General features: G+C 37.2%; 7 protein-coding genes, 1 long non-coding RNA gene, 1 other non-coding gene and 3 pseudogenes across 31 annotated transcripts; 6 read left to right on the top strand and 6 right to left on the bottom strand.

The window, feature by feature from the left end:
• The first annotated feature begins 86,970 nt into the window (after window positions 1-86,970).
• Window positions 86,971-242,126, top strand: COL8A1 (collagen type VIII alpha 1 chain). Of its 2 annotated transcripts, none has more exons than XM_077118609.1 (4): window positions 86,971-87,116; window positions 185,686-185,805; window positions 233,670-234,000; window positions 237,487-242,126. In XM_077118609.1, exons 3-4 carry the CDS (start codon window positions 233,673-233,675, stop codon window positions 239,394-239,396), a joined length of 2,238 nt encoding a protein of 745 aa, XP_076974724.1. In that variant the 5' UTR covers window positions 86,971-87,116; window positions 185,686-185,805; window positions 233,670-233,672; the 3' UTR covers window positions 239,397-242,126. The 2 variants fall into 2 exon arrangements, with proteins under 2 accessions (XP_076974724.1, XP_076974725.1); XM_077118610.1 differs by having other exon boundaries at window positions 86,972-87,116; window positions 237,490-242,126.
• Window positions 239,988-252,489, top strand: LOC143647650 (kidney mitochondrial carrier protein 1 pseudogene; annotated as a pseudogene).
• A 4,312-nt stretch (window positions 252,490-256,801) lies between these two features.
• CMSS1 (cms1 ribosomal small subunit homolog) lies at window positions 256,802-715,044 on the top strand. Of its 10 annotated transcripts, none has more exons than XM_077118617.1 (11): window positions 256,802-257,006; window positions 676,993-677,082; window positions 683,732-683,823; window positions 694,348-694,443; window positions 696,175-696,304; window positions 699,674-699,733; window positions 704,639-704,741; window positions 708,591-708,651; window positions 709,099-709,186; window positions 713,144-713,232; window positions 714,738-715,044. In XM_077118617.1, exons 3-11 carry the CDS (start codon window positions 683,770-683,772, stop codon window positions 714,819-714,821), a joined length of 765 nt encoding a protein of 254 aa, XP_076974732.1. In that variant the 5' UTR covers window positions 256,802-257,006; window positions 676,993-677,082; window positions 683,732-683,769; the 3' UTR covers window positions 714,822-715,044. The 10 variants fall into 10 exon arrangements, with proteins under 10 accessions (XP_076974732.1, XP_076974727.1, XP_076974728.1 ...); XM_077118618.1 differs by lacking the exons at window positions 256,802-257,006; window positions 676,993-677,082 and adding exons at window positions 423,022-423,631; window positions 499,853-499,902; XM_077118612.1 differs by lacking the exon at window positions 676,993-677,082 and having other exon boundaries at window positions 683,735-683,823.
• Window positions 266,262-627,373, bottom strand: FILIP1L (filamin A interacting protein 1 like). 5 transcript variants are annotated; one of them, XM_077118608.1, is made up of 6 exons: window positions 626,394-627,373; window positions 401,620-401,881; window positions 400,713-400,886; window positions 393,187-393,365; window positions 298,612-301,384; window positions 266,262-270,114 (listed from the first exon to the last, which is right to left on the bottom strand). In XM_077118608.1, the coding sequence occupies exons 2-6, from the start codon at window positions 401,869-401,871 to the stop codon at window positions 269,923-269,925; spliced, it is 3,570 nt and encodes a 1,189-aa protein (XP_076974723.1). In that variant the 5' UTR covers window positions 401,872-401,881; window positions 626,394-627,373; the 3' UTR covers window positions 266,262-269,922. The 5 variants fall into 5 exon arrangements, 4 of the variants coding, with proteins under 4 accessions (XP_076974723.1, XP_076974722.1, XP_076974721.1 ...); XR_013158562.1 differs by lacking the exons at window positions 266,262-270,114; window positions 298,612-301,384; window positions 393,187-393,365; ... (1 more) ...; window positions 401,620-401,881; window positions 626,394-627,373 and adding exons at window positions 284,670-286,107; window positions 323,594-323,639; window positions 326,262-326,466; XM_077118607.1 differs by lacking the exons at window positions 266,262-270,114; window positions 393,187-393,365; window positions 400,713-400,886; window positions 401,620-401,881; window positions 626,394-627,373 and adding exons at window positions 323,594-323,639; window positions 326,262-326,346 and having other exon boundaries at window positions 298,255-301,384.
• A 5,202-nt stretch (window positions 715,045-720,246) lies between the features above and the next one.
• On the top strand, window positions 720,247-768,321 carry LOC143648474 (cell cycle control protein 50C-like). 2 transcript variants are annotated; one of them, XM_077118601.1, is made up of 8 exons: window positions 720,247-720,610; window positions 721,813-722,011; window positions 731,935-732,045; window positions 738,034-738,135; window positions 742,098-742,185; window positions 742,622-742,762; window positions 766,352-766,561; window positions 767,877-768,321. In XM_077118601.1, the coding sequence occupies exons 2-8, from the start codon at window positions 721,820-721,822 to the stop codon at window positions 768,065-768,067; spliced, it is 1,035 nt and encodes a 344-aa protein (XP_076974716.1). In that variant the 5' UTR covers window positions 720,247-720,610; window positions 721,813-721,819; the 3' UTR covers window positions 768,068-768,321. The 2 variants fall into 2 exon arrangements, with proteins under 2 accessions (XP_076974716.1, XP_076974717.1); XM_077118602.1 differs by lacking the exon at window positions 720,247-720,610 and having other exon boundaries at window positions 721,752-722,011; window positions 767,886-768,321.
• LOC143648962 (U6 spliceosomal RNA) lies at window positions 754,902-755,008 on the bottom strand. Its single transcript, XR_013158856.1, has one exon. It is a non-coding gene; the product is annotated as a U6 spliceosomal RNA (small nuclear RNA).
• A 54,466-nt stretch (window positions 768,322-822,787) lies between the features above and the next one.
• On the bottom strand, window positions 822,788-825,197 carry LOC143648473 (uncharacterized). The gene is made up of 3 exons (XR_013158561.1): window positions 824,570-825,197; window positions 824,132-824,207; window positions 822,788-823,608 (listed from the first exon to the last, which is right to left on the bottom strand). It is a non-coding gene; the product is annotated as an uncharacterized LOC143648473 (long non-coding RNA).
• TBC1D23 (TBC1 domain family member 23) lies at window positions 824,199-894,388 on the top strand. Of its 3 annotated transcripts, XM_077118598.1 has the most exons (21): window positions 824,199-824,295; window positions 824,896-825,040; window positions 837,911-837,946; window positions 851,463-851,574; window positions 853,202-853,307; window positions 854,466-854,670; window positions 859,591-859,714; window positions 862,614-862,738; window positions 862,825-862,871; window positions 868,212-868,315; window positions 870,713-870,835; window positions 872,487-872,579; window positions 874,598-874,768; window positions 876,798-876,840; window positions 878,092-878,201; window positions 881,136-881,275; window positions 882,569-882,613; window positions 885,399-885,487; window positions 887,539-887,674; window positions 889,216-889,410; window positions 892,954-894,388. In XM_077118598.1, the coding sequence occupies exons 1-21, from the start codon at window positions 824,214-824,216 to the stop codon at window positions 893,033-893,035; spliced, it is 2,313 nt and encodes a 770-aa protein (XP_076974713.1). In that variant the 5' UTR covers window positions 824,199-824,213; the 3' UTR covers window positions 893,036-894,388. The 3 variants fall into 3 exon arrangements, with proteins under 3 accessions (XP_076974713.1, XP_076974714.1, XP_076974715.1); XM_077118599.1 differs by lacking the exon at window positions 837,911-837,946; XM_077118600.1 differs by lacking the exon at window positions 882,569-882,613.
• On the bottom strand, window positions 836,045-837,164 carry LOC143648853 (putative G-protein coupled receptor 160; annotated as a pseudogene).
• A 50,749-nt stretch (window positions 894,389-945,137) lies between the features above and the next one.
• NIT2 (nitrilase family member 2) lies at window positions 945,138-973,940 on the top strand. Of its 2 annotated transcripts, none has more exons than XR_013158560.1 (11): window positions 945,138-945,247; window positions 947,790-947,908; window positions 949,481-949,601; window positions 950,696-950,784; window positions 959,268-959,361; window positions 959,869-959,943; window positions 961,542-961,620; window positions 963,393-963,491; window positions 970,680-970,735; window positions 971,046-971,823; window positions 972,720-973,940. XR_013158560.1 is itself a non-coding variant. In XM_077118597.1 (11 exons), the coding sequence occupies exons 1-10, from the start codon at window positions 945,241-945,243 to the stop codon at window positions 971,135-971,137; spliced, it is 831 nt and encodes a 276-aa protein (XP_076974712.1). In that variant the 5' UTR covers window positions 945,138-945,240; the 3' UTR covers window position 971,138; window positions 971,249-973,940. The 2 variants fall into 2 exon arrangements, 1 of the variants encoding a protein (XP_076974712.1); XM_077118597.1 differs by having other exon boundaries at window positions 971,046-971,138; window positions 971,249-973,940.
• A 5,805-nt stretch (window positions 973,941-979,745) lies between these two features.
• On the bottom strand, window positions 979,746-986,428 carry LOC143647649 (H(+)/Cl(-) exchange transporter 5 pseudogene; annotated as a pseudogene).
• Window positions 986,429-1,031,798: 45,370 nt separating this feature from the next.
• TOMM70 (translocase of outer mitochondrial membrane 70) lies at window positions 1,031,799-1,087,895 on the bottom strand. 5 transcript variants are annotated; one of them, XM_077118592.1, is made up of 14 exons: window positions 1,086,679-1,087,891; window positions 1,057,862-1,058,035; window positions 1,053,412-1,053,538; window positions 1,051,569-1,051,678; window positions 1,048,987-1,049,135; window positions 1,048,749-1,048,802; window positions 1,045,587-1,045,794; window positions 1,043,140-1,043,274; window positions 1,041,874-1,041,981; window positions 1,040,875-1,040,991; window positions 1,038,037-1,038,134; window positions 1,037,235-1,037,357; window positions 1,033,746-1,033,923; window positions 1,031,799-1,031,987 (listed from the first exon to the last, which is right to left on the bottom strand). In XM_077118592.1, the coding sequence occupies exons 1-13, from the start codon at window positions 1,087,000-1,087,002 to the stop codon at window positions 1,033,770-1,033,772; spliced, it is 1,881 nt and encodes a 626-aa protein (XP_076974707.1). In that variant the 5' UTR covers window positions 1,087,003-1,087,891; the 3' UTR covers window positions 1,031,799-1,031,987; window positions 1,033,746-1,033,769. The 5 variants fall into 5 exon arrangements, with proteins under 5 accessions (XP_076974707.1, XP_076974706.1, XP_076974708.1 ...); XM_077118591.1 differs by lacking the exon at window positions 1,031,799-1,031,987 and having other exon boundaries at window positions 1,033,461-1,033,923; window positions 1,086,679-1,087,890; XM_077118593.1 differs by lacking the exons at window positions 1,031,799-1,031,987; window positions 1,048,749-1,048,802 and having other exon boundaries at window positions 1,033,461-1,033,923; window positions 1,086,679-1,087,889.
• Between the last annotated feature and the right edge of the window lie 65,538 nt (window positions 1,087,896-1,153,433).

Genomic DNA, 1,153,433 nt, shown 5'->3' with positions numbered 1-1,153,433 from the left:
TTGAACATTAAATTTTCAAAGAGAAAAGGCATGTCTGCTTAAATCGAACTGAAATAAGCTCAACAGATTGTAGTTTTTGTGAAAGATGGTAAAATGAAAGATGATATCTCTTTAAAGCAATTTTGGTAAATTAGGGACTCAAATAAGAAGTTCTCATTATAGTTTAAAACTGGCAACTATTTATTAGAAATATTAACTTTGGTGGCTATCAATTTTGTGTTACCATCCTTACTGCCAACCCAGTTTTGAAAAATACAGTCTGTTAAATAGGGTAATGATTCTTATTGAAGACTGAACTAAAATAGTCAAATAATATATCAGTTGCATTTCATCCAAAATGCAGAGATTAAATTTAACTCATCCCTGTATGTGGTATTTGGCCCAAATTGCATTTTTACAGCAGGGTTGAGTTTGAGATCAAAAAAATCAGAAAAATTACACATTAAATGAAAGCCAATCTTCTGGCAAATAAGCTAAGCACTGTTATGTCCTATTTCTGTGCAATCTTGGTCATAGCCCAGATATCAAAGAATATTCCTTATTCCTACAGAACTATAGCCTTGAGAAAGATAGACTCCATATCTGCAATAATAATTCTTCATTTAAATGTCAATTGTGATTCTTTGTTCATTGAAATAAAAGTACATTTGTATAAACCAACAGAAAGCATTATTAAACCCTCCGCTTCAAAAATTAACAGCATAGATGTTTTTCCTGAAGAAAAAAAAAGGAAGGTAATGATTGACCATCAAAAATTGTAAATGAGGAGGTGCATGTGTAGTTCAGTGGTAGAATTCAGCGCAAGTGTAGTTCAGTGTAGAATTCTCGTCTGCCATGTAGGAAATCCGGGTTCGATTCCTGGTCCATGCACTTCCCTAAAACAAACAAATAAGTAAAACAAACAAACAAAAAAATTCAACAAATGGTGCTGCAATAATGGGATACTTACATAAAAAATAATGAAATGTGACCCCACCATACAGCATACAAAAAAAACAACACTTTCACAGCTAAAAGGGGATCTTGAGAATAATTCAGTCGTACTTTCTGATTTCACAAGAAAATAAACTGCAGTGATTTATCCATGATCTCACAACTACTGAAGAACAAACCTGAGACAAAAACCCGTCTTTCACCCCTAGTCCAATCTTTTCACATGCTGCCATGCTTTCTTGCTACATAATGTTGCATTGTCCCATCCTCAAGAGACCCTGTTGCAATAGTTTGGGATATCCACCCTCCGTGAAAGTTCTGCGACTGGCTTTAACTTGAAAATACAAAACAGCCCCCTGGGGACCTGTCACCAAGTGCCTGAGAGTCTGTTTATAGTTGTTAACAGCACCAGGAGCTTAAAGAGTTTGTAAGAGTTTGGTTTCCTTAAAATTGTGTCATTCAGTGTGACTGCCTAGGTCTTACACACATCACAACCATGTTTATTTCATGCTGTTCTGTAATGGAGAGCACTCTCTAATCTTGCTTAAGAACTACATTTAAATTTAAATTTAAATTAATTCCCTTCAATTATTTCTGCTATCTTTTTTTTTCTGAGTAGTCAAATACATTGTCTTTGTTCTGAGCCTGAAAGATCTTTCTTGAGACAGACATTCCCATTCCCCTGCCTTTCCTTTCTCCTTCCCTTCTTTTTATTTTTTCATAAATATACTATCTAATTTTTCATGGAGCAAGTCAGTTCCACGAAAAAGGAGTGCGTATGTAAGTCACATACATTCCCATGTCCCTGTAAAGACGTGAATTGATTTCTATGGTGCACCCAATCCAAATTGAATGAGGCCAGGAAGGTTGATCCTCCTGCATCGACAACCAAGAAAAGCTTCTCTTTTGCTGATATCCCTGTTCATTTAGCTGCAGTTTTAGGCCACAGACAACCAGCAGATGTTTGGTTGCCCTCAGAGATGTCCTGATACTCAACATGTCCATGGCCATGTGTATCAGCCTAATAACATTTCCATGTAAAAAAAACAAATTTCTTCTAGTATAAAGAATTGTGCCTAGGTATTTGATCTCTTTCATTCTTAATAACCTGAATACTAATAGATGTTGACCAATTCACACCAGCCTATGTGATTATAACAGATCCCCAAGAGTCAGAATTGAACCCCTATACTGTTTTATAATTATTCATTTCCCTAGAGCTGATGGATGTATTATTTAGGGATGTAAAATACAGGGCAGCTGAGTAATCATCCACCTAATTCCCTCAACCCTTGGCTTTGTTTGACCTCCAAGGATCCAATTCTTGGAATTGAGGGACTTAGATTATGATGCCAGGCTGGATTCTTGGATGCTTTCACTCAAGAAGCTCTTCAAGGTCACATGCATTTATATCCACCGAGAGGACATCTGCTTCTTTTCAAAAGTCTCATGTAAACTGTAGAGATCAATGGGGGAAAAGGTCTTTGAAGTATTGAGCTACCAACATTATTATTGTCAATTCATAGTTCTACCTATTGTACTTTTATAGAAATTCCATTTCATAAACTTAAAATCATTGGTAAGACAGACTGGGGTGATTTTTATAAGTCCTTTATATAACATTTTAAAGTTTGGCACATTATAATTCAGTAATAAGAGGAAAAGAAAAATATTGCATGATTCCTCATAATTATTCAAAGTAGCATATTTTCTCAAAAAAAATATTAGGAGAAATTACCAATTTCCATTTTTATGAAATGAATTTAGTCATTATGTATTATATAAATTAATTTGATTAAATTATTATTACTACATTTTTGTAATTATTGATATTAATGACAAATAATTCTCCATAATATGCTAGCAAAAAAAAAAATGTGGGACTTCATTCTCTTTTCCATGTACTGGGGTCTTCATTCACTTCAGTTATTGCTCTCATAACTTCCTGGCAGCCCAGAATAGTTATTAAAATCCTGCTTGATTATGTACTTTGCCTCAACCTAGATCCCTTATAAGAACAACTCCTAATCCTTTTACCTTGGCAGTATATCTGCAAATTTCTAAACTGTTCATAGGAGACAATCCATTAGTGGTAGGGTGGGGAGATGATATGCAGAAATATTTCAGAAGGAATTGTTGCTAACTCAGGCCAACTAAGAAAAGAGTCCCCATTTAAGAGTGAAGTTTAAGGGGTGACTTCAACTGGCTGTACTAAGCCCTTTCCTCTCTTGATATTCACAAGAACTCAATGGAATAGGTTCTAATGTTATCCCCATTTTACTGATGACGTGCTTGAAGCTCTGAGAGTTAACTTGTCTGAGGTCATACTGTAAGTATTGAAGTCAAAAGTAGAACTCAGGATTCCTGGACCAAAGGTCAATATCTTAACCCATTTCTAGACAGGGTAGAAAAATTAGAGAAAAAGATATGTACTGTCCTTTGATAAAAACCAATTACCAGGAGCTGACTGCTGTTGAGACCTTGGAAAACCAAATGGGCAATTTCAAACGAAGTAAAAATGAGTATAAGAAAACATATTGAATCTCAACTAATCAGGAAAATGCAAATGAAAGTAGCAGTGCAATATCTTTTTACTTTATCCATCACATTTGCAAGTGGTTTAGGCGAAGATGCTGGCAAATTGGTCCTTCTCTCATATGCTATTGGTTACGAAGGACAACAGGAAAGATAAAGCTGAAGACTGAAGACAGCATGGGGCCTTGAAAACATCTTGACTAGGCATTGGAGATGTAAGTTTCGGTCTCAGATTTGTTCCTCAGACTTTTTGGTGGAAATTTGATGCGTTCTATTCAGGAGGAACTTTGACATTTTGGGTGAAAATGGGAGTTTTAAGTGAGTATATGGGATAATGTCATATATTTTTTCTATTTTCCTTGTGTTTTACTCTATATATTTCTGTATTATTTTAATATTTTACAATGAGAATATTATGTGATCATTACAATAATCTTATTAGTGTTATGTATGTTAATAGTTAGATCAGAAAAAGTAGATCTTGAGGGTCCAGTGAGTTGAACTTGCATTTGGTTCTCTTTTACCATATTCTCTTACCTTCTTGTGTTCTGTTGCTCTCAGGAAATGTGGGAGAGATTTCTTTTCCTTTGTCTTGGTCTTCTGTGATGCTATCACCCTACTAGAGGTAGAACCTATAGTTAGCTCCTCTATATATGTTTTAAGTTAAAGAAAAATATTGAACCCAAATTCCTTTTCAACTAAAACAAAGCCTTGCACATATTAGGAGCCTTAGAGATATCCACTCCTCTGCCATTGTGACAAATAAGGGCTAACATGGCAGGCTTCTGATTTACCCGGGTGTCCACATAAGGCCCAGGACTACTCACATGTATCAGGGAGAACTCTGCTCCCAAATCAGCAGGTATCTGTGCTGGGAACCTGCCTCTAAGGTTGCTTCTTATTTCTCTTCCAGCCTCAGGATTTTTCAGTCCGTTCTGTGCTGCCTAATCTCACTTCCTCTGACTTAACCTCTTTCCTGTCTAGCACCTGCTTGCGCCTCCCTTCCTCTGGCACGTGATGCCCTTGTCTGCCTAACCTACCATGTCTGCAAGATCCTTCTTCTCTCCCAAGCTTTCCCAGCCACTGCAGCCCCTGAGGGCCTGCACACATACCATGGTTTCCGGAATCTGAAAGTTCAACAACCAATAAATTAAAAAAAGAAAATATAAACCCAAAAAACAATGTGGAGAATTGGCAGAGGGCTGCCAAGTGTCGATTTTGCCAAGTTGGGTCATCAAAAACAAGAAATACTGAATCACCATCATTTTATGAAAGAAGAGCATTGTAACACTAAAAATGGAGAAGGTCATAATCTCAGAATAGATAAAAGTATTTCTCAAAGAACTGTACTTGGGGCCGTGGGGGTGAGATGGGGGGTGGGTAGAGTAGAGGAAGGACATGAGACTAGAAAGAACTGGTGTATGAGAAAACAGCCTTGCCTGTCTATCGTTAGCAGGAGGGACCCTCTTGGAAGCCAGTGAAAAGCCACTTCTTACAACCCAACCCCCACTGCCCCTTCCACCTCAAAACTGTTTGAGTGAGCTCACCACACTGCCTAATTTTGAATCACATTAGCTGTTCTTCTCCACTAGAAAACCTGATCCATCAGCAGCTGTTGGCAGACCATATGGGAAACGTCCAGCCCAGAGAAGTGCACCCAAGCCTGGAGTTTGCTGTAGCCTACCCAAAGTCGCTATGTAGCCTCCTTTTTATGTTTAATAGACCAGAATAATTTAAGTTACTCCAAAAAGAGCACAGAGTTCTCGACATGCAAGAGGCCATGAAGGTATAGAGAAAAAGTCCCAACAAAAGTACTTGGGTGAGACTAGATGGTGGGTGGCCCTACAGTGTTCATTTAATTATGGACATGCATGTGTCCATGGAAGAGTCTCCAGGGTAATCACTGGTATATGCTCCTGTGTGAAACTCTAAAATTCAACAGACACTTATTATAAATGAGAGTTTTAGGTGACTATAGTTCTTGATATTGAGTACATTTGCTATATTTCATACAGTCCACTTTATTATTCACCTTAAATACTCATCACATATTTGTTCCAAAATCAAAAGACTAAAGTGGCTAAATGACCTTTAAAAAAAAATGACTAAATTCATGCATTTCAACAATTTTCATTTGGATGTGCTAGCAGTAGAAATAGCCTCTATCACTAGGCACCAAATACTATACTTGCTATCAGAAAGTAATGAAAGGAAAAGAGAAAGAAATCATCATTAGGCTCATGGCCAAATGGGCCTTAGTTATAGGAGAAGGTTGGTCAATGCTGGTCTATATGAGGGCAATGGGAAGGGCAGACTTACTGCCTAGAAGCCGCACTTCCCCGTGTACCAATAAAAATCTTACAGCTTATTTTATACAGTGGCCTCGTTTATTTGTTCCAGCAACATTTGATAGAAGAGGCATTTCCTTATGCACAAGCTTGTTGCTAAATGATACTGAAGCCAGGAAGAAATGAATTAATAAAGTTGGGAGTGTGACACACGTGCGGCCAGGCCACACCTACCCACATGTCCACACAACACACAACTCTGTGATTTTATCTATCGCTGTGAATACAACTGCCATTTCTGTCATCATCATTGATTGGAATTAAAGTCTTTAAATATTTCTTTAAGGACCATCCATCTGCCGTGCTACATAGGATTATTCTAGGCTTCCAGTACATGTTTTCTAAAAGTCTCACTAATTAAAACATGAGCAGTTATGTTTGGACAACACTGATCATCCTGACTGATGGCAGGTGTTTATGTGATAACCAAAATGTAGAAGGAGAGATGCAGGAAGGGATAGAGAGTGTAACCCTTAATAGAAGAGTTACCCTCCAATAACTGAAGTATCTGTTTCCTCCTCTGCAAAAATTCTCCAAGGCACCTTCTAGAACTAACATTTTTTTACTTTGATTTACTGACAATTTTTCAGCAGGCATCTATTGAATAATGTGAAGTTCAAAATCCTTCAAAGGATAATTATCAATTTTGAGTGCTCCATAATCTCTGTTATATTTTTTTCTTCCTATTTCTCTCAAAATACACTCATCTCCCATTAATATTTCCAGTGAAAGAGGAAAGAAAGAGAACTTCTATTAAGTCAAGTTTGATGAGATAGAACATTGAAAATAAATTTAAGTTCTGAGATTGTCCACAGAATTTTTTCACATATTTAAATTCTCTGAAATCATCTTTCTCCAGTGGATTTGAACAGAAAAGAGTTAGTTGTAGTTTGAAATTTAGCAAGCCCAAAGATTCTGTTTCATAAGCACCTCTAAAGAAAAATGCCAACAAAGAATACAATGAACTTCTACTGCCAGGGACTCCAACATAGCTGGGAATCTGGAAACTCATGTTGTTTTTGATAAGAATTAAAGCAACCAATATTATTTTGTTAAAAAAAAAATAGAGGCAATGACTTGCAAATTTATTGCAAGCTTATCTCCTTCAGTTTGGAATATGTGTTTGCTAAGTGTTACTTTTTACAAATGTAAAGTTAAATCAACAGCTTTCTTGGCATTCTTAACAATATAGATAAATAAGCCTGTAAAATGTGGAATTAAATTTTCAAGCTTTGAAATTGATACAGCAAGTTCAGGAAAATAAACTGCTTGAAGAATGTTTTTGATGGCTCATTTAATCTCCATTTCCAACCATAACTCTTGATTCCCCAAAGGAACAGAAAGAAAAAGACATATAACCAGTTCAGAACAGAGTTGACTGGTACTTGGAATAGGGTTACATCCACATGCGATGTTTATTTTTGCCACCACTTACTACTACCACGACTGCTATTATTGTCTTACATGAGAATTAGGTAGTTTACGAAGTGCTTTCATATATTTTTCTCATTGTTACATGACCTTAACAATCCTATGATGTAGACAAAGCAGGAAGTATTCAGAGATAGAAGTATAAAGCATCCAGCAGCAGCAGCAGCAGCATTTAGCCAGCACTTAGTATTTGTCAGGCCCCTTGCTAAATGCAATACGTAGATGGTCTCAGTTAACCCTCAAAACAATCTGTACAATTTATGACATTATTATTTCTGTTTTAGAGATGAGAAAACATGGTTGATAGGAAACTGGACTCCAGGGTGTCTGATTCCAAGTCCAGTGCTCTTTCCACATTGTTTGAATAATAGAGTTTAAAAAGAATAAAGAAATGCTTAAGTTTTCAGCTCATTTCATGTCCGATTCCTTCAGACAGAAATAAGGCAAGAACAGGACCATGAAAAGAAAGTTAAATTTGCAGCCTCTTCCCAAAATAAGTGCTTTCAATAATGCAGTAGGCAAAAAAATTTACCAGGTCTTTTGAAGCTTTTGTAAATTGCAATAAGGAAACAATTCCAGTCTACTTGCAATTAAGTGAAAAACTCTACTTTTAAAACTACCACAGGGTTTGAAAAAACTACCAAAAAAAATACCGTTAAGAAAAAGAAAAAATAAAACACCTGATAGTATGAGATGGCCTAGTATGACTGATAAAGTTTCTGCCTCCAAACCACCTGGCTGTGGCTTAGTTGGTCTGTGGCTGTATACAATTCAATTTTCTCTCAACAAGTATTTGAGCGCCTACTTTGCATTTGGTCTTGGGGGATACAGAGGTGAACAGGACACTTTATTGCTCTTGCCACTGTAAAGCCAGACAGATGTAAGTAGAAGTAATTATTAATGTAATTAAGTTTTACAGAAGAAGATTTATCCTCTTCTTGGGAATCAGGGGAGCCTTCTCTAGGAAATGGCTTGAGTTGAAAGCTGAAGGAATGCCAGCAGTCAATTTGATAAAGAGGTGGCATGAGTACTCAGAAAAGAGAGAGCCTGAAGGACAGAAACCTGAAATCACTCACAAACTTGGGAGGAAATCTGTATCCCTCATGAGGTGAAGGAGGTTTGCATAATTCGCTTCAGGGTGGATGTTTGAAGGGAGGGCAGGTTATATATAGAAAGTCTATCTTTAGAATATTTCCCTTATTCCATCAAAAATTCCACACTCTTAAGGGTGAAGGAAACACACTGATAGTATCTCAGAGCTAATTACAATAGTGGTTTCATCAAGTTGAACAGAGAAGGGGTGAACTGAATTTAAAAGCATGAGAAGGAAAAATAGAGATAGAAAAAACAAAGTGACTGGGGTAGAGATGTGAATAGGAAAAAAGAAGGGAAGATCCTGAATGAAATAGAGTCACGGTAAAGAAAACAAAATCTTTTAATATGATAAGCTTTCTAGCACCTGTATCTGGCCCCAATAATTAATAACACATTCTTCCAGATTCGTTTATTCTGCACTTGGAACCACAGAGAAGAATACAAAATGCAGCAGATTTACCTACCTAAGTTCTGCTTGGTTTGTTAAGCCTACAAATGAAGAGCAAACACAGGAGAATTCTTGTTTTTGTTTTTTTTTTTTTTTTCCTTTTCTCATTATGTCACTTCCCTAACTCATTTAAAACATATCATTTGATATGCTTTACCATCCCTGGTTGGTTTTCTTTATCCCTGCCCACAATCTTGAAAATAGCCTCTTCATTAATCTCTACTTAATGACCCAATTTGAATGTGCCATCTCTTTCTTGTTGGACCTTATCTGATAAATCACACACACCCCCAGTGGAAAAGATAGTCTGATCAAATAGAAGTTCAATGCAAGAGAAGGGCAAGCATGACAGATAAAGAAAAGTTATATTTATGAGATAATTTGTTAGTATAAAAATCCATTTGAAAATATTTTGGGAACATGTCCATCTATTTTCTTTTCATACCAAGAAGAAAGAAAAATAACACTCTATTGGGAGGAGGTGAGAAAAGAGAAAGTCAGGATCATTTTGTACAGCGAGCGATTCAGAGATAAACATACCCAGAGATGGGACATCTGGAGGAACAATTTGGGCGGTTGATGATAAGCACATCATACTATTCTGTAGCCTCCAAAAATAATACAGCCCTCAAAATACTTACCTATGCAAATATCCTCTGTCTTTTCCCTCTTTACCAGGCTCTAGTAACCCCAGATACGATACTTTTAGTGGCTTCACTCTAACTCTACTTTCCAAAAGAGAATATTTTATAAGACTACCTACCAATTTGATGACAATTTCATCAAGTTACAGGCCTCACTTTGCTAAAAATTTAGTATTAAAAGTTCTTATCTCTTTACTACTACAGTGATAAACTTCTTTTAGCTTCCTCTCAGTTATATGCATTAAAGGAATACAAATATAGCTAGATGACAAGTATTAACTAATAAATGAATTTTTCTCTGATGTTTCAATAAATCAGCATATGTTTATTAACTATGTCTGCTTCTTAGGTGAAAAATATATATATATATATTATGCTATTCAAGGTAAAACTACTAATTTTAATTTCTGCCATCTTCCTGTGTGGCTCCTTGAGTAACAATGACAGCTAAATTATTATTATTTTTTGACTCAAGAGTAATGTGTTGGGCTTCCTTTTTAATGACAACAATTCTTTTGTTGCCAAATGCTTCATGTCTTAAATAATGGCTTGAATCTTGGCTGCAATTATAAGATAAGCTTTTTCTCATAACCTTTTCACAATGGATTTTCATCAGCTCCTTTATAAAGGAAATTAAAATTTGCATTTAACCTCAAGCTCATGTATCTAAAATGGGACACACCACTGGCACATTCAGACTTGGTTCTTATGAAAGAATAAACTTTGGTCTAGAGGGGTTTTTTTTAATATTTTATCTCTAAGGGAAAAGAGAATGAAAATCATATTGAAATTAATGAAGAATCAACAAAGGTTGAATGGCAGAGTGACAGAGTGACTCAAAAGTGAGGACAATATAAAGCGGACCACAGTGGCTCAGCAGGCAGAATTCTCGCCACCACGCCAGAGACCTGGGTTCGATTTCTCATGCCTGCCCACGTGAAAAAAAAAATTTAAATGAAGACAATATAGTTCTGTGAATATTGTACTCAAACTTCCCAAATATGCCCTTCTCCAAAATAGATTTGCCTTCCGACACTTCTCAGTAACATCTGAGATCCAGTCAATATGGCAATTAATGAGTAACAGAAGATTAATTGTGGAACAAAAGGTCCGTAATAGATATGGGTTCACATATCTATTAAGTCACAGTAAGTGACTTTCTCATTGCTCAGGACGTACCATGTGACAACAGATATGGACTAATAAAAGCAAGATGTCCCCAAGAATTAGCAAGAAACTCTTTTCAGGCAAAGTTGCCAGCTCATTTTTTCCAGAACACAAGCTGGGACTTTGCATAACCTGAGAGTAAACATCCCAGATGCCAGAACTTGAGAAATACCAAACTCTATAAACTGGTGAAGAATTATCTATTCTTGATCCTGGATTCCATCTCCCTGGCTTGCCCCAGATGTCTCATTCTTTCAGTATTGAGCAAGTACTATCGGAATTGATAGTAGGTGGGATTTGCCCGTACTTTACAGTCTTGAACAGGAGAAAACATGAGACAATTGTTAAATGAGACAATCGCTAATTCAAAGGCAACATCTGTGAGAAATATGATTGCGAATTAAGAAAGCAAGTTGTCTATCAGGAGATGAGTGATTCATAAATGTTTTCTGGCAGGGGCTCATACAGATGGAGTTGTACACACATGCTATTTTTTCCCAGTAGGATTTTTGCCTAACACAGAGTAAGTGATTACAGACCTGCGTGTGTATGCATTGATCCAGAGCAAATGTAATGAACTTTCTGATCAAAGGACCATTGAATATCTTCCCGCATAATATTCCCTACTCTGGATCCATCTACTTAAGTAGGCAACTTGAGGAGTTTCTTGACTGAAATGTTTATGCAGATGAAAATGCTGTAACTTCCCTCCTGATGGGGTTCTCAACCCTGACAGGATACAGTGAAAAGAAAAACCTTGTGTCTATGTTCCAGCAGCACTAAAAAAAATGCCAGATACTGAGACACAAGAAGGTCAAAATGACTTGCTAAATTTCTCTTAACTAGTCAATGACAGAACCAGAATTAGAACCCAGTTCTCTTAATTCTAAATTAAGTGGTGATTTTCTTGATTATATATTCATTCATTAGTTCACTTATACAGAAAATATTTTTGAATGTCCACAATATGGCAAGCAATGTCCTAATTGCCAGAAAAGGAACAAGGAACAAGACAGAAAAAAAAAAAGTCCTCCCTTAATGAATTTATAGTCTAGTGGGAGAGATGAACAAAAATCAGATAAACTAATAAATATATACTATTATTTCAGTAGCAGTAAATGCTACCAGATAAATAATCAGATGGGAAGGAATAGAAAGTGATCAGGGGCAGTTATTTAAGAGAGGCTACTCAGGGAGCCTCTCCCTGGGGTGATAGTCATACAGCTGGATAACTGGTGCAAGCCACCCACGTATCTGGGGGGAAAACTTTCCAGGAAGAGAGAGCAGAATGTGCAAAGTCCAGGAAGTTGGAATGAGCTAATTATGTTTGTGTGTGGCTAGAGTGGAGCAAGTGAAGGGGAAGGAGCAGCAGGAGATGAGGTTAGAGAAGCCACTAGAGGGCTTTCAGCAGGGAAATGACCAGATCATACTTATGTTTTTAAAAGATTATTCCCATTGTTGTGCAGAGAATAGACTGGAGGGAGGGAAGAAAAAAAGAAAGGATCAGGGAAACCAATAAGGTGGCATCTCCCTCCAGCAGAACTTACGTTCCCAAAGGCAAGGACTTTTTCTAGCTTGTATCTCCAGAATCTAGGACAGTGCCTGATATACAGGAGGAGATCTGAGGATGTTTGCTGAATGAATGGATGCCAGAGAGATGCTTGGATCTTCTTCCAAGAAAGAAGATGGTAGTGGCTTGGACTTGGGTAATAGCAGTAGCGATGGTGATGCATGATTGGATTTGGGGGTAGGTTTGAAAATAGAAGTAGCAGATATAATAGGAGAGAACTCAAGAATGATCCCCAGGATTTTGGCCTTGGTACCCTGATGAATAGCGGTGACTTCTCATGAAGATACAGATCTGATGGTAAGAAAGTCATGAATTTTGTCTCAATCAACTGCTAATTCATAGGCAATATCTGTGGGAAATATGATTGCATTTTGGTCTTTCAAATAGAAATATTGGGCAAGCAGTGTAATAGAAGTGTCTGGAGTTCAGGGGAGAGGTTAAAGTTGGAGATATAAATGGATAATGTTTAAAGCCATGGACTATGATAAGATCTCTCAAAGAGTAAGTGTTGATGGGGAAATGGATGTAGTCCAGGGAGCTCTGGGGCATTCCAGTGTTTGCAGATGAATAACAGAGGAACCAGCAAAGGATTTTTGCCTAACATGAAATAATACAGGCAAAGAAGCATAAGAAGAGGAAAACCAGAAAGTTGTGGTGTCATAGAAATCAAGTGATGAGTGTGTGCTTCAAAAGAAAGGAAAAATGGACTATTTCAGTTGTCCCTTTCAGGAAGACCTGAAAGGTCAAGATGATGGTTGAAAATTGACTATAGTATTTGGCAACACTGAGGTCATTGTTGACACTGACAGGTGCAGTTTCAGTGGGATAGTAAGGATAAAATCCTCATTGGAGGTGGTTCAAAAGGAAATAAGAAAAAATGAAAAGGAAGCAACAAGAATGGACCACCTTTCTAGGAAGTTTTCTACAGAACAAGGGGATAAAAGGAAGGATTTTCTTCCTTTTCTTTGTTAAGGAAATATTATATCATGCTTAGATGATGATCCAGGAAAAGTGGGGAAATTTATGTAAGAGAGAAGGTCTGAAATGGTCAAGAGAAACTGGGATCCAATGCACAAGCAGAGTACTTAACTTTAGGAAAGAGCAAATAAGGTTACTGTAGAAAGGAGGAAAGGTAGAATATATCGGTAAAGAAATTATTTGCTGGTAGAGAGGGAACACCTAATCTAATCACATCTTTCTTTTCAGTGACATAACAAGAAATGCCATAAAATAAGAACAAAGAGAATATGAGGTTTAAATAAACAGAAGACAAGTAAATCGCGATGGGAAATTAACTCCCAGCAATATCCACTATATGTCACCAGTATAGAGTGAAATGGGATCAGAGAACATCAAGCACAAACACCAAGCTGCCAGAAATTGAGAGGTACTCTGGAGGGTCCTATATAGGAAGTTAAAGAAGAAAGGGTAACTCCAAGTAAGAAAGAGGGGCCAAAAGAGAAGAAAGGAGGTATTTTAAATCATGCTGACCTACCTCAAAAATCTGAAAGAAAACACCCATATGGCCAATGTCAAAACGTCTCTTCATAGGAATGCAAATATTGAAAAAGAAATATTTTCAATTACAGGACAAAAGCATTTGGCACCTAAAAAACATTCATGTTTTCATTTGAATAACTCATAATGAAACAATATAAAGCCACGCTTTGAATCAGCAATCATGAAATTTAGGACTCATGAGTATTATGACATTAAGTATATAATAATGCATCCTGTACAAGGCAGAAGCTTTATAACTTATAAAGTTGAAACAATTACCTAAGAATAGTAATAATAATGATAGAATTATGTATTTTTTCCAAGTGCTTGAGAGTGTAGGAACCGGAAAGACTTATTCATTTAATCTCAAGTGTTCTATTATTTATTCTCTATGACAGTTTTTATTTTTATCTGCCTGCCCCGTTTTTATGGAAGTTTTTAATTAACTCCTCTTAACTACTTTGCAGATTTTTCTCTTGCCTACAGTCTTAGATACTGGTGAGATTCACATCATTGAGTAATTCTGTGGCTTCTTTTTTCCTTGGACAGATTTAAAGCACATATTTTCCAAAATGGTAAATTAAAAAAAAAAAAAGGTAATATAAAGAAAAAGCTTAGCAAGTTTGAACCTTTTCTGCTTAAAAGAACCGTAACATTGCCATTATGAATCTGACTCCTAACATCTCTTTGCAGAGTAGGGGGAAGATATAAAAAGCAGATATACGCAAAAAATCTTGCAACTTTTTTTTCCAAATCATTTATGGCAGCTCTCTGTCCAGCCTCTAGATTTAATTGCAAGGAAATGTCCTTATAATTAATTTCTTTTGTTTTTAATCTGATTTAAAGACAATGTATCCATTTGAAACATCTTGCATTTTGCTAATTCAGGTCTTAAAAAATGTTTTCAAAGTGTCAAAATACTCTACTAATTTAACACTCTTTGCTAACTTTTAAAAGAAAACTTCTTTATTTTCCCTCTTAAATTCCTCTTCTCTTTACTGCTGAGACCATGTTCACATTGGATTCCTGGAGGGGCATCACTGCATTCACAAGTTGACACCTACATATACAATTTGGATTTCTTTGGATGAAGTAGAAGTCCTCTTTTCCCACACAATCGAAATCATAGCTAGGGACTACTTCTTTGAACAAGCTGAACTTTTTCATGAAAGAAAGACAAAAGGGTAATTAGTCTACAGTGCTCACTCCTGCCGTGAACAATATCCTCTACCTCTGCTATTACAACCAAAATATTGCATAATCTGGGATTGATGAGGAATATGAGAGAACCACAGCTAGGTGGAATGAAGACTTGGGAGCCTAACAGTTGCAGAAACAGCCCTGTTCAACAATTAGCCAATCTGAGTTCAAAAAATATATTAAAAGCTCAGTCTTTGGAGTCAGACTGACCACAAAATTTATAGACATTTAATCTTTGAAAAGCCATTTGATTTCTCTGAACAGAAATATAAAATGGGGATAATATTAATCCTACCCCGAAGAGCCATTGGAATCAAAAGTGATGATGCACCTAACTCAATTAGGACAAAAGGCTTGTGTTATGCTTTCTTCAGCACAGTGTACAGATGAAGGAATAGATCTCAGTTAATATTCAAAACAATCTGGTGAGGTAAGCTCTATTATTACCATCTCTGTTTTATGGAAAAAGAAATGGAAGCACAGAAAGTTTGAGTAAACTGTTCAAGGTCAAATAGTTAGTCAAGGCCAGAGACAAAGTCTGAACCCAAGTGTTATGGCTCCAGAATTTGTACTCCTAAACCACTGTGAAACACTAGCCCTCATAGTCCTTTATGCAAAAGGGTCTGTTGGAATGGGAGTTGAGGTTGTGATTGGAATTAGTCAGTGAGTGGGAAGGAGAAGGACATAGCAACAGTAAAGGCAAGCAGAAGTCAACATTAGAACCCAACCAGGCAGTGCTGCTGTGGTGGATGAAGTGTCTGTACATAAAGAACATCAGAAGGTTGACTAGACCCCAGAAGCCAGGAAAGACTGGAAGAATCTGGGATGGGGGTGGGGAGGCAGCAGCCTCTGTCTTATGTCCAGAGCTCATAGAGTGACGCTTCAAAGCAGGGTATAGAGAAGCAAGTAATACTTCAACTACAGGATAGGGGGATCAGAGCTCCCTTTTATTACCATGAATCCTAAGTCTGACTGGTGGGGAAAATGACCTGGTATACATAGATATGTAAAAGCTTAGCAGTTTCAGCTGGGGCTCCAGTTTCAGCAAATGGACAACGTGGCTTAACTTCAACTACATGATGATAATGATGACGATGATGGCAATGACAATAACAGCACTGAGGCAACAGAGATAATGATGATTTGATAATGACATGATTGTGACAATGATAATGATAAAATGGTGATGGGGTTAGAGCAGCTGATATACTGATCTGGTGATTGTGACTGTCCATTCAGATTGGAGGAAGGTGGAGCATGCACAATAAATATACCTGTGAGGAACTACAGACCTTAAAGAAAGGGAAATCAAAGCAAGGATTGACACCACCCATTCGAAAGCACTAGGCATTTTTGCAAGTTTTCGTTAGGTCTCCCCTACCAACAGCAAGATGTTTATGTCTTCTTTTCACTGATCAGGACTTGATGATGGTAGAGGAGTAGGTTTAATCTGGATATGTTTTCCTAATTTTTATGAACAGAAGCATGACTTGTGATTTTATATGGGACACAAAGATTTTTGTTGTTTTGGAGTTTCTTTTTCCTATATCTCTGAGTCCCTGCACCTTTTGTCAACCTCCATCCCTCTTCTTAAACTGGAGAGTAGCTTGAGATTGTAGAGTTGTGATTGAACTTGCTTTTCCCATGGTCTGAGCTCTCAAAAGGTAATTTCCTTCAATGGCTTAATGAGGCAAATGCCTTAATATAAGGCAAAACAATACTAGGAGTAGGTTCTATTTTATTTCTCTCATACTGTCAAATGCTGACCTTCTTCTTTACTTAAATGCATAAGGGCTAGAAAAATGGCAGCCATTCACACTGGATAGCATTATCCAGTTCAGATGCATGCTCCTCTTCTCTCCTGAGGTGTCCCCAGATAGGATTCACGAAAACCTATTCACACACACTTCTTCCTGCTCCCTGTAGGGCAAACAAGATGTGGGCAGTCAGCACCAAAACTAGGGACAGCTCCTTTCCCTGGGGCTTCTCTGACTAGTTTCCAGTCATGGTTTTATCGTAGGGCTGAATTGATAGCTAGGAAGTTTTCCAATCTCCCACCTTTGTTATGGATTTTAATACAAAAATCGGACTGACCCATTGTTTGTCTTCTGCAATATTTTCAGAGATCTCAATACCCAGTGGTAGATAAATGGAGTCAGTAGAGACTCCCAGGAAGCATACTCCCAGTTTAAGTCAACATCCCCAAATCAAAGGCTCTTAACTGGCATTTGGCAATCTAAACAGTGGATGCTTGGATATACTTGGAATCATGGGTTAAAAAAGGATAAAGGGAGTGGTGCGACAGTGGCTCAGTGGCAGAATTCTCAACTCCCATGCCAGAGACCCAGGCTTGATTCCCTGTGCCTGCCCATGCAAAAGGAAAAAAAAAAAGATAAAGGAATAATAACCTCTGTATAAGCCTTTCAGGGTTGAACTGGTCTGAGTTGATTTACTAGAATGGTTTCCTGGAATTTCACTGTTTTTAGGGTTTCAACAAGAAGTCATGTTGATGTTTCTACAAACTTTCAAGAGAACAGACTGAATGTTCCAGTACCGTTGAGACAGACCTTGGAAGCTTGACTTGGCAATTCTAGAGCATTTGAGTACATGTCAGGACATATCCAATGTCCTCTGGAACATTTTAGACAGTCTCTGGGATTCCAATCTCAAGTTCAAATGTCCTCTGTGGGAATCTACCAGAGAATAAAGCTGGATTGTGGTTCAGAGACAATGATTGTTATATTTGGGGGAGTCAGTGTCCCCTGGGTCAGCTTAAGGAGACAGGTAAACCTCTTCTGGTGAATTGGGAATTCTGGCTTCTCAGATTTAACAAAAGTCTTAAGAGTTGTTGGTGAGCAGCCACTATATTCTTCAACCTACATATTTTACCTTACAGGAAAATTCATGACTTATCTCAACGGAATTAAAAACATATGTTTTTCCATTTTTATCTGAGTAATAAAACATGTGAGGATTTCTTTTTAAGATTTATCATGTTGGAGTCTAGCATCTCTTTGTATATTTTTTTTAAGGGGGAAGAAAGCAAGAAAACAGCTAGCATGAGAGTCCTAGGTTCAAGAAATATCTTCACAAAAAAGCTTTCTTAGATCCAATATGTTCAGCTGAGACTATGCCTGAGTGCTAAGTGAAAAGATAGACACTTGTCCTCAAATAATGGAGGAATTATGTAAATGAGCATGTTTAAAGGCATTCAGAGAATGAGAAGCTAGGTCTATCAGCTCAAGAGAGGTAAATCTAGTTATAGTGATATGAGTCCAATTATAAGAGTAGGCCTTCTTTGGCCATATCTAGATGGTCAACCTCTAGAATTCTAAGGGAGCGCTGTATCTGGATTTTCCTGGCCAAGGTAAAACATCTAGATCCAGATTTATAAAGAGTTACAGCTACTGGTGGATCAGGCATTTTACAGAGATCTCTCATTTTCATTGGCAGCCAACTTGAGAGTAAGGCCTTTTAGCCATTGTTTGCTGTTGAATCCCTGGATCATGGAACCTGCCTGGCACATAATAAAATACCAAGAATGTTTATTGACTGACTGGTGTGGCAACCCAGGACACAATACAAAGGCCTATGAGATTGATAGATATGACCTGGTTAAACTCCAGGCTTCAGGACAGGTGGATATAGCCTATTTTTAGGGTACTGTCTATGTGTCAAAATCACTGAGAATTTGTTAAAATGTATATTTTAGGTCCTCTCCCCTAGACATTCTGATACATTACATCTCCTGTAGGAGGATTATAAAACTCCTTTCAGTAAGCCCCCTATATGGTGAATCTGTAGTATTTTGTAGTTTGAGAACTATTGCTCTAATACTCCAGAGATGTGAGTGGGCTGGTCTTTAGCTTCAGAACAAGGGGCATGGTTGAATTGATCTCTTTGGGAAAGAAAGACAGGGTGCCTTAGATGTCTTTAGGCCATCTCAATTTTGGAAAGAAATTCCTCTAACATTTCCAAGCATCTATAACAATAAAATTACTCTGACTTCATATTGACACTCTCAATGATAAGGTCTTGATCTGGGCTCCATCATATAAAATCAAATTAACTGCAATTGGGATATGTAACTAGTATTCAGTAAGTTCGTTGTGACTCCAGAACACATCCAACCCTCACCATTAAACTCTCCCGTCTCTGTTTGATGTGTAAACACAGGTGAAATGTGTTTGAGAAAATGTCAACTGCAGCCTGTCCACTACAGAGATCTCGGTAGCTGGAGAAGAACCTCACTTCTACTGAAATTTCATGTGTGTGGCTGAAAAGAAATATTCATATGTGATTTCCTGCTGGAGAAGGTCATTAGCTTACGTCTACCACAGGTATTGTGTCCGTAGATTTTTATTCAGGGAACCCCTAGATGGTCCCAGAAAGAACACCTAAAAAAAGAATTTTCTCCTACAGAAATTGTTCTTATCATTGTAGCATTTTTTATGTACCCAGTGGTAGGTAATTCCTGTTTCTGTCAAAATTACTTGAAGAGTAGCATGGGTGTCTTCCAATGCTCTTATAATTCATCTGGGTTCCAACATGCCTTCTGTAACCTCAGGTGTGGAGAGAAAGGAAAAAGAACCCCGTGAGGGTAAAATCTGTGGAGACTGACAACTACAGTGAAGCTCTTGGTCAGAGTAGAAAAACATACATTTTGGAGTTGTTAGTATGTAGACGATGTCTGAAAGTGGTACACTGCCAGACTTGACCTATTAAAATTTCCACAAGCCCCAGAAAGAGTAGATACATGCATCTAAAATTGAGAATAAAGCTAGCACTCCAATTTCATTCCTTATTTAATTCACAGGGCAAAGATCAAATTCAGAAATTTGATAGGACCAAGAAATTTCCTGAAAATCACAAACGGATTTGGAGGATCTGTCAGCTAACTATTGCTTCAATAATGCTGTATGCTGCCTAACCAACATCCCCCAAACCTCAGTGGTATACAACAATAAACACATATTTAGTTTATGCAATGCAAGTAGGCTGAAGATTAGCTAATCCAGACTTTGGTTTGGCTCAATGGCTTTGTTCCACATGACTCTCAACTTCCTCCTGGGTCTACCAAGCTAGCCTAGTCATGTTCTTCTCATAGATAGGCAGAGTCACAAGAAATCAAGTAGATGTGCAGTGTCCTAAGGCCCAGGCTCAGAACAGACACATTGGACTTTTGCCTTATTCTATTGGCCAAAATAAGTCTCATGAAGGACGCCAAAATCAAGGGGTGAGAGATAAACTCTAATTTTTTAATGAGAGATACTGAAAAGTCATATGGCAAAGAAGATAAATACAAGGAATGGTCATGTTATCCACAACAAAGTTAATTAACAAGCACAGTAAATGGACAAGAGGACTACAAGGGGCCCTTTGCACAGATGCACAGATGATTGGTTGACTTGTCATTCTAGCTGGGGCTGCTTCTGCAGAGTATGTTCCCTTCATCTGATACCTAGTCACTGATGCTATTGACTCCAGAGCAAGAATAAAATAAAGACTTGAGATACAGACTTCTGGGTCAAGATGGTGGCTTAACAACGTGTGCGTTTTAGTTTGTTCTCCAGAACAGCTACTAAATAACCAGAAATAGTACAGAAGAGCTCCCGGAGCCACGTCAGTGACCAGACACACAGCATACCCCAGTCTGGACCAGCTGGACCAGCTGCGAACACCCCCCAAAACTGTGAGTTCACAAAACTGTGGCAGCCAGCGCCCCTCCCCCACAGGCCGCTTCCCAGAGGGGAAAGGAAAGGACTTTACCAGCAGCAGGGACTGGGCACAATTAAACGCCAATTGTGGAACTAATTAACAAATTCTGACTACTAAAAATAGGCCCCAGCTTAGGTGAACCTGATCAAAGCGGAGGTTGCTCATTTTTGCCCCAGAGCCAAGGGGGCAGGACTGACAGAAAAAGGGGGGGAAAAAAAAGAAGGAAACAGAGGTTTTTGTGGCTGTGTATCTACAAAGGCTTGACTGCCTCTGGATACAGCGGCAGGACTTTTCAGGCTGCAACTGCCCCAGGCATAGGCAGAAGTGAGCTCTTTTGGGGGCTTATCTGGAGCCTGTGCCTTCCACAGGGGAGGGGTGAAGCCCAACTCAGGTGGAATCCCTCCATCAAGGAATTCAGACACCAGGGCTTGGTAATTTGAAGCCATTAAAACCAGCCTACAACCTCTCCTCTGTCTCTATCACACCCCCAGCAGGGAGAGTCTGCCAAAGTTAAAGGTACCGCATCACCTTATGGTGGTGGGACCTGCAGTCAGACAGGCACCACACACAGGGCAGGATAAGAAAAACAGAGTCCAGAGACTTCACAGGAAAGTCTTTCAACCTGCTTGGTCTCACCCTCAGGGAAACCAACACAGGTGACTCTTTCCTCCTGATAGGAGGCCAGTTTGGTCTGGGAAAATCTGGCTGGGGTCTATAATATCTAAATAGACCCTCCTAAGTGTGTGTGTGGGGGGGGGAAGCACCACGCAAGCAGGGCAAGAAACAAGAAAACAAGAACTGAAAAATTCTCCTCTGTTAAACAAAACTTAAGCTAAAGATCCAGATAAAACTAAACGGAATGTCAAAGAACAGATAGACAACAAATTCATCCAGCAAGAAAACCCTAGATAAAAGAAGTGAAAACAATCTCCAGAATAAACTAATTAAGGTAATTAAATGCCTAGACACCAGCAAAAAATAACAAATCACACTAGGAAAATTGAAGATATGGCCCGGTCAAAGGAACAAACCAACAATTCAAATGACATACAGGAGCTGAAACAATTACTTCAGAATGTACGAACAGACATGGAAAACCTCATCAAAAGCCAAATCAATGAATTGAGGGAGGATATAAAGAAGGCAAGGAAAGAACAAAAAGAAGGAACTGAAAGTCTGAAAAAACAAATCACAGAACTTATGGGAATGAAAGACACAGTAGAAGAGATGAAAAAAACAATGGAAACCTACAATGGTAGATTTCGAGAGACAGAACATAGGATTTCAAAACTGGAGGACGGAACATCTGAAATCTGACAAGAAACAGAAACTATAGGAAAAAAAATGGAAAAATATGAGCAGGGACTCAGGGAATTGAAAGACAATATGAAGCGCATGAACATACATGTTGTGGGTGTCCCAGAAGGAGAAGAGAAGGGAAAAGGAGGAGAAAAACTAATGGAGGAAATTATCACTGAAAATTTCCCAACTCTTAGGAAAGACTTAAAATTACAGATCCAAGAAGTGCAGCGTACCCCAAAGAGAATAGATCCAAATAGACATACTCCAAGACATTTAATAATCAGAATGTCAGAGGTCAAAGAGAAAGAGAGGATCTTGAAAGCAGCAAGAGAAAAGCAATCCATCACATACAAGGGAAGCCCGATAAGACTATGCGCAGATCTCTCAGCAGAAACCATGGAGGTGAGAAGACAGTGGGATAATATATTTAAACTATTAAAAGAGAAAAACTGCTAACCAAGAATTCTATACCAGCAAAACTGTCCTTCAAAAATGAGGGAGAAATTAAAACATTTTCAGACAAAAAAATCACTGAGAGAATTTGTGACCAAGAGACCAGCTCTGCAAGAAACACTAAAGGGAACACTAGAGACAGATACGAAGACAGAAGAGAGAGGTGTGGAGAAGAGTGTAGAAAGGAAGACTATGAGTAAAGGTAAAAAGAAGGAAAATTAGATATGACATATAAAATCCAGAAGGCAAAATAGTAGAAGAAAGTACTACCCATGCAGTAATAACACTGAATGTTAATGGATTAAATGCTCCAATCAAAAGACATAGTCTGGTAGAATGGATTGAAAACCAGGACCCATCTATATGCTGTCTCTACTCAAAGGACATGAGGCCAAGGACACAATGGACATTTACACACCAATGTTTATAGCAGCATTATTAACAATTACGAAGAGATGGAAACAGCCAAAATGTCCATCAACAGACAGTTGACTAAACAAACTGTAACATTTACATAAGATGGAATATTATGCAGCTGTAAGACAGAATAAAGTTATGAAGTATGTAACAACATGAATGGACCTTAAGGACATTATGCTGAGTGTGATTAGCCAGAAACAAAGGGACAAATACTGTATGGTCTCACTGATATGAACTGACATTAGTGAATAAACTTGGAATATTTCCTTGGTAACAGAGACCATCAGGAGATAGAAATAGGGTGAGAGATTGAGTAACTGGAGCTGAAGGGACACAGATTGTGCAACAGGACTGAATATAAAAACTCAGAAATGGACAGCACAATACTACCTAACAGTAATGTAATTATGTTAAAACACTGAATGAAGCTGCATGTGAGAATGATAGAGGGAGGAGGGCTGGGGACATAATGAAATAAGAAAGAAAGATGGTAAAGATCAAGATGGTATAATCTAGGAACGCCTAGAGTGTATAATAATAGTGAAATATACAATGCACAAATTTTAAAAATGTTTTGGCATGAGGAAGAACAAAGGAATGTCATTATTGCAGGGTGCTGAAAATAGATGATAATTAGTACTTTAAAATGTCACCTTATGTGTGAGACTAAAGCAAAAAATGTTTATTTGTTACAAAATTTATATTTTGACTAGAGCATTTCCTAATATAACTCATGTAGGTAGTTTGATTGAATGTCATAAGTACTTGGAATCTCAGGTAGGACATGGGATTTTGTTGCTTTGTCCAGAGTGATGCCCCAATGAATCCCAGAGTGATTTGATCAGTGACTGGAAAAGTATTTGCAACCCCCCTTCGGGGAATGGTGAGAGTGGGGAGAAATTCAACTTCCCCAAGTCGAATTCTTGATATTCTCACAAGCAGTGTGGACAACCAAAGCTATAGGCTGAGCCCCCAGTCTTGGGGCTTGTTCATAGGAAACTTAACCCCACAAAGGATAGGTCAAGTCTACTTAAAATTTAGGCCTAAGAGTCACCCCCAAGAGAGCCTCTTTTATTGCTCAGATGTGACCTCTCTCTCCAGCCAACATGATGAGCAGTCTCACCACCCTCTCCCTCTCTGTGTGGGACATGACTCCCAGGGGTGTGGACCTTCCTGGCAACGTGGTACCGAGATCCTGGAATGAGCTGAGACTCAGCATCAAGGGACTGAGAAAAACCCTAGAATGAGCTGAGAATTAACATCAAGGGATTGAGAGAACCTTCTCGACCAAAGGGGGAAGAGTGAAATGAGACTAAGTGTCAATGGCTGAGAGATTCCAAACAGAGTCGAGAGGTTATCCTGGAGGTTATTCTTATGCATTAAGTAGATATCACCTTGTTGTTCAAGATGTAGCAGAGAGGCTGGAGGGAACTGCCTGAAAATGTAGAGCTGTGTTCCAGTAGCCATGTTTCTTGATGATGATTGAACAATGATATAGCTTTCACAATGAGACTCTTTGAATGTGAAAACCTTGTGTCTGATGCTCCTTTTAGCTACTATATCAAAGAAGAGTAGAATATATGGAATAAAAATAAATAATAGGGGAACAAATGTTAAAATAAATTTGGTTTGAAATGCTGGTGGTAGATGAAAGCGAGGGGTAAGGGGCATGGTATGTATAATCTTTTTTTTTCTCTGTTATCGTTTTATTTCTTTTTCTGTTGTCTGTTTATTTCTTTTTCTAAATCGATGCAAATGTTCTAAGAAATGATGAATATGCAACTATGTGATGATATTAAGAACTACTGATTGTATATGTAGAATGGAATGATATCTTAATGTTTTGTTTAATTTTTTTAATTAATAAAAAAATTTAAAAAATATGTATAGACTCAAATCTCCTCCAGCCAGTGCATATCTTCTGAACTAGCTCTACAAAGAGTGAAACTGGTGATGTACCTGGTCCTTAAACATAAGTATTTGAATTAATTTGGCATATCATTAATACTTGGAACTAACTAAAACTATCCAAGCTATCTAACACATCCTTTATTATTTGGATGCAAAATGGTATTCTGTAGTTATTGCATAATAATTATATAGAGAAGGAATAAACAACCACCCTTAGTCTTGCCAAACTTCAAAGATTTAACCATCTTGGCTTGGATAGCAAGAACTTCAAAATGTGTCTTCAGAGACATCCAAATGTATTAAATTCTCAGTAGACTGAGTAATTGGCAGTAATTGTGGAAATGATTGTGTTATGACTACCAAGTGAGAAAACTAGGTCTATCTGTTGGCTACTTAGAACTTACTATAAAATTTGAAGGAACTAAGTAGAGGCTTGGCAACTTAACTATGTCCTTGAATCTTGTGTCTGAGTACATTCAAATTGCATTTCCACAGTAATAGAGAAAATATTTTGTAGCATCATAGAGGAATTAAGACAACATTTGCCATTTTTTAACTTTTGGATCACATCTTCACAATTGTCCTGAGTCTTTGAAAACTTTCTCAGTTGTTGTTCTCTTTTATGTGTATTTTATCTCAGACTATTTTACCAAATGCAACTCAGCAGCTGTTCTCATAATACCTTTGAGTTGCAAACTAAAACCTGGTTTTGGTGTTTGTTTTTAAAGTCAGCAAGTACAGGCACAGCTTTGAGATTTATATTCCATCCTCCCCACCCAAGCAGTCTCCAGATTAAGATCCTCCAAGGAGAACAAGCAAGTCATTGCACTTGGAAATGTGAGCATATTTTTCAAAGATAAAGACACCATTTAGGAAAGATTAGATGTATCTTATGTTGGTTGCCCAGATTACCATTGCTTGTTTCTAAAAAATATATCTGCCTATGGAACAATAGTTATATATATTAGTTATATATATAATATATATTATATTATATATATAATATATAAATTATATTATATATTATATATAATAGTTATATATATATGTGGTTATACATATATATAACCACATTTAGACATCAGTAAATACAATTTGATTTACTAGATAATCCTTTATTTTTTCTAAATAAGGTATGCCATCTAGCTTCCAAGGAAACACTGGCAAAAAAAAAAAACCTCCTTTTCCAAGCTGTTCTTCTATAGAGAAATTGTGTGAGGGCTCTTCAGATGTTTTAATACTCTTTAAAGTAGGAATTTGCCACCAAAAAGTTTCCATAGGTAGAATATTATGACTGCCTAACTGGATATCCCAGTTACATGATCTCATCACTCCATTTAGCAACTGCCTAGAGAAGTGGCTTTCAAACTTTTTTGACCATGACATGGTAAAAAACACATTTAACATTACAAGTCAGTGCATATATAAACCTACCATCAAGCACAGACACACATGCAATTGAAACAACAGTTTCGAGAAATGGTACTTATCCTTACTACATGTGATATACTCCGATATTTCACTGCCATTTCATTATGTTTTCAAATGCTGATGACAGTAAACTGATATTTATTTCCTAGCTTACTAACACATTGTGATAGAATGTTTGCATTTTGGAAAAGTTGATACTTAGTGGATGTCAAAGTCCAGGTTCCCTAGAAACCAGAGCCCAAGGCAAAGTTTTAGTACTTTAGAGGTTTTATCTCAAGAATACAAGAGTCATGGTAAAAGGTAGTGTGTCAGGGAAAGATGAAGCACATGTATAAAGTGGTGCATCACTGAGTTTGCCACAGCTTCACAGTAAAATACAGCTGTTGCTCAAACTCAAGAGACAGACATCTTCAGAGTGGCTGCATGGCAACATTCTGTGTTAGAAAAGCCCTTTGTGGAAGATAGAGGGAGAAGGCAAGCTATTGGCTCTTATCTTCTTCATGTTTGTCTTCAAATGTCTCTCATTTTAACGCCTCTCTGCCTCTCTCTCCCACCCTACCCACTTCTGGATTATACCACCCAATTCCTCTTGGCAGAGTCTCCTCCAATCAGGTCACATCTTGTGCTAAAGCTGCAGGGGCACCTGCCAATGGAGTAGATGCCAACATTCCAGCCAAGGAAAACTGAGACAACCTGAGATGTGATGGTCATGGCAGTCAAGGCTTTAAGACCATAGATATGACACAAGTTATCACTGTGGCTGCTCTGGCCCAGAAGTGGGGCAAGTAGCCAAGATGCAGGAGTCAGGAAGGCCTGAATACATCTTGGGAAGCCCCAAATTAGGAGCCATCATATTGGAACCTAGATTCAAACACTCAAAGCTCTACTCCCCAACTACATGGTATCTGTGTAAGCTGCTTTACTTACCACTTAACAAATGATATTAATATCATTGCAGCACTGTTATAAAAACTAGAGATAGTATTTGACTTCCTCTAAATAAGTCTGTCACGTCTTTCATTAGATTTATTCCTAGATAGTTTATAAAGTGTATATTTTTGATGCGGCTATAAATTATATCTGTTTAATTTTTCTTTTCTATTAATTAATGCAATTCAATTTGTATGCAAAAAACTTGCTGGACTTTTATTAATTCTAACAATTCATCTGTAGTTTTTTTTAATTCTCTGTAAAAAACATATTATCTGCTAATATTACTTTTGATTGTTACTTTCCAATCCTAACTTTTTAATTTTTAATTTTTTAAATTTCACTTTCTGTGCTGACTAGACCTTCCCATAGTGTCAAATAGAAGTGTAAAAATGGGCATACCTGTCTTATTACTGATCTTGAAAGGAGAGTTTCAGTGTTTCACCATTAAGCTTGATGTCTACTGTTAGGTTTTTAGTTTTTACCAGGTTAACAAATCCTCTCATTTCTGGTTTGCTGAATATTTTAATCATGAATACACATGAGTTTATCAAGCAATTTTTCAGCATCTATTGAAATGATACTATTTTTCTTTTCATCTATTAATGTGACTAATAACATTTATTGGTTTATTGATTTTTCTAAGCTTTTTTTAAAGACCTTGCATTCCTAAGAGAAACACGATTTGGATATAATGTATTTTTTTTAATAAATTGCTGGGTTGGCTTTCCTAATATTTTGTTTAAGATTATACTATACCTTTGTTCCTGATTGAGATTTACTTACAATTTTCCTTTCTTTTTTTTATTATCTTCATTTGGTTTTGATGTCAAGATAACACTAGCCTCATAAAATGAGTTGGGAAATGTCCCCACTTTTACACTACTTTGGAATAGTTTCTGTAAAATTGGAATTATTCGTTCCTTGAATATTTGGTTGAACTCCACAACAAAATCATCTAGGCCTGAACTTTTCTCTGTGGGAAGAACTGATTAACAGACTGATTCAATTTCTTTAATGGTTAGATGATTTTTTGTGTGTTCTAATTCTTGAATCAGTTTTGGTAAGTAACATTTTTTTAGGAATTTATCCATTTGATATAAATTTTAAGATTAACTGGTATAAAGTTGTTCTTACTAACCTTTTATTATTTTTTTAATGCCGGCAGTTATATCCCCTTTCTCATGTTTCAGATTGTTTATTTGGGATGGTGCTTTTTTCCCTTGATCATTCTTGCCAAAGATTTGTCTATTTCATTGATCTTTCCAAAGACCTAACTTTTAATTCTGCTCATCCTTTCTATTCTATGTTAGTTTTCCATCGCACTGATTTCCCCTCAGTCTTCATTATTTTCTCTCTTCCAGATTATTTCAACTTACTTTGCTGCTCTTTCCCTCATCTTTGGAGGAGTACTGAATAGGGATTAGTACTATTCAGTACTGTATGTAATTAACTTATCTCCATGGAGATGTGACTCAATCAGTGTGGGTATTAATGGTGGATCTTGATTGGTTTTACTGGAATCCTTTAAAAGAAGAAGCACTTAAGAAAAAGCTAGGGAACAACAAAAGAGAAAGCCATGAGATTCTGGGAGATTCAGAGAGAGCAGAGAAGAACGACATAGCCACAAAGAAGCAGAGAATCCACCAGCCATTGATCTTTGGAGGTGAAGAAGGAAAACACCTTCCATGGAGCTTCATGAAACAGGAAGCCAGGAGAGAAAGGTAGAAGATGACACCATGTTCGCCATGTGCCTTCTCACTTGAGAGAGAAACCCTGAGCCTCATCGGCCTTCTTGAATCAAGCTTTCCCTGTATGCCTTTGATTGGACATTTCTATAGACTTGTTTTAATTGGGACATTTTCTCAGCCTTGGAACTAAACTAGCAACTTATTAAATTCCCCTTTTTAAAAGCCATTCCATTTCTGGTATATTGCATTCTGGCAGCTAACAAACCGAACACCAGTATATAATCAATTTTTACAATTGTCCCTGTGTGCTCATAAAAAATGTGCATTGTACATCATGGAAGCATGTTCCTATGTATGCCCACTAGGACATATTTTATAATTATAATACTTAAATCTTCATTTTCCTTACTGATTTCTCATCTGTTCCATCACTTAACTTCATAAAGTATATTAAAAACTCCCTCTGTGATTGTGGATGTCTATTTCTCTTTTAGTTATGTCGATTTTTCTTTGATTCATTTTGAGACATGTTATTAGTTGCACACAAATTTATTGTGCATGTATACTTATTGTAAATTATTGCATCTTCTTGTTGAGTTAATATTATTTCACTAAGAAGTGATTATGCAATTATGCTTATTGCTTTAAACACCTTTGGCTTGATATTAAATATTGACAGCAGCATTCTTTTGGTTAGAATGTGACTGATATTCTTTTCTATTTTTTTACTCATATTCTTTCTATCTTTTTATATTTTATATTTGTCTTGTAAAATGAATATATCTAGATTTCACTTTGTCATCCGGTTTAACAATCTTTATATGTTAGCTGGGGCACTTATTCCATTTATCTTGTCTTATATTTGATGATATTTTTATTTACATCCACTATCTTAACTGGCATTTTCTATTTGTCTTGCCTTCATCATATTCTTTTATCGTCTCTCATCTCCTCTTAAACTGATTGTTTTTTCTTACTTTTTTCCCCTCTAATGGTTTTGAAGTTGTACATTCTGTTTTATTCTTTCAGTGTCATTCTAGAAATTATAAAATACATACATTAAAGTCATCTTTACCTTCTTCTCAAACAACATAATTTAACTTCAGTCATTCACTTCTCAACTTAAATGCTGATATTTACCAGTATTTTAGTTTAACCCTATTCCTCATCCCCATCCTTTATTTAGTTTATAAGTATCATTGCTCACCATTTTTTAATTGCATCTCAGATTTTTTTTAAATCTAGGATCATTTTCATCTTATCAGAAATATAGCCTTTAGAAATATATCCTTTAGAAAATATTTCAGTGATGATCTTTGCGTAGTAAACTCAGTTTAGGATTGCCTGAAATGTTATTGGTTTGCTTTTGTTTCTGTTTTTTTTTAACATGGACAGGCACCAGGAATCAAACCTGGGTCTCCAGCATGGCAGGTAAGAACTCTACCTACTGAGCCACTGTGGCCCACCCAGTTTGCCTTTGTTTTTATAGTATAGTTTGGTGGATTAAGAATTCTAAATTGACCATTATTTTCTTTTATCCTATTGAAGCTATTTTACTGGCTTCTGGCTTCCCTTGTGGCTGTAAGAAATCAGCTGTCAACCTTTCTTTTATAAGTGGTCAGTTTAACCCTTCAAATGCCTTAAAGATATTTTCTTTGTCTTTGGTGTTCTGCAGTTTCATGTTAATGTGTTTTTTATTATTTATTTTTAATATTTGCTTTGAATTCATTGGTACTTATGTATCTGAGTATTTCATCTTTCAAGAATTCTGGAAATTCTCAGTTGTCATCTCTTTGAATAATGCCTTTTCCCATTTGTTTTATTATCTCTTATAGAACTCAAATTATGTCTGTTAGCTCACTTTCTCCTTTATGGCTCTTAATCTCTTTTTTCATATTTTCTGTGTATTTGCCTGTTGAGTGAAGGGGCAGCATTTATAGTTCACCTCTATACTGAGGGTAGAGAACTTTTGTCTCAGGTTTCTGGGGGGGGAGTTTCTTTTATTAGACTCCCCATCTGGGCTTTGTCCCCTGTGTCACAACTCTACAGGGAAATTGAAGCTGAAGGTTACTGGGTTCAGTAAGTCCACAGGAGGAAAGTACAATTTAGAGGAAATTTAGCTCTCTTGATTCCCGTCTCTACCAACCTAGATTTTAGCCTGATATTTTCTTTTTCCTCATTTTATTGCCCATTCATTGATGCTTTCAAGCACCATTGCATAGAATTTTTAATTGTGTTCAGTGGGAGGGTTTGTCTGAGTACCTGGCCCACATTCAATAAGAAGTAGCTATTATTATTATAGCTTGGTTATTCTCCTAGCCTAATCAGTTTGTCTCTCTGTAGCCTTCTTTCACTCACATCAGTGTCATGCAATGAAAAAAAAAGTTTTTAAATCAAATTACATCATAAGGAACTAATTTTTCATTGGTTTTTCTATAAATAGAATGTCAAGGCTAAGTTCTGAATTCTTGTAATTTGAACCAGAAAAGTAAAAAGCCAAGGTCATGAATGTTTTCCAGTAATATTACTGCTAATAGTAAAACAGGGAAAGAGAAACTGCTTCCCTTATTTCGGCTCTGTAACAATAACTTTGATCATGCAAAATGTGAAGGGTCAAGAAAACAAAAACAGAAACTAAAAAAATGCACTTGAAATCATCCAAACTTTGCCAGAAAAAGAAGATGAAAGACCCATTGTTTTTCACATATATCATAAATATCAATAGGTTAATATAAAATGAAATGTTTTTATTTTTCATGGCTATGTGGCTGCATCTGATCAAAACTCCTATGTTTGGTGAGTGTTGCTGCTCAGAAATGGGAAAAAGGTATGACATGGTAATTTCAGAACTTCTAAACCAGACAGGGTCACTGTAAGGATACTGCCCAGGAAAATCACCATAATCCTAAATCTTAAAAGTAAATATGAACATGCCTAAAGGCCAATATCTCTTTACAGTTATCTTCTGCCAAGTTTGTACTGCCAGAACTAATTCAAGGAAAAGTGACATTTTCCACATTTATGTCATTGGTAAAATATCAACCACATGACTCACTTTTGAACTGTCAAGATAATGGCAATATTTAATACTTCTCAAAGGAAGATGTCAAAGAGAGACCCAAACTGTTACTTAATACCATTGCCCCTTTTCAGATGTGAAGATTTGGTTCCAAGGACAGTAGTGCTTCACCAAATGGTCCATTGGTAGGACAAAGTCAGTCATGATGGAATAGGGTTTTTTATAAATTTGGTTTTTTAATTCATGCCAGATACTGTACAAGAATCAAAGTTATGGGAACCCTAAGCTATCACAGTTCTGAGTTGCAAAGCAGTTATTAACCATCCTACGGAAGTATATAAAAATTTAAGAGTACTGAGATATTTCTTCTTAAGCAAAGTATTCATAAGGAAAGAAAAGTTTGGGGTCACTTATGATGTATTCTTATCCCCATTAAGACTTAGGCAGTAATGGTAGCACAACATTGTGAATATAATTAACAGCACTCAATTGTATATTTGAATGTAGTTAAAAGGTAAAATTTAAACTTACTCCTTCAAAGCAGAAGCTAAGTCTACTTATGATTATGCCTAACAATTGCCCCCAGAGAACCTCTTTTTATGCTCAGATGTGTCCTCTCTCTCTAAGCCAATTCTGCAGGTGAGCTCACAGCCCTCCCCCCTACGTGGGACATTATTGCCGGGGATGTAAATCTCCCTGGCAAAGTGGGATATGATTCCAGAGAGTGAGTTTGGCCCTGGCATTGTTGGAGTGAGAAAGCCTTCTTGACCAAGAGGGGAAAGAGAAATGAAACAAAACAAAGTTTCAGTTGGTGAGAGATTTCAAATAGAGTAGAAAAGTCATTCTGGAGGTCATTCTTATATCCTCTTTCAGTTTTGGTGTTTTGGAGTAGCTAAAAGCAAACATCTGAACCTGTTGAACTGCAATCCAGTAACCTTGATTCTTGAAGATAATTGAATTACTATAGAACTTTAAAGTATGACCATGTGATAATGAAAATTTTGTGGCTGACACTTTCTTTATCCAGTATGCAGACAGATGAGTAAGAAAAAAAAGACAAAAATAAATAATAGGGGGGATAAAGGGTATGTTTTGTGTGTTCTTCTCTTTTATTTTTACTCTTATTCTTTTTATTTTTTTGGAGTTTGCAAATGCTCAAAAATTGATTGTGATGAATGCACAGCTATATGCTGATACTGTGAACCATTGATTATACAATTTGGATGATTTATGGTACACGAATATATAATATATCTCAATGAAATTGCACTGTAAAAAAATGGGGAAATTTTAGGTTGTATATACGTTACTAGAATAAAAATTTAAGAAAAACTTTGGACTGTACAACAAAAACAGTGAATCCTAATGTAAAAGATGGACAGTGATTAATAGTACAATTAAAATAATATTCTTTCATCAATTGTAACAAATGTACTACGCTAATGCAAGATATGAATGATAGGATGGCTATATAGGAACTCCGTATTTTCTGCATGATTTTTCTGTAAATCTACCATGTCTTTAATTTTAAAAAAAGAGAGAGGCAGTAAAAGAAATAGAAATAAGACAGACAGAAGGCAATTTGGAGTTAATGGAAAGTGTGCAGGGCCAGTTATTTGGGAATCACCAGAAATAATCCCAGGAGAGCAACTGATAACTGGGGACTGGCAGAGTGAGGAGGCAGCTGCAGAAGCCTGGTGGGAATAGGGGGAATTCTACCCTCAAATATCAAATTGCAAAGAAAAGACCAGGACGTCGTGCGCAATCTGGACACTAACACTAGTCAGTCATCAAGGGGGATAGCATCAGTTAATACAATCACATTAAAATTTTGCAAAACAGATATAATTGCTGATTTTGCTGATTCCTGGATCTGATATTGGGACATTTGAATTATGAGTCATAAAGAGTCACAGTTGAGCTTATTTCTAGAGCCAAAATAGGAACCCTTGTGGAGAACAAACAGCTCTATATTTTAAGGGGAAAAAACTAAACACTTGAACTTTTTTCCTTCTTTACCTATAAATTGAAGACCAGATGAAGAACCAAAAGGCATTACCTAAATAACTTCAAGTCCACATTAGAGTCCTTGGCTCTTTATTGTTGCGTACTGTTGAGCCATATAGTTTAGTAGGACAAATAGGAGGTAAGTACCTAATGTGAAGAGATACAGTTCTTGACCTTGAAGAGCAAATGTTCTTTAAAAACAGACCGTTACGCCTCTGAGAAGAACCTCATGTAATCATTTATTTTTAGTATTTATTTAGTTTGGGTATCTAAGTGGCTCTAGACTAATTGTCCTACCTTCCTGATATTTCTACAGCATTTTCAAGAAGAACATTGGGCACAAAGCAGCAAGTCCATAAACGATTATTGAAAGAAAGAGTATCACTTAATCGGCTCATGCATTAGTTTTCTATTGCAATCTAAACAAATTATGACAAACTTAGTGGCTTAAAACAACATTGATCTATACACTCACAGTTCCTTGAGTCAGAAGTTCGGGCATAGTGTGGCTCAACTGAGTCCTCTGCTCAGGGATCACAAGGCCAAAAACTTTCTCCAGAGCATTGCCCTTGGCTAATGGGGGAAACCTTAGTCAGAGATTCCTGGGGAGTTTCACTATCCCCACACCAACTAGCCATCATAGCCAAGCCCTCTTGCCTTAAGATACATATCTTCAAGCCAAAAGTAGACTTAATCTGAGACTACATCCTTGCTTTAACCTCTTCCCCTTTCCTCTATTGCTTCCCTCACTCCCTCTCAAGTTTTCTTGAGGAACACACCTTCAAAAAACCACTTGCAATTCACTTCCTGTCTCAGGTGCAGGTTCTGCTTTTGGAGAACTTACCTAATACACTTCCTGTTAACTCTGATAACTGTTTAATACTCAACTAAAAGTCCCATTTTTACTCAACTCAGCCAGAGTCTATTTTGTTTCTTACAATCAAAGAACACTAATTGATACTCTGAACAGAGAGAAAGAAGGAAGGGTAGAAACTACAAGATCGCAGGCTCCACTGGGCACACATGAAGTGGGAAAGATATTAAGTGTGTTAGGAAAATGTGAAAAGAATAACTATGACAGTTGTGCTGGTTTGAACCTATTATGTACCTCAGAAAAGCCATGTTTAATTCTGTGGCAATTTGGTGGGGGCAGCCATTTCTTTTAAGCTTGATTTGATATTGTAGGGTGAAAACATTTTATTAGATTATCTCCAGAAAGACATGACAGTCCCAGTGGTGGTGCGACCTTTTGATTAGATGGAGATATGACTCTAACCTTTCAGGGTGGGTCTTGATTGGTTTATTGGAAATCTTTAAAAGATGGAACATTTTGGATAGTGCTCAGAGCTGACAGAGACGCTTAGAGATGCAGATGCTTGGAGAACATTTGCTTCGGAGCTGACAGAGACACAGATGTTCGCGGATGCCTGGAGTGCTGACAGAGAGAGCAGATGCCTAGACACAGACGAAGCCCAGGAGACGTTGTCATGTAACATCCCGTCAGATGCTATGCAAACAAGAACCCAGAGTTGTGTCCCAGAGGAGCCAAGTGAAGGCCCACAGACATTTAGAGAGGAAGTCACTAGCATCAGAAGCTGGAAGCAACAGAACTGGGAACAAGTACCAGCAGATGCCAACCACTTGCCTTCCCAGCTGATAGAGATGTTCTGGATGGTATCAGCCTCTATTGAACGAAGGTAACCTTGTTGGTTCCTTCCTTTGGACATTTTCATGGCCTTAGAATTGTAAACTTGCAACTTAGTAAATTCCCTTTTTAAAAGCTGTTCCATTTTTGGTATATTGCATTCTGGCAGATTAACAAACTAATACAACAGTCATCGTTACTAGTAGGTTTTTTTTTCTGGGTGTCTGAAATCCCTTACTAGTTTGTAGGATCCAGGAGAACAGGAACCATGTGCTATTTACCTTGGTATCTTCCATAGCAGTTAGTAAAAGATCTTATATGAACCAGATGCTATTGATTGGAAAGTGAAGAGTGATTACCATCTATCAAAAGACAATGTGGAAACAGATAAATTGAAAAGGAATCTATGTATTTTTCTCATATGGGTCATATTAATTACAACTAATCTTTTCATAGTAAATTATAGCTTACAAAACACATCTATATATTTTGTTTACTCATGGCAGAAATCACACAAAGTGAATTTTAACAATGCCTCCACTTTACAGATGAGATAACCAAGTCTCAGAGTAGGGACTTGCCCAAAATAGCATGACTGAGAAACATTGAACAAGAACATCTGATATCTGACACAATTCATATTTCTTCTACTACTACACATACTAAACATTACCTCCCTGGTGAAAGGAGTTCAGCCTTCCCTACCCAACTTGATTTTGCATTTATCCAAAAAGAAACGTATTCAATGTGCTTGGCATGTACGATTAAAGACAGTAACCGGTCTGTGGTGATAAAAAAAAGTGTTCAGTGATTTGAGACCTGCCAGTTCTTTCAAAAAGGAGATTAATGGCAGCATGAAGTAAAGCCACAGAGGGTGACTAAATGGCCTGTGAAATAGAGGAGGGGATGAAGCAGACCACAAAGTTGGATGAGTTAGTGAGAAAACCCTGCCCCATCCAAAGCTCCCAGAGTTAGACTTTATTGTTACTCTTTTCTAACTCTAGATGTCTATTGTTTCAGCTGCTGAGCACTTTGAGATTCTTCCCCAAGATAAAAACAAAGCTAATGCAATTTTTCTTCAATTATGTTGTTTCACTCACATCCTTTGAAGCATAATTAATCAGGTGGTGTGCTGCCATTTCAATACTGGGAGCCCAAACTTTTCCTTTATCAAGAAAATATTCTCTCACCCAGGGAAGAGAGCTTCCTTTGCTCATTCTCTATGCCAAAACGCAGAGAGTGAGAACAAGTCATCTGCCTCAAATCTACAGGTATCATATGGACCTCATGTCTAGTCTTTTAGGTCAGAAAGCACATAATTCCATCTGAGTAGCTCCTGAAAAATCCTCTGTAAATCTGTTTGAAATTGTCTGCTGGCTACAGCTATCACATTCACACTGATAGTGTCTGATTTTCCATTCTTTCCTTTAATAACATTTTTCTACCTGAGGCCATCGCTCTCAAACTATTTTACTCCAGGGTGTAGGGCTTCATACCAGCTGAAAAAACAGGAAAAACTTCCCTGGGCTTCAGGCTGCTCTGGCCTGCCCCCCACCCCCAAAGGCTCAGCGAGAGTCACAATGATCTTGCCTGACAATGTCCTCAAATTTAACCAGAAGATCCCCTTCCAAGTGGAATCCAAACAACATCAAAGTAAAAATCATCTGCCCAGATACATTCATCCTTTGCCCAAGAATTTTAAAGCACCTTTCCAAGCACCCAAACCTGGAATCTCCCTCCATAAACAGTGCTTTGTTGAGATCAGTATTGTTACAGCCAAAATGGTTCAAGTCCCACACTTGCCTACATTATGATTCATGGGTCAGAGAAGTTAAAGGATGCACCTCAAATCATCCAGAAATTCATCAGTCAAGTATGGAGTTGTTTGCCCATCTTCCTCTCCTAGAGACTTAGCTTAGGTTTACAAATAACATTTTCTTTGAAAGAGCATGGAAGTTTTTCTTAAATCAAATCAACCATCTTGGTGCCAGATTGCAAGCATAGAACCACTTCACCATCCTTTTTGCCTTTCAACTTTCCAATTTAAAAGATTACCTTTTTTTTTTTTTTGCATGGGCAGGCACCGGGAATCGAACCCGGGTCTCCAGCATGGCAGGCGAGAACTCTGCCTGCTGAGCCACAGTGGCCCGCCCAAAGGCTATCATTTTTAATGAAATGATATCCAAAATCTATATTCATTTTATAGAGTTAGGGTGTGGAGTTAGGAAAAAGGGAAGTAAATCCATTCAGATACCAACAGGAAAGTGAAGACACACTCAAAAAAGAATAATTCAGAGGTGGGGTTTATTTCAGATGGATGATTTACAAATGTAACCTGGAGATAGTGACTGCTGAGTTTTACCACCAGTGCACCTGAAGAGAGAAGAGGAGGAAACAGTCACCATAATCCATAAGAATAGAAGGTCGTGTAGATTCAGCCATCTCATGAAAAACAGTGATTTTGGTGGAGGGACACAGCCAGGTACTACAGAGAAGAAGCCAAGGAAATACATCCCTGACCTCACTGCATTCCCCCTCCCACAGTCTCCTACAAGGGCACCCCTTTGGTAAAACCCAAAAGGAAGTCCAAAGACTAAGGTAGCCCTCTTGACATAGTCCAGATAGATCAGAACCCAACAACTTTTCTGAGTTCTTGCAATGATTAGAGATGATAATAAGGACAGTATATGGCATTCCCAATATGTACCAGACACCAGTACTCCATTTCTTTTAATCCCTTTAACATCCTCTTTGGAGGATACTTTATCTCTGTCTTGCACATATGGAAACTGAAACTCAGAGCATTTCAATAATTTTCTCAGGATGGTCATACAGTAGTTAAGTGCCTAATACTGATTTTAAAGTCCACTGAACTTCAACCAAACCTAGTTTTTTCTATTATGTCCCCTTTGCATATAAAGTTCCCATCATTGTACTTACTGGATAGTGAGGTTCAGTAAATGGTAGTTATTAATATTGTTTCAAACTTGGCAAGTAATAACATTCATGACAACAAGAAAAGAGCTGCTTTTGTTATGCAATCTCTGTGTGTCATGTGCTGTTCTAAGTACCTATATACTTTATCTCAGTTCATCTTCAAAGTCACTAATAGATCTTATTCAAAATGAAAATGTTCACCAACCAATTCCCATGTGATCGCCATTAGAATATGTCTCAGATTTCCGTCAGCAGGAGGCTCCAGGGGCTGCACACTGAAAACTCATCATCTCCTTTGACCAAAGTCTCACCTTCTACCAGCTATTCCCAATCATGACTGGCTGCAACAGGAGCAATAAGTCAGAATCTTTCCTAGGAGATGTGGGATTCCTTTGATAGGCTATTGGTCTCAAGAACTCCTCAGTGCTCTTGCCAAACTTTCCTTAGAACTGCACTTCAGTCAAATATGCTTTACTTCCTTTCTTCTGTCCATCTGATTTCAGATCTGCATTAGAGTCTGAGCTCTCCCAGCCTTTCAGGCTCCCTCCCATTTTTGTTCACAGGCATTTTCCCCTAAAAATTTCTTGCAAGTATAATCTCATCTTGGTGTCTGCTTCTTGACAGACCTGCACTAACACACACCATTTTAGGCATACTAAAATTGCAATCTTAAGTACAGTATTCAAAAGACAATTATTTAGTATCTATTATTTGAATAATTACTATAAAAGATATAATGATAAATCAATCAAGCACCTAGCCTCAAGTAGTTTACAATCTAGTAATGCATGTGGTGTTTACAAAAATATGCTGTTAGATGGTTACCTGTTATGCCAGAAAAGAAAATACGCTAGGCAGCCAGTTCCTGTCCTTTTGTGGGTTTTTTTGCTGTTATCAGTGGCAACTCCAAGCATGTTCCATGGCAGTGTGTTTCTTTGAAAAATTGATACTAAATTCAATATCAAACTGTGCTTTTTGAATCCTAAGTAGAAATGGCTTGGCAAGAAGGAAAAAGGGAACCAGCTGTCATCATCCAGCTGTTTAAAATATGTATAAATATGTATAGTCCAAGCATTCCATTCTTTCCACTCTTTTTTCAACAAAGACCCCAGTCCTTCCCACAAAATATATTTGCACTCAGGAAGTTCTCCTCTCCTCTGAAACAGATGAAGGCAGAAGTGGAGCCATTGGTCTAATCCATTCCTTTTATTTATATAAATGAAGCCATTGGTCTAAATCAATGTGTGCATTGCCTTCCCATCCCAATCCCCAAAAAAGGAAAAAAAGGTTCCTGAAATTTTCTTATACAAATATTTGACCAGCTTTCTTTCCTTTCCTCTTAATGAATGTTGCGGGTGCATTGAGATACAGAGACAGAGAGAAACACATACACAGATCATTCTGGTTGCTTTTTGCCGTCAGGCTTGAAATATATCTTGCACATATTAACAAATTAAGAAATGAAAGACAATTCCAATCTTCTGCCATTGTCATGCTTAAGGGCAGTCATGGCCTTTTTGTTTAACAAAAAAATCCTAAAGTCCTCAAAAACAACAACCAACTTTTTAATGCGCATGGATTCTGCAGCAACTGAGTAATCACTTTGGAGACAGACTGAAGACTCTAGAGATAAATCATTTTAGTAGCTTCCAGCTATATTGTTAGTTTACTGAACAATTCAAATGATTTCTCATTTTTATGTAATTAAAAAAATAATAAAACCCTCCCATCAAACTATGAACTGAAGGGAGCCTCCAAAGCTTTAAGATGTCTTCCCAAATGGCAGGATGCCCTTGCTTGGATTGAAAACAGCCCATAAAACTTAAGCAAGATGTTAATGGAGAAAGTCTATGCTTTCTAGAGGTCTCTAAATTATGGAGCCAGGTATCTTCAGTTATTACACCTGAAGCATCGAACTGATTCCAAGAATCCTAGCATGAATTCTGAAAAGAACTCAATAAAACATCAGTCCCAAGTCATATTTCCTCTACTATTATCCCAAGTGATAGCTCACCAACCTTGACTTATCAGACGGAGGGCTCCATCTGCTGCCTGGCGGAAATTCCCATCGGAAGTGTTCAGGATATTTAATGACCAGAAGGGTCAGAATCCTTTTTACGGTATATTTCAGACATTCCAAATAATTACTCTTATTTGAAAATAATGCTTGAGAGAAGTGGAGGAAAAAATAGGGGAGAGTTCAAAACTCTGTAAAATGGCCATTTCTGGTCAATTTTTAAACTTTATTAGAACTCAAGAAAAGCCTTTCCTTTTAAAGCCTTGTCTCCCTACTCTGTGGTTTTTAAAATTTCAGTCTTAGCATGTAATTTCATTTGTTTTAAATGTGCTGTTCTTGTTTTCCTTGAAAGTAGTACCTTTAGAGTAAGAATAGGTGTGTCCCTTCCTTTCCTCCAAACCATCCCATCCAACAATGTATAGGGTTCGTACTTAGTAGAAGACCAATAAATGGGTCATGTGAATTTGATTCCCCAGAAAAATGAGTCAACTACTTTTGTCTTCAGGAATATTTTAATTTTCTGGATTTAAATTTCTGGATTGATAACCAAACTGCTAGAAGAAGAAGCTTTCAAAAATTCATAGAGAACTTTTCTGTAAAATATATACATAGACTTTCAGAAACTGAATAATATTGTCTTTAAACTTCTATGACCAGAAGTATCTATGTCACCACAGAAAAGATTAATTAGTTGCTTTTGCTCTGAGGACATATACAGTCACTTTTAAAATTTCTGTTTAACCTTCCTTGGTTTCATTACAACTTTTCTGGTAATTTTCCCTTTCACATTGGATCAAAAGATTAAGGATTTCTTGGTTTCAGTGAGATAGTCACCTGGAGGAAAACACTAACTGAAGGGTAGAGATCAGATTCCTCTGAAGAAGTAGCTGAACCTCAAGAGGCATTCCCCAAGGTTACATGGAAAAGCATTTTCATTTAAGTCAGTATTGTTGTTGGAAGGAATCAAGACTATAGTAGTTAAGTTAAAGCATCCAAATCTAAGGCAGCCATCTGGAAAGCCATTCTGACTCCACGAGCAGAACTTGCCAGTATATCCATTTCGTTTGATGCCCTGCAAAATAAAGAAGAGTTGATAAGAGGAAAGGCAGGGCTGGAGAAGAGAAGGAGCTTTAAGGAAGCTTGCCATGACAACTTCTTCTCTCTTTTCTCATATGTTCCCTTGATTAAGTAAGAAATCAAAACCCTTACTAAAGACAAATCCAGTAGGGGCCATTTTTGTCTGAAAAGAGTTGTGCTCATAAGTTAAAACAACCACATGCTTTTTCTAGAACATTTGGTATTACTACTAGCCTGCAATATTGAAAGATTTTTCAGTCTCTTGGACAAAAACAGAAATGGTCCCATGATTAATAGCAACAAAGAGAATTTTTTGCATCTCTATTTTTTTGGTAATTAAGATGGCCCAGAACACTTCTGTCTGTTAGCAAACATAGACCAACAAACAAGTGGTTTCCAAAATTCATAGATTTGCTCCTTGCTGCATCTCACTTGTATCTTCTTGAAGCAGAACACTAGACTTGGAGTTCCAAGACCTGTAATTGAATTCCAGCTATCAGTTACTACCTTGTAACTTTAGGTAAGTTGTTTAGCCTCTCCAAACCTGAATTTCTCCACCTATAAAATTGAAATATTTTTTATCTTCCTTATTTAGACAAAATAGTTCCCGTGAAAGTCAAAGTGGGAAATGGATGGGAAAGCATTTTGCAAATTATAAAGCACTGTACAAGACATAGTATTAATTGGACTAGCTATTGGTGGGGGTGCTTTGATGATCTTTGCTTGAGTTCCACTAACCTGACCTAACCATCAACCAGTCCTCAAGCAGACCTTCCATTGCCTGAATCCAGCATTGGGTGGAGGATGAATGGATTGAAACCAAACCAAATCTATGTTATCCTTGATTCTGACAGATCACCTGGTAATTAGCATTTCAGAGTTGTTTGCAAAGATAAAAACTGGGGGAGGTATCATAAGTATAAACTTTTAGGTCTTTAAAATATAGGGAACTATTTCATGTATCCTATTAAATTATTTTGGGCAAGCCCAAATTAAATTATATAATAAAGATATATTCTGTTAGAATGTCTAAATATTAACGTTCTTCTCTCAAGTTCTAGAAGACTGTTGTGACAAATATTCCCTTGCCCCTTGAATTTCAATAAAGATTAAAATTCAAGGAGTACTAAAAGGGCCAGATAAAGAAGCTTGAAGGCTTGTGAAACATAGGCAAAAGAAATTGCCGCTAGAGTATTATGACTTCTGTAAAAAATTCTATATAGCATTAGGCCCAAATTTCTAGCTCCAAACTTAACATAGTTCTGTTCATATTGGAAATCCAATACCCTTGTTAGAAACATCAGAAAAACAGAGTAATACAGATATAATGTATTTGCCCTGATCAAAATCATTTGAATTTTAACCACTAAATGCCTTCCTTAGTCTTAATAAATGAGTACACTTAGATTTTAAATCTCCCTAAATAGTAAGATTTTACACATCCATCTTCAATTTAATTCAGCAAGTCTGATGAGAATCCTCCATGTACATGATAATTAAATATGTTTTCTATACAATTTGCTGCTGGCTGTCTTAAAACAATGTTTAGGCATGGTTATTGCCTGTTCAATTAAGTGTAACTTCAAATACACATCTCTTCAAAGGACATTGAAGGATTTTCCAAGTCCTTGTAGGTTATTTAAATTTGTGGTTTATCACAATACCAACCCTATATTGCACCACATTCCCATATTCCAGATGGAAAAATAGAGGCAGAAACAGGAGTCTTTGAATCAGACATTCAATGATTGGTCCAGCAACAGAAACTCATGTTTCCAAATTCCTTTTACTACGATAGTTTTCTGGAGCTGCCTGAGAAGACTTTCTTCCAGGCACAATCAAAACTCTGACAAACAACTAACTGCTTTAAGAACAAAAAACATCCTCTAATTGTCATGAGTGAAATCAAAAGCCAATAGGACCAAATAACCTTGGCTTGGAATGCAAGATAATTCTGACAGTAAGACTCTAATGCTCATTCAACCATTCATCAGAAAAAAACTAAAAAAACTTCAACATGTCTCTCCATCCAAAATAAATCAAAATAAACAATAAAGAGGTTGTTAAATGCTTCCAAGTTGGCCTGGATGGCACGAATCACTAAGCTGGAGTATAAAATAATTGAGGAGACTCCCTCTTCTTAAAATTAGATGGGCAAACCAAGGTAACATGTTCTTCCCTCTTCTAATTTTCTCCGCAGCATTGTAGCCACCTGCTTCAATCTGAAATGGGGGCTGTTGCCTAGTACATAGGGTCTAAGTGGAAGCTGCAACTCACCCCCAGCTCTCCCTTTATAGATTGAAAATAAGAGTCAACATTAATAAGAGCCAACAAAGTATTTAATCAAACATTTGTGTATTGAAGAAAAGCACAAGAAAAGCAAAAATGACAACAGAAATCATAGGCAAAAGATAAGATATCCCAGCATTCCACTATCCTAGAATGAAAAATGAAACAATGACAAGAAAAGATTGAATGTTGAGGATTCTTTGGTTTTGCAGTTACTGCTAAGTATCCTTATATTGTGTTTCAAAAGTTATTTTATTAATTGCTATGACAACATTAACAACAATATGCACTAAGGAATTGACATTTATTTTTCCCCCTAAATTTAAGAGATTGCATCTATTTCAAAAATTATCTTATAAAGTATGAATTAGGAAAATACATAATTCTAAGTCAGCAAAAGCAATATCAATAAAAATAAAAATTCTAATTTGCAACTCAGCAATGCCACTCCCTCCACTCAACAATATTTGCTGCAACATCGATATAACTTTGTTTTCCTTGTAACGGATTTCATGACATGTTCTTTCTCAGTTAGGGAGCCATTTTGAAGTGTTTTGAATGGCAAAATGTCATTTGAATTATTTGAAAGTCTATAGCAAATTAAATTCTACAAAAACAAATTTTAGCTCCAAGACCTGATCTAAGGCCATTTGAATAAATTGCCATTGCTCATTTATATCTGAGAAAGCTAGTACTCTTTTACAAGCGCATAACCTTCTGAAAGAAAACTGTCCAAAAAGAGCATAGAATCATAAACCTGCTAAACTAAAGGACTTTGGAGATTACCTGTTATAATCCCTTCAATGGAAATTATGAGGCTAAATTAATGACCCAAATCCTAGCTTTCAACACAGTGGTTTCAAATAGAAAATAAATCTATTAGCAAGTCACTAATGACTTTTTCTAATATATTGCAGGATCTTGCTCTTCCAGCAAAAACACATTTCAATCCTTTCTCGCTGACTCCAAAGAGAAATCAGATTTTACATCCTGTAACTTGCTCCCTGAATGTCAGAAGACATGTACATACAGCGAGTTCTTTACATTCACTGTTGAAATTATTGTGACATTTAAAGGGGAAAAAAGTCCCTACATTTCTGAGCGGTTATGGTAAATGCATCATAAATAACACCAATTGACTGTGCATTCTTCCTGCAAAGATAATATATGAAGTTCCTGGACATATGCCAATATAATAGAAAACGTTAGCTCCTAGGTCTCCTTTCACCCAAAGAAGAAACTCTGTTTAATAAATATTCCTTTGTGTTGAATGTATCCAGACCTCAAAAGTCTATGTTTCAGTAAGGTCAAAGGACAGATACAAAACAGCATGATTCCTATAAATTCCTGAAATGAAATGAAAGCTTGTCTGTCAAGGAACTACAGAACCCCAGAACTTGGGGACCATATTATTCAACATCCTAATTTCAAGGACGAGAAACCTCAGACCTAGGAAATGAAGTGGTGTGCTCAATTTTACAGATGATGAAGTACAATTCATAGCTAGAAGCTGAAAACCGGTCCTTGGAGTTCTCCAGAGGTTCTTCCATCTAACTGACTGATTCAATGAGGTGAATAAGTGAGATACTTTATTGTGGTCCTTCCTGAAATCAAAATATAGCTCAGATGCCTACTGAAAATTCCTTTCTTGCCTGAGATTCTGGGTGAATCACAATACTCATGTTGAGGTGGTATTTACATATTTGCAAAATAAACTTATTTTCCAACCCCTCTGGACTATTGAGAATTTTAAATATGTATTGTGTTCCCCAAAGCTGGATAGCCCTAAACTTAAAACTTTAACATGAAAGTCCCAATATAATTTAAAGTATATCTTTAAATTCCATCTTCTCCATAATTTATCAATGACTTCAATTAGAAAGGGAAACTCCAAGCCCTAGAATATCTATTTCATACTTCTTATTTGGCATTTGATATGCTTTCATGTATTGATGTTACTCATATTTGCATTTTACCTCTCTTGCCATGTTTGAAACAGTGCCTCTCCATCAGCTATAAACTTAAAATGTAACATTTGTTTTATGGGAAAGTGCAGGATATTTTTGGGGAAGACATCAGAATTACCACATATTGACATTCTATCACAGCCTGACTTGTATTATAGTGAATTGTTTATAAATCTGGCTCCTGCACCAAATTAGGAAACCTGATTGTCTAGGACTGTGTTTGTTTGTTTTTAAAAACCCCTATTGCATTTGTTATTTATGTTTGTTTTCCACACTTAAATTACATACTGAAGGAGTTTAGCAAGTTTAGCATGATGTCTGGCATATTGAATAGCATGGAAACTTTCTAAGGTAGCTATTAGAGCCCTAATCTGTTATTTTTAAAGGGTGTATAATATTCAGTGGTATGAATAAACCACTGTATTCAATCATGCCCCTGTTTAGAACATATACTTTGCTTCCAGTTTAGAAGCAAGACAAACAAAGCTGCAATAAACAGCCTTTTGCACTCGGTTCTGCTATCATATAGTATATACATTCCTAAAAATCAACAGGCAATTCAAAATCATGCAATAAAAAACATGAATTCTGTGGGAAAAATGATGTTGGGGACTGCATTCAAAAATTCCATTAACAACATATAAAAAAAGTAGATAGGAAACTAATGAAGATATTAGCACAGTTTCGCACATGATAAATGGTCAAGAAATACACAAATACTACAGTAAACATGGCATTCAGCCTTGAAAAAAACCTGAAATTTTCTTGTAGAAGTAAGCATGACGATTTCAGCTTGTAAGTGACTGTGAAGTGGTGGAAGGAGGGTTATCTGAAATCAGATGGGAAATTTTAACACCAAATGTGGATGTTGGTGACTCCTAACACATTCAGGGAAATGAGGTAGCTGAAGATGATTGAGGTGTCTGTGTTTTGTGTTTTCTTAGGCAGTTTGGTTCCTCTGAGTGTGGTTTCTTGCCTTCACCTTGTATTTCTTGCAGAGGAATCCACACATTAGCAAACATGAAATTCCCTAATATATTTGTTTATTCCCCAATATATTAATTGCATTTGAACAATATTCACATTTTCATATTTATTTATAGCTGAATCGACTGTATATTTATCTGTACATTCCAGTGCTTTTATTTCTTTGGGTAGGTTTCCAGGATAGAGAAAGATAGCTTGAAAAAATATTATGCCTGTATGTATTTTTTGGAAGATACTGACAGATAGCATCCCAAGCCATTTTAACAATTTAAAGATATTTTCTGTTTTCACAACTTCAGAGAAGATAATTCAGTTCTACACCCTGCATTCCATATTTTCTAGTTCAAGATAACAATTGTGAGATCAGGTGCAATTTCCATAAAAGGACCCTGAACCCTCCTTTGTACTAGCTAAAGCACCCCACCCAAATGGTTGAATTAAAGGATCAGGCGTTTCTTAGGATAAGAAGGGAAAGAAGCTGCTCCTATTTATCTGCCCTTTACCATTGCTTCTGTGTGGCTCAGGATGGGAAGTATGAGGTTCTTCAGACACTTAATGGTAGGAGTTTCCTTTACATTAGAAGGGATGTCCCAGTTACTTCACCAGTATGGTAAGCCACTGAAACTTCAAAGGGTCTATTGCCCACCACATTTCTTACCAAGGCTTCCAACATATTTACCAAGGCTAAGCAATGTACCTGTTTGTCTGGACCAATTAACATGTTATCATCAATGCAGTAGGTAAATACGAGGTTCTGTGGAATGCCCAGATGGCAGAGGTCCTGTCAGACCATATTATGACAGAAGGTGGGAGAGTTAACAGAACCACAGGACAAGTCATGAATGTAAAAATGTTGGTTCTACCATGTGGATAAGACAGGCTTCTAATACTCCTTCTTCACTGGTACAGAAAAGAATGCATTTCCCAAATCAATGATTGTATAACTTGTACTTGAGGCCGTGTATGTTTGATCTAGCAAAGATACAGAATCTAGAATGTGAACTACGATTTGGTTGATTTTGCTGTCATTCTCTAGAATGCAATCTGGTTTTTATAAGTCACAGACCAGTGAATTAAATAAAGATGTGACAATTTCTGTGCCCTGCACCCTTTAGTTCTCTGAGGGTGGGACTAACATCTGCCATCCCTTGGCCTCTTACTCAGGATGTTTATTATCATTGTTTGTTTACTATTTTGGCAGTGGGCAGTGGAGTTTCAAAGGATTCCATTCCATCTCAACCAGTGGGAATGACCCCCATAAAACCAGGATCTGTTATGTGTGCTCTGTCAGCTACCAAGTGTATCTATTCCCATTATAATTTCAGGGACTGAGAAAATTGCAACAGCATAGGTCTATGGTCCTAGCGGGTCCATGTGAACTACATTTGAGCCAGTTCTCTATCTATAATTTGGCCCCCATTTAGACCCCCTAGGTCTAAACTTTTTTCTAAACTTTTAATAAGTCCTTTTGAGGAAAGACTGAGGGAATCATTTATGTGTACACTTGACATAGTGTTTCAGGGTCCCTCCTTACGGGAACCAGAGCACTTTTTTCAATGGGTTCTGGAATGAAAACTGTCTTACTTTCAGAGACTGGTCTAGGAAGCATGGCTTTTTAATGGGGACCTGCCTTCAGTCTCTTGATCACCATTCTTTATTTCTTTTGTTGGTGTAAATTAAGTAATATTCTTCTTGGCTGTCCATCTACCCTGTCTCTGGGAACACAGAGCCTTCATAACCATCTCCAGAGCTTCCCACAAATCAGATCACCTGGCTTCCCACAAGTCAAGTCACCTGACCTTACCATTCATTATGATAATTACTATTCACTATGATAATTGTGATATCTTGCATCTCGTTATTAAGTGCTAAAACCTGTTTTGTTTTGTTTTTGCCAGCCATAATTGAAATCAACTTCCCAGTATGCTAGTGCAATGCTGGTGTACATCTCTCTAAAAAATTAGTCATCTCATTGGTAAATGGTATATCCTGTGGGCCCTCCCACAGAACAGAGCTTGTGGGTGTTACTTATATAGCCATTCTAGCATGCCCTATACTCTAAACCTTTTAATCCATGCAATTTCAGGCAGCGACAGAAATTCTGACTTCTCTACTTTACTTAATGTAGACCATTATTCTTCCATGCTTCCAAGGAAGAAGCATCTAACTCCATCTCCTGGAGCTCCATCTCCTGGAGCTCTTAGCAGGGTCTAAAATCCTATAAGCTTGGAGAAAGCTTTCATGTAGATAGATTTTCCATTATCCAACTTTATATTCCACCCCCTACTCCTTGATCCAGCATCCTCAAGGTTCAGTCCCATATATACGTCCTTGACTTCTGCCAACATATACCAGCCCATTCTTACAGCTCTTTCAGTGTGCAGTCCCTTTCCTCCCTTAGAGACCCCACAATTTCCCTGGCCAGGTTATGCTGTGAATTAACCCCAGTTATAGACCTAGTGTCCATAGTAAAAGTAGGGACAGTTCTTAAAGGGAGTGTGTGCTGATTTGCAAAACAAAGGCCTGTGTGTCATCTGCAAATAGTGGGGAGGAAGGGGAGTAGACTAGTCTTTAACAGAGTGGAATGGGCAACTTCAGTAGGCCGAGAAGATTTAAGGAAATATAAGGATTCAATACTTTGAGAACATTAACTCAGGAGTCCCCAGTTCAAGTTTCAGCATCCTACATCCTACATCATTCTAACCAGAGCCTTAACCCTGGTATGGTAGACTCGGGTTGAAAATTCAACCTTCCCTGAAGCTTCATTACAGTCATAAGTAAGTTTTTTGGTCTTCAACATTTTCTTCCTTCTGATTGTAGGAGACAAAGTTCTCTATGTTTGCTGTTAAGGCAGTCTTCTATCTTTCACACTTTACATTAAATTAGTGATAAATAACCCTCAGTCTTTCATTATCTTTCTGAAATTTATTGTTAATATTTAGCAAAAGTTTTCTTATGCCAGTGGCCTTATAAATATTATTTCCAAAGAATCTTTCAGATGCCTGGGGTATTATCCATACCAGGGCATTCCCTTCTGCTGGTATCTTATCCCAGTTCACCAATGGTGCAAATTCTAACAACTGTACTGCTCTGGCATGCCAAGAGCTGTCAATGCTCCACCTACAATGGGGTGTTGAGTTCTTATTGCACTCCAGCCATCAAATGATCCAGTTCCAAAATTCCATTTCATGGTCTGGTTCTTCAGACTACTATTGGAACCAACTAGTATTTAAGTTGCATTTCCCAGGAAACAAATTCTGAAATGAAGATTTATACACAGGGGAGTTTATTAGGGAGTGCTCTCTAGAGCAAAGAAGTAAAGAAAAAAGGTGGAGCAGAGAGAGAAGTTGAACTTAATGTAGTTGTAACTGGAAACTCAACCAATCCCCCAAAGAGTCCTAGAGCTAGAAAGGTCCTCCAGAGTTGTTCAGAATTGAGACAAGACTGCCAGACACTTGTGTGTTCATATTTGATATGAGCTGGCTCCAAAGAAGGGGTGTAAGCTGGAGTGGGGCAGCCCCTTTATCCTAGAGCAATTTCCAGAGAGATTATCAGCTGTGAAGTCTGTTGTCAATACTCCTACAGATGTGGGAGTGGGTGCCTCAGACCTGAATTCAAGGGAAACCTCCATGGCACACCACAACATCTACTACACACACCAACAATAACAAATACAATTTGAATATAATTTAGCTGAATAGTTTGAAAATATGTTCATAAAAGTCAGTATAATGGACAGGTAGATAGAAGAACAAATGATATTATAATGGAAAAATATATATGCTCAAACAACAATATTTGTTGAATATTAAAGTTATCAGAAAAGATATTAAAGAACAGATAAGAGAATAAATTATGCTATAATATAAATGGAGAAATAAAAATTACATACCCACTACTAAATAAATGGAAGGAAACAAATAAACTCTTGGCTAAGGGATAAATTTTTCTCATAGCACAAGTTGGTATGATGGTTAGGTTCACGTGTCAACTTGGCTAGGTGATGGTGCCCAGTCATTTGTCAAGCAAGCTCTAGCCTAACATTATGGCAAGGACATTTCATAGACTTAAATCATGTTGCAAATCAAGTCAGTTGATTGCATCTATAGCTGATTACATCTATTATCAACTCAGGGAGTGTCTTCCACAATGGAAGACATTTATCCAGTCTGTTGGAAGCTTTTAAGGAAGAAGTGACAATTTCTGCAGTCAGAAGAGTGTACTTTCTTCTCTGCTTCAACCAGCCAGCCTCTTCTGGGAAATTCATTGAAGACCTTCATCTTTGTGGCCAGCTCATGGCCTCCCCTATGGAATTTGAACTGATGCATCAAATATATAAATATATAAATCTCACTGTGTAAAACACTTTTATAAAATCTCATATTTACAGTTATCTCTCGTTGGTTCAATTTCCCTAGAGAATCCTGACTAATACAGTTGGGTTACTGCGTCTACACAAATTTTCGTCTGCCTACTTTCCATGCTACCACTAGCTAATTTCATCATAGACAGAGGACAGCAGTAATGGTGGGAAGTCTTGTTTCCCAGAATGGATATTGTTTTGTACAATTCCACCAACAACTGTTCAGTCAACACTCTGCTGTAACTAGGAAAAACTAGTAAAGAAAATAAGTTGAAATTATTTGGATGTCCTTCCCCACCAGTCGGAGGGTTGATAATCAGCATAGATTATTATGGGAAGTGTGACTATCACAATTCTGTCACCTAGGGGATTTTGTCCAGTTACCTAGATCAGTCTTCTTCATCTAATTTGATCTGTATATCCCTCTAATCAGAGGCCTTGAGACCCACTAGCCCCACTCTTCCTATTTTCCCTACCAAAGAAAATTTTTAGCCTCATGAGTTGAAAGAATGACATCATTTTAAATAAAGAGAGCCAAATGGAATGGTTTCTGAACTTTATTGAAGTCATAGACAAATTATCCTGCTATAGAAAGCATAGATATTATCATTTTAGATATATGAATAATTTACTAACCCACCCATGGGTCAGCTGTCATGCCTGATGAGTTCTGGCAACGTGGCCTATTTAACATCTTTGAATTTAAATCAACCTGAGTTCAAGTGCTGACTCTGCTACTTAAGTAGCTTTGTTTTATGAGCAAATTATTTTTCTCTGAGTCTCTGTTTCCTCTTACATAAAATAGATGTATTAATGCTATCTATTTCCCAGAGCTATGATATGGATTTTTTGCAATAGCATAAGCAATATTGGGTACCTGGAAAGTTTTTAATAAATCATACCTATGCTCATTAATATTACTTTTAAGGTATAATAATAATTATTGTTTGTATTAATATTAGTCACTCTGTAGGAAATCTCCTTTTTTTCTAGTGCGCTTGTGTTGTAAGGACATAGCCTAACTGAAGCAAGAGTTGATTTTTAGTGTTTTAAATTGCTCCCCCCACCCTCACCCAGAGGACCAATAACTCAGTCGTGCTTGTTTAATGTGGTTTGTTCTGCACCATATGCGTGTGGGCTTTTACTAAATGCTAGTTGATGGTGATGATGAGTTCCTAGAGACAGGCTGTGTTCAGCAGAGTCGCTGCATTATGCTTGGCGTAGTCTTCTACCACTCAACTCCAAGAATGCTCTGGTGAGCGGGGCAGAAACTTCTGAAATTTCCATTTGAGATGAAATACCACTGCAGGCAAGCCTCATGAAGAGAGTCATTAACCCTCACCCTTTTTTTCTTGTGGTTCCTTCCAGACTGACCATCGGCAGGCTTTTCTCAGCAGGCTGTCCTGTATTTCTCAGCAGTCTTCTCATTCCACAGCAGCACTGTGTGCTGTGTTGCATGAGAAAGCAGGGGGCAGACAGCCACTGTACTCAGTGAACTGACTCCCAAAGTCCAAACTACAGAGAACAGTTTATTACAACTCTACCAGAAGGAAAAACAAAATCAGCAACTCAAAGTCTACAGTTTCAAATCAATACAAAATGAGCTTTCAGCTCTAGGGATTCAAACAGGGTTTCAACTTTTTAAAAATGTTTGCATTAAAAATAGTGACATATTAAAACACTATGCCTGAAAACTAAGATCTGAAGCAAAAATTTTTTCTCTACATAACTTATATAAAGTGACTGGGAAGTCTTTCTTTCTATGCAATAGGGATCAGTCTATTTTTCCAGAGTCCAAGCTCTTTTTCATAAGTATCTTCCTTTCCCATCCAAAATGTTCTTTTGCCTGAATTTTATTTTGGTAATTCTACCCATTGCTATAAAACATATATTTACTAACTGTATTTGAGTTGAAAATCTCTGGTGTTTATTTTTCAGATATGCCCCCTTACTTTTGGATGATAAAAAATTTATTCATGGGGGAAATCTTAACTTTCTTATCTATGCAACTTCCACCCTTATACCCAAGAGTTGTTGTAGTTGGAAAAGATCTAGTGACCTCTGGTACAACCTTTTCAAGTAAGATACGCTGGGCAAATTGCTTTTAAAAAAAACGATGCTTCTTTTCAGACAAATGGGTTTTCTGAACACAGAGACAGTTATGATGCAATGCCAGATCAAGAGAGGGCCCCAAGTTTAGCAGTGATGACCTGGACTTTCAGCCATGCTATGAGCTTTATAGACAGTCTATGTGGGCTTAGACCTGGTTTCATGGTTCACTAAGACTATTGCCTGAAATCACAAGGAAGAGTGGAAGAAGAGATTCAAGACAGCAGAAGGACATCAAACCATATTTGGGGGCAGAGTAGGCTCATTGTTTGGGGCAGGGTGCTGAGACAATTGTGTCTCTACTTGGAAAACAACAACAATAAAGATCATGAGTTTACTGCCAGTGACTAAAATAGACATTTTGCCTTACTACACTCAACGTCGTTCTCACACTCCAAGCAACTCTCTCATCCATTTAATCAAATTGTACAGCCAGCTGATCAATGATTTCATCAAATTTTTAAATTCATCCCCAGAGACTTTGCAACAATATTCTAGGATATTTTTTTTTCATCGTGGACTAATTTGTTGTTATTGGCTACGTGTGTAGGAACCGGTCCTGATGACCTCTTTATGAACCCACCACAAGTCAAAATTTGCACTTTCGTGTTCCGTGTAAAACTGAGCTTTGACCTTGAGGGCTTTGTGTGGTGGCTTTCCCTAGGAAATCGAAGAGACTGGTTATTTCCCAAGTCCCCAGAAGCACTCTTGTTATGAGAATCTGTCATGGGCCTCTGAGTAAGAAACTTTCAACTCATGGTTCAAGTACAAGTTCTCATTGCTATATAAGAGACAGTAATCTAAATCTCACTTTTCAAGAAGTGACAGGAAAACAAAGGGAAGAGAAAAAAGAAAACTGTTTTGAGAAAAAAAAGAAGTGAGATAATAGAAAACTTACTAGGAGGGGTCCGTTCATGCTTCATCAATCTATCATATTGGAATGTCTCATTTCTTTTATCTGGTCCCCTTTCATTGTTCTTGCTGGCTCTTCTCATGCAGAGAGGAAATACTTTCTCTGCCAATTCCAATTGAATCTCTTACACCTCTGCTGGAAACATTCTGTAGGTCAGACTTTAGTCCAATTTACTTGGATGCCCATCCTGTTGGCCTTCTTTTCCTTATGTCTCAGTTGTTAGTCCTTCCCAAGAAGTTAGATACTGTTATTCTACATCTCACCTAGATGTTGACATTACTATTATCACCAGCAGTTCTACGTGTTGAAAGCAGATTTGTATGCTATTAGATGTTCACATTCTAGCAGATCATCTTTCTGATATACTTTGGTGAAAATGTGCAATTTATATATTTATTCACCCATATTCTTCTCTGCATGTTTACCCAGTGCATAGGACCACTAATGTACTGGTTTGGAACTGTTGTGTACCCCAAAAAAAGCCATGTTCTTTAATTCACATTCAGTATTGCTGAGTGGAAACTTTTTGTTTCCATGGAGATATGACCCACCCAATTGACTAAGTGGTTTCCATGGAGATGTTTCTCTACCCTTTCAAGGTGGGTCGCTTACTGGAGCCCTTTTAGAGGGAACCATTTTGGAAAAAGATTTAGTGCCAACAGAGTCCCCACAGCCATAAACCTTTATAGACGCAGAAGGAAAATGCCCCTGGGAAAGTCATAGAAGAAACCTGGAGAAAAATCAGACCTTGCTATGTGACTTCCTAGCTGAGAGAGAAAACCCAAATGTCATCAGCCTTCTTGAGCCAAGTTATCTTTCCCTGGGTGCCTTAGATTGGACATTTTTTTAGCTTTAGAACTGTAAACTTGCAACTCAATAAATTTCCTTTTTAAAAGCCATTCCTTTTCTGCATTCTGGCAGCTTTAGCAAACTAAAAAAATTTCCTTCCCTTAGAACCATATGGCCTTGTGAAAGTCAGGATCAGCAACATTTATTAAAGGAGCACCCACAGTATGCCAAAGCTATGTGAAAGAAAAAAATGTAAAAAATAAATACTAAATGAAAATAATTCAGAGTTTTAGTTCAAAAGTTACATGTCTCAGATCCAGAAAGGTAAAGTAATTTTCTCAAATCATTCTACAATTTTGTGGTAGAACTAGAAGAAGAAAAGCAGTTTTCATCTCAACTGCTGAACTGTCACATGTCCATGGGCTTCCAATTTAGTTGCAATGGCATATTCCACATTGCAATGTAATCTAATCTGCTAATGTAATCACATTGTAATCCAAACACATTTCCATATATACTTACATGGTACACTGTAAATAAACAGAAAGGTATCTACTATTTGAAAATGTTTTTGGATATTGCACCTTCTCTAAAACTTCCCACAAAAAATTTCCAAAATTCTAAACAGAAAGTGATAAATGATTATATTCTTTACATTGTTCAAATTCTTGTGGACTTCATAGATCATGGGAAAATCTCTATCAACAGTCCACAAAAGTTTTAAAGTAATACACAAGTCAGAAATAACCTCAGGGAAAACAGAGCTGCAGATGACAGGGAGTCTGCGTAGTAGTAGCTCCAGAATCAAATGTAAGAAACGAGAGATGGTAATTCTTACTCTCATCAGTAACTCTTCTGGTAAGTTAGACTTAGTAAAGCATGCAGTTTTGTCCAGACCTTTTATCCAAGCTAAACAATTTACTACTAAAAACATGTGTCCTAAATCTGGATGAGACTCCCTCCAAAGCATACATTGGAGTACATGTGTATGTGTATGTGTATGAGAGGGGTGAGTGTGTGTGTATGTGTGTGTTTCCAGTCACACAATATTCACTTTCTGAGAATTTGTGAAATAACTTCAGTGTGCAAAATAGAGGGACTGAGAGAAGAAATGAGAGGTAGTCATGTATTTAGAGCCATCTTGCTCAGCCCTCGAGCCCACCAGTCTTCATCTAGGTGTCTCATCTTTTGTCTTGGCCCAGGTATATTCTAGGTGTTAGAAAGGAGATCCATGAAGAGCAGCCCCTATCTCAAATTTCTTCTTTCAATAATTATTCTATGCTAAGGTTCATTCTTGCTCCAGTGTGTGGCACCACTTTTTCAGATTTTTTGGCACAGATCCTTAACCTCTTGAATCGACCTTTAGCTTGGGCTACTAACACTATATCATCTGGTACTGCCTAGACCCTTTGAGTCCTTAAAGGTTCGTCATTTTCCTGGCTTGAGTTCCCAACTCCTGTAGACTTCATCCCTTACTGGCATTACCCAAGGTACCTGCTTGCTCTCCCCTTGTTCTCTTGGATTTCACCTATGTTGCCTTTGATGCAGTAGTTGCTAGCACCCTTCTGATTTTCTGATATCTTAGAAGGAGGTTCATCTTGACAAACAGAGAACATATGGGTGAAGTTTTAAAGAATGTCAAGCTGTGGAAGGAATTTTCTTGAAGACCAGCATGCTCAAAAGTCATTCATGAAGATACAGAACAAGTAAATTAGCATCATCTATTGAACTCTGCCCTTCAAACTGTCCAACTATTTTTTATCATGTTCAACTTTTTATCACAAAAAATCAGAGTCATTAAAACAATTTGTATAATAATTATTATAGTTCTGACTTAGCCAAAATTGGTACAATGTGTAGATGGGGGCATGTAAAACATCTAAACCTTCATCCATCATAAAAGCGAGTCAGTGGATACTTCCCAAAGTTGCAATCTCATATAAGAAGTATCATTTAAAAATGCAGAGGCAATTATCAGAAATTAAAAGAGTTGAAAGTGATTGTCACTGAGGATGATGGAAGAATAGATCAGAAAATTGCTGATTTTCTTTATAAGCCTTGTCTTTATATATTTATTATCTAAACATGTGTATTCATTACCTTGATAAAAAATATCAATATTATTTTAGGTAAATGTGACAATCTACAATAACAAGAATATGTTTAACATTTCTAACTACCCTGTATAGATAGAACATTTGATTCTTGAGTGCTGAGAAGGTATACATGAGCTAAGTCTTTGATAAATAGAAAAATCTAAGGTTAATCCTGATGAGAACCCAGATGCCTTGACTCACCCCCACTAATTAAAAAAAAGACATACAAATAATTAATAAGCCCATGAAAAGATGCCCAACAACATTACTCACTAGAGAAATGCAAATCAAAGCTACAATGAAATACAACTTCACACCTACTAGAATGGCTACCATAAAAAATAATGAACAAAAACAAGTGTTGGTGAGGATGTGGAAAAATTAGAACTCTCAAACATTTTTTATCAGCGTATAAAATGGGAAAGCTACTTTGGAAAAGAGCCTAGCTGTTGCTCAACATGTTAAACATAAAGTCACCATATGACCAGCAGTTCCACTCCTAGGATATATCCAAGAGAAATAAAACCATAAATTCACACACAAACATGTACATAGAAGTTCACTGGAACATTGTTTACAATAGCCAGAAGGTGAAAATGACCCAAATGTCCAATGGATAAATCAAATGTGGAACGTATATATATATATATACACACACACACACACACACAATGAAATACTCTTTGGCCATAAAAAGGAATGGCATTCTATATATGCCACACATGAATGAGTGGTCACTGCATCCCTATCAGATGTCTGGCTCCTTGTTATAGTTTCCAGTGTACTTGACTATACCTTGCATTTAGTGAGAGTTCAATGCATGATTGTGGAAGTTGAATAAACAAATGTGTTCTTCTTCTTAATTTCCTCATAATCCATTTGGATAAGTAAGATAGGAACATAGTAAAATTAACCACTTTATCTTTCCATGACAAGGCACCCCAACAAACCTCTCTTGCAGGAGAGTATAATCGTGAACAGACTTGATAGCTGTGAAGCTATGCTCCAATCCTTCAAGGTTAAAAATGATAGCAATGGCTACCTTCCATGTGATGATAGGCTTAACCTTCATAGTCTCCTTGTGGACCATGTGGTTGGTCTGGACAATGGACTGAAAGCCATGTGCTACTTCTGGGCCAAGGCCAAGTTGAATGGCTGATCTCATACATAGCTCTCTTTTCTGCACTATTATGATCAGTAACTGCTCAGATGGCAGCTGTTCCATTAGGTACATGAGAGGAATACAGGCCTCAACTGGCCCTCATGGATATTTCACAAGCCACTAAAATTTTTAGGTTGTCTTCATTTCTACCACAGAGCTTAGCTTGTCCTGACTGATCAAAGCCTTTGAAGCATAGGTTGTATGTGAGACTGGTATGAAGTGCAACCTAATTGGAATATGCTTGACCATGAAGAACTGGAGGAGATCAGATAAAAAAGATAGTTCTGGTTTAGATACTGTGAAGTCTTGAAACCCAGACTTAAATGGAAGACCTATATTGAGGGATGAATGTTCTGTAAGTGGGAAAAGAGTTGTTTAAGCCCAGACAAATTGTGGCAGAAAAGACGCTAAATACAAGTCAGTATCAGAAATGAAGACATAGGCGATATTATCATTTTAAGATCCAAGAGGCAGGGTTGAAGGTAGATAACTGAGGTCAACATTGAGTGGCTATTTGGCAGGAAAAGGCAGAAACCAATCAGAGATACCAAAAGCCCATGGCTGAAAGAAACTATATTGGTGTATATCAAATTATCGCAAACTTAATGGCTTAAAACAACACACATTTATTATCTTACCGCTCTGTAAATTAGAAGTCTGACACAGTGCTCACTGAGCTAAAATCAAGGTGTCAGCTTTCTGAAAGTTTTAGGGTTAAACTATTTCCTTCCTTTTCCAACTTCTGCAAACAATCTACATTACATGGCTCATGACCCTTTTCCTCCATCTTCAAAGTCAGCAATGCAGCATCTCTCTGACCCTTTTTCTATTATTTATCTTTCTCTGACTATAACTTTTAAGACCTCATGATTAGACTGAGCCAAACTAGATAATCTTTGATAATCTTCCTATTTTAAGCTTCTTAACTTAATTACATTTGCAAAGTCCTTATGCCACATAATATAGTCACAAATTCCAGGGATTAAATGTGGACATCTTTGGTAGGCCATTATTCTGCCTTCCATGGGAGCTGAGTATAAAAGTCAGGAAGACAGTCAAGGTATAAAGAAATAAGAATGTGATAACTGGACAAAATGGTGGTTCTATTTTTAATGTATTCTGAATTCTAGCAGTCCAGCTCTGTGTACGGCTTCATGTCCTGAGGCCCCTAAAGGGTAAGGTGAATGTTCCAAATGAGAGGTGAGTAGACTTGAACTTGGCTCGATGTGGGTATGGAGTGTTACAGTCAACAGTCCCAGGATGACCTGAGATTAAGCCTTTGCATGGTTCACTCTTTCTCAATCTCTCTGTCTCTCTGTCTCTCTGTCTCTCTCTCTCTCTCTGTCTCTCTCTCTCTTTCCTGAGTATATTTCACAACATCTGGTTCAATAAACACAGGCAGAATGAATTGGGTGTGTGAGAGAGCTATCAATCAAATAAACAGGACTTGGCAATAGTCTAAATACAGAAGGCAAAAGAGAGGGACGAAGAAAATTTTACAGCCAATGGAGCAGCTAGGAGAGGTTCAAAACTAGGATAAAAAAATGGAAGATGTTTGGATGGAATTACTTCTCAGCTGTGCTCTGAAAATTTGATGGTTAGTGTCAAAATTTAATTTATTTAAGAAGTTAAAAGGAGTGAATATATTGGCAAATATATGAGAAATGAAGGAATTATATTAATCATATGTTTAGAAAAGGATTATTGGCCAGATGCTTTTTCAGGAAACCAAATACTAGACATAATATTTGCAAAAACAAATTGGAGGAAATTCTAATTAAGAGAGTGGAATAATTTTTAAAGATGTCCTCTTTGAAGAAATCAAAATAGGTAAGGCCATTGTTATGAAACAATGTTTTTGAAAGTGCACATGTCTTAGATCTCCACAATGGAGTGATGCTGAGTCTGGGACCACTGACTCAGTAAAATGTGGTGAAATCTGAAAGCAATATTAAATCATAACCCATGTGAGCAGCACAGGATTAAATTTCTTTCTGGCTTTTGCACAATAGTGGCAATGGTTGTAATCCAGAACATAAACAAAAACTCATATGGAAGCAACAAACACATTTGGAAAAGAAAAATGTTATTATTCCCCAGTCTAAAGAACTCTTTGTCTAGGATTGTATGACTTATTTATATTACTGAGAAACTCCACCCAGTGAACACAACGCACAAATGACTACAAAAAGGCAGAATTTACATAATCTAATGATTCCCATATATGGGTGATAGATGTGCATGCCAAGAAATTTTGCAATTCCTTTTTGGAAATTGGTTTAATGAGATGGTGACAAGTGAAGTGTGTACATGGTCAGTCCCATGATAACCCAGACATTTATACTCTCATCTCAGGAAAATCACACCACTCATTCTCCATTATCAATATGTTTTTAACCAGCATGTAAATAATGGGCAAACCACCACAAGTTGAATTTGCTAAAACAGTCCCATGGCATAAACAGAAACCAGAGCTATAACCACTACAAATGCAATATGATAGTTGATGAGAATGGCACAAGTCTTAGACCTCTTGCTTCTTGAACCTTATTCTAGGGACTTGATATATAATGATGAAGGACCAGAAATAATCCATTGAGCCTGCCACTTCAATAAAGGGTTATTCCAGATCTCCAAGTTGATTATCTTACAAACGTAGATGGTCTCTGATTAAATTCATACTGGCTTTCCCTGCCATTCGGCACATGCTTATTCACTGTGCATCTGTATATGAGAGTGCTGCTTAACTAGTTTATACAGATGGAAGATGAAACAAGATTTGAAATCCCCATTGGATGATCCTAATTTTCTATTTAAATCTAAAGAGGTTTGCATAATCAGGGCTATTATTAGTCAAGAAGGACTGATACCACACTATGAAAAGTTAGTAAGAACATGTCAGGGTAAAAAGGGTATAACTGAAGTTTAACTTTCACATGTTTAACCACCCACAAATGTCATTTTTACTCTAGAGACAGTCTAGCACAGTAAAGTTTTCTCTCCTCATCCTTGATCTCCTCTCTGAGTCTTAGCACAACACCATGGTTTTTATTTTAACTGTACTCTTCAGACTTGGCATTCTTACTTGGTCCTCCTGCCATTCTTATTCATCCATCCATTTTTTCCATAAATATTTATTGAACATGATGCTGTGTGCCAGGCACCATGTAAGTCACTGAAGACGTATTGCAGAACACAACACAAATGTTTCACTCTCAGCTTCCCAAACAAATCAAGTCTTTACCTAATGCCTCTCGCTCTGTTGCCTCTGTCTGGAATAGTTCACTGCCTCAAAAAGACCCCTTGGCCCATTATCCTGGCATTGAAGGTTAGGAGAGCATCCCAGTCAGGCTGACTCTGAACCTCCTGCAGAAGGACAGAGGAGATGTGTAAAAAGCCAGAGCTTCTGCCCAGGATTGGCACTTTAGCATACTACATTATACTGTCTCTTCTTGGTGTCACAGTGAATAACAGTGTTAATCAAACAACTGCAAAACATCATTCCCCTTTAACCTACAGTTGCCCAAAATTCCATGCCCAAACTAGGACTTAAAAACTCTATTTCTCTTGCTTAAATTTTTCCTTTTGTTATTTTTAATTCTTAGTGGCTAAGCACAAATCTTTGCAATGCAGGGACACCAAGGAGTGAGTTTCTTTGGTACCAATCACCCCCTTTGCAAAATGTTAATGTCCTCTGCTACAAGAGAAAATGGATTTAGATGGGTAAAAGAATTTGCAAGCTCTTTCCTCTTTGTCTTCCTCAAAATGTCCCTTCAAGGCAAAATAAAAACTACCACTGGTTGCTAAACTAAGCTTTGTAGACTTAGGGAATTTCTGTTTAAATTTTGCTTACCCACAACATGTTGTTTACACCCATTTAGTAAAAGCAACCTCGTGTTAGTGTGAAATGAAGAAAATCATAAACAGCAATGGGAAATTAGTTTACACAAACATGCACATACACGTACATCAGAAATATATGAATTTCCAAATACAAATTGGCGACAAAGGGAGTTTCCAAGCCATCCCCAAGGAGTTGTCTGTATTCAGAAATTCCAACAAATCCTTAAAAAATTCTCTGCTATAAATGAGAGCCTTTGGTTGAATTTCAACAAGGACCTCTCTCCTCTCCTACACCTCCAATTCCATTATGGTTTAATATTGAGTTAATCTGGTTTACACAGGAAAATTCATTTGGCATATTGATACCATATTGAACCATCTGAACTGTATCTTCTTCCCCATGGGAGAATATATGAATTCATGCAAATAACACCACCCACATTACAGAAATTTCCTCTGGGCAGAATGCTGAAAAGGAGAAAAATGTTTGCAAGATTAAAAAAAATAAAAAACACAGAGAAAAACCCCTACACTTAAAAATTATAAGGATTCTCCAACCATAAAACTGTGTTCTCTTCTATGCAAATCAATAATTCTATGACATCCTAAAGGCAGCCACTATTGTAATACTGTGTCTCTTTCTTCTCATCTATTAAGTTTTAAAAACAATGCTTGTCCCACACCAATTATAGCTATTGGAAATGATGTGATAAACATGAAAATGCTTTGAAAAGCCTGAGATGCAATCCACATTTAAGAGGGAGAGGTGACATTGGTATCAGTGGTAGTCCTAGTAGTGGGGAGGTAGAATTTCCCTGACTGAATTTCCCAACTGAAAACCCACAGGGCACTAGTTCTGTGAGAAACTCAGATGGTAGGAAGAGTGTGGGACCAGTTCTGTGGTCAAATATCTTAGAAAATACTATGTATATTAGCTACCTCAGAAAAGACACATTAATCATTCAAACTTTGCAATAACCCTGCACTAAAGAAACCTCTTAATTTTAATAATGCAGAAGTGCTTTAACATAAATGGATATTTTGCTATCATGTAGAAAATGTAGCATTGTTCTACATAGCACCTTTTCCAAAGCACTAGAGTCCCACAGAAGATGATCATTATTCAGAGAGAGAGTGAATTAGATGCTCACCTGGACCAAAGGCTCATAAAATAGATTAACTCTTTCTTCTCATGTGACCCCAGACTCATACTTATATTAACAGCAAGAAAGGTAGAGTTCCAGGCACATACCAGTGACATCACCAATATGGCAGCATCAGACATCCCCTGGAAAAGTGTCCCCTCAGAATCAACTAATGAAAGAGCAAATCTCACTTACATGGAATTCTGAAGGACAATAGAGACTGAGAAGGACTCCACAAATGCTGAACCAAAGAAAAATAAAAATAATCTCCAAGATCAGGTAGGACATTTCCAAACCCACCATTCTGGATCCATCCATGTCACTTGTTCCCACAGAACTTGACAGTCACACAGAGGCAAAATAGCTGAGGTCCCTTCTACCATGGGTACAGACTATAGAGCCCTTCAGAACAGCGAGTTAGAACCACACACATATCTAGGCACAGGGATTCAAATCCACAGAGACTCAGAGTGGAAAATAAGTTACTGAGGAGTACCTCATACAACAGACCCCCAAGGGAAGAGAGAGAGGCAGACAGACAGACTATGGCAAAACTGTTGGTAAGAAGTGCACATACTTAATCCAGTTTTTGCTCACTGGACCATGTAAACACAAAACAGACCTTTCTGGAGTGACCCACCTTTCTGAATTGACCATATCTAGGGACCCAGGATGGGGGAAAAACTAAAGAAAAGCCTCATAGAAATAAAAAGGGGGACCTGAACTGATATAAGACAAAATAGGGCCCAGAATTGAAAAGAGAAAGGGAAAGAGGGCATTGAGTGAGGGAGGGAATTTAAACAAATAATAGGAGCTGGAGAAAAAATTCTCCACAAAAACAAACATAACAGATCAAGATTCCTGGAGAATGAAAAAAGGAAAGAAAGCTTTCTCCTGAAGGCAAAACAACCACGCAAAAAGTGCAGTCATAAAAATTGCGCTGGGCCACAGTGGCTCAGCAGACAGTCTTCTCACCTGTCATGCTGGAGACCCAGGTTCATTGCCTGGTGCCTGCCCATGCAAAAAAAAAATGTGCCACATACCTAGGACAAGGATCAGATGATGAAGATCTGAGGAAATCTGAACAATTAAACACGGGCTACTCTAAAGGTATAGAATAAGCTGGAACAAACTCAAAGAAGAGGCTTAACACAAAGCCAAACAACAATAAAACCATACACAAGAGAAGAAATTGCCCTTCAGTATATAACTGATAGTCAGATTTCAAGACATCAGCAAAAACTTTCAAGTCATACTAAGAAACAGGACAATATGGCTCAGTCAAAGGAACAAATTAAAACTTCAGAGGAGACACAGAATTTGGAACAATTAGTCAAAGAAGTTCAAACAAATCTCTTAAATCAATCCAAGGAGATAAAGGAAAACATGGATATGGAACTAAAGGATATTAAGAAGACTATGTGTGAGTATAAAGAAGAATTTGAAAGTTTAAAAAGAAGCATAAGAGAAATCATGGAGACGAAAGGCACAATAATGGAAATTAAAAATACACAAGAGACATACAACAGCAGATGTGAAGAGAAAGTGAACCAGAAGACAGGAAATAAAAATTATACAGTCAGAACAGCAGACAGAGAAAAGAATAGGAAAACTTTGGCAGCATCTAAGGGATATGAGTAACAACATGAAGCATCCAAACATTTGCATCATGGGTTTCCCAGAAGAAAAAGAGAAGGGAAAAGAGACAAAAAGAATATTTCATGATATAATGGCTGAAAATTTCCAAACCTTTGGAAGACATAAATATGAATGTCAAAGAAGTACAAGGTATTCCAAGCAGAATAAACCCTAATAGACCAACTACAAGATGCATACTAATCAAAATGTCAAATGCCAAAGATAAAGAGAGAATTCTGAGAGCAGCAAGAGAAAAGTGGTTCATCACATACAAAGAATCCTCAAGAAGATTAAATGCCAATTTCCCAACAGCCACCATGGAGATGAGAAGACAGTGGTATGATATATTTAAGGTACTGAAGGAGATAAATTGCCAGCAAAAATTACTTATCCAGCAAAACTGTCCTCAAAAATGAGAATTCAAAATATTCACATACAAAAAGAACTTCAGAATTTGTCACCAAAAGGCCTGCCCTAAAAGAATTACTAAAAGGGAGTTCTGCAGGTTGAAAGGAAAAGAGAGGGGAAAATGAAGAGATGAAGGCCTTCAAAACTAATTTAAAATAGTAACACAAAACCCTAAAGTATTGTATCCTCAATATACAACTCCACTCTAATTCTTGTAAGAGTCAGAATACAATTGAACAAGAAAATAGGCATATTTCCTGATAATTGACGTGCAAAATATAAAGAAGTAGTGTGGGATGAAAACAACATAAAGAGTAGAAACAAATGGATATGGGAGCAGAGAGCATGCATGCTATTGAAGCCAATTTGGTGTCTTTCCAATTAGTAGCTTTTAGATGTAGATTGTGCAATACAAACACCAGGGTATCCACAGAAAAAGTATTTAAAAATACATACAGAAATGGAAATGAGAAAGGGATCAGTCGGATATATGACAAAATATAAACTATACAGAAAAGGAGGTTGCAATAAAGGAAAAGAGAGCCCAAAAAAGAGATATAACATATAAAAAACAGAGGACAAAATGACTGAAGTAAGTACTGTCTTTACAGTAAAACACTGAATGTTAATGGATTAAAATCCTAAATCAAAAGACAGATTAGTAAAATGGATAAAAAGCATGATTCACCTACACATTTTTTACAACAGATGCACCTTAGACCCAAAAGCACAAATAGGTTGAAAGTGTCAATGCTTAAATTAAACAAGAAAACCCTAAAATCAAAGACCTAACAACACAAAAAGAATAGCAAGTAAACCCAAAGCAAGTGGAAGGAAAGATAATAAAGATTAGAGCAAACATATACCTAGATAATAAATAAAACAATAGAGAGCATTAAAAGAACAAAAAGTTGGCTCTTTGAAAAGATCACTAGAATAAGCAAATCCTTAACTAGACTGACAAAAAAACATAAATAAAAAATAAATAAAATTAGAAAAGAGTGGGTGAACTTTATTAATGATCTCACAAAAATAAAAAATGATCATAAAAGGATACTAGGAAAACTGTATGACAACAAACTGTATAACCAGTATGAAGTGGGCAAATTCCTAGAAAACATACAATGATGCTAGAAGAAATAGAAGATCTCAACCCGCCAATTGCAAGTAAAGAGATTTAATCAACCATCAAAAATCTCCCAACAACAACCAAAAAAAGCCCAGAACCAAAGGGCTTCACAAGCAAATTCTACCAGTCATTTCAAGAAGAATTCATATCAATCTTGCTCAAACTCTTCCAAGAATTGAAGAGAAGGGAATACTACCTAACTCATTCTCTGAGGCTAACACACCCTAATACCAAAGCCTGATAATGATACCGCAAGAAAGGAAAATTACAGACCAATTTCTCTTATAACTATAACAGCAAAAGGTCTCAACAAAATACTTTCAAATTGAATCCAACAACACATTAAAAAGAATTATACACCATGATCAAGTAGGTTTATACCAAAAATGCAAGGATCATTCAACAGAAGAAAATCAATCAATGTAATACACCACATTAACAAAACAAGGGGAAAAAGCGATATGATAATTTCAATTGACACAGAAATGCATTTGACAAAATCTAAAGTCCTTTCTTGATTAAAAAAAAAAACACTTAGAAAAATAAGAATAGAGGAAATCTTCCTTAACATGATAAAAGGCACATATGAAAAACCCACATTTAACATCATACTCCATGGTGAAAGACTGAAAGCTTTCCCTCTAAGATCTGGTACAAGACAAGGATGCCCACTGACTCCACTGTTATTTAGCAGTGTGCTGGAAGTTCTAGCCAGAGCAATTAAGCAAGAAAAATAAATACAATCATTTAGTAAATACAAATTGGAAAGGAAGAAGTAAAAGTTTCACTATTTGCAGATGGCAAGATCTTATATACAGAAAGTCCCAAAAATCTACCGCAAAGCTACTAGAGCTAATAAACAATTTCAGCAAAGAGGGAGGGTACAAAATCAATATGCAAAAATCAGTGGTGCTGATTTTTATAGATTGCTAGTAATGATCAATCTGAAGAGGAAATCAAGAAAAAATTCCATTTGCAATAACAACTAAAAGAATAAAATATCTAAGAATAAATTTAATCAAGGATGTAAAGGGCTAATTCATGAAAACAAAAAACTTTGCTAAAAGGAATCAAAGAAGACCTGAATAAATAGAAGGGCATTCTGTGTTCATGACTTGGAAGATTAAATATCATTAAGATGTCAATTCTACCTAAAATGATTTACAACACTGATGTTTATGGCAGCTTTATTCACAATTGCCAGCAGATGGAGGTAGCCCAAGTGTTCATTGACTGATGAATGGAAGGGCAGCTGTGACACTCTTATATATATATATGATGGAATATCATGCAGCTGCAGGAAAGAATGAAGTTGTGATGCATGCAACAATGTCTATGAACCCTAAAGACATTATGTTAAGTGAAATAAGACAGAAACAAATGATAAATATTGTATGGTCTCATTAATACGAATTAACTATCATGAGCAAACTCTGGTTGTTAAATTTGAGAGAATAGGTTATCAGGAGACAGAAAGAGGGCAATTGATGCTTAAGGAACACAGAATGTTTAATAAAGTTGATTGTAAAGGCTCAGAATGGGTAGCACAATACTGCGTTATTGTAACACAATATTGTAAGTGTAACTAACAAAGCTGAGTAATGAACAAATTTGACTGAAACAGGAATATTACAGTCATGTATGTCACCAGAAGGAAAGCTAGGACAAAAACTGGAACTGTATAGCTTAGCAAAGCCTAGAGTGAACAATCATGGTAGTTAATTGTACAAATATAAGAAAGGTTTTATATGAACTATAACATGTATGTCACTATTACAAGATGTTAATAATGGGGTGATAGACAGGAAAAAATACAACTAACACAAACTAAGATCCATAGTTAACAGTAATATTGTAATATTCTTTAATTATAACAAAGGCCTTAAACAAAAGCTAAATGTCAATAATAGGGGATATAAGGGAAGGGTATGGTATTCTTTTTTTTGTAAGAAATGGGAATGTTATATTGATTGTGAGATGAATGCATAACTATGTGACTTTACCAGGAACTATTCACTGTACATTTAGAATGAATTGAATGGTGTATTTAATAATTTTTTTAAAAGAACAAAGAATCAAAAAAAATAAATAGGATCTATTATCCAAAATATATAAAGAGTACTAACAGCTCAACAATAGCAAGACAAATGATCCAATTAAACACGTGCAAAGGGTCTGAACAGACATTTCTCCAAAGAAAATATACAAATGACCAATAAGCACATGCAAAGATACTCAAATTATTAGTCACTAGGGAAATTCAAATCAAATTCACAAAGAGATACCACTTCACACAAAGTAGAATAACTATAATTTTAAAAACTGGAAAATAACAAGTGTTGGCAAGAATGTGAAGAAACTGGAACCCTCATACTAGTAGGAATGTAAAATGGTGCAGCTGCTGTGGAAAATAGTTTGGTTACTCCTCAAAAGGTTAAACACAGAGTTACAAGATGATCCAGAAATGACATTCTTAGGTAAACACCCAAGAGTTCATAGCAGCATTATATATGATAGTCAATAAGGTGGAAACAACAAATGCCCATTAATATTTATCAATGGATATTGATCAATGTTTATCTAATTGTTGATCAATAATTGTTTATCAATTAATATTGATAATTATTTATTAACGGATAAACTAAATGTGGCCTATCCATAAATGGAATACTATTTGGCATAAAAAGGAATGAAATACTGATACATGCTATAACATGGATGAATCTTAAACACATCTAAATAAAAATCAAACACAATTGATCACATTTTCTATGATTCCATTTATATGAAATGTCATTATAGACAAATACATAAAGACAGAATGTACTTTAGCGACTTGGGGACTAGGAAGAGGGGATTTGGGAGTGATTGCTAATGGTTATAGCATTTCCTTTGGAGGGTAATGAAAGTGTTCTGAATTAGACACTGATGATAATTGTACAACCTTGTGAAAATACTAAAGTCATTGAATTGTACACTTTAAAAGAGAGAATTTTTCAAGGTATATGAATTATATCTCAATAAAAAATACAAATATACTTAATACTAAAAAAAATGATTTGCAGATTCAATACAATCCCAAACAAAATTCCAACAGCCCACTCTGCAGAAATAGAAAAGCCAATTTTCAAATTTATTTGAAAGGGTAAGAGACCCTGAATAGCCCAAAATATCTTTAAAAAGAACAAAGTTAGAGAACTCACAATTCATGACTTTAAAGAATATCACAAAGCTGTACTGGTCAAAACAGTCTGGCATTGGCAGAAGAATAGATATATTGACCAATGGAATCAAATTGAGAGTTCAGACATATACCATCACAATTTTGGCCAATTGATTTTTGACAATTGTGCCAAATTCATTCAATTTGGAAAGAATAGTCTTTTCAAAAAATGGTGTTGAGAGAGCCCAAGATTGATTTGCAAAAGAATGAAGGAGGACTTCTATATCAAAATAGATCAAAGACCTAAATATAAGAACAAAAACTATAAAACTCTTAGAAGAAAATAAAGGGAATCATCTTCAGAATCTTGTTTTGGACAATGTTTTTTAGATTTTACACACAAAAAACAAGCAACTAGAGCAAAAATGGATAAATGGGAGTGCCTCTAAATTTAAAAATTTATCACAAAAGTGAAAAGACAACATCCTCAATGGGAGAAAATACTTGGAAATCACATATCTGATAAGAATTTAATATCCACAGAATGTAAAGAAATCCTACAACTCAACAATAAAAAGACAAACAAACCAATTAAAAATAGGCAAAGGACTTGAATAGACATTTCTCCAAAGAGGGTATATAAATGGTTAAAAAGTACATGAAAAGATGTACAACATCATTAGCCTTTAGGAAAATGCAATTCAAAACCATGAGATAACATTTCACCCCTGCTAGAATGGCTTCTATTATAAAAACAGAAAATCACAAGTGTTGGAGAGGATGTAGAATAGGAACACTCATTCATTGCTGGTGGGCATATAAAAATGGTGCAGACCCTATGGAAGACAATTTGGCAGTTCCTCAGAAAGCTAAATATAGAGTTACCATGTGATCTGGCAATCCTGCTACTAGGCATATACCCAAAAGAATTGAAAGTAGAGACTCAACAGACACTTGTACACTGATGGCCATTGTGGCCTGATTCACAATTGTAAAGAGATGGAAGCAACCCAAGCATCCATTAACCAAGAAATGGATAAACAAAATGTGATAGGTTGATATAATGGAATATTATTCTGCATTGAAAAGGAATGAATGGGCCATGCAACAGTTCAACAGTTCAAAGTTCAACAGAACTTTGAGGACATTATGTTGAGATGAAATAAACCAGACACAAAATGACAAATATTCTAGGAACTCTCTGATATGAAATAATTAGATTACACAAAGTCATAAAGTTGGAATCTAGAGTATAGTACCACCACCACCACCACCCCCAGCGCCTGGGTTGGGAGTAGAAAATGAAGAGCTAATGCTTAATTTGTACAGAATTCTTAATTGGGCTGTTTGTAAAGTTTTGATGAGGTTGACAGTAGAACAAAATTGTGAACATAATTTAACAGCAAGGAATGTATTTCAATGTGGATAAAAAGGAAATTTTTAGGTTGCATGCATGTTAATAGCACAAAAATCAAAAGATAAAACATAGGACTGTACAACACAGTGAACCTACTATAAACAATGGACTGTAGTTAATAGTGCAATTATAAAAATGATCTTTTGTTAATTATAAAAAATGTACCATACTAATGCAAGCTGTAACAATAAAGTGGTATATGTGAAAAAATACACCCTGATATAAACTGTGGACTATAATTAATAGTACAATTATAATATTCTTTCATCAATTGTAACAAATACACAACACTGTTGCTTTCTGTAGAAACAGAGCTCGAAGGATATTAAGGAATGATAAGAAAGAAAGAAAGAAAGAAAGAAAGGAAGGAAGGAAGGAAGGAAGGAAGGAAGGAAGGAAGGAAGGAAGGAAGGAAGGAAGGAAGGAAGGAAGGAAGGAAGGAAGGAAGGAAGGAAGGAAGGAAGGAAGGAAGGAAGGAAGGAAGGAAGGAAGGAAGGAAGGAAGGAAGGAAGGAAGGAAGGAAGAAAGAAAGAAAGAAAGAAAGAAAGAAAGAAAGAAAGAAAGAAAGAAAGAAAGAAAGAAAGAAAGAAAGAAAGACACAGACGGGCTCAGGGGGTCTGAAGTCTGACTGAAGTAAACTCAAGCTTCAGACCCCCTGAGCCCGTCTGTGTCTTTCTTTCTTTCTTCCTTTCTTTTTTTCTCATCATTCCTTAATATCCTTCGAGCTCTGTTTCTACAGAAAGCAACACAACACTAATGCATTATGTTAATAATAGAGATGTTTGATGTTTAAGTTCACATGTCCACAATTTCATGATTGTTATTATGAGTACACTTTGCAGACTTAAATCATCAGTGAGTTGATTGCATCCCTGGCTGAATTAATCTATAATCAACTGAGAGATTGCTCTCAACAATGAGAGACATCTCCAATCAGTTTAAGTCTTTGTAGGGAAGTGATTATTTCAGCAGTCAGAAGAGAGAATTTCCATCTCTATTTCAGGCAACCAGCTTCTCCTTGGGAATTCATCAAGGACCTTCTTCAGAGATCTCAGCTTGAAGTCTCCCCTATGGAACTTGGCTTTCTGCATCCCCACATTCATCTTAGACAATTCTTATAAAAATATCATATTTACAGATATCTCCTGTTGGTTCTGTTTTCATAGAGAACCCTGACTTAAACAGGAGTGTATATGGGAATGCTGTATTTTACATGATTTTTCTGTAAACCTACAGCTTCTCTAATTTAAAAATTAAATGTAAAAGAAAGGTAGGATTCTTAATTCATGAATAATATCAGTGACACTGAATTCCCCTTTAAAAATTAAGACCCAAGTTTGGTTCCCAAACAGATGCCACCAAAACAAAATTTGACCACTTTTTGCATAAATACCTACAATATTTCTTGCCACAAAAAGGAATAAGATGAAAATATGTTCATGCATTTTAAAGATGTATATTTCCTTGTGGTTTCAAAATATTCAAAATGGAAATAAATCAACAAATGTTTATTACTACAGTTAATCCTGTGCTTGCTAGAGTTTTGAGCACCATAAAGAACATCCTACATTCAAGGAGCTCTCAGTCTTTTAAACTTTTCAATTTGAAAAATTTATAATCTGGAGGCAGAGGGAGTATAAAACGACATACATATTAAAATAACTGATATCTATTTGGACAGATAATCTCCATAAACAAGATTATCTTTAGAAATGTCAACAACAATAGGAAATCCTTCTGGCGCAGTCATACCCAGAGGATAGGAAATAAAAATCTACCTGATCATCACAGGCTCTTCCTTTGCCACATGGCCAGATATGATCCCACAATCCACTTGATGCTACTTGACAGTAAATTCAACACAGAAAGAGAAATAAAAATAAAGGTTCCAGAAATTAGGTAAAAACAGACAAGATTAAATTGAAAACTAAGAGAGTAAGAAAACTAGGAAAGAGAGAAAATAAGAATAAGAGAAATAAAGTGAAACCAAGACCCTTTTTGCAAAATTTGATGGGAAAAAAACTAGGGGTAAGAACACATTTCTGAACAGGAATTTAAGTCCCTCTTTTTAATAGGTCATTTAATAGGTCATTTCCATTTAATAGGAAGGAGGTGCTATTCTCCGTCGGACGTCCTTCCCAGCAGGAACAATATGACCGAATCAGGGCTCCATGGCCCTACACACAGGAGCTTCTGAAAGGAAAATATGGTCCTCTACAAACCCTTGGGTGAAGCCAAACGGGGAGGGCACGCTGAGCAGAGACGCTGCCGGGGCACAGGCTGGCCGGACCGGCTGCACTTCAAGCCCGCGTTTCCCTGGGAGAGACACTCAAAACACTAGAGCAGGGACCTTCACTGCCTTTAACCTTCTCGACAAGATTTTCAGATTCTCTTCAAGAAAAGTCACATGACTCATGTTTAAGAATAGGGCTGCTGATGGCAGGCCTTTAAGGCCCTGTTACTCATCCATCAGCTCTGGCTTCTTCTTGTTTATCTCAATACCTCCTACCAAACTTGGCAAGAGGCGCTACCAGCTGCAGACTGTACCCAGACTTCCCTTGAAGGGAAACACTGCATACTTAACAATGGCACTGCTTTTTACATGGTTTTCTTAGGACATCTGGTTAAGGCAATCGCGAAAAGCTAGTCATCCATAGTGATGTTTCGGAAAAGGTAAGCCATGGACTCTCCATTGTGGATTCTCCGAATTGCTTCAGAAAGAATCAAGCTGATATCCACGGTCTTTATCTTGGGACACTGCAGCTTCTGCACTTCCTCAGGGACAGTCCAAAGTAGATAAATCTATAGAGACAGAAAGTAGATTACTGCATTGCTTAGAGTTAGGGGAATGGGACATAGCTAAAGGGTACAGGGTTTCCTTTTGAGGTGATGAAACTACTCCAAAAATTGATTGTGGTGATGGTTGCACTTATCTATGAATATACTAAAAAACATAGAATTGTGCACTTTAAATGGGTGAGTAGTATGGGTTATGAGTTATGTCTCAGTAAGTGTTTTAAAAGACATAAAATAAAGGGAAAAAATTAAAATAAAATAAAGGGAAAAATTAAAATAAAATAAAATAAAGGAACTTCCTCAACATTGTAAAGGGTGTCTATGAAAAAACCCACAGCTAATATCATACTCAATGGGGAAAGACTGAAAGCTTTCCCTCTAAGATCAGGAATAAGACAAGAATGTCCACTGTCACCATTGTTATCCAACATTGTACTGGAAGTTCTAGCTAGAGCAATTAGGCAAGAAAAAGAAATAAAAGGCATCTAAATTGAGAAGGAAAAAGAAAAACTTTCACTGTTTGCAGATGACATGATGCTACATGTAGAAAACCCTGAAAAATCTACAGCAAAGCTACTAGAGCTAAAAAATGAATACAGCAAAATGGTAGGGTACAGGATGAACACGTTAAAATCAGTAGTATTTCTATACACTAGTAATGAGCAATCTGAGGAGGAATTTTTTTTTAATCCATTTACAATAGTAACCAAAAGAATCAAATATTTACACATAAATTTCACCAAGGTGACAAAAGACCTATACACAGAAACTACAAAAAATTGTTAGATATTTTTAAAAAAAAAACTAAATAAATGGAAGGTCATACCATGTTCATGGATTGGAAGACTAAATATAGTTAAGATGTCAATTCTGCCCAAATTGATTTATAGAATCAATGCAACACCAATTAAAATTCCAACAACCTACTTTGCCAAAATAGAAAAATCAATAACCAAATTTATTTGGTTAGGTAGTGTGCCTCAAATAACGAAAAATATCTTGAAAAAGAGGAATGAAGTGGGAGGTCTCACACTATCTGACTTTAAAGCATATTACAAAGCTACAGTGATCAAAACAGCACGGTCCTGACATAAAGATGGATATACTGACCAATGGAATTGAGTTGGGAATTCAGACTAGAACTTCTCATCTATAAACAATTGATCTTTGATAAGGTGGTCAAGCCAAGTCAACTGGGACAGAGCAGCCTCTTCAACAAATGGTGTTTGGAGAATGGATATCCACTTCCAAAAGAAAGAGGATTCCTATCTCACACCTTATACAAAAGTAACTCAAAATGGACCAAAGACCTAAATATTAGCTCTCAAAGCATAATACCTTTGAAGGAAATGTAGGGAATTATCTTAAAGATCTTGGGATAAGAGGTGGTTTCCTTAACACTCAAAGCACAAGCAATGAAAGAAGAAATAGATCGATGGGATTTCCTCAAAATTGAACACTTTAATGCATTAAAGGACTTTGTCAGAAAAGTAAAAAGGCAATCTATGCAATGGGAGAGAGTACTTGGAAACCACATATCAAATAAGGGTTCAATATCCAGAATGTATAAATAAATCCAATAACTCAACAATAAAAAGACAAAAAAATCTTAATTAAAAAATGGGCAAAAGACATGAACAGACATTTCTTGAAAAGGAAATGCAAATGTCTCAAAAATATAAAAAGATGCCCAACCTCCCTGCGTATTAGGAAAATGCAAATCAAAACCTCAATGAGATATCATTTCAGGTCTACTAGAATGGCCATTATCAAAAATAAATAAACAGAAAATTACAAATGCTGGAGAGGATGTGGAGAAACATGCATACTTACTCACTTTTGGTGGGAATGTAGAATGGTGCAACTGCTCTGGAAGGTAGTTGGCAGTTCCTCGTGAAGCTAAGTATAGAATTACCATATGGTCCAGCAATCCCATTACTAGGTATATATTCAGAGGAACAGAAGGCAGGGATACAGACAGAAAACAGGCACACTGATGTTTATAGCAACGTTATTCATGATTGCCAAGAGATGAAAATAACCCAAATGTCCATCAATGGATGAGTGAATAAATAAACTGTGGAATATATACATACAATGGAATATTACACAGCAGTAAGACAGAATAAAATCATGAACCAGGCAGCAATGTGTATGGAACTTGAAGATATTATTTTGAGTGAAATTAGCCAGAAACAAAAGGACAAATACTGTATGGCCTCATTAATATGAACTAACGCTAATGAGTGAACTTTAAGAGATAAAGTTGAGAACACAGGAAGAGGGTAAAGATAGAATATTTGGTGCTGAAGGAGTATAGAATGTTCAACAGAATTGATTGGAAAGATTCAGAAATGTGTAGCATAATACTAACTGATGGTAGCACAATATTTTCAGTACACTGAACAAAACTGAGTGTGAGTATGGTTGAAAGAGGAAGGTTAGGGACATGTATCATACTAGAAGGAATGATAGACAATAAAGACTGGGACTATATAACTTAGCTAAACTAGATTTGTCAATGATGGTGATTAAATATAGAAATATAAGAATTTTTTTACATAAGGGAGAACAAATGAACATCAATATTGCAGTGTATTGAAAATGGATGGTATGTGGAAAAATGCAAGCTAGAGTCTATAGCTAACAGTAATATTGTAATAAGCTTCCAGAAAATTTAACAAAGGCAATATGCTAAAGCTAAATGTCAGTAAGAGGTAGATATAAGGAGGGATCCTTGTTGTTGTTGTTTCACCTTTAATTTAATTTAATATTTTTATTTTTTTATTCCTCATTTTTCTTTTTATTCCTCTTCCTCTTTCATTGTGGAAGAAATGGAAATGTCCTTACATAGATTGTGGTGGTGAATGCAAATCTCTGCCATTGTATCAGGAGCCACTGATTGTTTACTTAGGATGAGTTGTATGGTATGTGAATAAAACTGTTTAAAAAATAAACAGGAAGATACAAGTTCTGGATAAAATGTGGAGAGAGGGATGTACCTATTCACTGTTGGTAGGGAAGTAGAATTGTGCAGCCCCTCTAGAGGGCAGTCTGGTGATTCCACAAAAGGCTAAGTATAGGGCTGCCATATGATCTTGCAACCACTTTATTTGGTATGTACTTGAAAGAACTGAAAGCAGGAACATGAATGGATATTTGCACACTGGTGTTTATAGTGGCAGTGTTCACAATTTGCAGTGGAATGAAGTAGACTAAGGGTGCATCAATTGATAGACAGAAGAGTGAACTGTGGTGTATACATAAAATGGAATATGAGCAACTACAAGAAGGAATGAAACTGTGGCGTATGCAACTGAGTGAATGGACCTGAGGACAGTATGTTGAGTGAAATAAGCTAGAAATGAAAATACAAACATTATAATGCCTCACTAATATGGGCAAAAAATAAATAATAGAAGGGGATAAAGGATATGGGATGTTTTGGGTATTCTTTTTTATCTTTATCTCTGTTCTTTTTCTGGGTATTAAAAATGTTCAAAATTTGATTGTGCTGCTGAATGCAAAACTGTATGATAGTACTGTGAGCCACTGATTGCACACTTTGGATGATTATATAGTATGTGAATATATCTCAAAATTGCATTTTCTATTTGGTGAGGGCATGTTTTTTTGGTTGTCTTTCTCTTGGGAACAATGAAATTATGTGAAATTGAGAGTGTTGATGGACTGTTGATTTTGGACATTATGCATGGTGCCAAATGAATGGAGGTGGTTAAAGAATGCATGAACAGAAAGATTGGTGAATGATAGTGTATACATATGACTGAATATTGTGCTGTGCAAAAAGGAATGAAGTTGTGAGGCATGCAACATTGTGTGAATGAACGTGTGGGATATTTGGTGGGGCAAATTAGCCAGAAACAAAAGAGTAATTCTTGTATGGTCTTATTTAGAAAATAATTATAAGAAAATGGAGGTCTAGATTATAAACTCCTATAGCAGTCACATTTAGCTTAGAGCAGTAGTAATTGATTATTTCTGGATTTTGAGAGGCTGTTTTATATTTGTACAACCTGGTATTTAGAGGAAAGAATGAAGCCAATCAGGTCAGAGTTAAGGTAATTCAGAACACAGGGGTAAAGAAGATATTGTCTATATTTTAGAACCTCACCTACTCTTTGAGACCAAAGGAAGAAAGGTATATTTTGTCCAGAACCTAAATTTTCTGTAACACATAATCTAGCTCAGCCTGTCTGGATAGATCACTCAATTGGAACACAGGGAACCCAGAATAAAAATGAGGGCCTTTAATCCTATATAGCTTAAAGTAATGCCTGGATACACCCCAGAGTATATTAAGCAGATAATCAAAAAGTATTGGCGAAGTCCCTGAGGGATGGGAGAAAAAATATGGCACTATTAAAGTTTGTCACCAGGGAAACCCCTGATACTGTATCAAACATTATGGACAGCCAAATCAATAGGCCAAGCCCTTGCTCTTGGGGCTCACTCTTGTAAGTTTGTGTATGTAGTGGAGAAGTTTACCCTATGTATATCCATACCTAAGAGTCACTTCTGGAGCACCTCTTCTGTGCATAAATGTCGACTTTCTCTCTCTAAGCCCAACTCTGCGAGTGAAATCATTGCCCTCTCCCCTCCATGACACATGACATCCAGGGACAAAAGTCTCCCTGGCAGCCTGGAAGATGAATCCAGGGACGAGTCTAGTCCTGGCATCGTGGGCTCAACAATGTCATCCTGACAAAAGTGTAACCAACAAGGTATCAGTGGCTGAGAGAATTCAAATAGAGTCGAGAGGCTACTCTAGAGGTCACTCTTATGCAAGCTTCATTTAGACATTGTTGCTTACATTAACTTGCCAAACCCCAACCAAAATCAATCTTGCCAATCCTAAAGAATACCTAGGGCATTATATAAGATTCTACAAAGGCTCTATGCACTAGGGTAACTTTCCCTATACTTCGCCAATACTTTTTGATTATATGCTTAATATACTCTGGGGTGTATCCAGGCATTACATTAAGCTATACAGGATTAAAGGCCCTCATTCTTATTCTGGGTTTCTTGTGTTTCAGTTGTTTGAGTGATCTATCCAGACAGGTTGAGTTAGATCATGTGCTACAGAAAATTTAGGTTCTACAACCTCCACATGTGTCCCTGGACCAGATTAGTCCTGAAATGCAGAGGGGTCAGTCCTTAACAGAGCATCACCTAGTTCCATCCCCCATCACATATTATCAACAGTCCCTTCCAACATGAAAAAGTTAGAATGGGCATAGCCCAAATACCCCTAACTAATAGAAGAAAGATCAAAGGTCATGTTGGAGTTACACAGAGAAGGTCTAGGTTAACAAATGAGTGTGACTGCTGAACCATTATATTGACATTTCCTTTAGTTTCCAGTACCTTAGAGAAGCTAAAAGTAAAAACCTAAAATGGTGGAATTGTAATCCATTCCAAACTCTGAAATCTGTTCTGCAACTAATTGTTGCTATGTGCTTTTAAATTTATTGCTTTTTAGTATACATGTTATTATTCACACACAAAAAAAACATTTTTAAAAATTTCCTCCAGCCTCCAGTGTTTTGCAGCAGATAGAAGGAAAAAAGATGAAATAGTGGAATGGTAACCCACAACAAACTCTGAAATCTGTTCCATATCTACTTTTTGAAGTGTGCTTTGAAAATCATTGCTTTTTTTCTTTTCTTTATATGTATGTTAAATCTAACATATGTTTAAAAAAGTATATATATGATTGTAGTGTTAGAAATTATATATGCACAGAATAGAAGAAAATATGCACTACACATTTTTTTCTTTTCCAATTTCCTCAAATTTCTTTAATAGAATTTATTAAACAATTTAATGTAAAAATAAAATAGACGAGCACACATTACATAATATAAAGAACATTACATTAAATGATAGCCTAAAACTTAATCAAGCTTAATGACTACATATTACATCAATTTTTAGAAGAGAGGAAAAATAATGGATATTTATAAATTCCAATTTATTTCAATAAAATCTTTACACAGCGATATATCTCTTTTTATATTCACTGAGATGTTAGAGACTCTTGCAGATTACAGTAGAATATAAACTGATAAAGTAATAACTTTTCTATGATGTTTATTCTAATCATTAACTATATTTTTAAAATGACAAAACATAAGAAGTGAGTAAAGTAAACATTACAGAATAGTATTTTATCCTAAACTTTTAAGACACTTATAGTCTGGTCAAGAGTTTGCTATTTAATGACATTTAGTCTACAGTTTTTCCTTGTTTCATGCATGTTATTGTACTGTCTTCAAATACACTGTAAACTCCAAAATGTCAGGCACCATGCCTTGTATTTTCCACATATCCCTTTGCTTAACAAAAATCTGAGCAGTAAATACCCGCTGACTAGCTGATAAATTTATCTCTGTAATAATGGATTTTATGACTTGGAGTGTGCCTGGATGTGCCTCTTTTAAAAATAAATTCTGTGCATTATTTGAAAAATAAATAAATAAGAGGAGGGAAAAAATCCAGTGTTGAAACACATCTGCACAAACTTCCCCCCTCAAAAGATTCACCTGGCAGGAAAAGCCAGTTTGCAAGTCAATATGCAGACTGACCCTACTGACCCCCAATCAGAAATACAAGGCAAATCATTGTATTTTCACTTCAGCAAGCACAGAGGAGGACCAAGCTTGTCTTTTTCATGTGCTTTTTGGTGACATCCTCTGAACTTACACCTGGCATGCTAGGAAAGCATCTCAAAGCTCTTCTAATGAGCAAGGTTAGATCAAAGAGCATCTTCTCTCAGCTCTCTTAGTGCCTAATATATACCCACCCACACCCACAGAACCTACCAAGTTGAATGGAAATTGCCTGTGTATCTCTCTGTCTCCCTCGCAAGACCATTGAAACTACACAAAAATGGGAACCCAGCCCTACTGGTTTTTGGAAGCCCTGTTTCTGCCAAACACATACTAGGCAGCTCTAAATGTGCTAACCAAATGAGGAAAAAGGAGTTGATAACAGAGAAAGGTAGGAGAGGATGCAATGATTTATTTTCAAAATAAAGCTCTATATTTTATAGATAGATATTGACCATCTGCTCTATGCTAGGTTGGGTGTCAGGGTAGGGGGTTATGTCTTCAAAGACAGAACAGTGAAGTTGAGGAGAAAAGCGTAAACACATATAAGATATGGGAGACAGTGACAAATGTCATAAGAGAAGTACCACTTTCTTTGGGAGTTTCTCAAAAGGGATACAAAAATACTTCCTGAAGAAGGTGGCATTGAGTCCTATAGGGTGTGTGCATATATCCGTAGGCGGACCCAGCAACAGGGCCTCCATAAGACCCGGCATAGACGATGAAAGCTTGAGGGGATAGACAGTGAAAAGCAGAATATTACCCATGACTGGAGCATAGAGAATGTAAATGTGATTAGAAATGAAGGCTGGTCCCCAATCTTGGAGAGAGGCCTTGAATGCCAGAATAAAATCTGAATTTTTCCATGAATAGTGTGGTGTCATAGAAGGTGTCAGAACAAGTTTATTGCATTGCTGGGTGGAGGGTGATTGTCCAACTCTCAAATAGGATAGAACATGTCAGTCCAAGGCCAGGACATCTGTTAGATCTTTCACTGCAGCTTAACATTTTGCTTATCAATTCTGACTTTTTTATGAAAATCTTAGCTTGTATTAGGTGTACCTCTGAATGGGCTATAATGAACTTAATTAAAATTGAACAGAAATAAAAGATAAATAAGATCACAAGGGAATAAACTACAAGTAGATGGAATGGAGAAAATAAGATGAGGCAGAGAGACAAGGATTAGCCAACAAGGAAAGTCTAAGAACGAGAAAATTCACAGATTGTAACCAGGATCTGAGATGGCATATAATAAAGTAAACTATATTCTTCTGGAGGTTCTTACCTTTCCACTCCTTCTAAGTGAGAAAAAAATATCTGGGTTATGTCTACTCTCCCCCCCTTCCCATTGCACTTCCCCCATGAGAGAATACTTACAAGGAAATTTTGTAAGGAATAGTAAAAAAAAATGGAGTGACTTTAAGTATCATTGGTTCTGGGAAGGTGAGAGCTAGAAAAAAGATGCACAGGCCCTAATAAAAGTCTAGTTGTTTGAGGAACTAGGAAAAGCAACAATAATTCAGTCCATAGCAAAACAGCACAACGAAATTTTTCCTAACGAAAGAGATAAAAGTGTGTGGCATTGGGAATAGGGAGGAATTTACATTGGGAATGAAGCAGAGGGCTTCTTAGGGAATCAAACCAAATAATCCGGACTTCAAGAAAATCTGTCACAATGGAGGGAATTTCCAGAAACCAGGAATCTGTGTAGTGTGATTATATTTCCATCAACCCAAAGAATTATTACAGAAAAAAAGAGTTAAAAAGTTTTGAGGTTTCGAGGCTGAAAGCTGAATCCTGTAAACATCTGCCAAGTTCAAAGACTTAATTGAGAAACAATGGCTACTTTGAAAGTTAGTTAAGAGGATGGCCACAGTGGCTCAGTGGCAAAGTTCTTGCCTGCCACACCAGAGACTGGGGTTTGATTCCCAGTGCCTGCCCATGTAAAAAATAAATAAATAAATAATTTAGTTAAGAGACTATGTATATGCCACCTTTTGGGGATCTTTGTCTAGAATACAGATAGCATTTAAGGTTATGGTACAATTCCCTGTAGCAAACAATGTGAGTTCTTCCTCCTATGCCTGAAACTGCATGTGTATCACTGAAGGTTGGATTGACTACGTGGGGCTGTTGAAGAAGAGCTTCCACCATATGGCACAGAGCAAGCATCAGGAAGGTGTAAAGAACTTGAGAGGGTGTTGGCTAAGCCTCCTTGTTTTACAAATATGGACATTGAGTCCAAAAGGGATAAAACTTCTGTCCCAAGCTTTCATGGACAGTTTGTGAAAGAGCTGGGGTTAGTCCCAGATTTCCTGATCCTGTTTAGTATTAACAAAGCCAGCAAGGGCAGCTGGGCAGGCATCTGTGGGATCACCTGTGTCCATCAGCCCTCTATCATCTGGTCCAACAGGAAAACAGTGACTCGCAAAATCCAGAGCTCCCTTGGAATGAATGAGAGGTCTGCCTTTCTTCTGTATTGTAAGTGTTTTAAATTTTTGTAAATAAACCCTATGTTAAATGGCCGAGGAGAATTGGCAATTTAAAAAGTTTTCCAGGCCAAGATCATATTTGGTGATGCTTAGCACAGGTTTAGACTGACTGATGGGTGTTTGATAGATAAATAGTAAATTTCTTACACCCGTCTTCCAAATTGTCAGATTTACCTCAAGTGAGTACTCCTGTCCGTGATTTTGCTTAAACCAAAAGCCATATTAATTTGCATTTTGAAGCACTTAGGAGTGGCAGGAAAAATCAGAACTTAAATTTCTCAAGGATGGCACATACAAAAATCATTGAAAGTTAGCTATTTTGTGAACATAGATCCAACTTTTAATACCAAGTTGTACTGTTTTTTAATCCAGAAACCCTTGGAAAGTCAGGGATCTTATACATGAGGCTTATTATCTTTGGATATATATATTTTTGAAAACCTTAAAGTTATTGAAGGTGAAAAAAGGGTGATCTCTGACACCAGAGCTGACACCACTCCTGTTAATCCCATCTGTCATCCTAGCCACACCCTGGGAGAGTTCTGCCTTCCCATCTCCTTTTTATAAACACAGTGCAATCTAGGGACACACTTTGTTTGTGCGACACTTTCTCAGACCTCCACCTAAGTAGGACACACGCAATCTTTTCTATTTCTAAGTATGCTAATGCCCCTGGATATACCTGTAAGTATTTATCTGCAATGCTACAATAAATACTCTATTCAAGAAACAGTGAAATCTTGATAATATGTCACTGCCATGTGCCACCCTACTACTCAAAAATCTTCAATGACTCTTTATTACCTAGAAAATACAATTCAGACTCTGAGGTGACATGTAAGGTCTTTCACAGGCTAACCTCACTTCTCTTCCTGCTTTTTAGCCTCATTGTTCTGTTACCTGGACTCTCCCCTTCAATATTCCATATTTTGAATTGTGAGTCATGCTGGCCAATTCACCATTCTCTGAACACTCCTATGCTTCCTCCAGTTCCGTACATTCCCTCCCTTGCCTGGAATGTACTCCTGTTCACCACTCCTCTATCCAAATGCTACTTTCCATGGCTCAGCTCAAATGCCACCTCCTCTTCACTGCCCAACTAACTGGATGTCATGTGTGTCTTTTTCTCTCCATGAGAACAGGTCTATTTTTAGGTCTCTCTCTGCTTTGTATATCCCACAGTACCTGGTATCCATTCTCAATAAATATTTAATTGTTCAGTTCTAAATAAGCAAAAACATAATAATAATTTTACATTTTCAAAACTCTTGAAACTAAGTTAATCATCGGTAGCTGTTATGATATCCACACAATGGAAACTTCAGAGCCTCTAGTATGTTGTCATTGGCTTTCTTTCTTTCCACAGAAGACCAAACTAGGTCATTTCAAACCTCAGTCACCTTCAGAGAGATTCTAGGAAGGCCATGCTAAGAATCAACAAAGAGATCACATTCCTGGATTCCTGACTTGTTGTCCAGATCTCCCACTAAATCAGAATCATGACTGGAGAAACGAACTAATCTTTAATACTATACAAGAAAAAATGAAAGTAGCTCTTCTTTTATGTGGGGTGTATTTCAGGTTTGAAAAGAGGGAGTGAAGAAAGACCAAAGAGAAGGAAAATAAAGCCATGAATTGCCTTTCCTTTGAATTCAATTTTCTTGTTTTGTCTATTTTTCACAACTATGTGATGAAATTGGAAAGTTTCAGAGGTATAAATCAGGATTGAAATGATGATTTGCTGTAATCTGATGAGGATATTAATTAACATATTTTATCAGCCAGACCCTCCTCTAACTGGATCCTATTTTCTGTATCCATGTCACATTCTTTGCAAAAGTAAAAAGTGCCAGAAGTGGTACCTTGCCTGTAAAATCACATATGACATCAGGGTTCAGCCCTAGCGTAGGCAAAGCAGTCCTATTTCTAGTTCCAGTAACAAGATTTATTCATTTCATAGAATTCACTTAATGGGTGTGACACATCCTCAAGAGACATACTATTTGGAAAGAGGAAAACTGAGTGGTTGAGGGCAAAGAAAGGAAAAAAACAAGTAGTACTGGGCAAGAAGTTTGATTTGAAAGTTTTAGCTTTCTAAACATTTCTTAATTCTTTTATTCTTTCATCCAACTAATAATTTCTGACTTTCTTCTGTGTCAATGCTTAATATTATCATTTATTCAGTCAGAGTATAAGTATTTATTGAGAACTTATTTTCTGCTAGCTAGTAAACCACTAGATATAACGTCTTTGCAGCAAAAAAAGTTGTAGAATATAATTTAAATAGGGATATAGAGATGAAAATTTATAAATGTTAAGTAAATAATCAGATGTCACAAGCATCACAAGTAATATTTGAATAATTGTCCTTATGTCAAATTTCCATTTACGATAGAGATCATCAAATATTTTGTTTTATGTATCATTAATCTTCCTTCATACCCCTGGCACATGGGGTTCTACTTTATTGACCCCCAGGAAGTATTCAGTTGAGAATCAGATCAGTTACAAAGGAAACAATGGCTGTTAGTTTGATAATTACACAGATGGGCTCAATTGAGCATGGGTCCCTTTAAAATGCTCTTTTACAGTTGTGGACAGTCTCTTTTCAACTGGAGGGTGAGGGATTTTGTCCTCCAAAGGACACATGACTAGGGCAGGGAGAGTGCTACTGGCATCTAGTGGGAAGAGGCCTGGGATACTACTCAACATTCTACAATGTACCTGACAGCACCCTACAACAAAGAATTATCAGGCCCAAAATGTCAATTGTGCTGAGGCTGAGAAACCCTGCTTTAGATCACCAGTTTTCATTTCTAGGATCCTGGTAAAACCCAAAGACATCAGAATATAACCTGAGACTAGGCTGGGTGTTCTTTACGGCAGTTGGGTGCACAGAAGAGGGCTTTGCAAGCTCACTAACTGTGGCTCTCCCTTGAGCTAGTTGCTTATCCCTTTTGAGATTCCTTTTTTTTTTTTTTTTTTGGTACAATATGGATATGGATCATACCTAGCTTACCGCAAGTGCTGAAAAGTTTGGATGTGTCTATGTACCCACCTACCTACACACAAACTCACACACATTTTTAACACCATGCCTAGCTTATGGTTGGCATTCAGTTAGTCCCCTTAGTGTTCCCAGCCCACCCATCCATTCTTGTGCTCCTTCCTTCCCTCCTCGCTCCTTAGAAATGCTTTAATTCCTTTGGTGGCAAAAATCAAGCTTGGGTTGGGAAGTGAGTCACCGCTCAGCAGCGAAAGGAGCTTGTTTTTCTTTCTCTTAATGCATTTCTTTAAAATTCCAGCCTGATCCTTCAACCGCTTGTTGATTGAATCCTCTCCTAAAAGTTTAAGACACACCAAAAAACAGAGGACTGGGGCACCAAGACGTTTCCCAATTGTTAGGAGTGAGAATTTTTCCAATACCGAAAAGAACCAGAGGGCAGAGAGCCCTGATACCCTCTGTTATATAAGCAGATGTCGCAGGACCAAAGCGGGTTTTGAGGTTCCTTTCTCCATCAGCAAGCCTCTGCCGATCCTGCCCGCCCTGGCTGGATGACCTTAATGCTGTGGAAGCCTCAAAGAGAGGGCTCCGGAGGCTGCACACTGCAGGCAGTACAATGAGAACTTTTTCTCAAATACGCATTACCAGGAGCCACGACGGTTTCATGGGTAGAACCGGGACTGCGGCGCGGGCTCGGGGGGCTGCCCGGCTCGCAGCTGCGTGGGTCCCCTCCACGTTCCTGGCCGGGTTCGCCCAGCGCTTCGGGTTTCCTACTTTGACGCCCAGTTTCCCTCCTCTCCCTGGCTTAGCAAACCTTCCATTTTTCTGAACCGTTATTTAGCTTTAAAAACGCACAGAAAGCACCTTTAGTAATCACACTACTTAGTAATTTAGTAGCCGTCCACAACTACTCTTCCCCATAAATCCTGACAACCGAAATAATCCAATTCCCCTTTCCTCCCAGGTCTTGCGTGTTTCGGTATCTCTCAGTATCACATTCTTTTTCTCCCCATCTTTCTCTATTTCTCCTCCTTCTCTTTTTTTCTTTCTCTGAACTTCGTCTCTCCCGTTTCCACTTCTTCCTCCGCTCCTACTCCTCCCTCCTTTCCTTCTCCCCCTCTCTCCTCCCTCTTTACCGGCTCCGCGTCCTGCCCTCCCCGCCCCTCCCGGGGGCTGCCCGCCCGCCGTCCGCCGCCGCTTTCCTGCCCACCTACTGTGAGGAGCAGCTCCTCCCACCTGTACATAAAAGCCAAGTGCATGTTACCAGCGGTGGATCAGAGCACTTTCCTGATCGTCTCTTCTGGGAACCCCCAGCCTCTCTGGATCTTACTTACTCAAGGTAAGTAACCCTTCTTCAGGCATCTGTCTTAGGAGGGGCTGTTAAGGGGAAATAAAACATGCCCGGTCGAGGCGCTGACGGTTTGGTTAGAGGCGATTTTCCTGGATGCCTGATTAGCTGCTCCTTTAAGTAGCAACTGGTTTGAAAACAAACTTCTGTTTGAACGGTAAAATAAAACCTCATTTTGGGCAGAAACAGCAGCATAAATACTGCAAAAACCTTTTCCCTTTCGAAATTCCTTTCCCCCCTGTGGCTGACGGTTGCTGAGGTTAAAATGTATCTGTTTGAGGCGTTTTGCTGACGTTTTTCATTATAAGTATTTCACGTAACAGTGGGGGCAAGGAAAACTTTGTCCTATTGTCAAAAATGTACTTTAAAAGAACACAATTAGCTTCCTAAAAATAGCTCAGTCAAAAGGTCTGCTAATAATTTTCCAATGTTTTCCAAACCCCCAAGACAGCTTCTGAGTTCTTTAAAAAATATCTTTCCAGGTTTAAGTGCTTGGAAAAAATGATGAGAATGGGTGTCATTTGCACAGGGACAGTCATCAGGTGGCATGTAGATAGGAAAGAATACATCCAAATTAACAAGTTTGGGCAGAATGTACTCTTACAAAATGATCTTTTCAAGATTCCCTAAAATGAGAATTGTGTTAGAACTAAGAAAGTATAGAAAAGAACTTCATGGGCTTCTAGGCACACACCTAAACAAAAACCTTTTCAATATGCTTCACAGTGAAAAAAAAATACAGGCCAGATTATACAATACTTCTATGTACACCAGATGGTTGTAAAGAAAAAACGAGAAAAGCTTTGGAAGTTCTAACTCTGCCTACCACCCTTCTTCCCTCATCTAGTAGGTTAAAACCTACCTGGTCAGCAGCACTGGATTCTCATAGAGATACCCAGTTTTTAGGCTACTCTCTTTTTTAAGGGCTGGTCAATCTTCTTATTTGTGAGGTCCAGGAATGAGTGCTGTGCACCTGTGAAAGGAAAAACATACTCCACGGCTAGTTCCTTAAAACCAGACTCTTGGTCCATGAAGTTTGGCATCAAAATCTGTGGGCTATGTGGGATGATTTTCTCTCATGTGAGAGACAAACCCTCTTCAAATGTTTACCCGGGGATTGCACAAGACCTCTCTGAGTAGGCAAACCAAAGCTGCCAGTCAGGAAACCACACCACTATTTTGGCCCTTAAGGTTCTTAAAGTAAGAGGGAAAAAGTTTCACTTTTGGGGATTTGTTTATTGAAACCAATGAAAAGGAAAATTCTATCAAATAAAAAGGAAAAACTCACAGAAACTTTAAAAAACTCTACTTTATTGAAGAATCTAGGACTATGAGATGTTTAATTGAAGAGCTTCCAAACCATTTCTCCTTATCTTTTGCACATCGAAAGAATTAGCAGATATTTTAAAAAATGTGTTTGGGGTAGAAGGGATTCAATGCTATTATGAAATGAAAGAGTCATATGTAAAATTTTCTGTCATGTGAAATTTTGCTTCATTTGAAAAAAAAATATTGTAAGGAGTATGGTTTCCTTTAAGGAAATAATTTAAAATTACTGTTCGTCAAAATTGTATGTGACCTGAGCATATTAAAATACCTTTTATCTCATGCTCCAGTGCAGACTGCTTGCTTCATATCTGATGTAAGTGGGTACTCAACCATGCTCAGAGGACAGGTATGGGACAAAGCCAAGCCAAGTGTGTGGCCATCCAAGTTCATTCTTATGGTAGTACCTGTCTGGCTTCTTTCACAAAGATACACTGCTTCATTCACCAGATCCTCTTCAGAGAAATTATGTTTTTGGTGGGAGAGATGATGCTTCCAGTGTAAAAGAGCTCCCTGTTATTCCTAAATTGGGTGTAAAAAGTGTTCTCCAGGGATCTACTTCAGCTTTTCCTGGCAGGTAATCCATTCTACCAGCTATGAACCATTTAATAGTCAGTGCCTTCCCAATGTGCCATCAAGTTCAACCAACTAAGTAACTGGGTGATTGCATCTCAGATTGCTCATGATCTAACTCTCCTTGGAGCCTTTACCAGACACTTAAATTGATTCTTTCTCCCTAGGATACATATCAGGCCAGATAACACTTCCCTTCTTAATTTCTAAAAAAATCAGTGGGAGGTTTTGTGTAGTTATCCCAATATCTCCCACTTACCTTTTGCACAGCATGTGGAGTCCTAGCATGTGTCTCCTCTTTATGCCATTACAGAGCTGCCTTTAGATCAAGTTCATGCCATATGTAAGCAACACCATTCCAGTAGGTTTTGAATCACTCTCTAATGTTGCTCAAAAAAGAAAAGGTGAGTGGCTGCATTTTTCACCAGAGGCATGGAGAGAGGGCTGTGCTGATTTTAGAGGATTTGTCCTGCCTAGAGAAATAACTCATTTCTACTATACTCAAAATTATAGAGCAGTGCAACGATGGTTCAATGACAGAATTCTCACCTGTCATGCCAGGGACCCAGGTTCAATGCCTGCCCATGCAAAAAAAAAAAAGAAAGAAAGAAATTATAAAAAATGGTGTTCATTATGTGATCAGAAAGTGATACCACTTTATTCCCATTCATAAAACACAACTCAAGGGAATCAGTGTGGAGACCAGTAGAAAATTGAGAGGAAAGCTGGGAGGAATCTTAGAAGTGGTCTATGAAAAGAGAAAGATCAAAAAAGCAACTTCTTATTGTACTCATTTATGTGGAGCATAGAGGGATGGTGAAGGACAAAAAAAAAAACATTTCTGCTTTTGTTTTTGTGTGTGTTTGTTTATTATCATTGTGAATATTTCTACTAGTAAGTTGAAATCCATCTGAACTGGCTAGACTCCTTGTTCTCCCTTCTCTAACAAAAGGAAACAGCTCAGTCCTAAAAGCCGGGATGATTTCAAGTCTGCCCCACATTAAAACCCACAGAACTTTGACGGTCATAATTTTTAAAACTCTATTGTGGGTGTAAAACCCTCAGAACACATTTCTTAACTAATGTGTGGTTCGTATCAACAAAACCAACCCTAATTCTCCTGAAGGGCCCAATGTTGGGTATTCTGTTCAAGTTAGAAGCCGCAATTTACTCTTCTTTATCCGTGGTCACCCATCTTGATATGGCAACTTGCAATGTGACTGAGGTCACATTTCCCAACTTCTGGTACTCCAAGTAACCTTTGAAGACAAAGTTTTTCCTCCTACTTGGATTTCCTTCTCTTCAACCCATTCCACATAAACATATCTGTGCATAATTTAAAGAAGGTCTTGATATTAAGACTAGCATGCAGTCTTGAGAGAGGTGCACTATTCTTGCTATTGAGTGAAAAAAAGAAGGAAAATAAAGGAGAGGAGGAGATTAAGGAGAGAATGAGTTCCCTTTGGAATTCTGAGACTCTTTCACTTTAGCATTGAGTGAAAAGGACCCCTCATTACCTAAAGAATCTAGGAATAAATAGAATAAGTTGTTCACAAATGTTAGGGATATCACGAAAAAGATCCAGTGAACAGGACTTTGTCAACCACAGTTTATACCCCAAAGGGCCAAATGATAGTTCTGCTAAACTTCCCCCTTTCCCTCTGCAGTAAAGGGCAGAAGAAAGAGGTAACCATGTTTGAGCACCCACAGAGAGAAGTCACCATTCAGGGATTCCACTATCACTTTAGTAACTGCGTTTATTTTTTGAGAAAGGAGGTTCTTTATAGTCTTTCCTCAAGCAAATAGATTTGGAGGAAAGGAGTGAACGAGAATCACACAAGGCTGAAATGTCTATACTCAGAGAGCAATGTGTCCTTAAATCCCCACAGCCATTAAAACTGTATCGAAACAAACTGAAGTGAATAAAATAAAAATGTTCTCCAAAAACTGACCATTGAATAATCAACTAAAAATAATAACAAACCCTAATTTCTTAATGTAGCCTAAAAACAAAACAATCCATAGAAATTATAGTTGATTATTAAAACAATAAAACACACCTGCTAGTTCACCTTCAATCTCCTCTATTGATTTTGGGCTCAGGTCCATTTTCCTTCTTAGAAAACAAAGGCTGGCCCCTTTTCTCCCCTAAACACAACTTTTTTGCTGTTTGTAGGTGCAGCCATGACCCCTCTTTGCCACACTCTTTTTCTTTCACAGGAAGAAGGAAGAAATTTAAATCTTTTCACTTCTTAAACATCAGCTCTCTGGAGAACCACTCATATTTGTGGCTTTTCTCATAACTCAAAGTTTCCTCATTCTTCTCTTAAGTAGAATGTAAATTTTTCATTCCAACCAATTAAAAGATTTCACATTTTTCTAAACCTTGATTCATATGCCTAGAAGAAAGGTAATTTAAAATTGCTACTTGCCCTCTGACACTCTCAGAAATGAGGTTTCTGAGCACTTTCATTTATCCATCCCCTGTTCTAACTTCTCAGGAATTAAAAAAAAAAAAAAAAAAAAAACTTTTTGAAAGTATCACAAAATATAAATGTGGAAGATATCTTTGAGCTAATTTAACTAAAAGTTAATTTTATAGATGAGAAAAGCTCAGACAGGTTGATATCTTACTCGGGGTCACCCAGAAGAGTATAGCAGAATCAGAGCTGAAGTTCATGTAGTCAAACTCTCCAGTTAGTGCTCTCTCAGATAACTAAAGTGTGTCTCCCCATGAGGTGTGAATCTAGGGTGTCTCTGATTATACTGAAAATTCTTTAGGAGCTTATGATATGGATGATGACGTGAGTTTAGGGTTCTCAGAAATCTAAATCTGGTAAAGGTTTTAGAGCATTGCTGTACCTCTACTATGGAATGTCTGTGAGTCAGTGATAAAAATCCCTACGAAGGGGTGCACGGATGGTTCAGTGGTAGAATGCCCACCTTCCATGTGGGAGCCCTGGATTCAATCCCCAGACCATGCATGCCAAAAAAAAAAAAAAATCCCTATGAGGAGTGAAATCATCAGCCAGCACCATCCCAGGAATCTCATATGTTTTTCCTCCATTCTAGGGCCAGGCACATAGTAGCTGCTGAGTAAAAAATTAAAACCCCAGGCATATAATATGCCTTTTTCTTGACTCCTTCCTTATAAGTCCCTATAAGGAGCCTTAAGGTACATGTAGGGACTCAAATCTCAAATATACAAGATTTGAAATTTCCTTTGCTTTAGAAAATATAGGGGGTTCATGTTGCCTTAGCAATGGCTAAAACATTTCCCTGCCTGAAGTACTTTCATTTGTCCGTCCCACATTAACCTAAGTGGTAGAAATTATGTTATTTTTATAGCAGGCTTAAAATGTAGTTCCAGTATTTATGTGACAGGACAATTGTATTAATATATGATGCTTTGCAGCATAACCTTCCCCCTCACCACCCAACAGATGATGCATTGACAATTGAACAAAAATGCACCTTCCCAGGTCTTTAATGAGAAAAAAAGACAAATAAACACTAAATGTACAGAGAGGACACTGAGGAACCCAAGGGCTGGAGGATATAGGCTAGAGCTGGGTAATGACACATCGATGATCAAGTAGAGTCAGGAGGGTGCAGATAAGAAAGTTCATTTTTTTGAAATAGGAGAGACCCCAAACAGTTTTGAGGTGCTGGAGAAAAGATTTTGATATGATTGTTTGATCCCAGACACTCTCAAATGTTTGAGAGATGATGTCTCTTTGGGTCAGTTTTCTTTCAGAACAATTCTACTTGGGGACTGTGTCACGAATTAAGACCTTGTTAATATGACATCTATTAAAATTCTTCTTAACCCTTGACCCAACTTCCACTGGGAAGAGAGCCTCATTTCACCTCATTTTAGACCTGACCCTGGCCTAAGATAGTACCTCCATGGATGTCAAGTAGTCAAAATGTTCTCTGCTAAGATAACAAAATTACTGGTAATGTGTAGTTACTCCAACATAGAAAGTGATGAAGGTAGAAAAGAATATTCTTCTATTGTTTATTGAAACAATTTACCCTGAATAGTGGACAAATATAACCCCAGATGCTTCTTCACTTTCCTCTAAAGCATGCCTGACAATTGTATGCATCTCTTTGAAACAGCAATTGTGTTTCAGAAATTGATTTATTTTATGTTAAATTTACAGAGTCTGTGACTAAGCATCATTGTGAAAACATACAATTAAGTAAGTTTTCCTTGAAGAACCGTCTCTTATAAGCTCTCTTTTTGTTATGTTTACTTCACAGGATATTTTGACATTGGCATCATTTGATGTGCTGGAACTAAAAACAATTAATTATTTCATGTGCTACTTTTCCAACTCTAACTGAATAGGCCTGGGTGTGGGTGTCAGCTGTTGGCTTCCCCAGGAAATAAAATGTATCCAGCCTGTCAGGGAGCGTCTCCAGTCCTCTCTGTTAACTAAATAAAGCAGCTGTTCTTCTGGAAGTCTGGGTTAATGCCTCTATAATAGAGGCTTCATGTATTTGGGTAACCCTGGCTGGTTTATGCAGAAATGTGGTCATTAGGCTGCAGAGGGACTTAGCCACAGGTGCCTTCGGTCCACAGGAGGACAGATAACCTTAAGAGCTGGCTGAGGAGCATCGTCATGAGGCCACTGGGAAACGTATTGCCAGCCACCATCCACTGTTATATTCCTACATCATTCCACGTTTCTCTAAAGATAACTTGATTCATAAATCCAAAGGGATGATTGTGCGTTGCTATATTTCTTTTAAAATATCTACTTAGGGACTGCCAAGTCTCAAAGGCCAAGGATCGTGGTGTTCATCAGTGCTATTAATACAAACAAGTAGCCTCTTATTAAAAGGTAGACATAAGGTAAGGCTGAGAGGTACAGGAAGAGAGAACTGGGAGGAGCTAAGCTTTTGTGAATTAAGTAGGCAAGATTGTTGAGGTCAGAAAAAATGAGGGAAGAAAAGGGATCAACAGAAAAACTGTGCTACTTGATCACAATTCCAAGTGTAGTTTAACTACATTTCTAATCCTCCTCCCCCATCTTGGTTTATTCCAGTGCCCTGCTGCCCAAATAGGCAGAGAAGTAGAGGCCGTTGAACAGTAGAGGGCACCAGGGGGCTGAGTGTATCAGAATAGAAAGTGGTCCTATTTCCAGAGGGGGCCTTTAGGTTTGAATTTTTCTGATAGAAGTCAGAGCAGGGTGCATCCTTTGGAACCAGTGGCTGAAATGTCCCAGCGTAGCGTATCGCATTGTTGGTTTTCTTTTTTAAAAATCCTAATTTAAGCCTCTAGGAATAAATCTACCACATTTCAGCAGAACCAGAAACGTCCAGGCTTGTAGAAATTTATTTAAGAGAAACCAAAGAAAGCAATCTTAGAAAATGTTCTTTCCAAAGCTGTCACCAGCCAAGACCAAATCTAAATGCACAATTCAGTAATAAACAAACCCTGTCAGCTGGGTTTGTGAGAGACAAGCGTATAGAGGACCAAGAACTGAAATGATCTTAGGAGTTCAAAGGGGAAGTCCTGTGCCTTGTCATGGCTAGATGCTCCCTGTCAGTAGGGTAGGGGGAAGAAAGCTGAAAAGAAGAAACAGAAATGGGCCCAACAAGCTTATCCAAACAAGGTGGCCCAGAACCTGCTTTCCTGAATCTGGGCCTCTGCAGAGAGCTGCCTGGGTCTTGCCTAGACTAAAGTGAATACCTCTCATTGAACGTTTCCATTGCACAGGTGTGTGGGGATGGCTTGTCAAGACTTGAAACACTTGCATAATTCAGAGCCCTTTGGGGGATAGAGATCAATTAGGACCATTAAAAAATAATTCTTTGGCATACCAGAGAAAGGTTGCTCACTCTGTAAAATTATGATGTTCACAGAGCAATCCTCTCTCTAAGGCTATTTCTGATGTCATTAGAGATGAAGCTATGGAATTGGTATGCTTATAGCCTGGAAATCCACCATTCCAGAAATCCTTCAGGATTCTAATTTCAAAAACACGTTGCCTCTCTCTGGGGCCTGGGGCCAAGTCACTGATCATCTGCATGTCTTTATCTTAAAAAAAAAGAAATTGTCAAATAACCACTCTCTTTGCTATTTAGAAATGCATGCAATCTTGGCAAATATTTTGCAAAATCATGCTTCTTAAGCTTACATTGCTACTGTTACTGTGGTGAATGTATTGTATATACAGACACCTGGGAATGGCTTATGGGATTTATATAGAATCAAGTCAAAATAGAATATAATTCCAAAAGAGAATAAAATCCCAGATGGGTGCTCACATAACCTTCCAAGACGTAGCAGAAACAGTCTTGTTTCTTAGAATACAGAGAATAATCCCACATGCCTCAAAAGACCAAATAAGTTCAAGCATAAGTGGAAAAAGAAAAAGAAGCAATAATTAAAGTATGACTTATAAAGTTTCAAAAGACCTATATGTTCACCATTCTGATATTTTTTTATTAGAGAAGTTGTAGGTTTACAGAAAAATCATGCATAAAATATAGAATTCTCATGTACCACCCTATTATTAACACCTTACATTAGTATGGTATATTTTTTACAATTCACGAAAGAACACTTTCAATAGTACAATTTTTCCCATAATTGTACTAAGTATAGTCCATTGTTTATACTAGTGTTCACTTTTGTGTGGTACAGTACTATGTTTTTAATTTTTATTCTAATAATATATATACCTATGCAGATTTTTACACCAGTCAAAAGAGAATCCTCACACATACAAAAAAAGTTTTATGATCTTAAAAGCCTATTTTAACTACACAAACATGCTTTTTTAATAATTACTGCTATATTATTTAAAATCTTTGTGTCCCTCTACTTCAACATTTTCCAAAACATGTTTCAAAAATAGTACTACTATTTGTAGTAATGTCTCATTACTACTAAATGAGACATTAATAGGAATTTATGCAAAAAAAGTCTCTCTGGTCAATTAAGTTTTAGAAGTACTCAAATAATATTACATGATTTTGTTCACTTGAAGATTTCACAGAAATTTTAATATGCTATATATATATTTTTTCATTCTCCAAAGAGGTTATGGTAAAGTGGTCCCTATGCGTATTTGATAACAGATCCACCCTACCTGAGATCATCTCTTGGAACTGGTATTCCATGGAACAGCTTAGGAACAGTTCAAGAATCACTGCTTAACTTCATTATTTCAGGTTCTACTAGGACATGGTACTTCCAATGATATTAACTGTTATGTAATATACATTTTCAATAGAGATTATTTTCTGTGTCAAATGATAAAATAAAAACAATCCCAGTGTGGTAGATTTAGAAACCCATATATAAAAGGAACAAAAGAAGGAGATGAATGTCTTTTGGTTCTTCTTTTATGGCTCAGTTCTTTATAGTAATAATAAAAATAATAACAGAAATGCTGGAATTATTTACAATCTTCTCTTTCTTTTTCTGTTCCCCCCTTATTATGCATCTTCAACCTACATTTCTATCAAAACATATTTACAGTATTACACAGATTGAAATCATTTCTTCCATCCCTCTTCTGTCTCACTCTCTGGGTATTGTTATAAACAGAGAGATGGCCAACAATGAACAAAAAGTTCAATAAACAAGGAGTTCAAATAATTCCATAAACTAGCTCATCAATCTCAGAGCAGTTATTTTTCTTTTATCTTTACCACCATTCATTAACTAAAGTCATCAGCCAAATGTTATCCTTTAGCATTTGCTTTCTTGTGATAAATAAGAGCTAATTCCCATAAAGGGAATACATTTCCCTGGTATAACTTTCTACATCAGGAATTATTTGGTATATCTATGACAGCCTCCTCTCAACCCTAATCAAATTCACAATTTCCCTATAGGTCCTACTTTGGAAAATCTCTTTTCGCAAAGATAATGTCTAACCCAAAAATGGCCAGAGTTAGCATCCTCTCCTTTAAGAAAGTATGTAGCTTATAGTCATCCAAGGGAGAAAGGAGAAACTCAAACATATCCTTAATAGTTATAATGATACTACTTATTAAGTATCTAATAGGAAAATACACTTGTGCTTGTTCCATTATATCTATTCCTCATATCAACCCTACAAGATAGTTATTGTTCCTATTTTACAGATGAGAAAATCTGGGTCCCCGCTCAGTCAAGCAACTTACCTAGGGTCATGCAATTAGTATGTGGCAGACCCAGTATTCTCATCCAGGTGACACTCCAAAGTTCATAGTCTTCCTGCTACTCTGGCTGCCTCTCGTGATGGTTTGTCCTGACACAAAGGGGAGCAAAAACATCAACTCTCTATGAGAAGACCTTTGACTCATTAAGTGAAAGAAAGCCAGTGGCTCTGTTTCTAGAGACTGTGGACTGGCTCTGTTTCATGCTTAGTACAGTGATTTTAATTTCTTTCTTTTTGGAATTTTTTTCCTAAAAACATACTGTCATTTCTGAGCCAGAAAAGTAAGAGCTGTGTAACTGGAAAAAAAATAAAGAAAATAAAGCTGTCATTTCTCTTAGAGTAATTTACAAGGGTTAAGGTTTCCCCATAAACTCTCCCAACATGATCACAAGTTGCTTGGCATCAATCTGGTAAAGAGGATGACAGTCTAGCATGTCATTCCTTAGGCAACACAAACTTGCGTGATTTTATGAGAAACAGACTAGAACAAAGACATTATTACAGTGTGGTAAACAAACTTGTATCTGGCTCCCCAGATCTTTCTCTTTGGTGTTACTTTGCTATAATCCATAGCCAGATGATAAGAGTTAGTAAATTTAAATGCTCCTCCAAGCCACGGGAGTCATATAAGCAGATGTCTCTGCTGTCTACACCTACTCCTTAACCTGAAGGAAGGGTTGATATAGAAGTAAGTAGACCCCAAGTCCTTACTCTGTGCTGTGCTAAGGCCAAAAGAGGAAGCAAAGTCTAGCTCTTTCCACATGGTCTTATTCTGCCGTACTTCTTGGCTGTGTACTGCTCTTCCCTTGCTGTACACAGTGTCCCCCACTTTGTCTACTGGATTCATTTGTACTCCTCCTCTAAGATTCAGATCAAATATCTTCTCCTCTGTGAAGACATGACTGCAGCCAGCCTGGTTCTCCATCTGCCACCACTTTGGCTATATTAAGTACCTCCTCAATGCCCTCTATGTCCCTGCAGTACTCTGTGCACAGCCCTAGCATGGTCATTTCCACTGTGTAAAGGCATTTATTTATCTATTTCCATACAAGACTATGAACTCCTTGCAGAAAGAATCATGTCTTATTTATCTCTGCATCCCCGTTGCTTGACACATAATATGAAAAGGAGGAAAGGAAAAAATGTGAGCAGAAGAATAAAATTGGATGATGGTGCATGAAAAGCCCCTAAATATGCTTTTCTCTAGTTCCATAGACAGTTTTAAGAAGACACAATTTGACCTAAGTCCCTTCTTGAAGCCTTGATATAATCAGGATATTTCCAAGCACAATGTTTCCTTTCCATTCTGAAAAGTTTCCTTGACCAAAACGAACACCCATGAGTGTCCTAGAAAGGAGCAAAGTTCTGAATCAAACTTAGAATACCTGGATATCCCTATGGTTTCCTGAGATTATCAACATTACTTCCCAATGGCCAGAAGAAATGACTAAAACCGAGTTTCCATATCTTTTCTCTTTCCTCACCCCATAACAAAGATACACGCACACACACACACACACACACACACACACACACACACACACACTCATATATACATACACATTGTTAATAAAGCTTTAACAATTCTAGGCTAACCATGTGGGAAAAGATAGAGTTCATCTTGGACCACACATTTGGTGTGCTAGTATTAATTTTTGGCCTTCTCTACCAAATAATATAAAGAAAACTGTTTGCTGGATTACGCCACTGTTCCAGAACTATCAGTATTCTGCTCAAAAATATTCAATGGCCTTATGAGCACCTTAGCTTGAGATTCTATCTCACCCGAGCCGTCTTTCCATTTTCATCCCTCACCATCTATCACAGAAACTTGACCTAGGCTGATGAGCTATTACTCCCCAAAACATTCTTTTCCTTTTCCCTACTGAAGGTGTTTCCCTACTCTCCTCTTTACCTATCCAATTCACCATAATCAGCCCCATTAACTATTGCACTCTTCTTTGATCCTTCCTTATTGTCAACTGCCAGGTACTCACATTCAGTATCAACAATGTGTTACCTTTAAAGTGCAGAATAAATCAGGGCTGGCCAATAGAGCTTTCTGCAATGACAGAAATATTCTGTACCTGAGGAGTTCATGTTTTATATCTGAGCCACATACGGCTACTTAACACTTGAAATGTGGCTAGTGTGACTGAAGTACTGAATCTTTTATTTTATGTTATTTTAATTTATTTAAATTCAAAAGTATATACCACATGTGTCTAGAGGCTATAGAGTATTCAACTTTTTTTATGTCTGGTATCACTTGGTGAGAATATAAATTACTAAAATAAATGAATAAGTTGTGCTTTTTTATATTTCCCCATGACATGAGTAGTGCTCAATAAATTTTGTGTACAATGCATTGCTTGACTACTGAGGTCTGCCTCTGTTATACTATCTTAAAGAAATCTCCTCCACTTTATGTATAATAAGTAAAAGAGTATAAATAATATTTTCCTTTTGTAGTGGCTTAAACTCCCCCAGAATGTCACTATATCATTACCTGGGTCTTTTATTACACTATACAAACAAAAATGAAATGAAGATGGACTTGGGCTGGACTCTGAAAGAGTAGGTTACATTATTCATTACCATTTCTTCTCTTGTTTTCATTTTTGGGGAAAAACATGTTTTAAATACTTGCTGAAAGAAAATTGCTTCACTCTTCAATATGACCATTTTGACAGAGAAAGATTATCCCCGGGTAGCTGAAACAAGTTCAGCTAACAGAAGTTTGTTTTTTTTTTCCTCCTGAAATCTCGCCACTTTCTAAATGAAAGTAGTTCTTAGGTCATAGATTTTTCCCAGGGCATTTCTGCTTCTATTAATGTATTCTGCAGTGAACAACCTGAGGCACTTAAAGAAGGCTGAATCCTCGCAAGCAGGTCAGGGGAGGTAGCATGTCTTTGGAATTTGATGTCCCGCTGGCACTTGCTATTTTACCAATGGTTCTTTAGGAATCATCATACCAACAGGCCAACCATGCAAAGCCAAGAGCTCAAAGTGACCAAACAGTCTGGCTGCAAATTAGATGCTGTCTTATTAAGAGGCCTTTAGAAAATAAACCTGAGTGAGTCTCTAACAACAACAGTTTACAGGAGATGTTTAATGATTTCAGAGGTTGGCCACACCACATGCTTTCCTTCTGACTCAACTAAATGTGGGACAAGAGCAAAAAAGCCGCTCAAGGAGCCAGGACAGTCAGCTGTATCTTTTCCATTCACAGCTAAGTTTATTTGGAGTGACTGGAAAACCTTTCAATGAAAACTTTAAAAAAAATAATAATAAAATAAAATAATTTATCCTGATATCATGAGTCAGACAACATCAAGGAAAAATTGTGGGTGTGTATTTTCCCCTGACTTGTAAAATAGTTACAAATGGTAGCATAAGCAAGCTCTAGAGTTAATGGTAAAGAAAGCAATAACATTCAATGCCTAATTTTTTAATATTTATCCATAAAAAAACTCCGTGTGCTTAAACCACATTTATATATATATATATATAACTAAAATTCCCATCACCTGACATGAGCCAGTGGCTAGAGAAAGAATCTGTGATTTCTTTTCCAAAGAGTAAGTACCAGAAGATGTTTGGTACTTTGCTTTTATGTAATACAATTCATTGTTGCCACATCAGCAAAGGAGTATTAGAAAAGTTCTTAATTTGGGAAATTTTAAATATGAAAATAACCTATAAATCATGATGATAATAATAATTAAATAATTAATGATAATTTACAATTTATAACACGCAGTTGTTAGGCAATTCTTCATTTAAACACGCTAGAGGATTTTTTTAAACTTTTTTATTGTATAGTGTAACATATATACAAAGCAAAGAAATAAAAAAGCAATAGTTTTCAAAGCACTCTTCAACAAGTAGTTACAGAACAGATCCCAGAGTTTGTTTGTCATGGGCTACCATACAATCCTCTCAGATTTTTCCTTCTAGGTGCTCCAGAATATAGGAGGCTAGAGGGTGTAAATATTTTTTATCATCACAATCGACTTTTATTCCTTCTTTTTTTGTGAAAAACAACATATATACAAAAAAGCTATACATAACAAAGCACAGCACCACAATTAGTTGTAGAACATATTTCAAAGTTTGACATAGGTTACCACTTCACAATTTTAGGTTTTTACTTCTAGCTATTCTAAAATACTGGAGACTAAAAGAGATATCAATTTAATGACTCAGCATTCATATTCATTTGGTTAAATCTTAACCCCTCTGTATAACTCCAGCATCATGTTTGAGCTTTCCATCCCTCTCTTTAGGGTGTTTGGGCTATGGCAATTCTAAATTTTTCATATTGGAAGGGTGTGTCACTAATATGGGGTATGGAGATGGAATTATCTGATGTTCTGGAGAGGCTGGGCTAGGTTTCAGGACATGTCTGGACCAGGGACCCATCCTGAGGTTTTAGTCCTCTGAAAAGTTACTCTAGTGCCTGGAACACTTGTGGAATCTCATATATTGCCCTAGGTATTCTTTAGGATTGGCTGGAATGGTCCTAGTTGAGAGTTGGCAGGTTATGATAGGTAGCAAGGTCTAACCGAAGCTTGCATAAGAGCAACCTCCAGGGTAGCCTCTCAACTCTGAACTCTCTCTGCCACTGATACTTTATTAGTTACACTTCTTTTCCCCCCTTTTGCTCAGGATGGAATTGTTGATTCCACAGTGTCAGGTCTAGATTCATCCCTGGAGTCATCTCCCAATTCTCCAGGGAGACTTTCACCCCTGGATGCCATGTCCCACGTAGCCGGGAGGGCAATGATTTCACTTGCAGACTTGGGCTTAGAGAAACTGAGGCCACATCTGAGCAACAACAGAGTCCTCCAGAAGTAACTCTTAGGCATGTGTATAGGTAGTCTAAGCTTCTCTGCTACCTACATAAGATTCACAAGAATAAGCTTCATAATCAATGTCATGGCCTACTGATTTGGGTATCCCTAAAGTTTGACACAGTATCAGGGGATTCCCTGATGGTAAGGTTTAATGGTTCCATAGTCTTTCTACCCTCCCTCAGGGGACTTTGCCAAAATTTTTTGATTATCTGCTTGATATATTCTAGGATGTATCCAAGCATTACAATAATCTATACAGGATCAAAGGACCTCTTTCTTAGTCTGTGCTCCCTGTGTTTCAATTGTTCAAATGAGCTATACAGATAGGTTGAATTAAATTATGTACTACAGAAAATTTCAGTTCCAGACCAAATAAATCTTTCTTCTATTGGTCTCAAAGAGTATATATGATTCTGAAGTATAGCCACTGTCTTCCTTACCCCTATATTCTGAATTACTTTAATCCCAACCTGTTCGGCTTTGTTCTTACCTCTAAATATCAGGTTATATATATATATATAACAGCCTCTCAAAATTCAGAAATGATAATCACCACTCCGGACTTCATGTGTCTGCACTAAAAGCTTACAATCTAGATCCCTGTTTTCTTATAAGCTTTTTCTAAAGGTAACCATACCATTCTTTTTCTTTTGTTTCTGGCTTATTTTGTCCAGCAAATGTCCCACATGTTCATTCACATTGTTGCATGCCGCACGACTTTGTTCCTTTTTGTAGCAGCACAACCTTCGCTCATAAGTATACACCATCATTCACCAATCTACTCCTCTGTCAGTGCATCCTCCAGCCACTGCATTCATTGGGCATCATGTAGAGGGCCCAGAGTCCACAGATCATCAAAATTCTCAATTTTCGATAATTTCATTGTTCCCAAGTGAAAGAAAACCAATAAACACACCTTTGCCAAATAGGAAATCTAAACCTCTTCTTAACTCTTAGTCCCTCACCCCATTATTTACCTCTGCTGTTGCTGTGGTAGTGCTGATGGTTTCCTTTTGAACAAAGCTCATAGCATGCAATAGCAATTTTCCCCCTGAACCCTGGACTTAAATACTCTTTGTAAAAGAATCATATCTTTGAAGTAATTCTTGTGAGAACTAATTCATATTTCTAGTATGAATCAGTAGGACACATAGGTTTATACACCCCCTTTCCATCTTGTTCACCTTCAATATGGTAATATTACTTCTAGACCCACTAGAGAACCACCTTCACTTCTATATATGCCCTTACATTGGAGTTCAACCTCATTGGCTAACGGTTCACCCATCTCTAGCTTCTATGTATCTCTAATTTCCCTATGTTCTATATTATAAACCTGTGATTACATCTTTATGTTGGTCATAAAAGTGGAATCATACAGCATCTATTCTTTTGTGTCTGGCTAATTTCATTCAACATTATGTCCTCAATGTTCATCCATCTTATCATGTGCTTCAAGACGTCATTTTGTCTTAGTGCTAGATAATATTCCATCGTATGATGGAAAGAACACCTAGGGCAATATATAAGATTTCACAAGTGTTCTAGGCACTAGAGTAACTTTTCAGAAGCCTACAACCTCAGGATGGGTCCCTGATCCAGATATATCCTGAAACCTAGCCCAGCCTCTCCAGAACCACATTTTGTTGATCCACTTGTCTGTTGATGGGCATTTGGTTTGTTTCCATCTTTTGGCAATTGTGAATAATGCTGCTATGAACATAGGTGTGCACATGTCTATTTGTGTCATTGCTTTCACCTCTTCTGGGTATATACCAAGTAGTGCTATTGCTGGGTCATAGAGCAACTCAATATTTAGTTTCCTAAGGAACTGCCAAACAGTCTCACATAGTGACTTCACCATTATACATTCCCACCAGCACTGCATAAGTGTCCCAGTTTCTCCAATCCTCTCCAACAATTTATAGTTTTTTGTTTGTTTAATAGCAGCCATTCTTATAGGTGTGAGGTAGTATCTCATTATAGTCTTGATCTGCATTTCCAATAGAGCCAATGAAAATAACATCTCTTAATGTGCTTTTTTATGTTAAACATGACATACAAACAAACCACAAACATTCTTACCATATGATCATTCCATTCTTGATATATAATCAATAACTCACAATATCATCACATAGTTTTATATTCGTCATGATCATTTCTTAGAACATTTGCATTGATTCAGAAAAAGAAATAAAAAGAAAACAGGAAAAAATGTATACATACTGTACCCCTTACCTCTCCCTTTCATTGATCACTAGCATTTCAATCTACTAAATTTATTTTAACATTTGTTCATGTTCCCCTTATTATTTATTTATTTTTAATTCATATGTTTTACTCGTTTGTAGATAAGATAGCTAAAAGGAGTATCAGACACAAGGTTTTCACAATCACACAGTCACATTGTAAAAGCTATATCTTTATACAATCATCTTCAAGAAACATGGCTACTGGAACATAGCTCTACATTTTCAGGCGGTTCTCTCCAGCCTCTCCATTACACCTTAACTAAAAAGGTGATATTCTAGTTTCCCAGCTGCCAGAATGCAATATACTAGAAATGGAATGGCTTTTAAAAGGGGAAATTTAGTAAGTGTCTAGGTTACAGTTCTAAGGCAGAGAAAATGTCCCAGTTAAAACAAGTCTATAGAAATGTCCGATCAAAGACATCCAAGGAAAAATACCTTGGTTCAAGAAGGCCGATGAAGTTCGGGGTTTCTCTCTCGAGTGAAAAGGCACATGGCAAATGCTGTCACAGTTCTTCTCTTGGCTGGAAGGGCACATGGTGAGCAAGGCATCTTCTGCTAGCTTTCTCTCCTGGCCTCCTGGGAGGCGTTTTCCTTCTTCATCTCCAAAAGTCGCTGGCTAGTGGGCTATCTGTTTCTCGTGGCTTGTCATTCTTCTCTGGCTCTCTCCGAATCTCTTTTTCATTCTCCAAAATGTTTCCTCTTTATAGAACTCCAGAAACTTATCAAGACTCACCCAAATGGGTGGAGACATGTCGTTACCTAATCCAGTTTAACAACCACTCTTGATTAAATCACATCTCCAGGGAAATAATTTGATTACAGTTTCAAACATGCAGTATTGAATAGGGATTATTCTGCCTTTATGAAATGGGATTTTGATTAAAACATGGCTTTTCTAGGGGACATATATCCTCTCAAACCAGCACAGGTGATATCTATATTATGCTTAAGAATAACCTCCAGGATAACCTCTCTACTCAGTTTGGAATCTCTCAGCCATTCACACTTTATTTTGGCTCATTTCACTCTTCCATGTTTTGGCTCATTTCACTCTTCCATGTTTTGGTTGAGAAGGTTTTCTCAATCCCTTGATGCTGAGTCCCAGCTCATTCTAGGATTTCTGTTCCACATTACCAGGAAGGTCCACACCCCTGGGAGTCATGTGCCACATAGAGAGGGGAAGGGCAGTGAGTTTGCTTATTGTGTTGGCTGAGAGAGAGAGGCCATGTCTGAGCAACAAAAGAGGATCTCTTGGGGGTGACTCTTAGGTCTAATTTTAAGTAAGTTTAGCCTATGCTTTGCAGGGTTAAGTTTCATATGAACAAACCCCAAAATTAGGGGCTCAGCCTATTGCTTTGGCTGTCCCCATTGCTTGTGAGAATATCAAGAATTCTCCACTTGGGAGAGTTGAGTTTTCCCCCTTCTCACCATTTCCCCAAGGGGGCTTTGCAAATACCTTTTATTCACTGTTCAAATCACTCTGGGATTTATTGGGGCATCACTCTGGACACACCAACAAAATCTCATGCCCTACTCAAGGTTCCGTGTACTATGGTGTTCAATTAAGCTGTTTACTTAAGTTATATTAGGAAATGCACTAGTCAAAATATAATTTTTATACCATATAAACATTTTTGCTTTAGTATCACACATAAGTTAAAGTTTTAAAATATTAATTACCATCTAATTTCAACACCCCCTTCGTGTGCTTTTGAGCCATCTATATTTGCTCTTCAGAAAAATGCCTATTCATATCTTTAGCTCATTTTATAATTGGGCTGTTTGTTCTATTGTTGTTGAGTTGTATGATTTCTTTGTATATACAGGAAATCAAACCTTTGTCCTATATTTGATTTTCAAATATTTTCTCCCATTGAGTTGGCTGCCTCTTCACCTTTTTGACAAAGTCTTTTGAGGTGCAGAAGCATTTGATTTTGAGGAGTTCCCATTTATCTATTTTTTCTTTTGTTGCTTGTGCTTTGGATGTAAAGTTTAGGAAGCTACCTTCTATTACTAGGTCTTGAAGATGTTTCCATACATTTTCTTCTAGAAGCATTATGATGCTAGTTCTTATATTTAGGTGTTTGATCCGCTTTGAGTTAATTTTTGTAAATGGTGTAAGATTCAGGTCCTCCTTCATTCCCTTGGCTATTGATATCCAGTGCTTCCATGCCCAATTATTGAAAAGACTATTTTATCCCAGTTCAGAGGATCTGGGGCCTTGTCAAAAATCAGTTGACCACAGATTTGGTGGTCTATTTCTGCACTCTCGATTCAATTCCATTGCTCAATGCTTCTATCTTTGTGCCAGTACCAGGCTGTTTTCACCACTGTAGTTTTATAATAGGTTTTAAAGTCAGGGATTGTTAATCCTCCCACTTCATTCTTCTTTATTAGGATGCTTTTAGCTATTCAGGGTCTCTTTCCCCTACAGATGAATTTGATACTTAGCTTTTCCAAATCTTCAAAGTAGGTTGTTGGAATTCCAATTGGTACTGTGTTGAATCTGTAGATCAATTTGGGGGAATTGACATCTTAACTATATTTAGCCTTCCTATCCATGAAAAGGGGATGTCTTTCCACCTATTTAGATCTCTTTTGATTTCTTTTAGCAATGTTGTGTAGTTTTCTGCATACAAGTCCTTTACACCCTAGTTCACTTCATTCCTAGGTACTTGATTCTTTTAGTCGCTATTTTGAATGGAATTTTTTCCTTAACTGACTCCTCAGCTAGGACATTGCTTGTGTCTGAAAATGTTACTGCTTTTTGCACATTAATTTTATATCCCGCCATCTTGCTTAATTTGTTGATGAACTCAAGTTTGCTGTAGATTTCTCAGGATCTTCCAAGTATAGTATCATATCATTTGCAAATAATGAGAGTTTTACTTCTTCCTTTCCAATTTAGATCCCTTTTATTTCTTTGTCCTGCCTAATTGCTCTAGCTGGAACTCCTAGCACAATGTTGAATAATAGTTTTGACAGTGGGCATCTTTGTCTTGTTCCTGATCTTAGGGGGAAAGCTTTCAGTCTCTCTCCATTGAGTATGATTCTGGCTATCGGTTTTTCATATATTCCCTTTATCATATTGAGGTAGTTACTTTGATTCCTATATTTTGGAGTGTTTTATCACAAAAGGATGCTGAATTTTGCCAAAGGCTTTTTCAGCATCAATTGAGATGTTCATATGATTTTCCCTTTCAAAAATTTAATGTGCTGTATTACATTAATTGATTTTCTTGTGTTGAACCATCCTTGCATTCCTGGTATAAACCCCACTTGGTTATGGTGTATAATTCTTTTAATGTGTTGTTGAATTTGATTTGCTAATATTTTATTGAGAATTTTTGCCTCTTTGTGCACTAGGGAGCTTGGCCTGTAGTTTTCCTTTCTTATAGCATATTTACCCAGTTTGGGAATTAAAATGATATTAGATTCAAAAAATGAGTTAGGTTGAGTTCCTTTTTCCTCAATTTTTTGGAAAAGTTTGAGCAGGATTGGTGTTAGTTCTTTTTGGAATGTTTGATAAAATTGCCCTGTTAAGCCATCTAGCCCTGGGTTTTTCTTTGTAGGAAAATTTTTGATGAATAATTGAATCTCTTTAATTTGTGATTGGTTTGTTGAGATCTTCTATTTCTTCTTGAGTCCATGTAGCTTCTTTGTACATCTCCAGGAATTTGTCCATTTCATCTAAGTTGTCTATTTTGTTGCTGTATAGTTGTTCATAGTATCCTCTTACGATTTCTTTTATTTCTTCAGGGTCTGTGGTAATGAATCCCTTCTCATTTCTGATTTTGTTTTACTTGCATCCTCTCTCTTTTTTTCTTCATCAGTCTTGCTAGTGGCCTATCAATTTTATTGATTTTTTCAAAGAACCATCTTTTGGTTTTATTGATTTTTTCTATTATTCTTTTGTTCTCCTATTCATTTATCTCTGCTTTAATCTTTGTTATTTCTCTTCTCCTATTTGCTTTGAGGTTAGTTTGCTGTTTTTTCTCAAGCTCTTCCAGGTGTGCTGCTATGTCCTCGATTTTTGCTCTTTCTTGTTTTTTAATATAGGCACTTAGGGCAATAAATTTCCCTCTCAGCACAATCTTTGCCACATCCAATAAGTTCTGATAAGTTGTACTCTCTTTTTCATTCGTCTTCAGATAGCTACTGATTTCTCTAGCAATTTCTTCCTTGACCCACTGATTGTTTAAGAGTGCATTATTTAATCTCCATATATTTGTGAATGTTCTCATTCTTTGGTGGTTACTGAGATCCAGCTTCATCCCATTGTGATCAGAGAAATTGCTTTGAATAATTTCAATGTATTTAAATTTATAAAGACCTATTTTGTGCCCCAGCATATGATGTATCCTGGAAAATGTTCCATGAGCACCAGAGAAGAATGTATATCCTTGTGCTTTGGGGTGCAATGATCTATATATGTTCTTTAGGTCTTATTCCTTTATCAACTTATTTAACTTCTCCATTTCCTTACTGATCTTCCGCCTGGTTGTTCTATCTATAGAGGAGAGTGGTGTATTAAAGTCCCCTACTATTATTGTTAAAACAGCCATTGCTCCCTTCAGTTTTGCCAATGTCTATTTTACTTTGGAGCTCCTTGATTGGGAGCATAAACATTTATGATTGTTATATCTTCTTGGTCAATGAGCCTTTAATTAGTATATAGTGTCCTTCTTTGTCCCTTATGATCTCTTTACATTTAAAATTTATTTTTGTCTGATATTATAATAGCTATTCCTGCTTTCTTTTGGTTACACCTGGCATGGAAAATCTTTTACCATCCTTTCACTTTCAGTATATTTGTTCCTTGTATCTAAGATGAGTCTCTTGTAAGCAGCATATAGCTGGATTATGTTTTTCAATCCATTCTGCCAATCTGTATCTTTTAATTGGTAAGTTTAATCTGTTAACATTCAAAGTTATTACTGAAAAGGTATTTCTTGATTCCACCATCTTATGTTTTTTATTTTATTTGTCAGGTCTATATATTCTCTTCCCTCTTGCTCTTTGTATTCTTTAAATTACCCATAGTGTACTCTTCAGTTTTATGCCCTCCTCCAGTCCTCCCTCTCCTGTCTTTTTTTTTTCAGCCAACAGAAATCCTTTTAGTTTTTTTGTAGGGCTGATCTCTTGTTGACAAATCTTTCAAGACTTCTTTGTGAAAACTTTAATTTCTCCCTCAGTTTTGAAAGATAATTTGGCTGGGTACAGAATTCTTGCCTAGAAGTCTTTCTCTTTCAGGATCTTGAATATATCATACCACTGCCTTCTCACCTTCCAGGTGCTAGTTGAAGAGCCTGAACTCAGTCTTATTTGGTTTCCCTTGTATGTAGTAGAATGTTTTTCTATTGCCACTTTCAAGATTTTCTGCTTCTCTTCAACATTTGACAGACTGATTAGCATGTGCCTTGGAGAAGGCCTATTTGGATTTGTTCTGTTTGGAGTTCATTGGGATTCTTTGATTTGTATATTTATGTCCTTTATGAGAGTTGGGAAGTTTTCCCCCATTATATCCTCAACTACTCTTCCTAGCCCTTTGCTCCTCTCTTCTCCTTCTGGAACACCAATGATTCTTATATTTGTGTGCTTTGTTTTGTATATCATTTCCCTGAAATGCAATTCAATTTTTTCTATCCTTTTTATCATTTGCTGTTTTGAGTCTTCAAAGTCAGTCCTCTACATCACTTATTCTATCTTCTGTCTCTTCAAATTTGGTGTTGAATGCCTCTAGTATGTTTTTTATTTGGTCAACAGAGTCTTTAATCTCTTCGATATCTGCTATTTTTCTATTTACTCCTTCAAATTCCTCTTTATGCTCTCCTACTGTCTTAATGATCTCCTTTATGTCATTTGCTATCCCACTTATTTTATTAAGTAGAGTTGTATGAACATCTTTGATTAATTGTTCCAAATTCTGTGTTCTCCTCTCGTGTTTTACTTGGTCATTAGGCAAGACTATATCTGTCTGCATTATGATGTGCTTAGTGATCTTCTGCTGTGGCATGTAAATAACTTCATTGATTTATTTTGGGAGTTGATTTCTTTCAGTAGTGTAAGGACTTTTGTTTGCGGGATGGTTGTACAGCAGGGACCAGGGTACAAGGTGGGGTACTCAGTGCGGTTATTTGTTTCAGGGCAGGTATAGGCACAGGTTGGGGATATTATGCTGATGCTTGTGAACGTGGGTGCCCAGCAGCCAGGGAGGATGTACCTGTGCAGGTGCACCAGTGGGGGGGGCATAACCCTGGTGTGCACTGGTCTAAGGCACAGGGCCCTTTGTACACATGCATAGAGCTGTGGCAGCAGGTCAGCATTATGAATTCATGGATTGCTGGCAGATGTGACCCAACTGTGCGGGTCAGCACTTTCTCAGAACTGCGAAGTGTGACTGTGGGCTGTGTTCAAGGACTGCTGTAAAGTGTAGTTCCCAGAGCTGAATGATGGGATTGGGGGCCTGTGCACATATGTGGGCTTAGGAATGCTATTAACTGATTCACAGAGCTCAGGAGAGCTGGGGTGAGGCTGTGTGACACTATAAGGCAAGGAGACAGGGTTGGCTTGGGTATGGAGGTTAGTGCCTGCAGCCTTTATGAACTGACAACAGCCTGCAGGGAGCAGGGAGGGGGAGGTAGTGCTAGAGAGGGGTGTAGGAGATTTGGGTTGGGCTGTAGTTGGGGTGGGGGGGTGGGGCAAGTATGTGCACTGGGAGCTGGTGGGGTAGGAGGGCTTGGAGCACAGGGAATGGAGTGGGTGCGTGGGGTGTGGGGTGAGTCACTGGTCACGGGGCTGAGCTGGTGAGGGTGGCACACCCAAGGAGGCCTGATTTACTTCCTAGTCCCTGGCTCCTGTCCGTGCACTCCCACGAGCTCCGCACCAGGCTCCAGCTTTCAGCCTCTCAGTTCCTCAGCCTCTGCAACCAGAGCTGTCCCATGTGGTGCAGAAGGCTCTACCAGGTCAGCCACACCCTCACTCCAGAATCACTGCCTCAGTCACCCTCTGTCCCTTCTCTAACTTTTCCGTGGAGCAGGGCTAATCTTGAGCTACTCTATTCAGCCATCTTCCCAGAAGTCTCTAGAGAAGGATTTTATTTACACTTGTACAAGAAGCTTAAAAAGAATAAGTAAATTATTTAACATCATTTAAATAATGAGTGTTGGAACCGGAATATGAGCCTGGATCATCCCATTCCTGAAGTCATAATCTTCTTATGAATCCAGTCTGAGCCTTAACAATATCACCTCTCTGAATGTTTCAGAAATCCCTGGCTGCAGAAAGAAGAGCTGTAGCAAAGGAAGGCAGAATGACCTGCAAGAGTTACTTGGGGAAGAAGATTCAGTGACTGAGAAAGTGTTTTTCAATCATTGAATCCAAATTCCTAATAGTAATAATAGCAGCTAATGTACTAAAAGTCCACTCTGTGTCAAGCAGAATGCTGAGAGTTTTATTTATATTATATCACTTTATGCTGGTGAAATGAGACAGGAAACCCTGTAGGAGAGGTTAAACAACTTCCTCAAAGTCACATAGCTGTAAGTAAAGGAAACAGGATGTGAAACCAGTGGATCAAGTTCCTGAACCCTCCTCTTTCCACTACATTATTGATATTTTATCCTCAAAGAAGCATTCACAACATCCTGTAGTATCTGTGGACAAAGAGATTTGTCACTTGTAGACACAGCTACACAGGAAGTAACACTGATACACAGCTGGAACTTTTATATATTGGCCTTTATATAGTTTATGATTTTTAGACATCCAACCTATTTTAAGCTTGCCTGTAAGGGTTTTTAAGGATTTTTTAAATCCCCCTTTTAATTAATGGCAAATACAGGTTGTTTAAGTTTGCTAAAGCTGACAAAATGCAATACACCAGAAATGGGTTGGCTTTTACAATAGGGACTTATTAACGTACAAGCTTACAGTTCTTAGGCTGTGAAAATTTCCAAATCAAGGCATCATCAGACAATACCTTCTGTCTAGAGAAATGTTGCTGGTGGCCCAGGGCACCTCTGTCAGAAGATACATGATGATGTCTGCTGGTCAACCCCTTCTCTCCCAGGTTTCATTGCTTCCAGTTTCTGGCTTTAGTGGCTTCCTCTCTGAACTTCTAGTTGGTTTCTCTCTTTTAGCTTCTGTCACTTTCAGCTTCTAGGTTTCCTTCCCTCTAAGCTTCCCTGGGACCTTTTTCTGTGTCTTCTCTCTGTCTTTATCCTCTTATAATGGACTCCAATAAGTAGATTAAGACCCATCCTCAGTGAGATAGGTTACATCTCAATTGAAATAATCGAATCAAAATGCCCCATCCACAATAGTTCTACAACCACAGGAATGGATTAAAAGAACATGATCTTTTCTGGGTTACAATATATCTTCAAGACATCATTCCATTTATGGAAAACCAATAAAATACTTTAAATCATCTATAAGAAGCCATAGTATTGTGAGTAAAGAGATTGAATTTAGTGTAAAAAATTCTGGGTTCAAGTTCCACTTTTATCACCCAGTACCACTGCCACCTAGGTCAAGACAGTGAGTCCTGTCAAATTTCAGTCTCTTCAACTTTAAAGTAAGTCTACCTCTCAGGGTTGCTGTGAAAATTAATATATGAGAAAGTGTCTGTCACACAAGAGGTGCTCAGCAAATATTAGTTAATAATATTGACTTCCAATTACCGAACACTTACTTAAAGGCCAGCACAGTGGGCACTTAGGTACGTAAGAGTTTCTAGTGTTGCGTTTCATGTTTTGCAAATAAGTGCATTAAGGATCTTTTTTGCCTTTTAGTTCACTTAATGGACTTTGGACTCCCACTCTAAGGTACTGCTAAAGCTAGTTGTGGTGGTACTGTGGGCTGTTTATGGGCTGATTTATGATTCTGGTCTTTTGCAGGTTTTTAATTGTTTAGGGAGAAAGAGTGGTGTGGAGTTTTTGGTTTTGTTGTTGTTTGTTTGCTTGTACTCGATGATGCTAACTCAATCTCCCCGCCAGTTCCCCAAAGGAGAGCATATCCATGGTTGTACAATCCCTTCCCATTTCAATGCTGCCTCCCTCCTCTCATCATAGCAATGCACATTTCATAGGGCAGGTGCAGCATCATCAGGAAAAGGATGGCTAACCTAGATGAGACATCTTCGTGCATCCCATGAGCTCCTGGAGTTTTATGATGCTGTGCTCTACAACACGCGCAATGAGGTTGCCGGTATCCCCAATGCATCTTGGCCCCAGCATTTTCTTAATATACCTTCTTCATATACCTTTTTAAGCCATGGGTGCACTTCTCCCTACAACATTCAGCGTCAGCACATCAGAATCCTACCTTACATGAATTCCTTTCTTTTTCTTCCATTAAAAAGATTGGAACTTTATCACCTCAATGCCTAAATTATCAAGCAATCAGTAAATCCAGACTTTCTCTAAGAATTGACTTTAAATCCAATGTTTCCCATAAGGAAAATTGCAAGCTGTGATGGAAATCATTTTAGCTCATAAAGACAAAAAAAAAAAAAAAAAAAAAAGAGCCAAGAGTGTAAATTAGAATAATCTACATGTAGCAAGTTTTAAAAGACTTTGATGTATCTTAAGCTCACCTACCCCCATTTTGTTTGGTTAGGATTCCAATCTCAATTTTACTTATCCACTAATTCAGCAGATACCTACTGGGAACCTACCATGTGCTGAACTCTGGGCTAGACTCCGTCAAAGACTATTTCACCTGTTCCCATGGTTTGCAACTGAAAGGCATAGAAACCAATAAAAAGTCGCTGGGAGCATGAATGCACCGGGAATGTAAGAGCTTCCCTTTTTTTCCCAAAATAATGGTCACTTTTTGTGCATTTTCCATGATGGTCAAAGTGTTCTCAGTCTTGCAGCACACCCAACTCCAGCCAGCAAAGTCCCCCATTCAATGACAGCAAAGACCAGGGAGATTGTTTATTTCTCAGTGACTCAATTTCTATAATGAGGAAAACAAAGGCTTACCTTCCAGGGGGTCTGGTGGACTTTGTTCTTATTTCAAAACTTGGAAATGCTTGATATAAAACCCAATAGTAAACTTGTTTGGGGCCATTAGTTTAAAGCAAATACCCCTCAAGGAAAAGACGCAAAGGGAGTCAGTCTTTCTTTCCCTGCTTTTCTTTCCCTACAATCTCTCTTTTCCAAAGAACACAGCAAAGAAATAAAGAGCCAAACACACTGACTCATGTCTTTTTCTAATAGTGTTGTGGTCAATTTGCTCCTGCATAAAAAAGTAGTAGTGAAGCTTTGAACTCTGGGATTTGGAAGGCCAAGAGTGGAAAAACATCTCTAACAAAGAACGGCACGTTCCAAATCTGTCCAGTGTTAGGTATTTTGAGAAAAAGACCACTTGGGCATGCCATCCCCACTGAAGCCCTTTTTTGTTGTCAGAACTTTTTGAAGAAACAAGGGGCTGAACTTTGTCTTTCAATGAAATCTTGAGTGTTTGTTTGCTTGTTTGTTTTATCCTTGACTTTATTTATTCAAGACAATTTCTCCACTTAAACTTGTTTTCTCCTGAAAAATAAGAAAATGCTGTAGCTTTGGACCTAGAAAAGCTGGCTTAAGTTCTAAGTGGTTCAGAAAGCTGAACAGAAACTGAGAGTGTTCACTAAGAGATTTCTGATGCTAAAATTGGTTAGTATATCCCAAGGGTGACAAGATGTCATGTCTTTTGTTTCTTAGATGTAGTTTTCTTAAACTCTATCACAATTTGGTATAGGCATATAACTTTATAGTCTACAAGGAGTTCACCCTGAATTCTTAGTGTTTATTTTATTTTGTTTTCTTAAAAATATCATAGTTTGAAAAAAATTAATTTCAGCACATTTCTATAAAGCTGGTGTCACTCCAATGACTAATAAGATTGAGCAACTGATTTAACCTACGTATCACCCAATTGAATGATTTATTTCAGTACTAAAATATTATTACTGAAAGTGCTCAAAAGTGTCTTCACTCTTTTCTCTCTGGTGGGAAATTTCTATAAGAATGGCTTCAACTTCCTGTTATCAAACGCATTCTTATTTGCAGGCTATTCTGTCCTTTGTTCATTCTCACCTGTGACAGTGGAAGAAACATTTGAAAACCTTTCAGAGATATTCCATGGCCCTCAAATTAGAGTCCACATGCCATATTTCTTCCTGAGTCTCTTCCCTCACCTGTCCTGTAGGTGCCCTCATCCCTTCCTCCTGTCTTCTGGAGACTTCACTCTGTATTATCTGCAACTTCTGTCACCTAGCAGCTGGAGTAGCTCTTCCTCAGTCCAGATGGGATCGTGGTTCTCCCCTATTTAAAACCTGTCAGAGTTTTTTCTTGGCCCGCAAATTAGAGTCCACACTCCATCACAGGATTTACAAGCCCTCCCACGATCTGGGCCTTTCCAGCTACTCAGCCTCATTCTTGGTCACACCACAACTTGTCACCAACTTCACTCAGCATTCCTGTCACATTCTCTTACAAGGACCATATTTCTCATCTGGTAGGCTCCCATTCATATTGTTTTGTTCTTTGTGCCTGGACGCACTGCCTTCCCATTTCTCTTCAAGTCCCTAAGCAAACACTGGCATTCCCAGAGGGCTCCCTGAATCCCTGGATTAGAGGAGGCACGACTACTGTGGGCTCTCACATTGCCCCAATATCCCTCTACAGAATTTACCACTCTCTATGTAATTTTAATTAACTCATTGTCTTCCCCAGTAGCCTATAAGCTCCATTATGGCCTGATTGAATGTGTCTTGCTAAGCAGTGAGTGCCAAGATCAAAGCCCGAAGACAAATACAGGTATTCAATATTGTTTGAATGAAAGTTTGAATGCTAATCCAAGGAACACAAACATTAGAATCAAAGTAGCAGATTCAATAGTCAATCAGGTTCCAGGTTTAAAACAAAGTGAGTGGTCCAAAGCCTGTTCAAAGGAGTCAGAAGTTAAGAAACCTTTAGCAAACAGTAGTGCAAAGCAAATAGAAAAGGCCTAAGGTAGGACTTTAGCAAAAAGGTAAGCAGAAACTGTTACAGACTTTCCTGTTGTTATGGCCTCTTATCCTCATCCTAGGCGAAGTTCCCAGGGTTTTTCAAAATGTAGTCCAAGGACCACCTGCATCATGATTTGGCAGCCATAACTAAACTTATGAATCAGAATCTCATAGGCTGAGTACAGAAATCTGCATTCTTAACCAACATTCCAAATGGTTCTTATGCACCTTAAAGTCCTAAGCTAGAAGTGGGGACCACTAGAGCTGGTGAAATAGGAAGAACAAGAGAAGGAAGCACATACCCTTCCCTGAGGGTAGCTAGCTCAGCACTGTGAGCTCCCGGTTGTTCCATGTGTCATGTATGACTCATAGGGAAGATACCCTTTCCCTGGTTCTCCTGCAATGAGCTCTAATGCACAGCTGACTCAGAATTAGCCATAAAATGTGACAACTAGAGTCACGTATGGTGGTGGAGAGGGTAGTGCTTTCTGGCACCTGAGCTATCACCCCTACTTAACTCCTCACTGCTGCCTCTATTCTCCTGTTTGGGGCATGGCCCAGTATAATCCATCTACCATTCAATCTGGACAGATGTACACCTAACCAATAGCAATAAGACAATATCCCCTTGTCCAGGATCTGGATAAAGACAGATAATAATAAATATAAATTCGTTCTAAGCTGTTACTCCTCTAGGGAAAACAAAAATGTCCCTCTTACCCACACCAAGCCTGTTGCTTTAAAGACCTTCCCAACTTTGCATTATTGTCAAAGAAAAATAATTAGATATGGCTGACTGACAAAAAAACATCTAGAAACTTCTTTCTGAGAAAAGGTTCACCTCAAACCAACATTTCCTGTTTTAGTTTTGGATTCCAGCCAGGCTCATTTTTCCCCTTTGGGTTTTACATATACTTTTGTCATTTTGGGTCTTGTTTATAATCTGTCATGCTCATAATAAGTCCAGAATAAACATTTGATTTCTTTTACTCCAGTTATTTATAGCTTTAGATCACTCTTCACCTTCCCCCCAAGACTCTACTCTATCACCGGCCGTTTGACATCAGTGCGCTGCATCTTAAGTCCCCGATAAACCAGAACATGTGTGAAAAACACTACATCTTGACTTACCCAAAGTAGTTCAAATCAAATGTTTTAAGTGTAATTGAAAACATATTTTTACAAGCAAATAGAGCCAATAAACTGGAAAAGCCATATGGAAGCAACAGGCCTGACTTCTCCAGTTTTTAATAATGCACACTAGAGGACCTTAGGAACAGTAAAACACTTACATTCCAACCCAGAATCATGCAGTTGGATAAGTGGTGCGTCACAACTGCTCTGTACAGAAAGTTCCAGCAGGAAAAGAAAAGGAAATACGTAAGGGCACCGTGGCTTTTAATAACATCCTAATGTCACTGTGGGGACATCAGATGCCTTTACACAGGTGGTATGATTTAAGGGGCAGAACCTCATTGCCTGTTTCCCTCTCTGGTCCAAAAGATCTAAAAGCATGATTATTTTGCTATAATTATTATTATTTTTTAAATGTAACCACAAAGGAAATATCTTTCTGGACCAGGTCCTTTTCTCGACGGCAGTGACACAACTCCCACCATGTCTGTGGGGCATCCTCTTGCTTTATCCATGTGTCAGACATTCAGTCTGCCTGGCCTTTCCAGCCCTTGAAACTGGGAGTCTGTGTGGTGTAGAGGGGCTGGCCATGGGAAGGAGATTCTGGGGCTATGAGATTGAATCCTTGGCATGCACAGAATCATTCTGGCATACTGGCATCTATAATTCTTCTAGCTATGAACTGGAGTGTATTTATTTACTCAATTTATAAAATGGCACCATTCACTAAAGTAAATCACTTGAGGTAAAAGAACTAATTATAGAGCTTTTAGTAAAATAAGGTGAAAGCTTTTTACCCTAGGGCTGAAGCAAGAAACAATTTCTGAGTTATAGGTTTTTACTGTATATTCGTGTTAAGTTTCAGGGAACATGATTTGACTTAAATTTTATTAATAGCAAACCATGATATAACAGGCTTTTACCGTTTGTAGCACAGACTGGCTATGTATCAAAAAAATCCTTTTCAATGTTTATATCAATTTTTTTTTTTTTTTTTTTTTTTTTTTTGCATGGGCAAGCACCAGGAATCAAACCCGGGTAAGAGTCTAAATTGGTTCAATCTTCAGAGGCTGAATTAGTAATTACACCCCAAGAATCTATTCTACAGAAATACTCACATGTATGCCTTAGGCTATAAAAGCAGGAGTGCTAATTACAGCACTGTTGGTAATACTGAAAAAAATAGAGAAAACATGCAAGCCCTTCAAATGGGAAATAACCATTGTATGGGCTTCCATGCTCCCATTAAAACAATACTGTATATATATGCATGTATCGACTTGAAAGTTTGTATAGGAGAGGTATTTTTGAGTTAAAAAGCAATTCTCAGAGCAATATGCTTGTAATCTCATTTTTTATTATTAGGAAAACCGTATATACATAAATGTACTTAAATATCTGAACAACACACTCCAAACTGCTCACTGGGGTTACTTCTGGGAGAGCGTGGGGATAAGAAGAATGGTTGAGCAGTACTTATACTTTTATTTCTACATGTTTTAACTGATTGAAAAGTACACAATAAGAATGTACAGCTATTGTGAACTTAAGAAAGCAACTTACAAACTTCCTAATGTACCTTTCAAAAGTCTGTCAAGGTAAATACTAAGCTGCCTGGTAGAGAAGTGCTAGATACAACAATTAAGTGATCCAAATAGTTTTAATACATTTCACGTATCAATATGCTAAGTAGTAATACTTTACATAAGAATTGTAAGTGGTGCAATGGAAATAGCACTGAACTTGGAGTTCAGAGAACCAGATGTAATATTTCTTGTATCACCTGCCATGTGACCCTGAGTCCGGAACCACACTGGTGTTTCAATTTTCATCTTTAAATAGTCCTGTAAATTTCAGATATGCAGTCCCTTGGTCTATGTTTATTCAGATCTGGTTCACGAATATATATGGTGCATCAACAAAATTTGACTGAGCAAGTTGCCTAGAAATAGCCATCCATCACTTCTCCTAGACAAAAATCTTAACATAGAACCCATTAGCCTGGGCTGTAGATTTGAAGGCTAGCATAGTGATGTTATGTGATCAGGCAGCACCTCTTTACCTCTGTTTGGTGCCTATGACACCCTCTACTATTATTGTGGGGAATAACTCTCCAGTGGGGGACCCTGAAAGCCCATGTTACCACAACAGTACTTCTCTTCATCCCAACACTCAATTAGGAAATAATTATTAAGTGTATACTGTAAGCTGGTACTATATCTAGCCTTGGGGATTCACTGATCAGCAAAATAAACAAAATCTCCATTCATTCAAGAAGCTTAAGCTCTGGCAAGAAATCGAGCCATGACAAGATAATGTAAAATGTGTTTTGGTAAAAGATTTTTAAGGTGCTGGGGGAACCCAGCTCTCTGAGTTAGAGGGCCCTAACTCAAGCTTGAGGGTTTTCCAGAGGCTTCTCTTCACAGAGTTGTATCTATTCAGCTTTGAAATCAGTTAGATGGTTTTGCCCACCACCCACTGGCTTCCTAAGAATTTAGCCTTTCAGTTGTGTTTACGGCTGCTGGAGAACTTCATGGCTTGGGCAGAGAGTAGCCAGGTCCCTGTGGTTCAGCTGCTCAAAGAAGAGAAACACTGACATCACTGACTGAGATATATTCTTTCAACTTCTCAGATGGCACCATGTTTTCATTCTAGATAAGACGATAAACTCTACTGAATTCAGGTGTAAAAATGTTTAAGACACTTGATCACAAGTCCTGAGAATCATTAGGAATACTTATTCATCCTCCATCATGGTCAATAGCTACCATTGCCCATAACTAACTTTTACTGTGTGCAACAAGCATAAAATGTCCCTCTCAAAGGCATCGGAATGCATGTTTATAAATTTTTCAGGCAGAGCACATGCCAGGGTGATCAAGCTCATGTCCCTTTGCTGTTTCCTCTAAATCCTCTCAGAATTGTTAGCTGTCAAACTGAAAGCTAAAGCACATACATGCTTAAAAAAGGAAGAAGAGGTATCGTGATCCAAGTGGTAGTGGAGATGGGTTTGTTTTGTTTCTGTTTTGCCTCTTCACCACAGAAAGCTCCATAAACTTACCAAATTCTAATGGATGCTTTGTCTGACCTTTTGACCTTTAAATCCTGTTTTCCAGCAATATCTATTAGGATTTTTTTCTTTAATTAATTTCTGAAGTAATAAAAAAAATCTACAATAGAGGACACAAGCATGGTAAGAAAGTGATGAAGATGGTGAGATTTTTTTTTCCCCACAGAGAAGGATAGCCCTGGATCATCTATTGAAGCTATGTTTCTTTGGACTTTTTTTTTTTTTAATCTAAAATGTGTTTTAAATTTCTCTGTGCATCTAAGGAAAGCATTTAATTTAAGGTATTTCCTAATTCATGCTTTTCTTGGTTAATTAAACTATAAGTTCATCAAATTATGTCCTCTCCCAATTCTGTAAACTCCTCATCCACAATTCTCTAGTATACAATGCCCATTCCATATAAACAGTTCATTGATGGGGGGCAGGGAGGAGAGCTTTTTTTAAAAAGCTACCCCTAGTTTCTGAATACATAATGTGTATAACTGCAACCTCAAAACTGAGTCTATCCAAAGGAATTAAGAATTCTGTTGCATCGAATGAATTTTATGAGTCCATTTTCCCACCATAGAAAGGATACAATTACACAGAATTTTGTATGCAAGTAGACTGTTGTTTGTGGTTTATTGCAAGTCTTTCCTCCACTGGAATGTAACTGTAAAAAGCAGGGATTTTTCTTTGTTCACTTCCATATCCCCAATACCTGGAATAGTGCCAGGCACAACATAGGCACTCAACAGCTATTGGTTGAAAGAATGAATGTAAAGGTTATTTTCTCCAATTGCGGCTTTCCACCTGGCTCTACTGAATCATCTTTTGCTGTATTTCAATAACCTTGTGGGTAGATTCTATAACTTTTTTGTCACTTTTAGCAATGAAGGATTCAATCCAATTTAAAACTTCAACCTCAAATCCGAACCAAATCGTTCTCTTCCCATTAATGCCTATATTTGTATGCAACTCATTTATACCTTCCCCAGCTCAGCACTCTGTTTCAGCTGTGTGTGTCCTGGCCCCAATTCTGATACCCTTCTCTTCACGTCTTCTGTGAAGATCTAATTCCTTGAGTGTTTTGGAATAGGAGGAGAAAAAAATATATGGGCCAGCTTTTTTTCATTTTACCTACTGTGCTCTAACTAAAGTATTTTTTCCATTGACTAAAGCAATTTCACTATATAACACCTACTGGTAGTCAAAATTCTGTATGTGGCAATGTGTTCCCAATGCTGCATTTCCCGTAGAACATGGGAGAGTTTCCTTGGACAATGCAAGTGAGGAGGAGGAGAGGGCCAAGGGGAGCAGAAGAGTAGGGGACCTCTCTATTGCACACTTCCTTGAAACAAAGAATCAGCTACTACATTCCCTCAGGAACCAGGCAGCCTCTTGCTACTTCTAGGGAATTCAGGCCCAACTACCTTCTATGAAACCTATGTGACTCCCAAGCACCTCACCACAACCAAAAGTGGGACTGTGGAGTTCTCCATGCCCTCTAATCCTCTTTGGTATTTCCATTTATCAGATTGAAAAGCCAAAGAGCAGGTTCTACCAAATTTCCCTTCTTGTCAGAATCCTCAGCTTTCACAAGAGAGTTTCTTGGAATCCTCCCCTCAACTCCTGTACCCTGTCTTCACCCCCAGTCTTTCACTTAGCTTTGTGGAATGGAAATCACTCACCATCTCCCTCTTTCCCACAGGAAAAGCTTCTCACCATGACTACTGACTTTTCCACATACTGACATTCTGAGTCCCCACCACTCCCTCATCCACCTACCCTCCTGAGACGGTAGCTGTGGGATGAGGGAATTGTTAATTTGGGCTGCCACAGAGCTGGTTCTCCTGGGTCCTCTTAGTAAGTCCACTTTGGGACATAAGAAACAACTCACGATTCTTTAGACTTGCTGCCTTTTTGTTTTCAACTAGGATCCTACACTCCCATTTTAGTGCCATAGGAAAAGTCCCACTGATATTTGTGCTCTTTAAAATGTTATCTGGTATTTATATTTGAATCTTTCTCCAGGCCTCGCACAGTGCCTTACTCTAAAGTCAATGATGGAGATACTCAGTAATACTTGTTAAAATTAAATTCTTGACTGGGATTAGGTACTAGAGATGTTGATTAGAAATTCCAGACTTCAAAGTTAAGCCTGCTGAAAGAAGCTTGTGGGTTCTGAATCCTGAATCCTGATGAATTCACAAAGATTTCAGACCTCCTGGGAATTTCTCGGTTCTACTCTGAACTTTCAGTGGGGTTCAGAGACAGATGGTTCTTCAAATGCACTAATCACCAGAAAATCTCCCACGTGGGGAAAGAACAAGGACAATTTTTTAAAAATTCAACCCATACTTAGGGGAAAATTAAAAACAAAAAATACATTTCATAATGAAAGTCTTCCATCTTTGCTTGCTGGATTGTCCTTGAGCTTCACCAGCTCATGTCACCAGAGCCCCCAAACAGAAATACATTGCCACAATTCGCAGATGTTTCAGTAATCCTCCTAAATTGATTCCTGCTTGCACTTTGTAATCAGATTGTCTCTCTGCCACAGCTCAGATAAATAAAGTTGAGTAGTCATGCTTTGCTTTCATACTTACCAAGATTTCTGGGTCCTCACTGAACATATTAACTACAATCTTCTATAACATACTCTTTGGGAACGAAAATTCAGATTAGTGTGGAAAATTATTGGAGGGAGGTAACAGTAATCTCATTTTGTTGGTTTTAAATGTCCACCAAAATTTATCTCACATTCTCGTACAAACCAATTTTCCGCTCTGCACTTCCCTTGTTTCCTCAATAATAAGTCACAAAATCTACTTTTCTCAGACAAATACTATGAGAATTAAGTGGAAGAACATGTATAAAACAAAACTTTGAGTTTATAGGAGAAATCCCCTCTGTTCCATCTCAAATTCTATAATTAATGACATAATGCTTAGTAAGCCCTCATCTCTAATCTGCATTCTCCTCAACTGTAAATTCAAGCACAGACTAATTTACTGACCTTTTATTGTTTATTCTGTACCAAATTCTATGGAGAGCATTTATCATATATTGTTATTTTATTTTACTCTCTGTGATAACACTGTGTGAAAGGAATCATACTCTCCATTTTGTAGATGAAGAAACAAATACACTAAGGTTAAATAACTTGCACAGTATATGACTTGGTTTCCAAGTTATGGGACCTGAATTCAAATCCTCATTTAAATTGCAAGGCCCTGGTTCTTAATTGCTGCAATAATCTATTACCTTAAATGAACCCTGAACATCTTAAACTATTCCTTTGGGTTCCAAATTACTTTGGGTTCCATGTTCTGAGCCATGAAACCATTTCATTTTATGAGCCATCACTGATAAGTTATTATTGCTGGTTCTATACATTAAAAAGTAATGTACTCTAATTTTTTATGGCTACTTTTGTGTTGTGAATGGTGGGGAGAAAAGAAATGTTAGGGTGATTCATCTCTTTTGACCTTCTCCCCCTAAAATACTCTACCTAAACAGATAATTTTCTTGTTATTTTAAAGATTCCCCAGACAGAGCTTATATGGTCTGCTTCAGAAGACCATCTACTACTTATTATTGTGAGGAAGAGTTTTTTCAGTTTTATGTGACTCCCATCTATTCTCAATATTTTAGACATATTTTGTCTCCTCTTCCTTTCTTAAGATGGGAAAGGATGAGATAGGATGAGCTTAAAGGGAAATAAATAAATAATTGTATTGAGACACCACCAGAAATGTTAATTCCCTCTTGCAGTCAGTGTTTCAGGGGCCAATCATTTACACAGATACAAATAGAAAGAATATACTCAGAGTAGACAGAAGAAGTCTAAACATTAAGCTCTGGGACACTCCAGCATTAAAAGGACAGGGAGTGAAGAAGCAGTCAGCGAGGAAAGAGGAAAACAGGAGATGGTGATAGAAAAAAAAAAAATAGAAGGATTGAAATCTTAGTAGATGGACAGATGTGGACTCCAAGACTTTCTTACATAAAAGAAAAAGAAACATGTAATTAATCATCTATTCTTCTTTTAAATAACATAAATCAGTATCATCTGTGCCTGGATTTTTTTCCCCTTGGAGGAATTACACAGAAGGAAGAGGGTGGAGAGGAAGGAAAGGTAGCTCCAACTGACAGATAAACTGATTTTGTCAAGAATCATCTAATCTGATTAATAAGAATTATCTTCTCCATATGTGCTGGACTGGAAAATGAAAAATGTCTTGTCTGTCGGTCTTCGTAGGAGTGAATCATGATTTTCTTATCAGTAAGAAAATTTTCTTAAGCACTCAGTGAAAGGGAAAAAACATTTGAAAAGATAATACAGCAAATTAAAAAAAAATTAGAAATGAATGAGATTTTTTAGACCTTTCCTTTTCACTTTGGCATAGCTATTATAAATAGCATTTTTTAAAACCATCTGGCTAAAACAAAACAAATGTTTCCTGTCAGTGTGGAAAAAGAAATTCCTGTCTAAAATTGTGTTATCTGGTTTTTAGTCCACTTAATTAAGAAAGCTGTTAAATGTCATGCTACATGTCATCAAATGCCCTTTTTAAAACGTATTTCAATTTTTCATGAATACATTTTGGTTTTGTATTCTCATTATTTTATTCTTTAGGGATTTTTCTAAGTAGAACCATCATCTCTAAAAGTCAAAGATACACTATTTTTGCTATAACTACTCTTTTGCATTAGAGTTTAAAAGATAGCAGAATATAAAAATACACTGAAAATCAAGTTGTCTATCCAAATATAATACAGTCTCATACATTACACTAATACTTTTTTTTTGGGGGGGGGGGGTGAGGGTGCTTCCAAGCTCACATGGATGTTGACAGGATTCAATACCTTACAGCCTGTCAGATCAAGGGCTTCAGTTTCCTACTAGCTGTTCACCAGAGGTTACCCTCAATTCCTTGCCATGTGCACCTCCCCAGCTTGCTTTATCAAAGCATGAACGCCAAGAAACCAGTAGAGAGAGTCTGCAAACAAGATGGAAGTTGCCATCTTATGTAATGTCATCATAGATGTGACTATCACCATCAATTGCCATATTCTGTGAGATGTAAGTCACAGGTTCTACCCACATTGAAAAGGAGGACATTATACCAGCCATGAATATTAGAAGGTGGGGATAAAAATTAGGGGTCACTTTAGAACTTATTTACCACAGATGGTTATACCAAATGCTATGAAAAAGGGAGGCAAAGGGGCTGTGGGAACATAGAGGATGGCGTCTAAAACAGATTGAGGAAATTGTGCTGCCATTTGAGTTGTTTTAAAGTATAAGAAGGAAGCATCAGAATGATGAAGAAGGAAAGAAGGTCATTTCAGGCACGAACAGGGTCTGTAATTGCACAAGGACATTAAAAAGCACATTTTACCCAATTCTTGGAAGAGTACAATATCAGTGAATTGGGCAAAATGCTCCTTGTTAGGATCAGCACATTTAGAGCTGGAAAACTCTAGATGAAGAGACATTAGACAAAAACATTAAGCCTAGAATATGTAGCTGCTCAATAAATGTAGAATGAATGAATGCATGCATTTATGTCTGAATTAATGCCTTCATAGCACTTCCATATTCCGCATAGTAACAATATAAGTCAACCTCCCTCTCTTTAAAAAATGCAAGAGAGATAAAATTACAAGTGTTTAGAGGTAGACAGAGGGAAGATAAGTTTTATAGTTAGGACACATTCTAGAGACAGCGAGAACCTAATAGAAAAGAAACAGGAAATTTAGATTTCAATTCTAAAAACTACTCCAGTTGATTAAAACCTATGTGCAGTTCTTTGAGGGGGCAGGCAATGCTTTACAGGCATATAAGATAGTAATGATATTTTTATAACTAGTTCTCCCATTCCATTCCAGGGAGGAGAAAAAGATTTTCCAGAGCTGCTTTCTAAGGCTCAACAAAATTCAATACTTTCTGACTCAAAAACATATTCAATATGTCACAGCTAGGCCTCTCTAGTTTATATTTCAACACATTTATATCTGACTTAGTATTTTTGTCTTGATGTGAAAGAGGTACATAGTCTGTATATCAGTTTAAGAGCTTGTTTTGTAAATGAGATAAAAACAAGGTAATATTCCGGTACTACCAGCATTGACCTAAAAGCCACATTATTTAGGTCATAACAAGTGTGAGCTTTTTGGACCAAAAATGAATTTGGGTAGTAATGGCCATATATATTTTTACATGTCAGATAGGATTGCTTGAAATTTACTGAATGGAACTATACATGCATGATTCCGTCATACATGGAATGACAGACTTAATGTTAGTCAAATTTTGTCATCCTGCTGTCCTGTATTAATGGGCAAACCCACTTCAAACCAAATTTGGAAAGAAAACAGAGGACTGCTGGAGTCTGTTAGTGAAAAGACCTCTTTTCACTGCTTTAAGAGACAGAACTGTTGGACTGACTGGGATGCTGGATTCTTTTATTTCTTTCCTTCCCTAGTTGTAGCACGTCTAATCTCTCCTAGTGTGTGAGTATGTTTACGTGTGTGTGTATGCGTGTGACTATAGATGTGTGTGTTGGGGGAGGTATTTAAAAATTATAATTCCTTTCTGTCAGTTCTCTACAAATCTAAAACAGAATCAAAAAGGCTTGAAAAACATGGTGCTTAAAGAATATGGAGCATGAACCCGTGGGAAGGAAGATAACTTCAAAGAAATGTGGATAGATTATAAAAAAGAGATACGGAAAAACAAAACTTAATAATTAAGATGTGTGATTTCAAAACATTCTTTGAGAGCGTTGTAGAAAAATAATTCTTCAGATACTTTAAAGAGCAAAAATATTTTAATTTTTTAATTAGAGGAAGTTCTAAGGTAAAACTTAAAGTTTGTAATCGTGTACACCAAATTCTGAAAGAAGTAAAATTTCAAGTATTCAATTATCTAGACAATCTCTTTCTTTCTAAGGTAAATAAGGGTAATGAAAATGTTCTAAACTTGATTGTGGTGGTGAATGCACGACTACGTAATGATACTGTGAGCCATTGATTGCATACTTTGGATGGGTTGTATACTGTGTGAATATATCTCAATAAAATTGCATTAAGGGCGGTGCAATGGTAGCTCAGTGGTAGAATCTCACCTGCCATATCGGAGACCCAGGTTCGATTCCCGGAGCCAGCACATAACGAAAAAAAAGTTGCATTTAAAAAAATAAGAGTAAGGAATTTAGGGAACTTTAGTCATTTGATTTGATTACTTTCTATATAACACATTTATCAATCTCTTCTAAATATTTATATCATCAGCAGTTTAATTCCATTTAATTATTATTTTAGAGTCTGAGAGAATAGACAAAAGTAACCTAAACTAGTAAAATAGAGGCAAACACTAAACAAATCTGTTAGAATTACTAATCCATTAAGGAGTCTCCAGAATCCAGAACACAAAGAATTAATTAGTAACTTCAAGATTTTCTGAAAAGCTATTGAAAATAGAGATAGAAACCTATTCTCTATTTCAATATATAAATTTCTTATACATAAATGACATTTTTTCTTTTTTTAATGGAAAAAAGTAACTTACTTTGATTCATAAGAGGAATTTTGGTTCTTCTATTGGATGTATATTGGTACTACTCATTCCTATCTTCCATGGTTTTTTTCCACTTCTCTTTATCTCTTTGGTTTGCATTCTTAGTAACTTTTCTTATACCTTCAGCTTATCTAGCCCTTTGTTCAATCCATCTCTTTATTTTGATAAAATTTCATTTTTAATGAACAAATTTCACATCCAGAATTTATATTTGGTCCTTTTTTAAATATCTGTCTGGATTTTTTCACTTCCTTTATCTCTTTGGTTTGCTTTGGTTTACTCTTTTTATGAATTTTATTCATTCTGTCATCTATAATCATTCTTAATATACTTGTTTACAAATCACTTATAGATCAATAGTTTAATTCTATCAATAGATAATCATCGATAATTGAATTCATTTAATAGAGTTCTTCCGTTAGTTGCACCAGCCAGTTCCCTCTCAGGCAGTGAGCTTCTGTTTGTGCTTTATAATTTTAGTCTATTTCCTGCTACCTAGAAATTTCCTTCTATGGCTTTTTGGCTTTATAACTTTTAAAAAATCTTTTTTTATTTATATTGTGACTGACTTTACTATGTATTTAGTCGGTGAAATGTTCCCAGAAATCAAGAAATATTTTGTAGCAGAAAAATTAAATTTAAGGATTTATGTAACTGGAATCCTTTTCAAAGTAGTGCTTTAGAAGAAAGAAATTACCTCATTTCTTTGAATTGTCAAACTTTCTGTTGACTCCTCGACTTTCTATAAATCTTTCTAACATTTAAGAAACCCTATGTAGTGTATGTAGTAAAATATGTTATGAGATCATAAGTCCATCAAAAGGGACAAATTGACTAGTGAATGGGTCACCCACAACCAAGTATTGCTTTGTTACCAAGAGATGAAGATAAAGGGTTTGGCTGCCCCTTGAAGAAGAGCAAAAATCCTAAACTCTTCTAGCCAGAAAATATCTGTGTATCTTTTCAGCCTCAGCTGTTAAGGACATCTTGCTTCATTTCAAAATCCATTATGGGACTAAAATCCATTAATTTGTCTAACTCATTTTATATTTCTTTATATATTAAAATATTTTCATGTTCATAGAATGAGTTTCTTTTTACTGTGTTAAACAGCATTTTCTATTATTAGTCCTCAACTTTTGCATGAAAGTAAATTATGAAGAATAACATTTGGGGTTAAAACATTTGTCTTGCTTTTTATTATTATTTTTGCGTCTATCTTTCACTCTTTAACCGTGGGTGTCTTTCTTAGCTTCTATTTCCTCCACTTCCACATCTCTTAACTTTGGAGATGATAATATTGATAATAGTGCCTATCACATAGGGTTGTCATAGGGACTAAATGAATTGATACATATAAAACGCTTAGAACAGCCCTCAATATACGTTAATCATTATTATTTCATTTTGAATTCCCATAAGGCTTTTTGAACAGGTATCTCGAAGAGAATATTTCTACCATAACCTAACCTAATGGTTTCATGTTTTTATGGAGAATCTCAAGACACAGTGTCTCAGGGCATGTAGAAAGAACAGATTCTGTGCTATGACTTTTCATAATCTCTTGCTTTTTCATGAATGGATGCCTTGAAGACAATGAATCCAAACAACCCTCCTTTTTCCATCAAAACCCTGTTGAGACTGTTTGCAGGAGCTCACTATGGTGAGAGAGAGCCCGCACACCCCACTGTTGGTTCTGTGGGCCAAGACAAACAATTTTGGCAAGGAGTGTCTTTTTTACTCCACCCTGACAACACAGGGGTTGTGGTATTGCTACTCCACCCAACCTCTATTCCATTTTTAATTTACCTTTATGATAAAAAGTATTGTGTGCACTAAAAAGTCTTGAAGGTGTGGTTGACAAGAAGGAAAGCAATATCCTGTCACTGCCTCAGAAACGAAAGTTTCCCCAGCCTCAGCTCGAGCTCCACCCACTTTATTCTGGCTGTACAGCTCAGGCTCCACGTTTTGTTCACTGAATGCTACAACATTCACATATCCCACCACCTGCCAAAATTTGCCCCTAGGCATGTGTGCCCTGGCAAATATCCAGGTATGTGGCTGAACTCACAATGGCCAGTTACAGAAAGAATATCAGCATACCTTGCTTTCCTCAATAGATGTGTTGCTGAAACTGTGTGAAAATCAAATGTTTGCAAGTTGAATCACATTGTTAGTGCTCTGGAAATTTGCTACTTAATCAAGTTGCAGAGTTATTTATTGAACAATGAAATCTTTTGTAAAGCAATAATGATCCTTTATCTGTTTTCCAGGTTTGAAATTTTAAGATCTGGTTGTCCTTAAAAGCAAAAACACACAGGAAGTGTTTAGTTTCTCCCCTCCCAGTTTGAATTTCACTATGTCACAATAAAGTAGTCTAGGAATAATGTGAGACATGACCTCTTGTTTGGTTATTCTTTCTGATTTTCTCATCTCATCCATAGTCTGAAGAAGTATATGCTTCCGCTATCAGTTTAACGTGCAGCTTCATTTGATTCTTCCTTCACACTGGGGCTGCCCTGACCTTTTTGGTGGAGATGGCGCAGAGAGCTCGAAACCTAGTACGCTGAAGTTTTGAAGCTGCCTCAGAGCTCTCTTTCTATGGTTACCATTCCTGCTTATTTTTGGCCCTAGGGAAAAATCATTATAAAAGTTCAAGAATGCCTCTAACAACTTCACAGATTAAGCATACGGCACTACATGACAATATTCTATTATTTTATATGCGCCCCAACGATACAACAAAGGGAAAATCACATAATTACACTTGATTACAAAAAAGATAATTGCAAGATACTTAGGTTAGTTGTTCACATAGTGCAGTAGGTTGCTAACGAAGATAAAGATGCTTAAATTTGCAATACAATTAGTAGAATACATAGCTTGAAGTTGAAATGCCTGACACCACATGTATCTTAGTTACTAATCTTTCCCCTGCATATCCACTGAACATCACACTCTTCATCCAGAGAGTACACACATTCACCAACTCATTCTTGGAATAACTTCAAGAACAAAAGGCAGTTCAAAGATGGTATTTCAAAGCTTAATGAGACAATAAATCATGCTTCAATTCACCCAAACCACAACCCTCTAAACACAAATGTAGCTAGTATTCTGACTTCTTCTGTGGTTGAATAAGTATTTCCACATTAGTATAGTCATTGGAAATCATACAAATAGAAAGAGTGTGTGGTTTATGTCAGTATTATTTCATCTCATATGGCATACATAAATGTGATAATGAGTATGAAATTGTTTGTCAAACTTCAAAGAACAGATAATAATATTTGGTATTATTATTGGCTGCAAGAATAGTCGCATTTGTAAACTATTAGCTGATAATAAAATGATAATTAGAAGCTATTATGAAAAATTTTTTCTCAGTAAACATGAATTTATGTGAAATTATCAAATTGACAGAAAATGAAAAATCTGTATAGTCCTATATTATTGAAGAAATTGAACAAGTTATAAATCTTTCTACATAGAAAATACCATGTCTAGATATATTAATCAGTGAATTTTTTCAGAATTTAAAGAAAAAATTAGACAAAACTTATATAAATGCTTACAGAGAATAGGGACAAAAAAAAAAGCCGTCACATTTCCCTACTTATTTTTCAGACCAGCATAATCTGGTCTGACAAAGACATTACAAGAAAGAAAAAATAACAGACATAGAGATGCAAAATCATGAACAACAATATTTATTTGACCAAGTGGAGTCTATTCCAGGAATGCAAGGGCAAATCAATATAATTTACCACATCAGCATTAATAAAAGAAAAAAACAATATAAATTCAACAAATTCAAAAGAGATTTGATAAAATTCAACACCCATTCATAATAAAAATCACCTAAGAAACTAAGGGGACTTCCTTAATTTGATAGAGTACATACAAAACTTCTACAACAAGCATTATACTTAATTGTGGCTTATAATTTCACAATTACCACTTTTATTCAAAATGTACTGGAGATATCACTTCTAATCGCATCAATAAGGCAAGAAACAGAAATATAAAGCAAAGGATTGGAAAGGAAAAAATGCTTTTTTCATTACACATTATTATCATTAATCAGTGCATTTATTAACCTCAACAAATACAAGATCAATATTCAAGAATGAATTATGTTCTTGTGGCAAGCAACAAGCAAATAAAAAATGAAACTTTTTAAAAGATACTGTTTACAAAAACATGTAACACATCAAGCTTTAGTGGGAAGTGCAAAGAAATTTAATAGGCATTAAAAAAACTATTTTAAGAATAATAATTGTTTGATGAGATAAGTACTTAAAATAGATCCAAAATCCATATAAATATAACTAATATTTAATAATCATTTTCCAAAACCAATGTCCAAAACTTTCTTCCTCTTCTCTGAGCACTCTTTTATCCTGCCACTTTCTCTTTGCTCCTACATTTCTCAAAAGCAAAATATCAGTTATCTATAAATGCAGCAGTGATTCCCCAGCACCTCAGATAATAGGCATGGCCTTCACGAAACTCTTCATGGAAGCCACAAGTTTGAATGATCTTAGAAGAAGAGTACCAAAAGAGAATAAATTAACAATTTATTGTTAAAGGTCTTTCTAACTCTCCTAAAACCATAATTCTACGTGAACCAGATAGTTTTGTTATATGGAACATCTTATAGTAGATCACATGAAAATATACAAAGTCTTTAAAAATAATAATAATAATATATATATATACATATATGTATACAAAGTCATTAGGAAAGCAAATTTTAACTAATTAAGACCTTCTGAACATTATCTTAGATAAAACTTAGAGTATTCAAATATTTTGTGACTTTATGATGGATTTTCTAGATCCCAGGGCCAACTTCAAATCTTCTTTTGCACTCCTCTAGACTTTTCCATAGAGTTCCTCACTTAGAACAGCTCCAGCTGTCTATAGGAAGGCTCCCTAAGACAAAGAACTAGGATTTGGCCATCTACAAACAGACCACAAATGAATTATGCAGAGTTTGCTGGCAAAGGAACTTGAACTTACAAACATGGGAAAATTTACACAGGTTGCCAGTGGTTTTTGAGAATTTGTGAGAAAAGAAAGGGGAAATTTAAAAAAAGACCTTACTAGCATAATTCACATTGGACAACAAGAGCACATTCCAGTGATCTCACTGGTCTCATAGACATGATCTCACTGGTCTCCTCACATCCCTACAAGAAAATGAGGGGGATAAATATTACTATTTCATTCAGACCAAAAGCTCCGTCCTTCACTCCCACTTGTGGCTGGGAATGAATGAAACACATTTATAGATGGGAACTAATTACCATCTTCCTTGCTTTCTGAACCCTCAGTACATGAGTGAACAAATTTACCCTTCTCTGATTGAGGCATCGTGATTCCCAAAAACAATTTATCTTAAATATGGGAAACTGAGTCACTGTCCAGTGATAATTCTTTCTCAGCCATTGTTTGGCCATGCAGGCTTGGACACGATTAACCATGTAATATAAATACCTGGGGATATATTTTCCTCATTGGTCGAGAGGAAGCTTCAGAAAAGAAGGTAAAAGGTGACTATGGAAGGGGAGGCATTTTTCATTTCTCACCAGAAAGATATGTAGCCAGCAGTATGCACACTTTGGCAAGACTGGAGACCAGGAAAAGGAAGCACAATGGGCATCCAGAAGTTCTCCAAGCTAATAAACAACTAGCTGTCCATTTTTCTGTATTTTTTTCTACAACCATGTTACCTCCCAAGACTTTAGTCATTCCCCACTTACATGTGCTATTAAAAAAATCCAGAAAAGGAGTGCCCAAATTCCCCCATCAAAACACAATTATTAGCAATTAGAATGTTGGGGCAGGATGATTGGAAAAGACAACAGTATAATAAAAACTTGTTAGGTAGTATTTTTCACATTAGGAAACACAAAGTAATTTATTCAAATAAACTCCTTAGGAGTTGCTTGATTCCCCTATACTTAGAGATTGATTTAGATTTTTTTTTCCCACGAGAAATTAAAAAACATTCCAAATATTGAAGGACAAAGAGCATCCTCCATGTAAATGTTCACTTGCACACATACTCACTCTACCATTTGGATATCTTTTATGGACATAGAACTCAACAGCTTCTACCAGTCATCTGAGATGAACACCATATGTGACATAATAATGCATAATTTCACTAAAGCTTTCAAAGCTTGAGAAAATAGCCTGAGGAATAAGACTGCTCCTTTCTGTGCCAAGGTTGCAATCTTCTAAGTCCAAGGAGTGCTTGAGAACAGTCATTAGGTAATTGTAAAAGCCCAGTGAGATCAGTTTAAGAATATGAATAATATTACTACTGACTGCCCTTTTCTGTGTTGAATCCAGATGGAAGCTGCATACATGGAAAGTGACATTTGCATAATGGCAAAGAAAAGGGGAATAAGGGAGCAATCCTCCAACTTGTTCTCTTTTTGCAAGATTTTACTACTATCTGCTCTTGGTAAAGCAAAGAAAATGGAAAAGTTCTATTTGTTCAATGAGTTATGGAAAGTTTTCTCCCTCTGTCTTTCTGTGGCATAGTTTCAGGTCATCTTTAGGCAATTTCATTCCATATATCAATAGTAGCCTGTTAGTTGGTTGAAACAAGTGACACAAAAGGCAGTTCTTGAACAAGTCAGACAGAAAGTCCTGAAATGGAAGTCAGAAGATTTCATTCTTTGACTAACTTGGTGTGTAGTCTTAAACAAGCACTTAAACCTCTAAGCCTTGTTGCCTCACCTATCAGATAAGAGAGGTGAGATAAATTATCTCCACAGGCTTTCCAGTATTCTGGTTCTACTCTTTCTCCAAATCAGTTTTTATTTGTAGAAAAGGTTCAGTCTGTTTCTGGCATGCAATGGGCAGGTCGGAAACTCCATCTGGGTAGTGTGGAAACAAGACGATACATTTATAAGATTGACTGTGGTCAAAATATACATAAATATATATTTGGGTTTCTCTAATATCCAGAGAAGTCCCATCCCTGAGTTACTTCATTTTTAATTGTTATTTTATCCATCCTGGCTGAGCTGCTCAAGTATCAGTATGTCTGAAATTGTACACCCTGTTTATTGTTTAAGAAAAATCTCTTATACTTTTTGATCTGCACAATTTCAACACAGTGACTTTGTTCCTTAAGGCCCTAAAGGGATCAGAGGGTCAAAAGGAGACTGAAAGATTAGAGGAAAAAAAAATTAATGAAGTACATTTAAAGGAAGTAGATTTTCTAACTAGAGTTTCTGTTTAATCTGGAAAAGAAAACTCTGAAGGGTGACTTGAGTCATCAAGAGTAAGAGGTAATGATGTCCAGCTGCTCTATATTTCTTCAGAGACTAGAACCTGAGGAAAGGGCCTTCAGTTACAGCAGAAGGTGGCACTTCCGGTTATATCCAAAGCAGAATTTTCTTATTGGGTTCTTGAAATGAATCACTAAGGGAAATGTTCACAGTCACTCAAGGATATCTTGAGAACTGAGACAGATACGATGCTAATGTCAGCTCACATGTATTGGGGGCTTCCATATTCATGCTCTGTGTTAAGTACATTGCTTTGGTTATTTACTTTCCTCTTCACAACAACCCTATGAGAGAAGTGTTATGTAATTCTCGTTTTATGGGTGAGAAGACTATGGTTTGTTATATGGCTAGCAAGCAAAGTAATTTGATTCTGATTTGAATACGAATGGTTGGGCTCAAAAGCCAGCCCTCTTCACCACTAGGGTCTACTGTCCCTCTGCAATGGACTGATTGTCCCCTTGTTAGTTAGAACAAGGAAGTGAAGCTATTAGATTTGACCTTCATGTGTGGGAAGACTATTTGTACAAATAAATTATGATCTAACATTGGCCATTTCCATGAACTCCAGAAATAGTTCAAAATGACTAAAATGGTATGAATTGTGTAAAGACCAGAGAACATACAAGAACTTAATAGCTTTGTGACCTTGGGCATGACTCATTCTCTCCGACACTTAGTTTCCTCTTTTACCTTTCAACACTATTCATTGAGCACCTACTCACATCAGAAATCCAATGGTGAATAAAATCTGAAAAATGAGAAAAGCAATTACTCACAGTATTGTTGTATTTAGCAGTCAATGAAAGTGCGTTCCTTCCCCACTTTCCCTTCTGCACAAGAAATTTAGGTTACAGAAGGAAGATCTATCTGATATTAATTGATGTGAGATATGCCCCAAAGTGTAGAAAGAAATAATAGAAAATTGTTACCTTCTGAGTGAAAGGTGCTTTTTAAAAGTCCAGAGAGAAACTTCATCAGCAGGGTCTTTATTTGCTTTGTCCTATGGACTCTCATACAGTGTTTTCATGTGTCAATAACTGTGCTTATCATATTTTAATTATTCTTTTAAATGCCTTCTCCCCCACCTCTCAAGAGTCTCTGCTTCCTAGAAGGCAAAATCTATGTTTTGCTCATGTCTGTATTCACACAAATACAAACCAAGCTTAGTACCTGGCACATATTAGGCACTCACAAAATAACTGTTGGATGGATGAATGAGTAAAAATGAATGAAGACTTTATTTTGGGAAAAGAGGAGAAGAAAAGCAGAGGAAAGAAAATATAAATAGGAACTTATTTTGCATATTAAGATTGATAGACTATTCACTGAAAACAGAATATGTCTTTTACTTTACTTAAATGTGGGATGAGCTAAAATGTGGCATAATATCTTTCATGATTGTTTGAAGCTTCCAGAACCCCTTCTCAGCAGCAATTAAGAGACAGGATAAATTCTAAATAGCAAACAGGAGTGAAGCAGGTGAATATGACCACATGATTTCTTCCAGTCTAAGCTTCAGTGACAGTGTTTCCAAACGAACCTTTGGGAATCCTTCCAATCAAATGATTCTTTCCAGTTACCCTCAGTGTGCTGAGAAGAAACCCATACTAAAAGCCTAAATATTTAACCCAATATTGTCATGCTGCCAACAAGCTGTTTCTACATATGTGGATACTTTCAGTCAAGCAGAAGTGCTGTGAAGTAGGCTAGTAGGAACAGGGACTTTGTCTTCAATAAAACCAACACAATAAGGTGAAAAAATAAACAATTTATGGAACCTGTTTTGGAGCCAAGGACTGAAAAAAGAGTGAATTGACTAAACTGCTCCAAATGGTCAAGTAGAACCAGGTCTCTGGAACTCCACCTCAACTTCATCACCTCTGCACTACCATGATGTCCTGAATTGCCAGGTTTTCAAAGTAGCAGATGCAAGACAAATGGGCCCTGGGGACTGCACTTAAGACTCTCTTCTCAAATCTTATCATGGTGTATCAAGGACCTCCTGGGTGTCTGGCACTGTGCTAGACATTTTATATACATTCTCAATAACCCTCAAAGCAATCCTGAAAAGTAGGTGCATTATTTCCATTTTATATGCATAGAACTTGGGCTTCAGAGAAGTTGTGCAAATTGCCCAAGGCTAAACAACCAGTAAGTTATAGGCAGAATTCAGACTCAAGTGTATCTTTCTGACTGCCTTTCTGAAGTAGGTGGGTTGGAGTACTGTTAGACCATTTCCAAGCATTTAAGCCTAAAATCTGTGAAAAGATGGAGAAGCAGACATAAAGCATTATTGAACTAGAAGTCACTATTCTTTAATAAGAGTTTATTTCTCTGTTTAATTAGTTGTACATCATTTTCCTCTTGAAATGGGGAGTTGTTTAATCTCAATAGGCAGTATCCTACACTGTTTTCAAATTTTCCATATTTATTTCATTGATAGAATCATTTCTTAAGGTAGAGTTATGTGCTTTGTTTATAATATCTGAAGTTGGTGCATTGTAGAATAATTAGAAAAATTTCCTTAGCAGGAATTGTGCTTCCATCACCTAATAGCAAAAAGTTGTATAAATTTTAAAAGGCACTGAGAGTGGGGAGGCAAGAATAAAGTGGATCTCAAGGTTTCACTCTTAAAGAAAATGGAAATATTTTTGAACTGGGTTGCCATCCTATTTGTTGGTGTAATTACAGTTGGAAGGAAAAATCAAAGGCATGGTTTTTATCTCCACTTTCTCCCGTAGCACCTAAAGCCAAGTTGTACTATTCATAAAGAAAATCTTTCTGGATATTTTTCAGATTTAACAATCTTTTTAAAAATATTAATATACTAGTTCAATGCCTCACCCTGAGGAATAACTACATTTACTCTTAAGCCTTTAAGAAAAAAATTGATGTCAACCAACTGAAATGAGAGTTCATTCAGTAGGAAGGCATCCAAATGATGCAAAATATAGCATTAAAAGTTGAGGAAAGGGTGGTGCAACAGTGGCTCAGTGGCAGAGTTCTCGCCTGCCATGCTAGAAACCTGAGTTTGATTCTCGGTGCCTGCCCATGCAAAAAAAAAAAAAAAATCTGAGGAAAGGAATGCTGCTTAACACTGTCTTAGCTACCAACAAAAGTGTTGATAAGAAGAAGGATGAATTTGTTTGCCTCCAGGATGCCCAGAATATGAATATATTCCAAATGCCACATATTTCAATTACTTATTTTCTATATATAGCCATGATATAATATGTATTAAATCACATTTCACTTGATAAAATTGATAATTATTTCCATCTTCACTAGTTTTTCTATCTTCCTTAATTTTCTCATAAACTTAAAAATTAGCCAAATAGAAATTGTCAATGTGAAGAAAAGAAATGGGACTCCCCCTTCCCTGTTGTGCATACTATTCCTTATTTCAATATATCCTCTATGATTACAAAATATGGATATGATAGACTATATTACCCATGTGAGAAGCCCAGCTGGGCATCTGGGGACTTGGCATTCCAACCACACAAACATTTTTTTTTTTGTCTTTCTTGTTTTCAATGTTACATAAAATAATTTTGGCCTTAATAAATAGCTTAACGTGATCTTTCTGCTTCATCAAATGCTGGAACAGAAATCCACCAAAAGCTAGCTCTTTTTAAAAAATTCATGTAAAACCAAAATAATTGATTACAGGCATCAACCTCACTTCATTAGAGCTAACCAGGTAGTCTAAATCAGTCCTACAATTTACAATGTGTTATATTCCCAGACAAAGTAAAGTAAATTAAAACAATATGTTGCATCTGCAAAACAATAATAGAATCAAGTGTTATTTTTTTGTCAGAGACCTGAACCGAACTTTTAACAGAATTTACAACATTAAAGATGCACCTTATTCTGTATTGTATGAAACTTTTTAAAAATATATGGCAGTAAAAGAAAGAGAACAGTGAAGTAGCCAATCATTCATTTTACTTTATGTTGTTATATTTAACAAATTTCAGAGAGTAGATCCCAAAAAAAGGCCCACAAATCAAGAGGCCTCCACAGAGGACCCTGGCAAGAAGGTTATACTAAAGAAAGAAGCCAGAGAAATACCTTCCTTATCCTACCCTAAGGAGAATAGTGATGGTTTGAGATAAGATCTCCCAAAGCCCAGGGGCAGGGAAACAAAGTCTGAAGAACTGGAGAACTTTTAGAAGCAAGTTGACTGGACCTCTCCTGCTGTAAGTTCTCAATGTCACCCCAACATCAACCTTGGCTGGACTCTATAGTTATTAGTCTCTGAAAGTCCAAAGGCAATGTGGAGCTACCTGGCAGAGGAAGGACTCATGGTTTCCAAGTAATAGAAATAAAATCCAAGTCGTGCCTCCACTGCTTATTGCCTTTTTGATATTCAAAAGGTTACTGAAACTCCTTTGCCCCCATTTCCTACTCTGTAAAATATTGATAACAATGATTGTGCTTAGGGTTTTAAGACAATGGAGGTAAAAAGGATGTTGTGTGCTATTAGGGGCTATACAAATGTTAGTTATCCTAATACATGTTTGTGTGTGTGTGTGTGTTTGTACTACTGTCAATGTGCTGTAAATATTCTGAAACTGTCACCACAAATGGAGAGAGGCAGATGAGAGTTTTGCACTCTATGTGTTGAAGTTGGGTGTGGAGAGCTGCGTCTAGAGAGGAGGCTGCAGACATACCTATAAACACTTATTTATATATTTGTATAAGATATAAAGTGTAAGGCTTCATGCTGTGCTCTGGATGCTATCTGATTGATTGCAAACACACCTGATATAAACCAGAAAAAACCTGAGGCCATCTTTATTTATGGTTCACGGTGAGAGGAGGCATTTTAGTGAGGCTTATGCTTCTCATCTTATAATAACAACTATCTTAATATGGTTGCTGTGAAATTAATGAGACGGTTTATGTGCAAGCATAACAAATGTTTGGAATTGGTGCAGTTCTGTGAATAATTACACAGCTGCTGTCAGAGTAGTTCCTTGTGCTCTGCATCTTCCAACGCACTTGATGATGAATTACTTTACCCATAAATTGCCTATAAAAGAAAGCAGCAAGAGAAAGTTGGCCTACTTAAGATTCCCAGCTGTTACACCCACCAGCACTTCATCACTAGTATGATCACTGATATTCACAGTCATGACTGCAGCTCTGCAAAACCCCAAAGTGCCTCCCATACACTCAGAGAAAAAGATGTTCAATAAAGCTGTAGGTTTAACTGTATTTTGTATTCTGACACAGTGAAAAATCTGAAAACTATGTTATATAGGAAAAGATATTTCCATTCACACATCTTACCATATGATAACATACTAGATTCTTACTGTCATTGCAAAAAAACATTTGCCACAAATGCAGCAGCTTAAAACAATACAAATTTATCATCATCTTACAGTTCTGCAGATCAGAAGTTAGAAACTTGTTCTATGGGGCTAAAATCAAGGTATCAGTAGGGCTACATTCCTTCTGGAGGCTCCAAGAGAAAGTGTATTTCCTTGCATTTCCCAGCTTCTAGAGGCTGCCTGCATTCCTTGGCTAATGACCCCTTCCTCCATCTTCAAAACACAGCCCTCTGACGTTTGATTCTATTGTCACATCTTCCTTTCTGACTCTGAGCCTCCTTCCTCCCACTTATAAGGACCCCAGTGGTTGCATTAACCCACCGGGACAATCCAGGATAATCTCCATGTCTCAAGATCTTTATCTCAATCGCATCTGCAAAGTCCTTTCTGCCATGTAAGATATCATATTCACAAATTCTTGGGATTAAAGGATGGACATTTTGGGGGGGCATCACTCAGCATACCACAGATAATGTACTGGATTATCACTTCTTCTCTGAAGGAAAGGAAACATAAAATGAAATCATTAAATAGTGTTCAAATATATCCAATGGATCTGTGAGACTGAGCTCTGCAGTCGCTATGTCCTGTTCTTCCTCCTTAAATCAGTCTAACACAGGATCTCTTGGCCTTGCAACTACTGACATTTTGAGCCAGATGTTTCTTTATTGTGGGGGAGGAGGGCATGATGTTTTAGATGTTTCTAAAAAATCTTTGATCTTGACCCACTAAATGCCTGTAGCAATCCCTCCTCCCCAGTTTTAACAGCCAAAAATGTCTCCAAACATTGACAAATGTCCCCTTTGGTGGCAAAATCACCCCCAGTAGAGAAGCACTGGTCTAATAGAAAGCAGCTGAATTAATGTACTGGTTTCTTTAAAGGCAATCACTCACAGAAGGCAAAAGATTTGGTGGATTTAATTAATGACAAATCTTAAGGGGGCATATGTGAGTCATTTAAATCAGCATCATAGACTAAATTTACTACTAATTTATCCCCCAAAGGACAAGAAACTCAAAAGAGTTCATTCTTGTTCACTAGCACTAACTCATCCATGTGACATGTACAAATGCTGGGTTGTGTATGAGGTTTTCAATTCTTTGGGTGTTAGCCTGAGTGTTGTCTTAATATACAGTGTCTTCCAAAGGCTGTGACTCCTTCATTGGCAGGAACCATGTCTTATGATCTTTGTTTCCTCAGACCATAATCACCTCGATGTAAACGCAGTGTTCTTTTCATTATACTATGATGGTTCTCAAGCGCAGGGATGATAGTGTTTCTGAAAGGATACAGGCAAGGCCCAGGAATTCCCTTCTTGGTTTATTCCCTAGGCAGTGAGTTCCAAGCTTCGCTCATGTGTGTATCATTTTCACAATTTTTTGTGAAATGTTTCACTTTTTTTGCCATTAATTACTTGGTAACTAACTTTTTCCAAGTTCTAAAACATATTAAATTAAATTAAATACAGAATTGTGAGGTGTAGGTCTACATATACATATGCATGACATTTTTAATGCTTGTCATTTAAAAGTATCTCACCATTAGATGTATACATGATATATTGAGAAACCCTGCCCTAGAGACAACCAACATGAGCAAAAGCCTGACAGATTAGGGGACTTCAAAGAATAGTGAGCCAAACTGTTCTCAGAGAAACTCTGAAAGTTCAAGCTATTGTTCCCATACTCTTCCCTGAAAATCTTCCATTTCATTTTTCTCTAAAATACACAACAGTTAAAATACATGCCCTTAAAGTATTGTGTTACCAGACAATTTGTATTGATTTGTTTAAATAAGACACCAGCTAGATAATGACAGACAGAACAAATAAATAATTGGGGAAAATAATATAGGCTAGCATTTCCCAAGTGTGTTCTTAATAGATGTTACATGAGGAAAAAAGGGGAGGGGGCGGGATCCCATGGCCAAATAATTTAGGGAAAAGCTACTAAAGTTAAATTTCTTTGTTGTACATCTTCTCAGAGACTTTAATCTTCTGCTGCACTTATGGAACTTGAAGGGAAATGCATATTAGCAGCCTAAATTAAATAGATTTTTGTCCTAAATTTACCTGATTACAAGAATTTGTTTTCCTTAAGAGAATTTCATGGGATTAGTGTTCTAAGGAACATATTTTGAGTAGTGCCAGTCTAGCTAGATTAGAGAAAATTGTATTTTTCCTCAGGCTAAGGAGAACAAATGGTTATTTCTAAATGTGTTTCATCTTTGTTTTTGAGAAGTAGGATTTAGAGGTGCAGTCTGTCCCTTTTTGGATTAACTTTGTCAGTCATACCCTGGCACTCCCAGGGTCTCAGAAAAGATATCATTGAATTTGAATGATAAATTAGCATAAAAGACAATGTGGAAATTCTTTTTGTGGCTGTAGCATGGTTTGTGCTGGCTACTCTGTTTTGAGAAGTAATTAACTTCTTTCGATCTTAACGCGTAAAGTTCCACAGAATGTGTGCCCTGATAACCTAAAACAATCTCTGCTGAAGCTGATATCACCTGAAAAGCATTAACAGCAGCTATTAAAATTCATGGAATCAGCAAACAGGATGTTTTCCCTAATGGATTCTTACTTTCTCTCCATGCACCGAATACAAACATACAAAGGTAATTCTAACTGGAGATAAATGCCACAAATTAAAAATTAGTTAACTTGACAAATTTATTTTTTCTAGCGACTGCTGCATATGGTTGAAAATGAAATTATGAAGGTACATGAGATAGTGTCACCAAAACAGAGTCCAGAGTTTTGCTTACAAAAGGCGAAGCCACAAAATATTATAAAACAGAGTTATAGCATCAGAAGGGTTATGAGAGATGTACAGAAGTGACACTATTATCAAACTAATAGTCATGATACCCAGAGTTCTTGTACACGGTGTACTGCAGTTTCAGTGTAAGCCTGTGAAAATTGCACTGCTCTTCTAGGACTCAGCTCTATCTATCACATGAGAACAAGGTACTCAGAACAGTTACCTAGTACCTTGCCACCCAAAGTGTGGCCCATGGACTAGCAGCGTCAGCATCACCTGGGAGTATGTTGAAAAGGCAGAAACTCAGGACACCCTCCCAGACCTACTGAATCAAGATCAGCACTTTTACAGTACCCTCATGTGATTCACTGTACATTAAATTTGTGAAGCACTGAGCTAGTACACTGATTTCCTAACTCTGGTCCTAGCACCTCAGGGCAGTCTCCAGGCCCTCTCCACCCTTACCCAAACACCCTCATGGATCGGAACCTAATGGCAGAATTAGCTGTAATGATTGATTTTTTTTTTAACTCTGATCATTCAACCCCTCCTCTCTTTTGGCATATAAGGAAACTGAGGTCCAGAGAGGTAAAGTGAATTTCCTGAAACCACACAGCTAATTCATAACAGAACCTATATTTCACTATTAGTTTTTCCAGTGCAGTTCTTGTACTGTTTTGAGAGAATTTTATCAACTTGTGGGATTAAGTTGCCAAGTGTTAATGTTACAGCAAATGAACAGCGATGCCTTTCTTTTCATGGAAAAGTCTTTTTTTTCCCTTTTTTTAGTTTAAAAATGACTGGTCTTTAATGAAATTATATTATTTCTGGAGGTAATTAGAGGAGAATCAGGTTACAGTGTGTCTCATTCCTTTTCCAGGCAGTGGGAAAGCCTCTATTCTCGAGCCAGATCTTTTTTCTCCCCTTTTTTCCCTCTCTCACCATCAACCCCCTCACACACCACCTTTACCAAATCTAATTCAATTACCAATACCAGCAGAAACCACATAAATCCATAGTCCCAAGACTCATAAACTCAGTTTCCACAGTAACCCCTTCAGCAACCAGCATTTACTTTGTCCAAAACAACTGAAACTTTCTGTAGCTTGAAAACCAAGTATATCTCAAATAGCCACAGGAAGGAAAAAAAAGGAACAGATAATATGATGAGAGAATAATTTATGGCTACCTTTAAATAAATATTCATTCAGGATATTAATACAGTAAGCAGTCATAGACTCCCTAGGTGACCGGCCCTGTTTTCACCTTGGACCAATCCTTTCTTTTTCATTTTCTCCCCACTCCTCTTTTCACCATTCTCACTGGAATGCTGTCCTAGAAACATGGTAGATTACTATGAGAGTAAGGAAAACTAACAAAACCATTTGAGTGAACAATTGAGCATACTGTATTTAGCCTTAGCTAGTAAGATACATACTTCCACTTGCCTCAAAACTATTCTGACTTTGTGGAAACTAAAAACTCCAAGCACTGTATTTGAATCAAGGGAAACAATTAATTGCATAATTAAATGCAATCATGGTGTCAATGCTTATCCTTGGAAAATGACTTTTTCTTTTTCTTCTCCGTCATACTATGCAATATGATTAACATTTGAGAGCTAGTGAACCGAATGTGTGAAGCCCAAAGTTAATTTCAGTATTTCTTTTTACCTGATAAACCTAAAATACCATCCATTTTTCTATTATTTGCTCTCTAAATTTTTGTGAATTGAGGGATTGTTTTTATTCTCCTTTTCCTATACGGAATTACAAAACTTTCCTGATAGACCAACAGTCCTCATGTAATAAGGTTTGGTGACTTACCAAAGTTGAAGTAGCTAGAAAAGTAGTAAGTATTGAATATCCAGCTTATAGATGCAAAATGCATAGTCCCTTTTCTCAGGAAAATATTGGCAGAAGTAATAATTGGGTTGGAGCCTTATAAAAGGCAGCTGTTCTTGTACTGTTCTTGTAATATGATTAACATCCTCCCCCACCAAATTATATCTGATTTTTTCCAGTAGCAGTTGTTAAGTCTACACATCTTGAACCACAATTAACCCAAATTATAAATAACTTTTCATAGCATACTTCTAGACCAGGTCAAAGGAAATATAATGACAGCCATATGGATAAGTATACATTTTCTAGTAGCCATATTTTTAAAACGTAAAATGGATCAGGTACGATTAATTTGAATAATATATTTTATTTAGCCTAATATGTCTGAAACAACATCATTTTGATATGTAATCCATATTAAAAAAATTGCCAATGAGCTATTGTGCATTGTTTTTTTTTTCTTTTTCGTACTAAATCCACAGTGTATTTTATATTGTCACAGCACACCTCAATTATGGTAAGCCGCATTTCAAACTCTCAGTAACCACAAATAGTTAAAGGCTACTATATGAGAAAGTGCATGTCTACACCAGTCGCACAACTTGAAAAATAAGTACCAATATACATGTATACAACTGTGGCTATACAGAAATTTAGAGAATCATGTTCCTAGGTAACCACATGTAGGATTCAGGGATAGGTAGATAGTCATTGTGAAAATGATTAGAAAACCTTCAGTCAGGTGAATTTCATCATAGTCACCTCCATAAAGCATGTTAGTCTGAAGAGAGGTGGAGGAGGAGGTGCTTAGAATTTTATGAAAAACATGCAGAATTTTAAAATGATGTACAAACAAAAAAAGCCGTTCTGGGTAATAAACCAACATGAGCACCTAAGATAATTGAATTGCACTGGTATTTTGTACTTTGTACTAATAAATTCCAAAAGAAAACAGGTGTTTTTCACCACAAGTTTATTTTAGGTGGGTGAGGTTTGCAGTCAGTGGTCAGGTTGGTTCCTCAATAAAAAATCAGAATGAACGTCTTTCTCTCTCTCTCTGTCTCTTGTTCTCTCTCTCTTAGCCTTTTATCCATTTCCATCATAGCACTATATGTAATTGCTTCATTTATTTGTTGGTTTCCTTCTTTTTCATGTGCCTCTCACTAGAAGTTTTGTGAGGGCAGGAACCATGTATCCTCTTTACCATTACATCCAGAATAACTGCATGGTAATCAATATTTGTTGAAAGAATGAAAGAGCATCTATTAGGACAGAATACAATCTGTTTCATTAAAAATACACATGAGATGTCTAAATAGCATTTATCCTAACATCTGAATTTTAAAGAGTGGAGAGTAAAATGTGTCAAAAGTGTGAACTTGTGTAGCACTTTCTATTCCTGGAAGTTTAACGATAACTTCTTCCGAATGTTCTTAAGATTAACTAACGCTACTTAGAGCTTGTCCAGGTTCCACCCTCAGGACCAGGAAGGATCTGGCAGGGGCACCTACTGAGTAAGATTGTAAGAATTGGTATATTTTCACCCGGAGCAGTGAAGAACAGCCAAGTCAGAAGGAGAGTTTGAAACAGGATCAAGGAGAAAAACCAGACAAGACCAAGGTTAAATCAATACCCACTCCAAGCAGTAGAGGGAAGCCCCATGGGGTTTGGAGACCCATTTTAGGTGGCTGGTGCCTGGTGGGAGACAAGGCCCATGCACAGAGACATTGCACAGAGACGCTGAGGCAGATCTCATGGGTGCCCGGGATCACGTGGCTAAATGTACCAACACGACAGAAATTAAAACCACCATCCTAGCCCCAGATTCTGGTTACCAAAACCTAAGGGGGCAACCAAGACAGAAATAAGAGCATTTATTTTGGAATTCGTGTGATAGATTTAGGCATAACTGATTTCTATCTATTTTTATACCTTTACCATCCCTCTCTCAAACTTGAGTTTTCACATTTTAAAAAGATAACTTATATTAATTCAGTCAGTTTGCTATAATGCCTGCCTGAAATATACAAAAACTTAAAAGTACCACACAATAGCCTGGGTACCTATTTGAGGCATGAAATATTTCCTGTTGACTACATAAAACATTACAGAAATAGCCAATGGGAAGAAATCTCTGGGGTGATTAGATCTGCTAATAAACTTTATAGGTTTATGACTCAGTATAAAATTAGTCAGATTAGGAAGTTAAAAATGAAAACAAACAAATTGTTTAAAAATGCTGGCTTCTCTTAAAGAGAACAGGGAAGCTGACATTAAAGAATGTTTTAGGGAGTTAACTGAAAATGCTTTGGCATGAAGGAGGTAGTTTGACACGCTTTCAACACCTAGGAGTGACTCTAGCTTGAAAAATACACAACTCTAACAATGAAGGTTGTAAATTCTCACTGACAACTGAGAGTCAAAGGAACAAGATATTCAAGAGTCGGGGCACCTGCTCATGTTTGGAAGATTTGTGGAAACAAGCCTGTGTTTGCTCTTTACATCCTAACAGTTAATCCTCTTCATACCAAACTGTGACTTATTTTCCCCACACATAGCATTGCTGCTACCTAATACAATTATCAGTGCAAGGAAGATACCAGAATTGATCATACGAAAGGATCTAGAATAAGCGTACAACAGTTATTTATTTATTCAAAAAGAAATTCGATAGTATCTTACTCTGCCATCAGTAAGTCACTCTGTTATGAAAGAGACCTGCCCTTGAGGAATTTACAATCAGGTTAGAGAGTGATAACTTATATAATTAGTTGCAAAACCACTCCATAAATTCGATACAATAGTAGCTCCCAGTCTCTATCACGTCATCTTGTTTTATCTTCTTTATAGCACTTGACGCTAAATGAAATTACTTGTTTATTTATTTGTTGTTTATGATGGATGTCTCCCACTAGAATGCATGTTCCAAAGGAGGAGGGACTCTGTATTCTGGTGCCTAGAACAGTGCTGACACGTAGTAGGTTTTCAGTAAACTTGGTTGAATGAATGTATTAAAAATGAATAAAATAGATTGCCTAGCAGTGCATATATATAAATTCCTGATAAGTGATAAAGATAATATGCTCTCTATGAACTAAGAGGAAGAATAGAGTGAGAATTTACAATCAAGAAAATTCCCATAGAATAGGGTGAAGTCATTGACGTTGAAACAGATTTGAAGAAATGGAAAGGGAGCATTGCCAGAGTGAGATGGGATGAGAAAAGGAGAAACAAGTACCACTGATAGGGTAGTTATAGGCTAGATCCTGAATTTCTTCCTGTGAGAAATGCGAGAAAGGTTCAAGACTAAAACCTCCCCTCATTCTACTCCTCTCTTCCTTTAAAACTCACATTCTCTCCATCACATACACTCACTTTTCAGCCATTCAAGCTCCTCTCCCTCCTGCCCTACTACCCTGTAGACAAGGAATGTCCAACTTCTGAAGACTCTAATATGCCATTTCTTTCCCATCTGTACCTTCTTCTCTACTCACACCAATATTTTGGTCAAACACTGAATACTGTTCAGTTAGACCATAGCATTAGTCTCTGTCTTTGTTTTCAGTCTGCTATGACAAATATCACACAATGGGTTGGCTTAAGCAATGGGAATTTATTTGTTTGTAGTTTTGAAGTTAGAAGTCCAAGATGGAGGTGTCAGCAAGGCAATGCTGTCTCCCCAAAGTCTGTACCATTCTGGTGCTGGCTGATGAGGTCCTTGGGATGGATGGCTTGTATCCCTACCTCACGTCACAAGGAGATGCCCTCTCCTTTCTCTTCCAGGTCCCATTGATTCTGAGCTCCTCTCCATGGCTTTCTCTCACAATGTCTGAATTTCTTCTGCTGACAAAAGACTCCAGTAATCTGGATTAAGTCCCACCTAGGTTCAGTTTACCACATCTTAACTAAAAATAACATCTTCAAAAGGTCCTGTTTACCATGGGTTCACTCCAACAACAATGCAGATCAAGTCCAAGAATGACTGAATTGGAGTCCATGAGCCAACGTACCATGGCCTCCTAACTGGTCTTCAAAGACTGCAGCCCACCCTCCAAGACCTGATTTCTAGACCCAGCTCTGCTTCTAGGTTGCTTGTGTCACACCAGACAAATCATAACTCCCTATGCCTTAGTCTTTTCATCTGTACGCTGGGAAACTGGAATGCACTAAGTCATCTCCACAGCCCCTTCCAACTCTCACATCATAGTATCCTGTGATATCTCTTCCTCGCCAGAGCCTAGGACTGTGCTTTGGACAGAAAGAATGCTATATTATACAAACATGTTCTTTACATGTTTGTAAGCATTCTATACATGTTTGTATAATATATATATTATATATATGTATAATATAGCATTCTATACATGTTTGTATAATATATATATACACATAGAGAGAGAGAGATATTACATGAATATAATTGAAGAGTACTTTCCAGGCAGCAATTTTTTCTCCAGATGGTAATTTTAAAGGTTATCTGAGAGTTCAATATCAAAAATGCTTTATAGATATTTCTTGCCTACACTTTATTTCATCTTCTCACATACATTTTCAGAAATTCATGTCCTTTGTCAATAGAGTATTTCCCTGTCAATAGACCACAATGCATGTCTAAGAGAGTCTGAGCACAGGGCTCACTCCATTCTAAGCCAAAGCCTAGTTCTTTGTGTGTGTGTCTTTCTCTCCACGCACACACACATGCACCCCCAAACATATACTCACACATATATTCTCTCTTACTCCTATTGATTATCATAAAGTCATGCATATAATGTGTGTTGAAATTAATGAGTGTTGGACAAATAATTCAATGAATGAAAGAGAATATTAGAGCCTCTCACGTATTAACAGGTCCCTGCCTCATCTGAGACATTGTGAAAAGATAGACTCTGAGGCAGTCAGTCTGTGGTGAGACCTGAGAATCTGCATTTCCAGCAAGTTCCCCATTGATGTAAATGCTGCTGTTCTGAGAATCAAAGTGCTAGCAACAAGGTATGAGAGCACAAGGGAACCTTAGAGACCATCGTGTCAAGCCCCCTCATTTTTACAAGGGAGGGAAGTGGAGGCATGGATTGGTGAAGTAGAAGGCTCTGGGTCTCACAGCTAGTTCGTTGATAGAAATGGGACAAGCACAGATGTATGTCCCAGCTCTGAAGTGAGAGCCGCTCCGAGGCCATGCTGCCTCACGCAGTGTAGACACCCACCCTGACTCTCTCCTGGCCCTGCAGGGAGGGAGAAGTCACACTTTCAGAAGAGCAGAGTGTTGCTCCCCACCTTCTTCTACTGTGGGAGGAGGTAGTTCCTCAAATCTCATCCTCCTGCTCATTCAACTCAGAGGGCTCACCTCCAACCACAGAGGGATAGTCTTAATTCTGGCAAATCATTTTGCCTTCCTTTTTCCCATTTCATCCATGAATGTACCAAAATGTGAGAAAATAGATTACTGTATTCTAATTTTCTGAAACTAGTGATTATAATCTCTGAGATTGACCATGACCCCTAAACCTAGACGTATCATCACTACCGAACAACACTGCTGAGGCGTCCTATGAGTTGCGTGCATGTACACACACACAGATACATGCATGCACATGCACATGCACATGCACACACATATCCCTCCTTGGGGCTCATGTGGGCTGGGCATCTAGACCCATGTTCTTTTTAGCTAGTAGAAATTCAATCTCTATAGACATGTGCACTGATTTTGACTTCAGTTTAGAAAATTCTAGTAAACTTTCCATGTATAGGCCTCCCTCATCCTCCTCCCTATAGCATCATTTCAATTGAGTTTCTAAGTTCAAAAGGGACTTGTTTGTAAGAAGAAAGGCAAAACAAGAGGCATATTCAGGGAGTCATATGAATTTATTTTCCTCTGGTAAGTACCAGATGTCACAGCTCACAGAGAAAGCATCTAAAACCATAGCAAGGCACAAGCTAGAAAGCAGAGCACTAATTTTTAGTTCAGTTTACTAAGGAAACTACCAGCCTTGTATTCATTTGGTTTCAGTTTATCTCTCACAAAACACAAGACCTTGGTTTTGTGTTTTCCTTTCTGCTCACAAATCTTTCCTCTTTTTAAAAATAAAAGAAGAAAAATAATTATGCTGACTAGAGCCAAACATAATATGGATGGACACAATACAAATTTTCCCTTAGAAAGCTTTATCCCTAGACTTAATGGATGAGATTTTTCCCTAATAGAAAAAGAGATGCATATTATTTGGCAGTAGAACATTTCTCTGTCAATAGGCACAACACATGCCCAAAAAAGATCTTTATCTTCTTGATTTTGGGGAACCCCAGACTCTGGTGCAGAAAAGGAGACCAGACACACTGAGTAAGCTAAGACTTCACCAAGCAAGAGAGGTAGCTTTCTTCCTAATTCTGTCCTCTTGAAAACAAAGTTTAATCATTATTCTTGAATTTCCCAGCCCCTATTCAGCCAGTTTCAGAAACCCAATGCACTGTAACTTGTAGCATTTTCTGCTTATCCTCTACTCCCATAAAAAAAATTAAATTTTAATTTTAAAAATCTCAGCTATCAACTTCCACTTAAATGCAAACCGAAGAAATCCTTCATTTTACATCTGGAAGATCATAAGAGATCATCCAAATTTCATGTGTAACTGAGGCCCCTTGCAGGAAAATATGAAGATTTCTCAGTTAGAGACAAGCCAGGACCTCTGATGCACAATTACATGCTCTTTTCACTACACCAGTCTTACATTAAAGAATGAAAAGGATTAATTTGAAAGCAGTTTAATTTCACTGGGCCCAATACTGTCTCCTGCCCTCTCAAACTTTAGTTCTGCAGAAGGAATGAGCCTATAAGTGAAGCATGAGTTGATCTAGACCAAAGTAGTTATGAAACAAAGTCATTTTCTCCCTATAATGTTATTTCAAGGGCACTGGGAAGTCTTCCCCATCCAACTCTCCAGCTCCATCTCATGTCGACAGGTTCCACTATTAGGGCTACTATACTTTGGATTAAGCATTGCCCTCTCTTTAGTGTACTTTAAGTCACTAACAGCTGACTCTGAATTTGCTTATAAGACAGTTGCTTGCCAAAATAGAGTGAAAAGACCTCAGAAAGGAAGGGAAAACTGCAAAAAAGGAGAGAAGGAGTACATCAAACTTAATCAGAGAAATGCTTTGACAAAGCCTTGGCCATATTATAAACATCTTTGACATCCCATAATATACAAGGATCAAATCAATGAAGAATTTAGTTGCCTGTAGTAACTCTAGCTAAAGAATGACTGTGCCTCAAAAAGAATATAAATGAAGATCAGCTTTCATTTCCAATTGAAGCTTATATTTATCTTTGGCTATCAGAGATAACCCAGGAGAGATTTCAGTTCAGGTGAGACGACAATGATGATGATGATGATGATAATGATGATAGTCAGATGTGCCAGGTTCTGTTCTAAGTGCTTTCATTCATTCATTCATTTGATACACACTCAATGAATACCTCTTATGTGTGTGGCACTATTCCAGATCTAGAGATTCAGTGGCAAAGGAGTAAAGAAGCTCTTATACTCATGAAGTTTGCATTCTAATTGGGAAGCAGATAACACACAAACAAGTAGATAATTTAACAGGTTATGGAGAAAAGCAGAGCAGGATAAAGGGAATAGGGGTTGTTAAGTGGAGTTGCCTTTTCTATAAAGCTGGTCAGCGAAGTGTTCAGTGTAAAGGTCACATTAAAATCCTAAAAGAAATGGGGAGAGTGAGCTATGAGATTTCTAGGGAAGAGTGCTCCAAGCACAGAAAACAGTAGGTACAAGTGTCCTGAGCATGCTTAGTGTGTTTGAGGAACAGCAAGAATTCCAGTGGGGCTAGAGCTGAGAAAGCAAGAGGAAGAATGGTTAAAAACATACCAAGGATCTTCAAAATGCAGAACCTTGTAAACCATCATCAGACTTTTGATCTTTACACTCATGGAGATGGAAGGGGCCACTAGAAATGTTGGTAGAAGAGTGATGAGATCTGACTTGTAAGGAATCCTTCTCTCATAATGGTTGATAGTGTCAGGAAAACAGCCGAGGTAGCCTGGCTCCAAAGTGCAAATTTTCATGTCACTTCTCAAGAAAGATGTCAAATGTTGAGGCAAGGAGAATTGATGCAAATATTATTGGATGGAGACTACCAGAGATAGTCTTAATTGGGAAAAGAATCATTATTTTGCCTCATTCCATTCCCATTTTGTCACAGACAGTAACGCACAGTGTAGACAATGAGTCAGAAATACCTGGCTTTGTCACATCATTAAAAATATATAGGCAGTCTGGAACAAGTCAGGAATATATAAGAATTATCAACAGAACCTAATAATGACTTTGTAACAATTACTAAAACAGTCAACTGCAATGCAACAAGAGGTCTTTGCATGTTACTGAACAGAGCAAAGTTAAGAGAAACATGGAAAAGACAGAGATTCCCACTCAGTAATCAGTGATTCTCTGCTTTCATTCCCAGACAAGTTGAGTTCCTCCAATTATATAAAACTTGCAAAGGAATTTCCACAAAATATGTATTTTAATCACTTCAGTTCTCTCCATAATTCTTTTTAAAAGGGCCTGGTTGTCAAAAGTTTCAGGAGGAAAAAAAAGTTTCAAGAGAAAGTTATTATCATTACATCTTTGCAACATCATCTTTGAGCAAAAAGAAGAAAAGCGAACCCAGCCTCTTGTGATGTGTTAAGTAATAGGATTCTCAAAATTAGAATTTATAATACTACTAAAGAGCTATGTTTTAGTGCCAAGATACATAACAGTTATTAACACAAATATACTTCAAGCATGATGGGGTTTTTCTCATTCATTTTTCAGAAATTATGGCATCGAATGAATTCCACCAGAAAAACAAGAACTTAGTTGGACTCAAAGAGAATGCATTGAGTGCCTTAATACTTTAAAGGGAAAGATAAAGTACTGGATATAGGGTTTTCCTTCACTGAAAGAGCTTAGAACTTTGTCAGAATGACAAGGCTTTTATATCTTGTCAAAAAGAAAACAAAATATGTCAAGATAGTAGTTAACACCAGGGGCTGAATTAGAGAGGGCAGCCACCCCTGCTCAGCAGGGAAGTTTGGGGGTCAGCTTTCCAGCATCACTGGCCTGCCTCTGTGCTGCCTTACTCCTGCCAGACAGCTCTCTTTCAGTGTCCCCCTCCAGACATTAAACAATCTGGATTTTTTATTTTATTGTTACTTAGCACAATTTTATACTTTATGTTATTTATTACACTTCTGAACTACCAATTTGAATCTTGTAAAATATACACATACAACACTAGGAGTATGTCTGGTTTGCAGGCTGCCATGGAAAATACCACACAATGGGCTGACCTACCAACGGGAATTTATTGGCTTGTGGTCTCAGAAGTTAGAGGACTTGTTTCCTCCCAAAGTTGGTAGCATTCTGGCTAGCTGACAATCCTTGGGTTCCTTGGCTTTCCCATCACATGGCAGTGTCCTCTCCTTTCTCATCTGAGTGCCATTGACTTCTGGCTTCCTGCTCCTCCCTGTGGTTTCTCTCTCTGAGTCTGAACTGCTTCTGCTTAGGACTCCAGAATTAAGTCCAAGAATTAAGGGCCAAGCTCATTCAGTTGGGTCCCACTTTAACTATAATAACATCTTCAAGAGATGCTGTTTGCAATCAATTCACACCCACAGGAATGTGGGTCAAGACTAAGAGCATGTCTACATTGGGGTACAAAATTCAGTCTACCACAGAGTATTAAGAGATGTCTTTCTCTCACCCAACTGGAAAGCCCCTGAACTGACAGACCAGGAATTTTTATTTATCAAAGAGAAGAAAGGCTGAGAAAGGAAATTTTAAACATGGATCCCATGAAGAAATTGGTAGTCTGAGGAGAGGTGCCCGGAGGGCAGCTTGGAGCAACTACTAGACATCTGAGAGTTGGGAAGGGAGAATGCTAAAAGATGGAAGAGGGGAGAGTGCCCAGCAAGGAAGGTAGGAGGGTGCCATTGTTCAAATTTGACAGGCAGGCTCTCTACCTAGGATATAGATGACAACTTTCTCTACACTTTCTCTTCTGACCTATACGGTATTCTGCTTCCAGCCCCCACAACACAAGCTAACGGCAGTGTTACTTTGTTCCAAAACCTGGCTTCCCTTTAGAAGCTCCTTTTAGATGCACAACCAGATTTGGGAATCGCTGCTAGAGTTTATTTATTCATTTAACAATTTTATTGAGGCCCTGTTAAAGATTAAGCAGGCATCTCAGGGCTAACCTCCAGCATTTTTATTGGCAATATGTGTTCTGAGTTCTGCACAACTGATTTATGCATTGGAACTCTTCCTGATGAAAAAAGAGGGTCCATTGAATTCTTTCATTATTAAAATTTGCATGCTGCCTTCTCCTTAATTTGAAAACAGCACGAAACTACAGAAAAAGGAACTGCAGACTACTTGATTTTATTCATTCCTTTCCCTTCTTTGTACTTGAATTGTTTGCGTGCTGGGAAAAATTCATGAGACAGCATTTTTATAAAAGTCTCAAAAGAGATATCTATCACAGTACCAGTGGAGAAAACTATAGTACAAGGCAGAGCACTGGATTTACATAAGAGTGTACACATAAAAAACATTGTTTTGGATTCTAAAATGAAAAGAAATCAGAAATTCACATATTTGTAAGAAGCAGGGGTCTTTGTTCCAGTTAGGGAGATAAATACACTCCTGATTTCATCTATGAAACTTTTGGGACAAATAATTATTTCATTCATTTGATTCAACCATTTTTAACATCTTTCCAGCATGGAGCACATGTGATGCTAAATAATTGAGAATAGTTGCTTTTTAAAATGTCAATATATATTTTAACACACATTATATCTCTGTATTGCTTCCTATTGTATATTTTCATAAATATCTTAATTGTATGGCAAACTGCAAGACAGGTAAATGAATTCTTTTTGGATCAGAAAAAAATATGTAGCCTGCATACACACTTTAGAAAAGAAAAGGTAAACATAATCTTGCCCTCCCCATGACCCTATCTCCCCTCCACCCCAAAATAAATGCACACAGGTTTGTGAATTCTTTTTGGATCAGAAAAAAATATGTAGCCTGCATACACACTTTAGAAAAGAAAAGGTAAACATAATCTTGCCCTCCCCATGACCCTATCTCCCCTCCACCCCAAAATAAATGCACACAGGTTTGTGTTTATGCTTACCCTCATCATTATTGGAAAAATAGTGACAGAGTGAATTCTTGACAGTGGGAAAGGTAAGCTCCAGTTCTAGTCCTCTATTTTCCAAAATAATCTTCTTTAAAAGAACTGAAGAAATTTCCTCAATGAAATCCAGCTTGTTTCCAGAGTGATTTTTTCCTCTTCTATTTTTCTTTGCCTAGTACCCATCTAAAAAGAGTTGGAAATTTAGAGTCATTTTCTGAAAGAGAAGGTCCTACCCCATGCCTGATAGTAAACCTCCAGATTACATTCTCTAGAGAGCATAAGTTACATCAATTCAGTCGCCTTGATGTGCATTTTTTCATCTCATTTCTAAATAATTAATTCAGACCCGACCTTGGGAAAACTGATTTTCTCTACACCTCTGCAATGGTAGGTTTAGTGACTATTTAAGAAAAGCATATAAACTTTACTGTCTGGTTTTCCTGGGAATCGCTACAAAAGAGACAATCACTGCAAAAAAAGACATTCTCATATGCATTATCAAAGAAGAAAATTAAATATAAATTAAGGAGCTGCCAGAATCTGCACCACTCTTGTTTGATGATCAATGCCTTTGATTAATTTATATATGTGGGTTTTTATATGTTTAACTTTCCTTGTTCCAAAAGGATTGGAGTCCTCTTAGAATGATGCAAACAACGTAGTAAGATAAAATATATTAAGAGTAAGTTAAGAAGATGAGACAAAGGTGAAATATGGGTAAGAGAGTGAAATGGAGAGAAGGGATACACCCAACATGTGTATGACCTGCTGTACATTTGAGAGATACAGGACACAATTAGGGCTTGGGCCTTCCTAGCAGGCCATATGAAAAGGGAAATATGATCATTTTTTAAAATTTAGACGCGTAAAATTGACCAGCTGCTCTGAAGAGACACAACTATTGAGGGCATAGAGCTGTGCTGGTCTGAGAGAAGAAAGGTTACAACATGTCACATTCTGGACAGAATAGCCAGGCCCCCAAGCCCTCAGACAGCACCAGGTGTTGGTTCAATTGCACATCTATCTTGAAGCGTGCCAGCTGCTTTATACTAGCAGTAAAACCAAAGTCCAAAACCTCAGTGAGTTCAGCATTATCCTTCTTCTATCTGTAACTGTTCATCATTTCTTAGTAAGTGCAAACACTTAGCTATTTCTCTAAAAGCCTGGCAAGTGTGTTCAGAAAAAGGTCATGGGCTGTCCCTCACTTCTCTTTTATTCTGGTCCCAATTTATTAGGTAGGGGGTTAAAAAGTCAGACGATCTACATGATTCAGACCTGACCCCTTAACTTTAGATCATTGCCAAGGAAGATATTGGACAAAGTCCCATTAAGTAAGAAAAAATTAAATTAATGTTTAATATATGTATTAATAAAATAATAATTAATATTTATTGAGCTTTTACTATGTTCAGATACTCTGCCAAGAGCTTTACCTTTTCATTTACTCCACCCAACAACCCTATGGATAGATGCTATTACTTGTTTGGCAGGTGAAGATACTGAGGCACAGAGACATTAAACCACCACCTCAAAATCACATCACTTGTAAGTGGCGCTGTCAGGATTTGAACCCTGGGAGCCTGGCTCCCGAGCTGCTACTGTAGCTCTAAACTCAAACACCCACCTCATCTCATTCCTCATCCCTTAGTAAGCAGTCCTTGGACTACTGTTTCTGATTTTTGTCCTTGTTTTTGCCTGATTTCCACCCCATTAAAAAAAAGGGGGGGAAATCCCAGGATGCTATTTATACTGCTCTTCTCATCTATAATCATCTTGTCAAAGATACCCCTGCCCATGACACAGAGTGAGCAGGCATCCAAGGATTCGCTGAAAAAGTTCTATCTTAGAACTGGCGACTAAAGAAGATGCCAGATGTATCAAGAGAGTCCATCACCAAAGACATAACTCAGGAGGAGTGGCTGTCCCCAATTCCTCATTTCTCCTTATTGGTGAGTCTCCATTCCCCACCCGACCAATCAAAAAGCTCAGCTTTTCACTTCTCAAATTCGGCCTGTTATTTTGCCTTGCCAGAAAACCACCATCTCGAATTATTTTAATGATAAAACCTTCCGCCTGAGGTTGGAGCTCACTTCTTCTACTCTTCTTTGATCTCCACAGAATTTTTCTTTTTGGAAAAACCATACTGGCAAGCACACCAAACTCCTTCCACATACTTGAGATTTTACAGTGGCTTTTTTGGAATTCTGTAGTATTTTACATATCACTCAATCTCTACTGGTTAAAACCCCACAAGACCTGTTGACACCTCACGGCAAAATTTCACAAAATGTTCTGGGAAGAGATAATTTTCTAATTATACCACCAAAATCTGCTTGTGAAGGCATTTTCCAACCACTCCATTTCCAGTAGTGAGAATAGTCTGAGGGTGAAATTAGACCAAGAAAGTAGAAATTACATCCTTTCCTTTCCTTTCTCTCTAATGTTTTCTTATGGTACTAGGAAGTATTGTCTGGTAGGGCCTTGCTTTCCAAATACTCACCTGAGAATGTGACGTGAAGGAAATGTTTTCCTGAGACTAGTACCTGGAAGCAATAGAACAAGGGCTCTTCCCTGGACTAGCTGGATTTTGGACCCCCAAGAGAATCTAGCCGATCATTCTGTGTCTTCTTTGCCTCTCTCTAAGACGTTTCTTTCCGTCTGCCTGGGCAGCTCTTCCTCCAACCTCCAGTTAGAAGGGCAACACCTTCTCATCCTTGGTTAAGCGTCAGTGCTCAAGGCAGCCTTTCCTGATCCACTAAGCCAGTGTTCCCAAAATATGACCTGTAGACCAGCGACGTCAGAATGATCCAGGACCCAGACACCTGAATTTAATAATCTCCCAGAGATTCTCAGATATATGGAAGGATACTGAGCTCCATCTCATACTCTACCATCCGTAGTCCCTTTCCATTCTCTCATCACACTGAGGATTGTCCCATTTGTCTGTCTTCTACACAAGACCATAAGCTCTGTCAGTTCAAAGACCATTTATATTGGCATAATGAGTTCTCAGAGCTTGGCACTCTCTGACTTGAAGTAGATGCTTAATATTTATTGAACTGAATTTAATCAAATCGATCTTTCAAAACTGTTTTCTTTTTTAAGAATCTTCCATTTCAAGGGTAAATTTAATTCCACTTAAATAAGAAAGGGGCGGGCAGGCCGCGGTGGCTAGCAGGCAAGAATGCTCACCTGCCATGCCAGAGGACCCAGGTTCGATTCCCAGTGCCTGCCCACATAAAAAAAAAAAAAAAAAAAAAAAGGAGGGGGGCAAAGGGTGGGCCATGGTGGCTCAGCAAGTAGAGTTCTCGCTTGCCATGCCAGAGACCGGGGTTCAATTCCCGGTGCCTGCCCATGAAAAAAAATAAATTAAAAGAAAGGGGCAAGGCAGTTTTTAAATGTTTATATTAAAACTGTGGAGAAAGCAACATTAGCCACAGAATGCTTACGTGCCTTTTGGAATTGAATCCAACCTTTTGTATATTCCATTTGACCTGTGTGATCAACATCAACATTCTGAATAGCAACAGAGGTGTGGTCATTGTTTAAAAATTGTTTCCCAAAAGATGATCCTTTTGTTGTAATGTTTTTAGAAATATTTTTTAAGAACAAAGCTTGAAACATAAAGAAATTTCATATCAAACTTCAGTTAAACAGAGACTATAATGCACAATGAAAACACTTTTAATCACACACCCAACCCATGGGCAAAGACAGTCTGGTATCAAGGGGTTTTCTGGGAAGGGGGAGTAAAGAGAAGCTCAGTGAGATACACACTATTTAAGTATCAAATACAGATTTTTAAAAAAATCATTCATTCATTAAAATGCCATTTAACTCTGTGCTTTGTGAAGAGTGTGTATGTGTATGTGTGTGTGTGTGTGTGTGTGTGTGTGTGTCCGAGAGAGAGAGAGAGAGAGAGAGAGAGACAGAGCATGTACATTTAACTCATGTGAAAGGTTATATTGCAGAAACCAAATTCTGTGTTGTATCTTAAACTAGAAACACATGACCCCGGAAACCCCAGAGCAAAGCAGCAGTGCTGTCATCGGTGGAACTGGGATATTTCCCAGACTTCAGACTGGGCTACTCCCCAAATATTCTCTCTCCTTACCCCCACCCATAAGAGAAGTGGCATCCATGGGGAAAAGCGGGCTATGCCAGAGTGAAAACCACAGGGCCCACGAAATGAACCAGCTCCCTTATCGTCACATAATCAAAGGATTTAATAAGGAAAAGTTATACAATTATATTTATTTTAAGGAATGTCTGTCATGTCAGAGTAAAAGGGACATCATTAAGCTAGTTAACTTTCCAATGCCCCAGAAACAAAATTCCAAACAACACTGAATAAACTGAAGCTGAGGAAATGAAAGCAGAAAGGAAAAGGTTTTCAGTGACTTTCCAGGAGTTTAATACATTGGATCAGCTAACTGTCATGAGGAACAGTCATTCTGTTGACTTTTTAAAAATAGTATTTGTGCCAGACACAAGTACCCTAACATTTGCCCCAGGCACAGGTATTATTATTATTATCATTATCATTATTATTATTATTATCCCTATTTTGTAGGTGAGAAGATAGGGCTTAAAGAGATTAAGCAACTAAGCCACAGTCACACATATGGTTAAGTGGTAGAGTTAATAACCAAAATTACACTATGTGAGTTCATGGTACATGCTCCCTGCATTGTTCAGAATCTGGAAACTTTTACTGTTTAGTCATAAATCTCTGATGAAGTGAACAAATGTAAGATAGGAAAAAAATTCTGTATTTTTTTAATAATTGCTTAATTAGATAATAATTATTATTTATTACGTAATCAGGTCTTGTTTTTAAGAGATGAAATGCACCCATTTTGGAATCCTTCTTTAGTACCAAAAGGCAAATCTGCCCTCAAACTGTAAATGGTAGAGGGGAGAGTCCTGAAAAAGTTTGACCCTGGGCAATTCACTGTGACAGTTCCAGATATTCTTTTCTAGATTTTTCTTTCCCAATTGCAAATCTCTGCAGTGATCAGACACTCCTTTTTAAACCATTTTTTTTCTCACATGATATCACTTCCTTTTCTGGTTCAAGATAAATGAGGCAATTTGAGAGCCTTCTGACTTGGAGAAACAACAATAACAAAGAGGAAAAAGCAAAGAACAACACAATGTGATCATTATTCAGTTGTTACACAAGCATGAAATTGAGCTATTGTCTGAAAATGCAGAGAAAGCGAGTTGTCACTTTAATAGGAACACGTGTAATAGTCACCACATTATTAACTGTTTTACTTTCAGCCTATGTATTTTCTTCTCAAAATCCGTTCCTCTCTATCTTTTCTCAAAACTCCAGGGATTCTTTTGCACATCTGCAAAAGTAATGGCAGTTCCAGGTGCCTATTTTGGTGTTGAACCAATCTGTCTTCCAGCCTTGCAAAGCAAGCCAGTTCTTACCAGAAAAACAAATGGAGGTGACCTAATACCTGGGGGAGGTGGGGGTGGAAGCCCTGACTGATAAATGGCAAATGATTTCAGGCCTGTCTGAACTTCAGACTAGTGACAAACTGAACCACGCCAGAGCTTAGAGGCAAATTGATGGGGGTCATGGAAAAACAGGTAAATTTTACTTTCAGAGCAGAGGAAAAGGATATGGGATAGAGAGGATTATAAGATTAAGCAATGCAGTGATGGTTCTTTTTTAACAGAAAGTTTTCAAGAAAAGAAATCAAACAGCAAAGTAGGGATAATGTTTTCTACCTATCTACCTTCCTAATGATGATTTATGTCTCCTAACTGGTTGAAAAAAAAAAAAACATTTTGATGCTATCAATAAGTAGAAGCAATGCTCTTGGTTTGTGACTTTTCTTTCCACTAATAAAAATACTTGAGCCTTTCAAATTTTTGTTGACCTCTATTAAATTCAGGTAAACTTGGAAGTGAACAAAATATAAAACCTGTACTCTTGGGAAAGGGATAAAGTCATACGTTGGAATGGGAATTTTAAAAGGTTAGGAGAGAATATTTTTAAGGCTATTTGGGAAAGAAACCAAAATCAGATCTTATTTTCCCCACCAAGAACCATGAAGAATAAAATGGAGTTATTTGTAACTATTCAAATTGTACTTTCTTTGAAGAGAAAGTTTCCAAACAATTCCTGGAAACCCTGCTGCCTCTCTAAGAAGATGGCATTTTTGTGAATTGAGGGTAAAGGTATCAGCAACATATGGAGTACATTTCCCCTTATAACACTGATCTGTTTAAAATTGAGGGAAAAACCACTTGGCAAGGTGTACTGGCCAAACCAATGGCAAAAGTCATTTCAGTTTATCCTGATTCTTTTCCATGGTCCACCTCCCAGCCTGCTGGACATCCGTGCCCATGATTTATAAGCCCCAAATTGAAAACCTAGCAGCTGAGAATACCTAAAGAAAACCTCTTTCTCTTGGAATATGAAACACAACACTGCCTTTTGCCCCCCGTCTGCAGAGGTGACATAAGGAAAGAGATCTAAAGATTTTCCAGAACCTCAAATGTGACTGGCTTTTTTTTTTTTTTTTGAGTAATTACATAGTCTGAGGAAGAACCCACAGAATTGGAAATCAGGCATAAGACTCTATTCCAAAGGTGAACTAACCAACCATCCAAGACAGCCTATATCTTTCCTTGTTTAGCACTAAAAGCCCCTCATCCCTAGAAATCCCTCAGTCCTGGCAAACCAGGACAGGTGGTTGCCCAAATAGGTGACTTTGGATGCTTTGTGACTTAACTATTGAGTAAGAAAAAATCTCAGCACTATTGAGAACAACTGTTCCAACCTGAGCAAGGATGCAAATAATAAGAAGAACGCTGATAATAGTAGCTGATACTAATGGAGCACTTGTTTTGTGCCAGGCCTCTGTTATGTGCTTTATAAATATTATTTCAATTGATTCTGATTATAGCCTGAGAGTAACTTCTTATAAGTGTCCCCATTTTACAGTTAAGGAGACTGAGGAATAGAGAAATTCAAGTAACATGCCCAAGTTCACGCCAAGAGTAAGGGTAGAACCAAAATGTACATTCATGAATTACATTGAACTTACTCAAGAGCGGCCCCTTCTATACTGATAAAGTCTTTTCATGTCCCATGTGCAACGTCTTTAAGTTTTAAGATGGAATTAGAGCAGGGAATAGTTCTTCTTTTTTGCTACCCCAGGAATTTGCTAGATACCAGATGTCAAACAGACTAAGGAAGAGATAAATCAGTAAAGCTAACTGCTTTTTAAATGGCAATTGGTTTAGCACCTTCTAAAACAGAATCCACCAACTTCTACAGAATAAAGCTGTAAACTCTTATAGCAAGGTTACTTGAAACCTTCATCAATTAAGACCTTCAGTACTTTCTCTCTAAAACCTTCTTTCAGCCGTTGATCCTGGGCACTGGGCAACCTCTCGTGAGTTAAGCACCCTGCCGGCTGGCTGTGTGAGCCCTATTTAATCCTTCCCTCAAGGAGCAGTGGTAGAGCTTGAATAAAAAGTTGCCTTTGTAATTACATGGCTTACTGTTTAAGAGTATTACCAGCTTTGGGAGTGGATTTGTGAAGAAAATACAATTAAAAGAAATTTTAACATTGTTCTTTTGAAATACAGTATGTGGCTACACAAAGAGAAATAACTTGTCCTGGACTGGCCTTTGGAGGATTTAGCTTAAGGAAAGAAGCTGTTTTAACTTGTTTTTCTTCATGAAAACAAAATGTTGAGAGCTTGAGGTACTGGTCAGAGGAGAGGAGAAATGGGAAGTTGGGACATATCTTCAAGTTGACACTTAAAATCAGAACAAATGGAAAACACATCCAGTTGGGAGCCTAAACATAGATATAGCTGAGTGACAAATTCTGACTTTCAATTTTTAAACATGAGACAATGACATATCCCTGGACATGTCTAAAAGCACATGCATTTATGATTATGGGGCCCAGAAACCACTACATGGTAGCAATAATGTAAGTAATCCTATCTTTTATTTACATCTAGAGTATCTGTGTTTGAATTAGTGCTCTACTGGACTTTCTAAAACTTGACTCACCTCAAAGTCAGGAACAGGGTATTACATTCTATTTTCCCCAAGGGTGCCCTTCACTGTGAAAGTAAAGGATAGGGATTAGGACTTGCTGGCTAGAAGGAAGCATTTTCTAGAGCCTATCCTACAAAGTTTCCCGATTCTCAAGTAAACAGAGGACTCATGGGGGTAGCTCCCTTTATGTTTCTTGACAGTAGTCCCAGGAACCTATTTCCAGTTATGCACCCATCCATTTACTCATCCATCCATCCATCCATCCATCATCCATCCATTCATGCATTCAATAGATATTTGAGGCATGATTTTCAGGTTCTTGAAGTTCAGCATTGAACAAGGCAAAGTTCCTACTCTAACAGAGCTCGAAATATAGTGGGGGAAAGACAATAAACAGGAAAACAAATAAATAAACAAAATGTTTTAGATGTTAACAAACTGTCATGAAGAATAAAAAGGAGAATAGCATAGATAGTGACATGGGAAAGTAGGAACCACTTTGCACAGAGAAGATCCTCTGAGAAAATGACACTTGAGCTAAGATCTGAATAAGGAAAAAATCCAAAAGAAGAATGTTCCGGAACAAAGGAGCACAAATAAACACTAAGTCTTTGGGGCATAAATAAGCTTGGAATGTTCAAGGAACAGAAAGTTCATTGGTTTAGGAAAATGAGTCCTATTTAGTTGGGTATACGAGTTGGAAGTTCATATAAGGCTATCTAGACTAAAAGGACCTTGGATATTATCCCGAATGCATCAAAAAAAAAAAATCGTTGGAGTGTTTGGGTGTGGGAGTAACATGATCTGATTTATAATGTTAATGAATCCACCCGGCTGTTGTGGGGAGAATGAGACACAAGTGTGGAGTACAAAAGTGGTCACAAAGAACAATTAAGAGACTGCTGTAAACATGTGAGAAATGATGATGACTTAGACTAGTAGAGGAGACAGTGAAAAGTGAATATAATAGGGATATATTTTGAGGTAGAACTGCCTGGTCTTATATGGATTAGATGTGGAAATTAAAGAATTGCAACCAAAAGAATAAAATATTTAGGAATAAATTTAACTGAGGATACAAAAGACCTATACAAAGAAAACTACAAGAAATTGCTAAAAGAAATCACAGAAGACCTAAATAAATGGAAGGGCACACTGTATTCATGGCTTGGAAGACTAAATATGGTTAAGATGTCAATTCTAAATTGATTTATAGATTCAATGCAACACTAATTAAAATCCCAAAAACTTACTTTGCAGAAATAGAAAAACCAATAACCAAATTTATTTGTAAGGGCAGAGTGCCCTGAATAGCTAAAAATATCTTGAGAAAGAAAAATGAGGTCAGAGGTCTCACACTACCTGACTTTAAGGTGTATTACAAAGCTACACTGGTCAAAACAGCATGGTACTGGCATAAAGATAGATATGCCAACTAATGAAATTGAATAGAATGTTCAGATACAGATCCTCTCATCTATGGGCAATTGATCTTTGATAAGGCAGACAAGCCAACTCACCTGGGACAGAACAGTCTCTTCAATAAATGGTGCTTGGAGAACTGGATATCCATAAGCAAAAGAATGAAAGAGGATCCATATCTTATACCTTATACAAAAATTAACTAAAAATGGATCAAAGACCTAAATATTAGAGCTAAGACCATAAAACTTTTAGAAGAAAATGTACGGAAATATCCTATAAAACTTGTAATAGGAGGCAGTTACTTAAATCTTACACCCAAAGCTTGAGCATTGAAGAAAGAAATAGATAAATGGGAACTCCTCAAAATTAAACACTTTCATGAATCAAAGAACTTTGTCATGAAAGTAAAAAGACAGACTACACAATGGGAGACAATATTTGGAAACAACATATCAGATAAGGGTCTAGTATCCAGAATATATAAAGTCATTTTTATTGTTCAACTCAGTAACAAAAAAACAAACAACCCAATTAAAATATGGGCAAAAGACATGAACAGACACTTCTCAGAAGAGTAAATACAAATGGCTAAAAGGCACATGAAAAGATGCTCAACTTCCTTGGCTATTAGGGAAATGCAAATCAAAACCACAATGAGATATCATCTCACATCCACCAGAATGGCCATTACCAAAAAAAACAAAAAATGACAAGTGTTGGAGAGGATGTGGAGAAAAAGGCACATCTATCCACTGTTGGTGGGGATGTCAAATGGTACAACCACTATGGAAGGCAGTTCGGTGACTCCTCAGGAAGCTAAATATAGAATTGCCATATGATCCAGACACAAACATTGGCACACCAATGTTTATAGCAGCATTATTTACAATTGCCAAAAGATGGAAACAGCCCAAATGTCCATCAATAGATGAGTGGCTAAACATGCTGTGGTTTATACATATGATGGAATATTATGCACTGTGAGACAGAATAAAGTCATGAAACATGGATGGACCTTGAGAATGTTATGCTGAGTGGGATTAGCCAGAAACAAAAGGACAAATACTGTATGGTCTCACTGAGATGAACTAACATTAATGAGTGAACTTGGAGAATTTCAGTTAAGAACAGAGGTAATCAGGAGATAGAAATCAGGGTAGAGATTGGGTAATTGGAGCTGAAGAGATACAGATTGTGCAACAAGACTGACTGTAAATTCAGAAATGGATAGCACAATGCTATCTGATTGTAGCACAATAATGTAAGTACACTGATTAAAGCTGAATGTGAGAATGATAGAGGGAGGAGGGCTGGGGTCACATATGAAACCACAAGGAAAGATAGACAATAAAGACTGAGATAGTATAATCTAGGAACACCTAGAGTGTACAATGATAGTGACTAAATATACAGATTAAAAAATGTTTTTGCATGAGGAAGAGAGAAAAAAGAAAGGAAAGGAAAGAAAAGAATCAAGAAGGACTCTGAGGTAGTTGGCCTAAGTGACTAGGTGAATAGTGATGTTATTTCCTGAGACTAGTTCCCCATGAATAACCCTAATATATGGATACAGAAGTAGAGCAAGTCTTGTTAACTGGTCTCCATTTTATTCCATTTTTTCCTAAAATGCAAGAGGCTATCTATGTTCTCAGTGCTTATGTATTTAATGATAGCCTCCAGCCTCAGAACAAACAGAAAATTGTTGGAATCAGAGCTTCATAAATTGTTAGTAAGGAGAGAATAATTCTACCTGGGATCAAAAATAAATTGACACAGACCTGCATTTTGATTTTACTGTCCTCCCATTAATAGAAGCCACTTGATTGTGTCATTAGTTAGTGCAAATGATAAAAGAGGTGAGGAGGGTGGGGACCTATTATGTTTACTCTCTAGACCAATCTGCAAAGACTAGTGGATTCCTGGAGATTATTTCTCTGAAAAGGCTATTGTATTTCCATATTAAATTCTGTCTGTGAGAGAGAATTAAAAGGTCATGTGCATTCATTCGGCAGCACTTCTTATGCCTTCATTAAAATGACTACACTTCACACCAGTATAACTCTTTTCATCTAAAGGTGGAAGATTTTGTAATCAGCAAATTGCTTGCTTTCTGATGCCGATTTGAGTCCAGATGAAGCTCTGGTGTCCCACATCTCAGTTTACTGTACTCCTGTATATACAGGTTGGTAATTATAGGGCCAGAAGTAACCTCGTGCAGAATAGAGTAGTAATCCTCTTAGTAGATTTATTGATACAATTAATTGGTGCATGAATGTATGCAAACGACTTCCTCCAGATTCCAATTTTCAAGTTGGTTGGAAAGTATCCTGTTTATCTGAATTCCTACAGCCTGTGAAATTTCATTCATTAGGCCACCATCTTGAAAAAGCACCCAGGAAGTTGCACTGAAAAAAATTACTTCTAAGACAAACATTCCATCAGAATGATTAGAACCAAAATTCAAATTCATTGACTCCCTGAAGATAATACAAAGATTCATTTACTAAGGCTGACGCAGTGGAATTTTTTCTATGCCTGTTCCAAAGTATATTACGAAAAGAAAGCTTATTCAATAAGAATTTCAATCAGCACACCTTGTCACCAATGCTGAATAAAATAGAAACCCAGACAGAAAATGTAGTCGGTGACCTTCCTGATCTGTCAGATGACTCATGACATTCCCAGAACACTTATTAGTAGCACAGCCTATAATTGCAGTCATTCCTCAACATTTCTTTGCATGACATTTGAACTTAGGAAGAAGTATTTTGCTAACCCCTTGATCTGAGTGTTTGACCATAAAGCTTGCTTTTGGTCCTATTTTGTCTCAGTATTCATGACTACAAATGCTATGATTAGTCATAAAAGTATTCAGTCCCTTTTAAATTCCAGCCATATTTGACTCTCTGGTCTAACTATGGGGAAATTCAAAATCCTAATTATTTCCAATGGGCCTAATTTTTCAGCCTTTCCTACACATTAAGAATTTTGCAGATCTTGTATGGAATCAGGACCTCTGTTAAGTTTTAGCAACTTTATACCCCTGAATCTTTTATTGAACAAGGAGGCAACATTATCTAGTGAAAAATGCACAGGTTTTGTGTGGGATCAGACCTGGACTCGAATTTCAGCCCTGCCACTGATGAGTTAAGTGGAAAGTGGACTTTGGGAAAGTCATCAAACCTCCATTTTTTGAGCTATAAATAGAAGATAACATTTACATTAGGGTTGTTGTATAGATCATACTAAAGTACATACTACATGTAAAATTCCTGATATAAAGTAAGTATTCAGTCAATAGAAAATATTATTCATTATTAGCAGCAGCGGCAGCAACACTCCATCTGTATGTAGTAGCTGAGTGATTACTATTCTCCATTTCACTCTGTTTCTGGCAAGGCTTATTTTAGCCTCAACATCTTTGATCTTGTGATTTGACTGCTCATAACCCCATAAATGTATGACATATCCAGCATACCACTTAGACCAATCTATTTAAGAGAAACCCAGGCTGTTAGTTGCGTTTAGTCTGAACATCTATTCTAGTTCATCCATCATAAAAGATTACATTGGTACAAAATAAATGCCAAAGGACTCATGAAATAAGAACCTTTGTAGCTTAATGCACTTTGAGAAGTCAAATGGTTCAATCTCTAGTATTTACAGATGTGAAAACTGAGGCTCAAACTAAGTCAAGTAACGTTTACAAGGTCATGCAACTTGGCAGTGGATTAACATCAGAAAAGACCCAAGTCCCAATTAGGTTTAAAAATTAAAACCTCTCCTGTTCTAGTGAGAGTTCTTATACTGTTTAAATAATGGTGACCCTTCAGAGAGATTGACTTGCCCAGAATCACAGACTAGTAACAGAGATCGATCATTTATCATTTTGTTTATTGTTCAAGGATACTGTATTAATTTGCCAGGGCCACTATAATAAAATACTACAGCTGGTTGACTTAAAGAAAAGAAATGTATTGACTCATAGTTTTGGAAGCTAAATGTCCAAAATCAAAGTATTGGCAAGCCCTCCCTTCTCCATAGACTGTAGCATTCAGGTGATGGCTTGCTGGCAATATAATTAATCTCAGCCTCAATCACACAGTGACTGTCTCTTTCTGTCTCAACTTATAGCTTATGTCTTCATGTCCAAATTTCCTTTGCTTATCAGGACTCCAGTCATACCATGTTAAGGCCCACCCTGATTCACTTTGGCCTCATCTTATTAAGATCTTCAAAGATCCTATCTACAGGTAAATTCACACCCACAGGAACAGGAATTAGGACTTGAATATCTGTGTGGGCACCTGATTAAATCTACCACAGATACCCTATGCTACATGAACATATACATTGTTCATTAGTCTCCAAAATGTTCCTTCTGTTCTAGCCAGACCTGTGTCCTTACCATCACACGCACATCCATTCCATTGTCAAACCGTTCCCCATGTACAGTCACCGCCCATCTCCCCTTGGTGTCTTAAACTCTTAAACATTCTTCAAGACCCCATCTAATTCCCATCTCCTCCATGATGTCTTCCCTTACTTCTCTGACCCTCATGAGTATCTTTTTCTTCTGAATTCCTGTAGTGCCTAAAACGGGTCCACATAACTGAGACCCTAGTTATCTATTGTGTATGATATTCTCCCCATTGTCCCTTATGTACATCTTGTCTCCCCAGTTAGACTGATGGCCCCTTGAAGACAAGTACCATGTCTTGGGTTCACCTAACTGCTGTGGAGCAGAATACTGTGATCCATAAACTCGTAGGAGTTACACAATTACTACTCAGTTAATGGGAGGAGGGCGTAGAGAGGAGAACAAACATTTTCTTGTTTCTCTAACCACTCTTTGTTAAGTCCTAGCAGTCCACAAAAGCTAATAAAAAGACTGAAAATGATACATTTGATTGAGGTTTCGAAAAAATTAGAACTAATTAGTAGATGGCAGAGAAGGAATGCAGATAGGCTACTTCTCATCCCATCTTATACTCTTTTCTTTGAAATGCAGAGAAAGTCTAATTGAGACTGCCCAAGTGACTGATACGTATTTCTGAATGAGATTTACACCCCTGCAACATCAGTTTCTGGAAATAACACCTGATCTTACTAGTGAAACATTTTCCTGGAGTAAAAATTTTTATGGAATCCATGTGATGAAAGATGAATGATGAACTCTATAAGCAAAAATTATTAAAAATGCAGTTGCTTACTTATTAGACCAGAATATATCCACTTCATTATATAAATATGAAAGTGGTAGTAGATATATCTTAGCAAAAGATTTCTTACTTAATTAGAATATTAATTGAGCATCTCAAGACAATAATAATGATCAGCATCATAATAGCTAAATGTAAGGAAATATAGTAGAAAGAAAGTCTGAACTCAGGAGTCAATTTGAGTTTGAAATCTGGACCCATAACTTGGTAATTTTATAGGTCAATTACATGACATCCTTGTGTTTCAGTTTCTTCACTTATTAATAGGGGCAATAATAGAACTAACTCGGAGATTTGTTGTAAAATTAAATGAGATAACACATTAAAAACCCTTAAGTATGTAACATATAATAGGCAATCAATACATATTAGCTAAGGGTTATCATACATCAGGCACTGTGCTGAGCAATTTGTATCTATATTAGCAAATACATAATTTTTTAAAAAACTGTTTTGATTGATTTATAAGTTTCAAACACCAAGAAGAGTGCCTGGCCAATAGAAGGCTCTCAATAAATGATTATTGAATGATTGAATAGTTTGATTTACTCCTCATGACAGCCTTACAATTTGGCAAACACTGTGTTAGATTCTCAGATTGTAACCATGAACAATATAGAGCCCCAACCTAAAAATCTTATTCAGTAGTAGGGGAAGAGATTTAAGAGAGGGCAGAGAAGTCAACAGGTAGTTCCTATACAGAGTGATTGCTCTGCTGGGGTAGGACAGGTTATAGGGGAGCAGATATGAATAACACCTAATCAAAACTTAAGGGAACAGAGAAGACTTTCTGGGGTAAATGACATTCAGGCTGAAATGTGAAGATAAGTAAGCATTAGTTGTTTGTCAAATTAAGGGAAACAGCATAAAGCAAATCCAGAGACTGAGAAAACATGATGAGTTCATTTAACTGCACGTAGTTCAATATAGCTAAAGTGAAGGGGTGGGAAGAAGAGAAGAAAGGAAGGTGAAGAAATTGCCTGGGTTGTGAGTGCAGAAATAGGGACCTGGACTTAATCTTAAGAGCAAGGAGTTCATTTAAATTACTTAAGCAGTACTCACCCAAGTCACTCAGACATGGGCTTTAGAATGATCACTCTGGAGTGATCATAATGGGATGGATGAAGTGGCCTTCATCCATCCCACTATGTTCTCAAAATTCACACATTGCTATGAGCTAAGTCAACGCTGGTATGCGTTTGCATATTTGCACCTTGCTAGAATTATCATCCATGGTTTTCAAACTCAGGCCTATCTTTGACTGTCTTTTAAACAACAGGCATCTCTTAGACCAAAGCTATCCTGAACTTTGTGGACCCAATTTGAAATTTTCTTTCTCAGAATTTAAGGCAGATAATATTAGATGAGGACAATAATGAGATACAGATCTTCAACAGGAATTTCAAGGGAATCATATTCAGCAAAAAACAGCCCTTTCACATAAATGATAATGTGCTGGCATAAGTAACAGAGACAACTTAAACTAAAACGGTCTTTTCTATCACTGTGAGGCATGTGTAAATTGCTTATCATTGCAGAATGAGCTACTTAAGGCTAGTATATTAGGAAAATTAAACAACAAGACATGTTTTCAAAACCTAGTGAAAAAATACTAAGACATAGTACTGGACTGTGAGCTAAGAAAAAGTAATCTTTGCTTTTTTATTTGAAACTGGAAAAAAAAACATTAAGTCAAGAGCTTAAAAGGATGGTGAGGAGTTTCTGAGAACCAGAACAAATAGGAGAAGGAAATATTGGCAAATGATTCTGTTACTCCCTCTTTTGCCCTCTCTGCTTTATACTTTCAATATGGTGAGAGGAATAAGGGAGAAAAGGGGGGAATGGCTAAACAAGGAGCAAAAGAGGAGTGGTAAATTAGAAGAAAAGAAAAGAATGAGAACATGAAAAGAGTAGTTGAGAGCATTTTCCAATCCATTCATAATCTAGGGAGTTGCATTAAAGATAGAGAAAATGCCAGAATTCTACCCCCTTGCTCACCATCAACTCCAATATCAAGTTGGGTGATAGCCAGAAGACACTCCTACTGGTCAAAAAGTACAAATGTTATGTAGGGACAAAAACATTAGAAGAAGCATAAACATGTCAGCTGACTGATAAGCAGACAAGTCAGCCAGCCAGTGTGTCCAGTGTGTCTTGCTTTGTGATGAGTTAACACAAAAGCTAACACCACAGCCTAGATGGACAGGGCCAAGGAGAGGGGAAGAGTGGGGCATGTTGGTGGCCATAGGAGTGCAAAGGAAAGAAGAAAAAAGGAGAGGGAGACGCAAAGGTGAACAGCTTAAAACCTAGTCAGATTTGTTGTTTGAGCCAGAAAATAAATTGCCCAAAACCTTACAACAGAAGAGTGACTCAGGTTTATGCAATTATTCATCCCATTTTGATATCTGGAGTATGATTAAATTCAGATTTCCCTTGTTTAATTACCAATTAGTCTTGATAAAGTACACTTTTTAAGTCAAGCAGAAAATGACTTTAAAGGAAAGTGTGTCCTCAAGAGATGGGGCAAGGAAAGGCCAGGCTGATGCTTGAAAAGGCAAAACAGCACAGTAAAATATCCATGGCTGTTATAAAACCCTTGAGAATATTTTAGCAGACGCTGGGCTTTTTGAGCGAGGGTGATGATGTGGCTAAACTTTATGTGTCCTTTGATGCTTAATTCAGAGTTCAGCAAAAGTTTAAAGGGAAAGAAATGAAAATTGATCACTTAACAGATAATCCCAGGAGAAAATATCCATCCCCAAAATATTTCTGCCATGGACTTATTTCAATACCCTGCTTTTTTTGGAATTATTTTAATAATATGAAAGTTATAAAAACCTTAAAGACATCATGTTGAGTGAAATAAGACTGATGCAAGAGGACAAATACTGTATGGCCTCATGGGTATGAAATAATTAGAATAAGCAAACTCATAGAATCAGAATCTAGAATATAGGTTGCCGGGGGATGGGAAGGGGGTAGGGATCAGAGAGTTAAGGCACACAACACTGTGAATGCACTTAATTATATATTTGAATGTCATTTAAGGGGGATATTTTAGGTTGTATATATGTTAATAGAATTAAAATTTAATTTTTAAGTTCATGGAACTATACAGCACAGTGAACCCTAAGTTAAACCATGAACTATAATTAATAGTACAATTATAAAAATGTGCTTTTATTGATTTTAACAAATGTACCACACCAATCCAAGGTGTTTATAATCGTATGATAAATGGGAACCCTGTTACTGAATGCATGATGCTTCTTTAAACCCACAACTTCTCTAATTAAAAAAATCCATACTAGTTAAGTGTTTCAAATAAAAGAATTATCTTTTCAAGGGAATTATTTGTTTCATTATATTCTCTAAAGGCTAATTTTGTTAGCATGTGCTTAAAAAGATCCTACGGCATAAAAGATTGACAACATATCCTTATGGATGGAGAAGATTGAGAATTGTAACCTCTTTTCTAGTGGGCTAAATTCTACTTAATATAAACAGTCATATATGCTATCAGTGGCTTTACATATTCAGGCAATAATAAACTAAAAAATAAGTTAGCCCATATGTAAAAACTCATTGAGTTCTAAATTTGCATCCTTTGACTTTACATGTTATATAAGAAAGAGTAAGTACATGAGAGGATTTATATTAAAATATGTAATTTTACCTCAATAAAACATTTTGAATATAATTTCAAGATTCTCGCTTGAGAAATAAGTGACATAATAACGCACATTGACCACTAGGACAGGCGTTTGGAGTAAAAATAATGATAGTTAAAGGAAAACTGCTGGTCCTTTCTTGCAGAGGACTACTTAGAACAAAGGTATAGGGTTGTTGAATACTAAAGGTGGATGAAACCTTAAAATAAATTTGTCCATCTCCTCATTTTATAGTTGAGAACAGCAAGGCAATCATCTCTTTGTGATATCTAAAGGTTAATTGCTTGCCCAAAATGTTGAGAGCTAAGAAATGGCCATCAGCATTTTAAGAATTTTAAGATATTCTTATCCATGGTGATACACTTATGGAAGCATCAAGTGTAAAGTATAATATGCTCTTATTTTTTTATGACCTAATAAATGATCTTACTAGAACCAGAGAAATGAGACATATTGACATGTCAACATTTATAGAATGAATTTCATGAAATCAATTATGGAAATTCCCAATTTTAAGGAATCTTAGCAGTCTATCTTGAGTAAAAAAGCAAGAGACCAAAGTAAAAAGGAAAAAAAAAAATTTTAAATCCATGGCATCTGAAATGGAAACTGTATGTGTCCCAGAAGAAGCCTGAGGTGTGTATTTCACAGCTGTATAAAGGGACGGCGATCGCAGGGTACTCCCCTCTCTAATTAGGAAAGAAGAGGAAATGAATTTAGATTACAACCAAAGGAATTTAAGTTAGATGGAAAGATCTTATTGGCAGCGAAGGTTTTATAAACCCTGGAAAAGATTCCTGGGGAAGTTTACAAATTCCCTATCTGGATATATTTAAGAAGAGAGATACCTATCAGTCCAGGATGGTTGAGGTAGAGACCTGCCTGGAATTCCCTTTCAGCTGAATTTTGCAATTCCAGATAAATTCCTGACAATGTTTAGGATATCAAAGGCAGTAAATGCTACATGGTGACAACAAATGCTGCTCCTTAAAAATATATAAATAGCATTTATAATCATCAAATGTTCATAACTGGTTACTAACTAACACACTCCTGGCATTGTTTAGCAGTTAAGAATATTGTTGAAAAATTTCTTCCCTTCCTCCATTATTTTATAGTATCTCTGTCTCTTCTCCCTTTCATGGATATTGTCATTAGGAAAAATATGCAGGTTCAAAAGCTTTGTAAATTTATTATCAAACTTATTTCTAATTATGTGCAGTCTGAATAAATAAAAACTATAGGTGGAATGGATTCAGAAGGTAATAAAGAGTTTAAAGAAATGGAAATATATATATATGTATATAAATAAACTTTACCCAAAGTAGTCATCTCCTTGGAAAATCAGTTGGCATGTGCTAGTTGGTTTGAAGTGGAATGTACAATTATAATACATTCTGCTTTTTATTTTGTTTTTTAGCCTGATTTCCAGTGGAAAGAAAACTTATGAAATATCTCTTGCAAGTTATGCCCTGCTTAGTACTTTTTTATTTTCATTATCTAAGCTGGTTACAACCTAATGTCTTAAAAAGGACCTAGAGCTAAGTAACAATACATGTGCCCTCAGAATAGGTACCTCTGAAGGAAAAGTGTACCCCCCTCCAAAGGAAAGCTTCTTTCCCTCCTAACTGAAATAAGCAGGACACCATGACCCCTTCTCCTTCTGTGTCCCTCACACAGACTCCCACAAGTTCTCTACAACCTGCAGAATTTCATCTTCATTTCCAGCACATGAACTGCATATGCACTAATAGCTCATACCAAAATTCTCTAATTTGTTGTACTTCTCTATTTATACAGCTGTGCATCTGTTTGCCCCATTGCATTTGTCACAACTATTGTCTGGTTTTTATTGTGAGCTCCAGAAGGGGAGGAGTGAAGCCTGTTTAACCTGCTGCATGTGTGACTCTACTTGATAGTGATGGTTCCTGGAGTGAATGGATACTCCAAAACAAATCCCATAGCTGTAGAGAGGAGATGCTTTTCGCAGAGTCTTTGTCTGTCATTTCATAGCCCTCCTATCTCTATCCAGCACACCACGGCCATAACAGAGTGTCAGGGATCACCTGGGAAGTAAGCAGTGTGGACAAGGTTCCAACTGACAACTGAACGTTCTAATAAGTCAAGGCTTTAAATGCACAGAAAACAAGGCAGCATTCTTTTAGGAGCTTGCGCTTCACCATGACCCTCCTTTCTCTTGTGTCTATACCAAGCTTGCTGGTGCCCTCAGCTCAAAATGTCACTTGTCAGTGACCACTGTCATATGAGGTTGTTGTAGCTCAGACATGGAAAGGAGGACTGACAAATTCACTGTATCTTGCTTTTCTTATTTCTTTATTTTTATAGCCCAATGAGAACAAAGATCATATTCACCAAAATTACTAATTTTCCCTTCCCACCAAACCCACAAACCTCCTTCCAATCTATCTTTCTACTAGCCTCCCTCTGCCCCAAGATGACAGAGATGAGTCGATCCACATGTCTTAGTTGGGGTAAATATTTCCAATACCTGTTCATCCCTAGTGTCTTCAAAGTTAAGTTTTCAAAAGGTAAAATGTGTGATGAAAACTCTTTCCTTGGGGGTAGTGTGATGGTGGCTCAGTGGCAGAGTTCTCACCTGCCATGCCAGAGACACAGGTTCGATTCCTGGAGCCTGCCCATGCCAAAAAACAAAAGCAAAAAAACTCTTTCCTTGGGAAAACACAAGAAATTACATTTTCTTTAATTCAACAAATATTTTCTAAAGGCGTATTTTTTTATCTACTCACTATGAAGTGAAAAGAGAGAGGAGAGCAAGTCTGTCTTCAAAACCCACACACATAAATTTTATATGTATGTGTGTGTATTTATGATTAGTTATTTAAGGTTTTATTAAAAGATCTTAAATATAAGAAAATTGCTTTATTATAAGATTGTTGGTAAGGATTGAATAAGACTGAATGAGATTTTATATCTAGATAAAGTATACTTAGCATAGAGCCTTGCATATATGACACACTCATTAAATAATAGCTATTATTGTTACTACTGAGTTATAGTTTAATTTAGAGCATTAGAGACTAATATGGTGCATTTAGAGATTAGGCAAGTGACTGCAAAGACACACTAAAAGTTTTTCACAATTTTTGAAGGTAGATGAAATTATTTCAGAGCATCATGTTAATGAGTTGGCTGTTACTAAATCAATTTGTCACTGATTTGTTTTAAATAGCATTAAGGAAACTTTTAATGAGAAGTAAAACTAAGTCAAATTTTACTCACCTGGGACATTTCTTTTTAAACCTAGCCAAAACAAGTTACCTCACAGGTCAGCTATTGATTAAAGATCCATTAGTTTGTAAAGTAACTTGGGGGTAAAAATTTAAACTCTTTTTTTAAAAAAATCTCTTTAATAATTAAATAAGAAAATATAACTATCTTTTTTCATCTTAGGTAATATTTAATGTTTTTTAATTAATATATTATAGAACTAATTAATTATATGGATTAATGAATGAATCATAAGGCAAATGAAAAGATGATTGATGGCAAGTATGTCATATTATAGTTCGTTCAAACAAAGGAATCCACATACCTCACCCTTTTTGGTTCAGTCTAAGCATTTCCCGATAAAATGCCAAATATCTGGATAACAGAGAGGAGATCTCATGTCAGATCCTCCTTGAAGTTTACCAATACAGAAACACAGTCTTGGTCTTTTTCCTCTACTCTTTTATTTAGAAGGTCTCTGGCCATGTCTTGGATCAGTATTACATTCTCCATATTTCATCTTGTCTAAAGATTCATCTCAGGATTTCATGGGGAAAGGTTTTAACTTCATTTTCCGTATTTCTTCAGCAAGGACAAGGAACTTCTGGCTATTGCAAAGAGCTGTTACGGAAATATTGAAAAGATGCACCTGGAATGAGAATCTCATACACTCTTTCCTATCAAATATCATACAGATTGTATTTTGAGGGCCTAATTTTAGATTCCCAACCAGTGAAACTTCTTTTCTCCCTCTCTCCAAATGAAAGACACTATTTCTCAAATTTATTTATATATTGAAATTTTAATTTCACACTTCCATAATCCCTATTCCCTTTCCTTTTCAGTCCTTTTATCTATCAGATCATTTATACATAACTTCTTTGAACTTACACATATAGCAATAAATGTGATCATTAGACCATAACGTGGGTTTTATAAATAAAAGAAAATTAATGTCTCTCTAACCATAATGTACTCACAGAAAGCAAGCAATTCAGCAATTCAGATCCTTAATGGTGGCTTAGTAAAATCTTGGGGATTTTTTTCTCTTTCTAACTTATCAAGATTAATTCAGAATTTATACTGTTTGGGGGAAAATGGATTTCATTGTCCTAGGGTTTTATCTGAAAAAGTACAACCTGGGTGTTTGTAAAATATGCTCTAGTATTAGGGAATTCATTCTGAAGAGTGGAGAATGGGAAATGGGCCCTCCACCTCCTCCCTCCAACTCACCAAGCATTACCAAGTGTCAGTGAAACAAAGTCAGATGAATTACTCTATAGAAAATTTAAGAATACCTTTCAGGAACCCCTAGGTTTGCCTGCCCCATAACCTTTTTCTAGGTCTTGGCGTTTATAAACAACTCAAATGTGCGGTTTCTATGGAAATCTTGTGACCAATTTAATTGCATAATTGATCAATGGATATATGCAATGCTCCATCCAACTCTCTTGATCATAAAGTAAAATACGTTGTCCTTTGAAACTAAATCATGGAAAGATGTCAATGGGATAAGAATAGGCAGTTCCTTCATCTTACTGAGTCCTGATTCTCCAGTCTTCTCTGCGAAAGAATAGAATCTGTTTTCTCATTAAATTTACTCATTCATTGCAGTTTTAGGGATTAAATGAAACTGCAGATAACATACTTAGCAAGAAGCCCACAGTACATGCATAATAAATGTGTATTTCCTTTTCCTTCAAGAATCATGAGAATGTGTCCAGTCTGCTAGAAATTCAAAACTGGTGGGGAATAAGCTATGTTGAAACACATATCATAATTTATTACTGAATGTCTGAGAGAATGTGAGCTACATGCTTTCTGAAATGTTATGGCATATCTATAAATAACAACTCGGATATTCTCATGGGTTTTATAGAAATAGATCTCATTACTGCAGAATTGTGCAATTATACATGTCCCTTGGGCCCAAACACTAAACACTAAGGTTCAAGAATCCCAAAGAATGAATGATGTCAGCAGGAATAGCTTTAACTCCCATTTGTCCAATAAGGGACAATTAGGGTATGTCCTCATCCTAGAGGCTTGTATTAAACCAGCCTCAAAAACTGAAATTCTCCTTTCAACATTATCAGTGCTGAAAGGAGAGTTTTTTACTAAAACTTGTACCTTATCCAGTAAGTAAATCACTTGTTCAGCAGTAATAAAAATATTGGTGGGAAGCAAACATTCTTCATTTCAAAGCTGGGAGCCTGTTGAGTCGGTGGTATAGTTTTAAAAGTACCTGGTTTGACAGAAGATCTCTCTTCACACTCCTGAAATAATTTTACTCTGTTGTGATTTTGTCTGTAGGCTTTTTTTTTCCAAAATTGAATCAATGTATTTAACTCTAATCTGAATCATCAAAGCATTTTTAAAGATGCCCATATAGTTCACAATTTCTGATTTTCAAAATAATGTCGTGTTGTTTCTTCTGCACCACTAAATTCTGTGCTTCAGAAATATGGAGTCTTTGTGGGACAGCTAGCAAATATTTATATGGAATGCTTATCGTGAGTCAGGCCTGGTTCGGATTGCAAGAGATGTGACAGTAAACAAAACAAAACAAAAAAGTTCCCTGCTCTGGAGGAGGAGTTGGAGAGTGAGAAGGTTTAGTGTTGAGGCATACTATAAATGAATAAAATGTATAATTAGGCAAGGAAGATAGAGCTGCCACTACATAGCCAAAGAGAATTAGATTAGAGAAAAATGAGAATGAGGGTCTGACTGCAGATTTGATAGTCAAGAAAGACTTCTCTGAGGAATGATATTCACACTGAGATTTAAATGACCCAGGGCCCTTCCCCAGTCACTGGCAAACTGTGGGTTTACCTATTTTTGATATTTCATATAAATGGAGTTATAAAATATGTGGCTTTTTTTTCTGGCTTGTTTTACTTTGCATAAAATTTTCAAGTTTCATGCATGTTGCAACATGCTATTTCCTTTTTATGGCTGAATAATATTCCGTTGCATGGATAACCCACAATTTGACATTTTGTTTCTCCATTTATTCAGGGCTAACTTATTTGGGTTGTTTGTTTTTAAGATTACTCTGACTATGGTGTAGAAAATGGACTATAGTGAGAAGGATTCTCTAGAGGAGGCAAGAATTAAAGAACTTTCAATGAATTTAGAAAGTGATATAAATTTGAAGATGGAGCTCAGATGGTAGCCTTGGATTGTAAGAAAGGTAACACTTATCAAGGAACTACATTTTTCCAGATACTTATTATTATATACATTATTTCATCTAATCATCACTATACCATTGTAATAGGTACTTAGCCCCATTTTTTTCTATGAACACTAAGTTCAGAGAGTTAAACCAAATTTTCAAAGACTTAGCAAAAGTAAATGGCAATTAAGAATGTTCATGTTTGTATGTTATTTTGATTTGATAATACAAAATAAATTAAATTAAAAAAGAGGAAAATTTCCAAAGCATTAAAAAACAAAAAAAGTAAATGGCAAAAGGCAAATGCACAGTTATAGATGAAATTTGAACACACACACACATACGCAAGTAAAGGGCAAAGCCAGGATTCAAAGTCAGGTCTATTTCATTCTAAATAAATAATATGCCATAGTATAAAGTGTATAATTTGTTTAACTGTGATGATTAACTTTTAGTTTGTATCTATATTTTTGTTCCTATAAGTAGAACAGTGAAAAATATTTTATATGTTATTTTACCTCATTTCTGATGCCTTCTTAAGTGAATTGCTAGATTCCTAGAAAAGCCAAAGATTGCAGATATTTTGAAATCTCAAAAAATTCAGTATTCAACTATTCAGTATTCAAAATATATTAATTATGATTTGTGTCATTTTCAACTCCCACTTAACTCAAACCAGCATTAAATATTATTTTTTAATCTTTGCCAATTTGATAACCAAATTTTTAGTGCATTGTTTGATTCGTATTTCCTTTAATTACTAATAAAGTTAAACATTTTTACATGTTTATTCGCTTTTTAAATTTCTTCTTTTGTGAATTATCTGTTCACTTCCTTGCCCAATTTCTTCTATGGTGTTAATATTTTTTGTGACGTATAAGAGCTCCTTATATAAGCAGGCTGTTAAGAGGGTCCTTGTCAATTACTTCAAGTACCTTTTCCCAGTGTGTCTTTTACATTCAATTTACTTTTTATTGTAAACATGTCATACAAACAAGAGGATATTTCCAATCATCTATCACTGCATAATGAACTACATAGTGGCTTAAAACAACAAAGTTTTATTTATTTTATCTCACAATTCATGAGTCAGGAATTCAGGCAGGTGCTGGCAGGTAGCTTTTTTGTTCTCATGACATACTCATCCAACGGATGGACTGATCTGAAAGACCCAAAGTGGCTTTGCAACCATACGACACATATCTAGTGCCTTGGCAGGGACAGAAGCAAGTCTGGGTTCCTCGCCATCTCCACCTGGAACACCTGTATGTGGCTTCTCCAACATGGTGTTCTCGGCGTAGTCAGTCTTCTTTCTTGGAGGCTCACGGTTCCAAAGGACAGTGTCCCAGCAAACAAAGCAGCAGCCCCATGACATTTTATGAATCACTTCAGAAGTTTCAGTGTCATTTCCACTGTCCTCTGTAGGACAAAGTAGTCATAAGTCCATCCAGATTCAAAGACAAGAGAACACGGAGGCGAGTCAAGTAATTTGTGTTTAAAAAAACATAAAACAAAGCTCCATAGGGTGCAAAATACTTTTAAGAATAAAACAAGCTCCCCTTCACATTTTAATTTTGTTCATTATATATACATATATATATATATGGCATGGGCAGGCTCCAGGAATTGAACCTGGGTCTCTGGCATGGCAGGCGAGAATTCTGCCACTAAGCCACCATTGCACTGCCCTAATTTTGTTCATTATATTTTTATGTAATGGTTTTTAGGTACTTAAATAAATACGTCCCTTTCTTTTCTTCTTTGTGGTTTCTTCCATTGCTTTATAATTCATAGCTTGTCTAAAAAATCAAACACATTATCAATTAATGTATTTGGACAAATAGCTTTTGGTCTTCAGGTTCTTCAAGTACTATGTATGATGGTTGAATTCATTTAATTTAACTTTTAACCCTCTTTATCCTTATATTTCCTTCAATAATTTGAAAATTCACATAGAAAATGCAGGTTGGTCCATATATTTAATTATATAGATGCTGTGTGGAGAAGAAAAATCTAACTAAATAGTTTCTACTTAGTACTTCACCATTTCTAGCTCATTCTTCCAAAATGAACTGAAATAGAAAGTGCTACATATTACCTGTGCTGTTAATAGCTCTCTTCAGATCGAATGGTGCTTGGATATTGAATAATCTGATTCTTTTCATAAACTGTGGTTGTGTTGAAGTATTCTTTCTTATAATGTTACAGATGGCAAAATAAAATAAAAAGTGTCATCACATAAGAGCAGTAAAAAAGTCTTAATAATTATTTTAAAGAATATTATTCTGGCTCAGTGAGGAAAGAACCCTTTTTAATCATATGTGGCAAACAATAAATGCTAAATGATGCTCAGCTCATCTTCTACAAATGGCGATTGAATTCTCTTCATTTATTTTCTGCTTTCAGTATATAAAAAAAAGACAGTTTGATCATCTACCTGGATATGTGATGAGCACATAATAGTGATCTTCTGCATTTTTAATTATCCTATGTCTTTCTGTTTTATTTTCTCTTCATCTCAAAAGAAAATCATGCATTTTGGAGGAAGAGGGCATTGGGGGAAAAATCTTCTTGTCTAATGCAGTTAATCAGCCTGTGGGCAGGGGTTGTATGTATTTACTTTCAACATTGTACCCTAACACTAAGTGTCGTACCTCACACGTAGTAGGCAGTCAATAAATATACATTGAAGAATATATGGGGAGAGGCACATAAGTATTTATCTGGGTTCTAGCTATTCAGTCTGAGCCTGGAGAGTTTCTCTTTCATGGAGGCAATTGTGTGTGGAATATCTCCTTTCTATCTTTCTCTATAACCTGCCAGCCTTCTGCAAGGAATCATACCACATGAGCAGTGGACTGGAAAATTCAAGCTCTTGAGTTCATTTACCTTCATTGAACTTTATTGCTAGAGATAACTTGAGATTACATGGCTTTCCAGAGACAAAAATTCTCAAATCACCTATGGCTCACCCAAACTTTATTTATGTCTGAATATCCACAAGTTGAGCCAAAGTTCAGAATGCTGCTGTATCCACCCCAGGCCTGAAGCACGTGGTGCTGACTCCACAGCAAAGGCCAGAGCTGAGCCTGTGCTTTCCAGGCTCTCTAGTGTTATAGACATTCAGCAGCTAGAGAATATTCAAGAGCTTCTTCATTCCATTGTTCAGTCCCCGAAACGATCGGTTCTATGACTATGCACTCTAAATGGTAGCCACTAACCACAAAGGGCTATTTAAAATTAAATTAGTTAAAATGAAATAAAACTAAAAATTTGGTTCCTTGCTTGCACTAGCCACATTTTAAGTAATCAGTAACCACGTGTGGCTAGTGGCAACCATATTGAACAGTGCAAATATAGAACATTTCCATCATCACAGAAAGTTTTAGTGGATGCTGCAGCTCTAGAATAGACCACTTGTATTACACTGCAGAAATTATAAATTGTATACCCGGTTCTGTGCTTATTTCTTAATCAACCAATTCTGGCTTTCAATTTTTTTTATTTATCTAAATGTCTGAAGCTGTTCCTGTTTAAATCTTTTTTAACCAGCTGAATGTAGATAGTATTTCCTAAGTCCCTGTGAAACGTACCAAAACAAAATAGAGTAGCTGATTACCCAAAACAGTTACATTTCTGAAATTCAGTTTAAAGCAGAGTCCACTATGGTTGTGAAAAGTCTAAATTATAGATGATTTATAAAATATATTCAATCAAATTTGTACCAAAAGTGCAAACAAAAATCTGGAAGGGTTGCCAAATTAACCCATCAGGCTCGATTTGATAAATAATTAAGAATAATTTCTAATTCAAATATTGTTATAGGCAAATTGGATGAAAATGTGTTGATCTCAAGAGTTCACTTTTCTTTAATAAACCTGACTCTTCTCCCTCAGGTATTACTTCCTCATGAATTTGTTTAATATATCCCTTTCTTTACAACAGACGTCAAAATCCTTTCTCAATTATCTCAAATCTGCATTAAGGGGAATTGAATTAATAAGAGCTTAGCTGATAATATGATCATAATATGAAAGTAAAGATGCACAATAAATTGTTTATTTGGACTAAAACCATACAGTATATGTGTAAAAATAAATTAATGCACATGTGCATTGAAACAAAACAAAAACAATTCTCTTCCTAATCAGCACATAATAATCTCCAATATCCCCTAAAGATGCACTCCAATTTTGGTAAATAATAGCGTTTTCATTGAAGTATGTGCTTGTGCATTCCTATTATGTAACTTTTCTTATGACTCAAGAACAACACACTTTGATAATGATTCAGCATCTTATGGACTTTCTCCTTTGTAAAAGTGTCTTCTTTTTTTCTACTTCAGAAGCCGTTCCAGAAGTGGAACAGGGAGTGGTGAAAAAACGGAAGCCGGTCCCAGTGGTTTCCCGGGAAGGCACAAGCAAGGGCTTTGGTCCGCAATTCCACAGACCCGCCAAGTCTAAATGTAAGTTTCAGAAGCGATGGAGGGAGGAGCGGCGGTCAGGCGACCGCCGGGTGGTCCGCAGGCGAAGGGGCCGCAGTTGCTGAGAAGGCGGGTCTCAGTAGCTCTTCCTGCCCGACCTGGGAGCACAGGAGCGGTTGGCAGACACTCAAGTATCAGGTATCGGCCCTGCCTCTGCGTCAGATTCCCTCATCCCCACGTCCACGGCTGTACAATACTTGAGACGATATCTATTAGCGCCAGATTTTTAAATCCTAGATAGTAAAATACATGTGGAGAGTGTGATTTTAGCTGATTTTTAAGTCCAAGCATGTTGAAAAGGGTCTTAAAATAATCATTTCCATAGGATCTGACTAGATATCTAAATGTTCACCAGATGCTTGCAGCTAGATTTTGCAGAGGAAAATTGCTAACTTAAGCTTCTTTTCACGATTCAGTGGAGAGTTTTAAGTAATAAAAGATCTGGAGATTTGTAAAATAAATAATTCCAGTGCAAATGGGAAAGTTAAAATAATCTTATCATCTCCCAGTCATGTCTATATGTGCTTTTCCACCATTATCATATTTCTCCTAAGAGTGCCAAATTTTTTTTATGGCTGATAGTTTATAGTTAAAAGTTATGAGCTATAATGAAGAAATGATTGTTTTCAGATGATTGAAGTGACATGTACTAAATTTTCCTAAAGACAATCTAGGATGTGTGAAGCAGGGCATGATGTAGCAAATATGGTTTTATTTATATGTGATATTGAATATATCCACAGTAAAAAAATAATAATAACAGCATGCCAGAATCCCTTTCATTCCTTGATTGATCTCTCAGTGGAAGCAATAAAAATATAAAGTGCATCATTAACTTTTGAACTTTGATGGAAAAAAAAATCATACCATCCATTTCTGACAAGTAGACATTATCTCATAGTATCCACATCCATCCTGTCCTTATTACTATTGCCGGGTCTGAAGTGTGACTTTTGGACATACAACTCAATATTTCCTAATATGTAATAATACAATGACTTTTTATAGTCTAATTTTATTTCATAATTGGAAGAATGAATTATTAAAATTCCTCAGATCTTTCAATTTTTGATGAGGCTACTCCTGTACAAAAAGAAAAGTACAGCATCTAATCCTATAGTTAATACTATATGACTACAATCTGTTGCAAATGAATCGATTTGGAGTTCATGAAGAAAAAAAATGCATTGATGATTTTCCTAAAGTATCATATTTTTACATTAGGTAACACTAATTATTTTGGTTGGATTCCATCAAAGTCAGATGCTATTCGAAATGAAATAGTTATAAGACAAGAACACTGAATGAAAAATATATGTACATTTAAGTAACCAGTTATAGGGCTCAAGCTAATCACACATTTTGGAGAAGCTGGTGAGGGAAGTTGGATGATGGTTACACTTATAATGTCAGGGTAAGGCTCTGAGCACAATCCAGAGAAACTTTACAATTGTTACAACCAACTACAGCCTCAGTTTCTGGATTTCTTATAGCAAATCTTGCTGCCAAGAGCATCAATGGGCTCACCCAGTAAAATATTACAATAATAATGTTCAACTATATCATAAAAATGCAGAAAGTGGTTAAAACAGGGCAAAAGAGAGGAATTGCTTATAAAGTTATGATTGAAATATCAAAAATACATTTTATTGGACTTTTAAAAATTAATTTCTTTGTTTTAAAACTAGGGTGTAAAAGCAGTAAAGTATAAAACTTACTCAATACACTATTTCATTTAATGGTCCACAGCAATGATTCAGCAAGTGAAAATCAAAATAACTTTTATTCAATGTGGTTGTCAATTCAAGCAGGCCTGAGGCTTATATCTGAGAGTTTTCTAGTAAAATTAACAGCTGCATGTCATTTATAAGTAAGAATTTGATTGAAAAGAGATAAAGAACTTTTTGAATGTATGTCTTTTTCTCAGTGAAAATGAATTTGGCTTGTACTGAATTTCATATAGCATAATAAATAAATTAATTATTAATTAATAAATTAAGTATTTTAGGTGGCTTTTAAATTCAGGGAAAAAATTCATTTGTCCAAATACAGAAAATGACGAAAGCCATTTAAATTTGAAATCCATGAGAGTCATACAACTAGGGAAATGGAAATGGATTACGATAACTAACCCAATGTAACTTTTAAATTTTTTTGAATAATCTGGAATTTTCTTTCTGATCATCTTTTTACCTTATGAAAATATAGATTCCTGAATCCTACAACACTGAAATTTTGATAGACAGATGCCATATTTTCACCAAGTTTAATAACATCTATCTCTAAGTGATACTTATTACAGAAACAAATTCCTTTTCCTCATTAAAATACCTTATGTGCCTTAGACACAAGTAGGCATATGCAATAATAGAGGTTGAACTGAATTATTCCCATTTTCTGTACAGAAATTAATGAGTCTTTTGGTTGCGCACTAGAGAGATGGTGTGTCACACATGGGAATTAATGAAATACATCAGGAACAAAAATATATATATGGAAAACCTGCTGAATTGCTCCATATCTATTTTATTAATCAAGCACACTATGGAAGGACTTTTTTGTGGTCATACTATATTCTGGAGATAAACAGACTGGGGAAACCATAGGTCAACTAGAAGTTGTTTGAAACTTTGAAGAATGTGGGGTTTTATATTATATGACAGTAAGAAAGTCCAGTCCTTGATGGCTATAATTTTAAGTGTATAAATATCCCATATATACAAATTTCCTACAGAGCATTGACAGTGACCAAGAAGACCTTAACTGTTCCATATGGAATTTACTTACTATTATTCCTCTCCTCCAATTTTTTTTTAATAAAAAGGCTAATTTTTTTGAAAAAAATAAAACTAGCTTTGGTATGAGCAGGCTTTTAGTTGAAGCAGATGGCTGGAAGTCAGAAGCCCCAGATTCTATCTTTGATTCTCCTACTAACTTGGAATGTGGCCTTGGGCAAGTCATGAGAGTAAATCTACATTAAAAAGAGTAATAATGCCTTACATGTGTATGGAGCTTTATGGTCCAACAGAGCACTTTCACATACAATATCTTATTTAATCTTCCCCATAGCCTCCAGAGAGGAGTATGGCAGTTATTAACCATCCTCATTTTAAAGAGTAGGCATTTGAGACACAGGAAACTAAATCGCTTGTTCACAGTCACTTCAATATCAAATATCAGAGCCAGAAAAAAGACATATTACCATTCCAGGCTGGTTTGCCTCCTTTTCGCTGCACCACACTGCCGCCCTCTGGTACCTCCAACAGCGGCAAAGCAGAGTGATTAGAGAGCTGCAGTGTCCAGTGAACTCTTGAAATGTGGCTAGTCTCAAGTGATAGACTGTGAATGTAAAATTCTTGCCAGATTTCTGTGACTTAGTATGAAAAACGAGAATGTAAAATATCTTGTTATATTTTTTATATTGATCACATATTAAAATATTATATTTGAGATCCTGAGTTAAATAAAATGTATTAAAACTAATGTCACCTGTTTCTTTTTACGTTTTTAATGCAGTTACGAAAAAATGTAAAGTTAAAGTTATATATGTGGCATGCATTATACTTCTATTGGTCAGAGCTAGTCTAGAGATTTCCATTGTTCTGACCCCACAGGACTGATTTCTAACACCAATGATGGGCAATCTCTGTTGTTTATGCACCTGGTTTGATGTGGCTAAGACAAATTTCCAAAGATGTTGTCAAACATGTGGCAGTGTAGATCAGCAGCAAAGACTTGCTATTCTCACATCTTGGCCACATGCAGAGAGAAAAATCAGACTTAATTAGTTGATGCCTCAAATTAAATGGGCTCATTTTGTACTTGCTGAATGCTTGAAAGACTTAAAGGAAAAGTGCCATAGAAGAATAACTACATCTTATAAGGAGAGGAAATTTAGAGACACAGGAGACTGATGCAGAGACACACAGAGAGAATGACGGCCATGGGCCAGAGGCAGAGGTTGAGTTATAGATTACTGACATGTCACCTCAAGAACCCAGCACACTTCAATGGAAGCATGGCTCTGCTAACACCTTAATTTAGGACCTCTAGACTCCATAACTGTGAGACTGTTGTAAGCCAAAAAAAAAGAATAATTACAAATTACATTTTTGTTCTTGTACCACCTCCTATTTTAAAATATATTTCCAGTAAATATCATGAATGAAGAAGGCATTGGACTGTTAGGTTGGCATAGGCAATGTGAAATCATAACTCATACCAATATATTATCATGTACAGTAAATTTTCTTCCCCCTACAAAGTCTTTGAGATATTTTATATATAATCCTTTAAGAAGCAGCTCATTGCTATTCTGAGAAATGTAACTCAGAGTCCTCAGGAGAAATCGGGTCTTAGGAGAAAAAAGTTATATAGTTTTAAAAAAAGAAAAAATAGCCTAAATCACTCAACACCAGCATCTATTTCACGTTAACTGTGTGGGCTCAAACAGTGTGCTAAGAGTTGAACCAAGATTATCTCACTTAATCTTCACAGGGTTTTAAAAAGCTAGCAACAGGGAGCAGACAAAGCTCTTAATGAATACTTCCTCTTAACTGCAAAGCTATTTGAAATCACACTGCAGTCAACCATAACGCTATTAGAATACTTGGGATTGCTTCAGTTTTGTTCCTTCCAGCTCATCAAGTGTTTATCTAGCACATACGATGGACCAGCAACAGTTCTAGACACTGAGGAAATATTGAGCAATAAGACAACTCTGTCCTCAGAGTTTCAAAGTTGAGGTTTGTGAACATGTATTTGAAAAATGCACACTCATAAACAAGAGGAATGAAGGGCAAGTTACTATTCACTTTTAAAGGGTAATTTTAGATAATATAAAAAGAAATCTTTATAGCACTATTCCCTAGGGTGTTAAAACTTAACTGTTTACCAAGGAAAAGTCTTAACGTTTAAAAAAAAAAAAGAACTAAACTAAAAACTACACAACATGAATTTTATAGGTTTGCTTTCCTTAAATGTTAATACAAACTTGGTAGAAAATGGGCTAAAATTACATTAAATCTTTTTCAGAACAAGGAGGGGTAAAAACCAATAAAGGGGACCTAACCCAAAATGGCACTAGGATCACAAGATAGTGAAAACTAAAGTGTTTTCTAACTTTTTATACAACAATAATAATATATTATCTTTGAAAATGTAGATTAAAAATTATATATGTTGTTATATTAAATTTCAAAAGAAGATTTCAAAATAGAATGTACAACCTATTGCCAATTTCTTAATGTTCAGGCTTATCTAGAACAAAATAAAAAGAAAAATATTAACAAGGCCAACTCTGGGTGGCAGGATTTTAGATATTTCTATGTCCTTCTTTATACTTTTCTGAAAAATTTCCGAAATAAATTTCGGAAAAATTTATTGCTTTTCCAATAGATAAATTTTAAAATAACAAAAATAGCATATTATTTTTGTAATCTACTAGAAAACTGATTGCAAACAAGAAAAGCAATAATTATCCAGGGGAGGTAAAACGTAAATTTTTTTCTCAATCACAAAATTAAAAAAAAAAATACGTTTGTTAGGTTCTCCTTTGCAGCTAATATTTCTCTTTCTCTGAGTCAAGTTAAAGCTGTAGTTTGTTCAACTTCTCTAGCAAAGAATATGAAGATTGTATTGGGTTTTCAATCATCCTCACTGTGTATATGAGTATAAAGATTAAGGTTAGAATATGAGCTCTTAAAGCTCAAAGTTGTTATTGTAACAACTAGAAATGCAGAACTTCAGATAAAATGCATTTCTTACACCTTAAAGCAAATCGGCCACCAGTCATTTCTGATGGCAGTTGCTCAAAGTTGGCCTTAGTATTAGCCGCTGAAATGTATAAAATGATGTTTGTAAATATGCCATGTAATCAATCTGGGGGGGTCTTACTGATCTTAAAAAGTAAAATATAAAGTTATTTCAAGCGTCCTACTTTAAAAGCCACGGAAAAATATTTGGTCTGAAAACTCCTTTAGTGGAAACACTAAAATTTACTACACAGAAAACTCAGAAATGATTTATCTGTGCCATTTAATCACTAAGCCCTACTATTAGAACTGCAAGAAACTTTCTCCTTCTACCTCATCCAAAACCACTACTTTGTAGATGAGAAAACTAAGAAGCAGGAGAAAAAAAATTTTCTAAGGAAAAAAATTAAATCTCACCAAAATATCCCAAAGAATCTAGAAACTTCCAGAAGCTTACCTACCAGTCTTTTAATTATAACTTGAATTTTAGTTTGGTTGTGGGGGCTACTACTGTCCAAGGAAAGAAAGATGCTAATAGTAATTGTGAAAAGCACATTCACAGTAAACTCTTAGAAGTAAAAAACAAAAATACTCCGAAGCCAATCATTTCAGACCAAGTCACACACTCATTACTCAGCTTCCCTTCTTCAGTGAGTCAGATCATTGAAATGGGCTTGCTTTAGCACTTTTCAGACACGAATCACTATCACCAGGAGAAATTGACTATTTACAAAGTTGCTAATAGACCAAAGAATAACAAGACATTTCCTTGAGTTACAAAGGAAAAGATGTCAAAATCCTCCTGGCTTTAGGCATTTAGGAAAAAATGTTCTTAAATATTAAGAATACATTTCTCATACTCCACAAATATATACTTAAGTTGGATTACAAGTGTATGAGTATAATATATTACAAATATCACATTATAAATAATATTGCAAGTTTAAACATTGAAGCTCTTTTTCTAAGTTCAGTACCTGTCTAAGAAATGGAAATAGTAACACCTGATTCTAAGAAAAAGAGAACACAGTGTATGCACTTTTTTTCATATGGACAGGCACTGGGAATCGAACCCAGGTCTCCAGCATGGCAGGTGAGAACTCTGCCTGCTGAGCCACTGTGGCCTGCGCTGTATGTACTTTTTATGATCTGTAAAACAGACGTAAGAATAGACTCTCAAAAAGTTGTTTAAGGATTAAATCAGCTAATAGAAAATGCTTAGTACAGTGCCTAGAACATGGCTATTCAATAGCATTCAGTAATGTTAGTATTATCAATAGTACCACTACTATCAATTATGTGATAGCTCCTACACATACACCCTTCTCCTCAATCAAACCAGACTCATGAGAATCCCACACTAGTTCTTGGCTTAATGTCCTTGTACATGCTGAAGTCTCCTTCCAAATGTTCTTTCCCTACTTTTCCTCCTGAACTCCTATCATCACTCAAAGTTCAGCCCTGAAGCTTCCTCCTCTTAGCTCTCTTCCCTAATTTCCGCACCTGACATAGATGCCCTCACTCATTTCCCAGGTGCTTTTCACCTATGCCTCTCCTAGCAATTAGGAAAATGACTTTCACTTGATTCTCCCACACCCCGCCCCATACACACATACACAGACATGCAAACACACATGTACACGCAAGCACACAAAAGAGTGCAGGGAACACATCATATCCACGGAAATGTCTGCTGAAATGAATGGACAAACTCCTGACTCAATAAATGAGTGAGTTTTTTTTCATATTTATCAGGCTAGATTATGGGACTATTAGCCCCAGTGTAGAGGGAAGAAAAGGAAGATGGAAATAGTGGGAAAGGCTGGCGGTTACAATGTAGTAGCCCTGGGACTTGGCTTTGCCACAAGCCTGACTCTGTAGCATTCAATGAGTCATTTAGCGTCTCTGTACCTCAGTTTCCTTCTCAGCAAAATGAGAACATCGGACAAGATGTTTTCTGAGAATCTTTCCAGTCACAGCATTTCAATAATGTTAAACATTGGTTTATCTCAGTGGTTCTCAAACTTTAGCAGGGATCAGAATCATCTGGAGGGCTTGTTCCACCGATTACGGGTCAGCAGGTCTGAGAAGGGACCAAAAAGTATGCATTTAATGAGTTCCCTGCTGAGGCTATCAGTGCAGGGACCACACTTAGAGAGCCACTGATTATTGTCATCTGACTGACACCATGCCGGATAAGAAAATTTATGATAGGATAGAGACAGGTAAACCCAGACTTCTCTGAGGCTGCCAATAGAAAGACTGCGCACCTGTAGAGTTATCCCTAGGAGTAGCCACAGAAGACAAGCATTGCTGATGAAAAAGTTTTGTTAAAGGCCCACTTTGTGGGAAAGGGACAGTCTGTTTCCAATGCCATATGGCATAGAAAACTGAATTCCAGTGTTTGATCAATTTGTCAAACTTGCTGCAGCTGAAGTCATATGGATTACCATCACCATCTAGTGTCTCTTTCCGATTACTGCATTTGGAAAGCACCTAATAAATAATGCTTTCATTTGAAAATTGTTGCTTTTACAAAACTATCCAAGATGAGAACTCCTAAGAATAAATGCTAATGACCTCTGATCTTGTCTACATTTGTACCCGGAAAGTAAACAGGTACATAGTACTTTTTATAGTCTAGGCATTATTCTAATACTTTATAAATGTTAAGAAATTCACCACAACCCTATGAGGTTGATAGTTATTATCCCCAATTTACAGGCAAAAATTACAGCTAGAAATTTACAAAGCAATTAAAATATTTGCCTGAGGTTTACTCCAGTAAAATGCTGTGGCTGTGATTTGAACCTAACCAACTCCTGTAGGGATTCTACCCTTGCTAGACTCTTTTTTTTTTGCTGCTAGCCTTTTATATCAGCAATTTAAAAAGTAGTTGCTGAAACTATTGTACCTAAAAATAGTTATAGTACCCAGAGATGCACCTGAAAAATTTTATAAAATACATACTGAAGCAGTGCATATTTTTCTGATTCTTCCAAATGAAATAAGCTCATATGCAATAATTAAAAGAATGTTTCTACTTGCATGAAGCCATTATCAGACAACAACAGCAAGAAAAGCAGAGGATTTGGAATCAGCTTCCAACTTGCTGTGTTACCTTGGACAAGTCAATTAACCTCTCTAGGCACTACTTTCTTCACGATAAAATAGAGAACATGTGATTCACATGCTTTGGGGGTTCTTTAAAGCCAGATTTAATTTTAGAGTAATTGCTCAGGTGGGTCAGTGAATGTGATCACAAGAAGCAGCTAGGAAAACATGGGCAGTAACCATATTGATTTTCCCCGAATTGCCCTACCAATGTGAAAGGAGGTTATGGCACCAAAGTTTAGACTTGGTCTCCAAGTCTATTGTCTAAACATGAGAGCAGGAAATAACATCACGACACTTGCACAAGAAGTGTGGAGCTCAGCCTGAAGGATCCACATTTCACTTCTCTTCCTGGATGCTGTGCTTGGCCTGTCACCTGAACTCCACCCCTCTGCCTGCTCTCTGCCTCCCGAAAGTTCTCACCAAAGGACTTCTGCAGGAAAGTCATATCTTTGCGTGGATTGAGGCCCAGCCTCCCTCAATCCAGGCTTCTTTTATCAGCAGTCTTCTTGGATTTAATAACCAAATTGCCACTGATCCTTTTAGCTCCTTATCTAAACTTCTCAGTTACCAAACCATTCCTTACATCAATATACATGCTAAAAAGCAAACTAAATACTACAGAATGGTTATCAAACCAAAGCACTAGTGGTTTCGTTGCACTTTTAAATGTATATAATATTGTACTAAGACCTAATTATATAAAGATTCATGATAATGAATGAAAATAAAGACCAAGCTAGAGGAATAAAAGCTAATAAAATACAGTAGAGTAAAATATCAGAATAATACTTTAATAATTTATGTTATTGCAAGTATTTGCATAAATCATTCATCACAGCAAAACCAAAATTAGATGAGTTTTATTAACGACATTTAAAAGCTGAGGGAAATTGAGGCAGAGAAACTTTACATAACTGAACAAATACGTGAGTAGTTGAGGAGTCACCTATCCTAATTATTAGGCTTATGTTTTAACAATAATATCCTGATATAACATGAATTACCTCTGATATTTGAGTTAGAAAGAAGTTCTTTATAAAAGTTTGAAAGAGTAAAAGATTAATAAGAGTTCAAGGATACTAAAGTCTCTTTATTAAGTCATTCAACATGTACTTTTTGAGAATTTTTGGTGTGCCTGGCACTGTTTTAGGTTCTGGAGACTTAGCAGTGAATAGGGGCCAGGGTGGCATTCTACCCTCTGACCTTAGATTCTGGCTAGTCGTGGCAAAGACAATAAACAAGAAAACTAAATATATAATACAATGCCTGGTAATGCAGAAAAACAGTCAGGGAAAGTGTTAGGGAATGATGGGGTGTAGCGGCTGCTTTAAATTGGATTGATGAGCAGGCCTCTTGGAGGATATTACATTTGATCTGAAGGAGGCAAAACCATGTAGAGATCTGGAAGGCAGTTCAGGCAGAGGAAAGAGAAAGTGGGAAGCCTCAGGGTTGGGAGGCAGCGTGGCTTGTTACAGGAATAGCCAGGAGGTCATGAGGGCTGGAGCATGGTGACTAAGAAGATGGTGTCAGAGAAGAGGCTGCCCCTGCAGGCTCTGAAGACTGTGGTGAGTTCAGAGTTTGCACTAACTGCGGTAGGGTGCCACTGCAGGGTTTTGAGCAGAGAAGTGGCAAGTCCTGACCGACAGCTTTAAACCAGCACTCTAGCTGCTCTGGGGAGAGCAGATGGTAGCAGGAGGAGAATGGAGGCAGGGACTCCAATTAAGGGGCCATCACAGTGGCCCAGGCAAAAAAGAGGGCAAAAAAATATATGGTCCATATACCCTTCTTATTATGAGAACTCTGTATTTTCTGCATAATTTTTCTATACCTATAACTTTCCTAATTAAAAAAATAATAATAATTGTGGGGTGCGAGGGTAGTTCAGTGGTAGAATTCTCTCCTGCTGTGCGGAGACCCCAGTTTGGTTTCCGGCCCATGCATTTCTCAAAAAACAAACAAGCAAACAAACAAATGAAAAACAAACAAAAAATCAACAAATGTGCCACAATAATGGGCTATTCATATGGAAAAAGAAAAAAATGTGACCCCCACCATACAGCATACCAAAAAAAAATGATGGTGTCTTCTTGATAGTGAAAGTGATATGAGATACATTTTTATGGTAGGGATCATAAAACTTTCTGATGGAATAGGTGTGTGAGTAAACAAGATATTAAGAACGTCCCCCTATGTTTTGACCCTGAGCAACTGGATAAATAGGATTATCATTTTTTTCCCAAATAGGGGAGCCAGGCATAGAATTAGTTTTCTGAAACTTATACCCCTTTAAGTGCCTAGTTCATTTGACTTCAGAATTAGTTTGTGAAAGTGATAAGAATTTTTTATATGAGAATCTTTGAGTTGTATCACCATAAGCCGTGTGTAGTAACAATGGTGTTCTCCCTCTACATGACAGCCACTCTGAGCCCGAATCCTGAACCAGGCAATCAGCTAGAAATGGGGTGATATTTTGAATGTCCTTAAGTAAATAGTTTCAAGACCCATGACTAGATAGTTATAATATTATGACTTCTGATGAAAACATGTTTATAAATATGAATAATGGAAGCTTAAGTTCTACATTCTTTCAAGAAGTACAAGGTAAAACTCCATGGATCATTTAAAAGGAATGTTAAATATCTGCCTTAGATTCATACTCCTGAGAAACAAATATTACAGGGAACGAACGTGCTCGGTTTGTGAGCCAGTGGTTCTTTTGTGGGAGCCAGGGTCTTGAACTTCCAGGAAGCTATGTTGTACTGAGATTGGCCTCAAGGTTGTGGGAAGAGTGCCATCGTATCATCCATGCATGACTGATAAGAGCAAGTTTGGGAACACAGGGCCTTAGCCAAAATCACCGGTAAATCAGGAACAGAGGCAGAACTATGTAAGTGGTAGTTTAAAGATGGACACAAATTATTTGACTCATGTACAGGGAAAACTGAAAGGACAGCAAATTCCTAAAACATGGGCTTCCTTTGTCAGTTTCCACTTTTATAGAAAATGGTTCCCTGTCAACCCTCTAGCCGGTCTGATGGATTCAAGTTACCTGTGATCATTTTTATAGGTGAAGAAGAAATTCTAATGGAATATAAGGACAGGAACCTTTCTGTCTTATTCACCGCTGTGTCCTAGCAATTAGAACGATAGCAGGCATATATTTAGCGTTTTGCAAATTTTTGCTGGATAAATGAATAAAGAAAAGTTGACTAAATTGCTGAATTAAAGTGAAAAACAGAAGGTCAAAAAGAATCTACCATGCAGTCAGATACAGCCTAATAAAAAATTGAGGAGAATCTTTTCTCTGAGTGAGCAGCTTCTGGCTAGCACACTCTTCCTCTGGTGTCATAGTTGAATTTTAATTCCCCGGCCTATTTGTACCATTCATTGACTGAGCTTCAGCAGATGTTTATCTTAGGGTCCACCAGTTTTATCTGTGGTCCACATTTCTTACCCATTTTTTATACTCTGTTGGGTTGCAATGCCAACTGAAAAGTTAGACAAATAATTGAATAGTTGTCAGGCTGGCAGCCGGAAAACTTGGCTTCTTTTGACCTCCTAAATTCTGTCTAGAATTCTAAGATCCGTGTCTAAGATTCCATCTAACTTACATTAGTTCATTCACCCATTCTGACCTCATTCACAAGACTGACCTTTTTTTTCCATCACCATCAATCTGGCCATAGCTTTAGGGTAGCTAAAGATGGAAACTAGTAAGGAGAAAAGAATGACAATGAAAAAGAAATTGACTGGACTAATTCTGTTCCCAGACCGAACGCCCTTTCGGAAGGTATTTGGTGGGAAAGCAGAAGGCTCACACTTCCCCAGCATAGCCTGGAATCTAAGTCTAGAAGTAGATGAGCATGGCTCTCTCCTTGTTTCCAAAGCTTTTTTCAGATTCTTGGTTTTAAAACCCTTTAGAAATGTGCATAATTCATTCTAAAGTGAGAAAAATGAATAGTATACATTCTAGTAGAATGCCAAGGAGAAATAATAAAATGAAAACTTTCCCATCTTCCTTTTTGGTGACATTACACTTAAAAATAGGTATGGGGAGGAGCCCAAGGCAGGAATTTCAGTTAGGTTAATTTATTTACAAGTAGAACTTCTTCCAGTACTCAAGAGCCTTTGGCAAACATTAGTTGGCACATTCTTCCTAAAAGGTGAAAGCCTTATTTTTTTCATTGGCAGGTTTGAAATGATACTTAAGAGTATCAGGCAAACCTTCCAAACCACAGCCAAAAGAGATTAATCCAAAACACACAATATCCCCAGCTAGCTCAAGATCAAAAAATAAGTTAGGAATGATGATTGCAAAATGTTAATTGTGAAACATAATTCCATGATATGTATGGCTCCATAACTGGGCAGAGCTACTCTTGAGTATATTATGAAGTACTTTTTGCAGAGGGCAATTGCTTATATTTCATGTTATAGTATATAGCATATATAGAGTTACAGTTTTAGTCACAGTGAATCCCTAAGGACCATGGTTCTTAATCTTGGTGGGCCTAAGAATCAACTGTGGCAATTGTGTAGAAAATGCAGAGTTCTGATCTCTTCCCCTCGCTTATCTAATTAGACTTCCTAAGGGAGGAGATTAGGGACCCCGGTTTTCAACAAGGAAGACCAGTGAATCCAATGCACACAGTCTGTAAACCACACATTGACAAACCACACTGGAGACTGGAGTGAGCTTCCTTAAGCCAGAGGTCTCTTTATTCAGCAATTACTTCCCCACCCCCAGCACCAAGGCTGCAATTTGATAGATGCTCAATGAATATTTAATGAGTGAAAAGTGTTTAGCATTTACGCATGCCAGCCACTGTCCTAATTATTCATTTAATCCTCACAGTAAAGGACTATTATTAGCTTTGGCACCTGCTGGGCCCTGTGCCTACACACTATTCAGAGTGTCTTTACATTCAGGTGACTTCTCAGGAAGACTCTTGCTGACCATCTATCTAAAGTAGCATCAATTCCATTTCCATTTCATCACAAGACCATGTTCCTTTTCTTTATAGCACTTACCTCTCTCTAAAGTTATGTTGTTGATTTTATTGCCTGACTCCTCTACTAAAATGGTTCTCTGAGAACAGGACGCTTGCTGATCTTCTTGTCACACCACCTCCAATGCCTGACTCACAGCAGACACCAAGGACATTGTTGTTGAATTAGTGCACTTAAATGTATAGTAATGTAAAGTAATGGAGTTATATTTGCTATACAATTTCGCAGTTCTCCCAGCACTTCCAAAATGTGTTACAAGTATAAAAAACAAGGCTTTAACCCAAATTGTCCTGAAAATGATTCCTCTTATCTACCCTGTTCTGCATAGCATAAATGTTAAAAAAGGGAGAACTGAGTAAGGGTGAAAATGGAAAATCTAGATAGGTTTTTTTCACTGTTTAGTTTCAATATTTTATTTGAAATGAGCTCCCAGTACATGAGATACACCCATGATCAAATGTAAGTAAAAAACACATTCCAAAATTAAATGTACATGATTTTTAGATTAATCATCATTTTTATTAGCCAAACAGTGACTGTTTTACTATTTCAAAAGATTGTAGCTACATGACACCAAAAGATCTAGTTGAATCAATGAAAGTCAAGCCAACTGTTTCAAAAGTAAAAAATAGTGGATAGACCAATTCACTGCAAATGGTGAATGTGTCAGAATCATGGACTGTTGCCCTATGCCAACAAAATCATAATCAAGGGCTGACTGTAGGTTTGAAAGAGAGAAATAAACTCATTTTAAATGAATTTCTTCTACAGTGTGGCTTAAAATAATGGTTTCTTTGAAAAGGTCCACTTGCTAGTTCAGGCCGTATCAATGATGACCAAACCCTTGCAGTGTTCCTACTGTGGATGATTGCCTCTCTTCCTTCTCTTCATTTATGGTGTGAGTCTTAGCAAACAAAAGCTAGGGCCTAGCAATCACTCCTGCGTAATGCTTTTTGTTCCAAGCAATTTTTACCACTTCCACTAAAATGTAAGACAGTGGATGTTTTTGGTGATGCCATTGGATAGAAAATACTCAAAATCAACTAGAAATTTTAAAAAAAAAAGAAGTTTCCTTGTTTCATTTTGAAAATGTCTTTTCACTGGAAGTTGTGGCCAGAACTGGATTGGCGTCATTTGTCTCCCCAGAACATATAGCTAGCAATTCCTCAAATCTTTCCAGTTTTGAGGAATTGCTGATCACCAATGGCATTCATTTTAGTCATTGAGTCTTAGTATGAAACTTGGAAATAGCAACAAAGATTGCGGGCGAAGGTGGAAGAAAGAGTATCAATGGTAGTGAGATCATTCTTAGTACAGGGAGGTGATGACCCTTTGCAAAGGCCTTTACCTAGGAGGAATTTTGCTTCTTCCTTCCCCTAGAGAAAGATTTAATCAGAATCTTTAGAAAAATAGAGAGAAATTTGTTGTCATTCTAAGAAGTTCAAAGTGCAACCCAGTCAAGAACAAAGATCATTTCTGCCTTCACTACCTTATCCAAACCCTTGAAATTATCTGGATTAGCTCAAAGCCAGGTTTAGCACTTTTCCTTTTCCAATTTGTGAGCAAAACATGATTTGGATTACAAATTTCTCTATGAGGTTCATGTGTAGAACTGAGAAACTCTGTTATTTCCTTATCAGAAGCAACAGGAGAAATTCCAAATATGAAGAATCACAGAGATTTATTGCTTCAACTCCCAGCCTGACACTTGGCTCAGCACAGAGGGTAAGCAGCCAAAAAGAAGTCCTGTACTAAAATATGAAGGGAATTGGCTGCTTGTGAAGTCCAGACTTGGGAGTGACACAAACCGGGGCTTGGGCTTTTATTCAGCCAGCAAAACCCAGTCTGTTTGAAGTCGGATCAATTGATTTCTTGAACATTTCAAATAAGCAAATTCTGCAGGAAATGGGAGCCAGACGCATTTTTAACTCAGGAGTTCCTTGGAAGAGAGGCAGAAAACAGTCAAACAACATCCTCTACTTTCATTTTGCACCCCTCCCCCATAGACTTACTCTCCCATCTATACTCCCAACATGTATATAGAGAAAATGCTTGAATAAACTTAGGAGGACCACAGATAGAATTTTTTTTATTCAAATAAAAAAAGAAACAATTTTTGTCTGACTTAAATGTGTGCCAATTCCTTTTAAAATATTGCATTGATTTGAGAGGGGTTCTACAAACATTTTGCTATCATCTATTGTGAACCACGCACCATGCCAGCGATTTGCACAAAAAACCCTGTGAAGTAGATTGCTATTATTCTCATTGTACACCTGGAAAAAAAAAAAACGAAGCTCATTAAGATTCAGTGATTTCCCTGAGGCCACAAAGACTGTAAATGATGAAGAGACTGGAATTGACTTATCAAAGGAGTCCCAAATTGGTCCTCAGGGGCTGAAATCCAAATGGAAAGACTCTGATTTCTAAGACTAAGTCTCTTCTATATTAGCTCAAGTTCTCACATCCTTGCACGTGGTATAGGAATGAATTGTAACATATTCAAGTTCCAACTATGGAGAGAAGGAGTTGGCAGCTTGTTTATATGCCACACCAAGCAGGCACAGCATAAATACAACTTTCCCAGGAACTCTAAGGGGAGAAGGAAGGGATTTCTCTCCTCTCTCCAGTCAGCATTCCCTTCAGAAATTTGGAAAAAACATAATATGAAAAGAAAGAAAAAAATTAGGAAAAATTTACTCTGTCACACCTAGATGCTGTCTTGTTAACACCTTGTTCTTTGTACTTTTGACTTTCTCAGAATAAATATTCTTTACTCCTAAAAAAAAAAAAGCCCCCAGGTTTCCTGGAATTTTTATTAAGAATTCCAGATATTCCAGCAATAATTTTCAGACACCACAGCCTTGGCTGACAGAGAGCAGATACATACCATGTTTGGTTCAGCCAACCTCTAGGGATTTTCTCTCTGCTTTCTTCTGCTTTTGCTTCCAGTGAAGTTGTCCCATTATTGGTTTTTATTTATTAATTATGATCATATTTTCCTTCCCAGAAATTTCATTTTTAAGATAAGAAAAGAGTAAAAGTGGTAATAAACAGTCATCCCTGGTATTCTGTTAGCTCTCCTCTGCTCTTGGTTTTGAACTCTGCTCTGTTTCGTGAGCACTTCTGTGTCAGCAAAGAAAATCATGGACATTTTAGCATGTTGTGTTTGTATAAGGGAATACCCATGCTAATCAGACCTGCCCCTGACATTTGTGGTACTATGAGCAAGAGTACAAATGGAGGCCCACATACTATACATTAAAATATTCAAAAGCTTTCAATTGAGCTAACAAAGTGTTAAATAAAATATTAGCTATCCCTCTGCCTTGGAAAATACACCTTCATAATAACCTGGAAGGCCAGGTTAGAGACTAGAATTCTTGAACTTCATGAAGTTTTATTCCAGAATGCAAAGGCACAGGGCAAGAGACCAGCCTGCCCACCCCTTCCCTCAAGCTCTTTGGTCTGTATCCTGGGCTCTGCCATGCACCACAACAGGTTTTATAAACATGCATGTGACCATCCAAACCACACAGCCAGCTCTGTACACACCCCTTAGGCAATAGCCACTCCTAACCCCATGTTGGCCCAAGGATGCACACCTCAGGATGCAGTCCACCTCATGAGGCCAGACCCTGAGAAAAACCCAGTGCCAGCCCTGGAAAAAGGCAGGATCTCCTGGGTAGGGAATTTAGGGTCCTATACATCCAGAATATGGTCTACAGGATGTGGTGGTTAATCCCTTGGCTCCTCATGCCATGGTGCTTGGGGAAGGCACAGCTGGAAGAAAGCTAGTACAGGGTCCTCCAAGACGAGTCCAGAGCAGAAGCCTCTCTTGGCTGATCTGGGTGGTACTTGGAATTAATGTTCCCTTTGCTGTCATGACCGAGTGAAAACTGAACTTATTACCTGGGCACTTTTCATCCATTGCTTCCAGGTGGTAGTGAAATGTATCTCAGAAGAAAAATTAGAGCTAGAAGCTCAAGATCAATAGCTTTACTCATGCAAGACATCCATATCTCAATATCACTGAAGATTATGCAATTTCCTCCTTGAATTCAAATCTAGTCATCTGATTTCCTGCCCCAGTTTCCAGTGGTCCAAGGCCAATGAAGAAGCAGAACCTGTTAAATCCCCTGAAGGAATCATCCAGTAACAATGAGTTATCATGTAACATTGAAAATATATTCATTAAGAGGAGGGCATATTTCATTGCCATATATTTCTTTAGAAAATGAAACAAGCAGGAGGCAGAGAAATATATTCCAGGAGTGGGAGGGAGGGATGGGTTTCTTGGATTTACATTTGTTCCAGGTAGGTTAGGCTGTGCTTCTCCTGCCCATCTTAATCCCTGAGACCCATTCTTGCCTACATCAGTGATAAGGGCAATATAAATAGCAAATAATTACTTTGCACATACTCTGTGTCAATACCATTGTAAGCACTTTACGTATATATTTACCTATTTAATCTGCTCAAAATCCCTATGAGGTAAGTATTTTTACCCTCATTTGATAGAGGAGTAAAATATTGTACAAAGGGTTTTTTAAAAAATAATACAAAAATTGCCTAAGGTCATATTTTAGTTTCCTAGGCTGCTCAAAGCAGATACCATGGTATGTTTTCAAGTTAAACAATGGGAATTTGTTCCCTTACAAGCTTACAGTTTGGAGACCATGGAAATCTCCAAATCAAAGCATTATTAAGATGATTCTTTCTTCCCAAAGACCACCAGCGATCCTTGGCTCCTCTGTGGGTCTCTCCCTTCTCTTTCAGGTTTCGCTGTTTCAGTTTCTTGTTTCCATGGCTTTCTTTCTTTCTCTCTGTATTTATTCTGTTTGTAAAGGCCTCCAGTAATAAGATTAAGACCTATCCTGAATGAGATGGGTCATACCTTAACTAAAGTAGCCTCATCAAAAGATCCTACTGGGGCGGTGGGCCATGTGGCTCAGCAGGCAGGAATGCTTGCCTGCAATGCCAGAGGACCCAGGTTCTATTCCCGGTACCTGCCCATGTAAAAAAAAAAAAAAAAAAAAAAAAAATATCCTACTTACGGGGCAGGCAATAGTGGCTCAGTGGCAGAGTTCTCGCCTGCTGTGGTGGAGACCTGGTTCTGATTTCCAGAGCCTGCCCATGCAAAAAAAAAAAATCATACTTACAGTGGGCCCACACCCACAGAAATGTATTCATTTCAAGAACATGATTTTCTGGAGTACATACAGTTCCAAACCATCACGGTCATGTACGTAATAAGGTTCCAACTGGAATATTATCTATAATCTATGCATCCAGCAACTGTTCTACTGCTTGTGTCATCCAGGGACCAGCCAGCTCAGTCACTTGGTCACCATCTACTCTCCCCTGCTTCCCAAAGTAACTGTGCATTTGCCCCTAGTAGTTGAAGGTTTTACTTGGAAGAGTGGTTGTCACTTAAACTAACCGGAGACTTTCTGCTTCCTGTGGGATCAGAATAGCCTCTTTCTTCTCAGGTCCAATAGCTGTTACCCACCAGAGACCAAGGAAACCATAGCATCACAAAATTCTCTCTATACTTAACCAGAACTTTCAAGAGGTGACTTGAGCAAGAGGATTTATTTATTCTATCTTTAAGTTTTTCAAAAGATTAGGGATTGTGTCTTATTTTCTCTTTATTCCAAGTTCCTTTGAGTTCTTTGCATATACAAGAAGTGTTCAACTTTTTAAATAGCTGAAGTGTTATTGTGTTCTCCAGTAACCCTGAGTTTTAATCTGACAGTTCAATGAATAAAAAGAAGAGAACAATAGTTGTATAAAAATTCCAATTTCAATCATTATGGGAAAGTGTATACATGTGTCAGGGCCTTTTCTGTATTCAAAGTTCCTATTCAAAGAGGGTAGTGATTAAATGCCTAGACCCTAGAAACTGGTTTCCTATGTTCAAATTCCAACCCTGCAACTTATTAGTCGTGGACTTTTAACATTACTTATACACTCTGTGCTTCAGTTTCCTCCCAGGTAGATAGGAATAATAGCTCCCATCTCAGGGGGATTTGCTTTGAGTACTAGATGAGTTAATCAATATGAAGTGATTAAATGAATAAATCAATTTAAAGTGCTTTGAACAGTGCCTGCTAAATAGTGAGTCCTCCATGAATGATAGCTGTTGTGCCAAACCATCCCAAAATTTAAGCACAAATACAGTATCTTTCAGTATATAGAATAGTTGAATTTTTCAAGGGATTGATAAAGTAGTTATCTACACCTTCTCTTACGCTAATTGAGAGAGCAATTACTAATAATTATAGTCATCAGGACTTAACTAGAAAAAACAGAATATATAAGAATGCTGCATTAACTGTCAACTATTGGCAGTGTAGCAAGCTACGTCATGAACATACAGACGTGGTCTTGGCTATCACAATATCAGCTGTATCATGCTCTGCCTCTCCCCATGAGCAAGCATCATCCTTCTGGGATTAATAAGGAGCAGGGACATCATTCTTAGCTCCAGTTTGCTATAATTGCTTAAATTTCTCCAATCTCACACCAGCAAACACCAAGAGAACAAATTTCACAGTTCTCAGACCAGCATCCTATCCATTCAGCAAAGAGTGTCTGGTAGAACAGGTAATGCAATAGGAATCCACAAACATGTGCTCTGTTGTTTACACTCTCTGCAATGAAGCCAGAGGGAAGTGCAGCAGTTCTTCAATATCCAAGATGTTCCAGAGCATACAGACCATTTGAATCCTTTTGGGAGCCTCAAATTCTTTCCCTCATAATCTTAACCTTTGCTGTACACACCCTTCCCAAATTCCACCCTAAGCCATTCTTCAAGGTGAAGTTTGGAGCAGTCATTGTACTAAATCTAGTTAATGTTTACTTGCTTGTCAGGTGGTTTTCTCATCATAGTATCATTAGTATAAGGTGGGGGCCCCTGTAAGCAGAGAAGTGCTCAGTTGGCCCTTTAACTCTTTTTTGGTCACATCCATTGTTTTCGTTTGCTGAAGATGATGAAATACAGATACCATGTAATAGGTTGGCTTTTACATGGGGACTTATTAACTTACAAATTTACAGTTCTGAGACCATGGAAATGTCCAAATCGAGGCATCAAAAATGCTATATTTTCTCCCGAAGACTGGCTGCCTGCGATCTGGGACTTCTCTGTCACCCGGCCAGGCACATGGCGGCATCTGCTGGTCTTTCCCGTCTCTCCTGGGTTCCATTGCTTTCAGCTTCTATCTGCTCTATGACTTTCTTCCTCAGTTTCTGTGTCTTTCTCTCTGTCTCCTTCTGTGAATTTCATCCTCTTTTAAAGAATTCCAGTAGGAGGATGAAGACCCACCTGGGGCACACCTCAATTTAATTAACCTAATCAAAATATCCCACCCACATAGGTTTACACCCACAGGAATGCACTGGCTTTAAGCACATGATCTTTTCTTGGGTATATAACAGCTGCAAATCATCATACTCCACCCTCTGACCCCCCAAAAAATGCTCTTTCCATGTGCTTCACACCATCACACTCATGTTCTTGGCCATCAGTCTATGAACATTAACATTTCAGAGTCATCTCCTCCTTTTGTATATTTCTCCACAAGCTCTCATTGGCCTGTTACAATTTTTCCTAAATTTATCGACATCTCATTTTACTTCTACTATATATCCTTAATGCCTTTGTCTTCTCCAACACAACAAATTTAGCTTCTGATGGCTACTCAAAAGCAAAATATATGTATTTTATTTCAGAAAAGTATTCCAAACATGATTCAATGCAAGGTAAAATGACTGTTACTACTGGCACTTTCTTTCTGAAGCTGATATATAGTATTTCTTTATCTGATGCTAGGTCAACAAACCCAGGACAGATTATTTCTTTTAAGAATGGTTCTATACATAGATTTGTTTAATGTACCAGAATTGGTTGATTAAAGATATATTGATACCTTATTAGATCCTGGATCCATAGTAATGGCAAGAATGCAAAGCTTTATAATAACTAAGCAACACTCAGACATTTGTTATTAAATTTGATCCCCACAAGGATTATTATTCCCATTTTCCATGCTGAGAAATGGAGATTCCTTAAGTAACACAAATGGTATGTGGCAAAGCCAGGATCCAAACCCCGGTAGTCAGAATCCAGAGTCCACAGGCTCCTTCCACTGTTCAGCCTGCCACTCAACACATGGTCCCCAGTCACTGCAGTAGCATGCTTTGGAAGAAAGAACTGAAACTCAAACAGTTCATCCAACCCATGCATTCAGGGCTTGGAAGCCCTTTTTCTGTGAAAGGAAAACTGGGCTTTTATATTCCTGGTTCATTGTATAATCCTTCAATGATTTTTTTATTTCCCCCTACATTTTCCTTTAGAAAAAAAAGATAATAAATTTCAAAGGGAAATGTGGTGCTATCAAAATTAGTATTCATCATAACAATTGGACTTAATTCTTGAAAGCCAATGCTACTGATAAAGATGATTGGCTACTGGGAAAGATGATTGTCCTTTACAAGAAAGAGACACTTTTGAGATAAATAGAAGCAGCCCATCTTTATGTAAGGCACTTACTATTTTTGACTCCTTCAGATTTTTGTATAAGTGTGAGTGGATGTGTATATTAGCTCAACAATAAAAAGTGATTACTTCACTCCCACTAGGATGGCTATTATTTTTTAGACACAGAAAATAATAAGTGTTGGCAAGGATCTGAAGTGTTTTTGTTTGAGGTGATGAAAAAGTGGGAGTACTGGATATTAGTGATGATAGCACAATATTGTGAATCTGATTAATACAACTGTCTTCTACACTTGAAAGTAGTTAAGATGGGAAATTGTTGAATTGTACTTATATTACAATGATAAAAAGTTAAAAAAAATGTTTAGCTCTGGGATACCTTTAAAGAGATGGTGTCTCCTCCAAGTTTCAAATAAGTCAAGTCCTGGCCCATATTTTCCCAGTAGGTTTTATTCCACAGCTCAAAGTCAATGCTTTTTATAATATAGTCTCACTTCCTTTAAATATTTCCTTCTCTGATGATTTGGTATCTTACCTATTTCATCACAGTTTATTAATCCTTGAGCCTTCTCAGACACAAGGTTTTCATTTAACATTTAACTTTGGCCCAAAGGCATTTTTAAGTTTCTCCAGCTCAAACCTTGGAAAAAAGCTGAGGAAAAGTAGCCAGGAGAACTCTACGATATTTTTTAAACCTTCATATGTCCAGATTTAAAAATACATACATTCATCTTTGCTTCAGCAACACTAATAACTCTAAGCTGACCTAACATGTGTTTTGTTTGTTTGTTTGTTTGGAAAAAAAAAAGAGGGGGGGGGTAGAGAAGAAAGAAGCCTCAAATGCCACCCGTTACCCATGATGACCTAGCTCAGTCTGTGAAAGGATTAGAAGCATTTCTTTCATAAAGTCACATTTCATTAGGATGAAAGTTTTGCTCCAACCCAAATATATTGCAGCCCATCATCACTGTTATGGTTGATTCTAAAATATCTGATGAACATATAATACAGCCTGCCACAGAAGGTCTGAATCACAATGTATAGTGAAGCCGAGGACTTCATGATATCAATAACAATTTATTTTACAATATTTTTATATTGTAATATTTACAATGTTTTTCCTAATGTTCCTAGTAACAACAAAACAGATGCCCCCAAACTAGGGAGTGAGAAGTAAAGATGACGATGGTGATGGTGATAAGACCTCTTTATCAGAATGAGTTAGCATGAGAAATGAACTCTAGAAGAAGTATTTAAAAGTCTGGGACCTGTGAAAGGAACATTGGCCCCATTCGCTTTATGACTGGTATATGAAGAGATTGCTATAAACTGTAAAATATGATGGAAACTCTGCACACACCTAAAATTTGACTGAGATTGGTGTACAACTAATCCTATTTCAAATTCAAACTATAAAAGCATAATTGGTGACATTAAGATAAACTAATAGAGTTTTAAGAGCAAAATAAACATTCCTTTTAGCCAAAAAGATCCTACATTCTTGGGTATGGAGGTCCCACAAGCCCAAACTCTAGAAAGCTGAAAAACACCAAAAAAAACAACTGTTTTTTTTTGGTCCCACAATTGCACCCATAATTAAGCACAAACCATCCTGTTTTATTTTCCACATACTAAAATGGTTACATGAGACTTGCAGCTGATGGCAGAGTAGTCTGCGCAATTGCACACGTGAATCTCTAGCTACCAGGTACTGTTTAGAGCTCTGCATATGGAAAATCCCATTTATTCCTCACAACACCTAAGTGTAATATCTATCTCTAATTATCGTCTTCTTATAGGTGAAGAATATGAGGTGCAGACAGGCAAGTAGCTTGCCCAAGCTCACAGAGGCCTTGAGGGCAGAGGCAGCATTTAAACCTGAGGGCCTGGTTTAGATTTCATACGTGAAAGCCCTTACTATGCTCTTTCTCACACTTACCATCAGTCTACCAGTCAGACTTCCCACTAAACTACAGTTTAGTTTAGTGTCTTCTGAATACATGATAGATATAATTTGTGTAGAATCAGTTTGGTTCTGTCCTCAGACCAACACCTGTATCCTTCTTATGACCCCTCACCCTTCCCAGGTCTTTCCCCTGAAGTGTCACATCCTCAAAACCCTCCTCTGTTCATCCCTCTATTCCAGTTCATACTTTCTCACTGTTATGATCTTAATTAGAGAAGAGATAAAAGTTAATCTTATCAAGCTTTTTACTGTAATGTGTGAATGACTTAGTAGGTTATCGCTATAAGAGAGTATTTACATTTCAGTAAAGGGCTTTGTTAACTCAAATGAATTCAAACAGGAGAGGATTTTGTTGTGATTTGGTTGTTTTTGTGGTGCCTCTGGAATAAAGAGGTGTTTTAGTTTGTTATTGCAGCTGGAAATGCAATGTACCAAAAGTAGGTTGGTTTTAATAAAGGGAATTTATTAAATTACAAGTTTATGGTTGTAAGACCAGAAAAATGTCCAAGCTAAGGCATCCAGAGAAAGGGCCAATGGCATTCGGGGTTTCTCTGTCAAGTGGGAAGGCACATGGTCTGCTAGCTTTCTCTTCCAGCTTTTCCTTTCAAATGGTTTCCCCAGGAACATTTTCTTTCTGCATCTGAGAAGGTCTTTGTCTGTGTGGGCTCTGAACATTTTCCAAAACGGCTCCCTCTTAAAGGAATCTAGTAAGGGACCCACCTTGATGGGTGGAGACATATCTTCATGGAAACCACCTAATCAAAAGGTCTCACCCATAATTGGGTGGGTCACATCTCAATAGAAACAACTTCATCAAAAAGATCCCACACTACAATATTAAATCATGATTAAAGAACATGGCTTTTCTGAGGTATACAGTTTCAAATCAGCACAGAAGGCAACATTTAGAATAAAAAAGAAATTGAAATCCTACATCTGCCAATATCACCAAAGAAAGGCAAATAACTTACTATTCTGAGTCTCTTTTTTTTTTTTTTATCTTTTTGAGCAAATAAAGCAGTAACTTTTCACAATATTGTTCTCACAACATGATGCCCCTAACATACACTGGTCACATGATAGGCACTCAATAAATGTCAGTCCTCATCCTGTTCTCCCAGACCCCCTGAGCAAGGGGGCTAACCCATGATATGCTTCATCACTTTCTCTCTGTTAATACAAGCAGGGCAGCCATTCTGCTATCTCCTGCCTTAGCAGCCTGCCTTCCATTTATATGCTCGCTGTAAAAGGAGAATGAGTCCACACAGATTTTGGAAAGCTGGTGAGTCAAGAGTCGGTCCATTGCTGCTTCACTCCAGAGACCAGAGTTCACAATGTTGGCATATATTGATTACATGCCAAAATGCAATAACTTGTTTTTTAGAGATTTGCCAATATTAGCTAGGAACTCATCTATTCACTCAACAATGTGCATTCACCAACTACTATGTGCCGAATGCTGTATTAAGCTCTAGGAAATGCAGAAATAAAAGATAGTCAATGAACTTTTGTGTGCCATCTGGTAGCAGAAAGGTGACAATAAAGAGAGAAAAGAGAAGAGGTGCGTCCCCTTAGAGATGTACACATGCACACATACTCACATGACATAGAATCATACTCAGAGAGCAATGAATACCATCCATGATGTCATCCATCCAATTATTAATTTTCCAAATAGTTTTTGAGTGCCCATGATATGCCAGACACTGAGGAAACAGCACAGTGAATATGGTTGGCCAGGATCCTTTTCTCACAGAGCATACAGACATAGCAGGAAAGAGAGTGAATCCACTGAATAAGCAAAATAATGTCAGCTAATGAGAAATGCTGTGAATGAAGAAATGTGGTAGAGAGTGACTGGGGTTGAAGACTACCTTAGCCAGGAAAGTCAGGGAAGGTTTCTCTAAGGGGATGGCATTTAGCCAAGACCTTCATGACATGAAAAGCAGTCAGCCATGTGCAAACCAGGGAAAAGGCCATTTGGGCAGAAAGAACTGCATGTGCAAAGGGCTTGGCTGAAGCAAATTGAATTCAAAGAGTAGAGAGAAGGCCAGTGTGGCTGGAGCTTAGTCAACAGGTGGAGGTGGAATGAGGAGCAGGCAAGGTCCAGGTGAGATAGGGAGTAATAGGAAGACAATGGAGGGTTTTAAGCAGAAGAATGCTATAGTTGATGTACATTTTTAAATTACAAAGTATATCTAATTTAAAAGGTACATCAGATACTACAGACTTGGGAAGAAAAATTATTCTATCACATTACATGTAGTCTTTCCTGTCTTAGTTTACCAGGGTTTCTCTGACAAATGCCACAAATGAGTTAGCTTAAACAACAGGAATTTCTGGGCTCACTGTTTTTTCTTAGGTTGTAAATCCAACATCACAATATCAGCAGAGCTTGCTTTCTCCCAGAGTCTTCCGCTTTCCAGCTATCCTCCATCAGATGGCAATGTCTCTCTCCTTCTATCTGCTCTCCTGATTTCCACTGATTTCTGGCTTCTACTTCTGCTCAGTCGCCTCTGTCTCTGCCTCAATTTCCTCTCCTTATAAGGATTCTTGTCATATGGATTAAGACCCGCCCTGATTTAATTTGGCCTCATCTAAATAGGATCTTCAAAGTTCCTATTCCCACCTTAACTAATAATATCATCTTCAAAGGGCCAATAGACAAATGTGTTCACACTCACAGGATTGGGTGTTAAGGCCTGAATGTGTATCTTGTGAAAAACATGATTTAATCCCCATCATGCTGATTACCAATTTTTAAGTAACTATAATAATATAAAATATCCTAATTCTACCTTAAAGTACAGCTTTGGCACCACTAGTTTGAATACAATGATACAGAAGTGGTTTGGAGACATTTCAGTGACTCAGGGGTCCATAATCACCATCCTCATGCAGGTGAGTCACAAAAGTGTCCCTTAATAAACTTGTTCCAAAAGGATAACAAGCAAAGTAAATTTTTTTTGAAATTCTCCTCAACCCTACTGTGCTCTCTATAAAGTGGGCATGTTTGAAGGGGCACCTTTCTAGATCATCAAGCTGGGTTTGTGAATTGTGAAAGTGAACCAGGATCTTTTTTGAGGTTTCTATTCTTTAACACACAAAGCCTAACTGTGAAGATACCAATGGACACAACGTATAGGACTGGGCAAGGGCTCAAGGAATCTCAGCTTGTTTACCTCTCCGGGATGAGGTGTTTATATGGTGTGTTCCAAGAGGCAGCAAGACGCCACTTTCCCCCAAAGGTCTTTATACGCCTGGGCTTCCCCATCATGAATTCTTACTTGGGGTGGCCAGAACTCTATTAAAAGACAATTTTTTATCTTAGAGGAGCAACCCATTTATACCATGATCGCATAAATTGCTTCTGTCTCAGTTTGCCAGGGCTGCTATAACAAATGCCACAGATAGATTGGCTTAAATATCAGGAATTTATTGACTAACAGTTTCGGAGGCTAGAAGTCCAAACTCAAGGTATCGGTAAATTGTGCTTTCTCCAAAGCCTGTAGCACTCTGGTGGTGGCTTGCCAGCAGCCCATATTTCAAGAGATCACTATCATATCACAGTCTGTTTCCTTTTACCACCTCCTCACTCTTCCTACTATGTCCAAGTTTTCTTTGCTTATGGGAACTACAGTTGTATTGGATTAAGGCTCATCCTGATGCCATTTGTCCTCAAATTAATAAGATCTTCAAAGATCCATTTATAGATGTGTTTACCTCCACAAGACCCAGTGATAGGACTTGAATATGTCCTTGTGGGAGTTGGGGATTGAATCATGTCCCACACAAAAGACATGTTCAGGTCCCAACTGCTGGTCCTGTGGATATGAACTGATGTGTAAAAAGGATCATTGAAGGTGTTATCAATAAAGTGTGCCCAAACTGAATGGAGGTGGGCCTTAATCCAATATGGCTGAAGTCCTTATAAGCAAAAGAAATTGGACTTATAAGGAGATGGAAGGAGAAGCCATGGAGAGCAGACAGAAGCTGGAAATCAATAGAAACTAGAGAAGAAAGAAGATGCTGCCATGTGCATTGCCATGGACAAAAAAGCCAAAGACCAAGGATCACCTCAACAAGTCCCAGAATGCTACAGTCTTCTGGGAGAAAACATTGACTTATAGGTGCCTCAATTTTGGACTTCCCCTAGCACAAGCCCGTGAGCCAACAATTTCCTTTTGTTTGAGCCAACCCATCACATGGTATTTGTTTTAGGAGATAGGAAACGAATGCAGTCAGGAATGTTATATAATCCGCAACACCTTCCAATGTCAGTTTGTTAAATTCCCCAGTTGTTGCCTATCAGGGTACACATGTGTTTTATTTTTATAGGGAGAGAAGTTCAGGAAAGATACAGTGTCGTTTTAAAAGGAGCAGGTTTGTTTGGAGGGTCTCAGTGAGAAACCCTGGGACAGTGGGATGGGTGTGACAAAGGGGATCCCAGGGTCACTGAGGAGAAGGACCACCGAAGACAGTCTCCATGATCTCTCCTAGGTATTTGCTCCGTGTGGGGCAGGGTATGGGAATGTGAAGAGAAGTGCTGGCAGCCTCCCAGGCAATACTTGTACTAATGGGAATGAACAACCCAAACAGAACTATGACCTTAGGGGTTCTTTTTAACTTAGTTGAACTGCCTTCCTGAGTCATTGATGCCATGGATTCTTTTAGTTCCTTTAGTCCAGAGTTGTCCCTTAGGAAAGTTATTTAACGTCCTTGCGCCCTCATGTCCTTGTCTGAAAAATGAATATAATAATAGCACCTGCTTCCCAGAGTTGTTGGGCATGTATTAAATGAGATAATTTACATAAATCATCTAGCACAGTGCCTGGCATTCATTCAAAATTTGTTACTCTTAATATTTGTGTGACTAACAGTCTAACAATGCTTAAGACTTTCTAAGTCCTCATTAAATATTTGTTCAATGAATCGTTAATAACAGAGCTTCATTAACCCCCGGTAGCTCCAGTGTTAGAGGCTAAAGATGATGCCTGGCTTCCATATTACAGTAGGCAAAAGATACTCCAGCCCGATAGAGCAGTGGCAACCAGTAGAGAGCCAAACCCTCTGCTCACAAGATTATACTCCACTTTAGTGTGATGTTTCTGCTCTGATTATCATTTACAATTATGTTCCATGAGTCCGATGAGATACAAAATAAATTCAAATTCAGGTGTTTAATACAAAAGATCCTTTAATGGATGCTGGAAATACCCTTTTCTATACTCAATCAGAACTTGGGACCAATTAAACAGCTAGCCTTTGTGTTTCTGTACCACTAGATGCACATTGATAATGATAGGTAGATGGGGAGAGAATGATAGACTGGAAAATGAATAGGTAGGTGGGGAGGTGAGTAGGTAGTTGCTAGACATATAAAAAGAAATTTTCTTAACAAGTTATGGTTTTGATATATGGCTTTGATATAAAGCTTGGATTTGATAGAAGCTGGAGCATGTAGAGTTCAGCAATAAGAACCTAGTATGGCTCTTCTAAAAAAATCCATAATATCATTCTATGTCAAATAATCTATTGGTTTAATAATATTTTGCATGCCTCAGAGTTCTTACGGATATTTCTTTTTTTCAATTTGCTTCTATATAAGACCAGAGATCATTCAAAAGTTATTTATGTTTGTTGTACAATGCCTTCTATTTGTAATCTTTGCAAGTCTTGTTCAGACTGATGTGAAAATAAGTTTGTTTTTTATGGATACACATTAAGGACAGGGAGCACAGAAGTAGCCTATCGCACACTGGGACATGGAGGGAAGCCAGCATGAAACTGTAAAAAGCTGGGATTTTTATCATCCAAATGAGTTGGTCAGCCCAAAACACTTGAGGAGGTTACAACTCTTTCCCTGGCACTGATTTCCCAGATATGGAGACTGATGGGGGGTGAGAGTCTGAGCAGTCAACTCCTTAGTTAAGCAGCAACTCTAAACAGTGAATCATCCCAGGACAAGGACCTCATTCTTCATTTATTATTGTGTTTCCAAAACCTGATACAGTGCCTGGCACTTGCTAAGTACTGAATACTGTTGAATGGATGGATTAATTAATTTATTAATTAGTTGTTAATTAATGGGCAAGAACATTTCTCTACATTCTTCATATTTTAGTAGTAGTGGGGGAGGATCTGGATGGTATTGTACAAACAAAGGCAAAAAGCCAAGCAGCAAAATTTATGGAGAGAGAAGCAGTAGCAGGTGTGATGGTCCCCCTTTTTCCTTGGAACATTCCTGTCTAAGGTCATGCACAAAGATCCAACAGAATGGGACATCAGACCCCAGAAGAACCCTGCCCTTTGGCCTATGAAGCTTTTAAACTGTATGACTAGAGATGCACCATCCATGTTCCTGGTGTGATCAGAGGCTAAGATAAATAGCGATGTGACATGGCAGAATCTTGGCTCCAGCACCATCCTGGCTACTCATCAATCATGGCTGAGGGAAGCACTCTCATCCCTTTCCTATCTGGGACCTTGGGCCCAAGTCTTACAACCCCGGTTGTGTAACGTGGTAAGTTAGCAGCAGGATTTGGACCATCAGGCTGCACGAGCCCCTCCCTAAGCATGATGGCAAGAAGGAGAGCTAGGGTCCAAGCCTTGAAGATCATCAGGATTGTTCTTTTTAGTATGGGTTGGGCTGTAGCCACTTTCCCTGGAACTTTATGGAAAGTCATTTCCTTTCCTGGGAGGCCAGACTGCAGGGAAGCCCTTTTGAACATAACTCTTGCCTCTCAGGGATGTTGTGGTAAATATAAATTAATCATGCCATCCTGACCAGCTGTTCTCCACAGGATCTAGTAGAGAGGCTTCAAGGCACTGGCTTTATGCTTCCATCTCAAATGCTGGTTAACTAGCAACCACCCATGTTACTACCCATTCCCAGCCCGGGCTACCCACCAGACCTCCTAGACTGCCCAGGCCCCATGTTCCTAAGTCCCAGTCCCTTGGGCCCTATTCTCCAATATGGGTCAGTTATCTGTCATAAACATCTCTGGAATATATTTTTTGACCCTGATTCTGGAACTGTATGGGAAATTTCAGAGACCGCACAGACCTAAGGTAGGGATGGGTGCTTTTTAATGCCACCCTAAGCACAGCACATGGGCACTTCCTCCTTGCTGACAGGTTGACTGCCCTTGAACCTATCATTCATCCCACTGTGGCCTTTGGAGAACATTCTGTTTATTATGGCTCTGTTCAAAATGGGCTGATGAGGTTGTGAACACTTGATGAAAATCAGAGACCTTAGAAAGAGTAAAGGAATTGAGAGTAGAGATGGGAAAGACCAAGTGAGAGAGAAGCAGAAGGTAGAATTGAAGAGGGAAAATGAAAGCCTGACAGGGAAAGGAAGCAGGACCAGTCTGCATTTTGTTCCTACTTGTCTTTGCTATGGATTTCCATTGAGGCAGAAGTCATGCTGAATCCTCCATAGCTCCTAGCAAGTGATTCAAAAAAGTGTTCGTGAGTGGATTAAAAAAAGAAAACTATAATGTTATATGATAATGAGCTTAGGGGAGTGAGTAATGGCAACATCCTAGTTGCATGCCATCTTGTTAGCTTCACTTTTTAAGCAAACAAAATAAGAAATAAATGAATATAGTTTGTTGTAGTGGTTATTTCCATGGCAGCAATGCCTCTTAAAAGGAATTTTCATCCCCAATATTCAGATTCTCTTACTGTCTTACAACAGAGAAGCCATAAGCCTAGAAATGCTGAGTGACTTACCCAAGGTTACACAAAGACAAAGGTCAAATTCGGGACATATACTTCTATTTTCCAACTCTCAGGGCTATGAGTGTGAAAATCATACAGGATCTTCTATGCCAGAGGAGATACAGATTAAATAGAAGAGTCAGATAAATTAATAAAATATATGGGGAAAGTAAAAATAAACTGCAGACTACACAAAGTAGAAACGGGATCATAACAACCAATCCTTAATCTGTTTGTTATTAGGGTGGAGAACAAGATCGTGTTCTGCTCTCTTGGAATTCAGACACAATTTCTGGTATTTGAAGGAAATACAAGGAAAGCTCACACGGGCTGGGCTGGGCCTCTTTATAATGTAAATATCTTTCCAATAGGGGAAAAATACTGAGCGATGGTGAATTTGTCTTCTGACAATATTTCCTAGACATTTTTTATTGTTAGCAAAGCTTTCTTGGAGCATAACTTAGAGTTTCTGAGGAGTAGTAACTTTAAAGCAAAGGGAAGGAAAATTTCAATAATAACCCCTAGCTGCCCCAACTTCCCTCTTATTTTTAAACAAAATCATCAAAGGGCAGCTAACGGAAATATACTTAAGCGGCATTAATTCATCCCTAAGAGGACTCTCCAAGAGTTTTATTGCTACATAAGGGAAAGTCATAAACCAGCAGGAAGAGAAAGCAAAGAAAATAAGACCAGAGAGTCTTCTCGTGTAAAAAAGTGAGCAGGTGGTCAATGATGCATCCTTGGCTGGTTTCCACAGCCAGGGGGCAAAAATTCATGGCAAGGATGTGGCTCACAAAACCGGCAGTCACAGGAAAAGAATTACAGAACCTTGCAAACTGCCATTGAAGAGTTCATGTGAATATGAAATAATAAAATGCTTATCTCTCCTCCTCCTTCTCACCACCCATCCAACTGCATGTCACATTTGACTGCACAACCTAACGTCTGACTCTTCCAAGTCCTGGCACTATTAGAACAGAACAAAATGGACTGGATCGGAGAGGAGCAAGAACAGTGGAGTTTTTAGACCTAAAAGGAATATTAGGGATCATTTAGTCCAGTGTTCTCATTTTTACAAAGAAGGGAATGGAAGCTTGGAGATTATTTTGTGGAGGGAGAGAACTTCAGAAATTTTCAGTTGCAATCTCAAGCCCTAAATCTAAATTTAAGTCTGGGGATTTAGAAAAGATGCTGCTGTGATCCTGTCATCCAGCTGAAGCCAAGTCCAATGACCTTTAGAGTAGCTGTAGAGAGGATCTAACAAGCACCCTGCCAGTGAATGAAAACTATCACCAATCCAAAAATTATTTTATCATCAGCCAAACCTTCCCCATTCTTCACAGGAATTTAAAATCAAAGGAGTAGGACCCTATTAATTTCTAAGAAGGAATGGCTATTTTGTAGAATTTTTCGTGCTTGTGAACTGGCATCAGACACCAAGATACAAAATCAGGAGAATGAGAATGAAACTAGGCAGAGATGAGAGTAATGTTGATTCAGCGTTCAAGAACTGTGGGAGTCTCTCAGCCATCACACCACCCAATATCTTATTCTAAAATTTAGCATAGGGAAAAAGGAACAGGATGAAAACATGGTGCTATTCATATATTCATCTGACAAGCATTTTTAGGAGCCCACTTTATGCACTTTTATGAACAAGAAGCAAAGAGAATTAAACCTGGTCCTCCAGAAAAGTGAGAGAATTCTTATAAGAGTTTCCCTTTCCATAAATAGCTCCTAGAATTTATAACCAAGAATTCATTTTTCAAAATAAAAGACATGGCAGAGTTGCTTCATTTGGGGGAAAATTAACATTTTATATTTAAATAATGGTTATGGCTAAATATGGTTTGGAATTCATGTGGTATATTGGATTTGAGGTTATTACTTTACACTAACTACAAAACTCAATATTGTTTTTAAATTAAATAGAGTTCAGTGGTGGAGGGGTCAGAGAAAAATGGTGAACCTTTCAGACATAGCTCATGGAACACAGTAAACACTAAATGAGTGTTAGCAATAGCTTTATTATTATTATTATTCAAGTCCCGAAAATGGCATGGGAATATCAAACTTCTAAAAAGTATTCATAAGCTAATTATTTTCCTGGCCTAATAAGTTTGTAGCTATTATAACTGACTAATTTTACTTCCTTCAGCAGTAAAATATACCCTAAATCTTGTAGCCACTCCCAGAAGGACGGAGAGCTGCCATTAACTCACAGAAATGTCTTCAGTTCTCTGACTTTCAAAGTGAAAGCCCTTGGCAGTCAATTCAAAGATGGCTGAGGAGCAGCAAATCATCTCTGAGGGAAGGAACACTAAAAGCGATCCAGCATTTGAACCAGAGTTTGCATATGGCAAGCAGGTGGGGCTAACACGCCACACTGAGAGGTGGAAAAGTGGCACTATTTGTCACCCACTAATTAGAAACTGTCTCCATCTTGCCTATCTTTGGAATCTCAGCCAACGGGGCAATTGGTGAGCTTGATTTTCATAACACCTCTGGAGCTGAGTGAGAACAAAAATTATTACCTTTCACATTCTTCAAAACCAGCACTGCAATAAAGCAAAGTGTCAGGGAATATGTGTTCATGATCCCCTTTTTTTCTTCCTCTTCCTCTTCCTCCTCCTCTTCTTTTTATTTAAATAACAGCGAATGCTTAGAAAGATCTTTCTTAGTCTAGGGTCCTATTCTTTAGAAAGTTCTTTCTTAGTCTAGAGTCCTGTTCTAAACACTTTAATTCTATGAATTCCCTCAAACTCCTCAATAGCTTTATGAGACACATAATGTTATCATCCTCCCCAATTTATAGTGAGGAATCTAAGACACAGAGAAGTAGTAAGTTACTTGCCTAAGATCACAGAGCTAGGGAATGATGGAATCAGGATTTAATTCAGACAATTTAGCTCAGAGTTGCTTCTCTTAACCATTCTCCAATATGACTACTCTTTAACTGTTTTAGCTAAAAAATATCTACTTTTTGGATGATTTTGATAAAGGACAAGAAATACCTTCTCCTTTCCTCCTTCCTCTATTGGACAATTCCTTTGAATTCTTGTAGTCTTAGTTCTAGCATCGTGCCTCAGCAAACTTGTCTCTGACCAAACCCCCCCCCCTCCACCCTTTCCAAATTAAAGTCTGTTTTGTCTTTACAGAAACACTTACCGTACTAGATTGCAACCTTACCTGCAGCAACTGACGAAGCTACTTGAGAGTAGATTCTTATCTCACTTTCACTTATTTTTATGTGTCTTTGGCCACTAACATAATGCTTAACAATTCAATACAAGATTGTTGAATTAATTACATAAACTAACTGACATGGTAGAGAGACAGAATGCCAGGACTCAGAATCTGCTTCAGCAGTAAAGGCATGAGGAAACCCCCAAACAGCATTCTTAGAATAAGAGAGCAGCAAAGATTCCAACCCAGCAGCCTAAAGCCTGGATCATCCCCAGAAGGATTTATTTTTCTTTCTAGAAAGTGTTTTTGTGTTTTGGGTTTTTTGTTTTGGAAAAAATTGAGCCAAAATTAAAAATAAAGTGGTTACACAAAATGTCCAAATTACCTTCTTCTCTTGAAAAATTGGAAGGCCTGCCCAAACTAAGCACACGTTCCCTGGATCAGCAGGAAATGAGTGGCCCAGTGGCTGCCCTTTCTGGATGAGACTAGGTTCTGCTAGATTCACCTCAAACTCACCCACCACCTTGCTGCTTCCTCCAGGCATTTGGCCCTCCCACCCCTGCTCTAACTCATTCCCCTCATTTTATAGTTGAGGCAGAAGAGGCCCCAAAAGGTGCACAAGGCCATCATGACAGAGATGCGACTAGGAGTCTCTCAACTCCAACTCAGTGTCCTATTTGCACTCTAAGGCCTAAGAAATAACATTTGTGAAGCATGTTGCTTATTAGTGGAATTCCATGCATCTTTATTGTGCTTTGTTGCAAGTTTTGTTCCTAAAAAAGAGTGGGTCTCCTACCCACTCCTAGCACCCTTAACTGATTTATCCTCAAGAATTGGCATTTATTACATAATTCTTTGTCCTTTCCTTTCCCTGCTTTCAGCTCCCCCTTCTCTGAAAAATGTTCAGTGGATTAACTGTGAAAACCTTATGATTTTTTCCTCCCAGACAGTTCATCCATCTTTCTCTCTCTCAAAATAAATTCCACCCGTTAAATAAATGAAACCTCCAATACTGAGATAGCTGTGGTTTGGTTGCTCTGTACTCTGCCTGTGTTCAAGGGCAGGATGTTACCACCAGGCTAATTATCTCCATGGAGCTGTGGTTGAAAAGAGGTGGATTTTAGAGGCTGCCCTTTCTGTGGCTAACAATTTATCAAAACTGGATGTTTTAGGTTTAGTCCCAGCTGAAGAACTCACTTTTTTTTTCATTTGAATTCATCTGGGGGAACAGTCCTGTGAAATGATCTCTGCTACTTCTGAACCATGCAATAAAGAGAGAACAAATTCACATTTTCAGTGATCAAATTGATGAGATTTCTTTTAGTTCTTTTGTAATTCAGAAATTGCCAGGACTAAATATTGCAACTTTAGTAGGATTCTTGTTTTGACTGGAGATTAAGTCTGGGGGAAAGGAGGAAGAGAGCCAACTTGGGAAGAAATTGATGAATTATTTTCCAAGTGCTGTTGATTTGGTTTAATATGTTCTGCCCATGTGCAATAGAAATGGCACATCTTGGTTTTTAATATCAAGTCATTCAAGGTGATGTGGTTAATGATAATATTAGCTAAAATATAACTTTAACAATTGGCCCTCCAAAGCAACCAGGTCAAAAAGGAATAAGTAAAAATAAAAAGACAACCATTGGCTATCTTGTGTCCTCTTCCTTCCATCTCTAAATGCACATGTATACTCACAGTATAATTTATTTTTAAATTATGAATTTAAATAATGAATTTAATGATGAATGAATATTTTAATATTGTGGAGAAATGGATGAGGTTAGGATTTGTTCCTTGATTCAAGGAATTTTTGTTTGTTTCTTTCACAATTTCCTATAAAAATACCAAATGGACAGTCTAGAGTCATAATTGCCTGCTAGTAGAAAGCATATATTAGTATAGGAAATTGACCTGCTCACTTAATCTTCTGAATACACGTATAGATAAAATACAAGGTGTCGAACAGAACCGGACAGAGACAAGAGACCTTCCCATGCTCTGCAGTACTTCCTTGCCATGATTTTTGGAAAGCAGTAGGAGATACATCCATGGCAGCAAAGGGCTTTCCTTCTAGCTCCCAGGAAGTACCCATGCTGGCTAGAAACTGAGCTCACTGTATTTTATATTTTAATTTTCTCAATTTTCCAGACTTTCACCAGAACTAACAGTAAGAAGCACCATTTACTAATTTGAGCTTCATCTAGTCTCACAACCTTCTTGAGTAAGGTGCTGAGAAGTAGTGAACATCTGGAAGATAAACAGAATTATAGAAAAAGAGAAAAGACAAGAGCTTCTAATTTGGAAACATTTGGATCCATAAATAAACCATCTCCTCCTCCTTGTCCTTCCTTCCCACACCTGGAGGCTGCCCTAGGACCATAGGCTCCCTAAAGTTCAGGACTGAGATGAAGGTCATTCAACAAGTAAGCTATCTGAGTTTGCCCTTCTTCCTAACATGATTTAAACTTTCTGGTCTTGATAACTTTAGATATTTTGAGAATAAGCATGAATTTATCATTTTAGTTTATTTAATTCATCCCATGTTGTTTTAAAAAGACCACTTCAAACACGGACTACCCAGTTTATAAATGCATATGATGAGGACATTGCTGAGTTCTATTGGGTCAATTCACCTGTAATCTCAAAGGTCTGAACAAGAGTTTGGGATGAGATAAAAGTGCTGGCAGTGAGGAAATGTTCTCGAAATCATATTTTACAGAGTATATTATGGTCATTTATTCTAAATGAACATTTTTATAAGGTCCAGTTCAATGGATTTCATTAGATGAAATTTCCTATGACATCTCTCTTTCCTATCACATCTTTAGGCCTTACAAAAGCCTAAAACACCTTTATTATACATGATGTTTGTTTGCACAGATTGTGATAGTATTGAGAAGGCAGAAAGATGTTCCCATGAGCATCAGAATGTTCCATTGTCCTTCTTAGTTAGACCAGGAAGGAATTTATCTTGCAGGGTACCACCAGATACACTGGGAGAACTTGATTTTGAGGAGACCTGCAACCTTGCCAACTTTGTTTTACTGTAAAGCTGCCTCTGGATTTTGGATCTTCAATTTTTCTTTCACAATGATAATTGCTGTAGCTTCTGAAACTTGATTATTTTGCACTTATTCACCACCCCCTGCCCCTTCCCCAAATCCAAGTTTTGCATTCATTTCTCATTTTTGTGGCAGGAGGCATATCAATACTTGCTGAATGACCCTGGAGAAATTTTTGAACCCCCACATTGTGGGAATTTTTTATCAACTGTAGCCATATTTTGAAGATTTCATACTCAGTTTCACATTTTTATTAAAACTTTGAAGATAGTAAAAAAAAAAATCATTCTTTCCTCTAAACTTTGTTTCTTATTTGTGTTCTTCCTTTGGTTTCTACTCATGTATGCTAAATGTTTTACCAGGGGAGTATTCATGGGGGTTGTTCAGGCTCATTTCATTCCATCTCTAGCTGCAAGAAAGCAGAATGAAATATTGAAAAGTTACTGCAAATGTGAAATTGGGTCTAACTTTCTGACATCCAAAGGCTTGAGCATTTACTGTAAAACATATTCATCTGTGAAGTGTAAACATGGTCTTCATATTCACAGTACCAGGAAGTTCAAAGAACTGGACAGCACCTTGAAATCATCTAGCCAAAGTCCCCGTTCTACAAACGAGGAAGCTGATGCCCAGCCAGGATAGGTGGCTTGCTTAGGTCAGGACAACAACTTAATACTCTATGCTGTGAGAAAACGAATTTCATATTATGGAAGGAGAAGAAAAAAAAAAAAACAGAAAAAAGATTCCATTTGAGAACTCTCTCTTCCAAGAGTTCTTTCAAGAGTTAAGCAGCTGACACTATTCCAGTTAGAGAAACAAAAGGAGTTAATTGCAGACTTCAAATATGTGAGCTATTATTTTAAGAAAAATATTCTCCAGATGTTTCCCACCTCCTCTGAGAATGGAAAAAAGCGGAAATGAGCTTGAAGTACAGCAGCAGAGATTCAGATTAGATATTGAGAAATGGAGGTCTATGAAATCCTGCAACTGGTTATGGCAGAATATTGTGAAACCTCCTTCTCTGGACCATAGTGGCTGCCCATCCTTTTCAGGGAGGTTATGCATGTGGCCCATTTCTAGAGCTGGAAGCACAACTTAACTGACATCTCAAGTTCCTATAGGCCCCATGGGGCAATGCTCTGCCTATTGTTATACATCTAGTTGCTAGTAAGTTCTGTAAGTGATAGATAACTAAGTATTCATTAGTGAAGCATATAATCAGAACCAGCTTTAATATTTACATCATTTGATATATACCTGTTAGGAATAAATGGGTAGTTCAACTAAAGCTAATGAATGTTGACTAGATGGTCTTGTCCACTGCCTCCATCGGACTGACTAAACAGCATCTGGCAGGCTTATTTCTTTGGGCTCTATTTCCACATTTTTACTTTGCCAGTGGCTTTCTGACTTCATGAATGCCTTCTAAGCTTATGCCCCTATTCCAAAAAGCAAAGAATAAAAGATCCAGTCCAAGCTCTTCTCCTATATATCGGAGAAATGCTATAGGCATGGTGAGCCTTGATTTCAACCAAAAAGATAGACTTGAGACTAGTTGGACAAAATGGTGAAGAGTGGCATACAGTTAGGCAGAGCTACTGTATAAAACAAAGTAAAATATTTGTTAGTTAATGTTTTAGATGACAACTCCTAAAAGTAATCAAATAAGAATTTTAAATTTCTAACTTTAAATGTAACAGGGAAAAGTACACAGTTTTGGATTTCAATAAAATAGTCAATTACATAAATCCAGGATGGGGAGATATCACTTGAAAGGACTTAATACATCCACCCCCCCAAACACACAGACACACACACACACACACACACACACACACAAACCATCAGGTGGATATGGAATTAATGGTATAATATATTTGATGTTCATGGTGCTGGCACATAGTGAGCACTCAAAAATATTACTAACATTATTATAACTTGGACATTCACTGCCCCTGGCTCCAGCCATCCTCTGGTTCCCATTTTCTCATATACAGTCACTGGTTTTCTCCAACACTATTCTGAACACACCACTGAACCATCCATCTGGCTACCTAAAAAGAATCCATTCCCACAAAAGGATCAGGTATTCTGAAGATTTCAATTTATGGGAGATGAAAGAAATAATTTACAATACATACACTCTACAGAATATTAAAAAGACGCTTCTGAAATGAGTTTTTCCTTTCTTGACTATTCCTCCACTAGGGATCTCCTTGTTTTTGACTTGCCATCATGCAGCAATCAGTTCTGATCACAACCTCCTCCATATACCCCAGAAAAGCCAAATGTCTCTCCCCTCTATTATTTAGAGTTGTTTCTATCTTACTTAAATACCCAAATGCCAGTCCATTCTTCACTCCCAGAAGGCTCAGTTTCTGTCCAAAAATGAGTTAGAAGGAGCATCACCTCAATAATAATTGGCACCCCTATCTTCCTTCCCTCGCTTTATTTCTCTCCATATCAGCTGACACACCATACATTCATGTTTTTAGTTTTTTTTGTCTTCCCGCAAAAGCATACTTCTCAAGATGTTAACATACAGTTCACATACATGAGCTCAAAGTCAGAATTTTATTTAACATGATGATAAAGTTGATTCAAAATTTTAAAAACAGAACTTTGTTTTTTAACAATCAGCGGATAAAAAAGAATGCTGGGATAATGGTATATTGGTGACATTCTAAAGGCAATAAAGCCAGAAGCTGAGAAGGATAATTAACATAATTTACCAGTTTTACAGAGTTGCTAATATCTGGGTACTGATTCAGTTATGCAACAAAGTCCTTATCCCTGGTCAGATGACCCTAAGTCAAGGTTATCTGAAAATTAACATGTATAACAATAAAAGGTCATGTGGTCATATCTTACCTTATAGTCAATTTGGGGTACATTTTCTTAATACCACCTTCTCTCTACCAAAAGGATGCTAACTCCATGTACATTACCATATATAAATCAATAAAGGTGAATCTCCCCTATAAATTGCTCAGATAATAAAAATAGCAGCAAAATTTGCCTCATGAAAGTTCCCAACATTTGCAATGTTCAAGTACGAGGGTTTTCTGTCAGCAGCTATTGTAGGTGGAATTTCTAAGTGGGGATGAAGCTGAATTCGATATTTTCAAAAGCCCCAATTAACACTGAGAATTTTGATTGCAAGGAACCATCAATAAATAGAGAAAGTCAAATAAATACCACATATTTTTCTTGTCCTCAAGAAGCTTATATTACTGTTGAGGCCTAGGTACAAAAAAACAAGAGGGGTAAAAAACACGAGTTTGATTAGAATTAACTTTCAGTTGTGTGTTAAACTTTGACGAGAACTAAAACAATGGTTGTTGAGCAGGTGAGGAAAGCTTTATTTAAAAAAAGGTAGGAATTAAGATGTCCTGAAAGAAGGATAGGATTTCAATCTGAAGAGGGATTTTAAAAATACATATATCCCCTAAGAGAAAAGAATACAGTAAATAGTCCAAAATGAGGAGGACAGATATAAATAAGGAAACTCCTTGTGAAATAGCATTTATTAGTGAAAAGTAACTACCATTATAAGTAAGATTCTTCCATTATGTTTTTTTCAATATGTTGCCTTCAAAGAGATAAAGTAAAAACAAATAACTAAATATTGTGTGTTTCACTTTGGGTAAATCCTTTTGCTTTTTTCTAGTCAGCCACCAATACTCTTGAATGGGGGCATCTCTCCCTGTGAAGATAGTATTGAATTTTACCTGAACCCTGTGGTCCTGTAAAACAGTACAGGTTAAGAAATCCTTCACCCCTTGTGTTACTGACCAAGACAGATTAATTCCCTCTTAATTAAGCTTCTCCTTGACTCCAGACCCCTGATTCCCCTCACCTTGGTCCTTACAGAATCCAGATAGAACATGTTTCAGCTGGCTTGAACAGTCAACTCAGGAGATAACCCTATGTAATTGATACACCCTATTGCTTGACGTTCCCTCAGGTATATATCCACAGGCTCACACCAGTTCTCAAAAACTCCCCTGCCCTCTGCATCAGGTAATTGAGCCCTCTCTCTTCCCCCTATTCTGATAGCCTTCTGGTCTCCCTTTCTATATCTCACAATAGCCTCTGGTGTCTCTTCCCTGTTGCATATAGCTTTGAATAAAGTCATCCTTGCTGTTTAACATTGACAAGTGTAATTTTCTTCTTTAACAGTGACAACTCTCTCACTGGAGATGATAGTCTCAGTGTCAACACAGAGAGAATAGTTTGACACAGAACAGGGTATTCTCCCATTTATAGATGAAGGGTGTATTAGTTAGGGTTCTCTAGAGAAACAGAATCAACAGGGAACACTTGCAAATATAAAATTTATGAAAGTGTCTCATGTGACCGTAGGAATGCAGAGTCCAAAATCCACAGGGCTGGCTGCGAAGCTGATGACTCCAATGGATGGCCTGGATGAACTCCACAGGAGAGGCTCACCAGCCAAAGCAGGAATGCAACCTGTCTCCTCTGAGTCCTCCTTAAAAGGCTTCCCATGATTGGATTTAGCATCACTAATTGCAGAAGACACTCCCCTTTGGCTGATTACAAATGGAATCAGCTGTGGATGTAGCTGACGTGATCATGACCTAATCCTATGAAATGTCCTCATTGCAACAGACAGGCCAGCGCTTGCCCAATCAGATGAACAGGTACCACAACTTGGCCAAGTTGACACCTGTCCCTAACCATGACAAAGGGTTTTGCCAATGACTTCCCTTCTTAGGAAACAGAAAGACAAGAAATGGTACCATTCCTGATGATCTTTAGTGCAAGTAAATTTAAACCACAAAGATCCAGAGATGGCATCTGATAACTTATTCTCCCTGGATAAATTTGCACAGCCCCAGATGTTTGCACAGCCAGTTCCTCTCAACCTTCATGGCTCTGTACAGGTCCACTTCCTCAAAGATGTATTCTCTTTCCACCCTTACCAAAGCAGATTTTTTTTCAACCCCAAGTTATTCTTCAGCCTTTTACTCTGCTTTGTTGCCTATCTCCCCTCACTCCAACAAGATCAGGGACCTCATCTCATTCACCTCTCTAACTCCAGTTCCCAGAACAATTCCTAACAATTAGTAAGAAATATCTATATCTAATAAATGAATTGACTGTGAAACATAACCAGAAGAAAATTTTCTTTGAGAGTCAAGCTGGAGGAATATTCTACCTGACTTTCCCCTGCTTCAGAGGTGGCTCTTCCCAAGAGCCTCAAACCCTATGAAGGGGCAAATAGGGGACAAAGAAGATAACCAGTCCAGGAGCAGATGAGAGAGGCCTATCCACCCCTCACACAATGTAGACACACGTGCACACACGCAGCACACACACAGACATACTGTGCTGGCCCTATGCGACAGAGAAAGTTGGATTTATTGGCATTTTGAAAGAATTAAATGCTTGTACATTCTTTCAGACAGCGAGTCAAATTCTCAGGAGGATAAATGTACAAATAGTATGCTGACAAGCATCTAAAATAATATACATCACATTATTCTGTTATATACATTACAGGTCATATGAGGAAACTGAAACTCTGCATCCCTGCCCAAAATATCGGAAAACATTTAGGTCTGCTCAAAACAATCAGGATTGATTACCAACTCTCAGGATGAATGACTGTCTTGGTTCAGCTGTTCTTTTTCTCCATATCTTACAAGTACATTTTAACAGCCATTATTGTTTTATTCATGTTTGGTTTATCGTGATTGCTGTTAACCTCACATTTACTTTGGCTAGTATCCTTCTTTGAAAATTTTTGACATTTCAGTTGCTTTCAATCTGTCTTTTTGGTCATGTTCCATTAATAATAGCAAATTTGAAAGTGCTTTTCACCTTACAAAGAATTCATATTATCGTGTATGCCCTTCTGTGGGTCCACACAACTCTGTGGGATAGCGGAGATTACAGTTTCTATTTTATAAGTGAGGAAACCGAGGCTTTATGAAGATAAGGGTCTTGCCCAAAGTCATAGACACAGAGAATAGAACCAAAATAGAATCAAATCCAGTTCTTTTTACATCTTCTATGATGTTTTTTACAATATGACATGAAGCCAGCCTGGTTGCTAACAATCCAGTGTCCATACACATTAGATATGCTTTTATATTCACCTTTATTCACATATGTGAGTGCATGCAAGTGCACACACAAATATAACACACATCAGCTGTCAAACAAATAGAAATCAAAGGCAACATCAAAGAGGACTTACGACATTGTTGTACTCTGAATCTTCGGAATAAAAAGAGAAGGCAGAAAATCCACTTCCACTGCTTCTTCCCAGCAGAAATTCCAAGGCGCCTTCTTCTTCTGCCATGTGTTTATAATGTGTAATACAAATCTGACGTTTTTACAGTAATTTGGGGAGCACTACCACACTTCTTTGACCACCTCAAATATTCTCAGGGGCAATAGGGAAATTAGTAGGAATAAGTCAAGTGGTAAATTTTTACCGGGGTCCGTATATAAATATTCCAGATTGAATAAAGTTTATTTAAAGATTCCAAGAAATGGCAGATGACAGACCTAAGGAGGTGGTTTTGGGGAGAGAGGCCAAGTCTACAAGAGGAAATAATTGTAGTAAGGCAGGATCCCACTGGGCCTTTGGTATTCAACTGGTCTTCTTCCAGGCATTTTGCCTCCTTCCAGTTTTCCAGTATTTCATTAGATTGTCCTGGTTTAGAGATTATTAAGTAGAATCCATTACATCCAGTGAATTGATGGAAGCCTGAAGAGCCAAACATACCAGCTTATTATTAAAGAACTCACCACTAGTTTGGGGTACAATAATTAAATTCTTTCATTCCCAGAAGTAAATTTAAGTCTCATTTTATACATGACCAGGTATTACCACATATTTCTGGTGTGGATTGACACTTTCAGCTCTCTGGTAACCACTTCAGAAACATTGAATGTTAGAGCTAGACAGGACAATTGGGTCTTTTTTTCAGCAAATGAAATAGTTGGAAGGACTTGTCCAGATGCACACAACTAAAATGAGAAACAAGGTATGCAGTACTGGTCTTCTGAGTGAAAAAAGCAAGGAATAGAACATATAGCATGCTGTAATTTGTTTTTTAAAGGGGTTTGTATTAGAATATATATGCATCTTCATATATATCTCTGGAAAAATATGGGGGAAAAAACAAGAAAAGTGGTTGTTTCAAAGGAAAGGAATCTTAGATACTGGAGAACAGCAGTGGAAGGGAAATTTACTTTTTCTGGATACCTTTTGGTACCTGTTTATAGTTTACACATCTGTCGCCCCCTACTAAAAGAATGTAAACTTCTTGGGGACAGGGCCTATTGGCCATACTATATTCATTTTTGTAAACTGTAGGCTTTGCACTGTTTCTGGTGAGCACTCAGTATTTGCTAGGTGAGTGTTTATGATAGATAATGCTTCTTTTCCATCTAAAATAAAGTTGACTATTAATGAATATAAATCACTATTAATTTTGTGGTTCTTTCCAAATGGTTTACAACTATTAATCATTCTTAGAAGGACAGAAAATAACAGCTTTGTTCTTCTTTAATTTTACCAGTACCTTTATTATTCAGAGTACACTTGAAATAAACAGTTCCTGAGACTATTCTGATTTACAAAAGGGGAAAGTTTTATGAATCATTTTGCTGAAATATGTTTCTTCATTTTTCCCTAAAGGGGAAGAAATGATTAGTTCATGTATTTATGAAAATTTTAAAGCAGTGAATTTTGTGGTAGGGATTCATATTAAATATTTTGTCAGGTGCTTTTTATTAATCAATCCTTCTGCAGCCTGCTTGCACTCTTGGCATTTCCCTGGAATAAGATGACACAAAGTCAATGCACGTTTTCTTAAAAAGAAGAAAACTGTGGTCCAGAATTAAGTAAGGCAGGAACAAAGAAAGCAAACTCCCATGAAAATGGAAATTAAACTATTTATAGGCAGAAGTTTTTCCAAAGTTTCCCGGAAGATACTTACACTAAAAATGGTAAGGGGAACTCGCATCTCTCTCTTTCTCTCTTCTCTCTGAGCAATGAGCATTGTGATGACACTCCACTAAGGATTCAGATTTTCATTAAGTTCCTTAATAAGGAGTGAGGGCATAGCTCATGTGTTCCCAACTCATTCTGCCTCAGTACCACGGAGGAGTAAGGGAACAAACTTCAATGTGTATCACACTTGCCCTCTAGTGTTCATTCTCTAACACATTTCTCTGAGCTGTTCTGTCTTCAGCCTAGACTGTTTCCAGAGTTCTTTTCAAGTAAGTTTTTATGAACAGATAAGGCCTATTTTTACTTACTCTATTAACTGACGGCTTGAAAGAATGCTATTAAAGGGCTTAGAAACAGTTTATTCGTTAGGGTAAACAACTCCTTCTATCATATTTATACAATTAATTTGTTTTGTAAACTTCTTTCATAATAGTACAAAGATAGACTTTCATCTATGCCAGGTCCAATTAGTTAAATTCTAAACTAATGACTTCATAGTATTTAATAGAAGAATGAAATGGCATCCCTCTATGTGCTTTTGATCGTGATTTTTAAAATGATATTTTGCGGCTGTCTCATGAAACACCTTTTCTCCAATTGTTTGCTCTTTAACCTTTACATTTATTTACAACCACTCAGAAACAGCCAAAAGGCATCTGGCAGAGGAACAATCTCTGCCACTGGGATAGTCTATAATTTTAGCTGTCTCTCATAAGAGTAGAATTTTGGCACTTATTGACTTGACACCAAGTTTGCCTCCTTTTAATAGAATCTATCTCATCTGTTAGGTTTAGGATTAGTACAAATGACAGAACACCCCAAAATAACAGTGTCTTAAAGAAGATAAAACTTTATTTCTCTCTTGGGTAAATAAAGCCCAAAGTTAAGGATTAGTATGGCCAGTCTGTGTGCATCCTGGGCTGAGGCTTCTTCTAGCTTGCTGCTCTGCCATCCTCAGTGCACAGCTTTCCACCCACATTCCAAGATGTCTGGTCCAATTCCAGGCCAAACATCCATCTTCCAGGTAACAGGAAGGAGAAAACAGAGCAGAAGAAGACATACTGCCCTTTAGCGTCCTTCTTGGAATTGCACGCATTACAATTAACACCCAATTGGTCAGAACTTCGTCATATGGCCAACACCTTGCGGAGATGTTGTCTTCGTTCTGGGTTGCTCTGTAACCAACTGAATTTGGAATATTGGAATCAGCGATTCCAATACTAAGTAAAGAGGACAGAATTGATATTCAGGGACAGCTAGCCGCCTCTCCAAAAGCCTATTTTTGCACCAATTGCTTTCATTTGCCAGATCCTACTTTTCTCTCTTGCCTTTTTTTGCTTGATTTGGGTTTTTTTTGCTTGTTTTTCTACTGAAAGTTAGCAACTTCCTTTTCATTTGCCTTCTACCTATGAAGTTCTGATGATAAATACTGCTGTACACGCTACCCCCCTTTTGCTTTCTGTCTTTAAATAAACTCCGGTCTCTTGGCCTGCAGGTTTTCACTATGTTGACACATTCCTTCCTTCCACAGGTGATGGCTGTGTCGCCCGCCCCTCTGCAGCTGCTGGGAGTGCTGCTTACCCTTTCCCTGGGATCCATCAGGCTCATTCAGGCCGGTGTCTACTATGGGATCAAGCCGCTGCCTCCTCAAATTCCTCCTCAGATTCCACCACAAATTCCACAGTATCAGCCCCTGGGCCAGCAAGTACCTCACATGCCTTTGGCCAAAGATGGCCCTGCCATGGGCAAGGAGATGCCCCACTTGCAGTATGGCAAAGAGTATCCACACCTACCCCAGTACATGAAGGAAATTCCACAAGTGCCGAGAATGGCCAAGGAAGCAGTCCCCAAGAAGGGCAAAGGTAACTCCATCAACAGTCACATTCCCGTGCATTATAAAACAGTGGCTTCCCCAAATCCTAAATTATGGGGGACCAAATTTTAGAAAGTTTTATTTTAGAATTTGTTGTTGACATTTAGTAACACCTATTGGACTCTAAACCCCAATTCTTGAAAAGCTTAAGTCCTAAAGAAAGATACAAATAAAATTACTGTCTTATGTTTTGCTTTATTATTTTAAAGCAAATATTTCATTTTTAGCATCAAATGAGACAAAACATGTTTAACAGGAAAGGGTTTATCATAATTTATTTATTAAAACACTTGGCAGTGGTAGTTCGGTAGTAGAATTCCTGCCTGCCATGCGGGAGACCCGGGTTTGATTCCCAGCCCATTCACTTCCCAAAAACAAACAAACAAGCAAGCAAATAAAAAAAACAAACAAAAGCAAAAACTCAGCAAATGGTGCTGCAGTAAGGGGATACTCGCATGGAAAAAGAATGAAATGTGACCCCCGCCATACAGCACACAAAGAAAAATAAAATAAAAACATTTGGCAACTATTTAATGAACATCTATGCTTGGGCCAGATTCTGGGCCAGATGCTAAGGATGAAGGTGGGGAGGGGGCAGGAGGAGAGAACCAGTCAGTCTTCTTCACTAGGAAAACAGTGTTCTAAGAACCTGCTGTGTAAAATACAAACCAAAAAAATTATATGAAAACATTTTGTGAACTAGGTGCTACATAAATGCAAGCATTTTTAATACTGCTCTAATTAAACTATTGTACATATCAATTAATAAATGACAACAGAAGGAGGCTAAAACATACAGACAACATCTAGACATGGTACCTGAAAATCTCTCCCTTTACTTTCTAGGCATATTTATTAGTTATTCAGTACCCATAAAGTCCCTAGCACTATATAAGATACTTTCTCATAAATTCATTGGACTTCCCTGGAATTGTAAGCACCCTTATATTTGTAGGAGAACAGCTGTATCAGAGTAGCAATTTCCTTTGAGGGAATTCCCAGCAGTCTCTGCACTAGCAGGAAGCTCCCCATCTGGAGAAGCGCTGGATTTAGCGTTAAGAGATTTGGATGCTTGGTTGCCAAAAATGAGAGACACCTGGTTATTTAATGTCTCTGAGCCTAATTTTCTTCACCTGTAAAATTAGGTTGTGGATAGAATCAATGACATAAGGTAAGTAAAAATGCTGAGTAAACTCTAAAGTATTATAGGAACTTTGAGTTCTTCTTTGATTGGCCTACCTGGCTTTTGACACTTTCTGTGTTTATTCAGATGGGTCCCAGAGAGCAAATCCAGGAAAGAATGTGAGTTCTGTGACTGTATTAAGCTCCCTGCCAGTAGCTCAGTTAAAAATACTATAGTCAGAATTAAGGTGCTATTACTGGTTAAAATAAGACTTTGGGGCTATAAATTGCATGTTTTTCTATTAATTACTCCTAGTAGCATAGGAACCCAGAATTGGGTTTTTCTGAAAGATATATAATAATCATTATAATGTATGCTGTATATTTCAACAAAAATTCAAGAAAGCGTAATACTTTCACATTTATCATCTAATCTTGTAGTGTGGGTGTATTAGTGTCACTGAACAGATAGGAAGCTGAGATGGCATAGGTAAGGGGATTGACATCTCATGCTAAAACCAGGAAGAAGAGCTCCCTGCTCCTCAGACCATTTCTTCCCTCCAGACTGCTTGTCATCCTAAACTATCTTATTCAACTTTCCTGTTTAAAAAACAAATTTGCATATGAGAAATAATTTATTAAATGATTAATATTTGAAACTTAGGATATTCTACAGTCTATTAAGAATATTAAGCAAACCTATTTGATTCTAGAGGACAGATTTGGAAAGACTTTATTGACCCACATACAAAATAAAATACTTCTCTTCTTCCCTGAGTCCACATGATAAAGACTTTCATCATCCACACCATTCTTTGTTTCAGCACATGAGGAAATATTATTTAGCCATAAATTATACACTAAAAAATTAAAGACATGGACAAATACAAAAAAGCATTAAGTAGAAAAAATAAAATGGAGAATGATTCCAATACCAGTTAAAATATCCACATTTTCACCTAGATCACAAAAGATGAAAATACATACAAATGTGAAGTGGTAATCTCTGAGTAGTAGAATTATAGGCAACTTTGATTTTTCTTTATAAACTTTAAAATTTATAAATTCTCTATAGTGAACATACCATAATACCTCCAACTTTTGTATTGGAGAACTGCTTCTTTATTACCTTTCAGCATTTAGCTTTTTTTTTTTTTAACATTTTTATTATATAGGATAACATATATACAAAGCAAAGAAGTAAAAAAGCAATAGTTTTCAAAGCACTCTTCAACAAGTGGTTACAGGACAGATCCCAGAGTTTGTCATGGGCTACCATACGATCCTCTCTCATATTTATCCTTCTAGCTGCTCCAGAATATAGGAGGCTAGAGGGCTTAAATACTTTATCATCACAATCGACGTTTTTCCCCTTCTTTTTTGTGAACAATAAAATACATACAAAAAAGCCATAAATTTCAAAGCACTGCACCACAATTAGTTGTAGAACATATTTCAGACTTTGACATGGGTTACAATTTCACAATTTTAGGTTTTTTACTTCTAGTTGCTCTAAAATACTGGAGACTAAAAGAGATATCAGTTTAATGATTCAGCATTCATATTCATTTGTTAAGTTCTATCTTCTATGTATAATTCCACCATCACCTTTGATCTTTCCATACCTCTCCTTGGGGTTTTTTGGGCTATGACAATTCTAAATTTTTGACGTTGGAAGGGTCTTTCACTAATCTAGGGTTCTGATGTTCTGGAGAGGCTGGGCTAGGTTTCAGGACTTATCTGGAACAGGGACCCATCTAGAGGTTGTAGGTTTCTGGAAAGTTACTCTAGTGCATGGAACCCTTGTGGAATCTTATATATTGCCCTAGGTATTCTTTAGGATTGTCTGGAATGGCCCTGATTGGGGGTTGGCAGGTTATAACAGGTAACAAGGTCTAACCAAAGCTTGCATAAGAGCAACCTCCAGAGTAGCCTCTCAACTCTATTTGAACTCTCTCTCCCACTGATGCTTTATTAATTATACTTCTTTTCCCACTTTTGGCCAGGATTTAATTGTTGATTCCATGGTGCCAGTTCTGGATTCATCCCTTGGAGTCATCGCCCACGTCACCAGGGACAAGCATTTAGCTTTTTTACTTAACCAATACTGATAAAAGCAGCTTTAGATGTCAGTTCTCATAATACTTCAAATATGTCAAAGAAATTATCAGCTTGACTGTCCTTTTAGTGCTTATAACATTCGGTCTTGGAAGATGGGTACATCATTCCTACTCATTCTTCTGGATGAGCAAAGGTGTTAGTACTAAATAACAAATGCCATTACTTAGTTGAAATGAGGGCTAATCAGTATCTTTCTCTCTTTTTCTCTCCCTCCCTCCCTCCTCTTTCCTAGTAGAAATACCATTAGCCAGTTTACGAGGGGAGCAAGGTCCCCGTGGAGAGCCTGGCCCAAGAGGACCCCCAGGGCCCCCTGGTTTGCCAGGCCATGGGATACCTGGAATCAAAGGAAAACCAGGGCCTCAAGGATATCCAGGAATTGGAAAGCCAGGCATGCCTGGAATGCCAGGAAAGCCAGGAGCCATGGGAATGCCAGGGGCAAAAGGTGAAATTGGACCCAAAGGAGAGATTGGGCCTATGGGGATCCCAGGACCACAAGGACCTCCGGGGCCTCATGGACTTCCTGGCATTGGGAAGCCAGGTGGACCAGGGCTACCAGGACAACCAGGAGCAAAAGGTGATCGTGGACCCAAAGGACCACCAGGACCTCCAGGCCTTCAGGGTCCTAAAGGAGATAAGGGCTTTGGGATGCCAGGTTTGCCAGGCCTAAAGGGCCCTCCTGGGGTGCATGGTCCTCCTGGCCCTGTCGGACTTCCAGGAGTGGGCAAACCAGGAGTGACAGGCTTCCCTGGGCCCCAGGGCCCACTGGGAAAACCAGGGCCTCCAGGAGAACCTGGGCCACAGGGCCCTATTGGGGTACCTGGGGTCCAAGGACCTCCTGGGATGCCTGGAGTTGGAAAACCAGGCCAGGACGGGATCCCTGGCCAGCCGGGATTTCCAGGTGGCAAAGGAGAGCAAGGACTCCCAGGACTACCAGGGCCCCCAGGCCTTCCAGGGATGGGGAAACCTGGCTTCCCAGGACCCAAAGGTGACCGGGGTGTGGGGGGTCTTCCTGGAGCTCTTGGACCGAGAGGAGAGAAAGGACCAGCAGGTGCCCCTGGAATGGCAGGTCCCCCAGGAGAGCCAGGCCTGCCTGGAATCCCAGGTCCTATGGGCCCTCCAGGTGCTATTGGTTTTCCTGGACCCAAAGGAGAGGGTGGGGTTGTAGGGCCACAAGGGCCACCAGGTCCCAAGGGTGAGCCAGGGCTTCAAGGCTTCCCAGGAAAGCCAGGTTTCCTTGGTGAAGTAGGGCCCCCCGGTATGAGGGGTTTGCCAGGTCCCATAGGGCCCAAGGGGGAAGCCGGGCAGAAAGGTTTACCTGGACTCCCTGGAGTTCCAGGCCTCCTTGGACCCAAGGGGGAACCAGGAATCCCAGGGGATCAGGGCTTACAGGGTCCCCCAGGCATCCCAGGAATTGTAGGCCCTAGTGGACCCATTGGGCCACCTGGAATTCCTGGCCCCAAAGGAGAACCAGGCCTCCCAGGGCCCCCTGGGTTCCCTGGAGTAGGGAAGCCTGGAGTAGCAGGACTTCATGGTCCTCCAGGGAAGCCTGGTGCTCTTGGTCCTCAAGGCCAGCCTGGTCTTCCGGGGCCCCCAGGCCCTCCAGGGCCCCCAGGGCCCCCAGCTGTGATGCCCCCTACACCACCTCCCCATGGAGAGTATCTGCCAGATATGGGGCTAGGAATTGATGGAGTGAAAACTCCCCAGGCCTATGGGGCTAAGAAAGGCAAGAACGGAGTGCCAGCCTATGAGATGCCTGCATTCACTGCTGAGCTGACAGCACCTTTCCCACCAGTGGGGGCCCCAGTGAAGTTTGACAAACTGCTCTATAATGGCAGACAGAACTACAATCCACAGACGGGCATCTTCACCTGTGAGGTCCCTGGCGTCTACTACTTTGCGTACCACGTTCACTGCAAGGGGGGCAACGTGTGGGTTGCTCTGTTCAAGAACAACGAGCCCATGATGTACACGTATGACGAGTACAAAAAGGGCTTTCTGGACCAGGCATCTGGGAGTGCGGTGCTGCTGCTCAGGCCGGGAGACCGGGTGTTCCTCCAGATGCCCTCAGAACAGGCTGCAGGGCTGTATGCCGGGCAGTACGTCCATTCCTCCTTTTCAGGATATTTATTGTATCCCATGTAAAAAAAAAAAAAAAAAGAGAGAGAGAGAGAGATTAAATAAAAGAAAATGATGTATCAAAACATCCAAATGAAAAACATATACTTGCTTCAAAACATTTAAGTAGTTGGAAAATTACATCTAAGTGAAAATTTGGACCACCATGTACAAATAAAAACTAAGATGTACGTCATGCTCTGCACAGCTGCTCGCAATTGAAAATGATGACATAGATTTTACGTACCAAGTACTGACACCTGTGTTGTACCCACTGGAATCATATTAGCTGGTGTATGTTATATGCTTCCATGATAACCTTGCTTACTCAGATCAGTCAAAATATTTCAGTATGAACGATCGTTGCTAATGAAAGTCACCCATATTGTTTACTTTAATATATTTATAAATACGGCTTAACAAAACATCAGTGATAGCAATTACACACCGTATTTACCTGCATAATTTCTTCTGTACTTGTGCAGATACTTTGCTGTGGACGGTGGGGGAGAAGTTCAGCCCCATTGGAAGCAGGGGAGGGAATCATGGCAGTACTTTCGTCCAAGGGACGCTGCTCTCCTGAGGCTGTATCTTTTAGAGAGCGCAGTCTTACTCAGAATGGTGTCGCTGGTGTCTGGAAAAGAACAAGTGAAACCATCAACCATTGTGTATTTATTCAGAACCTTCTTTGTGCCTGGTACTGGGTGAGACATATTTGTGGGACATAAGACCGTGCCCCATAGGCACTAAACAAACCAACAGGGAGACATGAGCAATAATTAATTCATTTACTGCTCAAGGTTTTTTTTTTAAATTTGAGATTTCGTCTTCTTTTTTCTTTCCTCCATGTAATGTCCACTATGACCCAACTAATATAAACACTGGGAAATTATTAAAAAAAGAATAGTAATCCTTCCCCCTTCAGTTTTGTGGAAGGTTCATTATCAATAGCAGTCAACAATTGTGTTTACATGCATATAAAAATCCTCCACCTTGCCTACACACACAAATGACTACAATGAAGTTTCAGCCACAAAGGAAATATGTTTCAGTTGCTTTTGAATTTTGAAGGAATTTCCCTTTGTAACATATATGCATAATCAACATGTCATCTGAAGTTCCAAGTAAATTTCCAAAATCCAGACCATTCCTTATTGGGGGAAAAATTTTCAGAATTATATAGAAAAAAAATTTTATTTGAAATAATAATGTCTGAATTCAAAATTTTAAAATGGATGCACTCCTTCCTGGTGTAGGTACTAAAACTGTAGGAAAGAAATTGTTTCTGGAAACAACCTGTAGGAGAGTTCTCAGAATGTAAAAGGCATGCTTTGTCTGGCACCCAATACTTAGCACAAATCAAGAGTCAGGCCCAACTCAAGTTTGAAATGGAGAAATAAATATTTTTCCAGGTTTTCCTTAGCCATATACTAACTGCTTCAGGCATTCTAATCTGACGTCAAAACAGAAAGAAACCATTTCAAGTCTGCTATTAGCCTGCTGTAGACACTATTAGTAGTGGGGAAAATAATGTGGAGTTATGTTGGTGGAATCATACATCTTTTCCTCAAAATTGAGAGTGAGCAGATGAGAGGACAGGAAAAATTTGGGGGAAAAAAACACAAACACAGTATAAGCACACATGGAAATGTGTCTGTGTCAAATCTGAATCATTTTCATCATCAGGAAATTCTCCTCTTGGCCTGATATTTGTCTTTTCCCTATATGTGCATCATGTCTTCTCAATTTTCTGTGAAAGAGAATGAGTTCATTACCACAGGACTTTTCAATTCACTGCTAATTATATGGCAAACTTTCCTCAACAAAAGGATGTTTCAACCTTCATTTTCAAAGCAGAAAGCACTTATGTGGCAGAATAAATAGCCTTTGGATTGGTCTTGAAATGTTTAGCAAGGATGCTGGGTTCGTGTCGACGACTGTGGAGGCGACATGGATCCACCAGACTCCTTCTGCCAAATAGCTGCATTGAAATAGCTTGGAAGCAAGTCAGATCTGCTCCTTCGTGAAGTTGCATCTATCTGTACATGTATGGGCTTTTAATTTCCACGAAGCAGGAGAGAAATGCATCTCTTTAGTTAAAACCAAATTTAACTTTTCAAAATACCTTCCAACTTATTTATTGGTTTTTATTCAATTGCCTATGTATATGTATATGTATATGTATATGTATATGTATATGTATATGTATATGTATATGTATATTATCAGGCATATGCTTCTAACTTGCAGATGGGGAGGAGCAAAATCTATGCCAGATACTGTGTATTCTACAATGGTGCTAATCTCAGAGCTAAATGAAATACTCCATTTAATTTAAAAAAGAGTTTTAAATAATTATCTATGTGTCTATGTTTCCTTTTGAGTTTTGCACATCATGTTGTCATATTAGTGTAAAAGCAGATGAATCAACCATATGTTCTAAAGTCTAGGGGTAGTGCTGTGATCCTGTTTGATTCAAAATGAACTAGAACTTTTCCATGTGAAAATGGACTAAACTGGCATTAATGTTATTTAAATACAGAGTTTTAATGCAGTATGACATCCTACAGGGGAGAAGAATGTCTGTAGTAGGTGACTGTTCTCAAATATTTTACAGAATACTATGAATGGTGAACGGACTGGTAACTTTTTTGAGTTTCCATGATAGATTTGAGACTTGTCAATAGCAAATCATTTTTGTATTTAAATTTTTGTACTGATTTGAAAGAAGTCTTATTAAATATATCTTTAAAAGTATGTTTCTCATCTTGTTTACATCACTCAGCTGACAGTTTGAACCTCATCACTTGTCTATCCCCCATTGTATTAATTAGCTGCTCAAATAGAGACCTCAAATAACAGTAGCTTAAACAGGAAAATTATTTAGCTTTGGAATAACGGTTCTGATCATAAGCAGTCCAGAGCCCATTTGGTGGTTCCAGTCAGGGCCCCAGATTCCTTCTGTCTTATTGTTCTTCATCCCCCAGGTTGTTGCCCTCATCTCCATGGTCCAGGATGATTTACCAACAAAGCCACATCCGAGCCAGCAGGAAAACAAAAAAGATAAGAAGGGGAGGACACTGTCTGTGGCTTTAAGGACTTAGCCCAGAAGTTGCTTCCTCCCACATCCTATTGCTCTGAATTTAGCCACATTGCCACAACAAGCTGCAAGGGAGTGTAAAAAATTAAACATTTATTCTGGATAGCCACATGCCCACCTAAAAATCAGGAATTCTATTAATATGGAAGAAGATAACAACAGATATTAGGAGACAATTAGTTGCCTCTGTCATATCCATTATAAAAGAAAAAACTGCCACAGACCCACCTTTTCCCAGAGGAAACCAATCTCCAAATACTTTATTCTACTTCACTCTGCCACACTTAAGCCAAATAGGGCAGTCCATGGTGAGTAGAACTAAACAGCAGAAGCAGACTTATTTCAAGAATGTAATGGTCTTAATAAGCATTGCTGCACTGATAAGGAAAAAATGTTTTCATGATGAATAATCAAGCCCAGAATGGTCATAACTTATCACATCTAGAATAATATAAACAGGATTGTTCAAATCACTCAACAAGCAAGTACGTAGTACCCATCTGTGGCTGGTTAATCCACTTGTTTAAATCATCAGTCTGGAAGCTCAAGACCACAGCTTCCATTCCCATAAAGCCAATTATTTCTATTTCATTCCATGTCCAAGGACTTTACCATGACGTGGGCCAGTCATCTAGTTGCCATGAAGTTTTGGTCACAAAAGTGCCAGGGAGGAATAAATGGTTGTAATTCAGAATTCTGAGCAAGTAAAGCACGTCTGTCATCACTATAACTGACTACAGTAAATCAAATCATGTATTTTATTTAAAATGGGTCTATAATATCCCTTTATATTAAAACAAACAAAGAAAAAAAAGTAGAATTCTCAGCCCCTACGTTGTGCTTGATACTACTAAGCAACGTGAAAGTTATAAAAGCAGAAGAATACATGTCTCTTCTTCTTCCTAAGGAATCTACCTTCTGTCTGGAGAATACCAATAGTTTTGCAAACAGGAAATTGATTTCCAAGTGATACACAAACAAGTGCAGGGTGATGTGACGCTGACCGAATGCACATGTGCTACAGAAATTCAGAAAGAGAAAGACCATTGTGTGCTATATGCTCATTGGGAATACCTTCTCTGATTGCTGAGGAAACTAAACTCCACCTCAACCCTCAGGATCCAACTTTAACTAGGTTTACCTCCTCTTTAAACCTTCCCTATTGCTCAGATTTGGTCACTTTCTCCTATATGCCTCCATTCTGCCTTGTACATCCTTCTATCCCTTTATTTAACTGTCTTCCCTATTCAAGTGAAGGCTACTTGAGAGCAGGCACCTTGTCTTCCATCTTTTCATCCTCAGCCCATCATACTGGTCCAGTATCAGTTTGGTGAAAAGAATGAATCTCTCAAGAAGGCTTTCAAAAGTCGTCATAAACTGGATGTGAGCTTGGACTGAATGACAGTTAAATTTCTTCCAAGATAAGCTGGGATTCCAAGATTATATAGAAGTTCACTGTAGAGAAAACTTAATTTCAGATAGGTTTTTGGAGAGAAGATGATTTTTAGAGAAATGTAGAATTTGGATGGATGGATGGAGCATGAGGGAGCACAAGGGATGTAACCCCAAGAGGAATAGTCTCTCTGCCTCTGCACTTCTAATAGACAGAGGGGAAGGAAACTATGTGCATTCATCCTGGGTGGAGGGAAGGAAGAAGGCTAGGTGAGGGAAATGGCCCAACTAGATCAGAGGATCTATTTGAGGACTATTAATGGGAACAGATTTATTAACTAAAGGAAAGTCAAATGATGCAGGGCTTTACAGGAAAGAAACATTTATATTGTGCCTAATATGCAATAAGACTTGTAGGTCTTTAAGCAAGGAAGTGGTATAAAAAAGCAATTTAGAAAAATTATTTTGATGATTTAAGATAAGGAAATATATAAATAGTAAGACCACTGAGGAAACCAGAATAGCTTTTTAATACAGGAACAGGATGATGATTTGATTGTGAAAGGTCTGAACCAAGCCGTACAAATGAGAATTAGATAGGTTCAGGTGTCAGAAATGCAAAGAACGGAACTATGTCAGAGGCTAAGAACTGAAATGAAGAAGAAATTTAAAAATGGAGAAGTAGTTGAAGGACTGAGCTGAACTTGGAGATAATGCCAGAATGGCCTTATGAGAGAAGAAAGCTATGACCCAAAAGTGGCTTCATGCCATTCTATACTTGCAAGGCAAGGGTGGTGCCACTGACAGAACTGGGTAGTCCACTAGTCAAGTCTATTCCAGGCAGGGGAAAGGGGATGATAACTAGTTTATATTATAGACTTGTTGATGTGATGCACGGAGGTTCCAGCGATCCAGATATGCATTTGATAAGAAGAGGAAAAGCAGAGCCACGAACCTAAAGAGAGACTGTGTGGTCTATAAGAGAGAGAAAAAAGACTGACTTGAAGTGTATAGTACTATTTCCAGACACACACAAAAAATTAAATTGTTCTAAAATTTCCTCCTTTCCTTACTTATTTAACAAATCCTTTTGCCAGAGATATAGCAAAGGGTCACTTCATCTGAGTCCATGTGGAATTACAATGAATTCCAAACATACAGAGTCAACACAGGGTCCAAATAATGTTTTACTATTTTTTGAGAAAAGGTTTTCTTCTTAATGGTCCTTATGACCTTTAAATAATGCAAATGTTCATTCTCATTCCATATCATGTAGAAAAATGTCTAAAAAATATATAGGGTTATCTTTTAGTAGAGAGTTGCACAGAATTTCTGATTATTTCTTTCCATTTCAAAAACCATTATTTGTGCCAGGATAAATTTTATCTCAAAAAAGTTGCTCTTTTCGGTGTTAAAATAGATTTTAATTTTTCTTATTAGAAAAAAATTACTAATTCCTGGGGTTAAATATAGTGGAATTTAAATCAGAAGTGGGGCATAACATCCCACTTTAACAAGTTATTCAGAAGCATCTCATGTATGTTACAGACACATCTAATTAAATTTTCCTTTGAGGCACCCAGAACCTTTCCAGAGTTTCTTCCTTACTATCTTACTACAAGAAAAAATAAATTTTATTAGAATAGAAGCACTTCTAAATTAAACTTTATGAATCCAGTGGAGACCTACATTTTACATGCCTTCTTAAAACCACAAAGACCTAAAAATTAATTTTTTTCAATGCATTGCCAAGTCAGCTCCCATTTAACAAGTCAATGGCTGGCAGCAATTTTCACATCTGCTCCTCATTCGTGGAATGAGATACACAATTGAGAAAGTTGATGGAACATTTGCAGTCCTCCAATTACCTATAGTAGTTGTCTTTCCTTGCCAAAGACGAGGCTGTCCTTGTCATTTGTTCTGCCAAACCAGAGCTACCAATAAAAAAGGTTAGAAGAGGGCTGTGGGATTAGATGGTGGGGAACAAATCTCAGCTCCTCCATTTACTAGCTGTGTAATGGAATCAGTTACTTAACCTCTCTAGGGATCCCACTGCAAACTGAAACCCCTGCATACTTTAAGTCTTTTAGGTTGGCATTACTCTCTGAACTTCCACCAAGATAAGATATTGCTTCTGAGTTAGTAGCTTTGCCATGGAGTGTGTGGACTTCCACTTGGCCCTTTCTACCCTAATGGTTTTTACTCCATAGGTCAGAGAACTAATCTGATGGTTCTACCAGCACCTTTATGTACCCATCTGAATAAAACACCCAGAGATTGGGGAAATGGCAACTTGGGTTGAGGGACACTTTGAGATTCCTATACAACAGAGTTGAGCAAATCCTGGTCTACCCCATTCTAACAAGGAGTTATGGTGGCAATTTGCATTCTTTGATACCAATGTCATTTCTCTGTCTATACAGCAGTCCTTGAAAAAGCAGAGTACACTTACTCTGGTAAATGATCAGAGGGCCCTGAAATAGTTTCCTAAGAACACAACAAAAAATACAAACCTTGCAGCTTAAACCAACACAATTTTTGGTTCAGTGGTAGAATGTTCACCTTTCAAGTGGGAGACCTGGGTTAGATTCCTGGACCATGCACCCTCACCCCCCCCACCCCCCCAAAAAAAAACAGAAATAGATGTCTTATGATTCTGGACCCTAGAATTCTGAAATCAAGGTATTGGCAAGACCATGCTTTATCTGAAACCTGTGGGTGAGAATACTTCCTTGCTTCCTTCTAGTTACTGGTGGCTTGTAGGCAATCCTTGGCTTGAAGTTGAAGCACTTTAATTTGTCTTTTTCATCATGTGACTGTCTTCTCTTGTATATGTTTCTGTATCTGAATTTCCTTCTTCTTAAATAAGGACATCAGTCATATTGGATCAAGGCACACATTAATCCAGTTTGGGCTCATCTTAACTAATTCCATCTGTGATTGCTCTATTTCCAAATAAGGTCACATTCAGAGGCACTGGGAGTTAGGATGTCAACAGAGGTTTTATGGGGGGGCACAATTCAACACATAGCAGTCCCTTTGGAAGAGGTTGGGGGGAATACTTATGTATATTTGTGGTGTTGCAGGAAACTTCCTCAATGGGAACCAGATTCCTTTCAATTAATGGGCTCTGCTTTTGTGCACTGGTTCATACCTTCAAATAGATTATGCTTTTCCCATTTGGCAAAAGCCTTCCGTGCACTAGCTTTTTATTTTTATTTCTTTATTATTGTTATATAAGATAAGCAGTATACTCATTAGCTTCCTATTTATCTTGCCCCTAGGAATATCATAGTCTGTGGAACACTACAGGCCCCCAACATGTAACATGTGAAGGGTAACTAATTGGTAATTATATCCATTTTGCCTCTAGTGGTTAAGTGCTGCCATCTGACCTCTGTTATTCTTGAATTCTGTCATGACCAATAGACAGTATGGCATCTCCTACTGTCATCTCTAACCTGCAGAGGACAATCACTACTAAGCCTCTCAAGTCAGTACCCTCTCACTACTGCAATCTTATTGCTAGGGTGAAAGGAGTGTCCACCAGGCCCCTCCCAGGAAATACAGTCAGTGGATGGGTTCCCTGATCTCACATAATCCATCTTAACAAATCCATCACTCTGCCTCCTGATCCTTTCCTTAATAATCAGCCAAGGTAGTTCATAATAGATCACCATTGTGTACAAGCTCAAGTTGCCATCCCAAAAGTGTGTTAGGACTTGTAGGACATTAAGCCATCAGCCACAGGAGAGTACCCCGATATCAATAACCTCTCACATATCCAGCTTTATATTCTGTACACACCATTGGTCTGATATATCCTCAGTATTTATTACTTTATGGAATTCTTAGTTTCTACTGACAAATATTAATCTATACCTTTTCTTGTAAGTAGATTTCTCTTGTAGGAGAGATTGTACTTTCTACTTGAGTTATGCTGGGATCTAACCCTAATCTTTGGTGAAGCAATGAGGGAAGGTGGGGCAAGAACCTAAGGGGATACTAGCATGATCTTGTGAGACAAACTGGCTGAGGCTACCAGGTAATAGGAAGCTGCTCTCCTTCAGCTAGGGCAAGGAGCTACTTCGGCCAGACCAGAGGATATATTGGTATATTGGCCAGCATTCTTCAGAGAAACAATCAATCGGATTTATGTATCTACTAGATGTATATAAATTGCATATTATTTTATATATACAGATATATATGTTTATACATACATTTATACAGATAAACATGTATATACATACATATATACTTGAATACACATATAAAGAGACTTATTTATTTATATTTCAATGTGAAATACATATGCAAAAAAGTAATAAATTTCAAAGTACATTTTAACAAGTGGCTACAGAACAGATAGAATAGATTTCAAAGTTTGGTATGGGTTACAGTTCCACAATTTCAGATTTTTCCTTCTAGCTGCTCCAAGACACTGGAGACTAAAAATAAATATCAATATAATGATTCATTAATAAGATTCATTTGTTAAATTCTAACATCTCTGTTATAACTCCTCTTTTTTTGATCCTTCTCCCAATCTTTAGGGAATTTTGGGTTATGCCCATTCTAACTTTCTTCATGTTGAAAAGGGGTGTTGACAATATGGGATAAGGGGATGGAACTGGTTGATGTTCTTAAAGATACTAGCCCACCTAAAGAAATTTATTTTAAAAAATTAGCTCATGAGATTGTAAGCACCGGCAAGTTTGGGGAAAGTCATAGGACAGGCCAGCAGGCTAGAAATTCAGAGAGGTAGATGATGTAATCTTGAAGCAAAATCTTTTTTCTATTTTCTGGAAACTTCAGTTCTTTGCTCTTAAGGCTTCTAGCAGATTGGATGAGGCCCACCACATTATTGAAGGTAATCACTTTTACTTAAAGTCAACTGGTTGTAGATGTTAGCAACATCTATAAAATACCTTTACAGCAATGCCTAGATTGAGTCTGATTAAATAACTGGATACAAAAGACTAACCCTCCCACTCTTCCACCTTTTTAATCAAAATATATGGAAAGTGTTGCCACATTGGAGCTGTGGCCTTCAATAAAGGGATCAGGACTGTTTTAGTTTGCCTGGTCAGCTAGAATAAATACCACACACTGGTTGGCTTTAACAATAGGAGTCTATTGTCTCACACTTTTTGAGGACAGAAGTCCAATATCAAGTTATCAGCAGGCCATGCTTTGTGTGTGGAGTCTGTAGTGTTCTGGTGATGGCTTTCCAGTAATCCTCTATCACATGGCAATCAGTTATCTTCTGTCTTCTCTTCTGCTTTCCACTGACTGTGTCCAAATTTCTTCGGCTTATGAGAATTCAGCCACATTGGATTAAGGACCATGCTGATTCAATTCAGCCTCATCCAGGTAGGATCTTAGAAGGTCTTATTTACAAATGAGTTCACACCATTGACTAGGGGTTAGGATTTGAACATATCTTTCTTTGGGACATGATTCAATCTACAATGCTTTGCTCTCTGTACTCCAAAAAGATATGATCTTCTCACATTCAAAATACATTCACCTATCCCAGGATCACAAAAGCCTTAAATAATTTCCATAAGAATCTCCAATCCTAATTTGCAATCTCCAATCCTGACTTCCTCTGAAATGGTTGATTGGACTCATGAGTCATATGTCTAATCCCCTTAGCAGACAGCTGACTGGTTTAAATAACAGGAATTTATTGTCTCACAGTTTGGGAAGAAAATGCCCAACATCGGGTATTATCAGACAATGCTTTCTCCTAGTCTGTAATTTTCTGATAATGGCTTTCTGGCAATTCTCTGCCACAAGTCAGCCTACTTGTGTTTCCTCTTCTGCTTTCCATTAATTGATTGTGTCCCAATTTCCTCTGCTTCTAAGGACTTCAGCCATATTGGATTAAAGCTCACCATGATTCAATTTGCCTCATCCAAATAGCATCTTCAAGGATCCTATTTCCAAATGAGTTCATACCCACAGAACTAGAGGTTGGGAGATGAACATGTGTTTGTGGGGGAGTTGACTCAACCCACCACAAAGGCCAAGACTAGGCTGAGGCAAGCAGTGGTCCAGAGTATAAAATTTAAGAAGACACTCATTCTCAGGCTCCTTTGCCTTGTTCCAGCTTGAAAAGGAGGCATGACATTTTTCTCTCTTTTGATTTCTTATTGATGTCACCAATTTGCTCAATCCAAATCTGAAACCAGAGCTCAAGTGACATTTATACCAGTCCTCTAGAGCATAGAGAAGTAGAGTAGCAAATAAAAAACATTCATCCCAGTCCCTCATAGAGTAATTATGATGATTAGATGAACTAAGATATAAAGTACTTAGAGAAGTACCTGAAATGTACTGCTGTTTTTGCTGCTGTTATTATTATTCATATTAATATGATGCAAAAATTGGAATACATTATCAGGAGATGGACATTGTGAAATAAAATTATGGACTGAGTTCACAGACCTCAAACTAAGAACCCCTAACCTAATTAAGCCCTTTTCATTGTACGATGGGCTTTCATAAAACAACCTTCAAACATTTTCTCTCTCCCACTAATCCAGTCTTTCTCAACCTTTCAAATCATGGCACCCACGGTGATATTTGGGTAACGCAGTGAAGTGAAGATATGCTCTCAACCTGAGGCAACTGGCCCAGGGGTAGTACCTGCCTCAAAGGCTGAGGGGATCAGTATCTTGGCATACTTAGGCCAGGTGGAAGCTCTGCTCAACCCTATTATCTACCCTCACAGTAAAAACAATTCAGCTTTCCTTAAATAACACTTCTTAAAATAAAGTTGTTCTTTGTCTTTAATGAACAATACTATCCAGAAGTCTTGGTCTGATACTGAAGGTGGAGACATAGAATTGGAAGGAACCCCAAGAGCCATCTAATTTATTCCCTTTATATTACAGATGAGCAAGGTAAGATTAAAATGGCATGTCAATCTTTCCACTTGGGAAACTATTATCCACCGTATTGTAATTATTACTTACTGATAACCATTTGACAAGGTCAAGTTCAAGTGCTACCCCTTTTATGAAAGCTTCCTGGTTCATAATACTCATCATATACTTTTCAGCGATAGGGAATGAATAAAGACCCACTAGTTGTTTCAGCCTGAGTCTCTCATATTAGTTCAGGTGATCATATACCAGAGTGCAGGATTTCATGAAAGACTAATTTATAAACCTCCAGACACCAATTCATTATTATACAGAATGGCTAAATGGTTGGCACTATTTTGGTTGGCTAGTCAATATAATCTAGAGTCAGCAAAGTTTTTTCTGTAAGGGACTAGACAGTAAATATATGAGGGCCATACAGTCTCTGCCAAATGTTCTTTTTTACCTATATATATATATATATTTTTTTTTTTTTTTTTTTTTAAACATTTTCTTGTTTTATTGTATTCTGTTTCTCCGTTTTTTGTTACATGGGCTGGGGCCGGGAATCGAACCGAGGTCCTCCGGCATAGCAGGCAAGCACTTTGCCCGCTGAGCCACCGCGGCCCGCCCTTTACCTATATATTTTTAACAAATGCTTTCGAAATGTAAAACACTACACAAAACCAGGTCACCTACACAAAAACAGGTCAGCTGTGGCCTTCATTTGGTGATCCCTTAACATCTGTTACCAGAAGGTAAAGTGACTTGGGAAACAAACTTAATCAAAAAATGGCTTGATGACCTCCTGCGCAGCTGCCGGCCCCCGCCTTAGTGGAGCCCTGAGAGAAGGAGCTGCAGGGCCGCTGTGGGAAAAAACCCTGATGGAGGCTGTGTTTCAATAAACCAGAGGAGAAGGGGTGCCAATAAATCAGCCAGCATACAGAGGGCTGGCCTCCAGCACGGCAGAATGTGGCACATTTCCAACTGATTTAACCAAGACATGTCTCCAAATTCAAGGCCAGGCAAATGATGCAAAGTCCAAGAAATTTGATATTGAGGTATATTGCAGGTATTAGTGCAGATAGGCAGAGAAGAAGGACTGACAGGATTGTATTCGGGAATTGCTCCTGCCATGCTAAATGAGGCAGAGCTTGAAGCCATTGTCTAGCGGGGAGAGTATGAAACCCCACTGTTAATGTCATCTGTGGAATTCTCTCTAGAGTCATCTCTTCAGCTATGGCCAATCCAGCTAATGTTTTGAAAATCTAGATGCAAGCACAAAATAGCAACATCCAGTGAGGAATTACTGGGAATTTCATTCACATTTACCATTAGGACAGAATGACAGGGCTGTGGAAGGGGTGTCCCTAACTGCCCAGGGAGCTGCCATCATTGTAGTCGTGGAGATGACATCTATGATATCACCAATAAGCATCTCATTCTCTCCCACCTGGTGGGAGATACTGTCCATACCCACTTCCTTTCAAGCATCACCTATAGTCTGGTGGGAGCCCTGGCCTTGAATCCTATGGACATGATGAGGACACAGATGATGAAACAGAGTATCTTTCTAGATGGCAGGTGCCCCAGCTGCACAGGTACCCTGGACTGCTTGTTACAGACATGAAAGAATGAAGTTTTTCTTTTTTTTGCTCTATATAAAGGGTTTTGGCCAAATTCATTGAGACTTGGTCCTTGGCATATCACTTTCTTTGTGACCTATGAGTAGCTGAAGAAGTTGGATTTGTGACAAGTGGCAGCCTGCATGAGCCATCCATTTGAAAACATTCACTTCTGAATCAGTAAAGCTTCCTGTGTTTCACTTTGCTTTTCACTGGTTGGTTCCTCATGATTATGAGGCATAGGCAACAGGTGAAGACTGGGTTAGCTCAGATGGCTGTGTTGGCATCAGATGCTCTTCACTGAGTTTTTAATGGCATCAACTGCAACATCCAAACACAAGTCCTTCCCGTTGAAGTGCCCTTGGACATCAAAGATAATATATGAAATGCTCGCTTCTTGCTAAAGAAAATTTGCAAAAAACTCAGGAACTGTGGGAGATTAGCTCTTGGTGCATGTAAACTCATAGCCAAGATTCTCAGACTGCTGGAAAGAAGCTCCTGGGAACCGTGGAATGACACATCCAAAGGGTATTAATGGATGTTCCTGGACATGTGTGTTGGGGTGGGTGGGGGTGGGGGGGCTTCTTGTCAGCTGAAGAAATCTCACACATGGAACCTGAACTTAACCCCGGGTATAAATAGCACAGGAAATAGATCCCTGGATTATTGCACTGCTTTGTAATTTTCTATTTTGGCAACATCATTCACTTACATTAAGTGATTTTTAAGCCTTTGAAGACTTGACCTTTGTGAGGAATTGTTACAAAGTATTAAGATCTAAATTCAATGTGGTATAATGTGTAGACTTTGGCGATGGGACCATCACATTCGGTGGGAGATGTTTTCAACCAGTTTGGGTTCCCTTTTAGGTAATATTAGTAATTTACTTTATGATTTTTAGCAATTTTATTAGTCTTTCTTGTTCCTATTTCCCAGTGTGTAAAACGGGGATGATAACTAATGGTGTAGAAGGTCACATAGAGAAAATAGTAGCTGCTGAGACCCCTTTCATAAGATGTAGCCTCTGGTCTTCCAGGATAAATGTGTTTACATCCTGTTGCCCTGTAGCTATATTCCCTTAACAGTCTGTCGACACAGAAGACAGTATTTTTAAGGGATTCTCCCTGCAATTGTGAGCAAAGCCCTTATTAAGGCCTTGTTCAAGGAAGCACCAAATTGAGGTTTTGATATGTTTTGCTTATCAAAATGTTGCTAGTAGCCTCTCCAAAATAGCTTATCCCATATTATCAACAGCCTTTTCCAAAATGAAGAAGTTAGAATGGGCATAGCCCAAATACCCTAAAGAATGGGAGAAAGATCAAAGGAGAAGGTGGAGTTATAACAGAGAACATATGATTTAACAAATGAGTATGAGTGCTAAATCATTATATTGATAGTTCTTTTAGTCTCCAGTGTCTTGGAGCAGCTAGAAGGAAAAACCTAAAATTGTGGCTTGGATTCTGGTAGGAATGATCATGTGTATGGGAAAGAGAGAATGAATGGGATTGTGATTATGTAGATTTAGAAGATTATTGGTTAATCGCTTCAGGAATAAAATTCTTGAGAAGCTGAGAGGGATTGGGAACCAGGGCACAAGTGAATGATGGATCCTTTGATAAGATCAAGGATCCTGGGAATGTAAACTGCTGCCAGTAAGGTAGCAAGACTTTTTGGAGCTCCAACTGCCTTTTTTTGTGTGTGCCGCATGGTAGGGGTCACATTTCATTCTTTTTCCATGTGACTATCTGATTAGTGCAGCAGCATCTGTTGATTTTTTTTTTGGTGGGGGGGAGAGTACACAGGCCAGGAATCCAAGCATAGCTTCGAAGCATGAGAATTCTACCATTGAACTACCTTTGTACTCCTGTGAGTGCCTTTTAAGATGTAGAGTCATGAATTGGTATTCTTAACAAATAGCATCTAATTTAACTCCTTATTGGAAGTTTCTTTTTTGTGCGTGTAAGTAGACATTTCCCTTCTTTTTCTTTTTTTTTTCTTTACATGGGCAGGAACCGGGGATCGAACCCAGGTCTCTAGCATAGCAGGCAAGAACTCTGCCTGCTGAGCCACCATGGCCTGCCCTCCCTTATTTTTAAAATATATAAATACTACTTGACACTACAAAACTATCTGTAACATACCTATAGCTTATAAAGCCTAACAATATAATGCACATTTGTGAATTCTCCACCCTACCCTAGAATTGGACCTTTGCCAGTAACTTACATTTACCTTTGATCTCCTTTTTAAGTGCATCATCCCTACCCCACTAATCCATATTCTGAATTTTGTATTTATCATTTTCTTACTGTAAAAGTACATACATATCTTTTACCTAAACTCCTTTTTCTTTTTTTTTTTAGTTTTCTTTGTATTTGTTTTATAAAAATGGCACTTGGCTTTTAAAACTCAGTATGTTTCCAAGATACATCTATATTATGTGTTCATTTATTTCCTCTCCTTAAATGTGTGGCTATGCTACAATTTAGTTACCCATACAAAAGGACATCTGGTTGCTTCCAGTATTTTGCTATTATTTTTTTATAGTTTCCAGGAAACTATAAATATATATACACACCTGTATCTATTTAAGCATGGAACTGCTGTATCATAAGGTATGTGAAAGTTCATCTTTACAAGTGTGTCAAATTATTCTTTCAAGTGATTATAGAGTTTACACTTACACTAGAAATGTGTAAGAACTCCCATTGAAACACAAACTGTCCAGAATTTGGTATTTTGTCAATTTACTTTGTGAAACAGGATTTCGTTGGTTTTTTTTTTTTTTTTAATTTCCCAGATTAATAATGAAGCCCAGCATCTTTTCATATGTTTATTGGCCATGGCACTTCTTTTTCCAAACACTGCTATCTGTTACCTAACTTTCCTTTCAAATAATCAACCATTAAAATCTTATCATCTACATTTCCTCATGAAAGACACATTATTTTTGATGATTACAGGTTATTTTACATTTGCCTCATTTATAGTTAATGTCTGCCCTTTTAGGGCGTTATTGATAAATTCTAATCAGTAATGCATTTATAAACCTTCTATTAGCTGGGTAGGTTTTGGAAATTTTTCCCCATATGGCCCATCCAATCCTCTTCAAGTGAAGATTCTCATCCTTGTCACTTCCCAGGATGTATCCTGTTAGAAGTCTAGACTTTTATTCTCACTAGTTATTATCTCCCTCTAATAGTTGGTGGAATCTGGAATGTGGAATCATGTCCTATCTTTATATCATCATTCCAGGCATAGTGCCTGACACACTGCATGCATTTAATGCATTTATATATTCACTTCTGTTCATGAAGATGTAATGGTCAGGTTCATGTGTCAACTTGGCCAAGTGGTGGTACCTGTTTGTCTGGTTGGGCAAGTGCTGGCCTGTCTGTTGTGATGAGGACATTTCATAGAATTAAATCATGATCACATCAGCTACACCCACAGCTGATTTCATTTGTAATCAGCCAAGGGGAGTGTCCTCTGCAATGAGTGATACTTAATCTAATCACTGGAAGGAGGATTCAGAAGACACAGGCTCTCTTCCTGCTTCGGCCTGCCAGCTTCTCCTGTGGAGTTCATCCAGACCCTCCATCATTCCAGAATCTTTGGCTTCACAGCCTGACCTGTAGATTTTGGACTCTGTGTTCCCATGGTTACGTGAGACACTTTTATAAATTTTATATTTGTGAGGGTTTCCTCTTGATTCTGTTTCTCTAGAGAACCCCGACTAATACAGAAGACCATGAGAAAGCGTCCAGAAGTGCTTTCCAGCTGGTCCAGTACTGGACGCCCAGAGAGTTTTCTTTGTCTGTTTCTGCTACTTCAGGTTAAGCTCTTACCTATAGTTTCACAGCATTTGGATCCCTTATTTCCAAAATAAAAACCAGGGAAAAACCACAACCCATGGCGTGGTGGAAGGGACTTTCAATTCCCTGGACCTCCAGGTCTCAACATGGGCGAGACTTTCTGGAAGAGGAAATATTTTCTTTGCTCATAAAGCAAAAAAAAAAAAAAAAAATGCAGTGCCCACATTTAAAACAAAGGCAGGATACTAATGATCACCTATCCCGTGTGCACGTTTTCTAAGCGGAAACAGTACACACAGACGCCCAAACACTCACATCAGCAAAAACACCCACACGTGCAGGGGTCTCCTCCCGCCGAGTTGTCCTTTGAAATTGAACAGAGCAAAAGTATCTTAGCGTGCTCTCTCCCACTTTCGACAACATCTTTTTTAGCAAAAATAAAGCTTAAAGATCCTTTAAATACCCTACTAAAAGAAAATCTTTTCTTTTGTTTGCTAATGTTCTTGTCTTCGTGCTTCTGGGGGATTTATATTGCGTTTACAGATAACACTGCCTATCTGGGCTCTTGAGGAAACTGCTGCGAACTTGGCCAGGGTAGCCCGGGAGGTGGAGCGGGGGCGTGACGTCATCGCCGCTGGGCGGTGTCGGTGGGGTCTACTGGGAGTCTCCGCGTGTGACAACGCCGGCTTCTAAACCCCCGGTCAGCTCGAGTCCCCGCCGCCTTCCTATTCCCTAGGTGGCAGCCCACAGAGCGTCCGGAGCGGAGATGGCAGATGATCTCGGAGACGAGTGGTGGAAGAACCAGCCGTCTGGAGCAGCCAGCAGCCCAGGTATTCCCTCTCTGCCCGCGCCCCCGCGGGGCCCACCTTGCCCTTCGGGCCCCGGCTCGCGGTTGGGCCCCGGCTCGCGGTTCCCAGTCACTCGCTGTCTTCTGTCCTGCGGTAGTGCGCTGAGCCCTAGGCGCGCTCTAGCATCTTGGGGTGAGTGGTGAGAGAAACATGTGAAACAGACACTTGTGACAGTCACTCGAATCCGCCCGCCTGTAGGGAAGGAGCCTTTATCAAGCTCTGTTTTTGTTCTTTCTGTCTTGAAAATGGAAAAGACAGTTTTCCTGAAGGGAGGCAATATTGCGTAGTCGTTGGACTATAGGGTCAGACCACTTCAGTTCAAATCGTGACTCCTGTACTCTCTCATATTGTAATAGTCTCCTGTTCCTCATCTGTAAAATAAGTTTAATAATAATGAGTATTTCGTAAGATTGTTATGAAGATAGCACAAGTAATGCATTTTTGCACAGTGCTTGTCATATATATGCGCAGTAAATATGTTATTGTTGTTCTTGCTATCATTTAATTTGTAGTATTAGATTCGGAAGGGTGCTTAGAGAGAGATCATCCTTTTGAACCTACTTGCTTCACAGATGAGAAGGTCTGAAATATGTCCAATTAATTCTACAAGTTCACATAGCTAGTTCCTGTTAGAAGCTTGACTAGAATTCAGGCAACACTGTTCAAACAATGTTTACTAAGCTGTACTGTGTGTGCCCACTCCTGATACAGTGGGCATTTTATCTAAGAATAGAGTAGCATTAAGTATCCCTCAATGGCAGCCTGGCATTGAAGTCTTCTTTTCAAGTCTCTTAAGTCTTATTATGAAATCATGTTTTATCATTTTGCTTCTCTTCTCTACCAGAATCTAAGTTTTTTAGGACAAGCCAAAGTCTGGTTCATGTTTGTATCTTTCACAGGGCTCTACGTGTAATAGATAGTTGATGCATAATTACTGCAAACATTAATTTTGAAATATAAGTTGTGAAATATCCATTAAAGGCAACTGAGTTCTTCAGTTGTATTGTTTCCAGATGGGCAGCCTTCAGGTACAAACTGAGGAGATGTTTAAAAATGTAGCCAATATAATACTTCCTTGATTAAACTCTTGACTCTTTCAGTTCAGCTTCTAGCAGATGTACCTGTATGCCTGAAGCACAAATATCTTTCTTTGCGGCACTATGGTTTTTCACAGTTACTTTAATACCCCACAACTCAGGTTTAAGGCTGTGTTTTATGGGATGATTCAAGAATTGAGGTCATTTAAGAAACGAATTCCTGTTGAGTGGTGAGAAGGAGACCATTTGGATTAGGAATTCTAATTTTGGGTTTTGTTCCTGCCTCTGCCCCTCACCTGTTTCGTGGTTCTCAAGTTAGTCCATCCCTGGAAGGAAGGAAGTCAACATGTTTTGTCTATAATGTACCAGATGTTTACAAAAAATTTTCATTTAATCTTCATAACATCCTAAATGTAAGTGCTACCGTTGTTTTTATAGATGAAGAAACGGAGAAGAGTTTGGTGATATTCTTAGGAAAACACAGCAAGGAAGAGATTTGGGAATAAGATTTGAAGCATATTTTTTTCATGATTGTCACATGGCTTCTCTGGATCTCAGTATAATAATATGTAAAATGAGAGGTCCTTAGAGATGATCTTTTAAAGGATTATCTTTAAAATAAATAAATGTTTAACTTTTTGAAATAAATAACAGTTATAAATGTTTAATATAGTATAATTTTAAAGTATTAAAATTTTATAGTATAATTTTAATACAGTAGAATTTTAAAGTGCTGTGGCTTCCTTTGTATAAATTGCCAGGATTCCCATCAAGACAATGTGTTGTGGTTCCCAGGATCATCCTACTTCTTAGACTCCTTCCAGATTAACCTTTGCAAATGCTGACATTCATTTTTATCAGAGGCCTTTGCTTTATTATCTGCTATTAAGAAAAATGACAGTGTAGGTTTCCTTGGGACTGCCTGATTGATTATTTATTGACAGTTTGCCTAGCGGTAATTTGTATAGCATTTCTACTTTGGAAGAAATCACAGCTGAACCAACTGAGATTTCCTAATTCTTCCTATATTAATGGTGAAATGGGAGTTATGCTTTATGTTGAAGATCAAGGGAGGGGTAGTACTTAAATCAGAGAAAAGAAAACTAATTGTAATAATGCTTTATTTTTGTTGCATATTATGTTAATTCCCTATAAAATAAACATCTTTCCCTATCACCTATTCCTGGTTCACACTCATCGTGGCAAGGCATTTGAGCATTTCTAGCCATTTATTCAACAAATATTTGTTGGCTATACACTGTATTTGACACCTTCTAGTGTATCTACCTACTTACTATCTGTCTGTCTAAGGAGAATTTATTATATTTTTACTGTTCTTATGTCTTCCAAAGTGATACATAATTCAGTTACTCAAAAGTTTTTGATTTATACATGACCTCTTTGTATACATTGAATGGCTCTCTTCAAGACCTGTTATTTTTATATTAGAATCATGCATGGCGCTGGTGCCCAACATGGGACCTGGCACTTAATTGGTGTTTGACAGATGTTAGCTGAATGAATGAATGAATGCTGGATGCTACAGAGCTGTTGGCGTTCATCTACTCAGGTGGACATTTAATTTCTCATTCAACCTAGACAGTTTTGAGAGTAGAAGACTGGGCTGTTAGAATTTTGCTGGGGCTGTCACAGGCCACATGGGAACAGATGTTCAGCCTATTATTGACATCATTTGAGGTGACTGTAGTCATGGCCCAGGATAAGACAGTTGAAAATCACTTGTTCTAAGGAGTGTGCAGCCCAGTCCACTTCAGTTTGTGGAGCCCAGGAGTTGTCTAATGGCATCTAATATTTCATTACATTTCCTTCACTTATCTTCTTATTCCCTGCCTACCTTAAGAAACTATTTGAAGTATATAGTCAACAATACATGCAGTAGAATCATGACTTCAAAACATTGCAGCTAAAGTGAGCAGTTACAGTGCCTGAGATTTTATTTAGTTAGCTAAACTGGGCATGTCTCAATGTGAAACTTAAATTTGAGAGAATGTCTATTAGAGTATGGACTCCATGACTTATGGAGTAGAGACCAAAGATTCTGTAGTTGGAGATGGTCGCTTGGTCATTCACTTACTGAAGAGAACACTTACTTTCCCTGTTTATTTCAATGGTATGCCTATTAAGTTACCAAGTAGAATGTCCAGTAGGCAGCTGAGAATGTGAGTCTGAAACTCCAGAGTGAGCTAGCACTGGAGATAGATTTGGAAATAACTGACACACATATACTTTTAAGAGGATGTTTTCAGCAATCTACAAAACTCTGAGCCCCTACTTCTTTTGTTTTTTTTTTATATTCTTCCCTAACCAACTAATTCTGAATCTTTGATGTTATCTTTTACCAGTGTCCAACTAGAGAACTGAAGTGTGAAGATGCTCCTGTATGCACTGCTGAAAGACTTCATGTAATAATACTACTTTCCATTTGTCTAGTGCTTACCATGTGCTAGTTGTTTTGATATCTTTACATATACTGATTCATTTAATCCACATAAGAATACCATAAGATAGTTACTGTTATCCCCATTTGATGAGGAACTTGAGAAATTGAGAGGTTAAGTGATATGGCCAAAGTAACTCATTTTCTAAGCGGGGGAGCTAGGATTTATGTGCAGGCAATCTGAAATCAGAATTTGTGCGCAACACACACACACATATACATATATCTATAATAGCTATTCTAATGATCAGTGGTGAAAAGTCTCTTAAATAACGATCTTTTATCAGTTTAAAAGTCTCATGGTTTAGACATTAGTTGCCCATCATGAACTGGGGGTTGTCTGACCCTACATGCCATGAAGGGGGGCATGCAGAGCAGCACTCCATTACCAAATGGAAGCAGAATATAGAAGAAACCCCAGTTTGTGTTTGAACAAATCCTAAAGGCACAATTAAGTTATATGAGCAAGTAGTTCAAATGCCTGTGGCATCCACTCCTGCCATATTACTTTCCTTTTCCCAGTCCTTACCTTCCACTTGGAAGTTCTCTATGATGCATTGACTGAGAAGGAGAAACACAGGCCTGGTTTACACATATTTCAGCATGATACACAGTTACCATACAAATGTGGGCAGTTGTAGCACTATAACCTCTTTCTGGAACATACCTGGAGGACATTAGTAAGTGGAAATCCTGCACATGGGGGAACTTTGAGCAAGGCTCCTGGCTGTTCATTTTCCTTAGAAGGATAAATGACTAGAGATTCATTTGTGTAATGATTCTTGGGGGTGTGGCCATAAGTGGACTGGATGGTCAGAGAATTGGAAGGAATATGATTGGAAAATTGATGACAAAGATTTCTTAGGAGGAGATATGTAGATAAACCTTTCTAAATCAGCAAAGATTATAAAGATATATGTGTACCATGTGAATGCTCATCAGAGGATGACTACCACAGGGGAAGATTTTAGTGATCAGGTAGATAAGATGACTTTTCAGTCTATGTCTTTCCACAGCTATTCCTGTCATTGACCAATGTACTTATGAACAAAGTTGCCATGGCAGTGAGGATGAAGGTTATGGATGGGCTTAGCAACATGGAATTCTATTCACCAAGACCAACTTGGCTACAGCCACTGCTGAGTGCCCAGTCTGATAGCAGCAGAGACCTGTACTCAGTCCTTGATATGGCACCATTCCCAGAGATGATTATTCTGCTACTGGTGCAGGTTAATTACATTAGAATAAGTCCATCATGGAATAGAAATTTATTCTTACTGGAATACTGCTATAGGGGAATAGATGCAAACCCTGGATATGAATTTGCCTTCCTTGAATGCACTGCTTCTGCCCAAACTATCATCAGTGGACTTACCGAATGTCTGATCTACAATACTGGTAATTCTACACAGCATTAATCTTATCAAGGAACCCACTTCACAGTAAATGAAGCCCAGGAATGAGCATGATATTCACTGGTCTTACCATGTTCCTGATTATACTGAAGCATGTGGTTTGACAGAATGGTGGAATCATCTTTTAAGGCTCAATTAGAGGGTCAACTGGGAGCAATACCATGATTCAGGGACCAGGAATCAAGAGGTGGAAATGGGAGTGACACTACTCATTGTTACACCTAGTGAGCCACTAGAAAGGTTTTTGCTTCCTGCCCCTGGGACTTATAAGCTCGGTTAGTTCACAGGTCTTAGTTCCGAAAGGAGGTGTGCTTCTACTAGTAGACACAGTTCAATTCCATTGAACTGGAAGTTAAGACTACCAACTGGTCACTTTGTGCTCCTCATGCTTCTGAATCAACAGGCAAGGAATGGAATTACTGTACTAACTGGGGTGATTGATCCTGATAATCAAGGGGAAATATGACTGCAGGTACACAATAGAAGTAAAATAAAGAAGTTTGCCTTGAATACAGGAGATCCCCTAGGGAATCCCTAGTACTACCGTACCCTGCGATTAAAGTCTATGGAAAACTGCGACAACTCAATCCAGGCAGGACTACCAATGGCCTAGAAACTTCAGGAATGCCCACCAGGCAAAGAGCCACCCCACCAGGCAAAGAGCCAAGGCCAGCTAAGTTGCTTGCTGAGGGTAAAGAGAATATGAGAGGGGACACTGAAGAAGGTTTTTATAAATATAAGCTATATTCATATGACCAATTACAGAAATGAGGACTATAATGATTATGAGTATTTCTTTGTTTTCTTAAGAATATGATTTATGGAAATGTTTTGTTATGAACATTTACACAAAGAAGTATCTTTGTTTCCTTCCCTATTTTATCCCCTTATCATATACATTGTATTAACTTTATATTGTAGTATTTAATTTACAGGATATCAAATTTAAAAGGGAATATTACCCAAGGACTTGCATCCTTTTCTGGGGAAGGTTCTAGTGCATTTGCTGTTGTGTGCAGGACAGTTGAATTAGGTGAAAGTATGACTATTATTTTTTTTTAGAAATTAAATATGATTCAAGGAGATGTGTATGGATGCCAAGTTGACAAAGGATGGACTATGATGGTTAAGTTCAAATGTCAACTAGGTGAGGTTATAGTATCTATTTTGGTTAAGCAAGCCGTGGCCTCATTGTTATTGTGGGTGTATTTTCTAGATTTAAATCAGTAGTCAGTTAATAGCATGTATGGCTGATTTATAATCAAATGAGGAGATTGTCTTCAGCAATGCATCTCATGTCATCAAGTGAAGGCTTTAAAGGAGGAATTGCTGAAATCAACAGGCAGAAATAATTTATGTCTCTATTTCAGCCAGCCAGCTTCTGGAAAATTCATTGAAACCTTCAGCAGACTTCCCAATTGTGGTCTTCCTTACAGAATTTGCACTTGCCAACCCCTACAATAATTTGAACCCTTTTCTATAATGTATCTCTAAATATTAAAAAAAAATCTCATGGTTTATAAACCTTTTTGTTTTTATACATTATTGTTATCAAAATGGGTCTGTTAAAACCTTTCTCTCTATATTCATCAGAATTTTCCAGAAAAACAAAACCAACAAGATTGATTGATTGATTGATTGATTTAGAGATTTATTTTAGGGAATTTGTTCATGTGATTGTGGGGCCTGACAAGTCCAAAATCTGTAGGAGCAGTCGGCAGGCTGGAGACTCAGACAAGAGTTGATGTTATAGTCCTGAGGCAGAATTTCTCTCTGGGGAAACCTCAGGAAATTGCACTTAAGGCCTTCAAATGATTGGATGAGGCCCACCAACGTTATTGGTGGTAATCTTCATTATTTAAAGTCAATTGATTGTAGATGTTAATCATATATACAAAATATCTTCACAGAAATATCTGGGCTAGTGTTTGACCGAACAACTGGACACCAAATCCTAGCCTAGTTGACATATAAAATGACCTGTTACATTCTCCCTAGTTTTACTCTTCTAAAGAACACTGGCTACTTGGAACTACAAATAAGCAGCTTTTGCTATTGGGCTTTGAGGACCATCATTTTGTGAACAGGTCAGACCTGATCTGAAGCTCACATGCCGGCTGCTTTCATGATGTCTTTACTTATTTAATGAAGTGTCAGATGTAACATGGCCAGGATCCAATTGAATTATTTCTCAAATCTTTTTCTTCAGACTTTTCCATCTTAGTAAATTAAACCCAATTTCGCAAATAAAGGTCTAGTATTATCCAGATTAATTCATTTATTTCCTTTACACATTATAGCTAATATATTATGTCCTGTTGTCTCTACCTCCAAAATATATCCTGAGTCTTTCTTCCCATTTGTCTCCTTTGTTATCTCCATCCAAGTACACACTGTCATCCTCTTTTGCCTTAACCATTGCAATAAACTCCCAACAAGACTTCCAATTTCCATCTTTCCCTCTGCAGAACATCCTTTGCTTAGCAGCCAGTCATCTTTTAAAAAGAAAAATCAGATTACATTCATGGTTAAAGCCTCCAGCTTTCTCCCTGGCACACAAAATAAAACCCAGAATATTTACCATAGGTGGTCTCTGTCAGAACTTCTATTACTAACTCCCCTCAAGTTTACTCTTATCTCAGCCACACCAGTCTTCATTTTCTTCCTCAGCAGGTCAAGCTCATTCTGTCTTAAACTTTTGTAAGAGCTGTTCCTTTTCCCTTCTGTGCTGTCTCTCTGAATCTCAAATGATTGGCTCTTTCTTAAAATGAAGACCTTGGTTCAAACATTATTTGCCCACATAGGCACTTTCTGGTCAGCCAATCTGGAGTAGCCATACAATCGCTCTATTACATGATCACCTTATTTTAATTCATGGCAGAACTCGTAACAACTGTTATGCCCTTATTAAATTAATATTGTCTCCCCACATTAGAATGGAAGCTTCATGTGAACAGGGACTTTGTTCATCTTGCTCTTTGCTGTATCCTCAGGGCCTGCTATAGTATCTGGGTATATAGGAAGCATTCATTAAGTATTTGTTAATTAAATAATTACTTATTGTTATTTCATAGGCACATCTTGGTGAACTCAACCTAAAAGTTCCTTGTCCAGAGAACTTGATCTACTGGAATAGTTGTCAAAATTCTATCTAGGATTTGCAAATGATTTGGCAGATTTTACATTTCTTTTTCTAGAAATACATTAGAAGTCCAGTTGTAGGGTGTCTACTAATATGTTTGGATTTAGTTTTGTAAACTATGTTTTGAAGGAGGACAGCAGACTTTTGATGTATAAAATGAGCTAATTCTCATTGGCAATGGGTTTTGCCACCTAAAATCAATGTGACTGTTATTTTGTTTTTGAGATTGCTAAAATAAGCATGTAAATGTGTGTGTGTGTACATAAAATGAGTAATACCATTTTGTGGTATCTCCTTCAAATTGAATTGCTTTTTCTATACTGAATTCCTTTCAGAAATGATTAAGTGGGGGAATACCCTGGATTTTTCCTTTGGACCTGAAAACTCAGGTTATTTTTTTTTTCCTTTTCTCACATCAAAGTCAGGCCTTTGCAGTATTAATTTTATGTATAGGCAGCCATGCTTACTAGATCTTGTAAAGCACTGCCTCATCATATAAAATTCAGACTTGGAATTTTTACGGTAGATGTTGATAACACACAATATCAACTTCAGGGCGTGTACTTTTCATAATCATTTATTGAGTTCTCATACTTGGCCCTGTTTTAGACACTGTAAAGAAATGAGAGGGAAAAATAAATCTACTTACATTCTAAGATTTATACATTAACATGGTCATGCACAAAGATGTTTGGGTCAATCAAAATGCAAATTTTATTTTTAAGACAGACATTAAAAGGGACAGGATGAATTACCATTGGTGGTTAAAAGGGAAAAAGAGAGAAAAATCTACATTATTAGTTATTGTTCTGTTCTTGAAGACTGTAACAAATGGACACATAGATAAACTTCATGGGCTACTTTTACTTTACTGTATACAATTTCTGCAGTTCTTGCAAATGATTAAATGAGTGGTTCTTGATAACAGTTTTGAAAGTTTAAGATATAGATACATATATATATATTCCTCCCAATCACCTGAAAAGATCCTGCTGTGATTGTACTAAATGCCTCTGAATCTCTTGAAAAATACCACCCAGGTATTTAGAAGGCCTAGAAATACTTTCATTTCCCTCCCCTCAGTTTAAACAATAACATATTATATTATTTAGTGACACAAATCATTTGAACAGTTCTTTTTTTTTTTTTTTTTTTAAAGGAAAGACAGAGAGAAGGAAGGAAGGATAGAAGGAAGGAAGGAAGGAAGAAAGGGAAACATTTTTTAAACATTTTCTTGTTTTATTGTATTCTGTTTCTCCGTTTTTGTTACATGGGCTGGGGCCGGGAATCGAACCGAGGTCCTCCGGCATAGCAGGCAAGCACTTTGCCCGCTGAGCCACCGCGGCCCGCCCTATTTGAACAGTTCTTATGTTCCTTAGCTGAACACTTGGATGCATTCATAAATTATATATTTTACTAAATATATCACAAACAGCTTGAAATGTAATTTCCTCATTTTCATCAACTTTCATAGAATTCTAAAATTACAAATATCCCTCTTAAAATGTAGTTGATTAATTGCTTTTTAAGTTCTTGTAACTGAGTTTCTTGGTCTAGTTCACACTAAACTATGGGTTGGCAAACTTTTTCTGTACAATAGTATTTTAGCCTTTGAGGGTCTCTTTTGCAGCTGTTCAACTCGGCTGTTGTACTGTGAAAGGTGTCATAGACTATAATATTTAAGTAAATGAGCATGGCTGTGTTCCAATGAAACTTTATTTATGGACACAATATTTTCTTCTTTAGATTTTTTCCCAACTCTATAATCTTAGCTCTTAGGCCGTATAATAATAGACTAACTGAATTTGGCCTACAGGCTATAGTTTACAGACTGTTGCCCAGACTCAGAGTTAGACTCTGTATTGAATATCAAATATTTCAAGAAGAAGAAATTTGAAACATACCCCAGTGTTTTACATCAGTTACTCCATTATTCATTTCATAATTACCAGTCATACACTAGTTCATTCACTTTCCTGTTGACATCAGATACTTTGTTTCAAAGGTTACTGAGAAATTACTTCAGAAACCATTGAAGTTAGATAGGGCTGGAGGAATGAGTCCAGCATAAAATAATCAGGTTTTAAAATTTTTTGTTAGAAATTGGATTTGTATTCATTCTCTTGGATTTTTATCTGCTTTTTAAAAAATTTAATCAGCTAGATAAAGTCAATAGCATTATCAGGACATCTTTTACTTCATTGTTCTTCAGGGGGGCCATATTTCTGCTGACACAGGCTTCAGAAGCAGGCTTCTGTACCTTTCAGTGGTGGTATAGGTCAAATACTATTTTGTGAAGCTCCAAATAGTATTCCCAGTTGTTAGTTGTATTTGCATTTTTATTGTATTATATATATATTTTATATAATATATATATTATATATGCATATATTTTTTGCTAGACACCCCTGTGTTACTGTATTTCCATTTAAATATAAAGGTAGGTTTCTGCTGATGTCTTAAAAGTGTTGATATTTTCCTAGTCTTTTAAAAAGTGCTTCGTAGGATATCTTGTCTCATTTCTTGCTTACTCTTGAACTTAGGCCACTTTGGCAGGAAACCTTGCTTTAGGGAGTCTTCTGACAATGTTGGTTTTGAAATCTCTCACATACAAACTATTTTGTGCTTCTCTTCAAGGTAAAACTTTCCCAGATAATTTTGTTTTTCTGGGAGTATTGTTGGTGCTCGTTTTTCCAGTATCTCATGGTTGATATAATGTTCCTTTTCAGTCTAATCAGTTTTCACTGTAGGGGTTCCACTGTTTTTTTCTTCCCATTAGCAGAATTATCACTGTTGAATGTAACCAACTTATTTGCTTTTAAACTCTGTCATACATCATTGCCATCTCTTAACACACTTTCACACTTATGTTTTGACCAAATGATCCTTTTGTCCTTGTCCCTCATTCACATCCTCTGTTCACTCAAGGTTTATTTAATACCTGCTTTATGTCACACCCAGCACTAAGCACTCCACTCTTGTTTTCCCATGGTATTGTCCATATGTTTACTATCCTGCAATTCCCTTTGAATTGTCCTTTATATTATTTTTGGTGTCAGAGTTTCATCAACTTCTTTTGTAGTCTACTATTCCCTTTCACTTTCTTATATATTTGTTTTCCTTTAACTTGGTCTTTTCCACTTTAGGCTTTTAATTCACCTGACCTCACCACCTTCTCCGTCTTCTACTTGGCCACTAGGTCTGCTACACATCATCTCTTTCTCTTTGGCTTGCATAGGTCTACCACTGCCTCCACTTCCTTCTCTTCCTCCTTTAAATTGGAGTGGGCTTGGGAGTATTTGTACATTGATATCATTGTTTTGACATGGGCTTGGCTGGTGAGTGTTGGGAATGGCAGCTTCTCTTCTCCTGCTCTGCTGGCACCATCTCTGGACAGCTGGCTGCTGCATTGTCCTTAACCTCTAGGATTATCCACTGCAAGCTCACAGAGAACTTTGTTAAGTCATGCTCTTCATTGAACAATTTTTTTTCCCTGACTGAGAGTCTGTGAAATGTAATTGTCTCCCAATCATAAATGCCGTGTCTTAAAAGCATCATTATGTTACTCTGTCTACACTGTCATACCATTCTCTTAATTCAATGAGAAGGAATTTTCATTGTGATGGAAAGAATTACTTTAGCTTACTGCTAGGGAACTGTGTCCAAACTTGTGAATGGCTGGTTGAAGTCAGCATCCTGTAGTTGGACTTACTAGTGGGTTATTTACTTATTTATTTTATTAGTGTGTTATTAAAACTGAAAGGGGTCTGCAGAATTATTTATCTCTCCTGTTTTACATATGAGAAACTCATGGCTTAGACTGATGAATATTAAGCTCAGTGTCACTCAGTGAAAAGTGAGGATTTGAATTTGGCTCTCCTAAACCCAAGCTTTTATTGAACTGATTGATGTTTCTGTAGTGTTTATTCCGGGAGGAGGTATGATTAAAGAATTTTCTATGATATAAAATGTTGTCCATTTTGTTTTGTTTTTTTAAAAAAACATTTAGCAATCTGTCTCCCTGAAAGATCTGAAACTACTAGCATCCTTTGACTCTCACATGGCTTGATTGCTTTAGATAGCAGCACTGCCAACCTAAATGGTTTGCCTTACAAGCCTAGCAATGATTCCATGGGTCCATAGGCTAGTATATATAAAGGAGGCAACCTATTAGAAAAATGATGCCAAGTGCCAGCAGACTAAACCAGTGATTATAAAGTAGCCCACACAAAGGATGTGTTTAGCTGTTGCTCATTTTTGTTGCTTCCTTCCTCCTTGTAACTAAGAATAATCACTTTTGTCCCCTGGCCATAGAGAAATCATAGTTTTAGACCTTAAAGGATGATTCTAAATGTCCTGACATTTTGATGGAAATGATCTTTCTTAAAACAGATTAGCAATTCTCCCTAGCACATTTTTCTTGGCAAAAATATGATTATTCAATAAAGTTCGGTTGAATGAAAGATGATCTCCAGCTGTATTCACCCGAAAACTCTTGAACTGTTCTAGTGAATTTAATCATATCCAAAACTGATGATAGGCAGTCCAGGGATTACTTTGGACTGTTTTACAAGTAGGATGAGGAATCGGGTGTACATGGGGTATATGTGTACTTGTGAATGTGTGTGTGTGTGTATACACATATATGGGTGTGATGATTATAGAGAGGCTGCTCTTTCAGGATGATCTTCACCAGGTATTCCAATCTGAGTGAACCATCTGTCAGTTTGCTGCTACACCATTTCCTGGAGGGATGTCCCTTCCTGTTTTCACCTTCTGGAGTGGTAATTTCAGCCTTACAGATATTTCTGTAGATGAATGTATCCAGATGGTATATTGGTATGACTTACCTTTTCCCTCCCATATGGAGAAAAGTGTTGGAAGTGACCGTCCTTATGATATGTAGCTTCCCACAGCCAGTGTGGTGATTAGACTTATCTCTCGGCCCTGAGGGAGCCTTAGTGGAAAGCTTAGTGGTGTCTGCAGATTTTGGTTTAGGGATCCTTGTTGGGATTCTTGGCTTGCATACCTCCTTGATCTTGAAGTAAACAGAAGAACACAATGTAGTTAATGGTATAGTTGATGTAGGAGCAAACATTCTTCAGGACATGGAGTTAGCTTGGAAGATTTGGCTTCTTTAAAAGCATTCAATTTGAGGGCCACATCACATTAAAGATTGTAAGCCATAATCAGGTTAAATTTTAAAATTTCATCAAAACAATTCTACCACTGTGTTGAGGTTGTGCTATGAACAGGGCCCTTGGTACTAGATAATGGAAGGCAGAAATGAGTAGGGTGTGTTTCTGGCTTTGAGGTGCTCAACTAAGACTAGTGTCCTAAATTAATCTTGACAAACAGTTATGATATTGCCAGAAAGAAAGAGGTTAATTCCAACTGAGGGAACTAAGAAAGTTTTGTGAGTTGGGCCTTAAAGACTTTTAGAATTTTAAACATCAGGCATGAGAGAAGGCATTTGGGGATAAGGAAAACTTCTGGCAGTGACCTGTGGTAGGAGAGTATCAGATAGTTGAGAAATGGAGTGATTTCAAAATAGGTGTATTTAAGAAGCAGGAGGGAAACATAGACTAGGGCCAAACAGTAGAAACGGTACCCAGTTCTGTAAACAGTATGTTTGTCTGAGGGGGGGATGGTGATGTGGGTTGGCGGGGAAGAACAAATATTAAATACATATTTATTCATTGATGTTTGAGTGATCTGGACTGAGGGATTGGGTCAGTGAAGTGTGAAAAAGTAAAGCTTGATTGCATTCGTATTTGCTTTGAAATATACTCTTATTTTCATTTGTTAAGGAAAAAAGTATTCTTGCGTAAGAATACTTGTTGGCAACGAGATAGGAAGAGATTCTCAGCTAACTATATCTCTCCCATTTAATCCAGCATTTATTTTTATTATTTCCCCCCCCCCCCCACTTTGGCTGCATCTTTCTTTCCTTGTTAAGAGCTCATATATATAAATCTTCAAAAATGTATTGTGGTTTTCATCATAGATTTATAATACTGTTTTTAGGGGACCCCATCCCATATTATTTTTCATTCTTTAAAAATTCTGTTCCTCCATTTTTATTGTACCAATAAAATTCAGTTAAATCCCTTTAACTATTTATGTATATATTTACTTATTTAAGATGCCCCCAAATTTATAAAGCAACCCAAATATGATTTTTAAATAACCACTACACAGACTTGGCTAAAAATATCAGCCCTTCAATTAAGGGTTAACTATATGTTTTATTTTGATTTGTTTCAGTAGAATCAGAACCTACTGACTCTGATTGCCTAGGAGTAGTGTGTATATATATATATATGAGCATGTGAATTTTTAATGAGCTCCATAATAAACCATTTGGCATGGACCGTGGTATTGGTGGGACTTGTTTCTTTTAAGCAACACTGATATGTGTTGGCAAAGACAAAGTAGCTTGGGATGGTGGTCATTAGTAGGGCCAGTTGCCTGAAGGTTATTGGGTTTCCACTGTTTCTACACCATTGGTGTTGCAAGTTTTTATTTTCTGGAGAATGCTGGATTTTACTACATAGTTTCTACCGCAAGATGGCAGCAAAGGCTGGTTATTTTATTAGGACATCCCTAGATGTCATTCCCAAACCTCAAAAAAATGACACAGTTTATTTTTCTTGTATGAATCTTATATTTGGACATGTTTCAGTAAATGACGTATGGAGCTTCAAAATGTGTCACCTCTTGGACATTTTTATAGAACATTATGTCAGATAGCTCCTAGAAAATTTTATCCAAATTTGGAGTGCATATTTCCAGAGGAGTCCATGCTTATGGCTCTTTTAAGACCACATAGTTGAATGCTCTACTCAAGAGTTAGAGGCTCCTGGGTTTCATCAGAGAGCAGATGTCTTGGAGGAGATTAAGCAAGTTGGAAGGTTCATTCATAGAAGGAAAAGACTTTTTTAAAAAATGAGATTAAAAAAACTCGGTTCAACATGGAGATTGGGATTTGGAATGGATTACAAGTGTCTGCCAAAATCAAGGAGGCAGAGGCATTCGTTCTGTCTAGAGTACAATAAAAAGAAAAAGGGTATGTTTATGGAATGTATTCGTTGAATTCTAAAGGTATTTTATGGATTGTTTAGTCCATAAATTCTAAAAAGAAAGAGGGCATTCTGTCATTAGATGGCAGTTAAGCCTTAGTGACCAAAAGAAATACAAAAAGGTGAAAAAATTTTTAGTTTCATTACAAGTGTTAGTTCTATAGCTCAATTTCTACTTGATTCTGTACTCTTTCACATTATCATGAAGGGCAAAATCTGAAAATGTACCAGAAGAAAATCAGCATTTATGGAGAAGCTATCAGATCCTAGTTAGACAGCTATAGTCAGGATGTTTCCTTTTCTGTAAATGAAATTAATTTTGTATGTGCTTTGAACGTTTTGGACATCTATTGGCAACACGTTGTGTGAGAAGAATGTGTTCCCTCAGGAGTGTTCCTGATTTCATGCACTGCAGAGTCCTTCCACACACTTTTAACTCTAGAGCTGGAGAGGATCCAGACTCCAAAAAGTTCAGGTCATTTTGATTTGTTGTAACTGGGGTGGAGTGGAAGGGTGGGGGGGAGGTGGTATGCAGATTCAGAGCTGTCTGACTTTCTCTGGGACCCAGTTGTGGAATAATTGGTCAAGGCGATATATTATCAGAATGACAATGTTTTTTGTATTTTTGTTTTTATCTCAGTGGTTAGTGGTAGAGTGCATAAGTAATGATGATGAATATGGTGATAAAAAGGAAGAAATGCTAGAATGGAGAAAAAATATCTTTGAAAGATTATTGCTTTCTTTTCTTTTGTCTTTTATGTTGTTTATTAAATCACTGCTATTTTGAAAAAAAAAAGGGAATAACAGATAACGGATGTGGCAGATGGCCCAGAGTTTCCAAAGCTTTTGGCTTTGTCTGTTGGTTTTCTCAGAATGTCCTCATAATGAAGTAAAACATTATCACTATTGGTCTTACAGTTTTATGTGACAAAGGTTCTTTCAAAAGGAAACTCTATAGTTCTATTAATTTATTTACTTCCTGTGAGAGAATATTTGGTTTAGTGCTAGCAATTTATAATAAAGAGTTGTCCATTTTCTGAGGTGAAGTTAGCATGAATTGGTCCATTTATTTTATAATGTAACATGGTTTTGCAGTCATACCCAGTCTCTTGCCAGTTTCTCTTTCCATGGTAATTACATCATAGCCAGTGGGGGCAATCCAAAAATAAACATTTCAGTATCATTTTCAAAATCCTTCCTAACCCAGTTGCTTCCATTTGTTCCCAGACACACATACTTACATGTAGAAATAGTATGTTAAAATGATATACACTAACCTTGAACAATAATCTTCCATGTTTATCCCCTTTCTTTTTAGTCATCTATCAAATTTTTCTTTTACCTTACTTTTTTTTGTTGTTGTTTTTTGGTATTCCTCCTCCCCCATTTTTTTTCTTTCTGATTCCCTCATTTGTAGTTATTTAATTTTAAAAAAATATATTTTTCTGGTTCATATCTTGAAACAGATTTAGGCTAGTAGCTAGAGCACAGGCTTTATAGCCAAATAAATTTGAGTCTTCATTCTAGTTCTTGCATTAACCTGCTGTGCACCCTTGAGTAAGCCATGTAGCCTATGCAAACCTCAGTTTTCTCATTTGGAATCCTTATCTATGGGTGTAAATACCTACTTGTAAGTTTTTTTTTTTTAGGAGTGCAGATATATTGTGTAGGAAAGTTCCTGGCATATCTGCAGTGCCCCATAAATGTCAGTTGTTGCTATTGTCTTCATTATGCTTTTTCCTTATACAGGTTCTTAAGATGCCTATTTCTTGGTCATGGTTTTAACTTTGATTGTCTTAACTCTCTTGTTTTTCTGCTTTATCCTTTGCTCTCCCTTTCGTCAGTGAATTATTGGAGATGTTCCTAAGTGTAGAAGTTGGGGTAGCTGTATAAACATGGCTATTCCTGGGGTGTTTCTAACTACCTCTGGCACAGAAAAGGACCCTTCAATATCCTTTCCCATCTTTATTCTACTTGGTCTAGTGGTAGTGAGTCTTTCTTTTATAGAGTTCACCTGAAAATATTATTTTCTGTTTCCTATCATTTAATATATTTTTATTATTTGTAAAATTAAGCAGTTACAAATATAGCCAGCTGATCTTTGACAAAGAAGCAAAGGCAGTTGAGTGGAAAAAAGATAGTCATTTCTACAAATGGTGCTGAAACAACTGGACATCCACATACAAAAAAATCATTCTAGACACAGACTTAATACCTGTCACAAAAATTAACTCAAAGTATATTAGAGACATAAATGTAAAACTCAAAACTATACAACCTCTAGATGATAATTTAAGAGAAAAAAGTTGGACTTAGTAACAAGTTTCAAGATATACCACCAAGAGCATGATCCATGAAAGAAAAAAATTGATAAGTTGGACTTCATTAAAATTAAAAATTTCTGTAAAACACTTCTGTATAGATCAATGGAATCAAATTGAAAGTTCAGAAATAGACCCTCAGGCCAATGACAGTTGAGTTTTGACAAGGCTCACAGGTGCACTTATCTGGGGCAGAACAGTTTTTCAATAAATGATGTTCAGAGAAATGGATATCCATAACAAAAAGAATGAAAGGAGACCTCTGTCACACACCCTATGTGAAAATTAATGCAAAATGAATCAAAGACCTAAATATAAGAACCAGTACCATAAAATTCTTAGAAGAAAATGTAGGGAAACATCTTAATATCTAGTGATAGGTGGTAGTTTCTTAGACTGTGTACCCAAAGCACAAGCAATGAAAGGATAAATAGATAAATGGGAGCTCCTCAAAACTGAATACTTCTGTGCTTCAATGGACTTTGTCAAAAGGATGAAAAGACAACTGACTCAAAGGGAGAAAATATTTGGAAACCATATAGCTGATAAGGGTTTGATATCCAGAATATATAAAGAAACTCTACAACTCAACAATAAAAAGACAAATACCCTAACTAAAAAATGGGCAAGAACATTAATAGATATTTTTTCAAAGAGGAAATATAAACGGATAAAAAGAACATGAAAAGATGCTCAGCTTCACTTGCTATTAGAGAAATGCAAATCAAAATCACAATGAGATATCATTTCACACATACTAGAATGGCTACTATTAAACAAGAAACTACAAGTATTGGAGAGGATGGAAGAAATAGGAATACTTATTCACCACTAGTGGGTATGTAAAATGGGATAGCCGCTGTGGAGGACAGTTTGGCAGACTGTCAGTTTGGCAGACAGTTTGGCAGCTAAGTATAGAGTTGCCTTATGACCTGGCAGTCCTACTACTCGGGATATACCCAGAAGATCTGAAAGCAGTGACACAGACACTTGGACAGCAGTGTTCACAGCAGCGCTATTTACAGTTTCCAAAAGATGTAAACAACCCGAGTGTCTGTCGACATAAAAATGAATAAACAAAGTATGGTATGTACATATGATGGATTGTTATTTATCAGGAAGAAGAATGAAGTCCCAAACCACGTGATATAATGGATGAACGTTAAGGACATTATTTTAAGTGAAATAAGTTAGACACAAAAGGATAAATATTATAGGAGCTTACTAATATGAACTGATTATAATATGTAAACTCATGTGCTGGTTTGAAAGGATGTGTGTACCATAGAAAAGCCATGTTTTTATCAAAATTCCATTTCATAAAGGCAGAATAATCCCTATTCAATACTGTATGTTTGAAACTGTAATTAGATCATCTCCCTGGAGATGTGATTTAATCAAGAGTGGTGGTTAAGCTGGATTAGGTGATGACATGTCTCCACCCATTTGCGTGGGTCTTGATTAGTTTCTGAAGTCCTATAAAAAAGGAAACATTTTGGAGAATGAGAGATTCAGAGAGAGCAGAGCAGAATGACATAGCCACGAGAAGCAGAGTCTACCAGCCAGCGACCTTTGGAGATGAAGAAGGAAAACGCCTCCTGGGGAGCTTCATGAAATAGGAAGCCAGGAGAACGGGCTAGCAGATGACGTGTGTTTGCCATGTGCCCTTCCAGATAAGAGAAGAACCCTGACTGTGTTCACCATGTACCTTTCCAGATGAGAGAGAAACTCTGTTTTCTCCATGTACCTTCTCACTTGAGAGAGAAACCCTAAACTTCATTGGCCTTCTTGAACCAAGTTATCTTTTCCTGGATGCCTTTGATTAGACATTTCTATACACTTGTTGTAATTGGGACATTTTCTTGGCCTTAGAACTGTAAACTAGCAACTTATTAAATTCCCCTTTTTTAAAAGCCATTCTGTTTCTGGTATATTGCATTCTGGCAGCTAGCAAACTAGAACATTCATAGACATAAAATATACAATACAGATTACCAGAATATAGAATGAGGCTAAAGAATGAGGAGTGGTTCCTTAATATGTGCAGAATGCTTAACTAGGTTGAAATTAAACGTTTGGAAATGGATAGAGGTGATGGTAACATGTTATTGTGAGAACAATTAACAGTACTAAATTGTGTATGAACGTGGTGGAGAGGGGAAGTTTAGAGTCATGTATATCACCAGAAGGAAAGTTGGAGGTTAAAACATGGGAATGTTTAACACAGTGAATCTTGTGGTGAACGATGACTGTGATTAACTTTACAAGTATAGAAAAGTTCTTTCATGAACTAATACAAATGTATGACACTATTATAAGGAGTCAATAATGAGGGGCATATGGGAAAAATGTACCTACTGCAAACTATGGACTATATTAACAGTAGTATTTTATTATTCTTTCATCAATAGTATGAGCCAGTAATGGGGGGGTGGATAAGGTGGATCCACCTTGGGTGGATAAGGATTTGGGTTTTATTTTTTATTTTTATTTCTTCTCTGGAAATTGAAAAACTTCTAAAATTGATCATGGTGATGTATGCACAACTATGTGATGATACTGTGAGCCACTGATTGTAAACTTCAGATGGTTTGTATGGTTTGTGAATATATCTCAATAAAATTGTATTAGGGAAATTTAAAAAACCCAACAGCACATGTCTGATAAAGGACTTATACCCAAAATATACAAAGAACTCTTAAAACTCAATAATAAGAAAGTAAACAACCCAGTTACAAAATGGGCAAAAGATCTAATCTTACCAAAGAAAATATACAGATGGCAAATAAGCATATGAAGAAATACACAATATCGTAAGTCATTAGGGAATTGCAAAAAGGAACAGTGAGATACCACAACATCCTTATTAGAAAGGCCAAAATCTAAACTACTGACAACACCAAATGCTGACAAGGATGTAGAGCAACAGGAACTCTTTCATTCATTGCTGGTGGGAATACAAAATGGGACAGCCACTTTGGAAGAAAGTTGGGAGTTTCTTACAAAGCTAAACATAGGCTTACCATACATCCAGCAATCAGCCTTCAATGGATTTACCCAAATGAGTAGAAAACGTATCTAAAATGTTGATAGCAGCTTTATTATTGCCAAAAATTGAAAGCAACCAATATGTCCTTCACTAAGTGAATGGGTAAACAAACTGTGGTACACTCATACAATAGAATATTATTCAATGATAAAAAGAAACGAACTTTCAAGCTAAGAAAGGACATGAGGGAAGAACCTCAAAAGCCTATTGCTGAGGCCTAATTCACCCCTTCTCCACTACAGCTAGAGAAGACAGAAAAATGACCAGGACAGCGGTTCCAGAGTGCAAATGATGTGAGAGAGTCTTCTGTACTACATAGGAAGGTCCTGGATGAAAAGCGTGAGGAATTGAAATGTAGAGAACCAGAGACCATTCAGCTAGTGCAACGAGCCTAACGCACCCCTTTTCAAGTGGAGGCCTGGAGCCCTCAGGAGTGCATGGCCAGTGAGGCAGAAACAAGGAAGTAAGTCAAGCCAGGCTCCTTGAATGCACCACACCCATGTGCCCATGCATGCTGCCTCCGTCCCTCTGCACCACAAGCAGTTCTGTTCCTGTCCCCTGCGACCTGGGCACCCGTGCCACCCCACGCATGCTAATGTACGCATCCACATCCTGCACTCCTGCCCCATGAACATCCATGTCCCAGCCCCCACCACACACTACTGCCAAGACCTCTGCAACCTCCATGCAATTCCCTGCCTGCACACCTGCGCCCCATCTATCACACTGGCACCCCCATGCCCATGCATCCCAAGCCCCGCGCCCTCATCCCCATGTTCCCTGTGCCTCAGGCATGCACGTACTCATGCCCTGTCCACGTAACTGCCCCTATGCACTTGTGCCTCACCTTCCTGTGCCTGGCTGCTCTGTGCACCTGTGCCATGCACACTACATAGCCCTTATGATCTGTTTCCCCCTGTGCCCTGCCTCCATTTCCCCTATGCCATGCCCTGCCTCTGTGTTCTAAGGCCTGCCTGAGCTTCTCTCCATCCCTGCGGCCCTTGAGCCACCCCTCCACAACCTTGTATCCTATACACCATGCTCCCTGGCACTATCCTAGAGCCCCCACCCTGTGCCTATCCCTGGACCGTGCCCAGCCTTATACCCTGTGCCTCACCTCATGCCAGTCCTGCAAATTCAAAACCTCAGATGACGAGGGAAATCGGCCTCCAAAGTAACCCTATCAAGATAATTAAATGCCTCAAAGGCAAGAGAAAATCACAAAGCATATTGTGATGGTTAAGTTCCGGTGTCAGCTTGGCCAGGTGATGATGCCCAGTTGTCTAGTCAGGCAAGCACTGGCTTAATCGTTGCTGCAAAGATATTTCTTGGCTGGTTGATAAGCCAGAGGGTGTTTTATTAAATCATCAGTCAGTTGATTGCAGCTGTGACTGATTACATCTGTGATGTCTCCTGCAAATGAGATAACCCAATCAGCTGGATTTGATCCAATCAGTTGAAAGCTTTTAAGAAGCAGGAGAGATTTTTCACCTTTTTTAGCCAGTAAGGCTCTCCTATGGAGTTCATTGAGACCCTGTATCAGAATTGCCAGCTTCGCAGCCTGCTCTTCAGATTTTAGACTCTGCCATTCCCACGGTTGCATGAGACACCTTTATAAATCTCATATTTAAAGATATCTCTTGTTGATTCTGTTTCTCTAGAGAACCCTGACTAATACACATATGAAAATGCAGACAGAAATAACCCAATCTAATGAACAAATTAAAACACTGAAGGAGATACAGATTTTGGAGCAAATAATCAAAGATGTTCATATAACTCTATTAAATAAATTGAATGGTTGGCTAATAACATAAAGGAGTTCAGGAAGACACTAGAAGAGCATAAAGAAGATAATAGAAAAATAGCAGATACCACAGAGATGAAAAATACTGTAGACCAAATCAGAATATACTAGAGACACACAACAGTAGATGTGAAGAAGCAGAAGTAAGAATAAGTGAACTAGTGGACAAGACAGTTGATTTTGAACACCCAAAAGAACAAATGGCAGAAAAGATGAAAACATTTGAATTGGATCTCAGGGAAATGATGGACAACATGAAGTGCACAAATATAAAACTCATCAGTGTCCCAGAAAAAGAGAAGAGTAAAGGGTTAGGAAGATTAGTTAAGGAGATAAGGGGGGAAAACTTCCCCCAAATTATAAAAAACATAAATATTCAAATTAAAGAATCCCAACAAACCCCAAATTGAATAAAATCCAAATAAGCCTACTCCAAGACACATACTAATAAGTCTGTCACATGTTGAAGAGAAACAGAAAATCTTGAAAGCGGCAAGAGAAAAGTGATCTACTACATACAAGGGAAATCACAGAAGTCTGAATTTGGACTACTCAGCAGGCACCATGGTAGGAAGGCAATGGTATGATATATTTAAGATGCTGAAAGAGAAAGACTTCCAGCCAAGAATTCTGTACCCACCCAAATTGTCCTACAAAAGTGAGTGAGAGATTAAAATTTTCATAGACAAAGGTTGAGAGAATTTGTCAACAATAGAACACCCCTACAAGAAATACTAAAGGGAGTTCTATCGGCTGAATAAAAAAGCAAGAGAGGGAGGTCTGGAGGAGGGCATAGAATTGAAGAGTATCAGTAAGGGTAACTTAAAGGATAAAAAGAGAAAAAGGGAAAAGAATATATAGCTCTGACAAATAAAATACGAAGGAAAAGATATTCAAGAAGTGCCTTTACAGCAGTAACTTTGAATGTTAACAGATGAAATTCCCCAATTAAAAGATACAGATTGGCAGATGATTATGAAATGTGATCCATTTGTATACTGCTTACAAGAGACTCAACTTAGACCCAAGGATACAAATAGATTGAAAGTGAAAGGATGGGAAAACATGTTCCATGCAAGCTGTAACCAAAAGAAAGCAGGAGTAGCTATACTAATATCAGACAAAATAGACTTTAAATGTAAAGAAGTCATAAGAGACAAAGAAGGATACTGCATATTAATAAAAGGGACAATTCACCAGAAGAGATAATAATCATAAATGTTTATGTACCCGATCAAGGAGCTCCAAAATACATGAGGCAAACATTGGCCAAACTGAAGGGAACAGTAGATGTTTCAACAATAATAGTGGGAGAATTCAGTACACCACTCTCTCCTTTAGATAGAAGAGCCTGAGAGAGGATTAACATGGAAATAGAGAATTTAAACAGTTTGATGAATGAATTAGACCTAACAGACATATATAGGTCATTATACACCAAAACGCCAGGATATTCATTCTTCTCTAGTGCTCATGGAATGTTCTCCAAGATAGATCGTATACTGTGGTACAAGACAGGTCTTTATAAATTTAAAAAGATTGAAATTATTCAAAGTACTTTATCTGATCACAATGGAATGAAGTTGAAAATCAATAACCAGCAAAGATCCAGAACTTTCACAAATATATGGAAATTAAATAACACACTCTTAAACAAACATGGGGCAAAGAAGAAATTGCTAGAGAATTTGGTAACTATCTGGAGATGATTGAAAATGAGAATATGACACCAGAATTTATGGGATGCAGCAAAGGCAATGCTGAGAGGGAAATTTATTGCCCTATATGCTTATTTTTAAAAAGAAGGAATAGCAAAAATTGAGGACTTAACTGCTCACTTGGAGGAACTAGAGAAAGAACAGCAAACTAATGCCAAAGCAATTAGAAGAAGAGAAATAACAAAGATTAAAGCAGAATTAAATTAATTGGAGAACAAAAGAACAACAGAATCAATACAAGCAAAAGTTGGTTCTTTGAGAAAATCAGTAAAATTGATGGACCCCTAGCTTGATTGATGAAGAAAAAAAGAGAGAGGATGTAAATAAACAAAATCAGAAATGAGAGGGGGGTCGGTCTTTACCATAGATCCTGAAGAAACTAAAAAAAAATCATTAGAAGATACTATGAACAAATATATGCCAACAAAGTAGACAATTTAGATGAAATAGATAAATTCCAAGAAACACATGAACAAGCTACACTGACTTGAAAAGGAAGAGAAGATTGCAACAAACCAGTCACAAGAGATTCAATCAGTCATCAAAAAGTCTTCCTACAAAGAAAAGCCCAGGGCCAGATGGCTTCACAGGGGAATTGTATCAAACATTCCATAAAGAACTAACACCAATCTTGCTCAAACTTTTCAAGAAATTTGAGGAATAGGGAACACTTCCTTACTGATTTAATGAAGCCATTATCACTCTAATACCAAAACCAGGTAAAGATGTGATAAGAAAAGAAAACCACAGGCCAATCTCCTTGATGAATATAGATGCAAAAATTCTCAACAAAGTACTAGTAAATCAAATCCAACAACACATTAAAAGAATTATATACCACAACAAAGTGGGATTTATACCGGGAATGCAAGGACAAGAAAATCAATCTATGTAATTTTTAACAAATAGAAAGGGAAAAATCATATCATCTCAATTGATGCTGAAAAAGCATTTGACAAAATTGAACATCCTTTTTTGATAAAAACACTTCAAAAGGTAGGAATCAAAGGAAACTTCCTCAATATGATAAAGGGCGTATATGAAAAACCCATAGCCAGCATTGTACTTAATGGTGAGAGACTGAAAGCCTTCCTCCTAAGACCAGGAACGAAACAAGGATGCCCTCTGTCACCATTACTATTTGACGTTGTACTAAAAGTTCTTGCTAGAGCAATCAGGCAGGAAAAAGAAATAAAAGGCATCCACATTGGAAAGGAAGTAGTAACACTTTCATTATTTGCAGATGATATGATACTAGGAAAAACCTGAGAAATCTATAACATAATTTCTTGAGCTAATAATAAGCAAATTCAGCAAAGTGGAGGGATAAAAGATTAACATGCAGAAATCAGTAATGTTTCTGTACACAAGCAATGACCTAACTGAGGAGACAATTAAGGGAAAAAAATCCATTCAAAATAGCAGCTAAAAGAATCAAGTATCTAGGAATAAACTTAACTAGGAATGTAAAGGCCCTGTACATAGAAAACTATAAAACACTGCTAAAAGAAATTAAACATCTAAATAAGTAGAAAGGCATTCCCTGCTCATGAATAGGAAGGTGAAATGTAGTTAAGTTGTCATTTCTACCCAAATTGCTCCACAGATTCAAGGTAATACCAATCAAAATTCCAACAACCTACTTTGAAAACTTGGAAAAGCTAGTTATCAAAATCATTTGGAAGGGAAAGAGACCTCGAATAGCTAAAAATGTCCTAAAAAAGAAGAACAAAGTGGGAGAATTAGCACTTCCTGATTTTACAGTTTATTATAATGCCACAGTGGTCAAAACAGCATGGTACTGGCACTAAGATAGAAGTATTGGCCAATGGAGTCAAATCAAGAATGTGGAACTAGACCATCAAATCTATGGTCAACTGATATTTGATAAAGCCCCAAAATCCACTGAACTGGGACAAAATAGTCTTTTCAATAAATGGGCATGGAAGAACTGTCTATCAGTAGCCAAAAGAATGAAAGAGGAGACTTACCTTTTTTGAATACAAGAATCAACTCAAAGTGGATCAAATACCTAAATATAAGAACCAGTACCATAAAACTCCCAGAAGAAAATATAGGGAAACATCTTCAAGCTCTAATAATAGAAGGTAGCTTCCCAAATGTTACACTCAAAGTACAAGCCACAAAAGAAAAAGTAGATAAATTTAAAAGTAAATGCTTTCATATCTCAAAAAACTGTGTCAAAAAGGTGAAGAGTCAGCCAACTCAACGGAAAAAATATTTGGAAATCATTATTGAATAAAGGTTTGATATCCTGTATACATAAAGAAATCATACAACTCAACAACAAAAGAAGAAACAACCCAGCTATAAAATAAGATAGACATTCTTCCAAAAAGCACCATATAGATGGCTAAAAAGCACATGAAGAGATGCTCATTTTCATTAGCTATGGGATAAATGCAAATCAAGACTACAGTGAGATACCATGTCACAGCTATGAGAATGGCTACTATTAAACAAATAGGAAACCACAAATGTTGGAGATGTGGAGAAATTGGGACACTTATGTACTGCTGGTAAGAATGTATAATGGTACAGCTGCTATGGAAGACAGTTTGGCAGTTCTTTAGAAAACTAAATATCGAGTTGCCCTATGACCTGGTGATACTACTTCTCAGTATATACCCGGAAGACCTGAAAGGAAGGTGAAATGTAGTTAAGTTGTCATTTTTACCCACATTGCTCCACAGATTCAAGGTAATACCAATCAAAAGGAAAAGCAGACAGACATTTGCACACTGATATTCATAGCAGCATTATTTAGAATCACCAAGAGATGGAAACAATCCAAGTGCCCATCAACAGGCAAGTAGATAAACAAAATGTGGTAAATATATATGATGGAATATTACGCAGCAGTAAGACAAAATGATATGGATGAACCTTGAGGACATAGCACTGAGTGAAATAAGCCAGACACAAAGGGATAGATACTGTATGATTTTGCGTTTATGACCTTGGTAAAGTTAAGCTTAGAGGCTAAATAATACAGAATATAGGGGACCTAGAGATACATGGAAGGTAAAGATGGGTGAATGGTTAGCTAATGATGTTGAACCTAAATATAAGGGAATGGATAGAACTGAAGGCAGTCCATTAGTGAGTCTATAAGTAATATTGCCATATTGATCATGAACATGATTGAAAGGGGTTGTATAGAGCCATATATCCCACCGATTAACACTATGAATATAAATAAGTTCTTGCATGAACTACTTCAAAGGTATAATCTTGTACAAAGTGTAAATAATATTGGGGTATAGGTAGAATACTACTATTGCATCTTGTGGGCTATGTTTAACGGGAAGACAGCAAGACCAGGTGTAACTAATTGGGGAGGAAGAACAAGAGTTATGGGGAGGTTTGGATTCTCTTTTGGGTGAGGTTGTGTTTATCAGTTAGTTTTCTCTTTGAAACAATGAAAACTGTCTAAAATTGAGAATGTTGATGATTATACAACAAAGTGAGGATAATGTGAGACAAGGACTGTTGGTTTTGAACATTATACATCATGCCCAAAGAATGCAGATGGCTGAAGCATACATTGACTGAGAAGTAGAATCATAAACTGAGGTGTATACCTGCGATCGAGTATTGTGCTGCTAAAGAAAGGAATGAAGTCTTGAGGCATGCAATGATGTGAATGAACCTGGGTGACAATTATGTGATGAAAAAAAGCCAGAAACAAAAGAACATGTATTGTGTAGTTGCATTTGGAGGATAATTATGGGAAGATTGGGGCCTAGATTGTAAGCTCTTATAGTAGTCACTTTTAGTCCTGAGCTGTAATTGTTATTTCTTGATTTTGAGAGGCTATGCTACATATATGTGTAATCCAGTATTTCCCTGGAACTTTGGGTATCTGTGTGACACCTAGGACTCAGAATGGGAATTGTGCAGGTCTGAAAGTCAGCATTACCACGTAGAACTGTTAGAGAAATGGGAAAAGCGATCAAGCTTCAATTTGAGATAAGAATGAAGTCAATCAGGTCGAGACTAAAGTAAATCAGAATACAGGGGTAAGGGGGACATTGTCTGTATTTTAAAACTTTACCTATTCTGTGAGATCAAAGGAAGAGAGCCTTATTTTGTCCAAAATCTAAATTTTCTGTAGCAAATAATCTAACTCAACTTGTCTGGATAGATCATTTAAACCACCCAAACCCATGGAATCCAGAATGCACAAGGGACATAGAAACAATTTACACTAACACACAGTTGCTGCACCATTAAAAATGAGGCTCTGAAAGCTTACACCTACTATATAACACACACTCTGGTCATGGCCACACATCTTCAGTCAGAACCTGTATACAAATATGTGCACACATTCCTTGAGTGCGTATAATTTAGAACTAAAATCCTTATGGTTGGATGAAAACATTAGAATATGAGAGAAATCCCCGCAGAGGAATAACTCAGCCTGAACACAGTGGTAGTCCCAGCTAATACATCAGATGTGGTTTCTTTGCTCTCTTATGTTCTTTGGATTTGGTCATAGTATTTGTAGGCTTGGTGTTAAAGAACTAAAGATAACCGGTGCTGGTTGGCGGAGCCTTATTTTTTTATTATGGCATCTTGCTCTTTTTGTAACATAGTGTTTGAGTTGAACACAGTGAGTACAATGACTGATCTCCCCATCTTCCTGGATGAGTGAGCAGATGTTTAAAAATTGATGTCAGCATCCTTGACTATCTCCAAATGGGCAGTGTTTTGCTACTGCTTCTGTTTGAAATGCTGTGTTTTGGTTGTGGCCTGAAGCTTTGTATTGCTACTTGGCTTATCCTTTCTTCCATGGAGCTCTCGCCATTCAAACGTGACAGATTTGGCAAAATACTAGTTAGGTTAAATCCTGGTTGCCTCTGCTCTGTCATGTGTATAAATTAATTTTTTTTGTTTGTTTTAAAATAGTTTTTAGCTGATGTTCTTGAAGAGCAATGTCCTTAGAACTGTGCCACTAATTAAAGAAAATCCTTTCTAAGAAGGTACATTTCTTCACCAGAACTGTGTCACACCAACCTTTGGCATCTCTGTTGGAAAAGCAGAATCAAGTCTTAATGCCTTTTTAATTGTATCCTCTAGTATTATAGATGTAGTACAATACCGTATCATACCTCTGTGAGTATAAAATATCTTATACCTGCTTTATGATACGTAGTAGTGACTGTGCTGTATTAGACCTGTTTTTTTCACACCTGTTTTTAATGACATTATTGTAGAATTTTTTTTCTTTCCAGGTAATGATTGAGACGCTAATAGAAAATGGTGCTAGGTGCCATAACAGTAATCGAACTTTTTGTACAAGGGTAGTGTGCTGTATTGAATATGTAAGGTCTTATCTATATAGGTTTGATTACAGAAACTTACAAAGTATTCTCTAAAAACTGAAAAAAGAAAAGCTTATTGCTAAGTGGAAGAAGCTAGTCTGAAACAGTTACATATTGCATAATTCCAACTATATGACATTTTGGAAAAGGCAAAACTAGAGAGATAGTAAAAACATCAGTCGTTGCCGGGGGTAAGGGAAAGGATGACTAGGTGGAACACAGGGCCTAGTTTTTGGACAGTGGAACTATATGATACTGTAATGCTGAAACATGGTATTATGTATTTTTCACAATCTGTATAATTGAACAACACAAAGCATGAACCCTAATGTAAACTATGAGCTTTAGCTAATAATATATATATAATAATAACATATAATATTGGTTCATCAGTTGTAACAAATGTACCACACTAATGCAAAATTTTAATAATAGGAGAAACTGTTGTAACAGAGAAGGTATACAGAAACTCAGTACTTTCTGCACAGCTTTTCTGTAAACCTAACATTGCTCTAAAAAATAAAGCCTATTAAAAAAAACAAGAGTGAAGCAGTTCTACCAAATCACCTGCGAAGTCCTTTGGTCCTGATAGTTTGTGAAAAGAACAAAAATACTTGGTTGCTCTGCTCACCAAATGAGCCCTTAGCCATGTGAGTGGGCTCCTACTGTGAGCAACCTTTAAGTCTTAAGTAATGTAGGTCAGTGGTTTTTAAGATTTGCATGCCTAGGAAAGGGAACTTGTTAAAATGTAGATTTCCTGCATTGCATTTATAGGTCTGGGGGTGTGGAAATCCGCAGTCTTATATAATTCTGATGATGGTTTCAGAAACATTACCATAAGGTTTTCAACAGTAAATTATATAGCCGATTCTTGTTCTCTAGAGATTCTAGTATAGGAGGCATGACAAAAATTGTAACACAAGGCAGAATGAAGTCTATAATAGAGGTATAAACAGAAGGATTTTGGAAACCCTGAAGAAGAATGAAAATTAAGAAAGGCTTTCCAGAGCAAGAAAGAAAGGCTCTTGATGAGGGAAAAGGAAGAAGAGCATTCTAGCGCTGAGAACAGGATAAGCACAGGAACAGAGAAAGGGAAGGCGTGATTGTCAGTACTGTGTTGTGTTTCAAAAGTAATGAGGCAAGAGATGGGGGCCATGGTAGGAGGTTTGAACTTTGGGATTTAAATAATGGTAAAACAGTGATTTAGGGGTTGGGACAGCGAGGAGTAGCTGGAGGTTGCCATGCTCAGAACTGTGATATAGGAAGATCACTAGCGACAGGGTAAAGGGTGGATTAAAGAGGTGAGGGATTAAATGTAAATATGTATAAACTATTTTACATACCATCTGTACTAAACTCTGAACTTGAGGAATCATAGCACAAATAGAAAAGAGGAAGCAGAGAAAGAAACTGGGTGGTTTGTGTGGATCTGAGGGATGAGCAGAGAAGTGGAGAATGACTCCCGGATGTTGAGTTGGGTGACAGGGAAGGTCATGGACCATAACCAAAGAACAGTTCAAGAGAGATAGTGTGTGGCACATGCTAAGATTCAATTATGGTAGGCCCTCCATGTGGAACCATTTCAAAGTTGGAAATTTGGAAATTTGCTTTGAGAAACAGAGATAAATTATTGATACCATTCAAGTGGTTGAGGCAGTCCAGGGAGAAAATTTATATCCCCCTTACCTGTCACTCTTTTCTTCTTATGTCATAGGTAGTTCTACATCCCTTTCCCAGAGTCTAATGAATTTTTGTTAGGCTTTACCCTGTGCCTACTTTCCCTGTACAAAGCCATCTGATCTTACTAACTGATAGGAGTGTAAATAGCTCTGAAAATAATTCCCTAAGGAGGCATTCCTTCCCAATACTGGAACAATGCACAGTGATTGAACCACTAATCAGGCACTGATTGGCCTACTGGGGCAGAGGAAATCCTGGAGCCTGCTTGCTCCCTTGCCTCCAGTGACTTGTGCTGGCCTCTAGGCCATTGTGTCTGGACCAGCAGACTGATTACATAAACTGGTACTCTGTGGGTGAGGAAGGGGGGCCTGCCACACCTTGCATGGGAAGGGCGAAGTGTGTGGGAGGGATGCATTAAGGACAGGATGCCCCCACCAAAGCACATTTCCTCCCTCATTGGCAGTCTGAGAAAGCCTGGAATAGGGCTACAGTTGATAGGTTTGGCCTAAAATATTAATAATAATTATCCATTGTTCTCCCTAGTCCTTTCATTATCCTTCTTAGAAGCTAAAATCAGCAGCCCTGGTAGCATTTCCTGAGTTATAAATCCTATGAACCAGGCATAGGAGAGGCATTAAGTTGAGTTTAATAAGATGATTCACAGGATTATGGGTGGTTTATATTTATTCATCTAAGTTTTTTATATTTTTCCAAAGTTTCTGTAATAAAAATGTGTTATTTTTTAGTTAGAACCACTGAATTAGTGGTTCAAGTATATAAGTATACTTGAATTACTTATGTATCTCTCTCACTGTGAGAATCATCCTTCTCAGCTTGATTTTTACCAACTGTTTCCTCCCTGTTGCTTGGAAGGGACCCTCAGGTGTTTGATGTCTGTTATGTTATGGACTTCCTTTGGGGATCTCTTCTGCTTTTAGTTAATTCCTCTTGTTATACATCTACAAACTGAGGTTCTCTGAGACTTCAAAACTAATAACACGAACTTAGGCAAGGCAAGAAGACCATTGAAAGGTAGAAGAACAGTAAAGGAAAAGCTCTATTTAAAAAAAAAAAAAAAAGGAAAAAAGAGCCCAGTCAACCCACTATTAGTGGATGATATGTTCATGAGGAATTGCTTTGAATTGTTTGAAGAGTGGCTGCATTGAAGGTTTTTATGTACTGAGTCATTTAATTGTTATGAGGGGAAACCTAGGAGGCCAATTTGAAGACTTTCCTTTGAAATTGCAATTTTTATTTGGGATGGATGCTTCCAGTTTTTGTAATCCTGAATTGAAAGTAGAATTAGGACACTGGCAAAGTTGAACCCTGACACTTCTTCTCTACTTGAATTAGGAAAATGCACAGAGCCTATAAAAATTACTTGGGGAGCATCAGTCTTTCATTATTATGAATTTGAGAAATAGAAATCCTAAATTAAAGCATACCATCTATGGAAATTTTCTGGACTTCTACAAAGGCAGAAGTCCCACCACCTCTGAGCTAAATTGGTGGTGCTTGTCTTTATGATGGCTAGACTTTGGTCCTTTGATTGCCTTTTCTGGAGGTTTTGGGTCACATCAGGACTCTCAAGGCTGCTACTTACGAGTTTTTAAATGTGTTGTGATATTCCTATAGCTCATTTTCAGTCACCTCTCATGTTTTTCTCTCCGGCTGTCTCTGAGGCCATTCTGGTACCTCCTACTGTGCATATGTAGATGGCCTATCCAAACTCATACTAATTGCTTGGCATTTGCTTATAGAACCCTGCTAAGGATGGGAAGCGCTCTGATTGCAGATCCAGAGATCTTTCTCCCATCTCCTACTTGTAGGACCATCACCAGACCAGTCTTCCCTGCCCATTTGTGTGGAGCTTGACATTTCACATTCATTATCTCTTGTTACTCTAATAGTGGCCCCAGGAAGGTAGGAGGAATTGGAAGGGAAGGTAGACCACGGCTCCAACCTGGTGATCATGGATGCTTTCAGAAATGAGGCCTGAGCTAGACCTTTTAGTGTGGGTTGGATTTCGCATTATGTAGATGAGATTTCTCTCCATATTGAGCAGTGATGGGGAAGAAATAACATTGCATAAAGGTTTTCTTCCTTCTATATTATGTTACCAAACTGCTCAAAAGCCTTCTTTGTGACAGAGAGCTCTCTCTTGTTCTGTGTTCAAGGTTCTTCGTAGTCCATCCAGACTGTGCCCTTTGAGTCTTATTCTCACCTTACCTTATCCCCTTCTCTCAACTTACCACTCTGTGCTGCTCATTATTCTTAAATGTTGATTACCTCCTCTCTTGTCTGCCCCTAAACCTCTGCTCTTGTGGGCATCTCCCTGGAATGCCCTTTGTTCTCTCCCTATCCTGGTCTTCCTTATCTCTAGCCCCTGCTCAAATATCTGTTTCTGAGATGAGACTAGTAACCCACTCCTCCTCCTAATTCCTTCAGTTTATATAATTCCTTCTTAATTATCACTTAGGGTGGTCCTCAATTTAGATTTTTACAATAAGCTTGCATTGCTGCCTAGTAAAGCAATGAGCAGTATTAATGTGCTTCATAAATACTATCGGTTCATTTTGGTAGGTGACTTGTTGAGGATTGAAGAAAGCTTGTAATAGAGTAGAAGATGCTCATTTCTGTGGTTATAAGCTAATATAGGAGGAATTGAGACTCCTCAGAGAAGACTCTTTAGAAAAATGTTTTGAACAATAATGAGAGTTATCTGTTAATTCTTTTGAGTCCTGAAATCCATTTTTTCCCATTAATGCAAAGGTTTGTTGTCTAGACGTCACTTTCTCTCAAAGGTATATGAGAAATGGAAAACTCATCTGTAAATTCTTGTCTGTGCTACCTTTGAAGGAGACAAATGTACCATGTTATAAACAAGGTATTACTACAACTACAAATATTCAAATATACACATGCTCTGGGCTGACCAGTTGAGCAGGCAGAAACAATTCTTTTGCAACAAAACTCTTCTAATACAAATTTCAGAAGAGGCTTTAAGGTTATGTTTAGTCAAATTCAAGATTCTAATCTCTACCTACCATACATAAGGGTTTTTAAATGAGCTGTCAAAATTTTTCCACAGCAAGTTACTGTAAGTTACTGTAAAAAACCCTCAAGGGTCAGATGACCCTTCTTTCACAGTGGTGCTCAACTGTGACTGATGGGTGGAGCGGGGCACAATTTTGCCCCGCAGGGAAATATCTGTTGATATATTTTTTTTAATAACAACTTGGGGTGAGGGTGTTACTGGCATCTAGTGGATAGAAGTCAGGGGTGTTCCTAAACATCTTATAGTGCAAGTAACAGCCCTGCTACCACTCTCCTACCTATAAATAATTATACACAGTCAAAATGTCAGTAGTACTGAGGTTGAGAAACCCTGCTCTAGTGGAAAAAATCTGTTATGATGCAGGTTGAAAGAAACTAATTTATAGAGTCTTAGAGAAGAAAACAAATCTTCAGAGACCACCTAGCACTATGACACCAACAGGTGGGAATATGAGGAAAAAATTTCATGTCTTTTGGATTCTGAAAGGGAAAAAAAATTCATGCAGGTAATTGGTTTGTTTGCTTATTCCTCAACCTTATTTCCCAGAAGGGATTTTAAATGATTAAAGGAGGGAGACTTGGAGAGAATCGAGAAATTACTGGAAGTTAGCATTAGACATGATCTTAGTGATCACCAAGTTCAATTCTCTTTTTTTCACCGAGATTAAATGACTTGTTCAGGGCCTACAGCTGACTGAAAATGGGGGAGACTAGAACTTGATCTTTTTGCCTGCTTCAAATGTTCCTTCTCCACAATCACTCCACTTAGCAAAATTTTTCCTCTGTCTGGTTTCAAGTCTTAATTTCTCTATAGAGCCTTGTTAAACTCCTATAGATCTCCGTAATCTCCAATTTATTGGAGGAAAACGTACAGTTTGCCCTTTGCTTAAATGTTTTCTGGCACTTGTTTCTTCTCTCATTTCCTTCCCCAGATTAATAAACTCTTCAAGGGCAGTGAATTTTTTGTCTCCATAATATTTACTTCAGTGTTGGATAACAGGTAGGCAATTCAACATGTCATGATCAATGGGTTGATCAATTGTGTCCATGTGATGATCTGAAGAGAAAACGCCATGCATACTGAGATACTGTGCTTGTCACTGAGACACATGAGTGACATGTTAGTTACTAAATCCACCCACACCTTTCCAGGAGCCTCAGAAATGGCAAGAGATTGAGACCAGATTTGTAGGTCTGTGGGGCCCACGTTTATACATTAGTAGTTATCCAAACATGGCTAGCCTTTAAAAAGCAAGATAAAAAAAAAAACTCTGAAGCAAAACAAAACAAAATACTGTCTCAGGCAACCTTACATAAACATATTATACAGGAAGAACTATTTGGCTCTGGGAAGGAGGAGGAAGCCTCACTACATTAGAAAACTAGTTTCCAGCTTTCAGAAATTGCCTCAAATAATCAGTTAAGTTTTATTTATCTTGACTGATAACTTTGACAATGAAATTTTAAAATGAGAACCACAGGAAAGAGGATTATCTCTGGGATGGCTCACTATAACATTAAAGGTTAGGCCAGAGTACATTTTTATGGCAGCATTCTGAGTGTAAAACTTCGTACCCTGATGGGATGTTGACAGATTTGTAAGTACTGCCATGTGAATGGTGTTATTTCATTTTCAAATTATTACATACTTAGAGGTGTTGGCCAGTTAACTTATTCACCTCCGTAAGTATTCTTCACCCTACAGTGTTGCCTTTGGGGGATGCCTGCTCTGATGTATTTGATGGTACCAAAGCTTTATCCTTCTTCATTTTGCTTGAAGAGTGGCAAGTATCCATCAGTTGGAAAGAAAAGGGCTTGGAGTCTAATCTAAATGAAAATTAATTTAAAGAGGTTTAAGATTTGGGGACTTTAGTAAACAATTTATCTTCCTCTCTCTTTTTTGTGTTTGCTTCCCTGTGGCCTAAGGTAAATGGAGTTCTTTGTTTTGGTTCATCCACCTGCTGTCTTTAATGTGTGTTCTGGACAATTCCCAAGAAATGCTGTAGGGTTAAATTGAGAGCCTGGGATCTAGGGAAGAAACGGAGCTTGTAGGTGTCAGACAGCCTGCTACAGCTCAGCTAAAGATTTAGGCCTCTATGCTTTACTACAGTTAAAAAAATTGGGAACCTTCCCACTCAATAAAATGGCAGTTTTTATTGGGATATTCCTTTGAATAAAAAGAAAACCTAGGGAATTAGCTTTCCGTTTGTCATGCCAGCCACTAGAGGATGGAATAGTTATACTTCCTGGGGCAGGTGTAATTCACTCTGACAGAGTGGAACTACAGTCAGAACACATTTGCTACTGTTTATCCATACAGGAATTTCTGAAACAGTGGAAAGTCAGTTTGAGGGTGCATACTAAGTAGCTGGAGAATTTGTTAAAACGCAGATTCCTGGGTCCTACCCTTGGGGATTCTGATTTCATAGCTCTGGATGGAGCTTAATGTTACTAACTGGAGATTCTCATACAGATATCCTGGATTTTACTTTGAGAAACACTGATCTTAAAGAATATTTTGGCCTGCAGTTTTGCCTGATTATCTTTCCACTTGTGATTACAAAGCAAAATGATGACTATTTTGAAGGGAAAAAAACCTAACAAAAGCAGAAAACAAGGTTCAGGGAAACAAGAGTGTTGGTTAATTTAAAGATCTTTCCCTACTTTTGTCTAACAAGTTTCAAAGGAGACAATAATCAACAGCAACATTGAAATATGCTTCCACTGAATGTAACAAAGGTATTATACCAAGACTAAGTGCCAACAGGTTGGGGGCATGGGAAAGGGGTATGGATTCTTTGTGGAAGAAAAGGAAATGTCTTCACTTAGGTAGCGAAGGCATCTCTGTACACTTAGGTTGGATTGTATGATGTGTGAATAAAACTGTTTAAAAATGAACAGAGAGAAATAAGTGCTAGAGAAAATGTGGAGAAAGGGATGTGCCTATTCACTATCTGGAAGGGAAACTGAGAAGTGCAGCCCCTTGGAGGGCAGTGTGGTGGTTCCACAGGAGGCTACAGGTGAAGTTGCCATATGATCCTGCAACGCTGTTGCTCAATATATACCTAGAGGAACTGAGTGTGGGGACATTTGTGCACAGATATGTTTATGGCAGCAGTGTTCTTGATCCACACTGGATGGAAGTGGCCTAAAGTTACAACAACTGAGACTGGAAGGGGGAACTATGGTGTATACGTAGAATGGACTACTGAGTGGTTGGCCACAAGGAAGAATTAAGTTGTGAGGCATGCAACTAGGTGAATGAAACTTAAGGACGTATGTTGAATGAAATGTAAGGGAAAAAAAAGGCAAATATTACCATGCCTCAATCATATGAACTAACTATAATATAAAAAACTCAGTGAACTAAAATCAAGTACATGGGTTATCAGGTTGGGGACTGTTGTAAAGAGTCCTAGATTGTAAGCTTTTACAGCAGTCACAATATATTCAGGGGGTGTAGCTGTTAATTCTAAATTCTGAGATACTAAGCTGACTGTATATAACCTGGTTGTTCCCAGAAACTTTGGGTATTTTATGTAACAGTGTGACGCAGACTTAGAGCTCTGAAGCTGTGAAAGTCAGCAGTACCCCATACAGGAACTGTTTAAAAAGTTGAAAAAGGGATCAGGCTTCAAGTAGAGTTATGAATGAAGCTGATCTGGATATGACTAAGGTAAATCAGAATACAGGGTAAAGGATGATATTGCCCATATTTTAAAACTTCAACTTCTGTGTTAGACAAAAGGGAGAGATGTTTATTTGCTGCAAAATTTATATTTTGGGGAGTGCATTTCCTAATTTAACTTATATGTTCAATTTAGTTGAATACCATAAGTACATGGAATCTTGAACAGAGCGTGAGATTTTGTGGGTTTGTCTAGGTTAGTGTGATGCTCCAATATAATTTGGGCAAGGAATAAAATGGTATTTGCAAAGTCCCTTGGGGGACTAGGGAGAAAGGAGGAAATATTCAACTTTCCCACTTGGACACATTCTGATTTCTCCCAAGCAGTGGGGACAACCAAATCAATAGACTGAGCCCTCGATCTTGGGATTTGCCCCTATGAAACTTATTCCTGCAAAGGATAGGTTAAGCTTATTTAAAATTAGGCCTAAGAGTCACCCCTTGGGAACCCTTTTTTGATGCTCATATGTGGCTTCTCTAAGCCAACTCGGCAGGTGAACTCACTGCCTTGCCCCTGACCCCCACACGTGGGGCATGACTCCCAGGGGTGTAAATCTCCCTGGCAACGTGGGACAGATATCCTGAGGTCAGCCAGGACCTGGCATCAGGGGACTGAGAAAGCTTTCTTGACCAAAAGGGGAAAGAGAGAAATGAGACAAAATAAAGTTTCAGTGGCTGAGAGATTTCAAATGGAGTTGAGAGGTTATCTTGGAGGTTATTCTTATGCAATATATAGATATCCCTTTTTAGTTTATGGTATATTAGAGTGGGTGGAGGGAAGTACCTGAAATTGAGCTGTGTTCCATTAGCTTTGATTCTTGGAGACAGTTGTATAAATATATAACTTTTACACTGTAATGTTGTGATTGTGAAAACCTTGTGTCTGATTCTCCTTTTATCCAGGGTATGGACAGATGAGTAAAAAAATGTGGATTAAAAAATAAATAAATTATAGGGGGGACAAAGGGTAATATAAATTGGGTAGATGGAAATACTAGTGGTCAATGAGAGGGAAGGGTAAGGTATATGGTATGTATGAGATTTTTCTTTTTATTTCTTTTCTGGAGTGATGTAAATGTCCTGACAAATGATCCTGGTGATGAATACACAGTATGTGATGATTTGTGAGCCACTGATAGCACACCATGTATGGAATGTACTTGTGTGAAGGTTTCTCAGTAAAAATATTTAAAAAAAAAATCTGTGATAGGATGCTGCAACACAAAAAGTTGAAGTGATGGTGGAACTAAGAGTAAAATGAAACTTAGCCCTGAAGCTAGAACTTTGACCAGTGCAAAGATCATTTTTTTCAGAAATGTATAAAAACAATCTGGCTTTCTTCTTATTCCAAAGAATAAAACTCTAATCTCACAGACTACTGCTTCTATCTCATAAAGATTTCCCAGTGTCACTTCCTCTCTCCTTGATTTTCCAGGTTCCTATGTGATTATATGTGGATAAAAAGGAAAGGAAGATGCTTTTTCAGAAACAATGCTGTCATTACCATGAACTTTAATTCATAGTACTTTTAATAACATACAATATTTACTAATTTAATGGAGTTCCTATGTTTATTTTGATGTTGATATGAATTATTGTATTGAAAGAATTCTCCCTGTAGAAAAACGTCCAAAAGTGAGGTAATCTTTGAAGGTTTGGTAAATTTCCAGTAATGTTAAGTTTAACCACTTGGGAAGCCTTTTTATAGTTAAGATCTGGGGCAGATGATGAAATGATCATTTGTGCAGTGTAAACGTAGAGCACAGGACTTGTGGTATTAACTTGATTGTAGAAAAATGCTCTGGCTCACATGAGAGTAAGACATTGAATCCTTAGGAAACAGGTGGGCTGGTAACTAACCTGGAACTTCTCAACCTCTACTAGTTATAGGTGTGCTAAGAATGGATTCCCTTAGGCTGTGGGGTAGCCAGGAGGGACCTAGTGTGACAGGAGTCACTTCACCAGTCGTTTTTTCCACTTTATCTGTTTTCCCCAGTGCCATATAAACATATGCCATTACATGACAAAGGTCAGGAAGAATTGGGAAGACTTTGTTCTTGAATTCTTTCTAGTTTCCATTGTTCATAATTTTATCAGTTGATCATGGCCCTCCAAAACTTCACATATAGCCTTTCATGATTATTAACTGAAGATCTCATGCCACAGTTGACATGTATAATTCCTTCTAGTGTTCCAGCCTAATGTGATTTATAAATAAAATAGTTTTGAAAAACATTTAGACCATCATATATTTTGTAATACGGTTGGGTCACTGCCGATTCCTAAGATAAATGTGTTTAAAACTGAAATTTTCTCATTCATCACCAGTCTCAGCTTTCATCCAAATTTATTTAATGATGATGCAAGCCCACATCATTGGTGTTACAGTTCATCACTGTGGAAGTGTTTCTGTCAACAAATCTTTGCTTTGCTATCATGAAATTTATATTTCAGGGAAAAAGGATCATTGTGAAAGCTTCCTTTTACTTTTAAAGACCTTCATAGTTTTCCTGGGTATCTGAATAAATTGTATTAAAATCAACAACTGGCAGTGAATTTGACCACAACAACAAGGTATTGGGGAAAGGAAAATGGCAATGAGCTACTTTGACTGATATAATCTTTTTGGAATGTGACTTGAGGACCAGGTTTGTAATTTTAAAAAGTATGCCTTCTCTATACCTTGTGTTCATCACTATCTTTGGCTTTCATTTGCTTATTGGAGAAAAAAAAACACTAATTGCAATCTTCTGAAAGCAGCTCACTTACAAGGGTAAGTAGCACCAGCTTTAAATAGTCCAAACTATTTTGAGAACCAAATAGGAAAAAGGAAAAAGAATGACATTTTTTGCTTGAAGCAGATTTGTGTGTTCAAAGAGCTAGTTTTGTCATATTGGCTGGTATGAGGTTTGGATGTGTTTTATGGGAGGGTCTGGTTTATTCCTACCATAAACTCTTAATTGTTAAAGGTAACTTGTATTTCCAGATATGCTTTCTCTGGTTGCCTACCACATTTCAATTTTTAAAATTTTTTTTTTAGTTTTTACATAAGCTGATATGTGCTCAGAAAAAGTAAATTATTTAATATTATTTTATTCATATACTATCAGTAAATGTTTATTAAGTTCCTAAAATATGTTAAGCACTATGCTGGGTACCAGCAATGCAGAGATACATTAAGTTAAGTTTGCTCCTGAAAGATTAGTAGTTCACTTTGAAATCAAAAGACATATGTCTTGATTTATTTGTACCACTTTCTCTAATATGTGATCAAAAGATGACTATAACTAGTAAGTAGGTCCTGTTGTATTGTTTTTTTTTAAAGGAAGAATTAATAGATATTACAAGCAGGAAGTGAAAATTTCTATAGTACATGCAAAACTGTAACATAAAATAACCAAAAGAAAATCCAGCAAGCAATGGTATAAATAACAAATTATTTACTGCTTTATATTGTTAAAATATTTCACCAAGACAAGTTGCAGTCAAATTAATGTAAGTTATGGAAAATGAAATACAAAAAGACATATTTATACAAGTGCAGACTAAATATAAAATGTAAATGAAAAGATATACAGTAAGTGCACACTTGATATAACTATGCAGGCAACAGTTAGTTTCAGATACTCTTGTATAGTTCATGCACAAACGTTTCCAAATTACAAGTTCAGTCAGTCTCTTTGGGGTTTTGGAGGGATGATTAAAAAAGGATTGGGTTCCTTGCAAGAATATCAGTATAGATTGGATAAGGGTGAGGATCGTCAGTTATATATATTACTTACTGTAACTTGTGATTGTCGAGGAAGAGATGTGGCTGTTGGTGTGATAGTAATACTGCTGGTGACTTTATTGGCTGTTTTGTTTAGTGCCCCGTTAGTTAGGCCTTGAGTTCGATTATCCTGTGGTAGTGTTGAAGGGCTGGTAGGTCTCATGGGGCTGGCCACAGCTTGCATGTAAGGACTTCCTAAGTGAATGTGGATTTTATTATCCTCAGTAGTTATCACACTTGAACTATTACTGTTTGAACGTTGAAATTGCCATGATGACTGCCGGTCTGGGGAGACTCTGAAAATTGCATGCTTGGCACTGATTTCTATTGGCTCTGGGGAACGTCCCTGCTCGGGAGAGCTAGCTGGACCAGTCACAGCCAAAACCTGAATAGGTGACATTGTCCTTTCTGGAGTTATAGAACCACAAGATTCTGGGGTCTGAGCTCTGGCAAAGGTTGCTACAGTAATTGGGGATATGCCTTGCTCTAAATTTGTGAGGCCTTCAGTACAGGTTTTGGATTTCATTGGTGTTATGGAAGCATTTTGGAGGATGGTTATCCTTTGCTTTGGAGTGCCACAGTTTGGTATCACTGCAGTGCTTGTGTAAGAATGAGGACTCTCTGTGGTTGGACTTGTGATTTCAAGAGTGGCTGTGTTTTGGGCATGATCTGGAGTAACCTTTATATGAAGTGGCTGTCCAGGTGTGTGGCTAAGAACTAGATCTCCAGGTTGCATAAAGTTGCCATTGGACTTAGTTTGTATTCTTCCATTCTGAGGGTGACCCTCCTTGGATTTCATCCAAGGAATCCATAGCTTCCTGTTAACAGGACAGGGAATAGATGAGTTGCACCTGAAAGACAGCACTGTATCCTCATCATTAGGGTCCTCATCCTGGTCCTCACTCTCCTCATATAACTGACCATTAATGACTGCCCGTTCCAGAGGAATGAGACTTTTATAATCAGGTGGTTCATTGTCCACTGCTTCCGTTTGGACTTCTTTAGAAAATACTTGAGGGTCAGAGATTCTTCTTCCATTGAGACTAGGCCGGAGGCTTTTATTGAAATGTCGGTACCTGTCTAACTCTTTAGTGAGGTTTTCAATCTCTCTTCCTAAATCTCTGTTCCTGTTTTCTTGTTGATTGAGTTTTTTTTGAAGAATTGAGTGATCTCCCTGGAGGTGACATATTAGGTCCTCAGTTGCCATATATTCATGAATTTTCTCTTTCAATGCATCTACTTCTCTTGAGAGGTGCCCTGACTTAGCTTCTTCTTCTTGAAGCCTTTTGAAAAGCCATTGTTCATGGCTAGATTCTGTCTTTTCTGCTAACTTGTACTTGGCAAGTTCCATTTTAACATGTTCCAGCTCTTCAGATAAAAATTGAGCTTTCTCTCGTTCATTGGCATATCTTCGTTCTAGGGTCTCATACTCATCTTCTGTTTTCATGAGGTCATCTTCAATGGCTTTCATGTCCTTTAGTTTCAGTCTCAATCTTTCCACTTCTTGAGAGAGCTCTTTAATTTTATTGTTTTCTTGGTGTAATGTTGTGGACTTACCAGAATCTTGTTTTAATTTGTTTTGTAGGACATCTTTCTCAATTGCTTCCAAAGATTGAAGCCTGTTTTTCAGTATATTAACTTTTGATAAGAGATCATTTCCTTTCTCTTGCTCTGCTTTCAGCTTGTTTTTTAAATCATCTCTCTCCTTGATTATGGTGTACATCTTTTCTTCCACATCGGTTTTGGACTTGAGTGCCCTTTTAGTTTCCTCAATTAATTTCTCAGTAACAGATGTCACTTTATTTTGCTCCATTTGAAGTTGAGAAGAAGCAGTTTGCAACTTATCTTCAGTTTGCTTTAATTTCTCACTCATTGTTTTACGTTCATCTACTAGCATCACGGTTAATGTTTTCAGTTTAGTTAAATCCTCTTTTAGGGTGAATTCTGTTTTCTCCAGCCGGCTTTCAATGACTTCGAGCTCTTTAATCCGCACTTTTAAGCTCTCCAGTTCTTGAGACAACTGCTTCGTGGTCATCTTTTCTTTTTCTAAGTTGCATTTCAGAGAGTAACATTCTTGTTTGCTTTTGTTGAAAGCATCTTCTAATTTTTCTAGAGCCATAATCCTTTTATTGAGTTTTTCAACCTCTAGTTTAAAGTCTTTACTCTGTGATGTTTCCTTTTCAAGCCTCTTATTGAGATCTCTGCACTGCTCCTCCATTTTTATGAGCTCTTCATCCTTCCCTTCCATTTCTAGCACACGTTTCCTGAGCTCCTCCACCTCAGCCATGATGCCAGCATTTCCATATTCTTCCTTGTTGATTTTTTCTTTTATATCTTGCAGCTCCTCTTCTGCTTTTCTTAAGGACCTATTTGTTTCTTCTAACTCATCAATTTGTCGGCTGAGTGCTGCCAGCTTTTGTCTGAGCTGACGATTTTGGCTGTCCTCATTGGTGAGCTTTGCCATAATTGTTTCTTGATTCTGGTGAAACTTTGTGGTCTGTGTTTGCAGTTCTTTTTCTAGTTTGGTTGCCTTCTGCTCTTCTTCCTGAGCTCTGGTTTCAGCAAGGGCTAGTTTAGCATCTGTTTCCTTTGCACTTGTGGTCAGGTCTTGGATTTTTTGTTTTTGAAGGGTGAGCAGTGCTGTAAGCCTTTGTTGTTCTTCTACCACCATCAAAGCAAAAGACTTCAGCTTGGTCAGCTCCTCCTTCAGGGCAATGACCCTCTCCTCCTTTTCTTGCTCCTCCTTCTCCTGGGACTCAGTTTTTTTGTCAATCAGCTTCTTTAATCTGAAAAATACAAGAGTGCATTCTATTTTGTGATTGGTGCTTTAGTAACTTATTGATGGTGATTAAACATTTGTGTAACTTAGAGTGTTTCAGCTCACACTGAATATGGATAAGAGTTTCTGAATTTGACGAGGGAGAAGAATCTTGATAAACAGGTATGTTGCTCTTTTGCTTTAGTTGCTGTTGATTGGTAACAGATGCAGTTCACCAGGAGCCTTAGATAAGATTAAGGGCAAGATTATTTTATTTCAATTGCTTGTGTAACACATAATCAGTAGGCAGTTTAGTCTAAAGGTTGAAAAGCAGGCACAAGCTTGAGATTCACTTGAACCTGGCTTCAAGACAGGCCCTACTCTTATCATGTATCTGATCTGCGGATTTTTTTTTTAAGCTTCCTGAGCCTCAGTTTCCTTATGTGAAAATGGGGACAATAATTTTATTTATCTCAAGGGCTTTTTGTGAAAAATAAATGAGATAATTCATTAAAGGTGCTTTGCACAGTCCTGGCACATTGTAAACATTTGGTAAATGTTAGTTGTTGCTGTTCTTTTTTATTAATGTGGTTATAATTATATTTAATCAGATTGTTTGATTGAATTATAATATGTGATACATTAACGTCTGTTCACCTTCCTGATTCTTAGTTTACATATAATTTTATTCATATTTCTTAGAAATTATGCACCTCACTGATGGATCTTTTTGCCAATTAAAACTTGGTTTTCTCTTGCATGATATTGTCCTAAGAACCTCTGTACATATATCTTTATCCCCACAGCAGGAAGGCAGTTAAATGAGGGAAAATGAGAGGTATCTGAAAGGAGCTGGAGTTTTTGTAACATGGGAAGAACATGGGGTGATAGGAAAGAGTTTATGGATGACAGTCAGATGCTAAAGGGATAATGAAGGATAAACTATCAGGAACAAATTGATTCCCTCCTAAATGCTGTCTCTCTTATACCATGTGATCTTTTTCTTTTACATTATGAATGTTTACATTAGCATAACAGGAGGGTACTTTACATGCAATATAAATGATTTCGTTTACATACTTTTTGTCCCTTAGCAGTGAGGTCACAATTTAAAATTGTGGCACTATTAATTACACTGGGAATGGGCCAGTTATAGAGTATGCAATTACAGCTTTGCAGTATTATTATAACAAATCTAAAATAGAATGGAATCCTTGAAAAACTGAACTAAAAGATTTGTTAAGGATAAAAAGTTATAAATATTTGTTTTCTGATCAAGCATAAAGAATTCATAATATTTTACTCTATCTTTTCTATCAGGAATGAGTTAATTATCCAATGTATTGACTTTAATTCTTTCCACAGAGCTATTTGAAAGTTGTTTATTTAAGAATTAGAGAGAACATTTTAAAAGGAACATAATTTAGGGTCTCTCTTCTTGGAAATAAACAGTCCTTATTTTTGAAATCCTAATCTGCTCTTTTATGTAATTAACATTACATAAGAGGAATGTGTTTAAAATAATTTTATAATGCAAGAATTGCCAAACTTTTTATGGGGAGGGCTGAGTTTTTCTTGTCTTGAGTATCTGACAGGAAGCTGAATCAAGAGCCACAGCATGAGAAACTAAGAAGAGGCAGAGCAGGATGCTGGGGGTGGGTTGGTGATGATCTCATCCATGACAGTGACAAGAGGCTTGCCCACAGCATTTGGCTGTGTTCCACTCCTTATTGGAAACATGTGGAAACCTGATAAGAGAAACATGGCAGCTCCTTCCCAAGTGGTTTAGTATACAAGTCAGCAATAGAGTCCATGGGTAAACTGCTTTGGTGGTGAATCAGATGTAAAGGTTTCAGTAATGCATTGAGCACAACTGCAGTGAAATATGTTCCCTCCTCTATACCATAGTTTTATTCAAGAACAGTTTCACAAAAACTTTTCAAGATTTCTTTTCAATTTAAGAAATAATACCAGTGTGCTGTTTCATTTTCATACAAGGGGGTATAGGTGTATTTTCTCAGGATATAAGGGAGGGAAGAATGTTTTGCTGTATAATGAGAGAAACATTAAAATGAAATGGTGATTAGTGAATCTTGGTAGTGCAATAGTGGGCAAAAAGTTTTGAAAAAGTTTCAGTTGTTCCTATTGTGTTTGGTTCAAGTATGATGCATTTTTCATGGTTTCTTGAAGTCAGCTGATAACCCAAGCCTCATCTTACAAGGCACATAAAACTGAGAATTTGAATACATTTGCTCTCAGCATTTCCTTCCTACTTGTTCCCCAATAACTGCCATTTTCCTGGGTCATTCCCAGGAGCATACCTCAAGACAATCAACACCCTAGGTCAGGGAAAGCCTGTTAGGGAGAGAAATGGGAGTTTATTTTCAGAAAGACCTTCAACCATCAACTCACTCGGGAGCTCAGGACTGGGAATCAGTGAGAATAAAGGGCAGGAGGTCCTGGTGGCCCCTTTACATAGCCTGTTGGGTATGTGTATTACACATTGTGTGTGCATTGTGTCCGTGTGTGCAAGAGAAAGAGAATGCAAGAGACTGGTTATGCTACTGTATTTGTACTTCTGGAAAAGGTGAATGGGTCTACCCTAAATCATTTCACTCTTTTCTTGCTTTATATCTGGTTGAAATTTCAGGTTAGCTTCCGGTCTTTAAGAAAGGTGTTTCTTTGCAAAGTTAATCCTTACAGGATTTGAAATTGCAAGCCTCACCTGTTGTGTGTAATGGTGTAAACAAGAAGCTAATTGGCACACTGCTAATTATTAATGCAGGGATGGATTTAGAGATAGACTCCTATATTTAACACACACATGCCTACACATGCATATTATAGTTTTTTTTTCCTGACTAGGTGCATTTTTTCTTTCAAATAAAACAAATTTTATTTTTCTTATGAAAACATGTTCATCATTCATATACATATGAATGATTTCAGGAAATATTTGCTGAATATTTACTGTATTTTAGTCATTTGAGTTCCATAATCCCTTAACAAAGACTAGTGAAGCCAAATATTTTTGGAATCCCAGGGTTTGTACAATTTTAGAAAGGCAGTAAGGAGAGTTCACCACATACTGCATAGCACTCAACAGAGTCTGGGGCACCATCTCTTAAGCAACACCCTCAACACTTCTGCAGTGAACCATGCAAATAGCTATACTAACAGGAATAATTAAGATTATGGCATCACATTTATTCAGATGTTGGTTCAAATAAGGAGAGGTTTTGATGCCACGTTTTCTTAAAAACTTTCTGTTTCCAGAATTTTTGTATTTTTTGAATTGCAGACAAAGGATGTGAACATGTAGAATGAAAGTATAACCTATTAGTGTCTTTTGGGTAAGGAGGGTATAGAGTTGAGGCTCTAAAGCCCTCCTCCTTCTTTCCCTTGGACTGGATTTTAAACTAAACAGTAACTTAATTTTTTGTCTTCATTAATTTTCTTTGGTTATTAACAGATTCTAGGTATTAATGCTAACTGACTTTGTATGCTAATATAAACTATCATTCAATAATTTCTCTGGGTTTGCTAGCAAAAACTGAGAGATTATTTTGAGGGCTTTTAACCACGGCACTTGAAAGAAGCATAGATTCAGGAGTTCTCTATATCTGAAATTTACCTCTTAAGGCTATTTAGTAAAATTGTTGCTGCTTTTTTTAATGCACAGTTTCAATTAGTACACCTTTGCACTTGGATGTTAAATAATCTATGCCAGGGTTTCTTAAACACCAGCACTATGGACACTTGAACAGAAAATTGTTTGTTTTGGAGGATGTCCTATGCAAGGTAGGATGTTGAGCAGCATCCTTGGCCTCTACCCACTAGATGCCAGGAGCATCCTCTCTCCATGCAGCTATGACAATCAAAAATGTTTACATACATTGCCAAATGTCTTCTGGGGTGCAAAATCACCCCATTTGAGAATCATTATGTGCACACACACACACATTCACATGCATGTGTATATATCAGTCTATCATTAGAAGTTAGCTTCCATTGTCCAGCCTTACTTGCTCAATAAGGCACAATAAAGAGCTCCCACCTGAATTGCATATATACCTGATGATTGTATCTTTTTCCTGCTTGTTACCTCTTTACCAGTGTTTCTCATATTTTAACGTGTATTCAATGCTAATCTTATTAAAAATATTCATTACAATTTAGAAGTTTTGGTGTTGGGCTCAAACTTTGGACTTTAACAGCTTTCCAGGTGGTGTTGGATCTACAGGCCCTTGGACTAACTGTGGGTAGCAAGTCTTTACTATTCACGTCACATGTTTTCTGGGAATGGGATTCTGACTGAATTTCAAATATAAAGTCAACTAATTATTGCTCATTATCAATTCTATCCTGATTTGTAGACAAAGACTATTCCTAACCAACTTGGTTATTCTTTTCCACATTTTCACAAAAGGCATCAGATAGGAGAATGTGGCTAAATTAACTAAAATCAATCCACATTACTGGGGGAAAAAAATGACTCAAAATACATACTAGGGTAGGCCGGCAGCTAAATTTTCGTCTTTGGCAGCTAAACCCAAAGACGAAAATATAAGAGAATATACAGTAGCTACCATTCTTTATTTAATACTAGTGATGTGCTGCCAAGCACTGAGCTAAGTCTGCACGTTTATCAATTCTAATTCTCATAGTACGCCTAAAGAATTTGGGATTATTAACTCCTTTATAGCATGAACACTGAGGCTCAAGAAGGCCAAGAATGAGCAAAGCCTGTACTTTTTCCCACCCCACCCTACACTGTCTCTTCAACACACAGTATGAATCATCGCATGGGACTGTTCTGCATACAAGGTGCCTTTCTCAAGGAATTCTCTCTATTTGGAGAAACTGTCAACTTAAAGAAAAAAGTTCATTTATCATTACGTTTAAGCAGGTAGCTTATATTTCTGAAAGCAGTAGTCTTCAAATGCTTACTTTTATATCTCCTAAAAGAATTTTTAAAAAGTAAATACTCATGCACACAATTTAAAGTTGGCATCTAAATTTTTTATCCAAGGTTTAAATAGTTGCAAAGGATATATTTTAACATCTACCATTTAACCTAATAGCCCTTATTGACAAACCAGTCAGCCAAATCATTCTTTCAAAGAAAAAGTGACTTCCTTTTTCAACTTAAGTAAATGTGTAAGTACACATCCCCTTGTCAGCCATCTTACTTCTATAAGTGACAAGGCACAGGGGCTTGCCCTGAATTGTCCCCAGATGAAGCAACAAGGCCCTACTCTATCCAGTGGTTCTATCTGAAGTTGCTCCTACTCTGTTGTAATGGGATTCTCAGGAGCAAGGCTTTTTGATGTTGTCCCTTTGTCTAGTGCCCTAGAGGGGTTTGCATCCCAGGAAGATACACCTGGGTAAGATTTTAATAAAGATGGCTATTTTGGAAAAGAAGCATTCACAGAATCAAATACTTTTCTTGGCAGATCAGTATGGGAAAGAGTACATGTGGGAATTAAGGACTTAGAAATTGATTCCCTTAAAGGTTTCCATGCTTGTGTACCCCTGGAAAGTGTTTGTATATTCTCAGGGCTAGGTATACCCCAGTTTGAAGACTACTGTTTTGGAGCACTCACATTCATGTTCATCTACTAACACCAGAGAACTATAGGAACATTCACTGAATCCTGTCTAATAAAAACAGTTATGGAAGCTGGTTTTATAGACGTAAATGTGAGGTAGTTAAAGCCAATCTGGCTGAAAGTAGTATCTTATTACAGCTTTTCTTTAGAGTTTCTATTATGGCTCAGTATTGCTATAACTTACTGTAGTTTATCACTATTATTATAGGCAATACCAGTTTCTTATTTTTAAAAAAAATCACATCTGTCATCTTGAGTGTTCTTTGGTACTAACCATAATGTGGTTCTTCATTACAAATTATATATTCAGATGGTCCTTTCAGCTTTTATTTATGTGCACATACGTTAGCACTTGGGAGACTATATTTTATCTCTATGTGAGACACTAATGGTGCTAGTTATATGCATCGTATAATACACATATGAAATAGATGGTGAGTCTAAATGTCTCAATAATGCGTTATTTCCATAATAATTTATATGTATCTCCCACTACTTTTGACTTTGTCTTATTTATATACATTATTATCAACTCCACTATAAGTTCATTAGGACAGAAGCCATGTCTGATTGTTTGCTTCATTTGTGTCTTCTACAATGTCTACCACAGAGCCTTTACGTATGAGGGTACCAAATGAATATTTTGGGGTATGAATGAATAAACAAATATGTCTTTTCATGGAAAATACAATAGCATTTTCCTAAGTAGTTTAATTCATTTTTAAAAGAGGATGCTGTAATGCTTACCATGTGTGTGGTTTTAGGCCTTTAAGAAGATGAGGTGTAGGTGGTTTTCCTGTCAGTGTTCTAGAAGTACATTATTGTATCTATTCCATAGCTACAGAGCCTCTAAAAGGAATCAAGACTGTGGGAACAGCTCCTTTCCTTCCTTATAAGTCAAATCTCTGCACAAGAACTGTATGGACTTGCTTACATGAGGAGAACAGAAATGAGTGGTAAACATCCACATCCCAACTACTCACTCCCCTTTAATTATTTCTGCAACATAGGAATGGGTCTTTTAATTATTCCTCAGAGTCCAGACCTGTAACTGGACAAATAAGTTTTATTTCACAAGCAACATTACATCAACAGCAAATAAAAATGAAATGAGAAGTACTCATCTATAATCCTACTACCCTACCACATCAATTATGTTTCTAATTTAACAGCAAATTTTCCAGTTTTTTAGACGAATTGGCCCATATAAACTCAGGGTGATTATCAAGCAGTAATCTCAATTCTACAAGCTGTTGATGATGTTTTGTTTCTCTTAGCTGTAGATATCAATTTGTAAGTAGTTAACAACTTCATAGACAACCTAACTTCTTGTTAGGAGATAAATACGCTACTGGATTTGCCATGTGGACCTTGAATTTAAAGTTTTTGATGTCAGGAATGTGACAAGACTTCCTTTTTGGTAATTTAATTTACTAACATTGAATACTAACTTTGTGCAAAGGACTATATAGTTAGTACTGAGGCCATACTGCTATGAACAGGGGAGTGTCCCTGTTCTCAAAAAGTTGCATAGGCTATTGGGAAAGACTAAGCAGATAGTTCCAGCACAATTCACTAAAGGTTCCAGAGCAGTGGTTTTCAAGCTTTTTGTCTCATGACCTCTTTATCCTCTTAAAAATTATCAGGGACTCTAGACAGCTTTTGGTTGTGTGAGTTATATCCATCAGTAAGTACTCTATTAGAAATCAAAACTAAGATATTTTAAAAATATTTATCCTTTCAAAATAATGAATCAATTATGTGTTAACATAACATTTCAATGAAAAAAAACTTTTCAAACAAAAAAAATTAGTGAGAAGAGTTGCACTGTTATACATTTCTGCAAACTCTGCAATGTCTGGCTTAACTGAAGAAAGTTGGATTCTCAGATCTGCCTTATACATGCCGTTACCTATCAGAGCAATGATATCATTACATGTTATGTGGCTTCTGGGAAGCTCCTTATACACTTGTGAGAAATCCTTATACACTTGTGAGAAAATAAGTGAAAACAGCAAATAACATCTTAGTATTATTATGGGAATAGTTTTTGAACTCGTGAATCCCTTGAAAGGGGCCCAAGCTGAGAACCATTGTTTTAGTGGATAGACAGTTTAAGTATAGATGGCAAATGTATCTTTCTCTGTAACTCTGATTTACGCTGTCATCCTTTACTGATTCAGGCTGTTCCTGAGCTGGCATGCTGCTTCATCCCAATGAAGTCTCCAGATTCACTGGCCTAGTCACTGGTGTAGTGTTTTATCATTAAGAAAGCCAGTTCACTACCCACCAAAGATGGATGGAAGATTCTCTGCCTTCTCATTTCCCTCTCCCAGTCCTTAGAAAAATCTTGAATGACAAAACTGTCTCTCCATAAGACACTGTTTTGTTTGAAACCACAATATGAAATAAAGACGTGGAAACCACTGAGTTCCCTAGTTTTGAAATAGGGTCCGTCCACAGTGCTATGCAATACAGCTGACTTTTAGTTCAGCAAGTCTTCGTGAAGCATTTAAACTGAGCTCCTACCATGTGCCAGGCACTGTGCTTGTTATTTGTTAGTTTTTCATTTTCAAAACCTCCCTGTATACTAAGTATGTAACTTTGTTAGGCCTCAGTTCCTATATTTGCTTTCATTCATCCAGAGCTAGTTTAATACATTAATTTTTCTTTCTGATTTTACATGTTGATTACTAAGCCAAAAACAATTATCATACATCACATTGGTTTATAAGTTTTTATGTCATGGCTTGACTTTGATAGTCTGGTTTTGATTATATCTCACTATATCTTTTAGTAATACTGACTATATAATTTTGATTGTTGCATTGCATTGATAGCAGCTATGTTTATGGTTAAATAACCACAGAGTTCTAACCACATTATTTAATTCCATGCAAAATAATTACATGGAATTTATTGGAAAGCTTCCTTAGGCTGAGATAGGTTCTTGGTAATCAGGCCTATAATTTATGTTGCCTTGCTCTACTCCCTGCATTTTCAATGGGACTTTTCACTGTTGAGTGTAATTTTTAGACACACTCATAAAATAGCTATGACCAGTCATTTTTATTCTATGTATGGCTGCTTCCTTTTATTTCTCTCATAAGTCAAAGGTTTTTTGTTGATTTTTTTTTTTAAATTACAGCTACAACATACCATAGCCATAATGTAATATTCAATTTATTTGATTTGGTCAGCAAGATCTAGAAGAACAGTAATACTTTTTTGGCATCTGCCAAAAATGTCTGTGTCTGCTTTATGTCCTTGTTACTGAAGATCCTGTCATCATCATTGAGATCATTTAGAGACATTATAAATGAGTCCAGATCCAGCAAGCTGGGTTACTATTTTCCTTCATTGTGAAACAAGAATTAGGGCACGAAGTGACAGAGGAAATTTTAGGTTGGTGTCAGAGGAGTATATGGTAAAAATGGGATACCATGAGTCAAGACTCCTCATCAGCTGAATAATCTTCTTTGGCTCCCCTGGGGTCAGGGGAGGGGAAATGAGGTGTGCAAAAAGTCAAATGACCTATTAATAAGGAGCTTGGGGAGCTTTTAGCAGAGAAATAGGATTCTGAGAGGGGCTTATGAAATTCTCAAGTTGAATAGGGGGACCTAAATTGGAGCAAAACTCACTCTCTTTTTTTTTTAAGAGTAGAAAAAAGAGCAAAGAAACTGAGACAAATGGGTCTCCTCAGAAAGCAAAAACACTGAGGCAAAGTTCTAGAAACAGAAAAAAGCCTGAGGGCCCACAGTCACAGAGCTTAGAGAGTTAGGCAGCTATAAAGAGGAAATTTTTATCCTGAAAACAAAGGAGGAACCCCAAAACATTCGATTAGGAAAGAGACCCGCCACACACCAATTAAAGAGCTTTGTGGAGATTTGAAGAGGGACTCATCCTAGGTCTGGGAGAGGAAATGGGAATTGAGAGGAAAAGTACCAATAAGGACATTATATTTAAATCTTTACCAGGATAATTAGTTAGAGCCTAAATTAAATGTTGTCATCTTCAGTGCTGTATTATGGTTAGGGAGTTTTCAATTGGATGATGGGTGTTCATTTAATATCACTAATCTCACACCCCCCTTGTTTCCCAATTTAATTTTTCAGATTAAAAAATATCTACTTAGACGGAATTTTTTTGCCTTGTTTTGAATATATTATAGCTTCAAGATTGAACTTTTTTAAACTAGGTATTGTGAGAACACCATTGTGCTAAATGGAAAGCCCCACACTTTTCTTTTGGTGCTCTCCTTTCCTTCTCCCCTCCCATACTCATAATGGTATTAATCATTTGAAAAGATTCCTCAGATCCCCTTTTTTTTTTCATACTTGCCATTTTGACTGCTACTACATCAAGAAAACTAGCCTGTCTTCTAGTAGATTGAAACTTTAGGTCTTTGGCAAACTAAAGTTTCAAGTAGATGTCTCCCTGAGCCTTCAAGGTCTACCTGGCCTTATCAGAGCCATGATGCCTTCCCCTGCCTGGCTACACTGTCTCTCTAAGAAGCATTCAGTGAGCCACTCAGCGTGTGATGCCTTAGACTGTCACAGATGTGTATATGCTTTTATTTATGGTAGTGCCTCACCTGATACATAGCACACTGAGCCTCCTTTATGTATGAGATGATGGCGGTGGTGATATTGGGCTCCTCCCCAGGTTCCTAACACTTTCGCTGTTTATCATTCTCTCTATTCCTACCTCCCTTTCTGATCTTGTACTATTTGAGATCTGTGTTCTTCTCCCTCTTGTTTGTCCTGAACTAGCCTTTTTTAGGTTAGGGCTGATGTCCTCCCTACTGCCCTCTCATTCCCTAATAGCAGATGACAGTAAACAGTGCAGGTAGGTGAATGGCAAAGGGTAGGTTGGATGACTAACAGGGCACACATCCAGCACTAAGGCACTGTGGAAAAGAAACAGTGAAAGACTGTGGGAGGCAGAGTAGTGCAGGAAGTGTGTTTAGGTTCTGGAGTTAGATTTTTGGAGTTGTATCCTCCCTTGCCTATTTCTACGTAGTGTGACTTGAGCAAACAATTTAATGTCTACAGTCTCATTTTCTTCATGTGCAGAATTGAGATAATACTAGAACTTCCCTCATAATAGGGTTGTTCTGAGGATTAAGTAAAATAATCCATGCAAAAGCTCTTTGCATAGTGCTGGCACAATAAATGTCCATTATCACTGGAAGTAGGAAATTGTACCAGTGGTGAGGCATTATAGAAGAGTACCTCTGCTGCAATGGGCTAACATAAAATAGGAGTCACCTGAAAGAAGGACAGAATTCACACCAGAGTGAAAGATACAACTAATCCATTTATTGTGATCTGCCTTCAGGCCACTTATGGATCTCTTCAGCCATGTGCATAGTTAGCTGTACTATCATGATTGTCATTTTAGGGCACGGTTTCTGGGCCTCCACACTATAGACATTTTGGGCTGAATAACTCTGTTGTAGGGGCTGTCCTGTGCATTGTAGGATGTTTAAGAGCATCCCCGATCTCTATTTACAATATGCCAATAGTACCCCTGTACTTCCAAGTTGTGACAACCAAAATATGTCTCCAGACATTGCCCCTGGATGGGGGTGGTGAGGGTAGGGTTACAAATCTCCCCCATTTGAGAATCACTGTTTCAGAGCAATGTTAATTTTTTTATTCCATTGTCTTTGTATCTGACATAACTTTTCTGCATTATCTGCTCCTTGATTGTATCTGAGATCAGCCACAATTTTCCATTGTTCTTGTGTTCACAGATCTACTATTCCACCGCTTTTCTTCCCTCCTTGAAGAGAACGTTGGTTTGAATGTGCCATACCAATGAAACATCAGATATCGAAATGGTTGCCAATAGCTGACCTTCCCCAAACCTCTCCAGTGTTCACTCATCTTCTGGCTCCTGGTCCCTTGAGTACAAATGGGCACTTTCTCTGCTGAGATTACATACTCACAGACTGGTCTACTTGGGGACTCACATGCTGGGTGTGCTCATTGATTTAGCACAGACCTGGAGAGAGTAGTCTTTTTCTGTATTTGCTACTGCTTTGCTTGTTTTCCTTAGGCAAAAATATGGAAATGACTATTGAGAATATTTTATAATGTCTTTTGAACTCTTCAAAAGAAATATAAAGTAACAGGTTGAAGAATACCCAGATTGTCTGAGAAATAGGTTATTTGGGTTTTCATTTTGCTGGCTTTTGATTCTTTAAGAAAATATAAATTTCAGTCTTGGATTTTAGGCCAGTATTTCTTCATATATATATAATATCTATTTCAAAATAGGCATATTAAAAGGTACTATGAAGATTGTTCCTCTCATTCCATTTTTCATCTGCCTACTTTACCCCTTCCCAATCATTAACCCCATCATATTAGTTTCCTATATATACTTCTAGAGTTTCTTTATTAATAAACAAGCAAATACAAACACAAACAATTGTATTCTCCCTCTTTTTTACACAAAAAGTAGCTGCTCTAAACACTGTTCAGCATCTTGCTTTTTGCAGTTAAACATTTCTTGGTGATCTTCCCATTAGATCAGTGTTCTTAAGCAGGAGCAGGAAAAGGGAATAAAAATCAATTTGACTGCTAAATCTTCATAGCTTCATGCTAAAAATGTTACAATTTGTAGTATGTGTGTGTTTTTTTAAATGGAATAACATGTTGAATATGGGAGGCAAGTACTTCTGCTATTTTGAAACTAATATGAAGATAAACTGCATTAGTAAAATTATTTGATTTATTAGCACCTTGATTATTGTAGATCTATCTTGACAATGCCTGTGTGTGATATCTGCATTCATTATCTTAGTTGAGAAATTGAGGCAAGGCAGATTAAATACCATACAAGGCCATTGTTAAGGCAGCCCTAGAAATAGAACAGACTTCAATTCTTAGCTGCTGTCTAGTGTGAGACATGGCTTTGAGACAAGAAACAAGCATATTGAGAGTCTATCCTACTTAATCTTAATCCTTATAACAACTTTAGGAGGTAAATTCTTATTCCCATTTTATAGATGAAGAGAAGGACAAAAATAAATGTATTAAGAGGTTATGTAATTTATAAAACAGCACAAATAATCAGACCAGGGCCTATCTGGCTGTAAAGTCTGCATTCTTTCCATTTCTTTAGGCTGCATGCTAAAAAGCCCAGAGAGCACTGACCTCAGAAAAGTATCCCTTTCCTCTCATTTTGCGATTTTGGTATTCAGTTGTTCATTCTTGCTCTTTCTGCCCCTACCCTCTTGGCTCCCTGAACTTTTGTTCTACTCTTCCCCTTTGCTCACTCTATTTAAGCCATACCAGCTTCCTTGTTATTCCTCAAACATAAAAAGGCCTGTGTCCTTTTGTACTGGCTGTTTCCCCAGGGAGCCACAGGGCCTTCTCCTTCACCTCATCTAGTACCATCTGACATACTATATTTACTTAATTTGATTGTTGCCTATCTCCTAATAGAATGTAAACTTTATGTGGGCAGGATTTTGTGTATGTGTGTTATGTGTGTGTTTTATATTCAATTATTGGTCAGTTGTTGGTCTGTTTTATTCAGTGCTCTATTTCAAGCTTAAGAACAGTACTTGGTACTTAATTGGTACTGAATAAATATTTGAACAAGTGTTTTTCTTCTTTTGCACTGGATACCCTGTTAGACGGTAAGGGTATAACTTAAGCAATAGACACATAGTAGTCCCTTCCCTCTACAGCCTATGAATAATAGAGTTGCCATTTGCTGAGCAGTTATTTCATGCCAGGTACCATGCTAGTCATTTAATCCTGAAAACAGTCACATGAGGCAGATATTATTGTCCTCACTTCAAATATAAGTAGCTGAGGCTTACAGAAGTTAATAATTTGCCAAAGTTCCCACTAGGGGGAAGTGACAGAGCCAGAATGCCAATATAATTTGTACTCTAAATTCTGTTTCTCAGCACCATGACATGCACACACACGTATCTCATATATCTCATGTGCCATCTTCTTCCATGAACTTTTATGCTAAAATATTCTGCCTGGCAAAGACACAAAAAATCAGCACCACAAGCAATTCCCTAATTTGTCACAGTATTTTCTGTAGGTTCATGGCTACTTTTATCCCTGATCATGAGTAAATATTTTCTTAATCTATGTAATAATATAGCAAGTTTAGTCATTTGGCATAAATTCATAATTATTTTTGGATGGTTTAAAAAATTGTGGCTTTGCCAGTAAAAACATCTTATGTTCCCCAGAGGAGGTAGGTTTGTCATAAATACCATTTCCACAGAACATTTCAAGGAACTTAACATTTCTCGGAAAATATTTTTAATAGGCAGCTTTTTCTCAGTCAGACTTCAAGGGCATAATACCATATATTCTTTAGAATGTGTGTATATGGATGTGTTTTATCTTATTAAACATATTTATATGTACTTTATTATTCAAAATCCATTACTATTTAAGTGTTCCTTTTGTATCTTACTAGCTTGAGGGAAGCAGAAGTGGGTTCTTTAGAAAAACATTCTGATGTAGCTGCAGAATTTTCTTTGTTTTAATCTCCCATTAGACCTTTTTTTCCTCTTCCAGTTATTTTCATTCAGTGTTGCAAATAGGTGTTTTGGAAGATGAGTATAATTCCTTTCTCTTAACACTTACTCTTTGGTGGGTTGATTTTCTTCCTTTTATTCTTTCCTTTTTAAAAAAAATGTATAAAGAGTTCATCCTTTTCCAGATGATATGCTGAGCCAAAAAATATTTTTTAAGTCCTGGCTCCTATAACTAAACAAGGGTTTCCTCTTTTATTTGGCTTTCATATATCAATTCATTGGTGTTTACTTTGTCAGATTTAACATAAAAGGTCGAGGCTGAGACCAGTCATGTGCTGGAGTAAATGAATTCACTGGTTTTTACCTCCTTGTAGTCTGGCTGCTTACACTGAGGCAGTGGCTAAAGTGGTATGCTTGGGAAACCAAATGTTTCCTAACTTGTTAGTGGGAAAGTCAAACTTAAGAAGTTTAGAAACCACAACAACAGAGGCTTATGCTTTACTGGGACTACTAAAGTCACGTAGTTTGCCATGAGAAACAGATAGGAATTCAAAAGAGTGTAAAATGTGAAACCTTTTAATCCTTAGAGGACTTCCTCTTTTTTTTTTTTTTTAGTCCATGTTAACTAGTGAACAAGGGGCAAGGGGATTAAAAATTTGGATGCTCATATTTAATAGCATTTAGAGGTTAGGGTAGTTAGGGGATAAAGGTTGATGCTTGGCTTGGTTTCCTCCAGCATGAATAATCATAGAACACAGTGAGCATCCTCCATCTCCCCTTACCCACTTTTCTCAATTACTGAAGATGAGTGGTTTATGTCTCCTCTATGATGTTTTTGAGAGTTACAACTTTGGGCCATATGTAAAGTTTAATTACAGACAGGTGGAACAGTTTTATTCTAGAGTCTTTTGGAATGTAAACGATCGTTTTTCTTGAGGTTTGTGTTTGCACGTTCTCTTGTATGCGGTGTAAAAGTTAGAATTGCAGTGGTCATCTGAGCCTTGTTTAATTTTTTCCTTGACCAACAGTTGAGAGCATTGGGTTACATTTTCTTTTTCTGCCACTTTTGAGCACTGTGAAAATAGAATGTTTGGACACAGAGTGTGTGACCCTATTTCCTCTTCTCTTAAGTTAGGGTCTCTGAAGATGAATGTGTTCTAAAAAAATACTGTGCTTGCATAATGAGGGGCATTTCCATCAAGATGTTGTAGTGGTCAGGGACAGGTTTGTGAGAGGTGAGAGCAAAGGCTAACCCATTTCCCTTGATCCTGGGTCTGCTTCTGGTTTTGTCCCTGAACAGGAGTTTTACCCACTTAGTTACTTTTACTTCTGTGATAAATGTTCTGTTTATGTCAAAGTTAAAAGAAAAGGCTATATGATATACTTCATGTGTGTGTGTTCTGAATACCTATCCATTTTTGTCCTGACATTACATGGGCAAACTCTTTCAGGTTTTCAGTAGTTGAAAAATGTGTTTTTGAACAAGGCATTTTTTAAAGCACTTTTAAAGTTCACCCATTCATAGCTAAAAACAAAGAAAAAATTAAAACCCCAATTCTTAAGCAGCTAAAAAGTCATTTTCAGAAGAGACCAAAATCTGCAACTGACTCTATCACCTTGCCTCATCTGCCTGTCTGGGGAATGGACAGGTAACAAGGGGGAAGCAATACAGTTTTCTCTGCGAAGTTTACACATCTTTGAATATCTCAAATGTTTCCACAAAATAAAACTTACACCAACCATTAAAGTAGACTCTCTTCCTCCCTCCCTTATTTCCTGTATAACACTCTGAACAAACTCACATGTCAAAAATATGTTTCATTCCATCAGAAGAGATTTTATGATTCTCCAAGCTTCACTGGCTCATATATGGAAGATCTTAAGTGGAATTTCATGGGGTTCAGATTTATTTTTGTTTCTTTACATGTCAAGTATTTGTAGTAGTTCAAGCTTTTAACACCTGCTCTTTGGTCCTTTAACTGCTCGGGAAATTGTTTCTTACTTTAGGTGACAAAGATATCTTTAAGAAAGCTCATGTGGGTCTCTGACAGGAGGGATTCCCTTCTAGGAGGAAAATCAGGATAAAGGATAACCTCTCTTTTCAGAGTGGATAAAGTTAGGCACTAGAGATATAGCATTTTCTCCAGCAAGCTTAATCCTTTTCTTTATGGTTGGGTGTAAGAGAACAAGAACTCTTTAGGGCTATGGCTTACAAAGCAACTTTTCCCTGGCCCTGAGGTAAATTTCCCCTACCTCAACTTGACAGAATCCTGTAGCACCAGATGATGAGAGAGCACCATCTTTTTGGTCAGAATGCATAATTAGAAGAGTTACACATACCATTTACTGTGTCTACTATGAGTGTGGCCCTGTGCCAACTTCTTTTTTTATGTGGCAACTTCTTTATCATCCCATTTAATCTTTTAATTGAAGACTGAAATCCTGAAGATGCCTTCCTTCCTTTCTGTGGAAGTCTAGAGTTCTGATGGCTACATAAAACATTTAAAAATCAGAGACTGGGTATTCTGATCCTGGCTTCAGACGTCTTTATCTTTTTACCTGTTACTTTTTCATATAGACATCCAAGGAATAAATCTGCCATCCTTTTGGAATGCTCTGTTTTACAGCCCCCATTTATATTTCAGTTTCTATCTTTTCCATGAATGTTCTTTAACTTGTCTAGCCCTGTCTGATTTTCCTTTTTCTGAGTCTCAAGGGTCCTTGCAGTTTATGACAAATTCTCTGTTGTTTTGTATAACTCTCTAATTTTTTTTAGTATATGTTTTTTAAAATATTTTTATTGAGAAATATCACACATGTACAAGTCAAACCATATTGTACAATCTGTGGCTCACAATATCATCATATTGCTGTGCATTCTTCACCATGATCATCTATAGAATATCTGCATCATTCCAGAAAAAGAAATAAAAAGAAAAATAACTCATACATCCCATACCCTTTATCCCTCCCTCTCACTGACCACAGTATTTCAATCTACCCAATTTTTATCCTCTATCTCCCCTATTATTTTTTTCTTTTTTACTCATCTGTCCAAACCCTGGACAAAAGGAGCATTAGGTACAAGGTTTCCACAATCACATAGTCATAGTATCTTCGTTTTTGCTCTTGAACCCAGTTGTAAACTCCCTGAAGGATCTGATCCTCTCTATTCCCCACATGGGTATGAATTCTGTATATTCTTTTTTTTTAATTGGACACTTTAAAAAATTCATTGAGGTGAAATTCACATAACATAAAATTCCCCATTTAAAAGTATACAATTTGATACATTCACCATGTTGTGCAGTCATCACCTCTATCTAGTTCCAGAACTGAACTGTGTATATTCTCAATGACCTCTTGCCTTATTTAAGAGGTGAGAACCATTTCTTCGAGGAGTATAACCCCATTTTAGGCTGACTGATACCTAAAGTTCTCAGAATTTACTCTTGTTAATCAAGCAGAAGAATGACAAGAACTACCAATTGTTTTGATCCTCTTCTTCCTTCTAAGGAGGAAGAACCATTCAGCAAAGTGAAGCATTCACTTGGAGACCCATTAGGATGAAGTCCACATGGGGGAAATTTGTCCAGAGAATCTTAATTTTGCCTATGATTCTTTGCATTTTTGTTACCTAACACATTTTATGTAACTATAAAAAGAATTTGGGTAAGAACTTTCTACTTGATATTTTGAGAACAAAAAAAAAAAAAAAAAGAATTTGGGGGGAGGAGGGGCATACTCTTTGTGGAGATAAGTGGAACCTCAAATCACTTGACAAAGTTCTCACCCTTATCTGAAAGGTCTCAGTCAGCCCATAGAGCTAGTTGTATGAAAGCTTCAAGGAGAATATGCAAATCAAACAGTGGTATTTTATTTTAATAATATGAGTGTTTAACTATCTTGAGAGTAAATGGATTGATACTATTTTTAAAACTTAAGTGGTCTTCCTTTCAGCAGGAAAGGATTTATCTTCACAGAGCTCCACAGGATGAAATATCTCTTCTGCCCTTCCCAATTAATAGACTAACAAATTTAAGCTAAGGGACTTCCACAGCATCTCACTGCATGTCCCTCCAATCTTCAGCAAGAAGTCAAGGAATTTCTCATGCTCTCCCCAGGCTCCCAGGCCAAGCATCTCCTTCCTTTTCTTCAAATGCAGTAGTGGCAGATTCATAAGTCTTTGTCGGTCCAGTTGTGATGAATGCTTTACATTCCTCTTATGATCTCTGCTCAGAGATTTGTTTTTGTTTTGAGAGTGAATAATTTAGCTCACCTTTAATCTTTTGTTCTGGGACCGATGGGCCATGAGACATGATGTATCTGACAGATTTGCTTCTTTTAGAGAGGCCCATCTTGGAGGGATGATCTCATCTTGGAGGCTGCTCTTGGTACAATGATTTGGAGCTCTCACAGGCTCAAGTGCCACAGTTATGTTAATTTTTTCTCTGTGCTGAATTGTGTAGTGTTTATTTTTGTTTGTTTTGTTTTGTTTTTAATATAGTCTCTGTTCTTCTTGATCAGTATTCCCTAGGGGCTTATTATCCACTGTTTAATCTTTACCCAGTATGGAGAGATACTTAGTAGATGACACTGTTCCCCTTTTACAGGTTTGTGGAAGCCAAGAAGGCACAACCAATGAATGGATAGCAGAGCTAAAATGAGAAGCACTCAGATTTACTGATTATTATTTCTAATTTTTAATCTCACCATTGAGACAAGATTAGTTGTCCATGTCAATTCAAGATTATTAGCAAGCATGAAGATTGACTGTATTGTTATATATTTTAAAACACTCTCACATTACTTATCTTTACTTAATTTTTTCATACATTAGACCTCTCTTACCTATGTTGCCTTATCAGTCCATAAAGAATGAATATTTTTAAAAAAGCAGGCTTCTCCAGAACATCAGATAGTTCCTTCTCCCTACCCCAGATTAGTGACAGACCCTTTCAATATGAAAAATTTAGAATGGCCATAGCCCAAACACCCCTAAAGAGAGGGATGGAAAGATCAAAGTTGATGGTGGAGTTATAAAGAGAAGATAGGATTTAACAAATGAATATGAATGCTGAATCATTAAACTGATACCTCTTTTAGTCTCCAGTTTTTTAGAGCAGCTAGAAGTAAAAACCTAAAATTGTGGAACTGTAACCCATGTCAAACCCTGAAATATGTTCTACAGCTAATTGTTGTGCTGTGCTTTGAAATTTATAGCTTTTTTGTATATATCTTATTTTTCACAAAAAAGATGGGAAAAAAGTCAATTGTGATGCTAAAAAAATATTTAAGCCCTCTAGCCTTCTATATTCTGGAGCAGCTAGAAGGAAAAATATGAGAGGATCGTATGGTAGCCCATGACAAACTCTGGGATCTGTTCTGTAACTACCTGTTGAAGAGTGCTTTGAAAACTATTGCTTTTTTATTTCTTTGCTTTGTATATATGTTATACTATATAATAAAAAAAGTTAATGTGCCAAGGAACTATGTAATTGAAAGTGGTTTAAATGGGGTATTTTATGTTGTATGTGTTGCCTTGATAAAAATCTACAAAAATTTTTAAAAGTTAAAAAAAAAAGCCGATACATGACCATGATGACAGCTGTTGTGTAAGAGCTACAGGTGATCTTAGTCCTTGTCATTAACCCGGTACCAGTTGGTGCTAGTAGGTGCAGCTTGGTCAGTGACATGGTGTGGTATGTGGAGAACTTAGTTGCAGGGCCTATCATCCTGCTTTGTGCTTAACCCAGTGGCTGGCAGATGTTCAGTAAATGTTTGCTGCTGAAGAGCAGAGTTAAAGCCTCAGGCTGTCTTCATAAATTGGCTTGGAGTTACCTAACTTTGAAACCATAGAAAAATTACTCCTTTTCTGTAAAACCTGGCAGATGCACTGGGCTATGTGACGAAAACCTTGGAATCAAAGTGTGTGCTTGGGAAAAGGCAATCTGTGAGTTTCTAATTACTGCAAGGACTAGCTATTTGGGCCCTGTGACTGCATCTTCCAGGCCCTCAGCTGAGGCACAGTGGTTGAGAAATATAGAGGAATCTACCCTTCATTAAGGACAAAAATCACTGCAGCTGCTCACCTCTATTTTGTTTAGAGACTGTTACATGCCCCAGGGTGATTCACCTGGTACTCTTTCACCACCTTCATACTCATTATTTTGAGGAGGGAATAAAAATGAGGTAGTTAGAAGTGGGCAGAGAGCAGAGAAGCATCTGATTTAGTCTGCCTACACAGCACATACCACACATACAAAGCAAATTTCACCATCATCTGAGCCTAAGTTGTTTTCTGGTTTTTATGTCTGCAAGTCAGTTCTATGTAGTAACTTCAAGTTTGGGGATCCTGAACAAAATCTAGAAGCCCTCCCTAGCCTACTATTTCTGGAAATACTCTTTTCTTACCAAATAAAAAGTTTCTAGATTGCCATGCATTTGTATGTTTATAACACCCTTCCTGTCCCAGTGACACCTCCTAACTATAGCCAGGTACTTTTCTGGGTGTTGCAGATAAACTGGTTGCAAAACTGACCAAGTGCTGACCTCAAGGAGTTTATAATCCAGGAGACAGACAATGTCAGATAACAATGTTTGGTGTGAAGGAAAATAAAGCTGGTTAAGTATATCTAAAGCTTACAGCTTTTATAGGTGACTGCCTCTGTGGTTTTGAGGGGAGGGAGGTTCTTCTGAAAGCAGTGAGTAACTTTGAATTTGGAAAGGGAAGAACATGCTTGCTAGCTTGGGAGTTCCGAGAGTGCAAAATGTTTATTTGGAAGATGCTGAAAAGAGATCATCTGTCAAGGTAGTGGCTCAAAACTAAGTGTCTTTAACCACACACTCTTTCTGGGGTACCTCTCAGCTTTCCAGTGAAAAGTGAGCTCTGCTACTTTAAGTTCATTTATTATTTGTTTACTTTGCATCCCTTCCTCCATCATCCTCCTTCTATTCTTGTATCCTAGTTGAACAAAGGATCTTCACCTTCCTTTTCTTTTCCCTTCTTACTGCTTGTACTTATTAAAGAGAACTTTGAGCCTTTCCACTTTCTTTTTTGAATGGCTTGGGTTTTTGTTTCTATTTTAAATCAAATAACCACTTACAGGGCCTAGGTTCTTCTGAGACTTTTATTCTCCTCTCTTCCTACCATTAATTTAAGGAGAAACCAAAGATGGGCTATAGCCCAAAAGTGCAGGGGGCCCTGGCTCTGCCTCTAAATAGCTCTGAATCTTTGGGGCAAGTCATGCTTTGAACATTGGTTTCTTCTGTAAAATAAGGCATTTGAATTAGATAACCTCCACGGCCTCTTCCACCTCTAAAGCTCTGTGGACATACCCTGCCAAGTATGTGTATATGTGTGTGCATGCATACACTCTTTTGGGATCCAGAGCATTCCATTGTCCTTATAGAAGAACTTTTCAAGGTACTTCTCAAATTCATGAGTTTTTGCTATTCTGATGTAAAATATGCTCTCTTTTGCTGATACTAACTGCCATTTAAGCTAGAATCAGTAGTTATCTTCAGAAGAAACAAAGAGTTGGGTATATGTTTGTCTACACCCCTACCTATTCTAATGATACTTTCCTACCTACTTATCTGCATACCTCCCTACACTCCCTCCTATGTACACACACAGAATATATGATTCCCCAAGCTTGTCATTTAATATCTATCCATCCATCTCTCTATCTATCTATTAGTCTTACTTTGGAATCAATAAAGCATAGGAATGACAGGATGTTCAGACTGGATTAAGAACCCTGTTAATGTGTGATTCTTGCTTCTTGGGCTCAGAATTAAAATTACTGCTGTCCCATCTTAACCTGCTAAAGAATCTAAGAGACCAAGCCTGGAAGAGGGAGTACTCCTCCCATATCTGAAAAAGAACCAAGGAACTTTCCTTGGCAAGCCTTCCCACCTTTGTTTGCCCAGCTTTCCCAGTTGGAGGCAACATTTGTTCAGATGAAGGTCAGGAAGAGAGTATCTCAATTCTGTTTTTAAGAAAAAGGGGTGTAGGAGGGCTTTGAACAGTACTGGTGATGACTCGCTAGGAATCTATACACTTAACAAAATGATTTAAGACAAGAATACCTCTCACCTTCCTTCAGAGCAGAAACTGACCAGCCAAAGGAGTTTCCAGAAGTCTGTGTAGCACACATTAAGCACAAGAAAAGGAAAACAGATAAGTGATTGGGTTGGTGTCTCAAATACTGTGATGATGGCAGAAGCAGACATAGGAACCTTTCTTTGAAGGCTTATGATGCTGATTGCATATGCATTGTTTCTTCATCTTTTAAATTCTTACTCAAACATAATTTACAGAAATTAAATAATCACCTTGAATTGAAGGTTAATTCATAGTCAAATAAACTTAAATAAACCCTAAAAATCATTTAAACTAAGGTAGAATGTGTTAGCCAGTCATTATCTCTAAAAAATCTATGTGAGCAACAGATGAAATAAGTTTAATTTCTTTAATTGAAACCTAGGGAAGCAGACCATAATGGGAAGAGAGAGGGGCCCAACACCCAGGTCACTATGAAGAAATACAGAATATGCAATAGAAAATCTTTATTTGATATAAAAATAAAATTACATGTACTTTATTTGGAAGTAAAAAAATTCACATTTGTTCAATTAAAAACATTTTCTCCATCATATAGATTGGCACACCCAGATAGTCCACTGTGAAATAATGTATTCATGATAAAGCTTGTTTAACTTTCAGTTTTAATAAAAAAGGGTCTTAATGGGTGGTTGTTTTTTGAATCATGCTTTAAAGTTAAGAAATGAAAAAGGGTGTGAAATATTGAAATATATCATTTAAAAATAAAATAAAATAATTGACGTTTGCCTGCTTTCAGAAAATGCAGACACTGGGAAACACAGCTGTTAAAGCATGATAGAGGTTATGATTTTTAACAGTTGAGCTGCAGTTTACGGGATAGATGGTACTCTGAGAATAGCTGAAGCAATAGTTGATAGGTTCTGTTTTCCTCCTTCTGTTAGATTCAGAAAAGCAGAATAACCTTTTTCCCAAGGCAGGAATTTTTCAGTTTCCAATTATGGCCCATATCAAATAAACAGATTTTCTATTGCATATTCTGTATTTCTTCATAGTGACCTGGGTGTTGGCCCCTCTCTCTTCCCATTTTGGTCTGCTTCCCTAGGTTTCAAATAATAGTTTTGGGGAAATCCTACTTCTCAGTACTACCCTGCAGTTTATATAGTCTATCTTCAGGCCAAATTACATATAATTTTTTTTTTTTTTTTAGAATACTAAAACCAAAGTCTTGCATTGCTCCAACAAAATTGGAAAAACCAACCAACAAACTAAAACTCTTATGAAGCAAAAATGGTAGACACCAATGTCATGTACTTGACCAAAAAACAAAAAACCTTGACCACATTACGAGAAAAAATAGATATATCGCTAATTTTGAGCATAATAAAAAAATACTACATTTCAAGTGATAAATAAATTTTCTAGACTCTGACTTTTCCTTCATACTAATACTTAAATATTAATAAAATTTTTATTTATAACACACACCTCTAGTCATATGGTACTTGGCTCTTCAGTAAACTTTTACTCTGCATCCAAACTGAGGTATCTTATCTGGTAATTCAGATGCCAACAATATTAAGCATTTTTCAGTCTGCTAGAGTGACTCAAGCTAAATGACAGCCTATGAATTATGGGTTTGTGCTGTATATATTTATAAAGCATAGAGGTTATTTAAAAAGGGAAATAATTCTGTCCCACAGTTCTTAACTTTTGTTTTTACAGTACATGTTCAGATGAGATAAAGTTTGAGTGATAAATACTTCATCTCCTAGGCAATGGAATAAACTTGAAGTAGCATCTTTCATTTTTAATTCCTCTGCTGGATCTTACTTTGCAATATAAAGTAAAATATCGTGTTTTTTTTCAGCATCTGCCAAGTCTTCAATTATTACAGCTTGCGTTAATTTATAGTATAGCCTGTTCAGAGTTTAGTTGTTACCTAATAATTGGTCAAAATACTACTGATGAACAAAATTCCTCTACAGGCTTTTCCTTTAAAATAAGTGTTTTACATAATATACCATCATCCAAAACACTACTCTAGAGGGGATACGCTTTATCTTTAAATTTTTAGTGTGTTTTGTCATTTATCCAGTGCCTAGAATTGAAGTAAAAGGAACTCAAAACTGTGAGAGTTACTTCCTTGAACAAATTGACATATACTTTCAAGACAGAAGAGTGTTTATAATTTTTTAAGTTTAAAAAACTGTCTTACTTTGTAGGCTAGATTCATCATAATTCCAAGATGTATTCTTAACACTGTTTATTAAGATTTACAAGAAGACGCACTAACAAATACACTACCATGTGGCACTGTTTTGCACTGTGCTCTTTAGAGAGATATAAGCGGGTTTAAGTCCCAAGAAGAGATAAGGTCAGGAGATAGAGCTGTTATATTACAACATATTACCCCCTCCCTTTCCCCAAAGATTTAGATCACTTGGAAAGCGTATGTAAAACAGTATAACTCCACCTCTCAGTTTAAAATTAAATCCCAAATCTGCTTTCTCGCCGGAGAAAACTTTTAAAGTTTTCTGTGAGTTGGAAAAGGTTTTAAACCTGTGGTTCATTGGACGCGCTTTGCGAAACCTGTCTGCAGTTCGTGACACTGAGATAACTTTAAAAGCAACCTAACATCCTAGTCTGGCTCTCAGACAGTAATGCCCCGTGGTGGAGCAGAGCGGCTCTCGCTGCTTACCTGGGCTGCCTGCTCCGGGGCTAGGCTGTAGCCGGGTGCGGGCTGTGCGCGTTCCGGGAGTCGCCCGAACAATGCAAGCGGGACGCCGAGCGCGCCCGGCCTATGGATGTTACGTCACTGCGCTGCCTTATAAGGCGCTCCGCGTGTGCGGCGCGGGCGGCGGGGGCGCCGGTGACAGCCAGACCCTCGGCCGCGGCGCGGCAAAGCGCTCGGACTCCAGCGGACGCTGGGACCGTGTGAACCCAAGATCTGTGTCCGGCTCCCCGCCAACGCCCTTCTGTCGGGCTAACTAAGTCACTGGGGATCGTGGTTTATCCGCCTGTAACTTTTCTCCCACCGGGTCCCTAAAGCTTGGGTTATTGGTTTGGTTTCTTAATGCGCATCCTGTTATTAAAGTTTTGTAAATACGTTACATTTGTATTTTGGTGGGGAAGGTGGGGGAGAGAGGAACTGTTTTTTGGAGACATCGGGGGTGATTTAGACTTCAAAACTCTTTCCTCTTTGTAAAGAGTAGGGGTCCTCAGAGGATAGTATTTTATTTCCTGATGATGTAACTACTAAACAATTCTTCAAGTGATGATGGGAAGGCCAGATGAATTCTTATTTTTTTAGTGCTTTTCCTGAAAGAACCTCTTGGTTCCCCATTTCTCTATGCCTGCGTTTTAACGAAAGCAGTTAATCAGTTATTTGATAGGAAAAATATTTTTAAAGGAAATGTAATGCTTTGTGTTGTACTTTCCAGACAAACTATAAAGTATAAGTTAGGGATAACTTTAATCCATTTGTTCTCTTCTACCAACAAACGAAGCAAAACAAAAATAAAAAATAAAGCCATGAGAAGAAAAAAGAAATTGTCCAAGTATGATTGAATTAAGCCAGTCAACTCTAGTATGAGACATATTTACTTGTGTAAATCCTATTTCTGGCAAATGATAAATAGCCTCCTAATTATCTTGCATGTCAATAAGAGAAGTAATCTTTAAAGTCCTAGACCAGCTATGTGAATCTGCTAAATGAATTAGGGATTTCACGGCCTCATTTGCAAGCTTCAGTATGCCACTGAGTAGTTTTAATAACTTGGATCTTATTTAAAACCCCTTATTAAATTACATTAAAATAGGATTGCTTCCCATTATGATGCGCATATGTCTATAGAATTATTGTTTCCATGTTCTGTCAGACAAGAATAATGAAAATAGTATGCTTACTTCTTTTGCTTGGTGTGGGGTGGAGAAAGGCTGGCTGTAAAGAGAGTGTATAGTTAGTGAAAATGGAGTGAAATAAAGAGGCAGGTCATAAAAATAAACATGTGTCATCTTTGCTAAACTGTGAGCTCATTTTGACAGTTCTTCGAGATCACTCTAGGTACTTACTGAGAACCCTAAATTAAATTAGCCCCTGTTTTTTATGTGTACTGTTTTGGGAAAAGTGAATAACCATACCCTCCATCTGAACTTAAAATTTAATATTTGATTTACAGTTTGATATTAACATTTTAAATGTTGGTTTGTTTTACTATTCTACCCTGTGCTTGTGAAATGCATTGTAATATTTTTAGGCTCCTGTGCTTGCCTTGTACTTATTAGACATCTTTTTTGAGACTTTTATACTAGATTTTTTATTATGAATGAGATCCCGTGACTTATGAAAGTTGTATGAGGCATAATCATCTGAAACTCAACCCCAAACCAAAAAGCGTAAAGTGTCTTTACCCCAAAGCGAGCATTTTTGTAGCTTGTTTTGCCTCCTTTTCATCTGATGGGCAAAAAAAATTTCCTAATATTTGACACTGCCTTTTATTACTTCCTCACATTTTTATACTCATGCTTTGCATTTATTTTCATGCTTTGTACTTCCCACTAACCCTCAGAAATATATGAGTAATATTTCTTCCTTTTCTCTCACTAGGGTAATTGAGAAATAAAAAAAGTTATGTGAATAAAGACCTGTCTAGGGTTCTTCTTGAGGAAAGAAAAAAGAAGATTGGGGCTCCTAATTCTTGTGTGTCTTATCTGAGACACTGGTCTCTGACCCTGACTTTCCAACTGGGGTCATTGCATTTGACCTTCTCTTCAGGAACCAATAATAATCCTTACTTATTGAACTTTTAGGTCATGGCAGAAACTGTGCTTAGCAGTCTACAGAATGCATTCCATCATGTAATCTTCAAACACATATCTGAGGTGGTATTATCCATAGTTTGCAGCTGAAGAAACACATGTGGAAGGAATCTTAACCAGGGTCATACAACTAATATCTTAATGAGTTTCTCAGAATCTTCATGAGGTGCTGTTGGTGAAGGAGTATTTTCGTTTAATTGAGGCGTATATATATTTATTTCCCAGACTTGAGTGTTAAAGTAGAAAAGACCGGAGGCTCCCTGAGTGGCTGTTCTGGTTGTACACTGAATAACCCTAGGAGATGTCATTCATGGAAACATAGTGCCTTTGTATGTTGGCTCAGTATTCTGCAGGGTGGCAGCTATCTGCTAACCAATGTGTGCTAATACGGTTAGCATATTGTAACAATATTCCACAGATGAAGGTGAAAGATCTTGAGAAAGGGGGACTTTTATTTGACACAAAAGCATACTAGGTTGTTTGTCGCAAACTCCAGCCAACTGTTAGTATTATGCTCCATTAGCCACATGAGTAGATAAGTAGACTTATTTCCTTTTCTCTCCCTATCACGACTCTCTTTAAGACAATTTTGTTCTCTTGGTTTCTGATATACTTATCGTGAAACAGATTAATATAATTATGACCATTGTGCCTGTCTTGGCTAAGAACAATTTACTTCCTAGTCTAGTACTGTCTAATTGCTGTATGGCTATCTTCCTTTTATAATCAGGAAATTCTAGCATACCTACAAATTTAAAGTTGTTTCTATAGTTAGTAATCTGAATTTATGATCTATACTAGCAATAGCTTTCAGTTATTATTTGGAAGCAGTACAAAGGAATATCTACGATATCTACCAGACTGAACCAAGCGAAATTGCTTTTGTTATATGCCAGAAACACATAAATACTGGTGATTTCCCATAATTCAAGCTAATACCGGAAGGTATTACTATAATCACAGAAGTGCTGTTAGTAGTGGCAGTCATTACTGGCCTCGGTGACAATGACATCGGTGTTTAACTGTTTTAAAATACCTTTAAACATGCTACTAGGCCTGCCAAGCCAGTTCTTCTTTGTGAAGTGACTGCTGTCATTTTCTTTCATACTTATGTTTGTTGAAGGCTTTCAGTCAACCAATCAAGTGCCAGAGCTGAAATATTCATAATAGCTGAAACTTTCTTGTAGTTGCCCATAACTTTCACTGCTGGTTCTCTCATCCTTTAATGGATGGTGGACTCTGTTCCCTTGAAACTCTGTTTCAAACTTTGGGATGGAAATGCTAACTTTGAATGTCTGACTCACCTGCTCCTTTGTTTCTACAAAAAAGTATTTGGGTGACACTATAATGTCCAAAGAAAAACAACAATTCTTATTGTGGGCATGGTCCTGCAGGAGAAGCTGAACAGAGTGGTGACATCCAGGATAGCATGAGGAGAGGCAGTGTTCCGTAGTCCTTCATTGCATTAGGGTACAGTTGGATTGACCAGAGTGTGAGCCATTGACACTAATGTATTCTGCCCCAAGGTATATTCTAACACCACACTGGCAACTTCTTGCAGAGCAGCTGTGCCTCTGAGCTTTGGTTAGGCAAGCTGGAGATGGATGCTGGTCCTTCCTCTGCTGCTACTTGGCAGGAAGTTTGAAGGAATTGAATGCCACATGGCACTGGAGCAAAAGGAGAAGAACATGGAGTCACAGGGGAAGTCTGAAGGTGAAAGCACCTTCTCTCCCTGCCAGTGACAATTATTTTTCTAACCAATCTCTTCTTTTCACTCTTTTTTCAGTTCTCCAAGTGCTACACGGATGCCCACACAAAATGTACCACATCCTCAGGAGGTGGAGCACTTAGACTGTGCACTGAAAGTGTTTAATGGGTAGCTAGAGGGCTACAGTGAATTTGGATTTATATGTAGACCCTTTTGCTCTGACCTGCAGCCCAAATCTCCATTCCCAGGCCTCCATAGTCATTGAAGTTTCCAGAGGTCCTCAACTATTCCTACTCATACTTCTGCTGGCTTTGATTTTAGAGCAGGGACCAATATCTTTGAGAGCTAACTCAAGCTGATTATAGCAACAGCGTCAGTGGTGATATTAGGAAATGGGGGTCCTTTTATTAACATTTTGTGTCTCTAAAGATTAATTTAAAAATAGTTCTTTTTTTTCACCTAAAAGTAATAGGTGCCCATCATAATTTGGAAAATGTAGAAAAGTAGAAAACAAATTTTACATATATTCCTACCACATGAATACTGCTACTGTTACCATATTACACTGTATTTGCTTTTAGTCTTTTTCTAAGCAGTTTTATAAAACATTGTTTTCATACTGTGGTCAGTATGTGTTTGCATATTGTGTAGCTTACTTTTTTTTTTTTTTAACCTTTATCATATATATTTTAATCATTTGGGTGACTTTTCTTAACACCATGGGTCATTTAAAAGCATGTATTTTCATATTTTCCCTGGAAATGGTGATCACAAATGCAACCACTGCCTGCCGTCTACCAAACATTGCCATGGAGTTGTTCTTCACCAGGTGAAGCAAGAAAGCCCAAATTGAATAGGAATCTTCTGTTGACCAGAGACCTCCTAGTGTTGATTTACACAGGATGCTGTGAATTGGCTATGGTATTCTAATGGGTGTGCCAGTAGGTGAGCAGAATGACTTAGAGAAAATGAGGATTTGATAATGTGATGCTACCATAAGAATATTAAATGGGAAGCAAGAAAAGCCTGCTATTTAGGTCCAGTCCGTTTGCTTATTTATCCTGCAAACATTTTGTGTTTCCTTGGTAACTAATAATAGTTTTGAGAAATTCTTGAACTCACAAGTATTACTGCAGGAGTAAAAAACCCTCGAATCACTGAAATTAGAGATGGAAAAGACCTATTAGGTCATCTTCTCTGTTCCTTGCCAGTACAGATTGTTCTAAATGCTTTGTCCAGTTCAATTTTTAAAGGGACCCTGTCAAATAGTTTGTGTCCCATATCTTCTTTAAGTAATGCATTTTTAAAGAAACCACTTTGACAGAGTTTTTTTGTTTTTGTTTTTGTTTTTGTATATATGTGGAGTTTGCTTGATTTCGGGGTAAATATTTGTAGAGAGATTTATAGATTCAAAGTACAACTGAACATGTTTTATTAGTTGAAAGTCAATGGAAACACTTTAGGATATTATTGGCATAGTTGTCCATTAAAGGTAAACAGGTGGGTAAATTGAACTGATATATTTTCTTTCCTCATGGGAAACTCAAATATAGCTATGATGAGAAAAGAAACTTTTAGTCATATAAACTCTTCAGAATAAGTCTAAAAGTCCTAAAGGTTAAAAAAAAAAAAAAGTAAGCTACACAATATGCAAACACATACTGACCACAGTATGAAAACAATGTTTTATAAAACTGCTTAGAAAAAGACTAAAAGCAAATACAGTGTAATATGGTAACAGTAGCAGTATTCATGTGGTAGGAATATGTGGTGGGAAGTAAGTAAGAATAAAATAGTTCCTTTTAAGATTATTTTGATGAAGGAGACATTTTATAATCTCCCCTCAATTCTGCTGTGTCCATTTTTTACATAAAAATGTAAAATCCTTTCCTTCTGACTGTCAATTTCTGCCAAATCCCAGAAAAACAGAATAAAACTGTCTCCTAGAAGCAGTCAGACATCCATTGATGATAATTAAAAAGAGGTAGCATTGTTACAAACTAAATGCTTCAGTTCCCTATTGCATGACTAAAGATGTCTTCACTGGGAAAAATACTGACTAAATTAAAGGATAAGAAATTGCTTAGAGTTTTATTATGAAGGATGAATATTTCATAAAATTACATTTTCAAATAAAAGGGCCTTTAAAAACATCAATTCATCTATTGCTACCCCACATCCCCTCTTTTTAAATAGACTCAGAGAGGTTAAAGGACATGTCCTAAGGTAACAGAGTAAATTGATGCCTCAGTATTTCCACTGTTTATGGGTGAAAAATTAAAAAGTAAGTAAAAAATGTGCAAGATCGCAGAGCTTTACTTTACTGCAGACTGACTCCAGAAACTTCTGGTAGAAATCACACTCACTGACTTGTAATAGGATTCGTATTTAAGGATAAAATAGTACTAACATTGAGTCATAGTGCTTTGTTCCTCTCACTTAGTACACTGGGTTTGCACTATGGAATGGTGGAGGGAGAAAGGCTCTTAGAGATCATCTAGACATTTCTGCTTACAGACCTGAGACCCAGGCTATGCAGTGGCCTGTTCAGGGATACATAGATGGGGCAGGGCTCAGATCAGAACACATTGACTCTTCTACTACAGAATTCTAAAGCTTTTCTACTTTGTACAGTTTCTTCTTTCTCTCCCTTTCTTCCTGCTTCCTTCTCTCTCTCTTTCTTCCTCTTTTTCTCTTCCCCTCTCTCCCTTTGTAATTATTTAGGACTGTGTCATAATGAAAGCAACAATAATAGAAATCACATTGAAAGGATCACTTAAAATACTACCATATCATATTTTAAATTGTTTTTATTTATTCCAAACTCCTAAAACTGTAAATTCTTTATTTTTTTAGGTTATGAAATAGATTTTAAAATCTCAACAAGTTTATAACATCCCACTGATTTAAGTTTCATAACACAAATATGCAAAACTTCCATAAAGAAGATGCAAGGAGTAGAAAAGGAGAGGAAAGGAAATGCTGTCATTTATAAAGAACCTACTGTGTGTTTATCACTCTGTCCACCCCTCTCCTTCTTATGTCCCAAACCTCATTACTGCTTTATGGCATTCTATATGAGGACTTTGCACAATACAGTGCACAAATTCAGTGAACCTGATGAATGAAGATATGAATGGAAAGAAGAGTTTTGAATCCAGCAGGAGAAAGAAATGACAATTGCATACAAACTGCTCCCAACAGTTGGCTTAATAGCATTTGGTTCATTTATGTACCATTTATTTCACAGCCATTGAGGCAGTTGTGTGTACAGGATACTATTAAAGGGGTAGGATTTTGGCTCTTGTACTTTACAATCAGGCAAATACTGATACTGGGTCCAGAAACTTCTTTCCTCCATTTATTTCAGTTTCTTTGCTTTCCTTGACTACAAATATTTGCTAAGGAAATTTCCCCTTTGGGGAGATATTAACCATGAAAGTGGGGGAAATTGTGTCATGATATTGCTCTTATAGCCTGAGGACTTGAGTAAAAATTGCTAGAGCAGTTTCCCCTCAGCAGTCAACTGTGGTAAAACAGAGGCTTGGCAAAACATAATTTTGAATAGTGCTGATTTCTCTTTAAACATAATCAGTTCTAATGAAAACTGCTCCTGTTGAGTTTAGAAACTCACAGAAGCAACTTTCAGTTACTATGAGTGGCAGAAGCCGGAAGGACTGTTTCCTTGCCCATTCATTTATTTGCGCTGGGAGCCAGGAGGGCCATTTGGCCTGGACTTGGCATTGATACTCAGTGACCTCAATCTCTGAGACTTATCTTCAAATGCTGATATGCTTTGATAAAATTGACAGGAAAACAAGTTTGTCATAAGATTGCTAATTTGTCCCCTTACTAGATTATTCCACATAGAATGTACTATAAAATTAATTTTAAATACATACTGTAATTATGACTAACACAGTTATATTTCATTGTAATGCGTATGTTTTGCAAAAATTAAAAGCCCTATTTTGTTACATATAAGGATTTCTATTTATATTTATATTTAAAATTTAGTATGAGTTTACTTAGGTACTTCTTGTCTTCCTTTCCTGTTTTTAGTACATCAGAACACTCAAAAGATGAAAGTAGCTTGGGTTTTGCTTGACTTCTGAGAAGTGCTGACTATACTTGACTTTTGATTACATCCACCTATAAATGCATGAGGATTATCATCAGCTGTTTATTAAAATATATTAGTAGCAAGTGGGTGGGAAGGTGATTGGCAGCTGGTACATGACTTTCACATGCACAACATTTAACTCTTTATATCCCTGAAAAAGATAAAAGGGCCTGTGTTCTCAATGAGGTAGTGCTAATGGGAAAATATTAAAATTTGTTACATAAATTCCTGAATAATCCTATTTTTGTTCATGTTTATTCATTGAAGAGAAAATGAATGGATAATAGAGGCATTATATTTTCACTTCTGAATCAAGGATATTGGACTATTCAAAAGTGAATCTGTATATTTGTGTGTGTGATAATACATAAGTCCATAAGAGTTAGATCTATTCTGCATGTACTATGTTCTTTTAAGAGGCACCAGCAAGTTTTTGTTGAGCACCTTCTGTGTGTATATATCACCCATGTTGGGTGTGAGGCACGGTGGAAGGGAGAGAAAAAAAGTATAAATTATCTCCCTGCCCAGATTTCAGTGGGTAGATAGAACAAACAAATAAGCAAAAGCCTGAAAACAATAAATATTGAAGTAGGATAGCAAGTTTTGTGAAGTAAGAACTTTTTTTTTAAAGGGTCAGTTGGGCCTAGAAATATCCCTAAAACAAGTTATGAAGAGGTCTTAACATAAGTTAAAATTCATCTAGACCTGGAAGTGTAAGTAAGGAATCTTGGAAGGAGGATGGCAGGGCAAAAGGACCATGGATTGACTGGAATCACCAATTGACTCTAGTGGAGGAGAATCACCGAACATTGGCAGGCTGTTGTGCAGGTGGTGGACTCTGCAGCCATGGAGGAGAGAGTGGCCATACAGGATGCAGTCAGACTATGAGTGGATCAAAAACTCAAGCAGTGGTGTTTCAACTTAATCTTGTAGATGATCATTTTGAGCAGTTGAGTAAAATATTAAAAGTAGCTTCAAATGAATAAAGGCATTTTCAGAAAGTTCAATATATACTTATGAAATATAACTGAGAGTATTCCAACCCTGTGATATATTAATGACATGTATTTATTCTTCTCTTGGGTACCTATTTTGGTGTAGCTGGGGTGTAGAGAGGTTTTTAGTGAAAAATTGTGAAGGTGTGCTCTGTGAATCAAAATGGAATACATCTATGATGTTTTAATTAAATAGGAGATCTTCTTTTAGATTTGTTAATGTTAGAATGGTTGCTCAAAGGATGTGAAAAATGTATTCTCTTCAGCCATTTATTAGACAAGAAATTAGGATTTAGCAAGGTTCTTCCTAGATGAAGAGTTGGTAGGTAAAGATTTCCCAAGGCCTCTTATATCACACACATACAACTCTATAAATATGAATTGGTTAATTAATTGGACTTTTTAAAAATAAAGTTCTTTGTAGAGATGCCTGTTTGATCCATTACTGAAGAGAGAAGCCCTTATGTATTTTTTAACCATCTGTGCAAGGTGAAGTTGAAAAGAGAATCTTCTCAGAGCTCTCTTTGTTGAGATGTAGGTACTTTATCTTCATTTTTCTATCTTCCAGGGAAATAAATTTTGTGATTGTCCTCATTGGATCAATTTTGATATTTTATAAATTTCATTGCAAAAAAATAGCTCCTCTAAGAACTTTCTCTTGATTTCCCCCACCTCTGGCCCCATCTTACTGGGCTTTCATTTCACTCTTTGGCCCATGAGTTATTTAGAATTGTACTTCATTTTTAAACATGTATCTTTTTTGGTTGGAAAGAGATATCATTTTCTGTCTCTAATCCTACTGTAGTCAGAAAACATCTGTCTTTTGAAATTTGTTAAGATTTGCTTTAATGTCCTACTATGTCATGTTTCTGTACAAGTTCCCTGTATGTTTGAGGAAAAGTTGTATTCCAAAGTTAAGCACAGTATTCTCTAGATAGCTGAAGTTTGCTAATTGTGCTGTTCAAATCTTCTATAATCTTTCTGATTTTTGTCAACTTGACCTATGAATTACTGAGAGGTGTGTAAGAATATTCCACTGTGATGGGGAATTATTGTCAGTCCTTATATTTTGTGCCAATTCTTGCTTTATATATTTGAGACTATAATTTTAAATGCATGAACGTTCAAACTGTTCCTAGCTAATGAAATCTTTTCATGTTATATAATGACTCTTTATAGATGCTTTTTTCCGTAATGCCTATATATACATGGTAAAAATACATGTATCTGTTATTAACATAGCTGCATAACCTTTCTTTTGGTTAGTTTTTGCCTGGTGTATTTTTCTGACCTTTTGCCTTCAGCTTTATTATAGCCTAGTAAATACTAGTGAGTCCTTTATAAACAGAAGGTAGTTGAAAATTATTGTTGTTAGAATTGTCTTAATCCAGTTGGCAATATTTGTCTTTTAACAGGAGCATTTAATCTATATTTATTATAATTATTGATATTTAGATTTTCTTTCACCATCACTTTTTTTTTTTTTTTTTTTTTTTTGCATGGGCAAGCACTGGGAATCAAACCTGGGTCTCTGGCATGGCAGGTGAGAACTCTGCCTGCTGAGCCACCCTGGCCCACCCAATGAGAACCTTTCTTGAATTTTTGATCTACTTTTTTTTTCTTTTCTTTTGCATGGGCAGGCACCGTTTTAGTCTGACTGTGAGTTTTGTTTTTTCCATTTCATAATCTTTACTTTTTTGGTCTTGATGCTTTTAAAGTTGGTGTTGCTTATATTTTTTATGTTGTTCATGGAACCAACATGGGATGATAACTGAATGCACACAGATGTAGGGGCAATTTGCTTTCTTACAGCAAGGAGGAAAGTAAATAATCCTCAAAAGGTAGGAAGTTCACCATCTTGCAGAAAGATTATGTTTCAAAGGTTCATTTGTAAATGTGTAGAATTTAAACTATGTTCAGGTCAGCAATCATTTTGTGAACTTGCTATGAACATATCTGTCACATAAAATATGATATTTATTAGCAAATATGCTCCAGGTTCTCACTTTGAATTCCAGGTAAACACACCTCTCTGCCATTTCCATGGCAGCTGCTGACCATCTAGCATGAGAAAATGAAGTAGCTCGGGAACTACTTCTTACCCTTCAGATACTATCCTCTTGAGCAGAATGAAGTCTGGCTTTTGATGTAATATTCACTTGAGGTATTCATAACCCAGAGAATGCCTGTATGTATTTATGTGGCCAGGGTGGTTAAACTTAGTATGTGTTTTAGTCTTAGCTGTTCCAGGTTCAAGCATGACAGCATGTTCTTTAAGAAACTTGCAGTCACCCATGTTCATTGATGAAAAAGGTAAAAAAACAAAATCACCCTTTAAAGAATGAATCATAATTCACCTGCTTTGCAGTTAACTTCATGGGTATAGTGAGCTGTCACTTAGCAGGACAGTTTTAAAAACATTTTCTTTTACCATATCCCATAGCATATGAATGGTAATAATTGTGGGTTCTTCAGGGAACTATATTTCTTTTCTGCTATGTACAAGGCTTATTTTTTGGCTGATACACTTTTCCAGAAGAGGTCAAGTTTCTGGTAGTGTCTGTCAGATATAGTTTAAGGAACCTAGATCAATAATAATGTAACTATTAATCCATGGCAGTGATCCTTGATCTGTAGATTGGTTTCATTAAACCAAAAAGAAGATAATCAATGCAGACTGAATCATTTCTTCTTTCTGTACACATAAAACCAGACTTAAACATTTTAGTTCCTTACTTAAATCCCCCTTCATCTCTGGTGGAAACCTCTTCCTCTCAACTAACCTCCATCATGTTTTTTTTCCTTGTCACTCAGGGCAGTCCCCTAGCAGCCTGATCCCATGGAGCAGGTGCCACATTAAAAGACTGTGGTTATATGTTGGATAAACTCTAGCAGTGATTACTAAAAAGAAAAGAATGTTGATGTTTGGTGAGGGTTTGACAAAGGTGCTCCCCACCTACGTTTGATCAAGTGCCAGGCAATAAAGTGGGTCTTTTGTAGAGGAGGCAGACAGCTTAGTGGAGGAGGGAATCATTTGTTTCTACAGGGAATTGCTGTGGTTCCATATTCTAAAGCATGAGTCATAGATGTCTTTATGGTTACACAGCCCTCCTAGCATATGAGGAATAAACTTTAGAGAAAAGGAAGTTAAGAGAAAACAGAAGTGTGAATAACTGCTAATGGTGCTCTCTCTGGCTCCGTTCCGTCTGCCATTTCATCATACATAAAGAGGGTAGTTCAGAGATTACTTTCCTGGCAAATAAGTGGCAACACATGTTTGAAACAGTGAATGGAAACTGTAGGGGAAAAATGACAGGGGTATGGCAATAGGGAAAGCAATAGGGAAGGCAAGGGAAAATGTGTTGCCCTAATGTTAGCCACGTAATTGGTACTCTATAAACCATTGAGGGGCTGTTTTACTTTTAAAGGTCTGCATGCTCCATTAATGCAGTGTTTCTGTGTGTGGAATGTGTACATTTTCTAGTTGGTTTTTTTTTTTTTTTTCATGAATGGCAGTCATCTTAAGCCGTTGAGGCTCCGTACAGCGATCTTGAGAGATAGGTTCCCAAAAAGGAAAGACAGAACTTAGTTAGGAAATAGGATCCTCTATTAGAAGAGTAAAAACAAAAACTGGGTAAAAACTTAAGAGCAATCACTTTGATGGGCCAAGAATAGAGGAATAGGCCCCAAATTACAGTCTTCAGGAGTACTCTTCATTTAAATGAATGCTAGTACAGTGGCAACTTTTAAGATCCATTTGTTGCCATAGCAACTAAACCTTTGCTCAGTAGTTTGAGATTCCACAATGTAAGTTACAGGGCAAGGGTGTAATGTATTTGTTCTACAAATTACTCATTAATCAACTTTTGCATTCTCATAAATTGAAAGCACAATGACTTGCTTTGAAATAATTTTCTTAAAAGAAAAAAAAATCAATATATACAAAGGGTGCTAAGGCCCTTTCCCAATTGTCTGTACAGGAAATGTTTTGTAAGGCTAAAATTTAATTATGGCCTGTTGTTATATTCAAGCAAAGTACTAGAGAGGAATATGGCTCTTTAGCTCTGCTCAAAAATGAGTTATAAAGAATATTATAAGCCATTGTATTGCTAAGATTTAATTAACTGCTTAATAAGACTTAAGTTGTTTAGGTTGTGAAAAAAATCAGTTGATGGTATTATTGATTATGAATTTATAATCCATAATTTTGACAATGAATAATATTAGCACAAATGATTTATTAATATGTGTTATGCATGTAAATATGATTTTTATATATATGTCAATGCTATAGAACCCAATTGCTCTGTTCCTTCTCTCCACCACATCCTGCTTTATTATGATTAGTGTGATTATTTACATCCAATCTTATGCTTTAAAAATGGATGCCTAAAACAAAATTTTTTGCTCATAGTCACACATTTCTGAGAGAAGGCATGATTTAATTAAGTACTGTAGCCAGCCCACTGCCTCTTTTTCTGTGGTCCATGAGCTAAGAATGATTTTTTAAATAGTTGGGAATAAAAAAGAAGAATATTTTGTGACATGGAAGCAAAATATGAGATTCACATTTCACTGTCCATAAAGTTTTATTGAAACACATCCACATCCATTTATTTACATATTGTCTGTGGCTGCTTTCCTTCTACGGTAGCAGGGTTGAGTAGTTTTGACAAGGTGGTCTGACCCACAAACCCTAAAATGTTTACTGTCAGGTCCTTTACAGAAAAAGTTTGCCAAAAATCCTTGTTTTAAATACAGTTTAGTTCAGAGTTCAGGCATAATACATAATTATTTTTCTTTTGTTTCATATTTTGACATTTTTAAAAAATTGTTAGAAAAAACCATATTTTTGTATTATAATAGTATTATTTTTAGAGGCATGTTGTGTATATATAGAATGAAAGATATTTGGAACTAATTTTACCACCTGGAATTACACGATGTCCAGGAACTATTTGCTCTGATTCTTTATGCCCAATCTCATCCTTTTCAATCTCTTCCTTTAAAAATAGAAACCTAGCAAGTCCAGCTAAACATAATTTTTCTTTTATAGCAACAAATATCCAACAGATGGACTTCCAGTATGCATACCCACACAAAAATGCATATGCATTTTTCACATTAATGTAGTATTGTTTTTGTTTTTTATGTGGCTTCGGTTGTCACACAAGATTATCAGAAGGTATAGTTAAATGAGATGTAGTCCATAAACACTGAGTCTAAAACTCTCATAGAAGTTGGGGTACTTCTTCAAGCTACTCAGCTATTAGATAATTATTAATACAAATCAGGTTTCTATAGATATCTCATATCTCCTGAGAAGGGCTGAATACACAGAAAAAAAAATGTAATCACTCCTTTTTATTTAGGGCCTTACAGATAACTGCAGTGTGTGAGTTTTGAATATAGTAGATGAAGATTTTTACCTTTTCATCTAAAAATATCTTTTAGAGACTTTAGATTCTGATGTTCATTGATCTTTATTTTGCATTATGCAAAGAGTGTTCAACTTTAATTGGACAGAACAATTGGTCGTAATTTACAAAAGCAGTTTTCTATTTTACACTACCAAGTTATTAAGCTTTGCAGGTGTTTGTTATTTTTTAGAGTGATGATCCTTATAGACTTAGTGAGCATTGCTAATGCACTAGACTTAAAAGTAAAAACTGCATATTTTAAGATCATACTGAAAATATGCCACCTTAATTCTTTTACAAAGCAGTTCTCCATGACTTATATTGACTTATCAAATTAAAATAATCAGGTTTAAATTTTTGCAAAATCTGTATGGTAGCTTTTGTGATTACTATTGTTGCTTTTTTTTTTAGCAGTCTCCTGACCCCTATCACATTCTCCAACAACGTATTTCTAATACAAAGTGTGAGGAGTAATATATAATGTACAGTGTTCCTTAAATTGTTATATGAGACATTTTGGACTTTCATCTCTTTCTTCATTGTAACTCCACTGTGGTCCACCTTCAAGTCATCACACAAAATGGAGCCAGACTCTCTGAGTTTGCATCATTAGTTCTCCACTTTCCAGTTGTATAACTTTTGTGTGCCTTCATTTCTTCATCAATAAAATGAAGATAGCGAAAGTACATCCCTCATAGGGTTGTTGTGAGTGTTAAATGAGTTACTACCTGTAGGTGCTTAGAATAGAGCCTGCACATATTAAGTATTCAACTAGATAATTATTTCTAGTGCATTCAGCTGATTCTAACTAGGAAAATGATGTTTAAAGGACACTACTAGGTTACAGTCAACAATTTCAGGAATTTCCTTCTAGCTTTTCTCATACACTAGAAACTAAAAAGGAGTATCTATATAATGCATAAGAATAACTTTCAGAATGACCTCTCTGCTCTATTTGAAATCTCTCAGCCACTGAAACTTTGTTTTGTTTCATTTCTTTCCTCCTTTTAGTCAAGAAGTCATTTTCAATTGCATGATGCCAGGGCTAGGCTCATCCCTGGGAATCATGTCCCACAGAGGCAGTGGGGAGTAGTGAGTTTATTTGCTGAATTGGTTGAAAGTGAGGCCACATGTAAGCAACAAGAAAGGTTCTCTGGGAGTGACTCTTAGGCATAATTATAAGTAGGCTTTACTTCTCCTTTGCAGGAATAAGTTTCATAAGGGCAGAACCCAAGATTAAGGGCTTGCCTTATTAAATTGGGAGTCCCTAATGCTTACAAAACTATCAGGAATTCCCGAAGTGGGGAAGGTTAGTATTTCCATATTTTTCCCCAGTCCCTCAAGGAGCTTCCACACATAGTGTTTTATTTTCGGCCCAAAATATTCTAAGATATATCAGGGCATTACATTAACTTGTACAGAATAACTAGATCTCATTCCCTATTCTAGGTTCCATGTAATTATGTTGTTTAAATAAAATGACCATACAGATTAAATTAGATAGTGTGCTACAGAAAATATAAATTTTGTACCAAATAAACATCTCTTCCTTTGGTCTCACACAGAAGTTGAAGTTCTAAACTATCATCCTTTACTCTGTATTCTGAGTTACTTTAGTCCTAATCACGTCCATTTCATTCCTATCTCTAATTGAAGTCTGATCTCTTTTTCAGCTTCTTTAACAGTTGCTGTAAGGAGTAATGCTAAACTTCAGAGCTTCAGAATTTTAACTCTGAATCTCAGGTGTCACATTGATACCAACAATTCCAAGAAACTTCCAGGTTATACACCAAGGGTTTAGCATCTCAGAATTTAGAAAGAACAGTTAAAACTCAGGAATAGATGTGACTGCTGTTAGAGTTTAAATCTAGGAACATTTACAATAAGCCTTATTGAACATTCCAGACTCCTTAATCATTGATTGCCCAGTCTCTGCCCATGTTCTATCTCCTGATAACCTGTGCTCTCAAATTCAATTCTTAGCATTTGCTCATTATAGTTGGTTTATATTAGCCTTACAATATTTGTCCTCTCATTTCTAGCTTATTTCACTCATCATAATGTCCTCATGGTTAATTCACCTAGTTGCGTGCCTCACAACTTTATTCCTTCTTATAGCCCCTCAATATTCCCTTGTGTGTATACACCACAGTTTGTCCTCCCATTCATCCATTGATATATTCTTAGGCACATCCATGGCAAATCGTGAATAATACCGCCATATACGCCAGTGTGCAAATGTCTGTTCATGTCCCTGCTTTCAGTTCTCCCAAGTACAAATGAAATGACCAGGTTGCAGGATCATATGGCAACCCTATGCTTAGCCTGTAGAGCCACCACACTGCTCTCCAGAGGGGCTGCACCATTCTACTTCCCTGCCACTGTGGGAATAGCTATATCTCTCTGTCCACATTTTCTCCAACACTTGTATCTTTCTGATTGTTTTTTACCCATTTTGTTCACATACTATATAATCCATCCTAAGTGAACAGTTGATAACTCCTGCTAAAATCACATAGTTATGCATTCACTATCACAGTCTATATGAGAACATTTCCATTTCTTTGGCAAAGAAGGAAGAGGAAAACATTAAAGTTAAAAATAACCTTTTAAAATTAAAATAAAAAGCAAATAAAATGGAGAAATAGCCATAAGAATCCTATACCCCTCCCTTATATTCCCGTCTTACTGACATTTAGCTTTGGTATATTGCCTTTGTTATAATTAATGGAAGAATATTACAATGTTACTGTTAACTATAGGCCCTAGTTTGCATTAATTATATTTTTTCCATATACCATACCATTTTCAACAACTTGCAATGGTAACATACTTTTGTTTTTCCTCTTGTAAAGGTTTTCTTATAGCTGTACATTTAGTTACCATCATTGTTCACAACTCTAAGTTTTGCTAAGTTATACAGTCTCAGTTTTATCCTCTATCTTTCCTTCTGGTTTCATACATGCCCCTAGCCTTCCTCTTTCAACCATACTCACACTTACCTTTATTATACTTATAATATTGTGCTACCATCAGATAGTATTGTGTTATCCATTTCTGGATCTTTACAGTCAATCCTGTTGAATATTTTGTACTCCATCATCAAATGCCCAATCTCTACCATCTATCTCCTGATAACCCATGTTCTTATCTTTAACTCTTAGAGTTTGCTCATTATAGTTAGTTCATATTAGTGAGACCATAAAATATTTATCTTTTTGTTTTTGGCTAATTTTGCTCAATATAATATCCTCAGGGCTCATCCGCATTGTTGCATGCATCATGACTTTATTGTGTCTTACTGCTGCTTAATATTCTATCATATGTATATACCACAGTTTGTTTATCCACTCATCTCTTGATAGACATTTGGACTGTTTCCATCTCTTGGCAATCATGAATAATGCTGCTATAAACATCAGTGTATAAATGCCCATTCCTACCCTGCCTTCAGATCTTCCGAATATAAACCCAGTATTGGGATTGCTGGATCATATGGCAATTCTGTTCTTAGCTCCCTGATGAACTGCCAAACTATCTTCCAGAGCAGTTGCACCATTCTATATTCCCACCAATAGTAAATAAGTGTACCTCTTTCTCCACTTCCTCTCTACCATTTGTAGTTTTCTGTTTTTTGGTTTTTTTATAGAATGGCCATAGTAGTTATGAGATGATATCTCATTGTGGTTTTGATTTGCATTTCCCTAATAACTAGTGAAGTTGAGCTTCTTTTTTTTTTTATGTTTTGAGTCATTTGTATTTCCATTTCAGAAAAATTTCTGTCCATGTGTTTTGCCCTAAGATTGGGTTCTTTATCCTTTTGTTGTTGAGATATAGGATCTCTTTATGTATTCTGGATATTAAACCTTATCTGATATGTGGTTTCCAAATATTGTCTCCCATTGTATAGGCTGCCTTTTTACTTTCCTGACAAAGTCCTTTGATGTGCGAAAGTATTAAATTTTGAAGAGATCCCTTTTTTCTATTTCTTCTTTCATTGCTCGAACTTTGGCTGTAAGGTCTAGGAAACCACCTACCATCGCAAGAACTTTCCTACATTTTCTTCTTAGTTTTATCGTCTTAGCACTAATGTTTAGGTCTTTGATCCATTTTGAGTTAACTTTTCTGTAAGGTGTGAGGTAGGGGTCCTCAGTTCTCCAAATACCATTTATTGAAGAGGCTGCTATTTCCTAGTTGAGTCAGCTTGACCATCTTATCAAAGATCAGTTGTCCATAGAGGAGAAGGTCTATTTCTGAACGCTAAATTCGAATCTATTGGTCAGTATATCTATCTTTATGTCAGATAGATATAACTGCTGTAGCTTTGTAATATGATTTGAAATAAAGTTATGTGAGATCTCCCACTTCATTTGTCTTTCTCAAGATATTTTTAGCTATTCGGGTCACGCTGCCCTTCCAAATAAATTTAATTATTGGTTTTTCTATTTATGCAAGGTAAGTATTTCTAATTTTAATTGGTGTTGCATTGACTCTATAAATCAATTTGGATAGAATTGAGATCTTAACTATATTTAGTCTTCCAATCCATGTATATTCTAGTCTTTCCATTTTTTTAGTGTTATTTGTATTTATACATGTCATTATCTTTACCAGAGATGATCATTTCTTCATGTAAATTCAGTCAATTGTCTATTGACTTTTCCTTTCAAACTGAAGAACTCCCTTCAGCATTTCTTATAGAGCCATTCTAGTGGCAATAAAGTCCCTCAATTTTTGTTTATCTTGGAATATCTTAATCCCTTTCTTATTTTGGGGAAAGTCAGTTTACTGCATATAGAATTCTTGGTTAGCTATGTTCTACTTTCAGCTCTTTATATATAATATAATTATTATTATTATTATTATTGGTATGGGCAGGCTCCAGGAATAGAACCTGGGTCTCTGGTGTGGCAGCCAAGAATTCTGCCACTGAGCCACTGTTGCACCACCCCAGCTCTTTAAATTTATCTTCCTACTTGCCTTCTTGCCTCCATGATTTCTGATGAGAAATTGGCATTTAATCTTATTGAGGCTTCCTTATATGTGATAAGCTACTTCTTGAGGCTTTCAGAATTTCTCTTTATCTTTGGCATTCAATAGTTTGATTATAACATAGTGTGGTGTGGGTCCATTTGGGTCTTTTCTATTTGGAGTTAATTGAGCATCTTAGATGGGTACATTCATTTCTCCCATTAAATTTGGGAAATTTTCAGCTGTTATTTCTTTGAATTTTCTCTCTACTTCCCTCCTTCTTTCCTCTCCTTTTGAGTTTCCTGGAATGTGTATATTGGTTCACTTGATGATGTCCCATAGGTTACTCAGGCTTTGTTCACTTTTCTCCATTCTTTCTTCTTTCTACTCCTTTGATTGGATGATTTAAACAGACTTAATTTCAAGTTCACTGATTCATTTTCTGCCAGCTGCAATCTGCTGTTGATCCCATGTTCTAGTTTGCTAGCTGCTGGAGTGTGATATACCAGAAATGGTATGGCTTTTTAAAAGGGGAATTTAATAAGTTATAAGTTTACAGTTCTAAAGCCAAGAAAATGTCTCAATTAAAGCAAGTCTATAGCAATGTCCAATCTAAGGCATCCGGGGAAAGATATCTTGATTCAAGAAGGCCAGTGAAGTTCAGGGTTTCTCTCTCATCTGGAAAGGCACATGGTAAACATGGCAGCATTTGCTGGCTTTCTCTCCAGGCCTCTTGGTTCATGAAGCTTCCTGGAAAGCATTTTCCTTCTTCATCTCTAAAGATCGTTGGCTAGTGGACTCTCAGTTTCTTGTGGCTATGTCATTCTGTCATCCTTCTCTGCTCTCTCAGAATCTCCAAAGATCGCTGACTGGTGAACGCTCTGCTTCATGGTTCTGAGGCATTCTGAAGCTTTCTCCAAAATGCTTCCTCTTTTAAAGGATTCTAGTAAAGTAATTAAGACCCATCTGGAATGGGTGAAGACACGTCTCCACCTAATCAAGTTTAAATCCACACTTGATTGAGTCAGATCTCCGTGGAGATAATCTAATTAAAGTTTCCAACATACAGTATTGAATAGGAAATAGAAGAAACAGCTGTCTTTACAAAATGGTTTAAGATTAAAACATGGCTTTTGTAGGGTACATAAATCCTTTCAAACCAGCACACCCCACTAGGAAATTTTAAATTTCTATTAGTTTGGTCTTCAGTTCTGTTTGTTTCCTTTTCATAATTTCCATCTCTCTTTCAATATTCTCTTTTTCTTCACATATCATTTTCCTGATTTCCTATAGTTCTTTGTCTGTGTTTTCTTTTGGTCTTTGATCATATTTAGGACAATTTTTTAAAAATCTTTGTCTGGAATGTCCCAGATCTGATGCTCTTCATTGATGGAAAGGATCAGACCTGGAGAAGGATCTTCTCCTTTGCCTGTGGCATCACTTCCTGTTTCTTTGCATATTTTATAATCTTTTTGTGAAACCTGGACATTTTGATATTTTAATGTGTTATTGCTGGAATTTAGACATTAAGACTTCTGTCTTTAAGCTTGCATCAAGCTAAGTGCTTTGACAGAACTTTCATTGAATGCCAGGAGTTAAAAAAAGAAAAAAGAAAGAAAGAAAACATCTTCCCCATTCTTTGAGGATTAATCTATGCTTCAGAGCTTATCCATACAAAGAGTTAAGAAAATGACTCTAGAACAAAGTGTAGGGACCTCCCTGGTCCTTTTCCCACATGCATCTTGTCTTGGGCATGTGTGTTTGGCCCTAAGAGTTCCCCCATTTACATGGATACCAGTGTCCCCTATTCTTTTGTTGTTGTTGTTTTTCTTTTTTTTCCCTATTCTTTAGGAAACAGTTTTCTCATTGTCCTCGGTGCTGCACTATGTGTCCTGCAGCCAACAACCCCTTGCTCCAGGCAGCATGACTTAACTGCTCTCCTATAGCATTCTGTAGGAAATGTTTCTGAACTGCCTTCTACATCTAGGGCATGTTTTGGTACAGTGAGACTTCAAGCCACCACCAGACAGATTGGGCCAGACATAAATGTTGCAGTATGTATACGAGGGTTATTCTGCTCCCACTGGAATGGGGACCAGGGACCAACTATATGCAGTGGGAGTATGGGGGCTATGTGAAGACCAGATGAGGGGATGGGGAAGGGCCAGCCTGGATGCCAGGAAATCCTGTTTTTAAGTAACGTTTTTGTTGATTCAGCACTTGCCCCATTTGGAGCCCTGGGAAAGATACTTCTGTCAGTTCTTGCTGGTTGTTCAAAGCTTCTATAGTGGGATGTATGCCATCTTAACTGGGGTGACTCTCAGACTTCCACTTCCTTAAGAGAAGAATGTCAAAGAATTTGTGGCCTTCTTTTATCTTCTACAGGAGCGCCTGACTCAGAAACACAGCACATGGTAAATTTATACAGGTCCATAAAGTGACATATAAGGATCTTCTCTGCATCTTTGTTTCTGGCAGTGGGAAGTCAGAAGCAAATTAAACTTGGTTCAAGAAGTCCAAAGACATTCAGCGTTTCTCTCTCAACTGGAAAGGCACATGACGAACATAGCAAGTGTCTGCTAGCTTTTCTCCCGGCTTCTTGTTTCATGAAGCCCCTCTAGGGGTGTTTTCCTTCTTCATTTCCAAAGGTCTCTGGCTGTGTAGGCTCTATAGCGCTTTCCAAAATCTCTCTGTCTTTCCATTTATTTTACTACTTTCTGGATTTCTTTTTTTTAGCAATTTTTTGTAGTTTTCTGTGTAAAAGCCTTTTGTGTCATTGGTTAAATTTATTCCTAAATATGTGATTCTTTTGGCTACTATTATAAATGGAATTTTTTTCTTGATTTCCTCCTCAAATTGTTCATTACTATTGTACAGAAACACCGCTGACTCTTGCATGTTGATCTTGTATCTTGCCACTTTGCTGTACTCATTTATTAGCTCTACTAACTTTACTGTAGATTGTTTTGGGGATTTTCTACATATAGGATCATGTTGTCTGCAAATAGTGAAAGTTTAATTCTTCCTTTCCAATTTGGATGCCTTTTATTTCTTTTTCATGACTAATTTCTCTAGCTAAAACTTCCAGCACAATGGTGATGGTGAGCATCCTTATCTTATTCCTGATCTTAGAGGGAAAGCTCTCAGTCCTTCCCCATTGAGAATGATGTTAGCTGTGGCTTTTTCCTATATTCCCTTTATCTTGTTGAAGTTCTCTTCTAATCCTATCCTTTGAAGTGTTTTTATCAAGAAAGGATGTTGAATTTGTCAGATGCCTTTTCTGCATCAATTGAGATGATCATGTGGTTTTTCTGCTTTGATTTATATGGTATGTTACTGTAATTGATTTTCTTGGGTTGAACCAGCCTTCCATACTTGGTCATGGTATATAACTCCTTTAATGTACTTCTCGATTCATTTACAAGTTGGTTTTTTTTTTTTGAGGATTTTTGTATCTATAGTCATTAAAGAGATTGATCTTTAGTTTTCTTTTCTTGTAGTATCTTTGGCTTTTGTATTAGGGTAATATTGACTTCATGGAATGTGTTAGGTAGGTTTCCCTCCTCTTCAGTTTTTTTTTGAAGAGTTTGAGCAGGATTGGTACTGATTCTTTCTTGAATGCTTGGCAGAATTCACACATGAAGCTATCTGGTACACGTCTTTTCTTTTTCAGGGGTTTTTGATGACTGATCAATCTCTTTACTTGTGATTGGTTTGTTGAGGTCTTCTATTTCTTCTTGAGTCAGTACTGGTTGTGCATGCTTTTTTATGAAGCTGTCCATTTCATCCAAGTTGCCTAGTTTGTTACCATATAGTTGCTCAGAGTATACTTTCATTATCTCCTCTATTTCTGCAAGGGTCAGTAGTGTGCCACCCCCCTCCCATTTCTGATTGTATTTATTTGCAGCCTCTCTCTATTTTTTTCTTTTGTGTCAGCCTAGTTAAGCATCTATTGATTTTGTTGATTTTTCTCAAAAAACCAATTTCTGTTTTGTTGATTCTCTCTATTGTTTTCATGTTCTCAATGTTATTTATTTCTGCTCTGATCTTCTGTTTGCTTTGGGGTGCTGTTCTTTTTCTGTTCCTCCAGATAAGCACTTAATTCCTTAATTTTTGTTATTTCTTTTTCAATATAGACTTTTAAGGCAGTAAATTACCCTCTCAGTACACAGAAGTTAGAGATGGGTAAACAGTTAGCTATTGAGATTGAAAGTAAATGAAAGGGAATGGATAGAAGTGAAAGCAGTTCATTAGTAGGTTTGTCAGTAATATTGCCATATTGAAGATGAACATGATTGCAGGGGCTTGTATAGAGCCATGTATTCCACCGATTAACACTACAAATATAAAAAAGTTATTGCATGAACTACTTCAAAGGTATGATTGTGTACAGAGAGAGTCAATAATAGAGGGTATAGAGGGAAACTTCTATTGCATGTTATGGACTATATTTAGCAGGAAGACTTCAACAGTACCACAGCAATACCAGGTGTTAGTAATTGTGGGGGAAGGACAAGAGTTATGGGGAGGTTTGGGTTTTCTATGTGGTATATATTTATTGGTTATTTTTCTCTTTGAAACAATAAAAATTGTCTAGAATTTAGAGTGTTGATGATTATACAACTAAGTGAGGATAATGTGAAATATGGATTGTTTACTTTGGACATTATCCATGATGCCCAAAGGATGGAAGTGGCTGAAGGACACATTGACTGAGAAGTAGAATTGCAGACTGTGATATATACATATGATCTCATATTTGTGCATCTACAGAAAGGAATGAAGTCGTAAGGCATGCAATGAAGTGAATAAAACTTGGAGACATTATGTGGTGCAAAATAAGCCAGAAACAAAATAACAAATATTGCATGGTCTCTTTTAGAAAATACTTATAAGAAAATTGGGGCCTAGATTGTAAGCTCTTATAGCAGTCATTTTAGTCCAGAGCTGTAAATGTTATTTCTAGATTTTGAGATGCTGTGCTGTATATGTATATCCTGCTATCTCTCTAGATCTTTGACTACCTGTGTTATACCTAAGATACAGAGTTGAAGTTCTGCAGCTCTCAAAATCAGCATTGTTACATAAAACCCTGTTAATTAAACCATAAGAGAGATCAGACTTCAATTAGAGATAAGAATGAAGCCTATCTGGTCAGGACTAAGGTAAATCAGAATAGAAGGGTAAGGAGGACATTGTATTTTAGAACTTCACCTACTGTATGAGACCAAAGGAAGAGAAGTTTATTTTGTCCAAATCCTAAATTTTCTATAGGACATAATCTAACTCATCCTGCCTGGATAGCTCATTTAAACAACCCAAACATATGGAGCCCAGAATGAGAAAGAGGGCTTATAATTCTCTATAGCTTAATATAATACCCAGGTACATCCCAGAGCATGTTGGACAGATAATTTAAAAGTATTGGTGGGGTGCAAGGGTAGTTAAATGTTAGAATTCTTGCCTGCCATGCAGGAGACCCAGGTTCAATTCCTGGCCTGTGCACTTCCCTCCCCACATGCCCCTCAAAATTTTCAATAAGTAGTGCTGCGCTAACAGAATACTCACATGGAAAAAGAATGAAGTGTGACTCCCCACCACACAGCATATGAAAAAAAAGTATTGGCAACGTACCTTGAGGGGCTGGAGAAAAAAAATGGAATGATTTAAGTTTACCACTGGGGAAATCCCTGATGCTATCTCAGACGTTAGGGATTCCTAAGTCCCAGGCCAAGCCCTTGATCTTTTTCTTTTTTTTAATATTTGTATTGAAATATCTTCACATACATACAGTACATCCAAAATGTACAGTCAGTGGCTCACAATATCATCACATAGTTGTATATTCACCAACAAGATTATTTTTAGAACATTTGCATCACTCCAGAAAATGAAGTAAAAAACTCATATATACCATATCCCTTACCCTCTCCCTCTCACTGACCACTAGTATTACAAGCTACACAATCTATGCTAGTATTTTGAAAAAAAATTTTTTTTATCCTTATTTCCCCTCCCATTATTTATTGATTGATTGATCTTATTTTATTACTAATCTGTGCATACCCTGGATGCAGGGAACGTCAACCATAGATTTTCGCAATCACACACGTTGTAAAAGCTATATATACAGTCATCTTCAAGAATCAAGACTACTGGAATACAGTTCAACAGTTTCAGATTCTTCCCCTTAGCCACTCCAATACACCATAAACTAAAAAGGGATATGTATATAATGCATAAGAATAACCTTCAGGATAACCTCTTGACTGTTTGCAATCTGTCAGCCACTAAAACTTTATTTTGTCTCATTTCTCTCTTCTCCCTTTTTGATCAAGAAGGCTTTCTCAATCCCATGATGCTGGGTCCCAGCTCATCCCCAGGAATCATGTCCCTAGCAGTTGTTCCAGACAGTTCCTGCCTATTTACTACCTTCCCTAGAGGACTAACTAAATTCCACACCTCCCCATGCCACAATTTTGCTCTGCCTCCCTTTATTTTTTTTGTCTATTTTTCTTTTTCCTCTTTGAGCACATATAGAACCATTTTTAAAAAATTGTTTATCTGGAATGTCTCAGGTCTGATCTTCCTCATTGATGGTTTCTAAAGCATTAATCTTCTCCTTTGTCTAAGTCTTTTCTTCCTGTTTCTTTATATGGTTTGTAATCTTTTATTGAAGTCTGGGTATATATTTTTCCTCAGCTATCACTGGAATTTAGACTCTTTAGGCTTCTGTTCTTAAGCTTGCATTCAGCTAGTGTTATAACAAAGCTTTCTTTGAATCCTAGAGCGAACAACAACAACAAAAATAACAGAAGGAAAAAAAAGGAAACATTTTTCCCAGTCTTGGCAAACAGACCTTCAGAGCTCTCCTTCTGAGTTTATCGATACAATGAGTTTAACATATAGCTCCAGGCCAGAGCATAAGGGCCTCCCTCATCTTTTCTACAAATGCTTTTTGTCTTGGTTATACAAGTGTGGGGCTAGGAATTCCCCCACTGATACGGTTCCAAATGTCCAGTCTTCCCTAGGAAAGTTTCCTTGTGGTCTGCTCACTATAACCAGCAAATCCATCAGACCACCGCCGTACGGATTGGCCCAAATATACATGCTCCCAGTATTCGCACAAGGCTTACTGTGCTTCCTCTGGAACTGCAACCAGGGATCCATAGTGGGAGCATGGGCTGGCTCCACCAAGTCAGTAAGGGGTGGGGGCAAGTCAGGGTGCCATGAGATCCTGCCACTTTTGATTAGCCTTTTTATTGATTCAGCATTCACTTAGATATTGCACGTCCTTTACGTGTTTATTGGAGTTTTGAGAAAGACGCTTCTGCCAGTTTTTGCAAGTTGTTCAAAGCTTCTGTAGGAGAATGAAGCCCTGAAGCTTTTCACTCCACCATCTTGTTTGGGGTAGCACCTCATCTGCCTTCTGTATTCCTTGTTGCCCTTATAGTCTAAATGTTGTCACTCAAAACCTGTTTTACCTATTTGGCAGGATTTTAGGATTAAATAATCATAAATGGATGTAAAAACTCTTTGATAAGTTAAAAGGTAATAGGGCAAAGGTCTTTTTTGTCCTCTGATGGTAAGTATATGGAACGATGACTGGAATGTAGTAGGTGCTCAGTAAATATTTCATAGAGTGAATAAGAAATCATAAATATTATACACATATAAACAGTGCTGTTCTTCAAATTCGTAATGACTAAATTCTTTGGAGATCAAAACCACTGAACTGTCTTTGGTTTGGGAGAGAACATTCAAGTCGCAAATGTGTTAATGAAATGTGGGAAAAAAAGGAGTGGATAATGACATTAATAATAGTGAACACATCCATGGTGCTTACTGTGTGCAAAACACTATTCATTCAATTTTTACAACATCCCACTGTGGTGGGTACTATTATTATCACCATTGAATGGATAAAAAACTGAAATCTGAGAGGTTATAAATAATCATGATTGAAACCCAGGAAGTTTACTCCAGAATCCATGCTTTTTTTTCTCTGTTCATTTTAAAACAATTTTATTTGCATGTTATACAATCCAGCCTAAGTATATAGACATGCCTTCAACACCATAATCTATATAAAGACGTTTCCTTTTCTTCCAAAAAGAATCCATACCCCTACTCCATTCCCCCCACCCCCAACCCCCACTGTTGACATTTAGTTTTGGCATAATGCCTTTGTTTCATTCAGTGGAAACATATTACAGTGTTACTGTTGACTATAGACCCTAGCTTGCATTGATTGTACCTTTTCCTGTATACCATCCATTTTCAACCCCTTGCGATGTTGACGTTCATTTGTTCTCCCTTGTGCAAAAACGTTTTATATTTGTACATTTAATCACCATCATTGTCCACTCTAGGCATTCCTAAGTTATACCGTCTTTGTCTTTATCCTCTACCTTTCCCTCTGGTTTCATACATGCCTCCAGCCCTTCTTCATCAACCATACTCACATTCAGCTTCATTCAGGGTACTTACAATATTGTGCTGTCATCAGGTAGTACTGTGTTATCCATTTTTGAACTTTTACAATCAGTCCTGTTGTACCATCTTTATTCCTTCAGCACCAAATGCCCAATATCTACCCTTTATCTATCTCCTGATAACCTGTGTTCTTTTTTTTTGCATGCAGGCACCAGGAATCGAACGTGGGTCTCAGGCACAGCAGGCGAGAAGTCTGCCTGCTGAGCCACCATGGCCCGCCCCTGATAACCTGTGTTCTTAACTTTAACTCTCAAGGTTCACCCACTAATATTAGTTCGTATTAGTGAGATCATACAGTATTTTTCCTTTTGTTTCAGGCTAATTTCACACAGCATAATGTCCTCAGGGTTCATCCGAGTTGTTACATGCTTCATAACTTTAATCTGTTTTACAGCTGCGTAGTATTCCATGGTATGTATGTACCACAGCTTGTTTAGCCACTTGTCAGTTGATGGACATTTGGCCTGTTTCCATCTCTTGGCAATCATAAATAATACAGCTATAAACATCAGTGTGCAAATGTCTGTTTGTGCCCTTGCCTTCAGTTCCTCTGAGACTATACCTGGTAATGGGATTGCTGGATCATGTGGCAATTCATATTTAGCCTCCTAAGGAAATGCCAAACTACCTTCCAGAGTGGTTGTACCATTTTACATTCCTACCAACCGTGAGAATCCATGCTTATAACCCTATGCTATAAATAAGCTATAATTTTATAGCATTTAGTTAGTCCAACCTTTTCTTCCCCCATTTCCTGAAAATTAGAACTTCCATAAAATACCAAATGTTCTGATCTGAGTTTTGCTGCCCGCCCCTGCCTTTTTCTGCTCCCCCACACAAGTCTAAACCACTGATATTCAAACTTGGCTGCATATTCAAATCGCCTGGAGAGCTTTACGCACTATTGATGCTTAAAGATTCTGACTTAATTGATGTGGCCTGGGCATCAGGAATTTTAAAAGTTCATCTGGTGATTCTAATGTGCAGCGGAGTTTGAGAACTCTGGTCTAAAAGAAAATGAAATTTGTCCTACGTCTTAGAGCATTCCTGAGATGGGAAGGCATGGAAGATGTGAGATTCTGAAACATCCAGGAGCTGAAATTCAAGCCAGTTTGCATTGTTTCTTCGTGGGAATTATGCAGGATGAAGGGAAGGGGCTGGAAATGAAAATGGGTTCAGATTTACCAAGAAATTAAACTGTGCATGCTATTCTTTTAACTTGCTATAAAAATAATTAAGTTTTAGCATTTCTTTAGAGATGGGATCTTAGTTGGCCATTGAAAATGTTCAGGAGAATATTGTTTGGAAAAAACAAAATGGCTACAAATGACAATAGGATTGCACTTTCCTTTGGGGATTCTAGCTTGTTGTACCAATGATAAGAGTAGCCTGACTTTACTAAACTGTTTAGGAAAATTGATATTTATTTCAAATGTTTATGGTTTATTGTCTCAGAAGATTATTGCCAAAGCCTCAAAAATGTAGTGATGAGCGATGACTCATTTTAGCTCATGTCAAAATAATGCGCTTTTGTAATTTTCCTGTCCTTGGAGAAATTATTTAACACTAAACAAAATGCCTCAGAATGAAACTGATTGCGTGTTTTAAATTATGTGCTTTTGCTTGGCTATTAGCCAGACGCTCATAGGGAAATCTCACTGCACATCAAGACCTGTGATTTGCACTGACAATGATACTACACAGTGTATGCTGCTTGAATGTCAGTGGTGTCTATTCTAAGGCTAAACAATCAAAGCTCAGTCTCTTTACATAAACAATTTGTATAACTCTACTCAAAGCCAAGACATTTTTCCTTTGTTAAATTCTGAACGGATGTACTTAATGGATAAGGTATTTTACTCTGCTTTATCTTGTTGATAAATAGCACAGATTCCAAAAATCTTAGGAGTAGTCTTACTCAAATATATATATTTTAAGATTTACATTTGTTTCTACATATATAATAGCATCTGTTTTGTCCCCAATAGAGCCCAGAATAATGTTTTACATATAGTAGGTAAACAAATAAATGTTTGCTGATAATAATGATGCCAGTAAACAAACATAAAGGGTGTCTTTTGTCACTAATTTTTATGTTCTGTCTGCCAGTTCTACATGAGGCCTGTTCTGGTTTGCTTGCTGCCAGAATGCAATATACCAGAAATGGAATGGCTTTTAAAAAGGAGAATTTAATAAGTTTCTAGTTTACAATTCTAAGGCCGAGAAAATGTCCCAATTAAAGCAAGTCTCTAGAAATGTCTGATCTAAGGCATCCAGGGAAAGATACCTTGGTTCAAGAAGGCTGATAAAGTTCAGGGTTTTTCTCTCCAGTGACCAAGCACATGGTGAACATGGTTAGGGTTTCTCTCATATCTGGAAAGGCATGTGGCGAACATGGCATCATCTACTAGCTTTCTCTCCTCGGTTCCTGTTTCATGAAGCTCCCTGAGAGACATTTTCCTTCTTCATCTCCAAAGGTCACTGGCTGGTAGACTCTCTGCTTTTCGTGGCTATGTCATTCTGCTCTTCTCTCTCTGAATCTTCTCCTTTCTCCAAAATGTTTCCTCTTTTATAGGATTCTGGTAAAGTAATCAAGACCCCCTGGAATGGGTGGAGACACGTTACTACCTAATATAGTTTAATACCCACTCTTGAGTGAGCCACATCTCCGTGGAGATAATCTAATCAGGTTTCTGGCATGTAGCACTAAATAGGGTTTAAAAGGAATGGTTGCTCCCACAGATTGGATTAGGATTAAAACATGACTTTTCTAGGGTACATACATCCTTTCAAACTGGCACAAGGTGTTATAAGAATCAATGTTAAGCCAGATGATCTACATCTTAGTTTGAAGGGAGCAAAATATTGAAATGATTGGTTTGCTTTCACCAGCTTTTTAAGTAATGAGGATATTTATGATGTTACATTAGTTAGAAATTTTTGAGACACTTTTGGCAGCATAATTGATTCAATATCAATAACTAAGACATTCACAGTACAATGTGGCATATTTTGAATAGGCATTTGGAGCCATGGTCTCTTGAGAACCAAAAGTATAGGCTTGCTCATAACAGTTGGTACCACACCCAGCCCATAGGTGCTCAGTAGATATTTGCTGAATGCAATTGAACAAATGTTCTGTTCATACCCATTTGTTTATTTCTTATGAAATAAGAAGCAATTTCTCCAGATGCAGCTTTGTGAGAAGGCATGGAAAAGTTAGTGAAAATTGGACTTCAGAATGATATTATGGCATAGTGATAGGCTCTTAGTCCTAAGAAAGTTATCCTGACACATCAGTATATCTAGCTATGAACCAATTCTAAGTAGGAAAGTGATGTGAAGGGATGCTTACTTGGGTTTGAAAACTCTAGTTTTGATCCAGGAAAGGCACCTCGGATTACATTTCATTGTTACTAATAGACTTTGGGGTATTGTTTTATAACCAAAAAGGTTAACAAGTGAGCAAAATGCTTATTGGGAAGGGATTCACAGTATATAAGTATGTTGTTTTTTGTTTTGTATTTTTAATGTGGTACATCCACATGTTATATTTTCTGCCACTTTAGTTACCTGTCCTGAAAAAAGGTTTACCAGTTGGAAAATGTTTCAGATGAATGCAGAAAGAATGGTGATGAGGTGACTTCCATGTGACAATAGTCTAAAATTTAGATTGCAAATTTGGAAGACTAAAATGAAAAAGGAGTATGGTTAAAATATAGAAAATCATAAGCTGTGTGGCATGATAAACACACTCTCGTTCACTCAAACCGACACTACACTAGGAGGCTTGAAGGAAGTACCTTTACTTAAAGAGCAGTACACTAGAGATATTTTTCTGTGATTGAAAATATAGGCCAGTGCAGGCAACGGCGGCTCAGTGGCAGAGTTCTCACCTACCATGCCGTAGGCCTGGGCTTGATTCCCAGTGTCTGCCCATGTTAAAAAATATATATATATATATATATATATATATATAGCCGAGCAGTCAAACTGCTACTCCCTTCTCTGCTCATTTCTGGTTCTGGATCCCTGCACACCTTATGTTCTCAGGTCTCAGTTTCTTCATCTGTAGACTGCTGCTAATAATAGTACCTACCTCAGAGGGTTGTTATGAGGAAAAAGCACTTAAAATAGTGACTGGCATATAACAAACATTTTGTGTATGTGCTTGTGCGTATGTGCTTAAATATTTGCCATATTTAGTATGATTGGGCAGGTTGAAAAAAACAAGTAGATTTAGAAGAATTTTGATAGATTTATGGGTAAATCGAAACTTTGATATTAATATTTCCATCTTTTAAGCCTACAAATTCACAGGTTGCTACAGTATCCTTTGCAGTAATGTAAGAGACAGGGACCCTGAGTCAGTTGGACCAGTGACCAGATTGAAATAAGGGTCTTGTTTTACTAAGCTTCTTCACACAGGAAACAACACAATTCCCTTTCCTTATTTCTGAGGCTGAGTTTATGGTAAAGGTATTCTCCTCTGCTGCTTCATTTACTTGTACTAATTTGTCGTAAATGAAAACCTCTTCACATGGTAATAGAAAAGTTTGGCCCTTCAAGTAACAATAACAAGCCCAAACTAATTTAAGCAAGATCTTTGGACTGAAAAAGTAACTATTGAGATATACATCTTGTTTTTCCAAGCAAATGCTCCTATTTCAGAATCTGAATGGGGCTTAATCTGCTTACCTGGCTGAGGTTGCCTGGTTTTCAGACAACCACTTTACGTTTTTGGCAACAGTGAGTGTGATGAATGTTTTTGTTATTGTTGCCCTTGATGATAAGTCTATAGTTTTTATTCTCACTAAAAACAAAGGTCTGTAAGGACCATGGGCCAGATTGTTTCACCATTAGAATGTGCTTATTTAGTAATTTCCATTATTTGCTATTATTTTTGTTCCTAACCTTGGAATGGATCTTTGAGTAGGGGGAGAAAAACATTGCTTTCCGATCAGCTATTTATAACTACTTTAAATAGTAGAATCTGCCTGATAAAAATTTATTTAGTCTCTATCAAGGCAGATTTTTGGTACTGGCATTTTTTGGTACCAAACTAAAAGGGAATCTTTTAAAAACATTTTAAATGTTCTTCTTGAATATAAGACATTGCATAAAAATGAGGTCAAAGAGCCTACCGAATGCTAAGTGTTGTTAATTTGACATCGTACTATTCCAAAACTAAGGATTTCTTTTGTCCTGCACTTGTCTGTTTCTTCTTCTTTTTTAAATGGCTGCTCATTTTCAGTCAGCCTTAGAATAATGCTTATTTTGACTCATATCACAGTCTGTGGTGGCTACCTCTGTATTGCTTCCCACACACCCTTCTCTTCTTGGCATTTAGCTTCATTTGTCCTCCCTTGTGCCAGCGTCTTTAGTCTTAATTGGCTCTTTTTCCTCCATTGCACTGTTTTTCAAGTTATTGGCCTGTCCTCTTTCAGTCCCTGACAAACTTCTTGAAAGAGTATTAACACACTCACTTCATTCACATCCTTACTACCCCCTTTGTTTCCTTGAAGTCTGGTTTCAACTCCTGCCATTCTGATGAGATTGCTCTTCAGAGGTCATTGGTGACTTCTTATCAGATCTGACAAGCTTCACTGTGACTTCATTCTCTTCTCCTCTCTGCCAGTTGACACAGTTGACCACCTGCCCACTCCTTGGAATTCTCCCTTTGGCTTATTCTACAAATACTCCTTTATCATAGACTGCATCATCATATATTGTGAATGTGAGTCTTTTGTTGGTTGTATGTATGCAAATATCTTCTTCCACTCTATGGCTTATCTTTTCATTCTTTTGTTGTAATTTGATTAACCTAAGTTATTAACTTTAACAAAGTCCAGTTCATCAGTCTTTTCTTTTATGATTAATTCTTTTCATGGTCTTTTCAAGAAATCTTTACCTTCTTCAAGGTCATGAAGATAAAACTGAGGCATAGAGAGGTTAAGTGATTTGCACTAAGATTGTAGCAGACTGCTAGTTGTCCCCAGAATGTGAATTGTTTCCTTCCTGGACATGTGGTTGCCCAACCAGACATTTCTCAGCTTTCCCTGCATTGAGAAGTGGCAATGCTTGTTTGAATAAATGGAATTAAAAAGGAAAGATGGCCACATCCAACTCAAGCAAGACTCTTTTCATGTATTTTGCCATTCCCCAAACCCCATGAGCTATCATATAGACATGGTAAGGTCTCAGCTTTGATTTTGTGGATGAAAACAATGTACTAAATAAGCAGAGCTCATTTAAGTTTATTTAAATAATATTTATTTGAATAAAGTTTAGGTAATTTAAAGTTCATTTAAATAATTCCAATTTATTGAAAGCACCAAACTTTGAGGATTCTTTGTTACAGTTGTTTAGACTTTACCCTAACAAATACAAAGTCATCACATTTAGTATCAATGAAAGCAACCCTTCAACCCAGAACATCTGACTTCTTGTGCTCATTATTTTGCTGCATTATCATTGTACTGCTAAAATGTTTCTTAATACTCTATGACCCCTTTAATTTGGCATTCACAGCCCTTTGTTCTCTGATATCTAACATTGCAACCATGGCTGCCATTATTTTCCATATTACCTATTCTTAAGCCAAAGCATGCTCCTCTTTCTCGAACTCAGTTGCAATTTTTGTCCTATAATCCTTCCCTTATGTCATTATTTCCACCTGTATTGCTTTCTGTTTTCCCTTCCATTTGTTTAACCTGTCTGAATTGTGTCTATCTTTGAAGATCTAGTTAAATGCCTCCTTTTCCATGAAACCATTCTCATCCCCTACTCAATGACTGTGTCTTTTTCCTCAGCCTATATGCTTAACCACTTCTGAGGATAGGGATAGTGTGTTTTGTCTAGTGCCTTGGCACTCGGTAACTATTTTCAAATAAGTGAATAAATGAATAAGACTATAAGTTGTATAGTTAGTATTAACCAAATGTTGATCTTGTCATGCAATGAATGTAGCTGGTAATTTAAGCTCTCTGTCCACTTTTTTTGGTGCCTTCTTATGGTGAGGTTCTGACTCAGCAGTTCTGGCTCAGCGTATTTGTGTGCTGTATCACTTCCATTTCCATAAGAAGATGTAGCTGGGCATCTTGGTACTAAGAGCTGACATAGTATAACCAAGACCTCATTTGAGCAAACAAGGCCTTTATGACTACTGTATAGTGAGGAGAGGTTCACATGGAAAGATAGACAGTATTTTCCAGTTAAGGCAGATGATTTGGCTTATACAGCTATGTGAGAACTGGCTTCACTTCAGTTGTCTTGGCATCTCAAAAGAACATTTGAACCATATTTGAGATGCCATTGTGTTCTACCCCAAATGTCACAGTTGAGGATTCTAATTCAGTGTATTTGGATTTGAGCCCCAAAATTTGCACTTTTAAATAGCTTCCCTGGTAACTTGATTATTATTTAGGTTTGGGAACCCCTAGCAGAGAAGGGTTTAGAGCCTAGATTTAGGAGTCAGAAGGACCTGAGTTCTAATTCTCTATAATTACTAGCAGTCTTGCGTTGGGGAGATTACTTAGTGTCTCTGAGCTTTACTGTGGTCTTTAGGATGTGGACAGTAATAGTGCCTACTTAAATGATTGTTGTGAGGTGTAGGAGATAATCCATCCCAGATGTTTAAGACAGTGCTTGACTAAAAACATTGAGTAAAATGTAACTATTGTTGTTTTCACTATTACCTATTTTATTATCACTCATTATCAAAATTTTTATAAGGGATCTTTGTCTTGTTTTGTATAGGATATACAAAATGGAATTTACCATCTTGTGTTCTTTCTTTCTTTAAAAAAAAAAAACCTTTTTAGTCCTTGCATGTGTTTGTATGTGAATGATGTGGGATGGGGGTGGTATCTTTCTCTTAATGGAATTCTTAGCTTCAGGGGTTTAATTAAAATTCTGAGTTTACTCTGACCCAGTTCCTCTCTTGAATAATTTACCACTTATCCACTCTATCCTTTAAAAAATATATATTGAAGTACTAATATCCTGTGTTTGTGCTAGTACGTATGAGTGTTTGTGAGCATGTGAGTATGTTAGGGACTATTACAAAGAAATGCTCACTTGGAAAATTTAAGAATCAAATGTTCTAATGTAGCATTTCTTAAGCAAATAGATGGTTAATGTGTAATAATTTAGAGGAGGACATGGAGGTTGAGACTGTGAGTGAAAGAAATGCAGACAGCCACCTTATTTCACCTTCTGATCTCTCCTTATAAAATAAATCCCCTTCTCTCCTTAATATGTAATTAATATCTGTTCCAACATCAAACAGAGAATGGAGCAGAAGTTCTTTGAGCTAGGGTTTGGGGGTGCTACCTCCAAAATAAACTCTGCATTTTAATGTATATAAGTGTGTATCTTATTTATACCTGGATGAATGTTGTGGCACCCTGGGGACAAGAGAGAGGGACTGGAGACAGGTAGAGTAACCTCATCAAAAGGTTTTGGAGCCATTCTCTTGTACCTTTGTTATGAATTCACTCCCAAGAGTAATAGTGCAAACTGAAAAGTCAAACTTTGTAGCAGAAACATTCTTTTCATGACAGAAGCAAGAAGACTTCTTTAGATAAAATAGAAACTGTTAGGGCGGGGGAACGAGGAAGGGCACTGCAACTGGAGTTGTGGAGGTTGTGTCGCCCCTCCCAACATGGCTTCTGGAACCGCCCCTTCCGACTACACTTTGGAGAACCGCCCCTTCTGACCACCTGACTTCCAGAGAACCACCCCTTCCAGACGTCACCTGACCCCCTTGCTTAAAAACCAGCCGCCATCACCCAGGCGCTGACTCGCCTCCCTCCATCTTGGCTTCGGTGAGCTCACCCCGGGAGCATGAAACTAAGCCCACCCGCTTTAAATTTCCCGGTCTGCTGTCCTTCTTTCTCACCCTTTCGCCTAAACACTCCAAGGTATGAGCATGTGTGGGTTCACTAAGTAGTTGTCCTTGCATAAAGAAGTAATAATGTGGTTAACAATAGGGTGTTAAAGAGAAATTTATAATCTTTGGATCTGTGTGTCATGGCTTCCATCTGCATGGATTAAAAATTCTGTCACACTGCCCGTTTTAATTAGCTCTTATAATTTTTCACTGTAATCAGTTCTAGTTAACTCAAATGATGTAGATTTCTGTTTTGCCACATTTTTATTCCATTTGCTTTCAACTGGCTATTGAATTCTCAAATTGCCTGGAGAGTAGGAATGAGAGTCTTGGTCTGCAACCCCTTTCTGGTTCTTTTGCTTTAGTGAACCCTTCAGTCAGAGTTCATTAATCATTGTCAATAAGAACTGTTGCCATCTGACCAGAATGGATGGAAAAAGTGAATTCTTGGGGTAAGAAGCATATTTAGAGCTGAAATTTTAATTAAGAATAAAGTTTATTAACTAACAGTTAATGGCTTCAATTTGGAGTCAGCTTACCCCCATTGCTCTGTCAATATTGTATACTCTTAGTTATTTAGAACCCATGGAATTTTTACTGGAGTCGGTTTATATATAATTTCTACTTTTTGACTCATATAAACTTAAATCTTGTCTAGAAACTTGTATGGATTTCTGAGGCTTAGAGAAGACTAAAAGGCTATAAATATTTAAATAACTTCATCCAATGAGCATGTTTACCTAAATGTGTCATCAGGCTTCTCAGTTTTCTGCTTAGAAAACTGGTTTAGGACGGACTGATTCAGACTGTCCACTGATAGGATGCAAACACATTCAGAATTCTCCTGGTGAGACTAATGAAGCAAAAACAGAGTTCTGTGAGTTTTTAGAGGTGAAGTGTTTCATTTCTCTAATAAATCTTCCTATCACTAAGAACTTTCGAAATAAGCAAACAGAAGTCTTCACAGTTGTTGGGTGCTAGGTGAAGTGGCAGATGCTTAGTGCTGTATCCAGTACCCTCCTTGCCACTCTAAAGAAAATAATTTTTAAAAGTAATCTGGGAAATATTAGTAGTTAGTCCTTGGATTGATAAAAGTAATGCTCTGTAATTCTAAGTATTTTCCCTATATGTAAATAAACATTTTTCTGGGTTTATATTTCATTTTTGATCCTTAGATTTCGATTTTTTCCCAAAATCATTACCTTCTCAGTTAGCCCAAGTGCAAGAAACTAGATAGGAAGAATATTTATACCCATTTAGCAGGTGGAAACATCAACACAGGACTCAGGTTATTCTTTTCTCAAATCCCAACAAACTTGGCATCAAACTTAAAAGATAGCTAGAGACAGTGAAAATATCAAAGACAGTGATACTTTCTCAGTAAGTTTAACTAGTTATTTTCAAGGATGAAATGATGGAGACTGGAATGTCTGCTTAGCAGAGCTGAGGACACAGGTAAAATAAATAGACACTGCTGTTCCTTTCACTTTTCCAGTGGGTTGTATCTCATTGCCATTTGTTTACATGTTGCTGTAATTACTGAAACTTTTTGGCCAGGCAAGAAGTACTAGGTAACATATAACACACCCATTCCTCCCTTTCTGGAATTTAGGATGCAATGAGATTTATATTTCCGTTTGCTTCAGGAAAATGGAAATGTATTCTTCTAATTCCGTTTTGCTGTGAAGTAAGTCTTCATTATGAATTTGTATGGTAATGGGTAACATGGAATCATTTCTAAAGCCCTGCTCTCTTTGGTGTTTTGCTTATAATAGTAGTTTTCTGGTTATTGTTATTATTATTATTAAGTTCTTTCCAGGTTTGACTCTATACACACCTAACATAATGTTTTGTTTTGTTTTTGTACGCTGTATGGTGGGGTCACATTTCACTATTTTTCCATGTGAGTAACCCATTATTGCAGCACCATTTGTTGAAAATTTTTTTGTTCTGTTTGTTTTTGTTTGTTTGTTTTGTTTGTTCATTTTCATTCCTTGTCTCTGTCTTCAAACCAGTTCATTGTCTGATGAGAGTCTGCTCAGCCTTCAAGCTTATTGCTACCTGCTGGGAACCCTTCCCACCTCCATATAAAACTAATTCATCCCTCCAATCAGATCCCTGAGCACACCATACATACCTCTGTTATAGCTCACTGTTAATTACCTCATATTACTTATGTTCTCTACTGGGGCCTCAGAACAGGATCCATGTTTTACTTGTTATTTTTTTCTTAGTTCTATGCATAGTGTTAGGTATAGCAGTAAATGAATGTCAACTGAGTGAATGAATACATGATAGATATCCCTTTTCCCCTTTTTCTGTGTAGAATCAAAATGTTCTTTCTTCTTTTCTCCCCAGCAAATATTCACTTGCCTTTGGTTCTTTCCTTTTAGGATATTCCTGTTTGCTTTTTTCTATGTGTCTGTCCTTTGATTCATGAGTATGATCTGGCAATGAAAGCCCTTCCTTGCAACGTTTTAAGATAACATCTATCCTATTTCATTAATAGTTACGTGTTTATCCTATTGATGACTTCCATCAATCAAGTTATATCCATGCAGACACTTTGAATTATGTTCAGGTTAACATAATTAACGGTGCACTTGCATTCTTGACAGTGCAAGTGCATGCTTTCAGAGGTAATCTTCTAATCAGAAATTGTTTTGACATAAAAATAGTAGTAGTAGAAGCAATAATATAGTAGTAGTTACATGTACTAACTCATTTAATCCTCAGTAACTCAATGAGATTGTTATTATCCTTAGTTTATTGGTGAAAGCCTAAGTATACAGAGAATAAGTTTATTGCCCAGAGTCATTCTACTGGTAAGTGGTAAATCTGAGTTTTATGCTCAATCAGTATGGTTCTAGAGTACTCCTAACCATTAGTCCGTACTGTCTTGTAATGTCATCTAAGTGATTCAATTTCAGAATCTGAAGATGTAATCCCCTATTTAATGTAAGTGAAAGAAACTGACATTATAAAAAGAAACCAGGAACTTAGTTTGAAATGCTAGTGATAACGAAAGGGAGGGGTATGGGGTATGGTATGCAAAAATTTTTTTTTCTGTTTTTGTTTTATTTTTCTGTTGTCTTTTAATTTCTTTTTCTGAATTGATGCTAATGTTCTGGGAAATGATCATGATGATGAATATGCAATTATGTGATGATATTGTGGATTGCTGAGTGTATGTGTTGGGAATATTTGTGTTTCTTGTAATTTTTTTTAATTAATAAAAAATTTTAAAAAAAAAGAAAGAAACCAGGAAGCAATGAAGTTTTCAGCTTAAATATATATTTTTTAATATACAAACCTAGAACAATTCCTGGCACATACTAGGCACTTAGTAAATGTTTATTGAATGAATGAATGTTAAGAATGCTCCACCCATCTTGTGAAGGGTGACTTTGCCTTCGGCTGTTCGCTGTTCTCTATAAGAACTCCATAACACACAGATTTTGTTGGAGGGATGGGAAGGTAGACTTTACATAATTGCATGGGGGTCCGGTAGAAGGATTTACACCACACACTCTACAGGACCCAACTTTGAAAGTCATTGGCTGTTTTTGTATTCCAAAAGTTCCTCCTCCATGACCATGTGCCCTCTCCTCTCTTCACTGTACCTTCCACTTATTTCTATCTCTTTAATCTATGCATATGTGCACACCAGGTGAGCTTTTCTTTTTGGGGGGACACATATATATTCCCTAGCTTTCCAGCCCTAGAGGATTGAATCTAGTACTCATGTATTTTAAAGCTTTTTCTTAACAAGCGTAAGTTCCTCCCCAAGAAGGAAATATCATACTGTTTCTTCCTTATCATACTATTTCAAATTGTTACATGTTTTTATAGTTGAACATTTTTTTCAACTACATTCTCTAATTTAAGACTTACAATTAGATGCACAATTTTGTTTGTGCAATTGTGACCCTAAAAAAGAACATAAATTACCATGATTTGAGAACTACGCTTTGCTTTTATTATTGATTTTGTGATTGTTACTCTGATTATTAACAGCTTTATCAAGATATAAGTAACTTACTGTACAGTTTCCCCCATGTACAGTTCAGTGGCTTTTAGTATATTCAGTACCCATCAACACAAACAACTTCAGGACGTTTTCATTGTCCCAAAAAGAAACCCCACACCTCTTAGCCCTCACTCCCCAGTATCCCAAGCCCTAAACAACTACTAATTTATTTTTTGTATCTCTGGATTTACCTATTCCAGACATTTCATGAAAAGGAGTCATAAAATATATGATCCTTCTTGACTGGCTTCTTTCACTCAGCCTAATGTTTTCAAAGCTTATCCATGTTGTATCTTGTATCCATATTTCATTCTTTTTATTGCTAAATAATGTTGCATTGTATGGCTATACCACATTTTATTTATTCATCCACTCATTGATGGACATTTGAATTGTTTTCACTTTTTGTCTATTATCCGTAATGCTGCTCTGAAGACTCAATACATGTTTTTGTGTGGAGATGTTTTCAGTTCTCTTAGTTATATACCTAGGAGTAGAATTGCTTGGAGACACAGTAACACTACTTTTAACTGTCTAAGTAACTGCCAGACTGTTTTCCAAAGTGGCTGCACCATTTTCTGTAACTACCAGCATTTCTGCTTTTTTGACAGTTTTGGATTGTAAAAGTTCTTTGTATATTCTAGATACAAATTGTTTACTACATATATGATTTGCAAAAAATTTTCCCATTCTATGGGTTGTCTTTTCACTGTATCGATGATGTCCTTTTAAACACTAATTTTTTCTTTTTTTAGTTTTGATGCTGTCCATTTCATTATTTCTTTTGTTGCTTGTGCTTTGGTGTCATTTTTAAGAAACCATAACCCCAACTTCGTTCTTTTGCATGTGAGTATCCCATTTTTCCAACACCAGCGTTGAAAACATTGGTCTTTCCCCATCGAATTGTCTTCACACACTTGTTGAAAAAAAGTTGCCCATAATTGGTAAAGATTTATTTCTGGACTCTTAATCCTATTCATTTGATCTATATGTCTATCCTTATGCCAGTACCACACTCTTGATCACTGCAGCTTTGAAGTAAGTTTTGAAATTGGAAAATATGAATCCTCCAGCTCTGTTCTTCTGTTTCAAAATTGTTTTCATGATTCCGGGTTCTTTAAGAATTAGAATCTGCTTGTCAATTCCTGCAAAGTCCACTGGGATTCTAATACGGATTGTGTTAAATATGTAGATCAATTTGGGAGAGTGTTGCCACCTTAACAACATTGTGTCTTCCTTCCATGAATATATCTTTTCATTTACTTGTCTTCTTTAATTTCCTTCAACAAAGTTTTATAGTTTTCAGAGCATGACTTGTACTTCTTTTGTTAAACTTATTACTAAGTATTTTTTCTTTTGATGCTAGAATTGCTTTCTTAAATCCATTTTCAGTTTATTCGTTTCTGTATAGAAATACAATTGCTCTTTATATAGCCTAGTATATCCTGCAACCTTGTTGAACCTGCTTATTAGTTCTAATAGATTTTTAGTGGATCCTTAGAGTTTGATTATTGATACCATCATCATCATTATTAATTTAATTTCCAAAGTATAAGTGTTGTTGCTTTTTGACCCATCATCCCTAAAGGCCAAGTGTTGGTTTTATTCCATTTTGTAGACTTGTGCATTAGCTGTCATCTATGATAAATTTATGTTCTATTTGAATGCATGTATCATCTTTCTCAACTTTGTATTCTTAAGAGAAACTTTTTCACCTATAAGCTGTTTTAGCATATGTTACAATTATTAGCTAAGGAACTTTATAGTCTTACTGTAATACTTAAAATAGTTTAGGAAAGAAAAAATAATCATCTAATATCATTTTCTCTGAAAGAATAAAGTGGCCATAGATGGCAGTGACTTTGTCTTACTTCTTATTTTGCTCTGTTTCTGATTCTCCAGAAAATATCAAGGGATAATTTGGAGTTAAGAAATCATGTTCAGGAGCCTGTTCATGTCATTGGCAGTGCCCTGTCCATAAGCATCACTCCTTGTGTTTGGTAAAGAATACAGAATGTGTGGGCCCTGTTTTTACAGTTCTGCTCCTTTATTTTGGTTATTTCATGAAGTGACTGCTGGAGATGAATGCAAATTTTGGTTGAACTGTAGGAGCTGCTTCTCTTGGATTAAATCCCTTCTTCTCTGATTTTATAGAAGTGTCCTACTATGAAATCTGAGGGCTTTTAGGGAAGATGATAACAAGAACATGAATGGGGTTTGCAGACCTGACTCTGGAAATATCATCCCAGTGCTACCCACCTCCCATCCTCCATATGATCTTCTGTGATGATTCCACACCACGCGCAGCCCTGAGGGCAAAGGCAGAGAGAAATCTTAAAAATAACTTTCCTCAAAAAAAAAAAATAGAAAAGAAAACAGTTAAAAGGGCTATATTAACTGGGCAAGCACTGAATCAAGGAAAAACACCTTCAAAAGCCATAGAAAGAAGCTCCTGGTACCCTTGCTGGCCCCTCCCCCATCCCACTACTATACCAGGTGGTGCCAATTAGTGCTCCCAGTGTGAATCCCTAGCCCTGTTTCAGAGGGAGAAGAGTGGCCTCTGTGTAAATACTGACATGCATGTATGTCAGTTCCAATCTATTGGGTGGAAATCTGAGAAACTGAGCCCAGAAACTTGTCTCAGGCTTGTCTTTCCAGAGTTTGTCTGAAGGGCAGAGAAGCTGCTTGCAAACAGTGGAAACACTGTAAGAAACAATGAATTTGAAATAGCCTGGGTCAAAGGACTACCTGCATTAAGTTACTCAAGAGAAAACCCAGGAGGATGGAAGTATATTTGAAAGACAGTAGGAGGAGTATTCACTGGGACTCCTGTAAATGGTAAAGAGGAAGTTCCTAAGTGCTCTTGCAAACCAAGCCCAGGAAAAGAAACAGGCAGCCTGGCTATGGCTCCTTACAGGCTCAGATAAAATAAAGAAGCCTCTACACTTCCATTTTGCCTTGGGCTGATCTCCCTGATAGGAGGTCTAATCTTTGAAGGAGAAACCAGCCAAAGCAGCGCCAATTTGCAGGATTGTGAAAGGTGCTTTTTGTTTTGGTTTGTTTGTTTTGATTAGTTCCTGGCATTCAAGAAAATGTGTCATGTCGTTATCTGGGTACAAACTTAAGAAACATACAGCCCAGAGACTAAGTACCAGGGATAACCCTTTAAAATATTAAAATGTACAGTGTGTGACAAAAGATTATAAAACAAAGAAACAAGAAATGATGGCTTCATCCAAAAATATGAAATGAAAATCCAGAAACCATCAGTGAAGAGAGCTGGACTTTGGACTTATCAAAGACTTTAAAAAATGACCCTCATGGGGACTTCCTGGAAGATGGCGGCTTAGTAAGACGCGCGGATCTTAGTTTCTTCTCCAGGACACCTACTAGGGGAGTAGAAACGATACAGAAAGCGCCCAAAGCCACAACAGAGATAAAAAAGACAGCGTACCCCATCCTGGAACGGCTGGCTGGCTGAGAGAAGCAGCTCGGGTGAGATCGCCGAGGCGCGCGGGCCTTACCGGGCGGGGTGGCAAGCGGCCGGAGTTACTCCCTTCCCCCTTCCCGGGCCGGCTGGGAGAATTGGAGAGGTGGTCCCCTGAAACCAAGGCGACTGGCGCCCACACCACGCGCAGCCCCCGGACCAACTGAGAGAATTGGATCGGAAACCCCCAGGCCGCGGAGAACGGTGACCCCGTGACTCCCGGGGAACGTGCACTCTCTCAGGCAGGCCGCTGCCGCTGGCGCCCTCCCGCCACGCTTGTTGCCCAGGGCCGACTAGGAAATTCGGACGGGCTCTTTCCCTGGCTGCGGCGACCAGCAACCCTCCCTGCGTTCGGACCCCGGGCCGGCTCAAGCCGCTTCGGCTAGCGAACCCCCAGGACGGCGAGAGTTTTCCAAAGTTTAAGGTCCCACAGCACCTTTTACTGGTGGGAACCGCAGACAAACGTGTGCCACGAGCGCCACCTACTGGGCAGGATAAGAAAAACAGAACCCAGAGATTTCACAGAAAAATATTACAACCTTGCTGGGTCGAACACCAAGAGAAATCTGAATAAATGCCCAGACGCCAGCAGCAGAAGATAACTGTCCACGCTCAAAAGATTGAGAATATGGCTCAGTCAAAGGAACAAACCAATAGCTCAAATGAGACACAAGAGCTGAGACAACTAATGCTGAATATACGAACAGAAATGGAAAACCTCTTCAAAAATGAAATCGATAAATTGAGGGAGGACATGAAGAGGACATGGGCTGAACATAAAGAAGAAATAGAAAAACTGAAAAAACAAATCGCAGAACTTATGGAAGTGAAGGATAAAGTAGCAAACATAGAAAAAATAATGGATAGCTACAATGATAGATTTAAAGAGACAGAAGATAGAATTAGTGATTTGGAGGATGGAACATCTGAATTCCAAAAAGAAACAGAAACTATAGGGAAAAGAATGGAAATATTTGAACAGGGTATCAGGGAACTCAAGGACAATATGAACCGCACAAATATACGTGTTGTGGGTGTCCCAGAAGGAGAAGAGAAGGGAAAAGGAGGAGAAAAACTAATGGAAGAAATTATCACTGAAAATTTCCCAACTCTTATGAAAGACCTAAAATTACAGATCCAAGAAGTGCAGCGCACCCCAAAGAGATTAGACACAAATAGGCGTTCTCCAAGACACTTACTAGTTAGAATGTCAGAGGTCAAAGAGAAAGAGAAGATCTTGAAAGCAGCAAGAGAAAAACAATCCATTACATACAAGGGAAACCCAATAAGACTTTGTGTAGATTTCTCAGCAGAAACCATGGAAGCTAGAAGACAGTGGGATGATATATTTAAAATACTAAAAGAGAAAAACTGCCAACCAAGACTCCTATATCCAGCAAAATTATCCTTCAAAAATGAGGGACAAATTAAAACATTCTCAGACAAAAAGTCACTGAGAGAATTTGTGACCAAGAGACCAGCTCTGCAAGAAATACTAAAGGGAGCACTAGAGTCAGATACAAAAAGACAGAAGAGAGAGATATGGAAAAGAGTGTAGAAAGAAGGAAAATCAGATATGATGTATATAATACAAAAGGCAAAATGTTAGAGGAAAATATTATCCAAACAGTAATAACACTGAATGTCAATGGACTGAATTCCCCAATCAAAAGACATAGATTGGCAGAATGGATTAAAAAACAGGATCCTTCTATATGCTGTCTACAGGAAACACATCTTAGACCCAAAGATAAACATAGGTTGAAAGTGAAAGGTTGGGAAAAGATATTTCATGCAAATAACAACCAGAAAAGAGCAGGAGTGGCTATACTAATATCCAACAAATTAGACTTCAAATGTAAAACAGTTAAAAGAGACAAAGAAGGACACTATATACTAATAAAAGGAACAATTAAACAAGAAGACATAACAATCATAAATATTTACGCACCGAATCAGAATGCCCCAAAATACGTGAGGAATATACTGCAAACACTGAAAAGGGAAATAGACTCATATACCATAATAGTTGGAGACTTCAACTCACCACTCTCATCAAGGGACAGAACATCTAGACAGAGGATCAACAAAGAAATAGAGAATCTGAATATTACTATAAATGAACTAGACTTAATAGACATTTATAGGACATTACATCCCACAACAGCAGGATACACCTTTTTCTCAAGTGCTCATGGATCATTCTCAAAGATAGACCATATGCTGGGTCACAAAGCAAGTCTTAACAAATTTAAAAAGATTGAAATCTTACACAACACTTTCTCGGACCATAAAGGAATGATGTTGGAAATCAATAATAGGCAGAGTGCCAGAAAATTCACAAATACGTGGAGGCTCAACAACACACTCCTAAACAACGACTGGGTCAAAGAAGAAATTGCAAGAGAAATTAGCAAATACCTCGAGGCGAATGAAAATGAAAACACAACATATCAAAACTTATGGGACGCAGCAAAGGCAGTGCTAAGAGGGAAATTTAGTGCTCTAAATGCCTATATCAGAAAAGAAGAAAAGGCAAAAATTCAGGAATTAACTATCCATTTAGAAGAACTGGAGAAAGAACAGCAAGCTAACCCCAAAGCAAGCAAAAGGAAAGAAATAACAAAGATTAGAGCACAAATAAATGAAATTGAAAACATGAAAACAATAGAGAAAATCAATAAGGCCAGAAGTTGGTTCTATGAGAAAATCAATAAGATTGATGGGCCCTTAGCAAGATTGACAAAAAGAAGAAGAGAGAGGATGCAAATAAATAAGATCAGAAATGGAAGAGGAGACATAACTACTGACCTCACAGAAATAAAGGAGGTAATAACAGGATACTATGAACAACTTTACGCTAATAAATACAACAATTTAGAGGAAATGGACAGGTTCCTGGAAAGACATGAACAACCAACTTTGACTCAAGAAGACATAGATGACCTCAACAAACCAATCACAAGTAAAGAAATTGAATTAGTCATTCAAAAGCTTCCTAAAAAGAAAAGTCCAGGACCAGATGGCTTCACATGTGAATTCTACCAAACGTTCCAGAAAGAATTAGTACCAATTCTCTTCAAACTCTTCAAAAAAATCGAAGTGGAGGGAAAACTACCTAATTCATTCTATGAAGCCAACATCACCCTCATACCAAAACCAGGCAAAGATATTACAAAAAAAGAAAACTACAGACCAATCTCTCTAATGAATACAGATGCAAAAATCCTCAATAAAATTCTAGCAAATCGTATCCAACAACACATTAAAAGAATTATACATCATGACCAAGTAGGATTCATCCCAGGTATGCAAGGATGGTTCAACATAAGAAAATCAATTAATGTAATACACCATATCAACAAATCAAAGCAGAAAAATCACATGATCATCTCAATTGATGCAGAGAAGGCATTCGACAAGATTCAACATCCTTTCCTGTTGAAAACACTTCAAAAGATAGGAATACAAGGGAACTTCCTTAAAATGATAGAGGGAATATATGAAAAACCCAAGCTAATATCATCCTCAATGGGGAAAAATTGAAAACTTTCCCCCTAAGATCAGGAACAAGACAAGGATGTCCACTATCACCACTATTATTCAACATTGTGTTGGAGGTTCTAGCCAGAGCAATTAGACAAGAAAAAGAAATACAAGGCATCAAAATTGGAAAGGAAGAAGTAAAACTATCACTGTTTGCAGACGATATGATACTATACGTCGAAAACCCGGAAAAATCCACAACAAAACTACTAGAGCTAATAAATGAGTACAGCAAAGTAGCAGGTTACAAGATCAACATTCAAAAATCTGTAGCATTTCTATACACTAGTAATGAACAAGCTGAGGGGGAAATCAAGAAACGAATCCCATTTACAATTGCAACTAAAAGAATAAAATACCTAGGAATAAATTTAACTAAAGAGACAAAAAACCTATATAAAGAAAACTATAAAATACTGCTAAAAGAAATCACAGAAGACCTAAATAGATGGAAGGGCATACCGTGTTCATGAATTGGAAGACTAAATATAGTTAAGATGTCAATCCTACCTAAATTGATTTACAGATTCAATGCAATACCAATCAAAATCCCAACAACTTATTTTTCAGAAATAGAAAAACCAATAAGCAAATTTATCTGGAAGGGCAGGGTGCCCCGAATTGCTAAAAATATCTTGAGGAAAAAAAACGAAGCTGGAGGTCTCGCGCTGCCTGACTTTAAGGCATATTATGAAGCCACAGTGGTCAAAACAGCATGGTATTGGCATAAAGATAGATATATCGACCAATGGAATCGAATAGAGTGCTCAGATATAGACCCTCTCATCTATGGACATTTGATCTTTGATAAGGCAGTCAAGCCAACTCACCTGGGACAGAGCAGTCTCTTCAATAAATGGTGCCTAGAGAACTGGATATCCATATGCAAAAGAATGAAAGAAGACCCATCTCTCACACCCTATACAAAAGTTAACTCAAAATGGATCAAAGATCTAAACATTAGGTCTAAGACCATAAAACAGTTAGAGGAAAATGTTGGGAGATATCTTATGGATCTTACAACTGGAGGCGGTTTTATGGACCTTAAACCTAAAGCAAGAGCACTGAAGAAGGAAATAAATAAATGGGAACTCCTCAAAATTAAACACTTTTGTGCATCAAAGAACTTCATCAAGAAAGTAGAAAGACAGCCTTCACAATGGGAGACAATATTTGGAAATGATATATCAGATAAAGGTCTAGTATCCAGAATTTATAAAGAGATTGTTCATCTCAACAACAAAAAGACAGCCAACCCAATTACAAAATGGGAAAAAGACTTGAACAGACACCTCTCAGAAGAGGAAATACGGATGGCCAAGAGGCACATGAAGAGATGCTCAATGTCCCTGGCCATTAGAGAAATGCAAATCAAAACCACAATGAGATATCATCTCACACCCACCAGAATGGCCATTATCAACAAAACAGAAAATGACAAGTGCTGGAGAGGATGCGGAGAAAGAGGCACACTTATCCACTGTTGGTGGGAATGTCAAAGGGTGCAACCACTGTGGAAGGCAGTTTGGCGGTTCCTCAAAAAGCTGAATATAGAATTGCCATACGACCCAGCAATACCATTGCTAGGTATCTACTCAAAGGACTTAAGGGCAAAGACACAAACGGACATTTGCACACCAATGTTTATAGCAGCATTATTTACAATTGCAAAGAGATGGAAACAGCCAAAATCTCCATCAACAGAAGAGTGGCTAAACAAACTGTGGTATATACATACGATGGAATATTATGCAGCTTTAAGACAAGATAAACTTATGAACCATGTAATAACATGGATGGACCTAGAGAATATTATGCTGAGTGAATCCAGCCAAAAACTAAAGGACAAATACTGTATGGTCCCACTGATGTGAACGGACATTTGAGAATAAACTTGAAATATGTCATTGGTAACAGAGTTCAGCAGGAGTTAGAAACAGGGTAAGACAATGGGTAATTGAAGCTGAAGGGATACAGACTGTGCAACAGGACTAGATACAAAACTCAAAAATGGACAGCACAATAATACCTAATTGTAAAGTAATCATGTTAAAACACTGAATGAAGCTGCATCTGAGCTATAGGTTTTTGTTTTGTTTTGTTTTGTTTTGTTTTGATTTTACTATTATTACTTTTATTTTTTTCTCTATATTAACATTCTATATCTTTTTCGGTTATGTTGCTAGTTCTTCTAAACCAATGCAAATGTACTAAGAAATGATGATCATGCATCTATGTGATGATGTTAAGAATTAATGATTGCATGTGTAGAATGGTATGTTCTCTAAATGTTGGGTTAATTTCTTTTTTTCCGTTAATTAAAAAAAAAAAAAAAAGAGAAGGGATAATTGGAGATGAAGGGATACAGACTGTACAACGGGACTGGATATAAAAACTCAGAAATGGACAGCACAATACTACCCAATTGTAATGCAATTATGTTAAAACACTGAATGAAGCTGCATGTGAGGTATAGGTTTTATGTTTTTGTTTTTTTTGTTTTTTTTTCTTTCTATTATTGTTTTAATTCTTATTCTGTTGTCTTTTTATTTCTTTTTCTAAATTGATGCAAATGTACTAAGAAATGATGAATATGCAACTATGTGATGTTATTAAGAATTACTGATTGTACATGTAGATTGGAATGATTTCTAATTGTTTTGTTAATTCTTTTTTTAATTAATAAAAAAAAAAATGACCCTCAGTATGTGCAAGGAAATAAAAGAAAACAGAGAAAGAACTAAAGGATATGGGGGTTGGGGAATGAATGAACAATATGGGAATCTCTTTGAGATTTTCAGTTGGAATCACACAGAGTTGTAGACCACAATAACTGAAATGAAAAATTCCTAGATGGTTTCAACAGCAAATTGGAGGTGGAGGAAGAAAGAATCAATTATATCAAAGACAAGTCAGCTGAAATGATTCTGGCTGTAGGGCAGAAAGGAAACAGTCAGCAGAGCCTAAGGGACCTACTGAAAGCCGTCAAGCATGCCACTATGTATATAATAATACTAGAAGGAGAAGAAAGAGAGAAAGGGAAGGAAGGAATATTCAAAGAAATAGTGGCAGGAAAGTTCCCACATTTAACAAAAGACCTGAATACACAGATTCAAGAATCCCAAGGAACCCCAAACAGAATAAACTCGAAGAGAACCACGCTGAGACACATAGTAATTAAATTGTCCAATCTTAAAATAAAGAAGGAGTTGTGAAAGCTATAGGAGAAAAGCAGTGATTTATACACAAGGAAATCCCGGTATCAGTAAGTACTATTCTCTTACAGAAATTACGAAGGCAAGAAAGCAGTGTTAGAAAATATTCAAAGTGCTGAAAGAAAGCAATGATCAGCCAAGAATTTACTCCAGCAAATTTTCTTTCAAAAATAAGAGATGAAGACATTTCCAGATAAAGAAAAGCTGAGGGAGTTGACACCAGAACTTAACCATCACACCATGATCAAGTGTGTTTATCCCAGGTATGCAAGGGTGGTTGAAAATAAGAACATAACTTAATGTTGTACCCCACATTACTGAACAGTGATCATTTCAATTGATGCAGAAAAGGCATTTCAAAAAACCCAGCATGCCATCTTTATAAAAACACTTATGAACTAGGAAAAAAAAAGGAACTTTCTTACAGGATAAAGGACATATATTAAAAACCCACAGGTGATATCATATTCAATGGAGAGAGACTGACAGTTTACCCTCTAAAATCAGGAACAAGATAAGGATGCCTCTTGTCACCACTGTTGTTCAGCATTTGTATTGGAAGTTCTGTCTAGACCAGTTAAGCCAGAGAAAAAATAAAAGGCCTCCAATTGGAAAGAAATAACTAAAAATGTCCCTATTTACTGATGACATGATTCTGTATACAGAAAATCCTTTAAAATCCACAACAAAGCTATTGGAACTAATAAACAAATTGAGCAGTGTGGCAGGGTATGAGATCAACATGCAAAAACCAGTAGTTTCTCTGTGTACCAGCAATGAGCCATCTGTAGAAGAAAAATTTCATGTGTAATAGCATCTGAAAGAACTACATCTATGAATTAATCTAATCAGGGATGTGATTAATCTGATCAGGGATATAAAGCGCTTGTACAGAGAAAACCAAAAAACATACGAAAACAAATCAAAGACCTGAATAAATAAAAGGACATTCCATGTTCATAGACCAGAAGACTAAATATTAAGGTGTCAGTTCTAACCAAAGCAGTTTACAATTTAACACAACATCGATCAATGCTCCAATCATATTTTTTGTGGAAATGGAAAGCCAATCATCGAATTTATATCAGAGGGTAAGGTGCCCTGAATAGCCAAAGTCATCTTGAGAGAGAAGAATGAAGTTGGAGGACCTATATTTTCTGATTTTACAACTCATTACACACCATCAGTAATCAAAACAGTGTGGTACCGACACAAGGACAAATGTATAGATCATGGAATTGATTCCAGAGTTCATAAATCAATCCTTATATCCATGGGCGCCTGATTTTTGACAAGGGGTAAAGACAACTCAGTTGAGAAAGAACAATCTCCAGGAAATGATGCTGGGAAACCTGAATGTTCATATGCAAAAGATTGAAGGTGGGCCTTCTGCTTACACCCTATACAAAAATCAACTCAGTTCAGATCAAAGCCTAAATATAAAAGCCAGAAAAATAGAACTCCAAGAAGAAAAACTAAAGGAAGCATTTTTGTTTCATGTGTTAGGTAATGGATTCTTAAACTTTATACACAAAACACAGATAACAATGGAAAAAATATATAAATGAGACCTCATAAAAATTAAAAACTTTAATGCATTGTGCTCATTTGAAAGGATGTATGCCCCCTAGAAAAGCCATGTTTTAATCAAAATCCCATTTCATAAAGATAGAATAATCCCTATTCAATACTGTATGTTTGAAACTGCAATCAGATCATCTCCCTGGATGATGTGATTTAGTCAAGAGTGGTTGTTAAGCTGGATTAGGTGACGACATGTCTCCACCCATTTGGGTGGGTCTTGATTGGTTTACTGGAGTCCTATAAAAGAGGAAACATTTTGAAGAATGGGAGATTCTGTGAGAGCAAAGAATGCTGCAGCACCATGAAGTTGAGAGTCCACGAGCCAGCAACCTTTGGAGATGAAGAAGGAAAACACCTCCCGGGAAGCTTCATGAAAGAGGAAGCCAGGAGAGAAAGCTAGCAGATGATGCCATGTTCGTCCTGTGCTCTTCCAACCAAGAGAGAAACCCTGAACTTCATCAGCCTTCTTGAACCAAGGTGTCTTTCCCTGGGTGGATGCCTTTGATTGGACATTTCTATAGACTTGTTTTAATTGGGACATTTTCTCGGCCTTAGAATGTAAACTAGCAACTTATTAAATTCCCGTTTTTAAAAGCCATTCTGTTTCTGGTATATTGCATTCGGGCAGCTAGCAAATTAGAACATGCATCAAAGGCCTTTATCATGAAAGTTAAAAGTCAGCCTACATATTGGGATAAATTTTTGGAAACCACATATCTGATAAGGGTTGAATATCCAGAATACATAAAGAAATCCTACAACTCAACAACCAAAAGACAATTAACCCTATTAATAAATGAGCAAAAGACCCAAATAAACATTTGTCCAAAGAAGATATACAGATGGCTAAAAATCCCATTAAAAGATGCTCAACATCATTAGTTTCCAGGGAAATACAAATAAAAATTACAGTGAGATACCATTTCATACCCACTATAATTACTACTATTAAAAAAAACAGAAAACGGCATGTGTTGGAGAGGATGTAGAGAAATAGAAATACTTACTCTTTATTGGTGAGAATGTAAAATGGCACATCTACACCACACTTGGAAGAGTTAGGTATAGAAAGTTAGGTATAGAATTACCACATGACATAGCAATCCCATTTTTAACCCAGAAGAATTGAAAACAGGAATATGAGCAGACATTTGCACACCAGTTTTCATAGTGGTATTATTCACAATTGCTCAAAGGTGGAAGCATCCCATGTGGCCATCAATTGAGTAATGGATAAACAAAATATAGAAGATATATACAGGCACAAAAGGTCAAATATATACGATCTCACTGGTAAGAAATGATTATAATAATTATAATAAGCTAATTCATACAGTCAGAAACTGGGACATAGGTTACCAGGGGCTGGGTTGAGGGTAGAGAATGTGAAATTAATGCTTAATTGTGCAGTTTTTATTTTGGATGATGGAAAAGTTTTGTTAATGTGGTGATGGTAGCATAGCACTGTGAGTGTAATCTAACAGCACTGAATTATATTTTTGAGCTTTGGGTAATAGAGGAAATTTTAGATTACACATGTTAATAAACTAAAAATTAAAACAAACAGGACTGTAAACACAGACAGTGAACCCTATTGTAAATGAATGGACTGTAGTTAATAGTACAATTATAAAATGTTCTTTAATGAATTATAAGAAAAAGCCACACTATGCAAGATGTTAACTGGATGGTATATGGAAACTTTTATTTTATACTATTTTTCTATAAATCACTTCTCTAATAAAAAATAGTCAATACACTGAACAATGTTTAATGGCAACAAAAAAAAAAAAAGAAAAAGGACAATATAAAGCATGCATGTGGGGCCTGGTTAAATTAATTTTTCTCTATCTATAAAATGAAATAATGTGCTGCTACTTTTAATAAGAGGTTGAATGAGTATGATCTGTGAACTGCTGATGAGGCATTCACTTCTTTTAGAAAAATATGCAAAAACTTAACTGTGGGTTACTTTTAGGGATAGGACTTATAAAATGAAGGCTTCAATTTTCATTTTATAATTTTCTTTTCATTTAAATTATCTAACTTCTTTCACATGTTATATTTATTCACTTATTTGTTTGTTTGCTTATTATGGAAAATGTCAACAATTTATAAAAGTAGAGAGAATCTTACAATGAACCCCCATGTAACCCTAATGTAGCTTCGATAATTATCAACTCTTGGCCGGTATTATTTCTTCTCTACCATTCTCCATTCCCACTATTCCACATTAATTTTAAGCAAATCTGAAGCATCATATTGTTTCATTTTAATGTTTTCAGAATGAATCATTAAAAAGAAAAGGATTCTTTTTTAATACACAACCTGAATGCCATTAACTCTCCTAAAAATTAGAAATGATTCCTTCATATAATCAAATACCCAGGTAATGCTCAAATTTTGCCAATTTGACCAGGAATCCTGGTCAAATCTTGAACCAGTTAAGATCATGCATTGTATTTTATTGAAATATCTAGGTTTCTTTTGTCTGTAAGTTTCATCTCCATATTTTTCCCCTGAGCATTATGTTCCAACAAAACCATATGTGTCTGTTATTTAGAATGTCTCACAGTAGGATTTTTCTTGTTGCATATCTGTGATATCATTTTATTGTATTATTTTTATTGTCAACTCTTTAGGCAGTGGGATTATGGGAAATTTCTGTATGTGCACAGTTATTCAAATTTTGTGCCTTCTTATTTCACTCAACATGACATTTTCATGTTGTTACATGTATCAGAACTTCATTCCCTTTTTTGTGTGTAGGCAGGCACTGGGAAACAAACTTCATTCCTTTTTAATGCTGCATAATATCTACTTTCATCATACATCTTAGATATTTCAGGCTGTTACTGGGAAATTCTTGGGAATAAGTGGGAAAATGCTATGGCAAATTATGTGCATGGTAATAAGGAGGAATTGTGAGAAGGTGAAGGCTGATGAGTAAAAAATGGTGTTAAATAGGAGAAATTGGTGTGGAAGTCTCATACACTCTAAACCAGCTGAATTTGTTCTAGTTTGCTAGCTGCTAGAATACAATATACCAGGAATGGAATGACTTTTAAAAGGGGAATTTATTGAGTTGATAATTTACAGTTCTAAGGCCAAGAAAATGTTACAATTAAAACAAGTGTATAGAAATAGCCAATCAAAGGCATCCAGGGAATGATACCTTGATTCAAGAAGGCCAGTGAAGTACAGGGTTTCTTTCTTGGCTGGAAGGACACATGGCAAACATGGCATCATCTGCTAGCTTTCTCTCCTGGCTTCCCGTCACGAAGCTGCCTGGGAGGAGTTTTCCTTCTTCATTTCCAAAGGTCGCTACCTAATGGACAAATCTCTCTCTTTCTCCAAAATATTTCTTTTTTTATAGGATTCCAGTAAACTAATCAAGACCCACCCAAGTGGGTGGAGACATACCTCCACTTAATCCAGTTTAACAACCACTCTTGATTAAATCACATCTCCAGGGAGATGAGCTGATCACAGTTTCAAACGTACAATGCTGAATAGGGATTAGAAGAAATGGCTGCCTTTACCAAATGAGATTAAGATTAAAACATGGCTTTTCTAGGGTACATATATCCTTTCAGACCAGCAAAGAATTCAACAAAGTGAATCTTGGATCCCACAAAGTTAAACAAATCAAATCTGTCAGGATCAGATAAGCCCAGTACTATAAGCACTATAGATTACTGCCAATTATATCATGTGGCAGAAAAGATGAACCAGGATCCTGGATTTGGATTGGTCTAGGATGGAATGGAGAGAGGAGGCTTCAGATATTCCTGAGAGCGAGAAGGAGCAGCAGAAGCAGTATTTTGGAACACCAGTGATGCTAAACTATTGAAACCCTGAGTTTGATGAAAAGGAAAAATAGTGAAATGATAATGGCAAGGGCAGAATTTTTTCAAGTGAATGTTAGGATCTCTAAGTGTGTTTTTGATCATATGCTAGAAAATTTTTTTTCAGAAGTAACACATTTTTAACATCAAAGCATAGGTCAGTGGTAAAGTTTGATTTGTGTTAATAAAATTTACTTTACACATATTTTAATACCATATCATATGTAAAATGAGGTCAGATTCAAGATTAGTCCCAGTTAAAGTTATGAAGTAAGAAACTGGCACTCTCCTTCATTGTTAATAAGGGTGAAAATAGTAGAACAGTTGCACCGTCCTTGAGAAATCCTTAATTAGGTTTCCAACTTTTGACCCAGCAGTTCTGCATCTAAGAATGTATTCAATAGAAACATTTGGGAAGGTATAAAAATTAATCAGTGAGTCTACTCATCATAGTATTCTTTATAATAAGTAAGGAATCTAAATGCCCCAAACTGGGAATTTGCTAACTATAGTATATCTGTATGATATAGTAATATTCATCTACCTAAAAACCATGGTGTAAAGGAGTAGTTGGTGATTTAGAAGAATATTCAATGTGTTTTTATAAGTAAAAGAGATAAGGTACAAAACTGTACAAAGTATGAATTGAGAGTATTAAGAAAGTTGTTGTAGTTTTTTGTTTGTTTTAGCTTTTTGTAGTTAAAATTTCTAATGATGTTTTTAAATTTAAAATTTCCCTTTAGGGAGATTGTTTTTCCCGGTGTCTTGATAAAATATGTACCCACTCTTAGGTACCCCTCTGGAACACCAGCCTAACCTCTCAAGCTTATTCCATTTCCCATCAAAATTGACTTGTCTCATATCCCATTCCCCTACAATCCTGCTAGGTGAAGGGAACTAATCCAGAAAGTAATTTATAAAAAGATGTAAATGAAAAATTAAATTAAAATATAACAACTTTTCATGAATTTCATTTGTTCATTTAACAAATATTTATTGTACTTCCCTCATGTTCTAGGCCTTGTGAAGGGAACTGTGAGCAAAACAAATCGAAAGTAAGCCCTCTTGCTTATAGTGGGAATGTGTGATTTTTAGCAATAATTTTAGGTAGAGGATGTGATTAGTGTGGGGATGTTGTGAAAGTGGCAAGCCAGAGGAGTAGTGGAATCCTATGGTGCGCTTATAACTATCATGTTGAGTAAGTCTTGATTTTGCATATATGGTAGGCTGTGCTCTTCATAATACCATTGCAGTAACATTTCTGCTTATCTAAGTAAGCAGAGGAAATAAGTCTCAATTATTTTAAAAAAAGATCACTGAACACTATTGTGTGTATGTCTCAGTGTTATATAGCGTGGGATCATCAGGATATTCAGTAATATGCCTACTCTGAAGAACATGAAATATGACCCTTCATAGAGTCATCTCCCTCATTTGCACCTCCTCTGTACCTTCTGTTGTCATGGCACCTGTAACATGGCATTGTCCCTCATACTGAACAGTATGTCCCTTGAATGGAGTGTCTGACTCTCACTCATTGTCACATCTTTAGCACCCAGCGTAGGACCTGCCTCCTAAGGGTTAATTAAATGCTTTCTGAACAATCTAGAAAGAGCCCAGTAGTATGGCACAAAGTATGTAAATTAAGTACTTTGAGAAAAGGTGAATCTGAAGACGCTAATGCTTACTGAGAGCTTTCTGCATGCCAGGCACCAAGCTTAGCATTCTCCAATCATTATATATTTTTAACAATTACACGAACCCATGAGAGCCATATTATTCATTTTTCACAGATGGTGAAACTGAGACTTAAAGAGATTAAGTATTTTGCTCAAGGTCAAATGGCTAGTAAATAGTGGAACTGTGGTTCAAATCCATGGTTCTAACTCCTGAGTCTATGCTTTTAACTCTAATACCACAACACTTCCAAGGAAAGACCTTTCTGTACGGTAATATTTACTCATTTACTCATCTTGTGCCAGTCATCTCCATCACCAAGGCTGGCCAGAGCTGTTTGATATCATCTTCTCATCTGTGTGATTAATATACAATTGTCAGAAAGTTTTCCTACAAGTTGTAAACTCTGGAGAGTTAATTGTAATGTTCCATCTCAAATTCCATATATTAGGCAAAAATTTCCACTTTGCTTTGGATTAATGACTCTGCTTTCTCTTTATATTTTACAGTCTAGGTGGAACAAAACTTTGCCTTTCTACGTTCATTCTTTGTCTTCTTGCTTTATGGGGCTGTTGAGCAAGTAACTACCATTAAGTTAGTAGATCTGTTTATCTAGTACTCACTGTAGCACTTCTTTCTCCCAGGGCTATTCCAGCTAATGGATAATTACAGTCCTTAATTTCCTTTTAGTCTGATGTTCCGTAGTGTTGGTATCACAGGATGAACACCTGAGTCCTCCGTGAGTTGTCTACAAATTAGTTTATGGGGAACTTTTCAACTGGAATTGTACCTTAAATTTTTTCTAGACCTCCCAGTACAACACCATGTACAAGGGTTGATCAACCTTGTAATTGTTATTATTCTGGGGAGAAGAGCATGGAAATGCTATTAGAAGAGCTGTATTCTGGTCTCTAGCTCTGCTACTATTTAGCAGTGGTATTTTGAGATTTCTTAGCTGAAACTTGGTGGGCTTCACTTCTCCCAATTCATAAAACCAGAGAGTTGATCTAGATTGCTAGATCTTTTTTTAGCTTCACTCCTGGAATTCTAAAATTTCTGTAATTTTAAAATTTATTTTTATTGTAATTCATATAGCATAAAATTTGCTGTTTTAACTGTTTTTCAGTGACATTAATTACATTTACAATGTTGTTCTACCATCACTACCATCCATTATCAAAACTTCTTTATTATCCCAAACAGAAACTATGTACCTATTAAGCAATAATGCCATAATTCCATTTTCCCTCCCTAGCTCCTGGTAACCTCTAATCTATTTCTGTCTCTATGAATTTGCTTATTCTAAATATTTCATAAAAGTGGATTTCAACAGAATTTGTCCTTTTGTTTCTGGCTTATTTCACTTAGCATAATGTTTTCAAGGTTCAGTTATGTTATAGCATGTATCAGAACTTCATTCCTTTAGATTGCTGCAATTTTTTATATTGTCTGATAGATTGATCCATCATGGTGGCATCAACAGGAATAAAAACGTTGTGAGTGGACTTGGCTTCCTGAAGATGGTATTAAGTTCACTTAAAAATTTTTTTTTACTGTGAAAAAATAACATATGTACAAAAAAGCAATAACTTTCAAAGCACACCACAACAGTTAGTTATAGAACAGATTTCAGAGTTTGGTATCGGTTACCATTCCACAGTTTTAGGTTTTTCCTTCTGGCTGCTCCAAGATAATGGAGATTAAAAAAATATCAGTAGAATGATTCAGGAGTCATACTCATTTATTAAATTCTGTCTTCTCTTTTATAACTCCACCTTCTCCTTTGATCTTTTTTTAAATTATTTTTTATTGATATTTATTATATTCGCATACCATATAATCATCCAAAATGTACAGTTAATGGTTAACAGTATCACCATACAGCTGTGCATTTATCATCACACTGGACTTTTTTTTGAAAAATAACATATATGCAAAAAAGCAATAAATTTCAAAGCACTTCGCAACAATTAATGGTAAAACAGATTTCAGACTTTGGTATGCGTTACAGTTCCACAATTTTAGGTTTTTACTTCTTGCTGATCTAAGGTACTGGAGACTAAAAGAAATATCAATGTAATGATTCAGCAAGCATACTCATTTGTTAAACCTTACCTTCTCTGTATAAGTCCACCATCGCCTCTGATCTTCCACTGTTTAAGAATTTTTGAGCTATGTGCATTCTAACTTTTTCATGTTGGAAGGAGCTGTCAATAATATGGGATAGAGGGATGGAACTAGTTGATGTTCTGGAGAGGCTGACCCTTCTATATTTTAGGACTTACCTGGTTCGGGGACCCATCTAGAGGTTGTAGGTTTCTGGAAAGTTTACCCTAGTGCAAGGAACCTTTGTAGAATCTTATATAATGCTGTAGGTATTCTTTAGGCTTGGCAGGAATGGTGTTGGTTGGAGTTTGGCAAGTTATGATAGGTAGCAATGTCTAACTGAAGCATGCATGAGAGTAACCTCCAGAGTAGCTCTCGATTCTATTTGAACTCTCTCAGCCACTGACAGCTTATTTGTTACACTTCTTTTCCCCTTTTTGGTCAGAATGGAAATGTTGATGCCTCGGTACCAGGGCCAGGCTTATCCCTGGGAGTCATCTCTAGGTGATGAAAACATCCCTATATTGTGTATTATAAGCCTCTGATTTTATCTTTACCATGGTCATAAAAGTGTAATCATATAGTATCTATCCTTTTGTGTCTGTTTTATTTTACTCAGCATAATGTTTTCAAGGTTCAACCATGTGATAGTATGTATAGAACTTCATTCCTTTAGATTTCTGTAATGTTTTAGAATTATCTCATAGATTAATCCATTATGGTGGCATCAACAGGAATAAAAAGGTTGTGAATGGACATGACTTTCTGAAGATGGTATTAGGTTCACTTTTTTTTTTTCCCATGGGCAGGCACCAGGAATCAAACCCAGGACTCCAGCATGGCAGGTGAGAACTCTGCCTATTGAGCTACCTTGGCCTACCCAGTTATTAGGTTCACTTTTGAGGAGGAGTAGGGTGTATTTAAGTCTAGATGTCTAGATGAAGTCTAGTTGAATAGTGAAATACAGACTTGTGGTTTTGAGTTTGGTTGTAGAGGCTCTGTCCTTATCATTGATCTCTTTTGATAGGATGGGTTAGAATCACAGACTTGAAGTAGAAGGTACTTATACACAATCCTCACATAATCACAGGTTTTTAGATCTGAAACACATGTACAAATCATATGGCCTGTACCCTTCATTTTGTACATTAGAAGCAGAAGGTTAGAGAAATGAGATTTGCCTGAAGTCGCATACGTAGCAGCAGATCTGGGACCAGAGTTCACTGTCTCCAAGTTCCTGGTTCATCCCTCACTGTATTTGTTATGTTTTCTTTTACTTTTTTTTTTTTACAACATTTGTGAAATTCTGTTTTGTTTTGTTTTTTTCCCAGAGAGTAAAAGTTTATTACTAGGCTTGTAATAGTAGCACAGATGGCCTATTGGCCCAAAATCTATCTCCTAAAACTGCAGTAATCCTGATAGTTTTATTAGAAAAAAAGATGGGCAGGGTTTAGGATAATGAGCATAGTAGCCCCAGATTATATAATTAGAGGTCATCTAACTATTGAGCCTGAGCAGATTGCATGCTTAGTCACAAACCGTATGTAAGAAAATGATGAAATGAAGTATAGGTGACTTGTAAGTTAAAGTTTAAGCTACTGGGAGGTGCAACCGTGGCTCAGTGGCATAACTGACACCTGTCATGCCAGAGACCCAGGTTCAATTCCCAGAGCCTGCCCATGCCAAAAAAAAAAAGTCAAAGCTACTGCACATGTCAGGTAAGCCCATGTAATATTCCTTTGTAAGCAATAAATTCGCTAATCATTATACATCCAAACACACACCTAAAATTATTTCTAAAATTTAGCTCAACTTTCTGGGAAGGAAAAGCAAGTGGCATCATCAGTGTATCTGAATTTTGACCTCTGTAATTAAATGGTGCTGTATGGAAATGATGAATTTTGCAGTTATAAGGGTATGGTTTTTGAAATCTGTTGAGTTAAGTCATGGTATACAGTCCTAAATGGTTCTTTTGGTACGTAGTTCAGGTAATTAGTCTCCCTACATTCCTCCCCAGACCCTCTCTTGGGTCTAGGGTGTATGAACGCTGGTCTGATTATATTGGCTATAAGGAATTACAATACTGGAATATATGTTTGTGGTGGGTTTCCATTTTGTTCTGACAGAAAACTAAATACCCATGACAAAGGACAAATGGAGATCTGGCATCATTTCAGTACTTGGAAAACATAGTCTTAAGAATATGTAATACACATAATTCCTTGCCAGAGAACAGAAAGGAAATGATTGCATTTGAGTACAATGTATTCTACAACAATAGTTTAGTGTGAATGAAATTTAAAACTCCTGGCTTTCCAAATATGATTTTTTACAAAGTAGACTTTATTTATTTATATTTTAAAGCGCCTATACCTATTGTGTTATGCTTTGTGAAATATTTTTAAAAGTTGAGATTTAAGACCAAAAAATACTTGGAAATCCTTAGTGGCAATAGTTGTAAAACATTGAGTTCTCTAGTTAAGTACTCTATTATTATGTTTGTTGATTTTTCCCGAATGTTTTATCTTCATGAGCATTCCGTATTAGTATTTTACCATAGTGGTGCCTTTTTTCCTACTGCTTTGATCTCATACTACCTTATAAGCATCAATATCCTGTCTTAAAAGTCTGCAGTAGTGTCTCTGTTTTACACAGTGAAAAAACTAGTTGGGTTTTTATGTGATTGGGGATACCTCCTTCATCTAGTATCTAACAAAGAACTAGCAGGTCCTTAAATGCCTTGTTGCCAGCATTTAATTCATTTTTTGAATGAGTGAATGACTGCAAGCAGCACTAAAATATGATACAAATTAGATAAAATTAATACTGTCGTATATTTCAAGAGAGAATCCAAAGCCTCTGGGGAGAAAATTTGATGCTTCAATGAGAAGCAATTAGAAGCTGTCCAATGTACTCAGTTAACAGTACAGTCAAATATGAGTCTGCATATGATAAAAAGAAGTATATAAATGGTATTCCATCACCTCACTTACCACCAGTCTGGGAAAATAGGACTGTCAGAGTAGTTTATAAACATTTCGTTTATAAAGTTGTTTCAGCCAAATGGAAGGTAGAAATGCTTTGTTCTTTAAAACTAAAATCTGGAAAGCAAAGGATTTGCCCAAGGTGTGGTAAAGGCAGCAACACTTGAAGCTGGGCCCTTGATGATTTTTCTCTAGAGGCTCTCATATCCCTTTTGCCACTGGTCTACTTAATCAAACATAGGCAGAACAGGAACATGAATTTAATTCTACCTGTGACTCCTTCCTCACTATGTGGCTTTTCAGAAGCCACCATTTGAACTTCTGCTTTATAAAATCACAGTATCAGTGCTAACCTATTTGGACAAGAGATTATGAAAAGTAATTTAAGGCTTTTAAAAAGCCCATGGTTGAAGCTACATTTTTATACAAAGTTGCCATAACAACAATATTTGTTTCTCATTTTAGTGGTTGTTTCAAGGCCAGAAATGAAATAATTTATATGGTTAGTATAAATGGTTTGTTTTAGTATTCTAAAAAAAAATGCACGGTCTCAAAAAAAAAATCCTTTTTTTCCCTGCTTACAGCCTTTTCTCCCATTGAAAATGAAAAAAAAATCATTATGCAAGCTATTTTGAAAGTGCAGACACAATTGGCATTTCACTTATGGGAAAATTTTACAAAATTGCACCGACTAAAAGTGATTTTTGTTTTGGCTTCCCTGTGAAGCTGTCCAGAAAGGCCAAAAATTACTGGCATTGCTTTCGTGTAAAAACTTTTCATATAAACTCCACTTTTATTTCAGCCAAATACGTAATTCAGGTCATGGGTGACCCACATATCCACACATTCGAGCTAGTCAGTGAACAGAAAGTTGTCATGAAATGTGTTTATACTATTGCCTTATGGACTGACCAAACCTCACAGATTATAATGAAGGAAATTTTGCATTAACATACTTGGGAACAGGGTTTCCTGAACTGATCCTTCCCCCCGCCCACCTTCCTTCAGTAGAAGAGCCAATTGCTTACTGAATGCGACAGAGGCATCACTTGGCAAACATTTTGGCCTGGAGTCATTATGTGACATCAGGCTCCTTTAGGGTTTTCCACATAAAAATAATTCTCCAAAAAAAAAAAAATGCAGAAATTGAGCCTTTATTTCAAATCTACTATTATATCCTCTAAGGTCTCTTTAACTCTATCATGTATTTCTTAATTTTAATTTTTTTCCAAGTAGAAATCATTCAACACTTTAAGCACGAGTGCTAAATCTTCACAGTGTTTTTCAGTTTCAACCAGATAGTCCTTTATAGCTACCCTCACCTAGCCACCTTTTGTGCGGATCATGATTCCTTTCTTTGTTTCTCTGTACCTAAGGTAACTGATTTGGGGAGTGGCTTAAATACTTTGTTTGAGGACAGAAGTAAACATTGCTCTTTGACCCCTTTGGAGATATTAGTCTTCCTTCCATAAGGGGTGGCTGTTTGCAAGGGAGCACTTGCACTAAAATTTGAAGGCCTCAGTAATGACGTGTTTTGCCATGTGCTGCCTGGCATTTCACTTTCTTGCATGTGAGCTCTTACCTATAAGTGTATTGCCTGAAATCACTAAGGTTTCCTCCATTTCCCCATTTTTTAGGTGGTTTTCATGTTATTTCTTTGATGCACAGTGTCTTAAAGCGGGCGAACATCAGTTATGCCTTGGTGAGGCCTGCAGTCTCCCTGTGGAAGGCAGTGGAGCAGGGAAGGCCAAAACCAACATTACCAAGATAAGGGTATCATGATGTACAGGCAAAGCAGGGCAAGAATTATCTGTGTATCACATGAGTTCAAAATACGTTTGACATTCTCACACCCAAATAATTCCATCTGGAAGCTGTTCCTTGGCAAATGGAAATAGAGAATGAGGCACTCCTCAGTAATTTTTTCTTATTTTTTGGTAGTGGCAAGTTCAATTTAAATTATTCTTCATGACAAAAGAACTTTTTATTATTAATTTTTGTGTCCTAAAAGGCTGAAAAAAAACCCAAAAAATTACCTTCTTTTTACATGTCTTTTGGTACATGTAGAAATAATACCCTTAATATATTTGATTCTGTGATATATGCTTAACATTCATCCCCCTATTTTCCTTTTCTGTCAGTCCATTGCCTTTATTCCTAGTGATCTTATGTTCCCATTTCTCGGTGTTAATCATCTTTGCCTTCTTCGTTTAAAAAGTCTACACTATCTTCCTCCCAGCATCACTGCCTTTTCTCTTATAAATCTGTACTTAAAGTACTTCTGGATAGCCCTCCTTTGCCTTCCTCCAGAATAAGGTAGAGCCACTATAGTGATTATTAGAACCATACACCAAAAGCCCTCTGCAGTACCACCCTAAATCTGTATGGTCTTACCTTCATTTAGCCCCCTAGACAGGGACAGCACACACCTCTTTGTTCTGAGGTAGGCAGTACTCTGGTCATGGTTAATAGATATTAATGATGAGAGATGAAAGGAAGTAACAAGTTAATGCCAAATAAGTATGAGGGCTAAATGAAGCCACAAGTGCCTAACCACAGGAGTTTGAAGTAATATTTAATTTAACACTGTCTTATTGAATAGCAAATCTTATATTGCAATATCTGAGTCAAATCTTTCCTTGGAGCCAGACTTCGTGCACTCCTTTAATCTATCCATGAAGATATTTTGGAGTTCAAGAGGGGTTAATTAACAAGACACTGCCTTCCATGTACTGAGCAAAAGACAAGTATTCTTATAAATGTGGGGAAACAATAAAATGGATGTGAATGTCGTAAGTACTCAGGCACTCTGACCAAATGTTTACTGTAAAGTATAATGAAAAGAAATGAAAGTTTGCCATTAGCCTAAATATTGGTGCAACTTCAGCTATTACCTAGGTAAAACATGAATTGCAAGTAGTTAAATAAAGCAATTGAAACAACTAGAATTTTAGAATGGGAACTACAGAAGTAATTTATTTTTCTTGAATTTTTCTGCAACTGTTAGAATCCAGGATCATTAGCTCTGTAACTTATGAAAGAAAAGTACATGGAAATAACAAAAATAAAATGATACCTAGTAAAAAATGGCATTACGAAGATTGGTTTTTGTTATCTGCAGTCCCACCCTAAATTGTGAATAGAGAGGCTTAATTGTCCTTTCAGTTTAATAGAGATGTTCATACTTCCTAAGGTGATTCAGAAGAGATGATAGAAGTGTAGCAAAATGACCATTTTGAAAATGCTTAGAACCAACAGAGCCCACACAGCCAGAGACCTTTGGAGATGCAGAAGGGAAATGCCCCTGGGGAAGCCTTATGAAATTAAGAGAAAGCTAGTAGATGTTGCTATGTGCCTTCCCACCTGAGAGAGAAACCCCAGACTTCATTGTCCTTTTTTTTGTAGTTAAGGTATCTTTCTCTGGATGCCTTAGTTTGAACATTTCTATGGCCTTAGAACTGTAAACTTGCAACTTAATAAATTCCGTTTTTAAAAGCCATTCTGTTTCTGATGTAGTGTATTCTGGCAGCTTAACAAATTAAAACACACTGATATTGTCTTTAAACATATCCTTTTCCTCATTCTGGATTGTGAGCTCCTTGAGAACAGAATCTGCCATATTCATGCTTGTGTCCCTGACACCTGGTACAGTGCCTGCCACATAGTTAGAGGTTAGTAAGAATTTGTAGAACAGATCATTGTCTCATTGAAAGCAGTCTTACCTTTCACATTCTTGTTCCAGTAAGCTTATGAATTCATCACTCTTCTCCATGTATTCTTTATGTTTTCTCTGTTCTTCCTGCAACTCCAATATGGTTTGCCTGTGGGATTTTTCTACCATTAAAAGTTGTTCCAGGATTCGTCTGTGAGATTCTTTATGTTTTTCCACAACTTTATCCAACTACAAAAAGAAAATACATTTTAGTCTAACTCCAAATTGTTCTTAATACTGCCATCTTTTACTCCTTTAGAAATGTCCAAGTTTTGACTAAATTAAGTCAGTACTTAATTTTGATGAGCTTGTGCAGTTTTTATCATTACCCTTAACTGATACTTTTTGGTACATTTTAACATTAATGTAGTCTTTTTATAATCATCAGATCTTTCCAGAGAGAGAAGAACCCAGTGCCGCTGTATCAAAACAATTTTCACATAGCCCTTTCTTGACACTCTTCTCTCTGCAGAGGAATAATAGAGGAATGATAGAAAGTGAGAGAATACTAACACCGTTTGATTCTGCGGCTGCCCTAGCTGATCTCCTCTGTCTAGCTCACCTTACATAGGACTCTACCAGAGTATACCTCTTGGATCTGTTGGTCTCTTTTACATTTTATTATGCATTAAGTTGTTTGCATTAAACAGATCTCATTAATTGATTCTATGTTTGTGTGTGGTATGGATGTGACCAAATATAAGTTCAAGTCATTTCTTGTTTTCAAGCACCGTACTTATATCTCTAATATTAAACTATTGTCCTATGCCTCATTTATATGAACTCCCCAAGGGCAGGGCCTACATCCTATTTTCCCTAAACTCCTAGCATCTGAGTGTCTTATTTATAGTAGGTGTCCAGTATATGTTTGCCTATTGGAAATAGACAAGCAGGGAATCAAAAAAGAAAAGAAGGAGGGCATCTGATTAAAGCAAAAGTCGCTCAGGATCTTTGGCCAGTGATCAATTAAAATACAGTTAAGAGACTTGCTAGATTAATTAAATACTAACTGCTGTAAATGATAATATTAATTGATTTTACCCTTTGCCTTTATCACAAAAGATTGAAAATTTGTTACTCAGTGTGGATCTAAAGCAAATTTTAATTGTACATCCTTAAAAAACATGTACTTGACTAGGAATCCAAGGCACAATATGGCCAAGTCATTTCTAAGAAAGACTAAGATGCCCTAGCATGCAGAACCCCACTGATGCTCCAAGATCTCTAAATGCTCAAAACTGGTTGTCTAGTTTTCTAATGTGAGTTTATGATGGTGGTTTAGCACGCACTAATGCAATTATTCATTATGCCATAGTTGTTGAAGATTTTTAATAAATACAGCCAGTCTTCTTGTAGAAACAGAAACTGCTAAGTTGTATTGCTTGCCAGCAGAGTCAATTGTTAACTAATGACTATCTTCTTAGAGGGCAGTTGTGATTTTGGTAATTATCTTGCAGGTCTTCTTGTGAGTCTCAAGCCACAACAGTTCTATTAAAACTCTTAGTTTATAGAGTCTGGGACATTAGGATGCATTATAAGGAAATTCAAATCAACAGCTTTTGGAAGTTGATTGAAATAATGATAGGATCAACTTTGATTTAGGGAAATTGATAGTGACTTAGAAGAAACAGTCAATTTTATTTGTTTCAAGATCAACCCTAAAATTAATTAAGTGTAAATGAGTTACTAAGAGAGAGTTCTTAAAATGCAAGAAGAAAGTCTTTTCTTAAATAGCTTCTTATAATGATCAGGACATAGATATTAAACTTTATTCATCCCCAAAATTGAAAAATAAAAGGCTTATTTAATCTACTCTTGCTTTCCACCCTTTCCATCATGTTTTTTCCATCTTATATATTGGTGGTGGTAGGGGGGAGTTGCTCATTTGTTTGTTTGGTTTGTTGGTTCTTACGAAGAAAGGCTGGGAAAAAAAAATCTTTCATTTAGTACATAATTTTCTAAGTTGTCTTCCTTCCTACAGCCCCATTTCTTTCTAGTCTATTGTATTAGTCGGTGTTCTCTAGAGAAACAGAACCAACAGGAGTCATCTGTAAATATGAGATTTATAAAAGTATCTCACACAACTGTGCGGATGCAAGAGTCCAAAATCCGTAGGGCAGACTACAAGACTAGCAACTCTGATGAAATTCCTTGATAAACTCTATAGGAGAGGCTGGGTGGCTGAAAATGTAGTGAATTTTTTCTCTTCTTAAGTCGTCAACTGATTGGATTAAACCCAACTTATTAGATTCTCTCCTTGCAGAAGACACACCCTTAAATTGATCTTGGATGTAATCAGTCACAGAGGCAGTTAACTGGCTGATGATTTAATAAACCAACCTTTTGGTTTATTAACCAGCTAGAAATGTCCTTGCAGTGATGATTTGGCCAGTGCCTGCCTGACAAGACAACAGGGCACCATCACCTGGACATGTTGACATCTGAACCCAATCATCAAATCTGTCTTGATCACTGACAACATGATCTTCTATCAGTGGGATTAGTTCACTCGCCTATTCAAGACCAAAGGGCCCTTCATAATCTGATCCTCTTGCCATTTCAGGCCCATTCCCACTTGATATCTTCTCGCTTTTTCACCCAGCCTTTAACCACACTAGACTTTCAGCAGTTCTTAGAACACGCCATGATGCTTCAACACTGCTTTTTTTTCTTTGCTAAGGCCTAAAAACCCTTTTTCACTAAAAACCCAGACAATTTTCCTGCTCCTCCTCAATAACTTTACTCTTCACTTCTAGGTAGAATTTTTTGCTCTCTCAAATTAGTAAAATACCTAAGTCTCTGGATTTTCCTTCTATCACATTCAGAGTCTCAAAGGATGGCTTGAACTGAAGGCATGCTGGTCAGTGTAGCCACCAAGGTGCTCATGTGTGCTACAGCAGTCATTGGTAAACTTTGTAGAATAATGATTTTGCAGAGGGAAAAACTGCCAAGGTAATAGTTGCTGATTCTAGAGATGTTATAACTTGTTCTTGGAGTTTAATTCTGCGCTTTCATTTCTCTGTGCTCAGAATGCCTCTTAGAGAATGTACTAGGAGAGAGCCTGTTGGTATTCATGGTCCCCATTTCAGTCTCTTCCTCATTCCTGACAGATCTAATGAACAATGGACCTGATCCTCCCTGAACCCATTTCAGATTCCATACCTGCCCATGTAAGCTTTGCCAAGCCACTTAAACATTCTGTACTTCAGGTTTTTGTTCTATAAATTAAGTATTTGGACTGATTTCTTAGGTCACTTCCAGTGCCACAATTTTTTCAAGTCAACAGTATTTATTCATTGCCAGTTATGTTGTATGTATCTAATCCTATGATAGTTGCTATAGAGAATACAAGAAAAGTGCTCTAACCAGGAAGATAAGATAAGCACAAATAAAACAATTGGGTACAGTGTATTGTTATCATTGAGCACTGAGGGGATATCAGAGAATAACTGCCACTGTTTTAACCTATGCCCCTTTTTTAATCTGTCCTCACTTAAGATTTAAATGAAGCCTGGGAAACAGGAAGATAGATCAGCCAATTCACAGAGCTTCAAGAAAAGATTGAAAGGAAATGTCTTCCATGCAATGACAAACTTCCTGCATATCAATTCAAGCTCCCTGATACCATGTTCTACTCTCATTGCTTAATGTTATCCAACTCCCTAACTAGCACAGTGTGTTCCATTAGGTTGGATTTCTGGCAATCCTTCCGTGGTCAGAAGGAATGAAGAACAAGAGGGTTTTCCATCTTTTTGCTTTTGGTGGTTAGTATTTGTTTGGAAAAGAATGATAACCTCTGCTTTAATAAACCTTGAATCAGAGGCTACCCTGAGTTTGGACTTGACCTTTCTTTTTTGCAGTATGCTTTATTTACCTTTCTTCTTTTTCTTTATTGAAACCTGGTTTTCCTTGATTACACTGGAATCCTGAAATAGGGACTGCTCATTCTGTTGTTGCCTCCATGTCTCAGCTTTTGGAAAGGGAGGCTTGATTCTCATGCTCTGTACTGCCACAGCCAGAGCCTTCTGAAAGCCCTTCCTCATTCTGAATGGTGATACTATTCTCTCCTGATCCAGGTCATCAACTAGGTTCCAGGTTCCATCCTCACAATCTTCCTTTCTACCCTAAATCTTGTTCCACCTATGATTCTCTTTTTTATCTTCAGTCTCACTTCTGGGCCGTAAAACTGTACTTGTAAATATGACCAAGTCTACCCATTTTAGAAATGTTCATATGTACATGCCCAGAAAAAGAGAGAGAGAGAAGAGGTATATTTACGTTGAAGCTAATAAGGCTTATGTTTCAGGGCTTTTCACTTGCATAGTACCCTCCAAGGCCCTGCAAAGACTCCAGCATATTTAATGTTTATGTTCACCTAGTCACAATTAATGTAAAATTTTCAAAAGTAATATATTTTCACTATAATCAGTTAAGACCCTATCTTTTTCCATTTTGATTTACATGTCATTGTACTTCCTTTCACATCAGGCAGTTTGGGAATGACTGTGAACATTTTTGGTATCTCACAAAAGGGAAGTTTGTTGAAATTATAGAATGATATGTGATTCATGATTATTTCCATGTATTGGTAAGTTACTGCTAGCCACTTTGGTATAGGAATGGCTCCCAGGATACTCTTATCAGTTACTATGCCAGCTTACCCAGCTATTGCCAAATAAAGGTTATATTGCAAAATGAGTATGTCCTTTAGTTTCCATCACTGAAATCATGTGAATTGTGAGGGAAAGTCAAGTTCAAATACATGAAGCCAGAAGCTAGTATATGGAGATTTCCATTTTAGTTCCTGGCTTCAAGCAAGGGTGCTTCCATGTAAGGTCATCCATGCATTTTAGAGTTTTTTGTTTTTTGTTTTTTTTTTATATTTGACCAAATGTTTTTATATATCTTCTTGTGGTATGATTTTACAATATAAAGTCCACAATATGGCTGGGATTGGAAATCTTTATGCTCTACCTGACTAATCTACCTCATCCTTTGGATCTTGACTTTCCTGACCCTTCTATCTAAATTTTATCCTTCAGGTACACTCTTTCATAGCATTTTGTGCTTTTCTCCCCTGAAATTAACATAATGTATAGTGATATACTTATTTGTATGATTATTTCTTGTCTGTCACCCACTTAGACCATAAACCCCCTGAAGGCAGGAATCACAGTTTTTTATATATTATCTCTTCAATAAATATTAAGTGAATAAAATAAAAAGAAAACCTAATTATACAGTTGCTTAAAAAGAGTACTTTTAGAATTGTCCTAAGGTTATGCTAATAAGGTACTCAGGTACTTTTATTATAATACCTTAATAAACCCAAAATACTTTATATTTTCAGTGTTGTCGTTTTTGGAAGAACTAAGAATATCTTAGACTATTAATTCAAGTGTCCTTTTTTAAAAATACCTTATAATATAGAATCCTAGGTTAAAGCAGAATAGGAGATTAAACTGTTGGTAGACTCTTAGTTCTTATTTCTTCCCTTTTTTATGACAGGCCCTCTGCTCCCCATCCCCATCCTTTCTTCTAGCTCACAGACCTTTACCAGTGTTCCTGCCATGCCATTGTTTATTGCTTTTTGTTATTTTGCCTTAACAGATAAATCTCTTTTAGTTTACTCTAGACATAGTTGAGATTTTTTAGGTTTTTTAAAAAGAACATTATTAGGAAACTAAGGGGAATGGAGGATATTAGCACCCAGGATTAATGTGGGAAGAAGGAAAGGAGGGTGGGGAAAGAAGAATGATTGTTTGGCATAGCACATCCTTATTCTATTGTAATTATAGTCTAACCAGGGATGGTCTTACTAAGAGCACTGCCCTCTCTTCCTTTTCTTCAGTCCTATCTTGGGAATCCTACTGGAATTCCCTTTTACTGCTTATTCTCTGGGTGTCCTGCTCTCACCCATCACTTCCTAGATAGAGGAAGAGGGTAGACAGCTGAGTTGTTGGGTAGGTACAGTTGTATAGTGAATTCTAAAAGAAGAAAGTAGAAAGAAAAAGAGGAAAAATGGGCAAATCATGGAGGTTGGGATATGAGATGTGTGGGTATGTACAGAGGTACATACATATCTGTTGGAGGAGTAATCAGAGAAGGTTGGATTTACAAGGCAGATTATGGATAACTTTCAGGGGCACTTTGCAAAGTTAGGTTCTAAGCACTTGCAGAGAGTCATGGTATTTCCAGTTTTGCATGCATGCAATGGAATTATTTTTTAACTAAAACTGTATCCTACTGATTTCAGCATTAATTTGGAATCATTCTGTTTCATTTCACGCTGAAACGTTGAAGGGTTGTGCCATTTGTGGAATTTTGTCAAGGATATGTTCAGTGATCATCATTTGCATTTGAGCTCATACAAGTTGTGGAATTAGTGCCTGAGGGAGTTTCACAGCCAGTATGTTGAGAGCCAGGTTACATTTCTAATACTACTGACTTGAATGCAGCCTCGGCTCCACTAGTTTAAAATTTGGATTAAAATGCAAGTCAACAGACTTTGGGTGGTCTCATCCTCACCCATTAGAGAAACAGATCCACATGACTGAACTCCTTCACATTTTGGCAAGATGGTTGTCTTCTCTCAGGGGACATCCAAGACGAGAATAGCAAGGACATTAGAGGTTGGTGCTGAGTAGGTTGCCAGCACTTATATGGAGGAAATTTGTCCAAAACTTGTTTTCACTCTCCAGCCTTAATTCATGCTCCTAGTTGTTTCCTTTTTATAAAAATGAAAAAATTTTGAAAATTTCCATTGAGGTCTCAGAGGAAAATAGAAGAATACAATAAGGATGCCAAAGAGTTTCAGAAATGTCAGCAAGTAAAAAAGCAAATATTGCTGCATCTTTGTGGTCCTGTTGAAACTGCACACCTTTGCTATTGTAATTGCTGGGCATACTTGTGGGGGAGAGCTCTCACCTGCCATTAAACTGTTGAAGGAAAAAGAGGACATGCACTCATCTAAAATGCATGTTTTCTAAACTCTATTTCTTGAACTGTTCTTCAGGTCATTTCCATTCATCCTCAAAATTTCTATGACATAATACCTCAGCATTTTCAAAGAAATTAACCTCTGTAGTTGAACTTTATCTGCTTTTTATTCCAACCCGAATAACCTTCAAGGCCCCAAAAGAAGTGCAGACCCTTTGCCCTAAATATGTGAGTGTGTGTGTGTGTGTGTGTGTGTGTGTGTGTGTGTGTGTGTGTGTGTATGAGAGAACAAAGGGAAAACGGTTCTCTTTCATTTTCTATGTTTTAGTCGGATCTTAAGAAACAAACCCAGCAGAATCATCCTGGCCATGATTCATTTGCTTTTTCTTTCCTGTAAAACATGTAGTGTTTAATCAAGATTATTGCAGTCAGGCTTTATCTGATTTCTACCTTGTGTAGTCTTTAAATATCGTAGAAAGCAAAACTGTGAAGAACCAAAAAAGGAGTTCCAGTTCATCCTCTCCTGCCACGTTTAGTGCTTGGCTGGCTGGTGAACTTTCCCGCCTCCAAGGTGCATGCCCTTGATATGGTACATACCTCATTCATAGGTTTCTCATAGATGTCCTCCTGCCAAGGGGCAGATTTTGCTTGAAAAGCATCACGCTGAAGAGCCTCTAACACCTTTTTTGGAGTGACAAACCCATATTGAGCTTCCAGCAAAGCCAAGTCCATTTTTTCAGCCTTTAAAATGCCTATGACTTCATCTCGAGCCTGTAAGAAAAAAAAAATATTTCAGAAAGCCTACTTTATCTAACAGCAGTCTCAGCAAGTGATTTGTGATCATTGACAGTTTTTTTTCTTTTTCGAATATAAATGAATCACATTTGGTTATAGTGCCTTTTAGAAAAGAACAAAGCTATGCCCCTCACCCTTCTTACAATGTAATTACACATTAATAATATTTTCAAAAGTGACCACTATACAACTATCAGGTACCCTACATTTTCTTTATTGTTTCTGACAAGGAGAAAACATGATACTCCTCAATGGACTGGCATTAGTGTTTTCAGGGGTAAGAAATAAGATTCTTCATGGAGAGCAGCTGTTTTAGTTTTTTATGTAAGTTAATAATACCAGGGCAAGCCTGGAAGCCAGTTCTCATGGGGTACAAAAGCTTCTATTGTTATTTAAACCAATCCAGAAGTCATCTGGTATTATTGTTACCAATACATCCTGTGCACTGAAGCTCGTGAACAGCATAGGCAGAGGATGTGACCTTTCACAATGTGCATTCCTATTGCATGTCATAATGACAGCCCTTTTAGATGTGATTAATTGCCCTTCAAATTGGCAGAAGAGAATTCTGTGTATGTGTACATACACTTTGCTTTCATGTACAGAGAAGTATGAACCACAGATAACTGTTTCTGTGGCAGTATGTGTACCATGTTCACAATCAGTCTTCCCCAAGAAACATGATGGGAATGACTCCAGCCCAGCTGACCTGCAATTCGCCCTCCAGGATGCTGAGGAGAAATAATAGGTCGTCTCTTGAGAGATCTTCTTCTTGGTGGCCATTACTACTGTGTGGCTTCTCTGACTTGGGAGATGGAAGAACAGGGTCTGACTCACTAGCTGGGCCCTTGTCTTGCTGTCTCTGCTTCATGTCTTCAGGCCTTTGGAAATTGTGGTCTCTACTATATCTTGGAAGTTTCTTTTGGGGTAAACCCTCCATGTGATTGCTTTGGGATCGCATTCTTTAAGACCTGGATGGAGTAAAGACAATTTGTAACTCTTAATGGGAGTCAAGTTTTAATAGAGGCACCTCTTCACTGCTTTAACAAGCCTGCATTCTTGCTATTTTTCCTCAGCCAAAGACAATCTTTCTGATGTCTATAGCAGGGGAAAGCATTAGCAGATTCATAAATCATAGTTTTATTTACACTTCTGTTTTTAAAAATCAACGTTTTAAAGAATGTGTTCTACTTTGATAACATCTATGGGTAAACAGTCTGTATTTGAACTTCAACCTTCATGCATTCCAATTTAGAGACCCAAGTCATACCTCCAATCACAACATAACTGCTTACTTAAATTAAGATTTACTTAACATGATTATAAAATGCTAGATTTGCTCATTGTTCTGCAGATTCACACAGGATTTCTTTTGATTTGTTTTGTTTTTATTTATCCTAGCCTTTGGTGCATTAATGTAGGAGCATCAGAATTACTATTCCAAAATACTTTGGAGTATTTATTTAAAGCAACATCTAGTGTTAAAGAAATGCAGACCTGGTCCCTGGCTCTATTCTTGATCTAAAATTGCAGATCTATCCTTGGAAAATGAAAGGAGTTATTTTTAGAACCCTTGTCTCCAAAGTAAGGTAACTGCCTCCCTAATGGTTTGCCATTTGGAAACAATATAACATAAATTAATATTTGAGGGACACATTAGCTACACTTATAATTTTATAATTATCCAAATTAATGTACAATAGCAAGAAAAATTGTTCTACCTTTGAGGTTTCTATTTAAAAGAGAAAATGTTGATTGAGTTTAGAGACAACCTCGTTGAAGTGCAGCAAATTATTTTATTTGTCCTTGCAAATTATGAAACTTTCTTCATAATTGCTGCCTTACTTTTAGTTTGTAATAATATTCTTTAAAATGTATGAAATATTTCAAACACAGGGAAACTATGGAAAATAATGTAAGGAATCTCTGAGTGCTACCACACAAATGTGTGGAATCTTAATTTACTATATACGCTAGGGAAAAAAAATATTATAGATACTGTTGAAGCTTCTTGTGTATCTCTTTGGAACCCATTCTCTTCCCTTCTCACCCCAAAAGTAACCACTGTTTTCAGTTTGGTTTTTATCTTACCCAGGCAGGTTTTGTAACCTTTTTTAAGTGTATATATTTGCTGCACAATATATGGTTTTGCTTTGCATGTTTTCAAATCTTATATAAATGGCATATTGAGCATATCTTTCCAAAACTTGCTTTTTCATTCTATGTGTATTTTTGAGATTTAATCTTGTTGTTCCATTTGGCTTTAGTGTGTATATTTTGATTCCTGTGTAGAAGTTCATCATATGAATAATCCATCATTTACTTATCCATAAGTAAGTGTTGATGGATATTTTTAAATAGTTTACAGTTTTTTCAGTATTAGAAAAAATCCTGCCATGAGCATTCATGTACATTTTTTCCTTGTGTACAAGTATTTCTCCAGGGCATATTCTCTAAAGGATGAGTATGGGCTGTGGAATATGTATGTCCTCAACATTAATAGAGATTATTGTTCTCCTAAATGGAGTACCAGTTTACTTCATTTGAAAAGTATGAGGATTCTCATTGCTCCACATATTCCCCAATACTTGGTATTATCAATTTAAATTCTTCCCTGTTTGATGGGTTCAAATGGTTTCTTGTTTTAAATTTGCTTTCTGTAATTATTACTGAGAGCAGGCATCTATCTCTTCACCTGTTTATAGACCATTTGGGTTTCTTCATAAATTGCCTGTTCATAGACTTTTCTCACTTTTTTTTTGGTTTGTCAAATTCACCCATTGTTTAATCTACATTTTTCTTAATCTTTATACTGGAAAACAAAACAAAACATGAACAATGCCAGTATAAAAACATAGTTAAGATCACAGATTCTGGCACCATGCTGCCAGAGTTCAAATTCCTATTCTTTTACTCATTGGATATATAACTTCAAGCAAGCTAATTAATACCTCTGTGCCTTAGTGTTCTCATCTGTAAAATGGGAATGATATTAGTATACTTGTAAAGATACTGTAATAATTAAATGAGTTAACATATGGCAAATGTGTACAACATGCCTGCTGCAAAATTAGCACCCAAGAAGCATTAACTTTTATTTTTAATAATGTTAGTATTAACTTTATTTCTGTTCCCTTAAATTTTACAGTAAGCCGATAATAACTTTATAATTTGAAAAAAATATGTTTCAAGAAGAAAAAAAAGATTCATTTTATCTTTCATCTAATAAATTGGGAGCCATGCATATGGACAAAAACAAAAGATTAAAAGAATGGCTTAATGTCTTTGCTTGGTGCCCTGTTTAAGAAGTGGTTCTCACTAACCCTAGCTTGTTAGCAGCACTTGAGATGACCTGCAAGTCTGGAGAGTTTAGAAACCAGAGAACTTCATAGCCAATCAGGCAAGCTTCCATTTATCCATCTCTCCCTCTATCCATTGTTCAACAAGCATTTTTTGGAGTCCCACATGTGTCATGCACTAAGTCAGTTATTTATGGTATGACTTCCCTCAGTACATGTAATATGCTTTTACCCTATAGATATATGGAAATAATTCTTAGAACTAGGGGAGGGGATTGTAGGAAAGTGGTAGAATAGGAAGCTCCAGGATTCAGCCCTTTCACCAAAATAACTATTAAACAGGAACTGTCTGAAACAACTATTTCAAAACTCCAGAGTCAATAGAATACTACAGCATCCAGGGAAGAACAGGAGGATACTTACAGTACTTAAATGCTTGCAATAAAAAAAAGGAAAGAGCAAAAACCAAAGACCTAACTACATACTTGGAGGAACTAGAAAAATAACAGCAAACTAAACCTAAAGCAAGCAGAAGAAAAGATATAACCATGATTATATGTGAATAAATATGATCAGAAATGGGGAAATGAGGAAGGGGCATTACTAATGACCCCACAGAAATAAAAAGGATCATAAGGGGATACTATAAACAACCGTGTGCTGGTTTGAAAAGGTTATGTACCCCAGGAAAGCCATGTTCTTTTAATCCTGATATATTCTTGTAGGGGTAACCATGTTCGTTTAATCCTAATCCAGTATTTTAGGGCGGGACCTCTTAATTAGGTTGTTTCCATGGAAATGTGACATAGCCAGTTGTGGGTATGATCTTTTGATTAGATGGAAATGTGACTCCACCCATTCAAGGTGGGTCTTGATTAGTTTACTGGAGTCCTTAAAAGAGCCAACACAGACGTTTGGAGATACAGAGGAAAATGGCAGAAGGACCCACAGGATCTGTGAGAGCCATTTGAAACTAGAAGACAGAGAGGAGCCCAGCAGACATTGCCATGTGCCTTTCCATGAGAGGCTAAGGAAGCCAGAACTCAGAGTTTTGACCCAGAGAACTAAATGAAGGCCCACAGATGCTTACAGAGGAAGCCACTGGAATAAGAAGCGCAAAACAGTGAAATGGGAACAAGGATTTCAGATGCTAGCCACATACCTTCCTAGCTGGCAGAGAAATCCTGATGCCTTTTGGCCTTTTTTCGGATTCAAGATACTTTTTTCTGGATGCCTTAGTTTGGACATTTTTAAGAACTTAGAGCTGTAAACTTGTAATTTGATAAATCTCCTTTATAAAAGCCATTCCATTTCTGTTATATTGCATTATAGCAGTATTAGCAAACAAACAAACAAACAAACAAAAACTGTAAGCCAACAAATTAGACAAGCTTGATGAAATGGGAAAATTCCTAGAAATACACAAACAACCCACACTGACTCTAGAAGAAAGGCAAGCTCTCATCAGACCAATTACAAGTAAAGAGATTGAAGCAGTGGTCAAAAAACTCCCAACAAAGAAAGCCCTGGACCAGATGGCTTCACAGCTAAATTCTACCAAATGTTCCAAGTCAAATTAGTACCTGCTCAAACTCTCCCAAAAAAATTGAAGAAGAGGAAATACTGCCTACCTCATTCTGTGAGGCCAAAATTATACCAAAACTAATACCAAAGCCAGATAAAGGTACCATAACAAAAGAAAGTTACAGACCAATTATTTTAAGAATATAGATATAAAACTTATCAACAAAATACTAGCATATCAAATCCAACAGCATATTAAAAAAAGTATACACCAAGATTAAGTGGAATTTATTGCAGTTATACAAGAGTAGTTGAACATAAGAAAATTGATTAAAGTACTATACCATCTTAACAGAACAAAGGGGGAAAAAGCATGATTGTCTCAAATGACACAGAAAAGGCATTCAACAAAATCCAGAATCCTTTCTTGATAAAAACACTTAGAAAATGGAAATAGAAGGAAACTTCCTCAACTTGATAAAGGGCATATATGAAAACCCCATTGCTATCATTATAATTAATAGCAAAAGACTGAAGATTGGCCCCTCTGAGATCTGGAACAAGACAAGGATAAAAATTAAAATTAAAAACTTTTGTGCCTCAAAGGATTTTATCATCAAAGTAAAATGACAAACTACACAATGGTAGGAAATATTTAGAAACCACGTATCCAATAAAAGTTTACTATCCTGACTATATAAAGGAATCCTTCAACTTAACAATAAAAAGACAGACAACCCAATTTTAAAATGGGTAAAATATTTGAATAGTCATCTCTCCGATGAAGATATACAAATTGCCAGAAAGCACATGCAAAAATGCTCAACCTCATTAGCAGGGAAATACAAATCAAAACCATAAGATGCCATTTCACACCCATTAGAATAGAGCTTTATTTTTAAAAAATTTAAAAACAATACAGAAAATTACAAGTGTTGGAGAGGATATGGGAATATAGGAACACTCATTCATTGCTGGTAGCAGTGTAAAATGGTGACAGTTTGGCAGTTCCTCAGAACGTAAGTATAAAATTACCGTATGACTCAGCAATCCCACTACTAGGTATATACCCAAGCGAATTTGAAAGCAGGGACTCAAGCATATACCTTCTGGGGCTGGGCTGTGATAGGGAATAAGATGTTAAGACTTAAAATGTGCCGAGCTTCTAGTTGAAACAATGAGAAGGTTTTAGTAATGAATGTAATTAACAGCACTGACATACATATCTGAATGTATTAAAAGGGGCAATGTTATGTTCTATGTATGGTAACAGAATAAAAATTTTTTTTAAATCCATGGAACTGTGCTACACAATGAACTCTAAGTTAAACCATGGGATATAGTTAATAATACAATGATAAAAATGTGCTTTCATCAGTATAACAAATGTACCACACCAATGTAAGGTGTTCAGTAATAATGTGATGTATGGGAATCCTTTATCTATAAACCCATAACTTCTCTAATCAAAAGAAACAAAAACTCTTGGGGTATTGAAAAGTACACTGAACTACACAGAAACCAAGAGAAAATAATTTTGTCAGAAACCAGCTGTGGGACATAATTAACACCCTGACCCTATCTGGGCCCAGTGTCCTGATCTGTGAAGTGAGGGGGTTGGGCAGGTGATCTCTGTGACCTCTTTCCCTTGTGTGATGTATAATGATTCTTGCTTCTGTGCCTTTCTTCTAGCATAGGTTATCAGTAGTGCATTTAGAAAAAATCAGTTTGTAGCTCTGCATCTTATTGGAAATCACAGAACTCTAAATCCTGCAAGTGTATATACAGTAAACATGTGCCTAATGATTTCCACTAAAGAAGGAATTAAAACTAGAAGAGGATTCTTTTTTTTTTTTAACAGTTTTATTCACAACCATACAATCCATCCAAGTATACCATTGGTTGCTCTTGGTATAATCACAGAGTTATTGAATTTACCACTGCAATCAGTTTGAAAACATTCTCATTGTTCTGAGAAAGAACCAATCCATACCCCTTCAGAAGAGAGTTCTTAAGAGAATATCCCCAATATTAATTTTGTTTTTTAATTTTATGATAGTTTAAGTCCACTACAAATGCACATATTCTCTAAGTACATTAGATTTGAGTTATCTCTAAGAATTATAATAACTTTAGCAACCATTTTACCAATTACTTATATTTAAATAAGATGTCTAAATAATTATTATAAAGCCTGTGTTTGTGCAGTAAGTTTCATAAACTATTTTAAAATTAAGGCAAACAAGGAAAAAATACAGATGGAAATATCAGGGTTTTCCTGAATTCAAAATATTTAATGCTAACTCAAATACCATTTGATTGACTGTCAGACTGCAAATGTTTTCAAAATGTCAAGTAGAAAGTTATTACAATATTATCAACTTTGCTATAATGATGACCTGTATTACTGAACAGTTTCAAATTTTTTATTTTAAGAGAATATAAAGATGCAAAAACTTTTACAATTAACAAGTAAAAATCTTGTCACTTATAAGATCTTAACATTTAAGGTCTGTTTTATCTGATATTACTATAGCTACTTGTGCCTTTTGTAACAACTTGTATAGGACATCTTTTTGCCATCCTTTCACTTTCAATCTATTTGGATTCTTGGGGCTGAGATAAGTCTCTTGTAAGAAACATATAGATGGATTTCATTTTTTAATCTATTCAATCATTCTATGTTTTTAATTGGTGAGTTTAGTCCATTGACATTCAAAATTACTACTATAAAGGCAGTTCTCGAGTCTAGTTTTTATTTGTGAGATCTATATGTTCTTTTCCCACTCTCACTATTTAGCCTTTAAGTTACAGTTGCTGATTCCCTTCAATTCTGAACCCTCTTCCAGACCTCCCTCTCCAGTCTTTTCTCTATTGACACAACTCCCTTTAGTATTTCTTATAGGGTAGGACTCTTTTTCGCAGATTCTCTCAGCCTTTGTTTATCTGTGAAGATTTTAATCCCACCTTCAATTTTGCAGGATGACTTGGCAGGATAAAGAATTCTTCGCTGAAAGTTTTTCTCATTCAGAATCTTAAATATATCATCCACTGCCTTCTTGCCTCCATGGTGCCTGTTGAGTAGTCTAAGCTCTGTCTTATGTGGTCTTCCTTGTATGTAACAAATCACTTTTCATGATTTTTTTGCTTCTCTTCAAGACTTGACATTCTAATAAGTATATGTCTTGGAGTAGGCCTATTTGAAGTTATTCTGTTTGGGATTTTTTGAGTTTGTTTGTATGTTTATGTCTTTTATAAGGGTTGGGAAGTTTTCCTCTAGTATATCTTTTTAAATTTTTTTTGTTTTTTATATTTATTTTATTTTTAGATTTTTTTAATTGTGAAAAATAACATTGTGCTGGTTTGAAAGGATATATGCCCCCTAAGAAAAGCCATGTTTTAATATAAATCCCATTTCATAAAGGTAGAATAATCCCTATTCAATATTGTATATTTGAAACTGTAATGAGATCATCTCCCTGGTTGATGTGATTTAGTCAAGAATGGTTGTTTAACTGGATTAGGGGGTGACATGTCTCCACCCATTTGAGTGGGTCTTGATTGGTTTATTGGAGTCCTATAAAAGAGGAAACATTTTGGAGAGTGAGATTCAGAGAGAGCAGAGAATGCTGCAGCACCACGAAGTGGAGAGTCCATTGGAGATGAAGAAGGAAAACGCCTCCCGGGGAGCTTCATGAAACCAAAAGCCAGGAGAGTAAGCTAGCAAACTAGAACAGATTTTGGTATCGGAGAGTGGGGTGCTGCTGCTGCAGTTTGCAAATACCAAACATGTTGGAACGGCTTTTTAAATGGATATGGGAAAGATTCTGGAAGAGTTGTGAGAAGCTTCATAGAGAAGGCCTAGAATGCTTTGGAGAGACTGTTGGTAGAAATGTGGACTCTAAAGATACCTCTGATGAGGCCTTAGACAGAAATGAGGCACGTGTTATTGTAAACTGGAAGGAAGGCGATCCTTGTTTTAAAATGGCAGATAATCTGGCAAAATTGACTAGTGGCTTTGGCTGGAAGGTAGATTTTAAAAGCCATGAACTTGGATATTTAGCAGAAGAGATTTCCAAATTAAGTGTCGAAAGTGCAGCTTGGTTTCTCCTCACAGCTTATAGTGAAATGCAAAAGGAAAGAGATAAGCTGAGAACTGAAATCTTGAGTAAAAAGAAACCAGAAATTGAGGTCCCGGAAAATTCTGGGCCTACAGAAAGGGAGACTACAGAGTATAGTGTGGATTTAACCAAATGTGGAACCAGCCAGCCATTTCAGAGAAAGTCAGGATCGGACATGGAGTTATCCAGGAAAGATTTGTGGAAACTACTTATGTCTGATGGGCATGATCCAAGACTACTGCATAGAAAGCCAACGAGAGTGCTGTGGGACCTGTATAAACAGAGCCGCTGCCAGTCTGGACTGAGGGGTTCAGAGAAGGGACACATTGGAGGGAAAATAACTTCAGAGGCAAAACCGTGGAGGCTGAGGTCTGAAGTCAAGAAGCCTCGGGCAAGGAGAGCGGACCCACCCAAGCACGTGGAGAGGGTGAGTTTGCCCCAAAGGCAGAGAATGGGTCTTTCACCTCGTTGCAGTGGAAGAGTCATGCCGCCTCAGGTCTTGGAGAAGGTGAAGCACATTCCTTGGGGTTTGGGGAGAGCCTGGCTGCCACCACATGGAGGGGTTGAGCATGTGCCCTGGAGATGGCAGAGAGCCCGGGTGCGGCCCCAATGCTTGGAGAGGTTGGAGCCGATAGAAAGGTGGTCTCCCCAATATCCCCCAAGGTTGCATTCAGAGAGAGGCAGGCGTAGGCATTTGGATAGGGTGGGACTGCCACTTTCTAAAGCCCTGAGGATAAATGACTCTCAGACTTTGAAATCTAATGGACTTTGCCCTGCAGGTTTTCAAAACCGTATGGGTCCAGTGACAAATGTGTTCCTTCCTCCCTATGGAAATGTGTATATGTATCCTATGAATGTTCCTCCTTTGTATGTTGGCAGCAAATAACTTGTTGTGAGTTTTCAAAGGTCCAGAGCAAATTGAGAGACTTTTGCCTTAGGGCAGACCATGCCTGTAACTGACTTGATGACATTTTATACTGTCTCTAATTTTGTACTTCATTGTATTGCTACTGAAAGGTTTAAGGTTTCTAATATTGTTATGAAATTAATGTATTTTGTATTTGGAAAAAACATGTCTTTTTTACGGGCCAGAGGGTGGAATGTGCTGGTTTGAAAGGATATATGCCCCCTAAGAAAAGCCATGTTTTAATATAAATCCCATTTCATAAAGGTAGAATAATCCCTATTCAATACTGTATATTTGAAACTGTAATGAGATCATCTCCCTGGTTGATGTGATTTAGTCAAGAATGGTTGTTTAACTGGATTAGGGGATGACATGTCTCCACCCATTTGAGTGGGTCTTGATTGGTTTATTGGAGTCCTATAAAAGAGGAAACATTTTGGAGAGTGAGATTCAGAGAGAGCAGAGAATGCTGCAGCACCACGAAGTGGAGAGTCCATTGGAGATGAAGAAGGAAAACGCCTCCCGGGGAGCTTCATGAAACCAGAAGCCAGGAGAGTAAGCTAGCAAACTAGAACAAACATATATATATATAAAAGCAATAACTGTCAAAACACACTGGAACAATTAGTTTTAGAACACATTTCAGAGCTTGATATGGGTTATAATTCCAAAATTTTAGGTTTTTACTACTGTTTCAAAACACTGGAGACTAAAAGAAATATCAATATAATAATTTGGCAATCATACTAGTTTGCTAAACCCTACTTCTCTGTGTAACTCCATCTCCTTTGATCTCCCCCTCTTTAGGGATTTTTAGACTATGCCCATTCGAACTTTTTCATGTTGAAAGGGGCTGTTGATAATATGGGATGGGGGATGGAACTAGTTGATGCTCTGGAGAGGCTAGCCCCTCTACATTTCAGGATTTATCTGGTCTTGGAACCTATCTGGAGGTCGTAGGTTTCTGGAAAGTAATCCCAGTGCATGGAACTTTTGTGGAATCTCAGATAAAACTCTAGGTGTTCTTTAGGCTTGGCAGGAATAATTTTGGTGGGGTTTAGCAAATTGTGATAGGTAGCAATGTTAGCAGTGTCTCACTTAAGCTTGTATAAGAGTAGCCTCCACGGTAGCCTCTCAATTCTATTTGAACTCTCTCAGCCACGATACCTTATTTATTACACTTTTTCCCCCACTTGGTTGGGATAACATTGTTGATTCCATAGTACCAGGGCCAGGCTCATTCCTGGGAGTCCTATCCCATGTTGCTAGCGAGACTTTCACCCCTAGATGACGTGTCCCACATAGTGGGGGGGGAAATGATTTCACTTGCAGAGTTGGGTTTAGAGAGAGAGGCCACATCTGAGCAACAGAAGAGGTCCTCTGGAAGTAACTCTTAGGCATACCTATAGGTAGACTAGGTTTCTCCACTACATAAATAAATTTCACAAGAGCAAGCCTCAAGATCAAGAGCTTAGCCTATTGATTTGGCTGCTCCTAATGTTTAATACAGTATCAGGAATTTCCCCAATGGTAAAGTTTAATAGTTCCATATTTCTTTTCCCATTACTCAAGGGACTTTGCCAATACTTTTTGACTATCTGCTTAATAGACTCTGGAATGTATCCAGGCATTACATTAAGCTATACAGAATTACAAGACCTCATTCTTATTCTGAGCTCCCTGTGTTCCTCCATTATATCTTAAAATAGCTGTGCTATACCTTTATTCTTCTCATCTCCTTCTGGAACACCAGTACTGCTTTTATTTTATGCTTCATGTTATCTATCATTTCCCCTAAGATCAAGTTCCATTTTTTCCCACCTTTCTTGCCATTTGTTCTTTTGAACATTCAAGTTCAATTGTCCTGTGTTCTAATTCATTTATTCTTTCTTCTGCTGTTCTTCAAATCTTCAAATCTACTGTTGTGAATCTCTAGCTTAATTTTAATTTGGTCCCCAGTATCTTTCATCTCTATGATAATCTGCCATTTTTCTATTTATTCTTTCAAATTCTTCTTTATGCTCTTCCAGTGTCTTCTTAATATTCCTTATGCCATTATGAACATCCTTAATTAGTTGTTCCAACTTCTGTTTTCCTTCTGGTGATTTAATTTGGTCATTTGGCTGAGCCATATCTGCTTGGATCTTCATATGCCTTTGATCTTATGTCGTTAACGGGGCCTTTTATTTTCTTGATAAGGTTATTTTGCGAATTTATTTCCTTCAATATTTTGTATCTACTTGTGCTTGCATTGAAAATCCTCTTTTAGATTTTGTTTGTGAAACCAAATCTGTAATCTCATGTAGAGATTGCAGTTCTACTTAGGGCTTTGTTTGAGGGCTAGACAAATAGGCAGTTTATCAAACTACACTTTCAACTTCTTCCCAGTAGATGGCTCTCTTGAGCCACCTCTTCTCCTTTCTCCTCAGAACCCCCTCTCCCAGACTGGAGGTGCCAGCTGAACTAAATGGAGACCCAATGCAATTCCAGCCAGGGCTGCTGATCTCAGTGTGCACTGAAATGTGCCAACATTCAGTGGGGGAAGGAAGACGGGGGTGGGGTGGGGGTGGGAAGAATGAACCTCAACTGAGACCTCTTGTGTGCCCAACAGATCTATTGGTCCCCAGACTCCCTTTCAGGATGACCTTGAGCTATGGAACTGGATATTTCTGCTTTCCCTTCCCATAGTCAATCTGGAAATGTTTGGCACCAATTGTTGTGCTCAGATTGGCTGGCTTCCTCAGACTCACTTCTCCATCCACACATACCTGGGGTCTCTGGGCCTCTCTGTGAGAGAAGGGGAGCAGTATCCAGACCTGAACAAGTCTTTTTCACTGGTTGGTTGTCTCACCCTCCACCTCAGGGAAGGGCCCCCTAGTCTTTGCCAAAAACACCAGACTAACCCACAGTAGCATGTCTCAAGGGTGAGAAGCAAATGGTCTGTGCCCAGGGAAAGCAGTCTGCTGTCTTCCAAGTTTGCCATGGGACCTCCCAGCATCGGAGCAGCAGGGAAAATCTCCCAAGCCTGCTGCTGGGGTAGGCAGAGTCATGACTGAGCACATTCACCACATTCTCCCCATCCAAGTTTCTCTGCTTTTTTCATTCAGGGCCTCTCTATGTAGGGTAGAAGACCCTCTCTGACCATTTGCACCCTAGAACTACTGTCCTGGTCATTTTTTTATCCCTCTCTTGTTGTTGTATGAAGCTGGTGTTAACTTAGCCTCTCTGATTTTGCCATCTTGCTGGAAGTCCTGCCAGTATTCATTTTTATCCAAGAATTATTTTATATCCTTACTGAGCGATTAGGTTGTAAAAGCAGAACTTGAAGGTGTTTATGGCTTTACATGCTTATTATTTACTTGTTTTATTTGTCTGTAACAGACCTTACCTTATACTAATGAAGCATCTTGCTTGAAGTTGCAGTATCCTGGAAAATTTTTCAACTTTATCAAGTCACATAATGTGTTTTTTGTACAAGTAGCACTTTTTCTCACCTCCTTCTTCAACACTTATCTATTCTTAGATATTGCCAATAGGGAGAGAGTGATGGTGGTGGTGGTGGTGATACTGATGCTGATGCTGAGACCAGTTAACTTACTGAGCACTGAATATATACCAGGCACACTTTCAATCATTTTATATGTTTTAGATCATTCACTTCTCATAAGAACCCTGTGAGTTAGGGAATATTATTATCTCCATTCCACAATGAAGAAATGGAAGCACAGAAAAGTTAGGTAACTTGCTGGAGGCTGCACAGTTTGTAAAGGGTTTAATGGGGGTTTGTTTTAAAAAATTTTATTCCAGTAACATATATCCAACTTACAGTTTCCCCCTTTAACCATATTCACATATATAGTTCAGTGCTATTAGTTGCCTGCAAAATAGTGCACCATCACTAGCATCCATTACCAAAACTTTACAAATAGAAAATTTGTACAACTCATGTAGCTTTGTTGTAAATTTTTCAGGACTCTCTCTATATATAGAATCATGTCACCTGCATTTCATCTATAATAGTGAAAGTTCTACTTCTTTCTTTCCGATATGGATGCCTTTTATTTCTTTTTCTTGTTTAATTGCTCTGGCTAGAACTTTCAGTACAATATTGTGTAACAGTGGTGACAGTGGGCATTCTTGTCTTGTTCCGTAAACACCAGTATGCAAATGTCCATTCCTGTCCCCACTTTCAGTTCCCCTAGGTATATACGTAGCCATGGGGTGGCAGAATCATATGGGAACCCCACCCGTAGCCTCATGTGGAACCACCACACTGCCCTCCAGAAGGGGTGCACCTTTCACCTTCCCTACCAACAGTGAATAGATTAATCTCTTTCTTCATATTTTCTCTAGCACTTGTTTCTCTCTGTTGATTTTTAACAGTTTTATTCTCCCATCATACATCATACATCTCCCATCATCCAATCTAAGTAAAAAAATCAGTGGTTCCTGGTATAATCACATAGCCACAACTTCTTTCACCACCATAATCTATACTAAGACATTTCCTTTTCTTCGATAAAGAATCCCATATCCCGGCATGTATGAGTTTTTTCTTTTTTCTTTCTTTTGCTGGAGAGATGCTAAGGTTCAAAACAGTGATAATGGTGATAAATACACAACTATATGATGATGTTGTGAGACATTGATTGTAACCATGTCAAGAATGTTTGTATATTTGTTCGTTGTTTATAATAAAAATGTTTTTAAAAATAACTAAAAAAAAAGAATCCCATATCTCTCCCCCATATCCTCTACTTGTTGGCATTTAATTGTGGCATAATGCCTTTGTAACATTGAGTGGAAGCATATTACAATGTTACTGTTGCATATAGACCCTAGCCTGCATTGATTGTATTTTTTCCTATATACAATCCCATTTTCAACACCGTTTGATGTTGACATTCATTTGTTCTCCCTCATGCAAAAACATTCTTATATTTGTACATTTAGTCACCATCATTGTCTACCCTAGGCATTCCTAAGTAATGCCCTCTCAGTCTTTATTGTCTTTCTTTCTTTCTGGTGTCATATATGCCCCCAGCTCTTTTCCCTCAACCATACTCATTTTCAGGTTCATTATGTGTACTTATATTATTGTGTTACCATCAAATAGTATTGTGCTATCCATTTCTGAGTTTTTACACTCAATCCTGTTGTACATTCTGCATTCCTTCAGCATCCAATGCCCAATCTCTACCCTCTTTCTATCTCCTGATAACTTGTGTTCTTAACTTTAACTTTCAAAGTTCACTCATTAGTGTCAGTTCATATTAGTGAGACCATACAGTATTTGTCCTATAGTTCTTAAATGGTTTCACTCAGCATAATATCTTCACGGTTCATCCTTGTTGTTACATGCTTCATGATTTTATTCTGTCTTAAACCTACATAATATTCCATCATATGTATATACCACAGCTTGTTTAGTCACTCTTCCACTTATGGACATTTGAGCTGTTTCCTCCTCTTGGCAATTATAAATAATACTGCTATAAACATTGGTTTGCAAATGTCCATTTGTGTCCTTGCCTTTAGCTCCTCTGAATATATACCTAGTAATGGGATTACTGGATCATATGACAAATCTATACTTAGTTTCCTGAGAAACCACCTAACTGCCTTCCACAGTGATTCCTCTATTTTAGATTCCCACCAAAAGCAGATAAGTGTACATCTTTCTCCACATCCTCTCCAGCTCTTGATGTTTTCTGCTGTTTTGATAATGGCCATTCTAGTGGATGTCAGATGAAATCTCATTTGATTTGCATTTCCCTAATAGCCAGTGAAGTTGAGCATCTTTTTTTTTTTTAATTTTTTTTATTAATTAAAAAAAAGAAAAGAAATTAACACAACATTTAGAAATTATTCCATTCTACATATGCACTCAGTAATTCTTAGTATCATCACATAGATGTATGATCATCATTTCTTAGTACATTTGCATCAATTTAGGAAAAGAACTAGCAAAACAACAGAAAAAGATATAGAATGTTAATATAGAGAAGAAAATTAAAATAATAATAATAATAAATATATATATATAAAAGGAAAAAGAAAAAAACAAAAACAAAAGATACAAACAAACAAACAAACAAACAAAAACTATAGTTCAGGTGTAGCTTCATTCAGTGTTTTAACATAGTTACATTACAATTAGGTATTATTGTACTGTCCATTTTTGAGTTTTTGTATCTAGTCCTGTTGCACGGTCTGTATCCCTTCAGCTCCAATTACCCATTATCTTACCCTGTTTCTAACTCCTGCTGGTCTCTGTTACCAATGATATATTCCAAGTTGATTCTCGAATGTCGGTTCACATCTGTGGGACCATACAGTATTTGTCCTTTAGTTTTTGGCTAGGCTCACTCAGCATAATGTTCTCTAGGTCCATCCATGTTATTACATGCTTCATAAGTTTAGTCTGTCTTAAAGCTGCATAATATTCCATCGTAGGTATACACCACAGTTTGTTTAGCCACTCGTCTGTTGATGGACATTTTGGCTGTTTCCATCTCTTTGCAATTGTAAATAATGCTGTTATAAACACTGGTGTGCAAATGTCCGTCTGTGTCTTTGCCCTAAAGTCCTTTGAGTAGATACCTAGCAGTGACGTTGCTGGGTCGTAATCCATTCTGCCAGTGTATATCTTTTGATTGGGGAATTCAGTCCATTAACTTTTAGTGTTATTACTGTTTGGATAATATTTTCCTCTACCATTTTGGCTTTTGTATTATATATATCATATCTGATTTTCCTTCTTTCTACACTTTACTCCATACCTCTCTCTTCTGTCTTTTCATATCTGACTCTAGTGCTCCCTTTAGTATTTCTTGCAGAGCTGGTCTCTTGGTCACAAATTCTCTCAGTGACTTTTTGTCTATAAATGTTTTAATTTCTCCTTCATTTTTGAAGGACAATTTTGCTGGATATAGAAGTCTTGGTTGGCAGTTTTTCTCTTTTAGTAATTTAAATATATCATCCCACTGTCTTCTAGCTTCCATGGTTTCTGCTGAGAAATCTACACATAGTCTTATTGGGTTTCCCTTGTATGTGACAGATTGTTTTTCTCTTGCTGCTTTCAAGATCCTCTCTTTCTCTTTGACCTCTGACATTCTAACTAGTAAGTGTCTTGGAGAACGCCTATTTGGGTCTATTCTCTTTGGGGTGCGCTGCACTTCTTGGATCTGTAATTTTAGGTCTTTCATAAGAGTTGGGAAATTTTCAGTGATAATTTCTTCCATTAGTTTTTCTCCTCCTTTTCCCTTCTCTTCTCCTTCTGGGATACTCACAACACGTATATTTGTGCGCTTCATATTGTCATTCAGTTCCCTGATTCCCTGCTCAAGTTTTTCCATTCTTTTCCCTATAGTTTCTGTTTCTTTTTGGAATTCAGATGTTCCATCCTCCAGTTCACTAATTGTAGCTTCTGTCTCTTTAAATCTACCATTGTAGGTATCCATTGTTTTTTCCATCTTTTCTACTTTGTCCTTCACTCCCATAAGTTCTGTGATTTGTTTTTTCAGATTTTCTATTTCTTCTTTTTGTTCAGCCCATGTCTTCTTCATGTCCTCCCTCAATTTATTGATTTGGTTTTTGAAGAGGTTTTCCATTTCTGTTCATATATTCAGCATTAGTTGTCTCAGCTCCTGTATCTCATTTGAACTATTGGTTTGTTCCTTTGACTGGGCCATATCTTCAATTTTCTGAGTGTGATCCGTTATTTTCTGCTGGTGTCTGGGCATTTGATCAGATTTCCCTGGGTGTGGGACCCGGCTGGTTGAAAGGTTTTTCTGTGAAATCTCTGGGCTCTGTTTTTCTTTTCCTGCCCAGTAGATGGCGCTCGTGGCACTCGTGTGTCTGTGGGTCTCACCAGTAAAAGATGCTGTGGCTCCTTTAACTTGCCAATCCGAATCTCGCAGTCGGCCCGGGAAACCGCGCGTGGAGGGGGGGTCGCCGGCCACCGCGGCTTGGGGGAATGCCGGTCCAAATTGCCCAGCTGGCCCGAGACGCCAAGCGTGGCGGGAGGGCCCCGCTATCCAACGTTCCCAGTCGGACCGGGAAGCCACGTGTGTGGAAGGGACCCCGGTCGCCAGCCGCCCCGGCCCGGGAAAGCGCACGCCCCTCGGGTATCTCACCGCAGCGGATTCTCCCTGCCCGTTCAGCCGTTCCAGAATGGGGTACGCTGTCTTTTTGGTCTCTGTCGTGGCTCCGGGAGCTGTTTCGTATTGTTTCTGTTTCTTTAGTTGCTGTTCTGGAGGAGGAACTAAGACCCGCGGGTCTTACTAAGCCGCCATCTTCTCCGGAAGTAAGTTGAGCATCTTTTCATATGTCGTTTAACCGCTTGTTTTTCTTCTTCTGAAAAGTGTCTGTTCATGTCTTTTGCCCATTTTTAAATTGGGTTACTTTTGTTGTTGTTGTTGTTGTTGAATTGTAGAACCTCTTTATATATTCTGGATATTAAACCCTTATCTGATATGTGGTTTCCAAATATTGTCTCCCAATATGACAACTGCCTTTTTAGTTTCCTGACAGAGTTCTTTGATGCATGAAAATGTTTAATTTTGAGGATATCCCATTTCATATTTCTTTTTTCATTGCTCATGCTTTGAGTGTAAGGTCTAGGAAACCACCTCCTATTATAAGATTTATTAGATATTTCCCTACATTTTCTTCTAAAAATTTTATGGTTTTAATTCTAATGTTTAGGTGTGTGATCCATTTTGAGTTAAGTTTTATGTAGTGTGTGAAATATGGATCCTCTTTCATTCTTTTGGATATGGATATCCAGTTCTCCAAACACCATTTATTGAAGGGGCTGCTGTATTCCAGTTGAATTGACTTGAGTGCCTTATCAAAGATCAATTGTCCATAATAGATGAAAACATCTATTTCTGAACACTCAATTCCATTGTTTAGTATAGTAGTCTATCTTTATGCCAGTACCATGCTGTTTTGACTGCTGTAGCTTTGCCATATGCTTTAAAATCAGGTAGTGTGATCAGCATCTGGACCTGAACTTTTCTTTTGGGGTATCTACTTTTATATATATATATATTTTTTTTTTATAAACAAATCTTCACACATATAACAATCCACAATGCAATGGTGACTATCAGTGGCTCACAGTGTGATCACATAGTTGGATGTTCATTATTATGATCATTTTTAAAACATTTTTGTCACTACAGAAAAAGAAATTTAAAAAAATAATAAACTCATCCATCTCATACCTCTTACTCCTCCCTCTCATTGATCACTACTATTTCAGTCCATTGGGGATCTTCTTGATGACTGATTCAATCTCTTTATTTGTAATTGTTTTGTTGAGGTCATCTATTTCTTCTCGAGTCACTCTTCGTTGTTCATGCCTTTTGAGGAAGTTATCCATTTCATTTCTATTGTCTAGTTTTTCAGTATATATAGTTGTTCATATGTATCCACTCATTACTTCCTTTATTTCTGCACTTTCAATGGTTATGTTCCCTCTTCCATTTCTGATTTTATTTATTTGCATCCTCTCTCTCTTTGCCTCTTTCAATCACCCTAGCTAACGATTCATTGATTTTACCGTTAAAATCAGTTGGATTTTCTCCAAGAACCAACTTCTGGCTTTCTTGATTTTCTCTATTGTTTTCATATTCTCAGGTTTGTTTATTTCTGTTCTAATCTTTGTTATTTCTCTTCTTTTGTTTGTTTTGGGGTTAGTTTGCTGTTCTTTCTCTAGTTCCTCCAGGTGAACAGTTAATACCTCAATTTTTGCTCTTTCTTCTTTTTTTAATGTAGGCATTTAGGGTAATAAATTTCATTCTCAGCAATGCCTCTGCTGTATCCCATAGATTTTGATATGTTGTGTTTCATTTTTATTTGTCTCGAGATATTTACTGATTTGTCTTGTAATTTCTTCCTTGGCCCACTGGTTGTTTAAGAGTGTTTGTTTAGCCTCCATGTATTTGTGAATTTTCTGGCCATCTCCCTGTTACTGATTTCCAACTTCCTTCCATCCAAGAAAGCGTTTTGTATAATTTCCATCTTTTTTAATTTATTGAGACTTACTTTTTGACCCAGCATATGATCTATCCTTGAGAATGATCCATGAGCACCTGAGAAAAGTGTGTATCCTGTTGTTGTGGGGTTTAATGTTCTGTAAATGTCTGTTAAGTAGTTCATTTATTGGAATTGGGATTTGAGATCGGGAATCCTGGCTCTTGAGCCTGCATGCTTAAAAACCTTGTTATAATGCCACTATGCTGTACTGCCTAACACATATGCATATATTGATAAAGACATATATTCTATCTGAAAATGTTTATAGCCTTGCTAGATAGATTATCTATAAATAATTACAGTACAGATGAACAATGATCTGTGGCAATAGTCATCACTAGCTCTTCTCTGGGCAGCCAGGAAAAGGTACATTTATTTAAGAAAAGCAAAGGCTTAAGTGAAGTATGTTTTGTTTTGGAATTAGAACACTGGGTATATGTGGAATATTGATGAGAAAAAACATTTTTTGTACATTTATTGTAAATTATTTTCATAAATTAATATATTGTATACCTTATGAAAATATACCCAAAAAGAAAAAGAAAAAATGATAAAATGCTATAAGTTGAATTTCTAAATATTTTCCCTGACCTCAAAGGATTGTCCCAAACACCCCAAGAAGACTCTTGCTCTGGACTGTAGATACGAAGGAATGTTTTTATGAAGATTAAATATGTTTAAAACAAATAAATATTATATGCTGCTTTATTTATCATTTATAGATATGTTCACACATAGAGGACAGAATCATCTTTCTTTGTTTTCTATTATTAATCTCCATCCACGTCTCATATAGAGTACCTGACTTGATGCTCCACACATAATGGGTATTTATCAGGGTGACTGGTTTGCTGTCTGTATTTTGTGACCCACTGTCTCAGTTACACTATTATCACTGCTTAGTAAACCACCACAAAACTCAAGTGGTGGCTAAGCAATTCTGCGGGTCACTTGGCAGCTTCAGTCATCTTGCAGTTTGTCTGCGACTGTATGATCTAAAATAGGTTCATTCACATAGCTGCCTGTCGGCTACTAGATCTAAAGGGGCTTAGTCAGGTCATCTCATCACTACTACATACAGCACTTGGCTTCCCCAAGTGCTGGCCTCAGGGCAGCATTCCAAGAGGATGAGAGCTGAAACTCCACAGCCTCATTTTATTAGTCACAAATCTACCTCAGATTTAAGAAGTGGCAAAAACAGATTCTACCTCTTGATGGAAGGAGTTATTGAAGCAGTTTTTGCAAAAAAATCTGTCACACCCACAGATTCAGATTTCTATGAAAAATCTAATAAAACTCTGGTTATAAAGATGAGTAAAGTATATTTGGTTCTTTATTTCCTTTAGTCTCCTGGAAGCTTAAGGTTATTTTTATAATTTGTATGATGTATTCCTGTGCTTTCCTCTTACCCGCATATTCTTTTGTGGAACAATAGCCTGCCAATAAGAACTTGTGTCTTATTTCTATCCACAAGTATTCCTCTTCCACCATTAATTTTAACAAAGGTGTGCCTTCCTTTGCTAAAGGAAGATAATGAAATTTTCTATTTAACAGGGCAGTTTGCTAAGTATTGCTCAAAGTAGTGCTCCTTGAGCTTAAGGCAATCTGAAGCTAAAGCAGAAGACTGAAGGAAGCTGTGTGTATATCATAGCATCCCTGTCTTCACTTTTAGGTGGGTTAGGTGAAATCTACCAGGATTGCAAATAGGTCATTTGCAAGTGTTGATAGTTATAAGTGGCGAAAAGACTTGAAAAATTTTTATACTCTGTTTGTTATTCTTTTTAAAGTGATTAGAATATTTCTGAGACCACCAATCCTCTTTGGGGGGTTGAGGGGAGTAGCATCAACATTCTTGCTGATCAGTGAAGCATCACTCACTTTGAATTTGTGACCAGACCCATCGTGTGCAGACTTATGGTCTACTGGGGAGTATATGTTTCTACATGTTTATAGTGGTGGAGTTTCCTTGCCCTTCTGCCAACAACCACAAAACGATCAGTAATGAGAAGTAATTAAGTATCAAGAGGAAGAAAACAGACATGAATTTGATGATATTCTCATGCTTTGTATTATCAGTGATTTCACTGTTGCTCTTGGCAAATTTTTAATGCATCTGTACGTGGCCCAAGGGCACATAGTGGGGAAAGAAAAATTTTGTAATAGCAGCAGTAGTTTGGATTTTCAGGTTACCAAAAAAAAAAAAAAAAAAAAAAGGAGTGGAAAGTTGCTTTTGTTTATACCAAATAATGATGCAAGCCTTATGCCTTTCAAAAAGTGCTGGCAGTGCCATAATGTCTGATGATTTTGCAAAGAGAAAGCCTGCTTAGTTGTCAGTTTTGCACAGCCTGATGTGTTTTTATCTGTAACTACATAGCCATCGAGTGGCAACCTTCAGGAGTGTAGAGAGCATTGGACTGAGAATCCGGAAACCTGGATTGTGATCCCAGCTCTGCCTTTAATTAGTTGGGCTCTGAATTGTTGCTTATAGTGTAAGGATGTTGGGGTAGGTGGCCCCACGAGGTCACTCAGATTGGAACAAGGACCAGGAGTTCTTTCTTTGACCTCTGCCTCGTTCTTCACCTAATGGATCCCCTGTCAAAAAATGTTGAAGCCTAAAAAAAAAGGGTCAGAGCCTGAGACTAGATGATCTCTGAGGTCCTGGGACTTCCCACTTTAGAATTCTGTAATCCTTTGTTGTCTTGTATCTATGGATACAAATACTGTGCATTTGGCAGTAGAAGTGAATTCTTCTTTGTTTTCTTATGTGGTGACCTCTGACAGTTTTTCTTGGGCTTAAGCTGGTTGAAATCATGGTGAATCTTGGTAAGAATGTGTCCATGAAATAGAAGAACAAGTGGAGAATTTACAATCATTTACTTAATTTAGTTACAGGAAATGGCTAAATGTAAATATTGGCCTGTTTTACTCTTTCCCCCTCCTCCCACACACACACCCCTAATCACTTCGCTATGAAAATTAAATTATCTCAATCATTCTTTATTAGTCTTGTATATCAAAATTTGCTTTTTCTATATAACTGGATACTGTTTAGATACTATTTTAGTTTTCATATGCTTGTTTTCCTTTTGAATGGTGGAAGGAATGTGACAAAAGGATATTTTGCTTGTATAAAATAACTTGCAAAAGCTTCAGTGAAAGCATTGCTTTTTGTCTTAATCACTTAGTATGTTACTAAGGTAGCCAATCAAAGCTATTCCAGTTTAAAGAAGAAAGTAATAGTAATAATGATAGCTAATATTTATTCAGCATTTATATTGTACAGGTCTTGTTTTAAAAACTTTCCTCTGAAGAACTCATGTTCTAAAAACTGTTCTTAACCTCATTTTACAGAGGAGAAAACTGAGACTTAGAGCTAGTTAAATAACCTACTGAATGTGACTGTGTGATTGTGAAAATCTTGTGTCTGATGCTCCTTTTATCTACGGTGTGGAAGATGAGTAAAACATGTGGATTAAAAATAAATAAATAATAAGGGGAACAAATGTTAAAAATAAATAAAATAACCTGCTGAAGGTCATACTGTTAGGAAGTGTCAAAGTCAGAATACAACCTTAGTAGTCTGGCTCTGGAGCACATTAAATCACTGTGATGTACCTATTTAGTCATGCTCTCACAAGAAGGGATACATAGTATTGGAAGAATCCTGGTTTAACATTAGTCAACAAACATTTATAGAGCACCTATTATATCAGGTATTATACTGGGCAATTTTATTTAACTAGCCTATTTTCATATCCTGACTAATGGCCCATTCTCTGATATGAGTACAATGAATTCTGGGTATCCAGAATTACACAGAAATCTGAATAACAAATTCAGAAACCCCTGGCCTTTCAGCAATTGGTGTATTTAGTGAAGATGTTTTGTTTTCATACATTATTTATGTGCAGAAACTGTATTTCAAATGCATTGTTATTCTTAAATTTTGATATGCTTTTTACAATCACTTTACTGGCATCTTGGGGTGGCAGAAGGCATAGCATAATGGAAAGTATGTTGGATTGTGATGGAGAAATCATAAAATGGCTGCCGTGGCTGATGCAAGGCAACACAAAATGGCTAACCTTAAATCTGCCTTCCAGCCTAGCAACAACAGTGACCAATCTCAGAAATCTGCCCTCCACCCTAGCAACAACGGTGACCAATCCCAGCCTGACATGTGTCCCTGCATGCTGCCAGCCTATATAAGCCTGTGCATGTCCTCAATAAAGCAGATGCTTTCCACTCTCCCCTGAGGCTTGTCTCCGGAGTCCTCTGCTGTGTTCTCTGTCTGTGTGACTGACTCAATACTGCCACTTACCCCCAGCCATCAGCTAACCAACCATCAGCTACCCAACAGGATTGTGGAGTCAAACAGAACCGGGCTTAAATCACTGTACTGCATTAGTTCTTTGGTCTTGGGAAAGTTACTAAGCCTTTCTGAGCCTTCAAATGTTAAAACAGAAGTAATGGTACCTGCTACTCAGCTAATTGTTCATAGTCCATGAGCACAGGGCCCTTGTTCCTTTCTATGTCTCCAGTGTCCAGCAGAGCTGACCCTCAGTGAGGGTTTATTGAATGAATCGTGTAATCCTTAGCAGAGCTGGTTGGCGTTAAGTAGGAACTGCCTCACAGTAAAGATGATTCATCTGTGAATGCACTGGCTGGAAATTTCGAAAAAAAGGTCCTGAGATTCTAATAATAGAAGTAATTAATATGTGTGGACCTCTTACTACATGCTAGGCACTCTCTTAAGTGCTTTGTGTATATTATCTCATTTAATCTTAAAGCATTTTAGCCTGAAATAGATTAAAAGACTTCAGGAAAGGATTTGGTAAAGGTAAATTAAAGGTGGAGTTTCTCATAGTGGATATCAAACACAAAAAAATAAATAATGGTTTCAAGGATATGTAGGATAGTGCCTATCCAAAGCTCAGAGAATCTGTGTGTTTTTATAAGTGTGTGTGTCTATATGTGAGCTGGGTGGAGAGCTGAGGCTAGATCAAGATTAGGTAGAAATCTCCAGTTAATTTCACTGAATTTTGAAACCCTTTGATCATATATATCCTGATCTCCCATCCCTCACCCCCCCACCTCCTCATGCACAAAATGAGCTGAATATCCACTATAGCCTGCCTTTCCATTTGGCAACACCCCTAACAATTCTCTTTATGTATGTGACATTTTATTAAGGCAGTGTCATTTCAACTTTGTGTGGTAGGAAATGTTGGAGGTGAATGTTGGAGCTTAGTGCAGAGTGAGTCTGTGCTAACTGTGGGACGCTCATAGCCAAGAGACAAAGCCAGAAATGATCCAGGGCCTTAAATTTGTGTGTTTAACTTCTCATACTTTTCTGAGTTTGTAGAACAGACTGTTTGCTAGCTTTACATTTTTACTGCGTTTCCTTTTCTCTCGGCATGGAATGACTAAGCTATAGCTTAGTTCCGTTGAAGGAAAGTGGAAAGAGATGCAGTAAGATTATGGAGTTCTTAGCAGAACCGGTTGGGCCTTGAATATTAACTATCTCATAGTAAATGTGATTCATCTATACAAATGTTGGCTATAAATAGACATTAATGGTATTCAGTTGCAGAACAGTCAGGTTGTGCTTGCATGGCCACATTAGGGAAAAAAAATCTGTGTTTTATTTGCTCCTTCAAATTAAAAAAAAAGATTTCCTTTTATTGCTACAGTCACCCATATTTGAAGACACCAAACCCAGCCAGCTGTAGTAAGGCTTTCTGATGGCTAAAAAAAGGCACGTTGAGTACTAGATAACCTAATTTAGCAATTGGCCCCCTTATTTTTTTCTCCCATTTTCAGTAAAAAGCATTGAAACATTCCCTTAATGGTATTTTTCCTTGTAGGCATGGCCCGGGCTTCAGAGAGGGGAATGCAAAATGAGGATGTGTGATTTAAGTGCATATTTCTGAGGATTCTGAATCTTAAGAGAAAGTCAAATTACATGTAGTTTGTTTCACAGCAAAAATAGAAAAGTCAAATATGAGATTTTTTAAATTTAATTGATAACAAACACCACAGTTATACTTTTTTTAAAATATTTTTTTGACCAATCTTCACAAACATACAGTCCATACATGGTATACAGTCAATGGCTCACGATATCATGACATAGTTGTATATTCTCCATCATAATCATTTTTTATGAAACATAAACACATACAAACACAAACATTCTTACCATATGATCATTCCATTCTTGTTATATAATCAATAACTCACAAAATCATCTCATAGTTGTATATCATCATCATGATCACTTCTCAGAACATTTGCATCAATTCAGAAAAGGAAATAAAAAGAAAAAAGAAAAAAACTTATACATACCATACCCTTACCCCTCCCTTTCAGTGATCACTAGCATTTCAATCTACTAAATTTATTTTAACATTTGTTCCCCCTATCATTTATTTATTTTTAATCCATATGTTCTACTCGTCTGTCAATAAGGTAGATAGATAAAAGGAGCATCAGACACAAGGTTTTCACAACCACACAGTCACACTGCGAGAGCTATATCATTATACAATCAGCTTCAAGAAACATGGCTACTGGAGCACAGCTCTACATTTTCAGGCAGTTCCCTCCAGGCTCAGCATTACACCTTTAACAGGTGATATCTATTGAATGTGTAAGAATAACCTCCAGGATAACCTCTCGACTCTGTATGGAATCTCTCAGCCATTGACACTTTATTTTGTCCAAATATGAAATTCTTAAAGCAGTTCAGTAGTCATCCATTCTGTTCAGGGTTAGGGACTCAGTATTTTCCATGATCACCTGCTCTAAGTGTCAGGAAAGTGCCTGCTTATTGAGGGCTGAAATCCAGCTCCCAGGAACTTCAATTCATTTATCCTGGCTCTGCCTCCAGAAGTAAAACAAGACAACTCCTCATGCTGCACTAGTCCTTTTTCCAGATGAAATATTCTCAGTTTCTTCAGCATTCCTCACATCATCTAGTTTCAGTGCCCTTAACACAACACACAACCTATACACACATTTTAATTACCCTCATGTAGACCCACACTTCATTAGGCCAGGGTATTTCTTAAAGAATTGCATGGAGTTGACTATAATTTCCTACCTTATTAAGCACAGCTAAAGCAGTGGATTGATGAGAGTACATATTTAGGAATGATCTCAACACTTCTGATTTAGAAATTTGATAGTAGGCATTTAATGAAGGCTTCTTCCCATTTAACTTATTAGGTGAATGCTTGTTAATACCTTTCAGTGTACATTGCTTAATATGTCAATAGAACAGGTAACTATTCTTCCCATTTTGCAGATGATGAATTTGGGGTTCAGAAAGCCTAGATAACTTTAATAAACACTGGATCAGAGATGAAAACTTAGGCATCCTGATTACACTGTTTTTCTCTACATGCTCACTCAGGCTAAAGTATTCAATATTCATGATCCTTTTTTTTTTTTTTTGTAAATGTGTTCTTTGGTTCATTGTCCACACTGAGTGCTCCAAGCAGTGAAGCTGCTGGGCTGTAGATGCAGAATAAACAGCCTGCCAATGAGTTCTAAGAGAGCAGACTTACATCTGACTTTTCTTAGCTGTGAGTTCTAAAGACAGGATGAAAAAGAAATATAAAAATCTAAGTATAAATAGTTGATTTATCAAAGTTTTCCATTACAAATCAGGGGGTCTTTAAAGATTCTTTTCTCATTTAACGTTGAAAAAGTGCTGGGAATGTTTTCCAGATCTTTGTGGAATAGAGCAGAAAAAGAAAATGATATTCATATAGTCCAAGTTAACTTTTAAATGCATTTTTAAGTATACTCCCAATGCTAAATCAGAGCTCTTGAAATTCATATGATCCTATTAACGGTTTTCCTACGACGTCACTTTCCATATTTCTCCTATTCTACTCTGTTTTTTCTTAGATGTATGATGATATTGAGCCAGTCATTTAACCTTTCTATTCTCTTTGAATTTTTGTCCATAGGGCTCTTGGTTCCAATTTTGTCTGATTCCCTTATTCTGAGCTAAGCCCTTTGACTTAACTGATGTGCCCATTGTCAAGCTTGGAGCTGGCATCAAAACCCAGATCTCAAATAGCAGGCTTACAGTTCTGCTATTTATAACATATTCCCTTGTAATACTCCTTTTTTCAAAGGCCAAATCCTATGTCTTCCAACTCTAGAAGGATGTGAATTCTAAAAGATAACATGCACCTTTCAGCGTACCCGAAGTCATCCACAAGTCCTTGGCGTCTTTCTAATCTATCTTCTTCATCCTTTAGGATGTCAGGCCTCCTTTTGATTAGACCAATGCAGTGTAGTAAAGTATAATAAAGCTCACACGTTAATACGAGATTCAGAGACTGTCAAAACTTTCCCATATATAGATTCCAACATAACGTCTTTACATTCTCTTTTATCTAAGGACTAGGAGCTAGAATAGAGAAAATGTGTGTAGCAGAGAAAATATTACAACCTATAAAGCTCCTGACAGTCCAAATGGTCATACAGTCATTTTATTTCCCCTTCTTTCTCAACATCTCAGGTATACTCAGCATGTCTTCCTATGATTGGGAAAAAGTTTAACTACTGTCTCCCAGGCATATAACTTTAGCCTAACACATTTATACTTTTTACTATTAGGGGAAGAGAAGGAAATTAATTTTTGGAAAGCTCTTACTGTGTGCCAGATAACATGATTGGCACTTTGTTTTCCTTATGAATTTAAAATTCAGACAACTGGAGTTGGTTTTATTTTTCTTATTTTACAGATGAAAAACTGGGGTGTTAAAAATCATAGCTTAGTGTGATAGAAATATAGGTATACAAATAAATACAAAATACTAATGAATACTATGCATAATGTGCATAGTACATAGTGCTTTGGGAGCATTTGGGGGGGAATGACTAGCTCTGCCAAAGAAACTTAGTAAGTATAGCATAGTGGTAAACCAGACCTTGGAGGATGAGAAAGAGTTTCCAGGTCATGTGTATAGGTAGGAGCTCAATGAAAAATACAGGAAGTGGGGAATATCAAATCATCCTTAGTGGCTAAAGCAGAAGAGGTATTCAGGGTGATAGAGGAGGGTAAAAGGTAAAAGGCTGCTTTCTCATTACAAGGCTGATAATAGTGAAAATGTAACAACTAGGTGTCCTGCAAATGATAGGGAGTAATTAAAAGAATCATGGAATATCTTCCTGACCATTAGGCTGCCAGTAAAAGCCAAATTTTCCAAGAATATTTAATAATATGGGAAAATAAGCAATGCATAATGTTAGGTAAAAAAAATTTTGTGTAAAAAGAAAAACTATTCAATCGTGTTGCTTTCATATTTGTGGGTACTTTCTCAGAAGAGAGAAAGAGATGAGTGGGTAAAGACTTGAAAGGCATCAACAAGGCAATGGATGGTTGCTTTATTAGTAGCTGATGAGATTGCCCATAGGTTGTGAAGAAAGAAGAGTAAAAAACTTTGAATATGGACTGATACTAGATAATGTTTAGTAGCGTTAATTTTTGTTAGATATGTTAATGATTTCCTGCTTATAATAATATCCTTTTTATTTTTCTAGATGCATAATGAACTATTTAAGTGTGAAATGACATGATGTTCTGGGATTTATTTAATAAAATATTCCAGAGAAAAATAGAGGCAGGATTAGAAATAAGTATATCAAAGTATTGATGGTTTTTGAAAATGGGTGATTGGTGCATGGGTTTTGTTATATTCCTCTCTCTACTTTTTGCCTATTGGGAAATGTTCATCTGTAAAAAAAACACCAATGACGTAGCATTGGACACATTCCTAAACATTTTAAGAAGTGGTTTTCTTAAAAGAAAAAAAGGTATCTGGGGAAGGAGAGGAAAGAAGGCACCAATGTTTATGTATTGGGCAGGGACGGAGAAGCAGGAGGGCGAGTTGTGTCCCAGGACCCAAGAGTGAAAATGGTTTCAATGATTAGAGAGTTGCCATGACCTTATTTTAACAAAATTGTCACTGCTCAGAACAATTTTGGAACTCCACTTTTGGAGTTTTGTGCTTTGGAATATCCCTCAGCTGTAGCAGAGCCTTGTCCTTGAAGGCGAATTTAATTTCTGACATCAAGGAAATGTACCTTGGAACAGAAGCTGGTGAAATCAAGTTAGAGTTTGGCCTAGCTAATACTTTTTTTGGTCAAAAGAACCATTGGGACCTTAAAATACTGGGATTGCCTTTTGTGTATGATCTTTGAATGATTTCTGAAGACATTTCCAAAAGATGAACTCCAAAATGTGTCTGGCATGTCGGTTTTTCAGAACACGCTTCATAAAGTAAAACCTCTGACACAATCACACGTTTGAATTTATAAATCAGGGCTTTTGTTTATTCTTACTATTCCATCTATTATTGTTACATGCAGAATCTTTGTTGTCCTGAAGCTTCTGGTTCTTCAGAATCAAAATATAAGCAAAGCAGTAAGAAATAGCATGGGTAGAGAGCACTAGTTTTGGAATGAGCCTAGCTGAGCTTCAGTTCTGCCTGTATCACGACATGCTGTCTACTCTGAGACAAATTATTTCATTTATTTGGGGCTCGGTGTCTTGCAGGGTTGTTGGGAGGATTAGAGATGAAATATATACAGTGCTGTGCCCAGTGCCTGGCATCTGATAGGAACTCAATAACTTATCCTAGTTCAAATGCTGTAGTGATACTACTGTATCTATTTTGGTTCAGCGAACACACATGCTTTTCCTCTTGGGACATCAAATGAGATAAGAAAATAACAAATGGATTTTTGTCTTTATGCATCATGGGAAGAGTAAATTACTCACTTTCCTGAGTGGAGGGAGTTTTACAGTCAATATTAAATCTCTGTTTTCAATGTATGTATTATTTTATGGCTAGCTGAGATGGAAGTTGGCAAGCTGAAGAATTTTGGATTTGGCCAAGAACAGGTGCCTGTTACTTCACTGAGAGGTGACAGGAAAATATGATCCCACCAGTTTGGAAGGACTTGACATGAAATGACTGGTTTAAGCTAGCTAGAAATGTTCCCAACAAGATAACAAAGGCTGCTGATTCAAAGCGGTGTGCCCACCCAGGCTCTACCTGGCCTGCGTCTTCCACCAAGGAAGATTGTTGAAAATCCTTCTCAAACACAACAGCAACACAAAACTTAGTATCTGCCTGGCCAGGCACTGTATTAAGGTGCTATATACATGGCATTATGTTCTCTGATACTTAAAACAAGCCAGTAGAGTTCTATTAATCTGTACTTTATGGGAAACTGAGGTTTAAAGAGGTTAAATTAATCTGCCTAAACCACAAAGCTGGTAAGTGGCGGAGCAGGAATTTCAACTGGCTTCAAAGCCCACCCACTGTTTTTGGAAACTGATGTTCTACTGTCTGGATTCTTTTTCATTAGGAACAATGAGCTGTGTAAAGATAGAAGAGACATCCCCCAGCAATTATGGTACAACTTTGTTGACATTAGTAGTATTGAGAAGGCTAATATCCTTTCACCAAAGACTTCAATTATGAGATGGTGAGAGGAGAAAAAGATACAGTGAGCACCAGGGAGGAAAAAATATGTCTAGATTTGGTCAGATCTGAGATTAAGACACAATGTGAATTAAGGTCATGCACACCTTCATTGGTCTCCATTTTTCATTTTGTTTTAGGCAGAGGGAAGGGAGTTATTTTAAAGCACTAAGTTTGCTTAAATAAAAAAACATCAAAGTAGGTGCTCAGGAAACCACAACAGGGCAAACACTTATTTGCTGTAGGTATGGCTCTGACTAGCCCCCATGGGTTTGGATTCTTTGAACTGGTATCAAGATTTTTCCTCATGTCCTCTTCCAAGAAGGATTGACAGGCCCTTTCCAAAGCCCCTGGTCCCATTCATTTCTACAAAAGAATACTTTCCCATTGCTCTTACACAGACCCCTTCCCAAGCCTATTAAATAAATCTGGACCTCAGACATTACTAAATCTGTGAGTTTGTTGATAGACTGAGTTTGGAGGTTGTACTCCCTGTGTGTGATTCCATATAGTGTTTGTTTAGAATGTACCCAGAGCAGCTGAGAGTGTATTGACCATGGAGGGTGGCTGCGTGTAGGAGCTGTAAATAAATAAGTAGATGTAAAACTTATAAGGGGGAGGGGTGAACAAGGAATCCTTACCCTCTCATGAGCATGTTGCTTTGCTTTGTAATGATTGTAAAGCATTTACACATAGAATAAACTTAGCTCTTTGTGTCCTTTGCAAGATGGAGAGCTTGCCAAGTCAATATTAGCATGCAAAACCCAGACAATAATTCTTTTGGCATTTAAGGGCCACCCCTGTTTTTGCTGAGGGTGGGTGTGGGCCGCCTGTTGACACAAAAAGGCTTTATGGGGAAAGAGAAGGCTGTTTTACCCCATATTTTTTTAAAAAGAAACTTTCCTGTCAGGGTTCTCACATCCTTACGTCTTATGTTAACCCTCTGTCTCTGAGCCAACCAAAGGCCCTTGGGCTCAGAAGTGCCACACACACTTTAGTGCCCACGGCATGTGACTCATTCATGACTGTTTTCATTTATTCTAGCAACTTACCATGAAATTGTGTATATTTCTTTGTTAAGTATGTGCATGGTAGCTAGTGATAACCATTGAAAAGATAAAGTTCCTGAAATTATGGTCGTGGTGCCATTACATAATATATGCTTTGTGATAGTGATTTTCATCATGTAAGCCCAGAACCCCTGGGAACTTTCAGAGTTGTCAAAAGAGCCCACCAACTCAAATATCAGAACAAAAAGCATTATGAGTAGATTGAGTACATAATGCGTCTCTAGAATAGCTTTGATTCTATTGTGGTCGATAGTATACAAGCCATTTTGAAGTTTTCTGAATTTGTTGTAGGCTTTTGTGGTTATGTCTTTTCAAAGTCAAAGAATAGAAGAAGCTAAACCACCATCATTGGGGAATTATGAAATTATTTGTTAAGGAAAAGGAATTTGTACCCTGGACAGGATGGGTAAACTGTCTTTCTCTGTAGCAGCTAAACATGAGGCTCCTGTTTTCCTGAGGGTTTTCTGATCTACATGGCTTCGTGTCTGGATCAGGACTACCTCTCTGTTGCAATTGTAGCTGAGGAGTGGGGGGCATTTGGCCCTCCAGATATAACTGTTGTTTTTAAAAGGTAAAGAATGCATCTTTTTTATCAGGGTTACTAGAACTTCGTGCATCCAACTCACTCTCCTTGGGACCTGTAATTACTTTCAGGTATGAGAAGTAATTGCAGTGGCTACATGTTGAGGCCTGGATCCAAAGTATTATTATTTTTAGCCTTTTATAGTGGCTCCTTTTTCCATGGTGCTGGCTGTAGTGTTTTAGAAAAGAGATTTGCTGGCTCTGTAATAAATAGCACCAAACTGCCAAGTTTAGTGCCAAGCTTAGGCACTTTCTTCATCAGAGGAGTGCATCCCATTAGACAGATGCTAGCATTGTCTATCTTCTGCCAGTAGTTTATTATTGTTGCTATTGTTGACTTTTCATCTCCCTTTTCTGTCAACATTTCCATTTTTAAATAATAAAAGTCTCCTAATTAAAAAATAATCTATGTTCAGTGCAGAAAATAGGAAAGCAGACACAAAAAATAATTTTTTTTTTAATTATCCATACTTCAACCATGCTGAAATTTCTGCTCTTCACCTTTTTATATAATTTCTCCCAGACTTGCTTCTCTTCTCTGTGTACTATACTGTGTATATTGTTTGTAACCTGCTTTTTTAACTTTTAATATTAGGAAGATTATCATTTATCATTAAATGTTCTTCCATACCATGATTTTTAATGGCTACAGAATATTTCATTGTATGGCAGTGCCATTTTTTATTTAACCAATTTCCTATTACTGTTCATTTAACCATCCTCCTTTGGGTTCTTCTTTTTTTTTTTTTCCTCCTAATTTCACCCATGAAGGTGACATTCAGCCCTATGAAGGGCTTCCAGTGCTAAAGAGGGACACTGACCACTTGTCTGGACTTTATGAAACTGACGTATCTACTTGTTCTTTTAAAGTCGCAACTCTGGCATTTGTAGGATTTAATCACAACTCATAATCATTATTCCCCCGACCCTCTAAATTCTTTTCCCCTTACCAAATTAAAAATATAAAATTGTTTAGAATACTTTCAAAAGGCTAAAAAGAAAAAAAAAAGAAAAGAAATCATTGACTACTGTTAGGGTAGACAACTGTACCCTAAGGTTGAGAATTTTGAAATGAGATAAGAATTAGAATATGTGTCCAAGTAACTCATTTTTATAGTGGAAGGTTGTTTATTTTCACAAGTTTTTTTTCCCTTCAAGGAAAAGGCCATAATATTTACAGATTACTTAGTTGTGTAGACTTTAATTCCAAGGATGAGTATTGGACCTGGGGAGTGTATTTTAAAAAATTAAAAGGGTAGCTATATAGATATTGGTGGTGGTTAAGAAATACTTTTCCTTTTAAAGCAACAGGACTCTGTTTCTGATCTCCAAAGTAAATGTGTCATCATTTTAATACTCTTTTGTTTCTAAACAACAGGACTTTGTATACAAAAATATGGTAACCAAATAATGTGCCAAAAAATTAAATTTCGTATTGTTTAGGACATGCAGAAAAGGAGTGAAGTTTTAGAGAAGAGTCTCAGAATCAAAAAACATCAGAGTTGGAAGATCCTGAGATAGTTTGCCAAGTCCTTCTCAGCAGGCACCTCTTTGTACAACCTCTCTAACAAGTACACGTGCATTCCTTGTGGGCCCCTTCTTTATAACTGTGTAGTCTTAAAAACATACAACTGGTGCTCAAAAAACCATAATCTTTAATAGAAGTGTAATAATAAAAGTAGTAGCAGCAGCTGCCATTTATCCATGGTTCATGTATCTAACAGAATTAAACATAAAAAGGCAGGTATTATCTGCCTGTTTTATAGATGAAAAATACAACTGAAGCTTTAAGAGCTTAATTGCTTTGTTGTAGACCATACTTCTAGCACAGAGTCAAGATTCAAACCCAAAGTCCATCTTCTCCTAAAGCCCACACCATTCGTTCCACTATGCCACAGTGATGCAAGCAAGTGGATGGTTAGATTCCAGTGCATCCACTCTACAGATGAGAAAGCTGAGACCAGAGAGCACCTTAGACATTGACCAAGGTCACACAGCTGAGTCAGACAAGCTTTATCTTTTCTTCTTCATAAGGAACAGATATAAATAAACAAAAACAAAGGAAAACATGACCAGCTCTTCCGAGTTGTATCCAGAATTGTTTAGCCATTTTATTTCCCAGAATATTACTGTTAGTTGTATGCCACCTGCTATTATAAATTTTGATGAGTAAATTTTTTTAACTTTTTTTATTAATAAAAAAATTAACAAACAAAACATTTAGATATCATTCCATTCTACATATACAATCAGTAATTCTTAATATCATCACATAGTTGCATTTCATCATTTCTTAGTACATTTACATCGATTTAGAAAAAGAAATAAAGGGACAACAGAAAAATAAAATGATAATAGAGAAAAAAAAACCTATATGTACCATACCCCTTACCACTAGCTTTCATTTACCACTATTTCAAACTGATTTTAACATTTGTTTCCCCATTATTTATTTTTATTCCATATGTTCTACTTTTCTGTTGATATAGTAGCTAAAAGGAGCATCAGACATAAGGTTTTCACATTCACAGAGTCTCATTTTGAAAGGTATTTGATGAGTAAATTTTAATAAAAAGTTGGAAGGAAAATTCTTCAATGTGAAAGCAAGGAAAAATTCCAAAAACCAAATAGCAACAACAACAACAAAAAACTGGCAAGAGTAGTTCATCACTAAGGGTATAATTAAAGAAAAAATTGCCATTGTAAGCTCCTGGTTCTAAAAGAGCTGAGTCTAGGCCTAGGGAGGAAGCTATTTCCCCAAATTTGATATATTAGTATGATTTGGTTTGGGTATTTTTAGTATGTTAACTTTATTTAAACCCGTGCATAATTGGCAACTGGGTTCTTTCTTAAATATTTAAATATACTTTAGATTTTTGTCTTTCTGGTCAACTGCCTTTAACCCAAATGCTTGCTTAGATGGTTTGATCCTTCATTTGGGGAAGCCAGGAATACATGACTGTTCATACTTCTACCATAAAGCCAACTCTCAATGCCTTTTATTAGTTGAGGAAAGGAAAGAAAAAAACAACCCAACAGCAAACCTCGAGTTCCTTCTCAGATCTAACATGGCTGGATTTCAAAGTACTTAATGTTTTCTTAAATGGTACATAGTACATGGTGCTTATTTTAGCATTTCCTAATCAAGAAGGTATAATATACTTAAAATGAAATTAGAAATGTATGATCAAATATTGGTTGTAGTTGTTTCAGACATTCTGTGTCTAAAGTATAATCTTTACTTTCTACTACTTCTGAGAATCAGACTGATTTCATATGTAGAAATAATTCTTTCCTTCGATGTTACTAATCCTTCTCTTAAAATAATCACAATAATTACAAGTGACATTTTTGGCAACACTGTGTGTGTGTTGTATGTGTGGTAGTGTTTGGAAGTGTGAGGGGAGGGAACTTGTCAAGCTGAGTTGCCTTGTTGCTGTTTTTGAATTTATAAATATTCTCAGATATTTTATTAAATATATCCAGAATAACCATTAATTTGGTAATCAAAGGCACAACTCTGCCTTTGGCTTTGCATAACTTTCTGCCTAGGAGTATGGAGAATAAGGTCATTTTTAAGGTTTTAGTCATTTGGAGCCATTAGGTTTGAAAACAAACGTTGGTGAAGTTTACAAAGCATTACAAACCAACCAGGTAGTATAACTGCAGATAAAACACTTTCCTCCTTTATTTCCTTGTCTCTCCCTCTATCCCTATTTACCCTGGTTTCTCCGTCCCATGAAATGAATATGGAAAAGATATATTATTGGTAAAAGAAAAAGACTGTATCAGAACTTCTATTCCATTTAAGAAATACTTATACCTTCTCATTTAATCCTCATTAAAAACTCTGTGGTGGATATATTATCATTTTTACAAATGGGTACACCAAAACTCAGAAGTAACTTTGCCCAGGTTACACACCTAAGTAGCTAGGTAGTGCTTCATGTGTGCTATTTTCAGAATTTTTTCACCACTCTATAATGCCTCCTATTTTCACTAATCTCCCCTGATGATTTTCCTTGCCTTTCAACTAAAAACTGTTATTTATCAAATAATGTAATTGAAGTTTAAAAATCTCTTCTCAGGCCATTTGCTGCTCCCAGCATGAAGCAGCTCATGGTTGTGTGCATATTCCTAACCACCTACAATTCCTGATATTCACCTCCCCCCCAAAAAGAGGGAATTGAGGCAGCCCACATAAATCTCTTTGTACATGTTTAATACATTCACAGAAAAACTTCTTAGTAAATTCTTTGTGTTTTCATTTTCATTTCTTTTCCCACTGACTATGGTGATGAAGATTTAGGTGAACGTTCAAAACATTTTTTTTTAAATGCTGATAGTTAAGATAGTAGTAGTCTGAGGGGGAAAACTGTGTCCCAGGAATTGCTAAATTGAACTTTACTCTTAGAAAACCCAAAATTTTTTAATAGGGCCCCCAAGACCCTGCTTGGTCAGGCCCACAATTTCACCTCATACCATTCTCTTTTGCTGTTTCTGCTCCAAATGTACTGCCCTTTTTCTAGTCACTTACACAATCCATTCTCCCTCCCATCCCTAAGTCTTTGCCTACTGTGCTCTCTGCCTGGACTACTTCCTTCCACTCTTCACTGAGTTAACTCTTCCTACTCAGCCTCAGCTTCCACTAAAGGCCCTCCCTTAACATATACTGTCATTGCATGGCTGTTTCTCCTTCTTATGCCATGTATTACTGTAGCAATTTTACTTACATCTGTATTATTATTTAAAGAATTTCTGTCTCCCCCACTGGACTTTCAGCTTCATAAGTGCTGGACAGGGTCTGTTTTCTCACTGGTACCTAGTACATAGTAGGCACTCAGGCTGTTGAATGAATGAATATGTTCATCTTAAATATCATCATCAAATGACCAGTCTCCCTTGTAAAAACCACATAGACTGAACCCAGCAGTGTTCAGCTGTTTACAAGGCTATTGGGCATTAGATTGAGAAAGATGGGGGAAATAACATGAAGCAAGTGCTTGTGTGTTACCATTACTGTTTGTTCCCCTCCCTGTATGTACATCCCCATCATGTTGAGTTTGGCTGCATTACAGCTCTTTCTTAATGATACTGAGTGAGTAACTTGTACATCAGGTACCATAGATCAGGACAAACTTTTTCAGTAAAGGGCCAGATAGTAAATATTTTAGGCTTTGCAAGCCATATGTTTTTTACTGCAAATAGTCAGCTCTATAATAGCCAGAAAGCAGCCATAAAACAATACACAAATGAATGGTCTGACTGTGCTTCAGTAAAATTTTGTTTACTAAAACTGCCATAGTTTGTAGACCCAGGCCTTAGATGATGTTATGAAGCAATAGTGAGAGAACCTGGGACTAAGCTGATCTAACTGACACTTCCTCCCCTCAGTAAAGGATTTTTTTTTTCACAATCACACAGTCACATTGTAAAAGCTATATAGTTATACAGTCGTCTTCAAGAATCAAGGCTACTGGAACACAGTTCTGCAGTTTCAGGTACTTCCTCTAGCCACTCCAATACACCATAGACTAAAAAGAGATATCTATATAATGCATAAGAATAACCTCCAGAATTACCTGACTCTGTTTTGAAATCTCTCAACCACTGAAACTTTTTTTTTTTTTGGTCTCATTTCTCGCTTCCCCCATTTGTTCAAGAATGCTTTTTCAATTCCATGATGCCAGGTCCCAGCTCATCCCAGGAATCCTGCCCCATGTTGTCTGGGAGATTTATACCCCTGGGAGTCATGTCCCATGTAGGGGGGAGCAATGAGTTCACCAGCCCAGTTGGCTTAGAGAGAGAGGCCATATCTGAACAATAGAAGAAATTCTCTGGGGGTGACTCTTAGGCATAATTACAGTTAGGCTTAGCTTTGTTCACAAAATCACAAAATTTATTCCAGTGGGATATGTTTAAGTTGTGCATAAGACCTATGGCTTACTTTGAAGCTATTAAGCAGATATATAGAAGTGGCACAATTATCACCAGGTCTGTGAGAGCCATGATATTGCATAGAAAAGTCTCCTGTAGCTGTGATTTCTTCATCAATTTAATAAGGGGATAAGGGGCAATTCCTACTTGAGGTCTAATATAGTCTCTGTAATCAGAAACTAAATTTGAGTCCCAAATCAAACTAGAAATTTCAGTGAAATTATTTTTGGCTCTAGCTAGATATCTAAAGTATTTTCATAATGAGCAAATTATAGTATTGCACTGGAGAATTTGAACATTTTCCTCAGCAGTAATTTTTTTCTGTTCAAACCCAGGAAACAGAAGACTTTTCTGGCTGATCCTAACCCCAACCCAGAAATGTCTGACTCTTAAAAACCAGTTTAGAACTTGCCCATGCCCAAAAAGAAAACAGTTTAAAGAATTCAGGATCCACGTGGAGCTCATTCACGGTTGGCTTCCTCATTGAGGAATAGCAGACGCATGGAATGGATTATTTACATTCTCAGTTTATTCAACTTCTGGTGGTAGAAAATACTGTATTACAGTTTTTCTAGAAGTAGATATACAACTTTTAAGCACATATACACAGCGATCTATAAGGAAAGCATCTCTTCCCCCTTGCCACCCCATATTAACATGATATATGTATTTACTAGTTTTGAACAATGAAGGGATAAAACAGGAACAGTTTGGTTTATTATTAGATTACTCATTAGTATTCCTAAGAGTAAACAAATTTTTCTCATGAATTTTATTTGTATTGGTTGATGGGTTGAAGATAATGTTCATCTTTATATTCTGAATTGTTTTTCTGCTGCACAGTGACATATTGAACACTATAGAGATAAATCCCTGAATTGGGTAATAGGATTATAGTTAGTTTTGGATGGAATTCAGAATAACATCTTATTGATTTGGTTTTGCAACTGAACAGTTAATCTTGGAAGGTGAATTTTCCAGCAACTACTGTTTTATTTCTGTCAAGTGCCAGAGCTTTTTAAAATAACCATTTTGAGGGGAATTTTTTGTAAGGTAACCGATAATTTTCTGTCTGCTTAAATTTCAATGTTATTTATATGAATAGCATTTGAGGTATTTAATAAAATCTCCTTGTGTTTTATTTTCTCTGTCAAGTTAAACTAGTCATTTATTTGCTCTTCTCTGCCATTTCTACATTCTACCCTATTCTTACTTTTTTACTTCTACTCTACCATGGGCTAGGATATCAAGGTATCAGTGAGGTTCTAAGATGTGAAATAGTGTTTTGGTGCAGAGGTTTTGGGAGAGCTGTTGAGAGAACCTTTATAACCTTTTGCTTCATAACCTTTTGTTTGGATTAGGGTTGTATGAAAATTGTGTCCCAGAAAGGTAATAGTAGATCTGTCTCTATTTCATGACACAATGGACCATTTTATCTTTGAGTAGGTTTCTAAATCTCTGCATTTTAAATAAGTAAATTAAATCCAACCAACCTATTCTAAGGTGGCTTTATTAGCATCCTTGTAAGGGTTTCTTCTCTGTCTTTCTTAGAGGAAGATGCCATATATATATATATATAAAACACTCCTTATTCTTCATGCTTACTGGAAGGTGCTTTTCATAGATGTAAAACCAGAGTGACATTCTTTCTTAGGAACTCGGTTTTATACTGATGAAAATCTGCCCCAAGCAAACTACATGAATATTTTGCTGTCTAATTCAGTTGTACCCTTTTTATAAGGACTCCTGTCTTTTCCTTGCTAACTAAATAATCTGCTCATACTGGAACTAGAAGGGAATAAGACATAGCTACCACACTGATGTGCTCAGTGATGACCAATCTTCAGTCTTCATAGACGTCTCACTACTTATTTTTATTGCATCCTTATCAGTTACCCGGTTTTGTCCGTGGCCCTCACAGAGAAAAGACAGAAAGCATCTCAGTTTGTAGCAGCTGTAAGCTGTGTAAGCTCTTTATGGCAGGTCAGGCATCTCATGTAATCCTTCAGCACCTCTGTGAAAGGTGAGAAAATTGAGGCTCAGAGAGGTGAAACACAAAGCCAAGGTCATATAGCTAACCAGCTCAGGTCATCTAATTCTACAATTCAGTTTCTTTCTGATATACCACACTGTCTTCCAGAAGAAAAACAGATTCATGGCAGAAGCACTTTGGGCTGTACATAATCCTCCCTGCACCCTGTGAGGTTATGTATAGTAATTGTTCCCAGTTTAAATACAGATAAGTGAAAGTAAGTAATTTGATGATAGTTACATGTCAGTTTATGGCAAAATCAGAATAAGGACTCAACTCTACTTGGCTCTCATCTTCTCTAAGCTTCACTTTCCTCATTGTAAAATAAGAATAATAATGACACCAATCTTTTAGGTTTATTGTAGGGACAAAATGAGATAATCTTTGTAAAGTGCTTAGCACAAGCCCCCAGTAAATGTTAGCTGTAGTTATTACAGCTCAGCAAAGACAAAATCACTTTGACTAGAAAAAAACCTGTTATTCACGAATTGACTATTTACACAGATTCTGCCATATTGATGGTAAATGAAAGGTTATTTTCTCTCCCTTAAAACAAAAAAATCAAGTGCTGGGTGATTTGTCCTTCACCAACCAACCTAAGTGGTTTTGAGGCCGCTTATACCTGTGTAAACTGTTCTAATGATGGAATGCTGTTTTTCTATTAAGAAATCTTAGGTCAGAACTCAAGTCCTCGTGCAGAAATGAAATGCTATGTTCACGCAGACTATGAAACAGAGCCCATTAACAAGGTCAAGTGTAGACTTTGATTTTAGAGCTGTAAATGATGAAGTGTATAAACAGTGAGGTCTTCAGAGTGTTTGTTTTTCATGGAAAGACAAGATCCCTGCATCATTTTTAAAAGATGGAAACAAAGCCAGTGTAATTCATTTTTAAACCTAAGGCACTCAAGAAATATTTGTTTTGATCTTGGCACCAAGGGTTTAATAAAAGCAATTATTAAATTGCATTTAGTGCAATTTAATTCCAATTAGTAAATTGGAATTTAGTGGCCCATGTTGGATTAGGAAGCCAGTTCTCCAAAATAGTTCCAGGTTATGTTTTTGAACTGTAGCAAGTTATGTAGCTTCAGCTAGACACATTGTTACTTGTGTCAGTCTGTTAAAATATTTTATTTCTGTTATATTCCCCTGGAGCTATGTCTTGCCTGTCTAAATCACTGGTGATTGTGAGACTTACAGGTGATCAAGAAAATTACACCTTGGGGTGTTGACAGTCAAGATCCTTCGGGACTGATGTGTGCAATTTCTTGATTTCACATAGGAATTATATATCTTTTCATCAGTGTTTCCTGGGAGGTAATAAGATGAAATTCCCAATGGCCTGTTCTCCATTCTCACAGCTTAAAGGTAGTTATGTTAATAGTTTACACAGTTCTGTCTTCAGGAATTTATACCCCTAACTCCACCTCCTGGATTAAATCACCTTCTCAGATCTCCCCATGCATCCAATAATAAGACCTCTTACATGGCACTTGCCACATTGCCTTATGATTTGTTTATGTACCTAACTCCCCAACTAGATCCTGGAATCCTTCTCAGCAGGGGCTGCACGAACCTTAGCACGATGCCTGGCACTTCTTAGTTGCCTAGTGGGTACCTGTTGACTGACTGACTGACTGACTCAAAGAACATTGTTTTTAAGTTTCCAACTTCATATGAGCCCTTACTGTCAATAATATTTGTATTAATTCTCTTATTATCAACATATCATTCCTTGTTTGCCCCTATACTCTATGAATTTGACTTTAGCTTTTTTTTTTTTATTATTAAAATGAGGTCTAGTTTGAATCTAAGGAAATAGTAATAGAAGGAGAAAATAATCAACCATCAGGATCTGTTTTTACTGTCCCTGCTTGGGCAGGACATGAAGACTCTGGCCTTTTCATGCCAGCCATGAAGGAACACCTGCAGGGCACAGTGTATACTGAGGTCCAACAGGAAAACTGCTGATGTAAGATTCGTGTCTCCCTTCACAGAATTTCAGAAAAAGGAACTGGGTTTTGTGAACCCAAAGAATTTGAAATGTGTTATATGTGCCATGGAAGGGTAGGTGGATTCCTAAGGGGTAAATGATTCTGGGGTTCTACAGTTAGTAGAACTAGTTCACATTTCAGAAAATATTTATAAAAAGTCAAACTTGAGATGAATTTTGGTGTTCATCCAGAGGAAGAAAAGGGCATAGCAGGTAGTGTGAAGTATAGAGGCACAAGCCACAATCTCAGGGAACTTCAGAGATTATGGGGTTAGAGCTTGAGCTCATGGAAAACTTGTGATATGGAGGTAGAAGTAGGAGGAATGACCAAGGGAGATGTCAAAATGAACTGAAGAGAAACATCCTGAGCCTTATATGGCATGTTAAGTTCTGGCTTTATGCTTAGGCAGTGGGAGTCCATCAGGTATTTCTAAGCAAATTTTCTTTTCTGTATAATGGGAATTATAAGCTCTGTATTACTGGGTTTTTGTGAGTATTAGCACAACACATTGTCCTGCCTTGAAAAATTGGTTCCTTTTTTTCTTCATGTAAATTATTGAAATAGGTTATAAATGGAATAGGAAGCATGTCAGAATGTGATAACGACTTTTAAAAAATCATATAAATATTCAGATAGTACCTCTTCCCCCCAAACTTTATAAATATCCTAGGTATTGTTTAAATATAAAAAAGATGAAAAAGAATTAGGAAGTGTTACTTTTTGTCTGGTTCTGATTCATTATATTGGTTGTGTCAATTCTCTGGACTTTTCTGAGCCTCACTTTTCCTGTAAAATTTATTTTGCAGTCTGATAAGCTTAATTAAAAATCTATAAACCAAATGCCTCCATCCATAAAGGGGTTTTAGAGATGGAAGGAACAAAATTAATTGTAATAAAGACCTTCATTTGTAAAAAGCCCAAAGATAGAATAATAATGGAGCTCCAGTGAAAGAAATTAGCTCCCAGAGGATATGGGATAATTGTGTAGAGAACAATTAAAGGAAAAGATTATACTAATGAACATTTGTTTTTTTAGAAATACCCAAGGGTAAGATTATGAGTGTGGTTCTCTGGCCGAGATCTCAGGCTCATTTAATTGGTAGGAATAAGACCCAGACCCCCCCCCCCCCCCAGGAGACAATGATGGTAAGGCATTGAAGGGGAATGTCCATCTTTTTGGCAGGAAGAAACTGAGGGTTATGCCTGATTACCCATAGATATTTCCTTTGCCTTTCCTTCTTTCCTGCATCCTTCCTTCCTTCATAAATTGTCTATAATGTGCACTACATCATGCCTCTCAATATTATAATAATGGGCTCCACAGCAACCTTGGGTAAGTTCAACATGGAAGAAGTATTGGTAGCTCAATCTGCTGGGTACCAGAGAGGAAAGTAGTTCTTCTCTTTTTTAGAAACAAACAAACAAACAAAATCATGGAGAGTTTCTGTGTGTTTTCCTAACTGCATTAGTTACCTTTGAACACCTGATTTAGTTATTCGTCTCAGCAACCCTAGGGGTAAGTTTTAGATCTCCATTTTAGAGATGTGGAAACCATGTTTAGAGAAGTTAAGTGTCAGAACCTGTATGTCAGTCCAAAGACTGTAACTCTCAGCCCAGTGCCCTTTCCACAGCTGCTTCTCAGAGAGTAAGGCCAGGTGTTTTTCCTTATCAAACAGGGAAAAATCAAGAATTTTGAAACCATGTAGAAAAAGCAATCCTGATGAGAAATAGAAAAATCCACGGTGCTGCTGTAGTTGGCAGTGTGAAATTAATTTGCTCCTTTGCAGCATCCTCCTCCCATGCCTCTACCCTCTCTGGCCTCGCCCAAGTCATTCTTTGTCTCTTTCTCTCCTGTGATTATTTGTCTGCCTCCACCTAATCATTAGATTGTCCTCTAAGGGTAGGGGTGTTGGCCTAATGGGATCAGAGTGGGGGTGGATCACTTTTACTTTCAAGACTATTGCTCTTGCTTCCTTTTGGAAGATGTAGTTATTTTACTCATTTTATGTTTACTTACAATCTGAATCAATGTCAATTTATGTGCCCCTGGCTCTGACCCACCATTTATATGTTTTCATGTTGTTAATATTTTTAATTGGTGTTTTTAAAGTAAACGTACTCTGCATGTTTGGCAGACCAACAGAGTTGAATATAAAAGGAGTTGTTTTTAAAAAGTAACCATATAAGGTGAAAAGCCTCTTTTTGAGTGGGTGCACTGCATGTGTGTGTGTGTGCAGATTGCACGTTTTATCAGGCATGATATTTATTAACATTTATTGTAACAGTTTGCAGTGTAGTCCTTTGAGTCGCACTGGATTATGCCCAGCCTGAATGACGTAATCCTGGAAACTGTAATAAATCTAAAGTTGAAACCACTTCTTCTAATGTGAAGTTTCTTGAAGGTTGTAAAATTTAAATTGCCTCCTCCTGGATAAGAGAGGTAGTGTAGAGAACATCCCCAGGAGATCTGGATTTGCCTCGCATATGTCTTGTCTCCTGTGTTGGAATGCTGGATTATGGGTTATATTATTTTGATTGTTTAGTTTATAATTCTCTGAGTATTATTTTTACCCCAATACTCCATGGAGAGGCAGGCCCATGGTGACATTATCATATAGCTTTTGATCTTCTCTTCTGTGTATTCAGGATGATGCTTACCCTACATATGCATACACTAGTGCCCACAAGTAGATTTTAATTTGTCACAGAATCTTAGTTTTGCAAAGAAACTGGACATCATCCAGTTCATTTTTCAAGCCCCTGTGTGAACCCTTCCAGTGATAGGTAGCTAAATACTGCCCAGAGTATCTCATGCTCTAAATTTTAGAAAGTTTGTCATTGTATTGTTTGGAATGTGGTTCCTTGGGACCTATACCTTGGTCCTGGGGCCTCTTTCCTAAACTGCATAGAATAAATATTCTCCTTCCATGATATTTATAGATATTTGAAGGCAGTGACAGTAATTTTGTCCTTGTCCCCTGCCCAGGTGTCAAACATCTCCAGATCTATCAACTTTTTTTCTTATTTCATTGTTCGTGTGTTCATTTATAGAATGCAAACCAAGTATATAGTAGACACTGCTACAAAACAGGGAAGGAATGCAGAAAAGTAGACTATGATCCCTGCTCTCAAGGAATTTCTGGTCTAATAGTCAGGCGAGAAGGGCTATAGTACAGGCACTAAATTCATCCTTGATGATTAGGGCTGAGGGTGTTAAGAAAATTTTTCTAGAGGGTAAAACATCTAAGTGAAATTTTGAAGAGTAGTATGAGTCACCCAAGGTAACAAGATAAATACAGGGAGGAAAGTATTCCAGAAAGAAGGACTAGTTACTTGAAAAGATTGAAGGTTAGAGAGTTCATGGTGAGTTCAGGGAAATGAGGGTGGTTCTGTCTGGGTGAGGCACCAGATGGGAAGGCAGAAAGTCAGGGAGAAAAATGTAGAGATGCTGGAGGAGAGAGCAGGGCCAACAGAGGTGGTGGGGTAGGGAGATGACAGCAGACATTTCAGGAACTGGAGAATGATGGGTAGTCTTGATCAGGAGGAATATTTATTGCTCTTCTATTTGGTTATGCAAACATAAAAGGTTCCAAATGAGATCATGAAGGTTTGGAAATATTTTGCAAATTATGTTTTATTGTTGGAGAATATATTCAATCATTAGGATTAGATAGATGTGGCTCATTAAACAACAAGACCATTTCTCCATCAACAGCATACTCAGAGAAACAATTGTAAGAGATAATATCGCTTTTACATCTTATGACTGTGGGAAGTTTAGGTAGCTTCCATACACAGAACAACAAGAATAATAGCAAATTTAATTTGTAATTTAATTTAAAGCACTTAATCCTTTGTGGTAGATATTATCCTTGCATTACAGAGGATTTTCCCAGGCCAGTTGATGCTGACAAGCATGAATGTTTTAGTCACCTCTTCTTCACACACGAATGATTTTTTCTAGCAGAGACCCCTTGGATTGATTAATCCCATGTTGGATGTGTATAGATAAGTGCTCTTTGGAGATAGAAGGGATGAAGATAAGTAAGAAGGGGACTGAAGTGATGATCTATGGAGCCTGTAATTGATGTTACAGATAAGGAAACTGAGGCACAAAGTTTAATAATTGACTAGAGATTAAACAGCTAAGTGGCAGAGGCAGAATTTGATCCCAGACCCTAAGAACAATGGGGAAAGATTCAAGTTATAGATAAAGGAAATGCTTTAGGCTTGCAAAGTTAGATTTCTTTGGATGTGGCATCTGCCCATGTTTGTGGTTATGACCACATACTCCCTGGTATAGTCATGACCAGCAGACATAAAGCAAATATTCATGAATCCACAGTTCACATATTATAGGCTTTACCACGTGGTGACCACTTTCCTGATGGCTTTGGTTCTCTCTTGATTTAATTGGCTTGGGTTACTAGCAGTTGTGGCTGCCTGCTCTTCCTGCCACCTGCTACTGTCAAAGAGCATTAATCCTGCCTATGAGGGTAGGATAATTAATATAACAGTGCATCAGAGAAGGTTTGCAATACCCTTACTTCTAGGGAAACAGAATTGCTAGCAAATTTGCCAGGCCAGTTAATGTTGACAACCATGAATGTTTTATTTGCCTCTTCTTCACACATGAATGATTTTTTTCTAGCAGAGGCCCCTTGGGTTGATTAATCCCATGTTGGATGTGTGTAGATAAGTGCTCTTTGGAGACAAAAGGGATGAAAGAAGTAAGAAGGGGACTGAAGTGATGATCCGTGGACCCTGTACTTGGTGGGAAAGGAAGTGAAAATAGGAGTGAACTGATACATAAGTATCCAGCTGAGAGGTTTTCAAAGCCAGTACTTAGCTGAGAGGTAAAGGGATGAGATCCAGAAAAAGAAGTGATGTGGGAACTTCTGCTGGAAAACGCTGGAAGAATATCAGAGAGTAAGTGGAATGCTTGAGTTTGTTTCAGAAGAGGACTCTTAGTACTCCTCTTTGCTTTGATTGATATTATCTGAACATGCATCAGTATGTTAATGACTTAATTAAAATGTGTCTTTAAAATCTGAATCAAAATTTCAGCTGTAGTCAACCTTCCTCAATCTAGGTGCTACGCTCCTATGAATTAACGCCAAAATTATCTTATTCCTTTTAACTCATCACAACATTGATTTCTATTAGGCTTATTGAATAGAATTATGTGAAATGTGTTTGTGTAGTTTATTATTTAATCAAACTACATGGCTTTAAATCCATGCCTACTAAATACTATCTTATTAGTTGAAACTAACATTCATCCAGCCTGGAAAAATCTTTTTGAACCTACCCACACTATATAAATAAGCTATTATTCCCATCTTCTATGTACATTGATAAGTTTTCCTTCATCTATGTGATAATAAAAATGTTAACTAGGCTAGACCAGAACAGTGAAACTGATCTGTTATTTTTACATAACTTTCTAATCCTTCACCCCACGTATGAATGTTTGAACATGATGAATATTCCTTTACATGAGTAAATAAAAGCAAAGGTCATAGACTAGTCCTGTGATGCAGATTTATACTATATATTTATATGTCCAATACGCAGTGCCATTGAGTTGTTATAAACAATAGTAATTTTTAGTTTTCCAAACTTATTACAATTCAGTGAGAAATTTTATTTTTATTATTTATATTTATTAATATTTATCTTCATTAATGATCTTATCTTTAGCTGTATTGCCTATTGCACACTCCTTAAGAACTTAAACAGTATCTGAGTCTTCTCCGGTGTCCCCCATGTCCCAGCCCAGTACAAAGTATATTGCACTCAGAAACAAGAGTGGACATGAGTTGGATGGGCCCCTAAAGAATAACAAGGTTAATCCACTATGTTACAGATGTGGCAGTCAAGTTCCTGGTAGGTAAGGAACTTGAGTTCTGCGCACAGTTCAGAGCTAAGTAATGACGAATGAACCAAATATTATTCCCATCTCTGCTCCTTGTACCATATCATGCTGGCACACCTCACTGATTTGAGATGTTGCAGCCATCATCTCTGCATGTGTGACGCACCAACTGTTTCCTAAGCCAGTACTTCCCAACCAGTTTCCCATTATGGCTCAGAGAGCAAATGGTAGGATTTGTCTAGGGCACTGGGTAAACAGCAGACTCCTGGTGAGGAGCTAAAGGGACACTGACAGGCCAAGGCACTGCCATCCTGTCCAGGAGAAGATCACATCTCTACACATCTCTCATTCACTGTTACCAGTAGTTGGAAACACTTCCCTGGGTTAACATCAGATAGCTCAGACACCGGTGACATAGTGCACAGACACAGTAACTCTAGGCTTTAAAAGAGTTTGTGTATGAAAACTGACCTTCAAATAAAAGAAATTTGACCCTTTTCATTTTGTGTATTGGAATACCTAAAATGTTTAGAAAAATCTCCTGTATCTGTAAATAATTTCTAAGTTATAAATTTGTAAGGTAAATTTGTAAATACATGTATTTTCTAGTTAAATCCTAGAAGTGTTCTATTGATCCAGGAGAATATATTTTCTTAGGAAAACTTGAACCCTACTAATCCAAACCTGTATATCACTTAGAGTCTACTCTGTCAGGTGAGGGACATGAGCTTAAATTATGAAACAGCAAATATATTTACCAGTTATTTTTACTTCCAGTAAGGAGTTCAAGACTTTTTTTTTGGTTTTATCTCTTATGTGGGAGTTTTATAACATTGTATCAATGATGAAAGGTTGGAATGTGTTTTATCAGTACAGGCTGTCACATTTATCTGTATTTATTTGTCAGGTGCTAAAGTGTGTGCTGTGTATACAACAGTATATACTGTGGATGAAGCAACATGTTCTCCAAAGTTCATGTCTGATTTTCCAAGTTTTTTAGACTTGAGATAAGTAATAAATTTGTAGCTCTGTGTTTCTTCCAATTTTTGTTTAACGTTTTCCCAGACATTTTCTGGATTTGTTTGTGTTTTAACAGAGAAACCAGTATTTACAGGGGTATCTCTCACAGTATCTCTTGAAATAGTTAACAGTTTCCCAGTTTATAGGTAAATAGCTCTTAGAGAAACAGTTTCTTAACAGCAAGTTGGAAAGCACCCAGGTGGGCTGCAAAGGTTAGGCTTGTGTGCTTGAAATGGCCACTAGATAGTCAACTGGGCAGAACTCCCAGGCAGAAGGCCCACCAGTGGCCCTTCTTCTCTGCACCCCCTTATAACTGTCTGGCCTAAAAAACTGCAAATATTAATGGAAACTGAAAAATACCATTTAAATGAGGTGGCATCTCTGAAGCAAGTGGTAAATGTGTAGAGGGCAGAGCACTGAGTGACAGTAATAATCATAATAGCCCCATTTGTAGAATGTTTACAAAGTTGTTGCTAGTGATCACCAATCCAGTCTGTTGGACCTCAGCACTACTTACGTGGTCATTTCCTGTTAGAGGAGTGATATGTTACTGCGAGTTTTAAGGGCAGAAAGAGGGTCAGGAGAAGGGCTCAACTAACCCAGGCTAGTCATTTCCAATGTTGGTCTGGAGTAGGACAGGGAGAGGAATATTAGGGAGTGAAGCAAGGAGTAGGTTTTTTAATAACCATGTATCTGGAATATTACCTTGTTTCCCTGCCATGCCTAGGGTGTAAGTCTAAGTATATGTTGGAGCTGGCTGTTACTGACTCATAATTGTTAAATTTTCTGGAGATTTGTAAACTGGTTATTAAGCACAGCCATGACTAAAAATTAAATTATTATTAAAAACAAAGGTAACTCATAACTTCCTAATTATTTTACTACATTTTAGTATTGTCTATCCTCTTGACATTATTTATGTCTGTGTTCTTCCCAGCACCACATTCAGTTATATCACACTGATTACTTGAAGTGAAGCCATTGTGAGAGTTATCTGAATCATGGAAACAGGCAAACGTTACAAATCACAATTTTTCCCCTAGAGAGCTGATTGTTAGACATCTACCCAGCACACCACTGGTTTGATTATATGCCAACCAGTGGTAAGAAAGGATGTGGTCTTCATGCCAGTAAAACTCAGACTGGAATCCCTAGGTGACAAATCTTCCTTTTAGACTATATTGCCTCCTTGGACTCAAATTAAGAAAAAAAAAAAATGAAGGCCTAAAGATTTTTCAAGTTCCTTTCCTCTGTTTCCATTCTATATATGCCTGTTTTTAGTTGTTATCTCTGTGAATTATAATTATTAACATTTCTTATTCATCTTTGTATCCTCAATAGTAAACAGTCAGCCCTTAATCAGTTGTTGAATAAATGCCGTTTTATGCCCTTCCTGTAGAATTTAAACAAGTCAGTTATCAGCCATAGCACCAAAAAACTTTGCATTTCCCCTTAATGTAGAAAACAAATTACTGTTTTTTTACAAAGAAAATTCTTATTTCCCCCTCCTTTCTCTTCCTTCTTCTTTCCTTCACTTTTTTATTCCCCACCACTCTCCTTTCCTGTTGTTCTCCTTAACCTAGGCTAAAATAGAAGAGAGGTTTGATACATGTCCATCAGATAGGGCATTATGGAGTTTATTGGTGGTCTTATCCGAGAAGTTTCAGTGCAGTGGTAATGGCAGAAGTCATATTGTGGCTTGTGTAAATGGGAAGAGTGAGAAAGTTGAGATAGTGAGTGCAGATTTCTTTTCAAGTCACTTAGCTTAGAAGCAAAAGAAGGCAGCAGTTCCTCAGGAGCAACTCAGGTTCAAGAGGGGAAAAAAATTATTTTAATATTTTGAAAGAACATTAAGTAGAGCACAAGTGAAAGAGCAAATAGGCAGTAAGAAGTTGAGGATTTTGAAGGTAAAGGGAATAATTGATGGAACAAAGTTTTGGGACAGATGAAAAAAGATTAGGGCCGTGTGTGGATTATGTGTCCTCAGACTGGAAGGATACCTCATCCTCTGAACTAGAAGAAACAGGGCAAGGATAAGTCCAGACGTATCTGGTAAGTGAGATAATGAATGTGTAATTGTCTCACTGAAACTGGTGATATGTATTTGGTTGAGGTCTTAAGCATAATGATAATTTGAAAATGTTGTGAATGAGATAAGAGCAAGCTAAGCAAAGAAGAGTAGGAGGTAAAACATAGTCAAAGGCCTACTTAAGATTAAGACTATAAATTTAAATTGGTATCAATCTGAAAGCTGATTTTTTCCTAACTGCTCAACAGTTGGGTTATTGAAATATAGAAAATGTACTTTTTAATTGATTCTGTATTGTTTTTTTTTTAAACAAGTGAAGCAGAAGAACAAATGTCCAGTGTAGTTGAAGATATTGGTGAGAGAGTGATATGGGTGTTGACCATGCTATCACAGCTGAGAAAAGAGGTGAGACCAGGAGAGGGGATTAAGGAACTATGGTTTCCTTGAGGTTGAAGATCAGAGGTAGTGAGAGCGAGGGCATAAGAGGACAGGAAGGGTCAGAGATTGTGGTCAGCTTTGGGTATTGAAAGAACAGCCGCACTTGATGATTGATTCTAGGGTTTAACCTTGGTGTTATGGGTGGCTGTGGAGGCAAAGAAAGTGAGGAATTTATGGTCCATTTGATGGATTGTCTAAATGAATGGTAAAGTCACTCAGAATGATGAGAGGACAAGAGGTATATTAAAGATAGCCAAGTGTCTTAGTCTTGAAGATATATTTTCTTCAAATAAAGGGACCAGGAGATCAGTAAGAAGACAATCAGTGAGAAAGGATAATTGAGGTATATGAACTTCAGCAAATGAAGGGCTGTTATACCAAGCAATTAGGGAGTAATGGTTTAAAAGCATCTAGAAGGAATAATACTACTACATTTTTAAAACTTTTTTTATTGTATAGTATAACATGTATACAATGCAAAGAAATAAAAAAGCAATAGTTTTCAAAGCACTCTTCAAAAAGTAGTTATAAGGTAGATCCTTCTAGCTGCTCCAGAATATAGGAGGCTAGAGGGCTTAAATACTTTCTTATCACAATTGATTTTTCTTTTTTTTTAATACTACTACATTTTGAATGCATGCCATCAGTAAGGCACTGTTTTAAACGTTTGGAAGAAACATATGAAATTGCTATATTTAATCATTTTGACCTATGAAAATGATAGTTTTATATGGTTCAACCTCATACATTATACATATTGATTCGTTTATTCTCACAACTACCTTCTAAAGAAAGTTACATTTTGTAGTTGATGAAAAGGAGGCACAGAGGTAATAACTTATGCAAGGTCATCTGACAAGTGATGGAGCCCCATTTCAGATCTAGACAGTCTGGCTCCAGAGGCTGCCCACCCTACCCTCTTGAGGCCTTTCAATGTGTGACATGCATGAGAGTAAACTCCTCTCGAGTTTATAATATGCCCTATGCCCTATGCCTGTTATGGCCTATGTATAATACCACAAAAGAAATGAGAATTATTCCGTAGCTTCTTGAAGTCTTATACTCACACACTTTGTACATCCACACACTCTGTACTTCATCTCTTTCTATATGTATTTTCCTTTACTTCTAAATTTCTACCACCTAATTGCAGAATGCTTTCTCTGCCTCCTTGCCTGATGAAACCTAGCTCTCCCTGGTCTCTCTATAGCAGTTTCCTATGTGGACAAATAGGGAAGAGTATTGTAGACATTGCACCTACAGGATCAGAGGAGTTTGGGAAAGAGCAAGGAACATAACTGGTTCTGAAAATGGCAAGATATTTCTGTATGTGGCATAAGAGTGGAAGATGATAAGAGAGGTAGAGTATGTAAGAGAGCGTGATAGAGGTAATGTCAGAAGCTGGGGTGAATCTTGAAGGACATTTATGCTATTTTAAAGACTGTTTCATTGTCATCTCTGCTATGTGGAGCCAGCCACTTAAGGATTTTAAGCAACATAATATCAAGCAGAATATAGATAGATGTCAATGAGAGTGAAATTAAAGGAAAAAAGGCTGGAGGTGGGAAGAAAATGATTTAGGTAACTGTTGCAGTCATCCATGTAAAAGAATTGGGCTTGGCAATTATCCTAGTTGTGTGATTGAACAGGAAGGGGTGTAGTCACATGATATTTAACAGCAAGAATTGGCAGATTTGGGTATCTAACAGAATGAGGAATGATGGCACTATAACTGAGATAGCCACACAAGAATGGAAGCCAGACTGTATATGTTGAGTGGGAGATGTCTATGAAACCAGATAGAAATACAAGGTCTGGGACTCAGGAAAGAGGTTTCACAGGAGATAAAGATGCAGATATTTTATCATCCCTTCACCTCTGTGAGCCTCAGTTGCAAAGCTACCATATCCTCTGTCAGTTTTTGCCTTGTGGCAATCCCTGATCTAAGCTACTACCAAAGTGTGGCGACGAGACCTGAGTGAAGTTTGACTTAGAGCCAGCACACCTTCCTCAAGACCCCAACCTATGGAAATATGGGAAAGCCTGGGTAGGACCTTGGGTAGTTACTGACCCTCCATCTGCCAGGAGCAGCCCTCACCCTGCAACATCATTTCCAAAGGAGCAGAGTAGCTTCCTAACATGTATGCATGCATGAATGAATAATTACATTGGGGCCTCTGACCTAAGTATATAATCTGGATGGAAAATGTGGATTAGGCATACGGTTAGCACATTGACAGTATATTCAACACACTAGTAAAATGGTTAAATATATATAATATGATCTAGCCAAGTGGTAAGTGAACAGTATGAATATTATTAATTAGGAACCTGAATCTGACAGGGACAGGCACAGTGATATTGCAAAAACATAAAAGAAAAAGTATAGAATGATATGCCGAACGGGAAAAGATATAATTCAAAGCAAGTCTTTTCATGGACTTAGTTCTTAATTAATTCAATGAGGGAATAGGAAGAAAACCAGTCTTTGCTTTCCATTAGGCTGAAATAAATTTGACCTAGTAGGGTACCCTAGTCCTGTTCATTTACTGGAGTTGTCTTAAATTCCAGGGATTTGCATGTGGAAAACTAATGCCATGGTGGGATTACCAGACTGTAAATTCATCAAGAAGTCTGATGATATCATAAATCGTGAGAAGCCAATGCCCTGTAGCAACTTAGAAACCTCCCAGTTTGATTTAGTACTAGTAATTCATTTTATTCCTCTCCATTAGTTATTACAATAATAACAGATTGGCAACACAGCCCCCTTTTCTGCATCTAATGCTGTCTACTGCTGGGCCAACTGCTCCCAGTCCTGCTTTCCAGTATAAATAATGGTTCATGTTTCCTCAGGCTCTCGCGAGATCTTTCTCTCTTTGTGAAATGAACCCATGTCACCATCCTGTTGGGAAGATTTAAAGTATGGGTGAAGCCAAGGAACTATATAGAAAGCCAGAGTTGCATCCCCTCCCTAAAATATGTTTTTTGCTCTTGAGGACATTTAGATTGACTGGGTGTTAATGATTTGAACTTCCATGGGTGTAAGGCAAGAAAATTTTATCACTTGCATCTGTCTTATGCAGGCCTTTTACTTTGAAACTTTTCCTTTCATGTTAAATGTAAATAATGAACTTCTTTGTTGTGCGAGTGTGTGTTACAAGGCTGTAAACACTTCAGCAAAAGGCATCTTTTGATCTTCACGCCTTTGGCAATAAAAGCTGAGAGAAACAGGCCTGAGAATTTGGGGCAGAAACCACTAAAAGCTTCCTTTTTATCCGCTTACGAAATTAGGTGCAGACTGTAAGAGTAATGGCTGGAAAGACAAGAAAAATGAAGGGCAAAATGAGATCACCTGAATGAAAAGGCTTGTAGTTTAGATTTCAAGAGGTTTTAAAATTCAATGAATTTTGTTAGAAACTGGAAGAATTACGGGGAAGTAGCATAAAAGTAATGAGTAAAAATGTTTTTCTTTTCTGTCTCTCTCTACCTGTGATCTCTCTCAGGAATGGATATGTTAAAGTAACTGAGAATACATTTTTAATAAGAGATCAACAGGTAAATACTTTTTTGCATATGTATCATAACAACAGGTAAACACTGATTTTTTGCATGTCTATCATAATAATCATATTGAGATGGGATTCACACAATTAAGTTATTAAAAGAGAACTCCATCTCAATATGATTGTTAATTCAGCCTCCTCCTAAATATTAGGCCATATATTCATATAAAATAAAAATCTAAAATATACAGTTGCAAACATATGAAAGTTCTCTATTCTTTTCTTTTGCTTATTTTGACATTTTAAATTGTATTGCCAGGTTTTACTGGTAGACATTTAGTATCTTCTTTATTATATTAAATTTATTAGCATCTCACCCTCAGGGCTCACAAAATTCATTCTTAAGTCCTGTAGGTAAGGGATAGGGGGGGAAACGCACCATGATAAGAGGAATAATGAACACACCTAATACTTGTTGTGAGACAAACAGATTTGCATTTAAATCCCTGTTTAAGAACACCAGTTTGGGTAGCAGTAAGGAAGGTAGAGATTTGGGATTCAGGCATCCTGTCAGATATTCAGTACCTCTTTTCCTAGGTCTAGTGTTTGTGGCCCCGGAGAGAGAGGAAGATTTGCTATAAAGTTTAGTTGTCCATGATTAAATCTGTATAATCGATAAATAACTTTTGAAAGATCCGGCATGATTTCCAATTTTATTTTATTCCACCATTTCTTGTAGTCTGCAGTTCCAGATAGTGGACTGAAATTGTTTTATGATAAAAGGGAATGAATCTGAGACTATGTACCATATTCCTTCCAAGCTTAAGACCAGGAAGTTTCTCTCTGAATATTTTTCAGAGACAGATTGGGAGACTGTGCTCCATTTAATGACCTTTTAATTTGAAAGTTAAACTCTATCATTTTAATTGCTTGCAAGTATTGGACAATGTGAATATTTCCGTTGGATTATATGGAGAGAGCAATTTATCATCAAAGAACTTGTCATTTTTATCTTAGCAGAATTTGGGTGCCAGTATATACAGTACATGTTTTCAAGCCCAGGCTGCTTTATTGTGGTTTGAACCGGCAGTTTTTAGAGGATTTCATAAGACAGGGTATTTCTTTGTAACTTTAGTAAAACCCATTTTTTACTTTGTTCGCTTTAAGGCTATTGCTATTGGGTCAAATAAGTTAGAAAACAAGGAAAGAAAATTTGGAGGGAAGAGCCTACTATTTTATGGCATATAAGGAGAATGCATTAAATCTTATACAACAAAAAATCATAATTTAGCCCTCAGAAAGGAAGATGAATAATAATGAATGGGTAAAGCAAGCACAGTGCACATTTTATTTTCTTTCCTACTCCTGTCAGACTCTGGCCTGATACGTGGTTTGATTCAGCTCTATCACTTCCTAACTCAGTAAACATGGGCATGTTTATTTAACCCTTTTGAATTTGCAAAACACAATGTTTGTTAAAATGCATTAATGAGGTAAGAACAACAATCAGTAATTGCAGTCAATCAGATTGAGTACCTGCCAATGTTTCAGGAACTTCTGAGCATCTTAAAGTGATCTCAGTTAAGCCCATGTATGGTATCTTTCAAATAGCAGGCTTTCAACTCCCACCTCCTGCTCTTCCCTAGTTCAAGTTTCCCAGAAACCTCAGGTGACTGGAATTTCTCTGTAGAAGTACTTTTCTTATTTGTCGATGAATTAGTTCATCCATTCATTTATATATCTACCCAACAAACATATAACCAATCCCTCCCAGTCCACGAACTCTTTTAAGTGCTAACTGCAGGATACAGCAGTGTCCAAGAGAGACACAGTTCCTACTCTAGTACATTCTAGCTCAGGACACTGGCACAGACAGGCAAATGATTAATATGATACTTCATGTAGCGGTAAGTGCTATGAAGAAAAATAAACTCAGATAAGCAGATAGAAAGTGACTACAGTACTGGGGGAGATGGCGAAAACAAAGGTTCTATTTTAGATAGAGTAGTGTCAGAAAGGGATGTTTTAGCAGTCCTGAGATTGTAAAAGTCATTACAACAGTGACATTCACACTGAAACTTGGAAGTCAAATATGCGATGTTGTTTTGAAACAGAAAGAAAATTTTGAAAACTCAACAGCATTCATTAGATTTAAGTATTTTCATTGAGATTGAGCTAGCAAACAAACAGTAACACAGTGTTTCTTTAATAGATATAAAGCACTTAGAAAGTAGAGCATGGTAAGTCTATATAAAGTATATTCTATTGTTAGTCTATTAGAGAAGATTTAAAAAGATACTGTGGCTACATATACTACTCATTCCTGGATATAATTAAACAACAACCATACAGAAATCATAAAGTATAGAATTTGATGTTATGTGATGTTATCTGTTTTTATTAGATATTATAGCTAATTTTAAACCATGTCCAAAATAGATATATAGACACCATGATGTTAGAAACAGTATTCCAAAAGAATTGTAGCAGTCATAATACTAGAAGGATACTTGCTGGACCTGGGCTTTATTCTCAGAACCATCAGACTAGTTCAGTGTTTTTCTTTCAGCACTTTAAAGATGCCATCTCAGTGTCTTCGGACTTGCACAGTTTGTGGCAAGGTGTTTGCTATAATTCTTATCTTTGTTCCCCTGTGTATAATGTGTCTTTTCTTCTCTGGCTGCCTTCAACAATTTCATCTTTACTCTGGTTTCAAGTAGTTTAAATATGGATATGTTGCTGTGGTTCTTATTTATCGTACCCAGGGTTCCCTGGGTTTCTTGAACCTATGGTTTGATGTCTTTTATTATATTTTGGAAAAATTTTGTCCACATCCTTAGAATATTTCTTCTGTTTTATTCTCTCTCTCTTCTCTTTCTGGAATTACAATTCTAAGTGTGAAGTATATCTTTGATATTATCCCACAGCTCTTGGATGTTCAACTCTGTTTATTTCACTCTTTTTTCTCTTTGTGTTTCAGTTTGGTTTACTCCTGTTTATCCATCTGCAAGGTTTTTTCCACAATTGTGTCAGGTCTATTGATCAGTCCATTATCTTTGTTACCATGTTTGTTTCTTTTTTATTTCTAGCAATTCCATTTGTCTCTTGTTTGTAGTTTTCATATGCTGAAACTCACCACCTGTTCATACATGCTGTCTACCTTTTCCAGTAGAGCCTAAATGTAGTAATCATAGTGTTTTTTAACATTTTTTTATTGTGAAATAGAACATATATACAAAAAAGTGGTAAATTTCCAAGTACATTTTAACAAGTAGTTATGGAACAGATTTTAAAGTTTGGTATGGGTTACAGTTCCATGATTTTTTGTTTTTTCTTCTAGCTGCTTCAAAATACTGGAGACCAACAGAAATATCAATATAATGATTCAGCAGTCATACTCATTTTTTAAATCCTATCTTTTCTGTTATACTCCTCCTCCTCTTTAAATAACATATATACATAAAAGCAATAAATTTCAAAGTACATCTCAACAATTAGTTGTAGAGCAGATTTCAGAGTTTGGTGTGGGTTACAGTTCCACAATTTTAGGTTTTTACTTCTAGCTGCTCTGAGGTACTGGAGGCTAAAGGAAATACCAGTATAGTAGTTCAGCACTCATACTCATTTGTTAAACCTGATCTTCTCTGTATAACTCCACCATTACCTTTGATCTTTCTCCCACCCTTTGGAGGTATTTGGGCTATTCCCATTCTAACAGTAATCATAGTATTTTTAATTTTCCCTTTGATAGTTCCAACATCAGGCCATCTCTAAGTCTAGTTCAGTTGATTTGCTTTGCATCTTGAAGCTTAGAGTTTTTTTCCCCTTTTTCACGTCTTGTAATTTTTTATTTAAAACTAGACATACACTTTAGATTAGCAGAGACTGATTTATGCCTGCAAATGGGCATATTACTTCCTCTTCTAGATTAGCATTGGAGTATGAGTTAATCTTGTCAGAAGTTGGGCTAAATGGGTTTTGTTTTTGTTATGTTACCCCTCTTTACACTACTAAATACAAATTCCTCCAGTGTTACCTTGTGCTTAGGGAGACTTACTTATTATTTACTGAGTGGTCTTTCTCAGTGTTCCTGGTCTGCCTACAGCTTTTAGACTTCCCTATGTACCTGCACCTCAGAGGAGTTCTCACTCTGTGCTGTTGCCTCTCCTCCAGCGATATATTGCTTTTGCTTGTTAACTAACACTTGCTAGTCTGGAGATGAAGCAGAGGGAGAGTTGTCTGTTGCTCTGGCTTAGCTTCAGTCTTAGGGGGACCCTCTGTATTCCAGTCATGGAAGTAGATCTCAGTTATCTTACCCTTCTTCTCTGTGGCAACCAAACCTTGTCTGTATCTTTGGTGGGTCCTATATGGGAGATAATTTCCTTCATCTCCAATTCTGGTAGAAGACTTCTGAAAGTTTGGGTCAGGATGGTTTTCTGACCCTCTTCCACAGATAGTTTGTGGGTTGTTTTACTTTTACCCTTCCCTCAGAAGCAGTGACTCTTCACCTCTGTGCTGGGTGCAAAAGGACTTCCTGTTCCTCTCCCAATGGCTTCAAGTTCCTTGTTCTATGGAAGCAGAGGTGAGATCATATGCTAGTTAATAGCAGAACCACGTTGTAAACTAAGGCAGTCTATTTCCAGAGTATCTACATTGGTAGATAAAATGTTAAAGTGGAAATCTGAGTTAATTGTGAAATTTTATTTCATTCCCATGTATTTCTATCTCCTCTTTTGTTCTTTCCTCCTTCCCACCCTCCTTTCCTTCCTTCCTTCCTTCCTTTAGTTAAAGCTTCCAGTTGACACTTATAGATTGAGTAAGGTGTTAATTATTGGTGGGGATACAATAAGATTTAATAAATTCTGTTAAAGTATTTTAAGGGTCTTAGAGGAAAGACCATACTACTACAGCATAACTTTTTTTTAATTTTTCATTTTTTTGTTTTGTTTTTACAGTATAAATGTTATAAGCAGCTAGAATATGGTCTGCTCCTACTTTTCTTTGTGAATAAATTGATAGTCTTATTTGTTCCACTGTCTGCATTTGTTACCATGGACATTTTAAATCATTGTTCATTGAGCAAACTCTTACTGAGCAATCACTGTGTACCAAGTGCTGGAAGATTAAGTGACTCAAGACACGACCCTTTATTTGTAGGAGTTCCCTGTCCAGTTCACTAGTTTTGGAGTTCATGGTTGAGGAGTTTCTGAATGCTCATTAGGTAGCAGTGAGAATTTTTGCTGTGCAAGAAAAGTCCCTCAGGAATAGTATTTAATTTTAATCTTTAGAAGGTTGGGTTGTGGTTTCTTTTGTTTTTGTTGTTTTTCTAACAGGAAAAAAACCTCAAATGTAGAGATTAAGCAAAGTAGATTTTTTTATAAAGTGAATCAGCATTTCAGAAAAGTCAAGTCAATGAGAACCATATTAAATCAAACCCAGGATGGCTGGAACTTGAAAGGACTTTTAAATAATTCACTTTTGCAGCATACCTATTGGTTTTATTTTTGGTAAACATGGTAAAGTCGAAAAGAGGGAAAGTTAAGTTGCATCTTATAGCTATCATGTATTCTCTCTGAAGTTCCAGAAGTCTTCACTCTGACAGCTAACTGTCATAGGAATGCACACTTCCTAGAAAGCTATAGTTTGCACAAAATATACTTGAAATTTTCCCATTATAGGGAACTGGATTTATAAACTTGAAGTTCTTTAAGTTTAGGTGGCAATATTGAAGATAAATATATATTTAGAGAATTCATATTTCTTTCTAAGACTGGCCTTCATTATTTGGTATATACAGTATAAATTGAAGACATTCTCTATACGTATTTTAAAAAGCTACTTTTCTTTCATGAATTAACAAATTTTTCCCCTCTGGAGTATGCCTATTTGTTAGCTAGCATTTTCCATATGAAAATTTTACTACAACCTTTTCTCCAAATAATGATAGAGAAACTTAGGTACTTTGTACAACCTTATTAAATAAAATGAATGAAAAAAAAATCATGTGTTTTTTATGATAGTGTGATTTGGTAATGATTCAGAATCACTAGTGCTAAATACTAAAACTGAGTCTCTTTTGGATAAAAGCAGTGTATATAAGATTGATGATTTCTGGGGAGCTTCTCCAAAAAGTCGTATTCTGATTAAGTGTCTAGTTTGGGAGTACTTTTGAATGTAATCCTTATGAGTTTGCAGGTGAAATGAGGACCATTGATGAGCATGTCCAATGCCATGAAGAGCTGAATCCAAGGGAGCCAGAGACTGGGCCTCTTGGGTTGAGATTAAATGTTGACCAGAGCCTTCATGCCTTACTCCAGGCAACAATGTTGGAATTTAACTGCTGCTTCTTGTCTTCCTAATAGAGAGAATAGCATGTGCATTGGTATAGAACGATCTGTTAACCTGGTATGAACTGTATGAAATTCTGTTGTATGTTTTAAGGGGCATAGAACTGGAAGGGCAGGCAGGTACAGAAAGAAAGCCTGCCACACAAAGGAGCTGACTCTATATCCTGCAGGCAATGGAAAGCTAGTGAAGAGATTTAAATAAGGAAATAATATTAATGGCTTTATGTGTCCACTAAGCAGCTGAGTGGAGAACTAATTAGGAGAGTAGAAAGACCTGTGGCAGGAGAAGCAAATTAAGGGTATTGCATTGGTTTAGGAACCATCTTGGCAATAGCAGTGGATGGAAAAGAATTGGATGGTTTGGTTTTGAGAGATGTTAAGAAGATAGTAAATATATCTAAATGATTTGTTTTCCTAGGATTTTGCCTCTAAAGGGAATAAATTTAGGTGTATAGTTTTGTGATGGTTAAGTTCTTGTGTCAACTTGGCCATGTGGTGGTGTCCAGTTATTTGGTCAAACAAGCTCTGACCTGATTATTACTGTGAGGGTATATCATGGACTTAAATCATTAATATGTTAAATGCATCTGTAGTTGATTATGTCTATAATCAACTGCAAAGATTGCCTTCAACAATTAGAGAACTCTCATTCAATCATTTGAAGGCTTTAAAAGGAGAAGTGATGATTTCAGCAGTCAGAAGAGAGAATTTCTATCTCTACTTCAGCTAGCTAGTTTCTCCTAGGAAATGAAACTTTCATCCTAGTTCCCAGTTTGCAGCTTATCCTATGGAATTTGGACTTGCACATCCCCACAATCACATGAGATAATTCTTATAAAAATTTCATAATATTTACAGGTATCTCCTGTCGGTTCTATTTCCCTAGAGAATCCTAACTAATATACCCTTGGTACCAGTAGTGGTTCTTGAGAAACAGAATTTTAAGGATGAGACTTCTGAATTGGTTCTGGGATGTTTGGAATTGATTCTCTAATCTGATTAGATTCAAAGGCTCTCATGGCTCTATTTCCAATAATCAAAATGGCACCGAGTCCTGCATTAGTTGGCAATAGAGATATGCAAAATATCACCACTGGAAATGGCTACTCAAATGGTTATAAAAACCAAGGATCTAGATGAGAGTGTTTTTGACACCTTAACAGAATTTCATGGAGTTAAAAGGTATGATGTTGACTGGTTGTTCCTAAATATGCTGGATACAGTTATAAAAGAAAAGAATGAGCACAGCCTTCAAATTCCCCGTTTAAGAGCCACATGAAAGATGTGAAAGTTTCTGCCTGTGCCCTGAAAGAAAATCTTATTTCATATAGCCACAGGCTGTCTCACTGTGCAAATGGCTGAATTACAATATAAATTAAATACCCATCCTTGCAGGGTGTCTGCTGTTAAAATGAGGGCATTGATTGGAAAGTAATGGGATCCTGAAAATTAGAAAGAGGTCATATGGGTTGATAACACTGGTGGTAGGTACACTGTAAGTCTAGTTTCTACTAAGTCTTTGTTAGATAGATAAACCAGTACTGGTCTGCCCTGAGGAACCAGCCTCCAGACCTCCACTCTGCCCTGAAAAATCTGCCATCCAGCCTCAACTGAAGAGACTAACCCTGCTGTGCCTGGTAAACCTGTATCTACCTCCCCTGAGGAAACAGCCTTCACTCCTCTGTCTGAAGAGAATAATCCTGTTTTATCAGTTGAAACTGCAATGGAATGTCCTGAGGAAGTTGGCTTGCTAGACACTTCATTTTTTTTACTTAATTTTTTTGTGTGAAAAATAACATATATACAAAAAAGCAATAAATTTCAAAGCATAGTACAACTATTAGTTATAGAACAGATTTCAGAGTTTGATATGGGTTATACTTCCAATTTTAGGTTTTTACTACTAGCTGGTCCACGACACTAGAGACTAAAAGAAATATGAGTATAATGATTCAGCAATCATACTCATTTGTTAAATCCTACCTTCTCTGTTATAACTCCACCTTCTCCTTTGAACTTTCTCATTATCTTTAGGTGTATTTAGGCGATTCCTATTCTAACTTTTTCATGTTGGAAAGGGCTGTTGATAATATGGAATAGGGAATTGGAACCAATTGATGTTTTGGAGAGGCTGGCCCTCTGGGTTTCAGGACTTATCTGGCCTAAGAACCCATCTAGAGGTTGTAGGTTTCTGGAAAGTAATCATAGTACCTTTGTTGAATATCAGATAAAGCTTTTGGTATTTTTAGGGTTGGCAGAAATGGTTTTGGTTCGGCAAACCATGATATGTACTTTGTGTAAGAGTAGCCTCCAGAGTAACCTCTCCACTCTATTTAAACTCTCACAGCCACTGATACCTTGTTTGCTACAATTGCAAAACATTTCTAATTCTTCTCATGACCCACCTCCACCACCCCTCTTTTCTTCCAGACCACACCCAAAGTAGATTTTTTGGGAGGTAGGGGGTTGGTGCGGGGGGTTCAGAAACTATAATCTATTTTGATGAGACTTTGAACTAAGCCTTATTTCTGAAAGACTTAAGGCTTTTGGGATATTGTGATAGGATTCATGTATTTTGCATGTAGAAAGAACATATCTTTTAGGGGTCCAGAGGGTAGAGTTTGGTGATTTAAAGCTGTTTGTACTTTACTCACCCCACTCCACCCTGAAAAATTATTTTTTAGATTTAATTCATTCCTGTGGGTGTGGAACCACATCCTTTTTGATGAGGTGCCTTCAGTTAAGGTGTGACCCACCTCAGTCAGAATGGGCGTTAATCCTATTACTGGAGTCCTTTATAAGAGAATCAAATTCAAAGAGAGAAAGCCAGAGAAGCAAGGAGCTGAAATCAAGCAAACTGAAGAGAAGGAAGAGACTAATAGACACCACCATGTGCCTTGCCATGTACCAAAGAAGCCAAGCACCACTGGCAGTTGATCTTTGGGAAGAAAGCATCACCTGGATGATATCTTCAGTAGAACATTTTCCTGGCCTCAAAACCATGAGCAAATAAATTCACATTGTTTAACTCAGCTTATTTCATGGTATTTGCTTTGAGCAGTCTAGGAAACAAACAACTTTTTTCTTTGGTGTCTCCATGAAAAAAATTTTGCCAACAAAAGTATAAAAATTTTATCACAGAGACCCTTAAGTGTATACAAAAATAGCACAATATCTTAAAAGCTTACTTTACTCCCAGATTTTGTCAGAAAAATACCAGAATGGAATCTTTTGGATGGAGCATGATGCTACGAGATTAGGACTGTTGGGTGGATTCCTGATGAACCAGGTAACATTGTTTGATGACCTAATCCTAGCCAGTCATTTACAAATGTGGATGGAATAACAGGACTCCAGTGCCATTAATAGAAAACCAGTTCAAAGCATGTAATATTCATATATACATCCTTAACCTAAAAGCAAATACAGTAAGAAAAATGGAAACAGGCCCAAAATTTCATGTGCAAATTATTATGCCAGCTGATCTTCTTTAAAATTAATATTCTATTTTTAAAGGCCCTCATAATCCCACCTAAAACCATCCTTTACATGAAATAAAAAATGAACATTTCAAAAGAAAACACTTTTTTTTAAGCCTCATCTCTGGGAAATATTAAACATAAATTCTTAATAGGTTAGAAAAGCATTTATTATTTATATGCTAAAAATAGCATATAAATATAAGTAAAAAGTGTCATCTTCTATAATTCCCTCATGGGAACAAAATTAAAAACCTCAAAACCAGTCATTTCCTAGAAACTGTTTTAAGATAAAAAGAGAAAGACTCTTATCTGAAGTTCCATTATGTCCTTACTTCATATCCATCTTTTTTGGGTAACACTAAAAAAAATAAAAATAAAAATAAAGCTTATCTGGATATATGATTCAAAATTAGATGTTTAACTAAATTTATTATAATAGATAAATCCTAAAGATACTATATCATGTTCACTTTTCTAATGGAAAAGTTCTGTATGGAAACTGAATTTCAAGAGCAATGAGCCAGAATTAGCACTGGTTCTTAAATGAAAATGCTTTATTTTCTTTCCCAGTTTAGATTTTTTGTTGCTTTTGTTGTTGTTTTGGTAAGGCTCAGGCTCATAACAAATAGAAGAAAAATCCTTTCTTTATGAAAATTCTAATGAAAAATGATTATTCTAAGAAGGAAAAGATTAAACCTATCATTAAATGAGGGCTAAACCTCCCTTCCTACACATCAATACAAAAATCATGAATTAAAATATGTTCACCTTTTTATTCTTGCAATTAACATTATAGAATAATGACGATATTCAAAGTACTGCTGTAATTGCTGTGGAGATATAGGATGGTCCCTCCCAGCCCTGAAAGAGGACAGACAAGTATAGATACATCTACACTGTGAGTTTGAATTTGCTTAGGGCCCCAAAAGCAATGTAAAGTGCTAGAAAGGATGAGGTTAAAGAACTCATTTTTGGTTGGGGGAATCAGGAACACAGTGTTGAAGGAGGTGGCATTTAAGTTGAGCCTTAAAAAATGAATAGGAATTGTTAAAGCAATATAAGAGGAAAGGGAATTTTGAGCAAAAATTACATAAAACTTGGAAAATAGCAGTTGTGTCTTAGAAGTGATGAGAAGCCTACTTCAGTTGAGACATGTTTATTGGACACTCAGATCAAGTTTAACTAAATGGTTTAAAGTCTAGGGGCTAGATCCCTCTACTAGAGGCCCAGTTATCCACCTGGAGCTCTGCCCTTCCTTTCAGATGACACTCTGTAAAGTCTCCATGAACATATTCTCCTCATGATCTATTAGGCCCCCAACCCCATGGCTCAGCACCAGACAGTGGATGTTTAAGAAAATGCAAAGGCAAACCCACTGATCATGTTCTTACATAATGAAAGGTAAATCCAAAAGCACTCCTGGAATAAGTCTTGGTTGATTAATCCAGACCTATTGACTCTTCTCAAGTAGCACAAGTTTTTATGACTCTTTTCTGTAGGTACTTGTTAGATACCTGTCTTTCTTATGGATGTACAGCTGCCTTATACAAGCAGGGCTGATTAAGCTTCTGGCACCAGTGAACTTAATTGCCTTCCTTGCTAAGATTATATTGAGAGCCAAAGATCTATATCTCTCTTTTTTACTCTATCTGGAAGTATGCCCTTCTTCACTCTGAAATGTGTCCTGGTTTGGAAAATAAATTATATGATTGCTGTTATATATATATAACAATATATATTACTTTTATATGTATCTTAATTTATGATATATATATATATATATATATATATATATATATATATATATATATATATATATATATTTAGAGATTAAGAGTTAGAACGATACTGCCTAGGTTTGAGACCTCGGTCTACTACATCTTAGCTATATGACTTTCAACAATTTTCTTAACTTCTTTGTGTCTGTTTGCTCATCCATGAAATGAAAATAATGAAATCAGAAACTCTTATCCAAATGGTTGAAATTCAGAATTTTTCAGTTTTTAGAAAGATATTGTACGTTAGATGTGTTGGATAACCTACCCAACAAGGTCTAAGGCAGCACCTCATAACCAACACATTTGTATTTCCACAGCAAACCATATGGGATTTACAATAAGTGGAATAAAACTATATATGGCCTTATATGCCTTCAGTCCACATTTTATCCAAGTGAGTTTGCTACAAGTTTTTGAAAAACTACTGTTTTTCAGTGCTTTTTAGATTTCTAAATTGTAGATAAAGCTTTGTTTGGAACCTGTGGTACCATTCTCATTGGAATTATTGTAAGAATCAAATGGAACAGTATATTTGCAGGGCTTGCACACTGCCTGGCACTTGGTAACTGCTTATTATTATTCTTACTCCATTGTTTTTAGTTACTAGTGAGCTGACTAAAAAGAACCAGAAAAAATGAGTGACATGTCCTAGGTCTCAAGCTGTTCAGGCCTGAAGCTGGGTAAGCCAGTGCTTCTTCCTTTACATCATGATAGGATGGAACTGCATAGTTGAGACCTTTAAATACTGACTAAGCATGATGTTTGCTGGACAGTTGGGACCCTCTGAAGATATCTGTGCAGGAGCCATGATGTGATCAGATCTTGCAGCAGGCTGAAGTGGAGATAAAAACGAGTGGGATTAATGAGGCCATATAGGAAGCTACTGGTGTAGTCTAGCCAAATGAGCACAGTGAAGAGTGTGCATCTTGGTAGAAGAATGAAAATTAAGAGATATTGGAATAACTAACAAGACAGATAGAGTGAGGGAGGAGGCAAAGTTGACCCCACAATTTGGGGAACAAATGACCTCTTATGTTAATATGTGGTTACATACTCCCCACACTGTCAAAGCACTGTCCCATGCATTATGCCAGTGGATGTGGTGTGTATAGTTCTCCTGACTCTGGTTCTTTTGCACCTCCTCTACATTTAATGATGCCTCCTCTATCCCACATCTAACTTTGCCCTGAGGCTCCTGGCAAACTCCTACTTACTCCTGAGGACTAAGCTTGAATGTCACCTCTTCAGTTAAGCCATCCTTAAATGATATAGGGGTCAAATACTCATTTCACCAAGATTCCATGGTACTTTTAGGTGTCATAGCATCTGGCACTTTACTGTAGTTCCTTGTCTGTATGTAGTGTCTTTCTAGCCATTCTTATTAGTATTCCCAGCACGCTACAATGATACAGAATCAGAATTTAGTACAAATGTCATGAATGTCTGAATCCTGATTTTCCAAATGGAATGTTCAGAGAGTTTTCATAACTAGGCCAACATTGTGCAATTTTGTTGGAACTAGGGTTTAAACCTGATGAGATATCAGGGAGCTTCATTTTAGATATCTCTCCATTCATGTAGACTTAGGTTTATAGTGGAAGATGATGGTATTTCTAGAAATAAAATAGAGGGAAATTCTTTACCTCCAAACTATTTTAATGTAATCTTATCTTAACAAATCTCAAGCATGCCAGGTGTATTCCTATTTGGAGCTTCTGGACCAATTGCTCCTATTCTACCTGGAAGGTTTCCCCCACCCCCCAGCCCCCAGCCCCCCGGAGCCACTCTAGTAATATCCTGGATCTTCCAGCTTTGCTCAGAGCTGGCTTTCCCAGCTAGGCCCACCTGACCACACCACCCCTTTAGTTCCCATCCACTTGGTCTGCTCTTCTTTCCCCTTTTTCTACATTTATCACTTTCTAACCTATTATACAATTTATTGTTTTATTATGTTTATTATTGTCTACTTCTCCTACTAGTATATAAGCTCCCTAAAGGTAGGGTTTTATGTCTCTTTCATTCACTGATGTGCCTTAGCCACTTAGAACAGTGCCTAGCACATAGGCATTCAATAATTATTTGTTAAATGAGTAAAAATGTTATAAAAACAAAAAGTTCCAATTATGGTTGTACAGCTGGTTATCCCCTTATTTAGGACATTTTTATGAGGTAATAAATTCTTCAGTGTTTTGTGACTTCAGCAATTAATTAGAGCTCAAATAGCCTCATTTTTACTGAATTGTTCTGGTTATTCTTGTGTCTTTCTGAGTCTACCACATTCAGAAGTAATTACATAGAAAGAGTTTGGCTGAAGAAGATATATGATATATATTTTATATCTGAACATTTAGTATCCTTTCCTAACGTGCCTCATAGATAATTAAGGCTTTTGTTCTGTGAAAACTTCTTTCTTTGTAGAATACAGAATACTACCTACTTTATCAGAATTCAAAGATGAATATTCAAGACAATGATGTTTAAAAACAAACCATTCTCATATTTTATTCTGAACTACTTGATTTCTATTATTCCTTTGGAAAGAATATTTTCCTGTGAAGATGTAGAAATTTGAGATAGAACTCCATTCAAGTATTTTGATATATGTACCAAAACATATACACTTTTCTAATATTATGTATATGTATGCTTTTTTCTTTTTCTTTGTCGTAGCATAAGGTCTTTTTGTATTCCAGTCATGCTTATACATTTCATGCCCACCAATTTAATCTGTGAATTAAATATATTCATGAGTGAAGCACAGAAATTTGTTTGGCTAATTTTTAGAACTATTTTCAGATCATTGAAGTGTTTAATCCTGGAGGTAACCAAACCATCATTCAATTGTATGACTCTCTTAATGCCATGTGTAGTATTTCATGGATGATCTTCCTCATTTTTTAAAAAAGTGTTTTAAAATTTGTGATGACACTTGTGCAACCCAACCCTATGAAATGGTAATTTATCCAGCAATAAAAAATAAATAAATCCATATAATGTGGGCTTGCAGCTGAAGGCAGCTGTGATATGCATGTTTTTTAGTCTCTTTCATCAAAGTAATACATACAGTGCTCTGTGAGAGTATAAGGCAGACGGACTTCTTTGAAGTACCCACATATTAGCTGTGCTTTCACACCCACTCCAAGAATATGAGGGAAGTCATTGTTCTCAGTCCATCAAGAATAATAAATACAATAATGAAGACATCAAAACGGCCTTTCTTTCAGGGGCTCAAAGCCTTTTTACAGTCATTATCTCACTTGCCTTCTCAAGGGCATTGTTCTCTAACTTCTACGAAGTATTTAACTACCTAAGAAAGATATCACTAAGATCAATGTAGAGAAATAAGAGCACTACATTATTCGCCTAGAATCTCTAATCCCAATTGTTCAAGCCAATATTCCTTATGACTCCTGTAATTATGAAGAAAAATAAAATCAGACCGTGAAAGCAAAGAGGAACAGACCATTTGATGAAGATTTCCTAATGTTGAATAACTTGCCAAAGGAAGTGGAAACACTGATTTGGTCTGAAAACCTTTAGGAAAAGGCCAGCAGAGGAAAACTCTTATGCTATATGATATATATATGACCAGTTACCAGTTCTTTTACTGTTTTGTTTTGTTGGTTAATCTCTTAACTTCTGCAATATGTTCATCAGTATTTGAAAGGAATGTGTGTGTATGTTCAGGTATAAAGCACAGAGTAAAATAAAACTGAATTCTGCAATATGCTTGAGTATAAAGTAATTGATCCGTATTTCTAGAAGAACACACAAATTGACTTAAGCAATTTTTTTTTTAAGTATAACTGGTATGTGATTGTTTGGGAGCCAAAAATGCATTCTTTGAGTATAATTTTACTAGTAGCAATTCATTTATTTATTATGTAGGGTGTCCTGTCAAACTAAATGAAATGTTATATTTTGTCTTTTCCTCATGTATTCTAGAGCCAAGAATGAAAACCACACATATATTTTTAGGATTAAGCCATTTATTACTGATAGATAATGACAGAGGAGAAGCAGAAGGCACCAGTTAGTCTGCATTAGCTCATGAGCCCTGGATAACTTTTTTCTTTTTAATACTTTTATTGCTAAAACAACATACAGTGTATGTTATATTATACAATAAAAAGTTAAAAAAAATACACAAACACAAGCATTCTTAACATACAAACATTTCATACATGGTGTACAATCCATGACTCACAAGGATAACTTTTTTTTTTTGAACTCTAAAGATCTGTGAAATTCTATCACTTTAACTTTCTGATAAATTTTTGATGTGGTCAGTTGTCCTCCATCCCTGGTTGCTGCAATGACCATTCTGCCATGAAGCCTCTACTCAGAGGATCTTTGCCAAGAATTCCTCCCTTTAGTTGCTTTTTAGAAAGAATGAGCACCTTTGTCAAATTAACTTAGCCTCTTCTCTGACCAGCCACTTTAGCCACTATGGAAGAGAGAATACCAAGAACCAGAAAGGAAAGAGTTGTGTAGTAGGAATAGAAAAATTTATATTCTACTCATAATTCTGCCTGGTTAGAAAGTAAGATACACATATGATAAAACCAAAAATCATATATTTGGCTAATATTTATTAAGGGCATTCTATGTTGTTAAGCACCAGTCTCAAAGCATGGTACAAAGCAAAAGCTTAAATAGTCCATAATTCTATGTACACATTGAATGATGCATTGAGGAATAAGTACCATATCTTAAGGAGGGATATTAACAAATAGATGACCACAGTAATAGAGGATTTGGACAACTGGGACCCCAGGATTAAATAAACTGAGGATATTGTTCTGGAAGAAAAGATTTAGTAGGAACAAGATAATTCTTTTTAAATATAGATATTTAAAGGGTTGCCATGAGGAAGGTATAGGGAATGTGGGGTGCAGGGTCTATATGGTTAGAAATAGCATATTCAGTACATCTGTTTCTTTATAAAACACGGACTGCCAAAAGTAAAGCTCTATAAGACTTGGGTTAGTTGAAATAGACAAAGGGTTGAGTGAAAAAGCATCATCTGGAGCCATGGCTTATGAAAGAGTTGAGAGGCACTGCTTTAAAACATTTAGAATACTCAAAAAAAATGGAATTGGTTTCCTAAAAAGATAATAAGTCTCAAGAAAATAAGTCTTAGCAGGTGTTAGCACATTGGAAGCTAAAGCCAGTGTGACCACAGAACACATTTGTATCATAATGCTTTAATGCTCATGAAATACAATTTGCATGGACCAAAGTCAAACAGCGGGAAGCATATTCACAGATGAACTGATGGGTATAAGATACTACACTTTTTTTTTTCCAAATGGATTTTTAAGTTTTAGAAGAGGCCAAAAGCTAGAAGATTTAAATCATTTTTATTTTAATAACAATCAAATATCATGAATGTGCTGAAGTTATATGATATTAAATGTTGACCAGTGATTATGAAATAGATAGCTTACTCAGCAGGATGATTAATAGATGCTGTGTGTGCATCAATATATAAATTAAAAGTGATGTGCCTTGGGGTCATGTGTTCTTTCATGAAGCTTACTATGGTCAGTATTATTGTCTTCCAGTCTATGGCCATAAAGACATATCATAAAATAAAGAGAATAATGATATTTGTGTGTTTATTGGGTTTTGTCTATTTAAACAATATTAAAGGAAAAGTATATTGCCAGGATAGATTATTTTTAACATTTGAGAAGTGCTAGTGAAGTTTAGTCTATCTAAAACTTCATAAGTGAAAGAAAGGAAAGAGGACAGTAGCTACATGAATTGTAGGGCTTATGTGAAGGTGATTGGTTAGTATGTTTACAGTTTTTAAAGAGAATAATTGACATTTTAGTCAAAGAGAGCAACTACAGATTATAGATGCAGAGAGAGAGATTGACTAAGACTGAATGAAGGCTGGCACATAGATGGGTATGGATCTAAGAACTCAAGTAAAGGGAGGAGAATGAATCTACTAAATAGAATGGAGTCAAAGGGTAGGGAAATGATATCTGGGGACTTTTTTGTTGTCACAACTAGGATTGAGGGTACTATGGCATTTAGCGGGTAGTGGTCAGGGATCCTGCCAAACATCCTACAATGCACAAGGTAGCCATTCACAACAAATAATTATGCAATCTGAAATATCTGTAGTGCAAAGGCTGGAAACCCCTGAGCTAGTTAAGAGGGAAAGAAATATTGTGGGATCATTCAGAGATTTAAAATGGAAAGCCGCACCATCTGACAAGACTAACAAATCTGCTATCAACATGAAACAAAGGTCCAAATTTGTTCAGCATAGTCCTTATATCTCAGTAATTTTCTTCATGGGTGCATGTAATAAAAGAAAAGTATTTTGAAATCCATTTTAAATTGCATGCATATGTCCAATGAGCAAGTCAGCAAAAATGCTTTTGTTAGCTTAAAAATAGCACTCTTGCAGTAAACATTTCATTAGCTTGACCCGGCAAACAATAATCCACATAGTTTTAAGACATGGCTGCCAATCTCTCATCCTGTTTGATTCTTAAAAGATTTTGAGAGTACTGTTCTTCCAAGCCATTATTCTGTTTCTCGGGAATAGCTTTATTTTTCTAATCAAATCAGAATAAAGAGGGGGTGATACACTAGAATGCAAGGATAAACTTTAATTGCATTGCTTGTCAAATACTTGCTTCAGAAGAATCATGTTTTTGCTATTGTTCTGTTGCAAAAACTCTCTTATTTCCTAATATATAAAAATTAAGAGAATTGTTTTGGGATCTTTCATTTTAATCCAAACCAGACTTTGTCTGAAATTTCTCTTCTAACTTCCGAGTTTCTCTTATAATCACAATTTTTTTTAAAAGGCCATTTCTAAAGTCCTATTTCCTTTTTTTAAATTTTTTTTTATTTTATTCCAACTGGCAGTGGAAGGTTCAAACAAGAAGAAAATGAGCTTTTCTATTTACTTCCTCCTAACATGGACAAGTGTGCTTGTCTGGATTGCCTCTATAATTTTTACAGAAACATCTGTTATGATGACATAACAAAATTTCTTCAGAATACTAAGTAAATGGGAACTTTCTGTGCCTCCTAATTTCTGTACAGAATTATTGGAAATGTGGTATTACTGTGTTTATACCTTTAGAGCAGATACATTTTTTTCGTAAAACTGCAAAGGAAAAATTAAGGTAGTTTTTCTCAATAGTTTCTTTAATCTTATAGTGAAACTAAGTTAACATTTATCTAACACTTCAAAAAGGCACGTTTAAGTTCAAAAAGTTCAAAAAGGCACTTTCACATACATTATCTCTTTTGGACCTAGCAGGAACTATAGAAAATGGTTATTGTTATTAGGATTATTATACTCTTCTTGATGATAAATAAAATTTAAGTGAGGCTTATGATTCCAGAGCTCATAAAATCCAAAGTGAACCTCTAGAAATTAGCAGCCAGCTGTTCTGATTCCTGCTGTATCCACTCCAGTTCTAAGTTCTTCTCTGCTTTCTCAGGAACTCCTACCCATGTGTCTGTGACTCTAAGCAATGAACAGGGCAAGGGGACAAACGGGAAACTCCACCAGACAAGAAGACTATCTCTTCCCATTCTAAAATCTAGTACTGCTGACCCCCACCTTCTTCTGGAGCCCTATTATTAGAGCACGGCTCTGTTGGTGGTTTCCCCAGTTGGCTTCAGCCCTGGATTCCATTCCTTGGTAGTGGCTGTGACTCTGTTTATATGTTTTAAATTAAAAGTTAGGCACAGATATGATATATAGGACAGTGAAAATAGCAAACTTTTACTTATTCAATTAAGTTACACAAAAAGTCATTACTGTACATAGTCCTGTTAGCATTTGAGGTGAATAAAGAAACTGTAGTTGTTCTTCCCTTAGTTCTAAAACACTTGGAACCTGCTTAATAGTTGAATAGTAGATTATACCCACCAAATGAGCAATAATGTCAGAGTTTTGTTTCTGAATATAATATTATTCTAGTTTGCTAGCTGCTAGAATGCAGTATACCAGAAACGGGATGGATTTTAAAAGGGGAGTTTAGTAAGTTGCTAGTTTACAGTTCTAAGGCCAAGAAGATGTCCCAATTAAAACAAGTCTATAGAAATGTCCAATCTAAGGCATCCAGGGAAAGATACCTTTGTTCATGAAGGCTGATGAAGTTCAGGGTCTCTCTCAAGTGAGAAGGCACATGGTGAACAGAGTCACAGTTTCTCTCTTGGCTGAAGGGCACATGGCGTGCATGGCATCTCTGCTGGCTTTCTCTCCTGGCTTCCTGTTTCATGAAGCTCCCTGGGAGACATTTTCCTTCTTCATCTCCAAAGCACTGGCTGGTGGACACTCTGCTTTGTGGTGCTGCAGCATTCTCTGCTCTCTCTGAATCTCCCTCATTCCCCAAAATGTTTCCTCTTCTATAGGATTCCAGTAAACTAATCAAGACCCACCCAAATGGGTGGAGACACGCCTCTACCTAATCCATCTTAACAACCACTCTTGATTAAATCACATCTCCAGGGAGATGACCTAATTATAGTTTCAAACATACAGTACTGAATAGGGATTAGAAGAAACAGCTTTTATAATTCTTTATTTCCATTTGTACGTTCGTGTGTGTGACAGAGAGAGAAAGAGAAATACATTCAATTCCTATATACTGTGCAGATATTGTATGCCAGGTGCAGCTTTTAGCTTTAGGAATAGAGTGATGAGCAAAACAAAGTGCCAGACCTAATAGAATTTCCACTGGGAGATGGGAAGGAGAGCAGTCAAGAGAGGAGAGAAAGGCAAACACAGAGAGAGAACTCAGTATTCTGTTTCCATATCAGAATTTGAACCAGCAGCCACAGCTAAATGAAGAAACACAACACCTAGTCATCACAGACCCTAACATTAATCCATTCATTCACCAACTCACTGGCCCACCAAACTTACTGTGAGCCTGTTACCATCATTCCCTTATAAGTGCTGCTGAGTTTAAAAAGTAAACTTTGAGTGCCCTGCCTTTACTCTTAATTAACCTCTAACCCTGATAACCTCTTCTCGACCTCAAATCAAATCAACAAATATTTATTGAGTATGTACTTTGTCTTCCAAAAGCGGTTTTCAGTCCTGGCTACAATTTGAATTACTGAAGAGTTTTCAAAAATTATCAGTGCTTGTGATCCACTCAAAACCAGTTAAATCAGTATTTTTAGACGCTACCTGGGTGATTCTAATATGCAGCCAGAGCTGAAAATACATTTCCTAAATTGAAAAGGAAGAAAAAAGTCCACCTATGTAAAAGATAGTACCTTTCCAGAATTCTATAAAGAAGGGGGTTAGGGGCAGGGTTGAGATTAAACACTTCATTTCCCTTCATATTTTTATCTCAGAATATTAACATTTATTGACTTCTTTTATATGTAGAAAGAACATGGAAAAAGGGTAAAGCATGCCCCTTCTCTCAAGGAACCTAAACTTTGATTGGAAATAAAAGGTAGAGAATCCTGAAAGTTAAATAAAAATGTAAGAGCATTCAAAAAATATCCCCAAAAGACAGAAAACACACATGATCTGGTCTCTGAGTTCCCATGAGACCAAAAGACACGGAGGGTCAGGAGCTTTTCTGTTGTGAAATGAGGAAATCTTTCATCCCCATGTTAATTAACACTGAGTAAAAACCCCATTAGTTTTATGGCAGAAAATTCTCACTTATTTACTAATAAGCAGTCCATGTCTGATTAAAGCATTGGATTTTCTCATTAAAAATAAATGTGATTCATTCTTTTACCAGCTCTAATATCCTGTTGAAATCTTCTGGGGAATTTTTCATTTCAGTTATTGTGGTCTTAAACTCCAGTATTTCAGATTGGTTCCTTTTTAAAATTTAGACTCTCATCTTGTGCATTCATTGTTTTCCTGATATCCTTTAATTCTTTTCTGTGTTTTACTTTATCTCCTTGAGCATATTGAGGATCATTTCTTTCTACTTTTTCATATTTTTATTGTACACAACGAACAAACATATAAACGTTCTTGACATACAAACATTCTATACATGGTATAAAATCAGTGGCTCACAATATCATCACATAGTTGTGTATTCATCACCATGAGCGTTTTTTTGAACATTTGCATCTCTTCAACAAAAGAAATAAGAAAGAAAAAACTCATACATGCCATATCCCTTACTCCTTCCTCTCATTGACCACTAATATTTCAATCTACTCGATTTATTTTAACCTTTGTTTCCCCTATTATTTGTTTTTTATCCATATTTTTTACTCGCCTGTCTGTACTGTAGATAAATGGAGCACATTGACCTTTGTAAAAGGACCTGTTGCAAAAGCTGTATCATTATATAATCATCTTCAAGAAACATGGCTACTGGAACACAGCTCTACAGTTTCAGGTACTTCCCTCTAGCCACTCTGATACACCATAAACTGAAAAGGGGATATCCATATAATGCATAAGAATAACCTCTAGGATAGCCTCTTGACTCTGTTTGAAATCTCTCAGCCACTGATACTTTATTATGTCTCATTTCTCTCTTCCCTCTTTTGGTTGAGAAGATCCCTTGATACTGAATCCCAGCTCATCCCAAGATTTCTGTCCCATGTTGCCATCAAGGTTTGCACCCCTGGAAGTTATGTTCCACTTAAAGGGAAGGAAGGCAGTAAGTCTGCTTGCTCTGTCGGCTTAGAGTGAGAGAGGCCCCATCTGAGCAACAAAAGAGGTTCTCTGGGGATGATTCTTAGGCATAATTTTAAGTAGGCTTAGCCTTTCTTTTGCAGGGATAAGTTTCATAGGGGCAAACCCCAAGATCGAGGGCTCAGCCTATTGATTTGGTTGTCCCCACTGCTTGTGAGAATATCAGGAATTCTCCAAATGGGGAAGTTGAATTTTCCCCCTTTCTCCCCATTACCCCAAGGGGACTTTGCAAACACTTCTTTATTCATGTTCAGGTCACTCTGGGATTTATAGGGCTTCACACTAATCTGGACAAACCCACAAAATCTCATGCCCCATTCAAGGTTTCATGTACTTATGGTGTTCAGTTAAACCAACCATGCAGGTTAAATTAGGAAATGCACTAGTCAAAATATAAATTTTGCACCGAATAAACATTTCTCCCTTTCTCCTCTCACAAAAGTTGAAGTTTTAAAATATGAATGATCTATCTTCAGCATTCTGCAATGCTGATATTCCTATGTTCTCCTTCATGCAAAAACATTTTTTTAATTTGTGCATTTAGTCACTATCATTGTACACTCTAGGCATTCCTAAATTATACCATCTCAATCTTTATTGTCTATCTTTCCTTCTACTTTCATACATGTCCCCAGCCCTTCTCCCTCTATCATTCTTCATTCAGTATACTTACATTATTGTGCTACAATAGGTAATATTGTGCTATCCATTTCTGAATTTTTACAATCAGTCCTTTGCACAATCTGTATCCCTTCAGCACCAATTACCCAATTTCTACCCTATTTCCATTTCCTGATAACCTGTGTTCTTAACTGAAATTCTCCAAGTTCACACATTAATATCAGTTCATAACAGTGAGACCATACAGTAGTTGTCCTTTCTGTCTAATTTCACTCAGCATAATGTCTGAGGATCATTTCTTAAAAGTCTTTGTCCAGAGTGTCCAAAATGTGGTCTTCTTCATTGATGATTTCATAATGTTTGTCTTCTTACTTTAGATGGGCTTTCATTTCCTATTTCTTGTTTATCTTGTAATCTTATGTTGCACACTGTACATTTAATATTTAAAAGGGCTAATTCTGTAAATGAGTCCCAAGCTATTTTTTCCTTAAGTTTACTCCAGCTAGTGATGTGACAGAGATTTCCTTGGATGCCAAGGGCTAACAAAAATAAACACATACACACACAAAAACATCTTTCACAATCTTTGCAAGTTGGTTTTGCATAGGCTGTGCGCTCTTTCAGAGATTGCCCTCCTATCAAAAAGATCAGTCCAAGGCAAACATGAAGTACAGGATCTCTCCATCATTTCTGTGCCTAAGTCTTGTCCTGAGCTGTTTTTTGCTCATGGCCTAAGGAATTCCCCCATTTACAGGAATTTGAATGTCCCTACTACCCCCCATGAAATAGACTTTATCTGCTTCAGGTTGCTCTATTCTGTGACTTAAAGCAGGAAATTCTTTGCCCCAGATTTCTTTGACTTAACTGCTTCTTACGTTGCTTTAGCTATCTGCAATCTCCTCCTGCCACAGGGCAAGTTCTGGGAGGGCAGGTATGATATGAATTTCCTTTTTCAGTCTTTCAAGCTACCAGCCATCAAATTTATGTGGAAGGGTAAGAGGCTCTGTGGTGGTTTGAAGCTATGTATCCAAGAAAAACATGTCCTTAAATTTAATCCATTCCTGTATGTGTGAAACCATGGAAATAGGACCTTTTGATGAGGTTGCCTCGGTTAAGGTGTAGCCCAAAATAACCAGAAATGTCTCAGTCCTGTTACTGGAATCCTTTATAAGCAGAATAAAATTCAAACAGAGAAGCCACAGAGGAAGCAGTCAGAAGCTGAAATCAATGGATGTTGAAGAGAAAGGAAAGAAAAGACTGCCATGTGTATTGCCATGTGACAAAGATCCCAGTACCAAGGATCACCAGCAGCCAGCCCCAGGATGCTAGTCTTCAGGAAGAAAACATCACTTTAATGACTCCTTGATTCAAACTTTTTCCTAGCCTCAAAGCTGTGAGCAATACAGCTGATTGTTTAAGCCAACCCATTGCATGGTATTGGCTTGAGCAGCCAAGGAACTAAAGCAGGTCCCACATGGCCAAAATTATCTTGAAAAAGAAGAAAGTAGGAAGAATAACACTTCTCAATTTAAAAACTTTTAACAAAGCTAGTGTAATCAAAACAGCATGATAGTATGACACTGGCAAAAGGACAGACATAAAACAATGGAATCAAATTGAGGTTCAGAAATAAACCCTCATATTCATGGCCAATTGATTTTTTTGCAAGTCAATTCAATTGTGAAAGAATATCTCTTCAACAAATGTTATTGGGAAACCTGGATATCCACATGAAAAAGAATGAAGGTGGATTGTTACCTCACACTATATCCAAAAATTAACACATGAATCAAAGATCTAAAAATAAGAATCAAAACCATGAACAACGCTTAGAAGAAAATGCAGGAAAGCATCTCTGGAACCTTATATTGGGCAATAGTTTCTTAGATTTTATACCAAAGGCACAATCAACAGAGAAAAAATAGATAAATGGGATGTTATCAAAATTAAAAACTTTTGTGCATGAAAAGATTTCATCATGAAAGTAAAATGACAGTCTATACAATGGGAGGAAATATGGAATTCATTTATCTGATAAGGGTTTAATATCCATGTTTCAGTTTGTCAAAGCTGCCAGAATGCAATATTTCAGAAATGGACAGCTTTTATAAAAAGAATTTAGTAAGTAGCAAGTTTTCAGTTCTAAGACAATAAAAATGTCCAAACTAAGACATCCATAGAAAGATAACCTAGACTTAAAAAAGGGCTGATGACATTCAGGGTTTCTCTATCAGCTGGGAAGGCACATGACAATGTCTGCTAGCTTTCTTTCCTGGCTTCTTGTTTCACACAGCTTCCCTGGGGCATTTTCTTTCAGCATCTCCAAATGTATCTCTCTGTTAACTCTGGGGCTTTTTTGTAAAATGGTTCCCTCTTAAATGGTTTTTATAAAATGGTTCTCTCATAGTAAGTTATGCACCTTGAATGGGTGGAGACACATCTCCATGGAAACCACCTAATCAAAATGTGGTTATGTCACAATTGGGTAGGTCATATCTCCATAGAAACAATAAAACAGATCACCCAGCAATATTGAATGAGGATTAAAGAACGTGGATTTTTGGGGGTACAAAACAGTTTCAAATCAGCACAATCCAAAATATATAAAGAAGTCTTCCAACTGAACAACAAAAAGACAAATAATCCAATTGTAAAATGGACAAAAGATTTTAAAAGGCGTTTTCTGCAAAGAAGATTTACAAATGGCCAAAAAGCTCATGAAAAGATGTTCAACATCTTTAGCTGTTAGGAAAATGCAAATAACCACTAAGAGATACCGTTTCACACCCAATAGAATGGTTACTATTCAAGAAACAGAAAATTACAAGTGTTAGAGAGGGTGTAGAGAAATAGGAACACTCATTCATTGTTGGTGGAAATATAAAATGGTGCAGCTGCTATGGAAGACAGTTTGGCTGTTCCTCAGAAAATTAAGTATAGAATTACCATATAACTCAGCAGTCCCATTTCTAGGTATATATCCAAAAGTATTGAAACCAGGGACTTGATCAGGTATTTGCACACATATTCATAATGGCATTATTCACAATTGCCAAAATATGAAAGCTACCCAAGCATCCATCGATAGGTGAATGGGTAAACAAAATGTGGTATGTACATAAATGGCATATTATTCAGCCATAAAATTAAAGTTCTGATACATGCAACAACATGGATGAGCCTCAAAGAATCATGTTGAAATAAGCTAGACATGAAAGGATAAATATTGTATGATCTCACTGATATGAAATAATGAGAATAAGCAAATATATAGAGCCTGAAAATGAAATACAGGTTTCCAGGGATTGGGGTAGGGTTAGGGATTGGGGAGGTTAAAGGGGGAGTTAATACTTAAATGGTACAGAATTTCTCTTTGGGGTGATGGAAAAGTTTTGGTAATGGATAGTGGAAAAACTGAATATAATTAACACCACAGAGTTATAAATTTTAATGTGGTTTAAAGGGGAAATTGTGGGTTATATATATATATATTACTAGTATAAGATTTTTTAAAAAGTACATAGGACTGTACAGCATCATCAGTGGATCCTAATGTAAACTATGGACTATAGTTAATAGTCAATTATAAAATTTTGTCTCATCAAGTATAACAAAGTTTCCACACTAATGCAAAGAGTTAATAATAGGGAAAGCTGCATATGTGAGGGAGGGTTTAAGGGAACTCCATATTTTCTGCAAGATTTTTCTGTAAACCTACAACTTCTCTAGTAAAAAAAAATAATAATTTCTTTAAAATAAGGCACTGCTACAGCCAAAAGATAACCCAGTTGAAAAATGGGCAAAGGACTTGAATAGAAATTTCTCCAAAGACAATATACTATTGAGTGAAATAAGCCATATTTAAATGGCCAATAAACACATCAAAGATGCTCACTCACGTGTGTTAGTGAGGACACAAACAGGAACCTTCATGCGTCTCTGTTAGAATTGTAAAATGGTGCAGCCCCTGTGGAAAGCCGTATGTCAGTTCCTCAGAAAGTTAGACATAGAACCACCATATGACCTGTCAATGCCACTTCTATGTATATACCCGAAAAAATAGAAAACGGACTCAAAAAGATATTTGTTCACCAATGATCATAACAGCATTATTCGCCAAAAGGTGAAAGCAACCCAAGCATCAATCAGTAGATTACTTCATAAACAAAGTGTGGTATTTCCATACAATGGAATATTACTCAGCTTGAAAAGGAGTGAAGTTCTTAGCCATACTACAGCATAGATGAACCATAAAGACATCCTATTGAGTGAAATAAGCCAGACTCAAAATGACAGATATTGTATGATTTTACTTATATGAAATAACTAAAATATGCAAGTTCATAGAGATAGAAAGTAAGTTACAGGTTATCAGGGGCTGGGTGGAGAAGAGTTGTAGCTTAATGTGTCAGAATTTCTGTATGGGTAACAAAAAGTTTTGGTAACAGATGGTCATATTGGTAGCACAATATTGTGAATCTAGTTTTTATTATTGAATTGTATCCATGAACATGGTAAAAATGGGAAATTTTGTGTTGTATATTTATCACAATAACAATTTTTAAAAATTAAAAAAAAAATAAATGTGTCCATTCCAAATGGCTGATCTACCTGTTTGTGCATTGTGAGGCCTACTTTTAGTGACACACATTTTTCCAAAGGCTTTAGAACAATAATTGAGTATCCCCAGTGAGTTTTTTTTTAGCAAATATATTCTATTACTCTATCAGAGAAGGTGAGAGAATTGAACACTGAAATATTCTTTTCTTTCCATTATGGAAGCACCTAATGCTCTTTCCCTATCCCCATCCCCATACTCCTATTTCTGTTTGTTGAAAATATTTGAAGTGATTCTGCATGTTACCTTATTTAATCTCATAACAGTATTATTGAGAAAATGAGTTCAAAGTCACTATTAAGTGACAAGTTCAGGTTTGAAGCTTTAGACTCACAACTCCATTGTTCTCTCCAGTGCCCCAGTGGTTCTCAGTCTTGGCTGCACATTACAATACCTAGGGAATTTTTTCAGAATTTCTACGCCCCAATTTACCTGTAGTTCTCACAGTAGGAGTATGGGATGGGGATAGGGAAATAGCATTAGGTGCTTCCATAATGGAAAGAAAAGAATATTTTAGTGTTCAGTTCTCTCACCTTCTTTGACAGAGTAATAAAATAGATTTGCTAATAGCTAAGAAGTTTATGCACAGAGCTCTGAAACTAGAGAATATTTATGAAAAGATAAAATAAGGAAAGCATGAGGTAATAAAGTCTTGATTTCTCATAAATACCAAATATCTGGCAACCTAACTCAAAAGTCATTCTCTTATTACACAAACTTATTAAAATGTAAATGAAAATTTAATGTATTCTGAAGATAATCCACTTTTAAAATGAGGTCTCACGTTTCCACACCAAGAGTCAAGTTCAAGTTGAATAAAATTTTTCCAAAGAGTCATTCCAGGCTCTTTCTAGAGCATAGAGTTAAAACAATTTACTCTTGTGTGGAAATTCAGAATCATACTGCACTACTCAAAGTGTATTTAATTGAAGCAAGATCTGTTACCATCTTAAAAATAGTAGTTCCATAGTTACATATATTTTTGAAGGATAAATCTATCCTAGATACCACTATTTTAGATCTGAAAGTGTTGGTTTCTAACTATTGTGTAGACCATTAAAAACATCTTTAATTGGGTGAATTTTAATCCATTTGCATGTGTTTAAATGTATGTGTACCAAAATATTCTCTGAATAGAAGCAGGGGAGGGGAAGTTATAATAATATACATATCCAAAGAATGTTTGTTGTTGGCATTAGACATTTACCAAACACAGTCAGTTACCAAGGAAAGTAGAAGTTGTGGGTTGTACCAATTCTCTAGGAAAAAAATGCAGCCAGATCATGGTTTTGTAGAGCTTGTTTTCTGTACAGTGTATGGACTTTTGGTCAAAATCTTATTCCTCTTATCTCCTAACTACCTTTTTTTAAAAAAACTTTTTTTTATTGTATAGTATGACATATATACATAGCAAAGAAAGAAAAAAACATTAGTTTTCAGAGCACTCTTCAACAAGTAGTTACAGGACAGATCCTAGAGTTTGTCATGGGCTACCATATGATCCCCTCAGATTTTTCCTTCTAGCTGCTCCAGAATATACGAGGCTAGAAGGCTTAAATGTTTTTTATCACTGCAATCAACTTTTTTTCTTTCTTTTTTGTGAAAAATAGCACATGTACAAAAAAGTTATAAATTTCCAAGCACAGCACTACAATTAGTTGTAGACTATATTTCAGAGTTTGACATGGGTTACAATTCCACAGTTTTAGATTTTTGCTTCTAGTGCTCTAAGATACTGAAGACTAAAAGAGATATCAATATAATGATTCAGCATTCATATTCATTTGTTAAATCATATTTTCTCTGAATAACTCCACCATCACCTTTAATCTTTCCATCCCTCTCTTTAGGGGGTGTTTGAGGTATAGCCATTCTAAATTTTTCTTGTTGGAAGGGTCTGTTACTAATATGGAGTAGGGAGATGGAACTATCTGATGTTCTGGAGAGGCTGGGCTAGGTTTCAGGATTTATCTGGACCAGGGACCCATGTGGAGGTTGTAGGTTTCTGGAAAGTTAATCTAGTGCCTGGAACCCTTGTGGAATCTTATATATTACCCAAGGTATTCTTTATGATTGGCTGTATTGGTCCTTGTTGGGATTTGGCAAGTTGTGATAAGTAGCAATGTCTAACTGAAACTTGCGTAAGAGCAGCCTCCAGAGTACCTCTCGACTCTATTTGAACTTTCTCTGCCACTGATACTTTATTAGTTACACATCTTTTCCTCATTTTGGTCAGGATGGAATTGTTGAACCCACAGTACCAGGGCCAGATTCATCCCTGGGAGTCATCTCCCACATTGCCGGAGAGACTTTCACCCCTGGATGTCATGTCCCACTTAGGGGGGAGGGCAATGATTTCACTTGCAGAGTTGGGCTTAGAGAGAGTGAGGTCACATCTGAGCAACAAAAGAGGTCCTCCAGAAGTAAGTCTTAGACATGCCTATAGGTAGGCTAAGCGTCTCTAACTACCTACATAAGCTTCACAAAAATAAACCTCAAGATCAAGGGAATGGCCTTTGATTTGGGTGTCCTTAATGTTTGACACAGTATCAGGGGATTCCCTGACGGTAAAGTTTAATAGTTCCATATTTTTATTCCCATCCCTCAAGGGACTTTCCTAGCTACCTTTTGATCTTATAATTGCTTATTAAGATTTCTTTGCAGTAATTTAGAAAAGAGAGATGAATCTCAAAAGTGTTAGTCTTCCTGATAACCACTTGGTATCATGTTGCATTTTCCAGGGAAATAGTGGTTCCTTCTCCATTGTAATCTGTAATTTGTGTTCTTAATTCCATTAAGTACTGGTTTCCTCTAGGACAGTCATCTTCATTTGGGTACTCACTCTCTTTTCTATCTTTGGTTTCCCCTTCCTTTCTACCATCTTCTTCCTTTCAACCTAAAAACATAAAACTCTCTCATTTTAAAGAAAGAATTGGGGCAGAGATGGAAGCTGCCTCAGTTTCCCTTCACGTCTTTCTACCCATTTCTCTTTTAGCTACTTCCTTGTGTCTACTGTTCTTTCTCTAATAGGATCCACTTCTTTTTCATCTCCCATTCATTTCTTAACCCACACTTAGGCCCCCACCCCCACCCCACTACCAATACAAAAGTCACCTCCAACATGCACATTGCTACACCCGTAGACACTTCTGCACTCATTTATCTTACTTCACCTTTCAACAACATTTAACACAACAGACCATCTTGAAATTATTCCATTGTTTCTATAATTTCTTTTGCTCCTAGTTACCCCCTACTCCTATGACTGTTCTTTCTCAAGCCCCCTTTGCTGGCTCATTTTCTGTCCATCTGTTAAATGTTCTTACCCCTCAGCATTTTATTCTCAGCTTACTAGCTCTTCTTTGTATCCCTGGATCATTTTTTCAGCCAGTGGTGTTTGCCAGCTCCTGAAAATTTCTTCTCAACAACTTGTTCAATGACTGTCATGTTGATAGCCTGAAATTGGTGAAAGTGGGAGTATTTACACTGTGAAAACCACAGATTTTACAAATCAGAAATAATTTTTTTTTCTGTGAGCCATTTTAACAGCATGCCGCTAGCTTCAGCAATGACGTGGATGCTACCAGTTTCCAAACCCATGTCTCAGACTTTCTGAGCTCCCATTATTATTTCTAGCTGATTTCTGGAGCACTCATCTTGAATGCCAGAATGGAACTCAGAACTCATTATCTTCTCCCAAACCAGCCCTCTCCTGCACTAATCTGTGCTTTGACTAATGATGCCATTCTCCTGTCAACCGTTCTGGAAACAGAAAATATCCTCTCCTTCACCCACTGTGTCTAATTGATGGCTGTCTATATGGTATCTATATGTTTTCCATCTTGTTTCACAAAAGATTTAACTTAGCCTGACAATACCTATGATGGGACAGGCCAATAACATCTCTCACAGTGACAATAAAGTAGGAGATCTAGGCAAAAGAGAAATAAGCATAGGAAATGTAGGTGAAATCAGAAGTAAGATAGGTTCACAGAATATAAACCATGAAGTCCAGCCAGCCATATCCTGCCAGTTAATGCAGCATCCTGAACTCCTCTGAATCCATCTTTGCCTGCATCTGCAGTATCACAGGCAGCCTTTCTTTCTGTCCTTTCTGCCCACAGGCTTACTCCTTCCCCACCCGTTTTCACTCTCAGCAATCCTTCTAGAGAAGGAGTTCTCAAATTTAAGTCTGATTCTATTACACTTCCCCACGTCTCCCCTCCACCCAAAATTTTCATAAGCTTAGAAATTTTCGTAGAAGTCCAAACACACCCAGAGTAAATCTCTACCAGAACTTTTGTTCATCCTTCATGACTCAGCTTTGATATCACTCCTCTGTGATGCCTTCCCTGGTTCCCATAATTACTTCTTTCTTTGCATACCTATACCTCTCACATATATATCTCTCATTCAATGCAGTTTACAAACAATTGTTCAGTGCCTACATTATACTATGAATTGTGTTTGGTATTGAGGATAAAGAGTAAGACCGTCCTTGATTTTTAAGGTACTCTATATGGAAAAACATATTTAAGCAAATTATAGTGTGATAAGCTATAGAAGAGAGTGCAGGGTACCAGAAATAGCAGGGAGGAGAAAGAGGAGCATTGTCTTATAGCACATATCACACTCTGTTTTGATAATTACAGGCGTTTCTCTCCCATTGGAGTGGAAGGCACATATATCCTCTGCACCATATTACAGAGTAGGTGTACAATAGATGTATGATGGATGGATGAATGCATGGATGGTGGAGATTGCAACAACTGCCTAAAATTATTTAGAAGATTATTTACCAATTCCAGTGATCTTTGCTTTCTTTGCCACCTATTATCAACTTCGTTCGGAGATGGGTGAATGAGAATATATGGCTCTGTGAACATTTATTTCCCAGGATATGTAGGTGAAATCCTTGCCTGGGGATTCCTCCTCGGGGTTCAGCAAGTCTGTTAGCCTTCAGGGAGCGGTTTAGGGCCTAGCATTTTCAGGCAGCCCTTTGCTAAACACATCAAAGTTGTCTGTCACTTGATGGTTCACTTGCTTTACAACTTGCCAGAGGCTCAGGCAAAAGATCTCAATTAAAGGATGGAAATTTCTTGTGATCTCTTGCTCAGTGGTGAAGGGAGAATCCCCAGGGCTTCATCACATCACCAAACAATGCATCCAGTTAATCTTACTAGGTTTAGCCAAAAGAAACAAACAAACAAAAAACTACCCCATCCTAAAACTTTGTAATTCAATTTTACCCATAGTCTTATTCCTTTTATTCTATGAAGACCTCTGTTATGCTAACATAAAGGTGTTTCAAGTGATTCTCAGTCCTGTCTTTATTTATTATTTTTTTCAAATACAGGTACAGCCATAATCAGGCCCTGCCTCTAGAGAGTTAATTGGCCTGTGATGGGGTCCAGGCATTTGAAAGCACTCTGGTTGATGGTAATGTGTAACCAGGTTTGAGAATCCTGGACTAGTCAAGGCCATCAAACTTTACTCTTTTCTGCCTCCTTCTTATCCTACTGGTCTCTACTGTCTCCTCCTTACAGGGGCCTCCCCTGCCACCTTATCCTTCAGAGCATTTACCACAACTGAAAATAATTTGTATATTTATTTGCTTTCTTGTTTATTATCTGCCTTTCCTATTAGGTTAGAAAGTTCATGAGGGCAGGAACATGTTTATTTGGTCCTTCACTAAATTTCAGTGCCTTGCAAAACACCTGGCACACAGTAGGTGCCCAGTAAATATCCATTTAGTGAGTGGATATAGCAATATATCTACAGCATTGTGACTGCTGTCTTAGGCTGGGTCAAGAGAGGGTAGGAGCTAGAAGAGAGTGAAAGTTGGTGAAAGATGAAAGCAAGAAGAGCTACACTTAGTAGGAAGTTGTAGAATTCCTATAATGGCTGTCTCAAATCAAGAAATACCTATAAATTACAGTGCCATAGATTGCCTACCATTCTACTTCTTTACAAAGTAAAACAGAACACTTCTTTTTATCTACATAGTAATCCATGCTTGTTAAAATTCAAATAATAGGGCCACAGTGGCTTAGCAGACAAGAATGCTTGCCTGCCATGCCAGAGGACCCGGGTTTGATTGCCAGTGCCTGCTCATGTAAAAAAAAAAAAAAAAAAAAATTCAAATAATATTAAAAAAATTTTAAAACACTGCTGGTAAAAGTGAAAGTTCTATCGTCTAATCCACAAGAAGAATCATTATTTACAGTTTGATGTTTATTATTTGAAGCATTTTATAATTTGTACTCAAATAATTTACAGACTGACTGAAAAAGAATTGAAGTTTTTTTTATATATAACTAGGTTATATATAAATATGTGATCAAAGCCTGTATTTGCCCTATGGCAAGACATCTGTGTGAGTAACTTAGTGATTTAGTGCAAACTATATGCCCATAATATACTCTACTTACTGAGTGATAGATTTTTGAAAGTATTAATTCCTTTTGAATCACTATTTTAAACACACGCACGTATACACACAGATTTTTCAAAAAGAAAATGGAGTCTTATTGTACCTACTATCGATTTTAGTTATTTGTAGAGGTTAGGTCTCCTCCCAAAATTGGGGCTTAGATTGATTTTTATTGGTCATAAATTTGATAGTGCTATCTATACCTTCTCATTTTATTGTAGTTCAGCTGTTTGAAAATATGCTGTGCCTATTTTTATAAATAAAGTTTTATTGAAACAGTATGCTCATTTGTTTGTATATTGTGGATAGCTGTTTCAGGGCTATAATTTCAGAGGTGAGTTGTTGCAACAGACATCATCTAGCCCATAAATCCTAAAATTTACTATCTGGCCCATTGTGGAAAATGTGCTTTAATTCATCAAAAACATTATACCATCAGTAAACAATCATAACGAATAAAGTGAGCCCAGTGTGTGAAAATGTGTTGGTACTTCTGAGATTTTACATTCCTAGCTGAGTTAAGAGTGAAGCAATACGTGTCTGTTTTTTGTAGGAAGAACATCTGTCAGAAAATGGGTAAGTGGTGGGGTAAGAAAGAAGTGGGAGGCATGTTGCATCTAGTTAGCTACTGTCTTCCTGACAGGTAGGTCACATCTCCCTTTCTTTTCTGTCTCCTCCAAAGGGAAACAGTGCTTGTGGCAGATATAAACAAGATTTTCAGAATATCGGTAAGTTGAAACCTCTGAATCTAAACCAGTTTGCCCTGTCTTTGCTGCCAAGTTTTATAAATCATTTGACTTAAGTTGAACAATTGAAGGGCAGGGCACCTTGTTGAATAAGCATGCAAGATAGGAGACTCCAACGGCATTGACTGTGAGAGAAGCACCTTAATGCATTTGGTTTTCATCTCCACTGAGCTCATTCACTACCCCACCCTAAGCCCCCAGTTCAAAGTTTTACTGGAAACACCCCTCTCTGAAGACTCCATCAAAGATCTTCCAATGACAGTTGTCTGAGTGTTTGCATTGGCCAATCTGGAAAGGTACAGTGCCATGGCAGGTAGAAAGCAGTATAGTAGGTCAGAGGCTCAATAGTGCCAACCAACTCCTCCTTGCTTTCTGTGGACCTCTGAGTCTAATGAATACCTCCTTCATGTAGAGCTGGTACAGTGTGGATTCACTTGCTTCTATCTCTTGGTTAAATTGTGCACAGATTTGCCTGGGATTTTTTTGAGGATTATGGTTAGAGCATCCCTTTTAAGTTATAAATTAAATTATGTGGAGGTTGGTGTGTCCCACCCTCCTTGAGTTTTGCATCCCTTGTAACTCCTTGTTGTTCAAAATATTGCCCCCACAGAAAATACATGTTAATATATTATGTCACCTGATGAACATTTGCTTTTAAGCTTCTATGGATTAGACTAAAGTATCCCTACACTCTTCAGAGTAAGGATGGAGGTGGCAAAAAATTTGAATGATCTAGATAACTGAAAATAAAAGGTGTTTTTGTATCTGACTTATACAATTGAATGTTTATTTGTATGAGTGTCAGTTGGCTTGGATTTTAAATTGTACAGCTGGGAGGAACCTTGAAGATCATTTGATTATACAGAACTAGAAACAGGCCTGTAGTCCTGGAGTGACTTGTCCAGGACGAAGCAAGTTACCAAATCCCTCAGGCCTTCAGACCAGATGGCTTAATCTATGGTTACACATCCCACCCATAAGACTTCCTTTCTAAAGCTTGATTTAAACAAAAGGAAATGCCAGAAACTTCCATTTGGCTTCATAATGCTTTATCTGATGAGTATGTGTGTGTTCTGAGGCTCTCTCCTCTGCAAATCGAACATTCTTGCTGGGTTGCATCAAAGTCCAGGCGATGTGATTGATGAAGAAAGGGCAGAGGAGGGATGATGTAATGGCTCATGTGGCATTTACCTGTGAATTATCTCTGACAGTATACTGCTTGGTGTCTATGTGAGTCATGTACTGAGGCACTGCCATCCCCTGTTATTCAGCTCTGTAGCCTCACACTTACCTCACCCTATGTTTCCCTCCTTTTTCTGCCAGATCTGATTAGAAACACTTTTGTTTTAAGCCCATGTTTATGAAACCCTAAATGGACTTTGTGCCAATGACCATGTGGAGAAAATAAAAGAAGTGTAAAATCAGGTAAATTACATATTAGCTTGATCAGATCAGTTTGGTGTCTATCTCAAGTTAATTGAGTAAATATTTACATTAGCATCTACTTTGTGGCCTGTCTTGCCATGCTGATAGTTTTCTTCCCTTAAGTGGCTATTTGCTCTCAGCTTCAGTTCAGCAAATTCACATTGAGCTAGCTGTATCAGGTGCCTACCATGTGCTGAAGGCTATGGTAGATGCTTTCACATGCATTTTTTTTTTCATTTAAACATCAAAGGAACCATCTGAAGCCATTACTACTTATATGTATACTGGAGGCCAAAAGCAAGTGATTTACTAAAGATCACTTAGCTGTTATGTATCAGACTTGGGATTGGAACCCTGGTTTCTCAACACCAAGTTCAGTACTTGGTCCACAACATCACAAACATCTTTACTTAATGTATGCAGGGAGATTTTACAAGAAAAATGCACTGTTCCCTCAAGTTGATCTTCATGCTTGATCTAATGTCTACCTATGTTCTTTGTTTTCCTTTTTTAGGCTATAAATCAAGAGATTAGGTATATGTATACTTATTGAATAATAATCACTAGCATTCTAAGGTGGAGTTGTAATATATAAACACTTAATTTGCATGCTCAGCAAAAAATATAAAAAGAGAAAGAATAATAATTTACATTATACAGACAAGTCTGCTCAGGTTCTGTTCAATGCATATATGCCCTGGAGTGAACCTGAGATGGGAAATGTGTATTTGGTGTTTTCTCAGTCTGTGTCAATTCCCACGGCCTGTCTCAGGGTGAACATCAGGGTTCTTCTGCTTTTTGCACAATGTATATTCTAAAAGTAAGCCAATTCTTCCATCTTGTAGTTAGCCAAAGACATAGTAATCTATGCCAATTCTGGAGGAAAACCCCTCCTGGGTTGGACCTACTGAAAGGCAGTATGTTGGCTTCCAGCAAGGGGCCTTTCTAGGGGATTTCGAGATAATTTTGATATAACTTGAATTTTTTTCCTTATATATTCTCTAAAAACCCTAAACCCCAGGTAAAATGCACCTCCTGTAGGGTGGTTTGGGATTGCTTATAATCAGATAAGGAATTTTTGTTTAGGTTGAACTGAAACTGTTTTGGAGTTGAGAATATTGTGTATATTGGTGGCTCACCATATCTCCCATTTACTGTGGATTATGTCAGATTGGAAGCATTAAGGCCAAACAGAATCAAATATTCACCGTGTCCATGAGAGAATTGTGTTGTCTCTGAAATCAAGGGAGTAGAAGCAACCAACAGAAAAAAATGTGATGAGGTCATCAGCATCAGAGACGTAGAGAAAGATAGAGGATTAAGAAAATCCCATTGAATTGAACCACAGGTAATCTTTGAGAGAATAGCTGTGATCAATCTTAAGATCCAAAGCCAGATACAAGAAGTTAAGAAACATAATCTAACTTCAGAACGGAGTAGTCAGCAAGATACCATGAAACCAAGAATGGAACTGCAGGAAGAAAGGGCTCAGAGGATGGGGCTTGGCACCCAAGTGCTGATCCTGAGTGGCAGTAGTACCTAAAAGGTCGGACTTGGGGGTTCAAAAGCAGAAGTACATGGTGTCATCAAGAATTCTAGCATCTGAGCTTGTCTGAGAACCTTGTGTTTGAGATTCCCCCAATGATGCTGTTGGGGAAAATCTGGCCACTTAGAAAGTAGAGGCTAGAACAGATTTGTTGGGAAACAGATTGTCCTAGCCTCACCCTCATTGGAGTTTGTATATCATGTGGTTATTATTTTCTAAGTGGTTAGATTCTAATTTGCTTGTGATTTGTAAACTGAGGCTGGCTCTTCAAGGTTGGTGTTGGATGGAGTTCTAGAATGCAGCATACTGGACTTAACCAGAGATCCGGTGGAGGTTCAGTTCTCTAGAATAGAAAAGTTAATTCATTCATAATAGCAAACCTCATTTTCAAGAGAGTGGAATTACAATCCAGGCAACTCCCTTTCTTTCCTGTATTTGTGTAGCAAATAGCATTTTGCTTTGTTAAAAGTGAAGTCTTATGGGTAATAATGTTTCTTTTTCTCATATTGCTCACTTCTGCATTTTTGGCTCAATATTCAGTGTAAACTACAGAAAATTGTTTGATTACTGTCACTAGGAAATAGGCTGCTTTTGGAGAAGTTGCTGCTGGAAGGCCAAAGGGCTCAGTTTAGGACAAGGTTTCTCAGAGTATAAGAATCCCCCTCAGGTACTTATTTAAAAATGTAGATTGCAGGGCCCCACCCCAGCCAGACCTACTCAATCTGAATCCAAGGGATGGGCTGAGAACTATATAGACATATTAATAAGTACCTCTGAGGATTCCTATGAAGCCTAAAATTTAAGAAACACTTGTCTAAGAAATGTGTGTGTGTTGGGGGGGGGGGGGGGTTATAAAATTCTAGAACAAACTGAATTCCCATCATTCTAAATTTAATTTTATTAGAGCAAAATATGGCTAAGAATGTTTGTATTAGTGAAAATTTATAAAGCTCTTTGAAACTCTTAGGGGAAAAATTAAAATTTAAAGTACATGCAAAATATTAGCAGGAATAATGAATTAAGCACACTTGGGTGTGAGGAAAAGGAAATTGTTATGAATTTAGGAGAAGGTCCTGTGTTTTGTGAAATTTCTGTCATTTCCAAAGAATGGGAAGGAACAAAAGAAGGAAAGAAGGCAGACAGTAACCCTTCTTGGCTTTGAAGATGTTAATCCTTTGTTCTACTTGTTTCTCAAATGCAGCTGCTTCCTATTCACAGTCCTTTTGCCACAGGCCAGCTGTCTCATTCATCTCCACATCCACTTCTGCTTTTTCAGCCCTTACACACAGAATAGAAAATTGTAAAAAAGAGAAAAGCAATTTGATAGGTGGTGGAACTGAGATTTCATTAAAAAGAAGGAGAAACAACATTGCTGGCTTCTAAAAAGTCTTAAAATTTTAGATCAGAAAGTCATATCCATAGATGTATGGGTAAAACATTTAATTTAAGTTATAAAGATGTGTGGGATGGCTGGGATGGTGCTGGGGAGTAAGAGCACCATCTGGACTGGCTCCAGTTCCAGACCCCTATTAAGATAACCTCAGAGGCTAACTCAAACTAATCTCTCCCCAGCCCTCTTCTGATCTTTGGCTCTTTTTAACATTTTGTTATTTTCTTGGGATCTTTTCCTTTATGTAAGTCATTTCCCTAAATAATCTGTACATTTCTTCATGATCGAAACTATTATATACTTCTTTCCTCTATGTCCTTCTTTCCCATAATTATAATATTACCCATAAATGGATAAATATGAATACTACCTTTCACCCTTTCAACAAAATGATCTGTAATTTTCGGCTCTAAATGCACTTAAAAAAATTTTTTTCCTTTACAATATTATATAAAGCCAAGATTCAAATCCAGAAGTGTTAGTTTCCCCTTTTTATTTTGTTTATTGGAACTCAACTTTGGAATGACAAGAATCCAGTTTGTTTATCTTATATCTTTTCTTCCCGCAAGAAAGTTCCTACTTGGGATACACTCATTCCTTACCATCGTGATGCTTAAAATTTGCTACTTAAATTGAAAAATTAAAGCTAAGAGCAAATGTTCCTGACTCCATTTTGAATCAGAAAATCAAATTAATAATTGCAGCTTGTCAGCCAAAGTAAGCAAGCATTCTTGATGGGTAGAACCATGATGCACATTATGTTGAACTATTTGATTGCTTAACCACTGTGAGCTTTTATTAGTGAGCTATCTATAATGTGCTTTGTGAGAGATAAAATTTCATTTTTGCATGGTCTTGTTTTATGTGCTCTTTGTCCAAAACCCATAGTCATCTTCATAATTCTTTCATTATTCACTAGCTTTCCATGTGAAATTTGCACCATCTTATGGCCTGTAGTTTTCCCTCATTCACTTTGCTTCTTGTGTTCTTGGCACTTATTAGCTTATTAGCAGATGTTTGAAATGGGAAAGAAAGGAGAAATCACCTATCATTTCTACTCGAAAGGCCTTTATTGCTTTTTCTATTTTTTTTTCCCCATGGACATAGAGAGTCATGGATTTGTTTATCAGAGTTAGTCTTTTTATCTTTTATTCATTGAGGTCAAAATAGTTCATTGCCTGAATTTTTCATTTAACTAAAAGACCATGAACTAAAGTAGACTTAGTGACATATCCGCAGAACTGGTTTTTGCTGTTTCGCCAATGCATTTTTGTGTGAAATATCAAATTCTGGAAAGCCTTAGTTTGTACATCTCGCATCACACAAAAAATGAGAAGGTACAGTGAGAGAAGACAAATCATGAAGATCCAGTCCAGTCAGAAGAAACCAATCAAAAGATGCATTATGTAATAAATAAGAGAGTTAGGGAGAAAATCCACTCTCAATTGTTTGGCTGAAAACCAGAGAGGCTCAGAATTAGCCCAGAAAGTGCACAGCTTGCTCTAATTACAATTCGAGGCCAACCTCCAAAGTTCTTGAAATGAGACTCATTGATGGAATCAAGAGTGTTGTGTAAGCAAAATGGGCCTTGTTACTTTGACTGTCACTGTTATAGAGCAGTGACAGTAGTGACACTGTTATAGAGTTGGCAATGATATACCAATCATTTCCTTTTACGTAGCTGGTGGCAAAAGTGAATTGGAAAGACTTGGCCACTGAGGGAGTAAATGCAGGACAATCCTTAAAGACTGTTGGTGAGCAGATTCTCATATCCTTCCACCCACTGGTTATTGCATATCACATGATTATTAGCTTTCCAAATAGTTAGGTTCTAATTTATTTGCAATTTGGAAAACTGAGACCTCCCTAGGAATTAGGGGTTGGAGTTTGTTTCTTCAGCACAACCTTGCCCAAAATCTAGTAGGCACCTTCCTGATGTGTGTACTAACATAATTACAATAAATTGCTGCTGCTCTTGGAGATAATCTCTTTTTTCATATCTGGGTTTAAGTCTTTCAGTAAGATTGCATGAACAGTGGGGAGCAAGGAGGCTTCCCATCACAGTAAGGTCCTTCCTGATATTCCACCCCTCCTTACTACTAAGATCTTTTGCCAGCAATAGCGTGGACTCAAGCCAGTGCCAAATGTTTTAATTCCATAAGGACCCACTTGATAAAGGCTATGTATGCATGGCAAAAAAGAAAAAAAAAGCCTCTAAAGGTTCCCAAACTAAAATTTTCCAAGATTTCTATTTGTGATGCAGCCAGGGCACCCTTCTTCTAATTGTTACCATGTGTTTGCTGTAGTCATTGGTACCCTGCAATTCTCATTCTCCAGCACTTCCAGAGATTAGAAATTACAGAAAGTCCTGCCCATATCAAGGTGGACATCTACTCTAACTGCGGAGAATTTGGTCTTTGACAAAAAGAAGGAGGAAGGCAAAGTCAGAGAAGGACTGTGAGATCAATACTGTGATCTTTCCAAATAATTACTAAGTAATTATGGGTCTGTTAGCAACATTCAGTGTTGTACTTCATTGTTCTGTTAATGTTTTGCATGTGTTTGCTAGCTTTGCTTCCCTTATTGTTAAAATTCTAAAGTAGGAGGCTCTGGCTCTTATTTATATTTTGCAAGAGAACTAGCATAGCACAGGAAATGCCAACACTAAACAATTGTTGGGTATGTGACTAGTTGAACAAAATGATTTCTTAGGTCCCTGAGCATCGGGGACAATTAATAATTACAAAGTATTCAGAAAGCTGAAACATTCATAAATATAAGAACCAGACATTTTTCTCCATTTGACTGCTTGTGATTTTTCACATCTCTTAGGTAAAACTTTAACCTCAATGTCCAGAAAACTTTTACCATGGCTGCTAATGAATAATAATGAAGTTGACTAGTTTGAGACAGAATTGAAGGAAAAATAAAAGGTATATAGACTTTAAATGTTAGATTAACATCCCTGAATGAGAATTCAAGTAAAATGCTGGTGACTGAATTTAAGGTCTGAATGTAAGGTCTGTGTTTCAGCTTGACCACTTAAAACTTTGCCTATGTGAGGAAATTAATGGATTTTAACATACTTGCCATATTATTAAAGAAAATAAGATTCAGTTCAGTTTTTCCTGTTGTCCTGAAACAAGATGGCAGCTAATAAAGTTTCCACATGAGCACCTATTGGATAATTTTACTGATGGAGGTAGGACTTGCAGTAGTGTAATAACAATGATAGCAGTAATAGCAGGAACAAGATTGCCTGCCCCTGCTAGCAACTTAGCAGTCAATTAATGGACCATGAAAACTGGGTGGCTAGGGTGATGTGGGTCAGAGCTAACATACATAGGCAGGCACAGTGTAGGGGAAACTTTCATCACCTCCGCTGCACTGAGCCTTTTCTCTTGATAGAGCAAGCTCTTAATTTCCCAGGTTGTTAATCTGGCACCTTTCATGAACATCACTGTTCACTTTGGAGGAAAAAAAGTAAACAGCCAAGACATCTAAGTGTTAAATGTGTAAGAAAATCAACAAAGGAAATTATAGTAGCACTTGATACAGTGGCACCTTTTTCTTGAGTCATATGAGGCAAAGATATTTGAGAGTTTGCAGCTTTGACAAGTCTCTCTTTAAGACAGTAACCAGAGGTCTTGGGAGGAAATGTAGTTAGTGCACATGTCCTGCCATAGTTTAGCTGTGGCATTTATATGCATTATGTGTCCACATTTTCAAAACCAGCCTCTTAAAATATATATGAGAGCCAAGTGATTTGAAAGTACATACTACTTCCTTTCCCCATTGCTTTTACTCTGTGTTTGCAGTTTCCTTTCTGACATTAATTACTGTTTCTAAAGGAATTGGTGTTTCCTGGCCTGCTATAGTTTCTGTTTGTTTTGGATTATCCATCAGTTAAGATATCTGCCATGTGTTTGGGAATATAGTATACTGAGGGTTGAGTACAATACAAATTCTCACTCTTTTCTATTTTTAGGTAAGTCATCTGATGAGAATGACATTTCATTTGATGGAATTTTCCATTTGGTAAAGTATTACTATTTTTATCAAATAATACAAGTTTTTGTTTTTCTGATTTCTCAATCCGTATTTTCCCACAACATTGACCTCAGTAGTAGTTTGGTATCCTCTGTCTGGAAGGCAAAAATGAAAAAAAAAGTGTGGGAGGGAGAATGGGAAACAAGGTAAGACATATAACTAAATATATTAATACATCAAAAAAAAAAACAGTATTGAAATAAGCCTACCTCTTTATAGCTCTCTTCAACAGGTTTTCCTTTTAGAATATCAGGACAAAGTGAAAGATTTATTATATCTAATTATATTTAGAAAGAATTGGAATTCTAAGAATCCAACCAAATTTAAAGCCATAGCTTTCCAATTGTATTTGGTGAAAATCTGGCATTCCTCAAATTTTGCCAAACATGTTGAGAAAAGCAGTCTATGTGAATAGAGTGCTTATCTTTTGAATCATAGTTTGTCTCCATGTATTTCTTCATTTCAAAAGTTATTTAATAGAAGAGAAGAAATACACAGTTTTAAATGTATAAACCCAAAATTCCATGTGACAGAGGTGGAACAGGGCTTATTTTCCTTAATAATAGAATATTGAAGCCTCTAATAGTGAGCATAAAGAGAGGGAGGAACAAAAGAGACTTGAAAACAGCAAATGGCTTTTTCCTGATGGTTCTGGATCCTTTCACTAGTACGGGAGGATGTCTGTATTTGGTACACTTTCCACAGTGCTGGATCATGAATCCTAGCAGTTCTTTTTCCCTTGAGGGGATGTTCTTTTCCTGTGAAACTAGGCTCATATTGGAGTCCAAAATTCTTGTTGGTTATGTATCTATTTAGTAACAAGCAACCAGAGCCTAAAAACCCTACTCCTAGCATCATGCCTTCCCTATAGTGTCATTTACTGAAATTGCATTTTATGTTTCTTCTAGGGACTAATTTGATAAAGGGATATAACTTAAAATATCCAGAAGGAATATTTCTGGGTGTGAATACCATAATCCTTTGACTCTTTTATTCCACCATCTCTTCCCTCTCCCCAGTTTTAATTTTTTAAACTAAATACATGACAATTCATAGTTATAAACCCTGTTGAGACCATGGAAAATTGGCATTTATTGTTGTTGCTTGAGAGAAGATTCACGATTCTCAGATATTGAACGAAATACTTATAGGATGACATTTAAAAGTTTAAAGTTCCTTTCTGAACAGAATGCTACCTCATTTCTACACAGAGGTGGGCCCCAGTCCACAGTTCAAGAGCAGTTAGGGTAAGAACCATTTCTACTCTGCAAAATTCTGTGCTTTTGGTTGAATGAATGAATGGGGTAGATGAATGAATGTATACTGTGAAGACTGGGGGAGGTTCTGAATGCTTAAGGAGGAATTCAGATTCCTCCATCCCATGCCAAATTAATTATTTAATACACTCAATTTAGCTCAAACTGCCATCAGAAAAAGCAGATACTTATGGCTTCCTCAATTATAAAATGAATTGATAGTGAGTTTTCCAGTTTAAATCACCAGCGACAGATTGATTTCTGAATCCAATAAGCAAGTTCTCATTAATGGCAGTCCATTTTAAGGCCAATAAGGTGTATTAGATAGAGAATGTTTAAAACTAAAGTCAATAGAAAATGGAATGACCATACTCTTTTTGTTTCCTTTGTAAAATAAGCTCCTTCTAAACATTTGAACAATATTTTTTAAACATTCTCAGTCTCAAGGTTATCACTTCTAGAATTCTTACAGTGCTTGGAATTGAATGCTGAGAATATTGAAGTAAAAGTTGCTACAGATATGACAGAGATTACAGAAGAGAAACTCGCTCTTAAATTCTCTGTGCCTCAGTGTCCTCCTCTGGTTTGCTTTCACTAAACTGAAATCTCCATGAAGTTAGAGACAGTGTCTGCTTTTCCTCATTGTTGAACTTGTAGCATGTACCACAGTGTTAAACAATAGGCACTCCCTGAATATATTTTAAATGCGGAGAAGAGCTGTAGAATGTACAATAATTGTGACCATATATGATGTTGTAAGAAATAGTGAGGTGATGTTCATACATGTGGAGAATGTCATATAGTAAATGTTCAAAAATTAGTTTTTAAGAAAATCTGACTCGTGATAACCAAATTCTCAAAAGACAGACTTCCTTTCTAATGACAGTGCTCCTATTAGTTTGTAGTAGATGACTTCTTGTACCTGGTTTGAGAGCTAGAGTTGCTTGAAACTCTAGTATTGAATAGATCTGTGCAGTATAGTTAATTATAACTGAGTTGTTTCAACATGGTGTGAGAATAAAGGTAAGAAATAAAATAGGCTCATGAATTCCCCTTCTTTATTCTAAGCATATTTCTATCTGAATTAAGACCATACTTCCCTTGAATAGTACTCCATAAACTGACGAGATTTTATAATCCAGTTCCTTTGCTTTCTCTTAATCTGTGAAAGTCCTAATGCCTCAAGCTGGTCATTTTCTGACTTTTTGAACGTATTTATTCTCCTCCAAACATATCATACTACTCATCAATTAGATTTGGAAAAGCAGCCTGTTATACTCATCTTTTTAATGTATCAACATTCTCCCAACCAGCTTCCGGTTTGATTTGTAACCTTTTTCTGATCTTGTTCCCTATTTGGATCTTGAAGTCCACTTTGCCCTCTCAACCAGTATGTCCTGTTCTACAGATAATAGAACAGTGGTGATCAGGAATCACCAGTAGGAGGGCTAATATAATACTTTCTCGAATACTGTTCATTCTAATTAATATATATTAAATGCCTAAAGTATGGGCATCCTGTGTTATGATTCAACAATCATAAAACATAGATTTTCCCTGTGTTCTAGAACGGAATCCCTAGGACAAGATGGATGAGAGATAGAGCCTCTGAAAACTCTGTCTTGTTGTGCATCAGTGTTTCCCAAAGTATAATCCAGTGAGATGTACTACCAAGAGTGAACTAAGTTTAGAAAAAATAACAATCTATATTTCTTGAAGATTCACAGTGCAAATAAGATAAGCCTGCCGAAGGCTATAAAATGTCTTACACAAAGAAGTTTAGCTTTGCTAAACTAATTTAACTGGGAACACATCTGGAGAAAGCTAGGAACAGTAATTTCCTCTTAGGATTTTCTAATTCATTCATTCTCTTATTTTTAATTCTATTTCCATTTCCTTCTAGGCTTTGTGAGTGATTAAGAATTCTTAATCCCTCTATTCTCCCCTCATTTTTATCCCAGCCCCTGATAACATGAGAGATGGATGGAAGGAAGGATGGGAGAAAGAAAGAGAGGATGTGTGTGTGAGCACATGTATGTGTGTTTGCATGTTGCTAAGTGTCTTGGTTTTTACTATCTATAAGAATCATTTTATAGTCCTTATGTACTTCAGAAGTCTACTAATCTAAAACTTGTTAATATTTTATGTATCTAATTTTTATGTATCTAATTGTTTAAGATTTATTGTTAACTAAACACAAAATATTTTCATTTGTCTCTCTAACAAATGAAAAATGATTGCCTGGGAAGATAATTGTGTCATTTAGTTATTAGAGTTCAAATCTATATTGGAATAACTTCTTTTTTACTTTAAATTATATATTCAAGTTGCTATTGTTTCTATCATGTCTTCACCAAAAGTTAAGTTTAAAATTGGCACTCAGAAAAATACACTATAAAGATATTTTTCCTATAGGCAAATCTCTACTCTGTAGAATATTTGAATGGTGATTTTGGATAGAGCAATTTTCTCACTACTTGGAGGTCTGACCAAGAACACTATAAACCCCAAAACTTTAACAAAATATATTATTTTAGTTGTTTTAAATGGAAATTTTTCTAAATTATTTCCTTTTATTTTCTTACCTTAAAAGAACTTATGCCAAAAACAAAAACAACAACAACTTATGCTGACCACGATTAAACTCATTTTAATGACTCAAGGTCATCACTCAATTCACTTCATTTCAGCCTGTTTATTTAACCCCTCCTGTATATGATGATCCTCTCAGGCCATTTTTGTATATGTAGGTCTGTTTACCACTGTACTAGACGACTACTAAATGTTGTGCTTTGGGCTTACTGAGTCAGTGTTTCATAGTGTTTGTGATTTCTTGGCTGTGAAGACTGCCACATTTCTTGTTACTGTGCCTCCCTGAGCCTCCCTTCCTAATGCGATGCTTCTTATGTTCTTGAAACTAAAACAACCAGCCATGTTAATATTGTGTATACAAGAACCCCACTAGGAAGATTTTTAATATAAAAGTCCATGAAACATAAATTTTGGCTCATCGCAAGCCTTTTTTATCAGTTTGCTTATTTCTTGAATCTCTGTCTTGTTCCAGCATTTTAGATATAAATATAAATTTATAAAGCATGCATTTCCCTTATCCCTTTTCTTAACAGCAGTTCCAGGAACAGATACAGATATTGTGATACCTCCATCTGTGTTGGCCAATGGAAATAAGGATTAGTAGTGTCTTAAATATTTATCAAAATATTTCTATCTACTTAGCTCCATGGTAGAATTCTTGCCTGCCATGCGGGAAAACCTGGGTTCAATGCCCAGAGCCTACCCATGCCAACTATATATATATATTTCTATCTAACTACAGTTCACAGCTTCCTTATGAATAATTTTAGATTTGCCATAGATCTGTTTTAATTTTAGTGAATAGTAGTATAGACCTATGCCATGTAATTCTTAATACAGAGTTGTAGATCAAGCTCATTTTTTTATATTTAACTTTTTTTAATTGTATAATATAACATACATACAAAGCAACGAAATGAAAAAGCAATAGTTTTCAAAGCACTTTTTTTTCTTTTTTTATTAATTAAAAAAGATTAACAAAACATATAGAAATCATTCCATTCTACATATACAATCAATAATTCTTAACATAATCACATAGTTGCATATTCATCATTTCTTAGTACATTTGCATCGATTTATAAAAAGAAATAAAAAAGACAACAGAAAAAGAAATAAAACGATAATAGAAGAAAAAACAAAAAAACACTATACCTCACATGCAGCTTCATTCAATGTTTTAACATAATTACATTACAATTAGGTAGTATTGTGCTGTCCATTTCTGAGTTTTTGTATCCAGTCCTGTTGCACAGTCTGTATCCCTTCAGCTCTAACTACCCATTCTCTTACCCTATTTCTAACTCCTGATGGTCTCTGTTGCCAATGACATATTCCAAGTTTATTCACTAATGTCGGTTCATATCAGTGGGACCATACAGTATTTGTCCTTTAGTTTTTGGCTAGTCTCACTCAGCATAATGTTCTCTAGGTCCATCCATGTTATTATATGCTTCATAAGTTTATTCTATCTTAGAGCTGCATAATATTCCATCGTATGTATATACCACAGTTTGTTTAGCCACTCGTCTGTTGATGGACATTTTGACTGTTTCCATCTCTTTGCAATTGTAAATAATGCTGCTATAAACATTGGTGTGCAAATGTCCGTTTGTGTCTTTGCCCTTAAGTCCTCTGAGTAGATACTTAGCAATGGTATTACTGGGTCATATGGCAATTCTATATTGAGCTTTTTGAGGAACCGCCAAACTGCCTTCCACAGTGGTTGCACCATTTGACATTCCCACCAACAGTGAATAAGTGTGCCTCTTTCTCCATATCCTCTCCAGCACTTGTCATTTTTTGTTTTGATGATAATGGCCATTGTGGTGGGTGTGAGATGATATCTCATTGTGGTTTTGATTTGCATTTCTCTAATGGCCAGGGACATTGAGCATCTCTTCATGTGCCTTTTGGCCATTTGTATTTCCTCTTCCGAGAAGTGTCTGTTCAAGTCTTTTTCCCATTTTGTACTTGGATTGGCTGTCTTTTTGTTGTTGAGTTGAACAATCTCTTTATAAATTCTGGATACTAGACCTTTATCTGATATGTCGTTTCCAAATATTGTCTCCCATTGTGTAGGCTGTCTTTTTACTTTCTTGATGAAGGTCTTTGATGCACAAAAGTGTTTAATTTTGAGGAGCTCCCATTTATTTAGTTCCTTCTTCAGTGTTCTTGGTTTAGGTTTAAGGTCCATAAAACCGCCTCCAGTTGTAAGATCCATAAGATATCTCCCTACATTTTCCTCTCACTGTTTTGTGGTCTTAGACCTAATGTTTAGATCTTTCATCCATTTTGAGTTAACTTTTGTATAGGGTGTGAGATACGGGTCCTCTTTCATTCTTTTGCATATGGATATCCAGTTCTCTAGGCACCATTTATTGAAGAGACTGTTCTGTCCCAGGTGAGTTGGCTTGACTGCCTTATCAAAGATCAAATGTCCATAGATGAGAGGGTCTGTATCTGAGCACTCTATTTGATTCCATTGGTCAATATATCTATCTTTATGCCACTACCATGCTATTTTGACCACTGTGGCTTCATAATACGCCTTAAAGTCAGGCAGCGTGAGACCTCCAGCTTCGTTTTTTTTCCTCAAGATACTTTTAGCAATTCAGGCCACCCCGCCCTTCCAGATAAATTTGCTTATTGGTTTTTCTATTTCTGAAAAATAAGTTGTTGGGATTTTGATTGGTATTGGGTTGAATCTGTAAATCAATTTAGGTAGAATTGACATCTTAACTATATTTAGTATTCCAATCCATGAGCATGGTATGCCCTTCCATCTATTTAGGTCTTCTGTGATTTCTTTTAACAGTTTCTTGTAGTTTTATTTATATAGGTCTTTTGTCTCTTTCGTTAAATTTATTCCCAAGTATTTTATTCTTTTAGTTGCAATTGTAAATGGAAGTCGTTTCTTGATTTCCCCTTCATATTGTTCATTACTAGTGTATAGAAACACTACAGATTTTTGAATGTTGATCTTGTAACCTGCCACTTTGCTGTACTCATTTATTAGCTCTAGTAGTTTTGATGTGGATTTTTCAGGGTTTTCGACGTTTAGTATCATATCGTCTGCAACCGTGATAGTTTTACTTCTTCCTTTCCAATTTTGATGCCTTGTATTTCTTTTTCTTGTCTAATTGCTCTGGCTAGAACTTCCAACATGATGTTGAATAACAGTGTTGATAGTGAACATCCTTGTCTTGTTCCTGATCTCAGGGGAAAGTTTTCAGTTTTTCTCCATTGAGGATGATATTAGCTGTGGGTTTTTCATATATTCCCTTTATTGTTTTAAGGAAGTTCCCTTGTATTCCTATCCTTTGAAGTGTTTTCAACAGGAAAGGATATTGAATCTTGTCCAATGCCTTCTCTGCATCAATTGAGATGATCATGTGATTTTTCTGCTTTGATTTGTTGATATGGTGTATTACATTAATTGATTTTCTTATGTTGAACCATCCTTGCATACCTGGGATGAATCCTACTTGGTCATGATGTATAATTCTTCTAATGTGTTGCTGGATTCGATTTGCTAGAATTTTGCTGAGGATTTTTGCATCTATATTCATTAGAGAGATTGGTCTGTAGTTTTCTTTTTTTGTAATATCTTTGCCTGGTTTTGGTATGAGGGTGATGTTGGCTTCATAGAATGAATTAGGTAGCTTTCCCTCCATTTCAATTTTTTTGAAGAGTTTGAGCAGGGTTGGTACTAATTCTTTCTGGAATGTTTGGTAGAATTCACATGTGAAGCCATCTGGTCCTGGACTTTTCTTTTTGGGAAGCTTTTTAATGACTGATTCAATTTGTTTTCTTGTGATTGGTTAGTATAGGGCATCTCTTTCTTCTCGAGTCAAAGTTGGTTGTTCATGCCTTTCTAGAAACTTGTCCATTTCATCTACATTGTTGTATTTATTAGCATAAAGTTGTTCATAGTATCCTGTTATTACCTCCTTTATTTCTGCGAGGTCAGTGGCTATATCTCCTCTTCTATTTCTGATCTTATTTATTTGAGTCCTCTCTCTTCTTCTTTTTGTCAATCTTGCTAAGGGCCCATCAATCTTATTGATTTTCTCAACTGTTTTCAGGTTCTCGGTTTCATTTATTTCTGCTCTAATCTTTGTTATTTCTTTCCTTTGCTTGCTTTCGGGTTAGTTTGCTGTTCTTTCTCCAGTTCTTCCAAGGGGACAGTTAATTCCTGTATTTTTGCCCTTTCTTTTTTTTTGATATAGGCATTTAGCGCAATAAATTTCCCTCCTAGCACTGCCTTTGCTGCATCCCATAGGTTTTGATATGTTGTGTTTCATTTTCATTCGCCTCGAGATATTTACTAATTTCTCTTGTCATTTCTTCCTTGACCCACTGGTTGTTTAAGAGTGTGTTGTTGAGCCTCCATGTATTTGTGAATTTTCTGGCACTCTGCCTATTATTGATTTCCAACTTCATTCCCTTATGATCTGAGAAAGTGTTTTGTATGATTTCAATCTTTTTAAATTTGTTGAGACTTGCTTTGTGACCCAGCATATGGTCTATCTTTGAGAATGATCCATGAACACTTGAGAACAAGGTGTATTCTGCTGTTGTGGGGTGTAATGGCCTATAAATGTCTGTTAAGTCTAGCTCATTTATTGTAATATTCAACTTCTCTGTTTCTTTATTGATCCTCTGTCTAGATGTTCTGTCCATTGATGAGAGTCGGGAATTGAAATCTCCAACTGTTATGGTAGATGTATCTATCCCTTTTCAGTATTTGCAGTGTATTCCTCACATATTTTGGGACATTCTGGTTCGGTGGATAAATATTTATGATTGTTATGTCTTCATGTTGAATTGTTCCTTTTATTAGTAGATAGTATCCTTCTTTGTCTCTTTTAACTGTTTTACATTTGAAGTCTAATTTTTGGATATTAGTATAGCTACTCCTGCTCTTTTCTGATTGTTATTTGCATGAAATATCTTTTCCCAACCTTTCACTTTCAACCTATGTTTATCTTTGATTCTAAGATGTGTTTCCTGTAGACAGCATATAGAAGGATCCTGTTTTTTAATCCATTCTGCCAGTCTATGTCTTTTGAGTGGGGAATTCATTCCATTAACATTTAGTGTTATTACTGTTTGGGTAGTACTTTCCTCTACCATTTTGCCTTTTGTATTATATATATCATATCTAATTTTCCTTCTTTCTGCACTCTTCTCCACACCTCTCTCGTTTGTCTTTTCGTATCTGTCTCTCCCTGCTGGGGGCGTGGTGGAGACAGAGGAAAGATTGTAGGCTGGTTTTAATGGCTTCAAATTGCGAAGCCCTGGGTTCTGAATTCCTTGAGAGAAGAACTTCACCTGAGTTGCGCCTCACCCCTCCTGTGGGGAAGGCCCAGGTAGCAGACAGCCCCGAAAGCAGCCTGCTTCTGTGTTGGGGGCAGTTGCAGCCTGTGCAATCCCGGCGCTGAGTCCATAGGCAACCAAGCCTCCGCAGAAACCGCCGCAGAAGGCTCCGTTTCGTCCCCTTTCCTCTGTTTCACTCAGCCCAACAGGCAACCTCTGCCCCGATCAGTTTCGCCTGAGCTGGGGGCCCACCCCTAGTAGTCAGAATTTGTCCATCAATGTCACCACCGGTGTTTGGTTGGACTCAGTCCGTGCTACTCTTGGAGGCTCTTTCCTTTCCTTCCGGGAAGCCGCCTGTGGGGGAGGGGCGCTGGCCGCCGGCCGCCGCGGCTTTGGAAAGCGCACGCTGCTTGCAAAACTCACCGCTGCGGAGACTCGCAGCCGGTCCAGCTGGTCCAGACTGGGGTGCGCTGTGTGTCCGGTTTCTGCCGTGGCTCCGGGAGCTGTTCTGTACTGTTTCTGGTCACTTAGTAGTTGCTCTGGAGGACGTACTAAAACGCACGCACCTTACCAAGCTGCAATCTTGGCCCCCCCCCTCCTCAAAGCACTCTTTAACAAGTAGTTACAGGACAGATCCCAGAGTTTGTCATGGACTACCATCTGATACCCTCATATTTTTCCTTCTAGCTGCTTCAGAATATTGGAGGCTAGAGAGCTTAAATACTTTTTTATCATCACAATCGACTTTTCCTTCTTTTTTTTTTGTGAAAAATAACATATATACAAAAAAGCTGTAAATTTTCAAGCACAACACCACAATTAGTTGTAGAACATATTTCAAAGTTTGACATGGGTTACAATTTCACAATTTTAGGTTTTTACTTCTAGCTGCTCTAAAATACGGTGTATAGAGATATCATTTTAATGATTCAGTATTCACATTCATTTGTTAAATCCTATCTTCTCTGTGTAACTCCATGATCACCTTTGATCTTTCCATCCCTCTCTTTAGAGGTGCTTAGGGTATGGCAATTCTAAATTTTTCATATTGGAAGGATCTGTCACTAATCTGGGGTAGGGAGGTGGGATTATCTAATGTTCTGTAGAGGATGGTCCATGTTTCAGGAGTTAGCTGGACCAGGGACCCATCTGGAGGTTGTGGTTTTCTGTAAAGTTACTCTAGTGCTTGGAACCCTTGTGGAGTCTTATATATTGCCCTAGATGATCTTTAGGATCGGCTGGAATGGTTCTGGTTGGGATTTAGCAAGTTATGATAGGTAGCATTGTCTAACTGAAATTTGCATAAGAGCAACCTCCAGAGTAGCCTCTTTACTCATTTGAACTTTCTCTGCCACTGATACTTTATTAGTTACACATCTTTTCCTCATTTTGGTCAGGATGGAATTGTTGATCCCAGGGTACCAGGGCCAGTTTCATCCCTGGTAGTCATCTCCCACATTGCCAGGGAGACTTTCACCCTGGATGTAATGTCCGACATAGAGGGGAGGGCAAGTTGTGATAGGTAGCAATGTCTAACTGAAGCTTGCATAAGAGCAATCTCCAGAGTAAACTCTCAAATCTATTTGAACTTTCTCTGCCACTGATACTTTATTAGTTACACTTCTTTCCCCCCTTTTAGTCAGAATGGAATTGTTGATCCCAGGGTGCCAAGTCTGAATGCATCCCCGGGAGTTAAATCAAGCTCATTTTGATATTCTCCCTGGTCAAAAATGATGTGTCTTGAAAATGTCTATCATTTAGGAAGATTATAATTTATTTTCTTTTTTAAGTAAAGAAGGTTAAAAGTCAGTATTTATGAAATATTTTTAATTGCCTTGTTTTATCTGATTATCAGTTAAGGTGAAAATTAATTAAGTCCTTACCAAATGAAAACAAGCAGGAGAAACACCATAGTAGCATAAGAATGAAATTCCTCTGTATTAGTTTGTACCATCAGAGAGAGGTATCCTTGAAATCTTTTTTAAAGAATCAGTTAATGAATAAATTTGAAAATTCTTGGATTATATGATATTTAAAGTGAACTGTGATATTTTGGTATACTTAAAAGGCAGAGACAGATACCTGTTTTTTCTATCTAAAATTATTTCTAGACTTTTGAGTTTAGCTGTTGACTACCTTTCCATTCATTTCCTATTTCACAGTCTTTTCAGTATAAATTTAAGCTAATATCTTGTTTATGTTGAATGTGATTGACATTCTACAAAACTATAATCTTTCTTTCAAGCTATTATGAAAATTAAGGAGTAAGAAGACTTTTTCATAATATTGTCATCTAAATTCATGGCTTGTTTTCATTTGATTTTCTTATTCACTTGGAATTTATTAAAGAGAATTTCTGGAAACTCCAGTGGTACTTTTATTCTGTTATAGGAAGTAGCTAAAATGAAATTGGGGCAGGTGGGAGTCTACAGCCCTAGGAAATTGGCTTGAAAGCTCTACATTATATGAAATTTTATTTTCTAACTAATACCCCCGATTCAGTAATCACTTTGGGTAGTGACCATACAAGTTTTCTTATTTCTTGGGAAGCTAAAGTCGAGAACTTTGCTTGTATATCATGTGCTTTGTAATTCATACAGCATTTTATGTCTTCATTTCCCCATGTAACCTTTTAAAAGCCTTATAGCTTCATTTATTTTATTGCTCTCACACCCTCTTTCTATTTCAGATAATTCTTTACTATTCAATATGTAAGAAAAAATAAATCATTTGCAGATTTTTTAAAAGCTGGATTATCTCACTTACGGTGTAGTGCTTTGGTTTCTTAGTAGAAGACCAATTAACAGCAAGAAAACATAAGGTCCCTAAGTTCCAGGAAGCCAGAATATTCCTTCTTTATTTTCTGAACTTCACAGAAAAAAAGATGGATTCTGTCTGCATAGAAACAGAATTGATTTATTAGACTGCGGGTATTTTGAAGGCCTGAAAGAGGATACGTGAGAGCCAGCATTGCCTTGTCCATTCTTTTTTTGAAGACTGCAGATGAACAATGGCTTTTGCCAGGGCCTATAAAACGTGAAAATATAAACTGGTCCTCTCATTCTGCTCTCACCAAAAGAAATAACAGCAGTTTAAAAATTAGTAACTGATGAGTGTTTTTAAATTGGTCTTAACGTTTCTAAGAAGTGTTCACTTTGTTGATTTAATTTTAAAATTGTCTAGTCAATATATATTGCTATATTTACTAAGAATTATTGTATTAAAAATAAATAATAGGGAGAAAAATGTTAAAATAAATTTACTAGATTGAAATGCTAGTGATCAATGAAAGGGAGGGGTAAGGGATATGGTATGTATGAATTTTTTTCTGTTTTCTTTATCTTTCTTTTTCTGAATTGATGCAAATGTTCTAAGAAATGATCATGATGATTGTTCTGGTTTGCTAGCTGCCGGAATGCAACACACCAGAGACGGATTGGCTTTTAATAAAAGGGGATTTATTTTGTTGGTTCTTCAGAGGAAAGGCAGCTAACTTTCCACTGAGGTTCTTTCTTACGTGGAAGGCACAAGATGGTCTCTGCTGGTCTTCTCTCCAGGCCCCTGAGTTCCAGCAACTTTCCCTGGGGTGACTTCTTTCTGCATCTCCAAAGGCCTGGGCTGAGCTGCTAGTGCTGAGATGAGGAATGCTGAGCTGTTTAGGCTGTGCTATATTGCGTTCTCTCATTTAAGCACCAGACAATTAAGTCAGACGTCACTCATTGCAGCAGAACTGCCTCATAGCCGACTGCAGATGTAATTGGCAACAGATGAGGTTCACCTACTGTTGGCTTATGTCTGCAGCAACAAGATTAGGTGTGCTCACCTGGCCAAGTTAACAACTGAATCTAACTAACACAATGATGAATATGCAACTATGTGATGATTTGTGAGTTATTGATTATATATCAAGAATGAAATGATCATATGTAAGAATGTGTTTGTCGTTATGTTTAATAATTAATTAATTAAAGCTCAAAATAAAAAGAACTGTTGTGTTAGAAGGTAATGAAAAGTTTCAAATTTTCTTAGTGATGATGTGTCTACTTTTAAAGGTCTGCTCTATTACTTGGAACTCAAATCCCAGTGCAAAATTCTCCAGCTTAAGACTCTCACATAGAAAGTTGGAAGACATAGTTATCTTAGGTTAATGCTTTTCTAGGCATCCCTCAAAAATGAGTACTGACTTTCTTGTGACATATTTTAGAACTCTCTTATAAATAATAATTTCATCCTTCTTTGAGGTTGATAATAAGTGAAATTTTCATTTTTTGCTCCCAGGTATATCCCACTTAGTTCATTACTACCTTCCAAGTTAGTCATCTTCAGCATTTTATTCCAAAAATAAGCTCAGCATTAGGTTAAAAGGGTCAAAAGAGAAAAAGAACCCATCCCAGAATTTTAGACTCAATTGTCTAAAATTCTTCTAACACCTGTTTCTTTCAGAGAACGTACAAGTCAGAAAAAACCGAAAAAGTGGAAAGGAGCTATCTTAAGCAACTAGCTCATGAGTTTGAATCAGAATCTGCATTTGGGATCCCATTTTAGAATAATACATATCCTCCCTAAAGCCACTCTCAACAAATCATTGAATCATATATCAAGTGTTTTGGCTGCTTGTATTTTCAGAGTCCTAGAATAGACATAAAAATCTAAATTCAGTATGCCGGGGAAAGCTTTATAGGGATCCTTCCTTCCTCAGCCAACCCTTTCCATGCGTTCTGTAATCTCCTGGGAGGTTTAGATATTCCCTAAATGCTAATGTGGAGATTATAATTTGATAGAAACAATAATTTTCAGGTTAAAAAACAATTTCTAACTGTAATCTTTTTAACAGAAAGGATTGAATAGCTCTAATGCTAGGTCTCATTTGTGTGTGTGTATGTGTGTGTGTGTGCACATGGACACACAAAGACAAAAAGACAGACATAGATATACTTATCTCCTTATTTTACAAAGCATTTGCAGTAGCTTGTAACCAAAACACATAATGAAATTCACATAGGAATTTTTAAACTTTAAATAAAAGTAGAGAGGGAAGATAAAGGAAAATGAATGGTGTTAAAATCACTTTAGATCTCTCAGAAATCCTATTGGTCTTGATTCAGGTGCAGTAGCTACACTTCAGCATTGACAATATTTCAGGCCCACTTCTGTTCTAGAGAGAAGCAGCATACCTGCCACTGGTCCTCTCATCCATTTCCAGCCCAGACTGAACTAGTGCCGAGTCCACCATCACCCTTTGGGCTTCACCTAACCTGTGATTTCATTCTACCTCTTCTGGTTCTGTTTGTGTGCATGTTATGGTGGGACTCTGCCAGAGTATGCATTCCATAGCTTTGGAAAGGTATACATTTTCAACAATTGCACATCCAGTTACAAAAAAATAGCACTGAACATGATTTTGGAAAAATAATGTGGCCTCATATTGGGCTTGGGTCCATCAAAACATCACCCCTCACTTATAACTCTGTTAGCCATCAGTGCTTCCATAGGACAGGCAAAGGTGAGGGACACTCAAAAACTGGCCAAGCATAGGGGAAAGTAAATAGAGGAAGATTTCCATCCTGCCTGACTCAGCTAGATAGGTAGAAAACGTGAGCATCTTTTTATTCAGTGATCATTTTTTTCCATCATGTTGTTCCCATGGTTATTTTCCACTGCCCAGTTATTATTTGCACTTTTTTAAAAACATCAGAGAATGAGCCTCAAGAGCTAAAGAAAATGGAGGTGCTATACCAGAATCTAAAAAATTTCAAAGTTTTGGACTGAGGTCCCATCTCTGAGCTCATGCTTTTTTATTACACTGGATTTGGCTGAAGATCTGACACTAGATGCACCATAACCATTGCAAAAGCAATGCAATCTCTGCTTCTAGATTTCCACTGACATTATTGCCTGTTGTTAGAATAGCCACACCTTTCCATGAGTTTCAGGTGTTTTAGCCATTTAGAGGAAAGAGGAGAGGGAGAAAGAAAGGATCGATGGTAAAGAGATAGCACCTGAAAATGAAAAGGTCACAAGTGAAAACAGAATATGTGCTACTTTCTGATCTAGGCCAGGTGTTTGGGTGTGGATGTCAGTGTGTGTTCTCCATATAGTAACTCTTGAAGTGGTGCTTCTCCCAGTTTACCCACCATAGAGTATTGTTCCTTGTTTTTTTATAGTGCATGTCAAAATGCTATGACAACTGGCTGGTTTTATGCAAACAGAGCCTGGCTCTCCAGAGACAATGTGTCCGAAAGTCAAACATGGATGAGAGCCATTGGCACACAGAGGAGTCAGAAATCACAGATTGTTTTCTCGTTGGATGAACAGCTTAAAGCAACGTAAAGTTAATTGAAGAATTCCTTGAAAGTGAAGTCAGACTAAAAGAAATGCTCTGAGTCTATAATTTACTAAATGTGAAAGATCTGTAAGTGATAGTGAGACTAAAAGAGTTTAGGGAGGGGGGAGAACATTTTTGTAAACAGATCTGGCTTGTATCATTGCCTAGGTTGTTTTAATTATTTGCTCTAATAATTCAGATCTGCAGAAGAATCTCTAATTAGCTAAGGTTTGATTTATGGTGTTGGCCTCATATAAACTATGATGTCATCGTGTGCTGCAGAAAATTACAGGCCTGGTCTCGCCGTTGAAAGCTATTATTTCTACCTAGGACTGCTTACTCTCAAGAAACTAAAGCATTCTGTGTTCTCTTTCACAATACCCCTTACCCAGGTAAATTCAACTTATATTATTACTATGCAATTAATTTATGAAACAAACAAGAAATGATTGGAAGAAGAAGCGGTAGATTAAAAACTCTAGCAATTTAAGAAGTCTTTACTTCTTCGAAATTAAAAAGAGACCAACCTATGATTCTCTGCAGAAATGGGTTCATTCTCCGTTCACCCAATAGAACGGCTGGGATATACCAGACTCTCAAATGTAATGAGTGTCTGTCTGTCTTCCTCTCCCTACCACAACTGTAACTCTGTCTCCCACTTTCCCTCCCCAGCTATTTTCCTGGAAAGCCATTTCAGTGTCATCAATTCCTATTTTAACTAGTTTTGAATAAGAACATAGGGGCCTCTGTAACTTTGGTGGGTCTTATTCCATTCCTACTGCAGTAGAATCCTTGATGTAGGGCCAAGACCTTTTCTTTGATTATAGGTCTGCTGACTACAATTTCCTAACATTTTTCTTACATTAATTACACCTCTAATGACTGCATTGTCCATGTTTTCCAGTTTCAATTTTGTTAAAGTAGAGTAAGACTTAGGAAGAAATCCTAGATTTTTACCTTTTGTTTTTTAGTCTTTCAGAATTGTCTAACCCGTGTCTGACTTGATAGCCATTTTTAAGTATTTTCCTTCATCATTTTTTTCAAACGATTCATCTGCTTTTCATTAGAAACAAATCCTTCCTTTCAAAGTCATATTTCAATTCACAAAATAGGTAGTTAAATAATTACAAGTCTAACAGGCATTAACAGGTTTGAGAACAAACACAACTCTTTAAATAGTTGGAAGATACATGGGGCATCCTAGAGAGTAGCCTTATAGCCTCTAGTGTTCAGTATGCTGAAGGCTTCAGTCCTATGTTAAACAGAAGGGCTGAATTGGTTAAGTGGAATTCAGTTATGAGAGTTTCAGAATCCATACTCTTTATACTGTCTTCATTTTATAGATGGGACCCAGGGAGCTTACATGACTTGCCCAAGTTTGTGAAGCTAGTTGGAACTCAGCTGGGTGCCCTGACCTCAAGCAAGGGTTTTCTCACAGCACCATAGAAGAAATGACATCTTGGCCCTCTATTTTTCTTACCCAACTGCTGCTTGAACATGAAAATGCAAGTTTATAAGTTTACTTTGCTTTACTACCACAAAGTATGTGTTCTGATGCTTGCCCATAGTTTTAGTGTTACTAAGTAGCACATATTTTTCTATAAATTCTTCCTTACATCAAAACTAATCCTTCTTTATTTTAGGGGCTTAATCAGGTCATGACATTTATCACTTATGTTTATAAATGACCACATTTATATGAAAGAGAAAGAGGCTGTGTGCAGGAATTTTCCTATCCCTGTAAGAGGGCTTGTCTGCTTTGCTAATTCACAGCCTAACACTATTCCTGGCTTCTTTTGTCTGAAATAGGTTGCTTTGGGCCTGGAGGCAAGAGAAATGAGGTTTATTTGATTTCTTTCATAAACCATGTTTGCTCACATTCCTAATACCAAGTTGCAGAAATTTAAAAACAATCTTTCTCTCCTCCCTTCCTTCCGTTACTTCCTTCCTGCCCCACCCACTTTTAGAAAAGAGTTGATGCTGCCTAGAGTGAAAATGCACCTACAACTGAGCAGTTAAAAAATAAATAAGTAAAAGCTATTAGGTTTACACCTAATATGAAAGAAGGAGAAAAGATGTAATCAAGTCCCTGAGGTAAAATTGTTTCTCTGTTATTAAGCATTGCATATAGCTCTGAGTTTCCTGCTAGGCAAAGCAAAACAAGATATATGAGGGTATATTATTTTTTATTTGCTGAAAGAAATCATATCAGCCCTTTCACAGAAACATTTACCAGGCACTTTATTCTAAGACAAAGATCCTCATGTAAGTGAAGTTGAATGACTGTCTAGAACAAGAGTAAGCAAACTTTCTGTAAAGAGGCTAGATAATAAATATTTTTGTGAGTCCTATGGTGGCCGACACAACTATCTCATTCTGCCATTGTACCACAAAATCAGCCATAGACATAGACGATATATAAATGAATGAATGTGGCTGTGGTCCAATAAAATTTTATTTACAAAACCAGGTGGTAGAGCAATACGATGGTGGCTCAGTGGCAGAATTCTCACCTGCCATGCCAGAGACCCAGGTTCGATTCCCAGTGCCTGCCCATGCAAAAAAAAACAAACAAAAAACCAGGTGGTAGGCACTAATTTGCTGACCCTTAGTCTAAGAACATTACATTGGTTTTCAAGCTTTAGTATACATGAAAATATCCTGGATTGCCAATCCCTTTCCCCATGCATTCTAATTTAGTTGGTTGGGGTAAAACCTGAAAATTAGCATGCCTGACAATTCTCAGGTGATGCAGATGTTCTCCATTTGCCTTAGAGGTGCTCAGTAACCTAAAACTAAAAGATACAATGATAGAATAGGTGTTATTTCCAAACAATAGACTATTTATGATAACTTACCCAATTCAATAATCTCTAGATCTTTGGTAATAATAACAGCACATTTTTTTCTTTTTTTTTAACTAAAAATAGAAGAGAGCTTTGACAGTTTATTAAGGTAAAAGAATGGATTTGCTGTTACATATTCTTTTTGCTATTGTAATAGCACATTTAAAAAAATAATTATTAACATATCAAAACTAAAGAAAATAATAGACACATTGTTGAATTAACAAATATTAGTATTTGTTATATTTCCTTTTTATATGCTTTTTTATTTTTTAACTATTTTATTTTTTGTTGTGAAAAATAACATATACACAAAAAAAAGCAATAAATTTCCAAGTACACTTTAACAGGTAGTTTACAACAGATTTTAAAGTTTGGTATGAGTTACAATTCCACAATTTTTCTTTTTTTCTTCTAGAACAGCACATTTTTTGAGTCAAATCTTAGTTCCGAGAGAAGAATTAACTCTGATAAGCTATCTTACCAAATGTAATAACTTAGAACTCATTACCATGAACTATTTAAAAACATGTCACCTGGTGATTCTTTTAGTACACTTTTTTATTGAAATGTAGCATGATGATTTTCAAGTAAGCCTGTCAGTTGCTACAAGTTGTGTCAGCATCTGAACTTGCTAATGACTTCAGAAATATTAACTCTACTTCCTCCCTTAGCTTTTTTTGGAATAATTCCTTCTGAATTGAAAAATAAGCTCGGTATTCTAAAATTTGTTTAATAATTATTTTCCTTGATTTTAGAGAAAGATAAATCTAAAAGTAGGATTTTTTTGTTGTTGTTTGGACTTATTTGGCTAAAAAAGTCTTTTTATTTTCATATTTATAACTAAAACATTAAAATTATTTTTTTAATATTTTTATTTATGAAAATAAACAATACACTTAGAACCACCAAAAATGGATGTTAGTTATCTTAACTATGGGCATATTTAAATAAAGTATAATCCATGTAATCATTATAAAACTTGTGTTTGCGCAGTAAGTTTCATAAACCAGTTTAAAATGAAGGCAACAGGGAAAAAATCTACAAATTCAGACAGCAAAGTTCTTAAATTCTAAATATTAAACACTAACTGTGATCAGCTGTCAAAACTGAATGTTCTCAAAATATCAAGTGGAAAGTTATTACACACATCTACACTGCTGTTGTAATGACTTATGTTACTAAACATTTTCCTGATTTCAGGAAAATATGAACGCACAAATATTTTTACAATTAATGCATGAAAATCTTAACCACCTAAATGGATATCTTGGTTAGCTTATCCATAGGCATATTTAAATAAAATATCTAAGTAATCATTGTATAGCCTGTTTGTACAGTATGTTTCATAAACTAATTTAAAATTAAAGCACGGAAGGAAAAAAACCTATAGATACACATATCAGAGTTTCTTAGGTTCTGAATATTAAACACTATCTTAAATACTGTTTGATTAGCCAAGAAAACTGTGCATTTTCAGGTGGGCCACAGTGGCTCATTGGCAGAGTTTTCGCCTGCCATGCCGGAGACCCGGGTTATTCCCAGTGTCTGCCCATGAAAAAAAAAAGAAAAAAAAAAACCCAAAAAAAACTGTGCATTCTCAAAATATCAAGTAAAAAGTTATTGTAAGTATCAACTTTGCAATAGTTACTATGTTACTACTAAAATTGATTTGAAACAATCTTAATAAAATAACAAATATATTTATTTTATAGAAAATAAGCTTTGTTTTAATTACATAACTTGATTTTGGTTATGATGAGTGTTTAATAAAATAAGGCACGTTCCATCTTATATATAAATAGGGAAAAGTCATTCATTTTACTTTTGTATTTGCAATCTCTGTCAAGTTACTATCACAATAACATGTATAGCGTTTTTGCTTCTAAAAATATAGTCTTTGTATACTTACACTTTATCAGACGTGCATTAGAATATAAAGCATTTTCTTCAGTTCAAATTTATTCCAGCCTATGTATTCTAATCATAAAAAAAGGAATAAAATATGAGTAGTTTACTAACATTCCATAGAAGGTAATACAAGACTTCTAGTATCGTGTGTGAGAACAGTAAGGCATTTCTCACGTTTCGTTGTTTTGTTTTGTTTTTACTTCAGAGTTCTGCCAGACAAACTGAGTCACTTAGAAGGATTTTGTAGTTTAGTTTTACTAAGATGTTTAGTAACTGAAAAGGGAGATTCTGAATCATGATGACATTTGAGATCACAACAATCAAATGAAAATCATGATACAGGTAGTATGGAAAGCTGATAAAGACGAAGTATTAGGATGACATTTAGAAAGTTTTGGTACATTGTAGAGGCAGCCCAGCAGTGACATGAGTAAGATCAGTAAAAAGAAAAATTTTAGCTCTTTTTAACTTTCTCACTACTGATTTGCATTTCAGTAGCTTGGAAGTGAAATTAGAGAAGTAGGAAATTCAGAACTTGAAAAGACCACTGAGAGTCTATTTTACAGATGAGGAAACTGAGGCCCAGAGAGCACCAAGACTTGCTTTAAGTTATACACGTAGAGCTTGTGGTAAGACTGATGCAATTTGGAAATCCTGTTTTCTAGCTCATTGCTCTTTTCTCTCCTCTTCTTGAGCACTTTGACTCTGTAGTCATTGTATTATGTCAAAATGGAGTGATCCAGCTTGGGTGAGGAAGGGAGCTCTCTACTACTGGAGATAGTAATTGGATAGAAACTTATTACTGGCTAACTGATGTGCATGTTGATTTTCTGTGGGGAAAATTTTAATCTCAAAGTCCTCTAAGATCTTTTCCAAGGCTAATTTTAATCTGTTTAGATAAATTTCCTCACATTTATGATAGGGTAATTATATGTCCTTCCTACTTACAAACATCCATCTTACATCCTCATCCATACATGTTTCATCCACTCTAGTCCCTTCTGAGAATCTATTTTCCCATTGGGAACACCTGTTCCGAAGTTGCTTAGTAATGTAGTTTCACCAAAAAGCAGGTCAAGACTCCAATTCCTGCTCATCACATGAAATGATGCATAATCACTGTACCCATAACTAATTTAACTTTCTACATTAGACCAGAATCAATAGGCTATATAGTTAGCAAAGGGGAAATTCATGACAATGAAATTAATCATCTTACATACTCTGTAGCAAGGACTTGATATAGCAAAGATTTTGGTCAGTTCATAACCCAGTGAGTTATGAATGATTTTATAAGTAGACTGTGGTAAAATTTCTTTACTGTGCTACTATATAATCTATTGATGGCTTTAGAAATGAGAGTGTGTAAATTTGCATTACAATATAAAATTCATGAGAAATGAAATTTGATAAAAATATATTTGCTAACTGATAATATCTGTGTGAATATAAAATCTCTGTAGACTGCACTCTTCTGAACATAAAATAGTCTCTGCCTATTCTGTCTCCACACCTTTGTCCCACTTCTAGATCCTCTCTCTTTCTGCTCTAATTTAGATAGTATTTTTCCAGAAGTAAACATTTTTAAACTATGTATTTAGCACTCATATTTATAATAGGCAATTTACAGAGAACAAGTGATTCAGTTTCATATATCCTAGGTACCCCTTTCTCCAGTGAAACCAAGGTGAATTATTAATTGCAGCTGGTAGCAGATACATGGTCACATCAGGAGCCCATTTCTACAGATTTAAAGCAGTAGGTTTTAAATTTTCACCCAGCAGTTTTATGGAAAGGTTTCCAAAAATCCCTATTCCCCTCATTCACTAATCCTGGATTGACTGGGAGGTGTAGTGAGGGAGAAGATGGTGAGAGTTCCATATGTTATCATAGTGATACAGTAAAAGAGTGAAGGACTTTTCAAACCTAAAGGAATCTGAGAACCCAACAAGGGAGAAGCAATTTTACAGGATTAAAGAAAATGAGTATGAATTTTTCAGAGCCACTGGACTATTCAACATAAAACAAGAACTGAGACCCATGTCTCCTGCCTCCTGTGTCACTTCTTTTTCTATCATCCATTCCACCCCTAAGGAAAAGTCAAGCTACACTACATTTCCTTTCCAAGGCTGAGACCTCAGGATAGGAGGGCAAAGACAGGGAGACAACCAGTGTATGTTAACATATATTCACCTCATTTTCTCCCAAGAGAAAGATCCCTTAGGGTAGTGTCAACAAACCTTTTCTGTAAAGGGCAAGATAGTAATTATTTCAGGCTTTGCCAGTCATAGGTCTTTGTAGCAACTACTCACCTCTATCACTATAGTGCAAAAGCAGCCATAAACATGGCTGTGTTCCAATAAAACTTCATTTATGGACAATGAAATTTCAATTTGATATATTTTTTTTACATGACACGAAAAAAATATTGTAATTTTAATTTTTTTCAACCATTTGATAATGTAAAAATCATTTTTAATGCACAGGCTATCTAAATAACACACTGTGGGACAGATTTGTTCTTCCAGCAGTAGTTTGCTCACCCTGCCTTAGGGGAACAGATAGTGAAATAACAGAACTACTAGATGGTAGGTGTGCAGGTCTGAATCTGTGGTGGACCCCAGAAAAGCCATGCCCTTTGATCCTCATTCAATATTGCTGAGTGGGAGCATTTTGATTGTTTCTATGAAGATGTGACCCACCCAATTGTGGGTGGTAACTTTTGATTAGATGATTTCCATGGAGGTGTGTCTCCACCCACTGAAGGTGGAGTTGCTTACTGGAATCCTTTAAAAGAGGAAACATTTTGGAGAGAGTCCCCTTTTGGTAGAGCCACGTGGAAGCCAGCAGACACCGCCATGTTCGCCATGTGCCCTTCCAACTGAGAGAGAAACATTGAACGTCATTGGCCTTCTTGAACCAAGGTATCATTCCCCAGATGCCTGAAATTGGACATGTCTATAGACTTGTTTTAATTGGGACATTTTCTCAGCCTTAGAACCATAAACTAGCAACTCATTAAATTCTCCCTTTTAAAAGCCATTCCATCTCTGGTATATTGCATTCCAGCAGCTAGCAAACTAGAGCAGTAGGTGTTAAAACATGGTAAGGTAAAATATGATATTTGAGGACAGATGATTGAAATATAGTAGGGAATATTACTGATGGGATGCATATCAGGAAGAGTAGATGGATACCCTAGTGCTTGATTCTGTTTTAAGTAACTTTGCTTGGTACGCAGTCAAATTCCAAATTGGTTGTTTTGATTTCTACTCTTAAGATTTATATAAGGCAGGTTTTGGATGACCTTAGGGAAGAAGAGCAGAAGTAAGAAGTGAAGATGTAACTTAGAACTTGCCATAAGGTATGCAGAACATCAGAACATTTTACTAGGAATGGCAGCTGATGGTTTTTGTTATCAGTGAATCATTGTGAAGTCTGTCTGAGGCAGTGAGGACATAGACAGCAGCCTTCCTCTTTAGCAAAAGCTAAAAAAAAAAAATAGCGTTGAAAGCTCTCATAGAAAATGTTTTCTGCCATACTCAAAGAACCCATAGAAATCTCTATTTTTATGAAAAAATGGCGATCTTGATATACATCTTTTGGGGGCATGGGTAGGCTCTTGATAGGCTTTTAATTAAAAAAATTAAACTGTAAACTTGGAACAATGAAGAATATTTTTGAAGAGTGTGCATGATTTACAGTTAGCAGATACACCTTTTTGGCTTTATGGTCAACTCACCTGTAACAGTTTCCTAAATGGTAGGATGGTTGTGTTAATAATTATGATACTAATGATAACAATAATATAGTAACCATTTTTTGAGCAGCTACTATCTGCTACTACCTAACATACCTTATCTCATTCAGTCACCACAACAACCTTGCAAGGAAAGTATAACTCTTCTGTTGAAGATGAAACTAAGACCTTGTCATATAAATATTGAAGGGCCAAGATTCAAATCCATGTCTGCCTGGCATGAAAGTTTATGCTGTTTCCACTGTACAATTATCATTTATGAGGAACAATGATGAAAAACCTGAATTTGGAAAAACCAGCATCAACTTTGTTTGATAACATTACTCTATAGATAATTTAGACCCCTTCAGAGCTTGAGAAATCAAATCAATTGTGCTTTTCAACATTTGTGATTTGTCTGTCCATTCACTTGCTGCAGTTTCTAGGCAGGCTATATCCCTGAACTATTCGCCGTCTGAATTTGCCCTCAAAGAATTCTTCCTCCTGCCCTATCTCTATCAAGTAGCAGCCAATGAAAACCCCGTAAATTCAGCAGCTGCAGCTCTGGAAATTTTCCATGCAAGCCCTCATTCCCACATCCCCTTTGAAAATAACAGTTCCTAGAGCTTGCTCTTCTCTTCTGGAAGGTCATGACTAATGTTTGTAACATTGTAAAACTTCCACAGCAAACACTGTCTGCGAGACGGAATTCCTTTGGGCCCTGTGTTAACTTGCTTACACCAAAACGTTTATGCCCCTCAACTGCTCTACCGTAAATTCTTTCCCGGTAACCTGGAAAGATTAGGATGGGAGATTTTTAAATAATCAGTCAGAAAGCTGGAAAGTTTAATAAACTTCATAAAGTGCCTCTTTAACCGTAAAAAAAATTAATAAAAACCCTTGTAAATTGAGACTATGAGGTGACAGCCCTCTTCATGTCCCTATTGATTTGATTCTATGAATTAGTATTTAGAATTCAGAAGTCAAGTGTCCAGTATACATGTCTCAGAGGAACTGTTTTTCCTAAATGTGGATATGCAGTGTAAAAAAAGAATGACTATTTTATGCATGTCTGAGTAATACCAAAATTCAATTTTTTAGCCAGTCTTTTCATATGTGAATCATGTTATTTAATCCAGATTTCTTTGAAAGTACAACCAGATACGTAGTATGGATATTTGATTGAAGAAACTTTATTTTGTCTGCATTAATGACCCATTAATATACTTATGAGAAGAAGTAAATTTACATCATCATCTGTTGAAATTGACAAGACTGGTTGCTTCTGATTACAGACACGAGACTTGTCAGGAGATAATTTTCTAATCTGTTTATATCATAACCTTGGTGGGTTTTTTGTTTTATTTTTTGCGGGGAGTAGGGTACTGGAGCCAGGAGATAAATATACTTATTCTCTAGAAAAAATACATTCCCATAGAAGCAATAAGAAATTGTTCTGTCTACATTTATTTACAATGAGGGGGCTGCAGAATGTTAGCATTCTAATTGTGCCCAGCCATAGTGGAAAGAATTCACTAGCATTTTCACACTAGCTTTTAGTAAGTAATGCACTTTTCGATTCAACATTGGTTAAACGTGGTGATTTAGTGCCAATAACCCCAAAAGGTTCTTTCTATAGCTTGAATGGTAGAAGAAACTACCTGGAGCCTCAAATCCTCAAATACAGACTAAATGTATTGAAAAAATTAAATTCATAAATGAATGAACATTCTACAAGCAGCTTTTTTTCTCTGAGATTATTTAAAATGAAGGGGTATTCACCTTTTCTGGCCTCCGGTTCCTATTAATCTGAATGCCAAAACTAATAGAGAAAGTGAGCCATAGAGGAGGCAGGAACTTTTATAATTCAGGTAAGAGAATAATTATTTATTGCCTTTAAAATATGTATTTTTTATTGTTAAAGAAAAATACAGGACAAGCATTAACCACCGCCACCACCATCACCATCCCCACCCTCTGCCGCAAATGTCCATCAACTGCTACTCATTAACTCATGGCAACCATAGTTAAATCTATACTCCTTTCCCCTACACTGGATCCTTTGGAAGCAAATCTCAGATATAATATCACTTCTGTTGATTTTCTGCTATGTGATTTGAACTTTGCTGGGCTTTGTGAATAAAAAAGATGAATAAGACATGGTTCTGGTTCTCAGGAATCTCACCAAATCCATCTGGCTAATGATGTTTAGTAGTCAATATAATTGTAAGTCTATTATAACACAGAACCAAAGATCATATTATACCCTCTGAACATCTCTATAAGATAGGAAAAAGCCTAATATGAGAGGAATTATCTTATAGCATGGTTCCCTGAAGCCAATTTTGTGAAGAACTTTTAAAGCATGAAAAATTTCCTATCTCTGCCTGTTAAGAAGTTTAGAAACAAATGACACCTAGTAATAAAGAGCACACCTAAAATCTAGGTTTTGGCTTCTAAACTTCATTTCCCACTAAAAGGAACCAGGGATCCTTGGAGAAATGACTGATTTCAGGACTAGGGGAGGAAAAACAAGATGAGCCTGGAACATTTTTTCATTCCAGAATGTTAAGAAGTGCTCAGAAAATGATGGGAGTATGTCAGTAGAACACAGGAGCAAGCTTAAAAGGATTACCATTAGCCAAATCTGGGACAACTTGAGCAACAAAATAACCAATTTTAATAATGAACAACTTATTGAATTAAATGAGAATACATGAATGAGTCCATAATAATAATATATCAATAGATATTACATATCTATTATGTTAGATATTACATATTACATATATAAAAATAAAGGCTCTTTTTTTACAGTAGAATGTCAACTAATAATTGTAAGAGGAATGGTAGATTAGAAAATCTCCGTTTTGCATCCATCATTCTTACAGTGATTTGGGCTAAAGTTGTCAATGGATGTTAAAGCTAGTGGATGAAAATTCAGTGAGGAACAGGATATTTACATGTCTCAAAGAATCTCTCCACAAATTAGTTAATGACCATGGAATATGATCACTTCAGACTGGAAACACCTAGTAGTGATACTGTAATCAGGGAATCAAAGTTACCATCACCAGTATTGAAACAAACAGACATGAGAGTCACTGAGAAAGGCACATCACTTCTGTGAGATTCCTGTCAAAAATATATAATCAATCTGATTATAAGGAAATAACAGACAAGACAAAACTAAGAAATAGTCTTCAAAAATGTCGGTGTATTGAAACACAAAGAAAAGCTAACAAGGGACTGTTTCAAATTAAAGGAAACCAAAGAGACATGAAAATTAAATGCATGTTTGATCCTGTATTGAATCCTGGACCACGAAAAATAATTGCTATGAAAGACATTATTGAGACAGTTGGTAAAATTTGAATAAGTTTGTGGACTAAATAATAATATTGTGTCCATGTTACGTTTCCTGATTTTGGTCATTGTATTTTCAAATAAGTGATTTTCTTTGCTCTTAGTAAATATTGAAATATTTAGAAGAAAAGGGGTAATCACAATTTACTTTTCAGTGTATATGTTATATACATTTTAATGTATACATGATTGTATGTTAATGTATATACAATTGCATCATGTCTGCAATTTACTCACATGGTTTAGAAAAACTGTATATGTAGAAAGAATGATAGAACAAAACTGGCAAAATTTTAACAATGGGTGAATCTGAGTGAACCATATAGGGGAGTTCTTTGTACTATTCTTGCAATTTTCTGTAACTTTGAAGTTATTTTAAAATTAAATATTGAAAGCACATATATATATATACACACACACATACATATATATACAGTATAATTATCTTCACCCTAAATAAAGCTAACTGAAAATATGAAAAATCTAAAAATCGTACACAAAGATAGAGAAATGTAGTTTTCTTCTACCGACAGAGTTGTTACAGAAATCTTTAAATAGCAATCTTCATGTTTGTATAAAATTTATAAGTGTGTTTTACAAAGTGCTTTCCCAAACTCACATCTGTAAAGTGAAGCACGCCTGCATTTGCTTTACTCTTTGACTTGATAACTGATGCTGTATCCCTCTAGCTGCTTTGTAAAGCTCCTTGCATTGGAGCTGGGTAAAAGTGAGTGCTTAAATGCATCTGAAGAAAATGATGGTGATGATAATTTACCCCAAAATGCAGAGTAAGACTATGGCAAGTTCTTTTTCAAATTTCTGTCTCCCAAGAATCTGGGTATCTTTTCAGGCCACATAAAGCCAGGTTTTAGGAGAATCTCCTTTCACTAACTGAATCTGTAACCTCTTGGGCTTTCCCTTTTGTTTCTTTTCCTTCATTAAAATACAACTTTTACAGGAATAATAAGAATAGTAATGATGTAATTAGTCTATTATTTTGAGCCTACTTGAAAAATACTGCTTTACTAATTGCAAAGAAGAGTAATTCATTTATCCTAAACCTGGAAGGCAAGTCCCCATGTTTCCTGTTTTCTTTTTGCTTTTTTCATCATTTTGCTGCCTTAAAGAATTGGAGTAGGTGATAAACAGTGGTGTATTCATATGATTGAACATTGTGCTACTACAAAAAGGAATGAAGTTGTGAGGCATGCAATGATGTAAATGAACCTGTGGGACATTTGGTGAGACAAAATAAGCCAGAAACAAAAGAACAAATATTGTATGATCTTATTTAGAAAATGCTTATATGAAAACTGGGGCCTAGACTGTAAGCTGTTATAGCAGTCATATTTAGTCTGGAGTGGTAATTGTTATTTCTGGCTTTTGAGAGACTGTTTTATATATGTAAAACCTAGTTTTTATGATAGAGGTAAGAATAAAGCTGATCAGGTCAGGATTAAAGTAATTCAGAGAACAGGTGTAAGGAAGACATTGTCTTCATTTTAGAACTTCACCTACTCTTTGAGACCAAAGGAAGAAAGGTTTATTTTGTCCAGAACCTAAATTTTCTATAGCATGTAATCTAACTCAACCTGCCTGGATAGATCATTTAAACAATCCAAACACAGGGAGCCCAAAATAAGAATGAGAGCCTTTAATCCTGTATAGTTTAATGTAATGCCTTGATACATCCCAAAGTATATTAAGCAGATAATCAAAAAGTATTGGCAAAGTCCCTTGAGGGGTGGGAGAGAAAACATGGAACTATTAAACGTTACCTGTGGGGAAACCCCGGATACTGTGTCAATCATTAGGGACACCCAAATTAATAGGCCAAGCCCTTGATCTTGAGGCTTGCTCTTGTGAAGCTTATGTATGTAGCAGAGAAGTTTAGCCCACCCATAGGTATACCTAAGAGTCACGTCCGGAGGACCTTTTTTGCTGCTCAAATATGGCTTCTCTCTCTAAGCCCAACTCTGCAAGTGAAATCATTGCCCTCCCCGCTGTGTGCAACATGACATACAGGGGTGAAAGTCTCCTGAAAGCATGGGAGAAGACTCTCGGGGATGAGCCTGGCTTTGGCATCGTGGGATCAACAATGCCATCCTACCAAAAGGGGTAAAAGAAGTGTAACAAATAAGGTATCAATGGCTGAGAGAGTTAAAATAGAGTCAAGAGGCTACAAACTTCAGTTAGACATTGCTACCTATCATAGTTGCCAACCCCCAACCAAAACCATTCTTACCAATCCTAAAGATCACCTAGGGCATTGTATAAGATTCTACAAAGGTTCCATGCACTAAGATAACTTTCCAGAAACCCACAGAAAACCTCTAGATGGGTCTCTGGACAGATAAATCATGAAATGCAGAAGGGGCAGCCTCTCCAGAACATCAATTAGTTCCATCCTCCTATCCCATAATACTGGCAGCCCCTTTCAACATGAAAAAGTCAGAATGGGCATAGCCCAAATACCCTTACAGAGTGGGAGAAAGGTCAAAGGTGGTGGTGGAGTTATACAGAGAAGGTGGGGTTTAATGAATGAGTATAAATTTATTTTAGTGTCCAGTACCTTAGAGCAGCTAGAAGTAAAAACCTAAAATTGTGGAGTAGAAACCCATACCAAACTCTAAAATCTGTTCTACAATTAATTGTTGTGATGCATTCTGAAATTTATTGTTTTTAGGTATATGTTATTTAATGCAAAAGAAGAGAGAGAAGATAGGATTTAATAAATGAGTATGACTGCTGAATCATTACATTGATATTTCTTTTGGTCTCCAGTGTCTTGGAGCAGCTAGAAGAAAAAATGAAAAATTATGGAACTCTAACCCATGCCAAACTTTAAAATCTGTTCTATAAACTATCTGTTAAAATGTACTTGGAAACTTTTTGCTTTTTTGTATATATGTTATATTTCACAATTTTTTAAAAAGTTTAAAAAAAGAATTGGAGTAGGACACAGAAACAGGCACAACTAGTCAATGTAGTTCCATATTAGCTGTTTGGTTTTCTTTAAAAATTAAAAGGCTTTGTTTGTGTTAGCAAAAGATTGGAACTTACCTAAATGTGTTTTCTTAGAGCCTGGTTAAATACATATATCGATATGATGGAATATTTCAATAGACAAAGACTGAAAGCTCTTTATGTATTGAAATGAAAAGATCTCAAAGGTGTATTATTAAGAACAAAAAGCACAGTATACAACCATCTATATTATATGCTACCATTTGCATATAATAAAAAGGGGGAACTAATATTTGCTTGCATATATATGAAATATCTCTAAAAAGATATACGCACAAAATGGCTTGTCTAAAAGAATGAGAATTTGGTTTGGGGGGACATATTCATTAATTTCTGTACTGATAGATGTTGAAAAATTTCCTAAATTTTTAATTTATATAAAAGAGTAGAAAATTGTACTTTTTTCCCTGTTTTATTGCTAAATAAATTACTATCATTTAATGGTAGTTCATCAGGCACAGGGACGCTCCCAGACCTGCTACTATTATGATGAAAACCATATGCATTTTATCTGATTCAGTCTGGTTCACTTATTAACTTGATCTCAAAAAAACTGGATCAAGGGTGGGCCATGGTGGCTCAGTAGGCAAGAATGCTTGCCTGCCATGCCAGAGGACCCAGGTTCGATTCCCGGTGCCTGCCCATGTTATTAAAAAAAAAAAAAAATGGGTCAACATCTTAAGTGTTCCTGGTCACAAGAGCACATTCTCCTTGTCACAAGGGCACACTCTATGAATGAATGCCAGACTCATCTGCTATGGAATATAGAGAGTTTCAAAGTATAAAGCTAATTTGAATGGAGTTCTACCAAATACCAACTTGGTTAAATACTCCATGGGGAATAGAAGCATAAATAAACTGTAAAATTTGCTCTCATAATATGTAGAATACCAGGAATATCTCAAGAAAGTCAAAAGCCAACTATCTCTGGACTTGATATTTTAATATATCACCAAATCAGATTTCACCCAAGATCTCAGTCCTGTTCTAGTTTGCTAGCTGCTGGAATGTGATATACCAGTAGTGGAGTGGCTTTTACAAGGGAGAATTTATTAAGTTGCTCGTTTACAATCCTAAGGCCTTGAAAATGACCAAATTAAAGCAAATCTATAGACATGTCCAAATACCAACAAGAGGTTACCTTCACTCAAGAAAGGCCAGTGAAGTTCAGGGTTTCTCTCAATTGGAAAGGCACATGGGAAACATGACTACGTCTGCTAGCTTCCTCTCCAGGCTCTTGCTCCATGAAGCTCTCCTGGAGGCATATTCCTTCTTCATCTCCAAAGATCTCTGGTTTCATGGGCTCTGGCTCTTGTCATTCTGAAGCTTTCTCCAAAATGCTTGTTCTTTTAAAGGATTCCAATAAACTAATCAAGACCCACCTGGAATGGGTGGAGTCATATCTCCCTATAATCTAAGGTTAATGCCCATAATTGGGAGAATCATCTCCGTAGAGATCATTTAATCAAGTTTCGAGCCTACAGTGCTGAATAGGGATTAAAAGCCTGCCTCCATAAAACGGGAGTAGAATTAAAGCATGGCTTTTCTAGGGTACATAAATCCTTTCAAACCACCACACCTTCCCTTAAGGAGGATATTAAATGGCACGTGGTAATTTTTCCCCTAGTAGTTCTCTTTGTATTTAACAACTTTTGCTATCAGTCCACCTGCATTTTACAACTGTATAAGCAGAACCACTTTCAAGCTCTCTGATTACTCCTTTTTTTTCGAGTGCCCATGAAAATCAGTGATAAGTGAGATGTCAGGCAGTCTCTGGAACTAGGTAACTATCTATTTTCAATTAGAACATAGAATTAAAATGAAATTCTTCTCTCATGGCTTATTTGCATATTTCAAGTCTCTCCAGTGTAGCATCCTCCCTCTGTCTCTCTCTTTCTTTTTAATCATCATTATTATTCAAATAAAGACTACTTATCCAGTCCATAAATGATATATTAAAAGTCTCTTTCCTGAGATTCATGTGTACAGTTCCAGTTAATAGTATTGACTGCATTTTAATAAAGACAAGTATACAAATATGACAGTGTTTCTGGAAACAGCTTAGGTCATCAAGAAACATCTGCACATTTTTCTAGCAGCCTGAGTAACCAACTGGTGATTTGTACAGATTTCTCTGCATATATTCTTCCTCCTCCCTTTTTTTTCAGCACAGGTAGATAATTAATAAACTGAACACTTTGTGCAGAATATGCATTCTGCCAGACCGGAATTGTCTGAGTTGACAAAATATATGTAAGTAACCCAATGTTGTTTTGTGAAATACCTCAATGGCTGTCTGTTACTGGCTGCATGGAATGCCTTAGAACAGGGGGCTGTGGCAGTTTGAGAGGATGGTGCTGGGAGCTACATGGGACACTTTCCTCATCACAGCCAAAGAAATTGATATTTTCTCAGGTTGTAAGACCATTAGGCTGCAGAAAGGGAAACTTTGAGTCTGTGGCTGGAAAGGTGTCCTCTCCAATCTGGATTGTGCATTTGAAGAAATTACTTCTTTGCTTTAGAATAGAGAATACAGCATTATTATCTTAAAAAGAAAAGGTAGTTTTCAAAAACATTTCATTCATTTTGCTGTGAATTGTACTGAAAGACCTACTCTGAGGTATCTGTCTACTGCCAAATCCTAAGCATCACGGTTGACTTTGTATGGCCTGTTACATTTTCTTAGATGGTTGGATGTGATCACAGAAGGGTGATTGCCAAGATTTTATTTCAACTCAGTTATGACTAAATGCAAGAATCACTTCCTGACACATTTCTTCTGCCTGCCCCACCATTTTCGAACAAGTTATGGGATCTGTGAAATGGTCTGCCTGTGTTCCTCATTCATTTTGAGAATCGCTTTTTATGGCAGGTTTACAATCTCTTTAAAAAAGCAGAATTATGATGGAAACACTGTGACATCCTAAACTGTAACAAATGAGCTGTTCTTGAAGATAAATGTAACTTCATGTCTGCAAAGCTAAATATTTACTTTCCAGATGATTTAGTGTATCTTTGTTCCTTTCCACACTGAACTTTTTCTTTCTGTGCATCCCTTCATCTCCAGGCTACTTTCTATAGCCCTGTTATATCAGTGTTTTGTGATGTTACAGAAAGCAAAGAGTGTGAGGTCAAATTTTCCATTATATACTTCAATAGGAATGCCAGGGAATCTAGCCAAACTAAAGCTTCAGAAAATAAAAATTACAGGAAAGATGATTCATTAATCAACAATTGCCTTACAAAAAAAATAGAATTAGTTGTATGTATTTGATTTTTGGAGAAATAATAAGTGCAGATGGCCCAGCTATAGGAACAAAATGGGGTATTTTACACTTATATGTTGTGGTTTTTTAGATCGACCAACTCAGGATCTTTTAAACTCTAAAATTCAAGGGAAAGAATGACTCACTTGTGCCTTGATTTTTCTCAGCTTTTTCTTTTTCAAAATGAAAGTGTCTCATGCTGACCTTAACTACAGTTTGATTTAAAATAATAAATAACAACAGCTGAAAGATACAAAAGAATTAAACAGCCTGCAACTCAATGACAGTGAAAACAGGAACCATTCCTTCTTCTCTTTTCTGTATTACATGGCTTTTGTCATTTCCTCTGTCACATAGTATTGGTCTTCTATTTCCTTTTATCTCTCTCTCTCTCTCTTTTTTTTTGTGGTACAGTAAGGATCTTGATTCCTCCATAAAACCTTGCTGATCAATAGAAATGCTAGAATTTGTCTTTAAATATAGCTAATACTAAATATTAAAGGAGCAATGGGGAGTAACTACTTTATGAGTATTCTTTTGGGAATGATAAAATGTTCTGGAACTAGATAGTGGTGATGGTTGCGCAACTATTGAATATGCTCAATGCTACTGACATTATACTCTTTTAAATAGTTAAAATGATGAATTATATGTTTTGTGTATTTTACCACAATAAAAAAAATATTATAGGAGCTGTAAAAGGCAAAACGTATGATGCTAGAGGAAAACATTAGTCACTGAGATTAGGAAGAGCCCCCAAGGTCTTAAAATTCTTCTTATAAATAAAAAGAGTTATCTGATCACAGAACTTAGTACCATAAATGTCAAATGTAATGAAGGTGTGAATCTTCATTTTTTTATAAATGAAATAAATTTTCATTTACTCTAATGAGAAAACCACCCAGTGAAAATACAGTTAGTTCCCAAACCAGCCAATAACAGATATGGTGAGCTTTGTCATCTGATATTTCATTAGCCAGTATGTAGGCACCATCATGCAATAAAATGTCCAAAACAATGATGTAGAATGTTACAAGGTCCTCGAGTACCTTCTGACTCATCAAAGAAAGATGAAGTTCGGGCTCTGTATCATTTTGCTGCTAAGTATATTTATTTTAATTCTTTAGAAATTGATAATTCATGTATGGTTCAGAGACTTAATCAGAGAATGTAATTGATCAGATCTGTTCTAATTATGTTGGATAATGCTGAACTTACTGAATTTTTTATTACCTTTTATGGAGAACATAAGGGAAAAACAGATAAAAAAATTTTTTTTCTTATGCCAGATAGCTAATAACTCAGTTATTACCCTTTCATCTACACAAAAGGAGGAAGAGCAAACAGGAAATAAATTTAACATTCCTGGTAACTGAATGTTTCTTGAGAGAAACTGAAACATTTCAAGAAAAGAAATGGATTGAAGGAGAGAAATAAATGTGACAAGTCCACATTCATCAGGGAAAAATATGAAATTCTATACTTTTATAGAAGAAAACCTTCCTTCATGAACAGACCAGGGAAATAAGGGCCTAACTTAGTTTGCGCTGGTCATGATTCTGTACTCATCTTCCCACACCTCCATCGCATCATTGACAGAACCACCCAGCAGAGAATGTTTTTAGGTTAGTACTGATAGAGGTGTGCCTACTATGTCTCAAATGGGAGAGAATTACTTCCCAGTCCTCAAAAGAGCTCATAGAAACTTTTTCAGGCATTTTTAATAGTCTATTTCCCTCCATTCTGCTATATCCACCCCCAGCGCACAAACACACACACACACACACACACACACACAGAGAGAGAAGGAAAGAAGAGGAATATTTGTAGAAAACCAGGTCCATTAGAGAGTACTGATATAAAAAAATATTTTAATGATGTATTTAAGTTTTTTCCCTTTAAAGCTATATTAAAGTATGTTTCCTTGGTTCTTGAATTTCTTATTGTTCAGGCTTATAGCAGCTCAGCAGTCTCTAAGGTCTCCATTCTCTCATTCCATACTGTCATTTTTCTATTATTAATACTTCTTCAGGCCAGTTAATATTTCTGATGTCACATATACTATGGAAGACAGGTTCCTTCTCACCCCACCATACCCCTGTTTCTTTAAAGCATCCAGCCATCTATTTCATCTATCCATCTATCCATCCATTGAGCTAGTAGACTTTGGAACTTTGGAAAGTCACATCCCTGATACTGATTATGTATGTTGAATTTACAAAGAATCCTTTTCTTCTTTGCAAGATTTTAAATGAAAATGTGCTTTAGAACAAGACAGATTTCAGTTCAAATATGTAATCCTGAGCAAGTTACGTGCCTCATGTATCCATTACCAGATATTGATTGAGCATCTTCTATGTGTTAGACATTGTGCTAGACATGGCTTTTTCCCTCATCAAATCCATACCCAGTTGCAGAAACCCAAGAAAATAAAAATAATTAAATAATTCAATTGTAGTAAGGATAAAAAAGAAGCAGCACAGAGGGAATGTAAGTGAATCAGAGGAGCAATGGAGACTATTTTCTGAAATAATGTTTAAGCTTAGGCTCAAAGAATATGTAAGAGTTAACTAAACAGAGGGGGAGTGTGAAATCATTGCAGGTGGAAAGACAGCCTTTTCTAAGACCTGAAGTCAAGAAGGAACTTCAGACAAAAGAAGAACTGAGAGAAGATGAGCCCATTGGAGCCCAGCGAATGAGAGGAAAGTGGCAAGATACAAAGCTAGTGTGACCAGATTATGGAGGGCCTCATAGGCACTAGCAAGAATTTTGTTTCATTTTCTAATAGCACTGAGCAATCACTGAAAGTTTTTCATGTGGGGGAAAAACATGATCAGATTTGTATTCAGATCACCCTCGTTGCTATATATAAGAAGGGCAAGAAAGAAACCAGTGAGGAAGCAAGTACTATTTCCTAAGTGAGAGATGATGGTGACAGCCATTGGAAAAGTGGAGGGATTCAAGACAAATTTAGGAGGTAGAATAGACAGGACCTAGTGGCTTCCGGGATGGTAGGGATTGTGGAAGAAGAGAGTGTCAGTGATGACACTGGTTATTGAGCTTTGGTAGAAGAGCCTGGGTTGAGGGTGGAGAGGTTGATCAAAAGTTCAGTTTGGGATATATTTGATCTTGGATGCACAATCATCCAAGTGGAGATGACGTGCAAGGAATTATAAAAACCGACCCAGAGTTTAGAAGAGTTATCCGAGCTGAATGTAAATTGGCTAACAGTTTAAAGCTGTGAGTATGGATGAGGTTGCCTAGAAAGAAAGCATGGATCCAGAAGAGGGCCCGTGACACTTATCTGACCCTCAGTTATTTCTCTTCTATCTATAGATAGATGTAATGGTCTGTCTATGCAAGGAGTTGAGAGGCATGTGTATATCACCTAGCCCAGTGTCCAACACACAATAGGCACTCAGTATATAGTAATTTCTGTTTTTACTACATACTACTGTAAACCTCACAACTTCATTCTCTGGAATAAGTTGGCACTAGTTGTTGAGAGAGAGAAGAGTGAGAAGAATGAATGAATGCCTGCAGAAATGAACATGAATCTATAAGGCTATGTCTGTAAAATTGAGGTGAAAGCATCAACTTTTATTGTTCCAGTGTGTTTGAATTTTTTTTCTAATTTCTATTTTCTAGAAAGTCTTCCTCTTGCAAACCAGCTCCTATAGTTTTTCCCCTGAAAATCAGGGGTCTTCATTTTTCTTAAACTGAGCAATGTCCACACCCAAATGACTTTTGAGGTTGCCACCAGGTTCATCATCTTGGTGGGTTTTCATTGTTGTTGCTGCAGCAACTGATTGATTTAAGAAATATCTAAAAATTTTTTGGTAATATTATTTTTAGGAACGCAAAGCCTTTACATTTCCAGACAGCAGCTTCATTGTTAATGTGGGGAGACCACAGAGCTGTAACACATTGCACATGTCGACAAGGCTGTCTGGGCTTTTTGGCATTACTAATGATGATAGTGATCCCTCTTGGTGGAGACAGACCCTCCCTGCAGCTGGTGTCCTTTCTGTACAGGGATGAGGTCATTGGGTGGGGAGTAGGGGAGAGGGGAGGCTAGGGAAGATAAGAGAAGAGAAAGGGAAGAAACTGTCACATCTGCATTCGTGGTGGAAAAATAGAAGCATTTTGCAACATGCTTGCTGTAGTTTTTAAGAGGAGGGAATGGTGAGACACTGGGGTAAAAGGATGGGGAGGAACTGAAATATGAGGGCTTGGTTTTACCCCCTACAAGCTGCATAACTATATGTATTCACAGTAACAGGCTAATCAGCATCTCAAGGGGCCATTGATAACTATATGAATCTAATGGCTGGTATATTTGAAGCTACTCAGGGCAGGCTATTCTAGCAACTTAGATCCCAGTAACAAGTTTAGAGTTATTTAAGAGCCTAATTCTTTTTATTGTTGAGGTTGTTTATTTTTGCAAATACTCCTAAAACCTAATTCTTGACGGCCCACTCCTTTGCCTCAGAGATGTCTAAAAAGTGGACATATGGAATTAACTGTTCCTTTCCTTTACAATAGAATTAAAGATAGCATATTGTTCTTCATCTACTTCTCACTGTAAGCAAATAAACTTTTTTAGTTTACCAATAACAGTCCAACTGCACTACCATAATTTTATTTCCTGACCCTGTATATACAAAGACTGTAAATCCAGAATTCCCTGTATGCCCCTAGGGCTTGGGATTGTTGCTATAGTTGGTGGTTGTTGAGGTTTATTTGTGGTGGGTTTGTGGGGGTGGAAAAGGAGTGGTCACTTTGGCACCACAGGTAAAGTCCCTGGCCTGGGGACAGTTAGCCAACCATTACCATTGGGTTCTCTCTGCTCCATATAATAGGAATGGATCAGCACTGACACAATTGGGGGAAATATTTAAAAAGTTCTCAAGATGATTTGAGCTCCTAAAGATAAGGCCAGATCTTTGCACCCTCACTGTCTCAGCTCACTGTCTCTTACTGACAAGCAGTAAGAGCTTAAATACTCCGAAAGTGTTGAGTGTGCTACTGACCCAAATTTTCCGTGGTTCAGGACTACTGTTGTTGGCAAAGATAAGTGACCATGAATAAGTATGTGGAGAAAAAAGTAATATTCCTCCTAAATTGTAGAAAAAGAGGAGGAGTTATTTAAGTGTAATAGTTGTGTTTTAGCAGTGCTACTGGCTTGAGTTTTCATGATATAATGTAAAGAGTTACAATAGGTCCAAAATCTGACCTGAGGCAAGCCCCTAAAATTTCTTAACCTCAATTTCCCATGGTTAAAACAAGATAATAATACTTTTCTCTGTCTACTTATTTGAGTTATTTTTAGGGTTAAATCATATTAAGGAAGTAAAACTAATAATAGTTATAGAAAGAAAGTTGTTTTATTGGACTCTTTTAGGAATAATTTATCTTTAAACATTATTAGAGGAAAGAAAAAAGGTTTTGAATTCCTCAAAGAAAAAGTGCTTTGAGATCATTTTTATTGGTGCTATCATTAATTATTGTTAGTTACTCTTTAGCATTTATTTAGGAATTAATGACAACCTTCCTTTTCCTTTTTGGAAAGCATTTAAGACTTAACTCTAGATTTTAGGTGTTTAGAATCTAAAGTACCAGGTGCTCCTTGAAAAATACCATGATTATTAATCACCTCTGAAACCAGCAAGAGTTATAAAGCTACTTATTGCATATGATTAGGTGATCACAAATGATTAGGTGGTCATTGAAGACTGGTATTATAAAATGTAAATTCTTCCCAGCAGTTTGTGCCTCTGCAAATCATGATTCAACTCCAGTTGTCTGTCATAGAGACAGTAGAGTTTTTTCCTTCTGGAAAGAGCACTGAATGTGAAGTCAAGAAACAGTGGCTCAGCCGCTTTCTAGCTTTGGCCTTATCAAAGAATTTAGCCACAGCATCCTCATTTCTTAACTGAAAGATCATTCAGTGATTCTGCATCAGGATCTTACTGCTCCCCCAGGGAGGCATTTGAAAAGAAGGAATGCATTTTTGCATCAGAATGATAGGTTGAGAAACCATGATAAAGTGAAGATTTTCTGCTGGCATGTAGTGGGCAGGGGTAGGTCTACCGAATTTTCTGCTGTGAACATAAAAGAATTGCCCCACCTACAATGTAAATATATGTTCCTGAAAAAGAATGTACCATAGTGGGAGTGACCATATGTTTTGTGGTCCAAACCAGGACACTTTTGAGAGTGAAAGGGGAACGGGGACACAATAATAAGGAACTATCTCAGGCAGACTGGGATGTGAGGACCACCTGGGCAGTCCAAGTCTACTTTTGCTCACATCATCTTCCTACATTCTTGCCTTGCCTTCCCTACAAATGATAAAATCCCAGATTATTGAATAGCTCTGATGGAGGGGGACATTCAGGTATGAACTGTGTACCTCCATCATCTCGATTTTACCAGGACAACAACAGTGAAGTTATAGTTAATTTACCCTTCATCCTTAATTTGGTCAGGCTTTAGCCCCAAAGCGCCCTTCTTTCTCCACACCCACACCCCGCCCTCTGATCCTTTAGCACTGCCAGCACTCAAGTGTGATAGCTGCCTGAAGCATTTGATTAGGGTGGGTGGGGGAAGTGGAGGAAAGAGAGTAGAACCAGCTCTTCCCTGCAGCTGTAACTAACCAAAGCGTGTTGCTGACACAAACAGTTCACTCCATTGTAGTCAGGGGCCACTCTGAAGCCGTATCTGTGGATGCAAAGTTATTAATACACAACCCACCATGGGATGTGAGGGGAGAAACTGTGCATAATGCTGGAGGTACCAGATGAATCCTACACCTCTCTTTTGGACTGCCATTTAGAGAGGGAAAACAAAAATCAAGTCTGGAATCCTTTCTACTCTCTTGACACCTCAGCTGAGGAAAGCAGTCAAGTCCAGGGGGGTTTTATGTTTTGCGACTCCTGTATATGGACAAAGATTGGGATTCCAGACTTTCCTATCTAGCCCTAGATTCTTCTTCTAATTAAATTTATTTTCAGCTTCTTAAATTGTGTTTTACTCTTTAAAGAAAATCTGTTGTGCAACATTGTATAAGGTTTGACGTGATGGGTTAGACAAATTACTTAAATATGGACTTGTAGAATTGTTGAAAAGCACTTTTGTTTGTGTCATGGAATAAAAGTTACCACATACACAATAGCCTATTTTTAAACCTAAATGAATTACATCTTAAAGGGAATAAAAAACATAGCAAAAAACAAAAAGCATAAATTTGTTATGCAAAAACCAAAGTTGATGTCTACATTCAATTGAAAGGAGCTGTAGAAATTTGCCTATGACACTGACAGATGGTTCTCTTTCCCTTCTCATTTCTTTTACTATGTTGCCCTACTATTTGAAGTTATGCCTTTGAAAATAAGTGATGTAGAAAAGTGGAAGGTATAGAAAAATGGCAGGTATAAACTACAGTAAAAAACACACTAATCTCTTGCTTTACTTAGCACTACTTCAGAGGAAAATAAGTACCATCTTTTTTGAGGGAAAAGCAGACCCATTAAAGATGAGAAGCCATTGCTTTTCTAACTTTCCCATGAATCCTAAGGTTTTCTAGAACTTACAAAAGGATAGTTAATTCCAGACAGTGCTTTACAAACATTTGTTGTGGTGTTGGGGTGATTAATAGGGTACTAGAACGTGACTTTTTTTACAGGGAGTCTCCTTTTTATTTATTAAACTTTATTTCACTTCAAAAGTGCATGCAATACAGAAAAATAAAATAACAATTGAGCAATCGAAGTGATTGAAATATAAAGCCAGAGATAAGGATGGGAAACAGTAATATATACTATTTGATCCTGTATGGTTGGAGGTAGATAATGAATTTAGCACCAAGATTCCTATTGGTCCAAGTAGATCTTACTTTCATCACCCAAATTCACCCGTGGAATGAATTTATTAAGGGCGTCATAGGGCAATGTACAGAGATAAATATTTTTTTGTTGTTATTTACCAGATTTCCTGAGTACCTTCTGAAGTGTCAGAAGCTTACATTGAGAGCTTAGGAGAAAGAACATATCTCTATTAGATTTGTATGAAATATTCATTATGAAAATGTGAAATATCTTAAAATTGATTTTTTAAACTTTTTTATTAATTAAAAAAATTAAAGAAAACATTAAGATATCATTCCATTCTACGCATACAATCAGTAATTCTTAATATCATCACATAGTTGCATATTCATCATTTCTTAGAATATTTGCATCAATTTAGAAAAAGAAATAAAGACAACTGAAAAAGAAATAAAACGATAATAGAGAAAAAAAAGATTATATATACCATACCCCTTACCCCTTGCTTTCATTTAGCACTAGCCTTTCAAACTAAATTTATTTTAACATTTGTTCCCCCTATCATTTATTTTTATTCCATATGTTCTACTCTTCTGTTGATATAGTAGCTAAAAGGAGCATCAGACACAAGATTTTCACATTCACAGAGTCTCATTGTGAAAGCTATATCATTGTTCAATCATCATCAAGAAACATGGCTATTGGAACACAGCTCTACATTTTCAGGCAGTTCCCTACAGCCTCTCCACTACATCTTGAACAACAAGGTGATATCTACTCAATGCATAAGAATAACCTCCAGGATAACCTCTCAACTCTGTTTGGATTCTCTCAGCCATTGACACTTAGTCTCATTTCACTCTTCCCCCTTTGGTTGAGAAGGTTCTCTCAATCCCTTGATGTTAATTCTCAGCTCATTCTAGGGTTTTTCTCAGTCCCTTGATGCTGAGTCTCAGCTTGCTCCAGAATTTCTGTCCCACGTTGCCAGGAAGGTCCACACCCCTGGGAGTCATGTCCCACGCAGAGAGGGGGAGGGTGGTAAGACTGCTAATCATGTTGGCTGGAGAGAGAGACCACATCTGAGCAACAAAAGAGGCTCTCTTGGGGGTGACTCTTAGGCCTAAATTTTAAGTAGACTTGACCTGTCCTTTGTGGGGTTAAGTTTCATATAAACAAACCCCAAGACTGGGGGCTCAGCCTATAGCTTTGGTTGTCCACACTACTTGTGAGAATATCAAGAATTCAACTTGGGGAAGTGAATTTCTCCCCGCTCTCACCATTCCCCGAAGGGGGCTTGCAAATACTTTTCCACTCACATATCAAATCACTCTGGGATTCATTGGGGCATCACTCTGAACAAGCCAACAAAATCTCATGTCCTACCTGAGATTCCAAGTACTTATGACATTCAATCAAACTATCTACATGAGTTATATTAGGAAATGTTCTAGTCAAAATATAAATTTTGTAACAAATAAACATTTTTTGCTTTAGTCTCAGACCTAAGGTGACATTTTAAAGTATTAATTATCATCTGTTTTCAGCACCCTGCAATAATGACATTCCTTTGTTCTTCCTCATGCAAAAACATTTTTAAAATTTGTACCTTGTACATTTCACTATTATTATACACTCTAGGCATTCCTAGATTATACCATCTTGATCTTTACCATCTATCTTTCTTTCTGATTTCATTTATGTCCCCAGCCCTCCTCCCTCTATCATTCTCACATGCAGCTTCATTCAGTGTTTTAACATAATTACATTACATTTAGGTAGTACTGTACTGTCCGTTTCTGAGTTTTTACATTCAGTCCTGTTGCACAATCTGTGTCCCTTCAGCTCCAATTACCCAATGTCTTACCCTATTTCTATCTCCTGATGGTCTCTGTTACCAACAAAATTCTCCAAGTTTATTCAGTAATGTCAGTTCATATCAGTGAGACCATATAATATTTGTCTTTTTGTTTCTGGCTAATCTCACTCAACATAATATTCATAAGGTCCATCCATGTTGTTACATACTTCGTAAATTTATTCTGTCTTACAGCTGTATAATATTCCATTGTATGTATATACCACAGTTTGTTTAGCCACTTGCCAGTTAATGGACATTTTGGCTGTGTTTCCATCTCTTGACAATTGTAAATAATGCTGCTATAAATATTGGTGTGCAAATGTCCGTTTGTGTCTTTGCCCTTAAGTCCTCTGAGTAGATACCTAACAATGGTATTGCTGGGTCATATGCCAATTCTATATTCAGCTTTTTCAGGAACTGCCAAACTGCCTTCCACAGTGGTTGCACCATTTGACATTCCCACCAACAGTGAATAAGTGTGCCTCTTTCTCCACATCCTCTCCAGCACTTGTCATTTTCTGTTTTGTTGATAATGGCCATTCTGGTGGGTGTGAGATGATATCTCGTTGTGGTTTTGATTTGTATTTCTCTAATGGCCAGGGACGTTGAGCATCTCTTCATGTGCCTTTTGGCCATTTGTATTTCCTCTTCTGAGAAGTGTCTGTTCAAGTCTTTTTCCCATTTTGTAATTGGATTGGCTGTCTTTTAGTTGTTGAGTTGAACAATCTCTTTATAAATTCTGGATACTAGACCTTTATCTGATATGTCGTTTCCAAATATTGTCTCCCATTGTGTAGGCTGTCTTTTTACTTTCTTGATGAAGTTCTTTGATGCACGAAAGTGTTTAATTTTGAGGAGCTCCCATTTCTTTCTTTTTTTCTTCAGTGCTCTTGCTTTAGGTGTAAGGTCCATAAAACCGCCTCCGATTATAAGATTTATAAGATATCTCCTTACATTTTCCTCTAACTGTTTTATGGTCTTAGACCTAATGTTTAGATCCTTGATCCATTTTGAGTTAACTTTTGTATAGGGTGTGAGATACGGGTCCTCTTTCATTCGTTTGCGTATGGATATCCAGTTCTCTAGGCACCATTTGTTGAAGAGACTGTTCTGTCCCAGGTGAGTTGGCTTGACTGCCTTATCAAAGATCAAATGTCCATAGATGAGAGGGTCTATATCTGAGCACTCTGTTCGATTCCATTGGTCAATATATCTGTCTTTATGCCAGTACCACACTGTTTTCACCACTGTGGCTTCATAATACGCCTTAAAGTCAGGCAGCGTGAGACCTCCAGCTTCGTTTTTTTTCCTCAAGATACTTTTAGCAATTCGGGGCACCCTGCCCTTCCAGATAAATTTGCTTATTGGTTTTTCTATTTCTGAAAAGTAAGTTGCTGGGATTTTGATTGGTATTGTGTTGAATCTGTATATCAGTTTAGGTTAAATTGACATCTTGACTATATTTAGTCTTCCAATCCATGAGCATGGTATGCCCTTCCATCTATTTAGGTCTTCTGTGATTTCTTTTAACAGTTTCTTGTAGTTTTATTTATATAGGTCTTTTGTCTCTTTCGTTAAATTTATTCCCAAGTATTTTATTCTTTTAGTTGCAATTGTAAATGGAAGTCGTTTCTTGATTTCCCCTTCATATTGTTCATTACTAGTGTATAGAAACACTACAGATTTTTGAATGTTGATCTTGTAACCTGCCACTTTGCTGCACTCATTTATTAGCTCTAGTAGTTTTGATGTGGATTATTCAGGGTTTTCGATGTATAGTATCATATCATCTGGAAACAATGATAGTTTTACTTCTTCCTTTCCAATTTTGATGCCTTGTATTTCTTTTTCTTTTCTAATTGCTCTGGCTAGAACTTCCAACATGATGTTGAATAACAATGTTGATAGTGGACATCCTTGTCTTGTTCCTGATCTTAGGGGGAAAGTTTTTAGTTTTTCCCCATCGAGGATGATATTAGCTGTGGGTTTTTCATATATTCCCTTTATCATTTTAAGGAAGTTCCCTTGTATTCCTATCCTTTGAAGTGTTTTCAACAAAAAGGATGTTGAATCTTGTCAAATGCCTTCTCTGCATCAATTGAGATGATCATGTGATTTTTCTGCTTTGATTTGTTAATATGGTGTATTACATTAATTGATTTTCTTATATTGAACCATCCTTGCATACCTGGGATGAATCCTACTTGGTCATGATGTATAATTCTTTTAATGTGTTGTTGGATACGATTTGCTAGAATTTTGTTAAGGATTTTTGCATCTATATTCATTAGAGAGATTGGTCTGTAGTTTTCTTTTCTTGTAATATCTTTGCCTGGTTTTGGTATGAGGGTGATGTTGGCTTCATAGAATGAATTAGGTAGCTTTCCCTCCACTTCAATTTTTTTGAAGAGTTTGAGCAGGGTTGGTACTAATTCTTTCTGGAATGTTTGGTAGAATTCACATGTGAAGCCATCTGGTCCTGAACTTTTCTTTTTGGGAAGCTTTTTAATGACTGATTCAATTTCTTTTCTTGTGATTGGTTAGTATAGGTCATCTCTTTCTTCTCGAGTCAGAGTTGGTTGTTCACACCTTTATAGGAACTTGTCCATTTCATCTACATTGTTGTATTTATTGGCATAAAGTTGTTCATAGTATCCTGTTATTACCTCCTTTATTTCTGTGAGGTCAGTGGTTATGTCTCCTCTTCTAGTTCTGATCTTATTTATTTGAGTCCTCTCTCTTCTTCTTTTTGTCAATCTTGCTAAGGGCCCATCAATCTTATTGATTTTCTCATAGAACCAACTTCTGGTTTTATGGATTTTCTCAATAGTTTTCAGGTTCTCAGTTTCATTTATTTCTGCTCTAATCTTTGTTATTTCTTTCCTTTTTCTTGCTTTGGGGTTAGTTTGCTGTTCTTTCTCCAGTTCTTCCAAGGGGACAGTTAATTCCTGTATTTTTGCCCTTTCTTCTTTTTTGATATAGGCATTTAGGGCAATAAATTTCCCTCTTAGCACTGCCTTTGCTGCGTCCCATAGGTTTTGATATGTTGTGTTTTCATTTTCATTCTCCTCGAGATATTTACTAATTTTTCTTGTAATTTCTTCCTTGACCCACTGGTTGTTTAAGAGTGTGTTGTTGTTGGATCCAAGATGGCGTCTTAGTAAGGTACATGCGTCTTAGTGCCTCCGACTCCAAATGAACTAATAGGTGAACAGAAACAGTACAAAACAACTCCCGGGGCTACAGCAGGGAATGGACACACAGCGTAACCAAGTCTGGGCTGGCTAGTCTGACTGCGAAACTCAGCTGCGGTGAGTGAGATCCCCGAGCGGCGGGCGATTTCCCGAGCAGCCGCAGCTGCGGCGGTCCGAGCTAATCCCTCCCTCCTTCCGGGGCTGGCTGAGAGACTTGGAGAGACAAGCTTCCCAGCCAAGGCGGCCGGCGCCACACTTTTGCGGGCGGCTTCGAGTCCGCGACTACAAGTCTCGGATCAGAGGGCTATCCAAAGTCTGGGCTCGCAAATCTGATTCCGAGTCTTGGCTGCGGCGAGACCCCCGAGCGGCCGCAGCTGCGGCGGTCCGAGCTAATCCCTCCCTCCTTCCGGGGCTGGCTGAGAGACTCGGAGAGACAAGCTTCCCAGCCAAGGCGGCCGGCGCCACACTTTTGCGGGCGGCTTCGAGTCCACGACTACAAGTCTCGGATCAGAGGGCTATCCAAAGTCTGGGCTGGCAAGTCTGATTGCGAGACGTGGCTGCGGCGAGACCCCCGAGCGGCCGCAGCTGCGGCGGTCCGAGCTAATCCCTCCCTCCTTCCCGGGCCGGCTGAGAGTATCGGAGAAGTAAGTTCCCCAAGCCGAGGCAGGCGGCACCCTTCTTTTGCGGGCGGCTTCGAGTCTCGGCTTTAATCCGCGGCTACGAGTCCCGGATCAGAGGGCTACCCAAAGTCTGGGCTGGCTAGACTGACTGCGAGACTCGGCTGCAGTGAGACCCCCGAGCGGCGTGCGATCTCCCGATCAGCGGCAGCTGCGGTGGTCCGAGCTACTCCCTCCCCCCTTTCCGGGCCGGCTGAGAGTATTGGAGAAGCAAGTTTCCCAAGCTGAGACAGGTGGCACCCCTCTTTTGCGGGTGGCTTCGAGTCTCTGCTTCGAGTCCGCAGATACGAGTCTCAGATAGGAGGGCTATCCAAGCCGCGGAAGCCCCCCCCCACGGGAGGCTTCCTGGTCCGGTGGGGAATCCCCCAGGCCCGCTGCGGCCCGCAACCAGCCACAGGGTCCCCTTAAGCCACAGCAGCTGACGCCCCCACCACGCGCGGCCCCTGAACCAACGGAGAGATTTGGATCCGAAAGCCCCAGGCCACGGAGATCGGTGACTGGGGGAGACCCATTCCAAACACTTGAGACAAACGTGTGCCACGTGCGCCACGTACTGGGCAAGATAAGAAAAACAGATCCCAGAGATTTCACAGAAAAATCTTACAACCTTGCTGGGTCCAACACCCTGAGAAATCTGAATAAATGCCCAGACGCCAGCAGCAGAAGATAACTGTCCATGCTCAAAAGATTGAGAATATGGCCCAGTCAAAGGAACAAACCAATAGCTCAAATGAGACACAAGAGCTGAGACAACTAATCCTGAATATACGAACAGAAATGGAAAACCTCTTCAAAAATGAAATCGATAAATTGAGGGAGGACATGAAGAGGACATGGGCTGAACATAAAGAAGAAATAGAAAAACTGAAAAAACAAATCGCAGAACTTATGGAAGTGAAGGATAAAGTAGCAAACATAGAAAAAATAATGGATAGTTACAATGATAGATTTAAAGAGACAGAAGATAGAATTAGTGATTTAGAGGATGGAACATCTGAATTCCAAAAAGAAACAGAAACTATAGGGAAAAGAATGGAGAAATTTGAACTGGGTATCAGGGAACTCAAGGACAATATGAACCGCACAAGTATACGTGTTGTGGGTGTCCCAGAAGGAGAAGAGAAGGGAAAAGGAGGAGAAAAACTAATGGAAGAAATTTTCACTGAAAATTTCCCAACTCTTATGAAAGACCTAAAATTACAGATCCAAGAAGTGCAGCGCACCCCAAAGAGATTAGACCCAAATAGGCGTTCTCCAAGACACTTACTAGTTAGAATGTCAGAGGTCAATGAGAAAGAGAGGATCTTGAAAGCAGCAAGAGAAAAACAATCCATCACATACAAGGGAAACCCAATAAGACTATGTGTAGATTTCTCAGCAGAAACCATGGAAGCTAGAAGACAGTGGGATGATATATTTAAAATACTAAAAGAGAAAAACTGCCAACCAAGACTCCTATATCCAGCAAAATTATCCTTCAAAAATGAGGGAGAAATTAAAACATTCTCAGACAAAAAGTCACTGAGAGAATTTGTGACCAAGAGACCAGCTCTGCAAGAAATACTAAAGGGAGCATTAGAGTCAGATACAAAAAGACAGAAGAGAGAGATATGGAAAAGAGTGTAGAAAGAAGGAAAATCAGATATGATATATATAATACAAAAGGCAAAATGTTAGAGGAAAATATTATCCAAACAGTAATAACACTAAATGTCAATGGACTGAATTCCCCAATCAAAAGACATAGATTGGCAGAATGGATTAAAAAACAGGATCCTTCTATATGCTGTCTACAGGAAACACATCTTAGACCCAAAGATAAACATAGGTTGAAAGTGAAAGGTTGGGAAAAGATATTTCATGCAAATAACAACCAGAAAAGAGCAGGAGTGGCTATACTAATATCCAACAAATTAGACTTCAAATGTAAAGCAGTTAAAAGAGACAAAGAAGGACACTATATACTAATAAAAGGAACAATTAAACAAGAAGACATAACAATCATAAATATTTACGCACCGAACCAGAATGCCCCAAAATACGTGAGGAATACACTGCAAACACTGAAAAGGGAAATAGACTCATATACTATAATAGTTGGAGACTTCAACTCACCACTCTCATCAAGGGACAGAACATCTAGACAGAAGATCAACAAAGAAACGGAGTATCTGAATATTACTATAAATGAACTAGACTTAATAGACATTTATAGGACATTACATCCCACAACAGCAGGATACACCTTTTTCTCAAGTGCTCATGGATCATTCTCAAAAATAGACCATATGCTGGGTCACAAAGCAAGTCTTAACAAATTTTAAAAGATTGAAATCCTACACAACACTTTCTCGGACCATAAAGGAATGATGTTGGAAATCAATAATAGGCAGAGTGCCAGAAAATTCACAAATACGTGGAGGCTCAACAACACACTCCTAAACAACGAGTGGGTCAAATAAGAAATTGCTAGAGAAATTAGCAAATACCTCGAGGCGAATGAAAATGAAAACACAACATATCAAAACTTATGGGACGCAGCAAAGGCAGTGCTAAGAGGGAAATTTATTGCTCTAAATGCCTATATCAGAAAAGAAGAAAAGGCAAAAATACAGGAATTAACTATCCATTTGGAAGAACTGGAGAAAGAACAGCAAGCTAACCCCAAAGCAAGCAAAAGGAAAGAAATAACAAAGATTAGAGCACAAATAAATGAAGTTGAAAACATGAAAACAATAGAGAAAATCAATAAGGCCAGAAGTTGGTTCTATGAGAAAATCAATAAGATTGATGGGCCCTTAGCAAGATTGACAAAAAGAAGAAGAGAGAGGATGCAAATAAATAAGATCAGAAATGGAAGAGGAGACATAACTACTGACCTCACAGAAATAAAGGAGGTAATAACAGGATACTATGAACAACTTTACGCTAATAAATACAATTTAGAGGAAATGGACGGGTTCCTGGAAAGACATGAACAACCAACTTTGACTCAAGAAGAGATAGATGATCTCAACAAACCAATCACAAGTAAAGAAATCGAAGCAGTCATTCAAAAGCTTCCTAAAAAGAAAAGTCCAGGACCAGACGGCTTCACATGTGAATTCTATCAAACATTCCAGAAAGAATTAGTACCAACTCTCCTCAAACTCTTCAAAAAAATCGAAGTGGAGGGAAAACTACCTAACTCATTCTATGAAGCCAACATTACCCTCATACCAAAACCAGGCAAAGATATTACAAGAAAAGAAAACTACAGGCCGATCTCTGTAATGAATATTGATGCAAAAATCCTCAATAAAATTCTAGCAAATCGTATCCAACAACACATTAAAAGAATTATTCATCATGACCAAGTAGGATTCATCCCAGGTATGCAAGGATGGTTCAACATAAGAAAATCAATTAATGTAATACACCATATCAACAAATTAAAGCAGAAAAATCACATGATCATCTCAATTGATGCAGAGAAGGCATTTGACAAGATTCAACATCCTTTCCTGTTGAAAACACTTCAAAGGATAGGAATACAAGGGAACTTCCTTAAAATGATAGAGGGAATATATGAAAAACCCACAGCTAATATCATCCTTAATGGGGAAAAATTGAAAACGTTCCCCCTAAGATCAGGAACAAGACAAGGATGTCCACTATCAACACTATTACTCAACATTGTGTTGGAGGTTCTAGCCAGAGCAATTAGACAAGAAAAAGAAATACAAGGCATCAAAATTGGAAAGGAAGAAGTAAACTATCACTGTTTGCAGACGATATGATACTATACGTCGAAAACCCGGAAAAATCCACAACAAAACTACTAGAGCTAATAAATGAGTACAGCAAAGTAGCAGGTTACAAGATCAACATTCAAAAATCTGTAGCATTTCTATACACTAGCAATGAACAAGCAGAGGGGGAAATCAAGAAACGAATCCCATTTACAATTGCAACTAAAAGAATAAAATACCTAGGAATAAATTTAACTAAAGAGACAAAAGACCTATACAAAGAAAACTACAAAAAACTGCTAAAAGAAATCACAAAAGACCTAAACAGATGGAAGGGCATACCGTGTTCATGGATTGGAAGACTAAATATAGTTAAGATGTCAATCCTACCTAAATTGATTTACAGATTCAATGCAATACCAATCAAAATCCCAACAACTTATTTTTCAGAAATAGAAAAACCAATAAGCAAATTTATCTGGAAGGGCAGGGTGCCCCGAATTGCTAAAAACATCTTAAGGAAAAAAAACGAAGCTGGAGGTCTCGCGCTGCCAGACTTTAAGGCATATTATGAAGCCACAGTGGTCAAAACAGCATGGTATTGGCATAAAGATAGATATATCGACCAATGGAATCGAATAGAGTGCTCAGATATAGACCCTCTCATCTATGGTCATTTGATCTTTGATAAGGGAGTCAAGCCAACTCACCTGGGACAGAACAGTTCTTCAATAAATGGTGCCTAGAGAACTGGATATCCATATGCGAAAGAATGAAAGAAGACCCATATCTCACACCCTATACAAAAGTTAACTCAAAATGGATCAAAGATCTAAACATTAGGTCTAAGACCATAGAACAGTTAGAGGAAAATGTAGGGAGATATCTTATGAATCTTACAATTGGAGGCGGTTTTATGGACCTTACACCTAAAGCAAGAGCACTGAAGAAGGAAATAAATAAATGGGAACTCCTCAAAATTAAACACTTTTGTGCATCAAAGAACTTCATCAAGAAAGTAGAAAGACAGCCTACACAATGGGAATCAGTATTTGGAAACGACATATCAGATAAAGGTCTAGTATCCAGAATTTATAATGGGATTGTTCAACTCAACAACAAAAAGATAGCCAACCCAATTACAAAATGGGAAAAAGACTTGAATAGACACCTCTCAGAGGAGGAAATACAAATGGCCAAAAGACACATGAAGAGATGCTCAATGTCCCTGGCCATTAGAGAAATGCAAATCAAAACCACAATGAGATATCATCTCACACCCACCAGAATGGCCATTATCAACAAAACAGAAAATGACAAGTGCTGGAGAGGATGCGGAGAAAGAGGCACACTTATCCACTGTTGGTGGGAATGTCAAATGGTGCAACCACTGTGGAAAGCAGTTTGGCGGTTCCTCAAAAAGCTGAATATAGAATTGCCATACGATCCAGCAATACCATTGCTGGGAATCTACTCAAAGGAATTAAGGGCAAAAACTCAAACAGACATTTGCACACCAATGTTTATAGCAGCGTTATTTACAATTGCAAAGAGATGGAAACAGCCAAAATGTCCATCAACAGACGAGTGGCTAAACAAACTGTGGTATATACGTACGATGGAATATTATGCAGCGTTAAGACAGGATAAACTTATGAAGCATGTAATAACATGGATGGACCTAGAAAACATTATGCTGAGTGAGTCTAGCCAAAAGCTAAAAGACAAATACTGTATGGTCCCAATGATGTGAATCGACACTCGAGAATAAACTTGGAATATGTCATTGGTAACAGAGTTCAGCAGGAGTTAGAAACAGGGTAAGATAATGGGTAATCGGAGCTGATGGAATACAGACGGTGCAATAGGACTAGATACAAAAACTCAAAAATGGACAGTACAATAATACCTAATTGTAAAGTAATCATGTTAAAATACTGAACGAAGCTGCATCCGAGCTATAGGTTTTTGTTTTGTTTTGTTTTGTTTGTTTTGTTCTTATTATTATTACTTTTATTTTTTTTCTCTATATTAACATTCTATATCTTTTTCTGTTATAATGCTAGTTCTTCTAAACCGATGCAAATGTACTAAGAAACGATGATCATGCATCTATGTGATGATGTTAAGAATTACTGATTGCATATGTAGAATGGTATGACGTCTAAAAAAAAAAATGGTCAGCACAATACTGCCTAATTGTAATGTAATTATCTTGGAACGCTGAATGAAGCTGCATCTGATCTATGCAGCTTTTTTTTTTTTTTTCTCTTATATATTTTGTACTTTTTATTTTTATTTGTGTTTTCTGTCTGTGTTATCAGTTTATTTCTTTTTCTGTTGTAGTGCTATTTCTTTCTCTAAATCGATGCATATGTACTGAGAAATGATGACCATACACCTATGTGATGATATTAAGAATTACTGATTGCATATGTAGAATGGATTGATTTCTATTGTTGTGTTAGTTAATTTTTTTAATTAATAAAAAAAAAAAAAAAGAGTGTGTTGTTGAGCCTCCACGTATTTGTGAATTTTCTGGCGCTTTGCCTATTATTGATTTCCGACTTCATTCCTTTATGATCTGAGAAAGTGTTGTGTATGATTTCAATCTTTTAAAATTTGTTGAGGCTTGCTTTGTGACCCAACATATGGTCTATACTTGAGAATGATCCATGAGCACTTGAGAAAAAGGTGTATCCTGTTGTTGGGGGTGTAACGTTCTATAAATGTCTGTTAAGTCTAGCTCATTTATTGTAATATTCAACTTCTCTGTTTCTTTATTGATCCTCTGTCTAGATGTTCTTTCCATTGATGAGAGTGGAGAATTGAAGTCTCCAACTATTATGGTAGATGTGTCTATTTTCCTTTTCAGTGTTTGCAGTGTTTGCCTCACGTATTTTGGGGCATTCTGGTTCGGTGCATAAATATTTATTATTGTTATGTCTTCTTGTTGAATGGTTCCTTTTTTTAGTTATAGTATCCTTCTTTGTCTGTTTTAACTGTTTTACATTTGAAGTCTAATTTGTTGGATATTAATATACCTACGCCTGCTCTTTTCTGGTTGTTATTTGCATGAAATATCTTTTCCCAACCTTTCACTTTCAACCTATGTTTATCTTTGGGTCTAAGATGTGTTTTCAGTTCTTGTTTTCCTGTTTCTTGTCCTGCTTGTAAGGTGCCTTTTCCCTCCCCAGCCTTCGGAGTGTCTACATAGGTATTACAGACTCCAGCTGGGTTTTCCCGGACTAAACTGGCCTCCTATCAGGGGGAAGGAGTCACCTGCGTCAGTTTTCCCTGAGGGTGAGACCCAGCAGGTTGAAAGACTTTCCTGTGAAGTCTCTGGGTTCTGTTTTTCTTATCCTGCCCAGTATGTGGTGCGTCCGCCTGCGGGTTGTACCAGCAAAAGATGTTGCGGCACTTTTAACTCTGGAAGACTCTCCCTGCTGGGGGCATGGTGGAGATGGAGGAGAGGTTGTAAGCTGGTTTTAATGGCTTCAAATTGCCAAGCCCTGGTGTGTGAATTCCTTGAGAGAGGGGTTCCACCTAAGTTGGGCTTTATCCCTTCCCTGGGAAACAGGCGGGAGACGGCCCTGAAAGCAGTCCGTTTCTGCCTATGGCTGGGGCAGTTGCAGCCCAAGTAGTCCCGCCACTGAATCCAGAGGCAGCCAAGCGTCTGTAGAAACAGCCACAAAAACTTCCGTTTCGTCCCTTTTCCTCTTTTTTGATTAGCCCAATAAGCGACCTCTGCCTTGACCAGTTTCATCTGAGCTGGGGGCCTAGTTTTAGTAATCAGAATTTGTTTATTAATGCCACAGTTGGTGTTTGGTTGGACTCAGTCCCTGCTACTGTTAGAGTGTCTTTCATTTCTCTCTGGGAAGCCGCCTGTTGGGGAGGGGTCCTGGGCGCCGGCCGCCACGGCTTGGGGAACTCACAGTTCCGGAGACTCACAGCCAGTCCAGCGTGTCAGACTGGGGTACACTGTGTGTCCGGTCACTGTCGTGGCTCTGGGAGCTGTTCTGTACTGTTCCTGGTTATTTAGTAGTTGTTCTGGAGGACGAACTAAAACGCACACATTGCTAAGCCGCCATCTTGGCCCCTCCTCTCTTAAAATTGATTTAACCATGTTTTAGTGTTTATGGAGAATTTCAGATTAGATCAGAGACATTTTCATGATTATATTCTTTAGAGAAGTCTTTGTAAATTCCTCCAATTCTTGTTGAGATATTTCTTTTGACCCTGAAAGATGACTCCATGAGGCACATTCCTTGGTGCACAGGAGCGATTTCTTGTGGAAAAAGCCTTCGGGATCAGAATTTGCTCCAGAGGCAGCTTTGTAATGCCCTCCACCAACCTTATTGTTTAGACATGTTTTGGAAATAACATTATTTCTTGTAAACAGTGTTTTTACCCACCCTCTATTCAGAAAACACATGTACATGTTATTTTATTAATGTAAATTATTTAAATTATCACGTAAATATCTGCTTATTATAAACACAATGTTTATGTGGTAGCTTTATTTACAGAAGTTCTAGGGGAGAATGTTGAAACCTCTCCTCCCTCTTTCTGGTCTTAGATGAGAAATCTGAGGGTGGTCTGGGAAATGAAGTTTGAAATATATGAAGGTGCAAAACCAAAGAGAAAATATTAACACTGAAATGCAGTTGATAAAGACTGCAATATTTCTTTCTACAACCAAATTAAAAAAATAATTATAAAGTTTTACAAAGGCAAAACGAAAGTCATCCCCTACCCCCAACAATCATGTGATCCTGTTGTTTGAATGTATATTGTATGAGAACTTTCAACATATGGCATGGGGAAGAATTGTACATAAATTCATTTTTAACCTCCTATTTCTTTCTAGGATTTGTTTTTTCAGAAAAAGAAAGCTAAATTGGGCAAGGGTAGAATGACCATAATTTTAAAACCTGTGATGTATAATTCCCCCTGTATGTAATTAATTTTAGTTTAATTCTGAGATAAATGTTCAATATAGCACCAGTGAGCTTGATGTTTTGCTGCTCTCCATTTGGTTACCAGTCATTATTCCTCCTCATTTCCATTCTGTCCAGAAACAAGTGTTCCATGCTCTATATGTACTTCCTCTGCCTTTACCTTTGGTACTCTGCATAGTGCTCCAATTTGGAGCATAATTGTAAATCATTATATATTTCACCATAGCATGCCTTCCACCACAGAAGTGGCTTGTAAAGACCTAGGTGGTAAGAATCTTCTTACCTTCTGTCACTTCCCTAAACATTTAGGAATCCACACTTGAGCACTTCTATTTGTCTAGTCTCAAACAAAGCATCCTTGAGCTTTCCATCTACTTGGAATGTAGATATTTGCTTTCTCTGTAATATCTTTCTTAACTGGAAATCTATACAAAGCCACAGAAACAATAGTTAATCAATTCTTTGGTCACTACCATAGCACATGCTGAGACCATATCATTTTATAAAATTGTTCCTCAAGGCCAGGTTTTTTCTCCAGTATTTATATACAACTTCCTAGTAGAATCAAAGTAAATTGCAAGTGTTTTCAAGTATTAACTCTGGCCTGTACTTAACTTCTTCCTAGATTTTATTCTTTGGTCTTTGTACAGCTGGACATTAGACTTACCTAAACTTATATATATAGTCTCCCCAAGGCATTAGTTGTGAAGAGCTACATCCTCCTGAATTCTTTTACCACTTGAGTTTTCCTAGTGTTCTAAAGATTGATAAAGGTAAATATTTGCATACTTTCAAGATAAAATACAGTGACGTTTAACTTCCTTAATCAAAGTTGCAGTCTGAGGAAAGAGTCCAAGGCAAAAGTCACAAACTTATCCCAGGCACTACATGCCCTCCAGATATGTTTTCTTTGACCTGCATGGTGGTTTTTTTTAAAACTATTAACAATGGCAAATTTCATACAGAAATACAGATCTGACTTTTCTTGAGAAAAGGTCCATGATCCTGCAGCTGACTATTGCTACAGAGCAGCTGTCCCTTTAAACAGAGTGTGCACTCTCTTCTACAACACTATCCAGTCTGGCCCACTTCACTCATATATGTTACCTGCTTAGCTAGTGTTGGCATTTGAGCTACCCACTCTTAGTCCAGAGTTTAGAATTCTACCCTTATGTTCCTGCTGCTATGGTTCAGACAGACTGTCACTGAACACACTGGGAAAAAGCAGATCACTTGTTTCCCTTTGGTTTGCACCATCTTTTGGTGAATTTCCACCATTACTCCCAAGTTCAGAGGTGAGATGCATACCTTCAACTACAGTGCTTCTGTATTCCATAGCCTTCCCCTCCTTTTTCTGACCCTTTCCAGTGTCACAGTTGAGTTCAAATGCAAGAACTGAAATTACCAAAAGTTTTGATAAAACTTTTGAATCTTTTGAAAAAGATTCAATTTTGTGTAATTGTTAAGCTTGGATTTCAATGAATCACAACAAAGACCCTTCCAGAAACTTTTCTTTAAATTTTTTTATTGTATAATATAACATATATACAAGGAAAAGAAAGAAAAAATCAACTGTTTTCAAAGCACATTTCAGCAAGTAGTTACAGGACAGATCCCAGAGTTTGTCATGGGCTACCATACCATCATCTCAGATTTTTCCTTCTGCCCCAGAATATAGGAGACTAGAAGGAATAAATTTTTTTTTATCATCACAGTTGAATTTTTTTTTTCTTATTTGTGAAAAATAACATACAAAAAAGCAAAAACTTTCAGAGTATAGCACAACAATTAGTTGTAGAATAAACTTCAGAGTTTGGTATGGGTTACAATTCCACAATTTTAGGTTTTTACTTGTAGCTGCTCTAAGGTACTGGAGACTAAAAGAAATATCAATTTAATGACTCAGCAGTCATTATTCGTTTGTTAAACCCTACGTTCTCTGTATAACTCCACCATCACCTTTGATCTTTCTATCCCTCTCTTTAGGGGTATTTGGGCTATGGCCATTCTAAATTTTTCATGTTAGAAGGGACTTTCAATAATGGGGGATAAGGGGATGGAACTAGTTGATATTCTGGAGAGGCTGGCCCTTCTGCTTTTCAGGATTTATCTGGACCATGTATCCATCTGGAGGTTGTAGGTTCCTGGAATGTTACCTTAGTGCATGGAACCTTTGTAGAATCTTATGTAATGCTTTAAGTGGTTTTTTGCATTGACTGGAATGGTTTTAGTTGGGCTTTGGCAAGTTATGGTAGGTAGCAATGTCTAACTGAAGCTTGCCTAAGAGTGACCTCCATAGAAGCCTCTCGACTCTATTTCAACTCTCTCAGCCACTGATACTTCATTAATTATACTTCTTTTCACCTTTTTGATCAGTATGGCATTGTTGATCCCATGGTGCCAGGGCTGGACTTATCCCTGGGAGTCATCTCCCACGCTGCCTGGGAGACTTTCACCCCTGGATGTCATGTCCTGTGTAGGGGGGAGGGCAATGGTTTCACTTGCAGAGTTGGGCTTGGAGAGAGTGAGGCCACATCTGAGAACAAATGAGGTCCTCCAGAAGTAACTCATAGGCATACCTATCGGTAGGCTAAGTTTCTCCACTACATACTTCCAGAAACTTTTGATCACCCTCTCAGAGCCTGCAGGGCCTTTTTTTTGCCCTTCCTGATGATCATCTCTTTTGTAATGATGGAAGTCTCCTGTCTTAGATTCTTGCCAGTGTCCTCATGATCTTGCCCATTATAACATCTCTGGTTTCTTGTGGTATTTAGTTTGTTTAGTTTGTTTATTTGCTTACAATCTTCACTAAAATTATACAAAAAGAGTCCCCAAAAACAAAAAAATTTCATTATATACAAAATCAATTTTCCTCAGAAGGAAGGCTCTGCCCCCTCACTTAACATGCAGGCCTCCCTGTTCTGTTCTCATCATTTTCTTCTTGTGCTCATAAGGTTTCAGTGGAGGGATGTCACCTCAAGCACTGACATCAAGACCTTGAATAACACCTCTTTACCTTTCCTCAGAATTTTCAGCATCAATCAAATGCCCTCTTACCTCTTCATTGTCCCCAGCACCATTGGTATACTAGTCTATCCAGCCCATGGAATGTCATGCTTCCTGTGTGATCCATGTGCCAAATGCTCTTCTCAGGAATTCACAGAATACGTTATCATCATTAAGGCCATTAGCATCTGATATTAGAAAAACTCTAATCTGTCCTACCTCAAATATTTTTACAGTCAAATCTTCTTATTTGTGATAGTTATGTTCTCAGTTGCTGTGAATACTGAATTAGCAAATACTGAACCATTGGTGCTAGGGGAAATATAGAGTTAGTTTCCTGTCACACTCTGGTCATAACATTTTTATCAGTTAATCAGTACATACCTTGATTTGTTTGTATTTCTTTTTTAAAGACATGTCATATATATTGCTGATTCATTAACATTGAACTCTTGGCCATCAGCACTACTCAGCTTTCTTGCACTTAGGACAGTAGATAGCACTTCAGCACTATATTTGTAGGCCATTTAGAACAGTGAAATCATCAACAAAAAGCACAAAATTTAAAACAAATCATGGCACTACAGATATACTGCAGAAAGGACACTTATTTACATTATAAGAGTTAAAACAAGAAGGCAGAGCATCACCTTGCTTTGACCTCAACTGAGAATGTGCTCATCGGGCAACTCTAAATTTTCACTATTCTTATGGTACGTGAATAACCACAAAAGCAATCTGAGTATGGATTTAATCTCTTCCTTTCCCAATTCTTAAGTCTTTAAACACTCATAAAAATGGGGAGCTTTTGTGAGTCTCCCAATAACTTAGAAAAGAGAGATAGAAATGTAACTCAAGGAAATTTTAGCCTTAACATTTCAGAATGTACGCATTCTTGGTGTCTTTTATTTTAAGTTATTTTACCATTCCACAATATGATGACTGTTAGATTTTCCATGACTACCCCCAGAGGTTTCAAAGATTTTCTGTACATTGTCCTCATTTTTCTAATAGAAAAGATTGTGTCATGGATGCCACCCATGTGCCAGATCCCTGACTTAGGCGAAGGCATTTGAGGAAGGAGCTCACAATCTGATTGCGAATATAAGTAACCAATAGGAAGATTCATACAGGTAGGATGTAGGTCCCAGATAAGTTTTAGGTCTTGAGTACTGTGGTAGTTAGGTTCAGGTGTCAACTTGGCTAGGTGAAGGTGCCTAGTTCTGTTGCTGTGAACATAAGCCAATGACATGTGAACCTCATCTGTTGATGATTACAGGTGCAGTGGCTAGGAGCCGTGCCTGCTGCAATGAATGATGTTTGATTTAATTGGCTGGTGCTTAAATGAGAGCGCTCAACAGTAGCACAGCAAAAGCAGCTCAGCATACCTCATCTCAGCACTGGCAGCTCAGCCCAGGCCTTTGGAAGTACAGAAAGGAATCACCCTAGGGGAAAGTTGTTAGAACCCAGAGGCCTGGAGAGAAGGCCAGCAGAGACCATCCTGTGCCTTCCCATGTAAGAAAGAACCTCAGTTGAAAGTTAGCTGCCTTTCCTCTGAAGAACTATAACTAAATAAATCCCCTTTTATTAAAAGCCAATCTGTCTCTGGTGTGTTGCTTTCCCGCAGCTAGCAAACTAGAACAAGTACCAACAATGGTGATATTCAGGAGGGAGCAATCAGTGTGACTGGGAAGAATTTAAGGAGGACTAAGATCTTAAGCTGGGGCTTGAAGCAAGGAAAAGATGGGGAATAGAAGGAAAACTATTTAGATACATTTTATAATAGAAAATGTTAGAGTTCCAAGAATTATTATTGGCTGAGAGTGTGGTAAGACCCTGGCTAAGAACTAAGTCTATCTCTCTGCTCTGGGATTTCCCAGTGTCATTTCCGACTGATGAACTGACAAATCTCAAATGCATCCTTCCATAAATATTCTTCATATTCACATCTGCTTTTACAATTTTTGTGGGTGAAATTTTAGGAACTTTTATTTTATCACTTAGAAATACCTATTTTAAATGAAGGCGACTCAATATTAAAAATAAGTGTTAATAAATGTGTACTCACTGATGATTCAAAGATAATGAAAATCCATTATCTATTTTGGTTGAGCTAAATAGAGATCTCATGCTGACATCTTAGCATCTAGGTGAGAAGTGCTTCTCCTGCTGGTTTATATGCTGGCAACTAACAAAATTTCATAAGAAGATTAACGAAGATTAACATAGCTAATGTTGAGTTCATAGTCAGAAATAAACAGTGAAATGTCTCTTTACTTTAAACAGCCAGGCAGCTGCAGGCCATTAAAAAAAAATCATAATGGGCAAGTGGTTTGTGCCACAGCTTCAGGGTAGCCCTATAAGAGTAGCTGATTATCAAATGGCCCAAGGTCATTTTCTATTACATGTCATTGTAATGGAAAATTCTGGACCTGGAATCAGGGAAACTCGTACTGGCAGAACCGTCATTTTGATGTGTAATTTTTGTATACGATGTGGCTTCTCTACTCTTCCAGTAGTCTAAACTCCAAAAACCCTTCCAGTTTGGGCGGGCAGTGGTGATGCAGTGGCAGAGTTCTCACCTGCCGTGCCGGAGACCAGGGTTTAGTTCCCACTGCCTGCCCATACGAAAAAAAAAGCAAAAAACCCTTCCAGTTCCATTGTACTGTGATTTTATCTTCTCCAAGTAAGTATCCAATCTTTCTATAGTAAACTAAGAATATATAAGACGTGACTTTTAGAAAAGATGATGTGATCTCTAGTTCTGAGTTCCTGTTCAGCTTTGGGCATGTCCATTTTAGATACTCATTACATCATCAGGGAAAAAGGCCAATAAAATCCCAGACCTCTCAGGTTGTAGAATCTGCTTATAAATTGGAGTGGACAGAGTAGCTGCAGTTTCTCCAAACTCTGAAAATTTTAACATATTCTTGGGTATTACGAAAATGCATTTCGTGCTCTGCATCTTGTTAAAGTTCTCATGATGTGTCCCAATAAAAGTCTGCTGGCCTCCTGTGAACAAGGAACATGCCTTTCGTTATCTGTTACCAGTTAGTTCACTTGGTTAAAATCCAAGTTTGTAGCCTCAGGCCCCATATGGGGCAGTTGGCTTTACGCAGAGTAGCCCCCGCTTGCCCAGCTTTCATAAATTCATGCATTTGATTACAGAAGACATAAATGTGAGCATGGCTTCCTCAGCATAACCTGTCCTTGCTACTGGAAAAATCACTCAACGCCCATGTTCTTCTACAGGTATCACCGACCTCATCACTGTTTAGAAAGACCAATTTGTGAGCATAATGCCTGGCCAACTTTTTTGTATTCATCAAAGATCCTGATGACCTCTCACCCAGTTGACCATCTAAATCTTTCTATGTAGTGACAGATACTGATAAAAATAGCTAGTTATTGGACACTGACTCTCTGCAGGTCGTTATGCTGAGTGTTCAGTTTGCATTCCCTCACTCAGTCCTCAGAATAACCCCATGAAGTATGTACTATTTTTATTCTCCTTTTCCAGGTGAGGAAATGGTGGCTTGGGGGAGGTGACATGACTTTCCGAGAACCCACACCCAGTTCACTGGCAAAGCTAGGACTCAGATTCAAATCTGCTTGACCCCAGAGCCCATGCTGTTACCCACTAATCCTTTACTGCCTCTCTCAGGATACTACACAGTACCTGAACAGAGTCTGGGATTTTAGAAACTATGATACAAGCTCTTACTTACACTGAAATTTTGTACAGTTAGATGCTTAAAATTGGATATGAGTTTCAAGTTGTCATTTCATTTGGTGGGGGCAGGGTGTCGGGGTGGGGGGGGCGGATGTTGTAGTGCATAAACCAGGAATCAAACCTGGGTCTCCCACATGGCAGATGAGCATTCTGCTACTGTACCACCCATGCACCCAAGTTGTATTTTCTTGAAATGAAAAATGAGGTACTCTTTACAGCCAGAAAGAGAAAAGTTGACAACTAGTCAAGTGAGGAAGATGCTTATGCTTGGATGCTTCTGCAGGATTCCCATGAGTGACCTCCTGTCTGTTCCGGCAGCTCTAGATGTGCACATCTAAAGCTTTGCTCAGTTTTGGTCCCTCAAATATCCAGTTAAACACAAACTCCCATAGTGGACAAGTTGAAAAATCTCTCTCCACTTCCCCTCTCTGAATTCCCCAACACCTCATCACCAACTCGATTTATTTTATACCTTCAAACCCAGAAGGCATCAACAGACCAGTAAGGCCAATATTTCTGTTTAGCTCAGCCATAAAATTGGAGGCTTTACAATAGAAGGGGATGCTAGAAAAACCTCCTCTGTTAGAACACTAAGTTAAGCCATTACTTTTCTGAAACCACAGTTTCATTTGTGAAGTTTAAGTTGGTGGTTAGTCATTGAAAGATATGTTTAGTATTCTGGAACCTTGTGCCCCCTGGCCTTCTGAACTTAACTCATATCTGAATGGAAAAGGACAGCTTGTGTGGCATTGAGAAAGAATATGGTGCAAGTTCTGAAAAATGTCCTTAGTAACATGCATCTCTTGCCATGTTTTTCTTTTGCAATATTATAGACAGACATGAAATGAAGGCTGCCTTTCAGTTCATTTTTCTTTTACCTAGTCAACAGTACAAAGTAAGGCTAACTGCTTTATCATTTCCTTTTCTAAAAGGACAAACTGACTCACTTCAATGTTGACATAATGAAGTATACTTGAAGATCATTCTTTGCTGATCTCCGTTATTTCTGTTGCCCAGAAGAAAGCTATCATTTGAAAAATGAAATAACTTTTTAATTTTCTCTTTTTCCTGAAAGGGCTTTAAATAGTGTTTGAAGCTACAAGATAATAGGCCATCTATTCCACATCATTTTTGAGGCAGGAAAAAGTGCTTCTCTCCTGCGTCCTTACCCATGGTTTCCTTTTATCCTGAAGTATCACTTCTTTGATCTTCTTGCATTTTGTCCTTTCTCCCATCCATTCAGGAACTATTTTTTCGGCAGCTATTATCTCAAATAACAATGTGCTAGGAACTAAGGGGATCTGGAGAGGAAGACGAAACTTCAGTCCTCCAAATCCTTAGGGTATATGTCAAAGGCACACATTTAAAAACCTGCAGGAGCCAGGAAGCTCTGTGAGAAGGATGGGGCTGAGTGCATGACAGAGGAGTGATTGGGACTGTGCTGAAGTGGAAAGGATACATCCCTTCAGAAGAGGCCAGTTGTTACAGGTCCAGCTGATTGGAACCATCCTGGAGTGCTGGCCCAGTATTTTCAGAGCTTCCAATTTTTTGAGAGAACTCAGAAATCCAAATTTTTTTTATGTGATGTCTCTTGATTTTCTAAAAATGCTGGCAACTAATTCAAATTCCTCAAAAACATTGTGTGGGCCAAACAAAACATGTATGTAGGACTGAATTCAACCTTTCGCCTCCAATTTGAGGACTTCTGGTCTGGTTAGTGAGGTAAATCGCACATGTATGAAGTCATTAATGTAAAATGCAGTCCCTATGACTAAGAGTCCTAAAGTGTGACATAGACAATTCCTGCTAGAGGAATTCAGAGAAAGGAAGAAAAGGAATTAGGAGTTGGGAGGAAGATGGGCTCTGGGTGCTTGTAGGTGGCCTTAGATATGTGAGACATATTAGGGTTCTGAGGAAACAAGCTCTCTGGGCCAGAGGGTATGTTAGGAAGCGGGGGTTAGAGACCCACCAGGATAATGTGATTGGTGGGTTTGAATGCCAGATTGAAGAGCTGGAGCTTAACTTCATGCCTTGGGGAGCTGAGGATTTTTTGTTCTGCTATTTTAAAAACTAAAATCCGATGGGGTGAAGGCGTGAAGTACCATGTAAGGAGAAACCATTAGGAGACTTTGCCAAGTGCTTTCCCCTAACTGTTTCCCACTCCACATCCCCTTCCATCCCACTATACCCACATTCAAAAACAGTCCTGTTAATGCACTTCTAAGAGAAGAAGGCTCCTTGGCCTAGCAAGGTAGCAGTAAAGTGTGCCAATGATACATAGGAACAGGGAAATGAAATCATACAGAATTAGAAAGAAATCACCAAGAAAAAAAAAAAAAACCCTTAGCCACCTCCTCTTCCTGAGTAAAAACTACTGTTTAAAAAAATAAATAGGGCATTTCAGGCCATACAGATCTATCTAATGAGTGAGTCTTATATGTCTCTTAAATGGGAAGGGAGAAGGTGGCACAACTACATTCTCACTGAGCATATGAGGTGGTCAGGCGCTCTCAGCGGTAGCCGTGTTCAGAAACCATGCACTTTGCCCACCCATGTTTTAGCAACGCATTCTCTTAAGTACTTAGCCAGTGGATGGACACAAAGAAAATGGCCTTTCTTTTCAATCAAAGCAGAAAGACACTGTTAGAAAAAAGGAAGAAAAGGCACAAATTATTAGATATTTGAATATATAGTATTTTTCAAAACAACCTAAAGTAGCAAAAATGAGCCATCCCTGTGTGCACAGCAAGTGTGCTTGTGAGATGATGGGATCCAGTTGTATATCAGGAAACAGATACCTGAACCCCACCTTTCAACAGTTGGAGTCCGCCAATCTAAGGAGGGGCCCACACGTAATTTCTGAAAATCTCCATATTATGGTTGAAAACCCTACACAATTTTGCTCAGACAGGAATTTTAGTGTTTGACTGATGTAGACAATTCTTTGCTATTCCAGACCTGGTTATGCAGGGTGTTACTCTTTCAGGGCCCTTATTTTACTTATTCTTCCTTTTCCTACGCATGTTTATACCATTTAAATCTTATTAGCACTTCGCACTTTGCCTTCCACCCCGCCCTCCCCACCCTACCCCACCCCCAGGGAATGAGAAGATAGAGGGAAAGAAGATGGAACTTTTAAAAAATTGTTTTACCTCATAATAAGAGTAATAGTAATAATTACAGCACAACGGCTTATATTTCTTGAACCCTTTTTACATGCTGTGCACTGCTCTGTTTCACATATGTTAATTCATTTCATCCTTACCCGCCCAATGAGGAAGGTGCCATTTTTCTCCCACATTTTGAGATGAAAAAACAGAAGTACACACAATTAATATATTTACCTAAGGGCTCCCAGCTAGGAAGTAACAGAGACAGTATATGAACCCAAGAAGACTAACTGAAGAGTCTTCACTTTTAGCCACTATTCTATATTGCCTGATAATACTTAACAAATCTGGAATTGCCTATTATTTGTGATAATCCTGTCTTATTTTAGTATAAAAGATTTAATACCTTTTAAATATCAGTGTCCACTGCGTCTCCTTTTGTCCTCTGTGCTATGGCCTGCATTGCTACAAGCCCTTCACTCAAAGGACATGCACACTAGCTTCTCAAAGCTTCAGAAAGCTACAGTTTCTTTCAAGAGATTTATGTTTTGGCACATACATGACCATGACAGCTACATCAACTCTTCTGCCTGTCTTTTGACATTGATTCTAAGCAGCATCCTGATTTCAAAAATCTCAAAACTGAAAAAAATGTAAAAGCCATGTATTTTTGGCTTGAGGAAATCCAGTCTTCTTGCCGGCTGGCATGTGATTGTGAAATAACTTTGTCCTGATTCCTCTACATTGACCCTACTCCCATGGTTGTTCAAGTCACATCACTTCGAGCCGGGATTACTGTCACCACTGTTCTCCCAGTTCTCAGTTGTTAAGACAACTGGACATCATGAGACCAGCACAATTAATCTCTCTGACCCCGTAAACCTGTATTTAAGAAAGCTGAAACATAGAAATAGATAAGCTTCCATTTGACTCAAAAAGATTAAAGATTCCAGGAATTCTGAAGCATCCTCAAGTTGGAATTTGGAGGTGATTGCTGCCAAAGCCAAAAGAACTTCAAGCTAGATTAAATTTTTCTTTGGCCTCCTTTTACCTCCCGGCACCCTGTTTTCATTACTGCTAAGCCACCCATATCCTCACCCACTACTCTTTGGCCGTCTAAAACCTGGTTACCCCAAACTCTACCTTGATTGGTTCCCGGATAACCCCTGCTATTTCTCCTCCCTTTCCCTGTCTTCCCAGTTAACTAATATTTTAAACTTTAATTAATATTTTAAAACTTTAACTTATGTGTAAGACTAAAGCAAAATATTTTTATTTGGCACAAAATTTATATTTTGACTAGTGCATTTCCTAATATAACTTATATGGACAGTTTAATTGATCACCATAAGTACATGGAACCTTGAATAGGGCATGAGATTTTGTAGGTTTGTGCAGAGTGATGCCCTGATAAACCCCAGAGTGATTTAATACAGTGAATAAAAAAGTATTTGCAGAGTCCCCTTGGGGGAACGGCGAGAAAGGGGGAAAATTTAACTTCCCTATTTAGAGAATTCCTGATATTCTCGCAAGCAGTGGGGACAACTAAATCAATAGGCTGAGCCCTCAGTCTTGGGTTTGCTCATATGAAACATCTCTGCAAAGGATAGACTAAGCCTACTTAAAATTAGGCCTAAGAGTCACCCTGAGGGAGCCTGTTTTGTTGCTCAGGTGTGACTTATCTCCCTCAGCGGCATGGCAGGCGAGCTCACCACCCTCCCTCTCTCTACATGGAATATGGCTCCCAGGAGTGTAGGCCTCCCTGCCAACCTGGGAACAGAGATCCTGGAGTGAGCTGGGACTCGGCATCAAGAGATTGGGAGGGCCTTCTCCTCCGAAAGGGGGAGGAGAGAGGTGAGACAAAGTGTCAATGCTTGAGAGATTTCAAACAGTGTTAAGAGGTTGTCCTGGAGGTTATTCTTACACATTATATAGATATCCCCTTTTTAGTTTAAGATGTATTAGACTGGAGGGAGGTGCCTGAAGCTGATGGAGCATCTTCTTGAAGATGATTGTATAATGATATAGCTTACGTAATGTGCCTATGTGGTTTTGAAAGCCTTGTGTCTGGTGCCCCTTTTATCTATGGTATCGACAGATGAGTAGAACATATGGATTAAAACTAAATAAACAATAGGGGGAACAAATGTTAAAATTAAAAAATATATATATTGGGTAGATGGAAATGCTGGTGGTCAATGAGAGGGAGGGATGGGGGGTATGGTATGTATGAGTGTTTTCTTTTTTCCTTTTTATTTATTTTTCTGGTGTGATGCATATGTTCTAAGGGATGGTCATGGTGATGAATGTACAGCTGTATGGTGATATTGTGAGCCATTGAGTGTACACCATATATGGAATTTTTATATGCTAAAAATGTATGTGCTTATGCATTGTTTTATCAATAAAAATTTTTTAAAAAACAGTAAAACTAAAAAAAATTCTTAATTGGCTCCACCCTTAGGATAATAACGATTTCAGTCAAGCTATGGGAAAAACAATTTGAACACCTTTACCATAATTCATGGAAAAATGGCCTTAGTTTTCTCTGGGTGAATTCACATTTAAAAAAACAAAAGAATGAAGAACCTCATAGCCCAAATTTAAAGGCTCCTGAGCATCTACCCCCACTCTGAACAATTAGCAATTTGTGTGCAAAGTTTGACAGTCCTATAGAAGTTGTTTTAAGGATTATTCTCATTGAGAGGTTTGCCATTTCACTTAAAAAAAAAACTAGCTGGTCTTTTTCAGTTTACAAGATCACAAGAAAGGATGTTAACCTATATAAAACTGCATGAAAACTCTGGACTTCAGGGCGCAGAAGAAAACTAGTTTTCAAAAGCACCTCATTTCTTCTCTCTTTAAAAAGGGCACCAGTTAAGAGAAAAACTGATTCATTCTGTTATTTGAAATATGATGAAGAAACGTAATCAAATGTTTAAATCTTTCCACATTTCCCCCCAAGACTATAACTTATAAATACCGTCAACCAAAACTTTTAACTGCATTGCTGCTAGTACTGACTGCTTACAACTTTGTTTGGAAACGATGCTTCTAGGCCTCCTTCAAACCTCGCCTTCCAGAAGTTTCTGGAGGCAGGTGGAAGAACTTTCACTTTGTTTTGTTTTTATTTCATTGCCTGTGTCTACAGAGATCCCAGAAGAATGGTAGTTTTGGATATAAGTTTGAGGACTCCTATAAACCTTAAAGGGCTCTCTTTCCTTAAAGGGTTACTGGGTTGTCTTCTGAGAATGCATTTGGAATTGGGTGATTGGGAAAGAGGATGTATCAGAGTAAACATTTTTGAGCTTCTGCTTTGCAATTTAATTTACTAAGTAGACAAAACCTCTGAGTATTTCCTGTATATCTTAAAGGACAAATTTGTCACCAGCTCCCCAGCCTTAATGTCTCTCTTTTTCCAACATATCCTTCCCGATTTCCACCTTTTTCTTTTACGTTAAAGCCAATTATCAGCTGTGGGACTGGTGTGTGTATTGCCAGCACCATGCTGGAATAAGTGTGCTATGTGACTTATTGGCTTAATTTATGGCATAAGTTGGTTTTCATTCTTTTTGTTTTCACAAATTCAGGCCAGATTCAAACACTGAGAACTTAGTTACAGACCTTAATTAGAGACCTTTTGCCTCTCTAGGGGGATAGAAAGCCCTGAAATGAAGGAAGGGATTCTGGTAGAGGGCTTAGAAAATGCACACATCCTATGAAACTTGTGATTTCCACTTGCTGATTTTCTTTAGCCTCAGATTCGTTGAGGGCACCTGGGCAAATCAAACTCATGCACAGGAAAGCTTCTAATCAACTCTGTGTTGCAGTCTACCATGTAAGAATGATTTTGTCAAAAGACTAGTTATTGAAGAAATTCTGCAGTTGGGTTGTTGGATTCACGCATGGTAGGTAGATTGGTAATAGGGAAAGGTTTGGGCAAAATGAACCTAAAATAACAAACGAACATACTCCTGTTGCTGTCTGTGTAATATATGCCTATCTACCAGTATAAGTTTTGTGTATGTAGCAAAACATTGTGCTAGGCATTATGTGTGATATAAGGAGAACAAGACACAGTTCCTGCTATAGGGTTCCATTCTACTAGAGCTGAAAACTATGTACCCAAATGACAAAAGATGAAACATGATAAGTAATGTAGTCAAGATATGCACAGAACAGTCTACTTGGTGTAATGTTTTAATAGCAACTGGATGTGGACTGCCACTCCAGTGCTACACAAAGTGTGATCTGAAAAGTGGTTGAATCAGCATCAAAAATGCAGACTCTCAGGCCCATCCCCAGCCCTTCTGAATCCAAATACTGGGATTGGGACCCAGCATTCTGTGTTTTAATTAACTCTTATGTTTTAACAAAATCTCCAAAGCCATTGCTCCAAACCATAGTTCCTAGGCCACTCCAGTCCTCTGAATAGGCATTATTATCTAACTCACAAGTGAGGAAATGGAGAGTCAGAAAGATTAATTAATTTTGCCAAGTCATACTGCTAACATTATGGCAGCCTAGAGTCAATCTCAGTTCTGTTGAACCACATAATGTCTATACTCTTCCCCTCCTCTTAGAAATTTGTCAACCATATAAGCCATTTTCCTTAAGATTTCTTTTGTGGTTTTCCACTTTTCATCTTACTCTTTCTGCCTAACTAGAAAGGTACTCACTGTAGTCATTTTACCATTGCCATAGTTATGCGCCATAGCTGACTATCACCATTGTGATACTAAGGTGCAGATAACCTTTTGATTTCTTTTCCTTGCTACCTTATCTTCAGGTGGTCAGTTAATATCACCAACAACCAACTTCTGAAGCCTAACTAATCCACCAGCATGTCTGTGGGTATTCAAATTTGGGGTGGGTGCAAAGATGAATTCAGTGTGCTCAATAAAAGTTTATTGGCCAGTTATCATTTACCTAGTACTCTGCTCAATGCTGTTAGGCAGTGGAACTCAAATGTGGTATCTGGACTTGGAATCTAGTAAATTATTGGGTTTTACCTCTAGATCACTTGATATCTAGCTAATTTTCGGGTCCCACCCCAACTACTAAATCAGAAACTCTGGGGCTGGAGCCCAGCAACTGTGTTTTTTAAAGTTCTGCAGGTGATTCTAACACACAGTAACATTTGAGAATCACTTCAGTTTAAGGGCTCTGAGAAATTAGAGGCATAGTCTTTACTCTTAAAGAGATTATAATCTGTTTTATTTTGCTGACTTGTTAGTGGCTGAATTCAAATTGCATGTTTCTAATAGCTAAGAGCTGACGGGGTGTCTTGATGCACTGTACAACATTCAAAATGCCTCCTGCAGCTCTTTATGGGGTTTCTTTTTATGTTTTTTTTTCCTTCCTCTTTTAATGAGAGTCAATCACTCAATTATAAAACCACTTACAGAAATTTCAGTATGTTTCAGATGGCTTTTTTTCTCTCCAAGGGTTTCAATTGCAAAGAATTCTTATAGAACTGAATTTTTTTGTTTATGTAGGTAGTCATCTGCCATGTGGTGTTGAGCTTGAAAACAGACTAAATAAATGGTTTGGCTGGTGATGTCATGGGTAGTGGTGATTAAAGCAAGGATAATGCGGAAGGCTGTGCTTCTTCAGCAACCCAGGGACCACGGTAACTGCTGAAATCCTGGGTCATAGTTTCATGCTTTTGTGTGACTTTATCTACAGCTAGCCATTTCTTGTCTCCTCTCAGGATATTCCAGTTAAAGAGAAATCTATGTTTGCTTCAGAAAGACACTTGAAAATGCATGTTCCATACAGATTTTCACCTCATATGTGCTTCAGATATGGAAGAACAGGGGCGAGCAATGACTGGGTTACGTGCTAGTGATCAGGGGCACCAGTCATGAAAAATACATGAACTGTGCAACTCAGCAGCTCTGCCTACATTTTCAAAACATTTAGGGAAATTGTAAATCAAGGCCAGTTTCTCAATGGCCACAATTGACTCTTACCTAGGGGATCCTTATCCAGACTAAATTATCCTGACCCTTTCTCTCTCTTCTTACTTTTTAGTCTCATCTTCACGAGTTCTTTGGGTTCTCTACTGTGGGACAGGAAAGAGTATATAAAGAGAATATAAATACATACTTAGAGAGCTATTAACTAGGGACCTGGGAAGGGTTTGATGTGTAAGAAATGTGAAGGATTTTGGAATATCTGTTATATTCCTGGGTCTGAATGATCCTGTGCCCCCTTGGTAAACATTATTGAGAACAGTGATTGATTTGAAGGTACAATCTGACCTTAGTCACATAATTTTAAATGCTTCCAGATCATCTGAATTTTGACCTAGAGCTGCTTCTCCCTCAAGGAGAAATCAGCATATCTGTTAAAGGTTAAATGAAGAGCACTTAGGATGTAGATTAATTTTTTTGTTAACATTTCAGGGTTGGAAACTGGTGCTTTATATGACATCGAATTATTCTTCAACCACAATTTTCTCTTAGCTGGCTTGAGTTTGTATACAATTTTGGAGCCAAAATATTAAATGTTTTCCTGAGGGAAGTTAATTATGAGAATAAAATTAACTTACAGAGAGACACTTAACAATGCTCTCTTAAAGATATTGAGAAAACTACACTGCTTTTAAAGGCCATGATTCAGAGGAACTGGCTATTAAGAAGTGTATATATCTAGTTAGTATGCAAAGACCATACTTTATGTTCTTGGTTTTAATGTTCTTTTTTCCTGTTTGGACATTTCAAACAAACACTCATCACTGAACTGTAGGCTAGGACAGCAGCAACAAGCCTAGCTGTCTCCTCTTTTGTGAACTTGCCACCATACAGAGCACTGTTTTTCAGTGTGCTCTGCACCATACAAAGAGGAAAGACATTTCTTCTTTCTGTGAATTCAGGCTATGTAGCAATCCAAGAAAGGAAGCTTTCAGCTTGCTCCTGCCCTCACCCAGCAGGTGGTGCTGTGAAATAGAAGGATATTCTAGCAGTGAGCAGCTGTTTTGCTTCCCAAACTCAATTATAACCTTAGCAAGTGCCTGCATGATTTCTGCACTTAATTATATGTTAGTTGAAATACTTAAAAGTTTCCTAAAGATCCAGTGCCTCCAATTGGTTTTTGTTCAATTAAATTTTAAGTCTGAAAAGCTCTGCTCCTTTTAGGTTCAGCAATGTCAAGTACTTGTACAGTGGAACTCTTGCATTAGCAAAATCATAGAGGTTCTTTAAAAAGGAATTCTGTTTCTTCACCTAGGTATTAGAATATCCCTTTTCTTCCCATTTGTGGGGAATGCCACAGGTGTAGGTTTTGTCCAACTTGTTCCACTTCCTGCTCACTTTAATGATTGAGTGGATTACCTACTTTGTGCTACAGCCTTCCCTGAGCCTGCCATTAGCTGGCTACTTAGCTACTCTGCTTTGGGCCAGCGAGCAGTTAAGAAAAATGAAAGAAATGACTTGTTGTAAAACCCTTTCTTCTCCTCTGATAGTGATGTTTTGGAGTTCTGATTTAGTAGCCAGTTGAATCAGGATGTCACAGTTTAAATAAAGATACTGGTTCCATCAGGCTATAGTCTCCTGGGGAACCAGGCAGTTTATACTAAAAAGAACTTCCACTTCTTTTTCACAAACATTAATAGTTTCCTGGCACACCTTTCAGGAAATGTCGTCATGGTCTAGAGGAACCAATAAAAATACAAGTAACCTGTTTTGACAGATCTCTTTTCTGCCAGAAAATTCAGAATTGGTGGTAGGAGCAAAGGGAGCCAATCCATTTGTAAGCAGAAATAGTGGATTTGCTCTGAGAGATGGAGCTGATATTTGCCCTGGACATGAGAGAAAGAGGGCTCTACAGCTAAATGTAATTGCAGCTTATTTTGGCAAATTAAAAAAAAAAAAAGTCTGGTTTGATAGAACAATTGAAATCTGTGGTACATTGTGAGATATTTCTAATTTTTTTCCTTCTCATTTCAAATAGAGCATACTTAGCTCTTTTGATCTTTAAATAGAAAACCCATATATTAAAAATTAATAGCATTTTATTATGGATACATACATGGACTTGCCATAAGAGATGAGGAATAGAGGCCATAGATTTGGATAATTATTGCCAAATAACGGGCATTAGATGCTCTTTGCTCAGTCTCATTATGGCCCAAGCACACAGATCTGAATCCCATTAATGTGAGAAATGCAGAATGTCACCCTAGAATATTAACTGAAATTACATTTTCTTTTTGGGTCAATTGTTTCTCCTTTACAAGTTTTTGGGGCAAGGTGATTACCATATATACTAAAAGGATGTGATAAGAGTAAAACTGATAGAGGTGTGTAAAAATACATGTGTGATTGTTTGGTTTTTACCAACCAGTAACTTAAGAATATATTTTCATACTAGTACTGATTCTGAGTGCTCTTCATTTTCTTAGGACTAGAGCTTTAAATAATACTGTTTACTCTTCTAATTGCTTAAATAAGATATGTAATTTATAAATTAACCTTGTGCCAGTTTGAGAGAATGCTTGGGACTGTAGGTGCTACCACAACCTTCTCAAAAGCTACCCATGAGTAAAGACTCATCAGTATTTGTGGTTCTCTATGTGTGATTTTCATTACTTGATTCTCACATATGTAGTCCCCTTTTCTTTTTGCCTTTAACCTGCTCAGTTATGAAGAGAAAATAAAGCAAAGTTCTTTTGATAAAAGGGATTTTAAAAAAAAAAGAGAAACTATTCTTTTCATTGAGTGGGCTAACATTTCCAAACTTTATTTTTGTGTCGTCTTATAATTGTCCCCTATTTCAAACATCACTATCAAGAAACTGTCCTTAGGGAAGAGTGAAATGAGACAAAATAAAGTGTCAATGGCTGAGAGATTTCAAACAGAGCCAAGAGGTTATCCTGAAGATTATTCTTATTCATTAAATAGATATCACCTTGTTAGTCAAGATGTAATGGAGAGGCTGGAGGGAACTGCCTGAAAATGTAGAGCTGTGTTCTGGTAGCCATGTTTCTTGAAGATGATTGTATAATGATATAGCTTTCACTATATGACTGTGTGATTGTGAAAATCTTGTGTCTGATGCTCCTTTCATCTACCTTGTCAACAGATGAGTAAAACATATGGAATAACAATAAATAATAGGAGGAACAAATGTTAAAATAAATTTAGTTTGAAATGCTAGTGGTCAATGAAAGGGAGGGGTAAGGGGTATGGTATGTATGAATTTTTTTCTGTTTTCTTTTTGTTTCTTTTTCTGAATAGATGCAAATGTTCCAAGAAGTGATCATGCTGGTGAATATGCAACTATGTGATGATATTGTGAATTACTGATTATATATGTGGAACGGAATGATCAAAAGTTAAGAATGTTTGCGTTTGGTGTTTTTTGGTATTTAAAAAAAATATTTTTTAATTAATTAAGAAAAGAATAAAATATGGAAAAAAAAAAGAAACTGTCCTTAGTTTATGCTGGGAAAGGTCATGGAGAAAAAAAATTAGGATTTATCCTAATTTTCTCTCATACAGTCTGTCTTTTAATTAACAGGCTGCCTTTGCTAGACAGCTGGCTAGGTAGACAGAGGAACTTATAGGTCAAGAAGAGAGTTGAGGGCATGGACCATGATTTCTGTTTACTGGGGGGAAACTGCTTCAATAGAAGCCTAGTTCTCTGCTAATATTATCAGCTTCTCTCATCTTCCTGCAGCCTGCCCTGCTCCTGAGAAAGGCAAGCAGAGTTGATGCTCTTTCCTCACTGTGAGCCTGCCCCAGTTAAAAAAGAAAAACTCACTAAAACTCACATGGAAAAGGGATACAGGAAATTCAGAAAAGCCAGAGTGTAAATCTTCCATATCCCTGGTTCTAGTCAGAGCCGCTTCCCAAATGTGATGTTCTGGGGCCAGGGCTGAAGGCAAACTCCTGAAAGATCTGTCTGGGTTCTTACTCAGGCCCTTCTAACACCTATTCCAATGTTGTCCTTTCCTGGCCAGAACTTTTCCTCCCCAAATGATCCATGTCTAGCTTTTCCTCCTGAGTTCAACTCTTGCCATCCTCTTCTTCCTGTTCTGTCCCTTTTCCTGTCAGCTGCTGCTGGCTCTAAGTTTCCTCCTGAAGGGAGTATCTGTGACAACTTTCAACCTGGAGAGGTGATTAAAGCTCTCAAGGTCCACACTCACTAGGCATCCAGCTGCATTGTTTCTCAAGTGTGAGCCAATGAACAGGTGTTCTCAGGTGTCCTCAGGAGGCCTTTGACAGATCAGTTAATTACGTTTTTTTTGTAACTTGATATCTTGAACCACAGACTGAAGCTGAAATATGTAAAATTCTTACTGCAGAACTAGCCCTGGGACCAAACTCCCTGTGGCAAACTAAACAGCATATATCAGGATAAAATTGTCATCTTTGACATTATTCTTACCACTGAGAAAATTGGACTCATCACCCTCTTGAGAGTTACATAATCCTTTTTTAGAACAAAGCACTGGGCTTTTTAAAAATTCCGCTGATCTTAGCCATGGCAAATCTCAAATACCAAGATCTTTCAGCTCTATCTTCCCAAGTTCATGGATTATTCAGTCAGATATGGAGTGCTAGACTTCATAGAAGACGATTTCTCAATGGCCACCTGCAGCTGCCCCTGCATTTTGACTGGTTGGCTTCCTGGCTCCCTTCTGCCTATTGACTCAGGGTTTGGCATTATGCTCACAGCTTACAATGATTTATAATGTTGGTACATCTTTTCTGGTCTCTCATTCCTGGGTCTTAACTGTCAGTTAACCAACCATCCAATCCCATTCCACTCACCAGCTGGTAGAATCGTCTTTGCAACAATTATGAAATCTTTGTTGTCCTCCAGAAATAAAAGATTGCATTAACTCAACTGAAATACAGAATTAGATGCTGGACAGAGGTAGTGAGGACTTATATCCCCTGACTCCACTTGAAAATATGTCGTTGTTTATTTGGAGCAGCTTACCAACAAATAGAGGCTCTCAGAGTCTAAGGACCCATGAGTCACTTTAATCAGAAAAAAAAATTGTTTCTCCCATAAACTACCTGTCCCAGTTCCTCTCACTTGTCAATGAAAACCTCTCCAAAATGGGTGAACATTGAGGCACTTTTGATGAAACTGAGAGTAGGGAAAATAATGATGATAGCAGATGTTTGAATAGTACTTATAAAAGTATTTTATGCCATTTAATTAAAATTTAAATCCTGATTCATATCAAAGGCAAATATACTCAGTTCATGTGAATGCTCATATAAAAGAAACCAGCATCTACCTTTGGCCTACACACAGTTATTTGTTTGTTTGTCAGACAAATCTTAAGTTTACAGAAAAATAATGCGTAAAATACAGAGTTCCCACAGACCACTCTTTATTACCACTATGTATTAGTGTGGTACATTTGTTACAATTCATGGAAGAACATTTTTGTAACTGTGCTAATAACTATAGCCCATGGTTTTCATTAGGATTCACTGTGCTATGTAGTCCTGTGGTGGTGGTGGTGTTGCCTTAATTTTCATTCTAGTAACATATATACAACCTAAAATTTTCCCTTTAAACTACATTCAAGTGTATAATTCAGTGCTTTTAATCATGTTTACAATGTTGTACTACCATCACCACCATCCATTACCAAAACTTTTCCATCACCCCAAATAAAAACCGTAAAACTTAAGCTTTAACTCCACATTTCTTACCCCGACCCCAGCCCTTAGTAACCTATGTTCTATTTGCTGACTTGATGAATTTCTTATTCTAATGACTTCTTATCAGTTAAATCATATAGTATTTGTCCCTTTGTGTTTGGCTTCTCTCACTCAACATGATACCTTCAAGGTTCGTCTATCTTATCACATATATCAGAACTTCTTTCCTTTTTACAGCTGAATAATATTCCACTGTATGTATATACCACATTTTGTTTATCCATTTTTCTGCAGATGGACACTTGGTTTGCTTCCACATTTTGGCAATTGGAAACAATGCCACTGTGAACATATAGTACAACTATCTGCTCTAAGTCTCTGGTTTAAATTCTTTGGGGTGTATACCTGGAAATACAATTGACAGGTCATATGGTAATTCTATACTAAACTTACTGAACACCACCAAACTGTCTTCTACAGCAGCTGCATGATTTTACCTCCCACAAACAATGTATGAGTGTTCTTTTTCTTCCACATCCTCTCTAACTCCTGCAATTTCCCATTTTTTAAATAGCCATTCTAGTGGATGTGAAGTGGTGTCTCGTTATGGTTTTGATTTACATTTCCCTAATGGCTAATGGTGTTGAACATCTTTTCATGTGCTTTTTTGGTCATTTGTACCTCTTCTTTGGAGAAATGTGTATTCAAGTCTTTTGCCCATTTTTAAAATTGGATTGTCTTTTTGTTGTTGATTGTAGGATTTCTTTATGTATTCTAGAGATTGAGCCATTATGAGATATGTGGTTTCCAAATATTTTCTCCCATTTTGTAGACTGTCCTTTTACTTTCATGATAAAGCCTTTTGTGCACTTCAGTTTTAAATTTTGATGAGGTCCCATTTATCTATTTTTCTTTTGTTGCTTGTTCTTTGGGTGTAAAGTCTAAGAAACCATTGCCCACCACAAAGTCCTGAAGGTACTTTCTTGTGTTTTCTTCTAGGAGTTTTTTTCTTTTTTTTTTTCTTAACTGTTTTTATTGTATAATATAACATATATACAAAGCAAAGAAATAAAAACACAATAGTTTCCAAAGCACTCTTCAATACGTAGTTATAGGATAGATCCCAGAGTTTGTCATGGGTTACCATATGATCCTCTCATATTTTTCCTTCTACCTGCTCTAGAGTATAGGAGGCTAGAGGGCTTAAAATACTTTTTTACCATCATAATCAACTTTTTTTTCCTTCTTTTTTTTGTGAACAATAGCATATATACGAAAAAGCTATAAATTTCAAAGCACAGCACCACAATTAGTTGTAGAACATATTTCAGACTTTGACATGGTTACAGTTTCCCAATTTTAGGTTTTTACTTCTAGCTGCTCTAAAATACAGGAGACTAAAAGAGATGTAAATGTAATGATTCAGCATTCATATTCATTTGTTAAATCCTATCTTCTATGTATAAGTCCACCATCACCTCTCATTTTTCCATACCTCTCTTTGGGGTTGTTTGGGCTATGGCAATTCTAAATTTTTCATATTGGTAGGGTCTGTCACTAATTTGGGTTAGGGAGATGGAACTATCTGATGTTCTGAAGAGGCTGGGCTAGGTTTCAGGACTTATCTGGACCAGGGACCCATTTGAAAGTTGTAGGTTTCTGGAAAGTTAGTCCTGTGCCTGTAATCCTTGTGGAAACTTCTATATTGCCCTAGGTATTCTTTAGGATTAACTGGAATGGTCCTGGTTGGGGGTTCTCAAGTTATGATAAGTAGCAAGGTCTACCTCCAGGGTAGCCTCTCGACTCTATTTGAACTCACTGTGCCACTGATACTTTATTAATTATACTTCTTTTCCCCCTTTCGGTCAGGATGTAATTGTTGATCCCATAGTGCTAGGTCTGGATTCATCCCTGGGAGTCATCTCCCACATTGCCAGGGAGACTTTCACCCCTGGATGTCATGTCCCACGTAGAGAGGAGGGCAATGATTTCATTTGCAGAGTTGGGCTTAGAGAGACTGAGGCCACATCTGAGCAACAACAGAGGTCCTCCAGAAGAAACTCTTAGGCATGCCTATAGGTAATCTAAGCTTCTTTGCTACCTACATACGCTTCACAAGAGTTAGCCTCATGATTGAGGACATGGCCTATTGATTTGGGTGTCCCTAAAATTTGACACAGTATCAGGGGATTCCCTGATGGTAAGGTTGAATAGTTCCAAAGTCTTTCTCCCCTCCCTCAGGGGACTTTACCAATACTTTTTGATTATCTGCTTAATATACTCTAGGATGTTTCCAGACATTACAATAATTTATACAGGATTAAAGGACCTCTTTCTTATTCTGTGCTTCCTGTAGTCCAGTTGTTCAAATAAGCTGTACAGATAGGTTGAATTAGATTATGCACTACAGAAAATTTCAGTTTCAGATCAAATAAACCTTTCTTCTATTGGTCTCAAAGAGTACGTGTGGTTCTAAAATATAGACACTGTCTTCCTTACCCCTATGTTCTGAATTACTTTAATCCCAACCTCTTTGGCTTGCTCTTATCTCTAAATATCAGGCTATTTATATAAAACAGCCTCTCAAAATCCAGAAACAATAATCACCACTCTGGACTTAATGTGTCACTCTAAAAGTGTACAGTCTAGGCCCCTATTTTCTTATCAGCATTTGTAAAGGTGACCGTACCATTGTTGTTTTTTGTTTTTTGTTTCTGGCTTATTTTGTCTCACCAAATGTCCCACATGTTCATTCACATCATTGCATGCCTCACGACATTCTTCCTTTTTGTAGCAGCACAACCTTCATTTGTAAGTATACACCGTTGTTCACCAAACTACTTCTCCATCAATGCATCCCTCAGCCACCTGCATCATCAGGCATCATGTAGAGGGCCCAAAGTCCACAGTCCATCAACATTCTCAATTTTAGATCATTTCATTCGTCCCGAGAGAAAGAAAGCCAATAAACACACCCTCACCAAATAGGAAATCTAAACCTCCTCTTAACTTTTGGCCCTCACTCCATTATTTACCTCTAGCTATTGCTGTGGTAGTGCTGATGGTTTCCTTTTGAACAAAACTCATAACATGCAATAGCAGTTTTCCCCTTGAACCCTGGACTTGAACACTCTTTATCTAAGAATGATATCTTTGAAGTAATTCTTGTGAGAATTCATTCGTATTTCTACTGTGAGTCAGTGGGACACATAGGTCTATACAACTCTTTCAATTTGTTCATCTTTAATGTGGTAATATTACTCCTAGGCCCACTAGAGAATCACCTTCACTCATATTGTTCTAGTTTGCTAGCTGCCGGAATGCAACACACTAGAGATGGATTGGCTTTTAATAAAAGGGGATTTATTTCGTTAGTTCTTCAGAGGAAAGGCAGCTAACTTTCAACTGAGGTTCTTTCTTACATGGGAAGGCACAGGGTGATCTCTGCTGGCCTTCTCTCCAGGCCTCTGGGTTCCAACAGTTTTCCTGGGGTGATTTCTTTCTGCACCTCCAAACGCCTGTGCTGAGCTATGACTGCTGAGATGAAGTATACTGAGCTGCTTGGGCTGCACTAGGTTGTGCTCTCTCATTTAAGCACCAGCCAATTAAATCAAACATCATTCATTGCAGCAGGCACGCCTCTTAGCCAACTGCAGATATAATGAGCAACAGATGAGGTTCACATACCATTGGCTCATGTCCACAGCAGCAAAACTAGGTACCTTCACCTGGCCAAGTTGACAACTGAATCTAACTACCACACCTATCTATTCCCTTACATTGGAGTTCAACCTCATTAGCTAACAGTTCACCCATCTCTAGCTTCTATGTATCTCTTTGTCCCCTATATTCTGTATTATAAGCCTGTGATTATACCTTTATGCTGGTCATAAAAGTGGAATCATACAGTATCTATCCTTTTGTGTCTGGCTAATTTCACTCAGCATTATGTCCTCAAGTCTCATCCATCTTGTCATGTACTTCAGGACGTCATTTTGTCTTACTGCTGCATGATATTCCATCGTATGTATATACCACATTTTGTTGATCCACTCGTCTGTTGATGGACATTTCGTTTGTTTCCAACTTTTAGTGACAGTTTCCATCTGTCTTTGTGCCAGTGCCATGCTCTTTTGAATACTGTGGCTTTATAATAGGTTTTAAAGTCAGGAAGTGTTAATCGTCCCACTTCCTTCTTCTTTTTTAGGATGCTTTTAGCTATTCAGGATCTCTTCCCTTCTAGATGAATTTGGTAGTTAGCTTTTCCAAATCTTCAAAGTAGGTTCTTGTAATTTTGGTTGGTACTGTGTTGAATCTGTAGATCAGTTTGGGGAGAATTGACATCTTAATGATGACATTTTAGTGATTGTGAATAATGCTGCTATGAACATCGGTGTGCAAATATCTGTTTCTGTCATTGCTTTCAACTCTTCTCGGTATATACCAAGTAGTGCTATTGCTGGGTCAAAGGGTAACTTGATATTTAGTTTCCTAAGGAACCACCAGTCTTCCATAGTGGCTGCAGCATTATACATTCTCACCAGCAGTGCATAAGTGTCCCAGTTTCTCCACATCCTCTCCAACATTTATAGTTTCCTGTTTGTTTAATAGCAGCCGTTCTTCTAGGTGTGAGGTGGTATCTCATTGTAGTCTTGATCTGCATTTCACTTATAGCCAGTGAAAATGAGCATCTCTTCATGTTCTTTTGGGCCATCTGTATTTACTCTACAGAAAAATGCCTATTCATATTTTTAGCCCATTTTATAATGGGCTTGTTCTTTTGTTGTTGAGTTGTATGATTTATTTGTTTATACAGGAAATCAAACTTTTGTCTGATATATTATTTCCAACTATTTTCTCTTTACTTGTGATTGGTTTGTAGAGATCTTTATTTCTTCCTGAGTCAGTGTAGCTTGTTTGTGTGTCTCCAGGAATTTGTCCATTTCATCTAAGTTGTGTAGTTTATTGGTGTATAGTTGTTCATAGCATCCTCTTATGATTTCTTTTATTTCTTCAGGGTCTGTGGTAATGCACCCCTTCTCATTTCTGGTTTTGTTTATTTGCATCCTCTCTCTTTTTTCTTTGTCAGTCTTGTTAGTGGCCCATCAATTTTATTGCTTTTCTCAAGGAACCGAGTTTTGGTTTCATTGATTCTATTGTTCTTTTGTTCTCCTATTCATTTATCTCTGCTTTAATCTTTGTTATTTCTCTTCTCCTATTTGCTTTGGTGTTGGTTTGCTGTTCTTTCTCAAATTCTTCCAGATTTCCTGTTAAGTCCTCCATTTTTGCTCTTTCTGGTTTTTTACTATAGGCATTTAGGGCAATACATTTCCCTCTCAGCACAGCCTTTGCCGCATCCCATAAGTTCTGATAAGTTGTATTCTGATTTTCATTCATCTCCAGATAGCTACTGATTTCTCTAGCAATTTCTTCTTTGACTCACTGGTTGTTTACAAGTGTATTGTTTAATTACCACATATTTGTGAATGTTTTTGTTCTTTGATGGTTGTTGAGATCCAGCTTCATCCCATTGTGATCAGAGAAAGTGATTTGAATAATTTCAATATTTTTAAATTTATAAAGACCCGTTTTATGCCCCAACATATGATCTATCCTGGAGAATGTTCTGTGAGCACTAGAGAAGGATGTATAACCTTGTGCTTTGGGGTGCAATGACCTATATATGTCTGTTAGGTCTAATTCATTTATCAAGTTATTTACCTTCTCTATTTCCTTGTTGATCTTCTGTCTGGTTGTTCTATCTATAGAGGAGAGTAGTGTATTGACGTCTCCTACTATTATTGTTGAAACATCTATCGTTCCCTTCAGTTTTGCCAATGTCTGTCTCATGTACTTTGGAGCTCCTTGATTGGGAGCATAAACATTTATGATTGTTTTATCTTCTTGGGCAATTGACCCTTTAATTATTATATCGTGTCCTTCTTTGTCTCTTATGATGTCTTTACATTTAAAGTCTATTTTGTCCAATATTAGTATAGCTACTCCAGCTTTCTTTTGGTTACATCTTGTGTGGAAAATCTTTTTCCATCCTTTCAATTTTAATCTATTTGTATCCTTGTGTCTAGGATGAGTCTCTTGTAAGCAGCATATAGCTGCATTATGTTTCTTAATCCATTCTGCCAATGTGTATCTTTTGAGTGGTAAGTTTAGTCCATTAACATTCAAAGTTATTACTGAAAAGGTGTTTCTTGATTCCATCATCTTATCTTTTTTATTTTATTTGTCATATCTATATATTCTTTTCCCTCTCTCTGTTTGTATTTAAATTACCCTTAATGGTACTCTTCAATTCTGTGCCCTCCTCCACACCTCCCCTTCCTGTCTTTTTTTTTCAGCCATCAGAATTCCTTTTAGTATTTCTTATAGGGCTGGTCTCTTGCTGACAAATTCTTTCAGGACTTCTTTGTCTGTGAAAACTTTAATCTCTCCCTCAATTTTGAAGTACCATTTGGCTGGGTACAGAATTCTTGACTGGAAGTCTTTCTCTTTCAGGATCTTGAATACATCATACCCCTGCCTTCTCACCTCCAGAGTGCTAGTTGAGTAGTCTGAACTCAGTCTTATTTGTTTTCCCTTGTATATAATAGATTGTTTTACTCTTGCTGCTGTCAGGATTTTCTGCTTCTCTTCAACATTTGACAGACTGATTAGTACGTGCCTTGGGGAATGCCTATTTGAATTTATTCTGTTTGGAGTTCTTTGGGCTCCTTTACATGTACATTGGTGTCCTTTATGAGGGTTGGAAAGTTATTCCCCATTTTGTCCTCAACAACTGTTCCTAGCCCTTTATTCCTCTCTTCTCTTTCTGGAACACCAATGATTCTTATATTTGTGTGCTTTGTTTTGCCTATCATTTCCCTGAGTTCCTTTTCAATTTTTTCCATTTGCTCTTTTGAGTCTTCGAAGTCAATTATCCTGTCCTCTATATCACTTATTCTTTCTTCTGTCTCTTCAAATCTGGCGTTGTGTGCCTCTAGTATGTTTTTTATTTGGTCAACAGAGTCTTTAATCTTTGTGATTTCTGCCATTTGTCTATTTAGTCTTTCAAATTCCTCTTTGTGCTCTTCTGCTCTCTTTTTGATTTCCTTTATGACATTTGCTATCCCACTTATTTTATTAATAGAGTTGTATGAACATCTTTGATTAGAACATCTGTGTCTCCTCTGGTGTTTCAGTTTGGTCATTAGGCAAGGTTATATCTATCTGCATTGTGATATGCTTAGTGATCTACTGTCTTCGTGGCATATAAATGACTTGATTGATTTACTTTGGGAGTTGATTTCTTTCAGTAGTCTAAGGCCTTGTGTTTGTGGGATGGTTGTACAGCAGGGAACAGTGCATGGGATGGAGTACTCAGTACAGTGATTTGTTTGAGGGCAGGTATGGGCGCAGGTTGGGGATCTTACACTGTTGCTTGTGAACATGCGCCACATGTTGCACTGGTCTGGGGGGCCGTAACCCTGGTTGGTGTAAGTCACGGGGCCCTTTGTGTGCATGCATAGAGCTGTGACAGTGGGTCAGCATTATTCCTTTGTGGATTGGTGGCAGCTGTGACCTGGCTACACAGTTCAGCACTTTCTCAGAGCAGAGAAGTGAAGCTGAGGGCTGTGTGCATGCACAATTCTAGGACTGCTGTAAAGTGTGGTTCCCAGAGCAGAATGACGTGATTGGGGGCCTGTGTGCATGCTTGGGCCTGGGAGTGCTGTAAATAAATGCACTGAGCTCAGGGAGGGGGTAAGGCTGTGTAACCTAAGTATGGAGCTTAGTGCATGTAACCTTTATGCACTGGCAATAGCCTGCAGGGAACATGGAAGGGGAAGTAGTGCTGGGGAGGTGCGCAGGAGAGGTGGGTTGAGCTGCACCTGGAGTGGGTGTGTGGGGACTGGTGTGGTGGGGGCACCCTGAGCATGGAGAACGGGGGCAGGTGATGGGGTTCAGGTGCGTGGAGTGTGGGGTGAGTTGCTGGTTACAGGGCTGTGCTGGTGAGGGTAGCATCCCCAAGGTACGCGGCCTGGCTTACTTCCTAGTCCTGCATTCCCATCCATGCACTCTCACGGGCTCTGTGGCTGCACCTCCGTGCCAGGCTCCAGCTCTCCGCCTCTCAGTTGAAAAATCAGCTTCTTCAGCTCACATCCCTTTCACTTTAAAACCCTAGAGTCCAACATTACCTTTCTCCCCCTTAGTTCCCCACTGATGTTTTTGCACACAGAAGAGGTAATAATTTTCTATTTTCCTTTCTTGGGACATTTTGCAAACTATGGCTTTTTCCCCATTTTTCAGTAGTGCATGCACGTAGAAGCAGGATTATCTTCCATAGTTAACTGCAAGAAAAGATTTGTGGGGGCTTTTTTTTTTCATTCCCTCCTCCACAACTGGAAAATATGAGGCATATCCTGTTTATGTATCCTGTAACCTCAAAGGGGCAGATATGTTGTTGTCATTAAAGAAGAATCCGGAGCTGTTTTATCTTGCTGTGAAATACCAGAGCTTTCAATCATTAAGCCCCCTGGACTTTCAAGGCACAGACTATGGAGACCTCTTTGCTGCTCTCCCAAGGCTGCTTGGAAGGCCACAGCAAAGATTCTCATACTGAAACTCTCCCTATGTTCTGGAAATATACAGGATGTCAGTGTGGTGACTTTATAAGAAATCGGGGGCCTTCTTTCTTTCTTTATATTAACTCATTATTTGAAGTTTATTTTCCTCTCTAAAGTGTAGCTTGAGTGCATATTTTCCTTTCACTGCTTTCTTTGAGGATCTTTTATCATATTCCTGAAATCCTTTTGCAAGTCTGTTCTATAGCCATTAAGTTTGGCAAATTGTAATAAAGTGAGCTTTCCTCTTTCTGAAAACTGGTAAAAACTGTGCTATGGGGAGTACATCTAAAGTTTGTTCCCCATTTCCTTTTTTTAATCATCTCACTTCTTATGCATGTCAAACATTCAATTTTCTCATATAATAATGATTTTTTTTAGTAAAGTTGTGTTAATATAAAACTATTTTAACCTCTTACACTTTTCATTATCATTTTATTAATCTATTTTAGTTCTGTTTTGTTTTGGCTTTCCTGGGGGCAAACCCAGCTTCTCTCTACAAAATGAAAACCATCAAAACCAGAAATGGCTGTGAACAGACCCAATCTGAAACATTCCCTGTCCAGCTCTTGTGGAAGAGGCCATACCAATGCAACATGGTTCCTTTAAAAATAACTTATTAAAATATGGGAGAACTATCTAGAACACACTGATTTCTGCCACAGAAATGGGTGTGAGGACAAGCTGTAATCTGGTTTTCATCTCCGTATCTTTTACCTTACCAAAGGGAAAGGTTTATGATGATGAGGCAGAGATGTCACATTTTTTGAGAAGTTTAAATATCTTTGAACTTCTCTTCCATTTATAAGTCCTCTTTCCATGGAAACTTTATTATACTTTTTAAAATCATTTCTTTTCCCTGTAGTCAAAAGTGAAAGAGGGCAAAAGGTAGAAGAAACCATTTAATTGGAGAATCTAAAGTGTGGTAGAATTCTAAAGATGTTATATGATTATGGGAATAGGAAGATGAGAGATTGCTTAATTTCTTTAAAACTCTGGCAATTGTTAGGTTAATAGAAGCAATAGATTTGTTAAAGTTAAGAAAGTATAAAAGAGCTTTTAATACCGAATAGCTTCTAGTTTTGTCTTTCTCATCTTCACATAGTAGCACTTTATATTTAGAAATAATTTAGGAATTGGAGAGTGGCTCCTTGTATTGTATTGTATTGTCACCCAAGGGGACATTCCTGTTCATGTCCATCTTTGCCAAGATGACAGATTAAGAATTAGGCCTGAGGAAGTCACTACCCAGTCCCTCTTTCAAGATTAATTTGGGCAAGGCAAATTTGTTTGTTAACCTCAGGTTCCTTTTAAGGCCAATTTCTCTCAGCCTTTTTTCTTTGAAGTATATGTTTTTGGGGAGAATGGAATGAACTGAAGGGCCTCTCTGTTCAGAGCACAATTTAACTTTATGCATGTAGATATTATGTCATCCTAACCAGAGGCTATTTAGTCATTTCTTGATCCTGCTCCTGGCTTGTCTGAGTTTTCTCCTTTCTACTTTTAACACCAATCTTCATTCTCTGTCTTCTTTCCTATTTTCTTCCTTGTGATGGAAGAATTAAATTAAGCAATGTCTAGAATATGAATTAAATACTCAAAAAACCATACAATATGGTAGTAACTAATCTATAAAGGGAACTTCAGATATTTGGGGAGAATTTCATCCTAAAGCAGGAGTAACAGCCTTGGACCCAGAACCAGGACTGACTGGTGCCTAAACTTGAGGCAACTTAATTTCCTCTAGGACTTAATTTCCTTACATGTAAAACGAGTCCCTACCTTAATAAAACAAGGCTTCTATAAATATGTGAGATCTGTTTTGTTTGTGTGGTCTCTTTCAAAGTCTTACCACTTTCTACTGAAGTTTTCCAAGCAATTTTATCAGACCTAGCTAGTAATACACAGTCTAGTAGAAAAGCAGTTGAAAGGAAAAGTTTTTAAATTTTTTCTCATCAATTATAGGATTATTATTGAAATGTCTGTCTCAAATATGAATCCTTTAGGAGTGAGCATGGAGATACGAGTCCAGGTCCACAACTTTCAAACTTTTTGGCCTGGGATTTAGGGACTTAAGTCTTCAATGTTAAAATATTGATTGGTAAGGTTTTGCCAGGGATTTTAAATAAAAAACAAATCATGGGGCAGTGCAATTGTGGCTCAGTGGCAGAATTTTCACCTGTCATGCTGGAGACCCGGGTTCAATTCCCAGGGCCTGCCCGTGCCAGAAAAACAAAACAAAATAAATCACAATACTCAGACTAGTCTTCAGGTGGGACAGTCAGCTATGCAGAATTGGTATGAATCAAAAGAATATACCCTAGAATTTGAAGCACTGTGACGTGAGATCAGATTTTGAGATTTTGAGATCAGTTTCCTGGCTTCACAGAAACTAAAGAAGTAAATTATGACATTTTTCTATGAAAGGCTTTTAGTAGAGTTCTTTACAGTTTATTTTACTGGAGTTTTATTTCTATGCAATCCAGAATTGACAAGCCTCCTTGTTTTGGTGCCTGTTCATGGAGCACAATATTACATACAGTTTTTCAATAATAGTGGTGCTTTACTACAACAGCTGTTTTGGGAAATGTTACATTGCTCTCTTTAAAAATTGGAACCACAGAATGTCAGAATAATGAGAACTGACCCAACTTTGCCTTTTCATGTACTAGACTGGCACTTGGCATGGTCTTTCAAAGACAACAGGAGTGTTCACTGATGTTTATGGTTTTAATATCCCAAAAGGCTGTTAGGGTGGCCTGAATATATGCTGAAATGTTTTGGTTTTTTAAAACAAATATTTTTTTAATCCTATTTTGACACAGTAACGTTGTTGCAAACTGTCTCAGCACAAAAGAAAAAAAGTATATTGTTTTTTGTTTCAGCAGTCGGTATTGGGGAGTGTAAACATTTAAATGCTTTGCTAAATGTTAGATGTTAACCTTAAACACAACAAAATATGTAAACGTTCTGCATTGAAATAACTAGATTCAGACAGTGTTTGGCAGCTCCAGCCATCCCAGGCAAACTTGTTCTTGAAGAGGGGTTTGCGGCGCCCGGACTCATGTGATGAGACCCAGCTCGCAGCGCAGGTGAAAAACCACCTCCAGCCCGCAGTGTAATCACTGATGAATTTCCTTCCAGACATGACCAAAGTCTATAAGCCTAGACAATATCTTGGGTTTCAGCGGCAGACTTCCTAGCCAGTGAGCCGGAAGTTCAGGCTGTCCAGCCCGCAGGGCCCTGATGACTCCCTGACATCACGGCCCCCGGTCCCGGAGGTCCTGCCTGCGGTCTACGCTGCGGAGCCCGCAGCCGGTCAAGTTTCTCACCATGGTTCTTATCTCCAAGGATGGGACAAGTAAAATGTACAGATCAGTAGAATAAATTGTAGGGATAAAACAAATATTTAATCTTTTGTTTTTTAAGGAAAACACTCAATTTTCTATTGAATATTTATTTAATGGAGAAAACTGGAACACTTAAACATTTTGAAACTCCTCATTGCTGAAGAGCACTTTGCTCATGGGCACATTGCTGAAGAGCACTGAGGAAATGAGAACTAGCACAGTAACAGTAATAATGACAAAAACTTCCCGAAAGCATCAATGTGATTGGTATTTAAAAAGCCAGGATCACTTACAGTTTTCAAAGGATTACTGCAGTCAGCTTGTTCGTGTGATAGTTAATAGGTTCAGTATTTTAATTCACTATTTAGCCCTCTAGGTTAGCTCACACTACAACTGTGGCGCCTCGCATGCACACTCTAGACTGCTCATGAGCCCTTGCTGTGGGAACTGGGTGCACCCTCCTAGCCCCCTGTCTTTTCACGTCACTCTTCCTTCTCTAGAAGGAATGCCTTCCTTCTCTAGGCATTACATGGGGAAGCTGTGACCCTGCCACATGCACCTACCCATCACAGAGACGGGTCCTGCAGGACTTGTGTGGTGTCGGCCTCATCTCCACCGTGCAGGTGGTACCCCAAGAAAGAAGTCCGATGACAATTGATGCAGTAGGTTCTGTAGAGGCTGAATAGTTGCAGGTTCCATGGGTCTGAATAAAAGTGAATATCTTTAAGGAACACTTGCAATATTCGAGAGAACTCATACCGCACTGGTTGAGGCCAAAGCGTTCCTGATACACTATTAACTGAGGGGGACAAAGGTCAGCCGTCTCCAGCTGAAACTCCACGTGCTGTGGTGGGCTCTCACCACTTGTTTCTTAAAAGAACACGTGTGAGTTCTTATATGCACAAAAACTATAAAGGCTTTGGTACTGAAGCCAAAAACAAACCTTGTGAACTCAAGAATCTTCACGGTTTCTATATTTTCTTTTTAGGAATAAAAAAAACTCTCCCATTTTTGAGCCATTCTTTTATGTCAGTTCTACAAAATTGCATGTACCTTTATAGATATTTGTAAAATATATAGTTTTATAAATATTTAATATTCTGTAGATTTGATTTTGAATTGTTTTAAAAAGGAAAAATTTGTACATTTTTAGAATGTTTTTATGAGTATTTTTAATGTACTAAAAATAAAAATTTGAAACAACAAAAAAATGAGGCCCTTAAACTCCTTCTGCTTCTCAAGCTACTCTCTCTTGGGTATTAGTATTCAGGAAAACAGTAAAGACTGAAAGAGTTTCATTTTTAACAAGCTCTGTCCGCCCTCACTTTGAAGTCACTTAACTAAATCATATCTAAGATCCCTCCCTTCTCTAAAATTCTGTGATCCCTAGTCTTCTGTCAACTGACATGGCTTTGTACAGGGCATATTCTTCGTCAAATTCACTTTTTAATTTAATATATGTATAGCTGAGAAATATATTTGTTAATTGTCTTGCCTGGGAAACCCTCAAAATGTAAACAGTCATTTTGAGCAGAATTAAATACTTTTTTGTTCCTTTAATCTCTCATCAAATGCCCATCCTGTACATTGTTTTCCCTCTAGAGGCCTCTCAAGTGCTTTTCATCTTTCTGAAAGAATGTTTAAATCCAAAGCAGGAGTCCAGGTGCTGATGCTCTTGAACTCAAGTACTGGGTTTGTTTTTATTCATCTTTTCAATCTCTCTCTCTCTCTCTCTCTTCCACCTCCTCCTCCTCCTCTCTCCCTATATTTCTCTCCTTCCCTCTCCCTCTCTCCATTTCTCCCTCTCCCCCCTCTCCCTTTCTCCCTCTTTCCATCTCTCCTACTCTTCCTCTCTTTGTCTCTTCCCTTACCCATCTTATCATTTTTTTAACCATTGTCAACATTTGCTGAGGCCCTGTCATGGGCACCTTGCCATAGTCTTTATGCTTTACTATTTCTGTTACATGGCAAAATCTTATCTATTCTGTGGGTTACATTATCTATCCAGTTGTTTTTTGACATGCTTTCGAGGTTTATCTACCCACTGAATGTTGGTCTTCTGAGTTATTTTTTCCTGGATATTAACACTTTTGTATTTGGCCTGACTGACCTCATGGTGTACTTTACTGCCCATATTTCTGATCTCCACAGAGCCATTAATATTATTTGGCCTCTGTCTCTCCTATCATCTCTGTGCTTAGCACCATCTGAGGAACTAGTTTACAGGTCATTAATGAAGTTAAATGAAACAATTTATTTAGCCTGAGCATTATTCAGACTTAGTGTTTTACAGCTCTGCTATCCTTTCTTGCCTGACATGGTGTCCTAGCAGTTAAGAATACAAAACAGGCAGAGGTTAATTTTAAAAGTATGGTTCAGTCAGGAGATGCCTCCTCCCAGAACACTCTTTGCTTTTCCACATGAGAAATCAAAGCACTCATTTGGTTAGAGATGCCTCTCAGTACATGGCTGGCCAGGGTACATTTACATAAAATTGTCTGCAGATTTGAATTGGGTCTCCCAAGGTCACAGACAGAGCTGTGTTTTGAATTTTGCATCCTTTTAAAAAAGGGAGGATCTTGGATAGTTATATTTCCTTGCAAAGACCTTAAGAAAACAAGACATTTACACACTGCTCATAGATTCCCCACAAATGGCAACATGCCATTCCAAAAAGACTCTCTGCCATTAGCCATGTGAATTCCCAAATAGTGATGCATTGTATTTCTTCCTAAGAAAGGACCAAACTTATCTTCTTTATTTTACAATCTGAGAAGTAGAAATATTTGCACACATGTAGTGTGTTTCAGGTCAACAGCCAGATTCTAAAGCAGTTAATCAGCAAAAGTGTTTAGCTATTAGGACAAGTCTGATCAGACTCCAAGGAGTTTATAGCCTAAGAAATTAATGCCAAGCAGTGTGTATTTAAGATAAGCAGGATTTGGGTAAATGAAGTGGAGGAAGGAAATAACATAACAGGTGGGGGGGATTGTAAAATAACCTTTCTCCCCAGGAGACTTAACTTAGAATGTAAATAACACAGAATAAGATCAATTCATTAAGAATAATAAGGAATTGCTAAAATAGAGATTGGGGAAAATGGGTTTCATTTATTCAGACCCTAAAATACAGTCTCAATTGGCCAGAGCTAAAAAGATGATTAATTATGATAAAAATATTGCATTATTCTATTTATAAATTAGAATTAGTTTTATTTTTTCTTAAGATAACAACACATACTAGTTTGGTAATAATCTCATCTTAGCATGTTTGGAATACAAACACCATATTGGTAGTCAATATTTAGTCTCACTGCTCAGTTGGAACAACTAAAGAATGAGAAAATAAAGTTTTCTAAGTCTAAAAAAATGTAAGTGAGAAAATACCAGTTCTTATTGAAATAATGCCCAGCATAAATACAGTCTTTAATACCAACCTCTGTAGTGTTACTTTAGTCAATAGTTAATCCAGAGCAAATATATGAACTCTATCTAAATTGTTCTCCATTTTAGTTGCAAGGCTTAAAATAGTGACTAATAAAATACATAGTGGTTGCTTTAGCTCTCAATTGCCACAAAGAAAGCACTACAGACTTTCTGGCTTAAAATAATTTATTATATATTGACTGGGCTCAGCTGGGTAGCTCTTCTTCACATGGTATAGCCAGCATCTCTCTGCAGTAGCATTCAGCTGAAGTTGAAACATACAAAATGGCCTCTCATTCTCCAGGGACCCTCTCCAGGATCCTTTCAGCATTCAGCAGTTTAACCCAAACTTCTTTACAGCATAGTGACTGGCTTCCCAGGAGTGCAAAAGTGGAAACTGCCAGGTCATTTTAAAGTTTACTCAGAAGTGGCAGTGCTATTGGTCAAAGCAGTCATAAGGCCAGATCAAGGCAAGAGGAAATAGCATCCACATGACAGGAAGAATGGCAGAGAATTTGTGGTCATGGGTGCTGAGCAAATATTTGTTGAATGACTGGCTGTATGCATATTGCATTTGGAGTTCTTTGTGTCCTTGGTTGCATTGAAGTATGTAGAACAACATTTTTTTAATAAAAAAATCCAAAGAGCTATTTGTCATGTCAGCAAAAGAGTAGATTTTCAGTTTTTTTATACATACAGCCAATTATCACTCTGGTTATTAAAATTCTTTATAAGGGTAAGGAATCAGAACAGTCTTCCATATTATTCTGCTTTCCTCTTAACTGTGGAGTTCCAATATTTTATTTGAGATTATGTGATTGCCCAAAACATTAGATACCTGTATTCACATTTTAGAACAAAATAAATTCCATGGTAAATCCCAGACTTGGAGACTTACCACCATTTTATAATTTCTATGTATCTGTATTACATGATAATCTAAAAAAAATCAATGTTTGATACTCCATTATTTAAAAAGAACTCATAAAATAAAATAGATAAGTAGGGCTATTTCTTGTTTTCTTTTTTTTAAAGTTTAATGAATTCACATATGGTATAAGGTAAAAGGTCTCCATGGACTTACCTGCCATGCCAGAGACCCAGGTTCGATTCCCGGTGCCTGCCCATGCGAAAAAAAAAAAAGGAAAGGTCCCCATGGAATGTTGAGAAATGTAGTAGAAGCTTGAAGCAAGTAGATCAAGAAATTCAGAATTCACCGTGAAATAAATTAAATGCATCACAAAGTTAACACTATCTCAATTTTAGGTGTCCCACAGCCTCTTTTAATCTTTACTCTGCCCTTCTGCTGAAATAAGCTCACCGCTGTTCTTAAAGCTCTCACAAGCTAGTTTCTAGGGATTTGAAAAATGTATATAAAACTCTAGAGTTTTGACTACAATCACTGAGATGATTATCCCTTTAAAGAGTGTTTCTCAAACTTGAGTGAGCATCAAAATCACCTGGGGAATATGATAAATGCAAATTCCCAGGAGTAACCCCAGAACAATTCAAATTCTATAGTGAGAGGTAGAGCCTAGAAATTTGCATTTTAACTAGTATCCTGGGTGGTAAAGATATAGGTGATGTGTGGACCACATTTTGATAAATCCAGGCTTAGGTCTCCTCCTACCAGTTCCAGAAAGACTGTAGCTGACAAGATTTGAAAAGCTGATACGTTGTCTGATTCTCCCACTGGCAAGAAACAGTTGAGGTGATAGGAGGTATTTGGATTCATCAAATAATTAGGGGCATCAAATAATTAGGAATTGGTGTCATTTCCTGGTCAATACCAGCTAAATCCTTTGTTTGCCTTGGAGCTGGCAGTGTTGTACAAAGAGATGTGAGATGTTACCATTTTTCACCATTCAGTTATTACCCAAATAAGGCATGGACTGAAATTTCTGTTCTTGTTTCTATTTTGGGATAGACATGTATGTTTTCTGCCATGGTTACCAAAGCAATTCATTTAAAACCAGCTCATACTGCTGTCTTAAAGTATGAATTTAGAACATAAATTGGTTTTAGGCCTGTGTTTGTAAAAGATAAAGGGAGTTACATATTTCCGTCATTCTTCATTTATTTATTCAGGAAATGTCTATTGAACGTCTTGTGTGAGGAAAGCATTCTTCTGGGCACTACCAACAGCCAGTGTTATATCTATTTGTCTTACTGATTTTTCTGGCCCCTAATTTTTTTTTTTTCATCACATAGTTGTCTATTCATCATCATGATCATTTCTTAGAACATTTGCATCAATTCAGAAAAAGAAATAAAAAGAAAACAGAAAAAAAATCATACATACCATACCCCTTACCCCTCCCTTTTCATTGATCACTAGCATTTCAGTCTACTAGATTTATATGAACATTTGTTCCCCCTATTATTTGTTTATTTTTAATCCATATGTTTTACTCATCTGTCCATAAGGCAGATAAAAGAAGCATCAGACACAAGGTTTTCACAATCACACAGTCACATTGTGAAAGCTATAACATTATACAATCATCTAAGAAACATGGCTACTGGAACACAGCTCTACATTTTCAGGCAGTTTCCTCCAGCCTCTCTGTTATGTCTTAACTAAAAAGGTGATATCTATTTAATGCATAAGAATAACCTCTAGGATAACCTCTCGACTGTGTTTGGAGTATCTCAGCCATTGACACTTTATTTTGTCTCGTTTCTCTCTTCCCCCTTTTGGTTGAGAAGGTTTTCTCAATCCCTTGGTGCTGAGTCCCAGGTCATTCTAGGATTTCTGTCCCGCATTGTCTGGCCCCTCATTTTGATGACTTCTAATTTTAGAAAAGAAATTTAGAACTCCTAATCACCTCCATAATCCATAAATCTTTCTCAAGGTGGAACTTCACCTAAGCCACACAAGAGTCCTTCTTCTGGTCTTAAAATTTTCAAGAGATGAAGATTCCTTAACACGATTTGCAGTCTTACATTTTTCATAATCTCCGTCTGTCTTCTACCTAATTTTAATCACCTTGATGCAATGAAAGAAAACTTTTTTTTTTGGTCAACAGTAAAATGGAGAGTAATGGGTCACATTTCATATAAAACAAGTTATTTGCCACAGTTTATTATTATCCAGCAGACATACCAATGGTTAATTTATGTCCTTAGAAATCTAACAGTATTCTTTTAAAGCCCAGTGTCATACTTTTGGGCAGACTTTAATCTTGTCTTTCAACAGTCAGCCTCTTACGGGAGTCTGATTATTCTTGGCACCCCTTATCTTCCATGTATATTTATATAGAATGATCTATCTGTAGGTAGCTTAGAAATTAACAGCTTGTTTATTTTCGTGAAGATTCCTCGGTTTGGGTATGAGATCTCCCTCTGTACCCTCATTGATGCCTGATTAATGCCTCCATGCCAATTTAGTTTAACTTTTTGAGTGGCAGTCGCAAAAAGCCCTCTAACAAGGGAATTTCTTATTTCACATTAACACAAATAAATAAAAGGATATCTGCCTAGATGATCAAGCAGTTTCGTGTTCACATCATGTCTTTTTTTAATTAGGAGTGTCTTCTCTTTCTTAGATGTTTTTGAGCAGGGATTCTTAGCTTCAGCATCATTGACATTTTGGGCTAGATAATTATTTGTTATGGGGTGCTGTTCTTTGCATTATGGGATTTTTTGCAGCATCCTTGACTTCTGGCTACCAGTGGCACTGCCCCAGATGTGACTATCAAAAATGTCTCCAGATATTGCTAAATGTCCCATAAGGACAAAATTCTACTCAATTGAGAGCCACTACTTTAGAGTATGAGACATGGTATATTTAGGATTAATGCTATCTGAAGGAAAACTCTGCCAGTTTCTCATGCTATCTTCCTCCACATTTACAAAAAAATGTTGCATACTGTTCTAAAAATATAATTGCACAGGGATGGCATGCTTCTAGTTATTTTTTGTCACACTGAATCTTTAGAATGTAATTGCAAAATACTTTCTTAATTCTTCATTATATACTTTATTAAAAGCCAGTAATATTAAAATAAGGAATCAAATCATGGAATAAAATGTACTGCATAGAATTCATAGAACAGAATCGTATTGGGTTTGATATATTAACCTACATAAAAAAAACATGCTTCTTAGTACTTACATAACTCATAAGCAAGAATTTATAATACAGCATGGCAAAAAATTAAAGGAGGTCCTCTATACTGTTAGGGGGAATAAGGGCAATTTTTTTATCGCTATACATGAGAGACTTCCTCTCATTCTATCATGTAGCTTATGATGTAATTAGGCTGGCAGTTAGTTGATGTTTTTCATCCTTTTCCATCAGAGGGAAGTTATTCATGTCCAGCAATCTCTTGGAGAAGACAGCCCATAATATCTAGGTGAACCAGCTTTGAAAGCCCTAAACAGAAGCATGGCGTTCATATTTCTGGACAGAAGAATGCAGCTCTGGGAGAGAGAGTCCCACAGGGTAGCCACTTTCTGGTTATAGTCAAGCTTCAATAAATTTTCTTTAGGAAGACTTTGTAGACACACATAAACACATACTTTTTTTATACCCTTGAATTTATTGTTATATGTTTCTGTGAGGTCCATAAATGTCACAAAACTTGCTTGTCAGCATGATGGTCAAAGTTTTAACTCTCGTTGGCTTAAGATACTACCTAGTTCGAAAGATATAATTCACCCTTTGGGATATGTTTATTGAGAATGACCTATTTTATACATTCCAAAATCTGTAGTATTAGCCTGCCAGTGGTTTTGAAAGAAGAATAAATGGAGGACTCTTACCCTTGTGGCTTAATTTAATGTTTAGAAAAGTTCAAATTTAATCTAGTAATGTGGAGCATAGTCATTTGATTGCCTGTATATATGAAATTAAAATGAAGTGTTCTCCCATTCAGTAATTTAAACTCTCAAAAATTATATATGGGATTTATGTTTATTGTCAGTCAGTACTTGAAGGGTCAGTATTGTCTAGAAAATGACTCAGAAAAAGAATTTTTACTTAATGCCTCAATGCAGACTCTCCAGGACATTTAACATAAGAACTAGCGAAGTAGATTTTCATTATCAGAGGAGTGCTTGAACATGTAGCTACTTTTTCTTTATCTTGCCCAAGTAGTTAATTGCCAAATGATTGTTTTAGATGAGTTCTCCAAGTATATTCCCCAAACCAGCAGCCTTACCATATGAGAACTTGTTAAAAATGCAAATTCTTGGGCCCAACCCCAGAGCTATTGAATCCAAAACTTGGGGTGAAGCTAGGAACCTGTATTTTAACCAATTTCCCAAGTAATTCTGGATTCATACTATAATTTAACCGTTGTTTTAGACTATTATAATCATTGAGATTTTTCCCCTTGCCTGTTTTGGTGGCTGTTGTTCCTGATAGCATAAAAAGTAAATGCTTTTTTTTGCCAAGAAGGAACTATTATCCGTATAGAAACATACGTCTTATTTCCTTTGAAATATGAGGTCTACATTTACTGACACTTAAGAAACTATAGTAGAATAACCAATCTTAATGTTTTTTAAAGATCACCATTTCTTTGATTCTTGCCATAGAAGTTCTACAGTAGCTTTTGACCAAAAGTATTAAGGTTATGAGTCTAATTATCAAAATTAAAATTATGAATCCTGAAGTTGTCAGCGGTTTACAAACATTTCACCAAATCATAGTTAAATTGTTCCTTTCATAAAATAAATAATAATGATACTTGTATTAAAACTCTAATTTTCCTGCTACATGCCAGCAGAACAGTGCTCAGTTTTAAATGAAAACCTTGGGCCAAGTAGCCTACCTCATTTGTTTCATGTCTGGGCTCCTAGATTCTACATTTGTGCCCCCAGTTAACCAACTATAACCATATTATTATTTCATCTAAATATATACATAGTTTTAATGCCAAATTTTAAAAACGCTGTATTTGTCATTCTCCTGATATTTTTCACCACCCTATTACATAGAAGTTTTTTTATGTAAAGTTTTTTGCAAACTTAAAAGTATGCAAACATTGATAAGTTCAACCTCACCAAACTGGTTAATTTGTGCCCAAATGTGAATTCTACTCAAGGTTGCTTGCAAATTCACATTTTGGGCTCACTCTGAGATATATAAAGAATCTCAAAGAGAATGAATAAAACTTTTCAAAGATTTGCAGATTTGTTTAAGGGGAACAATGACTAAAAACTGGAGTTCCTGTTTATAAAGCTCTCCTGAAGAGATACATACAATCACCATGAGGTTCTTATTCCCGGTAATGCCATAGTGCCTCCCAGTTTTGAGTGGTTGCTCCCCTTACTCTACTACTGTGCAGCTTTTGCTTGAAGAGAACATTAACATTTTAGAATGCTTGTTGTAGTACATAATGTGACTATAAATTAGTGAGGATATTTCACACCAGGAAAGCTGGTGTTTTGTGTCTTCCCTCCTCCTTTAAGAATTAGTTTCTCAATGCATTTCCTCCTTTGGGTAAAAATGACTTGAGTTTTACTATATAGCAGAGTCTTTTTACACATATGTTGTCCATTTAGGGTTATGCTTCTAATAAGTATTTGTTATTTCTCAAAACTCTACATCAATCCAAAGTTTGTTTCCCCTTTTGTCTCAGAAACAGATACATTCCTATTCCTTTCTCCCTTATCACCAAGGCTCTTCTATGGTCTCCTTTCATCCTTCATCTCAGCACATCCCTAGGATATGTGCAAATGCATCCTCAAACCACTTTCTCTCAGAGGAAACTAAAGTGCCTGTGCTCTAACTGAAATATTTCTGAAATGTTCTTCAGCCACCTCAGTGTTCTGTCATTTTTGTCTGTCACCAGGGGATCAGAACTATGTGTTGATGACTCCTTCCTAAGTGGCCAAATAAAAGAAGTTACATATGTCTTTTATGTATTCACTTGGTATTTCTCAGGAGACCTCCACTAGGAGAAAAGAAAGTTACTTTCTCATGAAATAGAACATACTCCCAAGTTGGACTTAAATGGATAACTTAGCACCAGGTTAGATTCTTTGGCATGTAGGTCATCATTTTCATTATAGAGTCATGAGTTCAATCATTGGACGAGTTAATCAAATGGCTGCTGTAGTTCCAAAGTACATCTGCATTTGGATAAAATATGATTCATGTTAAGAACTAAACTTGACATTTGGTTTCCCCCAGGTAATAAAATAGATTTTAACGATATAAACATGAACCCCTCTGCAGCAAACCTGCATACCATAGTTGCATTTCCTTTTTGGCAGTGCATAGGGAATCTTTGACTACTGCTTCATTTTATTGTCTCAAATAGTTAACCTGTTGAGCTGATTAGCAGAATAAGTTGAGCTATTGCCCATACCACAATGTCAAGGGCAGAAAAGTCACAGGTAGTTTTGCTTGCTTCAAAATCATTATCGATGATTACATCATTCCATGGGCTGCTACTGAAAAATATCTTTGGCTCAGTTTCTCCATTTATACAACCACTTCTAGTTCTAACACTATATAGGACCAAACCAGATTCTACTCAGATCTGTATTTTTATCACTTATAACAATAACTGATCCCTATAGACATATGCAATACTTTTTTTTTTACTTAAAGTGATATTTATTACCCAGCAGTCTTAAGTCTAAAATGTAATTTCTACTCCTATGGATAATTACAATAATTTAGTGAAGAACCTCTTAACATTCTTAATAAAAATCTCTGGAGAGTTGTGAACAATGGCTAACCTTTTTTTTTCACTTCTTAAAAATGTACATACAGTAAAATACCCTTTTAGGGGTATAGTTTTATGAATATAGACAAATGCATACAGGTGGTATAATGAACACCACAATCAAATTGCAGAACAGTTCCATCACACCAAAAATCCCCTCATACTGCCCTTTTTAATGAACCCTTCCGCATATTACAAACCCCTGGCAAGGCAACCACTGATGTATTTTCAATTCCTATAATTTTTCCTCTTCCTAAATGTCATGTAAATAAAATCATAGCATTTTGAATCTAGTTTCTTTCAGTTAGCATCACGTATTTGAAATTCCTCGAAGTTGATGCATCTCCCAATAGTTTATTCCATTTTGTTGCTGAGTAATATACCATCATTTAGACTTACCAGAATTTTCTTATACACTCAGCAGTTGAAGGGCATTAGGATTGTTTCCTGTTTTGGCAATTATGAATAAAACCACCATAAATATTCACACACAGGTTTTTAGGTGAACATAAGCTATTGTTTTTCTTAATTATTTCTCTAGGAGTGGGATTGCTGGGTTACGTGGTAAATTTATGTTTAACTTCATAAGGAAATGCTTAATGGTTTCCCAAACTCTTATTCCCACCAACAGTGTATGAGAATTCCACATGTTCTACAACCTTACCAACACTTGATATTGTCATTTTTGTTTGCTTGTTTGGTGCATTGGTTTTTGTTTTTGTTTTGCTTTGTTTTGTTTCTTAGTCATTCTAATAATGGTATCTCCATGTAGTTTTAATGTGCATTTCCTTAGTGACTAATGATGTCAAGCATCTTTTCATGTACTTTCTTGCTATCCATGTATATTTTTTAGTGAAGCATCTGTTCAATCTTTTGCTTATTTTTTAAATTGAGTTTCTGATTATTGAGTTTTAGACCTTATATAGTCTAGATTACAAGACTTTTGCCAGATGTATTATTTGCAGATTATTTCCCCAGTCCATGGCTTGCTTTTTCATTTTCTTACCAGTTTGTTTTTTTTCACAAAGAAGATTTTAATTTTGATGAAGTCCAATTTACCAGTTTTTCTTTCACAGATATGCCTTTGGTGTCATATCTTAGAAATCTTTACCTAACCTGAGGCCACAAAGACGTTCTCCTTTGTTTTCAACTAGAAGTGGTTTGTTTGTTTGTTTTGTAAGTATTCCTATAGGTTTTTTAAGTGAATTTGTCTAACAAGCTTGGGAGCTTGTTAGGATAGAGGAAGGATTGAAGAGAAGAGGACTCGTTATGTGTGTTCCATTAACATCCTTGAACTAAATCAAAAGCATGATTTGATCTAGAAACAAATTTCATATTTGAAATTAAGATGGGATTCCAGTGTAACCTTCAGACACTATGGAATGAGGGCATCTTGATCCCTCAAAAATAAAAATAACGCAGTGAATTAAGTTCTTATTGCCAAAGGCATTAAGTTCTTATTATCAAGGCATAGTTAACTGATACCTTTCTGGTTACAAAATAAATTCCTAAAATCTGAGTTATTTCCCTGTACATGTCCAAAGTCTTAATATTTGTGGAAAATAAATATTTTAAACATTGATATTTCATAATCAATTGCAAGAAATGCATTTTGAAAACTGTTGAAACTCACCATTTTCCCAAAGTCTTAAATGGACATCAAATTCTTGAGTTACCTTTTCTTTACTTCTCTAGTTTTTTCTCACTTTTTCCTCTCTTCATTCTCTGTTCCTACTTTCCAGTTTCTCTTTTTAACTCTGGCTTTTGTCTTCATGTCCTTTTTGCACCAGAATTTCTTTTTCTCCCTCTGCCCCCACTTTTTCTTAATCCCTTAATACAATACAATGTGGATGTGGTTTCTTTTCTCCGTGTGATACTTATTAAATGAGGCCTTTTTCCCCTTTATGTGACTTAAAAATTATTGGGTTTTCTGTTTTTTGCTTTTGTTTTTTGTTTTTTGTTTTTTTTTTTTTTTAGCTTTTTTTGCCCTCGGAAAAAAATTTAAAGCACCAATTAAATCACTTTTTACGTGCATGCAAATCAGTCATGGTTTACACTTTCTTGTGAAATAGAGGAATTGCCCTATCCCTGTTCTCTAATGCACTTGTCTTATAAAGCACCATAGAGAATCATTTTATTCATTTCCCTGCCAGTTAAGTATCCCAGATTAAAAATTTATCTAATACACTTAACATTATGTCTCTAGATATGCCTACTTTGCTGATGCATTCCGATGTCTAGCCCTTGTTTTCAATGCCTAAAAGAAATTTAGTAATTTTATTTACTTTCTAAATCTCTGACTGTATTTTCCTTTAGAGGAATTATTTTATTATTTAGATTCCATTACATTTTCTTAATGTTGTTATACGCATATCAAGCTAAACCATCCAGGAAATTTACTTTGTTTTCCAATTCTTTGAAAATAATACTGGCTAGTTTCTAATTAAATACATTCTTTAGTTTTACTAACTTTATACAAGTAACAAATTTACTAATACTCTAAAGAGTAAATGGATATGGAGATATGCAGATTTTGCATTCACATCTGGATCAAACCCTCATGTTAGCAAAAAAGCATATTAAGCCAGAAAACATTTCTAAAATAATCATGGTTGAGTTTAACAAAGTTGAATTAATAATTCCTAATTATGGTTCTTTCTGTGGTATTCTATGACTGAATCATTTTAATGATATCTAATCTTTGAGAAGAGAAGTACCTCTCTATGGAAGTAATATAATATAAATGCCAATTTGTTAGGCATTTGTATAAAGTAAGAATTCATTGCTCCTTAGTAATCTGGAAGCAGAGACACCCAGTGCATAACTGATTTGGACAGGCTTTTTAAGTAGCATGCTGCAATAGGAACTAAATTCTAGTCTCCTTTTTGCTACCTACTAGCTAGGTGATCTGGAGCAAGTTATCTGATCTCTCAGTTCACATTTCCTGGGCTGCAGGATGTAGGGATTGAATTAGATGATTTCTAAGGGCTCCTCCAGTTCTAAACAAAATTTGAGGGTGGTAGAAGTTACCTATTGATCTTCCTTGCCGCCGATGCCCACCCCAAAGCTGATCAGTTTTCCTCATAAGGCATGTATGGGTAACCACAGAAAACCTAATTCACATTTTCTCAGAGCTCCTTGCCACCCTGATCTTTGTAGTTAAGCTCCTTCTGTGAAGGGCTTGCTCCAGGGTTTGCTTGACTGTGAAACCCTCTGTAAGCTCCATTTTTAATAAAGCCTCAGACAGAGGCACTTTTGTCTGCAGGAGTCCATTGTTTCATATGTTTTCTTTTGTTTTTTGTTTTTTTCAAATCCAATTTAATTTTCCTGCTCTTCTAAGTCTTTAGGAAAGTCAAAGGAACATTAGCTCACTGAAAATAATTGAAAACACCTTTTGGAAAAGTGCAGCTGGGGATGTAAGGATGGGATTCAGTCATGCTGATAATGGTTTTTCAGGGAGGAGATTAGTTCTCATTTTGTAACATTGCCTAATAAATTTAGAGAAGGCATTTCCACCTCAGATTTTCTGAGTCAAGGATTTTTAGAGGAAGATGTGGCCACAGAGATGCAGGATTTACCAGGGCCTCCCAGATGATAAGTTGTAAAGTTGTTTCTGCATCGCCTGCCCTGATTCTTTTTCTGCACCAATAGCCTCCGCCTTTCTGAAGTCAGACACCAGCCTGAATCGCAGTCATTCTCCCTAGCATTTCCCGTTGCTTTGGCCCTGCCTCACTGGGCTGGTTTGAAAGGAAGCATGTCCCCTAAGAAAAGCCATGTTTTAATATAAATCCCATTTCATAAAGGTAGAATAATCCCTATTCAATACTGTATATTTGAAACTGTAATGAGATCATCTCCCTGGTTGATGTGATTTAGTCAAGAGTGGTTGTTAAGCTGGATTAGGTGATGACATGTCTCCACCCGTTTGAGTGGGTCTTGATTAGTTTCTGAAGTCCTATAAAAGAGGAAACATTTTGGAGAATGAGAGATTCAGAGAGAGCAGAGAATGCTGCAGCACCACAAAGCAGAGAGTTCCACCAGCCAGCGACCTTTGGAGATGAAAAAGGAAAATGCCTCCCGGGGAGCTTCATGAAACCAGAAGCCAGGAGAGAAAGCTAGCAGATGATGCTGTGTTCGCCATGTGCCCTTCCAGCTGAGAGAGAAGACCTGACTGTGTTCACCATGTGCCTTCTCACTTGAGAGAGAAACCCTGAACTTCATCGGCCTTCTTGAACCAAGGTATCTTATTGGACATTTCTTTAGACTTGTTTTAATTGGGACATTTTCTAAGCCTTAGAAGTGTAAACTAGCAACTCATTAAATTCCCCTTTTAAAAAGCCATTCCATTTCTGGTATATTACATTCTGACAGCTAGCAAACCAGAACACTCACTCTAAGCATAAATTCTGTCAAAGGAAAGAACTGGATCTATGTAATTAGTACACCCTAATATTATGGAAAACTCTCTCCAAAGGAACTTGCACAGGTTGCCTGGAAATCACTCTCCTGAGAGTTCTGTATAGGTGTGCTAATGCTGACTAACAAGGCCTGCCCTGAGAACGTGGTGTCTCCAACCCTCCCCAGGGCTTGCCTGCTTCATTCCATCCAGTGCAGTCTAAAGTATATTTTAAGAAAACTTGAGCATCGTCCAGAGGTTAACATTTGCAGTGCAACTTGTACTTACAAGTAATTTTAACCCAAGGTCATTTGGAAAATGTCATTCTTGGAAACCTGCATTTAGTTTGTATCTCTACCCCTCTCCCTTCTCCGAAACAAAGTACTTTAATTGTGGAACTTGACTGAAAAGACTTCATATTTGGTAAGGGAAGTAGTACGTTGTGGGAATAGATATAACAAGGAAAGAGCATACAGTTTTAAAGATAATATTTAAATGCTTAGCAACATGTGGTTTCTACAATATCCCTAAATAGTAAGCATCATAAATTATTCTGTCATTGGAGGTATAAACATGTTTTTTCCAAATAAATTTTAGGGATAATTTTGACTATATCTACAAAAAAATCTTGCTGAAATTTTGATAAGAATTATTTTAAATTTGGTTATCAATTTGGAAAAAATTGACATCTTTACTCTCTTGAGTCATCCAATCCACAAACCTGTATATCTCTTCATTTATTTAGATCTTTCATTTCTTTTTGTATTTTCAGCATACATGTCATATGCATCCAAAAATGGGAACACACTTCCATTTCACCCCACTTTTTCACTATGTACATCATGAATATTTTCTTTTTCTTCTTTTTTTTTTTTGGCATGGGCAGGCACCGGGAATCGAACCTGGGTGTCCGGCACAGCAGGCAAGAACTATGCCACTGAGCCACCATTGTCTGCCCCATGAATATTTTCTAAATTATCAAATATTATTTTTAATATATATTTTTTTATATGAACAGGCACCGGGAATCAAACCTAGGTCTCTTGCATGGCAGGCAGGAACTCGGCCTGCTGAGCCACCACAGCCTGCCCTAGTATCATTTTTAATCACTGCATGTTAATACTATTGCCTATTAGACATGCAAGCTGTTTTCTATTTTTCACTGTCAGAAACTACTGCAGTGTTATGGAGTCATCCATTCTTAATTCATTTATCCTATAAATATTAATTTAACTATATCCTTATTTATTTCTTTGGTGTTAAGTGCTTAAAATGGAAGATACTGGAAAAGCTATGAATTTATTAATTTGTGTTGCCACCATCAATATATTTCCATATCCCACTCCATCAGTAGAGGTATCTTATCTTGGCTGATTTCATAGTTTTAAAAGTGTATCTTAACAGTGTTTGGGGTGGGCCATGGTGGCTCAGCAGGCAGAGTTCTCGCCTGCCATGCCAGAGACCCGTGTTCAATTCCCGGTGCCTACCCATGCCAAAAAAAAAAAAAAAAATGTGTATCTTAACAATGTTTGAATGATTTACATTTCTTCAATTACCATGAAGCCTGAAGCTTTTTCTTAAGTGTCTTTACCATCAGTATTTCTTTTGCCAATTGCTATTCCTTGGCCTTTGGCATCTGTATGTTGGGATCCCTGATGGAGGAGGGACTTGTCCTGAACAATCATCTGCAACCATTTTTGACTGACTAATTTTTTTCCTCCAAAGTCGACCTCTGATACATCATATACATCTAAGGGATCTGGTGTTTATGCAGAACAGGAACCACTGACCAGGTCTTTAAAATTAGGCAACTATTCTAACTCCACTGAGAAGATGTTCAGGTATTGTCTGTATCCTTAATTTTGTTTCTGGAAAATTATTATAATGTTGGGAGTTGCAGTGATGAGAGCATGTTTCTAACATCTAGGAAATGAATTTTGGAACTTGGAATTTCCTCCAAGTTCTCCTACCTCCTTTTAGGTGAAAACATCTACAACTATGCAGTTGTCCAGTATTTTAGAGAGACACAATGAATGGAAGGATTGAGGGATTGTCATTGCTTTGGAGTATGTGTATATGTATTTAAACTGCCCCAGTTATAGCAACAGGAACCTGTTGTCTATATTAATTAGTTCTGGATTTGAGTTTTCTTGGTTATTCAGCAAATGTCACAAAGACTTGGTTTCAGAATTTTCACTAAAATAACTTCCTACCTTCCAAGTTACAATGGACTTACTGCATTTTTTAAAAAGAGCTTTGTGTGATATTTTTGCTAATTAGAAATCTTTACTGGTGAATTCATTGCTTCTTAAAAAGGTTTTATCACCACTGGCATACCTGGCCAGTTAATGATTTTTAAGTTTTAGCCAGGTACACTAGTGGTACATTCTACATTACACTTGGAAGTTCCCTGTAAAATTAGAATACAAACAGGACTGTAGGTCAGTGACTACCTTGACTTTTGGCTCTGCCGTGATTGGTTGTTGCCAAGCCATCTATCTCTTCTGCACTTATTGTGCTACAGCTAGCTAGAACCCACCACGAGTTAGCAGTTAGCAAAATCACACTGATGATTGGTTAGAAAAACAAAATGGCATTTGTGTTTGCAATGGTATGCTTCAGTAGGAAATAAATGAGATGTAGTAGAAAAAAATATTGGGTTTTAGAAAAAAAAATCCTGTATTTAATCCCACTACCACAACTTAGCCAGCTCTCTGATCTTGGACAGGTTACTAAACCTCTCTCAGGCTACAGTTCCTCATCTGTAAAATGGTGATTTTAATACTCACTTCATTGGATTGTTGTAATTAAGTAAATTAATGTATTTAAAAATCTAGTGAAATACCTGGCATATAGCAAGCACTCAGTAAATGTTTAGCTATCATGATCATCATTATTGTCATTTATTTTTATTAAAAATAATAGAGCTTTGACTCTAGTTACATAATCTCTTGTAGCCTATGAATATCAATGCATGCAAATGAAGCTGTCTGGTAATATGATTTTGTGTGCGTATCTTTCTTAACCACTGGAGTATAAGCAGCTACAAACTTGAAAACATTTTATCACTCATTTTCTAGCACAGCACTGGCTTCCTATAAAATGCTGAATTTCACAAAAAAGCATTGCCATGTACAAGAGTGGAGACATCATGAAAACAAACGATTAGCTATAATCTCTTTTTAAAAATGCCTTTTTATAAAGTAAAACATTGTAATGATCACAAATGACTTTTCAGATAAGAAAGTCTCATTTATTGCTAAATGTCTTATTTTGGAATTCCAAATCAGATTCCAGTTAAGATTGTGTTGAATTCAGTCATATATGGAATGTGGAGTAGAGTAGTTCAAGAAACAGTTTTGCTATGGCAGTTGTAGAACTCTTCTTTATATATTAAAAGGGAGTCTCCACATTTCTGCCAATGATCATTTTTCATTCATAACCCAGGAGACTTTTTAACTGTCATTTTGTGGGCTTTATCAGGAAACTTAAATCCAGGGTTGAATTAATCAGAGAACCTAGATTGGGTTTCTGTCTTTTTCCAGTTTTGAAATGTACTTAATGTGGGCAGTGGACCGAATATTTATCATCTTAGTGCTCACACCAAGGGCAATCAAATGTAACATTACATAGTCCATTTAAGGAGATCCTGAGAGTTTAATGTAGGAGGCTCTTGGAAGTATAGAGATGCATAATCCTCTCCAAAAAATTCATATGTATATAAACTGAGTAAGCTATTATGTTTCCAAATGTTTTTTATAAGTTTTCATAAGAAGCAAATATGCAAGGGTAAGGATGGATGAATAGGGCTGTTTTTGCAGCTGGAATGGTAGCAAAAGCCCCAGCTGGCCTTTAGGTGATATAACATAGAGGTGTTTGTGCTGGTGTGTCCTTCCTAACCTTGTAAATTTGAGTAAGTGACTTAACCATTCTAGCCTCATTTACATGTATACACAGGGAAATAATAATAATGTCTCTACCTTCCTAAGGTGGAGCTCAAATGAGATAAAGTATAGAAAAGCATATTGTAAGCTCTAAAAACCTATAGAAATGTACCTTGTTATTAATTGCTCCATAAGTATTTATTGAACAACCCACTATGTGCCAGACGCTATCCTAGGGATTTGGATAGATAAGAATAGTCAGATAAGATACAGTTTTAGCACTGGGGAACTAACAGTTCCCCAGGACAAACAGACATGCGAATGATATAAGTATAGTAAAGTATCACAAGGAATGCAAAGATAGAACATCTCAAGTGTAGCTATGGAACTAGATTCCTGAGGTAGAATGTGCATGAGGATTTTGGGGTCCAGAAACACTGAAGCCAGAATATTGCATAGGTCATTCTTGTGCAAATTGAGGCTGCTCACATTGAGTCAGGAATTAGGAGGGAAAGAAGTTTGACATAGTTGTCAATGTGTTATTAAATAAAGTGGAAGTGGTATATTATGTACCTATATGCTGTTCAGTTATCTAAAGTTTGTACTAAATTTTTGTAAGCTCTGCATTCTTAGGATTAATAAAACAGTTTAACAATTAAAAAAATAAGTTGGAATGATGAGAAGAAGTTTGTAGGTGGCACACATAGGGAGCGGTCAAGTGTGGCATGGGCAGATGGCACAAGCCTCAAAGGAGGAGAGGTTTTTAACTGAAAATGGAAAAGAATGGCCTGGAAGCAATGTGGTGGGACTGGGAGAATGGTGTGTTATCCCAGGCTAGGTGCATGGGCTTTGGAAGCAAGAGCATCTTCCTCTTGAGAGGGTAAAGGGATGCTAGGAGAAGGGTATGGTTTCTACTGAGGACAGAAAATGGGAGGAGAAGTCTGTAATAAGGGTAAGGATGTAAGGGTTCCAGTAATAGCGATATGTGTCATGTTGAGTACCTGGAATGTGGCAGGTAGCGTACTTGGTGATTAGTACACATTTAATCCTCAGGAACCCTATGAAGGAATTACTTTCATCTGGATTTTACATGCGTTATTTAGGGTCACACAGTGAGTCAATATTAAACTCATCAGACCCAGTTCTGCCTGACTCAAAGCTGTACTTTTCCACTATTCCTCATATCTTCAAAGGGGTTTAGAGAGCACCAGAAGGGATTTGGAGGGAAGTGGGAATAAGGAGAGTTTTATGGGAATAAATATCCAATAGGAAAGAGGATTATTAACCAGAGATTCTTGCATTTTTGCTGGTGGCTGAAGGTATTGGGTTCTCTGAATCTTCTAATAGAATTGAGGTTTTATGAGGTTAACCTTCATGTTCCAGTGGAGAGCTATTGAAGAAGGTGTCCTAGGTCTCTTGAAGAGACTTTTCCCATTCAGCAAAAAGACTCAGCCATTCTTGATTCTTCCATTCCTGGTGGAGTGGCCTGAAGAGGTTTAACTTCCTGAGATGTCAGTAATCAGTCTTTCAGTGCAATGAAATGGGGAGTAGAGAAGGAAGCATGGGATGACGCTGGCATCTCACTTGCATGTAGGGTGGGAGTCAATCAGATTTTGGGGGCATCTCATGCACTTTGTACTGCTTTCCTTTACTAAGGCACAGGTAAAACTACAACTAAAATGGCAACACCCAATAACTGTAAGAAGAGGTATAGTATGTTGACTAAATGCATGGACAGGACAAGATACTTCTCTTGGATTATGATATGATGATTGGGAGCATTAGCAGCCTGCCTCTGTGGCAGGGTCAGCATGGCCTGGAGTGAGGTGGAATCAGGTTAGAAGAAGCAAAGAAAAGGCTGAGGATATGCAACTAAAGAAAAGTTAGGAATCTCACAGCCTTGCTCTCAGTGAAATGCATCCACTGCAATTTTTAATTGTGGTGAGAATAAATAGGTCCTTCAAAGTAATCCATGTGCCTTCTGATCCTGTCCATCACGGGAGAATATGGGGTGGTGAGAAAGATAAATGGATGTCCTCTGAAAGGGGATAAGAAAGAGAAGGAAAGAGAAGTGAAAGTAGGCTTAAAAACCTCACTTAGCCTAGGCTGCTAGCAGCAGAAATAGGATCTTTGGTGTAAATGTGATTTCTGCTTCTCCAGAGGTATGAGGTCTTTATTCCTTTGAATCATCTCCAGGACTTTATCTGTTCCTCTCTTGTGACATTTTTCATATTCCACCCTGTTTTATAATTTTTTTTCTTCTTCCTTCTTTCTTTCCTAAACCAAAAAATCCTTGAGAGCAAGCATAGTGCTGGATTCCATTCTGTATTTCCCATAATGCTTTGCATTTAGTAACTGCTCATTGTTGACTAAATGAATGAACCCAAGGACAACTACAATTCCTCTGGATTTGTTAGCTCTCTACTTGGCTACCAAAGATGACCACTTGCAAAAGCCGGATTTCTCCTTTTTCTGGTATCAAGAACCAAATTATATTAAGCATGTTATGTAATGCTTTGAGTGTATCAAAGAGATTTTTTTGTTTAGGGAATGTTGCTAACTCTTCTCATTAAAAATAGCCTTGCTTAAAATGTACGAGGCTGTGTTTTGGAATGATAGAAATGTTTTGGTAATGGATGGTGGTGATGGTAGAACAAAATTATGAATTCAATTAACAGCACTAATATTATATATATATATATCTGAATATGATTAAAAGGATAAAAGTTAGATTGTATATATGGTAACAGAATAAAACATTTTTTAAATCCATGGAACTACACTACACAGTGAACCCTAAGTTATAACATGGACTTTAATTAATAGTACAGTTATAAAAATGTGCCATCATCAATTATAATAAATATTCTACATCAGTGCAAGGTGTTGCTAGTGGAATATGAGAATCCTGTATTTTATGCATGATTGTTCCATAAATCCACAACTTCTCTAATAAAGTGAAAGAAAAAAAAATTGCCTTCCATCTACCTCCAAGCTTTGCCAGGGCAGAGCAGATTGGAAAGGCATTTCAAAGGAAAAAGCAATGTAATACCACTGTGGTCATAGACACAGAGGTGCCAGTAGAGGAGAAAAATGAATGTGGTTGAGGCTTAACTGCTGTAAAAATGAAGCAGACCAACTGCTTCTGAGGACACTGTTCTGGACTTTGTAGAATACCTTCCCCAGCTTTTGCACATTTTGCACAAGTCTCACATCATAAGCAGAGTCAGTAGTCATTTAAGAGGAGCCCACGCGGGCAATGGGGAAGGCAGTAGATCTGAATGGCAGCAAGAATAGTGGGAATGGCAGAGAGGCCAGAAACACACACAAGGATTCACGAGTCCTGAGAAGCACAGGGGGTTGGGCAAAGCCATTCCATTCTGAAGGCTTGGTATTGCTCCACTGGGGACTGCTAAGCAGGTACTGGCATAGAACAAAACCACTGATAAGATAACCATTTGTGACTACATGTGACTGCAATCTTTAGTCTTTAAGGGCTTGTTCCCCAAATCATGCTTCCTCTGGTGAAGCTGGAAGAACTCAGTGGACAGGTAATAACAACCATTCTGACTGTCAAGCAGGAAAGAAGGTGTGAGCAATAGAAGGCCATAGTTGATTTGGGGAGGTGCATGTTGGTTACCTATATGGATTGTATTAGAAATCCCTAGAATGGTCACTTCCAGTGGCTATTACAACTGCCCTGTGGGAAATTCAAACAGGGAAACATTTGGGTTGGGACTGACTTGTCTTGGAATAAGCATATTTGCTCACATAACAAATTGTTGCATTAAGACCGATCTGTCTGTTCTATCCTTAAAAAAGATCCTTTGCACCTTGTATGTTGGAAGCATTATCAATGAACAAATGTTCTCTACATAAAGATCAACCCCCATAAATAAGTACCGTGAGCACTCCTTTGCCAGGGTTCCTGCTGGCTTGCTTGATCAGCTTCCACTATGCAGAAGTTTCCAGATAGCGGAAGAGTCCACTTGCACCCCTCATTTACTTGCAGGTTCAGAGGCCACATCACCAAATTGGGGCTCCTAGCTTTCCCCCGAGGAGGAGTGGCTTCTCATTTCCCTATAATGAAGACAACTATTGCCTGTGTTTGGGCATTGGTCAAGCAGGAGAGAGGAGAAAATGGCCTATAATGAGGGTAGCTTTCCTTAACTCCTCCACAGGAAAAGTTAGGGGCTTTGCAGAAGCTTGCTCAGGCAAAACATCTAGGTGGACTTGCTGGAGGCCCCCTCATTGGACAGTTCACCCTGACCTCTGCCCAAAGCAAGAAAAAGATGACCAAGCTGACATAGCTGTGGTCACACAAATCCCATTAACTACATCAGTTGTCTCTATTTGTTTATTCAAGAGCTCTGGGCATCTTCTTTTTTTTTTTTTTTCTTTTTTTTAAAAAGAAGTAGTGGCCACATTTTGTTTTAGATGCTCCAGAGAGATGTAACAATGTGGTTACCATTTTATAAACTTTCAAACAAAACTGTTAGCAGTTCACAACTTTGTTTAAAGAACAATGGCTTGGAGCACAGACCTGTGTTCTCAAGACCCAAAGGACAGTGACCAACACAGGGAATAATCCCGTGTAGAGCCTGTTGACCAAGTCCTACTTTGCTTGCCCAGGAATCCAAAAGTTAGGGTTGAGGGCTTCTTATGGTTTTATAGAAGAGGCAGTGAATCTAATCCTGTTGCTTTGGTGATTTGCACCAATGCCCTCAATTTGTAAGCTCACCTCATGTGGCATAGCAGTTCAGGAAAAGTGGAGATGGAAACAACTACCTTTGTCACTTTGTTTTATTCCCCAAACTGACAAAAAAAACTTCATTTACAACTCAGCTAGTTCAATAGCCAGGCATTGCCATCCTTGTTTAATCTCTTACATATTTTTCTACCTCTACAGTTACTTCTCTCTTAACAGCAAAATCTTTACCTCTGCTTTCATTCTAATCTTTCTTTTATAATATTTTCCTTTATCTAGCTTCCTCCTTATATGATTTATATTTATAGTAAGCTTCATTTATGAATTGTTTCTTCTATTACAATTAGCTATAGCTGTTGTTCTTTTGGCCTTGTCTTGGGAAAAGTGTTCATAAATATTTTTTAGGTCTTATAAACATTCTTTTAAGAGCATACGATTATTTGTGCCTACAAAGATCTGTCTAGCCTATTTATAAAGCTGATTTAATAGATAATGTATTCTCCTACCAGAGGTTAAAATTGAATTGAAGCTGACCAATAATATTGACTTGGGTCAATATTTATTTCCTAAATACATGAAACACATGCGTAATGTAGGAATTTAGCAACATCCTTTTTGACACATTTTTGCAAACCCCGTTTACCTTTTGCAAATCCAAAAGGCATTTCTTTTGGATCAATTGCAATTCATAATTTACAATTTCATAGCTTACAAATAAGACTGTGATTAAAATGTTACTTCTGAGGCAAAAGGGAATTCCAGGAAGTCTCAATAATCATTGTACAGGGTAGTTAAAAGACTATAAGATTAATCAGTTTTAACCTAAAACACAGCATTTCTCATGTACCCTTTAAGCGTTACTGACAAGGTATTTCCTGGAGATTAATGACAGTCTGAGTTAATGGTCTGAGGGAAGGTCATTAATGCTTACACAAAGGTAGTTTGGAAAGTAAAGATGAAAAACATCTCCAATCCCAGGAGATGTTTCAAAAGATTAGTTCCCTTTCAGGAGCCTATGCTTACTACTGTTCTTACTCCCCCTTCTCCACAAAGCTTTCTTCAGACTCTGTTTTCAACCTCCTGGGATGCAATTTGGTTTTTGAGAGTGGCTCATAATCTCTCCTTTCATCAAACAGAATCCCTCTTATCAATGTTCTATTCTCACAACCCAGAAACATCTTCTTGGAAGTCATTCATTTCATGATGCTTCTTGTAAACAAACCACATTTATTGATGTGGGCAAAGAGGTATGCTGAAAGTCTAGAAACCAAGTGAATCAAAATGTAGGAGGTTAGATTATACAAAATGCATCCATGTTTGCTGCACATTAGATATGCAGAAAATATGAAATTAATATTAATAGTAGGCTGGGATTGAGGAACAATCAGACACAGACACCACTTTAGTAAATTAGATTTACTTCTGAAGGCTCATGCCTTCTTTCTATTTATATCCTTATCTAAAGGATGTAGAAACCAGTTGATACAGTCAGGACACCAAGACACACAGAGGTGCAAGACTGCAAAACACTCTCCAGAGATGTACACTTGCAAATGATAATGTCAGATTTTGTGGTGGAGTTTCAGTCCTTCACCTAGTCCAGCTTTGGTTGGCCCAATTCTGTGTGTGACTAATCTGGATTTACTCTAAGGACTCTCCCATCTTGACCAGGTTCTCAAAATTATGTAAGGTTCAGTATATAACCTCTGGGGTAAGAAAGATTCCTCATGAAGAGAGGGCAAAACATTTGAAGCCACCCAGTGGATGACTGTAACAAGAAACCCCACTTTGAGTCTTTCCCCAAAGAATGGTTGAGATCAGGAAAATGACACTTAGCAGTCTACAGGTATATCTGCAGCCCATAACAAAGGACAGTGCAAAAAAGCTCCAATATTAAGCCAGTAGAGCCAAACTATATTTAAAGTCTTGGACTTTGTAAAATTGGACCTAGTTGATACTTGCCTATTCCAAGTTGAAGTAATTAACAATTTCTTAATGGACACTTACACGTTTGGGCACACTGTGATAGCTAATTTTTGTTAGAAAAATATTGAATATGACAGAACTGTAGATTCATTGGACATAAAAATAGTACCTGATGAAATAATGGCTGTGATAATAATGAATACTGCCTACCAGCTAATTGGTGAGTGTGGAAATGATTGGCCTGAGAAAAAATTTTGAGTAGAATAGGAAAAGTTTTGTAGTTAATCCTGAATTAAAATATATAAATTCAAACTTAAGAAGAAGAAAGTAATAAAACTAGTTCAACAGTATATTCAAACATATAGTGATATATGGAATATATTTAGATGTTTTTAGATTCTTCACCTTCTCACGAGACTGTCCAAATATGTTTCGAAAGAATTGTCATGTTATATTGTGTTTCTTTTGAATATGGGAAAGTAAAAATGTTTTGAAAGAAAAATCTATCCCTATAGAACTGAGGCTGAATATGGGTGAGAAGGTTGGCTTGCAGGACGGGCCCCATAGCTGGTGCAAAGACATGTTGTCAGGTCTCCAAAGAGCATCTGTAGTACTGATGGGTTTTTTCAGTTAAGGCTGTCTGGATTCAGGACCAAACCTCAACTGGGGAGACTAAACTTAGAAAAGGATATCTACTGCCACCTTACATGAGCATCATCTTCTGTAAATGTATATTTCTGGTGAGGGTTTTAGAATCTAGACGCTTGCACCCTTACCTCTGCTGGAGAACATTGCTCGTCTTCCTGCCATAAATATTTTTAATTATTTAAATGAGTTAACCTTATCTGATTATTTGATCAGACCTTATTTGATTTATTCAAATGTTGTCTGATTCTTCCACCAATCCTAGCCCAATACTCTGATCCCAGCAGTATGTTTTCACGTTTGGAAAATTTAAAGATGCCAGAGATTATTTTGCTACTTAAAAAAAAATTAATAAATAAAACAGCTGAAAATTAATAAGAGAGCCTAAGTCTGATAAAGGAAACTTAAAGAAAAATGTTTTCCGGTCTGTAGAACAAAGGGTGGAGATGCAAAGACCCCATTAAAATGGCACCTGGCATTTTGCCACTAACACAGATCTGCTCTATTTCTGCAATCATTAAATCTGTGGTGATTTTGTGACAAAGCCAAGAGATGTAAATTGGTAGCATTCAAACTGAATACTGTGAATACAGGTACAAATGTTTATGTTCTTCCTGCTAATAAAAAAAAAAAATCCTCTGTTCACACACAGATTACTTCTACTAGACCTAGCTAGACAGTTTGGGTTCTCTTTCCTGCCGAAATTTCCTTGTACAAATGAACTATCCAGATGTGGATGGGATACAATAATAGCATTTTATGCCGAAATAACTAGATTATTTAGGTCATGACTGCAGTTTTATGGAACCACCTGGGAAAAAGACTAAGTACATGTGAATGTGAGGTAAACTGAAGTTTTTCTCCCTTCATAGATATTATGGTCTCTTTTGGCACTTTGTTGATAGTGGAATTTCCTGGTTAATCTGCTTACTTTGAGAGTGTTAGATCCACACAGTGTCGTGGTTTGAACTGAAGCTTTCCTTCCACATGTTTGGCAGGTATTTAATGCATCAGTACAGTCTTTCTGAAACCTGATCTAACCACTTAATGATAGGATAGTAAAATTTGCTATTTTGTGTGTACAAATGTTGTCATTCCAATTTAGGAAAGAGCAAATAAAACCTCGTGGAAAGGCCTTTTTAAAAGGAATAATTTAATGCTCTAATGCTCTGCCATTAACATTCTTCCAAGGTAGTAATATATAAATAATTACTCTAGACAGGAGGGATCATTTTCGATTCAGGAATAATTTGCACATGTTCAGGTATTTCATTGTCTCCTCAGAATTCTCTGAGTTCTAGGGCTTTAAATTATCACTTTTTTGAGTTTGAAACTTCCATTACATGATTAAAATTTTATGGGAGAAGAGAGCAAGACTTTTGCAAGTGCCAGAGAATCTCAGGGAAGGGAAGAGGATAGTTCTACTTCTTTAACATTGGTCAAGGGAATTTCTGGCTTGTTGTTGTTTTTTTTTAATACTTTTATTGACGCATCATCACACACATACATTCCATACATGGTGTATAATCATTGGCTCACAATCTCATCACATGTTGTGTATTCATCACCGTGATCATTTTTTAGAACATTTGCATCACTCCAGAAAAAGAAATAAAAAGGAAAAACTCATACACCCCATACTCCCTTACCCCTTCCTTTCATTGGCCACTAGTATTTCCATCTACCCAATTTAGTTTACACATTATCCCCCCTATTATTTATTTTTGTATCCATATTTTTTACTCATCTGTCCATACCCTGAATAAAAGAAGCATCAGAAACATGGTTTTCATAATCACACAGTCACATTGTAAAAGTTGTATCTTCATACAATCGTCTTCAAGAATCAGGACTACTGGAACACGGCTCAATAGTTTCAGGTACTTCCCTCCAGCCACTGCAATACTCTATAAACTAAAAAGGGTTGTCTATATAATGCATAAGAATAACTTCCAGGATAACCTCTCAACTCTGAAATCTCTCAAAAAAAGCTTTATTTTGTCTCATTTCTCACTTCCCGATGTTGGTCAGGAAGACTTTTTCAATCCCTTGATGCTAGGTCCTGGCTTGTTCTGAGAGTTCTGCCCCACATTGCCAGGAAGATTTATACCCCTGGGAGTCATGTTCCATGTAGTGGGAAAGACACTGAGTTCACCTGCCAAGTTGGTCTAGAGACAGTCTGGCTTGTTTTTAATAATCTACTTGCTGTTTTTAAATTCCAAAACCACAAAATTTGAGTTTTAAATTCATATCTATTCACAGGAATATAATGTCTAGAGCAGTGGCTCTTAATCTTTTTAGGATCCCAAAGAAAACACATCATTCAAATGCCAGTTCCCTTAATTCCTAAATAACCTTTCTAGCCTGGGGGTTCTTAAATTAGTCCAGGGAGTCCAAAGCTTTGTACTTGTGTGTACTATGCCCATTTTGGGGTCTTGTAACTTTTATCACCTTCTCAGAAGAGCCTGACATATCATATTTTCAAGACTAAAAATTTTTAGACTCAATCTATAACATCATGGTGGAAATTTTCTGTATTAATAAAAATGATTATATATAGCTCTTGATTATTGTGTACTTATTATATACCACGAGCTGTGCTTTGGACTTTGTATTTCTCATTTATTGTTCCTAACAAAGACAGGTATAATTATTATCTCCATTTTATGGTTGTGGTAACTTAAGACTTTGAGAGGTTAAATAACTTGACAAAGATCACACAGAACTGGAATTAGCACCCAGTGGTGCCATCTGGGAAACTCCATGCCCTTAAATACTGTGCCATACATTTCTTATAATTTCCTAGGCATTATGCATTATGGTAATGAATACAATCCATTACTGGTTTATTTCTTACTGGGTTATTGTTTGGTGTTGATGCATTCAATTATAACAGCACTAGCTAAGTTCTAATGGTTGAGCATTGTTCCTAGATACTACTGTAATTCCTAGGTTTACATTGAGTTGTAGCACCCTGTAGCATACTTAAACATCATTTGTTTGTTGAATAAATATGTGAAAAAATGAACAAAGTGTATATCCCTTTGAAACATGGCACAGGTCTTCTTTTGTGGTACCCCACCAGTGTGAATATTGTATATGACAGTTGTGATGGCAGTGATGGCAACTTTTGTTTCTTACAGAGAGTGCCATGCAATAATGTCTGCCTGACTCTAGAATCAGATCTTTTTCCCCTATAATTGTATATTTTTCAGAAACCTGCAGACTTTGGCCAATTTCTCAACATGGCATTTGGAAGGCAGCAACTTGGAGTTTTTTAAATAGGTTTTTGCCCGGTGGTTTTTTTCATTAGACACTGCAGTTGTGACAGTATCACTGAAGAGTAGTTGGAGAGTTGAATTTTCTGGACGCTGCAGGTTAATCATTTTTAACTATCTCTAGAAAAGCAGGCATGTTTCTCTGCTTTTAATTCATTAGAGATCTTGGTAAGACTTCCCTGGCTTCCATTCCTCATTTGTACAGTGAGAGGCATGAACTATGTCAGTCATTTGTCAAGGTTGGTTTTTTTTTCCTTTTCTTTAATTCCATAGCATTTCTCTTTGTTTACCAATGAAAAGTTATTCAAAAACACCAAAGCACAATATGCTGGTTGAAGTCTGAGATGGGAGGCCACTAATATACAACCATATAGCTGGTATGCCTAACTTTTTATTTTTCATTTTTATTAAGGTATAATTTATATACAGTAAAATTCACCCTTTTTGATATTCAGTTTTGCAAATTTTAACAAACTCATACTGCCACCGAAATCAAGGCATAGAACAGTTCTATCAAGTTGCCTCACCCCATTTTGTAGTCATCCCCTGCTCTCAGGCCTAGCCACTGACAACCACTTTTCTGTTTTCTATCCCTAAAATTTTGCATTTTCCAGAATGTCATATAAATGAGCTCATTCAGTATGTAGCTTTTAAGTCTGTATTCTTTCATTTAGCATAATATATATGAGGTTCATCCATGTGTTGTATCATTAGTATTAATGACTAGTAATTAATTGTATGGGTATACTATTGTTTACTTATCCATTCACCAATTAATGGGTATTTGGGTATTTTCCAGTTTGGAACAATTATGAATAAAGACACCATAAACATTGTTACTTGACATGTCAGGGTCAGTGATACATCAGTTAGCTGTTGAATTAAATTAGAATGCGTAAAACATAAGAATCATTGAGGGAAGAGATAGGTCACAAATATGTTTCCTACCTGACCTCCCCAGATCAGGATAGTGTTCTCAGTAACACACACCCTCCAACATACTGGTGGCCAATTTTGCCCTTGTTTGAAGACGAAAGATTAGGAGATGTCATCTGAAGTAGTGACAACCCAAAGATAAATCACATAGAGCCACTAGTAGGCCTGTGGCAGCTTTGGAAACTATAAAACTGGAATGGCAGTATTTCATAGCCCATGCCCTCATTTTCCTCCCACCTCCCTCAAAAAATTTTCTGTCCACTCTATATCTACCAGTTTGCCCTTCCTTGTCTTCACAGCTCAGACATGCTCTTATGCCCTGTCCATGCCCTACCTCCCAGCAGCACTAATGCTCTTGATCAACATTTAATGAGATTTTGTCTATATAAAAATATTATTATGGGAAGGGCTCCCTACAAAGTATGGTTGTGTTTGGGCTCCACAATGAGATGTAACCCCTTTTATAGAAACTGGCTCTGAGATGCACAGTTCATATAGAGCAAGTAAAGATGTATGCAGAGTGTTCATCAATCTGTTCACTACTGCTGGGAAAGACCTGCCAATATCACTTAGCACAGTACTACTCAGAGAGTGGTCTTCAGACCTGTGCTGATCTGCAAACTGCTATCCATTTGCTATGAGAAAAGTATAGAAACTGAGAGTAAGCATTTAGAAACTTTTATAAGAATTTGGCATTGCTGTGACACCCAAGCACAGGGTCATCTTCCTAATGATTTGTTTTTATTGCATTTTACAAAAATATCTGTCCGTGATGGAACGACCATAACAGAATCTTGTACTACATCATAGATAGTTGCAAAGCACTGATTTACTATGCTATTTTTCAAGCCCTAACATACATCAGGATATCTTCTCAAAATGCAGATTGTCAAACTGGGGTGGGGCCTGGGATTCTGCATGGTTAATACATGTCCAAGTGATACCAGCACTGCTGTTCTACTAACCAAACTTTGAAAAACAAAGATTTGGCGAATTGGTTTCCTTTGTTCACTATTTCCCCTTGAATTGGTCTAAGCACACACCTTGGGCTTGTTGAGATTTTAAATGAAAGACTGAGCTGCTATAAAAAATACTGTAGATGGTTGACTTAAACAACAGGAATTTATTGTCTCACAGTCAGAAGTCCAGAATTAAGGTATCAGCAGGATCATTCTTCCTCTGAAGTCTTTAGCATTCTGGAGATAGTTTTCTAGCAGCCCTACGTCAATTTCTACCTCTGTCACATGGGGATCAGTCTCCTTTTGTCTTCTATACTGTGTCCAGATTTCCTTTGCTTATTAAGATTTTAGTCATAATTAGTGAAAGCCCACCCTGATTTAGGTTGGCTTCATCTTAACTAGTAGGATCTTTGAAGAACCTATTTATAAATGAGTTCATTCACAGGACCATGATATATGTCTTTGTGAAGGATTTTATTCAATCCATAACAAAATCCAGATGATTGTTTGCCCTGTCTCTTCTACTTCTCCCAGCAACAGATCCCCGCACCCCTGCTTTTTTGACCCTCCTAAACATCACAGACATATCTTTTAAAGATAAAAAGTTCTTTTTTAAAGTAAAAGAATAAGCTCTGCTTTGAATGCTAAAATGTATTATCTTAGAGGCATAGAGTTTCAACAGACCTGGAAAAGCCTGAATTTTAGAGGGTTTTAAAAAATATTTGGTTTAAAACTTTTTAAAAGAAAGGATATTTGGGTTTTATGTTGTTTTTACTTTTGTTTCAACTTTATGTATTTTCAGGGAGTAGGGTGAGTTTTAAAAGATACCTTTTTCTAATTGTCACAGTTTACATTATGAATCCCTCATATTCTTAATATGCAATAGTGCCCTCATCAGCCATATTCCAAGCATAAAAAAGTAGGATATAGGGTTAGATTGGTGTGTATTAGCACAACCACTTACATGTTGCCATAACTCTAGTCAAATGATTGTATTTTTTTTCTTACTTTTCAACAAAATTTTGCCACACAAGAATTATGATAGAAAATTTTTATGATTTTTAAAATTAGATCCTAAATACTTTTAATTTTATTTAAGAAACAAATCTCTATCTCAATAGCATGCTTTCTCCCCTGGTATAAAAGGGATTTTTGCACTGGTCAGCAGGAAAAACAATACAACATTTTAAAATTTTAAACTACTAACTGCACCTGTTTAGGATCTAAAACTGAAATGGAAAACACAGGCTTAACCCCACATGCTCCCTGATCAAATGCAAAAGCTCTTAAAATAGCTTCATGTGGAGATGTTAGGAGCAGCTGAAACAAGGTGTTGGTGTCCCCATTCCCAACCTGGCAGTTTAATACCATGGCTCAGGGACAGCTGCCTCTGTCTCATCCTGTTCAAGACCAGGACCAGTAGCTCTAAGGAGAAGCAAAGAAGCAGCCCTTGCTTTATCCTTGTTACTATCCTCCCCTGAATTCCACTTTTCTAGTCAAATGGTTGCCCGTAGATCTAACATGATGACCTATAAGATCTATTCCAAACTACCAAACCCAAGAGAAAAGTAGCTAAAAGCCTTCTAAGATTTACCACAAAATGAAATAGATACAAATAAATTCCAGGAAGAAAGTAAGAAAGAAATGAAATCTTGCACATTTGCTTGGTCATACCTGGTATTAAGTACTAGCTATGTGTGGAACCCTGCTTACTGATACCTCAGTATCTTAATTTCCAGCAGATCAATTTCCAGTCTCAAAATGCAGCAGAAACACCTTCATTCACTCAAGACTGCTCTGTTCAGATCTTTCTTACTATAGTTCTCAGTAAGCCATACTTACCCTTTCTCCATGTAGAAACTTATTTTCCCTATGATGCTCCCTCTCTTATGTATGATAAACCACTTTTCCACAAAGGACCCACTTATGCTTTCATGCAAAACACAGTTTGGATTGAATAGGCAATTGGTCTGATCTGATATGACGACTATTTTTATTGCTAGTTTGGTGGCACTAACCAGTAGTTTAAAATTCCATTCTCATGCACAGGTAGGTGAATATACTATGCTGTTCCTATCCTGATCAGTCACCAAACTTTTAAAACTTGTGAAAGAGGTGATAATGTTTCCTTCTTCATTCTTATCACTCAGAATAATTTATTATTTCATTACAGTGGTATTAGGAGTAAGTTCAGAGTTAACTAACCCTGGTCTTCCATGTTCTGCTTCATTATTCTAACCAAAGAAGAAGAAAATGCCAGTAGCTTATATCTCTCTTAGCAACTAGATTGATCTTTCAAGAGTCATAGGGAAGAACTCTAGGGAGAATACCTAGAAGAGGAATAGAGGTAGGAAAAAGATGGTGGAGGGAGCCTGAAACTCTCTTCTCTCATCATGGTTTTGAGTTTGATGCTACCACTTTGAAACTATAGTTTGGAGATATGAATTCTCATGTTGAAAATTCAAAAATTTTATGGTCCTTCATTTGAAAAATTACCTTATGAGGCTATGCATTAGAGAGAAAATTAACTGGGCTAATCCCTTAAACATATAAACTTAGTTTGGCCATCAGATGAACAGAGAATGGTGTCTGCCTTTCCTATCACACAGAGTGATCAGAAGGATCAATGAGTGACTAATATGAGAGTTGTTTAACAATATTAAACACCTCATAGGTGTACAATGCCATTATTGTTGTGCTTAATGTTTTGCTATTATAAAGACTCCTTAACCAAGGTGAGAAACATAGCACTGTTGCTTTTTCAGATGTGGCCTCCAGTGATAGACTGTCTATCTCAGACAGGTTCAACAGAAACATCTTGAACTTCCATCACATTTGAACCCCGGTAGCTATGAAGCTATAATACAAACTTTGTCCTAGTGTCTTCCTTAGGTACTTCCAGTCTGACCCAATTCTGACAGATCATACAGTACCAATATGTTGGTCCTTTCTCAAACATCAGTAGCTTACAAAAGAAACATCAACATCCCTCAAAGAAGAATCAAGTATTTACACAAAAATGTATATTCCAACCATACTATTTGATGCTGAGTTCATCTCTGAAACTGTCTCCATATCTTGCAGCACTAAATAACTTTTTAAAGTAGGAAAATATTTTCCTAGTCCTTAATTTTTCTTCTAAATCAGGAACGAGGGAGGAAATACTTACCATGGAAGTTAACATACAAAATAGACAGGTTCAGATCACTAGTAATTGACCCTTCTGTGCAGATTCCTACACTCAGCAAGTATGGAGACCATTTTTGCCTCATTCAGTCGTATATTTCCAGCAACCAGCAGGGCCTGGCATAAGAAGGCACTCAAAAGTACTTGTTGAATGAATGGATAAAAAAGCAAACAAATTAAACCCTTCGGTACAGAAGTGTTTCCCCTAATTATAATGAAACAAACCATTTGATGCATAAATAGTTAGTAAATGCTACTAATCACTAGATCTATCCTAAGGAAAACTAAAACAACTAGTATTTTTTCTTTGAATGTTTTTTAATGCAGTATTGGAGAGGAGAGGCATATATTTTAGTGGCAATGAAAATTTTGCTATAGGTTAAAGCAAAAAATAATGTGAACTCTATTCTGAAGAAGAGAATGTAGGGACTTTCTTCTGTTTTTTTCCCATCCTTGGACTTGCTAATCTCAAGGTGCAATGTCAGGCTCCTATCATAGTCAGCTCTATCAAATACACCATCATTTGGAAGCCACAATAAATTATTCCATTTCTAGTGACAGTGCCACTGTCTAAGGCTAATTCTTGTCTAACAGTATTTTTTACTCCAATAGCAGTTTAAACAAAAGAAACAGTTATACTCAAAAGAAACAATTGCAGTCCTTTTCTTAATAATCAGTCCTTTTCTATGCCCCAGAACTTTCACAAAGCATTTTTTTGCACTGTTTATAATGTGAATCCAAACTCTACACTGTTTGGAGAAATTACGTGAAAAACTTTCATCATAGTAGGCCTGTCTTAATGGCCCTACATGTTTGTTTTAAGGAAGTGGAAATAGCCCATAAAAATTACTGCTGCCTCCAGAAATTTCCAATAGTAAACAGACTGAAAGTGTTTATGCTGGTTTTTAATTAAGCCTATTTGGAGTTTCATAGTAGAATCAACTGATAACTATAGAGAAATATTTATTTGGAGTATTTATTCCTGAGGGATAGCAGATTGAGTAACTGAACAGTGTCATCATAGGAAAAGCATTTTTAGTTGCAGTTGGAGGTACACTGCCATACTTAGAATAATTGTCTCAATATCCTGCATCTTGCTTTATGCAAATCTAATACACACATGGAAAATAGTGAATGTAGTTAAGCAGAATGTGTTTGGACCTCTTCTAATTCTTCCTCAGACTTGCATAGATATTGAAAAAAGGAAGATTTGTGAGCATCAGTTGTTATGAAAAGAAAAAAGAATGAATGCCATAAAAATTTTAGCTGAAGATGTGTCTTTATTCAAAACTATGCTGCCACTCTAAATATTGGATAATATTCCCATTGAAAATGTACAGTGAGCAGAACTTTCTCTGGTATCATTTGCCAGCATCCTGTCTGCCATGACATCATTTCCCATTTACATTGAGATATAATGTACCCATAGATATCCAATCACATTCTACGGGGTGGGTTACATACAGAACAAGCTCTTGACAATTATCTCCCAAGACTTTCCAAAAATCCTGCCTTGAAAACCTACCCCTATTTTCAGACAACCATTTATCAAATCTTAGCATCAAAAATGAGCAGAGTAAAGAAGAAAGAATGTAATCTAGCTGGTGTTGTAAGAAGCTGGTTTTCTTCTAACAGTCTTTCCATGAAAGAGTGATACCTCCTCTGATCCAGCTATCCTGTAAATTTCTCCATTTTATCATATTGTGATGATTTTGAAATTATATACTGATCATTCACATTGATTTTACTAACTAGGAAAGTTATTAACTAGGAAAGTCATTTGCCCAAAACTTTTTTTTTTATTTTTGGTCATTTGTCTTACTCTTAAGAACATAGCAATTTAAAATTTTCACTTTGGTTTTCTTTCATGCCTAACAATTAGCAAATTTTAACTATTGCCAGGATAGCTCCTCTATTTTGCAAGTGGTCTTACTTTTATTAACTTACAAGCCAGCCTCTATCATAAGCTCTTAATCATGCATAAGATTTACTGCATCCCCTTGCCTAATAAACAGAAGATCCTGCTCCTAAGAGCAGTGTTGTCAATTATATAATACAGAAACATTCCCAAAGCATGCTTCTTGGCAAGGATAGAGGCACTTACTTTATTCTGCAGGTACCTTTGCTTGATCAAGCCTGGTGGTTTTCTATTCTCATCCCCACCAAAATCCAATAGTGGAATCCAGGGACCAGCAACGTTTTCTTCTTTTTCTTTTTGCACACCCTCTCAGTTTTTCTTTTCTGGGCTTCAAAGCCACAGAGAGTTTGCAACCAGGGACTGGTGACAGTTCTACAAACAATAATCAATAGGGAGCCCAACACTAACTGGGCCCAAACACTAAATATAATCCACTTTCTTCTCTGGGCAGCGTCCTTCATTCTCTGAAGGCAGGTAACCTTGCTGAAACGCTCACCCCACAGCTTGCCAATCTCCAAGGAAGAAAGGTTCTAACTACACTGGGCTGCAGGATATGTCAACCCAAAAGCAAGGAACCGTCTGCCCAGAGCAGACAAGTAGAAGCAGGTATAGGCTCTGTTTGTGTGTGTGTGTGTGTGTGTGTGTGTGTATGTTTGTATGTGTTTGCATGCCTGTGCCCCAGCAGCTGCTCTCCAGATTAGAAGACACCACTTTTTGGCAGGCAGCGCTGAAACACCCTCTTGGGTAATTTCAGATTTACATGCACATCTTGTCTGGGTAGAACCTTCTCAGGCACAACTTTAGTCCCCTTCTCTGCCTTGTCACTGCCCTCAATACAATCACAAAGAGCAGAGTAAGTATTGTAGACTCCAGTGCCTAGATGAATGGACATTAAATTGCACTTCTTTTTGAACCTTTCAGCCATGAACTGATGCAAGCCTTGTTTGAGATTTAAGTCATAAGGGTAGGACCTCGTCTTTGACAACCATAACCCAAGGCACTAGTATTCACTGTTATTAATGCTGCGTTGAACTTTAACTTGAATTCCTTCCTGTTCCATTCAGCGTCACAGGAGACTTGAGTGCAAAGTGGTGAGCAAACTCTAAAGCAATATTCAAATAATGATGGTGTTTTTTCAATATTTTTTGTTATCTCATTTTCTTTTGTTAGATTATTCAGATGTTAAATCTCATACATTAGATTATTCAGGTGTTAAATCTCATACCTCAGATTGCTAAAATTTGAAGAATCTGATTTCTATAAACGGTATCACTTGTTCAGATGAAAGTGGGGAGAGACGAGCTTGTTCATTTATTCAACAAGAATTTTTTTGCAACACTTGTCGAGTTTCCAGTCCTCTACTAGACCACCAACATCCACCATCTGACAGGTACTCATTTTATAAATTAACTTATTCAATCCTCACAGCATCCTTTAAGTTAGTCCTGTTTCTTGTGATAAAATGAATAAAACAAAGCTCAAAATAATTAGATAACTTCTCTAAGAATCTCTGAGATGATAAATACCAGGCTGAGGATTTAAAATTGAATCTAAGTTATCCCAGAGCCGAAGATATTTTTTTTACTTTTAACATTGAAATAATTTTAAAGTTACAGAAAGGATACAAGAATAATAAGAAATTCCCATATATTCTTCACCAAGTTGTCCATTTTAACATTTTACCACATTTGCTTTATCATTTTCTCTGCTTACCTTTCTATCTATCTGTCTGTCCATCTATGCATCTGTATCTCCCTCATTGCTCTGTGTATGTTTTTTTTCCTAAATCAGTTGATATGCCTCACTGTGATTATCCTACAAGACAAGTACACTCTTCCGTATAACTACAGTATAACAATCAAATTCTTGTATTACTTTCTAATCCATAGATCTCATTCAAGTTTTCTCCAAATTATCTTTATATCCTTAACAAGAAATGAAATTGTTCATTTCTTTTGTGCCAGGATCACATGTTGCATTTAGTTGTCATGTCTCTAGTCTGTTTCAGTCTGGAACAGTTCTTCAGTGTTTCCTTGTCTTTTGCAACCTTGACATTTTTGAAGAGTATATTTTATAAATGTCCTTCAATTTAATTTTGTGTAATGTACCCTCATTATTAGATTCAGTTTATGCATTTTTGACAGGAATACCACAGAAGTGATGCTGTATTCTTCTCTATTACATCAGGAGGTACTAGAATGTCTTTCCCATTATGATGATGTTAACTTGGACAACTTAGCCAATATTGTGTCTGCCAGATTTCTCCACTCTAAAGTTATGGTTTTTCCTTTGCAATTAATAAACAATTTGTAGGGAGAAACTTTGAAATTATGTAAATATTTTGCACATAAACAAACTTTCTACTGTAAAGAAGAGCTTACGTTTCTCCTTCATTTACTTATTTATTCTGTTTATATCAATGTGGACTCATAGATTCCTCTTTTACTCAACGGGTTATAATTCATTAATATCACTACTTATTTTGATGCTCAGATGATCTCAGATTTGGGCAGTGGCAGCCCCTTCAAGCTGGATCTTGTGTTCTTTTGACAAGTCCCATCATTTTTTAGTGCTTTCCTTATTTCTCACACAAGAAAATGCTCCATGAGCATCTTGTACTTTCTCTGCTCTGACCCTAGAATCAGCTACATCTTCAAGGAGACCTGGTTCCATCATAGAAAATGGTACTTTGAAAATATGACCTGGGCACTAGGAATACTCATTGCTTGTATGCCCTCTCAGCCAACAGAGTTAGGAAATTGACAGGCACATTCACATACATGCACACACACACACACAGAGCTATATCTATTGATCTCTCTATCTACCTATCTATTAAATCCCAAGAGATAATACTGAGAGCACTATTTCCAATCTAACACCATAGGGCTCATTTTAGCTTTTACCCTTTCTGTCTTTATAATTTCCTTCTCCCACAGAGAGGATATCTTGATTCCTATTATCCTTAAATTATTTAATTATTTCCTGATTTCCTCTGTTTGTAACCAGTCTACCAGCTCTGCTGGCTGCTTCCTCGGCCTTTATGGTCTTTTGGGCCCCATCAGCCCTGATTCCTCAGGATGAAAGAAAAGAAGTAACATACTTCTTTAAATAAAAAGTAAAGGAAAAGGAAACATAAGAGTCCCCTGCTCTTTCTTCATCACAAGTCATCTGTATCTTCGTGGCAAGGTGGGCAGTGGAAATCATCATGCTATCTGTGAAGACACCAGGGAATCAAGCTAAAGTTTATAATGGCTGAGGGAGGACTTCAATTATTTATTCATTTAATTAATCAAGCGCTCACATTGTGTCAGGCACATTGTGAAAGATAGTACAGCCCTTGACTTTATGAATTATAATCTAGTGGATTGATTTTATTATAGTTAGTACTTATTAAGTCTTATTAAGTTTCATATGAACAAACTCCAAGATTGGGGGCTCAGCCTATAGCTTTGGTTGTCCACACTGCTTGTGAGAATATCAAGAATTCAACTTGGGGAAGTTGAATTTTCCCCCTTTCACACCATTCCCCAAAGGGGACTTTGCAAATACTTTTTTATTCACTGTTCAGATCACTCTGGGATTTATCGGGGCGTCACTCTGGACAAACCAACAAAATCTCATGCCCTACTCAAGGTTCCATGTACTTAATGGTGTTCAATTAAGCTGTCTACGTAAGTTATATTAAGAAATGCACTAGTCAAAATATAAATTTTGTACCACATAAACATTTTTTGCTTTAGTCTCACACATAAGGTAAAATTTTTAAATATTAATTATCATCTATTTTCATCACCCTAGAGTAATGGCATTCCTTTGTTCTTCCTCTGGCAAAAACATTTTTAAAACCTATACACTTAGTCACTATCATTATACACTCTAGACATTCCTAGATTATTATACCATCTCAGTCTTTGTTGTCTATCTTTCTTTCTGATTTCATTTGTGCCCCCAGCCTTCCTCTGTCTATCATTCTCACATTCAGCTTCATTCAGGGTTTTAACATAATTGTATTATGGTTAAGTAGCATTGTGCTATCCATTTTTGAGTTTTTACATTCAAACCTTTTGCACAATCTGTATCCCTTCAGCTCCAATTATTCAATATCTTACCCTACTTCTGTCTCCTAATGGTCTCTGTTACCAATGAAATTCTCCAAGTTTATTCACTAATGTCAGTTCATATCAGTGAGAACATACAGTATGCATCCTTTTCTTTCTGTCTAATCTCACTCAGCATAATGTCCTTAAGGTCCATCCATGTTGTTACATACTTCATAACTTTATTTTGTCTTACAGCTGCATAATATTCCATCGTATGTATATACCACAGTTTGTTTAGCCACTCGTCCGTTGATGGACATTTTGGCTGTTTCCATCTCTACACAATTGCAAATAATGCTGCTATAAACACTGGTGTGCAAATGTCCATTTTTGTCCTTGCCTTCATGTCCTCTGAGTAGATACCTAGCAATGGTCTTCCCGAGTCATATGGCAATTCTATATTTAGCTTTTTGAGGAACCACCAAACTGCCTTCCACAGCAGTTGTACCATTTGACATTTCCACCAACAGTAGATAAATGTGCGTCTTTCTCCACTTCCTCTCCAGCACTTGTCATTTTCTGTTTTATTGATAATGGCCATTCTGGTGGGTGTGAGATGATATCTCATTGTGGTTTTGATTTGCATTTCTCTAATAGCCAAGGGAAGTTGAGCATCTTTTCATGTGCCTTTTGGCCATTTGTATTTCCTCTTCTGAGAAGTGTCTGTTCAAGTCTTTTGCCCATTTTGTATTTGGGTTGTCTGTGTTTTTGTTGTTGAGTTGAACAATCTCTTTATAAATTCTGGATACTAGACCTTTATCTGATATATCATTTCCAAATATTGTTTCCCACTGTGTAGGCTGTCTTTTTACTTTCTTCATGAAGTTCTTTGATGTGCAAAAGTGTTTAATTTTGAGGAGTTCCCATTTATCTATTTCTTTCTTCAGTGCTCGTGCTTTAGGTGTAAGATCTAGGAAACCGCCTCCTATTATAAATTTTATAAGATACTTCCCTATGTTTCCTTCTAAAAGTTTTTTGGTCTTAGATCTAATGTTTAGGTCTTTGATCCATTTTGAGTTAATTTTTGTATAGGGTGTGATATATAGGTCCTCTTTCATTCTTTTGCAAATGAATATCCAGTTCTCTAGGCATCATTTATTGAAAAGACTGTTCTGTCCCAGGTGAGTTGGCTAGACTGCCTTATGAAAGATCATTTGTCCATAGATGAGAGGTTCCATATCTGAACACTCTATTCTATTCCATTGGTCAGTATATTTATCTTTATGCCAGGACCATGCTGTTTTGACCACTGTAGCTTCATAATACACCTTAAAGTCAGGTAACATGAGACCTCTGACTTCATTTTTTTCCCTCAGAATACTTTTAGCTATTTGGGGCACCCTGCCCTTCCAGATAAATTTGCTTATCGGTTTTTCTATTTCTGAAAAGTAAGTTTTTGGGATTTTAATTGGTATTGCATTGAAACTGTAAATCAATTAACGTAGAATTGACATCTTAACTATATTTAGTCTTCCAATCCATGAACATGGTAGCCCTTCCATCTGTTTAGCTCTTCTGTGATTTCTTTTAACAATTTCTTGTAGTTTTCTTTGTATAGGTCTTTTGTCTCTTTAGTTAAATCTATTCCTAAATATTTTATTCTTTTGGTTGCAATTGTAAATGGAATTCTTTTCTTGATTTCCCCCTCAGATTATTCATTACTAGAGTATAGAAACACTACAGATTTTTGAGTGTTAGTCTTGTAACCTGCCACTTTGCTGTACTCATTTATTAGCTCTAGTAGTTTTGCTGTGGATTTTTTGGGGTTTTTGACATATAGTATATCATCTGCAAACAGTGATAGTTTTACTTCTTCCTTTCCAATTTTGATGCCTTGTATTTCTTTTTCTTGTCTAATTGCTCTGACTAGAACTTCCAACACAGTGTTGAATAACAGTGGTGATAGTGGACATCCTTGTCTTGTTCCTGATCTTAGGGGGAAAGTTTTCAATTTTTCCCTATTAACAATGATGTTAATTGTGGGTTTTTCATATTTTCCCTTCATCATTTTGAGGAAGTTCCCTTCTATTCCTATCCTTTGAAGTGTTTTCAGCAGGAAAGGATATTGAATTTTGTCAAATGCCTTTTCTGCTTCAATTGAGATGACCATGTGGTTTTTCTGCTTTGATTTGTTGATATGGTGTATTATATTAATTGATTTTCTTATGTTGAACCATCCTTACATACCTGGGGTGAATCCTACTTGGTCATTATGTATAATTCTTTTAATGTGTTGTTGGATTCGATTTGCTAGAATTTTGTTGAGATTTTTCTATCTATATTCATTGGACAGATTGGTCTGTAGTTTTCTTTTTTTTGTAATATTTTTGTCTGGCTTTGATATGAGGGTGATGTTGGCTTTGTAGAATGAGTTAGGTAGCTTTCCCTCTTCTTCAGTTTTTTTGAAGGGTTTGAACAGAATCGGTACTAATTCTTTCTGGAGGTTTGGTAGAATTCACATATGAAGCCATCTGGTCCTGGAATTTTCTTTTGGGGGAGCTTTTTAATGACTGATTTAATTTCTTTACTTGTGATTGGTTTGTTGAGGTCGTCTGTTTCTTCTCAAGTCAATGTGGGGTGTTCATGCCTTTCTAGAAAGTTGTCCATTTCATCTACATTATCATATTTATTAGCATAAAGTTGTTCATAGTATCCTGTTATTACTTCCTTTATTTCTGTGGGGTCAGTGGTTACATCTCCTCTTCCTTTTCTGATCTTATTTATTTGCATCCTCTCTCTTCTTCTTTTTGTCAATCTTGGTAAGAGTCCATCAGTCTTATTGATTTTCTCATAGAATCAGCTTCTGGTTTTGTTAATTTTTCAGTTGTTTTCATGTTCTCAATTTCATTTATTTCTGCTCTAATATTAATTATTTATTTCCCTTTTCTTGCTTTGGGGTTAGTTTGCTGTTCTTTCTCTGTTTCTTCCAAGTGGACAGTTAATTCCTAGATTTTTGCCCTTTCTTCTTTTTTAATGTAGGCATTTAGAGCAATAAATTTCCCTTTTAGCACTGCCTTTGCTGCATCCCATAAGTTTTGATATGTTGTGTTTTCATTTTCATTTGCCTCAAGATATTTACTGATTTCTCTTGTAATTTCTTCCTTCACCCACTGGTTGTTTAAGAGTGTGTTGTTGAGCCTCCACGTATTTGTGAATTTTCTGGCACTCTGCCTATTATTGATTTACAACTTCATTCCTTTATGATCTTAGAAAGTGTTGTGTATAATTTCAATCTTTTAAAATTTATTTAGATTTGCTTTGTGATTCAGCATATGGTCTATTCTTGAGAATGATCTGTGAGCACTTGAGAAAAAGGGGTACTCTGCTGTTGTGGGGTATAATGTTCTATAAATATCTGTTAAGTGTAGCTCATTTATTGTATTATTCAAATTCTCTGTTTCTTTATTGATCCTTTGTCTAGATTTTCTGTCCATTGATAAGAGTGTGGAATTGAATTCTCCAGTTATTACTGTAGATGTGTCTATTTCTCTTTTCAGTGTTTTCAGTGTTTGCCTCGTGTACTTTGGAGTATTCTGGCTCAGTGCATAAATATTTATGATTATATGTCTTCTTGTTGAATTGTTCCTTTTATTAGTACATAGTGTCTTTCTTTGTCTCTTTTAACTGTTTTACATTTGAAGTGTAGTTTGTTGGATATTAGTATAGCTACTCCTGCTCTTTTCTGATTGTTATTTGCATGAAATATCTTTTCCCAACCTTTCACTTTCAACCTATGTTTATCCTTGGGTCTACGATTTGTTTCCTGTAGACAGCATATAGATGGGTCCTGTTTTTTAATCCATTCTGTCAGTCTGTGTCTTTTGATTGGGGAGTTCAGTCCATTAACTTTTAGTGTTATTACTGTACGGGTAATACTTTCTTCTACCATTTTGCCTTTTGGATTTTATATTTCATATCTATTTTTTTTTTCTTTTTACCTTTCCTAATAGTCTTCATTTCTACACTCTTCACACCTCTCTCTCCTGTCGTTTCACATCTGCCTCTAGTGCTCCTGTTAGTATTTCTTGCAGAGCCAGTCTCTTGGTCACAAATTCTCTCAGTGATGTTTTGTGTGAAAATGTTCTGATTTCTCCCTCATTTTTGAGGGACAGTTTTGCTGGATATAGAATTCTTGGTTGGCTGTTTTTCTCTTTTAGTAATTTAAATATATCATCCCACTGTCTTCTTGCCTCTATGGTTTCTTCTGAGAAATCTACTCAGTCTTATTGGGCTTCCCTTACATGTGATGGATTGCTTTTCTCTTGCTGCTTTCAAGATTCTCTCTTTCTCTTTGACTTCTGACATTCTGATTAGTAAGTGTTTTGGAGTACATCTGTTTGGATCTTTTCTCTTTGGGGTATGCTGCACTTCTTGGATCTGTAATTTTAAGTCTTTCATAACAGTTGGGAAATTTGCAGTGATAATTTCCTCCATTGGTTTTTCTCCTCCTTTTCCCTTCTCTTCTCCTTCTGGGACACCCACAACACGTATATCCATGCACTTCATATTGTCATTCAATTGCATGAGTCCCTGCTCATATTTTTACATTTTTTTCCCTATATTTTCTTTTGCTTGTTGGATTTCAGATGTTCTGTACTCAGTTCACTAATCCTATCTTCTGCCTCTTGAAATCTAACATTGTAGGTTTCCATTGTTTTTTTTCATCTCGTCTGCTGTGCCTTTCATTCCCATAAGTTCTGTGATTTGTTTTTTCAGACTTTCGATCTCTTCTTTTTGTTCATTCCTTGCCTTCTTTATATCCTCCCTCAATTCATTGATTTGGTTTTTATGAGGTTTTCCATGTCTGTCCGTACAATCTGAATTAATTGTTTCAACTCCTGTATCTCATTTGAATTATTGGTTTGTTCCTTTGACTGGGCCATAAATTCAATTTTCCTAGTGTGATTTGTTATTTTTTGCTGGCTTCTAGGCATTTAGTTACCTTCATTAGTTTATTCTAGAGATTGTTTTCACTTCTTTTACCTAGGATTTTCTTTCTGGATGAATTTGTTGTCTGTCTGTTCTTTGACATTCAGTTCAGTTTTTTCTGGACCACCAGCTTAGGTTTTGTTTAACAGAGGAGAATTTTTCAGTTCTTTTTTTCTTGTTTCTTGCCCTGCTTCCACAGAGCCTTCCCCCCAACCCTGCCACCGTTAGGGGGAGTCTACTTAGGTATTATAGACCCCAGCCAGATTTTCCCAGACCAAACTGGCCTCCTGTCAGGAGGAAAGAGTCACCTGCATCAGTTTTTCCTGAGAGTGAGACCCAGCAGGTTGAAAGGCTTTCCTGTGAAGTCTCTGGACTCTGTTTTTCTTGTCCTGCCCGGTATGTGGCGCTTGTCTGCCTGCAGGTCCCACCAGCATAAGATGATGTGGTACCTTTAACTTTACAGACTCTCTAGGGGCGTGGTGGAGACAGAGGAGAGATTGTAGGCTGGCTTTAATGGCTTCACATTTTCAAGCCTTGGGGTCTCAATTCCTTGAGGGAGGGATTCCACCAGAGTTGGGCCTCACCCCTCCCCTGGGGAAGGCACAGGCTCCAGACAAGCTTTCAAACAAGGTTGTTTCTGCCTATGCCTGGGGCAGTTGCAGCCTGAGAAACCCTGCCAGCTGTATCCAAAGGCAGTCAAGCCTTTGTAGAAACACAGCCAATAAAACCTCTGTTTCTTTTTTTTTTCTTCTTTTGCCGTCAGCCATGCCCCCTTGGTGCAAGGGCAAAAGTCAGCAACCTCCGCTTTGACGAGGTTCATCTGAGCTTGGGGCCTATTTTTAGTAGTCAGAATTTGTGAATTAACTCCACACTTGAAGCTTAGTTGCATTCAGCCCCTGCTGCTGATAAAGTCTCTTTCCTTTCCCCTCTGGGAAGCAGCCTGCAGGGAAGAGGCACCAGTCACCACGGCTTGGGAAACACACGGCTTGGGAAACTCACGGTTCTGGGTGGGCTCACAGCCGATCCAACTGGTCCAGACTGGGGTACGCTGTGTGTCCAGTCACTGACATGGCCCCTGGAGCTGTTCTGTACTGTTCCTGGTTATTTAGTAGCTGTTCTGAGGACGAACTAAATCCCACACCTTGCTAAACTGCCATCTTGGCTCATTAATCCCCTATTTTCTTATTAGTATTTTCTAAATGAGACCATAGAGTAATTTCTCTTTTGTTTCTGGCTCATTTTTCCTCACCACATGTCCCACTGATTCATTCACAGTGTTGCATGCCTCACAACTTTGTTCCTTTTTGTAGCAGCACAATATTCGATCATATGTATATACCATCATTCATCAATCTACTTTTCAGTCAGTGCATCCTTAAGCAACCTCCATTCATTGGGCATGATGTATAATGTCCAAAGTCAATAATATATCAACACTCTCAATTTGAGGTACTTTCATTGTTCCCAATAAAAAGATAACTGTTCTAGTTTGCTAGCTGCCAGAATGCGATATACAGAAACGGAATGGCTTTTAAAAAGGGGAATTTAATGAGTTGCTAGTTTTCAGTTCTAAGGCCAAGAAAATGTCCCAATTAAAACAGGTCTGTAGAAATGTCCAATCTAAGGCATTCAGTGCAAGATACTTTGGTTCAAGAAGGCCAATGAAGTTCAGGGTCTCTCTCTCAAGTGAGAAGGCACATGGTGAACACAGTCAGGGTTTCTTCCTTGTCTTTAGAGTATCTAATGTATCTTTAGAGTATCTTTAGAGTCCATGTTTCTACCAACAGTCTCTTCAAAGCATTGTAGGCCTACTCTATCAGGCTTCTCACAATTTCTCCAGATTCTTCCCCTTATCCATTTAAAAAGCCATTCCAACATGTTTGCTATCTGTAAACCACAGCAGCACCCCACTCTCCAGTAGCAAAATCTGTTCTAGTTTGCTACCTGCCAGAGTGCAATATACCAGAAATGCAATGGCTTTTAAAAAGGGGAATTTAATATTTTGCTAGTTTTCAGTTCTAAGGCCAAGAAAATGTCCCAATTAAAACAAGTCTGTAGGGGAGGGGCCAAGAAGGCGGCTTAGCAATGTGTGCATTTTAGTTCGTCCTCCAGAACAACTACTAAATAACCAGAAACAGTACAGAACAGCTCCTGGAGCCACATCAGTGACCAGACACACAGCGCACCCCAGTCTGGACCAGCTGGACCGACTGCAAGCCTCCCCAAAACCATGAGTTCCCCAAGCCGTGGCGGCTTGCACCCGGCGCCCCTCTCCCACAGGCGGCTTCCTAGAGGGAAAGGAGAGAGACTCTAAAACTGGTCAAGGCAGAGGTCGCTCATTGGGCTCACAGAAAAAGAGAAAGGGGAGGAAACAGGTTTTATTGGCTGTGTTTCTACAGAGACTTGGTAGCCTCTGGATTCAGCAGCGGGACTTCTTGGGCTGCAGCTGCCCCAGGCATAGGCAGAAACGGGCTGCTTTCAGGGCTGTCTCCTACCTGTGCCTTTCCCAGGGGAGGGGTGAAGCCCAACTCAGGTGGAACCCCTCTCTCAAGGAATTCAGACCCCAGGGCTTGGCAATTTGAAACCATTAAAACCAGCCTACAACCTCTCCTCCCTCTCCACCAAGCCCCCAGCAGGGAGAGTATTCCAGAGTTAAAAGTGCCACAACATCTTTTGCTGGTGCAACCCACAGGTGGACGCGCCACATACTGGGCAGGATAAGAAAAAAGAACCCAGAGACTTCACAGGAAAGTCTTTTAACCTGCTGGGTCGCACCCTCAGGGAAAACTGACGCAGGTGACTCCTTCCCCCTGATAGGAGGCCAGTTTAGTCCGGAAAAACCTGGCTAGAGTCTATAATACCTAAGTAGACCCTCCTAAGGGTGGGGAGGGAAAAGGCACCATACAAGCAGGGCAAGAAACAAGAAAACAAGAACTGAAAAATTCTCCTCTGTTAAACAAAACCTAAGCTAGAGGTCCAGAAAAAGCTGAACTGAAGGCCAAAGAACAGATAGACAACAAATTCATCTAGCAAGAAAACCCTAGGTAAGAGAAGTGAAAGCAATCTCCAGAATAAACTAATTAAGGTAATTAAATGTCTAGACACCAGCAAAAAATAACAAATCACACCAGGAAAATTGAAGATATGGCCCAGTTAAAGGGACAAACCAGTTCAAATGAGATACAAGAACTGAAACAACTAATTCAGAATGTAAGAACAGACATGGAAAACCTCATTAAAAACCAAATCAGTGAATTGAGGGAGGATATGAAGAAGGCAAGGAATGAACAAAAAGAGGAAATGGAAAGTCTGGAAAAACAAATCACAGAACTTATGGGAATGAAAGATGCAGTAGAAGAGATGAAAAAAAATCTACAATGGTAGATTTCAAGAGACAGAGGTTAGGATTAGTGAACTGGAGGACGGAACATCTGAAATCCAACAAGATACAGAAACTATAGGGGAAAAAATGAAAAAATATGAGCACGGACTCAGGGAACTGAATGATAATATGAAGTGCACAAATATATGTGTTGTGGGTGTCCGGGAAGGAGAAGAAAAGGGAAAAGGAGGAGAAAAACTAATGGAGGAAATTATCACTGAAAATTTCCCAACTCTTATGACAGACCTAAAACTACAGTTCCAAGAAGTGCAGTGTACCCCAAAGAGAATAGATCCAAACAGACGTTCTCTAAGACACTCATTAGTCAGAATGTCAGAGGTCAAAGAGAAAGAGAGGATCTTGAAAGTGGCAAGAGAAAAGCAATCCATCACATACAAGGGAAACCCAATAAGGCTATGTGTAGATTTCTCAGGAGAAACCATAGAGGCAAGAAGACAGTGGGATGATATATTTAAATTATTAAAAGAGAAAAACTGCCACCAAGAATTCTATACCCAGCAAAATTATCCTTCAAAAATGAGGGAGAAATTAAAACATTTTCAGACAAAAAATCACTAAGAGAACTTGTGACCAAGAGACCAGCTCTGCAAGAAATACTAAAGGGAACCCTAGAGACAGATATGAAAAGACAAAAGAGAGAGGTGTGGAGAAGAGTGTAGAAAGAAGGAAAATTAGATGTGACATATAAAATACAGAAGGCAAAATGGTAGAGGAAAGTACTACCCAACAGTAATAACACTAAAAGTTAATGAATTGAACTCCCCAATCAAAAGACATAAACTGGCAGAATGGATTAAAAAACAGGATCCTTCTATATGATGTCTACAGAAAGCACATCTTAGACCCAAAAATAAACACAGGTTGAAAGTGAAAGGTTGGGAAAAGATATTTCATGCAAATAACAACCAGAAAAGAGCAGGAGTAGCTATACTAATATCCAACAAATTAGACTTCAAATGTAAAACAGTTAAAAGACACAAAGAAGGATACTATGTACTAATAAAAGGAACAATTCAACATGAAGATATAACAAACATTAATATTTATGCCCCGAACCAGAATGCCCCAAAATACATGAGGCAAACACTGCAAACACTGAAGAGGGAAATAGACACATCTACCATTATAGTTGGAGACTTCAATTTCCCACTCATCAATGGACAGAACATCTAGACAGAGGATCAATAAAGAAACAGAGAATTTGAATATTACAATAAAAGAGCTATACTTAACAGACATTTATAGGACATTACACCCCTCAACAGCAGGATACACATTTTTCTCAAGTGCTCATGGATCATTCTCAAAGATAGACCATATGCTGGGTCACAAAGCAAGTCTCAACAAATTTAAAAAGATTGAAACCATACAAAACACTTTCTCAGATCATCAGGGAATGAAGTTGGAAATCAATAATAGGCAAAGCCCCAGAAAATTCACAAATACGTGGAGGCTCAACAACACACTCTTAAACACCCAGTGGGTCAAGGAAGAAATTACAAGAGAAATCAGTAAATATGTCGAGGCAAATGAAAATAAAAACGCAACATATCAAAACTTATGGGATTCAGCAAAGGCAGTGCTAAAAGGGACATTTATTGCCCTAAATGCCTATATCAAAAAAGAAAAAAGGGCAAAAATACAGGAATTAACTGTCCCCTTGGAAGAACTGGAGAAAGAACAGCAACCTAACCCCAAAGCAAGCAAAAGCAAAGAAATAACAAAGATTAGAGCAGAAATAAATGAAATTGAGAACATGAAAACAATAGAGAAAATCAATAAAACCAGAAGTTGGTTCTATGAGAAAATCAATAAGATTGATGGGCCCTTAGCAAGATTGACAAAAAGAAGAAGGGAGAGGATGCAAATAAATAAGATCAGAAATGGAAGAGGAGACATAATCACTGACCTCACAGAAATAAAGGAGGTAATAATAGGATACTATGAACAACTTTATGCCAGCAAATACAACAATATAGATGAAATGAACAACTTCCTAGAAAGGCTTGAACAACCAACTTTGACTCAAGAAGAAATAGATGACCTCAACAAACCAATCACAAGTAAAGAAATTGAATCAGTCATTCAAAAGCTTCCCAAAAAGAAAAGTCCAGGACCAGACGGCTTCACATGTGAATTCTACCAAACATTCCAGAAAGAATTAGTACCAACCCTGCTCAAACTCTTCGAAAAGTTGAAGTGGAGGGAAAGCTACCTAATTCATTCTATGACGCCAACATCACCCTCATACCAAAACCAGGCAAAGATATTACAAAAAAAGAAAACTACACACCAATCTCTCTAATGAATATAGATGCAAAAATCCTCAACAAAATTCTAGCAAATCGAATCCAGCAACACATTAAAAGAATTATACATCATGACCAAGTAGGATTCATCCCAGGTATGCAAGGATGGTTCAACATAAGAAAATCAATTAATGTAATACACCATATCAACAAATCAAAGCAGAAAAATCACATGATCATCTCAATTGATGCAGAGAAGGCATTTGACAAGATTCAACATCCTTTCCTGTTGAAAATACTTCAAAGGATAGGAATACGAGGGAATTTCCTTAAAATGCTAAAGGGAATATATGAAAAACCCACAGCTAATATCGTCCTCAATGGGGAAAAACTGAAAACTTTCCCCCAAAGATCAGGAACTAGACAAGGATGTCCACTATCACCACTGTTATTCAACATCATGTTGGAAGTTCTAGCCAGAGCAATTAGACAAGAAAAAGAAATACAAGGCATCAAAATTGGAAAGGAAGAAGTAAAACTATCACTGTTTGCAGATGATATGATACTGTATGTCGAAAACCCTGAAAAATCCACAACAAAACTACTAGAGCTAATAAATGAGTACAGCAAAGTGGCAGGTTATAAGACCAACACTCAAAAATCTGTAGTGTTTCCATACATTAGTAATGAACAATCTGAGGGGGAAATCAAGAAACGACTTCCATTTACAATTGCAACTAAAAGAATAAAATACTTAGGATAAATTTAACTTACTTTTCAGAAATAGAAAAACCAATAAGCAAATTTATCTGGAAGGGCAGGGTGCCCCGAATTGCTAAAACTGTCCTGAGGAAAGAAAACTAAGCTGGAGGTCTCATGCTGCCTGATTTTAAGGCATATTATGAAGCCACAGTGGTCAAAACAGCATGGTACTGGCATAAAGATAGATATATTGACCAATGGAATAAAATAGGGTGTTCAGATATATACCCTCTCATCTGTGGACATTTAATTTTTGATAAGGCAGTCAAGCCAACTCACCTGGGACAGAACAGTCTCTTCAACAAATGGTGCCTAGAGAACTGGATATCCATACGCAAAAGAATGAAAGAGGACCCGTATCTCACACCCTATACAAAAGTTAACTCAAAATGGATCAAAGATCTAAACATCAGGTCTAAGACCATAAAACAGAGGAAAATGTAGGAAAATATCTTATAAATCTTATAATTGGAGGCGGTTTTGTAGACCTTACACCTAAAGCAAGAGCACTGAAGAAAGAAAGAAATAAATGGGAGCTCCTCAAAATTAAACTCTTTTGTGCATCAAAGAACTTCATCAAGAAAGTAAAAAGACAGCCTACACAATGGGAGACAATATTTGCAAATGACATATCAGTAAAGGTCTAGTATCCACAATTTATAAAGAGATTGTTCAACTCAACAACAAAAAGACAGCCAATCCAATTACAAAATGGGAGAAAGGCTTGAACAGACAACTCTCAGAAGAGGAAATACAAATGGCCAAAAGGCACATGAAGACATGTTCAACGTCCCTGGTCATTAGAGAAATGGAAATCAAAACCACAATGAGATATCATCTCACACCCACCAGAATGGCTATTATCAACAAAACAGAAAATGACAAGTGCTGGAGAGAATGTGGAGAAAGAGGCACACTTATTCACTGTTGGTGGGAATGTCAAATGGTGCAACCACTGTGGAAGGCAGTTTGGCAGTTCCTCAAAAAGCTGAATATAGAATTGCCATATAACCCAGCAATACCATTGCTAGGTATCTACTCAGAGTACATAACGGCAAAGACATAAATAGACACTTGCACACCAATGTTTATAGCAGCATTATTTACAATTGCAAGGAGATAGAAACAGCCAAAATGTCCATCAACAGACGAGTGGCTAAACAAACTGTGATATATACATACGATGGAATATTATGCAGCTTTAAGACAGAATAAGCTTACGAAGTATGTAACAACATGGATGGACCTTGAGAATGTTATGCTGAGCGAGACTAGCCAAAAACTAAAGGGCAAACACTGTATGGTCTCATTGATATGAACTGACATTGGTGAATAAACTTGGAATTTTGTTCGTAACAGAGACCATCAGGAGATAGAAATAGGGTAAGACATTGGGTAATTGGGAGATGAAGGGATACAGATTGTGCAACAGGACTGGATACAAAAACTCAGAAATGACAGCACAATACTACCTAACTGTAATATAATTATGTTAAAACACTGAATGAAGCTGCATGTGAGAATGATAGAGGGAGGAGGGCTGGGGCATAAAGGAAATCACAAAGAAAGATAGATGGTAAAGATCAAGATGGTATAATCTAGGAATGCCCAGAGTGTATAATAATAGTGAAATGTACAAGGTACAATTTTAAAAATGTTTTTGCATGAGAAAGAACAAAGAAATGTCATTATTGCAGGGTACTGAAAATAGATGGTAATTAATATTTTAAAATGTCACCTGTGTAAGACTAAAGCAAAAAATGTTTATTTGATAGAAAATTAATATTTTGACTAGTGCATTTCCTAATATAACTTATGTAGATAGTTTGATTGAACACCATAAGTACTTGGAATCTCAGGTAGGACATGAGATTTTGCTGGTTTGTCCAGAGTGATGCCCCAATGAATCCCAGAGTGATTCGATCAGTGAGTGGAAAAGTATCTGCAAAGCCCCCTTCAGGGAGTGGTGAGAACGGGGAGAAATTCAACTTCCCCATGTTGAATTCTTGATATTCTCACAAGCAGTGTGAACAACCAAAGCTATAGGCAGAGCCCCCAGTCTTGGGGTTTGTTCATATGAAACTTAACCCCGCAAAGGATGGGTCAAGCCTACTTAAAATTTAGGCCTAAGATTCACCCCCAAGAGAGCCTCTTCTGTTGCTCAGATGTGGCCCCTCTCTCCAGCCAACACAATGAGCAGTCTCACCACCCTACCCCTCTCTATGTGGGACATGACTCCCAGGGGTGTGGACCTTCCTGGCAACGTGGGACAGAGATCTTGGAATGAACGGAGACTCAGCATCAAGGGATTGAGAAAAACCCTAGAATGAACTGAGATTTAGTATCAAGGGATTGAGAAAACCTTCTCGACCGAAAGGGGGGAGAGGGAAATGAGACAAAGTGTCAATGGATGAGAGATTCCAAATAGAGTCGAGAGGTTATCCTGGAGGTTATTCTTCTGCATCAAGTAGAGTCATCTTGTTATTCAAGATGTAATGGAGTGGCTGGAGGGAACTGCCTGAAAGTGTAGAGCTGTGTTCCAGTAGCCATGTTTCTTGAGGACGATTGAATAATGATACAGCTGTCACAATGTGACTGTGTGATTGTGAAAACCTTGTGCCTGATGCTCCTTTTATCTACCTTGTTAACAAAGGAGTAGATCATATGGAATAAAAATAAATAATAGCGGGAACAAATGCTAAAATATATTTAGTTTAAATGCTAGTGATCAATGAAAGCAAGGGGTAAGGGGTAGGGTAGGTATAATCTTTTATTTTTTCTTTCCTGTGTTCGTTTTATTTCTTTTTCTATTGTCTTTTTATTTCTTTTTCTGAGTTAATGCAAATGTTCTAAGAAATGATGAATATGCAACTAAGTGATGATATTGTGAATTACTGATTATGTATGTTGTTTTATTTTGTTTATTTTTTTAATTAATAAGTTAAAAAAAAAAAAGTCTGTAGAAATGTCCAATCTAAGACATCCAAGGAAAGATACTTTGGTTCAAGAAGGCCAATGAAGTTCAAGGTTTCTCTCTCAAGTGAGAAGGTACATGACGAACAGGGTCAAGGTTTCTTTCTCGGCTGGAAGGGTGCATGGCGAACATGGCATCAACAGCTAGCTTTCTCTCCTGGCTTCCCTTCAAGAAGCTCCCTGGGAGGCATTTTCCTTCTTCATTTCCAAAGGTCGCTGGCTGGTGGACTCTACTTCTCATGGCTATGTTGTTCTGCTCTCTCCGAATCTTCTGGGTTTTTCTCTTGTCATTCTCTTTTATAGAATTCCAGTAAACTAAGACCCACAGAAATGGGTGGAGACACTCTTCCACCTAGTACAGTTTAACAACCACTCTAGATTAAATCACATCTCCAGGGAGTTGATCTAATTACAGTTGCAAACATACAATACTGAATAGGGATTAGAAGAAACAGCTGCCTTTACCAAATGGGTTCAGGATTAAAACAGGGCTTTTCTAGGGTACATACATCCTTTCAAACCAGCACAATAACAAATAAACACCCTCACCAAGTAGAAAATCCGAACCTCCCCTTAATTCTTGTCCCTCCCCCCATTATTTACCCCTGGTGTTACTGTGATACTGTTGATATTTTCCTGTTAAAAATAGCCCATAGCATGCTATAGCAGTTTCCCCCTAAACCCCGAACTTATATATTCTTTGTACAAGATTCATACCTTTGAAGTAGTTCGTGCAAGAACTTATTTACATTTGTAGTGTTAATATGTGGGAAACATGGGTCATGAACAAACATGAATGTTCACTTTCAATATGGTAATATTACTTATAGATCCGCTAGTGAACTGCCTTCACTCCCCTCTGTTCCCTTACATTTGAGTTCAACCTCATTAGCTAACCGTTCACCCATCTCTAGCTTCCGTGTATCTCTAGGTCCCGTATATTCTGTATTATAAGGCTCTGACTTTACCTTTCCCATGGTCATAAAAGTGGAATCATACAGTATCTATCCTTTTGTGTCTGTCTTATTCACTCAGCATTATGTCCTCAAGGCTCATCTATTTTGGCATATGTTTCAGGATGTCATTTTGTCTTACTGCTGCATACTATTCCTTCATTTGTATATACCACATTTTGTTAATCCACTCTTCTGTTGATGGGCACTTAGATTACCTTTTGACAATTGTGAATAATGCTACTATGAACATCTGTGTTCAAATATCTCTTTGTGTCACTGATTTCAGCTGTTTTGGGTATGTACCAAGTGGTATATACCCTATGAGTGCTACTTCAAAGGGCAACTCGATATTTAGTTTCTAAGGAACCACAAACTGTCTTCCATAGCGGCTGTACCATAATACATTCTTACCAGCAGTGCATAAATGTCCCAATTTCTCCACATCCTCTCCAACATTTGTAGTTTCCTGTTTTAAAGGCAGCCCTTCTCGTGTGTGTAAGGTGATATCTCATTGTCATATTAACTTGCATCTCCCTTATTACTAAAGAAAATGAGCATCTCTTCATGTGCTTTTTAGCCATCTGTATTTGCTCTTCAGAAAAATGCCTATTCATATCTTTAGCCCATTTATAATTGGGTTGTTTGTTCTTTTGTTGTTGCGTTGTATGATTTCTTTATATATACAGGATATCAATCCTTTATCCAATGTGTTATTTCCAAATATTTTCTCCCATTGAATTGGCTGCCTCTTCACCTTTGACAAAGTCTTTTGAGGCCAAAAGCATATGATTTTGAGACGTCCCCATTTGTCTATTTTTTCATTTGTTGCTTGTGATTCGTGTATAGAGTTTAGGAAGCCACCTCCTATTACTAGGCCTTGAAGATGTTTTCCTATGTTTTCTTCTAGGAGCTTTTATGGTACTGGTTCTTATGTTTAGGTGTTTGATTCAATTTGAGTTAATTTTTGTATAGGGTATAAGGTAAGGGTCCTCTTTAATTCTTCTGCTATTGATGTGCAGTTCTCACATGCCCATTTATTGAAAAGACTGTTTTGTCCTAGTTCAGTGGATTTGGAGTCCTTGTCAAAAATCAGTTGACCATAGATTTGGTGGTCTATTTCTGCACTCTGATTTGATTCCATTGTTCAGTACTTCTATAGGCATTTAAGGCAGTAAGTTTCCCTTTCAGTATAGCCTTTGCTGCATCCCATAAGTTCTGATATGCTGTAATCTTGTTTTCCCTTGTCTCCAGATAGCTACCAATTTCTCTACCAGTTTCTTCTTTAACCCACTCATTATTTAAATGTATGTTATTTAATCTCCATGTATTTGTGAACGTTCTTGTTCTTTGGTGGTTATTGATTTCCAGCTTCATTCCACTATGATCAGAGAAAGTGCTTTGAATATTTTAATGTTTTTAAATTCATAAAGACCTGTTTTGTGCCCCAGCATTTGATCTATCCTGGAGAATGTTCCATGAGCACTAGAGAAGAATGTATACCCTGGTGTTTTGAGGTGTAATGACCTATATATGTCTGTTAGGTCTAGTTCATTTATCAAATTGTTTATGTTCTCTATTTCCTTGTTGATCATCAGTCTGATTGTTATGTCTATAGAGGAGAGTGTGTATTGAAGTCTCCTACTATTATTGTTGAAATGTCTCTTGCTCCCTTCAGTTTGCCAGTGTCTGTCTCATGTACTTTAAAGCTTCTTAATTGGGAGCATAGGCATTTATGGTTGTTATTTCTTCTTGTTGAATTGTCCCTTTTACTTTAATATATAGTGTCCTTTGTTTCTTTTGATGTTTTTATATTTAAAGTCTATTTTGTCCAATATTAGTATAGCTACTACTGCTTTCTTTTGGTTACAACTTGCATGGAACGTCTTTTTCCATCCTTTCACTTTCAATCTATTTGTATCCTTGTGTCAATCTATTTGTATCTTTGAGTCTCTTGTAAACAGCATATAGGTGGATTATATATTTTAACCCATCTGCCAATCTGTATCTTTTAATTGGTAAGTTTAGTCTGTTAACATTCAAAGTTAGTACTATAAAGGCATTTCTTGAATCCACCATCTTATTCTTTAGATTTTATTTGTCAGATCTATATATTCTTTTCCCTCTTTCTCTTTTTATCCTTTAAGTTGCCCTTACTGGTACTCTTCCATTCTGTGTCCTCCTCCAGACCTTCCTCTTTTTTTTTTTTTCAGCTGGCAGAATTCCCTTTTAATATTTCTTGTAGGGCCAGTCTCTTGTTGACAGATTCTCTCAGCATTTCTTTGTCTGTGAAAATTGTGATACATCCCTCAGTTTTAAAGGACAATTTCACTGGGTGCAGAATTCTTGGCTGGAAGTCTTTCTCTTTCAGCATCTTAAATATATCATACCACTACCTTCTCCCCTCCATAGTGCCAGTTCAGTAGTCCTAACTCAGTCTTATGTTCTTTCCCTTGTATGCAGTAGATTGTTTTTCTCTTACCACTTTGAGGATTTTGTGGTTCTCGTCAACATTTGACAGAATGACTAGTATGTTTCTCAGTGAAGGCCTGTTTGAATTTATTCTATTTGGAGTTCTTTGGGTTTCCTTGGTTTGCATATTTATGTCCTTTATAAGGGTTGGGAAGCTTTTCCATTATATCCTCAATTAATCTTCCTAGCCCTTTACTCTTCTCTTCTCTTTCTGGGACACTGATGGTTCTTATATTTGTGCAGTTTGTTTTGTCCATCATTTCCCTGAGATCCAATTCAAATTTTTCTATCTTTTTTGTCATTTGCTCTTTTGTGTGTTCAAAATCAGTTGTCCTGTCCTCTAGATCACTTATTCTTTCTTTTGCCTCTTCAAATCTGCTCTCATGTCTCTAATGGTTTTTTTTTTTTTTTGGTTTTTTTTTTTTTGGTATACAATGTCTTTTGTTCTCTGTGATATCTGCTACTTTCCTATTTATTCTTTAAAATTCCTCTTTATGCTTTTCTAGTGTCTTCTTGATTTGATTTATGTCAATACCATCCCTATGATTTTATTTAGTAGAGTTATATGAACATCTTTGATTAGTTATTCCAAAGTCAGTGTTTCCTCCACTGTTATAATTTGGTTATTAGGCTCAGCTGTATCTGGGTGTGTCTTCTTCTGATTAATGATATCTGGTGCCTTCACAGCATGTTGTAAATATCTTGATACAGTTACTTTGGAAGTTGATTTCCTTCAGTAGTCTAAAGGTTTGTACTTGCAGGACAGGTGTTGTGCAGGGCACGGGGTGTGAGGTTGGGCACAACAGTGCAGTGATGGGTTGCAGCACAGGTATAGGCATGGTCCAAGATGCTATGCTAGTTTCTGTGAGCCTGGGTTGTAGGTTGTGGGATTGTAGAGGTGCAGAGCAGGGGCTGTAGGGACAAGGTGCAGCTCAGGAAGCCTTGAAGTGCAGGAGCAGGGTCTAGCATGGGAGACACAGAGGTAGGACATGGCAGCCAGCAGATGGTGGGGCTGTGCAGATGTGCAGGGGCTGGTACATGGACAGGATGTGGGTGAATGCATGAAATGTGTGGGTTGTGGGTATCAGGGTCAGGGATATAAGGAATAGAAGTTGGGGCACAGAGGGGGCAGGGCATGGGTGTGTCCTTGCACAGGGGGATGGGCCCAGGGGGCTGGGATGCAGATGTGTGATTGTGCAGGGGCAGGCTACAGGTCGCAGAGGTTGGGGGATGTGGGTCAGGTGTGGGTGATGTTGAGTGAGTGTGGCCCTGGCATGGGTGCACAGGTACAGACTTGGGCACATGTGCACGCATGTGCAGGGTGGCATCTGTGGCACAGTTGCATAGGTGAGCACCTACCAGATGTGGGAGAAGGGCAGTTTTGCCAAGGGTGGGGCAAGTATTAGCAGGTGTGCGGAGTGGGGGGTTGGGTTGCAGGGGTCAGGTCAGTGCACAGATATGTGGGTGCCCAGAGGGGAGAATGTGGCTGTGCGTGTCCATGGTGTGTGCATGCGCAGTGCTCAGGGGCAGCAGGATAGGGTTGCACTTGCAGGGGCTAAGGTAGGTATGGCCCCGGTATGAAGGTGAGTGCCTGCAGCCTGGATCACAGGTGCCCAACTCCAGGAGGCAGGGTCAGAGAAGTGGGGTTGAGGGGCTGGATGAGACTGTGCGCTTGCGTGGGAGAGGTGGGTCGGTCTGGGACAGGTGTGCAAACGTGTGGGGCAGTGGTGTGGGGCAGGAATGAGTAGGGAAGGAAATAGGCATGGGGGTGCTTGGAGATCAATAGAGGAGCAGGTGATGGGGTTCAGGTGTGTGGAGTGTGGTATGTTTGGGTGTAGTGCATTCAAAGAACAAGGCTTGGCTTACTTCCTTGTCCCTGTCTCCCTGTCCATGCATTCCCGAGGGCTCCAGACCTCTGTTTGGAAGGGGGCGAATTAGGCTGTTTGCACTAGCTGGATGGTCTCAGGTTCTCTGTCTCAATTCTTCAATTTTTGTAACCAAGACTTCCTTATGTGGTATAGAAGATACTCTCAGCTCACTTACACCCTGGAATCACTTCCTGGTCATTTTTCTGTCACTTTTCTAGCTGTTCCTTGGAGCAGGGGTGAATTTGACCTATCCTATTCCACCATCTTCCCAAAACTCTTGACATAGACTTTTGAAATATGAATAACTTTATGAGAAAATAGCCATTCATCATTTCAATAGTACTTAATTACCTATTTGCACAATAGTCCCCTGTCCTCTAATCAAGCACTAACATAATTCTCTCTGCATGAGTATAATCCTAAAATGTAATTTATCATAAACTCCACCTCAATTAAAGCTTCCTTTGCCCAAGGAAATGATATTAGCCTGTCAATTAAATTTCAAATATTGAGCCCCAAAGACATATTTTATATGCTTCTTACAGCCTTCCTATCACAGTATCTACTAAAAATGGGTATCTACATGGGAAGGAAATGGGGGGATATATTGGGCTGATTCATAGGTCCCTTGCCAAACAGATAACTGAAGCAATTATAAGTGTGTGTGTACATAAGCAGAACAGATTCTTTAAAGAGATTATATTTCTACCTATTAATGGGTAACTAAGCAGCCAAGTAGAAAAGGAAAATATCAAGAAAAAGTATTCTTAAACCTTTTTATGGTCATTTTTCCATTGATTCTCTAAACTTCAATTTCCATCTTTGCAAAGGTTTTGGACTGAAAAGATCATATCTTAGATACCACTTTAGCACAAATATTCTGTGTGTCTGTGAATTGATAACTTAAAAGTGATCCAGGAAATCCAAACCCTGTGCTTTTTGCTAGAATGTTACTAGGAATTATTACTACAGATGATTGCAAGATGTTAAGAGAGCTATATAGTAATAGTTTTTGAAATTGTGGCGAGGTTTAAACTAATTTATCCATTTTGTTTGTTTTTATCTACAAATTTTCAAGAGAAACATGGAGTTTTCGGTAGCAAAGCTGGATCATAGGACATTAGAGATGGTGTTTCCCTGGATACCTCACTTTCTCTTCACTCACATCCCAGAGCCCATCCTCCTATACTTCCAGGGGGGTGGGGGGTGGTGTATTTATCATCCATGGTGCTTCCAAGGCACCCACTGATTAACCAGACCTTACCTTCAGTCCCATCTTATTGCACTTGCCATTGCACTTTCTCCCCCACTAGACTGAAATTTTTGGAATGCAAAAGTTGCCCCTTCCAACATTGTAGCTGTAGCGCCTAGCACATATAGTAGGTGCACAAGAAACATATCGAATGGATGAAGAACCACAGAGCTCTTTGACCAAGTGAACAAAGGATGGGAAAAGCAATTCTAGAGTAAAATAACCTTACAAAAGCATCTCACTTAGCTGGAAGGTAAAGAAATTTTAAAAGTACATATATTTAAACTTTTTAGTAATTTTTAGATTCTAGAGTTTTGAACTTTTTTCCTAAAAGACATTTTACCAGCAGCAGAAATGGTGGATTTAAATTTCAAATATTATCCTCTCCTTAATGTTTCCTAAGATGGGATTAATGACCTACATCATACATATGAATAAAAGACCTGGATAATCCATGAAAGAGAAAAAAATCTCTAAGTAAACATGTCTGATTAGGAAAATCTGGTATAATGAGGTGTGATTGCGAAGTGATGATGCCCAGTTGTCTAGTTGGACAAGTACTGGCCTGACTGTTACTGCAAGAATATTTTGTGACTGGTTGATAAACTGGAAGGTTGGTATATTAAATCACCAGTCAGTTGATTGCATCTGTGGCTGATTACATGCGCTATCAACTGAGGTGTGTCTCCCACCAATGAGATAATCTGATGATTTGGAGACTTTAAAGAAAGAAGACAATTTTTCACTGTTATTCAACCAGTGAGCCTCTCCTGTGGAGTTCATCTAGACTTCATCGGAGCTGCCAGCTTCAAAGCCTGTCTCACAGATTTTGAACTCCTACTTTCCCACGGTTGAGATTTATAAATCTCATATTTACAGATATCTCCTGTTGGTTCTGTTTCTCTAGAGAACCCTGACTAATACATGAGGGTTGCCTCTATTTTCCTTTGAAATACACCTGTGGGCAATATTTTAGAATTATACATATTTTAGGACTTCATAATTATCTAAAGTGACAGTGAGATGGTGGTGGTGGAAAATGAGGACGCATGTTCTTGACCTCTGAATCTTGTTGCAAAAATCTGTACTCAGCGGTCTTCAGGGGCTATTTCTCCCTATACCTCCATAATGCCAAAATACCAGGTGTCAGCTGTTTAGCTCTGAGACATTCCTCAAGTGTCCTATTTTGATGTCATTATGTAATGCTTTTCTCTTGGCATAGATCTCATCACTCCGTAGCTTTGTTGATATATGTCATTGCATAGCTCTCTGCACGTTTCCATCCATATCACTTTTCCAATTGGGCACTGGTTCTCTGAAAACTAGAGAAAAAAAGAAGGAATAATTCTAGCAGTGTCTCAAATTGGACAAACATTTCTCCTTGACTAGAAAGTTCTTTTGTAAACAGAAAAATACATGAGTTTTAAGTCTTTCTCCCCTCCTAACCTATCTTCTCTTTAAAATTTTACTTCATTCTAATCCTTTTTTCCTTTTAAAGAGATGTTGTATCAAGCTGAGAACATGCTTAATTTTTTCAGTTCAGATCTAAATGATAGTGTACGCATCCATAGCACAATTTTCAAGTCATGTCAACAAATATTTACTGAGTGTCTATGATATACCATACCTTGTGCTAGTCTTACATGACCCCCAAGAACTCACAGTCTAGTAGATAAATGCTCACATCAAAATTCTAATTATAATATGCTAAGCATTATAATATAGGGATGAACATAATGTTATGAGTCTTCCTGAGGTAGAGGTCAGGGAGGCTTCATAGAGGGGAGAGGTGATATTTGAACTGGACACTTTCGGGGAGGAGGTTTCTGCCAGGGGAAGCATCAGAAGGAGGGCATTCTAGGCAGAGGACACAGTGTGAGCACAGGCACCCCAGCAGGAAAGCACATGACAGGTTCCCAAATGGCAAATAGCTCATGTAGCTGGAGGGCAGGTATGTGTGGTGTCCAGTTTTGTACTTGTAAAGTGGAATCTTTATTTGGATCCAGAATGTTAAGGCCTTTGAATGTTTTGATTCTAGCACTTTTTACACTATACCGTAGACAGTGGGGAGCTACCAGGGGCTTTTTTTTAATGCAATTTTATCGAGATATATTTACACACCATACAATCCATCTGAAGTATATACTCAGTGGCTCACAGTGTCATCAAATAGTTGTACATTCATCAATTTTAGAACATTTTCTTTACTCCAGAAATAGAAATCAAAATAAAAAAGAAAATTCAAAACATCCCATAGCCCTTACCACCCACCCATTCTTAAAAAAAGAGCAGTTTTATCCTAAGTATGAATGGCTCTTAGTATAATCCCATAGTTATGCATTCCTCACTATTGTCAATATGAGAACAATCTCATTTCTTCCAAAAAAAAAAAAGAAAAATCCCATGCCCCATATCTGCCTATTATTGACATTTATCTTTGATAGAATCTTTGTTACAATTAATGAAAGAATATTAACACATTACTCTTAACTATAGACCTTAGTTTGCATTAATTGTATTTTTCCCACATACCACCTTATTGTTAATACTTTGTAAAAGTGACATACATTTGTTCCAATTCATGTAAAAACTGTTCTTATACTTGTATAATTATACACCATCATTGTCTACTCTAGGTTTACTTGAGTATATACAGTTCCAGTTTTTATATTCTAGTTTCCCTTCCAATAACCTACATGCCCCTAGCCTTTCTCTTTCAACCATACTCACAATCAACTTTGTTCATTATACTTAACATATTGTGCTACCATCTCACAGTATTGTGTTATCCATTTCTGAACTTTTACAATCAACCTTATTAAAATTCTGTGTTCCTTAAGCATTGTTTGCCCATCTCTACCCTGTATCTCCTGATAATTTGTGCTCTCAAATTTAACTCTTAGAATTTGCTCATTATAGTAAGTTCATGTTAGTGAGACCATACAGAGTTGTTTCTGGCTTATTTCACTCAACATAATGTCCTCAAGGTTCATCCACATTGTGGCATGCATCATGACTTCATTCCATTTTACAGCTGCATAATATTTCATCATATGTATATACCACACTTGCTTATCCACTCATCAGTTGATGGACTCTTAGGCTGTTTCCATCTGTTGGCATTGGTGAATGATCCTACTATAAACATTGGTGTGCAAGTATCTATTCACGTCCCTGCTTTCAGTTCTTCCGAGTATATCTAGCATATAGCAATTCTAGACTTAGCTTCCTGAGGAATCACCACCCTGCCTTCCAGAGCCCACTAGAGGCTTTTTTAGCAGTAAGTGATAGGGAAGTGTGGTGAGAAACCCACAGGATTTAGAACCGGAAGGCCTTTTTCTGGCACTAAGAAATGTTTCACCTGAAAAGAAGTTCAGTTCATCTGATTTACACATGAAACCTTCTTGCTTTATACATGAAAATTATGTGTCCCAGGTTTAGCATCCCATTGGGTGCCCTGTATTTGACATTAAGGCTTGGAGAAGCCACCTATGTCTCAGCTACCCCAAAGTGATCCCTGTATTCAAGCAGGGTCATCTCTGTGCCTTGAGGGCCCCCTATGCTTATTTACTGATATATGGGGTGCTGGGGCCTTAGAGGCCATCCTCAAAAAGGGGATGAGGAATGGATGATGCTGTCCCCCATTTAAAGCGAGGCATTTCAACACTGCGGGGAGAATCTGGGCAGATGACTGCAGCATGATTTTAGATGACCTCCCTGGATTGGGGTGGGATCCCAAGCAGCAGCTAAATGATGGGGAGCAGGAGAAAAGAATGGCAAGAGTTATGCAAGGGAACAGAACCCCATCCAAATTAACTCAGTTCTGAGCAGAGTTAGAGTCCTAGCAGAGAAATTAAGTACTCAGGAAACCTGAGAAAAGTCTTTTCATAAAGGCTGAAAAAATCAGGGGCTGTTGGAGAAAGACCTCTCTATTCAACCAGTATGTATATGCCCCGGCCTGAGTGGGCCCTCTAGAGAGCAGCCTTAGGCAGTAAAGCAGTTATAACGGCAGTAAGGCCATTTCTGGTGTGGCTGTCCTGCTAGTTTGCCAGACAGAGTTCTAGCTGGCCAGGGAACAAGCAGGCACAATCTGAAAACTTAAGATCTTTGATTTTAGCAGGCTAGGGAGGCAGGGAAGGCCCCTCGTGTACTTCTGAGTTTCCGGGCAACAGGCAGCAGGCAACTCAATAGTTCAGCAACCCAGATGAGAAACAGAGGCAGGGTGACAAGTGATGTCCCCTAGGGCCAGGTTCACAATAGCTTCCCAGGACTATGTAGTACTCTCCATTCTAAGTACTCTGCTTAACTTGAAGTTTCTTTTGTAATTTTTCTTAAGTTAAAGAACACCATGCCACTTACTTAATAACAACTGTTTTCAACCCCAAATATCTTTAATTGAGAAAGGCTAACCCCTTTATTCAAAATACATTGTGTGCCAAACCTGGATTTTAAAGCAGTTATTTTGAAACTTTCTAATTGTAGCCATAAGCTAAGTCTCCATTCTTAGCCTCTTAAGTTCAATCAGGGTGGTCCTAGTTAAAATGTGTAAGAAATACCCCTAACAGAAATCCGAGATATATGGTAGTATGGTAGTATTTGTGGTAGTAAAAACACAAAATTATAAGAAAGTGCCCGCTTTTCTTTTCTTTTCTTTTTTTTTTGCAGCTCTTTGAATTTGTCATTTTTAATTATATTCATTTAATTCATCCATTCAACGAGAATTTATTGCATGCCTGCTGTGTCTGGGTACTGTCTGAACACTGAGACATTAAAAAATCAGATGTTTCTGGTACCTGCTATCTTGAAACTTTAAGAGAGGAATCAGGTGATAACAAGTTAACAAATAAATAATTACAACTCATGTTAACTGAAAGAAAATCAGGATAAAGAATAGGTGTGCTGGTAGGGGGCCCTATTTTACACAGAGGAAACCTCTCTGAAGAGGTGCTATTTAAGCTGAGACCCAAATGGTATGAAGGACCTAGAAGGAAAAGAGCAGTTGGCATAAGAGCAACAGTGTGCAGACGCTGAAACAAACAAAAAAAGGAGTTGGCTGGGGTATAGTGGGCCAAGGTAGAGAGCAGTGGGAGATTGAAGAGGTCATGAGGGGCCTGTGGCTCGTGGTAGGGAGTTATGGGTGTTATGTGGAGTTTTAATCTGGATGTTTACATGATCCCATTTATGTTTTTAAAAGGTGTTTCTGGCTATCTTGGGGAGAATGGAGGCAGTCATAGCAGATGCGGGGGGATCAAACACTGACTGAGCAAGGTATTGCCTTATCATGCTCTTAGTTTGTCCCAGGGTGGTGACCTGGGAATTCATGGACTCTAGGCTGCCTGTCATCAGTTTTTCTTCACACTATATTCCTCTAAATGCTCAAAGCAATTCTCTCTTTGACTTTAAGAAGAGAAGGTGCCAGAAGCTCTGTCTTTCAGGGGAGCGAGTCAGAGGAGCCATTCAGGTAGGGTCCTGGCCCTGACACTTTTTACATGAACCCAAGACCGAATGTCATTTTTACTTTGCAGGTTGGTGAAATTCGTGCTAGCTTTCTACTGTTCTTCAGCTTTTTTTTTTCCTGGTCCATAGAGATTTTCAATAAAAGCTTGTTAAATGTATTTTACTTGGAGTGTGCTTATTCCAATGACCAGGGTCAAAGAGATCCATTGACAGGGAGAATTAGAGAGGCCAGTGGAGTCCTCATTACTTCCTTTCTAGAAATGGTGTGTGTCAGTTACCATGGGCCTTAAATAGTCACTTTTTTCACTCTATTGTAGATACAGTTCAGGGGTGAATAAATGACTCTGCTAAAATAAAAGGTGCTGTGTACATGCAAAAAGGTTTTTAAGAGCATCTGGTTAGAGTTTAATGTGGTTGAAAAAAAAACTGCTATTTTTTCATGTTTCAATTACTCAAATATGGCTAAAAGTGTGCTTTGGAGATCTTCCAAAATAAAAACTCTGAGGTGAGAGAAATTTCAGCCCCAACAATAACTTGAAAATTGGAAGTTGGAATAGCAACTGTTTTTTCAACTGTCTTAACTCTGTCACCAACACTATGATGATTCAATTACATGAGACAAGTCTGGTTTCTGGTCATTAAACTGCACGCTTAGCCTACAGGCATCAGTCTTTCCCTTCTTTTCTTTCACTGTGAGTCAATTTAGGGGCAGAAATGAGAATGGCAGAAGAAAGTAGAAGACTGGAAACACAGATCTTCCATTCCTTCCCCAGGTCACAGTTGGTATCACCTTCTCAGCAGCTTCAGGTGATTCGGAGCCCACAACAAACTAATCATAGAGTGGCTATCTCCCTGTCCTCACAGTCCTTATCCCTCCTACCCCAGCATTGTTATGCAGGTGCTTGAATACCAAGGAATCCCAAAAGAGGAACTACGACAAGTGGCAAAGAATTGCCTGGGAGACTGAAAAGAAAGGGGTCAGGGCTCCTCAGAGAGATAATGGACAGAAGGCCCTTGCAGCGGCTGACACAGAGCAGTCACACAACACATGCTGGCAGCTGCTGCTGCTACTGTTACTTTTCTTGTTTATGACAATAGTTTATAAATTGATTAGATGTATATTTGTCTCGTATTGTGAGATAGCAGCTTTCACATCCCCCGTTTCCACTCTGTTCCTCACCCTCACCAACCCCTCTGCAGTTTCCCTCAGGCACTGCTTAACACCACCTTTTAAGTAAGGGCTGTTGTCCTAAATTACTCCCTATATTTTAGAACCTTCCTGGTTTGTGGTACTCTCATCATTCCTACATCTCCATCTGGCAATTACCATTCCTTCTCATCATTGCCATTCTAAATGTCTTTAACTGGTTGGGGACATGAGTCTTCAAAAGTCAAAATGATATATGCCTGTCTTGTTTTTAACCTTCTCTATAAGGAAAATGGTGTGTGTTGTACTGCTATGCTAGATGTAAGTTTTCATCAGACAAAGCATTTCAGATAATGTGGGTTTTTGGTATATATTCAGTAGCCACACCATTCATTGCAAGGCTTCCTGTTCTTTCCCATATAGAGGATGGTTTTATTATCATCTCTTCTCGGTGCTTCTGATGAAAAAGTATAATTCAATTACTTTCTTCAGTCATCTTTTGCACGGTGCCTATTTGCACTCTGGTGCCTATTTTGCTGGAAACAGAGGAATGTGACACATCTGATCCCTCAGTGATCCCTCACTGTTCTAGTTTGCTAGCTGCCAGAATACAATATACCAGGAACAGAATGACTTTTAAAGGGGGAATTTAATATGTTTTTAGTTTACAGTTCTAAGGCTGAGAAAATGTCCCAATTAAAATAAGTCTATAGAAATGTCCAATCAAAGGCATCCAGAGAAAGATACCTTGGTTCAAGAAGGCTGATGGAGTTCAGGGTCTCTCTCTCTCAAGTGAGAAGGCACATGGCGAACACAGTCAGGGTTTCTCTCTCGGCTGGAAGGGCACATGGCCAATGGTGTCATCTGCTAGCTTTCTCTCCTGGCTTCCGATTTCATGAAGTTCCCCAGGAGGCATTTTCCTTCTTCATCTCCAAAGGTCGCTGGGTGGTGAACTCTGCTTCATGGTACTACAGCATTCTCTGTTCTGTCCAAATCTCTCTCACTCCCCAAAATGTTTCCTCTTTTATAGAATTCCAGTAAACTAATCAAGACCCACACAAATGGGTGGAGACATGCCTCCACCTAATCCAGCTCAACAACCACTCTTGATTAAATCATCTCCAGGGAGATGGTCTAATTACAGTTTCAAATATACAATACTGAATAGGGATTAGAAGAAACAGCTGCCTTTACAGAATGGGATTAGGATTAAAATATATCTTTTCTAGGATACATCATTTCAAACCAGCACACTCACTTAGGCAGAAGATTATTATTTCAGTTAGTGGCCTGGGAGACACGTGTGTTTGTAAAAGTAAGAGGTTTCTATTTCTCCGGCTGTCTGCTTCCTTCCATCTGCCCCCAAGCCCACTCTTGTAAATCGTAGGCTAGGCATCTCTCTCAATGAAATAGATGTTGTAATGGATCAGGTAATTAGTAGGCTGAATTGTTTGGACTATAACTGACTCTAATCACTGATCTCAGAGAATTAATTTCATATGACATAGCACCTTAGCTGTGTGCTGGCTTAGAAGTTTCCACTCATCTCTCCTTTTCAGCCAGATTGCTTTTTCTATTTCTGGGCTTGCTGTGTCAGTGAGTCAGGTGGCCCCAGACTCTTCCTGTGGGTGAAAGGGGCATCCTGGACTGCACATATTTTCTACATATATAAATTATAAAAAGGAAAAATTCTGTGTTCTTTGGCATAAAAGCAAGGGAACCTGGAGGGTTGAATGAGGAAGGTATGAAATAGCCAACATAAATAAACCCTAGTCCTAGTGTCCAAATGTGGCAAGACATTCAACACAGAAAATGGCACTCAGGAATAATGCTTTTCTATATTAAAACTAGTGATCATAAGGAACTTAAGATGTAAAGCGTCATGTTAGTATTTGCCACCAATTTGTATCCATCAAATTAAAGCAATTTTAAAAGTAAGATAAAATATCTCTATGAAGATTATTTATTCCTGTGCGCAAAGTGAGTGGATTTTTGTGTCTTCCCTTGAGGCCAGTATAGAAACGTCTACCCTACCCATCTCCTTGAGTCCTGGAACTGTTTCCACAACTGATGAGTACACTGAAGTCTCTCCTGCTTTGATTTCTGTAAATGGAATTTGCTACATGAGTTCAGAGAGGTGACATACATTCATGTCCTTTATGACATGACATACTGAGTTCTTTTTTATACGGAAAGGACAATATGAAAACCAGAATTACATTTGAAGATCTAGTTGAAAGCTCTTAAATAATCAAAAGAAGTTGCCATGCGTTTTGACTTATTAAGAACTTAAAACAGTTGTACTTTTCCTGAGAAATTATTTTTGTTGTTGTTGATGATGATGGTGGTGATAATGGTGATGTTATGATTATAATTACATTTTATTGTTTATACATGTCTGTCTTCCTCACTATACGGTCAGCTTCTCAGAGTAAGGACTCCATCTTATTCATCTTATCCCTTCAGGGTTTAGCGTAAGAATTTGAAGGATGAATGGATTAATGTCTATGTGGCCACATAATTCTTTCATAATTCCTAGGAGGGACAGGGAAGTAGAAGGTTGGAGGGAACCAGCATTCATTTTGTTATTTTTAAGAAAAACTTTGGTACTCTTTCTCAAAGCAATAATGATTTTATGATTTTGAGAAATCCTAGAGTGCAGTCTGGTAATTGCCATTTGAGAGAATATGTTGAATCACACAAAATGAGTAATCTCTCCTTGAGAGAATATGTTGAATCACACAAAATGAGTAATCTCTCCATAAAAAAGAGCTCAGCAAATGTTTAATTAAACTAATAATATTACTGCCAATTAAGTTTGAACATAGAAAAGTTAAAAGGAAAATTTAAACATGCATCTTTGTCTATTACCTATTTCTAAGTATATTCTCGAAGTCTAAAATTCTCCTCCCAAGTCTTTAATATATTTTCCTGGTATTCTTAGCTCTATAAAGATCCTCTACACTGTATTTTGAGAAACTCAATATTCACACTGTTACTTTTGACTGAGGTTTCCGTTTCTGTTTTTCCCTCTAAACCAGTGTCATCTTTATCTAAAATGTGGTTTAGTAAAGCCATAATCACTGCAGAGATACCTGATTCTTCTAACTAGAGCCTCCATAAAACATATTCAGTTCTTTTCAGCATCAACTTTATTTTACTTTTTTCCCCTCATTGTTTATTGGTATTTCCTTCATTATTAATCTCAGTGTTGAAGTGTCTCTGTATATATTCTTCTCACTCTTAATTTTACCCACCAAACACTAGCTCTAATAAACTGAGCCCATTGTCAGGTCCATGTCACTGTTCTTTTAAGCAAATAAATTTTCTCCATATGCTTAGTGTATACCCCTGAGCCCCTTTTAAAGCAGAAATGGGGAAACAGCTGTTTCTCAATTCCTGTATTTTTTTATAGATCACATTGGACAGCTCTATTTTGATGTCTGCAATATTACTTCGCCCTTGAAATTGTGAATTTCTTGGACCTGAATTTCTCTTTCACATTTGGAAATGAATAGATAAATTCTACTAGATGTTTCAGTGTATTATTCAGACATGAGGTCTTTTCTGTAGTTTTAGTAACTACTGATGGGTTCACATGGAAGAAATGCCTTCTTCCTTCTAGCCCAACAAAATTTGTAACTGGAAAGACTGCAATTACATGTTCATTTCACTGTTTCAATAGATGTTTATTGAATGTATCTGCCAAAATCTATGCTACATGCAGAGCATGCAAGGATGAAAGGACACCCTGTTCTTAGGTAGTCCACAGTCTGGTATGGAAGACAGGCACTTTGTGATACAATGTGATGAGTGTTATAATCAAAGGGCAAGCTGTAATAGCTGCCTCAAGTATGCTGGCAAACTGGTTGCAGGCTGGCTGCCTGTTTCTGTACATATTCATGTTTCAGAGATATTGCCGGTTCGATTCCAGACAGCAGCAGTAAAGTGAATCACACAAATTTTTTTATTTCCCAGTGCATATATGTTATGTTTACAGAATACTGTTGCCCATCAAGTGTGCAATAGCATTGTATCTTAAAAAACAATGTATGGATGGTATGGTAGCCCATGACAAACTCTGGGATCTGTCCTGTAACTACTTGTTGCAGAGTGCTTTGAAAACTAATGCTTTTTTCTTTCTTTGCTTTGTATATATATCATATTATATAATAAAAAAAAGTTTTTTAAAAAGAGGAAAATTCATATACCTTAATTTGAAAATACTTCATGTGAAAAAATACTAATCATCATCTGAGCCTTCAGTGAGGCGTAATCTTTTTGCTGGTTGAGGGACTTACCTCGATGTTGATGGCTGCTTACTGATCAGAGTGGAGATTGCTGAATGTTGGGGTGGCTATGTCAATTATTAAAAATAAGACAACAGGGAAGTTTGTTGCATTGATTCACTTTTCCTTTGGAGAAAGATTCTTCAGAAGCATTCAATGCTGTTTGATATCATTTTGCCCACAGAACTTCTTTCAAAATTGAAGTCAATCCTCTTAAACCCTGCTGCTACTTTATCAGATAAATTTATGTAATATTTTAAGTCCTTTGTTGTCATTTCAACAATGTTCACAGCATCTTCATCAGGAGTAGATTCTACATCAAGAAACCACTTCTTTGCTCATCCATAAAAAGCGACAACTCATCTGTTAAATTTTAATCATAATATTGCAGCAATTCAGTCACATCATCAGGCTCCACTTCTAATTCTCATTCTCTTGCTGTTTCCACCACACAGGCAATTACTTACTCCACTAAAGTCTTGAACCCCTCAAAGTCATCCATAATGGTGAAATCCACTTCTTCCCAACTCCTGTTAATAGTGATATTGTGACCTCTTCCCATGAATCACGAATGTTCTTAATGGTTCTAGAATGGTGTATCCTTTCCAGAAGGTTTTCAATTGACTTTGCCCAGATTCATCAGAGGATTCACTACCTTATGGTACCTATAGCTTTACAAAATGTACTTCTTGAATAATAAGACTTGGAAGTTGAAATTACTGCTTGATCCATGGGCTGCAGAATGGATTTTGTGTTAGCAACAATGAAAACAACATTAATATTGTAGTAGAGCTCCACTAGAGCTCTTGGGTGACCAGGTGCATTGTCAATAAGCAGTAATATTTTTATTGGGTAGATGGAAATACTAGCAATCAGTGAGAAGGAGGGGTAATGGGTATGGTATGTATGAGTTTTTTACTTTTTTTTTTTATTTCTTTTTCTGAATTAATACAAATGTTTTAAGAAATGATCGTAGTAATGAATATACAACTATGTGATGATATTGTGAGTTATTGATTATATACCAAGAATGGAATGATCATATGGTAAAAATGTTCATGTTTGTATGTTGTAATATATTTTTTTAATTAAAAAAAAAACAGTAATATTTTGAAAGGAATCTCTCTCTTTTTTTTTCAGCAGTAGCTTTCAATAGTGGGCTTAAAATTTCAGTAAATAATGTTGTAAGCAGAAGTGCTGTTATCCAGGCTTTGCTGTTCCATTTATAGAGCAAAGCAGAGTAGTTTTAGCATAATTCTTTAGGACCCTAGGACTTATGGAATGGTAAATGATCATTGGCTTCAACTTAAAGTCACCACCTGCATTAGCTCCTAACAAGAGTCAGCCTGTCCTTTGAAACTTGAAGCCAGGCAATGACTCCTCCTCTCTAGCTGTGAAAGTCCTAGATAGCAACTTTTTCCAATATAAGGCTGTTTTGACTCATTGAAAATCTGTTGTTTAGTGTAGCCATCTTCAACAATTACCTTAGCTAGATCTTCTGGATAACTTGCTGCAGCTTCTACATCAGCACTTGCTGGCTCTTTGTACTTTTATGTTACAGAGACAGCTTCTTTCCTTAAACCTCATGAGCCAACCTCTTCTAGCTCCAAACTTTTCTTCTGCATTTTTCTCACCTCTCTCAGCCTTCACAGAGTTGAACAGAGTTAGGACCTTGTTCTGGATCAGGCTTTGGCTTAAGGGAATTTTGTGGTTTTTTTTTTTTTTTTTACTTTTTTTATTGTATAGTATAACATATATACAAAGCAAATAAAAAAGCAATAGTTTTCAAAGCACTCTTCAACAAGTAATTACAGGACAGATCCCAGAGTTTGTCATGGACTACTATACAATCCTCTCATATTTTTCCTTCCAGCTGCTCCAGAATATAGGAGGCTGGAGGGCTTAAATATTTTTTTATCATCACACAATTGACTTTTTTTCCTTCTTTTTTTGTGTAAAATAACATATATACAAAAAAGCTATAAATATAAAAGCAGAGCACCACAATTAGTTGTAGAATATATTTTAGACTTTGACATGGGTTACAGTTCCACAATTTTAGGTTTTTACTTCTAGGCTGCTCTAAAATTCTGGAGACTAAAAGAGACACAAATTTAATGATTCAGCATTCCTATTCATTTGTTAAATCCTAGCTTCTCTGTATAAGTCCACCATCACCTTTGATCTTTCCATCCCTCTCATTAGGGTGTTTGGGCTATGGCAATTCTAAATTTTTCATATTGGAAGGGTCTGTCACTGATATGGGGTAGGGAGCTGGAACTATCTGGGCTAGATTTCAGGACTTATGTAGGACTAGGGACCCATCTGGAGGTTGTAGGTTTCTGGAAAGTTACTCTAGTGCTTGGAACCCTGTGGAATCTTATCTATTGCCCTAGGTATTCTTTAGGATTGGCTGGAATGGTCATGGTTGGGGGTTGGCAGGTCATGATAGGTAGCAAGGTCTAAGTGAAGCTTGGGTAAGAGCAACCTCCAGAGTAGCCTCTCGACTCTATTTGAACTCTGCCACTGATACTTTATTAAATAATTACACTTCTTTTCCCCCTTTTGGTCTGTGGCTCTTTTGATCATCTGTCTATACCACTAAAACTTTCTCCACAATAGCGATAGGGTTTTTTTGCTTTCTTATCATTTGTGTATTCACTGGAGTGGCACTTCACCTTTAGTTTCCTTCAAGAAGTTTTCTTTTGTATTCACAAACTTACTTGTTTGGTGCAAGAGATCTAGCTTTTGGCCTATCTTGGCTTTCAATATGCTTTCCTCACTGAGCTTCATCATTTCTAGCTTTTGATTTAAAGTGAAAGATTTATGACTTTACTTTCACTTGAACATGTAGAGGTCATTGTAGGGTTATTAATTGGCCTAATTTCAATATTATTGTGTCTCAGGTAATGTGGAGGCCCAAAGAAAGGGAGAGAGATAAGGTGAATGGCAGGTCAGTAAGGCAGTAGAACTCACACAACGTTTATTAAGTTTGCCATCTTATTTGGGCACAGGTTGTGGCATCTCAAAACAATTACAGTAGTAACATCCAAGAGCACTAATCACAGATCACCTTAACAGATATAATAATAATGAAGAAGCTTGAGGTATTGTGATAGTCACCAAAATGTGACACAGAGACACAAAGTGAGTACATGCTTTTGGAAAAATGGCGCCAATAGACTTGCTCAATACAGGGTTGCCACAAAACTTCAATTTGTATAAAGAAAAAATATCTGTGAAGTATGATAAAGTATATCACAGTAAAACAGGATATGCCTGTAGAAAATATTGTTGGAGAACAGTCATGCTTATTCTTTTTTAACTTATTGTCTGTGGTGTTTTTGGATTTCAGTGGCAGAATTGTGTAGTCGTACAGAGATTGTAGGAGCTATAAATCTAAAGTATTTACCACCTGGCCCTTTAATCAAAAACTTGCCAGTCCCTGGCTTAGAAGAAAGAAGGGCGAAGAAACTTAGGGTCACCAAAGAATAGAATGGTGAAAGACACCCAAGAGGATGCCAGCGTTTTAAGAGACAGGTGAAAGAAAGCCCATGAAGAAATGGGTTGAAAACGAACAACAGCATACCAGAAAATAGAGGAGAAAGTGTTAAAAAGTTAAGAGTGAACATTAATGCCAAATCAATCAAGTAAGATGATGGTGATGATGATGATGACCTTCTATTGAGAATTTACTCTTGTGCAAAACTGTGTGCTAAGCAGTTTACATTTATTATGTCAGGACTCTATATAACAACCCTATGAAGTAGGCATCACTAATATCCCCATTTTATAGATGAAGAAAGTAAGAAACATAAATATAAAGTAACTCTTCTGAGGTCATACAGCTTGTAAATGACAGTGAAGGGGATTCCAGCCAGACAATCTGATTCTAAAGAGCCTATAATTTTAATCCCTGATCCATAATTAGTGGATTATTGGTATCCTGAGCAAGGCTAATTTCAGTGTCACAATGGAAATGGGAGATACCTTCAAATGGTGATAATAATGTTTATTACCCCAGCCAAGCACTGTTCTAAGAGTTTTACACTAATCTGTTTAATCCTGTCAACAGCCCCATTTTATATATAAGGAAACCGAGAAAGTTGAACTAACAGAAAGCTAAACTAACTTGCTCAAGGCCTAACAGATAGCAAATAGCAGAACTGTGATGTGAACCAAGGCAGTCTACTCCAGAGTCTCTATGCTTGACCATGACTCTTGCTGAGTTTCAGTAGAATTTAAAGTTAACCCTGGACAGTGGATAAGATTTTTATAGAAAGAGAATGAAGGCAGGCTTGGTGCCTGATGAAGACTGACCTTCATCGCTACATCTCTGCTGACCTTCATCCATGCCTAGCCCTTTCCCAGCTCTCTCAGAGAGCTTGACCCAAATCTAGCTCTCCTTCCATTGCTCTGTGTGCCCAATGTTATGGTCATTTAGGAAAATAAAATGTAAGAGAGCTCAATTTTTTTTTAATAATATTACTATGGTAACTAGTTTGAATAGTGCTAATAGAAGACTTACAGGCAGATCAATGGAACCAGACCCTAGCATATGTATGATTTGAATTGTTCAAATGAAAATGCCATCACAAGACAGTAAGAAAGGGAGAATCTTTCAGCAGGTAATGAAAGGACAATTTCTTAAATATTTGAAAAGGTAATAAAAGTAAGAGCTTCACATCATACCATACAGTAAAATTTACTCCATATAGATTTGTTAAAGTTAAAAATTTTTAACTATTAAAAAAATAGATAAAAATATCTATTGGAGAACTTTTCTAAACATAATAGCAATGAAAAAATCTGATATATTTAATTTCATTACAATTATTTTTTTAGAAAAGTGGGTTTACAGGAAAAATCATACATAAAATACACAGTAATGAAACAGTTATTTTTATACAGTCTTGATGGCTTATAAATTGACTCAGAATCTTCTTGAATGTAGTTTAAAATCATGACGACGCTAAAAAAAATGTGTAGACTTTTCAATGTAATCTCCCTTCTAGAAATCTATTCTAATCAGAAATATGTAAGATTTTACATATAAAGGCATTGATTACACTATATTTATACAGGCAGAATTTGGGAAAATAAATAATGATAAAAGAGCAAATAAATATAGTACAGGCAAACATTGGTTTGTAATATAGCCACAAAAAAATATTTTTCCAGACTATTTAATGACTTGGGAAAATTCTCATGATATAATATTGAGAAAAAAGGCATTTGATTATGCTATATAATTCCAGCTATGTAAAGTTGTATGAGTATATATATGCATACAAATACACCCACAGAGAGATACAAAAGCTGAAAGTAAATGTATTGATTCATCAAAATTATAATGGATAAGTTTTTCTGGTGGGTCCATCAATAATTTTTGTTTCTTTTAATTTTTCTGTATTTAAAGAAAATTCTGTAGTGAATATATATTATTTTTATATCAGGGATTAGTGTAAAAATATATATTTTAAAATGATATTCCCCCCAAGTTGAGAGTCAGTGTAGTATTGGCAAATCAAGTCTAATCAACCCAATCTCTCATTTATTTGTTCTTAGCCCGTTCTACACCCCGGCTTTAGGTCACCCCATCATGTAAGACTTCAGAGTGTTGTTCTTTAAGAACCACAAATCTTTCTCTGTATAATTCCCATGTAATTGGTTATTAGCTGATAGGCTAATATTCTTAAACCCAGTTTTATCAGGAGGAAACTTTAAAGATGAAGCAATAAAATGTCTTGTCCTAAGCTACACAGAAAGGCAATTAAGATACGACTTTCTCTACTGAGAGGCTGGCTAAGAAAGCTAAGCATTCTGAAGCAGAGAATGTGAGCATCACACCCACCTTTAACTATTCACAAGATGCACTTTAAGGCCATACATTAAGTAATAAGTAGTTGAAATCTCTGTGAAGGCTTAAGGCAGTTTTAACAGAAGTAATATATTTTTCCATTGTAATATTTCTCTTCCTTGGGATCACACTTTTGTTAGAAGGGTTGAGTGGGAGTGAGCCTAGCTTCAGCCTCATGGGCTTTTTCCTTATGAAATTTCTGTTCAGGGAATATGATGTAACTCATATGCCCACGTAATAGGGCCATATTCACCTATATATTTTTTAAAAGTTACCCTGTCCCTCTGCACTTCAACAGTCCGTTTCACTCTGGAAATTTTGACATGTCTAGAGTGTTTAGCATTCTTAGAAGAAGTTGGCATGAACCAGAAGAAAATCATAAAAAATCATAGCTGTATGACTTCATCAAAACACGATTGAGAAAACTGGGATAAATTAAGTGATTTGCCCAAGATCACAAAACTTGAAATTAGAATGTAGACCTTCTAGGGCTTTTACCGATTATCACTCTCTATATAGGCATTTCCCAAAATGTGGTTCACAGAGCACAAATTCTGGGAGCTGTTAATAGTGAGTGCCCTGAAGTGCAGTGTTCTGGGATCTAATAAACCAGAAAAAAGCCTTGTCCCCATTCCCTCAGTTGGAGAGTCAAAATACGTATTAATATATTAGTGACTTCCTGCAATAAGAAAACCCTTTTGCCTTTGTTTAACCTAGCATTTCCCAAGCATAACTGAACAGAGAACACCCTTTTCAGGGCACCACTCTTAATATTGTGCAAGGCACTGTTCCACCAGCGCTAATATGGAAAGAGCCATAGGCCATACTGATGGATTTGGTGTCCCGTGGTTCTCAGATTCCTCATCTGCACTCACGTTACCTTGCTTCCTGCCCACATCCTTATGTAGCCTGCATTTACCTTCAACTGACCCTTTGTTTTGCCATCATAATTTCCTTATATGGAAGCCATGCACCTAAGAGCCTAGACCCCAATTCCAGTACTTTTGTCCCCACGAAATCCAGTCATTTTCCATTGATTCAGATACAGTGAACTCTAAATAGTACAACCCCTTATCTTGTCCCTAGACAATAGGATAAATGTACAGTTCCTGGTGAGACATGAGGCTGGGTGTGAATAGAGTCCATTTGGTATTCAGATGTAGACAACAGATTCAATCTGAGACCAAAGGAACCAAGTCAGGAAGTAAGAGCCATTAATAGGAAGTCATGCAAAGATGCTAAGGGCCAAGCAATGAGCTGCTCAAAATAAGAGTAACTATGTAGGTTACTATCCAAACCAAAAAAGAGTATGCTAAAATGTATGTTTTTGTGACATTTGCTTTTTAACTGATAAAAAGTTTTATTATTTTGCTGACTATATAAAATAGTTCTGTTCAAAAACCATTATTGAAATTTATTGCTTTTATGTATATATGTTATTTAAAGAGAAGGAGGAATGTAACAGAGAAGATAGGATTTGCAAATGAGTATGATTGCTGTATCATTATATTGATATATCTGTATATCTGTTGATCTCCAGTGTCTTGGAGCAGCTAGAAGAAAAAATGAAAAATCATAGAACTGTAATCCATACCAAACTTTAAAATCTGTTCTATAACTACTTGCTAAAATATACTTGGAAATTTATTACTTTTTTATATATATGTTATATTTCACAATAAAAAAGTTAAAAAAACTATTACCAAAAATAATTTTTTTCTGAATAGTCAAAGCAACATGTGATAGGTAACCTCTAAAATGATCTTACTGATCCCCACCACCTGGCGTTCACACACACTTTTTTGTAATCCCCTCCTTTTGAGTGTGGGCTGGACTACATGACCTGTTCTAATAATGAGACTGCAGCAGAAGTGCTGTGATGTCGCTAATGAGATTAGATTATAAAAAGACCATGGCTTCCATCTTGGATTACTTGTGCTGAGAAAACAAGCCCCTATGTTGCCACTGTCTGTGCAGATGCTCACATAGTGTGACAAGAACTGAGGTGTTCAGTCAAACAGCCCATAAGACATTAAAGCTGTCAAAAACGATATGAGTGGGCGGGCCACGGTGGCTCAGCAGGTAAGAGTGCTTGCCTGCCATGCCCGAGGACCCGGGTTCAATTCCTGGTGCCTGCCCATGTAAAAAGAAAAATGATATGAGTGAGTTTGGAAGCAGATCTTAGCCCAGTCAAGTCTTGAGATGATAGCAGCCTTGGGCAACAGGTTTCATGCTGTTTTTGAAAGGGAAATGATAGTTACAGAGTCAAAAAAGGAAAACTGGTTAGTGTAGTCATTTTTCAGATTTAACCATATGTTAACATGCATTTCTTTTTTATACTGGACAAGGTGATGGCAGAAGGTGGAAGGACCCAGTGGAAATGTACTAAACCCACCTGAACTTATTTTCCTATAACTAAGAAGAATAATAGTCATTTAAAAATATTAATTCCAGGTTAGATTCTAAACCATATGGAATATGAGAATAACAAGCAGAAACCGGGGCTAGCCGAGGCAAACCAAGATAATATTTTCTCCCCAGCTAAAAGCCATAATCTAGGAAGAGAATCAAATATAGGATGGGAAATCGTGGATAAATAGATGCACTAACTTGTTTGGGTTTTTGGAGGGAGGGTGGTGAGGTTTCCTGACACATACAGAAGCTGCTGCCCCAACCTGACCCTTTTTAAAATTTACTTAATAAATATGAGGTTAGATGAGTGTTATTCAAATATGAGAATATCATTAATATGTCAAACTGGTCTCTGTGTTCTAAGATCTAGTACCTGCTAAAAGAGGAGTACCACCAGAAAGCTTTCTGGAAAGAGGAACATAGTTTGTTTTCCAAGCTAAAGAGGCAATATTGCATGGTGGTTAAGAGCAGATTTCATATTGAGCAGCTGCAAGAAGGAATGAAGTTGTGAGACATACAACTAGGTGAATGAAACTTGAGGACAGTGTGTTGAGTGAAATAACCCAGAAATGAGAAGACAAATATTATAATGCCTCACTAATATGGACTAACTATAACGTGCAAACTGAGAATTGAATTTGAAAGCATAGGTTATAAGGGGAAGGCTTATTATAAAGGCTTCTAGACTGTGCACTCTCACAGCACTCACATGACTTTTAGCATTAAAGGCCCCCTCCGCTTCCACTCAGGCCAGGTTTAAGTGTGGTTACCAGGGAAGCAGTCACAGAAGAGATCAGGCTTCTGTGGCTCTGAATGCCTTGGCTCTAATGGGGACTGGTTCCTGAGGATGAACTGATTTCTACTTGTACGCCATACAAACCCAGAGCCTTTCCTGTGTGCACTTTCAAAAAATAAAGCATTACTAACCTGGGGCAGTCACGGTTTTGGAAAATAAGTTTCAAGATTTTGTTCTGCTGATATATAGCTGGCAACAAATTTTGTAGCATTTAAGCTCCCTACAAAATGAAAGTGAAACATTGTTCTTCCATCATGTATTTCTGAGGTGATCTTATTGGTCTTAGTACATTCTCTTAGATTTTCAAGACCTATAAAAATGACTCCCATTCAGAACTTTGCTGTTTTATCCCAACTTTTCTGTCTTTCAAGTTTTCTGTGGAAACTGGTAACATATTCTATGAATGAACTCTGGATCCACTGCTAGGTACATACTCAGATATGAAAATATGGGCATTATTAGAATGTAGATCAGACCGTTGCAGTTACCATTAGGAGTAGCAAAATAAAAGGGAGAAAGGGATAATCCCACTCCTCATTCCAGTTCAGAGTGACAAGAAAACTTTGTGAGCCAAGTCTGAGCAACTTAAATTCAACAGCATTTTTTTGTTTGGTTGATTTTGTTTATTTATTTATTTTTTTAATAATTTTTATTAATAAAAAAATTACAAGAAAGAAATGCAAACATCCTTAATATATGCTCATTCCGTTCTACACATATAATCAGTAATTCACAATATCATCACATAGTTGCATATTCATCATCATGATCATTTCTTAGAACATTTGCATCAATTCAGAAAAAATTAAAACACAACAGAAAAATAAAAACAGAAAAAGAAAAAATACCATACCCCTTACCCCTCCCTTTCATTGATCACTAGCATTTCAAACTAAATTTAGTTTAACATTTGTTTCCCTATTATTTATTTTTATTCCATATGTTCTACTCATCTGTTGACAAGGTCGATAAACGGAGCATCAGACACAAGGTTTTCACAATCACACAGTCACATTGTGAAAGCTATATCATTATACAATCATCTTCAAGAAACATGGCTACTGGAACACAGCTCTACATTTTCAGGCAGTTCCCTCCAGCCTCTCCATTACATTTTTTTTTTTTTATTAATTAAAAAAAAATTACAAGAAACACAAACATTCCCAACACATACACTCAGCAATTCACAATATCATCACATAGTTGCATATTCATCATCATGATCATTTCCCAGAACATTAGCATCAATTCAGAAAAAGAAATAAAAAGACAACAGAAAAATATAACAAACAGAAAAAAAAAAATTTTACAGGCCTTACCCCTTACTGATCCCTTTCATTGATCACTAGCATTTCAAACTAAATCTATTTTAACATTTGTTCCCCCTATTATTTATTTTTCTCCCATATGTTCCTCTCATCTGTTGACAAGGTAGATAAAAGGAGCATGCATACAAGGTTTTCACAATCACACAGTCACATTGTGAAAGCTATGTCATTATACAATCATCATCAAGAAACATGGCTACTGGAACACAGCTCTACAGTTTCAGGCAGTTCCCTCCAGCCTCTCCATTACATCTTGGATAACAAGGTGATATCTACTTAATGCATAAGAATAACCTCCAGGATAACCTCTCGACTTTGTTTGGAATCTCTCAGCCATTGACACTTTGTCTCATTTCACTCTTCCCCCCTTTTGGTTGAAAGGTTTTCTCAATCCCTTGATGCTGGGTCTCAGCTCATTCTCGAGTTTTCTCAATCCCTTGATGCTGAATCTCAGCTCATTCTGGGACTTCTGTCCCACGCTGCCAGGAAGATTCACACCCCTGGGAGTCATGTCCCATGTAGACAGGGGGAGGGTGGTGAGTTTGCTTGCTGTGTTGCCTGGAGAGAGAGGCCACATCTGAGCAACAAAAGAGATTCTCTTGGGGGTGACTCTTAGGCCTAATTTTAAGTAGGCTTGACCTATCCCCTGTGGGGTTAAGTTTCATATGAACAAACCCCAAGACTGGGGGCTCAGCCTATAGCTTTCGTTGTCCACACTGCTTGTGAGAATATCAAGAATTCAACTTGGGGAAGTTGAGTTTTCCCCCGTTCTCACCATTCCCCAAAGGGGACTTTGCAAATACTTTTCCACTCACTGATCAAATCACTCTGGGATTCATCAGGGCATCACCTGGACAGACCAACAAAATCTCATGTCCTATACAAAGTTCACTGTATTTAAGGTGTTCAATCAACTATGTACATAAGTTATATTAGGAGATGCACTAGTCAAAGTATAGATTTGTACCAAATAAACATTTTTTGCTTTAGTCTCACACATTAGTTGAAATTTTTAAATATTAAGTACCATCTATTTTCAGCACACTGCAGTAATGACATTCCTTTGTTCTTCCTCATGCAAAACCATTTTTTAAATTTGTACATTTAGTCACTATCATTATACACTCTAGGTATTCCTAGATTACACCATCTCAGTCTTTATCATCTATCTTTCTTTGTGATTTCCTTTATGCCCCAGCCCTCCTCCCTCTATCATTCTCATATGCAGCTTCATTCGTGTTTTAACATAATTGTATTACAGTTAGGTAGTATTGTGCTGTCCATCTCTGAGTTTTTACATTCAGTCCTGTTGCACAATCTATATCCCTTCAGCTCCAATTACCCAATATCTTACCCTATTTCTATCTCCTGATGGTCTCTGTTACCAAGGAAATATTCCAAGTTTATTCACTAATGTCAGTTCATATCAGTGAAACCATACAGTATTTGTCCTTTTGTTTCTGGCTAATCACACTCAGCATAATGTCCTTAAGGTCCATTCATGTTGTTACATACTTCATAACTTTATTCTGTCTTACAGCTGCATAATATTCCATCTTATGTAAATGTCACAGTTTGTTTAGCCAACTGTCTGTTGATGGACATTTTGGTTGTTTCCATCTCTTGGTAATTGTTAATAATGCTGCTATAAATATTGGTGTGTAAATGTCCATTTGTGTCCTTGGCCTCGTGTCCTTTGAGTAGAGACAGCATATTGATGGGTCCTGTTTTTCAATCCATTCTGCCAGACTATGTCTTTTGATTGGAGAGTTTAATCCATTAACATTCAGTGTTATTACTGCATGGGTAGTACTTTCTTCTACTATTTTGCCTTCTGGATTTTATACGTCACATCTAATTTTCCTTCTTTTTACCTTTACTCATAGTCTTCCTTTCTACACTCTTCTCCACACCTCTCTCTCGGTTCTGTCTTCGTATCTGTCTCTAGTGTTCCCTTTAGTATTTCTTGCAGAGCTGGTCTCTTGGTCACAAATTCTCTCAGTGATTTTTTGTCTGAAAATGTTTTCATTTCTCCCTCATTTTTGAAGGACAATTTTGCTGGATATAGAATTCTTGGTTGGCAGTTTTTCTCTTTTAATAATTTAAATATATTATCCCACTGTCTTCTCACCTCCATGGTTTCTGCTGAGAGATCTGTGCATAGTCTTATTGGGCTTCCCTTGTATGTAATGGATTGCTTTTCTCTTGCTGCTTTCAAGATCCTCTCTTTCTCTTTGACCTCTGACATTCTGATTATTAAATGTCTTGGAGTATGTCTATTTGGATCTTTTCTCTTTGGGGTACGCTGCACTTCTTGGATCTGTAATTTTAAGTCTTTCCTAAGAGTTGGGAAATTTTCAGTGATAATTTCCTCCATTAGTTTTTCTCCTCCTTTTCCCTTCTCTTCTCCTTCTGGGACACCCACAACACGTATATTCGTGTGCTTCATATTGTCTTTCAATTCCCTCAGTCCCTGCTCATATTTTTCCATTTTTTTTCCTATAGTGTCTGTTTCTTGTCGGATTTCAGATGTTCCGTCCTCCAGTTCAGAAATCGTATGTTCTGCCTCTCGAAATCTACCGTTGTAGGTTTCCATTGTTTTTTTCATCTCTTCTACTGTGTCTTTCATTCCCATAAGTTCTGTGATTTGTTTTTTCAGATTTTCAGTTTCTTCTTTTTGTTCTTTCCTTGCCTTCTTTATATCCTCCCTCAATTCATTGATTTGGTTTTTGATGAGGTTTTTGATGTTGTTCGTACATTCTGAATTAATTGTTTCAGCTCCTGTATGTCATTTGAATTGTTGGTTTGTTCCTTTGACTGGGCCATATCTTCAATTTTCCTAGTGTGATTTGTTATTTTTTGCTGGCGTCTAGGCATTTAATTACCTTAATTAGTTTATTCTGGAGATTGCTTTCACTTCTTTTACCTAGGATTTTCTTGTTGGATGAATTTGTTGTCTATCTGTTCTTTGACATTCCGTTCAGCTTTATCTGGACCTTTAGCTTAAGTTTTGTTTAACAGAGGAGAATTTTTCAGTTCCCTTTTTCTTGTTTCTTGCCCTGCTTGTGTGGTGCCTTTCCCCCCACACACACACTTAGGAGGGTCTACTTAGATATTATTGACCCCAGCCAGATTTTCCCAGACCAAACTGACCTCCTATCAGGAAGAGAGAGTCACCTGCGTCAGTTTTCCCTGAGGGTGAGACCCAGCAGGTTGAAAGACTTTCCTGTGAAGTCTCTGGAATCTGTTTTTCTTATCCTGCCCAGTATGTGGTGCTTGTCTGACTGCAGGTCCCACCAGCATAAGATGATGCGGTACCTTTAACTTTGGCAGACTCTCCCTGCTGGGGGCGTGGTGGAGACAGAGGAGAGGTTTTAGGCTGGTGTTAATGGCTTCAAATTACCAAGCCCTGGTGTCTGAATTCCTTGATGGAGGGATCCCACCAGGGTGGGGCTTGCCCCCTGCCTTGGGGAAGGCACAGTCTCCAGATAAGCCCCCAAAAGAGCTCACTTCTGCCTATGCCTGGGGCAGTTGCAGCCTGAAAAGTCCTGCCACTGTATCCTGAGGCAGTCAAACTTTCTAGACACACAGCCACAAAAACCTCTGTTTCCTTCTTCTTCTTTTTTTTTCCCCCCTTTTTCCATCAGCCCTGCCCCCTTGGCACCGGGACAAAAATTAGCAACCTCAGCTTTGATCAGGTTCACCTAAGCTGGGGCCTATTTCTAGTAGTCAGAATTTGTTAATTAGTTCCACAATTGGTGTTTGATTGTGCCCAGTCCCTGCTGCTGGTAAAGTCCTTTCCTTTCCCCTCTGGGAAGCGGCCTGTGGGGGAGGGGCTCTGGCCCCCGCAGCTTTGGGAACTCACGGTTCTAGGGGGTGCTCACAGCCAGTCCAGCTGGTCCAGACTGGGGTACGTTGTGTGTCTGGTCACTGACGTGGCCCCAGGAGCTGTTCTGTACTGTTTCTGGTTATTTAGTAGTTGTTCTGGAGGATGAACTCAAACGCGCACATTGTTAAGCCGCCATCTTGACCCGGAAGCCCCTTTGTTTATTTTTTTAATAAAATCTTCTGATGAGAGGGAGAAGTAAGGAAACTGAGAGACGGAGAGGGAGATCATGCCCAGGTTCTAGCTATGGTTAAGAGTGAGAAAGCAAAATGAAAAAGACAAAGGCTAGGAAAAACAATATTTGCAGGGCACAATGCCATGCTAACATAAAGTCTTATGAAGCACCACAAGCCTGTGGAAGATTTGAGATTCGACCAATTACCTGGCACATAGACCCCCAAATTCCCTGGTCAGAAAAGGCCAGGAGACTGAAGGCTACGCCTGCCTGAGTTTCTCTGAGGACCTCCCTACGAGGTGACCAGTTGCCCTGGATTGGGCATGATCATCTTGGGTTTGCTGCCCCTCCTATACGGAATTCTTCCATTTCAAACTCTGTTCTCCTTTTCTCCCCATTTTCCTTTTATCAATGAAATTTTTAAGTACTTGCTAGATTATAGACCTAAAATATTTTTGTTTCTGTTTTAAGGAAACTTGAGCTGAATTTTGAAGACAGGGGAAGATTTTGATAGAAAAAGACAGATGGCCGGGATAAAAGGAGAGTGGACATTCTGAAGAGGTGGAGTAAATGAGACTTGCAGACAGTGTGAATCTGTTCTGGTGTGGCCTAATTGATTATAAGCCCTTATATTTTAGCCATGGCACATATACAGTAGTCACTGTGATGTGAAAAGGTACAGAAGTAATAAAGGGTGGAACTCCCCTTCACTACACAGCTCTTGTTAGTGTAGGCGGAGTCAGAATTGAGGGCCTCTTCTTCCATTGGTTAGGTTTCTCTGTCTGTTACTTCCCTTCCCCTCCCCTGTGGTCTATATTCCTGACTTGACCTTAAGGCCTTCACAGGGTTCATCTCATGGTCCTGTTCTTTGAATGTGGGATTTGTGTTCTTTCCCAGTGATGCTCTGGGAATCTCTTAATGAGCTGGAAAGATGATTTTTTTTAAGAGTAGTTCCCAGCCCTGATGCTCCAAATAAAACATTCCTGGCTCCTAGTGATGAGTAACTTTAGCAAAGCGCTTTAGACTCTTTATACAGTTATATTTCCAGCATTTATTTTTCAGTGCATATAGTGTAGATTTTCCAGAGAATAGTTGATCGCCACTAGAAATATAGCAGACCACGCCCCCCCAAAAAAGTAAAATTGAACTAAATTAAAGAAGATGAGGGTTTTTTTTAAATAGAGTCACAATATAATGATTAAGTAAAAAAACAGTCAGCAGGAAGCTGTAACAGTTCTAAACTTGTATGCACCTAATAATATGCCTATAATATATATAAATGAAAATTGGTAGAATTACTAGAAAAATTGGACAAATTTAAAATGAGTGGGAGATAGTACATTGACAACTGATAGATAAAACAGATAAAAATTCATAGGTATACAAACATTTGAATAACATAGTTAACAAGTTTACCTGTGATCATATAAACAACTCTGTACCTAACTAGAAACCATATGTACTGTCAAAAAAGAAAAAGTTGAAACATTTTTAAAAATTGATTATCTACTAGGCTTGTGGTTGGCAAACTGTGACCAATCAGCCAAATCTAGCTGCTTCATGTTTCTGTAAATCAAGTTTATTAATACACAGCCATGCCCATTCATTCATATATTGTCTGGGGCTGCTTTTGCACTACAATGCCGGAATTGTACCGCAAGTCTTGACAAACATCAAAGAGTTTGTATATAGGCCAGTTTTCTGACGACAATGCAATGAGAAAATAACTTAAAAAAATATGCCTGGTGGTTTAACAGACCCCAACCAAAACCATTCCCACCAACCCTAAAGAATACCTATAGGACTCCATCTGAGGTTCTACAAAGGCTCCATGTACTATGATGACTTTCCAGAAACCTCCAACCTCCAGTTGGGTTCCTAGACCAGAGAAGTATGGAAATCCAAAGGGGTCAGCCTCTCCAGAACATCAACAAGTTACATCCCCCATCCCCATTATCAATAGCCCTTTTCAACATGAAAAAGTTAGAATGGGCATAGCCCAAGTACCCCTAAAGATTGTGAGAAAGATCAAAAGAGAAAGTGGAGCTATAATAGAGAAGATAGGATTAACAAGACAGTATGACTGCTGAATCATTTATATTGATATTTCTTTTAGTCTCTAGTGTCTTGGGGCACCTCAAAAGAAAAACCTGAAATTGTGGAACTGTAACCCCTCTGAAACCTTTTCTATACCTAATTGTTGTGATGTGCTTTGAAATTTATTGCTTTTCTTGTTTATATATTTCACAATGAAAATAAAAAAATTTAAGGAAAAAAGTAGGCTTGGAAATTTAAAGTATACTTCTATATAACTCCAAAGTCAAAGAAATCATAATGGAAACTAAAAATATTTAGAATTAAATTATAAGGAAAATCCTATCATTTTAAAACATGTATACCTTAAGTTATATTTAGAGGGAAAGTATAACCTTAATGTTTACCTCAAAAAAAGAATTAATGAGCTAACGTCTGGCAATAAAAATTAGAAAATCAGAAGAGTAAGCATAAAGAAAGTAAGAATAGAAATTAGTATAATAGAAATCAAATATGAATTAGAAGGCATGAATAAATAAAAAACCCATTGTTTTGATTTTTTAATAAAAAGATTTCTAGAAAGGTTAAACAAGAAAAACGTGCAAATTAATAGAAAAAAAGAGACATAGGTACATGTAAGGATCTACTCTGTACAATAAATGTGAAAAGTTAGATTTAATAGCCAGGTGCCCTGAAAATTTTGAAAAATGTGCTTGCTAAAAACTAAATTAAGACTTAATATGGGGTGGGTCACAGGAGCTCAGTAGGTAGAATTCTTGCATGCCATGCTATAGACCCGGGTTCTATTCCCAATTCCTGCCCATGCCAAAAAAGTAATAAATATGAAAATATGAATAATCACATTAAAATAGAAATTGAAGCAATATGTTAAAACATACCTACAGGGCGGGCCGCGGTGGCTCAGCGGGCAAAGTGCTTGCCTGCTATGCCGGAGGACCTCGGTTCGATTCCCGGCCCCAGCCCATGTAACGAAAACGGAGAAACAAAATACAATAAAAAACAAGAAAATGTTTAAAAGATGTTTCCCTTTCTTCCTCTCTTCCTTCCTTCTATCCTTCCTTCCTTCTCTCTGTCTTTCCTTTAAAAAAAAAAAAAAAAAAAAACATACCTACAAAAATAATACTAAGGTAGGCCACAGTGGTTCAGCAGGCAGAGTTCTCACCTGCTGTGCCTGGAGACCTGGGTTCAATTCCTGGTGCCTGCCCATGCAAAAAAAAAAAGAATAAAAATACTAGACCCTGCTTGTTTTACTGATAGATTTTACCAAGTATCAAGGAATAAATTATTTCAACTATATACAGCTATTTCGGAGGCTAGAAAAAGAGAGGGTGTTTTCCAACTTTTTAATGAAGTTAATTTAGCCTCAATTACTTCACTGAACAAGAACAGCATGAGAAAGGAAAATTTTATTTCAATCAGACTTATTTTTTTAATTCTAAAGTGTTAGTTTTGAGTTATTCTTTCACTTATCATATTTCTTAAATTCATCCATATTTGTGTGTGTGTGTCAGTAGTTTTTGTTTCTTTTTATTGCTGAATAATATTCCATTATATGATTGTTCCACAGTTCATCTATTCACCATTGAAAGGACATTGAGTTATTTTCCAGTTTTTGGTAATTAAGAATAAAGCTGCTATAATAAGCATTTGTATACAGATTTTTATGTATATGTTTATGTTTTCACTTCTCTTATGTAAATAGCTAGGAGTGGGATTACTGCTCCACATGATTTTTGTCTAACTATATAAGAAACTACCAAACTTTCCCAAAGTGGCTATCTTTGTTTATCAGTCTCCTCTGACAAAACCACGTAATGGGTTGGCTTAACAAGAGAACAGTTAACAATTGTTTTCCTTGCAAGCAAGGAATTGGGATTGGGGAGAGAGGATAATTTTTTTATTTTATGCCTTTTATTTTATAACTTGCAGTAGTATTTGAACTCTGTCAGGTGCAATTGATACGATCATTTTAAACAAATACGCTCTTTAAGAAAGGAGCAATTAATTAAACTAAGTAATACTTCTAATGTGGTCTAGAATAGGTGAGGATTTTGAATATTTAGTAAGTCTATGCAAAATAACTTGATAAACCCAGAAATATTGCCTTGTTTGTAGGTGTGGAATATTATAAACAACTCAGTAGAGACTAGTTAATTATGAAATATCCATATAATGAAATGTTACGTAACCATTAAAGATTATGGAGTAGATCTAAAGATGTGAAAAGAAATAATAGATTATAAAAAAAAGTTGAGGTACCATATGTATGATCTAATTCTATTTATATAAAAGGCATGTGTGTGTACGTGCACTTTCAGTGCATTGAAAGTATCTGAAAGAATAGAAGAATACATCAAAACTTAGTTTATCACATAAGACAGGGATGAGAAGTTTTACTTAAACTTGTATGATGTGTTTTATGTTTTACATGAAGAATATATTACTTTTATAGCAAAAATGTAAATAAAACAGTTGGTATGGGAGAGGGCTTTTTTCTTTTTAATCAACTCTTGAACCAAGTACTTTGTGCACCTATTAGTGTAGCCCCAGAGAGTTTACAATAGATGGAGGAAAAGGAAAAGCCTAAAATTTATGCAATATTAGTATACAGTGTGATGCAGAATAAAATTATATGCTGATTTACAAGGTACAGACTACAAAGACTATAAAAGTTCAGAGGCAATAGGAAGAAGGAAGCCTACGTTGTCAACCAAAGCTTCCAAGAAGGATCTCAAATGAGAAGAATGGGTAGGAAGGTGTTCTACCAGTGGTAGAAGCCAATATAAGAAATTTCACAGAACTGAGTGTGGCTGTCTTGTTTCCTAGTTGCTAAAACAAATATCATACAATGGATTGGCTTAAACAATGGAAATTTATTGGCTCACGGTTTTGAGGCTATGAGAGATTCAGAGTCAAGGTGTCAGGAAGGCAATGCTTCTTCCCAGAAGATGGTGGCATTCTGGAACTTGCTGCCTGCAATCCTTGGTCCTTGGCTTTTCTGTCACTGGCAATGCACATAATGGCATCTGTGTGGTTTGAAATGATTTATGTACCCTAGAAAAGTCACGTTTTAATCCTAATCCCATTTTGTAAAGGCAGCCATTTCTTCTAATCCCTATTCATTATTGTATGTTGGAAACTTAAATTAGCTTATCTCCATGGAGATGGGACTCAATCAGTGTGACCATTAAAACTGATTAGGTGGAGACGTGTCTCCATCCATTCCAGGTGGGTCTTGATTACTTTACTGGAATCCTATAGAAGAGGAAACATTTTGGAGAAAGCAGGAGATTCAGAGAAAACAGAGAAGAACAACAGAGCCACGAGAAAGCCGCAACAGAGGACACCACAGAACCAAGAAGCAGAGAGTCCACCAACCAGGGACTTTTGAAGATGAAAAAGGAAAACACCTCCCAGGGAGCTGGAGAGAAAACTAGCAGATGACATCATGTTCACCATATGCCCTTCCAGCCAAGAGAGAAACCCTGACCATATTCACCATGTGCCTTTCCACTTGAGAGAAACCCTGAACTTCATTGGTCTACTTGAATCAAGGTAGCTTTCCCTGGATGCCTTAGACTGGACATTTCTATAGATTTGCTTTAATTGAGACATTTTGTCAGCCTTAGAACTGTAAACTAGCAACTTAATAAATTCCCCTTTTTAAAAACCATTCTGTTTCTGGGACATTGCATTCCAACAGCTAGCAAGCTAGAATAGCATCTTCTCCTTTCTCTTCTGGGATCTGTTAACTTCCAGCTTAAGGCTTCTTCCTGTGATTTTCTCTCTGTGTCTAGTTTCCTTTGCTTATAAGGACATCAGCCACATTGGATTAAGGCCCACCCTCATTAGTTTGGGCACACATTCACATTAATTAATAACATTTTCAAAGTTCCTATTTACAAATGGGTTCATACCATAGGGCCAGGACTTGGGACATGGCATCCGTTTGTGGGAGATATGATTCAGCCCCCAACAGTGGCCTTTTTCTAGGGAAAGGAAATGCCACAGATGGGGTTGTCAAATTTAACAAATAAAAATACAGGATACCCCATTAAATCTGAATTTCAGACAAATAGTGAATAATTTGGGGGGCCCCTATAGATATGCCCCACACAATATTTGAGACCTACTTATATTTAAAAATTATTTGCTATGTATCTGAAATTCAAATTTAACAGGGCATCCTGTATTTTATCTGGCAGCTCTAGGCCCAGGGCTTTTAATTTTGAAGATTCCATTATCGTCTGCCTGGAGTGACTCTGCAGTTCTCTGAACCCAGAATCTTTTGCACAGCAAAAATGTTTAATTTTGACACAGTCTAATTTACCAGTTTTTCCTAATATGAACTATGCTTTTGGTATCAAATCTAAGAACTTTTGGTTTTATAAATTGGGAAATTGTTTTATCTTTTATTTTTCTAGGTTCTTAGAGGAATAGTTTACTTTTTCCATTGCAGAAAGATAAAGAACATTCAAAATAAAAATTTATCATGACCATAATCCCTTTACCACAACTTCTTAATATTTCTACTAAGCCCAGCACCGAAGTTTCAGGACTGGCTTGTCTAGACGCAGCTATTTTAACTTACTGGGAAAGATCATGACCTTTAAGCTCAAATAGACCTGGGTTCCCAGGTGTGTGATCTGTTGCTTCATCTCTTTACATGGCAGTTTTCTTATTTGCAAATGGGGGACTTAGTATCTGTAAAGTCAGTAGTTATATTGTAAGAATTAAATAAGATAATATATACTATGCCCTGTGCTAAACATATAGTAGCTGCTGCATAATGATAGTTTTGATCATTTCATTATCATCGTCATAAGGTGGCTTTTTGTCATTGTAAATTCTTAATAAATTTGATTTTTAAAGCTGCAAAATTCTTTTGTTTGAGTGTTCCATAATTGTTTAACTTCCCCTAATATTAGATTTCTAGGTAATCTTAAGTTTTTCAGTTTTATAAAGAAGATTGCCATCTCAGTGCTTAAATTCCTGTCTTCATTGTGGATCATTTCCTTAAATTCAGCTTTCTGGGGTTGGAATTACTAAGTCGAGGGTTAGAAACTTTTAAAAATGTTGTAGCAAGGTTGCCCCAGCAATAGAAGAAAGGAGACAGAGAGACCCTTTTCTAATTTCTAAACTTTCTTTTTTCTAGAAGCATCAAATGGTGAAGAAGGAGGAGGTAACAATGAAATGATGCAGCAGGAGACAGTTCCAATTCCTGCAATGTCAAAGAAAGCCAAACAGGTGACAGTCACTGTGGGAAAGTCATAATGGCTGGCTTCTGAAATAAGCTTCTTCCACCCCTGTATAGCATTTGCTGTGCACCAACGTCAACTGTGTGGAATTTGAGGGAAGCTTTTATCATCTCTACCCCCTGGAAAGACTATGCTTCATTAAATATAAGCCAGCGGGTTCTGTTTCCCCATAAGATTTTATTATATAAATGTATAAATGTATTTTGCAATAATAATGGTATCTTAGATTCCTGTGTCACATTTCTTCCAACGATTTAGCCTCATTCTTTTAGTTATAGTTCCTAGGAGGAGACAAATAGTATAAACATATGCAGGGTTACTCTACCCACAAACCCATGATTATAGTACCATGCCATGCTGTCAACAGCCTTCCCAGTGCCTTGTTTTTACCCATTGTTATGGTCTAGCATTTTCATTCTTCTCAGGATTTGCTGTCTCCATATTTGCTTTATGGACTTATGACCTTTATTGTCTTTTTAGTCTTCCTATTGGCCTTTGAAATGCTACTCACATTCGTTTGAAGATGTTTCACTTTATGTGTCCCTCAAATCTAATTGGTAAATCTATGTGTGATTTTTAAAGTTAGTCCAAAGTTCTCATTTTCTTCATAGAACTGTTTCTTATAGGTGCCTCTAACCTCATTCAACTACAGGGTGACTCTATCCAAAGTCTGTGGCCCGGGTCAGGATAATTATGAGAAGCAGTTTAACGTAGTTGTTGCTTATAAACTATGTTACCTTAGACAAATTACTTAGCTTCTTTGTGCCTCTGTGTTCTTATTTGTTAAAATGGTGTTAAAAATTGTATCTTTTACCCCCAGAGTTGCAATGGGATTAAATAAATTAATACTTGTTAAGTGCTTGGAACAGTGGTTAGCAAAGAATAAGCAGAGTAGTGAGATTACTGTAGAGTAACTGATAAAGTGAAATATATTTAATCTTTTTTATTTTCTTCTTTTTTTCTTTGTAGAAAGGGGAATGATAAAAATATATATATTTAACATGTAATCATCTTAATCTTTTCTCCAGTCATTAAATATTTTGCTCAAAGGTCCTATGCCAGTTGTAGTTTTACCATTCTTTTAGAGACCCACAATTTGGCTTTTCAATTTATTTCCAAAAAGGGAGTTTAGTATTACCTTAATTTATCTCACTAACCATACCAGTAGTCATGCCTTCTTTGACTTTGTCCCAAAGCTCCACTTGCAGTACTTATTTCCAAACATTTTTCTTCATGCCCTATTCGCTTTCTTTTTCCCTTACTTCTCCCCTTAATTTTCTTCTTACTTGCTGTTCACTTTCTCTGGACCCATTGATAAAAGAATATATTTGCAGTAATATACTCAAGCCTGCATCTTTACTGTTTTTTTTTTAGCATCAACATTGCTAAATTTCTCCCTGTTTCTGTAGCTCCTTCCTCCCTGGCTTTTCTTTCCCCATAACCATCAAGTTAGACAAATGCTTCCACTGCCCTCTTCACCTGTCCTCTCTTTCAAGTTAGAAAATTGGATTAACCATGTCCTCATATGCTTAGTGGTTACATGCCATTAACATTTTCTGCTAAGAAAAGATATATTTAAAAGCTTGAGATTTTATTGCCCATTTTAAATCACTTCTTCTAATTCCTTCAGTATCAAACTGAGTCCCAGTACTAGATAGATAAAATGCCCCAACCCCTTTCTCCAAACCTAATCTCATTTCCCTGGCCTGAGGATTTTCCTCTTCCTCTCAATTTACATTGGAATTTGTTTCTAGCGCTCTACCTCATATACTTGTTATCCCTCTCTTGTTTCTCCAGCCATCTCCACGGAATGTGCATCTCCACAGACCCTTTCCCACAAATGACACTCCTTGATTATGAAATGAAGGAATAAATGTCTATGCCTGTTATCTAAATTTTCTCGACACTACCCCCATCTCAATCCTTTGCATCAGCTCCCTGACACTGGGCCTGTAGCAATCTTTTGGAATCTCATGACCCAGCATTCCTCTTCCCTTCCCAAGCCCCATCTTTGATCTTCCCACTTAATTTCCCTCCTTGAAAGGCTCCCCAGTCTTGACACTCAGGGCTGCCATCTCTCTTGCTCTACCCTTGATTCTCCAGCCAGTCCCTCTAGTTCCTCATGGGCTCCCCATGCCCTCTCTCCCATTCCTTTTCCCCTTCTGGAACTCATCTCATGTCCCCAAAGAGGACCTTATTATCAGGCAGACTGTCTCATCCTGAGCCCTTTTCTAGTTGTTTGCATATGTAGACAGTGGGTTCTCCACTGGTTCATAAGCACCTCAGGGCCACTACAGCACTGAGCTCCATATTGGGCACTCGACTGATTTGGCATACATAACCAGATATTTGTTTTTAAAAAGTAATTACTCTTGGGTGGGCCACAGTGGCTCAGTAGCAGAGTTCTCACCTGCCATACCAGAGACCTGGGTTCAATTCCCGTTGCCTGCCTATGTAAAATAATAATAATAATAATAATAATAATAATAATAATAATAATAATAATTGCTCTTTTTTATCAAAAGAAAAAGAAATTATTTTATGCTTTATTTAAATTTTGAATTTTTTTTCAAAGTTGTTTAGTTGCTTTGCTGTTCTTTTAAATTTTTCTTTATTCCTGTAAAGGAATTGGCATTATACTCCCAGTTGGAATATACGTTTAGGCTTTAATAGAAGTAGAAATAGTTGGAGTTCCTTCCTGTGCCACAGCTGGGCCTCACATTTGTATTACCAAGTCCATACCTCTTATTGTATTACCAAGTCCAAGATTTCACACAGCAGATTTATAACTTTTTAAGTTTTTTTAATACACAAAACTGCATCTCTAGCAACCATTTCACATCTAAATAATCATCCTTGACCTGCTTAACATGAGTGTAAAGATTTGCCAACTCTTCTCTTTTATTTCCCTAGATATTGCTTCCAAAATAAATGATGAATTTCCCTACTCCTAGAGGTTGCATCACCCTCTTCCCTTCTCAGCATCAGCCATTTCAGAACCAGCCCAACTGACTATAATTATGGTTCCCAGAAAATAATCTCTTTCAAGGGATTTTGTGACATTTTCGTTGATGCTTCCATGATGTCAGTAGCTGTTCAATGGTTCCATGACCCATCTTCTCCCCCTTAGAGATCACATTGGACCTCTTTTTTTCCCCAGCTAGACCTTTCTTTATCTCCTTGGATTAAAAAGAAATCTTAACTTTTTCATTCCTTATTTCCCCTTCTTGCCATTTCCTTATTTGAGCATTAATCACTTCATATCTCAGGTCTTACTCTCACTCTTTGTCTTCAAGATTTTTTTTACTATTGCCAAGAGAAAACAGGACTATGTCCTTCCATTCTGACTCACCTTCTTTCTTTTCATGTTGGTCTTTCAATTCTGTTAGTCTTTGTGCTAATCCATTTTTTTGAATAACAAATTACATCAATAATTAGCATTTTAAAGCAGAGAAATATATTATCTCACAGGTATGGCTTAGCTTGGTGCCTCTGGCTCCATGTCTCTCATCAGGTGGTAGTCCTGTTTTGGGCTGGGCTTGGAGGCTCAACTGGAGAAATCTGCTTCTAAGCTCACTCATGTGGTTTTTGGCAGACCTTGATCCCTCACCATATGAACCTCTCCATGAGGTTGCCTCACAACATAGCAGCTGCTTCCCCCAGGCTGAGTGATCCAAGAGAAAATAAGCAAGTGCCCAAGACAGAAACCACATCTTTTTATAATCTTATCTCACAAATGACATTTCATCACTTCTGCTATATTTTGTTTATTAGCAGCAAGTCCCTAATCCATTCTACATTGAAGGGGAGAAGATTATGCGAGGGTTTGAACACCAGAATACTGGAAGCTGGCTACCATAGTCTGCCCTCTGGCCCCTAGTGACTTATGACCTCCCATATGAAGGATATGTTCACCCTTCCCAAGGCTTGCAAAAGCCTCATCCCATTACAACATCAGCTCAATGTCCAGAATCTCAAAATCTGAATCAGGTCTAGGTGCAATTGCAGCTTCTTGGGTTTAGTTCCTTAAGTTAGTATATCAAGCTTTTTTAGTATATCTTCTTTCAACCTGTGAAACTAACGAGACAAGTTATCTTCTTTCAACCTGTGAAACTAACAAGACAAGTTATCTCTTTCCCACATTTCCAGAATACAATGGTAGAATGGCTATAGGATAACCTTTACAGACATTCCTATTTAAAAAGGGAAGATGTAGGCACAAAGGAGTCACTGATCCATAGCAGTTCTGAAATCCAACGGGGAAAATGGTGCAAGTTTCTTGATTAGGTCTCAATGCCCAGAAACAGTTCTCTATGGCTCTCATCTGTGCCCTCTGGACTCTTGGTTCTGTCCTTGCATTATCCTTCCTTTTTTATGAAAGGTAGCATTTAAGCAACTAAGCAGCTTTCTCATCCAGTAGAATTCCAAAGGCCTTTCTACATTTCACCTGTCTCTTACTCCCTCTACCCAGACTAGATATATTTCTGAATATATGGTTCCTTTCAGAACTTTGTGGGTTCATAGATTCATGAGTAATTAAAATTGGTGATTGTTTTAAGTTTGTTTATCCATTCTTCTATTGATGGATACCTGGGCAATTTCCAGTTTGGGGTTGTTATGAATAAATCTGCCAGGAAAATTCATATTTATCTTTTTGTGAAAGTATGTTTTTATTTCTATTAGGTAAATACGTAGGAGTGAAATTGTTGAGTCATGTTTAGTTTTATAAAAACTGCCAGAACTTTTCTTGAAATGATTGTACTATTTTGTACTCCCACTATCAGTGTATGAGAGGTTTGGTTGCTCCACATTCTTGCCAACAATTTGGAGTTACTGGTCTTTTTAATTTTAGCCTTCTGGTAGATATGTATTATATTTGACCAAGCACAAAAGAAGCTACAACTAGTTCTAAATTATTTATATTTTTTAAATGAGCATGCTTATTTTGTTATAATATGACTATTTTAATTTTTTATTTTTACAGAAGTAAAAATTGCCTATAAAATTTTGAACGAAACACTGTTAAAAGTTTTTGAATAAAAAAAAAAACTGTTCCCTTCCCTACCCCATCCCCATCCTAATTCTTTCCTCTAAAGCAACCACTCTGCCTTTCTAGATGTTCTCTTTTTTACTACCTTATAGTTTATATTGCTATTCCTTGATTTGATTTATCAATTTCTAACATAATCTATTAACTTCTTGAGGTGGTATTTATAAGGATATAGCTCTCCCATCTACTCCCATTCCCTCTCCAACTACCCCTCCCCCATCCCACCCCACGTAAGAATATCATAATTTTGGTTAAAATGGTTGTCGCTATTATGTTATCATGACCATGAAAATATTGTTGAATACTGAGAAAAGGAGAAACTGTTATCATTCTCCTGTACATACAGTTCTTTATTTTCATGGCATAAATAATTGTTAAATTTCTTCATTTGTCTGGATTTCTACTGTTTTCTGTTTTCCTTATGTTCCAATAGTTCTCTCACATGCCCATGAATAATATTTTCCATATGCTCAAATACATCAGTAATTTTTCTTTCCTAACAACCTCCCTACTACTCTTCCACTCTAAACTGGTTTTCAAAGCTTGCTGAGCAAGCGGACTTTCCTTACTGTCATCCTGGGATGCTACTTGTTCTAATCTGCTAGCTGCCTGAATGCGGTATACCAGAAACGGAATGGCTTTGAAAAAGAGGAATTTAGTAAGTTGCTGGTTTACAGTTCTAAAGCCAAGAAAATGTCCCAATTAAAACAAGTCTACAGAAATGTCCAATCAAAGGCATCCGGAGAAAGATACCTTGGCTCAAGAAGGCCGATGAAGTTCAGGGTTTCTCTCTCAAGTGAGAAGGCACATGGTGAACATAGTCAGGGCTTCTCTCTCATCTGCAAGGGCACGTGGCGAATACGGCGTCATCTGCTAGCTTTCTCTCCTGGTTTCTGGTTTCATGAACACCTCCCCAGAAGGTGTTTTCCTTCTTCATCTCCAAAGGTCACTGGCTTGTGGACTCTGCTTCATGATGCTGCAGCATTCTCTGCTCTCTCCAAATCTCCTTCATTCTCCAAAATGTTTCCTCTATTCCACCCAAATGGGTGGAGACATGTCACCTAATCCAGCTTAACAACCACTCTTGATTAAATCACATCTCCAGGGAGATGATCTGATTACAGTTTCAAACATACAGTATTGAATAGGGATTATTCTGCCTTTACGAAATGGGATTTTGATTAAAACATGGCTCTTCTAGAGTCCATGCATCCTTTCAAACCAGCACACTACTTCAACACTTTCCTGGGGTGACTCCCCTGTTTGTTGACTCCCGTATCTTCCTACTGGAACACAACCTTCAATATCTTTAGTAAGAAGTAAATTTTTGAGACTTTATATATCTGAAAATGTCTTTTTTCTACTGTTACACTTGATAGACAGTTGAGTTGGGCATAAAATCTGATATGCAAATATTTTTACCTTATAATTTTGAAGACATAGTTTCATTGAGTTCTAACATCTATTATTGCTTTGGAGAGTACTGTTGCCATATTTTTGGATCCTCATATTTTCTACCATAGTTTTTCTTTCTGGAATTTTTTAATATCTTTTCTTTATCCATGGTGTTCTGAAATTTCGCAGTGATGCTTTTTGGTGTGGGTTTTCATACATTCATTGTACTTGATACTTGATGGGCTTTCAATTTGGAATTTCATGATCTGGAAAGTATCCTATGGTTCTAGAAAGTTTTTCTTATATTATTTCTTTGCTCATTCCCTCCTCACTGTTAAATCTTGTATTTGAATTTTGGACTTCTTGGACTGGTTCTCTAGTATTGTTACTTTTTTTTTTCCTTCTAATTTTTCATCTCCTTATTTTTGTTTCTCTTTTTGGGGAGATTTACTCTACTGTATCTTCAAGCCTCCTCTTACATTTTATTATTCCAACTTTTTTATATTAGTATTTAAATGTTTTCTGTTTATTCTTTTTATAGCTGGTTTCTTGGTTGATGAATGCAAAAATCTTCATTTATCTCTCTGAGGATATTAATTGTTACTGTTTTAAAATGTTGTCCCTCTTTACTTCAAGTTTCTCTTTTTTGTTGTTGTTTGTTTGCTTGCTTTGATCTTTCACTTTCATGTTGGGGGCTTTCCTTAGACGTAAATACATCATAGCTCTCTATTCATATTGAAGAGAGATATACTAAAATTTTCAATAAAAAGTTTATTGAAAATTTTATGCCTGAGTGGGTTTGTTGATTAGTGAACTTCATGGTAGGGTGGATAACAAGCTGGATTTTTTACTATGGGACTCCCATATGTCATCTCTTGTGTCATTTTTCTTTGGTCATTCCACTATTCCAGAGAAGAACTCACTTGTTTCCTGCTTGTGATATATGAGCTTCCAGGCATTCTGGAATAGGGGCAGGAAATAGAGATGAACCTCAACCTCTACCCTGTTTCCCCCTTGCCTGATTTCTTGATCCTCTCAACTTCAGTCTTTTCAAAAAATAAACCTCCAATCTATTTATAGCATGGGCAGAGTGAGAGGAAACAGTAATGGGATCATTGCCTGCTTGCTGAAAGGGAACAGGGGTGGGGCTAATCTTTCTAACCATTAACTTTCAACCAATTTCTTTCTTTTCAGGCCTCTCATAGTTTCTGTAGCACCTTATGACTCAAGTACTGGAACTTTTCAGGGTCCAGCAAGTCAAACAGACTCATTTATTGTTAGCTTTGCCTTTCAAAAAACTCAGATACTAGGTCTCTCTCTAAATCACTTCATCTACTTTCCATTTTCCAAAAATTTGTTGAAATATTCCACTACCATTATCCTCTCTCCTAGTTTCTTATTCCTTATAGGTTCACACCTTTTCAGTTTCTTTTATTTTTACTTTAGTGGGATTTTGAGATTGCTTTGCCATGTTTAAACAGGAACTACTCTTTTTTTTTTTTTTTTTTTTTTTTTTTATTAACGGAAAGAAAAAAAAAGAAATTAACACAACATTTAGAAATCATACCATTCTACATATGCACTCAGTAATTCTTAACATCATCACATAGATGCATGATCATTGTTTCTTAGTACATTTGCATCGGTTTAGAGGAACTAGCAACACAACAGAAAAAGATATAAAATGTTAATATAAAGAAAAGAAATAAAAGTAGTAGTAATAGTAAAAAACAACAACAACAAACAAACCAACAAGCAAACAAAAACAAAAAAAACCCTATAGCTCAGATGCAGCTTCATTCAGTATTTTAACATGATTACTTTACAATTAGGTATTATTGTGCTGTCCATTTTTGAGTTTTTGTATCTAGTCCTGTTGCACAGTCTGTATCCCTTCAGCTTCAATTAGGAACTACTCTTAAAAGATAATTTTTGACACTTTAAAGGCTTGAGAACATGCCCTAGTTGCTTCTCTTGAAAACTTTATTCTTTTCATATATTTTTGTAAAGTCTAATTCTTCATACTACATATTTAAAATTCCTACATTTCATATAAAGAGACGACATTACTTATCAACTGTCAAAATCACATACCATTGATTGGTGACCTGGACTGAATCAGGTGACCTGGACTCTCTCTCTGTTTGCATTCATAAGATAGATTCATAAATTCTAAGGTAAGAATTTTCAACAGTGTAGATCTGCATTTCTCCATAAAGCTATCTTAACCCTATTGAAATTTGTCCCATAAATGTGACTTTTTAGATTTGATTCAGTCTAACGTTGAAACCTAATGCAGTATCTTGATTAAAGCAGTATATAAACCAGGTTTCCTTCTCCTATACATGATTCAGAATTGCATTTTTATTTTCTTCCAGAATTGGAGTCTGTGTCCTTATAACTGAGCTTACTTCAGACTTAATTTACATAATGTTTGTGCTAATTGGCTTTGTAAACCTAGCATAAATACAACGCAGCCCATGGAACATACTCCTGGAGAGCAACCCTATTTGCTAAATTAAAAAATGGAACAAATTTCTAAATCTTCTTCCTAAGACCTTGATTCTGATGATGAGATACTGCAGTATGTCTTAAGGGAGCCGCTAATTATATCCAAACCTTTGCCTTAGGAGCGTGAGCTGAATGTTAGCCTGGTCTGAAATTGGACTCTCATGATGATCTGGCAGCTTCTGACATTAGTGGCCTTGGCCCAGTTTCTAATTGGCATGTACCAGCATCAAATCAGCATGTGTCTGCCTCCAAAAGACAGCTCAACTTTCTAAATAAAAGAGATCATAATATCTCTCTTCTTTAACTTTCTAAATAAAAGAGATCATAATATCTCTCTTCTTTAGCTATGATGCAATTGCTTCTTGCGGGTTTTTTGTTTTAAACAAGAAGAACCCAAAATTCCAAGATTCCCATGTTACTTTAATCCCAAACCTTTGAATCTACCTCTTTTCTAACTGAAACAGAGTCTGGAACTGCTGGTCCTGGCCCCATGTCTTGAAGAAATTATGGAGCTTTATATTTCTTTCTGGCTTCAGGCCACAGTCATTCTTAATCATAGGCTGTCTGCAAGCTTTATTAGAAAGATTCATCTGTAATCGTTTTAAACAGAGCCAGTGGAGACAAGATTGCTTTGGTTAGTAGCTTGCTAGCTTAAACTGAGTTGGAGTGGAAACTTAAATCTAGGGAAAACTCAGAATGTTTTCACTTTATGTTTTATATCTTATTTGGCAATTTATTTGAAAATGTTGCATAAAAGGTCCAGCACAGGAAACATTTTATATTACTGCTTATGATTAATAAATATGGAATCTGAAGCATTCTATTTTATAAATCAAGGTCTTAGTCCAAATTTCCTGTTTTTCTACATTTAAAAAACCTCAAGATAAAAATAGCACTAAACTGCACAAGATACTCAGGGGTCAAGGCACCAGGCAAAATGGATTATTCTGGATAATCTGGATAATTATTATGGTGCTGAGACAAAGACCATTAGCAGAAACATTCGTTTTTTTAAGTCACTGTAGATAAGGCATTTGGTACAGCTGGTTTTACAAAAATATAAGCAAATATATCTTACTTAAAATTTTCTGTGCTTATTGAAAAGAGAAAAGGAATAGATAATACAAAATAATAAACTATTGACCTAGAAAAGCAGTCTCACACGTAGTTAGTTCATGGAAAATCTCAGTCAAAAGCTGTCTCACCACATCTTAAGCTTAATCACATCTATTTCTACCTGTATTCTATAAACCTGTCCTCTGTCTTTACCCTTTAATACCTTGCACCATCACCCCAAACTCATAGACAACCCACTCACTCACATATTTCAACTTTCATTTAAAGATTTTCAGTCTTAATTCATGGGCACTTACTGACTCTCAAATTCTCTCAGCCCAGACCATAAATATTAGCTGAGAGAGAGGTCTTTATCTGTATGATGTTACCAAGATGCTCTGAAGAATACATATATGGCAAAAGGTACTTTGGTATTTATACCATTAGTTGACACTGCATTGCACTAAGATGAAAAGTTTTCTCATTTATATTTCTCTATAGCCTAAAGAATGTTTCTTGATCCAACCAAAGGAAATGAAAAAGGATGCCACCAAAACCAGGAGGAAGAGAAAGGTATCATTAATAATTCTTACAATGGTATGGCCTCACCTGGTTTTCGTCACTTTTTTGTTTTGTCTTGTTTTGGTTTGGTTTGGTTTGGTTTGGTTTGTTTTAAGCATTTGTGCTAAAGCTAAAAATAAATTCTTCTAACTACTAATTCAGTCTTGCAGAACACTAAATATCTTTGTTACCACCCTGTGTTTTCAATGTGGTTAGGAGTCAGACATAGATTTCTGATTCATGAAGTGACCCAGAACTATCCTGTCCTCTGGTCCCTCTGATTCTGGGTGAGGTGGAACCCAACCATTACAGATTAGATTTACAATAAAAGAAATTTACCAACCTTCCTTTTCTCACTCATTATGGTTTTTAAGGCCTTTTCTCTTAGGTTATTAATTAAAAAGAAAATAAACAGATGAAGGTAGTATAACACATTTCTGACTCTAATTTGGAACCATAATTTAAGGTAAAAGGCTCCCCTTCCATTTTAATACTTGCTTATGAGCATGGAAAAGACTCCTCTCTTACACAAACTTTCTTTAAGTTCAGCCTTGGAGAAAGAATGGTAAGCTTTGACCTTCTACCACAGTTGTTAAAACAGCAGTGCAATTCTCTCCCTGCCAAGAAGGGTCTATTGCTGAAGTCAGCAGAGGAAATGTGATTGGGATTAAAGGAAAGAAAATGGACTCAAACCAGTTACTTTACAGCAAGCTTTTAGAAAACTGAGAGTGTGTGTGCATATGTTTTCTTTCCTCACAAATGGCCAAATAGGACGATGGCAGATGCCAAATTGGCTGAGGTTTGGCAAGTCCTTAAAGAAGTGACTTTAACTTCTCTTTGATAGTTTGTACAGTAATGGCCTTTAGGAGTATTAAGCTCTCTTGGTGGCTCAAGGTCAAAACTCTAGCTAAATAGTTTTAGCCTTGGCTGAGGTCATGCTAAAATGTGCCCACTGATGACATGTGTTTGAAAGTTAATTTGTTTCACTGAACCTTGACCAATCTTGGCAGTGATTTAGAAATGAGGATTTTGTGGAAGGGAGGAAAAAGATAGGGAATGATTCCTTCTGGATCTTTGATGAAACATTAGAAGAAAGTGAAAAGGGAGGTTTGTGATGAAAATTAATTGAATGATTGGGTGTTCCTAGTATATTGCAGGCATTCAGTAATGGCTACACAAATGAGTCCAAGTCAAAATAGATGTTGGAAAGTATTTCCTTAATATCTCTTCTACCTTCCGTGGGACCACTTTCAGACTGTCATTCTCTCCCAAGGCTTGAGAGTTGTGGACCTAAAGTTCCCCTTATCAGTGGACTCCTATGCTCACATTACTCAGTTTATTTTAATTTAATCTCAGAAATCTAATCTGAGACCAACACCTCAAAAATCAGGTTAGGCAAGAAATTCTCAGAATTCTATTCCCCCAGGAAGACAAATATCTAGGTCTTAAAGAGTCTAAAGTGGTTTCCATAGCAACAAGATTGCTTGACTTTTAACAGAAAATATCATATTATGGAGACTCCAGAAATTTTAGTTCTTTAGGAAGTCATAGATCCAAAGAGTTACGAGGAGCATTTTAAATGATACGTTCATTTACAAAGCAATAGTTATGTCCATGACATGTTTATTGAGTTTTCTCAGTTGTACATAATAGGAACTCAGCTAGTACAAATGCTATATATAGTTTGAATGCCAGAGGAATCAAACTGTCCTAAGCCAAGTCCTTTTGAGAATCTATCTTTTTGGTTTTTTTCTTTTCATGTCTTAGAAGAAAATTACTGATATTCTTGGAAAATCAGAACCAAAACCAGGGACACCTGAAGACTTGCAGAAGATGATGAAGGACTATTATAGCAGTAATCACTCAGTGATTGAATTAGAAGAACTACACCTACCAGGTACAATCAGTTTTCTTTTCTTTTTTTCTATCTTTTTTACTATGCTTGAAACTTAGTCATTTAGGGGGGCTTATTATTGTTCACAATTTTCTTGAGTGATAAGGAACAAAATTTATTTATCTTTCCTCTACTGTATGTAATGGTTAAGTGTCTCAGCCAATAAATTAATATATTTTCCATGTTCTAATATGCCCTTCTTCAAACTAGTAGTTTTAATTGTTGGGTAATTTATTAATTATGGTGCTAAATGGCATTTGTTCAATGTAATGGTAAGATTTGTAATTGTATTTTCTATTTTATAGTAAATGCTAATTTTTGAGTGTGCAACGTGTTCTTTATAACCATAAAGAACACGTTGAAAAGTATAAATATGAAATGCTGATTTACTCATCCATTATAGACAAGACCTTTAGCCTAAATAAGCATCTTAGTTTTATTGTTTTCCTTATTATTGTTGTTTTTAATCATGGATTTCTAGTCATGATTTTGTTCTTAGCCCAGACCATTTCAAGCAGACTATCTAAAGGTGAAGACAAAATTCTGCGTTTTTAGCAAGGCTGCCACCTCACCCCTGGTGATTTTTTAAGCCTGCTGGAGTATATATAATTACATTAATATGATATTGCAAAAGTTTTTAAGCAATGTTAATTTATTTCAAAATTGTGATATATACAATAACTCCTTTGGGCAGGGGCTGAAGTAAAAGAGATGTCATAAAATCAAGCCACAAAAAAACTGGTCCAGCTGCTTCAGTGAGCTATTTATAGACTGCTAGAGATATCTAATACTGCTTTTAGAAAAAGTCAAGTGTAGCTTGATTTCCTTTTTTCCATTACAGCTTTATGCTTTCTAGAGGCTTGAGAAACTGAAAAACAGTATGTTCCCTAAATTTTTATCATTCCTTTTTGATGTACATTTTTGGGGAAAAAAATGTACATAGGATTCAGGAATACGAATGTCCCTATATGTTTCTGTTCTAAGAATAATACCCTTAGGGTACTGAAGAGTGCATGTCCACATGAGCAAGATCTGGAGTGTTAGATTTACTGAGCGAAGACAGCTCCAGAAGCAGTTAATCCATGCCTCTCAGCATCCACTTCTTCTGGAGGGGAGCTATGTCCTAACTGTCCCATCACAAAATCTCTTCTCAAGCTCTGACTGAAGTTTGTTTTCACTAGTACTTGATAGTCAGTCTTCTCTTTCAGTTCTTTGTAAGAGTATAACTTCAACTAGGAAATATTTGTGAAATAATGAGACTGCTACTACTCTGTAACCTCATAGAACAACATAAACCCTGATTCTCTCTAGAACTGTAGAGTCAGAGGTCAGAAGAAATCTTTATGGAGCCATTTCAGTTCATAGTGAGTCCATGTTATATTAGAATTCAGGAATTTTTAGGCAAGAATGTGAGGACATGAGTTGGTTAAGGGAGGAAGAAATGCATGTTAGAAATACTGTTATGGCCAAAAAGAGCAGGTTTTCTTTTTCAGTTAAGAAATTAGGACATTTTGAGATACAGTAACTTAAAGTATCATAGAAGGTATTGGAGAAAATGCCCCAGACACTACACTGATTAAGCCGAAGACAAAGAGGAAGTCCTTTCTAGATGAGGGGAAGGGAAATGCTACTGGTTATTTGGAACAAGCTCAGGAAGGTACATAAATATAAGGTGGATATAAATAATAAAATATTTGCCTATATGGTTTGCCAAGTGTCTAACATGGTTTTCATTTGAGGTTGTTTGTGTCTGTAGGGCAGGAACATGTCTTTTCAATTAATATTGTGCACTGTACATTTTAATGTCATACACATGGGCACTTAATCAGGGTTTTAAGGCTAGAGTCGCTCAGGGCTAATTAGACTCAAAGCTGTCTTCTTGTGAGCTAAGTGTGGTTTAGATCAGTGGTTCTTAAATGCCTCAGGCTGGCTGCAACTGAATCACCGAGGAACTTATTGAAAAAAATAAAAAAGCAGATTGCCAGTACCACTTCCAAGAGATTCTGAATCACTAATCAAAAGAGAATCCATCCCAGGCATCTGCGTCTTTTGTAGAGCTCTCCAGGTGATTCAGATCATATCCAGATTTGAGAAATTAGTTTTAAAGACCATCAAAGGCTCCATAACAGTATAGGAGGCAGCATGTTTGAAGTTAGTGACTCACTTAATGTAAGTTATATGTGCTGGATCATAATATGAATTTCATTTAATTTAGTAATAGTTTATCATCTAGCACTTTGCTTTAATATATAGACAAACTTTTTCTTATAGAGTGAGTTAGGAAGATAAACATGATGCTGCATTTTTCAACATCTCAAGTACAGAATTAATCATTCTCCATAGTTGCTATACCATGTTATGTTGTATTGTGTTGTGTTATGTTATTACATTGTGCTGTATTTTGTCATGTTATTCCCATTTCTCCACAATTCACACTCTGTTTTCCTTTCCACATAGGCATTTACCTAATGTGTTGATATGTACTTTTAAACATATACACATCCTTGTAAAATGTCATCTTGCTTTATATGTGTGCATTTTTTAATTTATTTGTATGATATTGTGCTGAACCTCCCATTCTCTTTCTGTCCTCACTTAACAATTCTTTGATATGCCTAGATGGTTTTATGTACATTTAGTTTTATCCTTCTAAATGCTACCTAGTATTCCAGTGTTTTCATCGGCTACATATTACTGTCCATTTTCCCAGGTTGTGGACACTTATGTTGCTTCCAACTCCCCACTATCACAATTTCAAGATGAATATTCTTCTATGTGTTCCTTTACAAACACATGAGAATTTCTTTGCATTATTTACCAAAAAATGTGATCACTGGATCATACCATAAAAACATCTTAATTTTATTAAATGCATTCCAGAATATCAATACCAATTTACACTTCCACCTACGGTTCACAAGATCTCCCATCACCCTGCATTGTTGACAGTACTTGGTAGTATACATATTTCCTAACATTTGTATTCTACTAGTGTATAAAAGTACTTTCTAATATTATTTTAATTTATGGTTTCTGATGAATAGTGTGTTTGATTTGTTAGCCATTTCAGCTTTGTCTTTGTAAATTACCTATTCCACAGATTTAAAAGATACTCATTATTATACTGAATGATACAACAAGCCTCTCTTTCACTACTCTAAGAAATTATGGGCAGTGCAATAGAGAGTTAAAAGTTTATTTGTTGCTGCTTTTATTTTAAATACTAGACAACACTTTAAAATATATAATGAGCTCACATTTCACTAGTTCGTTATCATCTTGACCAAGAATATATCATTTATATTTCATTTATTTTTGTCTTGTATGTGTGTTTGCAAAATTCTCTACAAGACATGTTTCTTATATTTCTAGATTCCTGTTTCCTCAAGGCCAATGACTTGACTCACAGTCTTTCATCATACTTAAAAGAAAGTAAGTTCTCATTTTTTAAAAACTATTCACCTAGGTTATTATTATCCCATTGAAAAAATAAGGTCTGTCTCTTTAAGACAAAAACCTTTAAAACTACATTTAAAATAAAAAATTTCCATCTTAATTGGATTTTAAATTTTTTTATTAGAGAAGTAGTAGGTTTACAGAAAAAAAATCATGCAGGAAATACAGAGTTCCTGTATACTTCCCTATTTTGTTTTTAAATAATTTTATTAAAATATTTTATTGAAATATCTTCACACACATACAGGCCATCCAAAGTGTACAATGAGTGGCTCCAAATATCATCACATAGTTGTGTATCTATCACCATGATCATTTTTAGAGCACTTGCATTACTCCAGAAAAACAAATAAAGTGAAAAAGGAAAAAACCCAAACATCTCATGCCCCTTACTTCTCCCTCTCATTGACCACTAGTATTACAATCTACCCAGTTTTTTTTTTTTATCACTTTTCGTCCCCCCTACTCCAATTATTTACTAATCTGTCCATACCTTGGATAAAGAGAGCATCAGCCACTAGATTTTCACAATTACACAGTCACATTGTAAAAGCTATGTAGTTACACAATTGTCTTGAAGAGTCAGGGCTACTGGAATACAGTTTAAAAGTTGTTGCACACTAAATGAAGCTGAATGTGAGAATGATAGAGGGAGGAGGGTTGGGAGCACGAATGAAATCAGAAAGAAAGATAGATGATAAAGACTGAGATGGTATAATCTAGGAATGCCTAGAGTGTATAATGACAGTGATTAAATGTACAAATTTAAAAAATGTTTTTGTATGAGGACAAACAAAGGAATGTCATTACTTCAGGGTGCTGAAAATAGATGGTAATTAATATTTTAAAGTTTTACCTTATGTGTGAGACTAAAGCAAAAAATGTTTATTCGGTACAAAATTTATACTTTGACTAGTGCATTTCCTAATATAACTTACGTAGACAGCTTAATTGAACACCATAAGTACATGGAATCTTGAGTAGGACATGAGATTTTGTTGGTTTGTCCAGAGTGACGCCCCGATAAATCCCAGAGTGATTTGAACAGTGAATAAAATTACAAAGTCCCCTTTGGGACTAGTATTTGGGAATAGTGAGAAAGGGGGGAAATTCAACCTCCCCAAGTTGAATTCTTGATATTCTCACAAGCAGTGTGGACAACCAAAACAATAGGCTGAGCCCCCAATCTTGGGGTTTGTTCATATGAAACTTAACCCCACAAAGGATAGGTCAAGCCTACTTAAAATTAGGTTTAAAAGACAGCCCCAAGAGAACCTCTTTTGTTGCTCAGATGTGGCCTCTCTCTCCAGCCAACACAACAAGCAAACTCACCACCCCCACCCCCAGTCTATGTGGGACATGACTCCCAGGGGTGTGGACCTTCCTGGCAACATGGGACAGAAATTCTAGAATGAGCTGAGACTCAGCATCAAGGAATTGAGAAAAACCCTAGAATGAGCTGAGACTCAGCATCAAGGGATTAGGGGAAGAGTGAAATGAGACAAAATAAAGTGTCAATGGCTGAGAGATTCCAAACAGAGTTGAGAGGTTATCCTGGAGGTTATTCTTATGCATTAAATAGGTATCACCTTGTTAGTCAAGATGTAGTGGGGATGCTGGAAGGAACTGCCTGAAAATGTAGAGCTGTGTTCCATTAGCCATGTTTCTTGAAAATGATTGTATAATGATATAGCTTTCACAGTGTGACTGTGTGATTGTGAAAACCTTGTGTCTGATGCTCCTTTTATCTACCTTATTAACAGATGAGTAAAACATATGGAATAAAAATAAATAATAGGGAGAACAAATGTTAAAATAAATTTAGTTTGAAATGCTAGTGATCATGAAAGGGAGGGGTAAGGGGTATAGTATGTATGAATTTTTTTGTTTTCTTTTTATTTCTTTTTCTGAATAGATGCAAATGTTCCAAGAAATATGATGATGAATATGCAACAATGTGATGATACTGTGAAGTACTGATTGTATATGTAGAATGGAATGATCAAAAGTTAAGAATGTTTGTGTTTGGTGTTTTTTGGTATTTAAAAAAAAATTTTTAAATTAATATAAAAGAAAAAAAAAGTTTCAGGTACTTCCCTTCAGCCACTCCAATATACCGTAAACTAAAAATGAATATCTATATAATGCATAAGAACAATATCCAGGATAACCTCTCAGCTCTGAAATCGCTTAGCCACTGAAACTTTGTCTCATTTCTCTCTAACCCCTTTGGTCAAGAAGGCTTTCTCAATCCCATGATGTTGGGTCCATCCCAGATCATCTCCAGGAGTCTTGGCCCATGTTGCCAGGGAGATCTACACCCCTGCGTGTCATGTACCACATGGGGGGAGAGCAGTGAGTTCACGTGCCAAGTTGGCTTACAGAGAGAGGCCACATCTGAGTGGCAGAAGAGGTTCTCTGTGGGGGTGACCCTTAGGCATAATTATAAGTAGGCTTCTCTTCTTCTTTGCAGGAATAAGTTTCATAGGGTTGAGCCCAAGATCAAGGGTTCAACCTATTGAATTGGTTGTCCCCACTGCTCACGAAAATATCAGAAATTCCCCAAATGGGGAAGTTTAATATTTTCTCCATTCTCCCCGTTCCTCCACAGGGACTTTGCAAATACTTTTTTATTCTCTGCCCAAATTATTCTGAGATATATCAGGGCATCACACTAATCTGAACAAACCAACAAAATCTCACACCCTATTCGACATTCCAAAGTATACAATCTTTGGAATTCGGTGTTCAACTAAACTGACCATACAAATTAAATTAGGACATGCGCTACCCAAAATATAAATTTTGCACCAAATAAACATCTCTCCCTTTGGTCTCACACAGAAGTTGAGTTTTAATATATGGATGATAACATCCATTACCCTCTATTCTGATTTACCTTAGTCCTTTCCAGATCAACTTCATTCATATCTCTAGTTGAAGTCTGATAACTTTTTCAACTTTTTTAACAGTTGCTGTATGTTGTAATACTGATTTGCCTAGTTTCAGAGCTCTAACTCTGTGTCTCCAGTGTTACACAAATACCCGAAGTTTCAGAGAACAACCACGTTATACACAAATAGCTCAGTATCTCAGAATTTAGAAATAGCAGTTACAGCTCTGGAATAGGTATGACTGGTATAAGCGCTTACAATCTGGAAATCATTGCAGTAGGCTCCAACCTGATAACCCATGCTCTTGACTTCAGTTCTCTAATACTAACCTATTATTTAACATCTTACATTAGAGTATAATATCTTTGTTATACTTGATGAAAGAATGTTATTATAATTGTACTATTAACTATAGTCCACAGTTTACATTATGGCACACTGCTTGTATTGTACAATCTTCTGGGCTTTTTTTAAAAAAGATTTATTCTAGTAACATATTTACAATCTAAAATTTCCCCTTTTATATATTGCAAAGATATGATTACAGTGCTGTTAATTACATTCACAATGTTATACTACCATCACCATCAGACTCTACCATCATGAATTTTTTTCTGTTGTCTTTTTATTTCTTTTTCTGAATTGATACAAATGTTCTAAAAAATGATCATGATGATAAATGTGCAACTATGTGATGATATTGTGAATTATTGATTATATATGTAGAACAGAATGATCATATGTTAAGAATGTTTGTGTTTGTTTGTTGTTTTATTTTTTTTAATTAAAAAAAAAAAACGTGTAAAACTCTACCATCATCCCAATTAAAAATTCTGTACCAATTAAGCATAAACTCCCCAGTCTCTGCTCACCCCAGCCTCTGGTAACCTGTATTCTAGTTTCTCACTTCTAAATGGATTTTAAATAGAGACATTTTAGATCCATTTGGACATTAATTTTTACCTAACATATTTATTCTGGTTTTGCACTGGGTTTGGGAATTTGGTTTTTGTTTTTTAACACTTAAGAGACAGTGGTCTAGAAATCCAGAGAATAGTGTTCTAGTCCCAGTTCCTCTACCAATTTGCAGTTTGACCTGGGACAAGTCATCGAATATTCCTTGGGATTTGATTTTCTTATCTGAAAGACAATAAAATTAGAACATGTGATCTCTAGCCTAGTTGTGATATTCTGAAATTCTGTTCACATACTCAGAACTCAGGCCATGGCTATCGTGTAATCAATCTACACGGTATACAATCTAACTTGACCTTTTCAATTTGTATTATTAGTCTAGCCAAGAATATCTTAGATTACTCGTATCTTGTGGTCATTTATGTGTAGTCAACAAAAAAATTGTTTAAATGTACAAATTTAATGTTCTTGTTTCAAGCTTTAAGCAATTCCAATGATACCTAACTTGTTCATGTGCCAGTTTCACCACTTATACACTGGGTATCCTTGTTACTTAACTTTTCTTAGCCTCAAATTCAGCAAATCTAAATATAGATCATAATAGAATCAACCTCACTGGATTATGAGGACTAAAAAAAGATAATGCCTGTTAAGTGCTTAGCATAATGTGAATGCTTAAAAAAGTGTTTGCTGTCATTTAAATGTCAATTCCATTTCTTATGCTGCATGTCACTTTAAAGTTTAACATTATTGAATCAGAGTTCTTTTAAACCGATATTGCCTTCAAGCACCAAACATAATTGAAATATTGAAATGTATTATTCCAAGCTTTTTTACTAAGTTCTAAAACTAATCACATTTAGCTACTAGGCATATTATACATTTTGTGTTGTATTTTAGTGTTATTACATTTTAATCAAATATCTTGAATAGCCAGAGAATAGAGTCTAGAAATGCTCATTATATTTTATTTTGCTTAAACCCTAACAAAGAAGTATTTAGAGAGAATACTCAGCTCTGGAGACCCTGTTTTGGTTATTTAGAGTAACATTTTTTGTACTCTTTTATCCAGTCTGCCCCAAGTGGGTAAAACTTCGGAAAAACCACAGTGAAAAGAAATCAGTCCTGATGCTGATCATCTGCAGTTCTGCCATCCGAGCCCTGGAGATCATTAGGTTGGAAGCTTCACCTATTTTATCTCATAAATGTTTTCTGAGTAACTGATGTGTGCCAAATTGGTATGTTTTATGTACTAGAGATTTAACAGTGAACAAAACCAGAGGCTCTGCCTTCATGAAGCTTACTTTCCAGTGGGGGAGACAGACAATTAAAAAGGGTAGTCATGGAAAACTTTTCTAAGAAGATGAAAACTGAGAACGAGATGAAGAAGAGAGCCAAGTACATGTCTGGAAGAAGTGTGTTCCAGGCAGAAGGAACAGTAAATGGAAAAGGCCCCAAGATGGGTCCCAAGGGAGGGAGCAGAGAAGTGGTATGGCCTGGATAATCATTTCAAAGATTCTGTCTGGCAACTGTCTGAAGGACACATATTGTAGGGGTTAAAGGGCTAAAATATAGGAAGATAATACCAACAACAACCAGTTAGAAGAAAACAATAGAAGAAAAGATCTGGTTTAAAATAGTAACAAGAAAAGATAAAATACCGAGGAATAAACTTAAAGACTATATAAAGAAAACATATGAGGGACATAGATAATCTTAGAGAAACAAAAAGGCATATTATATTCTTGATTAAGATTCAACATTGTAAAGACATTATATTTTTTCCCTAAATAAATTTCACAGATTTCCAATAAAATTGTTTTTCAAACTACATAAACTAATTCTAAGTTCATATGTAAAATATTCAAGAAAAAATAGCCAGGTAAATTCTGAAAAACTATTCTAACCAGAAGATACTATCCCTATCAGATTACCCCCCCAAAAAAATAAATAAATAACTAGAAAGAAAAAAACACATTGTAAAGTCTCAATAATTAAAAATTAAAACCAAATGAAATTGGCTTTCGTAGGATAGACAGCTTAGTGAAACAGAATCAGTAGTTCAGAATAGACCCAAATGCATATGAAAATGTAGCTTATGGCTAAGGTGACAAATCAGTAGGAAAGGATAGATATCTAAGAAATTATGTTAGAACAACGGGTGATCATCTGAAAAGTTGAATCCATATCTCACTTCTTATATTAAACTCCATGATGTACTTTGAAATTTACTACTTAATTGTATATATGTTATTTTTCACAAAAATATCAATTGTGATGATAAAAAAACAAATTCCTTCTAACCTCCAGTGTTCTGGAGCAGCTAGAAGGAAAAATGTGAGGTGATGAAATGGTAGTGTATTTGTACTATAACTACTTGTTGAAGAATGTTCTGAAAATTATTGCTTTTTTCTTTCTTTGCTTTGTATATATGTTATATAATAAGAAAAAGCTTTTTAAAAAAAAATAAACTCCAAATGGGCAAAGATTTAAATGTAAAAATTATGTTTTAATGATAACCTATCAGTACTTTATTAAATGCTTTCACATACCTTTTCAATCCCTGTAGTTTCTGTAAAAAACAAACAAACAAACAAACAAAAAAACTCCCACTCAATCAGTGGTAAAAATTCAGCTTTCCAAGAACAGCTATAAGAATAAGATGGGATTTATTGGCATCAGCCCTCTCCTATAGCAGGCACTGACCAGGCTTTGAAACTTGATCAAATAGAATAGTGGAAATGTAGACATTCAATAGTTATTTAACATCAATTATACTAAATGCACTAATATAATAATGAATTTAGAAAGTAGATGTTAAGCTTAAGTCTTTCACACACCCCTTTCTCCACCTAGGCACGCACATTGAATCCTATCACATGATCCACCTAGTGAAAAACAAGTGTTTCATTCAACTACTTCTGCTCTAAACATAAATTGACCTTCAAGATTGCAACTGCTTCTGGACTGCTGTAGTTGCTGTTCCTGAATCATAGGAGTTCACACTGACTTCACAGTGCTTTCTACCACCGCAGAACTCATTTCACATTCAAATGATGATGACAAGAGGTTGGCCTGGAGGTGGCTTCTTAAAAACAAATTGTCGAATTGATTTTGCTTTTATTCCTTTTGAAGGGCATTAAAGTACCATGTTGCCACACTTCATTTACCAATTCTCAGTATTTTTCTGTGTCCCCAGTAATATTATCCATTCCAAGGGTAGGTGATTTGCAAAAGGGGATTTCTGAACAAGCACAATGAGCCCTATTCATAAAGACTGTTAAATAATTCTAACTTTTGTAAGAACATCTGTTCTCTTGAGTTATGTTAAATATCTCTCCTAAATTGTCTTCATAATTAATTAACCTTGCCATGGAGAAAGTTTATGTGTAAGTAAAAACTGTAGTACAGCAGAACTAGTACGAAGCATGGTTCACTATTATGTAAACTTATATATTCCTACTGGTTAATAATATTTCTCAAAATATAAAAATGATATATAAGGGAAAATAGTATTCCCTAGCAGTATTCCCATGTTAGGTCTGTCCCCAAATATCAGTTACAAAAACTGTTCATTTTTACCTATTTCATCTCAAAACAGAATATGAGGTATGTATATAGAAATACAACAAATATAAAATCGGTGGTGAAATGGAAGCAAAAAAATAAAGATCAGAAAATCAGGTGAAGCCAGCTAGGACAGATGCTCAAAATCACTTCCATAAGGCCCTAGTCAAGTACAGAGGTGGCCCAAGCATTAGCCCCACATTTAGGAAAATACATGTTACTTTCTGAGTTTAAAAATAAGTTAAATTTTTAAAAGTTCTCTAAGTATCATAGCTTTTCCCACTGTGCCATAATGGCAGCAATCTCAATATCATCTTTACAATAATGATAGTAGACAGTTGATGTGATATATCTACTTTGTGGAGCATCCCTCAGTACAGGCTGAGGGCCTACTGTCAAAGCCGAGTTGGTAAAGACAGTTGTTTAAGGTACCAACCAGCATGACCTCACCCACAGAGCCGACAGTCTGGGTTGATCTAAATAGATCTGGAATTTTGACTACCAAGAAACCAAATGGACTGCCTATCCTAGACCAGAGGTGTGAATCGACAGCCCAAGGGTTAAATTCACTCTACAAATATATTGTATCTAAAGAATCTGAATGAGTTTCCCATATTTAAAACCAGTTTTCACATATAAAAATCTTGATTTCTGGCTTCTCTAGAAATCAGTTGTTTTTGTATCAGAGGACCCATAATGTCACATCATAATAACTAGCTGAGCACTTGTTGACCCCTTCAACAGGGCATTTGCTCTTTAGTTACCCTTAGTCACTCTTTTATAATTCTACCTGTTTTGATATCTCTAATTCTGCAGGCTTTTGTTTTGGCAATGCTTTCCTCCCTCCTTCCCACCCTCCCTCCGCCTTCCTTTCTTCCTTCCTTTTTACCCCCTTTGGCAGAATCCTTTCTATATATAATATTTTACAAAGAATTTCACTCTGCAAAGTAGATAAAAGTGAGACTGCTCTGATTAAAGGTTTCCTTATGGCAGCCGCAGACAGACCTTTGTAGATGTCCTGGGGCTCCACAGAACACAGGCTGACATCAGCACTCTAAGATATTTCTCACAACCACATTTTTTATGAGAACTATACTGTAGAGTTTGAAAATATATTCTCTGCCAGGAACTTGAAAAACAGAAATATTATATTACAAATTAAGGGTATATCCATATGTTTTGATAATAAACATAACCCAAGTAAAGTTAACCTGTATATGAAAGTTAGAGGCCAACCAAGATATGTGCTTGAATAAAAGACCATCCCACTTTCATTCCAGAGACAGGCTAACCTGAAAAGCTCAAAAAAGTTTGTGTATGTCTATATATACACACACATCATATATATATATCACACGCACATATGTACACATTGTTTTCAATAAAGCAAGATGAAGTAGTCAACTTGCCTAGAATGAGTAAACTTTCTCATATATTAATTTATTACTTTTTATCAGGTCGATGACAGCTTTCAGAGGCGACAGTAAAGTTATGAAATTATTTGCCAAACACATAAAGGTAAGCAAGAGCTTGTGGTTTCTGATGGGGTGTAGAGGGACTCTTGTAATGATCCCTAAAGGCCAGTCCTAGACCTCAACTTTTCCCTTCATCCTCTCTTCATTTCCCTAGCAAGCATTTTCTTTGATGCCTTCCTTACATATTTAACAACCATCCTGGTTTTCTTTGAATTCCATTGACTCTATACCCATCTGTCCCCTGCAGCAGTCACCACTCCTCCATCCTCTGAAATTGCTTCATAGAAGCTGAATTCTTTTATCCGTTTTCTAGGGAGATGCCCTTCTATCTTGGTGTTAACATTCTTAGCCCTGCCAATTGACCCTAAACCAGAATAGCCCTTATTTCCATTTTATTTTTTTAATTTTGAGGTAAAATGCTCTAACTTGGCCTATGATTGCATGTTCTAATGACTCTTTCTTTTCTTCCTTCTCTTCCATCTTGGAATAGATCCAAAAGCAAGTAAAGTTGCTGGAGAAGCATGTAGTGCATCTAGGTGTAGGAACTCCAGGCAGGATTAAAGAACTCATTAAACAAGGTAAGAAAAGAGGCAGTGAGACTCCTACCCATAACTGGGAGTTTTCCTTACCCCTGGGTGAGTTTTGGGAAGTGAAACCAGAACACTGAGTTAATGCAGTAGTTAGAAATTTAGACTTTAGGGTGTAAAGCCAGTCAACAGATTTAAGGCAATAGAGAATGGCAAGGACGGTGGAAAACTGAAGTACATATGCTCACCCAAATACATTCAAATTACAAGGGCTTTAAGCAAGTGAGTGGATTCACACAGCCTTCAGTCCACCAATTTACAGCCTCTGAAATTGTAGGGTTAGAGGTGTTGAGCATTTTCCTCTCACTTAATTGAGTCTTAGTTTCCCAAAGCTATTCTGGTTGAGGGCTGGTATATAAAAATGCAGTTCCTGCGAAGAAATACAGGTATTCTGGAATATTTCTCTGGAATGCATTTCTCTTTTAGTGTTTTACCCAGAAAGTATTCCAGATGACATCCGATAGTGGATTTTTCATAGCTTAATTGATTTACTAAAAGCCAGTAGTCTAAAAACCTGTAATCTGCTGCTGATGTTATTACCTGATCTACCTGCCAAACAGTGGCAAGGATTTCATTTTCAATACTCATTCCCAAATTACTTATTTAATACCATCATACAGCTTCAAAAAATATAACTGTCTGGAATTCTTTCTGGATTATTTTGTATATCTAAAAGGAATATATTCATGGCTTTAGCAAATCATTATAGAGATGCTCATTTGCCAGAAAGGAAACTGAAGCTAGAAGTACTGGTATTTCTCTCTACATGAAAACCATCCAGGATTAAATGAATCCACTATATGTAGAGTTCTGTGCAAAAGTAAAGAAGTAACAGACTTGGCCCCAGACAAGGAAAGAAAACAAACACTTTTTCAATTCCTATCTGTACTAAGTGCTATGCTAGACACATGTATGTTATCTCATTTGGTACTCTCAGCAACCTTGCAGGCTGGCATTCTTACTTTTATAAGGGAAAACTGAAGTTCAGAAGGGTTAAGTTGCCCTTCCTAAGGTCTCTCAATCCAGGCCTTCCTGGTTCCAAAACCTTTCCCTCTCAAGAAGTTCCTTATCCAGCCGTGGAGATAAAGTACATAGAATGAGAATGACATTATGAGGTAGTAAATGCCAAAGACCAGATAAGCCCTTGATTCAGAGTCCTCCAGGAGTTGAATGAGGGTGAGATTGTTATGGTGGCTAGACTTGGCAAGAAAGGCTTTATAGACTAATAAGGTCTTTTTTTTTAAAACATGGGCAGGCACCAGGAATCGAACCCGGGTCCTCTGGCATGGCAGGCAAGCATTCTTGCCTGCTGAGCCACCGTGGCCCGCCCCTAATAAGGTCTTTAAATTGACCTTTGAAGTTGACAAGGATTAAAGTAGGCAAGGAGCTATGAGGAAAGTATTCAGGAATGGAAGAACAGCCTGATCAGAAGGGCCAAGCAGATACATCTGATATTGAGAGAAGACAGTGAATAGATAAGAGGGTGCTGAGGTTAGGAGTTCCTAATATATTTAGACTTCCAGATTCAAATCTAAGATCCAGCAGCTTATCAACTGCATGAAACTTACTTAACCTTTTCTAGGTCTATTTCTTTATCCTATAAACAGAGATAATAGTAACTGCACATAGGATTGTGAAAACAAAATGTCAATAAAGAGTTCAGCACAATGAGTGTCACACCCTAAGCACCCAGTAAGTACTAATTATTATGTTTATTAGAGAGACCAGCTTTTTGGCTTCAAGACTTCATGAGCTGTAGACTTCATGAGCTGTAGTAGGTGATTCAATTGGAAAGAAAGTCAGATTGTGAAGGAAGGACCTTGAAAAGTAAGCTGAGGATTTTGGATTTTGTCCTGTTTTCATAGAAGGGTGTTGAAGATTAAAGTATGGATAAAGTATTCACCCTCATTCTGTGAGTCACAGAATTGGGAGAGACTGGCTGGGCATCAGGAAAGCTCAGGCACAGACTCAGTTTGGTGCCCATCTCCCTTACAGCACTCAGTGAAAAGATTCACCTCTCCCCTTCCTAGAATTCAGATGATTTCTGTGTCACCAGATCCCTCTGCCACAGGATCACCCATTCCTCTATTTTAAAAAAGAGAGAGGACAAAGAAAACAAAGCTATCCAGAATGTTGGAATGAGATTTTGTACAGAGATGCAGGAACTCAATGCAGAGGCTTCTTTCATGTGGAGAAACCATTTAAGGAGCTATTGATTTTTTTAAAAAAAATACTAATGAAAATAACTTTTACTTTTTGATTCTGATTGGATGATTGGTTTAATATTCATTAACCATGTATGTCACAGGTGTTAGACTACATGCAAAATGTTTAAAAAGAACAGACTTGGTGCTCTAGACACTGAAAATCTAACAAAGCGAGACTAATTTCACATAACTCATTTTATGTAGCTGTTTATGACTTAACAACATGTTAATATATTTGATATAGTCCAATGAAGCACAGTTTCCAAGCATGCAAAATTATCCCATGTCATTGGTGTCTGAATTGTGTTGTTTTAATTTAATAATGAAATGATTTTTCTCATTATAAGAGACTGTGAAAGATGCAAAAGGTACAAAGAAAATAAAAATCACTTTAGAGAAAATTCCTTGTGAGTCAATATTCGAATATATTTCCTTTCCTCCTTTCTTCCTATATAATTATTTATTTTTATAAAGTGAACATCATACCGTTTTTCCACTAAATATGTCTCCTGATGACTTTCCTTGTCGTGAAATATAGTTTTAATTTTTCATTCATAATAGCTACATAGTATTCCATTGTAAGGTTATATTGTTTATTAGCTATTCTACTATGGTAGGATGTTCAGGTTTACAGGTTTTGCAATTATAAGTAGTATTGCAGTGATCATCATTGTAAGTAAATGTGTTTAAGTGTCTGATGTTTTTATTGGAGTATATCATAGAAGGAAAATTATTTTATCAAATAATAAGCATTTGAAATCTCTTATATATTGTCCAGTTGCCTTCCAGAGAGGTTGTACCTATTTGCTCTCTCACCAGCAAATTTTTAAGGCAAATCTATCAATCCATTGTCATTCCCAATTCATCATTTCTACTTTAATTTTTCAGAGGGAGTTTTCAATAAGAGACATTTAATTATAAGAAGCATGAAAAAGTATTTTGGACAGAGAACAAAATAGTGAAATAATTTTATTTCATTGTTTTGAGAAAAGAGAAGGAGGAAGTGCTTGCAGGGTAAAAAAGGCCTCAGATACCATTTCCCAGTGTAACTTGTCAGCTTAGGGCAGAGAGAGGAACATGAGGAATGGGAAAACCTGATTTTGTGCCTGACTCTGAGCCCTGTAAGGACTAGACTGTCCTTGATGTCCCCTGCAACCCTCATATTCCATAATTATCTTCTATATAGATAGGAAAAGAGAAGGATCAGAGTCCTTAAGTGATTTACAGTCTCATCAAAGGATAGAAGACTTTGAATAGAGCCCATTCATCTTAACTCCTTTTCTACCTAAAGTTAACTACCCATCTCTGTCCCTGTCTTTCTGTCTGCTCTACTCCTTAGAGTCACACAGATGTCCTAGGGTTCAACTCTTTGAAAATCCACTGCCCCTAAATGCAGGATACAACTTATCAAATAATTATCAGGAATGAGAGCTCACTGTCTGGGCTTCATGAGATGGAGGTTTGGGATTGATTCTTTGCTAGCATATGAACATTTAATGAGTTTAGAAAGAATAGTTTCTCTGCTTTCCTCAGAATCAGTGATAAGATTACGAGGAGAGCAAGTCTCAGAATGCTGCATTTGTTTTCTGTCAGGCCAGGGCAGCACTTAATGTACAGAGGATTAGTTGCCAGGAGAGAGGACAGCAAATGAGGCAAAAGCAACCAAGAGAATTGAAAATCATTTTAATAAGCTTGTGTTATGAGGTCTTTACTGTAGCAACTTTCTCCTTGTCTCTTTCAGGTGGCCTTAATTTGATCCCCTTAAAGTTTCTGGTTTTTGACTGGAACTGGAGAGATCAGAAGTTGAGAAGACTGATGGACATTCCCGAGGTACTATGTAACCAACAATTGCCTTTAATCATTTTTTTTTCCAATTTGAACTTGAGTTCAAACATTGTAATAAAAGTTTTTGACATAGGAAGCTGATGCGTTCTGGCTTTTGAAATGATTTCTATCTTTTAACTCTGAGATAACTAGAATTTTATGGGACTACCTCAACCCCTTACACATAATTGTATCCTTTCCACATGTATTATAGGAATTGGCTTTGTTTCTTCATCAAATGACCAATGGCTTCTGCCCCTCCAGGGACCACATCTAAACTTTTGAGAGACAGGAAGATCTGAAGGCATTTTTCCCAGTCCTTTTTTTTACAAACAAAATTATCTTTGTCTTTCATCCTGATATGTGTACTTTTTTTGAAGGGGTCAGAGGGGCACAAACTTGCCTCATCACTCACATCTCCACATTCCCAAAGAACTACTTTCTTAATTTAGAGGACTATTTTGGTCCTGCAGGATCAGGAAATTTTTTAATGTCTCAGTGAATTAAAATTGAATGGTTGAATGCCTTTGTGGGCAGAGCATCAGAATGCAAATGCATCAGCTTCCTATGTCAAAAACTTCATGTATATGTATTTATACATATACATAAATATATATAACAATCCTTTATCATCTTATTGTGAAAAAATTTTTTGCCACCCACTATGTTATCATGGGGCTAATTTTCCAATACAGCTTGATGCCTCTAAATAGCTGTTGGAGAGAAAGGGGGTTGGAAAGAAATAAATATGGCTGCCAGTCACCAATCAGGAATAAATCATGGGAGTACTGTTGAAGAGGCTCCTCCAAACTTGCTGAATGAGTTAGTTTGCCATATAAAACTATGTGCCTAGAATGACCAAACCTGATAATAATTGATCACTGAGTTATATCAGACATCAATTCAAGTTAGAAGACAATTTGCTTAGTTCCCCACTTAGTAGCATACACACCCACATACACACACACACAAACACACAGACAGTCCCCAGAAATGACTGGGTTTTTTAAAAAACTGATGGAACCAATTTGATGTCAGGCAGACCAGGCCATATTTGGTGGTATCAGTTATAATGTTAAATCTAAGTAATGTGCCATTAGTTTTCAAATTATAATAGTAGTGGCAAAAAAAAAGTATTCATCATCTGTAGTCATTTTTGTTATATTGATGTCATTATCAGCAGTCATCATAAGGCACAAAGTCCTATATTTAAATATTGTGTATAATATAGAAATCACACCTGGGATAGCTTAAAAATGCTTTGATATAAGATTTTATTTTTAATGACTGTAAACAAAAGACCACTTTAATGAAACTGATGTTTTACATATTATCTCTTCCATTACTTATATTTATTTCACCTCTGAATTAAATGTGGGTTTAGGACTTCTGTGTTTTCTCATTCGTACCATAACAGCTGCAAAAATAGCAGAGTCCAAATTGTCAAATTTGTTCACCAAGACTTATCTCTCTTGATCTTACTTTTTTTTTAATTTCCTTTTTTTATATAGATAAAAAAGGAGGTTTTTGAACTTCTGGAAATGGGAATACTCAGTCTGTGCAAGACAGAATCTTTGAAGCTGGGCCTTTTCTAAGGTTGCATCTGAAAGAAGATTCCAGTCTAAATGGTGGAATTTGTAGCTCTCTTTAATGACTGGCACATTGGGAATACTCAGTAAATATCAGCTATTATTTTATTACATTTACTGTATCACCAAGTGGGTCACTGGAATATTTGGCTGTGGGGATTATTTGACAGAAATGAATCTTTTTGCCAACTCTTCCTTGTATAATAAAGTATCACCAGTTTGCCTGTGATTTTTATGGAGCAGACTGAATTTTTCTCTCACCAACTAACCTCTGATGTGATTACAAATGTAACCATACAAAACACAGCACTGTACTACTGTTTTATTTACTTTTTTCTAACTTTTATTTTGAAATAATTTCAGGCTTACAGAGAAGTTGCGAAAATAGAACAGTGAATTCCCATATACCCTTCACCCAGCTTCCCCCAAGTGTTAGCATATTACATAATCATAGTGCAATTAGCAAAACTAAGAAATCAACACTAGTATAATACAATTAACTATATTACAGACTTTGTTTGGATTATACCGGTTTTTCTACTGATGGCATTTTTCTGTTCCAGGAGCCAGTCTGTTATCTCACATTATATTTTTGGTTGTCATGCCTCAAATCAGTGAGCTTCTTCAGTCTTTCATGACCTTGATAGTTTTTTGTTTATTTATTTATTAATTTATTAGAGCAGTTGTAGTTTTTCAGAGACATCATGCAGGAAGTTAAAAGTTCCCATATACCCCCTCTCACACAGTTTCCCTATTGTTAACATTTTGCGTTAGTGCAGTACCTTTGTTACAATTCATGAAACAATATTTTTATAATTTGCTACTTTAGCATACTGTTTGCATTGTGTTATGTGTGTATGTAGTGTGTGTGTGGTAACATAAACAACCTAACATTTTCCTTTTTATCTCTTTTCAAATATACAATTCAGTGGTGTTAATTATATACACAAAGTTACACCTTCATTCCCATCATCTATAGCCTAAACTTTTCCATGACTCAAAGCAGTAATTCCATACCAATTAACCATTAACTACCCATTCCTCTCCCACACTTCGCCCCTGATAACCTGTATTCTAGTTTGTCTTCATGAATATGCATATTCTGCTTATTTCATATAAGTAAGATCATATACTATTTGTCCCTTTGTGTCTGGCTTATTTCACTCATAATGACTCCAAAGCTCATCTGTGTGGTTGCATACATCAGAACTTCATTTCTTTTCATGGTTGAATAATATTCCATTGTATGGATATACCACGTTTTGTTTATCCATTCATCTACTGGTGGACACTTGGGTTGCTTCTACTCTTTGGCAATTGTGAGTAATACCACTGTGAACATTGGTGTACAAATGTCTGTTCAAGTTACTGCTTTCAGTTCTTTTAGGTATATACCTAAATATGGGATTAACTTTTTGAGGAATTGCCATACTGTTTTCCATAGTGGCTGTACCATTTTACATTCCCAGCAACAATGGTCAAGTGTTCCTAATTCTTCACATCCTCTCCAGCACTTGTTTTCCCTTTTTTTTTTTTTTTTTACCAATGGCCATTCTAGTGGTATGTGATGGTATCTCACTATGATTTTAGTTTGCATTTCCCTGACGGCTAATGACTTCATGTATTTCTTCATGTGCTTATTGGCCAGTTGTATATCTTCTTTGGATAAATGTCTATTCAAAATTTTTCCCATTTTTAATGGGGTCATGTGTCTTTTTGTTGTTGAGTTGTGGAAGTTCTTTATCATTTCTAGATATTAGGCCCTGATAAGATATATCTGATAAGATATATTATTTCCAAATATTTTCTCCCATTTTGTAGGTTGTCTTTTTACTTTTTTGAAGTCCTTTGATGCCTAAAAGTTTTTAATTTTGATGTAGTCTCTTTTATTTTTACTTTCGTTGCTCACACTTTTGACGTAAAGTCTAAGAAACCTTTCGCTAACATAAGGACCCGAAGATGTTTCCATATGTTTCCTTAAAGGAACTTTTTTTCCTTTTTTTTTTAAATTTTAATTAATAAAACCAATCAACATACAATATGAACATTCTTTTTTTATCACATATTTGTATATTCATCATGATCATTTATTTGCATCAATTCAGAAAAAAAAATAAAAAGAAAACAGAAAAAAATTCATACATACCATGCCCCTTACCCCTCCCTTTCATTGATCACTAGCATATCAATCAACTAAATTTATTTTAACCTTTGTTCCCCCTATTATTTATTTATTTTTAATCCATATGTTTTACTCATCTGTCCATAAGTAGATAAAAGAAGCATCAGACACAAGGTTTTCACAATCACACAGTCACATTGTGAAAACTATATCATTATATTTTCTTAAAGGAGTTTTGTAGTTTTAGCTCTTATGTTTAGGTCTTTTGTCCATTTTGAGTTTATTTTTATATGTGGTGTTAAGAAAGGATCTACCTTCAGTCTTTTGCATATGGCTATCCAGTTCTCCAGCACCATTTATTGAAGAGACTATTCTTTCCAAACTGACTATACTTGGCACTTTTGTCAATCAGTTGGCCAAAAGTATGAGGATTTATTTCTGAACTCTCAGTTTGATTTCATTGGTCTATATGTTTGTCCTTTTGCCAGTTTCATGCTGTTTTTATTGCTTTTTTTTTGCATGGGCAGGCACCGGGAACCAAACCCAGGTCTCCAACATGGCAGGCTAGAACTCTGCTTGCTGAGCCACTGTGGCCCACCCTTTATTGCTTTTTAATAAGTTTTAATATTAGGAAGTGTGGGTCCTCCAACTTTTTTTTTTCCCCTTACAAGGTTTTGGCAATTCAGGGCCAATTTACCCTTCCATATGAATTTGATGATTGGTTTTTCCATTTCTGTAATGAATGCTGTTGGAATTTTTATTTGAATTGCATTGAGTCTATATATCAGTTTGAGTAGAATTGACATCTTAACAATATTTAGTCTTGCAATCCATAAACACAGAATATCCTTCCATTTATTTAGGTCTCCTTTAACTACTTTCAGCAGATACAAGTTTTTCCATACACAAGCCCCTTACATCCTTAATTAAATTTATTCCTAGATATTTAATTTTTTTAGTTGCTATTTTAAATGGACTTCTTGATTTCTTCTTTACTAGCTCATTACAAGTGTACAGAAACACCACTGTTTTTTGCGTGTTGTTGTATTCCACCACTTTGCTAAATTCATTTATTAGCTCTAGTAGCTTTGTTGTGGATTTTTCAGGATTCCGTAGATAAGGGATTGTGTCATCTGCAAATAGAGTTTTAGTTCTTCCTTTCATATTTGGATGCCTTTTATTTCTTTTTTATGACTCTGACACTTTTAAAGAGTACTGATAAGGTATTTTTTAGATTGTCCCTCAGTTTGAGTTTGTCTGTTGTTTCCTCATGATTAGTGTTTTTAGCTAGAATACTACAGAAGTGATTTGTCCTTCTTACTGCATAATATCAGGGCTACATACTGTCAGTGTGTCTTAACTACTGGTTCTGTGAACCTTGATTGCTTGGTTAAGGTGGTTTCTGCCAGGTTTCTCTGCTGTAAAGTTGAAAATTTTTCCCCTTTATAATTAATAACTATCTTAGGGAAGATACTTTAGGTTTTGAAAATATCCTTTTTTCCTTAGACTTTTGCCCGCTAATTTTAGCAACCATTGGCAGAATTTACTACACAGTTACTACTGTAATGATTTTTCCATTAAGCTTATCCCTTCTAAATTTATTAATTTGAATCCTTCTATAAGGAAGGGCTGTCCCTTTTACCAGTTTATTCATATCACTATGGACTAATGGATATTTATTATATTCTATGGGCTATAATTCAATGCTATTGGTTTTTATTTTGTTGCTCAAATTCACATTTTACTCATTTAATTAACATTTATCAGTTACCCATTATATGTAAAACATTGTGTTTAGGCCTTTTGGTTAAATAGTCTGTCATGTTTTATCCTAAAATAGTCCTATAGGAGAAGTGTTATCCACATCTTGCAGAAAATGAAACTGATCCTCAGAAAAAATACACATTGTTTAAGGAGAAAAACCAGAAATTAAACCCAGGCTTCCCATATTCATATCAAGGACATCATGGTTAACTATTTGGGGACTCGAATATATACAACAAACAAGAAATAATAGAGCAAGCAATGCCTTTACTGGTATATAAAATTCCACATTCAAGTCCTCATTATGAAATTGTAAACAAGACTAGCAACTCAAACTCCAGCAGATCACACATTCCCACACACCAGGGACTTACTGCTCCTCCACTATTGGGAGCTGAAACCTGCATAGAGTAGAATGGGTTCTGTTCTTTAAGGCCCTGATTTGAGCCAATAAGTTAGAGAAAAAGGAAAAAATTGCTACAGAATGAAAATTTATTTCAAGTTATAGCTACCTTTATCCCTATTATTTTCAACCCTTTAACCCATAATATGTGAGATGTTCTTAAGCAATGGAAGAAAAGAAAATGAATCATATAGCTTCCAAATACAGGCATTTAACTACCTGTCAAGTGACATGACTTAGATTAATCTAGAAAAAAGCACCAAGCATGTTCATATAAAAGGACAGATTTCCAAATTGAGAGATTGCCGTCCATGATGTCAGAATTCATGCTGATCCAGTAAGCCACTATTGATTTACCAAAACCAAAAAAATGATGCCATCGTAGACATTATGCGTATATATAAGTATGTGTATGTGAGTCTACCTACACATATATACCCGCTTCCTGATTCTGCATATCATATTTAGTGCACATATACCCCAGCAGTTAATAGGAAAAGCAGTGAAATATGAGGTAAGCCTATTTATCCAAGATGCCTGGTAATGTGTGAAGAGGTTATCTACACAGTGATTAAAAAGAAATCACTCTGAATTTTTTAATGCTATCACAACTGCTAACAAAGTGTTGTATCACTATCAGTCTAGAACGGTGGTTCTCAACCTGGGAAAACTTCTCCCCACCCCCCATCCCATTGACCTTTACAATGCCTGAAGACATACATGGTTGCCACAACTGAGGGCTACTACTGGCATCTAGTAGGGTGTTGCGACTGGTATATAGTCGTAGAGGCCAGGGATGCTGCTAAACCTTCCTACAATCCTGTAAGAGAACCCCCACAACAAAGATTTATCCAGCCCCAAATGTTAATAGTGCTGAGTTTAAGAAACCCTGTTCTAGAAACATTGAAAAGCAGAGTGTTTGAAATATATTTGCCTACTTGGAGTGGGATTTATATGGAAGTGAGAAATAAGGTAAAAATAAAAGTACCTGTAAAATGTTTATCAGCCTATCTCTCAAGAATGCTGCCCCAGAAATGTTTTCACTTACAGCATGTGAAGTTCCTTTTAATTGGGGATTTGGGTTAATTTGGCTTTGCTGTTTTACAAAAAGCCTAATAAATACTGCTTTTATTGGCTTATTATTACTTGTGCAAGGTGTTATCTGCAGTATAATCTCACCCAAGGTTGCAATAAGTACCTAGTCACAAACCTGCATAATATTTTGTAGGCCAACCCAGCACATATAATCTAATCTCAAAGGCTGTTACTGCCTGTTAAACCCAAGCTCTTGACCATATTTATTTAGCAAAACAAATAGCAGTCATGAGCTAGAAGCATTCACTATCACCTTTTCACGAAAGGCTGTCTGATACCAGCAGTCCTACTAGTCACGCCCTCCAAGCCAGGTTCAAATAGCATGCTGAAAATTTCCCCTTGGGGGTTTTGTTTTTGTTTTTCCATTTTGCAAGTGGGACACTTTGACGTTTGAGCTTGAAATCTCCTGGGGTAAGTATTTGTATTTATTTCCTATTCTTTTAAATTAGGTGTATTTGCCAAAGTCATTGTCTTATTAAAAATGAAAATAATCCAGCATGGTTTCTTTTGCCTAAATTAATTAGAATGAAAGGTTAGACATCCACATACTACCTAATTCAAAAAATCATGATTCTCTTTCCTAAATGCTAGTTTTAAAAGAAGAAGTAGGGCGAACCATGGTGGCTCAGCAGGCAAGAATGTTCGCCAGAGGACCAGGGTTCGATTCCCAGTGCCTGTCCATGTAAAAAATAAACAAAAAATTTTAAAAAAGCTACTGTTAAAAGAAGAAGTAATTGGGTGGGCCACGGTGGCTCAGCAGGTAAGAGTGCTTGCCTGCCATGCCCAAGGACCCGGGTTCAGTTCCCAGTGCCTGCCCATGTTAAGAAAAAAAAAAAGAATTAATAATAGCCTGATGAAAATGATATTAGTGCATTTCTAACAACTGAAAAACCTAAAACTAAACCATTATTGAGATATTGCATTGTCATCTAATCAATTATCTATCTCCCCCTTCCTTTTTCTTCCTTCATTTATGCTACTCCAATGAACTTGAGAAAAGTTTAGGAGATGTTTTTTAATCTACATTTTCTGCTAGTCTTATGGAAGAAAGAATTAGAAGCTGCTCAGATTAGACATCTATGTACTGCAATTCCCTGTTTGCTTCTCTCTTCTTCATTAATCACAAATAGCAAAGTTGGTTGTAACCTGAAAGGATTTTTGCAGCTTAGTTTATGTTCATGTTAGTGACAGCCACATTTGGAAATAGCTGACAGCCCTAACTTTTTTATTATTATTAATCTCTAAGGATTTAGTCAAGTTCTTAAAGATAAGTCCACTTTTCCCCTTTCAGGAAAGGCTTGCCTTGAATTAGTCACCACATCCCAGAAATAGTTCATCGGAACTGCTTCCTAGTGTCCCCAAATGTTGGTTTTCCTCCTAGGCATGGCAGTTGGCACAACAGCGTTTTTGAACCTAAGTAAAACAAAGTAGCTGTGTGAGGAGAGCTATGCCTCTAACGCACACCAGATCTGTTTAATAATCCCAGGAAGCAAAGACTTTGTAACTGCAAAGGAAGGCTCACAGAATTCTTAATTCTAATGTTACCATTATATGATATCACTATGAGTAGTAATCTTCTAAATGTCTCAAAAGAATATCTGAATCCTCTGCAGGACCAAAATGGAAATGAAACTCAAGGATAACCTGTCCAGATTGCCGGATAACACCGCCATGAAGCAGCAGCAATTGCCCGCCTGCCACTTTCATTTCTCAGCCACCAGAATCCTCACTGCCTTTTTTGCCATAGGAGCACTCTGCCTTGTCATGGGCATCATCCTCATATTGTCCTCAAAGAGTGCCAAGACAATAGAGGTTTGTCCTGTCTTATTTTTTAATGCAGCTTCTAAGAATAAGACTATATAGGGGAGTAGTTCTCAACAGGGAACCAGATGTGACTGAACCATCCCTCTGCAGCTGGCAGGCACAGCCACACACAGTGACAGAGACTACGTGTGGTGACTTTATTTATCCTGACTTCCTCTCAAGGACAGTCATTCTCACAATGGTCAGTTCAGCTATAATTATGTGCAAGGACCTGGTAAAATCAGAAGCTTTTTATGCTGACAGAGGACTGAGCAGCAGTTGACATAAGTGGAAAGAAGGGGCATGTGGTGGTTTGGATCTGTGCACCCCAGAAAAGCAGGTTACTCCATTCCTGTGGATATGAGCTCCTATAAAAAAGACCTTTTGAGGAGATTACTTGCTAGTATGGCCCAGCTGAATCAGGATGAGTCTTATTCCTATTACTGAAGGTCTAATAAGGAAGGTCACAGAGAGAGAGAGAGAGAAAGAGAGAGAGAGAGAAAAGCCAGAGGGACCAACCAGAAACTGAAAGTCAACAGAACCCAGAAGAGAAAGAAGCCAAGAGAGGCTGCCAGGTGCATTGCTATGTAACAGAAAAGTCAAGGATCAAAGTCACAGCAAACAGCCACACACTGTCACAGAATAAAAAGCATCACCTTGATGACAACTTGATTTGAACTTCTCCTAGCCTCAAAACACTGAGCAAATAAACTCCTATTGTTTAAGCCAGCCCACTCCATCGTATAGGTTTTGGCAGTGAGGAAACTAAAACAGGGCACAATGCCAAATAACTGCCAGATGCCCATGAATCATATTGATAAAAAGAGATAACGAGCCAAACATAGCGGTCTTCCAATTTTGCCCCACTTTCAAGTGTTGTGTTTCCCCTTGCATCCCAGGCCAAGTCTGACTTACATTGAGAAGGCAGACATGGAAAGCTAATCTATTCCCTCTCCACAAGACTAGTTAGTGTTCACCATATCAACGACCTCTTCTTTGCACATAGCCTATGACATAATAGGTACAGTTATCAAATGAATGGATTAGGGCAAATAGTGAGAAGTTGAAAGGAGGAAAAAGTCATTTAGATCCCACCCTGTGGTAGTTAGGTTCAGGTGTCAACTTGGCCAGGTGAAGATGCCTAGTTCTATTGCTGTGGACATAAGCCAGTGACATGTGAACCTCATCTGTTGCTGATTACATCTGCAGTTGGCTAGGAGGCATGCCTGCTGCAATGAATGATGTTTGATTTAATTGGCTGGTGCTTAAATGAGAGAGCTTAACGTAGCACAGCCCAGGCAGCTCAGCATACCTCATCTCAGCACTCACAGCTCAGCTCAGTCCAGGCCTTTGGAGATGCAGAAAGGAATTACCCTGGGGAGAGTTGTTGGAACCCAGAGGCCTGGAGAGAAGGCCAGCAGAGATCATCCTGTGCCTTCCCATGTAAGAAAGAGCCTCAGTTGAAAATTAGCTGCCTTTCCTATGAAGAACTATAACTAAATAAATCCCCTTTTATTAAAAGACAATCCATCTCTGCTGTGTTGCATTTTGGCAGCTAGCAGACTAGAACACACCCCTCACCCCAACATTCATTATTCTACTGCTCTCCACTTAAGCTTTTTGCCCCCATCCCCACTCCCTCTCAGCTACTGGCAACTTATCTCCCCAGGAATTAAATGATCATGAGTCCTTGTGAGACCCCCAATTTGATATGTAAACCCCTATCTTCTCCATAATAGAACACCACCATCTCCCTCCTCCATCCCATTAAATAAACTCTGTTCTCATTAGGAAGGATTCTGCTAACAAGTTAACTGATTCACACTTTAGTGTAAAATACATCCCAATTTAATGTATTAATCCTTCCAGAGACAACTGCCTATGGAAGAACAGTTTCATAATTCTAAAGATTGAATCCCTAATAAATGAATTTCAGAAAGAACATGGCAACATTTTGATCTTCAGAGGCATCTCTTTAATCATACTTCATAGGAGAAAGGATTGCCTAATAACATATGGGATAACCTAGACTCTGTGTTTTTTCCTGAATATGGAGGAGGAGGAAAGGAGTAAGGAGGTTGCGGTAATTTGGAAGCTGTATGTAGCCCAGAAAGGATCATATTCCATAAATCCATTCCTATGGATGTAGACCTATTGTGTATGGGACTTTTTAATTAGGTTATTTCAATTGAGATGTCACCTACCTCATTCAAAGTGGATCTTAATCCTCTTACTGGAATCCTTTATAGAGGGATAAATAACATACCAAAAACAGAGAGAAAAACCAAGAGATGCTCAAAGAAAAAGCCACAGACAGAGAAGTCAGAAGTTGAAGCAATGAAACCTGGGAGAAAAGGACCAGCAGATGTCGCCATGTGCCTTACTAGCTGACAGAGGAGTCTAAATTCACCAGCAGCCGGTCTTTAAAGAAGGTACCGTCCTGTTGATGCTTTAATTGGGACATTTTCATGGTCTTAGAACTGTAAATTTGTAAACTAATAATTCCTCATTGGTAAAACCAGTCCATTTCCTCTGCTTTAGCAAACCAAAATAGAGGTCCTGCTGCCATGAAAACTGTTAATCTACTTGGTGTAACTAAAATATACATTATCTGCTTAGGGGCAAGGTGGTGAAGGGGAAGACTTGCAAGAATGTCATATATATAAAAAGGAAATCAATCCTGACAAAAGCTGTGAGGAAAAATTAAATATGAGGAAAGAAATGGGATTTTTTTCAGACTGAGTAATTTTAAAATAGTCCAATTATCTGAAGGGCTTTGACACTGCAAGTCTCTCTCCCCACTGAAAACCGAGTAAGGAAAACAGCCTTACTATGCAGGATAGGAGATATTGTTCAATTATGAGGAAACATCTCCTGAGAGTAATAAAACGTATATGTCACAATGTGTTAATTGTCAGAATGATGGAACCTACTTCTCTGAAGGGCTTTCAAAATTAAAGATTTCATTTGCTTAAATAGTCTTACCCAAGGTGAGCTTGGTATCTATCCTCAGCTACCTTCTATCCCCAAAATTCTGAATTGTGTGTCTTTTAGGAGCTTATCACCTTTTTTTAAAAAAAGGCACAAGAATGCAGCCTGAGTCAGTCAGAATTCTAGAATTGTGTATCAGGCATATGAAGGAAAAGGTAGGACTAAACTCCCTGCAGTGTTACCGAATCAGCCTCCTCCTAGATGACTTCCCTCTAATTAGAACTAATGGGCTTAGCTCACCCCAGATGACAGCCTGGAAAGTAGATGGTGATGGGACAGTTGTCTCTTTGCCACTGATCATAGATTATAGCCTTCTGGCTCTCCAAGAATTAGTTGCTCAGACAGAGAAATGTCCCAAGCAACATACACACACATTTGAAAGATGGGCCATCCCTTGGAAAACAAAGAAGGCAATAGATTTTGCCCTAAAATACTATGCCTTGGCCTCAAAGCATCAACTGTTTAGGAAGAAAAATGTTCTCCAAGGCTTGTAGCAAATAGCCCTAAGGGAGAGGCAAAATGGCATGAGCAAATGGAACTTGCCTTACTAAAGGGAATAGCAAAGTAACTGACTTACAAGGTCGATTTGATATTCATTTCTACAAACAATATATCCTGTTTGCTTTTCCATTTTCTTCTTTGCCACCCCTTTTCTTTCTGATTTTTCCTTCCCATCCTACCCTACTCTTTTCTCATATACTCCCCGCTTCCTCCCTTCCGGTCACCCACCCCTACCCTTGAGAGGCAGCCATTGCTGAATGATGTCACCTCATGCATGCAAGTATAAACTCACTCCGTGGTTGGCTAAGGCCATTCTACAAGTAATTATTGACAGAATGCTTTTATTTTGATGTCTAAGGAGATTCTCCAACTGACTGTTTCTTGCAAGAAAACCAAAAAACACACAGAGAGTATGATCGATCCCTTTTTCCATGTGAAAGTGTTCCATTATATTAAGTGGTGAGATGAAGTGCACTCTCCAGACCAGTGTGATCAAGCACAGACCAAGTAGAAAATAATTTTGAACCAGGATTTCCACTTCTCACTTAGTCCTGGGACACTGCAAGGTAGTACCCTTATTGCAGTCCACTTTCAGCAAAAATGATCGTTCCTGCCACTCCAAAATTACATGAGATGTAAGCTATGATGTTTGTGCTCATTTTGTAGCTTTTCAAGGCCTTTCAAGCAGCAGACAGTAGTAGCTCAGAGATATGTTTTCTTTGTCACAATTTTTAGATGTGGAAAGCACCTTAAATATCATTTACTCAAGCAATATTTGATCATGAAGCATGTTTTTATTCTTTAATTCCACATCGATAAACTCCAGCAGGAATAAATGGAATAAGTAGAATATACACAACTCACTAATCAATTAATTCCTACAGAAAATTATGCTGAAAAACAAAATGTGGACACTGGAGATTAGTTAAGTACTTAATTCAAGATCAGAAGTCAGCTGAATGCAGAGTCAACTCTAGAAACCCAGTTTTTCCTGTCACAGTTCCGAGTGCTATCTCAATCAGGATACAGCTCAGTTCTTTAGTGCTTTTTAAAAAATTAAAATGTTGCTTCACGACCAGAACAGAACAGAAATATTTACTAGAATAATAATTCAAATTCTGCTGTAATTCAGTGAATGATTTAAGTAACTATAAGTTACAATTTAGTACAATTTAGCCTTTTCACCAATCTTTCACTTAGTATCAATTTTACCTCTTTGGGTTCAAATCCCCTTAGTAACTTTGTAAGGATTAGAAATTTCTTCTTTTCTGCTAAGCTCTCCCCTAAAACCCCAAATCCTATTGGCACCTTACTAAAGAGAATGCCATCCCTGCTCCCCTCCCTGCTCTTCCTCCACTCCCATAATCTTCTAACTTCCCAACAAAGTAAGGGAAAAGCAGAAGCAGCACAATAGCTGCCCCCTCCCCCACAAACAAAGCCTGCCCCCTCCCAGAGGAGCATAAAGAAGGTACACAGCCAGTTCCTGTGTCTCCCCGCCTCCCTCTTTTGGCTAGTCTTCACTGAGTCACCCAGCCATCGCACACAGTATTTGTTCTCACTGCCCTTAAAAAAAAGTCCTCTGTGCCATTTTTCACAGCATTTAACTTTTTTTTTTAAACAGAGTATAACAGCATTTTAAAATCAGCATTATTCCACATAAGTCTATAATCCTACATCTTGGAAATACTTCTTTTTCAATGTTTGGTTGTTTTCAGTGACTTCCTCTGGAAGCCAAGGAGAATAATTCTTCATTAGAACTATTTTCCATGCAATGAAATGGAAGAACAGGGAAGTGACTTCCCCAGAAAGCTGATTGGACTTGGGCAGAAAGCCCAGTTCTCTTGAGTCATTGGCTAATATCTTCCTAGCGACACCTCTTTATGATTGAGGGGTAAGCCTTCATCACAACAGGTTACATAAGTACACAATAGAAATACTGATCTCCAGACCAGTGGCAAAATGCTGCCAGGACACATATGACACCAGAATGAAAGAGGATAAAGACTGAAACAGTATAATTTAGGAATACCTAATGTGAACAATGATGGTGATTAAATGTACAAATACAAAAACGTTTTGTGCATGAGGGAGAACAAATGAATGCCAAAATTGCAAGATGTTGAAAATGAGATGTTATACAGGAAAAAAAAAAATGCAATCAGTGCAAGCCAGGGTCTATAGTCAAAGTCACATTTTAATATGCTTCCACTGAATGTACCAAAGGTATTATGCCCAAACTAAATGTCAACAGGTGGGGGGCATGGGAGAGGTGTATAGATTATTTGTGGAAGAAACAGAAACGTCTTCATATAGATTATGTTGGCAAAGGCATGTCTATATTCTTAGGTTGGATTGTATGATGTGTGAATAAAACTTTTTAAAAATGAACAGAGGAAAACAAGTACTACAGAAAATGCCAAGAAAGAGATGTGCCCAATCACTGTTGGTAGGGAAGATGAGAGGCACAACCTCTCTGAAGGGCAGTGTGGTGGTTCCACAGGAGGCTAGGGGTGGGGTTGACAAATGATCCTGCAACCCCATTGCTAGGTGTGTAACTGGAGGAGCTAAGAGTGGGAACATGAATGGACATTTGCACACTGGTGTTTATGGTGGCGGTGTTCACGATTCACAAAGGATGGCTCTACATGAACTGAGGAATGGAAGTGGGTACTATGGTGTTTACAAACAATGGACTAACTGAGCGGCTGCAAGAAGGAATGAAGTTGTGAGGCATGCAACTAGGCAAATGAACCTTAAGGACAGCATGTTGAATGGCATGTTAGAAGCAAAAAGATGAATATAATTAGGACTCATTCATATGGACTAACTACAATATACAAGCTCCAAGAACTGAAGTCCTGAGTATTGGTTATCAGCTTGGGGCCTATTGTAAAGGGTTCTAGATTGTAAGCTCTTACAGCAGTCATATATATTCAAGAGTTGTAACTGTTATTTCTAAATTCTGAGATACTGAGCTATTTGTGTATAACTTTGTTGCTCCCTGAAACTTCAGGTATTTATGTGACCCCTGAGATCCAGAGTTAAAGTACTGAAGCTATGAAAGTCAGCCTTACCCCATACAGCAACTGTTAAAAAAGTTGAAAATGTAATCAGACTTTAACTAGAGATATAAATGAAGCTGATCTGGATAGGACTGGATTCTGTCAGAATATGGGGTAAAGGATGATGTTGTCCATATTTTAACACTTCAACTTCTGTGTGAGACCAAAGGGAGAGATGTTTCTTTGGTGAAAAATTTATATTTTGGATAGTGCAGAATCTAATTTAATTTGTATATGGTCAGTTTATTTGAATACCCTAAGTACATGGAATCTTGAATAGCGCATGAGATCTTGTTGGTTTGTACAGGTTAGTGTGATGCCCCAATATATTCCATAGTAATGTGGGCAGAAAATAAAGAAGTATTCGCAAAGTCCCCTTGGGGCACTGAGGAGAAAGGAAGAAACATTAAACTTCCCCATCTGGGGAATTTCTGATATTCTCGCAAACAGTGAGGACAACCAATTCAATAGGCGGGCCCTCAATCTTGGGGTTCAAACCTATGAAACTTATTCCTGCAAAGAAGAAGTTAAGCTTACTTATAATTATGCCTAAGTGTCACCCCCAGAGAACCTCTTTTGTTGCTCTCTAACCCAACTTGGCAGGTAAACTCACTGCTCTCTCCCCATACACGGCACATGATTCCCAGGAGTGTAAATCTCCATGGCAAGGTGGGAAAGGACCTCCAGGATGAGACAGGACCCAGCTTCATGGGATTGAGAAAGTCTTCTTAACCAAAATGGGGAAGAGAGAAATGAGACAAAATAAAGTTTCAGTGGCTGAGAGACTTCAAACAGATTTGAGAGGCTGTCGTGGAGGTTTATCTTATGTATTATATGGATACTCCTTTTCAGTTTATGGTATATTGGATGGCTGGAGTGAAGTACCTGAAACTGTTGAATTGTGTTCCAGTAGGCTTGATTCTTGAAAACAATTATATAAACATATAACTTTTACAATGTGACTGTGTAACTGTGAAAACCTTGTGTCTGATGTTACTTTTATCCAGGTTATGGATAGATGAGAAAAAACATAAGGGAAAATAAATAAATAATAGGAGGGTATTCTAGTTTGAAAGCTGCCAGAATGCAATATACCAGAAACAGAATGGGTCTTTTTTTTTTTTTTAACATAGGCAAGCAATGGGAACCAAACCCGGGTCTCCGGTATGGCAGGTGAGAACTCTGCCACTAAGCCACCATTGCCCACCCAGAATGGCTTTTTTTTTTTCTTTTGGTAGAATGGCTTTTAAAAAGGGGAATTTATTAAGTTGCAAGTTTACAGTTCTAAGGCTGTGAAAATGTCCAAATTAAGGCACCAATAAGAGGTTACCTTCCCTCAAGAAAGGCTGATGAAACTCAGGGTTTCTCTCTCTCAGCTGGGAGGACACACAACAAGATCTGATAGCTTTCTCTTCAACAGCTTCCTCTGGGCTTTGTCTGTTCAGTTGGCTCTGTCAGTTCTGTTGGCTCTCGTGGCTCTAAAGTTTTTTCCAAAATGGTTCCCTCTTAAAGGGTTCCAGTAAGCAACCCAGCTAGAATGGGTGGAGACACATCTCTATGAAAGCCACCTAATCAAAAGTTACCACCCACAATTGGGTAGGCCTCATCTCCATGGAAACAATCAAAAAGATACTGCCCAGCAATATTGAATGAGGATTAAAGAAGTTGGCTTTTCTGGAGTACACTACAGATTCAAACCAGCACAGTGGGGTAAAGGGTACAAAAAAACTGGGTAGATTGAAAATACTAGTGGTGAATAGAGGGAGGGGTAAGAGGTATGGTATGTATGAGTTTTTTCTTTTCATTTCTTTTTCTGGAGTGATGCAAGTGTTCTAAAAATGATCATGGTGATGAATACACTACTATGTGATGATATTGAGCTATTGGTTGTAGACTATGGATGGACTGTTTGTGTGTGAAGAGAAGATTTATCAATACAATTATATTTTTAAATGCTGCCAAGTCCCAAAATGAAATACCATAAGAAGGCATGCTCCTCCCAAGCATCCCAGGAGCACTTACTCTGCTTGGTGGACAGCCCTTTACTCATGTCCCAGATCCCATGCCCCTGACCCAGACAGGATGAGAACTTTGATGGACTCAGTACTTGAATTTTTTTTTAATTTTTAATTTTTCATCAATGTTTATTTCAACTCTAGATGTTTATTTCATTCATTTTGAAATATTTTGGGGTCATTGTATTTATTTACAAGATTCCTTTTAATTTTTTCAAACTTATTACAGATAGTTGTTTCATGATCGGTGCTTGAGTAATTTCTACATCTGAAACAGTTAAAGGCTTATGTTCCCTGCCTGATTTTCAACCAGATATTGGTCTTGGTACCTTGTTTTCTTAGTATTAATGGTGACTTAAACTGTGCTCTATTTAATTTGTCAGGCCCATATTTGTGAGAAATCTTGAAGGTCTAGGTGGAAGAGGGAGGTTTACTCTTGACTTTATTTTGTCATTGCTAAGACAGGATAATTTAAATTTAAGTTTGATGCATAGAGTTTTTAAGACCACATAGGTACTGTGATCTCAGAGTGCATGCTAGAATTTCATCCATAGGACTTTCCCCACCATGTAGCTCTAGGACCAGAGCAAGTGTGAATCTTGCTACCTGTGATGGTTTGAGGCTGTTCTGTAACACAGAAAAGCTATGTTCTTTTCCTTAGTCCAATCTTGTGGGAGCAGACTTATTGTTTGAGTGGGATCATTTTGACTAAATTGTTTCCATGCAGATGTGACCCACCCAATTGTGGGTGGGACCATTTGATTAGGTGTTTCCATGGATATGTGTCTCTGCTCATTCATGGTGGGTCTTAATCCACTGACTGGAGTTATCTGTCAATAAACCCTAAAGTTATTCTTCCCTTGTCAGCTCATCTTAGGGAACTTCACATAAGACCAATAAGTATTGGTAGGAGCCATGTAGTCTGAACCACTTGCTCATCCAACTCACTTGTACTCAGTATCAATTGAAACCTGATCTATTGTTTATTGTTTTCACTTGGACTGTTTTTATGGAAGCCTGAATATATGGATACGTGAATTCATGATGGGTAACTCAGATTGCATGGTATCTTGATGGCCCAAAGTCAAGTGTTTTTGGGTTCAGCAACAGGCCATAAACTTTTTCTAAAATGAGTAACAATCACCTTCAAAATGTGATATAACATTGGGTTAACATCCTCAAGGTCCGCTTTGTAAGTCAACTATATGGCCATGCCTAAGGCTCCATACAACATCCCCATCTGTCATGGATACTTAAACCACTTTCAATTCAATATGATGTGTAGATTAGGATAGTACTTGAATTTTAAGATAGATACTCATGTGACTTTTCAACTAATAATCATTTTCTCTCTGTTTGACAGATTAATTACACAAAAATATGTGCAAATTGTGCAAAACTGCAAGAGAATGCCTTTAATTTTGACAAAGAATGCACCTGCTCTATTCCCTTTTACCTTCCAGAGAAAATGCAGGTAAGTGAAATTCAGGAGACTTCAATTGGCTCTATGGTGATCTACTTCTTTAACACTTGGCTGTAAGTTCACAATTTCCTCTACCAAATGCTTTCCAAAGTGAATATATAAAAACTAAAGTTTTTATTGTTGAGTTATGCCCTATTTTTTTGTGGTTGGGGGGGATATTTTATTCTTCCCCCTTGTTTCTAAGTTTCAAAATTATTTATTTACCCAACTTTGTAGCATCATTCTTACAGTCGATCAAACAGGTTTATACCAAATATCAGCACAGGAGGGGACTATAAAGTCATTTAATCTAACCACTGATTTTACAGTGGGAAAATTTTAAAACGCAGAGGTTAAGTGACATGACTGTGGTCACACAGTGAGTTAGTGTCAGGGATCACTAAGGAGACTCTTGGCTGACTGTCAGGCCCTATGAGGAATGCCAAGAAATGTCAAGAAGAGTCCCTACCCTTGGGCACATTAAAGTCTTGTGTTAGTCTGGGTTCTAAGCCAAAACAGGATTAGACAAGAGATTTATTGGAGGAAATGCCTATGAGGGAAAATAGGGAGGGAGCAGGAGGAGACTGGGAAAACCATCAAACCACAAAATAGCTGTGACCCCTATGAAGGAGAGAAAGAAGGAGGGGGGAAGGAAGGGGGAGGAGGATAGGAAGGAAGGAGAAAGGAAGGGGGAGACAAGGGAGGAAGAGATGCAAGGAGGGAGGGAGGAAGGTGCTGAGGAAGGCCTTAGATAGATTCTTAAGAAAGTTTCAGCAAGGCCGACAGGGTTTCCCATCAAAGGAGTCCCCTTTCCAGGAAGGCACCTGCTTCAGTATCACTGGGAGCAGCTATGGGAAACATAGCCTTGATTCCAGGACAGTAAGGATTTCACAGTACAGCAGCTGGGGCCATCCCTCAACTATACTCTCTGCAGGAGGAGATCTGAGAGGCCTCCAAAGTCTTACCTGTACTCAGGATTTAATCAATTGAAAAATATATTTCCTTCAACTCCTCCAAAATATTTCATCATCCTGTTCTGTCCTCCAGACTCTCTACCTCTCCCCCAAAGCATCCTCCTCACTGACTTGGCCAGCTCTCCACCCTCCCCTTTCACTCCACATAGGTAACTCTAAAAGGATAAATCTAGGGACAGGCAGGCCTTCTCTTGAGCTTTCGCTGAGCATTCATCTCAAGGCCTTGCTTCCACCTCAAACTCTTCTAGTCCCAAACCAGACTCATCATCATCTCCTGAAAAACCCTCTCAGTTCACTGTCTCTTTAAGATCCCATCACTGAGACTCAAAACTTTCCTCTTTGGCTTTCCTTTGCCCTCTTCTTTCTCATCTGAGCCTCTGATGTGTGGGCACTGTTGTTCAATCCAAAGCTACCTGAACCACCCTCTCCTTTCTGTCTTCTTGATCATCACCCCAGTTCATGCCCTCCTGCTTGAATGTCAGAGCTGCCTAACTACCCTTCTAGCCTTTGGCTTTCCTCCACCTTCAGCTGAGTGTTATTTGCAAAATAAATGGACTACTGCCCCACTCCCCACCACCAAAAGCACAACTCTTTCCATTTACTCGAGTACATCTACCTTGTTGTCTTTATCTCCATAGAAGACGTTGTACTACTACCAAACTGGCCAACTCACTTTTACTTGATCACACCTCTCCATCTTCCTGCTGTTTCTTTGCCTAGAAAGTCCCCCTTTCTCACTGCCACTATCAAGATCCCATCCTGTTGTAAGCTAATATCCCAAGCCTTCTTTTCACTCATGTCTCCAGCAAGAATTTGCCCACATTTGAATCCTGGGAGCACTGTTTCCACTCTTAAGGGACTTGAAATCATTCCTGTAGTCTCATTTCCTCTTCTTAAACCACCTGCCTGAGGATAGTGATCATTATTTTCAGCCACATCACAGCTACACATCCACGAGTATCTGTACCACACAGGCTGCCTTCTCACGTGCTACCGTAGGTGAACTATCCTCAGTCCTATATCTTTCCACGTGTGGTAGGTGTCTGCTTTTCTTGCTTCTGCAAAGCTTTAATTCAGCATGTCTCTCTTCTCTAGATCGTCAACTTTCTCTCTACTGGATCATACTCACCAAAATACAAATATGTTATTTTTCCTATCTTTACAAAAAAAAATCTCTTTTCCCAATTTCCTTTCCAGCTAACTGCCCATTTCTTTCCTCCTGTTAGCAGAAAAACTCTTCAATGAAATTGTCTATCTTAGCTGTTTACAGTTCTTCTCTTCCTGTTCTCTCCTGAACCCACTCCTAGAAGGTTTTGCTCCCACCACCCACTGAAATTGCAAGGTTATCAATGACTTCCACCTGGATAAATCCAATGATCAATACTGACTGCCTAGCAGTGCATTGGAACAGGTAATCCATTGCCCTTCAGGAGACTTTCTTCTCCTAGCTTCCAGAACACCATACTCTCTTGGTTTTCCTCCTACCCCTCTGGTTTCTCCTTCTCTAGTTCCGTGGCTTCTTCTCTGTTCCTCCTATTTTCTCTAAATATTTTATGTTAAGACCCTCATGACTTTAGTCTTAGTCTTTATCCTTCTCCTCTCTATGTTTGCTGTTCCTTGGTATTGTTATCCTATCTTGTAACTTTAAATACCATCTATTGCCAACACTCTGGTTTCTGTAGCCCAAACTTCTTTTCAAAACTCCAGATTTGTATTACCAACTGCCTGCTGAAGCTCAACATTTCCAAAACTGAACTTCTGATATCCAGCCTCCTCCTTCCCCCTGCCCAAAAATAAACAGCCTATTCCATCCACAGACTTCTCTAGCTCAGTTGATAGGAACTTCACTCTTTCTGGTAGCTCAGGCCCAAAAGGCTTGAAGTCATTTTGACTCCTATCTTTCATACCTCATATCCAGTCCTTCCTGTTGGCTCTACCTTCAAAATATATCCAGAGTCTGCCCATTTTTCCCCACCTCTGCTACTACTACCCAGCTACATGCCACATTCAACTCTCACCTGGTTTTCTAGATCCTCCTAAGAGGACTCCCTACTTTCATCCTTGTCTCAGCATAGCAGCTAAAGTGAATCTTTTAAAACATAAGTCAGATCATGTTATTCCTTTGCTCAAAACAAAACAAAACAAAAAAATCCTGCAATGGCTCCTCTTTCCAGACAGTGAAAAACACAAAGTCCTTTCAAGGCCTTACATAATCAAGCTGCTTCTTTCCTTTCTGACCTGATTCCTCCATTCTACCCTCCCCCTCCCCACTCTTCTGGCCACACTAGGCATCTTGTTCCTCAAACAAGTTAGGCATGTTCTCACCTTTTTCCCTGTACCTGATATCCACTTGACTAACTCCCTACCTGTTTCAACTCTTAGCTCAATTCTCACTTCAGTAAGACCTACTCTGGCCATTCTATTTAATATTGCAGCCTCTCTACTCACTAATTCCTACACTCCTGATCCCCGTTACCCTGCTGTAATTTTTTATTTTTCCGATAGTACTTATCACCTTCTAGAATGCTATATAATTTACCAGTTTATTATATTTGGGGTTTATTTTCTGTCTCTTGATGACGTATCACAAGCACCTAAAACAGTGCCTCACACACTATGAATGTTCAATTAATGTTTATAGAATGAATATATGAATCTTTGCTTCTTCTATGGTGTACAGCACATATATTTTACATTGCAGATGCTCAGAAAATGTTTGCTGAAAGATTAAATGAATAGAGGAAAAAGGAAGAGCTAAATTATATGTCTGCATGTTATGGGAAACTTTTGTTTTATGTTCCTTTCTTATTCCTCCCTTGATCCCAGAGGAAAGCACATTGGCCTCAGTCTGGATACATCTGTATTGATTAAGGCTAGCTCTGAAAGTTTTTGTGGGTACATCACATATTAATTATAAGGAAATCACTGAATTGCATTTGGGCCCTAAGTGAAATATATCTCAAGCCAGTGGAAGGATTTTCTTCTGATATGGGCCTAAACTGTAGTTCTCTGTAGCTATGCTACTTTTTCCCTTCTTCAGCTCACCACAGTGCTCCTCCTCCAAAGTAAAAGTCAGTGCTGCTTAAATTTTTAAGAAAAAAAAGCCAAAAGATAAAACCCTAAAGGTCTACAATTCCCATCTGTCTATGTCTTTTGAAACTTCAAAGCCAAATGAAGTGTTACCAGCTGCTAACCATTCCTTTCAGTCAGAAGCTTTCTTGTAAAAGCCCAACCAAACTACTTAGGGCAATTGCAGGGCCTTCAGCTTGCCAATTTCTACATATTACACACGTTGGAAACTGGGTGATGAATCTTTGCTAGACTCTCTCTCTTACACAAAAGGAATCTTGAACAAAGTATCACTGAATTTAAGGAGTAGAAGTACCATAAAGTGCATTGTACCTCCAGGAGTAATAAAAAGATGATCTTAGAGGTCTTGTTAAGTCAAACATTTGGACAAAGAGCCATTGTAAAGAGGTTATTAAAGCACACTAGTACCTCACATGACAGATGTTCTCTGCCTGTTTATTTTGTTATTTATATGAGCATATAACTTTGGTTAAGAATAATTCCCTTTTTACCTTCTGAGAAAACGTATGGTAAATTCCATTCTGTGGATTTCATATTTTATATAGTTATAGGCCAACAGTAAAGATTCCATCTTTGGGTAGGAAAAGTAATCAGTCATTCCCAGTAAGCCTGATTCATTCATTGTCTACAGAGTCACAGTTTCTGTTTATTATATTGCAGCTTTCATCTCCCCTTTTCATTGTTTTAGAGCTTCTCTTACACCTGACCAAGCTTTTCAGCCTTTCTTGTTTTCTGCTCCCTGCCACACGTATAAGACCTTTCTTCCCAGAGTACCCTGGCTACTAGCTCCAATTTCCCATGCCCAACCTCTCAGAAGTCCTTAGAAAACGAAGCTAAAAGCCTTTCCCAAAATGCTATTTTTGCTTAGGATAAGACAATCAATTGGCTTAGGAACTTGTAAAGAACTGTTTTGTTTTGTTTTAATTTTTTAAAACTTAAATTTTAAACTGTTAATTTTTAGATTACATGAAATGTAACGCCTAACACATAAAAGATACTTAATAAAACTTAGGCCTTCATTTTTTTATGCAGATCTTCAATATTTTGGAAGACGGTAGTGTATTAATTATAAACAGCTTCGTTGGGCATTTCTAATTGAAGTATTTTGTTGTTACTGAAATCTGCATTGTCTGTTAAAGAAAGCTGTTTCTACCTGGAGAAATTCCAGGGCCATTGCACGATTCTACAAAGGTAGAATTGTGGTGCTGCTCTATGACTGGGCAAACTCACCTTACATGACAGTATTGTGAAAGGGCATAGCTCTCATGGGCAACAAGGCTACCAAATGTCAAGGTGAAAACCACCTTTTATCTTTTGGATCAGTGACATATTCCATCTTTTCATTTATAACAAATGGTTCACCATTTCCTGAGAAAGTAATATGTGCCCGATGCTGTGTCATATGTTAGGATAAAAAGGCAAAAAACACTTGGGCCTGAAGGCAAGGAGCTTCTACCCTCATGCCTTTTGTGCCCAGTATGCACATGTACCTAAATATTCTGTGGCTTCCATTTTAAATTGTATTTCACAAATTTGCTTTGAAATCATGTAACCTTTGATGCCTACCATATCCCTTGGGCAAAGCATTTTCCTGGCATTGCAGGGAAACATGATGTTTGTAAAACCAAATTTTATGTGGTGAAAATACAAAGTCTGGTTTAAAAATTTTCAAGGCAGGAGCGCAGCTACTCTTACAAAAACATTAAAAATAGATTATTGAGTTATTTCAAGACTTCTGTATAGACCATCATTTTCCAACATGGGATTTTAAAAAACAATTTTGGGGGGGTGGGGGGTGTGTACTTGACAGGAAGAAACTTTCAATTCCCATCAATATGCTACTTTGTTTTCTAACATTCATGTCTGAATTTATTAATATTACATTCATCTTTCTTATTCTTATTCTCCTCTTACTTCTTGCTTTCTGCCCACACAGGGTAATGTTTATATGTACTACAAACTGTATGGCTTCTATCAGAACCTCCATCGATATATTCGATCCCGAAGTGATAGCCAACTATTGGGTATAGATATAAAGGTAAGGTTTATTTAATTTGGTATAATATTCTTTCTTTCTTTTTCTTTCTCTTTTTTTAGCCAGGTTGATTTTTCCATCTGAAAGAGACGGGTGTTTGAAGTAACTGTTACTGAGAATGAGCACTTTCCCTCTTTATAGCGATAATGTGTATCCTTTATTTAAAGGAAAAATGCTTATCCTTTCACACACTATTCTGACAGTAATCTAAAGTGGTTGGATTCAGTCTGGCTCACTCTATAACTATCCTTGTCCTTCCTATAATCAGGGCCTTCAATTCAGTTTATTTAAGGGAATCGGGCTCTATTTGATTGGGAAAAAAAGCCTTTGGTTTTATTGAATACCGTTTCAGACCTAAAGTTACGATTTTTTACCCTTGGTGGAAGATATTCCACAAACTAGCAAGTAAAGCTAGAAAAAGCCTTTTCGCTCTCATGTTATGTGAAAATGATAACGAAATGATTTTCAGCAATCATTCTTTTGTTTAAATATTTTTATTGACAAATCTTCACACACATGCAGTCCATACATGGTGTACAATCAGTGGCTCACAATATAATCACATGGTTGTGTATTCCTCACCATGGTCATTTTTAGAGCATTCACATCACTCCAGAGAAAGAAATAAAAAGAAAAAATGTATACATTCCATCCCTTACCCCTTCCTCTCATTGACCAATAGTATTGCAATCTACCCAATTTTTTACTCCTTATCCCTCTATTATTTATTTATTTTTATTCATATTTTTTTTTACTTATCTGTCCATAACCTGGATAAAAGGAACATCAGACACAAAGTTTTCACGATCACATAGTCACATTATAAAAGCTATATCATTACACACTCATCTTCAAGAATCAAGGCTACTAAAACACAGCTCAACAATTTCAGGTACTTCCCTCCAGCCACTCCAATACACCATAAACTAAAAAATGACGTCTATATAATGCATAAGAATAACCTCCAGGATAACCTCTCGACTTTGTTTGAAATCTCTCAGCCACTGAAATTTTATTTTGCCTCATTTCTCTCTTTCCCCTTTTGGTCAAGAAGGCTTTCTCAATTCTACTATGCCAGGTTCCAGTGAAGCCCAGGAGTTCTGTCCCATGTTGCCAGGGAGATATACACCGCTGGAAGTCATGTCCCATGTACGGGGGAGGGCAGTGAGTTCACCTGCTGAGTTGGCTTAAAGAGAGAGGTCACATCTGAGCAGCAACAGAGGTTCTCTGGGGGTGACCTTAGGCATAATTATAAGTAGGCTTAGCCTCTCCTTTGCAGAAAAAAGGGCCACACCCCAAGATTGAAGGCCAGCCTATTGATTTGGTTGTCCCTACTGCTTGCAAGAGTATCAGAAATTCTCCAAATGGGGAACTTTAATATTTCCTCCTTTCTCCCCAGTACCCCAAGGTAACTTTGCAAATACCTCTTTATTCACTACCCAAATTACTCTGGGATATATCAGGGAATCACCATAACTTGGACAAACTCACAAGATCTCACACCCTATTCAAGATTCCATGTACTTATGGTATTCAAACTGACCATACAAGTTAAATTAGGTAGCACACTACCCAAAATATAAATTTTATACCAACGAAACATGTCTCCTTTTGGCCTCACACAGAAGTTGAAGTTTTAAAGTATGGATGATATCATCCTTTACCCTGTATTCTGATCTACCCCAGTCCTATCCAGATCAGCTTTATCTGTATTTTTACTTGAAGTCTGATCCCTTTTTCAACTTTTTAAATAGTTTCTGTATGGGGTAGTGCTGACTTCATAGCCTCAGAGCTCTAACTCTGAGTCTCAGGTGTCACCTAAGTACCCGAAGCTTCTGGAGATGTCCAGGTTATACACAAACAACTCAGTATCTCAGAATTTAAAAATAATAGTTACAATTCCTGAATATATGTGACTGCTAAAAGAGTTTATAATCTGGAGCCCTTTACAATAGGCCCCAAACTGATAATCCATGCTCTTGACTTCAGTTCATTGAGTTTTTATATTATAGTGAGTCCATATGAGTGAGGCATGTTAATATCTGTCTTTTTGTTTCTGACATCTCATTCAACATACAGTCTTTAAGGTTCATTCACCTAGTTGCATGCCTCACAACCTCATTCCTTCTTGCAGCTGCTCAATAGTCCATTGTATATATACACAATAGTTCCCCTGTCATTCCTCAGTCGTTCTACCCTTAGGCCACATCCATCCATTGGGAATCACAAGCACTGCCACCATTAACACCAATTGCAGAAGTCCATTTGTGTCCTCACACTCAGTTCCTCAGACATATACTTAGCAGTGGGGTTGCAGGATCATAGGCAACCCCACCCCTAGCCTCCTGTGGAACCACTACACTGCCCTCCAAGGGGCTGCACCTCTCAGTTTCCCTACTGACAGTGAATAGATAATCTCTTTCTCCACATTTTCTGTAGCACTTGTTTCTCTCTGTTCATTTTTAAAGTTTTAGTTGCACATCATACAATCCAACCTAAGTAAATAAACATGCCTTCTCCACCATAATCTATAGGAAGACATTTCCTTTTCTTCCACAAAGAATCCATATCCTTCCCCCCATGCCTCCCACCTGTTGACATTTAGGTTTGGCATAATGCCTTTGTTACATTCAGCAGAAGCATATTACAATGTTACTGTTGACTATAGACCCTAGCTTGCATTAGTTGTACTTTTTCCTTTATACCATCTGTTCTAGTTTGCAAGCTACCAGAATGTGATAAACCAGAAATGGAACCGCTTTTGAAAGGGGGAATTTATTAAGTTGCAAGTCCAGATTTCTAAGCCCACGAAAATGTCCTTAATAAAGCAAGGCTACAGAAATGTCCAATCTAAGGCACCCGGGGAGAGATACCTTGGTTTAAGAAGGATGGTGAAGTTCAGGGTTTCTCTCTCAACTGGAAAGGTAGATGGTGAACATGGCGACATCTGCTAGCTTTCTCTCCTGGCTTCTTTTTCATGAAGCGCCCCTGGAGACGTTTTCCTTCCTTATCTCCAAAGGCCTCTGGCTGTGTGGGCTGTCATGAATCTCATGGTTCTGCTGCTCTCTCCAAAATGTTTCATCTTTTGAAGAATTCCAGTAAACAAATCAAGACCACAACTCTGTGGAGATAATCTAATCAAGTTTCCAAACTACAGTGTTGAATAGAGATTAAAAGAAATGGCTGCCTCCCCAAGTGGATCAGGATTAAGACGTGGCTTTTCTAGGGCACATAATCCTTTCAAACCAGCATACCATCCATTTTCAACACCTTGCAATGTTGACATTCATTTGTTCTCCCTCATGCAAAAGTGTTTTATATTTGTACATTTAATCACCATCATTGTCTACTCTAGGCATTCCTAACTTATACCATCTCCTTCTAAGCAACCATCCTTTAAAGAGTGTGTACCACAATTGGTACAGAGTTTCTGTTTAGGATGGTGGAAAAGTTCTGATGATGGATGTTGGTGATGGCAGTGCAATATTATGAATATAATTAACGTCACTGAACTGCAGATTTCAACATGGCTAGTATGGGAAATTTTAGGTTGTATATATCTTATCAGAATTCATTTTTAAAAACAGAAAGAAAAACATTGAACTGTGGGGAAAATGTGCATTCTAACAATTACATGGACAGATTCCCTATGATATGTCATCTAACTACATACTCTGATTTGTGTGCTTTTTTTCATTATTAGCACAGCCAGACAAAGGTAAGGTTCTTTTCTGCAGATATTTTGGCATGTTATATATTGGCAATGAGGAAAATATACACACACCCCTCCAAGACTTTCCTAGTATAAGTGAGCCAGAAGGCTGGTGAGAACAGGTAGCAATCCATAACCTTGATCCATGCCAGTAAATTAGTGTGGATTATTTTCATTGCCTGTGGTCTCACATTCAACATTCTAAGAGAGTTTACCAACAGTATTTCTCATTGCTGTGTCATCTTGCATCCAGAATGTTGAAGACTGTGCTCCATTTGAAAAGTCCCACAATGGGACTCCCATTGTTCCTTGTGGTGCCATCGCCAACAGCATGTTCAATGGTAAGTGACCCTTCCTTGTCCCATGGTGTACACTTTCTTAAGTGTGTGGCCCCTAGTTGTACAGATGATCACCTCTGCAGCTAAGTGGCATTGATTTTTGTTTATTTGTTTGCTTTTGGTTGTTTATGTATATTATCCCAGCTAAGCCAGACACTGACATTCAGAATTTCGTTTGAAAGTAACTTATCCCTTGACAGAGATCTAAAGAAGTAGCCAGGGAACATGAGTTAAACAAAACTTAAAAGTGTTTTTCAATAATTGGCTCAACCTTGATAGGAAAAATAATGGTCTTGTGATTCCAACATCTTTGGCATGTAAGTGTGTTGAGAGTCTGCTAAAACTCTGATTTATTTTTCAACTGTCTCTGGTTCTGCTCTTTAAAGGTTACAAAAATTATTTGCAAGTCTGACTAACACAACTTTTAATTTCCTTACAGATACCATTATTCTTTCATACAATCTTAATTCAGCTATACATATCAAAGTCCCAATGCTAAGGAGTGAAATAACGTGGTGGACAGATAAGTATGTCAAGTTTCAGAATCCAAGTTCCAGAAATCTTTCTAATGCTTTTGCAGGTAAGATCCATACACTAGCTTACTATTCTCATCTTTTCACAAAAACATTTTTTTTAATATGGGGAGAGATGTTATGATTCCTCCTTCTTATTCCATTCTTGACTTCCTTTTTTTTTAATATGGAGAGAGATGTTATGATTCCTCCTTCTTATTCCATTCTTGACTTCCTTTTTGATCTTTCACTATGCTATGCACGCTTCCATCGCATATCTATCAAAAACAAGAAATGATTGATGCCCTGGTTCCTCCCAGTTTAGCTTTAGGAAAAAGGTAATGGTTTAAGAAACTTGTTGCTTCTTTGATAATAAGGATGAGCATGAAATTTATCAAACTGGTACATTTTTTAAAATAAAAAGGGACACTAAAATTGTATACTTTTTTGAAACTTTTATTTATTGATCAACAAATTGACATTATTATATTGATATACCTATAAAATAATTAAAATTAAAAGCTACTTTCAAAAATGCAATTGTTTCAAAAATTAAAATATATATATATCTTTGTATATTGAATCAACTTAAAAATCTCTTTAATTATCATTTAAATTTAAAAGACAACATAATGTCTTCATTACATGTTCCTGTATTTTTCTCAGAATTTGTTCTTTTTACAATAACCTTATAATTTTTAATTTGTTAACAAAGTTGCCTGCAGCCTTTTTCCAGTTGCATTTTATAGTTAATCAATTTGAAACTGTTGACATCTTTAATTGAGTCTCCTCTTTTGAATCTAACTTTTTTTATAGGGGAAATATTCTATAGGTGCTGAGGAACTTATTATGTTCACAACCAACTTTACTAAATAGAGGATAGTCTTGATTTCAATTGTTTAAATTGAAATATGCTAATGTTTTAGCATAGATATTTCCATTGGCATTGTCTTTTTGACTTCACACAAATTTTCTCCATTTATGATTCCTTTTAATGTATTACCAAATCTAGATGCTACAAAATTTTAGACCTTCTCTGTCATTTTATTCTGGTAAAGAAAAATATATATAACCTAGTTAAAAATAAAAGCTCCATCAAGGGTCTTCACATAAGTTAAGATATCCCAAAGCACAATTAGAGGATTTAAAATTTAAACTTGTATACAATTTGAACTTGTAAATATATTAAATAAAATTTAATATATTGTATTTTAATATAATATGTTAAATTGTTCCCCTGTTTTCAGAAGGTAAATTTCAAATGTCTTCCTGTTTGGAAGCTTGGTTTTCAATAATCACAATTCACTAAACCTTCAAAAGCTAAAATTTTTTGGCATTCCATAGTTTCAATAATTTAAAGATTTTCAACTATTTAAGAAAATGCAAACAAAAGTTAGAGAGTTTGCTTATTTAAAAACAAAACAAACAGGATCATTGTAGGTGGGAGGAGTTTGGATGGGAGGAGTTCTTTAAAGGCTTAAATATTTGTAAAATTCTTATCGATAATTAACAGCAAAGAGAGACTGTACATACTGCCATATTGGAGTATTTTAAAATTTTCCATCAGTGTCATAAAAATTTTGTATTTGATTTCTCTATTAACAAAAAACAATATTTATAAATTTCACAACTACAGCTCTTATTTTGATTAGTAGAATATTGTAGCTTATTTGGATACAATTTGAATTACGACTATGCCACAACTAAGAGTAAGCACATTTTTTCTTATCAGTTTCTCAATTTACTAAAAAGTATTCTCTTTACTCTTATGTTGTGCTCCACCAAATTTGCATTTCCAATATCAATACAAAATCAAACAATTTTAACTTAGTTGAATTTTTTAAATGGATTTGTAGTAACATTTTTAATAATGTCAGAGGTTTTACCATCAGAGATTAAACTTCAAAAAAATTTCTTTTGATTCCATGAGATAGGGGGGGAAATCAAAATAGTTTTAGAATTAACTTACCTGAGATTTCTACTTGAAGCATCTAGAGGCATTGATGTATGTGCCAGTTTGAATCTGTAGTGGACCCCAGAAAAGCTATGTCCTTTAATCCTTATTCAATATTGCTGGCTGGGAGCATTTTGATTGTTCCCCTGGAGATGTGATCTACCCTATTGTGGGGGTTAACTTTTGATCTGATAGCTTCCATGGAGTTGTGACTCCACCCATTAATCCTTTAAAAGAGGAAACATTTTGGAGAGAGTCCTTTTTTAGAACCAAGAGAAAGCCACTGCAGAGCCAAGTAGAGCCGCAAGGCTGAGAGAACCACAGAGTCCACTAGCCAGCAACCTTTGATATTGAAGAATAAAAATGCCCCCAGGGGAACTTCATACAACAAGAAGCCAGGAGAGAAAGCTAGCAGACTGTCGCCTTGTTCACCACATACCTTCCCAATTGAGAGAAAAATGCTGAACCCATCGGCGTTCTAAAGTGAAGGTAACCTCTTCTTGGTGCCTTAATTTGGACATTTTCATAGCCTTGCTTTACCTGGAACATTTTCTCAGCCTTAGAACTGTAAACTAGCAACTTATTAAATTCTCCTTTTTAAAAGCCATTCTGTTTCTGGCATATTGCATTACAACAGCTAGCAAACTAGAACAATGTACAACTGGCATTGTTTAACTGTTTTCAAAGTTCTTTTTGAGCTCATGGAGATTTTCTTCAATTGAAAAAAAAATTCTCAATAGAAAAATGAAATTAATAGGACATTATTTATGATAAACATATGATCTAAATGAAAAGGCATGTTGACACAATGATATATAAATGGGCTTTCTGTAGCTATGTAAGTTAAAGCATTGTTTTATGACAATCTTTTAAAAATAAATACTGCAAAGGGTGACAAAGGTCCTGCAATGATTTGTTGCATGTTTTTTCTGTTTTTAAGAATTTGTGCAATTCAGAATATTTTCATACCGAGCAATTAAAATAAAATACAGAATAATAATAGAAAGAAAAACTAACAGCTAATTCTATTTTTTTAATTAAAAAAAATTAACTAACAAAACATTTAGAAATCATTCCGTTCTACATATACGATCAGTAATTCTTAATATCATCACATAGTTGCATATTCATCATTTCTTAGTACATTTGCATCGATTTATAAAAAGAAATAAAAAGACAACAGAAAAAGAAATAAAACGATAATAGAAAAAAAACAACAAACTATACCTCACATGCAGCTTCATTCAATATTTTAACATAATTACATTACAATTAGGTAGTATTGTGCTGTCCGTTTCTGAGTTTTTGTATCCAGTCCTGTTGCACAGTCTGTATCTCTTCAGCTCCAATTACCCATTATCTTACCCTATTTCTATCTCCTGATGGTCTCTGTTACCAATGAAATATTCCAAGTTTATTCACTAATGTCGGTTCATATCAGTGGGACTATACAGTATTTGTCCTTTAGTTTTTGGCTAGTCTCACTCAGCATAATGTTCTCTAGGTCCATCCATGTTATTACATACTTCATAAGTTTATTCTGTCTTAGAGCTGCATAATATTCCATCGTATGTATATACCACAGTTTGTTTAGCCGCTCGTCTGTTGATGGAGATTTTGGCTGTTTCCATCTCTTTGCAATTGTAAATAATGCTGCTATAAACATTGGTGTGCAAATGTCCGTTTGTGTCTTTGCCCTTAAGTCCTCTGACTAGATACCTAGCAATGGTATTGATGGGTCGTATGGCAATTCTATATTCAGCTTTTTGAGGAACCGCCAAACTGCCTTCCACAGTGGTTGCACCATTTGACATTCCCACCAACAATGGATAAGTGTGCCTCTTTCTCCGCATCCTCTCCAGCACTTGTCATTTTCTGTTTTGTTGATAATGGCCATTCTGGTGGGTGTGAGATGATATCTCATTGTGGTTTTGATTTGCATTTCTCTAAGGGCCAGGGACGTTGAGCATCTCTTCATGTGCTTTTTGGCCATTTGTATTTCCTCTTCTGAGAAGCGTCTGTTCAAGTCTTTTTCCCATTTTGTAATTGGATTGGCTGTCTTTTTTGTTGTTGAGTTGAACAATCTCTTTATAAATTCTGGATACTAGACCTTTATCTGATATGTCATTTCCAAATATTGTCTCCCGTTGTGTAAGCTGTCTTTTTACTTTCTTGATGAAGTTCTTTGATGCACAAAAGTGTTTAATTTTGAGGAGCTCCCATTTATTTCTTTCTTTCTTCAGTGCTCTTGCTTTAGGTGTAAGGTCCATAAAATCGCCTCCAATTATAAGATTCATAAGATATCTCCCTACATTTTCCTCTCACTGTTTTATGGTCTTAGACCTAATGTTTAGATCTTTGATCCATTTTGAGTTAACTTTTGTATAGGGTGTGAAATACGGGTCCTCTTTCATTCTTTTGCATATGGATATCCAGTTCTCTAGGCACCATTTGTTGAAGAGACTGTTCTGTCCCAGGTGAGTTGGCTTGACTGCCTTATCAAAGATCAAATGTCCATAGATAAGAGGGTCTATATCTGAGCACTCTATTCGATTCCATTGGTCGATATATCTATCTTTATGCCAGTACCATGCTGTTTTGACCACTGCGGCTTCATAATATGCCTTAAAGTCAGGCAGCATGAAACCTCCAGCTTCGTTTTTTTCCCTCAAGATACTTTTAGCAATTCGGGGCACCCTGCCCTTCCAGATAAATTTGCTTATTGGTTTTTCTATTTCCGAAAAATAAGTTGTTGGGATTTTGATTGGTATTGCATTGAATCTGTAAATCAATTTAGGTAGAATTGATATCTTAACTATATTTAGTCTTCCAATCCATGAACATGGTATGCCCTTCCATCTATTTAGGTCTTCTGTAATTTCTTTTAACAGTTTCTTGTAGTTTTCTTTGTATACGTCTTTTGTCTCTTTAGTTAAATTTATTCCTAGGTATTTTATTCTTTTAGTTGCAGTTGTAAATGGGATTCGTTTCTTGATTTCCCCCTCAGCTTGTTCATTGCTAGTGTATAGAAACACTACAGATTTTTGAATGTTGATCTTGTAACCTGCTACTTTGCTGTACTCGTTTATTAGCTCTAGTAGTTTTGCTGTGGATTTTTCAGGGTTTTCGACGTATTGTATCATATCATCTGCAAACAGTGATAGTTTTACTTCTTCCTTTCCAATTTTGATGCCTTGTATTTCTTTTTCTTGTCTAATTGCTCTGGCTAGAACTTCCAACATGATGTTGAATAACAGTGGTGATAGTGGACATCCTTGTCTAGTTCCTGATCTTCGGGGGAAAGTTTTCAGTTTTTCCCCATTGAGGATGATATTAGCTGTGAGTTTTTCATATATTCCCTCTATCATTTTAAGGAGGTTCCCTTGTATTCCTATCTTTTGAAGTGTTTTCAACAGGAAAGGATGTTGAATCTTGTCAAATGCCTTCTCTGCATCAATTGAGATGATCATGTGATTTTTCTGCTTTGATTTGTTGATATGGTGTATTACATTAATTGATTTTCTTATGTTGAACCATCCTTGTATACCTGGGATGAATCCTACGTGGTCAAGATGTATAATTTTTTTAATGTGTTGCTGGATTTGATTTGCTAGAATTTTGTTGAGGATTTTTGCATCTATATTCATTAGAGAGATTGGTCTGTAGTTTCCTTTTTTCGTAATATCTTTGCCTGGTTTTGGTATGAGGGTGATGTTGGCTTCATAGAATGAATTAGGTAGCTTTCCCTCCACTTCAATTTTTTTGAAGAGTTTGAGCAGGGTTGGTACTAATTCTTTCTGAAATATTCGTAGAATTCACATGTGAAGCCGTCTGGTTCTGGACTTTTCTTTTTGGGAAGCTTTTGAATGACTAATTCAATTTCTTTACTTGTGATTGGTTTGTTGAGGTCATCTATTTCTTCTTGAGTCAAAGTTGGTTGTTCATGCCTTTCTAGGAACTTGTCCATTTCATCTACATTATTGTATTTATAGCATAAAGTTGTCCATAGTATCTTGTTATTACCTCCTTTATTTCTGTGAGGTCAGTGGTTATGTCTCCTCTTCCATTTCTGATCTTATTTATTTACATCCTCTCTCTTCTTCTTTTTGTCAATCTTACTAAGGGCCCATCAATCTTGTTCTCATAGAACCAACTTCTGGTCTTATTGATTTTCTCTATTGTTTTCATGTTCTCAATTTCATTTATTTCTGCTCTAATCTTTGTTATTTCTTTCCTTTTGCTTGCTTTGGGGTTAGTTTGCTGTTCTTTCTCCAGTTCTTCCAAGTGGACAGTTAATTCTAAAATTTTTGCCCTTTCTTCTTTTTTGATATAGGCATTTAGGGCAATAAATTTCCCTCTTAGCACTGCCTTTGCTGAGTCCCATAGGTTTTGATATGTTGTGTTTTCATTTTCATTTGCCTCGAGATATATACTAATTTCTCTTGTAATTTCTTCCTTGACCCACTGGTTGTTTAATAGTGTCTTGTTGAGCCTCCACGTATTTGTGAATTTTCTGGCACTCTGCTTATTATGGATTTCCAACTTCATTCCTTTATGATCTGAGAAAGTGTTGTGTATGATTTCAATCTTTTTAAATTTGTTGAGACTTTCTTTGTGACCCAGCATATGGTCTATCTTTGAGAATGATCCATGAGCACTTGAGAAAAATGTGTATCCTGCTGTTGTGGGGTGTAATGTCCTATAAATGTCTGTTAAGTCTAGCTCATTTATTGTAATATTCAACTTCTCTGTTTCTTTATTGATCCTCTGTCTAGATGTTCTGTCCATTGATAAGAGTGGGGAATTGAAGTCTCCAACTATTATGATAGATGTGTCTATTTCCCTTTTCAGTATTTGCAGTGTATTCCTCACGTATTTTGGGGCATTCTGGTTCGGTGGATAAATATTTATGATTGTTATATCTTCATGTTGAATTGTTCCTTTTATTAGTAGATAGTATCCTTCTTTGTCTCTTTTAACTGTTTTACAATTGAAGTCTAATTTGTTGGATATTAGTATAGCTATTCCTGCTCTTTTCTGGTTGTTATTTGCATGAAATATCTTTTCCCATCCTTTCACTTTCAACCTATGTTTATCTTTGGGTCTAAGATGTGTTTCCTGTAGACAGCATATAGAAGGATCCTGTTTTTTAATCCATTCTGCCAGTCTATGTCTTTTGATTGGGGAATTCAGTCCATTAACATTTAGTGTTATTACTGTTTGGGTAATACTTTCCTCTACCATTTTGCCTTTTGTATTATATATATCATATCTGATTTTCCTTCTTTCTACACTCTTCTCCATACCTCTCTCTTCTGTCTTTTCGGTTCTGACTCTAGTGCTCCCTTTAGTATTTCTTGCAGAGCTGGTCTCTTGGTCACAAATTCTCTCAGTGACTTTTTGTCTGAAAATGTTTTAATTTCTCCCTCATTTTTGAAGGACAATTTTGCTGGATATAGAAGGCTTGGTTGGCAGTTTTTCTCTTTTAGTAATTTAAATATATCATCCCACTGTCTTCTTGCCTCCATGGTTTCTGCTGAGAAATCTACACATAGCCTTATTAGGTTTCCCTTGTATGTGATGGATTGTTTTTCTCTTGCTGCTTTCAAGATCCTCTCTTTCTCTTTGACCTCTGACATTCTGAGTAGTAAGTGTCTTGGAGAACGCCTATTTGGATCTATTCTCTTTGGGGTGCGCTGCACTTCTTGGATCTGTAATTTTAGGTCTTTCATAAGAGTTGGGAAATTTTCAGTGATAATTTATCCATTAGTTTTTCTCCTCCTTTTCCATTCTCTTCTCCTTCTGGGACACCCACAACACGTATATTTGTGCGCTTCATATTATCATTCAATTCCCTGAGCCCCCTGTTCAAATTTTTCCATTCTTTTCCCTATAGTTTCTGTTTCTTTTTGGATTTCAGATGTTCCATCCTCCAGTTCACTAATTCTAACCTCTGTCTCTTGAAATCTACCATTGTAGGTTTCCATTGTTTTTTTGCATCTCTTCTACTGTATCTTTCATCCCATAAGTTCTGTGATTTGTTTTTTCAGACTTTCCATTTCTTCTTTTTGTTCATTCCTTGCCTTCTTCATGTCCTCCCTCAATTTATTGATTTGGTTTTTGAAGAGGTTTTCCATTTCTGTTCGTATATTGAGAATTAGTTGTCTCTGCTCCTGTATCTCATTTGAACTATTGGTTTGTTCCTTTGACTGGGCCATATCTTCAATTTTCCTGGTGTGATTTGTTATTTTTTGCTGGCGTCTGGACATTTAATTACCTTAATTAGTTTATTCTGGAGATTGCTTTCACTTATCTTACCTAGGGTTTTCTTGCTAGATGAGTTTGTTGTCTATCTGTTCATTGACCTTCAGTTCAGCTTTTTCTGGGCCTCTAGCTTAAGTTTTGTTTATCAGAGGGTAAATTTTCAGTTCTTATTTTCTTGTTTCTTGTCCTGCTTGTAAGGTGCCTTTTCCCTCCCTACCCTTAGGAGGGTCTACATAGGTATTACAGACTCCAGCTGGGTTTTCCCGGACTAAGCTGGCCTCCTTTCGGGGGGAAGGAATCACCTGCATCAGTTTTCCCTGAGTGTGAGACCCAGCAGGTTGAAAGACTTTCCTGTGAAGTCTCTGGGCTCTGTTTTTCTTATCCTGCCCAGTATGTGGTGCTTGTCTGTCCCACCAGAAAATATGTTGTGACTCCTTTAACTTTGGAAGGCTCTCCCTGCTGGGGGCGTGGTGGAGACAGAGGAAAGGTTGTAGGCTGGTTTTAATGGCTTCAAATTGCGAAGCCCTGGGATCTGAATTCCTTGAGAGAGGGATTCCACCTGAGTTGTGTTTCACCCCTCCCGTGGGGAAGGTTCAGGTGGTAGACAGCCCTGAAAACAGCCTGTTTCTGCCTTTGGGGCAGTTGCAGCCTGTGCAATCCTGGCACTGAGTCCAGAGGCAACCAAGCCTCCATAGAAACAGCCGCAGAAGGCTCTGTTCGTCCCCTTTCCTCTTTTTCAGTTAACCCAATAGGTGACTTCCGCCTTGATCAGTTTTACCTGAGCTGGGGGCCTATTTTTAGTAGTCAGAATTTGTTTATTAATGCCACTATTGGTGTTTGGTTGGACTCAGTCCCTGCTACTGTTGGAGACCTTTTCCTTTCTGTCCGGGAAGCCGCCTGTGGGGGAGGGGCACCGGTCAACCGGCTGCCGTGGCTTGGGTAACTCACCGTTCCGAGACTCGCATCCGATCCAGAGACCTGTAGCTGGTCTGGGAAGCCACCTGTGGAGGAGGGGTGCCAGCCGCTGGCCGCTGCGGCTTGGGGAACTTGCTGTTCTGAGACTCGCAGCTGGTCCGGAGCCGCCTGTGGGGGAGGGGCGCCAGCTGCTGGCCGCCGTGGCTTGAGGAACTCGGTATTCCGAGACTCGCAGCCGGTCCGGAGACTTGCAGCCGGTCTGAGACTCGCAGCCAGTCCGGGAAGCTGCCTGTGGGGGAGAGGCACTGGCCACCACGTCTTGGGGAACTCGCTGTTCCAAGACTCAGAGCCGTTCCGGGAAGCCACCTGTTGGGGAGGGGTGCTGGCCGCTGGCCACTGCAGCTTGGGGAACTCACTGTTCCGAGACTCACAGCCGGTCGGGGAAGCCTCCTGTGAGGGAGGGGGCGCCAGCCGCCAGCCGCCGCGGCTTGGGGAAGCGCACACTGCTTGGGGAACTCACCACTGCCGAGACTCGCAGCCAGTCACGCTGTGCGTCTGGTCTCTGTCGTGGCTCCAGGAGCTGTTCTGTACTGTTTCTGGTTATTTAGTAGTTGCTCTGGAGGACAAACTAAAACGCACGCACCTTACTAAGCCACCATCTTGGCCCCCTCCAACAGCTAATTCTTTTTAAAAATATTTTATTGAAATATATTCATGCACCATACAGTCTATCCAAAGTGTACAATCATTGGTGCACAATCTCATCACATAGTTGTGTATTTATCACCATGATCATTTGTAGAACATTTGAGTCACTCCAGAAAAACAAATAAAGAGAAAAAAGAAAAAACATATACATCCCATCCCCCTTACCCTCCCTTCTCATTGACCACTAGAACTGTAATCTACCCAATTTTTACCCCTTATCTCCACCCCCATTATTTATTTCTTTTTTTGTCCTTATGTTTTACTTATCTATAGCCTGGATAAAGAGAACGTAAGCCAATAGGTTTTTGCAATCACAAGGTCACATTGTGAAAGCTATATAGTTATGCAGTTGTCTTTAAGAATCAAGGCTCTTGGAACAGTTCAACAGTTTTAGGTACTTTCCTCTAGCCACTTCAGTACACCATAAGCTAAAAAGGGATATCCATATAATGCATAAGGATAACCACCAGGATAACCTCTCAACTGTTTGAAATCTCTCAGCCACTGAAACTTTATTTTGTCTCATTTCTCTTTTCCCCCTTTTGGTCAAGAAGGCTCTCTCAATCCCATGATGCCGGGTCTTGGCTCATCCCCAGGAATCATGCCCACATTTCCAAGGAGATTAACACTGGGGAGGGCAGTGAGTTTGCCTGCTGAGTTTGTTTAGCGAGAGAAGCCACATCTAAGCAACAAAAGAGGTTCTGTGGGGATGACTCTAAGGCATAGTTACAAGTAGTCTTAGCATCTTATTTGCAGGAATAAGTTTCATGGGGTGAGCCCCAAGATCGAGGGCTCAGCCTATTGAATTGGTTGTCTCCAATGCTTGTGAGAATATCAAGAATTCCCCAGGTGGAGAAATTTAATATTTCCTCCTTTCTTCCCAGTCCCTTCAGGAGGTTTTGCAAATACTTTTTTATTCTCTGCCCAAATTACTCTGGGATGTATTGGGTCATCACACTGAATTGGACTAGCCAACAAGATCTCACTCCCTATTCAAGATTCCATGTAATTATGGTGTTTGAATAAACTAACCGTAGAAGTTAAATTAGATATTGTGCTACCTAAAATATAAATGTTGTACCAAATAAACATCTTTTCCTTTGGTTTCACACAGCAGTTGAAGTTTTAAGAAAGAGACCATATCAAACTTTATCGTATATTCTGGTTTACCTTAGTCCTATCCATATCAACTGCATTCACATCTGTAGTTGAAGTCTGATCACTTTTTCAATTTATTAAACAGTTGCTGTATGGGGTAATGCTGACTTTCACAGCTTCAGTGCTCCAACTCTGAATCTAAGGTGTCACACAAATACCCAAAGTTCCGGGACTGACCAGATTATGCACAAATAGCTCAGCAACTAAGAATTTAGAAATAACTCCGCAATAGATGTGACTGCTATAGGAGCTTAGAATCTAGGAACTTTTACAATAGACCTTAACTTGATAACTTATTCTATTTCAATTCTCTGAGTTTGTATATTATAGTTAGTCTATATGAGTGAGGCATGAGAATATTTGTCTTTTTTGTTTCTGACTTTCATTCAACATACAGTCCTTAAGGTTCATATACCTAGTTGCATGCCTCACAACTTCATTCCCTCTTGCAGCTACTCAATAGTCCATTGTATGTATAGATCACAGTTCCCCCTTCCATTCCTCAGTCATTGTACCCTTAGGCCACCTTCATCCATTGCAAGTAGAGAACACTGCTGCAATAAAACTGGTGTCCATATGTCTATTTCTGTCCCCACTCTCATTTCCTCCTAGCAATGGGGTTGCAGGATCATATGACAACCCCACTCCTAGCCTCCTGTGCAGTCACCACAATGCCCACCAAAGGGGCTGCACCTCTCTGCTTCCTTACCAACAGTGAATAGATACATTTTTCTCTCCACATTTGCTCCAGCACTTGTATCTCTCTGTTCTTTTTTTTTTTTTTTTCCTGCGTGGGCAGGCACCAGGAATCGAACCCAGGTCTCCCGCGTGGAAGGCAGGCATTCTAACCACTGAACTACCTGTGCATCCTCTATCCATTTTAAACAGTATTATCCACACATCATACAACCCAACCTAAGTGAAAAATCAGTGGTTCCCAGTATAATCACACAGCCATGCCTTCAGCACCACAATCTATATGAGGACATTTCCTTTTCTTCTGCAAAGAATTCCGTACTCCTCCTCCATATCCTTCACTTATTGACATTTAATTTCGGTATATTGTCTATCCAAGACAGATAAGAGTTAGATGGCCCTAGTTGCTAGGGTCCAAGCATGCTTTGTTTTTATCTGTGAGAGCTCTGCATGCTATCTTTACATGAGTTATATTATGTTTTGATTGAAAGGGTCTTAGATTATCCTTTTTTAAAAATATGGAGTGCTTCATGAATTTGCATGTCATCCTTGCCTAGGAGCCATGCTAATCTTTTCTGTGTCATTCCAATTTTAGTATATGTACTGCTGAAGTGAGCACTTACATTATCTTTTACATGCAATCTCATGTTAAATTGACAGCTCCATTCACTGAACAAGGGTCTCTCACACACTACTAGCTAAGAGCATGGCACAAGTTGGAAAGGTGAAATTAAATGGCATTATTTGACTGGGACAAATGCTAAATCAGATGGAACAATCTGGAACAACAGAAATAAACTGGGACTGTCCTGGGTAAATTGGAGTGTGTGGTCACTATATTTATAGTTGAATTGCTAGTTTTTAAAAACAACTTACAACATTCTTTTGTTTTGATTTACCACACAACAACAAGACCTATAACAGAAAGGGTTCTGGGCATTCTCTCAGTTCCTCCTGCACTTTGTTCTTACCTCTATTGTAAAAATTACCACATTATAATATAATTATCTGTTTGCATACCTTCACTTCATACTGTGAATTCCTTTAGGAAAGGGTAAGCAATCGAGAAATGCTTACTGTTGAAGGAATAGATGAATACAAGTGACCCAATTGAACTTGAAAAATAAAGGAAGTTGGTGCCTTTTGATACATACTCCTCATACTCATACTCACAAGGGATAGGGTGGCATCAGGGGTTGGTAGGGGAAGGCATGATTGAATCTGCATTTTTAACAACCTCCCTAGGCCATTCTTATTTTAGTGACCCATAGGACACACTGCCTGGGGCAGGACCTCTGGGCAGAATAGAGAGAGGGTGAGGTCCACTGGGCAGACACTAAAAATCTAGCAAAATCGAAGTCTTGGGAAGAGTGCTATTTTCACCAAATAGGTGATACCCACAAAGTTTGAAAAGGAAGTTTATCCAGCAAAGAATTATATTCCTAGGGGAAGTATTCATGTACAAACATACTCCAGCAAATTAATCTGACTAAAATTACAAGCACCACTGTCCATACTTAGAAAACAGGTCTGGTTTCTTTTAGGAGAAAATAGTTTAGTCAGTAGTCAGGATTGAGAAAGATATACTTTCTATTTAGAATTTTGGTTTCCTACAAATAATAGAACTGACTTTATGGAAGTAAGAAGTTCATTAAATAATATACTTTTGGTGATAAGCTTTTTTTTTTATTAAAAAAAATCAATCAACATACAACATGAACATTCTTAACATATAAACACTCCATACTTGGTGTGCAGTCTGTGGCTCACAATATCATCACATAGTTGTATATTCATCACCATTATCATTTCTCAGAACATTTACAGGTGATAAGCTTTTTAAAATCCAGTGTGGTTTTTATTATCAACTTCTGTCTATCAAATAAAATTGGAAACTTTTATCCCTTTATCAGTCATTTATTGAACACCTTCTATGTGCCAGGAACTGGGCTAAATGCCACTGTGTGAGTGTGTGGCAGTGGGGACAAGGAAGACACTGTTCTCAAAAGTCTCCTATAGAGTTAGAGAGACAGATATGCCCACCGTTGTGAGAAAAGGATAAACAGATTCATCTTCTGGCACTGCGCCTCTACCCTGTTCTTCCAACATTCCTGTAGCGCCCAAACCTACCAGGGTTCCTGCCTTTAAAACAGGCTTTCATTTTCTTTTGTCTCCACATCCTGATACTTCCCAATTCTTCTTCCTCATTTCTAGCTTGATTCAAAGCTAGAAATCAAGTCAGTATAGAAATAGTCCTATGGTGAACATCTATGTAAGTCAATCTTTGTGTACTTCCATGATGACTTCCTTAGAATATATTTCTAGAAGTAGAATTTCTGGGCCAATAATATATGAAAATATTAAAATTTTATGCATATTCCTAGATAGCCCAGAAATGTTGTTAATTCATACTTCTAATTGCTATGTATGAGAATTCCCATTTCCCCACTGCCTCAGCCAAGGTTATCGCTCGTTTTTTCTTTCAATCTTTGTCAATTTTTAGATGAAAAAGCTAGCTTGCTTTAATTTACTCTTTTAGATTAGTAGTGAAAGTAAAGAAAATAAAGATATTCCCCCTCTTTTAGTTTGCCTGTGCTACTATCACGAATGCCACACAATAGGTTGGTTTAAGCAATGGGAATTTATTATCTCAGTTTTCACAGGCTAAAAGGCTTGCTCCCTCTCAGTGGTGGTGGCATTCTGGTGCTAGCTTGCCATAATCCTTGGTTTTCCCAACATGTAGTTATGGCCTCTCCTTTCTCTTTCCTGGTCCCAGCTTCTGCCTGTGGCCATCTCTGACCCTGGCTTCCAGTTTCTTCTCTTTAAAAGCCCCCAGTAATCAGATTAAAGCTCACTTTGCTTCAGTTGGTCACATCTTAAACTAAAATACACACACACCATTGTATTATCATCCTAATACAATTACCATTATCATTTTGCTCTACCTTTTTTTCAAAATGTTTATATGCATTTTACATAGTAAACACATAATGTACATATAATTTAATTCTCTGCTTCCCTCCCACGAATTACATCATGTTTTCTTAGAGTCTTTAAATCATTATTTTGTTTTTAACGTTTGTTATTGTGAAATATATATACAAAAAAAAGCAATAAATTTCAAATTACATTGTGTTCTACTTTGCTAGGTGCCTGAATGCCATATATCAGAAATGGAATAGCTTTTGAAAGGGGGAATTTGTTAAGTTGCTAATTTACAGTTCTAAGGCCATGAAACTGTCCCAATTAAAGCAAGTCTATAAAACTGTCCAAATTAAGGCACCAACAAGAGGTTCTTTCACTCAGGAAAGGCCGATGAAGTTCAGGGTTTCTCTCTCAACTAGAAAAGCAGATGGTGAACATGGCGATGTCTGCTAGCTTTCTCTCCAGGCTTCTTCTTTCATGAAGCTCCCCTAGGGGTGTATTCCTTCTTTATCTCCAAGGGTCTCTGGGCTGCGTGGGTTCTCATGCTTCTCATGGCTCTTTCATGGCTTTTTCATCATTCTGAAGCATTCTCCAAAATGCTTCCTCATTTAAAGGATTCCAGTAAACTAATCAAGACCCACCTGGAATAGGTGGACTCACGCCTCCACCTAATCGCTAATACCCACATTTGGGCAAGTCACATCTCTGTGGGATAATCTGATCAAGTTTTTAACCTACAGTTCTGAATAGGGATTAAAAGAAACAGCTGCCTACAAAAGATAAATCAGGATTAAAGCATGGCTTTTCTAGGGTACATAATCCTTTCAAACCAGCACACATTGTAACAAGTAGTTATAGAACAGATTTCAGAGTTTGGTATGGGTTATGATCCTACAATTTTAGGTTTCCTTCAAGCTGCTCCAAGACATTGGAGACTAAAAAATATCAATTAATTATTCAGCAGTCTTATTCATTTGTTAAATTCTATCTTCTCTGATAACTCCTCCTTCTCTCCCAAGGAGGAGGATTATATTTGAACTCTCTTAGCCACTGCTACCTTATTTTGTTACAATTCTTCTCCCCCTTTTGGTTACAAAGGCGTTGTCAATCTCATGGTGCCAGGGACAGGCTTATTCCTGGGATTCATATCCCATGTTGCCAGGGAGACTTTCACCCCTGGGTGTCATGTCCCATGTAGGGGGATGGGTAATGAATTCACTAACAGAGTTGAGAGAGAGAAAGGCCACATCTGACCAACAAAGAGGTCCTATGGGAGTAACTCTTAGGCATAACTATAGGTAGCTAAGCTTCTCCCCTACATAAATAAGCTTCATAGAGCAAGCATCAAAATCAACAGCTTGACAGCAGTGCAAGGGTAGCTCAGTGTTAGAATTCTCACCTGTCATTTTAGAGGTTCGATTCCCCGAGTCTGCACATGCCAAAAGAAAAAAAAAATCAATGGCTTGGCCTATTGACTTGGGAGTTTTGAGACAGTATCAGGGAGTTCCCTGGTTAAACCATTTTAAAATATATATTTTTATTGATAACTCTTTACTGACATACAGTCTGTTCACAGTATATAGTCAGTGGAACACAATATCACCACATAGTTGTGTATTCATCATCATGATCATTTTTAGAACATTTACATCAATCCAGAAAAAGAAATAAAAAGAAAAACTCATACATCCCATTCCTCTTACCCCTTCCTTTCATTGGCCACTAGTATTGCAATCTACTGAATTTTTTTTTACTCCTTACCCCCCCCATTATTTGTTTATTTTTCTTTATTTTTTACTCATTTGTCCATACCTTGGATATAAGAAGCACCAGACAGAAGGTTTTTGCAATTACAAGGTCACACTGTAAATTGTCTTCAAAAATCAAAGGCTACTGGAATACAATTCAACAGTTTCAGGTACTTCCCTCTAGCCATTCTAATGTGCCATAAACTAAAAAGGAATATCTATATAATGCATAAGAATAACCTCCAGGATAACCTCTGGACTCTGTTTGAAATCTCTCAGCCACTGAAACTTTATTTTATCTCTCTTCCCTCTTCCCCCTTTTGGTCCAGAAGGCATTCTCAATCCCATGATGCCAGGTCCTATCCCATCCCAGGAGTTCTTACCCACATTGCCAGGGAGATTTACACCCCTGAGAATCGTGTCCTATGAAGGGGGGAGGGCAGTGAGTTCACCTGCCAAGTTGGCTTAGAGTGAGAGGCCACATCTGAGCAACTAAAGAGGTTCTCTAGGGGTGACCCTTAGGCATAATTATATGTAGGCTTGGTCTATCCTTTGCAGAAATAAGTTTCATGCAGTTGAACCCCAAAATCAAGGGCTCAACCTATTGAATTGGTTGTCCCCATTGCTTCTGAGAATGTCAGGAACTCCCCACATGGGAAAGTCCCCAAGGGAACTTTGCAAATACATTTTTATTCTTTGCCCAAATTATTCTGGGACATATGGGGCATCACACTAACCTGTACAAACCATCGAGATCTCACACTCTATTCAAGATTCCATGTAGTTATAATTTCAAATAAAACTGACCATACAAGTTAAATTAGATAATGAGTTACCCAAAGTATAAATTTTGCATCAAATAAACATCTCCCCCTTTTGTCTCACACAAAAGTTGAAGTTTTAAAATATGGCCAATATTATCCTCTAACTTGTATTCTGATTTACTTTAGTCCTATCTAGAGCAGCTTCATTCATATCTCTAGTCAAAGTCTGATCACTTTTTTTTTGCAGCTTCATTCAGTGTTTTAACATAATTACATTACAATTAGGTAGTATTGTGCTGTCCATTTTTGAGTTTTTGTATCTAGTCCTGTTGCACAGTCTGTATCCCTTCAGCTCCAATTACCCATTATCTTACCCTGTTTCTAACTCCTGCTGGTCTCTGTTACCAATGACATATTCCAAGTTTATTCTCGAATGTCGGTTCACATCAGTGGGACCATGCAGTATTTGTCCTTTAGTTTTTGGCTAGACTCACTCAGCATAATGTTCTCTAGGTTCATCCATGTTATTACATGCTTCATAAGTTTATTCTGTCTTAAAGCTGCATAATATTCCATCGTATGTATATACCACAGTTTGTTTAGCCACTCATCTGTTGATGGGGACTTTCATAGTTGCAGTGCTCTAATTCAGAGTTTCAGGTGTCACACAAATACTGGAAGTTTCAGGGAATGGCCAGATTACACACAAATAGCTTAATATCTCAGAATTTAGAAATAACTGTTACAACTCCAGAATGGATGTGAATAATAGAACAGTCTAGGACTCTTTACAATAGGCCCAAACCTGATAACCCATGTTCTCGAATTCAGTTCTCTGAGTTTTTATATTATAGTTAGTCCATATGAGTAAGGCATGATATTATGATTAACCCCAGAACAGACAGGTCCATGTCTCGGGAAGAGAGAGTAGTCAGTACCAGGCTTCCTTGAAGGTGAGACCCAGCAGGTTGTCAGACTTTCCTATGAAGCCTCTAGATTCTGTGCTTTTCCTATCCTGTCCAACATGTAGCAGTTGTCTGCCTGCAGCTTTCTACCAGCATATAGTGACGTGGTAGCTTTAATTTCAGTAGTCTCTCCCTGCCAAGGGTGTGGTTGAAACTGAGGGTGAGGTAGTGGGCAGGCTTTGATTGCTTCTGTTTTCTAACCCCTGGGGCCTGAATTCCCTGAAGAAGGGCCTCCACTTGAGCCAGGACTTGCCCCCCTTTTCTTGGAGAAAATGCACCCTGTATGGAATAGTCCATCCAACTATTTACTTTGTCTCTCAGACATACCTTTATTACACCCTTACCTGGGGCAGTGCTGAAACCTGAGAGTGCTTGCAAGTTCTGTCTAATGAGCTGTTAAGAAGTTAAAAAAAAAAAAAAAAAAAAAACTTTTTCAGCACTGGACTCTCATTCCAAACAAGAACTGGAGTTGTACGTAATTCCGTGTGTTCCCAGGCTCTATGTGGCCCTTTCCTTGGGGTCCAGACCTTTTCTAGTATTTGTGCCATTCAACTCAAAAAGTCTTTGTTTTTTTTTTTCCCCATCAGCCCCTTCCTTTCTCTGCTGGCGCCAAAGTGCCTGGTTCCTTTAGGGCTTACTCCAGGTTTATCTGTGCTCCATGTCTGTTTTCAGTAGTCAGAATTTATTAATTACTTATGAAATTGGAGCTTGGTTTAGCTAACTCCTTGCTACTAAGTAAAGTCTGTTTCCGTTCCCCTCAGGAACCAGCCTGTGATGCTGGTGGGGGAGGGGTGCTGGCCTCCGTGGTGGGAAGACTTACAGTTCTGTGTGGGATCTTAGCCATTCCACCCATTCCAGACTGGTGTACCATGCATGCTGATCACTGATGTCTCCCCAGCAGTTCCAGGCTATTTGCTAGCTGCTCTGGAGGATAAACTAAATTCCATACCTCACTATGCAACCATCTTGCCCTGAATCTTAAACCATCAATTTTAAATTCTTCTTTTTTTTTTTTACATGGGCAGGCACCAGAAATTGAACCCAGGTCCTCTGGATGGCAAGCAAGCATTCTTGCCTGCTGAGCCACGGTGGCCCGCCCTTAAACCATCAATTTTGATACTAATATATGAAGTAGCTTACACACACATACACACACACACACACACACACACACACACACACGCAAGCATACATTTTTTTAAAAAAAAAAGTCTTTTTTGGCAGTTCCGGGTCAAAATGGCGGCTTAACAACGTGCGCATTAAGTTCGTCCTCCAGAACAACTACTAAATAACCAGAAACAGTACAGAACAGCTCCTGGGGCCACGTCAGTGACCGGACACACAGCGTACCCCAGTCTGGACCAGCTGGACCGGCTGTGAGCACCCCCAGAACCGTGAGTTCCCAAAGCTGCAGTGGCCGGTGCCCCTCCCCCATGGCTGCTTCCCGAGGGGAAAGGAAAGGACTTTACCAGCAGCAGGGACTGGGCACAATCAAATGCCAATTGTGGAACTAATTAACAAATTCTGACTACTAAAAATAGACCCCCAGCTTAGGTGAACCTGATCAAAGTGGAGGTTGCTCATTTTTGCCCTGGCGCCAAGGGGGCAATACTGACAGAAAAAGGGGGAAAAAAAGAGAAGGAAACAGAGGTTTTTGTAGCTGTGTATCTACAAAGGCTTGACTGCCTCTGGATACAGCGGCAGGACTTTTCAGGGTGCAACTGCCCCAGGCATAGGCAGAAATGAGCTCTTTTGGGGGCTTATCTGGAGCCTGTGCCTTCCCCAGGATAGGGGTGAAGCCCCACCCAGGTGGAATCCCTCCATCAAGGAATTCAGACACCAGGGCTTGGTAATTTGAAGCCATTAAAACCAGCCTACAACCTCTCCTCTGTCTCCACCACGCCCCCAGCAGGGAGAGTCTGCCAAAGTTAAAGGTACTGCATCATCTTAAGCTGGTGGGACCTGCAGTCAGACAAGCACCACATACTGGGCAGGATAAGAAAAACAGAGTCCAGAGACTTCACAGGAAAGTCTTTCAACCTGCTGGGTCTCACCCTCAGGGAAAACCAATGCAGGTGACTCTTTCTTCCTGATAGCAGGCCAGTTTGGTCTGGGAAAATCTGGCTGGGGTCTATAATATCTAAGTAGACCCTCCTAAGTGTGTGGGGGGGAAAGGCACCACACAAGCAGGGCAAGAAACAAGAAAACAAGAACTGAAAAATTCTCCTCTGTTAAACAAAACTTAAGCTAAAGGTCCAGATAAAGCTGAACGGAATGTCAAAGAACAGATAGACAACAAATTCATCCAGCAAGAAAACCCTAGATAAAAGAAGTGAAAGCAATCTCCAGAATAAACTAATTAAGGTAATTAAATGCCTAGACACCAGCAAAAAATAACAAATCACACTAGGAAAATTGAAGATATGGCCCAGTCAAAGGAACAAACCAACAATTCAGATGACATACAAGAGCTGAAACAATTAATTCAGAATGTACAAACAGACATGGAAAAACCTCATCAAAAACCAAATCAGTGAATTGAGGGAGGATATAAAGAAGGCAAGGAAAGAACAAAAAGAAGAAACTGAAAATCTGAAAAAACAAATCACAGAACTTATGGGAATGAACGACACAGTAGAAGAGATGAAAAAAACAATGGAAACCTACAATGGTAGATTTTGAGAGACAGAACATAGAATCTCTAAACTGGAGGACGGAACATCTGAAATCCGACAAGAAACAGAAACTATAGGAAAAAAAATGGAAAAATATGAGCAGGGACTCAGGGAATTGAAAGACAATATGAAGCACACGAATATAGGTGTTGTGGGTGTCCCAGAAGGAGAAGAGAAGGGAAAAGGAGGAGAAAAACTAATGGAGGAAATTATCACTGAAAATTTCCCAACTCTTAGGAAAGACTTAAAATTACAGATCCAAGAAGTGCAGCGTACCCCAAAGAGAATAGATCCAAATAGACATACTCCAAGACATTTAATAATCAGAATGTCAGAGGTCAAAGAGGAAGAGAGGATCTTGAAAGCAGCAGGAGAAAAGCAGTCCATCACATACAAGGAAAGCCCAATAAGACTATGCGCAGATCTCTCAGCAGAAACCATGGAGGCGAGAAGACAGTGGGATAATATATTTAAATTATTAAAAGAGAAAAACTGCCAACCAAGAATTCTATATCCAGCAAAATTATCCTTCAAAAATGAGGGAGAAATTAAAACATTTTCAGACAAAAAATCACTGAGAGAATTTGTGACCAAGAGACCAGCTCTGCAAGAAATACTAAAGGGAACACTAGAGACAGATATGAAGACAGAACCAAGAGAGAGGTGTGGAGAAGAGTGTAGAAAGGAAGACTATGAGTAAAGGTAAAAAGAAGGAAAATTAGATGTGACGTATAAAATCCAAAAGGCAAAATAGTAGAAGAAAGTACATGCAGTAATAACACTGAATGTTAATGGATTAAACTCTCCAATCAAAAGACATAGTCTGCAGAATGGATTAAAAAACAGGACTATCTGCTTTCTCTACTCAAAGGACACAAGGGCAAGGACACAAATGGACATTTACACACCAATGTTTATAACAGCATTATTAACAATTACCAAGAGATGGAAACAGCCAAAATGTCCATCAACAAACAGTTGGCTAAACAAACTGACATTTACATAAGATGAAATATTATGCAGCTGTAAGACAGAATAAAGTTATGAAGCATGTAACAACATGAATGGACCTTAAGGACATTATGCTGAGTGTGATTAGCCAGAAACAAAAAGACAAATTCTTGATATCAGTGTATGGTCTCACTGATATGAACTGATATTAGTGAATAAACTTGGAATATTTCCTTGGTAACAGAGACCATCAGGAGATAGAAATAGGGTAAGGTATCTTACCTCCTCTCAATTACCTCTGGTAATTGGAGCTGAAGGGATACAGGTTGTGCAACAGGACTGAATGTAAAAACTCAGAAATGGACAGCACAATATTACCTAACTGTAATACAATTATGTTAAAACACTGAATGAAGCTGCATATGAGAATGATAGAGGGAGGAGGGCTGGGGCATAAAGGAAATCACAAAGAAAGATAGATGATAAAGACTGAGATGGTGTAATCTAGGAATGCCTAGAGTGTATAATGATAGTGACTAAATGTACAAATTTAAAAAGTGGTTTTGCATGAGGAAGAACAAAGGAATGTCATTACTGCAGTGTGCTGAAAATAGATGGTACTTAATATTTTAAAATTTCAACTAATGTGTGAGACTAAAGCAAAAAATGTTTATTTGGTACAAATCTATGCTTTGACTAGTGCATCTCCTAATATAACTTATGTAGATAGTTGATTCAATACCTTAAGTACATGGAACTTTGTATAGGACATGAGATTTTGTTGGTTTGTCCAGGTGATGCCATGATGAATCCCAGAGCGATTTGATCAGTGAGTGGAAAAGTATTTGCAAAGTCCCCTTCGGGGAATGGTGAGAACGGGGGAAAACTCAACTTCCCCAAGTTGAATTCTTGATATTCTCACAAGCAGTGTGGACAACGAAAGCTATAGGCAGAGCCCCCAGTCTTGGGGTTTGTTCTTATGAAACTTAACCCCACAAAGGATAGGTCAAGCCTACTTAAAATTAGGCCTAAGAGTCACCCCCAAGAGAACCACTTTTGTTGCTCAGATGTGGCCTCTCTCTCCAGCCAACACAGCAAGCAGACTCACCACCCTCCCCCTGTCTACGTGGGACATGACTCCCAGGGGTGTGGATCTTCCTGGCAACATGGGACAGAAATCCCAGAATGAGCTGAGATTCAGCATCAAGGAATTGAGAAAACCTTCTAGAACAAAAGGGGGAAGAGTGAAATGAGACAAAGTGTTAATGGCTGAGAGATTCCAAACAGAGTCAAGAGGTTATCCTGGAGGTTATTCTTATGCATTAAGTAGATATCACTTTGTTATCCAAGATGTAATGGAGAGGCTGGAGGGAACTGCCTGAAAATGTAGAGCTGTGTTCCAGTAGCCATGTTTCTTGATGATGATTGTGTAATGATATAGCTTTCACAATGTGACTGTGTGATTGTGAAAACCTTGTGTCTCATGCTCCTTTTATCTACCTTGTCAACAGATGAGAGGAACATATGGAATAAAAATAAATAATAGGGGGAACAAATGTTAAAATAGATTTAGTTTGAAATGCTAGTGATCAATGAAAGGGATCAGTAAGGGGTATGGCCTGTAAAATTTTTTTTCTTTGTTTGTTATATTTTTCTGTTGTCTTTTTATTTCTTTTTCTGAATTGATGCTAATGTTCTGGGAAATGATTATGATGATGAATATGCAACTATGTGATGATATTGTGAATTGCTGAGTGTATGTGTTGGGAATGTTTGTGTTTCTTGAAATTTTTTTTAATTAATAAAAAATTTTTTTAAAAAGTTTTTTTTTAAATCTTTCTTCAAATATAGAAGTTTTTTCATTCTCTACATTCTAAAGAAAACTGAAGGGATTGATTATTTTTTCCAACATATCTCTTATTTTTCTCTCATAGGATCCACAAAGCCACTATACTGGTCTAAGCCTGCCTATGAACTGGATGAAGAGGATCCAGGCAACAATGGCTTTATCAATGATGACTTCATTGTGTGGATGCGGACGGCTGCCTTTCCCACTTTCAAAAAATTTTACCGTCGTCTAAATCGAATACAACATTTTACTGAAGGCTTGCCAGCTGGTAACTATAGTTTCAACATAACCTATAGTATCCTTTTAAGGAAAACTGGTGTCCATTTAGCTAACTGGTTGTCAAATTATTGTATTCTAAACTTTTCCATTCTTTATGTCAAATCTGTATTTTAAAAAAAGAGAGAGGCATGGTTCTTCTAAAGGTAATACCATATCACCATCTCGCTGTACTATTTTCTCTAGGAATAACAGTATTAAAAATAATTAAGAACATCCAATATTTAGGTTAAAATAGGATGAACTGTTTCTGTCCCACAAGAAAGATTAAATAACACTGGGCCTAGAGATCTAAAACAATGAGGAGAAGCATGCTGCATAGGATGGGATAAGATGGAGGACCGTGAAAGTAAAGAGAGGTATGATAAGAAGCAAAACTGGAATATCAACTAAACCTCAAGGCAGAAATGTTCTGGGAGTTAGGAAGAAAGCATTCTTAATGGAAATGAGAGAGGGAGAAAGCAGCTGGGCAGATGAGCAGAGGTGGGATCTAAGGGCCTGGTGAAAATGAGGAATTTTGATGTAAAAGAAAAATAACTTACTTCCTAACAAGTTTCCTTGTGCCTTTAAATAGCATGTTGCCAAGTGACTTAAGGCCTTTTAAGAGCTTTGCTGGGAAATGCACGGTCTTCTGCTGTTGCTATAAGAAGCCTTTATTTGTTTATTAGTTTGGTTTCAAAAGCACCAGATGTTTAAAAACCTCCAGCCACATGCATAATCAAAATGACATCATTAAAATGCTAATGATAGCAAACCCACTTCAAATACTTTCTCCCTAGCAGCAGGAGCTGCTGATCTTTTCAAAACCCAAATGAATACACCCATCTTTGGTTTTCACCCCCCAAATTTTGCCATCCATCTCATTCTTTTGTTTTTGTTCTTCCTTTCCCTTAAGGAAAACGAATTCTTCCTGAGGTAGGATCCCAAACCTTAGCATATTAAGGACTTTAGCTTGCCCTAGATCTATCTCCTGATAGACAAACAAAAGTTCAGATTTGTTGGAAAACCTATCTGTATTCTTTTGGTTTCCTTGGGTTTGCCAAAGGAAACTTCACATATCTGTTCATTATTTAGTTGCCTATAACTCATTCAGGTCTATTTGAATCAGAATTCTCTTTCATAGATTGCTGCTGTTTAGAGGGTAAACTTGTTTATACTTACTTTTATTACAGTAAGACAGATTGCTGCTTTTTAACAATTAGGTTGAACCATATGAAATTGAATAGTCAGTGATTTTTTACCTACATGAACAGCAATTTCAATCAAAATGTATTTAGCAAATGCAGTACTGGAGATGAAAAGTGCTGACATAGATCCTTAACAGGTTTTCTTAGACTTTCCAGTAACCAGTTTCCAAGGAGAAAAAGCAGTTGTTCTTTCCACCCTGACATGGGACGGAGGCAGTGGACTTTTCTTAGGTTTCGCCTACACTGTGACAGGAGCCATGACATGGTTGGTCCTCTTTTCCATGATAGCAGCTCACTTAATGCTGAAAAAAAGGAAAACATTCTTCCTCCAGCAGTAAAGTTTCCTCAACCTATAAAAAGAAATGTAGAAGAAAGAAATGGACGGTTCAGTAACAAAGCCAAAGATTTCTGAAAAGTCTTGAAATGACTGGGATATTTCAACAATGAGACATGGATTGACTGATCAGATGTAATCATAGATAGATAATGCAACTTTAGAGTTAAAAAAAAGGAAGTAAAAGAAAAAACTGTCTCAATTATGTGTAGTAAAGTGCCTTTGGATGGGGAAGATAAATCATACTTGAGCTCTTAACCAAGTCTTGAGTATTTATTTGAAGTCTTTGTGCCTAAAGACAGATGAATACCTTAGGAGAATGTGGCCACCAGACGAGAATAAGTAAGCTTGGGCCCCATGAGTAGGCTGTTTAAGCATCAGATCAGGCCTGGACCATGAGTCTTGATGAACTGGTTGAAATTATTATAGTCTTTAAAACAATAATTGTTAAAATGAGTATCAGGATGATTTTTGAAAATTGGTTTATTCAATGTTCTCCCCTTTCTATGGCTTTAGACTAAGTTTTCTCCACAAAGAATAAGCCAAAGAAGAGATTATAGGAGTTCCCCAAGAATCCATAATACAGAAATATCCTAAAAAGAAAAGCTAGAAAGTTCCCTGAAGTTATTGATGTGAACAAAAGGGAAACATTAAAGTGACTGACTCAATGTGGCCTCTCTCTAAGCTAACTCGACAGGTGAACTCACTGCCCTACCCCCTTCTTGGGACTTGACTCCCAGAGGTGTAAATCTCCCTAGCAACGTGGGACAGGACTTCTGGGATGAGATGGGACCCAGCATCATGGGTGAGAGAACCTTCTTGACCAAGAGGGGGAAGAGAGAAATGAGACGAAATAAAGTTTCAGTGGCTGAGAGATTTCGAACAGAGTCGAGAGGTTATCCTGGAAGTTATTCTTATTTGTTATATAGTTATCCTTTTTAGTTTGTGGTGTATTGGAGTGGCTAGAGGGAAGTACTGTTGAACTATGTTCCCAAAGAAGATTGTATAACTATATAGCTTTTAAAATGTGGCCATGTGATTGTGAAAACCTTCTGTCTGATGCTCCTTTTATCCAGGGTATGGACCAATGAGTAAAATAATAAAGACCAAAAAAAATAATAAATAATAGGGGGATAAAGGGTGGTCTAGTTTACTAGATGCCAGAATGCAATATACCAGAAATGGAATGGCTTTTAAAAAGGGGAATTTAATAAGTTGCTAGTTTACAGTTCTAAGACCAAGAAAATACCCCAGTTAAAACAAGTCTATAGAAATGTCCAATCTAAGGCATCCAGGAAAAGATACCTTGATTCAAAAAGGCTGATGAAGTTCAGGGTTTCTCAGTCAAGTGGAAAGGCACAAGGCGAACATGGTCAGGGTTTCTCTCTCATCTGGAAAGGCACGTGGCAAACATGGCCTTATCTGCTAGCTTTCTCTCCTGGCTTCCTATTTCATGAAGCTCCCTGGGAGGCATTTTCCTTCTTCATCTCCAAAGGTTGCTGGCTGGTGGACTCTGCTTCTGGTGCTATGTCATTTTGCTCTGCTCTCTCTGAATCTCCTGCTTTCTCCAAAATGTTTCCTCTTTTATAGTATTCCAATAAACTAATCAATATCCACCTAGAATGGGTAGAGACACGTTTCCACCTAATCCAGTTTAACAACCACTATTGATTGAGTCACATCTCCAGGGAGGTAATCTAATTAAAGTTTCCAACATATAGTACGGAATAGGGATTAGAAGAAATGGCTGCCTTTACAAAATGGGATTAGAATTAAAACATGGCTTTTCTAAGGTACATACATCCTTTCAAACTGGCACAAAGGGTAAACAATTGGATAGATTAAAATACTAGTGGCCAATGAGAGGGAGTGGTAAGGGGTATGGGATGTGATGCATGAGGTTTTTTTTTTTTGTTTTTTTATTTCCTTTTCTGGAGTGATGCAAATGTTCTAAAAATGATCATGGTGATGAATACACAACTATGTGATAATATTGTGAACCATTAATTGTATACTACAGATGGACTATGTGTGTGTGTGAAGATTTCTCGGTAAAAATATATTTTTTTAATACTTAAAAGGCATCAACAAGGCACTGCTTTCTTGCCAAAGACTGGCTAGTGGTGATCCTTGGCTCCTCTACCACATAGCAAAACACACGGTGGTGACTGGGGGTCTCTCCTTTCTCTTCTAGGTTTCATTAATTTCAGCTTCTTGCTTCTAGGCTCTCTCTCTCTCTCTCTCTCTCTCTCTCTCGCTCTCTCTCTCTCTCTCTCTCTCTCTCTCTCTCTCTCTCTCCCCCTCTCCCTCTCTCGCCCTCCCTCCCACCCTCCATTCCATTTATGAGGAACCCAGTAATAGGATTAATTCTCATCCTAAATGAGGTTGGTCACAACTTAAATGAAGCAGCCTCATCAAAAGATCCTACTTACAAAGGGTTCACACCCACAAGAAGGGATTAAATTTAAGAATATGTTTTTCTGGGGTACATGCAGCTTCAAACCACCACAGGTACCAACTCTGAAATCTTGGAATACTTTCCCTATCTCACCTACGATCAGTAACCAATGACTACTGATATGGAAGGCTGAATAATGACCTTCCAAAGATGTTCACATGCTAATCCCCAGAATCTGTGAATGCTACTTTATATGGTAAAGAGGACTTTGCAGATGTGATTAAGTTAAAATTCTTAATATGGAGAAGTTATCCTGGATTATCTGTTGGGGCTGATGTAATCACAAAGATCCTTAGAGGAGAGAGAAAGGAGATCAGAGGAATAGTAGGAAATGTAGGAAGCAGAGGCCAGAGTGATATGAGGAAGCAGCCATGAGCCAAGGAATTCAAGCAGCCCCTAGGAGCTGAAAAAGTCAGCCCTCCTGACTCCTTGGTTTTAATCATCTGACCTCCAGAATTCTAAATTGTAAATTTGTGTTGTGTTGTTGAGTTTATGTTGTTGGATTTATGGTAATTTGTTACAGCAGCAGTAGGAAACGAACACACCAGAGATTGGCAATGCTCTAGACAACTGAGCAATTGTTCTTCCTCAAGATTAGGTGACCTATTCAGGGTAGAGGGCTAAGAAGGGCCAGAACTACATATAAACCAGGCCCACTGACTCCTGGACTCTTGCCCTTTTAGTCCACACTCCTCCCTTAAGGTACTGATTGGAAAAGGCATGAACACATTAGTTACATCTCGATGTTGTTTGTCAGTTGTAAGATGCTAACAATGCTGGGGCCCCTGTGTGTTCCTACTCCTCATTTCACTTTGTGTTAGAGTCATCTTCTTGAAAGAAAGACCCTTTATAAAAACATGTCATGTCATTAGATATTAAACTACTCAAGAAAAATAAATGTCACAAGTTATGTGGCAGAATGGAGATTGTGTAGTTCTCTTCCTCTGCTTCTCTAGAAGTCAGCAACCCAAAGCAGTTTCCTTCACACGACTCTCACCCTGCTATAAAATCTGGATGCCATCCTCATTATCTCTCTGTCAGGGGAAAAGCATCATCATTCACAAATAATTCTACACAAAATGACATGCTTAATTTTTCTGATTTTCTTTTTCTCTTATTCTTTCATTCCTTTCCCCTGCCATCTTTCTCTTATCTTTACCCTCCATTCTTTTAATTCTTCATCCTTGTGTTTTTGTGAACTGGTTGGTGGAAGCTTGGAAAAATTGAGTGTTACTCTAGTTTTCCTCCAACTTCTGGCAACAATGCTGGAGAGAGAGGAGAGAAAAAGTGAGAGATATCTAGAGAGACAAGGAGCAAAAATGGGAATCAATGAATGTGTGCATATATATATGTGTGTGTTTGAGTGTGGGTGAGTGTGTTCATGCATGTGGGGGGTAGTTTGTGTGTAAGTGACATATAGACTGTATCAGGAGTTTGAAGTGCTTTTATTTGGGTGTATAGTCTCAGTTCATGGACAGAAATGGCAGGTATAAAATTGGATTGAATGAAGTTGGTGACTAAAAGTGTCTAGGAGTTGACATTTCCTCAAAATTTACTTCTTAAATCCCTACCATGTATGATACATTCTCAATGCTGAAAACACCAAAATGAGCCAGATGGGGGTGTTTTCTTGGAAGGAACTCATATCACACAAATTTTTGGATCCCTTCTCCACTTCTACTGACAGCTTGCCCCCACAGTTGAACATGAATTTCGTATTCACTTTAAATATATATCTCTCTCTGTCCTGTTTGTCATTCTGGCCTCCTCAAAGGAGGAGAGGAAATGCTTTTACAAGCAGACCAGGCATCTGGAGATCCCAGAGAACTCAGCTGTATGCTGGATACAGAGAGGTGTTCAAGTCAATGAAAACCTATTGATTTGAACTCAACATACTTTTTTCTAGCCTTCACTAAGGGCTTTCTAATGAATGCTGTTTTTTTCATCTGGTTTGATTCATGGTAGAGGCTTTGTTTACCAACTGTTAATAAAAGAAAACCAGCTTCAGACAGCTGCTGGTGGTTTTTCCTTTGCAGTGTGGCCAACAGAATCCCACAGCACTGCAGGCTGTGGTTGTCAACATTTTTGTTTCTTGATATTGATAAATGGTAGGACTGCTAGAACTGCAGAGCAGGTTCCTCCCAGCTTCTCCACAGGGTGAGACACAGAAGCCCGTTTTCCCTTCTCACAGCCAGGTGAGTGATTCAAGCACTTGGCCTGGGGTCCTTCTTATCAAGGCTGGAGCCTGAGTCCATTGCTGAACCAACCTTGGTTTGGTAAATCAAAGGCAGCCCTTTGAAATCTGTATTGCTACTAATCAGGTTTCTAAAGACTCCATTCTCCTTTGACCTATTAACAGTGTCAGTATTTCACTAGCATGTCTCAGGAAAATGCATTTTAGGGTAAGCCATGGCCACTTTTTATCCTGAGCCCCACCCACTGCAATCTTAAAATGGCTATCTGGTGAAATGATTATAAGAGAAAGAGGTGAAATTAAGAGATTTGGAGTACAGTGACTCAGAGAGCAGCAAGAACAGCTCATATAGGAAAAAAAAATCTTTCCTGCAGAAGATCAGCTTGTATAATATCCCCATTCTAATCCTGTGGCAGTGCATGAAAGGATTCAGAGCTACTCTGACAAATGTATGAACTCCTCAAAGTCTGAGTAGTGAAATATTGTCTTATAATGAATCTTCCGTTTTTGATTAGTACAGAGCCTGTATTCTGCCTGCTTCCAGAAGCAGGATCCAGTTTTCTTATTCATTTTCACCGCAGTTGGAACGGAAAAACTGAAGTCATTGCTGTGATGGCAAGAAATGTCTTGTGGTGCTTACAGAGCCAGCAGATAGTTCAGACAGTGCAGGGGTGCCTTTTTCTCCCTTTCTCTACAAAAATAGCTTCACTTCCACTAAAACAGATGATTTTTAGTGTAACTAGCATTGTAAAATAACATATGCTGTTGATTTTTTTTTTATAAAGGTTTCTCAGTTTCTCATTGATAAACAACATCTATGAACAGGTCATAGAACTATATTTCTTAATCTGAAGTTAGGGACTTTCTTGAGAGGTCAGGGAGATTCCAAGTGATTTACAGTAACTACAGCTGCAGAACTCCAAAAAGCTCACTGGGAAGGAAGAGACACACAGTGGCCTTTATATAGAAGGGTAAGGAAAACTTGAATTTTCATCTTTCTTCTAAAGGTGAAAAAAGAGGAAGAGAATGAAACAAAGAAAATTAACAAGGATTAAATTTTTTATGTGCCCAGCCCAGTTAGGGTTGCCTACCCATAATACTGCATTTAATTTTCACAACAATGGAAAGAGGCAGATTGGTTTCAATCCCAGGAGTCACTTCCCTCACTGTTCTTTCCTCCTGGCAAAGCTCACTTGCCATGATAAATGTTAAAAAGCCAGATACATACTTTGTGTTTTCTTCCCTTCAGAGAGATCCCCCCCCCCTTTTTTTTTCCCACTGTGGAACATACAGAAAGTCTGCTGGGAGGATGGTTTAGGAAAAGATTTTTCTCCAAGACAGAAAAAAGCAGCACACATGAAAAGAGCTCATTTGTCTCCTCAGATGCCCGTAACTTATATATTCAAATGAAGTTGTTTGAGAGCATAATGCCTGGATGTGCAGCAGCCATCTTGCAACCAGGAGGTGAAAATATGGAGGCATCCTTATACAGAGGATGCTGGAATGGAAGATGAAAAGAGCTTGGACTCTTCAGAACATTGTTGAGACCACTGATCCAGCCCTTAAACAACTTACCTCTAGAAATATTTTTATATGAAATAATAAATCTCCTTATTGTATTAGTTACTTTTAGCTGGGTATTCTGTTACCTATGGCCAAAAGCATATGGAAAAGTATAATATGATCCCTTTCATTTTACTTCACTTTATGTGTTTTATCTAATAGATCAGAAAATTAATTCATTGACAACTGTAGTGGAAACAAGGCATAGTCTCTGTATAATCTGTCTGAAATAATCTTTCATACGGTCCTTTAATTTTCAGCTTAATACATTTCCACCTCAATGTCCTTCATGTGTAGACATTAACACTGCATAGCTCTAGTCTGGTACTACAGATGGTTAGTTTACTTCCTACTATTTCTTGTGGTCCAGCTGTAAAAAGAGTAGTCCCAATCCTCAACTCTTAGTCTTACAATTGACCAATGTCCTTCCCAGCAGACTGATGAAAATTCAGATGCTTATAGAACATGACATATGATTATATATATTGATTATATGATGTTACTACCGGGTCCATGGTTTAGGATAGTTCTGCAGAACAAATTGATTCCTAGCAAAGTTATCAATCACACTTAAGCTTCTACTCATAAATGTTACACACTATATGGCATTCTCAAAAAAATAATAATAAAGTGATGAAGAAGATAAGTGCTTGCCAGGGGTTTCAGGAAGGAGGGGAGTATGACTCTAAAGGCATGGCATGAGAGAGATTTTTGTGGCAAAGAAACTATACAGTATCCTGATTGTGGTGGTGGTTGCATGGATCTATACATGTATTTACTTATAGAACTACACACCAAAAAGAGTTTGGTTTCACTATATAATTTTAAAATAAAATAAACATAAATTCATTTTATAAAAAAAATAGTTCCTAGACATATATTCATTGATTATTCCAAATTTTTTCCTCTGGTGAATAGAAAGAAAGAAAGTGCTATGACTGGGCTTAAAATAACCAAGTCAGGGAAGGGAGATAGCTAGGTCTAATGCTATGATTGACAATAGTCATTGGATTCACCAGGTATGGAAGAATACAGGGTATCAGGAAACAAAATTGTTATTTCTCAATTGCTGAGCCCTCTTTTCAATATCTTTTTCAGTTGGGAATCAGAGTCATTTTTTGGTCAATATGCCCTTCTCAGGGGCAAGGTGCCATGCCTGGTATTTGGAATGGCAGATACCAAAAAGCCTTTTTGAGTGGGTAGTTACATGTGTGCTGAGCATTTAAATAAGCTAAACATCAATAACTAAAATGAAATGGTGATGGCTATAGCTTTCAACTACAGTATCTTGCAACAAGTTAGGGCAGTATGCTTTTTTTGTGTGAGGTTCCTGTCTTGCCAGTTTCAATGGAAGTTAATGGTCTCCATATCAATAGGGAGTTTTATTAACTAGAGTTTATTGAGTTCACTAAAACAGTTCCATTATTTAGCCACTGAAAAAGTTCTGCAGCCACAGACATCTTATGTCACCACATCACCAAATAGAACTCTGTCTAGGATGCTCTGTCGATAGGTTCTTAGCACAAGGAGTGCATTCTCCTCAAGATATATTAGAGCCTCCATATGGCCCTTAAGACACTGACCGCTTTGAAACTTGGACTGTAAGATCTAGTGAAATGGGGGTGACTCTGAGTTGCACAAATTCTTCTGAACTCTGGTTCTCAAAAAAACTAAAGGAAGAAATCATCAGAAGACCCAAAATAGAATCTGTCAAATACCAATCCTATGAAATATTGCATGATCTCGTGGCAGCATTAAGAAGAAGACAGATAATCTCGGCCCCTGTTTAACATGGTTTTTTGTCTTCTAAGGGCTCAAAGACCCTAGAAACAATTGCCTTCTTCTAAAACAATATATTAAAATACATATACCTATTGGGTTCTTTTAGACTTAAAGTAATGGTTAAATTTTAGAATCTGGATGACCACTGTCAGGGAAGAAAGAATTTCCAACTCCTCAACCTCCTTCCAACAACTTCAGGTGTCATCAGTCTCCCAGTGAATGGAGAGACAGAATCTGTATTACAAGATTCTATTGTTTTATCTCTCCATGTCTAAAACATAAAATAGCATCTTCAGGGGTTTTAGATGGCTGATAGTTTCATGCAGGCTTCTTTGGTTCACACCAGTGAGAATTTCTCATATGTACTGAGGTCAGTTCTTGACCTTTGGAATCCTCAGTATGTTATTCTCATGGCAGCTGCCTTCTTCCTAGTTCTCTTTTAAATTAACTGTGCACTTTCTGGGATCAACCACATCCTTGGAAGGCTGACTGCAGTTCATCCAAAAACTTGGCCCTCGTTCTGCCTTCTCCAGAGACAAGTGAAGAAGGTTTCAAGAGCAATAACTCAGGCAGAGAGGGTCCTCTATGGTCAATACGGTCTCAAAGTTGGGTAAGGTTTCACTTGAATATTCATTGGCTCTAGAAATTTGGCAAAAGTAGGACAGAAATCCTAATTCCATAGGGTCAAATATCACCCCTGAAACAAGAATGGAAAAGATTAACTGACTCATGGAAAGGATTTTGTGATATACTTGATGTCCTGGGAACACTTTCATAATAGCTCCTCCTCTTCTCATCACTCATCTCCCTTGTGTGTCTCTTGAATAATATTATTTTCAAGGATTTAATAAAGATTTCTCTGTCAGCAATCCAAGTCAAGTCTCTGGAGGAGCTTGAATATTGTTTTAAAAATTCAAATCCCTCAGTTCTAACAATGTGCAGAAATAAGGAGGATATAGAGAACAAGATGGCTATTGAGCACAGCTAAAAGCCAACAGCACCCTGAGTTTAGAAAGGATTAAAAGACATCAGACCAATGGAAAGAGTTAAACGGGATGAGAGTTAGATAATAAGAAATACTGTTAATTGGTGTGATAATAGTAATGTGGTTTTGATTTTGTGGCAGGGGGGTTCGGTAAGAGATAAATACTGAATATGTATGGCTGAAATGATGTCTAGGATTTGCTTTTAATACTCCAGCAAATAATAATAATAATAAGTAAGTAAACAATTAAAGGTGGTGGGATAATAGATGAAATAAGATTGGTAAAATATTAATACTTGTTTGGGGTGGATTATTTTTATCTAGGGTTTCATTATACCATTTTTATCTATTTTCTATACTTGAAAATTAATAAAGAATAGGGGGAAAAGAGGAGGAGAAGAAGCCAAGTCCAGCTATGCTAGGGTCAGCTAGCCTATCACTTTAAAAAGAGTTGTTGGTCAGAGGACTATAATACCTGTTTGCATGAAGAGAGGGGTCTAGTAGAGATTTGCATCCTCTCAATCATGAAGATTGTGTGGGAAGACATTAAAGGGCTAACACCAAAATTAGGTTACTCAAAATGAAGTCCAAGAGCCACCTACATCAGAATCAACTTGGTTGCAGGTTGGGTCCTGGGCCAGAGCTGTTAAATAAAAATCTCCAGGAGCAGGGCCTGGCAATCTGAATTTAGAACACATCAGAGAGTCCTTTGCATTTTAAGGTTTAGGACTTAGTAGTGTACACTATGCCAGTCTGCCAAACAGATGCTGTTTTATTTTTGCACATATGGAGGAATAAGGAGAAAATGCCACTGAGTTCTTATCAAATATACATATTGGGCCTATGAAGGGGGTGGGAAGGGGCTGGAGATAGAAAGAATAAAATGAGCATACACAAGGTGAGGCCAATGTAAACATACTTGGATAAGTTTCTGAGTCTAGATGGAGAAAAGGAACCAAAGCCAGAGGAGAGTTCACTCTCCATGCCACATGAGGGCCAAGTTCATTTTAAACAGGAGTTAAACAATAAAGATTGGCCAACATTGGTGAATTTGGAAATAAAAGTATATCTATAAAAGTCTCCCAGAAAATAAGTGCAAGTTCTTGGGAAAGTTTGCTCTGCAGAAACAAAGCAAAGCAAAACAAAATAACCATGCAAAAAAAAAAAAAAGAAAAACAAAAAAGGAAAAAAATAAAAGAAGAAAACAAGGTGGGAAAACTGGAGAGGAAACCATGAAAAGGGAAAACTTGAGCCTAATGGAAATATGTGTCACTTGAAGTGGAGTGATAGGATATCTCATGAGCCTTGAGTCAAGGAGTCATAAGTGATTTCCAGGAAGAACTGTGAAAGCAGGCCAAAGACAAAACAACAAAACAAAAAAGCACCAAGAATATAAACGATTCAAACGTTTGCCAGATTGTGATTTTTCTTTCCACTTGAATAAATTACTGTAATTGTAACCTGAGCCTGAGGTAATAAATTTAAATGAAATTGCAGGAAAGAGAGAGTAAAATAAATTTCTTCTCATTTGCACAGTATCCACTAGTGTAACAAGCTAAGGTCTTTTTAGATTCGCATAATTTTTTGTTCAAAATTGCTGTTTTGGCACTTATAGCCAGACAAGTGCATATCTGTCTCCCTAGACTATAAACTATTTAAAGGCAGAAACTGGTTCTTATTTACCTCTGGGCTCTCAGTATTTGGCACATAGAAAGTATTATGTGAATACATGTTTGGTTAATTAATTAATTAAAACAGCACCTCAGGACAGTGTCACACTTTCCTAGAGAAATGGGGTTGTATAAATGAGAGTAATATATCAAAACCCAATTGATTTAAAGCAAATGGAGATGGAGACTGAGGCAATAAGGAAAGGTTAGGGCTAACGACTGCTCAGAGTTAGTAGGAAGATGACAATTAGAGTGCCCAGCACTTAAGCATTTTTGTTGCATCACAAAAAAGACTCACATTTGTGCTTGGTCTGCTAATTGTTAGAATAAGCTTTTCCCTCCTTCTCTCCTGTGAACAGTTTCTCTTAGTCTCAGAAAGAAATTCTAGAACTACTCAAAGGAGCCCACAAAGTCATATGCAAAAATATCAGGTAATAAATCTACAAGGAAAAAGGATAAATTCTGCTCTTAGAGTTTGGGTTGCTAACTTTGTATAAGAAATTAAATTTGTTTCCATAGTGAATGTATTTGCTGTAGGTTAAATTTTCTCGGACTGTGATAGAGAGTTAAGCTCCTCCAGGTTCTACAAATTGGGAGGAAGTTATCTTTGTTGTCTATAGAATTAAAGGACATAATTAGCATTTCTGAGAAACACTCAAGTAAAATTAGGAAAGGGTAATGGAAGATGTTTGACTCAGTTTTGTTATTGGGTTTACTTTTTTTGTACTGACAAAGGCCCATAGCTTGATTAAGGCAGTCCTAGCAGGCAACAAGAAATCTACAGAGAAACTGCAAGTACTAGGGTGTCATTCACAGTTACCTTCCTGTCACTTTAATTAATTTGGAACAAGACAAATAAACTAATAAAATAAAGTTGGCGGGGAGGGGGTAGGGTGGGTGGGCAATACACAGGTGGTTCAGTGGTAGAATGCTCGCCCTCTGTGCAGGAAACCCAGGTTTAATTTCCAGATCATGCCCCCCAAAAAATAAAATTGGGAGACATCTTGTAGTTGAAATAGACTTACAGTTTATGAAACTATTTTATGTATATTACATTTCAACAGAGAAAATACCAAATGTTGATGAGGATGTGGCACAACCAGATGTCTCATACATTGCTGGTGGGAACAACCATTTTGAATAATTATTTGTTGGTATCTAACAAAGGTAGGCACACATACAACCTGTAGCCAAGCAGTCCCACTTCTAGGTATATTCCAGGTTAATGCAAATACATGTTTTCCAATACATTAAGGCAAAACTAAAAACTATCCAAATCTCATCAACAGAGAAATGGATAAATAAATTATGGTATATTCACACAAAGAAATCCAATACAGCAAGGAAAGAAATGATCCATTATTAAAACTCAACACTATGGATGAACCTACAAACATAATGTTGAGTGAGAGAAGTCAGGCATAAAAGAGACCATATGGTATGAGTCTGTTTAAATAGAGTCCAAACGTTAGCAAAATTTATAATGTTAGAGACTAATATAGTGAATACTCTTTTTGGTAGAAGGGTAGCAACTTGAAGGGGACATGAGGAGGGCTTCTGGAGTGTGGTAACATTTTGCTTCTTGTCCTGAATGTGTATTAGATAAGCATGTTCAGTTTGTAAAAATTCATCAAGCTGTACACGTCTGATAAGTGCACTTTGCCCTATAGTATACTTCAGTAATAGTCTGTTTTTAATCTCAATTGATACACAAACACTAGAAGGTTGTCAAGAAAGCTATCATTATGTCTCCATTTTATATATGGAAAAAAAGAGGTAAAGAGAAGATAAGTGGCTCTTCCAAAGTACTTAATAGGTTTTAAATTTGATGAAATCCAATTTACCTAATTTTTCTTTTGTGGTTCATGCTTTTGGTGTCTTAAGAATCAATTGCCAATGTTCTGGGAAATGCTCATGATGTTGAATATGCAACTATGTGATGATATTGTGAACTGCTGAGTGTATGTGTTGGGAATGTTTGTGTTTCTTACTTGTAGTTTTTTTTAATTAATAAAAAATTTTTTAAAAAGCCAAAAAAAAAAAAAAGAAAGAATCGATTGCCAAATGCAAGATGATGATTTCCTCCCGTGTTCTTATAAGGGTTTTTATGGCGTTAGCTCTTATGTTTAGGGTATTAATGCATTTTGAGTTAATTTGAAATATACGGTTTGAGGTAGGGGTCCCATTAAAATGTTAAAGTCCATTTATTAATTCAGCAGATAATTATTCTGTTCCTACTGCATGCCTGACATGATGTCTCTCCACACATATTACACAAGTAGAGAGTCAGAAGTGTCCAATCCCAAACTCATCTGACTGATCTGTCTACATTAGAGTAGGAAGGCTGCATGTCAAAAGAATTTCTTTCCAGTTAGAAGTTGTGTGGATCCCTGTGGGTGGTCAAATAGCTTGAAATGGAGTTCTCTATTATCAACTTCTAAAATAATTTCAACTATTTGCAATTATTCAAATGATTCCCTTTGATCCAAAAACTTCATTCAAATAACTATGCAGACATGAACTAAATAGTAATTTAAGGTATTTCCACCTACCAGCTGTTTTTTCCATCTCTCTGAGCTTCAGTTTGCTCATTTGTGAATGAGACTACCTGCCAACACCACTCCACAAGGCCCTTAAGAGGATCAAATATGCTGAGTGAGGGACAAAGAAAGTAGGGGCTTGAAGAGTACTGAGAAAGTTTAGAAGAGCCAATGAGGTGAATGTGATAAAGGGACAAAAAACTGAAAAAATGAAATTTTATTCTGTTAAGCATGATAAGTGTAAGATACTGTTATAATCTGGAGAGGTATTGGAATAGCCAACACCTGTTTGTTTGTTTGTTTTTCATATAAATATGGTGAAAAATTTTTAGGTATGGAATATAAAGCAGATTCTGTAATCATCTTGGCAAAAAAACTGAAGGAAAACCATATCTGAAACTGCCTTTTCCTTTAAGTAGATGCTGTTAGGTTACAATTATTTGTATTAAACATATAGATGGGAAAATAGATTAATAAAAAATGGATTGTTTTAGTTTCCTAGGCTGCTCCTGCAAATACTGTGAAATGGGTCAGCTTAAACAATGGCAATTTATTCGTTCACAGTTAAGGCTGAGAAAAAGTACAACTCAAAGCGTCATCAAGGTGATGCTTTCTTCTTGAAGATGAGTGTTCTGGAACTGGCTCCCAGCAATCCTTGGTTCCTCCATCACATGGCAATGCACATGTGGTGTCCACCTCATCTTATGGGATCTACTGATATTCAGCTGCTGACTGCTCCCTCTGTGGCTTTCTCTCTCTGTTCCTGATTGAGATGGAACACATCTTAACTGAATTAACCCCACCAAAAGGCCCTAGTTATGATGGGTTCATACCCACAGAAATGGATTAAATTTAAGAACATGTTTTTCTGGGGTACATACAACTTCAAACCACCCCATGAGTGAATTCACTATAGAGTCGCTACCTTCTAACCAAATTTGAATTACATTAATGGGCAATAATTTATCTTGTCAGGCATGAATAACAAGTGACGTGAATTGTATTCAGATTTAGCATTGGCTAAACTTTTTCGAGCTTAAAGTCATAGCTTTATTTTTACCTCCCTAAGTGAAATTGACCTTAGAGGTCATTCAGTTGAACTCTTATTTTACAGAATGTTTTTGTTTGATAGTTTGGTCAGAAATGTTCAATACATGCTTCCATTAGGTTAATAACCATCTATTTCAGAAAGGACATGTTTGTTTAATTATCACTGGCAATGTTATGGCTATTTTTGAAAGGTGCATAACAAGGGAAATTATTAGAACTATTTTGTAGCTGTCCAAATTGTTTAGGAATACATTTTGTCATGTAATCACAAGATGTAAAAACAGTTGGCATTTGAGCCCTCTCATGAATCCTGGTGAACTTCTGGCAGGGATCACCTTGTTGTCTCCGGCTGGCTAGCTGCAGCTTGGCTGAGGAGGGCTCGCCTCTTGCTGCATCCTGGGCTCTGCCCTGGGATGAATTTGTAGGCCAAGTGTAATCTCCTAGCTGGAGTAGAAAGAAGAATTCTGGGTCTTAACGCATCAACATCTTGAGGAGAGGAAAATACTAAGGGAAAGTCACATGGACTTTGAAAATCATGTGTCAAAACTCAATCAGGGAACTTCAGGGAGCTGCCTGAATAGAGTAGTTCAAGATTAGCCCTACTTCATGGTAAAGCTAGAGAAGGGACAGGAGGGTGAATGAGGTAGCAAATCAAGAATATGGCTGACCTGGGAGGGCCTTCTACACCACAGGGGGTAGCCCTGGTTGCTGAGACTGAGGAACAGAGAGGCAGAGGGCTGGAGTCTGGCTCGGAGGTGCAGAGCCCACGGAGCCCCAGGGAGTGCACTGACAGGTGCCCGGGACTAGGAAGTAAGCCAGGCCATGTTCCCTGGGCACACTACCCTCACCAGTGCTGCCCTGTGACTGGTAACTCACCCCATACCTCGCGCAACTGAACCCCATCAACCGCTTATATTCCCCACACTCCACACACCCTTACCCCACCAGCTCCCAGTGCATATACCTGCCCCACACCCCACCCGAAGTGCAGCCCAACCAACCTCTCCTGCACCCCTCTCGAGCACTACCTCCCCCTCCCTGTTCCCTGTGGGCTGTTACCAGCACATAAAGGCTGCGGCCACTAACTTCCATACCCAGTCTACCCTTGCCCCCCACCCATAGTGCGCACAGCCTCACCCCACCCCCACCCTGATCTCAGCACATCCATTTATGGCACTCGCAGGCCACGCATATGCACAGGCCCCCAATCATGTCATTCAGCTCTGGGAACCGCAATTTACAGCAGTCCTAGAACCGCACATGCGCACAGCCCTCAGCCTCACTTCCCAGCTCTGAGAAAGTGCCAACTTGTGCGCCCGGGTCACAGCTGCCACCAGTCCATGAAGGCATAACGCCGACATGCTGCCAAAGCTCCACGCATGTGCACAAAGGGCCCTGTGCCTTAGACCAGCACATACCAGGGTTATGCCCCACAGACTGATGAATCTGCACAGCTACATCCTCTCTTGCCACTTAGTGCCCACGTTCACAAGCATCAGCATAATATCCCCAACCTGTACCCATACCTGCCCTGAAACAAATCACCACATTGAGTGTCTCACCCTGTGCTCTGCTCCCTGCTGTACAAGGAGTACAAACACAAGGCCTTAGACTACTGAAAGAAATCAACTCCCAAAGTAAATCAATCAAGATATCTACATGCCACAAAGAACAAAGACAACAGAAGATCACTAAGCATATCACAATGCAGACATATATACCCCTGCCTAATGATCAAATTGAAACACCAGAGGAGACACAGACATTGGAACAAGTAATCAAAGATGTTCATAAAACTCTACTTAATAAAATAAGTGGGGTAGCAAATGAAATAAAGGAGATCAAGTAGACAGTAGAAGAGCACAAAGAGGAATTTGAAAGAATGAATAGAAAAATAGCAGATATCACAAAGTGTAAATACTCTGTTGACCAAATGAAACACACACGAGAGGCACACAACACCAGATTTGAAGAGACTGAAGAAAGAATAAGTGATGTAAAGGACAGGATAATTGACTTCTAAGACTCAAAATGGCAAATGGCAAAAAAGATGGAAAAAATTGAATTGAATGTCAGGGAAATGATAGACAAAGCAAAGCATGCAAATATAATAATCATTGATGTTACAGAAGGAGAAGAGAGGAGTAAAGGGCTAAGAAGAGTTGAAGATACAATGAGGAAAAACTTCCCAACCCTCATAAAGGACATAAATATACAAGTCAAAGAAGCCCAAAGAACTTCAAACAGAATAAATTCAAATAGGCCTTCCCCAAGGCACATACTAATCATCTGTCAAATGTTGAAGAGAAGCAGAAAATCCTGAAAGTGGCAAGAGAAAAACAATCTACTACATACAAGGGAAAACAAATAAGATTGAGTTCAGACTACTCAAACTAGTAATCTGGAGGTGAGAAGGCAGTGGTATGATGTATTCCAAGATCCTGAAAGAGAAAGACTTCCAGCCAAGAATTCTGTATCTGCCAAATTGTCCTTCAAAATTGAAGGAGAGATGAAAGTTTTCACAGACAAAGAAGTTCTGAAAGAATTTGTCAACAAGAGACTGGCCTTACAAGAAATACTAAAAGGAGTTCTGCCAGCTGAAAAAAAAAGACAAGAGAGGGAGGGGAGGTCTGGAGGAGGGCACAGAATTGAAGAGTACCACTAAGGATAATTTAAAGAACACAAAGAGAAAGAGGGAAAAGAATATAGAGATCTGACAAATAAAATAAAAAAGATAAGAAGGTGGACTCAAGAAACACCTTTTCAGTAATAACTTTGAATGTTAATGGACTAAACTTACCAATTAAAAGATACACACTGGCAGAATGGATTAAGAAACATAATCCAGCTATATGCTGCTTACAAGAGACTCATCTTAGACACAAGGATACAAATAGATTGAAAGTGAAATGATGGGAAAATATTTTCCACACAAGGTGTAACCAAAAGAAAGCAGGAATAGCTGTACTAATATTGGACAAAATAGGCTTTAAATGTAAAGACATCATAAGAGACAAAGAAGGACACTATATACTAATTAAAGGGTCAATTCACCAAGAAGATATAGCAATCATAAATGTTTATGCTCCCAATCAAGGAGCTCCAAAGTACATGAGACAGATATTGGCAAAACTGAAGGGAGAGAGAGATGTTTCAACAATAATAGTAGGAGACGTCAATACACCACTCTCCTCTATAGATAGAACAACCAGACAGAAGATCAACAAGGAAATAGAGAAGTTAAACAGCTTGATAAATGAATTAGACCTAATAGACATATATAGGTCATTGCACCCCAAATCACAAGGTCATACTACATTCTTCTCTAGTGCTAAGACTCAAAACAGCAAATGGCAAAAAAGATGGAAAAAATTGAATTGGATGTCAGGGAAATGATAGACAAAACAAAGTGTGCAAATATAATAATCATTGGTGTTACAGAAGGAGAAGAGAGTAGTAAAGGGCTAGGAAAAACTTCCCAACCCTCATAAAAAACATAAATATACAAGTCAAAGAAGCCCAAAGAACTTCAAACAGAATAAATTCAAATAGGCACAAGGTTATACATTCTTCTCTAGTGCTCGTGGAACATTCTCCAGGATAGATCATATGCTGGGGCACAAAACAGGTCTTTAAAATTTTTTAAATATTGAAATTTTTCAAAGCACTTTCTCTGATCACAGTGGGATGAAGCTGGATCTCAATAACCACCAAAGAATGACAACATTCACAAATATATGGAGATTAAATAACACACTCTTATATACAGTGGGTCAAAGAAGAAATTACTAGAGAAATCAGTAACTATCTGAAGATGAGTGAAAATGAGAATACAACTTATCAAAATTTATGGGATGTGGCAAAGGCTGTACTGAGAAGGAAATGTATTGCCCTAAATGCCTATATTAAAAAAACAAGCAAGAGCAAAAATCGAGGACTTAACAGCAAACCTGGAGGAACTTGAGAAAGAACAGCAAACTAAACCCAAAGCAAATATAGGAAGAGAAATAACAAAGATTAAGGCATAGATAAATGAATGGGAGAACAAAAGAGCGATAGAAAGAATCAATAAAACCAAAAGTTGGTTCTTTGAGAGAATCAATAAAATTGATGGCCCATTAGCAAGACTGACAAAGAAAAAAGAGAGAGGATGCAAATAAACAAAATAAAAAATGAGAAGGTGTGCGTTACCGCAGACCCTGAAGAAATAAAAGAAACCTTAAGAGGATACTATGAACAACTATATGCCAACAAACTAGACAACTTAGATGAAAAATGGACAAATTTCTGGAGACACAAAAACAAGCTACAGTGACACAGTAATAGAATATCTCAACAAACCAATCAAAAGTAAAGAGATTCAATCAGCCATAAAAAGCTTCCTACAAAGAAAAGCTCTAGGCCAGATGGCTTCATTTTGGAATTTTATCAAACATTCCACAAAGAACTAACACCAATCCTACTCCAACTTTTCCAAAAAATTGAGGAAAACGGAACTCTACCTAACTCATTTTGTGACGCTAATATCATTTTAATACCAAAACCAGGTAAAGATGCTATAAGAAAGGAAAGCTACAGGCCAATCTCCCTAATAAACATAGATGCAAAAATTCTCAGTAAAATATTAGCAAATTGAATCCAACAGCACATTAAAAGAGTTATACACCATGACCAAGTGGGGTTTATACCAGGAATGCAAAGATGGTTCAATGCAAGAAAATCAGTTAAAGTAATACAGCACATTAACAGACTGAAAGGGGAAAATCACATGTCATCTTGATTGTTGCTGAAAAAGCATTCAACAAAATCCAACATCCTTTTCTGATTAAAAAAAAAAAAACTCCAAAAGATAGGAATGAAAGGTAACTACCTCGATATGAGAAGGGAAACGTATGAAAACCGATAGCCAACATTGTACTCAATGGAGAGAGACCAAAAGCTTTCCCCCAGGTACAAGACAAGGATGCCCATGGTCATCACTGTTATTCAACATTGTGCTAGAAGTTTTAGCTAGAACAATCAGGCAGGACAAAGAAATAAAAGGCATCCAAATTGGAAAGGAAGAAGTAAAACTCTCATTATTTGCAGATGATATGATACTATACTTGGAAGATTCTGAGAAATCAACAGCAAAATCACTTGAGCTAATAAACAAATTCAGCAAGGTGGCGGGACATAAAATTAATGTGCAAAAATCAGTAACATTTCTATACACAAGCAATGAACTAGCTAAGGAGTCAGTTAAGGAAAAAATTCCATTCAAAATAGCAACTAAAAGAATCAGATACTTAGGAATGAACTTAACTAGGGACATAAAGGACTTGTATATGGAAAACTACATAATGCTGCTAAAAGAAATCGAAGGAGATCTAAATAGGTGGAAAGACATTACCTGCTCATGGATGAGGAGGCTAAATATAGTTAAGATGTCAATTCTACCCAAAATGATCTAAAGATTCAACATAGTACCAATTAAAATTCCAACAACCGACTTTGAAGATTTGGAAAAGCTAACTACCAAATTCATGTGGAAGGGAAAGAGACCCCCAAATAGTTAAAAGCATCCTTAAAAAGAAGAACAAAGTGGGAGGATTAACACTCCCTGACTTAAAGCTTACTAAGAAGCCACAGTGGTCAGAACAGCATGATACTGCACAAAGATAGAAGCATTGACCAATGGAATTGATTCAAGAGTGCAGAATTAGACCACCAAATCTATGGTCAACTGATTTTTGACAAGTCCCCAAATCCTCTGAACTGGGACAAAATAGTCTTCTCAATAACTGGGCATGGAAGAACTGGATATCAAAAGAATGAGAGGACTCATATCTTACACCCTACCCAAAAATTAACTCAAAGTGGATCAAACACTTAAATATATGAACTAGTACCATAAAACTTCTAGAAAAAAAATGTAGGGAAACATCTCCAAGACCTCATAATAGGAGGTAGCTTCCTAAACTTTACACCCAAAGCACAAGCAACAAAAGAAAAAAATAGATAATAGATCTCCTCAAAATCAAATGCTTTTGCACTTCAAAAGACATTATCAAAAAAGGTGAAGAGGCAGCCAACTCAATGGGAGAATATATTTGGAAATCATATATTGGACAAAGGTTTGATTTCCTGTATATACAAAGAAATCATGCAATGCAACCACAAAAGAACAAACAACCCAATTACAAAATGGGCTAAACATATGAATAGGCATTTTTCTGAAGAGCAAATACAGATGGCTCAAAAGCACATGAAATGGTGCTCATTTTCATTGGCTATAAGGGAAATGCAGATCAAGACTACAATGAGATACCACATCACACCTAGAAGAATGGCTGTTATTAAACAAACAGGAACCCATGAATGTTGGAGGAGGTGGAGAAACTGGGACATTTAAGCACTACTGGTGGGAATGTATAATGGTGCAGCCATTCAAACACTAAGGAAGAGTGTTTGGCGATTCCTTAGGAAACTAAATATTGAGTTTCCCTATAACCCAGCAAAAGCACTAATTGGTATATACCCAGCAGAGCTGAAAGCAATAACACAAACAGACATTTGCACATCTATGTTTATAGCAGCATTATTCACAATCGCCAAAAGATGGAAACAAACCAAATGCCCATCAACAGATGAGTGGATCAACAAAATGTGGTGTATACATATGATGGAATATTATGCAGCAGTAAGACAAAACGACATCCTGAATCACATGACAAGATGGATGAGCCTTGAGGACATAATGCTGACTGAAGTTAGCCAGACAAAAGGATAGATACTGTATGATTCCACTTTTATGAACAGCATAAAAGTATGATCAGAGGCTTATAATACAGAATATAGAGGACTTAGAGATACATAAAAGATAGAGATGGGCAAAACCGTTAGCTAATGAGGTTGAACTCCAATGTAAGGGAATAAGTGAAGGTGATTCTTTAGTGGGTCTGTAAGTAATATTACAATATTGAATATGAACAAGATTGAAAGGGGTTGTATAGACCTACATGTTCCACTGATTCACACTAGAAATATGAATTAGTTCTCGCAGGTATTACTTCAAAGATATGATTCTTGTATAAAGAGGGTTTAAGTCCAGGGTATAGGGGGAAAACTGCTATTGCATGCTATGAACTATGTTGCAAAGGAAACCATCAACGCTACCACAGCAACAGCAGAGGTAAATAATGGGGGGAGGGACAAGAATTAAAAGGAGGTTTAGATTTCCTATTTGGCAAGGGTGTGTTCATTGGTTTTCTGTCTCTTGGGAACAATGAAATTATCTAAAATTGAGAATGTTGATAGGCTGTGGATTTTAGGCCCTCTACCTGATGCCCAGTTAATGCAGGTGGCTGAAGGATGCACTGATGGAGAAGTAGATTAGTAAACGATGGTGTATACTTATGAACAAAGGTTGTGCTGCTACAAAAAGGAACAAAGTCATGAAGCATGCAACGAAGTGAATGAACATGTGCGACATTTGGTGAGACAAAGTAAGGCAGAAACAAAAGAGCAAGAATGGTATGGTCACCTTTGGAAAATGCTTATAAGAAAAACAAGGGCCTATATTGCAAGCTTTTAGAGCAGACACATAAAGTCTGGAGTGGTGATTATTATTTCTGGATTTTGAGAGGCTATTATATATATATATAACCTGATATTTAGAGTTAAGAACAAAGCCAAACAGGTTGGGGTTAAAGTAATTCAGAACATAAGGGTAAGAAAGACAGTGTCTATATTTTAGACCACACATACTTTTTGAGATCAATGGTAGAAAGTTTTATTTGGTCTGGAACTGAAATTTTCTGTAGCACATAGTCTAATTCAACCTATCTATATAGCTCATTTGAACAACTGAAACACAGGGAGCACAGAATTAAAAAAGGGTCCTTTAATCCTGTATAGATTATTGTAATGCCTGGATACATCTAGAGTATATTAAGCAGATAATCGAAAAGTATTGGTAAGGTCCCCAGAGGGATGGGAGAAAAATATGGAACTATTAAACCTCACCATCAGGGAATCTCCTGATACTGTGTCAAATTTTAGAGGCACCCAAATCAATAGGCCACCCCCTCGATCAGGATGCTTACTCTTGTGAAGCTTTTGTAGGCAGCAGAGAAGCTTAGACTACCTATAGACATGCCTAAGAGTTACTTCTAGAGGCCCCCTTTTGTTGGTCAGATGTGGCCTCAGTCTCTCTAAGTCCAACTCTGCAAATGAAATCATTGCCCTCCCCCTACGTGGGACATGACATTCAGGGGTGAAATCTCCCTGGTGACATGGGAGATGACTCCCAGGGATGAATCTAGACCTGGCACTGTGGGATCAGCAATTCTATCCTGACCAAAGGGAGAAAAGAAGTGTAATTAATAAAGTATCAGTGGCAGAAAGGTTCAAACAGAGTAAAGAGGCTACTCTGGAGGTAGCTCTTATGCAAGCTTCAGGTTAGGTAGAACTTGCTACCTATCATAACCTGCCAACCACCAACAGGACCATTCCAGCCAATCCTAAAGAATACTTAGGGCAATATATAAGATTCCACAGGGTTCCATGCACTAGAGTAACTTTCTAGAAACCTATAACCTCCAGATGGGTCCCTGGTCCAGATAAGTCCTGAAACCTAGCCCAGCTTCTCCAGAACATTGGATAGTTCCATGTTCCTGCCCTATATTAGTGACAAACCCCTCCAATATAAAAAATTTAGAATGGCCATAGCCCAAGCACCCCAAAGAGAGGGATGGAAAGATCAAAGGTGATGGTGGAGTTACACAGAGAAGATAAGATTTGACAAATGATATGAATGCCAAATCATTAAATTAATATCTTTTAGTTTCCAATATTTTAGTGTAGCTAGAAGTAAAACCTAAAATTGTGAAATTGTAACCCATGTCAAACTCTGAAATATGCTCTACAACTAATCGTGGTGGTGAGCTTTGAAATTTATAACGTTTTTGTATATATGTTGTTGTTCACAAAAAAAGGACAAAAAAGTCGATTGTGATGATAAAGAAATATTTAAGCCCTTAGCCTCCTATATTCTGGAGCAGCTAGAAGGAAAAATATAAGAGGATCATAAGGTAGCCCTTGACAAACTCTAGGATCTGTCCTGTAACTGCTTGTTGGAGAGTGCTTTGAAACCTGTTGCCTTTTTATTTCTTTGCTTTGCTTATATGTTATACTATACAATAAAACAAGTTAAAAAAATTAGTTGCCATTTACACTGAAAAGTTCTTAAAATGCTTTGTGATTGAAGGCCTCATTAATCTCTAAGAGGCATTCACAGTCATTTGATTCCATTATTAAGTAGTGATGGGGAATGGAAATTCTGAAATTTCAGCCCTACTAGTGTTCAAATATCAACATATGGTTCAATGATTTGTATACTGTTGGTATCAGCAAGCTGTCTACAAGCTTCTTTCTGATGCTTGCCACATCATTTACCCTACTATCAAATTGTTACAGTGACTAAAAGCCAAATCCTAGCAGAAATTAAGATTAATTAATAGCTTAATTATCATTTTCTACTATATGGCATTTTGTTTAAGTCATACTTTATTATTTTGTGACTGATTTTAGCATATGCAAATGTTAACTAAGCTTGTTCTCCTGGTAAGAAATAGAAGGCTTATGAAATTCAAATGGTACCAAGCATAGTACCACTTATTAAGAGTCAACCATTGCCAAAAATATACGTATTAGCTTAGAACATAATAAAATTAGGAAATAAAGGTCATTTACCTCCAACAGTAGACTGAAATGATATATTGAATTATGTTAATAAAATGTAATGTATGGTAACAAAAATAAGTAGAACACTGGCATAAGCAAGACCATAGATGTCTCTCACTATATGATTTTGAGCAAGAAGAGCCAGTCATGAAAGAATACATACAAAATGTTTCCACATAATGAAAATTATTAAAATAGTGAAAAAACTCTACTGTTTGAAGTTAAGATAGAAATTAGGTTTGAAGAAGAGGGGTGTTGCAATTTACAGGAGGCATAAATGTGATATGTGGTATGCTGATAATATTTCATTTCCAGATCTGGGTTATAGTTACACAGGTATGCTCATCTTGTGAAAGTTCATTAAGCTATATGATTATGATTATGTGTTCATTTTCATGAAAACGTCATAAATTATTTTCAAAAAAAAAAAAGAGTCAACCGTGACCTCAAATCAAAGTAAAAAAATAAGTAGTTAAAGAAGCACAATTGTATCTTTGAAGAGGAAACAAAAAATTCATGAACTAGCTAACTGTTCTTTTTATGATATTAGGCATATTCTTCAGCAGTATACAAGGCAAGTGAGAAGGAGTTATAATTTCTACCACAATTTTGACTGGTATATGGCCACAGAGGAACATTTTCTTTAAATTCAAACTTGATCCTTGTATTGTTGTAAGGTGTTAGGTACTGACCACATTTAATTTAGAGAGGGCCACATGGCATACAATGTACACAGACTTTGGAGCTAGACAGGCCTAGGTTTGAATCTTGACATTGCCCTTCATTTGTTGGTTCTGCTCCTTATTTGATCCATCATCTAATTTTTTATTGAACACTGTGGCAGTTAGGTTCAAGTGTCATTTTGGCCAGGTGATGATGTCCTGTTCTGTTTCTGTGGATTTAAATCATCAGTATGTGGAATTCATCTATGGCTGATTACATTTGTAGTCAGCTAACAGGAGTGCCTTCCACAATGAGTGAGGTTTAATTTGATTAGCTGGAGACTTAAAAAAGTGAAGTTAGAAGGGAGCTCAACAGTTCAGCATTCCTCATCTCAGCACTCGCAGCTCAGCCCAGAAATTTGGAGCTACAGAAAGGAATCACCCAGGGAAAGCCACTGGAACCTAGAAGCCAGGAGAGAAGGCCAGCAGACATCACTGCATGTCTTCCCATGTAACAGAGAACCTCAGATGAAAGCTATCTGCTTTTCCTCTGAAGAACTGTAAGTTTTTAACTAAATAAATCCCCTTATTTCTCTGGTGTGTTGCATTCTGGCAGCTTTTGCAAATTAAAACAGATTTTGGTACCCAAGAAGTGGGATGCTGCTGCAGTTTGCCAATACCAAACATGTTGGTCCATTTTTTCAAATGGATAAGGGGAAGATTTTGGAAGAATTGTGAGGAGCTTGATAGAGAAAGCCTAGAGTGCTTTGAAGAGACTGTTGATATAAATGGAACCGCTGCCAGTCTGGACATAAAGGGATAGAAAAGGAACAAATTGGAGTTTGCAGAGAGAGAACCAAAGAAGCTAAGCTCTGAAGCCAAGAAACCTCAGGGCAGGAGAGCAGACCCATCCATATATGTGGAGAGGGTGAGTTTGCCCCAAAAGCAGAGGGTGGACCTTCTGCTTCATTGCTCAGAAAGAGTTGTGCTGCCTCAGGCCTTGGAGAGGGTGGAGCATATTCCTTGGGGATTGGGGAGAGCCTGGCTGCCACCCCATTGTTCTGGAGGGGTTGAGAGTGTGGCCCAGAGATAACAGAGAGCCCAGGTGCGGCCTCATGTTTGGAGAGGGTGGAGACAACTAATGTCACCCAAAGTTGCATTTAGAGAGAGCAGAGCCAATGTGTAGGTCCTTGGAAAGCTGACCCATCTCTGGTGTGTTGCATTCTGGTAGCTTTAGCAAGCTAAAACAAGTACCATCTATGAGTCAGGTGTTGCCTGAAGCGGAGATAGAAAACTTTGGAAATGAATCAGACATGATATTTGCCTCAAGGAACTTTTATTTATTAGAAAGATAGGCCAACAAATCTATATAATGGGACCAATAAAAGCTACAAAATGGGAGTGCTATAAGGATTAAAAATTAAATGAGATGACATAAAATACTTGGCACTGTTTCTAGCGTGCAGTAGGCACTCAATTTAATTTTTCTTCATTCTATTATTTATTCAACATTTTCCTGAGTGCCTAGTAAATTCATGATACTGTGCTTGTTAATGAACAGGAGCCAGAGTTGTATATGCCATAGCCTTGCTGTCGAAAATTGCCATGTGAAAGTTGGTAGAAGAGTGGGAGTGCTTCAAGCACATAGATACCTACAGCACAAGGCTGTATGGGATAAATGCCAATTATCTCCTACAAGTTAATGCCACACAAATGGAATAGGGAGTCAATAAGAACTCAGTGGAGGATTACAACAGTAAAAGCCTTGATTACATTGGCTGGCATAGAAATACAGTATATTATCATGCAGTAATTTCACATGATTTTCTTCCAGTAAGATTCCTTCAATCAAATTTTAGAAGAAAAAAGCAGACTGTGGGGTGATCCAGAATTAGAGATTATTTCAATGGGCACAAGAGACAAAAGCTCAAGAGGAGCAAAAGAGGGCAAAACTAAAATTCCAGACCCTAGAGTCCAAGCTGGTGGGCCTTGCTAGCAAGGCAGGAGAAATCAGAAGGAGGCGATGATCTGTCAAGATAGGGAAGGATGGAAGAATAAGAGTCACGGAGGGAAGGAGGAGCATGTTCAGTAGGAAAGCGGGAATCAGCAAGATCAAGGAACAGAAGCTATGGTTAAAGAAAGGGAACTCGAGACCTTGAGGTATAACCTATAACTGTTTCAAGTACCAATCCCAGGTAGTCATATTACTAACCATTGTAACGAATGACTAATAATATGCACTGCTCAGTTCTCCCTTCAAGGAAGATATGCTACCCAGGTTAGAGGAGTGTTATTAGCTTGTCAGCCTCCAGCTGTTAGCAACTTCAGGCTCTGCTCAGTGTTGGAGTTAAGGTAGCCCCAATCAATGACTAGCGGTACAAGAGACTATTTCTACCCAATGTAGTCCCCTCACATCGGTCACCTTTGTTCTGTTGCTTTCTGTTGGGCTAGTAGAGAAAGCATCACAGCCTGATGACTCCCTGTGCCAAATTCAGCTCACTCTCCTTTTCTTTAGCAGGCATTACTCCCCCCAAAACCTTGTATACTTCTTAGTGTATTCCACTGTCTGGTTTTTGGAGAACCTTCCTACAGAGTATTTATACATTTTTAAGTCCTGTCACATACATGATCTCATTTTATTCTCATGATAATCCAGGTGGTAGGGTTAGGAAAAGTACCTGCGTTTCATTTTACAAATGGAAAAACTGAACACAGAGCACTTAACTAACCTAACTGTGCTTACACAGCTACTGTGTTCCAAGACTGGATTAGAATCTTCCTCCAAATCTTTTCTGAATTTGGTGCTTTTTAACTTAGAAATATTAAGAGGAATAAGGAGTGACAAGTAAAAGCACTAAATAAAGCCACAATTGGTTATCTACCAAGGTTTGTAGAATTGGCATGAGGCTGAAAAGTAGAAATGACACAGTATAGGAAAACAATCCCATGCTTTATTTACTTTATTCTCTTCTGAATAAAGAAAAGGAGAATTACAAATTATAAAAAATTATTTTTGTCCTACTCACATTTTAAGAGTACCTTATGTGTACAATTGGAACAATCTTAATAATGTTAATAAAGTTTTTCATGTATTCTTTTGCTATCAGTGAATCAGAGCAGAGATATTTTATTTCTATATCCAAGGGATACTTCAAGCTAGGTCATTTTGAAATCATACTACCTCTTTTACTATAAACAAGGTAATTTACAAAAATTGTTTCTCTATTGAAAGCCTCCTAACCATTTATTTCTTTCCTTTATTCTTTGTAAAATAACTTTTGAAATAGTAAAATTACAGACAAACTCATGTTTTAAAAAAATTGAAATAATGTAGAAAAGTACACAGGTGTCAATAAAAGTCACCCATAATATTATTGCTGTTAATATTTTAGCTTTGGATATTTCTAGTCTTATCTGTGTGTATACAAATGTACATTCATTCCCAAACCCTAACACCACACCACATCCCTCGGTCTGGTAATGAGACTATGCTTCAACCCAAGAAGTTCATGAAACTCAAATGCTTCTCAAATTGACAGGTGATGGAATCAATGAAAACCACCTTCTACTCTTAAAATGAATTAAAAATATAAAACTTCCTAAATCTCTTTTCAGATCTCACAGGTCCCCAAATTTGAGCCTTCCATGTTTATTTTGCTGCCTGATTTTTAGGTTCTCCTTCTATGGTGCTTCACTGAAGGAAAAGCATCTGGCAGGTGGACTTTGATAACTTTTGCTCAATGAAGAAAGTAGCACCTTTGGGAATATATTCTGATGAAAGGGGTCCCTACTGCTCCCACCTCTGAAGGTCAAATTCTGATGCAATTTGAGCTAGGCTGGATTCCTGAAATGAACATAGATGAGAATGAACCTTCCTGGGAACTTCAGACACCAGGACAAATGGGCTGACCCTGTCCCATGATGACTCATTGCAGAGAAGAGTCTCATTTGCTTGAAGATCAGTGACGGGATACAGGATTCTGTCTTCTAAGTCACTTATAGAATGGAAGGTGACTGGATGCTTAGAACTTGCTAAGATAATATCACAAGCTTTATGTTACACAACATGGTATCTAGACAACATTACAAATCTATAGAAATACTTTTTTATCTAATATTTTCAACATTGACATGATAAAAAAGAGAGAAATATGAAATAGTAAAAGAAACTGGTAAAATACAACAGACATCCATAGATTCAAAAGGTCCATTGATAAAAGGAATCCAAAGCAATCTTCATAAAACTGCATTACTTCCCAAGTTACCCCTAGCAGATCCTTGAGTGTTTTTAATGGCCAACTTGCTCCAATTGCTCCCCACTGGAATTACATGAGTGCCACCTAGTGTCATTGCTAAAGCTAAAAGAGGGTTGGCTAGAGCAATTAGTTCAATTTACCTCACCTGAGGAAACTGAGGCCCTGAGAGCAGAGGTGATTTAAGCAGGGTCACACATCTATCTGGTCAGTGGTGAAGCCAAGATTAAGAATCAGGTCACCAGCTTTAAAGTCTTGTTAACTGGTGATAAGCTCTGGAGTCTGGGGGTCAGGAGTTCTGTTTGCTGCTTCACTGCAGCTATACCATGCCAGAAAACAAAGCCTAAACTTTCCAGGGCCTTAAGTTCTCCATGTATTAAAATCCTAAAATAATGTTTCCTTGTTCTTAAGGTCTTTGAGAGATATGAATGACAGAGAAAAGAATCCAAATGTTAGTACTTAGTTCCCCACAGGCATTTAGTTTGCCTCCCTCCTCCATGAAGGGCTGTCCTTAAACCAGTTGTACAGGTGATCAGTTTCCTACAACCAAACACTCTGGTCCTAAATCAACCCAAATTTGGCTCTTTCTACCTTCAGTCTCTGCCTTTTGAATGAGGGAGATCTGAACAAAGCAAGTCTGTCAACAGATGCCACTTACATGGAAAGTGCCATTGGAATCATTCAAGCTTTCATTTTTGGAAGTTGGGTATTCTCAAGTTCTCCTAGTTTCTGTTCAGAGGTTAATCTCAGCCAATGATTCTTGGTGTTACCTAGACATTAGTCTCACCTAAGGAACTTTTAAACTTGCCTGTGTCTGGGTCTGATCCACTAGCAGACAGAATGCAGGGGTTGAACTTCCCACTTTAGTATTTTTAAAAACTTCTCAGGTTATTCTGGTGCTCAGAGAATGGAAAATTACAATGGTAGGCAGAGCTTATACTGAACAAGAATGCAGAAGAGAAAAAGTAGGAAAAGTGGGAAGTAGAAATGTCATCTGCTCCAGACCTCAGATAGAACTTGGTATGTACTAAAGTGCCCAATAAATGCCTGTTGAAAGAAACTTGTCAAAAACAAGATGGTATGCTGCTGCTGAAAGAATTCACAATCTGATAATTATTTCAGAATTCCTTTATGGCCCCATATGACAGATAACTATGGAGAACTACAAGTAAATTCAGAAGAAGGAGAAACCAGGTAGACAAGTCAATGTAGATCAATAAGAAATGTTTTAAAACATGAATGCATAGGAAATGTTTTAAAACATGAATGCATTTGAGTAAGTTCAGTATGGGATCATACTAGACACATTATTCTACAACTTGCTTTACACTTAATATATCATAGACATCATTCTGTGTCAGCATATACAGACTTACATCATTGTTTAGCAGTGGCATGCTATTTTATGCCATAGATGTACCACTCAATGATGAGCAATTAGCTTGACTCCAGTTTCTGCCATTATATGCTAAACAATACCGAAGTGAATATCTCTGGGCATACTCTTGCCCAACTGGGCAAATAAAAGTTGCTAGAAGAGAATGTTCCAAAGGGTATGCATATTTTAAATATTGATGCGTATCTCCAAACTCCCATCCAAAACCGTTGTACCAAATCTTCTCCCATAAGTGGCATAAGAGAACTCTTTTGCTATTCTCCATCTCTTGGTTGGCTAGTTATCACCTTACAGAAATAACCAGACTCAGAACTTTACAGGCTTCATTAAGACCTAATTCATCTTCTGGGCTATAATTCTGTTTCTAGCTGTCTAACACACCTCATTGGCAACATCTTCTCTCCCTGGTGGATTCTCCTCCTGGGAGCTCTGGCCACTCTTATCTGAATCACGCTCCCCACCCCACCCTGGCTCTTTGCCTCCCATGCCTAGTTAGGAATTATATCTCATAATCTTTCTCTTTCCACAATATTTATCACTTTCATAACTCTTTGATGGCTCCCCACTCTTTGCCAAATGCTCTCCCACAGTACTAATAAAGAAATTCTTCCCTTCAGCCGGATTGGCCTACTTTCTCAACCACCAATATGCCTTGTGATGTTCTGCTTTTGATTATGCCACTTTCTCCTTGAAGTTCTTTCCCATATCTCTGCCTACATGAACACTATCTATCCAAGTAAGCTGTGAAGATATCTGGGAAAAAAACTTTCCAGGCAGAAAGAACGGTTGGGATGCAGATTATGTAGGACTACAGAGGACATTGTAAAGACTAGGCAAATATGAAGCATCATCATTACATAGGAAAATAGGTGTTGGCTCTGTTGACAGATTATCAAAAACTTTGTACAAATAATAATGTTTTTAAGGTAAGAAGAAATTCTGTTGCTTCAGGCTAAAAACCATAATATGAAATTTTGCCTCTCCCAAGAAGAATTTCATTAAGCACAAGTAAAAATATCCAATCTGAATTTTTGAGAAATTTCACAAGCTTGTAGTAACTAAGTAAGGACCTTAAGTAATGATCTGCCTCTTCCTCATAGCCATATATATATAAAACTATATATATAACTATATACACAGATATTTATACTTAACCAAGAAATCAATGTTTACTCCACTAACATTTTTCTTATTTAATGTAAACATGATAATCATTTATATTCATGAAGATAGAAAAATTACTTGCAAATTTAGTTCAGTTAAATATGGATTTCATATCATTCATTGCTAATCCATAGGATTGTTGGGAGGATTAATGAGTTAATTTAAGTGTTTAGAACAATGTGTGACACATAATAAATGCCATATTTGTTTGCAGTAATTATTCTGTATTAAATGTGTATATCTCATCCATCCATTCATTTATTCATATGACAAATATATTGCATTTCAGCTATATATGTAGTACTATATCAAGCATTCAAAATTTAAAGACATAATAAGGTAGTCTCAAGAATTTCATAGACTAGGGAAGAAAACAAATATATAAACACAGAAGTAAAACATAGTGTGGTTATTCAACATGGTGCTAGAAGTTTTAGCTAGAGCAATCATGCAAGAAAAAGAAATAAAAGTCACCCAAATTGGAAAGGAAGTAGTAAAACTTTCATTATTTGCAGATGACATGATCCCGTACTTAGGAAATCCTGAGAAATCTATGACAAAGCTACTTGAGCTTATAAATTCACAAAGTGGTGTACAAGATTAATGTGCAAAAATCAGCAATGTTTCTATACACAAGTAATGATCTGAGGAGACAATTAAGAAAAAAAGTTCCATTCACAATAGCAACTAAAAGAATCAAGTACCTAGGAATAAACCTAACTAGGGATGTAAAGGACCTGTACACAGAAAGCTATAAAACATTGCAAAAAAGAAATCAAAGAAGATCTAAATAGGTGGAAAGACATTCCATGTTCATGGATAGGAAGGTTAAATGTTGTTAAGATGTCAATTCTACCCAAATTGATTTACAGATTCAATACAATACCAATCAAAATTCCATCAACCTACTTTGAGGACTTGGAAAGCTATTTATCAAATTTATTTGGAAGGGAAAAGGACCACAAATAGCCAAAAACATCCTAAAAAAAAGAATGAAGTGGGAGGACTTACACTTCCTAATTTTAAAGCTTATTATAAAGCCACAGTGGTAAACATAGCATGGTATTGCCAGAAATAGACATATTGATCAATGGAATTTATTTGAGAGTTCAGAAATAGCCACCAGATCTATGGCCAATTGATATTTGACAAGGTCCCTAAGTCTACTGAATTGGGACAGAGTAGCCTTTTTTTTTTTTTTTGAGAGATTTTTTTTTATTTTATTAACAGAAAGAAAGAAAAAAAAAGAAATTGACACAACATTTAGAAATCATACCGTTCTACATATGCACTCAGTAATTCTTTTTTTTAATTTTTTTATTAATTAAAAAAAGAATTAACAAAACAATTAGAAATCATTCCATTCTACATGTACAATCAGTAATTCTTAATAACATCACATAGTTGCATATTCATCATTTCTTAGTACATTTGCATCGATTTAGAAAAAGAAATAAAAAGACAACAGAATAAGAATTAAAACAATAATAGAAAGAAAAAAAAAACAACAAAAAAAAACCTATACCTCACATGCAGCTTCATTCAGTGTTTTAACATAATTGCATTACAATTGGGTAGTATTGTGCTGTCCATTTCTGAGTTTTTATATCCAGTCCCGTTGTACAGTCTGTATCCCTTCAGCTCCAATTACCCCTTCTCTCTTTTTTTTTTTTTTAATTAACGGAAAAAAAGAAATTAACCCAACATTTAGAAATCATACCATTCTACTTATGCAATCAGTAATTCTTAACATACTCACATAGATGCATGATCATCATTTCTTAGTACATTTGCATTGGTTTAGAAGAACTAGCAACATAACCGAAAAAGATATAGAATGTTAATATAGAGAAAAAAATAAAAGTAATAATAGTAAAATCAAAACAAAACAAAACAAAAACCTATAGCTCAGATGCAGCTTCATTCAGTGTTTTAATGATTACTTTACAATTAGGTATTATTGTGCTGTCCATTTTTGAGTTTTTGTATCTAGTCCTGTTACACCGTCTGTATCCCTTCAACTCCAATTGCCCATTATCTTACCCTGTTTCTAACTCCTGCTGGACTCTGTTACCAATGACATATTCCAAATTTATTCTCGAATGTCTGTTCACATCAGTGGGACCATACAGTATTTGACCTTTAGTTTTTGGCTAGACTCACTCAGCATAATGTTCTCTAGGTCCATCCATGTTATTACATGCTTCATAAGTTTATCCTGTCTTAAAGCTGCATAGTATTCCATCGTATGTATATACCACAGTTTGTTTAGCCACTCTTCTGTTGATGGAGATTTCGGCTGTTTCCATCTCTTTGCAATTGTAAATAACGCTGCTATAAACATTGGTGTGCAAATGTCCGTTTGTGTCTTTGCCCTTAAGTCCTTTGAGTAGATACCCAGCAATGGTATTGCTGGGTCATATGGCAATTCTTTATTGAGCTTTTTGAGGAACCGCCAAACTGCCTTCCACAGTGGTTGCACCATTTGACATTCCCACCAAGAGTGGATAAGTGTGCCTCTTTCTCCGCATCCTCTCCAGCACTTGTCATTTTCTGTTTTGTTGATAATGGCCATTCTGGTGGGTGTGAGATGATATCTCATTGTGGTTTTGATTTGCATTTCTCTAATGGCCAGGGACACTGAGCATCTTTTCATGTGCCCTTTGGCCATTTGTATTTCCTCTTCTGATAGGTGTCTGTTCAAGTCTTTTTCCCATTTTGTAATTGGGTTGGCTGTCTTTTTGTCATTGAGATGAACAATCTCTTTATAAATTCTGGATACTAGACCTTTATCTGATATATCATTTCCAAATATTGTCTCCCATTGTGAAGGCTGTCTTTCTACTTTCTTGATGAAGTTCTTTGATGCACAAAAGTGTTTAATTTTGAGGAGCTCCCATTTATTTATTTCCTTCTTCAGTGTTCTTGCTTTAGGTTTAAGGTCCATAAAACCGCCTCCAGTTGTAAGATCCATAAGATATCTCCCAACATTTTCCTCTAACTGTTTTATGGTCTTAGACCTAATGTTTAGATCTTTGATACAGTTTGAGTTAACTTTTGTATAGGGTGTGAAATACGGGTCTTCTTTCATTCTTTTGCATATGGATATCCAGTTCTCTAGGCACCATTTATTGAAGAGACTGTTCTGTCCCAGGTGAGTTGGCTTGACTGCCTTATCAAAGATCAAATGTCCATAGATGAGAGGGTCTATATCTGAGCACTCTATCCGATTCCATTGGTCAATATATCTATCTTTATGCCAATACCATGCTGTTTTGACCACTGTGGCTTCATAATATGCCTTAAAGTCAGGCAGCGCGAGACCTCCAGCTTCGTTTTTTTTCCTCAAGATGTTTTTAGCAATTCGGGGCACCCTGCCCTTCCAGATAAATTTCCTTATTGGTTTTTCTATTTCTGAAAAATAAGTTGCTGGGATTTTGATTGGTATTGGGTTGAATCTGTAAATCAATTTAGGTAGAATTGACATCTTAACTATATTTAGTCTTCCAATCCATGAGCATGGTATGCCCTTCCATCTATTTAGGTCTTCTGTGATTTCTTTTAACAGTTTCTTGTAGTTTTATTTATATAGGTCTTTTGTCTCTTTAGTTAAATTTATTCCTAGGTATTTTATTCTTTTAGTTGCAGTTGTAAATGGGATTCGTTTCTTGATTTCCCCCTCAGCTTGTTCATTACTAGTGTATAGAAATGCTACAGATTTTTGAATGTTGATCTTGTAACCTGCTACTTTGCTGTACTCATTTATTAGCTCTAGTAGTTTTGTTGTGGATTTTTCCGGGTTTTCGACGTATAGTATCATATCATCTGCAAACAGTGATAGTTTTACTTCTTCCTTTCCAATTTTGATGCCTTGTATTTCTTTTTCTTGTCTAATTACTCTGGCTAGAACCTCCAACACAATGTTGAATAAGAGTGGTGATAGTGGACATCCTTGTCTTGTTCCTGATCTTAGGGGGAAAGTTTTCAATTTTTCCCCATTGAGGATGATATTAGCTGTGGGTTTTTCATATATTCCCTCTATCATTTTAAGGAAGTTCCCTTGTATTCCTATCTTTTGAAGTGTTTTCAACAGGAAAGGATGTTGAATCTTGTCAATTGCCTTCTCTGCATCAATTGAGATGATCATGTGATTTTTCTGCTTTGATTTGTTGATATGGTGTATTACATTAATTGATTTTCTTATGTTGAACCATCCTTGCATACCTGGGATGAATCCTACTTGGTCATGATGTATAATTCTTTTAATGTGTTGTTGGATATGATTTTCTAGAATTTTATTGAGGATTTTTGCATCTATATTCATTAGAGAGATTGGTCTGTAGTTTTCTTTTTTTGTAATATCTTTGCCTGGTTTTGGTATGAGGGTGATGTTGGCTTCATAGAATGAATTAGGTAGTTTTCCCTCCAATTCGATTTTTTTGAAGAGTTTGAGGAGAATTGGTACTAATTCTTTCTGGAACGTTTGGTAGAATTCACATGTGAAGCCATCTGGTCCTGGACTTTTCTTTTTAGGAAGATTTTGAATGACTAATTCAATTTCTTTACTTGTGATTGGTTTGTTGAGGTCATCTATGTCTTCTTGAGTCAAAGTTGGTTGTTCATGTCTTTCCAGGAACCCGTCCATTTCATCTAAATTGTTGTATTTATTAGCGTAAAGTTGTTCATAGTATCCTGTTATTACCTCCTTTATTTCTGTGAGGTCAGTAGTTATGTCTCCTCTTCCATTTCTGATCTTATTTATTTGCATCCTCTCTCTTCTTCTTTTTGTCAATCTTACTAAGGGCCCATCAATCTTATTGATTTTCTCATAGAACCAACTTCTGGTCTTATTGATTTTCTCTATTGTTTTCATGTTTTCAATTTCATTTATTTCTGCTCTGATCTTTGTTATTTCTTTCCTTTTGCTTGCTTTGGGATTAGTTTGCTGTTCTTTCTCCAGTTCTTCCAAGTGGACAGTTAATTCCTGCATTTTTGCCCTTTCTTCTTTTCTGATATAGGCATTTAGGGCAATAAATTTCCCTCTTAGCACTGCCTTTGCTGCGTCCCATAAGTTTTGATATGTTGTGTTTTCATTTTCATTTGCCTCGAGGTATTTACTAATTTCTCTTGCAATTTCTTCTTTGACCCACTTGTTGTTTAAGAGTGTGTTGTTGAGCCTCCACGTATTTGTGAATTTTCTGGCATTCTGCCTATTATTGATTTCCAACTTCATTCCTTTATGATCCGAGAAAGTGTTGTGTATGATTTCAATCTTTTTAAATTTGTTAAGACTTGCTTTGTGACCCAGCATATGGTCTATCTTTGAGAATGATCCATGAGCACTTGAGAAAAAGGTGTATCCTGCTGTTGTGGGATTTAATGTCCTATAAATGTCTGTTAAGTCTAGCTCCTTTATAGTAATATTCAGATTCTCTATTTCTTTATTGATCCTCTGTCTAGATGTTCTGTCCATTGATGAGAGTGGGGAATTGAAGTCTCCAACTATTATGGTATTTGTGTCTATTTCCCTTTTCAGTGTTTGCAGTGTATTCCTCACGTATTTTGGGGCATTCTGGTTCGGTGCGTAAATATTTATGATTGTTATGTCTTCTTGTTTAATTGTTCCTTTTATTAGTATACAGTGTCCTTCTTTGTCTCTTTTAACTGTTTTACATTTGAAGTCTAACTTGTTGGATATTAGTATAGCCACTCCTGCTATTTTCTGGTTGTTATTTGCATGAAATATCTTTTCCCAACCTTTCACTTTCAATCTATGTTTATCTTTGGGTCTAAGATGTGTTTCCTGTAGACAGCATATAGAAGGATCCTGTTTTTTAATCCATTCTGCCAATCTATGTCTTTTGATTGGGGAATTCAGTCCATTAACATTTAGTGTTATTACTGTTTGGATAATATTTTCCTCTACCATTTTGCCTTTTGTATTATATATATCATATCTGACTTTTCTTCTTTCTACACTCTTCTCCATACCTCTCTCTTCTGTCTTTTCAGTTCTGACTCTAGTGCTCCCTTTAGTATTTCTTGCAGAGCTGGTCTCTTGGTCACAAATTCTCTCAGTGACTTTTTGTCTGAGAATGTTTTAATTTCTCCCCCATTTTTGAAGGACAATTTTGCTGGATATAGGAGTCTTGGTTGGCAGTTTTTCTCTTTTAGTAATTTAAATATATCATCCCACTGTCTTCTAGCTTCCATGGTTTCTGCTGAGAAATCTACACATAGTCTTATTGGGTTTCCCTTGTATGTGATGGATTGTTTTTCTCTTGCTGCTTTCAAGATCCTCTCTTTCTCTTTGACCTCTGACATTCTAACTAGTAAGTGTCTTGGAGAACGCCTATTTGGGTCTAATCTCTTTGGGGTGTGCTGCACTTCTTGGATCTGTAATTTTAGGTCTTTCATAAGAGTTGGGAAATTTTCAGTGAAAATTTCTTCCATTAGTTTTTCTCCTCCTTTTCCCTTCTCTTCTCCTTCTGGGACACCCACAACACGTATATTTGTGCGGTTCATATTGTCCTTGAGTTCCCTGATCCCCTGTTCAAATTTTTCCATTCTTTTCCCAATAGTTTCTGTTTGTTTTTGGAATTCAGATGTTCCATCCTCCAAATCACTAATTCTATCTTCTGTCTCTTTGAATCTATCATTGTAGGTATCCATTGTTTTTTTCTATCTTTTCTACTTTGTCCTTCACTTCCATAAGTTCTGTGATTTGTGTTTTCAGTTTTTCTATTTCTTCTTTATGTTCAGCCCATGTCTTCTTCATGTCCTCCCTCAATTTATTGATTTTGTTTTTGAAGAGGTTTTCCATTTCTGTTTGTATATTCAGCATTAGTTGTCTCAGCTCCTGTATCTCATTTGAACTATTAGTTTGTTCCTTTGACTGGGCCATATTTTCAATTATTTGAGTGTGATCCATTATCTTCTGTTGGCATCTGCGCATTTAGACAGATTTCCCTGGGTATTTGATCCAAAAGTTTGGAAGATTTTTCTGTGAAATCTCTGGGTTCTGTTTTTCTTATCCTGCCCAGTAGGTGGCACTCGTGGCACACGTTTGTCTGCGGGTCCCACCAGTAAAAGGTGCTGTGGGACCTTTAACTTTGGAAAACTCTCACAGTCCGGGAGGTTCGCTAGCCGAAGCGGCTTGGAAGAGTGCGAGCTGGCCCGGGGTCCGAACGCGGGTAGGGTTGCTGGCTGCCGCAGCCCGGGAAAGAGCCCGTCCAAATTTCCTAGTCGGCCCGGGGCGACAAGCTTGGCGGGAGGGCGCCAGTGGCAGTGGCCTGCCCGGGAGAGTGCACGTTCCCGGGGAGTCACGGGTTTGGAAGGGGCCTCCTCCACCCGTCACCGTTCTCTGCGGCCTGAGGATTTCCGATCCAATTCTCTCAGTTGGTCCGGGGGGCCGCACGTGGTGTGGGTGCCAGCCGCCGCGGTTTCAGGGGACCGCCTCTCCAATTCTCCCAGCTGGCCCAGGAAGGGGGAAGGGAGTGACTCCGGCTGCTTGCCGCCCCGCCCGATGAAGCCCGCGTGCCTCAGTGATCTCACCCGAGCGGCTTCTCTCAGCCAGCCAACCGTTCCAGGATGGAGTACGCTGTCTTTTTTTTTTCTGTTGCAGCTTTGGGAGCTGTTCTGTATCGTTTCTACTCCCCTAGTAGCTGTCCTGGAGAAGAAACTAAGATCCGCACGTCTTACTAAGCCGCCATCTTCTCCAAAGCTCTCAGTAATTCTTCCAGAGTAGCCTTTTAAATAAATGGGCCTGGGAGAACTGGATATCCAACAGCCAATGGAATGGATGAGGACCCCTACTTCACACCATATATAAAAGTTAACTCAAAGCGGATCAAAGGCTTAAACATATGAGACTTTAAAAAATAGGCAAACATCTTCAAGACCTATTAATAGTAGGTAGCGTCTTAGATCTTACACCCAAAGCACAAACAACAAAAGAAAAGACAGATAAATGGGAAATGCTTCTGTGCCTCAAAGACTTTGTCAAAAAGGTTAAGAGGTAGTTAGTTCAATGGGGAAAATATTCAGAAATCATATATTTTGGTTTGCTAAGGGACACCAGAATGCAATATGCCAGAAATGGATTGGCTTTTACAAAGGGGATTTATTAAGTTAGAAGTTTATAAAATGTCCAAATTAAAGCATCAATAAGAGGATAACTTTGCTCAAGAAAGACTGATCACATCCAGGTTTTCCCCCACAGCAGAGAAGGCATGTTGCTGGTATCTCCTGGTCCTTTCCTCCTGGGTTGCGTGGCTTTTGAATTCCAGTGGCTTTCTGTGTCAACTCTCCAAGCATCTCCAAGAATCTCTCTCTGCTTTCTGTGTCAGTTCTGAACTCTTTCACTCTCTGTGAGCTCCTTTAAGAACACAAGTAAACTAATTATGACCCACCTTAAATAAGCAGGGTCACTCCACAGAAACAACCTAATCAAAAGATCCCCCCCCCACACACACACAATAGGTCTGCCTGCACAAGATTGCATTAGATTTAAAACAACACAGCTTTTCTGGGGTACATAGCAGTTTCAAACCAGCACACCATATATCTGATAAGGGTTTGACATCCAGTATGTATAAAGAAATCATACAACTCAACAACAACAAAATACAAACAACTTGATTATAAAATGGGCAAAAGATATGAATAGACATTTTCTGAAGAGGAAATATAAATGGCTAAATTGCCCATGAGAAGATGTTCATCTTCATTAGCTACCGTAAGAAACTAGAGAAATGTAAGTTAAATATAGAGGGAAGAAAATAATTAAGATTTCAGTAGAAATTATACAGATCAACAGCAAAAGAACAAACAACCCAATTATAAAATGGGCAGGATTATGAATAGGAACGTTTCTGAAGAAAAAACACAGATGGCTAAAAAAACACATGAAGAGATGCTCATTTTCATTAGTTATAAGGGAGATGCAAGTTAAGACAACAATGAGATATCACCTCACACACACAAGAATGGCTGACATTAAATAAACTGTAAATACAAATTTTGGAGAGGATGTAGAGAAATTGGAATACTTATTCACTGCTGGTGGGAATGAATAATGGTACAGCTGCTGTGGAAGACAGTTTGGCAGTTCCTCAGAAAACTAAATATCAAGTTGCTCAATGACCCTGTAATCCACTACTCAGGATATACTCCAAAAAGCTGAAAGCAGGGTCATGAAAGACATTTGCACATCAATGTCGTAGCGGTATTGTTCACAATTGCCAAAAGATGGACACAATCCAAGTGCCCATCACCAGATGAGTGGATAAACAAAACATGGTATATTCATATGATAGAATATTATGCAGAAGTAGATGAAATAGGTCCTGAAGCACATGATAATATGGATGAAGCTTGAGCACATAATGCTGAGTGAAATAAGCCAGACACAAAAGGATAGATACTGTATGATTTCACTAATATGTATACCCTGGAAAATGTAAACTCAGAGTCTTAAAATGTAGACTACAGGGTATCTAGAGCTAGAAAGAAGTTAGAGAAGGAGGAATGGTTGCCTAATATGTACAAACTAGTTAATGAGGTTAAACTTAAATACATGGGAATAGAGAGAGGTGATGGTAGTTCATCAGTGGGTTGATAAGTAATAGTGCCATACTGAAGGTGAATATAATTGAAAGGGTTGTTTAGAGTCATATATCTCACCAATTAGTACTACAAATATAAATGAGTTCTTCATAAACTACTTCAAAGGTATAACACTTGTACAAAGAGTTAATAACAGAGGGGTATATGGAAAAACTACTTACTGCATTCTCTTGTCTATATTTAACAGAAATACATCACAAGTACCACAACAATACTAGGAGTAAATATGTTATGTTGAGCAAAATAAGCCAGAAACAAAAGAACAAATTTTGTATGGTCTCTTTTAAAAAATATTTATAAGAAAATTTGGGCCTAGATTGTAAACTCTTACAGCAGTCACATTCATTCCTGAGCTTTAAGTATTATTTCTAAATTCTGAGATACTGTGCTCAATGTGTATAACCTGATATTGTCCTTTCATTGCTTGTGTGACACCTAAGCCTAGAATTGGGAATGAGGTCTTGCAAATCTGCAGAGCTTAATGTAATATCCTGATATAGTCCAGAGTATGTTGGGCAGATATTTAAAAAGTATTGGCAAAGTCCCTTGAGGGACTGGAGAAAAAAAAATGGAACTATTAAATTTTCCCACTTGGGAAATCCCTGATACTCTTTCAAACATCAGGGACTCCCCAGTTAATAGGCCAAACCCTTGATCTCGAGTCTTGCTCTTATGAAACTTACCTCTGTAAGAGAGAACCTAAACCTACCTATAATTATGCCTAAGAGTTACTTCCAGAGAACCTCTTTCGTTGCTCAGATGTGGCCTCTTGCTCTCCTAAGCCTAACTCTGCAGGTAAAATCATTACCTTCCCCCCCATGTGAGACATGACATTCAGGAGCGTAAGTCTCCCTGGCAATGTGGGACATGATTCCTAAGGATGAGCCTGGCCCTGACCACGGGATTGTTATCGGACAAAGGTCATTTTAGGATAATGTGCACAGAGGCCCCAGATGAAGTAATTAGGGGTGATATAATCATTGATCATGAGTAGATTGATTACATGTTTAGTCATGGAACATATGTAAGAAAATGGTGGCCTTATTATGACAGGCATGAGTTTTAGTAGTATAATGAGGTATAGGTGACTTACAGGTTAAAGTCTAAGCTGCTGCAGGTCCATGTTGGTTAGATCCAGTTTGGGGTTTCAAGATTACTTTGGTCTTGGAGTAAGGTAGTTCTGGGCTGACCCAAGACCCTTCATTAATAAACAATAGGGGCTGTCTTTAGTGATCACAAGACCCTAAAGTAAAAAAACTGGATAAATGGGTACAAGTGAAGGTTTGTCACAGGTTTTTACAATCACAAAGGCACAAGATAAAGTCTATACAGTCATTATCAGAGATCAAGGCAGCTGGATTATAAATATTTCAGGTATTTCCCTGTGTCTACTCTAATATACTAGAAAGTAAGAAAGGAATATCTATATAATAATTCAGTAATCATAATCATCCTTTAAATTCTAACTTCTCAGTTACAGATTGACAATGCCTACCTGACCAAAAGGGGAAAAGCAATGTTACAAAATAAGGTGTCAGTGGCTAAGAGATTCCAAATAGTCAAGATGCTTTTGGAGGTTACTCTTATTCAAGTTTCAGCTAGATATTGTTAATTGCCACAGTATGCCAATCTCCAACCAACAGTATTCCTGTAAACCATAAAGAATACCCAGACTTTATAAAAGTCTTCACTCACTAAGTTTACTTTTCAGAAACCTAAAGCCTCCAAATTGTTCCTGGGCCAGATAAGCCCAGAAACCCAGAGTTACCAGTCTCTCCAAGAGCATCAACTAGTTGCACCCCTCAATCCCACAGTGTTGACACCCCTTTTCAACATTAAGAAGTTAGAATTGTTACTGCTCAAATATCCTTAAAGATTGGGAGAAGTATAAAAGGAGAAGGAGGAGTTATAACAGAGAAGATAGGATTTAGCAAATGAGTATGATTATGTTAATAATTCTTTTTAGTTCCCAATTTCTTAGAGCAGCTAGAAGAAAATACCTGAAATTGTGGAACTTAACCCATACCAAATTTTGAAATTTGTTCTATAACTACTTGTTAAAATATACTTTGAAATTTATTGATTTGTTGTATATATTTTGTATTTCACAATAAAAAATGTTTAAAAAAATAGTGTGGTAAATGTAATAATGAAGGTATATTTAAGGGGTAGTGGTAGCATGAGGCAGAAATGAGTGATTCTGCTTAGGAAAGAAGTTACAGGGAAGATTCTGCTCAAGCCATAGGACTTAATAGTTGAAGGAAGTTAGTAAAATATAGCAAAGCAGATAAAACAAGTTCTAGCCATGACATGAAGTCATGCAGCAGCAGGGTATATTTGGGTCTGCAAGTCCAGAATGATTGAATTTTATTTTATTAGAAAAGAAAGGGAAATATTTTAAGGTGAACCAGATGATGAGAGTAATATATCAGTAGTAAGGAATTTGGACATTCTTTATAGAGGATGAAGCGTTAAAGGATTTTAGGTAGGTTTCCAATTTAGAAAATGTGGAGCAAGAAGCACAAATTCAAATGCCTCTAAGGACCAAGCAACTAGTAAATTTATAAATTGGGTCTGGCCTAAAGTGAAAGGGAATGTTGGGAATGACAGCTGAAGAGTGTATAAAGACATTTGAGTGATTAAAAACAATTACAGAATTAAGGGTTTTTTGTTTGAGGGCTGCCAGTTTGAACTCCTAGTGTACAGGTTATGTTGAGTGCATGGGGAAGAGTGGAAGGAGGTAGATTCTAATCAATGAATCCATTCACCTAAAAGATAATGAGGGACTTGAACAAGAGAATTGTGCAGAAGTGGAGAAAGTTGCTGACTTGAAAAATATTTAGGCAGGTAAAAACTTATAGGCCCTGAAAACTAATTATATGAGAAGGAAAAAGAAAAGAATATAGAAAATTTTCAGGTTTCTGGCTTAGAAGATTGAGTATTTGATGAAACCATTCACCTCTATAGAAATGGCAGGTGGGATTGGGAGGCAGATAGAGCTAAGTTTGGTTTGGGAAATGTTGAGTCTGGAGTATGTGTGGGTCATCCACTGCAAGCTCCCAGTAGGTGATTGGTTTTATAGATGCAGGTAGTAGAAGAAAGACCAAGGTTAGAAATACAGATAAAGGAGTCATCACAATATGGGTGGTAATTAAAACCAGAAAAGTAGTTGATTTTGTCTAGAAAAAAAGATGAGTGATCAAAATGTAGAGAAGCAATTCTTTATCTAAACTTTTGAATGCTTTTACATCTACGGTCATTTTCAAAATTATGACATCCTAAAAAATTCCTCTTATTCAATTGTGTATTCTTCTGATGTACATTTTTTTGGTATACTCTATGATGGCAGTCACATTTCATTCCTTTTCCTATGTGAGTATCCCTTTATTGCAGCACCACTTGTTGAATTTGTGTTTGTTTGGTTGGTTTTTCATTTGTTAGTTTGGGAAGCGCATGAGCTGGGAATCAAACCCAAGTCTTCCACGTGGCAGTCAAGAATTCTACCACTGATTTCTACCCCCTTCTGATGCAATTTTTAAAAGTTCAAATGACAGTGATAAGCTGTATAATTTGGCATAAATATTAGAGAAATCAGCCTGTAAATAAAATAGTCATAGAAACTATAACACATATCCATGTTTTCTATATATATTGTTAAAAGCATGTTATGTAATTCCTCTGTAACCAATTACCTCAGACGGTTCTTTGCTATTTTATCTGGAAAGTCATACCCTTAAAAGGAAGGGTGGGTAGAAATATATGGGCAAATGAAGATAGATTATACATAATGAATAACACTGCCATTGTTGAGGACAGTGTTTACAGAGTAGGGGTGTATGTGTGTCCTGAGTGGTGTTAATTTTTTTAAAAAAGCAAGTTATTTTAAAATTTAAGGTTATTTCCAGATAACATATGTTTACTATACCTATTTACAACCAAGAGTGAGTCCCATAAAAGGCCTTTGTCTGGAACACTTGGGAAAAATATTTGAAAGAGGAAAGGGTGGAAAAGGCTCCTACATTAAACTACATTCATCCTGAACCCAAGAATGGGTCAAACCCTATCAAGATGTTTATTTTGAGTCCATCTGCATAACCTAAGAGTCCATCTAAATTAGCAAAGATAGCTACTACAAGGCTAATGGAAAAATATTATCATTTCAGTTTTTTTTTAAATCACTGCTAACTCAACACTAAATGAATTAAAAGCAGATGTTGAAATTGCTACCAACTGTTCACTTGTCATCTGTAAATGTTAATTAGCTTAGTTTTGTTCATCATTCAATTAAATGTTAGGCTTCAGTAATTTAAAGAGCTTTGCAATGCAGATCCTGATGGGATATTAATGTCATAAATAATTGAAATAATTGTGAAAATGTTTGTCCTTCCCAAGAAAATTCCTGGGAAGCTTAGGATTCTGAAACTCTTACAAAATACTGAAAAAACAAATATCAATATCATGTTATTCAATTCTGCAAGAACTTTTAAGCACCATCAATACTTTTGGCCCAAACTTTGGAATAGCAGAGGGTGCAAAAGAACATAAAAACAGTTAATATTTTCAGAGTTAATAGTATTAGATGCTACGAGACTCAGTGCATAGATGAGAGGGTCTGATAAGAAGTGCTTTACATGTTCAAAGAAGGTAGAGCTTGAGGAGGCAGAGATAATATGGGCAGGCATCTCAGGGGCAAGTTTGATTGGATACTGAATAACACACAGGATTTAATATCCCTTCATGGACAGTAGGCCTCCAAGATGGCCACAGTGATTCTCACTTTTGGTAATTTATTCTTTTGTATAGTTCCCTCCCACAATGAATATGGTTGACCTGTGCAACCATTAGGAGACTGTAGATATGATGGAGCAAGACTTTTCAGGCTAGATCATAAAAAACACTGTGGCTTTGAACTTGGTCTCTCTTGCATGCTGACTCTGGGAGAAGCCAGGAATCATGTCAAAAAGACATTCAAGCAACCCAGGTAGATAACCATTTGGAGAGGAACTGAGGCCTCCTGCCAACAGCCAGTAAGAACTTACCTACATGAAAGTGAAAGTGGACCCTGCCAGCCCCAGTGAGGCCTTCAGATGATTGAATGACAGCAACTCTAGGTAATACCTTGACTGTAATCCCACAAGACCCTGAGTCAGAACCATCCAGCTATGCTTCTTGTGAGTTCCTGGCCCCCAGAAATTGTGATATAAGAAATCTCTAATGCTTTTAGATACCAAGTTTTGAGGCAATGTGCTATGCCATAAATAACTCAGATAATCTTTACCTGAGGAAAGAATAAACCAAAGTCAAGAAAAGGTAGATTGGATATGGAATGAAAACTCAAGAGCTATGATTATCTCTCTCCCTCTTTTAAAATAAAAAAGCTATAATATTACAATGAAAAATAAAGTAAACTCTAGTAGACTAACATGACAATCATGATGACGCAGGTAAATTCACAATCCGTACCTGCCTCCTGATCCCACTCAGCAATTTCTATAATTGAATTAATTAATTAATTCCAAAATACTTAAAAACAATCCCTTAGTTAATTTAACAAATATTTATTGAGAATGTACTATGTGTTATAGGCATAATATGAAGCAAGTACATATAACACAATGCAAATTACATATTTATGCATGAAATAGCATAATACTATGGCACGGAAGACCAAATAATTTTTGTTCTTTTATAAGTTCATTCAAAGCCAAAAAAAACTTTACTTTTTACTTGATAAAAATACAATTTGTGCCTGCCATACTGGAAACCCAGGTTCGATTCCTGATATCTGCCCATGCAAGAAAAAAAAATACAATTTGATTTTATAAGAAGTTGGAAGCAATGCAACCCAGAAGAGAAGGGAGAGATGAGCAGACGCTGCCATGTGCCTTCCCATATTACAGAGCAGTCCAGGATCGTTGGCAGCTTGTCTTCAGGAAGAAGTAGCTGCTCGGTAATACACCCCTAATCATCCCTTTTCGTCACAGAAAAGCCAGTAAACTTAGGACATTTGTGTTACTATTTTATGTTATCTTTGGAAAATGAAAATATATAATTAATTTTTTAGATCCACTACTTTAAAAAGTTACCAGGTCCTCAAGGAAATTCATATGACAGTAATAGAAATGGACCTGGGTTAATGATGTAAGGTGTGAATATAGAGAGAAGATCGGCCTAGACCTGTAGAAGTCCCTGGGCCTTTGGCTGAGAAGAAGTCTTGAGGATGTTATTAAATCTCTCTTATGCTTTATTAATTGTTATAAATTGTTTTGTGGGCACCTTTACTTGGAGATCAACTGGATGGACAGTAGAAGTGATTACTGCAGAGATGACCAAGTATCCTTTTGTCCCTGAGCCAGGTTGCATAGCCATTCACCTGACATGCATTTTTTGAGCACCCACCTTGTATGTCAAGGTCTGTATGAGGCATCCCTCCACCACAGGGATGTTGACTTCGCAAAATCCTTTGCTGTCACTGAAGTATCAAAAGAGCTACAGGGGATGAGGATGATACCATTGGGTTGGCAGCTGCTTCAGCAAATCTCTCTAAAACCCATTCCCTTAACTACCAAAGGCTGGTATTGTATCAACCCACCTGCTCATAGAAGAGAGAAAAAAAATTCAGATTCACTCAACCTGCAGATTGCTGTCCACTTCTGATTATGTGAATGCTAAGAAAATACATACCTACAGGCCTTGCCCTGATCAAGATGGTGGAGTGAGATGCATCAGGGCTTCTTTATCCTATAGTAACTTTGAATAACTAGCAATAACTGGAAGAAACATCTTCCCAAACTCCAGAGAATAATTAAAGGACTGCAGTAACAGGGCAGGGAGAACACCAAACCAAGAAAAAGGCAAGTTAAAAGTGGTAGGATCTTATGGTGCTACCACTGTTCTCTTTACCATTCCCTTACTAACTCAGGATGATGCTGGTCACTGCTTCCAATGTGGGTCCCTTGTCCTGATTCCAGAGGGAACAGAGTAATCCCAGTACCATGCACATATGGAGAATCTTTATGTCTAGTCCAGTTTCTCTGGTCTGGTAGCAGACTGGGGGATTGAATCAAGACATTTGTCACAGGCTCACCTTTCCAGAACTTCCTCTGCATGTAGAAGGAATTGCATAATGCTCTCCTACAGAATGTTGTGTGAGAGCAGTCAAGTTATGGCTGCCTGGGGTAAGAATTGCTGGCTGAAGAACATATAGTGCAGTGCCTGGTACTATAAAGAAAATGTTTTCTACATAAGAGGGGCCATTCATATTGATAAATGGGGAATTCCTAGAGCCACAAATGCGTGGCCAAGACAAGATGCACATAAAGAAAGGATCATGGAGGCACCTACAATTTGTTCTCAAGCTAATTCTCTAAACTCAGTGTTGAAGAGCACACACACAGGTCAAATTTGCAAAGATTAGGAAGGTGTTTTATATTTTTCTTTTTAAAAAATGTTCCTGGCATATACAGAAAGCTTTATTATAACACTAAGTGGATACAAGCTTAAGAACTAGGCTCCTCAGAGTCTATGTTTCAGTGATAACATGCTAAAATATCAAAATGCCTAAGTTTCCATTAAAGACTACAAAACAAAGACCCAGGCAAAGGAGAAGATTAAAGCATCAGAAATAATCAATGAGAAGGAGAGACCTGGGACATACAAGACAAAAACTTGAAAAAAAGTCTTAAATATATTCAAAAGAAGTAAAGGAAAACATGGACAAAGAACTAAAGGAAATCAGGAAAATAGATGAACATGAAGAGAATATCTATAGAGAGATGGAAATTATGAAAAGGAAGCAAACAGAGCTGAAGACCACAGTAATAAAAATAAAAATTTCCTGGAGGGGCTAACAGAAGACTGGAGCTGGCAGCAAAAAGAATAAGTGAACTTGAAGGTAGAAGATAATTAAAATCATTGAGTGTGAGAAGCAGAAAAATAAAGAATGAAGAAAAATGAAAAGAACCTCAGGAATCTGTGGGACAACATCAAGCATACAAATATGTGGGAGTTCCAGAAGGAGAAGAAGAGAAAGTGGCAGAGAGACTACTCCAAGAAATAATGACTGAAAACTTCCCAAATTTAATGAAAGACATGAATATACATATCCATGATGCTCAACAAACTTCAAATAATATAAGCCCAAATATATCCATGCCACAGCATGCCATAATAGACTATTGAATGCTGAAGCTAAAGAGAGAATTCTGAGAGCTGAAAGAGGGGAGCAATGTGTCACATAAAAGAGAACCTCAATAAAATTAAGTGCTGGTTTCTCATTGAACCCATGGAGACAGCAGATCAAGGGGATCATTGGAAGAAAAAAAAATGCCAACAAAGAATTCTATATCCAGTAAAAGGTCTCTCAAAAATAAGGGAGAAAATAAGATATTCCCAGACAAACAAAAGTTGAGGGAATTTGTCAGCACTAGGCCATCCCTACAAGAGATGATAAGGGGGACTCGGCAGACTGAAAGGAAAGGACAATAGGCCAGAGATTGAAGCATTACTTCCTATAAGACCTAAAAGGCAAGTATATAGAATGTAATGATAAATCAGTAGTTTTGCATTCAAATATATCAACCTGTAATTTGTGAAAACAACTATAGAAATGTGGGGAGATGGAAGGGTATAGGAATATAAATTGGTATACTAATGCAAATGAGATTTTTATAGGTTTAGGATGTTAGGTGTAAGCTCAATGATAACTATGAAGAAAACACCAGAGAATAGGCAAGCTAATAGAGGCAAAAATTAGAGTATAGGATGTCAGGGGTCAGGGAAAATGGACCATTTATATATAATGGACATTGGGTTTCTGTTTGAGGAGATGGGAAAGTTTTAGGAATGGAAATTGGTGAAGGTACTGCAATATTGTAAATGTGATTAATCCTCTTGAAAGGTATTCTTGGGAGTGATTAAATGGGAAAGTTTATGTTGTTTTTATGTTCCCATAATTTTTAAAAAGGGGGCAACTAAGGAGACTGAGAAGTACATGTAATATATGATGTAATAAGGAAGGAGAAAAGACTCAAGAGGATATTATTGGGGCACATGAAAAAGTTGGAATGTCGACTATTAGTTTCATATCCATGTTAAATTTATTGAACTTGATAACTGTACTTAAGATGGTTATATAAGCGAATATCTTTGTTCTTCAGAGATGTACATGGCAGTATTGTGTTCAAGAAGCATGATATATGCAACCTACACTTAAGTGTTCAGAAAATGGATAGAAAGATAGATTCAGCAAACATAGAAAAATGTGGTGGATCTAGGTATCTTGGGATGGGGTAGGAATATGTTGGAATTTTCTGTATGGGGTTTGTACTACTTTTGTAACCATCCAAAATGTAGATATAAAAAATACAATTTGATTTTATAAAGGATAATATGGAATTATATCCCACCTTCCCATTTGGATGCGGGAACTACAGTTAGATACACACAAGCAGTCAGGAGACACACCCCTTGTGGATGATGCAGTGATGGGATTTCCCTTTCTCAGAGACACATCTTGGAAGTGTCTGCATTGTGTACACACCAACAGTCCAGATAAATGGCAGGACCTGAAAATTTTTTAAAAGCACACACACACAACTTAGAAAGATACACCCATAAAAATTTTCAACCAACTAGAAAATAGTTTGTAGGCATAGTGTAGTCCTCATTTTCTCAGGAAGTAAGGCATGTTGGGGGTAATTCAGACAAACCAGATCCAGAACAAAAGAAAGGGCTTATTCAGAGGACTCAACAACCAGAGGGATCAACACTAACTTAACAGTCTGGGTATTGACAACGGGGTGAGGTCCTTGTCCTTTCAGAAAATGAAGAAAGTTGTGGGGAAGTGTAATTGTCCTTTATAAAGAGCAAGATAAAAAGGAGAATGGCCTTATGGGCAGAAGATTTAATTACTACAGAGATCTATGGTAACCCAGTCACCTGGATTTCAACAACCCAAACCCAAGCTAACAGAGACTGAACCAGGGGACCTAGTCTAGAAAGAGAAATCAAAGATAAATGAAGTTATGAGTACTTAAGATAATAGTAAATTCCTAGAATTATCACTGGAGGAGAGAGGACATCATCATGGTGAATTTCATGACCTCAGAGTGAATACTAGACAGACCATAGAAGAGGTTGATGAGGAAAATGGAGGAGGTGGGGCAAGATGGTGACATAGTGAGGTATGGAATTTGGTCTGTTCTCCAGGGAAGCTAGTAAAGAACCAGGAACTGCATGGACATCATTGACCAGACACACACTGTACACCAGTCTGGAACAGGTGGAACAGCTGAGATCCCACACAGAGCTGTAAGTCCCCAAGGTGTGGAGGCCAGTGCCCTGCCCCTATGGACAAGGTAAGCTGGTTACTGAGGGAAAAAGAAACAAACCCCATGAGGAGCAAGGAAGGTATCTCAACCAACTTCCAACTGCAGAATTAATTAATGAATTAAGACTGCTCAAAACAGGCCCCAAGCACAGATAAACCTGGAGTAAACACTAAAGGAACCAGAAGTTTTCACCCTTATAGAGAGGGGGCAGGGCTAATGGAAAAACAATAACAAGAAAAACAACAGGGTTTTTTTTTAGTTGGACAGCCAAGATACTGGAAAATGGCTGGGCCCCAAGAAAAGGAGCACATGGAGACTGAGAACATATAAAGACATATACCAATTCCAACTGTTGACTGGTAAATCCAGGGAGCTGGGGTCCAACCGTGAAAAAGTTTTTTATTCTCTCTCTCTCTCTTTCTGCCTTTTTTTCCCTTCACTTTTTAACATTAGATAGAATGGCAAGCATTTTCAGGCTCCAGCACTGCCCAGGCAAAAGAGGAACTAAGGCATTCTGAGGGACAAAGTAACTATTTGGTAAAAGGGAATAATTCCCTAAAATATGAATCTTCACCAAGAAGAGGGGGGCAAGGCCCAACTCAAGTGGCTGCCCTCCTGCAGGGAATTCAGGTTCCAAGGACACAACCTAAGCCCACCTTCTACCTCAGCCTCTGTCTCAACCACACCACAGGGAATAGCTGCTGAGAATTAAAGGCACTGCATCATGTTACACTAGTGGGAAGATGCAGGCTGACAGGCATGTCAGGCTGAGCAGGATAGGAAAGCACAGAGTCAAGAGGTTTCAGAGGGAAGTCTGACACCCTGATAGGTCTCACCTTCATAGAAACTTGATATTGCTTATAACCTCCTCCTGAGATGTGGACTGTCTGGTCTGGGAAAATCTGATTGAGGGTGATCATATCTGAGGAGACCTTCCTCAAAAAGAAAAAAAAAAATGTTCCACAACGGCAGGGCAAGAACTAGAAAAACAAGAGCTGAAAAACTGTGATCAATTAAAAAGAAGCCACACTTGAGGTCTAGAATAAGCTGAACTGGAATGACGAAGAACAGATAGAGAACAAAACCAACCAACAAGAAAATCTGTGTATTAGTTTGGAAGCTGCCAGAATGCAATAAACCAGAATTGGAATGGCTTTTAAAAGGGGAATTTAATGAGTTACAAGTTTACAGTTCTAAGTCTATGGAAATGTCCAAACTGAGGCATCCAGGGAAAGATACCTTAATTCAAGAAAGGCCATTGCATCTGGAATACCTGTGTTAGCTGGGAAGGCATGTTGGTCCCTTGCTGATCCCTTGCTCCTGGGCTCCATTGCCTTCTGCCTCTGTTCCTGTAGAGTTCCCCGCTTTGCTTCTCTAGAGCTGGCTTTCAATTTTTGGCTTCCTTTAGCTCTCTCCAGGTTGTGGCTTATTTAACATCTCATGGCGACGTCTACTGGGCCCCAAGCATCTCCAAACATCCGTGTCTCTGTTCTGTGAAGCAACTGTTCTCCAAGCATCTCTCTTGTCTCTCCAAAATGTTTCCTCTTTTAAAGGATTCCAGTAAATGAATCAAGACACACCTGGAATGGGAAGTGAAGTCATATCTCCATCTAATCAAAAGGTCACACCCACAGTTAGGCATGGCATATATCTGTGGAGATAATTCAATCAAAAGTTTCCAATGTACAGTATTGAATTAGGATTAAAAGAAATGGCTGCCTCCACAAGATTGAAGTAAGATTAAAATATGGCTTTTCTGGGGTATGTAATACTTTGAAACCACCACACCGAGGTAAAAAAGTGAAGATGACCTCCAGAATAAGCTAATTAAGGAGATCAAATGCCTAAATGCTAGCAAAAAAATAACAAGTCAAACTAGGAAAATTGAAGATACGGCCCAGTCAAAGGAACAAACCAACATTTCAAATGAGATACAGGAGTTGAAACAACTAATTAAGGATGTTTGAATAAACATGCAAAATCACATCAAAAATCAAATCAAAGAGTTGAGGGAAGATATGACAAAAGAGAAAGAATATAGAGAACTCAAAAGCTTGAAAAAACAAATGGCAGAACATATGGGAATGAAAGGCACAGTAGAAGAGATGGGAAAACAAAGGAGATCTACAATGGCAGACTTAAAGAGGCAGAGGAAAGGATTAGCACATCTGACATCCTATAACAAAAGAGTAGATAGGGAAAATAATGGGAAAATATGAGCAGGGTCTCAGGGAATTGAATGACAACCTGAAGTGCATGAATATATGTGTTATGGGTGTCCCAGAGGGAGAAGGAAAAAGGGGAAGAAACACTAATGGATAAAATAATCACTGAAAATTTCCCATCTCTTATGGGAGACATAAAATTACAGATCCAAAAAGCACAGCATACCCCAATCAGAATAGACCTGCTCCAAGACACTTACTAATCAGATTGTCAAATGTCAAAGGCAAAGAGAGAATTCTGAAAGCAGCAAGAGAAAAGCAATCCATCACATACAAGGGGACTCAATAAGACCACGTGCATATTTCTCAGTAGAAACCATTGTGGTGAGAAGACAGTGGTATTATATAGTTAAGATTCTGAAAGAGAAAAACTGCCAACCAAAAATTCTATGTCCAGAAAACCTTCCTCAAAAATGAGGGGGAGTTTAAAATATTTTCAGGACAATCACTGGGAGAGTTTGTGATTAAGAGAGTGGCTCTAAAAGAAATACTAAAGGGAGAACTACAGGCAGATGGGAAAAGACAGAAGAGAGAGGTGTGGAGAAGAGTGTATAGATGAAGACTCTCAGTAAAGGTAAAAAGAGAAAAAAATAAGATGTGACATATAAAATCCAAAAGACAAAATTATACAATAAAGTACTGCCTTTACTGTAATAATATATTTATTACATGTTATTACTTTATAACATATTTATCTCCAATCAACAGACATAGACTGGCAGAATGGATTAAAAAACAGTACCCATCTATATGCTGCCTATAAGACACTCACTTTAGACCCAAGGGCTAAAATGGAGAATGGAAGTCAGAAGTTTCTACTTTACTTTTACAGAATGAGGCACTACTTGGAAAATGTCATCATATATTTTTAATATGTTAATATTATTTTTATCACATAGATTATATAACAGTCGCTGCGGGTTCGGCAGCCGAGGTTCCTCACGCTCCGCCCGCCTGGGGAGGCCCGGGTTTGCTAAGTCCCGGTCTCGAGGGGTCCCCGCGCCAGCGAACGGGGATGGCGGTGATCAATCGCCTCTGGGGGGCTCGAGCTGGTTTCGGAGCCCGCGCAGTCGACGAGAGAAAATGACGACCACGGGACCAGAAGGAGATAGCAAGTCTGCGCACCAGGACGTTTATTTGAGGAAGTACAAGGGTTTATATAGCGGTAAGGAGAGGGTGGAGATAACTGGGAGAAGGGATGGTGTTTAATAGTGATTGGTTGGGTAGGATATGTGTTTGTTTCCGATTGGGTGCGGGGTTTGCACGTATAGTTATATTAGCATGATAATGAGTTAAGCAGGTATGTTAATGAGTTAAGCCACATTATAATGTGTGGTTAGCTTTTGTCCTATCAGGTGTGAGAAGCAGGATGGTATGATATGAGGTGATATATGCGGTTATTATGCTATCCTATGAAGAGGTAGCTAGCGTGTGGGGTGATATACTTGTCATAGGTTGCTGGGCAGATAGCTGAAAGCTGGGGCCGTTTCTAAAAGAGGAAGTTAACTGAGGCCTAGTTTGGTCGAGAAGAATCTGAAGCCTAAGGCCTAGGAGCATAAGTATGGCTATGTATACAACAAGTCGCTGATTTAATTACATTCAAAATGAATTACAATTGAAGATAAGAATCGCCTTAACCAGTTTACAGCTGTTTGTCACGTCAATGACTTGTTTAATAGTTTTATAAAACCATTTTAGAAAAACTTCTGAATATCTACCGGCAACAACTGAACGGACCCTGTTGAGGTCCTGAATAATTTGATTTGGTTTCATGTCTTGTATTTGGTTTTGTTTGTTTGTTTTTGTTTTTGAAACTCAGCATCTATGTTTAAAGAAATTTTCCTCAGAGAAAACTGATCTTCTAGTAGAAATCCTGGGCTTGGAAGTGAGTACAATAACACATGGCTCTGTAGTATTGCCTTTTGGGGAAAAGAGTAAACAGGTTTTTGGTTAATGTAATTCCAATACTGAGTTATCCTATATATTTCCCCGTACTATTATCATTATCATTTTGTATACTGTATGGCAGGGTCATATTTCATTATTTTTCCATGTGAGTATCCCATTATTGCAGCATCATTGTTGAATTTTGTTTTTTGTTTGGCTTGTTTGCTTTCTGGGGATTGGACCAGGAATCCAGCCTGAGTCTCCTGCATGGAAGGTGAGAATTCTACCACTGAACTACCCTTGCACCGCCCCCCACGCCTCTATTTATTTAAAAACACATACATCTATTCCTAAGCAATATATTTGCTTGCCTGTTTTTAACACCAAATATAACGGCAACATATTTTTTATATTTGCCTACGATCTGTTTTGTTCATTTAACTCTTATTTTTTCACATTCATACATCTTGTTACATGTAGCTCTCCTTCATTTCTACTATTTTCCAGCCCTGCAAAATCTTTTCCCCAGGTGCATCCTCCTGAGGGTGTGCTCACTTCTAGGCCCAGCGGTGGTCAGTGGAGCTAAAGGAGCTGATGCTTTGGCGCTGTGGCTGGAGCTTGGATGCTGTAGCTGAGGATGGAAGAGAAGGAACATGGCAGCTTTTCCTGCTTGGAACTACAAGAGTTAGAGAAGTCTAAATTTGGATCTGATCTCCCAGGTTGTTAATTGGTGGGAGGCTGGTACCTATTTCCTTTCATATTTAGCTCTACTTACAACTTTTAAATATTCAGATATAGAGTATGTCGGCGTCCATTTGTACTTTTTACAGAGCCCCACAAACAGGGGTGGTCCATTTTCCTAATACCTCACTCTTTCCCCAAAGCCAGTTGTTATGGTAAATAAATTCTGTTTTAAATAAGTATATAGTAAAATAAGTGTAAGTAAAATGCGGGCTCTTCTCCCACCTCCACCTTCCCTGTGCAAGCTCCCACCTTCCCTCCTCTCTCCATTAGTGAGGACTCTCATTTCTGAGTTTGATAAGTTCTTTAGCGAGTTGGATTGAAGACGCCAAGCAGTCGCCAAGAAGCGAAGCGGCAGACGTATAAGGACTCCTGGACACCGCAGGAGCTTGACCACCAGCCCCGCCCACCCCAGGATCCTGTGGCAGGCTGGGACATGTAGTCTTTGGAGAGGCCGCTCTCTCCACAAAGTCTCCGCCCCCAAGCGTCCAACGCTTCTTTTCGGCGTCGGGACGTCGTGACGTAGCTCTCTTCCCCTCCCTTGCGTCCCAGTCTTTCTTTCCTTCTTGTTCATTTAGGACGTCTGAGGATCTTTTACGACACCCGTATCTCAGAGTCGGTACCGGCGCCGGGTCCGCTTTTCGGCAAAGTGACGTGGACGTCAACAGCAATGGCGGAAGGAGAAGAGGTCCAGCCACTGCCAACGTCTAGCGGCGACATCTGGTGAGTGAAAGCCGGGGACTGATTCCCACTGCCCATCTGCTTTTTCTTTCTCGCCACCCTGGCCATCCCAGAGGCACCGGCAAGCGCCGGCATAGAACGGGAAGACCGGACTTCAGCGAAGTCCGGCATCCTGCCCCGCCCCCTCGGCCTCCCTCATTCTGCCCGAAGGACTCAAAGCGAAGGGAGACGGGTGTTAAGCGGCCGAAAGGCTTCCGTCTGGTCCTCTGGCTTGGTCCACCTGTCTCAAAAATGTGCTACGGAGGGTGGTTTAAGGACTGGATTGGGGCAGAGATCCCTGACCCGGGGAGTTGGAGTAGGCTGGCTGGGAAGGAAGTTTCTTGGATACAGATCAGAGGCACTACAATATCTTTTGAAGAAAAAACTATTTGAAATTACTACCTCCGACCTTTTCTTGAGGGTTCAGAGGTTGGAAAGTACACCTGGGGAGAATCCCTCCCACATAGTTGAGGTGATTTTTATTCTGGTTTTTATCTGTTGTTACGCCTTTCCACCATTCGTGTCTTTCGCAAGTTGTTTTTCTAACTACTGCTTTTCTCACGACTCGATTTTCATGGTTTTGAATGTGCTGTGGGACACTGCTCTTAAAGTTCCCGAGACTTTGCATACTTCCCTAATTTATACTTGGAGTTGTGGGAGGACCTCCAACAAATGTTTGGTAGGCTTGAGTCCTCCAGTCCTGTTAATCTTTGGGATAGACTCCTACTTTTGAAATAGTTGGTCTTCACAATACGCTGTTAGGGACAACACCATTAAAAAAAAAAAAAAAAAGAAAGGAAACTTTATATATTGGTGCCTGTTTACCTAAAAATAATACAGAACGTTTGTAGACCTCGATTTTAATCCCTGAGAAGAAACTGGAAATTGTTGAAAGGCATGGATAATACAGTATTTGAGAAGTTCATCTCTCAGTTAACAGGCTTTAGGCATCATCTTAGTGCACTTAGTACACTCTTCAAGGTGTAGGAGGAAAACTTCAGGTGTCCTAGATACAGTTTATTTTCCTCGATTTGCTTATATTGTAGTTGGGAAGCTGTGACAGGGAGAGGGTAAAATGGATACATTGTTTGGGAGGTGTGAATAGAAGTGTTATGGAAATTCAGAAGAGGAGAAACCGTTTTTCTGGAGTCACTGGATAATGGTTCATGGAAACAATGATGTTTGCATTAGGCTTTGAAAAATAAATAGGAATTAGATCAGCATGTCCAATAATAGAAATATAACGTGACCCATATGTGTGACTAAGTATTTTCTAGTAGCCATGTAAAAAACTAAAAGAAGTTAATTTTAATAATCTTTTTCATTTAATCTAATACGTCCAAAATATTATTTCAACGTGTGAAAAAAAACTACCAATTGGATACTCATTACATTTTATTTTTTTCTCATCTAATGAAAGGGACCTTTTTAAAATCATTGAACTAGAGATTGCAAAAATTTTCAGAAAATAACCTAGCTGGTTATAATATGGAGTTTGCAGTTTCAGAAGAACAAATTGTATCATAAACTGGCTGTAATCAGCTGATCCATTGAAGGCCATGAGGAGAAATTTTACTATAGTTAAGGTGTCTTTAGGAAGTACTTAGGATGGGAGTATTGTTATGTGTCTGGTTTACAGGGGCAAAGGACATGCTGTGAATGGTTGCTAGAGGGGGCATTTGTTCTCTTCTAGGTTTGCTGTGTCTCTGATGTGGCTTCCCATTTTTGATCTGTTTGTTTTCATGAATGTAAAATAGAGGTGTTCTGCTATGATTTTACTATCCCTCCATCCTCTTCTAATGTTTCTCCTTTTTTCTCCCATCTATGCCCAGAAATGAATTTGAATAGAATCAGGAAAGACTTTGGATTGGGAACCATGTGTTCTGTAAAGCCTCTGCTGTTAAAGTGCTTGTTGAATGGATTGTTGAAATGGGGAGGCTTTTTTTTTTTTTAATGCTGTTTTTATTTGAACAGTGCTGTTATTTGAATACTGGGAATTGAACGCGGGTCTCCTGCATGGCAGGCAATTCTGCCACTGAGCCACTATCGCACCACCCTTCATGATATTAACTTTTAATTCATGGTTTTAATTTATTGTTAAGCTCTTCTTAAAACTATTGCTAAGGTTGTCTTAAAATTATGAAACCATCAGTTCCAAAAGAAGCTTCTATTGTTAATTTGAGATGTAAATAGGAACTGTTTTGAGAATGATGGGTTCTTCTTTTTCAAAATTTTGTGCACTTTGTAAATAGCACCCCCAGTACTTCCTGTTTTATAATCTCAAAGCATTAAAATGTGAAGCAAGGGCATGCAGCTAAGAGAATAAACCTATAAGGACATTACATTGAGTGAAATGAGCCAGTGAAAAATGCATGAATAATGTGTTGTCTCACTAATATAAATTAACTATAATGAGCAAATTCTGAGAATTGAATTTGAGTACATAGGTTATCAGGGGTTAGAAAGTGGGCAGAGATTGGGCAATTGATGGTTAAGGAGTACAGAATGTTCAAATAAAGCTGATTGTAACGGCTCCTAGATTGTAAGTTCTCACAGCAGTCAGATCAATTATTGAGTTGTAACTGTATTTTCCAAATTCTAAGTTGCTGTGCTCTTTGTGTATAACCTGGTAGTTCCCTGGAACATTGGTATCTGTGGGACACCTTAGATTCAGAATTAGAGTTCTGCAGCTCCGAATGTCAGCATTACTCCATATAGCAACTGTTAAAGAAGCTGAAAAAGAGATGTTACCAATCAGAGATATGAATGAAACGAACCTTCTTAAAACTAAGGTAAATCAGAATACAGGATAAAGGATGATATTGTCTGTGTTTTGAAACTTCAAATTCTGTGGGAGACCAAAGGAGAAGGTGTTCATTTGGTCTAAAATTTCATTTTCTGTAGCATACTATCTAATTTAACCTGTCTGGTCATTTATTTAAAAAACCCAAGTATATGGTACCTACAATAGGGAATGACAGTTATTACTCTGTATAGGTTAATATAATACCTGGATACATCCCAGAGTATTTTGGGCAGAAAATATAAATCTGTTTGCAAAGTCACTTTGAAGGACTAGGGAAAAATGTGAAACTTCCCCACTTGGGGAATTTCTGATATTCTCTCAGGTATTAGGCATTCCCAATTTAGTAAGTCAGATCTTCAATCTTTAGACTTGCCCTTGTAACACTTATTTCTACAGTGGCAAAACTAGGCTTGCATGTAATTATGCCTAAGACTGTCAGAGCCCTTTTTTTGTTGCTCAGAGGTGACCTCTCTCTTTAAGCCAACTCTGTAGATAAACTCACCACCCTCTTTCCTATGTGGGACATGACTCCCAGGGGTATAAGCCTCCTTGGCAATGTGGGACATGACTAGCAGAGATGCCTGGCCCTGGCATTGTGGAATTGAGAATGGCCAGAAGGGGAAAAAGAAAAGGAACAAAATAAAGTTTCAGTGTAAGAGATTTCACATAGGGTTAAGAGGTCATTTTGGAAGTTCTCTTATGTAAGCTTTGAGCCAAATATTTCAAACTACCACAGCATGCCATGCCATAACCAACAGTATTACTGAAAATCCTAGGGAATGTCCTGGCCTCTATCTATGTCTCTATAAAAGTTTTTCTTAGTAAGTTTATTTTTTCAGAAACGTAAGGCCTCCAGATTGATCCTTGGTCAAATAAGTCCTGAAACCCAGAGGTACCAGTCTCTCAAGAACAATAGCCAAGTTTATTCCTCTACCCCATAAGGTCTACACCCCCTCCCAGCCTGAAGAAGTTAAAATGATCATTGCTCAGATACCCCTGAAGATTGAGAGAAAGATAAAATGAGAGGAAGTGTAACTGAAAAATTAGGATTTAACAAATGACTGACTACTGACTCATTATATAGATATTTCTTTTTAGTGTCTAGTGATTTAGAATAGCTGCATACAAATGCCTGAAGTTGTTGAACTGTAATCCAGTAGCTCTGATCTTTGAGAATGATTGTAAAACTATATTGAAAAAAAAAAGTTCAGTTGCCTGTGTTTATATGGATCTACTTCTGGATGTTCTATTTTGTTTGTATATTTGTGTGTGTGTGTGTGTGTGTGTGTGTGTGTGTATCAGTTAATAATGCACCGTCTTATCTCTATTCTAAGTCTAAAAATATGGTAGACTCCCCAGACAACCTCTTTTGTTGTTCAGACGTGGCCTCTGTCTCTAAGCCAACTCAGCAGGTAAACTCACTGCCCTCCCCCCTATGTGGAACATGACTCCCAGGGGTGTAAACCTCCCTGGCAATGTGGGACAGAAATCCTGGGATGATCTGGGACCCGGCATCAAGGGATTGATAAAATCTTCTTGACCAAAATGGGGAAGAGAGAAATGAGACAAAATAAAGGTTCAGTGGCTGAGAGTTTCAGAGTTGAGAAGTTATCCTGGAGGTTATTCTTACACATTATATAGATATCCCTTTTTAGTTTGTGGTGTACTAGAGTGGGTAGAGGGAAGTACCTGAAACTGTTGAGCTGTGTTCCAGTAGTCTTGATTCTAGAAGATGATTGTATATAGATATAACTTTTACAGTGTAATTGTGTGATTGTGAAAACCCTGTGTCTGGTGCTTCTTTTATCCAGGGTATGGGCAGGTGAGTAAAAAAATTATGGATAAAAAATAAATAAATAGTGGGAGGGATAAGGGGTAAAATAAATTGGGTAGATGGAAATACTATTTATGTGAATGTCTTTATTATAATTCACATCTTACAGTTTTTAGAGATAATTCCTGAATAATAATAATTGTTCACTTCTAGGATATTGTTTCCTATAGATGTTTTAATATCCATAGGCTAGAGTTGGTAATTGTTTTCTTTTATGCTCTAAAGAAATGTATTTCAATTGATTCATTTTCATTTATTTATACTCACTGCAGAGATAGGATAAACTCATTCCTAGGTTTATTGAGGCAATCCTGGTAATTTTAGAGCACCCAGTTATTTGTATTGCAATATACAGCCAATTTATGAGTAGGTGTCTCCCAAACAGAATTGATTAAATATGTTTAGCAAATCATTTCTGCTGTACAATGCTGAAGTGTGGATTCTACTTATATAAACCAGAGATAGGCCTTTTCTTGCTTATCAAGAGACAAAATAGGGGGTGCAAGGATAGTTCAGTGGTAGAATTCTTGCCTGCCATGCGGAAAACCCGGGTTCGATTCTTGATCCTTGCTCTTCCCAGAAAACAAACAAACAAAAATTCAACAACTGGTACTGCAATAATGGGATACTCACATGGAAAAATAATGAAATGTGACCTTGCCATACAGCATAGAAAAAGAAAATAGAGTTTAGCAAAGCATTAATAGTTTATTCAGCAAACATCGATTAAAGACTGATTATATTCAGGCTGCTGTGTAATGTTTAAGAGAGAAAAAAATGGAAACATTTAAAACCACACTGTGCATTGCTGTACCTTGCTTGGACACTTTAGTTTTTCATTATTTGTTTCTCTAGGAGTATAATATAGGTATATTTTCTAAAATATCTAAATATTAGTATTTTTAGAAGTTACATGATCTAGAAGAACAGAATTTTACAGCTTGAAAAAGGGGTAGTGCTACAAGTACTTATTTAGATGTTGAGAATTACAAATGGAAACCAAAACAGTCTTCTGTTAAGTTCAAAAAATCAAATTTTTTCTTGTGGAAATGAAAGAGTACTAGGAACCAATTAAAGGAAAAACTATTTCCTGAAATTTAATGTATACTTGCTCTTAAGGGTGTGTCTGACCGTCTGACTCAAGCTAAAAAAAAAAGATGACTAATTAAAGAATTTATTTCAAGCCTTCATCCTTTTTCTTGAAGGTTAAAGGAGTTTTTTTCTTATCCTTAAGCTGACATAACACTTCATAGTTTGGTAGGAAGACTTTAGTGTTTGTTGTTTTTCCTTATTTTAAAGCAATTGTTACATCAAACGCACTGTTATGGTAATATTTAATCATTTTAGCAAGAAAATATATGAAAATACTATATATTTGCATAGAGCTTTACCCTTTATGTAATAATTATGAATACCATTTCATTTGGATCTTACAACAGGTCTTGAGGAAGGTTATAAATTATTGTTCTTGGTTCATTAGAGATGAGAGGTCACGAAGTAATCAGATGACAAACTCAGTTAGTGGAAGATCTGGGACTTAAACTCATGTTTCCTTACTAAAATAAGTCCTGTGCTCTTTCCAAGGTCTATCGCATATACTTATGTATTTTGCATATACTTTGACATCTATACTCAGTCAACTGTGTGCTTTCAAAGACATAATATTCAGAGATGTGCACTGTTGAACTGCTTGTTATCTGTGGCACCTAATAGGGCATAAGGTTATGTATAAACTGTGTACTACATTGTCTCTCTTGCACCCACAGAAAGGGACAATTCATAAATGGTATGGTCAGATATGATACAGAGCATTATATACTATAGCTTTATAACACTTTTTGTTTTCATATGTTCTTTTATCCCTTGCAAAAGATCATTTCAATAAATTAGTTTTTTAACCTTAAGATACATTATTATTACATATATCACCTAGTTAAGATATGCATCTATTTAATATATATTAAACTATAGATTATATAAATAATATAATTTATTACATTTTATAATAAATTGTTAAACCATATATAGATAAATGTAAATATGAAACAGGTGGTATGATTATATTACACTGTATTTGTCTATATAATATCTATAACACTACAATTGCAGTTTATTTTGATTTGCAGTGATATTAAGAATATATAACCAGTAAGTTTATCAGCTCAGTAATTTTTCTGTTGCTTTTTTCAGTCATGTTGGAGAAATAAGAAATTTGCTTTTAAAATAAGTCCCATGTAGTCATTTTACCCTTTAAATAGTTTCTAGTCTTTGTTTTAAGGTATAAAAGTGACACATCAAAGAATGTATCTGTATTCAATGTGTAGTTGAATACCAGAAATTCTTGAACTTTATTTTGCAAATTCCATTTAGATTTAATCACCTACTTGAAAGTAAATGAGATCCTCTTGCATCAAATAAGTCATTGTTGTTGGTTGGAAACTAGGTTAAAAAAATAAATCCAGTATTTATTCGCCAAACTAAGATCCCCATTGGTTAAATACTCTTGTAAAAGAATTGCACAAATGTTGCAAACTGTTGTCACTTCATTTGCAAGAGTTTTTCCTTTATTTTCTAAAAAGATCACTTCAAGAAAAATAATATTGGTGATATTTCTTTTTTCATTGCACTTTGGAGTACATGGAAATTTGTAATAGAAATTGCACTCTCTCTGACTTTCCGTTTTCATCCCTTACTTTCTCTTAGGCAAAGGATACCCTCTTATTTTCTGTTGCTAGATAAAATACTGCTTTGTTGATGAAAAAAAAAAGATGCATTTTTTTGTGCAGTAAAAGTACTAGAAAGTCACTTCATATGTTTAAAACAGTGTGTTAGGGACTTTTTATTTTGAGAAAGCGTAGAATTTATAAGGATTTAGAGCACTGGGATGTTTATAATCGTTAGTAGAGAAGATGCTCAGTTTCTATAGACAAAATCTTGTAGCAAGTGCATTGCAAATTACACATGCAGTTAAGTTATGAGAACTTTTTGTTGTGCTTGTTTGCTTTTTTTACTTAGACAATAAATCTTGTTTTTTCTTAGCAAAACAGAGCAATTTAATCTACATGGATTATGCATCAGAAATAAATCTATGGTATCTTGTTGGTTTGTACAGGTTAGTGTGATGCCCCGATATATCCCAGAGTAATTCGGGCAGAGAATAAAAAAAAGATTTGTGACCCCCTCGGGAACTGGGAAAAGAGGAAATATTGAACACTTCCTCATCTGAGAAATTCTTGATATTCTTTCAAGCAGTTGGGATAGCCAATTCAATAGGCTTAGCCCTCAGTCTTGGAGTTTGCCCCTATGAAGCTTATTGCTGCAAAGAAGAGGTTAAAGCTACTGATAATTATGCCTAAGAGCCTCCTTTATTGCTTAGTTGTGGCTTCTCTCTCTAAGCTAACTTGGCAGGTGAACTCACTGCCCTCCCCTCACCCCCCACGTATGGGGCATGATTCTCAGGAGTGTAAATCTCTCTGACTCCAACATATTCAGAAACTAATTAAGGAGTTTTGGTCTCATAGTAATTTGTAACTAGCATGCTAACAACAACAGCCAGTAAGTTCAGACAAAGCATTGATGCTGCTATCTCATGACCTAGGCATTAAGAAATACTCAGAAATGTGGTGATGCAAAGTAAGCCATGAAACCACAAGTTGTCATGTCCAATTTGCTACTGCTTACTCCATGAAACCACAACTAGTCACATCCAACTTGCCACTGCTTACTTACTGTCACACGCTTTACTGGTGCTTAAAACGAATTTGCTAGTTATTTTAGAGTTTTAAATAGACGTTTGTATTGGGGTATGCTATATACATGGGGAAACGACTAGGCTGTCGTGATGTAACCTGTGCTCATGTATGGTACTTTCCAAACAAACTGGATAAAATGCACCCCAGAAAAAGCCACTCTCATCTGTAGTCAACCAGATTTATTTGATAGGACTTGGACTAGAATTTTGGAATTACCAGGTAGCATGTAAGCTACATGAGAGCATGGACTTTTTCTTCACTGCTGGATGCCTAGTGCCTCGAACAATGAGTAGCATGATGGTAAGTATTGAATACATATATATTGAAGGTTTGAATAAAATAATATACATGCCAGGGAAGGAAAAAATTTAGAATATGGGTAAGAGAGATAGAGAAGAGCTACTGGACACCAAAGGAAAGTGTTTTCAGGAGAGTCAAACTTTGCAGAGTTTGTAAAAAGAATGATGACTGAGAAAGATGGAGGCACTTTTAATAGAGTGTTAAAGGTTTTGAAGTAGAGGAGAGAATAAGTGGTGATGAGAAGAAACTGCTGTTTTCAGGGAGTTGAATTGTAAAGGAAAGGAGAGAGATGACTTTTTGAAGAGGTAGGTCCTGTATAGGACTTTTTGAATAAGTAAATGTGGAAATATTGGGGAAATGGGAGGATCATACACTATTATTATTTATATTTTTGGATCTTAGATATATTTTTAGTGAAGATTTCTGAGTCCATTTTATTGTTTGCCTTTGTTTAATACTGCCAGCAGTCTCAGAGTTTTGAACAATATCCCGTTTAGCAGAAATAACATTTAAAATGTTTACATAGCAGACTTTGGGTTTTTATTGATTTCCCAAGAATATAGCTTCCACAGTTTTATTTTAAGAAAATGATAGTACATGCTAGAACCTGAGCACTTTAAGACACAAAGTTAACTTCTTAAAAATTTTGGTAATTGGGTATTCTATGTAGTTTCTCTGTACTCTAAATTCAAAGTGATTACATATATTCTGGTTCTAGGTGGTCTTTTTGAACTATTACAGTCTTTCATTTTTTTGTAAAGCAAAATAAGGTTTAGATTTTAAGAATTTTTAAAATTAATGAGCTCGACTTAGCTTAACTGATAGATTGTGAGACTTCATAAATTTTTAGATATTTTTTCAATCCAGAGGACATCCTATCTTAGGTGTTTTGGAAATCTATCTTAGTATGCTTAGGTATGACAGTGCTAATCTGAAGTTGAATGGGCTGTGGAAAGTCATACAAACCATTTAATAAGTTTTGCTGAGAATAAGTTGCTAATTGCTTAGTTATAGGGCTACTTCATTGATTTTCAAGCGAGCATTGGAAAGAACATTCAAGCGAGCTATGGGTATTAAGGTGGAATGGAATTAAAGGGGGTGGAAGGGGTATTCTAGTAAGCAGAAGATATTCATGTGCTTTATACTTTGCCACCTCTTTTGATTAGGTGGTGCTTTAATTTCCTATTTTTTCTATAACCTTGCAGTGCACACATGTCAGCATCTTCTCCATTTTCTTCCCAATTCCATTGACTTCTGGGCTCCTGCAATGATATCTCCTTCTGTATCCAGTTTCCTTTCCTTATTGGATTAAAGCCCATTCATTCTGTTTGGACACACCTTAACTAATACTTTCTTCAAAGACCCTATTTACCAATGGGTTCACACCCACAGGAATAGGGATTGGGACCTGAACATGCCTTTTGTGAGGGGCATAATTCAGTCCTCAATAGATTGTCTCTGTTACTATCCCCATTTTATAGGTGAAGAAACTGAGTTTGTATCCTAGGTCCACAACAGCTCCATGTGTGGAGTCTCTTGTCAAGTTTTGTTACTTTAACTTTCTTACCATTTTCTCTATAATATGCTGCCTCTAAACTTTTATACCCTTAAATTCTTTGCTTCTCTTGCCATTGAGCTGCCATGACAACTGTTCAAAAGCATATTCTGTTTTTTTCCCATAATGTAGTTAATCATGTTCTGCTATCAACTTGAGGAATTAAAGAGGGAAGGTGAGCCCTTATTCCTTTATTAACTTAATGTGTTACTCAGACCCTTTGTAGTGAAATACTCTCATTCATTTAAATGGTAAATTGGGATTTGACAGAGTAGTTTCCTCTTGAAGCCCTAAATGTAAAAGGGCCTAAACTTTTTTTTTTTATTTGATAAAAATGCTTATTTAGGTTCATATCTTAAAGTTGGCATTGAATCTCAGATTTACATAACAGTTTGTACCTTTTACTTTTTTGGGTAACACAAATATTAGTGACTAAATGTCAACCCATTCTACTTTAGTGCTGATAACTAACGTTTGTAATTTGCAACATTCCTAAACAGGTGTAAAAACTTTTTCTTGGGATTCTTTTGTTTTTAAAAAAGAAAACTTTAAAAAAATATATCATAGTGCCAGAAGACAGTCTATAAAGGTATGAAAGTTGGAGGGGAAAGCTTCAGTTCAGGTCATATTTAATGCTTTAAATCATTAAGGATCAAACTCTCAATCACTAATATACCACTATGCAACTCAGCATTTTTCTGCGTCCTAAGTCATTCTCTCCTGTTTGTAAAACTGTCTTACTGTAGTTGTAAGATTTGATTCATTTTAACCTGCAACAAATTAACATTATTATTGATATGGGCTTTTCAATTTACTCAAGTTTATGAGTTATAAATGGAATGAAGCAGCATTACCAGCTGACAAATGGATCCACAGGTAATGCAATGTCCCTTAAACTAAGTTTGTGACAATAAAACCATTAAACTGAAGCAATGAGAAAACTGTTGACAAAATACAACCAGGGAATGTTCATCTCAATATAAGCTGGAAACTCTACTTTCAGTAAAAGGATGAATACTTGAATTAGCACAAGCCAGAGCCAGGTACCAAAAAAAAAGAAAAAAGATAATGAGCTTGGTCAAGATATTTTCTTTGAATTCACTATATAATTAGAATAGCATGAAAAGGGAAAATAAAGGATAGCCTCATTCATATATGGTGTCATCCGTATAGCCTGTACCAAGGTAATAACTTCTGACCAAGAGGTTATGAAAGCAATAAATAAAATTATCATCATGGAAAATGACAACCAGTAACATTGAATGCTGACATAGAAAGGACATTGACAAGAATAAACATTCTGTGCATTCAGGCTTTGGTAGATAGCTGGATCTCCCAAAACATAAGCAAGGACTGAAATCCAAATAAAAATAATTTTATTTCTTTTGACACTTAAAAGGAAACTTAGTGGTGTTAGAGAAATCCAAGTAATAATCTATACAAGCTACCAGAAATCCTGGATAATGCAAAAAGCCATAAGAAAAGGAAATCATTTGAGTAAATAGACACATTTGGTATTTAGTAAACCTAATGCCTAAAATTACAAAATCCCTGGAATAGGATATAAGGGAAATGTTTACCAAAAGTAAAGGATCGACAAATGCTAATGAAATGCAAAAATATTCCATAAAATACTGATAGGTATTTTTTCTTCTCATTGTTAGTCTGAGGATATTTAATAATGTTTTCCCAACTATAATTTAAAACAGAAGACAGCTAATGTCTAGGGGCTGCTTTGTTTGATGTAACTGGTACTGAAAAGAGCAGTTCTTTGAAGAGAGAGCAGTCATTTTTAGTTAGATTTCAGGTCTGTTGAAACACATATGATGAAACACTGCTTCACTTCATTTTCCAATCCCATTCTTTCTCCTGTGGGTCTTTCTTGGCTGTTTATCTTCTTCCTGTTTTACTTCTGTTTGCTTCCTTCAGTCATCTTTTTGCTTCCTTGCATTTCATTTTGCTATACCAGATGCTATGTGAGTAATCTCTTCACGAGTGGGGGGCACAGCAGGCGCGTTTCCTCCCAGCAGTACTTTGCTCTGCAGACTGGTCCGAGGCCACCCAGGGCACAGCGACCCCCTTCCCGCACAGCTGCCCTGCGGGGCTCGAAGCCCCCTAAACATTTTTTGATGAAGTTATTTTTAATATCTTTATTAAGATACAATCCATAGACCATAATTTCATCCATTTAAAGTGTACCCTTCAGTGGTTTCAGTATATCACAGAGTTGTGCAGTCATCACGACCATCAATTTTAGAATATTTTCATCATTCAAAAGAAACATGCCTATTAGTAGTCACTCTCCATTTCCACTTTCCCCAAGCCCCTGATCTACTGGCAAAACTGATCTACTTCCTATTTCTCTTTATTTGCCTATTCTGGACATGTCATATAAATGGAATCGTACAATATGTGACCTTTATGTCCAGCTTCTTTAAGGTTCATCCATGCTGTATGTGTAGCAGTACTTCATTTATTTTTTAATTTTACTCTTTATTTTGGGGTATATGGTCATGATCTGGGAATCTAACCCGGGTCTCCCGCATGAAAGGTGAGCATTCTACCGCTGGAACCACCCATGCACCCTTCATTCATTCATTTAATTATTTATCTTTTACATCGGCAGGCACCAGGACTCGAACCTGGGTCTCTGGCATGGCAGGTAAGAACTTTGCCAGTAAGCCACTGTGGCCTACCCCTTTCATTTATTTTTAATGCTGAATAACACTCCACTGTATGGATGTATCACATTTTGTTTATCTATTCATCATGATGAACATTTGGGTTGTTTCACTTCTGGGCTATTGTGAATAATACTATTATAAACAATCATATACAAGTTTTTGTGTGGATGTTAGCTTTTTATTTCTCTTGAGTATATACCTAGGACTGGAAATGCTGGGTCATATGTAATTCTGTGTTTAAAATTTGAGGGTTGCAAATCACCTTTAATAATTATGTTTTTCATCCTGATGGATACTACTATAATTCTAAATAATATTTGATCCCTCTCTTACTTGACTTAATGCCTTTAGACAGTAGTTTTGTAGGTTGGATAATGTGTTTTCAGTTAAAAAAAAAATGTTCCTAATCTTAATTCATTCCTATGGGAGTGAACTCATTTAAATTGGACCTTTTGAAAATGTTATTTTTAGTTAAGCTGTGGCCTAACTGAATTAGGTTGGGCCTTAATCCTATTCCTGGGGTCTCTATGTAGAGAACGTTACACAGAGAAGCAGAAGAACTCAGAAGAAAAAGAAAACTTTGCCAAATGATGGGAAGCTAAAACAAATAATTATTGATTAATAAATAATTATTAAAGGGATTCATGCTAAGGAGAAGTAGGAAAAGGTTAATGTAAGGGATATTTAGAAAGTATTCAGATACCAACCTGTAGAAGAATGGTCAAATCAATTATTTCAGGCATTAAGAATTATTTATTTTTAAGAATATTGGATGACTGAGAGAAAAGTTCATAATTTATTTTGAAAAATATTAATAAGTGAAGCCTACCCAGTACAAAATTATATATTCAGTATAATCCCAGTTTTGTTATATGTGTGTGTGTAAGAGAACTGAAAAGTAATCCACAAAATATTAAAGTAGGTATTTCATAGTAGAATTATGGTTGGTTTTAAACATTGGCTAGATTCACTAAAATGATCATGTACAAAATATTTGGAATAGGCAAATCTGTAAAGACAAAAAATAGATTAGTGGTTGCCTAAACCTAGGGGTGGTGAGGAGAAACATGAGTAACTGCTAATGGATATGGGATTTCTTTTGTGGGTCATGAAAATGTTCTAAAATTGGTTGTCATGATGGTTGCACATCTCTGTATATAAAAAAAATTATGCACTGTGAATGAATGAACTATATGCTATGTGAATTATGTCTTAATACAGCTGTTATAAAAAAGACAGCATGGAAAGATTTGGGAGACAAACTAAGTTTTATTCTTATCTCCTGTTTGGGGATACTATATATATACTTACACAGTCTTCAAAATTTTTTAAATTATGGGGAAAATAAGTTTTTAGAACATGTGGTATGGTTAGGGTGAAGACAGACTTTAGACAAAAGTTTTTAATATAATCATTTATTTCCTAGTGGTAGATTTTCTTTAACTTTTTTTAGTTTTAAGAGCATAACATAATTTAGTTGCTTTAAAAATTTTTATTTATTTATTATTTAATTTTTTGGTATTAAAGTGAAGTTAGCTTCATAAAATGAGTTTGGTAGTGGTCCTTTTTCCTCAATTTTTTGGAATGTTTGAGCAAGATTAGTGTTAGTTCTTTTTGGAATGCTTGATAAAATTCCACTGTGAGCCATCTGACCCTGGGCTTTTCTTGGTAGGAAGATTTTTGATGACTGATTGAATCTCTTTACTTGTGATTGATTTGTTTAGATCTTCTGTTTCTTCTTGAGTCAATGTAACTTTTGGTGTGTTTCCAGGAATTTGGCCATTTCATCTAAATTGTTGGCATATAGTTGTTCATATTATCTCTTATGATATATTTTTTTTATTTCTTTAGTGTCTGTGGTAAAGATGACCCCTGCCTCACTTCTGATTGTGTTTATTTGCATCCTCTTTCTTTGTTTCTTTGTCAGTCTTGCTAGTGGTTCATTGATTATATGAATTTTCTCAAAAAAACAACTTTTGGTTTTATTGATTCTTTCTATTGTTCTTTTTTTTCTCCCATTCAGTTAACTCTGCTTTAATCTTTTGTTATTTTTCTTTCTCTCCTTGCTTTGGGGTTAGCTTGCTGTTCTTTCTCAAGTTCCTCCAGGTGAGCAGTTAAGTCCTCGATATTTGCTCTTTCTTGTTTTTTAGTATAGGCATTTGGGACAATAAATTTCCCTCTCAGCACAGCCTTTGCCACATCCATCCCATAAATTCCTATATGCTGTAATCTCATTTTCATTCATCTCCAAATATCTACCAATTTCTCTAGCAATTTCTTCTTTAACCACTGGTTGTTTAAGAGTGTGTTATTTAATCTCCATGTATTTGTGGAAGTTCTTGTTCTTGATGGTTATTGATTTCCAGCTTCATTCCATTGTGATGAGAGGAAGTACTTTGAATATTTCAATGTTTTTGTATTTATAAAGACCAGTTTTGTGCCCCACCATATGATCTATACTAGAGAATGTTCCGTGAGCACTAGAGAAGAAGTAGATCTTGGTATTTTGGGGGTCTAACAAGCTACATATGTCTGTTAGGTTTAGTTCATTTATCAAATTACTTAATTTCTCTATTTCCTTGCTGATCCTCTGTCTAGTTTTTCTATCTGTAAAGGAGAGCAATGTATTGAAGTCTCCTATTATTGTGGAAACATCTGTTGCACCCTTCAGTTGTGCCAGTGTTTTTCTCGTGTACTTTGGAGCTCCTTGATTGGAAGCATAAACACTTATGATTGTTACTTCTTCTTGGTGAATTGTCCCTTGTATGAATATATAGCGTCCTTTGTGTCTTATGATGTCTTTACATTTAAAGACTATTTTGTTTGGTATTCTTTTGGTTACAGCTTGCGTGGAACATTTTTTCCATCCTTTCACTTTGAATTCTTGTGTCTAAGATGTCTTGTAAACAGCATATAGCTGGATTATATTTCTTAACCCATCCTGCCAATCTGTATCTTTTAATTGGTAAGTTTAGTCCATTAGCTTTCAAAGTTGTTACTGAAAAAGCATTTCTTGAATCCACCATCTAATCCATTGGATTTTATTTGTCAGATTTGTAAATTCTTTTCCATCTTTTTTCTTTTTATCCTTTAAGTTATCCTTACTGGTACTCTTCAGTTCTGTGCCCTCCTCCTGAACTCCCTCTCCTGTCTCTTTTTTTCAGCTGGCAGAACTCCCTTTAGTATTCCTTGTAGGTTCAGTCTCTTGCTAACACATTCTTTCAGAATTTGTTTTTCTGTGAAAATTTTAATCTCTTTCTCAGTTTTGAAGGACAATTTGCCTGGGTACAGAGTTCTTGGCTGGAAGTCTTTCTCTTTCGGGATCTAAAATGTATCATACAACTACCTTCTTGCCTCTATAATGCCAGTTGAGTAGTCCAGACTCAGTCTTATGTGGTTTCTCTTGTGTGTGGTAGATTGCTTTTCTCTTGCCACTTTCAGGATTTTCTGCTTCTCTTCAACATTTGAAAGTCTGATTAGGATGTGTCTTGGGGAAGGCCTATTTGGATTTATTCTATTTGGAATTCATTGGGCTTCTCTGATTTGCATATTTATATCCTTTATAAGGGTTGGGAAATTTTCCCCCATTATATCCTCAACTAATTTTCCTAGCACTTTTCTCTTCTCCTTCTGGCACACCAGTGATTCTTATATTTGCATACTTTGTTTTGTCTATTGTTTCTCTGTCTAATTCAGAATATTCCATCTTCTTTGCCATTTGCTCTTTTGTGTGTTTGAAATCAGTTACCTGTCCTCTAGTTTGCTTATTCTTTCTTCTGCCTCTTCACATCTGCTGTTGTGTGTCTCTAGTATATTTTTCATTTGGTCTACAGCAATCTATAATCTCTGTAATATCTGCTGTTTTTCTGTTTATTCTTTCAATTCCTCTTTATGCTCTTCTAGTGTCTTCTTGATCTCATTTATGTCATTAGCCATCCCACTTGATTTTATTTAATGAAGTTATATGAACATCTTTGATTAGTTCCAAAATCTGTGTCTCCTCTGGTGTTTTAATTTGGTCATTAGGTTGGGCTATATATGTCTGCATCTTGATATGCTTAGTGATCTTCTGTTGCCTTGGAGGCATGTAAATATCTTGATAGGTGTGTTAGTTTGCAAGCTGTAGAAACAGATTAATTCATGGAAGGTCCGTAAATTAGAAACACCCATGTCAGCTGGGTAGTCATGTTGCTGATATCTGCCTCTCCAGGTTGTGGCTTGCTTAACATCTCATGGCAACATCTGCTGGGCTGCAACCATCCAAACATCCATGTCTCTGTTCTCTACATGTCCTCATCCATGTCAGCTCTGCTGTGAAGATTCTGTTGGCTCTGAGTCTTCTACTGTTACTCAAGGCTTTGTTGTTTCCTGAGGCTCTGTCATTTCCCTTTAGCTGCTTTTAAAATCATAATTTTTAGCTTCTGGGAAGATGTTGGACCGGAGTGAGTTCATTCCTGCTCTGTGAAACAAGATAGAAAACAAGAGAAAATCCAGGACTGTAGGTCCTAGGGTAGAATAACTGCCAAACAAAGTGCAAAAGAAAACATTCAGCAAAAACTAAGTAAATACAAAATATTAGAAGAGTGAAGGAAACCAACTTGCCTAATAACCATATCAAGATAATCAAATGTGGGTGTGCCACAGTGGCTCAGCAGGCAGAGTTCTTACCTGCCATGCCAGAGACCCAGGTTTGTTTCCTGGTGCCTGCCCATGCCAAAAAAAAAAAAGATAATCAAATTCCCAAAACACATGAAGATCCAATCAGAAAAGGCTCAGCCAAATGACCAAATCAAAATTCCAGAGGAGACACAGTCTATGAAACAACTACTCAAGGATATTTATAAAGGAATAAAGGATATCAGGAAGACACTTGAAGAGCATAAAGAAGGATTTGGGAGGTTAAATTAAAAAATGGCAGATCTCACAGAAGGGAAAGATACAGTAGACCAATTAAAAATATACTGGAGACACATGATAACAGATTTGAAGAAATGGAAGAATAAGTGAGCTAGAAGATAGAACAATAGAACTAGAGTGCACAAAAGAACAAGGGCAAGAAAAATGGAAAAAATGCAACTGGACCTTAGGGAAATGATGGACAACAAGAGGCACAAAAATATGAGGATTATTGGTGCCTCAGAAAAAGAAGAGAAGAGTAAATGTTTGGGAAAGTTAGTTGAAGATAAAATTGGAGAAAACTTCCCAACCCTTATAAAAGACACAAATATGCACATCATAGAGGCCCAGCAGACTTCAAAAAGAATAAATCTGAACAAGCCCACTCCAAGACACATACCAATCAGATTATCAGGTATTTAAGAGAAACAAAAGTCCTGAAAGATGAGAAAATCAGTCTACTACATACAGGGGAAAACACATAAGACTGACTTCAGACTATTCAACAGGCACCATGTAGCAAGAAGGCAATGGTATGATATTTTTAAGAACCTGAATGAGAAAGACTATCTTTGCTAGAGAAAGTTATCCTTCAAAATTGAGGGAGAGATTAAAATCTTCAAAGATAAAGAAAGATTGAGAGAACTAGTCAACAAGAGACCAGTTCTACAAGAAATACTGAAGAGAGCCCTGTCGGCTGATAAAAAAAAGAGACCGGAAAGGGAGGTCTGGAGGAGGGCACAGAATTGAAAATATGAGTAAAAATAATTTAAAGGAAGAGAGAGAGAGAAGGAAAATAATATGCAGATCTGACAAATAAAAACTAAAAAACAAGATAGTAGAATCAAAAACTGCTTTTACAGTAATTACTTTGAATGTCAGTGGACTAAACTCACCAATTAAAAGATACAGACTGACAGAGTGGATCAAAAAACATAATCCATCTATATTATATTTACAAGAGATGCATCTTAGACTCAAGGACACAGTTAGATTGAAAGTGAAAGGATGGAAAAAGATCTTCTATGCAAGCTGTAGCCAAAAGAAAGCAGGAGTAGCTATATTAATATCAGGCAAAATAGACTTTAAGTGTAAAGACATCATAAGAGACAAAGAAGGACACTGCATATTAATACAAGGGACAGTTCACCAAGAAGAAGTAACAATCATAAATGTTTATGCTCCCAATCAAGGCGCTCCGAAGTACATGAGGCGCATATTGGAAAAACTGAAGGGAGCTAATAGACATGTTATCAGTAACAGGATAATTCAATAAACGACTCTCCGTTGTACATAGAGCAACCATACAGAAGATCAACAAGGAAATAGAGAACCTAAATAATAAGATAAATAAATCAGATCTAATAGACATATATAGATCATTACATCACAAAACACCAGGACACACATTCTTCTCTAATGCACATGAAGCATTCTCCAGGATAGATCATAAACTGAGACATAAACTGGGTCTATACATTTAACAAGATTGAAATTATTCTAAGCACTTTCTCTGATCACACTAGAATAAAATTGGAAATTAATAATCACCAAAGAACCAGAGCTTTCACATATATATGGAGATTAGACAACACGCTCTTAAAAAATCAGTGAGTCAAGAAAGAAATTGCTAGAGAAATCTGTAAATATCTGGAGAGGAATGATAATGGGAATACAACATATCAGAAACTTATGGGATGTGGCAAAGGCAGTGCTGAGAGGGAAATTTGTGGCCCTAAATGCCTATATTAAAAAACAAAAACAAGTAAAACTTGAGGAGTTAAGTGTTCACCTGGAGAATTTAGAGAAAGAATAACAGACTAACCCCAAAGCAAATAAGAGAAATAATAACGACTAAAGCAGAAATAAACAAACTGGAGAACAATAAAACAATCAGAAAGAATCAACAAAACTAAAAGTTGGTTCTTTGAGAAAATTAATAAAATTGATTGTCCCCTGCTAGACTAACAAAGAAGAAAATAGGACATAAATAAATAAAATCATAAATGACAGTGGGTTGTTATCACAGTTCATGAAGAAATTTTAAAAATCATAAGAAAATATTGTGAACAACTATATGCCAAGAAGCTAGATAACTTAGGTGAAAGACAAATCCTAGAAATACATGAATTACCTGTACTGACTTGAGAAGAAATAGAAGTTCTCAACCAACCAGTTACAAGTAAAGAGATCCAAACAGTCATCAAAAATCTTCCCACACACAAAAAAGCCCAGGACCTGATGGCTTCACGGGAGAAATTTATCACACTTTTCAAAAGGAACTGATACCAATCCTGCTCAAACTCTTCCAAAAATTGAAGAAAAAGGAATGCTTCCTACTTCATTTTATGACACTAACATCAGTCTAATACCAAAATCAGATAAAGATGATAAAAGAAAAGAAAACACACCAATCTCCCTAATGTACATAGATGCAAAAATTCTTAACAAAATACTAGCAAATTGTATGCAATTCCACATTAAAAAAATTAGACATCATGCTCAAGTGGGATTCATGCCAGGAATGCAAGCATGATTCAACATAAGAAAATCAGTCAACATAATACTGCACATTAACAAATCAAAAGGAAAAATCACATGATCTTATCGATTGATGCTGAAGCAGCATTCAACAAAATCCAGCATCCTTCCCTGATAAAAATACTTCAAAAGTTAGGCATCGAAGGAAACTTTCTCAGTATCATAAAGGACATATATGAAAAACCCATAGCCAGCATCATACTTAATGGTGAGAAATTGAAAGCATTCTGCTTGATACTGGGAATGAGACAAGTACACCCATTGTCACCACTATTATTCAACATTGTATTAGAAGTCCTAGCTGGAGCAATTAGATAGGATAAGAAAATAAAAGCCATCCAAATATGAAGGGAGAAAGTAAAACTTTCATTATTTGCAGATGACATGATCATATACTTAGAATATCCTGAGAAATCTTCAGTAAAACTGCTTGAGCTAATAAATTCAGCAAAGTGGCAGAATACAAGATTAATGTACAAAAATCGATAATGTTTCTATGCACAAGCAATGACCTATCTGAGGTGACAACTAAAGAAAACATTCCATTCAGAATAACGACCAGAAAAATTAGGTATCTAAGAATAAGTCTAACCAGAGGTGTCAAGGACTTATATACAGAAATTTTCAACAAATTGCTAAAAGAAATAAAAAATGACCTAAATAGAAGGGAAAATATTCCATGCTCATGAATAGGAAGGTTGAATATCATCAAGATGTCGATCCTACACAAACTGATCTACAGATTTCAATGCAATACCAATAAAAATCCCAACAACCTACTTTGCAGTCTTGGATAAACTGGTTATCAAATTTATATGGAAGGAAAAGAGATCTCGAATAACTAAAGATATCCTTAAAAAGAAGAGCAAACTGAGAAATCTATCACTTCCTAACTTTAAAGCTTACTATAAAGCCTCAGTAGTCAAATCAGCATGGGTATGGCACAAAGACAGAAGGACTGACGTGTGAAATAGAATCAAGAGTGCAAAGATTGACCACCAAATTTATGGACATTTGATCTTTGATAAGACCCCCAAATCTACTGAATTGGGAAGGAATAGTCTTTTCAATAAATGGGTATGGGAGAACTGGATTTCAGTAGCCAAAAGAATAAAAGAAGACCACTGTGACCTTACACCTGATACAAAAATTAATTCAGAATGGATCAAAGACATAAATGTAAGAGCCAGTACCATAAAACTTCTTGAACCAAATGTAGGGAAACATCTTCAAGTTCTAGTAATAAGAGGTAGCTTCTTAAACTTTACACCAATAGCACAAGCTGTGGAAGAAAAAATAGACAAATGGGAATTCCTTAAGTTCAGGAGCTTCTGTGCTTCAAAGGACTTTGTTAAAAAAGGTGAAGAGGCAGCCAACTCAATGGGAGAAAATATTTGGAAACCACATATCTGATAAAGGCTTGATACCCAGTGTACATAAATTATAAGCTCGCCAACAAAAGAACAAGCAAACCAATTATAAAATGGGCAGAGGAATTGAATAGGCACTTTTCTGAAGAGCAAATACAGATGGCTAAAGAGCACATAAAGAACTGCTCATCTTTATTGGCCTTAAGGGAAATGAAAATTAAGACAACAATGAGATATCACCTCACATCTATAAGAATGGCTGCTATAAAACAAACAGGATATTGTAAATGTTGGAGAGGATGCAAAGAAATTGGAACACTTACTCATTCTTAGTGGGAATGTAAAATGGTTCAGCTACTGTGGAAAAAGTTTGGTGGTTCCTCAGAAAACTAAATATTGAGTTGCCCTATGACCCGGCAATACCAATGCTTGCTATATACCCAGAAGAGTTTTGAGTGACACGAACAGACATTTTGCACACTGACATTCATAGCGGCACTATTCACAGTTGCCAAGAGGTGGAAACAATCCAGGTGCCCATCAACAGACGAATGGATAAACAAAATATGGTATATACATACAATGGAATATTATGCAGCATTTAGACAAAATGATGTACTGAAACATATGACAACGTGGATGAACCTTGAGGACATAATGCTGAATGAAATAAGTCAGACACAAAAGTACAGATACTGTATGATTCCATTATTATGCCTGATAAAGCAGCCAGTGTTTGGAGTAGCTAGAAGGAAAAATTCTGAGTGAAGGGCATGGTAGCCCATAATAAACTCTGGGAACTATTCTGTAGCTGCTTGTTGAAGTGTACTTTGAAATCATTGCTTTTTTTTTCTTTCTTTTCTTTGTGTCTTTCTTTATTTTATATGTGTGTGTGTGTATTATATTTTTATATTTTACAACTAAAAAATAGTTAAAAAAACATACAGATATAGTAATATTAGATAAAATAAGTTCCTAAAATAAAAAAATTTGAAAATATTTAATAACATAGCTCACTACTATAGCAAAGTTGATATTTGTGATAACTTTTTACTTGATGTTTTGAGAATGCACAGTTTTGATAGTTAATCAAATGATATTTAAAATATTGTTTAATATTTAGGATTCAAGTAACTCTGATATCTATATTTATAGATTTTTTTCTTTCCTTGATTTAATTTTAAATTGGTTTATGAAATATATTGTACAAACAGGCTTTACAGTGATTATTTCGATTTTTTTTTTTAATATGCCTATGAATAAGTTAACTTAGATATCCATTTTAGGTGGTTAAGATTTTCATATGTTAATTGTAAAAGTATTTGTACCTTTTGTAACATTAGATCATTACTATAGAAATGCAAATCTTTTAAGAACTTTCTACTTGATATTTTGAGAACATTCACAATTTTGACGGCTGATCAAATGGTATCTAAGTGCTTAGAATTTAAGAACTTTATCTGAATATGTAGATTTTTTTCTGTCTTGCCTTAATTTTAAGTTGGTTTATGAAACTTACTATGCAAACAGGCTTTACAATGATTATATGGATACTTAATTAAAATATGCTTATGGTTAAGCTAAGGTATCTGTTGTTGGTGGTACTAAGTGTATTGTTTCCTTAAGTAAAAAAAATTTAACAAAAATGAAATAATTTTTCATATGATTTAAAGAATAGTTTATTCAGAATACCATTAGAAAATTTCTAATTGAATTTATTAATCTTAGAAGCATTTGAAAATGCATGCTTAATTTAGCATGGCTTGAAAGTTTACCATTTTATCCCTTAAAATAACTTGCATTGTGAAATTCCTTCCATATTCTAGGATTTACCACTTGGTTGAGGGAGTAAACTAATTCAGAGGCTAGCTTGAATATAAGCATCAAACTAATTCTGTATAATTAAGTCACAGTGTTTCTTCTGCTACGGTTCTAAAGCAGCATAGGTTACAATGCTTAGATAAGATGATTTTGCCACAAAACATTAAGTGAAGGGAAATTTAGTTAGGTTTTATTTAGTTTTTAAAAGTGTGTGACTGATAGATCATTGACAGTGATCTATAGTATGATATGTTACCTGTTAGTATAATACATCTGTTATAGTTTTCAAGTTAAAGTCAGGGAGAGATAGGTTTCTGTTTTTTCCAACCCCCAGAGATTTGGATTTGCTCTGTCCTGAACCTCTTGAGCAAACGAGACACTTGTTTTTAATATTAACTAGAATAAACAGATGAGGCTTAATACTTTTCTATTTTAAGACTTGTGTCTGAATATCCAGTATAGTTCTATACATCTTTAGCATCTAAGGTCAGGAAGTTGACCATATTCAGATTTTAAAAACCACAACCCCCACCAGATATGCATTTTGCTTTTGTGTGGTAGAATTGTATTGTATTGCTTGTAGAAAAGTAGAAAGGAACTTGGTTTCCAGGAAGGAAAATTCCGTTTGAGTGCTAAATGCCATAGTTCTCTAATTTCTATCTCAGATCTTTCTATGAATTATTTAACTTTGCCATTTTCAGCTCTTTTTACTACTTTAACAAGCATGATTTTAATGTTGAAGGTCTGATAAATGAGCTCTTTGAATGCCTTGTTTAGCATAATGTTTAATTATTTAGGTTTGTCAGATGTGTCTAATACTTAAGATATAGATTGCATTTTCTGGTTTCCACCAGAGTAGTTCTTCATGGTCATATTGCTGGAAACCGCATTTGTGGTTCCCTGGGGCCAGCATCAAAGAACTCTGCAGCAGCTGTATCAACAGAGATGTACTTGTATATTATTGTCATTTAAAAAATACTTTGAGGAATAGGCATTTTGCCCAAAATATTTTGTTTTCAAAGCAGTTTAGCAAAGCTACTTCAAAGGAAACAGAATTTTGCACTGAAAAATGCAAAAATTCTAGTTCTTCATTGGTGAAAGAATTGTTTCATTAAATGGTGTTTTTATTTCCTTGTTTCATTTACACATATAATCATTAAAAAAACACGATATATATTGACCAAAGATTTAGTTGAGTTTCATAGTCACAAACAGTCCTTCAAATTCCAACAGACTATCTTACACAGTCTTTAACAACAGCCCTAAAATTACATCTCAAGAGTAGACTTAAAATCTCTTTCCCTCCCAACACTTTGGTGACCGTATTAACAAAAGAACAAAAATATATTTTGTGTTTATACTGAACATAATTACTAGTTACTTTCTTGTTCATAGGTACTTGTAGTAGCTTTATTAAGGAAATTTTCAAGTTTGGTTAATTTTTTTCTGTTGAATATGATCCCAAATGATTATTTTATCATTTAATACTTTTTCCTTAAGAGGGCAACACTTCATGAAATTAATACATTATATCTTAGAGTTCTATAACTAAGAGTTTATATTATCTTATTCAGAGAAGGAAGAACAGGAATAATTTTCCTCAAAACCAGAAAATGTGACAGAATCCTGGTTTCCTGATTCCTAATAGATGCTCTGCCTTTCAGGATGCTTCAAAGAATTTTTGAAAATTGTAGGTCTTAATTAGAAATATATATATATTTTTTGTACAGGAACTTTATTTTAGTATACTCAAATTGTAAACAGTGTATGAAACTGCAACATTTGTAAATTCCTAAGGATTAGTTATTTTAATTGGTTGTTTTCTGACTAAAAAACAGTTCGTACCTTTGTGAAAGTTTGTTTTTTAAAGTTATTTTAACTATATGCAAATTAAAATTAAAAATGTATTTTATACTTCCTTTTCTTCATAAACGTAGTATGCTGAACATAATTACTTGATGATTAAATTTATATGATGATATGATATCATTATTTTACTTTAAAATATAACACAGTGTTGCCATTACAGCCTTTTTTGTTTCTCTACAATTTATTAAATAATGTAAGCCAGGCATCACTGTTGGTACTATATCTGCATTTACTTTATTTTGAGTAAGTTATGTATTAAATAGTCCCAAATTGCAGTGCTTTTAGTTCTTGGCTGAATTATTATGAGTTCTTCTTTCTGCTATCTAGCATAATATTAAGACTGCTAGAATTTCAGTGCTTACTCTACTAATTAAACCTGTGATTAACCATAAGCTAAATACATAACATCTCTTTGTCCCAGTTTTTGCATATGTAAATTTCATGCAATGATTGTAACCTACCTCATAGGGTTGTTGTGAGCGTTAAAAGAAGGCATGTAAAGTGTTTCGAACAGTGTCTAGCACATAGTTAGTGTTACATAAAGTGTTAGTTATTACTACTGCTATGAGTACTACTTGACTGTGGTTTCACAATGCTGTCAGCCTGCTTGCTTCCGTGTTCTTTTCAAATTTCTCTAATCTTGGAAAACAGATAATCAAACTTGTTAGAACTAAATAAGAGGAAATTGACTATGAAACCTGAGATTCCACTCCAAGAAAACAAAATATATGAAATACTGTGTATGCCTTGGTGTAATACATTTTCACTACTGAGAACATTATTTTCTTCTAGACAGCTCTTTTTTTTTTTTTTTTTCACATGGGCAGGCACCGGGAAGCGAACCCAGGTCCTTTGGCATGGCAGGCAAGCATTCTTGCCTGCTGAGCCACTGTGGCCCTTCTAGACAGCTTTTAACAAGTCATGTTCATAAATGAATCCTGAATAAGAAAAAATACATAATTAAGTTTTATCTTAATAAATAGAATTTGTTTTTTAGGGAAAAAGATCTTGAAGACGCTCTGGAAGCAGGAGGTTGTGATCTTGAAACTTTGAGAAACATAATTCAAGGTAGACCGCTGCCTGCCAATCTGAGGGCCAAAGTTTGGAAGGTAACTGAAACCTAAAACAAACAAAATGTAATTACTTAAGAATAATGTAAAAGAAAAGTTTTATTTCCACCTGATTCAGTTGTAAAAGACTATTATTTTATGAACATGCCACATCTAAAAAATTTGTCAAACAAGGCAAATTACTAAATTGTATTTCTTTAGTGTTTGGTATATTTGATGATAATTGTTTAGGTTTTGAAAGGTAATGTTTTCTTTTGTAGTCATTAGAAATAGTGTTTATGAAAATTGATGATATGGTAAAGTACAACCAGTGAATAAAATACGATATACTATTGCAGATGAAAAAAAGGAAATTTGCCTATGGTAGATTTTCCTTTGCTTTATTTTCCTCTTTTCACATGTTCTCCAGTGCACATTTTTAAAAAAATTTTTAATTAAGATTTCTTTTATGATTCTAAGAGACATACACATCTTGTGAAAACATATAAACACAAACGCTTAAATAAAAATCATCTGTCATTTACCAACTACAGGAAGACATAATGTCTTGGTGTATATATCCTTTTTCCTTCATTTCCCTGCACAAATGTATATTTAACAGAAATAGAATTATAACTGTACATAGAATTTTTTTGACTTCTTGCTGTAGGATTTTTAAGACTATTTTAATTGAGATATCTTCACATACCATACATTCCATCCAAAGCATACAATCATTGACTCACAATATCATCACATACTTGTGTATCCATCACTGTATTCATTTTTAGAATATTTGCATTACTCCAGAAGAAGAAATAAAAAGAAAAACCCCTACCCCTCCCTCTCATAGACTACTAGTATTGCAATCTACCCGATTTTTTTACCCCTTACTCCTCAGTCCCATATTTGTTTATTTTTTGGTCCTTATTTTTTGCTCATCTGTCCATAGCCTGGATGAAAGGGTGTCAGCCAACAAGATTTTCACAATTGTGTGGTAATACTGTAAAAGCTTTATAGTTATTCAGTCGCCTTCAAGAATTAAGGCTACTGATTCTTATGGCTCTTTTGGCTATAATACCATTAAATATTTAAAAGAAGTTAACAATAATTCCTTAATATCATATCCTTAATACCTTAAAATCATGCTTTTCTTGATTTTCTCATAAATATATTTTTACAGATGATCTGTTTAAGTTAGAATTATAGAAGACCCACACATTGCATTTGGTTGATATGCAATGGATTCTTTTAGTCAGTATGCTTAAAAAAAAAATCTTAGAAAATAGCATGAATTATATAGAATGCTTAATGCTTCATTAAGCATTCTATATAATTTTTAATTGTACGTGGTATAGATGTATTCCTTTGCTGATACAGCATTATGTTGCTTTCATATTTTAAAAAAACAACATAAAATATGATGTTTGAAATTTAAAAATTTTGTGAAAATCATTCTGTCACTATATTGACATGAAGTAATGAAATCTAACGTAGAAGCATTTGAAGTAATTCTGTTGGTCTTTTGCTGTGTGGGTGGGTATGAATACATTTCCTTGTAATTTTTACAGTATGTATTATTATTCCTAAATTCAAGCCTTTCCATTATCACAACATATTTTCCAAGAAAGAGAAATAATATGTGACGCTGATTGCCCTTTTTTTTTTTTAATCATCTTTCTTCCAGATTGCTCTAAATGTTTCAGGAAAAGGTGATAGTTTGGCATCATGGGATGGTATTTTAGATTTGCCAGAACAAAACGCTATTCACAAAGATTGCCAAGAGCTTATTGGTAAGTTTAATAATTGTCTTGAGCTATGCAAAACTTTAGAAATATTAATTTTGGGGTAGGGCCATCATGCTTTAATAGAATTATATAATTAATTTGACTTCTGTTAAGCATGTAAGGGGCTTATCAATAGTTTTAGAACTTTTCTTTTGAAATTCTTAGGCAGTGGCTCTAAAGTCTTATGAAAGACAACCCAGTTTTTACTGTTTCTTTTGCATGATGTTTGATTCTTCACATTTACAGTTTTGTTGCAGTCTTAAACTTGCTTTTTAAATAGATCTGTATGATTGTATGTGGTTCTTAAATTAAAGGTGCTGTGTTCCAGAAGTTTACCTGTAACTCGTGGGTCATGGGTATGCTATAGCAAAATATGTTGTAAATTGTGAGCAATTAGGTTTCCAGCCATCCCTTTGGTCTATTTCAGTTGATAATATAGATTAAATTAATTTAGTGTTTATTTCTCTTTTTAGTTCATTTATAGTCCACTGGTATCTTTTTGTTTCTTTAGTCATAATATTCTAGTTAAATTATTGGTTAAATAGCTTTTGTTTATCGACCGCAACAAAAACATTATTGCCAGTGTGGGTAAAAGAAAGGGAATTTGGTGGCAGAGAATAGATCCCTTTCTCTCTCCTTGCCAAAGCTCTGATGACAGTTGTCCATCAGGAGGTAGATGACAATCTGTTGTTTAGAAAACACTTTTTTGCTTTCCAGGAATATGGGTCATCCCAGTTTTGCCTGTCTCTCTATTTTAGACTGGCTGTTCTTATGCTTAGCATATATGTATTTATTATTTACTGATAGTAAATACTATTCCTTCTACTATTCCTTTCCTTTCTCAGGGATTAGAAAAGAAAATACAAACTCAAATGAAACAGTTATTCTTAATTTTCTTTTCTTTAAATAACTATCTTACTAAGGTTGAACAAGATCTAAAGAGCTTTGATTACAATTTTTTCTTGGGTTTTAAATCTGTGAGCCAGTGATTATTGAAATAAATACACAGAAAAATGTGCTTTCATATAGTTTGACCTTCTCCTAGTGATGCTATAAGCACACTAACAGTATTATATTTGTAAATATACACATGTATATACAAGTTTTATGTCCAATAACTGAACCTCTAAAAGGCCCCTGTTAACTTTGATGCTTATTTTCTAGGTCAGCTTTCAGTACCAGAGGAAAAGACAGCAGAATTACTTTTGGACATTGAATCTGTAATTACCTTCTATTGTAAATCACGTAACATTAAATATAGCCCATCTCTTAACTGGATACATCTGCTCAAACCGTTGGTGCATCTTCATCTGCCACGCAGCGATTTATACAACTGCTTTTATGCTATCATGAATAAGTACATTCCCAGGTAAAATATTTAGTTATAATTTTTAAAAGTGAATAAAAGTTTGCTTTGAACTGAATTTGTTGGGTTTAATTTGGTGGTAAAGTAAAAGCCTCAAATAATTTTTAAGGTTGTATGGGCCATAATAACTGACTTCATTTTTCTGGTTCTAAATGTTTTTTAAAGGATGCTGCTTTAGTTAAGAATTTATGTTCCTAGAGTTTTATATAGGCAGCATAATTCTTCAGATTTATTCAGTTGATATTCCTATTTTAGTTTCTTTACCAAAAGAACAAAAATAACATCAAAGTGTCTGAATGAAAAGTAAAATATTTGGAGTGCTACCTTATGTTAGATACAGGGTATGGAGGATTGGAGCTGTGTGTACCCCAGAAAAAACATGTTATTAAAGTATTCCTGTGGGTGTGAACCCATTGTAAGTAAGACCTTTTGATGAGGTTACTTCAGTTAAGGTGTGTCCCACCTCAATCAGGATGGGTCTTAATCCTGTTGCTAGAGTCCTTTATAAGTGGAATGAAATTTAGACAAAGAAAGCCACAGAGAAAGTAGCTAGAAGCTGAACATCAATGGAACCCAGTAAAGAAGGGAGAGACCAGGAGATGTTATCGCGTGCCTTGCCATGTGACAGGCTAAGGACCAAGGATTGCCAGCAGCCAGCCCCAAAACACCAGTCTTCAGGAGGAAAGCATCACCTTGATGAACCCTTGATTTGGACTTTCTTTTAGCCTCAAAACTGGAAACTAATAAATTAGTTATTAAACTAAATTCTATTGTTTAACCTGATTGAGTAGCCCAGGAAACTAAAACACTGGGATTATAAAGCATATAGTCTTAGAAATATGGACAATTTGAACAAAGAATTGTAAATTTGCTGAGTATTAGAAAAGTGAAATATAGAGTGCTATGGAAATATATAATCGTGGAGATACAAGTTACTGTGTAGATCAGGGATGACTTCCTTGCACAATTGATACTTAAGTTGAGACCAGATAGATGTATTGGTGGTTGTGGTTGTGGTCAGGGAAGTTTGTGGGAGGCAGTAATGAGACTTGAAAGAATTCTTATAGTTCCTGAGATCAGATGGGAATTACAAGAGCAGATGGATCAGATACTCAAAATTTTAGAGCCAAAAGGAACTTTAAATGTAATCTAAGTGATTTGCCTGTACAACCTTGATTATAAATTAGAATCATTCAAGGAGCTTTCAAAAATTCTGATATCAGTTTCCATACCTGGTTAAATCAAAATCTTTTGTGGATGAGTTCCAAGGCATCAGTGTTTATTTAGAGGTTACTGGTTGTGCAGCCAAGGAAGAGAACTGCTATTTGAAACCTTGGTAATTAAATGGCTACATTTTTGAGTTCTTACTATGTGATAACACTAAGCTAACTGTAGGTGCTTTGTATAGTTTCTTATTTAACAGTGAGTGCCATTATGTGCGTCTTTGTATAGTTTCTCATTTAACAGTGAGTGCCATTATGTGCATATCTCTGATTTACGACTATGGAAATGAGGCAAAGAGTAAAATTAAATTACTTCTCAGGATTACCCTTCTGGTATGTTGACTGAGTTAGGGTTTGAACCTAAGCTTGGAAAGGTACTTCTGCTTTTCTCATATGGTTCTATACCCTTGTTGCTTGTTAGAATCAACTGAAGAAACTTTAATCTGTCTTTTTCTTTTCCTTTTTTTAATTTCAGCTTTATTGAGTTAATTTACATACCAAAAATTAACCTTTTTAATGTGTACAATTCAGTGGATTTTAGAATAGAATTGTTTGTTCACCACAGTCAATTTTAGAGGTTTTGTGTTTTTTTTGCATGGGCAGGCACCGGAAATCGAACCGGGTGTCTGGCATGGCAGGCAAGAACTCTGCCTGCTGAGCCACTGTGGCCTGCCCAATTTTAAAGTATTTTCATCACCACAGAAAGAAATCCTGAGCCCATTAACATTCACTCTCAGTTTGCCCCCAACATTCCCAAACCTAGATAACTACTGTTTTACTTTATATCTCTATAGATTTGCCTATTCTGGACATTTCATGTAAATAGAATCATGTTGTATCTGTGTACAACTGGCTTTTTTCACTTAGCATAATATTTTGAAGGTTCATCAGTTTTGTAGCATGTGTCAGTATTTCATTTCTTTTTATTACTGAATAACATTACTATACAGATATACCATGCTTTATCCATTCATCAGTTGATGGACATTATTTGTTTTTCACTTTTTGGTTATTATGAATAATGCTGCTATGAACATTCGTGCATAAGTTCATGTATGGATGTTGTATTCTTATTTTGTTGAGGTATATACACAGGAATGAAATTATTGAATCATATAGTAGCTCTGTGTTAACCTTCTAAGGAGTAGTCAGACTTTTCCACAGCAGCAGCACCATTTTGAATTCTCATCATCAGTATATGAGGGTCCCAATCTCTCTACATCCTTGTCAACATTTGCCTTTTTGATTATAGCTGTTCTAGTGGGTGTAAAGTGGTATCTCATTGTGGTTTTGATTAGCATTTCCCTAGTATCTGTGATGTTGAGTATCTTTTTGTGTGTTTGTTCCCTATTTGTATATCTTTAGAGAAATTTGTATTCAGCTGAAAAACTTTTAAAACTGAAATTTCACATATAAATGGATTGAATAGAGCCTAGGTATAGGCATTATTTAAAAGCCCCTAGGTGATTCTCATATACCCCTGAATGGAGAACCTTTGTGCTACTTGGGAGCCATATTGATTCATGCGAGGAAGACAGACCCCAAAATGCTTAAAGAAAGGCCAAGATCATGGCACTGCTCAGACCAGAATCCATATTTAAGAGTCATTTTCTTATACTAGGTTTTTCACCTATATTTTAGCTCTTATTGGCCATCTCTTCTCTCCCAGAGCTAGCTATCAATAGAAAGGGACATGCGTCCCACCTTTCTCTCTAGGGAATGGTGGTACCAGCAGGTGGGAATAGGAGGAGAGGTTTTACATTAAGGTTTATAATAGAATGTCTTGTCTGGTTCCTCCAGTTACTATTTCTGAGTTTCACATGTAACATGTCACTCTAGCCAGGTTCAGCATTGATGTCCCTGAATAGAGCACAAGCCTCATAACATACTACTAAGAAGAACTCCATTATATGTTCTTGTTGCACAAATTCAAATGTTGCATGGGTAGAACCTGTCAAGTACAATGCCTTGCCATAGAGAGTAACTTTGCAGTACACGAATATTAAATGAATAGATGGTTTTGTAATGACTGACTTCCAGAGATGCTACTCTTTTTCAAAAGAGATAAAAATTTGAGTATCTCTTTTGTGGGGTTGTTTTCAAAGATAAAATGAGATAACTTATAGTGCTTCTAAGAGTCCCTGGTACATAGTATGCCCTCAGTAAATACTGACTTTTATTATGATGACCTGTGCTTTGAGCTGTTAGAAGTTTTTTGTTATTCATTAGATATATTCTTGCCTTGTTTCCTTCTGTTTAGTGGTATGCATCTCAGGGTAAAATCTGACTGGGATGAAGTTTTCAATTAGTGTCTGAGGAACGTGAAGCATACTGGTTCAAAGAAGATGAATTATTCATCACCTTGTCCACATTAACACTATACCTTAACCAAGCAACCAAACTATCTGGAAATAACTTTGCAATATTGATCATTTTAATGGAGTGTTTAGAAAGTAACTGTTAACCTTCCTATATCCAGTGAGATCATACTACCAAATGTTGTATCTTGTAAGAGATTCTTTTTCTATGCAGTAACCCAATTAAGTTTTGTGCTATTACAAACATGGACATACTATAATGAATTAAAGCAAATACAAAATACGTAACAAAGTCTCTAGACACAAAATATTTTCTAAGAGGGATTCTTATAAGGAAGTTAGAAGATAAGACTTATGAACTCCAGGTCAGGGACTGAGTAGGAAGAAGGAAGTGACTATGCTTCATGAGAGGTGGACCTAGTGCATGGACCAGGTCTGTTTCAAGGGATTGTCCTTTTTGGGTTCAGATGTTTGAGTACCTGGGTATGGAGAAGGTGTGATTCTGACCAGTACTGTGTGTGGCTTCCTTTACCCTGGGCAGAATTGCCTTCTTAAACCTGAGCAGGCTGAGATACCCCCTGCAGAGAATCTATGGCCCAGAATGCATCCTTTTATCTTTAATAATTATTTCTACTTTTGAGAATAAAATCTGGCAGTGGCATGTGTTGTTTTGATAAAAAAAAAAAGGTGACATATATACTTGGTGCTGTTGACTTTAAAATGTGTTACATTCAATTTTCCCATTTTACTTTAACAGTAACCCTTTAAAGTAAGACAGTTATTCAATAAGATGAATGACTAAAAGTTGCCATCACTGGGTGAGCACAGTATTTGGCAATTCCTGCAATTTACTTGAGTACTTGGTACCCAGGCCACATTGTCAGCTTCAAAGGCTCTGGTTTGACTATTCTAAAACGTTCGTCTGTGGCCATTTCAGACTTGTACCTTTGCTAAAGGATTCCTAATTGAGTACATTAATTGGAAAGCTAATCTGAAGTGTTCCTAGAAATTTTCTCTTATTTGGTGGAGAGGAAGGGGTTTGCATTTTGTCAGAACCCTCCAGATCTCCCTTTAAGATCCAAAACATCAAAATACCTGATTGGTCCTACTGTTTGCAGTGATCCTTGTAGTCTCACTTGAGTACTGCCTGGGTTCACCTGGAAAGAATCCCCCTAAGCAGGTATAGACTATTGTTTCTGCAAACTTCATGTCAAGTCAGGTGTATTAAAGGTGTTAGCAAGAGTGCAGATAGCCTTTCCATGAATGCTGCCAAGTTCATGTATTCTGGAGGTGGGGAGAGGTGATATTGCAGGAGGGTTGATTACTGCTGTGATCATTTCTGGCCTATTAATGCAAGAAACCTTGCTTCTCTTATCTTCTAGGGATTGTTCCCTGAAGGGGAGACCATTTCATCTCTTCCGATTACTCATCCAATACCATGAACCTGAACTTTGTTCTTTACTTGATACAAAGAAAATTACTCCAGACTCCTATGCACTCAACTGGGTAATAAAGTGAAAGTAGGAACACTTAATGAAAAATAGATTTCTATAAAACTGTAATTAGTTCCCCCCCCAAGGGAAACAAAAGTACCAACTTATAGACCTTTACTACTTAAAGCCAAATGAGTAAAATTATTTATATTTCAAAATACACATTAGGGTTTTCATTTAGGTTAGTTATATTGATATGAAGTTTAGCATTTTTGTTGTTATATATATATATATATTTCTCAGTTCAATTTAAAACTTTGTATGGTTAAATTATTGATGGCTTATATAAGAATTGGTTTCCACTTATGAGGAAAGTGAAGAATATACAAATGATTATTATAAGAGAATATAAAGTACATCTCAGTGCTTTTTAGTTCTATAATTGGGTTTTCAATGGGAAGTTAAGTTATTCTTGATGTGTGGTTTTAAAACTTTTGGTCTCAGAACCTTTTATATTCTTAAAAATTATTTAGGATCCATTATTTAAATGGGTTGCATTGACATTTACACCATATGAGAATTTAAAACTAAGAAATTTAAAATAATTCATTTAAAAATAATAAACCCATTATTTTATAAATTGTTTTTTTTTAATAAAAGATGAATGTATTGCTTCCAAAATTTAGTGAAAATGGGCAGTTTATTTTTGTTAATCTCTTTAATGGTTAGCTATATCAAAGATAGGTGGGTTCTCACTAGATAGGTGGGTTCTCACATCTGCTTCTTTATTTAGTATGTAATAATATCAAGTGTCGTGGTCTTTGAAAAATTCTTTTGTTTACTTGTGAGAGAATGAGAATGAAAAAGGCAAATAAAATCTAAGTAGTGTTGGGTGTCAGGGACTCTCAGGGGCTTTCAGACCGTACTTTGAAACTGCTCTTCTAGGTGAACTTGAAGATCTTACTAAAATAATGATTGGTTGCTGAAGAATATATATCTAAAAATTAAGCATATTCCTTGTTCATGTCTCTCCTAACTTTTCAGGAAGAACCCCCTTTCTACCACTAACTATGTGAGCTAATTCATATAACTCAGCCTCTGAACTTCAATTTCCTCATCGGTAAAATGGAATAATAATAGTACCTGTCTCAGAGGATGATGGGATGAGTTAGCAGTCAGAAAATGGTAGAGAATTCTAACTGATTTTGACTCTTGGTTCATTAAATCTCAAACCCAAGTAGCCTATTTTTTAGTTCCCTTTTGACTACAGTCTTGTCATGTAGAGTCAGAATAACAAAATACCTATAAAATTATAGCTTCTCTGAAATATGTTGCTATTTCATTTACTTATTTATGATAAAGCAAGAAACTATTTCTCTTAAGCATTCTAATGCTTACTAGAGGTGTCTCTGGTTGCATCATTTTCTCTGCCAGAACTCTGAGGTTTAGTACTCAATGCTGGTAGCAGGAAGTTTTAACTGAGTACTAACACAGCAGTTTCTCTCCACTCTGTGTTCCATATAGTTTATTCTTGCTACCAGTATCATGTCTGTGAAATGGAAGTATTTTTGTTTTTTTAAAATCATGAAATGAAACAGTTGAAACTGATTCTTAAACCTTGAGAACCCATAACTGTAAGCAGTGCAATGATAGTTTTAGTTTAGCTGAGTGAGTGTAAGTTTAATGCTATATATTATGTTTATCACTATTCTGTGTTCATATTTGCATGTTCTAGTCTCTATTTGTAATAGTAATTTTTAAACAGCAGAAAAGCTAGTAGCATTATGTACAAACCTTGTGGTCAAAGGTAATGGTGATTGCATGGGCTATGGGGTCTTAAATCTTTTTTCTGGTCCCAATACCACTACTCACTGGCTCTGTGAACTTGGACAAGTTATTTGATTTGAGCCTATTTCCTTACCTGTAAAATGTACACTTTACAGGCCTGTTGTGAGAATTAAAATCAAGTTAATTAATATAAGATATATGACAGTAGTTCAGTGCAAGGAATGAAATATGCCCCAAATGTTTATGTTCCTACTAGCTTCCTTTAGCCATTAAAAATGTTTTAAATTTAAACCTCTAGTGGAGTAGTAGTTTCTGTATCTAATGATTGTTGAAAGACTAAAAATACTACTGAACTCACGCAGTTTAAAACATTTTTAAATGTTCTATCTGAAATCTTTTCTGTAACTAATTGTTCTCGTGTGCATTGTAATTTATTGCTTTTTTGTATATATGTTATTTTTCACAATTAGATAAAAACCCACAATTGAGTTCTAAAGTACTCAATTATTATATATTAATATTATATATATAATTTATAATTATTAATAATAATTTATTTATTTATAATTATTATAAATTAATAATTCTTTGATTTAAAACGTAAAAACCATAGTGCTTCTAAAACCTCTTGAGGGATGTGAATGTTGTCTCATCTATTACAAATGACATACAAGTAAACTGAGAGCAATTCACATTTTTTTGGTCATTAAAATGTGTTAGGTGCTCTTAACTTAAAATACCATGTTTGATCCTCACAATTAGCTTGTAAATACTGTGCTGTCATAAGTAATAATTGCGCTAGTTGCCTTTTATAGAAGTTTATAGGTAGTTGTGCTAGTTAGGCTATGACAAATATGTGCTAATTACTTTAGATATTTTAGGTTCTGTCTTTTTTTACAATAGTAGAGATGTGTGGTAGTATTACTTTTTTTTTTTAACAGAAGTAGAAATGGAAGCTTAGAGAGGTTAACTGATGTGTCTCAAGTTACACAGATAGTAAATGGCTGCATTGTGCCTTGAATCTATATGTTCTGCCTTTGAATTACATACAATAAAATTAAGGTGCACTTTAAATATGAGGTGCAGATAATTTAATGTAATATTAATCACACACTGGCTTTAATGCTTTTAAAATAACAAGTCAGTACCAATGGTTTGTTTCTTGTTTTGTTTCCTAATTACAGCTTGGAAGTCTTTTTGCATGTTACTGTTCCATTGAAGTCACTCATGTAATATGGGATGGATATCTACAACAAGCAGATCCATTTTTTATTTATTTTTTAATGTTGATTATCCTTGTTAATGCAAAGTGAGTATCGCATTCATTAGATTTTTTTCTTTTCACAGTGTGCTTTATAATTATTTAACTTAAATTCATTTGATTCCATTTTACAGGGAAGTTATTTTAGCACAAGAGTCAGACAATAAAGAAGAAGTTATCCGTAAGTATAATTAAGTATACAGAAAGCATTTAGAATTACTTAATCCCTCTAAAACTCCATTTCCTTGTCCATAAATTTAGAAGATTAGTCTAGAAGAGCTCTGAGGTTCCATTCAACTGTAAAATTCTGTAAAAATATTCTCCAGGTACAGACCTTAAAGGTTATTTTCCTGAGTTCACCATCCTTATTCATTCCTTTATTTTTTCACTCTTCCATTCTTTTCCATATACTCTTTCTTTGGTTTCAAAGTTCAAATATAATGGCCTTCACTTCCTCTCACCTGCCCTCCTTAATTTACCTTTCAGTATTGTTTATATGATATTTCCATTGTTAAACCTTGTTCTTTCTTTCAGGTTCTCTGAACCTGCCCCCGGCCTCCAACCCAGAGGCGGTTACCTCCTCTCTATATTGCCTGCCACTTTGTACTAACTGTATTATAGAATTATCTCACAGCATCATAATTATTCATTTTTATTTTTCTTACATAAAGCAGAGTTTTTTGTGTTGGGAACTCTTTCTTAGTTGTTTTTTCCTTTCCTGGGGCCCTGTCACTATGTGTGCTTATTGAATAAATAAATCAGAGTACTCTGGTCAGGGCTGATAAATATGATTTGACTGCCCAATACCATTCACTAACAGCAGTATTGCATAAACAATTTTACCTCCTGAAAAGAAAGCTGCTTCTCCCCCAACCAGCTTTAAAAGCATTACTGTTGACACTTCCGGGTCAAGATGGTGGCGTAACAACGTGCGCATTTTAGTTCGTCCTCCAGAACAACTACTAAATAATCAGAAACAATACAGAACAGCTCCTGGAGCCACGATAGTGACCAGACACACAGCATACCCCAGTCTAGACCAGCTGGATCGGCTGTGAGCACCCCCCAGAACCGTGAATTCCCAAAGCTGCGGTGGCCGGCACCCCTTCCCCAGAGGCCGCTTCCCAGAGGGGAAAGGAAAGGACTTTACCAGCAGCAGGAACTGGGCACAATCAAACACCAATTGTGGAACTAATTAACAAATTCTGACTACTAAAAATAGGCCAGTTTAGGTGAACCTGATCAAAGCGGAGGTTGTTCATTTGTGCCCTGGCGCCAAGAGGGCAAGACTGACAGTAAAAGGGGGGGAAAAAAGAAGGAAACAGAGGTTTTTGTGGCTGTGTATCTCCAAAGGCTTGACTGCCTCTAGATACAGTGGCAGAACTTTTCAGGCTGCAGCTGCCCCAGGCATAAGCAGAAATGAGCTCTTTGGGGGGCTTATCTGGAGACTGTGCCTTCCCCAGGGCAGGGGTGAAGCCCCACCCAGGTGGAATCCCTCCATCAAGGAATTCAGACACCAGGGCTTGGTAATTTAAAGCCATTAAAACCAGCCTACAACCTCTCCTCTGTCTCCACCACACCCCCAGCCAAAGTTAAAGGTACCACATCATCTTATGCTGGTGGGACCTGCAGTCAGACAAGCGCCACATACTGGGCAGGATAAGAAAAACAGAGTCCAGAGACTTGGCAGGAAAATCTTTCAACCTGCTGGGTCTCACCCTCAGGGAAAACCGACACAGGTGACTCTTTCTTCCTGATAGCAGGCCAGTTTGGTCTGGAAAAATCTGGCTGGGGTCTATAATGTCTAAGCAGACCCTCCTAAGTGTGTGGGGGAGAAAGGTACCATACAAGCAGGGCAAGAAACAAGAAAACAAGAACTGAAAAATTCTCTGTTAAACAAAACTTAAGCTAAAGGTCCAGATAAAGCTGAACGGAATGTCAAAGAACAGATAGACAACAAATTCATCCAGCAAGAAAACCCTAGATAAAAGAAGTGAAAGCAATCTCCAGAATAAACTAATTAAGGTAATTAAATGCCTAGACACCAGCAAAAAATAACAAATCACACTAGGAAAATTGAAGATATGGCCCAGTCAAAGGAACAAACCAACAATTCAAATGACATACAGGAGCTGAAACAATTAATTCAGACTGTATGAACAGACATGGAAAACCTCATCAAAAACCAAATCAGTGAATTGAAGGAGGATATAAAGAAGGCGAGGAAAGAACAAAAAGAAGAAACGGAAAGTCTGAAAAAACAAATCACAGAACTTATGGGAATGAAAGACACAGCAGAAGAGATGAAAAAAACAATGGAAACCTACAATGGTAGATTTCGAGAGTCAGACATAGGATCTCTAAACTGGAGGACGGAACATCTGAAATCCAACAAGAAACAGAAACTATAGGGAAGAAAATGGAAAAATATGAGCAGGGACTCAGGGAATTGAAAGACAATATGAAGCGCATGAATATACGTGTTGTAGGTGTCCCAGAAGGAGAAGAGAAGGGAAAAGGAGGAGAAAAACTAATGGAGGAAATTATCACTGAAAATTTCCCAACTCTTATGAAAGACTTAAAATTACAGATCCAAGAAGTGCAGCGTACCCCAAAGAGAATAGATCCGAATAGACATACTCCAAGACATTTAATAATCAGAATGTCAGAGGTCAAAGAGAAAGAGAGGATCTTGAAAGCAGCAAGGGAAAAGCAATCCATCACATACAAGTGAAGCCCAATAAGACTATGCGCAGATCTCTCAGCAGAAACCATGGAGGTGAGAAGACAGTGGGATAATAAATTATTAAAAGAGAAAAACTGCCAACCAAGAATTCTATATCCAGCAAAACTGTCCTTCAAAAATGAGGGAGAAATTAAAACATTTTCAGACAAAAAATCACTGAGGGAATTTGTGGCCAAGAGACCAGCTCTGCAAGAAATACTAAAGGGAACACTAGAGACAGATACGAAGACAGAAGAGAGAGGTGTGGAGAAGAATGTAGAAAGGAAGACTATGAGTAAAGGTAAAAAGAAGGAAAATTAGATGTGACATATAAAATCCAGAAGGCAAAATAGAAGAAAGTACTACCCATGTAGTAATAACACTGAATGTTAATGGATTAAACTCTCCAATCAAAAGACATAGTCTGGCAGAATGGATTAAAAAACAGGACCCATCTATATGTTGTCTCTACTCAAAGGACACGGGGCCAAGGACACAAATGGACATTTGCACACCAATGTTTATAGCAGCATTATTAACAATTACCAAGAGATGAAAACAGCCAAAATGTCCATCAACAAACAGTTGGCTAAACAAACTGTGACATTTACATAAGATGGAATATTATGCAGCTGTAAGACAGAATAAAGTTATGAAGTGTGTAACAACATGAATGGACCTTAAGGACATTATGCTGAGTGTGATTAGCCAGAAACAAAAGGACAAATACAGTATAGTATCACTGATATGAACTGACATTAATGAATAAACTTGGAATATTTCCTTGGTAACAGAGACCATCAGTAGATAGAAATAGGGTAAGATATTGGGTAATTGGAGCTGAAGGGATACAGGTTGTGCAACAGGACTGAATGTAAAAACTCAGAAATGGACAGCACAATATTACCTAACTGTAATACAATTATGTTAAAACACTGAATGAAGCTGCATATGAGAATGATAGAGGGAGGAGGGCTGGGCATAAAGGAAATCACAAAGAAAGATAAATGATAAAGATTGAGATGGTGTAATCTAGGAAAGCCTAGAGTGTAGAATGATAGTGACTAAATGTACAAATTAAAAAAATGGTTTTGCATGAGGAAGAACAAAGGAATGTCATTACTGCAGTGTGCTGAAAATAGATGGTACTTAATATTTTAAAATTTCAACTAATGTGTGAGACTAAAGCAAAAAAACATTTATTTGGTACAAATCTATACTTTGGCTAGTGCATCTCCTAATATAACTTATGTAGATAGTTGATTCAACACCTTAAGTACATGGAACTTTGTATAGGACATGAGATTTTGTTGGTTTGTCCAGGTGATGCCCTGATGAATCCCAGAGTGACTTGATCAGTGAGTGGAAAAGTATTTGCAAAGTCCCCTTTGGGGAATGGTGAGAACGGGGGAAAACTCAACTTCCCCAAGTTGAATTCTTGATATTCTCACAAGCAGTGTGGACAACCAAAGCTATAGGCTAAGCCCCCCATCTTGGGGTTTGTTCATATGAAACTTAACCCCACAAAGGATAGGTCAATCCTACTTAAAATTAGGCCTAAGAGTCACCCCCAAGAGAACCTCTTTTGTTGCTCAGATGTGGCCTCTCTCTCCAGCCAACACAGCAAGCAGACTCACCACCCTCCCCCTGTCTACATGGGACATGACTCCCAGGAGTGTGGATCTTCCTGGCAGTGTGGGACAGAAATCCCAGAATGAGCTGAGATTCAGCATCAAGGGACTGAGAAAAACTCTAGAATGAGCTGAGACCCAGCATCAAGGGATTGAGAAAACCTTCTCGACCAAAAAGGGGAAGAGTGAAATGAGACAAAGTGTCAATGGCTGAGAGATTCCAAACAGAGTCTAGAGGTTATCCTGGAGGTTATTCTTATGCATTGAGTAGATATCACCTTGTTATCCAAGATGTAATGGAGAGGCTGGAGGGAACTGCCTGAAAATGTAGAGCTGTGTTCCAGTAGCCGCGTTTCTTGATGATGATTGTATAATGATATAGCTTTCACAATGTGACTGTGTGATTGTGAAAACCTTGTGTCTCATGCTCCTTTTATCTACCTTGTCAACAGATGAGAGGAACATATGGAATAAAAATAAATAATAGGGAGAACAAATGTTAAAATAGATTTAGTTTGAAATGCTAGTGATCAGTGAAAGGGATCAGTAAGGGGTATGGCCTGTAAAATTTTTTTTTTCCTGTTTGTTATGTTTTTCTGTTGTCTTTTTATTTCTTTTTCTGAATTGATGCAATGTTCTGGGAAATAATCATGATGATGAATATGCAACTATGTGATGATATTGTGAATTGCTGAGTGTGTGTGTTGAGAATGTTTGTTTCTTGTAATTTTTTTTAATTAATAAAAAATTTTAAAAAATTAAAAAAAATAAATAATAGGGGGAACAAATGTTAAAATAAATTTAGTAGATTAAAATGCTTGTGAGCAATGAAAGGGAGGGGTAAGGAGTATGGTATGTATAAATTTTTTTTCTGTTTTCTTTTGATTTCTTTTTCTGAATTGATGCAACTTTTCTACGTAGAAACATTTCATTCTATGAAATGATCATGCTGATGAATATGCAATTATGTGATAAAAAAGAATGTTCATATTGTGTGTTAATTGGTTTTATTGATAAAATTAAAAAAAGAAAAAAGCATTACTGTTAAGATCTCACTTACATAATATTATATTGAAGGTATTTCAGCTGGATACATAAATGATGTTCATTAATGTACTCTTTACTGGACTGTTTTTAAAATGTCATATCTATAATCACATTTCAGAGTTCTTGGAAAATACCCCATCCAGTTTGAATCTAGAAGATATAGAAGACCTTTTCTCTCTGGCTCAGTATTATTGCAGTAAAACACCAGCATCATTTAGGAAGGTAGGTATAAGACAAGAAATGACCAAGTATTCAGTACTTCACATTTTATACATTGTTTCATTGTTTAACTTTGTACCAACTTCAGTTGAAAGACTCCAGGTTGTCATTCTTTTTCTTTGTTATGTGTTGTAGCTTTGTGTGTGTGTGTTTTGTTTTGTTTTGGTGTCAGATACCTTTCTAGTGAAGGAACAGATTTAAAGATTGCATGTAAATGGGCTAAGAACCATCTCACCTCTATTCTGAATATTATAGTTATTTCTAATCCTAGAAAATTTGACTATGAGACATATCCCCAGTTAGTGCCTTCTTCACTTTTAAAATTGTATAACAACTCTGCAAGTGAAATCATTGCCCTGTGTGGGACATGACATCCAGGGGTGAAAGTCTCCCTAGCGACATGGGCGATGACTCCCAGGGAGGAATCCGGACCTGGCACCATGGGATCAACAACAGCAATTCCATCCTGACCAATGGGGGGAAAGAAGTATAATTAATAAAGTGTCAGTGACAGAGAGAGTTCAAATAGAGTTAAGAGACTACTCTGGAGGTTGCTCTTATGCAAGCTTCAGGTTAGATAGACCTTGCTACCTATCATAACCTGCCAGCCCCCAACCAGGACCATTCCAGCCAATCCTAAAGAACAACTAAGGCAATGTATAAGATTCCACAAGGGTTCCATGCACTAGAGTAACTTTCCAGAAACCTACAACCTCCAGATGAGTCCCTGGTCCAGATAAGTCCTGACACCTAGCCCAGCCTCTCCAGAACATCAGATTGTTCCATCTCCCTACCCTATATTAGGGACAGACCCTTTCAGTATCAAAGATTTACAATTGCCATAACCCAAACAATCCTAAAGAGAGGTATGGAAAGATCAAAGATTATGGAGTTATACAGTGAAGATAGGATTTAACAAATGAATATGAATGCTGAATCATTAACTTGATATCTCTTTTAGTCTCCAGCATTTTAGAGGAGCTAGAAGTAAAAAACCTAAAATTGTGAAATTGTAACCCATGACAAAGTCTGAAATATGTTCTACAACTAATTGTGGTGCTGTGCTTTGAAATTTATAGCTTTTTTGTATGTATGTTATTTTTCAAAAAAAAAAGAAGGAAAAAAAGCAGTTGTGATGATGATAAAATATTTAAGCCCTCTAGCCTCCTAGAAGGAAAAATATGAACGGTTCATATGATAGCCCATGACAAACTCTAGGATCTGTCCTGTAACCACTTGTTCAAGAGTGCTTTTAAAACTATTGCTTTTTTATTTCTTTGCTTTGTATATATGTTATACTATACAATAAAAAAAAATTTTTTTTTAATTGTAGAACAAAAAAACAGTGAAGGATGTGTAGTCATCCCTCCTTTATCTATATGTCAGCCTTGTATAACCTTCTGATGTTGAGCTGTCTTAGAAACAAAAAAGAATCACTTAGCCCCCAGGAGACTTAGAACCTTCCTTAGACCAGGCAGGCACTTTCAAGAAAGGATACCAGATTAGAAACACAAATGGTGTGAGCTCTCTTAAATTAAAACTGCAAGAAGCCAGATTAGAAGCACAAATGGTGTGAGCTCTCTTAAATTAAAACTGCAAGAAGCAAAAGCTAATAGTGGAGGAGGCACAAAAGTACCATTTATAAAGCAAACGGGTTTGTCTGTGACCTCTGCTGTTCGTGACAGTGTTGTATTTTTTTAAGCATTCCACCATAATAATTGATAGTTGGTAAACATCATGTCACTAAAACATCAGGATTAAATTATGTTCAGTATAATGTATTTCAGAAGGCAAGTAAGGAAAATCTTTTAAACATTACCCTCAAAATCATTAATTAAAATTAGATTTGTATCTGGGACTAACTTCAACTATTTTATTAATAGTCTTATGTAGAGCACCTCTGTTCCCAACAGTGTTGAATAAGTCATACGGTGGAATAGTAGTTTAGAGTACTGCATGAAAAAGAAGTCTTATTCTTTTCTTTTCAGTCTTTTAATTGGAGCAGATTTTATTCTTCAGTCAAATTATCTGCACAGTACTAGCTAACTAGAGCAGGCTATATTACATAATTTATACACTTTATCTCTGCCATTTTTTTATTACATTAAAATATGAAGGGTTATGAGCACCCATTTTTAAAATTTAATGTGTAACTATAGGAGAGAGTGTAGAAAATAGTTTTGTAAATTTTTTTTGCCTTTTATTTTGTGTGAATTCTGACAGGGACTTTGTGGCACTTCTGTACATTTTAGCCTATAATATTTGAGATTATATGACCTGATCACAAAGATTCAAAGATGTTATGTGATTATCTTCGATCATGGTATAATAGGGATATTTTTAGGAAGAAAAGTTTGATTTTGTTTTTTCTTTATAACATTTAAAAAATCTCTTCAACAGGATAATCACCATCTATTTGGTAGTACTTTATTGGGAATTAAGGATGATGATGCAGATCTAAGCCAAGCTCTCTGTCTGGCTATCTCTGTGTCAGAGATCCTTCAAGCAAATCAACTCCAAGGGGTAAGTAAAGGACACCCACAGTTTGTCAGGGGACTCTCTTCTTTAAATGCAAGGAACCATCTTTTCCTCACTGTTCATTGATTCCCACAACAATGTGGCCATTTTATTTTTTTGAATGACAGTATGTTAAAGCATCTTTTCAGATAGTTTTCTCAACTTCCAGTTTGTGTGTTTTTAGTTCTCAGCAGTTTATTTTTGTAATTTTTTTTTTTTTTTTTTTTTTTTTTTTTTTTTTTTTTTAAAGGAAAGACAGAGAGAAGGAAGGAAGGATAGAAGGAAGGAAGGAAGGAAGAAAGGGAAACATCTTTAAACATTTTCTTGTTTTATTGTATTCTGTTTCTCCGTTTTTGTTACATGGGCTGGGGCCGGGAATCGAACCGAGGTCCTCCGGCATAGCAGGCAAGCACTTTGCCCGCTGAGCCACCGCGGCCCGCCCTATTTTTGTAATTTTTGACACTGATTTTTGTAAACTACCAAATATCTTTTCTCATATTTCAGCAAAACAACTGAATGTGGCTTCATATGAAGTACTTAAAAGAATAAATTTACCATTTAACAGTTACATTCTGGGGAATTATACAGCTAATTGAATTATGTAATTTAGTACATTAAGTGTGTAGCAAAGGAGAATTGAGACAATTTGCCATAATTGTCTACCTGTTACTATCTGGATGAAAATCTAATGGGCCAGTTTGACCAGCAATATTTTTCACATATATGCTCTTTATTACTACTGTTCCAATAGTTAACCATAGACATATGTATGTATTATTTGGAAGGAAGGTAGAGAAATAGACATGTGAAGGTAGGCATTTTAATAATAGAGTGTCCTCATTTGAATGTCTTAATATTTGTATTGGTTGTTCAGAATTTTAAAAAAACAAGCGTCTTAACTTTTTTCTTATTAGAATTAGTATTTAAAAACAAATGACCAGGGTGGGCCACCGTGTCTCAGCAGGTAGAGTTCTCGCCTGCTATGCCGGTGATCCGGGTTCAATTCCTGATGCCTGCCCATGCCAAAAAAAAGCAAATGTCCATTGACTGATTGTATACCATATACGGATTGTATGTGTGTGAAGTTTTGTCAATAAGAATATTTAAAAAAAAAAAAAAAAAACGAGAACATGTAATACTATTTAAAGGGATCCATATCAGATTCTTCCCTTTAAACTGGCATTGTAGACAACCATTTCTTCCCTCACTATTAAGACTTTTAGCTCTTGTGTGGCTTCAATTAATTGTTGATAAGGTTTTTCATTATAAATGTGGACTTCTTTGTAGAAATAAAAATAGTATATCTAGATTTTTAAAAATTTAACTATATAGTTTTTTATAGTGCCTAACATGATACATTTAAAAATTGTTTAATTCCACTATAATTTGTTTTGTAGCTCAAATCTGACATTATCCTGCTTCATATTCTAAGACTTTTCCCATTAAGGGAAATATATTCAAAATGTTTTAACTGTTTAACATGAAGAAAATTATTTAGGATAATTTCTTATGTCTGTGCTGATTGAGTTCTCCTAATTCTAAGTGAGATCCATTTTTTTTAAATCATGTTTTCCCTCCTTTGGTTAATTGTTAATATTTTATTGGTAATGTGAACTCATCACAAATTCTAGTATGTCAAATATTATTTCCTTCTTAGGAAGGAGTCCGATTCTTTGTGGTGGATTGCCGTCCTGCAGAACAGTATAATGCTGGGCATCTATCAACTGCTTTCCATTTAGATTCGGATCTGGTTAGTATAAATACTGATTAAAATTTTTAAAAAGAGTAAGAGAGGAAGTAATCTTTTTCTTTAGCCCATAAATAAATATACCTGTCCCAGATTGGGGATATTTCTCTTTCTCTTTAAGGAGGGAGACTTTGCCCTTATTAGAAATGTGTTGCTCTCAGATTTCCTTTTCACCCATGACACCCTTTTGGCATCATAAAGCAAAGGCTTATTATTGCTTACCATTGTTATGTCAGTAAATTCTAAACTTCTTACTATGAGCTACTGATATAGCACTTACCACTGTGCCTTTTACCTAGTAAGTACTCTGTATATTAGCTCTTATTTTTAATTGGGTAGGGATTCTAAAAATTTTTACTATAAGCCATTTTTTTCATTATGAATACTTATGTATACAATAAATTAATATTTAATATGAGAAGTATTTGACATATAGATACTCAGAAAATGGTGGTTGTTATAATTACTATCCTAGGAACATTTTAATCAAAGGAGAGGAAAAATAATCAGACGCTGTGAAAGATGCTTAGAGCCCTTGATAGAATGGAGACTTGACATCATTTAAGCTCCTCTGGGGTCATTAGAGCCTCAGGGAATGTTGCGAGAAAACTCATGGAAAATGGAAGTAGAAGGACCCAGAAGTTTGGGCACTGTATGTGAGAAAGGCTATGCAAGAATGTCTGCACCTTGAGATGTGCCTTTTTTCTTGATTCCTGTAAGAAAGATTTACATTCGTTTTAAAAATTTACTCCAGTGGTTCACGAGTGCAGCCTTTAAAAAAAAAAAATCAAGAAATAGCCCCAGAGTTAACCACTATCATCAGCTTGTTTAGTCATTCTGACCTTTATTTAATGTGTGTATATATATATATATTTCTGGTTTTGCCAGTTGCTTTTTCACATAACAGTTTCTTGGAGATCTCTCCATTTAGGTTTGTTCTTATTAATGGTTGCATAGTAGTCCATGGTATACATATATAACATAATTTATTGCCTTATTGATAAACATTTGGGTTATTTTCTGTAATATAGTACTGTAATGAACAGTACTATAGTTAACAGCCTTATTCATACTTTCTAACTGATACAAATATTTCTATAACATAGATTCCTAAAAATAGAATTGTTAGATTGAGGGGTATAGACATAAAAAAACGTTACTAGAGACTGCTGTATTGCCTCTTAAAAAGGCTGAACCAGTTTATATTTCACAACCGTAAGTGAGAATGATTACTTCATACCATCAACATTGACAGTCTGTTTTACTTTTACCAGAATGATGGATGAGAAACAGTGGTAATTTCAAGTGTAGTTGAGCATTTTTTTCTGTGCGTGCTGTTTATTCGCATTGCTCTTAGAAATTTCTCTTTTACACATTGTTCTATTGGATTTTCATTTTACTTTTTATGTAGCCCCATTATAGTAGTAGTTTAAAAATTTTTGTAATTATTACCATATTTGTTTTGTTGAGAGTAGGAAATAGATTTTTTCATCTTTGTATCTCCAGTACCTAGAATAGTGCTGATAAATACATGGATAAATGAATGACTTCTACTATTTCTGCCTGTCATCTAAGAAATACATTATTTGCCATGTAAGTGGGAACCTAGCAAATATAGCTTGTTTTGACATCTTGTTTTTAGTCGTAGACCCTTGTTTTTAGTCGTAGACCCTTTCAACCAGTGTTAAGCTCTTCTGTCATGATACCTAAGGATACTGTAGCTAGTTGTTTGTCACTTCAGAAACAATGAACAATATCAACAGACATTTTTTTCTAGTAGAGAAGTATTTTCTTTGCATAGTTAAATCTGTGACATTTCAGTTGTTCCAATGTATTGTAGATACATTTATAGTCATTTCTTTTCTACCCCAGGAATTTTATTAATAATAGCTTTTTTTCTTTTTGCTTTCATGGTGGCTATTTAAATGGTGGTATCTCTTTTTGGAAAGATATTTCAAAGTTTTCAAAATGTATATAAAACACAGGCTTGCCAAGTTTTAAAATTTTTTTAAATTGTCTAGATGCTTCAGAATCCATCTGAGTTTTCTCAGTCAGTAAAATCCTTGCTCGAAGCACAGAAGCAATCCATTGAATCTGGCTCTATAGCTGGTGGGGAGCACCTCTGTTTTATGGGCAGTGGCAGGGAAGAAGAAGACATGTATATGAACATGGTCCTGGCACACTTTTTACAGGTATGATTTCAGTTTTACTCAGTTACTGATGTCACCTTTAAGAAATTCTCGTAGGTAGTTTTGTTCTTTTATTTTCATTGTCAGATTTATCTGTGTTTGCTTTAAGAGCTTCTGGGTTTTGTGTCTTGCCAAAAAAGTTCTTCAGATTCTTTTTTATTTTTCTCAGATGCTTTCTTTGGGTATGTGGTTTAAGTGTTAAACATCTGGAATTTATTTTGGTGTTGAAAATGAGATGGGAATCAAAAAAAAATTTTTCCTGATAGCTAACCAGTTGTATCGTGAATTTGAAATACCATCTTTTAAATATAAAACTGGGGCGGGCAGTGGTGGCTCAGTGGCAGAGTTCTCGCTTGCCATGAGGAGACCCAGGTTTGAGTCCCAGAACCTGCCCATGTCAAAAAAAAAAAATATATATATATATATAAAACTGAACTCCTCTATACATTAGGGTCTATTTCTGGATTGTTTTGTTGCATTTATCTTTATGTCTATTCATGCTCTAGTATTTTTTACAGTAATTATATAATATATTTTAATATCTTCACCTTGAAATGGAATATTATATGTATTTATTTTTTATTCATGACATTTAACCACTTTACCTTCTTGTTTTGAATGCTGTCTTCAGCATTCTACATAACTAATTTTATGCAACCTGTCCCTCTTCCTTTTCCACAGTGCCTCATTCAGTGATGTGCCTTTTCTTTATAAAAATAGTTGGGTTTTTTTTTTTAGCTATTTGGTTTTTTATGCATAAAAATCCTCACTTTGTATGCTCCTGTACTGTGGAATTAGGGATAACATGGTCATGGTGTTGCACAAACACTCAATTTGGATCCTTTTCTATTCACATTGTATTTTACTGGGGAATCAAGTTTCAGAAAATTAGTCTAAACATCCTCATTCTTAAAAGAACAAAATCAGAGAAGAAACAGGGTATTTTGGGGATAATTTTAACCTTATTAAAGGAAAGATTTTAGAAACTTATACATAATAACAAAAATAGAGACCCACACTAATTTTATTCATAAATTTAACTGACCTATTTTTAAAATGCTCTGGTTTGAACCATATTCAGGGCTATCATTTGGTAAGACTTCGGAATATGTGAATTATTTTTTTATGATCCAAGTTCTTAATGTGGATTCAAATTCTTAGAAAATTTTTTCCGTATGTTTATCTTGGAAAATTTAAAACACTCAAAAGTAGACAGATCTGAACTGTATAAACTGTATAAAGATATAACCACATTATCATTATCACACTTTATTATAAAAAAATGTAACGAGGGTTCAGGTTTCTCTGATTTTTCTCAAGATCCAGAACAAGACTTCCCTTTGGTTAATATCTTTTAAATCTCTTTTAATTTGTAGATTCCCTGATTGACTTTTTCCCTTGCAATTTATTTGTTTAAAAAATCCAGTTCCTTTGTCTTATAAAGTATCCCGCATTCTGAATGCTGATTGCATTCACAAGGTGTCATTTATGAGGTTCTATCCTTGGTAGCTCCTGTAGACTGATAGTATGGGGTCCTAGGATGTGTTTTGTGTATTTCCATCAGGTGGCAAATACTGTCCAGATGTCTTTATTGTTTGTTCATCATCGTTTAGATCCTTTTTTTTTTTTTTAGGGATTTGCAAAATGGTAACATTCTTTCATTTCTTCTTTAGTAGCTAGATTATCTCAATAAATATTTTGAAAGCTTTTGAAAACCACTCTAATTATGTCTTAAATTCCGTTTAATGGATACTTATTTGACTGTGTATCTCTCTACTTGGGATTATAGTAAAAAAAAAAATCACAGTGTTGTTAATAGCCATGAAGTTGTCTCCTTTCTGCTACTAAAGCACCAGACCTGACAGGGCGAATGTATATACCTTTCTGAGCAAAAGTACAAATTGTTGGGGCAAAATAGAGTCCAGAAATTTAATACATAACCATTTATTACATTTATAAATATTCATAGAACTATCAAAAGTTTCAATTAAATTGCATTTTGGAATAATTTTAATTTTCTTTTCCATTACAGAAAAACAAAGAATATGTGAGCATTGCTAGTGGAGGATTTATGGGTAAGGCTGTAACTTAATTCCTTTGCTTTTGCTTTTCAGTGCTGATTATATTGATTATCAGCAGAACTGATCTGGAATGACCAAACTGGTTAATGGTAGGCTCTACTATCTTTGATCTTTCAGTAAGTACAGAGGAAAGACAAGGCCAGAGAACAAACAGATAACAGATAGACATTGGAGACAATTGAAATGAGTAAATATTTGATGAAAGACTATTTAAATAAGGTGTGTTCTATTATCTTGCATAATCTGCAAACTGATATCTCATATTCCAGGATATTAGAATAATTGCCAGGGTCTCTGAAAATTTGTGAAGGATTAGGTCTGTATAATGAGGTTAGAAAAGAGCCTGTTTTACATTAAGAAAAACAAAATACTGATTTGTAAATGCTGGGAAAATTTCACAGTAAAATCAAAACACATCTTGAAGGTAACAAAACCTTGGGTTTTGATCATGAAAGTCTTGTAAGGAATAAGTCGTGACTTAATATGTATTTTTTTCTGTTTTAATTTAGAAGTTTTGTAGGTTAGGATTTATTCCCTCTTGGTCTTTGCTGATTTTATCTCTTATATATCATGCCCTGATAACTATCTTTGAAGATATACAGATTGATATACAAAAGAGATTATTTTAATAAGTAGCATTAAGCCAATATTAGCCCCAGAACCCAGTGTTATTTGTTAGGAATCCTGATAACATGATACAAAACCTGGTTATTAAGCTTCTTGTTCTCAAAAGTATCTGAAAACCATTCTTCTATAATATAATCTAGATTTTAGGAACTTCTTTTTTAACTATGAATTCTTTCTTTTACTGGTTTCCATTAGCAGTTTATGCCTATACCTGTTTCTTTTTTATGGGGAAGATTGGTCTCTTCTTGTGGTATAACAAAAGCCATTATAGGTTTTCTATTAATCCTTTATGTAAAAAATGCTGAAATTATGTGTTGACATTTAATGATTACCTTTCAAAGGGGAAGATATCAGCGTACATAGTTAGGGTCAAAGTAACTTGTCTTTGTACAGGGAGCTTCAGAAAGAAGGAAGGGAAGCAGAGAGGAAGACTTTATGAAACCTGGAACCCTTTAACTCCTTTACAAACGTGCAGAAAGAGACATCTGTGATCATGTCTTTGGATCCTTTTTCACTTAGCTATGACATGTTTATAATACTTCTCTGGTAATGAATTACTCCAAAGTTAGTTGAAATTTCAAGTTTTATTTTATTTTTCTCTCTCTTGTTTGTTTTAAGCATTGCAACAGCACCTGGCAGACATTAATGTGGATGGACCAGAAAATGGATATGGCCATTGGATTGCTAGTACCTCTGGTTCAAGAAGCAGTATCAATTCTTCTGTTGATGTAAGTGTGTCACCAGAATTTGTCACCAGATTTGGGTTAATGCCCAGAAAAGTTGATTAACTACTAAATCTCCACCATGATAGAAATGAAGCCAAAGTATTTAATTTGCATACAATGAAGACTCTTATATTGCAGAGTTAATGAAATGATGCCGGGAATCTTCCAGTTAGTTTGGGCCTGCATAATATTGGGCCCATGGTCTCATTCCCTGCTTGCCATGTCTGTATCCTTTTCCCACCACAAATTTATGTGATTAGAACTTTAGTTGGCCCACATTTGAGAATGGCCCAGGCAGAGGAAGATAGGAATCTATTGCCAGTCCCATTATATTAGATTTGAGTGAGGTGTATTTATTACTGAAGGATTTTGCTGTAGTCGATTTTACAGATTGAATCATGACTTTCAAAAAGATGTGATTAAGTCCTAACCCCTGGTCCCATGAGTGTGACTCTCTTTGAGTCAAAAAAATATTTGAAGATTTTATTTGTTAAGATGAGGCCAAACTGGATTCAGGTAACCCTAATCCCATATGGCTGTATCCTTATAAGAAAAGACAGTTTGAAGATGGAAGGAGAAGATAAAATGTTCATGGAACAAGACAGAGATTGCGTTATACCACAATTCAAACAACGCCATGGTTTGCTAGCAAGCCTCTGCCAGAATCCTACAGACTTCAGAAGTATTACCCTAATGACATCTTGGTTTCAGGCTTTGAGCTTTCAGAACTGTAAGAAAATAAATTTCAGTTATTTTAAACCACCCAGTTTGTGATACTATCATACAACAAGCCTCAGACATTAAGATACTTTTTGGTACTGGGAAATGGGGTGCTGCTGTCAAAAAACACTTAGAAGTCTGGAATTGACATGGGAATTGGGTAAATGATAGAAACTGGAAGAATTTGGTAGAAAAATCTTAGATTGCCTTGAAGAGACTGCTGGTATAAATATAGATGTTAAATGTGCTTCTGGTGAGGCTGTAGAAGGAAATGATGAAGGTATTATTGGAAACCAGAGAAAAGGTAGGCCTTGTTATAAAGTTGCAGAGAGATTTAGGTTGAATTTAGGGTAAATTGTACTTTGTGTGCTGAGAAGGACATGAATTTTGGCCAGACTGTTATGGATTGAATTTTGTCCCAAGAAAGATATGTGTAAGTGCTAACTGCCATGAATATGACCCTATTGGAAAATAGAATCTTTGACGATCTCATTAATTAAGATGAGGCCAAACTGCATTAGGGTCTACCCTAATGCGACTGTGACTGGCATCCTTATAAGAAGAGACAATTTGGCAACAGAGAGAAGAGTCCATGTGATGGAGGCAGAGATTGAGTTATGCCACAAGCCAAAGAATACCATGGATTGCTAGCAAGCCTCTGCTAAAACCTACAGACTTTAGAGGAAGCATGATCCTCCTAACACTTTGATTTTGGACTTCTAGCCTCTAGAACCGTGAGACAATTAATTTCAGTTGTTTTAAGCCTTAGATAACTAAAAATGAATCCATTTTTCTTTTCTACTTTGGAAATATTTAGATAATAAAGCTTTTTTAATGCTATTTCAGGTCACTTGACTCAGATGTCATTAAATCACTTTTCAAACGTGTAATAGGCCGTGTCTACTAATAATGATTCTTTAATATAGAAATAGAAGGAAAACTATAGTACAGGGTCATGGTTAATGAGCATGGATTTAGAAGTCTGACAGTCATCTCCATAATTTAATTTCTTTTTGATCCCCAGGAATCTGTATAATCGAAATAATAATTGAACCCTCCCTATGATACGAGGATTGAATGTGCAGGTGTATGTAAAGCATAGTACCTGTCACATAGGTAATAGTAGCTTTATAAAATTGTAACTCATTAGATCTAGTAATGGAAGGTGGTCTTCAGCCTGTAAAATGAAGCAAGTTATTATAAAATTGTCAGCAGACAAGGTTTTTCTTGAGAATTTTTTTCCTCAGCCTCTGAGATACCTCTAGGTGTCTAAGAGCTCTTCATGTGAAATTGCCATTTATTTAATGCACAATTCCTGTTTTCACTTTTGCTAACTAAATAATATCCCACTGTATGAGTATATTATGGTTTAGACAGTTAGTCCCCTTTTGTTGAATATTTACATTGCTTCCAGTCTTTTTCTATTACAAAAGCTACTGCAATTAATTTGTATCATAATATATTTGCATAGGCCATGATTATGTAGTCCTAGAAATGAATTAATTTGGTCAAAAGAATACTTACTAAAAATCCCTAGAGGGTGGGCCCTGGTGGCTTAGTGGCAAAGCTCTTGCCTGCCATGCCGGAGATCCGGGTTCGTTTCCCTGTGCCTGCCCATGTAATTAAAAAAAGAAATCCCTTCGAAAAAATTACCAAATTGCCTTCTAAAAAAATATTATTCTAATTTATAACCCTACACAAAGCATTGGATAGTCTCTCTGTTGAGGCTTTCTGTTAAATTGGAATAATGGGCAAAAGATAGGAACATTTTAAAAAATTTTGACACGTTTCAAAATTTGCCTTCTAGGATACATCAACAGTTCCATAAAGTAATTTAGGAATTATATTCATATCTATTATATTAGCTTCATCAGGGAAACATTTCTTCACAAATTAGATATCTATATGAGAGTGTTTTTGAAAACAAAAATAATCAAGGATGAAATGTTAATAAATTTAGCTTCATGAATGGTACTCTGATTATAATTTTGCTTATTTGTGTAGACTAGCCTAAGTTAAGAAAGATCAATAACTTTGACAATTTCTTATTAATTGGCCAATTCAGATTCCGTACACATATTTGCAATATTTATCCTAATTTTTCTTCTCTATCTTCCATTCTTAAAATGGTTGCACCTAGATAACATTTAGTATAGTGTGTCTGCTAATGATTTGTAGAACAGTTACTCCATCAGTAATCTTGTTTTCTTCTTTTAGGGTGAATCTTCCAATGGCTCAAATGATAGAGGAATGAAATCACTGGTAAATAAAATGACTGTTGCTTTGAAGACAAAATCTGTTAATGTCAGGGAAAAAGTTATTAGTTTTATTGAGAATACCTCAACTCCTGTGGACCGGTGAGTTACTTATACAGTATGAATGTATAATGAATAATTAAAATTGAAGAAAAGTGTCTTGTGGTACATGGTAGTTGAATTCAGTGTGTTTTAGAAAAGGGTCATAAAGTATATTTTTTATTAAATTTGATAATTTTCATTATAATTGCAGAGAGGTACTTTATTGTTGTAAAATTGGTCAACAAAGATTATTCTCTCCTTCCCATTGCTCACAATGAGACACAAATAATGACTCTTCCTCTTATGCTATTCATTTAAACAGCATTCCACTCTGTCTTTTACTTCATATAGTAGCTGATTTCCAGTGTCAGATGGTGGGAAGTCATCGTAAATGTGTTGATCTCATAGCAGCAATTTCTTCCTCTGTACCAGGAATTTAAAACCTAAAAAGTTGCTTGTGAAGTTTAAGATTTCAGATTTCCACAGGATTTTGTTTGCAGAATGTGAGCCAAATTTTCCAGTGAATTATAAATAAAGGGAAAAGCTAAAAACTAATAAGAAAGTTTAAGATTATCTGTTATATAGCTCCTTATTGTAACACTGAGTGTATATTTTTTCCTTCCATGTTTTTAACCTAATTGACCTTTCTTGTTCCTAGAGTTCAGATCTAACTTTATAATTCCAAAGCAGAAGAATTTTTCTCTAAGGAAGCTTGATCTTGGAAATAGTTTAATAGTAATTTAATTTTAGTTTCATGTCTTACTTACATTATCTTTGGAAAGTGGAAATGTTTGACTTTAAGAATTGAGGAATTTGCTGTTTGTCACTTTTGTTAAGCATGTCGCATATGCATACAAAAGTACATTTTTTCCGTTTAGTAAATAGCAAAGAAAATGATAGGTTTCACTAATCCCACCAAAATTACCTAAAATGGTCAACCGATAAATAATATTGAAGTATTATTTCAAGCTTGAAAGATCTGTTTACTCATTAATGTTGTCTGCTCTCAAAACTTTAATCTTTTTACTTTTGGTTTTTGGTTACTAGTGCATTCTTAATGAGAATATGATTACTGCTACTTTTAGTAATGTGCACATGTAAATTTTTACTTTAAAATGCATTCATTTTATTTTAAAATGATTCTGGTGAGAGCTCTAAGTCTATTGTCATTGATAAAGAATCACTTGAAACTTACTTTTCTTCATTTTTCTTTGTACTAGGGATGATTAAAACATTTTCTCTATAATGTTGTACACTCTGAGTTAGAAAAGCTGATTGTACTATTTTTTTGTTATAAAGTTCTTTCATTTTTTATAATCATTTTGTTCTGTCCTCTACCCTGATTTGCTTTAGAATGTCTTTCAATCTTCCTTGGCCAGACAGAACATGTACAGAGCGGTAAGCCAATGAGTAGAGAGCAGCTTTAGCAAACCATCCTTTTTCTTTAGCATGCCTTATGCTGTCTGTAAGCCTTATGCTGACTTGGCTCAAATTTCATTTCAAATTTAGCCATTTCAGATGCTAAAATTTGCTTTGGGTAGTGTGCCATCATGATATTTGGTGTTTTTCCCTTTGTTTTTTGCTCGATCATTTCGATGTTTTTTCTTGCATGCTTCTTTATATCTCCCATTCCTCATAAATTCAAGTTCATTCAAACCCAAGAAGTTCAAAGCCGGCAGTTTTTATTCTTAGACAGAGAAGATACAGAAAATATATAGTGTCTGAGTTGGCAAGATCTTAGTTTTGGAGACCATTTACATGCATCTCCTGCCTCTAACAGTAGAGAAAATTATTGCACCATGATTCAAAATTCTTGATAATTTATGTTCCTTGTGTAAATTTATAATATTTTTAGATTTTTCTTAAAAAGATAAATGTATTTAAGTTGCTGAGTTGGCATATAAAGATCAATTCCAAAGAATCACAGTTCTAGGATTCTACCTTTGGTTTTTCTTGAAAGAAATTAAATCATAGTAGACTTGTTAATGTGTAATCCATCTCTTCTTTGACCCCAGTAAGACAATAAGGTTTGGAGTGCCAGCCATTAAAGAACAGAAAGATTGTGTAAGTTTGAAGTTTAAAAATCAGCTGGACCTTCATTAGGATGAGAAAAAGAACTTTACTAACTTAATAGTTCTATTAAGCTTTACATTTTATACTCACAGAATTTTTCTGAAAGTTAAACTTAAATCCATCAATTATAGTAATACCTATGAACATTTAAAGGGAAATTCTAATCATACTTTGTAAGTTAAGCTTTGGAAAAATGTAGCCAACATTTTCTCAGATCATTTAAATATTTTTAGTGACGAGATATCATTTTTTAAGAATAATAATTTACTCTCTCATTTTTACCAAAGTTTTTGTTTACTGTGACTATTTCAGCACAGTGCCAAAGGGCTTCTATTATATTTACCTAAGACTGTTTAAAGATAATTGCTTTTTTTAAGGTAATCTGTGAAACCTGGTGAAACTATTTGGTAAATACATCTGTTAATGCTTTGGATAAAAAAGTGTTGATAATGCTGCTTTTTTAGAAAAAAGTCCAGCCATTGAATTTCACTGATATTTAGCTAGTCTTTTAAGAACTATCTCAGTAATCTTTGGCATTCTTGTTCATAAAAAATTTGCATTCTCTTATAAATCCAGATCAATAATAAATAACTTGTTTGAATTATCTCTTTATTCCCTACTTACTTTTAATGTAAGAATTTATGTGAACTGTCCTCTTTACTTCCTATGCTATAGCATTTCACTGTGCTTTAATATCAGAAAAGAACCAGTAATTTTACCTCATTTAGAATTCTTCCATTTATGTGGCACTGCATTATTTTTAGATAAAACTATTACCTTTAACTGCCTTTTCTGAGAAAGCTGGATCTGAGTTTCAAAGGTGTTTTATTTCTTTCATTTTCTATCTCTTTCTAATGTACATAGTTTGATATCTATAGGATAATTTTATATTAAGATATGTTTTAACATAAAATCAAGTGATTTTATAATTTTTAATTTAATCTAGCTTTAAGCTATGTATTAGTTATCTAACTTGTAATTCTCAAAAACTGTTATATACTAAACTCTTGTTTGTTGTTTTATATTGAGGAATGGTGTTTTGGGAGAAGTAAAGTCTGTTTTGACAAAATTAAATCATAATTTTTATTGATATATACACATTAAAGATTACTTAAAATATAGATTTGATCTCTATTTCCTGGAAAAAAATTAATTCTGAGATAAAGCAAAGACATATAAGTTTTTTCGCATGAAAATATCACTTGAAAGTAGAAGATTCTGAGTGTCTTTATATATGACAAAGAAAAAAAAGCTAGAGACTTCTTTATTAGTAGATAATCTTAACTGAACCTTATCCTTTACAAATAATAGAACGCTGCTTCCCCAGAAAAATAATATTTCATTGAAAAGTTTTAATTTTACTTCTTGGTTTTTTGGGTTACCTGGAAAGTAATCAGGTATAAATTGCTATTAAAAAGAGAAGTCACACTGCTGTAGAATTAATCAAACTTGAATTTTCTTGTTGTTTATGATCTGCCACTCAAAAAAAAGGCAGATTAATTTCATGGTTTGTTTATATTTATGCAAAAAAGGTACTATCTTTTTAGTGACTAAAACAAAAGTACAGTAATAAAAAAATAGGAAGAACCGTAAGACTCTTGCACCTATATTAGAAACCTTAAGGATTCCTACTGGAATTTGATACTTGTTTCCATGATCTGTTTTATCTAACATTTATGCTGTATGTGAAGCATTATTCTAAGAGCTTTACAAATATAAACTGATTTAATTTTTACAATCGTCCTGAGAGGGTAGATACTGTTGGTATCCCTGTTTTACAGATGAGAAAACAGAGGCCCTGAGGGATTAAGTAATTTCCCTTAGGTCACACAGATATAAGCATTGGCTTTATAATGAATAATGAAATTGTTTAAAACATCAGTTTACAGACTTGAGAATTTTCAGACTATCAAGTTCTTTTTCCCTTTGCTAACATGATTGTCTCATCTTCTTTCAATTTCCTTAACATATCTACCCTAAAACCATGGGTGGTACATGGGGGAGGGGGGAGAAATACATACATTTGTTTGTATATTCAAGTGATGCTTTATGAAAATGTTTGATAACTTCTTAAGTGATGATTTCCTCACCTAAAATTCCTTGAATTTAGGCATGTGAGCAGTAGTGACAGAGTGGGCAAGCCTTATCGTGGTGTGAAGCCTGTTTTCAGCATTGGGGATGAGGAAGAATATGACACAGGTGTAGTAAATACATTTATCTATAGATTGCTTTCCTTATTCACTGTGAGTGATTACAGAGATCATTCTGGGACTACCGTAACAAGTGCTTTAAAAAAAGTTAGAGAAAGATTCTGTGTTGGAGAATTGGAGAGCCTGTGACTTGCTATTAAGAATTTGGTTTTAGACAGCTGAAATTTGTGATGCACAACTAGAAATTGAAGCAGAAGTGTTAATTAGGCAATTATAGGGGTCCTCAAATGAGAGAAGTCAGAGCTGGTGATAATTTAAGTAATTATTATTGCAGTAATAGTACTTAAAGCTGTGGGATTGAATTTAAATCCCCTTGATCATTCATCTTGGAGGATTAGTTGTGAGATTGAAGTCTAGGGAGTTCCAAAATTGAAAACATCTGAAAGGAGCCTTTTGAAACTGAAGGCAGAATCCTAAAGGGCCACAAGATGGAGATACTGTGCCAGGAAAATTTGTCATCTAAGGGGTTGTCTATATTTTTAAAAAACTTTGGCTTATAATCCTCTTATTCAGGTTACCCTGATTGATTAATCATAATTAATGTTGACTAAATTATATATTGATTTATAAACAAATCAAACAGTATGTAAATGTACAAAATAAGAAAAAATATCTCCCAAACTTCACCTTGCTTTTCTTCTTAGTAATATATGTTGTCTATTTTCCATTTCCACCTCTATACTTTCTTGTTCTATATTTCTATCTCTTTCTATCATACAAATATACCATATTTTATTTAACCAGTCTCCTTCCAGTTGACACTGGAGGTTATCCAGTTTTTTTTCTGCTTCAAATTTCAATGGATATATTTACAAATATGTATAGACAAACTATTGTATGTCAATAGGAATACATTCTTAGCAGCGAGTTTCCTGGATTGGAGAGTATTATATTTGGTGTTTTAATAGACATTGCAAAATCATCCTCCAGAAAACTTACAGTGAGGTAAATGTTATATTTTGGATTGTTGCTTTTTCTCTGCTTTTCCTTTCTTGTCATCTTAATGATATCTAACGGTCTCTGTCTCTCCCTTATCATCTCAACTCTTTCTGTTGTGTTGTTCAATTTCCTTATCCTTTTAATTCTGTTTTATCCTTGTAACAAAGGGAAAAGAAGAATGGATGAATAATTATGATATATATATTATACTAAATTACACAGTAGTGAAAATGAGAAAACTAGAACTAAATGTGTATCAAGGGAGGGAGCAATTGCAGAAGAACACAATTGATAGTCTACTATTCATTTAAATTTTATTTAAAATATAAAGCAATACTGTATGTTATGTGGGTATATTCATGTATGATTAAAATGAGGGTGTGTATGGAACGGAGAACACCGAATTCACTTGGTGGGATAGGAAGGGGAATGCTACTTGGGAGAGAGATGTGAAGGCTCCACTTTTATATTTTAAGCTGGAGGCAAATTTATGGGATTTCTTTTCTCATTAAATTTCGTTATATTTCAAAATATTTCTTTAAAAAGCTAAGGAAAAAACATTTATAATTATTAACTCTAGCAACTGGAGTTCCCCTTTCTTAAATTAGAAAAACAATGAATTAGAATGTTTTATATTTCTCTCAAGAAACAAAGCTTAATTTATTTACAGGATTGATTTTATTGTTATTTTCCCTTGAAGTCAGGAACCAGCAATAGAAAAAGAATTCTGCCATCTTTAACCTCAAGATAGCTGCTTATTATTGGATGAGTCAGCAGTATCTCTGCAGACTAGTCATAGGTCATAATTATGTGACTTATATAAAAGAAGTTGAGATTTCCCAAGTAGTTTAATCTTTTTTTTTTAAATCTTTTTGAAAAAAGTGTATTCTTCCTATATATAATGATGTTTCATTGTGTTTCTGTATTGGTATCAATGGCATAAGAAAATACTATAGCGGGATAGAATTGATTGTTGGTTTTCAATTCATTTATGTAAATACTACTGATATTTATTTGTTCTGGTTGTTAAGAAATGTGTCATTTTTGAAGCTGGTAATATGAGGCACAATATCCATTTCTGACACTTTAAATTCTTTTTAGATGAAATTGACAGTTCTTCAATGTCAGATGATGATAGAAAAGAAGTTGTAAACATTCAAACTTGGATAAACAAGCCAGACATCAAGCATCATTTTCCATGTAAAGAAGTGAAAGAGAGTGGACACATGTTTCCTAGGTACTTTTTAAAAGTTATTATTGTTATTTTTTTACCTTTTTTGTATTGTATAATATAAAATATTTACCTGGGTACTTAAAAAAATTTTTTTTTCATACATATAAAATTGAATTTGAGAAAGTTAATAATACAAAATTGAAACTGCAGGGGAACTTTTATTTGTTCAAGTACAATAAGTTATTTCCTTCTGTCAACTTGTATGTCTTGTTTTTTAAAAGCATTTATGATTTATATATTACTTTGAAATTTTAAACCCACAAAAATTGAAGAAACAATATGTTGAACACCTTTATAAACCTCTCCTAAATTTACAAGCTGCTAATAGCTTTTCACACCCACTCCAGTTCTCTATTTATATATATATATATATATATACACACACACATGTTAATAGACACATATGCATATACTTCCCTTTGACATTGTTAGTCCATTCAAAAGGCTACAGATATGTCACTTATAGCTAAATGCTTCAGCAGAAATCTTCAAGGAATAGAAGCATTCTCCTACATAACCCCAGTACTGTTATCATACCTAGAAAAATTAGTATCATCCAACTTACAGACCATACCCACACTTTCCAGAGTGTCCCCAAATGTCTTATAGCTTTTGTCAAGGTTCATACATTTGCCTTTTATCTTTAGTCTTACCCCAGTGTACGACTCCCCCCTACCCCCCATTTTTCTTCGTGATGAATGACTCTAGAATCCAGGTCAATTGTCCTACAAAATGTCCCATATTTTGGACTTATTTGATATTTGTTTTGAAGTATTGCATAAAAATGTAAGAATATTACAATTATATTAAAAGTGAGCTGATCTACAAGCAGGTATCCATAATTAATTCTCTGTCCATCTTGCCTTCAGGATCCAGTTATAGAATACCATAAAATATGTAAGGAAGCCCAACTAATGTCTGCTGATGTTTGATATTAGGTATATGCTATGATGTGTTAAATAAGGATATAGCATCCTGGTGTTTCTATACAACCTTAATAATTTTCATTTAGTTCTGGTTTCTTGTAGTGCTTTTATAACAACCTATCAAATACATTAAGTAAAGATTTCATACTGTTTAGAGTGAGAATACTGCATATTATATTTTAGTGTGATAAATTTAGCTGTTTTTATAATGTTGAGGAGAAAAAAGACATGAAAGGGCCATTTATTATTTTTTATATTTGTGACTGTGGACAGTACTATTATGTCTCAAAGATAGTATATTCCACTAGATCAGAATATTTTATTCTAATGATTTCTATAGTGTATTGAACTTTTTATTACAAAATGTTTTAACTTTGCTTTTAAACAATTAGAGAATTATCTGTTAGTAAAACATTAATTTTGCATTTAATGAAGAAAAATTAAAAGCTTTTATTGTTAAGCATGTTTGATTTTAAATACTTTGAATATATTCTTTTAAGTTCAAAAGTAATTTCATCTAGAGTAAAATATAATTGATCCTAAAGAAGCAACAGCTATATTGAATTGCATTTCTTTAAAATTCTTGTTTTTAATACCATTTTTTTTCTCCTTCTCCAGTCATCTCTTGGTTACTGCAACGCATATGTATTGTTTAAGGGAGATTGTTTCACGGAAAGGACTGGCTTATATACAGTCTCGACAAGCACTAAATTCTGTAGTTAAAATTACGTCCAAAAAAAAACATCCTGAGCTAATTACCTTCAAGTATGGAAACAGCAGTGCTTCGGGAATAGAAATCTTGGCAGTTGAAAGGTAAAATTTTCTTAGGTTGATATCATTTGGATTACTGAAATTCTTTTTTTTTGACATGGGCAGGCACCGAGAATCAAACCCGGGTGTCTGGCATGGCAGACAAGAACTCTGCTTGCTGAGCCACTGTGGCCAGCCCCTGAACCACTTTTATTAAGAGTCTTTGCTATCTTTTTCTCCCAAATTCTTAATCACCTCTGGTTTAGCCATTAGTACATGATTTTGTAGGTACTATTTCATAAAACTTTTTGACAGAAGGGTCCTTAACAGTAATACATACCTGTGCTGCATCATATACTGGTTTGAAGTGAGGTAAGAAATTTGTCTCAGAATCTAGGTCAATAGTTTTTTTATCCTCTCCTTCGAAAATATTGCTTTTAAAAATGGTCAGTGAACTAAATAGTATACTGAGTGATGTAGTGAAGTTACAGTCTGGCAGGGCTTCTCCTTCCTCATTGTGGACTAAGCACTTCATGACTGGCACAGAGGGCACACTGTTCTCTGTATTAAACCATCTTTTATCTTATAGGTAAATATGTGGAGCCCATAGAGGTCAAATGACTTCCTAGATAATCATACTTAGCTTGTGATAAAGACAAGAATCTGTCACCTGAATCCTAATCTGTGGTTCATTCTACCTCATGTTATTTTAGGTGGATCTCCTCATAAGACTTATTATGCCTAGGACTTCTTTTATTTACAGGAATGTTTGAATAAATAGTTTAATCTGTGCTCTGAGCACTTCAAAGATTTAAAATAATCATCTTCATCTGGAGCAGAAAATTAAATCAACTTTCTTTTACCTTGCACTGACAATTAGGCATCAGAAATAATGAAATCTGTACTGTTACTCATTATAATGTTTTACTCATTAAAATATTTATTTTTAAAACCTGCTTTAATATATGTTGTAATAACAATGACTTCACATTGTGAAAATATTTAAATAATAAAGGAAATATAAAGATGTCGCCCAAACCCCACCCTTTTAACAATTTGGTGAATATCTTTTTGGATATCTTTCTGTGCATATGTTTACATGTATTCAAAACTAGATAAATGTGATATAGACTTTTTTGTATTCTGATTTTAAAAAGCTTATTACGGACAGTGCAAACGGTGGCTCAGTGGCATATTTCTCGCCTGCCATGCCAGAGACCTGGGTTCTATTCCCAGAGCCTGTCCATGCAAAAAAAAATAGCTTATTACTATAGTATGAATTATTACCATTTTGATAAATATAAATTCATAGATTTTATATAATTTGTGATAAGTATAAATTCATAACAGATACTCTGTTGTATGGATATTCTCTGATTTAGCCAATCCTCTGTTGCTTAGCATATTGTTGGCTTCCAGTTTTTCACTATTATCAAAACTTTTTCATGGGCCTTCTTTTAATCCATATTTACACACACTTGTCCAATTTCTCTTCCTGGCATAAATTCATAGAATTGACAAACGTAGACTCATAAGTCAGAGGGTACAGACATTTTAACATCACTTATAAATTATTAGTAACCAAAGAATATTTAAATTATGACTTTTCCCCATGTATGGTAGTAATTGAGAATTATTTTAAAGTTTTGCTAAAGAAATTGAAGGTTATATATAGATCAACACTTTTTTTTTTAATCCAGGCATTCTGGAAGATAGTCATAATAGTTGAAGATAAATTAGTCAGTTTCCTCTGCTCCTTACTCTTAGATGCTTGCAGTTCTCTATACCCCCTTACAGCACTTACATGTTACTTATACAATAGAATTTTTTTTTAGGTTTTATGGAAAATGTTAAATATATATAGTAGTATTTTTATGCTCCTGAAAAATAGATATTTAGTCTATATGTTGATATTTTATAATAATTTACACATATTTAGTCCTTTTTCTTATTTTAGACTATGTAACATTAATGTGCTTGGCCTCTCAGTAAAATTGGGATAACTCTACCTATTTTATACACTCTGTGACTTAAGGAAAAAATTATTTGCTCAAGGGCAAACTAATTAGAGTTCTCATTGTGGTCAAACTAATTAGAATTCTCATTGTCTTTGAGTTTAAATACTATCAGACTCTAGACTATGATCTTGAAGCTGTTTAAATTATATCTATACCAGGCAACAGATTACTATATATTTAATAATGCTTCAAAGATTTTAGCTGTGTGCTATGGTAAAATCTCATTGCTTTTAAATCTAAGTTTTCTTTCTCTCAGAATATGTTTTTGAGTATATGGAGATAAGTTATGAGGAGTATATAGGAGGGTATCTCTCTAGCTTGTGGGCCAGGAAAAGCTTTTTTTTAGTTGTCGTCTAAGCTGGATTCTGAAGAAAAAACAAGTAATTCAGTGTTGCTATAGATAAGGCATCTTGAATTAGAGGAAGAGCAAAAACAGGAAGATGAAGTCCCTGTATGCCCAACTTGTCAGTTTGTATTTTATCCTGAAGGTTTAAGAAACTTAACAGGGAGTGATTAATGAGATGTGCAATTTAGAAAGATCACCTCAGCTGCCTGAGGAAGATGGATTGCAAGAGAGCAAGACCAGACATAGATAGACACTTTAGGGATGCTTTAGCAATAGTGATGGAAAAAATAAGTATGCATTTGAAAGACAGTGAATATGTAGAATTCATAGTAGATAGATTAGATAAAGGTGGGTGAGAAAAGAAAGGGTTAATCAAATTGCTTGCCAGGTTTCTGAATTGGGTATTTGAATAAAGAACAATGCCAGTCACTAAGTTGGGGAACTCAGGAATGGAAGTTGAGTAGCATGACATTTATTTAAAGGTTTTGAGCCCAAGGGAAAAAAACTACACTGGAGCTGTCACTTTTGGATAGATCTATGGAGATGGTATGTGAGCCATGTAAGGAAGAGGATTGAGAAATTCCTGGAAAGTACAGTTAAGTGATTTTCTGAGAAATTACATACTGGAAAGTTGTGTCATTCACTCTTCTGAATTTCTTAATTATTTCATATATTATTGGCCACAAAGTAGAACAGTGTCATCTTTCTAAGTAAGGCTTTAATCTAGATGTAGATATATATAATTGTTTTAAAAGCTATGAGGTCATCATTCAAGGGAAAAAGATAAAGCACCTGCTTTATTGAAGTACTTTCTGGCATGTTTTATCAACACAGGAAGTTTTATTTTGTAACTGTATGTTGAGAAGAGAGTGACTTTGGTTTTAAATAAAAATAGAAAATGGAAACAATCTGAAGTACTTCTAAAGTAAATTCAGTATCTGAGATAAAGTATCTGAAGCTCACTGGGAGCCTTACACTTTATTACTGAAACCAAAATCCACTGGTGAGGCTGGAAGAACATGTGCTATTTGGGTCATTTTATTTGTCTCTTGAACATCAAGCTTAATATCAGTAATAAACATTTTAATTAAAGTGAGAGATCCTTGGTGATCTGAGTAGGAAATTCTTTTTCTGTTCCCACCTTTCCTCTAAATAATAATAATAATAACCTCTGTAAATTTTGATTACCAGGAGTTTTATAACACTGTATTAATTTAAAAAATATCTATTTTTGTTTCTTAGGTATTTGATTCCAAATGCAGGAGATGCTACCAAAGCCATAAAACAACAGATTATGAAAGTTTTGGATGCTTTGGAAAGTTAATGTAAAAGAAAATTATTTTAAAAGAAATTAAGGCAACCAAGAGAAACAAGGACATATTTTTCTGACTGAATACTAACCAGAGACCTTTCGTTTGCTCATGGGAGTGCTTGGATAGCAGGACTAAAGGAAGTGTAAATTATTATAATCAATCTCTGAACAGTTATAAAAACTAATTTTCTTTTGCAGTTTTGCTTTTGTAAAATGATTTATTATAAAGGTCAGTTATTAAGTGACTTTGAAATAACTGACCCTGTGCCCACAAGGACTAAGGGTGCAGAATGCAGTTCTGTTTTGAAGAGCTGTTTTAAGGGAACATGCTTCACTTTCAGGTTTAAAACAACCATAATCATAAATATTTGCAATGTCTTCACTGAAAATTAGAGATAGAATTAGATGAAGAGGACCACCACTCTTTTTGCTACATTTAGTTTTATCCACTGAGCAATAACAGAAACTAAAAAGTATTTACGTAGTTTAACAATTAACTTGCCGTTTCTGTTCATCTTAAAGAGTGAAAATTTTAATGAAATGGATGAAGTTTCTAGCCAGTTTAGAAATGCAGCCCGGTTAGAGAAATTTGAAACATCATTTTCTAAATCACCTTTGCACCATTAGCTAATAATTTGAATACTTAATGCTTCAGAAATACCATACTAGCCTTCATCCTAATGGTTCCTAAAGAGCATTTAAAAGCATTATAACAAGTAAGTAGGCATGTTAAGATTAAAATTAACATTAGAGGAACAAGATTTTATCTGTTAAAATGTCTTTATTGGTCTTTATTACAAGTGGAATATTTGATTTTGGATATTTCAGAGCAAGTGTTTCCCAGATATTGGTTTATCATCTTTGAGACAATGTTCTCTGATCACACTAACATCTGCTTAAAAGCCTAATAATCAGAGAAGCTACATAAACCACAATTGTTTTTATCATCGCTTTCTGAAATTTTTCTTTTGATTTTGTCTTCTCTTATTAAAGTTGCAGTGGTATCAAAATATTTTTCTCTCTTAATATGGCAAAACAAAAATAGTTTGCTTTATATTGCAGCTTTCTCAATTTATTTTACTGAGGTCCATAGTTGACACATTGGTGAGAAAAATCCAGAAATGCATCTAGAGCCATGGAATGACTTTTTGTAAAATCTCTTTTGGATGTAGTAAATCTAAGACAAATCTGCCATGTCATTAAATATAATGGATTATCTCTAAGGGTTGATAGGAGAAATATTTAGATGTACCCCAATAACAGCTAGTTATTTTAATTTACTTAATGGAAATCAAGTGAATAGTTAAAGCAACATAATTCAATAAATTTTATTCTAATATCTAAATAAAAATTTGAGTGGTTGAAGACATTTGCATGAAATTGCAGCTGGTGCAAATAAATATATGATATTTGTAACTCCCCCTTACAACTGTTTTATTGCATTTTTTCCTTTTCTGGCACTTCTTTAAAAATGTCCTGAGGTCTGATTTTTGGCCAATTGCAGCCATGGGACTTTTTTCATATTATGTAAAGTAAAGTGTTACTGTTTATAAATTGCAATTGTAAATAAACCAGTACAGTTTGCTCAAAGTGTTTTTCTTAACGAAAATGTCTCTCTTCCTTTCTTTTGTAAATCTCTGTAGATGTCACAAACATTAGAAAATTGAATATTAGCCTTTTAGTAGAATTTAATGTTCAGATTTTAGGTTTGTAAGTATTAGATTTCTCTTTATGTTTGTCTATATGTAAAGGGGAAGATGTTTATGTAGATGTCCTTAAATTCCAGCTGTAGTAAATTACTGACTACCTCCAACTTTGATCTTCTTTTCAAGATTACTTTCTGAGTCCCTTGTTATCCCAAATCTTTTGTGTATCCCTATGAATTTTAGAATCAGCTTGCCAGTTTCTGTAAAACAGACACCAAGATTTTGATAGGGATTATGTTGACTTCGTAGATCAGTTTGGGGAGTATTGCCATCTTAGTAATAGAAGAGTTAATATGAAATGATGTCTTCAAGGTTCATCCATTCCTTTTTAAGCATTCCTTTTTAATGCTGAATAATATTACATTGTACATATAAACCACATTTTATATGAGTTAATATGAGCTCTTCTATTCCATGAACATGGAATGTCTTTCCATTTGTTTAGGTCTTTAATTTTTTTGGGTGACGTTTCAGTTTTTAGTGGACCGGTCACCGGTCTAGCACTTTTGTTATATTTGTTCCTAAAGATTTTATTATTTTTTGATGCTATTTTAAAAGAAATTTTCTTAATTTCATTTTCGGATGGTTCATACTAGTGTATGGAAATACAATTATTTTTGTATATTGATCTTGTGTTCTGCAACCTTGCTGGTCTTTTATTCTAGTACCTATTTTTGTTTATTCCTTAAGATTTTCTTGATACACTTTCATGTCATCAGTGAAGAAAGAAAGTTTTACTTCTTCCTTTCCAATCTAGATTCTTTTATTTGTTTTTCTTGCTTTATGGCCCAGGCTACAACTTAACAGTACAATGTTGAATAAAAGTGTGAAGAATGGACATCCTTGTCTTTTCATGATCCTAGGGGACAACATCCAGTCTTTTATCACCATGATGTTAGCTATGGGTTTTTTGCAGATGGTTTTTATCAGGTTGAGGAATTTCTATTTCATTCCTGGTTTGTTGAGTGTTTTGTCAGGAGGGAATGTTGGATTTTTGTCAGATGGTCTTTTTTGCATCTATTGAAGTTACTGTGGATTTTCTCCTTTATTCTGTTAATATACTGCATTACACTTCCTGTGCCTCTAGTAATCTCTAACCAACTTTGTTTATGAATTTGCTTGTTACAGATATCTCATATTCATGTGGAATCACATTTGTTCATTGTGACTGGCTCATTTCCCATAACATGAAGTCTTCAAGAATCGCTCTGTATTGTAGCATGTACCTGAACTTTATTTCTTTCTACAGCTCAGTGCTATTCCATGTATGTGTGTACATCATTTTGTTTGTGCATTCATCTGTTGGTGAGCACTTGGGTTTTTTTCCCTCTTGTGGGTATTGTGAATAAAAATTATGAATATTGGTATACAAGTAAGATTTTTAGGATGACTTTTCTTGATGAATTAGGAAATATGTTTTGCCTATAGAAAATAAATAAACACTGGTCATTATATCTTGGGCAATACTAAATATATATATATATATATATATATATATATATATATAAAGAGAGAGAGAGCATTAATATTAATTGGTTAAATAATTTTGCATTTAAGGGATAAGTCCCCCTGGTACATGGTGTATAGTCCCTTTTTAAAAAAAAGTTTTTTTTAATTAGAGAGGCTGTAGGTGTACAGAAAAATCATGCAGAAAATACATATTTTCCATATATATACCCCTGTCCCCCATTATTAACACTTTGCATTAGTGTGGTACCTTTGTTACAGTTGATGAAAGAATATCATAATTGTACTAATAATTATAGTCCATAGTTTACATGGACCATATACCATCCTATCAACACTTTGCATTTGCTTTAATTTCACGAAAGAACATTTTTATAATTGTACTATTAACTATAGCCCTTCATTTTAATAGGGTTCATTGTGTTGTACAGCCCTATGTTTTCTCTGTAAATTTTTATTGTTGTATCATACATATAATCTAAAATTCTCCATTTTTGAGCACATTCACATATATAATTCAGTGCTGCTAATTACATGCCACCGTCTATTTCCAAAACTTTACAGTCAACCCAAATAGAAATCCTGTACAATTTAAGCATTAACCCCAACCCCTCCCCCCCAACCCAGTCTCTGGTAATCTCTATTCTAGATTCTGACTATGCATTTACTTTTTAATATGAGTGAGATCATACAATATTTGTCCTTTTGTGTCTGACTTATTTCAGTCAAAATGATGTCTTCAAGGTTCATCCATTCCTTTTTAAGCATTCCTTTTTAATGCTGAATAATATTACATTGTACATATAAACCACATTTTATTTATCCATTCACCAGTTGATGGACACTTAGGTTGCGTCTATCTTTTGGCAGTTGAATTAATGCCCCTATGAACATCAGTGTGCAAATATCTGTTCAAGTCTCTGCTTTCAGTTCTTTTAGATGTATGCCTAGTAGTAAGATCACTGGGTCATTTAATAATTCTATATTTAGCATTCTGAGGAACTGTCAAACTGTCTTCGACAGTGGCTGCTGCCAGCAATGAATGAGTGTTCCTGTTGCTACGCTTTCTCTCTGATGCTTGTGATTTTGTTTTTTGTTTTTTTAATAGTAGCCATTCTCGTGGCTGTGATATGATACCTTATTGTTTTGATTTGCATTTCCCTAATAGCTTGTGATTTTGAACATCTTTTCATGTGCTTTTCAGCCATTTGTATATCCTCTTTGGAGAAATGTCTATTCAGGTCTTTTGCCCATTTTTATTATTGGATTGTTAGTCATTTTGCTGTTAAGTTGTAGGATTTCTTTATATATTCTGGATATTAAACTCTTATCAGATATGTGGCTTCCAAATATTTTCTCCCATTGAATAGGTTTTCTTTCAGTTTTATGATAAAGTCCTTTGCACAAAAGTTTTTTATTTTGATGAGGTCACATTTCCTTTATTTTTTCTTTTGTGGCTTCTGCTTTGGGTGTAAAGTCTAAGAAACTAATGCCTGACACAAGATTCTGAAGATGCTTCCCTATGTTATCTTCTAGGAGTTTATAATACCAGATCTGATATTTAAGTCTTTGATCCATTTTGAATCAACTTTTGTATATGATGTGAAATAGGGGTCCTCTTTCATTCTTTTGCATATAGATAAAAGTTCACCTAGCATCATTTGTGGACGAGACTATTCTTTCCCAATTGAGTGGCCTTGCAGGCTTATCAAAAATCATCTGGCCATAGGGCGGGCCATGGTGGCTCAGCAGGCAGAGTTCTTGCCTGCCATGCCGGAGACCTGGGTTCAATACCCAGTGCCTACCCATGTAAAAAAATAATAATAATAAAAAGAGATTAAAGAAATGAACTGACCATACATGTGAGGGTCTATTTCTGAACTCTCAGTTTGATTCTGTTGATCAATTATATCTACCCTTGTGACAGTAACATGCTGTTTTGACCACTGTAGTTTGTAATATGCTTTAAAGTCAGAAAGTGTGAGTGCTCTAATTTTGTTTTTTTTTCAATGTTTTGGCTATCTGGGATCACTTTTCCTTTCAAATAAGTTTGATAATTGGCTTTGCCATTTCTGCAAAGTAGGCTGTTGGAATTTCTATTGGGATTGTGTTGAACTGATATCTAAACAGTATTTAGTCTTCCAGACCATGAACATAGAATGTCCTTCCATTAATTTAGATCTTCTTTGATTTCTTTTAGCAGAGTTTTGTAGTTTTCTGTCCTTGATTAAATTTATTCCTAAGTATTTGATTCTTTTAGTTCTTACTGTAAATGAAATTTTTTTTGTTGTTGGTTTCCTCTTTATGGCTCAGTACTAGCATATAGAAACATTACTGATTTTTGCATATTGATCTTGTACCCTGCCACCTTGTTGAATTCATTTATTAGCTATAGTAATTTTATTATAGCTTTTTCAGGACTTTCTACATGTAAGATCATTTCATCTGCAAATAATAAGTTTTACTTCTTTCTTTACAATTTGCATGCCTTTTATTTCTTTTTCTTTCCTAATTTTTCTGGCTAGAATTTCCAGTACAATGTTGAATAACAGTGGTGAAAGTGAGCATCTTGTCTTGTTTCAGATTGTAGAAAGCTTTCAGTCATTCACCATTGAGTATGATGTCAGCAGTAGGTTTTTCATATATGTACCCTTTATCATGTTGAAATTTTCTTCTATTCATATTTTTCTAGTGTTTTCTAGTGTTTCAAGAAAGGATGCTGAATTTTGTTAAATGCCTTTTCTGCATTGATTGAGAGGATCATGTGAGTTTTTCCTTTGTTCTGTTCATGTGTATTGCATTAATTCATTTTCTTATGTCAAACCAGCCTTGCATAAGAGGGATAAATCCCACTTAGTTATGGTGTATATTTCTTTTAATGTGTTGTTGGATTCATTAGCTATTGTTGATGATTTTTACATCTATATTAATAAACTGGTCTGTAATTTTTTATTGTATCTTTATATGGTTTTGGAATAAGAATGATGTTGGCCTCAGGATAAAATAGGTAATGTTCCTCCTATTCAGCTTTTTGGAAGTGTTTGAGCAGAATTGGTATGTATGCTTCTTAAAGTGTTTGATAGATTTCACCTGTGAAGTCATCTAGTCCTGGGCCTTTCTTTGTCAGGGTTTTTTGATGACTGGTTCAGTCCCTTTACTTGTAATTGGTCTGTTGAGATCCTCTGTTTATTATAGAGTCAATTAAGTTTATTCATTTGTTTCTGTGAATTTGTCCATTTCTTCTAAGTTGTTTAATTTGTTAGCATATAGTTGTTCATAGTATCCTCTTATTATCATTTTTGTATATGTAGGGTTTGTAATAATTTTTTAATTTTATTTGTTTCTTCTGTCTTTTTCTCTGTCTAGCTAAAGGTTTATTCAATTTTATTGATCTTTTCAATAACCAACTTTGGGTTTTGTTATAAAATCAAAATAAAATTTCCTGTTTCATTTATTTTTCTCTCTATTCTTAATTCCTTCTTTTTCCTTGCTTTGTGTTAATTTGCTCATCTTTTTCTAGTTCTTTAAGGGGGAAGGTTAGGTTATGGATTTGAGTTTGTTTTTTGTTTTTTTTTTAATTTTACATAGGCATTCGTAACTCTAAATTTCCTTCTATAAGCACTGCTTTAGCTATAGTCCATGATTTTTGGTATGTTGTGTTTGGGTTTTATTCATTTCAAAATATTTTCTAATTTCTCTTGTGATTTCTGCTTTGGCCCAGTAGTTACTTAGAAGTGTCTTGTTTAATTCCCACATATTTGTGAATTTTTCAGATTAATTTCTCTTTTTTATTTTAGCATTTGTTCCCCCTATTATTTATTTTTATTCCATATCTACTACTCATCTGTTGACAAGGTAGACAAAAGGAGCATCAGACACAAGGTTTTCACAATCACACAGTCACATTGTGAAAGCTACATCATTATACAATCATCAACAAGAAACATGGCTACTGGAACACAGCTCTGCATTTTCAGGCAGTTCCCTCCAGCCTCTCCACTACATCTTGAATAACAAGGTGATATCTACTTCATGTGTAAGAATAAACTCCAGGATAACCTCTCGACTCTGGAATCTCTCAGCCATTGACACTTTGTCTCATTTCACTCTTCCCCCTTTTGGTCAAGAAGGTTTTCTCAATCCCTTGATGCTGAGTCTCAGCTCATTCTAGGATTTTGTCCCACATTTCCAGGAAGATCCACACCCCTGGGAGTCATGTTTCACGTAGACAGGGAGGGTGGTGAGTTTGCTTGTTGTGTTGGTTGGAGAGAGAGGCCACATCTGAGTAACAAAAGAGGTTCTCTTGGGGGTGACTCTTCGGCCTAATTTTAAGAAGGCTTGACCTATCCTTTGTGGGGTTAAGTTTCATATGAACAAACCCCAAGATTGGGGGCTCAGCTTATAGCTTTGATTGTCCGCTCTGCTTATGAGAATATCAAGAATTCAACTTGGGGAAGTTGAATTTTCCCCCTTTCTCACCATTCCCTGAAGAGGACTTTGCAAATACTTTTTTATTCACTGTTCAAATCACTCTGGGATTTATTGGGGCATCACTCTGGACAAACCAACAAAATCTCATGTCCTACTCAAGGTTCCATGTACTTATGATATTCAATCAAGCTATCTACATAAGTTATATTAGGAAATGCACTAGTCAAAATATAAATTTTGTACCAAATAAACATTTTTTGCTTTAGTCTCACACATAAGTTGAAATTTTAAAATATTATCTATTTTCAGCACCCCGCACTAATGACATTCCTTTGTTCTTCCTCATGTGAAAACATTTTTAAAATTTGTACATTTAGTCACTTCCAGATTAACTTCTGTTACATATTTCAAATTTCATTCCATTGTGGCCTGATAATATGATTATTATCTGGTTGATTTCAATCTTTTAAAATTTATTGAGGCTCTTTTCTTAATTGCCTAAGATAGGGTCTATCCTGAAGAATAGCCTATATGCTCTCAAGAAGAAGGTTCATTCTACTCTTGAATGGAGTGTTCTATAGATATTGTGTTAGATATAGTGCTATAGTGCTGTTCATGTCTTCTGTTTCCTTGTGATTATCTGACTAGTTCCTCTATCTATTATTGAAAGTAGAATATTAAAGTCTCTAAAATATATTATTGAATTGTCATTCCTTCAGTTCTGTCTCTTTTTGCTACTTTGGGCCTATAAGTACATATATTTTTATAATTTATCATAGTTATGCCTTCCTGATATACTGACAACTTCACGTTATAAAATAACCTTCTTTATCTGTAGTAACAGTCTTTGTCCTAAAGTCTATTTTGGCTGATATTAGTTTAGCTACTCCACCTTTCTTTTGGTTATTGTTTCTATGGCATATCATTTGCCATCCTTTTACTTTCAACCATATGTGTCTTTCTATTCTGCAAACTGGAAAATCTCAGTTGATATCTCTCAGATTAATTGATTCTTCTACTAGTTCAAATAGATTGTTGATCCCTCTGGTGAGTTTTTCATTTCAGTGATTGTACTTTCAGCATCAGAATTTCTATTAGCTTCTTTTTTTTTTTCTTTTTTACATAACTTCTACCTCTTTTTCAATTTTCCCTATTTAAAATGGTGTCCTTTAGTTCTTTAGATACATTCATTATAGCTTTTTGGAATTCTTTGTCTAGTAATTCCAGTGTCTTTGGGACAGTTTCTATTAACTGCTCTTTCCATGTATGGGCCATACTTTGTTGTTTCTGTGCTTGTCTCAAATTTTTGTTGTTGAAAAATTGGGCATTTTAAATAATAAATTGTGGCTATTCTTAAAATAAGATTCTCCCTTCCCTGTCCAGTGTTTGTTGTTTTTGCTGCTATTTGTTTAATGGTTTTCCTGGACTAATTCTGTAAAGTCTGTATTTTTTGTCTTGTGCAACCATTGAAATTTTTGCTTGATTAGCTTATTGTTCAGCCTAGAGATGAAAGAGATGTCCTAAAATACCTGTCAACAGAAAGTCTCACTACCTTTGCCAGGATCATTTGTGAATGTGTTGGATCATGATTTGAATGTTCTAGCAGACAGTTTACAACTATATCTTAGCCTACAATTCATGTTTACACCAAGCCTCTAGGTTAGCCAGAAATAAGAGTTGAGGCCTTCTGAAGTATTTTGTGAGCATGGTTAAGGCCTTGGACATGCACACAGCCTTGCATAATGTGATCTTCTAGATTAAAGCCTTCTGTGGACATCTCATTCCCCAGTTTTTCCTTTTAGGTTTTTCCCATTATCATCTTTTTTGCTCCAAGTGGTATTGAAGTCTTAGCCAGTTGCTGCTGATTGTTTTATAACAAAGCTGTTTGCATAAGTCAACTCAGAACAAAGCATCACAAGGCCTGAGCTTTTCAGGTTTGAGACTTGTAAAATAGTGAGGATGGGGATGGGGCTTTTAAAACTATTTTGTCCTTTCTGTGGCTGCTACACTGCTGGTTCTTTTTCACAGGTATTGTAATTGTGTGGTTGTTGATCTTCAGGGCAATCCTGTGACTGAAATGGAATTAGGGTTAAAATGCCACAAAGCTTATTGTTCTTACTGAAATTCAGCCATTTTTCTTTTTCTTTTTTTTTTTATTAATTAAAGAAAAAAAGAAATTAACACAACATTTAGAAATCATTCCATTCTACATATGCAATCAGTAATTCTTTTTTTTTTATTAATTAATGGAAAAAAAAATTAACCCAACATTTAGAAATCATACCATTCTACATATGCAATCAGTAATTCTTAACATCATCACATAGATGCATGATCATCATTTCTTAGTACATTTGCATCAGTTTAGAAGAACTAGCAACACAACAGAAAAAGATATAGAATGTTAATATAGAGAAAAGAAATAAAAGTAATAATAATGGTAAAAAAAAAAAAACCTATAGCTCAGATGCAGCTTCATTCAGTGTTTTAACATGATTACTTTACAATTAGGTATTATTGTGCTGTCCATTTTTTAGTTTTTGTATCTAGTCCTGTTGCACAGTCTGTATCCCTTCAGCTCCAATTACCCATTATCTTACCCTGTTTCTAACTCCTGCTGGACTCTGTTACCAATGACATATTCCAAGTTTATTCTCGAATGTTGGTTCACATCAGTGGGACCATACAGTATTTGTCCTTTAGTTTTTGGCTAGACTCACTCAGCATAATGTTCTCTAGGTCCATCCATGTTATTACATGCTTCATAAGTTTATCCTGTCTTAAAGCTGCATAATATTCCGTCGTATGTATATACCACAGTTTGTTTAGCCACTCGTCTGTTGATGGACATTTTGGCTGTTTCCGTCTCTTTGCAATTATAAATAACGCTGCTATAAACATTGGTGTGCAAATGTCTGTTTGTGTCTTTGCCCTTAATTCCTTTGAGTAGATACCCAGCAATGGTATTGCTGGGTCGTATGGCAATTCTATATTCAGCTTTTTGAGGAACCGCCAAACTGCCTTCCACAGTGGTTGTACCATTTGACATTCCCACCAACAGTGGATAAGTGTGCCTCTTTCTCCGCATCCTCTCCAGCACTTGTCATTTTCTGTTTTGTTGATAATGGCCATTCTGGTGGGTGTGAGATGATATCTCATTGTGGTTGTGATTTGCATTTCTCTAATGGCCAGGGACATTGAGCATCTCTTCATGTGCCTCTTGGCCATCCATATTTCCTCTTCTGGCAGGTGTCTGTTCAAGTCTTTTTCCCATTTTGTAATTGGGTTGGCTGTCTTTTTGTTGTTGGGTTGAACAATCTCTTTATAAATTCTGGATACTAGACCTTTATCTGATATGTCATTTCCAAATATTGTCTCCCATTGTGTAGGCTGTCTTTCTACTTTCTTGATGAAGTTCTTTGATGCACAAAAGTGTTTAATTTTGAGGAGTTCCCATTTATTTATTTCCTTCTTGAGTGCTCTTGCTTTAGGTTTAAGGTCCATAAAACCACCTCCAATTGTAAGTTTCATAAGATATCTCCCAACATTTTCCTCTAACTGTTTTATGGTCTTAGACCTAATGTTTAGATCTTTGATCCATTTTGAGTTAACTTTTGTATAGGGTGTGAGATATGGGTCTTCTTTCATTCTTTTGCATATGGATATCCAGTTCTCTAGGCACCACTTATTGAAGAGACTGTTCTGTCCCAGTTGAGTTGGCTTGACTGCCTTATCGAAGATCAAATGTCCAAAGATGAGAGGGTCTATATCTGAGCACTCTATTCGATTCCATTGGTCGATATATCTATCTTTATGCCAATACCATGCTGTTTTGACCACTGTGGCTTCATAATATGCCTTAAAGTCAGGCAGCGCGAGACCTCCAGCTTCGTTTTTTTTCCTCAAGATGTTTTTAGCAATTCGGGGCACCCTGCCCTTCCAGATAAATTTCCTTATTGGTTTTTCTATTTCTGAAAAATAAGTTGTTGGGATTTTGATTGGTATTGCATTGAATCTGTAAATCAATTTAGGTAGGATTGACATCTTAACTATATTTAGTCTTCCAATCCATGAACACGGTATGCCCTTCCATCTATTTAGGTCTTCTGTGATTTCTTTTAACAGTTTTTTGTAGTTTTCTTTGTATAGGTTTTTTGTCTCTTTAGTTAAATTTATTCCTAGGTATTTTATTCTTTTAGTTGCAATTGTAAATGGGATTCGTTTCTTGATTTCCCCCTCAGCTTGTTCATTACTAGTGTATAGAAATGCTATGGATTTTTGAATGTTGATCTTGTAACCTGCTACTTTGCTGTACTCATTTATTAGCTCTAGTAGTTTAGTTGTGGATTTTTCCGGGTTTTCGATGTATAGTATCATATCGTCTGCAAGCAGTGATAGTTTTACTTCTTCCTTTCCAATTTTGATGCCTTGTATTTCTTTTTCTTGTCTAATTGCTCTGGCTAGAACTTCCAACACAATGTTAAATAATAGTGGTGATAGTGGGCATCCTCGTCTTGTTCCTGATCTTAGGGGGAAAGTTTTCAATTTTTCCCCATTGAGGATGATATTAGCTGTGGGTTTTTCATATATTCCCTCTATCATTTTAAGGAAGTTCCCTTGTATTCCTATCTTTTGAAGTGTTTTCAACAGGAAAGGATGTTGAATCTTGTCAAATGCCTTCTCTGCATCAATTGAGATGATCATGTGATTTTTCTGCTTTGATTTGTTGATATGGTGTATTACATTAATTGATTTTCTTATGTTGAACCATCCTTGCATACCTGGGATGAATCCTACTTGGTCATGATGTATAATTCTTTTAATGTGTTGTTGGATACGATTTGCTAGAATTTTATTGAGGATTTTTGCATCTATATTCATTAGAGAGATTGGTCTATAGTTTTCTTTTTTTGTAATATCTTTGCCTGGTTTTGGTATGAGGGTGATGTTGGCTTCATAGAATGAATTAGGTAGTTTTCCCTCCACTTCGATTTTTTTGAAGAGTTTGAGTAGAGTTGATACTAATTTTTTCTGGAATGTTTGATAGAATTCACATGTGAAGCCGTCTGGTCCTGGACTTTTCTTTTTAGGAAGCTTTAGGATGACTAATTCAATTTCTTTACTTGTGATTGGTTTGTTGAGGTCATCTATTTCTTCTTGAGTCAAAGTTGGTTGTTCATGTCTTTCCAGGAACGCGTCCATTTCATCTAAATTGTTGTATTTATTAGCGTAAAGTTGTTCATAGTATCCTGTTATTACCTCCTTTATTTCTGTGAGGTCAGTAGTTATGTCTCCTCTCCCATTTCTGATCTTATTTATTTGCATCCTCTCTCTTCTTCTTTTTGTCAATCTTGCTAAGGGCCCATCAATCTTTTTGATTTTCTCATAAAACCAACTTCTGGTCTTATTGATTTTCTCTATGGTTTTCATGTTTTCAATTTCATTTATTTCTGCTCTAATCTTTGTTATTTCTTTCCTTTTGCTTGCTTTGGGATTCATTTGCTGTTCTTTCTCCAGTTCTTCCAAGTGGACAGTTAATTCCTGCATTTTGCCCTTTCTTCTTTTCTGATATAGGCATTTAGGGCAATAAATTTCCCTCTTAGCACTGCCTTTGCTGCGTCCCATAAGTTTTGATATGTTGTGTTTTCATTTTGATTCACCTCGAGGTATTTACTAATTTCTCTTGCAATTTCTTCTTTCACCCACTTGTTGTTTAAGAGTGTGTTTTTGAGCCTCCATGTATTTGTGAATTTTCTGGCACTCCGCCTATTATTGATTTCCAACTTCATTCCTTTATGATCGAGAAAGTATTGTGTATGATTTCAATCTGTTTAAATTTGTTAAGACTTGCTTTGTGACCCAGCATATGGTCTATCTTTGAGAATGATCCATGAGCACTTGAGAAAAAGGTGTATCCTGCTGTTGTGGGATGTAATGTCCTATAAAGGTCTGTTAAGTCTAGCTCATTTATTGTATTATTCAGATTCTCTATTTCTTTATTGATCCTTTGTCTAGATGTCCTGTCCATTGATGAGAGTGGTGAATTGAAGTCACCAACTATTATGGTATATGTGTCTATTTCCCTTTTCAGTGTTTGCAGTGTATTCCTCACATATTTTTGGGCATTCTGGTTCGGTGCGTAAATATTTATGATTGTTATGTCTTCTTGTTTAATTGTTCCTTTTATTAGTATATAGTGTCCTTCTTTGTCTCTTCTGTTTTACATTTGAAGTCTAATTTGTTGGATATTAGTATAGCCACTCCTGCTCTTTTCTGGTTGTTATTTGCATGAAATATCTTTTCCCAACCTTTCACTTTCAACCTATGTTTATCTTTGGGTCTAAGATGTGTTTCCTGTAGACAGCATATAGAAGGATCCTGTGTTTTAATCCATTCTGCCAATCTATGTCTTTTGATTGGGGAATTCAGTCCATTAACATTTAGTGTTATTACTCTTTGGATAATATTTTCCTCTACCATTTTGCCTTTTGTATTATATGTATCATATCTGACTTTCCTTCTTTCTACACTCTTCTCCATACCTCTCTCTTCTGTCTTTTTGGTTCTGACTCTAGTGCTCCCTTTAGTATTTCTTGCAGAGCTGGTCTCTTGGTCACAAATTCTCTCAGTGACTTTTTGCTTGAGAATGTTTTAATTTCTCCCTCATTTTTGAAGGACAGTTTTGCTGGATATAGGAGTCTTGGTTGGCAGTTTTTCTCTTTTAGTAATTTAAATATATCATCCCACTGTCTTCTAGCTTCCATGGTTTCTGCTGAGAAATCTACACATAGTCTTATTGGGTTTCCCTTGTATGTGATGGATTGTTTTTCTCTTGCTGCTTTCAAGATCCTCTCTTTCTCTTTGACCTCTGACATTCTAACTAGTAAGTGTCTTGGAGAACGCCTATTTGGGTCTAATCTCTTTGGGGTGCGCTGCGCTTCTTGGATCTGTAATTTTAGGTCTTTCGTAAGAGTTGGGAAATTTTCAGTGATAATTTCTTCCATTAGTTTTTCTCCTCCTTTTCCCTTCTCTTCTCCTTCTGGGACACCCCCAACACGTATATTTGTGCGGTTCATATTGTCCTTGAGTTCCCTGATACCCTGTTCAAATTTTTCCATTCTTTTCCCTATAGTTTCTGTTTCTTTTTGGAATTCAGATGTTCCATCCTCCAAATCACTAATTCTATCTTCTGTCTCTTTAAATCTATCATTGTAGGTATCCGTTGTTTTTTCCATCTTTTCTACTTTATCCTTCACTCCCATAAGTTCTGTGATTTGTTTTTTCAGATTTTCTATTTCTTCTTTTTGTTCAGCCCATGTCTTCTTCATGTCTTCCCTCAATTTATCGATTTCGTTTTTGAAGAGGTTTTCCAATTCTGTTCGTATATTTAGCATTAGTTGTCTCAGCTCCTGTATCTCATTTGAGCTATTGGTTTGTTCCTTTGACTGGGCCATACTTTCAATCTTCTGAGCGTGATCCGTTATCTTCTGCTGGCGTCTGGGTATTTAGTCAGATTTCCCTGGGTGTTGAAAGATTTTTCTGTGAAATCTCTGGGTTCTGTTTTTCTTATCCTGTCCAGTAGGTGGCGCTCGTGGCACACGTTTGTCTGCGGGTCCCACCAGTAAAAGGTGCTGTGGGTCCTTTAACTTTGGAAAACTCTTGCTGTTGGGGAGGTTCGCCAGCCGAAGCATCTTGGAAGAGTGCCAGCCGGCCCGGAGGTCCGAACGCGGGGAGGGTTGCTGGCCGCCACAGCCCGGGAGAGCGCCCGCCCGAATTTCCTAGTCGGCCCGGGGCGCCAAGCGTGGCAGGAGGGTGCCAGCCGCCGCGGCCCGGGGGAGTGGACTGTTCCCAGCCGGCCGGGGGTTCACGTGTTTGGAAGGGACCCCCCCCTGGTCACCATTCTCCGCAGCCTGGGGATTTCCGATCCAATTCTCTCAGTTGGTCTGGGGGGCCGCGTGTGGTGGGGGCGCCAGCCGCCGCGGCTTGAGGGGACCGCCTGCCCAATTCTGCCAGCCGGCCCGGGAAGGAGGAGGGAAGGGACTCTGGCCGCTTTCCGCCCCACCTGGGGAATCCCGTGCCCCTCGGAGATCTCACCGGAGCGGATTCTCCCAGCCAGTCAGCCATTCCAGAATGGGGTATGCTGTCTTTTTGATCTCTGTCGTGACTCCAGGAGCTGTTCTGTATCGTTTCTACTCCCCTAGTAGCTGTTCTGGAGGAGGAACTAAGACCCGCGCATCTTACTAAGCTGCCATCTTCTCCGAAAGTTCCTTAGCCATTTTTCTTGATAAACCTCTGTTGGAATGTTGCAAGCAATTAGTAAATATTCAGAGTTCTGAAAAGTTGATTTTTTTCATTTTTGCTAGCAATCTTGTTGCTTTATGGAGAAGACGATTTTTGGAGGTCCTCTCTCCATCATTCTGGAAATGCTTCTTTCTCAACATTCTCAACTTTTGATGTAGGAGAAAAATAAACTGTACCAGTTTTTACAAGCTTAAATTTCTAAGCTAATAAAATAAGAGCCTTCCTTTAATTTAATTTCCCCAAAGCACTCGCTTTTCCTAAAAATTATCCTTACATTTACTCATAGCCTTTTTTTTTTAATGACTTTTAAAAACTCAAATGAAAAACTACATATGATATTGGTATTTGTTTTAATAAACTTCTGGGAATAAAAACATCTGGATTCATTCGCATGATGAATATATATTGAACACCTATCATGTCAAACCTATAAAAGGTAACTAGGGAACACAAAGTGGCCAGTCAAAGGGATTTGATTTCAGGATTTGACAAAATTAATAGCTAAATAAATTGAATGAGAGAAATGCTATTAAAGAAGCAAATAGATCCAGAAATAACTTCTTAGTTATAGAAGAAGTTACAGGAACTTATTTCTATAGCCTCTTCTTTCTGCAGTGTATTTTATATCCCAGTAAATTACTGGGATTATTGACCACAGAAATAATTAGCATCAATCGCAGTGCCCAGAGAAAGAACTTTTTCTATTTGACATAAATTTTTTTAGAACTTTGTCGCTTTGCTGATTTACCATGGGTCTACATTTTTATGAAAACAAATTTGTTCTTTGAAGCTGAATATCAGTGGAAAATAATTATTTGCATTCACTGAATGCCGAAGAGGGAAACTTAAAGTCAAACATGGGATTTTCCTTACTAGGGTAAGGTGAAGTAAGCAACTTCATCTCACTTAAGGCAACTAAAAACCCTGGGCAGAATGTAAGGAATGGCTATTTGAGGTCTTTGAAAAGGTAATAGTAGGCTGATTGAAGAAGCAAATAAGAACTCAGAAAATACAGCTAAGTCAGTCGTGAGTTTCCTGAGTGTTTCTTGTCCTGGGTTGAAAACCTGAGTTCTAGAACTGCATATCATAGTAGTTCCTATGATGTAGAGATAGTGGGAGGAATCCCCTAGACTTTTTTGTTTGTTTTTCCTTTGTCTCCTTCCTAGGCAAGCCCTAATCCCCAAACATTCCTGAGATGGCACTAAAACTTGCAGGAAAATTAATCCTCTAACCAGAGAAACTGAAGCCAAATGGAGATTACCATTACTTCTTTTCTCTCTCTCTCTAACATCACATCATTTGGCCTGCACCAAATAATGGAAGTATATGGCAGAAGGGAAACCCAAAGCCCCAGGTTTCTAGCTGGAGGACAAAGATGACTAAATTTTGGGTAACTGGAGAATATTATAGAGATTATGGAGAGAAGGGAGCTCAAGAAAAATTTACATCAATTTGTGTATGACATGGAATTACCCCTGAGTTGTACATGCATGGTTTTGATCATAAACAGCATACCAAAGGCTCTGAGAACTGAACAATGAAAAGGACAGAGCCAAGGTCCCACCTGGTACCTGTGTGGTGTGCATGCAGGACAGATATGAATAGCAGTGAAAAACAGTGGGAAATAGAACTGCAGTCCACAGAAGGTAGGTTGACAGTTGAAGCTTAAGCCTAACAAAGTTATTTGCCTGCTGAAAAATAGTTTTAAAAATCCAAAGTCTTAATAGTATTTAAAATGTTCAGTTTACGAACCAAAATTGCTCATCCCATGAGCCAGAAAACTGTCATCAAAAGAGAAGAGAATTAACGTATGCTCTGACATAACCAGTTGTTGGAATAACCTGAAACTTTTAAGTAGATAATTTTATTGCCAAGAAGTAAAGGCAAACACTTTTGAAATAAGTGGGAAAATAGTGTCAGCAGAGCAATAGAAACTATAAAAAAGAAACAAATTTAGAATTAAAATGTATGGTAACCAAAATGAAAATTTCACTCAGTTGCCTCTATAACAGAATGGAGATGACTAGGGAAATGTAACTATTAAAATAAATTGATAGGGTGGGTCACGGTAGCTCAGCAGGCAAGAACGCTTGCCTGTCATGCCAGAGGACCCAGGTTCGATTCCCGGTGCCTGCCCATGTAAAAAAAAAAAATGTAAATAGATCGATAGAAATTATCCAATCTGAGAAGAAATAGAAAAATGAAAAGTGAGCAGAGCCTCCAGGACTAGAGACAAATGGTCTAAATTTTTTTCATTGGAATCTTAGAAGCAGAAATGAAAGTATGTATCTTAAGAATTAATGGTTGAAAACTCCATAAATTTGGTGAAAGTTTCTGAAAGTTCAGCAAATTCCAAATAGGATGTTTTAATTTGTTAATGCTGCCAGGAATGCAATATACCAGAAACGGGTTGGTTTTAATAAAAGGAATTGATTAAGTTACAAGTTTACAATTCTAAGGCCATAAAAATATCAAACTAAGGCAGTCAGAGAAAGATGCCTTGATTGAAGAAAGGCTGATCTAGGAAAGGATATGATGGCTTCTGCTGGTCTTTGGCTTGGTTTCAAACAGATTCTTCAGGGTCATTTTCTTTCTGCATCTTCAGAGGTCGCTGTATCAACTCTGAAGCTTTTTCCAAAATGGTCCCATCTTTTTTTTAAAAAAATCATTTTATAGGGATATCTTCATGCTCTATACAGTTCATTCAAAGTACAATGTTTCCCTCTTAAAGGACTCCAGTAAGTGGCCCACATTGAATGGGTAAAGACACAACTACATGGAAACCACCTAATCAAAAGGTCCTACCCTAAACAATAGCGAACCAATATTTAAAAACATGGCTTTTCTGGAATACACAACAGTTTCAAACAGGTACATAGGATAAACTCAAGAAATTCATGCCCAGACACAGTATAATTTAACAAATGAAAACCAAAGACAAAAACCTTCAAGACAGCCAGAGATAAAACATTACTTATAAGGAAACAGTTATTCAAATGACATTTTTTTTTTATTTTAAAAATTATGAAGGCCAGAGGGCAGTGGGACCACATTTTTTAAGTGCTGAAAGAAAACAACTGTCAAACCAGACTTCTATGTCTAGCAAAAATATCCTTAGGTAAAAATAAAGACATCCTCAAAAGAAAGAAGACTAAGAGAATCTGTTTTTCAGCAAAGCTGTTCTGAAAGATGTACCAAAGAAAATTTTTCAAGCAGTAGGGAGATGATATCAGAGTGAAACTTGGGACTTCAGGAATGATGTAAGAACCTCAGCGATGGTAATTATCTGAGTAAACAGATATTTTCCTCTTCCTATAGTTTTTAAAACATGTATAACAGTTGAATGCAAAGATTATTATTGTCTGGTGGGGTTTTCAGTGTAAGTAAATGTGATATGTATGACAGATTTAAAGGTGGGAGGAAGAATGGATCAATATGGTGGTAGGTGTTTACATTCCATTTGAAGTAAAATTTTAATTTTCAAAAACTGAAAAATATTTAGAATAACAAAACCATATAAAGTTATATGGTAAAATAATCCAATAGATGTGTTGAATTGGAATATTCAAAAATATTCTAAACTTAAAGGTAGAAAAGAAACAGGAGATAAACAGAAAACAAAGAAACAAGATAAGCAGAAACCTAAATTCAAACAGATCAATCACCACATTAGATGTAAATTAAACACTACACGTGAAAGAGAGCTATACTGATAATAGTAATACAAAAGACCTGACTTTATGCTCTCTAAAGACCCAAAACAAATATAATGATATTGTTAGTTAAAAGCAAAATATGAGGGATGATGTCACTCAAAATGAAGTAGGAAGCTGTAGGGTACTGTTCCTTCATTAAAACAACCAATAAACTGAGGAAGGGGAAAGCTAGCAGAATCAACTATTTCAGAAGTCTGGAACCTAATTGGACACTTATAACAACCTGTATAGAGCTTGATGATGTCAGTGGCTGCTCTTATTTAGTAGGAGAATAACATATACAAACCAGTTAAAATTCCCCATTCCTCAGCTGGGCCATGACTGTGGGAATAGAGACACATTCTTGGAGCAGATGGTTGGTGTTCAAGGTGCCTTGTCCAAAAACTTTCAGTTGTACGTTTTGGTCAGGAGGCAGATCCCTGTGGAACCAGATGTTTGCCTTGGTTTTGGGTGACTTGGGTTGCAGTGGTTTCTCCAGTGGAATTGGTTGACTAAAGGAATTGCAACACCTTCCCCACCCCATTTTTTGAACAGTTCCTTAAATGTTCCCAGACATTTAAGGAAATCTTTGCCAGATGATGGTCTGACCACAGAGGTTAAAAAAAAAGCAAACAGAAACTCCTGTGCAACTCTTGTGCCCAACACAAGAAATAAAGTCTTTGAAAGAATAGTTTTGAAATTCAAAAAAGGATGATTGCAGCCTCAACAAATAAAAGTCATCAATCTCTGAAGAGTGAGAGAATATAATTTCCAAAGTTGATACAATACTCAGAATGTCTAGTTAACAACAACAAAATTACAAAATTACAAAATTACAACAAAATTTCCCTACAGAAACAGGGAAAATGTGGTTCATTGACAGAAAATAAAGAATTTTATATCAACTGTTGTTGAAGAAGCCCAGAAATTGAAATTGTTAGTCAAAGAAGTTAAATCAACTGTCTTAAATATGCTCAGGTTGGTAAAGGAAATCATAGACAAATAGAAGAAATTAGGAAAATGATGTATGAACAAATGAGAACATTGAAAATGATAGATATTATAAAGAGAACACAAATAGAATTCTGGAGCTGAAAAGTATAATAAATAAAATGAAAAATTCACTAGAGGAGTTTGCAGATTTCAGCAGGGAGAAGAAAGAAAGAAACTTGAGGGGAAAGGCAATCAAAAGTGTCCACTCTGCAGAGCATAAAGAATAAAGAATGAATGAAATGGAATAATAAGGACCTGAGGGACACCATCAAGTGTACCAACATGCTAATCATAGGCATCACAGAAGAAGAGAGGGGCTGAAAAATATTTGAAGAAATAATGGATAAAAACTTCCCAACCTGATGAAAAATATGAATTTACACATCCAAGAATGTCAATGAACTCTTAACAGGACATTCTCAAAGAGGTTCACAGTGAGACACATCATAGTAAAATTATCAAAATCCAAAGAAAAACAGGCTTGAAAACAACAAGGCAGAAGTGACTATTGGTATATAAGAACCCTCAATAAGATTAACAGCTGACTTCTTACCAGAAATCATGGAGGCTAGAAGGCAGTGGGGTACCATATTTGAAGTCCTAAAAGAAAAAAAAATCTGGTAACCAATAATTCTATATATACAAAACTATCCTTCAAGAATGAAGGAGAAATTAAGATATGTCCAGATAAAGAAAAGCTTGGAGTGCATTACCAGTAGACCTATGCTATGAGAACTACTAAGGGAGTTCTTCAGTCTGAAATGAAGATGGGGCAGTAACTCAAAGGTTTAAGAAGAAATAACACTGGCAAAAGTAAAAAATACAGGTAAATATAAAATCCAGTATTATTGTATTTTTGACTTTGTGGGTGAAGACACATCTTCATAGAAACCATCCAGTGTTACCACCCACAATTGGGTAGGCCATATCTCCATGGAAACAATCAGAAAGTTCCCACTCAGCAATATTGAATGAGGATTAAAGGACATGGCTTTTCTGGGGTACATAATAGCTCCAAACCAGCACAGATGCAAAGACACCAAGAAGTTGAAAACAAAAGGATGGAAAAGATATCCTATATATGTAGTACCCAAAAGAGAATTGAGGTTGCTATAATATTGTCAGACAAAATAGACTGTATACCAAAAAGGTGACAGCAGAGAAAAGGTTCAATCCATTGCTAAGATATAACAATTATAGATATATACATGAAATCACAAAGTCCCCAAAATATGAAGCAAATACTGACAGAATTGAAAGAAGACAGTTTTCTACTAATAGTCGGAAATTTCAATAGGCCACTTTTATTAATGAATAGAACAATTAGCCAGATGATCAACAAGGAAATAAAAGGTATGAGCAACACCATAAGGCAACTGCCCTAATAGATTAGAGTGGAGATCATTGAACTAGAGAATAGAAAAAGAAACAATTAACCCAAAAGTTGGTTCTTTGAAGAGATCCACAAAATTAAAAAATCTTTACCTAGAACGACAAGGAAAAAAGAGAGAAGATACATATAACTAAAATCAGACATGAAATGGGGGCATTACTACAGATTATATAGAAAGAAAAAGGATTATAATACTCTGAACAATTATAACAAATTAGATAGCCTATATAAAATAGATTCCCAGAAACACAAACTACTACCAGACTGACAAAAGAAAAAAATGTACAATCTGAATAGACCTTGTTCTAGTTTGCTAGCTGCCGGAATGCAATATACCAGAAACAGAATGGCTTTTAAAGGGAGAATTTAATGAGTGGCTAGTTCACAGTTCTAAGGCCGAGAAAATGTCCAAATTAAAACGTCTACAGAAATGTCCAATCAAAGGCATCCAGGGAAAGATACCTTGGTTCACGAAGGCCGATGAAGTTCAGGGTTTCTCTCTCAAGTGAGAAGGCACATGAGAACACAGTCAGGGCTTCTCTCTCGGCTGGAAGGGCACATGGCGAACATGGCATCATCTGCCAGCTTCCTCTCCTGGCTTCTGGTTTCATGAAGCTCCCCGGGAGGTGTTTTCCCTCTTCCTCTCCAAAGATTGCTGGCTCGTGGACTCTCTGCTACATCGTTCTGCTGTCTCTGAATCTCTCATTCTCCAAAATATTTCCTCTTTTATAGGACTCCAATAAACCAATCAAGACCCATCCAAATGAGTGGAGACATGTTGTCCCCTAATCCATTCTTGACTAAATCACATCATCCAGGGAGATGATCTAATTACAGTTTCAAACACATAGTATTGAATAGGAATTATTCTACCTTTATGAAATGGGGTTTATATTAAAACATGGCTTTTCTTAGGGGGCATACTTCCTTTCAAACCAGCACACCACCGTTGCCCAGCCTCAAATGATTTTTTTTTAACTTTTTGTATTGTATAATATAATATATATACAAAGCAAAGAAATAAAAAGCAATAGTTTTCAAAGCAGTCTTCAAGTAGTTACAAGACAGATCTCAGAGTTTGTCACTGGTTACCATATGATCCTCTCAGATTTTTCCTTTTAGCTTTCCAGAATATAGGAGGCTAGAGGGCTTAAATATTTTTTAATCATCACAATTGACTTTTTTCCTTATTTTTTGTGAACAATAACATATATACAAAAATTATAAATTTCAAAGCACAGCACCACAATTAGTTGCAAAACATATTTCAGACTTTGACATGGGTTACAATTTCACAATTTTAGGTTTCTTCTAGCTGCACTAAAATACTGGAGACTAAAAAAGATATCAAGTTAATGATTCAGCATTCATATTCATTTGTTAAATCCTAACTTCTCTGTATAAATCCACCATCACCTTTGATCTTTCCATCCCTCTCTTTAGGGGCATTTGGACCATGGCAATTCTAAATTGTTCATATTGGAAGGGTCTGTCACTAATATGGGGCAGGAAGATGGAATTATCTGATGTTCTGGAGATGCTGGGCTAGGTTTCAGGACTTACCTGGACCAGGGACCTATCTGGAGGTTGCAGGTTTCTGGAAAGTTACTCTAGTGTGTGGAACCCTTGTGGAATCTTATATATAACCCTAGGTGTTCTTTAGGATTAGCTGGAATGGTCCTGGTTGGGGGTTGGCAGGTTATGATAGGTAGCAAGGTCTACCTAAAGCTCACATAAGAGCAACCTCCAGAGTAGACTCTTGACTCCATTTGAACTCTCTGCAACTGATACTTTATTAATTACACTTCTTTTCCCCCTTTTGGTCAGGATGTAATTGTTGATTCCATGGTTCCAGGTCTGGATTCATTCCTGGGAGTCCTCTCCCATATTGCCAAGGAGATTTTCACTCCTGGATGTCATGTCCCATGTAAGAGGAAGGGCAATGATTTCACTTGTAGAGTTGGACTTAGAGAGACTGAGGCCGCATCTGCGCAACAAAAGAGGGCATCCAGAAGTAATTCTTAGGCATGCTAATAGGTAGTCTAAGATTCTCTGCTACCTACACAAGCTTCACAAAACTAAGCCTCATGATCGGGGGGCATGGCCTATTGATCTGGGTGTCCCTAAAGTTTGACACAGTATCAGGGGATTCCCTGATGTTAAGGTTTAATAGTTCCATATTTTTCTCCCATCCCTCAGGGGACTTTGCCAATATTTTTTTATTATCTGCTTAATATACTTTAGGATGTATCCAGGCATTACAATAATCTATACAGAATTAAAGGATCTCTTTCTTATTCTGTATTCGCTGTGTTTCAGTTGTTCAAATGAGCTATACAGATAGGTTGAATTAGATTATGTACTAGAGAAAATTTCAGTTCCAGACCAAATAAACCTTTCTTCCATTAGTCACAAAGAGTATGTGTGTTTCTAAAATATAAACACTGTCTTCCTTTCCCCTATGTTATGTATTACTTTAACCCCAACCTGTTTGGCTTCATTCTTATCTCTAAATATCAGGTTATATATATAAAACATCCTCTCAAAATCCAGAAATAATAATCATTTATTATTTCTATAATAAATTTCTATAATGTATCTGCCCTAAAAGCTTACAGTATAGGCCCTTGTTTTCATATAAGCATTTTCTAAAGGTCACCATACCATTCTTGTTCTTTTGTTTCTGGCTTATTTTGTCTCACCAAATTTCCACATGTTCATTCATATCGTTGCATGCCTCATGGCATTGTTCCTTTTTGTAGAAGCACACTTTCATTCATAAGTATACACCATTGTTTGCCAATCTACTTCTCCATCAGTGCATCCTTTAACCACCTACTTTGTCGGGCATCATGTACAGGGCCCAAAGTCCACAGTCCATCAATGTTCTCAATTTTAGATAATTTCATTGTCCCCAAGAGAAAGAAAACCAGTAAATATACCCTCACCAAACAGGAGATGTAAACCTACTCTTAACATTTGTCCTTTTACCCATTATTTACCTCTGTTGTTGCTGTAGTAGTGCTGATGGTTTCCTTTTGAACATAGCTCATAGCATGCAATAGCAGTTTTCCCCCTGTACCCTGGACTTAAACACTCTTTATACAAGAATCATCTTTGAAGTAATTCTTGTGAGAACTAATTTATATTTCTAGTGTGAATCAGTGGGACATGTAGGTCTAAACAACCCCTTTCAATCTTGTTCATCTTCAATATGGTAATATTACTTACAGACCCACTAGAGAAACACCTTCACTCCTATCTATTCCCTTACATTGGACTTCAACCTCATAAGCCAATGGTTTACCCATCTCTAGCTTCTATGTATCTCTGTGTCCCCTATATTCTGTATTATAAGCCTCTGATCATACCTTTATGCTGGTCATAAAAGTGGGTTCATACAGTATCTATCCATTCATGTCTAGCTAACTTCACTCAGCATTGTGTCCTCAAGGCTCATCCATCTTGTCATGTGCTTCAACATCATTTTGTCTTACTGCTGCATAATATTCCATCATATGTATATACCACATTTTGTTGATCCACTCATCTGTTGATGAACATTTGGTTTGTTTCCATCTTTTGGCGATTGTGACTAATACTGCTCTGAACAAATCGGTTTGTGTCATTGCTTTCGGCTCTTCTGGGTATATACCAAGTACTGCTATTGCTGGGTCATAGACAACTCAATATTAATTTCCTAAGGAACCACCAAAGAGTCTTCCATAGTGGCTGCACTTATGCAGTGCATAAGTGTCCCAGTTTCTCCATATCCTCTCCAACATTTATAGTTTCCTGTTTGTTTAATAGGAGCCATTCTTATAGGTGTGAGGTGATATCTCATTGTAGTCTGGATCTGCATTTCCCTTATAGCCAAAGAAAATGAACATTTTCTTGTGCTTTTGAGCCATCTGTATTTGGTCTTCAGAAAAATGCCTATTCATATCTTTAGGCCATTTTATAATTGGGTTGTTTGTTCTTTTGTTTTTGAGTTATATGATTTCTTTGTATATACAGGAAAACAAACCTTTGTCTGATATGTGATTTCCAAATATTTTCTCCCATTGAGTTGGCTGCCTCTTCACCTTTTTGACAAAGTCTTTTGAAGTGCAGAAGCATTTGATTTTGAGGAGATCTATTTTTTTGTTTGTTGCTTGTGCTTTGGGTGTAAAGTTTAGGAAGCTACCTCCTATTACTAGGTCTTGAAAATGTTTGCTTACATTTTATTTTAGAAGCTTTATGGTGCTAGTTCTTTTATTTAAGTATTTGATCTACTTTGAGTTAATTTTTGTGTAGGGTGTAAGAGAGGGGTCCTCTTTCATTCATTTGGGTATTGATATCCAGTTCTTCCATGACCAATTATTGAAAAACTATTTTGTCCCAGTTCAGAGTGTGTGGTGCCTTGTCAAAAATCAGTTGGCCATAGATTTGATGGACTATTTTTACACTCTTGATTTGATTCCATTGTCAATGCTTCTATCTTTGTGTCAGTACCATGCTGTTTTGACCACTGTGGCTTTATAGTAGGTTTTAAAGTCAGGGAGTGTTAATCCTCCCACTTTGTTCTTCTTTTTTAGGATGCTTTTTGGGTATTCATGTATAAATTCCTTTCCAGATGAATTTGATAGTTAGTTTTTCCAAATCTTCTAAGTATGTTGTTGGAATTATGATTGGTACTGTGTTGAATCTGTAGCTCAATTTGGGGGATAATTGACATCTTAACTATATTTAACCTTCCTATCCATGAGCAGGGAATGTCTTTCCACCTGTTTAGATCTCCTTTGATTTCGTTTAGCAATGTTATGTAGTTTTCTTTGTACAAGTCATTTACATCCCTAGTTAAGTTTATTCCTAAGTACTTGATTATTTTAGCTGCTATTTTGAATGGAGTTTTTTCTTTAACTGACTCCTCAGCTAAGTCATTGTGTATAGAAACGTTACTGATTTTTGCACATTAATTTTATATCCTGCCACCTTGCTGAATTTGTTTTTTAGCTCAAGTGACTTTGCTATAGATTTCTCATGCTTTAGATTTCTTCCAAGTATAGTATCATATCATCCGCTAATAATGAGAGTTTTACTTCTTCTTTCCAATCTAGATGCCTTTTATTTCTTTGTCCTGTCTGATTGTTCTAGCTAGAACTGCTAGAACAATGTTAAATAATAGTGGTGACAGTGGGCATCCTTGTCTTGTACCTTGGTTTTGGGGGGAAAACTTTCAGCCTCTCTCCATTGAGTACAATGTTGGGTATCAGCTTTTCATATATTTCTGTTTCTCATATTGAAGTAGTTACCTTTGATTCCTATCTTTTGGAATGTTTTTATCAGAAAAGAATGCTGGATTTTGTTGAATGCTTTTCCACCATCAATTGAGATGATCATGTGATTTTTCCCTTTTGATTTACTACTATACTGTATTACATAAATTGATTTTCTTGTGTTGAACCATTCTTGCATTTCTGGTATAAACCCCAGTTGATTATAGTGTATAACTCTTTTAATGTGCTCATGGATTCAATTTGCTGATATTTTATTGAGAATTTTTACATCTATGTTCATTAGGGAGATTGGCCTATAGTTTTTTTTTTCTTCTAGCATCTTTACCCAGTTTTGTTATTAAAATGATATTAGCTTCATAAAATGACTTAGGTAGAGTTCCTTTTTCCTCAATTTCTTGGAAAAGTTTGAGCAGGATTGGTGTTAGTTCTTTCTGGAATGTTTGATAAAATTCCCCTGTGGAAACAAGCAATCTCACCACCCTCCCCCTCTCTATGTGGGACATGACTCCCAGGGGTGTGGACCTTCCTGGCAATGTGGGACATAAATCCTAGAATGAGCTGGGACTCAGCATCAAGGAATTGAGAAAGCCTTCTCAACCAGAAGGGGTAAGAGGAAAATGCTCTTCTCGACCCAAGGGGGAAGAGAGAAATGAGACAAAGTGTCAATGGCTGAGAGATTCCAAACAGAGTCAAGAGGTAATCCTGGAGGTTATTCTTACACATTAAATAAATATCACTTTGTTAGTTAAGATGTAATGGAGAGGCTGGAGGGAACTGCTTGAAAATGTAGAGCTGTGTCCCAGTAGCCATGTTTCTTGAAGATGATTGTATAATGATATAACTTTCACAATGTGACTTTGTGATTATGAAAACTTTGTGTCTGATGCTCCTTTTATCTACTTTATCAACAGATGAGTAAAACATAAGGAATAAAAATAAATAATAAAGCAAAGTGGCAGGTTACAAGATCAACACTCAAAAATCTGTAGTGTTTCTATACACTAGTAAGGAACAATCTGAGGGGGAAATCAAGAAACGAATTCCATTTACAGTTGCAACCAAAAGAATAAAATATTTAGGAATAAATTTAACTAAAGAGACAAAAGACCTATACAAAGAAAACTACAAGAAATTGTTAAATCACAGAAGACCTAAATAGATGGACGGGCATACATATTCATGGATTGGAAGACTAAATATAGTTAAGATGACAATTCTACCTAAATTGATTTACAGATTCAATGCAATACCAATCAAAATACCAACAAATTACTTTTCAGAAATAGAAAAACCAATAACCAAATTTATCTGGAAGGGCAGGGTGCCCTGAATAGCTAAAAGTATCCTGAGGAAAAAAAATGAAGTAGGAGGTCTCACGCTACCTGACTTTCAGGCGTATTATGAAGCTACAGTGGTCAAAACAGCATGGTACTGGCATAAAGGTAGATATATTGACCAATGGAATCGAATAGAGTGTTCAGATATAGACCCTCTCATATATGGACAATTGACCTTTGATAAGGCAGTTAAGCCAACTCACCTGGGACAGAACAGTCTCTTCGATAAATGGTGCCTACAGAACTGGATAGACATATGCAAAAGAATGAAAGAGGATCCATATCTCACACTCTATACAAAAGTTAACTCAAAATGTATCAAAGACCTAAACATTAGGTCTAAGACCATAAAACTGTTAGAAGAAAATGTAGGGAAATATCTTATAAATCTTATACTTGGAGGCAGATTTATAGACCTTACACCCAAAGCAAGAGCACTGAAGAAAGAAACAAATAAATGGGAACTCCTCAAAATTAAACACTTTTGTGCATCAAAGAACTTCATCAAGAAAGTAAAAAAGACAGCCTACGCAATGGGAGACAATATTTAGAAATGATGTATCAGATAAAGGTCTAGTATCCAGAATTTATAAAGAGATTGTTCAACTCAACAACAAAAAGACAGCCAACCCGATTACAAAATGGGCAAAAAACTTGAACAGACACTTCTCAGAAGAGGAAATACAAATGACCAAAAGGCACATGAAGAGATGCTCAATTTCCCTGGCCATTAGAGAAATGCAAATCAAAATCACAATGAGATATCATCTCACACCCACCAGAATGGCCATTATCAATAAAACATAAAATGACAAGTGCTGGAGAGGATGTGGAGAAAGAGGCACACTTCAAATGGTGCAACCGCTGTGAAAGGCAGTTTGGCGGTTCCTCCAAAAGCTGAGTATAGAATTGCCATATGACCCAGCAATACCGTTGCTAGATATCTACTCAAAGGACACAAATGGACATTTGCACACCAATGTTTATAGCAGCATTATTTATAATTGCAAAGAGGTGGAAACAGCCAAAATGTCCATCAACAAATGAGTGGCTAAACAAACTGTGGTATATACATACGATGGAATATTATGCAGCTGTAAGAGAGAATAAAGTTATGAAGTATGTAACAACATGAATGGACCTTGAGGACATTATGCTGAGTGAGATTAGCCAAAAACAAGAGGACAAATACTGTATGGTCTCACTGATATGAACTGACATTAGTGAATAAACTTGGAATATTTCGTTGGTAACAGAGACCATCAGGAGGTAGAAATAGGGTAAGATTGGGTAATTGGAGCTGAAGGTATACAGATTGTGCAACAGGACTGAGTATAAAAACTCAGAAATGTACAGTATAATACTACCTAACTGTAATACAATTATGTTAAAATGCTGAATGAAGCTGAATGTGAGATGATAGAGGGAGGGCTGGGGGCATAAATGAAATCATAAAGAAAGATAGATGATAAATATTGAGATGGTATAACCTAGGAATGCCTAGAGTGTATATTGATAGTGACTAAATGTACACATTTTAAAAATGGTTTTTCATGAGGAAGAACAAAGGAATGTCATTAGTGCAGGGTGCTGAAAACAGATGGTAATTAATATTTGAAAATTTCCACTTATGTGTGAGACTAAAGCAAAAAATGTTTATTTGGTACAAAATTTATATTTTGTCTAGAGCATTTCCTAATGTAACTTATGTAGATAGCTTGATTGAATACCATAAGTACTTGGAACCTTGGGTAGGACATGAGATTTTGTTGGTTTGTCCAGAGTGATGCCCCAATAAATCCCAGAGTGATTTGATCAGTGAGTGGAAAAGTATTTGCAAAGTCCCCTTCAGGGAATGGTGAGAACAGGGAGAAAATCAACTCCCCCAAGTTGAATTCTTGATATTCTCACAAGCAGTGTGGACAACCAAAGCTATAGGCTGAGCCCCTCATATGAAACTTAACCCCACAAAGGATAGGTCAAGCTTACTTAAAATTAGGCCTAAGAGTCACCCCCAAGACAGCCTCTTTTTTTTGCTCAGAAGTGGCCTCTCTCTCCAGCCAAAACAATAAACAAACTCATGACCCTCCCCCTGTCTACATGGGACATGACTCCCAGGGATGCGGACCTTCCCGGCAATGTGGGACAGAAATCCTAGAATGTACTGAGACTCAGCATCAAGGAATTGAGAAAAACCCTAGAATGAGCTGAGGCTCAGCATCAAGGAATTGAAAAAGCCTTCTCGACCAAAAGGGGGAAGAGTGAAATGAGACAAAGTGTCAATGGCGGAGAGATTCCAAACAGAGTCAAGAGGTTATCCTGGAGGTTATTCTTATGCATTAAGTAGATAGAACCTTGTTATTCAAGATGTATTGGAGATGCTGGAGGGAACTGCCTGAAAATGCAGAGCTGTGTTCCAGTAGCCATGTTTCTTGATGATGATTGTATAATGATATAGCTTTCACAATGTGACTATGTGATTGTGAAAACCTTGTGTCTGATGCTCCTTTTGTCTACCTTGTCAACAGATGAGTAGAACATATGGAATAAAAATAAATAATAGGGGGAAGAAATGTTAAAATAAATTTAGTTTGAAATGCTAGTGATCAATGAAAGCGAGGGGTAAGGGGTATGGTATGTATAAATTTTTTTTCTATTTCTGTTTTATTTCTTTTTCTGAATAGATGCAAATGTTCCAAGAAATGATTGTGATGATGAATATGCAACTATGTGATGATATTGTGAATTACTAATTATATATGTAGGATGGAATGATCAAAATGGGAATGTTTGCATTTTTTGGTATTTAAAAAAATAAAAAAGAATAATAGGGGGAACAAGTGTTAAAATAAATTTAGTAGCTCAAAATGCTAGTGATCAATGAAAGGGAGGAGTAAGGGGCATGGTATGTATGAATTTTTTTCTGTTATCTTTTTATTTCTTTTTCTGAATTGATGCAAATGTTCTAAGAAATGATCATGATGATGAATATGCAACTATGTGATGATATTGTGAATTACTGATTATATATGTAGAATGGAATGATCATATGTTAAGAATGTTTGTGTTTGTTTGTTGTTATATTTTAAAAAATAATTTTTAAAATTCCCCTGTGAAGTCATCTGGCCCTGCACTTTTCTTTATAGGAAACTTTTTGATGACTGATTGAATCTCTGTACTTGTGACTGGTTTGTTGAGATCTTCTATTTCTTCCTGAGTCAATGTAGCTTATTTGTGTGACTCCAGGAATTGTCCATTTCATCTAAGTTGTCTAGTTTGTTAGTGTATAGTTGTATACTATGAACAACTATAGTGTATAGTTGTTCATAGTATCCTGTTATGATTTATTTTATTTATTCAGGGTCTGGGGTAACGCACCCCTTCTCATTTCTGATTTTCTTTGTTAGCATCTCTCTTTTTTTTCTTTGTCCCTCTTGCTAGTGGCCTATCAATTTTACTGATTTTCTCAAAGAAACAACTTTTATTTTGTTTTTTATTCTTTCTATAATTCTTTTGTTCTCCCATTCATTTATCTTTATTTTAATCTTTGTTATTTCTCTTCTTCTGTTTGCTTTGGGGTTAGCTTGCTGTTATTCCTCAAGTTTTTCCTGGTGTGCTGTTAAGTCCTCAATTTTTGCTCTTTCTTGTTTTTTAATATAGGCATTTAGGGCAATGCATTTCCCTCTCAGCATAGCCTTTGCCACATTCCATAAGTTCTGATAAGTTGTATTCTCATTTTCATTCATCTCCAGATAGCTGCTGATTTCTCTAGCAATTTCTTCTTTGACCCACTTTTTGTTTAAGAGTGTGTTATTTAATCTCCATATATTTGTGAATGTTGTCGTTCTGTTGTGGTTATTGGGATCCAGCTTCATCCCATTGTGATCAGAAGAAGTGCTTCGAAAAATTTGAATGTTTTTTTAATTTATAAAGACCTGTTTTGTGCCCCAGCATATGATCTATCCTGGAGAATGTTCCATGAGCACTAGAGAAGAATGTCTGTCCTTGTATATCCTTGTACTTTGTGGTGCAATGGCCTATATATGTCTGTTAGGTCTAATTCATTTATCAAGCTGTTTAACTTCTCTATTTCCTTGTTGATCTTCTGTCTGGTTGTTCTATCTATAGAGGAGAGTGGTGTATTGAAGTCTCCTACTGTTAATTGGTGAAACATCTATCACTCCCTTCAGTTTTGCCAATGTCTGTCTAATGTACTTTGGATCTCCTTTATTGGAAGCATGAGCATTTATGATTGCTCTATGTTCTTGGTGAGTTGACCCTTTAATTAGCATACAGTATCTTTATTTGTCTCTTATAATGTCTTTACATTTAAAGTCTATTTTGTCCGATATTAGTATGGCTACTCCTGCTTTCCTTTGATTACAACTTGCATGGAAGTCTTTTTCTATCCTTTTACTTTCAATCGATTTGTATCCTTGTGTCTAAGATGAGTTTCTTGTAAGCAGTATATAGCCAGATTATGTTTCTTAAACCATTCTGCTAATCTTTACCTTTTAACTGGTAAGTGTAGTCCATTGACATTGAAAGTTGCATTTCTTGAATCCAATATCTTATCTTTTTTTTATTTCATTTGTCAGATATATATATTCTTTTCCCTCTTTCTCTTTGTATTATTTAAATTACCCTTAGTGGTACTCTTCAATTCTGTGCCCTCCTGTACACCTCCCTCTCTCATCTTTTTTTTTTTTCAGCTGGCAGATCTTTTAGTGTTTCTTGTAGGGGTGGTCTCTTGTTGACAGATTCTTTCAGGACTTTTTTGCCTGTGAAAACTTTCATGTCTCCCTCAGTTTTGAAGGACAGTTTGGATGGGTACAGAATTTTTGGCTGGAAGTCTCTCTTGCAGGATCTTGGATATATCATACTACTGCCTTCTCACCTCCAGATTGCTAGTTGTGTAGTCTGAACTCAGTCTTATTTGGTTTCCCTTGTATGTAGTAGGTTATTTTTCTCTTGCCACTTTCAGGATTTTTTGCTTCGCTTCAACATTTGACAGACTGATTACTATGTGCCTTGGGGAAGGCCTATTTGAGTTTATTCTTTTTGGAGTTCTTTGGGCTTCTTTGACTTGTATATTTGTGTCCTTTATGAGGGTTGGGAAGTTTTCCCCCATTATATCCTCAACTACTCTTCCTAGCCCTTTAGTCTTCTCTTCTCCCTCTGGGACACCAGTGATTTTTATATTTGTATGCTTTGTTTTGTTTATCACTTCCCTGAGTTCCCATTGAATTTTTTCCATCTTTTTTGCCATTTGCTGTTTTGAGTCTTCAAAGTCAATTATCCTTTATGAAGTCCTTTATATATAAGGTCCTTTATATCACTTATTCTTTCTTCCATTTCTTCAAATCTGGGGTTCTGCACCTGTAGTATGTTTTTTCTTTGTTCAAGAAAGAATCTTGAGTCTTTAATCTCTGTGATAGCTGCTATTTTTCTGTTCTTTCAAATTCCTCTTTATGCTCTTCTACCATCTTCTTGATCTCCTTTGTATCATTTGCTATCCCATTTATTCTATTACATAGAGTTGTATGAACATCTTTGATTAGCTGTTCCAACATCTAAATGTCTCTTCTGGTGTTTTAATTTGATCATTAGGCAGGGCTATATCTGTCTGTGCTGTGATATGCTTAGTGATCTTCTGCTGTCTTCATGGCATGTAAATATCTTGATTGATTTACTTTGGGAGTTGATTTCTTTCAGTAGTCTAAGGCCTTTTGTTTGTGGGATGGTTATAGAACAGGGAGAAGGGTACGGAGTGGGGCACTCAGTGCAGTGATATGTTACAGAGTAGGTATAGGCACAGATTAGGGATGTTACACTGATTCTTGTTAACATGAATGCCCAGTCGCCAGGGAGGATGTAGCTGTGTGGTCCACCAGTCAGGGGATGTAACCATTAGTGTGCATGCATGGAGCTGTGGCAACAGGTTACCATTATGCCTTCATGATTTGGGGGTAGATGTGACCCAGCTACACAGGTCAACACTTGCTCAGAGCTGGGAAATGTGGCTGAGGGCCATGCACTTGCACAGTTCTAGGACTGCTGTAAAGTGCAGTTCCCACAGCTGAATGACATGACTGGGGGCCCATGCACATGTGTTGGCCTGGGAGTGCAATAAAATGGATGTGCAGAGCTCACAGGGGCAGAGTAATGCTGTGTGACAATATGGGCAGGGGAACAGGGGTAGCCTAGGTATGGAGGTCAGTGCCCATGCCGTTATGCACTGGCAACATCATGCAGAGAGCAGGGAGGGGAGGCAGTGCTCAAGAGGGGTGCTGGAGACATGGGTTGGGCTGCACTTGGGGTTGGGGTTGTGCAGGTATGTGAACTGGATCTGTTGGGGTGGGGACCCCTGGAGTGCAGGGAATGAGAGTGGGTGATGTGATTAAGGTGTGTGGGGTATGGGGTGAGTCGCCAGTCCTGGGGCTGCGCTGGTGAAGGTAGCACACCCAAGGAAAAAGGCCTGGCTTACTTCCCAGTCCTGGGCTTCCATCTGTTCACTCTAGTGGGCTTCATGCCTCCGCGGTCTCTGCACCTCCATGACAGGCTCCAGCCTTCTGCCTCCCCTCAGTTGATTTTTGGCAAGAGTCCCAAGATTATTCAGTAGGGGAAATAGCAGTCTCTTCCAAACATGATGCTAGGTTAATTGCATTTCTGTCCATTCTGTTAGCTCTGTCAGTTCTGGTGATCAGATCTCTGTGGAAACAATTAAAAAGATTCCACCCAGCAGTACTGAATGAGGATTAAAGGACATGGCTTTTCTGGGGTACATAATGGCTTCAAACCAACACACTGGGAAAAGGATGGCAGGCAAGTTTGAAAGGATTTATGTACCCTAGAAAAGCCATGTTTTAATCCTAATTCAGTTTTATGGGAACAACCATTTCTCTTAATCCCTATTCAGTAATATTGATTGGAAATGTGATTAGGTTATCTCCATGGAGATGTGGCTCATCCAATTGTGGGTATGAACTTTTGAATAGAAGGAATGTGACTCTACCCATTCCAGATGGGTCTTGGTTACTTTACTGGAATCCATTAAAAGAGGAAATATTTTGGTAATGGCTTGAAATACTAAGAGAGACAGAGCCCGTGCAGAGATCTTTGGAGTTGAAGAAGGATGCCCCTGGGGAAGCTTCATGAAGCAAGAAGTTGGGAGAGAAAGCCAGCAGATACTGCCATGTTCACCATGTGCCTTTCCAGTTGAGAGAGAAACCCTGAATATCATTGGCCTTCTTGGACCAAAGTATCTTTCCCTGATGCCCTGGATTGGATATTTCTGTAGACTTGCTTTAATTTGGGCATTTTCATGGGCTTAGAACTATAAACTAGCAACTTGATAAATTCCCCTTTTTAAAAGCCATCCTGTTTCTGGTATATTGTATTCTGGCAGCTAGCAAACTAGAACAGATGATATGGCCTATATTTTCAGACAAACAAAGGGAGAGATGTTTATTTGATGAAAAATTTATATTTTGTGTAGCACATTATCTAATTTAACTTGTGTGGCCAGTTTATTTGAACACTATAAGTACATGGAATCTTGAATAGAACATGAAATCTTGTTGGTTGTCCAAGTTAGTGTGATGCCCTGATATATCTCAGAGAAATTTGGGTAGTGGATAAAAAAGTATTTGCAAATTCCCTTGGGGGATGGGGAAGAAAGGAGGAAATATTCAACTTCCCCATTTGGAGAATTCCTGATAGTCTCACAATTAGTGGGGACCATAAAATCAATAGGCTGAGCCCTTGATCTTGGGGTTTGCCCCTATGAAGCTTATCCCTGCAGAGGATAAACTAAGCCTACTAAGAGTCACCCCCAGATGTGGCCCCTCTCTCTAAGCCAACTTGGCTGGTGTGCTCCTCCTTGTGTGGGACATGGCTCCCAGGGGTGTAAATCTTCCTGGTAACATGGGACAGAATTCACAGGATGTGTCAGAACCCTGCATCATAGGATTTGGAAAGCCTTCTTGACAAAAAGGAGGAAGAGAGAAATGAGACAAAATAAGTTTCAGTGTCTGAGAGATTTCAGACAGAGTTGAAGGGTTATCCTGGAGGTTATTCTTATGCATTATAAAGATATCCATTTTTAGTTTATGATGTATTGGAGTGGGTGGAAGGAAGCACCTGAAACTGTTAACTATGTTCCACTATCCTTGATTCCTGAAGATGACTGTATAATGATATAGCTTTTAAAATGTGACTGTGATTGTGAAAACTGTGTATTTGATACTCCTCTTTTATCCAGAGTATGGACAGATAAGTAAAAAAATATATGGATAACAAATAAATAATAGGGGAAAAAGGGTTAAAATAAGGGTAGATCTAAATACTAGTGGTCAATGAGAGGGAGAATTAAGGGTATGGTATGTATGAATTTTTTCTTTTTTCTTTTTATTTCTTTTTCTGGAGTTATGTAAATGTTCTAAAAACGATCATGGTGAGGAATACACAACTATGTGATGATATTGTGAGCCACTGATTGTATACCATGTATGGGCTGTATGTGTGTATCAATAAATATATTTTTAAAAAATTGGATGTGTTGTTAAAACCTTCTAAAACAGAATACTCAAGGTCCAGACAATTTCACAGGCAATTTCCCCTAAAATTTAAACAATAACGCCATTTCTGCACAATCATCTCCATAAAACAGAAGAGGAAGCTCTGCCCAAGTCCTTTTATGGGGCTAGGATTACCCTAAAACCAAAGCTAGATAAATGTAGAATAAGAAAAGGAAATTATAAACCAATATTCCTCATAAACATAAAAATGAAGGAAAATAATAAACAGAATAATACGTCATGATCATGTGAGATGTATCCCAGAAATTAAAGGTTGGTTCAAAATTCAAAAAGCAATCAATGCAACAGACTAAAGAAACCCAACCATAGCACTATATCAGTTGCATCAAATAAAAGAATTTGACATATTTCAATGTCTATTCATGAAAAAAATTTTAAAATAACCTTGGCAAATTTTGAATAGAAAAGAACTTCATTAACCTGATTAATAGCATCCACAGAAAACCTACAGTTAACACCAGCCTTAATCAATGAAGACTGAAGGCTTTCCCCAAAGATTGGGAACATTTAATGATGTCTACTTTACCATCACTCTTCTACATTATTCAAGAAATCCAAGCGACTGTAATAAGGCAAGGAAAAGGAATAAAAAGCATATATATAGGAAAGGAAGAAATAAATTATCCTTATCTGCAGATGACATGATTGTGTAAATGAGTTAAGTAAGATTTCAAAATACAGAGTCAACATAAAATAAACATATGTGTAAATACCAGCAATGAACAATTGGAAACAAAAAAAACCCCAACTTTTTAAAGTATCATTTACAGCGGCTCAAAACAAGAAATGCCTACATATAAATCTAAGAAAACATGCATGATCTGGACGGTGAAATCAACTACAAATGCTTGTGAAAGAAACCAAAACCTGAATTAAATTGAGAACATACTGCGTTCATGGATTGAGAGAGAAAATAATTAAGATTGTCAATTTCTCACTAAATTGATCTACAAACTATGTATTCCTACCAAAATCCAAGCAGGTTTTTTTTGTGTGTGTGAGTATAGAGCAAACTGATTCTAAAATGTATTTGAAAAGGCAAAGGAACTAGAAGAGTCGAAACAAATTTGAAAAGCTAGGACAAGGTTGGAGTTTTCACGTTATGCAATTTTATGACAGTGTAAAGCTAATGTAATCAAGAAAGTGAGATATTGATTAAAAGGATAGACCCATAAATTAATGCACAGAATAGACAGTTCTAAAATAGACACACACAAATGTGGTCAATTGATTTTTTGCAAAGATGCAAAGGCAATTCAATCAAGAAAGGATGGTTCTTCCAACATATGACATTGGAAAAACTGGACATCCATATTCAAAAAGGTGAACCTCAATGTATACCTCACACCTTAAATAAAAATTAAAATGAATTGTATTATCTAAATGCAAGACATAAAACTATAAACTAGTTGAAGAAAACATATGAGAATTTTGTGTGTGATTTTAGGGTTAGGTCAAGAGTTTTTAGATAAAACATAATCTGTTAAAAATGTTTCATAAATTAGACTTAAAACTAAAAACTTTTGCTTTGCAAAAGATACAGATAATGGAATGGAAAGATAAGCTAAATACTCAGGGAAAATACTTATAAAACATATTTCTCACAAAGGACTTGTATTCAGAATATATAAAGATTTTCAAAATTCAACAATGAGAAAACAACCCCATTAAAAACTGGGTAAAATATTTGAACATGTACTTCTCCAAAGAAGGTATAATGGATGCAAAGAAGCACATAAAAAGATGCTCAATATCATTACCATTAGGGAACTACAAATTAAAAACACAATGTGATACCATTGCACACCTATTAAAATGGCTAAAATTAAAAAAAAAAAAACAACTTGACAATACCAAGTGCTGATGAGGATGTAGAGCAACTAAAACTTGTACATTGCTGGTGGGAATGTGAAATGGTATAGCCCCTCTAGAAAACAATTTGGCAGTTTATTATAAACATGCATTTATAGAAAACCCACTTCTAGTTATTTACCCTGGAGAAATATAAATCTATGTTCGAACAAAAGTCTGGACATAAATTTTTGTGAATATTCTATTTATAGTTGCCAAAAACTGAAACACAATCACATGCCTTGTAATGGGTGAATGGATAAACAGATTGGCTCATCCATCTAGTGGAATACTGCTTAACATAAAAATGGAATGAATTCTTGATATACACAATAATTTGGATGACTGTCAAAGACAGGATGCTACATAAAAGAAGTCGCCCTCAAAATACATACAGTGTGATACCAATTATATTACATTCTGGAAAAGGCAAAACTATAGAGACAGAACTGGTCCACAGTTGGTAGGGATGAAGGGAAGGTTTGATTATGAAGGGGCAGAAGAGGGAATTTTTAGACTACTGAACTGTTCTGTATTCTCATTGTGTCAGCTTTTATACAAATCTGTGATGGGTTAAAATTCACAAAACTGTACATGAGGGTGGACCACAGTGGCTCAGTAGGCAGTGTTCTCACCTACCATGCTGGAGACACAGGTTCTATTCCCGGTGCCTGCCCATACAAAACAAACAAACAAACAAAAACTGTACATAAGCACATTCAATTTTACTGTGAATAAATGAAAATATTTTTAAAAAATAGCTCATAAGGACTTCCGGAGAAGATGGCGGCTTAGTAAGACGCGCGGGTCTTAGTTCCTCCTCCAGAAAAGCAACTAAAGAAACAGAAACAATACGAAACAGCTCCCGGAGTCACGACAGAGACCAAAAAGACAGCGTACCCCATTCTGGAACAGCTGAACGGGCAGGGAAAAGCTGCTGCGGTGAGATACCCGAGGGGCACGCGTTTTCCCGGCCGGGGCGGCTGGCAACTGGGGTCCCCTCCACGCACGTGGCTCCCCGGTCTGACTGGGAACGTTGGATAGCGGGGCTCTCCCGTCACACTTGGCGTTTCGGGCCAGCTGGGCAATTAGGACCGGCACTCTCCCAAGCTGCGGTGGCCAGCGACCCCCGCCTCCACGCGCAGTTTCCCGGGCCGACTGCCGTGCAGACAGACGAGCGCCACGAGCGCCACCTACTGGGCAGGATAAGAAAAACAGAGCCCAGAGATTTCACAGAAAAAACTTTCAACCAGCTGGGTCCCACACCCAGGGAAATCTGATCAAATGCCCAGACACCAGCAGAAAATAATGGATGACACTTGGAAAATTGAAGATATGGCCCAGTCAAAGGAACAAACCAATAGTTCAAATGAGATACAGGAGCTGAGACAACTAATGCTGAATATACGAACAGAAATGGAAAAACTCTTCAAAAACCAAATCGATAAATTGAGGGAGGACATGAAGAAGACATGGGCTGAACAAAAAGAAGAAATAGAAAATCTGAAAAAACAAATCACAGAACTTATGGGAGTGAAGGACAAAGAAGAAAAAATGGAAAAAACAATGGATACCTACAATGGTAGATCTAAAGAGACAGAAGCTACAATTAGTGAACTGGAGGATGGAACATCTGAATTCCAAAAAGAAACAGAAACTATAGGGAAAAGAATGGAAAAATTTGAGCAGGGGATCAGGGAACTGAATGACAATATGAAGTGCACAAATATACGTGTTGTGGGTGTCCCAGAAGGAGAAGAGAAGGGAAAAGGAGGAGAAAAACTAATGGAAGAAATTATCACTGAAAATTTCCCAACTCTTATGAAAGACCTAAATTTGCAGATCCAAGAAGTGCAGCGCACCCCAAAGGGAATAGACCCAAATAGGTGTTCTCCAAGACACTTACTAGTTAGAATGTCAGAGGTCAAAGAGAAAGAGAGGATCTTGAAAGCAGCAAGAGAAAAACAATCTGTCACATACAAGGGAAACCCAATAAGACTATGTGTAGATTTCTCAGCAGAAACCATGGAGGCTAGAAGACAGTGGGATGATATATTTAAATTACTAAAAGAGAAAAACTGCCAACCAAGACTCCTATATCCAGCAAAATTGTCCTTCAAAAATGAAGGAGAAATTAAAACATTTATAGACAAAAAGTCACTGAGAGAATTTGTGACCAAGAGACCAGCTCTGCAAGAAATACTAAAGGGAGCACTCGAGTCAGATACGAAAAGACAGAAGAGAGAGGTATGGAGTAAAGTGCAGAAAGAAGGAAAATCAGATATGATATATATAATACAAAAGCCAAAATGGTAGAGGAAAATATTATCCAAACAGTAATAATACTAAAAGTTAATGGACTGAATTTCCCAATCAAAAGACATAGAATGGCAGAATGGATTACGACCCAGCAATACCACTGCTAGGTATCTACTCAAAGGACTTAAGGGCAAAGACACAGATGGACATTTGCACACCAGTGTTTATAGCAGCATTATCTACAATTGCAAAGAGATGGAAACAGCCAAAATGTTCATCAACAGATGAGTGGCTAAACAAACTGTGGCGTATACCTACGATGGAATATTATGCAGCTTTAAGACAGACTAAACTTATGAAGCATGTAGTAACATGGATGGACCTAGAGAACATTATGCTGAGTGAGTCTAGCCCAAAACTAAAGGACAAATACTGTAAGGTCCCACTGACGTGAACCGACATTCGAGAATCAGCTTGGAATATATCATTGGTAACAGAGACCAGCAGGAGTTAGAAACAGGGTAAGATAATGGGTAATTGGAGCTGAAGGGATACAGACTGTGCAACAGGACTAGATACAAAAACTCAAAAATGGACAGCACAATAATACCTAAGTGTAATGTAACTAGGTTGGAGCACTGAATGAAGCTGCACCTGAAATATGAAAAAAAAAAAAAATAGCTCATAAGTTAATTCAATAAATTCTATTAAAAATCTAACATTTATTATTGAGTTTTCTGAGCATTCTCACATTACCTTGTTTGAAACTTTTAACTGATTTGTGTAGAGGCAGAGCAGTAAAAAATATTTAGGCTAAACCATTATTAGTGTGAGTGCAAAATGTCTCCCCAGTGCCTACATTGGTGCCTGGTAATGGTGGTCATCCTTTATTTGCTGAACAAATTATTGGAACAAAAATAGCAGAGGTAAACTGGCTGCCTGCTGCTGAATATCACATTTTCTGTAGCCTACACAGTTTTTACAATTTAAACTAAATGGCAACATTTAAAATGAGATTTCACATAATTTGGATCTTGGGCTTCTAAAGGCTAGCACTTTTGAAATTCTCACTGTCTGCTAAGTAGTTCTAAGCCCTGAATTTATACTGTTTTGTCATTCTCACAACAACCCTATGCTGTGTGTGCCATTATCTCCATGTTATGAATCAGGAAACAAAGGTACAAGAGGTAAAGTGTCTCCTAAGGCCATTAAGCTAATAAATGATACTACCAGGATTTAAACACAAACAGTCTAATTCCAGAGCCCTTGCTCATAACTGTTTTACTAAACCACCTCTTTGCTGTATTGTGGCTTAGGAATAATAGGTCAGAGCTAGTAGCTTTTTTCAGTTCCCTGCTTGCTTTTTTCTCTTCCTCAGGTACCTGTGTAGCCCATGTGGGTATTGCTGGTTTGAAATTGTCATGTACCCTAGAAAATCCTTGTTCTTTAATCCTCAGTCAATATCGCTGGTGGGGGATCCTTTTTATTATTTCCAGGGAGATGTGACCCACCCAACTGTGGGTGGTACCTTTTAATTAGATGGCTTCCATGGAGGTGTGTCTCCACCCATTCAAGGTGGGGTTGCTTACTGGAGCCCTTTAAGAGGGAGCCATTTTGGAAAAAGCATTAGAGCTGACAGAGCCCACACAACCATAGATGTTTGGAGATGCAGAAGGAAAAAGCCCCTTGGGAAGCCTTATGAAAAAAGGAGAGAAAACTAGCAAACATTGCCATGTGTCTTCCCATCTGAAAAAGGTGTCCAGAAACCAGAGACCTCAGCAGATGTCAGCCACATGCCTTCCCAGTTGAGAGGTGTTTCAGATGGTACCAGCCTTTCTTGAGTGAAGGTAACTTCTTGTTGGTGCCTTAATTTGGACATTTTCATGGCCTTAGAACTGTAAACTTGCAATCTAATAAATTTTCTTTTTAAAAGTAATTCTGTTTCTGGCATATTGCTTTCCAGTAGCATTCACAAACTAAAACAGATTTTGGTACAGCAGTGGGGTGCTGTGGTTTGCAAATCGCCCCAAACATACTAGAATGGCTTTTAAATGGATAAGGGGAAGATTCTGCAAGAGTTCTGAGGCCCTTGATTGAGAAGGCCTGTAATGCTTTGAAGAGACTATTGGTAGAAATGTGGACTCTAAAAACACTTCTGATATAAGCTTAGACGGAAATCATGTATACATTATAGCAAACTGGAAAGAAGGTGATCCTTGTTTTAAAATGGAAGAAAAATTAGCAAAATTGACTACTGGTTTTTGATGGAAGGCAGATTTTAAAGGCCATGAACTTGGATATTTAGGAGAAGAGATTTCCAAATTAAATGTGGAAAGTATGGCCTAGTTTCTCCTTATAGCTTATAGTGAAATGCGATAAGAAAGACTTAAGCTGAGAGCTGAACTCTAGGGTACAAAGAAATTAGAAATTGATGGTCTGGAAAGTTCTGGGCTTCCAGAGAGGGAGACCCCCAAAATAGGGCTCCACATAAGTATTTAACCAAAAATGAATCCAGTTAGCCATTTCAGAGAAAGCAAGGAATAGAGATGGAGTTATCCAGGAAGGATTTGTGGAAAATTGTCTGATGGTTATGATCCCTTCATAGTACATAGGAATCCAACAAGAGTGTTGTGGGATCTATATAAATAGAAGCACTGCCAGTCTGGACTAAATGGGACAGGATAGGGACAAATTGAAGAAAAAATAACTTCAAAGGCAGGATCATGGAAGCTAAGGTCTGAAGGCAAGAAACCTTGGGCTGAAGAGTAGACCCACCCAAGAATTTGGAGAGGGTGAGTTTGCCTGGAAAGTAGAGGTGGGCCTTCCACCTCTATGCTCTAGAAGAGTTGTGCCACCTCAAGCCTTGGAGAGAGTGGATCACTTTCCTTGGAGATTGAGGAGAGCCTTGCTGCCACCACATTGTTCTTAGGGTATTGAGCATATTCCCCAGAGATAGCCGAGACCCCAGGTGCTGTCCTGATGTTTGGAGAGGGGATCTGAGAGAAAGGGGATTTCCCCAGTGTCCCCCAAGGTTACATTTGGAGAGAACAAGGCTTCTGCATAAACCCTTGGAATGGGTGGGACTAACGTTTTCTAAAACCCTTGGGGAGGGTGGGATTAATGCCTTCTAAAGCTCCATTTGAGATCTAATGGAATTTTCCTTGCGGGTTTTCAGAATTGTTTGAGTCCAGTGACCCCTGTGTTCCTTTCCATTTCTCCCTATGGAAATGGGTATATGTATCCTTTGACTGCCCCTCCTTTGTGTATTGGCAGCAGACACTTGTTCTGAGATTTACAAATCCACTGCCAGAGGAGAATTTTGCCTTAGGACTGACCATGCCTGTAGCTGACTTTGATGATATTTTGTACTCTTTCTTACTTTGTATTGCATTTGTAGTGTTACTAAAATGGTTTAAGGATTAGTGATATTGTGATGGAATTAGTGTATTTTGCATTTGGAAAGAACATGTCTTTTGGGGGCCTAGAGGGTGGAATATGCCAGTTTGAAACTGTTGTGTGCCCCAGAAAAGCCATGTTCTTTAATCCTCATTCAGTATTGCTCAATGGGATCTTTTTTATTGCGTCCATAGAGATGTGACCCACCCAATTATGGTTGGTAACTTTTGATGAGGTGGTTTCCATGGAGATGTGTCTCCATCCACTCAAGGTTAGGTCACTTACTGCAGCCCTTTAAGAGAGATCTATTTTGGGAAAAAGCTTTAGTGCTGAAAGGTCCTACACTACCAGAGATCTTTGAAGATGAAAGTAAACACCCCTTGGGAAGCCATTGAAAAATCTAGGAGAGAAAGCTAGCAGACATCGCATGTGCCTTCCCAGATGAGAGAGAAACCCTGAACTTCATCAGCCCTTTCTTTGGAATTAAGTTATCTTTCTCTGGATGACTTAATTTGGACATTTTTATGACCTTTGAACTATAAACTTGCAACTTAATAAATTCCCTTTTTAAAAGCCATTCCATTTTTGGTGTATTTCATTCCTGCAGCTTTAATAAACTAAAATATGGGTATATTAAGTTACAATTCCCAAGTTTAGTAACTTACCCAAATTTCCATGCCAATCAGTGATAGAGCAAAGTTTAGAAAACAAGTCTTCAGATTTGTGGACAACTGTAACATAAATTTAGGAACAACTGTATGTATTTACGTACACATGTAAATATTCACACACACACACACACACCTTTTGGAATCCTCCCTGTGCAAATCTCTAAACCCAATATAATTCCCAAGTTTGAGATTTTGCTTTCTGTATTCTCAAACTCTCCTTTTAGGACCTCATCCACTCAAGAGTTCCTGATTTTTTTTCTGTGCAAAATGATTATCTTTTCTCCTAAAATTCAGCCACTCATCTCTGACTGCTATTGTTTATTTGCATATCTACCTCATTCTCAATTTATCTGATACCTAGAAGGATGGATTAGAGGATGAGATGATGACAGAATGGAAACCAGCTATGATGTGCCTGTCACAGTCCACCTTCTATCCCCCTCCAAGTTGAGGAAGGTATAACCATGGATGGTGACAGTAGGAACAGAAAAGGAAGCAGTTGCAAGGAACATTTCCCATGAGTAAGAAAGGCCTTGTCACTAACCAGAGGTGGGGTCTAAAAGACATGGAAGAAATAGAAATGACTTAGGTTTGGGTGAGGGGGGTGGGGAGCAGAGAGAATTGCAAAACTGGGCCATAAATAGTGGTTCCTGTGAGTAAAACAGGAAAGTTTGGAGGAGGAACTCTTTTGAAGATGACATATTTAGCTTCAGACAAATTGAATTTGAGCTGATATCAAGACATGTAAATACAGAGGGCATATAAGCAGTTAGAGATGTTGGGACAGCTCCTCTGGGGTAAAAATAGAAAGCTGACAATTATAAGCCTGGAAATGATCATTAGAACTTTTAAGACATGACACCTAGGGCATTATATAAGATTCTACAAAGGTTTCATGCACCAGGGTAACTCTCCAAAACTGACAACCTTCAGATGGGTCCCTGGGCCAGATGAAATGCAGAGGAGCCAGCCTCTCCAGAACACCATCTAGTTCCATCCCCATAGCCCATATTATCGACAGCCCTTTCCAATATGAAAAATGTAGAATAGGCATAGCCCAAATACTGCTAAAGAGTGGGAAAAAGATCAAAGGTAATAGTGGAGTTATACAGAGAAGGTAGGTTTAACAAGTATGATTGCTGAATCATTGTATTGGTATTTCTTTTAGTCTCCTGTATCTTAGAGCAGCTAGAAGTAAAACCTTAAAATTGTGGAATTGTAACCCATACCAAACTCTGAAATCTGCTCTACAACTAATTGTTGTGATTTGCTTTGAAATTTATTGCTTTTTTGTGTATATGTTATTTTTCATAAAAAAGAAAAAAGTCAATTGTGATGACAAATGAACAGCTATATGATGATATTGTGAACCATTGATTGCACACTTTGGATGATTACATAGTATGTGAATGATTACATGGTATGTGAATATATAATATATTTCAATTAAAAAAACCTCTACCCTCACAGTTATTTTATTTTTTAATTTATTTTTTCATTGCAAAATATAACATATATGCAAAAAAGCAATGAATCTCAAAGTACACCACAATAGGTGGTTACAGAACAGAAATCAGAGTTCCACAATTTTGGGTTTTTCCTTCTAGCTGCTCCATGACACTGGAGACTAAAGTATTATCAATGTTCCCTATTCAGTAGTCAAAACAACAACAACAACAAAAGAACTGTAAGACATGGGCAGCAATGGGGATAGGAGACCGAAAAGGAACACCAGATTTTTAGCTTTAGAGATGGCTTTAGAGATCCATTTAGTCTAATAGTTTTGATTTATTGCTTCTTTTCAAGCAGATGAAAGGGAACATGTAAACAAGAAGGCAGAGCTGCAGCAGCTGAGGGGGCAGAAGGTGGTGGTAGGAGGACCACACAAACTCAGTTCTTCAGCCTCTTTCTCCTTTCCTTGCCTCTAAATCCATGTTCAGGGAATGAAAAGATGCTGAGGCTGGGGAGATTTACCCAAGTTATTACCATCTAAATCATGGCAGAGCCAGCACTAGAATCCAATGAACAGCTTTTCCATAATGTCCAGAAAATTATGAAGAGAAGTTCAAAAAAAAGTGGTTTTCATTTTCATTGTGTTTCCCTTCTCTAGAACTAACCCCTGTTGTCCAAGCAAGCAGCTTCCTGTACACAATGGAGGGAAAACAGTACCTCACAGGCTTGGTTTTTTTAAATGTGAATTTATTGAGATATAGTCACACATCATACAATCCATCCAAAGCATACAATCAGTGGTTCACAGTTTCATCACATAGTTGTGCATTCATCACCATGATCATTTTTAGGACATTTGCATTACTCCAGAAAAAGAAATAAAAAGAAAAAATAAGTCCCCAAACATGACATACCCTTTACCCCTCCCTTTTATTGCACTCTATCCAATTTTAAGACTTACAATAGAGGTGGGTTAACTAAGACAATGTGGTATTGTCAGAGATAGATGTATTATCAGTAACAGAACAAAACCTCCAGAAACAGATCCATACAAACACAGGCAACTAACTTTTTTTTTCAGTATTGTTATACATCATCATCAAAGATCAAAACTACTGGATTAAAGTGCAACGTGTTCAGGTATTTCCTTCTGGCTATTCTAAAACACAAGACATTAAAAAGAAATATCTATAATGAGTTAGTAGTCACAGTCATTTGTTAAAACCTAATTTCTCAGTTACACCTCCCTCATTCTCATTTGATCTTTGTATCAATCTTCAGGGCTGTCTGGGCAATGACCATTTTAACTTCTTCATGTTGAAAAGTGGTGTTGACATTCTGGGGTAGAGGAATGAACCTCGTTGTTTTTCTCAGAGACAGTGGTACCTCTAGATTTCAGGACTTATCTGGCCTAGATCAATCTGGAGGCCTCAAGTTTCTGAAAAAATAAATTTACTAAGAAAAATTTTTTAGAGATTTAGGTAGAGCCCAGGACACTCCCTAGGATTTTCAAGAATACTGTCAGTTGGGCCCTGTCATGGTCAGGTTCATGTGTCAACTTGGTCATGTGGTGGTGTCCCATCAGGCAACTGCTGGCCTGTCTGTTGCTATGAGGATGTTTCATGGACTTAAATCATGATCACATTGGCAGCATCATACCATCTAATAAGGGGAGTCACACCACTGGGGGAATCACACCATCTAAACACTGGAAGGCTTTTAAGGGGGATTCTAAGAGAAAATCACTCTTCCTGCTTCAGTCAGCCAGCCTCTCCTGATATTTTGTTGAGGACCTTCATTGGAGCTGCCAACTCATGGCCTTCCCTACAGACCTTGGATTCTACATCCCCATGGTTACATGAGATGCTTTTATAAATTTTATATTTACAGTATCTCTTGCTGATTCTGTTTCTCTACAGAGCCATAGACAGCTTGGTACTGGGAGTGGTTCTTAAGAAACAGAATCTTAAAAATGGTTTTTTTATGATTGCTTTTCTATTCTGAGTAGACTCAAAGGCACTATTGACTCTGTTTCCTGTAATCATAATGACACTGCCAATCCATGGGGTGAGCTGGCAAAAGAGATAGTCAAAAATAATCACCATCTGATTCTGCTAATTGTTCACTTTTATGAAGCCAGGCTCTGGGTGATAACGTTTTTGACACTTTTACAGAGTTTTGTGGAATTAAGAAGCATAGAGATGTTGGCTAGTTGTTGTTAGATATGCCGTATACATTGATGAGGGAAAGGGATGAGCTGAAGGCTTCAAATGAAAAGCTTACACTCTGTATGACAGATGTAAAAGTTTCTGTGAGTGCCCTGAAGAAAAATATTATTTCCTGTAGCTGAAGACTTGAGATCCCTGAAAATCAGACCCAGATTCTCATTGTTACGGTAGCAACTTTACAACATAAACTGAAATCTCAACCTTGCATGGTGTCTGCTGTTAAAGTGAGGGGGGTTGATTGGAAAGGAGTGGGGCTCTGAAAAGTGGGAGTGGCACAACTCACTATTACCCCTAGTGATTCATTAGGAAAATTTTTGCTTCCTGTCCCTATGGCCTTGAACTCTGTTGGTCTACAGGTTTTAGTTCCAGAAGTAGGAGTGCTTCCATCAGGAGAAACAGCAATTCCATTGACCTGGAATCTAAGAGTGCCATTTGGCAGCTTTGGGATACTCATGTCCCTGGATCAACAAGCCAATAAGAGGAATACATCACTGGCTGGGTGAATGACCCTGACTATCAGGGGGAAATAGGACTACAACTACCCAATGGAGGTAAGGAGAGTTTTCCTGGAATATAGGAGATTCCCTAGGGTATCTCTTTTAAGTTGTTTGCACCCTGTTCTGGAGAGATTTAATGCATTTCTGGTTGTAGGCAGGACAGTTGAGTATTGTTAGGTGAGGAAGATCTCCTAGGGCGTCTTTTATTACTACCATGTCCTGTGATTAAAATCAATGGGAAACTGCAACAACCCCATCCAGGCAGGACTACCAATGGCTCTAGAATGAATTTTGAGTCACCCCACCAGGCAAAGAATCATGGCCAGCTGAAGTGCTTGCTGAGGGTAAAGAGAACATGCAATGTAGTGGAAGAAGGGAGTGATAATAAGAACTATGACCACATGATCAGTTGCAGAACCAGGACTGTAATGGTACGATATTTCTTCCTTGTTTTGTGATTAGTACCTATGTATTTATACATAAATCAAGTGTCTTTATTTTCTTTATTTTATCCCCTTTATCATATGTTGTAAGCTGTTTTGCCCATGTTATAGTATTTAAGTTATAAGATGTCAAGTTTAAGAGTGAATATTACCCAAGGACTTGCACCCTAATCTGGAGAGGTTTAATGAGTTTCCGGTTGTACATGGGACAGTTGAGTATTGTTAGGTGAGGAAAAAAATGTGTGTATTATTGTTTTCTATTTAGAGATTAAGTATGGCTTAAGGTGATATGTATAGCTGCCAAATTGACAAGGGATGGACTGTCACGATCAGGTTCATATGTCAGCTTGGCCAAGTGGTGGTGCCTGGTTGTCTGGTCAGGCAAGTGCTGCCCTGTCTGATGCTATGATGACATTTCATGGACTTAAATCATGATCACTTTGGCTGCATCCACAGCTAATTGCATTTGCAGTCAGCTAAGGGGAGTGTGCTCTGCAATGGGTGATACTTAATCTAATCACCATATGGCTTTTAAGGAACATTCAGAAGAGAGATCACTCTTCCTGCTTTAGACAGCCAACTTCTCCTAAGAGTTCACTGAAGACCTTCATTGGAGCTGCCAGCTCGTGGCCTGCCCGAGAGACCTTGGACTCCACATTCCCATGGTTACGTGAGACACTTATAAATTTTATATTTACAGATATCTCCAGCTGATTCTGTTTTTTCAGAGAACCCTAGCTAATACAGGCCCCAACCATGGGCTTTTTTTTTTCCTAATTGTGAAATGTGACATATATACAAAAAGCAATTAATTTCCAAATACATTTTAACAAGTAGTTATAGAAAAGATTTTAAAATTTGTTATGGGTTACAGTTCCACAATTTTTCATTCTTCCTTCTAGTTGCTCCAAGACACTTGAGAAGAACATTTGCAAATCTAGGTGAAATGGAAGAGTTTTTACAAACAAGTGGCCAACATTGACCCTGAAACCTCAAAAGGCCAATAAATATAGCAAAAATTAAAAGCACAAAAGATCTTCATGCTTTACAGATCCAGATAATTCCGTTAAAGCTGAAAAAAACCCAAACAAATCACAATTGCTATGTATTTCCCCCAACCTTTTATTATGAAAGTTTTAAAATTGAAAGTTTAGTTCTATGAATAACTATATATCCATTTATCTAGATTCTCCTAGATTTAATAATTAATCAACATTTTTCTTATTTGTGTTATCTTTTTATATAAACACATACTTTTGTATGTGTTACAATTTCAAGTCAGACATTTTAACACTTCACTCATAAATATTTTTGCATAAGGACATTGCCTGACAAAATCATAATACTATTATCACACACACAAAAGAATAAGTCATAAAAATATCAAATATCCAGTATATATACAAATGTCCATAATTACCCCCAATATGTTTTTATATTGTTCTTCTTAAGACCAGGATCCATCTCAATACAATATAAACTATTCCAGAGTGTTAAGGAAACAAAGCAAGCTTTTAAATTCATCTTATGATTTTTGGTATCAAAACTTGACAAAGCACAAAAACAAGACACAGGAATTGAAAAGCAATCTGAATAACAAATCCAAATGCAAACATCCTTATAACATTATCAAACATTTCAGCATATTAGTGGAATGATTTGTGGTTGAGGATATTTTCCCCTCCTCCATAACACAGTAGCCTTGCGGTCACTTCTCACTGTCGCCTTTCAGGCCTAACCAACCAGGATAGAAAGGTCCATCCTCTTTGTCACAGGACTTGTTCAGAAAACCCAATCCAAAAGGTGCGATCTAAGGAGTAAGAAACTCAGTTCTTTGCAAAGCTGGCAAACGCTACAAACTAGCCTGAGTCCGGTTTTCCAGCGTATTTGCATCACCCCGCCTTGGACTTCGCCTCTTGGCCCCTTTGCCTTTTAGGACATTCCTTTATCCGGACTGTGGTATCATAAATCGTTTCCCGTTGGTTCACCCTAACGCAAATAGCAGGCGATGGATAGGTATTCGAACCACACAGGAATGGAGGTCTCCTGCACTGACAGAAGCAGGGCAAGCAGGGAGCTTTGGTCACGTGGTGCCGCCCAGGGTCCCGCCCCCGCCCGCCCCCGCCGCCTTCCGGCTTTGTCCCGCCCCTCGCGCTGCCGCCGCGGGCCTGGAAACATCTCAGCTCGTTCGCGGCTTTAGGTGCTTCCCGAGAGAGCCATGGCTGGTGAGTGGCGCTCACTGGATCTGTGGCGCGAGCCTTGGTCGTGGGAGGCTTCGGGTACCGCGCTTGAGGAGGCTCTCGCCGCCAGTGCCCGTTGCCCCTCGAGGCCTTTCCTCAGTCGGGTGCCGCGGAATTTGGGGTCGGGCCGGGGTTGGGGTGGGGAAGGCTGTCCCGGCGGGCGAGCAAGGCGAGAACAGGGTGGAGGAGGGAGGGCTCCCCGGAGCCGTCGAGGGTTCCAGCCTTCCGAGAGCGCCGGCCGGGCGGTGGGAGCACCAGGTCCGCCGCCTCTGAGCCAGAAGGGCCAGCGCCCTTCTCCACGCTGGGTTGCTCCTACATCCCATAAGGCAGTGTTTCTAGGTGCGTGCAGGGGCCACCTGTTCAGAATCACCTGCGCGAGAGAGTTGCTCGTTAAAAATACAGGTTTCTGGGATCTGTCCTGTAACTACTTGTTGAACAGTGCTTTGAAAGCTATTGTTTTTTTATTTCTTTGCTTTGTATATATGTTATACTATACAAAAAAAATAAAAAGGAAAAAAACAGGTGAGGGTGGAATATGGAAAGAATAACACTATGTATTTTGCACAGTTATAAGTGATTTGAAATTTATTTTTAAAAACATGCACGTTTCGCACTCTACACCCAACGTAAAGAAGCAGAGACCCTGGGAGCAGGTCTGGGACTTTGCACTTACTGTAAAGTCTTCAGGTAATTGTGCTGCCATATGGGATTCTTGGAAGCTGTTGGGTTTTGCATTAGAAGCCAGGCTAGCCAGCGGGGATTTCTTTCAGTCTTTTTCATCTTAGATTGATTTTTGCGTTTGGGTTTTGCAAAGATGTAAGCTCTAATTATTTGTTTTGAGCCCTATAATGTGAAAAAGAAGCACCTGCTTTCTTTGATTTGGGCTGTGTGGTAAAGGGACTGGATAATTTGCCCCACATTTTATCTCCTTTGCCCTTCTCTCCTAACCAGAAAACTGGAGATGTTTCTACTTCTGGACATTGAGCTTTGGGGTTAGGTATTACAAGTTATGTAATAACTTGCATTTCAAACTGTGTATGCCAGATTTCTTTACATGAAGCATTGGAGTGCTCTTGACTGGGAACCTAAATTATAGACTTGGCTCAGCTAGTAGCTTCCCATGGGCTGTCAACAAGTCATTTAATTTTTCTGGACCTCAGCTTCCTGACCTATAAAATGTATATAAACTGCCTTTACCCAGGTTTTGTGAGGCTCCCGCGAGATAAAATATGTGGAAGTGTTCTTTATTTTCCATTTCAAACTGCCAGAGCAGTGCAGGTTGGCTGAATGTTCAGAATTGGGATACAGAAGTCCTTTTACACATCTCCTTAGAGGTGTTACTGTCACCTTGGAACGGGCAGGGCATTGCAGCTTTCCCATCAGATCATGAACAGGAACTGTGTATCAGGCAGGGTCCAGGCAGGGTCCAGGCAGGGCGCAGAAACCACACCAGTAATATGAACAAGAAAGTTTTAATGTGAAAATTATTAACCAATAAAAGGTGTCCATTCTAAGAGCTAAAAGAAAGCTCTAAAGAACATAGGATTAGCAAATGCGGAGTATAACTACTACCTGAAAAAATGAATAAGTGGAGAAGGTCCCAACCTCCTTATCCCAAGGCTGAAATTCAGATCTTGTTGGCCTAGCTAGCTCCATAATTTGCAGAGCCAAGTTCGCAATGAAAATTTGGAAGCCCTGCTCAGAAAGCAGAAAAAAATGGCTGTCAGTTTTTCCTCCCTCAGTTTCTCTCTCAGCCTGTCATCATGTTATTTTTATTTGCTATTGAATGTTGTGCTCCCTTGGGCACAGGGATGTTCATGGGTTGAGTACAGATCTTCACAGGTATCTACTCCCCCCCATACCACCCACCAGTGACTCTGTATCAGTGCAGCCCACCAGCTGCCCAACTGGCTCCTGCCAGCTGCTGGTCCAGCTGCCTGACCAATGCACCATGTCCCAGGGTTGTGGAACCTTAAAACAGGCACCTCCTCATTCTTACATACTTGCTGCTCCACTTCGTGGTGGGTGGACCGTTTCCTAGGGATTGCAACTTCTGTTCTGGGGTGTGCCCACTTTCTGGATCAAGGGCGGGTGGGAGAGCTAAGATCGATTAGTAAAAAATAGAATCAGTATTCAAGTCATGTTCTTGTTTCATTCTTCATACTACATAAGAAGCCGGCCCTACCATCTTCATTTCAGATTCTTGTGTCTGGCATGAGGCTTTGCCTGTAGATGTCATTCTGTCTCTGAGTTTCTCAACTTAGCATTATTGACATTTTGGATCGGATCATTCTTTGTTGAGGTGGAGTGGGGGAGGGCTGCACTAAGCATTATAGGATATTTAACAGCATCTGTGGCCTCTATCCATTTGATGCATCCCCAGTTAGAACAATCAAAAATGTTTCCGGACATTGCCAGTTGTCCCCAGGGGTACAAAACTGAGGGTGGGTGGGGGTCAAAGCCTACCACTCTGTCTGAACCCAGCAATTGGATCTTCTGACAGCTGTTTTTTTATCTTTGTTCTCAGTTTTCCGTTTGGCCCTCATTCAGCTTCAAGTTTCTTCGGTTAAATCAGATAACCTCACTCGAGCTTGTGGCCTTATCCGCAAAGCTGCAACACAGGGAGCCAAAATAGTTTCTCTGCCGGTAAGTATGAGGGAAACCATCCCTTTCTGGGAATTGTAGACCCAGCAGAATAGTGTTTGCTGTCCCTGGTTGTCCGCTTGTGTCTTGAGGTCCAGCCACGTCCCGGGGATCCTAGGATTGTTCCATGTTTGTCTGGAAGATGACCGTAGAAAGGATCTTTGTAATAGGATGTGCCAACATGGTTACAGGTCTTTAACTTTAGAAGGATCTACTCTGATGCAGAAACTAAAATTCTAGTAGGTTGAGAGACTTATCTAAAGTTAAAATTCTCAGTACTTTGGATACTTACCTTTGTTCCTATATGATTAAGTCTTTATAGGATCAGAATATATTGGCTTTAACACTAAGCCTCCAACATTAAAAAAAAAAAAAGACTGAAAATTGATTAGGTATATTGAGAGCGTCTGTGGTATCTTAAAGCCAATAGGACTCTGCATCTCTTTCCAAAGGGATTTCTTTTAAAATAGAACTAGCAGAAGATTGCACCATATTTGTTGTCAGAAAGTGCAGGGTTAATCCCAGAGAGAGTTCCTGCTTCTGGCATCTGCTCCAAGGGCCTGATGGAGATCAGTGGGTGGAACTATTCCAAACTCCCTTTTCTGTTGTGGGGGTGAGGAAGCCCTTTACACAAATCCTGTCTGTTGACTGAAGAGTTTTCAGGGCCACCTTGTATTTTAGTTAGGCTTCAGTGCACCATAAATATGGCCGGTAAGCAGGAATCTCTAACAAAGGAGCTGAAGGTCTTAGTTGTAAAACCGTCTTCCTATAGCTGCGTTTGGGGGACTGGCCCTGATTATGGGTCAGTTTATGTTGCTGGGGCTAAGAGATAAAGCCCAGGAGTCAAAGCACTTGTATTATATGTCCTCTTCATGGATTGTCTGGCGTGTATCTGCATAATCTAGCAATCCTTGGGCCTAAGTTTCCTAGCACAGCGTCTGGTACACAGGAAACTCATTAAATGGGAAAGGAATGAGTTAGATCCTAAGTCTGGTAATTTTTACCTTCTGTTTTCTCAAATATCACAGAGCTCTTGAAGACAGACAGTTGGGGCAGGATGAGAGACTTCATAGAATCAGAATGATAGCTCTGAAAGGGAACTTAAAAACAGCTCATTTTACAAATGAGAAAATATCTTAATCTCTGTGGCTTTCACACTCAAGGATTTTTGCTTTGCATGGTTAATAATTATAATTTTAAGCCTGTTAATTAATCCGAACACCCAAAGTCATGTGAGTAAGCCTGCGTAATCATGGACTGTACGTGCCCAAGATTGGGAACTAGTTGATCTGTAGAGATCAGGTAGCGGTAGGTCTGGTCTCTGCTAGGATGACCATGATCTGATAGAATACACGTCTTGCCTCTTTTAGCCCCACCTGCACTGTTGAGTCCTGCCTGTGGCCACTGACTCTTTAATTCTGCTGGGGTGTCAGTGTTTTTCTTATTATCTGTGTTTTACTTCTTTAAGTGAGAGTGAAACTGGAAGAAGCAGCTGTGCCGTCTTAGACAGAACTTTAAAATAGATCGGGTGTTTTGGTGTCCCCCCCCCTTTTTTTCTCTCCAACATTATTCTAGGAATGCTTTAATTCTCCATATGGCACGAAATATTTTCCTGAATATGCAGAGAAAATTCCTGGTGAATCCACACAGAAGCTTTCTGAAGTAGCAAAGGAGTGCAGTATATATCTCATTGGAGGTAAATTCTTCCTTGAAAAGAATAATGGCCTACACGTTAAAAACATCTGCATAATTTTTGTTGTTACATTCAAACTGTGGAAGACAATTCAGCCATTAAAAAAATGCAACAGATCTATATCTAGTAATGTGGAAAGGTCTGCAAGAAATACTTTGAAGTGAAAAAAAGCAAATGCATTATGGTATAAACAGTTTTTTCCCATTCACTTGAATCTCACACCCAAAAGAAGATTATATATTTTTATATGTGGGTGTGTATATATATATATATATATATAAAGGCATAATAAATGTTGTAAAAGAATACTTACCAGAATATGGATGATTTTTCCTGGAGAAAAAATGGAATTACATGCGCAAATGTCAAAAGGACCTTTGCTTTAGTGGTGGAAACGTGGGAAAAGAAATCACATCTGCATGTCTTTCATTATACTAATATAAGGTTGAGAAGTTTTATTTTATTTTTGTAAAGAGGCCACATGCATAAAAATAACTTTATGTGGCTTTTAAGTAAATTTTAAAATGTCCTGTTTACGCAAATAAAAAGTAAGCACAGTGAAACTCTATTCAATCAATATAGCAAGCAAAAATTATTTTTGCATTTTTACATACTAAGGATTAGAAATGAATAAGAGGTGGAGAAATGAAGGCAAAGCAGGAAGCACAGAGATGGAACCACAGGAGCTACATTCAGTGATGGAGAGACCTGTGTCTTAACATTTCGATTTTGAGGCCTTTTGAAATATTGTTCTGTTGTAGGAACTGGCAGGTTTAAGCTGAGCAACAGGAAATTCCTCATTTTGCTCCATGGTTGTAGATTAATTGTTGCTCAAGAACAAGGTTAAATTTTAGTAAGAGTTTGGTCATTTTTTAAACTTGTCTTTGGCATCTAACCTATTTATATGTTGTCTGCACTCGAGTTTATTTCTGGAACATCATATTTAAGAAAAACCATGATTAAGTATCCCTTAGAACATAATAAACTTTACTGTTGGACACAAGTGACAGTTTATCAAGTCTTTATATATTTGTCACAAAAGAGCTGCTTTATTCAGAATGTTTTGTGTACCCTTGTGTTTCTCTTCTCAATGAAAGGTTCTATTCCTGAAGAGGATGCTGGGAAATTATATAACACCTGTGCTGTGTTTGGGCCTGATGGGACATTACTGGTAAAGCACAGAAAGGTAAGTAGGGAATGTGATGCGTCTCATTGCCTCTTGAGAATTTGCTGTGAAGTCACTGATTCCTTCTCCTCATATTGTGTACACATTAGGCATTTGGCTGATTGGCACAGGTGATTGTTCTTGGCTATTGACATTTTTATATAAATTTTAGACCCAGCGTTTCAATTTCTGCAAGGGAAAGACCTACAGAAATTTTTATTATGATTGCATTGAGAAATGATTTGGAAAGTCAACATCTTTGTGCTATTAAATGCTTAAAAATTTAGTAGTTAGGTGATGAGTTAATCTTTTTATCATTATGAAATGTCCCTATTTATTTCTTGTAATACTCTTTATCTTGAAGTCTGTTTTATCTCTGATTCTACTAGTAATCACTCCAGGCTTCTTATGTTTATTGGTTACATGGTACATCTTTTTCTAGTCTTTTATTTTCAACTTGGGTCTTTATATTTAAAATAATTCTCTTATAGACAGCAAATGGTTTGATGTTGCTTTTTTATTCATTTTGACAGTCTCTGCTGTTTTATTGTAATTATTGATAAGGTTGAACTGAAGTCTACAGAAATTTTATTGTTTTTTCCCTTTGTTCCTTTTTTCTGCATTCTTTTGGGGTAATTGAATATTTTTTAGTGTCCCATTTTAATTTATCCTGTTTAATATCTAATTTAGTTTATTTCCTATTCATTTTGACAGTCTCTGCTGTTTAATTGGAGGTGTTGGTCCATTTTATTTTTAAGTTTAAGCAAATTTTATTTTGTGAACCACCTTTTTTTTTTGACAGCATTTTATTTATATCTCCCTCCCTCCCTCCACACACACTCACACATACAACTTATCCTTTCTCATAACACTTCTTGGTTGAGGAAAAGTAAAAAATGATTTTTTTTTTTTGGTATGGGCAGACTCTGGGAACCAAACCTGGGCAAAATGATTTTTAACATTAAAAGGATAATGAAAATGTATAAGGCTGGATAGCAGAATTACAGATGCTGGGCTATGGAGTACTTTTGGGGGCTAAAAAAGAAGCACATAATTTTCCTATCATTATTAAATAGCCAATTGAAAAAGTTTAGTAGGCCACTAGATTAGGTGATGAATGGGGAAACAAAAGTATTTGAATAATAGGTAAGAGCGGGCCACAGTGTCTCAGCAGGCAGAGTTCTCGTGCCATGCTGGAGACCTGGGTTCGATTCCTGGTGCCTTCCCATGCAAAAAAAATTATAATAATAGGTAAAAGATAAAATATAGCCCTTTGTGGGGTTTTTTTTGCTAGATGAATTGCTAGTCTTTGGGGAAAAAAACACATCCAGGTACTATATTTTTTATATGAAAGGTAGAAGATTCTATACTTGTGTTTAAGTAAAATACAAGGGTTCTTTCAATCCTGTATTGACATGTACTTACTACTTAGTCATTTATTTACAATTTAACATGCACATGAATTTCTTGGTGGGAAATAAATTTTTTTTTTTTTGGCTTTTAAAAGAGAATTTATGTTGCACATTTATAGTACTAAGGCTATAGAAATGTCCAAACTAAGGCATCCAGAGAAAGATAATTTATGACACTCGTGGTTTCTCTCTCAGCTGGGAAGGTATATGGTAACTCCTGCTAGCTTTCTCTAATGGCTTCTTCAGATAGCTTCCCTGGGGGGCATTTTCTTTCTGCATCTCCAAAGGTTGCTGCCTGTGGGGCTCTGAAGCTTTTTTCCAAATAGTTCCCTTTTTATTTTTTTAATGACTATTTTTATTGAGAAATCTTCATACACGTACAGTCCATCCACAGTATACAATCAGTGGCTCACAATACCATCACGTAGTTGTGTTTTCATCACTATGATCATTTTTAGAACATTTGCATCACTGCAGAAAAAGAAATAAAAAGAAAAAACTCATGTATTCCATTCCCATTACCCCTCTCTCAGTGACCACTGATATTTCAATTTACCCAATTTTTTTTTACCTCTTACCCCCCCATTATGTATCTATTTATATTTCTTTATTGTTTTGCTCATTTGCCCATACCCTGTATAAAAGGAGCATCAGACATAGGTTTTCACAATCACACAGTCACATTGTAAAAGCTGTACAGTTATACAATCTTTAAGAACCAAGGCTACTGGAACATAGTTCAGCAGTTTCAGGTACTTCCTCTAGCTACTCCAAAACACTATAAACTAAATATAGTGCATAAGAATAATTTCCAAGATAACTTCTCTGTTTGAAAATGTAAGGCGGCATAACAGGATTACAGATGCTGTGCTATAGAGTACTTTTGGGGGCCAAAAGTACTCTATACTCTTAGCCACTGCAACTTTATTTTGTCTCATTTCTCTCTTTCCCCTTTTGGTCAATAATGCTTTCCCAATCCCATGATGCCAGATCTAGTCCATTTCTTTTTTATTGTAATTATTGATAAGGTTGAACTGAAGTCTATAGAAATTTTATTGTTTTTTCCCTTTGTTCCTTTTTTCTGCATTCTTTTGGGGTTATTGAATTTTTTTAGTGTCCCATTTTAATTTATCCAATTTAATATCTAATTTAATTTATTTCCTTTTCAGTAATAATTTGTGTGTGTGTGTGTGTGTGTGAGAGAGTATCGGGTTTCCCACCAGGTGAGAAAGTTTAATAGTTCCTTATTTTTTTCTCCAGCCTTCAAGGGAAGTAATTCTTTCAGTTATTTTTTTAGTTGTTGACCTAGGGGTTATAATATACTCCCTTAATTTATCATAGACTGCTTAGAGTTAATATTGTGCCATTTCATGTGAAATATAAGTCCATTTCCTAACTCTATTCTTTTTTGCTACAGTTGCCATACATGTTCCGATTGCATACATTTTAAATCCCCCAAACAGTACTTTTATTGAATAGTCGTGTATTTTAAAGAAATTAAGCAGAGTATGTAGTCTTTTAAATTTGTTCCAGTGCTACCGTTTCTGGTGTTTTTCTTTCCTTCCTAAAGATCTTGGTTTCTGTCTGGTATCAGACAGAAGGACCTCCTTTAGCATTTGTAGTAAGAGTCAGCTAGCTGTGAATTCTTTTAGTTTTTGTTCATGAATATATCTTCATTTTGCTGTCATTCTTAATAAAGGTGTTTTGTTGGATGTAGAATAGTTTCAAGGATGTTGTTGTCTTCGAGCTTCTCTTTTTGTGGTAACAAGTCAGCGGTAATTTGTTTTGTTGTTCCATTGTATGTGATTTGTTGTTTTTCTCTACCTTCTTCTTATTTTTGCTTCTCAGTGATTTGACTCCGATGTGTCTAGATGTAGTTTTCTTTGTGTTATCCTGCTAGGTACTTCTTAAATCTGTCCATTGAAGTGTTCCCCTATATTTGGGAAATTTGGAGGTATTATTTTGTTAAATATTTTTCTATCCTGTTTTCCCCTCTTAAGGAGCTCCAAAATATGTATGTTATTCTTTTTAATATTGTTCCACAGGTCCCTGAAGCTCTGTTGTTGTTTTTTCCAGTCTCTTTTTCTTGATACTCTTCAAGATTGGACAATTTCTTTTGCTCTGTCTTCAAGTTCACTGATTCTTTTGTCATGTCCAATTTCCTATAAGCCATTAAAGTGAATTAAAAGAAAAAATTTCAGTTCCGTCTGAAATTGGAAACAAAACAAGGACACCTGCCATTCAACATTGTACCGGAGGGCCTTCCATCGGAGATTGGATTGCATTTTTCTGTTCTAAAGTTTCCATTTGGTTCTTTGTTTTAGTTTTAATTTCTCTACTGAGATTTCCTGCTTGTTTATTCATTAAGAGTATTTTTTTCTTTACACCCTTAAGCTTAGTTTCAATAACTGCTAGAATTACCAGTCTAGGTAATGACGGGGTCTGTCTCCATTGATTGCCTTTTCTATGGAGGATGTGTCTCATTTTCCTGTTTCTTTATGTCTCTAGTAATTTTGGATTATCTATTGGACTATATGTTGGATTATGTATTGGATTATTTTAGACTATCTGTTGTAGACGTTTCAGAATCTATGATATCTTCTTAATGGTGGAATTTTTTTTTTTCAGCAGGTGGTTAACTTGACTGTACTGAAAAACCAAACCGTCGCTGTGAGGTGGGCCACAGCTTTGTGTAGTGGGCAATACATGTTCCGATTGCATACATTTTAAATCCCCCAAACAGTACTTTTATTGAATAGTCGTGTATTTTAAAGAAATTAAGCAGAGTATGTAGTCTTTTAAATTTGTTCCAGTGCTACCGTTTCTGGTGTTTTTCTTTCCTTCCTAAAGATCTTGGTTTCTGTCTGGTATCAGACAGAAGGACCTCCTTTAGCATTTGTAGTAAGAGTCAGCTAGCTGTGAATTCTTTTAGTTTTTGTTTATGAATATATCTTCATTTTGCTGCTCTGTTCAGTTGTTTATCCTTAGCTGCTTACGGTTTGCTCCACTCATATTGAACAGTGGTTAGCCAGAGAATTAAACGGATTTTATGTGCACAATTTAGGATTCTTGCCTTTTACTTTCTCTTTTTCAGAATTTCACCCCTTCCTTTCCAGGTGCCATGGAACTCTTTTTGTTCTCTGGTTCTTCACGCCAGTAGGATTGCTGCTAGTTTTCACCACCACCCAGGACACCAGTTGGGGTCACCTCTCAGGTTAAGAGCAGTAAAAAAAAACCCAGGAAATTCACCCACTGCCAGTTTGTTCTTCCAAGTATTGATTCCCCTTCAGTTTTTGCCTGATTTTGGTCATTTCCAAAGTCATTGTGTTTTTTTAATTTGTCCAGAATTCGTAGTTATCTGTGGGGCAGTTGGTTTGCTAGGAGCTACTCTGAAAGAGGAACCTTCATTGGGCTAGTTAACTCAACTCTTTGAAGTGCATTATTTCAGTATTGAGTTTTCCAGTCTATGTATGTGGTATATATCCCTCCATTTATTTAGGCTTTCTTTTTTTTTTTTTTTTTTTTTTTTTAATTTTTTTATTAATCAAAAAAAAGAAAAGAAATTAACACAACATTTAGAAATCATTCCATTCTACAAATGCACTCAGTAATTCTTAGTATCATCACATAGATGTATGATCATCATTTCTTAGTACATTTGCATCGATTTAGGAAAAGAACTAGCAAAACAGCAGAAAAAAATATAGAATGTTAATATAGAGAAGAGAATTAAAATAATAATACTAATAATATATATATATATATAAAGGAAAAAGAAAAAAAACAAAAACAAAAGATACAAACACACAAACAAACAAAAAACCATATTTCAGGTGCAACTTCATTCAGTGTTCCAACATAGTTACATTACACTTAGGTATTATTGTGCTGTCCATTTTTGAGTTTTTGTATCTAGTCCTGTTGCACAGTCTGTATCCCTTCAGCTCCAATTACCCATTATCTTACCCTGTTTCTAACTCCTGCTGGTCTCTGTTACCAATGATATATTCCAAGCTGATTCTCAAATGTCGGTTCACATCAGTGGGACCTTACAGTATTTGTCCTTTAGTTTTGGGCTAGACTCACTCAGCATAATGTTCTCTAGGTCCATCCATGTTATTACATGCTTCATAAGTTTAGTCTGTCTTAAAGCTGCATAATATTCCATCGTAGGTATACGCCACAGTTTGTTTAGCCACTCGTCTGTTGATGAACATTTTGGCTGTTTCCATCTCTTTGCAATTGTAGATAATGCTGCTATAAACACTGGTGTGCAAATGTCCGTCTGTGTCTTTGCCCTTAAGTCCCTTGAGTAGATACCTAGCAGTGGTATTGCTGGGTCGTAATCCATTCTGCCATTCTATGTCTTTTGATTGGGAAATTCAGTCCATTAACTTTTAGTATTATTACTGTTTGGATAATATTTTCCTCTACCATTTTGGCTTTTGTATTATATATATCAGATCTGATTTTCCTTCTTTCTACACTTTACTCCATACCTCTCTCTTCTGTCTTTTCATATCTGACTCTAGTGCTCCCTTTAGTATTTCTTGCAGAGCTGGTCTCTTGGTCACAAATTCTCTCAGTGACTTTTTGTCTATAAATGTTTTAATTTCTCCTTCATTTTTGAAGGACAATTTTGCTGGATATAGGAGTCTTGGTTGGCAGTTTTTCTCTTTTAGTAATTTAAATATATCATCCCACTGTCTTCTAGCTTCCATGGTTTCTGCTGAGAAATCTACACATAGTCTTATTGGGTTTCCCTTGTATGTGACAGATTGTTTTTCTCTTGCTGCTTTCAAGATCCTCTCTTTCTCTTTGACCTCTGACATTCTAACTAGTAAGTGTCTTGGAGAACGCCTATTTGGGTCTATTCTCTTTGGGGTGCGCTGCACTTCTTGGATCTGTAAATTTAGGTCTTTCATAAGAGTTGGGAAATTTTCAGTGATAATTTCTTCCATTAGTTTTTCTCCTTTCTTCTTTTCCCTTCTCTTCTCCTTCTGGGACACCCACAACACGTATATTTGTGCGCTTCATATTGTCATTCAGTTCCCTGATCCCCTGCTCAAGTTTTTCCATTCTTTTCCCTATAGTTTCTGTTTCTTTTTGGAATTCAGATGTTCCATCCTCCAGTTCACTAATTGTAGCTTCTGTCTCTTTAGATCCACCATTGTAGGTATCCATTGTTTTTTCCATTTTTTCTTCTTTGTCCTTCACTCCCATAAGTTCTGTGATTTGTTTTTTCAGATTTTCTATTCCTTCTTTTTGTTCAGCCCATGTCTTCTTCATGTCCTCCCTCAATTTATCGATTTGGTTTTTGAAGAGTTTTTCCATTTCTGTTCGTATATTCAGCATTAGTTGTCTCAGCTCCTGTATCTCATTTGAACTATTGGTTTGTTCCTTTGACTGGGCCATATCTTCAATTTTCCGAGCGTCATCCATTATTTTCTGCTGGTGTCTGGGCATTTGATTAGATTTCCCTGGGTGTGGGACCCAGCTGGTTGAAAGCTTTTTCTGTGAAATCTCTGGGCTCTGTTTTTCTTTTCCTGCCCAGTAGGTGGCGCTCGTGGCGCTCGTCTGTCTGCACGGCAGTCGGCCCGGGAAACCGCGCGTGGAGGTGGGGGTCGCTGGCCGCCGCGGCTTGGAAGAGTGCCGGTCCTAATTGCCCAGCTGGCCCGAAACGCCAAGCGTGACGGGAGGGCCCCGCTATCCAACGTTCCCAGTCAGACCGGGGAGCCACGTGCGTGGAGGGGACCCCAGTCACCAGCCGACCCGGCCGGGAAAACGCGCGCCCCTCGGGTAGCTCACCGCAGCAGATTCTCCCTGCCCGTTCAGCTGTTCCAGAATGGGGTACGCTGTCTTTTTGGTCTCTGTCGTGACTCCGGGAGCTGTTTCGTATTGTTTCTGTTTCTTTAGTTGCTTTTCTGGAGGAGGAACTAAGACCCGCGTGTCTTACTAAGCCGCCATCTTCTCCGGAAGTCTAGGCTTTCTTTGATTTTCTCCCATTAAAAAAAAAATAACTTTCTATGTATAGTCTTGCATATCTTTTGTTACTTTTAGTCCTGAGTGTTATTTTTTGATGCTCTTTTGTTTTCTGTTTCTTGCTAGTACTCAGAAATATGAAGAATTTCAAAAATGTTGGCCTTTTCTATAGCAACCCTGCTAAACTCTTGTTAATTCTAATTTACCTGTAGTTTCTTGGTGGCGTTTCTAGGTATACAACTACATCATCTGAGAAGCATGATGGTTTTAGTTTTTTCCTTTCTAATCCTATGGTTTTCATTTTTGTCTTTGCTTTGTTCAGTTTAGGGCCTCCAGTACGATGTCAAATAGCAGGTGTCCTTATTTTGTTTCCTGTTGCAGACGGAAGGCTTTCAGTATTTTACCATTGAGTATGATGTTTGTTGGAGGTTTTTGCAAATACACTTTATCAAATTAAGTGAGCTCCCTCCATAGAAGGGAATCTTGGTCTTGTTTTGTTTTTAAATCATGAGTGGATATAGAAATTTTCCAAAATGCTCCTTACATGTCTCTTAAGATGATGATATGATTTTCCTCCTTTATTTGTTATGTGATGAATTGCATTGATTGATTTTCTAATGTTAAATTGTACTTGCTTTCCTTGTATAAATCCAGTTTGGAGGTGATGATTATTCTTTTTATACATTGCTGGATTTGATTTGCAAATTTTTACCTATTTTTAAATCCTCACCCGCTTTCAAACTCTTCACCCTGTTTGTCAGCTTAAGAGGTCAATTCCAGAAACTTCTTAGATTCTGAGAAACCATGATTTACGTTTGCATTGAGTTAAAAAACAATACAGAAGTTATTTCCCATGAGAAACTTGGGCATTGATTTGCACACCACCTAGAAAAGAGGTGTTGTAAAACTTACTGCATCAGTTTTTTCAATTTCTTACGGTAGAATTCGTTTTGATAAGGTGGCAGTCAGTTTGTGGGGAGGTTGGGGGCACTCTTGGTAAAGTTGTTCTTAGCGCAACCACCACATCTACCATGGGACGATAAATGTCTGTTATTATTACCATGAGCCATGCTGGAAAATTGGTAACCAAATCAATTATTTGTGATGCAGATCCATCTGTTTGACATTGATGTTCCTGGGAAAATTAAATTTCAAGAATCTCAGACATTGAGTCCTGGTGATAGTTTCTCCACATTTGATACTCGTACGTGCCAGATAAGTTTGCCTCCTTTAGCAGCCCTGTAGAAGAGGATCAGGTATTTCTTTTTTTCTTATATCCCTTCCCTACTTCTTTGCTTAACCTGATTACAGAACCAGAAGTGAGAAGAATAGAGAATGATCAGAGATCTGGAAAGTTCAGCTAAATGAAGAGCTAAGGATTTGATATGAATTTGTTCTTCAATTTGATTACAGCCTCCTATGAGTGTGATAGCTTCCAAAAATAAGCCATGATTGGACACTTCCTACTTAGATGAGAAATAAATATTCACTAAGAATTAATTTCTCATTTCTGCTCTCCTAGCATAAATGATGTCTTTCTGAGGAAAAGTCCAAGCAGGAATGAGCATCTCAGTTGTCTTCATCTATGGGGTCTGTGTTAATTTATCCCTGTCAGTGTTTTGTGTTCAGTAAGTCATAGAGATTTTACCTTGCCACACCATGCCTACAGGAGATTAACTTTTCATTTGTGCATATTCTGTTTGGAAAACAGCTTACTGCAGAGTTGGCCTGGGCATCTGCTATGACATTCGCTTTGCAGAGCTTGCACAAATCTACGCACAGAAAGGTGAGAAGGCACTACAGTTTTGTTATGTAGGTGCATGGAGATTTGAGTATGGGCTGGACTCTGTCAGGGTACAGGGAGTCTTTAGTCAAAAAGGGTCTTAATCTCCCCATCCCCAGATCCTCTACCTTTTCACGTTTTTGCTGCATGTGGATGATAGGGTCTTTCAGTACTATGATTTAACAGAGCTAAGGTAGGAACCGTGCTCCTAAATGTCTATTCTACCCTTGAGCCTTTACTGCTACTGTGTTTGAAAAGTCACTTGGAACCCAGTAGAAATAGGTAGTCTGCAGTCTCATGGATTTCATCAACCAGTAACCCCAGATCAATGGAGAGCAGTAGAAATATAGTCAACTGTATTTTGGTCCACGCAAGGATTGGGGACCTGGTGGCCTGGAAGAGCACCAAGTCAAATCAAAAGATGTAGGCTCTGATTCCAAGTCTTCTCCTTAATTGGTGTGTAATTAAGTAAATCATTTAACCTGTAGGGCAGTGATTCTCATTTTTTTCTTATAGGAATGGTATGAGAATTAAGGAAAGAATTTACAAAGCCCCTCTTTCGGTGCTCAGCAAATATTAACATTCCTTCTAATCCACTGGATGACTTGTTTCAGTTTCCTGGCTGTTAAAGCAAATATCATGCAATGGTTTGTTTTAAATGCCAGAAATTTTTTAGCTGATTATTTAAAGGAGAGGTCCAAAGTAAAGGCATTGTCAAGGTGATGCTTTCTTCCAGAGAATTGTGGCAGTCTGAGGCTGGCTGCCAGTGATCCTTAGTCCTTGGTTTTTCTGTTACATGCAATGCATGTGACAGCCTCTCCTGGCTTCTCTTCTAGATTCTGTTGACTTCTGGCTTCTGGCTACTACCCTGTGGCTCTCTCTTTCTGTGTATCTGAATTTCATTCTGCTTATAAAAAGACTCCAGTAATAGGATTAAGACCCATCCTTCTTGGGCTGGGCCACATCTTAACTGAAGTAACCTCACCAAAAGGTCCTATTTATAATGGACTCACACCCATAGGAATGGATTAAGTTTAAGAACATGTTTTTCTGGAGTGCATCCCTCTAGGCTACTATACCACTAGACCATTAGATCACTACTTCCAAGCCAGCTGTCACTTAAAGAGAAGTGGGAACAAATGGTTTGACTGCCTGGTCAGCAGCAGAAGGTATTAGTGCGTGAGGTCTGGGGCCGAGAGTCTCTTTTGAACCTCGTCAGTAAGCATTAGCACACCTATTCTGTCCCTCACTTTAGTTGAAAAGAATTACAAGACATGGTTCTTGACCATGTGAGCTAACCTGCGGTGGTAAGAAGAAGTTGAAGAACAATTCTTTTGCTCCACTTCTTTAAGGGTAGTCACATGTGACTTCTGTAATTGATACCACTTTTCTTGGGTGTCTGTATATGTTTTATGTGTGTGTCTCTAAAGGAATTCAAAGCCGTCTATTAATGCTGCTGTCATTGTCTAACTTAGCTGATATCTTTGTATGCTTGGGAAAGGCTGACTTTGGTCCCAGCTGGGTAAGGATCTAAGAGAAGGACTAAAGTGGTTGGGTGTTTACCTAGCTACACACTGTTCTTTGGCTTTTTTTACCCCCAGGCTGCCAGCTATTAGTGTATCCTGGAGCTTTTAATTTGACCACTGGACCAGCTCATTGGGAGTTGCTTCAGCGAGGACGGTAAGAAAGTAACTATATCTTTAAGCATCTCAGTGCTTCTTCTTTGTGGAAAGATTTCCACTTTGGTGAAAGTACCAGCCTTCCTGGTATGCTGCCCCTGACTCAAGATGCCCCTGCATCAAGGATTTTGGGGGGGGGGGGGGGGGTGTTTTACATTTGTGGAACCGTTCAGTGTATCAGATGGGCAGTGATTTCATTTTTCAGTGATCAGATATGCATAGATGTCTCAGAAAGTTCCCGGCAGCTTGTACAGAGAAATTGAAACCCCCAGAGCTTACTTATTCAGAACCCCAGAAGCCAAGGGAAAAGGCAGGGGTTATTTTAACCTGACACTTGGGGGAAGAGATTTGTGGTTTTCACCAAGCTGACTCTGCTGTTCAGATCAGGGTATTTGTCCTACCCCTTCCTCTACAGAATCCTGCTAGTCCTGGCACTGCTCTGCTAAGAAACCATTATAAAGTGTTGTTGTTCTAACCTATAGATGCAGGGTATTGTACTAGTATCTTTGACGTAACATAGAAGTTATTTTGTAATCCTCTAAGGCTGAAGGGCAGATAGCAGAGGTGGAAGGAAATAACATGGAAGAGAAAACGAGCATGCTCTGTGTGTATGCATGTGCTTGTTTGTTTGTCTGTTTAAAGGGCTCAAAAAATCATGAAATGCTTAAGGTCAAGGTGATGTTTTTCATTAAGTTTTTTTTTTTAAGTATAATATACATACAGAAAAGTACACTAATTTTTAGTATACAGCTCAGTGAGTTTTTACATGTCTATTCATCTACCACCAAGATTAACATATAGAACATTTCTAGCCTTGAGGGTCTTTCCTTTTGCCCTTTCCCAGTCAGTACCTCCTTTCTCCATCCGGAGGTAGTCACCATTTGCACATTATGATAATGGTAGTTTTTGTTGGAGGGAAAAGTAGTAGTGGTTGTCCAGCTTCAGGGTGAAAGATGGGGTAGGAGAATGTGATACCATGAGTATAATAAATGCAGAGTCTTGTTAAAAGTAAGAAAAGCTTGAGAGGTACTGGGGTGACCTGGTCTGGGCCTATTGTTTGAACCCATAGGGCCTCAGGTGCAGTTAGTTGGTCAGATACCTCAGGTACCTGAATTGCCACCTGAAATTCTTATGTAATTTGAGGTGGTAGAAGTATACCAACATTGGCCTGGGGAAGGCTGTGTAGCCCTCTCAGGTGTATTGCCCAAGAATGGACAAACTGTCCTTTTGACTTGCTTTAACCAGAGAAGCTATCCTCTTCTATTCTGAAAAGTTAGCTTATGCCTGTGTTTCTCAAAATATATTGACATTTGAGACTAGATAATTTGTTATGGCGAGATGTCCAGTGCGTTGGAGGATGTTTAACAGCATCCTGGCCTCTACACACTAGATCTTAAAGTAACCTCCTAGTCATGGCAATCAAAAAGGTCTCGAGAGAGTTGGGCGGCCACGGTGGCTCAGCAGGTAAGAGTGCTTGCCTGCCATGCCTGAGGACCCGGGTTCGATTCCCAGTGCCTGCCCATGTTAAAAAAAAAAAAAAAAAGGTCTCGAGACCTGCCGAATGCTCCCTGATGGGCAAAATCACCCTCTGTTGAGAACCATTGGCTTTTGTATAAGACATTGTTTGAGGAGAGGGTACCAAACTTTTGTTTCCCTTCACCTCTGATCCAGACTGTCCTGTCCTATTTTTTAAAAGGACCATACTTTTGGAATTGACAAGTGCTCTCAAATCTATAATGTATGATTTTCCTCTTTCCTATCCATTGACTTCAGGGCTGTTGATAATCAGGTATATGTGGCCACAGCATCTCCTGCCCGAGATGAGCAAGCCTCCTATGTTGCCTGGGGACACAGCACCATTGTGAACCCCTGGTAAGTATGACTAAGCACAGAGAGGTTCACTAGGGCTTGAAAGGGGCTGGCATATGGGCAGGAGGGTTGTCTGATTCTTGACCAACCTGTCTCTGCACCCCCACTCCCATTTCCCCACATGTTCTGCTAGTTTTGAACTTCTCTGTGAGAGAAACTCTTAATCTGTCTGCTTGAAAACCATGTGAAATTGTATTTTGCTCATATTACCTCATGTAAGGTATGGTAAAGCGAGACATAGATTAAGAGAGAGAGACAAGAAGGGTTTGAAAGATTTTATATACTCAGTTTCTTGGGAGAGGGCAGCACACCATGCGCGGCTACTCAGGGAAAACACCAGTGTCAGTCACGAGGCAGAGAGTGAGAAAGTCTCTCTATTGTGGATTTTGTGGGAAGTGTACAGGGGTGGGGTGGGGGTACCCCAGAATGGGATTGGCTGGCTGTATTTGGAAGTGGTGCCCCCCACATGCGGTTGGAATTATCTAGGAGTAATAGATGTGTAGGTAGGGCTTGGGTACATAGAGACACATATAGATGTTAACACATCAATATTCAGAAGCTAGAAACGTAGTTAATTCTCAGTGAATGCTTGGCCTTAGCCCTCTTCTGATTTTCATTGTCAGTCAGACTCGGATCATCTAGAGTAAACAAGGCACTGGTGGCAGATGGGTGGTTTTGGTATAAAAAACTCCTAAATTCTTGACTTTTGGTTAAAGCTTAGATTGGGTGAGAGGTCCTAGGGCAGGAATGAGTTTCAGGTTGAGGACTTTCCTCCCAGCACAATGATTAAAGTAGTGGGAGGAGGGTTCAGTGAATTTTATTATTCAATAAAAGCAGCGCAGATGTCTGCTCAGATTCACGTACAATCATATTTTAAAAACCACAAATTATGTCTGCATTTGTACAGTTAATATAGCACTTTCACATACATTTTCTCAACTTGAACTCTCAAGAACTTATTGTTTAATATTTTTATTGAGAAATCTTCACACACAGGTCCATGCGCAGTATACAATCAGTGGCTCATTATATCATCTCCTAGTCCTGTATTCATCACAGTGATCTTTTTTGGAACATTTACATCACTCCAGAAAAAGAAATAAAAACCCTCATCCATCCTGTACCCTTCACCTCTCCCTCTCATTGACCACTAGTATTTCAGTATACCCTGTTTTTTAGCTTTTATCCCCCCTATTATTTTTTTATTTTTCATCCTTATTTTTTTTACTCATCTGTCCATCCATACCCTGGATAAAAGGAGCATAACACACAAGGTTTTCACAGTCACACAGTCATATTATAAAAGCTATATAGTTATACAGTCTTCTTTAAGAATCGAGGCTACTGGAACATAGTTCAGTATGTTTCAGTTTCTTCCTCTTCATAGTTTCAGTTACTTCCTCTAGCCATTCCAATGCATGATAAACTAAAAAGGGATATCTATATAATGCTTAAGAATGGCTTCCAGGAGAACCTCTTGACTGAAATCTCTCAGCCACTGAAACTATCTCATTTCTCTCTTCCCCCTTTTGGTCAAGAAGGCTTTCTCAATCCCATGATGCCAGGTCCCAGCTATCCTGGGAGTCCTGTCTCACTTTTGCCAGGTCCCAGCTCATCCTGGGAGTCCTGTCCCACTTTGCCAGGGAGATTTACACCCCTGAGAGTCATGTCCCCAGTAGTGGCACAGGGGAGGGCAGTGAATTCACTTGCCAAATTGGCTTAGAGAGAGAGGCCACATCTGAGCAGCAAAAGAGGTTCTCTGGGGGTAACACTTAGGCATAATTATAAGTAGGTTTAGCCTATCCTTTGCAGGAAAAGTTTCCCTTTTTTTTTTGAGGGGTTCACCCCCATTGAATTGGTTGTTGCTTGCAAGAATATCAGGAATTTCCCAGATGGGGAAGTTGAATATTTCCACCTTTCTCCTCAGTACCCCAAGGGGAATTTGCAAATACTTTTTTATTCTCTGCCCACATTACTCTAGAATATATTGGGGCATCACACTAACCTGTACAAACCAACAAGATCGCATGCCTTATTCAAGATTCCATGTAATTATGGTGTTCAACTAAATTGACCATAGAAATTAAATTAGGTAATGTACTACCCAAGATATAAACCTTGCACCAAATAAATATACCTTCCTTTGTTCTCACACAGAAGTTGAAGTTTTAAAATATGGATCATATCATCCTTTACCCTGTATTCTGGTTTACCTTAGTCCCATCTAAATCAGCTTCATTCATATCTCTAGTTGAAATCTGATCACTTTTTCAACTTTTTTAACAGTTGATGTATGGAGTAATGCTGACTTTCATAGCTTCAGTGCTCTAACTCAGAGTCTGAGGTCTCACATACCTAAAGTTTCAGGGAACGGCTAGGTTATATACAAATAGTTCAGTATCTCAGAATTTAGAAATACCAGTTACAGTTGCTAAATGTATGTGACTGCTATAAGTGCTTACAATCTAGGAACCTGTACAGTAGACCCCAACCTGATAACCTATGTGCCCAACTTCAGTTCTTTTGAATTTGTATATTATAATCTATGAGTGAGGCATGATAATATTAGTCTTTCTGTTTCTGACATTTTATTCAACATACTGTCCTTAAGGTTCATTCACCTAGTTGCATGTCTCACAGCTTCATTCCTTCTTACAGCCTCTCAGTAGTTGGTTGCATGTTTATACCACAGTTCCACCTTCCACTGCTCAGTTGTTGTACCCTTAGGCCTTTTCCATCTATTGCGAATCATGAATACTGCCACATAAACACCGGTGTGCAAATATCCATTCATGCCCCCACTCTATTTCAAGACTTTAAATCAGTTTATAGAGGGGGTGCAAGGGTAGTTCAGTGATAGAATTCTCACCTGCCATGCGGAATCAAACCCAGGTTTGATTCACGGCTCATGCACTTCCCAAAACAGGCAAACAAAGAAACCAACAAAAGCAAACAAGAAATTGAACAAATGATGTGTCAATAATAGAATACTCACGTGGGAAAACAATGAAATGTGACCCCGCCATACAGCATACAAAAAAAAAAGATTAAAGTCAATTTATAGATGTTAGAATTGAAGCTCACAGACAAGGTATCCAGAACTGGTATTTGGATCCAGAAATTTTGATATCAGAACTTGGATTTATGCCACGCTACTTCTCATGCATCTCACACACACACACACACACACACACACACACACACACACACACACACACACAGATTGATATGTATTTCTCTAATTCCAGGATAACTATACCAGTAACAAAACCCAGAAGGGTAGAATATCACTGTGGGAACCCAATATTTCTCTGTTTTAACCTTATAGAACCCAAGGTTTAATGTGTGCGATGGGGTCTTAGAAATATGACTAGTCAAAGATTCTCAGTGATCTTTCTGCACATTAAGAATAGATGAGGGAGGTATTGGAAGATGAAAGGAGTAAAATGGCTTAAACATTTCTTACACTTTATTCAAGTCCCTCTAGGCAGATGTTTAGTAATGGGCTACCCAGCCCCTGCATCTTGGGCAAACTTGCACCACAGTTAGTTCTGATGAATTGCTACCAACTGAGCTGGCTACTTGTGACACAAAGTAGTTACATTTATTTCTTCATTTTCAAAATTCCATCTGTAGCATTTTGAGGTCCCTCGAACTTATATTGGCATTTAGGAGTGTGCTGATTTGAAATGATATATGTACCCTAGAAAAGCCATGTTTTAATCCTAATCCCATTTTGTAAAGGCAGCCATTTCTTCTAATCCCTAGTCAATGCTGTATGTTTGAAACTGTAATTAGATCATCTCCCTGGAGATGTGATTTAATCAAGAGTGGTTATTAGGCTGGGTTAGGTGATGACATGTCTCCACCCATTCAGATGGGTCTTCATTGGTTTACTGGAGTCCTATAAAAGAGGAAACATTTTGGAGAATGAGAGATTCAGAAGAATGACATAGCCACAAGAAGCGGAGAGAACAAGCCAGTGACCTTTCGAGATGAAGAAGGAAAATGCCTCCCAGGGAGCTTCATGAAACCAGAAGCCAGGAGAGAGAGCTAACAGATCACGCCGTGCTCACCATGTGCCCTTCCAGCACTAGCAACTTATTAAATTCCCTTTTTAAAAGCCATTCTGTTTCTGATATATTGCATTCCAGCAGCTAGCAAACTAGAACAGATTTTGGTACCAGAAGTGGGGTGCTGCTGTGGTTTGCAAATACCAAACATGTTGAAACGGCTTTTTAAATGGATGAGGAAAAGAATCTGGAGGTGTTGTGAGAAACTTGATAGAGAGGGCCTAGAATGCTTTGAAGAGACTGTTGGTAGAAATGTGGACTCTTAAGCTACCTGTGACCATTGTTTTAAAATGGCAGATAATCTGGCAAAATTGACTAGTGGCTTTGGCTGGAAGGCAGATTTTAAAAGCCATGAACTTAGATATTTAGCAGAAGAGATCTCCAAATTAAACATGGAAAGTGCAGCCTGGTTTCTCCTTGCAGCTTATAGTGAAATGCAACAGGAAAGAGATAGATAAGCTGTGAACTGAACTCTTGGATACAGAGAAACCAGAAATTGAAGTTGTGGAAAATTCTGGGCCTCCAGAAAGGGAGACCCCAGAGAAAAGTGCCTCATGTAAGGATTTAACCAAATGTGGAACCAGCCAGCCATTTCAAAGAAAGCCAGGCTTGGATATGCAGTTATCCAGGAAGGATTTGTGGAAACTCCTTATGTCTGATGGGCATGATCCAAGGCTACTACTGCATAGAAAGCCAACGAGAGTGTTGTGGGATCTGAATAAAAAGAGAATTCCTGCCAGTCGGGACTGAGAGGGACAGAGAAGGGACACATTGGAGGGAAAATAACTTCAGAGGCAAAGCCATGGAGGCTGAGGTCTGAAGTCAGAAATCCTTGTGCCAGGAGAGTGGACCCACCCAAGCCCGTGGAGAGGGTGAGTTTGCCCCAAAGGCAGAGGATGGGCCTGCCACCTCGTTGCAGTGGAAGAGTCATGCCACCTTGGGCCTTGGAGAGGGTGAAGCACATTCCTTGGGGTCTGAGGAGAGCCTGGCTGCCACCACATGGAGGGGTTGAGTGTGTGCCCCAGAGATGGCAGAGAGCCAAGCATGAGTGAAGCCCCAATTCTTGGAGAGGGTGGAGCCGAGTAAAAGGTGGTCTCCCCACAGTCCCCCAACGTTTCATTCAAAGAGAAGCAAGCCACTGCTAGGCCCTTGGAAAGGGTGGGGCTGCCGCTTTCTAAGTCCCTGAAGATGAATGACTCTCAGACTTCGAAATTTAATGGACTTTGCCCTACAGATTTTCGAAACTGCCTGGGCCCTGTGACCCCTGTGTTCCTTCTTCCCTATGGAAATGCATATATGTATCCTATTTCTGTTCCTCCTTTGTATGTTGGCAGCAAATAACTTGTTATGAGTTTTTAAAGGTCCAGAGACAGAGGAGAATTTGCCTGAGCACAGACCACACTTGTATCTAACTTTGATGAGACTTTGTACTGGTTTTAATCTTGTATTGCATTTGATGTTAAAGTTTTCTGATATTGTGATGGAATGAATGTATTTTGTATATGGGAAAAAACATGTCTTTTTTAGGGTCCAGAGGGTAGACTGTGCTGGTTTGAAATGATGTATGTCCCCTAGAAAAGCCATGGTTTAATCCTAATCCCATTTTGTAAGGGCAGCCGTTTCTTCTAACCCCTAATCAATGCTGTGCTTGAAACTGTAATTAGATCATCTCCCTGGCAGTGTGATTTAATCAAGAGTTGTTAAGCTGGATTAGGTGACGACATGTCTCCACCCATTCGGGTGGGTCTTGATTGATTTACTGGAGTCGCATAAAAAAGGAAACATTTTGGAGAATGAGAGATTCAGAAAGAGCAGAGAAGAACGACATAGCCACAAGAAGCAGAGAGAATCAGCCAGCAACCTTTGGAGATGAAGAAGGAAAACACCTCCTGGCGAGCTTCATGAAAGCAGAAACCAGGAGAGAAAGCTAGCAGATGACACTATGCTTGCCATGTGCCCTTCCAGCTGAGAAAAGAGCCCTGCCTATGTTCACCATGTGTCTTCTCACTTGAGAGAGAGACCCTGAACTTCATCGGCCTTCTCAAACCAAGGTATCTTTCCCTGGATGCCTTTGATTGGACATCTCTATAGACTTGTTTTAATTGGGACATTTTCTCAGCCGTAGAACTATAAACTAGCAACTTATTAAATCCCCTTTTTAAAAGCCATTCTGTTTCTGGCATATTGCATTCTGGCAGCTAGCAAACTAGAACAAGGAGGTTGCCTGGAGTTCATGATAAATTGGTCTTTGAATGCTAAGGCAATTTGGGGAATAAATAGAAAGTAATCAAAAAGGATTCAGTAAAAAAAAAAAAAAAAAAGGATTCAGTTAAATGGTATTAATGATGGTGTTTGTAACTCATTTGTGCCCAAAATCTGTTAGTAGTTATTTGGTAAACTGAAGTGTGTCAGATTATTATGTCAGATTACTTTATTTTTTGTTTAGAGAAATTTCATTTCACCAGATATATATTTACACTTTCTCTCTAGGCCAAAAGACTAAGCATTAGAAATAGTTTTTCTAGATCAGTCTTTCCCTAGACTTATGAAGGAGTTTGCTGTTTCCTAATGTGAGGCCCCTGTCAGGGTCTGGTTGATTCACCACTTCTCTCTGGATTCCATAGGTTAAAATATTTCCTCAAATCTGAAAGTGAAATTAGTTGACCTAGAGATTCTAAGTCATTCCCAGGGCAGGGTAGCAGCCCTGGAAGACATGAAGATGGAGATCCACACTGTTCTCTTTAAGGGATTTCACTAGAATGCAGTCAGGAGGATAGAGCTTCCTGTTGGTTATAGGCAGTCTTATTCCTTGTGTTTATAAAACAGAGTAACTGTTATGTCCTAGTAGTTTGCAGTTTATAAAACATATTCCCTCATTTTCTCACTAAATTCTAAGAGAGCTTTTACTTCTATTTTCTAGATTAAGAAATGGAAACTGCAAGTGCTTTGCAACAGGGTCACACAGCTTGTTAAATGGAAGAACCTGGGATTTTATAATGCTGCCTTGTTGTTTTATTCTCAGGTTCTTTGTCCTTTGACCTGTAAGATGGTAAAGAAAAATCTTGAATATCAGCAAAACGCTAGTGAATCTACTCATTCTTCCTTGAATTTGTTTCAGGGGTGAGGTCCTAGCCAAAGCTGGCACTGAAGAAACGATCGTGTATTCAGACATAGGTAATACTTGCCCTTGACTCAACTTATGTCTTGGTGTCTTCTTTGCTAAGGTCACTGCCCTTAGCTATGAAGCCCCTGTCACCTTGGAGGGGCTCCTTTACTTCCCTTCTCATTTATCTTCGAAAATGTCCAAGGGCCTGGTCACTTTGTTTTCTTGGTTTGGTTAGAAATGACCCTCGAGCTAGTGCTAGGCCATCTGTGCATTTGGACAACGTCTGTATTACTGTTGTTTGAATAGTGTGTGGGGAAGAAGTGCCCTTGGTTAGTGAAGAGTTGCAGCTCATTAATAATGACTTTGTTGTTTTTGCAGACCTGAAGAAGCTGGCTGAAATACGCCAGCAAATTCCCATTTTTAGCCAGAAGCGATCCGACCTCTATGCAGTGGAGATGAAAAAGCCCTAAGGTTTATATTTATGACATGTCATGGAACAGGAAGATAGAATTTCTGCAACATAATCAACTTGCTACGGATATATTTAATGGAGGTTTTGTTTTGTTTTTTTTAAATTTCAGCCATTTCTCTTTTTGGAAGCTCACAAGATGATGGAACATTAGCACATTGATACTCTCTACACCATATTAAATAGCTACAAATGTGCAAGTCATTTATAAAGACTCAGGCTGGCACTGAAGAACAGAAGGAAAGTGTGCTGGCTCTAAACCTTCCTCCAGACTTCATTTGTCTCAGAGTTGTTGTTAAAAGTATCAGATCTTGGTATTTTGGTGGTTGATTCACAAATATATTTGTTTCATGAACTTCTTACCTCACTTGCTGGTGTTGGTACCCATTGTCTAGAAAACATTGTCTAGCAGTACTTCAAAAGTTACGTTTCTTTTTGTCCATGCCTAGCTATGGGGGAAACAAGATAATGGATCCTTGGTGTTTGCCAGAAGAGTTGGCAACTCCATCCCTCATAGTGGCTCTTTTGGCTATGTAAATTCAAGAAGGATCTAATGATTCAACCCCAGATGCCCCTGGTCATGAGGGAAAGGTGGTGTCAACAATGAGCCGTATGACAGAATGACAGTGACAGCAGCTGGTAAGGCAACTAAAGTTTGAATCCTTGCAAAAGATTTTCTTGATAAGGGTGAGTAACTGAAAATCTCAGTTTTTTTTCTTTTTGCTTTTCTCTCCAGTAACATTTTCTAGTCTCATGAAGGCAAGTCTTTACCTTCATTGTCAGTCCTCTATTTTAGTTGTCCTCAGATTTTTTGGTCTCAGGATCCTTTTACACTATTAAAAATTAAGAACCCATGAGCTTGTGTTTATATAGGTTATAGCTTGTGGTGAGCTGGTAAAGGTTTAATGATTACTTGTGTGAATAAAAACAAACCTGATTTATAGTTGCGTGTGATACATATAGCATCTCGTACTTTACCAAGGACAGACTTGGTCCCTGCCCTCCTCAGACATCTCTTCCCATAAGACCCTGGATGCGTGTTGAGCTTTTGCTGCTTTAACCTTGAGCTCATTTTGTTTTAAAATAAAACCATATACTGAAATGTTTTCCCAATACTTGCACCCAAGCCCCTGGCATTTAAGCACCTTTGTTCTTCAACCATATATAATCTGTAGAGCAGTTGCATAGGTGCAGACGTATTCAGGTGAACTTCTTGCTGACTCTGTCTGTCATGAGGTAGCTGCAGCTCTCTGTACATAACTTCCCCTAATAAATGCTTTGGATTAATTACCCCGGCATTTAGTGCCTCTTTCTTTCAAATCTCAGCTGGCCCCATTGTGGGATGGTTTGGGGCAGCCCCAAAGGATCTTCTGTTTCTTCTTTTGGGGTGAGTCTTGCTTCAGGTTCAACAGAACACAGCAATACAATTTGCCAATTTCTGTGATATAAATACTTGCACTTTGGCTGAATTTGAACTACCACCATGTGTGGCAGTTTGAAAGGATTTATGTACTCTAGAAAAGCCTTGTTTTAATCTTGATCCTGTTTTGTAAAGACAGCCATTTCTTCTAATCCCTATTCAGGACTGTATGCTGGAAACTTTAGATTATCTCCGTGGAGATGTGACTCAATCAAGTGTGGGTATTAAACTTGACTGAGTGGAGAGCATCTCCACCCATTCTGGGTGGATCTTGATTACTGGAACCCTTTAAAAGAGGAAGCATTTTTGGAAAAGGCTTGAGATTCTGAGAGAGCAGAGAATGACGACAGAACAACAAGAGAGAATGCCATGAAATTCTGAGAAAGACAGAATCCGCCAGCCAGTGACCTTTGGAGATGAAGGAGAATGCCCCTGGGGGAGATTCATGAAACAAGAGGCCTGAAGAGGAAGGTAGACGCTGCTGTGTCGCCATGTACCTTTCCAGCCGAGAGGGAAACCCTGACTCTGTTCACCATGTGCCTGTCCACTTGAGAGTGAAACCTTGAACTTCATCGGCCTTCTTAAATCAAAGTATCTTTCCCTGGATGCCTTAAATTGGACATTTCTATAAACTTGTTTTAATTGGGCCATTTTCTTGGCCTTAGAACTGTAAACTAGCAACTTGTTAAATTCCCCTTTTTAAAAGCCATTCTCTTTCTGGTATATTGCATTCTGGCAGCTAGCAAACTAGAATGCCATGACATGCCTAAACACAAAGTTAGGAACAGATGTGCCCAGTCAGCTCTTGTAAACAGGTGCAGTCTTACTCTGGTTTTATATAGAGACCATATTGGAAAATAAAATTTAAAAATGGGTACACATTCTATTAGTTGTAAATTATAATATCATGCAACATTTAACCTCTAGCAATGAGCACTGTATACTCCTATGAGAAGAGTAAAAAAAGGCAATGATTTTTTTAAATTAAGTGTATAGTTTCGTAAAGTTCAATATCATGAAACAACTGCATTCAAGGTACGAACATATCCACCATATCCCAAATGTTTCTCATGTGCTTTTATAATTCTTCTGATCATTTATCTTGTCCCCAGACAACCATTGTTCTGCTTTTTCACTACAGATTGGTTTGTTTTCTCGAATTATATATAAATGGAATCATAGGGTATGCACATTTTTATCTTTTTTCACGGAGGATTATTATTTGGAGATTTATACATGTGTGCATCAATAATCCATTCCTTTTTTGTTGTTTAGTGGTAGTCCATTTTATGGCTGTACCCCAATTTGGGTATCCATTTACCTGTTAATTAATATTTGAGTTGTTTCTGGGTTTGGGGTATTACAAATAAAGCTGCTATAAATATTTGTGTACAAGTTTCATTTCTATTAGAAGTAAATTTTCAGGATTGGAATGGCAGTCATATGTGTTTATTTAGCTGCTCAACTGTTTTCCAAAGTGATTGTACCATTTCACATTGCTCCCAGCAGTGTATCATAGTCCCATTTTCTCCACATCCTCACCAACACTTGGTGTGCTTAGTCATTTTAATTTTAGCCATGTTAATGGGCATGTAATATTTTTCCATTGTGGTTTTAATTTGCATTTCCCTTATGACATTTCCCCACATGACTTTTCATGTGCTTCTTTGCCTTCCCTGTATCTTCTTTGCTGAAGTATCTTTTCATATCTTTTTTTATTAGATTCTTTTATTGAAAGTATTGTTTGAGGAGAAATGCATTTAATTTTTATTTACAACAGATTTACTGACAATCAGTTCTAGAACATTTTCACCCTGGAGAGGGTTCACTATGTTACGGAGTCCCATGTTTCATCCTCTGACTTTCCTTCTGGTGGCATACATGATCGTACACTTTCCCTTTCAACCACAATCACACACGTATATCGCTGTTAGTTACACTCATTATGTGCTCCGGTCACCTCCATCCATTTGTAAACATTTACAATCAACTTATTACACATTCTGCATAAATTAAGCATCAGCTTTCCATTCTCTGCCCTCATTCTATCTTCTGGTGACCTGTTTTCTAGATAATAACTCCATGAGTTTGCTACTTATGTTTAGTTCATGTTAGTGAAGTCAGTCATACAATATTTGCCCTTTTGTATCTGATTTACTTCCCTCACCATAATTCCCTTACCTCCTTAACATTCAGGTAGTGGCATCATGACTTCATTTCTTGCAGCTGTATAATATCCCATGGTTTGTATAGATCACATTTTGTTTATCTATTTATTGATTGATGGACACTTGGGTTGTTTCCATTTTTTGGCAATGGTAAATAATATATGAATATCAGTGTGCAAATGACTGTGTCCCTGCTTTCAGTTTTGAGTATATATGTAGTAGCAGGATTGCTGGATCATATGGCAGTTCTATACTTGGCTTTCTGAGGAAGCACCTGTCTTGCACAGTGGCTAAGCCATTCTGCATACCCACCAACAGCGAATAAGTGTTTCTCTTTCTCCACATGCTGTCCAACATTTGTGGTATTTTGTTTCGTTAATAGTGGCTACGCTAGTAGGTATGAAATAACTCGTGGTTTTGATTTGCGTTTCCCTGATAGCTATGGTATTGAACGTCCTTTTAATGTGCTTTTTAGCCATTTGTATGTCCTTTCTGGAAAAATGTCTATTCATGTCTTTTGCCCATTGTTTAATTGGGTTGTCTTTTTATTTCTGAGTTGTAGAATCTCTTGATATATCCTGGATAGTAAATCCTTATCAGATAGATGGTTTATAGATTATTTTTCTAATTGAGTAGAAAAATTAGACTTTTCACCCTCCAGGTAAAGTCCTTTCAAGCACAAAAGTATTCAGTTTTGAGGACGTTTCATGTATCTGCTTTTTTATAAAAATTATTTATTACATGCATAATTACAAATCTGTGCTAAGTAAAAGTAGATAAAGCAATGATGACCTGGGTCTAAGTCACACAGAAAGGGCTGGATGATTCCATTAACCCCTTGCCAATATCCATTCCATTGCCTTTAATGTGATTGTTTCTATTTCTTACAACTTGCATAGCATTTACTTCTATGTACTTCTAAGTACGTTGCATTCATTGTCTCAGTTTACCCTCACAACAACCCTGTGAGGTAGGCAGGGCAATTAGCATTATCCTCATTTTGCAGATGGGAACACCGAGGCACAGAGTGGTTGTTGAGATCTCAAGGCTAGTTAGAAGCATAGGGAATAAAGAATAGCACCCAGGTTTCCTAACTCTAAAGTTCATGTTTTTCTTTTCAGGCTATGTTGCTACACATGTCCAAGGAGCATGAACCTAGAAGAAATACAAGGGCTGACATAGGTACCCTCCATATCCCTGTTACATTGGAAATGTGACCAAACTTTTTGTTGTCCTCAAATACCAGAAATACTAACGTTTCATGTTGTGAAAACTTTAGTGGGGAATTATGGTTATAAGAAAAGATAGAGAATAGACCAGAAACGTACAGATAAGAACTTTGATGTCTGCACAATATACAGGGAATATGGCGTAGTCAGGCAAATTGCATCTTCTCATGTGAGAAAATTTGGTAGTATGGATGGAACAAAAAATGGAGTCACTGAGCCATGATTGTGATATAATGTATCCTAAAGTTTTTTTGTTGTTGCTGTTTTCATTAAAATACTAGATTAACATACTTAGAAGGACAACTCTTATGATTGCATTGATATTGTAAAGATAAAAAAAAGCTTTGGCTACCCAGTCTGTGTAGCAAAAGAATTTCAGATTTTGTGAAGAGAAATGGGGGTAAAATTCCTAGTATCAGGGAATAAAAGTATACCACTTTTAAAATGTGGTATACTGAGGTATTGCAGGGTCAGTGGGGAGAGGGGAGGATATGCTGATTACTGATTTTGAACTAGAAGGATGGGGGAAAGTGCCAGAAAGGGACTTGTAAAATGGTGAAGGATGAACTCTTGCCCCTGAGAATAAAGTCTCACTGTTGTGAGCACCTAGTGAGGAAATGGAGGCATGGAGCAGCAACTGGGTCACGTGGCAAAGAAAATAGCTGTGTCACTTCTGGTCTATGTGCCATAGGTCGCTGACTCTCAGTTTACAACTTAACTAACCCTAGGTGGTATTCTTGGTAATCTGAATGATTAACCAGACACAATCCTCAATCCCAAAGAAAGGATTCAGTACTGAGAAATGGAAAGGGGAAAAGAATAGAAGGGGAATAATTTTATGTGGGCAAAACTGTAGAAAATGAAACTGGTAGAAATGCTGGTGGTGGCTCTGTACTCTTACCACGTATCCATATAGTGGTGTCTTTTACTATAGTAAAGGTGGTAGGAAATGAAGACAGGCACATTTTCAGACGGATACAAGCACCTTGGTATCACCAGGCCTTGTCCACACCTCAGGGTCTTGGTTTGTCTCTGCATTTTATTTAGAATTACAAGGAGCACTAAGGGAGTCATAGCTGCCCGTCCTGTTCCAACACCTTGAATGTATTTGAAAGTACCCCAAGGCTAATTCATGCTCATGGGGACATTGGCCTGTGGTACATACTTCATGCTTGGAGGAGACATGAGTTTCCAGTTATTTTAGTACTAGTAGTCTTTACAAAGGAATACATGAGAATGCAGATGCAGCTCTGGATCTTCCCTGGTTTATGTATATGCAGTATAAACTTGGTTCCCTTTCATATTCTTACATATTCCAGAAGCCTAAAGCACCATTATTCAATAGAGATGGCATCTGGGTAAGAGGATTAGTTGGGACCTCAAAAAATGTGAAATTTCTAGTCACTGACTTTGCTTAGAACTTTACTAATCATTCATTTCAAGGAAGCAGGAAAAATTCCTTGCTACTAACAAATTCATGGCAAAGTCCTTGTCTACTAGCTAATAAATGCCATGGAAAATTATCTTTTTTTTTCAGATAAAGAGGAAGCTCTATAATTTATCTTTGTGCACTTCAAAAGAGTACCTGGGACAAGCAAGCCTATAAAAGTCAATCTCTAAGTTTCTTTAGAGGAGATTTATCAAAGTGGCATTCTTATAATCAGAAACTAAAATAAACATATACACACAAACTAATAGTGCTAAATATTGTAACAGGAACAATATAACATTTGAACTGAGTCTTCACAGTCTAGAAAATACCAATACTATTCTCCTTCTGGCTTTCTTTTCTTGTGGTTTAGAAAGTAAAGCCCCTTAGTTTGCACTTCATCTTCCAATGATAGAGCCCCAAAAAGTGACTTCATGAGTTTCCTGAAGGCAATAGGTCAGGATGGTTGGGATTTTTTTTGCATAATTTTCATATTGGCTGACAATTATCTTTTAGATTAAAAAAAATCTAGAAAAAATATATAGTAGAATTAAATCTTAACAATCTTCTACTCTATCATGAAGCCTTCCTAATGCAATATCACAAAAACCCAACTGTATTTTCTCCGAAAGAGAAGACTTAATTTGCAGAGATTATGTAGTACAGTTTAACCTTTAGGAAAGAGACAACACACAATTATAATTTTACTAACCAAATATGGAAAATGTGTTTTGGGTTCTGAGCTGGTTTGAAACTTGTGTATCCCAGAAAAGCTATATTCTTTAATCCTGATTTAATATTGTAGGGTGCGATCTTTTTTATTATTTTTTATTCTGTTGCCATATATACAATTTAACATTTCCCCCTTTAGTCACATTCAGATACACACTTCAGTGCTGTTAGTCATTGTTACAGTGTCCACTCTTTTACCTCAACATTTCCATCATTCCAAATAGGAACCCTGTATGTGGTCTATTTCCATCTTTTGGCAATTGTGAATAATGCTGACATGAACATTGGTGTGCAAATATCTGTTTGGGCCCCTAGAAGCGTATACTTTTGTGAGAATATTTTGGGTGTGACTACTAAGAAGCAGTTTGTCCCCATCATAAATAAGATCAGGACATAAGAACCATAAACAAGCCACCTTGGTTGCTGTCTTCCCAGGCCTTCTGTTGGTCCTGTGAACGTCTGTCACTTTTGCAATAGATTTTTAGGTTGTTTTCTTTAAACTTAAGATAGCCAGAGCCAATTTCTGTTGCTTGCAATATTGAACCCTGCCTACTACAGTAATATGTGTTTATTACTGATAAATTGCAAATTCCTGAAAAGTACTTGGAAACTGAGGAAATTCCCTACAACCATATACAATTAATTTAAGGAGAAAAGCCATGTTCTTTAATCCTGATTGAATGTTGTAGAGTGGGATCTTTTTGATTAAGTTGTTTCCATGGAGTTGTGCCCTCACCCATTCAAGGTGGGTCTTCATCTGCTTACTGGAGTCCTTGAAGAGGGAACCAATTAGAAAAGGCTTCAGAGCTGAAACAGAGACCTGTGGAAATGCAGAAAGGAAATGATCCCGGGGAAGCTGTTTGAAATGAGATGCTGGGAGAGAAAGCTAGTAGACATCACCATGTGCCTTCCCAGCTGATGGAGGAACCCTGAACATCAGGCTGTTTTTCTCTGGGTGCCTTAGTTTGGACATTTTTATGGCCTTAGAATCATTCTGGTATATTATATTTCCAACAGCATTAGCAAGCTAAAATAGGTACACAGTTAACAAAAGAGATCCATGGTCTGCAATGTCCTTCCAGTTTTATATACAGCACAACACAGTGGTTCTAATTGAAGAGAACAGAATCATGATCTTGGTTGGCCATCTGTGCTATATGCTTTAACACATCCTTTTTGGTAATGATTCTGTGCTGGTTTAATCTGTTGTGTACCCCAGAAAAACCAAGTTCTTTAATCTTTATTTAGCATTGCTGGGTGGAAGCTTTTTGATTGTTTCCATGGAGATGTGATCCACCCAACTGGTCACATCTTTTGATTAGATGGTTTCCATGGAGATATGTCTCCACCCATTCAAGGTAGGATTGCTTACTGGAGCCTTTTAAGAGGGAGCTATTTTGGAAGAAGCTGGAGAGTCACCAGAACCAATAGAATCCACACAGCCAGAGACTTTTGGAGATGAAGAAGGAAAATGCCTCCGGGTGAGCTTCATGAAACAAGAAGCTGGTAGAGAAAGCTAGCAGAATCAGTATGTGCCCTCCCAGCTGAGAGAGACACCCTGAACGTCATCAGCCTTTCTTGAACAAAGGTAACCTCTTGTTGGTACCTTAATTTGGACATTTTCACAGTCTTCAAACTGCAAACTTGCAACTTAATAAATTCCCCCTTTTAAAAGCTGTTCCTGTTCTGGTATACTGCATTCTGGCAACTTGCAAACTAGAACAGATTCCAAGCAGGCATCTGTTAGGTCTAACCAGGCATTGATGCAGATCCATCTATAATCTCTATGGATGTGAGGTTACTAACAGTGAAGGGGCTGAGATTCAGGATATTCTGAAGCTTCAGGTTTGGTGGAGTGTATGGTGGCATTGAAGGAGAATACTCAGTGAAATAAATGACAGAAATGGTCACAACCGCATCTTGCTTTTTTTGTGTGTGTGCATTTTCAATTGGAATAATAAGATATCTTTGGAAGACAAAAACCACAAATCTTTGGAACTCCTGGGATACCATCACTGGGAAGCTGCTATAAGTGGTTTCATTAATTACAATCTTCTACATTCTCCACAGTTATACTGTCCTGAATAAGGACAGTCAACAAAGATCCATTTCTCCAAGATTTCATCACATCTGTTGCACCAAGATATGAGAGAACTCTTCTTTCATTTCAAGAAAGGGGTACCTGTTGAGATGTATGTGGGCATTATAGATGCTCTCTTGCCCAAGAGCATCTGCCACCCATTTGCTTGTCAAGGCTGTAGCCATTAGAGGCACAATGCATTCTAAGCCACCAGTTAGTTCAAACATTATAACAACAGGAGAAACGGTCATTGGAGTCACCCCACCTAAGCACATTGCAGTTTCAACCATTGCATAAAGGCCAGGTGTGATACAATCAGCACTTTGACTGCACCAGGTATTGAAGATTGCCCAGTCATGGTGGTAAAAGGCCAGTTCCATTCCTACTCCTAAAAATCAGCCCACTATAGCACCAACAGCCATGCTAGGGATAAAGAGGCCAGAAGGGATCTTCATGTCAAAGGTGAATATTGTAATGATGATTTTCAGTATGAGTGTCAAAGCAGCTAGCTTGACACTCATATTCAAAATAGCCACATTGTTCTGTAGATTCTCATGCCAGTAGGTCTGTTAGGCAGTTTACCTCCCTTGCTTGTGTTGAAATGGTTCTCATAATCACAGAGGTTGGAGGAGTCCAGGAGGCCACAGTTGTTAAATAGCTTAAAAATTAGCTCACTTGTGCCCATATGCATATATTCATTGGGAAAGCCATGATGGCAGTGATGTCACAATGAGTACCTCTATGATAGGATACTTGCCCAACTGATAGTCTTATGCTTCTGACACCAGGCAATATTTGGGCAAATGAACAAAACTCTCCACAGGCCACCAAACATGCCAGTAGAGCAAATGGCACAAGTTCAAAGAGATGCCATGGTGTGTGAAACTCCACATAAAATAGAACCTGGTGGCTGTCGCCAAATGTGTTGATGATGCATAGAGTAAATGCTTCCATCGGGGTAGCAAAGAAGGAATGCCACAATATTTGGAGGGGAAAATAGTGCCTGATCTCTTCTGGACTGACTAACATTCTGCTAACAGGTGCCCCAAATGCTACAGATAACTCAACTGCTGCTGCAGCCAGTAAGACCGCTTTGAACTTGGCCTCATTCCTGTATTTTTGAAGCATTGGCACAGGATATTACTACAGCAGCAAGCTACATGTACTAGCAGGCCCTCTTTACCCAGGCTTAAGCCACATGGTATTGCTAGCACCGATGTGACAATTTTGATAATCAGGGTCCACTTACCCTAATAGCTTCTAATAAAGAAACCACTCAAGATAATTTTTATCTCAGGGATTCTGAAGCCAGAGCATAAGGTACAAATACCTTGGCCAGATACATAGCAAGAAAGGCAAATAGAAGAGCCCAGAGGGCAAACACAAAAAAAATTGACTCTGTAGGCAAAGACTCCCTCATCTGTGCTGGTGACAAGCTGGAACAAGCTATTCGACTCTGGGCATTTGTTTCTGTCTTCAAAGGTGACACGCTCAGTTCCTGCAGTAATGATTATCATTATACCAGAATCCCCTTGTGTGTATACCTTCTTTTAAGTCTGCCATCCAATGAGCAGAGATACCTATCAAGCTAGTCAAGGAACATGATAAAAGCCCCCAAAAGTAGCATCAATAACCAACCATTAAAAGCATCAATTGCATGTGAATTAAGGCCCATGTTCACACTGCTTTTATTAGTAATCTCCCAATGCCTATCCCTGTCTCAAGACTTGTCTCTCTTACCTAGTCAATTGTATTGAACTTTTCATAAGTCCCCACACCAGGTAATGCTTCTCTAAGAAATCCATCATTCTATTTGCAGAACCTATTCCTCCACCATTATATGACAGCTACTGGAGCCATCAACTGGCTAAGAATGCTTAAATGAAAACGTTGATGAATTGCTGAAGACTGAGAGTAGACTAGCATGAGAGAGAATCTTGGAATCTTTAGTCTTAGGTGGGTAGGTCTCCACAAATTCATGGGCTTGAACTCCAGGAGCCTCACCAGGTTCTCGTAGTGAAGGTCCAAGAAATCTATTTTTTCTAAGTATATCTAGTTTGTTGGTGTACAGTTGTTCATAATATTCTCTTTTGATCATTTTATTTCTGTAGGGTCATTAGTAATATCCCCCCTCTCATTTCTGATTTTATTTGCATCTTCTCTCTTTTTCTCTGTCAGTCTACTTAAGGGTTTGTCAATTTTGCTGATTTTCTCAAAGAACTAACTTTTGGTTTTGTTGATCCTCTCTATTCTTTTTTGTTCTCAATTTCATTATTTTCTGTTCTAATCTTTGTCTTTTTTTCTGCTTACTTTGGGATTAGTTTGCTATTATTTTTCTAGTTCTTTCAGATGTGAAGTTAATTCTTTTATTTTCACTTTCTTTTTTTTTTTGTATGCTGTATGGTAGGGCCTTATTTCATTATTTTTCCATGTGAGTGTCCTGTTATTGCAGCACCATTTGTTGAATTTTTGTTTGTTTTTGCTTGTTTGTTTGTTTTTTGGGGGGAAGTGCATGATCACTTTCTTCCTTTTTAATGTAGGCATTTAGGGGTATAAATTCCCCTCTCAAAATTGCCACTGCTGCATCCTGCAAGTTTTGGTATGTTATATTCTCATTTTCATTCATCTTGAGATATTTACTAATTTCTATTGCAATTTCTGTTTTGACCCATTGATTGCTTAATAGCTGTTGTTTAACCTCTATAAATGTGTGCATTTTCCAGTCTTCTGCCATAAGCTGGAACAGAAAAAGTGCTTTGTATAATTTCAATTTTTAAAATTTAATACCTGTTTTGTGACTTAACATGATGTCACATGATCCATCAGTACTTGAGAAGAGTGTATACCCTGCTATCATGGGGTGCATTATTCTGTATATATCTGTTAGATATAGTTCATTTATCAGATTGTTCAAGCTCTCTATTTCCTTATTGATCCTTTTTCTAGGTATTCTGTCTGTTGATGCCAGTGGTGTTTTCGAAGTATACGCCTATCATTGTAGAAATGCCTATTTCTCCTTTTAGTTTTACTAGTGTTTACCTCATGTGTTTTGAGGCACCATGGTTAGATGCATATATATTTATGGCTGTTAGTTCTTCTTGGTGGATTGCCCCTTTATTTGATATATAATGTCCTTCTTTGGCTATTATAACAGCTTTGATTAAAGTCTATTTTGTCTAATATTAGTTTACCTACCCCAGCTTTTTTTTTATACTGTTTGTGTAGAATATCTTTTTCTAGCCATTCACTTTCAGCCTATTTATAGCCTTAGATCTGAGGTGAGTCTCCTTGTATAAAGCATTCAGATGGTTCATTTTTTTTTTTAAATCTATTCTGCTAGTTTGTATCTTTTGATTGGGGACTGTTAACATTCAGTGCTATTACTGCAAAGACAGTGCTTACTTCAACCACTTTATCCTATGGTTTTTATATGTCATATTCTTGTTTTTGTCTCTCTTTTTACCTCTTTAGTTACCCTTACTGATAATCTTCGTTTCTACACTCTCCTCCAAACCTCTCTCTCATCTTTTCCTTACACCCTGCAAGACTTGTATAATTTTTGTAGGTCAGAGTTCTTGCTAATGAACTCTCTGTGCTTCTGCTTATCTATGAATATCTTAAATTCTCCCTCGTTGTTTTGTTTTCTTTTTGGGGGGTGTGTGTGTGTGTGTGCATGGTCTGAGAATTGAACCCGGGTCTCCTATATGGAAGGTGAACATTGTACTACTGAACCACCCCCGCACCCAGATTCTCCCTCATTTTTGAAGGACTGTCTTGCTGGATAGGTAATTTTTGGCTGGCAATTTTTCATTATCTTAAATATCATACCACTTCCCTCTCCCCTCCATGGTTTCTGATGAAGAAATCAGCAATTAGTCTTATTGGGCATCACTTGTATGTAATGACTCACTTTTCTCTTGCTGTTTTCAGAATGCTCTGTCTTTGGCATTTGATGTTTTGATAAACATGTGCCTTGGAATGGGTCTATTCAGATTTGTTCAATGTGGCGTATGTTGTACTTTTTGGACCTGGATATCATTGACTTTCATGAGACCTGAGATGTTCTCAGACATTATTTCCTCAACTACTGCTTCTGTCCCTTTTCCCTTCTGGTCTAGAACTGTTATATACCCCCAGAAAAACCATGTTCTTTTCATCCGTTCTTGTGTGTGCAGACCTACTATGGGTGGAACCTTTTGGTTAGGCCATTTCAACTGAGATGTGACACAGCCCATTCAGAATTAAAGGACTTAATCTTTTACTGGAGTCATTTGTGAAGAGGATAAATGACAGTAAACGTTCAGAGAGCTTAGAGAGAAACACCCCAGAAGAAGTAAGCAAGGACCCACAGGAGCTGAGAGAAAAAGCCATTGCAACCAGAACCCAGGAGTGAAGATCCCATCAGACATCACTATGTGGTTTCCCATGTGACAGAGGAACCCCAGATGCCAGCAGCCTTTCCTCAGAGAAGGTATCTTCCTCTTGATGCCTTAATTTGGACATTTTCATGGCCTTAGAACTGTATTGTTTTTAAATTAATCAATCCCCATTGAAAAAGCCAGACCATTTCTGATATTTTACATTCTGGCAGCTTTAGCAAACCAAGCAGCCTGTTTCGCTCAATTGTTTAAGATTTTGTTGCTGATTAGATTCTTGTTAAAGCTCTTTGGCACTTGGTTCATCAGTATTTCCCAGCCAAAACAGGGCCAGGGTCCCATATAGGTGGCACTGACCATTTCAAATCGGTCTTGGGGGGAAGGTCAGGAAAGCAGCCCGCAGATGGCACTTTTTGGCAACCTATTCCCCATGGCCCTACAGAGTTAAGTCATTTTTAGCCCTTGTTTCCTCTGCTTTTTTTTTTCATGCATGTCTTTATTACTCTTCTACCTATACATTGGATAAAAGGACTGTCTGTTACAAAGTGAAAAGCTATACTTCACCAAAAAGAGCTATGGTTTTACAAAAATTATCAGAGATCAAAGCAACTAGATTACAGTTTAACAATTTCAGATATTTCCTTCTGACTATTCCAATACACTAGAAACTAAAAAGGAAAATTCATGTAATGATTTAGTAGGCATAAGCATTTGCCTAATCCTAATTTCTGTTATACCTCCTCCCTCTCGTTTGATAATTCAATCTTCAGGACTACCTGGGCAGTGACAATTTAAACCTCTTCATGCTGGATGGGTGTTGACCTTATGGGAAAGAGGAATGAAACTGGTTAATATTCTTGGAGAGACTGATACTTCGGGGTTACAGGGATTATCTATCATAGGAACAATCTGGAGATCTTAAGATTCTGAAAAAATATATTTACAAAAAAAAAAAAACTATTATAGAGACTTAGATAAAGCCCAGGGCACTCCTTAGGGTTTTCAAGAATACTATAGCTTGGGGCTGGGCATTTTGTGGCAATTTGCGTTATCTGGCTGAAAGATGACCAGAATTACCTCTCAACTCTACTTGAAATCTCTTAGCCATTGAAACTGTCTTTTGTTTCATTTCTTTTTCCCCTTTTAGTCAAGAAGGCATTCGCAATCCCACAATGTCATGGTCAAGCTCATTCCTAGAGTCATGTCCCACATTGCCAGGGATATTTACACCCCTAGGAATCATGTTCCACATGGGGGAAGGACAGTTAGTTTATTTGCAGAATTGGCTTAGAGAGAGAGGCCACATCTGAGCAGCAGAAGAGGTTCTTGGGGGGTGATTTTTAACCACAATTGTGAGTAGGGTTACCTTTGCCACTGCAGAAATGAGTTTCATGAGGGCAAGCCATAAGATCGAGGGCTTGACTAATTAAACTGGTAGTGCCCAACACTTGTAAGTATATCAGGAATTCCCCAGGTGGAGAAGTTTTATAATTCCATGTTTTTCAAAATCTGTTAATGAAACTTTTCAAATCCTTTTAAATTTCTGCCCCCAATACTCTGAATTGCATTGGAGTATTACATTAACCTGCACAGAATAACAAGATCTCATGCCACATTCTAGGTTCCATATAATTAGTTTGTTTAAATAAACTGAGCAGACAGGTTAAATTAGTATGCTACAGAAAATTTAAATTTTGGATAAAATAAACATCTCTTCTTTTGGCTTCATGCAAAATTTGAAGTTTTAAAATACAGACAATATCCTCTGATTTTTTTCCCCCAACTTCTATTAACAGTTGCAGAATGAAGCAATGCTCACTTTTAGGGCTGCAGAACTCTGACTCTTTGTCTCAGGCATCATGCAGATACTCAGAATTCCAGGGAACTGCTAGTTATACACAAAAAGCATAGCATTTAGAATTTAGCAATTATTAGGCATGGATTCATTAAAGGATTCCACATGAGACAGCAAGTCAAATCTTAACAGGTTTATTGAGAGAGAGAGAGAAATAGATTGAGAGTAAAGGGAGAGCAGGCAGATGGGAGTCAGTGAAACCTGCTAGCAAAAGGGAAGGAAAAATGGCCCTAACTCTCTTTCTGACAGCTTGTGGTTTTAAAGGGAAAACCGCAACAAGAGGGGGTGGAGGTGATGTGTGGCCACAGGCATCACCGGGAGATATCAGGCTGGTGCAGATCATGACTTCATGCTCATGGTTATCTGGTCTGGCCTCTGGTGGGTGGGGTGCCAGCATGTTCATTCTCATCTATCTTGCCAGCACATCAGGTCCTGTTAGAGGAGCTGCTGAGGGAGAGAAACTGAAGGGGACCCCTTGCCACAGAATCCATTTTTTATGTCAAGTTTGTTTTCTCAGACCTGACATTCCTGCCTTTTTATCTTAATAAAATTGACCAGAACTGGGATTAGATTTGAGGGGATGCTCTAGCTTAGCTCAAAGCAATTGTTGGAGTGAGCAGGGATGTCGTGTTCTCTTTTTGGCTACTCCTGCTGTGTCCAGGTGAAGTTGGGGGAGGAAATTGCTTCTAGTTAAGCAGGGGCATTATTAATTTGGTTTGGGAGCTTTTTCTGCTAGAGCTGCCTAATAGTGATGTTTTTGTTGTAACAGGAGTAGATTTTCAAATTTCGGTTGTAGCAGGAGTATGTTTTTAGAATTTTACTGGTTGGTTATGGCTGCTGTTGACCTGTGAACAAACTTAGACAGGCATTATAAGAGTCAGGGGGCTAGGAGAAAAATTAACAGGAGGATAATTAAGGAGGTGTGTGTTGTTAATAAGATTTATGAGGCAAAGGGATGAATTAATGAAATAAGTTGTTATTTTTGGAGAGTTGGGCGTTTTTAGGTTTTAGAGCTTCTTTGGCATTGGAATAATTCAGAGGTTTTAAGTTTTTGCAAAACAAACTTCATAAGTAAAATTTTATAGAGCATTAGATATTTTTTAGGGTTTCTAGGAACATTGTTGGTTGGGGCTTGCTGTATTGTGGCAGTTTGTAATATTTGGCTGAAGTTTGTACAAGAGTAACCTCCACAATAACCTCTCAACTCAAAATTAATGAGAATAGTTAATGCTTATAACCTGAGCTTTAATTTTTATAAGTATTGTTAAATAAAGCATTTTCATAAATAAAAACATTAGACAGTTGTTTTATATTAAGAAATTATAGCAGAGGTTTTATTCTATTATATTTTTACACATTTACCAGAGTTGTTATTTAACAGATAAGATATAATATATATACAATTCCCAGTGTCTACCCATGCAAAAAAAATAATATATATATTGTTTAACTTTTTAAAAAGTTGAATGCATATATTTTTAGAGAAGTATTAGAGTAAAGCAGTGTAACTCACAATTGGCTATTTCTATGATGTGTAGCCTTTTTTAAATAATTAAAACTATGATTAATAACACCATACCATTGCTAAACATTATATAGATTAGTATTAGGATATAACCTTGATAGTGAGAATATTGTCAAAATTTTAGGAATTTATACAATGTTCAAATATATGAATATTTTATTTATTTTAATTTAATTAGTAACAAAGCAGAAAATTCTTTTTAACCATTATAATATGTCTCACGTACTTCTTATGCATTAGGTTAAATTATTTTAGTACCTTAGCACCTTATTTATACAAGGTGAAAGGACAAATTATTTGTAACAGTTTTTTCTTAACAGTGAGAAGACTTGCTTTTTGAAAAAAATGGATAATGCCAGCATAAACATTAATAAGGATAGTAATCTGATGTAAAATATTTTAGACACAGTATTTGGATGATTAAGAAAAATTGTGCTTCAAAATACTTTATATTAAGAACATACTAACAATTCATGTTAATAGAACACAGAGAAAACTTAACCCTAATTTTATATGAATACTCAGCATAACACAAAAGCTTTCCTTTTTTTTAATATATGTTAAACAGACCCAGTAAATTTTGGTTGGTACTGATTATGACAGACAGAATTCATTTTCATAAACTCTTTGTTTATAACCCTTTACAATTATTCTATGACAGAATTTATTTATTTTATTTATTTTTATTTATTAATTAAAAAATTAACAGCAAAAAACCAAAACATTAACATATCATTCCATTTTACATATATAATCAGTAATTCTTAATATCATCATATAGAATTTATTTTTATAAGCTTCTTCTTTATAACTTTTTACAATCATTTAGAACTTATAATTAAAAATGCTGCAATAAATAAAATTCATTTCCTCCAACTTTTTATTACTCTTTTTATCCATTCAGAGCTTATAGTTCACAAATGACTATAATAAACAAAATCCGATTTTTAAAACTTTTTATTACTTTTTGTATTATTTTGACTATAGTTTTTATTTATTTAAACTGCATATAATTAAAAACAAATTTGATAATACATTTATAAAGCTTTTGAACCTGTATACGTCCTTTTAATAATAGTATTTATTAAGAGAAGAAGAGCCAGAGATTTATAAAATAATGGAGCAAGTTAAGAAATTTATGTTTGAATTTAGAACATGGCCAGGCATTTATATACTTATACTCAGAACACATACATGATTATTTTATAACATATTTAAAATCTTTTAGTTTAATTCAGCAAAAACTTGAATTTTTCTTAGCAATATTTTTAACTGCTAAATAATGCCAGGAATGTGTTAATTTATAGAATAAATTTACAGTTTTAAAAAACTGGTTCAGAGCTTTATTTTTTTAAATGCTAGATTGTATGTGTGTGTGTGTGTGTGTGTGTTTGTGTGTTTGCATGGGCAGACAGTGGGAATCAAACCTGGGTCTCTGGCATGGCAGGCAGGAACTCTGCCTGCTGAGCCACTGTGGCCCACCCTAAATGCTACTTTTTTATTTAAAGGTTTTATACATGTCATTTTTATGAGGACTTCTTAGGCCATTTTTATTTCTCTACCTTTTAATTTTTTTAGCATTCTTATTCCTTTGTTACCACTGCTTTATATAAAGCTTTAATAAGTGCATATTTTAAATAGAATACAGAGCCTTAGAAGCTAAAATTTATGTCTTTTTATTTATGACAGACTGGCATCAATAAAGTTATTAAACTTCAAATTTTTAGACATGTTGAGGTAACAAATGGCTAAGTAAGAAAAGTTAGATTTTTAAAAATTCAGTTATTTAAGGTTATAAAAAATTCATTTATATTTTTATTAAACTTAATTGATTTTTAAAATAGAATATTTGAAGTATTAGCATATTTTAAATTTTATTATATTTTATATAAGTATTATTATTAGGTACATTGCTCAGTTTATGCAACCTGTTAGCCTATTTTGCTATTTTAAGAGGAATTTTGAGACTGTACTTGTAATAGTTTATTTATTAGTAAGTTTATTTATTTATTTATTTTTTGCATGGGCAGTCACCGGTAATTGAACCCAGGTCTCCAGCATGGCAGGCAAGAACTCTGCTTGCTGAGCCACCATGGCCCACCCAGTAAATTTATTTGACTTTAAGGAGAGCACACTTAAGCAGAATAAAACTGCATTTGTTCAATTCAAAAATTTATCATTCAATTTCATTTATTGTTTATAATATTTTAAAATTATGAAGAACTTTAAAAATACATTGATTATTAAGTTCTGGGAAATACATTCAGCTCATTGAATTTGTCCTAAGTTTAAATGTGGAAAAACTTTTTTATTGGTTGCACAGATAGAAAGATATTAGGCTTAGAACTCATTAAGAATTTTCCTATTAATTTGCTGTTACTATCCAGAGGTTTGAGACTATACATTGAAAATGCATACAGACATAAATAGGAAATTTGTTATTTGAAAAGAAAAACAGAAACGCAGAAATATTTTTGAAAGGGAACAAATAAAAAATTGAATATGCTATCTCATCCCATCTACTATATTTTCTGTAAAAATGGGATGAAATAATACATTCAGTTCTTTATTTGTAGTAGTATTTTCATTTTAAATTATAGTGAGGTCAGATCATGTTATAGAAATAAAACCTCTTTATAGAATTATAACTAAAATGCTTTTAATGAAGCATAAAGGTTTCCTTTTTAAAAGAATTTCTGTAATTAATAACCAGTTATGAACATTTGACTAATATAAATGTAGGAAATAGCAATTAATAATTAGACTGAACACATTAGCTAATAAATAGGCATTAAATATTTAACATACTGAATATGTTAGCTAACAATTAAACAGACATGAAAGACTTATGTGATAGAATAGCACAGAGGAATAAAGTATCAAATTTGAGAGGAGGAACTTTCAGACCATTTGTTAACCAAGAGTGCCATGTTGTGGGGAAACGTTTTTGTTGTTTTAAAGGGTATTGTGGCCAAGCCGAATTTCAGAGAAAAATAAGTTTTTTCTGATTTTATTTTCTGTTTTTAGTTGGAGTTTACTGAGAGTGGTTTTTAGGAATTGATAGGGTGTTGTCCATGATTGCCGGAAGATGCCATATTAAAGCAGGTTGGGGCACCGTGTTTAAGTGGGCCAAAGTAAACATGGCTTTAAAGCAGCTTGGGGTGCCTTAGGGCACCGAAGTAGATGCTGGGTTGGTGTATCTTCAGGACACCAAGGTAGGGCACTTTAAGTGAAGCTTAACCACCCAGTCCCGTGATCCTTCACAATAACAAAACAGGCAACACCCAGTTTGTTGTTGGGGACCAGAAGTGCATGCAGTCATTTGCTTAAGGCATCCCCCAAGCTGATTTGACTGTTGCACTAGGAAAAATGCTCCCTGAGTGTCATGCTCCCTGAGCACGGGAGAGTTTTGACTGAGTACTCAGATTTTGTAAGTGCTGAGGCTGGGGCCACTTTAATGCAAGCCTAAATGCTGCACTGAGGTAGGTTAGGGCGTCCCTGGGACCCCAAATAAAACTCCAGAGGTGAAGATCTGGACAAAAAAACCCATCACTTACCTAGAGCTGAATTACTTGTAGTCATTTGCATGCCATGGATGTGAGCTGGCATCATGTTAAGATGGTCTGAACCAGGAACTCAAGCAATCAATGACATGGAAACCATAGCAACTGTGCCAGTTTGGGGTACAGAGTAACTGGAAGGTGGTCCCATAGCTCTGAAGGGCCAGAAAGCTAAGCCTTTAGTTAGGCCTACATCCCAGGTTTTGGCACTATTTATGTTAGGCACAGAGTTTTTGAAGGATTCCACCAGACACAGTCTGTCAAAGCTTAACAGGTTTATTGAGAGAGAGAGAAATAGATTGATAGCAAAGGGAGAGTAGGCAAGTGTAAGCCAGCAAAACCTGCTAATAAAAGGGAAGGAAAATGGCTCCGACTCTCTTTCTGACAGTTTGTGGTTTTAAAGGAAAAACCATGCCAAGAGGGGGTGGGGGTGACATGTGGCCACAGGCATCACCGGAAGATATTAGGCTGGTACAGATCATGACTTCATGCTCATGGTTATCTAGTCTGGCCTCTGGCAAATGGGTGTCAGCATGTTCATGCTCATCTATTCTGCCAGCACATCAGGTCCTGTTAGAGGAGCTGCTGAGGGAGAAAAACTGAAGGGGACCCCATACCACAGAATTCATTTTGTATGTCAAGTTTATATTCTGAGACCTGAGAGAAATAAGTTAAAACTCAGGAAAAGATGTGACTGCTATAAGATCTTATAACCTAGAACCCTTACAATGAGCCTTATTGAACAGTCTGTACTCCTTATCATCAATTGCCCAATCTTTGCCCACTTACTATCCACTGAAAACCTATGTTCTCAAATTCAATTCTCACAATTTTCTCATTATAGTTAGTTCATATTAGTGAAACCATACAACATTTCAGCTTTTGTAATAGTTGCTGAATAGGGTAATCTTGACTTCCATAGCTTCAGTGCTCTGACTCTGAGTCTCAGGTGTCAAAGAAATACCCAACACTGCAGGGAATGACCAGGTTATATACAAATATCTCAGAATTTAGAAATAATTGTTGCAACTCCTAAATATACATGACTGCTGTAAGTGCTTACAATCTGAGAACCTTTACAATAGGCCCCAACCTGATAACCCATGCTCTTAACTTCAATTCACTGAGTTTCCACATTAGACTTAATCCATGTGAGTGAGGTATGATAATATTTGTCTTTTTGTTTCTGACGTTTTATTCAACATACTGTCCTTAAGTTTCATTCACCTAGTTGCATGCCTCACAACTTCATCTCTTCTTGCAACCTCTCGGTAGTGCATTGTATGTAAACATCACTGTTGCACCTTCCATTCCTCAGTCAATGTGCCCTTAGGCAACCTCCATCCACTTAGAATCTTGAACACTGCTGCCCAAACACCAATGTGCAGTTGTCCATTCCTGTCCCTACAGTATATAACTAGCAATGGGGCTGAAAGATCATATGGTAACCCCACCCCTAGCCTTCTGTGAAACCACCACACTGCCCTCCAGAGGGGCTGCACCTCTCAGCATCTCTACCAACAGTGAATAGGTACATTTCTTTCTCTGTATATTCTCTAGCACTCTGTTCATTTTTAAACAATTTCATTCACACATCATACAATCCAACCTAAGAAAATAGACATGCCTATGCCACAATAATCTATATGAAGACATTTCCTTTCCTTCTGCATGGTATCCATACCCCTCTCCCATGCCCCCCACTTGTTGACATTTAGCTTTGGCATAATGCCTTTGTTACATTTAGTGGAAGCATTTTCATGGACTAGGAATTGAACCTGGGTCTCATGCATGAAAGGCAAGTATTCTACCACTGAAACACCCATGCACCTGCAAAAATGTTTTTATGTTTGTACATTTAATCACCATCATTCCATTCTAGGCATTCCTAAGGATAAAACTCAATCTTTATCCTCTAACTTTCCTTCTGCTTTCATATATGCCCCCAGCCTTCACCCTCAACCATATTCACATTCAGCTTCATTCAGTATAGTTGTATTATTGGGCTACCATCAGATAGTATTGTGCTGCCATTATTTTTACAATTGGTAATATTGCACAATCTGTATTCTTTCAGCACCAAATGTCCATTATCAACCATCTTTCTATCTCCTGATAGCCTGTGTTCTTAACTTTAACTTTCAAAGTTCATTCACTAATATTAGTTCATTTAGTGAGACCATACAGTATTTGTCCTTTTGTTTCTGGCTAATTTCACTCAGCATAATGTTCTCAAGGTTCATCCACATTGTTGTATGCTTCATGACTTTATTCCATTTCACAGCTGCATAGTATTCCATCATACGTATATACCATAGCTTGTTTAGCCATTTGTCCATTCGTGGACATTTAGACTGTTTCCATTTATTGGCAATCATAAATAATGCTGCTATAAACATCAGTGTGAAATTGTCTGCTTGTGTCCTTGCTTTCAGTTCCTCTCAATCTATACCTAGTAATGGGACTGCTGGATCATAATGCAATTATATACTTAGCTCCCTGAGGAATGACAAAACTACTTTCCTGAGCTATTGTACCATTTTACATTCCCACCAACAGTGGGTAAGCATGCCTCTTTCTCTACGTCCTCTCCAGCACTTGTCATTTTCTATTTTTTTGATAATGGACATTCTATGGAGTGTGAGATGATATCTCATTCTGGTTTTGAGTTGTATTTCCCTAACAAGCAGTGAAGTTGAGCAACTTTTCATATGCTTTATTTTGGGGGGAGGGGTACATGGTCTGGGAATTGAACCTGGGTCTCCTGCATGGAAGGCAAGCATTCTACCACTGAACCTCCATATACTTTTGAGCCATTTGTATTTGCTCTTCAGAACAAGTATCTGTCCATGTCTTTTGCCCATTTTTAATTGACCTGTTTGTTGTTAAGTTGTACAATCACTGTATATAATCTGGATATGAAAACCTTATCTGATATGTCACTTCTAAACATTGTCTCTCATTGCATAGGCTGCTGTTTTGGTTTCCTAAAGAGACCAGAATGCAGTATATCAGAAATGGGTTAGCTTTTTCAATGGGCATTCATAGGTTACAAATTTACAGTTCTAAGTCCATGAAAATGTCCAAATTAAGGCATCAAGAAGAAGATACCTTCTCTGAGGAAAGACAACTTGCATCCAGGTTCCTCTGTCAACTGGGAAGGCACATAGTGATATCTGCTGGTCGTTGTCTCCTGACTCTGGTTTCAATGGCTTTCTCCAAATATCTCTGGGTATTTCTCTCTGAGCTTTCTGGGCATTACTGTTTTTTATTCTATTCACAAAGGACTCCAGTAAAGGAGTCCACCTTGAATTGGTGGGTAGCATCCCTATAAAAATAGACTAACTAAAATGACCCACCCACAGGGATGAATTTAAAGAGCTTAAGCTTTTCTGGGGTACATAACAGAGCCAAACTGGCACAACTGCTTTTTAACTTTCCTGGCAAAATCCTTTAAAAAATATTTTTTTATTGAGAAATATCCACACACATACAATCCAAACATATTATACAATCAGTAGCTTGCAATATCATTACATAGTTTTGTGTTCTTCACCATGATCATTTTTTGAACATTTGCATCATTCCAGAAAAAGAAAACAAAAGAAAAAAAAGAAGCTAATTGTTTTAGTTTGCAAGCTGCTACAATGTGATATACCAGAAATGGAATGGCTTTTAAAAAGAGGAATTTATTAAGTTGCTAGTTAACAATTCTAAGGCTGTGAAAATGCCCAAATTAAAGCAAGACTGCAAAAATGTCCAATCTAAGGCATCAAGGAAAGATACCTTGTTTCAAGATGGCTGTTGATGTTCAGAGTTACTCTCTCAACTGGAAAGGCACATGGAGAATATGCTGAGGTCTGCTAGCTTTCTCTCTGGGTTTCTTGTTTTGTGAAGCTCCTTTGGAGATGTTTTCCTTCTTCATCCCCAAAAGTCTCTGTCTGCCTGGGCTCTTGTGGTTCTCATGACTCTGAACTTTTTTCCAAAATGTTTCCCCTTGTAAATTATTCCAGTAAACTAATCAAGACCCACCTGGAATGGGTGGAGTCACATTTCTCTCAAAGGTTAATACCCACAATTGGGTGTGTCACAGCCCCGTGGAGATACGATAGTCACATTCCTAACCCACAATACTGAATAGGGATTAAAATAAGTGGCTGCCTTCACAGCATGGATAAGGATTAAAACATGGCTTTTCTAGGGTGCATGATCCTTTCAAACTGGCACCCTAATCTAGATAAGACTAAGGGCATGTCAGAATACTGGGTAAAGGATGATATGGCCCATATTTTCAAACATCAGCCTTTGTGTGTGTCAAAAAGAAGAGATGTTTATTTGGTGCAAAATTTATATTTAGGATAGCACATTATCTAAAATAACTTATATGGTCAGTTTACCTGAACACTGTAAATATATGGAATCTTGAATAGCGCATGAGATTTTGATGATTTGTACAGGTTAGTATGATGCCCCAATATATCCCAGAGTAATTTGAGCAAAGAATAAAAAAATATTTGCAAAGTCCCCTTGGGGAGCTGAGGATAAAGAAGGAAATTCCCCATCTGGGGATTTTCTGATATTCTTGCAAGCAGTGGGGACAACAAAGTCAATAGGCTGACAAAGTTCTTTGATGCGTAAAAAGATTCAATTTTAAGGTGATCCTAGTTACCTATTTCTTCTTTCATTGTTTGTACTTTGGATATAAAATCAAGAAAACCACCTCCTGCCACAAGATCTTTAATATTTCCCTAAATTTTCTTTGAAAAGTTTTATGGTCTTAGCTTTAATATTTAGGTATTTTATTCATTTTGAGTTAATTTTGATGTAAGGCGTGAGATAGGGGTCCTCTTTCATTCTTTGGATATGGATATCCAATTCTCCAAGCACCATTTTTGAAAGAAGTAGCTTTCTCTCAGTAGAGTGGGCTTGGCTGCCTTATAAAAAATCAATTGTCTGTAGAAAAGAGGGTCTATTTCTGAACACTCAATTCAATTCCATTGGTCAGTATATTGTCTTTTAGGAAGAACCATGCTGTTTTGAACATTGTAACTTTCTAACATACTTTAAAGTCGCATAGTGTGAGACCTCCCACTTAATTTTTCTTTCTCAAGATATTTTTAGCTATTTGGGGCACACTGACCTTCCAAATAAATTTGGTTATTGGTTTTCCTATTTATGCAAAGTAAGTTGTTGGGATTTTCATTGCTATTGCTTTGAATCTATAAATCAATTTGGGCAGAATTGATAATATTTAGTTTCCAATCTGTAAACATGCTATACGTTATATTTATTTAGATCTTACTTGATTTCTTTTAGCAATTTTTAAAAAATAGTCATCTGTGTATAGGTCTTTTATGTCCTTGGCTAAATCCATTCCTAAATATTACATCCTTTTAAATATTACATTCTTTTGTTTGATATTTGTAAATGGAATATTTTCTTGATTTACTCCTCAGATTGTTTAATGCTAATCTATAGGACGAGTACTGATTTTTGCAGGCTTATCTTACATCTTTCCACTTTACTTGTTTGTTGGTTCTAGTAGCTTAACTGTAGATTTTGGGGGATTTTCTACCTGTAGGATCATGTCATCTGCAAACAGTGAAATTTTTACTTCTTCCTTTCTTATTTGGATGCCTTTTTTTCCTTCTCTCATTGTTCTAGCTAAAACATCCAGCACAATGTTTAATAACAATGGTGGCAGTGGACATCCTTTTCTTGTTCCTAAACTTAGAGGGATAGATTTCATTCTTTCTTCACTGAGGATGGTATTAGCTGAGGGTTTTTCATTTATTTCCTTTATCATGTTGAGGAATTTCCCTTCTATTCCTATCCTTTGAAGTGCTTTTATCAAGAAATGATGCTGAATTTTGTCAAGTGCCTTTTCTGCATCAATTGAGATGATCGTTTGGTTCTTCAACTTTGATTTATTGGTGTGGTGTATTACATTAATTGATTTTCTTGTATTGAACAAACCTTGCATATCTGGAATAAATCCCACTTGGTGATGGTATGTGTTGCTTGACTTGATTTGCAAGTATTTTGTTGAGGATTTTTGCATTTATATTCATTAAAGAGATTGGTCTGTAATTTTCTTGTAATATCTTTTTCTGGCTTTGGTATTAAGGTGATGTTGGCTTCATTGAGTGGGTTAGGTAGCTTTCCCTCCTCTTCAATTTTTTTTGAGGAGTTTGAGCAGGATTGGTGCTTATTCTTACTTGAATGCTTGGTAGAATCCACAGGTGCAGCCAACTGGTTCTGGCCTTTTCTTCTTGATATTTCTAAATTCTGAGATACTAAGCTTCTTGATGACTGATTCAGTCACTTGTGATTGGTTTGTTGAAATTGCCTATTTCTTCAATGTTTGTTGTTTATGCCTTTCTAGCAAGTTGTCCATTTCATCTACATTGCCTAGTTTATTAGCATTTAATTGCTCGTAGTATTCTCTCATTATCTCTTTTAATTCTGTGGGGGTAGTGGTTATGTCCCCACTTCCATTCTGATTTTATTTATTTGCATCCTCTCAGGTTTGTTTGTCTGTTTGTTTTGTTAGCCTTGCTAATGGTCCATTGATTTTATTGATTTTCTTTTGAGAAATCAAAAGAAAAACTACTTTTTGGTTTTATTAAGTTTCTCTAGTCTCTTCACATTCTCAATTTCTTTTATTTCTACACTGCTCTTCAATATTTCTTTCCTTTTGTTTCCTTTGGGGTTAGTTTGCTGTTATTTCTCTAGTTCTTCAAGGTGAACAGTTAATTCCTTGGTTTTTGCTCTGTTTTTTTGCCGGGGGGCATGATCTGGAAATCGAACCCGGGTCTCCCACATGAAAGGTGGGCATTCTAACCACTAAACTACCCGTGCACCCTCTTCTTTTTAAATAAAGGCATTTAGGGCAATAAACTTCCCATTTGGCCCTGCCTTTGTGGCATCCCCAAAATTTGATATGTTGTGCTTTTATTTTCATTTGCCTCAAGATATTTACTAATTTCTCTGGTACTTGCTTCCTTAACTACTGGTTCTTTAAGAATGTGTTGTTTACAGAGAGAAATAAATACTGGAGAAAATGCAGAGAAAGAGATGTACCTATTCACTGTCAATGGGGAAAATGAGAGGTGCAATCCCTTGAGGTCAGGGTAGTGCTTCCACTGGAGGCTAGGGGTGGGGCTGTCACATGATCTTGAAACTCCATTGCTCAGTGTATACCTAGGAACTGAGTGTGGAGACATGAATGGACATTTGCTCCGTGGGGTTTATGGCAGCAGTGTTTGAGATCCACAATGGATGGAAGCAGCCTAAGGGTATGATGACTGAGGAAGGGAAGGGAGAACTATGGTGTACACATACAATGAACTACTGACCAGCCACAAGAATGAATGAAGTTGCAAGGCATGCAACTAGGTGAATGAAGCTTAAGGACTGTATGTTGAATGAAATGTCAGAAACAAACAAACAAAAAATTTCATGCCTCACTCATATGGACTAACTATAATATAAAAACTTGGTGAACTGAACTTGGTGACTGAAGTTCCGCATGGGTTATCAGGTTGGAATATGATGGCATCATATTAACTCTTGGACATTTAACCCAGAGTGAGTTGAGCAGTGAGTAAAGAAGTATTTGCTAGGTCCCCTTGGGGCATTGGGGAGAAAGGAGGAAATATTCAATTTTCCCATTTGGAGAATTTCTGATATTCTCACAAGCAGTGGAGACAACCAAATTAATAGCCCGAGCCCTCAATCATGGGGTTTGCACTTATGAAACTCATTCCTGCAAAGATAGGCTAAGTCTACTTAAAATTAGGCCTGAAAGTCACCAACAGAGAACCTCTTTTGTTGCTTATATGTGCCCTCTCTCTCTCTAAGCTGACCCACAAGTGAATTCACTGCCCTCCCCCCTATGTGGAACATGACTCCAGACGTGTGTATCTTCCTGGCAATGAGGGACAGAAATCCTGAGATGAGCCAGGACCCAGCATGAAAGGATTGAGAAAATCTTCTTGAACAAAATGGGGAAGAACAAAATAAGAAAAAATAAAGTGTCAGTGGCTGAGATATTTCAGAGTCAAGAGGTTATCCTGGAGGTTATTCTTATGCATTATATAGATATTCCTTTTTAATTTATAGTGTATTGGAGTGGCTAGAGGGAAGTACCTGAAACTGTTGAGCTGTGTTTCAGTAGCCATGTTTCTTTCTGTCTTTTTTTTTCAGTGAGAAGCTAACTTTACTGTGAGTGCACAGGGAAGGAACTGGGAGAGTCTTCCCAAGACCAGTTAAAAGTGAGGATGTGAGTTAGAGTTTTTATAGGTAAAGAAATGGGGGTAAAAGTCAGAAAAAAAAACTAAATCGTGCTCACATGATACATTCTTTTTTAAAATATGTTTTTATTGACAAAACATAAGACACAACATGAACATTCTTCACATATGAACATTCTATTCCTGGTTTATAATCAGTGACTCACAATATCATCACATAGTTATATATTCATCACCAGGATCATTTCTTAGAACATTTTCATCACTCCAGAAAAAGAAATACGAAGAAAAAGAAAAAATCTCATACATACTATGCCCCTTACCCCTCCCTCTCATTGACCACTGGTTTTCCATCTACCCAATATATTTTAACCTTTGTTCCCCCTATTTTTTTCTATACCCCTTACTACTCCCTTTCATTGATCACCAGCATTTCAATCTACTCAATTTATTTTAACATTTGTCCCCCCATTAGTTATTTATTTTTGATCCATTTGTTTTATTCATCTTCCCGTATCATAGATAAAAGGAGCATCAGGCACAAGGTTTTCACACAGTCACATTGCAAAAGCTATACCATTATACAAAAGCTAAAATATATATGATATAGCTTTTACAATGTGAGTATGTGATTGTGAGAACCTTGTAACTGATGCTCCTTTTATCTATGGTATGGACAGATGAGTAAAACATATGGATAAAAATAAAAGGGAGGACAAAGGTTAAAATAAATTGGGTAGCTGGAAATACTAGTGGTCAATGAGAGAGAGAGAGAGGAAGGAGGTAAGGGGTATGGTATTAGTTTTTTCTTTTCCTGGAGTGATACAAATGTTCTAAAAAAATGATCATAGTGATGAATACACAACTATGAGATGAAATTGTGAGCTATTGATTGTACACCATGTATGGGATGTTTATATGTTAAGGATGTTTATATGTTAAGATTTATCAATAAAAATATTAAAAAAATAAAAAGACTGTTGGTTTAGCTTGTATATATTTGTGAATTTTCTGGTGCTCTGCCTGTTATTGATTTCTGACTTCATTCCATTATGACTGGAGAAACTGTATTATATAATTTTAATCTTTTAAAATTTATTGAAATTTGCTTTGTGACCCACTATATGAGAGTGATCCATGAGCCCTTGAGAAAAATGTGTATCCTGCTGTTGTGGAGCACATTGTTTTGTAAATGTCTGCTAAGTCTAGTTTGTTTATTGTATTATTCAAAATCTGTTTCCTTATTGATCCTCTGTCTAGATGATTTATCCATTGATGAGAGTAGGAAATTGAAGTCCTGTTATAGTAGAGTTGTCTACTTCTCCCTTCAGCATTGTCAGTGTTTGCCTCATGTATTTTGGAGCATTGTGGCTTGGTGCATAAATATTTATGATTGTGATGTCTTCTTGTTGAATTGCTCCTTTTATTAATACATAGTGTGCATCTTTGTCCTTTTTAGCTGTTTTATATTTATAATTTAATTGTTTAATATTAGTAAAGCTACCCCTGCTCTTTTCTGGTTGTTGTCTGCATGAAATACCATTTCCCAATCTTTCATTTTTAATCTGTTTTTGTCCTTGGGTCTGTTCTAGTTTGCAAACTGCCAGAATGAAATATACCAGAAATGGAACAGTTTTTAAAACGGGGAATTTATTAAGTCTGCTAGTTTACATGTTCTAAGGCTGTGAAAATGTCAAAATTAAAGCAAGGCTATAGAAATGTCCAATCCAAGGCATCCAGGGAAAGATACCTTAGTTCAAGAAGGCTAATGATATTCAGGGTTTCTCTCTCAACTGGAAAGGCACATGGCGAACATGATGATGTCTGCTAACTTTTTCTTCATGCTTCTTGTTTCATGAAGCTCCCCCTGGACATCTTCCTTCTTCATCTCTGAACATCTCTGGCTGCATGGGCTCTAAAGCGTTTTCCAAAATGGTTCCCTCTTAAAGGACTCCAGTAAGCAATCTCACCTTGAATACGTGGAGACCTATATCCATGGAAATCATCTAATAAAAAATTACTACCCATAACTGGGTGGGTCACATCTCCATTGACATAATCAGAAAGCTCCCACCTAGCTATATTGAATGAGCATTAAAGAACTTAGCTTTTCTGGGGTACATAACAGATTCAAATTGGCAAAGGGTCTAAAGTGAGTCTCCTACAGACATAAAATGGGTTCTGCTTTTTTTTTTTTAATCATTTTTTTTACTGTGAAATATATATACAAAAAAAGCCATAAGCTTCAAAGTACATTTTAATAAATAGTTATAAAACAGATTTTAAAGTTTGGAATGGGTTACAGTTTCATGGATTTCTGTTTTTCTCTTCTAGCTACTCCAAGACACAGGAGACCAAAAGAAATGTCAATATAATGATTCAGCAGTCATACTCATTTGTTAAATCCTATCTTCTCTGTTATAATCCTCCTTTATGAAAAATAAAACCTATAGAAAAAAGCAGTAAATTTCAAAGTACATCATGACAATTAATTGTAGAACAAATTTCAGAGTTTGCTGTGAATTACCTTTTTGCAATTTTAGGTTTTTACTTCTAGGTGCTCTATGTTACTGGAGACTAAAAGAAATATCAATATAATGATTTAGCACTCATGCTCATTTTTTTAAACCCTACCTTCTCTGTATAACTCCACCATCATCTTTGATTTTTCTTTCCCACTCTTTAGGGATATTTGGGCTATGCCCATTCTAACTTTCTCAGGTTGGAAGGGGCTGTTGCTATTGTGGGATGGGGGATGGAACTAGGTGATATTCAGGAGAGGCAGGCTCTTCTTCTGCATTTCGGAACTTATCTGGTGGGAGGGGGGGTCCTGCTTTTTAATCCTTTTCTGCCCAGTCTATGTCTTTTAATTGGGAAGTTTAATCTGTTAACATTTAATGTTATTACTGTGAAGGTAGTACTTTCTTCTACCATTTTGTCTTTTAGATTTTGTCATTTCTTTTTTTCACCTCTGTACCTTTACTTATTTCTGTACTTTTCTCCAGACCTCTCTCTCCTGTCTTTTCCAATCTGCCTGTAGTTCTCCCCTTAGTATTTCCTCTAGAGCTGGTCACTTGGTCAAAAATTTTCTTGGTGGCTGTTTATCTGAATATATTTTAAACTCCCCCACAGTTTTGAAGGACAGTTTAGTCAACCATAATTCTTGGTTGGTAGTTTTTTTCTTTCAGAATCTTAAATATATCATACCACTGCCTTCTTGCCTCCATGGTTTTTGCTGAGAAATCTGCACATAGTCTTATCGAACTTCCCTTACATATGTTTTTCTCTTGCTGGTTTCAAAATTTTGTCTTTGTTTTTGACATTTGGAAATCTGATTAGTAAGTGTCTTGGATCTATTCTCTTTGGAGTATGCTGCACTTCTTGAATCTGTAATTTTATATATTTCATAAGAGATGGGAAATTTTCAGACATTATTTATCCCATTAGTCTTTCTTCTCCTTTTAGCACATCTTCCCATTCTGGGGCTCCCATAACACGTATACTCATGAGCTTCATATTGTCTTTAATTCCATGAAACCAAGCTCATATTTTCCCCTTCTTTTTTCTATCTTTCCTTTTGTGTGTAGGATTTCAAATATCCTGTTCTCTAGTTCATGAATCCTTTTTCCCAAATCTGTCTTGGTAGGTCTCCATTGTGTTTTTCATCTCTTTAATTGTGCCTTTCATTCTCATAAATTCTGATGTTTGTTTTTTCAAACTTCCAAGTCCTTCTTTATGTTTGCTGATGTCTTCTTTATAACTTTCATCTTTTTTGCCATTTCTTCCCTCAACTTGATTTTTGATGTGATTTTTACATGTCTGTTTGATCACCCTGAATTAGTTGTTTCAACTCCTGTATCTCATTTAAAATGTTGGTTTGTTCCTTTGGGCCATGTCTTTGATTTTCCTAGTATTACTCTTTCTTTTTTTTTTAGCTGGTGCCTAGGCATTTGATTTCCTTAGTTTATTCCAGAGTTAGTTTTCCCTCTTTTACATAGGGTTTTCTTGTTGGATAGATTTGGTCTCTCTGTTCTTTGGCATTCAGCTCAACTTATTCTGGAATTCTACATAGGTTCTGTTTAATGGATCAGAATTTTTCATCTCTTGTTTTTCTGTTTCTTGCCTAGTCTATATGGAAACTTTTTTTGAGAAGGAGCCCCACAGAAATCATCGACCCAAGTCATATTTTTGCAGCCCAGACAGGCTTACATCTCAAGAGGACAAAGTAGGCAGTATAAAGTTTCTCTAAGGATGAGATCCAGCAGGTTGTCAGACTTTTCTTTAAGACTCTGGACTCTATGCTTTTCCTACTCTGTCTAGCATCTGGCACTTGTCTGCCTACAGCTTCCCACCCTTGTAAAGTGATTCAGTGCCTTTAATTTCAACAGCCTCTCCCTGCCAGTGGTGTGGTTGGGACAAAGGCTAAGTCAAGGGTGGGCTTTTGTTGCTTCTGTTTTCCAGGCCCTGGGGCCTGAATTCCCTGAAAGGAGAACTGCCACTTGAGCTGGACCCTGCCCCGTTTTGGGGAGGGACATATACCCTTTAGCGAATTGTCCTCATTCACCTGAATATTTACTTTGTCTCTCAGACATTTCTTAACTATGCCCTTGTCTGGGACAGTGCTGGAACCTGAGGATACTCAGCAGTGCTTTCTAATAAGGTGTTAAGAAGTGTGCCGGTTTGAAAGCATTGTGTACCCCAGAAAAGCCATGTTTTAATCCTGATACAATCTTGTGGGAGCAGCTATTTCTTTTAATTCTGATTCAATACTGTAGAGTGGGAATTTTGATTAGATTATCTCCACAGAGATATGACACATCCAATTGTGGGTGTGACCTTTTGATTAGATGGAGATGTGATTCCATCCAGACACCTAGAGTCTTTAAAAGGGGAAACATTTTGGAGAAACCACAGAAATGACAGAGCCAACAGCAACTTCAGAGTAGAGCTGGCACAGATATCAATACTTGGAAATCAGAGACACAGATGTTTGGAGATGCTTGGAGCCCAGTAGATGTTGCTAGGAAATGTTAAACAAGCCAGAAAATGGAGAGAGCCAAGGGAAGCAAAGAGATGAAAGCCAGTCCTGGAGAAGAAAACTGAGGATCCCACACAGGAACAGAGGCTGGAGACAATGGAGGCCAGGAGCCAGGGGCCTGCAAGGGACCAGTGTGCCTTCCCAGCTGACAGAGGTGTTCCAGATGCATTAGCCATTCTTGAGTTAAGATATGTTTCCCTGGATGCCTTAGTTTGGACATTTTCATAGGTTCAGGACTGTAAACTTGTAACTTATTAAATTCTCTTTATAAAAGCCATTCCATTTATGTTATATTGCAATCCAGCAACTTATAAATTAAAACAAGATATAAAGGAAGAACAGAAATAATAGCTTTATTAGATCAGTACCCCAGTTCCCCAGGTTTTACCATTCAAGAGCTGGAATTGGTACATGGCTCGTTGTGAAATCAGGCTCTATGTGCCCCATTTTCTTGGGTTCCAGCCTTTTTTAGTATTTCATGCTGCCCAATTCAAAAAGCCTCTGTTTTAATTTTTGGGGGCTTGTTTTTGCTCAATAGCAGCCATCTTTATAGGTTTGAGCTGATGTATCATTGTAGTTTTGATTTGCATTTCCCTTATAGCTAATGAAAATGAGCATCTCTTTATGTGTCGTTCAGCCATCTCTACTTGCTCTTCAGGAAAAACACCTATTCATATATTTAGCCCATTTTATAATTGGGTAGTTTGTTCTTTGGTTATTAAATTGTATGATTTTTTAAATTAATTAAAAAAATTTTTTAAATACCAAAAAACACCAAACAGACACAAACATTCATAATTTTTTATCATTCCATTCTACATATATAATCAGTAATTCACAATATCATCACATAGTTGCATATTCATCATCATGATAATTTCTTGGAACATTTGCATCTATTCAGAAAAAGAAATAAAAAGAAAACAGAAAAAAAAATCATACATACCATATCCACCATCCCTCCCCCTCACCAATCACCAGCATTTCACTCTAAATTTATTTTAACATTTGTTCCCCATATTAGTCATCTTTATTCCATATGTTTTACTCATCTGTTGATAAGGTAGATAAAAGGAGCATCAGACACAAGGTTTTCACAATCACACAGTCACATTGTGAAAGCTATATCATTATACAATCATTTTCAAGAAACATGGCTACTGGAACACAGCTCACATTTCCAGGCAGTTCCCTCCAGCCTCTCCACTACATCTTGACTAACAAGGTGATATCTATTTAATGCATAAGAATAACCTCCAGGATTACCTCTCGACTCTGTTTGGAATCTCTCAGCCATTGGCACTTATTTTGTCTCATTTCACACTTCCCCCTTTTGGTCAAGAAGGTTTTCTCAATCCCCTGATACTGAGTATCAGCTCATTCTAGGGGTTTTCTCAATCCCTTGATGCTGAGTCTCAGCTCATTCCAGGATTTCTGTCCCACATTGCCAGGAAGGTCCACAACCCTGGGAGTCATGTCCTACATAGACAGGGGGAGGGCGGTGAGTTTGCTTGTTGTTTTGGCTGGAGAGACAGGCCACATCTGAGCAACTAAAAAGGTTCTCTTGGGTGTGACTCTTAGGCCTAATTTTAAGTAGGCTTGACCTATCCTTTGTGAGGTTAAGTTTCATATGAATAAACCCAAGATTGGGGGCTCAGCCTATAGCTTTGATTGTCTGCACTGCTTGTGAGAATATCAAGAATTCAACTTGGGGAAGTTGAATTTTCCCCCTTTCTCACCATTCCCTGAAGGGGACTTTGCAAATACTTTTTTAGTCACTGTTCAAATCACTCTGGGATTTATCGGGGCATCACTCTGGACAAACCAACAAAATCTTATGTCCTACGCAAGTCTCCTTGTACTTATGGTATTCAATTAAGCTGTCTACTTAAGTTATATTAGGAAATGCACTAGTCAAAATATAAATTTAGTACCAAATAAACATTTTTTGGTTTAGTCTCACACGTAAGGTAAAAATTTAAAATATTAATTACCATCTATTTTCAGCACCCTGCAGTAATGACATTCCTTTGTTTTTCCTCATGCAAAAACATTTTAAAATTTTATACATTTAGTCACTATCATTATACACTCTAGGCATTCCTAGATTATACCATCTCAATCTTTAATGTCTATCTTTCCTTCTGATTTCATTTGTGCCCCCAGCCCTCCTCCCTCTGTCATTCTCACATTCAGTTTCATTCAGTGTTTTAACATAATTGTATTACAGTTAGGTAGTATTGTACTGTCCATTCTGAGTTTTTATATTCAGTCCTGTTGCACAATCTGTATCCCTTCAGCTCCAATTGCCCAATATCTTACCCTATTTCTGTCTCCTGATGGTCTCTGTTACCAACGAAATTCTCCAAGTTTATTCACTAATGTTAGTTCATATCAGTGAGACCATGCAGTATTTGTCCCTTTTGTTTATGGCTAATCTCACTCAGCATAATGTCCTTAAGGCCCATCCATGTTGTTACATACTTCATAACTTTATTCTGTCTTGCAGCTGCATAATATTTTATCATATGTATATACCACAGTTCGTTTAGCGGCTCATCTGCTGATGGACATTTTGGCTGTTTCCATCTCTTCACAGTTGTAAATAATGCTGCTATAAACATTGGTTTGCAAATGTCCATTTGTGTCCTTGCCCTCATGTCCTCTGAGTAGATAACCTAGCAATGGTATTGTCGGGCCATATGGCAATTCTAGATTTAGATTTTTGAGGCTCTGCCAAACTTCCTCCCACAGCGGTTGTACCATTTGACATTCCCACCAGCAGTGGATAAGTGTGCCTCTTTCTCCACATCCTCTCCAGCACTTGTCATTTTCTGTTTTATTGATAATGGCTATTCTGGTGGGTGTGAGATGATATCTCATTGTGGTTTTGATTTCCATTTCTCTGATAGCCGGGGAAGTTGAGCATCTCTTCATATGCCCTTTAGCCATTTGTATTTCCTTTTCTGAGAAGTGTCTGTTCAAGTCTTTTGCCCATTTTGTAATTGGGTTTGCTGTCTTTTTGTTGTTCAGTTGAACAATCTCTTTATATTCTGGATACTAGACCTTTATCAGATATATCATTTCCAAATATTGTCTCCCATTGTATAGGCTGCCTTTTTACTTTCTTGATGAAGTTCCTTGATGTACAAAAGTGTTTCATTTTGAAGAGTTATTTATTTATTTATTTCTTCAATGCTCTTGCTTTGGGTGTAAGGTCTTGGAAACTGCCTCTTAGTATAAGATTTATAAGACATTTCCCTACATTTTATTCCAACAGTTTTATGGTCTTAGATCTAATGTTTAGGTCTTTGATCCATTTTGAGTTAATTTTTATATAGGGTGTGAGATATGGGTCCTCTTTCATACTTTTGCATATGGATATCCAGTTCTCTAGGCACCATTTATTGAGGAGACTGTTCTGTCCCAGGTGAGTTGGCTTGACTGCCTTATCAAAGATCAATTGTCCATAGATGAGAGGGTCTATATCTGAACATTCTATTCTATTCCATTGGTCAGCGTGCTGGTTTGAATTGATGTATGTCCCCTAGAAAAGCCGTGTTTTAATCAAAATTCCACTACCTATTCAATACTATATGTTTGAAACTGTAATCAGATCATCTCCCTGGATGATGTGATTTAGTCAAGAGTACTTGTTAAACTGGATTAAGTGATGATATGTATCCACCCATTTGGGTGGGTCTTGATAAATTTCTGGAGTCCTATAAAAGAGGAAACATTTTAGAGAATGAAAGATTCAGAGAGAGCAGAGAATGCTGCAGCACCACGAAGCAGAGGGTCGATTAGTCAGTGCTTTGGAGATGAAGAAGGAAAATACCTCCTGGGGGGGCTTCATGAAAGAGGAAGCCAGGAGAAGAAGCTAGCACATGACACCATGCTTGCCAGGTGTCCTTCTGGATGAGAGAGGAACCCTGATCGTGTTCACCATGTGCCTTTCCATTTGAGAGAGAAATCCTGAACTTCATCAGCCCTTCTTGAACCAACGTATCTTTCACTGGATGGCTTAGATTGGACATTTCTATAAACTTGTTTAATTGGGACATTTCTCGGCCCAAGAAATAACAACTTATTAAATTCCCCTTTTTAAAAGCCATTCTGATTCTGATATATTGCACTCCAGCAGCTAGCAAACTAGAACAGTCAGTATATCTGTCTTTATGCCAGTACCATGCTGTTTTGACCACTGTAGCTTCATAATATGCCTTAAAGTCAGGTAACGTGAGACCTCCAACTTCACTTTTTTTATCAGGACTTTTAGCAATTCAAGGCACCCTGCCCTTCCAGATGAATTTGGTTTTTGGTTTTTCTATTTCTGAAAAGTAAGTTTTTTGGATTTGTTCTAGTTTGCTAGCTGCCAGAATGCAATATACCAGAAACAGGTTGGCTTTTAATAAAAGGGGATTTGTTTTGTTAGTTCTTCAGAAGAAAGGCAGCTAACTTTCATCTGAGGTTCTTTCTTATGTGGGAAGGCTCAGGGTAATCTCTGCTGGCCTTCTCTCCAGGCCTCTGGATTCTGACAACATTCCCCAGGGTGATTCCTTACCGCATCTCCAAAGGCCTGGGCTGAGCTGTGAGTGCTGAGATGAGGTATGCTGAGCTGTTTGGGCTGTGCTACATTGTGATCTCTCATTTAAGCACCAGCCAATTAAGTCAAACGTCATTTACTGCAGCAGGCATGCCTCCTAACTGACTGTAGATGTAATCAGCAACAGATGGGGTTCACGTACTATTGGCTCATGTCCACAGCAACAAAACTAGGTGCCTTCACCTGGCCAAGTTAACAACTGAATCTAACTACCACAGGATTTTAATTGGTATTGCATTGAATCTGTAGATCAATTTAGGTAGAATTGATATTTTAACTATATTTAGTCTTCCAATCCATGAACATGGTATGCCCTTCCATCTACTTAGGTTTTCTGTGATTTCTTTTAACAATTTCTTGTAGTTTTCTTTGTAGGTCTTTTGTCTCTTTAGTCAAATTTATTCCTAAATATTTTGTTCTTTTGGTTGCAATTGTAAATGGAATTCTTCTCTTGATATCCCCCTCAGATTGTTCATTACTAGTGTATAGAAACACTACAGATTTTTGAGTGTGGATCTAGTAACCTGCCATTTTTCTGTACTCATTTATTAGCTCAAGGAGTTTTGCTGTGGATTTTGTGGAGTTTTTGATATATAGTATCATATCATCTGCGAACAGTGAGAGTTTTACTTCTTCCTTTCCAATTTTGATGCCTTGTATTTCTTTTTCTTGTCTAATTGCTCTGGCTAGAACTTCCAACACAATGTTGAATAGCAGTGGTGATAATGGACATCCTTGTCTTGTTCCTGATCTTAGGGGGAAAGTTTTCCATTTTTCCCCATTGAGGATGATGTTAGCTGTGGGTTTTTCATATATTCCCTTTATCATTTTGAGGAAGTTCCCTTCTGTTCCTATCCTTTGAAGTGTTTTCAACAGGAAAGGATGTTGAATTTTGTCAGATGCCTTTTCTACATCAATCGAGATGATCATGTGGTTTTTCTGCTTTGATTTGTTGATATGGTGTATTACATTAATTGATTTTCTTTTGTTGAACCATCCTTGCATAACTGGGATGAATCCTACTTGGTCATGATGTATAATTCTTTTAATGTGTTGCTGGATTCGATTTGCTAGAATTTTGTTGAGGATTTTTGCATCTATATTCATCAGAGAGATTGGTGTGTAGTTTTCTTTTTTTGTAATATCTTTGTCTGGCTTTGGTATGATTTTTTTTTTTTAATATATACAGGATATCAAACCTTTATCCGATTTATGATTTCCAAATATTTTCTCCCATTGAGTTGGCTGTCTCTTTACCTTTTTGACAAAGTCTTCTAAGGCACAAAAACATTTGATTTTGAGGAATTCCTATTTATCTATTTTTTTCCTTTGTTGCTTGTGCTTTGAGTGTAAATTTTAGGAAGCTACCTCCTATTACTAGATCTTGAAAATGTTTTCCTACATTTCCTTCTAGAAGTTTTATGATACTGTTTTATAAGTCTTTGATCCACTTTGAGGTATTCTGTATAGGTGTAAGGTAAGGGTTCTCCTTCATTCTTTTGGCTATTGATATCCAATTCTCCCATGTTCATTTACGGAAAAGACTATTTTGTCTCAGTTCAGTGGATTTCGGGGTCTTCTCAAAATAAGGTGATCATAGATTTGATGGTCTATTTCCATGCTCTCAATTTTTTTTTTTTACATGGACAGGCACCAGGAATTGAACCCGGGTCCTTGGGCATGGCAGGCAAGCACTCTTAGCTGCTGAGCCACCATGGCCCACCCCCATGCTCTCAATTTGATTCCACTGGTCAATACTTCTAACTTTGTGCCACCACCATGCTGTTTTAGTCACCGTGGTTTTATAATAAGCTTTGAAATCAGGACGTATTAACCCTCCCACTTTGTTCTTCTTTTTAAAGGATATTTTTAGCTATTCGAGGAATCCTTCCCTTCCAAATGAATTTAGTAACCAGCTTTTCCAAGTCTTCAAAGTAGGTTGTTAGAATTTTGATTGGTATTGTGTTGAATCTGTAGATCAATTTGGGTAAAATTGACATCTTCACTAGCTTTAACCTTCCTATCCATGAGCAAGGAATATTTTGCCACTTATTTAGATCTTTCATTTCCTTTAGCAATGTTATGTGTTTTCTGTATACATGTCCTTGAAATCTCTAGTTAAGTTTATTGCTAGATACTTGATTTTAAGTTGTTATTTTTTATTGGAATTTTTTTCATAATTGATTCCTGTTAGGTCATTGTGTTTAGAAACATTAATGATTTTTGCACATTAATCTTATACCCCACCACTTTGCTGAATTGTTTATTAGCTCAAGTAGCTCTGTAATAGATTTCTCAGGATTTTCCAAATATAGGATCTTGTCATCTGCAAGTAATGAAAGTTTTACTTCTTCATTTACAATTTGGATATCTTATTTCTTTTCCCTGCCTGATGCTCTAGCTAGAACTTCTAGTACAATGTTGAATAACAGTGGTTACATAGGGCATCCTTGTCTCATTCCTGATCTCACAGAGAAGGTTTTCAATCTTTTACAATTGAGTATGATGCTGGTTAAGGGTTTTTCATATATTCTCTTTATCATATTGACATAGTTACCCTTGATTTCTACCTTTTGAAATGTTTTCATCAGAAAAGGATGTTAAATTTTCTTGAATGCTTTTTCAGTATCAGTTGATGTGATCATGTGATTTTCCCTTTGTTAATGTGCTGTATTACATTGGTGGACTTTCTTGTGTTGACACACCATTGCATTCCTGGTATAAACACCACTTGGTCATTGGAATTATTGTGCCATTGGATTTTATTTGCTAGTATTTTGTTGAGAATATCTGCATCTTTTTTCATTAGGGAGATTGGCCTTTTGTTTTCCTTTCTTATAGTATCTTTACCTGAACTTTGGTATTAGAGTGATGTTAGGTTCCTAAAATGAGTTAGGTAGTGGTACCTGTTCTAGTTTGCTAGCTGCTGGAATGCAATATACCAGAAATGGAATGGCTTTTTATTTCATTTTTTTTTTAATTTTACAAAGGAAGAAACTTTTATTAAGAGAGGTTGAGCGATTTATCCAAGGATACATGGCTGGTGAGTAAATGGTCTCTTTTTTTTTAATTTTTTATTAATTAAAAAAAAAATTACCCCCCAAGAGAGCCTCTTTTGTTGCTCAGATGTGGCCTCTCTCTCCAGCCAACACGATGAGCAGTCTCACCACCCTCCCCTTCTCTGCGTGGGACATGACTCCCAGGGGTGTGGACCTTCCTGGCAACGTGGGACAGAGATCCTGGAATGAGCTGAGACTCAGCATCAAAGGACTGAGAAAAACCCTAGAATGAGCTGAGAATTAACATCAAGGAATTGAGAGAACCTTCTCGACCAAAGGGGGAAGAGTGAAATGAGACTGTCAATGGCTGAGAGATTCCAAATAGAGTTGAGAGGTTATCCTGGCGGTTATTCTTATGCATTAAGTAGATATCACCTTGTTGTTCAAGATGTAGCAGAGAGGCTGGAGGGAACTGCCTGAAAATGTGGAGCTGTGTTCCAATAGCCATGTTTCTTGATGATGATTGAACAATGATACAACTTTCACAATGAGACTCTGTGAATGTGAAAACCTTTGTGTCTGATGCTCCTTTTAGCTACTATATCAACAGAAGAGTAGAACATATGGAATAAAAATAAATAATAGGGGGAACAAATGTTAAAATAAATTTAGTTTGAAATGCTAGTGGTAAATGAAAGCGAGGGGTAAGGGGTATGGTATGTATAATCTTTTTTAAAAAAATTACAAGAAATACAAACATTCTCAACACATACACTCAGCAATTCACAATATCATCACATAGTTGCATATTCATCATCATGATGATTTCCCAGAACATTAGCATCAATTCAGAAAAAGAAATAAAAAGACAACAGAAAAATATAACAAACAGAAAAAAAATTTACATGCCATACCCCTTACTGATCCCTTTCATTGATCACTAGCATTTCAAACTAAATCTATTTTAACATTTCTTCCCCCTATTATTTATTTTTATTCCATATGTTCCTCTCATCTGTTGACAAGGTAGATAAAAGGAGCATGAGACACAAGGTTTTCACAATCACACAGTCACATTGTGAAAGCTATATCATTATACAATCATCATCAAGAAACATGGCTACTGGAACACAGCTCTATATTTTCAGGCATTTCCCTCCAGCCTCTCCATTACATCTTGGATAACAAGGTGATATGTATTTAATGCATAAGAATAACCTCCAGGATAACCTCTTGACTCTGTTTGGAATCTCTCAGCCATTGACACTTTGTCTCATTTCACTCTTCCCCCTTTTGGTTGAGAAGGTTTTCTCAATCCCTTGATGCTGGGTCTCAGCTCATTCTAGAGTTTTTCTCAATCACTTGATGTTGAATCTCGGCTCATTCTGGGATTTCTGTCCCACGCTGCCAGGAAGATCCACACCCGTGGTAGTCATGTCCCACGTAGACAGGGGGAGGGTGGTGAGTCTGCTTGCTGTGTTGGCTGGACGGAATGGCTTTTAACAAGGGGAATTTAATGAGTTGATAGTTTACAGTTCTAAGGCTGAGAAAATGTCCCAATTAAAACAAGTCTATAGAAATGTCCAATCAAAACCATCCAGGGAAAGATACCTTGGTTCAAGAAGGCCAATGAAGTTCAGCGCTTCTCTCTCAAGTGAGAAGGCATATGGCGAACACAGTCAGGGCTTCTCTCTTGGCTGGAAGGGCACATAGCAGACACAGCATCATCTGCTAGTTTTCTCTCCTGGCTTCAGGTTTCATGAAGCTCCCCAGGAGGCGTTTTCCTTCTTAATCTCCAAAGGTTGCTGGCTGGTGGATTCTGTGCTTTGTAGTGTTGCTCTCTCTGAACCTCTTTCTCCAAAATATTTCCTCTTTTATAGGACTCCAGTAAACCAATCAAGACCCACTCAGATAAGTGGAGACATGTCATCCCCTAATCCAGTTTAACAACCATTCTTGACTAAATCACATCATCCAGGGGGATGATCTCATTACAGTTTCAAACATACAGCATTGAATAAAGATTATTCTACCTTTATGAAATGGAATTTATATTGAAACATGGCTTTTCTTAGGGCACATACTTCCTTTCAAACCAGCACAGTCCCTTTTCCTCATTTTTTGGGAAAAGCTTGAACAGGTTTGGTGTCAGTTCCTTTTGGAATGTTTAATAAATTTTCCCTGTCTGGCCCAGGGCTTTTCCTTTGTAGGAGCATTTTTTTTTTTTTTTTAAAGGAAAGACAGAGAGAAGGAAGGAAGGATAGAAGGAAGGAAGGAAGGAAGAAAGGGAAACATTTTTACACATTTTCTTGTTTTATTGTATTCTGTTTCTCCGTTTTTGTTACATGGGCTGGGGCCGGGAATCGAACCGAGGTCCTCCGGCATAGCAGGCAAGCACTTTGCCCGCTGAGCCACCGCGGCCCGCCTGTAGGAGCATTTTTGATGACTAACTGAATCTCTTTACTTGTGATTGGTTGGTAAAGATCTTCTATTTCTTCTCAAGACACTATAGCTTGCTTGTATGTTTCTAGAATTTTGTCCATTTCATGTGAACTGTCTAGTGTTTTTTGGCATAGAGGTGCTCATAGTATTCTCAATTTTTTTTTTATTTCTTTAGGATCCATGTTAATGAGCCCCTCTCATTTATGATTTTGTTTATTTACATCCTATCTCTTTTTTTCTTTGCCAACCTAGCTAGGGGTCCATCGATTTTCTCAAGAACTAACTTTGGGTTTTGTTAATTCTTTGTATTGTTCTTTTGTTCTCCAATTCATTTAATTCTGCCTTAATCTCTGTTACTTCTCTTCTGTTTGCATTTGGGTTAGTTTGCTGTTCTTTCTCTAGTTCCTCCAGGTGAGCAGTTAAGTCCTCAGTTTTTGCTTTTGTTTTTATTTTTTATTATAGGTATATAGGGCAATAAGTTTCCTTCTTAGCACTACATTTGCCACATCCCATAAGTTTTGATATGTCGTATTCTCATTTTCATTAATCTCTAGATAGTTATCTTTTTCTCTAGCAATTTCTTCTTTGACCCATTGGTTGTTCAAGAGTGCATTATTTAATCTCTGTATATTTGTGGTTAAATATATGGAAATTAAACTTTATGAAAGTTCTAATTCACTGGTGGTTATCGATTTCCAGTTTCATTTCATTGTGATCAGAGAAAGTGCTTTGAATAATTTCAATGTTTTACATTTCTAAAGACCTGTTTTGTGCCCTAACATAATCTATCCTGGAGAATGTTCTATGAGCACTAGATAAGAGTGTACATCCTGGTGTTTTGGGGTCTAATGATCTATATGTGTCTGTTAGGTCTAATTCACTTGTAAAGTTGTCTAAGTTCTCTATTTCCATGTTCATTCTCTGTCTGGGTCATCTATCTATAGAGGATAGTGGTATCTTGAAGTCTCCTACTATTACTTCTCTACTACTCCCTTCAATTTTGCCATTGTTTTCCTCATGTACTTTGGAGCTCTTTGATTTGGAGCATAAACATTTATGATTGTTATCTCTTCTTGGTAAGTTATCCTTTTTATTACTATGTAGTGCCTTTTTTTGTCTTTCATTACTTCTTTACATTTAAAGTTTATTTTGTCTAATATTACTGATACTATTCCTGCTTTCTTTTGCATGGAACATCTTTTCCCATTCTTTCACTGTCAATATTATTGCATCCTTGGGTCTAAGATGTGTCTTTTATAAGCAGCATATAAATGAATCATAATTCTTAATCCATTCTGCCAGTATGTGTCTTTTAATTGGTGATTTTAGTCTGCTAACATTCAAAGTTATTACTATAAAGGCAGTTCCTGAATCTACCATCTTATCCTTTGGATTTTGCCAGATCTATATATTCTTTTTCCTCTTTCTCTTTATATCCTTTTAGTTACACTTACTGGTGCTTATCAATTCTGTACCCTCCTCCAGACCTCCCTCTCCTGACTCTTTTTCAGCTGAAAGAATTCCATTTAATATTTATTGTGGGGCCAGTCTCCTTGACAAATTCTCTCAGCCTTTGTCTATCTGTGAAAATTTTCGTCTCTTTCTCATTTCTGAAGGACAATATGGCTGGGTATAGAATTCTTGGCTGGAAGTCCTTTTCTTTCAGAATTGTAAATATCTCATACCACTGCCTTCTCACCTCCATGGTGCCTGTTTTAGTTTGCATGCTGCTAGAATGCGATATTCCAGAAATAGAATGGCTTTTAAAAAGGTGAATTTATTAAGTTGCTAGTTTATAGTTCTAAGGCTGTGAAAACATCCAATATTAAAATAAGAGCATAAAGATTTCCAATCTAAGACAGCACGGAAAGATACCTTGTTTCAAGAAGGCCAATGACTTTCAGAGTTTCTCTCTCAAATGGAAAGGCAAATGGTGACCATGGCAAAGTTGATTAGCTTTCTCTCCAGGCTTCTTGCATCCTGAAGCTCCCCTAGAGGTGTTTTCCTTCTTCAACTCCAAAAGTGTCTGGCTGTGTGGGCTCTCATGATTCTTGTGGCTTTGAAACTTTTTCCAAAATGTTTCCTTTTTTAACATTCCACTAAACTAATCTAATCAAGACCCACCTGGAATGGGTGGAGTCATATCTCCCTCTAATCAAAGATTAATACTCACAATTGGGTGTGTCACAATCCATGGAAATAATTTAATCAATCTTCTAACATACAGTACTGAATAGGTATTAAAAGAAATGGCTGCCTCCACAAGATGGATCAGGATTAAAACATGACTTTTCTAGGATATGTAATCTTTTCAAAACAGCGTAGTGCCTGTTGAGTAGTTCATAATCAGTCTTAGGTGGGTTCCTTTGTATGTAGTAGATCGCTTTTCTCTTGCCATGTTCAGGATTTTCTGTTTCTCTTTATCATTTGACAGTTTGATTAGTATATGCCTTGGAGTAGGCTTATTTGTATTTATTCTGCTTGGAGCACGTGGGCTTCTTTGATTTGTGTATTTATGTATTTTATAAGGGTTGGGAAGGTTCCCCCCCCTTATATACGCAACTAATCTTCCTAGTTCTTTACTCTTCTCCTTCTGGGACACTGATTATTCTTATACTTGTGTGCTTCATGTTGTCTATCATTTCCCTGAAATCCATTTCAAGATTGTCCATCTTATTTTTTTGTCATTTGTTTTTTTGTGCATTTGAAATCATTTGTCCTGTCCTCTACTTTCCTTATTCTTTATTCTGCCTTTTCGAATCTCTTGTGTGTCTCTAATATATTTTTTATTTGGTCTACACTGTCTTTAAATCTCTGCAATACCTGCTATTTTTCTATTTATTTTTTCAAATTCTTCTTTATGCACCTCTAGTGTCATCTTTATCTTCTTTTGTCATTAGCAAACACACTGAATTTATGTAGTAGAGTTGTCTGGGCAACTTTGATCAATTGTTCCAAAGTCTGTGTCTTCTTGGGTGTTGTAATTTGGTCATTAGGCTGGGCTATACATGTCTGCATTTCATATGCTTTGTGATTTTCTGCTGCCTTCAAGTCATGTAATTATCTTGATAGGGTTTCTTTGGAAGTTGATGTCCTTGTGTCCAAAGTTTTGTATTTGTTTGATAGGGATATGCCAGGATGTGGGCATGGGACGGGATAGTGATGTGGTGGCAGGTTGCAGCACAGGGCTAGGCACAGGGTGCTGGCATTACGCAGGAGCCAGGGAGCATGGAGTGTGGGGCACAGAGTTGTGTGTTGGGCATGAGAGCACCATGATGCAGTTCAAGCAGGCCTCAGAGAATAGTGGCAGGACACTGCATAGGGGACACAGACGGAGGGCCAGGCAAGAAGTGGATTGGGAGGGTTGAGCTGGTGCACAGTAAGGGTGCACAGGCAGGAAGTGGGTGTGTGCATGGAGTCCAGGTTTGTGGGTATCGGGGCACTGTATTCGTGGCACAGAGATCAGTATGGGGTGGGGCATGGCGTGGTTGTGTGCTTGCACAAAGGTGGGGTATAGATGCGCAAATCACAGGGGGATGGGTATGTGTCGGGGGTTGGAATGCAAGTGTGTGGTTGTTGTGTGGGCCTGGGTAGCCTGATGTGGATGTGCAGTTATACGGGGAGTGGGGCATGGGTATATGCCTGTGTAGGACATGATGGGGATGCCCAGGGTGGAGGTTCCTGCATGAGGGGGCGTGGCATGTTGTGACCGTACTCCAGGTGCATGGAGGGGGGGCTGACCAGGGATGCATGCATGCACTGGATGGTGTGTGTGTGTGTGTGTGTGTGGCAGGGTGTCTGTATGCACAGGGTGGGTTGTGTGTGGGATAGATGGGAATGTGAGTGCATGCAGAGGAGGTTGGGACATGGATTCGTATGTGTGTAGGGGTCAGGTCCAGGTCATATGTGTGGGGGGCATGGTTTGGGGATGTTGGGTGCACATGTGTGGGCCATGAGGGACAGCGGAGGTACTGGCGTTGGTGTGCATATGCAGTGTGGTTGGGATGTGGGTGTACACATGTGCAGGGTGCTGGGTGTTGTGTGGCACGCATGCACAGTAGAGCACCTGCAGCAGTGTGGGTGAGGGGTGGGACACAGGTCCAAGGACAGAAGTATGAGAATGTGCATGTTTGCAGGGGAGGCAGGACTAGAGTGGAGCTGCATGTGCGTGTGGGGTAGGGTGGTAGGGTTCAAGAGTGTGTGGGGTGAATGTGCATGTGAGCACCTGTGGGAGGGGTGGGGGGTGGTACATGGGTGTGCATGTGCACAGAGCTCAGGCAGGGCACTTGTGGGAGTATGTGTATTGGGGGTAGGTATGTGTGGTGAGGGTGCACAGATCCGGGGGGTAGGGAGGGGACAGATGGGAGTGTTCAGAGCCTCGGGGTGGGATCTGGTTGTGCAGGATGTGTGAGGGGGTGGAATCTGGGGCTAGGGCGCATAGGTTGGGGGGGCTATGGGGTGGAGTGGTATGTATGCACATGGCACATACAAGTAACGCAGCTTCGCTTACTTTTTAGTTCACCACTTCACTGTACATGCACTCCTGAGGGTTCTGGGTCTCCATTTGGAAAGGGTCAATTAGGCTCTTTACACAAGCTGGATTGTCTTCACTTCTTGTATCTCAATTCCTCAGATTTTTCAACCAGGCCCTCCTCATGTGGTATAGAAGATCCTCTCAGGTCACTTGCATCCTAGAATCACTCTCCTGGTCCCTTTTCTGTCACTTTTCTAGCTGTTCCTTGGAGCAGGGGTGAACTCAGCCTATCCTATTCCACTATTTTCCCAGAAATCAATCCGTTTACATTAAAAGTAACTACTTATTATGCAAATTTTTCTTCTGCCATTCTGCTACATGGTCTTTATATCACTTTAAAATGTTAAAATGTACAGTTTCTATTTGGTATGATAAAAAAGTTTTGTTAATGGATGTTGGTGATGGTAGCACAATATTATGAAGGTAATTAACAGCACTGAATTAAATATTAGAATGTGGTTAAGTGGGGAAATTATAAATTGTATATGTGTTACTAGAATATATATATATATTTAAAACTACCACAACATTTCAAGCATTAATTCCCTGTTCCTTACCCCCACTCCATCTCCTGGTAACTATATTCTAGATTCTGACTGTATGAGTTTGCTTATTCTAACTATTTCATACAAGTGAAATTATACAATGTCCATTTTTATCTGGTTTATTTCATTCAATGTGATATTTCAAGGTTCATCCATATTGTTTCATGTATTACTACTTTACTCCTTCTTATGGCTGAATAAGAAGCCATATTATGTTCATGTGTATATATAACACATGGTAGTTTGAAGCTGTATGTATCCTAGAAAAATATGTTCTTAAAATTAATCTATTCCTGTGGGTGTGAACCCATTTTAAGTAGGATCTTTTGATGAGGTTACTTCAATCAAGCACCTTGATAGGATAGGTCTTAATCCTATTACTAGAATTTATAAATGGAATGAAATTATGAGAGTGCAAACCACCAAGGGAGCAGCCAGAAGCTGAACTTCATCAGAACCCCAGAGTACCAGTCTTCAGGGAGAAAATATCACCTGACAACACCTTGATTTAGATATTCTTATATTATCACGTGAATCAATTCCCATGGTTTGAGCTGATCCATTGGTAGAATTTGCTTTGGCAGCCAAGGAAACTAAAATACTACATTAAATTTGTCCGTTCATTAGCTGATGGACAGTTGGGTTGCTTGTATCATTTGACAATTGTGAATGTTGCTATGAACAATGGCATGTAAATATTTATTCAAGTCCTGCTTTCAATTCTTTGAATTATGTATCTAGAAGTGGAATTGCCCATCACATAGTAATTCTATACTTAACTTCCTGAGGAATTGCAAAAACCATCTTCTACAGCGGCTGCACTATTTTACATTCCCACCAGCAATAAATGTGTGTATGCATTTTCACTTATCATTTCCAATATTCATATTTTTTTTTAATAGTAGCCAGTCTAGTGGGTGTGAAAGGGTATCATATTTTGGTTTTGATTTGCATTTCAATAATGGCTAATAGTGTTGAGCATCTTTTCATGGGCTTTTGGCCATTTGTACTTTTTTATTTTGAGATATGTCTATTCAAGTCTTTTGTCCATTTAAAAAAAAAATTGGTTGTTTGTCTTTTTGTTGTTGAGTTGTAGGATTTCTTTATATTTTCTGGATTTTAACCCCCCATTAGTGGCTTCCAGTTTTCTCCCATTGTGTAGGTTGTTTTACTTTCATGATAAAGTTCTTTGATGCCTTAAAGTTGCTAATTCTGATGCGGTCCCACTTATCTATTCCTTCTTTTGTTGCTGTACTTTGGTTGTAATGTCTAAGAAACCATTCCCTAAGATGCTTCCTGATGATGCTTCCTTACGTTTTCTTCTAGGATTTTTATAGTTCTGGCTCTTATATGATCCTTTTTGAGTTGTTTTCCATGTCTGGTGTGAGGTATTCTTTTCCTTTCCATATGAAGGCCCAGTTTTCATGGCAACATTTATTGAAGACTTTCCCAAATGAGTGGTTTTTACCCTCTTGTAAAAAATGTATTGGCCACAACTGAGGGTTGATTTCTGAACTCTCAATTCTATTCCATTGGTCTGTTTGTTCTTGTGCCAGTACCAAGCTGATTGGATTACTGTAGCTTTGTAATGAGTTTTAAGATCAGGGAGTGTGAGTTCTTAAACTTTGTTCTCCTTTTTGCAAGATGTCTGGCTAGTCAAGACCCCTTACCTCTCCATATTAATTTGATGTTCTGCTTTTCCATTTCTGCAAAGGGGGTTGTTGGAATTTTGATTGGTATTGCACTGAATTTGTAAATTGCTTTAAGTAGCTCTTACATCCTCACAATATTTAATCTTCCAATCCATGAACTAGGAATGTCCTTTCATTTATTTAGGTCATCTGATTACTTTTAGCAATGTTCTGTGATTTTTTGCAGAAGTCCTTTACATTCGTTTTAGATTTGTTATTAGATATTTTATTCTTTGGGGTTCCTATTGCAAATGGAATTTATTTCTTGATTGCTTCTTCATATTTCTCATTACTAGTATATAGAAACACTACTGATTTTGGGGTCCTTATCATGTACCCTGCCACTTTGCTGACTTCATTTATTAGCTCTACCTTTGTGGATTTTCCTAGAGTTTTTGTATACAGAAAATGTCATCTGCAATAAGGAAACTTTTATTTCTTCTTATCCAGTGTGGATGCATTTTATTTCATTTTCTTGCCTAGTTGCTCTGGCTAGAACTTTGAGTACAATATTGAATAACAGTGGTAACAATGGGCATGCTTGTCTTGTTCTTGGTATTAGAAGGAAAGTGTTCTAGTATGCTAACTGCTGGAATGCAGTATACCATTGGAATGGCTTTTAAAAGGGGGGATTTAATGAGTTTCTAGTTTACAGTTCTGAGACTGAGAAAATGTCCCAATTAAAACAAGTCTATAGAAATGTCCAATCAAAGGCATCCAGGAAAAGAAATCTTGGTTCAAGAAGACCGATGAAGTTCAGGGTTTCTCTCTCAAGTGAAGGGCACATGGCAAACACAGCCAGAGTTTCTCTCTCATCTGGAAAGGCAAATGGTGAACACAGTCAGGGTTCTCTCTCATCTGGAAGAACACATGGTGAACATGGTGATATCTGCTAGCTTTCTCTCCTGGCTTCCTGCTTCATGAAGCTACCTGGGAGGCATTTTACTTCTTCATCTCCAAAGTTTGCTGGCTGGTAGATTCTGCTTCTTGTGGCTATGTCATTCTCTGCTCTGTCAGAGATCTCCCACTCTCCAAAATGTTTCCTCTTTTTAGGACTTCAGTAAACCAATCAAGACCTACCCAAATGGGTAGAGACATGTCATCACCTAATCCAGTTTACAACCACTCTTGATTGGGTTACATCTCCAGGGAGATGATCTAATTACATATTCAAACATACAGTATTGAATAGGAATTATTCTGCCTTTATGAAATGGGATTTTGATTAAAACATGGCTTTTCAAGGGTATATACATCCTTTCAAACCAGCATAGAAAGCTTTCAATCTTTTTTCATATCTTTTGAGTATGATATTAGCTATGGGCTTTTCATATATGCCCTTTATCATGTTGAAGAGTTTCCTTCCATTTTTAGTTTTTAAAGTTTTTTTTAGTTTTCAAAAGGGGGCATTGGATTTTGCCAAATGCTCTTATATCAATTGAAATGATCATGTTTCCCCCTTCATTCTTAATGTGGTGTATTACATTAATCTATCTTATGTTGAATAAGCTTTGCATACCTGGGATAAATCCCACTTTATCATGGTGTCTGGGATAAAACTGACTTGATCATGCAGCAAGGGTTGACTCCACACTGTGCTGGGGAGGTGATGAGGGAGGGGGCCAGAAAGAGTACTAGAAGATACTACTTTTTTTTTTTTTAACTTTTATTTATTATTAACTATAACATGACAATAAACTTTTTTGTGTGTGAAAAATAATATACAAAAAGCAATAGATTTCAAAGCACATTGCAACAATTAGTTGTAGAGCAGATTTCAGAATTTGGTATAGGTTCTAATTCCATAGTTTGAGGATTTTACTTCAAGCTGTTCTAAGGTACTGGAGACTAAAAGAAGTATCAATATGATTCAGCACTCATACTTATTTGTTAAAACCTACCTTCTCTGTATAACTCCACCATCATCTTTGACCTTTCGCCCACTCTTTAGGGGTATTTGGGTGATGCCCCCCTAACTTTTTCATGTTGGAAGGGGCTATCAATAATATGGCATAGGGGGATGGAAGTAGTTGATGTTCTGGAGAGGTTGGCCCCTCTGGGTTTCAAGACTTATCTGGTCCAGGGACCAACTGGAGGTTGTAGTTTCAGTAAAGTTACCCTAGGGCATGGAAATTTTGTAGAATCTTATACTATGTCCTAGGTGTTCTTTAAGATTGGCAGGAATGGTTTTGGTTGGGTTTTGATTGGCAAGTTATGGTAGGTAGCAATGTCTAACTGAAGATTGCATAAGAGTGACCTCCAGAGTAGTCTCTCAACTCTATCTGACCTCTCTCAGCAACTGACCTTATTTGTTACACTTCTCCCCCCGTCATGGTCAGGTTCATTGTCAACTTGGCCAGGTGGTGGTTTGACTGTTTGGGCAAGTGCTGGCCTGTGTTTTGCCATGAGGACATTTCATAAAATTAAATCATGATCACGTCAGCTGAATCCACAACTGATTCCATTTGTAATCAGCCAAGGGGAGTGCCTTCTTCAATGAGTGATCCTTAATCTAATCACTGAAAACCTTTTAAGGAATATTCAGAAGAGACAGATTCTCTTCCTGCTTCAGCCTCTCCTGTGGAATTCGTCCAGACCCTCCATTGGAATCATCAGCTTCACAGCCTGCCCTATGGATTTTGAATTCTATGTTCCCATGGTTATATGAGACACTTTCATAAATTTTATATCTATGAATATTTCCTGTTGATTCTGTGTCTATAGAGAACCCTAATACAACTTGATACCAGGAGTGGTTCTTAAGAAACAGAATCTTAAAAATGGGTTTTTATGAATGGTTTTCTACTCTGACTAGACTCAAAGGCACTAAGGAATCTGATTTCTAGAATCAGAATGACATTGCCAATCCATGGAGTGAGTTGGCAAAAGAGATAGTCAAAATATCACCATATGATTCTTCTAATCTTCGCTTGTATGAAGCCAGGCTCTGGGGGATAATGTTTTTGACACCTTTACAGAGTTTTGTGGAAATAGGAAGTATAGAGAAGTTGGCTGGTTGTTGTTAGATACACTGTATACATTAAGTAGGGAAAGGGATGGGCTTAAGGCTTCGAATGTGAAGCTTATGTGCTGACAGGTGTAGACATTTTTCTGAGTGTCCTGAAAAAATCTTATTTCCTGTAGCTGTAGAATTGAGATCTCTCAAAATCAGACTCAGAATCTTATTGTTAGAGTAGCAATTTTACAACGTAAACTGAAATCTCAATCTTGCATGGTATCTGCCATTAAAATGAAGGCATTGATTGGGACGGAGAGAGACCTGAAAAATGGGATGGTGACATATGAGTGATTAATCCTGTTTTACCAGATGAAACTGCAAATGAATGCCCTCAAGCAAATGGCTTGGAAGATACTTCAAATTCTTTTCATGACCCACCCCTACTACCCCTCATTTCTTCCAGACCTATAACTAGACTTAAGTTCCAACAGGCCCCTAAAGGTGAGGTACAAAGTATCACACATGAGAAGGTACGTTATACTCCAAAACTGAGTGAGTTTTCCAATTTATATAGACAGAAATCAGGGGAATATATGTGGCAATGGATTTTAAGGGTGTGAGATAATGGAGGAATATAAGGCTGGATCAGGCTGAATTTATTGATATGGGCCCACTAGGCAGAGATTCTGCATTCAGTGTTATAACTCAAGGGGTTAGAAAAGGCATTAACAGTTTGTTTGGGTGGTTGGCTGAAATATGGATCAAAAGGTGGCTGACATTACCTGAGGTTGAAATGCCAGGACTTCCCTGGTATAATGTAGATGAGGGGATCCAGAGGCTTAGAGAGATTGGAATGTTAGACTGGATTTATCATGCAAAGCCTGCTCTTACACCCCAGGAATGTCCAGAGGATGCATCTTTTACCAGAACAGTGAGAAATAAATTTGTGAAACTAGCACCATCATCCCTGAAGAGCTCTGTGGTTGCACTTCTCTGTAGGTCAGATATTACTGTAGGAACTGCTGTCACTGCACTGGAAACCTTAAACACAATGGGGATGATGGGATCCTGAGTTGGCAGAAGCCAGGTGGCAGCACTTAGTCGCCAAAGACAGGGTGGACATGGCTATTACAATAGGCAGCCAACTCAAAGCAGGAGTTAAAATAATCTGACTTGCAGAGATTTGTGGCATTGGATAGTAAATCATGGGGTACCGAGAAATACAATAGATGGGCAGTCAACAAAATTCTGTTTGAGCTGTATAAACAAAAAAGTTCTAGGTCAAATGAACAGAAATCTAACTTGAATTACAAAAACAGAGTCACTCTTAATCAATTTCCAGACTTGAGAAAGTTTACAGACCCAGGGTCCCTTGAATGAAGGGGAGGCCACGTTCCTTTTGGGGAGAACCCTATTACTTTGCCACAAATTTATACTGTTAATTTTCCTCCAAGCTTTCCTGAAGGAGACCAATGGCCTTTTACCAGGGTAAGTGCATTTGTGAAAAGGAAATGATCAGATATTTTGGGGATTGACACTGGTTCAGAAGTGACATTAATTCCAGGGGACCCAGAACGTCACTCTGGTCCACAAGTGAGAGTGGGGGCTTATGGAGGTCAGGTGATTGGTGGAGTTTTAGCTCAGGTCTGTCTCACACTGGTTCCAGTAGGGCCTTGGACCCATTCTGTAGTTATTTCTGCAGTTCCAGAATGCATAATTGGAAAAGATATTCTGAGCAACTGGCAGAATCCCCACATTGCCATTCTAACTCGTGCAGTGAGGGCTATTATGGTGGGAAAAGCCAAGTGGAAGCCACTAGAACTGCCCCTACCTAGCAAAAGATAAATCAGAAGCAATACTGAATTCCTGCAAGGATAGCAGATTACTGCTACTCTTAATGGCTTGAAGATGCTGGGTGGTGATTCCCACCATATCCACATTCAACTCTCCTATTTGGCCTGTGCAGAAAAGAGATGGGTCTTGGAGGATGACAGTTGATTATCAGGTGGTAACTCCAGTGGCAACTGCTGTTCCAAGATGTGGTATCATTGCTTGAGCAAATCAATAGATCCCCTGGCACCTGGTATGCAGCTATTGATCTGGCAAATGCTTTTTTTCTCAATAGCTGTTAGTAAGGACCACCAGAAACAGTTTGCCTTCAGTTGGGAAGGTCAGCAATATACTTCCACTGTCCTACTTCAGGGGTATACCAACTCTCCAGCCCTAATCTTGTGGGCATAGATCTTGTGGGCAGGGACCTTGATTGTTTCTCCCTCCCACAAGACATCACACTGGTCTACTATGCTGATGATATGTTGATTGGATTGGACCTAGTAAGCAAAAAGTAGCAACTACTCTAGATTTACTGGTAAGGCATTTGCGTGTCAGAGGATGGGAGATAAATCCAACAAAAATAAAGGGATCTTCCACCTCAGTGAAATTTCTTAGTATCCAGTGGTGTGGGGCATGTCGAGATATCCCTTCTAAGGTGAAGGATAAGTTGCTGCATCTGGCCTCTCCTACAACCAAAAAAGAGGCATAATGCCTAGTTGGTCTCTGGATTTTGGTGACAACATATTCCTTATTTGGGTCTGTTACTACAGCCCATTTATCGAGGACCAGAAAAGCTGCTAATTTTAAGTGGGGACCTGAACAAGAGGAGGCTCTGTGACAGGTCCAGGCTGCTATACAAGCTGCTTTGCCACTTGGACCATATGATCCAGCAGATCCAATGGTGCTGGAAGTGTCAGTGGCAAATAGAGATGCCATCTGGAGCTTTTGGCAGGCTCCTATAGGAGAATTACAATACAGACCCTTAGGATTTTGGAGCAAAGCCTTGCCATCTGCTGCAGATAACTACCCTCCTTTTGAGAAACAGCTTTTGGCCTGCTACTGAGCCTTCGTAGAGACTGAAGGCTTAATCATGGGCCAAGTTACTATGAAACCTGAGTTGCCTATCATGAACTTGGTGTTGTCTGACCCACCAAGCCATAAAATTGGGTGTGTGCAGCAGCACTCCATCATAAAATGGAAATGGTATATATGAGATAGGTCCAGAGCAGGTCCAGAAGGCACAAGTTACATGAGGAAGTGGCCCAAATGCCCATGGTCTCCAGTCCTGCCATATTACCTTCTCTTTCCCAGACCACAGCTATGGTCTCTTGGGGAGTTCCTTACAGTGAATTGACTGAGGAAGAGAAAACTCGGGCCTGGTTTACAGATGGTTCAGCACAATATGCAGGTACCACCTGAAAGTGGACAGCTGTAGCACTACAACCCCTTTCTCCCATGTCCTTGAAGGACAGAGATAAGGGGAAATCCTCCCAGCAGGTAGAATTTTGAGCAGTGCACCTGGCTGTTCATTTTGCTTGCAAAGAGAACTGGCCAGAGGTGCGTTTGTATACTAACTTATGTGCTGTTGCTAATGGTTTGGCTGGATGGTCAGGGACTTGGAAAGAACATAATTGGACAATTGGTGACAAAGAGGTCTGGGGAAGATGTATGTGGATAGACCTTTCTGAGTGGGCTAAAAACATGAAGATATTTGTGTCCCATGTGAATGCACAGCAGTGGGTGACTTCAGCAGAGGAAGATTTTAATAATCAAGTGGATAAGATGACCCATTCTGTGGATACCAGTCAGCCTCTTTCCCTAGCAACTCCTGTCATTGCCCAATGGGTTCATGCACAAAGTGGTCATAGTGGTAGGGATGGAGGTTATGTATGGGCTCAGCAACATGGACTTCCATTCAACAAGGCTGACCTGGCTACAGCCACTGCTGAGTGCCCAATCTGCCAACAGCAGAGACCCACTCAGCCCGATATGGCACCATTTCCCGAGGTGACCAGCTGGCTACATGGTGGCAGGTTGATTACATTGGACCTTCATGGAAGGGACAGCAGTTTGTACTAACTGGAATAAACACATACTCTGGATATGGGTTTTCTTTCCCTGCGCGCATGCTTCTGCCAAAACTACCATCCGAGGACTTAGAATGCCTTATCCATCACCATGGTATTCCACACAGCACTGCTTCTGATCAGGGAACACACTTCACAGCAAATGAAGTGCAGGAATGGGCACATGCTCATAGAATTCTCTGGTCTTACCATGTTCCCAATCACTCAGAAGCAGCTGGATTGATAGAATGGTAGAATGGCCTTTTGAAAACTCAATTACGGTGCCAACTAGGTGGCAATACCTTGAAGGGCTGGGGTTATGTTCTCCAGGAAGCTGTGTATGCTCTGGATCAGCATACGCTGTATGGTGCTATATCTCCCACAGGTAGGATCCATGGGCCCAGGAACCAAGGGGTGAAAATGGAAGTGGCACCACTCACTATTACCCTGAGTGATCCACTAGGAAAATTTTTGCTTTCTGTCCCTGAGCCACTAAGCTCGGCTGGTCTACAGGTTTTAGGTCCAAAAGGGAGATGGCTTCCACCAGGACAAACAACGATTTCAATGAACTGGAATCTAAGACTGAAACCTAGTCACTTTGGGGTACTCATGCCCCTGGATCAAAAAACCAAGAAGGGGATTACATTACTGGCTGGGGTGATTGACCCTGATTATCGGGGAGAAATAGGACTGTAACTATACAATGGAGATAAAGCATTTTCCTGGAATATAGGAGATCCCCTAGGGTGTCTTTTAGTAGTACCATGCCCTGTGATTAAAATCAATGGAAAACTGCAACAACCCAATCCAGGCAGGACTACCAGAGACTTCAGAAATGAAGGTTCTTTATCCCACCAGGCAAAGAACCATGGCCAGCTGAAGTGCTTGCTGATAGTAAAGGGAACATGGAATGGATAGCGGAAGAAGGTAGTGGTAAATATGAACTATGAGCACGTGATCAGTTACAGAAACAAGGACTGTAATGCTGTTTTGTTCATGTTATACTATCTAAGTTGTAAGATATCAAGCTTAAGAATGAATATTACTCAAGGACTTGCATCCTATTCTGGAGAGATTTAATGTGTTTCAGGTTATATGCAGGACAGTTGAGTATTGTTAGGTGAGGGAAGGGTGGACTGTCATGGTCAGATTCATGTGTCAACTTGACCAGGTGGTGGTACCTGTTTGTCTGGCTGGGCAAGTGCTGGCCTGTGTTTTGCTATGAGGACATTTCATAGAATTAAATCATGATCATGTTGGCTGCATCCATAACTGATTCCATTTGTAATCAGCCAAGGGGAGTGTCTTTTTTAATGAATGATAATGTAATCACTGGAAGCCTTTTGAGGAAGATTCAGAAGAGATAAGTTTCTTCTTGCTTTGGCCAGCGAGCCTCTCCTGTGGAGTTTGTCCAGACCCTCCACTGGAATCATCAGTTTCACAGCCTGCCCTGCGGATGTTGGACTCGATGTTCCCACAGTTACGTGAGACACTTTTATAAATTTTACATTTATGAATATTTCCTGTTGATTGTTTCTATAAAGAACCCTAAACTAATACACCTCTCCCTTTTGGTCAGGATGGCACTATTGATTCCATGGTGCCAGGGCCAGAGTCATTCCTGATAGTCATCTCCCACACTACTATGGCTTTTTGAAGCTTCATTGACTCGATTTGGCACTTGCCCATTTAATGAAATCCTTTAACTGTTTTCTATAGTTTTGAGGAAAGGTACTATCTTGAAGAGTCATCTGCCACTTTTGTCTGAAGCAGGTTGGAATATGGCTGCTTACAGACCCACGTCCGCACTGATATGAAATAGCTGAGAAAGAACAGTAACTAGAAGATTGGACTGTATATCCTTTGGTCCTGGGGAAGTATGTCTTTACATCACACTGTGACACTGGTGCAAGCTGCACCAAGAGTAACTGTTGCCTGGTATGAGGTGGAGGAATGCGCGTGGGTGATGTTAGCTGTTACAGAATGAAATTCTGTATTTACTGCAATTTATTAACCTCTCCCTCTCCCCTTGATAGTGCAGTGTTCTACTAGACTCGAGAATTTTAAGAGTTGATTCAGACAGTTCCTGCCTGGTGAATAGTTGTCCTGGTGGAAGGAGTGCTTCCTGGAGCTTTCCTAAACCACCATTTTCTTATAATCCTCCCTTGTTTAAGTCTCTTAATATGCTGTTGGAGTCAGTTTCTTAGCATTTTATTAAAGATTTTTGCATCTAAATTCATAAAGGAAACTGGACTATAAATAGCTTGCATTTTTCTCTGACTTTGGTGTAAGGTTAATGTTGGCCTCATAAAATGAGTTAGGAAGTTTCCTCCTCTTCAATTGTTTAGAAAATTTTGAGAAGCATTCATGTCATTTTTTCTTTGACTGTTCAGTAGAATTTAAGTGATGCTGCCTAGGCTTGGACTGTCCTTTATTGGAAAGTTTTTGATTATGACTCAATCTCTTTTTTTTACAGATCTGTTGGGGGTCTCCAATTTCTATTTTAATTGACTTAGGTAAGTTAAGTTTCTAGGAATTTGTCTATTTCCTCTAAATAACTCATTTCTTGGCATATATTTGTTCATATTCTCTTCTCAGAATCTTTTAACTTCTGCAAGATTAGTAGTAATGCCTACCCCCCAATACCTTAGCTTTTCGCATCTTTTTGTTGTTGTTGTTAGTCTAGTACAAGTTTTGATGTTTTAATCTTTCAAAGAAGCAACTTTTGTTTTCATTGATTGCCTCAATTGTTTTATCTCTTTTCTAATCTTTATGATTTCTTTCCTTCTAATTTTGGTATGTTCAGTTTGCTCATTTTCTTCTTCCAGATTTGAAGTTAGGTTGTTGACTTGAGATCTTTCTTATTCATTAACTTAGGCATTCATAGCTATAATATTTTCTTCTGAACAATGCCTTTGCCATATCCAATTACTTTTGTTATGCTGGTTTCATTTTGACCTTCTTTGACCTTTTGATTGTTTGAGTACATCATGCAGGAAACTGGTTTAAGGATAAATTTAACCACAGGGTTTGGGTCTGATTGGCAACCTTTCAGGCTGCTGTCCAAGTACATGTAAATTATAAGTAAAAGATGGAACTGACTCTATTAGCTCTCCTAAGAGCCTTACTTCACCAGTCGGAGGGATAAGTGCTCTCTGGAAACCTCATTAAAGAAACCAACACACTTACTTTGCTTTAGATACTAATGTTGGTATATTCTTATTTTCAACTTTAGTTTGAGCCCACAAGAGAATGACTGAATTTACACAATATAATTAATAAATTACCTCCCTCTCTATTTAAAAAATAGAAAGAAAAGCTTGAAATGTAATATTTATTTGGTGAATTTACATGTGAGGTCATTTACAAAAGAAAAGATACAGACTAATGCAGTTTTCAGTGCAGTTTCAAATATTTTCACAACAGGCAATAGTCCATGAGGAGTGGAATGACAGTATTGAATGGCACATGCTTCATTTTCGTTTGTGTGCAGTTTTTTTCTCCCCGAACTCAAGGGGTAAGGGAGAAAATTAGAAAAAAAAGTCAGCGTTAATGTAAATACACACAGCCATGCAAATAAAAACTTCAAATCAGTGCTTATTCACACATGTAGAACATTTCTGTGTTCAGGGGTTACCATAGTGAGTGCATAATTTCAGAACTAAAAGGCAAATCTTCCATTATCCAAGTCATCTTAAATTCTGTTAACTGCCCCACTTATTTGGTAGAGCACCCCCATCCCCCCAATACTTTGTCAAGACTCTGACTTTGAAAGGGAGTAATTTCTAACAGTTTGTAAAAAGACAGATTTTGCAGACAAAATCTATTTGATTTTAAGAGTATAAGGCACTCTTTTAAAGAGGGGTAAAATATTTTTACTTCCAACATCATAAACTATAATTAGATTTCATTTTCAAAAAAGTGTAATTGACTTTGTTCTTTATTATACTCAGACTCATATACCATCCCTCTCCCCAAATATTCCAAAATAAGAGACCACTCAACAACACAATCGCTCCTCCATCAAAAAAATCCAACATACAAACAAAAGGATGGTCTATAAAGGTGGCAATTGAAAATAGACCATAAAATGATTTCTAAGGTGGGATATAAAGATAAAACGAAAAGCAAAACAAAACAAATAAAACCTGCTGGTGGTATTCCTACTGAAGATCTGGACATGAATAATTAGGCGTTAGAGACCAAGGTTACCTGAAAACTAAAAAGCACTTTACATGTCCTCAACATTTTTGAAAGTACTACCTCAAAATTCCTTAAGCACATGTAGCCATAAATTGATGCAATCTTTGTCATTTTAAGAAACACTACACTTTTGACTCTAAGACTTAAATCTTTTTTAGATCTGACTTTTTAACCACATTTTCATCACTAGAAATTTTAAGCTAATCATATGCCTCAAAGTGTTACACATACCATCTTTATTTAGGTTATATATACAACCACCTTGCATTGTCTTTAAAACGTACATTATTAAATCTAATACTAGTACCTAGCACAGAAAAGAACCATGGGCAATTATAAACACACCTCCATTTAATCGTATCTTTTGTCTCACCGATTCTTCTATTAATACAGAACATTTAGCTTCATAATTTATGGTATGAGAACTGGCTAAGGACTTTTAAGAGTCAAAAGGATTACTAGTGGCCACTGAGTCTTTTTAACTTTGCAGAATGAGAGGATTTGTGTATGATCATGTATGAAAGGGTCTCTCAATTTTGCTGTCTTACAAAATCCCAATTTAAGCTTTGCTTTCTTCAAAAAACAAAAAACAAAATCTACCAAAAAGAATTAACTGAAAATAAAAGAAATCTATTTTACAGCACTTATATTAATTTAAAATCCAACAGGTTGTAAAATACTTATATATTATATGTATCTATATTAATGAAGACAAAATAATCTGGATCATAATCACTCCCCAGCCCACTCCCCTCAAAAAAGGAAAAAAAAAAACCAAAAACAATCAACAAATCGAAGTTTTTATTTGCATGGCCAATTACCTTTGCAACTTTATTTTAACATCCCTTTAACAGGTTCTAAGCTTTTGCTGCACAGGGAATAAAAGCTGCAACACTGCAAACTTCATTCAACAGCCACTCCCACAACACTTAAACATGAAACAGATGGAACATATGACAACACCACAAACAGAAATACTAAGTTTCACCATTCAACAAAGTTCATGACAGTGTCTTTAGGGTTCAGTTGAAGAGGGGGTAAACTTCTGAAAATAGGTCATTTACCATGGCATTCCCCCCACCTCCTTTTTATAATGTTGGTGGTTTTAAGCCATATTTCTTTGCAACTTCTGTCTGGGCATGGGCAGCATCACAAAGTGAATATAGATGAGCCATCTCCATTTCCGATTTGGCCAGATTAATAGCTTTGTTGAACATGTCAATGGCTTTCTCCATGTTTCCTCTAAAAGAACAAAATTTTAAAAGTCTCAGATGGTTTCAGATTCAAGCATTTCACAAAATCCAATGAAGTTTGTAAGTGATACTACATGGAGTCCAACCAATAAGTTTCAACTATGTTTCTTAGAAAATGCTTTTTATAAACAAAATAGTGCCTAGCACATAGAAAGCACTTACTGAAATTTAGGCACGATTATCTCTAGTATCCTAATTTTTATCTCCTTTTATATTTTTTGTTTACAGTTAGGATAGGTTATAAAAATTCAATTACATTTTAAAATCATAATTCTGCTTTGTCCAAAGTTCTACGTTGTTTCTACTGTATCGTGAAGCTCAATTTTTAAAGAAAACAGTGAAATACCCTCTGAGAACATTGAGGACATTCAAGGATTTTACCCTCACAGATTTGTGTGAGCCCACCTCTCAGTATCATCTCTTATCTCCATTTCTCCACCCCAGTCACACAGATCTGCTGCAGTTCCCTAATTGTACCACACATTAATGCCTATGCACATAATACTCATATCTCTCTCTGCTTCATCCTGGTTAAATCCTTACCTTTCTAAAGCCCAGTTCAGATATAATCCCCTCATGAGAAATATCTTCCCCTTCCCCACCTTAGGGCAGAATCATATGGATATATATTTGTTTATCATACTCTTACTGGCTCCTTGATGACTCTCTCTCAATTTGCTGAACCTTGTACAATGCCTCTTGGTATTAGGATCTGTTACTTGAGGAAATGGATGAATAGGCTTGGTCAAGAAGATATAATTTACCTCTAACTGTCTACTTCTTTATATAAGATACCTGCCAGCAACCAAGAGCTATTTTAAGCAACTAGTATTAACTAAGTATATATGCATACATGTATTTAATCATACAATAAATACTGATTAAGTCTCTACTATCTTCTAGTTAGACTGCAAGATGTTAAGGGGCACCTCTGGGTAACTCTTTCAATATGCAATATATGGATACATGCTAGACATTTAAAAACCACTAATTTTTAGAAGTTCACTTTCAGATGTTAGGTAGACAGCTAGCAGATCTTAAGATAATCAGCAACCGTAGTGATAAGCTTATAAACAAATTGTACTTATTTGTAAGGTGGGATTTAGAGTAGATTCTTTAAAGTATAATTAACACTTGAATAAAAATTCTATCAAATCCCCTAATATTGGGGGTCCTTAACCCAGGATCTATGAACACTTCAAATCAAATGCAAGATCAATTAATCTCATATGAGAATGCTTTACTCAAATTAACACATTAGCAATTAAGAAATAATTTAATACTTACACGGAATTGCCAATACAGCCTGGTTCAAAGAACCACAAACATTTTCATTAGCATATGTATATATATGTATTTTTCTGCTTTCCTGACCAAGGAGAGGACCACAGAAGGGAGTAAGAGGGAATTAAGAGAACTCATATAATTCTTGACAAGTGATATCCTAGACTTTAACAGTGAAAAATGGGTTCAAATTCTGTCTCTGCTACTGGCTTGTCATGTAACCCTATTAACTTAGGCAGTCTAAGTATCAGTTCCAGCACTCTTCAATTAAACTGGGAATGGTGTAATCTCTACCTTTGTAAAGATGGTGATAGAGATCAACTGAAATAATTTTTGGAAAGCACCTAATGTTTGGTATCTAGTCTAGTGTAGTCCCTCATATACACAACAATACCAATATTAAGATGGAATACTACACTAAATTTCATTTATGATTAATGGTGGATCTTAAAGGCAACTCTGGATAAACATTTACATAAAAGAAGTTATGGAAGTCAGAGTTGCTAAAAATCTTATCCAGGCCCTGATTTTAAATAAATTAAGGGGCTCAGAGATGATGTCACAACTTGTTCAAAATCACTTGCTAAGTTGCTTCTTTGTAGCAGGATTCAGATCTCTGGCAATCTGGCTACTAATACCTATGTTATATTACAATACGTAAGTATACTACAGGCATTTTTCCCCCCTCCAACAGGGATAATATAGGTGGAAAGAATATAAACTGAGCATTAGATAAGAATCTAGTTTCTCTTTCTAATCCATCTGCTTGACTTCAATAACTTTGACAGGTGTGACTTTTCTTTTAGAGGGGAAGTGCAAGGTGTGGGAATCGAATCCAGGTCTTTTATGGCAGGCGAGAATTCTACCACTGAGCTACCCTTGTACCATCCACAAGTGTGACTTTAAAATAATGAAAAAGGCCAACCAAAGTTGTTTAGCTTTTTGGAAGCTTGCATTAAAAAGCATAATATATTGACTTTAAAGATATAATGGATTTGTACATTAATGTTCATAGCAGCATTATTTACAACAGCCAAAAGATGGAAGCAACTCAAATGTCCATCACTAGATGAATGGATAACCAATATGTGGTAAACACATACAATGAAATATTCACTCAGCTGTAAAAAAGGGAAAAAAAAGGGAAGTTCTGATACATGCTACAACATGGATGAGTGAAATAAGCCAGGTATAAAAAAGACATATTGTATGATTCCACTTATATGAAATAACTAGAATACGAAAGTTCATAGAAGCAGAAAGTAGATTACAGGTTACTGGGATGGAAGTAAGGGGCAGTGATGTGGGTTAATGCATAATGGATATAGGGTTCTGTTCAGGGTTATGAAAAGTTTTGGTTGTGGGTAGTGGTGATGGAAGCAAAACATTATAAAGGTGATTAATGCCACTGAATGGTATGCTTGGGAGTGGTTTAGATAGACAATTTTATGCTGTATATATGTTACTATAGTTAAAGAGAGAGACCAAGAGACAATGACAATTAAATGCAATAAAGAAGAATGTTCAAAAGGACATTATTGGGAAAAAAATGGAATATGGACTGTATGCTTCATATCACCGCTAAATTTCTTAAACTTGATACCTGTACTCAGGTAATTACATATGTGTTCTTGTTTTTAGGAAAGTGTTTGGTATTATAGGAACATGATGTATGCATTCTACTCTAAAATATTGAGAAAATAGAGAGGGAGGAGGAGAGGAAGGGGGACAGGGAGCGGGGGAGGGACAAGGGAGAAGGAAGATGGGAGAGGAGAGAAAGAATGATATAATGTGGCAAAATATTAAAAATTGGTAAATCTAGGTACCTGGGTTCAGTGGTATGTTGGAATTTTATGTACTACTTTTGTAACTTCCTGTAAGGTTGAAGACATTTCAAAATAAAAAGTTAAAAAAACTTTTAATGGATATTAATGATGATATGTCTGTAATGAGAAGGAAAGGATAAAAAACTATGAAGCTGCCATAAATCTCCTAAGAACAGACGGGAGAAGTTACCTTTGCACTTCAATAGTTCCCATGGTTTCATATGCAAAATCACATTTATTGTCGATTTCAATAGCCTTGCTGATAAGCTCCAAACCTCTATCCAGATCTTGCTTCCACTGTAGCTGAAGTAAACTACAAATGCAAAAAATGGTAATCAGATGGGACCATGGCCTAGGATCAACAGGAATGAAATGTGTGACACAATTTCTACATTTATAATTTTACTTAAAAGGAAAAACTAAAACTGCAAAGAGTATATAATCAGCATCGAATTGTGTTTTCTTCCCATTTTATATTTGTTTTGAAATGTAAAATCCTTATTACAAAAAAGTATCTAATGGTCCAGGGCCTCTTACCAACTCATTTTACATCACTTAATTTTTTATGTTGTACAGTTAAATGAAGTTTCTTATGACAATTCAAGTCATAAGAGGACAGGACACAAGAGGACAAGGACAGGAAAGAGTTATACAAGTTTTCTACTTTTTGGTACAAGCAATATTTGACAGGATGTTTAGAACTTAAATCGAAACCTTTATCTCAGAGTGAAAATAGTACATTTACTTATTTCTATGTAAAACTATAATTAAAATTAAAAAAAAAAATTAAGTGAAAAAAAAAAAATAGCAGTGAAGTACCCAAAAGCATTTAGAAATTTTTCAATTAATTTCACGGATACCTCTCCACCACAGTTCCCTTCCTCAATGGCTAGAAGAAATCATTTTATTACAATGCAAGAAATTTTGTTTCTTATTGGAATAGAACCATAGAAATACATACCCTTTATGAACAGAACCACAGAAATACATACCCTTTATGAACATATGTCGTGGCATTATCTGGTTCCAAATCAATACATTTATCATACATTTCATCAGCTTTCCCAAATTGTTGCTGATCTGTTAATGCCTATGTGAGGAGATAATTATATTATGGTAACTGTTAGGTGAAGCAGTTGAAAAATATACTGCTTATTCATTTATCATTCATTACCAAATTTTCATGTTTTGTGTATATAAAATTGCTTTACAATACTGCATCTTTTGGGGTTTTAAGGTGGCATTGTTTTTGGTAAGTCGTTAGTTATATGCAATAGCAGATAATCTGGTATACTGTAGAATTCAGAAAATCCACTCAGTACCAGTTTTAATGCCAGAATCTCACAGGTATATTCCTGTCATTTATTTATAATTTATCATAATGGATCCTGAAGGAATTTCTTTAGAGACAGGACTAATTTGCAAGGACAGATTAAGGTATGTGTATTAAATTGAAATTTCTGAAAAATGACTGATTAAAGAAAAAATGCAACTGCAATTCACTATTTTAAGATGAAATGGGATACCAGATCACTGTGAATACTAGCTCAAGCTGAAGCTTTGAGAGTTGGCCAGCATCTAAGCCAAAGCTTTAAGGGTTAAAATAAAAGTTATATATAGAGAACCAAAAATTAGAAGAGTGACAAAAGGTCAGAAATGTTACTGCAAATACACTGTAAATAGTTTGCTAGTGCTAATGAGAAGACAGCTCAAGCAATCCAAAACCTATTCTGAAGAAAGCACAGTGACAGGAAACTATACCATTAGGAAAATTCTGCGGAAGAGTTGTTTCTAGTGTTGGTTTCTTCAAAAACTGTATAGTGGCCTTTGCTATCTTAGCTGCTTCTAATAATCTGCACCAAAAAACATTTCTGAATTCCATGACAATGATGCGGGCAACTTCACCTTATTTATTTGTTACTCATAAAGCATAAGGCATAAACCCAAGAGTATCCCCTATTCACCAATATCACATGAAATAATGTACATGTGTTCTAACTTCCATATATTCCATAAAAATTTACATAGTACATGCTTTTATATAAAGTGTGTAGTCCATCAACCAATGTTTTACTTTCTTATCTTCACCACCCTGTTCAAAGACAATAAATAAGATTATTTCAAACTGACATCAAAGAACTTCTAGACTGTGTTTCACACTCCAGAATCTCAATCCCTAATAATTCAGTGAAATGTAGGACCTGAAAATAGATCCAATGCAAATCATTCTTCTCACAGCCCCTTCTCAATAAGCTCTCGAAGCCTTGAGAAACTCTTCTTATAATCTGTCTAAAGAGAACACGAAGGATAACAATGTTTGAGGGGAAGTCTACCACGGATAGTCATTTTTCATGTTTCCTAGTTTGGTATGTTGGGGGTGCAACCTACAGTATTTCTTTTGTAATAAAAAGATATGATTAGAGTATTGAGATGGCTGGTTTATGTAGATACCAAAAGCAATTTAAAGGCTAAGAAAGAAAATAAAATCATTCAGAGATCATTTATTTGAGGGAAAAAGTATAATTCTGGCTGCAAGAAGCAATTATTTTCATGTAAATGGATGTTTTAATAAATGATAAGATTTCAAGGTCTTCAGGCTACAATGTAAAAGTTAAAATAATTCAAATTTAAACCCTATTTCCCATAGCTTCAATCCTAAACCAAGGAATCCTTCTAGAATAATTTTATTTTCCTTTAAGAGATAGACCAAAAAGAAATTACAATGAGTTGTTACAGCCTATCTAATCACTTAAAAGGACACTGACCAAGTAAAAGAAAACCCTTTCTATGGATATTTTTCTCACCAAGTGCAAACAGTAAGTTTTTGTAAGGCCACAAACTTTTGCAAATCCAATCCAAATACAAGAGGGAAATGTTCCATTTAAGTTTCTTCACATCATGAATTTAGATTTGACATTTACAAATTGAATAACAGAAGTGCCCCTTTTTGAGGTGATTCAGGATCATCCTGGGGACCAGGAAAGACAAAGTAGGAACAAAGCCATCTTGCTTTCACTGGAGCTGCAACTAGAGTTCACTGTTTTCTGATTTTTATATCAGTTTCAGAGTTTGGATGTATTTCTTTAAAACAGGACCTGTGTGCCAGTTTGAAAATATTATGTATCCCAGAAACACCACGTTTTAATCCTGACTCAATCTTGTGGAGGCAGCAGTTTCTTCTAATTCTAATCCAATACTGGAAGGTAGTAACTTTTGATTAGGTAGTTTCCATGGAGATGTGTGTGACATGCCCAATTGTGGGTGTGACCTTTTGACTACATGGAGATGTGACTCTACCCATTCCACGTGGGTCTTGATGAGTTTACTGGAATCCTTGAAAAGATTTTGGAGAGCGTCAGAAATGAGAGAAGCCTCAGAACCGACAGAGCGACCTGGAGAACAGAGACTTGGGTGTTTAGAGATGCTTAGAGCCCAGCAAATGTTGCCATGAGATGTTAAACAAGCCAGAACCTGCAGAGAGGCAAGGGGAGCCAAGAAATGAAAGCCAGCCCCAGAGAAGCAAAGTGAGGAACCCAACATAGGAACAAAGGTTGAAAGCAACAAAGCGCCCAGGAGCAAGGGACCAGCAGATGCAGGCCCCTTGACTAACCAGCTGACAAAGGTGTTTCGGACCCATTGGCCTTCCTGAATTAAGGTATCTTTCCCTGGATGCCTTAGTTTGGACAATTTTATAGGCTTAGAATTGTAAACTTATAACTTATTAAATTTCCCTTTTTAAAAACCATTCTAGTTCTGGGGTATTGCACTATGGCAGCTATCAAGCTAACATGACTTGCAACTGGAAAAAAAATTTTTTTAATAACATTTACCTGGGCATATAATGCATAGCCTTCAGCACACTTTGGAAATTTCTTTATGACCTCTTCAAAACCTTTCATAGCTGCTTGGATTTGTGAAGAATTGTTTCCTGTATATGCCTGGCGATACTGTTTATAAAATTAAAACAAGCCTGTCAAATCAAGAACTCACTCATGGAATGTTAAATATTACAAAAGGCAAACAAAACTACATAAATATTTCCAGAACAGCAGGTATCTGCTAACATAATTTGATGATTCCCAAAGAGCTCCAAGGAAGTATCTTAGCAGCAGGGATCCAAAGGCTATGTACAAGTATGACTTCACTGCTACTCTACAATTTCTACAAGATGCTCAATACTTCAGATGAGGGCATACTAATTTGTAAGAAGTTAACTTTGCAGATAAATGGATGGATTTTAAATCTAATAATTTATTATCATAATTAAAGTGTTATAAAGTTTCTACATGAACATTTTTCAGTTATAATACAGTTGTTAACTATTTAGAACACAATTTCTTTCTTTAAAAGGAAAACTCTGTTAGGACTCAATACAATGTGGCTAACTGGGAGTACCTCATTTCACTAGAATTGAACTTATTTTAACTTTTCAGCTTTGTGTTACTGAATATTGTTCAAGAGATAGCACTATAGGGGATAGATGAGCAATTATGCGATCTCATGTTTGCAGAGTATGCCCACAAAAAGCTTTTATTATTTGTACTAGCTTATGGTAGAAAGCAGGGAGAACAGAGCTCTTTAAGGGAGCATAATACAAGGGACAAAGATGAATTCAAATAAAATATCCAGAGACATATACAGTAGTGGCATCTTAAGCAACATACACATTTACTATTTGTAAATGAATAGTAATTACATGAATATGTATTTCTTCCCCTGTAGTCATCTTTTTGGGGAAAAAAATGATTTTGTAGATAGTGAGATACTCATTTTTGCTAACACTGGGAACCAAAAATATATTTAAGAAAATACAGAGAAACAGTACCTACCAATGCAAAACATTTCTGAGCTTGTGCCAGAGCAGACTCAGGTCTTAATCTAATACATTCATCAAAATCTGTCACTGCTTCTTCAACTTGATCAAGCAGTATTTTCAGCTACGAAAAATACAGAAGCACTTCAAAATAATAGTTAAGTATTCACTGTGTCTCTTCTATTCTCACAGCTCAGTATAATTTATATTATTTGATATAGAATTACTTTCTAGAAAAATTGTACTAGAATGTGCTGTAACTTAAGGAACACTTTTAAAATGACCAGTGTTCAATTTTTTAAGAAGCACTAAAAATGTACCTTTGTAGTTTTTAAAACTGGATTCAAAGTCCACATTCAATTTCACCAGCACTAGAATGATGACTTGCCTACTGTTTTGATTCTTTAAAGTCACTAGGATTCTTATGGAAAGAGAATATTCTTTCTACATAAAACTCGATATTCCTTAAATTAATTTCCTTTGGAAATTGCATTAAGTCCACCATTTCTGCACAGCAATTTACATCACTATTAAGCAAGAAACCCCTTTTTCTAGAAAACTAAACATTTTTTGCTTTCCAGTTTCAAGGCAGATTAGACATTAAATAAATAACTTTTAAACTACTCTTAAAATACTCCTACCTGTAAGGGGCAAAATGCCCAATGCCCAATGAAAGGATGAGCTAACATTAAGTGCATAATACATTCAATGAAATGTATCTTCATTTAATATTCAGGCCTCTTAACTGTGGTGTTATTTCAGATAAGGAAATTGAAGTTCAAAGACTTTCAATCAAGGTAGTAAAGTAATTTACTACATCTAGAATTTAATGTGAACACTTTTTAACAAATTTCAGACAAATTCTCCATTAGAAAGAACTTCACCCTTTCTGTTTTTATATGGACAGCCTATACTTTCCATCATAATTCATTCCAAGAAGCCATGTTCTTCCAACAGATTATAAAGCCAAGTCTTCCTCAAATTAAAGTTGTAATAGGGAACTGTTTTCTTCACAAAATATTTTAAGTAAAAACTAATACACTTGTTACACAACTCCATTTCTAGAATTGAGAGGACTTTTTCGTACTGTTTGGATATTTCAGCTAATATTTCTCTATAGCAAGAAGTCCACAAAAGTTGTTCTACTGAATATTTTCAGTCTTTTTTTCATAAGTAAATACCAAAATTATAAGGACAAATGTTTAATATGGAACTAAATAAAGGTCAACCCCAACTGTAAACCACTGTGATATTTTGTCAACAGCTATCAGAAGTGATTTACCTGTCCTCGGTGGTGATAAACATCTGCATTCTGAGGATCAATGTCAGCAGCCATGTTAAAATCCTGAGTAGACAGCAAAGGCTGCTGCTGTTGCATGTACATGCTGCCTCTTTTGATGAGAGCATTTGCTCGAAGCTACATTCCCAAAATGAGAAAAGGCCCATCATGACTTCATTTTTCTCAATTCATTGAAAATATTTTACTTAAAAAAATAACAGCCTCTTTGAGATATAATTCACACACTCATAAAGCTCACCCTTTTAAAGTGTATAATTCAGTGTTTTTTTTTAGTATATTCACAGAATCGTATAAGTACCAGCACTACTTCCAGAATATTTTACACACCCAAAAAAGAAACCCCGTACACATTAGCAGTCATTCCCTTTTCCTCAGCCTCTGGAAACCACTAACCTATTTTCTGTCTTCACGGGTTTGCCTATTCTAGACATTTAATACAAATGGAATCACATATGATGTGGCTTTTTGCATCTGGCTTCTTTCACTTAGCATAAAATTTTCTCGTTCACCCATGCTATGGTATGTATCAGTACTTCACTTCTTTTTATTGCCAAATAATATCCCCAATGTATAGTTATACTACATTTTATTTATCCATCAGTTAATGGACATTTGGGATGTTTCTACTTTTTGGGCTATTATGAATAATGGTGCTATTCATGTACGAGTTTTTGTGAAGACATATTTATTCAATTCTCCTGGGTATAGTCCTAGGAGTGTAATTGCTGGGTCATATGGTAACTCCATGTTTGTTTGAGGAACTGAACAACTAATTTCCATAGGAGTTGTACCATTTTACATTCTCACCAACAATGTATGAGGTGTTCAATTTTTCTACATCCTCATCAATACTTGTAATTGTTCATCTTTTTGAGTATAGCCATCTTAGGCGAATGTGAAGTGGTATTTCTTTGTGGAACTGTTGATTTGTATTTCCCCAATGGCTAATGATGTTGAGCACCTTTTATTATCCTTTTCTGGCCATTTGTATATATCTTCTTTGGAGAAACATCTATTCAGATCTGTTTTCCATTTTTTTAATTGAGCATTCTTTCTGGATACAAGTCCTTTTTACAGACACATGATCGGAAAATATTTTCTCCCATTCTGTGGGCTGTTTGAATACTTTCTTGATGATATCCTTTGAAGCACTCAAATTTTTAATTTTGATGAAGGAGAGTTGTCATTTATACTTTTGCTATCATATCTAACAGGAAACTGTCTAAACCAAAGCCATGAAGATTTTCTCTTAAGTTTTCTTCTAAGAGTTTTATAGTTTTAGCTCTTACATTTAGGCCTATGATCCATTTTGAGTTAATTTTTATACATGGTATAAGGTAGGCATCATTACTACTTGCAATTAAAAATAAAACTCATGATTATAAAATAAGAAATATCCTTCTCTAAAATTTTGGTCAAAGCAGTATTATATATAAATGTTTTTCTCAATGAAATAAGAACACCCCCCACAAATATAACAAAACACATAACAGAATATAAGATCTGTAATTATTAGGAAAATCAGGAGATAAAATTAGAGATAGTATTACTAGGGTGTCCTCAATTTGAAAAATCTCATTTTGAAAGGAATTTTAAGAAATACCTAATTGTAATGACTTCTGTTTACAAGATGTTAAGATAATTTGTTAATAATTACTTAGGTCTTGAAGACAGCTTTTATATCCTCCCACCCCCTATAAATGAATTATTCACTTGGAGATGAAAAGAGGCTACAGATTTCACTTAATTCAATGAAGAAACAATCAACAGAGATTTTAACAAATGGGCAAGAAACAGTTATTTGGTTGCTAAGTAAAGATTATACAGAGTAGAAGGTTCACATAAATCAATACATCTCCTAAATCTTCATTAAAAAATAATTATATATACACTAAGAACACCTGGAAAATGAAAAGATGTTCTAACCACTACAACTGCAAAGATTTTTAGTATATTATATTCCAATATCATTTTTTAGAAGCTGTTTTTCCTTCATGTAACAAAAAATCTTTCAGAATACATTATTAAATGTTTCTATCTTTAATAAGTATATTTTATAAACTGGGGCTATATACTACTTACAGGGCATACATGCTACTTGCAGAACTACCTAAAGCACTGCTATATCATCTTTATCACTACCCAAATATAGTCCAAGTATTATAGTAAGCAATGGCTAAAAAGGGAAGCTGTTGCTACCAGGTGCTATAGAAAAAAATGTTCCTTTCCTAACTAAACATAAATATTGATATTTATGTTTTGGTTTCACTGTACTCATTCAATCACCATTAGGTGTATGTAGTTCCTTCCAAAATGACAGTTTTTTTGAGAACAACTGAAATGCTGAAAAATTTGGCAAAACATACTTAAAGGCATTATTTGTATTTATTAATTTTCATAAACACACACACATACATTTTTCAATATACCTTTACATTAGCTTCTTTCAAACTGATGACCTTATCTAAGTCAGGTTTGGCTGCATTGGCATTGCCAATAAGCAGGTAGAAGGTGGCTCGTAGTAATAAGGCTTCTGCCATGTATTTGCCTTGAACATCTATTTCTTTTGAGCATTCACTTATGATTTTATCATAGTTTTCTTCTTCCATATATTGTTTGGCCTTTAGATATCCAGAACTGAAAATTAGAAGCAACATAAGAAATCAGTACACCAACTGAGTTAAACAGTTGTCCACTTCCCTTTAACAAGGAATTCAGGGGGGTGAAATTATGATTTCTAAAGCAGATTAGGATTTTCTTGATGGCTTGGGGGGTGGTTTTTTTTTTTACATGGGCAGGCACCGGGAATCAAACCTGGGTCCTCTGGCATTGCAGGCAAGCATTCCTGCCTGCTGAGCCACCGTGGCCCGCCCTGGGGGGTGGGTTTTAAAAAGCAGAACCAATGACAGAAACCTGGGGTAAATGCCCAGGCTTAGGTATTTTGATATGTGAAAAGATGAGGCAGACTGCTCCATGGTTAAGGATTCTTCACACAGTTCTTATCATGGGTAAGGGGGTCTGTTGTACCTAGAAGGCACTCAACAGTTTAATGACTAATAGAAAGAACAGAGAAACAGGAAACTAACACTAAGAGTAGGGTCACTGAAATCAAGGGAAGAGGTGTGATGAAAGCGGTCCCTTGTAAAAACCACACTGGTTGTGTAGTGGAGAATGGACTGTAAGGGAGCAAGACCGGAGGGAGGGAAATATCTGAAAGACTTTCTCAAATAGAAGATTTATTAGTCACTGTTTCACCTAAAAGAACAGACCTAGAAATAATAGATGGACGTATCTAAGAAGCAAATTTAAAGAAAGACTTTCTATCATGGAGGATTTTAAAAAATACCCTTCTCTATTTTATAAAAAGCAGTGAGCATATTACCACTTGATGAATTTTATATGGAATGTTGGCTGAAGAGATTTTGCACTGGATGGTATTTTAACCCAGATGACATTTAAGTGGCCTTCCAAATATAAGGCATTGTCATTCAAAGTAAATTTTCTCACTTCAGTTGTTACATTTTGAATAGAGAAAACTGGCGAGTTTTTTATGTTGGTCAAAATCTTACAAACTCTGCACCAGCTTTTCAAGTAATTACACTCTAAGATCTCGGCACTCTAATTTTGTTCCTTAGGTCATCATGTTAAGAAAATACAAACAATTATTAAATCAGATTGGAAGCAATAATAGTTCCTACTTTTTGAAAACATAAGTGCTAGATGCTTATACATATGATATCTACCCTGTAAGGTAAGGCTTATTAATCCCATTTAAAAAAACAGATGACACCAAGACTGAGAGTAAAATGGAATTAAAAAACTTAGGTCCAAGGATAGGTCAAGTCTACTTAAAATTAAGGACTAAGAGTCACCCCCAAGACAGCCTCTTTTGTTGCTCAGATGTGGCCTCTCTCTCCAGCCAACACAACGAGCAGTCTCACCACCCTACCCCTCTTTACAAGGGACATGACTCCCAGGGGTGACCTTCCTGGCAACGTGGGACAGAAATCCTGGAGTGAGCTGAGACTCAGCATCAAGGGATTGAGAAAAACCCTAGAATGAGCTGAGACTTAGCATCAAGGGATTGAGAAAACCTTCTCGACCAAAAGGGGGAAGAAGGAAATGAGACAAAGTGTCAATGGCTGAGAGATTCCAAACAGGGTCGAGAGGTTATCCTGGAGGTTATTCTTATGCATCAAGTAGATATCATCTTGTTATTCAAGATGTAATGGAGAGGCTGGAGGGAACTGCCTGAAAATGTAGAGCTGTGTTCCAGGAGCCATGTTTCTTGAGGATGATTGAATAATGATACAGCTGTCACAATGTGACTGTGTGACTGTGAAAACCTTGTGTCTGATGCTCCTTTTATCTACCTTGTCAACAAAGGAGTAGAACATATGGAATAAAAATAAATAATAGGGGGAACAAATGCTAAAATAAATTTAGTTTGAAATGCTAGTGATCAATGAAAGCGAGGGGTAAGTAAGGGGTATGGTAGGTGTAATCTTTTTTTTTCTTTCCTGTGTTCGTTTTATTTCTTTTTCTATTGTCTTTTTATTTCTTTCTGAATTAATGCAAATGTTCTAAGAAATGATGAATACGCAACTAGGTGATGATACTGTGAATTACTGATTATGTATGCTGTTTTATTTTGTTTCTTTATTTTTTAATTAATAAATAAATTAAAAAAAAAAAAAAAAACTTAGGTCCAGTACCAGTTATTGTTCTACTGAGAGATAGGTATTGTTCTGCCACCTCTAAATGCAGTTTTTAGAATAACAGTAATAAAATAAGAGTATTTTATTGCAGTTTTTCTGGGACTGAGACAGTTTCCTAATTGGAAGAGGAAATTATTGGCATTAGTGAGACAAGAGTTTTTTTTTTTTTAACTTTTTATATCCAGATGCACTAACTTTCAATGTTTTGCCACATTTACTGTATCTATCTATCTGTCTGACATCTTAAAATTTACTTTCCCAACTACAATTTTCTGAAAGACTACATTATCAACTGAATAAATTTTGAACATCTTGGTACAATTATGCACAGAATTCTCCCCTAACCAGTGGCCAACAATAGGAGAGAGCTGGGAGAAATAGATAAAAATAATTTGTTCTCCCAAACCCTACAATATGCCTTAGACACAAAATCCAGCTATGCTGGAATAATATTGCCCCTACTTCCAAACTCATTATAAATGTATTGATAATAATATTATACCATCTCTTAGAGAGAGACATAGCATTAATAGCTAAACACAAATACTGATAAATATAAATGGGTAAGCAGGAAGGGAGGCTTACATACTACATTTTATCACCTGATCTGCAGCTACAAACATAGGTCTCTATAAGATCAAACACAAGAAACCTGAAGAATGGCATTTTCCTAGACAAGCGGGAAAAATTTACCTTGAAGAAATTCACTCTTTTAGATATTTCTAAGTACCTGTCAGTTTATATATTAAAACTTTCCTACACTAAAACATTTGCATATTGAGTTACACAACAAATTTTAAGTTAATGCCACTTATTCAAATACAGTCAACAACTTGACCCACTGGGAGTCCTCTTGAATATATCATATAAGACCTTAAAAGCAGGGCAGACTCTTGATAGCCACATCTTGAGGCAGCAGAGAAGTACCTGTGAGGGTGTAATAGACACATGCTGAAAAGAGAAGTATTTTTATTCTTATATTATCATCATCATATATATTATTTTTTCATGTAACCTTATAGATATAAAGTATATATATATGATGATCATTAGAGTCTAGATGGCCACAAAAATCAAAGCATTAAATAGACAAAATGCTTGACATACATACTTTTCTTTCACTTCTAAAGCCTCCCCTTCCTTGTCTTTATCTTCATCAGACTTCTCGCCTTTAAGCATAGGCTGAGAAATTATATCATCCGTGAAAGAACTGAAGTAAGATTTGATGAACTGTGGAGATGGCATCAGAGGTTCACGATTCTGAAATTTAACCATGCTTAAGTATATCAAAATGAGAAAACACTAACCAAAGAAACAGGTGCATTACTAGACCAATGAGAATAACTGTTTTATAAAACTGGGAACCTTATTTTCAAGTAACTGAAGAATAATATCTGGTTTCAAGCTACAGGACAAAAGACAATGGGAACGGTGAAGTTGCCAATTCCAGCTGTTCAAAGCAGATTTTAAATAGTCTTTCCCTTCCAAAGATACAATACATCAAGAACTCTTGGAACCTTTCACCAAAAGTTAGAGGTGAAATCTGTAACACAGGATGTGAAGAACTGCTGATGTAAAATCACCTTATAGTGTTCTTTGCTCTGGAGGGCTAGCATCTCAATTTACCATTCAAGACCATTTCTTAACAGGTGCTGAAAATGTTAAGACCATTTACCAGGGACTTTCATCTGTCTCTAGTCCTGCTGAGAACACTGCATCTGAAGATCTCCATTACAGGTAAGTATCACTAAATTTCAGACAAATCACATTTCCTGTTTTAATTATATCTTTTTGGTGTGGCAACCTGATTCATAATTAAAGAAGTATTTTGTTTCTCCTTAAGAAGTACAATTAGAAAGAACAATTAGTTTTTTTTAAAAAGAGGGACTAAAGCCAAGACTCTTATAATACATTTTCGATCTTTTATCTACAAAAATCAACCGAAAGAGCTTACAATGAAAATGTGGTATTTAAAATTGTATGTATAATAAATATCTTTACTGTTATTTTGGTAGACTTTATATCTGACAGAGGTAAGAAGGGAATTTGGCTTTGTAAGTAAATGATTTAATCTAAGACCAAAAAAAGAAGAAATCGAGGAGAAAATCTGTATTTAATCCAGGACTATGCAAATAAATATTTTAAATCAAATGGCAATCAATCAACTGAAAAATATGCCTAACTTTATTCAGTTTTTACTAAAGACACTCTGAGTAGAAAAATAACTGGCAATCATTAACCATTTTAGGAAAAAGCATAAAAACAAGCCTAAATAGCATTTATTTGACGCTTATTTCCAATTTCAGCTTAGAAATGAAGCTGTTTCCTCCCTACCTTCCACACAGGACTGCAAATTAAAAATGAAAACAATGTTACAAGTAATGGACTGAAATATCAGAGTAACAGGGTACAAATTCTAACTAGCACTTATTACCTATGTGACCTTATGCATATCATTAAACCTCTAGACTCAGTTGCCTCATCTCTAAAATGGCAATAAAAATACCTGCTTTATTTATACATTGTTGTAAAGTCAAAATGATAACATGAGCAGTATTTTGTGATTGATAAAGTTAGAGACAAACATCAGAAAATATATGTGGAAATCTATTTAATATAGGTTGTCTTACATTTTAACATCTTGCAGTCCAAACAGGCCATTGACTTAATAATAACATTATGTAAGTATACAAGGAAACCAGGTTCCCTCGAGGATCAGTTTATAAAACTCTAATACTATATTTCTGAGAAATAAAAGTTCTATAAGTTGTTCATGAAAAAAAACTTTCATAGTAGAAACTGAGAACAACTACAGCTATATTCCTCTTGAGAGTCACAACACATTGAAATCCCGCAGTAAAAGAAACCAGTTGAATTGTTTGAACTTGGCCAATATTCAGATGTAAAATTAAAAACACACTCAGCTCAATGAAATCAATTTAAGAGAAAAACAAACTATTATTTTAGAAAAAACCAGAACAATTGCCTTGATATTTACTAAAATTTAGCATAAACTCTCCAGTGATATTTAGTGATGCCTGTAGTACTTCCATGACACTCTACTTACCTTATCTTGGACACTTAACCATATGACGCCTTTTATAGTAACTTACTGTCTCTCTTACTAAACTGTAATTCTTTCAGAACAAGGGCCATATCTTTATCCCCAAAATGCCTGCCATGGAGCTTTGTTCAATAAATATTTGTTGAGTTAAACCATGTTACTAACAGCTTACAAACAACTTCTATTTGTGTAGTATACCTTTAAAATTTTTAATGATTTAGAACAGGGGTACACAATTTTTTTCTGTAAAGAGTCAGACAATAAACATTTTAATTTTTGTGGGCCATATGATCTCTGTTGGAGCCACTCAACCCTGCTGTTGCAGCACAAAAGCAGGCCAAATCAATGGTGTGGCTGAGTTCCAATAAAACTTTATAGCCTGTGGGCCATAGTTTAGCAATCCCTAATATATATGAATATCTCCAATATTTTCCAGGTACAGCACTAGACATATCCTATGTTCTTACTTGGGGGGAAAAAAAAACAGAGAAAGGAAAGCCCAGGATCACAGGAAAAAAAAAAATACAAACCTGGTCTAATTTCAGTTATTACTATCATCACTATGCCCAAAATTGAAATGACTCTTCAAAATGTATAACTCCTCTATTATGCAACTCAGATTAATTTACCTTGTATTTCTCTTTAGCTTTCTCTTTTCCAAGAAGTTTAAGAACTTTATCAGCTAACAGCATGCTCTGTTGATTTTGGAACCCTTCTAATATACAGACAGCGGTGACATCTAGAAGTGATGGAAAAAACAAGAGTAAGAATGAAATTATTGCAAAGATGATTAATAGCAAACAGGCACAATGTGACCACAGAAAGTCAAACCTAAATTCACAGCCCTGTGTGATTTCCACTGAATTGATTCTTAACACATTAATTTTTATATATGTTATGACCAAGCTCAAAGATCAGAAAGTCATTCTACTTTCCCTGGGAATCATTTTCCTCAGCTGTGAGATAAAGGGGTATACTGCATTATTTCTGATATTCTCACTGCTTTAACATTCTCTATATACCCAATCAAGTAAGGAATCCAGGAATATTCTCTTCTGGGTAGTAACTACTGTAGGCCAAATCAACCATCATGCAGCTCTCTTTCATGTCTGGTCATTTCTATAGTCTCAGAAGTATTCTTGCCTCCAAAGCCAAGGTGCTACAGAGAGCTCAAATAAATCTGCCTCAAAATCCCAATTTCATCTGGCTGTGTCACAGCTCAGGAAACACTGGTTAGAAATTTAAAAGATTAGTGGTTCCTTAACTCTCAATCTTTCATTCAAAGTACTCAAATAATTGTTTGCCTTCTCTTTTTAAAGTCTGATTCTCAGATTTCCATATTCTTGCTCTTCCAAACAAGCTAATCTGCTGTTTTGCTCCTCCAATAGCCAGGTTAGTGCCAATGCCAAAGTCTTTTTCCCACCCCATTTTTCCTATGGAAAAATCCTATACAATCTCCTCTTTACTAATTATTATCTATTAGTAACTGGATCAAAACTCAGTGTTCCCTTTCCCAAAGTAACATTCCTTCTGCTCACTACCAAATAGATGACACCACAAAATCTCAAAATTTTTCTAAAATGTTCTTCAAACCACCCTACTGGTAAGCCAGAATTTTTAAAAAAGTGTTTCCTTAAAAAAATAATGCTCTGGGCGGGCCACGGGGGCTCAGCAGGCAGGAATGCCAGCCTGCGATGCCAGAGGACCCGGGTTCGATTCCCGGTGCCTGCCCACGTAAAAAAAAAGTTCTAAAAAGCAAAAATTACAGCTATATCTTATGATTACTGGTGCTTTAAGAAAAATTTAAGCATATAATGGAAAGCACATTACAGTGTAGAAATTATGTTTTGGTTTAGCCCCATGTCACTAAAACAAATGCACTTTAAAAAGCCAGTGGCCTATACACTTTCGGCAGTGGATATTGCACTCTCGGCAATGGATATGGCCAATGAGAGGCTTTACAGTATTTATAGCATTCACTGACAATGACAAATAGACTCTAATGCTTTGTACCAATTAACAATTTCCAATTGGGTATAAAATGTTTGCGTATACTAGGGACAAAAAACCCGAATGTTTTCCTTAATGTTTCATCTCAAAGTTATTTCATATTTATTAACATAGGATATTAATTGAAAATATGTAGAATCTTAGAAATATCACTTGCTAAAACCTTTCTGATTTCACTATCCATGGAATTATACTAATGCTAATTAATTGCCAAGTTTAAAATGTGTGTGATATATAAACTCCAAACCTTTATAACTCCTTTTCTTCCATAATTGGGATACTGATGCTAAGGTATCAGCGACCTCAATTTAAAGTGGAAGATAAAGTTTCAACTGAGGAAGGGTCCAACTTTTAAATACAACTAACTGATCTCTCTACTCATAAGGCAGATTTTCATATAACTTTACCAATGACTACAAAGCCTTTAGTAATTTTCATATGTAAACACAAAAATATTCTCACCTTCTAAACATTCCTTCTTATTGTCTAGCTTCTCGTGAGCTTTTGCACGTCTAAAGAGAGCTTTCACATATTTGGGATTAAGTTCAACAGCCTTTGTACAATCTTGTGCCACCTCTTTCCATTTTTGCTGTAATCAAAAGTATAAAAAAAAAGTCACACTAAAAGCACTGCTCAACAGAAATCAGTTTTCCAAACTTAACAGGCTGATTATTAGAGCCCCACAGAAGAAAAAATATTCACAACACATACAGAGTTAACATCCACAGACATTACAAAAGCTCATATTAACATCTATAGTAAAAAGACAAACAACCTACTTTTTAAAAATAGGCAAAGGAAATACATAAGCCTCTTTCTACCACCAAATATACAAACATACCTGCATCTATGTGCCCACATTATCACCTTCTTCCTTCCTGTTAGTTAATAACCAAAGAAGCACCCCTCCCTCTTCATCAAGTCCTATTTTCCTCTTGTGATCTTGATATATACCCTCTTCACTTCAAGGATGTCACTCCTTCAGTTAACCCTTCTTTGCATCAATTTGCTTCTCTACCAAATCATTCCCATGACCATAAAAACACTTGTTTTAATGTTTCTTTCTTTTAAAAACTCTACTGAAGACATCATGTTGAGTGAAATAAGACATACAAAAGGACAAATAGTGTATAATCTCATCTATATAAAACAATTAGAATATGCAAATGTATGGAGCCAGAAATTAGAATACAGCTAGCAGGGCTGAGGGTGGACTACGAGGAGTTACTGCTCAATTGGTGCTGTTTCTGTTTGGGATGATGGAAAAAATTTGTTAATGGAGGTAGTGATGGTAGCATGACATTGTTAATGTATTTAACACTGCAGAATTGTATACTGGAAAGTAGCTAAAATGATTAATTTTTGACAGTATATATTACCAGAATAGAACCATACAACACAAAGAGTGTAAACAATGGACTATAGTTAGTAACAGGGGAAACTCTTGGTGGGGAAGGATGGGTGTTTGGGTACTCTGAACTTTCTCCATGATTTTTCTGTGAAACCTACAACTGCTCTAGTAAAAAAACAAAACAAAACAAAACAAAAACTTTTAATTAAAAAAAACAGTCCCTCCTTTGATTCCATAACTCCTGCATGCAGCTACTGTTTCATTCCTCAGCTCCTCTTTATTGCCATACTTTGTCAAGGAGTTGCCAACCTATTTGTTTTCCATTTACCTTCTCAATTTCCTTTGCTGAATGCCACCCCCCTCCACCTGATCTTTACATGTTAGAAACTTTAAGAACTCATCTCTTCTCCTTTTTTAGGTGATCACATCTATTGTCCTGGCTTTATACAACATCTTTTGGTAGTATGACTACCAAATTTATCTTTTTAGCCCAAACCACTCTCCTAAAATATAGATACTTATTAGTTTAGCTAAATACTGGATAGCTATACTTCACTGCCTCACTCCTTCATTGCTTATCTTGCCCACCCCTCACCATTATTAAAATAATTCCTCCATCATTTTTATCGCTCACATCCAATGCAATAAGCAAATTCTGCTGGTCTTCAGTTTTCCTTCATGTCTTACCCGGGCTATTACAACATCTTTACTTGGTCCTTGATTCCACTCTTGCCTCCCTCCAATATGCTTAATAGAAAAGTGAAAGCAATCTTAGATGATGTTCCTGCCATGCTTAAAATGTAAATATTTTTTATTATAGTTAGAGCCAAATCTAAACTCCTTACCATTGTCTTCAGGGCTTTGCCTCTCTGGCCCCTCCAATTTCATGTCTGTGATCCAGGAATTTTTTTTTAATTGCAAAACATAACATATATACAAAAAAGCAATAAATCTCAAAGCACACTGCAACATTTACAGAACAGATTTCAGAGCCTGGTATGGGTTTATAGTTCCACAAGTTTAGGTTTTCCCTTCTAGCTGCTCTAAGACACTGGAGACTAAAAGAAACATCAATATAATGATTCAGCATTCATACTAATTTGTTAAATCCTATCTTCTCTGTTATAACTCCACTTTCTCCTTTGGTCTTTCTCCCAGTCTTCAGGGGTATTTGGGCTATGCCCATTCAACTTTTTAATGTTGGAAAGGATGTCAATAATATGGGATAGAGAGATGGGACTAGTTGATGTTCTGAAGAGGCTGGTCCCTCTACGTTTCAGGACTCATCTGGACTAGGAACCTATCCAGAGGTTGTAAGTTTCTGGAAAGTAATCATAGTGCATGGAAACTTTGTAGAATCTCAGACAGAACCCAAGGTGTTCTTTAGGGTTAGAAGAAAAGGGTCTCAGTTGGGGTTTGACAAATCATAGTAAATAGCAATATCTAACTGAAGTTTGCATTTAAGAGTAGCTTCCAGAATAGCCTCTTAACTCTATTTGAACTCTCTCAGCCACTGATACCTTATTTTGTTACAATTCTTTTCTTCCTTTTGGTCAGGAAGGCATTGTTGATCCCACTGTGCCAGGGCCAGGCTCACTACTGGGAGTCATATCCCAGGCTGCCAGGGAGATCTTCAACCCTGGATGTCAAGTCTCACACAAGAGGAAAGGCAATGATTTTGCTTGCAGAGGTAGGTTTACAGAGTACTCCAGGAACTTTTATACTTCTTTAAAGACCCCAAACTCTTTACCATCTCAAAGCAGTTACAATTCCTGTTTCCTCTGTTTGTAACATTCTCTTCTTGCTCTCTATGGTGCATGAATCCCATTCTCAAATACTACCCTGCTTTGAAACTCATGTTTCTTCAAAGCACTTATCATTTAATAATTCATCAGAGAGAGCAGAGCAGAACGAGAAGCCACAAGAAGCAGAGAGTCCACCAGCCAGCGACCTTTGGGGATGAAGAAGGAAAATGTCTCTCGGGGAGCATCATGAAACAGGAAGCCAGGAGAAGAAGCTAGCAGATGATGCCTTGCTTGCCATGTGCCCTTCCAGCTGAGAGAGAAACCATGACTGTGTTCACCATGTGCCTTCTCGGATGAGAGAGAGAGATCCTGAACTTCATTGGCCTTCTTGAACCAAGGTATCTTTCCCTGGATGCCTTAGATTGGACATTTCTATAGACTTGCTTTAACTGGGACATTTTCTCGGCCTTAGAACTATAAACTAGCAACTCATTAAATTCTTTTTAAAAAGCAAAAAAAAAAAAAAAAATTCATTATTTAGCTATCCTTGATAGCTAAACTTATATTGTTGTTCACTTTTACAGCTGCAGCTCATATCATAGTAACCATCTATACAACGCAGTCAATAAAATCTGGTGAACAAATAAATGCAGAGACTATAAATGCCCAATAAACATAGAAAAGGATGCTTAACTTTGACAACACCTTAAAAAATACAGATTAAACAATAAAATAGTATTTTCCTTCTAATAGAGTGGCAAAAATTAAGACCAATAATACTCATAGTCACTGAGAATATGGGAAAACAAACATGCTCTTATGTTCTTTCTGAGGAGGAGGTATCTTCCACTACTCAACCTTAAAACAGCTACTACATATTATAGCCTTTATAAGAATGAAATAGAGAAACGGATCTACTTGTGTTTATGTGAAAAGTTGTTCAAGATACAACTGAAAAAATCCATCATAAACAAAATGTATAGTAGACTCTCATGTTTGGTCTTTTTCCCCTGCATATGCACCTATCACATATAGAGAGACAAAAAGTTGAAGAAACAACCACAAACTGTTGAGGACAAATCATCAGAAACTCATTTTCTATCTTATCTAATTCTATAAAATCAGAAGTATATACAACTTTGGATTATATTTGTGTCCTAGTTTTCTAGCTGCCAGAATGCAACACACCATAGATAGACTGGCTTTTAATAAAAGGGGATTTATTTAGCTAAAAACATGTAATTCTTCAGAGGGAAGGTAGCTAACTTTCAACTCAGGTTCTTTCTTATGTGGGAAGGGACAGGGTGATCTCTGCTGGCCTTCTCTCCAGGCTTCTGGGTTCCGACAATTTTCCCTGGGGTAATTCCTTTCTGCATCTCCAAAGGCCTGGGTTGAGCTGTGAGTGCTGAGATGAGGCATACTGAGCTATTTTGGGCTGTGCTACCTTGAGCTCTCTCATTTAAGCTTCCAGCCAATTAAATCAAACATCATTCATTGCAGCAGGCACAGCTCCTAGTCAACTGCAGATGTAATTAGCAACAGAAGAGGTTCACATGCTACTGGCTCAGGTCCACAGCAACAGAACCAGACACCTTCACCTGGCCAAGTTGACATCTGAACCTAACTACCACAATTTGTAATAATCAAAACTATTTTTTTTCTTAAAAATTATGTAATTAAATGAAATAAAAAGAGAAACCCAGTAATTTCAAAACAGCTTAAAAAAATCCAGTCATTTACCAGATTTGAGTGGCGTTAACTTAAACTTGACACAAACAAACAAAAAGAATAGAAAAAAACAATCTAGGATACATACCAACTGTTCAAAGGCAGCTGCTCTGTTCTGATAAAATGTGGAAAGGTCAATGTTCTTCTCTGTAGGGCACAAACTGATAGCCTCGGTATAGCACTGAATAGCTTGTTCATATTTTCCTGCTTTAAAATATTTGTTGCCTTTGTTCTTGGCTGTTTGGGCTCTATCAAGAGAGTTCTGAAATAAGAGCAGACAATTATTACACACTTAGCAATACTCAGGAACAGACTCAGATCTGTGATTAAAGAAGAAGAAAAATGGGATGACAGAATGGTTGTAAAAGTGCAAGTTCCTTCATATAAACACCTTCACAGGATAGATTCTCAGTAATAGGGCTGCTGAATAAAAAAATTTATATATTTTTAATTTCAACAACACTCAGACTCTTTCAAAAAGGATGAAACACTTTAAAATACCACTTTCCACCTATTTGTGCCAGTCTAATGGGCGCAGAGTAGTGGTTTTCAAGCCAGGGTTAATTTTACCTCCAAGGGTACATTTGACATTGTCTAGAGATGGTTTTGATGTACACAACTAGGGAGGAGGTGTTACCAGTATCCAAAGAATAGAGGCCAAGGATGCCACTAAACATTCTACAATGTACAGGACAGTCCAGATAATTATCAGTCCAAAATGCCAGCAGTGCCAAGATTGAGACCCTGGTATAAAGCAACATTCCAATATCATCTTAGTTTGCATTTTCCTAACTACTAATGAACTTGAAAATCTTTTCATGTTTATTGGCCATTTGACTTTCTTATTCTAAAAACCACATATTTACGTTCTGCCTATTTTTCTGTTAGGCTGTTTGTCAACAATATAGAACAGATAGTAGAAACACTCTGCCGTCTTATAACTTTTACCCCGAAACTATTCTTTGCCTATCAGCATTGTTTATGGTACTTTTTGCCATGTAAATTTTAATTTTTAACAAATCATCTGGGTTTCCAGTCTTGATTAGGTTTACATGCCCTAGATTGTATGTGTGACTTCCTAAATTTTTTGAAAAAATTTTCAAACTTAAACCTTTTAATTTATCCTGGAACTAATTTTATATATGGTGTAAGACAGTTACACTTTTTTTACCCCTAACAGTTGTGTCAGCACAACTTTCTTTAAAAAGCTATCCTTCACCCACTGTTTATCTTGTGTTACTGTCTTACATGTGCTGGTAAATATATACTCTGAAAGACTTATTTTCTTATTTACCTATTTCTGCAACAATATCATATTGACCTAATTAGAAGTGACATAGTATGTTTTAGTATCAGAAAGGCAAATTCCTTAATGCTCTTTTTTGTGCTTCCACATAAACCTTAAGATCAATTTTTCCAATCAGAAAACTCAAAATAAAATCTGTTTGGGAGTCTATTAGGAATTTAAATAAATGTATATACTAATTATATGGAAAACTAACATTTTTATATTAAGTCTTCTGATCAAGAATGTGAAATGTCCATTTTGGTATATATCCATGTTTCATGGGTATGTCCCTTTGAAATGATAAATAACTTTTGGAAAATGGTTATGGATTTCCATAGGCTCTGAAACAAGAAGTATAACTACAGTTTTGTACAGTTACAGAAGCTAGCACACAAATTAAACTCTGAAAAATTCAGAAAAACTTAGCAGAAATACAAATGGATATGCTTTCCTGAACATTAAATCAGTAGTGCTTTAGAAAAAGAAATGAACTTGAAATACATTGCATATTTGAAGTCTAGCACCTTCAGGCTCCATTTTAGCATCCTAGCTGAGGAAAGGCAGCCCCCAGGACTCCTTTAATGGATAATATGTGCTTCAGAGTACTCTCTGTCGGGGAGATCTTGACAGATGTGCATTGTGTTGGTGGTCCTTCCTATTTAATCTTGCTTCCACTCCTTGTATCTTTTACTCCCCAATGAACCTCTTGTACTCCTATTTCCATCTCAGTATTAGCTTCCTGATGGACCCAATCAACAAACTGTATGGGTACAGTATAGGAGGGCTGCTTTTTAAAATCCTCTTAGGAAAGTTGTAACTATGTCAATCAACATTTGGAAAGCATCTGTGTAGAAAAATTTAGTTATTCAGGTTCCAGCCACTAGGTTTAAGAACTTCTGGCACATCTTTGCCCAAGTATGTAGCTGTGGAAGAATTCATTTACTTCCAACAGGTGCACACTGACAAGCAAAAGCAGAAATAGCTGCCCTACAAATAATTCAAAGAGGCTGTGAAAGCCAAGGAGCTTAGGACCCAAGGCATCTCTTTTTCACAAAGAAAATGTAAGATACCGACCTTTTCTTGCATCTGTTTTTTTCTCCCCTGCTCTTGCTTCATGTTTTTCTTTCTTGATTTTTTTTCTTGTTTTACTCCTATTTCCTTTCTCTTCTAACCTGATTACTGCTATACTTAAATACTAAAAACTATAGTGTGCAAAGAAGGATTTGGAGGAAACTCTTCATATCTAAGTTCAGAATACTACATAGCTAGTCTAAGATAGCTAGTCACAACAGTGAATATGTATATAGGATGTGAAAGGATCAAAAGGACTATGAAAAGCACAAATAAATATAAAATCTTCCATTTCAATAACCTTAGTATTTTCTCAAAACTTTGAAATATAAGTTAAGTAACAACCTTGAATCATATTTTAAGGATAAAGTCAGTCAGAAAAAGAAAAACTTTGGGAAAAAACACCCCCACAAGACAGCTAAGAGTCCCTTATGCAGTTGTGGACTTTGGGAAAGAACAAGCAAGATGATTGCTGGAAAACTGCATTAGAGGCAACTTCACTCCACTCAAGAGAAGCCAAAGTCAGCAAACATGTCTGCTTTCAGACTCAGTGGCTCTCAACAGGCTGTATCATCCTGAAGGAGTGAGGACTCCCTATACTCAAGAGACAAGTGACAGATATCCTTTGCCTCTATTTCCAAGAGATGTGCCAAACTGCAAACTTTGTGAACACACAAGACTGTTCTCACTCTGACATCAACTCCAAGTTCAGGGGATTCCTAAAATCACCATCAGGTTTGATAACTCATTAGAAAAACCCACAGAACTCTCTGAAAGCTATAATATTATGGTGAGTGTATTATAGGAAAAGTATACTCAGCCAAAGGAAACATGGGGCAAAGTTAGGGAGGGTTTCAAACACAAAGCTTCAACCATCCTCAGGACATGTTAGGGTGAAGGGGACACACAGCTGTGTACTGATCATTGCTTTTGGTCAGCAAATTTAGATTGCTGGGTTCGGGCTATGAGCAACTGTTTTAGCCTACCCCAGACACAGATAGCCACAGCCATTATTTCAACCACGTCCTTTCAGGACCAAAGGCAGGAGAGGTTTTAAGACCCAGGGCCTCCTTAGAGATGATAAGGAAAAGGTTGCTGAAGTGTGCCATCTGCTGGGTAGACCAAGAAAAGTGCAGCTTCAGGGAGCCATTAAAAAGGCTTTTTGGTATCTTTCCTGAATCTCTTCCCAGGTTCAGTGGAATCCTTTTTTGTGAGTCCCTGGTCCTGTTTTGTCTGGGAAATATTGACTTGGAAAGCCTGTACCAGGTTACCCTCCTCCCAGAGTTGCCCTTGAGGCAAAAGCAGCTAGAGACAAAGAAAGGAGAGTAAAACAAACTACAGAAACAAAACTAAAACAAATGGAACAGATCAAGATTCTCAGAGAAGGAAGAGGGGAAAGATATCTTTCTCCTGGGTGGCTGAAACAATTCCACAAATAGTGCAATCTTAAAAACTGTACTGTATATCAGGGTAAAAATCAGAAGAAGAGCTAAAAAAATCTGACGAATTAAACATGGGCAATTCTAAAGGTCTACAACAGTTGAACCAACGGTCAAAGAAGAGCCTTAACACAAACTCTGTCAACAATAAAAGCTCAGACAAAGGCGAGAAACTGACCTTCAGAGAAAACTAACCAAGATAAACAGATGTTTAGAAATCAGTAAAAAATTGCAAGCTATACGTATAAGACAAGCAGGAATACATGCCCCACTCAAAGGAACAAATAAAACTTCAGAGGAAGGCAGGCCACAGTGGCTCAGGAGGCAGAGCTTGATTCCCGGTGCCTGCTCATGCAAAAAGAAAACCAAACAAACAACAAACAAAAAAACTTCAGGGGAGACACAGCATATGGAATAACTAATTCAGGAGATGAAGGAAAATATGTATAAAAGGATAAAGGCTATTAAGACACTGGATGAGCACGAAGAATTTGAATTATTTCTTGAAAAGAAACATAACAATGAAAGGCACAAGACTGGAGATTAAAAATAAACTAGAGGCATACAACAGCATTTGAACAGGCAAAAGAAAGATCAGCAAACTAGAAGATAAGAAAATTAAAATCTTAAGAAAGAAGAATGGATAGAGAAATAAATGGGAAAAAAATGAGCAGATTCTTAGGGAACTGAATGACAGCAAAAAGCACAGCAAACTTATACATCATGGGTGTCCCAGAAGAAGAGAAGGGAAAAGGGGCAGAAGGTATATTTGAGAAAATATTCCCAATTTTTATGAAAGACATAAGGATATGAGTCCAAGAAGCACAACATACTCCAGAGTAAGCCTAAGAGACCCACTAGGAGACACATACTAATCAGAATGTCAACTGCCAGATAAAGAGAGAATTCTGAAAGCAGCAAAAGAAAAGCAATTCATCACATGAAGGGAACTGGAACTGGAATAAGATTGAGTGCCAATTTTTCATTAGAAACCATGGAAACAAGAAGGCAATGGAATGATAAATATATTTAAGGTCTTGAAAGTGGAAAACTGCCAGCCAAGAATTCTTATCTGGCAAAACTGTCCTTCAAAAATCAGGGAGTGGACTTTGGGCCTTCTACATGATGCCCGATGAATGCAGGTGGCTGAAGGATGTACTGATGGAGAAGTAGGTTGGTGAACGATGGTGTATACTTATGAATGAAGGTTGTGCTGCTACAAAAAGGAACAATGTCATGAGGCATGCAATGATATGAACATGTGGGACATCTGGTGAGACAAAATAAGCCAAAACAAAAAAACAACAATGGTATGGTCAACTTTAGAAAATGCTTATAAAAAAACGGGCTAGACTGTAAGCTTTTAGAGCAGACACATTAAGTCCAGTGTAGTGATTATTATTTCTGGATTCTGAGAGGCTGTTTTATATATATAACCTGATATTTAGAGATAAGAATGAAACTGAATAGGTTGGGGTTAAAGTAATTCGGAACACAGGAGTAAGGAAGACTGTGTCTATATTTTAGAACCACACACACTCTTTAAGACCAATGCAAGAAGGGTTTATTTGATCAGGAACTGAAATTTTCTGTAGTGCATAATCTAAATCAACCTATCTGTATAGCTCATTTGAACAACTGAAACACAGGAAGCACAGAATAAGAAGGAGGTCCTTTAATCCTGCATAGATTATTGTAATACCTGGAAACATTCTAAAGCATATTAAGCAGATAATCAAAAAGTATTGGCAAAGTCCCCTGAGGGATGGGAGAAAGAATGGAACTATTAAACCTTAAAAATAAAAAATGAGAGAATGTTTAAAATATTCACAGATCAATAATATTGAGAAAACCTTAGCCAGACTACAAAGAATAAAAAGAAAGAATTTGCAAATAAAGTCAGAAATGAGATGGGGGGACATTACTATGACCCCACAAAAGTAAAAAAAGATTATTATGGAATATCATGAACAACTGTATGCCAAAAAATTAGCAGCAACCTAGATGAAATGGACAAATTCCTAGAACACATGAACGACCTACATTGACTCTAGAAGATACACAACTCAACAGACCAATTGTAAGTAAAGAGACAGACCCAGTAATCAAAAACTTCCTAACAAAGAAAAGGCCAAGACCAGATGGCTTCATAGATGAATTCCACCAATCATTTCAGAAGAATTAATACCAATATTGCTCATAATCTTCAAAAAAACTGAACAGAAGGGAACACTACTGTCATGGTCAGGTTCATGTGTCAACTTGGCCACGTGGTGGTGCCTGGCAGTTCTGGTTGGGTAAGCACTGGCCTGTCTGTTGCTATGAAGACATTTCATGAACTTAAATCATGATTACGTCAGCTGTATCCACAACTGATTGCATTTGCAATTAGCTAAGGGGAGTGACTTCTGCAATGAGTGATGCTTAATCTAATCACCAGAAGGCTTTTAAGGATTCAGAAGAGACAGTCACTCTTCCTGCTTCAGCCGTTAAGGTGCTCCTGTGCAGTTCGTCCAGACCCTTCACTGGAGTTGCCAGCTTCACAGGCTGCCCTATGGATTTTGGGGTCTTCCATTCCCATGGTTGTCCAGCCAGCCTCTTCTGAGAGTTTGGTGAGGAACTTCAACAGAGTTACCAGCTTGAGGCCTGCCCTACAGACCTTGGACTGTACATTTCCATGGTTATGTGAGACACACTTTTACAAATTTTATACCTACGGATATCTCCTTATTCTGTTTCTCTAGAGAACCTTACCTAATACAGTTTAGTACCAGGAGTGGGTCTTTCTTAAAACTGGGTTTTATGCTTGGTTTACTATTATGGCTAGACAAAGGCACTAAGGACTCTGTTTCCCATAATCAGAATGACACTGCCAATCCATGGGGTGAATTACCAAAAGAGATAGTCAAAATAACACCACTGGATTCTTCTAATGCTTCACTTGTACAAAGCCAGGCTCTGGGGGATAATGTTTTTGAACCTTTATGGAGCTTTGTGGAAATAGGAGGTACAGAGATGTTGGCTGGTTGTTAGATGCGCGTATACATTAATGAGGGAAAGGGATGTGCTGAAGGCTTCAAATGGGAAGCTTACACACCGTATCACAGATGTAAACATTTCTATGAGTGCCCTGAAGGAAAATCTTATTTCCTGTAGCCACAGACTTAAGATCTCCAAAAATCAGACTCAGAATCTTATTGTTACAATAGCAACTTCTGAAGGTAAACTGAAATCTCAATCTTGCATGAGATTGCCATTCAAGTGAGGATATTGATTGGAAAGGAGTGGGACCCTGAAAAATGGGAAGGTGACATATGGATTGATAATGATGTTGGTGGAGAGGCTGAAAACCTAGATCATGCTGAGACTCTTCCAGGTAACCCTATAACAGTCTGTTTTCCTGAGGACATAGCCACCCCACCTCTAGCCTGCCCCAAGTAATTGGCCACCCAACCTCCACTTGAAGGGATTAAGCCTAGAGTGATTAATCATGTTTCATGAGATGAAACTGCAAATGAATACCCTGAAGCAATTGGCTTGGATGATACTTCTAATTTTTTGACCTCCCTCAACCCTCATTTCTTCCAGATCTATAACTAGACTAAAGTCCTAACAGGACCCAAAAGGTGAGGTAGAAAGTATCGCCCATGAGGAGGTACATTACACTCCAAAACAACTGTATGAGTTTTCCAATTTATATAGACAGAAATCAGGATAATATGTCTGGTAATGAATTTTAAGGGTGCGGGATAATGGTGGGAAGAATATAAAGCTGGATCAGGCTGAATTTATAGAAATGGGTCGACTAAGCAGAGATTTTGAATTCAACGTTATAGCTTGAGGGGTTAAAAAAGGCATTAACAGTTTGGATGGTTGGCTGAAACACAGATCAAAACATGGCTGATATTATTTGAACTTGAAATATCAGAACTGCCCTGGTATAATGTAGATGAGGGGATTAAATGACACAGAGAGATCAGAATGTTAGAGTGGATTTATCATGGAAAGCCTGCTCATACTCCCCAGGAATGTCTGGAGGATGCACCTTTTACCAGAATTGTAAGAAATAAATTTGTGAGACTAGCTCCATCATCCCTGAAGAGCTCTGTAGTCTCCCCTTCTCTGTAGGTCAGATATTACTGAGGGAACTGCTGTCACTGAGCTGGAATCCTTAAACACAATGGGGATGATTGGATCCTGAGTAGGCAGAAGCCAGGTGGCCACACTTAACTGCCAAAAGAAGATGGATGTGGCTATCATAATGGACAGCAGACTCAAAATAGGAGTCAAATCATGACTCGCAGAGACTTGTGGCGTTGGCTTGTAGATCATGGGGTACGAAAGATGGACAGTCGATTAAATTCTTGTTTGAGCTGTATAAGCAAAAGAGTTTTAGGTCAAGTAAACAGAAGTCTAACTTGAATTACAAAAACACTAGGGCACGGCCCCTTAATTTCCAGACTTGAGACAGTTTACAGGACCCAGAGCCCCTTGAATGAGGGGAAGGCCAGGTCCCTTTGGGGGAGGACCCTGTTACACTGCTGCAAATTTTTACTGTTAATCTTTCTCCAAGCCTTCCCCAAGCAGACTGATGGCCTTTCACCGGGGTAACTGTGTAGTGGGGAAAAGGAAATGATCAGATATTTGGGGGATTATTAGACACTGGTTCAGAAATAACATTAATTCTAGGGGACCCAAAATGTCCACCAGTGAGTGTGGGGGCTTATGGAGGTCAGGTGATGGAGTTTTAGCTCAGGTCAGTCTCACATACGCACAGTGGACTCCCAGAACCATTCTGTAGTTATTTCCTGAATGCATAATTGGAATAGACATACTGAGCAACTGGCAGAATCCCCATATTGGTTCTCTAACTCGTGGAGTAAGGGCTAATATGGAAGGAAAGGCCAAATGGAAGCTACTAGAACTGCCCCTCCCTACCTAGCAAAGCAGTAAATCAGAAGAAATACTGGATTCCTGGAGGGATTGCAGAGGTTACTGCCACTCTTAATGACTTGAACAATGCAGGGATGGTGATTTCCACTACATCCCTATTCAACTCTCCTATTTGGCCTGTGCAGAAAATAGATGGGTCTTGGAGGATGACAGTGGATTACTGTAAACTCAACCAGGTGATGCCTCCAATCGAAGCTGGTGTTCCGGATGTGGTATTCCTTGAGCAAATCAATACATCCCCTGCTATCTGGTATGCAGTTACTGACCTGCCAAACACTTTTTTCTCAATAGTTGTTCATAAGGACCACCAGAAACCGTCTGCTTTCAGCTGGCAAGGACGGCAATATACTTTCACTGTCCTACCTCAGGGGTATATCAACTCTCCAGCCCTATGTGATAATCTTCTCCGCAGGGATCTTGATTGTTTCTCCCTCACACAAAACATCACACTGGTCAATTATATTGATGATATCATGTTGATTGGACCTAGTGTGCAAGAAGTAGCAACTATTCTAACTTATTGGCAAGGCCTTTGTGTGTCAGAGGATGGGAGGTAAATCCAACAAAAAAACAGGGGCCTTCCACCTCAGTGAAATTTCTAGGTGCCCAGTGGTATGGGTATGTTGAGATACACTTTCAAAGCTGAAAGATAAGTTGCTGCATCTGGCCCCTCCTATGACAAAAAAAGAGGCACAATGCCTACTTGGTCTCTTTGGATTTTGGTGACAACATTATTCCTCATTTGGGTGTGCTACTCTGGCCCATTTATCAAGGGACCAGAAAAGAAACCAATTTTGAGGGGGGACCTGTAAAAGAGGAGGCTCTGTGATAGGCCCAAGCTGCTGTACAAGCTACTCTGCTATTTGGACCATATGATCCAACCGATCCAATGGTGCTGGAAGTGTCAGTGGCAAACAGAGATGCCATCTGGAGCCTTGGCAGGCTCCTATAGGAGAATCACAGCGCAGAACCTTCAGATTTTGGAGCAAAGCCACAAAGCCTTGCCATCTCCTGCAGATAACTACTCTCCTTTTGAGAAACAGCTTTTGGCCTGCTACTGGGCCTTAGTAGAGAGTGAAGGCTTAATCATGGGCCACCAGGTTATCATGACACCTGAGTTGCCTATTATGAGCTGTGTGTTGTCTGACCCACCAAGCTATAAAGTTGGGTGTACATAGCAGCACTCCATCATAAAATGGAAATGGTGTATATGAGATAGGGCCAGAGCAGGTCCTGAAGGCACAAGTTACATGAGGAAGTGGCCCAATTGCCCATGGTCTCCACTCCTGCTACATTACCTTTTCTTTCCCAGACCAGAGCTATGGTCTCTTGGGGAGCTCCTTATAGTGAACTGACTATTTCTGAGGAACAGAAAACTCAGGCCTGGTTTACAGATGGTTCAGCACAATATGCAGGTACCACTTGAAAGTGGACAGCTATAGAACTACAACCCCTTTCTCACGTGTCCTTGAAGGAGAGTGGTGAGGGGAAATCCTCCTAGCAGGTAGAATTTTGAGCAGTGCACCTGGCTGTTCATTTTCCTTGGAAAGAGAACTGGCCAGAGGTGTGTTTGTATACCGACTCATGGGCTGTTGCTAATGGTTTGGCTGGATGGTCAGGGACTTGGAAAGAACATAATTGGAAAATTGGTGACAAAGAGGTCTGGGGAAGAAGTAGGTGTATAGACCTTTCTGAGTGGGCTAAAAACATGAAGATATTTGTGTCCTATGTGAATGCACACCAGAGGGGACGTCAGCAGAGGAAGGTTTTAATAATCAAGTAGATAAGATGACTCGTTCTGTGTATACCAGTCAGCCTTTTCCCCCCAAAACTCCTGTCATTGCCCAATGGGCTCATGAACAAAGTGGTCATGGTGGGAGGAATGGAAGTTATGCATGCGGGGTCAGCAACATGGACTTCCACTCACCAAGGCTGACCTGGCGACAGCCACTGCTGAGTGCCCAATCTGCCACACAATGTTTCTGCCTAAACTACCACCCGAGGGCTCACAGAATGCCTTATCCATTGTCATGGTATTCTACACAGCATTAGTCTGATCAAGGAACCCACTTCATAGCCAATGAAGTGCAGGAATGGGCACATGCTCATGGAATTCTCTGGTCTTACCATGTTCCCCACCATGCAGAGGTAGCTGGATTGATAAAACGGTGGAATGGCCATTTTTAAAAAAATTTATTTATTAATTAAAAAAATAAAAAACAAAACATACATAATCAGTAATTCACAATATCATCACCTAGTTGCATATTCATCATTTCTTAGAACATTTGCATTAATTCAGAAAAAAAAAACAAAAAGACAATAGAAAAAGAAATGAAACAAACACAGGAAAGAAAAAAAAAGATTATACCTATTATACCCCTTACTCCTTGTCGTCATTGATCACTAGCATTTCAAACTAAATTTATTTTAACATTTCTTCCCCCTATTATTTATTTTTATTCCATATGTTCTACTCGTCTGTTGACAAGGTAGACAAAAGGAGCATCAGACACAAGGTTTTCACAATCACACAGTCACATTGTGACAGCTGTATCATTATTCAATCATCCTCAAGAAACATGGCTACTGGAACACAGCTCTACATTTTCAGGCAGTTCCCTCCAGCCTCTTCATTACATCTTTTTTTTTTTTTTTTTTTAACATGGGCAGGTACCGGGAATCGAACCTGGGTCCTCTGGCATGGCAGGCAAGGGTTCTTGCCGCTGAGCCACCGTGGCCCGCCCTCTCCATTACATCTTGAATAACAAGATGATATCTACTTGATGCATAAGAATAACCTCCAGGATAACCTCTCGACTCTGTTTGGAATCTCTTAGCCATTGACACTTTGTCTCATTTCCCTCTTCCCTCTTTTGGTCGAGAAGGTAGAAGGTTTTCTCAATCCCTTGATGCTAAATCTCAGCTCTTTCTAGGGTTTTTCTCAATCCATTGATGCTGAGTCTCCGCTCATTCCAAGATCTCTGTCCCATGTTGCCAGGAAGGTCCACACCCCTGGGAATCATGTCCCACATAGAGAGGGGTAGGGTGGTGAGACTGCTCGTTGTGTTGGCTGGAGAGAGGGGTCACATCTGAGCAACAAAAGAGGTTCTCTTGGGGGGTGACTCTTAGGCCTAATTTTAAGTAGGCTTGACCTATTCTTTGTGGGGTTAAGTTTCATATGAACAAACCCCAAGACTGGGGGTTCTGCCTATAGCTTTGGTTGTCCACGTTGTTTGTGAGAATATCAAGAACTCAACTTGGGGAAGTTGAATTTCTCCCTGTTCTCACCACTCCCCGAAGGGGGCTTTGCAGATACTTTTCCACTCACTGATCGAATCACTCTGGGATTCATCAGGGCATCACTTTGGACAAATCAACAAAATCTCATGTCCTACCTAAGATTCCAAGTACTTATGGCATTCAATCAAACTATCTACATAAGTTATATTAGGAAATGCACTAGTCAAAATATTAATTTTCTACCACATAAACATTTTTTGCTTTAGTCTCACACAGGTGACATTTTAAAATATTAATTACCATCTATTTTCAGTACCCTGCAATAATGACATTTCTTTGTTCTTCCTCATGCAAAAACATTTTTAAAATTGTACCTTGTACATTTCACTATTATTATACACTCTGGGCATTCCTAGATTATACCATCTCAATCTTTAACATCCTTCTTTCTGATTTCAATATGTCCCAGGCCTCCTCCCTCTATCATGCTCACACACAGCTTCATTCAGTGTTTTAACATAATTATATTACAGTTAAGTAGTATTGTGCTGTCCATTTCTGAGTTTTTGTATCCAGTCCTGCTGCACAGTCTGTATCCTTTCAGCTCCAATTACCCAATATCTTACCCTATTTCTATCTCCTGATGGTCTCTATTACGAACAAAATATTCCAAGTTTATTCACTAATGTCAGTTCATATCAATGAGACCACTGGAGTAGCCTTTTGAAAACTCAATTATGGTGCCAACTAGGTGGCAATACCTTGCAAGGCCTGGGGTGATGTTCTCCAGGAGGCTGTGTATGCTCTGAATCAGTGTCCACTGCATGATGCTGTTTCTCCCATAGCCAGGATTCATAGGTCCAGGAACCAAGGGGTGGAAATGGGAGTGGCTCCACTCACTATTAACCCTAGTGATCCACTAAGAAAATTTTTGCTTCCTATCCCTACCACCTTGAGCTCTGCTTGCCTACAGGTTTTAGTTTCAGAACGGGGAATGCTTCCATCAGGAGAAATAACAATGATTCTACTGAACTGGAATCTAAGACTGCCACCTGGTCACTTTGGCCTACTCATGCCCCTGGATCAAAAAGCCAAGAAGAGGATTACTTTACTGGTGAGACTGACTGACCCTGATTATCAGGGGAAATAGGAGTGCAACTACACAATGGAGGTAAAGAAGAGTTTTCCTGGAATATAGGAGATTCCCTAGGGTGTCTCTTTTAAGTTGTTTGCACCCTGTTCTGGAGAGATTTAATGCATTTCTGGTTGTGTGCAGGACAGTTGAGTATTGTTAGGTGAAGAAAAAATCTGTCTGATACTGTTTTCTGTTAGAGAAAAGTATGGTTAAAGGTGATGTGTATAGCTGCCAAGTTTACAAGGGGTGGAGTGTCATGGTCAGATTCGTGTGTCAACTTTGCCAGGTGGTGGTGCCCAGTTGTCTGGTTGGCCACGTGCTGGCCTGTCTGTTGCTATGAGGACATTTCATGAACTTAAATCAGGATTATGTCTGCTGCATCCATAGCTGGTGCATTTGTAATCAGCCAAGGGGTGTATCTTCTGCAATGAGTGGTGCTTCATTGGCATTACGAGCTTGCAGCCTGCCCTACAGACCATGGACCCTTACAATCCCATGGTTGCCCAGCCAACCTCTCCTGAGAGTTCACTGAGGATCTTCATTGGAGTTACGAGCTTGTGTCCTGCCCTACAGACCCTGGACTCTACATTCCCACAGCTACATGAGATACTTTCATAAATTTTATATCTATGGATATCTCCTGCTGATTCTGTTTCTTTAGAGAACTGTAAAGTTAGTACAACTATCTAACTCATTCTATGAAGCAAACATCACTCTACTACTAAAGCCAGATAAAGATACTACAAGAAAGGGAAGTTACAGAGCAACTTCTGTAATGAACACAGATGTTGAACCCAACAGCCCATTAAAAGAATTATACACCATGATCAAGTGGTTTTATCCCAGGAATGCAAGGGTGGTTCAATACAATAAAATGAATCAATGTTATACACTCTATTAAGTAACTGAAAGGGAAAAATCACATGATCATGTCAAGTTGACACAGAAAAAGTATTTGACAAAATCCAGCATCCTTTTTTGATAACAACACTTAGAAAGACAGGAATATAAGGAAACTTCCTCAACAGGATAAAGTACACATAAGAAACACCCATATGGCAACATGGGACAGAAATCCTAGAATGAGCTGGGACTCAGCATCAACAGATTGAGAAAACCTTCTTGACCAATGGGGGAAGAGAGAAATGAGACAAAATAAAGTGTCAATGGCTGAGAGATTTCAAACAGAGTCGAGAGGTTATCCTAGAGGTTATTCTTACACATTATATAGATATCACCTTTTCAGTTAAGGTATATTAAAGAGTTTGGAGGGAAATGCCTGAAAATGTAGAGCTGTGTTCCAGTAGCCATGTTTCTTGAAGATGATTATATAATGATACAGCTTTCACAATGTGACTATGTGATTGTGAAAACCTTGTGTCTGATGCTCCTTTTATCTACAGTATGGACAGATGAGTAAAACATATGGATTACAAATAAATAAATAATAGGGGGAACAAATGTTAAAATAAATTTAGTGGATTGAAATGCTAGTGATCAATCAAAGGGAGTGGTAAGGGGTATAGAAAAAAATAGGGGAAACAAAAGCTAAAATATATTGGGTAGATGGAAATACTAGCTGTCAATGAGAGGGAATGGTAAGGGGTATGGTATCTATGAGTCTTTTTTTTTTTAATTTCTTTTTCTGAATTGATGCAAATGTTCTAAGAAATGATCATGGGGATAGTCATGGTCTCAGATTCATGTGCCAACTTGGCCAGGTGGTGGTACTGTTTCTCTGGTTAGGCAAGAGCTGGCCTGTCTGGTGCTATGAGGACCTTTCACAGAATTAAGTCATGATCACGTTGGCTACATCCACAGCTAATTCCATCTGTAATCAGCCTAGGGGAGTGTCTTCTTTAATGAGTGATACTTAATCTAATCACTGGAAGCCCTTTCAGGAGGATTCAGAAGAGATAGGCTCTCTTCCTGCTTCAGCCAGCAAGCCTTTCCTGTGGAGTTTGTCCAGACCCTCCATTAGAATTGTCAGCTTCACAGCCTGCCCTACAGATTTTGGACTCTACGCTCCCATAGTTATGTGAAACACTTTTATAATTTTTATATTTATGAATATTTCCTATTGATTCTGTTTCTCTAGAGAACCCTAACTAATACAGTGACGAATATACAACTATGTGATGATATTGTGAGTTACTGATTATCTACCAAAAATGGAATAATGGAATGATCATATGGTAAGAATGTCAGTGTTTGTATGTTGTTATGTTTAAAGAAAAAAAAAGAATCCCCCACAGCTAACATCATACTCAAGAATGAAAGATGAAAAGATTTCCCTCTAAGATCTGAAAGAAGACTAGGATGCCCACTGTTACTGCTATTATTCAACATTATACTCTAAGTTCTGGCCAGAATAATTAGGCAGAAAAAGAAATAAAAGGCATCCAAATTGAAGAAGTAAAACTTTCATTATTTGCAGATGACATGGTCCTATATATAGGAAATCCCAAAAAAATCTGCAACAGAGCTACAAGAGCTAATGAATGAGTTTAGAAATGCAGCAGGATACAAGAGCAACAGGTGAAAATTAGTAGTATTTCTGTGCTCTAAAATGTGCAATCTGAGGAAGAAATAAAGAAAAAAATTCCATTTACATTAACAACTATAAGAATGAAATATATATAGGGATAAGTTTTACCAAGGATATAAAGTACTTATACACAGAAAACTACAAAATAGTGCTGAAAGAAATCAAAGACCTAAATAAATAAAAGCATATTCCATATTCATAGAGGTTAAATAGTTAATACGTCAATTCTATCCAAGTTGCTTTAAAAATTCAATGCAATCCCACTCAAAATTCCAAAAACCTACTTTGCAGAAATGGAAAAGCTATTTATAAAAATTTATAAGGAAGGTTAAAAGACCCCGAGTAGCAAAAAAATCTTGAAAAGAATGAAATTAGAATGTTCATATTTCATGACTATCATGTACATAACAAAGCTACACTGGTCAAAACAACAAGGGATAGGCACAAAAATAGATATATTGAACAATTAGGGAATATAAGCTGTTTTAGACTGCCAAAGCTGCCAGAATGCAATACACCAGAAGTAAAATGCTTTTATAAAGGGAATTTATTAATTTACATTTATTAATTTCTAAGGCCATAGAAATGTCCAAATTAAGGCATCCAGAGAAAGATACCTTAACCCCAAAGAAAGGGCCGATGATGTTCAGATTTTCTCTCTCAGCTGGGAAGGCTATGGCAGCATCTGTTAGCTTTCTCTACTGGCTTCTTCAAATAGCTTCCCCAGGGGTGTTTTCTTTCTGCATCTCCAAAGGTCTCTGATTGTGTGGACTCTAAAGCTTTTCCCAAAATAGGTCCCTCTTAAAGGTCTGCAGTATGCAACCCCACTTTGAATGGAGACACCTCTCTATGGAAACAGTTTAATCAAAAATATCCCATGTAACAACATCAAATGAGGATTTAAGAACTTGTTTTTTCTGATGTACCCAACTGCAAACCTTCACACAGGCTACCACAAGCTGTTAGGAAATGCAAATCAAAAGCAGAATGAGTTATCATTTTACACCTACTAGAATGGCCACTATTAAAAAAACAAAACTACAGATGTTGGAGAGGATATGGAGAAATAGGAATATCCATTCACTGCTGGTGGGAATGTAAAATAGAGCAACTGCTGTGGAAAACAGTTTGTCACTTCCTCAAACTAAGTACAGAATTGCCATATGACCTGGCAATCCTGCAACTAGGTATATACACAGAAGAACTGAAATCAGGGACACAGTCATTTGTACACCAATGTTTACAGCAGTATTTTTCACAATTGTCAAAAGATGAAGGCAACCCAATGGTCCATCAACAATGTATAGGTAAACAAAATGTTGTATATACATACAATGGAATATCATGCAGCTGTAAGAAGGAATGAAGTTTTGATGTATGCAACAAACTTGGATGAACCTTGAGGCTATTATGTTGCATGAAATAAGCCAGACACAAAAGGACAAATACTGCATGATCTCACTGACATTAACTAATACCAAGCAAACTTAAAGTAAGAAACTAGAATATAGGTTACCAGGGAATAGATTTGGAGTGGAGAATGAGGAGCTGATGTTTAATTTGTGCAGAATTTCTAATGAGGTTGATGGGAAATGTTTGGAAATGGATAGTGGTAATGGTAGCACATTACTGTGAGTGAAATTAACAGCACTGAATTACGTGTGTGAATATGACTGAAAGGGGAAATTTTGGGTTGTGTGGAACTGTATAACACAGTGAACCCTGTTGTGGACAATGACTAGTTAATATTACAAATATAAGAATGCTCTTTCATGAATTATAATAAATGCATGTCACTATTACAAGGTGTTAATAATAGGTTGATATATGGGGAAAAGTACACCTAATGTAAACTATGGTCTACAGTGAACCACAAGATGTGTGCATATGCTCCCCACTCCTAACCAGCACCCTGCAACCCCTGAAACCTGTGCACCACCCCTGCACATGCATGCATCTGCACTCCAGTCCCCCTGGACATCCTCTCCCAGTCCAATTCTTGTACCTGTGTACCACCATTCCTGTACTCTGCCCTCTGCACCCTGAACCCCAAGGTTGAAGCACCCATCTGCATCCTGCCTGCACACCAGCCCTTGTGCAGCTGCACAACCCCCCCAATCCACTTCCTGCTGCACCATGCCTGTGTCCCTAACACTGCACCCTGTTCCTGTGCACCAAGGCCTGTCCCAGCTGGACCCCGCCCCTATGGCAACTGCACCCCCCCACACACACAACCCTGCATCCCATGCTACAGGGCACTAGCATAGTGCCAGCTACCTGTGCCTATACCTGCAATGCAACCCGTCACCTCACCATTGTGCCCCACCCCATACCCTGTGTCCTGCTCCACAACTGTTCTGCAAATACAAAACTTTAGACCACTGAGAGAAATAAACTTCCAAAGTAACCCTATCAAGATAATTACATGCCTTGAAGCCAACAGAAAAGTCACAAAGCATATGTAGATGCAGACAGATATAGCCTAGCGCAAGATGGAATTAAAACACCAGAGGAAAAAGCTTTTGAACAACTAATCAATCATATAAATATAACTCTAGTGAATAAAATCAATGGGTTGGCTAATGACATAAAGGAGTTCAAGACACTATAAAATGCTGGAAATCAATAATCACCAAAGAACAAGAACTTTCACAAAAATATGGAGACTAAAATAATACACTCTTAAACAACCAGTGGGTCAAAGAAAATGCTAGAGAAAATGCTAGAGAAATCAGTAACTATCTAGAGATGAATGAAAATGAGAATACAACATATTAGAACTTTTGGGATGCGGCAAAGGCTGCTATTTCTATCTGTTCTGTCATTTCTGGCTCTCTCCAAAATGCTTACGCTTTTAAAGGATTGTATTAAACTAATCAAGACCCATCTGGTGTGGGTGGAGTCACATCTCCATCTACTCAAAGGTCACCCCCACAACTGGGTGAGTCCCTTCTTGTGGGAGATAATCTAATCAAAAGGCTCTAACTTCCAGCGCCGAATCAGTATTAGAAGAGTTGGTCCCACAAGATGGGATCAGGAATAAAACACGGTTTTTCTAGCATACATAATACTTTCAAACTGACACCGATGGGTCAATGGTTAGCTAATGAGGTGAACTTAAATGTAAGGGAATTTATAGACGTGAAGGCCATTCATTAGTGGGTCTATAAGTAATACTGCCAAATTGAAGGTAAACATGATTGAAAGGGGCCCATGTGTTCCATCAAATAACACCACAAATGTAAATAAGTTCTTGCATGAACTATTTCAAAAGTATGCATCTTATACAAACAGTGTATAAGTTCAGAGTATAGGGGAAAAACTGCTATGTATGGCCTATGTTTAACAGTAAATATTAACAGTACCACATCAATACCGGGAGGGAGGGATAAGAGTTAAGGGGAGATTTGGATTTCCTATTTGGTGAGGGTGTGTCTATTGGTTATTTTTCCCTTCAGGACAATGAAATTGAGAGTGTTGATGGACTATTGACTTTGGACCTTATACATGATGCCCAAGGAATGGAGGTGGCTGAAGGATGCACTGACTGAGAGGTAGAATGGTGAACAGATAGAATTTAATATTGTGCTGCTACAAAAAGGAATGAAGTTATGAGGCATGCAACATTATGAATGAAACTGTGGGACATTTTGTGAGGCAAAATAAGCCAGAATCAGAACAGCAAAAACTATATTGTTTCATTTACTATATACTTACAAGAAAATTGGGGCCCAGACTTAAGGTTTTATAGCAGTCACATTTAGTCCAGAATGGTACTTGTTAGTTCTAGATTTTGAGAGGCTGTGCTATATACGTATAACCTAGCATTTAGAGATAAGAATGAAGCCGATCGGTCAGGATTAAAGCAATCCAGAATACAAGAATAAGGAAGACATTGTATTTTAGAATTTTACCTATTCTATGAGACCAAAGCAGAAAAGGCTTATTTTGTCCAGAACCTAAATTTTCTGTAGCACATAATTTAACTCAAACTATCTGGATAGATCATTTAAACAACCCAAACACAGGGAGCCCAAAATGAGAATGAGGACATGGAATCCTGTACAGACAATGTAATGCCCAGATACATCCCACAGTATATTAAGCAGATAATCAAAACAGTGTTTGCAAAGCCCTTTGACAGATGGGAGAAAAAATATGGAACTATTAAGCTTTACCACCAGGGAATCCCCTGATATTGTATCAAACTTTAGGGACACCCAAATCAATAGGCCAAGACCCTGATCTTGAGGCTTGTCTGTGTAGCAAAGAAGCTTAGTCTACTTATAGGTATGCCTAAGAGTTACTTCAAGAGGACCCCTCTTTTGCTCAGATGTAGCCTCTCTCTCTGTAAGCTGAAATCTGCAAGTGAAACCAGTGCCCTCCTTCCTACCTGGGACATCACATCCAGGGGTGAAAGTCTCCCTGGCAGTGTGAGAGATGACTCCCAGGGATGACCCTGGCACTGTGGCACTGACAATGCCATCCTGACCCAAAGTGGGAAAAAAGTACAATAAATAAGGTATTGGTGGCTGAAAGTTCAATTAGAGTCAAGAGACTACAATGGAGGTCACTCTTGAGCATGCTTCAATTAGACATCACTACCTACCATAAATTGTCAAATCTTAACCTGCCAATCCTAAACAATACCTAGGGTGTTATATAAAATTTCACAAAGGTTCCACCCACTAGGGTAACTTTCCAAAAATGTACGACCTCCAAATACGTCCCTGGACCAGATAAGTCCTGAAATGCAGAGGGGCCAGCCCTTCCAGAACACCAACTAGTTCCACCCCCCTATCCCATATTATTGACAGCCTCTTTCAACACGAAAAACTTAGAACGGGCATAGCCCAAATACCTCTATCGAGTGGGAGAAAGATCAAGGGTGATGGGAGATTATATAGAGAAGGTAGGGTTTAACAAATGAGTATGACTCCTGAATCATTATATTGATATTTCTTTTAGTCTCTAGAGTCTTAGAGCAGCTAGTAGTAAAAACCTAAAATTGTGGAGTTGTAAACCATACCAAACTCTGAAATCTGAACAGAAATAAAAAAGTACAACTTCCTAGCCACTAAAAATCAACACCAAAATGAATGAAATTACCAGTACAACAAAAAGTTGGAAAGGGGGTAAAGGAAGAATAAAAAATAAAAAACCAGGTAAATATAGCAGGAATCACTAAACATGTCAATAATAACAATAAACGTAAATAGGTTAAGTCCCATATTAAAAGACAAATTCTCAAATTGTTTAACACTAAAAATTACAACATAGTCCCGGTAATGAATGACCTAAAACAAAATGACATCAAAAGGTAGAAAAGAATGTAAGAAAAATTATAGAAGACAAAATATCACTTAAAAGAACCCAATGGAGCAAAGAAAAATAGCTTATATTGATAAAAGATACAATCTGCCAAGAAGACATAATTAGTAATCACAGTGGTGATTACTGTTGGTCTAATAAAACTTCAAAATAAAGAAACTAAATAACCTGACATTAAATTTTTAAAAAAGGAAAATATTTCAATTGCTTGCAATAAATTCATAATGTTTCTAAGTCATTAAGAGTATGCTAAAACATTAGGTATGATTCCATGTGTATAAGACATAAATATAAATAAATCTATAGGGGGGTGCAAGGGTAGATCAGTGGTAGAATTTCTACCTGCCATGCAGGAGACCCAGTTCAATTCCTGGCCTGTGTACTCCACACCCCCCCAAAAAGAAAAAAATAATATAAATAAATCTTTAGTGACAAAATGAGATTAGTGGTTATGTAGGGGTTGTGGAAGGATACAGATTGAGAGGTGACTGCTAATCTACATATTATGTAGCTATATTGCTTGTGGCATGTTAAATACATGTGAGAAATATGTGACTATATACTATATAGTTATTTGGTATTTTTATTAAAGATTTGCAGATTAAATAAAGACATTCTCTGGGCAGAACAAATAATCTTGTTTCATAAGCACAAACAGGCAATGAACTCCTTTCTGCCTCAGAAATCTCAGACTAAATGATATCACACAGAATAGAAATTAATCTATTAATTGACAAATTAATCTAGAGTGATAGGTACAGTTTCCTTTCCTTCAAAGAATGTACACTCTCTATTCGTAATGAGTAAAGCCTAAACCAACCTAAAATCCAATCAACTGAATTTCAGTTAGCTATTTCCCTCTATTTAGTCCAGTTTTTTGTTTGTTTGTTTTTGGGTATGCCGTATGGTAGGGTCACATTTTATTCTTTTTCCATGTGAGTACCCCAAAACTGCAGTACCATCTGTTGAATTTTTGTCTGTTTTTGTTTGTTTCTTTGTTTGTTTCGTAAGTGCATGGGCTGGGAATCGAACCCAGGTCTCCCACATGGCAGGTGAGAATTCAGCCACTGAACTACTTTTTAGTCAACTTTTACAACAACTTTAAAAAAAATGTGCCTACATCACAAACTTATTAACTGCTAAGGCTAAAAACAGAGTCCAGAGGCCATTAAGTATCAAATTACATAGGCAAATTTCCAGATTGCAAATTTTCTTTCATTGTTTTTCCACTGCCAATCCAGAAAGTTAACACCACCAGACAGCACAATTTGGGGCAAGGGATTATCTGGGTTAACATCCTTGCTCACTTTTTAATTTACGATTCCCATTCTCACTACTTTTCATTGTAACTGTGCGGGTTTGAAATGATGTATGTATCCTAGAAAAGCCATGTTTTAATCCTAATCCCATTGTGTAAAAGAAGCTGTTTCTTCTGATCACTATTCAGCATTGCATGCCTGAAACTGTAATTAGATCATCTTCCTGTAGATGTGATTTAATCATGAGTGGTGGTTAAACTGGATTACGTGGAGGTGTGTCTCCACCCATTTGGGTGGGTCTTGATTAGTTTACTGGAATCCTATGAAAGCGGAAACATTTTGGAGAAAGATGGAGAGATTTCTGAGAGAGCAGAGAAGGACATAGCCACGAGAAGCACAGTGTCTACTAGCCAGTGACCTTTGGAGATGAAGAAGGAAAACACCTCCTGGGGAGCTTCATGAAACAGGAAGCCAAGGGGAGAAAGCTAGCAGATGACACCATGTTCGCCATGTGCCTTTCCAGATGAGAGAGTAACCGTGATTCTGTTCACCATGTGCCTTCTCACTTGAGAGAAAGACCCTGAACTTCAGCGGCCTTCTTTAAACCAAGGTATCTTTCTCTGGATGCCTTTGATTGGACATTTCTATAGGCTTGTTTTAATTGGGACATTATCTCGGCCTTAGGATTGTAAACTAGCAACCTATTAAATTCCCCTTTTAAAAAGCCATTCTGTTTCTGGTATTTCACATTCTGGCACCTAGCAAACTAGAACAATCCCCCTCATCAATAAAAATGCAGAGAAAGAAAGTGTAACACAAGAGGCAGTACAGAAAAGCTAATTATTTTGGTCCTCTGATAGAATTTAGGACAAAAAACCTGATTAATATGATGCCAGTTTTTTAATCAACACCAGCCTTCTGTTACATCAGGAACTAGCCTTTTTTCACAAGTAAAGGGGCCAAAAACAGGCAAAAATTAAAATAATTCAATAGAATTCAGGAAAAGTCTGAATTAGAAAATATGCAACTTCTTATTCTTTCTAATAGACAGGACTTATATCAATCACACAGGAAACCTTGGCTTTGCTTTCCAAAAAATTTTACATGTAGGGGGTGCGATGGTGGCTCAGTGGCAGAATTCTTGCCTGCCAAGCCAGAGAACCGAATTTGATTCCCAGTGCCTGCCCATGCAAAATATATATATATATATACATATATAAGCACATACATATATTTATTAGAGAAGTTGTAGATTTGCAGAAAATAGAGTTTCTATATATCCCACAGACACATGCAGTTTTTCCTATTATTTATTACATCCCTATTGTTTTAGTACTTTGCATTAGTGTGGTACTTTTGCTACAAGTGATCAAACAACATTATTATAATTGCACTGGTAACTATCGTCCATAGTTTACCCTAGGGTTCACTATTTTATACAGTCCTTTAATATTTTCATTCTAGGAACATATTTAGAACCTAAACCTTCTTTGTTCAACCACATTTTTGAATGTGGCTATTTGTATGTAATTCAGTGGTGTTGATTACATTCACAATGCTATGCTACTATCATCATTATTTATTACCAAAACCTTTCCATCACCCCCAAATAAAACCTGCCATTTAAGTATTACCCTCCATCCCCTAACTCCAGCCTGGCCCCTGGTAACCTGTATTCTAGTTTCTGACTCTATGAATTTGCTTATTTGTCCTTTTGTGTCTGACTTATTTTATTAATATGATGTCTTCAAGGTTCATCCACATTGTCACATACATCAGAATGTCATTCCTTTATATGACCAAATAATATCCCATTATGTTTATATACCACATGTTGTTTCTCTGTTGTGGACTCTTCCATCTTTTGGCAGTTGTGAATAATGATGCTATGAACGTCAGTATGCAATTACCCCATTGCAGTTCCTGCTTTCAATTCTCCTGGGTATATACCTAAAAGTGCGATTGCTGAGTCACATGGTAATTTTATACTTAACTTTCTGAGGAAGCACCAAACTCTTTTACACAGTGCTTTGCACTGCTTTTAAACTACTTTCCACCCTCAGTCTACTATCTCAGGTTATACTACTAAAAATTTTCAGAATTAAAGGTTGAAGTTGGAAAATAAACCCCAATACAAATCTCATTATAAACGAGAAATGAAGACATATGGATCTAAAGCATAAGAGAAACATCCTGAAACACCAGAATACTTTTTTGTGCTAAATTTGCAAATTCAGAAGCTACTAGGGAGATTTAAAGATCATAAAGCTATTTCATGTTATTGAAAATCACTTTTGGTTTTGACAGTATTTTTAAGATTCCAAACATTGCCTAACATTTTATACTAAAATTCTGTGAAAATGGATTCGCCTCAGTATTTTTTAAATAATAAATTAGTTTCTAAAAGATATGAAAGATCTTTTTAAGAAATAAGCCTGGATTGTGTCATTCCCCTGCTCAAAACCCTCCAATAACCCACCATTACAGTCTACACATAAGACTCCCCTGTTATTCTACTTCTGCCACTCTGGACTTCTAGATGTAACTTCAGTAGGTTTAAAAAATACTAATCACTTCCTAGAAAAAAACAGTTTGAACAATTAGGTACTAAGTATTCAGTTTTTAGGAGAAAGTGGGCATAAACTTAAACTTTACATATTACATATTTTAAAAAGGCATTTACCTCTGCCTACCAGTTATACAATCAAAATATTATTTCATATAATCTACTAGAAATAATCAGCTTTTTTACATCCAGGACTTGAGTAAATTTCATCTCTTCATAAAGAATGATCGTGTAATAGTGTTAACTCCTCAACTACGTAAATGTGAGTCTGCTAAAGAAATTCAACAAATATTTGGAGTCAAATCTGATAGGGAACCCTAAAGTTAATGAATGAACAAAAATTACCAACAGTCAAAATTACTTCTGAAAATTCTTTAGCAGAGTACCATATTGAAGATATGAAATAACTGCTATTATTAGCTCCATTTTACATATAAAGCAATTGAAGCCCATGGCAGGACTCAAACAATCTGATATCAGATGGCCTAAAATCTATACTGCATGGACGAGACAACTGGTTTACATTTAGAGACCATGTTTTATGAAGAATATGAATGGAAAACCACTAATGGTTTTAAACACTGGACTAATGGCATTTACTCTTAATAGTGGACAAAATGGACTGGAGGAAGAGTACAGGTTAATCAGTCGAAACATAATGGTACCCTAAACCAGGGTAGTAGCAGTGGGAATGGAATAGTAGTCATATATTTAAGACATATTTACATTGTAGATTTTTCTGGATATGTTTATAGATTAGATATGTATATGAAGAGACTAAGAAGTTGAGATGACATCCAACTTTCTGGCTTGGAAAATTAGATGAAGAAGCACAGGAGTCTTAGTGTGAAATACTTAGGAAGTAATATAGTGAATTTCCCTTTAAGTTTGGTATCATGAGGGGTCTAGGCTGGAAAAAATAAATTAGGAAGTCATCAATATAAAGTGCTAAGTGAAGCTGCTGGAGGGCAAGAAAGCATCCAGGGAATGTGAATAGCATAACAGAAGAGTGCATATGATAGGAGTAAAGTCACCAAAATTTAAGAAAGAGGCAGAGAAAAAGTCTGGAAAGAGACAAAAGAATCAGTGAGGGTGGTAATCAGGAACTTAGAGGGGAAAAAAAAATCAGGAAAAAGTGGACTCTCAGAAGCCACAGTTAAAGTTATGGTATTAGGAGAAGCCAATGTGAAATATTGCCAAAGATTAAGATAACGACTGAAGGGTATTCACTGTACTTAACTATGTAGGAATGTCACCGGTGACCCTGACTTTATTAAATGTCTAGAAATAGAGCATTTGGAGAAGAGAATGATTTCATTTCAAAGAAGATTACTAATAACAGCAAGTTAGTCCTCCATCCCTTTGATAAAAATGTTTAGGTACATTCTCTCCTTTCCATGCTACAGGCCTGGGTTAGACTAATGTTTTGTAGTCATTTCATATAGGATGACCCCTGTGTAATCTTTAAAAGGAACTTAAACACCAGAATAACTGTGTATTTCATCAACAGATAAAAAAACAATTGGATAAAAAATTACTATAACGTTAATAATACTTTAAAAAAAAAAAAGGTTCAGGGCGGGCAGCAGTGGCTCAGTGGCAGAGTTCTTGCCTGCTGTGCTGGCAAAAAAAAAAAAAAAAGCTTATTTTTTATTTAAATCACAAGTCGTTCTCAGAATAGCTCAGACATTCGTGCAGCCAGGGGACTATGCACAGCCTTTATGCGGGTGCGGTGGTCCCTTGTGATAACTCAGGATCACAAGTTGAGAAGTCTTATGGATTTTCAAAGAAACTCTCCAACTTTGAAAATCAGCAATTCACTAAGTTTAAACAAAAAAATTACTGAAGCAAGTTCGCACGTCATGGTAGATTTTATAATGGCTCAAAATGGAATGTGGTTAAACTTTAAGTACCTCAATCTCAGAAGGTATCAACTGTTATTCGATCCCTTTAGTGATACCCTAAAATCCCATTTATTAAAAAAAAGAAGTATGAATATTCTTTGTTTCTGCTTTACAAATTTTGCTATTTCCAAAAAAGATAATTGGATATCACCTATACCGCACATGAAAATGTTAGCTCATTCTAATCTAATTCACTTTATTTTACATTAAAACAAACATAAGTCAGCAGACAACAACTACTATTCACTGATATGGAACCTTGAACAGGCAACATATATCTACTCCTTCATTCCTTAAAAATTATAGCTATTACTCAAGTGGAGAAAGAACAGTTAGGACATCAAGACATTGTCAGTATTCCATCAGTTGAAACAAATGTTTCCCTATTTACAAACCCACTGAGAATGCCAATTTAAAGGTGCTATTTAAACAAAATAAATTTCTCCAATCACAGATAATTAATAAATTATAATTAACAGTTAGATATATTCAAGCCGCTAGTAACACTAAGGATTAAACACTATAAAAAAACACAGAGTGGGCCAAGGTGGCTCAGCAGGCAAGAATGCTTGCCTGCCATGCCAGAGGACCCGGGTTGGATTCCTGGTGCCTGCCCATGTAAAAAAAGACAAAGACAGGCTTTCAGTATTTATTGCCTACCATTAGTTAAGATACAAATTTTGGCAAGAACGTGAGATCCCAGGTCTAAACCCACAAATTCTATGAGTACAGACAACATTATTGCGCAAACAATGGTCTGTGCAAGTGTTTCACCCCATTTAATTGGGAGACAAAATTAAATCATTTTAAAGCAGTTCAAATTACACAAGTAATTCAATCTTAAAGCCTAATTTTTAATGGCAGCCAGACGGAAAATATATATATATTCTGATACTGCAAAACACCTTGAAACTTAAAAATCATCACAAGAGTTGACATAGGCAGTGTTGAAAAAATGAAAAGCTGATTTAAGGGTATCTAAAATCTGTAAGGCAGGTTGCTAAATTCTATTAAATACAAAACAAATCCCCAGGGGGGAGGGGACTGAAGTGGGGTAATGTTTAGTTAAAACCTTCTTTGTGTATAGAAGCTACCTTTATCTGTGGAGATTATGTTTAATTCAGAACTTTTTATGTATTCTTCCTTTATCTACTCTTTTTCTGTGATTAAAATTAACAAATGAAATAGGAAATGACCAATTTCAGATATTTAGCAATGACATAATACATACAAATGCTAACTAATTCAAAGAATCCTGGGATAATTACTCTCATTAGCAGCACATTCTAATTCTGAAAGAAATCTGAGAGATAATATTTTAATCTCATTCTGCAGGGATGACACTAAGGTCAGGGAGATAAAACGAATTGCCCAAAGTAACAAAACTAGAGAGTGCATATCTTCTAGTTCTCACAGTCCATGGGTCTTGGCAACACGCGGTATCCTTGCTGCATTAAAAAAAAAAGGCAATGTTTTATCTCCCATAAAGAAGATTATCTGTATCTTTTACCGTCTAACACAATGCCTGACATACTGTAGACGCTAAACTATGGTAGTTCTTCCCACATCTAAATCTTATTTAAAGCTAATTTGACTATCTTTACTAACGTCAGCCTAAATAGTATATAATTGAAACGAACCGCATTTGTTAATAAATCAGTGATTCTCGAATTGGGAGTTACTTGACCAAAGGTTTCTCTGAACTGTTATACAACTGCGGTACTACTAACGTACCAGATTAAGATAAAATCCACACTCCCTCTCCCTGAAGGTTCTTAACGATTAAGTTCTAAATCCTATAAATCACCAACAATTCAAATTACAAAGTACCAATCACTAAAAGAATTCGGCTTCCTATATTAGTTAACTAAATACAATCTTCACGGCTACAAATGTCCCCGGTACCTATAACATTAGGGATAGATGCTGTGTGACTGAGAAGAAAAGCGAAGATTTTTCTGAAACCAACAGGAAACTGTCAAAAAATATCGCTAACCCGCGCCTTCTGGCTATCCCATTCCCTATAAAGGCTGCCAGAAATAAGTATCCCAAACCCATTACGCTGCCGTCTGGCATGTTCCTACTTAAGGGAGGCTCCTTGACTGGCACCAGTTAAAGAAAATCTATATCCCCTGGGTTCCACCTCCATGCCCAGGACTGCTGCTCACCATTTCCAGGTGAGCGCCAGGGCCTTCCGGATGACCGCTGCCGGGTGCTGGACTGGCCCTGCCCTCCGGGGTCTTCCGTTCACTGTTGCGCTTCAGGCCTCCTGCATCGCCCCGGCCCCCGGCCTCCCTGCGCCGTCGCTGACGGTTCCACAGGTACACAGCACCCGCGCCGAGCAGTAGCGGAGCCCCGACCGCTAGCGCCAGCTGCCATCGGGGCAGACCCCCAGTGCTCGGGCCCGCAGTCCCGCCGCCGCCCACTCCACTCCCGGAGCCAGGTGCAGTCGCTGAGATTACTGCCGCCTCTACAGGCTTAGAGGCGGCCATGACGAGTGTCCTCTGCCACCACCTTACTATCGGTCGCGGACGCCCAAAGTCACCAGGAGGCGTGCGAAGAAAGATGGAAAGTCAGGTAGGCAGTGAACTACCGACCACGCTAGGTAGCAAGAGCAAACGACAGAAAAAGGCCAGAGGTCACCGGAAGCCCGGGGCATGCCGGGCCAGACCTGGTCTTCCTTCTCCTACTCAGCCATAAAGGGGAGGAGGAGGAAAAATTGCTTCCGGGTTAAGGAAAACTACTGGCTATGAGGAGGCGGCCTGGGGAGTTCTTTCTCTTTCCTTTCTCCGCCTTACTGTCGTTTGAGAGAATCACTTCTAGGGCTGTGTGCCTCCTGTAGTAGCCGCCACTGACCCTTTCGCTTTCAGAAAAGAAGGGCCCTGGGTCATTTTGCATAGCGAAGCTGAGGAGGGGAACGTATACAGCAGGTTTGTGATTCGCTGGTCATCAGAGCAGAGAAAGAAGCGTTTTGCAGCGGTACGATGAATAAGCGGGGTGCAAAAAAACTTTTGAAGCTTATTGGCTGGCAGGGGCGGTGGGCGGGAATTAGGCCGAACTGCTCAGTTTATTGGTGGATTTCTGACCCCTCACTTTCCGGTTACAACCGCGTTGGCGTCTCTTTCGGCTTTGTGTGGGTTTGCTTGGTTGTCTGTCCACGTGTCGGGGAAAAGCCAACGGATTGGAAGGACTTTTAAAGATGTATGAGAAAGAGCTCAAAACTGAAGATAAGCAAGCTGTATCACCGATCTTCTTATTTCTACCATAGACAGTTTGTATTTTGTACGAATCTAGGTTATTTGGGGCTAAACCATGTATCAGAAATCAGACCTGATGGAAACCGGCAAATCTACTGGTTGTTGCTACAGTCGAAAGGGCTTGAACCGGGATTCTGCGGCGCATCATCATGGATTACGAAAGCGATGACGTCTGTGTGTTAACAGGTTTCCGAACTGAGTGGGTAGTAATTCGAAGCCCTACGGTCCCTACCTGCTTCCAGCTTTCTTGTATGTATATGCATTTTCAGCTGGATTGTGCCAGACACCCCAACCCACACCCTCAGTCCTGGAGCACCTGCGTCCTCTGCAACGCTCTCATCTGCCCACTCTTGTTTTGCACTAGCTCTCCGCACTCTTCTCGCCTCATTCCAAAAATCTCAATTTCAGTGTATGACTTTCGGATATCTAGTAGCTTTGTTCATAGGGTCACCCATCTCTCAAATCTTATTTTAATTTTCTTCTTGTATTGTTCTCTTGCCCAGCTACTAATTAACAGCTGTGGACTTAAATTACAGGTAGTGCTGTTAAATTTAGGGACTTGAGAACAAGTCAGAGGAAGGGCCTCAGATGGTTACTGGTGACTAAATTAAAATTAAACAGACTATTTTGAAAAGCGACTAAATAAAAACAACGTTTTCCTTATGCACTGTACCATGTACCTTTTAACTAAAATATACAAATTTCCTTTGCAAGGCATTGTTTGGAACTCATAATATGAATTAAATTAGTGTTTAAAATTAGAATGTCCTAATTTGAAAGTTTCAGCATTATTGCTTTTCTCTTGCTCCATGAGGGTTCCTATTTAGTAAATTGCTCTCAGGCAGTAGAATTCCACAGGTACAGAGCTAAAAATGTAGGCTGAAAATAATAGCAGTGAAATTGAGTGGATCGAACAGTGATTGTTGCTGGAAATCTTCTGATCCCTACACCCCCAATCTTTGCGTTATGACGTTATCTACCTCACCATTTCAGAGGCCTCTTAGAGGTCTGTAGAATGCTCTTTTTTTCTTTTTGGCTTTTAAAAGGGAATTTATTAAGTTGAAGCTTACAGTTCTAAGGCCATGAAAATGTCCAAACTAAGGCATCCAGAAAAAGGTAGCTTAACTCCAAAGAAAGGGCCTGTGACGATCAGGGTTTCTCTCTTAGTTGGAAAGGCACATGGTGACATCTGCCAGCTTTTCCTACCAGCTTCTTAAAAGGGCTTTCACTAGGGCGTTTTCTTTCTGTGTCTGTGTGGCTGTGTGGGCTCTCGGGTAGAATGCTCTCAATTCCAACCAGTTTTGTAGGGACTAAAGCATATTTTAAAATTTTTAACTTTTATTTATTTAGTTATTGGAATAGATAATAGAATGTTATGGCTAAAATCCAACAGCTGCAAAGTGTTCACTGTAAAGTTACATCTAATCACCATTCCTTCTCCAAAGGAAATCAATGTTAGAGTTCTTAAAAAAAATTTTTTAATTAACTAATATTATCTAAAGGGTTGATTTTGTTCAGTTTTATTTTTAAGATCGGCATTAGTAAATGAGTTAGTTCTTGGTTCTTTTATACTTTATTAAGCCTCTCATTTATGATTTGCTAGCCTGTTCAGAAATGTTTTCTATTTCAGAAATATTCAGAAATCTTTAATATTTAGTTAAATATTATTTAACACCCTTTTGGTATATATGAAATATTCTACACTCAATGATCAGTTCCCTGTTTTTCTAAATTGTAACGGAGAGAAGTAAAAAACCATTTCATTTTATATATGGGAACATAGACATTTTCTTTTTCTTTGTAAATTAATGGAACGCAGTAGAAACTTTTTATTGGTCTATGTCTTAGGAGGCAGTTGAATCAGCTGGAAAGTCTTAATGACCTAGGATATGGAAAGCCCGAGTTTTTACTCTGTGTGACTATAGGAACCTCTGCTTTCTATATACTGTGAGGGGTTGATTAGATGATTTCTAAGACACCTTATAGCTTTAAAATTGTAGTCTATATCCCCTCACTAATTGCACATAACAGGCTTTGCAGACTGGTGACATTGGCAGATAGCTGTTTGATTGGTGTCCGAACCTTCTGTTGAGTCCACCAACATTTTTATATTAAACTTACAACTTCATTTCCTTTAAAGTTTCCCTTAGGTTTCCATCCTCTCTCAGCTTTTCTTCACTGAAAAACTACTGGAAGAATTGTTTATACCAGTTGCCTCTACTTATTTATTGCCTATTTCATCCACAATCTCTTGCAATCTAGTTTTTAAATTAGTTGATCTGAAACTTCTTTAGAGTTATTAAATTCATTGTTTTTGTCCTTTATTTTCATTTACTAGGGAGCATTTGATACCACTGGTTACTCCCTTGTTAGAACATTGTTTTCTCTGGCTTTCAGGTTAGACTCTTCTGGTTCTTCTACTCTGTCCAAACTCTAGGGCAATGCTGTCCTATAGAAATTTCTGTGATGTTAGGAATGTTCTGTATCTGTACTGTTCAATATGGTAGCCACTAGCCACATGTGCCTTTTGAACCGTTGAAATGTAGCTAGTGCAACTAAGTAAATTTTAAATTTTATTTAATTTTAATTAATTTAAATTGCCTCATGTGGCAAACAACTATCAGGTTGTACAGCACAGCTCTGGTCTTCCTCAGGTGTGGAGATTCATAAGGACTTGTCCTCTATGAATACTTTCCATGAACAGTACTGGAAAGTAAAGTAAATCTCAAGTACTAATTCTCTACAGACAGATATCTCTTGCATGACTGTTCACTTCACCTACAATTGTATATTTCTACTACTTGCTGAGCAGCTTTGCCTAAATGTCTCACTTTAAAAATATATATAATTCATCATCTTCCTTCCTGTTTTCATCTCTTCATATAATCCCTTTATTCTCTTAATACTACTCATTGCCTTACTGGTTACCCAAACTTAAAACCATAGTCCCTCCAGACCTTTCTCTCTTCATTCCTACATAACCAAGCCAGATGAATGTACTGAAATATACATACATAAATACTCACAAAATCAGCTGTGGACTCCTACTGATTCTTTGCAGTACCTTTTGTATGTTTTTATTTTCAAGCCCATTGCCACTTCCCTAGTTCATATAAGTGAAAACACCTCAAAGTATATCTGACGCATAATAGGTACTCAATAATAGTAATTTCTTCTTTTCTCTCTTTTTTCCTTTGCTTTCATCTTTCCTAAACCCTGTATTATCTTCCTACATAAATTTCCGTGCCTCCAGTACCTCTCTTCTGTGTGTCATCCTGCACCTTAACACCAGGTTATTCTTCCTAAAGCGTAATTTCAGTTTTATTCCTGAGCTCAAATACTTCTCCACTTCCTGTAAGACCTTCTCCACTTCCTATAAGGCTACATGTCTACTCTACCACTCCTCACATGCTTCCTTTATCTCCTTGGTTCACATTCTCAGCACTTAGCAGTGCTTGAAATGATTTACTTATGTGACCCCTTAATAGGACATAAGCTCCATTAGAACAGAAACTTTGTTCATCTTGTACTCTTAGACCCCAGAAGGTGGCTGGCATATAGTAAACAATCAAAAAATATATTTTTAAAGTAAGTGAATATTTCTGTTGAAGGTATAAAAGAAGGTAGAAGTAGCTTTCAAGCTGAAATAGGTGGGATATTTAATTTTAAAATATTTATTGAGTGCCTATTATAGCCGACATGCCTCTGAAATCCCTGAATTCTTTTTCTGAATCTTTCTTAAAATATATTACTTTTCTACCTTGTTTTATAGAAATACAGTTGTCCTAACTCATCTACTGGGCTATAAGCTTAGGATCAGCATCTGTGTCTGTTTAACCCTCTATTTTGTATAGTGCCTAACCCAATACCTCCTCTAATCCTATATGCCAAAGCAAAGCAATATGTTCCCTTTTTTTGCCTGTTACCATATAGTAGTTTTTATTTCCTCCCTACAATTACCATGTTGCCAAATTATTTGTTCTCATGTGTGTGAGCCATATTCAATTCTGAGTCCTTGAAGTATAGGAACCGTATTTTATTCGTCTTTCTGCTCCTACATCTATTACAGTGCTGTGCAGATGATGGTTACTTGTTAAATGTCTTGTTTATCCACCCAACCAATACCTGAACTATGGTCACTGCTGAATAAAGGGTTGGTGAAATATTTGAACAAGTTCCTGGCTGCTGTTTCATCTCTGTTACTGCTGCCAAGATTTGGTGCCACCAGATCTGGTGTCACCATTGCTGTCCTTCACTACAGGTATCAGCTAGGATATCACCTCAGCTACTGTTGCTACTGCTGCTTCTCCTGACACTAGAAATAGTCTATTTCTGTCACCACCATCATAGCTGCTGGTTCTCAGTCCTAAGGTGGCAGCCACTGCTGCTACCTCCACCACTGCAGCTGCTTCCAGTTGGACCTAGTTGGTTTGTGCATTGTATCTCAATTATGATATAGAGAAGATCCTATTTTCCTCTTAACCCTCAGGCTGTTACTTTTTCTCCAGTCTTTCTCCTGATGGTTTCTGCCGTTTTAAAATCCCATCAATGCATCATTTGAGTGGGCGGTACTGCTTTTCTTCTCAGGAGGAATGTGACTTTCAATCAAGTGTTTGCTCTCTTTGCTGTCAGAAGGAGCCTCTACATTTATCTAAAGGGAACAGTCTACAGTAACACTAGTTTCTTCTCCTTAACTAAGACTGATAACTCATATGCATGCTTTATGCACTCATTTGTCACCTTTCTTCCCACTCACACAGATTTGTAAGATCTTTTCTATCTTCATCAGCTTAGTTCGTTGCCACCCACAAGAACTTATGTCACTTGCAAATGTTGAAATGTTGACTTGTACTTTCTTTTATAAAGATATTACATACAGGTTGTGCTTATTGTGTTCTGCACAAGGCTGCTGGGACAAGAGGCTGAGGTTCAGCTGGCACATTGCTCACCAATGTGCTTTATTTTTCTGATTTTCAGAAATAGGATGTCCCATCACTAAGTGATGGGCCTGCAGCAGAGCAACCGTCCATAAAGGGCACCATATATTAGAATGGTAGCCCTGGTTATGTAGATCTGATTTTAACAGCACAACCTGAGAGCCTCTAGACTGTGTGTCCATATATATTCATTTTCTTGTTTTCTAACCAGTGGAAAAATACCATCAACTACAGCAATAAAAAAAAATTTAACCCACAGATAACAGTTTCTGTACCTATGTTCAAATTATTTAGTGCTGTTGATCACACTACCCCCAAACTTGGTGGCTTAAAAAAACAACTATCACATCTCATGAATTTGTTGCTTAGTTATTTGGGCAAAGTTTGATGAGGCAAATTTGTATTGATTCTCCTGTTATCCTGGTGTCAAGAGAGATCACTCTGTTATTCAGCTGGTAGATGAGTACTTAGATGGTCTGAAGAGTTCAAGATGGGTTTTCTCATTGGCACCTTGGTGGAGATAGCTGGAAGACTGAATTTGCTGGACTCATCTAAGGCTATAGACCACAGCACCTTCTTGTAGTCTTTCCAGCATGGCAGGCTCAATGTAGTCATATTTCTTAGGCAGGTCATGGGTCCTAGAGAGTGTGTCCCAAGAGCCCCTGGCAGAAGGTGCAAAGCTTAACCAAAATTACTTCCACAACACTCTGGATCAAGCATGTTACTAAGGCCAGCCCAGATTTGTGAGAGGTGAAGTAGCAAAATGGTTGCAACTATTTTAAAACTATAACCTTGGTGGATTCTACAACCTTCCATCAAGAATTAACCAATGCTAATATTTTGCCATATTCTCTTGTGACTCAATTAAAAAATATTTTCGTTATAGAACTGTGACAAAAAATCATTTTAAAATCTAAATAAGCATCATAACTGATGGTGAAATGTTAGTAGTTTTCTTTTAAAGTCAGGAACAACATGAGGATGCCAGGTACCACTGTCTATTCACATCGTACTGATGGTGTTAGCCAAAATAATAAGACAACAATGGAAATAAATGTTAAATAGAGAATGAAAAGAAAAAAATAACTTTGTTTTCTCTGGGCAATAGAAAATCCAAGAAAGTCTGCAATCTACTAGAGCCAATAGAATAATTCAGCATTGTTTCTTGGTAAAAGATTTAACATACAAAAACCAGTAGTATAAAATGTAAGTACTATAAATTAATTTAAATGTAAATAGTGTAAATGTGAACATTGTAAAATAGTGTAAAATGTAAAAAGATGAGTTTTTATTCACAGGAGAAACTAATTATAAGAAGTAAAAACATTGAGAACACTTAAAAACTTATGGAAGAACATGGAAGAAGAGCCTGCCATATTCATGGATGGGTCTAATATTTTAAATATGTCAGTTCTTTAATCTATAAATTCAATCAAGTCAATTTCAACATGGTTTTCCAAGGTATTTGACAAGTGAATCCTAAAACTCATCTGTAAAAGTAAAAGACCAACAAGCCCCCAATCTTAGGGTTTGTTCTTATGAAGCTTATCCCTGCAAAGGATAGACTAAGCCTACTTAAAAATAGGCCTAAGAGTCACCCCTAGAGAACCTCTTGTTGCTCAGATGTGGCCTCTCTCTCAGCCAACACAAGCAAACTCACTGCCCTCCCCCTCTACATGGGACATGACCCCCAGGTGTGTAAACCTTCCTGGCAACATGGAACAGAAATCCTAGAATGAACTGGGACTCAGCATCGAGGGATTGAGAAAACATTCTTGACAAAAAGGGGAAGAGAGAAATGAGACAAAGTGTCAATGGCTGAGAGATTTCAAACAGTCGAGAAGATATCCTGGAGGTTATTCTTATGCATTATATAGATAACACCTTTTTAGTTAAGGTATATTGGAGAGGCTGGAGGGAAGTACCTGAACATGTAGAGCTGTGTTCCAGTAGCCATGTTTCTTGAAGATGATTGTATAATGATAAAGCTTTCGCAGTGTGACTGTGTGGTTGTGAAGATCTTGTGTCTGATGCTCCTTTTACCATACAGTATGGACAGATGAGTAAAACATATGGATTAAAAATAAATAATAGGGGGAACAAATGTTAAAATAAATTTAGGATTGAAATGCTAGTGATCAATGAAAGGGAGTGGTAAGGGATATAGAAAAGAGGGGAAAGAAAGGCTAAAATATATTGGGTAAGTGGAAATACTACCAGTCAATGAGACGGAGGGGTAAGGGGTATGGTATGTATGAGTTTTTTTTCTTTTTTTATTTCTTTTTCTGAATTGATGCAAATGTTCTAAGAAATGATCATGGTGATGAATATACAACTATGTGATGATATTGTGAGTTATTGATTATATACCAAGAATGGAATGATCATATGGTAAGAACGTTCATGTTTGTATGTTATTATGTTTAAAATGAAAAAAAAAGGTAAAAGGCCAAGAAAGTTCTGAAGGAGAAAAATAAAAAAATGCTATGGATGGTGTGATGCACTACCCAGGTCCTCTCACCCCAACTTTGGACAACTCTAAAGGACTCTCCTAGTTGCTGAGCACCCCACAAGGATGACTGATTCCTTCCTTGGGACTAAATCATAGTTAAGTTCCTCCTTTTGCTCACTTTTGCTTCCTTCTCCTGCTTCATCCATTCTGAGAATGCTCCTTAATAAGCTCCTGTTCTCTAATTTCTATCTCAGAGTCTACTTCCTGGAAAATTGAGCCAGAGACAAAAGGATCATTTTCCTTACCAGAAATCAAGACATTTTAAAATTATAATAATTAAAATATTCTGGCCTTAAGGACATTATGCTGAGTGAGATTAGCCAGAAACAAAGGGACAAATACTGTATGGACTCACTGATATGAACTGACATTCGTGAATAAACTTGGAGAATTTCACTGGTAACAGAGACCATCAAGAGATAGAAATAGGGTAAGATACTGAGTAATTGGAGCTGAAGGGATACAGATTGTGCAACAGGACTGAATGTAAAAACTCAGAAATGGACAGCGCAATGCTACCTAACTATAATACAATTATGTTAAAACACTGAATGAAGCTGAATGTGAGAATGATAGAGGGAGGAGGGCTGGGGCACAAATGAAATCAGAAAGAAAGCTAGACGATAAGCATTGAGATGGTATAATCTAGGATTGCCTAGAGTGTAAAATGACAGTGACTAAATGTACAAATTTAAAAAATGTTTTTGCATGGGGAAGAACAAAGGAATGTCATTACTGCAGGGTGCTGAAAATAGATGGTAATTAATATTTTAAAATTTCAACTTATGTGTGTGACTAAAGCAAAAAAAATGTTTATTTGGTACAAAATTTATATTTTGACTAGTGCATCTTCTAATATAACTTATGTAGATATCTTGGTTGAACAACATAAGTACATGAAACTTTGGGTAAGACATGAGATTTTGTTGGTTTGTACAGAGTGATGCCCCAGTGAATCCCAGAGTGATTTGATCAGTGAGTGGAAGAGTATTTGCAAAGTCCCCTTTGGGGAATGGTGAGAACGGGGGAAAATTCAAGTTCCCTAAGTTGAATTCTTGATATTCTCACAAGCAGTGTGGACAACCAAAGCCATAGGCTGAGCCCCCAGTCTTGGGGTTTGTTCATATGAAACTTAACCCCATAAAGCATAGGTCAAGCCTACTTAAAATTAGGCCTAAGAGTCACCCCCTAAGAGAACCTCTTTTGTTGCTCAGATGTGGCTTCTTTCTCCAGCCAACACAACAAGCAAACTCACTACACTCCTCCTGTCTACGTGGGACATGACTCCCAGGGTTGTGGACCTTCCTGCCAACGTGGGACAGAAATCCAAGAATGAACTCGGACTCAGCATCAAGGGATTGAGAAAAACCCTAGAATGAGCTGAGATCCAGCATCAAGGGATTAAGAAAATCCTCTTGACCAAAAGGAGGAAGAGTGAAATGAGACAAAGTGCCAATGGCTGAGAGATTCCAACCAGAGTCGAGAGGTTATCCTGGAGGTTATTCTTATGCATTAAGTAGGTATCACCTTGTTATCTAAGAGGAAATGGAGAGGCTGGAGGGAACTGCCTGAAAATGCAGAGCTGTGTTCCAGTAGCCATGTTTCTTGATGATGATTGTATAATGGTGTAGCTTTCACAGTGTGACTGTGTGATTGTGAAAACCTTGTGTCTTATACTCCTTTTATCTACCTTGTCAACAGATGAGTAGAACATGTGGAATAAAAATAAATAATAGGGGGAACAAATGTTAAAATAAATTTAGTTTGAAATGCTAGTGATCAATGAAAGTGAGGGGTAAGGGTTATGGTATGTATAATATTTTTTCTTCTGTTTTCATTTTATTTCTTTTTCTGTTGTCTTTTTATTTCTTTTTCTGAATTGATGCAAATGTTCCAAGAAATGATCAGGATGATGAATCTGCAGCTATATGATGATATTGTGAATTACTGATTATATATGTAGAATGGAATGATCACATATTGGGAATGTTTGTGTTTCTTTCTGTAATTTTTTTAAAATTAATAAAAAAATTTAAAAAAATATTCTGGCACTGGCACAAAGATAAACCAATGAACTAGAATAAAATCCCAAAAGCAAACTCAAGGATTCCAGGAATATATTTAGCCAGAAGTAAAATAAAATCTTACATTGGCATCAATTATTTTATTCACGGAAGTCTGGAGAGAGGCAGCTGCTGTAAGATGGCTCCCAGAATTCCATACATGGCATTGGCATTCAAAACAAGAAGTAAGGAATGGATGGCTCTAGCCACAAACATCCTTTATTATCTGTTGCTATATAACATATTACCCCAATACTTAGTGACTCAAAACAATAATATTATTTCATTATTTCTGTGGGTCAAGAATTGAGTTTTGGCTTAGCTGGTTTAGTAACTCTACCTCTGGTTCTCTCAAGAGGTTGCCAACCACAGCTGCAATATCATCTCAGTGTTCTAGAAGTGATTGCTTCTAAGCTCAATCACATAATTATTCAGAGGTCTCAGAAATCTATGTTTATTCACATGGTGGTTGTCAGGCTTTAGCTCCTCACCAAACCATATAAGCCTCAATGGAGTTGCTCACAACATGGAATTTTGCTTCCCCTAATGAAAATGATCCAACAGATAGTGATGGGTCTTTTTATAATCTGATCTTGGAAGTGACGTCCCATCATGAGAGGCTAGTTCATTCAGTATGCAGTCTGCCAAACTAAATAGTTATTAGAACTTTGTATTTGACAGAGATGTTATATATCAGTGAAGAAAGGATAGATTGTTTGATAAATTGTCTTGGAAAAACTAACTACTGTGGTAGGCAGAATGCGAAGAATTTGAAGATCAGTTGGCTATACAATTGAGAGTTGATTTCTGAACTCTCAACTTGATTCCATTGGTCTATATGTCTGTTCTTGTGCCATTACCTTGCTATTTTGAGTACTGTGACTTGATAATAAGTTTTAAGATTGGGAAATATGAGTCCTGCAGCTATGTCTTTCAATCCATGAACACAGAATGTTCTTCCATTTATTTAGGTCTTCTTTGATTTATTTTAGCAATGTTTTGTAGTTCAATTTGTATGAGCCTTTTACATCCTAAGTTAGGTTTATCCCTGGTTTTTAAATTCTTTTAGTTGCCATTGTAAATGGATTTTTTTCTTTATTTCTTCCTCAAATTATTCATTACTAGTATGTAGTTACATTACTGATTTCCACATGTTGATCTTGTGTCTGACAGTTTCACAGAATTTGTTTATTCTCATACCTTTTTTTTTGTGGATTTTCAGTATTTTCTGTCTATAGGATTGTTCTAGTTTGCTAGCTGCTGGAATGCAATATGCCAGAAATGGAATGGCTTTTAAAAAGGGGAATTTATTGGGTTGCTAGTTTACAGTTCTAAGGCTGAGAAAATGTCCCAATTAAAATAAGTCTATAGAAATGTCCAATCTAAGGCATCCAGGGAAAGATACCTTGGTTCAGGAAGGCCGATGAAATTCAGGGTTTCTCTCTCAAGTGGAAACGCACATGGCGAACACAGAGTTTCTCTCTCATCTAGAGAGGCACATGGTGAACACAGTCAGGGTTCCTATTTCATCTGGAAGGGCGCATGGCAAACATGGCATCATCTGCTAGCTTCTTCTTCTGGTTTCCTGTTTCATGAAGCTCCCCGGGAGGCGTTTTCCTTCTTTGTCTCCAAAGCGCTGGCTGATGGACTCTGCTTCATGGTGCTGCAGCATACTCTGCTCTCTCTGAATCTCTTTCACTCTCCAAAATGTTTCCTTTTTTATAGGACTCCAGAAACTTATCAAGATCCACCCAAATGGGTGGAGACATGTTATCACCTAATCCAGTTTAACAACCACTTGATTAAATCACATCTCCAGGGAGATGATCCGACTATAGCTTCAAACATGCAGTATTGAATAGGGATTATTCTGCCTTTATAAAATGGGATTTGATTAAAACATGGCTTTTCTAGGAGACATACATCCTTTCAAATGAGCATATTCCACCCTTTTTGTAAATCACTTTGGATAGAATTGTTGTATTGACAATATTTAGTCTTCTAATCCATGAACACAGAATGTTCTTCCATTTATTTAGGTCTTCTTTGATTTATTTTAGAAATGTTTTGTAGTTTCATGTGTATAAGTCTTTTACATCCTAAGTTAGGTTTATTCCTAGTTTTTAAAATTATTTTAGTTGCCATTGTAAATGGATTTTTTTTCTTTATTTCTCCCTCAAATTGTTCATTACTAGTGTGTAGATACAGTACTGATTTCCACATATTAATCTTGTGTCCTGACACTTTCACAGAATTTGTTTATTCTAATACTTTTTTGTATGTGGATTCTCAGTATTTTTTGTCTGTAGGATCATGTCATTTGCATACAGGGAAAGTTTCATTTTTTTCTTTCCAATTTGGATGCCATTTTTTTCTCTTGCCTTATTTCTCTGGCTAGAACTTGCAGTACATTATTGAATACCAGTGGTGACATTGGATATCCTTGTCTTGTTTCTGATCTTCTGAAATTTAGAGGGTAATTCTCCAGTCTTTCACCATTAAATATGTTAGCTGTGGCTTTTTCATATATGCTTATAATCATGTTGAGGAAGTATCCTTTAATTCTAGTTTTCTAAGTGTTTTTTATCAAGAAAGATGCTGGATTTTGTCAAATGCCTTTTCTGCGTCAATTGAGATCATCTTGTAGTTTTTTCTCCTTCATTCTGTTATGTGTTAATGTTATGCTGAAGCTTTCAGTGAGGGCACCAGGACCTTCTTCTGTGGCTTTTGAATCTGCATTTTTCTTGATTCAGCATTTGCCCAGTTAATTCGACATTTAATTGTTTTATGTAGTTTTGAGGAATGTTACTGTCTTTATGGTTCCTCTGTCACCTTTGCTGTTGGGGGTTGGAACTTGCTGTTGGGGGTTGGAACAATGGCCACCCTCAGTACCTGTAATCTGAAGTAGCTGATCAAAATTTGTGATCAGCCATCAGAACACAGACTCCTGGAGTTTGGAGGACTAAGTCTTTATAACCAGTCCTGGCACCAGCCAGCTATACCAGCAGCCTGAATTACAGTCTGCCATGAGGCTAGTGGATGACGGCTGGTAGCCACTGCAGGAAGGGTGAAACTCACCAGTATTTATCACAATTTACCAGTCTTTCCTACTACTCCTCCCTGGTTGCTGCACAGTTTCACTGGAGTCCGGAGTTTCAAGATAGTTGATTCAGACTGTTCCTTCCAGTTCAGTAGTTGTTTTAGTGGGGGGATTGATTCCTGGAGCTCCCTATTCTACTGTCTTTCTACAGTCTCCCATTGCTTTTATCTTTTTTTTTTTTTTGTATGCTGTATGGCAGGGTCATAATTCATTATTTTTCCATGTGAGTATCCCATTATTGCAGCCCCATTTTTAAAAATTTTTGGGTTTTTTTGTTTTGCTTTTTTTTCTGGTGGGGGGAAAATGCATGGACTGGGAATCAATCCCGGGTCTCCTGCATGGCAAGTGATAATTCTACCACTGAACTACCTATGCACCCTGCTTCATTGATTTGGCTTTTAAAGGAATTTTAAAGTAATTTTATCTATTCTCTACTTTTTCCCATTAAAATTTTTTTTTGTATGTCCTCTAAGACTCTTTTAATCTGTATTGGTAGGTGGATCTAGAATTTGTACTAGACTCAATTCCTTTACAAGACTAGAGAAGGTATGTAATGTGTAGTTCTCTTTCTGGGATGCATCAGCTACTAATGCTTAATGTCAATTCACTCAGTGGAAATTATAAAATGTCAATATTGCAACTCTATCATTTCTTTTTCACTTAATTGTGGCATACTTTTATAAAGAGAAATTGAAGTTCAAACTACTTTATCTTTGGCTCCTGTTGTTCTTTTGAAAATACTCAAGTAGCCTTTGATAACTTCCTTTTTTTCTTTTGTGTCAAGAGTTTCCGACAACAAAGCAGGAAGCAGTCACTTCTTCAAGAATCTTTGGTTGTTATTATTTTTAGTGAGAAAGGGTATTTCAGGCCCACAAGTTGGGTGCTGGAGATGCTTGTTGTTTTGGGGTTTGTCATTTTTTCTAGGACTTTCCAGTGGATGAAGTCAGTATATAAATAATATCTCTTGGGTTCATTTTGAAACTTCGAATTCTTATTTTAGACAATAAACTTCATTTTTTTTCTTTATTACAGGCACATTTCCTTTCTTCTACACCAACACTCTGGGTTCTCAAGGACCCAGGGCATGAAAGTATTAGAACCCAATTATTACAAGCTTCTTGTACTCACCCAATAATGACAAGAATAAACATCTCTAAGTTTCAGATACTGTTCTCAAATTGGTTCCCTGTGATTTCCAAACTATTGGTTATATTGTGGCTCTCCTGTCCTCAAGTGTGCTACATGCCCTGTTGCTTTCTTCCTATTCCTTTTACATGGACAACTATACCAGGTTTTAGCTGTGTTTGGTTTGACCCCACACTCTCCACTTTCATTTTGTCATTAATGAGGCATCTTATCACCTAGCATAGTTATAAAAGTTGTCCATAGGCTTTTATTTTTCTTTACAGTTGCTCTGTTGTTTACTATGCGGTGATTAAGAAAGATGGAAAACCTATGTGTCATCATTGCTATCTTCCTAGAATATTTCTAGCTAATAGCATAGACATTAGCATACATAGTATAGCTACCCATTTAGAAAATTTTCTTTTTGGGGGTGGATACCAGTCATTTTTCTTTTTTTACTTTTTAGATGGAAATAATTATGTACACATGAAAAGATTTAAATAAATTTACAGGGAAGTCCCATGATTTACCTACCTCTCCAAATGTTGACGACTTGCATAACCAGTACAATATCAAAACCAGGAAATTGACATTGGTACAATTCATGGAACTTATTCAGATTTTACCAGTCACACATGCAATCATGTGTATGTGTGCGTGTGTGTGTAGTTCTGTGTATTTTTTCACATGTGTGCTTTCATGTCACTACCACTGTGTGCTAGTTTGAGGCTGTTGTGTACCCCAGAAAAGCCATGTTCTTTTTCTTAGTCCAGTCTTGGGGGGGGGCAGAGTTAATGTTTGGGCAGGATCTTTTTGATTAAGTTATTGCCATGGAGATGTGATTCACCCAGTTATAGGTGGGAACTTTTGATTAAATGATGCCATGGAGATGTGTCTCCACATATTCAGAGTGGGTCTTAATCCACTTGCTGGAGTCCTTTAAGAGGGACCCATTTTGGAAAATGCTCAGAGCTGACACAGACAGAGTCATTTGAAGATGCAGAAAGAAAAGCCCCTGGGGAAACTGTTTGAAACCAGAAGCCAAAAGAAAAGCAGGTGCCTTGCCAGCTGACAGAGGTGTTCCGGACACCATCAGCCTTTCTTGAGTTGAGGTATCTTTATCTGGATGCCTTAGTTTAGATATTTTTATGGTCTTAGAGTTGTAAACTTTTAACTTCATAAATTCCCTTTATAAAAGCTAAACCACTCTGGTTATATTGCACTCTGGCAGCATTTACAAACATAAATAGATTTTGATGCTAGGAGTGGGGTACTACAGTTTAAAATACCAAACATGTTGGAATGGCTTTTTTTTTTTTTTTTTGTATGATGGGGTCACATTTCATGATTTTTCCATGTGAGTATCCTGTTATTGCAACATCATATATTGAATTTTTGTTTGTTTGTTTTGCTTGTTTATTTTTTGCAAAGGGCATGGACCTGGAATTGAATCCAGGTCTCTCGCATGGCAGATGAGAATTCTACCACTGAACTATCCTTCCACCCCACCTGAAATGACTTTTTAAATGGATAAGGAGAAGATTCTGAAAGAGTTGTGAAGATCTTGATAGAGAAGGCCTAGAATACTTTGAAGAGACTGTTGGTATAAATGTGGACTCTAAAGATACCTCTGATGAGGCTTTAGACAGAAATGATGCATGTGTCATTGCAAACTGGAAGGAAGGTGATCCTTGTTTTAAAGTGGCACAGAATTTGGCAAAATTAAGTGCAGGTATTAGATGTAAGAACCTGAATATTTAGCTGAAGAGATTTCCAAACTAATGTGGAAAATGCAGCCTGGCTGCTCCTTGCAGCTTATTGTAAAATGCAACAGGAAAGAGATAAGCTGAGAACTGAACTCTTGGGTATGAAGAAACCAGAAACTGATAGTCTGGAAAATTTTTGGCATCCAGAAAGGGAGACCACAGAGAATAGTACCCCGTGTAAAGATTTTACCAAACATGGAACCAGTCAGCCAATTCTAAGCCAGAATTGGATATGGAGTTATTGAGAAAGGATTTATCCAAGGTCCTATTATCTGATGGGTGTGATCCATGTATACTGCATGGAAAAACCAAGAAGTTTCTTGTGAGACCTATATAGACAGAACCAGTCAGTCTGGACTAAGAGGGACACAAAAGGGACAAACTGAAGGGAAAGTTTGCTCAAAGGCAAAACTATGGAAGCTAAGATCTGAAGCCCAGAAATCTCAGTTCAAGGACAGCGGACCCACCCATGCACTTGAAGAGGACGAGTTTACACCAAAGCAGGGGGTAGGCCTCCTGCCTTGATGTTCAAGAAGAGTTTTGGTGTAAAGCCTCAGAGAGGGTGGAGCACATTCGTTGGTGGTTGTGGAAAGCCTCACTGCCATCCCATTGTTCTGAGGGGTTGAATGTGTGCCCTGGAGATGTAAGAGAGCCTGGTTGCTGCCCTGATGCTTAGAGAGGGTGGAGCCAAGAAAATGGTGGCCTCCCTAAAGTCCCCCAATATTGCAACCCTCACTCCAGTGTTTGGAGAGAGCAAGGCCACTGGATAAGCCCGTAGAAATGGTGGAATTACTGCTGTATCAAGCCCTGAGGATTAGTGACGCTCAGACTTTGAAATCTAATGGAGTTTGCCCTAGATATTTATATAACTGGTATTTTTGTAAGCATAGCTGAGAAAACAACTTTATCTTGCATTTAAAGTCAGAAGAAAAAACTGGGTTTAATGAGGAAGAAATGGAGTTGAGATCTAATTTTCCATAATATATACCAACTTCTTTTTCTTTTGAAGTAAATTTATAACTTATTTTTTGGAGGAGAATTTTTCACCAAAGATTTCATTGCTGTATTGGGGGTTCCTAAGACCACCTCTAGTTTCATTGATTCAATAGAAGGACTCACAGGGCTCAGCATATAATTTTACTAATGGTTCAGATTTATTATGGTGAATGGATACAAAGTAAAATCAGCAAAGAGACAAGGCATATGGAGTAAAGTTTGGAGAAAACCAGGTAGAAGTTTCATAGTCCTCTCCTACTAAAATTGCACAGAATGTGCTTAATTCCTCTAACAATGATTTGTGACAGCATTTGCAAAGTGTGTACCAAGGAACCTCATTAGAGATTCAGTGCCCAGGTTTTTTGTTGGGTGCTAGTCATGTTGGCAACTCCTGCCTAACATATACCAAAACTTCAGAATCTCCAAGGAAAAATTGGTATTCAGTATAAACCACATTCATTCTGCAAAGAATTTAGGTCAATCTTATTATTTAAGCAAAGTTTTATGTCATTGTAGGGAACTGTTTACCATCCAAATACCCAGACAATTGCCAAGTGTCAAACTTACAAACAGAACTTTCTGAAGATAGACAGTCTTGGACCTAGTATGTTAAACCTTTTCTGCAGAGTCTACCTCCTTAGTCCTTGATTAAGACATATTTACAGAAAAAATATTATTAGTAGGGCCTTATGCTGCAGGGTGAAACTAACCTGCACTATTGACTTCAATTAAGAATCTAGGAATCTTGGATTTAGCCACTTAAAACAAATCCTATTGACTATAAAGTCAGGTGGATTTCTCAAGATTTTGAATTGTTCTTTTTTACTTTGTCTGAAACATCATCTCAGACACTCACTGTACCAATATGGCCTGCAAGTTGAAGCTGACCTGCATACTTTCTAGGACTGAGACAGTCCATGAAAGTCAGGGTATGTACATAAGGTACAATCCTAGGGGATACCCTAGAAACAAAGAATTTATAATTGTTAAGTTATCCCAGTCAGGACATATATTTGCCAAGTAGTGCAGCTAAAAATAGGCATCCATTCTGCCGTAGGATTCCCAGTGTAGTTGAAATTATTCCATTGACTCCTGAGTTTTAAAGGAATTGTACAAAGGTAGTCAGTTTCAATCAGTTTTGCTTGTCTGTGACATCAGTTAGTTTTCCTGAGAAGTGTGAATGATATCTGGAGATTTTCTGCAAGGAAAGTAAAGGAGGTGGGACCACCCCCTGCTGTTTCATAATCAGGGCTGTCAAGTGTGATTGTAGCTCAACAGGCAGTTTGAATTCAAAGAGCTCATAGCATCTTGGAAAGGGGACAAAAGTATTTTTTCTTAGGGAGGAAGGGAAAGCCTTCAGGAGTTCTGAAAAACAATGATCATTAATGCCTTGCTCTTTCCCAACAATCTCATTAGGTACCAGACTTTGTTTTTTCTCTGTTATTACAAAATCAGTGTTTCTCATTCAATAATCATAACTTTGCATTGTTTCTCAACCATTTCTTATTCTCCTCCATACTTTTTATCCAGAAGCTTGAGTACAAGAGTGACAAAAGCATGCTCACAGAAATATGTCTTACATAATTTAACCAGAAAGACACATTATGCTCAAGAATTGGTTAAGACAAAACCTTGAATTTTCCAAACTTTCAGAATAGGCTTACATAGTCCCCTTACCCCTTTCATCCTAATCATTTATTCAGAGAGTGGCCTAGAAATGATTAATCCCTGTCTGGGAACAGCTGCATTTAATATTCAATACATTATGGTGTGTATACCATAAGGAAGATGAGGAAAGTAGAGTCAGGCTATCAGTCTGTTGTTGCAAATTTCAATTAGGAAAGCTGAACACAAGTCAACATCAGTGAGGCATCCCTGAGAGGGGGTTGAGAGGCCCCCCTCCCTGTGATGTGCCCTCTCCCAACTTTTAGCTTTCAACAGGAGTCACAAGTTAGAAATGCAATTAGTCCCTGCATTAGATATCTAGAATTGGTCAGCAACTCGAGTTCAGATGTTCTCATTAGAGAACAATCCCCTTTCCATGGGCATCTGCAAGTGACCCATATAGTCTCACCATCATCCATGATGTTTTCATTTTTATGGTTCCACAGAGTAACATCCTAAAATTCCAGTAGTCCCAGAGTCTGAATAATATGTTCATGGAAACTATTCTAGCAGGTTTTAGTTTTGCACAGCACCTGCTGAGCTTGGAAGAGTCCCCAGCAGGCAATACCAGTTTTCAGCTTAGAGTTCAGTAGTGGCAATTAGGATTTGTGAATTCAGGATTCCAAAAAAAACAATGAACTTTCTTCAGCAGCCTGTAAACTGAGAAACTGTGGGACCAGATAGTTCTTCTAGGTCCAAGTGACAAGCAAGGCCTCCTAAGCCCTTTTTATCTTGTCAGTCTTGGAGTCCAGATTGACCCACTCAAAAATATGCATATCAGGCTGGAAAATCATCGGTCTCTAAAGGTCAGACATCTGATTTTACAATAGTTCATTAGGAAATTATAAACTACTATTTAAAATTTAAAAAGTATATATATAACTTTACTGTTTTATAATTTCCCAATTCCCAAAGTTAAGCAAGAAATCTAGTAGATTCCTTGACACTGCTGTTCCCTCCCTCACCTCCAATATATACTCTATTTACCAAGTCTTGTCAATTTATCTCCACATTTCCCAGGCTTATCTGTGTCTCAGCATCCCTACCTGTCACCTCAGTACAGATGAGCCTGGATTGCTGCTGTGCCCTCCTCTTCACTTTTCTTTTCTTTTTTTTTTTTTTTGTATGCTGTATGGCAGGGGCCACATTTTCATTCTTTTTTCATGTAAGTATCCTGTTATTGCAACACCATTTATTGAATTTTTGTTTGTTCATTTGTTTGTGAAGTGCATGGTCCAGGAAATGAAATCTGGGTCTCCCGCATGACAGGCGAGAATTCTACCAATGAACTACCCTTGCACTCCTAAAAAATATATTTTTGCGAGGAGATTGCCCTCACTTTATGTTGTCTTACTTTTTTCTAAAGTTCCAATAGGCAAAAATGATAGCAGATATCATTGGTTATGACTTATCCAATACCCAAAGAGAAAAATTTAAATTTTAATCCATCCATTGGCAGCAAAAAGCAAGGAAGATGTTTTCTATTAACTTTTTAAAACTTTTTTATTGTAAAATATGACATATACATAGAAAAGAAAGAAAAAAGCAATAATTTTCAAAGTATCTTCAACAAGTAGTTACAGAACAGATTCCAGAGTTTGTCATGGGCTACCATTCCAATATCTCAGATTTTTCCTTCTAGCTGCTACAAAACACTGGAGGCTAGAAGGAATATGACACAGTGATCTGGCAGTCATGCTCCTTTGTTAAATCCCCTTTTATCTGTTATAACTCCCCCTTCTCCTTTGATCCTTCTCCCAATCTATAGGGATCTTTGGGCAATGCCCATTCTGACATTTTCATGTTGAGAAGGGGTGTGAACACTAAAGGACGGGGGATGTAATTAATTGATTGGTAAGGCTGGTCCCTCTACGTTTCAGGATTTTCTGACCTAGAACCCTCTGGGAATTATATGTTCCAGGGAAGCAAACCTAGTGCATGAAACTTTATAAGTCTCAGTTCAAGCTCTAGGTGTTCTTAAGAGTCAACAGGAGTGATTTTGATTGGGGTTTAACAAAGCATGGCAATTAGCACTATCTAACTGAATGTGCATGAGTACCCTCCAGAATAACCTCTTGACTCCATTTGATCTCTTATTTTGTTACACTTCTTTCCCCTTTTGATCCTGAAGGCATTGCCTATCCCACAATGCCAGAGCCAGACTCGTCCCTGAAAGTCAGGCCCCATGTTATCATGGAGATTTTTACCCCTGAATGGCTGTCCCATTTAAGGGGAAGGGCAATGATTTTCCTTGCAGAGTTGGGCTTAGAGAGAGTGGCCACGTATGAACAACAAAAGGGCTTCTTGGAAGCAACTTTAAGGCCTTATTGTGGGTAGTCTTAGCTTCTTCCCTACAGAAATAAATTTAGTAATGGCAAGGCTTATGGGCTTGGCCTATGTTTTTGTGAGTCTCCAATGATTGAGAGAGTACTCAGGGCTTCCCAAATGGGAAATTTTAATAGTTCCATATATATACATTTTTCCTCTTCAGACCCTCAAGGGACTGTACCAATACTTTATTTTAAAAGTATTTTTATTGATAATCTTCATAGACACTTATTCCATACATGGTATATAATCAGTGGCTCACAATGTCATCACATAGTTGTGTATTCATCACCATGATCATTTTTAGAACATTTGTATCACTCCAGAAAAATAAAAGAAAAAAGTCATACATACCATACCCTTTACCCCACCCAATCATTAACCACTACTATTTCCATCTACCCAATTTATTTTACCCCTTGTTTCCCCTATTATTTATCCATATTTTTTTACTCATCTTTCCATACCCTGGATAAAAGAAGCATCAGACACAAGGTTTTCACAATCACACAGTCACATTATAAAAGTTGTATCTTTATACAATTGTCTTCAAGAATCAAGGATACTGGAACATAGCTCAACAGCTGCAGGTACTTCCTGCCAGCCTCTCCAATACACCATAGACTAAAAAGGGATATCTATAAATGCATAAGAATAACCTCCAGGATACACTCTCAATTTTGTTTGAAATCTCTCAGCCACTGAAACTTTTGCCTCATTTCTCTTTTCTCCCTTTTGGTCAAGAAGGCTTTCTCAACCCCTTGATGCCAGATCCCCACTCATCCTGAGAGTTCTGTTCCACATTGTCAGGGAGATTTACATCCCTGGGAGTGATTCCTATGTGGTGGAGAAGGCAGTGAGTTTGCCTGCCAAGTTGGCTTTGAGAGAGAGGCCACATATGAGCAACAAAAGAGGTGCTCTGGGGTGACTCTTAGGTCTAAGTTTAAATAGGCTTAGCCTATCTTTTGCAGGAATAAGTTTCATGGGGGCAAACCCCAAGATTGAGGGATCATCCTATTGAATTGGTTGTCTCCACTGTTTTCAAGAATATCAGAAATTTTCCAAATGGGGAAGTTGAATATTTCATCCTTTCTTCCCAGTCACCCAAGGGAACTTTGAAAATACTTCTTTATTCACTGCTCAAATTACTCTGGGATATATTGGGGCATCACATTAACCTGGACAAACCAACAAAAATCTCATGCCCTGTTCAAGATTCCATGTACTTACGGTGTTCAATTAAACTGACCATACAAGTTAAATTAGGTAACACACTACACGAAATACCCTTTGGCCTCACACAGAAGTCGAAGTTTTAAAATATGGCCCATATCATCCTTTACCCTGTTGTTCTAGTTTGCTAGCTGCCAGAATGCAATATACCAGAAACGGAATGGCATTTAAAAAGGGGGAATTTAATGAGTTGCTAGTTTGCAGTTCTAAGGCCGAGAAAATGTCCCAATTAAAACAAGTCTATAGAAATGTCCAATCTAAGGCATCCAGGAAAAGATACCTTGGTTCAAAAAGGCCAGTGACATTCAGGGTCTCTCTCTCAAGTGAGATGGCACGTGGCAAACACAGTAAGGGCTTCTCTCTCTCAGCTGGAAGGAAACATGGCGAGCATGATGTCATCTGCTAGCTTTCTCTCCTGGCTTCCTGTTTCATGAAGCTCCTCGGGAGGTGTTTTCTTTCTTCATCTCCAAAGGTTGCTGGCTCATGGACTCTCTGCATCTCATGGCTACATTGTTTTGCTCTCTCTGAATCTCTCATTCTCCAAAATATTTCCTCTTTTATAGGACTCCAATAAACCAATCAAGACCCACCCAAATGGGTGGAGACATGTCATCCTTTAATCCAGTTTAACAACTACTCTTGACTAAATCACATCAACCAGGGAGATGATCTCATTACAGTTTCAAATATACAGTATTGAATAGGGATTATTCTACCTTTATGAAATGGGATTTATATTAAAACATGGCTTTTCTTAAGGGGCATACTTCCTTTCAAACCAGCACACCTGTATTCTGATTTACCTTAGTCTTATCCAGATCAGCTTCATTCATATCTCTACTCCAAGTCTGATTACTTTTTCAACTTTTTAAACAGTTCCTATATAGGGTACTGATGATTTTTATGGCTTTGAAGCTCTAACTCTGAGTCTCAGGTGTCACATAAATACCCAAAGTTTCTGGGAATGACCAGGCTATATAAAAACAGCTCAGTATCTCAGAATTTAGAAATAACAGTTACAACTCCTGAATCTATGTGACTGCTGTAAGAGCTTACAATCTAGCATCCTTTACAATAGGCCCCAACCTAGTAACCCATGTTCTCATCTTCATCAAGTTTTTATATTATAGTTACTCTATATGATTGACATGATAATATATGTCTTTTTGTTCTTGACATTTCATTCAACATACAGTGCTTAAGTTTCACTATACCTACTTGCATGCCTCACAACTTCATTCCTTCTTGCAGCTGCTCAGTAGTTCATTGTATGTATACACCATATTTCCCCCTTTCATTCCTCAGTCATTGTACGCTTAGGCCACCTCCATCCATCATGAACCACAGATACTGCTGCCAAAAACACCAGTGTGCAAATGTCCATTTGTGTCCCTACATTCAGGTCCTCCAGGTATATACTGAGCAATGGGATTTCAGGATCATATGGCAACCCCATCCCTGGCCTTGTGTGGAACCACCTCACTGCCCTCTAAGGGCTGCACCTCTCAGGTTCCCTACTAACAGTGAATAGGTACATCTCTTTCTTCACATTTTCTCTAGCATTTGTTTCTCTCTGTTCATTTTAAAGTTTTATTCACACATCATATAATACAACCTAAGTTCTACCAATATGTTTTAATTATCAGCCCACCGTAGTTTGTGATGTTTCCTGGTATTAAATTAACCTATGCAGAATTACAAGGCCTCGTTCCTGTTCTGTACTCCAGGAGTTGGGGTTGTTTAAATCAGCCATCCAGAGAGTTTGGTTTAGATTGTTACAGAAAATTTATGTTCTAGGCATAATAAACCACTCTGCCTTTGGCATAATACAGTAGGTGAAGGTCTAGAGTACATAAACTACCATTACTTCCCTGCATTCTAATTTACCTTAGTCCCAGCCAGATTGATGTTGTTTTGAACTCTAATTGAGGCCTGTTCTCTTTTTCAGTACTTTAACTGTCATTATATATAGCTGTGCTATCTTTCAGGGCTGCAACATTCCATTTCTGGGTCTTAGGGTCAAAGAGTTACTCAAAGTTCCAGGGAAATACCAGCTGATACACATATAGCCCAGTGTCTCAGAATTTAGAAATATATTTACGATTTCAAACTAAATGTGGCTGCTATAAGGTCTTATAATCTAGGCTCTAATTTTCTTGTAAGTATTTTCTGAAGGACACCTTAGCATATTTGTTCTTTTGTTTCTGGCTTACTTTTGTACAACACACTGTTCCCAAGTCTTATTCAGTTTGTTATGTACCTCTGGAGATCTTTCTTATTTGTATCTGTACCATATTCCATCATATAAATATATCACTGTTCACCAATGTGCTTCTGAGTCATTGTATCCTTTGGCTCCTTCCATCTATTGGCATTATGGATAATGTCCAAAATAAATAAACCATGTCTTATAGTATCCTCACTTGTTTGTACAATCAGTAGCACTCTCAATTTTAGACAATTTTCATTGGTCCATAATGACTAAGAACTGGCAGACACCACATCACCAACTATCAATGTTACTTATAAACCCACTCATTAGTTACCATTGCTTCTATCCATTCTGTTGCATTTAGATTCATTCACTTTGGGTAGCCTTTCCTCCAACTCTAGCTATTGCATACCTCTAGGTCTGCTATATTCTACAGTGTTACCTCTGATATTTCCTTACCAGAGTCATCATAGCGAAGTTACACAGTATCTGCCCTTTTGTGCCTGACTTATTTCACTCAGCATTATGTCCCAAGGTTCATCCACTTCATATGCTTTGGGACCTCATTTCGTCTTATTGCTGCATAATATTCCATCATATGTATATACCATGTTTTGTTTATCCTCTTGTCCATTGATGGGTTATTTCCATTCGTTGGCAATTGTGAATAATGCTGCTATAAATATTGGTGTCCAAACATCTGTTTGTGTTACTGATTTCAGCTCTTCTGGGTGCATACCAACTATTGGTATTGCTGGGACATATGACACCTTAATATTTAGTTTTCTGAGGAATCACCAAACCGTTTTCCACAGTGGCTGCACCATTATACATTCCCACCAACAGTGAATGAGTGTTCCAATTTCTCCACATCCTCTCCAACATTTGTAGTTTTCTGTTTGTTTAATAGCAGCCATTCTTATAGGTGTGAGATGATATCCCATTGTCATCTTGATTTGCATTTCCCTTATAGCTAATGAAAATGAACACCTCTTCATGTACATTTTAGCCACTTGTATTTGCTTCAGAAAAGTGTCTATTCATATTCTCTGCCCATTTGATAATTGGGTTGTTTGTTCTTTTGTTGTTGAGCTGTATAATTTTTTCATGTACACAGGATATCAAACCTTCATCAGATAGTGGCTTCCAAATATTTTCTCATATTGAGTTGCCTGCCTCTTCACCTTTTTGACAAAGTCCGTGGAGGCTCAGATGCTCTTGATCTTAATGGGTTTCCATTTATCAAGCTCCCTCCTATTACTAGGTCTTGAAGATGTTTCCTTGTATTTTCTTCCAGAAGTATTATGGTATTGACTCTTACATTTAGATCTTTAATCCTTTTGAATTAATTTTTGTATAGGATGTAAAGTAAGGTAGGGGTCCTCGTTCATTCTTTTGGCTATTGATGTTCAGTTCTCCCATGCCCATTTATTGAAAAAACTATTCTGTTTCAGGTCAGTGGATTTGGAGGCCTTGTAATAGAACAGTTGTCCATAGATTTGGTGATGTAATTCCACACTCTGTATTTGATTCCACTGGCTGATACATCTGTCTTTGTGCCAGTGCCATGCTGCTTTGACCACTTTAAAGCCAGGAAGAGATAGTCCTCTCACTTTGCTCTTCTTCTTGAGGATATCTTTAGCTATTTTGGGTCTCTTTCCTTTCCAATAAATTTGATAACTAGCTTATCCAAGTCTTCAAAGTAGGTTGTTGGGATTTTAATTACTGTTGCATGGAACCTATAGATCAAGTTGGGTAGAATTGGTGTCTTAATGGTATATCCATGAGCATGGAATGTCTTTCCATCCATTTAGGTCATTTTAAATTTCTTTTAGCAATGTTTTATAGTTTTCTGTGTACAAGTCCTTGACATGCCTGGTTAGGCTTATTCCTGGATACCTGGTTCTTTTGGTCACTATTTTGGATGGATTTTTTTCCTTAATTGTCTCCTCAGAGAAGTCATGCTTGTGTATAGAAACATTGATTTTTCTTCATTAATCTTGTATGCCACTATTTTGTTGAATTTATTAGCCCAAGTAGCTTTGTCATAGATTTCCTAGATTTTTTTCTAAGGGTAGGGTCCTAACATCTGCAAATAATGAAAGTTTCACTTCTTCCTTTCCTGTTTGGGTGCCTTTTATTTCTTTCTCCTGTCTGACTCCAGTTAGGACTTGTAGTGCAATGTTGAATAATAGTGGGAACCATTGGCATTCTTGCCTCATTCCTGATCTTAGGGGTAATGCTTTCAGTTTCTCACTGTTAAAATGATGTGCCCTTCATGATGTTGAGAAAGTTTCCTTCAATTCCTACATTCAGGAAAGGATGCTGAATTTTGTTCCTTGCTTTTTCAGCATCAATCTATATGATGATGTGATTTTTCCCTTTTGATTTGTTAATGTGTTGTAGTATGTTGATTGATTTTCTTGTGTTGAACCACCCTTACATTCCTGATATAAACCCCACTTTTTTATTTATAATTCTTTTAAGATGTTGATTTGCTAGTATTTGGTTAAGAATTTTTACATCTATGTTCATTATGGAGATTGGCTGTAGTTTTCCTTTCTTGTAGCATCTTTATCTGGTTTCGATATGGGGGAGATGTTAGCTTCATAAAATAAGTTAGGTAGCATTCCTTTTTCCTCAAATTTTTGAAGAATTTGAGCATGGTTGGTGTTAGTTCTTTATGGAGTGTTTGATAAACATTCATCTGGTCCTGGACTTTTCTTTATAGGAAGATTTTTATGACTGATTGAATCTCTTACTTGTAACTAGTTTGTTGAGATCTTGTATTTCTTCTTGAGTCAATATAGGTAGTTCGTGTGTTTCTAGGAATTTGTCCATTTCATCTAAATTGTCTAGTTAACATGTAATTGTTCATAATAATGTCTTATGATTTGTTAAATTTCTTCAGGATCCATGGTGATGTTCTCCTTCTCATTTCTGACTTTGTTTATTTGTGTCCTCTCTCTTTTTTCATTTTGTTAGCCTAGCTCAGAGTACATCAACTTTATTGATTTTCTCAGAGAACTAACTTTTGGTTTTTTTTATTCTTTCTATTGTTTTATTGTTCTCCAGTTTATGTCTACTTTAATCTTTATATTTCTCTTTTTTTATTTGCTTTGGAGTTAGTTTGCTGTTCTTTCTCTAAACTCTCCAGGTAAGCAGTTAAGGTTTGCTCTTCTTTGTTTTTTAATAAAGGCATCTGTGCAATGCATTTCCCTGTCAGTACTGCCTTTGCCACATCTCATAAGTTTTGATATGTTATGTTCTCATTATTATTCATCTCCAGATAGTTACCAGTTTCTCTTGCACTTTCTTCTTTGACCCACTGATTATTTAAGAGTGTGTTCTTTAATCTCCATATATTTGTGAAAGCTCAGGTTCTTTGGTGATTATTAATTTCCAACTTCATTCCATTGTAGTCAGAGAAGGTGCTTTGGATAATTTCAATCTTAGTAAATTTATAGGGTGGGCCACAGTGGCTCAGCAGGCTGAGTTCTTGCCTGCCATGCCAGAGACCCGGGTTTGATTCCTAGTGCCTGCCTATGCAAAAAAAAAAAAAAAAAAAGAAAGAAAAAAAATTATAAAGACTCAGTTTGTGTCCAAGCACCGATCTATCCTAGAAAACCATCCATGCACACTAAAGAAGAATGTATGTCCCAGTGTTTTTTTTGCAGTATAGTTTGCTATTATTCGTGCTTTTTAAAATTTATTAAAAAAAATTAACTAACACAACATTTAGAAATCATTCCATTCTACATATGCAATCAGTGATTCTTAATATCATCACATAGATGTATGATCATCATTTCTTAGTACATTTTCATCGATTTAGAAAAAGACATAGCAAGACAACAGAAAAAGAAATAAAATGATAGTATAGAGAAAAAAATAAAAATAAAAATACAAAAAATATATAAAAAAAACTATAGCTCAGATGCAGCTTCATTCAGTGTTTTAACATAATTACATTACAATTAGGTAGTATTGTGCTGTCCATTTTTGAGTTTTTGTATTCAGTCCTGTTGCACAGTCTGTATCCCTTCAGCTCCAATTACCCATTATCTTACCCTATTTCTAACTCCTGATGGTCTCTGTTACCAATGACATATTCCAAGTTTATTCTCTAATGTTGGTTTACATCAGTGGGACCATACAGTATTTGTCCTTTAGTTTTTGGCTAGTCTCACTCAGCATAATGTTCTCTAGGTCCATCCATGTTATGTCCCAGTGTTTTGAGGTGTAATTATCTGTAACTGTCTCTTAAGTCTGATTCATTTATCACATTTTTAGATTCTTTATTTTCTTGTTGATCCTCTGTGTGGTTGTTCTATCTATAGTGGAGTGTGCTGCATTGAAGTCTCCCATTATTATTGTTGAAATGTCTATAGCTCCCTTCAGTTTTGCCAATGTTTGTCTCATGTAGGAACTCCTTGATTGGGAGCATAAACATTTATGATTGTTATTGCCCCTTGCTGAATTGTTCCTTTTCTCATGTGTGGTGTCCTTATTTGTCTCTTATGCCATCTTTACATTTAAAGTGTATTCTATCTGATGTTAATATAGCTACTCCTACTTTCTTTTGGCTACAACTTGCATAGAAACTCTTTTATCCATCTGTATTAATTAGGGTTCTCTAGAGAAATAGAATCAACAGGGAACACTCACAAATATAAAATTTATAAAAGTGTCTCATGTGACTGTGGAAACGCAGAGTCCAAAATCCTCAGGGCAGGCTGTGAAGCCAGCGATTCCAGTGGAGGGTCTGGACGAACTCCACAGGAGAGGCTTGCTGGCTGATGTAGTAAGAGAGCCTTGTCTCTTCTGAATCCTCCCTAAAAGACTTCCAGTGATTAGACTGAGCATCACTCATTGCAGAAGACACTCCCCTTGACTGATGCAGCTGACATGATCATGATCTAATTCTATGAATTGTCCTCATTGCAACAGACAGGCCAGCACTTGCCCAACCAGACAAACATGTACCAATTGGCCAAGTTGACACATGAAGCTGACCATGACAGTCCACTCCTTGTCAACTTGGCAGCTATATATATCACCTTAAACCATACCTAATTTCTAAATAAAAAACATTAAAACACACATTTTTTTCTTTCACCTAAAAATGCTCAACTGTCCTGCATATAACTGGAAACACAGCAACTCTCTCCAGAATAGGTGCAAGTTCTTGGGTAATATTCATTCTTAAACTTGATATCTTACAACTTAAATAGTATAACAGGAACAAAACAGCATGACAGTCCTTGTTTCTATAACTGATCATGCAGTAGTAGTTCATATTTATCACGACCTTCTTCCATTACCCATTCCATGTTCCCTTTACCCTCAGCAAGCACTTCAGCTAGCCATGGTTCTTTGCCAGGTGGGGTGACCCAAACCTTCATTCCTGAAGTTTCAGACCCATTGGTAGTCCTGCCTGGATTGGGTTGTGGCAGTTTTCCATTGATTTTAATCACAGGGCCATGGAAATACTAAAAGACGCCCTAGGGGATCTCCTATGTTCCAAGAAAATTCTTCTTTACCTCCATTGTATAGTTGCAGTCCTATGTCCCCCTGATAATGGGGGAATATACAATATTATTATTGTACAGACAATATACAATAATGCAATCCCCTTCTTGGCTTCTTGATCCAGGGGCATGAGTAGCCCAAACTGACCAGGTGGCAGTCTGAGATTCCAGTTCAATGGAATCATTGTTGTTTCTCCTGGTGGAAGCACTTCCCCTTTTGGAACAAAAACCTGTAGACCAGCAGAGATCAGTGTGACAGGGGCAGGAAGCAAAAATTTTCCTTGTGGATCACTAGGGGTAATAGTGAGTGGTGCCACTCCCATTTCCACCCCTTGCTTCCTGGACCCATGGATCCTGGCTATGGGAAAAAACAGCACCATACAGCGGATGCTGATTCAGAGCATATACAGCTTCCTAAAGAACATTACCCCTGCCTTTCAAGGTATTGCCACCTAGTTGGCACCATAACTGAGTTTTCAAAAGGCCATTCCACCGTTCTATCAATCCAGCTGCTTCTGGATGAGGGGAACATGGTAAGGCCAGAGAATTCCATGAGCATATGCTCATTCCCACACTTCATTTGCTGTGAAGTGTGTTCCTTGATCAGAAGCAATGCTATGTGGAGTACCATGATGATGGAGAAGGCATTCTGTAAGCCCACGGATGGTAGTTTTGGCAGAAGCATTGCATGCAGGAAAAGCAAACCCGTATCCAGAGTATGTGTCTATTCCAGTTAGAACAAACTGCTACCACTTCCATGAAGAGAGTCGTCAATATAAACAACATGCCACCATGTAGCTGGTTGGTCACCTTGGGAAATGGTGCCTATCAGGGGCTGAGTGTAGGTCTCTGCTGCTGGCAGATTGGGTACTCAGCAGTTGCTGTAGCCAAGTCAGCCTTGGTGAGTGGAAGTCCATGTTGCTGAGTCCATAACCTCCATCCCTACCACCATGACCACTTTGTTCATGAGCCCATTGGGCAATGACAGGAATTGCTGAGGAAAGAGGCTGAATGATATCCACAGAATGGGTCATCTTATCCACTTGATTATTAAAACCTTCCTCTGCTGAAGTCACCCTCTGGTGCACATTTACATGGGACACAAATATCTTTATGTGTTTAGCCCACTCAGAAAGGTCTATTCACATACTTCTTCCCCAGACCTCTTTGTCACCAATTTTCCAATTATGTTCTTTCCAAGTCCCTGACCATCCAGCCAAACCATTAGCAACAGCCCATGAGTCAGTATACAAATGCACCTCTGGCCAGTTTTCCTTCCAAGCAAAATGAAGAAACAGGTGCACTGTTCGAAGTTCTGCCCACTGGGAAGATTTCTCCTCACTACTATCCTTCAAGGACACCCCAGAAAGGGGTTGTAGTGCTGCAGCTGTCCACTTTCGGGTGGTACCTGCATATCATGCTGAACCATCTGTAAACCAGGCCCAAGTTTTCTCTTCCTCAGTCAATTCACTGTAAGGAACTCCCCAAGAGGCCATAGCTCTGGTGTGGGAAAGAAAAGGTAATGTGGCAGGGGTGGAGACCATGGGCATTTGGGCCACTTCATGTAACTTACTTTTGCTTTCTGGACCTGCTCTGGCCCTATCTCTTATACACCATTACCATTTTACAATAGAGTGCTGCTCCTAAGGGTCTGTGTTGTGATTCTCCTTTAGGGGCCAGCCAAAGGCTCCAGACAGCATCTCTATTTGCCACTGACACTTCCAGCACCATTGGATCTGCTGGATCATATGGCCCAAGTGGCAGAGCAGCTTGTACAGCAGCCTGGGCCTGTCGCAGAGCCTCCTCTTGTTCAGGTCCCCCCTCAAAAGTAGCAGCTTTTCTGGTCACTCGATAAATGGGCTGGAGTAGCACACGCAAATGAGGAATATGTTGTCACCAAAATCCAAAGAGACCAACTACGTGTTGTGCTTCTTTTGTGGTCATAGGAGGGGCCAGATACAGCACCTTATCCTTCACCTTAGAAGGAATATCTTGACATGCCCCACACCACTGGACACCTAGAAATTTCATAGAGGTGGAAGGACCCTGTATTTTTGTTGGATGAATCTCCCATCCTCTGACACGCAAATGCCTGACCAGTAAGTCTAGAGGGGTTGCTACTTCTTGCTCATTAGGTCCAGTCAACATGATATCATCAAAGTAATGGACCAGTGTGATGTCTCGTGGGAGGGTGAAACGATCAAGTTCTCTGCAGACAAGATTATGACATAGGGCTGAAGAGTTGATATACCCCTGAGGTAGGACAGTGAAAGTATATTGCTGGCCTTGCCAGCTGAAAACAAACTGTTTCTGGTGGTCCTTACTAACAGCTATTGAGAAAAAAGCATTTGCCAGATCAATAGCTGCATACCATGTACTAGGGGATGCATTGATTTGCTCGAGAAATGATACCACATCTGGAACAGCAGCTGCAATTGGAGTTACCACCTGGTTGATAATCAACTGTCATCCTCCAAGACCCATCTGTTTTCTGCACAGGCCAAATAGGAGAGTTGAATGGGGATGTGGTGGGAATCACCACACCTGCATCCTTCAAGTCCTTAAGAGTGGCAGTAATCTCTGCAATCCCTCCAGGAACCCGGTATTTCTTCTGATTTATTATTTTGCTAGGTAGGGGCAGTTCTAGTGGCTTCCACTTGGCCTTTCCCACCATAATAGCCCTCACTGCACAAGTTAGAGAGCCAATATGGGGATTCTGCCAGTTGCTCAGTATGTCTATACCAATTATACATTCTGGAACTTGGGAAATAACTAGACTCACTGTGAGATGGACCTGAGCTAAAACTCCATTGATCACCTGGCCTCCATAACCCCCTACTCTGACCAGTGGACCAGAGTGACATTTTGGGTCTCATGGAATTAATGTCACTTCTGAACCAGTGTCTAATAATCCCTGAAATATCTGATCATTTCCTTTCCCCAATGCACAGTTACCCTGGTAAAAGGCCGTCAGTCTCCTTGGGGAAGGTTTGGAGGAAGATTGGCAGTATAAATTTGTGGCAGTGTAATAGGGTTCTCCCCCAAAGGGACCTGACCTCCCCTTCATCCAAAGGGCTCTGGATCTGTAAACTGTCTCAAGTCTGGAAATTGATTAAGGGGCTGTGACTCTGTGTTTTTGTAATTCAGATTAGACTTCTTTTCATTTGACCTAGAACTCTTTTGTTTATACAGCTCAAACAAGGATTTAGTAGACTGCCCTTCTTTTGTATTTCCAGGTACCTCATGATTTACTAGCCCATGCCACAAATCTCTGCGAGTCATATAATTTTGACTCCTGCTTTGAGTTTGCTGTCTATTATGATAGCTACGTCTACCCTGTCTTTGGCAATTAAGGGCTGCCACCTGGCTTCTGCCAACTCAGGATCCCATCATCCCCATTGTGTTTAAGGATTCCAGCTCAGTGACAGCAGTTCCTACAGTAATATCTGACCTACAGAGAAATGCGACTACAGAGCTCTTCAGGGATGATGGTGCTAGTCTCAATAAATTTATTTCTCAGTGTTTTGGTAAAAGGTGCATCCTCCGGACATTCCTGGGGTGTAAGAGCAGGCTTTGTATGACAAATCCACTCTAACATTCCAATCTCTCTAAGCCTCTGGATCCCCTTATCTACACTATACCAGGGCAGTTCTGGCATTTCAACCTCAAGTAATATTGGCCACCTTTTTATCCATGTTTCAGCCAACCATCCAAACAAACTGTTAATACCTTTTCTAACCCCTTGAGCTATAACATTGAATGCAGAATCTCTGCTTAGTGGGCCCATATAAACAAATTTAGCCTGATCCAGCCTTATATTCCTCCCACCATTATCCCACACCCTTAAAATCCATTGCCACACATATTCCCCTGATTTCTGTCTATATAAATTGGAAATCTCACACAGTTCTTTTGTAGTATAACATACCTCCTCATGTGTGATACCTTATACCTCACCTTTAGGGGTCTGTTGGGACTTTAGTCTAGTTATAGGTCTGGAAGAATGAGGGGTGGTGGGGGTGGGTCATGAAAAGAATTAGAAATATCTTCCAAGCCATTTGCTTGAGGGCATTCATTTGCAGTTTCAGCTGGTGAAACAGGATTAATCACTCTAGGGCTAATCCCTTCAGGAGGAGGTTGGGTGGCCAACTCTTCAAGGCAGGCTGGAGGTGGAGCGGCTGTGTCCTCAGGGCAAACTATTAGAGAGTTATCTAGAGAAGACTCAGCATGACCTAGGGTTTCAACCTCACCCCCAACATCATTATCAATCCATATGTCACCATCCCATTTTTCAGGGTCCCACTCCTTTCCAATCAATGCCTTAACAGCAGACACCATTCAACATTGAGATTTCAGTGTAAAATTGCTACTCTAACAATAAGATTCTGAGTCTGATTTTCAGAGATCTTAAGTCTATGGCTAAAGGATATAAGATTTTCCTTCTGTATACTCATAGAAATGCCTACATCTGTCAGATGGCGCTTAAGCTTCTCGTTTGAAGCCTTAAGCCCATCCCTTTCACTCCTTAATGTAATCAGTGTATCTAACAACAACCAGCCAACATCTCTATACCTCTTACTTCCACAAAACTCCTTAAAGGCGTCAAAAACATTAGCCCCCAGAATCTGGCTTCACATAAGTGAAGTATTAGGAGAGTCAAATGGTGATATTTTGACTCTCTTTTGCCAACTCACCCCATGGATTGGGAATGTCATTCTGATTATGGGAATCAGAATCCTTAGTGGCTGTGAGTCCAGTCAGAGTAGAAAACCATTCATAAAAACCCATTTTTAAGACTCTCTTTCTTAAGAACCACTCCTGGTTCCAAGATGTATTAGTTAGCATTCTTAGAGAGATAGAATCACAGGGAACACTCGCAAATATAAAATTTATAAAAGTTTCTCATGTGACCACGGGAACGTAGAGTCCAAAATCTGCAGGGCAGGCTGTGAAGCTGACGATTCTGATGGAGGGTCTGGATGAACTCCACAGGAGAGGCTTGCCAGCCGAAGCAGGAAGAGAGCCTGTCTCTTCTGAATCCTCCTTAAAAGGCTTCCAGTGATTAGATTGAGCATCACTCATTGCAGAAAACACTCCCTTTGGGTGATTATAAATGGAATCAGCTGTGAACACAGCTGACGTGTCATGGATCCCTCTTGAAGGGATTAGCCCTAGAGTGATTAATCCTGTTTCACCAGCTGAAACTGCAAATGAATGCCCTCAAGCAAATGGCTTGGAAGATATTTCTAATGAAATGTCCTCATTGCAACAGACAGGCCAGCACTTGCCCAACCAGACAAACAGGTACCACCGCTTGGCCAAGTTGACACATGAAGCTGACCATGACACCATCCTTTTCCTTTCAATCTAAATGTGTCCTTGGGTCTAAGATGTGACTCTTATAGACAGCAAATAGATGGATTATATTTTTCAATCCATTCTGTCAATATGTATCTTTCTTTTTAACTTTTTTTATTGTGTAATATAACATATATACATAGCCAAAAAAGAAAAAAAAAAACAATAGTTTTCAAAGCACTCCTGAACAAGTAGTTACAGAACAAATCCCAGAGTTCTCATGGGTTACCATACCATCATCTCAGATTTTTCCTTGTAGCTGCTCCAGAATATAAGAGGGTAGAAGGAATATTTTTTTATTATCACAATTTTTTCCTTGTAGCTGCTCCAGAATATAAGAGGGTAGAAGGAATATTTTTTTATTATCACAATTGACTTTTTTTCTTTTTGGTGAAAAATAACATATATATGAAAATGCAGTAAATTTCAAAGCACAGCACAACAATTAGTTGTAGAACATATTTCAGAGTTTGGTATGGGTTACAATTCCACAATTTTAGGTTTATACTTGTAGCTGCTCTAAGATACTGGAGACTAAAAGAAATATCAATTTAATTATTCAGCAATCATATTTGTTTGTTAAACCCTACCTTCTCTGTACACTTCCACCATCACCTTTGATCTTTCCATTCCACTCTTCAGGGGCATTTGGGCTATGCCCATTCTAACTTTTTCATGTTGGAAGGGGCTGTCAATAAAATATGTATCTTTTAATTGGTGAGTTTAGTTCATTATTATTCAAAGTAATTTCTGTAAAATCATTTCTTAAATCTACCATCTTATCCTTTAGTTTTGATTTGTCAGATCTATATATTCTTTTCCTACTCTCTCTTTTTACCCTTTAAACTACCATTTCTGGTATTTTTCAATTCTGTGCCCCGCTCCCAACCTCCTTCTCCTGTCTTTTTTCAGCTGACAGAACTCTCTTTAGTATTCCTTGTAGGACAGGTCTCTTTTTTACTAGTTCTCTCAATCATTTTTTGTCTTTGAAAATTTTAATCTCTTCATAAATGTTGTAGGATAACTTGGCTGGATAAAGAATTCTTGGCTGAAAGCCTATCATACCACTACCTTCTTGCCTCTATGGTGCCTGTTGAGTAGTCCAAACTCAGTCTTATGTGTTTTCCCTTGTATATAGTAAATTGCTTTTCTTGTGCTTGTTTCAGGACTTTCTGTTTTTCATCCACATTTGACAGTTTGATTTGTATCTTGGAGTAAGCCTATTTGGATTTATTCTATTCAGAGTTTGTGGGCCTCTTTGATCTTCACATTTATGTCTGATAAGGATTGGGAAGATTTCCCTGATTATATCCTTAACTAACATTCCCAGTCCTTTACTCTTTTCTTCTTCTCCTGGGACACTGATGATTCTTCTATTTTTGCACCTCTTGTTGTCTTTCATTTCCCTAAGAGCTAATTCCATTTTTGCCATCTTTATTGCTACTTGTTCTTTTCTGTGTTCTAGTTCAATTGTTCTGTCTTCTAGCTCATTTATTCTACTGTCTGCTTCTTTGAATCTGCTATAATGTGTGTCTAGTATATTTCTAATTTGTTCTATTATATCTTCCATCTCTGTGAGATCTGACATTTTTTAATTTAATCTTTCAAATTCTTCTTTATACTCTTCTAGTGTCTTTATTTCTCTATAAATATCCTTGATTAATTGTTGCATGTTCTGTATCCCCTCTAGAGTTTTGATTTGGTTGTTTGGCTTGGCCATTTCCTCTTAGATATTCATATCTTTGTGATTTCCTGTTGTGTTCAAGGTATTTGATTGTCTTGGTAAGGTTATTTCATAGGTTGGTTCCACTTCACTTCACTTTAAATATCCATGTTTAAAGTATGGCTATTATGTATGGGGTACAATTCATCTTGAGGGTTTATTAAAAGCTAGTCCAGGGTGCAGGGTACTTCAGTGATAGAATGCCCACCTGCCACGTAGGAGACCCATGCTTGATTCCTGACCTATGTACCCCCCCAAAATAAAAATAATAAAATGAAATAAAAGTATAAGAAAAGAACATGAACAACAACAACAAAATGTACACCTGAACAGTAGTAGACCCCAAAGTCAGAAGGAGAGACCCCAGGTTATATTGGGAGTGATCTCAGAGAGGTGCCCACCAAAGGGAGAGAAAATTAAAAATATATAAAAATAAACAAATAATAAAAATATTTAAATAGATAAAATAAAGTTGAATAAAATATATAAACTAAGAAATAATCAATGAAATATAAATATATAAAATATATGTAAAATAAAAATAACAAAAATATTACTAATAAAAATATATACATATAGGAAAAATATATATTAAAAAAAGAAGTGAAAAAGAAAAAAGAAAATTTGGGGAAAAAGAAAAACCTAGGCAGATAGGGTGTTAGTCTGTCTGCATTCATCTCTTCTCAGCAGCAGATGGCACTCCTGAGGCACCTCCTTCCTCAGGACTGCCCCTCCTGGACTGCAGTGTGGAGACCTGCAGGGCTGGGGTCTGCTCCCAGCCTGCAGTGGCAGGATTGCCTGTGCTCCACCCCTTTCTTTAGATAGCATCGCCAAAAGCATCCAGGGGATTCAGGGAGAAAATTCTCCTAGGGTTAGATCTTTCATTTTCAGATTCCAATGGTAATTTTTTAATCTCTCATAACAGACAACATCTTGTCATTTCATACCATGGGTAACTCAGTAGCTTTCTGAGCCTTGAAGTTTCTTCATTGCATTTCCCTTCACCCTTCCCTTTCTCAAACAATACTTTCATCATATTTCAGTGAGCCCATGTTGTTTTAGTGAATCCGACTTCTGACACAACTGTGTTGGGAGTTTCCCTAACACCATCCTCGTGTTTGGTGACTTGCTAGAAGGGCTCACAAACCTTAGCATACAGTTGTACTCATGGCGAAGATTTATTGCAGCAAAAGGTCACAAAATCAAACAAGAGAAAAGATACATGGGATGATGTCTGGAGGAAACCAGGTACAAGCTTTTGAGTTCTTTATTCCTCCCAGCAATGTACAGTGATAACATATGAGAATTGTTGTCTACCAGCAATGTACAGTGATAACATATGAGAATTGTTGTCTACCAGCTCATTAGAGATTCAGTGACCAGGGTTTCTATTGGGTACTAGTCATGTAGGCGCCCTCTACCTAGTATATGACAAAATATACTCCCAGAAGAAAAGCAAGCATTCAGAATATACTACTTCACATGTATAAAGAGTATAGACACAGTGAGCTACTCATCATTTACAGAAAGTTTTATGTTAGTGTAGAGAACACTTTACCAGCCAAGTTCCCAGACACTAGCTAATGGCTATCCTGGCAAGCAGTACTTTCTAAGTATAGCTAACTTCAGGCCTCCTATCTTAACTGTTGTCTATACATTTGTCAATACCTAAATTCATTAAATGGTTCTTGTTTCAGTTATGCTGGCTGCAAAAGCAAATAATATACAGTGGGTTGGCTTAAACAATGGGAATTTATTGGCTCATGGTTTTGAGGCCCAGAGAAGTCCAGAATCAAGGTGTCATCAAGGAATTGGTTTCTCCCAGAGGACTGTGGCATTCTGGGGCTGGCTGCTGCTGATCCTTGATTCTTGGCTTTTCTTTCACATGGTAATGCACTTGGGAACCTCTACTGACTTTTTGGTTCTGTCAACTTCTGCCCTCTCTCTGTGTGGTATTTTCTGTCTCTATGATCTTCCCTTTTAGGTCTTCAGCAATAGAATTATGACCCACCCTGATTCAGCTGGGCCACACTTGGAAATAACCTCATCAAAAAGTTCTATTTACAGAGTGTACACCCACAGGAATAGATTAAGTTTAAGAACATGTTTTTCTGAGGTACATAGATTAAAACCACCACAGTTCTGTATGAAAGGTACTGAGGAAAGAGTTCAGCATTACAAGAGATGAATATCACTCAAAGAGGTTTTAAAATAGGGTGGGCCACGATGTCTCAGCAGGCAGTGTTCTCACCTGCCATGTGAAAGACCCAGGTTCAATTCCCAGTGCCTGCTTATGCAAAAAAAAAAAAAAGTTATTAAAATAATGTCTCTTTTATTTTCCTCAAAATCCTTTTAAGTGATATCTAGATATTATTTGCTCTGGTTTCTCCATCCTCTGCCTGTAAGATTTCTTTCTTTTTTTTTTTCCAGAAATTAGAAGAAAGGATGCTTCCTTCTCAGGAAGAATAACAAGGAGGTATTCATTCATATCAAGTTTTGTGGATAGGACTTTGTCCTGTTAACCTACGGGAATTGATCTGATTTATATCTTTAATAACAGTGACCATAAGTAGTGATGGCATCCAATTATAACTTTTCTTTATCATCTGGATCACTGAGAAGCAGGCTTCCTTTATTCTTTAATAGAAATATTACAAAGTAGAACACATACATCTGTCATAACTAAAAGCAAAAAAATAAAAAGATTGCAAACCATTTTATGCTTTAGCTTCTTCTGGGAACATTGGTCAATATTATGAAGTCAAACTTTTTGCAACTGAACAAAGGATTTTCATATCGCAAATGGTAAAATTTCCTCTATTTTAAATGGCAGGATTTCTCAAAAGTCTCTTGAAATACTGGCAGATCAGTGGAAAGAGGTGGACATTGTTATTCCATTCATTGCTTTAAATTTGGCTATGCTGTTCAGTAGTAATTTCACCTTGGGCCAGTGACAATCATTTTCCTCATCTATAAAATATTCATACAATTCTTCTAGTTACAGAGTTGCTATAGAGATTAAATGGGAAAAAAAATTACTTGGTTCCATACCTGGCCCAAAGAAGTTGCTCAATATATCTAATATTCTCCCTTACCTTGGAAAAAAATGTTCACTAAAAGTCAGGTACTATAATGTTCATAGAAGCTTTATTTATAATAGCTCTAACTGGAAACAGCCCAAACGATAGCCCCAAATGACCATCAGTAGTAGACTACATAAAAAAGTAATTGTGATTCGTTTATACAATGCAAAACTATTTAGCATAAACTACTACTACTACAAATACATGGATAACTCTTACCAACATAATGTTGAGTGACATAAAATAATGCATACTATATAATTCTATTGATAGAAAATTTAAAAACAGGCAAGACTAGTCTAGGTGACAGAAGTCAAAAGTGCCTTTTGGAAGGAGTATGTACTGGAAGGGGGAAAGAGAGAGCCATTTGGGGGTGGTACACAGTGGTATACATATGTAAAAATTCATCAAACTTAACACTTTAGATTTGTGCATTTTGCTTTATGTAAGTAATACTTCAATAAAAGGAAAAACTTTTCTCTTTGCCCTAGGAGGTAGATTTTACTTCACTATTAATTTTATATATTAGGAAGGTATCTAGCCCTGGTTGTAATATCCTGTGCATATGAAGTGCCAAGAGCTGGCCACCTCACAGGCTGTAGTCTGTCTATTCTATCTGGCCCCACTTGAGAACTGGCTCAAGTGGACAGATGTATTATGAGGGTCCTGTTCCATCATCATTGACAGCTGGGGATGCCAGTAGCAGCAAAGAACAGGGAAAACCAGCCTTAGGCTGTGAGGCACAAGCCTCAACAATGGAAGGATGAAAAAGCTTCTCTATTTAAAAAGACAAGAGGGAGGGAAATGGGGGCTGCACAATTTATAAATAGACATTGCCTGAGGCTGCTTCATGGTTAGATGATTGTACAGTAAATCGTTCTCTTTTAAGAAGCTCTTTAAAGGAGACCAGTTGAAAATGCCACTTTCATTTTGTTTTTTTGAGAGGAGATATCCTGGGTGATATTTCTGGATATTTCTTTCTGCCAGACAAAAGGTACAGACCTTTGATATTTTTAATCACTTTTACATGGAGCACAAAGATGCTGCTGCTGCTGATGTGTTGTTTGCTAAATGGATGAGCAGCCTCTGGGATCACAGTTGAATAGAGGAGGAGACTTCAGGAATGCCACCTATCATAAGACACCAGTTTCAGGAAAACCCCCTTGACCTTTCCAGTGAGTTATTATAATAGAACCAAGGGAATAGGGGAGAAGGATTTCTCTTGGATAATGCTTTTGAAGATTCCTTTGGAATAAAGTTTTCTTTGGCTTAAAATCCATGCTTCTAAATCTATTTTATACTGACAAAAATATTTTTTTATTTATCATTTTCTCTTATCTTCCAAGAGACTTAATTTTCATCTATTAGGTGATGATTTCTTCATTTTGAGTAACTTAAGATACATTTAACTGCCATTTAGAGCTACCAATAAGCCTGAGATAATCTCACTGAGAGTTAAAAATCAAGCTAGAGGAAAGAAAGTTGATGGTATAATCAATTGATGCAGCATTTTACTGAATACATTGTGATTTCAATTAGTCTTTTTGAAATTCTGAAAATTGTTCAACTGTTCACTGGAGCTCTGGGGAATTAAGGATTCTATATAATAAATCACTACCTTTGATAAATTTGAAAAAGCTTTTTTCCTCTGTTCCTATTTGGTTTCCTAATGGGAGAGGGGGCCAAAATTCATTTACCCTCCGCACTATTTCCCCATGCTAGGCAGAGGTTGCAGTGTCTAGGGAGCAGGTATTAGCAGAAAGCTTTTGAGAGGGGAATGGGTGGGCCTGGCTAGGTGTGGTTTGGCAGCACTTCTCTCTGCTCAGCTATGTCTACTAGAAGACTCCATAGTAGACACGTATGTTCTCTACTTCACAGTTATACAGTGATAATTATAGCTTTTGTTTTTTCACAAGTCGTCACTTAGAATTCCAGCTGTGACAGAACATTTCTCCAAACTCCCTGCTTATGCCAAGCCCAGAACCATTAAGTAAGCTTTGGGGGAATGATATATATATATATATTTAGCTCCGAAGTTCCTGGATGCATAATACCTATGAGGTATATTAAAGTGTATAAGACAATCTCCTTATCCCAGTGATCAGTAAGTTTGAGGAATAAGACTTCTTTCAGATGTAAATATTTGAAAATAAACATCTTACCAAATGCATATGCATGGACAAAGGGCAAGTTTAAACAGTTTTGAGCTTCAGTTTCCTTCAGTGAAACCTGAAGGGAGTTTGGCTGGATGATCTCTGAGAATCCTTCCTGTTTTTACTTTCCATGATTCCATTATTCATTCATTTTAATCTCTTATATTCCTATGAGTAAGGTATTCATAGTGTGTGAACCAGGAGCATAAGTTTTTTTTTAAATGTTTTTTTTTAATTGTGAAATATATATACAAAGATAAGAATGAAAAAGCCATAATTTTCAAAGTACACTTCAACAAGTAGTTTCAGACAGATTTCAAAGTTTGTTATGGATTATCATTCCACTATTTCAGATTTTTCCTTCTAAATGCTCCAAAACATTGGAGGCTGGAAGAAATATCAATATAGTGATTCACCAGTCATACTTGTTTATTAAATCCTATTTTTTCTCTATTATAACTCCTTTGATCCTTCTTCCAATCTATAGGGATTTTTAGGCAATCCCTGTTCTGACTCATTTTGAGAAGGAGTATCAATACTAGAGGATAGGGGGATGTAATTAATTGATTACATTAATTAATTAATGTATCCCTCTGGGTTTCAGGATTTATCTGGGTAACTTCTGGGAATTATAGGTTCCAGGAACGCAAACTTAGTGCATGAAACTTTTATAGAGTCTCAGTTCGAGGTGTTCATAAGAGTTAACAAGAGTGATATTGGTTGGGGTTCAGCAAACCATGGCAATTAGCACTATCTAATTGAAGCTTGCATAAACATAACCTCCAGAACAGCTTTTTTTGTAAATAAAAGGTAGCATTTATTGAACATTTTCTTTGTGGCAGGCATAGGACTAAAGCCTTCACATGCCCTACTTCATTTCATCCTCACAGTAACCTGTCAGATGGGTAATTAGAGACTTTGGTGTTCATTTTTTTAAATGTTTTTTTTTTATTGTAAAATATAACATATATACAAAAAAGTAATAAATTTCCAAGTACATTTTAACAAGTAGTTATAGAACAGATTTCAAAGTTTGGTATGGTTACAGTTCCATGATTTTTTGTTTTTTCTTCTAGCTGTTCTATATAAATATCAATATAATAGTCAGCATTCATACTCATTTGTAAAATCCTGTCTTTTCTGTTATACTCCTCATTCTCTTTAAATAACATATATATATATAAAAGCAATAAATTTCAAAGTACATTGTAACAATTAGTTATAATTTCAGAGTTTGATATGGGTTACAATTCCACAATTTTAGGGTTTTATTTCTAGCTGCTCTAAGGTCCTGGAGGCTAAAAGAAATATCAGTATAATGATTCAGCACTCATACTCAGAACAGCCTTTTGGTCCTATTTAATCTCTCTTAGTCACTGATGCCTTATTTTATTACACTTATTTTCCCCTTTTTGGTCAGGATGGCATTGTCGAGCCATGGTGCCAGGGCCAGACCCATCCCCAGGAGTCATTCCACACATTGTCAGGGAGATCTGAATGCCATGTCCCATATGGGGGGAGGGTATTGATTTTCCTTGCAGAGTTGGGCTTAGAGAATGTGTGCCGATTTGAATCTGTCATGTACCCCAGAAAAGCCATGTCTTGAACCCTCATTCAATATTCCTGGGTAGATCTTTCTTATTATTTCCATGGAGATGTGACCCACCCAATTGTGAGTGATAACTTTTGATTAGATGGTTTCCATGGAGATGTGTCTCCACTCATTCAAGGTGGGGTTGCCTACTGGAGCTCTTTTTTTCTTTTTTTGCATTGGCAGGCATCAGGAATTGAACCCAGGTCTCTGGCATGGCAAGTGAGAATTCTGCCTGCTAAGCCACTGTGGCCCACCGTGGAGCCCTTTTAAGAGGGAACCATTTTGGAAAGAACCAACAGAACCCACACAGTCAGGGACCTTTGGAGATGCATAAAGAAAATGCCCCTGGGTAAGCCATTTAAGAAGCCTGGAGAGAAAGCTAATAGATATCATGTACTTTCCAGTTGAGAGAGAAACCCTGGCTGTCATCAGCCTTCTTGGACCAAGGTATCTTTCCCTGGCTTGCCTTAGTTTGGACGTTTTTATAGCCTTGCCTTAAATTGAACATTTTCATGGCCTTAGAACTGTTAACTCGCAACTTAATAAATTCCCATTTTTAAAAGCCATTCCGTTTCTCATATATTGTATTTAGGCAGCTTTTAAAAAATAAAACAGAATGAGAGGCCATATCTAAGTCACAAAAGAGGTTTCCTGGAAGCAGCTCTTAGGTCTCATTATATGTAGCCATAGCTTCTATGCCACAGAAATAAGTTTCATAAGGGTAAGCCTCGAAATCAAGGGCTTGGCCTATTTTCTTGTGAGTCACCAATGGTTGAGAGTTCCTGGGGTTTCCCAGTTGGGAAAGCTTAATAGTTCCATATTTTATTTCCTTCAGACCCTCAAGGGACTCTACCAATACTTTTTAATTAGCAGCCTACCATAGTCTGAGATGTATGATATTACCTTACATTAAGCTATATTGAATTACAAGGCCTCGTATGCATTCTGTACTTCAGGAGTTTGGGTTGTTTAAATGAGATATTCTGGCAGGTTAATTTAGATTGTGTGTTACAGAAAAATTTAGGCTCTAGACATATTAAACCTCTTTGCCTTTGGTATCATAATGTAGGTGAAGTCTAGAGTACATACACTATCATCTTTTCCTTGCATTCTAATTAACCTTAGTCCCAGCCAGATTGGCTTCATTTTTAATCTCTAATTGAGGCTGATTTCTTTTTCAGTGACTTTAACTGTTACTGTATATGCTATCTTTCAAGGCTGCAGCACTCCATTTCTGGATCTAAGGGTCACAGAGTTACTCAAATTTCCAGGGAAATACCAGCTGATACACATATAGCTCAGTGTCTCAGAATCTAGAAATATACACACAACTTCAGACTAAGTGTGGTTGCTATAAGGGTTTACAATCTAGGCTCCAAATTTTTTCTAAGTATTCTCTGAAAGAGACCTTAGCATATTTGTTCTTAACATGCCTTATTTTGTACAGCATATTGTCTCCAAGGTTTAGTCAGTTCGTTCTGGGCCTCTTGACATCTTTCCTTTTTGTAGCTCCACCATATTCCATCATATAAATGTATCACAGTTTGCCGATGTGCTTCTGAGTCATTGTATCCTTCAGCTCCATCCATCTATTGGCACTGTAGATAATGTCCAAAAATAAACAAATTTTGTCTTAGTTTCCTCACTTGATTGTACAATCAGCAGCACTCTCAATTTTAGACAATTTTTATTGCTCCATAGTGACAAAGAACCAACAAACAGCCATCAAATCAAAACTACCCCTTATCACTTGTCCCCCCCCCAATTAATTGCCCCTGGTAGTGCTGTGGTATTGTTTATGTCTTCCTGTTAACTATTGGCCATAGCATCATTTTTAGTATCAAGCCTTTGAAATAGTTCATGAGAAACTATTTATAATTATAGATTAAATCAGTGGGGATTCATGACACTATACATCACCTTTCAATCATGTTCACTTAATTTGGAAATGTTACTAATAATCTGACTAATTAGTTACCATCACTTGTATTCATTCCCTTGCATTTAAATTCAACCTCATTGGGTAGCCTTTCATCTGTCTGTAGTGTTTGTGTACCTCTAAGCCTGCTATATTCTACGGTGTAACCTTTTTAGATTACCTTTACCAGAGTTATCACAATGAAGCCATACAGTATCTTTCCTTTTGTGTCTGATTTATTTCACTCAGCATTATGTTCTCAAGGTTCATCCACGTTTTCATATGCTTTGGGACCTCATTTTGTCTTACTGCTGCATAATATTATATCATATGTATGTACCATGTTTTGTTTATCTCGTCTGTTGATGGGCACTTGGATTGTTACATCTTCTGGCAACTGTGAATAGTGCTGCTATGAACATTGGTATGCAAATATCTGTTTGTGTCACTGATTTCTGCTCTTCTGGGTTGTGCTGGTTTGAAAGGAAGTATGCCCCCTAAGAAAAGCCATGTTTTGATATAAATCCCATTTCTTAAAGGTAGAATACTTCCTATTCAATACTGTATTTTAAAACTGTAATAAGATCATCTCCTAGGTGATGTGATTTAGTCAAGAATGGTTGTTTAACTGGATTAGGGATGACGTCTCCACCCATTTGAGTGGGTCTTGATTGGTTTACTGAAGTCCTATAAAGAGGAAATATTTTGGAGATTCAAAGAGACTCAGAGAGAGCAGAGAATGCTGTAGCACCACGAAGCAGAGAGTCCACCAGCCAGCGACCTTTGGAGATGAAGAAGGAAAACGCCTCCCGGGGAGCTTCACGAAATAGGAAGCCAGGAGAGAAAGCTAGCAGATGATGCCATATTTGCCATGCGCCCTTCCAGCCGAGAGAGGAGCCCTGACCGTGTTCACCATGTGCCTTTCCAGATGAGAGAGAAACCCTGAACTTCATCGGCCTTCTTGAACCAAGGTATCTTTCCCTGGATGCCTTTGATTGGACTTTTCTATAGACTTGTTTTAATTCTCGGCCTTAGAACTGTAAACTAGCAACTCATTAAATTTCCCTTTTTAAAAAGCCATTCCATTTCTGGTATATTGCATTCCAGCAGCTAGCAAACTAGAACATGGGTATATACCGAGTATTGGTATTGCTGGGTCATATGGCAACTCAACGTTTGGTTTTCTCAGGAATTGCCAAACTGTTTTCCATAGTGGCTGCACCATTATACATTCCATACCAACAGTGAATGTATTCCAATTTCTCCACATCCTCTCCAACATTTGTAGCTTTCTGTTTGTTTAATAGTAGCCATTCTTATGGGTGTGAAGTGATATCTCATCGTCATCTTGATTTGCATTTCCCTTATAGCTAATGAAAATGAGTACCTCTTCATGTACATTTTAGCCATTTGTATTTGCTCTTCGGAAAAGTGTCTATTCATATCCTCTGCCCATTTGGGTTGTTTGTTCTTTTGTTGTTGAGCTGTATAATTTCTTCATATACACATGATATTAAGCCTTTATCAGATACGTGGCTTCCAAATATTTTCTCCTATTGAGTTGGCTGCCTCTTCACCTTTTTGACAAAGTTTGTGGAGGCTCAGAATCTCTTGATCTTAATGAATTTCCATTTATCTAGTTTTTCCTTTGCTGTTTTTGCTTTAGGTGTAAAGTTTAAGAAGCTCCCTCCTATTACTAGATCTTGATGATGTTTCCCTGCATTTTGTTCCAGAAGTAATTAACATTTAGGTCTTTGAATTAATTTTCTTTTTCACATGGGCAGGCTCTGGGAATCAAACCTGGGTCTCCAGCATGGCAGGCCAGAACATTGCCATTGAGCAACTACTGCCTGCCCATTTTGAATGAATTTTTGTATAGGATGTAAGGTAAAGTCCTCTTTCATTCTTTTAGCTATTGACAGTCAATTCTCCCATGCCCATTTATTGAAAAGACTATTCTGTTTCAGGTCAGTGGATTTGGAGGCCTTGTCAAAGATCAGTTGTTCGTAGATTTGGTGGTGTAACTCTGCACTCTCTATTTGATTCCATTAGCTGATACTTCTATTTTTGTTCCAGTACCAGGCTGTTTTGACCACTTTAAAGTCAGGAAGAGATACAAACTCTCACTTTGCTCTTCTTTTTTAAGGATATCTTTAGCTAATTGGGATCTCTTTCCCTTCCAATAACTTTGATAACTAGCTTTTCCAAGTCTTCAGAGTAGGCTGTTGGGATTTTAAGTGGTGTTGTGTGGAATCTGTAATCAATTTGGGTAGAACTGACATCTTAACAGCATCCAACCTTCCTCTCCATGAGCATGGAATGTCTTTTCATCCATTTAGGTCATTCTAAATTTCTTTTAGCAATGTTTTATAGTTTTCTGTGTACAAGTCCTTGACATGCCTGGTTGGGCTTATTCCTAGATACCTGATTCTTTTGGTCACATTTTGAATGGAATTTTTCCCCTAATTCTCTCCTCAGATAGGTCATTACTTTTATATAGAAACATTACTGATTTTTGTTCATTAATCTTGTATCCTACCACTTTGCTGAATTTATTAGCCCACGTAGCTTTGTTGTATATTTCTCAAGGTTTTCTACATATAGGGTTATATCATCTGCAAATGAACATTTTACTACTTCCTTTATTATTTGGATGATTTTTATTTCTTTATTCTGTCTAATCACTCCACTCAGGACTTCTACTATAATGTTGAATAACAGTGGTGACAATGGGGGAATGCTTTCAATCTCTCACCATTAAGTATGATGCCAGCTATGGGTTTTTCATATATATCTTTTATGATGTTGAGGAAGTTTCCTTTGATTCATACCTTTTGAAGTGTTTTTATCAGGAAAGGATGCGGAATTTTGTTGAATGATTTGATCACATGATTTTTTTCATTTCAATTTTTTTGTGCTGTATTACATTGACTGATTTTCTTGTGCTGAACCACCCATGCATTCCTGGTATAAACTCCAGTTGTTCATGATGTATAGTGCTCTTAATGTGTCATTGGATTCAATTTGCTAGTATTTTGTTAAGAATTTTTGCTTCTGTGTTCATTAGGGAGATTGGCTGTAGTTTTCTTTTCATGTAATGTCTTTATCTGGTTTTGGTATGAGTGATGTTAGCTTCATAAAATGATTTAGGTAGCATTCATTTTTCCTCAAATTTTTGAAGAGTTTGAGCAGGATTTGTGTTAGTACTTTTTGGAGTATTTGATAAAATTTCTCTGTGAAGTCAGCTGGTCTTGGACTTTTCTTTGTAGGAAAATTTTTGATGAGTAATTGAATCTCTTTACTTATAGTTCGTTTGCTGAGATCCTATATTTCTTGAGTCAGAATAAATAGTTTTTGTGTTTGTAGGAATTTGTGTATTTTATCTAAATTGGCTAGTTTGTTAGCATATACTTGTTCATTGTATTCTCTAATGATTTTTAGAATTTCTTCAGGATCCATGGTAATCACTCCCTGTCATTTCTGATTTTGTTTATTTGCACCCTCTCTCTTTTTTCTTTGTTAGTCTACCTCGGGATCCATCAACTTTTGGGTTTGTTGATTCTTTCTATTGTTTTATTGATCTGCAGTTTGTTTTGCTCTACTTCAATCTTTGTTATTTCTCTTCTTTTATTTGCTTTGGGGTTCGTTTGCTATTCTTTCTCTAATTTCTCCAAGTGAGCAGTTAAGTCCTTGATTTTTGCTCATTCTTCTTTTTTAGTATAGATATTTAAGGCAATAACTTTCCATCTCAGCACTGCCTTTGTCACATCCTATAAGTTCTGATATATTATATTCTCATTATCATTTATCTCCAGATATTTTCCAATTTACCTAGCAATTTCTTCTTTGATCCACAGATTATTCGAGTGTGTTGTTAATCTCACTATTTTTGTGAAAGATCTGGTTCCTTGGTGATTATTAATTTCCAGCTTCCTTCCATCATGGCCAAGGAAAATGCTTGGATAATTTCAATCTTATTAAATTTATAAAGACTCAGTTTGTGTCCAAGTATATGATCTGTTCTGGAGAACTATCTGCGTGCACTAGTGAAGAATGTATATCCTTTTTTTTTGGGTGTAATGATCTATATATGTCTATGAGGTCTAATTCATTTATCAAATTGTTTAAGTTCTCTTATAGTGGAGTGTGCTGTACTGAAGTCTCCCACTATTATTGTTGAAATGTCTTTGGCTCCCTTCAGTTTTGTCAATGTTTGCCTCATGTACTTTGGAGTTCCTTGGTTGGGAGCATGGACATCTATGATTGTTAGTTCCTCTTGGTGAATTGCCCTTTTATTCATATGTAGTGTCCTTCTTGGTCTCTTATGCCATCTTTACGTTTAAAGTCTAATTTATCTGATGTTAGTATAGCTACTTCTGCTTTGTTTTGGCTATGACTTGCATATAACCTCTTTTTTTCCTGTCCTTTTACTTTCAATCTAATTGTGTCTGTGAATCTAAGATGTGTCTCTTGTAAACTGTATATAGATAGATTATATTTTTAATCTATTCTTCCAATATGTATCTTTTAATTGTGAGTTTAGTTCATTATTGTTCAAAGTAATTGCTGTAAAAGCAATTCTTGATTCTACCATCTTATCCTTTAGTTTTCATTGGTCAGATCTAAATACTTTTCTATCTCTTTATTTTTATCCTTTAAATTACCATTATTCATATTCTCCAATTCTGAGGTCTCCAGACCTCCCTTTCCTGTCTTTTTTTCAGCTGACAGAACTCCCTTTAGTATTTCTTGTAGAGTTGGTCTCTTTTTACTAGTTCTCTCAATTATTTTTTTGTCTTTGAAGATTTTAATCTCTCCCTCAATTTATTTATTTATTATTTTTTAATCTTTTTCTCTTTCTCTCCCTCAATTTTGAAGATAATTGGCTAGATAAAGAATTCTTGGCTTGAAGCCTTTCTCATTCAGGATTTTAAATATATTATACCATTGCTTTCCTACCTCCACAGTACATGCTGAGTAATCCAGACTCATCCTTATGTGTTTTTCCTTCTATGTAGTAGACTAGACTCCTTTTCTCATGCCAGTTCAGGACTTCCTGCTTCTCTTCCACATTTGACAGTTAGATTAGTATTTGTCTTGAGGTAGACCTATTAGGATGTATTCTATTTGGGGTTCTTTGACCCTCTTTTATTTGCATATTTATGTCTTTTATAAGGGTTGGGAAGTTTTCCCCGATTATATCTTCAACTAACTTTCCCAGCCCTTGACTCTTCTCTTTTTCTTCTGGGACACCAATAATTCTTACATTTGTGTTCCTTTTATTGTCCATCATTTCCCTAAGATCTAGTTCCAGTTTTTGTGTGTTTCTTGCCATTTGTGCTTTTGTGCATTCTAGTTCAATTGTTCTGCTTTCTACCTCATTTATTCTTCCTTCTCCTTCTTTGAATCTGCTATCATGTATCTCATATATTTCTAGTTTGTTCTACTATGTCTTTCATCTCTGTGAGATCTGACATTTTTCTATGTAATCTTTTGAATTCTTCTTTATGCTCTTCTAGTGTCTTTTTTTTTTGTATGCTGTGTGGTGGGGGTCACATTTCATTCCTTTTTCATTTGAATATCCTATTATTGCAGCACCATTTGTTGAAAAAAAATTTTTTTTTTTTTTAGAGTGCATGGGTCAGGAATAGGACCCAGGTCTCCTACATGGCAGGTAGGAATTCTACCACTAAACTACTCGTACACCCACTTAGTGTCTTCTTGATATCCTTTATTTCTTTGCAAATATTCTTGAGTAGTTGTTTTGTATTCTGTGTCCCCTTTGGTGTTTTGGTTTGATCATTTGGCTGGGTCATTTGTGCTTGAATCTTCACATACTTTGTGATTTGCTGTTGTGTTCTGGGCATTTGAATATCTTAAAAGATGTACATTCATTCCTCCACTGTTCTGAAGTTTTGTATTTCCATGGTTTTATGTTGAAGTTTCCCTTTTGCTCTTGGTTTGTCAGTAATTCCTGGCCACACCAAGGCCCGGATCTCATGTAAGGGGTACATTTCAATTTGAAGGTCTGTTAAAACAGAGATGCAGAATTAGATCAGTGGCAAAATGCCCACCCACCACACAGGAGACCTGACTCAATTCCCAGCCTATGTAACCCCCAAAATAATAATAATAATAAACAAATAAATAAAAAATAAACACATCACAACAGTAGTAGGCCCCAAAGTCAGAAGGAGACACCCCAAGATATATTGACAATGAACTCAGACTGGTGCCAACAGAAAGGAAAAAAAAAATTAATACAATTAAGATATAAAAAATTAAAAATCAGTAATCAATAAAAACATAAATATAAAAATAAAATGATACAATTAATAAAATATATAGAAGACTGTATTTTAAAAAAAACCTAGGCAAATAGGGAGTTTGCTAGACTGTACTTACTGTTTCTTCCCAGTAGCTGACAGCAGTGCCTGGGGTTGCAGCTCATCTGCAGTGCCTGGCACCTGGTGAATCTGCTGCTTACAGGGCCTGATAGGATGGGTATTTGTAGCACCAGTCCAGGCGACTGCCCCCAGCACCTGGAGATGTGGCTTTTTATGGTGGATGAATAGGCATGCCTCCAGGGGCCCTGCTAGTGCTGCTGGCTGCAGAGCTATTTGGGGAGGTTTCCCCGGCCAGCGGCTGGGGCAGGCTGGAGCAGAGGGACCGTCAGATCCCTCTGATCGGTATTTCCCTGTGTGAGACAGCCTGCCTCCAGTGGGGATCATGGCCCATCAGACCCACCCTGTTCTCCCCATTCCGATCCCTGCCCCACTCTGCTCTCTCCTCTGCAAAAACTCTGGATATCTTCTTCAATCACTCACCCTTGAGACCACAGTCCCAGTCATTCTTTCCCCATCCCCTATCTTGTCCCATGGATAGAGCTCAATTCAGTCCATCCCACTCCCCAAATAATAATAAATAAATAAATAATCACACCTCAACAGTAATGTCATGATCAGGTTCATGTGTCAACTTGGCCAAATGGTGGTTGGGCAAGTGCTGGCTTGTCTGTTGCGATGAGGACATTTCATAGAATTAAATCATGATCATGTCAGCTGTATCCACAGCTGATTCCATTTATAATCAGCCAAAGGTGAGTATCTTCTGCAATGAATGATGCTTAATCTAATCACTGAAAGCCTTATAAGGAAGATTCAGAAGAGACAGGCTCTTCTTGTTTTGGTTGGTGAGCCTCTCCTGAGGAGTTTGTCCAGACCCTCCACTGGAGTCGTCCGCTTCACAGCCTACTCTGCAGATTTTGGACTCTGTGTTCCCGTGGTCACGTGAGACACTTTTATAAATTTTATATTTGCGAGTGTTCCCTGTTGATTCTGTTTCTCTAGAGAACCCTAACTAATATAAGTAATAATGATAAAAAATAAATAAAAAATAAACACACTTGCCATCTTTCTGGGAGTCCAGATAAGTTTTATTATCCCTAGTTTCTAAATAGTGAGAACAGGCAGAAACAAAGAGAAAAGTTATGACTTACTATTTATCTCAACAGCCCTTTAGAACTACAGCAAATATGAAAATGAAAGAAGAAACATGATTTATAAAATATAGTTTCTTTAATACAGTTTAGCTTCTACCTGGCGTTTTTCCCCCACCAGACTTTTAAAACTGTGGTAATTCATCCTATTCAGAGATAGCTATTTTTGGGTTGCAATTTTGTTTGCCTTAAACTATTGGAAAATAGCAGAATTTGTTGTGGATAACATTCCTGAACAGTGCTTGCATGGCATCTTTTTCTGCTTCACTTCAGGGAGTTGACTGAATTAAACTGTCTAGATTCTTTGAGTCAATACTGAATTCTATAATTATCAGACTAAGATGTAGAAGGCATGTGTTTATTTAAAGAGACAAAACATGGAATAAAAATTATGATCTGGCTGAATAGAGTAGAAAATGCACAATCATAGAACAAAGACCTGGGGACCCAGAACCCAGAGAGTCCTGAAAACTAGTCAGGTAGTCTGATTCCTTATTTTCCATTTACATAATGCTATATATTTATAAAGTGAGTCTGTACTTGGATACTTAATTTTTCCTGTCTCTAAAATATTCTCAAAATTTTCTTACTTTGTGTTTTGCTTGGAGTTCAATAAAAAGAATTTAAAAAGTAAAGCATACTCATCTCCCCATTTCTCCAACCCAAGGCCTTACCCCTTCTCAGTTGTTAATAATCAACATCCATCAACATTGCATGTTTAAGGAGAGAAGAGCTTCCACCTTTTTGCCTATTTTGAATGTGTTTTGTAATGCAGCTTTATCAGTCTCATGATCCACGTGAAACTATAGTAATGGAGAATTGATTCATTCTATACAGGACAATGTTAAGAGAATCACATTAAGCTAAAGGAGAAGATGACTAGAAAGCTAAACCTACTAAAGTATTTAAAATGCACTTCTAATGAGCAGAATAGATAAGCGATAAGGAAATTCTTTACTTCAATCTTATATCATTACATTTACCAGTCATATGATGACAGGGAGAAAAGGCAGATCAGTTCAATGATGAGAGATTTCAAATTACTTCATTCCTTTTTTCAAAGACAACAGAACAGTAAAGTCAGATTTTCTTATGCACTTTAAATCAGCAACTACAGATTATGAATCAGCCCCAAAATTAGTTCATTCATTCGACAAATTTGTTGAACGCTTGCATTACAGATACTCTGCAAGGTACGCTTGGATTTACAGGGTAAAAGGAGACATACATGGTCCCCATGCTTGTGAACTTTTCAGTCTAGTTGAAGATTCAAATTTGGCAGGAAAGAACAAGATATTATAAAGGGTAAATATTATTCCTCAGAGAATACTAATTTTGGGGCTGATTCATAATCTGTAGTTGCTGATTTAAAGTGAATAAGAAAATCTGACTTTACTGTTCTGTTGTCTTTGAAAAAAGGAATGAAGTAATATGAAATCTCTCATTATTGAACTGATCTGCCTTTTCTCCCTGTCATCACATGACTAGTAAATGTAATGATATAAGATTGAAGTAAAGAATTTCCTTATCACTTATCTATTCTGCTCACTAGAAGTGCATTTTAAATACTTTAGTAGGTTTAGCTTTCTAGTCATCTTCTTTAGCTTAATGTGATTCTCTTAACATTGTCCTGTATAGACTGGGCCTAGTGGAGGAGAGGATCTGACCAAATAAGGGATCTCTTTGAGGAAGAACTTGAGTTCACTGGCCTAGAACATTTTTAGCTCTAAATGGACCTACTCAGTGCTTCATCTATGTTTCATCATAGGGGATGAAATGATTTTAGAGGATATAAAATGAGTCTCTAGTCCCAGAGTTTTTTTTTTTCTTAAAAAAACTGCCTTTTTTATTTTTACCTTTTTGCATTTCTCTCCATATTCCCAATTTATAACAGTGGAAGATATTTTTAATTTGTATTTTTATCCCTGATTGACCTGAGGGTAGTTACATGTTCTCATCATTCCAGTAGCTCACTACTGGGGTGGGGTAGGGTGGTAGATGTTCTCCTTAAGGAGATTTCTCACAAACCTGGAGAGAAAGGGGATGCCTCTGCCTTGAGACTTATTACCCTAATATGTCATGATTGATAGTGACTTCTTGTATTTCAGATTATATTTGTATTTAAGTGTGTTTGGGGAAAATGCCTTAATTCAAAGAAATGAAATTTATAATAGAATTTCAAGCATCAGTGACAACTCTGTAGGGGAGCATTTAGATAATGTCCTATTTATTTGTTTTCTCTCCTCTACTAGATGCTGAGGTAAACAAGTTGCCGCAGCGTGTAATGGTTAAAAATCAGGGCTCTGGAGCTAGACACTCAACATCGTTCATTTCTAGCTGCAAAACTCCAAGCAAGTTACTTATCTATTTGCCTCAGCTTCCCCATATATAAATGGGGTTCAAGATAATCATATGCAATTTATAAGGGTGTTGTGAAAATTCATTGAGCAGTATTTCTAAAGTGCTTAGAAAAGAGCCTGAGACCCATTAAATAAGTATCATACCATTATTATTGTTTTTGTTATAAGGCTGTCAGAAGTGCTGAAACTTGGATTTTTTTTCCCCAAATACTTTCTGTTGATTACTGGAAAAGGTTCTAGAAAAGATCTTTCATTTCATGCTTCTCCTTCTGCTTTATATTACAATGGGATATTGTTTTATTCCATGTTCTCCAAAGAAATAGATACATATATATATATATATATATATGAGATTTTAGATCTCTTATATATTAAGAGATTTATTTTAAGAGTGGGCTCATGTGACCAAATTCAGTATAGCTGATTGAAGGTGGAAATTCTGATGAAGGCGATGTTGAATTCCCCAGAAGAGGCTATTGGGGTAGAGACAAAAATCCTTTCTGACTTCTGAAATCCTCAGTTCTGGCTTTAAGATCTTCAACTGATAGGATAAAGAGACTATCCTTACTGCCGAGGGCTATCTTCTTTTTAACTGTAGATGCAATCAGCTGAACTATATATGCAAATCTGTCCATGAAATATCCTTTCAGCAACAATCAAACTAGAACCTGCTTGACCAAACAACTGGATATCATAACCTAGACAAGTTGACACATGAACTTAACAACTTAACCAACCACAATTGGTAACTGTGATTTTGTATCAAAGATTGGCATATTTTATATGTTTAGACCAAGAATGATGACCACATGGCAGAGAAGAATTAGTGGAAAATATTACTATGGAGGACTGAATTTAATGCTTTGAATGAATGAGAAGAGCCCTTGAATTGTCCCCTAAGAAAAGATTACAAGTGCCCTTAGGGATGGAGCATCTTAAATTCCAAGGAGTTTCTTCTTAAATAACTCCCCTCTGTTTATCTGGGTTATGATTTATGATACTGATCTTGATGACAGTTTCACATTAATTTGCTGTGTAACATATGACAGAGCCGGTGCTATTCTTTTTCCCAATTTAAAAATTACTTTAGTGATTAATTTAAAACACTCTGAAGTTTCCCTAAAGAATGCCCAGTGCAAGAAATTGCATTTATCTTTTTTGTAAAAGAACTATCATTTTAACATTTGAATACTTGTTTTCCCTGATCCTATTTTCATAGCTTGTAAACTCATTTGACTCCAGTGACAGCATTAGATTATTATAAAACATTCCTAAATTATTTTAGAATAATTGTTTTTTTTTTTGCATGGGCAGGCACCAGGAATCGAACCCGGGTCTCTGGCATGGCAGGCGAGAGCTCTGGCCAGCCCTAGACTAATTCTTAAAGATCTACAAATTATCACTATTTTTGTAACAAAATTCTAAAATTGGTACAAGATTAAATGTCACATTTACAGGAAGATTCTCACAGAAATAAGATGAAGTTATTGTTGCCATTGAAGAGAAAGGATTAGGATTCAGTTAGTCTATGAAAGAGATCTCATGTATTTAAACACATCCCTTTATCTTTACAGTAGTCACTGGTTAGTCAAGTCACATTGTCCTATATAGACTAGACCTAGTGGAGGAGAAGATTCTAATATTCATTTTCCATACCTGTAAAAGGAGAAGAATGACACCTTGTAGGATTTGTTCTGAGGCTAGAGATCAAGGACATGGCATCCAGAGTGCCTGGTACACACTATGAACTCAGACTTAATATTGGTCTTATACCAGTGCCTAGATCTTTCTCCTTGTTGTTCATATTGTTGTTAATAGGTAGTTGAGGTGCTGAAATTTACACAGAGGGGAACAATTGAAGGGTGATTGCAATTAAAACAGGGCAAAGAGTATCAAGTGAAGTTTGTGTGTGTGTGTGTGTGTGTGTGAAGATATCACATAACCTATTTCTTTTTAATTTAATTATTATTATTTTCTCTTTGTATGCTATTTGGCGGGGGTCACATTTCATTCTTTTTCCACGTGAGAATCCCGTTATTGGAGGACCATTTGCTGAATTTTTGTTTCTTTGTTTTGTCTGCTTGTTTGTTTGTTTTGGGAAGTGCTTGGGCCGGAAATCGAACCTGGGTCTCCTGCATGGCATGTGAGAATTCTGCCACTGAACTACCTGTGTACGCCAATTTCTTTTTAAATAAGAACCTAGGGCTTGGGGCTGGAGAATGCATAAAATTTTTCTTTGACAGAAAAATACCACAGAGGAAATAGCCGTGGTGCTAAGAGCTATCCTGTGATGAGAATCAGTGTGCTGTGTAGTTAATCTGTTCACGGCATATTTTGCAGCCTGAAAGCCCAAGAGCCCAACTCAGGAGCTGGGAGCTCAGAGTGAGAGAAGATCCCACCCAAAGTGCCAGAGTCTCTTCATAGTGTGGGAGATAGACAGGTAAGACCATTCCATGGCAGTGGAGGTGACAGACTATATACTTAGAAAAAAAGCTATTTAGGGCATTGTTTCATGTCTTTGAGAGGGAAATTATATTAGAAAGGCATACAAGATTCCAAAACTAGACTTGCATAATAACATTTTAAAAAGCGGGATCTTCTCTCTAGCCAAGTAGAGTGCTCTTTTAAACTTGTTTCCCGGAGTCACATGCCAAAACAAACAAACTGAAAACCTATCTGACACAAGGAGATATTAAGTGTGAACTTTATTATCATGTGACAAAATTCTTGGCATTCTATTCAGACCCCTCAGCGGAAGAGGACATTTGTACAAACATGCATACTTAACTCCAAGTCTCAAAACTTGAAAATGCTATTTTTTACTGATAGTATAATACATGATCACTGGGTAACTTGGAAAATACTAAAAAGGAGAAGGAAGGAAACAATTGCACATCACAGAGAAAACCTTTGATATCATTTTGGTATCCCTTAAAATTGCCAATCACAGTATTTTAAAGGATATTCAATATCCTTTAAAATTGCCAATCTTAAAACACCTCAATGCCTTCCTAGACTGGCCTTCTTCATTCCTCTCAGGCCCTCTGAACTCCCTGGCCCCACCAGCTTTCTCTTCCTTCCATCCCAGCAAGCTTTTTTTGTGGCAGGGCCTTTCCTCAGGCAGAAAAACATTCCTTGTGCCCTACTTAGCCTCTGTAGCTCAATCATCACATCTTCACAGAAGTCTTCCCTGATCTACCCACCCACCCCAACACCCACCCAAATATATTTAGTTTTACCCTGTTATTAACTTCTAATTGCACCTTGAACTTTCTCAGCATTTAGCCAAGAATGTAGGCGTGTGCCCTACTTGATTAATGTCATCTCCATCCAGACAAAAGCTCCAAGAAAGGAGGCACTGTGCCTCTTTTGCTGCCCACCTTATTCACGGCACCTAATAACATATTGAGCCTACAGTAATGGACTAATATATAGATTTAATTAATTTATTTTAGTAATTTTACAAATCTTTAACCATATTTCTGATTATTGTTTGAGAGTAAGTTTCTAGATGTGCAATCAGCAGATCCATGGAGGCTAACGTTATCTTCCTCTTTATACATATTGCTAATGGCCTTGTGGAAACGCTGTACACATTTATAGTCTCATTAACAAGGAATGGCAGTGTTTTCTCAGAACACTATTGTCAGTACTGGTATCATTAAAAAACTTTTTTTGTTGTAGCCTGAAAGGTAAAAGTTTTATTTCATTTTACATGTTTTTGACTAATAATAAGCATAAGCAAATTTTACCATCTAGTATTTCCTTTTTTTCATTCTTTATTCATTCAATATGTATTTAATGAACTCATGCAATGAATAAGGTAAAGTGCTTGGTATTGGGGTTATAGCAGAGTGTAGGACATAGCCCTTACACTGATGGGGCATACAATTTAATGAGGAAGAGACACATCTAACAAAATTATCCAAATTATTGTTTACACTTGTGAAAATTATCATAAAGGAGAAGTATGGGGTCTTAGGAGAGCTTCTAAAAGGAACCTGAATCAATCAGTAATAGGAAAGGCTTTCTGGGGGAAACAGCTTCAGCTGTGACTGAAGGATGATTAACTGCTAGTTAGGTGAAGGGATGAGGGTAGTAGCAGTGAAAGAGCCTGTGCTGGGGAGGAGCAGATGAGCTGGAGGAACTGACTGAAGATCAGAAAGGCTGATCACTGAAGGGGAGGGTTGGTGCAAGATGAAAAGGTAATCTGGTGAGAGTTGTTGTTTTTACCATTTTGGCTACTGTGGGGACAATGAAAGGGGGGGGGCGGAGAGGAGTGGATGCAGGACATCCACTACTTAGAGGCTGTTGCTGAAAAGAAGTATATAGTTTTGAGAGACACTTAAAAATTGCAGTGTGGGGCAGGCCACGGTGGCTAAGCAGGCAGCGTTCTCGCCTGCCATTCTGGAGACCCAGGTTCATTTCCTGGTGCCTGCCCATGTAAAAAAAATAAGTGCAGTGTGACTCTTGAGTTACAGGCCTGAATAATTGGGCAAATGGGTGCCATTTTCCAAGGTAAGGGACACTGGAGGAGCAGGTTTGGGTAGGTGTGGTGGTTTGGAGGTATTCTGGAAAAACATGTTCTTAAACCCATTGCTCTGGGTATGAACTCTTATAAATAGACTATTTTGATAAGGTTACTTCTGTTAATGTGTGGCCCAACTGAATAAGGATGAGTCTTAATCCTATTACTGAAAGCATTTTGGGGAGGTGAGAAGGAGAACAAGAAACCATGAGAGGCCACCATGTGAATTGCCATGTGATGGAAAAGTCATGGACTAAGCATCACCAGCAGCCAGCCCCAGATTCCCACAGTTTTCTAGAAGAAAGCTATCTTGATACTGCCTTGATTTTGTACTTCTCCCAGTCTTAAAACTGTGACCTAATAAATTCCCATAGTTTAAGCCAATCCACTACATAGTATTTGCTACAGCAGCCAGGAAACTAAAACAGTTTTTTTGTACCAGGAGATTTGCAAACACCAAAATAATGTGGAAATGGCTTTGGAACTGGGTAATAGGCAGAGGCTGGAAGAATTGCAAGGTACTCAATAGAAAAAGCCTAGATTTCTTTGAAGAGACAGGTAGAAATATGGATACTAAAGGTACTTCCAGTGAGGTATTAGAAGGCAATGATGTGTGTATTATTGGAAACTGGAGGAAAGGCATTCTTGTGTTAAAGTGGCAGGGGATTTGGTGAACTTGAATTCTGATGGCAGATGGAAGGCAGCACTTGAAAGTGATGAATGCGGATATTTAGCTGAGGAGATTTACAAGCTAAGTGTAGAAGGTACAGCCAGGTTTCTCCTTAGTGCTTATAGCAGAATTGGAGAGGAAAGGGATAAGCTGAGAATTGAACTCTTAAGCACAATGAAAACAGAAATTGATGTTGTGGAAAACTTAAAGCCTATCCAGAGAGTGTGTTCTGAGACTAGGCCCAGAAGCAGCTCCCTCAGGGACCTCCCTGAGCATCTGGAAAGTGTATCTCCAGACAACAAAGCTCCATGTGAGTATTTAACTGAACATGGATCCAGCCAGCCATTTCAGTGGATGTCAGGAGTGGAAATACAGTCGTGCAGGAAGGATCTATGGAAGGTTCTATTGTCTAATGGTTTGGGGACATCGGTGAACTGCATGCAAAACTAACAAGATTTTTGTGAAATTTTTATGAGTGGAACCACTGCCAGCCTGAACAGAAAGGGACATAGAGGGACAAATTGAAGGAGAATTTCTATCTCTGCTTCAGCCAGTCAGCTTCTCCTGGAGAATTCATCAAAAAACCTTCATTGGAGTTCCCAGTTTGAGGCCTGCTATATGGAATTTGGACTTGCCTATCCCCATAGTCCCATGAGTTAATTACTGTAATAAATCTCACAATGTTTACATAATATATCCTGTTGGTTCTGTTTCCCTGGAGAACCTTCCCAGGAGAAGAGATGATGAGATCAGATTCAGAGAAATCAGGTTATGTGGCTATGAGATACTAAGAGGAAAAGTTGGGTGAGCAGAAGCACAAAGGAGATGTTTGGGCTAATAATATAAATTAGGAAACCAGTACAGCTAGAAATTGTAGGCCAAGGATGAGATATTTAAGGAGACTGTGTAAAGTGAGAAAAGAAATGAAAGAAAGGAATACTAATTTAGAACCTTGGTGAACTCCAACAGCTATGAACTGATAGAAGGGAGAAGTGTGCAAAAGAATTTAACAAATGATGGCAGAAAGAACAAAGCAAAACCAAGAGGGTGCAGTGGTGCAGAAATGAAGGCAGAGCCTTTCCAGAAGGGCCCTATGGGCATATGAGTCAAATACTACTGAAAGATTAACTAAGATAAAGACTAAAGACTGTTTGGCAGGACTGAATATAAAAACTCAGAAAGGACAGCACAATACTACATAACTGTAATACAATTATGTTAAAACACTGAATGAAGCTGCATATGAGAATAACAAAGGGAGGAAGTCTGGGGGCATAAATGAAATCAGAAAGAAAGATAGACATTAAAGATTGAGATGGTATAATTCTAGGAAGGCCTAGAGTATATAATAATAGTGACTAAATGTACAAATTTTAAAAACGTTTCTGCATGAGGAAGAACAAAAGAATGTCATTAGTGCAGGGTGCTGAAAACAGATGGTAATTAATATTTTAAAATCTCACCTTATCTGTGAGACTAAAGCAAAAAATGTTTATTTGGTACAAAATTTATATTTTGACTAGTGCATTTCCTAATATAACTTATGTAGATAGCTTGATTGAACACCATAAGTACTTGGAATCTCAGGTAGGACATGATTTTGTTGGTTTGTCCAGAGTGATGCCCTGATGAATCCCAGAATGATTTGATCAGTGAATGGAAAACTATTTGCAAAGTCCCCTTCAGGGAATGATGAGAACAGGGAGAAATTCAACATCCCCAAGTTGAATTCTTGATATTCTCACAAGCACTGCGGACAACCAAAGCTATAGGCTGAGCCCCCAGTCTTGGGGTTTGTTCATATGAAACTTAACCTCACAAAGGATAGGTCAAGTCTACTTGAAATGTAGGCCTAAGAGTCACCCCCAAGAGAGCCTCTTCTGTTGCTCAGATGTGGCCTCTCTCTCTAGCCAACACAACAAGCAAACTCACCACCCTGCCCCTGTCTACATGGGACATGACTCCCAGGGGTGTGAACCTTCCTGGCGACGTGGGACAGAAATCCTAGAATGAGCTGAGACTCAGCATCAAAGGATTAAGAAAAACCCTAGAATGAGCTGAGATGCAGCATCAAGGGATTGAGAAAACCTTCTCCACCAAAAGGGAAGAATGAAATGAGAAAAAGTGTCAATGGCTGAGAGATTCCAAACAGAGTCAAGAGGTTATCCTGGAGGTTATTCTTATGCATTAAGTAGATATCACCTTATTATTCAAGATGTAATGGAGAGGCTGGAGGGAACTGCCTGAAAATGTAGAGCTGTGTTCCAGTAGCCATGTTTCTTGAGGATGATTGAATAATGATATAGCTTTCACAATGTGACTATGTGATTGTAAAAACCTTGTGTCTGATGCTCCTTTTATCCACCTTGTGAACAGACAAGTAGAACATATGTAATAAAAATAAATAATAGGGGGAACAAATGTTAAAATAAATTTAGTTTGACATGCTAGTGATCAATGAAAGTGAGGGGTAAGGGGTATGGTATGTATAATCTTTTTTTTCTGTTTGTTTTATTTCTTTTCCTGTTGTCTTTTTATTTCTTTTTATGAATTGATGCAAATGTTCTAAGAAATGATGAATATGGAACTAAGTGATGATATTGTGAGTTACTGATTATATATGTAGAGTGGAATGATCACATGTTAATGTTTTAGTTCATTTGTTAATTTTTTTAAATTAATAAATAAATAAATTTTAAAAAAGAATTAAAAAAAAGAGTGTTTGGCAACTTGGAGAGCAAGAGAATTTGGCAACTTGTAGACCAACATGCTGATCAAAAGTAGTTGTGGCTGTAAAGGCTAGATTGGAATGGACTGGGAGTAAGAGAAACTGAAAGAGCAAGTGTTAACAATTCTTTAAGAAACTTGGCTTCTCTGAACTGTCTGTCCTTTGGCTATTTCCAAATGGGATTTTAGAATTGCTGTTATTGTATTATATGACCTCTATATTTGTCTGTAGGTGTGTGAGAAATATTTTTAGGATATTTACTAAGCATTAGTAATATGTAGCAATTTTTAAAAAAGCTTTTGTGTCTACCTTTTAATTTTATGTTGATTTTGATGCACATTAGCTTTATTTTTATGTAGTTAAAATTTTCCTTATGAGTTGTTCTATTGCTTTTTTCCTTACAAATTCCTTTTCTTTACAAACATCAGAAAAAATGTCACCTTTATGTTATTGAACAATTATGGTTTAAAATATTTTAAACATTTTGGAATTTATTTTTACATATTAATCTTAGGCTTGCAAAGCTTCACTTTACTGGCTGAAAGGGAATGGTAGAGTAACAAAAAAGGTAGGCTTGGTATGCTCTACTTAATTCTTTTAAAAAGCAGTCTAGCTGACATCACCATGAGATGTTATGTAAGCCAGACCTGGAGAGAGCCAAGGGAAGCCAAGAGGTGAATGCCAGCCCCAGAGAGGCAAAGTAAGAAACCCCCACAGGAACACAGGCTGAAAGCACAGAGCCCAGGAGCAAGGGACTAGCATGCCTTCCCAGCTGACAGAGGTGCTCCAGGTGCATTGGCGTTTCTTGAATTAAGGTATCGTTCCCTGGATGCCTTAGTTTGGACATTTCCATAGACTTAGGACTATAAACTTCTAACATTAAATTCCCCTTTTTAAAAGCCGTTCCAGTTCTGGTATATCACATTCCGGTAGCTAGCAAACTAACACAAAGTTTTACAGAAAAGTCATGTAAAAACTACCATGCCCCCATATAACCCACTATTGTTGACACTTTGCATTAGTGTGGTACCTTTGTTAAATTTTAACAAAGTATATTAAAATACTACTATTAATTATAGTCCATGGTTTACATTAGGTGTATTTCTCCTCATATACCACCCTATTATTAACAACTTGTATTAGTGTCATACATTTGTTATAATTCATGAAAGAATATTCTTATACTTGTACAGTTAATCACAGTCATCTTCCACAGCAGGGTTCACTATGTTATACACTCCCTTGTTTTATCTTCTAACTTTCATTCTAGTAACATACATGACCCATACTTTGTTCTTTTTTTACAATATTTTTGGCTATTCATGACCCCTAATTCTTTCCAAATAAATTTGATAAATGGCTTTTCCATTTCTGCAAAGCAGGCTGTTGGAATTTTGATTGGGATTATGCTGAATCTGTAAATTATTTTGGATAGAATTGACATCTTAATCATGTTTAGTCTTCCAATCCATGAACATGAATATTACACCATTTATTTAGGTCTTTGATATTTTTTTAAAGGAATTTTTTGTGTTTTTTTCTGTCTTTTATATCATACCAGTCTTTTATATCATTGTCTAAAATTTATTCCTAGATATCTTATCCTTTTGCTTGCACTGTAAATGGAATTTTAAAAATTGATTTCCTCCTCAGCTTCATCATCTGTGTATAGAAACATACAGATTTTGGGGGTGTTAATCTTGTACCCTGCTACTTTGCTGAATTTATTTGTTAGCTCTGGGAGCTCTGTTGTGGATTTTTGAGGACTTTCTCTATATAAGATTATGTCATCTGCAAATAGTAAAATTTTACTTCTTCCTTTCCAATTTGTATACCTTTTTCCCCCCTTTTTCTTGCTCATGGCTCTACTAGAACTTCCAGTTCAGTGCTTAAGAACAGTGATGGCAGTTTATATTCTTGTTTTCTTCCAGATCTTAGAGGGAAAGAGTTCATTCTTTCACCATTGAGTAAGATGTTAGCTCTGGGCTGATAATATATGCTCTTTATTGGGTTAAGGAACTTTCCTTTTATTTCTATTTTTCTAAGTGTTTTTTTTATCAAGAAAGTTTGCTGAATTTTGTCAAATACCATTTTTGTGCCAACTAAGATGATCACATTTTTTCCCCTTCATTTTGTTGATGTGATGTATCACATTAACTGATATTATTATTTTTATTTTTTATATTTATATATATTTTTATTTTTATTAATTAAAGAAAATAAGACATTAACACATTTAGAAATCATTCCATTCTACATATGCAATCAGTAATTCTTAATATCATCACATAGATGCATGATCATCATTTCTTAGTACATTTGCATCGATTTAGAAGAAGACCTAAGAAAACAACAGAAAAAGATATAGAATGTTAATATAGAGAAAAAAAATAAAAATAATAATAATAGTACAAAAAAAAAGAAAAGACAAACAAACAAACAGACAGAAAAAAAAAAGCCTATAGCTCAGATGCAGCTTCATTCAGTGTTTTAACATGATTACTTTACAATTAGGTATTATTGTGCTGTCCATTTTTGAGTTTTTGTATCTAGTCCTGTTGCACAGTCTGTATCCCTTCAGCTCC

This window comes from Tamandua tetradactyla, chromosome 10 (genome assembly GCF_023851605.1).
Source record: "Tamandua tetradactyla isolate mTamTet1 chromosome 10, mTamTet1.pri, whole genome shotgun sequence".
NCBI lineage: Eukaryota > Metazoa > Chordata > Mammalia > Pilosa > Myrmecophagidae > Tamandua > Tamandua tetradactyla.
The sequence above is the reverse complement of the archived record's forward strand: the minus strand, read 5'-3'. Positions and strand labels throughout refer to the sequence as shown.

Excerpts from the sequence above, each read along its gene's own strand:
- COL8A1 (XM_077118609.1), top strand. The coding sequence starts at position 233,673 with ATGGCTGTGTCGCCCGCCCCTCTGCAGCTGCTGGGAGTGCTGCTTACC. Across the intron at positions 234,001-237,486 it reads AGTCCCCAAGAAGGGCAAAG|TAGAAATACCATTAGCCAGT; the intron begins GTAACTCCATCA and ends CCTCTTTCCTAG.
- CMSS1 (XM_077118611.1), top strand. The coding sequence starts at position 256,943 with ATGGCAGATGATCTCGGAGACGAGTGGTGGAAGAACCAGCCGTCTGGA. Across the intron at positions 257,007-683,731 it reads TGGAGCAGCCAGCAGCCCAG|AAGCATCAAATGGTGAAGAA; the intron begins GTATTCCCTCTC and ends TCTTTTTTCTAG. Across the intron at positions 699,734-704,638 it reads TTCATCATACTTAAAAGAAA|TCTGCCCCAAGTGGGTAAAA; the intron begins GTAAGTTCTCAT and ends TCTTTTATCCAG.
- FILIP1L (XM_077118608.1), bottom strand. The coding sequence starts at position 401,871 with ATGCGATCCCAAAGCAATCACATGGAGGGTTTACCCCAAAAGAAACTT. Across the intron at positions 400,887-401,619 it reads TCCTGGAGGGCGAATTGCAG|GCTCGAGATGAAGTCATAGG; the intron begins GTCAGCTGGGCT and ends TTTTTCTTACAG. Across the intron at positions 270,115-298,611 it reads CTCGACAATCACAAGTTACA|ATCAAGGAGGTATGCAAGCC; the intron begins GTAAGTAATATA and ends GTTTACTTCAAG.
- LOC143648474 (XM_077118601.1), top strand. The coding sequence starts at position 721,820 with ATGGAAATGAAACTCAAGGATAACCTGTCCAGATTGCCGGATAACACC. Across the intron at positions 722,012-731,934 it reads AGAGTGCCAAGACAATAGAG|ATTAATTACACAAAAATATG; the intron begins GTTTGTCCTGTC and ends TCTGTTTGACAG. Across the intron at positions 738,136-742,097 it reads TATTGGGTATAGATATAAAG|AATGTTGAAGACTGTGCTCC; the intron begins GTAAGGTTTATT and ends TCTTGCATCCAG.
- TBC1D23 (XM_077118598.1), top strand. The coding sequence starts at position 824,214 with ATGGAAGAGAAGGAACATGGCAGCTTTTCCTGCTTGGAACTACAAGAG. Across the intron at positions 862,872-868,211 it reads CAATAAAGAAGAAGTTATCC|AGTTCTTGGAAAATACCCCA; the intron begins GTAAGTATAATT and ends ATCACATTTCAG. Across the intron at positions 878,202-881,135 it reads GTATCAATTCTTCTGTTGAT|GGTGAATCTTCCAATGGCTC; the intron begins GTAAGTGTGTCA and ends TTCTTCTTTTAG.
- NIT2 (XM_077118597.1), top strand. Across the intron at positions 959,362-959,868 it reads TTTCTCCACATTTGATACTC|CTTACTGCAGAGTTGGCCTG; the intron begins GTACGTGCCAGA and ends TTTGGAAAACAG. Across the intron at positions 959,944-961,541 it reads ACAAATCTACGCACAGAAAG|GCTGCCAGCTATTAGTGTAT; the intron begins GTGAGAAGGCAC and ends TTTTACCCCCAG.
- TOMM70 (XM_077118592.1), bottom strand. The coding sequence starts at position 1,087,002 with ATGGCCGCCTCTAAGCCTGTAGAGGCGGCAGTAATCTCAGCGACTGCA. Across the intron at positions 1,058,036-1,086,678 it reads CTGGCGCTCACCTGGAAATG|AACTCTCTTGATAGAGCCCA; the intron begins GTGAGCAGCAGT and ends CTCTTATTTCAG. Across the intron at positions 1,033,924-1,037,234 it reads GGAACTATTGAAGTGCAAAG|AGGAAACATGGAGAAAGCCA; the intron begins GTAACTTCTCCC and ends TTGTTCTTTTAG.